Genomic DNA, 1,153,433 nt, shown 5'->3' on the forward strand with positions numbered 1-1,153,433 from the left:
CACAAGGGCGTTTGGTAAATCGTTCCTATGAAGTTACTGTCAGCGCTGATCAAAAAATGAAATGCCATATATTGGGGTGGTATTACATCGTGCACACTTCATTGCATTTAAATTACAATTAATTAATTGTCTTCCTTGATTAGGAAAAGCTAGTATAGACAGAATATTTAACCATAGAGACACGTTAATCAGTTCCCGAAAGAAAGAAGTGTCGCAAGCCACACCTCCTGGAAGACGAACACATGTGACGTTGCCTTGGTTACTTCTCCTTCATCCTCAGGGTTGACCAAAAACTTCGCCCAAACGTTACTTGTTTCCTTTTCCACCCGAAATTCTTGTGATCGCGATTGTACACTACTGCATTTAACATGTGAATTTGATGAAGTTATTGTCAAGAAACTCACGATTTTGTTACCGGTAGTGATTATGAAATCTCATATTATCGGCGAAGACGTATTTTGCCTTAAATGCTGGAATTATTAGCACGAGCTTAGACGCGGATCAAAGTTTATTGAATTGCATTAGTCCTACATATTTCATTAAAGATTCCGCCTGTATGACAGGGTGATGTGCCGCAATGGTCGGTAACTATGACAACGCAGCATACTTCATAGTTTCTGCTTTCGCCGCTCAAGTGTCAGACTCCAACTCTCGTGGGCTAAACTATACCGTACTTAAAACGTAGGCAACGAAGTAAATACAGTACATTAACCTCTCCAAAAAGTATTAGTGAGGTTCTTCCCTGAACACACTAAAGTGGTATCTATCATAACGTCCGAATTGATGCGTCGCCCTCGGTGCGCAGCGAGGGATCCTGTCTGCCGTGTTATTTCAAACCTTTCTACATATGGCCGTCACATACAAAAACCATAGCATGGAAGCACTTTTCTTCTGGTTAGTGGTAACCAGTGAAAATTCCTGGGGGTTGACCCGTGAGGGAATCTCCACACCGAAGACAAAAATCCATCCCAACCTCTCCCACAAGGGATTTTCTCCACAATATAACACAAATTGATACTGACGACCGGAACATGCACCTACATTATCAATCATCATCTTTCGGTTAGCAGGGAGTACGAACTTTTCAGTGCCTTGCAACAGTCTTTTCACAAGATGTTTCTCAACTAGGAACGCAAGACATGAAGTTAAAAGTAAACAGCAATCAAGTGAATGATTAAGCGGATTCATGGGTTGGGATATACCAGAGCCACCTACAGTTAAATCCGGAAGGTACGCTTGGTAACGCTGTATCTATCTGTCAAGCTGAGGCCGAGAGTAAAGGGGGTATGTCCGATTTTGAATGACTTCACCCATATTCACTACATTTAGACCAACACGATGATTGTGATAAATGCACACTCTTCGTAAAATGGTACTAAGAAACACACACATCAGTAAATGCATTAACTGAAGTTATAAATACACATTTTTACATGAATAAAAACAAAATAAGAACAGAACTCACAAGCTCGATTATTGTGGAGCGTTGACAGTTTCCTCCGCTTAATGTTTTTATCCTCACTGCTGACATAACTCGTGTTCTTCATCTGTTTTCAGCACTTATTTAACACGACATTGGAAAATGAAGACAATAAACAAATACAGTAGAGACGATATGCGACACTTCCGGATTTTGCCTTCTTAAAATGGGAGACAATTCGCAAATGGCGCACCTAGTGGCTTGACCTGAAAATTCGCGCTAAATTCAAATATCAATGGAAATGTATATACGGAAATGGATAAATAAATTATGTCTAGAAAGAGTTACTATAATATTAACTTCAAAGTTGCTAAAGCAATTTTGGATAAATGAATGAAGAATTATTTAACAGGTTATTATTTAAAGACTGAAATTAGATATATAATCAAGATGTGAAATGGACGGCTGTGAAAGGGCTTGATCTTTTATTTATGCATTACTTTTTTAGCTTTAGCATACCTGCCTGAACTTCCATGGCTATATTTGTCTTTTTCCTCACTTAAAAGCATTGTATCATCACATTAGGACAATTGTCAATAAAAATTCGTCAAATTCCTTACACACATGATTCAATGAATTTACATTTAAGAGCTGGATACTTGTCCATTTAACTTGAAGCCTACTAACAGAAAGAAAATCTATAAATTTAGCCGCAAAAACATTCAAACATTCCCTATAAGCAATACTTGCCATTACATTAGGGTAAACCGTATTTGCATCATCATATTGTTTCAACAAAATATGTACATTTCTTAAGTCATCCATATTTTCTTCAGTGCTTGACAACGCATTACGGCATTCCAAAAGGGGTAACTTGGAACAAAGCCAGCCACACAGATACGCATATGCATTTTTCTGAATTAAATCAAAACCCACAGATGACACCTACAACAACACATCGGTATTGAAGGTTAACTGTTGAACTAATACAATAAAATAAGCTTATTATATTTAGGCCCGTTAAGATATGGGTCGCGCAGGTCAGAAATTTAGGAAGTAGGCTTTATATAAAAATATCTTTGTAACTGGAAGAAAATATATTCAAAGACAGTATTTACTTACATTTTCTTGTCACGAGGGAACGGAAGAAAGACCGCGAACCCTTCTGCACTTCATAATTATTGTAGCCATACGCAGCACATATCTTTCCACCCATATAAACGAATGACACACGCTACTTACGTCAGCTTAATGCAAACGCATAAATAACGCCAAAACTTCACCTACAAATGCACGTGGTCTGATGACAGAATCAGTAACTCAGGTCACTCCGCTAGACAGAGCTCTAATCGTTGTCCCTCGATATCTCGCAGAGTATCGCGTTATGTCTCTACTGTATTTGCAATAAACAACCTATCGCACCATTATTGTCACGCCGACAATGACGTTGTTCAAACCAGAACTGTTGATTGTTATCTCTTCCTAAAGCAGCTCAGGATAGAGAAAACAGAAATTATTTATATTTTTTACAGCCCAGATGGTCTTCGCTCTGCAGACACACGTAATACAATGTGATGGCACCCCTAACCCACCTCTGTGAAGTTCTTCAAAATAGGGATCACCCTTCTCACAAGATAAGGTAAAAGTCAAGAGTGTTAGCAGGACCAGGGATAAAATAAGCAAATTAAAAAGAAATACCTACAAATTATCCCAACAAAGGCCGTCGCAGATTGAGGAAGCTCTGGACACAAGAAGCCAAGCGAATCAACTTAAAATAAGCTAAATTAACTAATTGGCTGAAATAATAATTCAAATTAAATTTGATCAGGCAAATTTAATTAGGTAAATAATTTAAGAATTTTCGACCTCAAAAATTAATTTTTAAAAATCAATTACTACTACACCATAAACGTGAAAATCATTCAGAATAATTAATCAAGGATATCAATTGAAAATAATTTTTTTCTATTTACACAAACTCTTATTGCCAGGAGGCAGAAATTCTTTTAGGCCGATAAACAACGTAGATCAATAGAAGATCAAAATCTTAAGTCAATCATTACTGAAAGAAAGCAGAAATTTTTCTAATGAACTTCTCGGTTACTCTAGGACTGCATTAAAATTTAATCAAGCCCACGAAAAAGCATAACTTCGGTTAACACCAAGAAATTATTCGTAACATGGACATAAATCCATAAATTGGATAAATAACCCAAATATTCTCCAAGGTACGGTAGCTTAAACCAAATGAGTTAATCAAACTCAGCAGAAAAACCTTCCACATGCACGAAGATCCACACCAAAAATCAGCTGAAAGTCAAGTTACCAATAATAAGTTGATACTCATATGTCAAATTCAACACAGCATGGCCACGGTTATTTTTGCATTCTGTTACACCGGTGTGTAACACATGACGATCACCGAAATCAAAACAGGCACTTGAAGTATCGAGGAAGTCATTAGAAGCCCAACATTAAAACATCATGGTTTCTCTTTTAGTAGCCCGACATGGCTAGAAAATATTATAATAATAAACATAATTTGTTTGTTCACAAAGATTTAACTAACTGAAGTCAAGAAGGTAAACAAATACCATAACGACCATTACAACTTGAAGCCCGAAAATATTACCATATTACAAGATTATTATGAGGACCTGTTTTAGGAAATCTATTTCTTTTAAAACCACATGCAGAATTTCACCTTTGAGGTTATTGATCTCCGCGTATTATTAATTAATCCATTCCTTGGTAGCTTAGTACAGTACAGAAGATGGATGCAGCTTACTTACGAGGTAGAAGGAAACAAAATATATCAAATATTCCAAAAGGATAATCAAATGTTCAGGCCATTCGCCTAGATGGACAATCCATCACCCTGGTTCCAATTTCAAGACCATCTCCTCTTCGTGCATCATAATTTTCTTCTCTTCTTAAAGCACAATCAGCAGAGAATCGGTTCCTGCGTTGAAGTTTAAAGTTAAGAAGCAATAATCCGAACAACTGCTATCTGCATTGTCGACCCCCACTGCTACTGAGAAAGCTTCACTTCTTGCGCCAGATAGCAGCACAACTCAGCTATCTCGCCGCTTAATTCCAAATCGACCGCTAGATAGCACACCATCACCTATTAGAGAAAGTCCATGGAATCCAGAAGTTTGAATACACGGAGGGTCAGACAAGAAAATGGAGACATAAACAAGATGCATCGTACCATCCCGAAGAATATTTTTAAATCCATTACACCCTGTCTCATTACTCTGCAGGAGACCTAAACAAGTGTCACAGCTTGTTCTTCTGGATACTGTCCTTATTGTATACCCAGAAATGTACAGCATATTACCCCTGTCATATCAAAATGCCCACCAAAAAGTCACATGATAAATGTGAGTCTAACTTGTTTATTATTTCCATACTGAGCCCAATAACATCTGTCTTGATGGAATCAAAAAAATTTCCATACTTTTCCATACCATCACCACCAGCACCGTAACCCTAGAACACCCTTCATCCTAATTTTCATCTCACTTTCTAGGACTTGAGGTGCAGTAACATTTTAGTTACAACCAATTAGCTACAAGTACTGACTAAACCTTCTTTCTAAGTTATCATTCTGAAAGTTTCTTGACAGTAAATAATTTGCTTTCACAGTTCCAAACAAAACGTCCTGAGTAGGGCCTAACTCTTTTTCCTTTTTATAATAATAATAATAATAATAATAATAATAATAATAATGATAATGATAATAATAATAATAATAATAATAATAATAATAATAATAATAATGTTATTTGCTTTACGTCCCACTAACTACTTTTACGGTTTTTGGAGACGCCAATATGCCGGAATTTAGCCCCTCAGGAGTTCTTTTACGTGCCATTAAATCTACCAACATGATTCTGACATATTTGAGCACCTTCAAATACTACCGGACTGAGCCAGGATCGAACCTGTCACGTTGGGTTCAAAAGCCCAGAGCCTCAACCGTCTGAGCCATTCAGCCCGGATAGTGCAAAGTTCGAATTGTTCCCTTAAACATATGAGGCAAGACAAAGAGCGTGCTTTCACTGCTTACCTCACGATATTCTACGAGATTATGAAGCATTTTAATAGATTTATTTGTACACATTTAACACTAACACTACAATAAGTTGTTCCTATATAATTTAATAAATATGCATTTAGTTGAGACCACTTTGATATTTTACCCTTTGCTAAACATGTCATTTCTTTTACCAACGCCTGATAACTTACTGTAACATTCATATCTTGGTTAATTTTGAGTAAATGGGTTACGGTACATTTGACATAATCATCCATCTTCTTGTTTACCCTACTCTACATTTCCAGGCTCCTACCTTCAGGATCGTTTCTTTCAACACTTTTCGATGATTAATATTTTGGAAAATTTGGGAAAATAATTAGACATGCATCAGGGAGAAGCTCATTACGTTTAGGTGGTAGTATAGTTACGTTGACTTTACTATCTGAGCCACCTTGCATTGGCTATTATCGTGTCGACATGTCAGTTCGGTTTATCCCGAACGAAGTATTACTGTAAAGGCGTCTTGCCACTTCACTTCACTTGATATGAGTTTAATAGTATCATGTGTGTACGAGAGATGGCGGACATCTCGGTGTCGTCGCCGAAGGTCAAACTTCCTGCCACCTGGGAATCTTTTCTCTCCTTGACTGTTTTGGGGTTGTTATTTTGGGGACTGTAAAAATGGTTTTCCTACACATTGGAGCAGCTTTTTTGACTTATAAGAACGTTTTTAAACGTTTTATGTGCATCTGTAACTACCTTTCATTTTTCTGTTTGAGTCCTTGATAGCTCCAGGTATTAGTAAGTTATATTTAATATTGGCTTTTTTTAATTATTTTCGATATGCAATGTTTACTCCGTTGTATGTACGGATTATGTGCGTCTGAGTTTTGGTGGATATGCCTTTTGATTATGAGATGGTCCAGCGTATACTGTATATTTGTGTCAGCCTTAACCCTCATATTTTGATTGCCGGTCGTGTCATCGCGAGAATTCTCTTGCCTTGTACGAATCACGGTCGTGATGGGAATTATTTGGTGCGTTGTATTGCACGGTCTTGTTACCGTATTCTTCGTGCATGCACCATACTATTCATCAGTCTTCCTTTATTTATTCTGTTAATAATTACAAGGTCTTGTTTGATATCTCTAAATTTATGACCCGTCTCTTTCATATGTACTCCCATTGCGGAAAACCTTCCATATTTTTCCGCATTGACGTGTTCTTGATACCTTATTGCAAAGGATTTGAAAATATTCACATTTTTCTGGATTTAATTAATAAGGACAAGAACTTAAATGAGATGAATGATTATATACTGAGATACATGGATTCATTACGTAGGAATCAAACACGCCCAGCAATTGTAACAAGCAAGCACGAGGGCCCTACGTCACAGGCAGAAGCCACCTCCTCACGAGAAACAACAAATGATGACACGTCCTCGCTTCCCTCCTCCCTCCGAATCAAGCTAGCATACAAACCACATCACACCGCTATTACACAAGGTCGCGGACAGGAGAATCAGATCCATGCCCGTAATTACGGGAAGTAAAGGAAGTGAACTGGACAGGGGTAAGTTCAAAATTTCTCAATCAATTTCCATCATTCTAAAGAATTTTTTTAGATAACACTTCCCTAGGCTATTTATACTAATAGACGCATGTTTCTTTCTTCCGGTTACAGATCGTACAACAAGCTATCCAACCTGATAAGTGTATGAATACAATTCTTAATTCAACCAACAGCGGATACAACCTTTCCACTTCCTCCTCCTCCTATGGCGCGACGGCCCGTTTTCGGGTCATGGCCTCCCCAATTGCTCTCCGCCAAACTTGTCGATCTCGTGCAGCTACTCTCCAATTCCGGATCTTGAGGATATGTGCTGCGTCCTGATGTACACCATCTTCCCATCTGTTACGTGGCCTTCCCACAGGCCTTCCTCCTCCAAAGTCTCCTAAGAATACCTTCTTTGGGATTCGGTGTTCTTCCATCCTAATTAGATGACCTGCCCATTTAAGTCTCTTCATTCGAATGGCATGCGACAGGGGTGCCTCCCCATACAGGGAATATAGTTCATTGTTATATCTAATTCTCCACTCCCCTTGTACGCATATGGGTCCATAAATTCTCCTCAGGATTTTCCTTTCGAAGGAATCTATCTTCTCCACGGCTTTCTTTGGGAGGGTCCACGTATCACTTCCATACATCACTATACTGCGAATGAGGGTTTTGTATAGCATAACTTTTAAGCTCTGATTTATATCTCTACTTCTGAAAAGTGGTAGTACTGCAAAGTATGCTCTGTTGGCAGCTTGAATTCTTGCCTGTATTTCCACCATTTCCTCATTCTTGTTGCTCAGATGTACACCAAGATATTTAAATTCATCCACCACCTCCACTTTGGATCCTTCAGGGACAAGTTGGTCATTTGTATACTTCCTTCTCCGAGCCTGCACCATTACCTTCGTCTTCTGTTCATTGATCTTAAGTCCAATCTCTTTGCCTTCCCTATTCAAGTCTTCAAATGTTTCTTTAACTGTCCTTGTTGTTCTTCCCATCAAATTTATGTCATCAGCATATCCAACTAGTTGAGCTGTTTTGTACAGAAGTGTTCCACTGGTGTCCACCCTTAACTTTCTAATCACTGACTCTAGTGCCAGGTTAAATAGAATTGGTGTTAAGCCATCTCCTTGCTTCAATCCCTGATTCACTTCGAAGAAGCTGCCTACTTCAGTCTGAATTTTCACTCCCACCATCGTATTTCTCATAGTCATTTCCACCAGTCGCACCAGCTTTTCTGGTATCTTGAACTCTCTTAATACCTCCATTAATTTATCCCTGTCAATAGAGTCGTATGCTTGTTGAAAGTCGATAAACATCTGTACCACATCTATGCCCCGTTCCCAACACTTCTCCAACACTTGTTTCACAGTAAATATCTGGTCAATAGTGGATCTTCCCTTCCGGAACCCTGCCTGGTATTCTCCTAGAATTTCTTCCACCAGGGGTTCTAGTCTCTTCTTCAGAATGGAAGTGAACAGCTTATATACTGTACACAGCAGTGTGATCCCTCTATAATTGCTACATACCAACTTATCCCCTTTCTTGTATATTGGGCATATGATGCCTTTGCGCCAGTCTTCAGGCATTTCTTCTGTATTCCACACACTCACAATTAGATCATATATAGCTTCTTGTAGTGTGGTTCCTCCGTATTTCCACAACTCTGCAGGGATTCCATCGATACCTGGTGCTTTATTGTTTTTCAGTTGCTGTATGGCTTCTATCACTTCTTGCATAGATGGTGCTGTGACTTCTGATTCATTTGTCTCAGTATTCTTCCTTGAGGTAGTTGGTGTTTTCTCTTTCATTTCTACTGGGTTCAGGAGGTGTTGGAAATATTCCTTCCATCTATCTTGGATCCCTTTTTTTATCTCCCAAAAGCTGTCCATTTCTGTCCTTACACATGTTTGTTCTTGCCTTGAATCCTTCTTTCACTTCCTTAACTTCTCTGTAAGCCATGTAGCTATTATCTTCTTTAAATTCCTCCACTATTCTAGCCATTTTCTCATTTAATTTTCCTCTCTTCTTTCTTCGACATACATTCCTTACTTCTTTATTCTGGTTTTCAACCTCTTGTTTCTTCACCCTTGTTGGTCTCTCTAGGTATGCTTTATATGCTTTATCCCTTTCTTCTATGGCTTTTTGGCATTCCTCATCAAACCATTCCTTTGTGTTCCTTTTGGGTACAATGTCTAGTGTGTCCTTTGCCACGGCCTTAACGCTTTCCTTCAGAGCAGTCCATTTGGTCTCGACCGTTGCTGTTTGGTCCTTATTATATTTCTCTACCAGCACTTCTGCCATTCTTTCCCCGTATCTTTCTGATACTTCCTTATTCTTCAGTTCACAAGTATTGTACTTTTCTATCCTACTCATTCCTTCCTTTCTTGTTTTCATAATGCGGCACCTTAAGATTGCCTCAACTAGAAAGTGGTCGGAGCCACAACTTGTTCCTCTGAATGATCTGACATCCATGATATTGGATGCCCATCTTTTCTCCATTATTACATGGTCTATTTGATTACAGGTCTTTCCATCCGGCGATATCCATGTTTGCTTGTGTACCTCTTTATGAGGGAAACAAGTTGACATCACTTTCATGTTTCTGCTGGTAGCAAGGTCAAGCAATCTCTGTCCATTATCATTAGTAGTGTTATGTAAACTATGGATCCCTATTATTCCTTGATATATCTCCTCCTTCCCAATTTGTGCATTTAGGTCTCCTATCATCATCTTAGCATCGTTCGATGGGATTGAATCTAGCACTCGTTCCAGTTCAGCATAGAACTGATCCTTGACTATCTGTTCCTTGTCTTCCGTTGGTGCATATACATTTACGATTGTTAAGTTGTAGAATCGCATTTTAACACGCAATGTTGCCAATCTTTCATTTACTGCCAAAAACTGTAGTACATCATCTTTAGCTTGTTTTCGTACTATAAATGCTACTCCTCCTTCTTTTGCATTCCTTGGCTTCCCACTAGTGAATATTGTGTGGGTTTTGGTGTCCCATATCTCATCCCTTCCTGACCATCTAGTTTCTTGTATGGCTGCTATGTCCACTTTGTTGACTTCTAGTTTCTGCATCAGTACTTTCAGTGCTCCGGCTCGTAGAAGTGTGCGTACATTCCATGTACCAATTGCGTAGTCCATTGCCTTTAGCTTAGCTCGTCGTCTATTAAATCCACCATTCCGAGGCATATTCTGGGGCTTCGCAACAGTTGGTTTTCCGGAGCGAGGTTGTTAGCCTTGCTCCAACCCCCAGCAATCCTGGAGGACCGATGTTTTCTGTTAGGGTTGTCTCCCTTAGCTGATAGGTCCCCATTTAAGCGTCGGGAACTCGCTTTCTGCCCTTACATGACTTAGCCGTGTACCTTAAAGAATGTACCCGTTGCCCAGAGGCCACGGCGTGGACGTGCATGTATCGGACTTGGTAGGAATAGCTGGCATTTCCTGTGTTTTGCTAGTACACTCCCATCAGCAAGAAGTGCACCCACAGGACCACATACTACCCCTTTGACCCCCACCTTTCCACTTAGAAAAGGATAAACAAGAGGATCAACCTTTGTAGTACATACCAAGTGACGAAGAAGAAAACTAGAAGTCAAGTAAGGAAGAAGCATATTTTAGCAAAAAACATTTCTTCAGGATCACAACACCAATTAATTTTTTTAACAACAAGTGATTTTATTAAGCCTTCGGGACCTAAAATGATACCAAAGACATTTTAGCTCATAAGATAGTATTTTTAATTCACTTTTAAGTTTAACGCCCTTGTAACAACCGTCCACCTAAGGTCGCACACTACCTCCCCCCCCCCCCCCCTCCAACCTATACGTCCTTTACTAACATAAGTTTTTAAAGTCAATAAAGATTTAACAATGTGATTGCTTTATGCTGTTTTATCTAAGCTTTTGTGTATACAGCTGATGATGATCGCAAAGTGTCCTATTGTACATGTCCTATTATTCTTAATGATTTTATAAATTGCCAAAGGCAAAATAAAAGAAAGGTATCGATTAGATTACATTATCGATACGGCAATGAAGTGGATAGTTTGTAAGACAATGGCATTAGCATCATCGACCTGGTATTCCATAAAGGAGACGATACACAATTTCTAGAAACAAGGGGTTGTGGACTTCACCCATAACTCCACTGAGAAAACACAACCCCATGCAGACCAAACACTCACTCAAGATTCCAAAGAAATTTGTAATAACAAACGTAAAAGTCACCGTATCCAGAAAAATAAATTTGGCAGCACTAGAGGGAATTAGGAAAAGTAACTTAAGCAGAAAAGGCAATCAAGGAGAGTGATTTAAACCCAGCTGTAACAACAATCAACAATATGCTAAAAGCAAGCATAACCACAAACCAAACACAAGGGATGCTCAACCGTGGTTCGACAAAGAGTGCGAGGCAGAACGACAAATCACATTAAATGCACTACATAAAGCCAAGGTGACGTCAAAACCAGAAGACCTACGAGTATCCGGCGAAAAACGGAGATATTGCAAGAACCTACTAAAACAAAATGTACTCAATACACAGAGAAAGAAGGTAAAAAAAACGCTGAAGAAGCAATAAAGGACCCATATATAGCCATCAGAGCCAGAAGATCTTCAAGACGTAGAGACAGGAACTTGAAAAACGCACTTCAATTATATTCTTAACAATGCAAGGAAACAAGAGGCGTATGAAATTGAACACAACAACCAGCTTGAAGCAATATCTCCCGTCACCAAAACAGAGGTTTTAGACACTATCAAAGCTACAAAATGCGAAGAAGCCGCTGGACCGGATGGGTTTTATAATGAACACCTAAAAGAATACGCACAGTACCTAGCAGAAGTATGGTTCAAACTGTTTAACAAATGCCTAGAATTAGGAAATATTCCCGATGAATGGAGAAAATCAATAATTATAACCCTCTATAAAGGGAAAGATGAAATCAACGACCCAAACTCATACGGAGGAATCGCTGTAGAAAGCAATATCTTTAAGCTTTTATCAAGAATTCTAACCAACAGGATAGCTGAAGAAGTAGAATCCAAAATGCCAGAGGAGCAATTTGGTTTTAGAAGAGCAAGAGGAACCTTGCATGACAGGAAAAAGCTAATGTCAAAACTCCAAATTATGATTGGAAATCAAAATTCCCTTACAGATATAATACGAAATATTCTGGCATACATCCAGATTACCATAGACGATGTGACCTTCAAAACAAAGGAAATCACCCAAACTAATGGAGTGCTGCAAGGCGATCCCCTCAGACCCGTATTATTCAATATTGCCACCGCGGATGTAACAACAGCAATCAAAGAAAGAGCGAAGGATGCAGTGATCTACATACATGCAGATGACATGGTCCTAGGGTCAACAAAGAAGGAAGAGCTCCAACACGCCTTCTCAGCGCTGGCTGAATGGACAGGAAATAACAGTCTGAAAATAAACTGGACAAAAATTCAACAGATAGCTTTTCGGAAAGGTGGGCGAAATGCAGCAAACGACAACGTGGATTGTGAAGACGGCAAAGTGGAAATAGTAAATTCATTCAAATACCTGGGAATAACCTTACAGACTACTGGGTCGTTCAGACTACACATAAAAGACAAAGTAGTTGCAGCCATGAAAGCCATGTACGACATCAACAATTTACAGCAGTTATCCTTAAAACAGCTATGCGCCTATTCGACACAAAGATCCTACCAATACTCACCTATAGAATCCATTTAATATGGGAAGGACTAACAAAGGAAGACCTGGCCACCATTGAAAGAGTTAAAGCAAAATTCCTAAAAATCATAATGGGCATCTCAAAATACACGCATTCCCGCCTAACATATGAACTAGCACGGGAACCCTTCCTTATTGAAGAACTGAGGATAAAACTACCATTACCATCCACAAAGAATGTAGAAGCACGCCCAGCGGAGAGACGGAAGAAGAGAGAAGAAATTCCGCTAGAGTTCCACTGTACAGATGTCATGTTGGATCGAAATTGGACGAAATTCAACCAGAAGCTAAGAAATGTGATAATAAAACTAGCAATGCACGGGTACCACCATAAATTATGTAAAAATATGTTTTATCACGACCCAAATGAAAACTGTGAGTGCTCGTTGTGTGATCAGTTCTGTGACATTTATCACATCACAACAGCGGCGCCGCGTGACTTTCATCACTGGGGGGTTCAAAAAAAGAAAAACATTTCTCCCTCCCGCCAACCTCTCCTCTCCCCCTCTACCCCTCTCCGCCGCCACCTCTTCCATCGTTGGCCGAAACCTCCTAAAATAAGATGACAGAAGTTTTAGAAATGTGATCAATTACGAGAGAAGCAGACAATACATGCCGAAATTTACCACATGCAAAACAAGAAATGTTTCACAATCAACTTACCCTATGCAGACAGCTTATACAAAAAAAATCATCCTGTGCACCTTGAATGACGCAAACGTATCAACAACTGCTTCCTTGAAATCCGCAGTCTCGAACCAAGTCCCTTTCAATTGAAAACATAGCAAGAGCATTAAGTTTATCCTCGGCCATTGTGCTGCGCAAGAAAGTTTTCATTCTCCTCAGGGTTGAGAAGCACCTTTCTGCTTCCGATGTCGTCATGGGAATAGTAATAACTATATTTAGAAGTTTTCATTGGTATTACCTTGCGGCTATTCTTTGCCTCAATGATTTTTAAGTTAAGTTTCTCTCCCAAAAGTAATTATTCCAAAGAAGGCAAATTAATAGATGTTTAGTAAATATTGATATATCTGGGGTAAGATATCAATTGGAATTTGGCAGTTTAATGTGACTTTTGGTAGTAAAGAAGCTTTTCAACACTAGCGCTAAATACGTGCACTATTCTCTGCTGCCTAGTTACATTTCCGTAAGGACAACAGATGGCAGGTACATACGCCAACAACATGAGTACCGAGAGACTTGAGAGAGTGGCATATTGCGCATGCGTAAAGCACAGATATCCTCTTTTGCGATATCCTGGTATTGCCTTATTGCTGGACGACGTCCCCCCGCACCTCACCACTCATGTATGGACGGTGAGATCACCTTGCAAGGAGGTTCATTCCAGGCGAGTATCCAGCCACGGACCTTACGCAGCTCACGTGAAATGAAAGCCGGTGCGAGTATAGTACGGATAGATGGACTTAGCAAGAGCTTCGAGATTGACAAGGGAGTTATGAAAATTACGTAGTTGAGTACAATTTGATATAAACTGGAGGTTCATCGCTCCATTGCGTTATACCAAAAACCGCCACTGCATCACAAGACGTAAAAACAATGACAAATCTCTGTGTGATTATAGCAAAGACTAAAATGTTGAGTTTGCTAAACTGTATGATTCTGTTTAACAGTGTATAAATGTTTGTCGCGTTACGTTTGAATTCCTTGCCCCCTCCCCCGCCACCAACCCCCGTCCGGGACTAAAGCAGTTGTAATAAAGACTCATGGTAACTCTTGTTCCTGCAGATAATATGATGGAAACCGCGTACGATTATAAATCTTAGACTCATGGTAACTCTTGTTCCTGCAGATAATATGATGGAAACCGTGTGCGACTATAAATCTAAGTCCATAGTTAGCTCGCATCCTGTCCCTGTCATTGTATTTGTGGTATAAAAGTTCATTAAAATTGTATCATTTTTAAATTTTCGTTCATTATGCTCTCAGTGATACTGCATTAGCTTAGTTTTTATCGCTTTACGTGCTTGCTTTCCGAATATTATGTTTGTTATTGGTATACCTTTGTTAGTTAATCCGCGGCTAGTTGTACAAGTCACTTAGTGTTATTCTTGTATTGTATTGTAAGGTATTTTATTTCATCCAACTGATATGTGTACCCGATGCATTTACTGGACATATTCCAAAATGGCGCCTACGGAAGGTAGAGACCAGCCAAGGTAAAGGAATGTGTAGCAGAGTATCGATATTTAAGTATGTTAGAAGGCCATGACTGATTTAAACCTACCGCACTATGAAGGCAATGTGCAACAGAGTAGAATCGACTGAATTGTTTTAAAACATAAGAAGGATCGAACGGATTATTAGAAAAACTTACTTAAAAAATTGACTTCGTAACGACAAGACGTGCTGAACATTGCTCTGAAGAATTAAGCAAGATTGATAGTTTCTAACGAAAATATTAAGTTGAGACGACGTTAATATTGAAGGAAACAACGTGTTAATCCCTGAAATACTGTAAGGAGGATATAAACCCCGGAAATTCTGGAAATTTCGTCCGGATACTTATACGCTAATCGTCTTGAAGCATAAGGTTGACCGAGACGCGAGAGCTGAAGATTGAACTACAACAGGAGAAAATAATAGCAACGATATCGTAAACAGAGAGGCGATCATTGGAAAATTATACTTCCCAAAGGAAAATAAGCTAACTTTGAATATACGATTAAGACGAGGCAAATAATCTTCTACTGGCCTCCAGGAATAAGAAAATATTTCTGTAGAGGAAGTCTAGCAAAGATATATATAGTTATCACCGATAAATACTAAGATTTCAGAGAACCATGATGAATACATATGTTTCAGAATTGGTGTATATTATCTACAGTATTCCTGAGAAAATGATGGCTTGCTAAATTGGCATAGACCGACCTGGAAAGAGATGTCGTCCTGGCAATTAAAACCACCCGAACCGACAGGAGGAGGTCACTCAACCTGAACTACCAGAGATGAGGATCCGTCCAGTTGTCGATCCATGGACTGTGACCAAACTGTGGAGCAGTTGAAGAAGAGCAACTAAGGCCAGAGATATTGAATGGCGAGCTAAGTAATAGTAATAAGTAGTATAATTTCTTATGTAAATTATTACCAGTATGTGCAATAGAACTGAATAGCCTAAGCGTGAAATAATTAAGTGTGCAATTAATATAAGGAAGTGCAGTGTGGAATATCTAAGATGATATTAACATATATTAAATCAGTGTGAACTTAAGATGATATCTCGTGGCATAATGGTTACGTATTTATTATATTATCTTAACCAGAGGAGTGAGAATACGTTTTTTTTAAGTGACATAGTTTAACAGATGTTTGCAAAGAATCCCAGTTAGCTAAAAAGATCTATAAATGATATAGTACTATCCGAACCCAGATTACGTCATAGAGGGACGCATATTTTGAATTGTTTAATTTAGGTTACCATACTCTTTGCTGAATGATTATATTGGAAGAGTAGATACCGTATTTGGGGTTATGTGTGGAATTATACGATGAATCGTGTTGTAAGACATGAATTCTGCGCTAGAAGAATGTCATGTCTCGTTATATTTAATGATTGTTGGAGGTTAAACGCGTTAATTGCAGATGCTGAATAAGTTAAATATAAGTTGAAATGAAGGTTATAGATGAAATAATGGAAGTGTATGTGATGTTTTAAGTGAAATATTGCGCAGATTAGTAAGAAATGAGACGTATATGATAATGTGCCCGTTCGCATCTCGTTGACCAGTTTCAAAATGGCGGCGTAGGAAGGTATGGCCCATGCGATCTACTAAGGCAATGAACTTCATATTAATACAGCGTATAGAAGGCTACGTACGTCACGGAACGGATTAATTTGGAAGACACACCAGAACAGTAGAGGCTCATTTTGAATTGTTTTAAAAAAATATAGCAGCGGAAGGATTGTTTAAGAATATACTCAAAAAATTACATTCGGAGAAGCAAGACGCAGTTACGAGCGAAGCTACATATTTGAAGAATATTCTTAACTACTGAGGAGAATATTAACGATTTACAATCGGCGATAGCATACGATTAAGTAATTCACCGGTGTATGCTAAGAAAAGAGGCGAAAAATTATATAAATAATTAATTTGTGGTGAAATACGGCGGACTTGGATTCGTGAGCAGCCACTCTACGGTTAAAGGAAAAGGGAACTCACCACTTTTCAATATTATTTCATACGAGAAGATAGTTACTACTGTGGCAGTAAAGTTAATAACTATTTACGGAGAAATTTTTCCAATCAAAGAAAACTTCGACGATTACTATAAATAATAGAAATATGGAATATATCATGACTGATTGCTCCGCAAAAGGAATTTTCTTCGTTGTCTACAGATTCGAAATGATGACTGTCTGCTAAATCAACATTATGGACTGAACTGGGGATATGCACCGTCGAGCCAGATGACCAGCTGAGGATGATTGGACCGACCAACTAGTGGACGTGATGACGTGGATGAACACCGGCCAGCCAAAATAGCAGACGATAAGGAGTGGACCGGCGAGCCATGTGACCAGCTGATGACCATGAACATGCAATCCAACCAGAGATCCAGATCCGATCGGAGGGTCTAACTACAACTGAGGGATGGAGCAACAACCAGTCCAAACGTAGCAACTGACGAGCTAAGTCCATACATTTCTTTAGTAGAGTAGTTTCTTGAAATCGGCACCCTCAATCTAACTCGGCATGTGCTGAATATTTGGTGATATTTAAGAATTATTTAAGAACGCGGGTGAAATATGAAGTGATGTGTGAGATATTTAAGGCTATAAGATAAGATGGAAGTGTAGAATTAGTATGCTATTATGACATATACAGGCTACCGCACTTGCATACATACAGTGGAAACTAGCTTGGATAAAAGAAAGAAGTGTTACTTGTGAAGACCTAGTAGCTATGAGTCTAATTTACTAGTGAAGTTTCGATTAATCTCGCTTACCTGTACATAGATTACGTCACGAATTACCTGCGCGATACTATGAATATTGTCAAATTAAGTATTCCTTTCTTCATAGAAAGTGGGCATTGAACTCGTACTACTGTTTTTTAAGATAAAGGTTATTAACTGCGTATTTTACAAGGCAATTCTAGTATGTTTAGCATATAGTTTTGGGAGTAATGGCTATATGCATTCGGCTATATGTAAGCCGGTGTTATGTTTAAGTATATGTGGAATGGCGTTGAAATGTGATTAGTTATTGGAGTATATTGATGAATAGTGAAGCATAGAGGTTTGTATATGTTCTACGGAAAGTGTAAGAATTGCCATTCGACGAGATAACGTGTATTAGAATTACAAAGTGAGTTTCTGTGCCATATTGGAAAGATTATACTAAAGTGTGAACATCGCGCAGATGACCATTTTAAGGTAAGATTGGCATGTATTATAGTAGAATAGTGTATCGTGACAGTTATATTTATGTCTGATATTGGTGAATAACGGGTACTGAGTATATGAGAGTACTTTAATATGCTGTTCGCTAGACTCATGACTGAGTATACATCGGATATTCTTTAGTGCGGTGACGTTGCAATATAATACGTAATAATTTCATTCTATACTATCCATACGAGTTGAGTAGCTCGTATACATATGAAATATTGAGAAAGAGCATATTGCTAGAGCACATCGAGCCGTTAATAGAGGAGTGTGTGGATTGGAAACTACTTGAATAGTTAGTTAGATGTTTATTTCTTTTCATGCAATTACGATTTCAATTGAAGTATTTTAAATATGTAGAATATGATAATGGTTAGTTAGGAGCCATATGTCGTAGGCTTTAGGGAGGTATTGTCTTAGCCCGTAAGTTGTTACTTGTGCGTACCCGAAATATGTGACCAAATAATCAGAGTTCAGATCTATGAATGATTATAATTTATGAATGAAAAGTTGGAGAACACTTTTACAATTTAATATTAACGCAAGAGTTTGTTTGGGAAATAATTACGTGAAAATATGAGCAGATTCACATTTACAATTTGACTTTTTCCCATTTAATTTTACTACGTCTCAAGTTAGCAAACCGTTCATTTTATTTCAGCAAGATGACTTAAATGTTGTGAGAATAATTTAAATAATTAATGTGACAATATTCACAACGTGTATTTTTATTGATTCCGTGATTGCTCAGTGATCTTTTGAATATAATTTGAGAAAATGAAATACTTTTCGGAACATGGCTACGAATATTGAGATATATATTAATATGAATTTGAACATTAATTAAGAAAGAATGTAAATATTTTAAGCCTTAATTATTTTATTTTATTTGAGCCAGCACTGACTCTAATCCTTCATGTTTAAATATTACTCGAATAATACTACCCAGATTTCACTTATCTTACATCGAACATTATTTATTCAATAAATAATCTTATATTTTTTTTAGTAAGTGACTGTGTCTTAATTTCTGTTTGGGTAACGGCTAGTTTGTAAGTTAGTTAATAAGTTTTGTAGATATAAGCAATTGATTAGTTCTACAAGCGGTAAGAGATTCCTTTGAACTTATCGGCCACAGGTTCGTATTTGTGCGTGTAGGTACTCCCGTGACGCGTTTTCCAGCGGACTGATTCTCATCCGAAACCACGTAAAATAACTATATACAAAATCACAGATTTTATGAGCGGAATATGGATACCCTGAGAAGAAATGAAGAGCTACCGGGATAACTTGACACTGACCACCACATGGGCGTGTGCAATATAAATAATATGCGGTATATGGGCAAGAGTAAGGCAACTACGGAAAGGAAATATGCCCCAGGGATGAACTATAGCAAGGTATGGTTAGTAGAATTATATATATATATATATTTAGATGAAGTTTGAGAGTGATTTGACAGTAGTAACAACTGGTGATGGATAGATTTATGCATGGTTATGTCGTATTCTGAGTGAATGTTGATTGCATGGAAGATGAAACTATTATGTAACCAGTAAGATAATATAATATTGAGATATCGTAATGCAGGCATTTGCACACATGTATATGATGAATGCTTGTTGGCTGTGTGCACATTGAGCTGAGATACGTTACATAAGAAATTATCTAGCTAGAATAGGGAAATAATATGAGATTTACATAGGATATCGTCGATGTTTTTAATTTGAAATACTATAAAAGCGAATATTAAACTAGGAGCCGTATTTTAAATGGCAATAGGACCAAGAAACTTAGTACGTCATTCGATTTCTCATTTTCTTCACTTTATTCAGCACCAACGAATTCAGATAATTTTTAATATAATTCAGACCACTGGTATTAGAATTCAGGACACTTTTATTGAAATTCAGATCATTCTTACAATAATATGAATACTGTAATGGTAGCATTTTTTGATAATGATGAATATTTAACACCGCAAGTGATAGAATTATTTATTGAAATACTGAATTTTGACTGTGGTCAGAAGATTATGATATATTTGTGTACATAAATGACCAGACTTAAGTTTTGGTAGGAAGATGAAACAGAATTTGAATTCATTTCAGGAATACTCAACCCAGAATGTGGTGATATGCAAATTTAGATTAGAAATAAGCCAGCGCTGACTAAAAATAACTTATTCAGGAGTTAAAATACTTGTTTTTTAGGTTAATGACTGAAAGTTCAGGAACTTGTTTTGACACTTAACCATTTCTTTCGCGATTCTCAGTAATTTAATAAATATGTTTCTAGATTATGTTTATATAATTGAATGAGTTCTCATTTGTAGTGATAGATTGTAGTTATATTTAGTGATTAAGGTACTCGATAAGCGGATGTGTCTTAGAAAATGTTAATCGAATTATGCGTATGCGGAGTTCACGATTGAGCGTTGAATTACGGAATTTTGAACTGCGTAGGGTGTCACTATCTCTCTTTGGACGCACGTTAAATGGAATTATAGACAAATTAACCATTTTTCTGGAAACATGGATACCCTGAGACGTTTATCTGACTAGCTGGGAAAATAACTGTGGTCACCCTGACCCGAAGGGTGCATATGGGACACGTCAATAATCATATTTACCGTAACAAAGGATAAAGCAGTAATATACATGCCATGAGAAATATACAATCTAGTAAAGAAGCACAGATAAACAAAAATGACACATGAGTTAATTTTCAAGAGCTAAGTATTCTTCAACAGAATAGAAACAATGTTAGAAACAAATTTGAATAATTCATTCTTAAATTTTGAACATGGTTTATACGCTTAATGAAGTCTGGCGATTTATTAAACAAATGCACTCCTGTATAACTCAAACTTGATTAATAAAACTTAGTTTTGTGTGGTTCTATGTGCAGACTGTATTTATTTCTATTATTATACCTCTGTATGCATGAATTTATGGTGAAACTAATTACATTCTCTTTCATATTGTACCGGGAACGCCGCTACGAGAGAAGTCCGAAGTATGTTTGTTGAACTTCGCGCAAAGAGAAAGGTAGGCAGCCCGCCGAACGCAGTGACGTGGCCGCCGTAAGCCAGCTATTCGTGCTATATATGGTAATGTTCCAGCTCACCCCCAAAAGTACATTTTGAGCTACTTTGTCGCTATTTTGACACTGCCATTTTAAAAACCTTTACAATGGACGTCATCTTTCAAGATTTCAAGAAAATCCACCGAGTATTATAGAAGTTATAAGGGTAGATAGTACCCGAGTTCTAGACACTTCCATGCGAACGTGTATAAAAGCAGGACCGCCCGACCTACGAATTCAGTGTCTGTCACTCCGCCGTCTCTGTGACACGGGTGACAGGAGAAGTATTGTGTGTGTCGAACTTCTGGTTGACAGTCTGCGAAATCCAAGTATTGGAACTTCGGTATTTTATCTATGTGTTGTATCGGGACTTTATCATATTCTTGAAGTGCCTGAATGGGACTTTGCTATTTTCTGCGAGCATCGTATTGGAACTTTGTCATATTGACACATTGGAACTTTGTTATTTTTCGTGTGTCGTGATTGGACTTTGATATTTTCTTAAAGTGCCATACAGGAACTTCGTAATTTTTTCGGAAGCGTTTCATTGGAACTTTGTTATTTTCGCCAAGTGTCGCGATAAGACTTTATTATTTTCTTAAGGTGATATATTGGAACATTGTCATCGGAACTTTATTTTCTTCGAGTGTCGTGTTGGGACTTTAATATTTTGACACCACGGAACTTTATTTTCTTCGAGTGTCGTATTGGAACTTTGTTATTTCTACACATTGGAACTTTGTTATTTTTTTGAAGTGCCACATAGGGACTTACTTATTCGACGACGATTGAAAGGCCTTTGAATTTTCACGAGTGTTGTGTATTGCATTGAACTTACGTTTCGAACTTATTCGAACTTGTATTTTTTGAATCAATTTCTGGAACATTGAAATTTTCCGGGCGTGTAGGATGAACTTGTGCCCTACCAACATAAACTTTCGTGTAAACGATATGACTTGTTTTATCACGTGCCTCATTGAATTTACGCCTTGTAAAGACTATGAAACATAGGGGACGTTCAACATTACGTTTAATTGTGAAATATGCAATACTTTCCAAGTGCTGCACAGGGACTTATGTTTTGATTCTTAAAGACTGTGACAATTCAGAATACGCATATCGCGTTCCCAGAAAGCCTAGAACATTCCAGTATTTTGAGTGATCCATAATTTATGAAGTCAGACTTCTTTCAAATATTATTTTCTTTAATGGCTATTCACTTCGCCTATTGACGGAACAGGACAGTTTCCGAGTGCTACTTATTCAGTTCATTGCCAACATCTTTTAAATCTTCAGAACTATGCATTTAGGACTGCAGTGACAGTAATCCTCTAGAACATTCTGACTTACAGTGAGCTTGCATTATGAACTTGCATTTCTACCAGTACTTGTTCTTCGAGTGATTATTCCAGAACGTTTTGATTCAATATCTAGAGTGCAGTAACCATAATTAAAAGGTCATATCTGTTCAGACAGTGCCATGAATGTGTGGAGTGCCGTGCAGGAAATTCAAGTGTGAATTACGTCTCGAATCGAACCCAGGAACGTGTGCCAATCTTCGAGACATTCCAGAACGTCGGGACATTCCAGAACGTCGAGACTTCCAGAACGTCGAGACATTTCCAGAACCTCGAGACATTCCAGAACTCCTCATCCGAGCAGGTGTAGTCCCTGCCCAGTCGATGTCCAGGACCATCACAGGATTTGGAGGTACCAACCAGCCACGACACTTCCACGCTGCTGTACGAAGGTGATATGAACTTGCTTTTGATGATCAATAAACTCAATTTATCAAAAGAATCTCTAAAATTGATAACTATACCTCTCTCTGTACCAGCTCCAATGATAAAGCCACTCCCTAGGTTAAGAATCATGCTCGTTAATTTAATATCAAGCGCCTTAAAGATATGAACACATTTTTACGGGTACAATATATACAAGTGTTTGGGGGATATAAAGGCTGGGCAATGATAAAATAGAATAAAGTTTAAAATATTTCTTGCAGATTGGCCTCCTGCCGACACCGGCCATTCCGCTAATTATTTTATTTTGTAACTTAAAGATGACTTCTCTATATCGTGGATTCCCCCATTAAATGATTCCATAGGCTAGTATGGGATGGAGATATGCAAAATACATTATTCGACAAGCCTCTACATTAAAACAATTTTTCAATATTATCGTAAAATAAATTCTACTAATTTTTTCCCTGTAAACTCTGTATGTTTTTCCAGATTAATGAATCATCCATCCACAAGACAAGATACTTTGTTGATGATGAGTACTCAACTATGGTCTCTCCAAATGATATTGGAAAAAAATCTATATTTAGATTAACCTTATGGCGAAATATAGTCACAGGAGTTTTCTGTTTACTTAAGATTAATCTATTATCTTCAAGCCAGCTCAAGATATTACTTACTATATTGCCTGCCTTTAATTCTAACCCTTCCGAACTTTCATCAGCTACAAAAGCAGTAATATCATCTGCAAACAAAGATAATTGCACTCCTTGCATATTATCAACAATTTGAACTAAAACTGATAAATATCAAAAATAATAATGGTCCTAAAACTGACCCCTATTGAATACCATTATCTATGTTTCTGGCACAGGAATGCACAATCTTAAATTCATTTTTGCTCAAATCATTACCGGTATATGATAATTCAACAATCTGCCTTCTATCCCCTAAAATGATTTTGACCAGTTACAGGCCATTCCTCAAAATTCATACATGTATAACTTTTAAAAGCAAACTGTGGTAAATTATATCAAAAGCTTTTGTTAAGTCTAAGAAAATACCTAAACATGCGCTCTTCCCATCTAGTGTGGCATATATCCATTTAGTAAAGCTAATGAATGCCGTGGCAGTAGATCTATGTTTACGAACGCCATTTTGGTAACCAGCTAATATAGTATCCTTCTCTAAGAATGATAGTAGTCTATCGTAGATAATTCTTTCTAGCATGTTGGAGAATACAGATGGGAGGCAGAAAGGTGTATAGTTAACCAGCATCTTCTACACTGCTCTTTTTATGTATCGGAACAACTTTAATTACCTTGAATTTTTCTGAAACTTTGCCAGTGGTTAGTGACAAATTTATCAAATAATAGAGAAGCTTGATTATGTATTGGTAACAGCATTTAATAATGTAGTTTGAATAACCATCTAAACTAGAAGATTACTTAGTACCCATTTGTTTTATTGTTTTCTCTATATCTTGCTCAGTCGCAGGTGTAAACACGAATAATACATTCCTATGAACTGTATTGAAGTTTGTTCTTATCATTGATGTTTTAAAATATTCCATTAAACTCAAAACTGCTTCTAGAAAATAGTTACTAAAGATTTCTGCAACTTCTTCTGAATCACTGACTTCCTTCCCCATATTTGTAAGAGTAATATTCTTTTTAACATAAAGAAATAAATGAACTGGATTAAAGCCACTATATATTGTAACAGGAACGCCCGTACTTCAGTTTATCGGAGAGCATGAGGAACGACAAGGCGTGTACGGCCCATGCTAAGAGAGTGAGAGAGAAGGGTAGTGAAAAAAAATTCATGATTAAGTGGATCCTTCAGTTTATTCAATAGATATGCAAAGAATTATGTCACCTTTTACAGCTGAATCGTGGAGTTGTCCCTGAAGGCGTGGAGAGGACGTCGTCCTGCGGCGGCTGCGTCGTCTTGCGGTCGGCGTCGGCGTTGTCTTCCGTCGTTGGTGTTTTCTCTGTATTAGTGTTGATGACTCGAACCTGAGGCAGGAACGGGGAAATGTGGAGCTTCCACATTGGACGTCATGGGGCACTGGTGTGACACTTCTCTAAGGCGAAGCACGCCGAAATAGTTCCCACAGTCAATGATGTTGAACGCACTTTAGCAGCAAGGATAAAGTTAGAGTCACAGTTCCACGAGGACAAGATGGAAGGAATTATCGTATTTGGAATAATAAACAAACGAAAACAATCTAGGACCTTCCGAGGTGCAGTGATTAAGCACTTCATAAAGAAAATTAAATTTACCGGGTACAGTCTCTGCACTGTACTCCATCAGCACAATACACTTGTTGAAAGAAATGACAGTCCAAGTTCCATTACGTCGTAAATTTTAGAAGATTGGCACTTAAGATCATACGTGATTCTGAACAGGTTATGATGGGAATTGACATGGTTCCTCGGAAAGAAATCACGATACTGCATTCCACTGTCTTTAAGAGGGAATGTTGGCACAGTTTATTATAAACACAGTTCAACGGATAGACACAGTCTTTAAATGAAATGAAGATCGGCACAGTCTATGCTAGAAACACTGTCGCTGTTTTCACACAGTCTTTAAATGAAATCAAGGCTGGCTAGAAACACTATCGCTGTTTTCACACAGTCTTTAAATGAAATCAAGGCTGGCACAGTTTATGCGAGAAACACAGTCTTTAAATGAAATCAAGGCTGCTAGAAACACTATCGCTGTTTTCACACAGTCTTTAAATGAAATCAAGGCTGGCACAGTTTATGCGAGAAACACAGTCTTTAAATGAAATCAAGGCTGGCTAGAAACACTATCGCTGTTTTCACACAGCCTTTAAATGAAATCAAGGCTGGCACAGTTTATGCGAGAAATACAGTCTTTAAATGAAATCAAGGCTGGCTAGAAACACTACCGCTGTTTTCACACAGTCTTTAAATGAAATCAAAGCTGGCACAGTTTATGCGAGAAATACAGTCTTTAAATGAAATCAAGGCTGGCTAGAAACACTACCGCTGTTTTCACACAGTCTTTAAATGAAATCAAGGCTGGCACAGTTTATGCGAGAAACACAGTCTTTAAATGAAATCAAGGCCACGGAGAAAGCTCTTAACACGAACGTTCTGAACTCAAGTATACAGCCGGACCGAGTGACGATTATGTCGCGACGTGCTTACTTGCACACACTCACTAAACTCACGGCTTACTGCCGACTCCATTCACTCACTGCCTACAGCACACTGCCGCTGCGTACCGCACACTCTCTCTGCTTTACCCCAGGCTGGCGACTCGCTTATATTGCCGAAGGCCGGTGGGCGTGGCTACACATGTGGGCCCCAAGAATTTTTTTTATCTTGGCCATCTTCACACCGATTGACATGAAATTTCGGCTAGCAGCGTTCATTATTCCTGCCTGCAAGGTGACGTTATTGAAATATTGATATTATATTTCGTTCATGCAGCAATGCTATGGAACACGAAGGAACCTTCTGCGTGACGTCGCTTGTCCTTGGCCGGTGTTCTAGAACATCGCGAGCTTGTTTGCAGCTCCCACTATGCCTGTGCGCTCGGCGCAAGTTTTAAATGCTTACGGCCGGGTGTTAGCGAGCTCCTCATAATAAAAGAATGAAACGTGAATGCTCGTAGGGCGTTCCCGTTTCATCTCCCCCCCTGCTCGGGAAAAAGAAAATTGCTGGGCGATTTTCTTTTTGCTCATCTCCAAGTAAAGTATTTCAAAATCTTGAACAGTCTTCTCACTATAGCCAGAGGATTAATGTAAGGTGTGACGCATTTTGATATGATTCCACCATTCTCCATCTGTTTAATGATGACCCGTGCTTCTTCCAAGTACTTCATGGGTACCGGATAAGGCCGTTTCTTATAAGGTGAAGTGTCAGTAACATCTAAGTGGTGCTTGGAACCCTTAATGACTCCAGGTTTCTCGGAAAATACATCTGGAAACTTCTTGAAAAGCTCTTGGATTGCCTTTATTACTTCATCATCATCGTAATCTGGGCTTTCAGCTACATTGGCGTAAAGCGTGAAGTTGTAGTGGTCCTCGTTAAACTCATCATCGATAATGGACGCCATCTGGTCCTCTACGGGTCCCACTACCTCGGGTCGCCCCTCTTCGTGGACGCTTTCTTCGACAGGCGGAGCCTCGCTCATCTTGCCTTCTACTATGTCCACCGGGGTCTCACATTCCGGATTCTTCACGTCATTATAAGTAACCAACTGTAGCCCTACAGATTCGACGTGGAAAATGTAATTACATTAGCGGGATAATCAATGATTCCCCCAAGTTGAATGAGAAAGTCTGATCCAAGAATTAAGTCAAATTTCATTTGCGTCAAAATCAAAAACAGATGTTGGAACTTAACACCACCAATTTCTAACTCAAGAAACGCTTGGAATTTGCATTTAATAGCTTTGTCAGGAACTATGCCTTTAACCTTAACTTGAGCAACCGGCAAGATGGAGATGTAGGTCGTCTCCTGCGCCACATCTATTAATTTCTGCGCAATTAGTGAGGCTTGCGATCCTGAGTCTACTAAAGAGTGGACAATCATATTGCCTAACTTAATGATAATGATCGGTAAGCCGCGTTGTATCTGAGGCTGTCGTGGTGTTGAATCCTCATATAGTAAATCTGCATCCTCTAAATACCAATGGTTAATGAGTGCGCTACATATTACTTCTCCTCCCTCCGGGTTTTCAGGCAATCTCTTTATTGCTTCGACAAAGTTTTTTTTTGGTACCCGTAGCTCTTGGATCCATTTCCGTTCTCTCATTTCTTTTCTGCATCTCTGCCTGGTATTCCAAAGAAGCTGCACCAGGTAAGCCCTCTTCCCTGTTCTTATTCCTTACATATTCCGTAGTCTCTCTCTAACGTTTCTCTAATTCTTCCCGCTGGGAGTTCCTATTATCATTGGGTTGGTTAGCTGCCTGCCTCCATGAAGGTCCAGGTTGAAACTTAGCCCTCCCTTCGTAGGGACGATTCCTAGATCTTCTGTACCGAAACGGAATATCTCGGCGAGTTTCTCCTTCTTCTCGCGGTCCTGGATTTATTTGAACCGGAGTCTTCATTTCCGTAAAGTTGGTCGTAGTTTCTTCGGTTCGACCTGCTTTTGCTGCGCTCTGAGTGTGCGCAGTATCGAGTTTCCTCAGGACATCATCGAGCTGCTCCAAGTCCTGGACGTTTGCTGCCACCAATATTTCCTGAACATTTGGTGGAAATTGCAGCGTTATGACCTGAATAAGTTCTTGCTCCGGTAAAGGAGGATCGAAAAACTGCATCTTTTTAAGCTGAGATATAAGATAATCTGAATATTGCGAGGAATTAACGGATGTGTTATACTTTCTGGAGTATAATTGAAGTTTTATCAGGTGCTGAGCCTCAGCACTCCAAAATCGTCTAAGTAAGGCTTCCTTAAACTCTTCGTAAGTGTTAATACTGAATTTAAAAGTGGTAAACCACATTAACGCCTTGCCTTCTAACAATCGAGACGCTATTCGTAATAGGCGGTCGGTCTTAACGTGATTTTCTTGAAAGAACTCTTCGAGGTTGAGGAGAAACTCCTTAGCAGTATACTCCTCCTTCCCCGAAAATTTGGCTGGTTTTTCCTCAGTTATTTTAAAAACTGTGGAAACATTCATGGATTCTCCACTAATGTTGTGAAGGCTAGATGATGAAACATCCTGTTCGATTTGCAATACCTTGCTGTTGAGAGCTTCTATACCTCCTTGGAGTTCAAGTTTTAGGGTTTTAATTTTCCCCTGTACGGAATTCTCAATTTCCTTGACCTCCTTTTCTATGTCGGTCTTGACTTCTGCTACATCGCGACAGATACGAGTAATCTGCGTGTGAGCATTATCTAACTGAGTCTTGACACGTTTATCGGCCTCCTCTTGCTGACTTTTTAGAAGAGTAATTTCGTTTCCCAACTTCATGAAATTATTTTTAACAGATTCATGAAGTTTGTCTTGAATAGAAGCGATTTTAGTTTGCGCAAGAGATAATTGAGCATGGGACTCTTGAAATTCTTCCTTTAAGCTTTCTACTTCTTTAAGGACTTCCTGAGAAGAAGACGGGAAAGCAAGTTTTAAGTCCTCCGCCACTTGTGATTTTATATCTTGTTTAATGGTTTCTAAGTCACGTGTTAATCTTTCATTTATTTCCGTAAACTTAGAATCCATTCTTTTGTTAGATTCTTTAAATCGTTTTTCAATTTCGGCACCTGCACTATTGAGCCTACGTTCCAAATTATTATTAACCTCTGCAAACTTTTGATCAACAGATTCTGTCAATTTTACAATGTTGGCATCATTAGCCTCCCTTAGTTGAGTGATATTACGATTAGTTACTTCATTAGCCTCCCTTAGTTGAGTGATACTACGATTAGTTACTTCATTAGACTCCCTAAGTTGACCTATACTAGCCTTAGTGGCTTCCAGGGCCGCGTTAGATTCTTTAAGTTGAGCTCCTAAAGTATTATTAGATTCTTTAAGTTGAGCTCCTAAAGTGTTATTAGATTCAGCAATCCTACGCCCGAGATTAGTGTTACTTTCCGTAATCCTGTCATTTAGACTGATTTTTAAAGCCTCAATGGCAGCTAGTATATTTTCCATATTAATGTCGTTATTTTCACAAAATGCAGAGAATACAATCATTCACTTCATACGTAAAATCACCATTATTGTCCAATGGTAAAGTTCAAAATCTCACCAACACAAAATATCAAACACTTGTGCATAAAATTAAATATCACCATTATTGTCCAATGGTAAAGTTCAATGTTTCACTGACATAAATATCAAACACTTGTGCATAAAATTAAATATCACCATTATTGTCCAATGGTAAATTTCAATGTTTCACTGACATAAATATCAAACACTTGTGCATAAACTTAATCAGAGTTCTGTGCCAAAAGTTTAAAATTTCGTCAAAGTCATTGAATTGATCTTCGTAAAATTTTAACACATTTACTGAACTGGAATTAACGTATGTACTACGCACTTTTATTTGAATTGGTAAGTTAAGATATCACTGATTTCAAAGTTAATTTTTATCACTTTACTCTCTTTAATCTGGCCCCAACGTCACGGGTGCCACGATTCACTCTCTTTAATCGGGCCCCAACATCATGGGTGCCACTATTGACTCTCTTTAATCGGGCCCCACGTTGGGCGCCACTATTCACTACCTTCTCTCTGTAACAGGAACGCCCGTACTTCAGTTTATCGGAGAGCATGAGGAACGACAAGGCGTGTACGGCCCATGCTAAGAGAGTGAGAGAGAAGGGTAGTGAAAAAAAATTCATGATTAAGTGGATCCTTCAGTTTATTCAATAGATATGCAAAGAATTATGTCACCTTTTACAGCTGAATCGTGGAGTTGTCCCTGAAGACGTGGAGAGGACGTCGTCCTGCGGCGGCTGCGTCGTCTTGCGGTCGGCGTCGGCGTTGTCTTCCGTCGTTGGTGTTTTCTCTGTATTAGTGTTGATGACTCGAACCTGAGGCAGGAACGGGGAAATGTGGAGCTTCCACATTGGACGTCATGGGGCACTGGTGTGACACTTCTCTAAGGCGAAGCACGCCGAAATAGTTCCCACAGTCAATGATGTTGAACGCACTTTAGCAGCAAGGATAAAGTTAGAGTCACAGTTCCACGAGGACAAGATGGAAGGAATTATCGTATTTGGAATAATAAACAAACGAAAACAATCTAGGACCTTCCGAGGTGCAGTGATTAAGCACTTCATAAAGAAAATTAAATTTACCGGGTACAGTCTCTGCACTGTACTCCATCAGCACAATACACTTGTTGAAAGAAATGACAGTCCAAGTTCCATTACGTCGTAAATTTTAGAAGATTGGCACTTAAGATCATACGTGATTTTGAACAGGTTATGATGGGAATTGACATGGTTCCTCGGAAAGAAATCACGATACTGCATTCCACTGTCTTTAAGAGGGAATGTTGGCACAGTTTATTATAAACACAGTTCAACGGATAGACACAGTCTTTAAATGAAATGAAGATCGGCACAGTCTATGCTAGAAACACTGTCGCTGTTTTCACACAGTCTTTAAATGAAATCAAGGCTGGCTAGAAACACTATCGCTGTTTTCACACAGTCTTTAAATGAAATCAAGGCTGGCACAGTTTATGCGAGAAACACAGTCTTTAAATGAAATCAAGGCTGCTAGAAACACTATCGCTGTTTTCACACAGTCTTTAAATGAAATCAAGGCTGGCACAGTTTATGCGAGAAACACAGTCTTTAAATGAAATCAAGGCTGGCTAGAAACACTATCGCTGTTTTCACACAGTCTTTAAATGAAATCAAGGCTGGCACAGTTTATGCGAGAAACACAGTCTTTAAATGAAATCAAGGCTGGCTAGAAACACTATCGCTGTTTTCACACAGCCTTTAAATGAAATCAAGGCTGGCTAGAAACACTACCGCTGTTTTCACACAGTCTTTAAATGAAATCAAGGCTGGCACAGTTTATGCGAGAAATACAGTCTTTAAATGAAATCAAGGCTGGCTAGAAACACTACCGCTGTTTTCACACAGTATTTAAATGAAATCAAGGCTGGCACAGTTTATGCGAGAAACACAGTCTTTAAATGAAATCAAGGCCACGGAGAAAGCTCTTAACACGAACGTTCTGAACTCAAGTATACAGCCGGACCGAGTGACGATTATGTCGCGACGTGCTTACTTGCACACACTCACTAAACTCACGGCTTACTGCCGACTCCATTCACTCACTGCCTACAGCACACTGCCGCTGCGTACCGCACACTCTCTCTGCTTTACCCCAGGCTGGCGACTCGCTTATATTGCCGAAGGCCGGTGGGCGTGGCTACACATGTGGGCCCCAAGAAATTCTTTAATCTTGGCCATCTTCACACCGATTGACACGAAATTTCGGCTAGCAGCGTTCATTATTCCTGCCTGCAAGGTGACGTTATTGAAATATTGATATTATATTTCGTTCATGCAGCAATGCTATGGAACACGAAGGAACCTTCTGCGTGACGTCGCTTGTCCTTGGCCGGTGTTCTAGAACATCGCGAGCTTGTTTGCAGCTCCCACTATGCCTGTGCGCTCGGCGCAAGTTTTAAATGCTTACGGCCGGGTGTTAGCGAGCTCCTCATAATAAAAGAATGAAACGTGAATGCTCGTAGGGCGTTCCCGTTTCAATATATATATATTTATTTATTTAATAATAAAGCCAAGCTTTCAGCCAAATTGCACTGGCCTTCATCAGGGCATGTGAAGTTTTGCGTCCGACAGTGAGCAAAGCAATTCTCCGAAGGAACGTGGAAGTCATGCCCGTACTATCCACGGCCTACCCCACTAACTGGACTCAAGGATCGTGGCGCTGTGCTGTGGTGGATGGGAGGGAAGTTACTGATTCACCGCCCTCTGTTGACAGTTTGAGTGCGTCCCGCTGTGCCTTGGTGGTGTTATGCATAGAGTCAGTAAATAATAAACTAGAAGTAGCAGCGGCGCCACCGTCTGCGAGAGAACCACTGCAGCTAACGGAGCATGTTGAAATCCCAGCTGTTTGGCAGAAAGCTCGCTCCGCTGTACTCATCAATGTAAATAGGCGACTTTTCAAACTGTGTGGATATTGATATGGTTTTAAATTCTTACATGTAAACATTCTCAGAGACTACAGTATACTTCCGACGTTTCTCTCCAGTAGAAAGAAAGCCCCAAAAGAAGAAATACAGGACAAATGTTTGATAAGAGAGGACGGTGCTAAATTGCAATTAAGTAAACAAAAACAATTTACTGTTCATGCTAAGTCTTCTAACAACATATTTTTAGACTGGGGATACGTATATTTCGCTATCTTTTGTGTAAATGTAATAAATGGACAGGACTTCGGCATAATTCCGCTCAACAACCGAAATCATTCCCCTTGTACGAAGCGAATGAGCGAATTTTTAGTCCTAAAGCGTTGGTGAGATTTTGGAGCAAAGTAAGCAAAATATAGTCATCGACGGTTAAGGCGCTGGCTTTCTGTGCCCAAGTTGGCAGGTTCGATCCCATCTCACTCCGGTGGTAATTTGCTCAAATTTGTTAGCCTCGTGTCGGAAATATGCCGGCAAGCAAGAGAAATTCTGTGGGACAAAATTTCGGCACCTCGGCTTCTCCGAAAATCATAAAAATAATTAGTGGGACGTTATTATTATCATCATGATTGTCATCGCTGTTTTCTAAACGCGATTACAATTGGAAATATGACACTCGGTTGTGGTTTCAGGTCTATTATGGAGTTTTTAAATTTAGCTTTTCTTGAAATGTTTGATTTGCTCTAAGATTTTAAGTTGCAAAATGACTTCTTTTAATGAACAGTGAGAGTGGTAAATGACATGATTGAAGAGAACTGAACAAATATGTACAATAATATTTAGTTTGTTTACAATTTGCTTTACGCCGCACCGACTTAGATAGGTCTTATGGCGACGATGGGATAGGAAAGGGCTAGTAGTGGGAAGGAAGCGGCCGTGGACTAAATTAGGGTACAGCTCCAGCATTTGGCTGGGGTGAAAATCGGAAACCACGAAAAAGCATCTTAAGCGCTGCCGACAATGGGGCTCGAACCCACTATCTCCCGGATGCAAGATCTAAGCTGCGCGACCTAAATTACACGGCCCACTCGCCCGTTAAATCTACTTCTAACATTGGGATCATGCATGTATGATCTGCCAGTACGATGTACAGTATACACAGGCCTATATTCGTATACTCTTTCACAGGATTTTCTGGATATTCGCTTTCAAATACATTGCCATTCAGTGAAAGAAAAATGTCTGCCCTTATATTTCCTAAAACATTAAGTTCAGTCTGCATGGTAAAAGTCCAAAGAATCGCATTCGCGCCAATAGGAAAGAAACCGCGAAGTCACCACAAGTAGGCAGATCCACATTATGAAAAGTGTCACACAAATTAAGTTATTATTTTATTCGCACGAAAATTAATTTCAAATACACATACCTGTGAAATGATTCGCCATTGCCCTTTATGAACCTCCGTGTGCAGCCATAAGTTGCCTAGGAGACTGACATTTTCCTTAGGACAAGTATAATACTTCAATTTATCGAGAAAGTTCAGTAGTGACAGTGCCAAACAATCCAGCTTTTGCCAAACAGCGCGCTCGTTCAATTTCGCACAAGACTGCAGCGCCAATGCTACCTCTAGGCTCGGTTTCATCAACACATGTTAGTACTTAACATACGATTTTAGAAAATTTGCGTTTCATCAACCAATGTTAACATTAACAAATGTTAAACTGCGTATTAAAGTTAACATCAGCCATTTCCAATGTTAAATGGCTAACATTAGCATTTAGAAACCTGTTCCAAAATGGCTGCTGTGAATCTCGCTTTCGAGGCGGAATTGCTTTATTTAGCTCTTTTACAAAACAATCCTGATCGAAGAAGAGTTCAGTGACGTAATGACTTTGAAAATTTGACGGATCCGAAATTTCTTCATAGATACAGGTTATCGAAAACAGTCGTTGCTAAGGTTGTTGACGAAATTCAAGTGAGGTTAGAATATCCTACGAAGAGAAACTTACCTCTTTCTCCAATGTTGCCGGTACTGATAATATTACGAGTTTTTGCTACTGGTTATTTTCACATAATGGCCGGAGACAATGCTGGAATTTCTAAAGCCACTGTTAATAGAGTTGTTTGTCGAGTGTCTGCAGCAATAGCATCCATGAGAAGGAGGTATATAACATTCCCTTCAGTAGAAGAGCGTCAGCAAATTATCCGCGACTGCTATGAAATAAGCTGTTTTCCTGGTGTTTGTTCTACGTGCAATAGATTGCACACATGTAAGAATCCAATCACCTGGGGGCAATGGGGCCGAAATATATCGTAATCGAAAGGGATATTTCTCTGTTAATGTTCAGGTGATTAGTGAGCCTAACCTCCAAATCAGGGATATACTTGCTATGTGGTCTGGTTCTGCACACGACAATACAATATTTAATAACTCCCATATCGGAGCACAGTTTGAAGAGGGACAATTAACGAAGTGATTTTGTTAGGTGACAGCGGATACCCGCTAAAAAAAAGTATCTGTTTACCCCATTGAAAAACTCGCGGACTTTTCCCGCGCCTCGTCCTTTTCTTTTATCGTCAAGCCATCTGTGCGCTTGCACTCAATAACTTATATACACTGACTGACAGAGCAAATGCAACACCAAGAAGGAGTGGTCAGAACTTTATGCCAATTGCAGGGTAGACTGACGTCACTGAGGTGTGCTCATGATGTGAAATGCGCCGCTGTGCTGCGCACGTAGCGAACGATAAATGGGACACGGCGTTGGCGAATGGCCCACTTCGTACCGTGATTTCTCAGCCGACAGTCATTGTAGAACGTGTTGTCGTATGCCACAGGACACGTGTATAGCTAAGAATGCCAGGCCGCCGTCAACGGAGGCATTTCCAGCAGACAGACGACTTTACGAGGGGTATGGTGATCGGGCTGAGAAGGGCAAGTTGGTCGCTTCGTCAAATCGCAGCCGATACCCATAGGGATGTGTCCACGGTGCAGCGCCTGTGGCGAAGATGGTTGGCGCAGGGACATGTGGCACGAGCGAGGGGTCCAGGCGCAGCCCGAGTGACGTCAGCACGCGAGGATCGGCGCATCCGCCGCCAAGCGGTGGCAGCCCCGCACGCCACGTCAACCGCCATTCTTCAGCATGTGCAAGACACCCTGGCTGTTCCAATATCGACCAGAACAATTTCCCGTCGATTGGTTGAAGGAGGCCTGCACTCCCGGCGTCCGCTCAGAAGACTACCATTGACTCCACAGCATAGACGTGCACGCCTGGCATGGTGCCGGGCTAGAGCGACTTGGATGAGGGAATGGCGGAACGTCGTGTTCTCCGATGAGTCACGCTTCTGTTCTGTCAGTGATAGTCACCGCAGACGAGTGTGGCGTCGGCGTGGAGAAAGGTCAAATCCGGCAGTAACTGTGGAGCGCCCTACCGCTAGACAACGCGGCATCATGGTTTGGGGCGCTATTGCGTATGATTCCACGTCACCTCTAGTGCGTATTCAAGGACGTTAAATGCCCACCGCTACGTGCAGCATGTGCTGCGGCCGGTGGCACTCTCGTACCTTCAGGGGCTGCCCAATGCTCTGTTTCAGCAGGATAATGCCCGCCCACACACTGCTCGCATCTCCCAACAGGCTCTACGAGGTGTACAGATGCTTCCGTGGCCAGCGTACTCTCCGGATCTCTCACCAATCGAACACGTGCGGGATCTCATTGGACGCCGTTTGCAAACTCTGCCCCAGCCTCGTACGGACGACCAACCGTGGCAAATGGTTGACAGAGAATGGAGAACCATCCCTCAGGACACCATCCGCACTCTTATTGACTCTGTACCTCGACGTGTTTCTGCGTGCATCGTCGCTCGCGGTGGTCCTACATCCTACTGAGTCGATGCCGTGCGCATTGTGTAACCTGCATATCGGTTTGAAATAAACATCAATTATTCGTCCGTGCCGTCTCTGTTTTTTCCCCAACTTTCATCCCTTTCGAACCACTCCTTCTTGGTGTTGCATTTGCTCTGTCAGTCAGTGTATATATATTTACTAACTAATTCAATTAACAACTCTTTTTTCGAAGGAGGAAAAATTAGAACTACGATTCCGTTTCACTTCATGCGCCATATTTTACAGCTGTGCTCAAACAAAAGCGCATCGGAGCGCGCTGTAAAACAGCATGTTCGTACCACTGCCTCCTTGAATCGCACCAGTTCGCAATATTGGGAGGGTTAACAGTCGATTAGTTAACATTTCACAAGAAAAGTTTGATGAAACGCAAGAAACCTAATAAGATGTTAAATTTCTAACTCCGTATTAACTAACTACTTGTTAGTATATATTTAACACGTGTTGATGAAACCGGGCCCTAGTGTATTATTTACTAACTCTATGGTGTTATGCATGTATTTCTGCAGTACAGGTCTCCGTGTATTTGATAACTTGAAGCCGTCTTCCCTGTTGATGTTATTTGGGCGCAGCTCTATCTCTTATGGCTTCCCTCACAAGACGAGCCTGGAAGACTTTTACAGGCGCGATGACATTCGCCTAGTCAAAGAGGATATCATGCTCTGTACTGTAGAAATGTTCTGCTATGTCAGACTGGCTTATAGCGTTCTCCGTGGAGGATGAAAGAGCGACATTCTTTACGGACCTGATGTGCTCTTTCACCCTTTTTGTCATGCCAACATATGAACAACCACAACCAGCCAAGAATAACTGCCGATAGGATCCGTCGTGCTGACCACACGACACCTCGTAATCTGCAGGCCTTCGGACTGAACAGCGGTCGCTTGGTAGGCCATGGCCTTTCGGGGCTGTTGCGCCATGTGGTTTGATTAAGCTGTTTCAATGGTTAAACATTCTGGCTATACTAGCTTTCCTAATCAAGGAAAACAATTAATTAACTGTAATGTAATTGCAATTGAAGTGTGCAGGCTGTAATCCCACCCCAATATACGGCATGTCATTGTTTGATCAGCGTTTTCCAAACACCCTTGCGTCTCTGATAATCATAATTATTTAATGCCAGGTCATTTTTACTTTGGTTTTTGAGGATAACAATTATTATTATTATTATTATTATTATTATTATTATTATTATTATTATTAGTAGTAGTAGTAGTAGTAGTAGTAGTAGTAGTAGTACTATACTGAAATTCAAGTTAAGAGCTTAGGAAAAGTATCCTTCCGCATGTGAGCACGTCCCCTGTTCCCCCTTCCCGTCTCGTCAAGGTTCTCCATCTCCGCCACAACCAGCTTATCATTAACGCCGTGCGTCCATCTGACAAGTACAGTACTTCATTCTGAAATAGTGAAGCATCAAACGAAATCACTGCCTTTCACATAGCTGTACTTTGATTACGTACTATACCTATTTATTCCTCCATTGACCATATAAAACCTACAGATTACTGACGAATTCCGAGGCAAGAGAAGCAAGAATTATTTTTGTTTCATAATGCGATTTGTGTGAGGCACATGGAGACTTACAACATACGTATACGATTCCGCTATCTTGCAACGACTGTCAGTGGCAGTTTCTCACAGTTAAAAAAGCTGAAAAACCCACCCGTTAGTGGGATTGCAAAATACAATGCTTCCAGGAATGTTGTAAATATTGTAGTCTCGTCATTCGGAAGGTAAAAACGAACTCATGATCCTCTCATGACAACATTTCTGTAGGTAGAGTGCGGTTGCGAATATAAAGTAAAGTACACATTATTATTATTATTATTATCATCATCGAATACGCCAAAGATCCTATTCCCATACCGTGTTAAGGCCCTTCCTGTTTTATTTACGGCGAGTGCTGAGCTGACACATCGTTCTTTCCCTGGAGACTTGGATTTTCCATTCCAAGCGAGCTGCGTAAACACTGTACACAGAAACGCCGATCAGCTGCGCGGACTTTTTCACGTCTTCCACAGTCCACAGTGGATTCTAATCTCGTAGACTACTGTAAACGTTTAAAACAATTTGGTTTAGATTTTCTACTTTATTTTCCTCTACTTTTGTTAGCTTTAAAGTATTTCACAGGGAACTCAAGCGTAACAGCATCACACACGTCTTGCTCACAGCTGGCAGCCATTATGAATACTAAGCAGTGAACACGCTGTTGCAGCCAGTATTGCCAACAGTTTTCTTGGATCCATCTTCAACGTTCCACCTATTATGCGAACTTATCAACAGTGGAATGAACTCGAACAAACTTCCTAAGTACACAGTGCAATAAGATATCAATATCATATTAAATTATTATTATTTTGCTACATACACCACTGAGAACAATAACTATTCACAGAAATCTACGTATGAAATATAAGAGTTGGTAACGAACCCGAATAACATACAACCTGTGATATATTTTCCATATTTATACATGGCAAAAATTTTAATTCATCAAGTCAGTTCACCAGAATATCTAACCAAACTGAAGGAAGCTCCTGACTTCAGGAACAAGTAACAAACCTAGGGAACTATTTGGCGCTGCGGAAGCCTTTTCACCGACCAGAAGTCTGACTAACATCAAAGGGACCGCTAAGGTCTTAAGTTGACTCTCAGTATAGTAGTAGTATATAGTAGTAGCAGTAGTATTTAACAGGGCCTGTACTGACGAAAATAAGGGTCATTCTTTCTTACAGTGGTGGAGCGCGATGGCATTTGATTATGATTTCAGCCAGACCTCACACACAAGAATTACAAAGATACTGGAGAATTTGACCCTCAATGAGTTGACATACACATTACGTCTGTTGCCTTGAAGGAGGCGTGTCGTTCCTCCCTTCATTCCCCTCTCCCTTCATTGTCAAGCCAGTGGGACGTGTTGGCAGGCGGGGAAGCAAGTACCTTCCCCTCCGCGTGTGTTTCGTTCATGCTAGATATCCTCGAACTTAGATTTCTCCACCTCCTCTCACTCTTCAGATGTGTGTATGTGTTAACGTGACTGATGGATGTGAGCAATGTGAGAGAATGCGTAAGCAGGTACTGGGTGATTCTGAGGGCTGTACTGATTTCTTGCATGAAATGAATATTTCTGGCCACGAGGTGCTAAATATTTCGACTTACTATAGGCATCTGCGAAGAAGTCGTGTGGATGCGGAGAAAGAGATGAGAGGGTGTAAATATGGGTGCCACGCAAGCGCCTCAAGGCCTCACAATAAACATCGCTTCCATGCGCTATGACTAGCGAATGAGGATGGTGTCGTGGACTTTCTAAGTGCTAGTGGAATTGCGCTTTAGTTAGGGTACACATTTACTATAATTAATTAGTACTGCACAATGAACAGTTTAATAAGAAATGTGCATCGTTTCTCACGGCTAATGTTTGTAGCTAGGAGTGTAGAGTTTGTTACTCGTGCCGCAACCGTAACATTAAAGAAAGCATGGCGGCAGAAGTAGCCGGACTGCTGGTACTGGCGAACACGAAAATATCACGTACATATTTTACCAACGGCTGTAATTTAACATGTATGAAAACTCGCTTCGCCAACAACTATCCATCGCATATACAGTAATCACATATATTCTATATGATTTTTCACGAGAGTTTAATCCTGATGTAAACAAGGCATGTCCACTCCTCAGCCAAAGAAAGAGGTGTGATTCGCTGAGCGTGTAGTATCGACCTCCGCCCCGTCAACGTCTCGTATTCGGACATACAGTGCTGCGCATATTACCTAAAATAGACGAGGAACAGTTTTTGAGCTGTGCGAAACTAAACAGAGGGGTCTGAAGGGAGATCTACTGCTGAAGATTACGGCCTACGTTATTTATTTATTCATTTCTGAATATTAAATAAAGCTATCGTAGGCTAGAGCACAAAATTACACACGTACGAAGATTTATCTTAGGACAGCTATTTGAAATGTCCGCCCGGTAGACTGTAACCTAATAGAATACCAACTTTCGAGTTGAAATATATATTTCTTATGTTGTAGAGTTCCTATCCTGATAGAGCATATAGCATGATTGGACATGTCAGACGGAACTGTTGATAATTCTGTAACAAAATCTATCGAAAATAAACAACTCAAAAAGACAAGATACACAGGCAGTTGCGGTCTTAACAAAGTAAGAAGTCCATGCATACTGTATATGCTTACCTTGCTTAGTCGTCCTGCAGGGGCTCAATTCCTTCCATATCAAACGATGTATCTCCTCCATTCTCATTACTGTCACTGTCTGATGAGTCGGTACTACTCTGGCCGCTATCAGTGATGATAAATCTCTCGGCAATTTCATCTGTTAGGCCATCTAGCTCCCACATCTGGTCTTCTTCTTTCGTTGCATTTCTAATGCAGTCCTTCCAATTATCTGCTGTCACATTTTCAAGGGCTGTGCAAAGTAGAGCTCGTACGTCTTGTAGCTTGAAGGTCGTGTTGTTTCTCGCAACGTAACCCTTCACTTGACTCCATATCTGTTCAATGGGATTCAGAGTGCAATGGTAGGGTGGAAGTCGTAGCACGCAGTGGCCCGCTTTCTGTGCTCTTTCGTCGCAAATATATTTGTCATACTAGTCTCGCACTGACCTCACCCATTCAATGAGTTCTGCTTTGACATATCAGCCTTGTATTCTACTTGGTGACTGTCGAGCCAGGCAATGATCTGGTCTTTCCGCATTGCCATTGTAGGGATTCGTTCCACTTTAACAGAATGGTAAGATGCATTGTCCATTACAATCACGCTGCCGTGTTCGAGTTTCAGTAGGATAGACGAAAACCACGATAAAAAAAACGTCACCTGTCATTTCTTCATGATACTCTCGTGTCGTTTTAGATTCAAACACGAGAGCTCCACCTTCCACAAAACCAGAGTCACTACCTACATGAACAATGATAAGCCTTTTGCCTTTCCCAGTCGGCTGCTTCAGGCCAGTTGAAAGTCCAGAAACAAAGGCCTGTTTCTTGGATTTAACAGTGGAATCAACCCATACTTTCGAAGTTACGTGTCCTTCGTTAAGCCACGTTTCATCCAAGTAATAAATTTTGCGACCTTCTGCACGATATCTCCTAATTTCACGCAAATACTTCCGTCTCCACAACACAATATCCTCCCTATCCATTAACACAGGTCTACGTTCTCTTTTAACAAACTGGAACCCTATGTCCTTTAAAAGTCTGTACAATGTAGTTAAACTGAAGGTGGTTAAAGTTTTTATCTTTATTCACACTGTCTAATACTTTGCGTAAAGTAGGTGGTTCATTCCGAAAAAAGAATTCATGAATTTTCCTTCTAATACCACTTTTGACGATATCGTCGTACTTCTCGACTCTTTGAGGTCGTTTACGTTCCTTTCCCGGCGTTGTTAATTTCCCTGTCTTTCTAAACTCTGTCCGCATGTTATGAACCGAACTAGCCGACACACCACACAACTATGCACTTACTTTCTCTACCTCTTTTACGGCTAAACCTGCATCATGTTCACTTATTTTATTAAAAACATTCACAACGCACTGCCTATGGTCACTTCTGAGCGGTTATCCTCTTTTGTGCTTCACTACACGCGATGGTCCTACCTCTTGCTCCATTGAATACTGACACTGACAGCTGCTGCAAGATGCAACACCTTATCTCCACGCTGTACAGCTTGGGACTTTCCCTCACTATGAGAAGACTTCCTGCATTACACCACGCCTTCTGCCTTCATATCTCGTTATTTAATCACTGTTTTATTAAAAAAACATATAGATACACACCGGTATATATGACAACCATATTTTAATTTGATTACGTACTCTTTCAGACTATCTAAATGTAATAAACTAAGATAAAATTAAATTAATGCGACGTATTAAATTTTCTTCGAGCTCGCATACAGTCCAGTGAGTGCGACGGTTGCTTCCCCAATCAACTACGTCTGTGTCCACGTGCAAAACCAAGGTGCTCCGCCTATTTGTTTACATCAGGATTAAACTCTCGTGAAAAATCATATACTAGAATAGACGGGCAGCCCCATAGTAAAACAGAATAGCAAGCTGATTATTTAGAAATTTCACCTAGTCAACTAACAGCCCGCCTAGTGGTCAGTCTGACACCGTGGTTAGACGGTTCGAATCCCGTTGTTCGAAAAATATTTCACCATGAGAATGTTGGCCGTCAGAGTAGGAGACATAGTGGTGGTGATTATTGGTTTAAGCCAGGACCTCTCAGGGTGCATGTACTAGTGCATTGCGCTGTGCACGGTGCAAAAGACGACTTCGCTTGGTTGACCACAGTGCAGACCCCCACTCCTCGATTTGGAGCAATAGCACTGTCTCTCTCTTTCCCCACCCCTGTTTCCCCTCACTCCGCCTGTCCACCTCCTCCTCACTTGCTCCGTAGCACTCCAAATCCTAGCCGAGTTGAGCCGAGCTTAGCCGAGTAGCACAGAGACGAAGCGCTGGTCCGAGCCAAGCCGAGTGGGACCGATGCACTATGCACAGGAACTCTGCGCCTTAGTTTGCACGCGTGAGATTTAAGGCGTTTGAGAGGCCCTGGTTTAAGAGGATGTACAACTGGGCAACCATCCTCTATATAACATTAATCAGAGAGAGAAATGGAAGAGATCCGACACTTCCAAAATGAAGGTATCGGCCAAAGAAAGACAAGGGCTACAAAGGGCGTGAAAATGAAAGACTCCCCAGGCCGGGATAGGATAAGAACAAGAGTTGGCTAAAGGAGGTCGGATAGGATGGATGGAACTGAGGAGTCTGACACAAGTAAGTATAAGCATTGCCAGGACTCAGGTAAGGGCCCCGTGGTCACCAAACCCACTCGCAAGTTAAGAGGCCTTGGTGCCCCGTCAGCCACCTCTTATGACAGGCGGGGGATACCGTTGGTGTTATTCTACCGCGCCCACCCACAGTTGGTGAGCAGAAGAGGTCGCGGTATACACTTTCCAATAACTAGATTGCGTGCCATAAGCCTACATTCAATTCCAAGTCTCTCCGCAGTGTTCAAATGGAGTGAGGGCACGTGACGCTGTTGATGGTGATTCGTCCATCGGATGGAGACTTGGTAAGCCTTGAGCAGACTCTTTACTGCTATTCGACAGAGATTAGGCTACGTGCCGGCACCGAGGTTCACCCTCTCTCTTCAATACTATCACATGACGTCATTCATTTCACCTCATTAACTCTTCGGATGTGGTTGACGTCAGGAAGGCATCCGATCGTAAAAAACTTGCTACGAAGGTTCATCTCGCCTCACACCCAACCCCGTAGAGAAACGGGGTAAGAGGAAAGTTTGGTCATACAAACTTACCAAAATAACATATCGCTCATTTAATACAAGAATGTCATAACTCAGAAAGAGGCTCTTTTGAGTTACTGTATGTGTACCATTTTATTGGTTCTTGCATGCACTTTTAATTGGTATACAATATATAATTTTTAAATTAATGTAGTAATGGTCCAACTTTCAATACTATAATAAGTAATATTCTAAATTACATTACTGTAATTAATTAAGGACTAGTTTCGGCCGGGGCTGGCCATGTAAATGTAAAACATTTAATAACTAAACAAATGTACGTGCACACAATTGACATAAAACAACTGAAACAAATATATACAAATTTGAAAATAAACTAGGTTTCAAATTTAATCATAATTTCATCCCAATTTTTAATGTCAATTTGTATATATTTCTTTCATTTGTTTTATGTCAATTTTGTGCATGTACATTTGTTAAGTTATTAGATGTTTTACATTAAGGCTGAAGATGGCCAGTCCCTAATTAATTAATGTAATTTAGAATATTACATATTATAGTATTGAAAGGTGGACCATTACTACATTAATTTAATAATACAATTCAATACGGATCAGAACCATGAAGTTTATAACCTATGATTGGTATACATAACTCAAAACAGACAGTTTTTAAGTTATGACGTTGTTATATTAAATGACCTATATTTTCTCTTAGGAATGATAATAATGTTATTTGCTTTACGTACCACTGATTACTTTTATGGTTTTCGGAGTCGCCGGAGTTCTGTTATGTGTCAGTAAATCTACTGACACGAGGCTGACGTATTTGAACACATTCAAATACCACCGGACTGAGCCAGGATCGAACCTGTCAAGTTCGGGTCAGAAGACCAGCGCCTCAACAGTCTGAGCCACTCAGATTTCACGTCACTGGATAGATGGAAATACAAGATAAAACTGTTAAATTGATATTTATATCACCATTTCGAATATCAAATAATTAAGGTGTCAAATTCCTCTATTCACTTTCATGAGAACTATGAAAGATAACGCTTTTTTTTTTTTTTTTTTTTTTTTTTTTTTACATAGTTCCCAACAGGGGTTTACGTAAGTCCGGAGACTGCCAAGAAAACCTACATGTTACGTCTTAACAGAAAAGGAGAAAACGCCTACTTTAAAATACAAGGGAAGCACAGTGCAATCTAACAGCTGCGTGCTAAGGGGAACGCTAAAATATTCCCTTTGCCACACTTAGATAAAGTATGTACATAGTTAGGTGATAGTTCTGCCTTACCTTATATCGCCGTACCTACCCGTCATCCGGCCTCCAGAGGGAGACCTCAATTAACGTTGCACTCTCAAGATTGTGCAGGTATGTCATCAATCAATCAATCAATCAATCAATCAATCAATCAATCAATCAATCAATCAATCAATCAATCAATCAATCAATCAATCAATACTGATCTGCATTTAGGGCAGTCGTCCAGGTGGCAGATTCCTTATCTGTTGTTTTCCTAGCCTCTTCCTATATGATTTCAAAGAAATTGGAAATTTATTGAACATCTCCCTTGGTAAGTTATTCCAATCCCTAACTCCCCTTCCTATACATGAATATTTGCCCCAGTTTGTCCTCTTGAATTCCAACTTTATCTTCATATCGTGATTTTTCCTACTTTTATAAACGCCACTCAAACTTATTCGTCTACTAATGTCATTCCACGCCATCTCTCCGCTGACAGCTCGGAACAAACCACTTAGTCGAGCAGCTCTTCTTCTTTCTCTCAATTTTTCCCAGCCCAAACTTTGTAAGATTTTTTTTAACGCTACTCTTTTGTCGGAAATCACCCAGAACAAACCGAGCTACTTTTCTTTGGATTTTTTTCCAGTTCTTGAATCAGGTAATCCTGGTGAGAGTCCCATACTCTAGTTGGGGTCTTACCAGAGACTTATATGCCCTCTCCTTTACATCCTTATTACAACCCCTAAACACCCTCATAACCATGTGCAGAGATCTGTACCCTTTATTTACAATCGCATTTATGTGATTACCCTAATGAAGATCTTTCCTTATATTAACACCTAGATACTTACAATGATCCTCAAAATTAACTTTCACCCCATCAACACAGTAATTAAAACTGAGAGGACTTTTCCTATTTGTGAAACTCACAACCTGACTTTTAACCCCGTTTATCAACATACCATTGCCTGCTGTCATCTCACAACACTTTCGAGGTTACGTTGCAGTTGCTCACAATATTGTAACTTATTTATTACTCTATAGAGAATAACATCATCCCCAAATAGCCTTACCTCTGATTCCACTCCTTTACTCATATCATTTATATATATAAGAAAACATAAAGGTCCAATAATACTGCCTTGAGGAATTACCCTCTTAATTATTACAGGGTCAGATAAAGCTTCACCTACTCTAATTCTCTGAGATCTATTTTCTAGAAATATAGCAACCCATTCAGTTACTCTTTTGTCTAGTCCAATTGCACTTATTTTTGCCAGTAGTCTCGCATGATCCACCCTATCAAATGCTTTAGACAGGTCAATCGTGATACAGTCCATTTGACCTCCCGAATCCAAGATATCTGCTATACCTTGCTGGAATCCTACAAGTTGAGCTTCAGTGGAATAACCTTTCCTAAAACCGAACTGTCTTCTATCGAACCAGTTATTAATTTCACAAATATGTCTAATATAATCAGAAAGAATGCCTTCCCAAAGCTTACATACAGTGCATGTCAAACTTACTGGCCTGTAATTTTCAGCTTTATGTCTATCACCCTTTCCTTTATACACAGGGGGCTACTATAGCAACTCTCTATTCATCTGGTATAGCTCCTCCGACCAAACAATAATCATATAAGTACTTCAGATATGGTACTATGTCCCAACACATTGTCTTTAGTATATCTCCAGAAATCTTATCTATTCCAGCCGCTTTTCTAGTTTTCAACTTTTGTATCTTACTGTAAATGTCATTGTTATCATATGTAAATGTTAATACTTCTTTAGTCTTAGGCTCCTCCTCTATCTCGACCTTATCCTTGTAACCAACAATCTTTACATACTGCTGACTGAATCCTTCTGCCTTTTGAAGATCCTCACACACACAGTCCCCTTGTTCATTACTTATTCCTGGAATGTCCTTTTTGGAACCTGTTTCTACCTTATTCAGGTTAACCCATTCGCCGAGGATTTGATCGCATAATTCCACCAAAATGCGATGATGCTGATGTCGGCGTTTTACCCGCTGTTCCAGCATGTCCCACAGATTTTCAGTGTGGTTCAAGTCAGGTGATTTTGCAGGACAGTCGAGATGTAATAGTGTGCGGGGAATGTTCATAAAATCAGTCGCATATGCATCCAGCTGTTGTCTTCTTGCAAAATCGGTGTATCAGTAGCAAATTTATCATGCAGATGTTGACTGAAAGGCAACACCTGCTCCTCCAGAATGTTTAAATAAACATGCTGGTTCATGTTAGTAGTCACCTCAGTTGAGCGGGCCCAATCGATGATAGGAACAACGCCCCCAAAAACATCACAGACCCATCTCTACCTTCAACCAGACCTTGCAGACATCCAGGATGAAATGCTTCATTTGGTGTTTGGTGCACTGGACGACATGCATCGTTCGAATACAGGCAAATATGTGATTCGTCAGACCACATTATGTTCCGTTAGTCAGCTACTGTCCACGTTCAATAATTTCTAGCCTATTGAAGTCACGTAGCTTTATGTGCCTGTCCAAGTAATGACCTCTTGCGAGGTGACCGACTTCAAATGTTCATTGTATGCAGTTCCCATCAGAATGATCTCTCACTAACAGGTAAATTTACTGACTGCAGCAAATCCTGTCGGGTTTGGAAGCGATTTTGATTCACAAGTCGTGAAACGCGTTCCGGTACCTCTCAGTCAGCAGATTTCTTCGACTACAATTCTGACATTGTTTTTCATGGCCACGTGTAGTACACCATTGCTTGTAGACACGTTGAACAGTCCGCCGCGAAACACCAACAAATCCAGCAACTTCACGCACCGTATGGCCATGGGCACGGCCAAACACGATTGCCTCTTTTAGCCACTCTGTCAAATCCCTACACCTGCCATGTTGACGTACACTGTCCGCTTGAAACATCAATGTCTCACTGATCGCTACTGCCTTATGCTCACATAGAGCAAGTGCGCGTACTGTTGAGCTCGGGATTCGTTCGTTGCGCCATCTGTACAGGCTTCACGATCCACATGTGCGTGCGCACTAAGGTGACTAATTTTTTGACCGGTAAGCTTGTATAGGGAAAGGCAAAGTGGCAGATTCAGAAAATGACGTAATTAGTATTTTGATTGGTGGAAAAGGTCATCAAAAGGCAGAGAGCTGATTGGTTGATTATTAAGAATTAGGCGGTAGTGGCAACTCAAAAACAGCTGAAGGTAGTTCAGTTTATCCAACCCCAAAACGTGAGCATTTCCCGACAAAGTTACTTACAGTAGTAATCTTTGTAAATAATAATAATAATAATAATAATAATAATAATAATAATAATAATAATAATAATAATAATAATAATAATAATAATAATAATAATAATAATAATAATAATAATAATAATAATAATTCGCCATAATTGCATTTTGATTAAAATAATCAAATATGAATAAAATAAAATATTTAATCGCCTCACGCTTTGGCGTAAATTGTAATTTAATTCAAAATATCTGAACAAACAACTGAAAAAATTACTAACATAAATAAAATCGAGTAAATTAATAAAAATAATATTTCGAAATGTCCATAGTATGGGCGCCTGTGTTCATCAGAATGAATTCCTCGAATTTTGATAGAGCATGATAGATCTTTCTCTCCCAGGGAGTGGACATAACGCTGCGTACTGGCACATCAGCTTCAGTCCTTACCTAACCTTCTGGAAACGACTAAATAGGTAGGAACTGCACCTAGGTTCATCAATAACTCCACTGATCCTAAACTAACTGACCATGTACTGAATAACATCCGTGCACGAGCACCACATCAACACACCAAAATATACATAAAAACACTCACAAATTACCGCCGGAAGACTCCATATTTACAACAACATCAACAATAAAGAAAACAGTGGGAAAACGAAAGCGAGGACTAAGCTACTATTTGTAGTTCGTCCGTTGAAAGTTCATTACAAAACACATTTATGAGTGAATGAATATCTTTCACTGTTTCTGGTATCAACGCAACTTGCATATTCTCATAACTGGCACTTATTATATCACACAGATACTGTACCTTTATAATACTGAGTTCACTGACTCTATCACTTGGTTTAACGATACATTCACTTGAGCAACACACGCTTGCCGTTCCAAAACATAAATTCTGGAAAGCCTGAGATACAACTCTCCATAGCTTTCACCAGCATACAATACCAAGCCGCCACAGGTGATACAATAGCCAGTGCCTAAGCACTCCACAGTTGTAGGTCGGTCACGTTCCACAGACATAATAAGACCACGTTCCACCAACGTTTAAAGTCCAGTCCAGTTCTGTGTGCTGAAGTTGTAACTCCTCCTCCGCCGTTTGATCGCATGCCTATATAGACCTCAGCTTCCTCCTTCCCTCACATGATACGTCAATATTGATCCTGGCCAGCCAATTACAAGTAGATTCTCTTGTCAAGACCACGCCCTAAATCTCTCCCGGATCCCATGACAATGACAACATCAACAGACTCTGGGGTGTTTCACATGAGTCATAGGAACTTTCCGACTACAACATCAACAAGGCCACCTCAACAGACTCTGAGCTATGCACATGATTCATACAAATTTTCCAAGTTCTTTGTACAAAACAGATTACTCATATCACATTTGGAGATCTTCCAGTTTAAAATATTAATAACAAAATATACAACTGAAATATTGATAATAATAATAATAATAATAATAATAATAATAATAATAGGAATAATGACAATAATATATCTCACTTCTGAATACAGAGCGACAGTACTATTACACAGTTCAATACCCTAGGTAGCAATTAGAATCAACAGTGGTGACATCTTGTGAAGATATATAATACTTAGTTGATATGGTTGAGTTGAAGCAGTCTGTTAGATTACTCTGCTAAAAGTTGATGAAACGGGAATTCAAACTCAGGGAGAGGTTGTACTAATGCCACAAATTATTATTATTATTATTATTATTATTATTATTATTATTATTATTATTATTATTATTACTCAGTCGACTATAAAACAACGGTACACAATCAACTTGCTTGCTTAGTCATTCCTCAGCAAGCGTAACAGTGACGCAATTTCTCGCTTGTATTTTGCCTCTGTCCCCAAGTCAGTGATAACTTGGCTACTTGCAGTAGAAAAAGAAAAAGAAACATGTTACCTTATCGCACTGTTCCCTATCCGAGTCGCCTTCAGAATGACGCATAGCATGAAAGAATTGTGCTTCGCTTCATGATAATCTGGCGCCTCCGTGGAATGTTGTGATTCAATGAATCGTTATCTCCATCACCAAGAGTCATCACGTGTAAAATTTCCCCCTGTAGTTGGGGCTTACCACCCTTCATCTTGAAACCTCTCTTCAAACTTTGGTGTCAAATAAATTATTTACGTCCACCCCCCGGCTATGCCACGAAAATTGAAAGGTGGTACAAGGGCTGGAACGGGGTCAACTCAGCCTCGGGAGGTCAATTGAGTAGAGGTGGGTTCGATTCCCACCTCAGCCATCCTGGAAGTGGTTTTCCGTGGTTTCCCACTTCTCCTCCAGGCAAATTCCGGGATGGTACATAACTTAAGGCCACGGCGGCTTCCTTCCCACTTCCTTGTCTATCCCTTCCAATCGTCCCATCCCCCCACAAGACCCCTGTTAGGCATAGCAGGTGAGGCCGCCTGGGCGAAGTAGTGGTCATCCTCCCCAGTCGTATCCCCCGACCCAGAGTCTGAAGCTCCAGGACACTGCCCTTGAGGCGGTAGAGGTGGGATCCCTCGCTGAGTCCGAGGGAAAAACCGACCCTGGAGGGTAAACAGATTACGATACGATATGATACATTATTTACGCATATAAGCAGTAGGAGAGCGATACTAGTCGCTTCATGTTGGATTGTATAGCCCTCATTATGGATAAGCCATCAGTGGAACAGCTCGCCTCGTGGCTTCAAATTTTCTTTATGGCCTGACACCGTGGTTAGCCGGTTCGAGTCCCGTTGCGGAGAAAATATCACCATCAGTTATTAACGAGGTTGTTAAGAAAGGTTACAGATCTCTTCACATGGTTAGGAGAGTATTTAGGGGTTGTAGTAACGATGTAAAGGCCGGGCTGAGTGGCTCAGACGGTTGAGGCTCTATCTGGCCCAACTTGGCAGGTTCGATCCTGACTCAGCCCGGTTGTATTTGACAGTGCTCAAATACGTCAGTCTCGTGTCGGTAGATTTATTGGCACGTAAAAGAACTCCTGCGGGATTAAATTCCGGTACCTCGGCGTCTCCGAAAACCGTAAAAAATACAGTAGTTGTGGGACGTAAAGCCAATAACATTAGATTATTATCGATGTAAAGGAGAAGGCGCATAACCGTAATACCCTAATTAGAGTAGGCTTATGGTTCCAGTGTATGAGACCCACACAAGGACTACTCGACACGAGAAAGCAGCACGATTTTTTTTTTTGATTTCCGACAAAGGAGTAGTGTTACTAAAATGTTGCAAAGTTTGGACTGGGGGATAAGGGGACGTGATGCTCGACTATGTGGTAGGGTTGGGCAGACCGGAACATTCACTTGTTCCACAACATTAGGAGCTTGAGGCGGAGTGTTTCGGTACAGAGTGCCGGGACACGGGACACAGGACTGTAACTGCGTCCTAGAGAGAACTTCGAGAGGGAACATGACATGCTCCGGTTCAGCTGGAATATGCCTGAACCGAACGTGCTGTGTCAAGGCCGCACTAGATAGATTAGTTGGCCTTGGCTGTGTCTGACTGTCGATACCGGCTGTGTGCCGCCCTGTGCTGGAATGTCAACATTTTTTCATCCAGTTATATCTTTAATTCCAAAGCGACGACCTATCTTTTTCTTGGGCTTAAAAGTTTCCTTAAAGTCCAAATTAATTTTTAACGTCAATCCCCGAGAAAGTGTTGAGGGAAATTTTCGAGATATTAAAGAAAGTAAATGGAAGTTGAGAGGGAAGGAATTCGAAGTGCAGAGAGCATAACAGCACGAAAGTACAACAATGAATTCATCCACTTCTATTTTAATTCCAAAGCGATGACCTATATTTTTCTTGCGCTTAGAAGTTTCCTTAAAGTCCAAATTAATTTTTAACGTCAATCCCCGAGAAAGTGTTGAGGGTAATTTTCGAGATATTAAAGAAAGTAAATGGAAGTTGAGAGGGAAGGAATTCGAAGTGCAGCGAGCATAACAGCACCAAAGTACAACAATGTTTTCATCCAGTTATATTTCTAATTCCAAAGCGATGGCCTATATTTTCTTGGGCTTAAAAGTTTCCTTAAAGTCCAAATTAATTTTTAACGTCAATCCCCGAGAAAGTGTTGAGGGAAATTTTCGAAATATTAAAGAAGGTAAATGGAAGTTGAGAGGGAAGGAATTCGAAGTGCAAAGAGCATAACAGCACCAAAGTAATTACACCGTACGAAAGGCGGTAAACTTTGCATAACGTCGCATCGGAGTCCTGTTCAGGACTTTTACTAGAAGAAAACCGGACAGAGTGAAATGCAATTTATGTTCTATTTTGTCTGCAAAGGGACCTTCAACCGGCACAATGACGAGACATTTCAAACTTAAACATCCCACAGTTTTTATTTTCGTGTTCCGCTTGTATATTGTGTACGTGAATAGAGCACTGACGAATGTTTCTTCAACTGTGCGAGTATACTTTTAATTGGTGAAAACAACATTGTGACATTTGTAAACACCTGTACTGCCAGTGTAACCGTGACAGGTGTATTTCAGAATGAATGAAAACATTCTTATCCTAAAAAGAAAATTTAGACATGATTTTTTTGGGTAAGTATTTCATTCGGAGTTCCGACTGCTTTCTCACGTGCCGTGAAGTTTTTTCCTGGTACTAATTACTCACAATACAGGCCAATACATTCAACTGGTGAAAATATTCTTGAATTAGTTATTTTAAACACCTGCACTGCCATTGTAACCGTGTTATGTGTATTTCATATTGACCGGAAAAATCTTACCCTAAAAGCAGCCTTTAAAGTGATTACTGGGCGCGAATTTCAGTGTTCCGACTGTTCGTTCACGTTCCCTGCAGCTTTATGCTGGACCATGACCATAACTACACACAAGCACACACCACACAGCACGTTCCGTACAGGCACATTCCCACTGGCGCTGAACATGTAATGTTGCCTCTCGAAGTCTTCTCTACACTGCGCAGTTACAGTCCCGCGTCCCGTGCGCCCGCTGCACAGTTCAGCTAGTAGGCGAAGGGCAGTGCATAGTGGCGCTTCTGACGGGACAGCGAGTCAGTGTCTCCGGCTCGCTTGAGAATGTTTCGGAACAATTGACACTTGGTGTTCTGGAACAGCGGAACATAACTGTGCACCGGCAGTGTGCCGAAACAGGGACATAGTGCCCAACCCTACTATGCGGTACGTTTCGAACTCAGAGGGGAAAAAATGAAATGGCGTGTGGCTTTTAGTGCCAGGACTGTCCGAGGACAAGTTCGGCTAGCCAAATGCAGGTCTTTTGATTTGACGTTCGTAGGCGTCCTCCCGCGTCGTGATGAGGATGAAATGTTGAAGACGACACATACACCCAGCCCCCGTGCCAGAGAAATTAACCAATGATGGTTGAAATTCCCAACCCTGCGGGAATCGAACCCGGGACTCCTGTGACCAAAGACCAGCACGCTAACCTTTTAGCCATGGAGCCGGACAGGAATGTGAATAATAATGATTAAAGGTGCATAATATATTTGTGCTGAAAAACTAATAATAATAATAATGCTATTTGCTTTACGTCCCACTAACTACTTTTACGGCCTTCGGAGACGCCGAGGTGCCGGAATTTAGTCCCGCAGGAGGTCTTTTACGTGCCAGTAAATCTATCGACACGAGGCTGTCGTATTTGAGCGCCTTCAAATACCACCGGACTGAGCCAGGATTGAACCTGCCAAGTTGGGGTTAGAAGGCCAGCGCCTTAACCGTCTGAGCCACTCAACCCGGCGCCGAAAAACTCTTTCCTCGTCTTACTGCATAATGTTGTATCGATAACACCACTCGTTAGGTACTTCCCCGCATTCATTTTAGGCTGAATTACGTAATCTCTCCTCTCTCTTATTGAACTCAAAACTCATGCTTGACTGCATCATTTGAAGGGAAATCACCGATCCGCGCACAGAACACAAAATCTGCATCATACTACTACTTCAAAATTGGCACACAATTTTCACGCCTGGTGAATAACTACATCGACAGGAAGAAGAAGCAAAGAGTGGCCAGAAAGTGCGGGTGAGTGAAATTGTATATGTTTCTCACAATAACTTCAAACAACTATCACATTCTTTAATTTAGTTATAATTGTGACTTCAAGCGTCACAAATACATGTAACTATATATGGATGAAATGAAATATTTATGAAATAAAATGCTCAATCGTCGGACTATGTACTCACACTTAGTACTTACCTGATTAATTACACATACAATCATTGATCGGCGCCAGCTACAAATAAATGTAACGATAATAGAATGAGAGTCTTGAATATCTCTAGGGTGTGAAGTAATAAGCTTACTTTGACAGCATAACATATAGGTTCTGGGAAAAGGACATTGAAGTTCGATTTCTCCATTAATGTGAGGTTATCTGATCTATTGAAATGAAACAATTGTATTTGATACTAAACAAAATATATTCTTTAAATATTGACTTTAACGGGTGGGACTTACTGCGATAATTCAAAAGATAATATAACACTCTGACGTTATAATAACTGAAAGAAACTCTAGGTATTAAATTTGAAATCCTCTTGATCGGACATTTAAAAGTTGTACAAGAAATTTATCCCTCACTGGTTCACGTAACAGTACCTTCAGCACTTAGAGTGTTATTACGACGTATTCCTTTGAGTTGGTATCATCTGTAGGTATCTCAAGCCTAATCTGGTGATGTAACCTTTTAATTTCACAAAAGAGATGTAGCATGGCTTGATATTAGATTCACACTTCACAGTCAACTTTACAGGTGATTCACTGATAACTGTTAGTCTGCATTACAACGGCTCAATATTCGGCTGTCACCGAACTGACACAAGAACCCGACCGAACAGATACGCGAAACACAATACCGCTAACCGTCTCAGAGACATTCTTGCGCCCTACCCTACTTCTCTACAAATAGCACATGTCAATACACAGAGCATTGTCCCACATTTCTCAGAATTCTCCGAAATATTTTCAACCTGTAATCTGCATGCTATAATGATTTCAGAGTCATGGCTGCGTCAATCTATACCTTCAGCGCTGGTTAAAATGAGTGGATACACTTTAATTAGGAACGACAGAGAGGGAAAGCCTGGAGGCGGAGTCGGAATATTTATACGCGATGATTTGAAATACAAGGTAATATTTAAATCGCCAAGTGAATACTCTCACAGAGCGGAGTTCTTGTTTGTAGAAATTGAAATTCGTGGTACGAAGTGTTTACTCGGTGTAGTGTACCGCCCACCGAAGACTGGAAACATCACCGATTTAGAAGAAGCGCTACAGGATTTAATATTCAGGTATGAACATATGATTTTAATGGGAGACTTCAACACTGACCTGAAAAATGAAACCACTGAGACTAGGCGACTGACATGCATGTTTGAATCAATTAATATGACTATTCTGCCCTTGCAACCCACACACCATGTTGCAACCTCGCACACACTCCTCGATCTAATCATTGCAAACAATAATGACCGTATATTGACACATGGACAGATGCCTGTGCCAGGCCTTTCCCGCCATGACATGATTTACGCTGCATACTCTTTAAAATGTCCAAAATACAGGCCTAAGATAATCAAATACAGGGATTTCAAAAATTTGAACGACGAAGCTCTCATTGAGGACGCTCTGAGCACACCATGGCACACAATTCAGTATATAAAGGACATTGACGACAAAGTATCTCATTTTAACGAACTTCTCTTAACTTTATACGACAGACATGCCTCATTACGTACTGCTCGAGTAAAGCGACCCTCTAACCCGTGGCTCAATCAAGAAATTCGTGATAAAATGAAAGATAGGGACTCAGCCTATAGCTACTACGTGAAACATCCAGCGCAGGAAAATTTTGAGAATTATAAAAAACTTCAAAATAAAACCACGCAGATGATAAGAAACGCTAAAATACGCTACTCGTACGAAATTTTAAATACACATGACTCTGCTGTTGCATGGAAGACTCTCCGAGATATGGGTCTAAGTAAAACGAAGACAAAGGACAGTAACTGTAATGTACCTTTGGATGATCTGAATGAGTATTTTAGCTCAAGAAACGTCCAGACGAACGGAAATACCAAGAGAGCCACTATTGACAGAATATTTTCAAAGGGAAAGCATGGTGGTGAAACATTCTACTTCTCTCACGTGACTCCAGGTGATGTAAAGAGCGCCCTTAATGACATAAAATCAAAGTCTACTGGACACGATGGAATAAACCTGTCCCTTTTAAGAAGAATTCTAGACATCATTCTTCCTACAATAACGCATATTATTAATACCTCTCTTATGACGGGAATCTTTCCTGGGAACTGGAAAAATGCCATCATCCGACCCTTGCAGAAAAACAGTACCCCCACAACCCTTGACGATTACCGCCCTATTAGTATTCTCCCTGTACTAGGAAAAGTACTGGAGAAACTAGTACACAAACAAATGACAGCCTATCTCTTACATCATAACTTACTCGACAGATATCAATCAGGGTTTAGATCGAACTACAGTACCAGCACAGCATTAGTAAAAGTAACTAACGACATTCAGCTAGCAATGGATAACGGACAAATGACAATTCTTACTCTTCTCGACCTTACAAAGGCATTTGATTGCGTAGATAAAGACATTTTACTAGCTAAATTAGAAATGATGAAATTTTCTAATAATGTATTATGCTGGGTACGTTCCTATCTCAGTGGACGTAAACAATGTGTGTCAGTGGGAGACAATGTGTCTAGGTGGCGAAATACTGAGATGGGGGTAGCACAGGGTGGGGTGTTATCACCACTTCTGTTCTCCCTATACATGAATGACCTATCAGAACAACTGACGAACTGTAAATATCACTTATACGCTGACGATATCCAATTGTTTATTCATACCAAGCCGAATGACATACAAGAAGCAACCATGAAATTAAACGAAGACTTATTTAACATTAACGAATGGACTAGTAGCCACTGCCTGAAAGTAAACCCATTAAAATCGCAAGCCATCATAATAGGATCTAGAAAAGCGCATGCCAAGTTAGAAAGCATCAACGTACCGGTTGTCAAGATCAATGAAACACCTATAGCACTGAAAGACTCCGTTAAGAACCTTGGAATAATTTTTGATAAGTATTTAAGTTGGTCAGAGCACGTAACAAAAATTTGTCAACGTGTATTCGGTTCATTACACTCACTATACAAACTGAGAGATTTTCTACCTGTCAAAACCAGGAAACTGCTCATTCAAGGACTAATACTACCAATATTTGATTATGGTGATGTAGTCTATAATAACATAAGTTGTTCACTTGGTTCTAAACTTCAACGGGCGCATAATGCCTGCATTCGATTCATTCTAAATGTTCCGCTCCATTCCCACATCAGCCCATTCCTCCATCAGCTGTCCTGGTTAAGATTATGTGATAGACGTAAATACCATGCTGTTTCTCTTCTTCACAAAATACTGCGAACAGGTAAACCACATTATCTGAGAATAGATTTCAACTACCTCTCTCCCTCAAGCAGAACACCCTCAAGGTCATCAGTACAAACCCTGCTGTCCATCCCCACTCATCACAGTAGTACGTTTAACAAGTCATTTGTACCGGGGACCATACGTTCCTGGAATTCTCTCCCGGCTGAAATTAGAGACATAAGCAACCTAAAGCTATTCAGAAGAATGTGCTGGAAATTTTACCTACACTCAGATTGATTTACTCTTAGAAGTACCCTTAAATTTTAGATTATTAAGTTAAATGAATAAAATGTCAATGTAAGGTTAGAAACATTATAGTTTATATTTTTCGAGATATAGCTCTAATAATAGTAATTATTATAAATTAATTTTAAAATGTTAAAATGATTTTTATGATGCTTTACATTTCATACAAATTACATTTCACATTAACTTTAAATTATAATTAACTTATTTTTAAGTAGTTATAATGTTCAGTATATTATGTTTATACAGGTGCATAATTATATGGTTTGGCATAATAGCAGGCTTCATAGCCTGAGCCCCGCCATGTACAGAAAGACATTAATAAATAAATAAATAAATAAACATGTAATCCACTTCGTCACTGGCGATTACGTCTCCATATCACTGTACGCCATTCGTCTCCTTCCAATTGACTCCAATTGACTTCATGGCAAGTATCTCCCTTCAACTCCTTACAACCAACTTAACCATCCATCTGCACTATCCAACTGACTGACAGGCTGAGGCCTGACCGTCCAAATGACTACCTGATATAGGATACAGCCCTTTATATAGACATTAGTTGTCACACACACGTCATTTCTAAAACAATATATAACATCACTCACACCCAGCTCGAAAGTGTTACAGACTGTGATGAAATAGCCTCAGGCAAACTAGGCACTCCCTCAAATTATCTCATAGTCTAAATGCATACAATGACAGAGCGATGACTCGACAGTTACTGCAGCTGTATTGCACCATATGTATCAATGTTTTAAAAGTAGTATCACAAATAATATATCTATATCGGATATTAGGCAGTAAGTCTCCCTCTACATTATTTTGATGCTAACATATATACACACACATACCTATATATAATAAATTAAATACAATGAAGCAAGCGATAATTAATTAATACAAAGCGAAGTCAGATTACAGAATTGAATCAAACAATAATAGTTACAATAATAGTAATAATAATACAGATGTAATAATAATAATAATAATAATAATAATAATAATAATAATAATAATAATAATAATAATACAGATGAATGCCTGTAACGGGATTTGAACCGTTTCATAATATAACATTCCAGTGCTCGAGAAACTACCGAAATTTTGACAAAAACTCTCGAGATATTTACGTACAATCTACCGACTCATTATTTGTAGACCTGGCAACCCTGGACAGACGTGGCTCCAATAAGAAGCTTTTGTGGTAGAAGCCAGAACAACCACTGGAGGCGTGCCTGCGGTGAGATGGAAACTAAGACGTGTTCTTGGTTACTGTCCATTCGGCTCATTGCTTAGGAATACTCGTCATCACACTATGGTCGCGTTATTGCAAAAACCTTTCGCGAAAACGGGTGGGAAGTGTAGGAAGAAGTGAACTGCTTAGCTGAAAATGGAAGCACGAGAAGAGTAAATATTCTAGCAATCGATAAACAGAGAAATCGTTCTGTAATATTGGACCCAACAGTATGTCTAGAATCAGGCGGAAAGCAGCCGCACGATGTGCAATTTTTTTTTTTTTTTTTGCTTTACGTCGCACCGACACAGATAGGTCTTATGGCGACGATGGGACAGGAAAGGGCTAGGAGTGGGAAGGAAGCGGCCGTGGCCTTAATTAAGGTACAGCCCCAGCATTTGCCTGGTGTGAAAATGGGAAACCACGGAAAACCATTTTCAGGGCTGCCGACAGTGGGATTCGAACCTACTATCTCCCGAATACTGGATACTGGCCGCACTTAAGCGACTGCAGCTATCGAGCTCGGTGATGTGCAATCTGAGAAGCAGACAATCTACGTTACAGTATCCAATTACATCATGGAGGAATATCATGTGAACTCTGTCACCGTCTACGGATTGTTAGTGTGTGTATGAGGTACCGTACCGGGCATGATGGCCGAGTTTTGGAAGAGGTTTGCCCTCAAGGAAAGCTACCTAGCGGTTGTGGATGGGTCTGTACTTCTTTTAAGGAACCATTTATATTCCAAGACATAAACTTTTTACAATACTGGTTTATAAAGGGTTATCTATGTTATACATGGACACAATTTAAGATGGCAGTGCGTTGAACAGATAACCACGCACAGGGCGATAATGGTATATGACTTTAGCGCCGGGACTCTCCGAGAACAAGTTCGGCTCGCCAGATGCAGGTCTTTACATTTGACACCCGTAGGCTACCTGCGCGTCGTGATGAGAATGAAATGATGATGAAGACGACACATACACCCAGTCCCCGTGGCAACGAAATTAACCCATGATGGTTAAAATTTTCGATCCTGCCGAGAATTGAACCCAGGATCCCTGTGACCAAAGGCCAGTAAACTGACCATTTAGCCATGGAGCCGGATGCACAGGGCGATGGGACTGCAGTAGTGGGTCAGGCTCCGCGCCTGAATGGTAAGTAGGGCGGGAAGTACTGGAAGTACGGAAACACCCGCCATACTCACCGGACATGTCTCTGTCTGATTTTGATCTCATATCCAAAATGAAAAAACCATTGCGCGGGAGACGGTTTGGATCACGAGAGGACTGACAACGCGGTGAAACATGAGAATGAAAAATTCATACACGGTGAAGTGACTGGTATCAGACGTCTCCTTCTCCCTCATCGTTGACAACGTTTTGTGGACAATCTAGGGGACTGCTTTGAGAGTTTACTGGTTACTGCACTCTCTGAGAATAAACATTATGTACTACAAGGATTTCATGACTGACAGTTTCCTGACTTAATATCCTACACCTGGTAAACCTACTCGACATCATTCATGCGATCCACAGCATCTTACGCTCTCCACTCCCACCTGTACAAGTCGAAACTCGATATCCCCAACCTCCATTACTCGGATTTTCAGTATCTCTAAGTAACTTAAATTTCCTGGCCATTTGTCTTATTCTTTGCGTTTTTATTTCTCTATTACTCGAAATTCGATTACAAGAATTTCTCGATTTCTCGACGCAAACATTTCCTCCATTGAAGAAAAGAATACTCTGTAACTCGAATTTTGTGCAACATTAACTGTGAAGCACGAAATTTGTGGTTTGTGAGGAACAGTTAACAAGTAAGGAAAAGGTTACAGTGATACTGGGAGCTAATATGACGGGAACAGAAAAACTAAAACTTCTAATGATCGGAAAATCGGTCAAGCCTCGCTGTTTCTCGGGTGTCAATTAATTACCGGTCACGTAAGAAACAACCCCCGAAATCGCACATGACAAGCTCGTTTACGAACCTCGTCTGCTTAGTATTGACGAGAAGTTTCAACGTGAAGGGAGGAAAGGTTAATAGTAACAAACAAAAGAGACTAACGGATTTTTTTCCAAAAGGTGTTAACGGAAGTATGTTTTGTTGTTGTTGTTGTTGTTTCACTACTGTGTGTACTGTATCCTGTCCAATTCTGTCTTCTAAAGGTAAGGTAAGGGGTTGTTCTGCCCGAAGGCAGGTCCGAACCTCCGCAGAGGTATTCCTGAGCCGGAGTTTACTTGCGGTAGGGTGGCCAGTTCCTTTCCGCTCCTCCATTTCCTTAGCCCCCACCAACCGCGCGTGGCAACCCATCCAACTCCTTACCACGCCCAATGTTGCTTAACTTCGGAGATCTCACGGGATCCGGTGTTTCAACACGGCTACGGCCGTTGGCTGTCTTCTAAAAAGTTACATTAATAAGGGTTATAATGAAAGTGAAGACGTAAAATAGAGTTTCTTTGTGTATTTTCAAATACCGTTAAAAATGATGTATTCAGTATAAGCCCGCAGATACATATAATTCAATGATGTGCTATACATGCCCAAAAACGGTAGTCTCTATATCTCGAAATTTCGATAACTCGAAATAAAATTTAGCTCCCGAGATGATTCGAGATATTGACGTTCCGCTGTATTTCAACTTGTTCCTCGTAGATCCCACATTCGTAAAAATAGTTGCCATGACATGCTGAAACCTTCGTAATATGTTTGCATGTGGTCATTTTTGAAGCTCATCGGTTAAGTCACCAAAGCTGCAAGGTAGGCTTTCAGCATGAAAAGTGTGACGCTTCCCTTGTTAGAATAAACCTACGATATCTCCAGTCTGTCGTAAAAAGAGACTAGGGGCCTGTACTACGACTGTCAGGTAAACAGCCAGACACGTAGGCTGCAGTTTTACAAACTAGAAGTTAAATATTTTCTTGCGTACTACCAACGGATTTTAACGACGGTATTGTAATGCGGAAGATGTAACATTTTTATTGGGTTGGTAATAAGGTTACTGAAAATATAGAGAAATTTAGCGCGGTGGTATACGTGTTCCCTGGTGTTTTCTATTGTTTAGCTCTATTCCTTTTGAAATTGTATTTCTAGAATCCAATATCAGACTCTTATTAAGCTATAACGTGGAAGTTCAGGTCAAAAACGGAATTAGGACTGAAATCTACAACTACGAAGAAATGTTAAAATTAATTAACTATATAAGGAAAATGAATCTGTTATAGAAAATAAAAAGACTGAACATGTAACCTGGACGCAAAAGATAAGATTCTGTCAGGTTATGTATCTTTTTCTGTCTAGTACTATTTAGGAGGAGCCTCCGCGCCTCAGACGGCAGTGCGTCGGCGTTTCACTGCTGGATACCGTGGTTCAAATCTCGGTCACTCCATCTGAGATTTGTGCTGGGCAAAGCGGAGGCGGGACACGTTTTTCTCCGGGTACTCCGGTTTTCCCTGTCATCTTTAATTCCAGCAACACTTTCAATTCTCATTTCATAGCATCTATCAGTCATTAATAAAATCACTTTGGGAGTGGCAACCCCATCGCACTAACAGCCTATATATGATTCATTCATTTCATTCCTGACCCGATCAAATGACTGGAAAACAGGTTGTAGGTTTTCACTATTTAGGAGGATGCGCGTTACGGCGAAAGTGAAGTTTATATTCGTAATTAATGCCACTGATGCAGCGTAGGATCATTAATTTTATTATTAATTCAATTTATTGTTTACTCATTGAATAAGTAGTTACCGGTAGTTTCTTTCTTTTCAATACAATGTGAGAGTAGTAACTGGCAAGCATCTATCTCACTCTAGTGTAAATACTTGGTAGCAAGTATTTAAGAAGTCAAAGAAATATAACCTCCTTAACATCCTCATTCGACGGACGAATCGCCATGAACAATGTTGTATACCTTTTACTCCATATGTGCGTCGCGGGTAGATTTGGAATAGAACCCACGCTTTTGACACGAATTCTAATGATTAGAAAATGTGTACTATAACTTCTAAGTACCCTACCGACAAGCATTTAGAAGGTAAAAACAATGTTGGATTATTCGGACTCGAACCGACGAAGAACTGAATAGCAACAAACGATGCCGCCCTAACGATCACGGCTACCCATGAAGCTTGCCCCGAGTTCGCTTGTGTGGAACTCATACAGTCAGTAGCAACAACTTGTTAGCTTGGGAAATCTTTAAGAATTTTGTGACAGCTGGACAGGAAGCATGACATACAGTACTTTATAAATATATACATAGATTACATGTCCGCCTCTGTGGTGTAGTGGTTAGTGTGATTAGCTGCCACCCCCGGAGGTCCGGGTTCGATTCCCGGCTCTGCCACGAAATTTGAAAAGTGGTACGAGGGCTGGAACGGGGTCCACTCAGCCTCGGGAGGTCAACTGAGTAGAGGTGGGTTCGATTCCCACCTCAGCCATCCTGGAAGTGGTTTTCCGTGATTTCCCACTTCTCCTCCAGGCGAATGCCGGGATGGTACCTAACTTAAGGCCACGGCCGCTTCCTTCCCTCTTCCTTGCCTATCCCTTCCAATCTTCCCATCCCTCCACAAGGCCCCTGTTCTACATAGCAAGTGAGGCCGCCATTCTCCCCAGTTGTATCCCCGACCAAGAGTCTGAAGCTCCAGGACACTGCCCTTGAGGCGGTAGAGGTGGGATCCCTCGCTGAGTCCGAGGGAAAAGCCGAACCTGGAGGGTAAACAGATGATGATGATGATGATGATGATGATGACATAGATTACATTGTAACTTAATTTCGAACAGCATCATGCAGATGTAGATTCATCTTGATGTGTAGCCATCTTGATTCTTACAGTAGCGTCCCCGATAGGAGCGAAGTCCCAGATAAGAGCATTAACTTTCTTTCTTTTTTTCTTAATCTGTTTATTGTCCAGAGTTGGCTTTTCCCTCGGACTTAGCAGTGTCCTGGAGCTTCAGACATCGGATCGGGGAATACAACTGGGGAGAATGATCAGTACCTCGCCCAGGCGGCCTCACCTGCTATACTGAACAGGGGCCTTGGTGGGGGTTGGGAAGATTGGAAGGGGTAGACAAGGAAGAGGGAAGGAAGTGGCCGTGGCCTTAAGGTAGGTACCATCCCGGCATTTGCCTGGAGGAGAAGTGGGAAACCACGGAAAACCACTTCCATGATGGCTGAGGTGGGAATCGAACCCACCTCTACTCAGTTGACCTCCCGAGGCTGAGTGGACCCCGTTCCAGCCCTCGTACCACTTTTCAAATTTCGTGGCAGAGCCGGAAATCGAACCCGGGCCTCCGGGGGTGGCAGCTAATCACACTAACCACTACACCACAGAGGCGGACAAGAGCATTAACTGCCGCTACAAATTCGGCACAGCTAACCTCGAGAATATTCTCCCAGACTGCACATGCACGAAAGTCGTAGTACGCGTCTTCAACCGAACTTCCAGATAAATGTGCAGTTTTTTTATCTGGCTGTCGTAGTACAGACCCTAAAGGGAGTAACGTCCGAGGGCTCTCAAATTAAGGTGTGGTTTGCATTCGCAAGTCCCCATTCTCAGCCTGGTAGTGTGATTACCCGATTACTGCTTTGTCTATTTTTTTTTTTCAATTGCCTTTACGTTGCACCAACACAGATAGGTCTTGCGGCGACGATGGGACAGGAAAGGCCTAGGGTGGGAAGGAAGCGGACGTAGCCTTAATTAAGGTACATTCCTAGCATTTGCCTGGTTTTAAAATGGGAAACCAGGGAAAATCATCTTCTTTTTACAATTTGCCTTAGCCTACGTCGCAACCGACACAGATAGGTCTTATGGTGACGATGGGATAGGCAACGCCTACGAGTGGGAAGGAAACGGCCGTGGCCTTTATTAAGGTACACTTACAGCATTTGTCTGATGTGAAAATGCGAAACCACGGAAAATAATCTTCAGGGCTACCGAAAGTGGGGATGAAAGCTCACACCTGTGCGACTCTAACCATACGGCCAACCAAGCTCGGTGATCACTGGTTGTAGAAGAACCATCCGCCATTAACAATGATCAGAGGGGACAACGGAAGAAGTGAAACCCTTCGGTGTCGGCGTGAAAATGAGAAACACCCTAGGCCACGCTAACCCCTGGTTAGCTAACTCTAGCGTCGAGATAACTTCACTGTTAACAACTTACGGAGGATTTTAGAATTTGTATTTCCTTCCGCATAAAACCAAATATTTAAAGAATTGTGAAGTCAGAATAATCGAAACAGATTGAGAAAAATCACAGTACTGCAAGGCAGAAGTTACTTTATTGTTGGTTTTGTTAATCTTTATACTGTACATTTAATTGTACAAGGTGTACCGTATCTATTAACTGATGGGTTGAGTGTCTGAGACAGTTAAAGCGCTGGTGTTCTGATGTCTAGTTAGGAGGTTCGATCCTGGCTCAGTCTGGAGGTATTTGAAAGTGTTCAGATACGTCAGCGGCGTATCGGTTGATGCACCGCACGTAAAAGAACTCCTGCGCGACAAAATTCCAACACTTTGGCGTCTCGGAAAACCATAAAAGTGGTTAGTGAGACGGTTAATCAATTACTTTAAATTATTATTAATTATTATTATTATTTATTAACCTACACTTACCTACGTTTTCAACAACCTGACTCTGAATAAAAGTATTAGTTATTTGTAATTACTGAAAACTTTATAAACAGTTTCTTAATAAGGGAAACGTTAGAGCTACGAAATAATAAATATATTCTTGTGAATGCATGTTAAAATTGTATTTGTTATTGATGTATGAGTGGGTCTCCGTGGCTCAGGCGGCAGTGCGCCGGGCCTCTCACCGCTGGGTTCCGTGGTTCAAATCCTGGTCACTCCATGTGATGTTTGTGCTGGACAAAGCGGAGGCTGGGCAGGCTTTTCTCCGGGTACTCCGGTTTTCCCTGTCATCTTTCATTCGAGCAACACTCTCCAGTATCATTTCATTTCATTAATCATTCACTAATCATTGTCCCAGAGGAGTGCGACAGGCTTCGGCAGCCGGCACAGTTCCCATCCTCGCCGCTAGATGGGGCTTCATTCATTCCATTGCTGACCCGGTCAAATGACTGGAAACAGGCTGTGGATATTCATTGGTGTATGATCTCTCTCATTTCGGTTATTAAAACGTGTATCTTTATATTAAATTCTCCCCCCCCCCCCCCATCATTCTTTCCACAAGAAAATGACGGTTATCTACTATGTGTAGGTATTAGTGATTATTAGGGCTAGGAAATTGCCTAAAAAGACCTGTAAAAAGACTTTAAAATATCGATAAATGACCTAAAAATTGGGAAAAAGGACATAAAAATGCGATCCGTCCGCCTCTGTGGTGTAGTGGTTAGTGTGATTAACTGCCACCCCCGGAGGCCCGGGTTTGATTCCCACCTCAGCCATCCTGAAAGTGGTTTTCCATGGTTTCCCACTTCTCCTCCAGGCAAATGCCGGGATGGTACCTAATTTAAGGCCACGGCTGCTTCCTTCCCTCTTCCTTGTCTATCCCTTCCAATCTTCCTATCCCCCCGCAAGGCCCCTGTTCAGCATAGCAGGTGAAGCCGTCTGGGCGAGGTACTGGTCATCCTCCCCAGTTGTATCCCCGACCCAATGTCTCACGCTCCAGGACACTGTCCTTGTGGCGGTAGAGGTGGGATCCCTCGCTCAGTCCGAGGGAAAACTCAACCCTGGAGGGTAAACAGATTAAGAAAGAAAGAAAGAAAGAAAGAAAGAAAGAAAGAAAGAAAGAAAAATGCGATCCAAATTCATTCATAATTTCAGTTTTAATTACATTTTTAATGAAGGAATATAATGTTTTAAAATGCAACATACTGGTGTCATGCAACATGCAGTGCAAAAATATGAGTGAAATCCTTCTTCTTTCACAGAGTATATACTTTACATTGTATGTACGTGTATGTTCAGTCTTCAGCCCTAAGGCTGGTTGTATCCTCAACAGCTCTGCCATCAGCTGTCAGACATGACTTAGGCATCACTGAAGAGGCGTACTAGGGAAATGAGGAGTGAGGTAGTTTCCCGTTGCTTTCCTCACCGAGCCAGAAGTTGCTATTACATATTCGTCTGCCAAGCCCACTGAAATGCATGCACCAACCGACCCTATGAGCAACGTTTTCACACCATTCATAGCAGGGACTGGCTGCACAAGGAATCGCATTACTAGCATCGCTCATACCTCAGTTACTTTCATATTGTCAAAGCCAAGCATATACTTTACATTAACATAATTTAAAAAAGGAATTCCGTGTTTGTTAAAAAAGTACTTTCAGAATTTAGAGTGAAATATTATTTCCACCTAGAAATTAATTCATCGAACCCCCGATTGACATCCTGGAGAAAGAAAATGAAATTAGTAGACTATAACTGGAGTAATGTTGAGGTTAATCACATTAGGGTTACAGAAATTGGAATTCGCAAACTTTGCCTCAGTTGCTTTGGGGTATGCTTATCACAATAGTCATCTCCAGGTTCTTAGGTGTCAAGGATCGTCAGTTTTCAGACAGCACGTTGCGAAACATCAAGAAGCTTCTCTCCAATGAACGGGTGTTAAGGGTTCAAGCGAGATCTTCCTCTTCAAAAACACTCCCATCAACAATTTCTCCTTTCAGTATTTCACTTATCTGGCACATAATTTGATACCCCTGTTTCTTTTTGAAGCAATAGTTTAATTTTTTCATTTCGTTCCCTCTCTTCTCAGACAAGGTTCAAATATTTGTATTTCATAGAGAAAAGATGATTAAGACGTAATGGATGAACTAATGATAATTCTAATTAAGAATGAGCAGTAAAAATGTAGTCGAAAAAAGGTGGAGTTGCATAAAAAGCCGTTAAGATTTAAACACGGCTAAGAAAAGGACCTATAAGCCAAAAAATACCGAAAAAGGACAAATAAAACCCACCATTTTCTGATCTGCAGTGACCGAGAATGAACATATACAGAAAAACTTGCTCAAAACGAAATCGCAAGGGACCGAAATATTTTTCCGAATTAAACAGTTTCCCGCATTACAAAGAACTTTGGGAGTTTTGCCTTAAAACCGTAAACAGTAATTTTAAATGTTACTGTCTGTCTACGCATTACGCTCGGCTATACAGATTGATGTACGTAGTACTGTAGTAGACTAATTTGATAATTATTACTACTGCGCTTTACTTGCAGAATGATACACTCTCACACTGCTATGTTATACTATTTCAGAACACTGGATATATGCTGCTTAAACTTATTTCCATCACAAAACTGTATACAGTACTTCGCAACACTAAGATTTCTTACATAGATCAAACAAAGAAACATGTTTCCTTGTACTTCTGAATGCAGCCCTGAGCTGAGTGCATTAGTTCAAGCAGATTGGACAACTTAGATGTAATGTAAAATTGCTCTACGTCACTGTGGGACTGTTCGTGGGTTTGGGTCTTGTTTTGATCTCCATCTTCTTGCTCATCTCCTTCTTCTTCCGTCGCTTCCTCTTTCTCGCCTTCCCCGCTGCTAGAAGGGCTATAGCTGATTCGAAAATCTGGTGTGTCGTAAGGTGTTCAAGTTGTTTGGCTCGTAGGGAATGTTTCTTGCTTGGATATTGCCGACACGTTTTCAAGTACTTCATTCGTAACTTCCCCCAAACACGTGCGTCAGTTTGTCCAAACAACGACATTGATCATATAGCACCAGAAATGCACAAATATTTACACAGAACTTAATCACTTCCTAATATTTTCCGCATTGTACAAGTAGATTTTAAAGAATTCTTTCATTTTTCGTTTCCGTTTCCGCGTTGAGGAGATTCCTCATTACACAAGAGTAAGAACATTATAATGTCGTAAGCTTCGCCGAGAACGAGAAAATATTCCGTTGTGGACAAGTTTCCGCTTTGAGCACCATTTACTGTATTATATTGGGCCTCGTCTTCAGACACTCGAGAAAAAAAAATCATTTTTTCTCAACGTCCGAGGCCTAGTCATTATTTTGAGGTTACGCAATAAGGATGTTCATTATCACACTTTTTCTACAGTCCCATTACGTGAAATATATTTAAAGGTGAACATATAGTTTTTTTAGTTTTACGTACAGTCTGAATTGAACTAAGACATTTAATGTCAAGGTTATAGAGATCTGTTTATACAGAGTGCATTACAATGACTAGCCCAAATTGAAACAGCTGTAAGTACACGACACGAGAAGCAAAAATGTCTTAGGAAACATGGGTCCGCAAACGAGCCGTTTGCAAGATAATTTAGAATTTGTGTTTACCAGCCACCACTGACTTGATTGTGTGGAAACGTCATCCTAGTTAGGAAAATGTAGCAGTACACATTATTAGGCACTTTGGTAGAAGTGCAGTTACTTTTAATGAACAAGAAAACAGTCTTACTTAGTACGTTACAATCACATGTTACAATGACTGTACATTGTACTTACTCGTAGTTAAAGGAAGTGTTCAAAGTGTTTTATTGTTCATTAACAACAACTGCGCTTCTACCAAAGTATCTAATAACTTTCCATAAAGTTGTATTGGTACCTTTTCCTAACTAGGATGACCTTTACACACAAGTCAGTGGTGGCTGGAACCACAAATTCTAAATTATCTCACAAATGGCTCGTTTGCGGACCCATGTTTACTAAGACATTTTTACTTCTAGTACCGTGCCCTTACTGCTGGTTCAATTTGCTCTGTTACTTATGACACGCACTGTAATGTAGATAGTATCTACTAGATACGTCTATGAGCCTCGCACACTGGTCAGGGCGAAGTACATCACCACCTGCCGTTTGTTATTGCTTTGCTGCCGTGCTTCCCGCAACTCCCCCATCGTTCCAGCGTCCTTGAAAAGCCTGCTCTATACACGACAACTGAAAGCAAACCTCTCACGAATACGGACATACGGTTCATCTTAACCTTGGAATAATCGCAAGAACACACGCAGTGATCCAAATGGCACGTATTCGAGGTGTTTCAAGGCGACGCTTTCCTAATCTCTTATCAACTCATTTATTGTGAGTTGACTTGGTGGCAATAACAGCTAAACTAAGGTGGTTGGTGCTGCCTCACGCTGTGTTGCGTAGTATGGCAGTCTGGGAGTTGTTTGAATCCTTCAATGTTTTTGGCAGGGTTTGATTTTCATCACTCGCCTAACGCCCTATGATGAAACATTCCTTTTGAAAATGTAACTTTACCGAGCTCGATAGCTGCAGTCGCTGAAGTGCGGCCAGTATCCAGTAATCGGGAGATAGTGGGTTCGAACCCCACTGTCGGCAGCTCTGAAGATGGTTTCCGTGGTTTCCCATTTTCACACCAGGCAAATGCTGGGGCTGTACCTTAATTAAGGCCACGGCCGCCAGCTTCCCATTCCCAAGCCTTTTCTATCCCATCGTCGCCATAAGACATATATGTGCCGATGCGACGTAAGGCAAAAAAAAAAAAATTAAAAAAAAATGGAACTTTCGAACACCTTGAGAACTTCACGCTGACTTTCACGATTGTAAATGAAACTATTCAAATTCTTCTTCTTCTTCTTCTTCTTCTTCTTCTTATTATTATTATTATTATGTCCGCCTCTGTAGTGTAGTGTTTAATGTGATTACCTGCCACCCCCGGAGACCAGGGTTCGATCGATTCCTAGATCCGCCACGAAATTTGGAAAGTGGTACGACTGGAACGGGGTCCACTCAGACTCGGGAGGTCAACTGAGTAGAGGGGCTTCCATTTCCTCCTCAGCCATCCTCGAAGTGGTTTTCCGTGGTTTCCCACTTCTCTTTCAGGCAAATGCCGGCGGGATGGTACCTGACATAAGGCCACGGCCGCTTCCTTTCCTCTTCCTTGTCTGTCCCTTCCAATCTTCCCATCCCCCATACAGCCCCTGTTCAGCATAGCAGGAGCCCCTGTGGTGGGGGACGTAGGTGAAGAATACACCCACGGTATCCCCAGCCTGTCGTAAGGGGCGACTAAAAGATACCCCAGGGGCTCTCAACTTGGCAGCGTGGTTTGGCGATTACGGGGCCCTTAGCTGAATCCTGGCATTGCTTCCCCTTACTTGTGCCAGGATCCTCACTTTCATCTATTCTGTCCGACCTCCCTTGGTCAACTCTTGTTCTTTTTCGACCCCGATGGTGTTAGAGCATTCGAGGCCTAGGGAGTTTTTCATTTTCACGCTCTTCGTGGCCCTTGCCTTTCTTCGTCCGTTACTTCATTTTTCGAAGTGACGGATCCCTTCTATTTTTCTCTCTATCTCTACCCCCTGTGGGTGGGGGACGCAAACGAAAAATAACCCACGGCGACTAAAAGGAGCGACCAAGGGATGATTGTATTAGAACCATGAACCTACTTGTGATTAGTAGCATCACGCGGGGAACACCATGGGACGCCTTTACTTGCGAGTAATACCATTATGAGGTATACAATAGGTTTGTGATTAGTAGCAGCAGAAAGTGGTTCCCTGTGGGTTTAAAGTACCTGCGATTAGTACTATTATTTGAGAAACACCACGGGTTTGGGCGTTGCCTGTGATTAGTACCCTCTATTTCTCTCTATGTAATTAATATTCTAAATTACCACACACAAGGTTTCACCTTACGTGGTATTTTACTGGTATCTACTCGACTCTGTTGAGGTTGGTGTGATTTTGTTATGTATAATAATAATAATAATAATAATAATAATAATAATAATAATAATAATAATAATAATAATAATAATAATAATTTATTTAATGTGTGCAAGAGATAGTTAGAAATTCAATTTATTTTAAGTATTAATATGTTAAGAATAATACTACTACTTCTGTAATATATGTGGTTTAGTTACAAGATTAATTTTTCTCAAGTAATAATATTATTAGTTTCTCCTCTCCTTCGTCTTCTTCTTCTCAACATGTTTTCGCTTTCAATCTTCTTTTCTTTCCCAGATATGACCAATTTGGGTCTACATTTTGGTGGTTTCTCCAGGAATATTTAGACGCTGCCCACTCGGCTTCTAAATTATTTTCTGTTGTGAATCATGTATGTATGTTGAGTAATCAGCCCGAAGGCTGGTTTGATCCTGTGTAGCTCCGCCAACAGCTGTCATAAATAGCCTAGGCGTCACTGAAGAGGCGTACTAGGGAAATGAGGAGCGAGGTAGTTTCCCGTTGCTTTCCTCACCGAGCCAGCCGTTGCTATTACATATCAGTCTGCCAAGCCCACTGAAATGCATGCACCAACCAACCCTATGAGCGATATTTTCACACCATTCATAACAGGGACTGGCTGCATAAGCAATGGTATTACTAGCATCACTCAATACCTCAGTCACTTTCATATTGTCAAAGCCAAGGATGAGACTGAGACAGGTCAATGAAAGTAACAATTTTGATATAGCCCATACCAGAAAACATAATGCATTGAGAACACTACATCTCGCCAGCAGAGGCATCCCTATCCATTGTTCTATTGCATCTCTTTTTACTTCTTCTACCCACTTCGTCGATGCTTTCAGTCCAGTGATGTACTTGAATATTCTCTTTGTTAGCCGTTTCTCATCCATTCTTCTAGATGTCCATAGAATTTTAGCCTTCGCTTTCGCATGGTGAGAGAGATTTTTTCGGTGAATTTTTAGAGATCATTTTTGCTATTCCTCCACTCCCCATCAGCATTTTTCTGTGGTTTTAAAATTTCCCTTAAGATTCTCCTCTCCTTTTTTTCGAGATCTTGAAGCTCACACTTTTTATTCATTGTCAGGCTCTCTGAAGCGTAAAGATCGTCTGACTTTACCACTGTGCTGTAGTCTAAGTCTAGTGTTTATTTCCATCATAAGAAAGCTGCGGGGAAAACGCATAAACCGTAGAATAAAAGGCACATGAAACGCACCATGATCGGGTATGGAACAAATTTTAGTGAATTACGTCTTTCCTGGTCTGGATCGCTCATGACATACGATAGTATTCAACTACTGCAATGCATATGGAAGAAATACCAATTTGTATTTGGAAGTGGAAACAGCACCTTTTGAACAGACAGTCCTCAATTGTGACAAACTTATCAACTTATCTGATTAAGAGACGAAGAAATTAAACGCTATATGATGAGCTTCGAATTAAGACCATGGACCTTTATGTAAAACTAGTACACTGACTGACAGAGCAAATGCAACACCAAGAAGGAATGGTCAGAACTTTATGCCAATTGCAGGGTAGACTGACGTCACTGAGGTATGCTCATGATGTGAAATGCGCCGCTGTGCTGCGCACGTAGCAAACGATAAATGGGACACGGCGTTGGCGAATGGCCCACTTCGTACCGTGATTTCTCAGCCGACAGTCATTGTAGAACGTGTTGTCGTGTGCCACAGGACACGTGTATAGCTAAGAATGCCAGGCCGCCGTCAACAGAGGCATTTCCAGCAGACAGACGACGTTACGAGGGGTATGATGATCGGGCTGAGAAGGGCAGGTTGGTCGCTTCGTCAAATCGCAGCCGATACCCATAGGGATGTGTCCACGGTGCAGCGCCTGTGGCGAAGACGGTTGGCGCAGTGACATGTGGCACGTGCGAGGGGTCCAGGCGCAGCCCGAGTGACGTCAGCACGCGAGGATCGGTGCATCCGCCGCCAAGCGGTGGCAGCCCCGCACGACACGTCAACCGCCATTCTTCAGCATGTGCAAGACACCCTGGCTGTTCCAATATCGACCAGAACAATTTCCCGTCGATTGGTTGAAGGAGGCCTGCACTCCCGGCGGCCGCTCAGAAGACTACCATTGACTCCACAGCATAGACGTGCACGCCTGGCATGGTGCCGGGCTAGAGCGACTTGGATGAGGGAATGGCGGAACGTCGTGTTCTCCGATGAGTCACGCTTCTGTTTTGTCAGTGATAGTCACCGCAGACGCGTGTGGCGTCGGCGTGGAGAAAGGTCAAATCCGGCCGTAACTGTGGAGCACCCTACCGCTAGACAACGCGGCATCATGGTTTGGGGCGCTATTGCGTATGATTCCACGTCACCTCTAGTGCGTATTCAAGGCACGTTAAATGCCCACCGCTACGTGCAGCATGTGCTGCGGCCGGTGGCACTCCCGTACCTTCAGGGGCTGCCCAATGCTCTGTTTCAGCAGGATAATGCCCGCCCACACACTGTTCGCATCTCCCAACAGGCTCTACGAGGTGTACAGATGCTTCCGTGGCCAGCGTACTCTCCGCCGGATCTCTCACCAATCGAACACGTGTGGGATCTCATTGGACGCCGTTTGCAAACTCTGCCCCAGCCTCGTACGGACGACCAACTGTGGCAAATGGTTGACAGAGAATGGAGAACCATCCCTCAGGACACCATCCGCACTCTTATTGACTCTGTACCTCGATGTGTTTCTGCGTGCATCGCCGCTCGCGGTGTTCCTACATCCTACTGAGTCGATGCCGTGCGCATTGTGTAACCTGCATATCGGTTTGAAATAAACATCAATTATTCGTCCGTGCCGTCTCTATTTTTTCCCAAACTTTCATCCCTTTCGAACCACTCCTCCTTGGTGTTGCATTTGCTCTGTCAGTCAGTGTACATAAGCCTGTCTTCGACAATCGAAATTACCGTCTATAAAGTAATTGGAAATTCTAAATGAACTATTAATTGATCTTATGAATAAAAGATACACGTTCCAGGTTTTATGCCTCATTCAAATGGAATCAAAACAGGTAATGTAGTTTTTCCTTACAAACCAAATTGAGTGCAGTTGTAGCTCAGAGTTGTGATTTGACATCTATGGATCTGCGTACTCTTGAGAAAGCTACATACTGTACAACTGTTCAAAACACTGGAGTGGAGAGATTTACCCCATCCGCCTCTGTGGTGTAGTGGTTAGCGTGATTAGCTGCCACCCCCGGAGGCCCGGGTTCGATTCCCGGCTCTGCCACGAAATTTGAAAAGCCTCGGGAGGTCTACTGAGTAGACGTGGGTTCGATTCCTGCCTCAGCCATTCTCGAAGTGGTTTTCCGTGGCAAATTCCGGGATGGTATCAAACTTAAGGCCACGCCCGCTTCCTTTCCTCTTCCTTGTCTATCCGTTCCAATCTTCCCATCCCCTCACAAGTCCCCTGTTCAGCACAGCAGATGAGACCGCTGGGCGATGTACTGGTCCTGTTGCTGAGTTGTATCCCCGACCCAAAGTCTCACGCTCCAGGTACTGCCCTTGAGGCGGTAGAGTTGGGATCTCTTGCTGAGTCCGAGGAAAAAAAACAACAACCCTGGATAAACAGATTACCAAAGAAAGAAAGAAAGAACGAAAGAAAGAAAAGAAAGATGAAATGGCGTTTGGCTTTTAGTGCCGGGAGATCCCAGGACGGGTTCGGCTCGCCAGGTGCAGGTCTTTTGATTTGACGCCCGTAGGCGTCTTGCGCGTCGTGATGAGGATGAAATGATGATGAAGACAACACAAACCCAGCACCCGTGCCAGGGAAATTAACCAATGATGGTTAAAATTCCCGACCCTGCCGGGGATTGAACCCGGAACCCCTGTGACCAAAGGCCAGCACGCTAACTATCTATCCATGGAGCCGGACCTTATGCTGGTGACTTATTCATTATCACCTCTGTGGTGTAGTGGTTAGTGTGATTAGCTGCCATCCCCGGAGGCCCGGGTTCGGTTTCCGGCTCCGCCACGAGGGCTGGAACGGGGTCAACTCAGCCTCGGGAGTTCAACTGAGTAGAGGTTGGTTCGATTCCCACCTCAGCCATCCTCGAAGAAGTTTTCTGTGGTTTCTCACTTCTCCTCCAGACAAACACCAGGATGGTACCTAACTTAAGGCCACGGCCGCTTCCTTCTCTCTCCATTGTCTATCCCTTTCAATCTTCCCATCCTCCCCCTCCCACAAGGTTCCTGTTCAGGTTAGCAGGTGAGGCCGCCTGGGTGAGGTACTTGTCCTCTCGAGTTTCTTCCCCCTGACCCATAGTCTCACGTTCCAGGACACTGCCTTTGAAGCGGTAAAGGTGGGATCCCTCGCTGAGTCAGAGGGAAAAACCAACCCTGGGGGATAAACGGATTGAGAAGAAGAAAAAGAAGAAGAAGACTTATTCATTGTGAGGAGATTGCCTCCAATTAAGAACGAATTGTATACCCGGATTCACAGGTTCTAAATCTCTTCTTGGTATAAAACACTTACCTCCTCAAGCTGAGTCCGTCTGAATTTCTGCATGAACGTCCGGCTCCATGTCTAAATGGTTAGCGTGCTGGCCTTTGGTCACAGGGGTCCCGGGTTCGATTCCCGGCAGGGTCGGGGATTTTAACCATAATTCGTTAATCTCACTGGCACGGGAGCTGGGTGTATGTGTCGTCTTCATCATCATTTCATCCTCATCACGACGCGCAGGTCGCCTACGGGAGTCAAATCAAAAGACCTGCATCTGGCGAGCCGACTCCCGGCACTAAAATCCATACGCCATTTAATTTTTCTGCATGAACGATATTTTTGACTAGCTTCATCATGCAAACCATCTTTATTAACTTCATCAGCATTATGGAGTCAATGATAATGTACGTTCTTTGGTCACCTATCAAACTATTCAGAACCTGTCGGTTGATGATATTAACTTGTTGTTTCATGGGCAAAAAAAAAAAAAAAATCTACATTGCAAAACATTGCACTCTGACTTGGACGAAAAGAAGAATCAAGTGGATAGATAGATAGATAGATAGATAGATAGATAGATAGATAGATAGATAGATGTGAGCAATGCGGAGAGGTCTGGAATTTAACCCAGGCTTTTAGCACGCCATCTAGTGATTAGAAATTGTATAACCCCACCTACTTTACATTTCCAGCTAACATTCTGGTGGTGAACGCATTTTCAGCCAATGGGATTCGAACCGGAAAGTGAGCTTGCATCCGGGAGATAGTGGGTTCGAATCCCATTGTCGGCAGCCCTGCAGATGGTTTTCCGTGGTTTCCCACTTTCACACACTAGGCAAATGCTGAAAACTGTGCCTTAATTGAGGCCACGGCCGCTTGCTTCCAACTCCTAGGCATTTCCTATCCCATCGTCGCCATAAGACCTATCTGTGTTGGTGCGACGTAAAGCCACTAGCGAACCGGAAAACCACATTGCCAGGCCATAAATTTAATGTTTTAAAGACCACGGCAAAAGACAGACTGTTTGCGTTCGTGCTTATCGATGGAGATAATATGTTTTCGTACCCCAGAATGGAAAAGATGATTAATTTATTTTACTGGAAGATAACATTTTTCACTAAACAGTATGATGGTCAACACCACATTATTCTTATAACCCATATCTGGTATCAGTTAGAAGGCAACAGAAGTCAGGATGTACGTAGTTCCAACTCATGCCGATATATGGAGCTGCTCTCTTACGTCACCATGGGCGATTAGACAATAACTTCGCTGACAGAAACCACTTTTTCTTTTAAAAAGTACAAAAGTCGTGATCGTGAGAGTTTAAATGTAATTTTCTTGTAAAGAATACACAAAAATCTATAACTGGTCAAATTTTAGCAATCTTCTCGTTTTCTCAATAAGGCTGTGAATGACAGGCAGAATTAAGCATGTTATATATAAAGATTTGAAGTGAGTGATGAACGAAGGATGTAATTTCATGACCGTAGATGTAGGTATCTTCTTAAGTGCGTTCTGGGCAGATGGACACGCTTAACAGCGTTCAGCAGAATAAAATGTTTGTTACACTCGAGTGAAGCTATTCAAAAGATCCAAGAGTTGAGGCGTGAGTTGAATGAACGGAAGAGTCTGTTAATGGTAATGAAGGTGGAGGAGTTAATAACAGTCTTCATGTGATTCAGTACCAGTCGACAGACTGAGAGGAAATTCCTATTTTTTCTCTTAAAATTGGGCACAGAACAGTGCCGTGCATTGCTATGCAATGATATTACAAACGGAACTCCAAGAAGACTGTATCGTCTTTAATAAATTCAGGTAAATCAATCGTAAAAGTATCAGGCGGCCGGTGTATTGGCGAGTGCGGTTTCCAGCTGGTGAGCACACAAGGCGCACTGCGACGAAACACGTTTTTTAAAGTACTGTACTACAGTTGGGCCCACGAAAGTTGAAGTCTGACATTTGAGCGGCGAAGGCAGTAACTGCGAAGTAGGCTGCGTTGTCACAGTTACCTCAATCTGCGGTTTATCACTCCTTCACACAGGCTGAATATTTAATCAACTATGTTGGCCTGATGCAATTCAATAAACTTTGATCCGTTCCTAAGCTCGTGCTACCAATTCCTGCCTTTAAGAGAGAACACATCATTGTCGATAAATATGAGATTTCATATTCACTAAACTAATAATAACTTCAACAATTGCACATGTTAAATAGAGAATAGAACGGTACAACAAGCCACTGATTAACTTACAAAAAATGAACTAACAACGAAAATAGTTTTCAGGAAACAAACACTTAAATTATTACATAAACCAGCAACAACTAACACAGCTAACACAGTACTACTCCAAATAATATCACAAAAGCGACTGAGAAGAAAGCCAACCCACGTGGCGATAGCAACTTTAAACATGGCATCTCTGTTATCGTTGCCATAGCAACAGACCATTTTCTCGCCGGTGGCGCTAAACGTCAGGCTTCAACTCTCGTTGGCCCAACTATAGCGCATGAAGAACCTTCTTGAATTCAGTTCAACTTAAACAAATGTGAACAGAATAATGTTACCTCACTACAGATCAACACAAACTGACAGCTTTAACAATTTCTGCTAAAAGCGTTCGAAAATGAAAGAATGCAGGATTTCGTTAACTGTTACGTTAACATAAACCAGATTTCTACGCGAGTCCGGCGCTTGAGTTTGGGCGCCGGCGATTCGCTCGCCTACTACATGTTCCGATTATACAGAGTGAATCAGAACTGTACCGACAACAAAATCAGAGATGTTCTCCGTTTTATGTTAATAATGATGGTGCAATCAGATTGGTGGAGAAAAATTTTCTTTTCAAGAAAATGAGATTTCTTTCCGGCCTACCGGGCGATTTGGTCGTGGGGTTAGAGGCGTGCGACTGAGAGCTTGCATCCGGGAGATAGTAGGTTCGAATCCCACTGTCGGCAGTCCTGAAGATGGTTTCCGTGGTTTCCCATCTTCACACCACGCAAATGCTGGGGCTGTACCTTAATTAAGACGACGGCCGCTTCCTTCCACCTCCTAGCCCTTTCCTATCCCATCGTCGCCATAAGACCTATCTCTGTCGATGCGACGTAAAGCCACTACTAAAAAAATTCCAGGCGCGCGATTGAAATTGACGAAGTAGCCGTATTTGTTATGCCGCTGCCTGTTGCTGTCGTCAGAGGAGGGAAGGGAAGGGAAGGGAGGGGAAGTGGGAAGTGGGAAGTGGGAGACAGAGATAATGCTCGGTGCGAATGCACAAGTTTCTCGTTCGTTTCGCATAGTCACTTCCCAGCCCTAGTAGGCTGTGTACAGTTTGTTCTGCACAAACGGAATACTATGCGAACTTGTACAAAGAATATAGGCAGCTTTCCAGGTCATTCGCGACATAGCACACATCCTGAACAGCAGTCGTGGCGACTGGGGATTAAAAGTGCGGGGGCAAAAAAAAAAAAAAACAGACAATAAACAGCACCCGGGTTTATGGGATATAACGGGTTGTGGTGGAGGACTATATACATGAAAACTGAAACAAATAAGCCACAAAATGGTAAATTTTTTCATGCTCTCTGAGCAAATTTCGACTGAGAGGCAAAGGTTGAGAGTTTAACAATTTAAGTGCGGTAGTAATATACATACATATATAATTTAAGATTTTGGTTCAATACTACACAAAAAAACTTTCACCGAAGGAACAATATTACGCATTTATTACAATTAAATAGAAGTACAGCGTGATTATGCAATTAAAACAATTTAATATTTAAATACACACTAAGAACAGACACTAAAGAGAATGCCAGACTGGCGAATGCGCACGGCAAGCGGGTGAAACATACCTCAGTGTGCATGACCTTGGCAATATATATACACCCCTGCTACCCTTCCTCACAGCAAGTGCAAACGCAGTGGCGGTTCATGACATTTTACTCTGGCAGGGCCCTGCCGCCATCTCTTTCCCCTCGCCAATCGGTCGAGTTTTCACTGACCAGCACCACGATACTTGTAGATAAATAATAATAGTCTACTACTACTACTACTACTACTACTAATAATAATAATAATAATAATAATAATAATAATAATAATAATAATTGTACCGGGCGGTACACCTCCACGCCGCGAATTCAAATATTGCGTCAGTTGAAACTTCTCTACAGGAGAAAGCCTGAACTTTAACAAACTGTATTAACTCAACGGTTTCTCGGAAGATGTCACTACTGTAAATTTGGTAATTTTGAAGTGTTCTGAACTGTGTCTATTTTGATTTGTGTTTGTTTGCTCCGTATCAAGAAGTTTGGACATTCTCTAACAGATGTCTCTACCAAAACTTTGATAACGCACTCTGGTGTAAAGGAATGAACTTTCTTGAAAAAAATTAGCATTCATAAGTTTTGTTTTTACTAAATTTTGTTCTGTGGTTTGGGGGTTGGCAACAGTTATCCTTTCTTTCCGCCAATAGTGTCTTTCTTTCTCAATGCTGATGTGTAACTTTCAGCTATCCAATAAAATCGAAAGGGTGTGTCTACAAATTCCTGAAAGGTCTCGAATGTTCCACGAGGGTATATAAACTGCTGATTTTTTGTCTCGGGGCCACTTCAGTAACATCTTTCTTAGTGTGTGAATATATAGCAGGGGGCGGGAAGCGCCTCTTTCTTCAAGCAGCAGTTCATCTACAAGGCAATGGCCTGTTAATATCTTCATTTCTTGCTAGCTCAGCAGTTTAACTCTCGGGGAGGGTTCGAAACCTTTAATATGTAACCTACCTTTTTAAAATGTAAATTCTTTTCTGTCTATCTATGAATTAAAAATCTGTAAAGCGGGGATAGAGAGTGCTTCAACCTCTCGAACTCCCCTTCATTTTTGAAAAAGGAGGTGACTACGTTTTCATAACCGTTCTTCTCTTCTTTAACGTAGTAAAGTTTTCTCATACGTGTCACCTCCCTAGCTTGGGATTAGCCCCTGTATGATCGGCCTAGCGCCACATAGGTTTTAGACAAAACTTGGTGTAGGAGTGCAAGTTATCGCCTCCATTCATTTTGTATTTTGGGCCATTTTCTTAACCTGTTTTGTTTTCTTCATGCGAAGGCCCCGTAGGTAGGGCATTAATTACCCCTGTTTCCTTGTGTGCCTTAAGGGCAGATTGAAATGAAGTTTGTTGTAGCCTTTGATAGGCTTGTAAAACTGAGAGCGGATCTGCTCTTTTCCTTAACATTGTAATTAGGAGCAAGTGCTCCTTGTACTTAGGGGTTTTCTGCCCTTTAGCAATTGTGGTTGTGAGCTGTGAGCTCAGAAATTAGACTTGGGGCTCGAAGCCCAAATCTTGTAACAAACTGTAAATTGTTAATTCGTTGATCTGCTACTTGGTATACTTTGTTAATTGTTGATTTTGAAAATAAAATATAACCTTTGTTAAAGTTTTAAATTAACTTTAATTCTGTAGTTGAGACCTATTCCAGCCCGCACCTTCTTTCACCTCTAACTACCACGGATATCTCCGTAACAGTAATAATAATAATAATAATAATAATAATAATAATAATAATAATAATAATAATAATAATAACAATCCGATTGCACTAGCTGAATAGAAATCTGCTTGCATTACAACATTAATTAACTACACTACAACGGCATTTATGCACACACGTTAATAGGCTAACAGCTAATGCAATCCCGACCATTATGGAACTGCACTGTTTCACTGATCATCATCACAAGTGATACTATCAACATTCATGAAAACAAATAAGCAGTGCACTCCCGAATTACTCTCTCCTTGCTCAAATTTCAAAGCATGACAATTTGATCACACTACAAAGAGTGCCGTCACGTTATGGTTACATTTTGAATCTTTATTTTAGCTTCTTTATAGATCTGAATTGTTTAAATAGTCACTATAATGGAATTCATTGTTTTGCAAAATGTTCTGGAATTAATCTCTAACGACAGTTAATATAAGACGTGGGGGCAAAAGCCTAGGTACATTGTAAAGTTTTGACGATGTGTGAGGACTCCGCCGTTCAGCACTTACACCCGCCTGCACTCTTCCTTCCCCTGATAAGCCCACATCGTTCTCCCAGACTCCTCCCGCACCCCGCACACTTGCAAAGTGTGGGACCTGCTCAGGGCTCTGCTGCCACAGTCCTAACGCCTCACAACTAAAGAGAAAACATCGATCGTTGTGGACAACGGCCACGGTCTGAAAACCGTGCCATTTTCTTGAAAATAGAAAAGCAAAATGTTTACAGCCGAAATAATAAAGTTAACGTTGTATAAGTGAACAGCAGATCACTGTAAGTTCAACTTCGCTACATTTGCCCATCTCTTTATGTAATCAATTACAGAGTGAAATAACGATAAATGTTCTTGAAAAGGCGGTGGGGCGGCGCCCAAAAGCCCTTCATCCACGAACCGCCACTGGCGCAGTGTCCACTACTTTTTGTGGCGCTAAACGTATCTGTTAGCCGCGACGAACGACATTTTGTACGTGTTTCCGCTAATAATTAAAGAAAATAAAGGAAAGAATTAGCTGATAAGGCAACAGGGCTTGTACAAATTGCCTTTTTTAAATAATTCGTTTAATCCTAGTTTCATCGGGAAAAAATGCGAATAAAAATGTAATATTTTCTCCAAAAACTGGGGGGAGGCAACTGCCCCCCCCCCCTAGCCCCCCTAATGGCCGCTACTGCTGAACAGAGTCCATAGGTCACTACTACACCGTTATGAACTTTGCATCAAAGTAGGAGGGGGGCATATTGAACATCTACTGTAATCAAACCATTGAACATATTGTTTCCTTGGTTCAATATCTCATTCCTTACAATGTTGTGAGTGAAGAAATACACAATCGTGGGGTGACAGCGTTGCATCTTCGAGCATGTTAAATAATGAATACGTGACTGCGACCAACAGACGAGAGGAGAAAACGATCTGGTGTATTCCTTGACTGACAAGTGTGTCTTCATTACAGTGTGTTCTTGTACTGAGTTTGCAGTTACTGCTGTTTAATAAACGAACTGTGGATATTGCCTGTAAAAGACAGCGGCAACCCTGTGCGAGTCGGACGAGGAAACTTGGGCATACGCGCGGAACATTATCTCTGTCTCCATCATACTCCCCACTTCCCCTCCCTTCCCTTCTCTTCCTTGAACCACGGCAGCTGCTTGTGTTCTGGCACGGCAAATGTGGTGAGTTCGTCAATTTGAATCGCGCGCCCAGAAGTAGCAAAGTAACCACATTTTCTAAAAAGAAAAATTTTCTCCGCCAATTCTTTTGGATTATAGTTCTTAACATAATACGAAGAACATCACTGATATTTTTTGTCGGTATAGTTCTGATACACTATGTATAGTGCAGAATCGCTAGATAAAGAACAATGAACTGAAATGCAGGATCGGTAAATGCTACTGTAAATAGAAAATTTTAACCATGACAGAAGTGGGTTGTTTAAATGTGGGACAGAAGATAGTAGAGCTGTGGTCATTCAGAAACATAGCGTCAGAATTTTTTGCTGAGTCAGTATCCGAGGTCATTGACCCCTAGTATGTTGGTTCTGACTCGAGGTCATTGACACCTAGTATAGTAGGAGTGCAATGTCGATTTGCGGATTTTGCATAAAAGAACGAGCCTAACCTCACATCTGCCATCTTGAGAGGCTTAACCTTAGTTTTACGGCAAGATGCCTTTCCCGACGCCAAATGTACAAGATTGCGGCTATACATAGGCTCCTATAAGACGGCCTAGGGGCGCTTGTGCAAAATGACTGTAGCGTTGGCGACGTGTTAGCCTCCGGATCTTAAGATAGTCGGTTCAAACTGTAATGTTAATCGTGGTAGTAGTGATTATTGTTTTAAGAGGAATGTAACGTTTAATTCTGTATTTCGTAGATCGATTTTAAACATTGTGTGTTCTAAACATCTGTTGTAAGTGTAGATACCGTCCAACTATGTGGCTGGGGGTTCGATTCCTAGTAGCATATAGCTTGTGCGCGCTGATCACATCAATAGTAGTAGTAGTGATTATTGTTTTATGAGGAAGTACATCTATCCTCTATTTCTATCGTTCCGCTGATTTGGAGTTGCCCTCCTGTCAATGATTACAGCGTCATCCTTGCACAGTTAAGTAATCACGTGTTCGATTCCCGGGATTACAATAATATGGTAAGTATGGGCTGCTGTGATGTTTTAAAATTCTAATATGAATATCGACAGAAGATATAGTTGCAGAAGATCGTATTGTCTTGTGTTACTTCATCTGTTTAGTAGTGATTATTGATTTAAGAGGAAGTACATGAATTCCTCTCCCCCTAAGTTCGAATCCTATAATTTTTTCTTTCTCTATGGTGTTTGCGATAAGAGGACAGGGTTTGAATCCATGTTTTTATATATTGTAACTAAATCAGAGTTCGAAATCTATACAGATTTTCCTGTTGCATGTGTTCGAATCCCGAATATATCCATCTCCTTAGGTCAAAGAATTTTCATAGTATCCCCTGCTAAGTAGTAATAATTTTATCTGCAGTGATTAAAAAGTACATCGGACAGAGATATACAACATTTGCAATTCCATGTGTGTGCGCGATGATTGCACAGAAGTACGTTTGTATCAACAGACAGATTAACCTTACAATGCAGAGTTTGAATCTCATATGTTTTGCGTTAAAAGTTTTTCTGTTCTAAACACTAATTGTCAACCTATTTTGTCATGTCGGATGAAAACATACAACATTAGCTTGTTCTAAAATCAATTCCAGTGTGTGCTAATTGTAACAGGATTGAACTTGTCTTGTCGAACAGACATATATAGCACAGTGACTATTGTGTTTGCGTTATAAGTTTTTCTGTTTAATAGTCAACATGTTTTCTCTTGTTGGATGAAGACATACAGCATTAGCTTGTTCTACAATCTATTCTAGTGTGTGCAAATTGTAACAGGATTAAATTTGTCTTGTCGAATAGAACCATGCAGCACAGTAACTATTGTGTTCGCATTGTACGTTTTTTCTGTTCTAAACACTAATAGTCAAAACGTTTTCTCTTGCTCTACAATCAATTCTAGTGTGTGCTAATTGTAACAGGATTGAACTTGCCTTGTCGAACAGAAACATACAGCACAGTAACTATTGTGTTTGCGTTATAACTTTTTTCTGTTTAATAGTCAACATGTTTTCTCTTATTGGATGAAGACATACAGCATTAGCTTGTTCTACAATCAATTCTAGTGTGTGCCAATTGTAACAGGATTAAACTGTTTTGTCAAATAGAAACATATAGCACAGTAACTTTCATGTTTTCGTTATAAGATTTTTCTGTTCTAAACATTAATTGTCAACATGTTTTCTCTTGTTCTACAATCAAGTCTAGTGTGTGCTAATTGCAACAGGATTGAACTTGTCTTGTCGAATAGAAAAATACAGCACAACAACTATTGTGTTATAAGTTTTTCTGTTCAATAGTCAACATGCTTTCTCTTGGCGGATAAGGACATACAGCATTAGCTTGTGAATTCTATATTTTTGCTAATTACATTCTGTAACTTGATTGATCTGTATTGCCTTGTCGGATAGTAACATACAGCATTTGCTTATCCTACATTCAATTGCATATTTTTGCGTGCTGATTGCAATCGAAAAAATATTACCTTCTCCTTACTGTATCCTCCTACCGCTCCCTCATCAATCGAAAAGGGTAAAAACTTATGCGAGGAGAACAAGAAGACAACGCTACACCCGTTTAATAACGTAAGTATACTGCACTATTTTTTTTTGTAATGTGACGTTCATTACTATTTGCGCAGGAAGGCATCTGTCCGTAGGAGGAGGGATTGAGCTAACCTCAGTAACTGTCAGGAGGAAGAGTTGCCCTTTTGCCAGGAGGAGGAGCCTTTTTGCCCGTTTTCTAGGACGAGTATGCCCTTTTGCCCATTTTCTAGGAAGAGTATGCCCTTTTGGCAAACGGATGAGGAAGATGGGCCCTTTTGCCCTATGGATAAGGAAAAGGTGCCCCTTTGCCCTTTTGCTCTACAAATGAGGAGGAGGTGTCCTTTTGCCCATTGTCCCTTTTGCCAGGACGTGGAGCCCTTTTACTATACGGATGTGGAGAAAGAGGGCAGCTGTGTCCCGTGCTCTTTTGCCCTTTCGCAATACGGATCAGGAGGAGGAGAGCAGCTGTGTCCCGTGCCTTTTTGCCCTTTTCCTATACGGATGAGGAGGAGGGGGATGAGGGTGGCTGTGTCCCGTCGGAGGAAGAGGAGGCCATAATAGCCTATGTATAGCCGCCATCTTGCGCAAGCGCCCTTAAGTCGTCTCCTTAATTCCTATGTCTCCTCTAGACCAGCTTTCTCGATAAGAGTCTATGTGTAGCCGCCATGTTGCGCAGTAGGCCCTGGGCCTGCTTTCTTCATAAGAGCTTGCAAATAACCGCCATCTTGTGTAATCGCCCATAGCCGTCTCATAAGAGCCCATGTATAGCCGCCATCTTGTGCAATCGCCCATAGCCGCCATCTTTCTCCATAAGAGTCTATGTATAGCCGCCATAATGCGCACGCAATCGTTATGGGCGTCATCTTTCTCTATAAGAGTCCTTATATAGCCGCTATCTTGTGCAATCGCCCATAGCCGTCTCATAAGAGCCCATGTATAGCCGCCATTTTGTGCAGTCACCCATGGCCGTCATCTTTCTCTATAAGAGTCTATGTTTAGCCGCTATCTTGTACGATCGCCCATATCCGGCATCTTTCTCTATAAGAGGCTGTGTATAGCCCTTGTGCAATCGCCCATTGTTGTTATCTTCCTCCATAGGAGCCCGTGTGTAGCCGCCATCTTGTGCCTTCGCCCATAGCCGTTATCTTTCTCCATAAGAGCTCGTGTATAGAAGCCATCTTGTGCAATCGCCCATAGACATCATGTATTGCCGCCATCTTGCGCAAGCACCATCAGGCCGTCTTTGTATAGCCGCCATCTTATGCAAGCGCTCCTAGGTCGTCTTATAAGAGCCTATGTATAGCCGACATCTTGCGCAAGCGCCCCTAGGCCATCTCATAAGAGCCTATGTATAGCCGCCATCTTGCGCAAGCGCCCTTAGGTCGTCTTCGTATAGCCGCCATCTTGTGCAAGCCCCCTTCGGCCCTCTCATAAGAGCCTATGTATAGCCGCCATCTTGCGCAAGCGCGCCTAGGCCATCTCATATGTAGCTGTGTATAGTCGCCATCTTGTGCAATTGGCGTCGGGAAGGTCATCTTGCCGTAGAACTAAGGTTAAGCCCCTCAAGTTGATGGATGTGAGGTTAGGCTCGCTCTCTTAGGCGTCTGGAAGGGCAACTAGCAGTTAAAGTGAGGTTAGGCCCCTCAAGATGGCGACTGTGAGGTTACGCTCGCTCTCTTATGCAAAATACGCAAATCGTGATTGCTCACCTACTATACTAGGTGTCAATGACCTCGGGTCAGAACCCGCATAGCTACACTACTAGGGATCAATGACCTCGGGTGCTGACTCAGCAAAAAAATGCTGACGCTCAGTTTCTGAATCACCACAGTAAGTATGATAAACATGTAGGCCGGGAAAGGATAGCTTTGCTTGCTTGAACAACTTACAAACAATACCTTTAATGAGATACGTAAATGTTATATTATCCTGCTCAACTCTTTCTTTCTATTATGAATTTTGATAACTCCTCAGAGGTGATTTGTTTATGTACTTCATTATTTTTAACAGGAGGATATGCATTCCAGTGAGCCTGCTATTCGGCCCTGCTACAATATTGCTTTGCAATTTGGACGTACTTTGATAGTGCGTGTGTGAGAGAGTGTATAGGCTACTTCTGGCAGCTGAGGCAGGGTGTCCTCTTCTAAAAATCTGCGACGAATACAGGACGTAGCTAATGAGGTTCAGAGTCAATTATGCAGCATCACAAAGGATTTTATAGTATATTCACCGGCGATAGACGACAGCACGTATATTAATGACACGTGCCAAATTGCTATTTTAATGAGAGGCTTAAACAGTGACCTTGTGGCAAGGGAAGAACTTGTAGGTATAGTGCCACAAAGCAAACTAAGACCGGTTTTGGTATAGGCCTATATTGTGTGTACAAATCCCACAGATTGCATTTTCTTACCATAAATGCACTTATCCCTAAACGTTAGTTACTTAATCGTGAACATTTATTTATTCACGACATATTACACACTGCTGTAATTTTCCTTTGTCGATGATTTAATTTGCTTGCCCTGTTAAAATCCATAATCTGTGTAATGTTCGTTCCGCATGATCCATGCTCCAGATTATTATTATTATTATTATTATTATTATTATTATTATTATTATTATTATTATTATTATTATTATTATTATTATTATTATTATGGCACCATTATCTTCGTGCGGTTGTCCAAATCCTTGGTTGAAATTTCAGCGTTGAGATCTTCGGTTCAGAGGATCCCGGGTTCGATTCCCGACCGGGTCGAGGATTTTAATCGCGTTTGATTAATTCTTCTGACACGGGGACTGAGTGTATGTGTTTGCACCAAATTCATATTCATACAATACACCACCCTACCAACCACCATAGAAACATGCAATGGTGGTTACATCCGTCCATATATGGCTGGTGTCAGTAAGGACATCCGGTCGTAAAACAGGGCCAAATACACATGTGCGACACAGTTCACACCCGCTACCGCACAGGTGTTGAAAAAGCGGAAGAAGAATATCTTCTCACGGTTACTGCAAGTACCACCACGGTATGCAATCCTCCTATCCGCTGCTCTTTTCTCACGCGACAGCCAGCTGTCCCGAGCGGAGCAGGTAGCGCCTCCTCCCTAGAGTAACTACTTGATGACGTCTGGTATAGGTGCCAAAAACTTGGAAATGTTATAGTGCGACCAATGTTATGGCGACAGACTGAGGGAGACAACGCCTCGTCAAGATCGGTATATCCGCGTAACAGCGCAGAGGAGAGCAACTTCAACGGCTCAACAATTACGAGATGGCATTTTGTGGGTAACCGGGATCCATGTATCACGACAAACCGTACACAGTCGGCAGCACAGTGCCTAATCAGGGTCACGTCGACCGCTTCGACGTGCTCCACTATAGTTCAATCCACGTTAAGAAAACAGTATAGTTCTTATGGACCTACAAGGAGTGAACACACTCCCTCTGAGACACCCAAAATTCCTCGTGATTAAGGGATATGTCCGCCTCTGTAGTGTAGTGGTTAGTGTGATTAGCTGCCACCCCCGGAGGCCCGGGTTCGATTCCCGGCTCTGCCACGAAATTGGAAAAGTGGTACGAGGGCTGGAACGGGGTCCACTCAGCCTCGGGAGGTCAACTGAGTAGAGGTGGGTTCGATTCCCACCTCAGCCATCCTGGAAGTGGTTTTCCGTGCTTTCCCACTTCTCCTCCAGGCAAATGCCGGGATGGTACCTAACTTAAGGGCACGGCCGCTTCCTTCCCTCTTCCTTGTCTATCCCTTCCAATCTTCCCATCCCTCCACATGGCCCCTGTTCAGCATAGCAGGTGAGGCCACCTGGGCGAAGTACTGGTCATACTCCCCAGTTGTATCCCCCGACCAAGAGTCTGAAGCTCCAGGACACTGCCCTTGAGGCGGTAGAGGTGGGATCCCTCGCTAAGTCCGAGGGAAAAACCGAACCTGGAGGGTAAACTGATGATGAAGATGATGATGATGATGATGATGATGATGATGATGATGATGATGATGATGATGATGATGAGTTATTAAAATAACTACATAACATTTTCTTGTTCATAAATACATTTGTAGGGAGGAAGCACACTGGCAGGAACAGCCATCGCTTGGTTGCCTTCTTTCATTTTCCTTCTGTCCGGCTCCATGGCTAAATGGTTAGCATGCTGGCCTTTGGCGACAGGGGTCCTGGGTTCGATTCCCGACAGGGTCGGGAATTTTAACCATAATTGGTTAATTCTGCTGGCACGAGGGCTGGGAGTACGTGTTGTCTTCATCGTCATTTCATCCTCATCACGACGCGCAGGTCGCCTACGGAAGCCGAACCTGTCCTCGGACACTCCCGGTACTAAAAGCCTTACGCCATTTCATTTTTATTTTCCTCCTGTCTTGATCTGGTACAAGCCTCGTGTAGTCCCTCACTCTGTGAACCGCCGGCAGCTCATTTCTGTAGTGAAGCATTTACAGTATTTATTTGTTGCGTGTGTGTTTTAAGGCTTTATATCAGTCTTGTGTTAAGTGGGAGTTATGCGATAAGCCTGCGTTTGTGATTTCTTTCTTTAACATTAATATTGTGATCTTTTGTAGAGTCATCCACAGTATGTATTTGTTGCGTCTGTTTTCTAGCCTTTATCGCCTGGAGAAATGTATTAAATGCAATTAAATACATTCCTCACCCATCGAGCCCATACAAATTAGTTGTCTATTTTCTTCCCCGCCGGGCTGAGTGGCTCAGACGGTTGAGGCGCTGGTCTTCTGACTCCAACTTGGCAGGTTCGATCCTGGCTCAGTCCGGTGGTATTTGAAGGTGCTCAAATACGTGAGCCGCGGATCGGTAGATTTACTGTCACATATAAGAACTCGTGCGAGACTAAATTTCGGCACCTTGGCGTCTCCACAAAACCGTAAAAAAGTAGTTAGTCGGACGTAAAGCAAATAACATTATTATTATTATTATTATTATTATTATTATTATTATTATTATTATTATTATTATTATTATTCCCCAATTTGCCTTACACTTCAATGCTAAGGGTTCTTTTTTATGTGCCGTAGTTTACGTCTTGCTCTGTACAAACCAAAAATTGCCCCTGTAAACCACCCGTCCCCTTTAGTTCATAAAAATAATTTGTAGCTTAGTTTCTTCCGCTTTTTGTTTTGAACTTAAATACTGAATTTCACACATCTATGTGCCGCCGTTTTCCTGTGAATTTTTACCTGCATCTGAGGGCTGGTTCGAGGTCCACTCAGCCTACGTGATTACAATTGAGGAGCCATCTGACGGTGAGATGGCAGCCCCGGTCTAGAAAGCCAAGGATAACGGTGGGGAAGATCCGTCGTGCTGCCCACACGACACCTCGTAATCGGCAGGCCTTCGGGGAGCAGCGGTCGCTTGGTAGGCCATAGCCCTTCGGGGCTGTTGCGCTATGGGGGCTTCCCGTGATGCTGATCAGCAGAGCCGTTCGATACGGCAAACCTGTTGTCATAAGAGCAACACTGTTTCCTTAACATGGAATGTCATCGAAACAGACTTTCAACGTATTAGGTCGTGTTACGTACATGTTTGCAGATGAAACACGGCCATCACTTAGGCCAGATACAGGACGACAGATGGTGTGGACACCTAAAGGACGCAGCGGAAAATACCGAGATGCTCAGTAGGTGCATGCATTAGGTCAGGACCTCTCACAGTGAGGTGCATGCACTGTGCAAAAGACGACTTCGCTTGGTTGACCACAGTGCAGGCACCCACTGCTCGAATTGGAGCAATAGCGCTGTCTCTCGCTTTCCCCACCCCTGTCTCGCTCGCTACGCCTGTCTCCCTCTTCCTTTACTTGCTCCGTAGCGCTCCACATCCGAGCCGAGTTGAGCCGAGCTTAACCGAGTAGCCCAGAGACGAAGCGTTGGTCCGAGCCGAGCCGAGAGGGACCGATGCACTGCGCACAGGAATTCTGCGCCCCAGTTTGCACGCGTGAGATTGTGGGCGTTTGAGAGGCGCTGCATTAGGTGGTGGTGCAATCTTTGGGGTTGCGGTTATGCATGGTCGTGTTACACATTTCATATCAATACGAGGGACGTTAACTGCCCAGCGGTGAACTGATGAAATTCTTCCACCATTTGCACAGGGTGGGCAAAATAAAATTGTCCAGAAAAATACTTACAATAGGGCTGATGCGCGATTGACTTTGTTAATAAACATCACAGAAGATGCAGGAAATGGCCTCATCTGAAGAAATGAAAAACTGACGATCCAAAATTCCTGACTGCACTTCACTCAGAAACCACTGGCAGAACTCAACATGCTAAGTTTCGTCTGGACCAGGCCTCTAAAAAACGCCCACAATCACACGCGTGCAAAGTGAGGCGCAGAGGTCCTGTGTGTGCACAGTGCATCGGTCCCACTCGGCTCAGATTTGGAGCGCTACGGAGCAAATGAGGAAGAGGGAGACAGGCGTGGGGAAATAGAGGGACAGCGCTACTGCCCCAAATCGAGGAGTGGGGATCTGCACTCTGGTCGACCAAGCGAAGTCGTCTTTTGGACCTGCACTGCGCAATGCACTGGTGCATGCACCCTGCGAAGCCTTGGTCTGGACGCTTTAACGCATGCACAACAGTAAATTTGAAGGTTACAGATGCAGGTTTCGACACGACGATCTCTTACTTCCCACTTGCAGAGATAAACAGCGTTAGATTTCGTAAGACATCGTGCCAGTCTTTCCTTCATTCGAGCAATGTTTTCGGATCTTCGAACTCTTTTCGGATAGTTACGGATGTAATTTGCTGCAGAACCCGTTTCACGCCATTTTGCCACTAAGTTCTGCATTGCAGACTTTGCTGGAGGATTTGCCAAAACACTTCCAGTTTTAACTGCTGCGCAAACAATTCCTAACAGGATTTCCACGAATCGTGCTTCGCATAATACTCGACAAGGAACACGCGCTGGTTTATCGTGAGCACCATTTTGTGTTGCATTCAACTGGTCACTGCTCCTCTCACTCACTCACACGTAATGACACAGCGACGTACTCGGGAGCTACGCACGCGCAGACATGCGACAGCAACCGATCGGTGCATCGATATCGCGGTTTCCAGCATTTCCTGTGATGGACAGTTCTCATGTACATTAACAAGGGTCAATTCTGGGTCAGTCTTATACAGACTTTCTTGGCCACCCTGCACCCTTTAGGGATGAGTATGGCGCTGAATGCAATTTCATCGACGACAATGCTCGCCCTCACTGAGGTGCACCAGTGAGGGACTTCATGAGAGAGGCGGGTATCGACCATATGAACTGCCCAACTTATTCACCGGACATGAACTGCATTGAGCATGAATGGGACAGACTGGAAACGTCTGTTTTTCATCGATCACACCCACAGATCCTCCCATACCTCATTAGACTTCCCCAGAAAGAATGGGACATTCTTCCTCAAGATGACATCGATGTACTGATCGCGATTATGTCATAGCATGTCAGAGACCTGAACAGTGCCAAAGGAGGCCATACACATTACGAAGGCAGAGTATAATAATAATAATAATAATAATAATAATAATAATAATAATAATAATAATAATAATAATAATAATAATAATAATTAATAATGCCGCCTCTGTGGTGTAGTGGTTAGCGTGATTAGCTGCCACCCCCGGAGGCCCGGGTTCGATTCCCGGCTCTGCCACGAAATTTGAAAAGTGGTACGAGGGCTGGAACGGGGTCCACTCAGCCTCGGGAGGTCAACTGAGTAGAGGTGGGTTCGATTCCTACCTCAGCCATCCTGGAAGTGGTTTTCCGTGGTTTCCCACTTCTCCTCCAGGCGAATGCCGGGATGGTACCAAACTTAAGGCCACGGCCGCTTCCTTCCCTCTTCCTTGCCTATCCCTTCCAATCTTCCCATCCATCCACAAGGCCCCTGTTCAGCATAGCAGGTGAGGCCGCCTGGGCGAGGTACTGGTCATACTCCCCAGTTGTATCCCCCGACCAAGAGTCTGAAGCTCCAGGACACTGCCCTTGAGGCGGTAAAGGTGGGATCCCTCGCTAAGTCCGAGGGAAAAACCGAACCTGGAGGGTAAACAGATGATGATGATGATGATAATTAATAATAATTTCGTGTGGCTATTTCTAGCCGAGTGCAGCCCTTGTAAGGTAGACCCTGCGATGAGGGTGGGCGGCATCTGCCATGTGTAGGTAACTGCTTGTTATTGTGGTGGAGGATAGTGTTATGTGTGGTGTGTGAGTTGCAGAGATGTTGAGGACATCACAAACACCCAGCCCCCGGGCCATTGGAATTAACCAATTAAGGTTAAAATCCCCGACCCGGCCGGGAATCGAACCCGAGACCCTCTGAACCGAAGGCCAGTACGCTGACCACTCAGCCAACGAGTCGGACACGAAGGCAGAGTGAAGAATAGACACTTTTCTCTATTTAAAAAAAACACAAATTGTAACATTTGTATTACGATCTTCTTCTTCTTTGCTTGCCGTTGTTTCCCACACCTGTGGGGTCGCGGGTGCGAACTGCGGCGCACATGTGGCCCGGTTTTACAGCCGGATGCCCTTCCTGGCGCCAACCCTATATGGAGGGATGTAATCACTGTTGCGTGTTTCTGTGATGGTTGGTAGTGTAGTGTGTCGTGTGCTTTACGACACATCGACACAGGTTTTATAGTAATGATGGGATAGGAAAGAGCTGGGAGTGGGAAGGATGCTGTTGTGACCATAATTAAGGCACAGCTCCAGCATTTGCCTGGTTGAAAATAGGAAACCACGGAACATAATTTTCAGGGCTTCCGGCAGTGGGGTTCGAACTTACTATCTCCCGAATGCAAGCTCATATCTACGTGATCCAAGCCGCACAGCCATTTGCTCGGCAGATTTGCAACCACTGAAGGTTCTACAGAATAGGATTATTAGAAATGTGCGAGGAGCACCACATTTAACACCTTGCTGAAGTTCTTTATAAGCAGATTACGATACCATCTTTAAACGAGGTTTCCACTTGCGGAGGTGCATATGGCCCTGAGGTTCACTCAGCCTACACCAAAATTGAGCACTAGGGTTAATTCCTATGGGTAAAGGTGGCCGGACGTAGAGGTAACCACTCTATCCACCAAGTGCCGAGGTTGCGGATAGTGGAAGCCTTTGCACTTCCACCCCTCCAAGAGCCTTCATGGCCTGTACGGAAACGAAAGGAAAGGAGGGATACATATTTTTTTAGGCTTTGCTTTACGTCGCTCAGGCAGAGATAGGTCTTATGGCGACGATGGGATAAGAAAGGGCTAGGAGTGGGAAGGAAGCGGCCGTGGCCTTAATTGTAGTACAGCCCCAGTATGATTTGCATGCTGTGAAAATGGAAAACCATGGAAAACCATCCTCAGGGCTGCCGGCAGTGGAATTCGAACCCACTATATCCCGGATGCAAGCTCACAGCTGTGCGCTCCTAACCGCACGACAACTCGCCCGGTAGGAAGGATGTTACATTTGTAATCAGAGACTAAGTTCAACGCTGCTGTTTCTATTTTTTTTAAATGTTCACAATCAAATACATAACAATCTTACCATACAGTATGATATAGTCTGTATAGTACATCAGCACGACACGCGCAAAAATCTGAATATATACACTTGCCAACCATGGCACAAAGAGTCTAAAAATATTTATCTAAAATAATGAAATAAAGTATCTCTCAACTATTAACAAATTTAACCTAAATTGTTCACGATCTACCTGATTTAAAACATTTTCCTCTGAATTATTAAATTAAAACATGTAACCACTTTGTCGTTCTTCTTCTGCTGCTGCTTTTCTCACGCCTGTGAGGCCACGAGTGTGAATGCGTGTGGAGTTGGCTCTGTTTTATGCCCGGATGCCCTTCCTGACGCCAACCCTTTGTGGAAGGATGTAAGCATCATTACGTGTTTCTGTGGTGGTTTGTTGTGTGGTGTGTTGTCTGAATATGAAGAGGAGAGTGTTGGGACAAACACAAATACGTAGTCCCCGAACCAGAATAATTAATCAGGCACCGAGCGAGTTGGTCGAGAGGTTAGAAGCGCGCAGTTGTGAGCTTGCATTCGGGAGATAGTGGGTTCGAACCCCACTGGCGGCAGCCCTAAAGATGGTTTTTCCGTGGTTTCCCATTTTCACATCTTAATTACCTTAATTAAAGCCACGGCCACCTCCTTCCCACTCCTAGCTTTTTCCTACCTCATCGTCGCCATAAGTCTTATCTGTGTTGGTGCGACGTAAAGCAGATTGTAAAAAGGAAATAATAATAATCAGATGCGGTTAAAATCCCTGAACAGTCCGGGAATCGAACCCGGGCCTCTCTGAACTGAAGGCCTTAACATGACCATTCACAAAAGGAGTGTGACCAATTTTTTTGCAATATTTAGGCTATATTTCAGTTTCTTTCAATTTTGCTCTATTTTTTTGTTTTGAGTATTATTCCAATTTCATCTTTTGTACATTATGCGTGTGCCGAATGTATGCAGCCTTTTGAAGTGAGCTTTGCTTTTGTGGGTGGTGGTGGTGGTGATTAGCGTTTTAGGAGGAAGTACAACTAGGCACTAATCAGAGAGAAAAAATGAAAGAGATCTGACATTTCGAAAAATGAAAGACAAAGGAAGACAACGGCCACGAAGGGCGTGAAAATGAAAGACTTCCTAGGCCTCATGTGTTCTAATTCCGTCAGGGTCGGAAAAGAACAGGAGTCGATGAAGGGAGGTCAGATAGGATTTTTCTTTTTGCTAGTTGCTTTACGTCGCACCGACACAGATAGGTCTTATGGCGACGATGGGACAGAAAAGCGCTAGGATTGGGAAGGAAGCAGCCGTGGCCTTAATTAAGGTACAGCCCCAGCAGTTGCCTGGTGTGAAAATGGGAAACCACGGAAAACCATTTTCAGGGCTGCCGACAGTGGGGTTCGAACCTACTATCTCCCGAATACTGGATACTGGCCGCACTTAAGCGACTGCAGCTATCGAGCTCGGTCAGATAGGATAAATGAAAATGAGGAGCCTGGCACAAGTAAGTGGAAGCAATGCCAGGACTCAGCTAAGGGTCTCGTTGTTTCCAACCCACGGTCCCAAGTTAAGAGACCTTTTTAGTCGACTCTTACGACAGGCAGGGGATACCGCGGGTATTATTCTACCACCCCCACTCATAAGGGGATGCTATTTGGGCTCCAAAATATAATAAAATAATGTACTCTAACTGGAAACAGAATTGTGAATATAGTGCACACGCGAGGTTATTCTACGTCCTCATCAACTACTGCTCCGAGCTGGTGAGGAATTCTACATCAATTTGTTATGGCACTTCCTTTGACTTCCGGCAAAGTGATTATAACACCATTAAATGTAGGTATGTTATTTGATCATTCACCCAAGTTTCATTCAGATTTGTCTGGTCCAACACAACAGTTCCCTTATTAGGTTACTTATGAGGAATTTCGCAAGCTTTGCTAGAGCGATGCAAGTGATAGGTAGGGGAAGCAATTAGTGAACTGTTTAAACAGATATGCCCGCGAGGTCTTAAAGAACATGTTTCCCCCACCGCTCACAGCCCGTATACTTCCCAGACTGGTTGAGCTTGTGCCTCGGCCGGAGACTTGCGGTTACAGTGACAGGTAGCGGCCAGCTGCGAGTGTGGCAACATCGTAGGCTTTGTTATTATTCTCTGGTGTTGTTAGTTGACTCTGTGGATGTGTGGCAGGAGGTTGGTTGGTTTCTTTCGGTGTAGCTGGAGCGTTGCGGAATGCGCTCTTCGTGTGTATTTGGTGAAGTGTCATACTGAATGAATGAGTCGTGTGCGTGTGTGAAAGAGTGCAGTTTTCTTTTAATTTGTGTGTCCTAGGAAGCAGCGTTTCTTGGTAGATGTTTCATGATAAGTGGAAGTGAACTTTACCTCTCTGACGCATCTATCAAGGTGTACAAGCTTTCGAGTTGACGTCATGTTCAGTTCGCTGCAGTTGTCGGTCGGCACATGTTGAGCAAAGCCTGCTGTGAACGCTTCGAAATCTGGATACCGCTCGCTGCTCCTGCAACAGGTGGATTTGCTTCGCTGCTCATCACAGGATCTAGTTTCCTGTCAACGTGATTGTTCAACGGACCGGCGTCAGTGAAGGTAAGAGTAGATTACATGCCATTTCTCTACAGATGTTATCTAAAATGATTTAATAGCGCGAAAGTTATTTTAAAGTATTTATTTTACAGGACTTAAAAAATTAAGAGAGGGCTGTTACAAAGGAAACGCCCAGAACAGAATGATTTGTGTTGTTCCTGTTGGTCATTTCTCGGTAGTAGATGTTCAAGTTTAAGGTCACTGGCTCTACAAACTATTCAGTGATAACATGTCTCCAAAAGTAGCTACTGTACATGCTAACCTGTTTTAAAGTTTTATTCTGAACCACTTGACCGTAAGAATGTGTAACATGGGCAGCGATGGCGTAACTGAAGTTAAATATGGAAAACTTAACGTTAGCTGTACGACATTGACACCCAAGATTCTTTTTTCCCCTATTCTTTATGGTGACCTTTTTGCCCTTAATTAATTTGCCTAGTTAATAGTTTGCAGATAACGAACGATGCGAGATCAGCGCAATGGCACTCTCATACTCAGATTTATACGAACTTGAATGTTCCTTAGGTACAATTTATGTGCCGAGAAAAGCATGGCTCCTTTACCGTACCGTATGCTACACCGAAAACACGTGTACATTAAGGTCGTGCGAAGTCGGACACAGCTGTTCTGCGGCAAGAGAAACTGAACATAGGAAGCGTAAGGTCAGAAAACGGGACGTCAGCTCGCTTGTTTTCTTATTCTTGTGACTAAAGCGCGTTATAAAAGACTTATTTTCACCGCTGCTAACCGTAAAAATAAATTATTATTATTATTATTATTATTATTATTATTATTATTATTATTATTATTATTATTATTATAGCTCCCTCTGTAGGTCAACTGTAGATTATCAGCCTCTAGATCCCAAAATTGCAAACCCGGCAGAAGTACCGTAGTCTGATTTCTAGAGGGCAGAATGAAGCCCATTCGACTCCCCACGTCGTACGATGTCTTGCATTTAAGGGGATGCGGACATTCCAATACCTTCAATGTTAAATGAAAGGAACATTTTCTTGTAAACTATTAACACCAGAACGAGGAAACTTTTACAGTACTATATTACAAGTATTTACCATCATGTACCTTAGGGATTTTAATGTATTGATATTTTCTGGGAAGATATTATTTTGTTACTGAAAATAATTTGACACATGTTTTGACATAGTATCTTTGACAAAAAATCTGTCATCAATTAAGTAGTACAAAACGGCTATGTTTACAATCCCTCAAAATTTGAGGTCAATATCTCTAATGTAGTATAGGAGAAAGTGTTACTTATATGGCAAAAAGAGTAAACTTGCGGAAAACGAAGTTCAAAGATTAACTAACGTTTTAGTGGAAGTAGATACCTCCTCATTCAGCCTTCTTATTACACCTTTCATTCTTCGTCTGGCTTGTTTGTCACACTCCTTTTGTTTTCTTTCCTTTCAGCATTCTGTTTCCTCTCTCATGGTCTATCGAAATCATAGCAGTGACCACAGACCTGTAGCACCCCCGACTTTATAATGTTTCCTTTTGTTGTATGTAGCAACAGCATCATACCCTCCAAAATGAAGGGTAAAAATTTCCACGAACACATTTTTGGGGGACTTTGGTCCAAATTACACTATTCACACTCGCATTTTGATTTTGAAGTCCTTTGCGTCACTTGACATTTAGGTAGTTACATATGTAGGTAATTTTTCAACATGATTACAAAATACTGAATTATCTATCACCTTTTCTAGCAACGAAATGTTAATTATTTTGTTCATATTATCATCAATACACTGGATTCCAATAAATTAGAGCATTCTTCAATTGATCCATGCAACTTGCTGCTGGTGCTAGATAGCTGCAGTCGCGGCCAGTATCTAGTAATCGGGAGATAGTGGGTTCGAGTCCCACTGTCGGCAGCCCTGAAGATGGTTTTCCGTGGTTTCCCATTTTCACACCAGGCAAATGCCGGGGCTGTACCTTAACTAAGGCCACGACAGCTTCCTTCCAATTCCTAGGCCTTTCCTATCCCATCGTCGCCGTAAGACATATCTGTGTCGGAGCGACGTAAAGCAAAAAAAGAGCTGGTGCTAGAGACAGGAGTATATGAATATCATTTCATGTAGAATATAACCTCACTATTTTCAAAATCCTTTCCTACGGTACGAGACATTGTCTCATTTCCACTAGTGTACCTCTAAGGAGGCTTTTCCGTCTTATACACTCTATTACTAAATCGAGGTGTAAGTTCCAATTACTCAATAGAAATAATGCAGTACGCATCTTGAGCTAACCACCAAATGACTCAATATAAACAACGATATCCAAAGAATACAGCAACGCAGACAAAAAATAATCTGTCAAATCGAGAAGCCAACACAAGAAATAGGCCTATGCCTTACATACTTAATATAATGTCTTTGGAACTGGAAAATTTGAATGGATGTTTTCACTCTAAACGTATCCATGGAAATATACACCCACTACATCACATTTCTTCTTTTTCTACAGCTTTTTTCCACACCTGTGGGGTCGCGGATACGAACTGTGTAGCACATATGGATTTGGTCCTGTTTTACGGCCGGATGCACTTCCTGACGTCACTCTGTTTGGAGGGATGTGATCTCTCTTGCGTGTTTCTGTGATGGTTGGTAGTGTAGTGTATTGTCTGAATATAAAGTGGAACGTGTTGGAACAGACACAAGCACCCAGTCCCCTAGCCAGAAGAATTAGTCAGACCCGGCTTGGAATCGAACTCGGGAGACATTTCACTCCCCACACATGTGGCAAAAGTGGTAGAAAAATAAGGAGAAGTAGTAATCATAAAATAATAAACATGACAAAGGGACTCAGAGGGCCTCTGGTTCCATTTCCAGGTGGGGTGGGGATTTTAGCTGCGTCTGGTTGTTTTCTTTAGCTCGGGGACTGAGAGTTTGTGTTTGTCCTAATCCACACCTCTGAATTTACACAAAACACGTTATACTGACAATCAGAGCTTCACATAGTGTTGGTGTCAGAAAGGGTATCCAGTCGTCCAGATTGCACCTCCTCCTCCTCTCTCCCCTACCCGAGTGTTTGTGAACAGCGGTGAAGCAATAATAATAATAATAATAATAATAATAATAATAATGTGTTCTCCCACGATGGTAGTAGAGTAAGTGAGGTTGAATCAAGGCGCAGCAAAGCTAATGCAGTGAGCGCGCAGTCGCGATCAACGGTACTATCCGCGAAACTTTCAGTGCCACTTCGTTTTACGGGAGTGAGGAGTAAGGAGGAAGCTACAACAGTTCAGGTAATACTGCCAACTGAATGGAAATGAAATCTGAATTGAATCGATAGTATGATCGATCGATATGAATTATCTAAACCGTAGTTTCCGTGTAGGAGCTCTAGGTTGTTCCTGTGATGTACTTTGATTTTCCTCACTCGTATTCAGGCTTAACCTATATTTTGATTTTGCTGTGCAAATAACAACAGTATTTAAAGTGTTGCAATTATACCGCCAGATGTCTTCGGCGATGCATAATCGATTCATATTTTTTTGTGTGAAAGGTTGCCAATACGAATCTCGAAGATAGCCGAGGTCTACCGATTCAGCACTAGGGAGCCGATTCGCGGACAGTATTTTGTAAAAAGGAAATCAGCTCCCGGACGAAATCATGTTTACGCCGGTCGCTGGTATAAACATATGGGAACAATGGCAGGAGGGTACTCAGAATGTGGAGATAAAGGCTAAGTTGGGAATGAACTCGATTGATGAAACTGTACTCATAAACCGGCTTCGGTGACGGAGAGAGTGGGAGGAGACCAAGACGACGATGGTTTGGCTTAGTTTCTAATGATTACAAGAAAAGAGAACTGATTGACGCCACCGAGCTAGTTACAAATAGAAGATTGTGGCGGAATTTAGTAAAATCACAGAAGCTTGCAGACTGAACGCTGAAGATGAATAATAATGTAAAAAACATTCAAGCTCCTTTGGCCTTTTCAATCGTGAAATGACCAGCGTTTCCCGCCTGTGTAGCAATGAGGTCATCAGTTGGATTGCTATACCTCTCAAAGACGCTGACGGCTAGACCGCAGTCTATTTGCAGTTGATGAAATTACATTATGGTTTCCTTCTGAGAACTTAGTTTTTGAAATAATAATGTCGCAGATACCGAGGCACCGGAATGTTTTCCTTATAAGCTTTTTTTACGTTACGGTAAATGGTTAAACTCACAAAGATCTGGCAGAACCGGGCATTATCCAAAACAGTGAAAATAAGATTGGTGAAATCACTGGTGTTCTCTGTTTTCCTGTACGGTTGAGAGACCTGGACTGTGAAGGCTAGTGACAAGAACCGAAAAGATGCCTTTGAGATGTGGTGTTGGCGGAGAATGCTCCGTATACCATGGGCAGAAAGAAGAACAAATGCCTCAGTTATAGAAGAACTGAGCATCACAAAACGTTTATCTTCCCGCGTTACTGAAAGTTACCTCCAGTTCCTGGGACACATTTTGAGGAGAGAAGGAGACAATTTAGAAAAGACCATTCTGCAAGGCAAAACTAAAGGCACCACACCAAAAGGCAGAACAACAAGTAGATGGTTAGACCAAGCAAAGAATATCACCGGTCTACCTCTTCACAATATCTTAAGAAAAGCTGAAGACCGCTCAGGATGGAACAATCTCGTTAAGGATGCAGTTACTAATGAAGTGAAGAAATGAGGTCACGACGCTCAGCAATGAGTAAACCGATTGATGATAATGAAATTTACTTACTCGAGGCTGGAGTATCTGAGCACCTTCTAATACCATGGAACTAAGCGGGGATCGAACCCGCCAATGTGAGCTGAGAAGGCCAGCGTTCTACTGCCTGAGCTACTCAGCCCTTGTCGCGTTTCCCTACAGGGTCGGGTATGAAGTGAGAGGAAACTTCGTTGCGAGTTTCTACGAGCGGATTCCCTTCCTGATGTCAACCTCATCAGATATATATTTTTTTTTTTTTTTTTTTTGCTAGTTGCTTTACGTCGCACCGACACAGATAGGTCTTATGGCGACGATGGGACAGGAAAGGGCTAGGAGTGGAAAGGAAGCGGCCGTGGCCTTAATTAAGGTACAGCCCCGGCATTTGCCTGGTGTGAAAATTGGAAACCACGGAAAACCATTTTCAGGGCTACCGACAGTGGGGTTCGAACCTACTATCTCCCGAATACTGGATACTAGCCGCACTTAAGCCGAGCTCGGTACGTCATCAGATGAAATGAATGACGTGATATATGATAGTAAGATGGGGGAGGCGAAACCTGGCGGTCCAGAGCCTACTGCTCTCGAATAGCACCAAGGAATCTGCTCAAGGCCCCATCAACAGCCTTGAGAACACTGCGGAGAGGTTTCGAATTGAAGATAGGCTCTTGTCACGCAACATTTCTTTCCTTTCTTAATCTGTTTACCGTCCAAGGTTGCTTTTTCCTTCGGACTCAGCGAGGGATCCCACCTCCACAGCTTAAAGGGCAGTGTCCTGGAGCGTGAGACTTTGGATCGGGGGATACAACTGGGGAGTAGGACCACTAACGTGCCCAGGCGGCTTCACTTGCGATGCTGAACAGGGGCCTTGTGGAGGACGGAAAGATTGGAAGGGATAGAAAAGGAAGGGGGAAGAAAGCGGCCGTGGCCTTAAGTTAGGAACCAACCCAGGATTTGCCTTCAGGAGACGTGGGAAACCACGGAAAACCGCTTCGGAGTGAGGTGGAAATCGAACTCCCCTCCATTCACTTGACTTTGCGAGGCTGAATGGGCCCCGTTCCAGCCCTCGTACCACTTTTCAAATTTCGTGGCGGAGTCTGGAATCGAACCCCGGCCTCCGGGTGTGGCAGCTAATCACACTAACCACTACACTACACCACAGAGGCGGACGGCACGCACGCAATCTAGTCATTAGAAATTGTATATCAGCACCTCTCTTATCCTACCGGCGAACATTCTGATTGACGGGCGAGTTGGCCGTGCGGTTAGGACCTCGCAGCTGTGAGCTTGCGTCCGGGAGATAATGGAACCCCACTGTCGGCAGCCCTGAAAATGGTTTTCACACCAGGCAAATGCTGGGGCTGTACCTTAATTAAGGCCGCGGCCGCTTCCTTTCCACTCCTAGCCCTTTTCTATCCCATCGTCGCCATAAGAGCTATCCTTCTCGGTGCGACGTGAAGCAAATTGAAAAAAAAAAAAAAAAAAAAAAAAATCTGGTTGTGATTATATTTTCTCCAGCAAAGGGACTTGAACCGGCTAACCACGGTGTCAGGCCGTGCAGGTGGCCGCGTCCGTTGGGTCACGTAGCTGTCAATTTGTATTCGGGGATCGTGGGCTCGAATCCCACTGTTGGAAGCCCTACAGATGGTTTGCAGCGGTTTCCAATTTTCACAGCAGGCAAATGCTGGGGCTGTACATTAATTAAGGCTATTGTCCCTTCCTTCCCACTCCTTGCCTTTCCTGTCCCATCGTCGCATTTCGTGTGGCTATTGATAGGCTAGTGCAGCCCTTGTAAGGTAGACCCTCCGGTGAGGGTGGGCAGCATCTGCCGTGCAGGTTATAGAAAACTGTGTGTTAGCGTGATGGAGGGTAGTTTTGCGTTTGAATTGCATGAATGCTGAGGACAGCACATATCCCAGTTCCAGAGCCAAGGAAATTTACTATTTTAAGATTAAAATACCTCGACCAGGCCGAGAGTCGAGCCCGCCAGTTTAGTCTCAGAACGCCAGCGGTCTTATCGTCTGAGCCACACGGGGCGGCGCCAAGTATTACGGTAATGTAGGTTGTAGGTTACAAATTCTTCTGCTCGAAAGATAAGGCTGAACTAGTGCAGTAGTTGCCGACGTTCGATAAGTTACAATAATTTACTTCTGAGCAGAGGCACATTCTGATTTTTCTTTTTCGTTGGATGAGTGTGGTAAGAAGTTTCGAAATGTTTGGAACGAATATTTCAGTATTGTTTCTCATTCATGTCCCTACAAGCAGGATTGATTTTGCAGTATGCTGTTTAGCATGTTAGAGAGAATGGACATTTTATCAAAACGAGAAAATAAAACTCCGTTTTGTTAGGACGACTTGGTACCAGTAGAATAGTGCTAGTTACGGGTGTTTTCCTATTTTTTGACACAAGAACGGTGTAAGTCAAGTATTTGAAGTACTTCGTAACTAACATTGTCTATGGAAAGAATACCGTGCCAGATAGTGGCAACAAATTATACTGCTTTACTTTTTATATTTTTTCTTTGCTGGGCTGAGTGGCTCAGACGGTTGAGGCGCTGGCCTTCTAACCCCAACTTGGCAGGTTCGATACTGGCTCAGTCCGATGGCATTTGAAGGTGCTCAAATAGTTCAGCCTCGTGTCGGTAGATTTACTGGGATGTAGAAGAACTCCTGCGGGACAAAATTTCGACACCCCGGCGTCTTTGAAAACCGTAAAAGTAGTTAGAGAGACGTAAAAAATAAATAACATTATTAACAGTTTTTATAATCATTTCCAGGCCTTGTCGATGTGGGCACATTCGTCAGCCCTCTGTAGCTCGCGTCATGGTAACATGAGGGACACCTCGTTTCTTCTAGTGTGGTGGTTCTCAAACTGTAGTACACGTACCCCTAGGGGTACGCCTGAGACTTTCAGTGGGGTACGCGAGCTGCCTTCAGGGAAAAAATGAAGAAACATTTGAGATATGGAAATAAATAAGAAGAAAGATAAATATGTATATATGGAGCTACACTTCAGTTGACAGTTTCACCTGGACTACGACACATCAGAACAATGTATCACGCCATGCAGGCTCACCCACCCCATTTAAATTTCGATGGTTCGCAATGTCTGAATTCCAGATTAAGATTTATTAATTTGACATTGAGGCTAAAATCTAGCGTTTTTAACTTTCATACAAACAGGATTCTTCTTCTTCCGCTTTTCCCACATCTGTGGGGTCGCGGGTGGGAACTGCGTCGCACATGTGGATATGGCCCTGCTGTATGAAGTCGTATTATCGTTGTATTATACTTGATACAGACACAAACTCTTAAATTCATTGTGAGGTGTTGTAGAATCTTTCTTTCTTAATCTTTTTACCCTCTAGGGTTGGCTTTTCCGTCGTACTCAGCGAGGGATCCCACCTCTAGCGCCTCAAGGGCAGTGTCCTGGAGAGGGATACAACTGGGGAGGAAGACCAGTACCTCGCCCAGGTGGCCTTGCCTGCTATGCTGAATAGGAGCCTTGTAGGGGGATGCGAAGATTGGAAGGGAAGGAAGCGGCCGTGGCCTTATTCCCGGCATTTGCTTGGAGAAGTAGGAAACCACTTCGAGCATGGCTGAGACGGGAATCGAACCCTCCTCTACTCAGTTGACCTCCAGACGCTGAGTGGACCCCGTTCCAGCCCTCGTACCACATTTCAAATTTCGTGGTAGAGCCGGGAATCGAATCCGGGCCTCCGGGGGTGGCAGCTAATCACGCTAATCCTCGCTGAGTCCGGGGGAGAAACCGACCCTTGAGTGTAAACGGATTAAATAAATAAATAGATGAAATCTTGTTCATATCTATATAAAAGCTAATCGTCTTTCTGGATTTTCCCACTTTATTGGGGCAATCAGTTAGCACATTGTTCGTATTTAGCCTAGTTTTACGGGCGGGTGCCATTCCTAACGCCAGCTCTATGAGGAGCGATGTATTTACTATTGCGTGTTTCTGTGGCGGCTTGCAGTCCGATGTGTTGCATGTGAATAAAGATGTGTATTCAAAGCTAGAGGAATTAACTGGAGAAACTTAACCGGGAATCGAGCCCAGGGCCCTGTAAACCGAAGACCACTAGCCATTCAGCCAAGGAGGCAGACAAAAGTGACCGCTATCAGTATTATATTTTATTGGTGCAAAGGAAAAGAAAACTGCCGGAATCCTGTCCAGAATAACACGTTTTGTCGTGCTGTAGACAGCCTGTTTGGATACTTGGTCTTATTTCTACAATACCTATAACGTGGTACGTATTCTACTCCAAGACTTGCGGTCGTGAACCAGACATAGCCCCATTCGAATATTTCGGTTACCGTTAATCTATCAGGGTCGAACTTTTCCTCTTCTGTCATGACATACTCATGACCTATCAGGCCATTAGTCATACTTATGTCATTAGCATTACAGACACCGACATCCTCGTATTCGTAAGTCCAGGAGTTGATGCACTTACGTGTCGGGATCGCTAATGTCTTGCAGCACTTACAGCGCTCTTATCTGCTGCCATAAGGTCTGTGCAAACATTCCCCTTGCCTTGTTAGTACGTTCTCCCTAACAAATTATCACGTTAGCAGTCTCCACTGTTGTAGAGGATGCTACATTTCTACAGGTTGGCCAGTAGGTTTCTGAGATGTTTCAAATAGAAGACATGTGATCTCGCGGTTATGATGACGGCATAAAAAGTCAAAACAGACTTACTCAGAGGCGCCGCGAATATAACACGGGTCCTGCTGCAGGAAGGAAAATTGGGCCCCGCCAGTAAATCTAGCAACACGAGGCTGGCGTATTGTAGCATATTCAAATACCACCGGACTGAGCCAATATCGAACCTGCCAAGTTGGCCTCAGAAGGCCAGCGCTCTATCGTCCGAGCTACTCAGCCCGGCAGCTTCGTTATACTCTAATGTAAGTACAGATACGTTTTAAAATGGAAAAAATATAATTATTTCAATCCCTACACAATATTCAAAATAAATGCTATTGATAACTGAATTAGTTTTGTAATCTTACAGGAAGTCCTTTGGATATATAAAATGGGTTATAGATTGCATTGATATTATGCTTGTATCTGTTTTAGTTAAATGTATTGGTTATTGATAGGTTTTTGTACAATTTTTTTGAAGAGGCCCAATTTTACTTCCGACTTCCTCATATTTCTCAGTCGAGGAGGAGATGATGCACTTGCGTGTCGGGCTCGGTAATGTCTTACAGCACTTACAGCGCTCTTATCTGCTGCCATAAGATATGTGCAAACATTCCCCCTGCCTTGCTAGTACGTTCTCTCTAACAAAGTATCACGTTAGCAGTCTCCACTGTTGTAGAGCATGCTACACTTCTACAATTCCGGCACCTCGGCGTCTCCGAAAACCGTAAAACGCCGTTAGTGGCACGTAATATTATTATTATTATTATTATTATTATTATTATTATTATTATTATTATTATTATTATAAAAACTGCACCAAGAGCCTCCGTGGCTCAGGCGGTAGCGCGCCGGCCTCTCACCGCAGGGTTCCACTGTGCATATCCCGGTCACTCCATGTGAGATTCGTGGTGGACAAAGCGGAGGCGGGACAGGTTTTTCTCCGGGTACTCCGGTTTTCCCTGTCATCTTTCATTCTAGCAACACTCTCCAATATCATTTCATTTCATCTGTCATTCATTAATCATTGCCCCAGAGGAGTGCGACAGGCTTCGGCAGCCGGCACAAATTCCTGACCCGCTCGAATGGCTGGAAACAGGCTATAGATTTTCATAAAAACTGCACCACGCGGCGTACTTTCTGGGATGCCACATTCTATGCTCAGGAGGCCGAGTTGACTGAGTCGGTCTTGGTTATACCGTTTCATAAGTTTGAGTTTCGAAAATAGTCGTTTTGTGGAAGAAAGAGTAACAGGAATAATTAGGTCTAAATTATTATATTTCGATACCAATTTTCATTGCTTTTTTTCTTACAACTTGGCGCAGGGCTTTTTTAAGGAGCCGGGAGATAGTGGGTTCGAATCCCACTGTCAGCAGCCCTGAAGATGGTTTTCCGTGGTTTCCCATTTTACGTCGATGCAACGTAAAGTCCCTAGCAAAAAAAAAAAAAAAAAAAAAAAAAAAAAGAATTAAGGAGCGTGCAGCTCGTGCTTCGAGAGACGGCTGTGCTAGACTCAACACAGTAACAATAACTGCACACTCTACTTACAAGTGGTAAAATAAATCTTTTTGACAAAAATACAGTATGTCTTATGTCTGGGCGTAATCCGAAAATTTGTGCAACGTAACGCGACAAAATGTGTGACGGAAGGGTAACCATAGCAACGTGCAGGCAACCGATGTAATACGGTGAGATGTTCAGACAGTGTTACCTAGCAACCCATGATGTCGCCTTTCTCGTAAAGAATGGCATTGGCTAAAATACTTTCTTTTCGTTCTTTCTTTCTTTCTTTCTTTCTTTCTTTCTTTAAGCCCCGGACCCGGTTACATTGCACTCCCTGAGCCTACTCAACACTGTCAGTGCCAGACCATATTGGTTGTTTGACGTGACATGAGACATTCGTGTCGTAATCGGGTGATTGCATGTGTTTCAGTATTGTTCCGGTTTGAATGGTGTCCCCGTCAGCTGAGCATTGCAAGATACTGTCATAACAGCAGAGGTCACTAGTATTAAGTTGCGCAAGTTCAGGCATGCCATTTAAACGTTACGTACGCTTGTGTCTATTGGTGTGTCACTAGGAACTGCGGCAATAAAGCTGATCCAACGGCGTGCAGAATAATAGACTACCGTATGGTCCTCGCAGATGGGATCGGCGGATTTTTGATATTTCAGATCTGCCAGTGGGATGCTTATCTGACAAAGACTTCAGTATTATTTATTTGTGGTGGTTTTTTTTTTTTTTACAAGCTACTTTACGTCGCACTGGCACAGATAGGTCTGCATTTAGGGCAGTCGCCCAGGTGGCAGATTCCCTATCTGTTGTTTTCCTAGCCTTTTCCTATATGATTTCAAAGAAATTGGAAATTTATTGAACATCTCCCTTGGTAAGTTATTCCAATCCCTAACTCCCCTTCCTATAAAAATGAATATTTGCCCCAGTTTGTCCTCTTGAATTCCAACTTTTCATATTGTGATCTTTCCTAGTTTTATAAACGCCACTCAAACTTATTCGTCTACTAATGTCATTCCACGCCATCTCTCCGCTGACAGCTCGGAACATACCACTTAGTCGAGCAGCTCTCCTTCTTTCTCTCAATTCTTCCCAGCCCAAACTTTGCAACTTTTTTTTAAATGCTACTCTTTGTCGGAAATCACTCAGAACAAATCGAGCTGCTTTTCTTTGAATTTTTTCCAGTTCTTGAATCAGGTAATCCTGGTGAGGGTCCCATACACTGGAACCATACTCTAGTTGGGGTCTTACCAGAGACTTATATGCCCTCTCCTTTACATCCTTACTACAACCCCTAAACACCCTCATAACCAGGTGCAGAGATCTTTATCCTTTATTTACAATCTCATTTATGTGATTACCCCAATGAAGATCTTTCCTTATATTAACACCTAGATACTTACAATGATCCCAAAAGGAACTTTCACCCCATCAACGCAGTAATTAAAACTGAGAGGACTTTTCCTATTTGTGAAACTCACAACCTGACTTTTAACCCCGTTTATCAACATACCATTGCCTGCTGTCCATCTCACAACATTTTCGAGGTCACGTTGCAGTTGCTCACAATCTTGTAACTTAAATATTATTCTATTAACTTACTCTCTATCCCACCGTATATGTATAGAGTACTAGCTGATATACCCGTACTTCGCTACGGGATTCTCTGAAAGATTTTTCTTCGTGGTTTTCCTAAGTGAAGTCAACTTAAGCTATTACAGAAACTTCAGTAGGAATGTAGTAATTAAAATTAATGTTATCATACAAAATACTCGATCAAATGAAAAAAAAAACCCGCACATTTTCTCACCCTAACGATCCACAGTACCAGTGATTGAAAGACCAGGCCGCAGACAGCCGTGAACACTCCTCTGCCATTATTCCGTTAAATATACAGACTGGTCATTCCAATCAGAACCTCAAATTAGGGATTGAATAGCTCGAATACTATGATGAACCAGCGTGTTACGTACCAGTAATATCAGATAAATTATGAACCAGGGGAATGGCAAGCTAAAGAAGAAAGTTGTCCAACTCCTCATCTACTTCCCGCCAATATTCAGGCAGACTGCTATACTTGGCACGATCAGGCCAGCTGGCCGTGCGGTTAGGGGCGCGCTGCTGTGAGCTTGCATCCGGGAGATAGTGGGTTCGAACCCCACTGTCGACAGCCCTGAAGATGGTTTTACATGGTCTCCCATTTTCACACCAGGCTGTACCGTAATTAAGGCCAGGGCCTCTTCCTTTCAATTCCTAGCCCTTTTCCTATCCCATCGTCGCCATAAGACCTATCTGTGTCGGTGCGACGTAAAGCAAATTTAAAGAAAACTCGGTACACAGCAGTAATCCCATCTATCGGAGATGAGTTGCAACAGGGACACAAAGCACGTCCACTGCCTTCGTGATGTACAGGCCGTACTGTACCTTCGATGACGTCACACAAAGAGGCGAACTGTTTCCTCCGTCCGACCTGTGCAATGCAAGGACATGATGCGTTTGTACCTTTTGTAAATATGAAATATTTACAAATGTTGTATTAATATTACAGGTGAGATCACTAACCAGTAATCGCATCATATCTCGTAAGTCAGGTCTATATAATTTTAGGAGAAGTAGGTTTGAAGAGCGATCTACGCGGTCAAAGCTTCAGTGTTTTACTCGTAAATGTACCCAACAAGTATAGTCCGCACACTTTATGTTGGTGCATTTGTGTACGGGTGTGAGGAGTAAGGAGGGAGGTGTCCCGGTATCGATAGTGCTACCAACCGAAGGAAAATGAAATCTGAATTGAATCGAGAATATGATCGATCGATACGAAGTTTCTAAACCGTTATCATCTTAAGCCAACAACTATGTCACATACACATTATATAACATTATAAAACATTTCTCGATGCGAATCTTGTTCCTAGCATGAATTCTATACTTTGGCTTTGTTGTGTAAACAACAACAGTACTAGTACGTAAAGTGTACGCCAGATGTCGCACAACGATGCTTAAGCGATTCATAGTTTGTGTTTCAAAGGTTGCCAGTACGAATCTCGAAGATCGCCGAGATCGACCGATTCAGCACTAGGGTGTAAATGCACCAACATAAAGTGTGCGGATAATAATTATTATGCATTATTACAAATATGGAGAAAACAAACATGCAATGATAAACTTTACTTCCATACCTCCAGATGGCCATAAATACAGTAGCTTTCTTGGTTTATTGTTGTTGTTGTTGTTGTTGACACTTCTGGCACTATCCTTCGAAGACTTTATTGAGACCCTTTATTCTATACAAATATTTGTATCATTTTTTGTTTAGGAGTAGCCCTTGTTTTCCCAAATATTAATGCACTGATTAGCCAGATCTATTAGTTACTTCCTGCCGGGCTAAGCGGCTCAGACGGTTGAGGCGCTGGCCCCCTGACCCCAACTTGGCAGGTTCAATCCTGGCTCAATCCGGTGGTATTTGAAGGTGCTCAAATACGTCAGCCTCGTGTCGGTAGATTTACTGGCACGTAAAAGAACTCCTGTGGGACTGAATTCCGGCACCTCGGCGTCTCCGAAAACCTCAAAAGTAGTTAGTGGGACGTATAGCGAATAACATTATTATTTATTAGTTACTTCCCACATTCACGGAAACTGCTGAGGAATGGTTTTTAATCGCATTAAATTTGGGGAGAAAAGGCAGTGCGTACTCAACATTACGAACACAAGAAATAACCATATGTAGGTTCCATTGGTTACTGTCCACTTTTATACTTGAGTAGTCCAGTTACAAACATGGCCACCTCCATTTCTTAAAATTTTTCAGGAGAGGCAAAAAACTGTTTAATACATTTCCTACTTACCTTTTGAGTTAATTTTTTTGAATGCAGATTCTCAGCAATATCAGAAACATATTTACATAAATATTTTTATATGACATTCCATAGTTAAGTAGAAAATCACTGTTGAAATATGGAGTTGGCCAAGTTTGTAAGTAAACAATGGAGCTGGCCATCTTTGTAACTGAACTCCACGCCTAATGCACTGATTTAACATAGTAAAATGGTCAGTAATTCTAAAATTTATGACAGATGCATTCAACAAACATGTAATATGTAAAATTGTCAATTTTAATGAGGAAAATGCGATTATTTTATAAATGAGACAAATATAAGAAAGTTGATCTTTCATACATTCTATGATAGTTTTCAGTTTTTTGAAACTGCACAATCACTTCAACAACTTCAAAATCACCCTCAGTATTGTGAATGAGACATTCACAACAATCAGCCTCTGCAGGTACCTCTGGCTTGCTGTCATTTTCGTCAATAATCTTTTGAAACCATTTCAGTTTCTCATGTTTGTTCCACTCCTCTCCATAGTGTTTCTGAAGCTAATTTCTCACATCTTGTATCTTCAATGGCTTTACTCCGATGCCAGGAACTAGTTATGTAGGATTTATATCTTTCGGTCGTTTACCTTTTACCTTTACCGTTTATCTTTTTTCGTAACTGACAAAGACTGCGCAATCTCAAAATTATAGTTCAGTTCTCCACTAACAGTAATCGAGTTTGACTTCCTTGTAAGCACAAGTCTTTTAATTTGTGAAATTTTAAAGTGAAGTGCTCCAGAATCTTTCACACACGTTTTAGCTTCAGCTTTCCAATCAAGATTATTCCAGTGGGTTTTCAGGAGCTTTACCATTCCATGTTTCCTAAAAACATCGTGGTAGTCTTCTAGTTGAACAATTGTACCCACTTTCTTTAAATCTCTTACAATTGTTCCAAAAACTCTATCGCTTGGCATGTAAGAATGGCCAGTGATATTTTTCTCCATATCACAAAGTAGCCTTTTGATGTATAATTACCTAATTCCTTTTACGGTACAATAAAACTATTAACAACAGCTAAAAATTTCTAGTACAGTAATCGTTCATATCACACAATATCAACAACCACTGTTTACTTCCAGTTCCCACAAACATCTGTGCCAGTCACGTGATTAAATTGAAACTTATGATTGGTCGACGTGGAATTGGTCGATTTTGTTACCAATGCCTTGAGGAGTTGGACGTTTATATAACTTAGGTTGATTTTATAATGCTAAATTAACATTGTTATGGCTGATTTTGATACTAACTAATCTCGTAATGAGATTCCCCATACTCTTTACTGTAGGAATCAGCAATAATCCCGATTTTTTAAAAAATGGATTTGGCCATGTTTGTAACTAGGCTACTCACTTGTTCTGTATCAACAATAAAACGCTCTGCTGTAAATCTGTGTAACAAGAAAGTCAAAAGCAGAACTCATCATCAGCTCTGGAAAATGAGTGAAACATACACCTTTATTCTTCGTAACAGGTATTTTTCGGTTGGGATTTTAGTTTTTCATAAAGGTATCCTCTCCACAAACGAAGAAAATGAAAATATTAATGTCTATTTACCTGTATAGTTGTATTTTCGCCGTGGTACGCACAAGTTCTTAGCAATGTGGCAAATGCGAACTTTCACACACTGTATTTATATTTGTAGCACATTATATTCCCACAAAAACTTGTTATACGATAACAATTAAAGGAATAAATTACACGAGAAGTATTACGTCCCTTGAATTTACATTACTCACCACGTGAAGATACCATGCCTCGCCTAAACTATAAGGTCTCATTATCTTAATAACTTGTGTTTACGTAAATCCTGATGTGATAAATTTAAAGAAAAAACATGCAATATACTTAAATATAAATTGTTGTCACTCAACGGTCGCAATTATCCTAAGAATGCCCCCAATCCGTATGGATTACATTCACAAGTACAATTTGTAACATTCGCTTAGCTCGCCTCAATTGATCAGCTGATTCGTTTGGCGCGCTTTCTACAGTATGGCCTGTATATTACGAAGGCAGTGGCACATCCCAACAAACAATGGTCAGTGTAATGTTATTGTTGATCAATGTTGTGAGCTTTCTGTATTGTTGGCCTTCGCATTCATTTTTCTTTCGACTCTGTAATATTAGGGCGTCTTACAAAATTATGTATAGCGTAGACTGTAGTTCCTTATTCCCCGACTTTGCACACCGATTTTCATTAAATTTTGTTTACCCATTTTCTCGTAACTCGGCGCTGATACGGGCTTAGCAACAAAAATCAAAATTCATGAATATCTCTGTTATCAAAGCCGGTACGGTGAAAATGCATAAGACATAAATGATCGGAAATTTAATACTGTATAACTTTAGTTATGTAGTGTTTGTCGATAGGACTACTAATAACACAAATATTTGAGAATTAAACTTTAAGTCTTCCCCTAAACTACAATTTTACTCAGTGTGAATAAAATTATTTATGGCCTATATTATAGCAACTTATTCCCCGACTTTGTATACCGATTTTCATTAAGATACGACCACTAATAACAAATATTTGAGAATTAAATTTTAGGCCTTCCCCTAAACTACCATTTCTCTCAGCGTGAATAAGATTATTTATGGTCTAGATTGTAGCGACTTACTACCGAACTTTACATACCGATTTTCGTTAAATTCTCTTCAGCCGTTTTCTCGTGATGCGTGTACATACATACAGACAGAAATTACGGAAAATTAAAAAGTGCATTTCCTAGTTACTATGGATACGACCGATACAGAAATACCATCCTTTTCAAATTCTGAGCAATGTACAGACAAAACTCTTATTTTATATATATAGATAGATATAGGTGAATTCTAGTTAGATAACTTTGTAACGGTTTTTAGTTGTATTGTCTTTAATATAGTGCATTATAAAAAAACTAACTGCAGGTGTTCATCATGATTCCAGTAAATGCTCTCTTCCTAGTTGGTCATCCATGCCTGGGAGAGCAGAGTTTTCTGTTCATTCATTCATTCACTGATTATACCTTTGTCCGTGGTGAGCATGAGAGTGCAGCGGGCATTCACATCTTGGCAAGACACAGTTTAGAGACGCAGGAGAGATGGTTAAAGAGTAACCTGCTATCGTAAACGTTCGTGCTTTGAAAGTTTTATTTCGTACTGTTCTAGAAAGCAGTGTGCTACAGCTAGCTGGCTTTTACTTGGACCCATACAATCACCTATACATGTTAAGGTGACATTGAAAAATATGCATCTGTCCTCATTTTATGAACAAGTGACTTGTTCTGTTATTTCTGTCCATGAGAACAATAATTTTAAGATAAGAAAAGTAACTTAATTATTTGCAAGTGGCGCAGTTACAGTGCTCTACAAAGCGACATGTGAAAAGGTAAATCTAGAACGAGGAAAATGGGAGAAGTCTTGAGTTAAAGAGAAATATAAAAAAGAGGAGAAATTTAAACAAAGGATAGTTCATTAACAGTGAGAACGTTGTAATTTTTCTTGTCTTGAGAGACCTCATTTAGTATTTCTCAAGAAGAGGCCTGAATGTCGCGGGATTGTTGTTAACTGGAAGGTGAGCTAATGAACATGAAAATGTTCCATCATTTTGTAGTTGTCATTGCTTCATGTAATGGAATTTGGTCAGTAGACCTGTGAAGTGGTGGTGACTACACTGGAGTGTCTGTGTTACATGTAACTGGGAAACGATGATGTCCAAAAATGAAATCATTTCGAAGACAAGAATAACAATCGTTATTTAGGGTACAAGGTTGCGGTAAAGAAGTGGGCCGTTGCCATTTCACTCAAATCATTATCACTATTGAATTTACTCATTTCTGAGCTTTTGTCTCTGCTTGTCGCATCTCCGCTGTAGAGTCGCCATCCCGGACGATCTTCGGTTTTCTTCAGGACACATTGGAAAGATAAACTGGTGATAGTCTTCACTTGTAGGCGCTCTTAAAAGCTATTAGATACGAGTTAAGGTGCAAAAATACTGCATTCTTGTACAATTCCGTGAGACATTGAACAGTGCACTGGATATGACTACGAGAGTACATGACAATCACGCGTTATGAAGTCATAGGGTGTAAGGGAGACGAGGAATTAATATCCAAAAACTAAGTCCAATTTTTGGTACTGCGCATGCGTGCCGGATTTAATTGTTTAGCAATTCACGAAAAACAAAGAAGGTTCTAACATCCAAAGAATTTTACAAATGTCTTTACACTCAGCAGTTGGCAGTTTGTATTTCTTTAAGTCATGGACAGTATCCGCAACATGCACTTCGTTAAAAGTACCGGTAATATGTTTTGAATACCGTTGGCACAGTTGTCTGTACAGTTTTACGCATGTTCGTTTGTCACCTTTTCAAATTTTCAAGTTTTGTAGGTTCGAAGATGTCATGTAAATATGTAACATCGTAAGATGTAATTCTTTTAGAGTGTATATGAAATTAAAATAAAAACTGTTGCTTGTGTAATTCTCCACTGGAGTTAATAATTAGACAGTAATATTTTCAACAAGAATTTAAACTTCTAGTGTGTTGTGTTGTGAGATTGTTATTCCTACATCCACTCTAATCTGCTTGTCATATTTATACCTTGGTCTACACCTAACCGTTCTTACCGACTACACTTCCCTCAAGAAGCAACTGAAGAAGTCCTGGGTGTCCCACGATGTGCCCTATCATTCAAAAGGGGTTGCCTGGCCGAGGCGGTAAAGCCGTGCTCGGTTCACCCGGAAAAACGTGGGTTCGATTCCCCGTCAGGAAGTCGCGAAATTTAAGAAACCAGATTTCCACTTCCGGAGGTGCACATGGCCCTGAGGTTCACTTAGCCCACACCAAAAATAAGTACCAGGTTAATTCCTGGGGGCAAAGAAGGCCGAGGGTAGAGCTAAACACTCTACCCCACCAAATGCCGAGGTTACGGATAGTAGAAGCCTTTACCTTCCACCCCTCCAGGAGCCTTCATGGCCTGTACGGAGATGACTTTGCTTTGCTATCATTTTATGTCTTCTCCTGGCCAATCTACCCATCTCACCTTCTCCTGTAACACCACATTTCAAAAGCTTCTATTTGCTTTTCCTTTTTTTTCTTTCTGAATTTGTTACTGTCCATGTTTCACTTCCATACAATACCGCGCTGCAGACGAAAGTCTTCAAGGACATTTTCTAATTCCTGTATCAATGTTCGAAGTGAGCAAATTTCTTTTCTTTTCTTAAGAAAGGCGTACCTTGCTTGTGCTAGTCTGCATTTTATGAATCCACGAACCTGCTACGCTGGGGGAGAGGTGATACTCCCACGTGGCGCGTCCCAGGTGACGGATAGGGAGGTCCTAACCGGCTTGCCGGCGGACTTGAGGGAAATAAAATACCTCTCCGGACCAAACACACCCCCCACCTGTGGGTGGGGAAGGCAGAGGAAGAATTCACCCACGGTATCCCCTGCCTGTCGTAAGAGGCGATAAAAAGGGGCGATCAAGGGATGATCCAATTAGAACCATGAAACTACTTGTAATTAGTACCATCGCGCGGGGAACACCATGGGTAGCTTTCACTTGCGCGTAGTACCACTATGTTAGGTACCAAATAGGTTTGGGATTAGTAGCACGCAGGAGCACCGTGCGGTCAGCTTTTACAATACCTGTGTTTAGTACCACTACATGAGCGACACCATGGTTCTGGCTCGCCTATGATTAGTACCCGCTATATGAGGAACACCACGGGATAGTACGAGTCCATGTGGTTAGTACACGTACGTGATGAACACCATAGGTTTGCGTTGCCTATAAATGGCGCCGCAATGTGCGAAACACCATAGGTCTGTATTACATATGCGAATTTCATTATATGTGAGTAGTACCATAATGTGCGGAATACCGCGAACCAACGCTACTTTTGATTAGTACCGCAATATAACAAATACCATACTTCTACATTCTTAGCGATAAGTACCATTATGAGGGGCCGATGACTTGTATTTTGGACCCCATTTAGACTACACGCCTCATCGATTCAGTATTGTGCTACAGAAGCAGTCTAAGTGCGGCCAGTATCCAGTATTTGGGAGATAGTAGGTTCGAACCCCACTGTCGGCAGCCCTGAGAATGGTTTTCCCGTGGTTTCCCATTTTCACACCAGGCTAATGCTTGGGCTGTACCTTAATTACGGCGACGGCCGCTTTCTTCCCACTCCTAGCCCTTCCCAGTCCCATCGTCGCCATAAGACCTCTCTGTGTCAGTGCGACGTAAAGCATTTGGCAAAAAAACATACAAAAAACAGATGGAGTCCCTTGTTCAAGTAATACTATTGTTTTTTTGTCATTTTCTGTGAATGTGTGGCATTGCAGGTCGGATCCACTGATCGTTTTATATCCATCCATCCATCCATCCATCCATCCATCCATCCATCCATCCATCCATCCATCCATCCATCCATCCATCCATCCATCCATCCATCCATCCATCCATCCATCCATCCATCCATCCATCCATCCATCCATCCATCCATCCATCCATCCATCCATCCATCCATCCATCCATCCATCCATCCATCCATCCATCCATCCATCCATCCATCCATCCATCCATCCATCCATCCATCCATCCATCCATCCATCCATCCATCCATCCATCCATCCATCCATCCATCCATCCATCCATCCATCCATCCATCCATCCATCCATCCATCCATCCATCCATCCATCCATCCATCCATCCATCCATCCATCCATCCATCCATCCATCCATCCATCCATCCATCCATCCATCCATCCATCCATCCATCCATCCATCCATCCATCCATCCATCCATCCATCCATCCATCCATCCATCCATCCATCCATCCATCCATCCATCCATCCATCCATCCATCCATCCATCCATCCATCCATCCATCCATCCATCCATCCATCCATCCATCCATCCATCCATCCATCCATCCATCCATCCATCCATCCATCCATCCATCCATCCATCCATCCATCCATCCATCCATCCATCCATCCATCCATCCATCCATCCATCCATCCATCCATCCATCCATCCATCCATCCATCCATCCATCCATCCATCCATCCATCCATCCATCCATCCATCCATCCATCCATCCATCCATCCATCCATCCATCCATCCATCCATCCATCCATCCATCCATCCATCCATCCATCCATCCATCCATCCATCCATCCATCCATCCATCCATCCATCCATCCATCCATCCATCCATCCATCCATCCATCCATCCATCCATCCATCCATCCATCCATCCATCCATCCATCCATCCATCCATCCATCCATCCATCCATCCATCCATCCATCCATCCATCCATCCATCCATCCATCCATCCATCCATCCATCCATCCATCCATCCATCCATCCATCCATCCATCCATCCATCCATCCATCCATCCATCCATCCATCCATCCATCCATCCATCCATCCATCCATCCATCCATCCATCCATCCATCCATCCATCCATCCATCCATCCATCCATCCATCCATCCATCCATCCATCCATCCATCCATCCATCCATCCATCCATCCATCCATCCATCCATCCATCCATCCATCCATCCATCCATCCATCCATCCATCCATCCATCCATCCATCCATCCATCCATCCATCCATCCATCCATCCATCCATCCATCCATCCATCCATCCATCCATCCATCCATCCATCCATCCATCCATCCATCCATCCATCCATCCATCCATCCATCCATCCATCCATCCATCCATCCATCCATCCATCCATCCATCCATCCATCCATCCACGTTTCGAATTGTGGTCATTGGAGGATTTTGGACTTTTAATTTGTTATTACATTTCGTCCCATTAGGGGCCGATGATCTAGATGTTAGGCCTCTTTAAACAACAAGCATCATCACTATCATCATCATGTTATGAATTCCGTATTTCTACTTCTTTTAAGACATCATTTCCTGCATCACTTGACTTTGTTCGACTGCACTTCAGTTGCTTTTGTTTTGGACTTTTCAATAATTTGCATACAGATGCAAGCATCCGAAATTTACTCTTCATACGCACTGTAAAAACAAACTTTTCCGGCCAGTTCTACAAACACATCACGATTTCACCTGTGACGTGCAGAGTGGCATTCGGGTAATGTTATTTATTCGTTCATTCATTTACTTTTTGGGGGGAAGTCTGCGGGCCCACGTACATTGCAGACCTTGCAACGCCAGTGTCGTACGCCGCCAACCGCACGGGAGTGGTGGAGATGGTAACCTCGATATCTCGAATCAACTCGGGAGCTAACTTTTATTTCGAGTTATCGAAATTTCGACATAGAGAGAATACCGTTTTTGAGTATGTAAAGCACATAATTGAATCATATCTATGTGCGGGTTTAAACCGAAAACCTTATTTTTAATAGTACTCAAAACTATACAAACAAACTGTATTTTACGACATCACTCTAATTATAACACTTATTATAGTAATTTTTAAAAACCGAGCTCGATAGCTGCAGTCGCTTAAGTGCGGCCAGTATCCAGTATTCGGGAGATAGTAGGTTCGAATCCCACTGTCGGCAGCCCTGAAAATGGTTTTCCGTGGTTTCCCATTTTCACACCAGGCAAATGCTGGGGCTGTACCTTAATTAAGGCCACGGCCGCTTCCTTCCCACTCCTAGCCCTTTCCTGTCCCATCGTTGCCATAAGACCTATCTGTGTCGGTGCGACGTAAAGCAACTAGCAAAAAAAAAAAGAAAAATATATATATATATATATTAGAAGACAGAATACAGTACATACAGTAGTGAAACAAGAAACATACCTCCGTTAACACTTTTGGAAAAAATCCGTTAGCCTCTTCTCGTTGTTATCCACCCTTCGCGTTGGAACTTCTCGTCAATGCACGCAGCCCAGGTTTGTAAATGGAGCTTGTCATCCGCGACTTCGTGGGTTGCTGCTTTCGTACGTGACCGGTAATTGATTCACACCCGAGAAACAGCGAGGCTTCGCCGATTTTCCGATCACTAGAAGTTTTAGTTTTTCGGTTCCCGTCATATTAGCTCACAGCATCACTGTAACCGTTTCTTTACTTGTAAACTGTTCTTCACAAACCACAAATGCCGTATTCCACAGTTAATGTTGTACATGCAAGCACAGAAATGGTGTCCCGACGTAAACAATCAACACTGCCCCACTCCAGTACCGAAAAGGAGGAGAGGGAGTGAACGGGCAGTGCTGAAGGCACAGTGTGTGTATTGCTATACATCCACCACTGTGCCCGTTTCAATCACAGCAGTCTTGTAGCGGGCTGTCTACCTGCAGCAATGCGTTAAGCGTGGAGGTGGGGGTATACCATGCTTTGTTTATACCGGGACACCATTTCTGTGCTCGCGTGTACAAGAGTCGAGTTACAGAGTATTTTTTGCTTCAAGGGAGGAAATGTTTGCTTCGAGTAATAGAGAAATAAATACACGTGAAGAATAGGACAAACGGCCGGGAAATTTAAATTACTTCGAGATGCTGAAAATTCGAGTAATGGAAGTTCGAGATATCGAGGTTCGACGGTATTGTTTTGAGAGGAAGGGCAGCTGCGTAACCATCATCTCATAACACTAATCAGAGCGGAAAATGGAAGAAGTCTGACATTTTATAAGAAACGAAATGGCCAAGAAGGCCATGCAAATGAAAGACACACGAGGGCTCACAAACCTGATACCATTGGGGTCGAAAGAGAACAAGATTTGAGCAAGGAAGGTGGGATGGGAAAGATGTAACACAATTAAGCGGAATCAATGTTTGACTCTGCTCCGAAGTTATGATCGCCTTGGGGGGGGGGGGCGGCTTACACCATTTAGTAGCCACTTCGACAGATAGAAATGAAATGGCGTATGGCTTTTAGTGCCGGGAGTGTCTGACGACATGTTCGGTTCGCCATGTGCGGGGCTTTTGTTTTGACGCCCGTAGGCGACCTTCGCGTCGTGATGAGGATGAAATGATGATGAAGACGGCACATACACCCAGCCCCAGTGCCAGCGAAATTAACCAATTATGGTTAAATTTCCCGACCCTGCCGGGAATCAAACCCGGGGGATCCCTGTGACCAAAGGCCAGCACGCTAACCATTTAACCATGGAGCCGGATTTGACTGACAGAGAATACTGTGGACTAATTTAGACGCCCCCAGCCACTGGGCATTTTGCCTGGTGGTTACATCTGCGTAAGGCAATGTGCGATTTCCTGATGGGCTCAGATAGGGAGTCCAGAAGAAAGTGTTAGATAGATTTACCGTACTATATGCGCACCTGGTGGCCTTGATGGTTAAGGCGTCGAGTCTGGCATCGTGGTTAGCTCGTTCGAGCCCCGTTGATCGTAAAAGAATTCAGCAGAATGTTGACCGGCAGGGAAGCAGAGATGGTGTTAGGCAATTTCTAACCATTAGATTGAGTGCCAAAAGCAAGGATTCAGTTCTAAACCTTTCCGCACTGTTCATATGAAATGAGGATATATGAAGTTGTTGATGGCGATCCGTCCGTCAGATGGTGACGTTAAGCCTTGAATAGACCCCTTGGTGTTATTCGGCAGGAGTAGGTTATGTGCCGATACCGGGTTTCACCCTCTCCCTGCCTGCCGTAATCAACATCACACATCCAGACGCGCAGGTCGACCGTGGGAGTCAATGATAAAGTCCTAACCAGGCCTCTCCGGTTCTACCGTTTTCTCACACACCTGGTGGCGTCCCGTGTGCGAACTGTGTCGCACTAGTGGACATCTCTCCGTTTTACGGCAAGGTGCCCTTCCTGACGCAACCCTATGTGGAGAGATGCATTCACTTTTGCATGTTTCTGTGTTGTTTTATTTGTATATGAAGAGGAGTATTATAGGAGAAACCCCTTAGTCAGAGCTATTAACCAGATGAGTTTTAAAAAACCCAACCGGCCGGAAATCGAACTCTGAACTGAAGCCCTTGGCAATAACCATTCAGCGAAGGTGCCGAATGCTTAGTAATGAATATTACATGGCGAGATACTGTTGAAAAAATATTTCGACTGTACTGCGTAAGGAGAATTCATCCCCTTACGAACTTGGGACATCATGTCAGCTGTTCCGTGATCTGCCTGCCTGCTACCCTGAGTGGGTGTGATGCCTCTTCTCGGGGTCGAACAGGGTAGAGGCGCTCGTAGAATGTAGGTTATCTACAAATTCGGCGTTCGTCTGGAGTTGAATGGAAAGTTGACAGATACCCCAAAGGACCTGGGTTCGTTTTCTGGCGAGTTGGAGGATTTTAATTCTGGATTAAGGAGTAGAACTGGGTTTACTTCATACGAGATTTTCTGGAGTTCTTAGTTACAGGAAGAAACCGCATAGTGAGAAGACGACGCTATTGAACTAGTACCGGTATCCATAGACGAACACTGGATACCATGGTGTTTGGAAATTCTTCTACCGCTTTCCTCACAGCTGTGGGGTCAGGGGAGAGAACTGTCACACACACACACACACACACACACACACAAATACACACACACACACACACACACACACACACACATACACACACACACACACACATTTTTATATTTGGACCTGTTTTACGGCCGTTTGCCCTTCCTGACGCCAACCCTGTGCGATGTTTCTGTGGTGGTTGGTAGAGTGGTGTGTTGTCTGAATATGAAGAGGAGAGGGTTGGGGCTGACACAAACACCCAGTTCCCGAGCCAGAATAATTAATCAGAATCGATTAAAATCCCCTACCCTGCCGGGAATCGAACCCGGGACCCTCTAATCCGAAGCGTAGTGTGCTGAATATTCAGCCAAGAAGTTAGCGGTGTAGGTAAATTTATTACTGTAATTCCATATAGACCGTCAACCGAAAAACATATCCATGTTAACGTTCAGGTCGAAGCTGAAGTCATTTAGACTTCCATCGCAGCTCATCGCTATCTCCCAGGCTATCACCGTTACCAAACTGAGATCGTAGATAGTTAGGCCATGTGAGTGTGCAGCCTTTCGGCGGATACGAAGATAGTACTCGTCACTTGGGTGTGCTAAATTTTGAGGTGCGTTATTTTTGTTTCTCAGGATCTCCTTCAGTAATCTTTTAGGCTTCCTCTTCTTGCAGGTTATTCTCCGATGAAGGCCCTGTGAACAAAGTGATTTTCGTCTCTGCCTTGGGCGTGTCCAAACCATTTCAACTGTTCTTCGTCCATTTTATCAGTTATCGCAGAGACTCCCACTGAGCCACGAATGTGATCATTTTTGAACCGATCTTCCGGTATGACACCCATTTCCCTACCTAGCATTCTTATATCGGCAAAGTACAATTTCTGATTTAACTTTGCCTTCCGGGCGGAGTGGCTCAGACGGTTGAGGTGTTGGCCTTCTGACCCTAACTTGGCAGGTTCGATCCTGGCTCAGTCCGGTGGCATTTGAAGGTGCTCAAATACGGTAGCCTCGTGTCGGTAGATTTACTGGCACTTAAAATAATTCCTGCGGGATAAAATTCCGGCAGCTCGGCGTGTCCAAAAACCGTCAAAAATAGTTCGTGGGACGTAAAAACAATAACGTCGTCGTCTAAACCATGTCTTTGATTTTCGCAGGCTTTCTTTTATCACCTTTATCTGTCTCATCTGTTGTTCATAGCTTACATGAATCATCTGATTAAAGGTAGTCTGTTAAGTGACAGGGAGGGATTTAATAAGGTGAAAATGTAGTAAGCAGTCTGACCTATCTTGACGACTTGGTCTTAATGACAGATTGTGCCGAAAGCCTGCAGTTTAATATATTGAAAATAGATTCAATGAGTGTGATACGAAAATTAGCCTTTCCAAGAATAAATTGATGTCGGTAAATAAGAAATCCAAGAGAATTGAATGTGAGATTGGGAATACAAAGCTGGAACAGGTAGATAATTTCAGCTATTTAGGATGTGTATCTCCCAGGATGGGAGTATAGTAAGTGAGACTGAATCAAGGTGTTGTAAAGCGAATGCAGTGAGCTCGCAGTTGCGATCAGCAGTATTCTGTAAGAAGGAAGTCAGCTCCCGGACTGTCTATCTCTACAGGAGTGAAAGCTGGGTGGATTCAGAATTTCTTATTCATAAGTCAGAAATAACAGACATGAAAGTAGCGAGAATGATTGCTCGTACAAACAGGTAGAAACAATGGCAGGAGGGTATTCGGAATGAGGAGATAAAGGCTAAGTTAGGAATTAAATCGATGGATGAAGCTGCACGGGTAAATCGGCTTCGGTGGTGGGGTCATGTGAGGCGAATGGATGAGGATAGGATACCTAGGAGAATAATGTACTCTGTTACAGAGGGTAAGAGAAGTAGAGGGTAACCAAGATGACCATATTTAGACTCAGTTTTTAACGATGTATAGAACTAAACGAGGCCTCAGAACTAGTTAAAAATATAGCATTATAGTTGAGTTTAGTAAAATCACAGAAGCTTGCAGACTGAATGATGAAGATATACTTATGAATGATGTCTTTCATCACACATTACGACGGATCCGCCACCCATCACTCGGCGTTGTGACGCTGGCTCTACGGTCTACTGTACTCCATTCCCGTAGCAGGATATCCTGGCCAGACCGCAAGGAACAGCCGGATATAATGTAATAAAACCACAATTAAAACGGAGAAAATAACACCGGGCGAGTTGGCCGCGCGGTTAGGGGTGCGCAGCTGTGAGCTTGCATTCGGAAGGTGGTGGGTTGGAACTCCACTGTCGGAAGCCCTGAAAATTCCGTGGTTTCTCATTTTCACAATAGGAAAATGCTGGGGAGGTACCTTAATTAAGGCCACGGCCTGTTCCTTTCCACTCGTAGCTCTTTCCTATCCCATCTTCGCCATAAAACCTATCTGTGTCGATGTGACGTAAAGGGAATAATGGAAAAAATGGAGAAATAAGACATGTTTTTTTATGATTTCAGGTAGGCCTACTTGGTAAGTTGTAACAATATTATGATAATACAGAATTTTGTCATATGAGGGTATTAACATCATTGAAAGATTATTCTTTGTACCTCAGATTTATCGTTACTTCTATTGACTGACGCATATATTAGGAAACTTTCTTCTTCTTCTTAATCCCTTTAACCTCCAGGGTTGGTTTTTCCCTCGGACTCAGCGAGGGATCCTACCTCTACCGCCTCAAGTGTCCTGCAGCGTGAGACTTCGGGTCGGAAGAATACAGCTGGGAAAGAGGACCAGTACCTCGCCCAGGTGGCCCGACCTGCTATGCTGAACAGGGGGCATGTGAGTGGATGAAAAGATTGAAAGGGATAGAAAAGGAAAAAAGGGGAGGAAGCGACCGTGGCCTTAAGTTGGGTACCATTTGCCTTGAGAAATGGGAAACCACGGAAAACCACTTCGAGGATGGCTGAGGAGGGCATCGAATCTCCCTCTACTCAGTTAACCTCCCGGGGCTGAGTGGACTCCGTTCCATTGCTCATACCACTTTTCAAATTTCCTGGGCAGGTTCTAAACCACCTCGTCAGCATTTTTTGTGCTGAGTCAGCACCCGAGGTCAGTGACCCCGGCCAAGTTCGTTGACCCCATGATGTCATGACCACTAGGTTCCTCTGAGGTTAGTCCCCTCTAAGATGGTGTCGCACATGGCTAAGTTCCGTTAAGATGTCAGCGGTGAGGTTAGGGTCACACACTTGTCAAAACAATCACGTGACTATCTCCCGTCAAGATAACAGCTGTGAGGTTATGGGATCGTTTAAAATTCCGCGCCGAAACAAGTGCACGAGGTTAAGACCTGTCAAGATGGCAGCAGTGAGGTTAGCCACGTTCACTTGTTCAAAAATTCCGCGCCGACCTGTCAAGATAACAGCAATGAGGCTAGCCATGCATACTTTTTCAAAATCCGCGCCGCAAGAGGTTAGGACGTGTAAAGATAACGGCTGTCAGGTTAGTCGCGTTCACTTGTACAAATTCCGAGCGCACGTGGCCAAAAAATAGGACCTCTCAAGATGGCAACAGTGAGGTTAGCCACGTTCACTTGTTCAAATTCCGCACCAAACAAGTGCACGTTGTTAGGATCTGTCAAGATGACAGCTGTCACGTTTTCAAATTTCGCGCCCACGTGGTTAAGATGGCAGCAGTGAGGTTAACCGCATTCACTTGTTCACAAAAAAGTAAGGTTAGGACCTGTCAAGATGGCAACAGTGAGGTTAGCGACGTTCTCTTGTCCAAAAAAGTGTTAGTGTCTGTCAAGATGACAGCACGTGGTTTTGTTTACAAACAGTAGCACGTGGCCGGTCATGTGGGGTCAATAACCTTGGCCAGGGTTAATGACCTCGGGTGCTGACTCAGCACAAAAATGCTGACGAAGTGGTTTAGAACCCGCGTAGCCCTACTACTAGCCGGGAATCGAACGCGGGCCTCCGTGGTTGGCAGCTAATCACACCAACCACTACACTAAAGAGGCGGACAGCATTTATACTTAAATACGCTACCTTATTATAATAGTTTCGTAGTTGGATTATTCTCAATGTTGTGTATTATAAAAACTGCATACGCTTATATTAATTATGATTATAAGAAATGAAAACTCTCTCCCCAGTTGGTGTGTTAGCCACCAGGAAATAAATGCTTGGCTCTACTACTTTTCACCCTCTAAACTTAGCTCTCTTTGTCCAGAGAACTTTAATTTACCCGTTTTCCTTTCTTTAAAAAAAAGAAACTGAGCTTTTCCGAAAAATAAAGCGTTCTCTGTTACTCTTTATTATAAAAAATATACGTATTTATACAATCGAGTCCCGCTAATCCGAACTGAGACCGGCCCCTGTCCGATACGATGGCCATGTGGGAAGGGACCTCTGGCGCGCGTAGTATACTTTTTTAGTGTTCTCAAAATGCACATTTGATTCCACCAACTTTAACCATAGCTAAAAGTTTAGGATTATTTTTTGAGCTTGCAGGTAATCGTACAAAACATTTCCCTGGCATTTCAGCATTGTTAATTCTACTCTTTCCCTTCTTAGTTTCGGCTGTACCTATTTCACAGACATTTCGTGATATTTCAGAATATTCTCTAAGATGTTGCGTTGTTTAGGAATACAGTACACCGTGTACTGTGACAGCTCTGTGCATTTTAATATCTGCTTCCTGTTGAGTGTCAGGCGTTGTAGAGAAGGGCTGAGGGAAGAGGTGAATATGTTGACGGTATTTACCAGGTATAACAACTTGCAGGAAACGATCGCATTGTAAATATTTTATCCATTCTTCCTTCTCATAATTCTTAAATTCTTATAAAATATTTGCTCTGGAACAGGTAGTTGCATGCAGTTCTCAGTTGAATTCGGATTTTTTCGTGACAAGAAGCCCTGTGCTAGTTATTCATAAATGATAAAAGATATTCGCACTGAATTAGCCTACACATTTCTATATTATTATTATTATCATCATCATCATCATCATCGAGAAACCTCCGTGGCTCAGGTGGCAGCGCGCCGACCTCTCACCATTAGGTTCTGTGGTTCAAATCCCGGTCACTCCATGTGAGATTTGTGCTGGCAAAGCGGAGGCGGGACAGGTTTTTCTCCGGGTACTCCAGTTTTCCCTGTCATCTTTCCAGCAACACTCTCCACTATCATTTCATTTCATCTGTCAGTCATTAATCATTGCCCCAGAGGAGTGCGATAGGCTTCGGCAGCCGGCACTGTTTCTATCCTCGCCGCTAGATGGGGGCTTCATTCATTCCATTCCTGACCCGGTCGAATGACTGGAAACAGGCTGTGGATTTTCATTTTTCATTATTATTGAACGACGCCCGCGCATCACCATCGAAGAGTCCGGTGCGTCCCAGTACATGAAAAGGTTGGACTGCCCTGGCGTAGAGTGATCAAGCCATACAGAATCTTGAGGATGTCAGTGGAGAAGAGGAACACATTTTGGACAGGAAGAAATAACAAACATTCGTGGGCGAGTCTTTTATGTTGTAAATGGCTAAGTTAGCATGTGAGCTGAGTATCACAGTAAATAATGCAGTACATAATGTGGGAAGATTTCTTTGTTATTCCTGCTTCGAGGTCATCGTACCGCGGAACTTGGGTGCTACCGTATGCGCGGTTTCCTTTCCCGCGTTGCGGTCATGAAACTGAAACTTCTCTGATATTGCAGGCTATGATTTAGCTAATTCCGGTGTACTCTTCGTCCTTAATGATACTTTGTATCATCACGGAAGTGTATTATTAACCACGTATATATTTAGCTCCTTCATAATGAACTGGTATTCCATATGGAAGGAAGAAATGATTCCAGGCTTCATACAGTTCAGATAGCGACGATTCTCAACAGAGCAAATCATTTTACCATTACATATTACCGCCATATTTACTAGTGTATTTTACGCACCCTAATTTTTAAAAGGAATTCTTCTTCTTATGTCGGTCTGAGTAGCTCAGGTGATAGAACGCTGGCCTTCTGAGCTCAATTTGGTGGGTTTGATCCTGGCTCAGTCCGGTGGTATTTGAACGTACTCAAATACGTCAGTTTCATGTCAGTCACGCCATCTACCTTTGCTTGATGCTGCTGGCATGACCCGTAAAAAGTTTAAACGCTGTGAAGGTTTGGAAATATCGCTGGGAATCTTCAACAGAGTTGTCTCTTCACAACGCACTTCTTGGTCCGCATATTATTAGTGGATTTCATCTATCACGCAGGCAGTGGGTCACTCTTTACAGAGTTCGGACAGGCCATGGAAGATACAGGGACTCACTACAAGTGGAACTGCATAAAACATCACCGGAATGCGACTGTGGAGTCCCACGGAAAACCATTGCTTACATCGTTAGCAGCTACAAGCTACGTGCTTACTTCGGTAGCTGGGCTGACTTCCTTATACCGTCAGAGGCAGTGTTAGAGTTGATGGAGGGGCTGGACATCCTGATATGAAATTATTGATATAATATATTCAATTGTATATATGTAGATTTTATGCCATGCGCTAAAGAAATAACCGGCATATAAGCGAACTCCTGCAGGACAGAATCCAGACGTTTCTTCTTTTCTCCGTGTGTTGTGTCAAGCAAGGCGACTGCCCTATTCTCATTACTTCTTGGTTGCTGAATTTGTCCAGCGTCGTACCGGGCGGGTAGCGAGATTGGCCGCCGCCAAGAGCGCAAGCACACAGGAGATGCAAGAAATGACCATAGAAACAAGAAATAAACATGGTTTAAGAGGTAGATTGGTACGATCTTCTCTGTAAATAAACAAATACTTCAAGAATAAGCCTTTTTCTGTAAAACCATAACTGAAATATTTCCAGTCTTCTTCTGTCCGTCACACCACTCCACACATATTTAGTCTCTGGCCATAAAAGTGGTCTTCACCCACATCACGTGCTCACCCCAAGTGAAATGGGAAAAGGCCAGAAAAAATTACAAGAAGAAGTGAAATGGACAGGCGTTGCTTTCTTCTATGTTACTGACAGATGCCTTTTTAATCTTAAGTTCAACAGGAATATGCAGCTTCCATGTATGAGAGTAAAACCCAGTGTTTACCGAACATATGTAGGCATGGTGATGGTGCTGCTGTAATGGTACAGGCGAGTTGGACAAGGCGCGTGGCGTTCGAAAGAGTGTTCCTGCGTGCATTGCGGTTTCAAGAGCTTGAGACACGGTAAGCCGCACTCCAGGATGTATTCCCGATTACGGATGGTGATACATTACTAGCCGCAGATACGAGTCATTGTGTATATCTACACAGTTTTGAAAGGCCTCCTTTTCCTTTCAGAAGGCTTTCATTTCGTCACCGATCTTCATTTGTAGTGGCGTAGTGTGATGAAGACTTTCTTTTCGACGATTATGTGAAGGTGCGCTAAAGTGTTTCTTTGATGAAATATTGACCATTGATCTCGTGCTAAAGGGCATTTCTGCAGCTCACACACAATACATTCCTACATTATAACGACATACACAGCAGACGCTGTCCACGTGAGCATAACTATGTGGTTATCGGTTTCGGATCAAATAATGAACGGTATGGTGCCACATTACAGAACTGCTTTCAATTCTTGTAAATTAATTATCTGCCTGAGAATTGTGTAATACTAATAGCCGACGCTCACAATCATTCAGTCGTTGATGATATGCTTTCAAAGTGTCCATTGTTGTGGAGTGGTTGAGTGCCGCGTAGTTGGAAACTGACTGTGATGCATTTTTTTTTTTTTTTTGCTAGTTGCTTTACGTCGCACCGACACAGATAGGTCTTATGGCGACGATGGGATAGGAAAGGGCTAGGAGTGGGAAGGAAGCAGCCGTGGCCTTAATTGGCCGGGAATCGATCCCAGGACCGTCTAAACCGAAGGCCAGTACGCTGACCAACGAGTCGGACATTGCGGGAGATACGGGTTTCGAACCCCACTGCTGGCAAACCTTAAGGTGGTTTTGCGTTGTTTCCCGTTTTCATACCATTGCCTGGTGTGAAAATGGGAAACCACGGAAAACCATTTTCAGGGCTGCCGACAGTGGGGTTCGAACCTACTATCTTCCGAATACTGGATACTGGCCGCACTTAAGCGACTGCAGCTATCGAGCTCGGTGACTGTGATGCATTAGAGAAGGGTTTTAGTGTCTGCGCGGTTTGTCTCGCATAAAGATGCATTGCGGGAGATAATGGCGTATGGCCTCCGGAGAGGCCTGGTGCAGGTCTTTTCCTAGTAGACGGCCTATTAGGCGACCTGCATGTCTGTGAAGATGAGGGCCCTACCTAGGATGATTTCTAATGTTGAATACGCCACACGCACCAGCCCCCGAACCACTGGAATTAACCGACTAAGGTTAAAATCCCCGACCCGGCCGGGAATCGATCCCAGGACCGTCTAAACCGAAGGCCAGTACGCTGACCAACGAGTCGGACATTGCAGAAGATACGGGTTTCGAACCCCACTGCTGGCAAACCTTAAGGTGGTTTTGCGTTGTTTCCCGTTTTCATACCAGGCAAATTCTTAAGGCCACGATCGCTTCCTTCCCACTTCTAGCCCTTTTCTATCGTCGCCATATGATCTATCTGTGTTGGTGTGTCGTAAAATTTGTTGAGCCGGGCTGAGTGGCTCAGACGGTTAAGGCGCTGGTCCTCTGACCCCAACTTGGCAGGTTCGATCCTGGCTCAGTTCGGTGGTATTTAAAGGTGCTCAAATACGTCAGCCTCGTGTCGGTAGATTTACTGGCACGTAAAAGAACTTCTGTGGGACTAAATTGCGGCACCTCGGCGTCTCCGAAAACCGTAAAAATAGTTAGTGGGATGGAAAGCAAATAACATTATTATTAACATTTGTTGAGCGTTCCTTTTGTAGGCTCTGATCTTCTCCAAGCGCTAGTTATTAACCATTTCCTCGTCGTGTTTCAGTGTTAGTAATTTACATCTATCGTCTTAGAGTGTCTGGCTCCGTGGCTAAACGGTTAGCATGCTGGCCTTTGGCCCAAGAGTCCCCGGTTCGATTCCCGATTGAGTAGGGGACTTTAACTTTAATTAGTTAATTTATCTGGCTCGGGGATGGGTGTTTGTGCCGTCTTCAACATTAGGGCGTCAACTCGAAAGACTTACGCCACGCCTCTCTAGAGGCCACATATTATTATTATTATTATTATTATTATTATTATTATTATTATTATTATTATTATTATTATTATTATTATTATTATTATTGTTCATGGTGTGAGTTACGGTAGTCAGGTCCTAGTTCGTGAACCATGGGCAACGGCTGAGTGGCCTATATGCAAGCCTCGGACCTGTGGGAGTAGCGGAGTCCCACTACCATTTGACAGGCGAGGGACTCCTTGGAAACAACTTGGCGAACGAAATGGAATTCGAGGTGAGCTATCAGTATTAATGGGGCTTATGGAAGAAAGAAAGTAGAACTGGCTGAGTCAGCAAACAGGATGCATCTGGATGTGCTAGGAGTAAGTGATATTCGGGTAAGAGGAGATAACGAGGAAGGGGTAGGAGATTATAAAGTGTACTGTACGAGTGTTAAAAAGGGAAGGGCAGAGTCTGCGGTTGCGCTGTTCATCAGGAATATATTGCTCGCAACATAGTTTATGTTAGGCACGTAAACGAGCAAATGACGTGGGTAGATCTGGCAGTTGGAGGGATTAGGACGAGAATTGTCTCAGTGTATTCACCATGTGAGGGTGCAGATGAGGATGAAGTCGACAAGTTTTATGAAGCATTGAGTGACCTCGTAGTCAGAGTCAACAGCAAGGATAGGATAGTTCTAATGGGCGATAGCAATGCGAGCGTTGGAGATAGAACTGAACGATACGAAGGGGTAATTGGCAAATGCGAGGAAGATATGGGAGCTAATTAGAATGAGAAGCGTTTGCTGTACTTATGCATCCAGTTATGAATACATTCTTCAAGCATAAGGCTATTCACCGCTACACATGGGAGGCTAGGAGTACCCGGTCCATAATAGACCATATCATAACCGACTTCAAATTCAGGAAATCTGTTAGGAATGTACGTGTTTTTTGGGATTTTTCGATGAAACAGACCACTATCTGATTTGTAGTGAACTAAGTATCTCTAGGCCTAGGATAAAGAAAGTGAAATCTGTCTGCAAACGAATCAGTGTAGAAAATCTCCAGGTCGAGGATATTAGACGGAAGTACATGGATATGATTAGTGAGAAGTTTCGAACAGTGGACAGTAAGCATGTTCAGGATATAGAAAAAGAATGGGTGGCATACAGGGATGCTGTAGTAGAAACAGCAAGGGAATGCCTAGGAACAACTGTGTGTAAGGAAGGGGGAAAAAGCGAACGTCTTGGTGGAATGATGAAGTGAGAGCAGCTTGTACACCCAAAAAGAAAACGTGTCAGAAATGGCTCCAAACAAGGGCCGATGCAGAGAGGAATTGTACGTAGATGAAAGAAACAGAGCGAAACAAATAGTTGTTGAATCCAAAACGAAGTCGTGGGAAGATTTTGGTAATAACCTGGAAAGGCTAGGTCAAGCAGCAGTGGAGAAGCCGTGGAATATGATCACTATATAAAGTGCCAGGTAAAAATGGAGAATCCGTGGAATATGATCACTATATAAAATGTCAGGTAAAAATGGAGAATCCGTGGAATATGATCACTATATAAAGTGTCAGGTAAAAGTGGAGAAGCCGTGGAATATGATCACTATATAAAGTGTCAGGTAAAAGTGGAGAAGGCGTGGAATATAATCACTATATAAAGTGTCAGGTAAAAGTGGAGAAGCCGTGGAATATGATCACTATATAAAGTGTCCGGTAAAAGTGGAGAAGGCGTGGAATATGATCACTATATAAAGTGTCAGGTAAAAGTGGAGAAGCCGTGGAATATGATCACTATATAAAGTGTCCGGTAAAAGTGGAGAAGCCGTGGAATATGATCACTATATAAAATGTCAGGTAAAATGGAGAATCCGTGGAATATGATCACTATATAAAATGTCAGGTAAAAATGGAGAAGGCGTGGAATATGATCACTATATAAAGTGTCAGGTAAAAGTGGACAAGCCGTGGAATATGATCACTATATAAAGTGTCAGGTAAAAGTGGACAAGCCGTGGAATATGATCACTATATAAAGTGTCCGGTAAAAGTGGAGAAGCCGTGGAATATGATCACTATATAAAATGTCAGGTAAAATGGAGAAGGCGTGGAATATGATCACTATATAAAGTGTCAGGTAAAAGTGGAGAAGCCGTGGAATATGATCACTATATAAAGTGTCCGGTAAAAGTGGAGAAGCCGTGGAATATGATCACTATATAAAATGTCAGGTAAAAATGGAGAATCCGTGGAATATGATCACTATATAAAGTGTCAGGTAAAAGTGGAGAAGCCGTGGAATATGATCACTATATAAAATGTCAGGTAAAAATGGAGAAGGCGTGGAATGTGATCACTATATAAAGTGTCAGGTAAAAGTGGAGAAGCCGTGGAATATGATCACTATATAAAATGTCAGGTAAAAGTGGAGAATCCGTGGAATATGATCACTATATAAAATGTCAGGTAAAAATGACGAATCCGTGGAATATGATCACTATATAAAATGTCAGGTAAAAATGGAGAAGGCGTGGGATATGATCACTATATAAAGTGTCAGGTAAAAGTGGAGAAGCCGTGGAATATGATCACTATATAAAGTGTCCGGTAAAAGTGGAGAAGCCGTGGAATATGATCACTATATAAAATGTCAGGTAAAAGTGGAGAATCCGTGGAATATGATCACTATATAAAATGTCAGGTAAAAATGACGAATCCGTGGAATATGATCACTATATAAAATGTCAGGTAAAAATGGAGAAGGCGTGGGATATGATCACTATATAAAGTGTCAGGTAAAAGTGGAGAAGCCGTGGAATATGATCACTATATAAAGTGTCCGGTAAAAGTGGAGAAGGCGTGGAATATGATCACTATATAAAGTGTCAGGTAAAAGTGGAGAAGCCGTGGAATATGATCACTATATAAAGTGTCCGGTAAAAGTGGAGAAGCCGTGGAATATGATCACTATATAAAATGTCAGGTAAAATGGAGAATCCGTGGAATATGATCACTATATAAAATGTCAGGTAAAAATGGAGAAGGCGTGGAATATGATCACTATATAAAGTGTCAGGTAAAAGTGGACAAGCCGTGGAATATGATCACTATATAAAGTGTCAGGTAAAAGTGGACAAGCCGTGGAATATGATCACTATATAAAGTGTCCGGTAAAAGTGGAGAAGCCGTGGAATATGATCACTATATAAAATGTCAGGTAAAATGGAGAAGGCGTGGAATATGATCACTATATAAAGTGTCAGGTAAAAGTGGAGAAGCCGTGGAATATGATCACTATATAAAGTGTCCGGTAAAAGTGGAGAAGCCGTGGAATATGATCACTATATAAAATGTCAGGTAAAAATGGAGAATCCGTGGAATATGATCACTATATAAAGTGTCAGGTAAAAGTGGAGAAGCCGTGGAATATGATCACTATATAAAATGTCAGGTAAAAATGGAGAAGGCGTGGAATGTGATCACTATATAAAGTGTCAGGTAAAAGTGGAGAATCCGTGGAATATGATCACTATATAAAATGTCAGGTAAAAGTGGAGAATCCGTGGAATATGATCACTATATAAAATGTCAGGTAAAAATGACGAATCCGTGGAATATGATCACTATATAAAATGTCAGGTAAAAATGGAGAAGGCGTGGGATATGATCACTATATAAAGTGTCAGGTAAAAGTGGAGAAGCCGTGGAATATGATCACTATATAAAATGTCAGGTAAAAGTGGAGAAGCCGTGGAATATGATCACTATATAAAATGTCAGGTAAAAGTGGAGAAGCCGTGGAATATGATCACTATATAAAATGTCCGGTAAAAGTGGAGAATCCGTGGAATATGATCACTATATAAAATGTCAGGTAAAAGTGGAGAATCCGTGGAATATGATCACTATATAAAATGTCAGGTAAAAATGACGAATCCGTGGAATATGATCACTATATAAAATGTCAGGTAAAAATGGAGAAGGCGTGGGATATGATCACTATATAAAGTGTCAGGTGAAAGTGGAGAAGCCGTGGAATATGATCACTATATAAAATGTCAGGTAAAAGTAGAGAAACCATGGAATATACGATATAAAATACGATATAAAATGTCAGGCTTCCTTCCCACATCTAGGTCTTTCCTATCCCATTGTTGCCACAGGACATCTCTCTACTCCCATATGCCGCCTTTGTCTCCTTCACAATTGCGTCCATAACCATTAGAAAAAAAGGCGACGGCATACTGCCCTGTCTTAGTAGGCCTATCATTTTTTAACCATTCGGTCTTTCCAAACGGAGTCTGTACATTGGTTACACCATTTCTACAGCTTGTGTACCCAGTCTCTTTTTGACCGTGACACTATAGGCCTTGAACTAGTGATTATACTTGCAAGAAGAGAGTAACACATGAAACAAGGCATATAATACGATATTTTACCAGTTATTACAAATTTAACAAAAAGTGACTCACAGCGTTGTTAAAAGCAACCATTCAGTTATCACAAACTCTTTTCTTTTCAGGTATATGTTGTACGTTTTATGAATAATGTGAATAATTTGCTGGCTATAGACCTAGTCCTAATGGAGTTAAAACCAAATCAATAAATGTAGAAGAAACGGTCACTTAAATATTAGAGGATCTAATGCTGTATCGTGATACCTGCTTCTTCACTTCTCCTACTGTATTGTTCCCCAGCTCGTGACCTAGGTCCCGTTGTGCCGTGACCACACGAGCCCACTGCAGCTGTTCTCTTCAGCTGACCTCGTAATAGGAGACACTTCACCAATCTAATTAAATCTGAAAGGCGACATTTAGCGGGAGCGCTCTTAATCCTTCAGCTGCGTGTATGGTGTAGTTAGGCTCTCGGAATAGGAAGTGACCGGAACCTAGACCATCTAGTTAGTAAATGTGGTATAACCTGCCGCTGACTGGTTAGATTTTGTACGATTAAAAAAAAAAAAAAAAAGATTAGCTCAGACGGTAAAGCGCTGGCATTTAGAGCTCAACTTGGCCAGTTCGAACCAGGCTCAGTCCGGTATTAGTTTTGAGACTCCTATTCCTTCCTTATTCTTTCTTCGCGAATAGGAAAAACCACACCCAAACACACACGGGTATACATCATTCTGCCACACAGTAGTTTTCCGAAAAAATAACGTGTAATGCACATTAAAAAACACATAAAACAAAACTGCACGTAACACAGTAACATGCATGTTTACAGTGAACCTGTAGTGACCTAAGATGGTGGCAGCCGCAAGTTTCCGGCTTCACTAGCACCAGTGCTACGAGATACTCTACAGCGTGATTCAGCCGCCCCTTCCAAACTAGTTTTATGCAGTCCACAATATTCATTCCGTCCTGAAAACATCTGCCCTGCCGGTATGCTCAGACAACACAGCCGGATTTCTTGGTATTTACCACCTCAACATGATAGGACGCCTTAATGTTATACTCGTATTAAACACTGGAAGACATGCGTGTGCTAGATCATATGAACCTGACACGCCAGCGAAACACTAAATTGATATTGTGACCGCAGTAAACCTAATAATTGCTATAAGCTGCCCATTGTGCCGTACGGAACCGTAGTGTAGTAGGTGAAGGCGTGGCGGAGCGGGCGTGCATGTCAGGTGGGAGGATCGAGTCCGGGGCGAACATTACACATTTTTAAAATATTTGTTTAATACGTACTGCACGCAGTGTAAGTTCAATACCCGCTTTCATGCAAATTGTGTGTGAATGAATGTGTTTGTGGCACTAAAAAGGGCCGATCAGTTAGCAGGCCGGACACATACAGGCCGGAAATAATAGAAACACAACTGCCTTGACAAGGTTTTATCGGAGCGAATGCTCGACGTGATAACCGGTTTGGTTTATGCACATTCGGGCCCGGTGTCCAATAGATTGTCTTGCGCGCTGAAGCATTCCAGGTGTAATTGCTCGGCAGGCGTCTGTGATGAGTTGTCGGAGCTGGTCGAGGTTTTCCGGCGCTTGAGTGTAAACGACGTTCTTCAGATGTCCCCACAAGAAGTCTAAGGAGTTAAATCCGGTGATCTGGCGGGCCAAGAAACAGGTTCTCCTCGTCTTATCCATTTCCCTGGCAGTTCCTCGTTCAGATGGTTACGAACGGGTAAAGTCAAATGTGGTGGAGCTCTATCCTGTTCAAACCACATCGTCAAACGATCGTGCAAGGGCACATTCTCCAGCAGCAGTGGGAGTTACTGACGCAGAAAGTGCAGGTAGCGTGGGCCCGTCCAATGGCCCTCAAAGAATTAAGGTCCAAATCAGGCAACCCCCCCCCCCCCAAGATTCCACATCAGACATTCACTCCCCATCGTACTTGATGGGCCGCCTGTCGCACCCAGTGACGATTGTCGTCCGGACTCCAATAGTGCATGTTGTAGCGATTGACGTTCCCATTACCGGGCGAGTTTTCCGTACGGTTAGGGGTGCGCAGCTGTGAGCTCTCATCCGGGAGATAGTGGGTTCGAATCCCACTGTCGGCAGCCCTGAAGGTGGTTTTCCGTGGTTTCCCATTTTCACACCAGGAAAATACTGGGGCTCTACCTTAATTAAGGCCACGGCCGCTTCCTTTCAATTCCTAGGCCTTTCCTGTCCCATCGTCGCAACAAGACCTATCTGTGTCGGTGCGACGTAAGCAAAATAGCAAAAAAAGGAGCAAAGACGTTCCTATCATTGTGGAAGCGCGATTCGTCCGAGAACAAGATATGCGATACGAATGCTGCATCATTGTCCAGCCTGCCTAATAGCCACCGACAGACCTCCATTCGAGTTCGAAATCCCGCCCATGGAGCTCTTAATGTAGCTCAGGATGGTATGGGTGACATTTACGTTCATGCAGTATTCACCATACGAATGGTTGGCTGGTATTCACCTGTCGTGCAGTCGCCCTTGTACTGGTGTGTGGATTATTACGAGCTGCCACCAGAACGGCCTCTTCTGTTTCACCCGATTTAATGGGCCTATCACGGACTGGTTGCTGGCTGGAAATCACGTCTGTAGTCCTTTGGCGTCTTTCAACACGGCGGAATGTCGTAGGAGCCGGGTGTCGCCTGTTCCTGGTACAGACGAAGTGTCTCGCACCCTCGTTTTGTCTTGCTTCCCCATAAATGAGGAGCATGTCAACGTATTCCTCTGTGGAAAACATGCCGAATGACAGCAGAGATTACAGTACATTCAGGCCGCAACCAGGGGAGTATGCGCAGGGCATAAGATGAATAACAGCGCCATTCTACTGTTAGAATGTGGCAAACGTGGGCCTGTGTTTACGTCTTCAAAAATCATATCGATGCAAATATATTTGAACGATGCAGGATTCGAACCGCCGCTGACACATTCCGTCGATTGCTGGGCGAATGCCTAACCACATCCGCTACGCTACACTGCTGGAAACGTGCTGGTAGTACGACGAGAGCAGAGTGCATACGCCATCCGGTTCGGTGATTAAGACATTAATTGCTGCACTGTTACCTAGTTTTATGCATTGATTCCCCTCTTCGTTACACCCGGTCACGAGGCACGACACATTAACACAGTTACATGGTAAAAGGACGTTGTTACATGATTTCAAGGCGCCATGTTTTGCGAACGGATGATATAACATTTCGCTACGGATCAGAATCGTGTGTAAAGTGTGCTCACTGAACATTAGTATCATATAGGGAAGGGGAATAGCACACCTATAACCATGCTCACGTTAGTTGGGATGCAGCAGACGATATTGGAAGGGGCTGCTGAATCACACTGTATGTCTGTGGTAGACCATATTTCAGTTTGGGCCGAACCATGCAAAGGTAAGCTGACCTTATTGCTCGTGGATTGAAACCTCTTAAATTCCTACATAGAACCCCAGGATTTTTTGTTGCTTTTCACCTTGGCTCTTCACACTGTACATTCCACTTTAAATTGTCACAAATAGATATGCCAAGTAGTTTGGTATTTGAAGGTGCTCAAATACAGGCATCGTCAATCGAGAGCGAAATGCCTTCGGAGCCAGTTTGCTCCCCGCTCTCGAGGAACGAGAGCAGCTAGCGAGCAAGCAGGGGAAGAAGTAGGGGAAGTGCATGACGTAGTACGTACTGCAGGCCAGTAACGCAAAGGTATAGTACGGGCATGGTATGCAACACGCCCGTCCGCTGCTCTATTGTTACGTGACAAACAGCCGTCCCGAGCGGAGCAAGTAACACCGGCTCCCTAGAGCAACTACGTGATGACGTCTGCTCAAATACGTCACCCCCGTGATGTAGATTTACTGGCACGTAAAAGAACTCCTGTGGGACAAAATTCCGGCACCTCGGAGTCTCCGAAAACCGTAAAAGTAGTTAGTGGAACGTAAAGCAAATAACATTATTAAATACGGGAGTGGGAGAATCAGTAGAAGAAATACAAGAAGGGTAAGTTCTAATCCTGTTTGTTGTGATTGAGTTTACCCTGTCGACACGTCTTTGCCAGCAGTGGAAGAGAGAACTCGGCAAGTGCCGTGTGGTAGCACGACCAAGGAATCTGCTTAACGAACATCTTCAATTTAAGGCTGTTAATTTGTTGAGTTATGTGGGGGAGTGTGGGGGCGAGAGATAGTGGGACGGATTAACTGGCTACTGCGTGCGCCAGAGATGAACAGCTAAGAGGCTCTATAGCACGCATTTTCTACAACAACAACTACTACTACTACTACTACTACTACTAAAATGAATTCATTCCTCCTCTGAAGGGGAAGGCGGGCCTCTTAGACGATGACGCCGTCTCTCAGGTTGAGAGATTTGTTGCGGTGAAGGAGATGCTCGGAGAAGGGGATTGGCGGCAGTGGCCTATACTAGGAACTTTCCCGGCATTCGCCTTAGTGCAGGAGAATGGAGAACGACGGAAAACCATTCTCAGGTACCAGCCGTGAGGTGCAGCCCTGTCCCGTCTCTCGTCTGCTCGGTTGGCCGGTCGGAGTGAAGAGCTGCTGGACCATGGACCAGCCGTGGCCACATATGGACCGAGACCCACTCTGCATCTACCGACCTGGGCATTTTCAACCTGGTGCCCTTTAAATGACATTTGGCGCTGTTCTCGTGATGCGAATAAAACAGTGTCCGCGAGTACGAATTCTTGTGAGGTCCTTCCTTCATTTCACACTACCCACGACCTGGCTACATCTCATTCTTGCTACTACCGGCGCCTGTATATCTAAGTATTCGAGATGGCAAATACACGTCAGAGACTGGTGACCTAGCGCGAAAAGCACGAATTGATGATCATCCGCCTCAAGGCAAGGCCACGTCCGCTTCTCATGCAGGACGCCAGATGGCCATGGAATAGAGAGAAGAGTACCTGTCTTCTTCCTCGTGAAAGCAAAATCACTATGCACGTCAACCTTCTTGTGAAAGAATAACTTGTTTTACGACGCAAATCATAATGATGGTCAAATTACAAGAGAAAGTTTATTCCAGTTCCCTCAACCAGTAGTGATTATAAGGTAGGGGGGGGGGGACTAATCCTTTCCTTTATATTTAATTACTAAAACTTTTTAGCGAAAATATGCACTAAATATAGTTTGTCGCGGCTAAACGATTTGTGTAGCGCCACAGCAAAGAGTGGAGGAAGGGTAGCAGTAGTATATGCAGTGTACAGCGTATACAGTAATATTGCCAAGGTCATGAACACTGAGGCTTGATTCGCCCGGAAGGCTGAGGGAATAGACATTTTGGAATCTACCTGTGGTCCTGTAAAGCACAAAAATAGCACCGAAAATACAGGTGGTGAAGAGGGTCACGAAGATCCAAGGGGTGAAAAACGAAGCAGATTCTGGTATTGAATGTTGGACAGTTTAGCAAAAAAAAAAAAAAAAAAAAAAAAAAAAAAAAAAAAAGCTTCCACGAGAGAAAGGAGTGTATGTCGTCGGAAGTGTAGCATTTGCTGTAATAGCGCCTACATGGTGAGTACCAGAGCCTAATCTCTTAGAAAACCATTTTATTATTATTATTATTATTATTATTATTATTATTATTCTTGCGTTCCGGCCTTCTAAGGACCACGTTACAATTTCAATTGTTCCTCCTTAGTTGTTCTTTCCTTTTCTTCCAGTATTCTTTCATTGTTTCACTGTGTTTCTTTTTCCTGTCTTCAGTCCACTTTGTGCCTGTTTTCTTTTCCTTCCTCCCTTGGAATCCTTCCATTTGTAAGACTTTCTTCCTAAAAATCTTTCTTTCCAATAATTCTTCTTCTCGTATGTTGTTCCTTTCCACGTCTTTCTTGACTTCCAGGTGGTAGTTATTTTTTTTTTCCCAAAGGTACTTGAAGATTCGTTTAGTTAGTCTATTGTCATCCATCCTGTAAATGTCCAAGAAATAGCAATCTTCTTTTTCTTATTGTTTCTGACAAGTTTTCTACGTTCTGGTAAATTTCATTGTTACTTCTTAATTTCCAAAACTCTGCAATTCTTAGAGGACCTAATATTTTCCTTATAATTCTTCTTTCTAATATTTCTAATTTATCAACCTTGTAGTTCAGTGCTAGACATTCGCTGGCATAAAGGCATTCTGGTTTCACTACTGTGTTGTAGTGCTTTATTTTAAGTTTTCTTGATAAGCACTTTTTGTTGTAAGTATTCTTAGTTATACCGTACGCTCTTTGCATCTTTTGTATCCTCTCCTCTATAGCAGATTTTTCTAAACCATTTTCTTGAATTGCCTCGCCCAAATATTTGAATTTCTTTACCTTTTCTGTTTGACCAATATCCGTAACTAAAAACGTTGGGGCACTTTTTATATTCGTCAAAAATTTTGTTTTCTCAGCAGAGATTCTCAAGCCTGTCATGTTGGCTGTATTATTATTATTATTATTATTATTATTATTATTATTATTATTATTATTATTATTATTATTATTTCCTTCGTTTCGGCCATCTATGGACCACGCTTGACAATGAATTATTTTTAGCCTTCTCTGCCTTCACACTCTGCCGGTATCCTTTTATTCTTTCGTCTGTTCTATTGTATAGGGTCTCCCTTTTCCCTCTAGTGTTCCCCAGTCTCCTGGAATCCACGGAACCTTTGGACGACTTGTCTAAACCGATTTCTGTCCTAAACCGATTTCTGTCCTTTATATCATCTTCTTGAAACCATTTGAGGTCTGTCTTCATCTTCCTGAAGAATTCATTCTCTTCGTCAGTCTGTTATTGTCAACCAGTGTCCATAAAACTGTAACCTTCTATTCCTCGTCAATTCAAACTCTCCTTCTGTTCTTTGATAAAATTCTTTGTTAGATTTTAATCTCCTCTCGCCATTCCTTTTAACTTTGGGCCTAGAATTTTTTTAGCATTTTTATATCTCTTTTCCGGATATCTTCAAGCCCACCTTTTTCAATTATATTCAATGTTTCCGCTGCATACGGGCACTCAGGTTTAACAACAGAGACTAGATGCCTTAGTTTAGCCCCATACGATAGAACCTTGTTGACATATAGGTGTCTTATGGTTGGAGATCATCCGAACATTCGTGTAACGTGACGCGACAAAATGTGTGACGGAAGTGTAACCATAGCAACCGTGCAGGCAGTGATTTAAGGTGTGGATGGAAGGTCAGACATTGTTACCTGGAAACCGTGCAGGCAGTGATGTAAGGTGTTACGGGTATACCCGTGGAGCGGAAAGAGTTAAAAGAAGGTGCCGAGGTGAATGGGTCTATCTACAATATCAAAATTAATTTAAAACTTGAACTGAAGGTTATATTTCTTCAAAAAAACAACAACAGCTTAACAAATTTTCACTTACTGAACATAACAACATGTCAGGTACAAAAGCAATCTTGAAACCAGATTAGGAAAATCCAAGATTAGTGAATTTTACAGATTCTGTGCTCTAAGCCCCTAATTTTACAATTCCACAGATACCGGATACAGTGTACAACTTTAATTCAAAACAAGGATTCATTTAGTCAAGGGCAGAGATCCCCTAATTCAAGAGCACTTATGCCTTTGCTGGCAGGACCTAGTGTTTACAGTGCACTATGTCTTCTGGTATAGGCTAGAACAATTTTGTTACTTTCGTAGATCTGTCTCTGTTTTATCCTTGGCTTTGACAATATGAAAGTGACTGAGGTATGAGCGATACTAGTAATGCCAATCCTTATGCAGCCAGTCCCTGCTATGAATGATGTGAAAATGTTGCTCATAGGGTCGGTTGGTGTATGTATTTCAGTGGGCTTGGCAGACTGGTATGTAATTGCAACTCTGGTCGGTGAGGAAAGCAACGGGAAACTACCTCACTCCTCATTTCCCTAGTACGCCTCTTCAGTGATGCCTAGGCCATCTATGACAGCTGATGGCAGAGCTGTTGAGGATCCCACCAGCGGCATCGCTGACGGACTGAACATACATACATACATACATACATACATACATACATACATACATACATACATACATACATACATACAAGAGCACTTGCTCCCAAAATACAATCTCAAGCCTTCCAGAAGCACTCTTTACCAGTACAAAACCTTGAAAAGAGCAAACAGGCTCTGTTTCTTACAGCCCGCTCAAAGCAAAAAAACATCAAAATCTAGCCTCACAAGGCACAAATTACAAATGGGAATCATTTTACACAGGGGTATCTAGTACCCAACCTACTGGGCCTTTGCGAAAAAAGAAGTTAAATAAAATGGCTCGAACACAAACTGAATGGAGGCGTACACTGCACTCCCAGATAATGAAAAAATAAACCCACAGGGCTCTCGGCTGATGAAACAGGGGCTAATCCCAAGCTACTTGAGGTGGCGCGCATGGAAATAACTGTAATACATTACAGAAAATAAGGTTGCTAAATCGCAGACACCTCAAACCAAGATGAAGGGGAGCTCGAGAGGGTAACTCACTCTCTATCCCCGATTTACAATTAAAGATTTTATGAAGTTTTTACATCAGCCGAAAGAAAGTTTACATGTTAGAAAAATAGGTTACACAGTTAAAGATTCGGACCTTCCCCTCAGATAAAGCAGCAGAGACAGCAAGAAAGATAGAATTTTATGTAGCCATTACCTTATAGATTTTCTGGCTGCCGACGAAAGAGGCTCCGGGCTCAACACACACACTTAGAAAGACGACGATCAATTAGCCACGAAGCACGAAAAGCCGCAACTTATATATATCCTCAGGGAAGGTTAGAGAGAATTCAAGACTAAACCGGCCACACCCTCTCAATTTTATTGGTTAATCTCAGAAGTTACACTCAGAATCGAACAAGAAGCCTGTGATAGGTTGAAAATTAATTACAGAAATTCCTGATTGGCTAGATTCAAAACTGGCGGAAAGAAAAAGAAGTGTTGCCAACCCAAAAATAAATTAACATAGTCAGTTATGGACAACCTAGAAATACAAAATTTCTTTAAGTTTTAAGTTCTTTCACCTTGCACCAGAGTGCATGATCAGAGTTGTTTGGTAGCGTTATCTTTGGAAAAATGTCCGAACTTCTTGATATATAGCAGAACAAAACAAGGGGAAATTCGACCAGCTTGGGAAACTACACAATAACAAAACTACTTAATATTTCAGTGGGGACATCTTCCGATTAAAGTTCCAAGTTCAGGTATTATCAGTTTCACCTTTTGATCGATAGGGGAGTTTCTTATGGAGCTGATTTTGAATGAGCGTAGTGGAGGTGTATCTCCCGGTACATAAGGTATGGATGGAAGGTCAGACATTGTTACCTAGCAACCGTGCAGGCAGTGGCCAGACAGTGTTACCTAGCAACCTCCAGACAGTGTTACCTAGCAACCTTGCAGGCAGTGGCCAGACAGTGTTACCTAGCAACCGTGCAGGCAGTGGCCAGACAGTGTTACCTAGCAACCGTGCAGGCAGTGGCCAGACAGTGTTACCTAGCAACCGTGCATACAGTGGCCAGACTGTGTTACCTAGCAACCGTGCATGCAGTGGCCAGACAGTGTTACCTAGCAACCGTCTGTCCTATGGCTGGCAGTCATCTGAAATTAGCAGCCGTGATGGATGGCCATGACCGGAAGACGTATTTATGATCACTTGATTTTCACAAAGGGAAAAATGGTTTCTTTTGTTGTATGTGTATGCTTTTCCGACATTCTCTTGCATTGTTTTCGCCATGTACTTGAAACTCTTAACTCTATTTTTGCGTCTCCTAATTTCAATAGCTAAGGGGCCTCTTTAATGTTGGTCATGCACTCAATCTTTTCAAAATAAATTTGAAGCCTAGTCTTCTTTCCTATCACCTGAAGATTTTAAATCCTTTTCTTAGCTGTTATTACATAGGTGGTGTGAATCATTATATCAGCAAATGCCAAACAATGTATTCTCATACTCTCCTTTACCTCTCCCAATGTTGAAGGTCTCTTAGTCAGAAATTTCCTTCTTTCATTCCGTAAGGACTTTTTCCAGAACGCAGTTGAACATTATTGGCGAGAGTCCGCCTTCTTGTCGTACACCAGTGCATTATTATTATTATTATTATTATTATTATTATTATTATTATTATTATTATTATTATTATTATTATTATTATTATTATTATGTTAACCTCCAGGAACAAGAAGGTTGCTGTGTCTGCAGAACTCACGCTGATGACATCACACCAGACAACGCAAGGCGGGCCCGTCGCTGTTGAGGAGGCTACAGTTACAGAGGAATGCGACACCAAATGGTTTACTCACTGGATAATCGCTCCTGGGGTCCCTGAACTTTGAAGATGCTACTACTACGACACCAGCAGCTGAGAGTCAACCGCATATCTAACACAGCACTGATTAATACAGTTGTGTATTGTTAGCCTCGAACTTTCTAGAAATTGTTTCCTGTAGTTTTCCCCAAAACATCTCCAAGCATACCAGGATACTATCTAACGTGTCGGGTAATCCAGAAATAACCTCGAAGAACTGAATAGAAAATTTTGAGATAAGGAGTGTGAGGTCAGCAAAGACAGATTATTCGGGAGATAGTGGGTTCGAAACCCACTGTCGGCCGTTCTGAAGATGGTTTTCCGTGGTTTCCCATTTTCACCACGGCCGCTTCCTTACCACTCCTAGCCCTTTCCTGTCCCATCGTCGCCATAAGACCTAGCTGTGTTGGTGCGACGTAACGCAACTTGTAACAAACAACAACAACAACAACAACAACAACAACAACAACAACAACAACAAAAAATAGACCGATTGAAGAGATACGGGCCCAAAATACGAGGAGTGTCCAGAAAGTACGGTTTCAGCCCGTATAGGAACTTCTGTGGCTTGGTTCTAAAAGGGCCAATGTCACTTTTTAAAAAATCGAAATTGAGATATTAACTTATACAAACGCGTTTTATCCTGGCTTGCAACATGTTAAAAGGGCCAATCTCTCTGTTAAGTACTAAACGAACAGTTAACGTTTAATTAAAAAAAGTCCTTGCCAATAATGTTAGATTATCAATAAAGATTAGAGACCTGGACATTTTTAAAGAATACGATAGAAAAAGAATACGATAGAAAAAATCAGCGTTTAATAAGGTGACTTCCACAAAGAAAGTATAAAGTTATTTAAAGTTAGTTGTGGAAAAAAAATAATTGGAAACCTATAAGCAAAACTTCAGATGCTCATAGCTCAAAAACAGTTTTTGACATAGGCCCTTTTAGAACCAAGCCACAGATTTTAGTGCGTACTTTGGCCATACTGGCTTTGATATTCATCTTTACGCCTTACTTTCGCGGCCTTTCTTCATTACTGCCTAAAGTCTAGTTCGCGTAACACGTGTCAACTTTGGCTGCGCCGATTTAGAATCCCCATCAGAAGTGAAGTGCGCTACGTCATAAGTTTTCTCCGTGGTATTGCTAGAGGCGGGTGCTCAGAGGATATTCACAGAGTAATTAATCCGATTTATGGAAATATTGTGAGTCGACAGCCTGTAACGAAGTGATGCCGTGAATTTTTTGGAAGGACTATTGCTCATGGGGAACGCTGGGCTGGTTGGTCATCTGTGATGACTGATGAAGTTGTTCAGAGCACTGAAGAAACAATTCCTGCGACTTCCACTTGTTTCTTGCAGGACAACACTTACACGGGGATGAAGAGATCAATAATGGTGCTTGTTTGTTGTTTTAAGGGGTCTAACATCGAAGGTCACCGACCCCATCAATAGTGGAGTGGAAATGTGGTTTTGGCAGCGACTCAAGAGTTAACAAGTGTTTGGACAATGCCGGCAATTACGTCGAAAAATAAAGCAGGTGTCGGTAAATCATTTTTAGTGGACGTTTTGTCAGGTAGTTATCTTTGAATGAGTACGAAGCATTGTAATCTTATTTTCCAGGCATGCCTCCTATATCTATCAATACTGCATATTTATTTCCATATTGTTTAAATGTATTTATTTATTTAATGTATGTACTGTACACCCGTCAAATATTGCTTTCAGAGTATGATTTTCTTGCACCCGGTATTGGCTATTGCAGAACAGAGTGGCGCTGGCCTTCTGACCCGAATTTGGCAGGTTCGATCCTGGCTCAGTCCGTTGGTATTTGAAGGTGCTCAAATACGTCAGCCTCGTGTCGGTAGATTTACTGGCACGCAAAAGAACTCCTGCGGCACCTCGATGTCTCCGAAAACCGTAAATGTAATTCGTGAGACGTACAACATTATTATTATTCTTATTGTTATTATTTGCTAGGGGCTTTACGTCGCACCGACACAGATAGGTCTTATGGCGACGATGGGACAGGAAAGGCCTAGGAGTTGGAAGGAAGCGACCGTGGCCTTAATTAAGGTACATCCCCAGCATTTGCCTGGTGTGAAAATGGGAAACCACGGAAAACCATTTTTAGGGCTGCCGATAGTGGGATTCGAACCTACTATCTCCCGGATGCAAGCTCACAGCCGCGCGCCTCTACGCGCACGGCCAACTCACCCAGTTATTATTATTATTATTATTATTATTATTATTATTATTATTATTATTATTATTATTATTGGCCACGAACGTACTATGCTGCCGTAGCAGGGAGAGAGGTGATACTCCCACGTGGCGCGTCCCAGGTGGCGGATAGGGGTTCCTAACCGGCTTGCCGGCGGACTTGAGGGAAATAAAATACCTCTCGCGGACCAAACAGACAACCTCCTGTGGGTGGGGAACGCAGACGAAGAATTCCCCAACGGTATGCCCTGCCTGTTGTAAGAGGCGACTTAAAGGGGCGACCAAGGGACGATCAAATTAGAACCATGAAACTACTTGTGATTAGTACCACCACGCGGGGAACACCATGGGTCGCTTTTACTTGCGCGTAGTACCACTCTGTTAGGTACACAATAGGTTTGTGATTAGTAGCACTAAATGACCGACACCATGAGATGAGGGAACCCATGGTTCTGGCTTGCCAATGATTAGTACCCACTATATGAGAAACACCACGGGATAGTAACAGTCCCTGTGGTTAGTACCCTTATGTGATGAACACTATAGGTTTGCGTTGCCTATAAATGGCGTCGCAATGTGCGAAACAGCACAGATCTGTAGTACATGTGCGAATTTCATTAATGTGTGGAATACCGCGAGTCTACGCTAGTCTTGATTAGTACCGTAACATAACAAATACCGTTCTACATTCTAGCGATAAGTACCATTGTGAGGGGCCGCTGACTTGGATTTTGGACCCCTTTCGACTCCAAGTATCATTGATTCAGTATTGTGCTATGGAAGCAGTCCTTTGGTGAATAATACTATTGTTCTACGTCAGCTTCTGTGTATGTGAGGCACTGTGGGTCGGTTCCACTGATCGTTTTAAATACACATCCATCCATCCATCCATCCATCCATCCATCCATCCATCCATCCATCCATCCATCCATCCATCCATCCATCCATCCATCCATCCATCCATCCATCCATCCATCCATCCATCCATCCATCCATCCATCCATCCATCCATCCATCCATCCATCCATCCATCCATCCATCCATCCATCCATCCATCCATCCATCCATCCATCCATCCATCCATCCATCCATCCATCCATCCATCCATCCATCCATCCATCCATCCATCCATCCATCCATCCATCCATCCATCCATCCATCCATCCATCCATCCATCCATCCATCCATCCATCCATCCATCCATCCATCCATCCATCCATCCATCCATCCATCCATCCATCCATCCATCCATCCATCCATCCATCCATCCATCCATCCATCCATCCATCCATCCATCCATCCATCCATCCATCCATCCATCCATCCATCCATCCATCCATCCATCCATCCATCCATCCATCCATCCATCCATCCATCCATCCATCCATCCATCCATCCATCCATCCATCCATCCATCCATCCATCCATCCATCCATCCATCCATCCATCCATCCATCCATCCATCCATCCATCCATCCATCCATCCATCCATCCATCCATCCATCCATCCATCCATCCATCCATCCATCCATCCATCCATCCATCCATCCATCCATCCATCCATCCATCCATCCATCCATCCATCCATCCATCCATCCATCCATCCATCCATCCATCCATCCATCCATCCATCCATCCATCCATCCATCCATCCATCCATCCATCCATCCATCCATCCATCCATCCATCCATCCATCCATCCATCCATCCATCCATCCATCCATCCATCCATCCATCCATCCATCCATCCATCCATCCATCCATCCATCCATCCATCCATCCATCCATCCATCCATCCATCCATCCATCCATCCATCCATCCATCCATCCATCCATCCATCCATCCATCCATCCATCCATCCATCCATCCATCCATCCATCCATCCATCCATCCATCCATCCATCCATCCATCCATCCATCCATCCATCCATCCATCCATCCATCCATCCATCCATCCATCCATCCATCCATCCATCCATCCATCCATCCATCCATCCATCCATCCATCCATCCATCCATCCATCCATCCATCCATCCATCCATCCATCCATCCATCCATCCATCCATCCATCCATCCATCCATCCATCCATCCATCCATCCATCCATCCATCCATCCATCCATCCATCCATCGTTTTGAATTGTGCTCAGTGGATCTTTTTGGGCTTTTAATTTGTCATTTCATTTTTCTCATTTCGTACCATTAGGAGCCGATGACCTAGATGTTAGGCCCCTTTAAACAACAAGCATCACTGTGAATTTCGCAAATATTATTGCTTTCCAGTCATTTCTTACCTTACGAGAACTTTTTCATTCTTTGGCTTCTTTTCTCTGCTCCTCAGATACCGTCAGTTTGGGCCTACTCTTCAGCTGTTTCTGCTGGATGGAGTTCGTCAATTCCATTCTCGAACTACATTCTCTTATGGATCAACTCTGATGTAATTCTGATCTCTTCTGCGAGGTCTCCACCATCGACTTCGTGGTTGCCTTACTCCTACAAGATCATTTTGGACAATCTGTTTTTGTCCATTGTCGGTAGTTGCCCACAGTACTTCAACCACTTTTTCCACAGTGCATCCTTGACCTCTTCGGTGCTTTTGTAGAGGTCTTAGTTTTCATCCGTGTCCCGTCTATAGTTTCCTGTGGTCCAAAAATTCTCCTTCCGTCTTTTAGAATTCCTACAATTCCGCTTTCTTATTCAGTATGATCAAATATTGCTTTAATGTACTGTACAAATTAATTTGAAAACAGACATGGTTAGGAAACAAACGGGACCTAAGGAAAATTAGCTTTCTGGATATGATTTCTTTTAACTGGTTTCTCATTTGAACGGCTTCAGCATACTTATCGCCTTTCCTTTATCAGTTATTTAATAGCCCGTGCACGCGTGAAGGCTTCAACAATTACTATGGTTCTAATGAATGCATATTTAATATACTGTCCTTTTACTACTGTTTTTATTGCGGTACCTTGCGCCATTGTTTCTAATTGTACATTCAACCTTAACCTACAGCTCGTAGACATTTGCAAAGCACTGTGGTGACTCAAATTTCATTCAATCATATCTACAGCTAAGTAATGTGTTTTATTTTGTCGGATGACACTTAATGCGGCACTGGAGATCGTAACATGCCAGCACGAAGTGCCAAGATCTGTGACTAAACCAAAACCTAATCAAGGAACTTCAGTCCTGACGGGCCTTGGCCTACTTAGCGATTGCTGCTCATCCCGAAAACCTGCAGATTACGAGGTGAAGCATGGTCAGCGGAACGAATCCTCTCGCTCGGCATTTCTAGACCGGGTGCGCTATCTCATCATCTCTCCTGTTGAGTGGGAGCGGTATAATAACACCCGCGGTATCCCCTGCCTCCCACAAGAGGCGATTAAAGGGGACTCAGGGACTCTTCATTTGGGGAGCGTGGGTTGGCGACCACGGGGCCCTTAGCTGAGTCCTGGCATTGCTTCCACTTACTTGTGCCAGACTCCTCAATTTCATCTATCCTATCCGACCTGCATTGGTTAACTCTTGTTCTTTTCCGACCCCGACGGTATTAGAGCACTCAAGGCCTGGGGAGTCTTTCATTTTCACGCCCACGAACCTACTACGCTGGCGTAGCAGGGGAAGAGGTGATACTCCCACATGGCTCATACCAGGTGGCGGATAGAGGGGTCCTAACTGGCTTGCCTGTGGACTTAAGGGAAATAAAATACCTCTCGCGGACCAAACACACAAACCCCTGTGGGTGCGGGTGAAGAATACACCCACGGTATCCCCTGCCTGCCGTAAGAGGCGACCAAAAGGGGCGACCAAGGGATGATCAAATTAGAGCCATGATACTACTTGTAATTAGTACCACCACGTAGGGAACACCATGGGTCGCTTTTACTTGCGCGTAGTACCACTATACTATGTAGACAATAGGTTTGTGATTAATAGCGATAGTGTGTGGTTCAGGATACATTTTACAGTACCTGTGATTCGTACCGTTATATGTATGAGCGACACCATGGTTCTGCCTTGGCTATGATTAGTACGCACTATGTGAGGAACACCAACATGGCGGGATAGCGGGAGTCCCTGTGGTTAGTCCACTTATGTGAAGAACACTGTAGGTTTGCGTAGCCTGTGAATGGCGCCACAATGTGCGAAACACCATAGGACTGTATTGCATGTGCGAATTTCATTACCTGTACGACAATGTTTTGATTAGTAATGTAACAAGACAACTAGCATGCTTCTAATTTCCTAGGGATAAGTACCATTATGAGGGGCCGATGAACTGGATTTTGCACCCCTTTAGACTAAAAGCATCATCGATTCAGGATTGTGCTTTAGAAGCAGTCCATTGGTCAGTAATGCTCTTGTTTTACGTCAGTTTCTGTGAATGTGAGACACTGCGGGTCGGATCCACTGATTGTTTTAAATTAATTTCCATCCATTCATTCTTCGTCCTCACGTTTTGAATTCTGGTCATTGGAGGATTATGGATTTTCAATATAATTGTCCTTACATTTCGTGCCGTTAGGGGCCGATGACCTAGTCGTTAGGCCTGTTTAAACAACAAGCATCATCATCATCATCATCATCATCATCATTTAATTACAGTGTTGATGAAGTGATAGTACTTCATGGAGAACACTCTAAATAACTGTGTTAATAGTCTGTAAGGAAATATCTTCATTGGGGATAATCATATTAACGAGGGTGTTAAGAAAGCTTTCAGATCTCTTCACATGGTTATGAGGGTATTCATGGGTTGTAGTAAGGATGCAAAGGAGAGGCCCTATACGTCTCTGGGAAGACCCCAATGAGGGACTACTTGATACGAGAACTGGAGAAGATCCGAAGGAAAGCAGCACGATTTTTCTGGTCGATTTCCGACAAAGGAGTAGTGTTACGAAAACTGTTGCAGACTTTGGGTTGCAAATACTTGGGGTAAGGAGACGAGCTGCTCGACTAAGCGGTCTGTTTCGAGCTTTCAAAAGTAGGAAAGATTACAATATGAGGATAAAGTTGGAATTCAAAAAGACAAATTGAGGCAAATATTCATTTCTAGGACGTGCTGGACTGAAAAAAAGAGGAATCGAGATGTTCTACAGGAAAACAAGGGAGACTGTTAAATGATATGGGAAGAAGACATATTAAAACTTGTGGGTCATATCCTGAGAGATAATGACTTTCTAGTAAACGTCTTTGAAGGAAAAATTCTCGGAAAGAAAGAAAGAAAGAAAGGAAGGAAGGAAGAAAAAGGAAGAGCAAGAGCAAGGAAGACATACTATACTTCGTGGGTGTGAGAAACTTGATGAGATCTAAAAACTACAAGGAAGTGAAAAGAACAGGAGGATTGAGAGGAGAATGGTTGGTGCAGTGTATGATGACGAGGAGTAAAAGATTGGAATAAATTATCAAGGGAAATGATCGATGCATTTTAAAGTTCATTGAAAACTTTAGAGAAAATGCCAGGCAAACAATTGATAGGGAATCTGCCGCTTGGGCAGATTGATTGATTGTTAATTAATATAGTGTAAGAAAAGGGTACAAAAGAGTTCTCTTCCGGGGAAAAATAGGGAGTCCAAAAGTAAATTCCCCAAAAGAAAGTAAATTTACTCTTAAGAGTCCGTCTGGTAACCGTATCTCTTCTGCACCCCTGTGAGTGGGGGCGGTAGAATAGCACCCACGGTATCCCCTGCCTGTCGTTAGAGGCGACTAAAAGGGGTCCCAGGGGCTCCGAACTTCGCAACGTAGGTTGGTGACCACTTAGCCCTTAGCTGAGTCCTGGTATTCTTCCCAGGCTCCTCACTTTCGTGCATCCTATCCGATCTCCCTTGGTCAACTCTTGTTCTTTTCTGACCCCGACGGTATTAGAGCACTCGAGGCTAAGGGAGTCTTTCATTTTCGTGCCCTTCGTGGCTCTTGTCTTCCTTTGGCCGATACCTTCAATTTTCGAAATGTCGGATCCCTTCCATTTTTTCCTCTCTGATTAGTGTTATATAGAGGATGGTTGCCTAGTTGTACTTCCTCTTAAAACAATAATCACCACCACCACCACCTCACTACTTATCCAGTGTGTTAATTATCAGTTATCGATATAAGTAGGCCAATAATTCAAAATTCAAAACTTTCTGGAACCAAGTGGAGTAATGTTAAATGCAAGACCCAAAATTAACAGGAACTAGCTCGAGCTCTGGAAGTTCGTCTTCAGAAGCAACTGGAGAACTCCGCAGTAAACTGAGTTACCTGGTCGGGTAACACCGCAGTGACTCACAGATGCCTTTCACGCGTATCGAGATAACGAACTACAGATATGTTATGTGAGAACTCCTGGTTATTACATTTCAGGAAATCTTTCGACTCGCATAGAGTTTCTTCTTGGAAGAAGTACTGCAAATATTGCTCGTTTCTCGAACTGTTCCTAATGTAGTCGCTCCAAACGCTAATAAAGGTGAACTCTCTGAGAGGAATCTTACAGTAAGGAGTCAGTGTTAATGTATACGTCGTTCTTTGTTTTAGTCTTTTGAAGTAAATTGGACTATGGTCTGTTCGGTGTAGCCTTCTACCCGATGTAAACATAGCTGAAAAAACTATCTGATAAGTGGAAGTGTCTCACTACGTGGAGAGATGTAAAGTGAATTTAAATCCAAAATCGGCCTAATAGGCGCTTAATTGAAATTATACCCCTTATGAAAGCCGACCAAGGCCTTAATATAGAAAACAGACTCAGGCTGTACAAGACCTCCCTTCGACCAATTCTAGAGTAGCCTATGCCAGTCCGGTCTGGGGGAATGGAAGCCAAACCCATCTGGATAAAGTGCAGCGCATCCAAAAACCGTGCGCTGCGTCTCATCTCATGTGCACAATGGTTTGAACGGAATCGGGACATCCATCAATCCCTGAAGATTGATGAGATTAGAACCAGAATAAAGAAGACGTTCCGGGAATTTTATTCTGGACTAATCCTCAAACCCAATCTCTTCATCACTACGTTGGGCAATTATATATCGGTACCCTTGGCCTCCGCTATGAGTGACCTAAAGTCATCTTAAGTTAATCGTCACTAAAAAGGGCGCAGGTCACATTCTGACCAGATCCGATTCCGTTCTAACAGGTCCCCTCACCAACACATCAACGCAGCCCTGGTTAGACAAGTTATGAAATAGCGCCGAAGACCCTTACAGGTCGCAGGGCTAAAATCCTCATCAGAAACGGTAGGTCCGTATTCTGTTTGAGACTTGAGACATGGATGGACCACTAGATGCAGGGCCTCTCAAACGCCCAAAATCTCACGCGTGCAGACAGCGGCGCAGAGTTCCTGTGCACAGTGCATCGGTCCCGCTCGGCTCGGACCAGCGCTTCGTCTCTAGGCTACTCGGCTAAGCGGAGCGCTACGGAGCAAGTGAGGAAGAGGGAGACAGGGGGAGCGAGCGAGACAGGCGTGGGGAAAGAGAGAGACAGCGCTATTGCTCCAAATCGAGGAGTGGGGGGTCTGCACTCTGGTCAACCAAGCGAAGTCCTTGATAGGCCCTGTAACTAGAAGTTCGCTATTGGAAGTAGGCTGCAGCGTACCGAGTGTGAAAATAGACTCGGCGATATTGTTCGTACTGTTGCAAAATGAAAAGGAAATAACTTCGTAGAAGCGACAATTGGAGGAAGAGCAAGGGGATAAAAGAGAGGGTGAAAAAGACGAGGACTAGCTACCTTGGGACCAGAGAAGTGTACAATAAAAGGAACGTATCAACGGACGCAAAACGCATGCACTACAAGGCAACAATAAGGAACGCGATACTGTACACTGCTGAGACGCGACACTGTTAAGGCATGGGGCAGAGCAGCTGGAAAAAGAAAACAGAAAAATGCTGGAACTAAAAAAGAGGAGGTGAAAGATAGGAACGGAGATCAAGGAACGAACTGTACCGAAACATGATGACGATCTCAGAAGGAGTAAGACTCAAAAGAGCAAGATTTGCTGGACTTATAATGCAGCTAGAAGAATGTGGGAGACATCGGGTAGGACGAGAAAAAATACGGGAACGAATTTGGTTGTCGAACTTCCGGAAGGAATGGACTGAGATGGAAATCAAAGTGGAAGGGACACAGAACTGAAGTTATAACTTTACACCAACCAATATGCCAGAGCTTAATGGCAGAGCAAGGTACAGCAACAGAATAGAGAGCACCAATGAGGGGAAGAGATACGAAGATAATACTGAAAATATCAGCTGAGGAACAGGAGATACAGAGGCCGCAACGGAAGTTTCAATAGGACTTATCATTGATCCATTATTTTGGATTTTAGCGGATAGAACAACCTCTCATTCAGAGAATATCTGCATATTAATGGTGGCCAGATTGAGAATATTCATTATTGGAAAATCGGAATAAGCTTGTATTAGAAGTGGATAACTGAGATGTATCCATGTCAAATTTCAGCTCAACTGGTCCTGTAGTTTTGGGCTATAATAATTTCGTGTGGCTATTTCTAGCCGGGTGGAGCCCTTGTAAGGCATACCCTCCGATGAGGGTGGATGCCATCTGCCACGTGTAGGTAACTGCGTGTTATTGTGATGGAGGATAGTATTATGTGTGGTGTGTGAGTTGCAGGGATGTTGGGGACAGCACAGACACCCAATCTCCGAGCCACTGGAATTAACCAATGAAGGTTAAAATCCCCTACCTGACCGGTAATCGAACCCAGGACGCTCTGAACCGAAGGCCAGTACGGTGACCATTCACCCAATGAGTCGGACAGTTTTGGGCTGACTGAGCGACAGTGAAATAGGCACAATCTCATTTTAAACTACCTACTTCTTATGTACAATGGGTCTCTTAGGACCACACAGAATCAATTTTTTTGAGCTTTCCTTCTTGCCCAGTAGTTCTTCATATTCATCGATTGTTGTAATTTCTGCTCCTCCGACCAAGTACGTCGTGTTGGATTCCTCTCGTCTTCCTCAAATCCCCTTGTGTGAACAATTTTCTTAATTATATTCCTATCCTGCAGATTTGATGACCCTAATTCGGTGAAGTCTTTCTCTACTTGTTTATAACATTTTGATCGTACGTTTGATTTACAAAAGAGTGTATTCGATAAGAAAGTCTGTTGTTATTCATTCTTTCCAAATGGCTTAAACATTGAATTCGTCGCAGTCCCATTCTATCAGTAAGTTTAGATATTTTGAAATATATTACCGAGCTGGGTTTTTCCCATGATTTTCCTTTCCTTAATATCTAAGTGTTTCTTTAAATTTTTGTGGTATAAACTGAGCGTTTCTGAAGTATAAAGAGCTTCAGGTTTGATCACTTGTTCCAGGACAAGCATATTTTGATATAAACATTCTTTGTGTATTGAAAAGCAATTTCCATTTTGTGAATTAAATTTAAACTAATACTTGATTTTTCAAATAATTTCGTAAGTATTACGTTTTAAATTTGAAGAGAAAGCACTGAAAAGGAGACTCAAACGGATCATTTCGGAAGAGGAGAGAAAGAGGAGAAGCGGAAGAATGAAGAGGTTCTAGGAAGAGGGAGAAGAAAGGCCAAGAAAGTTTAAGCTTCATGAGGTCCATATTTGGCCAAATTCGGGGGAAGAGAACAGGCAATATTTTCAGGTCAATTTTTTGAAGTGAAACATACTTGGTAATTTGATAAGTCATCGCAGAATGTGCTATGGAAAATTACAAGAACTTTCGCCCAGTGGTTTTGATGTAATGTACCCGCTCCATGGTTTAAGAGTTACGCGTCTGCCACTCACGCAGAAAACCCAGTTTCGATTTCCGGCAAGGTCAGGGATTTTGATCTGAATCTGAGGGCCGGTTCGTGGTCCACTCAGACTACGCTTTTATTAATTGAAGGGCTGTTTGATGGTGAGATAACGGATCCGCTCTAGAAAGCCAAGAATAACTGTCGAGGGGATTCGTCGTGCTGACCTCGTAATCTGCAGGCTTTCGGGCTCAGCAGCGCTCGATTGGCAGGCCAAGGCCCTTTAGGGCTGTAGTGTCGTAGGGTTTGTTTGTTTGGTTGGTTGGTTAGTTGGTTGGTTGGCGTCAGGAAGGACATTCGACTGTTAAACAGGACCAGGTCCTCGCGTGGGACATAGTTCAAACCTGCCACCCCACGAAGATGTGAGCAAAGTCGCGAAGATCATCATTATTATTATTATTTATTATGTCCGGCTCCATGGCTAAATGGTTAGCGTGCTGGCCTTTGGTCACAGGGGTCCCGGGTTCGATTCCCGGCAGGCTCGGGAATTTTAACCATCATTGGTTAATTTCTCTGGCATGGGGGCTGGGTGTATGTGACGTCTGCATCATCATTTCATCTTCATCATGCGCGCAGGTCGCCTAAGGGAGTCAAATCGAAAGACCTGCACCTGGCGAGCCGAACATGTCCTCGGACACTCTTGGCACTAAAAGCCATACGCCATTTCATTTTTCATTATTTATTATCAGTCCGCCTCTGTGTTGTAGTGGTTAGCGTGATTAGATGCCACCCCCGGAGGTCCGGGTTCCATTCCCGGCTCTGCCACGAAATTTGAAAAGTGCTACGAGGGTTGGAACGGGGTCCACTCGCCCTCGGGAGGTCAGCTGAGTAGAGGTGGGTTCGATTCCCACCTCAGCCATCCTCGAAGTGGTTTTCCGTGGTTTCCCAATTCTCCTCCAGGCAAATGCCTGGATGGAACCTAACTTAAGGCCATGGTCGCTTCCTTATCTCTTCCTTGTCTATCCCTTCCAATCTTCTCATCCCCCACCCCCACAAGGGTCCTGTTCAGCATAGCAGCTGAGGCCACCTGGTCATCGTCCCCAGTTGTATCCCCCGACCCGAAGTGTCACGCTCTGGAACACTGTCCTTGAGGCGGTGGAGGGGGGGATGCCTCGATGAGTTCGAGGGCAACACCAACCCTGGAGGGTAAACAGATTAGGAAAGAAGGAATTATTATTATTATTGTTATTATTATTATTATTATTATTATTATTATTATCGTGCTGAGTGAGCGTTAGTATTTGACATAACTCTTAATCAATGAATATGTAGAGGGAAGGGTCCACTGCGCGTTATTACGAGATGATGTCAACTGGCGTATAATTTGCAAGATGGAAATCTTATTTAAATTGGCAGAAGGGAAACTACAACAACATTTTTTTTACTGCTGATACAGCATATGATAGAGAACAGTCGTTTGAGATGCAAATAAAATTAGCGACCTTGGAGAAGAAGTGATGAAAACAAAACTTAGTCACCACGCGTTATTCGTCTTAATAAGTGAGATGTCCATATTCGTGAAGTCTTTTTCTTGTTTGCTGGGCGGAGTGGCTCAGACGGTTGACCCCAAGTTGGCAGGTTCGATCCTGGCTCAGTCCGGTGGTATTTGAAGGTGCTCAGATACGTCAGCCAAGTGTTAATAAATTTACTGGTACGTAAAAGAACTCTTGCGGAACTGAATCCCGGCACGTTGGCGTTACCGAAAACCGAAAAAGCCAATGTAATAATAATAATAATAATAATAATAATAATAATAATAATAATAATAATAATAATAATAATAATATAATAATTGTATTGCTCTGTGTAAAGAGTTGAAGACATCTTGCTCATGTACTTCATCCGTAATTACGATATTCTTCGGCTCCTTGGCTGAATGGTCAGCGCACTGACTTTCAGTTCCGAGGGCCTCACTTTCGATTCCTAGCCGGGCCAGGTATTTTACCCGCATCTGATTAATTCCTCTGTCTCAGAGACTGGGCGTTTGTGTTTGCTTTAAAACACACTTCTTCATTTATATAAAATATACCACACTCTGGACCACCGCAGTAACACGCCATTTTAGTGAATACATCACTCCGCATTGGATTAGCGTCAGGAAGGGCATACGGCCGTGGAGTTAGACCAAATCCAGACTGAGTGCTGACCCTAAGAAATTAATAAAATGATCAGGAATAATAATAACAACCTTAACCTTGCGCGACTTTACCCATATGTTGGTGGGGGGTTTGTGTCCCACACGTTGACCTGGTCCTGTTTCTCTGCAGGATGGCCTTCCTGACGCAAACCCGATGTGGAGTGATGTATTCACTGTTGTGTATTTCTGTGGTGGTTGATAGTGGGGTGCGTTGGGAATGCATTTGGCGCACAGTCCGCGAGTCAGAAGAATTAACCAGACACGGTTGAATTCCCAATACTCTCTGAGCCTAAGATTGCGACCCTGACCATTCTGAAAGTAGCCGGGCTCACGGGTCTTGTTTCATTTTGTTTATGCTTCAGTGCCGCCGTCTTGATTTTTAGTTCCTTCACTGAGAGATCTCCTCATTACCTGTCCTCAGAACTGACTTACATGTTACCGTTTAGTTGCCTATAACCGCTCATACACTACAACGGGAACAACAGTAGATTGTTGTTGTTGTTTTGGGTCACCAGTCCATAAACTGGTTTGATGCTGGCCTCCATGCCACCCTAACCTGTGCTAATGTTTTCATTTCTACGTAACTAGTACATCCTACGTCTGCTCTAATTTGCTTGTCTACCCCTACCGTTCTTAACGCCTACACTTCCCTCGAAAACCAATCGAACAAGTCTTGGGTGTCTTCAGATGTGTCCTATCATTCTATCTCTTCTGGTCAAATTTAGCCCAAGTTGATCTCCTCTCATCAATTCGATTCAGTATCTCTTCATTCGTGATTTGATCTATCCATCTCACCTTTAGCATTTTTCCGTAACACCACATTTCAAAAGCTTTTATTCTCTTTCTTTCTGAGCTAGTTATCGTTCATGTCTCACTTTCATACAAAGCCACGCTCCAGACGAATGTCTTCAGAAACATCTTTCAAATTCCTATATCAATGTTCGAAGCGATCAAACTTTTTAAGAAAGCTCTTTCTTGCTTGTGCTAGTCTGCATTTTATGTCCGCCTTACTTCTGCCATCGTTAGTAATTTTACCGCCCAAGTAGCGGTAACAATAATCATCTACTTCCTTTAAGACTTCTTTTCCTAATCTAATATTACCTGCATCACCTGTCTTCATTCGACTACACTCCATTACTTTGGTTTTGGACTTACTTATTTTCATCTTGTACTCCTTACAAAAGACTCCCTCCATACAATTCAGCAACTTCTCCAGATCTTCTGCAGTCTCAGATAAAATAACAATATCATCGGCAAATCTCAGGGATTTGATTTTCTTTCCTTGGATTATGATTCCCTTCCCAAATTCCTCTTTGATTTCCTTTATTGCCTATTCTGTGTAAACATTGAAAAGAGGAGGAACAAACTGCAGCCTTTCTTTCTGCATTGCTGCTTCTTTCTGAAGGCCCTCGATTCTTATCACAGCAGACTGATTTTTATACAGATTGTACACTGACTGACAGAGCAAATGCAACACCAAGAAGGAGTGGTTCGAAAGGGATGAAAGTTGGGGAAAAAACAGAGTCGGCACGGACGAATAATTGATGTTTATTTCAAACCGATATGCAGGTTACACAATGCGCACGGCATCGACTCAGTAGGATGTAGGACCACCGCGAGCGGCGATGCACGCAGAAACACGTCGAGGTACAGAGCCAATAAGAGTGCGGATGGTGTCCTGAGGGATGGTTCTCCATTCTCTGTCAACCATTTGCCACAGTTGGTCGTCCGTACGAGGCTGGGGCAGAGTTTGCAAACGGCGTCCAATGAGATCCCACACGTGTTCGATTGGTGAGAGATCCGGAGAGTACGCTGGCCACGGAAGCATCTGTACACCTCGTAGAGCCTATTGGGAGATGCGAGCAGTGTGTGGGCGGGCATTATGCTGCTGAAACAGAGCATTGGGCAGCCCCTGAAGGTACGGGAGTGCCACCGGCCGCAGCACATGCTGCACGTAGCGGTGGCATTTAACGTGCCTTGAATACGCACTAGAGGTGACGTGGAATCATACGCAATAGCGCCCCAAACCATGATGCCGCGTTGTCTAGCGGTAGGGCGCTCCACAGTTACTGCCGGATTTGACCTTTCTCCACGCCGACGCCACACTCGTCTGCGGTGACTATCACTGACAGAACAGAAGCGTGACTCATCGGAGAACACGACGTTCCGCCATTCCCTCATCCAAGTCGCTCTAGCCCGGCACCATGCCAGGCGTGCACGTCTATGCTGTGGAGTCAATGGTAGTCTTCTGAGCAGACGCCGGGAGTGCAGGCCTCCTTCAACCAATCGACGGGAAATTGTTCTGGTCGATATTGGAACAGCCAGGGTGTCTTGCACATGCTGAAGAATGGCGGTTGACGTGGCGTGCGGGGCTGCCACCGCTTGGCGGCGGATGCGCCGATCCTCGCGTGCTGACGTCACTCGGGCTGCGCCTGGACTCCTCGCACGTGCCACATGTCCCTGCGCCAACCATCTTCGCCACAGGCGCTGCACCGTGGACACATCCCTATGGGTATCGGCTGCGATTTGACGAAACGACCAACCTGCCATTCTCAGCCCGATCACCATACCCCTCGTAAAGTCGTCTGTCTGCTGGAAATGCCTCCGTTGACGGCGGCCTGGCATTCTTAGCTATACACGTGTCCTGTGGCACACGACAACACGTTCTACAATGACTGTCGGCTGAGAAATCACGGTACGAAGTGGGCCATTCGCCAACGCCGTGTCCCATTTATCGTTCGCTACGTGCGCAGCACAGCGGCGCATTTCACATCATGAGCATACCTCAGTGACGTCAGTCTACCCTGCAATTGGCATAAAGTTCTGACCACTCCTTCTTGGTGTTGCATTTGCTCTGTCAGTCAGTGTAGATAATTCTTCTTTCTCGGTATCTGATCCCGATCACCTTCAGAATCTCAAATAGCTTGGTCGAATCAACATTATCGAATGCCTTTTCTCCATCTACGAACGCCATGAACGTGGGCTCTAATATCAGACGCAAAGTCAGGATCACTTCACGTGTTCCTACCTTCCTTCTGAAGCCAAATTTATCTTCTCCCAACTCAGCTTCAACTTGTCTTTCCACTCTTATTTAATTGATACGTGTTAAAATTTTGCAGACATGAAATACTAAACCAATGGTGCGGTTGTTTTCACACTTCTCAGCACCGATTTCCTGGGGAATAGATATAACAACATTCTGCTGAATAACGGATGGCACATCTCCTGTCTCGTACATCTTACACACTAAATGGAATAACCTTGCCATGTTGGTTTCTCGTAAGGCAGTCGGTAATTCAGAGGGAATGTCATCAATTCCAGGTGCCTTGTTTCTATTTAGATCTGTCACAGCTCTGTCGAATTCTGACCTCAACATTGGATCTCCCATTTCATCATCATCAACAGCCTGTTCTTGTTCTAGAACCAAATCATCTACGTCTTTACCTTGATAAACCTGTTGTATGTGTTCCTGCCATCTTTGTGCTGTCTCTCCTTTCGCTAGAAGTGGTTTTCAATCTGAGCTCTTAATATCCATACACCTAAATTTCCTTTCTCCAAAGGTTTCCTTGATTTACCTCTATGCTTTCCTAGGACCATACTACCTTCAACATTTTTGCACTTCTCCTTCAGTAATTCTGACTTAGCTATCTTGCACTTTCTATCCACGTCATTATTCAATCGCCTGTATTCTTTTCTGCCCTCTTCATTTCTTTTATTTTCGTCGTTGATTAATCAGGTCCGGTATCTCTTGAGTTATCGTCTGATTCTTAGTTGTTCTTTCCTTCCTTCCTAGCATTTCTTCAGCAGCCCTACTGACCTCATTTTTCACGACTGTCCATTCTTCCGCTGTTGTTTCTTTCATTTAGTCCTTGGGGCAACATGTTCATTGAAACAACTCCTCACACTCTTTTCTTTCAACTTGTCTAGATCTCATCTCCTGCATTCCTTCCTTTCTTCAATTTCTTCAACTTCAGGTGGCATTTCATGATCAATAAGTTGTGGTCAGAGTCCACGTCTCCTCCTTGGAAAGTTTTGCAATCCAACACCTGGTTTCTGAATCTCTGCCCAATCATAATGCATACCTTCCAGTGTCTCCAGGTCTCATTCACGTATACAGCAGTCATTTGTAGTGTTTGAACCAGGTATTAGCAAGGACTAAATTATTAGTGCAGAATTCAACCAGCCGATTTCCTCTTTCATTCTTTTGTTCCAATCCGAATTCTTCTACTGCATTACTCTCTATTCCTTGGCCTACCACTGCATTGCAGTCTCCCATCACAATTAGATTCTTGTCACCTTTTACATGTTGTTGTATTAAATCTTCTCTCTCTTCATATATTCTTTCGATTTCCTCATCCGCTGAACTAGTAGGCATATAGACCTGCACTATTGTAGTGGGTATTGGTTTGGTGTCTTTCTTGACAACAATAATCATTTTACTATGATGGTAGTAGTAGTTTACCCGCTCCCCTATTTTCTTATTAATTATTAAACCAACTCCTGCATTTCGCCTGTTTGACTTTCTGTTGATAATTCTGTAGTCACTTGACCGAAAATCCTGTTCTTCCTGCCAACGTACTTCACTTATACCAACTACATCTAAATTTAGTCTAACCCTATCTGCCTTTTCTGATTCTATAACCTACCACAACAATTCAAACTTCTAACATTTCACGCTCCGACTCGCTGGATGTCGGTATCCATCTTCCTGATGGGGGACTATTTTACCTCCTGAGTATTTTACCTGTAAAGAAGCAATCGTCAGTACATCATTTATACAGAGAACTGCATGTCCTCAGGAGTTAGTTACGGCTGCAGTTTCCCGTTGCTTTCAGGCGTGTAGCAGTATCAACATAGCTAAGCCATGTTGAGTATTATTACAAGGCCATATCAGTCATTCATCCAGACTGCCGCCCTTGTAACTTCCGAAAGGCTGCTACCCCCCTTTCGGTGAACCATTCGTTAGTCTGGTCTCTCGACACATACCCATCCGATATGGTTGCACCTGCTCTCGGCTGTCGGCTTCATTAGGACGCGCAAGGCTCCCCACAGCGGCAAAGTCACATGGTTCGCAGGGGGAGGTACAGTAGATTGAAAATGAAAACCTACAACCTGTTTTCCAGTCTTTGACCGGGTCAGGGATGTGATGTCCGACTCGTAGGCTGAACGGTCAGCGTACTGGCCTTCGGTTTAGAGGGACCCGTGTTCGATTCCCGGCCGGGTCGGGGATTTTAACCTTAATTGGTTAATTCCAATGGCTCGGGGGCTGGGTGTTTGTGCTGTCCCCAACATCCCTGCAACTCACACACCACACATAACACTATCCTCCACCACAATAACACGCAGTTACCTACACATGGCATATGCCGCCCACCCTCATCGGAGGGTCTGCCTTACAAGGGCTGCACCCGGCTAGAAATAGCCACACGAAATTATATATAGATAGGGATGTGATGAAGGAATCATATATAGGCTATTAGTACGATGGGGCCGCCACTCCCAAAGTGATTTATTAATGACTGACAGATGCCATGAAATGAGAATGGAGAGTGTTGCTGGAATGAAAGATGACAGGAAAAACCGGAGTACCCGGAGGTACAGTAGATTATAGAACTTTATTATAAATAAGATCTGCAGCATGCACTTTTTGGAGTGATTCGTCTTCATACATTAAATACCTCTTATATGCATAAACCAAGCAACGGTGTGAATCGTGATGAGTGAATGATAGTGTGTAATTTATAACTGTTAGGTTCCTCAGTCTGCTGAAACTAATTTATAATTTTTACAATTTGTTTTAAGTCGCACCGACACAGATAGGTCCTATGGTAACGGTAGGATATGTCAGGGCTAGGAGTTGGAAGGAAGCAACCATGGCCTTAATTAAGGTATACCAGGTGTATGCAAAAGTCTTTTCCGGTTTCACTTAAGAGAAGGCGCCAGCGAACAGTACGCAGAGTATGAATTTGTCACATACGTCAGTTTGTTCTTCTAACATTAAGCGACCAACACACACAAGTTGAGTCCGCCAAACACTAGCGTCTGTGTTGTATCGTTCAGTGTCCATGTCGACGTTTGTGCCCGAAAAAGAACATTTGAGGCACGCATTGCTTTTCTTATTTAATCAAAAGACAAAGGCTGTGAAAGTCATCGTTCGCTGGTAGAAACATATGGTGAACACGCTCCATCGATTAGAACATGTGAGACATGGTTTCGACAATTTAAACGTGGTGATGTAAGTGTGAAAGACAGTGCGTGCTCAGGTAGCGGTGATGTGTATTATAAACTCTTGAAGCTGGCGTAACCGTTAATGTACAACGCTATCGCCCTGACATATCCTACCGTCGCCATAGGACCTATCTGTATCGAAAGACGACCGGAATGGGCCAGAAGACATGGCAAAGTGATTTTGTTACCATAAAACATGAAATGGCGTATGGCTTTTAGTGCCGGAAGAGTCGGAGGACAAGTTCGTCTCGCCAAATGCAGGTCTTTTGATTTGACTCCCGTAGGTGACCTGCGGGTCGTGATGAGGATGAAATGATGATGAAGACGTTACATACACCCATCCCCGTGCCAGCTAACTTAACCAATTATCGTTAAAATTTCCGACCTCGTAGGGAATTGAACCCGGGACTCCTGTGACCAAAGGCTAGAACGCAAGCCATGGAGCCGGACATTTTGTTACCATAATGTACCGTCTCACACAGCAACACCAATGAAAAACAGCTTGAAATCGTTTGGATGGGACACTGTTCCGCACCCGCCGTACTGCCCCGACCTGGCGCCATCTATCACCTGTTCGCATCAGTGGGGCACGCGCTCGCAGAGCAGCACTTCAGCAATTTCGAGGCACTTGGAAAATGGCTCGACGAATTGTTTGCCGCAAAAGACAAGCAGTTGTTCTGGGATGGTATTCATAACTTACTTGAAAGAAGGGCGAAGTGTGTAGAAGCCGATGGTCAGTATTTTCAAAAAAAAAACAAAAAATGAATTTCCCTTGAAAATTACGTGTTTTCCTTACCGCAAAAACCGGCAAAAACTTATGCACACATCTGGTAGACCCAGTACTTTTCTGGTGTGAAAATGGGAAACCACGGACAACCTCTTCAGGACAGCCAACAGTGGTTTTCGAACCCACTATTTCCCGAGTGCAAGCTGATAGCTGCGTAACCCAAACAGCACAGCCACTTGTTCGGTTATAAATAAATTTAGAAAATATATGGAAAGGAATACCGAAAATTTGGAGCTTGTCTTAATGATGTCCTCCAGTAGTGCTCCGTGATCCCTTACTAGTCCAGCAACAGAATTTGAACATAAATACTTTTGAGTGTGATTTGATAGACTGATGATGTCTGCGAGTCTTGTTAGAACAGATCTTAATGTTGGTTTTCGTTTGACCATCTCCTGTCAATCATTGCATCGGTAGCGTAGAAGTCTTGAGATCTTTCTGCACGTTTTTGTTTTCTTCTCTCAATCACTTTAGTTGCAAGATTAGTAGCAGGTAGTGGTAGATTCAGCCGCATATCTTCTAAATAAAATTGTTCTCTTGCCAGTTCATTAACTAGACGAGAAGATGCTGTTCTTGAGACTTCCAACACTCTTTTCAGGTAAGCTGCTTTTATTTTTTCCAGTGTAGTTAAATCAGTTAAAGAGAACTTTTTCCTAATCAATTATACGCCGTATGTTAGTATTGGGGAGATTTTTGCGTGGAATCGCGATAATGCTGTTTGCAAAGATAGTCTGGTAATGTTCTTAATAATGTATATCCCTCTGATGGCAGCTGTAGCTCTCTCCTTTATGTGGAGCCGAAATGAATTACATGAAGCCTGTAGGGTAATGCCGAGATATTTATATGAATTTACAGTCTCAATCTCTTTTCTTCCTAGGGTCACATCGTCCTCTGCTGAGGTTTTCCCCCTTTTTCGGAAAATCATGTGCAATGTTTTTGGTGAAGTTGTAGCTGAAGTCATTTTCATCAGCTCCGAGATATAGTTCATATCTGTTTGGTGAGCTCAGAACCATATCATCTGCATACATATATAAGGATACTGATTTTGTTGTCTCTAAAATCTTTGTAATATCTGCAGTTGCGATATTGAACAATAAAGGACTCATTAGGCCTCCTTTTAAAACCCCATTTTTCTGGGTAATCTCTCGTGATCTAGTTACTCTATCCCTTATTTCCAAATTGTTGAAAGTCAAAATGTTTTTTCCAGCTGATGCAATTTCATTTCCTACTTTTGTAATGGCATCCAGTTTTTCTAAAAGTTTCGTTCTGTTAATTAGATCGAATGCTTTGGTGTAGTCAATGAAAACGGTGTGAAACTTTCCTTTCGGATGTCTTACAAGGGAGCATTCCCTACTCGTCACCACCGATTTCGCTCAAATTTATAGAACATGCAGGGCTTAGCTAGAAATGAAAGTACCCAAAGTGGGAACTCCAGATAGCCAAGCGTATAGAAAATAAAAATAAAAATGTTGACGCGGCTCACGCACCGTATAAGCCACTTACGTTAGTGCGGACGCCGGGGAGTAGTTGGCGTAGCGGTAAGAGCTTGGACTAGTAATTCGGTGGTCGTGGGTTCGACTCGCCGTGTGGAGAATATTTTCCTCAATTTTTATATTATTCATTTATTTTAATTTATTTTACTTATGCAAAAGGCATATAGGACGTCATTTTTTTAATGAGCGCACAATTGTAAAAAAATTGGAGTTGCGAACTTTCCCGGCATGTTCAAACAGAAATTCTTCTTTTCTCTCCATTATTGGCTTATCTCCCCTCCTTGGAGAATGTGCCATGAACGTGAATAGTCGTTTCGCTGTAAGATTCGTTTTCACCTGACAAGTGAAGGTTGCTTCTGGTGGCTGTACACAAACAATAGGTTCTTGGTGCAGGTAGACAATGACAATGAAATCCCAATTTTTTTACCTTTTCTATGCCTTTTGCGTATAAATAAATGAAATGAATTATTCACCTCTTTGCGTAATTGGAAAATGAATAATATAAAATTTGACAGAAAAAAACCAGTCTCCACACGGGGAGTTGAACCCACGACCATCGAATTACTAGTCCAAGCTCCTACCGCTACGCCAACAACTGCTCGGCATGCGCACTAACGTAAGTGGCTTATGCGGTGCGTGAGCCGCGGCAATTTTTTATTTTTATTTGTATTTTTATTTTCTATACGCATGGCCATCTGGAGTTCCCACTTTGGGTACTTCCATTTCTAGCCAAGCCCTGCATGTTCTATAAATTGGAGCGAAATCCGTGGTGACGAGTAGGGAATCCCCCTTGTTAGAGCTTGATCAGTGTCAATTAGAATATGGCCTATGGCTTGTAGTGTTGATCTCCCTTCTCTGAAACGAAACTGTTCGTCAGGAATTAGTGGTTCTGTTACCTTCGGGAGTCTCTCAGTGAGTAATTTTGAATAGATTTTAAAAATATTGTTTCAAAGTTATTCCATGATACGAATTTGGATCCTTAACCTCACCTTTTCCCTTATAGAGTACTTTTATTACAGATTTTCTCCATTCTTCTGGAATCTCACTTGTGGTTAAACATTTGTTGAATAGTTCTGTCCAAATTTCGATTAGTACATCTGCCGAATCTCTTAGCACCTCATTATAAATTATATCTGGACCTGCAGCTTTATTGTATTTTGTCTTCTTTATTGCCGATTCTATTTCGTTTGCTGTGAATAAAGAGATCTTATCTATCTCGAATGATTGTCTTGTATCGGGTGAAGTACTTGTTTGTTCGGAATTCAAGATCCGCGTGAAATGATTCTCTCACTTGTCCATCGGGATCTCACCAGGTGTTGTAATTGGTCTTCTTTTAAGAGCAATGAAAGGGTCTCTGCGGGCTTCCTCTGCCTCTAATAACGCTTACTTTTCAATAAACTGTGACTTCTTACGCTTTAGAAGTTTCTTGTATTCCTTTCTCTTCCTCGCGTATTCTTCTGGAGTTGATGTTAGCTAAATGCAAGGCATCTAATGTTTCTCTCCGGGATTGGTAGCATTCTGTTACTCTTCCTCCTTCTGACTGGTTTATCCCTCTGTGGATCAGTGGTAGAGTGTCGGCCTACAGGTCCCAAGATAGCGGGTTCAAATCCGGCAGCGGTAGTCGGATTTTTGATGGGCGGAAAAAAGTCCATTCTACAGCCATGTCGTACGATGTCGGCATGTAAAAGATCTCTAGTGACACATTTAGTGTTTACCCGACAAAATTCATTAAATCTCAGCCATAGACGCCAAAGAGAGTTTCGGTTTACTCGGTCTGCCATCTAGTGTGTCTAGAGTAAAACGGAACGTCGAAATTGATGAGCAAACAGCCAGATGGCGTCAAATTGAAATGTCTGCACACGGTAGCTGAGGCCATACGATTATTATTATTATTATTATTATTATTATTATTATTATCATCATCATCATCATCATCTGCCTGCTGTCATTTCTTGACGGATACAGTACTTTTGCATCCATCTGTTGGCACAGGCCAGAGCAAAGTGTAGCTTCCACTGAAGTCCCAGTCTCATCCATGGCTGTGACAATATGGAAGCTGCTGGGGTAGGGTGGTGCTGATTAATGACATTCAGAGCACAACCAGTATGTCTGAGTGTCATGAAAGGTGTTGCTCATAAGGTTAGTTGTGCTACAATAGCACTGTCTGCACCAGTGATGAAAGCAATGGCAAACTACCTCACTCCTCGTCTTGCTTAGTACGCCTCATTTTGGTACTGCCAATGATTTTTGTGGTTTCCCTATAACTGCATAGCCTTTGGTGATGCTATTTGAGGATCCAACCAGCCTCTAGGCTGATGACCTAACAGACTGACGGACATCATCATCATTATTATTATTATTATTATTATTATTATTATTATTATTATTATTATTTTCTTAACAAATATCACAAAATGATAGTGTCTGTAAATTAGATAATTAATTTTCATTAATCTCAGTATACGTGAGGAGCGTCTATTCAAAAGGTGCTATTTTCTCTTCAAAATCAAAATACGGTATTACGTCCACGTGCATTACAGTAGTTGATTACTACCGAATGCTGTGAGCAATCCAGATCGGAAAGATGCAATTATTTAAAAGTTATACCATAACCCGATCATAGGTACTTTCCTTGTTCCTTTAGTTATATGTTTATTGAGTTTTCCCTCAAATTAGTCATGGTGGAAATAGCGCCTTTCGAACAGACACGCCTCATATATTTTTGCTACTTGTTTGACGTCGCCCTAACACACGGGATGTTTTCGGCGATGGAAGGATGGGAAAAGGGTTGTAGTTCGCATTCGTATCCCTGAAATATCACTATAAAATTAGTCACAAATGGAACATAATAATTGCTTTTACACATATCAAGTGAAAAATCTGCGGCAAATTAAGAAATATTTGATTTTTGGAGAATATTATGTGTACGTACTTTACCACTTTACAAGTACATTTGGTGTTACGCTCACATTTACACACGTATGTCTTTTGTCTTACACTCTCAACAATTTCGTGTGTGATGTCTGTGTTCACTGAAGTTCTTTGCTTTCGTTTCATTGCTTCAGTTGTCAATGACATCATTTCCTGAATTGTATCGCGATATACAATATTTAATAGGCGACAAAATGGTATGGCCAATGTACATAAGAATAATTCTGTGGACTAGTGATTTATTGGTCCAGGGATCATGCTATTTTTCTGTTGACCTCCATTTTACTGTTTGAACTGGCCGCTCTAGTCATATGGACAAAGATAATGAGAATCCACAGACATAGCACTCCCATTCCACAGTGCTAGCCCTGGACCTCAAGAAATTAACAAAAGACGGCACCAGCAGCTGAGTATGACATAAACCATTCCTGTCTACAAGCCTTAAGTATGTATGTTTAGTCCTCAGCCCGAAGGCTGGTTGGATCCTCAACAGCTCCGCCATCAGCTGTCATAGATGGCCTAGGCATCACTGAAGAGGCGTACTGGGGAAATGAGGAGCGAGGTAGTTTCCCGTTGCTTTCCTCACCAAGCCAGAAGTTGCTATAACATATCAGTCTGCCAAGCCCACTGAAATGCATGCACCAACCGACCCTATGAGCAATATTTTCACACCATTCATAGCAGGGACTGGCTGCAGAAGGAATGGCATTACTAGTATCACTCATACCTCAGTCACTTTCATTTTGTCAAAGCCAAGGATAAAGCTGAGACAGATCAATGAAAGTAACAAAATTGCTCTAGCCCATACCAGAAGACATAGTGCACTGTAAACACTAGGTCCCGCCAGCAAAGGCACAAGCCTTAAGTATGTTTTCATATTTCTCAAATAACAACGGTATTTCTTAATTTGCCGCAGATTTTTCACTTGATATGTACAAAAGCAATTATTATGTTCCATTTGTGACAAATTTTATAGTGATATTTCAGGGATACGAATGCGCATCGTACCCTGGGAAAAGGTTAGGATTGGGAAGGTGGCGGTCGTGGCCTTAATTAAAGTACAGTCCCAGCATTTGCTTGGTGTAAAAATGACAAACCACCGAAAATCATCTTCAGGACTGCCGACGATGACATATCCACTATCTCCCGAATGCACGCTCATAACTGCGCGATACTAACCGCACGGCCAACTCGCTCGGTAATCTCAGTAAGTTATTTTAGTCGGCTGACTGATGATACGTAGGGCCTACATGTTAGTTTAGTGGTTGGTATGCTACATGCAGGATGGTCGGAAAGAACGTGAACCGCGTATGTGAGTGTTAAAGAGTTGGTAATACAGATAAATAATTCGAAAACAATCGATATCTCGCGCGGTTGTCATTTTTTCGGATCGCTTCGCGGGCGAATTCAAATGGACGTTGCGAGGCGGAGTTGCTAAATCTGCAGGGTGGCTTAAGACTGGCTTGATAGCACCGGTCTGAGGCCCCTTTACACGTTCAGACATTTACACAAATTTTTCTGTACAGACCGTGTTTGTACAGACAAATCGAAGAGTAGTCGTTGCGTGTACATTAATCACCGACGGGATCTCGGTCTGTGCTGTGGTCTGTATTCGGGCTGTGCGAAGTCTGACGGGGTTTTAATTAACGCAGACCACGCTGCAGGCAGATGACAGAGCCCTTTGCCTGGATGCTGTAGTGTAGTGCCGTGCTGCGGTGTTTGCTTTCAGTTAAAACAGGGCTCTCAAGGTGCATTCACAAGTGCACTGCGCTGTGCACGGTGCAAAAGACGACCTCACTTGGTTGACCAGAGTGCAGACACTCTCTCCTCAATTTCGAGCAATAGCCCTGTCCCTCTCTTTCCCCACGCCTGTCTCGCTCGCTTCGCCTGTCTCCCTCTTCCTCACTTGCTCCGTAGCGCTCCAAATCCGAGCCGAGTTGAGCCGAGCTTAGCTGAGTATCCCAGAGACGAAGCGTTGGTCCTAGCCGAGCCGAGTGGGTCCGATGCAGTGTGCACAGGAACTCTGCGCCTCCGTTTGCACGCGTGAGATTTTGGGCGTTTGAGACGCCCTGTGTTAAAAGAACAGCTATGGGTGAGTCTTCGCAAGATTCGCGTAATTATACACGTACATTTACTGATAAAGCAGATACTACAGCAGAAACTTTAAGATCCGTATAGCTCCTTTCTTTTCTATTTGCTTTACGTCGCACCGACGAAGGTAGACCTTATGACGACTATGGGACAGGAAAGGCCTAGGAATGAGAAGGAAGCGGCCGCGGCCTTAAGGTACAGCCCAGCGTTTGCCTGGTGTGAAAATGGGAAACCACCGAAAACTATCTTCAGGGCTGCCGACGATGACATTCGAACCCACTATCTCCCGGATGCGAGCTCGCAGCTGTGCTCCCCTAACCGCACGGCCAACTCGCTCGGTCCATATAGCTACTTCGTCGATAGATGTAGAGTGAGTCTCAGCCCACAAGTCGGCAAGGCTGGTCCGTGGTTCAACAGCTCTGCATTCTGACCGGCCAACCGAGCAGAGGAGGGGTGGCTACGGCTCTACCGTGGCTCTACGCCTCTGTATTTGGGAGACGGAGAGGAGCTGGACCTCACGGCTCGTCCCATCGTCGGCTGTCCTAAGAATGGTTTTTCGTTCTTCTGCACGAAGGCGAATGCCGCGACAGTTTCTAGTAGAGGCCACGTCCGCCAATCCGTTCACCTTCTCCGCGCATCTCCGTCAGTGTAACAAATCGCCCGGCCCGACAGACAGCGTCACCGTCGCCAGGCTTCCTTCCAGTCGCTAGGAACCTCAATATACAACAAGTCTTTCAAAAGTACTTAACGATGTTCTCATTACACTATCTCAGGGCCTCTCAGGGTGCATGCGCTTGGTGCATGCACTGTGCACGGTGCAAAAGACGACTTCGCTTGGTTGACCAGAGTGCAGGCCCCCACCCCTCGATTTGGAGCAATAGCGCGGTCTCTCTTTCCCCACGCCTGTCTCGCTCGCTCCCCCTGTCTCCCTCTTCCTTACTTGATGCGTAGCACTCTAAATCCGAGCCGAGTTGAGCCGAGCTTAGCCGAGTAGCCCAGAGACGAAGCGTTGATCCGAGCTGTGCCGAGCGGAAGCGATGCACAGTGCACGGAGCTCTTGCGCCTCGATTTGCACGCGTGAGATTTTGGGCGTTTGAGAGGCCCTGCGACTATCTTGTCTCCATGTATACGATGTGACAAATTGCAACAGCAGTAAGAATGTATCTTCATTCATTTTCGAGTAGTTAAACCAGTCATCTTCGAAAGAATAACATGCGAAGGCGAAATACGCTGTAGAAGTCAGCCCTCTGTCCACCTCCTACAATGTGATTTCTCCCTCTTTTTAACTTCCGAAATAATAACACTAGATAGAAGAACCACTTTCTGATCTAATTTACTTAATTTTGCCATGCCCAGGAAATACTCTGCGTTCTTGGATTACGGATTCAGGACTGTGCGAAAGCTGTACACATGGTCGGAATATGTAAACGCAGCGTGAACAGTGCAGACCAGATGTGCAGACGGTCGTTGCGAATGTGATCTGTACGCTCGAAATCTTTAGTATCTCGTGGCCAGAAATATTAATTTCAGGCAAGGAATGACTACAGCCCTCGGAACCACCCAGTACCTGCTTACACACTCTCGCTCATTGGTTACATCCATCAGACACGTTAATACATGCACACATCTGAAAAGTGAGGGGAGGTGGAGAAAACGGAAATACTAAGATATCTAGCATGAACGAAACACACGCGAAGGGACTGGTACTTGGTTCCTCGCCTGCCCACACGTCCCACTGGCTCGACAATGAAGGGAGAGGGGAATGAAGGGAGGAACCATACACCTCCTTCAAGGCAACAGACGTAATGTGTATGTCAAATCATTGAGCGTCAAATTCTCCAGTTCCTTTGTATTTCTCGTGTGCGAGGTCTGGCTGAACTGTTAGCGGTTTCGGCTATGACTTCATTATCAAATGGCATCGTGCTCAACCACGGTAAGAAAAGAATGAACCTTATTTTCGTCAATATAGGCCCTGTTAAATATTACTACTACTACTACTACTACTACTTTTTTGCTACGGGCTTTACGTCGCACCGACACAGATATGTCTTATGGCGACGATGGGATATGAAAGGCATAGGAGTTGGAAGGAAGCGGCCGTGGTCTTAATTAAGGTACAGCCCCAGCATTTGCCTGGTGTGAAAATGGGAAACCACGGAAAACCATCTTCAGGGCTGCCGACAGTGGGATTCGAACCCACGATCTCCTGGATGCAAGCTCACAGCCGCGCCTCTACGCGCACGGCCAACTCGCCCGGTACTACTACTACTACTACTACTACTACTACTACTACTACTACTACTACTACTACTACTACTACTAATAATAATAATAATAATAATAATAATAATTTTTATCATCATAAACCAAAGTAAAAATAATCTCTACGCGCACGGCCAACTCGCCCGATACTACTACTACTACTACTACTAATACTAATAATAATAATAATAATAATAATAATAATAATAATAATAATAATAATAATAATTTTTATCATCATAAACCAAAGTAAAAATAATCTGGCACTAAATAATTATGATTATCGGGGACGCAAGGGCGTTTGGAAAACCGTTCCTATGAAGTTATTGTCAGCCCTGATCAAACAATTAAATGCCACATATCGGGGTGGGATTATATCGTGCACGCTTCATCGCAGTTAAATTACAGTTAATTGTTTTCCTTGATTAAGAAAATCAAGTATAGCCAGAATGTTTAACCAAAGAAACATCTTAATCTGTTCCCGAAACAAATGGAGTTGGAGTGGCCTCTGAATGCGCAACGGGACAAGCCACACCTCCTGGAAGACGTGTGACTTCCCCTCTCGGAGAACAATCATCAAACGAGAAATGCAACCAAGCAAGCAAAGGGCGCCAATCTTTAAGTTGAGGACTTAAAGATAAAATTTATAATCAAGCTTGGACAGACTCTTATCACAGGGGTGGGGTGATAGTGCACTAATCATTAAGCAGGAGAATTAAAAATCAAAAGGCTAATTAAGGCAGATTGATTAAAGTGAACTAGAAAAATACTATTTATTATATTTAATATAAATGACGACGGTTTAACGAGAACTGAATTAAAATGGAAAATGAATTTAACAAAAAATTGAATGACTCTACTTCGCGAAAACTTGCAATATCTTTAACTCGCTTGCTCACCATGTAGTCTTGTTCTGCTGGTCCTGGGAAAGCTTCCATCCTTGTAGCGGGAACATCATCGGTCGTCTTTGAGATCTCTTCATCTGCAGCTAAGTACCATTCCTGCCTTGCCAATTGCACCTCCCACTAATTGGAAAATGACTTCAAAACTAACACTCCCTATTATGCTTTATCCCATATATTGGAGATAAGCCCTAAGTCATAGTTAGAAGAACCACCTTGGGTTATATGGAGAGGATACTCAATTAAGAATCCTTCCAACTTTACTGAAAATGTTCTCTGAAGTTTCATTTCTATCTAGATTAAAACTATCTATTGACTTAGACTGGTTCAAACCGGTCTTGTAGCCGTGCTGTACGTAATTCTTGATGAGAGTGGCTCTACACCCCTCATTCAGAATTTCTAAGTATCGAGACGAAGAATCAAGTAGAAGATCAATAAGAAAATCACGTAGAAGATGTAGAATAACTCGTAGAAGTCCAGTAGAAGATCAATAATAATGCAGAGAGACTCGTAGAAGATCATAAGAAGATCAGTAGAAGATCATAAGATCATAAGATGAAGCCACGAGCTCCAACACGCCCTTTTATAACCTTCTCTCGCGCTAATTACAGGTCGCTACACATGGTCCAATCAGATGACACGTCTCTCCCCACTCCAGATATTAGAGTTGACGGGCCATAACCAAGATATCAACTGTTCTTCTATTCGTCCTTTCACTCAGTATCCATGGCAACATGACGCTCCTTTGAAAATATAGGCGGTGATCAGTTCGAATAATTCTGGTCGAAATACGGTAGCTTACGTTACCACGCTTGAACACGTGCTCGCTTTTCTCAGAACTTGATGTCTAAATTTGTCCTTCCTTCCTCCTCGGTGATGTGGCAAGATAGAGGAAATCTACTGCAAGTTAATTTTAACCGACTGTCGCAAGAATCTAAGTGAATATTAGGATATTCAGCCCTCGTTTATAAGTCGTAGTTACAAAGTAATGAAATGATAGTGAGCAAATGATTAAACATGAATTATAATACAATTACATACCAAGATAAATATCATGACGTTAAATTCCTGAATTAATTACACATAATAAAATTAATATAATTACACTGTAACGTCTGGAACGTTACATACGCCCCCATGAGTTCTTAACAAATATCACATGAGTTGAGAACTCACACACTTACTCCCACATTGACTGGAAATACCTCTATTACTTGCCCATAACGAGCGACATTATTTTCATACAATTAATTATATCTCACTCTTTCCATATCTCTCTTAGACTGCTTACCATTGCGAATGTCTGTTATTTCAGTTCATCTTGAGGTTTAGACACTAAATTATGCCCAACACAAGCAACTTTCCATTTTTGTAAAAAAAAACAAGATTACCCTAGAGAATATCACATAATATATATACAATTCAGATTACAAACTCTGCCGAGTGTCTATTTGTCCTTTTTACTTCCCATCTTTCCGACATTCTTTGCTAGATAGCAGTAACACGTTCTCTTCCAATCTCTTACATTAAAACCATGGAAAACAAATGATACACACAATTTACACTTTTATCACTCTTTCGAATGTTTCAACCTTATCTTGAAGCAGGATGCAATACACTTCACACCAATACACACGTGATTTAAGCTCACGGTAAAATTATTGCAAGTTAGAAATGCACATACGGGAAAATTAATTATTTGCCGTCGTCAGCTTTAGTTAGCCTTCTGTAACATCTCAGAAAACAAATAATATATAAAATTTCATGGCCTCACATACGGAAAATAGATGATCTATCTTCAATGAACGAGCGTAAATCTACCGCCACACACAAACACCTCCCTTGTTTACAAACACAACTAGGAAATACCACCACAATTGAGACGTAAATTCATTTCGCTCGTAGTCTGACATAACAGGTAGCAACTTCCCCGAGTTACTGACCTATATCTCACAATCCGGTTCAGCCACCTCACACGACAGGTATCTCCGTAAACTACTAATGTTATATGAACCATTCATTACGCTCTCGCCATCCGCTAACTTGTAAGCACAGGGTCCAAGTTTTCTATGTACTTTATAAGGGCCTTGATATAAAAGAAAAAATTTCTTTGTTACCTTATCCTCACTATTTGACAACATGGGAACTCTCACCAAAACCATATCACCTACCTCAAAGTTATCAAGTACCTTACGTTTTTGTTGCCTTTTACGTTTATCTCCAGATTTAATCAGGTTCTCCCGTGCCAGTCGGACGTAAAATTCAGCATTACGAGGTGGTTCCTCAGGCAAACCTAACACTCTCACTAGTTCATTCTGAGGCTTACAACCAAAATGAACTTGTGACGGCGTCAATCTCGTGCTTTCATGTTGAACTGCATTGATCCATGTCTCTATGCGGGATAAATGAGCCACCCATGCTGTATGCTTATCGAACACTAAGCATCTAAACATGCGAGATAACTCTTTCATAACGCGCTCACACATATTACCCTGAGGGTATCTAATAGATGAATGAACCTGTGTAATACCTAGCTCTCTAATTATGGACTTCCATTTTCTCGAAATAAATTGCGGTCCACTGTCTGATAATATTCTAAGAGGAGTACCTAATTCAGGGATATACTTCTCTTTGATTATACGACTACAAGATTTTCCAGTGGCTTTTCTCATACCGTATAATCTGACCAATTTCGAGAAGGCATCAATAATGACTAAAATATATTGGAAGCCGAACTCTCCCTTAACCACAGGTCCAAATAAATCAGTACACACCAAGTCACCAGGTCTTTCTGAGATTACTGCCTGACGAGGTCCTTCTAAATAGCGGTTAGGAACTTTGCTACGCTGACACAGATCGCAAGTGGAAAGAATTTTTCTTATATCTCTTCCCATCTTGTCCCATATAAAATTCTGTCGGATCTCATACAGAACTTTATTAGCTCCATAATGTCCTAATTCCTTGTGGATAAACCAAATCAATTCCTCACGTAGCGCTTTGGGTACACAAATCCCCCAGAGATCCTCGCCACATTTCCTGGCTAGAAACCCGTTAACCAGTTTGTACGTGTGCCTACCATGCGACATAGTGAGCTGCTCTCCTCCCTGAAGTACAGACAAAGGTTCCCGACATTCTTCGTCTACCGACTGTTCAACCAATAGGTTACGTAGTCTATTTAGAGCAGTTTCATTTTCCTTAGACAGACATGTACATATAATAATGCCCTCACGTGGCTCTAGAAGGCTACCTTCTTCGCACAACTTCGGATCACGTGACAATAAATCAGCAAGGACATTATTCTTTCCCTTAATGTGAGTTACCTTAAAATCATACTCTTGTAAGGCGAGTATCCATCTACTAACTCTGTTAGATGATAATTTACACTTGGATACAAAAGAAAGAGCATGATGATCCGTCCTAATTTCAAATTCGGTACCTAAAACATACATCCTAAATTTACTCAGGGAGTATACGATAGCTAGGAATTCAAGTTCCGTTATAGTATAACGCTTTTCAGCAGCACTTAAACCTCTGGAAGCTAAAGACACAATCCCTAAATTACCATCATCATCTACTTGACATAATGCACCAGCGATACCACAGTGAGATGCGTCTGTCAGCAACACATACTTCCTATCGGGCATGGGGTATCTCAAAACAACCGCCTGCCTGAATCCTTCTTTTAATTTTAGGAAAGCTCTATCATGATCTTGTGTCCATTCCCACTTACTGCCAGCTTTCAATAGTTCTCTAAATGGCTCTAGTAAGTTACCAAATCTCACTACAAATCGTCTGAAAAAATTACATACACCAATATACGATCTGAGCTCCTTAATATTTCTAGGTGTCGTAGTATTCAATATTTTTTCAATTCTTGTGCTCTCAGGCGTCACTCCCATTGCCGATACACGGTGCCCCAAAAAAGTCACCTCTCGTCTACTGAAAACACATTTGTCAAGTTTCAGAGTAAAACCAGCATACTCTAATTTAGAAAAAACCCTCTCCAAGTGGTCCAAGTGCTCTTCAAAGGTACTAGATCCTATAACCAAATCATCGATATAAATAGTAGCATAATCTCCAGTATCATCTCCCAAGGCAATACTAAGTGCGCGAATAAGAGCTGCCGAACTCGTACGGGTCCCAAAAGGAACACGCCTAAATTGGTACAAACTATGCTTATAGCTGAAAGCAGTAAGAGGCCTGTCTTCTGATCTTAAAGGTATCTGCCAAAAACTACTCCTAAGATCTAACGTAGAAAACCAACTCTTACCCTGAAAATTCTGTATCAACTCTTCAATGGTTTGTGATCTCAACTGATCAGCACCAATACGCCTGTTCATCTCCCTGCCATCAATACACAAACGTATTGATCCATCAGACTTAGGCACGACAATTAAGGGATTAACATATTGACTGTTTGATAATTCAATCACATCGTCTGCTAACATAGCTTGAATTTGATCCTCTACGGCTTTTGCATATTTGTGTGGTATCGGATACCGCGGTCCGCTGAATGGAGTCTTATCCAGCACAGAAAAAGAATGTTCATACAGATGGGTAACACCAGGTTTCTCGGAGAAAATCTCCACGTGTTCACATAACACTTCAAATAACTTGTCCTTCTGGATTTCATTTAACTCATTTCTACTTACGGCTTCTTTCAAGCCACATATTTTATCCTCATGAATCCACAACTGGCACAACTTCAGGCCCTCACTAGCCTCTTCATTAACTTTAGAAACCTCCCTCATTCTCCACACTGTACTAACTTCCGTTTTCCTCTGAATTTCCTCCTCAAACTTGACCTTGATATCCTCATTATTCCACCTCAAATTTAGCACTAGATCATTGTAATTTAACTGAGCCAATTTTAACGTTAACCAGTCAGATCCCAAGATAAGATCAAATATCAAATGCGGAAATACCAAACATATCTGAACGCTAATAAAATTATTAATACAGATCGGAACAACTACTTGTTTACAAATTTGCTTAGACCTCTTTCCAACAGCCGTAATGATGAAAGTAGACTTAACAGGCATTTCCTCCAACTGAATACCCTGTTTCACTAATGACTCATACCACTGAGAACTAATACATGATATTTGGCTACCAGAATCAATCAAAACTTTAACCCACGCCCCCCAAACTTTCAATTTAACAACGGGATTGACTACTTTATTACTTGAATCTCCATTATTCTGCTCGGGTTCATACAACAAATCGTCTCTAACATCTAGGTCATATGGTAACACTTTCATGGCAAGACACTTCGCTACCTTTGTACTAGGCTGGAATTCTGACCTAACATTACAGCCCCTAGTTAGTTTAAAGGTTCCCTTTGTATATTGACGTTGGACTCATTAGTACATTGCTCTGGCCTCCGTTGGGGATTTCCTGTCCTATATTCCGGTGCTCCGCTCCTGCTGTTCTGCTGAGGTCTGAACTGATTGCGAGCTTCGTGATTCTGTGTTCTACCGTTATGTCTCATTCCGTTGTGATGACTAAAGTTCTGAATATTCTCCGTTCTACTCCTAAGGTTACCTAACGCATCAAAACTGCCTAGTAGATTCTCCATCTCCTGAATAGTACCAACTTTTTGCATGCAGGCCGCTTCTCTCACCCTGTCCGGAAAATGTCTCAAAAGTAGTCTTACTACATCAGACCCCTCGGTTATACCATCTAAGTTCTGACAAATCATGACATGTGCCAGGAAGTACTCGGTCATAGTAACTCCCTCATGCTGTTTGTACCTCCCAAATACCACCCTTTCTCTCTCCCGAGCTTGTATCGCTTCATTCCAGAATTTCTCTCTAAACTTATTTCTGAATTCTTTCAGGTTCGTCATCGTTTGCCTATATACCATGAACCAAGACCGAGTTTCTCCTACAAAAGCATGGTCAATATTTTCCATAACGTCTTCCCAGTCCATAGACCCTTCCTCTAGACGCTTTTCAAATCGTTTTTCTATCATCTTAAGGAAATCTAGCGGGTTCGTTTGTTTCCCATTAAATTTAGGTAGTTCAATTTCCCTAATGTAGCTATTTCCTAGACATTGCCTTCCCGTGAAAACCTGTTTATCCTTTGCCACCTGTTTTAACTGATTTTCTGCTTTCTCCATCCGGCATTCTACATCTTTGTCTCTCCTATCAATTTCTCTCTCCAAATTAACCTGCTTCTCTTTCAATGTCCTAATTTCAATCTTATTCTCTTCAGCTATCGCAAACCTTTCTTCACTTGCCCGGGTCTCATCTTCTATTCTAAGCTTTACCGTATCAATCTCTTGTTGTACGTGGTCTTTAAATATCCGTATTTCCCCTCTTTGAGTCTCAACTCTCTTATCAATACTAGTGACCTGCCTCATTACTTCCTCCCTAGTAGAGTTGTTTTCCTTCCCCATTAATTCCAGGAATTCACTTCTTTGTTCCGCAAACTTTTCTTCTACCTTTTTCCCTTGCCGTACATATTCACTTTCCTGGTCCTCTAATCGCTTATTAAAATGTTCATTTTTTACCACCAGATCGCGTAACTGCCTACTGTGTTCGTCCATTCTCCGATTCGCTTCCTCCTTATTTTCCCTCATCTCCCTACTTAATTCAGCTTTAGTTTGCTCTAACTGTTCTTTAAGTTCATATTTAATATTCTCAATTTTAGTGTTAGTTTGTTCTAATTCACTTTTAAGCTCGGCTTTAGTTTGTTCTAATTCACCTTTAAGCTCAGATTTAGTTTGTTCCAATTCATTTTTAATTTCAGTTTTACTGTCCTCTATCTTAACATTAACTGCATCATTCCCATTAACTGATCATTATTATTACTTTCATTGTTAGTATTTACTTCCGCTTCGCCCCCCATCCTACTATCATCTGACTCCATACTAACTTCTTTCTGCTTGCCTTCACTCTCCATACTACTTACACTTCTATCTTCAATTTCCTCTACAAGACTACACAACTCTTCCTCTGAACTCAATACGTTATTGCCTTTTATCGCCCGTCCACTGCGCAACATCCTCTCCTCTTTCGTCTGATCAGCCATGACCCTTCCCACAATCAAACACTCCTAATGAAACGTGGATATCCAAATTTTGCCCATAATACTAATTCTGATATCGTTACCGTTATTAACTGCTCCGTACTTAATGATTTTCTCGCCACACGTTGGAGCGGCATTTATGTGACTTCCCCTCTCGGAGAACAATCATCAAACGAGAAATGCAACCAAGCAAGCAAAGGGCGCCAATCTTTAAGTTGAGGACTTAAAGATAAAATTTATAATCAAGCTTGGACAGACTCTTATCACAGGGGTGGGGTGATAGTGCACTAATCATTAAGCAGGAGAATTAAAAATCAAAAGGCTAATTAAGGCAGATTGATTAAAGTGAACTAGAAAAATACTATTTATTATATTTAATATAAATGACGACGGTTTAACGAGAACTGAATTAAAATGGAAAATGAATTTAACAAAAAATTGAATGACTCTACTTCGCGAAAACTTGCAATATCTTTAACTCGCTTGCTCACCATGTAGTCTTGTTCTGCTGGTCCTGGGAAAGCTTCCATCCTTGTAGCGGGAACATCATCGGTCGTCTTTGAGATCTCTTCATCTGCAGCTAAGTACCATTCCTGCCTTGCCAATTGCACCTCCCACTAATTGGAAAATGACTTCAAAACTAACACTCCCTATTATGCTTTATCCCATATATTGGAGATAAGCCCTAAGTCATAGTTAGAAGAACCACCTTGGGTTATATGGAGAGGATACTCAATTAAGAATCCTTCCAACTTTACTGAAAATGTTCTCTGAAGTTTCATTTCTATCTAGATTAAAACTATCTATTGACTTAGACTGGTTCAAACCGGTCTTGTAGCCGTGCTGTACGTAATTCTTGATGAGAGTGGCTCTACACCCCTCATTCAGAATTTCTAAGTATCGAGACGAAGAATCAAGTAGAAGATCAATAAGAAAATCACGTAGAAGATGTAGAATAACTCGTAGAAGTGCAGTAGAAGATCAATAATAATGCAGAGAGACTCGTAGAAGATCATAAGAAGATCAGTAGAAGATCATAAGATCATAAGATGAAGCCACGAGCTCCAACACGCCCTTTTATAACCTTCTCTCGCGCTAATTACAGGTCGCTACACATGGTCCAATCAGATGACACGTCTCTCCCCACTCCAGATATTAGAGTTGACGGGCCATAACCAAGATATCAACTGTTCTTCTATTCGTCCTTTCACTCAGTATCCATGGCAACATGACGCTCCTTTGAAAATATAGGCGGTGATCAGTTCGAATAATTCTGGTCGAAATACGGTAGCTTACGTTACCACGCTTGAACACGTGCTCGCTTTTCTCAGAACTTGATGTCTAAATTTGTCCTTCCTTCCTCCTCGGTGATGTGGCAAGATAGAGGAAATCTACTGCAAGTTAATTTTAACCGACTGTCGCAAGAATCTAAGTGAATATTAGGATATTCAGCCCTCGTTTATAAGTCGTAGTTACAAAGTAATGAAATGATAGTGAGCAAATGATTAAACATGAATTATAATACAATTACATACCAAGATAAATATCATGACGTTAAATTCCTGAATTAATTACACATAATAAAATTAATATAATTACACTGTAACGTCTGGAACGTTACAGACGAACACATGTGACGTTGCCTTGGTGGCTTCTCTTTCATCCTCAGAGTTGGCCAAAATCTTCGCCCAAACGTTACCTGTTTTCTTTTCCACCCGGCGTTCTTGTGATCGCGATTGTACAGACAAATCTGAGCGTGTAAACGCCGTTTAAGAAAGAAACTTCGTCATGGGAGAGATTTGAACACGGACAGGACCGCGCCTCTCCAAGTACGCTACAGTGACACCGGCTGAAGCCTACGGTGTGTTCATTTGATGCTGATTTCTGCGCTTGCAGGTTTAGCAACACCGTCCAGCAAATCCCAGCGAAGCGATCTGATAAAATGACAGCAGCGCGAAATAAAGAAATATTTTTTTCAATTATTTATCAGTGTGACCAACCCTCTCTAACGCTCATATAAATGGTTCACGTTCTTTCCGACCACCCTGTATTTTGTAATACTGTTCAAATGAGGTTTTATATTTCATAATATTGACATAATATGGCCGCTACTAAAGACGAGGAAATAAATTAAATAAAAATATATTTTGCGTTCTACACAGAACTTCTCAGCAGAAAGATTCAACGAACAGGTCTTCACTGAACATCGGACTGAAATCGCCTGAGAGTTGTTCATTGGAAACATGAGTTCTGTGGAGACCATAAAAGACGTGCTTCACACATAATAGGTTCTCAGTTCCTGGGATAATTGTACGCCGTGATCTTTTGTCTACAATATTGATGCTGCAGGAGGCTCTTTTTTCTCTCCTTTATGCTTGTTCCAAGAACTTTCAACCTTCTAAGAACTCTTAGTCTCCTGTATTGCTATCGTGGATACAAGATTTGTACTACATTATTTTCTGAGGAAACAACCTTATACGCGATTTTACCTGAATGGTTGTCTAGTCCTCGGAATCCTATTGATTTTCTACTCGTAGTCTCAAGTGAGTGTACGATTTTATAAGTCGATGTTTTTGTGAAATAATGATAATAATAATAATACAGTCGAACCTCGATATATCGAACCTCCATTACTCGAATTTTCAGTATCTCGAAGTAACTTAAATTTTCCGGCCGTTTGTCTTGTTCTTCACGAGTATTTAGGCACCAGGGTCTCTGAAATTTGGAGCGTGGGTTGGCGACCACGGGGCCCTTAGCTGAGTCCTGGCATTGATCCTCACTTTGATCTATCCTATCCGACCTCTCTTGGTCAACTCTTGTTCTTTTCCGATCCCGACGCTATTAGGTTTGCGAGGGCTAGGGAGTCTTTCATTTTCACGCCCGTCGTGGCCCTTGTCTTCCTTTGGCCGATACCTTCATTTTTCGAAGTGTCGGATCCCTTCCATTCTTTTCCCTCTGATTAGTGTTATATAGAGGATGGTTGCCTAGTTGTACTTCCTCTTAAAACAATAATCATCACCACCACCACCTCACGGGTATTTATTTCTCTATTATTCGAAATTCGGTTACGCGAATTTCTCTATTTCTCGAAGCAAACATTTCCTCTCTTGAAGCAAAAAGCACTCTCTAACTCGAATTTTGTGCAACTCAACTGTGCAATACGGCATTTGTGGTTTGTGAGGAACAGTTAACAAGTAAAAAAAGATTTGCAATGATGCTGGGAGCTAATATAACGGGAACCGGAAAACTAAAACATCTTATGATCGGAAAATCATTCAAGCCTCACTGTTTCTCGAGTGTGAATTAATTACCGGTCACGTACGTACGAATGCAAACCCCGAAGTCGCGGATGACAAGCTCCGTTTACAAATCTCGACTGCGTGGTATTAACGAGACGTTTCAACGTAAAGGAAGGAAAGGTTAACATTAACAAACAGAAGAGACTAATGGATTATTTCCATAGGTTTTAACCGAGGTATTTTCTTGTTCTATCCTGTCTTCTAAAAAGTTACTATAATCGTATCGTAATCTGTTTACCCTCCAGGTTCGGTTTTTCCCTCGGACACAGCGAGGGATCCCACCTCTACCGCCTCAAGGGCAGTGTCCTGGAGATTCAGACTTTGGGTCGGGGGATACAACTGGGGAGAATGACCAGTAACTCGCCCAGGCGGCCTCACCTGCTATGCTGAACAGGGGCCTAGTGGAGGGATGGGAAGATTGGATGGGACAGGCAAGGAAGAGGGAAGGAAGCGGCCGTGGCCTTAAGTTAGGTACCATCCCGGCATTTACCTGGAGGAGAAGTGGGAAACCACGGAAAACCACTTCCAGGATGGCTGAGGTGGGAATCGAACCCACCTCTACTCAGTTGACCTCCCGAGGCTGAGTGGACCCCGTTCCTGCCCTCGTACCACTTTTCAAATTTCGTGGCAGAGCCGGGAATCGAACCCGGACCTCCGGGGGTGGCAGCTAATCACGCTAACCACTACACCACAGTGGCGGACAGTTACTATAATAAGGGTTATAATTAAAGTGATGCCGTAAAATAGAGTTTGTATATTTTTTAAATACTGTTAAAAATAATGTATTCAGTATTAGCCCGTAGATACATATGATTCAATTATGCGCTATACATGCTCAAGAACGGTATTCTCTATATATCGAAATTTCGATAACTTGAAATAAAATGTAGCTTCCGAGGTGATTCGAGATATCGAAGTTCCACTGAAATGAAATGTCGTATGGCTTTCAGTGCCGGGATATCCCAGGACGGGTTCGGCTCGCCAGGTGCAGGTCTTTCTATTTGACTCCCGTAGGCGACCTGCGCGTCTTGATGAGGATGAAATGATGATGAAGATAACACATACACCCAGCCCCCGTGCCATTGGAATTAACCAATTAAGGTTAAAATCCCAGACACGGCCGGGAATCGAACCCGGGACCCTCTGACCCGAAAGGCCAGTACGCTGACCGTTCAGCCAACGAGTCGGACGAAGTTCCACTATAATAATAATAATAATAATAATAATAATAATAATAATAATAATAATAATAATAATAATAATAATAATAATCCTCTTCTTCCTGGCCTTTTCCGCGCAGTTCAATGTGGATTAAGCCCAGTTTCATGACAGGGTGCCCTTCCTGCCACTCACACTGTGGGAGGAGGGGTGTAATCACTAGTGAGAACCTGTCATTACGGTACAAACACTTTTAATAAATTCTGTTGAATTCAGGTCCCGGATTGAACAGGCAAGGACTGCATTCAAGAGAATGAGCAAACTTCTCTGTAACATGGACTTTAAGATCAGTCTCTGCCTCCGTTTACTTCGGTGTTATGTATTTTCTGTCTTATTTTATGGTGCTGAGACTTGGAACCTAACAGAAAACACACACACAAAAAAAAACTTCGATTCTTCGAGATGTGGTGCTTCCGACGCCTCCCCAGACTATTATGGGTTGGTAGAATACGTAACACTGAAGTACTCTAACGCATGAACAAAGAATTGGAGGTAATGCACATCAAAAATAAGAAACGTGAGTACTTTCGCCATATCATTCGAAATGATAAATATAGACTCCTTCAGCTTATCTTACAAGGTAAAACTGAAGGAAAGAGAAGTAGGAGAAGGTGAATATCTTTGCTACGGTATATACGAGAATGGTAGGGGCTCAGTGCCCCCTTTCTTTTTTCCGAGTTGCTGAGAACAAGAACCAGATCGTCCTGATGACAGTAGACATTAAATGACGATATAGTAGTAGTAGTAGTAGTAGTAGTAGTAGTAGTAGTAGTAGTAGTAGACGATGACTTCTAAATTATGGTACTTCATGGTATGACAAAAATTAAATTAAAAATTGTATGACCGAGTTCGATAGCTGCAGTCGCTTAAGTGCGGCCAGTATTCGGGACATAGTCGGTTCGAACTCCACTGTCGGCAGCCCTGAAGATGGTTTTCCGTTCATCAAGAAGTTTGGACATTCTCTCATAGATGTCACTGCTAGAAAACTATGATCATGCACCCTGGTGCGAAGTGCAAGAACTTTTTGAAGAAGTTTTGTATTCATAAGTTTTTTTTTACTAATTGATGTTCATTTATTTTGGGGTTGGCAATATTTGTCTTTTCTTTTCGCCAGCTTTGAATCCAGCCAATCCCTAATTTTTGTAATTAATTTCCAACAAATCCTGGGTTTCTTCTTCGACTTTGAATCGTCCAATAACATTGAGAGGGTGTGGCTTGATTTTTCATGAAAGGTCTCGAACTTTCCCCTGCGGATTTTCACGCCTCTTCGCCATTAGATCAACATCTAACTGTGTGTGTGTGTGTGTGTGTGAAGCAGGAGGCGGGAGGTGCCTCTTTTCATTAGGCAGCTGTACTCCGACAAGGTATGCCCACTTAACATCTTCACTTTTGCTAGCTCCGCAGTTTAACCCGATGGAAAGGTTCGAAACTTTAACTTTGTAACCAACTTCCTTAAAATGTAATTCTCCGTTCGGCTTATGTAAAATTTCATAAATCTTTAACTGTAATCTGGGGATAGAGAGTGATATACCCTCTCGAGTTCCCCTTCATCTTGGTTTGAGGTACCGCATTTGTTTCTGCAATGTATTGAACTTATCTCCATGCGCGCTACCTCAGTAGTTTGGGATTAGCCCCTGTTTTGTTGGCCAAGTGCCCTATAGGTTTTTTTCTTTTTTTTCTGGGAGCTCAATCTTTGACTCCTTTCCACTTGTACTCGGGCCGTTTATTGAACCTGTTCTTTTTTACTAAGGCCCCGTAGGTTGGGTACTAGATACCTCTGTGTAATAAGGTGGCTATTTGTAAATAGTGCCTTGTACGGCCAGTGATTATTAGATTTTCATATAGTGTTGCCTGGAATAGGCTTGAGAACTGAGAGCGCGTGAGCTCTTTTTCAAGTGTTGTAAAATTGCCTCTGGGAGGCCTGATATTGCAATTTTGGGAGCAAGTGCTCCAGGTATTAGGGGATTTCTGCCTTTTGTGTAAAATTGTAATTTTTTGTAAAGTTGAGCTGAGAGCTCAGGTAATCTAAAGCGAGGGGCTGGAAGCCCTGGTTACTAATCAGTCACTAAAGTTTGAGTTTTCTTGCTTGGTCTATATCTTGTCATGGTACCTGATATATCATTGTTATCTCACTAAGTGAAAAGTTGTTAAAATTTTGTTGTTGATTGTTGAAATTCAAAAAATATAACCTTTGTTAAAGTTTTAAATTTACTTTGATTTAGTAGTTAGACCCCCCCCCCGGCACCTTCTTTCACCTCTGCTGGTCCACGGATAACCCCGTGACAACAACAACAATAATAATAATAATAATAATAATAATAATAATAATGACCGCCTCTGTGGTGTAGTGGTTAGTGTGATTAGCTGCCATTCCCGGAAGCGCGAGTTCGATTCCCGGCTCTGCCACGAAATTTGAAAAGTGGCACGAGAGCTGGAACGGGGTCCACTCAGCCTCAGGAGGTCTACTGAGTGTAGAGAAGGGGGGGGTCGATTCCCACCTCAGCCGTCCTCAAAGTGGTTTCCCGTAGTTTCCCACTTCTCCTCCGGGAAAATGCCGGGATGGTACTGTGCCCTTTTCAAGGCAACAACTGCGGTGAACTCTTCCTTCTTCTGTGCGCCGGCTGCTCCTGTAATAAATGACGTGTAAATAATACTCACCGCTGCATGTAGACTCTTCTTCCTCAGTCGTGCCCGTCCGTTATCCCCGGAGAGAGGCCACCCGTAGATCAGGAGTGAGGAAATGAAAAGAGGGGGTAACTAACTAAAATGACGGTACCCAAAGACTGAATAAAATTAAATAAAAGACTGATTTATTAAATAAAATGTAAAAATGCCAAAAGTGAACGTAAACTGAAATAGTGAAAAATGTAAACAAAATGAAATCAATGAAACTAAGAAAATTAAAGATTGAAGATCTGCCTTACAAAACATCATAATCTGCCTAATAAACTGACTGAAGGTCAAACACCTTAATTAAAATTATTCCAGACTCTGTTGACACTGTCTTCAAGTTAATAACATGACTCAGTTTAAAACTCTGGTCAGAAAGACCACCTTCTTGAAATACAGAATTATTACGTAGAAAATATCTCTCAAAAATAAATTAAAGTAGTTGAATCATAATAAAGTAAATTGGTTACGTCATCAATCCACTGACTTAAAGGAGTTATCAAATATTTATCACATGTGGCTCATTTGGTAAAACACCCAAATTTAAATAATCATGGACTGCACTAACCAAGTGTATCATATAAGGCATAACTCGAAGAAAAACAACAGCCATGAACATCACACTTCATTTCCTACATAACCATTGTCTTATTCAAACACCTCATGATTAAACAAATAAATTATTGAAACATCAAATCTGAGTGTATCGACCACTCATCTAAATTTTAAACTTCACTTGCATACCTGTGATAGACTGGACTTCTTAAGAATAAACCAAAATTTAGGCCAAGTGCCTGATGTTAACATATCAAATGATAGCGATCCTTGTACATTAAAATTTCTATTGAATTTGCCGCTAACTGCATTTCATTATCAACTCATATTTGTGGTACCACCACTAGATGGAGGCAGATGCCATCTTGTTTACCTCATTCATTGCAGCAGTTTTATACAATTAGTTTATTAAAGATCGCTTCATTTTGCAAATAAAAATGTAGTGGATTCTAAAAAGGTTTGGTAATTACTTAAATGCCTGGTATGAGCATACCACTACTATCATTTCGACTGTGTTTTAATCGATGATCTATTAACCTAACATCTGACAATCTAATTTACATCATTACATCTGTTAACGGAGAAACATTGCTCCGACAAAGAAAATACAAAAACAAAACTAGCCTATCTACACCTATCTATTTACATCAAATCAAATATAAATAATTCACATACGCTTGCGTCCTACAAATACACGGTAATAAAGTACACTCAGAAAGAAAAACACACAAAAAAAACTAGATCCCACCATCGCGGCCTACTGGAAATTAATAAGGATGGAATGCGCAAAATAAAGTCGGAGTCTCCACAAAATATACCCCGCTGCGAGTAGCAAAATATTGCGAATTTGACGGCAATCTCTAATCTCAGACGATAAATGTCTGGACATGATACTATTTAACATTGACGGACAAATTACTGTTATTTCACGTCATCCATGACTCTACATGATTATCGAAAAAACACATTGACTCGTCGCTCTGCTCACATTGTACAATGGCTAGCATATCTGCCGAAACATCTACTTTCCCTGGAATTATTTAAACAAATACAGGCTTCTGCCTACAATCATAACCCATGTCGTAACACATTTAACACTCGTGGTTAAATTCTTCATTTCACAATTCTCTTTACTCATTAATTCTCGACGTCATTATTATTCATCACTCTCACAATACGGCCTCGCTCGTATCCGGCGGGCAAAAAAATCTGTCGTGCACATTACGACTTCTTACGACAGTATCATGACATGGTCCAAATCATATTTCCATCATCAACGTAGATCATCAGGGATATTAGTCATCTAGCTCGATCTCTCGATCATTCTCTGCTTAACATATCACAAAATCTCAGAGCTGACTCATCAATGGCACTCACAGTTTCTATATATTAAAAAAATGACGAGATTGCCTCTCAAAACACAGATGTTGAAACATGTGTAACCGCAACTACACAGAAATAAATACTCGCGTCTACCAAAAATCGTCGCAAAATACACGGGATAAGTACAATCAAAATCGTCGCATCTGAAGGATGATTCCCCAACAAAACAAGCTGAAATGCGCAAAATTAGCAAAAATAAAACATTAAAATCATCGCGGCGGCGTCTACAAGATCAAAACTCCAACAAAAATATAACTAAAAAATCAACGATCTAATCACATGATGAATAATAATAATAAACTGGCATTACACTCATCGATCAAATATCATAGCTGCCTAACTGTCAAAGTGACATACTACAGAAATAAATCGATAAAAACACGCAAACAACATCTACCTAAACGAAGTGCACAAATAACTCTAGCTGAAAGTGCAACATAACATTATTATTATTATTATTATTATTATTATTATTATTATTATTATTATTATTATAGTTACAATTATCAACCGTGAATTATTTACAATCCTATCTAATACTCTAAACTACATTGATCATCGATTAATCACAGTCGTACATATTTATTTACATTATTTATTGATGCTCATACCTGTGTGATGGGAGCATGTTGGCTCACCCTCTGGACTCGGTCATGGTGAAATTAGAATTCCATCTTCACGCTGCTGTGGTATTCCAAATTTTTACACACGCAAATTTGACACATATTTGCCATGCCGTAACACACGTTTATATTAGCATACAACACTCGCATTTCTCTCACTCCAGTGAAAGTTAGACGATCCCACTGCAGACTCCTGTGGTGTAGTTGGACGGTCGTCTCGCTGTCTACCTGGAAATCACCTGTTGGTCTGCACGCCGGTCTCTCTGCTTTATTTACCTCGCAGCTTACAGAACATTAACCCCAACGGAACATAACTGTTTGCCCAAGGTTTGCTATTGCGGCCTTCATTGAAGAAAAGTCATTCTCCTCCCTGTCTGTCTTTACTTGTTTCTGCCCGTAAATATCTCGTTTGCCAAACAGTTTATTGAAATGGTACAAGCAAGCTAAAATACAGTTTATGTTGTGGAGAAAATTTTATGCTGATAACACATGTGAAACTACCCGTGGGTTAGAGAGGTTTTTATGTAATTATGCTGAAAACATGGACTTGTTCCTCTCGACTCGTAATATAAGTTCATTTAAGTTGAAAGTGTAGCTCTTGCCTGTTCTCCCTGTATTTACAGTAAAAGTTTGTTAAAGTGTTCATTACTGAAATGTTACTCTCCCCAGTAAATAATACAAGGCTTTCTCAAAATGCCTACAAGTGTCTAATAGCTTTCTTACCAGCCAAAAGTAAATCTGGCTAAATGAATTAGCTGTCTCACCCTGTCACTCTGTCAAACGAAGATTCACTGAGAATACTGAAGAAAAACTGAGACTATTACAGAATCACTGCAAAGACTCTAGAAAACACACTGTCACACACTGAGAGTACTCAAGACAACACACTGAGGATTCTCAAGACAACACACACTGAGAGTACTCACGACACTGCCAAGACTCAAGAGACACAATGAGAATTCAAGACACAATGAAAGTTCAACCCTCTGGTCGCTGGGTTTTGTGAAGAGTCCTCCCACCACCTAGAAAATAGTTCCGTGGAAGGGATGTGGCGTAGTAATCTAGTCCTAGGGAGCGCTTTATCGTACATCCGTAGGTTATAGTTTTCAAAATTTATATGCAGAACTTCCTAAATTTTGTCCGACTTACATGTGATATTGCGCCGCGGGAAATAATCACAGGATAATCCACACGACGGCTTGCGTCACTGGTGTTATTTTCTTCCGGTGGACGGCTCCATCCCGCCATGACAGCTCATTCTTCTGGGTCCTCTTACTCCTCCGTGCGAAGTTACATTTTATTAATTAGGCACTAATTAATCACAGATTTGCACTGATAATTCACCAAATATTATAAAGAAGTCAGAACACTGTTTTTCACCACCTCACCGGGCTTCAAATAGCGAAATACTGACTGTAGATTCCCGGTTTTACAGTTCATTCAAATTTAGAATTTTGTGATTGGCTGAGACTTTCGCGCCCTTCGTAGCGTGGGTGCTTCCATTTCCTTCCAACGGTTGGCGGGTATTTTCGCTGTCCCTTTTGTCCGAGCTAAGTAGGTCAGGCCTCAACGCGTGATTTTCTCGTGAGAACCAAACAGCAAGTCGCCACTCCTATGCGGTGTCATAAAATTTATTGGATGGACTCCTTAGGGTGGTTTACAATTTGGTCGTGCTTTGAGAAGAGTTTCATGGATTTTACTTGCCGTCTGACTGGCGCCAGAAAGTTCCTTTGTGACTGCTAGTTTCACAGCCTAACTGTGGTATCTCATATGCGAAATATTCAATTTTAATTTGTAAATTAATTAGGTAAATTCGCTTATGGGTGCAGTACCTAACTTAAGGCCACTGCCGCTTCCTTCCCTCTCCTAACCCTTTCCTATCTCATCGTCGCCGTAAGACCAATCTATGTCGGTGCGACGTAAAGCAGCATGCAAAACAAAAACAACTGGGAAGGAGGACCAGCACCTCGCCCAGGAGTCCTAACCTGTTATGCTGAACAGTGGCCTTGTGCGGGATTGGAAGATTGGAAGGGATACACAAGGAAGTGGGTAGGAAACGACCATTTCCTTAAGTTAGATACCACGCCGGCATTTGCCTGGAGAAGTGGGAAACAACGGAAAACAACTTCGAGGATTGCTGTGGTAGGAATTGAACACCCCTCTACCCAGTTGACCTCCCGAGGCTGAGTGGACCCCTTTCCTGTCCTCGTACTGCCTTTCAGATTTCGCGGCAGTGCCGGGAATCGAACCCGGGCCTACCGGGCTGCAGCTAATCACACTAACCACTCTATAACAGAGGCGGGCCCTTTCATATTTTTAGTGAATAACTTCTACGTGGATCTAATAGATAAAGTATTTCTTATACCAATAGACAAATTCTGCCGTGCTGAGTGGCTCAGACGGTTCAGGCGCTGGCCTTCTGGCCCCAACTTGGCAAGTTCGATCCTGGCTCAGTCCGGTGGTACTTGAAGATGTTCAAATACGTCAGCCTCGTGTCGGTAAATTTACTGGCACGTAAAATAACTCATCCGGAACCAAATTACGGCACCTCGGCGTCTCCGAAAACCGGAACATTTAGTTAGTGGGACGTAAAACGAATAACATTATTAGACACATTATGGTATTTAGGAGTGTTACGTTTCAATGTGCTGAATTACGGTATGCGTACAATAATTATGCCTGCCTATTACTCGGGGGCCCCCGGTTCGATATCTGGCCAGGTCAGGGATTGTTAACTGCATCTAAGGGCTGGTTCCAGGTCCACTTAGTCTACGTGATTACAGTTGAGAAGATTATCTGGCGGTGAGATAGCGGTCCCGGTCTAGAAAGCGAGGAGATCAGTCTTGCTGACCACATGACATCTCGTAATCTGCAGGCCTTCGGGCTGAACAGCGATCGCTTGGTATGCGATGGCCCCTCGGGGCTACTGCGCCATAGGGCCTGGTTTTGGGGTTTGATTATGGTACGATTGGCTCATTGTCCTTGTGTTTAATGTGGTATTTAGTAGTGTGTTGCCACGAACCTACTACATGGCCTAGCAGGGGGAGAGGTGGCGCGTCCCAGGTGCCGGATAGGGGGTCTTAACCGGCTTGCCGGCGGACTTGAGGGAAATAAAATACCTCTCGTCGACCAAACACACAACTGCCTGTGTGTAGGGGACGCAGACGAATAATACATCCACGGTATCCCCCGCCTGTCGTGAGAAGCGACTACAAGGGGCGACCAACGGATGATCGAACTAGAACCATGGGACTATTTGTAATTTGTACCATCACGCGGGGAACACCATGGGCCGCCTTTACTTGCGAGTAGTACCGCAATTTTAGGTACACAATAGATTTGTGATTAGTAGCAACAGAGTGTGAATCAGGGTGTGATTTACAGTACCCGTGATTAGTACCACTATATGCGGAACACCACAGGCTTACCTTGCCTGTGATAAATAAGTACCGTTGTGAGAAACACCATGGGTCTGGGCGTTGCCTGTGATTAGTACCACTATGTGAGCAACACCACGGGATGGTACGAGTCCTTGTGGTTAGTACACCGATGTCAGGAACACCATAGGTTTGTGTTGCCTGTAAGTGTCGCCGCAATGTGAGAAACACCATACGCGTTACATGTGCGTATTACATTACCTGTTAGTAGTACCATAATGTGTGGAATACCGCGAAGCTACGCAACTTTTGATTAGTATCGCAACATGACAAATACCATGCTTCTACTTTCCTAGCGATAAGTCCCATTATGAGGGGCCAATGGCCTGGATTTTGGACCCTTTAGACAACAAGCATGGCTCAGCGTTGATATGGACTTACCAATAAAAATACAAATTTATGAATATCTGTGTTATCATAGCCGGTACGGTAATGTATAAGGCATAAATGATCGGAAATTTAATTATGTATAACTTAAGTTATGTAGTATTTATCGATAGAACCTCTAATAATATAAATATTTGAGAATTAAATTTTCGGCCTTCCCCTAAACTACCATTTCACTCAGCGTGAATAAAATGACGTATAGCCTAGATTGTAGTGGCTCATCACCCAACTTCACATACCGATTTTCATTAAATTCTCTTCAGCCGTTTTCTCGTAATACGTGTACATACATACAGACAGACAGATAGACAGACAGATAGATAGACACATAGAAATACTACGAAAAAGTAAAAAGTGCATTTCCTTGTTAATGTGGACATGACCGTTACAGAAATACCATTCTTGTCAAATTCTGAGCAATGTTCAGACAAAAATGTTTGTATTTTAAGCACACGATTTAAAAAAACTTTTTTGATAATAAAATGCAAAATTACTGAATAACTAATTGTGTGATGCCGCGGTTTCCACAGTAGCGTTCCTTGAGATTCGCTCTGTAGGCTAGCCATGTCCCGCATGCGCTACGTGCTTCCATTCGAAAGTTATATCAAACAACTTACGTTGCCTAGAAAAATCAAAACTCAGAAAATACTTGGCCGTTTGGAAAATAATTTTTCAAGGCACATTTCATCCTTGCTAATTAAAAATTTAATACGTTAGAGACAATCAAGTCCGCCTCGGTGGTCTAGTAGTTAGTGTGATTAGCTGCCACCCCCGGAGTCCCGGGATCGATTCTCGGCTCTGCCACGACATTTGAAAAGTGGTAGGAGAACTGGAACGGGGTCCACTGCGCCTCGGGAGGTTAGGTGAGTAGAGGTGAGGGGGTTCGATTCCCACCTTAGCCATCCTCGAAGTGGTTTTCCGTGGTTTTTCACTTCTTCAGACAAATGCCGGGATGGTACCTAACTTAAGGCCGGGGCCGCTACCTTCCCTCTTCCTGGTCTATCCCTTTCAATATTCCCTTCAGAATAGTAGGTGAGGCCGCCTCGGCGAGGTGGATCTACTGGTCCTCATCTCCAGGAGTATCCCCGACCCTAAGTCTCACGTTCGAGGACACTGCCTTTGAGATAGTAGATGTGGTATTCCTCGCTGAGTCCAAGGGGCGAACCAACCCTGGAGGGTAAACATATTAAAAAGGAAAGAAAGAAAGAAAGAAAGAAAGAATATCCAATAAGTTACTGTATATCATGATTTTCTCCACCCTTGTCTGGAAAAATCAGAACTCAGAAAATGTTTGGCCGTTAGCGAAATAAGTTTTCATGGCACATTTCATCCTTATAATACCAATATAAATGGTCCGTTATTGGACATTATAAATTTTCCAGCTAACTCATTCCTGGTTGCCAGCGTTTCGCCCTCGTGTGCTAGGCTGGGCTCATCAGTTGGTACCTAGCACACCTACCAAGCTATGGGAATCAACATCTATCACATTTCATCCTTGTTAATTTAAATTTATGAAACTATCCAGCACTAAATCAAAATTGCATCATAGTAAGTTATTCAGTTACTTTGCATTTTGTTGTCAAAAAGTCAATATTTTTCGTTTGCTTAAAAATGCAATACAATACAATGGATTTATTTTGCCTGGCAAGATTAAGGCCACTAGGCCCTCTCTTCCATCTCCCCACTTTGGATACGCCCCTGGACAAAGTATATCAACTACAAAATAATTATGTCTTCCAAATTATTGGCGAATTTGCTAGAAAGTGCCGGATAGAAATAACAATCACAAGGCTTAGAAATAAATTTGGAACGTAGCATGATGCACAGCCGTCAGATGCTACATAGACGATTGCGGAGTATGGTTATTGAACCTCGTATTGCGGCGATAGGGATGTCGTGTCCGGTTGTACAGCTGTACAAGAAATTTATGTATTGTGCTTTGGGCACCGATCATGAGTATATGGACGGAGATGTTGTCCAGATGATATTTTTGCTTTTGTGATAATTTACATTTCGTTGTAAATCTACTTCTTCTCAGCGTCCACCTGTTCAGGCTGGCCAATTTGCGACTCGGAGCGTACAGTGGGATCTAAGATGAGCCCTTGCTTGCTAGTTGATTGGAAGGCTATCATATCAATACGCCTGTTACTGCCATCGGTAGCTGGGTCAGAAACCTCTTCGTGCACTGTGAAACAGTGAACTTTCGCCGAGCTCGCGATCATGTGCCAGTTAATAAGATTGTTATTTAACCTAATAATATAGCGACAGGATTACCTATGTTCAAATTATAGTGTGTCCCTGAACTTTCTAGTAAAACTGTATATGTTACACTGCAGCTGGCTATATGGTCAACCATTGGCCAGAAAGCAGATTTTTAAAAAACGCCTGCAGGTATTTTTTCGTGGGCTGTTATTACAGTATTGCTTATGAAACACTGTCTATTACATAATTTGCCAATCAACAGAACGAGTTGCATCGCCCATTTCACGAGATGGCTTCTTGTATAACATCTAATCTTTATATTGACGGTGTAACTCGAGTGTGAGCAATCAGGGCTAGGCCAGGGTGTTTGACCCAGATGAGGCTCGGGCCTGCATCGTATGTAACGGCACGCGAATGTTTGTGCGTGACTTCTTGTGGGTTCTTGACCGTTGACTCAACCACGAGGTTCTGCACGAATGTTTACAGCCTCTTTATAAGAACACCGGCCAAACGAGAAACAAATACTTGAGGTGCTGGGATTTCGATCTACTAAAAAATGTCAAAATGTGTTATAAATTCTTCTGCAGCTTTTGTCACACCTTGGGGTCGGGAGTGCGAAGTCTGTCGCACATGTGAATCGGCCCTGTTTTTACATCCCGATATCCTTCCGCCGCCAACCCTGTGTAATCAATATTGCATGTGTCTGTGGTGGTTGGTAGTGTGGTGTGTTGTTTCAATATGCAGAGAAGAATGTTGGGGCAAACACAAACACCCAGTCCCCGAGCTAGAAGAATTAGGTGCGATTAAAATCCCCGACCTGCCGGGAATCGAATCCGAGACCTTGTGAACTGAAGGCCTCAACGCTGACCATTAAGCTACGAAGTCTGTTCGAAATATGTACATATTTATATATTAACAGAATTTAATAAAAACTGCTTTGGCAAATCCGTCCGTCCGTTCTACTGGACCGATTTGCTTCATGTTCGTTTTATTCCCTCCGGAATTACCTGCCGGTGAATTATGAGACGTTCATAGGTCTCTAGGTTCAGCCAACTTCGAGTAATCATCAAATCAAGTCATTAAATGATCACTCCAGTAATTAAAAGAAAAGGTTTTGCCCTAATTCGCAATACAGGCGAAACTTACCCTTACCTGCGATATATTCTGTATTTAGCAGGTTGCTAAGCGATGTTTGTATGATTTTCATCCTTAGCAAAGTAATTGCAAGCAGCCACGTATGATCATTACCTGTCAAGCCAGAGTGTATACACTTCATCTGATCACTTTGATTATCTAACCTCTCCCAGCTTCCAAATATATTCAATAGAAGGCCGAGCGTTCCTAATAACTACATGCTGCTAGGAGAAAAAAAGTCTACGTACAAACAGACCCCATCATGTATTACGCCTGAGACATTATCTGGGAACACCTATCGAAAGATAACACCAGCGTTATCCATATTGATGCGCTAAATCCAGATATATGTAAAACATATAAAATTCGTTTGTATTATAAATAACGTAACGTTATGTCTACTATCGTTTTTGTAAAATTCAGGATCCTTTTGGTCACAGGTAATACATGTGCTTCATGTTCTGTGAGAAAACAAAAAAACAGCTTATTTTTGAGATAAAAATAAATCTTAGACCACCGAGCGAGTTGGCCGTGCGATTAGGGGCGTGCGACTGTGAGTTTGTATTAAGGCCACGGCCGCTTCCTTCCCACTCCTAACCCTTTCCTGTACCATAAGACCTATCTGTGTTGGTGGGACTTGAAAAAAATCCTAGACCTGCTAGATTCCGATGTTTTATTCTCCGATATAGTCGTGATGTCGATTGTTGTTTCGTGTAGTTCTCTTCTTATTTGCTTCCTAATTTTTCAGTGTTTCATAGATCTTCCTCTTTTGATTCTGCCTCCCGAGGAGGACTTAGAGCGGGGAAAAGGTTCATATCATATGTCAGCGGTTTTCGAAGAAATGGAAACTAACGCAACAGTTCATTTGTACCGAGCAAGTGGATGCGTGGTTTGAGTCGCTTATCTATCAGCTTTCATTCGGGAAATAGTGGGTTCGAACCCCACTGTCGGCAGCCATCTATATGGTTCTCCGTGGTTTCTCATTTTCAGACCAAGCAAATGCTTGGACTGTACCTTAATTAAGCCCACGGTCATTTCTTCTCCAGTCCTAGCCCTTTCCTGTCCCGTTGTCGCCACAAAACCTATATCTGTGCCATTGTGACGTATAGCAATTTGTAAGAAAAAAATCATTTTGCAACAGGTTTTATTACTTCTGATAGACAAGGTATATTTTCGAATTGACATGAAAATAAATATACAGTATTTGCAGAGATTGGATGCAAAACTGTTCAAAATGAGACTTCATCTGTACTGCTATTCACATTTCCACTCAATCTGAAATTAGTCCAAAACTTTGTCTTAATACATCTCCCAGAGTCCTACAACAGCTATGAGGTTCCTCTCAAAGTCCTGTGTACAGCAGATCATTGCAGTTAGCTTTGAAAATAGGCAGTACTCCATTGTATAAAGCTAGTGAATCGCCTCCAATCGGACGTTGATAGCCCGCGCAGAGAATAAAGGCGATCTGACTGGCTCGCATTTATTGCGAGTTCCTTACCTCGAGCAGCGTTCTTGATGTTAGCGGCCTCTTTATATTTTTCTCTAAGGAGCAGAGGGAGAGGCCCTCTCATCTTACGTTGTTACCAGTTGCTGAAGTAGTGTAACGGTTAACGCTATTATACCCGTAATATTAAAAGAAGGGTTTTGACAGATTCGGCTGGAGGGAGGAGCATTGCAGGGTATTGTCACATTCCTGCATTCCTTTCTCCTTTCCTTCGCTTCCGGCTCACTTGTTCGTTCAGACCGCTGTGTTCTGTTGTACGTAACTCAGAAGTGAGAGGTTTGGCAACTCCAAGTAATACGAGTCTGTCAGCAGACTTATCTCCATGGCAACCGGAGCTGGATCCGCCCACGTTTCCTTGGCAACAATACCCCCTACCCCCTTCACCGCACCCAGGCAGGCAGTAAACGGACCTCCCACTAAGAACTGTCAGAACATATCTTCCAATATTACGACTATACTTGCCCTTGTAGGCCCCTGTTCGATTCCCTGTACTGCCAGGAATTTAAGATTGGTAGGAGGGCTGGTATTTGGTTCAATAGGTACATGCAGATCACCTTCATGGTGATGTGCCTGAGAAGTGCTGCGCCATTAGTTGCTGTACACAGACGTGATATGCAATACGCGTGGGAAATCATTGTACTGAAACTGGACTGCATGAGTTTTTCCCCGTTGCAGCCATAGTTTGACCACAGTATTTCATAGACATGACGCCATTTCCTAAGGTGGATTTTCGTGTGTCTCGGGTCGTATTTCCATTACCTGCTTTAGGGACGTGACAATCTTCATACTAAGCTATTATAACACATCAGATCATTTCTTACCTTTCTGTAGTTATGAAAGGTCGCTAATAAGACATCTGTCTTAGGTACAGATCGATTGCAAACCCGTACAATAGGTTCTGCATTATATAACTGACTACTGCGCATCACAAGTTGAAAACTGTCTTGCTTACTTAATTACTTGTTTGCTTGTTTAGCTGCCAGTACCAACGAAGGAAATAACTGGTAAATCATTTAAAATTACGAGTCTTGCATTGCTAATGTCTCACCTTCACGTTGAGAAGCCAACTTACGACCGTGAAATGCCGTCATAACGCGTGCTTGGCGTGTTAATGGTCTTTAAAACATTTAAAACCCCTATAGACACAGCTCAATCGTGCTTAGACTTTACATAAAGCATAAAGAAGAGATGACTATATGACATTTTCATTTATCATTCATGATGAGTTCTAGTAACGGTATTGTGAAACAACAAAGCACAGGATCCAATGGACCGTTACCGAAAATCTTAATTTGGGTATGATTAGTCGTTTCAAATCTTTCATAATAATATTAATGTGTTTGGAAATTGAAAGGAATAATTGGAATACACCTGAGGAAGAAATATTTTTTTTTTTTTTGCTATGGGCTTTACGTCGCACCGACACAGATAGGTCTTATGGCGACGATGGGATAGGAAAGGCCTAGGAGTTGGAAGGAAGCGGACGTGGCCTTAATTAAGGTACAGCCCCAGCATTTGCCTGGTGTGAAAATGGGAAACCACGGAAAACCATCTTCAGGGCTGCCGATAGTGGGATTCGAACCTACTATCTCCCGGATGCAAGCTCACAGCCGCGCGCCTCTACGCGCACGGCCAACTCGCCCGGTAGAACAGGTATAGCAAGCCGGCAATATCTTACAAGGCCGAAATCAGACATTATAATTCGGTAATAAAACCAGAAGGATTGAACGCTTCAGAATGTCTTATTAAGAAAAAAACGGAGAGCTGCAAAAACTCGAGGAAAGAAGGAATGGAAGATTCTGGGACTTGGAAGAAATGAGGAGCTCTACAAGTACACTGAAAAGATCAGACACAATGCGGAAACGAAACTGAAATTTTACGGACACCTAGTAAGAATGAGTGCCAAACGACTGAGCGAAAATATCTTCAAATACATCGTGAAAATACAGGTCACCTCCAATGGGTGAAAGAGGTCAACACGGATGCGGAAGAAGTTGGAATTACACTAGAGATGATCCACAATAGAAGAGAGTTCAGAAAAAATACGACAATCGAAAATCATTTGAAGAGGAACCACTTAAAAAGGAGACCCAAACGGATCATTTCCGAAGCGAAGGGAAGACAGGAGAAAGAAGAGAAGAAAGGACAACTTCTGTGCGATCCGTAGTCAGCCAAATTCGAAAATATAAATTATATATATATTTGTCTCTAGTCGGCAATACTTGTTTTCAATGAAGTTTATAATTGGGTGATTTTCGCAAGTGGTTGCGGGGTCTCTCACCTAAGAACCGTCAGGTCTATTTTCTCTCGTGTTTCGGAAGATATTTTTAATTTCACTTTTGTGATTTGTCATGCGACGTCCAGTGTCAACGGAAAACGTCGTTTAGGTTTTCACTGCAAGCTAAATGTTTTTTAAAGTGTAATTTGATGTGGCCAATCGAGACAGCAACCTCACATTAGTCTGTTGCGATATTCCTTTCAAGAATATTTCTCGGCGGTGACAGTAGAGCTGCCTTGTAGTGCGCCGTGCTTCCTCCACACTGCTGTCATACAGCAGCCTTGTTCAGCCGCTACTGGAAATACCGGCTGTCCACAATTAAACTGACGGTGTTCAACGCGGCATAGCATGCACAGCTTTAATGCTCGTAGGAGTCTGAAATTTCGTAGATATGTTAATTAAGCAATGCTCTCGCGAATTATGCCAAACATATTATTAGTTCTAAGTCTTGCCACCAGGTGAAAATATGGCGCTGCAAGCTGTCAGAACGTGCAATTGCGCTGTCAGTTCCTCGATTTTTGCATGAACATCTATTGCATTTAGTTTACGTGACTGGCGTGGTTTTACAAGCTCCTTCATTCTTGGTCCGTGGGCCTGTTAGGTGTACAGTGATATCTGCGCGTTTTAGGTAAATCATTGTGTAAAACGTGATTCCAGCTTGGAAAGAACGCATCTGTGACCATACCGTTATTTTCATGCAAAATGGGGAAACACCACATGTCGCTCGCCAGGTGAAAGATTTGCCGCGAGAGACCTTCAGTAACGACCGCATCGTCTCTGCATGAACTTCAATATCTCCCGACGTAAATCCATGTGACTTCCGGCTGTGGGGATATCAGGGACGTGTCCGATCTCTGCCTGATCTAAAGACTAGCATACAACGGCATGTCACTCTGACTTCACCAGATACGCTGCGACTATGCCATGTTACGGATGCAGGATGTTGCTGACTTCCGAGGCCATATTGAACAGTGCTTGAAACCATAAATCCTTATAAACGTGCCAGAATCACCTTTATCATGACAGATTTTTCCTGTCTTTTTCTACGACCCTACCACTGCTTACAGCGCCATATTTTCGCCTGGTGGCACGACTTAGAATTGATATTTTTGATGGTATAATTCGTGACTGTATTGCTTAGTTAGCAAATCTACGAAATTTCAGACTCCTACGATCATTACAGACAACGCTGTGCCGCAGCGAACATCATCAGTTTAATTGTGGACACCCGGTACTAACTATTCCTCCTGTTGTGGTGTTTTTCAAAGTAGGAAAGATCACAATATCGGTATGTAGATGAAGTTGCAATTTAATAGGAAAAAATATGGCCAATATTCGTTTATGGGAAGAGGAGTTAGGGAATGGAATAATTTACCAAGGGAGATGGTAGATAAATTTCCATATTCTTTGAAATTATTTAAGAAGATATGAGCGACTGCCCTAAATGGACATCAATGGTGGCTGATTGATGAATGAATATAAGTTCTTCTTGTAAAGTTTGGCCATACTGTTGTATCTGTTATGTCTGACTAGTCATAGTACATGCCCGAAGTGTGTATTAATAAGAGTTTTTTTTTTATTTTGCCTGGGATCAGATATTGAGACAATTAAATCGCCAATTCAGAGTTCGAACAGGAAATATGAAAGTGAGGAGGCTGATGAAGGTGAAAGCAATTCAAGGTTCATGGAGGAGCTCCGTGGTCGCTAAACCACGATCACAGGCTGAGAGCCCCTGACGCATGATTTTTATTATAAGTTCTAGTACTGTAAAGTGATATCTCACATTGTGATCTGAACAAAATTTTTCTTAGTCATTGCCATGGTCAACGAAACACAATAGCTATTCGTATAACAAGAGATAGTATTCTTCTGCTGGAAAAAACTGAATACAATGGGTTTGAGATTTACATCTTGTATGACTCACCTGAGAATGTCTGCTCCATGCGTAATGGACTCGGATTTACCCGTTACTGAAGAAAAACTCTAGGTTATTCTGATATTCGAAGTGGAGGATGGATTGGAGTGTACAGCATAGCATAGGCGCCGAGCAAGCCTAGATTTAGTGCATAACTATAGGTTTAATTTCGGAAGTTAGGACACGACAGTGAAGTCGCCGAGCTCCAAACAACATGAGCATGTTGAGAACAACTGTGTGATTCTTACAGCTTACAGACTACAACTTAATTCTTCTTCTTCTCCTTCTTCCGCTTTTCCCACACCTGTGGGGTCGCGAGTGTGAACTGTGTTGAACAGTGTATTTGGCCCTGTTTTACGACCGGATGGCCTTCCTGACACGAACCCCAAGTGGACGGATGTAATCACTGTTGCGCGTTTCTGTGGTGGTTGGTAGCGTGGTGTGTTTTCTGAATATGAACAGGAGAATGTTGAGACAAACAAACACCCAGACCCCGAGCCAGAAGAATTAATCAGTCGCGATTAAGACTCCAGACCACAGGGCCGGTTGGGCGTGCGGTTAGAGACGCACAGCTGTGATCTTGCATCCGGGAGATAGTAGGTTCAAGTCCCACTGTCGGCAGCCCTCAAGATGGTTTTCCGTGGTTTCCCATTTTCATACCAGGCAAGTGTTGGGGCTGTACCTTAATTAAGGCCATAGCCGCTTCCTTCCCACTCCTAACTCTTTCCTATCCCATCGTCACCATAAGACTTATCTGAGTCAGTGCGACATTAAGCCAATTGTAAGAAAAAACCCGACCCACCCAGCAGCGAATCGAACCCGGGACCCTCTGAACCGAAGGCCTTAACAGGATACAAATTCATTGATAATATACTTGTTTGACAGTATTTGTAACATGTTGTCAGACAAGGCTCGACATGTAGCTCTCCATCAAAGAGAAGCAGGCTCCTGGCTGAATGGTCTACCTTCTTCGAACATTGAAACACAGATGGATAAAACCTTCTTTGTAACACTACGTCGGTGCTCTAAAATCTACTACTCTCATAATTGTGCCTCCGGAGCAGTACCTGATGCATTTGAGCTGTATCAAAGGCAATGGTGGAACTATTTTCAGCACTTAATCCTCCATCGGACTGAGTACAAAATCCTTTTATGCCCGGTTGCAAAAAATGTGGCGTGAGTTTAAAATTGACGATCAACTTCGGTTTGATTGTCAATCATTCTATTTCATTTGCAGAAACAATCATCAGTGTTTGAATATGAGATTTGACCGGCAAGTTTATACCCATCAATAACTGATTCTTTAGTCATTGCGTCCAGTCTTTAAAGTCAAGTGTGCTACTTTTTAATTTTAGTCCCTACCATGTAAGCGCGTACACTAAGAATGCAACCTTACTCTTTTTCCCCCGGTTAATATGGAAGGTAGCGATTTATAGTTATTTTCTAACTGTTGGGTTCGATTCAGTGTCGCCAACCACACAGTTTAGGGACCCTACTTGCCGATGTAACGTCTTATTGTTAATCTTGCAGGTTGGCACTATGTTGTCATGATTTTTCCGTGATTTGCGAGATTGTACATACTGCCACTGCCGTATAGTGAAAATCACTAGTGTTACATTTGAGGGCATAATTAAATCATATTTTATTTTTGTTTATTATTGCAAATATGTTTCAGTAATGTCAGATAACTTAGGTAGAACTGTGGCAAGTTCGAATAATGCATTTAATAGCGTAGTTGGTGGTAAATGACGAACGCAGCATTTTATTAATGCGGTGTTATTTTGTCCAAATCGTATGTGTAGAATTCGATTAGGATGTATAAAAAAGAAGAAAAATCTGCAAGAATTGGGCTGTTCTGAAAAGAAAATCAGCGTTACCTACTCTATAAAGATCAATTCAGTTGAAATGGAAATAACGTTATCAGCCTAACTAGTCTCGTCACGACTTTGGCACGGTTTGCAGACTTAGCCTTTGTGTATTCGTATTGACTTACGACATAGGTAGGTAGGTAAGGGTTGTTCTGCCCGAAGGCAGGTCCGAACCTCCGCAGAGGTGTTCCTGAGCCGGAGTTTACGTGCGATAGGGTGGCCAGTTCCTTTCCGCTCCTCCATTCCCTTACCCCCCACCAACAGCGCGTGGCAACCCATCCAACTCCTGACTACGCCCAATGTTGCTTAACTTCGGAGATCTCACGGGATCCGGTGTTTCAACACGGCTTACGGCATATGCACATGTAATGTATTTGTTTGTGTGTATTATTACAGCGTGATTTTTCTTCAGCCGGCCCCGTGGTGTAGGGGTAGCGTGCCTGCCTCTCACCCGGAGGCCCCGTGTTCGATTTTCGGCCAGGTCAGGGATTTTTACCTGCACCTGAGGGCTGGTTCGAGGTCCACTCAGCCTACGTGATTAGAATTGAGGAGCTATCTGACGGTGAGATAGCGGCCCCGGTCTACAAAGCCAAGAATAACGGCCGAGAGGATATGTCGTGCTGACCACACGACACCTCGTAATCTGCAGGCCTTCGGGCTGAGCAGCGGTCGCTTGGTAGGCCAAGGCCCTTCAAGGGCTGTAGTGCCATGGGGTTTGGTTTGGTTTGGTTTGGCTTGGTTTGGTTTTTCTTCAGTCCGACGAGTAATAGCAAACTTCAAGGAGGGAGCTGATTTATTTACACCAGCCAAACACCGAAGAATATGGTTATAGTAATGTGAATATCAAAATAAAGACAGAAATATACATACATTATCATTATAGACCGTTATGCCTTTCAGCGTTCAGTCTGCAAGCCTCTGTGAATTTACTAAACGTCGCCACAATCCTAGATTTGCAACTAGTGTTGTGGCCTCATTTAGTTCTATATCTCTTATCTTTAAATCGTTAGAAACTGAGTCTAACCATCGTCGTCTTGGTCTCCCTCTACTTCTCTTACCCTCCAGACAGAAATATGTAACAATAAATTGAATGAGGATGAGAGAGAAGGTGTATTTCCTTAATTCCTAATTGAGCTTGAAAATTGACTTAATTATGAATATCTTACTTGATCATTTACTGGGATAAGGGAACCTCCATTATTGATACATTGAGGTTAGTTAGTTAATGGTTATGTCTGGTGATGTCCGACTCGTTGGCTGAATGGTCAGCGTACTGGCCTTCGGTTCATAGGGTCCCGGGTTCGATTCCCGGCCGAGTCGGGGATTTTAACCTTCATTGGTTAGTTCCAATGGCTCGGGGGCTGGGTGTTTGCGCTGTCCCCAACATCCCTGCAACTCACACACCACACATAACACTATCCTCCACCACAATAACACGCAGTTACTTACACATGGCAGATGCCGCCCACCCTCATCGGAGGGTCTGCCTTGCAAGGGCTGCACTCGTCTAGAAATAGCCACACGAAATTATTATTATATCTGGTGATTTCAATATGTAACTAGTCAAGTTGACAGCAGTGATGAGCCATTAAATAAAGAGAACAGGGCGGTAATGTTTTCTTTTTAGTCCTTAGGTGCCGAGTACTTTAAATACGTAAATGCAAATCTCATTAAACGTTTCACTGGTGGCATAATGCGTCATAAATTCAAGCTTATTGGTCACTCATCGACCTTAGCAAAAGTATTGGAACCTACTGGGATAAGTCGATCTAATGGTAAGCGGCCAGACAGAATAACCCTGTTAGTTCCATGGTCCAGATGAAAATCTTTGATATAGGACGCAACATGCGTGGACACGTACATTATCGACATCTTTATCCTTGACGGCCTGAGTGCCTCAGACTAAAGAGACGCTGGCCTTCAGACCCCCAACTTGGCAGGTTCGATCCTGGCTCAGTCCGGTGGTATTTGAAGGTGTTCGAATATGTTAGCCACGTGTCGGTAAATTTACTGGCAAGTAAAAACACCTGCGGGACAAAATTGTGGCACTTCGGTGTATCCGAAAACCATCAAAAGTAATTAGTGGGACATGAGTACAATAGCATTATTAACTTTATCTTTGTTACATTTGCCGTTGAGATTTTGGGTTTCTGGACAAAAGAAGCCAAAAATCTTATTTCAGAAATTGGGAAAGAATTTGCAGGTCGTAACTGCTGACAGCAGAGCAAATAAATATCTCCGGCAAGGGGTTCGAATCACCGTTCAGCGTGGTAATCGGGAAGTTATCTGATTCTATCCGCTTGCTGCCGTTTCTTGATGGATACAGTACTATTGCATCTGCCACCCGAACTACTCCTACTACTACTACTACTACTACTACTACTACTACTACCACCACCACTACTACTACTACTACTACTACCACCAGAGATTTGCTACGGTGACGGAGGTGTGCGGAGAAGAGAGGGTTGGTGGTCGTGGCCTATTCTAAGAACTGTCCCGGCATTCGCCTTAGTGCGGAGAATGGAAAGCCGCGGAAAACTTCTCAGGACAGCCTACGGTTGGGACCAGCCCCTCTTCGTCCCGAATACAGAGGCATAGAGCCACGGTAGAGCCGTGGCTACCCCTCCTCTGCTCGGTTGGCCGGTCGGAGTGCAGAGCTGTCGGACCACGGACCAACCTCTCTTCGTCTCCCGAATACAGAGGCGTAGAGCCACGGTAGAGCCGTGACCACCCCTCCTCTGCTCGGTTGGTCGGTCCGAGTGCAGACCTGTCGGACCACGGACCAGCCATGGGCACTTATGGGCCGAGACACACTCTACATCCACCGAGCTGAACGAGTATACACGCTGTTTTTCACACCTTTATTACCTATGCTTCATATTTCGATTTCCGGTGGTGGTGGTGATTATTGTTTTAAGAGGAAGTACAGCTAGGCAACCATCCTCTATATAACACTGATCAGAGAGAAAATACTGAAGGGATCCGACACTTCGAAACGATGAAGATATCGGCCACAGGAAGTCAAGGACCACGAAGGGCGTGAAAATGAGATTCCCAAGGCCTCGATGCTCTAATACCGTCGGGGTCGGAAAAGAACAAGAGTTGACCAAGGGAGGTCCGATAGGATAGGCCTACATGAAAGTGAGGAACCTGGCACAAGTAAGTGGAAGCAATGCCAGAACTCAGGAAAGGGCCCCCTAGACGCTAACCCATCCTCCCAAGTTGAGAGCCCCTGGGGCCCCTTTTAGTCGCCTCTTACGACAGGCAGTAGATACCGTGGGTGTTATTCTACCTCCCCCATCCACAGGGGGATTTCTTTTCCCGGTCAGGTTTGGGTTTTTAGCTACGTCTGATTAATTCTTCTGGCTCGGGGACTGGGTATTTGTTTTGGCGTATTTACTCTCCGATCGTAAGCTGCAGAATAGGAGGCGCGCGCATAGTTCTTGAGACCTTGCAAGCAGCCTGCACGTATTTGACCTGGTAAGCATCAGTCACCAGTCTGAATCTCAGCTGTTAGCATTACACTTCGTATTTTCATATGTAAATGTCATGTCGTCTCAAAATTAGAGTTTCAAAACTCACGAGTCTCAAAACTCACGAATTCCAGGAAGAGGATTAGTGAGAACCAAGTTCCTCTACCTGGGCCAGTCTCAAAACTCACGAGCAGGACCAGTCCTTCTTTGAATGGTTAAATGTCCACCCTATTAGTGATGGGTTAATGGAATACTTTTAATAATGAAATAACTTCCTTCCGATTATTTAAATCGAATGAATAATCAAATAAAATAATCGACTGAGTTTCAAATATCATTCATTTATATTGCGCGGAATAATAGGATACGTCATGGATTTTTTTTTTTTCCCCGGTTTAAATGTGTCTGGTAGATAACCGATTGAAGTAAGCGAGTAGATGAATGCTTACGAAAATTAGAAATACGCTTTTTTCCAAATGAATCTCCAAGTGTTGAAACTAAATGAGTGAATTAACTGGCTTGACCTCTAACATCTCTAAATAAAATTCCTTATTCAATTAAATGCCACCTTCTGGCCGCATTATGGAACTAAGCCCCACTATTAACAACTGACAGTTTCTTTTAACTAGCAGCGGGCAATACACCTACTTTAATTTTATGCCATCCAGCTGTATGCATAAATGGTTAGCATGCTGGCCTTTGGTCCAAGGGGTCCAGGGTTTCTGGGTTCGGTTTCCGGTCGGGTGGGAGATTTTAACTGCCATTAGTTAATTCCTATGGCTCGGGCACGGGGTGTTCGTGCCATCTTCAGCATTAGACTTCATCTTAGGTAGGGTCTCATCCTCACAGACGTGCAGGTCGCCTATACGGCGTCAATTCTAAAGACCTGCACCAGACCTCCCCAGAGGCCACACGTCATTATTATAAATTTATATGAAAGGAATAAAATGCATTATATTAACTTTAAAACAACAGCAAAATATTTTCAAAATGATGATAATAATACACCTCGGTCTATTTCATTCACTATCCATTATTTTTCCACCGTCGGTTGGGGTGGGAGAATAACATTCACAGTATCCCCTGCCTGTCGTAAGAAGCGACGAAAAAGTGGCCCGCGGGGTTCTTAAATTATTTAAGAAAATAGATAAATAACTTATAGGCAATCTGCTATCTGGGAGAGTGCCCTAAGTCGGTGGAAAAGCATGGGTTGAAGGGAAGCGTGAGTCACTGCGCACTTCATCCCTCCTGCAGTCATCGCAAGCACCTGCTGTCCGGATTCGTGAATTTTGAGACTCATTAGAATGCTTACTTTAGCTACCAGTTTGTAGTCGTGAGTTTTGATTCTATTGGTTACTAATTATAGCCCGTGAGTTTTGAGACGTAACCGTAAATGTTCTGGTTTCATCTTAACGGTCGTGTGAAGTCATAACTCAGGTTATTGGTGTGCAGAAAGTCCTAATGGTGTTTAAGAAGTCCCTCATTATGATAAAAGATTGGTGTTTGGTGTGCTGTTAGTGCAAGGCGAATAATTGGGCATATTTCTTTTCGAGACGACAGTAAACGCAGAGAGGTACCAAGATGCCATTTTTACGCCGTTCTTCCGTCAGTTAACGGAAGAAGAAAAATCTCATGCAATTCATTCAGGATACACGTAAAGGAAAGAATAACAGCTGCTATAAGAGGAATATATGACATAAAGAACATAACCAGTCTATCCCTCCAGACGGCTATGATCTTATTTAATGCCAAAATATCGCCAATGCTGACCTACGGATTAGAATTGATATGGGAAAACCTATCTTTTTCAGACCTAAACTCAATGGAGAAAGTAAAAGCCCGATATCTGAAAAGAGCACTTGGAGTGGCAAGAACAACACCTTCCAGGCTTGTTTACGAATTGGCAAGAGAAACCTTCTACATCGAGGACTTACGTTACAAACTATCCCTGCCATCTACTGAGCAAGCGACAAAACTTATCCAGACAAGAGAGAAGAAGCGCGAAGAAATCCCTCTGGACTTTTATAGCACAGATGCAATGATCGACAGGAGATGGGTAAAAGAAAATCAAGAACTTAGAAATGTAATTACAAGATTGGCAGTGCATGGTTTTCACCATAAAATTTGTAAAAACAAAAAGTTTCATGAACCAAACAATGAATGTGTATGTGCATTGTGTAATAACCACTGTGACAGATACCATATAACCATGTGTCCTAAACGAGAAAGATCGATCGTGGACTATAGCAAAGAGTAACTATATAGGTGCGAATTTTCCTTTTACTTCATCTATGTACATTAGTATGCAATAATAATAATAATTAATAAAAATCTCATGGGTGGTTTCAACAAGATTCAGCCCCTACTCAAACAGCAGAAGATTCCCTTCTTACAATCTCGGAAGTGTTTGCAGACAGAGTGACCAATGCTCTCGTTCTCCAGATCTAACAGTGTGTGATTTTTACTTGTGGGGTTAACTGAAAGAAAAAGTGTATCGAACAAATCCTTACACATTGGAGGAACTGATAGAAAACATAAAGAATGGAATCAGAAACGTTTCTTCAGTGGCAGAACTCAGTCGCGTCAGTGCCTGTATAACCCAGGAAGGACGATATTCCAGCATCTTTTATAAGGTAAGATTCCACGCTTAAAGCAGGGCGGGCGCGCGCGACATACAATTGCTCACAGTGAAACTCGTACAGCGATATAAAATAAAGAAAAACGACATGCAGTACATTAGCGACAAGAATATTTAATAATATTGGAAAGTATAAAATTCATACAATCCATTCGTATTCGCATCAAAGAACATACCAGATGTATCAGACTCAACCAACCTGGTAAATCAGCTGTTGCTGATCATGCCTTAACACCTGGTCATGATGTTTTGTTCTAAGAAGTGGATGTTCTTGCCCGTATAAAGCAATATCGCCCAAGAATTATCAGGGAGGCGGTTGAAATACGTAAACACCCAGATAATTTCAACCGCGATACAGGCGACAACCTCAGTGAATCATGGCTACCTATTATCAGAACCATTAGAGAATGATGCTTTACTGTTGCCATTCGTTGTCTCTAGCGTGGGGCTAAAATGGCGTCCCTTTTACATCTTAGGGCAGCATTTCAAGTTCCTTGTTGCTTTCTCCTAGCAGCCTCTAATGCGTCGTTTAATTTCTCTGTTGTCTCCTGATGAAGAAAGGCAAGGTTCCTTTTGAAACGCGTAGTGTGTGTTTATAATTAATTACACATCATAAGCCCAAAATATACTTCACGAATAGTTACACGGGCCGTGAAAGTCTAAATGATAATAATGTTATTGCAACACTTGGTTATAGGTTGAGTTTTTGTTTTGGTTATATTAGTATTTAAATGATAGTGGTCTTGATCTCTTCTATTCTTTAAGGATATGTTGTAAGAATGTTAAAATTATATTAAAATTAGAGTAGAAGGATTAGTAAGCTTGCATAAATCGACAGGTGTTAGGTTTATTATCACAGAATATTATTGAATTTTTCTCAGGATTTGTGGTAAAGACGTTATCCAATTCTATAGAGTGTGATATACTTGTAAAAAAGCAGCTGACTAAAAAGAAAATCCTCATCCATTTTTTTTTTTGAAGAACAGGGGTACCGGTAATCCATGTGTTCCTACGAAATATGTTGATCATGAGTCAAACTTCACTTAGATATATTTTAATAATAATAATGTTATTTGCTTTACGTCCCACTAACTACTTTTTAAGGTCTTCGGAGACGCCGAGGTGCCGCAATTTAGTCCCGCAGGAGTTCTTTTACGTGCCAGTAAATCTACCGACACGGGGCTGTCGTATTTGAGCACCTTCAAATACCACCGGACTGAGCCAGGATCGAACCTGCCAAGTTGGGGTTAGAAGGCCAGCGCCTTAACCGTCTGAACCACTCAGCCCGGCAGATGAATTTTAGAGAGAATACATGTAATGGTTTAAGCTCAGTCATAAAAGTAAACATACTTAATGAAGCCACAGGTCATTTGTATGAAAGAAATTTGTTTTCAAGGTTAAGCTCACATGCTTTAGATCTAAACCCAATGGACACGCATGTTTGTCGTCTTATTAGCATAATTCCATCACTATTATTGAAAATACGTGTGAATCATGCTGTAAGAGAGTTGAATGGAAACAGATCTGATCATAGATCAGCATTAAGAGGATGGCGATTTGTAAGCATTTGGAAATTGATATACCAATGTTTCTTTTCTTTTTTTTACAGTAATATAAAGGAGCTAATAGGTCTAATTTATCAGTATTATTGTTATTATTTCGACGTGCTTTTAATTATTTTAATTATATTCTGTCCAATATCCCGTTCCGGCTACTATTTTACATTAATGCATCGAGATAATGTAGTGACGTAAGATGGCGGCGGCCGCACGCTTCCGGCTTCACAGTCCTGTTGCTCATTGTCAGTGTCTGTGGCCAGCACGATATACGCAGCGGCAACTCGTTGCATTTACGAATGCTGTAATGCTGGCGATAAGGGTCACTGTTACACCTTAGCAACAAGCTCTCAGAACTCACGAGGAGAACCCACAAAGTGTAACAATAATAATTACTTGCTTTACGTCCCACTAACTTCTTTTACGGTTTTCGGAGACGCTGAGGTGTCGGAATTTTGTCCCGCAGGAGTTATTTGACGTGCCAGTAAATCTATCGACACGAGACTGATGTATTTGAGCACCTTCAAATACCAACGGGCTGGGTCAGGATCGAACCTGAGAGCCTCAACCATCTGAGCCACTCAGCCCGACCCCGATTTACCAGAAATTTCGCCCTGTGAAAGAGGGGTCGAAATAAGCGAACACATGTTTATCCGTAGACACTCGACCCTTGCCGAGAAATGACGGCCGAAGTTTCCGACGTGCTTTATGTGCCTATTAGCGCGTCGTGAGTTAAACCGACGCGGTGGCACAGTGGGTTTCGCCGCGGCTTCACAATTTGCGTCCCGTGTTCAAATCCTGATGAATTGTATTTTTTTCTTTTGGGTTTCATTTATTTACTTTTCTCCATAAACGATTACTACACGAATGGTTTTGTTCACTGTATTCTGAAATACCCCCTGCGAGTGGGGGTCGCACATGCAGAACACACCCGCGGTATCCCCTGCCTGTCGTAAGAGGCGACTAAAGGAGCGACCAAGGGATGATTGAATTAGAAACATGAAACTACTTTTCATTCGTACCATCATGCGGGGAACAACATGGGTTGCCTATACTTGCGAGTAGTACCACTAAATTAGGTACGAAATAGGTTTGTGATTTGTAGCCTGGGGGTTTCCAGTACCCGTGCGTTGTACCCATGTGAGCAACACCGCGGGTCTGAGCGTAGCCTGTGTGTTGTACCGCTATATGAGCGACACCGTGGGTCTGCGTTGCCTGTGATTGGTGCCCACTATGTGAGGAACACACGGGATACCGGCGCCCGTGATTAGTACACCTAGGTGAGGAGCCTCATCGGTTTGCGTTGGCTGTGAGTGGCGCCATTGTGTGAGAAACACCATAGGTCTGCGTTCCCTGTACGAAGTGCAATCCTTGTGAGTAGTACTATCTTGTGTGGAACACCGTGAGTCTTCGCTACTATTGATTAGTACCCCAACATGACAAATACCATGGTTCTACTTTACTCGCGACATGTACCATTCTGTGGGGCCTTAGACATGGATTTTGCACCCCTTTAGACATCAAGCATCATTGTGTTTCATAAGTGGTCCCTTGGTCAGTTATTTACGATCTTTTTTTGAGTCTGATCCACTGTTTTTGTTTGTTTGTTTTTTGTTTTTTGTTGGGTTCATGTCCATCCATTCATTCTTCATGACATTTTTTATTTTATTTTGGTCAGTGGATGAATCTGTACTTTTTGTTATTTCATTCCGTACCATTGGGGGCCGATGACCTTGATGGTAGGCCCTTTTAAACAACAAGCATCATCATCATCATCATCATCATCATCGTATTTTGAAATATCGTTGCCCCTTATCTTCTGTCAATGTTGTGCTTGGTAAGTTAATTCTTAAACACTAATTGTTCTACACTCAGAGCACAGCAAAGGGATATCACGAATAGACACGATGCAATTAAAATCCACGCATTGATTGCAAGCGCCAGATTTTTGAAAAATGGTCCGTTATGCGTTTGTTGAAAACATTTCCAACACGTGAAATCTTCCGTTATTTTAACGACGTTTCTTTCCCGAGTGACATTCCCACCCAGAAATGTAACTGTGGCGAACCTGCCTTCGCGCGATGCTCGTGGTATGGGACATTTCTTTGTTCCGAATGTTTCTACGATCGGTACCATCTAGGATGATCTCCCTGAAACGTTAATATAAGAATGAACTTGCAAAACACTGTAATCCCTGAAAAATACCCCAAATATAAATACAGAACACTTATTCTGAAACCGAGTTGTAATTTTACAATCAACATAATGCCCTTGTGTCCACTAACTTGATAAGAAACATTCGTGTAGTACTCGTCAATGGACATAAGTAGATTAAGAAGAAGTAATCGGGATTTGAACACAGGGCGCAAATCCCGCGGTGATAGTCGCTGCACCGCCGTGTTAGCTGAACTTGTTGCGCTCTAAAAGGCACACACAGCACGTCGGAAACTACAACCATTATTTTCTCGGAAACGGTCGAGTGTCTACGGATAAGCCGAAACATGTGTTCGCTAATTTCGACCCCACTTTTTTTTCGCTGAGCAAAGTTTATGGGAAATTGAGTTGTTACACTTAGCGGGTTCCCCTCGTGAGTGATATTCAGTTGTTGCACTTGGCGGGTTCCCCATCGTGAGTGATATTCAGTTGTTACACTTGGCGGGTTCCCCTCGTGAGTGATATTCAGTTGTTGCACTTGGCGAGTTCCCCATCGTGAGTGATATTCAGTTGTTACACTTGGCGGGTTCCCCATCGTGAGTGATATTCAGTTGTTACACTTGACGGGTTCCCCATCGTGAGTGATATTCAGTTGTTACACTTGGCGGGTTCCCCTCGTGAGTGATATTCAGTTGTTCTCCTGACAGAAGCGCCCCAAGCGTCATAGCTATGCCCCAACTTTCGAAGGCAAAACTATAGCCGCCTCTTAACCAGTCAATTAATTAATCACTACTGATCTGCACTTGGGTCACTCGCACAGGTGGCAGATTCCTTATCTGTTGCTTTCCTAGCCTTTTCTTAAACAATTGCAAAGAAGTTGGAAATTTATTGAACATCCCCCTTGGTAAGTTATTCGAATCCCTGACTCCCTTTCATATAAACGAATATTTGCCCCAATTTGTCCTCTTTAATTCCAACTTTATCTTCATATTGTGATCCTTCCCACTTTTAAATACACCACTCAAACTTATTCGTCTACTAATGTCATTCCACGCCATCTCTCCACTGACAACTCGGAACATACCACTTAGTCGAGCAACTCGTCTCCTTTCTCCCAAGTCTTCCCAGCCCAAACGTTGCAACATTTTTGTTACGCTACTCTTTTGTCAGAAATTCACCCAGAAGAAATCGAGCTGCTTTTCTTTGGATTTTTTCCAGTTCTTGAATCAAGTAGCCTAATCCTGGTGAGGGTCCCATACACTGGAACCATACTTTAGCTGGGGTCTTACCAGAGACTAATATGCCCTCTACTTTAAATTTTTACTACAGCCGCTAAATACCCTCATAACCATGTGCAGAGATCTGTACACTTTATTCACAATCCCAATTATATGTCCTCCAATGAAGATCTTTCCCTATAATTTTTAATTTCGTGTGGCTATTTCTAGCCAGGTGCAGCACTTGTAAGGCAGACCTTCCGATGAGGGTGGGCGGCATCTGCAATGTGTAGGTAACTGTATGTTATTCTGGTGGAGGATAGTGTTATGTGTGGTGTGTGTGTTGCAGGGATGCCAAGGTTAAAATATCCGACCCGGCCGGGAATCGAACCCCGGAGCCTGTGGACCAAAGGCCAGCACACTAACCATTTAACTTACTTTCACCCCATCAACACAGTAATTAAAACTGATAGGACTTTTCCTATTTGTGTAACTCACAACCCGACTTTCAACCCCATTTATCATCATTCCATTACCTACTGTCCATCTCATAACATTATCAAGGTCATATTGCAGTTGCTCACAATCTTGTAACTTATTTATTACTCTATACATAATAACATCATCCACAAAAAGCCTTATCTCTGATTCAACTTCCTTATTCATATCATTTATGTATATAAGAACACATAAAGGTCCAATAATACTGCCTTGAGGAATTCCCCTCTTAATTATTACAGGGTCAAATAAAGCTACACCTACTCCAAATTTTCTGAGTTCTATTTTCTAGAATATCTCATCCGTACTTTCATAGAGAGATCGTGTTACGATATCTTAAGAGACCAATATAAGGTGCTTTGTAACAGTGTACACCCCATGCACAGAAGCCATCTAATCAGTGCTTTTGGAACTTAAGTCTAGTGTCTAGCGACACTATACTGCACATTCAGTACACAGGAATTCTTTTGTCTATTTTCTGGACAGTTTTCTTCCTTTTGTTATACACTCGGAGCCGCAGTAGCGTGCGGTGAAAACATTTGTTACCCCAGCTGCAAAAATGTGTTTTAAATATAAGCAATCGTAGCCCCCAATACACTCTCCAAAGTCAACATTACCATTTTTCAAGGCTGCATTTTTCGTGGAAAGGTCTTTCAAAAATATTTTCAACCACACAATCACACATATTACCAAATTGATATTCACGGCAGTGACAACACCATCATAACTTCATCCAAATACAGTAGAGACAATACGCGACACTCAGCGAGATATCGAGGGACAGCTATTAGAGCTCTCTCTAGCGGATTGACCTGAGAACTACTGATTCTGTCATAAGAGCACGTGTATTTGTGTGTGAAGTTTATGGTTTTATTTATGCGTTTTTAGTGAGTTGACTCAATTAAATAGTAACGTGTGTCATTCCTTGATATCTCCTCTCAACATGAGGGGAAAGGTATGTGCTGTGTTTGGCTGCAGTAACTCTGGAGTAGAGAAGAATGCGCGGTCTTTCTTCCGTTGCCCTCGTGACAAGAAAATGTAAGTATTATTGCGTTTGTATATATATTCTTCCAGTGACAAAGAGATTTTTATAGTACTTCATAATCTTCTGACCTGCTCGACCCATATTTTAACTGGCTTAAAATATAATACGCATATTTTATTGTATGGTGCATCAGTTAACCTTCAATACCGATGTGGTGTTGTAGGTGTGATCTGTGGGTTTGATTTAATTCAGGAAAATACATATGCATATGAGTGTGGCTGGTTGTGTTCCAATTTAACCCATTTGGAATGCCGTAATGCGCTGTCAAGCACTGAAGAAAATATGGGTGATTTAAGAAATGTACATGTTTTGTTGAAACAATATGATGATGCAAATTTACTTTACCCTAATGTAATGACATTATGGCAAGGATTGCTTATAGGGAAAGTTTGAATGTTTTTGATGCTAAATTTATAGATTTTCTTTCTGTTAGTAGGCTTCAAGTTAAAAAGAAAATTGTCCAGCTCTTGAATGTAAATTCATTGAATCATGTGTGTAAGGAATGTGCCGATATTTTTGTTTACAAGTGTTTGAATATGATGATGCAATGCTTTTAAATGAGAAAAAAGAAAAATCTAGCCGTGAACGTTCAGGCAGGAATTTTAAAGATAAAAATGTAATGCATAAATGAAAGTACAAGCCCTTTCACAGCAGTCCATTTCACATCTTGATTATTTGTCTAATTTCAGTCTTTAAATAATAACCTGTTAAATTCTTCATTAATTTATCCAGAATCGCTTTAGCAACTTTGAAGTTAATATCTTAGTATCACTTTCTTTCTAGACATAATTTATTTATCTATTTCCATATATACATTTCCATTGATATTTGAATTTAGCGCGAATTTTCAGTTCAAGCCACTAAGAGTGCCACTTGCGACTTGTCTCCCATTTAAAAAAGGCTAAATCCGGAAGTGTTGCGTATTGTCTCTACTGTATTTGCTTCATCTGTAGCAGATTTTAAATAATGTACTTACAGACACAGACATGATATAGGCTTTTGGGCTGTGTCAAGAAAATAAGGTGAAATTCTTTACGTTTCGCAGAGAAATTTCGTTCTGCGTCATCAGAAGAAAATCTCGACTGTCCACGAGAAAGGCTTCTAAAACAATGAAGGTTGAATTTAAACGTTACCCATAGACGTGGAAATGGTACATTTATTCGTCACCAGATGGCTCCCCAGACAGTATACAGCGCTAGCGTTTGAAGCGGAAGATGACGGAATCTGCAAAAATCAGTCTGAGAGGGTCGCACAGCATCAGCATAACAGGTGTACACACATATGAAGGTATGATGACATTGACACAAGCCTGGAATGAAACATCTGGCGATGAGGAACGTCCGAATTTGGAAAACACCGAAACGAAATAACAGTAGTGAAGGGACAGGGAAGGGAGCTACATACGTAAATCAATAATGGCTGGCAACCAGGTATTACTATTCCCTGTACTTGCGGTATGGTATACAGTGGCCAAACATGCCGGTCCATTGGTACTCGTATCAAGGAACATGAACGTAATATTCGTCTCAACCAACCAGACAAGTCAGCAATAGCTGAGCACGCTCTATCGTCGGGTCGTGATGTCATGTTCCAAGATGCTCGAGCTCTTACTCACACTAGACACTACAGGTCGAGGATTATACGGGAAGCTGTGGAAATACGTAGAAATCCTAACAATTTCAACAGGACACTGGCGCTATCAATTAGTAATACCTGGTTGCCAGTCGTTAAAGATTTACGTAGGTTGTTCCCTTCCCTGTCCCTTCACTATTGTTATTTCGTTTCTGTGTTTTCCAAATTCGTACGTTCCTTATGGCCAGATGTTTAATTCCAGGCTTGTGTCAATGTCATATCTTCATATGTGCGTACACCTGTTATGCTATATGATCCTCTGAGACTGGTTCTGATGGTTCCGTCAGCTTTCGCTTCGAACGCTAGCGCTGTACCGCGTCCGGGGAGCCATCTGGTGACGATTGAACATACCATTTCCACTTCTATGGGTAACATCTAAATTCAAACCTCATTGCTTTAGAAGCCTTTCTCGTGGAAGTCGAGATTTTCTTCTGATGACGCAGAGCAAGGTTCTCTGCGAAACGTAAAGAATTTCACCTTATTTTCTTGACACGGCATAAGCTCAAAAGCGTATATCATGTCTGTAAGTACGGGCCGTGCAAGCATCAATGGCAACAATGTACTTACAGTTTCACCAGGTGTCGCTTCGTGATAGTACCGTCATGATTTTCACAAAAATATACTGGGACTATTTGTTATTAACTTAACAAGCGTAACCTAATCTGAATCAGCAAAATTTAACTGGTATTTTACCATCGCCGAAGTTTCATAGTTTCACTGGCTTACTGAGTGTACGTGCATCAACGACAAACGAGAGAAAATATTCGTCACTACGTATAACACACGTTATATTAATGAAGAATGCCACATAACTCGCGGAACCTTCACCTATAATCCAGGAACACTGCTAAAATTCACTGTATACCACCATCACAGACAATCAGATACAAAGTTATTTAATTCACTCTTACGTCTGTGTTCATGCAGGGCAGCCTAAATATTTTTCTGCCGCTATTGGAAAACATACTCTACACGTGACATCGTAAAAACTTTATACATGCCAAAATCCAAAAATAAAATATGTTCTTCTATATTACAATTGATTTCATAATATGGTTCTATTTTTATTAGCAAGACCATATGCAAGTTCCTGTACTGTTAATATGTTGATATTTTCCTTGTAGTCTCTTGTGGGTGGCGCTGAACACTTCGAGTGTCAAGTATTAAAATTAACATACCTTACCCAAACTAGGTGGCCTCTCGCCGTAAATTGCTGTCGGGAAAGGGCCCACAGCCCCGCCCCGCTCCCAGGACAAGGAAGCTTCTAGTTCATGCGTCAACCAAGCGACTACAATTTCGCTTGGGTAGCTCTCTTTCGCGCCGGCAAGGAAACCCAGCTCGCTGGAGAAGCTGAATTGCGGTAATGAAAGCGGATTGTCGAGACAGCTGTACTTGGCTTAGCTAAGATGTTCGCATTTTTTAAAACCTAGAACTGGCAATGTAAATCTTGTGGTGGCAGCTATATTTGGTAGCTTTTACGTGTCTAAATAAAATACAAAATATCCGAAAGATAAATGAATCTATGAAGTTTCATATACACAGTTTAAAAAATAGGGGAACATGTGTTTGAACGTATGCCATGCACCACAAAACAATACCTCACATCCAGGTATATTACCAACTAAACCTTTATTGATACAACTTTATTCTTTACCGTTGAAGTGTACAAAAAACATCGATGGATTCACATCTTTTTTACAACATAAACGGAAATGTCCGAATAGGGACGGAATCAATGTGATAAGTCCTCCAGGGTGGATTTTTATCACAGTCGAAGAGCTTCAGTATGGTGTATGTCCTTCACGAGCATTTATCATAGCTTAGCATCTATGTGGCATGCTTCGTATAAGTCGACGGAGGTCACGTTGCGGTATCAGGTCCCATTCTTCAATGAGAGCATTTTCGACATCTTGGAGAGTCTGTGGTGGAACAGAACGCCCACGAACACTTCTGTAAAGCCTATTCCACACATGCTCGATGCGAATAAGTTCGGGGCTCACTGCCGGCCATTCCATCTCTTGAATGTCCAGTTCTCGCACGACAGCTCTGGAGATGCGTGCTACATGAGCCTTGGCACTGTCGTGCACGAGTACGAATTCAGGGCCAACACCGTATGCAACAACCAACCAATGCTGTAGCAGTGTCTGCTCGATGTTCCCCGCAGCGATAAGATTACCACGGACGACGACAAGATCCGTACGGCCATAAATACTGATGCCACTCCACGCCATCACAGAATCTTATCCGAATCGATCACCTTCCTGGACAACATTTGGCTCCCCACGGAGTCTCCATACACGTTGACGTCCATCACGCTGTGTCAGGGGAAATGTGGACTCGTCTGTGAACAACACAGGTCTTCATTGGCGAAGTTGCCAGTTGACATGGGTACGGGCAAACAGAAGGCGAGCTGCGCGATGTTGCTGCATTAAACGGGGCACTCGAACAGGACGTCTGGGTCGCAAGGACACTTCTCTTAACCTGTTCCTTGCTGTCTGGTCAGATACCGTGAATCCAGTAAACCTCTTGAGGTCTTGGTGCAGTTCTCTGGCAGTTGCTAAACGACGCCGTAACGCACAGATGGTCAGTTATCGGTCATCCTGTGGGGTTGTCATGCGACCACCCCCTTGTTCAACCCTCCTTGTGAACTGGCCTGTCTGACTGTAGCGATTCTACAAGCGTTGAATAACTGACGGAGATACATTGAGATCCACAGCAACACGACGTAAAGTCCATCCTTCCTGGATCAAACTGACGGCCCTTGCGACTTGAACCTCGTTAAGGTGTCTCATGGGATGTGCTGGTTGACGTACAACGTGCTCAAATGACCACAGTATTCTGTGTACCTCACAACGACACACGGACGCACCGCTATTCTCTTTGTTTTGAGGGTTCACCTGACAGTTTAATGCATGGCTTCACCTACAAATGGGATATAACTTCGATTTGACATACCCTGAGTAGCTAAGGTCTTAAGGTATGCTGTACGACCGTTGAAACCCCATTTACCAAATTAACGTTCACATACCAGACGTTACAAAACATGTTCGCCTAATTGTTTTGAACTGTGCATCTACACTAACGCTCATTAATTTCAATACACCCTGCTATTTCAGATTTACAACACAAATCAAGCGTTATTTCTCACAAAAGATAGTTGTATTAACTTACACGTATATAATACAATCACAATCATTATATTTTACTTTCATCAAAGTATCCTCCTTTGGATTTAACGACTGCCTCACAAACTCGAGGCATGCGGTCAATCAGTTTTTGTAGGTATCGTGAATCTATATGATTCCACATATCCCAACAATATTCCGGAGATGTTCCTTGCTGGATATAGTAACTTCCCTGATACGTCTGTCCACTTCATCCCAGACCATTTCAATGGGATTACAATCGGGGCTTTGGGACGGCCATACCATATCTTTCAGTACTTTCTGTTTTTCTTTTGATGCAATGTAGTTCGTACAGTGTGCCGACCGATGTTTTGGGTCATCATCTTGTTGTAAGGTGAACCCTTTCCCTATTAAGTGCAATCCACTTGGTATTGCATGATACTGAAGTATGCGGTGGTACTACTTATGATCCATACATCCTTCTATTTTCACAATGTCCCCAACTCTATCTCCGGCAAAACATCCCCAAACCATATTAGAACCTCCACCGTGTTTAACTGTAGGTAGAACACACTGCTGGGCTACCCTTTTCCCTACAAATCGGCGAACAAATATTCTCCTGGTTCCAAAAATCTCGAACTTCGATTCATCGGTGAATAACACCTTCATCCACTCTTCCGATATCCAATTACGATGTATTGTAGCCCATTCAAGTCTCTTCTGTTTATTTATGGTCCTTTTATCATCACTTTTAGTTGTTTTACGAGGTCGAGCTGTTCGCGGTATGTCCTTATTGCTACCTGTTGTTTTCTGACGGTAAAAGGTGTATTGCATTCCCCCTATAGACACACCACATTGTTTCTGAATTTGGCGAGTAGATAAACCTGCTTGGCTAATTGCTACAATTGCAGAACGTTTATCTATGGCTATCTCCACTCATGGAGCCATACTAGCGATGTGCACACTTCAACTGTCACGAAGGAACTGACATGCAGGAACCACATGTCATGTATCGTAGCAACGCTTGCCGTTCGCTCCAGATATCACATCACTACAGGGAACAACACAGATGCACCAAATGCAGCGTCCGTCAGCAAATAAGTAAGCAAAAATATCCGATAGGTACATAACGTTTATGTACACAACATTGTTTGTTGGATACTATTGTATCTCGATGACCACAAACAAACAGCATGACATGTGTACAACTGTTGTACTATTCCTTTGCTTCCACAACCGTACCCACGGTATTATACCTTATCTACAGAGAACTAGATGTCAATTATTCGGTGTATTGAAATTAATAAGCGGTAGCCTACGAAAAGTTAATACATTGAGGATTGTCGTGGTGACGTGAAATTACATAAATGTTTTCACTAGAGATGTATATAATCAATCAAATAACAACATATACACGGAAGTAAATAAGTCGCACCAAACGGAAAGGTACAAAATAAAATGAATTATTGTAGAACAGCAAAGCAGAGCCCGTGTTTACAAACACTACAGGAATGGCGCTCAAACGGATCGTCGGAAAACTGCACTCATTTATTTTTGTGAAATTGTCGAATATTCGACAGTTGCCAGTTCTAGGGTTAAACTTTGTAATAAAGCGTTCTAAGGAATAATAAGGAAATGTTAATACAAAGTTATTTACCCCTTCAGTGCACGGAGGGAATGCATTTTCATCACAAGTGGTACTCAAGGAAATAAACTATTGTCAAATCTCTCTTTACTGAACAGGTGTTTACAGTAAGATGGTTGTTATAGAGAAAAATTATCTCACTTCTTGGAGGCTATGGAGAAAGTTTGCCGTATACCTTATATTGAACCTCACTCTCTGCAGGAGGCTTGGCGTTCCGTTTATCAGTGTACTCTGGCTTCAGGTAGAGGGACGTTATTCTTCCGTCTGGCGATTTGTCGTACACACGCACGTATTCCGGTGCCGGCTCGCCTCTTTCGTACGCTAGGATTTTCTCAATTTCTCTTTTGAATACTTCTCGCCGGGAATTGCTGTTATTAAATGCGTTATTAAAGACCAGTTCCTTCTGTGTGCTATTAGAAATAGAACCAGGTTTCTCTCTTAGTTCGATCTGTGCCCCTTTCTTAACCCTGTCGGAAGCAAAGATCGGGCTGTCCTTTAATCGCATGTGGTGCAGATGGAAACGCGAAGGAGTCTTGATCTGGCCGCCGTGTGTGTATACGCGGAGTCTACTTAAGATCTTCTCAAGTCTGTCCTTGCAGACTTTCTTCTTCTTCATGGCGACCAGACGCACCATTTCTTCGCAGGGTATTGGCTTCGGACAACTTCTTTTTATTTCTAGGGCTTGACTGAGCTCCGATCTTTTGCTGCTAACCTTGTTAAGAGCCGTACAATTTCGTTTAAGCCACCTCATGAAACTGGAATAAAAAGAAAGAAAGAGTTACAAAATATTACTCCACACAATAGTATGACAAATCATAACGTTAATGAAAATTGCAGCGTCAAGAAGGAAACATGTGATCGAAATGAACTTTATGCCGCATACAGGAAGTATGACGAATGGAATACCAAGTGTGAACACTCCGCTTTCTTAACATTGTCGTTGGTGGCCCCGCCGGAGTGTGGCACTGCAGTCGCAACAACACGTGAGTCAAGTTGTCGACGAATGTAATGAAATGGCGTATGGCTTTTAGTGCCGGGAGTGTCCGAGGACTTGTTAAGCCCGCCTGGTGGCCATGATCGTTAAGGCGCTGAAGTCTAAAAACGGTCAAACACCGAGGTTAGCCGGTGCGAGTCCCGTTGGTCGAAAAAATTTTCACCATCAGAATGTTGGCCGGCAGGGTAGGGGAGGTGGTGGTATACAATTTCTAATCACTAGATTGCGTGCCAAAAGCCTGGATTAAATTCCAAACCTCTCCGCAGTGCTCATATGGAGTGAGGGCATATGACGCTGTTGATGGTGATTCGTCCGTCGGATGGGGACGTTAAGCCTTGAGCAGACCCCTTGGTGCTATTCGACAGGAGTAGGCTATGTGCCGGCACCGGGTTTCACCCTCTCATGACTATCATATATCACGTCATTCATTTCATCTCTCATTAACTCCTATGATGAGGTTGACGTCAGGAAGGGCATCCGGTCATAAAAAACCGCCACGACAAATTCATCTCACCTTATACCCAACACCTGTATGACTGTCAGTCCTGCCCTGTTCGTTGTACACTTCAGGACTTGATTCAAGCCACTGAAGAGGGAATTTCTGTTGCCCATTTCTGGGCAGACATTGTGTGAAACATGTTTTGTGACATAAAATGTATTCTGTTTTATTTGTATATAATACCTTATTTATATTTTTAAGTTTCTCAACACTCTGACACGAAATAAATAAAATAAATACCCGACCCCGTAGGGAAACGGGACAAGGGTTGGACAAACAACAGTGTCCGAGGACTTGTTCGGCTCGCCAGGTGCAGGTCTTTCAATTTGACTCCCGTAGGCGACCTGCGCGTCGTGATGAGGATGAAATGATGATGAAGACAACACATACACCCAGCCCCCGTGTCAGCGAAATTAACCAATGATGGTTAAAATTCCCGACTCTGCCGGGAATCGAACCCGGGACCCCTGTAACCAAAGGCCAGCACGCTAACCATTTAGCCATGGAGCCGGATGACGAATGTACAGTAATAATAGCGTGCATGCGTGGCAGTTTTAACGCCTATCGAGAGAATTTGTTTGTTTTGATATTTTCCGAAAGTCTGTATTAATATTTGTGCAGTGCTTTCTTTGCGTGAGCAATCAGCACGTTTTCTATTATTTCGGGAAAATGTCGTACTGTTTCATTCCTGGTTGTAAATCGGGTAAAGGTAGACGATTTTTATACTGCCAAAATAAAATAATCGGTTTGCGAAGTGGGCGAGATTTTTTTCCGCGGAGAGATAAGCCAAAAGCAAAATACGTGACCTGAAATTTTCGTCACATTTAATTATAAAGGCGGACTGTTTCGTTCTGAATAATGAAAACGTGGAACTTCCTCATGTGAGGTGGAAATTAAAACCAGGAGCCGTGCTTCATATTTTTCCAAATTTAACGAAATACGTATCCACTGAGGTAAAATCACGAAGGCTCAGTAGGGAAAGGAATGAAGACAGTGTCAAGAGGATAAGGAACAAGAATCATGTGAGTGAAGCAGTGATGGCAACAATGAGCGGTAAGGTTGAAGGTCAGCCTAGTTGTAGTCACATTCACGGCCAGTCTAGTTCTCTTACCGATGCGTGGTGGTGGTTGTGCCTAAAATGCCAATAAAGTCTCTCAAAAGGCGACCAAAGAACACAACTCGTAATTTAATGCGAGCTGAACGTGTCTTCCCTCAGTCAAATCTAGGATTAATTTCCTACGGGGGCATATTAATCATGCAGAATGTTTAATATTTTGTGCTCCACGAACCTACTACGCTGGCGTAGCAGGGGAAGAGGTGATACTCTCACGTGGCTCGTCCCAGCTGGCGGATCGGGGGGTCCTAACCGGCTTGCCGGCATACTTCAGGGAAATAAAATACCTCTCGCAGACCAAACACACAACCCCCGCTGTGGGTGGAAAACGCAGACGAAGAATGCACCCACGGTATTCCCTGCCTGTCGTAAGAGGCGACTAAAAGGGGAGACCAAGGGATGATTGTATTAGAACCATGAATCTACTTGTGATTAGTACCACTGTATGAGTAACACCATGGTTGAGCGACACCATGATTCTGTCTTGCCTATGATTATATGAGGAACACCACGGGATAGTGAGGGGTCCTTGTGGTTAGTACATTATGTGGTGAACACCATAGGTTTGCGTTGCCTGTAAATAGTGCCGCAGTGTGTGAAACACCATAGCTCTGTGTTTCATGTGCGAATTTCATTACCTGTGAGTAGTACCAAAATGTGTGGAATACCGCGAGTCTACACTACTTTTGATTAGTACCGCAACATGACAAATAGCATGGTTCTACTTTACTAGCGATAAGTACCATTATGACGGGCCGATGACCTGGATTTTGAACCCCTTTCGACTACAAGAATCATCGATTCAGGATTGTGCTTTAGAAGCAGTCCCGTGGTCAGTAATACTATTGTTTAACGCTAGTTTCTGGGAATGTGGGGCATTGCGGGTCGGATCCACTGATTGTTTTAACTTCATATCCATCCATTCTTCGTTCTCTAGTTTTCGAACTTCTGTCAGTGGAGAATTATGGATTTTTAAATTGTCATAACACTTCGCCTCATTTTGTACGATTAGAGGCCGATGGCCTAGATGTTACGCCCCTTTAAACAACAAGCCTCATCATAATCATCATCATATTTTGTGCTCTGTTTAAAAAGTCTTTTTTTTTTGGTATGTAAAGCACAATATTGCTTTCGGTTTTCGTAATGTTCCATTTCATCTCGTGTGTTCTCCTATTAAAGTCCAAAGATATTTCTTCGTGGGGACTAAGAACTCTCTGACAGAATTATTCATAACTCTAAACAGTTACACATTGTATTTGGTTGTTTGCGTATCAGTGTAACCTCCATTAAAACAGCTGACCGTGTAGCGTTGGTGATTGAGTCCACTAGCGCCGCTCTGCGGGAGCGCGCTTAAAATCTGCGAGTGATCTCGCCAGGTATTCTATTCGTGGTCCGGTACCCTCTCGTCGTTTCGTACTATCTGTCGCTTCCACACACGCGTCTCTGTTGAGGCAGCATGCTCTGTACGAGCCGAAATGTGATGGTATGACGAACCTGCTTCCTGGAGACCGATTATTTTGCCCCGTTTGAACTCACTCGCATTGCGTCCTTTGACGTCGAAGAGGCATACCGGCAATTACAGTACTTTCACTTTGACGTTTTTTCACTGACCACACTGGCGTAACACTGACCTTCTCGGCTGCACAAGGCAGGGCCCGATTGGGTCTACGTGTACCCAATCTCTTTGCAATCCTAATTACTTATTGCTGCCATACTGTTCTACACATCCACCGAGTTTGAATTCGTTCGAGTCATTCTTTCATGGTGTTGCAATTTTCACAAACATTAGCATACATACATACATACATACATACATACTCGTTGTAGACTGTTACGCTTTTCCTATGCAGTATCGATCATTTAACTGTCAGCTTGCATTCGTGATATAGTGGATTAGACCCGAATTGTCGGCACCCTAGATATTGTTTTCCTTGGTTTCCCATTTTCACATACGGCAAATGTCACTGTCACTTCTTTTCCATCGTCGTCATAAGCCCGATTTCTTTTGGGTGTGACGTAAAACAAGTAGCTAAAAAAAGTCATGCCTTTCAGCGTTTAGTCTGCAAGCTTCTGTGAACTAACTATTTGCCTCCACAACCCTCTATTTCCTACCACCTAAGTGTCCTCGTTTAATTCTACACCTCTTATCATTAAATTAAACTGAGTTCATTTATCGTCGTCATCGCCTCTCTATAGTTTTCTTACCCTCCATAGTGGTGGGGATTTTTGTTGTAAGAAGTACAACTAAGTAATCATCCTCTCTGAACAAGTCGAGTCCATTATTCTCTGTGGTAGCCTATCCTCTCCATTCGCCTCAGACGACCCTGCCACAGAAGTAGGTTTATATGTATAGGTTCAACTGTCGATTTCATTTCTATTTGTGCAATTTATTCGAGGCGTCGGGGCGTCGACCTAAGATGATCTTTTGCCCCTACTTTGCACCATATGTTGTTAACCTGCGTGTATTTGTAAATGGCGTATGCGTTGAATGTGAGGAAAGAACATTAAGGATGACACAAACACCCAGTCTCCAGGCCAGGGATATTAATCATTTACAATTAAAAACACCTGACCCAGCCGGGAATCGAACCCGGGGCCGCCGGGTGACACCGCGGGGCCGGACAAGTTTATTTCTTACTTGGCTGTTATCTCCTCATTCCGAATACCCTCCTGCCGTAATTCACCCAGCTTTTACTCCCGTAGAGCAAAGTCGAACTGAAAACAGAAAGATGCAAGCATAGTTTCGTCGGCGAGCTACTTCTTTCGTAAAAGAATGGCTAAAATGAAGACGACGTCTGATTTGAGAGGGAATCTTTTGGAGATAGAAATGAAAATCCACAGACTGTTTCCAGTCATTCGATCGGATCAGGAATGGAATGAATGAAGCCCCATCTAGAGGGGAGGAGAGAGATTGTGCTGGCTGCCGAAGCCTGTCGCTCTCCTCTGAGACAATGATTACTGACTGACGGATGAAATTAATTGTAGAGTGTTGCTGGAATGAAAGATGACAGGGAAAACCGAAGTATCCGGAGGAAAACATGTCCAGCACAAATCTCACATCGAGTGACCGGGAATTGAACCACGGAACCCAGCGGTTGAGAGGCCAGCGCGCTGCCGTCTGAGCCACGGAGGCACCAGATAGACAGCAATACCATACGAAAATAAGTTTCAGGGTGTATTCGCTTTAACCACTTTCTTCTACTTCTGAACGAAATATAAAAAATTGTTTTATGAACAGACCACATCCTAATATAATTTTAGCACCAGCAGTAGTCACTTTATACACAGTCTCAACATTCTGTTTGATGGTTTTGGTATGAATGTTTGAAGAGGTGAAACAATTCCGATTGTTTTTCAAACCGAGAAATGAAATTATCTCTGCGTATGCTTCCATTAACATAAGGCCTCTCAGGGTGCATGCACCAGTGCATTGCGCGGCGCAAGGTGCAAAACACGACTTCCCTAGGTTGACTAGAGTGCAGACCCCCACTCCTCGATTTTAAGCAATAGCGCTGTCTCTCTCTTTCCCTACGCATGTCTCTCTCGCTCTGCCTATTTCCCCTTCCTCATTTGCTCTGCAGCGCTCAATCATCCGAGCAGAGTTGAGCCGAGCTAAGCCGAGTCATCCTGAGACAAAACGCTGGTCCGAACCGAGCCGAGTCGGACCGATGCACAGTGCACTACCTCTGCGCCTCGGTTTACACGCGTGAGATTTTGGGCGTTTGAGAGACCCTGCATTAACAGTTATCTGTATGTATGGGATCTTGTCTAGAGTGAACTAAAGAATGTGTTAAGCATGAAAAAATAAAAATGAACGAACACCTTTATAGATTTATATTTTATTTTTAGAAATTGCTTTACGTCACACTGACACAGATAGGTCATATGGTGACGATGGGATAGGAAAGGGCTATGAGCGGGAAGGAAGAGGCCGTGGCATTAATTGAGGTACCGTACATCACAAACATTTGCCTGGTGTGAAAATGGGAAACCACGGAAAACTCTTCAGGGTTACCGGCAGTGGGATTCGCACCCACTACCTCCCGAATGCAAGCTGACAGGTATGCATGTATTGTTCGCCTCCGTAGCGTAACGGTTAGCACTATTAACTGCCGTCTTGGAAGGCCCAGCTTCTATTCCCGGTAGTGCCAGAGATATAAGAATAGGAGAAGATCCGGTATGTGGTTAAAATGGTACATGCAGCTCACCTCCATTGGGGGTGTGTCTGAAAGGAGCTGTACCATCTCCGTATGAGGACACGAGTTGACTTAAGGTATATTTGTGAAAAATTGTAACATTGTTTATAATTCATTAAAGTGCTTAAAAGTCGATCTCGTGGTCTTGGTTTAGCGCGCCTACCTCCTACCTCGAGGCCCCGGGGTTCGATTCCTGACCTCTTAATCTGAAGAGTTTTGGGCTGAACAACGGTCGCTTAGTGGCAAAGGCCCAACAAGGCTTTAGTGCCATGGGGCTTGGTTTTAGTTGTAAAATACGAATATCTCATTTTTTTTTGGAAAATATCGATAGTTTTAAAAAGTGTAGCCTACTCCTTGTTGCAAAAGTAATTAGCCTATATAATAATAATTGATGGTATTTGTTTGTTTGTTTGTTTGTTTGTTTGTTTGTTTGTGCAAAAGTCATGGCAACTATTTTATTTTCTTGTAGATATGTGAACAGATCACAAACGTATACGAGGGTATGTGTCGTGTGGAAGTTCTGCCACGGCCGACTGGATACCTCGCTGCGCTCCTTATACCGGCCTTGACAATTGCTTGTGAAGCCCAGCATAAAGCTGTAATTGGAAAGTTTCACCATAATGCCGCTGGAGCGCTGGCCTACTACCCACTGACAGGAAGCAGTATACCGCAAATTGCCGCATTTCCAGTTTTATTTTTTGGTTTTGCTGTCGTAAATGTTGGCAATGTGTTCGCAAATGAGGTGCTTTTTGGCTTGATAATGAAACCTGATAGTTATGCGCTAGTGAGTTTATTTTTTATTGTGTAGTGTGGTGATTATATTTTTAAAATTGTGTTTACAAATCTTGGAATTTGAGACATTCTTGTGCACCTTTTCGTACTTCGAGCAGAAATTTTATGGAAACAAGAACAAAGTGATTTCTCGCTGTAACTTCGTCCTGAACAAGGATTTTAATTTATGTGCTAATTCGTTTTTTAATGGTGTGTTGATTTGCTTTTCTTTAACTGTGTTAGGAAATATTCGAATATATATTTCTGTGGGCCTTTTTTGTATTCCGAACAGGAAAAAAAGCAAAGGGACACTATCATTTCACGAATTCTCTGTAGACCAGGACAAAACTACGGAGTGGCTAAAAGCAGGTAACACTCTCGTCTTAGTTTTCCGTTTCTATGTCGGGTATTTACCTTCGTTCTTTCTTTCTCTTTTCTTCCTCTGTTTACCCCTCCAGCGTTGGCTTTTCTCTCGGACTCAGTGAGGGATCCCACCTCTACCACCTCAAGGGTAGATTCCTGGAGCGTGAGACTGCGGTTCGGGGGATACAACTGGCAAGGATGACCAGTACCTCGCCCAGGCGGCCGCAACTTCTATGCTGAACAGGGGCCTTGTGTCGGGGATGGGAAGATTGGAAGGCATATCCAAGGAAGAGGGAAGGAAGCAGCCATGGCCTTAAGTTAGTTACCATCCCGGCATTTGCTTGGAGGAGAAGTGGGAAACTATGGAAAACCACTTCGAGGATGTCTGAGGTGGGAATGGATACCACCCTCTGCACAGTTGACCTCCCAAGGCTGAGTGGACCCCGTTCCAGCCTTCGTACTGTACCACTTTTGAAATTTCGTGGCAGGGCCAGGAATCGAAACCGGGCCTCCGTGAGTGGCCGCTAATCACGCTAATCAGGTACTTTTACCCATGAATTTTCTTTCATAGAATAATCCTTTAGGCGATGTCGTATTTGCCATATGATAGCAATACAACACATTTTTGTTCAAGATAATCTGAACTTTAACATTTAAACATTGACAAGTAAGAATCACTACTGCTATGACGGTAAGGCCAGCGTATGAAGTGTTGTTACCTGAGCAATGGGGCCGATGACCTAGATGTTAGGCCCCTTTAGACAACAAGCATCATCATCATTTTATTTACTCAAAATACTTTTCTCTCGCTGAATTTTTATTTAAAATTCTTCTTCTTCTTTCGCTATTTGTTTTACGTCGCACCAACACAGATAGGCCTTATGACGCCGGTGGAATAGAAAAGGGCTAGCAGTGTGAAGGAATCAGCCGTGGCCTTAATTGAGGTACAGCCTGATGTGAAAATGGGAAACCACGGAAAACCATCTCCAGAGCTGCCGACAGTGGGGTTCGAACCCACTATCTCCCAGATGCAAGCTCACAGCTCACAGCTCTACGCCGCGCGGCCAACTTGTTCCACCCTACTGCATTTCAAGTAAAATTTATTTTCTGAATTTAGCATGGCCAGCTTGCCCGGTATTTAATATTCTAGTGAAAGGTATGAATGAAATGTAATCTAAAACGATATATATTGAAACTAACATTTAAACATGTTTGAGTCAAAATATTTACGTTCTGCATACAACGAATATGGAAAAAGTAAGGCTCTTATGTTTTGTCCAGCCCCCTTCCTGAGAGCAGCGCTTGAAGAATTTTAAAACTCTAATTGAACAATGACTCTTAATCTCAATATTAACATCAGAAGACAAAAGCATTGTGGTAAGTTCTGCTATGTATCTAAATGCCATGATAATAAAAACGATTACTATTATTCCTCACAATTAATTAACGTCAGTTGGACTACTCCATCCTCCGCAGTTTCATTTCACGACGTTGTTTTGGCACATATAAATGAAAGTAGCCTTTAGGATTAATCATTTTAACAATATTAGTCAATGTAACATACTATTTTATTCCCCAAATTAAGATACATCGGCAATCAGAGTCAATATCAGAACGTCGGCTGGACTACGTCATCTCCCCCCAGTTTCATTTCACATCATTTTGGCAAATATCAACGAAAGTAACCTTTAAGATTAATCATTTTAACAGTATTAACCCATGTAATATTCTCCATAGCTCTAAATTACGATAAATCGGCAACCAAAGTCAATATATTTTCCATAAAGAAGTATGCATTTCTACCGCAAATAGGTCGGCCGCCAGCGCTACGTGTCGAGTTGTGTAACTACTCCGATTACAGTGCGTGGACCCGATTGTCAAGGCCGGTAAGGAGCTAGCTAGAGCGACGCATCAAGTCGGCCGTGGTTCTGCAGGCATAGTTTGTATGCAGAACAACAGATGGCTCTGTGATAGCTGGTAGTAGCGCAGCGAAGGCTGTGAAATCAGTCAGCAGGGATGGGCTGCGAACGGAGTCGCGAAGAGTCGAGACTGCTACTTCTGGAACCGACACTCTCGACTCCAGTGTCGATTCCACTGATGCAGTAATGCCATCTATCAACTGTTGTCGGAACTGCTTCGAATTATAGTTCCACGTTCCTCCCTTGGTAACTCGTGATACGATGAATACAAGATGATTATTAGCCAGCAAACATTAAATATTGTTTCGGGATTTTATCAACGTTAGTGTTAATGTTGTAGGTCCATTTTAGCGACGATGATGATAATGATGACGATAATTGTAGTGGTAATAATAATCTGACAGTATACGTTTACATACTCGCCAATATTAACTGGAACGAGTTCAGCTCCGCGGTGTAGGGGGCAATGCGTCCACTGTCACCCGGCGGTCTCGGGTCCGATTCTCGCCGGGGTTAGTTTTTTTAATTGTAAATGATTAAAACCCTAGCCTGGGGCATAAAACAGAAAAAAAAAAGAGGCGAGTGCTTAGAGTATGGTCTTACAACAAATATTTTACCAAATATTGTGCGTCATAATAGCCGCCTCCGCAGTCTAGGGAGACCCCGGGATCGATTCTGGCCAGGTCAGGGTTTTTTACCTGTATCTCAGGTTTTGTGATCACGTTGAGGTAGAGACCGGGTCTAGAAAGCCAAGAATAACGGTCGAGAGGATTCGTCGTGCTGAACACACGTCACCTCGTAATCTACTGGCCTTCGAGCTGGGCAGAAGTCACTTAGTAGGCCAAGGCCTACCAGGGCTGTCGTGAAAAGGGCTTTTGTGTATACTACTAATACTACTATTAATAATAATAATAATAATAATAATAATAATAATAATAATGCAACAAGACTTAACGTGGTCCTTGAATTATAATGATAACCTACAACCTGTTTTCCAGTCAGTGACCGGGTCAGGAATGGAATGAATGAAGCCCCCATCCTGCGGCGAGTATAGGAATCGTACCGGTTGCCGAGGCCTGTCGCACTCCTCTGGGGCAATGATGAATGACTGACAGATACAATGAAATGATGTTGGAGAGTGTTGCTAGAATGGAAGATGACAGGGAAAACCGGTGTACCCGGAGAAAAACAATCTCACGTGGAGTGACCGGGATTTGAACCACGGAACCTAGCGGTGAGAGGCCAACGCGCTGCCGCCTAAGCCACGGAGGCTTTTAATGGCGTAATCTCTGTTCGAATTATGTTAGAGGATTTACCCATATTAGATTTGTTTTCATCGTTCATGTGCAATTCATAATGATTTACCATTTATATTTGTTTATCAGTTTCCTGATCATGACAAATAAAGACGTGAAATTGAATGTCCGTGGTCTGTTTTGCCGATACTTTCTGACATGACACGTTTAATTTTATTTCAGCTACGCCATTACGCTCGTCGTCTTCCTTAACGATATCGTACTTCACTTTACAACACTCTTAAAAAAACCAATGGGCAAATGAGCAGCAACATGTATGATATTTCATGTTATTTTCCGCACCTCGACACGCTAGCGGCCCCGCAATGAGAGTCAATTTCGCTTGGAGTCGAGAGGCTTCATGCGAACCGAGACCGGTGTTCGGAGTCGATGGAGTCGACGCTCTCGATTCCAGGCTTCAGTCGCGCCCATCCTTATCAGTCAGTTAGTGAGTGTCTTTCGAGATGGAAGTAACCCGTGTTGAGCAGCGCGCTTATATCAAAATAGCCGTTCTCCGAAGGAGAACTGCGATGGAATGTCACAGTGAATTAGTAGAAACCCTTGGGAATAATGCCCTACCATACCGTACAGTAGCACGATGGGTAGGAAAGTTTCAGCAAGGAAGTGTGTCAACCAGTGATGAGCAACGTTCGGGACGACCTGTCAGTGTGCGGACCGACGTGGCACGTGCCATCATCGAGCAGCTCCTTGATGAAGACAGACGATGGTCACTGCTGGAGTTAGAGAGGGAAGAGGCATCGAGAAACTCACCGTTCACAGGATATTGTGTGATGAGTTGCAACTGCGCAAAATCGCATCGCGGTGGGTACCGCATGCACTGACGGAAGTTTAAAGGTAAGTGTGCTATGCAATATGCTCCGACCACCTTGCACGCTGGCAACAGGACGGCGATCAGTTCTTGCCACGAATAATCGCCATCGATGAATTTTGGGCCAAGGCATACGAACCAGAACTGAAACGACAGTCCACGGAGTGGCGACATGCTGGATCACCAAGGAGGCAGAAGGTCCGTCAGAATCCTTTCCCAGTCAAATTGGTGATCGTCGCGTATGACGTCAGGGGTGTCATTGTTTGCCACTTTGTTCCGTATGGCAGAACAGTGACCGCACAGTACTACAGGGACTTCCTGGTGTGACAGGTACGACGTGGCTCCGGGAGAAACGTCCGGATCTTTTGGACAGTGCAATGATCCTGCACGACAATGCAAAACCTCATAAAGCAGAGTGTGTAGGGTAGCTAATGTGACGTTGGGGATGGGAAGAATTGGAGCACCCACCGTACTCTCCCGACATTTCTCCCTGTGACCTTGATCTCATTCGAAATATTAAGGAACAACTACGTGGTAGGCGGTTTGCAACACGAGAGGACATTGCTAATGCTGTGCGTCAACAGGTGACCCGATTCATACATGATGCGGCAAATGCTTAGGCAGATGGTATTCAGCGCCTACCACATCGTTGGCAGCGTGTGGTGTCAATAGCAGAGGACTACTTTGAGGGTCTTTAGGTCCAGGTTTATTATGTCAACTTTGTGTATTGTGTTGTCACTCTTTTGCACCGGGAATGCCATATTGTCCTGTGTACTACCGTAATAAATTAGTGTGTTATGATATTTCAGTGCTATCCATTGTCCACACATGTAGTTAACACTTTGTCCTTTCGTCTATATATGTCGCATTTTCCAACCGGACTGGTATCTTCAAGAAAAAAGAAAAAAATAGTTGCCATGACTTTTGCCCCAACCCTCGTATTTATTTGACACTGTATATTAACATTTTGTGGTTTTTCCTTATGTGGGCAGAATATCATACAGTACTGCAATGTTCCCTGTATGCAGGAATTCTCCACAATCCTGGGCTTTAATGATTGATTCATTACCTTCCACTGTTTGAAAAATCCACAGCCTGTTTCTGGTCATTCAACCGGGTCAGGAATGGAATGAATGAAGCCCCCATCTAGCGGTGAGGAGAGGAATTATGCCGACTGCCGAATCTTGTCGCGCTCCTCTGCGGCAATGATTAATGAATGCCTGACAGATGAGATGAAATTATATTGGAGAGTGCTGCTGGAATGAAAGATGACAGGGAAAACCGGAGTACCCGGAGAAAAAACCTGTCTGTCCCACCTCCGCTTTGTCCAGCACAAATCTCACATGGAATACAGCGGCGAGAGGCCAGCGCGCTGCCACCTGAGCCATGGGGGGCCCCCACCTTCCACTGTTTGCATTTAAAAAATTTAAAATCACTCTGTTGAAGGGCATAAATTCCCTTGGAGGAGTGGTAAAAAGAAAGAAATGGCGTATGGCTTTTAGTGCCGGGAGTGTCCGAGGACATGTTCGGCTCGCCAGGTGCAGGTCTTTCGATTTGACACCCGTTGGTGACCTGCGCGTCGTGATGAGGATGAAATGATGATGAAGACGACACATACACCCAGCCCCAGTGCCAGTGAAATTAACCAATGATGGTTAAAATTCCCGACCCTGCCGGGAATCGTACCCGGGACCCCTGTGACCAAAGGCCAGCACGCTAATCATTTAGCCATGGAGCCGGGGAGGAGTGGTAATGTTAAGAGTTACTATATCTGTAACCTCGACAGGAGGTTAACTCTCTGCTCGCCATGCTTTCCATCAGAAGCCGGACTGAGTGAAAGGGTACAAGCACTGGATTTCTGAGCCCAAATTGGCGAGTTCTATCCCTACTCAGTACGTTATGACGAGTTACTGTAGTGGTGGTGTCACTATAAATTATAACACTTCTTTCAACGAAAGAATTGTCAATCAGAATCATACGAACTGTTATGTTATATTAAGAATACGCATAATTTAATTGTATGTATTCTATAAAATAATATTTAATTCCTTCATCAGATGCAAGCTGGAGTATGCATATACAGTCTGGAATCTTCACTTATTGACTTTAGTTAATAAAATAGGGGGGGGGGGTGGCAGTGATACGAAGACTGGAACGGGGTCCAGTAAACCTCAGCAGATCAACTGAGTAGAGGGGCTTCGTTTGCCACCTCAGCCATCCTCGAAGTGCTTTTCCTTGGTTTACCACTTCTCCTTCAGGCAAATGCCGGGATAGTACCTAACTTAAGTCCACGGTATTCCTTCCGAACTTCCCATCCCTCCACAAGGCCCCTGTTCAGCATAGCAGGTGAGGTCGCCTGGGTGAGGTACTGGTCCTCTTCCCCCGTTTAATTCCCCAACCCATAGTCTCACGTCCCACTATGGGTGGGGGTGGTAGAATAACACCCACGGTATTATCTGCCGGTCGTAAGAGGCGACTAAAAGGGCCCCAGGGGCTCTGTACTTTAGAGCGTGAGATGGCGACCACGGAGCCGTTAGCTGAGTCCTGGAATTGCTCCCACTTACTTTTGCCAGACTCGTCACTTTCATCTATCCTGGCCGACCTCCCTTGGTCAACTCGTGTTCTTTTCCAACCCCGACGGTAGTATGCGAGGCCTAGGGAGTCTTTCATTTTCATGCCCTTCGCGCCCCTTGCCTGCCTTTGGCCGATACCTTCATTTTTCGAAGTGTCGGACCCCTTCCAATTTTTCTCTCTGATTAGTGTTATATAGAGGATGGTTGCCTAGTTGTACGTCCTCTTAAAACAATAATCCCCACCACCACCATAGTCTCACGCTCCAGGACACTGCCCTCGAGGTGGTAGGGGTGGGATCCCTCGTCGAGTCCAAGGGAGAACCAACCCTGAACGGTAAACGGATTAAGAAAGAAAGAAAGAAAGAAAGAAAGAAAGCATTAAAAAGTACAATTTCTTCGATATTTGTATTATCAAAAACACAGGCGTTCTTCATATATCGAAATATTTCTCTTATAGAACGCCCGTTAATTGATTTTGATCACATGTCATTAGCAAATCGTAGAGCTATAACCCAGTATATTATACATCTGTCAGTGGAGTAATTGTTAATCCACATTTCCTTGAATACATTCACTTAACCCTGGAACCATACACCACGGCACAGTAATTTGATGTTGCCAAGCTCGATAGCTGCAGTCGCTTAAGTGCGGCCAGTATCCAGTATTCGGGAGATAGTGGGTTCGAACCCCACTGTCGGCAGCCCTGAAGATGGTTTTCCGTGGTTTCCCATTTTCACACCAGGCAAATGCTGGGGCTGTACCTTAATTAAGGCCACGGCCGCTTCCTTCCCACTCCTAGCCCTTTCCTGTCCCATCGTCGCCATAAGACCTATCTGAGTCGGTGCGACGTAAAATCAATAGCAAAAAAAAAAAAAATGATGTTCGCAACCCCTATACCAGGTGTATGCGTAAGATTTTGCCGGGTTTTGTGGTAAAGAAAACACGTAATTTTCAAGGGAAATTCATTTTTTTGTTTATTCAAAATATTGGCCATCGGCTTCTAATACACTTCGCCCATTTTTCGGGTAAGTTATGAATACCATGCCAGAAAAACTGTTTGTCTTCTGCGGCAGACGATTCGTCGAGCCATTTTCCAACTTCCTCGAAATTTCTGAAATGCTGCTCTGCGAGCGCGTGCTCCATTGATGCGAATAAGTGATAGTAAGATGGCGCCAGGTCGGGGCGGCACGGCGGATGCGGAAGGATGTCTCCTCCAAGCAATTTCAAGGTGTTTTTCACTGGTTTTGCTGTGTGAGACGGCGCATTGTAGTGTAACAAAATCACTTTTCCATGTCTTCTGGCCCATTCCGCTCGTCTTTCGATCAATGTGTGATTTAAATTAATCATTTTTTGGCGATAGCGGTGTGCATTAACGGTTTCACCTGCAATGGCTCGTCTTCGTACTTTTGTGGTCTACCAGAGCGCGCACTGTCTTTCACACTGAAATATTCTTTCTTTCTCTCTCTTTCTTTCTTTCTTTCTTTCTTTCTTTCTTTCTTTCTTTCTTTCTTAATCTGCTTACCCTCCAGAATAGGCGTTACCCTCGGATTCAGCGAGGGATCCCACCTCTACCGCCTCAAGGGCAGTGTTCAAGAGCGTGAGACATTAGGTATGGGGATACAACTAGGGAGGATGACCAGTACCTCGCCCAGGTGGCCTCACTTGCTATGCTGAACAGGGGCCTTGTGGGGAGATGGAAAGATTGGAAGGGATAGACAGGGAAGAGGGAAGGGGTTACATCGCGCATTCCTATCTACGAAATGTCACTGTAAATTTGGTCACAAATGGAACATAATAATTGCTTTTACTTAAATGAAGTGAAAAATCTGCGGTAAACTAAGAAATATCGTCGTTATTAGAGAAATATGAGTACATACTTAAGGCCTGTATACAGGACACCTTTATGTCGTATTTCGCTGCTGGTGCCGTCTTTTGTTAATTTCTTGAGGTCCAGGGCTAGCACCGAGAAATAGGAGTGCTATGTCTGTGGACTCCCATTATCTTTGTCCATATGACTAGAGCGGGCAGTTGAAACAGCAAAATGTAGGCCTATAGCGTTCACGATAAGAAAAATAGCATGATTACTGGACCAATAATTTTTTTTTTTTGTTCGAACGAAAATAACATGATCCCTGGACCAATAAATCAATAGTCCACAGAATTCTTCTTATGTACATGGGCCATAGCTTTTTGTCGCCTATTAAATCTTGCATATCGCGATACAATTCAGGAAATGATGTCATTGACACCTGAAGAAATAAAACGAAAGCAAAGAACTTCAGTGAACACAGACATCACACACGAAACTGTTGAAAGTGTAAGACAAACAAAAGACATACGTGTGTTACTGTGAGCGTAGCACCAAAAGCACTTGTAAAGTAGTAAAGTAGGTATACATAATGGAAATGAAAACCTACAACCTGTTTTCCAGTCAGTGACCGGGTCAGGGATGTAATGAATGAATCATATATAGGCTATTATTACGATGGGGTCGCCACTCCCAAAGTGATATATTAATGAATGATAGATGCTACGAAATGAGAATGGAGAGTGTTGCTGGAATGAAAGTTGACAGGGAAAACCGGAGTACTCGGAGAAAAACCTGCCCCGCCTACGCTTTGTCCAGCACAAATCTCACATGGAATGACCGTGATTTGAACCACGGTATCCAGCGGTGAGAGGCCGACGCGCTGCCGTCTGAGCCACGGAGGCTCTAGGTGTACATAATATTCACCAAAAATAAAATATTTCTTAATTTACCGCAGAGTTTAGACTTCAGCTGTGTAAGAGCAATTATTATGTCCCATTTGTGACTAATTTTACAGTGACATTTCGTAGATAGGAATGCGCGACGTAACTGAGGGAAGGAATCGGCCGTGGTCTTAAGTTAGGTACCATCCCGACAGTTGCCTGGAGGAGAAGTGGGAAACCACGGAAAACCACTTCCAGGATGGCTGAGGTGGGAATCGAGCCCACCTCTACTCATTTGACCTCCCGAGGCTAAGTGGACCCCTTTCCAGCACTCGTACCACTTGTCAAATGTTGTGGCAGAGCCGGGAATCGAACCCGGACCTCCGGGGGTGGCAGCTAATCATACTAACCACTATACCACAGAGGCGGACCACATTGAAATCACCACGTTAAAATTGTCGAAACCATGCCTCACATGTTCTAATCGATGGAGCGTGTTCACCATATGTTTCTACCAGTGTTGCCAACTTATATTTTCAAGATCCGCTAAATACTACTAAAAATCCGCTAAAATTCCGCCAAGAAATCCGATCTCAAATAATGAGCAATAAAAATGAGCAGTAATAATAATAATAATAATAATAATAATAATAATAATAATAATAATAAATAATGTTTGTCCAACCCTTGTCCCGTTTCTCTGCGGGGTCGGGTATGAGGTGAGATGAATCTGTCGTGGCGGGTTTTTATGACCGGATGCCCTTCCTGACGTCAACCTCATCAGAGGAGTTAATGAGATGAAATTAACGATATGATAGTAGGGAGAGGGTGAAACCCGGTGCCGGCACATAGCCTACTCCTGTCGAATAGCACCAAGGGGTCTGCTCAAGTCTTAACTTCCCCATCCGACGGACGAATCACCATCAACAGCTTCGTAGAGCACTGCGGAGAGGTTTGGAATTTAATCCAGGCTTTTGACACGCCATCTAGTGATCAGAAATTGTATACCACCACCTCTCCTACCCTGGCGGCCAACATTCTGATGATGATGATGATGATGATGATGATAATAGAGTAATAATAAATGTCTGCACTCACCTCATCTGTGAGTTTCACTGGGATTAACCCCCTGCCTGCGAGCCGGCGAGCTAAAACTTGTAGGCGTTTTACTGCCGGGTACCAACTAGGTGAATCCTACCTCAAGGGCCACACACAGAACAGAACAGGCCAGTTCATTAAACGGTCTTCCTTCATAGCACAGATATAAATGCTACTTTCTCACAGTTTCATTATCTGTCGTCATTCGTCAACTGCGAGATAAGTACCCTTTCCCCACGCATTACAAATTTATGATACCATGATGTCAGAACATAAAATCCAATTAACATGTTTTCCTCATGTGACTGCTAGCTGAATATGTAAAAACAGGAATGGTAAATAAGTTGAAGTAGTGTAGAAAAAGATTCTGAGGGGACCACAAAGAACAGAGGATGGATCATAACAGAATCAGAAGAAATCAAGAATTATATCACAAGATGGAAAATATCTCAGATACCATCCGGAAGAGGAGAGTCATGTTCTTCGGGCATATCTACAGAATGATCCCGGGAAGACTGACCAATCAGATAGTAAGAAATTTTTGATATCAGGAAGACCGGTGCGCTGGTATCAGGAGGTGAAGAAGGATCTACAAGAAATGGCAATACAAGGAACGGAAATCAGCAACAAAAGGATGGAGTAGGCTACTAGATGAGGATTAAAGCCCAGAAACAGATGAAGCTGAATTCGGATTAACGTGATCCATAGCCGGCCAAACCGAAAAAAGAAGCACAGGAAGAAAAATGTATATTTTCCCTTCGTGCCTCAGCGGAATTTATTTTTACGTTGGCAGAATAATTAATGAGGTCCTGGGTATGACGAATGGAAATCCCATCAACATGCAGAGTAATTTCCCTTTCTATTGCATAAAAAATGATGTTTACGATACCCAGTCAACCAATACCAGTCAGTCTCAGGCCTGGAATATGTGACGACTGTCAAGAGTCTAAAATCACTATTATTTGCAGTGAACGAAATATATTCACATGTAAAAGCCATATGCTGGAGTTGTGTGCAAATGTAGTAAAGTAAACCTTATATTGTATTACCAAAAACCAAAAGGTAGAATTCCTTGTTTTTAACATCACAGTTTTATTTTATTTCATTACCAGCGATCACAGTGCTGTTATAATCTGAAAATATATATTCGCATATTGAAAATAATCCTTTTCACTGGTTTCATGAGATTTAAAAATAAATCGTAACTCTGAATGTGTAAGATACAGGACGTGTTTCTTTGTGGAATACTCAATTCCCCGGTGTACGGTTAGTGTCCCTGAAACATAGGTGTACAGTTCCAGGATTGAAATATCAGGAACATTGTATCTAATCTCTTGGGACTCATTCTTTCTGATTATACTCGACACGTTTTGCGAAATTACTAGCCGTCTTAATAGAAGGCAGTTTGGGTTTAGGAATGTTATTCCAGTGAGGCTCAACTCGTAAGATCCCACCAAGATATATAACATATATAAGACCTATATATATAATGTGTGTGTGTGTGTGTGTGTGTGTGTGTGTGTGTGTGTGTGTGTGTTTGACGTAAAGAAACTTGTTAAAAAATATATCGAAGGCATTTGACAGGGTTGATCATGGGAAATTATTGACGGAAATGAAGTCTATTGGACTAGACAAAAGAATGACTGACTGGATGGCTACATTTTTAGAAAATAGAACTCAGAGAAATAGAATAGGTGAAGCATTACCTGATCCTGTAATGATTAAGACATAAGACAGTATTATTACACCTCTTGTTTTCTTATATGTGTAAGTGAAGACAGAAGTTTTACTGCGGATGATGTTATAGTGTATGGAGTAAGGAATAAGTTACAGGATTGTGAGAAAATGCAAAAAGACCTCGAATGTATTGTGAGATGGACAGCATGCAAGCGGGGAGAAAAATCAGGTTGTAATTTTAGTGGAGAGGAGAAGGACTTTGTTTTAATTACTGTGTCGATGGGGTGATAGTAACTCTTGTGTTCACTGCAAGTACCGAGGTACTAATGTGAGGAAAGATGTTAATAGGGGTAATCATATAAACGGGACTGTAAATAAAGGTTTCAGATCTCGTCATGTAATTATGAGGGTATTTAGGGTTTGTAGTAAGCATGTAAGTCATGAGTAAGACCACAATTATTAGAGTATGGTCCTAGTGTTTGAGAGAGTCACCAGGATTATTTCAAACGAGAACTGGAAAAGATACAAAGAAAAATGAAACTTTCTTTTCTGGGTGATTTCCGACAAACGAATCTGTGAAACTTTTGAAAGTAAGTAATTATCAAACATTTGTGGACCATTCAATTATATACTTCTATACAAGCACATAGTGTTAAGGTCTTTATTTTTATTATAGGTTGTGTTATTTTTACTGTCATTGTAATTTTTAGTATTATTATTGTTTATTATATCTGAACATACCATTTAGTAGACTATACATTAGTCTGTCACCTTCTAATGTAATTGGGGAAGTATCCGTGTTATGAATACAAATAAAAGAAAATGCGCTATGCTCGTGTTCGTAAATTTTTTTTGCTAGTTGCTTTACGTCGCACCGACTCAGATAGGTCTTATGGCGACGGTGGGACTGGGAAGGGCTAGGAGTGGGAAGGAAGCGGCCGTGGCCTTAATTAAGGTACAGCCCCAGCATTTGCCTGGTGTGAAAATGGGAAACCACGGAAAACCATTTTCAGGGCTGCCGACAGTGGGGTTCAAACCTACTATCTCCCGAATACTGGATACTGGCCGCACTTAAGCGACTGCAGCTATCGAGCTCGGTGTTCGTAAATTTACCGGCATATAAAGGAAATCCTGCGGGATAAGAATGTTGGCGTTTCAGCCGTAAAAGTAGCAATAGGACGTAAAACCATTATTATTATTATTATTATTATGCTAGTTGCTTTACGTCACACTGACACAGATAGGTCTTATGGCGACCATGGGACAGGACAGGGCTAGGAGTGGGAAGGAAGCGGCCGTGGCCTTAATTAAGGTACAGCTCCAGCATTTGCCTGGTGTGAAAATGGAAAACCACGGAAAACCATCTTCAGGGCTGCCGACAGTGGGGTTCGAACCTACTGTCTCCTGAATACTGGACACTGGCCGCACTTAAGCGACTGCAGCTATCGAGCTCGGTGTTTTTATTATTATTAAGTCCTGGGTCTCCTAAGAATTATTGTATCAGCAGGCTATATCTCTTCTTGTTCAGTATCGCCTAATCACCAACTTGACACATTACATCTTAATTTGTGGTGATGGTAGTGGTGATTAATGTTTTAAGAGAAAGTACAGCTGGGCAGTCGTTCCCTATTAACAGTAATCAGACGGAAAACGTGGAAGGGGTCAGACAGTTCCAAAAATAAAGGTACCGGCCAAAGAAAGACAAGGGCCGGGAAGGACTTGAAAACGCAAGATTCCCTAGGTCTCGAATGCTAGAGTTGACAAAGGGGAGGAGGGTCGGTTAGGACAGATGAAAGTGAGGATCCTGGCACAAGTAAACGAATCAATGTCAGAACTCAGGTAAGAGCCCCTAGCTCACCAACTCACGCTCCAAAGTTAAGAGCCTTTGGGGCCATTATACTCGCCTCTTACAACAGGCAGGTCTTCGTTTGTGATCTGATATACTCTTCTCATCTTCAGCATTCTTCTGTAACAGCACATTTAAACTTTTGATCCTTTGTTTGTGCACTAGGGGCTGATGACCTACAAGTTAGGCAACAGTCATCCTCACCATAATCATGTTTGTGCACTAGTCGTTGTTCACGTTTCACTTCCATAGAATGCCATGCTTCACACCAAGTCTTCAAAAGACATCTAATGTTCATATCTATGTTTGATGCGAGTTTCATTTTCGCATAACTACATTAAATCAGTAGTTTTTGTTTGTTTGGTCACCAGATGCTCTTGTGTCTTTTAATATTTGTTGAAATAAATACAACGCTTGTCTTTTCTTTTCCAGGTGAGTACTGTGGGTGCTTGGCTGGTGATGATATTCACTGCAGTCTGTGAGTAAAATGTTGAATAAGAATATCCTAAGAATCCAAGTCGGCCAAAGGTTTCTTACTGAACAGAATCTGGAGCCATTCACCTGTAAAACAAATACAAGTGTGTGTGTGTGTGTGTGTGTGTGTGTGTGTGTGTGTGTGTGTGTGTGTGTGTGTGTGTGTGTGTATAACTTGGTGGTGGTGGTGGTGGTTGGTAAAGTAAACTCGTGTCCTCATCCCGAGGTGGTGCAGCTCTTTTCAGGCACACCCCCATTGGAGGTGAGCTGCATGTACAATTTGAACCATATACCAGCCCTCCTACCATTCTTAAATTTCTGGCAGTACCGGGAATCGAACCCGGGCCCCTGAGGACGGCAGGTAATAACACTAACCGTTACGCTACGGCAGCGGACGGTGGTGGTTGGTGATCATATCCAATTCTTTTCAAATGTAAAAATCACTCCGGTATGAAACACTTACTGTAGCCTTGACAAGACTGCTTCAAAATCTTCACGCTGAGTTTCTTCAGGGCTATTTTGACAATGTTACAGATGCTCCACCGGAGTTACAGGCATTATTTTATATATAGCCCCATATATTTAGGGTGTCCCTAGTTCTTGTTCTATTAAGCGTTCTGGCTGGGGCGTTTTCGGCTCCCAATAACCGGATTTGCCGTTTAGCTGTTGACTGGGGCTGCTGGTTTCGGCTCCCACTTCAACACTTAAGTTAGGTTGCTTTGGCTCCTGCTGGGTCAATAATAATTCCCTTCTCATTTAACAGGCTTAGGACAGTTAATCCTAAAATATTGGCATGGGTAAAAATGATGTTAAAGCATGTTTCATCAATGTTATAGCGTAAACATACTGTAAAATGAAAATAAATGATTGACATAATTAAAAATGTTGTTACCCGGCGAGCTGGCCGTGTGATTAGAACCGCATGGCTGTGAGCTTGCATCCGGGAAGTAGTGGGTTCGAATCCCACTGTCGGCAGCCCTGAAGATGGTTTTCCGTGGTTTCCCATTTTCACACCAGGCAAATGCTGGGGCTGTACCTTAATTAAGGCCACGGACACTTCCTTCCAACTCCTAGGCCATAAGACCTATCTGTGTCGGTGCGACGTAAAGCTACTAGCAAACAAAAAGAAGTTGTTCGTATAAGTACGTTTTACCCATGTTATAAACAGGTACTGGAAAAATTGTAGCTGGCCTGTTTCATGTACTGCAGTAGAATGATTTTCCCCTTTCTTTCATGACTGCCTAAATCATTATATCAACTGTGTTCCCTTTCTTTGATGTTCTTCTGTCGTTATTGCCTCGAATCATTATGTATGTGTCGGCTTGAATTCCCTTCAATACCTCATGAAATTATATATATTGAGGTGGAAAACATTAGATTCCTCGTTGAATTTTGCATGGAATGATTCGCAGCTATTTACAGATTGGCTTCCTGTATTACCAAAATTGACCCACATTTCAGGACGAAAGTCATATTCATTCATGTAATGAACACAAACATAATCAACAAATTCATCCACCTTCTTGTGTATTACCTTGAATGCTCATAATATCGTTAATGAAGTAGTCTTCAACCTGTGGCGGAAGCAGTCTGGGCAGAGGATGGCGATTCACTGTCCCTTTTAGATATTTGTCGATTTCCGATTTAGCATTCCAGAAATCGTTGATGGCTATTTCCGCTTTTCGTTTTCGTGAATAACCGGTTGTCCTCTTTCTTTTCGTGGTTGTGAATTTGATACTCTTGTTCACCAACTTCACAAATGCTTTGCAACTTCGCCTAGTATACTTCTACTTGGTCACTCCACTTGCAAGGTTTTAAGGAAGCCGAATTTGAAACTTTCTATCTCAAATAATTCTATATTTGTCTTTCTGTACATGAACTCCATGATAGAAAATGGCAGGAGAATTACAACACACAAGTAAAAAAAACAGTTTCACCTGCAACAAGTTGAAGACGTCATATAAATATTGAATCGATTAGAAACACTTTTGGCCTTCTGACCCCAACTTGGCAGGTTCGATCCTGGCTCAGTCCGGTGGTATTGTCGATTTCCGATTTAGCATTCGTGAAATCGTTGATGGCTATTTCCGCTTTTCGTTTTGGTGAATACCTCAGCCTCGTGTCGGCAGATTTACTGGCACGTAAAAGAACTCCTGCTGGACTAAATTCCGGCACCTCGGCGTCTCCGAAAACCGTAAAAGAGTAGTTAGTGGGACGTAAAACAAATAACATTATTAGAAACACTTCAGGAAGCCAATGCAATCGTTCAGGTAAAAACAACGTTTCAGATGCGGGAACCAATACAGCCACGAAGTGCAGCTGTGGGAGCCGATAAGCGTTCTCCGCACCGCCATGGTTGTGAGGCATGTGTTGAGAGTCCCCTCTGTTGGCTTATTCCAATCCGGTAGTGTCTGCCAGTACTCGTTCCTGAGATTGCTTCGTTTAGCTGTTGCTGTTCTCCGTCAATCTGAGACGTTGTCTTTCTGCTCAGTGTCTGTGCAGAGGATGGCGATTGACTGTCCCTTCTTTCCGATTCTCAATTTCACCGGCTACTTGCTATTGAACAGGGGATGGTGCTATACCACAGCTGTGGTATACCTTTCCGAGATTAGTTGGTGTGAAACATCCACATATGATACGACTCGTATCTACTTTCTTGATATGCATAGAATTGGCCCATATAGGAAAAGCATAATCAAAGAAAGGGCGTACTAAAGCTGTAGTGCACACATCACGAAGACAGTGAGATACACAAGACCAGGAAAGGGGCCGCGGTTTTGGTTAAACAGTAAAAAAGACGGGCTCATTGAGTTCACACCCTGGCCTCTAGATGGCATCTGAGTTTTTGTTGGCAGTTGGTTTTACGCCGAACCGATACAGATAGGTCTTATGGCGACGATGGTATAGGATAGGGGCGGGGGTGGAAGCAGAACGCACTTCTGTGCTTTTGTCAATGAATCTAGTTTTCACGAATAATTCAATAGTGAAATGCATCAAGTACTTACCAGTTGACAACCGAAGTCGGAATATGGCCAGTGATGATATTTAGTCATGTACAAATGAGAGGTGGGTTTAATTATATGATGGGTGAGAGATCGTGTATTTATGCAGTGGAATGAACTTTGAAAACTAGCGCGATAAATCCCTCAGATATATTCAATGTAGAAAGATAGACCATCACAGACATTCGATAGTATTCTCCAAACAAGATTCCACGATGAGGCCTTCGGAAAGTCCGATTTTGTTGCTCTTTCCACACAAATTTTGAATTTACTTATGTACCTATGGGAGGTTCAGTGAATTTTATGATAAAACAATATTGTCATTCTATATAGATAGTCTTTATGCTCGACGATGCCGAAATATAAATATTATATGCCAGAAAACTGAATCTTAATGAGGCTCATTATAGTTCAAGTTTCATTATGATACAGGTTCTCCACCAATCAGAGTTCAGACTTTCATTATGATACAACTGTTTGACCAATTAGGTAAGGATAGCATCGCTCCTGCGCTCAACGCACTAGCTTCGCACTTGTTTTTTTTTTTAACGTTAAGAATTTCATACTTAGGTTCTGTATTGAAACAAGATTTACATCAAAGAAAGGACAATAAGTTTCACCTTTTCAATACTATATATTGTGTGAAAGTTTTACATTACAGTTAAAACATCACAACTTTTTTACATTCGGTACCGGTTTCGACAGATTCTCTGTCATCATCAGCCAAGGATAATTGTACAAAGACAAGTATAAATCATGACTCTTATGGTGTGATTACAATGGTGAATTAAAAACATACATTGTATGATTAAAATAGTATATACATATATAGATTGAAGGTCAGTAAAACGAGAATAGTCATATTTCCATAAGGTGTACACCTCAACATTTCTAATTAAAAGGATAGCTTGTTGAGAGAAATTCTGTTCTTGTAATATATAGTTATAGTGAAATTTGATTGTAGGCTTAAATCTGTAATATTTTAAGTTTTTGACAAGTCGATTCGTTGAAGTCATATAGCCATGTTTGACACATTATAAAGGTAAACAAACATTTAGTCAAATGGTGTTCCACATAAAATATGTACAATAAAATTCGATTTGAGCTTCAACTTGGACTTAAGAAAGGAAGAATTATGTTAAAATGTTCAATGCACGCAGAAATAGATGAGTTAATTTTTCACTACGTATTGATGTTGATAGTTAGTGTCCATTGAACAGTTCAATATGTCGATTTATATTCTGGAATGTTGGTTTATATCATTTTGAGAAAATAGTAATTGAGGTTCTTGCTAAGGTGGCACTTGAAGATCTTATGTTGTAAGTTGTGAATACATAAATGATTTGGAAAGATCCTGATCCAAGTCGGAACCTCAGGTGCCAAGTTGGTAGTAGATGTATCGGAGTGGAACTGTTCCCAATTGTTCCCAAAATCAAACATGTCGGACACACACATTCACATCAATGCACCTTGCACTTCCAATATTCCACAACCACACAGCACATTCCCGCAAATTAACTTCACCAATTGTACAATAAACAATTTGTATTTGAAATAAAGCTAGGTTATGATAACATTCTATCAAAGCTTTGAAAACATATGACATTGCCAAGGTCTCTGATCCACTCACTCTGTACTCTGTTCAGTAAACTCAACTGTCAAGTAACATCTCGACAGAAATTTATGAATATTTAAAAAATAGAGTTATAATTATAGTCGAGCATAAACAGTCGTATGCAACTCGCCTAAATGGTAATTAAGAGACTCGTATGGAAATTATAAAACTCGCTTCACTTGTTTTGTAAACATGCTCGAGTCTTAATTATTGCCATTAGGCTTGTTGCATAACGTACTATTTTATTATTAAAATCGACCTACGACTTAACAATCTGTTTAAATGATTTTCATAGAATGATTATTTATAGCTTGTTCTTTACAGAGCAACTTGCAATCATTGAACTGTCCTCACTGGCGATTTATAAGAGTAGCTGAGGTGAACATAGACTGTTCATAAAAATATTTGAGCGTCATCTACTGACAGCCCTTTTATATATATCTTCTAGATTTTCTCCCAATCTGATTGCATCATCGTTCTTAATGTAACAGGAAGAGCTTCCCTGATTTTTCTTTTTGTCAGTATATTTCTGATACACTCTTTATATATAGGGTCATCCAATTAACTCAGACCCGGAGCTGAGGTGAAGCTGAGCTCTCGGCCTATGACAGCAAGCTAGAGTGACTGATAAATTCTAATGCACTTCAAAAATACTCACCAATGAGTTTTAATTTCAGTAACTTCGTAGTCCTTTGTATGGGACTGAATGAAATTCCCGATTGCTGCGAAAAACCTCTAAGAGATGTCTTAGGAGGAATTTTCAGACGTTGCCCATGTCTTCAAGATCTTCTTCAGTTAGCACTGCACGTCGCCTTCTTCGCGTCTTATCATTAATATTTCCTGTTTCACGAAAAGTATTAACTAATCTATGAAGTGTCTCACGACTTAGAACTCGAACACCTGGGAATTTCTCTAATAGCACATAAAATTCTGGACCGGCATACGAATCGTAAATAAAGACTCGATGTGGAATAAAATATTTAGGCCAAGCATTTTTCATTTATTCTCACTTGGTGTTGCACACAGGTGTCGCTCTCACTGAAACACGAAACAAAGCGCGTTGTAGGACAAAGCCAGAACTATGTTTCCCGCACCCTCTCGTTCCTCCCGCGCAGCTGTCTGCTGCCTTCACACATACCACTTTGCAATTAGCGTAAAATCGTGAAAAATCGTATATATATTCAACTATGTCAATCCACATCACATACGAGGGCTATTTTTTTTTCAAGGTCCGATTGGTCACGAAATGAAACAGCAGTACAAATTTGACACTTTTCTATTAGTAACACTAACTGATACATCACAGCTATTTTTCAACATAGTCGCCTCGCAGATTGAGACATTTGTCGTAGCGTGGTACCAACTTGTCAATGCCCTCTTGATAGAACGTCGCCGCCTGCGCCTGTAACCATCTTTGTACGCCGGTCTGCAGCGCCTCTTCGGTGTCAAAACGCTGTCCTCCTAGCCAGCGTTTCATGTGAGCAAAGAGGTGAAAATCTGATGGAGCCTGGTCCGGACTGTATGCTGGGTGATCGAAAACGTCCCACTGGAAACGCTGCAGGAGGTTCGTGGTGGCAGCTGCAGTGTGCGGCCGCGCATTGTCATGGAGGAGGACAATGCCTGATGACAACATCCCTCTCCGCTTATTCTGAATTGCCCGTCGTAGACGTTGAATAGTCGCACAGTATGCGGCTGCAGTGATGGTGGAACCACGTTCCACGAATTCCACCAACAGAACTCCTTTCCGGTCCCAGAACACAGTAGCCATACACTTTCTGTTGGAGAATGTTCGCTTGAATTTCTTTGGCTTACTCGGGGAGTGCGAATGCATCCACTGTTTTGATTGCTCTTTTGTTTCTTCCATTTCAAAATGTACCCATGTCTCGTCCCCTGTGACAATTTTGTTCAAAAAATCCGGTCTTTCATCATGGTAGCGCTGGAGAAACGCTAAAGCGGCGCCCATTCGCTGTGTTTTGTGACGGTCAGACAGCACCTTCGGAACCCATCTCGCACAAAGTTTGGGGTACTGAAGTGTCTCACTCACAATTGTGTAGAGAGCTGACCTGGAAATTTCAGGAAACGAAGCACTCAACACAGAAATTGTGAACCGACGATTTTCTCGAATTGCCTGATCCACACGCTGAACAAGATCATCGGTTGACACACGCTTCCTTCCCTGGCCGCCTACATCATGGACGTCTGTACGCCCTGCTGTAAAGTTCCTGCACCATTGTTGCACTTTGCTGTCGCCCATGCACGTTTCACCATACACACGACTTATTCGGCGATGAATTTCGGCTGCATTGCACCCCTCAGCCTGAAGAAATCGAATTACACCGCGCACTTCACACTTGGCGGGCGAAGCGATCGTTGTAGCCATGTTTACGAGCGCGCTGCACGTTCACTACTGACGGGACTGAGGTGAGGCGCATAACGGTCATTTCAGAGACGTTGCGCAACACATCTGCGCAGCACTTCATCATATATTCGCGGGCGTTTGACTGTCGCGACCGATCGGACCTTGAAAAAAATAGCCCTCGTATGAGTGTTAAGCTATTAGCCCCAGTTAAGAATTGCTGGTACATCTAATACACGGAACGTATGTTGAACATTAAAGCTTGAAATGTTCTTCACCAAACGAAAACAAAAAATAATTCATGCAGTAGAGGGTTAAGATGTGTTGTGAGGTTATTATCACGATGGTTAAAAACACTATAGAGCAAAAGTATTTTTGGTCGAGTGTTATTTGCACAAGAAGAAGAAACCAGTTAAAAGGTGCCTTCGAAAATTCCGTAGACAATTTCCCGGTGCGACAGTACCATCTAAACGTTACGTGCATCAGCTCGTTTACAAGTGGCGTAGTACTGGTTCCGTAATCAATAAGAAAAAGAAGCGAAGGAGAACAGCTCTCACAGGCAGAGGTTAGAAGATATACAGGCAAGACTCCAGGTCAGTCCACATAAGTCGCTTCGGGGAGTAGCTCAGGAAAGTGGTATTTCACCTTCTCTAGCACGTAATGCAACAAAATTGTTACATTTACGATCTTATCGGACTCATTCAGTCCATAACATACTGCCTACAGATTTCAATGCAAGAATACGATTTTGCAATTGGCTAATGAATAGTATCCACGACGGTATTGTGGATCCGAACTTTCTTTTTATGAGCGACGAAGCCTGGTTTCATTTGAGTGGATATGTCAATCACAGAACAACAGAATCTGGGATACAGACAACCCGCACATTTTACAGCCGAGACCGCTGCATGATTTGAAGGTGGGTGTGTGGTGCGCTATCAGTGTCCGACGAATTATCGGTCCGATATCTTTTCAGGACACGATTACTTCTGACCGTTATATTCACAAAATTCTGGAACCATTTTTTGCTGAACTGACTGAAGAAGAGAAAAGGTACGGCTATTTCCAGAAGGATAGTGCAACGGTCCATACGGCGCGTAGCTCTATCCGACGGTTACGGGAAGTGTTCGGTGATGATCAGATCATCAGTAAAGGCTTATGGCCCCTCGTTCGCCTGATTTAACACATGTGACTTTTATCTATGGGGAAATCTTGAAGGAAAAGTTTATAGGAATAATCCTCGAACTGCAGAAGAATTAAAAATTGAAATTAGGAACATTGTGCGTTCTATCGGTGTCTATGAACTACAAAGTGTGTTTCGAAATCTTGTTACAAGATGTGAAGCTTGCATTGCAGCTGATGGAGATCACTTTCAGCATCGTCTGTAAATACTGTTGCGTTCAGTTTAATTTCCTAGGTGATTTATTTATTTGTTTATTCATTTACTTATTTGTCCAGAGCATGTATGTAGCCGGTGAGTTCAGTTTCGCTTAGTTTCTATAGGCGTAATCATGCCGCTTCTTTGAACCGACTATGCCTGCTTGTGATTGCGAGCACTGCGCTCGCTGTCTCCGCTTCCCAGCGCGCCTAATCCTCGGCACTCCGCTCTGAACTTTTAAATTAATCACCCTGTATAAGGAGCAGTTGTATAGTCCCAAATGTTTGGTAAGTTGCGTACCTCTTCAATAAACATTTCCCTAACAAAGGAATCACTTTCGTTCGCCATTTTGCAGCAGCGCTGGTGCGGAAATACGTGTCACCGGCTGGAAACGAAGGGAACGACTGAAATGAGTAGGCGTGAGAGAGGTTCGCAGCACTGTCACTGACGTGTCGTCCGTGTGAATTGCGTTCGACCACTGTCAGCGACGTTTTAGTGGCGATATCGTCCACAGACTGCGACAGTGGTCGAACTCGACTACAGTGTGTGCTATGTGTGAAAACAATATTGGATTTCAATAAGAGCTTGAGAACGCCCACAGCCAACCACTGTTGTGTGGTTGTGGTGTGGTACGTGTGAAGGCACCTAGTCACTACCATCCGCCTCTCCGGTTCCAAGATAATTGGATGGCACAATATAACTCAAACGCTAATCCAATGGTGGCTGTCGCATAAGGTCACTGAGTCACGTGGCATTCCAATTCACGTAAATATTTTAACTTACTCTGTCTGCAGTGTTTAAGAATTAAAGTTCTTAAGGAATCTGACTAGCACTTTTATACTGCGAAATCTGGCTTCGGGATAGACCGAAAAATCGTATGTAACAGCTCCCGCACACAACCCCCGTGTAATTGTAGAGTACATATTTACAGTATGCGACCGGGAGAGTTGGCCATGCATTTAGGGGCGCGCAGCTGTGAGCCTGCAGCCGGGAGATAGTGGGTTCGAACCCCATTGTCGGCAGCCCATAAGATTGTTTTCTGTGGTTTCCCATTTTCAAATCAGGCAAATGCTGGGGCTGTACCTTAATTAAGGCCACGGCCGCTTCCCTCCCACTCTTAGGCCTTTCCCATCCCTTCGTCGCCATAAGACCTGTCTGTGTAGATGCGACGTAAAGCCAATTATAAAGACAGTACAGTATGTGGTCTCGAAAGGCTGCCGTTGGCTGCCTTTCTTCGAGAAGAGGTCTGTTAAGAGAGCTTCGATCACAAGCAAACTGTGACCGAGATACGACACAACTACACAGTTCAACGACTTGTATTTCCGAATGCGGCATCGTTATAACCATTTCAATGACTACTGTAGTAAAAGAAAGGTGTTCCTCTACATCAAATAGAATGCAGATTTCTGAGAAATGCAATGGAAACTGAGGTTAAAAATGCTCTCCATAGAAAACAGGATCCACTATAATTCCAGACTTCAATAGCCAATGATCGAGTTAAAGAAAGGGGGATGGATCTGGAATCCCGGAGGGGGCATGATAGCTGAGTGTCCTTATCATTTAGCTTCCCACCTAGGCGGTTCCCCGTTTGAATCCTAGCTACTGCATGGGAGATGAAATGTCACGTGTCTGAGGTTCGGGTTCCTCGTAAAACTAACGTTTTTTTTGGCAATGATCATGATAGTGGTGGTGGTGGTGATTATTATTGTTTTAAGAGGAAGTACAACTAAGCACCCATCCTCTATATAACACCAATCAGAGAGAAAATATGGAAGGGATACGACACTTCGAAAAATGAAGATATCGGCCAGAGGAAGACAAGGGCAACGAAGGGCGTGAAAATGAAAGACTCCCTAAGCCTCGATTGCTCTAATACCGTCGGGGCCGGGAAAGAACAAGAGTTGACCAAGGGAGGTCCGATAGGATAGATGAAAGTGAGGAGCCTGCCACAAGTAAGTGGCAGCAATGCCAGGACTCAGCTAAGAGCCCCGTGGTCTCCAACCCACGCTCTAACGTTCAGAGCCCTAGGGGCAGAAAACAGTCACGTTACTTGGGGTTTTCTCTGATTCTACGCTGCCATTTTGCCCCCTTACATATAATCGGAGTTACTGAGAGAAGTAGAAAAATGAAGTACTGGCACTTACTCTGTCGGACTGTCCCCCAACTGAGAAAGGACATTATAGGTGGTAAGGTTGATCCCACAGAGATCGTCTGGATCGAGGTCCGCAGTGCTTGGTACAGCCGCCTTAGCAGATTCGGGCTCTTCAGTCTTAACGTCGTTATCACTGATCTGGTCACTGTCGTCGTCGGAGCCCGCTAACACCTGGGAGACCGCTAAAGCTGCGATGACATACAGAAATTTCAGTTTTAAGCGACCTCCACTCTGATACATAATTACATAGCGTAATCTTATCCATGGTAACTGCTATTCATTACCATGGCTACACAGTCGAGAAGTAAATATTGAGCGGAAAAAACAGTGTCATATTACAATAATAGGAGGCATTCCATTTCTGATAAAACGTAGGCTACTATTGCACTGGTTATTAAACTGTAGTACGCGAAGGAGAAAAAATTAAAATAACGCTCAAAGAAAGTGAATATATTTGCATAGGTTTAAACGCAATACTTCATATTATTGGCGAAATTCTAACACCACCATTCTGCCGGCTGCCAGAAGCGTGTTGAAGCCTGTTGTACTCCTCTGGAGCAATGCTTAATGACCGACAGATTAAATTAAATGATATTGGAGAGTGTTGCTGGAATGCAAGATGACAGGACTTTGTCCAGCACAAATCTCACATGGAGTGATCAGGATTTGAACCAGGAACCCGGTAGTAAGAGACTGCCGCCTGCACCACGGAGGTTATTCTTCGACCTCAATAATAATAATAATAATAATAATAATAATAATAATAATAATAATAATAATAATAATAGGAGAATCATGAGAAAAATCTTAGGCCCTATAAAAACAACAGAAGTATGGAAATTAAGATCTAATGATGAAATAAATATACAGGAACATAGAAAACATAACAGAAATCATAAGAAAAAGGAGATTGCAATTTTCTGAACATATTTACAGAATGGATGATTCCAGATTAACAAAAAGGATTTTCAAATGCCTTTGGGGCAAAAAGGCAACAACTAGCTGGATTCAAGAAGTAAAGAAAGATTTAAATATGAATAAGAGAAGAAGAAACTATGGACAGAGATATTTTTAGAAAGACGGTAGTAAGTATGGAAGGATTCCAAGAAAGATTGAACAAGAGGCCTGGTGCGAAGTGGTCCGAGGACAGAAAGAAACAGCGTAGTGAAAGGATGAAAGAATGTTGGAAGGAGCGGAAGAGAAAACAACAAAGTATGAAGAACTGAATTGAAATTGGCACGGGGTCCTTAGCAGGCCTCGTCGGAAAGAATAATAATAATAATAATATTAATAACAATAATAATACTTGCATTCGGGAGATAGCGGCCTGGAATCTTACAGTCGGCAGCCCTGAAGATGGTTTTCCGTGGTTTCCAATTATCATACCAGGCAAATGCTGGGGCTGTACCTTAATTAAGCCCACGGACGCTTTCCTATCCTGTCATCGCCATAAGACCTGAGTATGTCGGTGCAACTTAAAGCAAATTCTAAAATAATAATAATAATAATAATAATAATAATAATAATAATAATAATAATAATAATAAGGTAGTTTGGCTGCTGCTAGCCTGGTGTAGTCCTTCTATGGCAGACCCTTCGGCGAGGATGGGCGGCATCTGCCTGTATGGGACACTGCGTGTTATCGTGGTGAACGATAATGTTGTGTGTGGCGGGAGAGTTGCAGGAATGTTATGGACAACACAAAAATCTAGTCCTCGAGCCACGAGATTTAATTCATTGGCCCAACCGGCAATCGAACCCGAGAGCCTCTGAATCGAATGCCATTCAGCCAAGGAGCTGCATGGCCTCATAATGAGGATGGACGACAGCAGACGTACAACACGAAATTTCAGCTATGTCTTCGAGAGTACCAATGGCAGTCAGAGAGTCCAAACTATAAAGAAAGACATGGACGAGAAGATAATAATAGCGATACATAATGTAGAATGTCAAGGTTTTTCAGAACAAAAGAATAGAGGAAAAGACTACAGAGTCTAAATAAGTTGCGGGATTTTGTGCGACTGCAAGAAGACTTCGACAGTGTGGTAATATGGGCAGCAGACAATGGCATGATCGTAAACGGGGTGATAAGCCAGGTTGTGTGTTTCACCAAGCGGAGAAGTCATTTCACTTTTAATTACTATGTTGATAATAATTTCGTGTGACTATTTCTAGCCGAGTGCAGCCCTCGTAAGGCAGACTCTGCGATGAGGGTGGGCGGCATCTGCCATGTGTAGGTAACTGCGTGTTATTGTGGTGGAGGATAGTGTTATGTGTGGTGTGCGCGTTGCAGGGATGTTGGGGACAGCACAAACACCCAGCCCCCAAGCCATTGGAATTAATCAATGAAGGTTAAAATTCCCGACCCGGCCGGGAATCGAACCCGGGACCCTCTGAACCGAAGGCCAGTTTGCTGACCATTCAGCCAACGAGTCGGACATCAATGGTGATTGAAGGGAGAGAAAAAAGGAAGTAAATCGTTATTTGCTTTACGTCGCACCGACACAGATAGGTCTTATGGTGACGATGAGGCAGGAAGGGGGCTAGGAGTGTGAAGGAAGCGGCCGTGGCCTTAATTAAGGTACAACCCCAGCATTTGCCTGGTGTTGAAATGGGAAACCACGGAAAACCATCTTCAGGGCTGCCGACAGTGGGGTTCGAACCTACGATCTCCCGAATACCGAATACTGGCCGCACTTAAGCGACTGCAGCTATCGAGCTCGGTAGGAAGTAAATCAGGATTTCAAATCAGTTTATCTCAATTTAAAAAAAGTTCCAATTTTTGTTATCTTTCCTATTAATTTCTTTCTCCGGGTTGAACCATGTTGTTGTTTTGTGTATCTTACGTACAGGTTGTCGACTTTTCGAATACATTGCAAAACTCGTCAGGAGGCTGATGAACCCCCTGTAAAACAATATATTTTAGGGGAAATGGAGACGACTTGTATGCCCAACCCTTGACCCGTTTCTCTCGGGCTCGGGCGTAAAGTGAGGTGAATCCTCGTAGAGAGGTTTTACGACCGGATGCCCTTCGTCACGCCAATCTCATGAGAGGTGTTCGCGAGATCACACGAAGAACGTGATCTATGATAATGAGAAGGGGGAGAGTGAAACTCTGTGTCGATGCATAGCCTACTCCTGTTGAATAACATCAAGGGGTCTGTTCAACGACCTAGAATATAAAACATAGAGTGGCTATCACGCTGCCATCTTTGAAGAAAGTTGAACTCTTGACCGCCATGTCATAAACGTACAGTACCAAAGCCTACTAGATACTAGAAGGCCTGGACAGAAAGCCAATTTCTTGCATTAAAAGCGGGGTAATAGCTTTGCTGCTATATTTGCCGCTAGAGGCGCTGCAATTCAACCTCACATGAACACCTCGGTTGGCGGTATTTCTACACGTTGTATGCTTACTGGTGACGTCTACTACGAAAGTTGAATGTTAATACTGGTAGAAATAATGAAACTCAATAATGATTTTATTTTGTCCGAATCCTTGGCTGAATCGTCAGCGTTGAGGCCTTCGGTTCAGAAGGTCCCAGATTCGATTGCCGGCCGGATGGGTGATTATAATCACGTCTAATTAATTCTTCTGGCTCGGGGACTGGTGTTTGTGTTTGTTGATATAGTGATTACTAGATCTCGGATTTTTAGGTGCTAAAATGTTATTTTAACTGCCTAAAACAGACTCTCAAATAGGCTCTAAAGTATTTTTAGGCAGCTGCAGTTTTACGTATCTTAATATGCATTATTTAAAACACCGTGTTGATTTTGTTAAATTGATAATAATTCGTTATGGGGAAATATAAAACAAGTTTCACTCACCTCTTGCTGCAAACGTCGCAGAATATAATTTTACCATCCGATGTGAAACGGGGAAACTCTTGTAAATTGAGGATGAATTGGAACCTGACACCTTCTGCTTAATTCACACACTGGCCAAATGGGAAAAGGATATGGTTAAAAACGTCAATCATATTACGCTGGTGTACTGCTGCGTTCCGTTTTGTAAACAAGGCTCTAGAAATAAAGTTCCTGGAACTAGTTTCCATGAATTCCCTTGCTAAGAGCCAACTAGAGAATTATGGATTAAAGCAATAAACAGACCAGGTATGGTACAGTAAATACGCAGACCATGAGACGGCAAAAATTAGGTTACTTATTATTGCTCCTATTCTGATGATAATAATTTCCTTATTCTGTTGTGTAGGTGGTACCAAGAATAAGTTATGGAACCTTAGTGACCGCTCCGTCGAGCGCTGCAATGGCATATATTGGAGGGTATTTGGTAAGAGTTGTCGAAGACCACATGCCATGTCAAGAGTGTGTTGATAAAATTAGTAGTATCCAGAGTCCATCTCCACTAACGTCATTAATAAAAATCAAAGACAGAGGTGGCCTCAGGTATCCAAAGCCAAGTTTTATTTCACTGCTGATGAAACTGGGGCAAGTAAGGGACGAAATGTTATAGGTAACGCTGGGCAGTCCAAAAACAGCACAAATATTAACCGAAATACAGTTGCCACGTGTTGCTAAAAATCCTATTCTACAGTGTGGGAAAAGTGATCATCCTGAGAAACAAAGCAGAATAATACTGCAGAAGTTTCTGCACTTCTCTGTCACTAACTACGCTAATGGCATGGCAGATGAGTATTGCTGAGAATACTTCTCGATAAGAAAAACAATTTATGAGAAGAAAATATCAAGGAAAATAGTTAAAATCGTTCCTTTTCACTGAAAATCTATGGTGCGGTAGTAAAAGTATCTAGTAAAGACCTTACATCCTTTAAATGCCAGACATATATTTCGACAGTTATATGTGTTATCTGAAATGAAAATCCACAGCTGAATTGAACTCCTAGGGGTAAAAGGTGAACATTAATTATTTTCTACTTCATTCTGCTCAGTAATGTATATAATATACAGGAAGTATAGTATAGAGGTCAATTTGTGCTGGTTTTAACTCCCGTTACCAATGCTACTGAGTGCTGATGTGAGGTGGTATACTAGCGCTGCAGCGGTCAAGACGCGCACTGCCAGGCGGACACTGTTTCTGAAGAGAACACTGCGAGTGAGCAGGCTTTGTATTCCTTGTAGGCTAAGGTCAGCCATGATTAGCCTACTATAATACAAACTTGCGTAAGTAAGACTGAAGTTTTACCGTGAAGGGTTCTGGAAACTACTGTAAGGTTATACACTGATTGACAGAGCAAATGCAACACCAAGAAGGAGTGGTTCGAAAGGGATGAAAGTTGGGGAAAAAACAGAGACGGCACGGACGAATAATTGATGTTTATTTCAAACCGATATGCAGGTTGCACAATGCGCACGGCATCGACTCAGTAGGATGTAGGACCACCGCGAGCGGCGATGCACGCAGAAACACGTCGAGGTACAGAGTCAATAAGAGTGCGGATGGTGTCCTGAGGGATGGTTCTCCATTCTCTGTCAACCATTTGCCACAGTTGGTCGTCCGTACGAGGCTGGGGCAGAGTTTGCAAACGGCGTCCAATGAGATCCCACACGTGTTCGATTGGTGAGAGATCCGGAGAGTACGCTGGCCACGGAAGCATCCGTACACCTCGTAGAGCCTGTTGGGAGATGCGAGCAGTGTGTGGGCGGGCATTATCCTGCTGAAACAGAGCATTGGGCAGCCCCTGAAGGTACGGGAGTGCCACCGGCCGCAGCACATGCTGCACGTAGCGGTGGGCATTTAACGTGCCTTGAATACGCACTAGAGGTGACGCGGAATCATACGCAATAGCGCCCCAAACCATGATGCCGCGTTGTCTAGCGGTAGGGCCCTCCACAGTTACTGACGGATTTGACCTTTCTCCACGCCGACGCCACACTCGTCTGCGGTGACTATCACTGACAGAACAGAAGCGTGACTCATCGGAGAACACGATGTTCCGCCATTCCCTCATCCAAGTCGCTCTAGCCCGGCACCATGCCAGGCGTGCACGTCTATGCTGTGGAGTCAATGTTAGTCTTCTGAGCGGACGCCGGGAGTGCAGGCCTCCTTCAACCAATCGACGGGAAATTGTTCTGGTCGATATTGGAACAGCCAGTGTGTCTTGCACATGCTGAAGAATGGCGGTTGACGTGGCGTGCGGGGCTGCCACCGCTTGGCGGCGGATGCGCCGATCCTCGCGTGCTGACGTCACTCGGGCTGCGCCTGGACCCCTCGCACGTGCCACATGTCCCTGCGCCAACCATCTTCGCCACAGGCGCTGCACCGTGGACACATCCCTATGGGTATCGGCTGCGATTTGACGAAGCGACCAACCTGCCCTTCTCAGCCCGATCACCATACCCCTCGTAAAGTCGTCTGTCTGCTGGAAATGCCTCCGTTGACGGCGGCCTGGCATTCTTAGCTATACACGTGTCCTGTGGCACACGACAGCACGTTCTACAATGACTGTCGGCTGAGAAATCACGGTACGAAGTGGGCCATTCGCCAACGCCGTGTCCCATTTATCGTTTGCTACGTGCGCAGCACAGCGGCGCATTTCACATCATGAGCATACCTCAGTGACGTCAGTCTACCCTGCAATTGGCATGAAGTTCTGACCACTCCTTCTTGGTGTTGCATTTGCTCTGTCAGTCAGTGTATTATCCAGATACATGTACAGACATTAAAATTGTTGTAGAGATTTCCATGTGTATTGGTAAACGGTAAACGAAAGTTCGAGTACCCATTCGACTAGCTGGTCGATCGATGTTTCGAGTGTGTTCCATTAGAGTGTTGTAAGAACTCTTCCAGAAATCGATAATTCTAGATGGTTGATCGAATAGTATATATATCGAGCAGTCAAGTCAGTCAGGACTCAGTCAGTGTGGGACTCGAAGTCAAGTGTTGGACTCGGAGTCAGGGTTGGACTCGAAGGCAAGTGATGGACTGCGAGTGACTGTTGGGCTTCGAGGCGGAGTCGGTGAGTTCAAGAGAATGCATGTTATAGTGCGCGAGTCAGTGTTGTTGATATCTGTACTTGTCAGAATCGACTTCAAGGTACTCAGCTATTAAGTGTTGCAGTGTCATTTGCTACTGTGTATAATTGTGTGTTTTGACTTACAGTGACAATAAAGTAATTTATATGAGAAAGTGAACGTGTTCTCGTGTGATATTTATTTCCGTCGAATAAAATCGCATTGCAGAACGATAAATGGCACCATTATGTGAGAAGCACCATAGGCCTGCGTTACCTGTACGACTTACAATACTTGTCAGTAATACCATAATGTTTGGAACACCGTGAGTTTACGCTACTTTCGATTAGTACTGCAACTTGAGAAATACCATGGTTCTACTTTACTAGCGATAACTGCCATCATGAGGGAACGTTGACCAGGATTTTGAACCCCTTTAGACGCCAAGCATCATTGATTCGGGATTGTGCTTTGGATGCAGTCCCTTGGTCAGTAATATAGTTTCTGGGAAGGTGAGGCATTGTGGCTCGGATCCACTGGTTGTTTTTGTTGCGGGGTTATCTGTGGAACGCAAAGAGGTGAAAGAAGGTGTGGGCTTGAATGAGTCTAACTACGGTATGAAAAATTAAATTGAAACTTTAAAATAAAGGTTATATTTCTTTTAGAATCTCAAACTTAACAAGCTCTTCACTAGGTGAAGACAAGAAAGTTCAGGTACAATAACAATCTTGATACAAGAATTGGAAAACCCAAGAATAGGGAATTTAACAGATTTTGGGCTTCAAGACCTACGTCACCTTGCTCCAAAGTTTACAAATACGGCCTTCCAAAGCCACACCTCAATATTACAGGAATTTAAGTAAGGAGCTTGCATGCTCTTCAACAATACCCAAGGAGACTGCACTCTCAATTTCTTACAAATTTCTGGCCTCTCTAGGCCCAACTTATAATTTACAAATTTTACACAGTGGTATCAATTACCCAAACTACTGGGCCTTCGAGGAAAGAAGAACAGGTTAAATAAATGGCCCGAACACAAAATGAATGGAGGCGTACACTTGCACTCCAAGAAAATTAAAAACCCTAATTGGGCTCTCGGCCCGATGATGCAGACGCTAATCCCAAGCTACTGAGGTGACTAAAATGAAGGTTAATTTAACACTTTACAGAAAAGAGAAAAGTTACAAAATCATAGTCACCTCAAATTAAGTAGAAGGTGAACTCGAGAGGGTAACGCACTTTCTATCCAGGATTTACAATTTAAGACTTCATGAAGTTTTACATTAGCCGAAAGAAAATTTGCATTTTAGAAAACAGGTTACATAGTTAGAAATTAGGACCATCCCCTCGTGTAAGTCTGCGGAGGTAGCTGCAGAAAAATAAGTCTGGTGGCCATTACCTTGGCTGTTGAACTGCCTGCCGAAGAATGAGGCGCCCCGCCTCCTGACTTAACACACACACTCTCAGAAATACGGTGATCCAAAGACAAGGTAACCAGAACGGCCGCAGCTTATATACCCGAAGGGATGTTCCGAGAGGGTTCTGGACTAATCCGGACACACTCTCTCATTTTTATTGGCAGAATCAAAACTTACATCCAGAACCCAACAAGAAGCTTGTGATATGGCCAGACCGCAAAGCTGGCGGAAAGAGAAGGAAGTGTTGCAAACCTTGAAATATATATATAAAATAAATGAAAGTTAATTTACTTGGAAAAAAAACTATAAACACAAAATTTCTTTCAATAACAAATTGTTCCCCCTTGCACCAGAGTGCGTGACCTCAGTTGTTTAGAGATATCTATGGAGAAAATTTCAAACTTCTTGATGTACAACAAAACAAAACAAAACAAAACAAAACAAAACAAAATAAAATAAAATAAAATAAAACAGGAAACGTAGAAATGACAAACTTCTCAATTATTCAGTAGTGACATCTTCTGATTAATGTCCCAACTTCATGCAGTAGCAGTTTCGCGTTTTGCTTGATAGAAGGAATTCTTTAAGGCGTTTCTTTTGAATAAGCGGAGTTGAGGTGTATCTCCCGGTACAGTTTTAAATTCATATTCATCCATTCATTTTTCATTATCGCGTTTGAGTTATGGTCAGTGGATGAATTTTGTCTCATTTCGTACCATTAGGGGGCGATGACCCAGAGGTTAGGCCCCTTTAAACAACAAGCATCATCATCATCATCATCATCATCATCATCATCAATCATGCTGTAAACATTCATTCATTCATTCATTCATTCATTCATTCATTCATTCATTCATTCATTCATTCATAATGTCTATTGTAAGATAAGTATAACACTGTTCACACTCGTGACATAAATACTTGCATTAACACAAATTAATAAGGGTAAGATACTTGTCCGAGACCAGGGATAGCAAACAATTCATTTACCCTCCAGGGTTCGTTTTCCCCTCAGACTCTGTGAGGAATCTCACCTCTACCGCCTCAAGGGAAGTGTCCTCGAGCGCGAGACATTGAGTCAGGGGGATACAAGTGGGGAGGAGGACAAGTACCTCGTCCAACTACCTGCTATGCTGAACACGGGCCTTGTGGGGGGGGGGGATGGTAAGATAGGAAGTAATAGACAAGGAAGCAGGAAGAAAGCGGCCGTGGCCTTAAGTTACGAGAAGTGGGGAAACCACGGAAAACCACTTCCAGGATGGCTGAGGTGGGAATCGAGCCCACCTCTACCCAATTGACCTCCCAAGGCTGAGTGGATCCAGTTTCAGCCCTCGTACCACTTTTCAAATTTGGTGGCAGAGCCGGGAATCTAATCCGGGACTCCCGGGGTGGCAGCTAATCACACTAATCACTACACCACAGAGGCGGACATGACTAAAAATTATGTTTTTAAAACGGGTACATTTTCGCTTTAACGTAATAAAATTAGTTACATATATGGCCATTGAATTAATTAAGACATACTTCTTTATTAGAGCGTAATAATAAAATATGGTATATTGCTAGATTTTCGACCTGTTATTTACATGTTAAACATTAAAATATGTTAGTATGTTGTGCGGCATGGGACAGTCGTGTTAGCGTGTTACAGGTTCGCCATCCCTGTCCGAGACTAAATAACACTGTTAATGTCTAGGACAAAAAATAAATACAATTTTAAAAACTAGGTGTAAATAGTGATTAGGCGGCCGGCCCCATGATGAAGGGGTGGCGTGCCTGCCTCTTACCTGGAAGCCCCGGGTTCGAATCCAGGCCAGGTCAGGGTTTTTTACCTGGATCTGAGGGCTGGTTCGAGGTCCACTCAGCGTACGTGATTACAGTTGAGGAGCTATCTGACGGTGAGATAGTGGCCCAGGTCTAGAAAGCCAAGAATAACGGCTGAGGGGACTCGTCGTGCTGACCACATGACACCTTGTAATCTGTAGGTCTTGGGGCTGAGCAGTGATCGGTTCGTAGGCCAAGGCCCTTCAAGATCTGTAGTTCCATGGGGTTTGGTTTTTCAGTGATTAGACAAGGTTCTAATATTTAATGTAGTAATAGATAAATTAATTGTAGGAAGAAAATCACGCGTGCATCAAAAATAATTTGAATTTCAGTACATGATTACTCTCTTCCGACGCCTCTGTGATGTGGTTAGTGTGATTAGTTGCCACCCCCAGTAGCCCGGGTTCGATTCCCGGCTCTGCCACGAAATTTGAAAAGTGGTACGAGGGCTGGAACGGGGTCCACTTAGCCTCGGGAGGTCAACTGAGTAGAGGTGGGTTCGATTCTCACCTCAGCCATCCTGGAAGTGGTTTTTCGTGGTTTCCCACTTCTCCTCCAGGCAAATACCTGTATGGTACCTAACTTAAGGCCACGGCCCCTTCCTTCTCTCTTCCTTGTCTATCCCTTCCAATCTTCCCATCCCCCCCGCAAGGCCCCTGTTCAGCACAGCAGGTGAGGCCGCCTGGGCGAGGTAATGGTCATTCTCCCCAGTTGTATCCCACGACCCAGTGTCTGAAGCTCCAGAACACTGCCCTTGAGGCGGTAGAGGTGGGATCCCTCGCTGAGTCCGAGGGAAAAACCGACCCTGGTGGGTAAAAGGAAGAAGAAGAAGAAGAAGAATATGATGATGATGATGATGATGATGATGATGATGATTACTCTCTCCCCAGTTCCTGGCGATCCGGAACTTGATGATGGGAGTATTCTGTTCTATTCTATTCTAACCAGCTCCTTAGTTCGAACCTTCGTTCCAGTCTCTGTATTTTCTCCCTCATGAGTTTTGACAACGTTTTTAAGAGGAAAATTGCGTGAGATAACATGGTACGTTCCTAGCACTGGGCGGAGATTGAACCCCCGGACTTTAGACTAAGATGCAAACAAGCTACCTCAACACCACGTGTTGGATCCAAATGTGGGAGACTCTTCCCCTAATTTGAAGTACACTATTTTAAATTCAGGCTGTGTTTATCTCACAGCAGTTTTAAAACTTTGAGAAGTGATTACTTGAAAGAGCACTTTCCTCATTGGATCGTTCTGGCTGTGGAGGGAGCGCTAGATAGGTATTAACTCCGTCGAGTTGAGCGGAGGAGTGTAGCGAAGTGAGAAAGTTGGAATTAGCCTCAGCGGGACAATGCTGAAGGAGCCACTTTCGTCAGTCCACTTCTCTGGGGAGAAGTAACGTACAACACACTCGCTACCTATACCGTCATGTGGCCAGCTGACGAGACAAGGAACAATAGAACTCTTTTCTGTTAGTGCCTTGTGGAATTCTGTAAAGTTCGGCGAAGTGCGAGTCGAAATTAATTTAACAGCGAAACATGTAGGGGAATGTTGTGATTTCAGAAATAGAAGTCTAAAAACAGTTTTATTACGCACTGTATTTGAACTTGTCACTTTAGTGGCTGCTGCGTAAATATTTTATTTCACACTACGGCAAATGTAGTTATTTTAAAATAAATATATAATTATAAATAATTCTGACGCTCATACGAAATTGTCTGTAGCAGATACAACAAAAATCTATATCCCAAAACGCAAAAATACGACACTACAACACATTTGTCGAACCAGAAGCCCTTCATGTATCAGAAACTCTAATAATTGGTGGCAGATCACAGATAAAAAACATCGAAGAACAAGAGAGGAAAATTCTCAGGAAAATTCTAGGACGTAAATGCGAAAATGGTATTTGGATGAAAAGAAAATCACTGGAAATCCATCAAGTAACAGAAACTCACAGACACCATTAGAAAAAGAAGATTAAAATTCTATGGTCACCTGATCAGTATGGATAACAATAGGCTAACAAAGAAAATACTAAATCTCGCAGTATCTCTAAAAAAAATCGCAACAACTGCCTTGCAGAAATAAATCAAGATCTTCAGGAAATTGCAAGACAGAAAAAAAAGTCAGAATTCTCATAAACAAATACAAATTTGCTGATCAACCTAAAAGACCAGCTACAGGATGGACGGAAGAACGCAAAAAGAAGCACAGCGGAAAGATGAAGAGATTTTGGGAAGACGAGAAGAAACGTTGTGCTAAATAAGTTCACACGTGCTCCTTGAAATGGAAATGGCGTATGGCTTTTAGTGCCGCGAGTGGTCGAAGACATGTTCGACTCGCCAGATGCAAGTCTTTTAGATTTGACTCTCGTAGGCGACCTGCGCGTCGTGATGAGGATGACATGATGATGAAGACGACACATACACCCAGTCCCCGTGCCAGAGAAATTAACCAATTGTAGTTAAAATTCCCGACCCTGCCGGGAATCGAACCCGGGACCCCTGTGATCAAAGGCCATCACTCTCACCATTTAGCGATGGAGCCGGACACGTGCCCCTTAGTTGGGCATAACGAATTTAAATAATCGGACACACCAACACGAAAATCATCCATGTTTAACTCATTCAGCGACATTTTTTGTTTACTTGTGAGTATTGTATGTTGCTAAGAAAGAGGTAAATAGTTATTTATTTATTTATTTATTTATTTATTTATTTATTTATTTATTTATTTAGCGTATGACTCACGTAAAACACAAAACAATGAGGAATGAACAAAGAAAAGAAAAACAAGTCCATGTTGGACACTTTCCAGCATCTCTTAGAAATTACAGTCCAGGTTCTTGAGCCACTCAACTATATCAGTGTCGCATCAACAAAATTTTGTCTCTCGCCTGGGTAACACCTGATAGGACACTCTTAAGGCGATGTGGTGCATTGTCTGACTGTCATTCCCACAGTCGCAGGCAAATGATGGTTTCCAACCACTTTTATATGTCATTGCATTATAACGTCCATGATTTGTGCGTATTCGGTTTAATCGGTCCCTTAACTGACAGAGTAGCTGGAATCCTGGGGGTCTTTTATCATGCTGTTTGACTAGTTGCCATTGTGGAGGATCCTTGGTGGATCATTCTTAATTCCATTTGTGTTGTAGCTTGAAGTCTTTTACTGAATGAGTCAATCCTCCTGATATTGGTGGGTTTCTTGGAACTATTCGGTGATGTACGAGTAATATCATATGATCTGAAATATCAGCATTGATTGGTAACTGTGGGTTACACTATTTGTTTATTTTCTAGGATTAACCTGTTTTGTCTCCTAAGATGAGCAAGAACAATATCACAGAGAGCTTTTAACCACTAAACTGGGGTGGATTTAATGGTCCTAGATATGTCTCATAGTGTGGTTTAACTGGATGTCAATCTTCTTAACATGGTAGTTGTTCAGCCAAGCTGACGCACAATATTCAGACACGAAGTAAACTAGGCCAAGTACAGTCGTCTGGAGTACGTTTATTGAGCGCCCCATGATGTTGCCATCAGTTTACACAGGATGTTGTTTCTTGTTCCTAGTTTAACTGAAGTCTGAAAAAAGTGTTGACGGTAGGTCAAGGATCTGTCCGGTGTCATGCCCTGATAGTTATGTGGTAATTTATTTGGAGCAGTGAACTGTCCACTAAACTACCAGAGTCATAAACATGGTCGCCCGGTCTTGGATTAATTAAACTAATAGGAAATTTATGATATACTGTGATAAATGCTATATTTATCTGTTGGAAATGGATTAACGTATACATGAGTCAACGTGGTAATGGCGGTAAATTACAATTATAATTTGAGTTCTTCTTTGCAACGATATACACTAAGTGGCCAGAGGTCACGGGAAGGGGTGTCCCATTAGAAAATGTGCCGTGTATGACCCCTGAGCGTTGCGGATAGCTGCGGCGTAGCTGAGCAGTCTGTCACAGACACCAGAGTCGTGAAGATGGCAACACGTCGCGAGTTAACCAGCTTTGAGCACGGGATGATCATCGGCGTACGACGCATGTGCCGTAGCATTGCGGAGATTACACGCGAATTCGGGTTTCAGAGGTAAAAAAAAATTGGTGCGTGGATCTTAAGTATCGCAGAGAGAATGTTACCAGCCGCGTAAACCGCCGCACAAGAAGACCACAGGTGTTTAACGAACGGACATCACGTCGCCTTCGCAGGACCATACTGGGCACTCGACGGGCCACTGTAAGTCAGATCACCACCCAGTTGAATGTTGGGAGTTAGGAGACCATTTCTTCCAGGAGTGTAAGGACGCAACTGCACCGCATAGGCTTCATCACCCGACGACCAACTGGTGTCCCTTTGCTGACATCTCCACACATAGCTCAACGACGTGCAGAGTCCCGCGAACATCGGCAATGAAGCATGGAACAGTGGAGGCATGTGGTATGGTCCGATGATTCTCGCTTCCAGTTGTATCGAGCTGATAGGCGCGTGAGAGTGTGGCGTGTGCCCCATGAAACTATGGATCCTGCGTGTCAACCAGGTTGTTTCCAGGCGAGAGGTGGCTCAGTTCTTGTCTGGGCGGCCCCATTGTCCGGTTGCAGGTGCACGTTATGTAGACGTTCTTTCAGACGATCTGCATCCCTTTATGGCCCTAGAGTAGTCTGGTTGAGATGTCATGTTCCAACAGGACAATGCGCCATGTCACCGCTCTATGGTGGCACGCAGGTGGGTTGGACGAGCACTCCAGTGAAGTTACGACCATGGATTAGCACTCCAGATCCCCCAATCTTAATCCAGTTGAGCATTTATGTGATGCTTTCGATGCTAGTGTACGCTCCATGAACCCCGCACCAAATTCACAAGACCAGTTATGGCTAGCAGTGCAAGATGCGTGGGTCCAGATCCCTCCAAAACGATTCCAACACTTGTAGAGGCAATGCTTCACCGTACTGCTGCCGTTTTTAGGGCTTGTGAAGAAGCAACTCGTTATTAACATCACATTCAATGTCTTCACATGACTTTTGGCCACTCAGTGTAATTATAATGGCAATATTGTTAATAGATACGGAGAATTAGCGTTGTAAACTAGCGTCACGTTTTGTACACGCCCAGTCGGACGAAAAGAAATACATTTTCAAGTAAAAAAAAAAGAAAGTCCATGTTATTGCTTACTCCTGACATTTTATATTTCACCAGATTTAATTATTATCAAAATATAATTCACCCAACAAACATTATATCTGTACGTTCATTAGTTTCTGAGAAAAGTGTATCTGCGAGGAGGGACCAGGGAGGCGAAATTTAGTCAAAAATGGTAATAAAAAAAATCGATTTTCTGATTTTCATCACAAATCATCTGACCTTTGCGGAACGATTAGTGATATATTTTTCCACACTCCACCATGGCCTCGGTTACCGTTTGCAGGCATTTTAATTTGACTCCATCTGGCTGCTTGCTCGTCAATTTCCACGTTCTGTTTTACTCTAGGCCTACTAGATGGCAGAGTAAACCGAATTTCTCTTGGGCATCTATGGCCGAGTTTTACTCTAGACCTACTAGATGGCAGAGTAAACCGAATTTCTCTTGGGCATCTATGGCCGAGTTTTACTCTAGACCTACTAGATGGCAGAGTAAACCGAATTTCTCTTGGGCATCTATGGCCGAGTTTTACTCTAGGCCTACTAGAGGGCAGAGTAAACCGAATTTCTCTTGGGCATCTATGGCCGAGTTTTACTTTAGGCCTACTAGATGGCAGCGTAAACCGAATTTCTCTTGGGCATCTCTGGCCGAGTTTTACTCTAGGCCTACTAGATGGCAGAGTAAACCGAATTTCTCTTGGGCATCTATGGCCGAGTTTTACTCTAGGCCTACTAGACGGCAGAGTAAACTGAATTTCCCTTGGGCATCTATGGCCGAGTTTTACTCTAGGCCTACTAGATGGCAGCGTAAACCGAATTTCTCTTGGGTGTCTATGGCCGAGTTTTAATTAATGTTGTCGTGTAAACACTAAATCTGTCACCAGAGATCTTTTACATTCTGACATCGTACGACCTGGAGTGTCGAACTGAGTTGTTTCCGCCCTTCAAAAAATTCAAATACCTATACCGGGTTTGAACCCGCTATCTTGGGTTCCGCAGACTAACACACTTACCATTGATCCACAGAGGGAGCGTGCACAGATGAGATACACGATGAATAGGAAAAGCGGTAGTAACAGCAATGAATACACACATATTCCTGATGTGATGTCAGCAGTTCATGACACATCGCACTGTCGCAAGCACGCAACATTCCAGGGAACTCTGAAGCGTGACCGTGCGATCACATTCATATACATGACCGCCCGACACTCAGGTGTCTGCATGCTAAACTACAAGCTCCAAGCTTCTAGAAAACACGCCCTTTTATTGGTATTGGTGTCGAATTATGTTTACCTTCTTCAAAATTACTCACCGCATTCAACTCCTAACATATACCGTCAGAATTTTTTCAATGTCTGTACTAGTTTTACTTAGAAACTCACTTGACGGTGAACTGCGTGGGTGAATCAGTACATCTATCGACTGATTCTTGAATTACATAGATTGTTTTATGGATGACGGTGCCTGTTTGAATGACGGGCCTTAAAATGAGCATAATGCGCTCATCTTAATTTATTTAAATAAAAACAACAAAGAAATTCAACGCACTATGAAATAAAACATCATACGTTACAAGGACGTTTCCAAAATTCCGCCCTCGTGTAACCTCAACTCATTTCTGTAAAATCTACCTTTCGGAACTTGTAATGCAAACAAGTACAGAGAAACCTCTGGGAATGGACATCCCTCGCGAGCGGTCACCTCTCGTTAAAGGACGATTTGTAGGTCGGTGATAAGATCACGTATTATTTGTTGGTCATTGATTCCTCTAATGCGGACGCTGTCTATTACGGACACACATACGAACGCTGTTAGAAAGACCAATAACATCTCTCCTGATCGGCATTATTTTGTTTTAATAAATCCATCTGTGCATTGCCTTTTTTATGAAAAAAACATTTACTTTCCACATGGACAGGGCCTCCAGGAAGCGTAGTCGACTGACTTATGCTGCAGATTGTATTTCTTCGAAGGCACGGACACGTGTTTTAAAAATAACTCCATTTATGCGCTGGTTTTCTATGAAAACACAAGCATTCACTTACTTTTCACACGAACAACACGTACAGGAAGTGGAGTCAACTAACTTATGCTGCGGATTCTATTTCTTGGAAGGCAGCGTCGAGATATGCTCTCAAACCCTGCAGTATTATAAATACTGTAGATAACATTACCAGGTACCATCATGTTTGCATTTCTTGACAATATACTGTATTGTTAAATGCACTTCATCAACAATCGTATTTATTTCCCTTAAGAACAAGCCGGAAAATTAGTTTCACCCTGAGACTCTCATGTACTTGCTCTCAACAAAAAAAGAATGTTTTCTTCAGGTCGTCTGAGAGCTCTCTTCTCTTCACCGTCTCGCACCAAATCTTCAACAGAGTGTAAACAGATATGCTACAGGTAGGGCTGATATGTAACAGGACATTTTGAGGCTGAGAGGTTGAACTGACTTGCAAGTGTATGGATAGAAAAGCTGTAAAGAAAACTCAGGTTTTTGTTTTCTGAGTTTGTTCACATATTTTCTGAATGTGATATGTGATATTTGAGTCATGCTTTATAATGTTCCTACCAGAAAAGTGCAAGCAAATATATATTTGTTTCACAAAACAGCCAACTTGTATTTACATTCCAGCTCTACGAACAAAGCTGTTATTGACTGTCCGTCTTACTAATAAACGGTGTATAACTTTTATACAAGGTTTATACACCATTTACGCGAAATTCGTTACTAATAAACAGTGTATAAGCCTCCTGTGTATACATCTGTTATAGTTATTCACTGAATTGCTTATACAGTCCACGACCCTTGTATAAGCGTTGTATAGCAGCGTGTAGCGGAAAAAAGAAACGAGTGAGCAGTTTATTTTCGTGGTATTTATTGTCGACAGTAATATAATCGTTGTAAAATATTCGACTTATCCATTTAACATTGAACACACGTTGAAAGAATGACGATAACGTTGATGATCTTCACGATATTTTAAACATAGAAGAGATACGGTACACCATTCAGAGGTTATGGAAGCTAGACATCTTCGTAAAGTAAAACACTTTAAAGAGACGGAATGACAATGAATAACTATAAAAGAAATGATGGTTGGGCGTATTTTTGTGTAAAAATGTGTTACAGCTTAATAGACCTTTGATATTGCGAGTTTTATACACTATCTGCCCCTACAAAGATCTTTCTTAATTGAGTACCTACCGTATACAAGGGGACATATTCCTCGAGATAAAAAGTGGCATAACATGAAAACCATTACGTAATATGATTTCCATACTTTGTAGTTGAATGCGTAGAAATCTGATGTATAAATGCCTAATAGAAACTTTTTTGATCTAACCTTTCGTTTAGCTACAAAACAGGTTTTCCTTTCTCCTGAAAAGTAAGGATTTTGGAATGTGTACCCTTTTCAACTCGCCGATTCAATTACAATTGCTTACGTTTTCCGTACTACCCCAGTTAGGAGCTTTTGATATTTTCTTAAGCTTTTCCATTTCTTTTTTAGCGTCCATTACACAAGCAAGCTGAAGAAATGTTGATATCAATATATGTCAATTTCCAGCTGTCTCACGGAATGAATTTGAATAACTATAAAAGAAACGATGGTTGGGCGTATGTTTATGTAATAAGGTGTTACTGCTTAATAGACTTTAAATTGCGAGTTTATTATACATTATCTGCCTCTACAAAGATCTTAGATCTTTCTCAAATTTGAGTATAAGGGACATATTCCTTGACATAAAAAATGGTATAACTTGAAAACCGTACGTAATTTGATTTCCATACTTTGTAGTTGAATACGTAGAAATATGGTGTATAAATGCCTAATAGAAACTTTTTTGATCTAACCTTTCGTTTAGCTACAAAACAAGTTTTTCTTTCTCCTGAAAAGTAAGGATTTTGGAATGTGTACCCTTTTCAACTCGCCGATTCAATTACAATTGCTTACGTTTTCCGTACTATCCCAGTTAGGAGCTATTGATCTTTTCTTAAGCCATTCCATTTCTTTTTTTTTGGCGTTCATTACACAAGCAAGCTGAAGAAATGTTGATATCAGTATAAGCGAATTTCCAGCTGTCTCACTTAGTGTTGCCACTGCCTTTTCGATATGCTGTGCTACTGTGCGACTTTCCGGAAAGTTTTGCTCGTAGATAACCAGCAAAAGCGATCATAAAGGCGGTGAACGTGCGAAATACGTCAGTGAACTGCAGGAAGAGATTCCTACTCCTTGGAACGAGTGTATACGTGCTGTGTAGTAATACAATGCGTATACCTCGTTTATTAGTAAGAAAAATGTAAAACGCTTATACAGGGTTTATTCACTGTATAACTAAACAAGAGTTAAACAACGGTATAAGGACTTTTTATTAGTAAGACCCTGTATAATGTAATCTGTTGAACTGGGGTTTTCACGCAGACTCGCCGTTATGTGATTGTGGTTCTCCACACACAACGCCTCATCTTCTCCAGTGCAAACTGTGTCCAAGTTCATCCACTATGAAAAAACTCATTCAAGCAACACGTGAGTCCCGAAAGTGGCTAACTATTGGTCTGCAACCATATAAGGTTGTTTTTCTGCCAACGCAGCATCTACCCTCCAAGCACCGAGCTCGACAGGAAGTCATCCACAGAGTCCAAATCTATCATATTGGGGCCTTTTTTTTCTTTTTATCTATATAAAGGCGTAGGGGGTCCGCTGTCTGTAATTTCTATTGTTTTGCCAATTTTTCAGGTATTTATCCGTTTTAGGTCAACTCAAGACCGAATCAGTCGTTGTAATTTTTCATGTCTGTTTGTCTGTTTCACCATCACGGCGAAACGCCTGGATATATCACGACCAGACTTCATATTTAGAGTAAACTCATCCGAGGTAGGTTTTGATATGCGTATGTTTTAAACATCTCTGAATAAACGGGTTTTTTTGGGACAACCAGAACAGTTTTCTTCTGTTTTCTCTTATACTATTGATTTACTGTAAAAACCGTGGACTGTGTGCGAAACGTCCCTTCTTTATAAACAAATAATTTTGTTTTGTACATAATTTCGCTTACTCTTCAAATGATGGAGAAAATTATTAATTTCTGCGGGTCTCATGCTCTGCATTGAGTGAGCGACAGAACTTCAACGAATCTACGAGTTACCATGGCAACGTCTCAACTGCTTGCCAGCAGGGAAGTATCGTATTGCCGTTTTCGTCATCATTCCTGTAAACTCGTGGTTGTCCCTTGGAGAGAAAGCAAGAGAGACGTCAATCGGCCATTCTGCGGGATGTTGGCGGAATACGGTCCTCGAATAGCACTAAGGGGCGTTGTTAATAGTTGAACAGTACCGCAGAGTATAGCCCATTATTTCACACCGTAAGGTGTTTTCTGGCATTTGCTATAATTTTTATTGTATTTCTATTCCACTTTTGCTTTCCGCTTTAATTTCTGGTCTCTGCCTTGCCTCTTTAGGTTTACGTAATAACACCATAAGTCATCTTCTTATCTGTTTACCTAAGAATCTCAGAGCCTTAATTTCTCCTCTGTTACCGCCTTTTTATACCCGTAACTCATACCATCTCAATTTATTTAGGACCGAGCTCGATAGCTGCAGTCGCTTAAGTGCTGCCAGTATCCAGTAATCGGGAGATAGTGGGTTCGAACCCTACTGTCGGCAGCTCTGAAGTTGGTTTTCCATGGTTTCCCATTTTAACACGGCCGTTTCCTTCCCATTCCCCTTCCTATCCTATCGTCGCCATAAGACGTATCTGTGTCGGTGCAACGTAAAGCAAATAGCAAAAAAAAACAAAAACAAAAAACTGACTCTATATACTAACGGAGATTTATCGGTTCCATGAAAATGTGGTCAACAGCGGCAAATGATCATTAAAATAGGTTTTACTGTCTTTTGAAAACAAAATAGAAGTTATAAAAAATTTCAGCTTAATTTTAAATATTGCAAACATCTACAAATACATTCCGTTTTGATAAAGATGAAAAGGGTATTTTCAATTCTATAATTTGTTTATCTGTACCCTAACCGTGTTTTCATATATACGCCGGTAGGCATCCCGTCTCTATAGACTTGCGATGTAGTTCACGCTATGAAAGATGACTCTAAATAGATATGAATCGAGGCACCAGTGTTTGCACCTCCGTGTGTTCAATGATATATTGACAGCCTCAGGTTAAAAGATACTATCAATGAAACTAAAGACGTGTTCGTTAGAAAAATGTGCGTATGTTGCGTTTAACATCGCAGCTTTCTAATGAGTTCATGCCCTAAATTCATGCAGGTTATTTCTGGCATACCACCCACCATGCCCACACGGAATGCTACGTCCGGTCAATAGTACGTCACCGTCCAGTGCCTCAATTAATTGCGGCACTGGCTTCGTGACTCGCCCATGCACTGCTCACAATGGAAGGGTGTGTCATCGCATGAAATGTCCGGGGAGGTCTTATTTTGTAATACATTTACTTCAGGTTAAGCGACGGCGTTACTTGAGTAATCGGAAATTAGGTCTGCACTCGTTTCTTGAACCCAAAACCAGGGCACGACCTCAGTCGTAGTCAATGGATGTTTAAAACTGAGAAAATTCATACCACTATGCAATTTGTTGTTGTTGTTATTCACTAGTTACGTTTTCATTTAATTTTTTTGCTGTGCTTCTGTAAGCGGACGTTCAAATCCTTGGCTGAATGGTCAGAGTAGCACCCTTCGGTTTAGGAGGCCTGGGTTCGATTCTCGTTCGGGCTGGGTATTTCAACTGCTCTGGTTAGTTGATTTAGTTCGGGGGTTAGGTGTTTGTGACACCCCTCCTTTATAAACAACACCTCGCACACTATCCGCTGCCGGACTGAGTGACCTTCTGACCCCAACTTGGCAGGTTCGATCCTGGCTCAGTCCGGTGGTATTTGAAGATGCTCAGATACGTCAGTCTTGTGTCGGTAGATTTACTGGCACATAAAAGAACTCCTGAGGGACACCTCGTCGCCTCCGAAAACCGGAAAAGTAGTTAGTGGGACGTAAAGGCAATAATATTAATGTATTGTTATAAATACGCCATCGACCATAGAAACACGAAATAGTGAATAGAACCCTACACATAGGGTTGGCGTCAGGAAGGACTTCCTGCCGTAAAACTAGGCCCAAGACTCATGTAGTGGTAACCTCAAATAGTTTGAAGAAGACGCAGACGTTAGAATAGAATACTCCCCTCCCCTCCCCTCTCTCCAGAAACTGACGAGAGAGTATTCGGTTTATTGGCAATTAGGTATATATCTATTACAACCAAATCAATATCATACAAACAAACAAACAAAATTTTAGAAAAACACTACGGAATACTCATCAATGAAGAGAAATACCGCTAGCTAAAATAGTATACATATAAAGACGACAATCAAAACTAACAAAATATTTAAACAGAACAAGGTAGTAAAATTAGAGTTTTTATCGAACTTAATCATTATTGTCTTAGACTATATTTCTCCACACTTTTGAATCATAATTTTATGCTCTACGTACATGGTTACAAAACTTCGCTTTTACTTCCCCAGACAGACATGACACTTCAGAAATTGATTATTTTCCGTATATGTATTTTCAACTCAAATAAGACAATTTTTAACTTTTTATTTACTATACAGGTAAATGATCATATTTTGAGTGTCTTTCTTCCATCTTCGGTAGTCCGAGGCAGGAGAGCCGAAACTTGGTTCATCCTGAAACGTTAGTATACATTTCTGTGTGTATAGTGTATCTATCCTCTGTTTTATTTAACCATGTGTACGCTTGATAAGTAGATATTCTTCTTATTCTACAGCTTTTCCCACATCTGTGGGTTCGCGGGTGCGAACTGTGTCGCACAGGTGGCTTTGGTCCTGTTTTACGGCCGGATGGCCTTCCTGACGCAACCCGTATATGGAGGGATGTAATCACTATTGCGTTTTTGTGTGGTGGTTAGTAGTGTAGTGTATTGTGTGAATATGATGAGGAAAGTGTTGGGACAAACACAAACACTCAGTCCTGGGGCCAGGGGTCAGAGGCGAGTAAAATCCCTGACCCGGCCGGGAATCGAACCCGGAACCCCTTGGACCAAAGGTCAGCATGCTAACCATTTAGCTGTGGAGCCGGACATACTACTACTACTACTACTACTACTACTACTACTACTACTACTACTACTACTACTACTACTACCACTCCTCGGATCACGCTAAATAACCCTGGTGAACACGTTATACATTCATTAGGCTAATTATCCCGTTACTCGAAACCTTGTACTGTACAAGCAGTTGGCTGTTTCACTCCTAAACCCGTCGACTGTAGCTAACTATACACTGACTGAGCAAATCTCATGGGATAGCGGAGCACTGATGCGCAGGTGTGTTGTCTGCGCACCACACGCCCCTGTGCCAGCGGCAGTTGTATGGGAGACCTTGTGAGCAGTGGCTGTGCATGTGACAGGTGTAACATGGAACGTCGTCGTGAGCTGACACCGTTCGAACGGGGTATGGTGGTCAGTGCCCGACGGATGGGAAGTGTGATTTCGGAAGTGGTGCGGGAATTCGGCTTCACACGATCAACCGTGTCCAGGGTGTATCGTGAATGGTTGAATGCGGGTGTCACCGTCCACAACAGACGAACGACCGGCCGTCCAGCCACCCTCGATGACCGTGCCCGGCGATATCTGAGATGGATTGTCAATAGGGACAGACGGGCAACTGTGCAACAAATCATGGCTCAATTCAACACAGGCCGTGCTAGACACGTCTCCCAGTGGACAATCCGTAGGAACATGGGTTCTATGTGGTATGGGAGCCAGCGCCGCACACGGGTGCCACTGTTAACCCAACGTCGTCGGGCACAACGACGCGCAATTTGACGCTAGTCACCAGGGATGGACACTGGAACAATGGCGTAACGTGATATGGTCGGACGAATCACGATTTCAACTGCACCATGCCGATGGGAGGCACCGTGTATGGCGCAGACCACATGAAGCGATGGATCCCGCCTGCCTCGAAGGTGTGGTCCAGGGCTCTGGTGTCTGTTATGGTCTGGGGTGCATTTTACTGGTATGGAATGAGCCCCCTGGATGTTCTGGAAGAGACTTTGAATGGTACGCGGTATGTTCAGCTGCTCGAGACCATCTCCACCCATTTTTGGCCTTTCAGCGCCGAGACGGTTCTGCGGTGTTTCAAGATGATAACTTGCCGCCATATCGCTCCCACGTCGCCCGTGAATGGTTCCAGAAACATGCAGCGGAGGTCCAACAACTGCCATGGCCACCCAGGAGCCCCAATATGAACCCTATCGAGCATATCTGGGATATCCTTGAACGCAGGCTCCGTGCCATGGATCCTGCACCCACGAAAAGACAGCATTGGTGACCGCTCTGCAAACGATTTGGTGTCAGCTGCGTCCAGAGGTCTTCCAGGGACTTGTTGACTTACTTCCACGGCGTCTCACTGCAGTTCGCAGGGCCAGAGGAGGCCCCACACGCTATTAGGTGACTATCCCATGACATTTACTAAGTCAGTGTACTTAGACTATCGAAATTGGTATATTATTTTCCAGATTACATCAATTAAAAATACATGCCCTATACAACAGGGACCACTTCTTCCTGGCGTTTCCCCATTTACCTGGAGTCGGCAGGGACCATAAAACTATATTCTTCTTCTTCTTCTTATTGTTTCGTTTCGGCCAACTAAGGAGCACGTCATTTCAGCTGTTTTCTTTCAGATTTAATGTTTGTCCAGTATTCCTTCATTCGTAAACGGTGTTGCTCCTTTCGCTCTTTCGAGCATGCCTTTCCAGTTTTCAGCTTCGGCTTTGGTTGGAAACTCTGATGTTCTTGGAGTTTTTTCTTTAGTGGGCCACGCTCCTGGATATCTTCAAATGAGATCCCGACCTCCTGCAGATCAATTTCTGTACCTCACTGAACCATGCCCCCTTTGCCTTTTTCTCTTGGAGGAAAGTGAAAATACGGTTGGTTAACCGTGTTGACTTCATTCGGGCCATGTGTCCATAAAAAATAATCCTCCTTTTCCGCATCACGTCGGTTATTTTCTCCACATGGGAGTACAACTCCTGGTTGTGCCATCTTCTAAACTCGCCATTGTCTTTGACTGGACCTAAGATTTTCCTCAAAATCTTTCTTCCTAGGAGTCAACCTAGGAGGAGTCTTTACGGCCCCAAAAATGGGAGTGAAATGTGTTGTTCCGACCATCTACAACAATAAACCATTGGATTCAGCAAGATAATCCAACTAGCCTCTTTCACTCCAACTCCAGCACGTAACCTACAAGAGGTGCCCCTGTTAAGCCGAGCAACCCAGTGGAAGGTTGCGTAACCAATCCCAGCGGGAAACTGGGATGGTGAACCGACCAGTGCTGAGGGCTCCAAGGCTTGGTAGTACCTTGGTCGGTGCCAAATATCACCGACCCCAGTCTACATTTTTTCAGCTGTAAAAAGCATGAGGAAATTTAAGCTAAAGCTATTACCACAAGTGGTAACCAATCCACCGTCCTCTTGTACGACGCTAGCGGGCCTCGGATTCTGGGAAGGCTGCATAGACAAGCTCGGAGGTAACGGAGACTCCACGAAAGACCATACCACTGTAATTATATTATTATTATTATTATTATTATTATTATTATTATTATTATTATTATTATTATTATTATTATTATTATTATTCCACCTGATGGCCATAATCGTTAAGGCGTCAAATCTGTAAGCTCAGCCACCGTGGTTACTTGGTTCGAGTCCCACTGGTGGGACCCCCTGTGTCCTAAGAGGCGACTACAAGGGGCTCCAGGGGCTCTTAACTTACAAGCGTCGATTGGCAACCACGGGGCCCTTAGCTGAGTCCTGGCATTGCTTCCACTTAATTGTGCCAGGCTTCTTACTTTTATCTATACTTGTCAATTCTCGTTCTTTTCCGACCCCGACGCTATTACCTTCCAAGGGCTAGGGAGTCTTCCATTTTCACGTCCTTCGTCGCCCTTGTCTTTCTTCGGCCGATATCTTTATTTTTCGAAGTGTCAGACCCCTTCCAGTTTATACTTTGATTAGTGTTGATGTAGTATGGTTGCCTGTTTGTATTTGCTGTTAAAACCATAATCACCACCTCCTCCCTTTGGTGGAAAAGAATTTTGCCATCAGAATGTTGGCCGCCGAGGTAGGAGAGATGGTGGTATACAATTTATAATCACTAGATTGCGTGCCAAAAGCCTGGATTCAATTACAAATCTTCCCGCGGTGTTCATATGAAGCTGTTGATGATGCATCCGTCCGATGGCGATGTTAAGCCTTAAGCAAATCCCTTGGTGGTGTTCGAAAACAGTAGTCTATGTGCCGACCGACCGACCGACACACACACACACACACACACACACACACACACACACACACACACACACACACACACACACACACACACACACACACACACACACACACACACACACACACACACACACGTCGCCCATGGGTATCAAACAGAACTGAGCCAGGCCTCTGCGGTGGCCATATCGCATTATTATTATTATTATTATTATTATTATTATTATTATTATTATTATTATTATCTCTGTTATTTTTGAGGTAAGGTAAGGGTTATACTGCCCGAAGGCAGGTCCGAACCTTCGCAGAGGTGTTCCTGAGCCGGAGTTTACGTGCGGTAGTGTGGCCTGTTCCTTTCCGCTCCTCCATTCCCTTACCCCCACCAACAGCGCGTGGCAACCTATCCAACTCCTGACCACGCCCAGTGTTGCCTAACTTCGGAGATCTCACGGAATTCGGTGTTTCAACACGGCTACGGCCGTTGGCAGTCATCTTTGAGATAGACTTCAAAAACAACAAAGTTATTCCTTGGTGACCCACAGGGCTTATTTATTTGGAAATAATATTTTTTGTCATTTTCATTATCAGAAATTTAAAGCGTCTCAATGAAAATAAAAAGTAAGTATAATATTTGTTCTAACCTAAGTCACCGGGCGAGTTGGCCGTGCGCGTAGAAGCGCGCGGCTGTGAGCTTGCATCCGGGAGATAGTAGGTTCGAATCCCACTATCGGCAGCCCTGAAGATGGTTTTCCGTGGTTTCCCATTATCACACCAGGCAAATGCTGGGGCTGTACATTAATTAAGGCCACGGCCGCTTCCTTCCAACTCCTAGGCCTTGCCTATCCCATCGTCGCCATAAGACATATCTGTGTCGGTGCGACGTAAAGCCCCTTGGAAATAAACTAACCTAAGTCTGTTGTCACACATCAAGCCTATTAGGCACGATTCTGAAATTTTACTTCCTGAAGTACACGCATTACCTAGAAAAGTCTATCTGAAATTTGGAATGCATATTAAAAATTGAATTGTACTATAGTCTATTTAAAAAATATAGAATAACACTATTTTATAGAAACATTGAAAACTTTTAGGATGCTAACGATTAAGAAGAAGTAGTTTACCTGTTCTGAGAGTTTTGAAGTTATATTGCTAAAATAGTGTAAGATAGTCTGGTTTAAATCATATCTATTTTTGTGTCACTTTCCCCCATAATGTCATCCACCTCCCCTTAAGGCTTGATTTCCTAATCTAATATTTTCTGCATCACATGACTTCATTCCTCTGCATTCCGTTATTTATGTTTTGGATTTATTTAATTTCATTTTGTACACCTTCTCCAAGACTATGCCCATTCCATTTAGCAATTTCTCCAGATCTTCAGATAAAATAAGGATATCATCGATACATCTCGAGTTTTGATTCCTTTCCTTGAATTGCGATTCCGTTTCTTTATTCCTCTTTGGTTTCGTTTGCCGTCTGATCTGTATAAAAATTGAAACGGAGAGGGGACAAACTGCAGCCTTGCCTCACTCCTTTCTGGATTACTGTTTTTTTTCATAGCCCTCTATTCTTATCACCGCAGACTGTAGATAATCCTTCTTTCTCTGTATATGAACACCTTCAGAATCTCAGATTCATTACCTCTGGAAAACACTGCTCTAAGACGACGAGTTGAGTTTAATTAAATATCTGCACCAAAATGTATATCCTTTATACAACAGAGAATAAGTTACCAGGTAGGTTGACGTTTCCTCTATGCGTGAGCTGGCGTAGGACACGGCTGGCGAGGACCAGCTGTTTACCATTACAACAAGGAACACAGTTCCTCTGTTGAATATTCAGTCCGCATTGATTTTGTGAACGTTTATTAAAACTCTTCAACACAAGCAAAGCTTGTATAATGTGTTGTACCTTAATACAAAGCCGAGTTTACTGGTAGCAAAATAGTTCTCGAAAATATTGTTAAAAAGCCCTTACATATCATTAATATGGAACAGTGAGTAATAAGTAAATATCTCCTGACTTCTGTAGTTGACATTCTTCTATTATGATGGGTAATTAATGGAATAAATAATAATTTTTATAAATCAATCTGACACCATTTTTTTATTTGAACCAGTCCAGAATCTCTTTATCACAGTGTACGCCGACCACAGAACGCCATTTAAGCCGCGCAGAGATTAGTGCACTGAGGATTCTGTCAGCAGTTCTTGACGAGCCAAAGTACTTAAAAATAATTGTTGTTGGTAGGTCAACTCCACTGATTTTGATGGTATCGGAATCAATTACATCTTAAGTGAGATATGATGTTTTCTTCATGTTGAGCCGCAGGCCAACTTACGCAGGGCGGTCGTTCCAGGCTTGTAAGCCTACTTGATCCTGGAAATCAGTTTCTTTCCGCGAATGGTCCTTTCAATTAAATTCCTGCGCTGTATGCACTCTTCAGGCTCGTAAGAGCGATTCCATATGTGCCATATGGGTAGCCTGTCTCCCGCCTCAATTCGGAGCTATTATTATTATTATTATTATTATTATTATTATTATTATTATTATTATTATTTATTATTTATTTTGCAATTTATTTTGCGTCACACTGACACGGATAGGACTTAGGGTGACGATGAGATGGGAAAAGCCGGGTGTTCGGATGCCGGCACCAGAATCACGTTTATGTGGCTCCCAAGCCACATGGTGTAGAGGGAAACTAGTTAGCTGATACGGCTGACAAGGAGGCTGTGACATTGCCCCCGTTACCTTACAAGGTTCCAACAAGTGATATTCGTTCTCAACTGAGACATTTATGTTCCATTGGGAGATGGAGTGGCAGGCCACTCCACCTCCATATAAGCTGAGAGCGATAAAAGGTACAGCGAAGGTATGGAGGACTGCCCTTCGGGCTTCTCGGAGGGAAGCAGTGGTATTATGTCGTCTTCGGATCGGCTAAGGTATAGTAACTCACTCCTATATACTGAAAGGAGAATTCCCTCCGACGTGCACATGCGGCGATCATCTTACGGTGGCAAACATCCTTACGGAGTGCGTGCACTTGGTCGGTCTGCGCCGTACTTTAAAACTCCCGACTACCATCTCCCTCATCCTCCGAGATTACGAGCAGTCAGCAGACCTCGTCATAGTGGTTTGTTTTATCGTGTTTAGGCTTAGTATTTCGTATTGGTCTTTGTATTGTTGTTCACTCCGTTTTATTAATTCGACTCTGTTTTAGTTTGTTTGTGTATTTCAGTGTGTTTCTAAAATAGTAACTTGCATGATATATTATTGCATTTTAAGGTAATGTCTTATTCTGCTGCCATCTGTCGCTTTCCCGGAAATAGGGCATTGCGAATTTGCTCCACTGATTATTTTAAATTTACAATCATTGTTCATCTTCATTTGTTTTACGTTGTAGTCAGTGGATACATTTTTAAATTGAAAAAAAAAAATGAAATGTCGTATGGCTTTTAGTGCCGGGATATCCCAGGACGGGTTCGGCTCGCCAGGTGCAGGTCTTTCTATTTGACTCCCGTAGGCGACCTGCGCGTCGTGATGAGGATGAAATGATGATGAAGACAACACATACACCCAGCCCCCGTGTCATTAGAATTAACCAATTAAAGTTGAAATTCCCGACCCGGCCGGAAATCGAACCCGGGACCCTCTGAACCCAAGGCCAGTATGCTGACCGTTCAGCCAACGAGTCGGACATTTTAAAATTGTAATTATTACATCATGTCGTCCACCTCGTACCTGTAAACAACGCGCATCAACATCATCATCAGATGGGAAAGGCCTAGGAGTGGGTAGAAAGCGGCGGTGGCCTTAATTAAGGCCTGGTGTGAAAATGGGAAACCACTGAAAACCATTTTCCAGGCTGCCGACAGTGGGGTTCGAACTCACTATCTCCCGGATGCAAGTTCACAGCTGTGTGCCCCTAACCACACGGCCAACACACCCGTTAATTATTTATTTGGTGAGTTCATGAAAGCGTTCTCGAAACTCAACAACACAATCTTTATTAATTTCAGGTCAGTGTTTTCCTCTCTCGCTTTGTTACCAACGATAAAATTGTTGGCCTGCTGGAACATCACGCACACTTGGTAATGCCCGTTATGTTTCAGTAAAGGACTTTTGTCTTCCAATACGTCTTTGTGATGAAAAGACGCTGCCGAAGGGAGTAACGTTCGTGCCACGGTAACTGAAGGGAGGCGGTAGGTGTCACGCGCAGCCGGTCAGGAGCATCTCACGTCAGTGATACGAGCGCTCCACTTATCTTCCTTATTACAAATACTTTTACGTTGTGATATATTCTCAAATGAAAACCAGTGTCATATTCCATAAAACTATTATTACCGAGCTCGATAGCTGCAGTCGCTTAAGTGCGGCCAGTATCCAGTAATCGGGAGATAGTAGGTTCGAACCCTACTGTCGGCAGCCCTGAAAATGGTTTTCCGTGGTTTCCTGTTTTCACACCAGGCAAATGCTGGGGCTGTACCTTAATTAAGGCCACGGCCGCTTCCTTCCAACTCCTAGGCCTTTCACATCGTCGCCATAAGACCTATCTGTGTCCGTGCGACGTAAAGCAACTAGCAAAAAAAAAAAAAAAAAAAAAAAAAATAATAATAATAATAATAATAATAATAATAATAATAACCTATTATTTTTATTATTTTGTTTGTGTGCTAGAGCTAGTTTGAAAGCCGGAATAGTGAGACCTTTTGTTAATATGTTTAAAATCATTTTTAAATGTTCCAATACATCGGAAATTTACAGCTCTAAATTAATTTAAAATTAAAACCCTATACACTTACAGATTATATAAATCAAAGTTTAACAATCAAGAAATAATATTGACCGATGAAGTCGAGAAAGTGTGGAAATATTTTTGGAAGAGACTGTTCCTATTTTCAACAAGTCCTTAGCGAGTGGGACTGGGGCGGGGGGGGGGGGGAGGGGCAGGACTAATAGTTCAGGTTGTATATCTCTCTCAAAATTAGAGGGCAAAAAATGTTCGGAGTAAATTTACTTGAAGTGAATATTTGAAGACGCTTCTTATGCCCAGCACTTACAGAAATGATTCTGCTTCTTGTAACGCATATCATAAATATAGCCTGCAACCGCACAGCACGGCATTTTAACAGCCCAAACACGACATATACACTGGAGTTTATTTTTAACTCGCGAGCGACTTTTAAAACATTCACTAACTTCGAAACCAATTAAATAATTAAAGAAATAATCTGCAGATCATATGCGAAGAGCAATGCACCGATTTTCACTGCTTAGAATGAGAACAGTGACATTAAAGAGTATATAGACTGATATTAACGCGCGAAACAATGCGTAGTGTAATGGGAGGGAGAGTCCAGTGACGTCACGAACACCCCAGTCTACTGCGTGTCCGTCTGGTGACACCTGCCGTCCATCTTCTAGCTACCGCGGTTTGTGCTATTACTGAAAAATAGTAATTGCGCACTAATTTATTTATTCATTTATTCGCACGCTACAGAATATTACACCCCAGTTAAAGTGGCATTATCTATATGTTTAAAACACAAGGCTGATTCTTGTTACCGAGAGTCTGAGAAAATGGCTGAACCTACTGACATCGTGAAGCATTCTGACGAAAGCTCTTGGCCTGTAGATTTGTAGAGCGTCTTTTAAAGTATAACAATTCGTGCCATATACTTTTAAAATTATTTTTGCCATTTGCTTTACGTCGCACAGACACAGATAGGTCTTACGGCGACGATGGGATAGGAAAGGCCTAGGAATGGGAAGGAAGCGGCCGTGGCCTTAATTAAGGTACAGCGCCAGCATTTTCCTGGTGTGAAAATGGGAAACCATGGAAAACCATCTTCAGGGCTGCCAACAGTGGGGTTCGAGCCCACTATCTCCCGGATGCGAACTCACACCTGCGCGCTCCTAACCGCACGGCTTTTAAATTATTAAAGAAACATTTAGCATTATGATTAGGCAAAGCGCTCGCCAGTACTTCAAGGCCACCTGGACTGCGGAAGTGTTGAGCGCCGGGATGTGCTGTACGAGGGAGGAGGTGGAAGAGGGCAATCACGCATGCGCTGTCGGACATCTTCCTGGTCATAATATGTTCCACTCTGTATTGTGATGCAGAGAGTCGCTTAGTCGACACCTTGCTAGTTTGAAGTGATGTCAGAGAAATACGGAGGTCCTTTTCTCCATCTCGTAATTTTAACAGTAAAGCTGTGAACTTCTTTCACTTCTGTAGTTAGGAAAGGGAGTCGATCCTCCGCGTCATAATTTACCGTTATGGAAACCCGAAGGATTGTACAAGTATCTTTACTACGAGCAAACTTCTAATGTGCCAGTTTTCAATTCTGCTTTGGCCGACATTGTGCTCATAGCAAACCAGGAGCCCAGTGCACTGTACATTCAAAACAGGCAGAGAGGTATAATTCCTCAAGATTATTTAAGTCCATCAGATGAAACACTTCCATTTTCTTTTTACGTAGCACCAATTTTTAATTCCCTTGGCATTTTGTATCATGATCAATACATCTCAAGGGAAACCACTGAAACGTGCAGGCTTCAATTTACCCCGCCGAGTTTTCAGCCAAGGCATATACCGCGATGTCAAGAGCGCGAACTTTCGACGTACTCACAGTTGCAGTACTGCCAAAAAGTAATTGTACAAAGAATGTCTTATATATGTAAATCCTTCACCAAATACTTACCACACTGACCGTCATGTTTTGACGAGTTTCAGCTAGTAATAATATTATTTGTTTTACGTCCCACTAAACACTTTTATGGTTTCCAGAGACACCGAGGTGCCAGAATGTTGTACCGCAAGAGTTATTTTACGTGCCAGTAAATTACAGACACGGGGCTGACGTATTTAAACACCTTCAGACATTACTGGGCTGAGCCAGGATCAACAGTGCCGTAACCGTCTGAGCAGTCATATTTACACAGAACGATATTAGTACCTCCTTTTCTAAATGAAGATCTATATAACTACTCCGTTTACTAAACATCCACCTTTCTTGCCCTTCAGACAAGCTACGAAATTTAGACAAATAAAATATATTCAAATTTGAGAATATATTATTTATTTATTCCTAAATAGTACAATCATTTTCTCATCGTTCTCCGGTCGATTAGATCACGGCCGACTGGATACCTCGCTGCGCTCTAGCTAGGGCGACGCATCAAGTCGGCCGTGATTAGATTAGCAGTTTGCCTTTTTCTATCGCTACGAGCGCTGATGTGAGTCAATGCAGAGTTTCACTGAAGCACCACTACGAGCGCTAATGTGAGTCAGTGCAAAGTTTCACTGAAGCACCACTACGAGCGCTAATGTGAGTCAGTGCAAAGTTTCACTGAAGCACCACTACGAGCGCTAATGTGAGTCAGTGCAAAGTTTCACTGAAGCCATTATAACTACATTCGGTTTGGACATTTTTCAAGAAATCAAAAAATGCCAGAGGGTATTAAACCAAGAAACATATTACAGAAAGAATTATGTAGATAACTTAATTTGACTAGAATTTGAATAAAAAGTAAAACGAGTAAGGAAACAAGCGAGTTTTGGCTGTTTTTCCGGAACTGCATTTAGGCCGGAAGTGATTTTCGAATGTTTAAAAAAGGTTTGATAGAGTTCCCCAAGACTCACAATTTGAAACCATTCCGGGCCCTTTAGCCTTTTAACTTTCCTCACAATTGAGGACATTGCTGAATTTTACGTTTTTCGTAGAATGGGACTCCTACTTTGTCTTCTTTCTTCATCTTTTCTAGCCTATTTCAATCCACTGCTGGATATAGGCCTCTTCCATATGCTTCCATCGTCTTCGATCTTGAGCCACTTGGAACCAGCGTGTTCCAGCCAACAGCTTTGTCCTCGAGCCATCTCTTCTGAGGTCTTCCAATCTCTCTTGTGTTCCCATGGTCTCCAGTTAACAATCCTAGAGGTCCACCTGTTGTAGTCTTGTCGAGCTACGTGTTCTACCCATTGCCATTTTAGTCGTGCTACTCTCTCTAGGATGTCTGTTACATTCGTTCTTCTCCTGATGTCCTCTGAACGGATCTTATCCCTAAGGCTGATCCCTAGCATCTGTCGCTCCATGGCTCGTTCTGTTCGCTGAAGCTTGCGAGCATTTTCCTTCGTCAGAGTCATCGTTCCCAGTCCGTAAGTAGTAACTAGCAGCACGCACGTATTATAAACCTTGGTCTTCAGGTTAATTGGAACATCCTTGTTGGTGAGGATGAATCTTAGTTTTCGGAATGCAGTCCAACTCATACCTATTCTGCGAGGAATTTCTGCACGTTGGTTGTCTTTTCCAAGTTTATCTTGTGTCCAAGATAGATGTACTCATCGACAACTTCTATATATTGGTTTTCCATTTTAAGTGGTCGACTGTCTGGGCTTAGTATTTTAGTTTTATCAGTGTTCATTTCCAAACCAATATTAGCAGAAGCAGATTTAATTCTTTCTAGCTCATCTAGATTTTCACTTATGAGCACAATGTCATCGGCAAAACGCAGGTGGTTCAAATATAACCCGTTGATTTTTATTCCTTTATTATCTCAATGCAGGGTTTTGAATACATCTTCCAAAGCAAGGGTAAACAGCTTTGGAGAGATTGTCGAACTCCTTTGCCAACTGGGATTTTATTGGTGATGAGGTCTTCGTCCACTCTTGACTACCATTGTTGCTTGATCATAAATGTTTTCATGGCATTTTGAAGTGCCTTCATGATTGCCCAAATCTCCACTGAGTCAAAAGCTTTTTTATAATCAATGAAGGCCAGATGAATCTTGATGTTGTACTCAGTGGTTTTCTCAAGAAGGAGACGAATAGTCTGGATGTGTTCAACAGTTGAGAAACCTTTACGAAATCCCGCTTGCTCGGCAGGTTGATAAAAATCCAGTTCTCTTGTGAGGCGGTTGGTTACAATTTTAGTCAGGAGCTTGTAAAGGTGTGATAACAAACTCACTTTGTCTGCTAAGGAATATTTTCAACTTTAAATGAAGATTAATAAATGTATTATAATCAAAATAAAAGATAGGCTGTTGTGAGACTTCCAGTTTTCGCGGTGTACCATTTTGTGGGTCCAGTGTTATTATTTCGTGTTAAAGTGAGACATTCTCATTTTCAACTGAAACTCGCTGCGTGGAATGCTAAGCCATCTGTAGTATCTTATTCTACGTAGACAAATCAATAATTATCTGCAATTTTGCTCTAATTGTCTTTAGGTTGGCTCTATGCCGTTGTGTGCTCACCAGCCGCCAGATGGCACCGTTGCCTACGTCTGTTGCGACGTAAAGATGGCCGCGCCACTCTCTGCTTGCACCAAGGAACAGCAGCGTTCCGTAATCCGTTTTTGTGGTTTGAGGGTGTACCAGGAGCGGAAATTCATAGAAGACTTTCAGCACAACACGGGGACAATGTTTTGTCTCAGCGAAGTGTTTACCAGTGGATTGAACAGTTCAAAAGGAGTCACACGAGCGTAAAGGGCGTCCATCTGCAGCCATAACTGATGCCAATATTGAACAGGTGCGTGATACGATCCTGAATAACAGATGAATGACGTTGATGACGTGGCAAACCATCTGCACATTAGCAATGGTCGTCGATTCAGCTCCGATCAACAGGTAATTACGCGGTGCATACGTGGCTTGCTGTGCAACCAAAAATCTTTTTTGCAGAGGATATCAGAAAGCTTGTGAAGAGTGGGTCATATGCACTGAAAAGCAGGGTGACTGTGTGAAAATTCATATCAGTAAAAAGTATGTACCGTACTTTTTTTGTAATAAGTTATAAAAATTGATTGCAGATACTTATTAACTTGCCCTCGTAGCGCCGTATAGTCCGGTAAACCTGAAACAGGCTCCCCACAGTCCTATTTCTGATTTTAATAAGACAGCCCATAACATCCTGCAAAACGCTTATTCGTGCAGTTGCCTTCCTTTTGTGTGTTAGTTTATATCATTAATGTAATGTCCTGTGGCATTCGGTATATGAAAGCCATTCGGTTTATTGTGAGTCACGTGATTTAATAAGTGGGTCCAGCACCCTGCGGAGTTCCATTAGCGATTGTCTTTACCGTATGTAGTGCCATTTTCGCCATTCAGTTCTAGTACAAAGACAGTCCTGCATGGATTCAGCAAGCACAATTATTATGACAATATATCGTCCTATCGGCTCTGGCAGGCTTCTCGTAGAATACTGCTTTAATCGCTATGTCACATTACCCCCTTGGTTTACTGCGCCCATAGTTAGCGTAAGCTTTCTCATTGAACCTGTAAATTACGACAGGGCCTTCTATAGACTAGTAAATTTAGTCACGGCCGACTTGATGCGTCGCGAGGTATCCAGTCGGCCGTGATTTAGTGCAACATCATTCACACGTGGAACTCTGTTGAAAGCGCATGGTCAGAGAATGATTTTGGCCTGCTAGGTGTTCTGAGTAAATGTAATAATAAACTAGCCAAAACCCGTCAACACAATGACGGTCATCGGGGAAATAGAGAAGGATTTCCTTATATAAGACATTCTTTGTGCAATTACTATTTGGCGGTATTGCATCTGTAAGGACGTTGAGAGTTCGTACTCTTGACATTGCAACATATGCCATGGCTGAAAACTGGCTGAAGTAAATTGAAACCTGCGAGGCATCTCCCGGCTTTGTATAATAACGTAGGCAAAGGTTAATATTATTACACATTTAATTGTTGCACATTTGGGATAATGCGATGCAATGGCAAGATAAGCTACACCCTAGTTTTACCATCTGTAATATCATGCCCTGCATTATAAGTGACTTTCTGCCAACACTGGGGCAATTTTTGAACTCCACGGCTGAATAAATCTTGCTTGCTTGCTTCCTTAAGTGGCGGGAGTGTCCGAGGACATGTTCGGCTTACCTGGTGCAGGTCTCGCGATTTGACTCCCTGCGCTCCTGGATGTCGGATAATGATGATAACGAGATAGGAAGAGGATGAAAGCCGGTGTTGGCACATAGCCTACTCCTGACAAATAACATCAAGGGATCCTCTCAAAGCTTTACGTCGCCAGCCGACGGACGAATCATCAACAGCGTCATATGCCCTCACTCCATATGAACACTGTGGGGAGGTTTTAAATTGAATCCAGGCTTTAGCACGCAATCTAGTGATTATAAATTGTATACCACCACCTCTCCTACCCTGTCGGCCAACATTCCGATGGTGAATATTTTTTTCCGACCAACGATTATGATCACCAAGTGGGTTAATAACTCCACTGATATGGCGTAAAAGAATTCGACAAGCCAAACTCGAAGATAATTTTCATCACGAAAAGAGCGTCCTTGCATCTTGTTCGATAAGGAACGGAAGAAGTGAAAATTGGTGGGAACAAAATCGGGAGAATGAGGAGGGTGTCCTTGATGACTAGTTTGAAGTGACTGATGAAGACACGGTTAACAAATGTGAAAAAGAAACAGAAGAGGAAGAAAACTTATTTGAAGTAGTTGGTGCTAAAATAACTCACAATGAAGAAGAAACGCTACCTACATTATTGGGGAGCAACTCGCGGCGCACCAGACGCTCCGATGGTTTCCCTGAACGTGAAGTGCCGTTCAGGAGGAGTTTAAAACGATTAAACAATGTTTGTGCCGTACTCTTCTCCGTACACAGTACGAGTGATTCGAACCGCCTCGGCTATAATTTGCTCTTCTGATAAACTCCAATAGAAGAATAAGCAGGAAATATTTGGGATCTCTATAGATTGTGGTTACTTTTTCATTGTGTGTTATTCTGGCACCACCTTCAACTACAGTACGCTTTCTTCCTCTTCTGTTTCATTTCTCATAGTTGTTAACAATACCTACAATGTGTTCAACAACCATTTCAAACTGGCCATCAAGGACAAACCACTCACTGAGGTGAGTCGCCAATGAACACCCAGGGATTTGTTTCACAAAACATATCCCTGCTAATTTTTTCAATGTCAGAATTCTTCTGATTCCTTCTCATTTCACAAAATTTCCCATGATATGAATATTGTAGCGAAAATGAAATCACTTTTCCTTTTTTCTTGCTATTAGTTATAAGTCGCACCGACACAGATAGGTCTTATGTCGACGATGGGACAGGGAAGGGCTAGGAGTGGGAAAGAAGCGGCCGTGGTCATAATTAAGGTAGGTCCCCTACAGCCCCAACATTTCCCTGGTATTACAATAGGAACCCACGGAAAACCATCTTCAGTGCTACCAACAGTGGGGCTCGAACGCACTATCTCCCGGATGCAAGCGCACAGCGGTGTGCCCCTAACCGCACGGCCAACTCGCCCGGTACTTTTCCCTTTGCGAAAATCGAATCATCATAAATATATCTCTCGGTCATGACCATCCATCAACGACTGCTAATTTCAGATGACCGTAATTTCGTAACGCAAATCTTCAGATTACTCCTATCATATGACATGTTTGAAAAATATGGAATATCTTATAAGCAGGACTCTGTTGTATTTGCAAATGGAGAGATTTCCTAAATAGCGCCTGACTTCTTCGTTATTTTGATAACTAGTAAGAAATATGTTCTTATGATATTTAGCATGTTGTTGTTATGGTCTGTTCAGAGTAACCTGATGCCCGATGTAAACAAATACACATAGTAAAGTCGCATTCTGATTGGCTGCCGGCTCTGCTGTGTTGTTCAATTTCCTATTTAATTATATTTATATTGTGAACTTAATTATTACAATGTTTGATGAGAGATCGTTTCGTATAGCAAATATTTCACCAAGTCTAACTGAGCGAACATACATTTTTGAAATTACGAATAGCGTATGTGGCAAAGTCGAACTTCTTCAAATAGCGGTAAAACTTCAGTCTCCCTTACGCAAGTTTGTTTTATAGTAATCATGGCTGACGGTGGGCGAATGGACACTGCCATTGGTTCAAGGCTAGTCCAATGAAATGTCGTTCCCATAATTCAATACAGACAGAAGTTATGACCAACTTACGCGATGAAAAGACCTAAGAGTGAGGCAATGTCAAAGAATAACCATATGAAACAAATAAGAGTAAGAATATCTGGCTATTTTGAAGTATGGTAGTAACATTTCATAGGGCAAATCTTCAGGCGATGGCAGAGCCCATTCGTGCCAACGCCAGCCACGATTATATAAGAACGTGATGAAATAGTTGAGACGTTTCGATGCAGTAATTATGATTCTAAACACTAGAAACCATAGATAGCGCTACTTATGCTTAAATATGAATATGAAATAGGGGCTTAAATCCGCGCGACTTATGATTGAATATTAACAAGAAATAGAGGCCTAATTATTAGTAGTACGTAGCGTTCCCGACACCGGAAGAAAAAAACACAAGGAAATGTAACGTGAATGTTAAACAATGTATAATAGACAAGAAGAATGTTTGTAAGTGGAACCAACCTTAATGTAGTGGAGGATCGGCGACGACATGAAAAAACAACACGATTGAACTTCTCATTCACTAATAATTTAACGTCTCGGCCACACCTTTCACATACTCTGCTATTTGAAATCAATTTGTGACGTACATAGAATTGAACTAAATCATTGAAGTTGTTCTTGTAATTCGATGAAAAACTTGTTACATAACACATCCATCGCACGATGCCATGTCAGTATAATTAGATATGTTTTGTGTATCAACAATGGACAGATGCACTGGATGCGCTATGTACGAAGAAAGAAGTAGTAGGCTTTGCTGCTATCAATCCTATCATTTCGTGACCAGTAAGCGACATAGAATGCCGTGGTGTATTAATGTGAAGAGAAACGTGATTGTGGTCCAGGGCTAAGTACCGTAACATGTGAAAAGAAACGTAATTGTGGTCCAGGGGTAAGTATCCTAATATCTGAAAATAAAGGTAATTGTGGTCCAGGGCTATTCCTAAGTACAGTGGTTGGCAGCATCGGCGAGTCGTGCAAGTCGTCTGCGAGAAATAAACATAGGACAGTCATACCGCGCGTAGATATTGCCGATGCAAGCGGTAACCATGATACTAATGTTGCGTGAGATGGACTGAAGTTCTAATCAAATAGCTAAGTCACTGAAAAACTATTATGACAAATATGTGATAGATTACTTACCAGAGAAGGCTAGATTGTATATCCCAAGACATTGTTAAAGGTTACGTAGCTAGTCACAAGGCAACTTTTAGGTTAAGGGACTTGCATGCCTTAGTTAACGAAGGACTTGCTCATGCAACAGCTGAGAAGAGGCAGGCGTGTTTCGACCATGTGGTGAAGGAAGAGGGAAAAATATGGAAGTTAAGCTCCATTCACAATGCAAACGTAACCGTAACCGTAAACTTAACGACCTAACGTGACCATAAAATTAGTGGTATCCGTAATGGAGAGACGTAACACGAATGTAAGAGTACACGGCAGCCAATCAAAACACTGCCATGTTACAGCAGGAAAGTCGGGTTTCAGGATATCTCGCAGTTTTATATTTTAACACCTCGATGGAATCAAAAACGTGCCAGCGGAATTCATGCTACTTCAAAAATCTCTTGCTTTGCTCCCTGGAGGTGTTGACTTGAAAAGGCGAAATAAACAACGGTGCAGAAGATGGGTTCATTCCTTCAATCAAAGAAGGTTATTTCAGGGTGATTTCGGTAACCTACTGCAAGATATGACCCTCATCAGTTCGCTTTGTACATGCGGATGAATCTTGAACTGTTTGACGCTATCTTACGATTTCTGTCCCCATTTCTAATAAAAAGGAGTGCGTCTCCTTTGTGACATCTATACGCCCAGCTATCACACTCCGATAAGATCTTTTTGTGTGATATCGTTTTGGTAAACTAGTACAGTAGTCTGTCATAATATTAAGAAATATATAGAAACATTATATATCTATGACGGGGATTGTCACTCGCCCTGTCGCCAGCGCTGCAATCTTGTCTCCTGCCATTTACCGTCAGATTTCATTGCTACAGCTACTTTATTCTACGTATTCTTTTTCGATACACCGTTTTTTGTAATTCTCTTTCCTTTTTTCATACATACGAACAGAACAGTTTTAAAAGAGAGTTACATGTGTTTCATCCAAAGACGTCATTTCAAAATACAATGTTTACGTCTGCCCTGATTGGCAGGTTCTTAAACTTACCGTAAAATTAACCGCAAGAGCTTGGAGTTTGCAATCCCTTAATTTTATGGACTCGCAGTTAGGTTTACGTCGGCGCGTTGTGCATGGTTCCATCAGATAACATGGTCGCCAACATCTAAATTAACGTTAATTTTAAGTTTACTTTACGTTTGCATTGTGAATGGGGACTTAGAAGTTGGCCGTGCGGTTAAGGTCGCGCAGCTGTGAGCTTGCATCCGGGAGATAGTGGGTTCGAACCCCACTGCCGGCAGCCTTGAAGATGGTTTTCCGTGGTTTCCCATGTTCACACCAGGCAAAACGTCACCTCTCTGTGGTTGACCGGTTTATAATTAGGGTAAATGTTTCATCGTCCTCAGGTGAAGGAGAGGACTCTGACACGGATATGGAGGGAACCGAGTCATTGCCAGAGACGGTTGTTGAGACTACATAAGTAAGTTACAACTTACTTTGATTGTATTATTTATTATGAGTCATATCTGTCTATTCTTGAGTCATTTAATCCGAGTTTTATTGACAATAACAGTTCATTTACGTGGGTCAGAGCGGTTTCTTTTTACGAATGTAATATTGTAGGTTAGATCTAGAAGTAATCGTCCTTTTTATGACGTTTTTATTTTGCAAGAATACCACATGAGTAATATCGTCATTCTTCTCACACTCGCTAGATAGTACCACAGACATAAAACTTTTAGTGGTTTACGAGGTCTATTTAAACTGATTTAAACGGCATTAACCAATCACTGGGTTTTCTCAGCGAAGGCAGCAGGTTATCACGTACAGACCATAGATGCGAACAGTGATGGGAAGAGCACAAGAAAAAATGTTTGGCTCGATTACAGTTATTTGAGAAATATTTCTCAGTTACGATTACAAATTACTTTTTCAAATTATAATCAGTAAAATAATGATTTTTAAAATTAATGTTTTTGGCTTTACGTGCCACTAACTACTTTTTACGGTTCTATTAGATGCTGAGGTGCCGGAATTTAGTCCCTCAGGAGTTCTTTTTACATGCCAGTAAATCTACCGGCACGAAGCTGACGTATTTGAGCACCTTCAAATACTACCGGACTGAGCCAGGATCGAAACTGCCAAGTTTGGGGTCAAAAGGCCAGCGCCTCAACCGCCTGAGCCACTCAGCCCGGCACTGATGTTTTTATTTATTTTGTTTTGCTTAGGGCTGGAATAATACAGAAATTTGCATTTTGTATGGCTTTTTTAAGCATAGAGACATTAAGCGGCTATAATCGCTAGATGAGACTAAACATACCTTAGAACTTTCGAAATGATCTTTCCCCATCATTTTAATTTTAGTTAATGTCTTTTAGCGTTTGAAATAATTTCCCATTTACTTTTCAAATAAATTAATTGGTTCTTAATTCTCATCACTAATTCTCGACGTCTTAAAGGGGAAAGTTCATCTTAACATTCACTGAAAAGACGCCCTACTGCGGCACTTGCATTTTAATTTTAATTTTTTTAAATTTTGTTGTTGTTGTTGCTATTTGCTTTACGTCGCACCGACATAGATACGTCTTATGGCGACGATTGGGTAGGAAAGGCGTAGGAAGTGGAAGGAAGCGGCCGTAGCCTTAATTAAGGTACAGCCCCGGCATTTGTCTGGTGTCAAAAAATGGGAAACCACGGAAAACCATCTTCAGGGCTGCCGACAGTGGGGCTCGAACCCACTATCTCCCGATTACTGGATACTGGCCGCACTTAAGCGACTGCAGCTATCGAGCTCGGTTTTTTTAAAATTTTAAGAACATCTTCGGAAGTACTGGAGAGTACCTCATCCAGAACTGGTGAAGCTACTGGTTCGGCTGCAGTAGAAATAAAAAAGTTATCTTCATCATAATTTATTTTTCACATTTCTATTTCCGTGCGATGTAAATCATTTACTAGAATGTCTGTCTGTTAGGTCATCAGCCCAGAGGCTGGTTGGATCCTCAAATAGCACCACCAAAGGTTATGCGGTTATAAGGAAACCGCAAAAACCAATGGCAGCACCAAAATGAGGCGTACTAGGCAAGACGAGGAGTGAGGTAGTTTGCCATTGCTTTCCTCACTGGGTCAGAAAGTGCTATTGCAGCACGACTGACCCTAGGAGCAACACCTTTCATAACACTCATGCACTAGTCGTGCTCTGAATGTCATTACTCAGCACCACCCATACCCCAGCAGCTTCCATATTGTCACAGCCATGGATGAGACTGGGACTTCGGTGGAAGCTACACTTTACTCTGGCCTGTGCCAAGAGATGGATACAAAAGTACTGTATCCATCAAGAAATAGCAGCAGGCCTTATTAGAATGTAACGATTACAATTTCATTTCTAGAAGTAAAATTACAAGTAAATGTTACATTTTGTTAAAAGTAACAATTAAAAGTAAAATTGACCAAGAATGTAATCGTTGCAAGTATTTCGATTACTTTAACTCAATTATTTCCCAGCTCTGCATGCAGGTTACCACCAGTGGCCACTTCCTTGAGAATTTTCATGAGTATGTGTATGTCACCCCCCTTTATGGCCATCAAATGCAGGCCGTTAGACTCAGGTCAAAGAAGAATTTTGTAAGAACAATCATATCACTTGTTGATACGCCAGAAAAACTTAGGTGTGAACAGTGGCAACAGGAAGTACGTAATCCATTGCTGAGTTTAAAGGAAGAACCTTCTGCAGGTTTTCGCCTTCCGGATCCCGTCTGGAAAACCCTCACTCGACTGCCGACAGGTGCTTCAAAGTGTAAGTCTATCCAAGTCAAGTGGAGCTATGTACAGCGAGACATGACCTGTGATTGTGGACCACTGCAGGATGAAGAACATATTCTGGTTTTTACCATCAGCGTGCACAAAGGAAGATATTTTGCAGGCAAAACATAAAGCTTTCCTTGTAGCCGAATATTGAAAAAAACATTATTTAGTAGTGTCTCTGGGCACAGAAAATATATAAATAACCTGAAGAATCGGGTTGACCTGCGCGCCATTCAATAAAGTCACTTAAATCCATCGTGAATTAAACTTCCCTATAGACCTCAAAAGGAAGGTGTACAATATGTTTTTGTTATTAGTTGTAACCTACGGGCTTGAAACTGCTACTTTCACGTTCAAAATCTCAAATCAACCCCGAATTTGCCAGAGAGCGATGGAGCGGGCGTTGCTCGGGTTCAGCCTTGGGTCCGACTACCGAACCACGAGATTCGGAGGAAAACAGGAATCATCCATGTGATGGAACGAGTAGCAATTGACTGGCTATCCTGCAAGAGGTGGAAATAAACAGGGACCAAGTCTGTTGTCCAGTGCAGATCGCAAAATCCACGAAGGAAAATTGGCCGGCCCCAGCTATAGTCGTAATATTCAAAGATACGTTCTGACAGTTCGTAGAGGGAGGTCCGTTCAGTGTCTGCCTGGGCGGCGAGATGGGAGTAGAGGGTATGGTTGTCATGGAAACGTGGGCGGACCCACTGCGGTTGCCATGGAGATGAGCCTGCTGGCCGGCTCGTGTTGCTTGGAGTCGCCAAACCTCTCACTTCTGAGTTGCGTACAACAGAACACAGCGGTCTGAAGGAACGAACAAGTGATCCGGAAGTGAAGGGAAGGATAAAGGAATGTAGGAATGTGGCAACACCGTGGAATGCTCCTCCCTCCAACCCTGTTTGTCCAAACGCTTCTTTTAATATCACAGGTATAGGCTAGGTTGCAGAGAGATATCTAGCACCAGGTAGGGAGAACTGCACAAGATATAACAGCATGGAAACAATTGGCAAAGGCCTATGTTCAGGAGTGGACTTTGAAGGGTTTCAGACAAGTAGCCTGAAATTCAACTGCCGTCGAAGGTATGTGAAACTTTTATATGAAGGATCAAGTCCCTGTGGATGGATTCCATGTACCTCTCTCTGGAATTTCCTTCGCTGTGATTAAATAGCATCAGCCACGTAACATTACAAGCCTCATTTCCTTGCAATCCCTTTCTTGAATTGTTTTTCTCTTCAAATAATATCTTTGAAGTGGTATCAACTACCGAAATTTCAAATATTGGGCAGATTAAGAACGAAGCTGAAGAATAAATCAAAGCGAAAAATTCGAATGTTGCAAACACGGACTGTAAGAACGCTGTATTCTGCGGACAGGTATTGCGAAATTTGCATCGCATTATTGTAATTGGTACTTGAACTATTCAAGGTCGGAAGAGAGTAGCAATCACGTAACGATGGTGGTCGTCCTCTAGAGATGTGCGGACCGAGTTATGTAAACCACAGACATAACTAGACATCTGATCTATATGCAAATACATATTTTGTTTGCTGATATGTAGACCTCAACAAACGATAAGAAAGTGTTTGAAGGTGAAATTCGATGAATTATTAATTTTAATGGTGCATACATATGCATATTTGTATATATTCGAGATTAATGCATTTCGACTTTTGGATTCGTGCATGTTTTTCACTTAATGTGCATATTTTAACATGTTTTACAAGCGGTCTTGTAGAAAATGTATGGTAATTAATACCATGAACTCTTCGGGCAATGAAACGGTTCAAAGGGAACTGGCACTTATCAAGACACACTTTCAAATAATACCATGCTAAATTTTGTTCATATTTATACGGACGGATCAAAGACCACAACAGGCGTGGGTTACGCATTCTTCTGTGTTGCATCTCAGGTGTGAAGAAAGTGCTCCTTACCTCAAGAGATGCCTATTGTTACTGCAGAAATTTTACCTATCCATTCAGCCATTAGCTACGGAATTCGTGACTTACGCAAAATTCTAATACTTTCCGACTCAAAATGTGCCCTTCAAAAGCTACAAAATTCTCGTTAGGACCTGTATACACATCAGTATATATTAGACATTTTGAACTTAATCCATACCGCCCAGAAAGCAGCTCAGGAAGTGCATCTCCTATGGATTAAAGGCCACGATGATAACGATGAACGAGATAGCGAAAGAAGCCACAACTTGTGAATTCCACCTATACAAACAGTTACCATATTCTGATTTCCTGCCCATAATCAAACAACAGGTCTACAGGGAATGGTCTGAGTACTGGAAAATGTCACAGCTTACCAGAGGAAAGCACTATGCTAAAATTCAGCCCACCATACCAACGCAAATATGGTTCAAGAACTTGAAACTAACTCTCAGACACCTTTCATCTTTAATAAGAATGCGTCTGGGGCATGGATGCTATCCGAGTCATCTACATAGGATTAGGGTCTTCGACAAACCTAACTGGCCACAAGACCCTGGAGAAATAGCCGACTTGAACCATATCATACGGTCATGTAAGAAGTACTCCCAACAACACAAACATCTGTACTCTTCTTTGTATGTTTAGTCCTCAGTCCGAAGGCTGGTTGTATCCTCAACAGTTCCGCCATCAGCTGTCAGAGATGCCATAGGCATCACTGAAGAGGCGTACAGTGAAGTTAAATACCCTACTGCCAACTTCGGTTGCCATCCTCTTATAAAACATAGTTCCACAATTATGCGCTGTAATTTGCCAATATATATATAAAAATTAATACTATATATGTGTTGTTTGAGCCATCAGTCCATAGACTGGTTTGATGCAGCTCTCCATGCCATCCTATCATGTGCTAAACTTGTCATTTCTACGTAACTATTGTATCCCACATCTGCTCTAATCTGCTTGTCATATTTATACCTTGGTCTACACCACCGTTCTTACCATCTACACTTCCTTCAAAAACCAACTGAACAAGTCCTGAGTGTCTTAAGATGTGTCCTATCATTCTACCTCTTCTTCTCCTCAAATTTTGCCAAACTATCTCCTCGCACCAATCCGATTCAAAATCTCTTCATTCGTGATTCGATCTATCCATCTCATCTTCAGCATTCTTCTGTAACACCACATTTCAAAAGCTTCTTCTCTTTCCTTCTAAGCTAGTTATAGTTCATGTTTCACTTCCATACAATGCCACGCTCCACACCAATGCCTTCAAAAACATATTTCTAATTCCTGTATCAATATTTCAAATGAGCAAATTTCTTTTCTTAAGGAAACTCTTCCTTGTTTGTATTAGTCTGCATTTTATGCCCTCCTTACTTCTGCCATCGTTAGTTATTTTACTACCCAAATAACAATATTGATCTACTTCCTTTAAGGCTTCATTTTCTAGTCTAATATTTCCTGCATCACCTGCCTTCGTTCGACTGCACTCCATTACTTTTGTTTTGGACTTGCTTATTTTCATCTTGTACTCATTACCCAAGACTTCGTCCACACCATTCAGCACTTTCTCATGATCTTCTGCAGTTTCAGTTAAGATAACAATATCATCGGCAAATCTCAAGGTTTTGATTTCCTCTCCTTGGACTGTGATTCCCTTTCCAAATTTCTCTTTGATTTCCTTTACTGCCTGTTCTGTGTAAACATTGAAAAGGAGAGGGGACAAACTGCAGCCTTGCCTCACTCCTTCTGGATTGCTGCTTCTTTTTCAAAGCCCTCGATTCTTATTACTGCAGACTGATTTTTATACAGATTGTAGATAATTCTTCGTTCTCGGTATCTGATCCCACTCACCTTCAGAATTTTAAATAGCTTGATCCAATCAACATTATCGATTGCCTTTTCTAGATCTATGAATGCCATGTACGTGGTCTTGTCCTTCTTAATTCGACCCTCTAAGATCAGACGTAAAGTCAGGATTGCTTCACGTGGTCCTACATTTCTTCTGAAGCCAAATTGATCTTCTCCCAACTCAGCTTCAACTTGCTTTTCCATTCTTCTGTAAATAATACGTGTTAACATTAGTAGTATAATTGGACAGTTCGGGCGCCACCACCCCCACCGGCTCCCAGAGGCCACCTCCACCACCACCACAGCCAGAGGCCTCCCAGATGCCTCCTCCACCACCACCACAGCCAGAGGCCTCCCAGAGGCCTCCTCCACCACCCGCGGGAAATTTGAATTTGTAAACAAAGCCACGTGCTTTTTGACAGCTGTCATCGACAACAACGCATCGCTAACCTCAGTACTGCCATCTTGACGGGCCTAAACCTCAGTAGTGCCAACTTAACCTAACTAGCGCGAGATAAACAAAGCCACGTGCTTTTTGACAGCCACGTGCTTTTTGACAGACAACAACGCATCGCTAACCTCAGTACTGCCATCTTGACGGGCCTAAAGCTCAGTAATACCAACTTAACCTAACTAGCGTGTGGTAAACAAAGCCACGTACTTTTTGACAGCCACGTGCTTTTTTGACAGCTGTCATCCGCCATCTTTAAACCACAGAGCACTGTGCTGCCCTCTTTATCGTAGTAGATGTAAATTCGTCACCTGTCATCGGCAGTGCTGCCATCTTGGCGGGCCTAAACCTTAGTGCTACCAACTTAACCTCACTAGCGTGAGATAAACAAATCCACGTGCAGCTGTCATCCGCCATCTTTAATCCATAGAGCACAGTGCTGCCCTCTTTAGCTACTTACCTGTGAAATGTGTTACGTCACAGCTGTCATCCGCCATCTTGCATCCGAAACCTCAGTGCTGCACTCTTTAGCTAGATACCTTTGAAATGTAGTGGTGGCGATTTGAAAAATTCTTTATGCTCTTGTTTGGAAACAAAGCCACGCGCTTTTTTGACAGCTGTCATCCGCCATCTTTAATCCAGAGAGCACCGTGCTGCCCTCTTTAGCTACTTACCTTTGAAATGTGGTACGTCACAGCTGTCATCCGCCATCTTGCATCGCAAACCTCAGTGCTGCACTCTTTAGCTAGATACCTTTGAAATGTAGTGGCGGCAAATTCTTTATGCTCTTGTTTGGAAACGAAGCCACGTGCTTTTTTGACAGCTGTCATCCGCCATCTTTAATCCATAGAGCACCGTGCTGCCCTCTTTAGCTACTTACCTTTGAAATGTGGTACATCACAGCTGTCATCCGCCATCTTGCATCGCAAACCTCAGTGCTGCACTCTTTAGCTAGATACCTTTGAAATGTAGTGGCGGCAAATTCCACGTGCTCTTGTTTGGAAACAAAGCCACGTGCAGCTGTCAACCGCCATCTTTAATCCAGAGAGCACCGTGCTGCCCTCTGTAGCTACTTACCTTTGAAATGTGGTACGTCACAGCTGTCATCCGCCATCCTGCATCGCAAACCTCAGTGCTGCACTCTATGTAGTGGCGGCAATTTGAAAAATTCTTTATGCTCCTGTTTGGAAACAAACCTATGCGCTTTTTTGTCAGCTATCATCCGCCATCTTTAATCTAGAGAGCACCGTGCTGCCCTCTATGTCGTGGTGGTAAATTCTACACGCTCTTGTTTGGAAACAAACCCATGTGCTTTTCTGACAGCTGTCAACCGCCAGAGAGCACCGTGCTGCCCTCTTTATGCCGGTGGTAAATTCTACGTGCTTTTTGACAGCTGTCATCCGCCATCTTAACCAAGAGAGCACCGTGCTGCCATCTTTAGCTAGATACCTTTGAAATGTGGTGGCGGCAATTTCCACGTGCTCTTGTTTAGTAAACAAAGCCACGTGCTTTTTTGACAGCTATCATCCGCCATCTTTAATCAATAGAGCACTGTGCTGCTATCATGCGGGTAATTTCGTCAGCTGTCATCCACCATCTTTAATCTACAGAGCGCCGTGCTGCTCTCTGTAGTAGCGGGCAATTTGAAAAGTTCTGTTACTTGTCATCCGTCATCTTTAATCAACAAAGCTTCGTACTGCTATCTTTAGCTACATACATTTAACATGTGGTGGCGGATAATTTGAAAATAAAAAACCTTCCGTTAGCTATCATCCGCCATATTTATTCAACAGAGCATCGTGCTGCTATCTCTAGCTACATACATTTAACATGTGGTGGCGGCAATTTGAAATTCTATCTAGATCCCATCTTTAATCAACAGAGCACCGTGCTGCTATCCCTTTGAATTGTGGTGACGGATAATTTGAAATTCCGTTAGCTATCATCATTAAACATTAGTGCATTCGCTAACCTAACCTCTCATCTACTATCTTGAAGGAGATTATACGACACCTCCTCTACCTCCTGCTCTTCCTCCTCCTCCTCCTCCTCCTCCTCCTCCCCTACCACCTCCGCCTCCTCCTCCTCCTCCTCCTCTGTCAAGGCATAACTTTATCGAACACGCATCGCGAAGGCAAGAGTGTGCAGCGATATGCATGTTTAGACTTGCGGATTACGAAAGAAACATAACAAGACTTGAATCGAACCCTGCACTCGATGTCGTTAACTTCAACATGTGATTAAAACATTGTCTGGTGTGTTCAGAACACTACATAAGTAGAATCGAACGCTGTACAACATGTTAGGGGTAGCAGCTGATCACCCTAACCATTACACCCAGTTTCGATTCCCGGTTCTGCCACGAAATTTAAAGATTTGTACGGGGGCTGGAACGGCGTCCACTCAGCCTCGGGAGGTCAAGAGAGTAGAGGTGGGTTCGATTCCTCACCTCAGCCATCCTAGAAGTAGGTTTCCCACGTCACCTCCAGACAAATGCCGGGATGGTACCTAACTTAAAGCCACAGCCGGGCTGAGTGGCTCAGACGGTTGAGGCGCTGGTCTTCTGACCCCAACTTGGCAGGTTCGATCTTGGCTCAGTCCGGTAGTATTTGAAGGTGCTCAAATACGTCAACCTCGTGTCGGTAGATTTACTGGCACGTAAAAGAACTCCTGCGGGACAAACTTCCGGCACCTTGGCGTCTCCGAAAACCGTAAAAGGGTAGTTAGTGGGACGTAAAGCAATATTATTATTATTATTATTATTATTATTATTATTAACTTAAAGCCTAGGCCTCTTCCTTGTCTACCCCCTTCCAACCTCCCCTCACCCCCCACAAGGCCCCTGTTCAACATAGCAGATTAAGCCGCATGGGCGATGACTGGCCCTCCTCTCCAGTTGTATCCCAGACCCAAAGTCTCACGCTCCAGAACACTGCCCTTGAGGCAGTACAGGTGGGATCCCTCGCTGAGTCCTAGGGAAAAACCAACCCCGAATTAAGAAAGAATATTCTTATTATTATTATTCATTTCCTGCTTCAGTGGTAGAGTGTCAGCCTCCGGATCACAAGATCGTGGTTAAAACCCGGCAGAGGCAGTTGGACTTTTGAAGGGCGGAGAAATGTCTATTCGTCACTCCATGTCGTACGATGTCGGCAGGTAAAAGAACTCTGGTGATACATTAAAAATAAATAAATAAATAAATAAATAAATAAATAAATAAATAAATAAATAAATAAATAAAAAAATAAATAAATAAAAACTCAGCTATAGATCGTCCAACAGAGGTATAGTTTTTTCTGCCATCTGGTAGAGTAAAACTGAACGTTGAAAATGACGGGCAGGCAGCTAAGATGCGTCAAATGAAAATGCTTCCACACGGTAGCTGAGGCCATACGATTATTATTATTATTATTATTATTATTATTATTATTATTATTATTATTATTATTATTATTATTGAGTGATGCGTGGCCGAGGCGGTAAGGGCGTGCTCGGTTCGTCCGGAAATTCATGTGTTCAGTTCCCGATAAGGAGGTCGAACAATTTAAGAAACGAGATTTCCAATTACGGTGGTGCACATGGCCTTGAGGTTCATTCAGCCTATACCCAAAATGAGTACCAGGTTAATTCCTGTGGATAAAGGCGGCCGGGCGTAGAGCTAACCACTCTACCCCATCAAGTGACGAGGTTACGGATAGTGGAAGCCTTTACCTTCCAATCCTCCAAGGGCGTTCATGCCTATAAGGAGATGGCTGAAACGAAAGAAATAATAATAATAATAATAATAATAATAATAATAATAATAATAATAATAATAATAATAAACTAAACCAACACTCGGTTATCGAGCCAGTTCTTTACCTATTTTAAATATAAGAAGATCCAGCCAACTTGGTCCAAGGAGGTGGAAAGGTACCTACAGGAGATGGAAATCACTTATGAAGATATACAAGAACGCAACCCACTCAGGAGGAAACTAAAAATCCACCAGGATTTTCAAGAAAGGCCAAAGTTGAAGACGGGAAAGACGTGTACGGAGGAAAGGACAGAGCAACATCGGTAACGAATGAAGGAGTACTGGGCAAAGATCAAAACCTGGAAAAGACAGTTGAAACGACGTGTTCCTTAGTAGGCCAATGCGAACAAAGACTAATAAAAATAACAATAATGATAATATAAAATTAGAAAAAGAAAAATACGATGACGATACCACTAACAGCTTTAGCCTGCCAAGACTGCCGACGTTCAGCCATGTAGTCTGCATAGTTTCCCGTGGCACATCAACACTCTGACCACCTGTTTAATCAAACTACTTGACTCGTGACCGCGTCCTCTGCCTCTCATATCAGACAAACGACATCTCAGTTTGTCTCAGGCTAAGTGAAACCCATTTCAGTCCTCTGTAACTCGACAGTACGGACCTAGCTGCTGCTACTACTACTTCTCTGAAATTCTTTTTAACTGTTAACTGTCATAAATAACACAAGTCTCAGAATTGTATCCGGTAGGAGTTCTTTAAAGTGCGAGAATCCAAAGATCCGATGATGTGTTGATGTGTCTTTTAAGCCCTTTAAAGGTCGCCGACCTCAGCTAGAATCGAACCTATGGTCTTGGGTACAGAAGCCCACTATATGAACAAATCTATCGTTTATAGTAGTTCGAGTACCTTGACGGTATTAAATGTTAGACGAAAGTGCTCGTAATTAATTCTAGTTAAAATCAACAGTCTCCTAGGATAATGTCAGGAGGCAGTACGCATGCTCGAGTACTACACAGCCTCCAGCACACACTTGTTCCTTCTCATGGTATTCATTAGAAGACAGGGTTTACTTGAATATTCATAGTGGTCTTGGTCAACACAAGATCAGCCTCCTCGGTGGGGCCTACTTTAAGACATCCCCTTCACCTTACGAACTGTACGAAGTATGTAGTACAGATTCCAGTAAAGGAAAGTGTAATCGTTCAGGAAAATACAAAATATCCACGAAAGAGATGAAAAACATGCTTAGGTATTTAAAAAAGCTGTTATAAAACCCCTAGGGGTGGCAATTCGGTGACGTGTAAGAAATAATCGAAAACTATCAATTTTATTATTTTCAGGATCGGTAAGATCAATAGCGACACTCTGGATGCCCTTTAAATCAAAGTTCAGCCCCCTTCGGCACGGGGGTTGACAAGGGGTGAAAAAGAAATGTCCAAAATGATAGAGATTAGTGTTGATTTCACAGTTTTCGAGGGTCAGGGGTTCGTGACAGTCCCAGTGACCGTAGAAATCGTGAGCTTCATATCTACAGCGCGGTCCGTAAATACATACTGTTGTCACTAGGGTTCGGAAGTTGAGAAAAAGTCCTTTTCTCGAGTGTCCGAATGCGAGGCCCAACATAATATATCTACATTCTGGGTCATTGTAGGCCAGAAAATGGTGGGTTTTATTTGTCCTTTTTTTGCCTTTTTCGGCGTTTCTTGGCTTATGTCATTTTCAGCCTTTTTGTTAAGATCTTAAGGCCTTTCTTTGCAACTCAACCTCCTTTTGACTACATTTGTATTGTTCCATCTCAATTCGAATCATCAGTAGTTCATCCGTCTTTTCTGCAGTAAGAGGGAAAATGGAATGCAAATGAAATTAAATGAAAAATCAAACTAATGATTGAAACAAACCAGGCGTATCAAATTATGTGGAAGATTAGTGAAATAGTGAAAGGAGAAAATTTTGATGTGAGTGTTTTTGAAGAGGAAGATCTCACTTGAACCCTTAACATCCGATCATGTGGAGAGAATTTTCCCGATGTTTAGCAACGCGCTGTCTGAAATCCGATTATCCTTTACTACTAAGACTCTGCAGATACAATTGTGATGTAATGCAAAGCAACTGAAGTAGGGTTTCAGAATTCCAATTTCTGTAACCCTTGTGTTATTCCAGTTATACTAATTTCAGTTTCTTTCTCCACGATGTCCATTAAAGATTCGCTTAATTAGTTTTAGGTGAAAAAAACGCATTTCATTCTAAATTCTGCAAGTAGCCTACTTTGTTTTAACAAACACTGAATTCCATTTTTGAAATGTTACCTAAAATTATATAATGAAAATCCACAGCCTGTTTCCAGTCATTCGACTGGGTTAGGAATGGAACGAATGAAGCTCCCATCTAGCGGCGAGGATAGGAGTTGTGCCGGCTGCCGAAGCCTGCCCCACTCCCGTGGGGCAATGATTAATGCATGAAGGATGAAATGAAACGCTATTGGAGAGTGTTGCTGGAATGAATTATGACAGGAAAACCGGAGCACCAGGAGAAAACCTATCCCGCCTCCGCTTTGTCCAGCACAAATCTCACATGGAGTGATCGGGGTTTGAACCACGGAACCCGGCAGTGAGAGGGCGGCGCGCTACCACCTGACCCACGGAGGCTCTTTTAAAAATATATAATATTTGAAAGAAATGTTTGTTTGTTCAACCGTTGTCCCGTTTCTCTGCGGGGTCGGGTATAAAGTGAGATGAATGTGTCTTGGCCGGTTTTTATGACCGGATGCCCTTTCTGACGTCAACCTCACCAGAGGAGTTAATGAGATGAAATGAATGACGTGATATGTGACAGTAAGAAGGGAGAGGGTGAAACCGCGTGCTGGCACATAGCCTACCCCTCTCGAATAGCACCAAGGGGCCTGCTGAAGGCTTACCGTCCCTATCCGACGGACGAATCACCATCAACAACGTCATATGCCCCAAGTCCATATGAAGACTGCGGAGAGGTCTGGAATTTAATCCAGGCTTTTGGAACGCAATCTAGTGATTAGGTTTTGTGTACCACGACCTCTCCTACACTACCGGCCAACATTCTGATGGTGACAATTTTTTCGACCAACGGAACTCAAACGCCTTAACGATCATGGCCACCAGGCGGGAAGTATTTCACTGTATGTTGCACACCACCAGCATTAACATTGTTTTCCTTCATTAAATATGTGCCGTAATTTAAAGAAACTAAGCATTATGAATGAAATTGGATCCCATTTGTACGTCCTTTTTGCCAGATTTTAGGTCCTTTGTTTTGGATATGTTAGGTCTTTTTACAGATCTTATTTATTTTTCTTTAATATGTCATATGTTTCCAAGTCACAGTTATCACTTACTTTTATTATTTATTTGAAAGGATCATCTACTTCCCAGATAACCTGGACTGCGACAAGGACAAAGATTTACACACAATAATCTTCTTCAGCATGATTAATCCCTGTTATGTGGGGTCGCTGATGTGGATATTCTTTCTGCACATTACTCCGTACCGAACCATTTTCTCCACAAGCCCCCGCTGTTTCATGCTTTCTTGAACGCTGATCATCCATCGCCTTCAGGGCCGTCCTCGGTACACAACAACAACTGTAAAACTACAAAAAAATTCGTAAAATGTCAAGTCACTGTAAAGAAATCTACAAAAAACCACTTCACACATAATCAACAGGTAATACAAAATTCTTAAAGTAAACACTAAACAAATGTGCACGGGCAGCACCGAGTACTACGGCTAGTTTTGTTACAAAATACACACAGGTGGTGATGCTGATTATTATTTGAAGGCAGGGCCTCACAAGCGCCCAAAATCTCATGTGTGCAAACCGAGGCGCAGAGGTTCTGTGCACCATCGGTCCGACTCGGCTCGTGGCGGACCAGTGTTTTGTCTCTGGGCGACTCGGGTAAGCTCGGCTCAGCTCTGCTCGAATAGTGTAGCGCTGCAGAGCAAGTGAGGAAGGGGGAGACAGGCGGAGCGAGCGAGACAGCGCCATTGCTCAAGCTCAAGGAGTGGGGGTCTGCACTCTGGTCAACCTAGCGAAGTCGTGTTTTGCACCTTGCGCCGCGCAATACACCAGTGCATGCACCCTGAGAGGCCCTGCTTTTTTTTTTTTTTGCTAGTTGCTTTACGTCGCACCGACACAGATACGTCTTATGGCGACGATGAGACAGGAAATGGCTAGGAGTGGGAAGGAAGCGGCCGTGGCCTTAATTAAGGTACAGCTCCGGCATTTGCCTGGTGTGAAAATGGGAAACCATGGAAAACCATTTTCAGGGCTGCCGACAGTGGGGTTCGAACCTACAGTACTATCTCCCGAATACTGGATACTGGCTGCACTTAAGCGACTGCAGCTATCGAGCACGGTGGACCCTGTTTTAAGGGGATGTTGACAGAGATAGTCACACCTTCTTTATATTAATCAGAGGAGGAAGTGGGGAAGCTCACACCGTTCAAAAAATGAAGGCCTCGGAAAAAGGAAGGAGAAGGCGTTAAAATGGATTGCCGTCTGTGTCGGAGTAGAAAAATAACTGACCAAGAGAAGTCGGGTAGGAAATATGAATGTGAAGAGCCTGGCTCACGTAAATCGAACCAATGCCAGATTCACTTCCTTGGGAATTCACCCCTTTTAGTCACCTCTTACGACAAGCAGTGAACATCGTTAATGTGTTATATATTTCCGCGCACAGACGTTGTTGAATGCCTCTTTAGCTTTCGAAATAATGTTGAGGTTCAAAGAAAACAAGAGTTGACCAAAATAGGTCAGAAAGACAGATGAAAAGGTGGAAGCTGGCACAAAGGCAATGCCATATTCTGCTAGGCACCCTATGATTCTCGCTGCCAATTTGAGAGGTGTTGTGGGTCTTTTGTCCTATGAATCGCCTCTCACGACATATAGCGGATATGTTGAATGTCTTCTACGGTCTACTCAGTCCGGTGCTCAAATACGTCAGCCTCGTGTCGGTAGATTTACTGGCACGTAAAAGAACTTCGGCGAGACAAACTTTCGGCACCTTGGTTCCTCCGAAAACTGGCAGAAGTAGTTAGTTGGACGTAAAATCAATAGCATTATTATTTATACCGCCCACCCACTGGTAGGCGCGGGGGAGGGACGGGGGGTAGGAGGAGGAGAAGGAGAAGCAGCAACCGCAGGAAGAAGTAGAGTCAAATTTTCGGAGAAACTGTCTTTGTGCTGATAATCTCATTGTTTTGCCCTCTAAGCCGAGAAATACCACTCAACCTCTGTTTGAAACTACAGTGAGCTGGAAGGATAACACTCCAAGACAGTCTCCATACAAGAACACTCACGTGGACTACTTAAGCCTCCTCCACGTGGATCTTGGCGGCTTGATTACTCTGTTGGTTTCTTGGCAACGAGAACAGCGGAACAACGAGGCGAGCTGATGATCTTTAATGTGTGGCGTTGGTGGCCGGCGGTGTAGCAGATGAGTTGGTCTCAACGATATAAACTGGCGCCACAACAGTTAAATTAGCGAGTTCTGTCATCCCCTGCTTTACCTTTATTAAGCTTAGTCTATAATAAGTAATAAGTAATAACTTGCCATAACTCGGTTCATGCATGGCCTTAAGATATACAGCTAATAATCAATGCAAACAAATTTATATATATCACTTGGCGATTTCCAAACAGTTCGCGTTTGACGAGTAGACCTCTTCTGGACACTGCAATAAAGTTAGAGCATGTGCGATAATAGTACATTATGCACCAAGCCTATAATGGCAATAATTAAGACACGAGTATGTTTATAAAAATATACGAGTGTCTTAATTATCACTATAGGAGAGTTGCATACGACTGTTTATGCTCGACGATAATTATAACTGTATTTCTTTCAAATATTCATGAATTTCTTTCGATATGTTGCTTGATAGTTGAATTTACTGAACAGAGCGCAATATTACAATTTAAAAAAATTACTGGACATTTTGGAACAACAATGTTCAATACTTCATCTGGATAACGTTTGTACTGGTATGCCGTTATTAAGACAGAAGGTATTAATTCAGCCCGGTCGACATCGTATTTCTAATGTTAGAAGTAAGTGGAAATTAATGAAATCTTATTTGGAGAACGCCTCAGAGGAGAGATGTGTTCATTGCGATGTCCAGGAACCTACCATCCCGCCCCAAGAACCAAATTTACTTTTGTAACCTAATGAAAAGTATTACATGCCATTTTCATTTCTGAAGTAGCTACTTGCATCCCTATTGGCCAGTGTAAAGTAGCACGTGATGCCGTTCCCGTCCATAATGTTAATCATTACCCGTTACCAATCCCAGTACAATAAAAGCGCAAGAAAATGTAACATTCGTGTTTCCACAGGAAACTAGAGGCCTAGGACCGCTTTGCGGCTTCTAAACCTGGGGGCGTGGCCCCCAGACCCCTTTTGCTTGTCCCTATATCACAGGTCTTGTCCAGATCCTATCCGAACGTCCGCACGGCAAGAACAAGTCCTCACCAACCATGTAACAATAATCACCACCACCAGCTATCGAAGCACCACTCACTTGGTTCCTAAGTATAGAGGTTGGCAGCTCTGAGCACCGCTTGACAGCATCCTTCCCGAGAAGGCCGCGAGGCAGTAAACAAACGACAGTCATTACGCGTGTGTGAAAGTCTTGTTGACCGGGTTGAAGTAATGATATACAGTAGTTTCATTGAGAATAATACAGGTTTCATTAATTGTTAGTACAATATTTTAAAACGTTTCATAAAAATGATGCACGTAATAATGACAAAGTAACCTACAAAAGCAATGCCTGTGTACAAATCCGAGTGCTATTTCTTTTCCCATATTCCCTACTACACTGAGACATGCTAAACACGCACCTACAAAGTACACTAACCAATACATGGACGTAAATAAAACAGCTATTTTTATACACTGAACTATTAAACCTGCATTGTATTAACTTATGCTAAGCTAAACTGTAAACTACGCTATACTGCACTATTATTATTTTAATTTTTAGTCAACATAGGACTACTTTGGTCAGGTTTATGGAGGGTTTATCTCTTTTTGTCAGCCCAATACTGTTTTATCCTTTCTGAACGTAATTTTCTTTCTGCTTCTGGAATCACTCTTCCTATTCTCTGCTTGTTGATTTTTGTCTGTAGTCTAGTGGGTTTATCTTTCAATATCTTGAGTGTATTTGTTTTTTATTTTAAATCTTCTATTGTAATATGTAACTCTCTCATGTCTTCTTTAAGTTCTGTGACCCATCTAATATTATTCTTACTCTTCCATAATTTTTCTACTGATTCTATTTTCTGGTGACCGTATTGCATGCCCTAAGAATGATATACTGTACTATACTAGAGAGATAAAGACTAATGTGAAAAACACTAATTACTGAAGAAAAATGCAAAATATCGCAAACCGTACCGAATACCATACACACTGAGCGAGATAGATTAACCACGTGGCGAATGTAAATATTAGAGTTGGCAACTAGGTTTCGAGATGGCAGTCTATCGATATAAGTCGATATGAATGGCAGCTTGGGATTGGTTGGATGTCTATGTTTCAACACATAACCACCAGACCATCCGACTCGTTGGCTGAATGGTGAGCGTACTGGCCTTCGGTTCAGAGGGTCCCGGGTTCAATTCCCGGCCGGGTCGGGGATTTTAACCTTCATTGGTTAATTCCAATGACCCGGGGGCTGGGTGTTTTGTGCCGTCCCCAACATCCCTGCAACTCACACACCACACATAACACTATCCTCCACCACAATAACACGCAGTTACCTAGACATGGCAGACGCCGCCCACCCTCATAGGAGGGTCTGTCTTACAAGGGCTGCACTCGGCTGGAAATAGCCACACGAAATTATTATTATTATTACCACCAGACCTTTGAAAAAACCGGCCAAACGTCAATGTAGGAATAAAGCAGTGCGGAGTATACTTACCCGTAGCTCGCTGGCTACTTACTCTAACAACAGCCCGCTTGGTTACAGTTGTATACAAGGAACTTGGTATACAAGGCACAACATAAAAGTTTATTGCTTCAACACATTTATACAATATGTACATGAAATAGAACGAAACTTTTCTTGAAGCTTGTTGAGTTGCAGACGTTTAATGTTAATATAAGGTAGTAGGCTGAAGGCCTGAATAATATTTACATTTGAGATTCCTATATACATTCAAACTTGTCTTGATGAGACAGTATGCTCAAATGAGAAAATGTTCTTTATAGTCGAAAACTATCGGTCATGTATAATAACAAGTGGAACTTGTAGAGAGAGTTCGTATTAGCAGAATGCTAACAGGAGGCGTATAACTTGCAAGGAACTTGCGTTTAATGTTCATATATAGCAGAATGCTATGACTGGAGTCGGAGCACTGTAGAGGACTTGAGTGAGTAGCAGAATGCTTGGATGGGTGCTCGACGTGGCTACGGGATGCAGGATGAATGAGGCAATGTCCAGAGGTGAAACCTTACTGCCAGGCATCAGTCCACCTATTCAGAACACATTTTTAAGAGGGTGCCTCCGTGTCCGACTTGCGGTGTAGTCTGGTCGTTGGACACTGTGGGAGTCCTGGAGAGGCGAGAAACGTTGCTCTTATAGCGCTGGCTGACGTCACCGACGATCACGGCAGCGCACTGCAGTCTGCCTCGTGGTCTATGGAAACATCCATGTGTCGTGCGGGCTGCGGAGATTGTAGGCGCGGAGGACACACACAACAGTTACTATGATTGTTAAGGCGTGAAGTCTATATGGTCTTACACCGTAGTTAGCCGCTTTGAGACTCGTTGGTGGAAAAAAAATAATACAAAATACAAAATAAAAAGAAAATCACAATCTGAATGTTGGCTGGCAGGGAAGGAGAGATGGTGGTATACAATTTCTAATCACTAGATGCCGTCAGAAGCTTGGATTCAATTCCTAACCTCTCCGCCGTATTCAGATGGAGTGGGAGACATATGACGCTGTTGATGGTGGTTCGTCCATCGGCTGGAGACGTAAAGCCTTGAACAGATCCCTTGCTGTTATTCGACAGAGTAGGTTATGTGCCCACACAGATTTTCACCCTCTCCCTACCTCATTATCATCATCCGACATCCAGACGTGCAGGCAGCCCATGGGTGTCAAATGGAAACACCTGCAGCAAGCGAGTCGAACATGTCCTCGGACACTCCTGGCAGTAAAAGCCATACGATAAAACATATAATGTAACGGGCGAGTTGACCGAGCGGTTAGGGGCACGCGGCTGTGAGCTTGCAACCGGGTGATAGTAGGTTCGAATCCCACTGTCGGTATCCCTGAAGATGGTTTTCCGTGGTTTACCATTTTCAAACCAGGCAAATGCTGGGGCTGAACCTTAAGGCCACGGTCGCTTCCTTCCCACTCCTAGCCCTTTCCTATCCCATCGTCGCCATAAGACCTGTCTGTGTCGATGCGACGTAAAGCCACTAGCAGAAAAACATGTCTGTCTGTTAGGTCATCAGCCCAGAGGCTGGTTGGGTTCTCAAATAGCACCACCAAAGGTTATGTGGTTATAAGGAAACCGCAAAAACCAATGGCAGCACTAAAATGAGGCATACTAGGCAAGACGAGGAGTGAGGTAGTTTGCCATTGCTTTCCTCACTGGGTCAGAAAGTGCTATTGCAGCACGACTGACCCTATGAGCAACACCTTTCATAACACTCAGATACACTAGTCCTGTTCTGAATGTCATTACACAGGACCACTCATACCCCAGCAGCTTCCATATTGTCACAGCCATGGATGAGACAGGGACTTCGGTGAAAGCTACACTTTACTCTGGCCTGTGCCAAGGGATGGATACAAAAGTACTGTATCCATCAAGAAATGGCAGCAGGCAACAGAAAAACATATAAGAAATAAAATAAAATGAATAAATAAATAAATAAAGCTATAAAAACGTTAACGAAGAAATCCCTATAACTATAATATATGTAACTTTATATCTTTTTAATATGTTTCTTTCCTTGGAATTGAAATTGTTTTTCGGAGGTTCGAACCTGCCTTCTGGCAGAATACACACTTACCTTACCTTCGGAAATATATGTAATTATGTACACATCTTGTGGTGCGTGAAATTTTCTCTCTCGTGTAATTTAAGTACTGGCTAACTCCTGGTGTGTAAATCTTTCCGCCAGTACAAAAATGTCCACTTTATGCAACAGTTGCATAAATATTATTTTCATCCCAATGAACCGTACTTGACCTACGTTAACATGGTGTAGTCTATACTGGTAATTAAGGAAGAAGTTTCGTGGAATTTGGCGCTTCATGTCGCCAAGCTGTTGAAGACTAGTTTGGGGCAGGGTTACGTTCCGAATATGTAGTACAGCGCCCACTTGCCATTTCCCGTCGCCGCGACAGAAAAATAGCTGTCGGAGGAATTTATTCTGATGCGGATACTGCGACCGATAAATCGCTGATTTTTCGCAATTGTAGGATTAATTTTAACATGGACATGATTTTTGGGTTGGGATTCCAGGAATTCCTTGCAGGAACTACCGTCCTCAATTTAGCGTATACAGAAATCTGACACTGTGGTAACTATGGCAACCAGTGATAGTAATCTATCTATCTATGCTAAGTGTTCGTCATTAGTGAAGTTCAGTACCCCGCTGCCAACTTCAGTTGCCATCCTGTTATCAGACCTAACTCCAGAGTATGTGCTGTAATTTGCCATTATTTATCAAACTGTAGTATTAATTTATAAGTTGTGACTTTTTATTCAACCATGAAATGTATGTACCAGACAGGTATGCACCATAAATGTACTCTCTCACTTTGTAAATGCTGGCCGCATGGGCTTCCGAGGCCTAACGCCGTTAGTAGTATTTTTTTAAATGTCTTCGTCATCTTCTTCCTCACTTTATTACAGTGTGCCAGAACTGTGTCTTCTATCTTGGCTTTCTATAGACAGCAGGTACAAATGGCGCCGGGTTTTAAGCAAATTCTAGCTGTTTTCGACTGGCAAAGCGAAAACACGGTAACGCGACGAAGGCAGCAGAATTTTTTCTCATAATACGTATTTTGCAAAACGTAGCATAGCCAGGATCGACCAACAGCTCGGGGTTATGATTACAAAATGATGCTAGAACATAATGAAAGTGCGTGTGCGGTGTGAAACGCGCATGCATGAGTGTCCTTATAAGGACACAGATAAATGTTGATATTCAGATTGCAGTGCATTACAAAATCTTACATTAAAATACAGAACAAGAATAATACGATTAAGGTTTACAGTGAATGCTATGTTCAGTTTATATTCTAAAATGCAACTTTTGAAGCTTCTTAGAAAATATATTCAAGAGATCTGTTGCGTTTGCAATTGTGTCTATGTGAATGTTCAAACGAGCCAACCCATTGAGCCGACTTTCACTTGTTTATAGTCAGTTTACGTTTATTTTATTTTATAAAAGTTCCATGAGGGCGAGTGTCTTTTCTAACCCCCATTAACCCCCCCTCAGGGGTACGCCCCTGATTGCAAATATTTATGGGCATATAATTGTGTGTTAAATCAGCGACCACCAAGCGAGTTAGCCGTGCGGTTAGGAGCGCGCAGCTGTGCCATTGCATTCGGGAGATAGTATGTTCGAACCCCGCTCTCGGCAGCCCTGAAGATGGTTTTCCATAGTTTCCAATTTTCACACCAGAAAAATGCTGGACCTTAATTAAGGTCACGGCCACTTCCTTCCCATTCCTAGCCCTTTTCTATCCCATCGTCGCTATAGGACCTATATGTGTCGGTGCAACGTATAGCAACTTGTAAAAAATAAATAAAACCTCTTGACCTCCCCTGTTGGTGGAGTGAAAGGATCTTCAACGCTTGCATTTCCTAAGAGGCTTCTAAGGGAGGAACAACCAAAGAATCTGTACTTGCTCTTTCGTCTTCAAAACCCCAAAACATATCCTTGATACTATACTTTTCCGTGTAAGCGAGAAATTTGCACTTTGAATTTGCTTCCGTGATAGCGGGTTTGTTCCATGTGTGAGGTAAATGACGACGCAAATGGCGCTATTGTGACCACCCAATCACAAGCCAAAGAGTACTGAAAAGCCAATTCTACGAGTTATGTATGCAGTTTTTTGTGAATATCCCCGTTTTTTAAAAAGTATTATCGAATGCGTAAATATATTGATGAGTTGCTTAAAATGATTGGCCCAGGAATTACATAGAGAAAAACACGACAGAGAATAACTATATCACCTGAGGAGCGTTTATCAGCAACGCTGAGGTAAGTACAGCTTGATATTCAGTGAACCATACTGTTATCTCGAACTGCGACGGAACGGTCGGTTGTGCGCGCTGGTTATTTCCTGCCTGTGTGATTCACTTCGAGACAGCGATAGTCACGGCGCCAAGAAAATAGGCCTGATTACATCTTTTCAACAGGTTTACAGCTTTTTTGCTATCTGACCCTCTGGGGCCACCATTTCTTATGGAATGAAGATTAATAATTATTCATTATTTAACTTTTAAATAACAGTAGAAAACCTTATCGGCACAATTTAGAGTAAGATGTAAAATAAATGAGTACTCATGCCATCAGAATTTAACATTTATTACAAAGACATTTCTGTATTTTTTTATAATATGAACAATTTGGCTGATGAAGGTTTTTTTTTGCTAGTGGCTTTACGTCGCACCGACACAGATAGGTATTACGGCGACGATGGGACAGGAAAGGGCTAGGAGTGGGAAGAAAGCGGCCGTGGCCTTAATTAAGGTACAGCCCCAGCATTTGCCTGGTGTGAAAATGTAAAACCACGGAAAACCATTTTCAGGGCTGCCGACAGTGGGATTCGAACCTACTATCTCTCGAATACTGGATACTGGCCGCACTTAAGCGACTGCAGCTATCGAGCTCGGTGATGAAGTTTCTTATACAGTAACAAATGTAATATGGCCTCTCATACTTGTTCCCTTAAATTTTGTGGGGGGAAAAGAGGAGAAAATCAACTTTCATGACATTTTTATTACGGCGACGATGGGACAGGAAAGGGCTAGGAGTGGGAAGAAAGCGGCCGTGGCCTTAATTAAGGTACAGCCCCAGCATTTGCCTGGTGTGAAAATGTAAAACCACGGAAAACCATTTTCAGGGCTGCCGACAGTGGGATTCGAACCTACTATCTCTCGAATACTGGATACTGGCCGCACTTAAGCGACTGCAGCTATCGAGCTCGGTGATGAAGTTTCTTATACAGTAACAAATGTAATATGGCCTCTCATACTTGTTCCCTTAAATTTTGTGGGGGGAAAAGAGGAGAAAATCAACTTTCATGACATTTTATCCAAGGTTATAAAAAGAAGCAGTTTTCAAAAATAAAATGTGTGATTTTATTGTTCATGGAAGGAAATTAGGATGGTGGGCTCAGGACAGAAAAGTTGCATCGCAGTGTGAGTTCGTGTTACCATGAAAACTAGTCAGACCTCTTGAATTCCAAAACACATTTTGCTTACTCGAAAACTAGATGAAGAAAGTAGCCCTACATCTTGGTTCCTGTTAAAGAACTTTGCTTCCAAGATGTTTGGAAAAATAACAGTCAAAGCAAATGTCAATTCCACACTTAATGCATTTTGTCTCTCTTTTCGTTGGATGTTTTTTCCTTTCTCGTACCGCACAGTTAGCTTGTGCACTTAGGCCCGGTTTCACAGTATATGCTTAAGCCTTGGATCGGGCTTAAGCGGTAGCTTAAACTCTGGACGAGTTTCACAGTGGGGAGTGCAAGTGGTAAGCCGAGTTTATCTGTGACTGGCTTTAAGCTGTATGAAACTGAGGTTTAAGCTAAGGATTCAGTTCAGATGGTAGAGCGCTGGCCTTCTTATAGCCCAACTTGGCAGGTTCAATCCTGTCTCAGTCTTGTGGTGAAGGTGCTCAAATTCATAGTTAGTGGGACGTAAAACCAATAACATTAACATTAAATAACTTATATTTCTGAATATATTTCGAGGCTCGTGAAATAATACAGTTTCCGTGTTCCGATATACAGTAAAAGAGACAAAAATGTCGGTCGGTCACTTGCTTTCTTGGCTTACGCTGCGTGAACCATCAACGATAGACCCCAAGTGTAGGTGTACGAATTGTAGAGCATAGAAACCTCTACAAAAAGGCCGCGATGGTATATACCTATTTCCAACCGTTTGCCCTCCAGAAGCGATTTTACGCTATACTCAGCGGTAAAAAAATATAACTCCTTAACATTAAATACATATTTCTATATTATCCTCGAATTCCTCATCGAAATAAATTGTTTGACCTCCTCCAGTATTTTATAAGGATTACGATAACTTTGTCAGGACATTATTTGCATGAATGGTTCAGAAGTTATGGCCATTTTAGACTGTAGTGGTAATACGTGTCAGCAGGACGGGCGAGTGACCTTTTTTAAACTTTATTTTTTGTTACTATTATTGGAATCACATTTTCCGTTCATTATCTTATCTTGGCTGGTAAACGATGTATAACCTACAAGTCAATCAATCATAGGCTACGGATGTAAACAAAGATGAGAATTGAATCATTGCGCATGCGCAAGCATTACCAACTTCGGAGATGTTCAGCTTAGTAAAGCTGCACATGGTCCCCGTACTGTGAAACTCGTAGTGTATAAGCCAAAGAGTAAGCCTTGCTTAAGCGGCATGAGTGACTTACTAAAGCTTCGGCTTAAACTCAAACTGTGAAACCGGGCCTTTCTCCGTTTCTGCTATTTTTCCAACATGTGCAGAGCCTTTGGGAGTCTGAGGAGTCCTTGGCAACGCTACTTCATCATTCTTTCCAATAAGTCTTCTAACAATGTTTTCTCTAAACTCTGTTATTATCATTGAATTTCCATATAATACAACACGTTGGAGAAATCTAACAAAGATATAACATCATTACACATATTTCCATATTAGTTATTTAAGTTTGTAAATTAAAGTCATATATGTAAAAATACAGAGATAATAAATATAATATTATTTCTAAATAATGAATACCACAAATTGTACTCATGGCAGTCAACCTGTTGTAATCGCTACAATTGTATAGTTGCAATTGTAGCAACATTTCTTACTTTTGCGCCGAAATGCATTATGTCAGCCATGGAACATATTAAAATTCTCTGCGGTCTGTGATTTGTGTCCTGGAGATAGACAAATCAGATTCGACACATGAATACCTGAACAGAATCTCTGGCTTGTCTTCACTTGGCACTGCTCCCCACGCTCAGGTCAATCACACTGAAATGAGAACGGTGGGCTCAAGACAGACAACCTGCATCGCAATGTCAGTTTGTTACCATGGAAACTAGACCTAGAACATTACATCTAGAGTGGAGCTGTGTTCTCTGCTATTTACTATTTATGGCACACTATTCTTTATTGTTGATTTCAAAGAAGTTGGAAATTTATCGGACATTTCCCTTGATAAATTATTCAATTCCCTAATTCTTGTTCCTACCGAGCTCGATAGCTGCAGTCGCTTAAGTGCGGCCAGTATCCAGTAATCGGGAGATTGTGGGTTCGAGCCCCACTGTCGGCAGCCCTGAAGATGGTTTTCCGTGGTTTCCCATTTTCACACCAGGCAAATGCCGGAGCTGTACCTTACTTAAGGCCACGGCCGCTTCCTTCCAATTCCTAGGCCTTTCCTATCCCATAGTCGTCGTAAGGCATATTTGTGTCGGTGCGACGTAAAGCAAATAGCAAAAAAAAAAAAAAAAAAAATCTTCTTCCTATAAATTTATCATTCATCATACTGTCCTTTTTTTTTTATTGTCCTATTTATGTGGGGCCTGCCTTCTTGTATTGTTTGCTTTAATCGATCCATAGCGTCCCAAGGGCTGAGTCTAGTGAGCTGCATGTCATCTCTCGCCCGGACTACCCAAAGTCTTCGAGGTCACCCTGGAGGTCGGCGACCCGCCACGGTCAATTGGAGGGCAGTCTTTGCAACTGAGGTTTCACTGCTACGGAGTACATGGCCATACCATCGCAGGCGTGATTCACGCCTTTTCTCTGTGGATGGGGCAACCTTGAACTTATATGGTTTCTGATATGGTCTAGCAGAGTCAAGCTATTGGGCCACCGCAGCATTTCCATACCATGAAGTGCCTTGTTCGTCTACTGATGTCATTCCACGCCATTTCTCCACTGACAGTTCGAACATCTCGCTTAGTCGAGAAAGTCGTCTCTTTACTCCCTACTCTGCAACATTTACTACTCTTTCGTCGGAAATCGACCAGAAGAAATTGTGCTGCTTTTCTTTGGATTTATTTTTTCCATTTCTCATGTAAAGTAATCGTGGTGTGAATTTTGTACATTGGCACAATACTCTAATTGGGGTCTTACCAGAGACTTACACGGCCTCTCCTTTACATCCTGTCCAGCTCCATGGCTAAATGGTCAGCGTCCTGGCCTTTGGTCCAGAGGGTTCCGGGTTAGATTTCCTGCCGGGCCGGGGATTTTAACCTTCATTGGTTAATTCCGATGCTCTGGGACTGGTTCTGTGTGACGTCTTTAGCATTAGAATTCATCACAGGTAGGGCCCAATTCTCATAGACGCGCAAGTCTCCTATATGGTGTCAACTCGAAAGACTTGCAGCAGGCCTCTTCGGAGGCGACACGCCATTGAAATGAAATTGCGTATGGCTTTTAGTGCCGACGGGTTCGGCTCGCCAGGTGCAGGTCTTTCTATTTGACTCCCGTAGGCGACCTGCGCGTCGTGATGAGGATGATATGATGATGAAGACAACACATACCCCCAGCCCCCGTACCATTGGAATTAACCAATTAAGGTTAAAATCCCACCCGGCCGGGAATCGAACCCGGGACCCTCTGAACCGAAGGCCAGTACGCTGACCGTTCAGCCAACGAATCGGACGCCATTACTATTCCTTTACATCCTTACTACAACCACTAAATACTCTTAAAACTATATGAAGAGATCTGTAACATGTTATCGAGCGAGCGGCTGAGCCTTTTGGGCCGTGTAGCTGTCAGCTTGCATTCGGTAGTTAGTGGGTTCGAACCCCTCTGTAGACAGCCCTACATATTGTTTTCCGTCATTCCAATTTTCACATCAGGCAAATGCTGGAGCTGGACCTTAATCAAGGCCGCTGTCGATTCCTTCCCACTGTTAGCCCTTTCCTATCCCATCGTCGTCATAAGAACTGTATGTGTCGGTGCGCCGTAAAACAAATTGTAAAAAACAATACAATATCGTTAATGTTTTTACATCAATGAATGTACACTGAGTGACCAATGTTCGCGGAAACGGGTGTCCCATTAGAAAATGATGCCTGAGCATTGCGGCTAGCTGCGGCGTAGCTGAACAGTCTGTCGCCGACACCAGCGTAGTGAAGATGGCAACACGTCGTGAGTTAACCGACTTTGATCATTGGCGCACGGCGCATGCGGAGATTACAAGCGAATTCGGGTTTCCGAGGTCAACAGTGTGGAGGGTGGATCTTTAATATCGCAGAGAGAATATTACCACCCGCGCAAACCGCCGCACGGGAAGACCACAGATGTTTAATAAACGGACATCACGTCACCTCTAGAGAACCATACTGGGTGCTCGCCGGGCTACTGTGAGTCAGATCACCACCCAGTTGAATGTTGAAAGTCAGGAACACATTTCTACCAGGACTGTAAGGAGGCAACTGCACCGCATAGGCTTCACCAGCCGACAGCCAACTCATGTCACTTCGCTGACACCTGGACACAGAGCTCAAGGACGTGCATGGGCCCACGAACATCGACAACGGACCATGGAACAGTGGCGGCCAGTGAATCCCGGTTCCAGTTGTATCGAGCTGATGGGCGTCTGAGAATGTGCCGTATGTCTCATGAAGTTTGGACAACAGCCTCCCCCTCCAATACTAAGCAGTTAGACAGAGCAGTGTCCTTCTTTGCTGCAATTGTAAGGAACAGAAACCCCAAGCTCAGAAATATGTCTACGCAGCAGGTATTAATGGCAGTTAATGTGTCACCGCTGCACATCAGGTGACAGGTAGCTGACCTGAGTTTCCTCCACGAGATCTTAAATGGACATTACCGCTCGGAACATCGTGTTTCTCTCTTCTCTCTCCGCGTTCCTTCCCGTTCCACCAGAACCAAAGATCTTCTCCACATTACCCACACTCAGCACTCAATACTTCAACGATCTTTCCTAATCCGCCTCCCAACACTCTTTAACAATATTAATAGGAGACAAGAGCTTGATCTAGCATCAAATAAAAGTGTATTCGAGAGGTGTGTAAATAGTATCTTAAAGATAAGTTGATGCGAAGGGATTATACCGCCATCTTGACCCACGATGACTTGGCTATGAACATGGACATTCTCATGGTTTTCGATTTGGACAGTTATTAGTAGGCTGTGTACCTGATCTTGTTATATTTTGTTATGTTTCTTATGTTTTATTATGAAAGTTTACGTGTGTTAAATAGTTTGTTGACAGTGCAAGTGAAATTTGCTCAGTGTAGCTGTATCTTGTGCTTCGGGAATAAATACACTGACTGACAGAGCAAATGCAACACCAAGAAGGAGTGGTTCGAAAGGGATGAAAGTTGGGAAAAAACAGAGACGGCACGGACGAATAATTGATGTTTATTTCAAACCGATATGCAGGTTACACAATGCGCACGGCATCGACTCAGTAGGATGTAGGACCACCGCGAGCGGCGATGCACGCAGAAACACGTCGAGGTACAGAGTCAATAAGAGTGCGGATGGTGTCCTGAGGGATGGTTCTCCATTCTCTGTCAACCATTTGCCACAGTTGGTCGTCCGTACGAGGCTGGGGCAGAGTTTGCAAACGGCGTCCAATGAGATCCCACACGTGTTCGATTGGTGAGAGATCCGGAGAGTACGCTGGCCACGGAAGCATCTGTACACCTCGTAGAGCCTGTTGGGAGATGCGAGCAGTGTGTGGGCGGGAATTATCCTGCTGAAACAGAGCATTGGGCAGCCCCTGAAGGTACGGGAGTGCCACCGGCCGCAGCACATGCTGCACGTAGCGATGGGCATTTAACGTGCCTTGAATACGCACTAGAGGTGACGTGGAATCATACGCAATAGCGCCCCAAACCATGATGCCGCGTTGTCTAGCGGTAGGGCGCTCCACAGTTACTGCCGGATTTGACCTTTCTCCACGCCGACGCCACACTCGTCTGCGGTGACTATCACTGACAGAACAGAAGCGTGACTCATCGGAGAACACGACGTTCCGCCATTCCCTCATCCAAGTCACTCTAGCCCGGCACCATGCCAGGCGTGCACGTCTATGCTGTGGAGTCAATGGTAGTCTTCTGAGCGGACGCCGGGAGTGCAGGCCTCCTTCAACCAATCGACGGGAAATTGTTCTGGTCGATATTGGAACAGCCAGGGTGTCTTGCACATGCTGAAGAATGGCGGTTGACGTGGCGTGCGGGGCTGCCACCGCTTGGCGGCGGATGCGCCGATCCTCGCGTGCTGACGTCACTCGGGCTGCGCCTGGACCCCTCGCACGTGCCACAGGTCCCTGCGCCAACCATCTTCGCCACAGGCGCTGCACCGTGGACACATCCCTATGGGTATCGGCTGCGATTTGACGAAGCGACCAACCTGCCCTTCTCAGCCCGATCACCATACCCCTCGTAAAGTCGTCTGTCTGCTGGAAATACCTCCGTTGACGGCGGCCTGGCATTCTTAGCTATACACGTGTCCTGTGGCACACGACAACACGTTCTACAATGACTGTCGGCTGAGAAATCACGGTACGAAGTGGGCCATTCGCCAACGCCGTGTCCCATTTATCGTTCGCTACGTGCGCAGCACAGCGGCGAATTTCACATCATGAGCATACCTCAGTGACGTCAGTCTACCCTGCAATTGGCATAAAGTTCTGACCACTCCTTCTTGGTGTTGCATTTGCTCTGTCAGTCAGTGTAAATGTCAACAAGTTGTGTCCAGGCGGGAGGTGGCTCAGTTCTGGTCTTGTCCTACTGCAAGGAGCGCTGACAGGTGCACGTTATGTGGACATTCTTTCAGACCATCTGCATCCCTTTCAGGCCCCAGAGTACACTTATGGAGATGCCATGTTTCAACGGGACATTGTGCCATGTCACCGTTCTGTGGTGGCACGCAGGTGATTGGAGGAGCACTCCAGTGAAGTTACGACCATGGATTGACCCTCCAGATCCCCCGATCTTAATCTGACCGAGCATTTATTGGATGCTGTCGACGCTGGTGTACGCTCCATGAACCCCACACCAACTACACAGGACCAATTGTGGGTAGCAGTCCAAGATGCGTGTGTCCAGGTTCCTTCAGAAGATTCCAACACCTTGTAGAATAGATGCCTCGCCGTATTGCTGTCGGTCTGAGGGCTCGCTGAGGAGCAACTCGTTATTAACATCACATTCAGTGTCTACCCATGACTTCTGACCACTCACTGCATTTTCTTATATTAAGTTCTAAGGACTTCCAGTGATCCCGTGGGGGTACTTTCGCCCCATCAACACAGTAGTTAAAGCTGACAGTATTTTTTCATATTGGTCAAGCTTACAACGTGACATTTCATTCCGTTCACCATAAACAGTAACGATGGCAACAATGGAGTAGACTCCGTCTTGCGCGCGAACTGCTTTCCTCCTTGCTTGTTTGTAGGCCTACAGTCGTAACGCCATTTCTTCCGTATTCTGCTATGTTTTCCCATGATCCTTAAGGCGTGAAGTCTATATATTGTCTGACACCGAGGTTAGCCGGCTTGTGCCCCGTTGGTCGAAAAAGTTTTCACCATCAGAATTTTGGCTGGCAGGGTAGGGGAGGTGGTGTTTTAAAACGTCTAATCACTATATTGCGTGCCAAAAGCCTGAATTAAATTCCAAACCTCCAGTGAATTACTTGGTAAAATTTTTTCGTTGATACCCACCTCTCTCATGAAGTTCCTCACTGCTGCACTTCGATGAGGGCAAGCATTGTCGTCGACGAAAATGAATTCAGCACCATAAACCAAACCAAACCAAACCCCAAACCCCATGGCGCAAAAGCCCCGAAGAGCCATGGCCTACCACGTGACCACTGCTCAGCCCGAATACCTGCAGATTACGACGTGTCGTGTGGTCAGCACGACGGATCCTCTCGGCCGTTATTCTTAGCTTTCTAGCCCGGAGTCGCCATCTCACGGCAGATAGCTCCTCAGTTTTAATCACGTAGGCGAGTGGACCTCGAACCAGCCCTTAGATGCAGGTGAAAATTCCTGACCTGGCCGGAAATCGAACCCGTGGCCTCCGGGTAAGAGGCAGGCACCCTACCCCTACACCGCGGAGCCGTGTTGTGCAAATGGTCGGGAAAATTCATCCGTGTATACTGGGCACATAACGTGGGGTATCAGGCATAGGTGACATCAGTGTTTCATCTTCAAACTTGACATTACGCCGTTCATCCAACCCCCCAATTAAGATGTTAGGCGGCCTATCTTCTCTCAACACGACAACGATTTTCTAGCTGAACACGACTAATCTGTCGAAATGACCGTAATTGGGCGCTGTGCAGCCGATTGCGTACAGTTTGTGCAGATACACGGAACCCGTTTGCCCTCCAGAAGTCATCTTGTAAGTGGAAGTTGTTTTTTTGCTATTGGCTTTACGTCGCACCGACACAGATAGGTCTTATGGCGACGATGGGACAAGAAAGGGTTAGGACTGGGAAGGAAGCGGCCGTGGCCTTAATTAAGGTACAACCCTAGCATTTGCCTGGTGTCAAAATGGGAAACCACGGAAAACCATCTTCAGGGCTGCCGACAGTAGGGTTCGAACCTACTATCTCCCGAATACTGGATACTGGCCGCACTTAAGCGACTGCAGCTATCGAGCTCGGTAAGTGGAAGTTTGTCTCCTCTGCGCTGTTACGCGGATATACCGATCTTGACGTGGCGTTGTCACCTTCGGTCTGCCAGACACGTCGTTGTCTCCCGGTATCTTTTCCACCTTTCTGACACTGATCTTTGGGTACCCATACGATGTGTGATACTGCTGCTTGAGTATGTTCACCTTGAATCAATGCCACAATTCTGGCTCCTCCATCCTGGAAACTACGCATCGCATATGAAAAGTAAAATGTACCTACAGCTCGCACTGCTTTACTTCTAAACTGACGTTTCTGCCGATTTTGGCTCTGTCTGGTGGTTATGCTCTGGAACGTAGACATTCAACCTATACCAAGCTGCCGTTCATATCGGCACAGTGCGACCTCGAAACCTAGTTGCCAACTGGAATATTTACATTCAACATGTGCTTAACGTATCTCGGTCAGCGTGTATGGTATTCTTTTGCATTTTCTTCAGATATTAGTGTTATTCATGATAGTATTTATCTCTAGCGTGGTTTACAGTTTAACATAGCACAATTTAGTACAATATAGGTTTAGTAGTTCAGTGCATAAAAATATAGCTGTCCTTTTATTTACGTCCGTATATTGGTTGTAAATTTAGCATGTCTCAGTGAAGTAGGCAAAAAGACACGTGGCAAGAAAGTGACTCTGAAATCAGGGGAATGTTCCTTTTGTAGGCCATAACCTTCGTTTACCAGCCATTAGCGGTGAGTGATGTGTTTTTTTCTCATTCTCTTTTATTCTTTAATAATGTGTCGGATGTTGTAAGTGAAGTTTTTGTGAACATATTCCAGTCCCAATTCATTAGTTTTCTTAGTACGATATTTCACTTTACGAGGGCTGTTTACCGCGGTCGTATTTCATCAGCTGTTCTCGCGGCAGTAGCGCGCTGGCAACAGGGGTAAGGTGACGCTCATTTGTTTTGCGAAACGTCAATTAAGAAGTAAAGCCGTACGGAGTATTACTACCAATCTTCATCTGAAATGCCATACTGTAGCTCATCCAGACTGAACAACAAAGGTTGGCAGTGGCATGTCATTGTTTTAAGCAAGGAATTAAATTATTTGTGTTAATACAGTCCTCTCTGCCGCTTGTAACAGGACTACACACGCCATACCATGTAGCGTGCCTAATACCGTAATATTGCTGGGCTGAGTGGCTCAGACGCTGACCATCTGACGCCAACTTGGTAATTTCGATCCTGGCTCAGTCCGGTGGTATTTGAAGGTGCTCAAATTTATCAGCCTCGTGTCGGTAGATTTACTGGCCTGTAAAATAACTCCTGCGGGCCAAATTCCGGTACCTCGGCGTCTCCGAAAACCGAAAAAGCAGTTAGTGGGACGTAAAACCATTATTATTATTATTATTATTATTATTATTATTATTATTATTATACCGCAATATTCCAAACCATGATGTGCAAATTATATTGTCAGACTCTTTAGATGGATGGTCATCGTTGAGGCCTTCGGTTCAAATGGTCCCGGGTTCGATTCCCTCCTGGGTTGGATATTTTAATCGCTTCTGTTTAATTCTTCTGATTCGGGGACTAGTTGTTTGTGTTGTTGCAGCACTTCCTCTTCATATTCACACAACACACTACACTACCAACCACCACAGAAACACGCAATTGTGGTTACATCCCTCTAAATAGGGTTGGCATCAGGAAGGACATCCGGCAGTAAAACAGGGCAATATGCATAAGTGGGACCCTACAGGTGTGGGGAAGCGGTAGATGATGTGGAAATTATATTGAAACTACAAAGTATGTCAACCGCCTCGTCCTTTCTTTTATACGTTGTAGAGGATAAGTTGAGACGAAATTATATGGCATGATTTTTACGGCCGGATGACCTTCCTGACGCCAACCTGTGAACCAGGAACCAGGTGAAGTAGTGACAACTTAGGCACATAGAAAAACAGTAACCAGTGAAATGGTTTACCAACTATAACAAATTAAATTTCTCTGGGGGTAGACTGAGACTTAGCCCACCAGAGATCACTAGAACATAGATGGTAGTGCCATCTAACCATCGGACAAGAAATTAAGTTAAATGAAATTAATGACGGTGAATGAAATTGCGTAGAGCCTCCGTGCTCAGACGGCAGCGCGTCGGCCTCTCACCGCTGGACACCGTGGTTCAAATCCCGATCACTCCATGTGAGATTTGTGCTAGACAAAGCGGAGGCGGGACAAGTCTTTCTCCGGGTACTCCGGTTTTCCCTGTCATCTTTCATTCCAGCAACACTTTCTATTATCATTTCATAGCATTTATCAGTCATTAATCACTTTGGGAGTGGCGACTCCATTGTACTAATAGCCTATATATGGTTCATTCATTACATCCCTGAACCGGTCAAAGACTGAAAAAACAGGTTGTAGGTTTTCAATGAAATTGCGTAAGATGGGAAGGAATCGACTTTGGCCTATGAACAGGAAATATCCCGGCATTTGCCTGCAAGTTAAAATAAGAAATCACAGAAAACTATTCACAGGGCAGTCGACGGTGGGGGTTCGATCTTACTCGTCGCCCGAATGCATAGCCGCAGCAGGTGCTCATCCCGGTTATATTAAAACTGCAATAAAATCTTTCAAATTTCTTTATTTGACCCTGATACTTTCCGCATTTAGCTACATAAATAGATACTCAGGGAAACTTTCCCGGCGTAAAGACCCATTAATTAATCAATGGCTAATAATTCAATCCATCAATATCTACTTTTCATTTATTTTGGAACTCTTGATTACTGAAGTTGATTTTTATGCTCATTCCATCCTCTTCCTCTTTGTTTCAGATCAAGCAAACGTGAGGCATGTCTGGTGTGGTGAATCCTGGCTTTAACGCGAGCGAGGAGTTCGGCGAGAAGTTGCCAGATGATTCCCAGTATGAGGAAATTGATCTCTCCGGGAAGGTAAGTGTACAAACTTTGGAAATGGTTGAAGGCCGTGTACCTGCACGTATTACTAATTTGAATTCGTACCTAATTATGTTATCATTTCTACTGTACTCCGGTGGGTTATCAAGGCCTGACACATTTGGTGTTTACCCGACAAACTTCATTAAATCTCGGCCATAGACGCCCAAGAGAGTTTCGATTTACTCGGTCTGCCATCTAGTGAGCCTAGAGTGAAATGGAACGTGGAAATTAACGAGCAGACAGCCAGATGGCGTCAAATTGAAATGTCTGCACACGGTAGCTGAGGCCATACGATTATATTTATATATATACCATTACGTGAAGAGCACCATGGATCGATTTTTACCTGCGATTAGTACTACTACGTGTGCCTAGTTGAGCGCCCTCTTACACCAATAATCGCTACTACCCGAGGAACTACTACTACTACTTCCAGCTGGGTCTGTGAATAGTATTATCGGAGCAGAAGTAATTATGGGAGTAGAACCACGGGTCTGTGTTTGCTGTGGGTGATGCTGTAATGTGTGCGTCATGTGAGCAACACCGCGAGTATGCGTAGCCTGAGATTAGTATCACTATATGGGGAACACCATGGGTCTGCGTTGCTTGTGAGTTATACCCTTATGTAATGAACACCATGGGTCTGCGTTGCTTGTGAGCAATACCCTTATGTGAGGAACACCATGGGTCTGCGTTGCTTGTGAGTTATACCCTGATGTGAGGAACACCATGGGTCTGCGTTGCTTGTGAGTTATACCCTTATGTGAGGAACACCATGGGTCTGCGTTGCTTGTGAGCAATACCCTTAAGTGCGGAACACCATGGGTCTGCATTGCTTGTGAGCAATACCCTTATGTGAGCAATACCCTTATGTGAGGAACACCATGGGTCTGTGTTGCTGGTGAGCAATACCCTTATGTGAGGAACACCATCGGTCTGTGTTGCTTGTGAGCAATACCCTTATGTCAGGAACACCATGGGTCTGTGTTGCTGGTGAGCAATACCCTTATGTGAGGAACACCATGGGTCTGCGTTGCTTGTGAGTTATACCCTGATGTGAGGAACACCATGGGTCTGTGTTGCTTGTGAGCAATACCCTTATGTGAGGAACACCGTGGGTCTGCATTGCTGGTGAGCAGTACCGTTATGTGAGGAACACCGTGGGTCTGTGTTGCTGGTGAGCAATACCGTTATGTGAGGAACACCGTGGGTCTGCATTGCTGGTGAGCAGTACCGTTATGTGAGGAACACCGTGGGTCTGCATCGCTTGTGAGCAGTACCGTTATGTGAGGAACACCGTGGATCTGTGTTGCTGGTGAGCAATACCGTTATGTGAGGAACACCGTGGGTCTGCATTGCTGGTGAGCAATACCGTTATGTGAGGAACACCGTGGGTCTGCATTGCTGGTGAGCAGTACCGTTATGTGAGGAACACCGTGGGTCTGCATTGCTGGTGAGCAGTACCGTTATGTGAGGAACACCGTGGGTCTGCATTGCTGGTGAGCAGTACCGTTATGTGAGGAACACCGTGGGTCTGTGTTACCTGTGAGTGGTGCCATTGTGTATGACACACCATGGGTCTACATAACCAGTGATTAGTACCGTTATGAGCGGCCGCTGTCTTGGATTTTGGACCCCTCAGGACAACAAACATCATCTCAAAAAGTAAGGCATTGTGAAACGGATCCACTTGTTGTTTTGGATTCACGGTCATTTTTTCATCATTCGTTTTAGATTGTAGTCAGTGGGTACTTTTTAAAGTTGTAATTATCGTTTCATTTCGTTGCACCTCGTTTTATTAGGGGCTGATGGCCTAGCTATAATAATAATGGCGTATGGCCTTCGGAGAGGCCTAGTGCAGGTCTTTTTCTAGTAGACGGCCCATTAGGCGACCTGCATGTCTGTGAAGATGAGGGCCCTACCTAGGATGATTTCTAATGCTGAATACGCCACACACGCCCAGCCCCCGAGACATTGGAATTAACCAATTAAAGTCAAAATCCCCGACCCGGCCGGAAATCGAACCCGGGACCCCCTGAACCGAAGGCCAGTACACTGACCATTCAGCCAACGAGTCGGACATGACCTAGCTGTTAGACCCCTTTCAACAACGATCATCATCACTTGAACTATTTAATAATAATTATAGTAATAATCATAACTGTTACTGGGGTTTCCTGGATCACAGAGAGGTGAAAGAAGGTGTGGGCTTGAATGGGTCTATCTACAATATTCAAAGTTTCTTTCAAAACTTTCAAATAAAGGTTATATTTCTTTTCAGAAAGTCAAACTTAACGACATTTTATCAAGTACAATGACAATTTTGATACAACAATACAAAACCCAAGAATAGGGAATGTAACACTTTTGGGTTTCAAACCCCTAAGGCCAATGTAGCGTTTACTTCAACACAAGGCTCTAGAGCACTTTGCTCCAACCGTTACAATTTACAGCCTTCCAGAGGCACCCCTCAATATTACAGTAATCTCAGCAATCTCAGAAAAGAGCTTACATGCTCTCCAACTTCAACCAAGGAGGCTGTGCTCCCAATTTCTTACAGCCTACTCCAGGCAATACAAAAATCTGACGATTTCTGGCCTCTCTAGGCGCAACCTACAATTTACAATTTTGTACACAGGGGTATCTATTACCCAAACTACTGGGCCTTCGTGGAAAAGAAGAACAGGTTAAATGACTGGTCCAAACACAAAATGTATGAAGGGGTACACTTGCGCTCCTTGAAAATCAAGTATAAAGCCCTAATGGGGTTCACGTCCCGATGGTATAGAGGCTATTCCCAAGCCAATGAGGTGACTAGAATGAAAGGTTAATTTAATGCATTACAGGAAAAGAAACAGTTACAAAATCGTAGTCACCTCAAGATAAACTGAAAGGGAACTCGAGAGGGTAACGCACTCTCTATCCCCGATTTACAGTTTAAGACTTTATGAAATTTTACATGAAGAGAAAGAAGTTTACATTTTAGGAATCAAACGGTTACATAGTTAAAGTTTAGAACCTTCCCCTCGGGCAAGTTGCGGAGATAGCTACAGAGATAGAAAACTGGTGGGCATTATCTGGGCTGATGTACTGCCTGCCGAAGGATGAGGCACCCCGCCTCTGTCTTAACACACACACTCAGTACTTCGACGATTAGTAAGACAAGGTAGCTTGAAAAAGCCGCAGCTTATATACCCGAGCGGATGGTTCGAGAAGGCTCTGGACTAAAGTCGGACACACCCTCTCATTTTTATTGGCAGAACAAAAAGCAACAAGAAGCTTATGATTGGCTCAAAAATAAATACAGAAAATTTGTTATTGGCCAGATTCAAAAGCTGGCGGGGTGAGAAGAAAGTGTTGCAAACCTTGAAGTACCAAAATAAATGAAAGTCAATTTAGTTGAGAAAACTTATAAACACAAAACTTCTTGAAATCACTAATTCTTTCACCTTGCACCAGGGTGCATGACCTCAATTTACACATATCTAGGTAGAAAAGTTCAAACTTCTTGATGTATACCAAAACAGAACAGAGAAATCCAGTCAATTTAGGAAACTTTAAAATAACAAATTTCTCATTTATTCAGTAGTGACCTCTTCTGATTTATGTCCCAACTTCATGCACTAGCTGTTTCAAGATTTGTATGAGAGATAGCGTTCTTTAAGGCGCTTCTTTTAAATGTGCAGGCTTGAGGTGTGCCTCTTGGTACAATAATAATATGGATCAGAATGTTCAAACGCTGAACGGAAGAGGCGAACAAGGGGAACTAGGAAAGAAAGAAAGAAAGAATACTTAAGAAATTTGGGACCCCAGAAGAATAAAGATATTTTGATGAAAAAAGAAATGAAGATCTCTACCGCAATATAGACAAAATTTCAGACACAATTCAAATTCAAAGACTACAATTTTATGATCACATTCACAGAATGAACAACGACTGGCTAACTGACAAGGTTTTTTGATTACACCTCCAAACTAAAACACAACACCGGTTGGATGGATGAAGATCACAGATGGCAATAAATAAGAGGGTGGCTCGATACAACTGGAACCGAGATTCATCCGAGCACGCCGCCACTGTTCCATGGTCCATTGCCTATGGTCGCGGGCCCATGAGCTCTGTGTCGAGGTGTCAGCAAAGGGCCACGAGTCGGTCGTCGGCTGGCGAAGCCTATGCGGTGCAGTTGCCTCCTTACAGTCCTCGTAGAAATGGGTTTCTGACACCCAACGTTCAACTGGGCGGTGATTTGACTCACAGGAGCCCGGCGAGCTCCCAGTATGGTTCTGCGGAGGCAACGTGATGTCCGCTCGTCAAACGCCTGTTTACGCGGTTGGTGCGTGGTGCGATATTGGAGATCCACCCTCGACAGTGTTGACCTCGGAAACCAGAATTGGCGTGTAATCTTCGCCGTGCGCCGATGATCATTCCCCGTTCAAAGTCCGTTAACTTGTGACGTGTTGCCATCTTCACGATACTGGTGTCAGTGACGCCGCAGCTAGCTGCAACGCTCAGGAGTCATACACGGCACATTTTCTAATGGGACACGCCTTCCCGTGGCTTTTGGCCACTCAGTGTATATGTGATATTTCTGTGGCTTGGTTCTAAAAGGGCCAATGTCAAAAAACCTGTTTTTGAGCTATGAGCATTTGAAGTTTTTCTTATAGTTTTCCAGTTATTTTTTTCAACAACTAACTTTAAATAACTTTATACTTTCTTTGTGGAAGTCACCTTATTAAACGCTAATTTTTTCTATCGTATTTTTTAAAAATTGCCAGGTCTCTAATCTTTATTGGTAATCTGACATTATTGGCAAGGGCTAATTTAATTAAACGTTAACTGTTCGTTTAGTACTTAACATAGACATTGGCCCTTTTAACATGTTGCAGGCCAGGATATAACGCGTTTGTATCAGTTAATATCTCAATTTTGATAAAAAATGACATTGGCCCTTTTAGAAGCAAGCCACAGATTTATCTGCCGGGAATGGATTAACATTTACACAGGGTGTAGTCGAAGGTACACGCCTTCTGTTTAACTATATTCATTAGAGTATGCCTTCTAATATGTTAAATGTACCTTCTACTTTGCTTTCTTTTCTTTTTAATTTCTCCATTCTGTCTTCCACCGGGCGAGTTGGCCGTGCGCGTAGAGGCGCGCGACTGTGAGCTTGCATCCGGGAGATAGTAGGTTCGAATCACACTATCAGCAGCCCTGAAGATGGTTTTCCGTGGTTTGCCATTTTCACACCAGGCAAATGCTGGGGCTGTGCCTTAATTAAGGCCATGACCGCTTCCTTCCAACTCCTAGGCCGTTCCTATCCCATCGTCGCCATAAGACCTATCTGTGTCGGTGCGACGTAAAGCCCATAGCAAAAAAATAGTTTTAACTTCCCAGCTACGCTTGTAATCGCGAACATCGAAGGTTCAGCCTGACGAATACCATTATCAGCCGTCACTTATTTAAGGTCATCGCTGTTCGTTGCTTACGTCTCCATACATTCAAATGCCTCACCAGTTGCCCGATTTAAGCCTGAGGAATATTATGAAGATGTGGGCGCAGCGTGCACCAGGATTAGTGAGAAATGTGTTCGCAAATCAAATGAGGCTCGCCGGGTTTGAGTGGCTCAGGCGGTTTAGGCGCTGCCCTTCTGTCTCCAACTTGGCAGGTTCGATAATGGCTCAGTCCGGTGGTATTTGAAGGTGCTTAAATACGTCAGCCTCGTGTCGGTAGATTTACGGGCACGTAAAAGAACTCCTGTGGGACTGAATTCCGGCACCTCGGCGTCTCTGGAAAACCGTAAAAGAGTAGTTAGTGGGACGTAAAGTAAATAACAGTAGTTATTATTTTATCAAACGAGGCCCCTTGGAGTGTATTTTAATAAATAGCTGGATATAGGTCCAATAGAAAACTACTGTGTAGGCAAATAGTGATTTTCAAAGTGGTTGTAGTGGTTATTGTTTTAAGAGGATGTACAACTAGGCAACACTAATCAGAGAGAAAAGAACCAGAGAAACAAAGGAAATGCCATTTGGCCCTTGTTTCAATGACGGTGAAATACTGACATTCACTTGCCCGCGGTAGAGAGGGGGCAACGACTGCATATAAAATCCCCTATACCAAGTGCCAACAGTCTCTTTGACAGTGGATGAGTGGGTATGGGTAAGGGCACTCTTTTGTCCTGGGGCAAGAAATTGTTCTCAAAACCGGAGGAACCAGTTTGGTCATGGGCATTACGATGCAGAAGGCAACGGGAAACCACTGCATTAAAGATCCTGAGAGATATTCCAATAAATTCACATGGCATGGCTATGCTCAATGTAAAATATCCCGGAGTTTACGAAGAAACTCGTGGTAGCAGGATATCCGAAGGTGGGATTGTTGTACATCGGAGGAGGTCTTTTGTGCTGCAACGTCAAGATCAGAGCTGGCCGTGTGGATAGTCAACCTCCGTTCGGAGACGACGTCTTAAGAAGAAGAAGAAGAAGAGAGAAAAATGGAAGGAGTACGACACTTCGAAAAATGAAGGTACCGGCCAAAGAAAGACAAAGACCACGACGGGTGTGAAAATGAAAGACTCCCTAGCCCTCCATACGTGGTACCTTCGGGGTCGGAGAAGAACAATAGTGACCAAAGGAGGTCTGATAGGATAGGTGAAAGTGAGGAGCCTGGCACAAGTAAGTGGAAGCAATGCCAGGACTCGGTTATGGGCCCCATGGTCGTCAACCCCGGCTCCTAAGTTCAGAACCCCTGGGAACCCTATTACTCCCCTCTTACAATAGACAGGGGATACCGTGGTAGTTATTACACTGCCCCCGCCTACAGGGAGGTAAGCATTTCAAACTAGTGCATTACAATATGGATGTCTTCTTTGTCATCATAAAACGTCTTATATATGCCTGATTGATGCCAAATTGAGGAAAGTTTACTGCAACTTGCTGTAACCCACTTATTTTACATATCGGGGTGGTCTGGATTCCGGGATTTGTCATGCCCTGACTTAGAGCATACTGTGTGAGAATTAGCGCTGCCGTTTCATTATTCAGTATGGTAAAAAAATGAAATGTCGTATGGCTTTTAGTGCCGGGATATCCCAGGAAGGGTTCGGCTCGCCAGGTGCAGGTCTTTCCATTTGACACCCGTAGGTGACCTGCGCGTCGTGATGAGGATGAAATGATGATGAAGACAACACATACACCCAGCCCCCGTGCCATTGGAATTAACCAATTAAGGTTAAAATCCCCGACCCTGCCGGGAATCGAACCCGGGACCCTCTGAACCGAAGGCCAGTACGCTGACCGTTCAGCCAACGAGTCGGACATTCAGTATGGTGATGACGACAGATTACTTGAGCTAGTAATGCTGAGGCGACATGTTTGGCGCTCAAGGGTACGGAAACACAGCACTCCAATCAGGTGGAGAAACAGTTCAATAAGGTGTTAGGTGGTTCATAACCTGCATTAGTGTCAGGCGGTGTTCAACTAACCACAGGCGATTTGCTAATAAAACTGTGCGGAAAGTGGTAACAGTGCGGTAAAGTGGTAACTGTGCGGTAAAGTGGTAACTGTGCGGTAAAGTGGTAACTGTGCGGAAAGTGGCAAGTGTGCGGTAAAGTGGTAACAGTGCGGTAAAGTGGTAACAGTGTGGTACAGTGGTAACAGTGCGGTAAAGTGGTAACTGTGCGGTAAAGTGGTAACTGTGCGGTAAAGTGGTAACTGTGCGGGAAGTGGTAACTGTGCGGTAAAGTGGTAACTGTGCGGTAAAGTGGTAACTGTGCGGTAAAGTGGTTACTGTGCGGAAAGTGGTAACTGTGCGGTAAAGTGGTAACTGTGCGGGAAGTGGTAACTGTGCGGTAAAGTGGTAACAGTGCGGTAAAGTGGTAACTGTGCGGTAAAGTAGTAACTGTGCGGAAAGTGGCAAGTGTGCGGTAAAGTGGTAACTGTGCGGGAAGTGGTAACTGTGCGGTAAAGTGGTAACTGTGCGGAAAGTGGTAACTGTGCGGTAAAGTGGTAACTGTGCGGTAAAGTGGTAACAGTGTGGTACAGTGGTAACTGTGCGGTAAAGTGGTAACAGTGCGGTAAAGTGGTAACAGTGCGGTAAAGTGGTAACTGTGCGGTAAATGGTAACTGTGCGGTAAATGGTAACTGTGCGGTAAAGTGGTAACTGTGCGGTAAAGTGGTAACTGTGCGGAAAGTGGTAACAGTGTGGTACAGTGGTAACTGTGCGGTAAAGTGGTAACAGTGCGGTAAAGTGGTAACTGTGCGGTAAATGGTAACTGTGCGGTAAAGTGGTAACAGTGCGGAAAAGTGGCATTTTCCGTACTCTTTTGAGTACCGGAAGAAAACGATTACGTCATAGTGTGAAATAATAGCTTTATTGTGAACCACCTCAAAATGTAGGCCTACTATGATTTCCACCTATGGCTATATAATAAAATATATGTTTTTTCCAGTTCTGTCATCCCTGATGATGATGATGACGATGCTTGTTGTTTAAAGGGGCCTAACATCTAGGTCATCGACCCCTAATGGTACGAAATGAGCGAAATATATTGACAATTTAAATGTTACCGGGCAAGTTGGCCGTGCGGTTAGAGGCGCGCGGCTGTGAGTTTGCACCCGGCAGATAGTGGGTTCGAATCCCACTGTCCGTAGCCCTGAAGATGGTTTTCTCTAGTTTCCCATTTTCACACCAGGCTGTACCTTAATTAAGGCCACAGCCGCTTCCTTCCAACTCCTAGGTCTTTCCTCTCCCATCGTCGCCATAAGAGCTATCTGTGTCGGTGCGACGTGACGCCACTAGCAAAAAAACTAAATGTTCAAAATCATCCACTGACCATAATAAAAAAACGTGATGAATGAATGGATGGATGTGAATTTAAAATAGTCAATGGATCCGACCCAAAAACTGTCATAAACAATAGTATTACTAACCTAGGGACGGCTTCTAAACCATAATCCTGAATCGAGGATGCTTGTTCTATAAAGGGGTCGAAAATCCAGGTCAACGGCCCCTCGTAATGGTACTTACCGCTGGTAAAGTAGAACCATGGTATTTGTCATGTTGCCGTACTAATCAAAAGTAGCGTAGACTCACGGTGTTCCATACATTATGGTACTATTCACAAGTACAGTAGAAGTCCGATAGTCCGGCACGTTCGGGACCGGCCCGGTGCCGGATTACCGAAAATGCCGGACTATCGGGCGGTTAAGGCGTACAGCGAAAACAGCTGTAACACCGCGTTTTGCAGTAAAATGTTGATCAGCAGAATCATTAGTTTAATAACACACTCCTCTTTTCAAACGTGTTGTTTCTTATTGCTATTCCATAATAATGCCGGAGTTCATCGATGTTTTTATCTGTAAGTCTTCCTTTAACATTTAGAGTCTTTCCATCTATAAATTCTCTTTTCTTTCTGTCCGCTTCAGTTTTTGAAGGCATGTTCCGATCCGTTTTTGAATGTGGCCCATACATTCAATTTTTAAAATCTATTATTTTACCATATGGTTGGCTTTCCAGTACTCAGTGTAGCACACAGCCTTCTAGACTGAATATTTCCAGAGATAGAGATAATTATTTAAGTAAGTCAGTGCATAACAACTGGACTGTATGAGATACATTTGCACTATGAACTTTGAAATAATAAGAAACAAATTGTTCAGGAGAGATCATTATTAAGAGATAATAACATTCAAAAATCCTGGAATGGACCATCGGGCGTTCCGGACTAATGGAATTCTACTGTATTGTAGTTTGCACAGGTAACGCAGACCTATGGTGTTTCTCATATAATGGCGACACTCATAGGCAACGCAAACCCATGGTGTTCCTCACCTAGGTGTACTAAACACGGACGCCGGTATTCCCGTGGTGTTCTTCATATAGGGGGTACTAATCAGACTTGTGGTGTTTCTCACCTTCTGTTGCTACTAATCACAAACCTATTTTGTACCTGACATAGTGGTACTATTCGCAAGTAAAGGCGACCCATGGTGTTCCCTGCGTGATGGTACTAATCACAAGTAGTTTCATGGTCCTAATACAAATACCCCTTGGTCGATCTTTTTAGTCGCCTCTTACGACAGGCAGGGGATACCATGGGTGTATTCTTCTGCGTCCCTCACCCACAGGGGGTCTTCGGTCATTCCTAGAAGTTTGAGATTTGAATTTTGATACATCTTGTATTTTGTTGTAAGTGACGAGGAAATGCTTGAAATTTACATTATAAGGGAGGAGAAAAATCTCCCTTTAAAGTAAACCCGCCGGTAAAGAGTCGGTGTCAGTCAGAGAGAAGTGGGGATGGAGTTTAAACAAGGCCATGGGTGATAAACGCCTTCTTAACTTCATTTCCATTTGATCAGGGGCTCCAGCCGTGATCTTGATTAAATCTCGGGCCGTGTGACAACAAGTAATTATTTTGGAAACATCCGTGAGAATGAAAGCAATTTCTTCCCGTCACGAGACTTAGCAAGTGCTTCAACAGCCAGTCTCCTGTTCTGTGCGTGTCTTACGGGCAGCGCTTTAGAAAATTACGGGAACGCCCTAAAAATTCGTTTAACAGAATCGGGAGCGGGGAAATTAATTGAAAAATTCATACATCGGTGAATCAAAACGCAAGTTTCCCTAAGTCTTTTGTTGTTGCTGTTGTTGTATATGACGGTGATTTGGTTTGAATACAAGGAAGAGGTCGACTAACAAAAATGATGTAGAAAGATCTCAATACATTGACATTGACTCAAACACAATTTGAAGTTGTACATAGTTTCACCTGGTCGCTCCATGTGAGATTTGTGGTGGACAAAGCGGAGGCGGGACAGGTTTTTCTTCGGTTTTCCCTGTCATCTTTCATTCCAGTAACACTCTCCATTTCAGCTGTCATTCATTAATCATTGCCCCAAAGGACGGCACACTTCCTAACCTCGCCGCTAGATGGGGGCTTCATTCATTCCATTCCTGACCCGGTCAAACGACTGGAAACAGACTTTGAATTTTCATTTTCATTCATTTCACATAGTTTCACCTACTTGGGATCATAGGTCAACTGTAAAAAGAATGCTAGTGATGAAATCCCCAAAAAATGGAATGGCAGCGCGTTATTAACGCACTACAGCTGTGGAACCATGCCCTGAATTCGGGAGACGCGTGGGTTCAAATCCCATCGTCGGCTGTCCTGAGAATGGTTTTCTGTTGTTTCCCATTTACACTTCGAGATAAATGCTGGGACAGTTCCAATTCATAGGCCGCAGCTGATTCCTTCCACCTTCTTACCCAATTTAATTCAGATTAATTCATTTCATCTTCATTGTCTCCTCAACTGAGGAAGGGCATCCTGCCGTAAAATCATGCCACATGAATTTACCTCGCCTCATCACAGATTCTGTATCAGGAAATGGGACGAAGGGGTAGAAGACTAGCAAGATGCCCGTGCTTCGCTACGGTATTACACTGAAATTTATAATTGAATGCTTAACGTTTTATATATAAGTTGTATGCGCTACGCGGGTTCTGGACCATGGCGTCAGCATTTTTTCTGCTGAGTCAGCACACGAGGTCATTGACTAAGTCCAAGGTCATTGACCTCATGACGTCATGACCACGTGACCGTGACGTCTCATTGTTTACAAACAAGGCTACGTGCTTTTTGACAGCTGTCAGGATGACAGACTCTAACCTCACTTTTTCGGACAAGAGAACATCGCTGCCATCTTAACAGCGCCTAACCTCACTGCTGCCACCTTAACCATGTAGGGGCGCGGAATTTAAAATCCACGTGCTTTTGACAGGTTCTAACCACATGCACTTGTTGAACAAGTGAACGTCGCTAACCTCACTGCTACCATCTTAACAGGGCCTAACCTCACTGCTGCCATCTCAACCATATGGGGGCGCGGAATTTAAAATCCACGTGCTTTTAACAGCCGTAAAATCATGCCACATGGTTATACCTCGCCTCGTCAGAGATCCTGTATCGAGAAATTGGACGAAGGGGTAGGCAAACAAACATGAGGTCCACAAAAGTATTATCTGCGCGAATAGGTGCTTTTATGGCCTTAGAAAACACCTGATGTCTCGATTAATGAAGTAGGAAGAGAAAATAACTAGCAGAAACTTATCAAAATATGACGGTCAGTGGGGTAAATATTTAGTGAAGGATTTAAATATATAAGACATTGTTTGTACAATTACTCTTCGGACTATTACAATTGTAAACACGTCAAAAGTTCGCACTTTTGACATTGAAACGTTTGCCATGGCTGAATCTGGCCAGTATTTTGCCCTTGAGCTTTATTGATTGTGATACAAATTGCCAACCGAATTGTCAATCGATTCAGCTGTTCTGTCAAACTCAGCCTAGTGTCTTAAATATATAGAAGACTAGCAAGATGCCCGTGCTTCGCTATGGTATTATACTGAAATTTATAATTAAATGCTTGACGTTTTATATATAATCCGCTAAAATTCGCGATCTGACTAGTTTTCTGAAAGAATCCGCCAAATTCGCCATCTGACTCGTTTTCTGAGAGATTACGGCAAAGTTCCTCCCATTTTTCAATCTTTCTTTCCTGCAATCGATTTCGTACTTTGCGGGTTAGCTCCAGGTATTCCACCCGGTCAGTTGCGTCCCTAAATCTTTGCTATCGTTTCCTATAAGCATTTTTAATTATGGATCGAATCCTTGAGGAGATCCGGCGTGGTGTCGTTTTGGGTACCGTGGCGGTACTGAACCCGCGGCCGGACTGCATTCGTAGTCATTACCCGGCCAGGACCCCCTGTGGAGGAGGGGAGGCAGACGAAGAATTCACCCACGGTATCCCCTGCCTATCGTAAGAGGCGACTAAAAGGGGCGACCAAGGGATGCTCAAATTAGAACATTGAAACTACTTGTGATTAGTACCACCACGCGGGGAACGCCATGGGTCGCTTTTACTTGCGCGTAGTACCACTATGTTGGGCACAAAATAGGTTTGTGATTAGTAGCAAACGAGGGCTCGACGGCTTTTACAGTACCTGTGATTAGTAGCTCTATATGAGCGACACCATGGGATGACGGAACCCATGGTTCTGGCTTGCCTATGATTAGTACCCACTACATGAGGAACACCACGGGATAGTAAGAGTCCGTGTGGTTAGTACCCTTATGAACACCATAGGTTTTCGTTGCCTGTAAACGGCGCCAGAATGTAAAAGCGTAGGTCCATAATACACGTGCGAATTTCATTACCTGTGAGTAGTACCATAATGTGTGGAATACCGCGAGTCTACGCTACTCTTGATTAGTACCGCAATATGACAAATACCATGGTTCTATTTTCCTAGCGATAAGTACCATTGTGATGGTCCGCTGACTTGGGTTTTGGACCCCTTTCGACTACAAGTATCATCGATTCAGTATTGTGCTATAGAAGAAGTCCCTTGGTCAGTATATACTATTGTTCTACGCCAGCTTCTGTGCATGTGAGGCACTGTGGGTCGGTTCCACTGATCGTTTTAAATTCATATTCATTCATCCATTCATTCTTCGTCCTCAGGTTTTAAATTGTGGTCAGTGGATGTTTTGGGGCTTTTAATTTGTCATTTCATTTCGTACCATTAGGGGCCGATGACCTCGATGTTAGGCCCCTTTAAACAACAAGCATCATCATCATCATTTACCCGGCCTGGACCCGTCTCCAGCGCGGTCCGCACATTTTCACGACGGTCCATAACATTATTATTATTTCTATTATTATTATTATTATTATTATTATTATTATTATTATTATTATTATTATTAATTTAACACAAATTATAACGATTTGTTAGTATTAACAATTCTTGATGAGACTGTCATTTTGTTAAATTGTGTGTTAAGTCTACTTAACAACAGTGTCAACACTTAACAAACCGGCCGTAGGGAGATTCTACAGCAGAGGTGCTCACGCTGCGCAGGCGACGAGCGCATGCTATTCAACCACAGTGACGTAGTTACAAGCCGTGAAGGTTTGAAATGAAGGCAGAAAATAATGAAAGAAAGAGGGGGGAAAAATCCACTTTAGAAGGAATAAGTTATTCATGTTTTTTGCAGTTTATGTGTTTTGACGGGATACAATAGAGTTAGGCCTGCAATCTCAGGAATTTTTATAATGTACGTAATGAATTATTATTTTCACTATTACATTTTTAGAGGTGCTTTGGAAAGAGTTCTGATATAATACGGAGTTAAGGTGGATAATCTGTGGCTTTTGATTGTTTGGGTTTAAATTATCTGATAAACTCACCAACAATCCAATCATGATTACCGGGAATAAAAATCAGCGCGGTTATTTATTTGAAGACATACTGTACATGTATCTGGTGGATACATTGTTGTTTTACTTTAATCGTGGATAGTAAATATCTATGTCCTCACTCGTGATGGAACACTCCCTCTCACCATTTAGAGGTCTGACTCGTTGGCTGAACGGTCAGCGTACTGGCCTTCGGTTCAGAGAGTCCCGGGTTCGATTCCCGGCCGGGTCGGGGATTTTAACCTTAATTGGTTAATTCCAATGGCACGGGGGCTGGCTATATGTGCTGTCTTCATCATTTCATCCTCATCACGACGCGCAGGTCACCTACGGGAGTCAAATATAAAGACCTGCACCTGGCGAGCCGAACTCGTCCTGGGATATCCCGGCACTAAAAGCCATACGACATTTCATTTACCATTTAGAGGCTAGCTATTATCACCAGACTCCTGTTGAATTTTAAATACTAGTGAACAGGAAAAGTCACACAACAGTTTTAACAGAGGAAAATCTAGATGACATTGGTGCGAATCCCGAACGGTCAGCGAATAAATCAGTCATAAAATTAGGACAATAAGTACGGTACGGGTTTCGGTTTCTTCTGCACACGGAGCTACAAAGCTGTTACACATCAAACCGTACAGGGTTAGACGGACCAATCGTATAGAAAGGGTAAAACAATATACATACCTTGGAACCATAATAAATGAAGACTGGGATTGCTCACAAGAAGTCAAGGTACGCATTGGAAAAGCAAGAAGTGTGTTCCAGAAAATGAGTAATGTGTTTAAAAGCCACAATCTAACTTTAGGGACTAAAATCAGACTTCTGCACTGTTATGTATTTTCTGTTCTTTTATATGGTGTAGAGACATGGACCTTAAATAAAAACACAGAGAAGAAGCTGGAGGCCTTTGAAACATGGCTCTATAGGCGGATCCTGAGAATATCTTAGACCCAGAGAATTACAAACGTGGAAGTAATGAGAAGGATGAACACAACACCTCAGTTGATCAAGATAGTGAAATGCCGAAAGCTGCAGTATCTGGGACATATAATGCGCAACACAGATAGATACAACCTACTCCAAAAAATACTCCAGGGGAAAATCAACAGCAAAAGAGGTCCTGGAAGAAGAAGAATATCCTGGCTTGACAATCTTAGAGGCTGGTGCAATATGTCATCAGTTGAACTGTTCCGCTCTGCCACAAACAAGACGAAAATAGCCATCATGATCGCCAACATCCGAAACGGATAGGCACCGAAAGAAGAAGAAGAATCGTTTAAAATCTGTTGATCCTGCCACAAGAGTGAGATATTGTGAGTGGTATCTTGCATCATTGAACGAACCTTTATTCGACCCACAGCTTGTGTTCTTTCCGGATGAGGCCTGGTTTCAGCTTAATGGTCGTGTGAACAGTCATAACTCTCGCTATTGGTGTACAGGAAATCCTAAAGGTGGTTATGAAGTCCCTCATTATGAAGGATGACACTTCCAGCAACTTTTATAAGGCAAGGTTGTATACACGCGTAAAGCGGGGCGGCCGCGCGCGATGAGGCAGCTGCTGTACAAACACTGTGCGCTCGGTCTGAGTTTAGAAGAGAACTGTGCGGTGGGCTGATGCGGTGCGGTGCTCCTCTGACGGCAGTCTCCATGGATACTTCACTGACATTGTCACGTTAATCTTGATAGTATCCTCGCTTTGTAGTTGAGAGAAAAGTGTATTGTGCTATTGTAAATAACCTTTGGTGAAGTTCACACGGAACCATGCGTTCATCAGACATTGTTATCAGTTCCACGGCTCTAGTCAGACGTCCTGACCGTTTCGGGATACCAGTAAGTAAACAGTCTCTTGATACTTTTAAGGAACACTGGGACTGAGTTTTAGGCATGTTTTATCGAATATTTCGATTTCGACAAATGATTGTGCCCCTGACCATTGAGAATAAAGTAGCGGTATGATTTTCTATGTTCCACCATTTTTAAACGCATAACCTGCCGCAGGGTCATTTAAACGCCCCTTTCTGTTCGTTCCACACACAACTTTATCCTGTACACGCATTTGTGCATTTTTCATCACATAATTATGAAAAATGGATTTGAAATGCCCTGTGTACTACTGTATATTACGTAAGCAACGGTACTACTGACCCTGCATTGTGCTACAATCTAGCGTTGGATATAGGCACTATTACTACGTGAAATATACAAATACTTCCAATGTTTGAAAATAAATGAATAAATACATATCGTAGACGATCTAAATGAGGAAATTTTGGCAGTGGTAAAGAAGTAGAGGACCGAAAATAATAATAATAATAATAATAATAATAATAATAATAATAATAATAATAATAATAATAATAATAATAATAATAATAATAAAAACATTGAAAATTACTCGCATGTATTCAGCACTCCATTCTGAATATTTTCAAGTCCTAAAATGTAGGGTTTTAGTGATTTTATGGGTAATATTGGTAACAATTACTCATAACGAAATAGGAGGATGTATTTATCATAGCCATCTTTGTTCCCAGAGGTGTTATGGGATAGACTGGTCACTTTGACTTTAGAGCAAAGCATGGAACTTAACAGTAGGTGAGGAAAGCATGTATGTTACAACGCAAAGCATTGATGTTACAAGTTTTGTTTATGTTATTGATACACGACAATATATTTTCATAGGTTATGGTATGGTGTTGAGAAGAGCAATGATTTGGAGACAAGCAAATGGGGTCTGGGGGCATAAGCACCCAGGTTAGAGCCGCGAAGCAGCCTCAGGTCTCTTGTTTCGACTGCTTGACCCCATATGACTGGTCAATCCAGACTAATACCCGAATCCAGGCCCTACCCCACAGATCAATACCCGAATCCAGGCCCTACCCCACAGACCAATGGCCTAATCAGGACCCTACCCTACAGACCAATGGCCTAATCCGGACCCTACCCTACAGACCAATGGCCTAATCCAGGCCCTACCCTAACCTCTGCAGAGCAATGGTGCTTGCAGTGCAAACTAGAGGTCTAACGTCGCTTCGCGGCTCTAACCTGGGAGCTTACGCCCGCAGAACCCCCTTTGCTTGTCCCCAAATCATTGCTCTTCTCAACACCATACCATACCTATACCGTATGAAAATATATTGTCCTGTATCAATAACATAAACAAAACTTGTAACATCCATGATTTGCGTTGTAACTTCCATGCTTTCCTCACTTACTAAGTTGCATAATTTGCTCTAAAGTCAAAGTGACCACTCTATCCGATAACACCTCTGGAAACAAATATGGCTATCATAAATACACCCTCCTACTTCATATCAGTAAATATTACCAATATTACCCACAAAATCACTAAAAATGCTACATTTCGGAACCTAAAAATGTTAAACATGGAGTGCTGAACACATGTGAGTAATTTTCAATATAATATTTTTATTGTTTCCAGTTCCCTATTTCTTTACCGGAGCCGAAATGATGCATATTTCACAAGTCATTCTAGTTGCCTATAAAATATCAGTAGATTAACTAATTCTGTGTCTGTAAAATTTGTGATTACCACTGATTACCGTGCCGCATGGTTACTTCTCTTTATAAACATGTATTCGAGAGACAGTTGTATCTTTCTTTCCTTTTAACTGGTTGTGGTTGTGAAGTTCCTTGCAATTTGTATTGCTTTCTGTGAGTGTATTACTTACTGATTACAAAATACATTTAGTCTTTTTCCACCATAAGCGAACATGCAAAAGCAAAAAAGAAAAGTGACAATATAAAAAAATATGCATAATTGGAGAAAATGCCATTTTCTCAGCTTCACATTTTCATACGTATAAAATGTACTATGTGCTACAAATCTGATGCTTTTCTCTTGTAAATTAACATGCATGTTTCTTAGTACTTTGTCCATAAACATATATATTACTTTTAGGATTGTAGTTCTGGTTCGCCGGTAAAAAAATTTCAAACCCTCAAATTTCAAGAATTTTACAAAAAATGAACTTCAATGGGGAAATAATATATCTTCGTAGTAAATAATACAATCTCGAAAACGATGCACAGTTTCTTTTATAAATTAATAAGGTACTACTTAATTATAGAAAAATTGTACTACCTGGATCGGGTTGGCACGCTTAACATTTAGAATATTTGAAAAATTTGCATATACATATTGGAAAATAATTAATATCTATGAAACTAGTAAAGCTACATTGTTGAAATTCGGTACAGACATTCATAACACAAGATACTTCAAGCCAACAAAATGTTAAGTTGGTATTTACAGGAATTAGAAATTTCAATCCCAGTGTCCCTTAAGAATGGGAGCGCCCATATTGTGCGCTAGGTCAAGAGAGGACAAAATATCGTTAAAAAGTCACAGTAATATTGCGCACTTACGGCCACTGTCGAAATTGTGCTCTGTGCAAAGGCAATTTTGGTTCACACTTTCAAATTTCTACACTTTAGACATATCGAAAGTTATCGAACAATAGCACTACTTAGTTGCATATTCAAGCTTCTTGAACGAATCCTCCTAACCAGAATAGCTCCGTTCATTGAAGCTGTTGCTCCTAAACAAGCTGGATTCAGGCACGGACGCAGGTGCACCGATCATGTTCTTGCCCTAACTACACATATCGAAGCAGGTTTTCAAGGACAACTAAAATCAACAGCTGTTTTCATCGACTTGACAGGTGCATATGGCACTGTTTGGCGACAGGGACTGATCTACAAACTACTGCAAGTTGTACCAAGTCGAGAAATCGTGAATCTAATATCTAGCATGCTTAGTGAAAGACAATTCGAAGTATTTCTAGGCAACACTAAAAGCCACAAACGAAAACTAAATAACGGTCTACCACAGGGATCTGTTTTTGCACTATTGCTATTCAATTTCGACATTCATGATTTACCAACCACAACATCAACTAAGTTCATATTTGCAGATGACTTCGCACTGGTAGCACAGAGTAATAACGTTGAAGACGGTGAACAAATTCTTACGGAGGACCTCAAGAAGATGTCAATTTTCTTTAAGACCTGGAGATTGATCCCCAGCACAACAAAAATTTAAGTCTCATGTTTCCATCTAGTGAATCGTGCTGCAAACTACAAACCAAGAGTTCTGCTCAATGGATGAAAGCTGAGGTACAATCCTTTCCCAAAATATCTTGGAGTCACTTTAGATAGAACCCTGAACTTCAAAGAGCACATCACTAAGCTTTCTCATAAAGTTGCCGCAAGAAACAACATACTGCACAAGCTCTGTGGTATCTCCTGGGGAGCCTCTGCTGATTGTCTACGTTTAACAGGCATTAGCCTTGTCTACTCGGCTGCTGAGTACTGTGCTCCTGTCTGGTCGGAAAGTGTACATGTGAAGAAGGTAGACACAAAATTGAACGATACAATGCGTTGCATTACTGGTACCATCAAATCAACTCCATGTCACTGGTTACCTGTGCTGAGTCACATGCCTCCACCTCACTTAAGGCGGAAGCAAGCTCTACTAAAGGAAGCCAAGAAAATCTTTGCATCACCCTCTTTGCCACTGCACCAAGAATTATGTCATTCGTCACTGCAGCGACTGCATTCAAGAAGACCAGCAAGTGTCACTGCAGGGCAACTCATTGCAGATGGATTTGATCTAAATGAAAGCTGGAAGTATGAGTGGTCAACAAAAACGTTGGGAACAAGTGTCCACCATCTTGATCCCACAAAGAAGCCAAACGGTTTTGACCTACCAAGGAATCTCTGCTGCCGTATCAACAGGTTAAGGACTGGACATGGTTGTTGCAATTACTTCAGGTACAAGTGGGGTTGGATCAGTTCACCATTGTGTGATTGTAACCTGGAAGAACAGACGATTGAGCACCTGGTCCAACGCTAACCTCTTCATTCGTACCCTGGCACACCTGACGATTTGTTCGCTCTCACACCCGGTTTAACTGAATGGCTGAGAGGAATGGACTTTATAGTTTGATTTTGCCTTGTATATATATTGTATAAAATCACCATACGATTAAATAAATAATCAGAATATTACTAATATCCCTTTGGTGGTTAAAATAATTTGGGAAAAGTTATAGAATTTCCCTTGAGCCGCACTGTATCTACGTCTCGCGAGAAGTCGCGGCAGCTTGTAGGTACGGCACGAATAGCAGATGCGATGCTCATGATGCAGTTAATGTGTAACCAATACCACTTTGAAATTTCACAACTGCACCTCAGTTCGCAAGAGTCATCGCGGGCGGAACAGGTGTTTATTGTCAGGCGTCGAGACTTGAGATAGGCGCATGCGGTACAGCCATGTTTACCCCACATCCACGCGACTTCTCGTCAGACGATCATATTAGTCTTTCTAGTCGTCGCATGACGATGTTCTCTTGTTCCTCCCCGCTTATCTTACCGTGCGTTCTCCACAGTGTTCTAAAATCTCTGTGGATTAATGGTAGAGTGTCGGCCTCCGGATACCAAGATAGCGGGTTCAAACCCGGCAGAGGTAGTCGGATTTTTGAAGGGCGGAAAAAAGTCCATTCGACACTCCATGTCGTACGATGTCTGCATGTAAAAGATCTCTGGCGATACATTTGGTGTTTACCCGACAAAATTCATTAAATCTCAGCCATAGACGCCGAAGAGAGTTTCGGTTTACTCGGTCTGCCATCTAGTGGGCCTAGAGTAAAACGGAACGACGAAATTGACGACTAGACAGCCAGATGGCGTCAAATTGAAATGTCTGCACACGGTAGCTGAGGCCATACGATTATTATTATTATTATTATTATTATTATTATTATTATTATTATTATTATTTATCACTAGAAATACAGACATGGATAGAAACTTAATTTTCTTTTAACTATAAAAGTCATTCGAAAAAATTAATTCAAATAAGTCCATCTCCGTAAAATTGTTGGGAATAACTATTTTCAAACCTGCTTTCCCAGTAAATTGTAGTTTGTCGTGGGTAGGAACAGAATCTACAAATTTGGGGCAACTTAACTGTAGTGTGAAGTCCCGTTGCCACAAAAAACAATATCGTCTCCAGCACGATTGATATTTTAACAATCACTAGGTTCACTTGAACTCCCACTTTCACTAAATAAATCATTATCAGGATACAATTATTCTCTTTCAATAACGTTATTTAGCAAAGAACACGAAACACCGCGCATCATTGTTTTATCTGTAGTTCGGTCACGCAAGGAGGATAAATACTTAGCGCAGCGCGAAGACTTACTATGGACAGAAATATGTACTGGAGAGACAATACAGCGTGCCACGACTGGGATGAAAACTCTAAGACCTCTGTCGGGAAATAAATATATCTCTACAAGTATTAAGAGGAATATTTACCTGGAATGTACCAGGCCCATCCTGCTGTACGGCTGTGAGGCCTAGGGCTATATTGCTAAGATTCCGCTTTCCAAATTACAAGTTTTTCAAAGTAAGGCACTCAGAATGATGGGCAAAGCACCAAAACTGAAATCCAACTGGAAGATACGAACAGAACTTCGTATTCCGACTGTTAGATCTCAGATAAATAAAATAGTAAAGATGAACAAAGCTAGAATCCCCCCAAGCCATTCAACCGACTCTTAAAATGGGTCGTAAGACCCAAGAAGCCGAACACACATTTCAAACACTTGGCTCACTTACGGCCTGTAACATGAAATAGAAATCCGTTTCGGCCTTTTCTAACTTCCTCTCACTAATTAACTTCAAATCCCTGAAAGGCGTCGTTTTTAAAAAAAGAAAGTTTCTCCTTCCAATCTGAAAATAACTCTCCGTCTCAAAATTAGACCATATTCTTCAGCGAAGATGGGGTTTCTTCTCTTACGGGAAGTGAATACCTTTCAGCCAGATCATTTTCCCCCCGCGGATGTAGAACCAGAAACTTTTCTGACTCATCGGGATTTCTCGGAAAGACATGAGTAAAGGGGCATATTTTTCGCCCTGGCTCTCGGTACTCGCCATTAAAAAAATGCAGAGAGAATATCTTCCTGATTCCAGTGATGTGCAACAGATGGCGTTTGCTTTCATTTTCATTTTCAATCAAAGCAATTAAAGCAAAGCTGCACAAGCCTGAGTACGTACTCGGGCTGACAGCGAAGGAGGTTCCTCATACGATTACCAGCTGTTTCATGTCAGAACATTTGGCCTACTACAGCACACTAGACGCTGAGCGAAGCGAGCGTAAGTGGTTAGAAAACTTATCACCATTGGATTATCTCCACCCGGACATAAAGGGTTAATTTGTTTATGTGCGTGTGTATTCATTTTATCGCCATTTTTATGAGTTCTTATTGTGGCGTAGTTGGTAATTAAATCTGTGTTCAATTATGGAGGCGACGCCATATGCAATGCACACTGTCTGACAAAAAAAATTGAAGCACCCAGAAGAAATTTGATGGGATGTCAATGTTAATTCGTACTCGTACACACCATCGGTGGCTATGAAAATGATTTCAGTTGCAATACTCTGTGACAGGTAGAACGGCTACCAGAGTGTATTAGTGGTATTAGTAGGTTTGGTAGGCTATATAGTGAGATTCAGCAGCCCCTTCCAATATCGTTTGCTGCATCCCAACTAACGTGCACATGCTTATAGGGGTGCTATTCCCCTGCAGGCGTATTGTGTGGTACTCATGCTCAGTGAGCAAATTTTGCACACGATCCTCAATCCTAGCGAAATGTTATATCATCCGTTTGCAAAACATGACGCCTTGAAATTACGTAGAAACGCCCTTTCACCATGTAACTACGTCATTGTGTCGTGCCTCGTGATTGGGTGTAACGAAGAGGGGAATCAATGCATAAAACTAGGTCACAGTGCAGTAATTACAGGATGGCGTATGCACTCTGCTCTCGTCGTACTACTCGCATGTTCCCAGCAGTGTAGCGTTGCGGATGTGGTTAGGCGTTCGCCTAGCAATCGACGGAATGTGCCAGCGGCGGTTCGAATCCTGCATCGTTCAAATATTTTTTGCATATGTATGAACGTAAACACAGGCCCGCGTTTGCCACATTCTAACAGTAGAATGACGCTGTTATTCATCTTATGCCCTGTGCATACTCCACTGGTTGCGGCCTGAATGTACTGTAATCTCTGCTGTCATTCGGCATGGTTTCCACAGAGGAATACATTGACATGCTCCTCATTTATGGGGAAGCAAGACAAAACGCATGCGAGGCACTACGTCTGTACCAGCAACAGTATCTCGGCAGGCGACACCCGGTTGGAGTCCGGACAATCCTCACTAGGTGCAACAGGCGGCCCATCGTGTACGATGGGGAGTGAATGTTTGGTGTGGAATCTTGGAGGATCGCCTGCTCGTTCTATTGGATGGGCCCACACTACCTGCAATTTCTGCGTCAGGTACTCCCATTGCTGCTGGAAGATGTGCCCTTGCACGATCGTTTGACCATGTGGTTGCAACAGATTGGAGCTCGACCCTATTCGACTTCCCGTTCGTAACCATCCGAACGAGGAACTTCCAGGGAAATGGATAGAACTAGGAGGCCCTGTTTCTTGGCCCGCCAGATCACCGGATTTAACGCCGTTAGACTTCTTCTTGTGGGGGCATTTGAAGAACGTCGTTTACACTCAAGCGGTGGAAAACCCCAACCAGCTCCGCAAACTCATCACGGACGCCTGCCGACCAATTACACATGAAATGCTTCAGCGCCCAAGGCGATCTATTGGACACCGAGCCCGAATGTGCATAAAATCAAGCATTTGCTGCGATAAAACGTTGTCAGGGCAGTTGTGTTATTATTTCCGGTCTGTATGGTCCGGCTTGCTAAATAGTCGGCCCTTCTTAGGGCCACAAACTCATTCATTTACACACAATTTGCATGAAAGCGGGAACTGAACTTACAATTGCTTGCGGTATGTATTAAAGAAATATTTCAAAAATTTGTAATCTTCGCCCCGGACTCGAACCTTCCATCTGACATGCAAGCTCGCTCCACTACACCTTTACCAATTACACTACGGTTCCGTACGGCATACTGGGTAGCTTATAGCACGTATTACGTTTACTGCGGTCACAATATCAATTTAGTGTTTCGCTGGCGTGTCAGGTTCATATGATCCAGAAGGCACACGCATGTCTTCCAGTGTTTAAAAAGAATAAAACATTACGGCGTCCTATCATTGTGAGGCGGTAAATAGCAAGATATCCGGTTGTGTTGTCTGAGTATACCGGCAGGGCTGATGTTTTCAGGACGGGATGAATATTGTCGGTTGCATAAAACTACATTGGAAGGGGCGGCTGAATCACGATGTATAAGGACCGTGAACAGTGTCAGATGTTAAGTGATCACTGTGAAAGATACGGAGATGCCGCATACTTGTGTGAGATAGCGTTATCAGCACCTGACAGAGTTTGTAAGGGGCCTCATTGTTGGTCTCCACCTCCTGTGGGTGGGCGTGGTAGAATAACACCCACGGTATCCGCTGCCTGTCGTAAGAGGCGGCTAAATGGAGCCCCAGAGGCTCTGAACTTTGGAACGTGGGTTGGCGACCACGGGGCCCTTAGCTGAGTCCTGGTATTGCTTCCATTGACTTGTGCCAGGCTCCTCACTTTCATCTATCCTATCCGACCTCTCTTGTCAACTCTTGTTCTTTCCGGACCCCGACGCTATTAGGTTTTTGTTTTGCTAGTTGCTTTACGTCGCACCGACATAGATAGGTCTTATGGCGACGATGGGAGAGGGAAGGGCTAGGAGTGGGAAGGAAGCGGCCGTGGCCTTAATTAAGGAACAGCCCCAGCATTGCCTGGTGTGAAAATGGGAAACCACGGAAAACCATCTTCAGGGCTGCCGACAGTGGGGTTCGAACCTACTGTCTCCCGAATACTGGATACTGGCTGCTCTTAAGCGACTGCAGCTATCGAGCTCGGTATGTGGCTATTAGTTTTGCGAGGGCTAGGCAGTCTTTCATTTTCACGCCCTTTGTGGCCCTTGACTTCCTTTGGCTGATATCTTCATTTTTCGAAGTGTCGGATCCCTTTCATTTTTTCCTTCTGATTAGTGTCATATAGAAGATATTTGCCTAGTTGTACTTCCTCTTCAAACAATCACAACCACCACCACCTGCGGGTCTCCATTTGGTCGGCTGGTCAAATCGTGCAATATCCAGATTTGTGGGGCATTTGGATGTGACAGTGGCATGGGAACGTGAAGGCAAGGATACTCGTCTTCAAGGTCCCGGTCGACTACGTCTGACAAGGGAGGAGCGCCGTATTGTGCACCAAGCACATTGTAACCCCTTCACATCTGTGTCTGCCATCCGAGAACAAGTAATGGACTTCATCTCACACCACTGATCAGAGACTAGCAGCAGCCGGACTGCACGTGTAGGCTGGTATTAACATCACAAGACAAATGGCTGCCTTTGAAATGGTGCTGTGACCGGGAAGCAGATGAATGGCGTCGCATTGTGTTCAGCTATGAATCATCACGGTTCTGCACTACCCCGGATGACCATGTCTGCGAGTATGGCGGCGACCTGGCGAAAGGTCCCATTATTCCAGTGTTTTGGAAAGGCACAGAGGTGTTACTCCTGGCGTCATGGTGTGGGGAGCCATTGGGTATGATCTAAGGTCACGGCTGGTAGTGATTGAGACAAGTTTGACAGGAAACAATACTTCACGGACATCCTGTGACCTCATGTGTTATCTCTCGTGTGGCTCGACGTGACGACCACCCACTTCGACACAAGTATTGTACCTGCGTATCATGCACACTGAACCGTTCAATAATTGGCTGTCGCAGAAGATGACTCTTTCAAAATCCTCTTCTTTGAAATAGAATGAAGATATTGTTATGTGCCAGCCCCGTGGTAGCCCCTTTCAGTACTTCCAAGAAGGGGCTGGTGACTCAGACGACCTGGTATCTCCCAGCCGGCTTGTGGGGTGGCGCCGGCCTTTCCGTGTATTGTCCTCGTCGGCCGGATAAGTTGTGAGTTTCTTGCAGATTCAACGGGAATGCTGTGCCTATAGCCACCTTGCGAAAATTCTGGCTGAAATCAGCCGAGCTATAAAAAGGGAGGCGAGTCGCGGACAGTCCGTCAGTGTTGGGCTCCTAGGTGGAGTCAGTGTGAGACTCAGTGCGTTAGAGTTCGGTGGCTGGGCTGAGGGTGACAGAGTTGTTGGCTGTCGCTAGTGTCCCACCGAGGTCTGAACCAGGAGCTGTTGTTGTGGTGTTGGAGAGTCCAGTGAGTGGATGGGCTGGAGACGACGGAGCGAAAGACTGTCTACGTACTACCTGAGAGTTTATGTATTTCTGTGTAGAGTGAGGATCGCTGTGAGTCAGCGGGGTCGGCCATTATCGTGAGTGTGAGTGTGAGGGTAAATGGACCTGTGTTAATGTTCGCTGTTGTGAGTATCGTCCTTCTGTTGAATACTGTTCAGCTGTTTAGTTGTTCACTGCATGTGACTGTGTGAATTACTGGACTGTCTGTGGAATCGAACCAACGTACACCCATAGAGTGTCGAGCGGCCCGTAGCCCTGTGTTCAGATCCAGCGGCCTACACACAGCTGCTGTATGAGGTGACTGGACTTGGGGAAAGTGAAAGTAAGGATTAAGCGTCCGTAGATATAGCAACGGGCTGGACCACCTGCTGTGCCATAAGGAAGAGGGACTTGTGAATAGACTTGTAATTAGTAACTGTGGCCATTCATGGTTATTTAGAATTGTGTGTGTGTATTTATTGGGTCATCCTGAAATAAATTAGAGTAATGAAGCAGATGGAGTTTTATTCGTAACATTATTGTGCAGGTAGTGGAACGTCAAGTATCATCTCTTGGGCCACCGGTTATCCTCAACTCACGAATATTCTCGCGTTTAGAGTATGAAAATGTGTATACCTTTGCAGACCAATTTTTGTGCGATTGAGTGTACACCTGGTGGTAAAAGATCCGTCGCTGCCATAACCTGCACATCCAGGATTCAGTGCGATGACAGAGAGTTGGTACAACGGAGGGTATATGAACATTTTTTTTCAAGAAAGGGTTTAATCTGGTACGCTGGTACGTTCTATTCCTGTGTTTCCCATGGTTAATGTACTTTTAGAGTTGTAGAAAATGAGTTCTAACTTGGAAATAGACTCATGTTTATATGGCATATTATCTTCTTCTACGTGTGAGGAATGTGTCTCGAAAAGTTTGGTCTACCTTATTGCTACACCTTCTATTGCTGTGGGTCATGATAAGCTCAGTGGCTTAGCTGCTGGCTGGCTTCCCACCCGGAAGTCCGAGGTTCGAATCGCAGTCGATAACGTGGTGCCAGGAAGGGCATCCGGCCTTAAATCCACGACCAAACCCAAACTGAGGGTGGGTGGCTAGAGCGACTCCAGATATAACTGAGATAAGCTGAGGAAAGTTTTGCCCGACGCCTTGGCTGAATGGTCAGCGTCGTGGCCTTCGGTTTGGAAGGCACCGGGTTCGATTTCCCGCCGTGTTGAAAATTTTAACTTTCGTTAATTCCTGTAGCCCGGGGCTAGTCTTGATACATCTTTATTTACATACAACACATCAAATTACAAATCATCATAAAAATATACCGTAGTGAATCCATTGCTCAGATTACCTTGTGGATATACAGTAATTAAGAGAGTAATAAAATATTGGTTTAGGTTAAAAAGAGGACAAGGGGAAGAAATTAAAGTTATAGGTTACCGAAACCAAATGAGGTACCAGGATGGATACTGGGCGGGCAACTTAAAGAAATGACTAGAAGGAATTGGGATGGGGAACTATTGGGACAAAGATTTAGAGGAAAGAAAAGTCTGTAGGAAAGTGGCACAGAGAGTAGCAGATACAAATGCTAAGAGTTGAGGGTAATAATAGAACACTGGAGGAATTCATGAATACATATCCAGGTATAAAAATAATACATGATAAATTTACCAAAAGAGAATACAGGGGAATGATATGGTGGCTGATGGGAGTGTATAAAAAAAGGCATTTACAGAAGTTGCAAATGCATGTTTATTGTGTGAGAAGGAGTTAGGAAATGCAAATTTCTCGAGACAGTGTGAAAGTACATGAGCATTACAGGTTATTGTTATTTGCTTTACGTCGCACCGACACAGACAGGTCTAACGGCGACGATGGTATAGGAAAGGCCTAGGAGTAGGAAGGAAGCGCCCGTGGCCTTAATTGACGTACATCCCCAGCATTTGCCTGGTGTTAAAAATGGGAAAACCACGGAAAACCATCTTTAGGGCTGTCGACAGTGGGGTTCGAACCCACTATCTCCCGGATGCAAGTTGACAGCTGCGCGCCTCTATCCGTACGGCCAAGTCCCCCTGTCATTACAGGTTAAATACTTGAAAACGGAACAGATAAATAAAATGGAAAGAGAATTTGAATATTATACTCTTGTCAAATTAATGAATAGGGAATGGAGAATTATAATTGTATTATCATGTTCCCTGTTTATATTTGTTCATTTTTGTACCGGTAAATGTTCTTTACGTATCGTATATTTTATAATTAGTATTATTTCAATTCATTGATATGTACTCCGTATTGTATTCCTTCTAATTAGGTTGTTTGTTTGTCTGTCTGTTAGTTTGTTTTGGCTGATTTTTTTTTTTTTTTTTTTTTTTTTTGCTATTTTGCTTAACGTCGCACCGACACAGATATGTCTTATGGCGACGATGGGATAGGTAAGGTCTAGGAAGTGGAAGGAAGCGGCCGTGGCCTTAATTAAGGTGCAGCCCCGGCATTTGCCTGGTGTGAAAATGGGAAACCACGGAAAACCATCTTCAGGGCTGCCGACAGTGGGACTCGAACCCACTATCTCTCGATTACTAGATACTGGCCGCACTTAAGCGACTGCAGCTATCGAACTCGGTTTGGCTGAATTAGGTAGATGCCTAATTGCCAATATACTGAATACATCACTCCAGATAGGGCATTCAGATGTAAAGCTGTGCTTATTTCAACCTCAGATAATTTGGAAAATGTCAGGAAGAAGGAGAACGCTGTGGATCGTAGTACCGCATCACACTTTGTTTGACAGGTTACGGAAATCAGCCTGATGAACTCCTTGCAGGTTCAATGGATGTATCCACCATCGTCTGTGTCGATATTTCTGAACCTTCACTGTCAAATACCTGAAACATATATTAACGTAGTGTGAAGAAGCATAGTACGGCGGTATCGTCTGTCGTGCAATTTATATCGTTATTATCCGATTTATGACTTTCACCGCAATCGACTTTCTTGTTGCGGCTCTTTACAGTCGTCTGCTTATCGGTGCATTTCATGACCTCGCTGTAACATAAAGTTTCCATTATGAATAATGACTCAGATGTTTATGGTTATTATACGTTAAAATGGAAAGGCAAGTTGATGCTGAATGGTGAGGAGATCAGTTTGCATTCAGAAGAAATGTAGAAACGCACGAAGTAATGCTGACTGTACCTCTGATCTTAGAGAACCGAGTTAAGGAAAACAAGCCCACGGGCCCTGTTCGTGGCATTCATAAATTCAGGAAAGGCATTTGATAATGTTGATTGGACCGAGCTATTTGACATTCTGAAGGTAATCGAGATCAAATACAGAGAAAGAATAATTATCTACAATCTGTTACATGTAAAAAGTTTTCTAATAATAATAATAATTGTACCGGGCGGTACACCTCCACGCCGCTAATTTAAAATGTGCGCCAGTTGAAACTCCTCTGCTGGAGGAAGTCTGAACTTTATCTACGGTATTAATTTTCTACTTTCTCAGAAGATGTCACTACCTGGAAATTTTGGAGTTTTTGAACTGTGTCATTTTCGACGTATTTTTGTTTTGCTTGTAGTAAGAAGTGTGAACTTTCTCTTCTAGAGGACACTACTGAAGATCAACAATAGTGCATCCTAGTGCGGAGTGAAAGAACTGGTTTTTTTTTTTTTTGGAGAAAATTTAATTTCAAAAGTTTGTTCTTTGCTAAATTTCTTTCAGTCATTGTTTAAGTTGGCAATATTAACCCTTTCTTTCCCCTTGTTTTGAATTTAGCCAATCCCGAATTTCTTAAATTAATTTTCCACCAATAATGTGTTTCTTCTTCATCTTGTGTAGGGGTTTTCGTTATCCACCAATAAAAAGATTGTGGGCGGGTGTTTTCCTTCCTGAAACGCCTCGAACTTTCCGCGAGAGTATATAAACTGCTGATTTGAGGGTCTCTGCGCCACTTCTGTTCCATCTTTCTTCGGCAGCGGTTAACAACAAGGTAATGGCCGATTAATAACTTCTTTCTTTGCTAGCTCAGCAGTTTAACTCTCGGGGCGGGTCCGAAGTTTTTCCATAATGTAACCTTCCTTAAAATATATCTATTCTATCTTTAAACTGCATATCGGGATAGAGAGTGCTTAACCCTCTCGAGCTCCCAATCATATTGTTTTGAGGTGAACTTATTTTTCTCAACCTATTCTTCGTTAACGTAAAGCAAATTGTTCTTTTCTAAAGTCACCTCTGTAGTATGGGATTAGCCCTTGCATTAGTGGCCTAGAGCCAGATTAGGTTTTAAAAACAAATGCATTAGGAGTGCTGATCGCCTCCTCTCTAATTGTTATTTTAGAGGTCATGTAATTAACCTTCTTCTCATTTAATAGACCTCAGTAGGTTGGGTATTTTACCCCTGTGTATATGTCCTTGGAGGACAGCTTGAAGGTGGAATTAGGTGTGGCCTTTGACAGGCCTGAATTTTGAGAGCAAGTAGCTCTTTTCCCGAAAATGTTGTTTTCTGCGTGCCTCAAGGAGGCCTTACTGTGTATTTTGGAGCAAGTGCTCCTAGGCATGAATGGGGTTTTCTGCCTCTCTGTTGAAACTTGTGTTTGGGGTAAAACTGGGCTAATTGTTCAAGAAGTGTGAGGCTGGGGCTCGAAGCCCAAATCCTGTAAATATTGTAATTGTATTTTTATTGCCTTGCTACTTGTACCTGCCATGATTGTTATTTCTTTATTTGGAAAAGAAAATATAACCTTGTTAATTTTACATGCACTATAATTTCGTAGCTTGAGACCCGTTCACACCCGCACCTTCTTTCACGCATAACTACCACAAAAACACGGTAACAATAATAATAATAATAATAATAATAATAATAATAATAATAATAATAATCCCGTATTGACAATATATCAAATAGAGAATATTTACGATATACTTAAATATTATAAACATCTCTCGTTACTTACACTTAGCTTTTTATTTTAATTCCAGACATAATAATATTCATTACTACAACGAGCTTTACCACTACGGCCCGGAGTTGACTGTAAATTCTGAAGCATTCCATGTATATACTATTTAAGAAATGCATATCAAAGACCTAAAAATCTATCTTCAAGAAATACTTTAAATCCAGAGTGCTATTCACAACAGTGATCATTGACGATTTTATAAAGCACAACTGTTATTTCCAACAACATTATCAAGAGTTTAATGGACAGTTCAACTGTTTTTATCGATCATATGGCTTATAATTTGCTAAGATTGTATTTTAAATGTCGTTCCATACATCAATGTTTTTTAATGTGTCTTGCCAATTTTAATAATATCTATTTTGTATTCTGATATATTAATGTTAATTTATTATAACTGATGATGCCCCTTAGGAGACGAAACATGTACTAATATAATAAATTATAAATTGTATAGAATTGTATAAATTGTATAGAAAAGGTGAACTTGCAGTGATAAGAATCGAGAGCTATATGAAACAGAAGCAGCCATCCAGAAAGGAGCGAAGTAAGGCTGCAGTTTGTCCCCTCTCCCTTTCAGAGTTGACAGATATTAGGCGGAAAAGGAAATCAAAGAGGAATTTGAAAAATAAATCACAATCCAAGGAGAGGAAATCAAAACTCGGATATTTGCTGATTCTACAGAAGGTCTGGAGTATGGACACAGTCTTGGAGAAGTAGTACGAGATAAACAAATCCAAAACAAAAGGATTGGGGTGCAGTCAAATGAAGTCAGGTGATGCAGGAAATATTAGATTAGGAAATTAATCCTTAAAGGAAGTAGATGAATATTGTTACTTGGATAATAGAATAACTAAAGATGGCAGAAGTAAGGTGGACATAAAATACAGACTAACACAAGCACGGAAGGCGTCTCTTAAGAAAAGAAATTTGCTCACTTCGAACATTGGTATAGGAATACGTTTTTGAAGTCTTCCGTCTGTTTTGTGGCATTGTATCGAAGCGAAACATGGACGACAACTAGCTCAGAAAGAAAGAAAGAAAGAAAGAAAGAAAGAAAGAAAGAGAATAGTAGCGTTTTAAATGTGGTGTTACAGAAGAATGCTGAAGGTGAGGTGGATAGATGGAATCACGAATTAGAGATACTGAATCGAATTGGTGAGAGGAAAATGATTTGGTGAAATTTGACGAGAACAAGAGATCGAGTGGCAGGACACATCTCAAGACACCCAGGACTTGTTCAGTTAGTTTTTGAGAGAGGTGTAGGCGGTAAGAATGGCAAGGTACGAATATGACAAGCAGATTAAAATAAATGTACTAGTTCGGTAGGAATGAAAAGGTTAACACAGGATAGCGTGGCGTGAAGATGTGCAAAAACCAGTCTATTGACTGATGACCCAAAAAACTACATGCTTTAGCTCATTTTAGATTAAAAGAAAAGCGACCTAAGAGAGGATCTCCCTTTGTGATTTATACTGTCGTAGAACCAGGCTTATTAGATCAGGGAAGCGTTTTACTATTTTGAGTTAAAATAACTGCTACAATGCGAGTAACAGCATTTTCGTGCCGCTGAAGGACGTGTTTTACAGACCTACAAATCTTCTCAAGGTGCCACTGTGTTACGAGCTGCCTGTTGCTGTGCGATGTAATTTACAAGACAAAAACGGCCTCACCCTCACTTTCCTCACGTGGAGAAAATTAATGTTTTGCAAATGTCTTAAAAACACAATATTGTAGGATCTGTTCTTTTATTTCCATCTCGTAATTTATTAAGAATGAATAAAGGCGATTCTAATTAAGAATGAAACATAAATTATCACTGCTCCCACGGTCCAGAGGAAGGGAGCCTGTATTTTACCAGCAGGCTCCATGTTTGATTCCCGACGAGGTCTGGGAATTTTTACCTGGTTCTGAGGGCTGCTTCGAGGTCCACTCTGTCTACGTTAGAACAGTTGAGGAGCTATTTGACGATAAGATAGCGGGCCCGGTCTAGAATGTCAAGAATAACAGACGAGAAGATTCGTCTCACTGACTGCAAGGTGTATGCACAAGTCTTATCTGATTTCACTAAGAGATGGCGCCAGCGAACAGTACGCAGCGTATGAATTTGACACATACGTCAGTTTGTTCGTTTGACATTAACCTACCAACACACACAAACACTAGCGTCTGTGTTGTATCGTTCAGTGATCATGTCAACGTTTGTACCTGAAAAAGAACATTTACGGGACGCATTGCTTTTATTATTGCTGTGTAAAGTCACCGTTTGCTGGTAGAAACATATGGTGAACACGCTCCATCGATTAGAACATGTGAGACATGGTTTCGCCGAATCGCTTCGGCAAGAACACCATACTTTGTGTCTGGTAGGACCAGAGCGGTGTTGTGTATTATGAACTCTTGAAGCCCGGCGAAACCGTTAATGCACAACGCTATGGCCAACAATTGATTAATTTAAATCACACATTGATCGAAAGACGACCGGAATGTGGAAGAAGACATGGCAAAGTAATTTTCTTACACGACAGTACGCCGTCTCACACAGCAAAACCAGTGAAATACACCTTCAAATCGCTTCGATGGGACATCTTCCGTACCCGCCGTACTTCCCCGATCTGGCACCATCTATCACCTTTTCGCATCAATGGGGCACGCGCTCGCAGAGCAGCACTTCAGCAATTTTAAGGAAGTTGGAAAATGGCTCGACGAATGGTTTATCGCAAACGACAAGCAGTTTCTTTGTCGTGGTATTCATAACTTACCTGAAAGATTGGCGAAGTGTGTAGAAGCAGATGGCCAATATTTTGAATAAACAAAAAAATAATTTTCTTTGAAAACGACGTGTTTTCTTTACCACAATAACCAGCAAAACTTAAGCCTACATCTGGCATGTATCGCTTGGTAATCCGTCGCTCATGGGCTTCAACTAGCAAGACCCGCGCCACGTATCTGCGGAGGTCATAAGACATCACATATTTGGGATGAGCAGGGTCGCTTATTGGAGCAAGGCTCATCAGGGCAGTAACACCGTGTTTTGACATAAATATGTCTTATGGCTGTGGGTCATCCGAAAATTTATGTAACGTAACGCGACAAAATGTGTGACGGAAGTGTCACCATAGGAACCGTGCAGGCTGTGATGTAAAATATGGGTGGATGGTCAGACAGTGTTACTTAGCAACCGTGCAGGCTGTGATGTAAGGTATGGGTGGATGGTCAGACAGTGTTACTTAGCAACCATGCAGGTAGTGATGTAAGATGTGGATGGATGGCCAGACAATGTTACCTAGCAACCGTGCAGGCAGTGATGTAAGATGTGGATGGATGGCCAGACAGTGTTACCAAGCAACCGTGCAGGCTGTGATGTAAGGTATGGATGGAAGTCAGACAATGTTACTTAGCAACCGTGCAGGCAGTGATGTAAGGTATGGATGGAAGTCAGACAATGTTACTTAGCAACCGTGCAGGCAGTGATGTAAGGTATGGATGGTCAGACAGTGTTACCTAGCAACCGTGCAGGCAGTGATGTAAGGTATGGATGGATGGTCAGACAATGTTACCTAACAACCGTGCAGGCAGTGATGTAAGGTATGGATGGTCAGACAGTGTTACCTAGCAACCGTGCAGACAGTGATGTAAGGTATGGATGGATGGTCAGACAATGTTACCTAGCAACCGTACAGGCTGTGATGTAAGGTATGGATGGATGGTCAGACAATGTTACCTAACAACCGTGCAGGCAGTGATGTAAGATGTGGATGGAAGTCAGACAATGTTACTTAGGAACCGTGCAGGCAGTGATGTAAGGTATGGATGGTCAGACAGTGTTACCTAGCAACCGTGCAGGCAGTGATGTAAGATGTGGATGGAAGTCAGACAATGTTACTTAGGAACCGCGCAGGCTGTGATGTAAGGTATGGATGGAAGTCAGACAATGTTACTTAGCAACCGTGCAGGCTGTGATGTAAGATGTGGATGGAAGTCAGACAATGTTACCTAGCAACCGTGCAGGCTGTGATGTAAGGTATGGATGGAAGTCAGACAATGTTACTTAGCAACCGTGCAGGCTGTGATGTAAGATGTGGATGGATGTCAGACAGTGTTACTTAGCAACCGTGCAGGCAGTGTTATAAGATGTGGATGGATGGCCAGACAGTGTTACCTAGCAACCGTGCAGGCTTTGTCTTATCGCTGGTTCCCATCTGAAATTAGCAGCTGTTGATGGATCGCTATGACCGGGAAACATATTTATGATCATATGATCTTCGTAAAGGGAAAGGCACTTTCTTTTTCTTAGTAGTATACGCTTCTTTAAAATAATCTGGATAAGGTTATGTAAAACAAATATTATGAAGTTACTGAATTATCTTCCTTTACGTTAGAACAATTTATCGTATTATGTGCGTTATCTTGTCTTTGTATTTGAAGAAGAAATAATAATTTCGACAAGTGGGTTCATTATGAAGGCAGTGATGTATTGCCGTAGGCCATGAAATGTGCGGTAGAGTTACTTTATTAACCAGTGGCCAGAAAAGGCCAGACCCCCTGTGGGTAGGGATCCCAGTTGAAGAACACACCCACGGTATCACTTGCCTGTCGTAAGAGGCGACTAAAAGGGGACAACCAAGGGATGATGTAATTAGAACCATCAGGCTACTTGTGATTAGTACCACTATGGGAGGAACACCATGGGTTTACGTTGCCTGTGATTAGTACCACTATCTGAGGAACACCATGGGTTTACGTTGCCTGTGATTAGTACCACTATCTGAGGAACACCATGGGTTTACGTCGCCTATGATTAGTACCATTATGTGAGGAGCACCGCGGTTATGATTGGCTTCTGTGATTAGTACCACTCTTTGAGGAAACCATGGCTCTGCGTTACCTATGAGTGGTACCAATATGTGAGGAATACCATGGCTCTAATTTATCAGAGTTTAGTACCAATTTGAGAGGCCGGTGACCTGGATTTTGGACCCCTTTACACAACAAGCATCATCAATTTAGGACTTTGCAGTCCCTTGTTCAGTTTATATCATTGTTTTAAGTTGATAATCATTGTTCATCGCCGTCTTTTTGAATTTTAGTCAGTGGATGGAGTTTGGAATTATTTTTACTTTCAATGTTGTGAGTTGGCTCTACTGCTTATTTTAAATTCATATTCATTTCTTCGTTATTCATTATCATATTTTGAATTCTGGTGAGTGGATGTTTTTTTTAAAAATTTTAATTGTCATTATATTTCGTCCCATCTCGTACCATTAGAGGCCGATGACTTCGAAGTTGGGCCCCTTTAAACAACAAGCATCATCATCATCATCATCATCATCATCATCATCATCATCATCATCATCATAACCATAATCATCAGAAACGGTCAACTTTTCAACCGCAAAACTGTTTAGAGAACGCCTGCTTTTTGTTGTAGCAGTAGATAAACTAATTTACAGGAGTGCAGTACGGTATACAGGGTGAAGCGAAATTCGCGCAGTCGGGCGTCGCAGCGCGACTCCTCACATACCAACAATAGAAAAATGTCTCTCACAAAAGTTGGTCCTGCGAGTATATCAGACAGGAAAAGGACGTTGAAGTGTGGCAATTTGGCAACACTGTAACCACATGTACGGTAAGTACCTCCGTCAGCAAGTATTATCCGTGCTGTACAGTTGGTGCAGTGGATAGTGTTTTGGGTTCGTATGCAGGAGGTCGAGGGTTCGATCCTGGGTTGAGGCGCATTTTTATTTGCTAATTTCCATAGGACATTACATACTGTAATACAGTAAGACACCCGTACCTTACGTCACATGTATCCTACATTTACAACATCTTGTAACGCTGAACACAACAAATACTTTGCTAGGCCTACTGGTAACGTAAGGCCCTAACGAAATGTAATGGACCTGAAAGAGGCAAGAATAATAGTTGGTACTAATCTATGAGACCACTGGAGGAGGGCACAAAGAAAACAGGTATCGCATCTAGTATATGAAGTGGTGCGAATGAATTCACGCCCACGTCGTGGAAAGGGCGTCTTTCAAAGCTGACCAATGAAACCATTGTTCGTCCATTTCTTGGATCGAAGTATGTAAGTGCAAATGGTGTCTATAGAACCCGCTGCAATCGCTGTTGACGATTAAGATGCCAGATACCATACCACCTGGACTGCATTTACGAAATAAAAAAATATACGCTTCAACCCAGATTCGACCTCTCGACCTCCTGCATGCTAACCAAAAACTCTATCCACTGCACTAACTGTACAGCATGAATAATATGTGCTGACAGAGGTAGTTACCCTACATGTGGTTACAGTGTTGCCAAATTGCCACTCTTCAACGTCCTTTTTCTGCCTGGTATACTCGCAGGACCAACTTTTGAGAGGCATTTTTTTATTGCTGGCATGTGAGGAGTCGCGCTGCGACGCCCGAGTGCCTGTATAGGCACCCTTCATAAATTATACATATTACTGACTAATATCAAATATCGTGTCATTAAAATGCACGCATTACTGTATAATAACGATGCTGAAGAGAGATATTGATCCTCTAAGGAGGTAATCACAGTCGCTTCTACTGCGGAGATATAAACAACAGTACGAGACTGCAGCGCAATTGTTCTGAAATATTCAGACAGCAACACTTGCTGCAGTTATATTTATTTAATGCCACGACACATCCGTGCCTTAGTTTCTCGACTTCAGTGCAGGGTGCACAAAGAATTCAGTGTGGTTTTGTGCTCTATGAAACAAGAAATGCGGCGGCCAGAACTCTGTAGAATTCCATTCGAACAAGTATGGCAAGCGACAACACTCATTCGTTAAGTCATTTTTTGTTAGATTACGCAGCTACCTGTAGAATTACATCAACAAAAACATCATAATCATGAACATTAATAGCCGGGCTGAGTGGCTGACAGGTAGATGGCTTTACGGGCATTTTAGAGTCACCTTTTTTCTGACGAATGCTTGACTCTAGAACTTCCGTGTAACTAATCGGTCGTGCCACTGTTGTTAACTACAACCAGACATATTTACTAGGGAAGTATTTATATTCGAACGCTTGGAATGGCATAAAAATTGTTAGTAAAGCTCAAATATGGTCCCTGAAAATGGCTGTAGTGGTGCTTTCCTGTAAAATTACGTATTGGATCAAACGAGTAACTTTAAGTAGTTTCGGTTAGCAACATTATGCTAGGACGTTTGATATTATTTTGAAGATCTGTTTAGTTTAGTTGTCATCCATTCTGTATAAATGTCCAAAAAATATCAATCACCTTTTTCCGTATTGTTTCTGTTATGTTTTCTATGTTCCGATATATTTCATCATTACTTCTTGATTTCTAAAATTCTGTTCTTAGCGGACCGACTGTTTTCTGTATTCTTTTCCAGTACTTGTAATTTACTTACCTTGTAATTAGATACTAGACATTCATTCACAAATAGACATTCCGGTTTGAATGCTCTGTTGTAGGGTTATATTTTAAGGTTTTTAGATAAACACTTTTGGTTGTAGATATTCCTAGTTATACCGTATGCTCTTTCCATGTCCGACTCGTTGGCTGGCCTTCTGTTCAGAGGGTCCCAGGTTCGATTCCCGGCCGGGTCGGTGATTTTAATCTCTTCTTATTAATTCTTCTGGCTCGGGGACTGGGTGTATTTGTCTCTCCCAACACTCTCCTCGTCATATTCGCACAACACACTATAGTACCTGTCACCACAGAAACACGCAATAGTGATTACATCCCTCCATATAGGGGTTGGCGTCATGAAGGGCATCCGACCGTAAAACATGTGCTACGCACTTCGCACCCGCGACCCCACAGGTGTGGGAAAAAGCAATAGCAAAAGAAGAAGAAGGCCGTATGTTCTTTCCATCTGGTGTATCTTTTCTTCTACAGTGAATTTGAATTGTTTCTTCCAAATATTTAAATATCTTTACCTTCCTTATTCGACTAATGTATGTTGCTGGAAATTCTGGAGCATTTCTTATATTTGTCATAAATGTATTTTTCCTAGAGAAATTCTTAAACCTGTTCTGTTGGCTATCTCATCCAGGAGATTGACTTGTATTACTGCATTTGTCAGGTTTTCTGAAAGTATGGTGAAATCATCTGCAAATGCTAAGACTGTTTATTTAAGCACCTCATATTTTTTTCTTCCCGGTGTTACTGGTGATAAGTTGTGTTCTGTCAGGTTTTAATTCCAAATTATTATTTTCTCCAGGACGCAGTTGAAAAGGAGTGGAGATAAACCATTATTATTATTATTATTATTATTATTATTATTATTATTATTATTATTATTATTATTATTATTATTATTATTATTATTATTATTATTATTATTATTATTTCCGACAAATCTACCAACACGAGGCTGCCGTATTTGAACATCATCTTCAATAATACCAGAATGAGTCATACTCGAACCTGCAAACGCGGGCTCAGAAAGATAATACAATACCTCGTGAGCCTTACAATCCGGCTTAGAATTAAACGCCATGTTTAAGACAACTGTCACCACCAGTTGTTCATGTTGAACTTGTAAATTAGTAGGACACCCACTATTCAGGACAGTACAGCTGCTCTTCTTCCATTTAGAACATATTTGTGTGAATCTCGCCCACATCTCCTATCAGAGTTAAACACAGCGTTCTCTGCGTGTTTCAATTCATTACAGCGCCAACAGAGAACACAATGATACGAGATTTTCTTGGATTATTGTTGACATCCGGTTAAAACACGCTTTGCAAGCAGACGTCGACAGCTGCTCGGTACCAGCCAAGGAGGTGGTCAGCCAGTGACAGATTGTAGGGCCTACATAGTCAGTACATTATCTTTTTTTCCTCCTACTTCAATAACTTGTTTTCTGCAAGTGGGTATAATTTGGTTTTTCACTGAGGTAATTGTGAACTATCAGTGGGAAAGTATATAAGTCCAAAAAAAAATATATATTGTCAGGGATCAAAAGAAAACATGTTCGCAACTTACACTGACTTAGCAAATGTCATGGGATAGTCACCTAATAACGTGTGGGGCCTCCTCTGGCCCAACGAACTGCAGTGAGACGCCGTGGAAGAGAGTCGACAAGTCCCTGGTAGTCCTCCTGGACGCAGCTGACACTAAATCTTTTGCAGAGCAGCCGCCAATGCTGGTCTGTTCGTGGGTGCAGGATCCATGGCACGGAGCTTGCGTTGTAGGACATCCCAGATGTGCTCGATAGGGTTCACATCGGGGCTACTGGGTGGCCATGACAGTCATTGGACCTCCGCTGCATGTTCCTGGAACCATTCCCGGGCGACGTGCGAGCGATGTGGCGGCGCGTTATCATTTTGAAACACCGCAGAACCGTCTGGGCGCTGGAAGGCCAAAAATGGATGGAGATGGTCTCCGAGCTGCTCAACATACCGCGTACCATTCAAAGTCTCTTCCAGAAAACTGGGGGCCCATTCCATACCAGGTAAATGCACCCCAGACCATAACAGAGACACCAGCGCCCTGGACCACACCTTCGAGGCAGGCGGGATCCATCGCTTCATGTGGTCTGCGCCATACACGGCATGGTGCAGTTGAAATCGTGATTCGTCCGACCATATCACATTAGGCCATTGTTCCAGTGTCCATCCCTGGTGACTGGCAAAAAATGCGCGTCGTTGTGCCCGATGACGTTGGGTTAACAGTGGCACCCATGTGCGGCGCCGGCTCCCATACCCCATAGAACCCATGTTCCTACGGATTGTCCACTGGGAGACGTGTCTAGCACGGCCTGTGTTGAATTGAGCCGTGATTTGTTGCACGGTTGCCCGTCTGTCACTAATGACAATCCGTCTCAGATGTCGCCGGTCACGGTCATCGAGGGTGGCTGGACGGCCGGTCGTTCGTCTGTTGTGGACGATGACATCCGCATTTCAACCATTCACGATACACCCTGGACACGGTTGATCGTGTGAGGCCGAATTCCCACACCACTTCCAAAATCGCACTTCCCATCCGTCGGGCACTGACAACCATACCTCGTTCGAACGGTGTCGGCTCACGACGACGTTCCATCTTACACCTGTCACATGCACAGTCACTGTTCACAAGGTCTCCTACACAACTGGCGCTGGCACAGGGGACGTGTGGTGCGCAGACAACACACCTGCACATCAGTGCTCCGCTATCCAATGACACTTGCTCAGTCAGTGTAAAGTAAAATGTTCGATGACCTGAAAGGATATGTGACATGTTCTTTATCGGAATAGCTATTATCACTTAGTGAAATCATTGTCACATGCAGTAAATTATTATATGGTACGTGAGTGAATATTACATAAAAATTAACAATTAAAAGGAGGTTTTTTTTAAAACCTTACGGTCTTTGAGAGATATCACTGCATGAACACGAATAAGAAAATATGAAACAACTTTTACCTTTGACGAAAATCAAATGATCGTAAATATGTCTCTCGGTCATGGCCACTCATCAACGGTTGAAAATTTAGCCGTAAGACAGAGCCTGCGCGGTTGCTAGGTAACATGCCTGGCCATCTATCCATACGTTACATCATAACCAGCACGATTGCTAGGGTTACATTTCCATCACACGTTTTGTTTCATGACACTATTTCGTTACGCAAATTTTCAGATGAACCTCAACTATAAGACATATTTATGCCAAAAACCTTTCAAATGTGTTGAAAAATAAAGCCACTTGCGAACATCACCTTGGAATGTATGATATTTCAAACGAATGAAATATGGAGATGAGATTCTTCTTCTTTTCTTCTTTGCAGTAATTATTTATTTTATTTTTACTAGTACGTACTTGTCCAAATTTATAAGGAGTTTTGTTCCTTTTCTGCTCATATAAAAAGTTGTCCCATCCTCAATGTCTCTTAGAGATTTCTTTGCTTGTAGTATACTTGAACTGGCAGAAGTGACCCTAATGCAGGCACTTTTGGGATTGGCAATACTGATAATCTTATCAGTTTAAGGAGCAATATCAGAAATGTCTCCACAGTTCACGAAAACTACAGTACTTTAAATGTTGTTTCTTTTTTTTTTCTAGCCACTACTAGGAGGCATGGAGCACTTGTATTAATTCCATTGATAACTTCCTCTGGTATGGTAGGTTCGAATTCGACTGTCGGCAGCCCTGGAGATGGCTTTTCGTGGTTTCCCATTTTCACATCAGGAAAAGTAACGGCCGCTTCCTTCCCAATCTTAGCCTTTCCCATCCTTGCGTCGCTGACGTTCTGTCTTTCAACAGTGATAATTATCAAAAGAGTTCTCCCAATACTTATGAATTACATTCACAAGTACTATTTATAAAATTAGCTTAGCTCGCCTAATTGATCAGCTGATGGGCTTGGCACCATTTCTACCGTACGGCCTGTATATTACGAAGGCAGTGGTTACACACATTTTCGGATAGCCATCAGCCATAATACATATTCATGTCAAAGAAGAAACAACACGAATTGTAAACTTTTCATCATTTCTGTTTATTTGCGTTGGATGTTGGAAGAAAACATTCAATTGTAAAAAAAAAAAAAAAAAAAAAAAAATCCTCGCGGTGTGTGTCTGTGATACAGTCGACAACATTCTGTAACTTTATAATTGCACGGATATTCGAAACTTTATTTGCGGTGTATATTTTTGCTGTTCTCCGAAACGATGACTACAAAAGGAAATTATTTTCTCGTCCAATTTATTTCATGCGATATTTCTTGCGTTAACGAGAACGCCCTGGCTTGTTTTATATCAAAGTTTATTTTATGTGTATAAGATGAAGCGCGCCAACGTGAATTGCAAAAAAAAATATAGCCAGTTATAGGGAAGCCTTATCACCAACATAAGAAAAGAACACACAGTCTACTGATGGAATCACTGCACCTTAATCACTTGTATCGGCTTCACTCTCATCACAGACCATTGGCCTATCACCTTTGTCATTAATGGTTTTTTCCTGCGCCATTCGTACTTTTCTGAAGATGGAATCTTCTGTAAAAGTATTGTGTTCTCCAAAAAATAGTGGTGAAGCTGGATGTAACTGGAATGTTTGAAGTCATACTCCAAACACACTACACTACACCTTTCACAGTTTCAAGTGTGAACCTGTTTCTGTCCTTGATCCAGTGTAAAGTAAGCAATGAAAATATTCGCTCTGTGTTTGCATTATAACTTGGAAGGGTTTAATGAGATGGAATGAATGACATGATACATGATAGGAGGAAGGGAGAGGGTGAAATCTGGTGTCGGCATATAGCCTGCTCCTGTCGAATAGCACGAAGATGTCTGCTCATGGCTGTACGTCCCCATCCGATGGACGAATCACCATCACCAGCGCCATGTACCTACACTCCATATGGGCACTGCGAAGAGATTTGGAATTTAATCCCGGATTTATACACGAAATCTGGTGATTAGAAATTGTATACAATCACCTCCACTACCCTGGGGGCCAACATTCTAATGGCGATATTTTTTCGGCCAACGGGACTCGAACTGACTTCGTGCCTTAATGGTCAGGGCCACCAGGCGGCCTATTGCTCTATTACGTATTCAAACTCGGGGAATCCGCTTCGGTGAACTATGGTGGCCATTTACGTGCATTTTGATTATTTTGTCGTTATTATTTAATTTAATTATTTAAAGTAGAATGAGTAAAGTATAAATTGTGAATATTTTGAGTCAAATGTAATAACTGGGCCCCGCATTGTTGGGTTTAAACATTTTTTGTATTTGAATTAGAAAATGTCGACACACTCCCGTGTTTTGATGTCAGCATGAAAGTAATGAGTGAATCTTAGTGAACATAAAAAAGTCTCAATGGAAATTTAAAGTCCCAAAAATTCTAAAACGGCCCTTTTCAAAATCATTTAAATCAGTCTAGATTATTTTTTTCGAATCCCTGTGGAGTTACCCCTTATTATTATTATTATTATTATTATTATTATTATTATTATTATTATTATTATTATTATTATTATTATTATTGCACATATTACAAGAAAGCTGTAGAACTGTTCAAAACCTTGTAGAATACAAAGGAATAGAATGCTGTTTTCTCCGAAGAGATAATAGTTAGGGCCTCTACCAACAAGATACGTTCATGTTTGGAAGTTGGCTAGTGTTTGTCTGCCTTCTCGTCACCTTCCTGTCGCTAGCGAGTGCTTTGTCAGGCTGTGTGCCCCACTCGGTTCATTTTTTCAGCCAGTGCGTGAGGAATGTATAAAAACATATTCTACATGCCAAAATACTGTTCAAACCCCCCCGAGTCTGACATGGCACTGGACATGGCACCTACCAATGGAAAAATAATCGTCGAACTTCTCAAGAACAAGTACTGTAAGTGTCTGTGCAGAGTGGTCGGGAACAGCGTAAACCGGCTAAATGTGCGTTAGAGGGTTGGTCATACTGATACATAATTTGAAAGAAATAATTCGATATCTCGCAGCGTAGTCACTTTATCAGCTGCTCAAGTTAGCCAATCAGATCGCTTCGCGGGTGAATTCAAATGGGCTTTGCGTGGCATTGTTGCTAAATCTGCAGGTGGCTTAATATCAGCTTGATAGCGCCAATCGGAGAAGGCACAATGTGAGTCCCAGTCCGCTGTACACATCTCACATGGCTGCTTAACGAAGATTTCCGACAATGACCGATCGCTTAGCAGCTACCAGTACCGAGAAATCAGCATCAGAAACACGCCGTGGGCTTCGGCCAGTGTCACCGTGGTGCACTTGCTGCGACGCGTCCCTGTCAGCTCTAAGGTCAGTGTTTCAAATCCCTTCCATGGCAAAGTTTTTCGTTCGATTTGTGCTCTCAAGTCGGTGTTGTCCCAACACTTTCATCTTCATATTCAGACAACAATCTACACTACCAACCACCACCGAAACACGCAATAGTGATTACATCACTCTACTGTATATAGGCTTGGCGTCAGGACACAGTTCGCATCCGCCACCCCACAGATGTGAGAAGTGGTAGAAAAAGGAAGGGTATTTTAGTTTAAAGTTTATTTATTTACACTGACTGACAGAGCAAATGCAACACCAAGAAGGAGTGGTCAGAACTTTATGCCAATTGCAGGGTAGACTGACGTCACTGAGGTATGCTCATGATGTGAAATGCGCCGCTGTGCTGCGCACGTAGCGAACGATAAATGGGACACTTCGTTGGCGAATGGCCCACTTCGTACCGTGATTTCTCAGCCGACAGTCATTGTAGAACGTGTTGTTGTGTGCCACAGGACACGTGTATAGCTAAGAATGCCAGGCCGCCGTCAACGGAGGCATTTCCAGCAGACAGACGACTTTACGAGGGGTATGGTGATCGGGCTGAGAAGGGCAGGTTGGTCGCTTCGTCAAATCGCAGCCGATACCCATAGGGATGTGTCCACGGTGCAGCGCCTGTGGCGAAGATGGTTGGCGCAGGGACATGTGGCACGTGCGAGGGGTCCAGGTGCAGCCCGAGTGACGTCAGCACGCGAGGATCGGCGCATCCGCCGCCAAGCGGTGGCAGCCCCGCACGCCACGTCAACCGCCATTCTTCAGCATGTGCAAGACACCCTGGCTGTTCCAATATCGACCAGAACAATTTCCCGTCGATTGGTTGAAGGAGGCCTGCACTCCCGGCGTCCGCTCAGAAGACTACCATTGACTCCACAGCATAGACGTGCACGCCTGGCATGGTGCCGGGCTACAGCGACTTGGATGAGGGAATGGCGGAACGTCGTGTTCTCCGATGAGTCACGCTTCTGTTCTGTCAGTGATAGTCACCGCAGACGAGTGTGGCGTCGGCGTGGAGAAAGGTCAAATCCGGCAGTAACTGTGGAGCGCCCTACCGCTAGACAACGCGGCATCATGGTTTGGGGCGCTATTGCGTATTGTTCCACGTCACCTCTAGTGCGTATTCAAGGCACGTTAAATGCCCACCGCTACGTGCAGCATGTGCTGCGGCCGGTGGCACTCCCGTACCTTCAGGGGCTGCCCAATGCTCTGTTTCAGCAGGATAATGCCCGCCCACACACTGCTCGTATCTCCCAATAGGCTCTACGAGGTGTACAGATGCTTCCGTGGCCAGCGTACTCTCCGGATCTCTCACCAATCGAACACGTGTGGGATCTCATTGGACGCCGTTTGCAAACTCTGCCCCAGCCTCGTACGGACGACCAACTGTGGCAAATGGTTGACAGAGAATGGAGAACCATCCCTCAGGACACCATCCGCACTCTTATTGACTCTGTACCTCGACGTGTTTCTGCGTGCATCGCCGCTCGCGGTGGTCCTACATCCTTCTGAGTCGATGCCGTGCGCATTGTGTAACCTGCATATCGGTTTGAAATAAACATCAATTATTTGTCCGTACCGTCTCTGTTTTTTCCCCAACTTTCATCCCTTTCGAACCACTCCTTCTTGGTGTTGCATTTGCTCTGTCAGTCAGTGTATTTTTGTCCTAGACGTTAACAGAGTTATAGGACAACATGTATCTTACCATTCCTAGGTTGTGTTAGTGCTTACTTTCCTGTCACCGGTCTTTATAGGGTTATCCTACAAGTACTACATACGTTTTGAATGACTCGAAAGAAAGAATGAATGACTATATGAATTGGTGAGTGAATTTCTTCATGATTGAATTGTGTTCATGCCTGAATGAATCAATAAACACCAGTTGCGGCCGGTGGATTCTGATGTCTGGGAGGGGGGGGGGGGCGGCAAGAGTACTTTTTCCCACAAATCTTTCTTTTTTTGCTACTGGCCAGTGCCACCGCACTCATTCAAGTATTCCGCGCGCAAACAAACTCACTGCTGCCAACCCTCACGAAACGTGGGATGGAAGCCACAGGTCAAATCTGAACATAAATTCCTGGTCTCAAATGTTATATTTCCATACAATTATGTATTCAAAAGGGCAAAAAAGTTCATAAATTATTTCTTAATTTTATTGTATGCAACTATGGACACTTGGCTGGCGCATGCTCGTACGGGGGTTTGTGAGGACATCTTTACTGCTACACTGCTACGGACTCTGCCAAAGTGAAAGCCTCTTCCCGCACCCTTCCTCCGCCCGCAACTGTCTATCAGTGCCCTTCCCCCTTACATCTCAGCGCCCTCATCCACACTATATCCTCGGACGGAAGCACGAGAGCCCGTGCCTTATCTTCAACCTGGAAACATTTACCAGCGAACTGCGTGCTGAAATTCAGTCATCTACGTTTGATATTGCCGAACACTCTTCCTTATTGAAAAGAATTTACAGTTTTACAATATTTGACTTCAAATGTTGAGAGAAAATAAAAGAACTTTTCGTTCTCTAGGGAGGACATCGTCTGGAAGTCGTTTGGGCTACTGATAACCACTCTTCCCACCCAGTCACGTAAGCCACCAACTGGAGAGAGACATTCAGGATCGAGTGAATGAACTGTATAAAAAATAAGATGATCTTTTACATGTGAACATTGCACGTCGTATGGTACCGGACGGTCTTTATTCCAACCTCTATCACTGAACCACGGAGGAAGCTAATTCTCGCTGTATTTTCACCTCATACAGAGTGCCCTTTGTAATAAAAGTAAAGCACTGTTTTCTCCGCGGTTACACTTGGCAGAATTTCTTTCGGCCATTAAGGTTTAATCGTAGTTGCACCGTTTCATATGCAAATACCTCCCATTCTGGACTAAACAGTGAGATTATACGCAGGAGTAGTCACCCGGTAAGAAACTTTCCACTAATTAACAAAGAGGATTGTTTTTCTTAATGAAAGGGGTCTTCGTAATGCATACGCTTATTGTTGGTTCGCTGAAGACGGTATCTTTTGAAACTGGAGCCTTCTTAGTCAGCCGGAAGAGCAACAACGTGTTCTCAGAGAAATATGTTTGTCACCGAGCGAGTAGCCGTGCGGTTTGGGCCACGTAAGCTTGCATTCGGAAGATACTGGTTTTCAACTCCACTGTGGCCACTCCTGAATATAGCTGTCCGTGGTTTGCCATTCAGACCAGGCAGTAAATGCTACGGCCATGCCTTAATTAACGCCAAGGTCGCTTCCTTTCCACTCCTAGCCCTTTCCTGTCCTATGGCCGCCAGGAAAATTATCTGTGTAGGTGTGACGTAAAGCGATTTTTTTAAAAACCTTATGAACTAGTTCAGTCAATTAATCAGGGAATTCTGTAGTTTACATTATCTTCATTATACTGTTTGGCCTATGCTGACGACTTGGTCTTAATGGCAGACTGTGCCGAAAGCCTGCAGTCTAATATCTTGGAACTTGAAAATAGGTGCAATGAGTATGGTATGAAAATTAGCCTCTCGAAGACTAAATTGATGTCAGTAGGTAAGAAATTCAACAGAATTGAATGTCAGATTGGTGATACAAAGCTAGAACAGTTTGATAATTTCAAGTATTTAGGTTGCGTGTTCTCCCAGGATGGTAATATAGTGAGATTGAATCAAGGTGTAGTAAAGCTAATGCAGTGAGCTCGCAGTTGCGATCAGCAGTATTCTGTAAGAAGGAAGTCAGCTCCCGGTCGAAACTATCTTTACATCGGTCTGTTTTCAGACCAACTTTGCTTTACGGGAGTGAAAGCTGGGTGGAATCAGGATATCTTATTCATAAAAGTAACAGACATGAAAGTAGCAAGAATGATTGTTGGTACAAACAGGTGGGAACAATGGCAGGAGGGTACTCGGAATGAGGAGATAAAGGCTAATTTAGGAACGAACTCGATGGATGAAGCTGTACGCATAAACCACCTTCGGTGGTGGGGTCATGTGAGGCGAATGGAGGAGGATAGGTTACCTAGGAGAATAATGGACTCTGTTATGGAGGGTAAGAGAAGTAGAGGGAGACCAAGACGACGATGGTTAGACTCGGTTTCTAACGATTTAAAGATAAGAGGTATAGAACTAAATGAAGCCACAACACTAGTTGCAAATGGAGGATTGTGGCGACGTTTAGTAAATTCACAGAGGCCTGCAGACTGAACGCTGAAAGGCATAACAGTCTATAATGATTATGTATTACACCCTACCGGGCTTCGAATGGATGACCCACGCATAAGAATGCCTCCACGTAACGGGGTAAACACCCACGGATGAGATTGGATTGAAGAGCGGGTCGAATTGCTTAACGAGCTTCGAACCGCTCCCCTTCCTACTTTCTGTGCCGGCCCGGCAGCCTGAGCACTTGGGGAAGTGGTACGTTCGAACGAAAGAAAACAAAGATTTAAGATGGAGCCTTATGTCTATAATATGAAAGTAGGATCTCTGGGTTCAAATGCCTATTGGATACTGCTTAGCACTGCTACAAATGACAAGAATCATAAAATAGGGGTTCCGAATACAAATTTATTCAAATATGACAATTTAAAAAAAGTTGACACAGCTCTATACAATGACTCTCCACATATGGGAGGAAAAGAAAATAATAATCACTTTAAAATACGAATCGCCCATGGGCGTCGTCTGCATAACGGTATGATTGAGGTTTTGCGACTTGCTATCGTTCATTTGTCCTCATTAATTCATACCGTTCATGAAATTTGTACATTATTCTGTCTATCACACCGTGAGATGACCTGATGTCCCTATTCACAAATATTACTAGCTGTTCTAAGCACGAATCATAACCGGGGCCTACACTACATAATATCATATTAAAAGACACATTTGCATAATGCACAAACAAACACAAATACCATTTTTGCTAAACCCCGGACTCCTCATCTATCACCAAGACCACACAACGTGCACATAGGTTCTGTTTGAACTCAAAAATATGTGCACATAATTACGAAACATACACAGATATATGGATATATACACTTCATGCACACAGGAGGGCCATTCCTAGAAACAAAACAGCATGGTTATCACTGTCTCCGGCCCAAGGCGTACGCCTGGAGCAACCCGCTCAAGGGCGCCATCATAATCCGGAGTCGAACTGGCCGACTCCCGACCGAGAGGTACTGTGGGTTTCTGTAGATCCCTAGAATAGTTACAATCTCATATCGCCGGATATCTGGGGGGGATCCCTACTCATTTATTAAATACCTTTAAAAGAAATCACCGTGATATTATCATTATACAAGTATTCTTAGCTAAGCCATTTAAACCAAACAAAGCACGCAGGCAGACCCGGGCTCCAAGCCCTACTACAATGGGACGCGGAATCCCTTTGTCACGAGGCCGAGAGCCAGACATTCACAAAAAAAGGAAGGCCGGCCATTCACTTCGCACGGCCGTTCTGATTCTTCTCTCGCTCACACGTCTACCCCCTCATCTCGGGGACACATATCCATGGCCCGCTTCATTTGCTTATTCATATCATTATGGAATTCCCATGAAATACTCTTTTTATTCACTCCCTTCTCATTATTATCACTGAGACTGTGGGCACGATCACTTCTCAATCATCTCATCGTAAATTCCTATTCGGCCTTCTCACTACGTCTCATATCGCGTATCTTCTTCCCTTGGGCCTATGGCTCTCATGGCTCCTCGTTCATACCACATAAAATACACTTATATTTAAACCTTCTGACCAAAGATTAAGGACTCCTGCCCCTGGGTCCCACCCCGGCTATAGATAAAAAAAACCACTCCAAACCATTATGGCCAATTAATCAAAAATCACGGGAAACTTGCACATGGTTCCTCACACTTGTCTAAATCACACAATATGTACCTCTCCCGGTCGGGATTTCTTCTTTCTTGCAGTCCATGCGCTGATTATATCTGTAAGCTGGGCATGCATTGTCTGACTGACCCATGAGTTTCCCTGGCATATTCGACAATCACGTGGGACAATGACTACCAACATCTCGACATGTTTCCTTGCTCGCCAAATTCCATTTTTCCAACCACCCCTACGGGAAACTCAAATATTCTCTTAACCTTGTTCCCATATTTGCTAGGACATTCTACATATCACTAAAAATATAACCCTCACGATAAGCTAATCATTAAGAAAGAAATATGAGTCGTCCGGGAATTTAGCTCCCTTGAATTTACTTCAACATTATAAAAATCAATAAAATTTCCATATAGGACATGCATTAACTTACAACATTTTGATATTTACAAAGAACGCTAATCCTATCCCCGAGTTATGTCATGCTTAGAAATTAAATTTGGACATCACTCATCTGTTTGGTGGCCGTTGTTTCTCCTTCCACGGGAGACCCATGGTGAAGTTCTTAGTACTCCATGACTACTCGGTAGGTGGCGGGCGTGCAGTCCTTCATCCCTGGTCCATACAAGTCCGACATCCTGGGGGACTCGTCACAGCTGAAATCTTACAGTAATCCAAGTGGGTAACACTTTACACTCGTCACACGTCCTCTATTTTCAGAGTTTACACCACGAATAAGACGGACTTTCAAATTACGGCGGGCGCGTTCACAGTAAGAATCGGGTGGCTCACGAGACTCGAGCCCCTGATTCAAAGCAACACTTTGGGTGATACCAAATTATGAATTTCACTGACTCATTAAACCGGCAGTTTCTCAGCCGTATTCTGCTACTTGTTGGTAAGTTATGCTCGCGGTTTTTACTAGTTTGACACGCAGCACAGAAACAATACCTAGGCTCGTTTGGCCTCCCGTTCACTTCACAAAGCGTGCGGGACACAATGGCGCTTTCAGTACGCGGTCAAGGGTTTCTGACTTAAACTGGGGCACCGCGGGACGCAGTGTCCTTCTCAACGACTCGTAAAAGAACAACTGTCTCTGCAATGGCCTGCCCGGCCTATATTATCTTGCCCGCCGGAAGCTTGGGGGCGTCAACGTTCACGGTTCATTAGGAACAAGAGCTCCTTTCCTACCAAGAATTGACGATATTTAAATATTGCATCTTGTAGCCCTCTGTCTCCTCTTTCATTTGAGCCAGGCGTGCTGGACCTACGATCAGCAGTTTTTATGTAATTTGCTTCCCGCCTTTGATTAATTCATTAGCGTCCCTCGGGAGGTGGAGTCAACTTTTAGCGCGACTCTTGGCTTGGGTGACGCCGCTGTATCCACATGTGTTAGCGATATGTTACATCTTGACAGCTGGTGACCTCATTTCTTCCCCTGCATAAGTTATTACATATTTTTAGTCTGGGGAACGCAGAAAATTCCGCTCTATTCAATGGTGTGTCTCGCATAATTTTCCTATGTTTGGATTAAAATATCATTCCATTGTTTACGCGCCAAAGTCCGACGTTGGCACCCGTGACACGTGCATAAAAAACCGGAAGTTCCTTATGTTCGTTTGGAACTCTGGGAAGCTAGGCCACACCTCGGGGCGTATCTGACTACTCCAGCATCGCGTCCCCTTCTATCTCTCTCTGCAAGTTGAGAGCGTATTTCCGCGGGGGCTTGGCTTGTGCCCTGTCCTCCCTTTGTTCGCAGGCGCTCTTTTCGCGGGTTCCGTTCTGGCATGACGCCGCTCGATCCCCTTCGCCCATACTGCTACCAATGACGCGACCTTTAGGAGTAATTTTAATGGAGTATAAAAGCCCATATCATTCCCATGAGCTGTACAGGACACTGTACGGTTTCAGTATGTATGTATGTATGTATGTATGTATACTGTTATATCTCTCATTGATCAGTCTGCAAGACTCTGTGAACTGGCCATTCACCTTCACAATCCTCCATTTCTAACTAGCTCTATGACCTCATTTAGTTTCATACCTCCTCTCTTTCAGTAATTAGAAACAATCGTCGCCTTGGTCTCCCTCTACTTCTCTTACCCTCCATGGTCCAGTCCAGTACTCTCCTACTTAACCTAACTGTCCTCCATCCACTTCACATGATCCCACCACCGGAGCCGGTTGCATCCACATCTTCATCCAGGAAGTTTATACCTAACTTACCCTGTAATGCTTCATTACTATTACCCTCCTGCTATTGTTTTCACTTGTTTGTACCAGTAATCATTGCCGATTACTTTCTGTGTACTGTTTCCAACTTATGAGTAAGGTACCTTGAGTCCACCTAGTCTCGGCTTCACTCTGTAAAGATTATTTCTTTCTTAAGGAATAATGTAGATCGCAACTGTGTTTGCCTTGTTACACTTCACGTAATTCGATTTCACTTACTTTACTACCACCCTGTGATAATACACATCCTAAGTATTTGAAATGATCTTCCTGTTCCAGTTGAGTATTCCTAGCCTGACGGTACTTTTGTGGGCAGGTTGGTGGGAATGATCTCACCGTGTGCTGAGAGATTTGCTTGCTAAATTCCCTCAATTTTTCCTGTCAGAAGTCTTCGCATGTACCAGTCAAGTAGGACATTCTGCATTGGAGCAACAAGGTCACAGAGTGTGGTTTTCAGCCTGCGTGTGTCTTTCTATTAAATACTCGACACGGAGTTGGATCCTCAAAATAGCACCACTAAAGGAAAGCAGCAGAAACTTATGGCGCCGTCATAATGCAGAGTAAAAATGAAAAAAGAAGGAATAACGGAGTGAACTAAAAATTGTGAGACGCCGGGCTGAGTGGCTACCCCAACTTGGCATGTTCGATCCTGGCTCAGTTCTGTGGTATTTGAAGGTGCTCAAATACGACAGCCTCGTGTCGGTAGATTTACTGGCACGTAAAAGAACTCCTGCGGGACTAAATTCCTGCACCTCGGCATCTCCGGAGACCGTAAAAGTAGTTAGTGGGACGTAAAGCAAGTAACATTACATTATTAAAAATTGTGAGAGGCAAAGCAAAAAACAAGAAGAGATTGAAGCAAGGCAAGAGGAACATTTAAAAGGGCGTTAAATTTAATTTAATTAATACATGTCTTTACAATAATAATAATAATAATAATAATAATAATAATAAATATTTCCTTTACGTTCCACTAACTACTTTTACGGTTTTCGGAGACTCTGATGTGCCGGAATTTAGTCCCGCGAAAATTCTTTTACGTGCCAGTACATCTACCGACACGAGGCTGACATATTTAAGCACCTTCAGATACCACTGGACTGAGCCAGGATCGAACCTGCCAGGCTCGGTCAGAAGGACAACGCCTCAACCGTCTGAGCCACTCACCCCGACATGGCTCCACATTTTCTACGTTTGACAGGAGGAATTTTGTCTTCATATGGGCCTTTTAACAGTCTCCAATGGATGTTTTACAGTGCACTATGTCTTCTGGTATGGGCTAGAACAATTTTTTACTTTCATTGACCTGCTTAGTCTCATCCTTGACTTTGGCAATATGAAAGTGACTGAGGTATGAGCGATGCTAGTAATACCATTCCTTTTGAAGCCAGTCCCACGTATGAATCTACTGCGGATATTGCTCATAGGGTCGGATGGTGCATGCATTTCAATGGACATGGCAGACTGATATGTAATAGCAACTTCTGGCTCAGTGAGGAAAGCAACGGGAAACTACTTCACTCCTCATTTCCCTAGTACGCCTCTTCAGTGATGCCTAGGCCATCTATGACAGCTAATGGTGGAGCTGTTGAGGATCCGACCAGCCTTCGGGTTGAGGAGTGAACATGCAAACAACTGTAGTGTCCCTGTATTTTATTTAATTTATTTATTTATTTATTTATTTATTTATTTATTTATTTATTTATTTATTTATTTATTTATTTATTTATTTATTTATAAACATTCTCACTTGGGAGAGGGACTTTGAGAATGGATGTAAGGACATTCCGATTGGTCTCTAGCGGTATAGTAAAAACTGACTGATGTGAGCCTTCAAAGAGTGAAGATGTCTGGAAAGGAAAACGGTCATGCAGGGTGGGAAAATGAAAGTGAGGAGCCTGGCACAAGTAAGTGAAAATGGTGAACACAGCTAGGGTCTCGTGTTCGCCAACAAGTCATCAGGTACGCTTCATACTGAGAAGCGATTTTGACCAATGTGGAAATGTAGAAGTATGTAAAAGAATTGAGATTTATGAAGATACAGATTGTAATTGTGCCTTTGTGTCTTCATGTTTGTCCTTTACTCCTTCTCTATTGCTCCCCTGTTATTGTGTTTATCCTATTGGCTGGGAAAATCGGTTCATGCCGCGCAACCACGAATATCGCCTGATGAATATGCACACCCGCCGTACAGCGGAGATGGATATGTTGCCGGAATCACCTTGACCAAGGGTACAACACCATTGCTGTTCATTCGGTTTCTGCTGTATAGTACATAATCCACCTCCCATCACCAGGCATTTCAGGATCGCAGAGAGGCGAGCAGAATCAAATTATTCTCATTTTGTATACCTGTTACCTAAATATCGCAGTGAAACCACATCAGATATTTCCTCACATTTCCCGACTGGAAAACGGAATGGAAGACTGTGGAATGAAAATAAGCACTAAGAAAGCTAAGGTGATGAGAGTGTATGAAATGTCGTGAGGCCTCCGGAGAGGCCTAGTGCAGGTCTTTTCTGATTTGACACCCGTAGGTGACCTGCGCGTCGTAATGAGGATGAAATTATGATGACGTCACACACACAGTCCCCGCGCAAGCGGAATTAAACCGACCCTGCCGGGAATCGAACCCGGGACCCCAGTGACCCAAGGCCAGCACGCTAACTATTTAGCCATTGAGCCGGACATGAGAGTAAATGACAAAGAAGATATGAAGTTAAAATCAAGATAATGTCAAACTGAACAAGATATACATACCAGTATTCAGGGAGCATGCTAATAACAAGTGGATGAGTGAGAAAGAAATAAAACAAGGATAGCAATGTTAAAATAAGCTCTCAAGAAAATGAAACGCTTATTATGCATCAGAATGGGGATTGAGTTAAGAAGATTGGCTAAATGCTTCATGTACGGTTCTGAAACCTGCACGTTGAAGAATAGTGAAAGAGATAGAATTGAAGCATTCGAGGTGTGGGCTTGGAGGAGAATGGAGAAAATAAAATGGATGGATAAAGTGAAGAACAGTACGGTACTGGAAAAGATCAAAAACAAAGAACTCCTCTAAACCTGATAGAAAGAGGAAAGCGAACTGGATGGGACACATATTGAGAACAAAATGACTTCTAACAACAGTTCTTGAAGGTACAATGGAAAGGGAAAGGAGAAGAATAACAATGCTGAAGGAAGTGAAAAGGGGAAGATACCAAACAGAGAAGCAGATTGAGGCAGCTATGGTGTCAGGAACCTGCCGACAGGCAGAATATCTTATTATGATGATGATAATGATGATTTGTTGTATTCTTCTGCTAATTCCGTAGTTGTTATCCTTATATTGTTTACAAGTCACTCCTTCTGAGCGTCTCAGTACTCATAGGCCTGCCTATACCTCGGATGTTTAGGTAGTAATAGGTTAGAATGCAAAGTAATTTGGTTTGTAGGAAGTGTCATGCAACCTGTTGTACCATAATGTAGGAAGAGTAGCATAAATTAGAGTTCTATAGGCTGTACCCCTAATATCTATGCAAATTTCATAGCATAACCGCTGTACAGTGAAGGGTAAGCTTGCATTCTAACCTATCAGCACCTAATAATCCGGACTCTAGGCCTGCCTGTAAGAGATCTGTCTTTTAAAGCAAAGAAAACAGACTGAAATCTCGAAAACAAATTCTGGCTTATCCGATCAGTTACAGTATTTTCGCCGTAAATAGCTGGCTACAAGTCTTCATCTAGGTTTTACAGTGCAATAGTCCATGCGATAATACAAGAGTGTGAGATACTTAATATGCTCGTTTAAACTTACCACGTTGACATACATTAAACTAGCCAGAGTGCAGTAGATATATATTATTGTACACGTGATTGTGGTGTCTCTGCCTCGGCTGTAGAGCGCGTGGGCATCTCCATCCGGCTCCATGTTTATCCATATTCGTGTTTGCTTTACGTCGCACCGACACAGATAGGGCTTTTCGCGATGATGGGTTAGGAAAGGGCTAGGAGTGGGAAGGAATAGACCAGAATGGGGATAGAGTTAAGAAGATTCGCTAAATGCTTCGTGTACGGTTGTGAAAACTGGACTTTGAAGAATAGAGAAAGGTACAGCCCCAGCATTTGCCTGGTCACACCACGGAAAAAATAATATTCAGGGCTGCCGACAGTGGGTTTCGAACCCAGTATTTCCCGAATGCAAGCTGTTAGTTACGTGACCTAAACCATGCAGCCACTCACTCGACGAAAGGTTACATGTTACAGATCTCTTCGCATCATTATGGGAGCACTTACGGGTTATAGTAAGAATGTAAAGGAGAGGGCGTATAAGTCATCGGCAAGACCCCAATTAGAGTATGGTTCCAGTGTATGGAACCCTCACCTCGGAAAATTCCAGAGAAATACAACACGATTCTTTCTGGGAGATTTCCGACAAAAGAGTAGTGTTAGGAAAATGTTACAAACTTTGAGCTGGGAAGACTTGGGAGTACGGAGACGAGCTGCTCGACTAAGCGGTATGCTCCCTGCTGTCAATGAAGAGATGTCGTGAAATGACATTATAAAACAAATAAGCTTGAATAGAGTTTTTAGAAAGAATGAAGATTAGGTAAAAACAAACCTGGAATGAGTTCTTGGTTCAAGATACTTACGGGGGTTAGACAAGGCTGTAATCATTCACCTTTGTTGTTCATAGTTCACATGGATGATCTACTGAAAGGTATAAAGTGGCAGGGAGGAATTCACTTAGGTGAACATGTAAGCAGTTTGGCCTATGCTGACGACCTGGTCTTCATGCCAGAAATTGTCGAAAGCCTGCAGTCTAATATCTTGGAACTTGAGAAGAGATGCAATGAGTGTAAAATGGGAATTACACCTTCCACTACTAAAGTGATGGTAGTAGGTAAGAAAGCTAACAGAATTGATATCAGGTAGGGAATACGAAACTGGAACAGGTAGATGATTTCAAGTATTCAGGATGTGTAGTAAGTGTGATTGAATCAAGGTGCAGTAAAGCTGATGCAGTGAGTTCGCAGTTGCGATCAAAAGTATGCTCTGAGAAGGAAGTCAGCTCCCGGACGAAACTATATTTACATCGGTCTGTTTTCAGACCAACTTTTCTGTACGGGAATGAAATCTGGATGGAGTTAAGATACCTTATTCCTAAGTTAGAAATAACAGACGTTAAATTAGCGAGTATGTTTGCTGGTACAAACATGTGGGAACTGTGGCAGGAGGGTACTCCGAATGAGGAGATTAAGGCTAAGTTAGGAATGAACTCGATGGATGGAGCTGTGGGCATTAACTGGCTTCGGCTTCGCTGATGGGGTCATGTGACGCGAATGGAGAAGAGTAGGTTATCTAGGAGAATAATGGACTCAGTGATGGAGGGTGTGAGAAGTAGAGGGAGACGAAGATGATGATGGTTAAACTCAGTTCTTAACTATCTAAAGATAAGAGGTGCGGAACTTAACGAGGCCACAGAACTAGTTACAAATAGAGGATTGTGGTGGAGTTCAGTGAAATCACAGAGGCTTGCAGACTGAACTCTGAAACGCATAACAGTCTATAATGAAGATGTATGTTAGGAAAACAACTGATAGGGTATCTGCCACCTGGAGGAGAGCTCTGAATACAGATCAGTGGTGACAGACGGTTGAGAAGGTGAAGATGTATGCCAGTGTAGCTTTTGTTATTGCCACTGTTATTTTAGGACCATGTTTGGCGACCCTTGTCTCTTAAATACGGCAAAGCATGTAGCGTCACGGGTGATGAAGACCCAAGCGTGCTGTGGCATAAAGTCCAGTTATAATAACTGACCCTCTGTAGGGAAAATTCTCTTTCTTAGATCCTATCGTATTGAACCCTTCAACCATTTCCGCTGAATATAACAATCATAAAACTGAACATATCCTTAATGTGCTTTCTAGGCATAAATTCTTTGTATAGTCAAAATCTTCTTGTATTTTTATAGCGCACCGGTTATATTTATTAAAACTTAATTCATTTATAGAGGTTTCATATATGCGGTGTTTTTACCATCTCCATCTGCGAATGTTTTATTTATACCGTTATCTGTTTCGTTCGTTTAAAGCGTATGTCCGTCTCTAAGCAAGGGAGCGTATGTCCCCAGCCTAAAGGCTCGTTTGGTAAAATGCGACGGTCATCCAGAAATCAAGTTTCCGTATAAAAAAAACCAAGACACCATGATTACATGAAAAAATTATTAACACCGGATACAGCAACGTACGAGCTATTTTTCAACATAATCACCGGTATTGCTCCTTTTGATGTCAGGAGAGAGGTTGCTGCTAATAACGAAATGCTTAAAACAAATCTAATGCCTTCACATCCACTCTTTGGATACCAACCTGCCCAACGAAGACTGAAGTCGAGAAAAGCCTTTTTAACATCTTCAGAACACCTGGAAGGATCATCGGACAAAGTCAGGATTACCAAATGGAAACAAAAGACCCCTGGCCTCTTGAAATGGATGGAACCACGGGAAGTGTTGCCTCCCGGTCACACCGAGGACTGGTTGACTCGGAGGTCCTTAAACAGACTTAGATCTGGAGTGGGTAGAACCAGAACGAATCTACAAAAATGGAACTTCGCCATCGATACGGCCATTTGTGACTGTGGTGAACTTCAGACAACCAAACACCTGCTATGCTGCCCACTGTGTCAATCAAACTGCACAATGGAAGACTTGGTGCGGGCCAATCCAAATGCCCTTGAAGTGGCCAAATTTTGGCCCGAATCGGTGTGATATCTGTATGACATATATTGTTGAAGACCTTTTACTTGTATATATCTGTGTATGTAGTTTGTTTCTTTTAAACGTAGCGTTATTCTGTTGTACTTCTGACTCGAATAAAGAAAGAAAGACCACCTAAATTGAGGCACTTGTCATATTGTGAGATCAACTTTTGTATGCCCGTTGAAGTCTCCCGCTTGGGAATGGAACCATCCTGCGACATTCGTCTTCAGCACTTTGTCCGTGTGAAAATGCTGACAGGTGGACAGGAATTTCTTGAGGTGCAACAAAAGATGAAAATCACTGGGAGCATGATCAGGACTGTACGGCGGGTGATCAAACACTTACCAGCCGAACTCCTGCAGAACAGGTGCTGAGCGCTGAGCATTGCCCTGGATCAGCACAATGCTTACACTGAGCATTCCACGCCACTTGTTCTGAATGGCCCAGACCCACCCTCGCAAGTGGCGGGAGAAAGAATACGAGCCACCATTTCGAGCCACTGATGCTGCGCTACTGACACCGGGCGGGACTTGTGCGGCCGGTATACGATTGCTACGTCATAGATCTGTCGCGTGTGCTCATATTTTTCGGCTAAATACGTTTACTTTACAAGAAAATAAATAGCCAAACTTAATTTCTGGATGGCCTACGTATTTTCTTCATACGACTTCCGCATAACTCTACCGGCGGCATAAAACTGGCTTAGCCCGGCTGAGTGGCTCAGACGGTTGACGCGCTGGCCTTACGACTCCAATTTGGCACGTTCTATCCTGGATCTGTCCGGTGGTATTTGGAGGTGCTTAAATACGTCAACATCGTGTCGGTAGATTTACTGGCATGTAAAAAGAACTCCTGCGGGACTAAATTCCGGCACCTCGGCATCTCTGAAAACCGTCAAAAGTAGTTCGCGGGACTTAAAATTATTATTATTATTATTATTATTATTATTATTATTATTATTATTATTATTATTATTATCATCATCATCATTAACTAGGTTATTTCTTCTTCGTCTTCTCCCCGACCATTTATCCAGTTTTTCTGTGGTTGTTGGTAGCGTTGTGTAGATTTTCCACAGCATCTGCTGCCTGCCATTAAGAGGCCACTAAACGGGGGAACAGAGGCTCTGAACTTGGTGAGAGTATGGGTTGGCTACCACGGTTCCCGTAGCTGAGTCTGGTTTTGCTTCCACTTACTTGTGTTAGACACCTCACTTTCATCTATCCTATTGGACCTCCCTTGGTCTACACTTGTTTTTTACCCACCCCGACGGTATTGGAGCACTCGAGGCCAAAGGAATTTTTCATTTTCACGCCCTTCGTGGCCCTTGTCTTTCTTTGGCCGAAACCTATGTTTTTCGAAGTGTCGGATCCCTTCAATTTTCATTCGGATTAGTAATAATAGAGGATGGTTGCCCAGTTGTACTTCCTCTTAAAACAATAATCACCACCTCCACCACCACCACCACCACCACCACCACCACCACCACCACCACCACCATCTTTCTAATATGTAAATGAAATATTCTGTGATATCTGAACTCGGTAGTTAATTTATAACTGTTAGGTTCTTCAGTCCGCTGCAAATAATTTTGAATACATTTATAAACTATGCGAAAAAGAAACAATTTAATTAACATCAGCAGATTCTACTAGATCAAATGCTCGCATAGGGAATGAGGACTTCATTAAGATAAGTTCGATATTTGAAGCTTTTCAAGATTTCAAAATAATTTAAAATTCATGTTTATACATTTCTACATATTTTTAAGTGTGATTTGATATAATCTGATGTTCATTCAAGAGCGAAACGTGTCTTTCTATTTTACATAAGTTCATTCTTTTTCAGGTATAATTCTCTTACCATATGTGAATCACTATGGGCTTACATTGCCTGTGATTAGTACCTCTATATGAGCGTCATAGTGGATCAGCGTTGCCTCTTGTTAGTACTGCTATATGCGGAATACCATGGGCTTACATTGCCTGTGATTAGTGTCTCTATATCCGGAATACCATGAGCTTACATTGCCTGTGATTAGTACCACTCTTACGTTGCCTGTGATTGGTACCACTATGGGAGGAACACCATTGGTTTGCGTTGCCTGTGAGTAGCACCACAATGTGTTGAACACCGTGAGTCTACGCTACTTTTGATTAGTACCGCAACGTGACAAATATAATGGTTATACTTTACTAGTGATAAGTACCATTATGAGGGGCCGTCGAATTGGATTTTGGACCCCTTTAGACAACAAGCATCCTCGAATCAGGATTGTGCTTTAGAAGCAGTCCCTTGGTCAATAATACTATTCTTTATGATAGTTTATGGGTCGGATCCACTAATAGTTTTAAGTTCATATCCATCCATTCATTCTTTTTATTCTGGTCAGTGAATGATTTTGAACTTTTAAATTTTCATTACATTTCGTAACATTAGGGGCCGATGACGTAGATGTTAGCCCCTTTAAACAACTATGATCGTCATCATCATCATCATCACCATCATCATCATATTTTATCGGTCAATTGGGACATTAAACACAATCGTAAGGTAAATACTCTCGATGTGTTCTACCCAAACACGAAAAGCGTATTAAAATTTTCTGTTCATGTACCCGTTGTCGAGGATCGTAAGTCTATGTTAAAATATGTATATGAACACGAAGACAAATACTTTGTCCTTGAGCCAAACGAATTACAGTTAAAATCTTCGACCCAGCCGGGGATCGAACCCATTGCCTTCTGAACTGAATGTCAGTACACTGATCATTCAGCCAGGGATCCATAATTATTTTATTAACGTATTTTTGCTTTGTTCATAACTTGAAATTGATACAGAAGAAATTCAACCTTTCAGGTGTTTCTAATGAACTCCTGGTAATGTGGTCTAAGTGAAGTGATTGGTCAGCCACTTTTCGCCATGCAGGGAGAGGGGCGGTCGTGTGCGCCATCTCGGGAGCGCTGTTCAGGGGGAGTATGGCGTGTGGCACTGAGTCCGCCGTCGCCAGTAGCTCTCAGAGCGCTAGAGGGTGCGGACCAGGGGGGGCTGGAACAAGCACGTGACTGCCAGGCGTAACAAGTGGCGGCGAAACACGTGGCGTCGCGGTCGGGAACAAGAACCTGTACTGGCGGAACAACAGAGGCTTTATTTTTGAGACCACTGCTCGTAAAATCAGGCAACTGGAGCGGCATTTCCAGAACTGTGTTGCACAATATTTCCGAAATCATATTTTTTTATACATAGTGTAGAATTTTGATTTTCTCTTTAGGAGCTCTTGTAACGGACTGACATGGTTAAATATTGCCATTCATTCTTCATCTTCATCTGATTCTCTTTCTCAAATTTCTCAGGACTTTTATATACATCTGAAGACAATATTCACTGCCAGTATTTTCAGATATACTCCTTAAAAGCAAACTATGAAAGTCCTTACTTAAATTGAAATCTATTAAAAACTTTTTCTCCGAATTAAATATTTATAAACAGTGTTAAATGTGATGTAATAGTGTGTTGTACACAAAGACATCATGTGACTGAGAAAAGAAGAGACAGTCTGTGATTTGAGGTTGTAATAAAGAATACAACATGCCGACGTGTTTCTTACCCTTGCAGACTTCGAGCCATGATTTCTCCGAAGACAGCGAACGAAGCAAGCCCGAACCGCAGGGCGAATCAGATGCAAGATGCGGCTGGTGTTTCTTGAGACCGGATTTCTTACAGCGCTTCCGGACGGCCAAGTGGGTGCTGTTCTGGTTGTGTTGGGCCGGGGCCTTGCAAGGTAAGACATTTTGAATTTAATTAATTTGTTTATACTTCCGATTTGCCTGTTGTGACGAAGTATATACATTATTATTTGTAAGTCCTTTATAAAAGATTCTAAGTAATTCAATGCAAGGGTAACATATAAAAATAAATTACTAATGAAAATCGATTCAAAATAGAGTGCAAAAATTGGTGTTCCTCGAAGTCGAGGGAGGGAATATATAGAATAACTACAGTACAAATGATTCCTAAGAGCCAAAATATCTAAATTTAAACAATTTGGTTCTCGTACTGAATTTAAGAAGTTGGCAACGAATCTTGGGATTACAATTTATAAACTTCATTATTGTTCCATATTGAGTTTATATGAACCAAATTTTATTCTTTGACAAAATGTAATACTTGGTTCCACCTGTTCAATACTTTTTCAACACTCTAATGAAATAGTCATCATACAATCAGGCCGTCCTCAGCTAAATGTTAATTGAATAGTCTCATGATAACAACTGTAATCTTTCAGGAACTTTCTTTATTTTTTTCTTTCTTAATCTGCTTACCCTCCAAGGTTGGCTTTTCCCTCGGACTCAGCGAGGGATCCCACCTCTACCGCCTCAAGGGCAGTGTCCTGGAGCGTGAGAGTTTTGGGCTGGGGGTATACAACTTGGCAGGGGGGCCAGTACCTAGCCCAGGCGGCCTCACCTGCTATGCTGAACAGGGGCCTTCTGGGAAAATGGTAAGATTGGAATGTATAGACAAGGAAGAGGGAAAGAAGCGGCCGTGGCCTTAAGTTACGTACCATCCCGGCATTTGCCTGGAGGAGAAGTGGGAAACCACGGAAAATCACTTCGAGGATGGCTGATGTGGAATCGAACCCCCTATACTCAGTTGACTTCCCGAGGCTGAGTGGACCCCGTTCCAGCTCTCGTGCCACTTTTCAAATTTTGTGGCACAGCCGGGAATCGAACCCGAGCCTTGGGGGGTGGCAACTAATCACGCTAACCATAACACCACAGAGGCGGACATCTTACAGCAACATTATACTTAATTCTATCAACAATGAAATTTTACAAGTGTGCGTAATCATCCCCCTATACTACAAGCCAAAGAACTCTCATCGTGTTTTAGTTCTTCAACTGAACATTTTGTAACATGCCATAATCAGCGGCGAAATTTTGTATTTTTTAAGTGTAATTTATAGCTGAAGATTACCCAATTAGGCCGAAACAAGTACTGATTGTATGTTAAATATTTCATTAAGAATAATGTAAGAATTATATTGAACACGTGGAATCAAATATTATATTATGTCAAGAAATAAAAATTGAATATTCAAAATGTTCCCCGAGCCCCTATTAACATTCCTAATATTATTAATGTGGTAAATCTCTTTGAAATATTGAACTCTAGGCTCATGAATTGACCTTTCTGTACCAACCTCCTCTGGTTGACTGGAGGGTACCTGAAATTTTCCGCTATCATCTAGTGTGTTTGTTGTAACGTAGTACGGATCAAATTTCTGACGACTTTTTGAGTTGTCTGTTTCTCAATACTTAGTTGCAATAATTTGAAAGTTGTTTGAGAAATGCATTAATTGTGTGTCTTTAGTTCCTGTCGTTTGAAGGATAAAATTAAATCAATTAAATTGACTGTTGAGAAATAATCTTTTACTTAATTACCTGATATTCTGTAACTCAAAATATGTTTTGAATTCCATAAAAAGCCTGTACGTTTTTAGTTAAAAATGTTAAACATTTTTGTACGAAGCAAATAAAGAATTCAAACCACATGTTCAACTTCAAAACACGAGCCAATTTAATAATATATTACGTTTTAAGAGTTTATTTTATTCCTAATGAGAGGAATTCAAGGAAAATGCATTCTTCGAATAACTCCCAAATTATTGTAACTCTGTACGTATTGAGAATAGGGTACAGTTTTCTATGACAGATTTTGCTCAAATGTCTTTAGCAGTCAGTTCTGTAAGTGGCGGTCACTCCTTGTAAATCACCCTGTATTCTTACAACCCACAAACAAAATTTGGTAACGCACAGTACGTTAAATTTAGCCTATTTAAGGAGAGAAGAAGTGGCCAATAGAAAGTTATAAAAGTGAAAATCAAAAACAACTAATTTTTGACTGGGGTGTGAAATTGTATCAATCCTTGCAGTTCGGATTCCATTTAAAACTGCAGGTAGGTGGCTATGATCAGGCTGTCAACAGTCTGGATCTGGAAACAATGGCACTTACAAGATGAGGCCACGTGGTCGCCGTTTCTAAAAACTGTCGAAATGTACTTAGTGGGACGTGAAATCAATAACATTATCAAAATTCTTGAGAGCGCAGAACGGCGGGAATCGAGCTCCCCTCTGCTCAGTTGACCATCCGAAGCTGAGTAGACCCCGTTCTAGCCATTTCCAATTTTCGTGGCAGAGTCGGGAATAGAACCCGCGCTTCCTGGATCGCAGGTAATCACACTAACAACTACACCACAAAGGCGGACATGTTAGTAAATTCATTTTTTAAATATTTAAAGAGAATGCAATAACCTTTTTTCACCTGTTCATTCTGGTTCTTTTAAATCCCCACCAACTCCAACACCTGTAAGGTCATAGATATTATCGCATAAATTACTCTCATTGGCCAGTCTATCAGCCTGGCTAATGTAAACAAGACGTACAGCGGTGGGAGCGCCTTATGACAAGAATCCGGTGTGTTTTACATAATTATGGCCTTGGCCAGCATTGCTCTGGTTAGCGTGCTAGCATGTCGACCTCTCGACCTCCTTAAAATCCATTGAGCTGTTAGCAGTGGTATTCTTTTATGACCTGGCTTATAAAGCCATTCATCGTAGCCTTATCTTTAGTACAGAAGAAACGGAAGGGAACACTTGTCTTGTCTGGGGTCGGACTGTCGTATTGTATGATGGTTGCTTTTGATACCAGAGTACTTCCAAGTGGCCCACAAAAGAACGTGCTGCATGAGCCCTGTAATCCTCTCCGCCATGGGCTGGGGATTAGCATCTTACCCTCCTTGCTGATTGGCCGAGGTTAGATTCCAACTCTGCAAAGGATTTAACACAGACGCACACTGCATACTGTGATGGTGAAGAACACATCCCCACACTTGATTTATTACATCATATTATTATTATTGTAGTTGTTATTATTATTATTATTATTATTATTATTATTATTATTATTATTATTGTTATTATTATTCTACTTTTTTCTTCGATATGCTCATTCAAATAGCGTGTTTGAACTTGTTCGTTGGCCTGATGGTTTTCACCTTCTTATCCTCCCAAAATCTCTTTATGACTGTACTGTGATGAATCTTGCATTCTGTGGACCGCTTCCTACCACTTTTCTTTTTAGGTTTCCCCATGAATTTGTGCTTGGCTGCTATTGCACTAAAGGTTCCACGATCTTCTATGATGTTGTTCGTAATATTCTTTTCTCGGAGGCGCCTTACTTTCTTCTAGCAAGTTCAGTTGGACCTTCTTTGAGTTGATTATTTAAAGTAATCTTTTGGTCTCTCGCTCTCCACTCTATAAATATGGCCACTGAATTTCAGGAGTCTCTTGCGTACGACATCATTGAACCTGTCAGTTAATGAGTAGAGGTCCACTGTTCTCCTCTTAATCTACATTCCATTTTCTTTCGCGGAACCATAAATTTCTCAGAGATATTTCCTTTCTTGCTTTTAAATCTCTATAATTTTAGAGTGACCTCCAAGGTACATGGTTTCTGAGGCGTATAAAATTTCCGGCAAAACAACTGACTTGTGAGGCCCTAATTGTTCATTACGCGATGTGACTCTCTTGTTGTAGTAATTCCACGTTAGTCTGTACGCGTTATGGAGTTTTATCGGGTCCGCTGCCTGTAATGTCATTTATTTCGCCATATTTTGATATATTTATCCGGTTTACGTCAACTCAAGATCATGTCAGTAGTTTTATCTTTCGTGACTGTTTGTTTGTTTGTTTTTTGTTTGTTTGTTTGTTTGTTTGTTCCACTATCACGGGTAAACGACTGAATATAACTCGACCAGACGTCATATTTAGAGTCTACCCATCCCGGAGCAGGTTTTGATATGATATATTTTAAAAATCACTGAATGGACTAGGGGTTTATAGGAATACCAGAAAAGGTATTTTTTTCAATTTTCTGTTAACTATTGATCATATGTGAAACGCCCCTTCATTTAAAATAATTTTTGTTATGTACATATTTTCTCTTACTCTTCAAATGACGGAGAAAATTAATTTTCTACGGGCTTCATCCTCTGCAGGGGCTGCCTGGCCCAGGCGGTAAAGGCGTGCTCGGTTCGCCCGGAAGGACGTGGGTTCGAATCTCCGTCTAGAAGTCGTAAAATTTAAGAAATGAGATTTCCACTTCCGGTGGTGCATATGGCCCTGAGGTTCACTCAGCCTACACCAAAAATGATTACCAGGTTAATTCCTGGGGGCAAAGGCGGCCGGGCGTAGGGCTAAACACTCTACCCCATCAAGTGCCGAGGTTACGGATAGTGGAAGCCTTTACCTTCCACCCCTCCAAGGGCCTTCATAGCCTGTTCGAAGATGACTTTGCTTTGCTTTGCTTTCATCCTCTGCAGCCAGTGATGGACACTCTCGCAGAACGATTCATAACAGGAGAAAATCAGAGGATGGATAATATTTCGCCTAATGTAACTGAACATCGAGGAAACATAATGTAGAACGTTTCCCTACCGAGCTCGATAGCTGCAGTCGCTTAAGTGCGGCCAGTATCCAGTATTCGGGAGATAGTAGGTTCGAACCCCACTGTCGGCAGCCCTGAAAATGGTTTTCCGTGGTTTCCCATTTTCACACCAGGCAAATACTGGGGCTGTACCTTAATTAAAGCCACAGCCGCTTCCTTCGCACTCCTAGCCCTTCCCTGTCCCATCGTCGCCATAAGACCTGTCTGTGTCGGTACGACGTAAAGCAACTAACAAAAAAAAAAAGAATTTTTCCCTTTGATGTATGTGCAGTTATCTGCCTGTGTGTGTATTCCTCATATTGGAAAACTGTTGCACGTACTTCAACTAAACTATGTATTTAGAATGTATTCGCTCAGGACAGTGTTATCAGGAGCACATGCTGTCATGCTAATCACATGGAGTTGGTATTTGTAGAAAGATTATTCGTAAACATTTTCGTTAACGTTCGGTCTATCAAAAGACTGTACATAACATATGTTATTTCCGTTCGTTTACGTCACGTACATATTTATCGTATGACAGATAAAAACGCAGATGCTTACGAAAAATTGGATTTTTAGTCTAAGTCCCGTGGGACATATCGTGCATGTCACTTCAAGGTGGGTAACGGAAAATCCTGAAGAGCCATTTTATTCTTTCTGGTAAGGCAGTTATCATCATCAACATCAGAGCGCCACGCCATTGGTCAGAGATCCAATATGCAACGTGAGAACCACGGAGAATTTCGTATAACTTCGGACCAGGAATTGTACCGTGTAATAAATTCGGAAATCGTCCTTATTCTCTCTCAATATTGTTCAGCTTCATCACATTTCACGTTCCTGCCGCGCGCTTTCGTAGGAAGATATCATTTTAACATGTCACATTAGAGATGGCTGAAAAATAACGTAGCAGTTACTTTGATACAGTTACATGCCCGTCACTGTTACAAATTAGACGAGGACAAAAAGTAACAGGTTAGCGAGTAACGACAACAGAATAACGTTCCAGTGAAAAATGTAACTGGGAAGTGGGAACTGACACTATTAGCAGCTTAACAGACACAGAATGTGACCTTCAGAGTACAGATAGTACGCATGTCTTTCGAGTGAGAGTGCTTTCGTAGGAGATTGCTTTAAGTGAAGTACACTATAGTGTATTTGTTTAAGTTGCTGCTGTCATGTGATAACTGAAGTGTAAACTGTTATGACATATTCAACTGATCAGGGGTAATCGTTGACTCAGACTTCGCGCAGGGCTACCTACATTATAATATTATTATACGTTTCACCCGTATAATTTTTCTTGTACCATAAATAAATTACTATGCTAATTTTCCGTATTGATATTATAGATAACATAACATTACTTCATTTTACTTAATCGATCCCCTTTTACCGGTTTGTGTCGAGCTTTGGCAGACAGATCATCATGTTTTCTTGTCTTCTATCCTTGATCGGGGCATTGTCAAAATCAGATTTCAGAAAAGGCGCTATGTTGTCTTCTCATTTCATCCGTTGTCTGCCTCTCGTTAACTTTATAGCAAATAGGAATGCGTGTTTTGCTGCACCGACTTTCAACAGTGATGCGTGCGCGCATGGGACTTCGCAACACAGGTGTAAGGAGACAAGCTTCAAGCCGTAAACAGGCTGTGACCAATAAAACGTGAGTAACGTTGGACGTTATTTTTAACTGTTACTTTTCACAGTTACTTTATTGTAGCAGTGACAGATGTCGCAGTTACAGAAAAATAACAGTTTGTCACACCTCTATGTCGCATTAAACGTGTGAATGGAGTCATGTTGCCTCGCATATATTCCTGAAGGAAACATGTAATCCGCTGCAAAGTCACGTGTGAAGAACGGGTACAAATGCTAGCAGACAGAATATTTTTCGCTACCTTTTGTAGTTGTCAGTCCACTTTTCATGTAAACTTCGACTTTTTGGCAGCCTCCAAATGGGAGAAACAGAAATAAATACATCTCTCTCTCAGGTTGTGATACACTGCTCGTATTTAAATTCTGGAAACTAAATGACGGAAGAATTTATAACAGACTTCTCACATTTCTGTCGTAATAAAAAATGCTGAAATACTTTCACAAACAATCGCGTGGGATCGTTTTGAATGAAACAACCTGTATTTAAGATCCACCAACCAGATAGAGCAGGAGAAACGACGCACGCTATGGTTTAAAAGCTTTAATAAATTATGTGTGTGTTCCATTTTGTGTCTCGGCTGGAAACTGCCTTCGTAAGTCACAGCAGAACGCTAAAAATACAGGTACCAAAATCACTGTTTACCTCGAGTGGGTTTCATACAACTGACAACTGCATTGTTTTTAATCTTTGATGTCCATAACAAAAAGACATGTTTTACGTTGTATAAAATTACCTGTCCCCAGCATATTTTTAATAACCTGTCAATTAATTACGGAAATCATATCGTTTTTGTTTTTGGTCCTGATTTAGGAAAGAGGGAGAACAAAGGGAACAGTGTAAAGGGCGCTCTCTAGCTACAGTCACGTGTACATCATCTGTCGTTCCTTAGAAAGTGTCAACACAATCAAATTGAGACTTGAAATGTGAGTGAGTACGTCGGTTTTTTGTAATATAATCTAGTGCTCACAAACTGTGATATGAAGTGCGGTGACCTCGGGCTCCTAGCTGGGTCTGACATTGCTTCCACTTGGTTATTACCAGGGCTCGGAAGTTGCCTTAAAAAGACATAACAATATCCATAAAAAAGTACCTAAAAACTGGCAAAAAGATCGTAAAAATGCAATTCAAATTCATTCATAATTTTAGTTTTAATCTATACCGGGTGGTCCACCAGCCCCTTGCAATCCAGTTTTATGCATCCCCTCACATTTACTACAATTCTGAAAGACATTGGTCCCTCTGTTATGCCGGGTGGTCCACCAGCCCCGTGCGATCAAGTTTTATGCATCCGCTCACATTTACTACAATTCTGAAAGACATTGGACCCTCTGTTATATCGGGTGGTCTACCAGCCCCTTGCGATCTAGTTTTATGCATCCCCTCACATTTACTACAATTGTGAAAGTCATTGGTCCCTCTGTTATACCGGGTGGTCTACCAGCCCCTTGCGATCCAGTTTTATGCATCCCCTCACATTTACTACAATTCTGAAAGACATTGGTCTCTCTCCCTAAAGCGAGGTAAACCGAGCTCGATAGGTGCAGTCGCTTAAGTGCGGCCAGTATCCAGTATTCGGGGGGTAGTAGGTTCGAAGCTTAGTAATCGGCAGCCCTGAAGATGGTTTTCCGTGGTTTCCGATTTTCACACCAGGCAAATGGTGGGGCTGTACCTTAATTAAGGCCACGGGCACTTCCTTCCCACTCCTAGCCCTTTCCTGTCCCATCGTCGCCGTAAGACCTATCTATGTCGGTGCGACGTAAAGCAACTAGCAAATAAACCGGGGTAAAATAACGGGATGTGTGTTTACGGGCTAGAAGACAACAGAGTCGTGAGCGCCACTATTAATTCATTATGGGTACCTCGAATGAACCCGTAAAACGAGTATAGATACCCAGAACATGCACTGTACTTTAAAGCAGGAGGTGGACGCGCCGTAGGTCAAGTGTCGCAGTAGCTCACATGGCAAGCAGGCGGGGAAATATGTGATAGATGACAGTGCCCGAGGTAGAAGGTTCGTATCCCATATAAGATTTTCTTAACAGCTAGTTGCCTGGGATGTGATAAGGTTGCATACTTGATAGCTTCCAAGGACTGATTTGTTTGTTTGACCCTGTAAAAGACTGTATGTATAATTGCAATGGTGCTGTGTTGGACGAGGATGATGGTCTGTGCCTTTACGTGAGCACAAGGCAGTAGCAATCACTGAGACATTGGTGTTTCAACCGGACAGTGTCCGTCAACATCGGTAGATGTAATGATGTGACAGAGTGGCAGAAAGGGGTAATCGTCTTTGGCCGTGCCCATGGCCAAACGGTGCGTGGAGTTGCTGGAGTTGTTGGTGTTTCACAGCGGACTGTTCAACGTGTCTACAGACAGTGGTATACTACACGTAGCCACGAAACGCGACTTCAGAATTGAAACGTTTATTTCAGAAACCACCTAAGTGACACTTTTATCAAAATTGAGTTTTTGACAGGATTGTACTATTCGGAGATAAATACATTGTTTTTAGCAGAAACAAACCATATTCCATACAAGCAATGCTGTTAAGCAGCTGTGTAAATAATGCGTTTATTTCAGAAAGAACCTAAGAAGAATTTTTATGACAGCATCATTCAGTGGCTAACAACTGAGATAGAACCTGCTGGGGATATGCCAGAGGCTGAATAAAGCCAGAAAGGGTTTTACTGTTCCAATTTGTATTTTGTGGTTCATTAACTGATGTCTATTAAATTTTGTATGAATAGAACGGTGATATTTACGTAACCTTTCATCTTAAAACTTGTACAGATTAATCAATTTGCTGTTTTTCTTAAATAATTGCTACAAAAATGAACAGGAAAAGTTGTTTATTACAGAAACAACCTAAGTGCAATGTTTAAAAAAAATATTTGTGGCATTTAAAAATGTTTAAAACTTATTTCTTGTTTACTACACTTTTCTAGCACATTAAAGTTTAATTTAAAAAAATTAGAAGGAGATCAGACTTCAACTTATGCTCCCACACAGTTTTTTTTTCATTTTCCCAACAGTTTGAAAAAGTGCACTTAGGTGGTTTCTGCAATTAGCGATTCAATTGTGATCGGAAAAAGATCCTGACTCAGAGGGAGCGGAGAGGCGTTTCACGTCTTTTGAATGAAATTCGTTTCCAAACCCGACAGGAATTGCTTCAGTCGGTGAATGAAGGTCCAGCGAGAGAAGATTGCGACGGAAAGTACATGCAACGAACATTTGGAGTTGGTCACCTCGCAAGAGGCCATTGCTTACACAGGCACGTACAGCTGCGCGTATTCAATAGACTAGAAATCATCGAACCTGGACAGTAGCTGGCTGGCGGAACGTAATGTGGTCTGACGAATTACGTTTTTGTCTGCATTCCTATAACTTACGTCATCGAATGCACAGTTGGCCAAATGAAGCATTTCATCCTGGATGTGTGCAAGGTCAGGTTCAAGCCGGAGGTGGGAGTGTGTTTCGTATCATGGATTGGACCCGCTCACTGTGATCACTAACATGAACCAGCATCAGGTGTTGCCTTTCACTCAACAAGTGCATGTTGAGTATGCTATTGATAGCCCGATTTTTCAAGATGATAACAGCAAAGTTCATTGGGATGTCCGGCTCCATGGCTAAATGGTTAGCGTGCTGGCCTTTGGTCACTGGGGTCCCGGGTTCGATTCCCGGCAGCGTCGGGAGTTTTAACCTTAATTGGTTAATTTCTCTGGCACAGGGGCTGGGTGTGTGTGTCATCTTCATCATCATTTCATCCTCATCACGACGCGTAGGTCGCCTGCGAGAGTCAAATCAAAAGACCTGCACTTGGCAAGCCGAACGTGTCCTCGGACACTCCCGACACTAAAAGCAATACGCCATTTCATTTTCATTTCATCGGGATGAACGCACATGCGGCTGGTTTTATGAACATTCTCCCGCCCTATTACATCTCGATTGGCCTGCAAAATCACCTGACTTCAACCCCATTGAAAATCTGTGGGACATGTTGGAACCGCGGGTAAAACGCCAACATTAGTGCCCCGGCAATTTGGTGGAACTGCGCGATCAAATCCTCAGAGTGGCTTAACCTGGATGTGACGCACCTCAACAACCTTGTGGACTCACTTCCTCACCCAATCCAGGCGGTCATCATGTCCAGATGCGGAGTTGCACGCTATTAAATGATGCTTGAACTGATTTCTCCAGTGATGGCCAAGTATTTTCCGATGAGCTTGTGTCACATTTCCCCTTGTGTACATCATATGGTGGTATAGTTATGTCAATCCAGTGGCTTGACCAAGCCAGAGACAATCCATGTTCCTCCTCGTAGACTGTATATTGCTTTCCTCTTACCACGTCAGCAATCATAGATGGATTTTATACGACGATGTCGTGAATTCCGCAGTGTGTCATTAAATGGACAGCAATCCAAGATGTGACCAAGTGTTTCAATCCTGCTGTGGCAACGCCGACAGTGGTTATTGTCTTGGAACATGTCAGGTAATACACTACCGAGCTCGATAGCTGCAGTCGTTTAAGTGCGGCCAGCATCCAGTATTCGGGAGATAGTGTGTTTCGAACCCCACTGTCGGCAGCCCTGAAGACGGTTCTCCGTGGTTTCCCATTTTCACACCAGGGAAATGCTGGGGCTGTACCTTAATTAAGTCCACGGCCGCGTCCTTCCCAGTTGTAGCCCTTTCCTATCGCATCGTCGTGATAAGACCTGTCTGTGTCGGTGCGACATAAAACAAACTGTAAAAATAAATGCACGAACTTGAGCTACTTTTGTTGTCAGTTTGATGGCTTCGGGTTTTCCTACTCACTGACTGGCTAATGTGTATTTCTTGTATGGTATAACACTCTTATATTGCGTGACTGAGAGAGAAGTGGTATTCATTCATGCAGCCATTCATTTATTCAGTTCATGCATAGTGTCTGTTGACTGGGGAGGAGAAATCTGTACAGACTTATGACAAATAAATAAATAAATAAATAAATAATTAAATAAATAAATAAATCCCTTACCCTGTTGTGGTAAGGCACACCAAGCATGGAATTCTTTATCAGGGAGTTGTTGTAGCAGTGAGACTTTGAATTATTTGTAAAACTGTCGTAACTAAAATTTCTGTTTCGTCAGAAATTAAACCTTCGTTAATAATGAATATTGAACATCTTCCCAAATTATTGCTATTGAATTCTGACATCATCTTCTATTAACCTATTCCTTTCGTCTGTTCATTAGCTCTGTGGTTCAGTTGTAGAGTACCGGCCTCCAGATCCCAAGATAGCAGGTTCAAGCCCGGCAAAAGTAGTCGGATTTTTGAAGGGCGGAAAAAAGTCAATTCGACACTCCATGTCATACGTTGTCGGGAAGTAAAAGATCTCTTCTTTTTTCTATTTGCTTTACGTCGCACCGACACAGATAGGTCTCATGGCGACGATGGTACAGGAAAGGCCTAGGATTGGGAAGGAAGCGGCCGTGGCCTTAATTAAGGTACAGCCCCAGCATTTGCCTGGTGTGAAAATGGGAAACCACGGAAAACTATCTTCTGGGCTGCCGACAGTGGGATTCGAACTCACTATCTCCCGGATGTAAGCTCACAGCTGCGTGCCCCTAACCGCACGGCCAACTCGCCCGGTAAAAATATCTCTGGTGATACATTTGGAGTTTACGCGAAAAAATTCATTAAAACTCAACCACAGGCGCCCAAGAGAGATTATTTTTATTTCTTAACCCGTTTACCTTCCAGCGTTGGTTTTCCCCTCGGACTCAGCAAGGGAGCCCACTTTTACCTCTACCGCCTCAAAGGCATTGAGACTTAGGGTCGGCGGAATACAATTGGGGAGGAGGGGCAGTACCTCGTCCAGGCGGCCTCACCTGCTGTGCTGAACAGGGGCCTTGTGGGGTGACTATCGGAATGGGTAGACAATGAAGAGGGAAGGAAGCAGCCATGGTCTGAAGTTACATACCATCCCGGTATTTGGCTGGAGGAGAAGTGGGGAACCACAGAAAACCACTGTGAGGATGGCTGAGGTGGGAATCGAACCTCCTCCCCCTTGACCTCCCGAGGCTGAGTAGACCCCGTTCCACCTCGTACCACTTTTCAAATTTAGTGGGGTGAGTATCAGCCAATCACACTAACCACTACACCACAGAGGCGGACGTCCTTCTTCTTACTGTTTATAAACGCGTATTGCATGAAATCCATGGCATATGCCAACCCTAATTCCAGGGATTGTAAGAACTGACAGCTGCCTGTAAGTTCTGGTGACTCAAACAACACGACTGCAAATACCCGCCAGCTTGTGTTCTGTAAATGAACTCTAGTAATCCTGGCATCCCTCATTTTGTTACGTGACTACCTGTGGAGCTTGTTAATAATCCTCAAAGTTTAAATCACAAAGGTTTCTGTCACGAGAACCTCATTATACAGGTATAAAGAAACACCCTGTGGCTATTTTTTCCGGATATAGAGATGGTATCTGCTATTCAGCGCACCGCAGGGCGAGCTTCTGTGTGTACTGTGGTCGCCCGGAGACAATCTCTTACACCTGCTGGGCGATGACGCTTCGTGCCAGTCGGAGTTCAACACCGTACAACGCTTCAATAAAAACAAAAATGTAATAGCAAATTCGCAGCAGAGGGAAATCGAGAATGGGTGACTTGAATTGACACCGGGTTTAATAATGGTTATGATCACAAAACAATATGGAGTGTTGCACGTGGCATACATACCGTCTGACTTACGACACGTACATATCGACAGCCTTAGTGATCCCGCCCCAACCGCCGAAAGGTCACCCAACTTGAGCGTCCTCTGTCGGCAGCCTTGAAAATGGTTTTCCATGGTTTCCCATTGTCACACCAGGCAAATACTGTAGCTGTGTCTTGCTTAAGGTCACGACTGCTTCATTCTCACTCCTAGCCCTTTCGTATCCCATCGTCGCTTATTTATATCTAGAGCCCGGGTTTTGATGCATTCGTAGGTTAGAATGCAAACTTACTGAAGCAAGTAGCGCGTATCGTCTACCTCCATAACGAGTATGCTATGTGGTTTGCATAAATATTAGGGGTACGGCCCATCAGGACCCCCTATAGTTTATGCTACTCTTGCTACTTTATGGAAGAGCGGGTGGCCGACACTTCCTACTAACAAATTAGTTTGCAATCTAACCTGTTACGGCATAAAAATCCGGGCTTTATGTGTCGGGACGACCTACTGTAAAGCTACTTAAAAACTCCACAGTTCCAGCCCTTCAGGAAAGCAACTCAATGTTGAAAACATCCTAGGGATATGAGCTACGAATTTTAGGTAGTTAAATATAAATGCCTAAAAATTACAATCCTTTTCTTAATCATCTTTATCCGGTCGATTAGATTAGTTTACCATTTTCTACCACTGTCTGTCTGTGTCTGTCTGTGTCTGTTAGGTCATCAGCCCAGAGGCTGGTTGGATCCTCAAATAGCACCACCAAAGGTTATACAGTTATAAGGAAGTTGCCTTAAAAAGACATAACAATAAGGAAACCCCAAAAAACAATGGCAGCAACAAAATGACACGTACTAGGCAAGATGAGGAGTGTGGTAGTTTGCCATTGCTTTCCTCACTGGGTCAGAAAGTACTATTGCAGCACGACTGACCCTATGAGCAGCACCTTTCATAACACCCAGATGCACTAGTCATGCTCCGAATGTCATTACTCAGCACCGCCCATACCCCAGCAGCTTCCATATTGTCACAGCCATGGATGTTGACTGGGACTTGGGTGGAAGCTACACTTTACTCTGGCCTGTGCCAAGAGATGGATGCAAAAGTACTGTGTCCTTCAAGAAATGACAGCAGGCAGTTTCTACCACTACGAGCGCCAATCTGAGACAGTGCAGAGTTTCACTTTATTTCTTTCTTAATCCGTTTACCCTCCAGGATAGGTTTTTGCCTCGGACTCAGCGAGGGATCCCACCTATACCGCCTCACGGGCAGTATCCTGGAGCATCAGACTCTGTGTCGGGGGATACAACTGGGGAGAATGACCAGTACCTCACCCAGACGGCCTCACCTGCTATGCTGTACAGGGGCCTTGCGGGGGGATGAGAAGATTGGAAGGGATAGATAAGGAAGAGGGAAGGAAGTGGCTGTGGCCTTAAGTTAGGTACCATCCCGGCATTTGCCTGGAGCAGAAGTGGGGAAACCACGGAAAACCACTTCCAGGGTGGCTGAGGTGGGAATTCAACCCACCTCTACTCATTTGACCTCCCGAGGCTGGGTGGACCCCGTTCCAGTCCTCGTACCACTTTTCATTTTTCGTGGCAAATCCGAGAATAGAACCCGGGCATCCGGGGGTATCAGCTAATCACACTAATCACTATGCCACAGAGGCGGACGCAGAGTTCCACTTAAGCCCGTAAAACTACATTCATTGCGGACAATTAAAAAATACCTGAGGGTATTGAACCAAGGAACACATTACACAAAGAATTATGTAAATAAATTAATATGGCTAGGATTTTAATAAAAAAGAAAACCAATAAAGAAAAAAGCGATTTTAGGCTGCTTTTCTGGAACTGCATTTTGGCCGGAAGAGATTTTCGATTTTTTAGTTTGATAGAGCTATCCAAGATTCGCACTGTGAAACCTTTTCGGGTCCTTTATCCCTTCAACTTTCGGCACAATTGAGGAAATTGCTTGATCTTATGTTTTTCGAAGTACGGGGCCCCTACTTTGTCTCCTGTGAAATGTTTTCATCATTATAACCTTTTGCTGGGGTGAGTGGCTCAGACTGTTCTGAATCAAACTTAGCAGGTTCGATCCTGGCTTAGTCCGGTGGTATTTGAAGTTGCTAAAATACGTCAGTCTCGTGGCGGTAGATTAAATGGCACGTAAAGGTACTCCTGCCGGACAAAATTCCGGCACCTCGGCGTTTCCGGAAAACCGTAAAACTAGTTAGTGGGACGTAAGGCAAATTATCATTTTCATAAACTTGTTCAGCACCGTTACAACAAACGATCGATATCGTTCCGGGCAAAAACAGGCGCTACACAACTGTAATTAAACCAGACATGGAGCAGATAGTTTAATGTTGAACAAAAGAGGTGAACAAGAGGAACTGGAAAAGGAACGAAAGGAAAATACTTAGGAAAATTTGGGACCCCAAAATAATAAAGATAATTGGATGGAGAGAAAAACCGAAGAACTCTACTATTATATATATAAAACTAGCTGATGTACCCGTGCTTCGCTACGGGATTCTCAGAAAGACTGACTTGGTGGTTTTCCTAACTGAATTCAACATAGGTCATTACAAAAACGTCAGTAGGAATGTAGGGATTGAAAGCAATGTTATCATATAAAATACTCTATCAAATGAAAAACCGCACACTTTCTCACTTTCAACGAACAGTACTACGGTGCCGATCTAAGAGTCCAAAGTTCCAGAACTGGAATAACCAGACCGCAGACAGCCGTGAACACTCCTCTGTCATTATTCCGTTAAATATGCACACTACTCATTCCAATCGGTGCCTCAGAGTAGGGATTAAATAGCTCGAATACTATGATGAACCAGTGTGTTATGTACCAGATATATAAGAAAATGTATGAACCAGGGGAATGGCATGCTAAAGAAGAAAGTTGTCTTACTCCCCAGCTACTTCCCGCCAATATACTGACAGGCTGTTACAGTCGGTACGACCAGGTGAGTTGCCCGTGTGGTTAAGGGCGCGCAGCTGTGAGCTTGCATCCGGGAGATAGTGGATTCGAACCCCACTGCCGGCAACCCTGAAGATGGTATTCCGTGGTTTCCCATTTTCACACCAGTCACACCAGGCTGTACCTTAAAGCCAAGGCCGCTTCCTTCACACCACTATTCATTTCCTATCCCGTCGTCGCCATAAGACCTACCTGTGTCGGTGCGACGTCAAGCAAATTAAGAAAACCTCGGTACGCTGCAGTAATCCTATCTATCGGGGATGAGAGAAAACAGAAGACAAAAAGCACATCACAACAAACAATGGTCAATGTAATGTTATTGTTTATAAAGTTTATGAGCTTTCTATATTGCAGGCCTTCACATTAGTTTTCCTTCGACTCTGTGATTTTAGGGCGTCTTACAAAATTTTTGATATCGTAGACTGTAGTTCCTTATGCTCAGATTTTACATACCGATTTTCACTCAATTCTGTATACCCATTTTCTCGTGACTCGGCGCTGATAAGGACTTAGTAACAAAAATACAAATTCATGAATATCTCTGATTATATGCGGTACGGTAACAATGTATAAGACATAAGTGATCGGAAATTTAATAACTTCTTACATAACTACTATTAACTTATGAAATAACTAAAGTTATGTTAGTTATGTAGTATTTATCGATACGACCACTAATAACATAAATAACTTATTTGAGAATTACATTTCAGGCCTACCCCTAATTTACCATTTCACTCAACGTGAAGAAAATAATTTGTAACCTAGATTGCAGTGGTTCATCTCCCGACATCACATACCGATTTTTATTAAATTATCTTCAGCCGTTTTCTATTGATGCGAGGACGGACGGACGGACGGACGGACGGACAGACAGACAGACAGACAGACAGACAGACAGACAGACAGACAGACAGACAGACAGACAGACGGAAAAGTAAAAAATGCATTTTGTTGTTACTGTGGACATGACCGATACAGAAATACCATTCTTTTCAAATTCTGAGCAATGTACAGACAAAATTCTTATTTTATATATATATAGATTACAGGCACAATTAGAAGACTGGAATTTTATGGTCACTTTCTGAGAATGAAGGACGACATGCTAACTGAGAAAATGTTTGATTACATCTCCATTAAAACACACCGCAGGTTGTCTGAAAGAGATACGATGGGATCTACAAACACTAAAGATCACAGGTGACATAATGTGTAATAGGTTGGTCTTCCGGCGACAGATCACTTCTGTGGATTTTACGCTTTTGCAAATTCAACGTCAGCCTCGGAAAGTGTTATCGGAGCAACAGAGGCCGGCGATCAACCGACCTGTTAAGAAGTTGTGGGAAGAAAAGAAAAATAGTGTACCATAGTCTTAGGTTCCAAGTGATCTATAATTGGCCAATTTCTTTAAAAAATGAAATATTATTATTGGTAGTAGCAAATACAGTAGAGACAATACGCGACAGTCTGCGAGATATCGAGGGACAGCGATTAGAGCTCTGTCTAGCGAAGTAACCTGAGAGTTACTGAGTCTGTCATAAGAGCACGTGTATTTGTTTTTGAAGATTTTGGGGTTATTCATGCGTTTGCATTAAGTTGACATAAGTAAATAGTAGCGTGTGTCATTCCTTTATATCTCCTGTCAATATGAGTGGAAAATATGTGCTGCGTTTGGCTGTAATAACTATGAAGTGCAGAAGGATTCGCAGTCTTTCTTCCGTTCACCTTGTGACAAGTGTCGTGACCTACCTGTCCAGTGAGACGATCTCGTAAGTTGGTCACCAGGCCGTTGGATGTTGAAGTATTACCTGTCCTGCCGAGCGGAATGTAGGGAGGTAATTTGTAGGTATGACTCGTCCCGCAACTCCCGAAATAAAAGATGAAATTATTTCCCTGTCCTTTATTACTGAGGACAACTAAAACTACTATGTACAGTATATTTACAAGTCTGAATGTGATGATCTATAGAGAGAGCGAGCTTGCTACATGCGCCTACTTTTCTACTACGCGTATCTCTGAATCTTGCCCTGCGACACTTGGGCTATGCTCGAAAAGAATCTCGTTCTGACAAGTACGAACTACTGGTTGGGATAAGGCCCCGCGCCATCATGGCCAGGGGTTATATCTCCGCTCCTGAACTCAAAGTTCGCTCCCCACCCACTACCAAGTGGTTGGGTCTTACGGGCATTACCAAACTGCTCACGTTGTCAGTGGCGCCCTCAAGTAACTATTCTCAATAATTGTCACAGTAAGTGCTGCTATCTAGGCACTACTATCTTCTGTCTTACTTTGTCCTCATCTTTCCTTGCTTTCCTAAAGTGCATCTGTACTGGCCCTGACTGTCCTTGTACCCTGCTTTGTTCCTTTGTCGGAACGTCGGTGAGCCGCCTAGCTCGTATACCAACTTTGTTTGTTGATACATAGTAAATATCCTGTTGTGGTCAACAACTTTCGTAAGCGAGCGCGTTTCACAAACTGCTCTCCAATACTTAACTGAAAGCTTCCTTCTGCTTTCCAATTATTAAATCTGACTATAATTATTATACAATTACTCAGATACTACAAGGTGTCTCATATCCCACATTATTACTTTAATACTAATTTATCTCTCTTGACACCCTGAGTTAAGTCTCGGCTGCGAATCCCGGCTGCCTTCCACCTGGCAGTCCGCCGGTTTGAGCCCCTGGGAGGTCGGTACACGACCCAAGGACATGTAGGTAAATACTGTGTTAGCATATATATTCTTCCAGTTACAATGAATTTTTGTAGAAGGCCTACTTCCTAAACTTCCGACCTGCGCGACCAATATTTTAACTGGCTTAAAATATAATAAACTTATTGTATTAGTGCAGCAGTTAACCTTCAATAACGATATGTTGTTGTAGGTGTGATCTGTGGGTTTTGATTTAATTCAGGAAAATGCATATGCATATGTGTGTGGCTGCTTGTGTTCCAAGTTACCCCATTTGGAATGCCGTAATGCGTTGTCAAGCACTGAAGAAAATATGGGTGATTTAAGAAATGTGATGATGCAAATTTGCTTTACCCTAATGTAATGGCAAGTATTGCTTATAGGGAAATTTTGAATGTTTTTTCTTTCTGTTAGTAGGCTTCAAGTTAAATGGAAAATTGTCCAGCTCTTAAATGTAAATTCATTGAATCATGTGTGCCGATATTTTTCTTGACAAGTGTCCTAATGTGATGTACAATGCTTTTAAATGAGAAAAAAGACAAATCTAGCTGTGAAAGTTTAGGCAGGTATGCTAAAGCTAAAAACGTAATGCATAAATGAAAGACCAAGCCCTTTCACAGCAGTCCATTTCACATCTTTATTATATGTCTAATTTCAGTCTTTAAATAATAATCTGTTAAATAATTCTTCATTCATGTATCGAGAATTGCTTTAGCAACTTTGAAGTTAATATTTTAGCAACACTCTCTTTCTAGACGTAATTTATTTATGCATTTCCGTATATACATTTCCATTGATATTTGAATTTAGCACTAATTTTCATGTCACACCACTAGGAGCGCCACTTGCGAATTGTCTCCCATTTTAACAATGCTAAATCCGGAAGTGTCGCGTGTTGTCTGTACTGTATTTGGTAGTATTGGTAACAGCAGCAGTAATAGTAGCAGTAGCTTTTCTGTGTTCAATGTGCTCTGGCTGAACGAGTCTGGAATAACGAAGCCTGCTCACTCTTGTAAAAATGCGTGCCGTCACCTCTCGACCGTCCAGTGGTCAGCGCTAATGTGGTAGTTGAATGCAGAAGAGTTGTTCAACTCACTCCCCTCATTATTGACTGAGTTCGCCAAGTGGCTAAAAAAAGTAAAAAAGTGCGGTTGTTGACGGTCCGCTCTGGTGGAACGTGGCCGCTCATAAAGCTGGCCGTGCGAAATTCTCGCTGTGTCCTCTCCTCATGGTCCACGGATCACAACAGTTCACCTCATTTCATTTGGTAAACTCTCCTCTTGTCACCTTGTTTTGTAGCAGTCTCAATCGTCCATATCGAGCAGTTTCCTTTGTTCCGGTTTTGCGGCATCGTTCCTGCCGAATTGAACTGGATTTTTGAAAGCGTGAAATTCTATAGCTGGTAGTGTCTTTCATTTTGGAATACGAAACAACCTTGACAATGTATGGTGATCACCAGGAAATATTCTGTTTCCCATGAGTCCGACAAATTGTATTCTACTGCCGGCCCCCATTCCGTAACCCCCTGTGGCCTGGACATGAAGTTTAATGATCCCACAAAAAATTAAAAAATTAAAAATAACTGTTTCACTTGTTGGGAAATGCAAATGCATGTATTTTGGTGTGTTAATGGTGAGTAGCTGTGAGATAAGAAAGTAAACTGTTAAATGAAGGGTAGTTTATAGATGTGGTAAGACCTGGAACCTTATATACAGTTTAAACATAAGGTATAATAATAATAATAATAATAATAATAATAATAATAATAATAATAATAATAATAATAAAAAGATGAAAATGGCACAATTTCACAGCTGTCCTCCTTCAAATAGCTTGGAGAAGTCATTACTACCTTCGGGACTAGATAGTAAGGCCAACATAGAAAGAACAACTAAATAAATTTAATTTCGTGTGGCTGTTTCTAGCCGTGTGCAGCCCTTGTAAGGCAGACCCTCCGATGAGGGTGGGCGGCATCTGCCATGTGTAGGTAACTGCGTGTTATTGTGGTGGTGGTGGAGGAGGGTGTGGTGTGTGGTGTGTGAGTTGCAGGGATGTTGGGGACAGCACAAACATCCAGCCCCCGGGCCATTGGAATTAACCAATGAGGGTTAAAATCCCCGACCCGGCCGGGAATCGAACCCGGGACGCTCTGAACCGAAGGCCAATACGCTGACCATTCAGCCAACGAGTCAGACAACAGGAGTCATATCATGTAACGCAAAATTACATCACAAGACAGTTGTTTTGCCGGAAGCTTTACACGTCTCAGAAACTATATCCCTTGGAGGTCACTCTAAAATTATAGACATTGTAAAGCAAGAAAGGAAATTTATGGTCCCACGAGAGAAAATGGAATGTGGACTAAGAGAACAGCAGATCTGTACTCATTAACTGACAGGTTCACTGATGCCGTACGCAAGAGACGCCTGAAATTCTATGGCCATATCTATAGAATGGTCAGCGATAGACTCACCAAAAGATTATTTAAAGTAATCAACTCAAAGGAGGTCAAAATAAACTGGCTAAAAGAAACTAAGACGGACCTCCAAGATGTGAATATTACGGTGCATATCTTAGAAGATAGTGGAGCCTTTAGTACAATAGTAGCCAAGCACAAAATCGTGGAGAAACCTACAAAGAGAACTGGTAGGAAGTAGTCGGCAGAACGCAAGATGCAACACAGTGCATTGATGAAGAAATTTTGGGAGGATAAGTAGGCGAATACTATGAGGCTATAGAACAAGTCAAAACTCTGTCTTTGAATGGGTATAACTAAGAAAGAGTAATAATAATAATAATAATAATAATAATTGTTACCGCGTTTTGTGGATGTGCAGAGGTGAAAGAAGGTGCGGGGGTGAACAGGTCTCAAAATACGAAATTGAAGTTAAGATAAAATTTAACAAGGTTATATTTTCTTATCAAGATCAAGAAATAACAAGAATAACAGAAACACAGTTGAATATCAACAATTTAAGAATGTACAATTACAGTTTTTACAGAATTTGGGCTTCGAGCCCCGGACTCACAATTCTTGAGCAATTAGCCCAACTTTACCCAAATACAAGGTTCGACAAAGGGGCAGAAAACCCCAATCATGCCCAGGAGCACTTGCTCCCAACTACACAGTAAAGCCTCCTCGAGGCACGCAGAAACAAATTTTAAGAAAGAGCAACCCGCTCTCAAGTTCAAGCCTATCAAAGGCCACACCAAACTCCACTTTCAAGTTGTCCTCCAAGGACATGAAAACAGGGGTAAAAATACCCAACCTACTGAGGCCTATTAAGTAAAGAAACAGGACAATTACATGGCCTCTAAAATACCAACTTGAGAGGAGGCGTTCTTGCACTCCTAACCCACTTTATATAAAACCTACTTGGCACTAGGCCGTTACTGCAAGGGCTAATCCCATACTAGAGAGGTGACTTATAGAAAAAGACCATTTACATTACATTAAGGAAGAAACGGTTGAGAAAATAAGTTCACCTCAACGCAATATGAGTGGAAGCTCGAGAGGGTTAAGCAGTCTCTATCCCAATATGTAGTTTAAAAAGATAGAATTGATACCAAGTGTCTTTACATTTTAGGGGAATGTTACATGGTAAAAAGTCTTCGGACCTGCCCCGAGAGTTAAACTGCTGAGCTAGCAAGAAAAGAAGTTATTAAACGGCCATTACCTGGTGGTTGAACTGCTGCCTGAAGAAAGAGGCGCTTCCCGCCCCCTGCTACGTACTTTACACACTGATAGATGTTACTGAAGTGGCGCGGAGACCCGAAAATCAGCAGTTTATATACCCTCGTGGGAAGTTCGAGGCTTTTCAGGAATGAGAACACCCGCCCACAATAATTTTATTGGCTAACCACGAAAACCCCTACACTAGATGAAGGAGAAACACATTATTGGTGGAAAATTAATTACAGAAATTCCTTATTGGTCAAATTCAAAACTGGCGGAAAGAAAGGGTTAATATTGCCAACTTAAACAATAACTGAAAGAAATTTAACAAAGAACAAACTTATGAATTCAACATTTCTCCAAAAACACAGTTCTTTCACTTCGCACTAGGGTGCATAATTGTAGTCCTTCAGTAGTGCCATCTGGAAGAGAATGTCCACACTTCTTACTACAGGCAAAACAAAAATACATCGAAAACGACCCAGTTCAGAAACTTCAAAATTTACAAGTAGGGACATCTTCTGAGAAACTTGAGAATTAACACAGTAGATAAAGTTCAGACTTCCTCCAGTAGAGGAGTTTCAACTGGCGCAAAGTTTGAATTAGCGGCGTGGAGGTGTACCACCCGGTACAATAATAATAATAATAATAATAATAATAATAATAATAATAATAATAATGCCGGGCTGAGTGGCTGAGACTTTTGAGGCATTGGCCGTCTGACCCTTAACTTGGCAGGTTCAGTCCGGTGGTATTTGAAAGTGCTCAAATACGTCAGCCTCGTGTCTGTAGCTTTACTGGCACATAAAAGAACTCGTGCGAGACTAATTTCCGGCACCTCGTCGTCTCCGAAAATCGTAAAAATTAGTTACTGGGACGTAAAAGTTATTTTATTATTATTATTATTATTATTATTACGTAGGCTGATCAACAAAACACAGACTGATTTTTTCCTGTAAACTCCGTGATAGTTTCCTATCTGTAACATAAATATTTAAAAAGAGTGGGTTTTTATGTGTAATGTCCGTAGGCGGCAGCACTCTTGTATCGGTAGGTTGGTACTAATGCTCTATTGTGCAGACGCTTACCGGACAATGGTATGTTACAGCAGCATACTACACGTCAGTATTGGCTACACTGAGGAAGCACATTGCAAAGAAAACGACCAGAGCTTTCTCGGACTGGGTGGCGACTTCATCATGACAATGTACGGCCTCACGTCGCAAATCAAGTCATACAGTTTCTGGTTCGTTTCATCATGTGTACCGCATCCACCTTACAGCCCTGATCGTGTAGCCTATGATTTTTTTATTCCCATCACTAAAGGAAAAGCTTAGGGGCATTAGGTTTGAGAACTCTGAAGCAGTGCTCAAGAAAAGTGAGGCGATTCACAAGGACTTGACAAAGAATGGTCTGCAGCATGTGTTAAAGGACTGGTAGATACGCTATAAAAAGTGCATTGAAGTAGGAAGGACTACTTTGAAAAGGATCATGTAAACATTGAAATGGAGTAAGAAACATTTCTGAAAAAAATCAGTCTCAGTCTTTATTGATCAGCCCTCGTATTATTATTATTATTATTATTATTATTATTATTATTATTATTATTATTATTATTATTATTATTATTATTATTATTATTATTATTATTATTATTATTATTATTATTATTATTACGGGGTTTCTCGTGGAATGCAGAGGTGAAAGAAGGTGCGGGCTGGAATGGGTCTAACTACAAAGCTGAGATATTGATTAAAATTGCATTAAAGGTTATATTTTCAAAATTAGCAAAACAATTTTCATTTAAAACTTCAGATTTAAACAAGTAACAACAAGTCAAATCAGGTACAATACCAGGAAAGCCAAGATTTAGAGATATTTTAACAATCTGGGCCACAAGCCGTAAATTTTACAATTTCTAGCACTCAGCTCACAACCACATATTACCAAAGGGCAGAAATCCCCACATTACATGGAGCACTTGCTCCCACCTAGCAATGTCAAGCCTCCTAGAGGCACATATCCAAATACAAGAAAGAGCTGACCGGCTCTCAATTTTTCAAGCCTATCAAAGGCCACAACGGACTTTACTATTAACTGCCCTCAAGGCACACTTACAAAGAAACAGGGGTATCTTGTACCCAACCTAATGGGCCTTAGTAGAAAAATAATAGGTTAAGTTAATGGCCCGCAACACCAAGTAGAATGGAGGCGAGTACTTGCACTCCTACATGAAATCTTTTAAAACCTAAGAGGCACTAGGCCGATGAACCAGGGGCTATTCCCAAACTATGGAGGTGACTCTTATAAGAAAATTTAATACATTAAGGAAGAAAAAGTTACCAAAACGTATCGCCTCAAGGCAAAAACGAAGGGGAGCTCGAGAGGGTAAAGCACTCTCTATCCCGATTTACAGTTAAAGATATGTGACGTTTTACAAAAGCGACGGCAAATTACATGTTTTTAAGATAGGTTACATCATAAAGGTTTCGGACCTTCCCCGCGTATTAAATTGCTGAGCTAGCAAGAAATAAAGATGTTAAGTGGCCATTACCTTGTTGACGAGCTGCTGCCGGATGAAAGAGGCGCTTCCCGCCTCCTGCTACACTTCCATACACTAGGCTAGATGTTGTTCGAGTGGCGGAGAGCCAGGAAAATCAGCAGTTTTTATACTCTCGGGGAAGATTCGAGACCTTTCAAGAATAATTAAGACACACCCACAGTCGTTTATTGGGTAGCTTACAATCATACATCCAAATCGAAGAAGAAAGACACGATTGGTCAAAAATTAATTACAGAAATTCTGGATTGGCTAAGTTCAAAACTGGCGGAAAGAAAAGATTTATATTGCCAACCCACAAATGAAAGAACGAAATTTAGTAAAGGACAAACTTATGAATACAAAATTTCTTCAAATAATGTTCTTCCACTTCGCACCAGGGTACATGGTCATAGCTTTTTAGTAGAGACATCTATAAGAGAATATCCACACTTCTTGATCAATGGAAAACAAAACAAGTTGAAATCCACACAGTATTGACAACTTCGTAATCATAAAATTTACGGTAGTGACATCTTCTGAGAAACTTATGAATCGATACAGTTGTTAAAGTTCAGAGTTTCTCCTGTAGAGGAGTACTTTAAGGCGGAAAATTTAAATGTGCGGTGTAGAGGTGTACCAGCCGGTACAATTATTATTCTTGGGAAATATTTTGTCGTACAGAAGAACTCTCAGACCATCAGAAAAATGCAATTGAAATTCTATAGGCATATTCGTAGAATGAGCAAGGAAAGAATGACGAAAATAATTTTCAATCTTGTCCTTTAATTAAAACCAAGAACAACTAACGTAGTGAAATTGAAACAGACCTCCATGAATTCGACATCACTGAGGAAATTATACAGGATAGATTTAAACCCGAAACACTAATCGATAGTTCGGATTTTTACGCAATAATAGGCTAGAATGTAAACTAATTTCGTTACTAGGAAGTGTCGTCTAGCCCGTTCTTCCGTTATGTAGCGAGAGTAACATAAATTCTAAGAGTTCGGATGGCCCGTACCCCTCAAGTGTATGCAAGACTTATAACATAGCCGTTGTGTGGGGAAGACGATAGTTGTTACACTCTTTATTTAGTTTGCATTCTGACCTATTACTGCCTAAGAATACGGACTCTAGTAATCGCTAATCACCAATTTGTAGACAACCAGCAGCAAAACCACTAACACCTTGACAGAAGAATGCAGGAAGAAAGTTAGCGAGAGGTTGAAGAGATTTTGGGAGAAAACAGAGCAGGAACATCAGCTAAATGAGTTCAACCGCGCTCCTTACTCTCTCATAACTGTGTAAAACAATAAATATAATAATCATAGGTCTCAGCTACCGTGTGCCCCGAAAAATAGAAATATACATCACGACTGTAAACTACCCACCAGCTTGTGCTTTGTAAATGAACTGGAGTAATTCTGCATAATGCGGAGCGTGACGTGCTGTGGAAAGTACGAATAATGCGGAGCGTGACGTGCTGTGGAAAGTACGAATAATGCGGAGCGTGAGGTGCTGTGGAAAGTACGAATAATGCGGAACGTGAGGTGCTGTGGAAAGTACGAATAATGCGGAACGTGAGGTGCTGTGGAAAGTACGAATAATGCGGAGCGTGAGGTGCTGTGGAAAGTACGAATAATGCGGAACGTGAGGTACTGTGGAAAGTACGAATAATGCGGAGCGTGAGGTGCTGTGGAAAGTACGAATATTGCGGAACGTGAGGTGCTGTGGAAAGTACGAATAATGCGGAGCGTGAGGTGCTGTGGAAAGTACGAAAATGCGGAACGTGAGGTGCTGTGGAAAGTACGAATAATGCGGAACGTGAGGTGCTGTGGAAAGTACGAATAATGTGAAACGTGAGGGGCTGTGGAAAGTACGAATAATGCAGAGCGTGAGGTGCTGTGGAAAGTACGAAAATGCGGAACGTGAGGTGCTGTGGAAAGTACGAATAATGCGGAACGTGAGGTGCTGTGGAAAGTACGAATAATGCGGAGTAGGTTTACCAGGTGTAGGACATTAATTGAGGAAACTGTCAGTCAGGGAATCCTTGCGCTACGTAATGTCTATTCTCAGAGAGTTCAGTAGCCTCTACGGCAGGGCCTCTCAGGGTGCATATGCACGGTGCAAAAGACGACTACTCTTGGTTGTCCAGAGTGCAGACCCCCACTCCTCGATTTAGAGCAATAGCGCTGTCTCTCTCTTTCCCCACGCCTGCCTCGCTCGCTCCCCCTGTCTCCCTTTTCCTTACTTGCTCCGTAGCGCTCCAAATTCGAGCCGAGTTGAGCCGAGCTTAGCCGAGTAGCCCAGAGACGAAGCGTTGGTCCGAGCCGAGCCGAACCGAGCAGGACCGATGCACTGTGCACAGGAACTCTGCGCCGCTGTCTGCACGCGTCCACAACATGTTGCCTACAGTGAGGGAGACTTCCGATACCAGACGCCTCATCAGGTGTGAATTTTGCAGTCTCGAGTTTTTTTAAAATAATGTTATTTGCTTGTCCCACTAACTACTCTTTTACGGTTTTCGGAGACGTCGAGGTGCCGGAATTTAGTCCCACAGGAGTTCTTTTACGTGCCAGTAAATCTTACGACACGAGGCTGACGTATTTGAGCACCTTCAAATGCCACCGGACTGAGCCAGGATCGAACCTGCCAAGTTGTGGTCAGAAGGCCAGCGCCTCAACCGTCTGAGCCACTCAGCCCGGCAGTCTCATGTTTGACATCGTTGGACTTACAGTGAGTCACAATGAAACTGATACACGATCGTAATTTATGTTGTTTCGTTATGAACAGAAAGTTGTGTGACTTTGTCGTATTTTTATGTGCAGTGTGACGCGTAAATCTTGAATTACGACACTACTTCTTAGTTATCTTCTCCATAAATTAACACAAGTATATTTCATACTTTGGTATTATGCTGCTCCTCGATGTCACAAGGAAACTCATGCAGAACTCTATGGACAGGTATAAATACTGTACTTTTCACTCTCAAGTGCAATACGAAACGCAGGAGACAAGTTCAGTAGATCCTGAAGCGTTACAAGGTAAAGACACGTTGTAGTGTAACAATGAGCCGTCAGAGAGGCCAGTCTTCGAGAGAAAGTTGAGGATTTTTCATTGTGAAACAAGAAAATTATGAAGAGAAATTAGCAAAATTGTGAACGGAAGCTATTCAACTATTCAATTTGTTATAGATAGGTATAAAATTACCAACCGGATTGAAAATAAGGACAAAAAGGTCAGAAGGGAATCTTTAATTCCACAGGTGAATTTTGGATACTACGACAGGTTAAGAAGAATCCAGTGATTAATGCTCCAAAACTTGCTGTGATGGTTGAGGAACATACAGGGAAGAAAGCCGATCCCGAAACAATTAGGCTCATTATCAGGAAAAGTTATAGGCATGGAAGAGTAAGTAGGAAAAATCCATTGGTCAACAAACTGAGAGCATATGGGAGAAGATTTTAACTTCCGGAAAACGGTAACATTTGTAGATGAAAACAAATTTAACCTCTGTGGATCACATGGGAAAGTTACCGTCTGGAGAAAACCGAATGAAGAGCTAAAACCTATCAATATGCGTCCAAATGTTATATACGGTGGAGGAGGTGTTAATGTCTGGAGGTGTATGGGAGATAGTGGGGTAGGGAAGTTGATTTTTATTGACAGGATCATTGATAAAAGTATATATTTAACATACTGAAAAGATCTGCCTGCTAGTGGTCAAAAACGTGGAATAGATTACCAATACCAATATTATCAGGATAAGGACAGCAAGCAAAAAGTTCACATAGTGAGAATATGGCTCCTGGATAACTTGTGAAAGGTGCTGGAGCCGCCAAAGAACTTGTGACATCATTTACAGGTGGCAATAAGGAAATATAAGATTTTTAGCAATGATTATGACCTGAAAGTTGCTTTACGCGAATAATGAGAGAAAATTAGTCCATCTTTATGCGAAAAATTGGTATGATCCATGCCTGCCCGTTCGAGAGATGTTAGACGAGCCAAGAGACATCCAACAAAATACTGAGTTTGTAGGTGATTTTGTCTCATTCCGTGCTTCAAGGACGTACCACAGGGTGTATGAGTTTCACTGTGATCTCTTTTTGTGTACGTTACGGAACGGCTTTATAATTTCCTTTGTAGATGAAATATATTTATGTTAATTTTGAATACTCTAGTAGAAAATTATGCATTGGTTACAACAGACTTGAAATAAAAATTATATATTTGTTGATAAGTGCTCAAGAAATACTTTGCTGATGTATGAGTTTCATTGTGACTCAATGTTTATGACCATTGTGCAAATGCGAGGAAAAATAAACTTGCCATGACTTATGACTTAACATATAAAAATTAAACAGTTTACATTTCACAGTTTACACTTCACAGTTTACACTTCGATTCTTTTCTTTTTACAATTTGCTTTACGTCGCACCGACAGATATGTCGTACGGTGACGATGGGACATGAAAGGGCTAGGAGTAGGAAGGAAGCGGCCATGGCCTTAATTAAGGTACAGCCCCAGCTTTTGCCTGGTGTGAAAATGGGAAACCACGGAAAACCATCTTCAGGGCTGCCGACAGTGGTGCTCGAACCCACTATCTCCCGAATACTGGATACTGGCCGCACTTAAGCGACTGCAGCTTTCGAGCTCGGTACTTCGATTCTTTGGTTCTTAAAATGTTATATTTATTTATGTACCGTATTTATTAACGCCTTTCTGAACATAGAAATGTTCAGGCTATGAAGCCTGCTATTACGCCTAACCTGTAATGGTACTAACCTTGCAGTTACATAATATTTATTTAATAATCTAACTTTTAAGGCTGTTTCTTAGTTTCACTAATCTCTATGTAGGTACAACTGCCAGCTCCGTAGTCCCAAAATTCTCACAGGACTTACTCTAGGTTATGCCATGACAAATCTCGGATGGCAGCCCACTCTAGCGTTTAAAATTACAACAAACTTTCCTCAATTTCGCACACACCAGGCATATAGAAGACATTTTTATGACAAAGAAGAAATCCACTTTTTATGGACTAAGTTTAATTTAATTTGCTTTTGAGCCCGCCCGGTGGCGTTGAATTCTAAAATATTTCACCATCAGAATGTTGGCCGGCAGGGTAGGGGAGGTGGTGGTATACAGTTCCTAATCACTTGATTGTGTGGCAAAATCTTGGATTCAATTCCAAACCTCTCCGCAGTGCTCAAATGGAGTGAGGGCATATGACGCTGTTCATGGTGATTCATACGTCGGATGGGCACGTTAAGCCTTGAGCAGACCCCTTGGTGTTATTCGACAGGAGTAGGCTATGTGCCACCAACGGGTTTCATCCTTTCCTTTCCTACTATCATATATTAAGTCTTTCATTTCATCTCATTAACTCCTCTGATGAGGTTGACGTCAGGAAGGGCATCCGGTCATAAAAATCCGCCCCTAGAGATTCGTATCCCCTCACACCCGACCCCGTAGAGAAACAGGACAGTGATTTGACAAACTTTTATTTAATTTGTTTTACGTCGCACCTACACAGATACGTCTCATGGCAGCGATGGGCTAGGAGTGGAAAGGAAACAGCAGGTACAGCCCCAGCATGTGCCTGGTGTGAAAATGGGGAAGGCACGGAGAACCATCTTAAGGACTGCCAAAGTGGGGTTCGAACCAGAATGCAAACTCACAGCTTCGCGTTCCTAAACTCACGGCCAGCTCGCTCGGTACTAGACTGGCTTGAAAATCTTCATCTGCTTACAGAATAGTTTTCTACTACAGTACATCTACTTCCAGCTATTTAGCCTTTTCAAAAAACATTCCAGGGTGCTGCTTTTAATTTGTGATCGTACTTTTCACTGGAGCAAACTCTTGTTGTTGGCGTCGGTCGTTTCGCGCAAAGTCTTCATATATTTCTCAACCTTAAATCGGTCAACCGGTGAGATATTTGAATGAATGAAGACAGGACTGGAGATGTAAGCAATGAACAGTAATGACCTTAGACAAGCTGTGGCAGAAATGTTATTCATCAAGCTAAACCTTCCATCTTCATGATTACGAGCGTAGCTGACAGAATTAAAAATAAGAGAGACCAAAGTAGAAGGTACACAAGACTCTCGTTTATCCGGCCATCAGTAATCCGGATCGAAAATAATAAAAATGTATTTTTACTTGTACAATATTTCTTTTGCGGAATCAACTCTTCTTGAATGTCTTTTCCGCCAAGGATAGTTAAGGACAGGAATTGGAAGTAATTCGGCCACGGTCTATCAAAGGTACCGTCCCGGCATTCACCTGGAATTGAGAATGGGAAACCCTGGAAAACCTTTCCCAGGACGGCCGAGGTGGGATTCGAACCCACGCTCTTCTGAATGCAACGCACTACTAATTCATTGATGGTGAATTAGAAAATGAAACCGGCGCTCCACCAGAAGAAACAATGACTCAGGGAGAAGCAGCAATGCGGTTGGACAAACTGACCGCCTGGTGTTTTTGTAGCCTTTGTGGCGTGCAGTTGCTTGTATGTTCGCTCTGTGTGACTCACGCTCACTTATCACGGACTTAATAGTGTGGGCATTTATCCGTGCCTTTCAGTGACTTCGTCTACTAGTGTGTAGCCTCATGAAATAACTAGCAGTTTAATTAGCAGTTAGTGCTATGGAAGGAGGCCCATATGGGGAGGGCGGTCTAATGTGCTCATACCGAGCAGTATACAGCAGGTGTCTCATAGTGTCGGGAGTGCTTTGGCGGGCCTGCCTACGACTGTAATGTCGAGGCGAGTTTTCCATCTGTTGTGGCATCAAACAAGCCTGCATTAGAAGAACCTTCAGGTAACATCGATAAGAAACAAGCAGTTACACCAGAAAATGCTACAGGTAATGTTTCACAACAGATATATTCTCCCAGTGATTCAGGGTCCAGCTCAGCTTCTAGTCAAGGTGACAGTGTTTCTGATATGAACGTGGAACCAGCTGTGCTTCCTCCTGAAAATAGAGGAGCACCGCCTCGGCTCAGTGCATATAACAAAGCTAACCGGTATCACATTGACTCTTCAGGGCCTTACTACATCTATGTGGAAGGGAAAGAAGGAAACATAGGTAAAGTACATCCGATGGCGTTTGGTAAAATAATTTATCGGGAGTGTCCATCTCAACGTCAAAATATCAAAGATATTTATTCCATCGGGAAAAATCGTCTTAAAATGGAATTTCATTCAGCACAGGCAGCAAACTGGTTCGTTAGTTCTACTTTCTTTTCCTCACATCATTTAGAAGGTTACATTCCGTCTCATGTCATAACTCGACAGGGTGTAATTCGAGATGTACATACAGAACTAGAGGAAGACGAACTATTACAAGTGATAGATTATTCTGTTAAAATCAGACGAGTCCATCGTATGTACAGGCGCACAATGAAGGACAATGTTTCAACTGCTGTTCCAATACGGACTTGTGTGGTTACGTTTGACTCTCAGACGCTGCCAGACAGTGTATCAATATATGGGGCACGTTGTGAGGTTTCTCCATATGTGGCTCCAGTACGTATTTGCTATAATTGCTTGCGCTTCGGCCACATAAGTAAACACTGTCGTTCACAGGGTAGATGCAATAACTGTGGTGTGTCGCATACTCCAAACCCCTGTTCATTGCCTCAGCCTCAGTGCGTACACTGTCAAGGTCAACACAGTGCCCTCAGTAAAGAGTGCCCGGAGTATAACAAACGATTAAACATAAACGAGGTTTCGGCCAAATAGAACATGCCATTCAAGGAAGCTAAGGAAGCTGTTATGAAAAAATCATATGCTGAAGTGGTTCAGCCATTACCTCTCACATATGAGCAAGCTTTTCCTCCCTTACCAAGACACCAAAATCACAAAATTACCGTGTTTCAACCTAGGCGAACTCCTCCGGCGTTACCCACACCGTCTATCCCCCCCCACCGCTATTTTACCATCCCCATGAAGTCAGTGGGGGTGGGGCCCAAACCCTTATCCACCTCAGGCGCACTTAATAGCAACCCGTAGTGCAAGTCCCTTGCCTGGTAGCTCTTCTCAACCACCACTTACTTCATCAGAATCCCTTATTACTGGTATTCTTCACCTAGTTACTAGCTTCTACACGGAATTCTCCTATAAAATCGTGTATCCCTTCGGCATCGGAACTTCGCGAAATGATAACACAGAACGTTCATGGAAGCTTTTAAAATATTGCAGTGGAATAGCCAATCAGCGCTGGCTCATAAACACAGTCTTCAAAAAGAATTACATGATCGGCACATCAACTTGGCAGCATTATCTGAGTCTTGGTTTCGCGCTGGTATACCAGTTGTGTTTCCTGGATATAGTGTTCTGCGTTCAGACAGAGATGATGGATATGGAGGAAGTGGTCTGTTAATAGGCAACGATATTCGTCACAGAGCAATATCCCTTACATTTCCCGGAGCTCTTTCATTCCAAGTGATAGCGGCTCGTATCTTCCTCCATGCGGTGGCATTTACATTAATATCTATCTATTGCCCATCACGTATTGTAATTCAACCAGGCGAATGGGACAGTTTATTTAACCAACTGGGGCCTCCATACATTATATGTGGGGACCTGAACGCCCATAGTGTAGCTTGGGGGTGTACTTGTACGGACCGTGCTGGAATAGCCCTGCAAGATATGATGGATGACTACCACCTGGTCATACTCAACGACGGTAGTCCTACACTTATATCTCGGCCTGGACATCGACCTTCGGCAGTAGATGTAACTATTTGTTCTCCAGCCATCGCTGCCAACCTAACCTGGGAAGCAAGACGATACTCCCTGGAATCTGATCATCTTCCTATCGAAATTCATTTACAAAACAGCTACGCCTTACCTACAACCTTCTATCCCACCACAAAATGGAACACCAAACAAGCAAATTATATTGCCGTCAGCGAAAACTTCTTCCAAAAATTGAACGAGCGATTAATATTCTCCGCTTTGTGACCCGTACCTGGTGGGGAGCTGTTCCTGTAATACTTTTAACTCTGTATCGTTCTATGATACGCTCCATGATTGATTATGGATGTTTTTTGTATGGGAATGCTCCTGCATACGTCACGAAGAAACTCGACACCATACAATATCGGGCGATCGGCATCTGTTTGGGTGTTATGAGATCCACACCAATAAATGCTCTCTCAATAAAAGCTGGAGAATTATCTTTGCATATGCACTGAGAAATGATAGGCAAGAAATTTCTGTTACAACGTTCTGCTATTTCACAGCATCCCATTCTTATCGCACTTCAACGATTGACTGTTATCGAGGAAGAGACATAGACACGCTCACGATACAAGCCACAGCTTCTGTTACGCTGCTACAACGAACTGAAAATGATTTTCGCACTAACTCTCAAAACGCGAACCATGCCCGGATTTGAAGCCAGCTTTCAGTGTTCTTCATATCGACTGCCGATATACTATCTACCTGGATATCTCACCACAGAAGCTCATACACAGAACTGCATTTCGGCTCTGATTCGCTCCATGTGGCCCAATAGTACTTATATCTTCATGGATGGTTCCAAATTCGCCGACTCGGTAGGATATACATATTACTGCCAACAAATGGGAGAATGTGGTAGCTTCAAACTGCCGCCCGAAACCTCTATTTATACAGCGGAAATTTTAGCTATATGTGCTGCACTTCGTTTTTGTCAAAACAAGCGATTCGATTCTGCTCTCATCATTACGGACTCCCAAAGTGTTATGAAGAAATTACAAAATCTCAAATGGAATCTCCAAATGCATGGTTACTTGTATGACATCGCGGAGCGAGATTTTAACATTTACTCTTCAGGTTGCTCCATAACATTTCATTGGGTCAAAGGACATAGTGGAATTTTCGGCAATGAAAAAACTGATTTAGTAGCCAAACGTGGTGCATCGGAAGGGCTATTTACAGCGCTGCAACTTCTATGGATGGATTTTATTCCCACTATTCGACAACAAATTCGTCACAAATGGTCTACGGAATGGGAAACATCTCAACTGCATAAAGGTAGAGCCTATGCTCTCGTACAACTCAACATCCCTCCTAAGCCATGGTATTATAAGTTTCATCGGTCACGAGGTCTAACGGTATCCGTCATCCGAATGCGGCTCAATCATGGATCATTCCCTTCACATCTCTATCGCATAGGAGTTTTGGCTTCACCACGCTGTCGATGTCAGTATGCGGAGGATGGAGATCTCAACCACATTTTGTTTAAGTGTGGCCTTTATGAAGCTTCTCGCAGCCGCTTTTTATCTGAACTACCTGATCTACAAGTGCCGTTCCCGACCAGCGCTGCATTGCTCTTGCACTGTGAAAACAATTCAGTTCTCAATGCCGTGATGAATTTTTTGAGAACCGCGGAAATAAGAATTTGACTTTGTGCTCTTCGCATTGTTGCCAGTGGTTTGTAGTGTTTTGTGTTTTGTTTTGGTTTGTGTTTTGTTTGTTCTCCCCCTCGTCTTCCGGAAGAGAGATTAAGTGTCGTGTTCTCTACTTGAAGACTGTGGCAATCTGATTTTCATTCTTGTATGTCCTTTACACTGACAATTTATTTTTGTATGTGTGCAGTGAGTGTTCCTTGTACATAGAGGAGGACCAAATGTTGTATCAACAAAAGTCAATTAAATAATCATATATTTTAAAAACTGATGGCCTATTTAGAGTTCTTGACTGAAACCACACCGGCAGAGTTGTTGTTAGTGGTGCTGCGCGCAAACGCTATACAGATTTAAAGCCGAAATAAAAAACATTATTTTAGTGCACAAAACAGAGTCGTAAATGCAAGTGTTCTTATATGTTTTTGTACAATAGAAAAAAGGGTATTACTGTACAATTTATCTTAACAGATTATATACCATGTACTGTATTTGTTAATTTTACGGGATTATCCGGATTTTCGATTATCCGGATCAGATCCGGGCCCACCTAATTTGGATAAACGAGGTTCTTGGGTATATACAAGAAATCATAAGGCATTCTCTGAGTGGACTTAACTTTTGTTAGTTGCTTTACGTCGCACCGACACAGATAGGTCTTATGGCGACGATGGGACAAGGAAGGGCTAGGAGTGGGAAGGAAGCGGCCGTGGCCTTAATTAAGGTACAGCCCCAGCATTTGCCTGGTGTGTAAATGGGAAACCACGGAAAACCATTTTCGGGGCTGCCGACAGTGGGGTTCGAACCTACTATCTCCCGAATACTTGATACTGGCCGCACTTAAGCGACTGCAGCTATCGAGCTCGGTAGTGGACTTAACAGAGAGCAAACGGCGTGTATCCTCGACTACAGCCGTGCTTTCTTCTTATATGAGACTTGAGCTCCAGCCTGACCACGTCACTTTCTCACCGGTGACGATGCTGCATAGCGTTACCAAAATTCTATATTCTCCATTCCTTGCTCTAACGAAATGCACTGTTTAATGGAGTGAAATACCCCCTGTGGGTGGGGAACGCAGATGAAGAGTACACCCATGGTATCCACTGCCTGTCGTAAGAGGTGACTAAAAGGGGCCCCAGGGGCTCTCTCAAACTGGGAGCATGGGTTCGCGAACATGCGGCCCTTAGCTGAGTCCTGGCATTGCTTCCACTAACTTGTGCCAGGCTCCTCACTTCCATCTATCCTATCCAACCTCCCTTGATCAACTCTTGTTCTTTTCTGACCCCGACGGTATTAGAGCATTCGAGGCCTAGGTAGTCTTTCATTTTCACGCCCTTTGTGGCCCCTGTCTTTCTTTGACCGTTACTTCATTTTTCGAATAGACGGATCCCTTCTTTTCTCTCTCTCTCTCTCTCTCTCTCTCTCTCTCTCTCCGTGGGTGGGAGACGCATACGAAGAATATACACACGGTATCCCCTGCCTGTTGTAAGAGAAGACTAAAAGGGGCGACCAAGGAATGATTGAATTAGAACTATGAAACTACTTGTGATTAGTACCGTCACGCGGCGAACACCATGGATCGCCTTTACTTGCGAGTAGTACCACTATGTTAGGTACACGATAGGTTTGTGATTAGTAGCAGTAAAGAGTGGTTCACTGTGGGTTTACAGTACCTGTGATTAGTACACCTATGTGAGGTGCACCATGGGTTTGCGTTGTCTACGAATGGCGCCATTTTGTGAGAAACATCATAGGTGCGACGTACAATACTTGTGAGTTGTTTGGAACACCGTGGGTGTACGCTACTTTTGATTACAACCACAACGTGAGAAATACCATGGTTCAACTTTACTATCGATAAGTACCATAGTGAGGGACCATTAACCTGGATTTTGAATCCCTTTAAACAACAAGCATCATCATCATATGAAAAAAATGAAAACCTACAACCTGTTTTCCAGTCATTGACCGGGTCAGGGATGGAATGAGTGATGCAGATATAGGCTATTAGTACAATGGGGTCGCCACTCACAAAGTGATTTATTAATAACTGATAGATGCTATGAAATGAGAATGGAGAGTGTTGCTGGAATGAAAGATGACAGGGAAAACCGGAGTACCCGGAGAAAAAACCTGTCCCGCCTCCGCTTTGTCCAGCACAAATCTCACTTGGAGTGACCGGGATTTGAACCACGGTATCCAGCGGTGAGAGGCCGACGCGCTACCGTCTGAGCCACGGAGGCCATCATCATCATAATGGAGTGAAATAACTTTGGAGTCACGGTGTACACGAGGTCGCCATGGAGGGGGTGGCACACAAAGAGAAGCTATTAACCCCCTACGTTACACACATTCTTGTGTTCTTCTTGTTTGTTAACTATGTGGCGTAACTTGGGAACTATTCCTGACAATTACAAACACGGCACAGTAGGGGGCGTAGCGCACGCACTTGGCGACACTTGCGGAGCTTCGTCGTAACTTCTTTGTCAAGAGTGAATTGATAAGCTCGTGTCCCACGAAGACACGTAATACATCTACTAAAGGATAGAGAGAGCCTAGATCACTAACATATTTCCTCATTTGGCATTGTCATAGTTCCTACCGGTTGTGTTGATTGTAGCCAGGGTGGTTTACTGGGGGGTTAGAGCACACACACCCCACCAGGGAATTTAAAAAATTTGAAACAAAACTGACAATTATACAAGTGAAAGTAGGCTCAACGGGTTGGCTCGTTTGAACATTTACAGAGGCATGATTATAAAACCAACATATTTCTTGAATCTATTTTCTAACAAGCCTCGAAAGTTGGATTTTAGATTCTAATCAGAACATACTATTCGCCGTAAAATTGTTGACCTTGATCATATTGTTCTTGTTTAGTGTTTTAAGCTTATTCATCTACTAATGTCATTCCACGCCAACTCTCCACTGACAGCTCGAAACATACCACATAGTCGAGAATCTCTTCTCCTCACTCCCAGGTCTTCCCAGCCCTAAGTTTGTAACATTTTCATAACAGTGCTCCTTTGTCTGAAGTAGCCCTGAACAAATCGTGCTGCTTTCCCTTGGATATTTTCCAGTTCTCATATCATGTAATCTTGGTGTGAGTCCCGTACACTGGAACCATACTCTAAATGCGGTCATACCTCTCCTTTACATCCTTACAACAACCCCTAAATACTGTCATAGCCATGCGAAGAGATCTGCAAACTTTCTTTACAGCATCTTTCATATGATTACCCCAGTGAAGAACGTTCCGTTGGGCTGAGTGGCTCAGACGGTTGAGGAGTTGGTGTTCTGACCCCAACTTGGCAGACTCGATCCTGGCTCAGTCCGGTGGTATTTGAAGGTGCTCAAATACGACAGCCTTGCGTCGGTAGATTTACTTGCACTTAAAAGAACCCCTGCGGGACTAAATTCCGGCACCTTTGCGTCTCCGGAAGCCGTAGAAATAAAAGATGGGACGTAAAGGTAATAACATTATTATTATTATTATTATTATTATTATTATTATTATTATTATTGTTATGAAATGGCGTATGGCTTTTAGTACAGGGAGTGTCCGAGGACATGTTCAGCTCGCCAGATGCAGGTCTTTTGATTTGACACCCGTAGGTGACCTGCGCGTCGTGATGAGGATGAAATGATGATGAAGACGACACATACACCCAGCCCCTGTGCCAGCGAAATTAACCAGTTAAGGTTAAAATTCCCGACCCTGCCGGGAATCGAACCCGGGACCGCTGTGACCAAAGGCCAGCACGCTAACCATTTAGCCATGGAGCCGGACATTATTGTTATTATTGATCATCATTTGTTATATTAACACCTAGGTAATTAGCGTCCCCCATGAGTTAATATCAGCCCATCTATTTGGGGGCGGTAGAATAACACCCACGGTGTCCCCTGCCTTTCATAAGAGGCGACTAAAAGGTGCCACAGGGGTTCTTAACTTGGGAAAGTGGATTGGCGACAACGGGGCGTTCATCTGAGTCCTGGCGTTGCTTCCACTTACTTGTGCCAGGCTCCTCACTTTCATCTATCCTGTCCGACCTCCCTTGTTCAACTTTTGTTCTTTTCCGACCTCGACGGTAATAGGGAGTCTTTCATTTTCATGCCTTTCATGGCCCTTATCTCTCTTTGGCCTATACTTTCATATTCGAAGTGTCGGATCTCTTCCATTTTTTCTCTCTGATCTGTGTTAATAGATGACGGTTGCCTAGTTGTACTTCCTCTTAAAGACAATAATCACCACCACCACCATCTGTTTGACCACCGGCTATTTACAGTATACCAATATCCTTTCGTTTAGAGAATGTATAAAATAATGTTTCTTTGAAGGACAATTTTTGTAAGCTTTATCTTTTATTTTTGTCTTGTTTACCTTCAAACTCTTCACCATCCGCATGTGTAGTGAAGCTCATCATATGCCCCGGGCTAACTGCGTTCACATAAGGGGAATAGTTTCTCAGCCCGACAGACATTAGCTCCCACAATGTGGAGTATCAAACTTCGATCCATCAGATTTTCTAAAGCAACACACATTATGGACGAGTCGCCCTGGATGACAAAGTAATTCGAGAAAGGTTGTATCTCTGCGGGGAGCAGGTTGGCGTTGCCAAGAGACCCCCAGCTGACTCACGGCAGATGTCACGTGAACTACAGTTGACAGTCACTGTAGTGTAAGGAGGGTGCTTAGCCGGCAACAAACACATGGGATAACAGGAACTATTGTTGTTGTTTGAGTTATTCTGGGCACAACCCTATGAACTTCGAGGATATTTTTTCTCGCCTTCCACAGATTTCCCCGCATATTTTTTGCCGATATCTTCAACGTTCGAAGAATCAGTTTAGTTCTTGTTTTTCTTCTGCTTCCTACGGGCTCGCATCTAGAATAATAATAATAATAATAATAATAATAATAATAATAATAATAATAATAATAATAATAATAATAATAGTTACGGGGTTACCCGTGGACCAGCAGAGGTGAAAGAAGGTACCGGGGTGAATGGGTCTAACTATGTCAAGAAAGAATTTAAACTGAAATGGAAAGTTATATTTTCAAAAAACAACAAGTTAGCAAATTCTCACTTAATGAGATAACAATGACATAGCAATTTAGAAACAAGACTTAGAAAAATCCAAGATTTCAAACCTTTAACACACTTGGGCTACCAGCCCCTAGTTTTACAGTTTTTGAGCTTCCAGCTCAAACTTTACAGAAGGGAATAAATTTACAAAAGGGCAGAAATCCCCAAAATACCAGGAGCGCTTGCTCCCAACACACAATATCAAGCCTCCCCGAGGCACTTTTACAACACTAGAAAAGAGCAGACGTGCTCTCAGTTTTTGAAAGCCTATGCAAGGCGATATCAGAAAATTACAATCACTTGCCATCAAGGCACTACTTAGAAATTTGAAACAGGGGTAACTAGTACCCAATCTATTGGGCCGTTGCGGAAAGAAACAGGTTAAGTAAATGGTCCGAAACACAAACTGAATGGAGGCGAGTACTTGCACTCCTAAAAATGCATTCTAGAAACCTAAGGGGCAGTAGGCTGATGAAACAGGGGCTATTCCCAAACTATGGAGATGACTCGTATAAGAAAGAAATTGAAAACATTACGGAGAGGAAGAAAACCAGTTACAAAACGTAGTCACCTCAAACCAATATGAAGGGGAGCTCGAGAGGGTACCTCACTCTCTATCCCCGATTTACAGTTAAAGATATTATGTTTTTACATAAGCCGGCAGAAATTACATTTTCAGAAAGGTAGGTTACATAGTTAGTTTCGGACCTCCCCCTCGGGTTAAACCGCAGAGCTAGCAAGAAATAAAGATGTTAATAGGCCATTACCTTGCTGAAGAACTGCTGCCTAATGAAAGAGGCGCCTCCCGCCTCCTGCTTCACACACACACACACACTTAGTTAGATGTAGATCAAATGGCCAAGAGACGTGAAAATCCGCAGTTTATAAACCCTCGGGGAAAGTTCGAGACCTTTCATGAATAAACCAGCCACACCCTCTCACTTTTATTGGTTGATATCAAAAGTGACACTCAGAATCGAGGAAGAAGCCTGTGATAGGCTGAAAATTAATTGCAGAAATTCATGATTGGCTAAATTCAAAACTGGCGGAGAGAAAAGATCAATATTGCCAACCCAAAAATGGATGAACATAATATAGTAAAAAAATAACTTATGAATACAAAACTTCTTCAAAAAGGGTTCTTCTACTTCGCACCAGGGTGCATGATCATAGTTTATTAGTAGTGACATCTGTTGAACAAGGTCCAAACGTCTTGATGACTGGTAAACAAAACACGTAGAATTTCATACAGTCCATGAAACTTCACAATAAGAAAATTACTCCCAATTACTGTAGTGACATCTTCTGAGTAAAGATTGAAGTAGGACTAGTTTCAAGTTCACGATTTCTCCAGTAGAGGAGTTCTTTTAGGCCCAAGATTTAAATGTGCGGCGTAGAGGTGTACCTTCCGGTAAACTAATAATAAACCCCATGGCACTACAGCCCTTGAAAGGCCTTGGCCTACCAAACGACCGCTGCTCAGCCCGAAGGCTTGCAGATTACGAGATGTCGTGTGGTCAGCACGACGAATACTCTCGGCCGTTATTCTTGGCTTTCTAGACCGGGGCCGCTATCTCAACCTCAGTTAGCTCCTCAATTCTAATCACGTAGGCTGAGTAGACCTCGAACCAGCCTTCAGGTCCAGTTAAAAATCCCTGACCTGGCCGGGAATCGAACCCGGGGCCTCCGGGTAAGAGGCAAGCACACTACCCCTACACTACGGTGCCGGCAATAATGATAATAATAGCTGGGGCTGTACCTTAATTAAGGCCACGGCCGCTTCCTTCCCATTCCTAGCCCTTTCCTGTCCCATCGTCGCCATAAGACCTATCTGGGTCGGTGCGACGTAAAGCCAATAGCAAATAATAATAATAATAATAATAATAATAATAATAATAATAATAATAATAATAATAATCTCACGCTTTGTTATTTTTATTCCATACTTTGTCGAATTTCTTATGTCAGCATTCTTGAAAATAATATGGAGAGTGGAAATTCACGATACTGTACTTACGTACGTCTATCAACATTAAAACACACACTCAGAAATCTTTTACAAGTATGTGTAAAACATTTAGTCCGCCTCTGTGGTGTATAGTGGTTAGTGTGATTAGCTGCCAACCCCGGAGGTTCGGGTTCGATTCCCGGCTCTGTCACAAAATTTCAAAAGTGGTATGAGGACTGGAACGGGTTCCACCCAGCCTCGGGAAGTCAGCTGAGAAGACGGGGATCGATTCCCATCTCATTCTTCTAAGTGGTTTCCCACTTCTCCTCCAGAAAAATGCCGGGATGGTACATAATTTAAGGCCGCTGCTGCTTCCTTCCAATCTTCCTAACCCCCCCAAGCAGGTGAGGCCGCGTGGTCGAGGTACTGGTCCTCCTCTTAAGTTCCATCCCCCGACCCAAATTCTCACGGTCCAGGACACTGCGCTTGAGGCGGCGAAAGTGGGATCCCTGACTAAGTCGATATACGATATATATATATATATATATATACAGGGTGTTAGGTGTATACGTGCAGATATTAAGCTAGTCGGCTAAGAAAAATACATCTCATAATATATGCTATGTACTTTTTACCTTGTCCTATTAGTTTGCCCATAACTGAGCCAAATATTTCAGGACCTAATGTGTTTTGAACGGCCGTAGCAGGATACGCCGGTGATGTCATTCTGTCCACGCGTAGCGGAAGTACAGTAGCCGAGTATAGGGCTTGTTGAACCTGTTTCTTATCGCAGGCCAACACATGTTGTTGTGCACTTCCCCTAAAGTCTTGGCAATTAGAAGAGGATGACTCACGTGCCAGGTCACTTGCAGTACTCGAAAACCGGTGTAGGGTACTCTGTGTGAAAAGTACACAGAATCCTTACAGTGACGTCGAAGATCCGTACTAGCACATACGTGCGAATCAAGTGTTGTGTACTTTTGTGCGATTTTTAAGACGTCAATGGCATTACTCAGTGATCCAAGCTGACAAAATGAAAGGAAATGGTTAATAAGTAAATGAAATATGGGCGCAACATTTCTGTGCTGTTATTGCGACAGTCTACGATGAATTTCTGACAATAGACAATGCGGGTTGTCTATGCTTATTCATAAACTTTTTAGGTCATTGAAAGGACGGTGGACACTGAAAGAAAAGGCTATAAGTATTCAGTGAAATTGTTATTAATGAGACAAATTTCAAAAACCGTAGTTGCATCCATCGTGAACATTGCTCGAAGGAAAAAGACCTACTGTGGAATTGCCGACGGGCATTTCTAATAGAAGGCGTATTCTTCTTTTTCCTAATCTGTTTACCCTCCAGGGTTGGTTTTTCATGGGACTCAGCAAGGGATCCCACCTCTAACGCCTCAAGGGTAGTGTCCTGGAGCGTGAGACATTGGATCTGGGATACAACTGGGGAGAATGACCAGTACCTCATCCAGGCGGCCTCACCTGCTATGCTGAACAGGGGTCTTGCGGGGGTATGGGAAGATTGGAAAGGATAGACAAGGAAGAGGGAAGGAAGCGGCCGTGGCCTTAAGTTAGGTACCATCCCGGCATTTGCATGGAGAAGGGGGAACTACGGGAAACAACTTTCAGGATGGCTGAGGTGGGAATCGGACCACCTCTACTCATTTGACCTCCCGAGGCTAAGTGGACCCCGTTCCAGCCCTCGTACCACTTTTCAAATTTCTTGTCAGAGCTGGAAATCGAACCCGAGCTTCGGGGGTGGCAGCTAATCACACTAACCACTGCACCACAGAGGCGGACGGAAGGCTTATTACTGAACAGTAAGTACCGATAGGTAAAATGATGACTGTAATGGACCCGTTTAATTAAAACTTCCGTAAAAATAATATTACTACTACTACTACTATTAATAATAATAATAATAATAATAATAATAATAATATCTTTACGTTCCACTAACTAATTTTCACGGTTTTCGGAGACGCTGAAATGCCAGAATTTGTTTATCGCAGTATTTTTAATGCAAATAAATCTACATACACGAGACTGACGTATTTGAGCACCTTCAAATACCACCGGACTGAGCCAAGACCAAGCCTCCCAAGTTGGGTTCAGAAGGCCAGCACTTTACGCAGTGCTGCACCAATCATCTTGCCGGGCTGAGTGGCTCAGACGGTTGAGGCACTGGCCTTCTGAGTCCAGTCTTGACAAGGTGCTCAAATACGTCAGCCTTGTGTCAGTAGATTTACTGGTACGTGAAGAACTCCTATGGTACTAAATTCCTGCAAATCCGCGTCTCCGAAAACCGTGAAAAGTAGTTAGTGGGACGTAAAGCCAATGACATTATTATCATCATCTTACCTGCACAGTTCATAGGGGTATCTTACCTGGAGTTCCTGATAGGTACGTTATTAGAGCTTTCAGAGGACGCTCCGTTTCGACTACGCCGAAACATGTGGTTTTTACACGATGGTCCACCACCTGATATAAGCCGCTTACTGCGTGATCATTTGGATCAGTCCTTTGGTCTATGGCGAATAGGACGACATTGACCCATCAATTGGCCCGCCAGATCTCCAATGGATATTACGGAAGACTGGATTCGGAGAAGTGATTTTCTTTTGTTAGTTGCTTTACGTCGCACCAACACAGAGAGGTCTTATGGCGACAATCGGACAAGAAAGGCCTAGGAATGGTAAGAAAGTGGTCGTGGCCTTAATTAAGGTTCAACCCCCGCAATGCCTGGTGTGAACTTGGGAAACCACGGAAAACCATCTTCAGGGCTGCCGATATTGGGGTTCGAAGCCCCAATCTCCCGGACGCGAGCTCACAGCTGTGCGCTCCTAACAGCACGGCAAACTCGCCCGGTACGGAGAGGTGAAGCCTGCAGAGTAGCACATGGAGGTCACTTGAACAATTGCTACGTGTTTCACATTGGTATGTCAGATGTTACACCATTTCTGCAGCGTATTGAGTTGGCAGTTCAGTTCTCAATCGATGTAGTATTTTGAGTCTCGATAGTTCGATATTCTCATAAATCCGAGCAGAAAAATTGAAGTACCGGTAACAAAAATTATAAATCTAGAGTTTCAGTTCGCGATTGCCTTGTACGTGGCGCAAGCTGAACACAACACATGGAAGACGTGCTTGTTAAAACGCTAGATATTGACCTTGAACAGAGCATGGCAGTTCTTCATTCTACACTGTACTGGTTTGGGTACATTGCGTGTGTGTGTCTGTTGATGTGCATGTTTGATGTTTATACACAAAAGCTGTTTGTCACACTTTGTCCTCTAGTGCTAACCACAATACGAAGATACACCTGACTCATCGCAAAGAGACCTGGTTCTGGTCTTACGCATACTATCCTGTAGTAAACTGCTGCGAGCGATGTAGGCACGGGTGAAGTACATTTCATCTTGTTTCCTCCTACACCACGCATATTTTACTATTTTCTTCCCTGCCTTTCAGCTCCTAATGACTTGTTAATAATAATACCGGTAATGTTATTTGCTTTACGTCCCACTAACTACTCTTACTGTTTCTGGAGGCGCTGAGGTGCTGTAATTTAGTCCCGCAGGAGTTCTTTTTACTCGCCAGTAAATCTACCGACACGAGGCTGACTTATTTGAGCATCTTCGAATACCATCGGACTGAGCCAAGATCGAGCCTGCCAAGTTGGGGTCAGAAGGCCAGCGCCTCAACCGTCTGAGCCACTCTGCCCGGCAGCAAAAAATATTATTATTATTATTATTATTATTATTATTATTATTATGATTATTATTATTACCGGGCGAGTTGGCCGTGCGGTTAGAGACGCATGGCTGAGAGCTTGCGTCCCGGAGTTCGAATCCCTCCGTCGGCAGCTTTAAAGATGATTTTCCGTGGTTTTTCATGTTCACAACAGGCAAATGCTAGGGCTGTATCTTAATTAAAGCCACGGCCGCCTCCTTCCAACTCCTAGGCTTTTGCTATCCCATCGTCCTATAAGACCTATCTGTATCGGTGCGTCGCACCGACACAGATAGGTTTTATGGCGACAGATATAACTAAGGACTAGGATCGGGAAGGAAGCAACTTAGTTACTTAGTTCTATAATATGTCCATTTTTCGTTTGAAACAAAACGTTCGATGTGCTTCGATAATTCAATTCTGATTCTACTCATATGGATATCCTATGCCATGCATTTGTTCGTTGGCGCAAGGAACTGTCTTCCTTCTTCTACCTTTACGCATTGCACAACGGGGATCGTACCGCATTTCACGTCCCGGCGTGCGTATCCTAACCAATAATTACATCACACGCTCGTACAGGTCGCGCACCGACACAGGTTTTCAGGTCATTTCCATACTCACTAGACCACAGGGCTGACGACCACAGATATCCCTATCCCCTAAAGGACGTAACAGCAAATGAACCAGTATTAACGCTGAGAATTCAATACATCTCCAGGGTCCGAAACCGATAACTAGTGTTGTCTGAAACCCCTAAGACGGAAACTAAATACTAATAACAACAAACCAGTCTGGCGATAATGTAACGTAACATGTTGTAGACTGGTAGCCTTCAGCTGTTACCGTAGGTCAGTTGCTCGTAAACATAAAACCAGTTTGGCAAGTATATTACGTAACATCTCGTGGCATTGAATAGGGAGCGCTCAGCTGTCACAGTAGTACATTTGCTCTTAAACATAAACAGAACAGAAACCAGTTTGGCAGGGATGGCGCGTGACTTGCCTCTTATCAAAGGAAAGCTATTCATTCAAAGAACAAGGCATACTACCTATTCTAAAAACATCGTACCTCTTTGCTCTCGAAAATAACTTCCGAGGATTACTAAAAGTTTGATATATAGTGGTTCGTCACATCGTTCTCTATTGCTACAATAAATATCTGCACGTATACACCTAACATATATATTAGCTTGTTTTTCCTGGTGTAGTTAACGCTATAAAGGCTTCCCTTGAACAACTAAATGAAAGTAATACGATTAAAATAACTAGGCAATAATTTTAAGAATTGACAGATAACTTAAAGTTAACTGTATGATGTCGACCTCCACAACGTAACTATTAGCAATATTAGCTGCCGTCCTTGGTGGTCCAGGTTCGATTCCCGATACTGACAGAGATTAAATAATGGGAGAAGGGCTGGTATGTGGTTGAAATGGGGCATGCAGATCACCTCAACCCAGGATCGACCCCTCGACCTCCTGCATGCTAACCCTGAACTCTATCCGCTGCACCAACTGTACATCACGATTAATATGTGCTGATATACCGGGCGAGTTGGCCGTGCGCGTAGAGGCGCGCGGCTGTGAGCTTGCATCCGGGAAATAGTAGGTTCGAATCCCACTATCGGCAGCCCTGAAGATGGTTTTCCGTGGTTTCCCATTTTCACACCAGGCAAATGCTGGGGCTGTACCTTAATTAAGGCCACGGCCGCTTCCTTCCAACTCCTAGGCCTTTCCTATCCCATCGTCGCCATAAGACCTATCTGTGTCGGTGCGACGTAAAGCCCCTAGCAAAAAAAAATATGTGCTGACAGAGGTAGTTACCATACATGTGGTTACAGTGTTGCCAGATTGCCCCTCTTCAACGACCTTTTTCTCCCGTATATACTCGCAGGACGAACTTTTGTGAGAGACATTCTTTTTATTGCTGGAATGTGAGGAGTCGCGCTGCAGCGCCCGAGTGCGCGAATTTCGCTTCACCCTGTATACCTGAGTCATATGGCTAAATGGCCGACCTACCGAAGACAGATGCGATAGCTTATATGACCTTTAATTGGATAGTTTACTGTAGAAAGGTACAAAATTCATGAAAAATGTGACAGATGGTTTGAAAGGAGCAGGATATCCAGGAGGATTACATGTCCGCTGAGAATTTCAAGGGTTCATAAATGCCCCCGCTAAATTGCAATAGTGCTAAGTTGCCTGATGATTTCTTAAGAATACCGCAATGTGTCATTCATTTGTTTTTGTTTCTCTTTCTTGGTGTGCACAGACTTTTATTCTGGCCTATTTTGTGAATAATTGCTCTTCAAATTATAAGGTTTGTGTATAGATATTCCCTGTGTCTCTGAATTTGCCTTCGTAGAGACAAGGAAATCAGTGACGAAGGCATTTGTACCCAGTGACCTATGCAAAGTGTCCGAGGAAGCAAAGGTTACCTTTCAAAGTAATTTCCATGAATAGTTCAATTTTTTTAACATTCAAGCTGTGGCAGACGAGATAGTCTCTGCAAAATTCTGAACATTTCAAACGCTGTCAGCATCACATACGATTTCATCAGATGACCAAAGTATAACAGTAAAAGAATTTTACACCGACATAGATAGGGTCCGTAAGGTAAAAGTCCTCCAAAAAGGGAAACGTGCAAAAAAACATACAATCTGCCATCTTTGAATCACTGGGTGAGTTGCCCGTACGCTAAGGGGCGCGCGGCTGTGAGCTGCTTGCATCCGGGAGATATGGGGTTCGAATCCCACTGTCGGCAGCCCTGAAGATGGTTTTCCGTGATTTCCTATTTTCACAACAGGCCACGGCCGCTTCCTTCCAACTCCTAGGCCTATCCTATCGTTGTCATAAGACTTATCTGTGTCGGTGCGACGTAAAGCCACCAGCCAAAAAAAAAAGACGAAAACAAAGAAGGATTTAAAGGCTATGATCCCTTACTTGGAAAGGAATGAGCATAAAGAATCTTACATGCAGATTTGTGGAGAGTGAATGAGAACACAGAATAGAGGAGCAATTTGATGAGACCTTTCACACATGTCTGAATTTCCTTTAGCACCAAAATATTCCAACTTTGTCATGAAACTGCCAATAATGTATGATGATAATAAACTCTCATTTGTAACTCTGAAACGTTTGAGAAATTAAAACACTGCTCTACAGACGGTTTTTTTTTTTTGGTAATAACTTTTGTTCATAAATTTGGCACTTTGCACCTTTTTACAGTGAAGTATCCAATCACCGTACGTTACAAGTCTGAACGTGTTTCGTGAATTCTTTTCGAAATTAAAAACATTTCAACTCATACGTAAAACCTCACTTTCGGACTTTGTAAGGTAAAACCTCACTTTCGGACTTTGTAAGGTAAAACCTCACTTTCGGACTTTGTAACGTAAAACCTCACTTTCGGACTTTGTAACGTAAAACCTCACTTTCGGACTTTGTAACGTAAAGCCTCACTTTAGGACTTTGTAACGTAAAACTTCACTTTCGGACTTTGTAACGTAAAACCTCACTTTAGGACTTTTAGAGAAGGCGAGGTGGCCTGAATTTTGTCCCACAGAAGTATTTTATGTGTTGAAAATCTGCTGCCATGAAGTACACACCTATGCTGGAACTCTTAGGGAATCCAACCAGCTTTCAGGCTGAGGACTCATCATACAAAATGAAATAAAATGGCGTATGGCTTTTAGTGCCGGGAGTGTCCGAGTACTTTTTCGGCTCGCCAGGTGCAGGTCCTTTCATTTGACAGCCGTAGGCGACCTGCGCGTCGTGATGAGCATGAAATGATGATGAAGACGACGCATACACCCAGCCCCGTGCCAGCGAAATTAACCAATGATGGTTAAAATTCCCGACCCTGCTGGGAGTCGAATCCGGGACTCTTGGGATCAGAGGCCAGCACGCTAACCATTTAGCCATGGAGCCAGACACTCATCACTCATCACACAGATATCATCTGACTGAGCTCACATTTTGTGGGGTGAAGCGGTGACCGTGGGGTGCCAACTAAGTGTCACAATGCTCCCACCGAGTGGTAATGGTGGACATTGTTTTTAGAGGAAGTACAACTAGGCAACCGTCCTCTGTTAACACTAATCAGTAGGGCTAGGGTTATTATGACCTAAAAAACTGCCAAAACTGCAAAATAAAAAACTACATTTATGACCTAAAATATGCAGAATATGGCCTAAAGTTAAAGACCTTTGATTTTATATTATTTCTGTATTGTTTTATTTTTGTGTGGTAACAAAAATGTTGATTGGACCAAGCTATTTATGATTTTGAAGATGATAGGGATCAGACACCGAGAACGAAGAATTATCTACAATCTGTATACAAATCAGTCTGCAGTGATAAGAATCGAGGCCTTTGAAAAAGAAGCAGCAATCCAGAAAGGAGTGAGGCAAGGCTGCAGTTTGTCCCCTCTCCTTTTCAATGTTTACAAAGAACAGGCAGTAAAGGAAATCAAAGAGAAATTTGGAAAGGGAACCACAGTCCAAGGAGAGGAAGTCAAAACCTAGAGATTTGCCGATGATATTGTTATTTTATCTGAGACTGCAGAAGATCTCGAGAAGTTGCTGAATGATATGGATGAAGTCTTGGGTAAGGAGTACCAGATGAAAATAAATAAGTCCAAAATAAAAATAATGGAGTGCAGTCGAACGAAGGCATGTGATGTAGGAAACATTAGATTAGGAAATGAAGTCTTAAAGGAAGTAGATGAATATTGTTACTTGGGTAGTAAAATTACTAATGATGGCAGAAGTAAGGAGGACATAAAATGCAGACTAGCACAAGCAAGGAAGAGCTTTCTTAAGAACACCCGGAAGGGACTATGTCTTCCATGTTAAAATGGGCGTTTTTAAGGAACATTTTCTCATAAAGTTATGAACCAAGGAAATTTCTTTTTAGACCATCGCACGTAGATATACATCATTTTTTAATATCTTCTGTTTTTTTGAAAATATACATTTTTAAGTCAACATCAATATTTTAGGTTTTAAAAGGAGACATTTTGTTCCATAATTCAGAAATTGTACCTTTGATTTTAAAAATCTCGTGTTAAAATACGTAGAATGATTAGTTACATACCACCTACAAGTTTGGTTAATGTACGTTCAGTGGTATCCGAATAAATGTTCCTTAGATACACAAAACACTACTTTTCACGAAACGAGCCTCAAAGTTCCTTATGCATTCCACATTCGTACAGAGGATCATCTGGGTTCTCTTCCATCTCATTTTGTAATCTGTGATAGTAAATATATCACACCCCCGAATTATATGTAGAAGGTAGAGATATTATTGTCAGTATTCGATTTATTATTATTATTATTATTATCGGTATTTCATTTGTATGTTTTGTCATTTATATTTATAAGCTGGAAGATATCCACATATGTAGGTATGAGTAATTTGTTTTGCACGAGTGGGAAAACATTGCTTTAATAACTCTGGTAATTCGAATGAGTCATATGGCTACCCCAGTGTTTGTTCTGATGTACTTGCATCGGGAAGTTCGTATGAGTCATGTATATATCCCAGCCTGATGAGATGAGCTTGTTGTTGTACCAGGGAAATTTGATGATTCATGTAAAACTCCCGAGAGTTTGTTATTGTCTTGGGAGGAAGAAGTAGTTCAGGGCTTGGTCTTGACAAGAGGTTCACGCATGATTGGTGGGCACGCACCAATCCAGACGTATCATCTGAGAGGAGGGGGATGTTGATGTCTATAAAGGTTGATCATACGGCGGCAACCAGGACATTGTAAGGAACATTGTAAGGGTGATTGTAGAGGTGATTGTAAAGGAACGAGAAGGAAGATAAATACAACTACAACTACAACTGAGGCACTGTACGGGAAGGAAGTAGTGCTGATACACGGTACTGGAGTGACACGGCTGCAATGGACTGGACTTCAAACGTTCGTGGAGCGTAGTCTTGTTATGGTCGTGGAAAGTGGCTGATTGTGGAGAGTGCTTGCGCATTAAGTATGGTAGCACTTGTGGCGGCCTAGCATTATATGTTGGTGAAAGCTATCTCAGACTTTCCATAAATTTATATGTTGAGGATCGACAGACGTGTGTATATATCTTTACAACAAGTTTTAAAATATGTGAACACAGTAGTACAAGGTACAGTATCTGTGTGATGTGATAACTGCCGATTATGAGAATCGGTAAGTCGAATTGATGTAGAGACAGTGAAGGGTATTTATCTTCATACATGTACATTGTTCATCGGACTATCTACAAATGGTAACTTAGTTCTCGCTTTCGTTTTCCCACGATTTTCATTATTATTGTTGTTGTTGTAAATATGGAGTTTTCCAGCAATATTTTATGTGTGTATTATATGTAGAATGTTGTATGTTGATGAGGTGCTCATGCACGGAATTTGTTAAGAATATAGTTAGCTATTTTAGAATCAGTGTTATTGATGAACCTAGGTGCAGTTCCTACCTAATTAGTCGTTTTCAGGAGGTTAGGTAAGGCCTGCAGCAGATGTACCAGTACGCAGCATTATGTACACGCCCTGGGATATAAAGTTTATTATGCTCTTATCTAAATTCGAGGGATCCATTCTGGTGAACTCTGGCGCCCATACTACGGACATTTCGGTTAATTATGCTTATTAATTTTATTAAGTTTTGAGTAATTTTATTTATATATTTTTATTCATGATTTTATTTATTATTATCATCAAAAAGTTACAAATCTTCTATTTACACTTCCTTTCTTCTGTCTTCCAAGCTTGACCAGCTCCTTTTCTGCTGCATCTGCTTTCCTTTTTATTTCCTTATCTATAATTGACATTCGTTTTAGTGTTGTGCTCTAGAGGTACCGGCATACGAAGTCTTTGTAGTACTTCGCTCTTCGAGATATTGCCCCCACTGTATATTGCCACGGCATCATAAACACCAAAGTGGAGTGTTTTTATACTCACAAATACTCTCTTGGGTATCCGAGTCCAGATCAAATGATTTAAGCATTCGTTAGGGTTTTGGGTTTTACCGAGAAGGCATTTCCGGAGGAGTTTTTCATAGGGTAAGTCTCCGAAGACTGGCCTCATGGGTTCCGCGACTGCATATGGGAGACTGTGTTTGTGGTCGTGGTCGCAGTTTCCTTCATTTTTATGGTATTTGCACCACGTGTCCTCCCCTTTTGGTAACAAATCATGCTGTGGTTGTTCATTCTGCATCTTTTTTGTAGTCAATTGGGGAACGCACATTTGCACACTCACTTGTAACGTTCGGAATAACAACAGTGAGTTTCCTCTTTCCCACATTCTTGCGCACCTTGAAAATCCTATTACTATGTCTACGCATCTTGTTCAATGTATAAAACCAAACGAAAAAAACCAGCTGAATACTGTTGTAAAGGAAGCCGCCAAAACAAACAATGAACATATGCAGTTATGTTCTCAATCATTCTGCCATCCAGGTTGGCCAACAATTGAAAGTTGCACTTTCCAGCAGCAGGGATATCCTCTCGCAGAAAAAGACCACGTTATGAAACATAAACACATTCAACAGAGTCTTTGTCACCGCTTACAAATAGAAAGTAATGTTATGTCACATCAGTTCGAGGACATGTCATGCCCGACATCTGCAGCACTCCCAGGTAATATAAAAATTAACACCCTTTCAAACGTCGCAGAGGTCTGAAACAAAAAGTATTCGAAAGAAGAAAGTCACAGGTATATAAAACTGCAAAAAAATAGAAATTTTTTTTTTCGATTTCACCCCTTCCGGGTGCCCTTAAGAAAAGAAATTTTCTCACTTCAAACATTGATATTGGAATCAGAAATATGTTTTTGAAGACTTTGTGTGGAGCGTGGCATTGTTTGGAAGTGAAACATGGACGATAACTAGCTCAGAAAGAAAGAGAATAGAAGCTTTTGAAATGTGGTGTTACAGAAGAATGTTGAGGGTGAGATGGATAGATCGAATCACGAATGAAGAGGTACTGAATCGAATTGGTGACAGGAGATCGATTTGGCTAAATTTGACGAGAAGAAGAGATAGAATGATCGGACACATCTTAAGACACCCAGGACTTGTTCAGTCGGTTTTTGAAGGAAGTGTAGGTGGTAAGAACGGTAGGGGTAGACCAAGGAATGAATATGACAAGCAGATTAGAGCAGATGTAGGATGCAATAGTTACGTAGAAATGAAAAGGTTAGCACAGGATAGGGTGACATGGAGAGCTGCATCAAACCAGTCTATGGACTGATGACTCAAACACAACGAAAATGAATTCGAGCTATTAATATTAGCAAAACAGACATTTATTTTTTCGAGTTATGAATTTTGTAAATAATACATGTTTACAAAACGGACATATCTCAGGCATAATCATCCCAATTGCTCATTCCAAAATGTGAGAGTTGCAGTGAACAACGAATACATGTTACAGATCAGGGGTTTCCAATTCGTAAGGGCTCGAGGGCCATTTTGGAAATCTTAGTCATGTTCGCGGGCCGCTCTTGATAGGCCAATTTTCGTAAAATTCTGCAAATGGTACAGAAGCGCCATTATGAAATAATATGCATAGTTCAATTGAAAGGGGGGGTTTGATAATTTTTATTGCTTAAAACCTTATTTTAAAATTTCATAAAAGAGTGAAATTTTGAGCAGGGCTGAGTGGCTGAGACGGTTGAGGCGCTGGCCTTCTGACCCCAACTTAGCAGGTTCGATCCTGGCTCAGTCCGCTGGTATTTGAAGGTGCTCAAATACGTTAGCCTCGTGTCGGTAGATATACTGGCACGTAAAAGAACTCCTGTGGGACAAAATTTCGACACCTCGGCGTCTCCGAAAACCATCATTAGTCAGTGAGACGCAAAAATTATAACATTATTACTTGAAATTTGTATTTTAAATGTTTTAAAATCAAAAATAATCTGTTGAGAACAAGTGAATACTTGAAAAGAGGAACTAGTATTAAAGAATAATTGGTTCTGACTTGGGCCTAAAGGTCTATAAAAATTAATGTTTTTGAACGAGCTAATAAATATTTTTGCGACTTTTCCTCATATTATTTCTTACAGTGCTCTCGCGGGCCACATGCGACCCGCGGGCCGCCATTTGGAAACCCCTGTTATAGATTTTCAAATGAAAATGATTGTCTATTATCTGCCAACGGAGCTTTATAAATAGAAAAGCTCTTTTCTACCTCCACCGACACAACAGAAGCACACTTAAAGCAAACAATGTCACTTGAATTTAATTCACTGTCGTCAACGCCACAAAGAGGAAATGTTGCACCTGACAACATTTTAGTAATTGAACACATTCTCTGATACCTTCTTCGTCTTCTCAGACACATCCACTTCGCCACACGCGCGATCCAGCACAAGTTGTAACTGCTGCACTAGCGGCACTTCCGATGTTTGCAGAGCGGTCATGTCAGTAGGAAGAAACCCAAAATTTGCTTTTATGTAAGCAAGTTTCCCTGAAATTTTACTATCTGCCTTAAGTTTTTGCGTTTCGTTGATTGATGCGGCTTCAGTGCTGTCGAATGAATCTACGATTTGTTTCAGCACTTGTAAGTTTTCGCCATAATACGTGCAGGCTTCAATCCGGGTTCCCCACCTTGTCAAAACGGGAGGAGGAAGTGGAATGACTTGACAGTTGAAACTCGAGAGGGTGCCTAAAAGATTACGTGTTTTTTCACACATCCTATCAGTTGGTCAACTACTGAAAAATGACCGCGAACCTCTTCCGCGACTTGGTGTAACGCATAGGCCAAACAAGTTCAATGCACCATTTTAGAGTAGAGAGCACGAAGCGAATTAGCATCCTTGACTATGTAGGGGGCTGCATCCGTTACTAAGAGCAACAGGTGAAGTTGCGTAACTGCGGCCAATGTACAGTATTCGGATGATAGTTGGTTCGAGACCCACTGTCGGAAGCCCTGAAGATGGTTTTCCGTGGTTTCCCATTTTCACACCAGGCAAATGCTGGGGCTGTACCTTAAAAAGGCCACGGTCGCTTCCTTCCCACTTCTAGCCATTTCCTGTCCCATCGTCGCCATAAGAACTACCTGTGTCGGTGCGACGTAAAGCAACTTGCAAAAGGAGCAATACATTGTCATGCCGAATGCCATCAGGCCACAACAATGTCAACGATTTATCAAGAACTTTGCTGATTGTTGAGTAGGTCACTTGTTGTAATTGCTCACAATAGAGTAGGAAGTATTCTCCAGGAACATCCTCGCCCAGTGTTCCTACCACCACGTTAGCTACATATCGTTCTGAAGAGTCTGTCGTCGATACCCATAATTATTTTAATTTCCAGCTCTTTTCCTGATTTCTTCCAAAAACATTTTCGGAGCACCGTCTAACATAAATTTTCCTTAACGTAGAAGAATCCGGTATGGATTTGCCCGTGCGCTTCTCTAAGAAACTGTGCAGTTTAAGGTGGTTTAACTTACTCAATGGGATATCGGCACAAAGAAACACACTACAGAGTTCTTTAAAGAATAGTGACAAGGATGAATGAGTTTCTCCAAGAAGCTTCTGTTGTTGTAATTTTCCTTTATCCTGAAGTCATTGCAGACCACGTTTGTGTTTCTCGCGTGATACATTTTGTTCCACAATAAACGGTTTTATAGCGGCCACTCTCACGTCTCAAAGTTTGCAGTAAAGTATTGTCCTGTCAGTGGTGAAGACCCTGTCTCCATATTGCGAAACAAATTGTTTTAGTTTAACAGGCACTCTTTGCTTAACTTTAGGCATATAGTAACTTCGCGTCTAATCGAACAGCACTTGTGGCTCGAAGAAATACCACGAACTCAATGACTCATTGCTAGCTGCAGCCTTCTACTGTGCAGAGATGAGAAAAATGCAAGATTGAGGAATGTGGCCTTCAAGCACGAACTTCCTGTTCTGCCCAGACAGATCGGCTCTTATCTGCTACATGAAAACATTGACTCACACTTTGCAGTTTGCTGGATTACAACTGACAAGAGCGAAGAGCTGCCAGTAGAGGATAATATAAAGTCGCCTGGATAGTAGCGGAGTTGCTATGGTAACCATTGCGTCACTGGCTCTGCTGGTGAAAACCCCTTTGCTCCGTGCCTCACCGAGCATGTGCATTCTTCTGATCTCCCAACAGTACCTACGCGAGAGGCAAATGTACTTCCTTGTATGGGCGAGTCCATTATACGCATACTTTTAGGAATAGGGGAAGAGGGTATGCGTTTCCTGGAAAATGTGTTATGCTTGTATGAAATCAAACAAAATATTCAACACAGAAATGTAGTAAAATACAGACTTAAAATAGCTAAACATAAAAAATTATCCTTCTTTCTTCAAAATAGTAGAAAAATGACCAAATTGACCTAAAATTTCCCCCAACATGTGCTCTAGCCCACAAAAATGGCAAAAAATGAGCTAACAAATAGACTTCATTGAACTCATTCTTTCATGAAACATATATGAGCAACATGTCAGTCTTACCAAAAAAAATGCAAAATTATCAGAATCCTAGCCCAGCTAATCAGAAAGAAAAGTGAAGAAATCCTACACTTGGAAGAATGAAGGTATTCGCAAAAGAAAGTGAAGGGCCCCACAAAACTAATTATTTCGGAATAATAATAATAAATAATAATAATAATAATAATAATAATAATAATCTATTGCCTCAGCTACCATGTGCAGACATTTCAATTTGACGCCATCTGGCTGTCTGCTCGTCAATTTCGCAATTTCGACGTTCCGTTATACTCTAGGCCCACTAGATGGCAGACCGAGTAAACCGAAACTCTCTTGGGCGTCTATGGCTGAGATTTAATGAATTTTGTCGGGTAAACGCCAAATGTGTCACCAGAGATCTTTTACATGCCGACATCGTACGACATGGAGTGTCGAATGGACTATTTCCGCCCTTCAAAAATCCGACTACCTCTGCCGGGTTTGAACCCGCTATCTTGGGATCCGGAGGCCGACACTCTACCACTGATCCACAGAAGCAGCTAATTCTTTCGGAGTCGGAAGAGAACAAGAATTGACCAGTGGAGGTCGGATATGATAGATGAACGTGAGGAGCCTGTCACAAGTAAGTGGAAGCAGTGTCAGGCTCAGCTAGGGGTACCATGGTTTCCAAGCCACGTTCACAGTGAGAGTTAGGAGCCTGACCAGGGTTGCCAACCTCCAAAGATTTAGAAACCGTACAGAAAGTTAAAATAAAGCGTATTGTTTTTCGTAAAACTGTAAAGTACTAATATTTGCCTAGATACACTAAAATTCAATAGAATACGTGCAATTATAGCAAGTAGGAATACTTAACTGAAACGTGTTACTAGAAGTAAGAAAATGCATCATATACACTTTGCACTTTCTTCACATGTTGGATCGGGACGCAGCCACATCTAATACTGTATACTTTCTCACGACTGCCAGTACTTTTGTTTCCTTCTGGCTGTTTGAACAGAAAGTTTTAATTTCAGAGTATCGAAGGACCGGCTTTATTTCTGGAACCAGAAGTTCACTGCATTTTTATTTATTTAGCGTTGAAAATAAACGCCAAAGAAAATGATACATACTTAATACGTAGTAAGGTAACCAAACAAGAAATTGAAGCACTACACTGTCACGCAAAATAATTTGTAAGTACATCACAATATTATTCAAAAGTTTGACGTACAAGAGATTTACAACCAGACGCTGCAATGTTACATATTTGATTTTACACCACACTTCACACTGGTTAAGAAACGGCTGACGGACTTCGGCGCTTCATTGGTTGATTTGAAACCAGCTCAAAGGTGAATCATATCTAGAGTCCGGATTATTACGTGCTGATAGGTTAGAATGCAAACTTACTTAAGCCAGTAACAAGTATGCCCTACACCGTACAACGGTTATGCTATGAGATTTGCATAGATATTAGGGGCACAGCGTATAGAACTTCTTGAATTTATGACACTCTTCCCACATTATGGTACAACGGGTTGCATGACTCTCCCCACAAACCTAATTACTTTCCATTCTAACCTATTACCACCTACAAATCCGAGGTATAATCATAACATTCAAAGTTTGGGAGACTCCTGGAGAAATGGAGTCCATGTCATACATGTCCAGAAAATGAGGTATGTTCGAACAGGAGAAAAATAATTTTGCGTACAAAATCTGAACATTTACAAAAATATAAAAACATTAATTTAAAAATTTTGCAGAGCCGTTCAAACCTACATCCTACATAGAGGGTTAAAAACCGTAGAAGTACGGTTCAAACTGTACGGTTGGTAACGTTGAGCCTAGGCTTGGCGGACCCTAGTTGAGAGCCCATGGTTCCCCTTTTAGTCGTCCCCTTTGACAGACAAGGAATACGGTCCTTTCTCTCAATGAGTTCCCACCGAGTTGTAGCAACAGATCATTAGCTTGAGTGTCAGGTTCTTTATCTCAAGTTCAGCGGTTTCATCCCGGCCGACCGAGCTCGATGGTTGCAGTCGCTTAAGTGCGGCGAGTATCCAGTGTTCGGGAGATAGCGGGTTCGAATCTCACTGCCGGCAGCCTTGAAGATGGTTTTACGTGGTTTCCCATTTCACACCAGGCAAATTCTGGGGTTGTACCTTAATTAAGGCCACGGCCGCTTCCTTCCCACTCCTAGCACTTTCCCGTCCCAACGTCGCTGTAAGACCTATCTGTGTCGGTGGGACGTAAAGCAACTTGTAAAAAAATATCATCCCTTCCGAGACAGTCGATTTTTCAAAGAAGGGTAAAACTCAATATCATAGCTGTTGCCATACTAAATATCTCTCATATAAGAACGTTAATTTACCACAAGTACCACAGCTTAATTTTCTGTGCTTTCAAAATATATTAGAGCCTGTTTTAGGAGTGCTGGCTATTCCTATCTATCAACAGTATCGATGCATGTTATTGCTGCAGCTACAAATCACCAGTCCATTAGGCAATATCCAGCCACGAGAAGAAAATTGATCCAATCTGGTTAGCACATAGCAAGTTAATGGTTCCAGTGTGGGATGTAATGAACAGCGAGTCGAGGTGTTAATGCCGCATGTGAGACTCGAAGCCCCGTCCATCTCTCACGTGTTAATGGACGCTCCTCGCAGGATAACGGCAGTGCTAATGCACTTTAAGCCAACTTGTGTCACAACGAATTTAGCGCTCAGGTCGCGAGTCCAAACGTAATGACCCGGGAAAACAGCTAGATAGAGCTCCCGTGCAAACAGAGGGTGAACAGCCAAAACAAAACTAACTACTAGACATCTCCGGCAACAAAATAAATACGACAGGTTACGTGTTGCAGAGTGCGGAACAAGGCATGCTTTCACAGCTGTAACAAATATAAACCGGGTTACACTGACAAGAAACAGGATCACACAAACGATATTACACAGAGTACATTTTAGTAATGAGCACGTTGCATGTTAGGATTGCCAACAGTCCCGTATTTCAACCTTATTTTGTTACAAACATCGGGTCCCATATTTTATAACATTTACTCCATATTTCTCTTATGAATTGTTTGTTTCATTATTTTCTATACTAGCTTCAATTTCTCTATTGGTATCCCTGTTTGATTTGATGATCCTCGGACTTGATAGGTTCGATTCTTGCTCAGTCCGGTGGTGTTTGACGATTCTCAAATACGTCAGCCTTGTGTTGGTAGATTTACGGGCACGTAAAAGAACTCTTGAAGGACAAAATTCCGGCACCTCGGCGTCTCCGCAAACCGTAAAAGTAGTTACTGGGACGTGATCGTGGTAAAATTTCGTTCGCCTAGTTCATGGTCATAGTTGTAGTAGTAATTATTAATTAAACATGAATAGATACCGTCAACGCCAAGGAGGGAAAACAATATTTACCGCACTAACTGATATTAGACATATTCGTGAACTGCACTTCTAAAATTACATAATCACAAGGTATTTTGTTCGACAGGTGATTTGTGGTGAATTACAAGATTGTTAACCCTTAGCATTCAAGTTTGTCTTGTTGCACAACTCTTACTCGTATTATTTGTTTTTTCTGGAAAAGTATGTGTACAGTGCTCTCTATTGTTACGGCTCAAACTGAACAAGAAGTGAAATGAGTTCTCTTACATGATCTGGATAGGAAGAATTTGTAAGTTGCTTTCGTTGTTTATTTTTACCCTCTGTATGGCACGTCCAGAAGCAAACATCTCGATAAAGGCTTATTTATATTTCAAAACAAAAGTCATGTGCAACAAGTGGGTCACAGCTGGAAGTGTGAACATCAACAACATGCCGTTAGAGAAGGTCAATGAACATATCTATCTGGGCCAGTTGATGAATATGAAAGGTGATATAAGACCAGAAATTTTTCGACGAATTAAGCTAGGATGGCAGGCGTATGGAAGAAACTCAACTGTCTTCAGATCAAATATGCCAGTAAATCTGAAGAAAATAGTTCATGATCAGTGCATTTTACCTGTGCTGACTTATGGCTGTGAGACCTGGACACTGAACGAGTTTACGAAAGGGAAACTTAGAACAGCGCAGAGAGCCATGGAAAGGTCAATGCTGGGGTTTACAAGGAAAGGTAAGAAGAGAGCAGATGGCATCAGATCAGTCACTAAAGTTTATGACATTCTTGAGAGAATAGCCACCTTAAAATGGCAATGGGCTGGGTATATTGCTCGAAGGGAAGATGACAGATGGACGAAGCAAGTGTTAGAATGGAGTCCAAGAGATCATAAGAGGCCTAGAGGAAGACCGCCGGACAGATGGGACAAAGACATCAAGAGAATAGCTGGTGCTACCTGGCAGAGGGCTGCTCGAGACCGCTCTACCTGGAGAGTTCTGCTAAAGACTTACCTGAGTTCACGACTTAAAGAGGACACATCATGTAATGATAGAATTGGCTGATGATGATATTGCAAAGATTTTGAAGAAGTGGGTTTCTCGTCGCCTTTTTTGCTCTGTTATTACTGTACTTAGCACAGTCCTTTGTAATATTCCGAATGTGTGCCTAGACAGAGTGTGGCTCTCCGTTCAATAGCACCTCATCTTAAATGAAAAATGTACATTCTACATAAAGTAAACTGGTACGTTACAGATGTGATACTATCCAAGACTTGCTAAAAATTTAAGTGATGTCGTTAACACCCGCTGTTCTTATAGTAAACACATATCGGAACATATTCGACAAACGAGTGCAAAGGGTTAAATTCTCGGTTCCCGGCCAATGGTACAGTAGCGTTACAAGACATAATACTTGATGCTGTGATGAATTTCTTGAAGACTGCTGACTTGAGAGTATAACGTTTTGTTCACCACATTGTTACTAGCAGGTGGCTTATTCTCCCTCTCTCCTCCAAAAATTGAGGTCCAATTTTACTTGTTATGTACTTGTTGAACGTAATTAATTGTTTTTATAGGTGCATGGAGCTGCCAACTCAAATTTTCGGTAATATATTTTGTCTGTCAGTGGTACATAGGTAATGTCCAAATATTGTTCAAACAATGGCCAATGGCATTATAAATTTAAAAAAGTAGTCTGTGGGCCATTAGGTCTATCGTAAACGTAGAAGTCTTCCTCGTGAGGTACAAAGGGTGGTACTATGGGGGAGGGGGGAGGAGTTAGAGGTTTATAGGACAAAAATTTGAATTGTGTCCTAGAATACGTCTTATCAGGTCGAGCATGGGACCACAATCAACGCAAAGCACTGAGAAAGAAACTGAGGTGCGCCGCAAAGTGAAAACGCCAGGGCATGCTATCGAACAGCATTATCCGTCTACACGATAATGCCTGCCCCCACACTGCCAAGTCAATGAGGAATACGCTTCTCAGATATGGATGGGGAAAACTTCAACAACCTCCTTAGAGCCTAGATTTCTCCCCTTGCGATTTTCACACATTTGAAGAGCTGAACAAAGACATTCGTGGATATCGGTTTACATCGGGCGGTAACTTGTGTGACTGAGTTCGTCGACACCGCGCCAGGTTTTTCAAGAATGTGATTGACTGGATCATTACCGAGTGAGATTCTGATTACTCTTGTGGTGCGAAATGTTCTACTGAACTTCTTGACAAATGGACAGTTTTCATTAGACTGCCTCTTATCTATACTGTCGCAGGCTATTTCTATCTTCCCTTGTTTTTTTTTTCTGGAGCTGTTTATGCTGAACACACAAGATTTTCACCGCCCTTCAGAAAGTGATACCTCAGCTAGGATTGAACACTTGCCCTTGGGATCACGACGCACACACTCTACAGCTGATCCACCGAGGAAGCCAGTAACCTGTATAAAAGTAGCGGTGTAGATACAGGCATTTTAGTCTTTTCAATGAATTAATGAATTAATTAATAACCACTGATCTGCATTCAGAGCTGTCGTCTAGGTGACAGATTCCCTATCGTCTAGTCTTTTCTCAAACGACGTCAGAAAATGTGGACAATTACCAAGCATCACCCTTCGTAAATTATTCCAATACCTAACTCCTCTTCCTATAAAGGAGTATTTCTTCCAACTTGCTCTCTTGAATTCCAACTTTATCTTCATATTATGATCTTTCTTTCTTTTAACAGCTCCACTCAACCCTGTTCACTTACTAATGTCATTCCACGCCATCTCTCGACTGACAGTTCTGAACATACCACTTAGCCGAGTAGCTCGTCTCCTTTCTCCCAGGTCTTCCCAGCCCCAAATTTTCAACATTTTCGTAATGCTATTCCTTTGCCGGAAATTACTCAGAACAAATCGTGCTGCTTTCGTTGGGACCTTTTCCAGTTTCTGAATCAAGTAATCGTGATGAGGGTCCGATACACTAGAACCATACTCTAGTTGGGATCTTACCAGAGACTTTCACGCCCTCTCCTTTACATCCTTACTACATCCCCTACCAGTAAGTACTCCCATAACCATACGAAGAGATTTGTACCCTTTATTTACAGCCCCGTTCATTTGTTTACCCTAGTGAAGATCATTCCTTGTATTAACACCTGGGTACTGATAGTAATCCCCATGGAGTACTTTCACCTCCACCAACACAGTAATTAAAACTGAGAGGACTTTTCCTCCTAGTGGAGCTTACAATGTGACGTTCCGCCTCGTACACCATCTCACAATTTTGTCCACGTCTTTCTTGCAGTCGTTCACAATGCTGTACCTTTTTCATTACCCTACGCAGTGTAGCATGAACCGCAGAAATTCTTATCATTTCTGTGATTCTAGTTCTTTAATCATATCATATGATGTATATTATTTCAGTATAGATCCATTTCACGGGGCTCACAAGTAACAGATCGTGACAAATGAGCATTTAAAAGAAAGAGAATAGACATTAGCAGTGATGAATTGCACTCTCATTTCACAAATATCGATAATTTCTTTAAAAAATGAGCTTAAAAATTGTACGAAGTGTGCGATTTGCAAATTCTATTGCTGTGAGGAAAATACGCGCAATCATTGCTGTCCACTTCACATTTTGGCCGCTGGGACGCCTCTTTTATGTCATTATAATATGCTGTAATTATCAGTTAATAAAAGAAAAATAGTAAAGCCAAAAGTTACTGCCGGAACATTCGTCAGTATAATAACGCACTTGCATTTGCTTCCGTTCAAGTGGATACCATGAATGTTAAAAAATCAAAGATTACATTAAGTGGTAAGTAAGACTGTCTAATATTGTACTGATTTGTGTATTCTTTAGTTAACCAGTACAGTAGTTCACCAGGGGGCAACTCCACCACATGCTTTATGAACATGCGAGATTTCTCGCACGGGTCCCCTAATATATATATACAAGAAAAAATTGTGATGCCATTTGTTTTTAATTACAAAAAAAAAAACACTTTTCCCTTTGCGAAAATCAAATGATCATCTTCCGGTCATGGCCACCTATCAACGGCTGCTAATTTCAGATGGCAACAATCCATAAGACATAGCCTGCACGGTTGCTAGGTAACATTGTCTGACCATCCATCCACACCTTACATCACAGCCTGCACGGTTGCTAGGTAACATTGTCTGGCCATCCAGCCATACCTTACATCACAGCCTGCACGGTTGCTAGGTAACATTGTCTGGCCATCCAGCCATACCTTACATCACAGCCTGCACGGTTGCTAGGTAACATTGTCTGGCCATCTATCCATACCTTACATCACAGCCTGCACGGTTGCTAGGTAACATTGTCTGGCCATCCATCCATACCTTACATCACAGCCTGCACGGTTGCTAGGTAACATTGTCTGGCCATCCAGCCATACCTTACATCACAGCCTGCACGGTTGCTAGGTAACATTGTCTGGCCATCCATCCATACCTTACATCACAGCCTGCACTGTTGCTAGGTAACATTGTCTGGCCATCCAGCCATACCTTACATCACAGCCTGCACGGTTGCTAGGTAACATTGTCTGGCCATCTATCCATACCTTACATCACAACCTGCACGGTTGCTAGGTAACATTGTCTGGCCATCCATCCACACCTTACATCACAGCCTGCACGGTTGCTAGGTAACATTGTCTGGCCATCCAGCCATACCTTACATCACAGCCTGCACGGTTGCTAGGTAACATTGTCTGGCCATCCAGCCATACCTTACATCACAGCCTGCACGGTTGCTAGGTAACATTGTCTGGCCATCCATCCATACCTTACATCACAGCCTGCACGGTTGCTAGGTAACATTGTCTGGCCATCTATCCATACCTTACATCACAACCTGCACGGTTGCTGGGTAACATTGTCTGACCACACCTTATATCACTGCCTGCACGGTTGCTACGTAACATTGACCATACCTTACATCACTGCCTGCACGGTTGCTAGGTAACATTGTCTGACCATACCTTACATCACTGCCTGCACGGTTGCTAGAAAACATTGTCTGACCATACCTTACATCACTGCCTGCACGGTTGCTAGGAAACATTGTCTGACCATACCTTACACCACTGCCTGCACGGTTGTTATGGTTACGCTTCCGTCACACATTTTGTTGCGTCACGTTACACAAATTTTCGGATGACCCCTAGCCATAAGACATACGGTACTTATGTCAACACACAGATGCAGTAATACTGCCTTTTGGGATCTCCCTCTTAATGATTACTGGATCAAATAATAATGGTCCGCCTCCTCTAATTCTCTGAGTTCTGTTTTCTAGAAATTTAGCCACATGTTTGGTTGTTGGTATCATCAGAGAGTCTCAGTTTAAAACACAGCGTCGAGCGCTCAGTAATAGTGGAGTATCACGTATTAAATCAATTGCCCCGCTGCGTTGTTTGCCCCCTGAGACTTTTTATCATACCAGTTATATTGTCAGTAGCTCTGCGCCTGAAGGGTGTGTTACATCTAACCATATATATGGTGGTGTTTTTATTTAAATGCTAACATACCCAGGAGCTCACGCCTTGTATGATGTGTGTGGGAGTGGAAAGAACCCAGCTCAGTCCGGCATTGATTCAATTTTATTGGACCAGGCTACTCTCTTTCCCGCGGTGAAAAACTCTGGTACACTGTCTACTGTGTCGTTCTGAGGAAGGTTTATCATCTCTTCGCATTTCATTCCACTTCCAGGAACACGTAAATCTTGAAGTCGATGTGTTCCTCGATGTCGAGCTCGGGTTGCCATACGTCCTGAAAAAGCGGGATTGTCCTGAATATGAGCATGTGTTCCGACGTCCTGACTGAATTTTTAAAAATCCCTAATTATCCTGAATTTTAAAAATCAGAACAGGTTATTTAAAATTTACCTGAACTCACAAAGGAACGACGACAGAAATAGGCTGAAAGTAGGATCTGTTAAATCAATATTACTGCTGCAACACAATTTTAAAGAAATATCTTGTCACGAATTTCATGATGAGTTCCTCAAAAGTGTGTCAAGTTCAGAAAAGTATGATTGGTATCAGCATCAGGGCACTTGTGTGTCATAAATATCTTTAGAGCAAAGTAAATAAATGCTGGTTTTAGTTTTTATGTAACGTGTTATTGAGAAATGAATAATTCCACGTGAGCTGTCCTGTCTGTTACTTAAAAACCTATGCAAATAATATTGAATATTATATAGTTTTGGAGTGGTATTTAAAGTAGGTATTTTAGTTAAATTATGATTGATTATTTCTCTACTTGATTTTAAACATTAACATCGTGTGATTTTTATTAACAGGTGTGATTTTAAACATTAACATCGTGTAACAAGTGTGATTTTTATTAACAAGTGTGATTTTTATTAACAAGTGTGATTTGTATTAACAAGTGTGATTTTTATTAACAGGTGTGATTTGTATTAACAAGTGTGATTTTTATTAACAAGTGTGATTTGTATTAACAAGTGTGATTTTTATTAACAAGTGTGATTTGTATTAACAAGTGTGATTTTTATTAACAAGTGTGTTTTTATTAACAAGTGTGATTTGTATTAACAAGTGTGATTTTTATTAACAGGTGTGATTTTAAACATTAACATCGTGTGATTTTTATTAACAGGTGTGATTTTAAACATTAACATCGTGTAACAAGTGTGATTTTTATTAACAAGTGTGATTTTTATTAACAAGTGTGATTTTTATTAACAAGTGTGATTTTTATTAACAAGTGTGATTTTTATCAACAGGTGTGATTTTAAACATTAACATCGTGTGATTTTTATTAACAGGTGTGATTTTAAACATTAACATGGTGTAACAAGTGTGATTTTTATTAACAAGTGTGATTTTTATTAACAAGTGTGATTTTTATTAACGGATGCCACAGTTGGCGTGGAATTACCCTAATACACTCGTTGGAACCTAGGTGCCAATTTTTTTCTTGAGTATGGGGGCAAGGATGAAGATATTGAATATTTTTACGGGAGAAAAAGCACGATCGCGGCCCCGTACCACGATGTGCACGGGGCAAATGTCCTGAATTTCATCATGAATTTTATGGCAACCCTACGTAGAGCCACACTAAGATAATGTCTCCCTATGCGGGGTGTAACAATACTGTAGGCCAGATTTTCAAGACACGTTCCTTACACGTAGAAAAAATGCCCCCTTTGGGTGGGGGACGCAGACAGAGAATACACCAACGGTATACCCTGCCTGTCGTAAGAGGCGACAAAAAGGGGCGAGCAAAGGATGATAATAGAAACATGAGGCTACTTATAATTAGTACCCTTACATGCGGAATACCAGTCTCCGTGCCTCAGATGGCAGCGTGTCAGCCTCTCACCGCTAGGTTCCGTTGTTCAAATCCCCGTCACTCGATGTGAGATTTGCGCTGCATAAAGCGGAGGCAGGACAGGTTTTTCTCCGGATTCTCCGGTTTTCCCTGTCATCTTTCATTCCCGCAACACTCTCCACTATCATTTCGTTTCATCTGTCAGTCATTAATCATTGCCCCAGAGGAGTGCGACAGGCTTCGGCAGCCGGTGCAATTCCTATCCTCGCCGCTTCGTTCATTCCATTTCGAACCTGGCCGAATGACTGGTAAACGCGTTGTAGGTTTTCATTTTTTTCACATGCGGTACACCATGGGTCGACGTTATTTGCGACTAGTACCACCTTGCGAGGAAAACCATGGCTCTAAGTTACCGTACACAGGAGCAGTACCATTATTCGAGGAACACTTCGGATTAGGGTGTTGTTTGTGATAAGTGTCATCATGTGTATTTCACTGTGTTCAGAATGGGTCTGTGTTAACTATGAGTTGTACCAGTTTATGAGAAACACCATGGGTCTACGTTGCCTGAGAGTAGTATCATTATGTGAGGATCAGCATGAGTGTGTGTTGCCTGTGGGTGCTACCATAATGTGTGATACACCGTGAGTTTACATTGCCTGTGATTAGTACCAATATAGGGGGAATACCATGGTTTCTGATTTACCAGTGGATAGTACCACTATGAGGGGCAGGTTATCTGGATTATGGACCCCTTTATGTAATAAGTACACGCACGCACATTAATGGTGTCCCGACATAAACAATCAACACTGCCCCACTTCAGTACTGAAAAGGAGGGGAAGGGAGTGAACAGGTAATGCTGAATACACAGTGTGTGTATTCCGGCGTTATACTGTAACATTGTAATAAGATGGCTCCTATCCTATCACAGGTGAATCGAGGACGTATTATTGGCATGTGGGAGGCTCACATGGTCCCCCAAGCAATAGCACAAGCAATACCATGCAGTATTAAGACAGATGGATAGAAATATGGCAAGAACGAGGTGAAGAAGGATTGGTAGACCCGATATAACGCAGCTACAAAATATTCCTAACTAGTATAAAATACTTTTCGGTTAGAAACCTCCTTTACCTCTTAATACTGTAATTATCAGAGTAGGTTACTTTTTAATTTTTTATGTTAAAATGCTGTTTGTTCGGGGAGTCGACCTATAGATTTCTTTTGCCCCTACTTGCACAATATATGAACCTGCATGTAATTGGAATTGCGGAAGTGTTGAGTGCTGAATGTCAGAAACGTTAAGGATGACACAAACATGCATTCCCCAGGCCAGGGATATAATAATTTACAATTAAAACCCCTGACCCGGCCGGGAATCGAACCCGGGGCGGCCGGACGCGTTGCCCCGTACACCGCGGGGCCGGACGAGTAGGTAACCTAATGCTGTACTTCAATACATCCGCCACTGTGCCCATTTCGATCACAACGAAGTCTTGTAGCGGGCTGTCTGCATGCAGTCCATGCAGCAATGCGTTAAGCGAGAAGGTGAGTCATTGTGCCTTCAACACTACCCCTTCACTCTCTCCCCTTCTTTTCAGTACTGGAGTGGGGCAGTGTTGATTGTTTATGTCAGGACACCATTAATGTGCACGTCTGTACCATCCCAGTAATGAAGGCATTGTAAATTTTGGATCCACTGCTTGTTCTTGTTTCACGATCATTTTTTATCATCATTCGCTTCAGATTCTAGTCAGTGGATACACTTTGAAGGTTTAAATTTAATTTCGTTGCACCTTGTACCATTATGTGCTAATGACCTAGCTGTTAGGCACCTTTAATCAACATCATCAAGAGGAGAAAATATGTGATATGGAAATGGGAGCGGGAACACTTCATTTCCATGTTAGAAATCATGTTCCACAACTCTACATAGTATATTAATCACGGGAAACACACAGAGTACCAGCATGGAACCCTATTTTATGTGAGATGTTCAAAATGCCAGCCGTCGCATTGGATCCCGATGCATGTACACTATCACAGAGCCGGGCAGAAATGTAAATGCTATTCGAGCGCTGGAAGCCTCTTACCTCTCAGCGGCCTTTCAAGGGCATGAATGTCCAGCCCGAAGGCTGCTTTGATCCTCAACAGCTCCACCATCAGCTGCCATAGATGGCCAAGGCATCACTGAAGAAGTGTACCCGGGAAATAAGCATTGGGGTAGTTTCCCGTTGCTTTCATCATATTTGTTTAGCAGATAAAGTAGAGGTCCGTATACAGCGAAAAACGTAAAAGTAAAAAAAAAAAAAAAAAAATCCTCTAATGTGCAGAACGTTGAAGGTCTGAATCATGGATAGCTCTATCACACCAGAAAACTTTCGAAAATCATTTCCGGCCTAAATGCAGTTCCGGAAAAACAGCCTAAAACCGCTTGTTTCTGTACTCGTTTTGTTTTTTATTCAAATCCTAGCCAAATTAACTTATGTACATAATATTCTTTCTGCAATGTGTTCCTTGCTTTAAAAAAAAAAATGTCCACACCGAATGTAGTTATAAGGGCTTACGCAAAACTCTGCATTGACTCACATTAGCGCTCGTAGTGGTAGAAAAAGGAAAACTGCTAATCTAATCCACCTGATAACGATGATTAAGAAAGGGGTTGTAATTTTTTGGAATAAAAAAAAAATATATTCACATACTTTATTATATTCTATTTGCCTAATATTCGTAGCTCATATCCCTAGGATGTTATCAACATTGAGTTGCTTGCCTGTAGATTTTATGTCCGGCTTTATGACTAACTGGTTAGCATCCTGGCCTTCGTTCCAAGGGATCCTGAAATTCTTCTTATTATTCTTCTTCATTTGTTTACCCTCCAGGGTCGGTTTTTCTCTCGGACTCAGCGAGGGATCCCACCTCTAGCGCCTTAAGGGCAGTGTCCTGGAGCTTCAGACTCTGGGTCGGGGAATACAACTGGGAAGGATGACCAGTACCTCGCCCAGGCGGCCTCACCTTTTATGTTGAACAGGGGCCTTGCGGGGGGATGGGAAGTTTGGAAGGGATAGCAAGGAAGAGGGAAGGAAGCGTCCGTTAAGTTAGGTACCATCCCGGAATTTGCCTGGAGGAGAAGTGGGAAACCACGGAAAACCACTTCCAGGATGGATGAGGAGGGAATCGAACCCCCCTCTACTCAGTTGACCTCCCGAGGCTGGGTGGACCCCGTTGCAGCCCTTGTACCACTTTTCAAATTTCGTTGCAGAGCCGGGAATCAAACCCGGGTCTCTGGGGGTAGTAGCTAATCACACTAACCACTACACCACAGAGGCGGACGATCCTGAGATTCTCGCTCGGAAATTTATTGGTTAACTCCTCTGCCTCGGGAGATGGTGGTGTGTGTTGTGTGCAATTAATCTTAAGTAATCTCCATTCTCAGAGACGGGTATGTAGCTTATGGGCGTCAAACCATAAGACCTCATTGGCCCTCTGGAGGTCATACATCATTCATTGATTACTTTTATTCAATTTAATTATATTTCTTAACGTATCCTGTTAACATTTTTGCTTAATTTTATTCTAACTGCAAATTAACCAATTATCGAATAACAATCAGAGCAAGAAGCGGAGCACTCTGGTGACATAAACAATCAAATCAGAAAATGTTTGGTATTAATCTTGTTTTCTGGTTTTAGTTAATTAGTTTTACTCGAACACAGAGCCGAAAGCAATCATGCCGTTAATGAGCGAGTTGTGTGCGCAATGCAGGCTAGTATTTCACCTCTGCAGCCCTGTGACGAGTCCCGCGCGAATACCGCAATCACAGCCTGACAATACCCTCGAGGGTACAGCTCTAGTGGAGAAACGACTCCCTCTCGTAGAAACGGACCACTTTTTTCTTTTCTCGGAGAAAAATTAATCGTGTTGTTTCTTGTTTCGTTGACTGGCAATTTATCACGTTTTTAATTTATATCCTTCAACACTTCCTTCATCCAGTCTGTGTGGATGGTGAGAAGTGCTTATGATCTCCACATAAAAAAAGCGCTTACACTTATTGTTTAATTTTGGTTATGGCGACGGCAGGGCTAATTAGTTAGCGTGCTGGTACAAGGGATCCCAAGTTTGATTCCCGACTGGCTCGGTTATTGTAACCTTCATTGGTTAATTCCGATGCCTTGGGTCAGGGTTTCTGTGCCGCCTTCAGATTTAGAACTCATCATGGGTATAGCCACATCCTCATCGAAGCGCAGGTCCCCTGTAAGGCATCACCTCGAAGGACCTGCAAAACGCCTCATTGGGGGACACACGCCGTAAAAACAAAATGTAGTCGTGATTATTGTTTTATGAGCAAGTAAAACTGGGCAACCATTGTCCCTTAACACTAATCAGAAAGGAAGATGAAAAGGGCCCGACCCTTCGAGTAATGAAGGTATCGGCAGAAAAAAAAGAGAAGGGCAATGTACAAAGGCATGTTTTTTCTGGTGGTTTAACATCTCGCTAACATATCGAAGGTTTTCTGCAACGCAGAGATGGGAAAGGATGAAAATGGGAAACCACGGAAAACCATCTTCAGGGCTTCCGATGGTTGGATTCGCACCCACCATCTTCCGAATGCAGTATCACGGTTACACGACCGAAACCGCGCGGCCAACTCGCTCCGTCGTGGGCGTCAACTCGAAAGACGAACCCCATTGTGCGCAGCTCTGAAGAAGAGTTTCCGTGGTTTCCCATTTTCGCAACAGACAAATGCTGGGACTGAACCTTAATAAAGACCACGACCAATTCCTTCTCAGTCCTAGCTCTTTCCTTTCCCAATTTGCTCTACGTCACACTGACACAGACAGGTTTTATGACAATGGGACCGGAAAGGGCGAGGAGTGGGAAGAAATTGGCCATGGTTTTTATTAAGGTACAGCCCCAGCATTTGTCTGGTGCGAAAATGGGAAACCACGGAAACCTCCTTCAGAGCTGCCGACAATGGGGTTCGAATCCACGATGTCCTAAATGAAGCTCACAGAAAAGTAATTTTCGACCTCACTAAGCACTGACCTCACGAAAAGTATCGCTAACAAAAGATTAAACTATTTCTAAATGCTGGAAACGGGACACAATTATAAGAAATCTCTGCCATCCACAGTTGTTATTCGCGAAGAGCCGATATATTTATGTCCACCGCTTACTCCCGTTTCCTGATACGGGTTGTGCGATGGAATTTGTGTTATATTTTACGACCGACCTCTGTTGAGAAGCAAATGAAGATGAAATGAATGTTATTGCGAATGCAATTGAGGAAGGATGAGAAAGGAATCGGCTATGGCTTATGATTGGGAACTCTCCCGGCATTTGAGTGGAAGTGAAAATGGGTAACCACGGAAAACAATTCTCAATACAGCCGACAATGGGATTCGAACTCACTCGTCTCCCGAAAACAGAACTTAGCTCGATAGCCGTAGCGCTTTAACTCGAGCGGGCGCTCCGCGATGAGCCAATATTAAACTGGTCATCTGTTTCAAATTCTTCCCGGCCAGGGACACGACATTCTAAATAAAAATGAAAATTCACAGCCTGTTTCCAGTCATTCGACCGGGTCAGGAATGGAATGAAGCCCCATCTAGCGGCGAGGATAGGAATTGTGCCGGCTGCCGAAGCCTGTCGCACTCCTCTGGGCCAATGATTAATGAATGACAGATGACATTATATTGGATAGTGTTGCTGGAATGAAATATGACGGGGAAAACCACAGTACCCGGAGAAAAACCTCTCCTGGCTCCACATTGTCCAGCACAAATCTCACATGCAGTGACCGGTATTTGAACCACGGAACCCAGCGGTGAGAGGCCGGCTCACTGCCGCCTGAGCGACGGAGGCCCTGGTATTGTAAATGTAAATGCTAAATTGACAAGTTTGCGCGGGAGAAATGATATAATACAGGTCCAAGCTCATTTCCTCCCACACCAGAGGTAAGAAGCTACACTCAATTATCATTTGAATGTTGTAAATATTTCTTAACAGACAAAATAATGGTCTCCATACTACGAACAATGTAAAATTAATCAATTTCCACAATTGTGCCGAAATTCGAAGGGCTAAAGGTCCCGGAAAGATTTCAAATTGTGAATCTTGGATATTTCCATCAAACTAATAAAAGAAATTTCGGAAGTCGCATCCAACCTAAGTACAGTTCCGTAAAAACTGCCTACATACGCTTGTTTCTTTGCTCGTTTTCTTTTTGATTCAAATCCTAGCCAAATTAATTTATTTACGTAATTCTTTCTGTAATGTGTTCCTGGGTTCAATACTTTCAGGCTTTTTTGATTTTTTTTTTGAAAAATGTCCTCTCCGAATATAGTTATAAGGGCTTAAGTGAAACTCTGCATTGACTCACATTAGCGCTCGTAGTGGTGCTTAAGTGAAACGAACATTGACTCACATTAGCGCTCGTAGTGGTGCTTAAGTGAAACAAAGCACCGAGTCACATTAGCGCTCGTAGTGGTGCTGAAGTGAAACAAAGCGCCGAGTCACATTAGTGCTCCTATCGTTGAAAACAGGCAAACTGCTAATCTAATCGACCGGATAACGATGACTAAGAAAAGGATTGTAATTTTTAGGAATAAACATATTCTCATACATTATTATATTTTATTTACCTAAAATTCGTAGCTCATACCCCTAGGATTGAGTTGCTTGCCCGTGGATTTTTGTGTTCGGGTCTTATCATCAACTGTGTGTATTAAAACCAGTTCAGATGTCTGACGTAGCAGCTTAATGCGCCAATCTGTTGTACCTTTGACAGATGACTTACCACTCAATAGCTCCCTATCGCTTCTCGATTACCGGCCTTCATTTATCATAATTCTATAGACTTGCTGACATATTGAACACTCCTGCACATTCAGTAAATGAATAGAAGTTGCGAGGTTTTTTTAAAAGCATTTTTTTTTATCGAGATCTCGATATAGAACACTTCAGCGACATTCACTCAATTTCCCACCGGACTATTTAAATGTCAGCGTAACAAGAAAGACAGAAACTAGAGCTGCGTTAATTGATGAGCCGACAGAAAAAATCACTGGATATCAGTGATTTTTCATATGTAAAGGATTTTTCTGTACACTTCAAATGATTGCTTCCTAGTTCGTTTTTGTGTCAGACTACAAAATATCTTGCTTTGTTACGGTTTTAATTTGAAGGTTTTCTTTCCAAGTTTTACATTTTGCAGATTCCACTGCCGTTGGATCCTTTAGAATACATTCTGTACGTCAAGCGGTTTTGGAGGAAGTATTTTTTTCATATCGGATCCTTATTTGAATACCAGTGTATTAAAACCCTGTTCGTTTATTTAACATCGGAGAGAGAAGTAACCACCATTTGACGTCATTCGTCGAACAGTTTCTGAGCAATGAATACTCTGAGCTAACTTCGATTTAAACCCTGTAAGGGTGTTAAATATTTCTTACTTAATATCGAAGACATAAAATAGAAATTATGACGTCACTTTTTAACTTAAACTGCAAAAGGTTCCGGAGGAATGGACAGTTTTGTTTCCAGTTTAACCACCATTTGACCACCCTTAGGGTTGAAAAAATTTAAAAATATTCCAGAGTTACATATAAAATATAAAAAAGCAGCCTATACGACGAATTTCAATAATTGCTGTGGCTGTTCCTTAATTAAGACCACGGTCGATTCTTTCCCACTCCTATCTCTTTCCTATCCCATCGTCGCTATAAGACTTGTCTCGGTTAGTGCAACGTGTGCAGGGATTGTGATTTGACGCCAATTATACAGCATGCGTGTCAGTTTCGACGTTCAATTTTTACTCTGCCAGATGACGCGGAAACGGATCTCTGTTGAGCGTCGTATGTCTTTGTCTCCAGAGATTTTTTATGCCTACAACGTTCGCCATGGAACGCTAAATGGATTATTTTCTAATTTTCATAAATCCGAATACCTCTGCAAGGTTAATTTTGGAAATCGGGGGCAGGCACTCTACCACTTTTCCTTTTAAAGCAATGATCTCTACCAACTGAATTACGGTAGGATAGCGCCTGTCATGGCAGACTACCCACCTCACGCAACTGCATGCAGTGAAGTGTACCGCATTACGCCAGGCGTAGCCGCAAATGTCAAGTCGACGATCAGAACAATAAGTTCCTGCAACCTCCCGCCTCAACAGAGAATAGACACAGATATGTGTGGACAATAGAATATATCCAGAAATCTTTTCGGATTACTTTCAGTTTTCTTCTCTAAGTTAACATTTATACTCACAAGTTTGGCAATGGTATAATAGAAAATGTCACCATATCCTAACTCCCCTGTACCTTGGTTGCTGCTTTTATCCAACCAGATATACTATTTTTCACAATTTATTTCTCTTCCATGCTATCCCACAAGTTTCATATCCTACTGTTTCCTATCCAAACACCTAAGAAAATATTTCCAATGGACCCGACGGTAATACGTTATCCGATTCCAACGCACATAGCAGTCATTTTGAGAATATTATTTACTTCGATGTTCAACTTTTACACCTGAATATTATCGCGTTTCTAATTGTGGATTTAAATACAAAATCGGACAGCCATAATATAAAATCAGTATACAATCGTTTACATTAATAGCGATGTCTGAGGATTATACGTTGTAATTAAGGGATTGAAACAAACCTATTTTCTGCGCACGAATCCTGGTACCTCGAACATCTCTTGCAAATCTATGTAGCTTCCATTGGTCCACTTTTAATAAAATATTCTCCCGTCAACAATTTGATATATTACGGTCTGAGCCAGGAATGCAAATAAGCTCTAAATATTTAGAGGCTCACCAGAAAGTCTACAAGTCCACTTTTTTTGCATGATTTACTGCTCATAGCGAGGCTGGCGCGATTTCTTAAGAAACCAGTTTTGAATGGGTTCTGTTGGGTCATAGACGGAGACTGATGGTCCATTCATACCAGTAGTTATCAAATTAATTTCCGGACTGAGTTGCTCTGACGGTTGAGGTGCTCGCCTTCTGAACCCAACTTGACAGGTTCGATCCCGGCTCAGTCCGGTGGTATCTGAAGGTGCTCAAATACGTCAGCCTCGTGTCGAAAGATTTACTGGCACGTAAAAGAACTCCTGAGAGACAAAATTCCGGCACATCTGCGTCTCTAAAAAACGAAAAAGTAGTTAGTGGGACGTAAGCATATTATTATTATTATTATTAGTATTATTATTATTATTATTATTATTATTTATTAAATTCAAAAAATGAAATGACGTGTGGATTTTAGTGCCGGGAGTGTCCAAGGACAAGTTCGGCTTGCCAGGTACAGGTCTTTTGAATTGACGCCCGTCGGCGACCTGTAATTGTGGAATTAACCAATTGTGGTTACAATTCCCGACTCTGCTGGAAATCGAATCCGGGACTCCTGTGACCAAACACCAGCATGATAACCATTTAGCCTTGGAGTAGGACATTATGTATTAAATTCATTAGTATTTCAAATATTAGCATGCTTGTGTGGTTATATTTTATTCCCAAAGAAGGACAGAATATTATTTCGGTGTGACGTACCGCTGGTCATTGAAACGAACTCGTTATTCCTGACTTCTTAAACAAAACTCTCAAATGGGAGACAGCAGACAACTGTATGTAAACGACGCAATATCACCTGCTTCCGTATTCAAGTACGTACTCACTGGCGAACCAAGATTCCTCGCGAAGAAAATGGTGTATGCACATGTGGATGGGAAGGGCCAGGTCTAATTTGTAGAGTAATAACTGTGTACTGATGTATGAATCTGGCCACCCTGCAGAGTTATGACTACGTGGGAGGAAGACTGTTTCGGGCGATGTGACGTGTCAGTTTGTGTGACGTCAGGCGAGAGCTGAGTAATGTAATGTTGGCGGGACAAACAGCGCTGTGAGTACAGAACTGTAAGGTTCAATGAGCTGTAGCTCTTTCGATGATAATAACGTGCGTGTTCGTGATGTTAGTCTCTCTAAAGAGTACGTTAAAATTCTACCAAAAACTTCGTCACCAGTTTTTGAGTCCAGGTTTCAAGGTGTGGAAACGCGTGTTGACCTGATGAGCTCCGATTGCAAGTCGTTTGGGTTGCCTAAAGTTCGGGCGCGAGTTTCGGAAATAAATTCACTGCCGTACAATTACAGGAAGATCCTCAAAGTTTAGTTCACGCAGTCCGTATCCTACTTCGAAGACGAAACCGTAATGACTTTCAAAATATTCTTCCAATGTTGTGAAGTACGTCAAATTTAATAAATATGTCTTCAGAACGTGCTAATAAATAAAGTGTTTATTATTGTATGATTTCTACAGTTGTAAATAAATAAATCAAGAAATTAAGGTCCATCTTTAATCGTTTGTTCATGATATTTCTGTAAAGAATTGATTGTCGAAAGAATTCTATATTCATTATAATGAAAACTGTTGAATAAAGGTAGCAGATATTGAGCGGAAATGAATATCTTCAACTACTTGATTTCGTAAGATATTATTTAAAATCAAATGTATATTTTTAACATCTGATTTCATATGGATACCCCATGAGGTAACGACATCAATGACAAGTATCTCTCGATCTTGTAGGAGTGTGTCAGCAGTTAACTACCATCGTCATCTGTTACGACAGCTCGTCTGTGGGAGAGAGTCCCATTGTTCAGACAGTATCTGCTCCAGACAGTTCTGTATTTCTGACCTATTAAGTGCCAGACCTTACAGCTGTTAGTAAAATAACTTGATGAATTTGCAACGATAACCTTATGTATATAGAGAGTCCCAGGAGGAATGGACAATATTCGAGGGTAGGACAGGAATGATCATTTGAAACAAAAGTCTTCAGGTGCGCATATGCCCCATTTAGAATTGTTTCTAAGATGGAACACATTTAATGTACATTTGTTTGGGGGCGAGTGGCGGGCACTCATGTGACTCACCCAACCGATGAAGCATCATGATGAACGTCCAGCAATATGAGCTGATCCAGAACACTACATTCCCACACCATGCCACAATATTTACATTATAGACTCTTATGCCTTTCAGCGTTCAGCCTGCAAACCTCTGTGTATTTACTAATCGCCGCCACAATCCTCTATTTGTAACTAGTTCTCTGGCCTCTTTTAGTTTTATATCTCTTATCTTTAAATAATTGGAAACTGAGTCCAGCCATCGTCGTCTTGGTCTTTCTCTATCCCTCTTACGTTCCACAAGATTCCTCTATTGTACTAGGTAACCTATCCTCCTCCATTTGCCTCATATGACCCCACCATCGAAGCCGGTTGATGCGTACAGCTTTATCTACGTCCGACAAAATGGTCGCTGATTTACTATTTTATGGCCATAAGTATTCGCAAGGTAGCAAGATACGTCTTATGACAAAAATTCTGCTTCCTAAGGCGACGTTACTGTGTGAGGGGCTTTTCTGTGACCTAGACGAAACGCCAGTCAGAGACAGTGGAAAATCGCTTTCAAAACCTCATTATCCTTTGCGGAAATGAAATGATCATAAATTTGTCTCCAGGTCGTGGCCATCCATCAACGGCTGTTAATTTCAGATGGCAACCAACCTCAAAAGTTGCTAGGTAACATTCTCTGGCCACCCAACCATACCGTACATCACAGCCTGGACGGTTCCTAGGTTTCTCTGGCCATCCATCCATACCTTACATCGCAGCCTGCACGGTTGCTAGGTAACAATCTCTGGCCATCCATCCATACCTTACATCGCAAACTGCACGGTTGCTAGGTAACATTTTCTGACCATCAATCCACACCTTACATCACTGTTTGCACGGTTGCTAGGTAACATTGTTTGACCATCCATTCATACCGTACATCACTGTCTGCACGGTTGCTATGTAACATTGTCTGACCATCCATCCATACCTTACATCGCAGACTGCACGGTTTCTAGGCAACATTTTCTGGCCATCCATCCATACCTTACATCGCAGACTGCACGGTTTCTAGGCAACATTTTCTGGCCAACCATCCATACCTTACATCGCAGACTGCACGGTTTCTAGGCAACATTTTCTGGCCAACCATCCATACCTTACATCGCAGCCTGCACCGTTGCTATGTAACATTATCTGGCCATCCATCCATACCTTACATCGCAAACTGCACGGTGCTATGTAACATTGTTTGACCATCCATTCATACCGTACATCACAGCCTGCACGGTTGCTAGGTAACATTGTCTGACCATCAATCCACACCTTACATCACTGTTTGCACGGTTGCTAGGTAACATTGTTTGACCATCCATTCATACCGTACATCAATGTCTGCACGGTTGCTATGTAACATTGTTTGACCATCCATTCATACCGTACATCACTGCCTGCACGGTTGCTAGGTAACATTGTCTGACCATCAATCCACACCTTACATCACTGTTTGCACGGTTGCTAGGTAACACTGTCTAACCATCCATCCATACCTTACATCACTGTTTGCACGGTTGCTAGGTAACATTGTCTGACCATCAATCCACACCTTACATCACTGTTTGCACGGTTGCTAGGTAACATTGTTTGACCATCCATTCATACCGTACATCACTGCCTGCACGGTTGCTAGATAACATTCTCTGACCATCCATCCATACCTTACATCACTGCCTGCACGGTTGCTAGGTAACATTGTCTGACCATCAATCCACACCTTACAACACTCCCTGCACGGTTGCTAGATAACATTCTCTGACCATCCATCCATACCTTACATCACTGCCTGCACGGTTGCTAGGTAACATTGTCTGACCATCAATCCACACCTTACAACACTGCCTGCACGGTTGCTAGATAACATTCTCTGACCATCCATCCATACCTTACATCACTGTCTTCACGGTTGCTAGGTAACATTGTCTGACCATCAATCCACACCTTACATCACTGCCTGCACGGTTGCTAGGTAACATTCTCTGGCCATCCATCCATGCCGTACATCGCAGCCGGCACGATTGCTAGGTAACATTGTCTGACTATCTATCCATACCTTACAGCCTGCACGGTTGTTATGGTAAAACTTTCGTCACACATTTTGTCGCGTTACGTTACACACATCTTCGGACATTGATGCCAACACGGTGCCATTTTTACCTAATGTATATCGCAGAAGGCAGAGTTCTGTCACACGGTAATAACGTAAAGACGAAGATGACGAATACCAGTTGCCTGGTTGCCACGGTGTCGACTTTCTGTCTACACTAACTTGATGACGCTAAGTCCCAATAGATCCTCAAACCATAATCATATCCGTGTTCAAAACAAATTAACCAAGCAAGGTCCGATGATAGCGAAATGAAGGATGTTGGCACAAACAAGGTAAAGCAAAGCGCGATTCTGCTTGGGAAACAGTGTTCGCCTTAGCACGCTCTGTAGATCAGCGTCTCAAGCGGTTACCCCTTTTAGTCACCTCTTAAGAGGTATGGGATGCCGTTGATAATTTCTACCGCCTCTATCCACGCGTGGGGGGGGGGGTGATGGTTATTCTAGGAATTTCTACTTCGTGTGATAGTACATATATCACACCCCCGAATTATATGTAGAAGTTAGAGATATTATTGTCAGTATTCGATTTATTATTATTATTATTATTATTATTATTATTATTATCATTATTATTATCAGTATTTCATTTGTATATTTTGCCATTTATATTGGTAGGCTGGAAGATATCCACATATGTAGGTATGAGTAATTTGTTTTGAACGAGTGGGAAAACATTGCTTTAATAACTCTGGTAATTTGGTTGAGTCATATGGCTACCCCAGTGTTTGTTGTGATGTACTTGTGTCGGGAAATTCATGAGTCATGTATATATCCCAGCCTGGTGAGATGAGCTTGTTGTTGTATTAGGAAAGTTTGGTGACTCATGGAATATACCCCAGAGTTTGTTATTGTCTTGGGAGGAAGAAGTAGTTCAGGGCTTGGTCTTGACTAGAGATCACTCATGATTGGCGGGCAAGCACCAATCCAGACGTATCATCTGAGAGGAGGGGGATGTTGATGTCTATAAAGGTGGATCATACGGCGGCAACCAGGGACATGGTAAGGGTGATTGTAAAGGTGATTGTAAAGGAACGAGAAGGAAGATAACTACAACCAGTGACACTGTATGAAGGAACGACAACTGGCACACTGTACGGGAAGGAAGTGGTGCTGATACACGATACTGGAGTGACATGGCTGCAATGGACTGGACTTCAAACGTTCGTGGAGCGTAGTCTTGTTATGTTCGTGGAAAGTGGCTGATTGTGGAGAGTGCTTGCGCATTAAGTATTGTAGCACTTGTGGCGGCCTAGCATTATATGTTGGTGAAAGCTATCTCAGACTTTCCATAATTTATGTTGAGGATCGACAGACGTGTGTATATATCTTTACAACAAGTGTTAAAATATATGAACACAGTAGTACAAGGTACAGTATCTGTGTGATGTGATAACTGCCGATTATGAGAATCCGTAACTCGAATTGATATAGAGACAGTGAAGGGTATTTATCTTCATACATGTACATTGTTCATCGGACTATCTACAAATGGTAGCTTAGTTCTCGCTTTCGTTTTCCAACGATTTTCATTATTGTTGTTGTCGTAAATATGGAGTGTTCCAGCAATATTTTATGTGTGTATTATATGTATAATGTTGTATGTTGATGAGGTGCTCATGCACGGAATTTGTTCAGAATATAGTTAGCTATTTTAGAATCAGTGTTATTGATGAACCTAGGTGCAGTTCCTACCTAATTAGTCGTTTTCAGGAGGTTAGGTAAGGCCTGCAGCAGGTGTACCAGTACGCAGCATTATGTACACGCCCTGGGATATACATTTTATCATGCTCTTATCTAAATTCGAGGGATCCATTCTGGTGAACTCTGGCGCCCATACTACGGACATTTCGGTTAATTATGCTTATTAATTTTATTAAGTTTTTGAGTAATTTTATTTATATATTTTTATTCTTAATTGTATTTATTATCATCAAAAAAGGTACATTCGGTCTTATTTAACGAAGCGGGCGAAAAATAAAAAAAACCATGCCAGTTAGAAAGTTTCACAACAGGGCAAACTTTGCGATCTGCCACAGAATAGTCCAGTAAAGATCAATATAACTGGTTATGTAAAACCTCTGATAAGTTAGTCGGCCTCACGCGCGATGTTTGCCCTCTGCCAACTGATATGAGTCACTGTAACGTGAGTTGACTCTGTGACTCAGAAGGCCTTGGTCGTGTTAATCATCCCCGGAAAGATTTGCATTTTATGACACTGGCGACTGAAGGGGTTAGACCGGACAACTCCCACTCCAGCTCCCCGTGGACAATACAGTAGCAAACAAGTCCTGTATTTTAGTTTTATAATTAACTTCCTCGTGTTGACTTGTTCGGAGCTAGTCTTCCTGTGGGTGGTGGGTGGGGTGGTAGAATACATTCACGGAACGGAATGACTGTCAAAAGGGGAGACTAAATGGTAATCCCCAATTGGTATGGTTACACTTCCGTCACGTATTTTGTCATTACGTTACACAGATTTTTCGGATGACCGCTAGCCATAAGACATATTTATCTCAACACGGTGCCAAGGGTTTTCAGATTGGAGGAGTGAGCTGGAGGCCACAGGACCCTCCCTGAGTGTGGCGTTTCTTCCACGTACTACAGTCACACTCCTCATTTTCATCTATCCCGTCCGACCTCCCTCGGTCAACCTTTGTTTTCATATCCTAGATACTATCAGGTAAATGATAGCCGGCTCAATATTATTATTATTATTATTATTATTATTATTATTATTATTATTATTATTATTATTATTATTATTATTATTATTATTATTTCTTGTTTCGTTTCGGCCGACTAAGGACCACATCATTTCAACAGTTTCCTTTGAGCTCTAATATTGGTCCAGTATTCCTTCATTCGTAGACGGTGTTAGTTCTTTCGCTCATTCATCCATACCTTTCCAGTTTTCAGCTTCGGCTTTGGTTGCAAACTTTGATGTTCTTGGAGTATTTTCTGAAGTGGGTCACGCTTCATGCTCCTGGATATCTTCAAATGAGATCCCAGTCTCCTGCAGATCTTGACCCAGTGCTATGGAATGCAAAGAAAATTAAGGCTATCTGGTCAGTTTTCTTCTTCCTCTTCTTCTGTCCAGAGCCTCTTTATTCTTTCAGTTCTGATCTTCGTCTGTTCCTCGGCTGTCTTGATGTTGTCAGTTCTGCTTATGAACTCCTTTCTGTTGTTGATCACATCTGCTGTAAGTATAATTTTCTCTGCATTCTTCTACCCACTTCCTTACAGTCTACAATTGTTATAGCTCAGACGATAGAGCGCTGGCCTCCTTGACCGAACTTGACGGGTTCGATCCTAGCTCAGTCCGGTGGTATTTGAAGGTGCTCAAATATGTCAGCGTCGTGTCGGTAGATTTACTGGTACGTAAAAGATCTCCCACGGGACAAAATTCCGGCACATCGGCGTTAAGGGTCGCGCAGCTGTGAGCTTGCATCCGAGAGATAGTGGGTTCGAACCCCACTGTCGGCAGCCCTGTTTTCCCCATTTTCACACCAGGCAAATGCTGGGGCTGTACCTTAATTAAGGCCACGGTCGCTTCCTTCCCACTCCTAGGCCTTCCCTGTCCTATCGTCGCCGTAAGACCTATCTGTGTCGGTGCGATGTAAAGCAAAATAGCAAAATAGCAAAATAATAATAATAATAATAATAATAATAATAATAATAATAATAATAATACTATAATTCATTTACGGCCCACTAACTACTTCTACGGTATTCGGAGACGCCGAGGTACTGGAATTTAGTCCCGCAGGAGTTTTTACGTGCCAGTAAATCTACCGAAACGTGGCTGACGTATTTGCGCACCTTAAATACCACCGGACTGAGCCAGGAGTGAACATACCAAATTGGCATCAGAAGGCCAGCGCCTCAACCGCCTGAGCCACTCAGCCCGGTAATTTACAATTTCTTGTGCCGAAAACCGGTTTCGATTATTATAGTGTTCCGTAAAAAATCATAATGCTCTGTCTTTAATTGTTTAATGTCGTGGTAACCTTAGCTATACTATGCAGAGTGTACACACATGCACAGAAATGGTGTCTCCCTGCAGGTAGACAGCCCGCTACAAGACTGTTGTGATTGAAATGGGCACAGTGGTGGATGTATAGCAACACACACACCATGCCTTCAGCACTACCTGTTCACTCCCTGTCCGGCTCCATGGCTAAATGGTTAGCGTGCTGGCTTTTGGTCACAGGGGTCCCGCTTTCGATTCCCGGCAGGGTCGGGAATTTTAAACATCATTGGTTAATTTCGCTGGCACGAGGGCTGGGTGTATGTGTCGTCTTCATCATCATTTCATCCTCATGACGACGCGCAGGTTGCCTACGGGTGTCAAATCGAAAGACCTGCACCTGGCGAGCCGAACACTCCCGGCACTAAACGCCATACGCCATTTCATTTGTTCACTCCCTTCCCCTCCTGTTCAGCATAGGAGTGGGGCAGTGTTGGTTTTACGAACAGGTGCAATAACCTGGAACCAGGAAATACGGAGCCAATTATACAGCACTATCTCTGAGTTTAAAAAAAAATCCGTTTTAGTTGAATGGTGAGAAAGGGTACGAATAATGTGTTTGTGTTAAACAACGTGTTCATAATTGTGAATAAACAATAGAATATCTCACACGTTCTTGCTTCCCGTATCCTGTAAAACATAAAGTTTGCAAATTCAAACATTTTAATGCATATAAAATTTCATATTAGGGAATTTTAGTGCATATTTGCATGAGTACTTTTTTCGTGTTTGTGCATATAAATCTCGGCATTATTCATCACATTCCAGAGTTTCCTTTTTCTAAAGCCTCTTGGGGTTTCCTTTCAAGATTGCCGAGCTGAGCTGCTAAAATCTTCTTTATCTCACACTAAATTTCGCGGTTTGTTTCGGAGGAATACTTATTGCTAGTTACAACTGAAATTTCCGTTGAACGTTTATGTCCTTATTTACGTTAGCTGAAAATGACCATATCCAAATTGAATATCATCTAATGAACGAGTAGTAGTCCCAGTAGCGGCGATTAGGGGTGGGGCGAGAGGGGACAGTTGGCCCCCACTATGTGAAGAAAGCATTACATTTTATTATTCGGTAATTATTTTCTTCATTTTTTTTAATTATTAACAACATTTTCAGCGGAAATACGCACAAAATTTCGTTGGTCGCGGCTAACCGATTTGTATAGCGCCGCTGCAAGTAGTGGGCACTTTACATGTGCTGTGAGGAAGGGTAGCAGGGATATTTACCATTTTGTAGCTTTTTGTAGTTTTGATATATACAACCCCCCTAACCCCCCCCCCCCCACGTGCTACAAACCCGGGTAGTTTTTGTTCTCTGTACATTACCCCCCCCCCCCCAACACACACAGTTCTAACTTCTAATCGCCGCTACTGAGTTCTCCTGTTGCTGTAATAACCTGATGTCTTTTGAAAAGTCTGTATAAATGCGTGTAAAACCAGCCCCATGTATCTCAGTGTCATGCTAGAGCAAACACAATATATGCGCTCTGTGTCGCTGCATATGAAGTGAGAAGAAGGGAGGTAATTTAGTTGTAGCTCTGTTTCCACTCGACTTTACTCCAAAGTCAGGTATTGCCACCCTCAACCACTGCAATATACGGCTTTTTGTTCCTGTGTTAACACGGACGTCCTTCACAGCACAGACCGACAATAAAAAACCTGTTACGATCACTTGCGGAAAGTGGGATGAGTGTACGATAATAATAATAATAATAATAATAATAATAATAATAATAATAATAATAATAATAATAATAATAATAATAATAATAATAATAATAATAATAATAATAATGGTATTCGGGAGATAGTAGGTTCGAACCCCACTGTCGGCAGCCCTGAAAATGGTTTTCCGTGGTTTCCCATTTTCACACCAGGCAAATGCTGGGGCTGTACCTTAAGTAAGGCCACGGCCGCTTCCTTCCAACTCCTAGCCCTTTCCCGCCCCATCGTCGCCATAAGACCTATCTGTGTCGGTGCGACGTAAAGCAACTAGCAAATAATAATAATAATAATAATAATAATAATAATAATAATAATAATAATAATAATAATAATAATAATAATAATACGGTCAAACCTGCGTTTAGCGGGACCTTTATGAATCGGAAAACTGTCTATGTAGGAATATTTTGCCGGTCCCGTGAATTATGGTTTAATATAAAGTACATGTAAATTTACCTGTATTTAGCGGAACCTGTCTAACATGGAAGGAAAATTTGCGACTATGATGGAAAAAAAGTATGTAAATTTCCTTCCTAACTCTTTTCAGTACATGTGTATTCGAAATGGATCTACTACGATATTTTTTTCTTTTTTTTGCTAGTTGCTTTACGTCGCACCGACACAGATAGGTCTTATGGCGACGATGGGACAGAGAAGGGCCAGGAGTGGGAAGGAAGCGGCCGTGGCTTCAATTAAGGTACAGCCCCAGAATTTGCCTGGTGTGAAAATGGGAAACCACGGAAAACCATCTTCAGGGCTGCCGACAGTGGGGTTCGAACCTATCATCTTCCGAATACTGGATACTGGCCGCACTTAAAGCGACTGCAGCTATCGAGCTCGGTTACGAATTTTCATACAGTGTAATTATGGTAACGTCAGTGCAGAAGAACGTGGGCATTGATCTAGAGGTTGAGACAGTAGCGGCGTTAGAAAACATGGACGTTAGTTCGTCACTCATCACTTCCAAGGAAAGGAACAGAAATTGATGGCGATGAAGACGATAAAGAAGATAGTTTACGTAACGTGAAGTCCTACCGACATGCCCTATCAGGCGTAAAGAACGTTTAGACTATTTTACTAACCAAAAATGAGGCGGAATTGTTCGACATTATTTGCCGTGCCCGTATTTTAATTGAGAACCATGCTACCAGGGGTAGTTGTGTCCAGCGTACAATTCTGGATTACTGGAAGAAGTAAATTACAGTACTGTACTGTATTGGTGTGTGTGTTATTTCTATAAAATATGTAAAGTGTATTAAATAAGTGTATGTACTGTACTACTGTGCACTGTGAGAAAGTTCCAAGCAGAAATAGATTTGTGTTAGTGCTGATGAACTAGTGTGTATTGTATACGTGTGCGATTAAAGTCATTACTGTATCTACTACCGCACAAAATCATATAAATGTCCCCCTGGATTATCTAACGAAGGTATACACTTATGATTATATCTTTTTAACCACCTTTATGAACCTAAATCCGCCGGGCTGAGTGGCTCAGACGGTTAAGGCGCTGGCCTTCTAACACCAACTTGGCAGGTTGGATCCTGGCTCAGTCCGGTGGTATTTGAAGGTGCTCAAATACGGCAGCCTCGTGTCGGTAGATTTACTGGCACGTAAAAAGAACTCCTGCGGGACTAAATTCCGGCACCTCGGCGTCTCCGAAGACCGTTAAAGTAGTTAGTGGGACGTAAAGCAAATAACATTAGTTAAAAAAATCAAAATCCTGTATACAGCGGAAAAAATTCCAGTCCTTGGGTTTCCGGTGAGTACATAATAATAATAATAATAATAATAATAATAATAATAATAATAATAATAATAATAATAATAATAATAATAATAATAATAATAATAATAATAATAATAATAATAATAATAAGAAGAAGAAGAAGAAGAAGAAGAAGAAGAAGAAGAAGAAGAAGAAGAAGAAGAAGAAGAAGAAGAAGAAGAAGAAGAAGAAGAAGAAGAAGAAGAAGAAGAAGAAGAAGAAGAAGAATTGTTACGGCGGTAAACGGAGGGTGAGGAAGAAAGGGAAACGTCGTTGGGCTGGACAAATAAATGACCACATTAAAATTAAATTTCAACTGAATTTTTAACATGGTTTTCTCTTTAGTTTCGTTTCGCATCAAGAATTTAACAAGAACTTTCAGGTTGAACAATTTAACAAAACTGATCAATCACCTAAATATGAATTATAGGAAACCTAATATCAGCAGCAGTAATCAGGAATTTTGTTACAATATGCAGCTCTTAGAGCTTCGTCACTGACTTGAAGAGTGAAAGTGAACTTCCGGTGTTACAAGAGCTATGGGCAATAACAATGTCAGGTTAGACTCTCACTAAAATTAACAATCACGCAGAGCGAGCTCCCGTTACACAGACATTTTAGACACTCGCTACCCTTCATTTTTCAGAGAAGGTAAATCAAAATATCTAATATCGGAAGGATCTGAGATAATGTAGGAGCTGAAGCTCATCGTACAAAATTGGCTAAAGGAAACAGAAAAATAGGCCAACCACAAAATGAAAGAGATCCAGAACAACCTCTAACAGTCCCGTGACTTTTGGCAGAATCAAACGGAAGTGCTGGAGTAAATACTACCCTCGACTTGAACAGTTAATTGCCACAGATCCGAGTGGCAAAAAAACGGGCGAGTTGGCCGTGCGGTTAGGAGCGCGCAGCTGTGATGAGCTTGCATCCCGGAGATAGTGGGTTCGAATCCCACTGTGGGCAGCCCTGAAGATGGTTTTCCTTTGTTTCCCATTTTCACACTAGGCAAATGCTGGGGCTGTACCTTAATTAAGGCCACGGCCGCTTCCTTTCCATTCCTAGGCCTTTCCTGTCCCATCGTCGCCATAAGACCTATCTGTGTTGGTGCGACGTAAAACAAATAGCAAGACTGCCAATAAACTGTATTAAAAGATGAAATGACTGGGAAAAATAAGGGAGATGTTTTGACATTAAATCCTTGTAATATAACGCGACAAAATGTGTACCGTCATGACATCACATTAGTCGTTACCGTAGCCCTCGGTCGCCAAAGATGCTGCGGCTGTGGATTTGTATTAATAGTGTGTGATGAAATACAAAATGTACCGTCAGTGACGTCACATTAGTCGTTACCGTAGCCCTCGGTCGCCAAAGATGCTGCGGCTACAAGTTCCTTTGACGTAGAGTTGCTGGTCTCCTTGATGTAACACTGAGTTTCATTTCTTGAAAGACATATTCATAATGATTATCTTTTCGCAAAGGGGAAAAGTTTTCTTTTTAATCTAAACACTACCATGTCTCTGCTATGGATAATCGAGGGGATAAACAACAAATCTCGTGCAGCCGTGCATGGTAGGTATAAATACATGTGTTAAATTCAAATAAATTAAAGGGCCGAGATGAATATGGATGCAATATATTTGTTTATATCCGATAACAGACAGCTCGGAGCCACTAGATGGGAAACCACACACATGCAGAAAATGTTGTGCGTATATACATGCAAATTCTTGTAAACACGTCTGGCCCGTACTCCTGACTAAACCGACTGACTGTAAGCCCCAAGACCACAGGATTATTAACGGTGTAATATATTCTTAACTCACAGTGGTTCTGCTTTGTTATTTCGTGTGGCTATCAAATGTAGAAGCAGCCCTCCTCTGGCAGATTCTCCGATCATGTTGGGTGGCATCTGCATTGTAGTGGATGGTTGTGTTGTGTGTAGTGTGCGAGGAATGTTACGGACTCCACAAGTAAGCAGTTCCCGGGCCATGGGAATTAGCCGGGAATCGAGCTAGGGGCCAGTGTAGCCATCCACTTTGTTTTGAAAGCCCATAGATGTCTCCTACGAAATATGTCGCAAAATGTTTAGTGCGGTTAGAGGTAAATGAAATGAAATGAAATGGCGTATGGCTTTTAGTGCCGGGAGTGTCCGAGGACAAGTTCCGCTCGCCAAATGCAGGTCTTTCGATTTGACTCCCGTAGGTGACCTGCGCGTCGTGATCAAGATGAAATGATGATGGAAACGACACATACACCCAGTCCCCGTGCCAGGGGAATTAACCAATTATGGATAAAATTCCCGAACCTGCCGGGAATCGAACCCGGGATCCTTGTGACCAAAGGCCAGCACGCTAACCATTTAGCCATGGTTAGCCGTTAGAGGTAGGTGTGGTTAAGACTACCTTATATACTGGTGGGAGGGGCAGTACCAACTGAATGTTGTCCACTCATTAAAGAAAGAAAAAAAGAAAGAAAGAAACCCCATTTCCTTTTGAGAAAATCAAATTATCATAAGTATGTCTCTCGGCCATGGTCTCTTAATTTCAGATGACCACCAGAGTTTCATCCTACGATATGCAATAAGATCTGCAATGCACTTGTGTTAACGTGCAGTGGTGCGAGAGGACAGTAATTACTAGAACACGTGTTAACACCGCAGTTTGCTTGATAGCTCTTTGATGGTGAGACAAGTGTGTTAGCAGCCAGTTACCACCTGATTACATGCTCCGCGGTGCAGGTACATCATCTGTCATGCATCGCAGAGAACTGTCTTATCGCTCGTTGTAACAAACTACCAGTAGCTTGATGACAACTGCCTAGTTCGTAATTACGAGCCTTGAGTTTCCAGTTCCGGCGAAAAGTATGTCTAGTGATGACATATCAATAACAACAAAAGATGAAGACCTCAAGTTACTTTTGTCCAATATGTAAGTGTTTTTCTCCAATTACTTCATGAAAATTAATGCCATTAATTAAGGTAAGGCAGAAATGAGATACCGACATTGAATTTAACATTACAAATCTATGATATTAAGGAGATGAACAACTTTTGTTACCTGGCCAGTAGTTTTATATTGACGGAAGAAGCAGGGCCAGTATCACCAACCAAACCTATCAGGGCAAAAAGACATTGTTTAAAAATACATTTCTCTTAACTTGAGTATTGAGGTCAGGAAAATTTCGTTATCTCGAGTATATCTTCGTATGGACTTGCACGGTGAGGAAATGTGAAAAGTGCAGGCTTAGGATTTCGAGTTCTGGTGTTACAGATGAACGCTCAAAATTAGCTGGACAGAAATGATTATAAAACGTTAGAGATTATCGCGGAGAAGGGAAACCAATGGGCATGGATGGCCGCATTAAAAAAAAAAGTCTATTGAGGTGATGCACTACCCCGGTAAGTATTCTAGGCTTAAGTCCAAAAGCTGAAGTCAAACCCTATCGAGATTTACAATAAAGATCACACCGGCAACATCTTAAATGCTTTGTAGCCAACATCTCTCTGTGCCAATTAAACATTAACCTGACAGCTGGTTTTTATACCAGAAGGAAGACGCACAATGTAAAAAACAACAACTAACCTACTTTTTCCTTTGCGAAAATTAACTGATCATATGTATGTATCTCGGTCAAGGCCATCCATCCATACTTTGGATCGCGGGGATACAACTGGGGAGGAGAACAACTATATCGCACAGGTGGCCACACCTGCCATGCTGAACACGGGGCATGGAAAGATCGGAACGGGTAGAGAAGGAAGATGGAAGGAAGTGGCCGTGCACGTAAGTTAGGTACCATTGCCTGGAGGAGAACCGCGGAAAACCACTTTAAGGGTGGCTGAGGTGGGAATCTAATTCCCCTCTACTCAGTTGACTTCCCGAGGCCAAGTAGAACTCGTTCCAGCCCTCGTACCTTTTTTTCAAATTTCCTGGCAGAGCCGGGAATCGAACCCGGGCCTCCGGGGGTGTCAGCTAATCACGCTAACCACTACACCACAGAAGCGCATCAATTAAATTTAGTTATAAAAATGTACGTTGTAAAGTTTAGGGTATTTATGTTTTGACGGTCTAGTTTTCTGGATTGGAGAATTGAACAGACAATGACCCCAACTCGATATATACTGGCGGAAATAAAGTATCCAAACACCAAGCTTTCCTCCTACCGGGCGATTTGGCCGTGCGGTTAGGGGCGTGCGGCTGTGAACTTGCATCGGGAGATAGTGGGTTCGAATCCCACTGTCGGCAACCCTGAAGATGGTTTTCCGTAGTTTCCCATTTTCACACCAGGCAAATGCTGGGGCTGTACCTTAATTAAGGCCACGGCCGCTTCCTTACAGGTGTTAGGCCTTTCCTATCCCATCGTCGCCATAAGACCTATCTGTGTCGGTGCGACGTAAAGCCACTGGCAAAAACAAAAAATAAAACCCTTCTTCCTTTATAGTTCAGCTCACGTTTTACGTAGACTCCATCCAACAAGTTACGAAATCTTTCATGCTCTCTTAACAATTTTAGTTTCTTTTTAAAGTAATTCCAATGTGAATCATCAATACCTGAATTTCCAGTGCCTAGTTTTGCAGTGAAAGGCTGTGAATAACCGGGTGAGGCATTTTAAGAAACGTTCACTCTCTTATCTTCTTTTACGCCCCAGAAAATTCGAAAAATATTGAAGTGAACCATGTTATTAGTATACAGGAGTTAAGATACTTTCTTTGCAAAGGCTGTATTTAACTGTTCCTTACAAAATTATAATTTATCAGTAATGATACACTCATCGTCCGACTCGTTGGCTGAATGGTCAGCGTACTGACCTTCGGTTCAGAGGGTCCCGGGTTCGATTCCCGGCCGGGTTGGGGATTTTAATCGCTTCTGATTAATTCTTCTGGCTCGGGGACTGGGTGTTTGTGTCCGTCCCAACACTCTCCTCTTCATACTCACACAACACACTACACTACCAACCACCACAGAAACATGCAATAGTGATTACATCCCTCCATATAGGGTTGGCGTCAGGAAGGGCATCCGGCCGTAAACAGGACCAAATCCACATGTGCGACACAGATCGCACCCGCGACCCCACAGGTGTGGGAAAAGCGGTAGGAAAAGAAGAAAAGAAGAAGACGATACACTCATCAACTTCACTTTCAATTTCATCGATTATTTTGTGCACAGATTCTATATTGTCGTGGACAGTCACTTTTGAGTTACAAGCAGGTCTAAAGCAGGAAGTTACAAATACCTTTCTAATTTGACCATTTTAATATCTTGCCCCCGTCACCTAATGCACGTATATCAGGGTTATCACTCATGAAAATATCATGTTCAATGGATTTAAAATCAAGAGCCTCGTTTAATGTTAAGGAAGTACCAATTTTCGGAATATTTTCCTCAGTCACATACATTTTGAAAATACAGACTTTGGCTGTTAAAGTTGACGGAAACTTTGTCCAAATCTAATTTGCGTTTAATACTGAAATTACCCTGAACGTCATCGAAATCCTTGATCCTGTCATATTCTTCCTCAGCTTTCTTTCTTTCCTTCCTCTTCCGGTTTTTCAATTTATTCTTGTCTTTGACTAGGATTTTTGCTCGGTGTGGGAAGATTTTTAGACAGATAAGCAGGCACATTTTCAAACTTAGGAATAGCGTCGTTTGAGAGTTTTAAATGGTTAGGTTTTACAGTTAAAATAGACTCATCAGGTCTTTTAACAGAATCGTCCCTAATTACGAAACTTCGTCGAAGTGTTTTGTGCACACAACTGAGCTTGCTGAAGGGACGAGTTCGGTTCGATGGATGGCTATGATCCACTTTTGTTTTCGAAACAAGCCAGTAGGAAATTTAAACACTGAAATATTAGGCTGTTTTGAACTGTAGTTGATTCTACAACCAGGTATACAACACGACGTGGCCATAATTCACAATGTTCACACACGTTTAAATCATTCAACACCATGGATAGCCTCGCTGCTGCGAGGTTCAGATCAGCTTACGAGTCACTGGCGAGAAATGAAGCGTCTGGCGACTTGTGTGACGTAGGGGAGCCTTATGGCCTGTCTATCTAGTTGGCCTTGCCTTGGCCTAATCGATCCCACGATCTGTCCCCAATCGAGCACGTATGGGTCATCATTGAACGAGAACTCCAGCGTCATCCACAACCAGCATTAACAGTCACTCTTATTGACCAACCAAGTGCAACAGGCACGGAACTCCATCCCACAAGCTGACATCCGACACATGTACGATACAATACATCACGTCTGCATGCTTGCATTCAACAGTCAGGCGATTACACCGGTTATTAATGAACCAGCATGGTACATTTGCGATGGCTCTTCTCGCGCGGATATTGACCTGTAGGCTTGTACCTTTAATCAATTAAATTTGTTACCTCGACAAATACAACCCATGACAAAAAAAAGTTCGGTGAATAGTCCTGTACTATCAACATAGTTGAACAATCCACGACAGTGACCTTACTGTTCTTCGAACTAGTCCCCTCCCATAACTATGCACTCCTGAGATCGGCGATACATGTCCTGGAAACTTTGCAAGAAGGCTTCCTTTGGGATGGTGTTCAAAAGCCTCGTCACGTTTCTTTGGATGTCATGAATATCGTCAAATCTCTTTCTTTTCAAAGATAGTTTGATGCGTGACTTTTCGACTCTGACCTTTTTCCGACGAGGGAATCCCGGAGAACTCCATTCCATGCTTTTCCACTTCGTTTCAGGGTCGTACCTGAGACCCCAGGTTTCATCCTCAGTGACAATACAGTTCAGGAAATTTAGTGTTGCATCCACCGTTTCGACAAAATCCTGTGAAGCTTCTAAACGTGCCTGCTTCTGATCGTCAGTCAAGTGACGTGGCACAAGACGAGAACGCGTTTTACTCTTCCCTAACTTCTGGGTAACTATTTGTCGCACGGATTCATGGTTAACCTGCAGTTCGTTCGCTATCATGCGCACAGTTAATCGCCGATCGTTCGTGATTAATATCTTCACCTTCTCAATGTTTTCGTCACTGACGGCGGTCGCCGGTCTTCCGTTACGGCGGTTGTCAGAAACACTTTCCCGGCCTCCTCGAAAACGGGCGAACCACTCGGACACACACTTCAAGGACAGTACTTGATCTTCATAAACACGTACCAGCATCGCATGCGTTTCTTTCGGTGTCTTCCTAAGCTTAAGACAAACCTGTACATTGATCTTTTGGTCGTTCATGTTTCTGTTCGCAGTTCAGAACCAACGCACTAAGCACGCACTGGGTCAAACAGGTCTTTACACGACACACACACGATGCTCAACTAAACAACGTTGGGAGCAGGTGGTCAAAATCTGCTGCTACGCAGGTGCAGCGTTGTGTGTTGCCAGTGTTGCCGGATCGACCGTTGTGACTTCATTCACCGAACTTTGTCACAGGTTGTATATTGCCAACATTTCCGTATTCTACATTCCTTATGTCATAGCATTTGGATATTTTTTTCCGCGAGTGTATGTAACAGTTAAGTAGGCGGTCTTCCACTTTTTCAGAGCTTTCGAATTACTTAAAATTGCTAGGTTGAACTCCAGAAATAAGAGTAAACGTATTAAGTCGTAGCCTTAGTCTGTACAGGGTAGTTCGGAACAACATGAGCCGGGTATGTGAGCGTTAGAAGGTTGGTCATACTGATAAATAATTTGAAAAAATAATTCGATATCTCGCTCCGTTGTCATTTTATCATCTGCTGAATTTAGCCAATCAGCTCGCTTGACGGGCGAGACGGTGTTGCTAAATCTGCGGATGGCTTAAGAAGGTCTGCATGGCACCAATCTAGGAAATAAGCTTGTCCAGGACAGAAGTTTGAACACGGATTTCCGTGCTGACAGGATCGCAAGTGGCCGCATGGTTTGGGTTACGTAGCTATGATATTGCGTTCGGGAGATAGTGGGTTCGAACCCCACTGTCGGCAGCCCTGAAGATGGTTTCCCATGGTTTCCTATTTTCACACCAGGTAAATGCTGGAGCTGTACCTTAATTAAGGCCACGATCTGTTCCTTCCCACTCCTAGCCCTTTCCTACCCCATCGTCACCATAAGACCTATTTGTGTCGGTGCGACGTAAAACAAAATAGTAAAAAATAAAGAAAGCTCCATAGCAAGTATGGTACGATGACACCGGCTGAGTGTTGGTGGTGGTATTTATTGGTTTAAGGGGAAGTACAAGTAGCCAGCCATCCTCCATATAATCAGAGAGAAAAAATGAAGGGATCCGACACTTCGAAAAATGAACGTATTGGCCAGAGCAAGACAAGGACCACGAAGGGCGTGAAAATGAGAGACTCCATAGGCCTCGAGTGATCTAATACCGTCGGGGTCGGAGAAGAACAAGAGTTGTCTAAAAGAGGTCCGATAGGATAGACGAAAGTGAGGAGCCTGGCTTAAGTGGAAGCAATGTCAGGAGTCAGCCAACCTATGCTCCCAAGTGCAGATCCCCTGGGGCGCCTTTTAGTCGCCTCTTACGACAGGCATCCCCCTGTGGGTGGGGGTGGTAGAATAACACCCAGGGTATCCCCTACCTGTCGTAAGAGGCGACTAAAAGGGGTCCCAGGGGCTCCGAACTGTGGAGCGTGGGTTGGCGACCACGGGGCCCTTAGCAGAGTCCTGGCTTTGCTTCCACTTACTTGTGCCAGGCTCCTCAATTTCACCTATCCTATCCGATCTTCCTTGGTCAACTCTTGTTCGTTTCCGACTCCGACGCTATTAGGTTTGCGAGGGCTAGGGAGTCTTTCATTTTCATGCCCTTCGTGGCCCTTCTCTTTCTTTGGCCGATACCTTCATTTTTCGAAATGTCGGACCCTTTCCATTTTTTCTCTCTGATTAGTGTTATATAGAGGATGGTTGCCTAGTTGTACTTCCTCTTAAAACAATAATCACCACCACCACCTCTTACGACAGGTAGGGGATACCGTGGGGCCCCCACCTACTCTAGCAGCTGTCAAACACTAATTTTTCACCATTCCTTTTCATATTACTATGAACTTTGGTATTATTGCTTCAGTGTTCATACTGAGAATTGGATTTCACCTTTCAAAAGCAATAACAATACATTTTGTAATTATTTGCGGGTTTTATGTGGAAGTTGGCATTCAAAGTTCCGAAGTTCACTCAATTTGATACATCAAGGGGACTTCTGCAATAATAAGAAAAGCAATTTTTTTTTCATAATCCATGAATTGTATTTCGTATTTCTGTCCACTGAAGTGTGCATTAGGACAGGAATCATGCACTGGCAGAAGCGTGAAGTATAGATCGAGATTTTACATCACCTAGGCAGTTTTTCCTTCTCCTGTAGAATTTAGAAATTTTCAGAAATCCCCTTTCAACATCAAGCGATTCATGTTACGATCTATACTACAGGGGATTTTAGGTACTCTTCCCAAACTGTTTTTTTTTTTTAACGCGAATGATTTCAGTTAATCCCACTGCCCGTCGTAACCTGTGTAATTACATCGCAATTAAGGAGAACCACATCACGCCTGTTAAACGAAGAGCACGATTTTTTAAAATCGAAGTAAATTTTCAGTTAATCCCTGGCCATCGTCGAGCAGTGACTGTTGATGTGGTTAGTCCGTTTGTGTTTGGCTCAGTCTAAATGGAATTAACCACGGTAAATTGAGTCTCGCCCAGGCCGTTGGTTGTGATGTCTGTGCCAAGCTATTGTTTTAATTATTCACAGAGGCCAGTTCTACAAATTGAGTGCACTTTTAATGCAGTTCCACTCAGCGCACGTTTCTTGGTCCTCTCCCGCTACGCGGACCAAATTACCTGTCGCTAAATGAGTTCGATAAAGTGAACAGGACAGTCATTTGGGGAAAAGATGAAGAGAGAGGATATGTTGTTAGGTCTACTGTGTGGAGGGAAGGTGAACACACATGGCTCTATGAACGGGGGATGTTTCCAAAGTCTCGTTCACCCGTATCCAGGCGCGCGACTGATCTTCAAGGTTAGATTGCATTGGTCGAGTATAAGGGTTACTAAAGTATATTCTAAAATAAAAAAGTGGGTATATTATTTATGGTAATAATACTTATAAACATTCTCCATGCGAACATCGCTTACTTCTTGAGAATATTTTTTTCGCTGTCTTGAAGCTTTAGCGGGAGCTCATTTTTAGATTCTGTGCTGTCATAAAATTGATAACAAATGACATATGCTGTGGATAATATTTATATTCTATGAACACATTTTTGTAACTGCAATGCGGACTTCACTTGCACTAGCCATTTTACTCTGTGACTTTGTATTCCATGAAACATATTAAACCTTGTGCTGTTTTGAGTAAACAAGTTTTACTCTTTTACACACTCATATGTGTGGTTTTCATTAATAAATAACCACAATGTAACTGCAAGAGACAATCAGATTCTGTAGCCAGTCTATTTCTGACATTTATCCAGTGAACATTTAATAAGGGAACTATCCTCTGCGCGGGTGTATTATGGGCAAGAGTTGCAAAGAAACACTGTACATCATACAATCTGGAATCTGAAACGGACACTGTTTCGTCTTCCCACCTCCCACTGTCAGATTTGATCCCGCAACCTCATGGAATCCGGATGCCGACACAATGTCATGATCCAACGACAGAGCTTAAGTTTACGAAGAATTGTAACATTAAGGATTCCCTAAGTCTAACAAATCTAAAATCATCTACATCGGAAATCAAATAAGAATTCATCGTGGAGAACTGGACAGGAGAGCTGAAGAATTCAGTATATTTGCCTTCAATGCTATTGACATTTTTAAGCAAACATTCTGCTTCGAATACAGTTTCACGCAGAAACAGGAGTTTAGTGTTTTACTCTTCTTTACATTTGTAGTTAAAAGCATCTTCACTGCCTTCCATAAGTTAAAATAACACAGGATTACTTACCAATAAAAATTGTAAATAAAGATTACAGATCCCTTCGGGTGGTTATGAGGGTATTCAGGGATCGTAGAAAGGATGTAAAGGAGAGGGAATACAAGTCGCTGGTAAGACCAGAGTGAGAGTATGGTTCTAGAGTATGGGGCGCTCATCAGTATTACTTGATTGGAGAACTGGAAAATATCCAAGCACGATTTGTTTTGGGTGAATCCTACACACTAGTAGTGCTACGAAAATGTTGCATACTTTGGGCTGGGAAGACTTGGGAGCAAGGAGACGAGCTGCTCGACTAAGTGGTATTTTCCGAGCTGTCCGCGGAGAGATGGCGTAGAATGACATATAGTAGACGAATAAGCTTGAGTGATGTTTTTAAAAGTAGAACCGGGTGAGTTGGCCGTGTGGTTAGGGTCGCATAGTTGGGAGCTTGCATTGGGAGGTAGTGGGTTCGAACCCTACGTCGGCAGTCCTGAAGGTGGTTTTCCGTGGTTTCCGATTTTCACATCAGTTGTACCTTAATTAAAGCCACGCCGCTTCCTTCCCACTCCTAGCCCTTTCCTATCACGTCGTCGCCATAAGACCTGTCTGTGTCGGTGTGATGTAAATCACATTTTAAAATATATATACTGTGTGTGTATGCATATATATTTATAATATATATGGCAATCTGTATCATATAACCCTCACTTATAATCGCGATCACAATTTGCACTAACTCCTTTATAAGTTCATGCAATGTATACAATACTCCAGTTATTAATTTTATGTCAAAGTGAATTAGAAAATATGTAGACAAAATATCAGTCCTTGAACGAGATATTTATATATTTGTCCTCTTATTTGTTCTAGGTAAGAAGCATTGGAGTACGAATACTTAAAAATAGTGGGTGCTAACTCTGGCGCTAATATTTAAATCATGACCATTGGCACATCATATATAGCTGAGTAAGTAATACTCATGTTAGTTTATAACTGACAAAGTAACTAATGATAATATTTGTGTTCGAACATTTTATCTTAAAATCATTAAAAACTGAGTTAAACCATCGCTACCGTGGTCTGACAGTGTTTCTTATTACCCTCTGACCGAGCCCATGAGAATATGAACATTTTAGGCTGTCATAGTGGCAGTTTGTAACAACGGGAGATCTCTGTGAGATTTTCGAAGACTGAAAAGCTACTTGAGATCCCCGATGATGCTATCGTTTATCTCCAACGCGTTCTTCTAACACCACTGGTGGTCTGGTGAAATCCTTGTAAAGCACTTACTCCGACGTAAATTTTATGCGCGGTGAACGACTTGCAGGCATTTAGGGGACATCAAAAGTACCGAGGCTCCGAGCCATGGAATTGTACCTTTCAATTTAAAATCCTTCAACCCGGGCCTCCAAGGACCGAATCAAAGGTGATGGCCACTCAGCCTTGAAACTGGACTATGACAATGTTGCAAACAATCACGTAATACTGTTGGCCCCTTGGCTACGATTATGATACAAACATTCAATTTGCACTGAAGGTCCTATGGCTATAATTATGGTGTAAACATTCAAGTACCACTGGAGGTTCAATGGCTATAATTATGGTGTCAACATTCAAGTACCACTGGAGGTTCAATGGCTATAATTATGGTGTCAACATTCAAGTACCACTGGAGTCCGATGGCTATAATTATGGTGCAAACATTCAAGTACCACTGGAAGTTCAATGGCTATAATTATGGTGTCAACATTCAAGTAGCACTGGAGGTTCAATGGCTATAATTATGGTGTAAACATTCTAATAGCACTGGAGGTCCCATGGCTATAATTATGGTGCAAACATTCTAATAGCACTGGAGGTCCGATGGCTATAATTATGGTGTCAACATTCAAGTAGCACTGGAGGTCCGATGGCTACAATTATGGTGCAAACATTCTAATAGCACTGGAGGTCCAATGGCTATAATTATGGTGTCAACATTCAAGTAGCACTGGAGGTCCGATGGCTATAATTATGGTGTCAACATTCAAGTAGCTCTGGAGGTCCGATGGCTATAGTTATGGTGCAAGCATTTAAGTAGCACTGGAGGTCCGATGGCTATAATTATGCTGTCAACATTCAAGTAGCACTGGAGGTCCGATGACTATAATTATGGTGCAAACATTCAAGTAGCACTGGAGGTCCGATGGCTATAATTATGGTGCAAACATTCAAGTAGCACTGGAGGTCCGATGGCTATAATTATGGTGCAAACATTCAAGTAGCACTGGAGGTCCGATGGCTATAATTATGGTGTAAACATTCTTGTAGAACTGGAGTTCCAATGGCTATAATTATGCTGTCAACATTCAAGTAGCACTGGAGGTCCGATGGCTATAGTTATGGTGTCAACATTCAAGTAGCACTGGAGGTCCGATGGCTATAATTATGGTGCAAACATTCTAATAGCACTGGAGGTCCGATGGCTATAATTATGGTGTCAACATTCTAATAGCACTGGAGGTCCAATGGCTATAATTATGGTGTCAACATTCTAATAGCACTGGAGGTCCAATGGCTATAATTATGGTGTCAACATTCTAATAGCACTGGAGGTCCAATGGCTATAATTATGGTGTCAACATTCAAGTAGCTCTGGAGGTCCGATGGCTATAGTTATGGTGTCAACATTGAAGTAGCACTGGAGGTCCGATGGCTATAATTATGCTGTCAACATTGAAGTAGCACTGGAGGTCCGATGGCTATAATTATGGGGTAAACATTCTTGTAGCACTGGAGGTCCGATGGCTATAATTATGGGGTAAACATTCAAGTAGCACTGGAGGTCCAATGGCTATAATTATGGGGTAAACATTCAAGTAGCACTGGAGGTCCGATGGCTATAATTATGGGGTAAACATTCAAGTAGCACTGGAGGTCCAATGGCTATAATTATGGGGTAAACATTCAAGTAGCACTGGAGGTCCGATGGCTATAATTATGGGGTAAACATTCTTGTAGCACTGGAGGTCCGATGGCCATCATTATGATGTAAAGAACGTGATTGACATTTCTCGCCCACCAACCCCGGGGAAAAAGAAGATAACAGCTTCAACGATTAAATCTTCATTTCTTGATATTTTTAAACTCCATTGAAATTGAAACTGTATTCCGGATCCAAATGGTCACCCTCATTGGAGGACGGACGATTTATTTCTTTAATAAATCTCTCTCTCCTCTAACACTGGAGTTCCTCTGGCTGTAATTACGAAGTCAACGGTCCGTTAACGCTGGAAGTTCTATGGTTGTGATTACAATGCCAGCAGTGACGTAACACTGGAGGTTCATTGTCAATGGTCATGACGTCAGAAGTCACGAAAACAAGGCATTAAATGATCACAAATATTTCTTTCAATAAATTAAACTCAAATTTATAACGATTAACTTATTTGCATCTAACGAGTCGTTTTCGAATTCGTAGCCGACAAGTGTAGGATTCATTGCATCGAAACTGGGAAACTGACTCAGGGCCTAAGAAACTACCAAGAACGGAATAATCAGTTCTTCTTTGATAAAGAGCCTCCTGTATGTTTCTCAGTCATGGCCATCCATCATCACTTCGCATCGCATCATGACCATCACGTCAGACATATTTTATCGCTAATTTAGTGGCGCGAATTTCAGATGACGCCCAGCCAGAAGACATACTTATGTCAACTTCAGATCCGTTTCGATGATCACGATATTAATAAATACGCTAAACTAGAGATCGTGGTAACAAGTGACACGGTATATTTGAATTTGTCCTCTTTGAGAAGTTTGTTCATTTCATGTTCTATCTTCAATTTAAGTTATATCAAGAATAAATTATATTTTTTATATCTTTTCTTTAAGGTAGTAATCTCCAGCACCACTAACAGTCCCACCAGTTTCTTTAAAATTTCTTCGACTGCAGAAGATCTGGAGAACTTGTTGAGTGGTATGGACACAGTCTTGGATAAGGAGTACAGGATGAAAATATAATACCAAAACAAAAGTAATATAGCGTAATCGAAGTCGGGTGATGCAGGAAATAGACTATTAGATTAGGAACTAGACTCTTAAAGGAAGTAGATGAATATTGTTACTTGGGTAGTAAAATAACTAACGATGACAGAAGTAAGGAGAGCATAAATTTCAGACGAGCGCAAGCAAAGAATTCATTTCTTAAGGAAAGAAATTCGCTCACTTCGAACGTTGATATAGGAATTAGAGGAAATGTGTTTGAAGACTTTCCTCTGGAGCGTGGCATTTTATGGAAGTGAAATATGGGCGATAACTTCTCAGTATGAAAGAGAATAGAAGCTTTTGAAATGTGTGTTACAGAAGAATTCTCAAGGTGAGATGGATAGATCGAATCATGAATAAAGAGATACTGAGTTGAATTGGTGAGAGGAGATCGATTTGGCTAAATTTGACCAGAAGAAGAGAGAGAATAATTGGGCATATCTGAAGTGTATGGGGTAAGAACGATAGGGATAGACTAAGGTTTGAATATGACAAACAGATTAAAGCAGATGTAGGATGCAGTAGTTATACAGGAACGAAAAGGTTAGCACAGGATAGGATGGCTTGAAGAGCTGCTTCATACTAGTTTAAGGACTGATGACTCATAAAACACAAAGAGATCTTCAGGATTAAGGACGTTCGAGGTCCAGTTTCAGTAATACCATTGGAACTGGCGAATTTCTACTGTATACATATTTTATCAAGTGGATGAAATATTGTTGCCACTTGAATCAGAGCAAGTGCTGTGTATTGGATAGACATGGAAGGTGTCAGTCGCTGTACACTGCATTTTCTGTTAATGGATTCTAAACTGATTAGATTAGATTAGATTAGATTAGATTAGATTGTTCATTGTTCCAGTGTAGTGTAGTGAGTAATTAATTTTTGCTGTTGTGTTGGAAGGGTTTACATTGAGTGTATGCTGGCCGTACAGAGGTGCTGTTGACAGCAACATGATGACATTAGTGGAGAAGCCTGGCCCATAATTGAGAATTCGCCAGACGGAAAATGAGATTTTCCAGCATCCCCCACCTCGCTTCTACCCCCCACTCTCTCTCTCTCTTTCCAATCCGTGAGAGAGCAACACAACAGGCAGGAATTGCATTAGCCATTGACGGAGAGAAAGTAGAAGTTATATGTGCGTAAGTCGATCCAAGCTTTTAGAAAATCCACGGCTCTGTGCAAATCTCGATACATTGAGCTTCACATTGTACGCCAGTTCTGGTGTTACTTCCGAGATAAGCACCCAACAGCAGGGAATATTGAGTCCCCAGGCAAGGCCTTCTAAATCTGGTTCGCTATTATACGTGCACAATACTCGGATCATAAGTTTAGTAGAAAATGGCTGTATTATACGGGTTCTCGACTGTCTCTTATTTTATTTGCAAAGATAAGAGAGATTTGAAGATGACGCCTTCTATGTTTGAACAAGACAATTTTAAACGCAAGGGGGAAGGATATTTAAACAGTTTTCATCAAAAGATCAGTGTAATAAGTTTTGATTAAAATGAAACGACATTCACGTGTAAATCAAATATTTTCTTCTCTTCCTGTTATGAGCTGCTAAGAACCATCAGATCACTTCTTTTTATCAATTTCCTATTCCCTTTTGTCTTGCAGTCCTTCCATATTTAACACTTTCTTCTTCTTCTTCGTATTCTTCTTCTTTGCCTACCTCTTTTCCCACACCTGTGGGGTCGCGGGTGCGAACGGAGTAGCACATGTGTATTTGGCCCTGCTTTACGGCCGGAGGCCCTTTCTGACGCCAACCCTATATATATGGAGGGATGTAATCACTATTGCGTGTTTCTGTGGTGGTTGGTAGTGCAGTGTTTTGTGTGAATATGAAGAGGAGAGTGTTGGAACGGACACAAACACCCAGTCGCCGAGCCAGAAAAATTAATCAGAAGGGAATCGAACCCGTGACCCTCTGAACCGAAAGCCAGTACGCTGACCATTCAGCCAACGAGTCGGACCCATATTTAACACTTTATTTTCAACAATATCTCTTTCATTGATTACTACTTCTTTTATTACTTCATTACAAATCTTCGACCTCCTGAATTCAGGTTGTTGATGAGTTTTTCTCCCAAAGGTATTTGAATATCTTTTTCGTTAATCTACGAGGACCATCCAGAAACTGAGCTTCCCTATTTTGGAGCTATTTTTCGACATAATCTCCATCAGAATTGAAGCACCTGTCATATCGTGGGAACAAGTTTTGTATACAGTGTCTTAGAAGTCTTAGGCCTGGGAATGGAACCAGCGAGTGACATTCGTCTTCAGCTCGTCATCTGTGTAAAAATGCTGACTGGAGGAGAGGAATTTCCTGAGGTGCAAGAAAAGATGGAAATCACTAGGAGCAAGATCAGGACTGTACGATGGATGATCAAACACCTCCCAGCCGAACTGCTGCAGAACACTTGCTGAGCGCCGAGCATTGCCAACACAACACTTGCACTTGTTCTGAATGGCCCAGACCCAACCTCGCAGGCAGCGGGAGAAAGAATACGAGCCACCATTTCCAGCCACTGATGCTGCGCTACTGACACCGGGCGGGACTTGTCCGACCGGTATATGATTGCTACGTCATAGATCTGTCGCGCATGCTAAATACGTTTATTTTACAAGAAAAGAAATAGGGAAACGTAATTTCTGGATAGGCTACGTATATTCACCCATTCTAGAAATATTCCCCAAAAGTAACAGTTTATCATTGTTTGCGTTACCTTTTCTCTGTTCTGGTCGATTATTGTCAATTTTCACAATTCTGTACTTTCATTGCACCTAGAATTTTTCTAACCCTAGACTTGTTTTTGTCAACCAGGGCGATTTTACGCCGTAATTCCTAGAACTGCCAGTCTTTCACCACATCGCAGCTAATACATTTACTCTCGCTCTTGACCTTCAGTTCAGTCGACTTTCGACAACAGCGGAAGCGATACGTGTGTAATTATTTCGGGTGAATTCTTGGAACCCGAAGCTAGTTGACAAAGTCAACCGCGCGCCTGGTCATGTAAGTAAAATTGATTTCTTTAAAATTTCCTTTCCTCTGTACTTTTCGGGTAATTAGGCAAAGTCAGGCGTAATTACATGTAGTATATTTCTATTTTAGGTCTCGTTTTGTCAGTGATGAAGACATATCTGACATTTTGAGCCAGTTTTCGCGATGAAATGCAGGACTCTGCCTCGGTTTCTTTGGATGGGGAGGAGGAAATTATAAACGTATCGTATCAGGATCATAACAGCGATACGGAGTAGGAGGCCGATTCGGACAGTGAGATCTATGAATACGATAACGAAAGGGAATTTATCTTTGGGAGAAATGGAGGAACAACGTGGTCCACGACGGACATTTCAAAACTTACTTCGAGGGTAAAATCAAGGAATATTGTAAAAATACTGCCAGGACCGGAAGGGAAGGGGAGGCGAGGAAGGTATCGACAGAAATCGTCTGTTTCATGCAGTTGATAAACGCTGAGATGGTCAAAGAACTATTATACCGGACTAATTTGTACATTTACAGGAAGTGGGCGGAAGTGAATTACAGCCGTGAGCGCGATGCTAAATTTGTGAACCGCAGTGAAATTATGGCATTGCTCGGGGGATAAGGTGTGAAAGATTTCTTGGACATGGCAACAAAGTTTATTTCTGCTATTATATCTGATCATTTCATAGTATAATTGTGCAAATATTAAAATATGACCATTATTTAAATTTAATTTCGTATCTACTGCTTAACTCATTTTAAATAGGCGCAGTATTCATGTCCCTATCAGAATTAGTTCACGTGTTCGTGATTATCCATTTAAAGTTCATTCATATTAATCACTAATACAAGTTTTTAATTTTATTTGGAGAATAACATTGAAACAAAGGATAAAACGGCGTTAAATGAAATGTTTATGCGATTGGAAGCCTGTAAACGACTGAAATCGTAACTGGTTGACAAAGTCAACCGCGCGCTCGGTCTAGGGCTAATGATTCTTCTTTCTAATACTTCAAGCTTATATAATCTATAATATTTCATTCTAGCCATCCGTTCGCATACAGGCAGCCCGGTTACACGAATGGATTCTTTTCTTTCTTTCTTTCTTTCTTTCTTTCTTTCTTTCTTTCTTTCTTTCTTTCTTTTCAATTTGCTTTACGTGGCACCGACACAGATAGGTCTTATGACGAAGATGAAATAGAAATGGCTAGGAATGGAAAGGAAACGAGCGTGGACTTTATTAAGGTGCAGCCCTGGCCAGCATTTGCCTGGTGTGAAAATGGGAAACCACGGAAAACCGTCTTTAGGGCTGCCCATAGTCGAATTCTCACGAAAGCAAGGCGACAGCTACGGGACTCAAACCGTGCAGCCACTTGCTCGGTTTTAAGGCTTTTGGATACGCAATTTTTATTGTAAAAATTCTTGGTCCTGTCCTTTCCATCTCGTATAATAGTAATAGTAATAATAATAATAATAATAATAATAATAATAATAATAATAATGCCTTGCCTAGATATAACTAGTAAAACTGGGCGAGTTGGCCGTGCGGTTAGAGTCGCGCAGCTATGAGCTTGCATCCGAGAGATAATGGGTTCGAATCCCACTGTCGGCAGCCCTGAAGATGGTTTTCCGTGGTTTCCCATTTTCACACCAGGTAAATGCTGGGGCTGTACCTTAAGGCCACGGCCGCTTCCTTCCCATTCCTAAACCTTCCGTCTCCCATCGTCACCATAAGACCTACCTGTGTCGGTGCGACGTAAAGCACATAGCAAAAAAAAGTAGATATAACTACCGGTTAGTTCCGTTCAGCACCCTCCTTCGATGTTCCTTTAAGACATCATAGGGAACTGATTTTTCGTCTAGTAATCGCCTTTAGCGACGTAACTCTTGAAGTGATTCTCTGGCGAATTGGAGCGCTGTGGAGGCAGCTCTAACTCAATAACAGATCATTATTGGCTGTGTGTTCGCTCGGTTGTCGCTCCTCAGCAAAGCAATTTAACTGCCTGCCAATATTGTGATCGTAGTTAAATGGCTGTGGATGTGTTTTACTACCGAACTGTTTATCAAGTGCTGAATGTGGTGGTAAATTGCAAAGCTGTCTTACACTGTGAATGTGGTGACGGAGAATTCGTGTATAATTACAGAATAGTTGAAATATTTTGGCTCTGCAGAGTTTACAGCCTATCCACAAGGGCAGTATTTGAGGATCTACAGAGAGCAAATCAAACGAAGAAGCTTACAATTTTTCCTGACTGTCAATTTTCTTCGTTCGGTACTGGCCATCTATGTTAGCTTCCTTCTTCCTCCACCTCTCGTTCATCCTTTCACTTGTAGTCTCATTCCACACGTTGTTTCTATTCGTAGACTCCTGGAAACCCTTCCACATTTTGAGTTATCTGAATCTTAGTCTGTTCTGAATGTCTGCCTCTTTAATGTTGGCTTCATTCATATTTTTCCGTATCTCTAATATCCAGGTGAATTTTCTCTTTGGGTTGTTGAAGTGAATGAATGGTCTCTTGGTTCACCTATTGTCATTAATTCTTACTAAGTGTCCGTAAAATATCAGTCTCCTTTTTGGATGAAAATGTCTTATGGCTGGGGGTCATCCGAAAATGTGTATGACGTAAACCGATAAAATGTGCGACGGAAGTGTAACCATAGCAATCGTGCAGGCTGTGATATAAGCTATGGATGGATGGTCAGACAATGTTACCTAGCAACCGTGCAGGCTGTGATGTAAGGTATGGATGGATGGTTAGACAATGTTACCTAGCAACCGTGCAGGCTGTGATGTAAGGTATGGATGGATGGATGGATGGATGGATGGATGGATGGATGGATGGATGGATGGATGGATGGATGGATGGATGGATGGATGGATGGATGGATGGATGGATGGATGGATGGATGGATGGATGGATGGATGGATGGATGGATGGATGGATGGATGGATGGATGGATGGATGGATGGATGGATGGATGGATGGATGGATGGATGGATGGATGGATGGATGGATGGATGGATGGATGGATGGATGGATGGATGGATGGATGGATGGATGGATGGATGGATGGATGGATGGATGGATGGATGGATGGATGGATGGATGGATGGATGGATGGATGGATGGATGGATGGATGGATGGATGGATGGATGGATGGATGGATGGATGGATGGATGGATGGATGGATGGATGGATGGATGGATGGATGGATGGATGGATGGATGGATGGATGGATGGATGGATGGATGGATGGATGGATGGATGGATGGATGGATGGATGGATGGATGGATGGATGGATGGATGGATGGATGGATGGATGGATGGATGGATGGATGGATGGATGGATGGATGGATGGATGGATGGATGGATGGATGGATGGATGGATGGATGGATGGATGGATGGATGGATGGATGGATGGATGGATGGATGGATGGATGGATGGATGGATGGATGGATGGATGGATGGATGGATGGATGGATGGATGGATGGATGGATGGATGGATGGATGGATGGATGGATGGATGGATGGATGGATGGATGGATGGATGGATGGATGGATGGATGGATGGATGGATGGATGGATGGATGGATGGATGGATGGATGGATGGATGGATGGATGGATGGATGGATGGATGGATGGATGGATGGATGGATGGATGGATGGATGGATGGATGGATGGATGGATGGATGGATGGATGGATGGATGGATGGATGGATGGATGGATGGATGGATGGATGGATGGATGGATGGATGGATGGATGGATGGATGGATGGATGGATGGATGGATGGATGGATGGATGGATGGATGGATGGATGGATGGATGGATGGATGGATGGATGGATGGATGGATGGATGGATGGATGGATGGATGGATGGATGGATGGATGGATGGATGGATGGATGGATGGATGGATGGATGGATGGATGGATGGATGGATGGATGGATGGATGGATGGATGGATGGATGGATGGATGGATGGATGGATGGATGGATGGATGGATGGATGGATGGATGGATGGATGGATGGATGGATGGATGGATGGATGGATGGATGGATGGATGGATGGATGGATGGATGGATGGATGGATGGATGGATGGATGGATGGATGGATGGATGGATGGATGGATGGATGGATGGATGGATGGATGGATGGATGGATGGATGGATGGATGGATGGATGGATGGATGGATGGATGGATGGATGGATGGATGGATGGATGGATGGATGGATGGATGGATGGATGGATGGATGGATGGATGGATGGATGGATGGATGGATGGATGGATGGATGGATGGATGGATGGATGGATGGATGGATGGATGGATGGATGGATGGATGGATGGATGGATGGATGGATGGATGGATGGATGGATGGATGGATGGATGGATGGATGGATGGATGGATGGATGGATGGATGGATGGATGGATGGATGGATGGATGGATGGATGGATGGATGGATGGATGGATGGATGGATGGATGGATGGATGGATGGATGGATGGATGGATGGATGGATGGATGGATGGATGGATGGATGGATGGATGGATGGATGGATGGATGGATGGATGGATGGATGGATGGATGGATGGATGGATGGATGGATGGATGGATGGATGGATGGATGGATGGATGGATGGATGGATGGATGGATGGATGGATGGATGGATGGATGGATGGATGGATGGATGGATGGATGGATGGATGGATGGATGGATGGATGGATGGATGGATGGATGGATGGATGGATGGATGGATGGATGGATGGATGGATGGATGGATGGATGGATGGATGGATGGATGGATGGATGGATGGATGGATGGATGGATGGATGGATGGATGGATGGATGGATGGATGGATGGATGGATGGATGGATGGATGGATGGATGGATGGATGGATGGATGGATGGATGGATGGATGGATGGATGGATGGATGGATGGATGGATGGATGGATGGATGGATGGATGGATGGATGGATGGATGGATGGATGGATGGATGGATGGATGGATGGATGGATGGATGGATGGATGGATGGATGGATGGATGGATGGATGGATGGATGGATGGATGGATGGATGGATGGATGGATGGATGGATGGATGGATGGATGGATGGATGGATGGATGGATGGATGGATGGATGGATGGATGGATGGATGGATGGATGGATGGATGGATGGATGGATGGATGGATGGATGGATGGATGGATGGATGGATGGATGGATGGATGGATGGATGGATGGATGGATGGATGGATGGATGGATGGATGGATGGATGGATGGATGGATGGATGGATGGATGGATGGATGGATGGATGGATGGATGGATGGATGGATGGATGGATGGATGGATGGATGGATGGATGGATGGATGGATGGATGGATGGATGGATGGATGGATGGATGGATGGATGGATGGATGGATGGATGGATGGATGGATGGATGGATGGATGGATGGATGGATGGATGGATGGATGGATGGATGGATGGATGGATGGATGGATGGATGGATGGATGGATGGATGGATGGATGGATGGATGGATGGATGGATGGATGGATGGATGGATGGATGGATGGATGGATGGATGGATGGATGGATGGATGGATGGATGGATGGATGGATGGATGGATGGATGGATGGATGGATGGATGGATGGATGGATGGATGGATGGATGGATGGATGGATGGATGGATGGATGGATGGATGGATGGATGGATGGATGGATGGATGGATGGATGGATGGATGGATGGATGGATGGATGGATGGATGGATGGATGGATGGATGGATGGATGGATGGATGGATGGATGGATGGATGGATGGATGGATGGATGGATGGATGGATGGATGGATGGATGGATGGATGGATGGATGGATGGATGGATGGATGGATGGATGGATGGATGGATGGATGGATGGATGGATGGATGGATGGATGGATGGATGGATGGATGGATGGATGGATGGATGGATGGATGGATGGATGGATGGATGGATGGATGGATGGATGGATGGATGGATGGATGGATGGATGGATGGATGGATGGATGGATGGATGGATGGATGGATGGATGGATGGATGGATGGATGGATGGATGGATGGATGGATGGATGGATGGATGGATGGATGGATGGATGGATGGATGGATGGATGGATGGATGGATGGATGGATGGATGGATGGATGGATGGATGGATGGATGGATGGATGGATGGATGGATGGATGGATGGATGGATGGATGGATGGATGGATGGATGGATGGATGGATGGATGGATGGATGGATGGATGGATGGATGGATGGATGGATGGATGGATGGATGGATGGATGGATGGATGGATGGATGGATGGATGGATGGATGGATGGATGGATGGATGGATGGATGGATGGATGGATGGATGGATGGATGGATGGATGGATGGATGGATGGATGGATGGATGGATGGATGGATGGATGGATGGATGGATGGATGGATGGATGGATGGATGGATGGATGGATGGATGGATGGATGGATGGATGGATGGATGGATGGATGGATGGATGGATGGATGGATGGATGGATGGATGGATGGATGGATGGATGGATGGATGGATGGATGGATGGATGGATGGATGGATGGATGGATGGATGGATGGATGGATGGATGGATGGATGGATGGATGGATGGATGGATGGATGGATGGATGGATGGATGGATGGATGGATGGATGGATGGATGGATGGATGGATGGATGGATGGATGGATGGATGGATGGATGGATGGATGGATGGATGGATGGATGGATGGATGGATGGATGGATGGATGGATGGATGGATGGATGGATGGTCAGACAATGTTACCTAGCAACCGTGCAGGCTGTGATGTAAGGTATGGATGGATGGATGGGATGGGATGGATGAGACAGTGTCACCTAGCAACCGTGCAGACTGTGTCTTATGGCTGGTGGTCATCTGAAATTAGCAGCCGTTGATGGATGGCCATGAACGGGAAATATATTTATGATCATTTGATTTTAGAAAAGGGAAAAGTGGTTTGTTTTTTCATTGTGTCCATTATTCTTTCAGTATTTCTATATAGTTATTCATTGCCTTTCTTGATCTGCATATTGCGATGGCTCCACTTTATTGACGTCATGCTCGAGACGGAGTACAGAGAGACCTAAGTTCCTTGCAGAGAGACAATGATTACTCCATTTGGGATTTTCGATCTTCACTTTGTTTTCCTTTAGATGGCTTAGAAACGTTGTCATTGGATCGTGTTGTGTTTTTTGAGATCATTCCAACCAGTCTGTAGTGTAACATAATATATATATAAACTTTATTGCGCACAAGTTGTGCAGTATTATGATAATTAATCAATACAGAGGTCTATGATTGATTTCACACGATTTTTACACGACAGTACGTGATATCGGTCACAATGTTTATCACAGAGTTCACATATGCACATCGAGTCCGGGTCGTGGTATGTCTTCGACCTACAGATTTTGTGATGGTAGCCATGGACTGCCATGGAATTTACAAAATGTCTCAGCTCCTGGTTTGTGCCGGTCCATGCTCTGTCCATCATGACCTCTGAAGAGTAGAACTCTGGCCATATCTCCTTCTTTTTCTTGTCCCTCTCTAACCGCAGTTTCTTCCAGTTGTCTGTACAGGGCAGATTGAATTTCCATCTCAGGTCCTCTATTAGAAATGTTTCTCTCGCGAGTTCGTACGCTAGTCTTGACTTGGTGTACTTTGAAATTCCGAGGGCTACTTTCAAGAATCTGGCTTTCACTTTTTCCATTCGTATTAGGTCTTTATAGCTTAACATAAGAACGTAAGATAAAATAATAAGCCTGGTACAAGATTACCTTCCCCACAATCCCTGTTCTCGCATGGACAACTTTTTCTCGTATATTTTTGGATCTGTCAAGGAAAGCAAACTCCCAAGGGATACTATAACATTATTTCCAGTATTGTTGTTTATAAGTGTTGTATAATATTGTCTCCAAGAACTCTTCCAAGTAGTATTCAGTGCATGTTACAGAAAAATTGCTTCAAGTAAATTATAATCGAAATATATTTTGTGAAAAATATATATTTGATAAATATCATTTGCATTTAATTTTATTTTACTTTTTTATTCCATAAGTAAATTGAAAGTAAGGTCTGTATAATTTATTATACAAATACATACGTTTCGTTGACACCTTTAACCACAACGTTGTAAAAACTCTTGTTCACGTCCTCGCTTATTGCTCTCATGGGGAAGGTCTACGAAATACAAGGCACCATAAAATACGATCCGCCATTACTCAAGCGTTAAGGGACTCAGGCTTTTCAGTCTTTGAGGAGGTTCATGGTCTCTCTGTTACAGGCAGCACGCGCCCAGTTGACACAATAGCCTTACTCCATTGGGGATTTTCGATCTTCACTCTGTTATCCTTTAGATGGCTTAGAAACTTTGTCATTGGATCTTCTGGTGTTTTTTGAGATCGTGCCAACGAGTCTGTAGTGTAACATAAGAATATAAGATAAAATAAGAAGCCTGGTACAAGATTACTTCTCCGCAATAGATTATAACAGATCTGATGATCAGCTCCGGAACACAATTCAATGACGTACATGAGGAAAAAAGAACAACATATGAACCAACCATCCCATTCTATCGACAAGAATGCGACTTGGGTGATATCGGAGCCATCTGAATATTGGTTGGCGGTAGAGGAAGCATGCCTCTCTATTTCGTTAAGTTCTGCAAATCTTTTAACCTCGATCAGGCATTAATAAGGGAAGTTTCAGTGACCCCCTTCAATTATTCGTTCTAAATCCTGAAGAACCATATCTCACAAACTTTTTAATGCAACAGATGTGCTTACTAACCACTATGTAATCGACTCACAATTACTTTCAAAATCTTTTTTTTTTTTTTGTGCGTATACTTTGTCCTCAGTGGCAATCTCCAGTTGAGGAAAGTCTAAATAAATAAATAAATAAATAAATAAATAAATAAATAAATAAATAAATAAATAAATAAATAAATAAATAAATAAATAAATAAATAAATAAATAAATAAATAAATAAATAAATAAATAAATAAATAAATAAATAAATAAATAAATAAATAAATAAATAAATAAATAAATAAATAAATAAATAAATAAATAAATAAATAAATAAATAAATAAATAAATAAATAAATAAATAAATAAATAGATGTGGGGGAGAAAGGAGGGGGAGGGGCGGATTTCTACAGAGAGAGATGTCGCACTGCTGTCGTAGTAATGGATATATTAGGTAATTTAAGTTTGAAATGCGGAGTTAAACCACGAGCATGAATTATGAGAAAATGAAAAACATTCTATACCTCGTAAGTAGTGTATTATTATTATTATTATTATTATTATTATTATTATTGCTAAATTCTCGTATTTTATACCAGTAATTTACTAAATTGTTGTATTTTGGCAATATTTTACTAAATAATCGTAGTATTCGCAGTATTTTACTAAATTCTAGAATTTGTATTGGTATTTTACCAAATAATCGTACTTTTTAGCAGTATTTTGCTAAATTCTTCTATTTTAGCAGTGTTTTATTAAATTATAGTACTTTTCAGCAATACACACATAATCATTATAGACTGTTATGCCTTTCAGCGTTCAGTCTGCAAGCCTCTGTGATTTTTAATTTCTTTTTTGTTGCTATTTTGCTTTACGTCGCACCGACACAGATAGGACTTATGGCGACGATGGGACAGGAAATGCCTAGGAGTGGGAAGGAAGCGGCCGTGGCCTTAATTAAGGTACAGCCCCAGCATTTTCCTGGTGTGAAAATGGGAAACCACGGAAAACCATCTTCAGGGCTGCCGACAGTGGGATTCGAACCCCCTATCTCCCGGATGTGAGCTCTGTGAATTTACTAAACGTCGCCACAATCCTCGATTTGCAACTAGTGTTGTGGCCTCATTTAGTTCTATACCTCTTATCCTTAAATCGTTAGAAACCGAGTCTAACCATCGTCGTCTTGGTCTACCTCTACTTCTCTTATCCTCCATAACAGAGTCCATTATTCTCCTAGCAATATGTTACTAAATATTTGTACTTTTCAGCAGTATTTTGCTGAATTCTTCTACTTTTCAGAAGTATTTAACTAAATTCTTGTATGTTAGCGGTATTGAACTAAATCTTACTTGTATCGTTATTATTATTATTATTATTATTATTATTATTATTATTATTATTATTATTATTATTATTATTTTATTATTTTGTGTGACTATCGTGAGCCTGGTAAGGCAGACCCTTCGACGAGGGTGGTCGTCACCTGTCGTGTATTGGAAACGGCGTCTTATTGTGGTGCAGGATAGTGTTGTGTGCGATGTATGACGTCCAGGGATGTAGGAGACAGTACAAAATATCCAGACCCCGAAGCAACGGAATTAACAATTTAAGATTGAAATCCTTGACCCTGCCTCGAATCGAACCCCAGAACCTTTGAACTGAAAACCAGTACGCTCGCCATTCAGCCAAGGAACTTTTTTTTTTTTTTTTTGCTAATTGCTTCACGTCGCACCGACACAGATAGGTCTTATGGCGACAATGGGACAGGAAAGGGCTAGGTGTGGGAAGGAAGCGGCCGTGGCCTTAATTAAGGTAGAGCCGCAGCATTTGCCTGGTGTGAAAATGGGAAACCACGGAAAACCATTTTCAGGGCTGCCGACAGTGGGGTTCGAACCTACTGTCTCCCGAATACTGACCGCACTTAAGCGACTGCAGCTATCGAGCTCGGTCAGCCAAGGAACCAGACGGTCGGCTCACAGGTGCAACACTTGTTGGTGACGTTAGAAGTAATTTAAGATAAATTTATGATTTCGCTGTGTTATTAAGTTTTGAACTTATTGCCTATTTGCAGTGTGTGACCAGTTATAAATCATGCTTTTGGTACATTATTTTTAAAAAAGGGCATCATCTAATAAAATTCTATTAATATGTATGAACCTGTGTTTGCCCTGTAGTTTTAAGTGGAGCAAATTGCTTTACTAGCAGATATTGTATTATTATTCATAAGAAGCACACAGTTTCCATAATAAAACTGCTGTGGTGCAACACCTCACATTTTTATGGAGTAAATTAGACAAGCAATATAGTACCTTAATTTCAGTTTACCCAGCACCTGTCCTGGCATATTTCATTCAGAGCTTTGCAAGAAGTAATTACATGAAACTGTTTTCTTGTTCGGTTTGTATCTCCGAGCAAGAGGAAGAGATATATTGGCTTCGCTTGCTAACATTTCTCTTGTAAGTCGTGGATAAAGATATTCGAGTAAACATTTATTGCAATGTGGGATAGTAATGTTTCTGTTCTTGTTGCCTAACAGGTCCAAGGTATCAGAAGTTCCATGTGGGACACTTTGTGCCCATGAAAATGTTAGACTGTTAGATTTTTAGAATGTTTATTCTTCTTCCTCTTTATCTCAGCATTATCCCGTTCGATACAGGATTGACGTTAGCTTTCTAGTTTTCTTCCTCTTTATCTCAGCATTATCCCGTTCGATACAGGATTGACGTCAGCTTTTGTAGTTTTCTTCCCCCAGGTGTTCCCGTCCCCAGCTTGCTCTCTTTTCCAACGTCTTTCCCTCGCACAGACGTAGACTTCGTGCAGATAGGTCGGCCGGCGTAAGGATGCACATGACAGCTGTGCAAGATGTTGGTCACACTGCATTGCCTCGCGAAGCGACGTTGCCGCCATAATAAGAGCTGATTGGGCGATACGGTGAGTTTTAGAAACATATTTTCATTTTAACCGCGACGATACGCCATACAAATGAAATGAGCAGATATCAATCGCTCTTTCAACACATGGATTAAGGTGACTCAAAATGATTCTAGATAAATCTGTTGCAAGGCTCGTATTAACGCGGCGTTTCAAAATAAAGAAAAAATCAGCCGACAAGTATCTAATTTTAAATACACCAATAAATGTTACTGGTGCAATCACAAAACGTTACAATTAATATACTAAATTTTCGAAAATGTAGAAACCTTATTTTTCTTATTTGATTGATAATCTCACAATATGAGTTTCACAAATTGATCTGTATGAACAGAGAGACGGCCATACATACATACATACATACATACATACATACATACATACATACATACACATTCTCTTTCCTTTTGTAAAATTCATGAGTTCTCCGCACTGATCAACATGCCTGACTATTAAGGGGCCACTCCTCGGCGCTGAATGATCACTCCACAATTCATCACTATGTCGTTGTCGTTTTCGTGACGTTGCACTGCACTAGTTGTCCGACTCGTTGGCTGAACGGTCAGCGTACTGGCCTTCGGTTCATACGGGTCCCGGGTTCGATTCCCGGCCGGGTCGGGGATTTTAACCTTAATTAGTTAATTCCTACGGCACGGGGGCTGGGTGTATGTGTTGTCTTCATCGTCATTTCATCCTCATCATGACGGGCAGGTCGCCTACGAGCGTCAAATTGAAAGACCTGCACCTGGTGAGCCGAACCCGTCCTGGGATATCCCGGCATTAAAAGCCATACGACATTTCTTTTCACTGCACTAGTTAAGATTATCTTACAAAGAACACAAAACTATACAAATTCACCAACGCGCGAACCACGCCTGAGCATATGCTAGCGACAACAGGCAAAATGGCAATACAACGATATGGTAGTGAAGCTACTTACAGATAGCACTACTGTACTAGTCATCCTATGACAATCGAATGAAAAAGGTGCATCTTTATTTTGCGGCTACCTTAAACTTTACACACCGAGCACTATAGCTACAGTCGCTTAAGTGCGGCCAGTTTCCAGTATTCGGGAGATAGTGGATTCGAACCCCACTGTCGGCAGCCCTGAAGATGGTTTTCCGTGGTTTCCCATTTTCACATCAGGTGAATGCTGGGGCTGTACCTTAAGACCACGGCCGCTTTCTTCCCACTCCTAGGCCTTTCCCTTCCAATCGTCCCCATAAGACCTATCTGTGTCGGTGCGACGTAAAGCAACTTGTAAAAAACAATTAAAATTTACATTAAAAAATGTTGGCAGTAGGCTGTCACTACTTTAATGGCAGCAGGGTTTTGAGGCTTTCATAGAATGTATATAATAAGAGTTTACTAACAACAGCTTCTACTGGACGGATTTGCTCCATTTTCGTTTCATTCTCCCCGGAATTACCTGCCCGTGAATCATGATGCAGTGATAGTATCTTTGAGTAATCACAAATACATATCATTAAATAATCACTGCAATAATAGCAGGCGAAGGCTTACCCTAACCCGCAATACATTCTGTACTTAGCAGGTTGCTAAGCGACTAACACTTTCATTAATATTCTGATATATTATGTGATTTTCATCCTTAGTGATTTGATTGCATGCAGCCATGTTTGACTACTGCCTGTCAAGCTGTACTCAACACATGGCAGAACGTTGCTAATAACTTGCCGCTAAGAGAAAAGTTTACGTACGTACAGACGGGAAGGCATCAAGTCAACTAGCCTTTTGTATGATTATTATAAAGCGCAGATACAAACTCTTGAAAAAGTGGGTGTCTACTAACCCGACCCAATATTCAGCTACGGCCAATTGTACGTCGCACTATTCTCGGGCAAGTTCGTCCGAAAATATCAAGATCCAGATACGGACGAATGGTTGAAACTCAGAATATTGTATAGAAAGAAGTGTTACAAACTACATTACGAGCTAAGCAGTTGCTAAATGCCAGTATTAAATTTTCGTAAAACTATTGTAAAGGGCAGGTAAAACAATATGACTACGTCAGGCATATCAAGACGAGTTATCTGACCTATTTGTAAGGAATGCTATGGAGCAGCGAGGGTCCACTAGTTTCTGTACAACTGACCACGATGTATTCGCGACAGCTAACCTCCAACTAAGCCGGCCCCGTGGTGTAGGGGTAGCGTGCCTGCCTCTTACCCGGAGGCACCGGGTTCGATTCCTGACCAGGTCAGGGATTTTTACCTGCACCTGAGGGTTGGTTTGAGGTACACTCAGCGTACGTGATTAGAATTAAGGACCGAGCTCGATAGCTGCAGTCGCTTAAGTGCGGCCAATATCCAGTATTCGGGAGATAGTAGGTTCGAACCCCACTGTCGGCAGCCCTGAAAATAGTTTTCCGTGGTTTCCCATTTTCACACCAGGCAAATGCTAGGGCTGTACTTTAATTAAGGCCACGGCTGCTTCCTCCCCATTCCTAGCCCTTTACCCTCCCATCGTCACCGTAAGACCTATCTGTGTCGGTGCGACGTAAAACAACTAGCAAAAAAAATAAGAATGAAGGACCTATCTGACGGTGAGATAGCGGCCCCGGTCCAGAAAGCCAAGAATAATAGCCGAGAGGATTCGTTGTGCTGACCACACGACACCTCATAATCTGCAGGCCATCGGGCTGAGCAGCAGTCGCTTAGTAGGCCAAGACCCTTTAAGGGCTGTAGTGCCATCGGGTTTGGAGGGGGGGGGGGTGGTAACCTCCAACTAAGCGCGCGAGTCAAAACCGCGCCATCTTATAACAGAGTGTGCGTGTGACGTCACACATTTACCACAAATGTTTGCCTTACTTTGAAGCCCTAGTTCATGAAAATAAAGTTTCAGATTTTCAATTTTTATTTATTTGCCACAGGTAGCATCCTCGTTTATCTGTCAGTTGAGACACTAGTCGTAAGTTAAATAGTCTTGGCGATATACGCGTTCGACCCAAACACTAAAAGCGTTAAAAAATAGCCCATGTACCCCTTGTCGATGAATCTAAAATTCTTGGAGGATATTTTTGTAAACAAATCGTCTGTCGTAATTCAGGACATGCTGAAAGAACCTCTTTTTCTCACCTAGGAATGTCCCCGAGTTGAGAGAGAATTTTCTTTTGTATCTTTGCGGAAACCTGTGTTCATTATCATGTTCCACGAGCTACAGGATTGTTATGAACAATGTGTGACATATCACGGTGCACATTTTGAACACTTGCTGTATTGACAGAGATAATGGTTGCTCAGATCACGTTTGTATTTTCAATACCGTACTCTTTATTGTGCCGCCTATTGTACTTGAACGCAGAACTGTGAAATGTAGGTTTCGGTTACAAGATTCTCATACATACTGTATACGCATGCACAGAAATGGTGTCCCAGTATTTTTAAAATCAGTATTCCCCCTCCTCCTCGCTTCCTGCAGGTAGACAGCCCGCTACAGTGCTGTTGTGATTGTAATGGACGCTGTGGTGTATGTATAGCAATACATACACTGTGCCTTATCACTACCCGTTCACTCCCTTCCCCTGCTTTTCGATACTGGAGTGGCCTTCAGTACAACCTCTTTACTCCTTTTCACTACTAGAGTGGCCTTCAGTACTACCTCTTTACTCCTTTTCAGTACTGGAGTGGCCTTCAGTACTACCTCTTCACTCCCTCCCATCTTTTTCAGTACTGGAGTGGCCTTCAGTACTACCTCTTCACTCCCTCCCATCTTTTTCAGTACTGGAGTGGCCTTCAGTACTACCCCTTCACTTCCTCCCCTACTCTTCAGTACTGGAGTAGGGCAGTGCTGATTGTTTATGTCGGGACACCATTTTTGTTCATGTGTGTACATCAGGATTATTTTCAGGAAAAGGATAACGGTAAATTAATAAGTTTACATTCGAATTTCTTTATTTTCGTTCAATACTGATTCCAATAGTCAAATTTCGATAACAGTAGAAGAGTTGTAGATTCACTGCTTCTCGGCACCGAAGAGCTAAAAGTAAAATTAAATGCAACATATTACTCAGAACTATTTCATGATTGTGCAAAATTAAATTCTAAAAGTGACGTCCAGGCCCTTCGTCTGTTTTTGTGATAATAATTATCCTCCAATTTTTCTTGTCTTTATACAGAGTGGTCTGAAACAACGTGAATCAGGTACATGAGTGTAAGAGCGTTGGTCATACTGATAGATAATTTGGAAGAAATAAGAAAGAAATCAGCCAATCAGATCACTTCGCGGGCGAACCCCACTGTCGGCAGCCCTGAAGGTGGTTTTCCGTGGTTTCCCATTTCCACACCAGGCAATTAAGGTTACGGCCGCTTCCTTCCCACTCCTAGCCTTTTCATGTCCCCTCGTCGCCGTAAGACCTCTCTGTATCGGTACGACGTAAAGCAAGAAATGGATACGTAGCTCAAGACCGGCATCAGAGCACGAGTCGAAGATTGAAACTTCGCCAGGGCAGAGGTAGGAACACGGACCTCCAAGTTGACAGGATTGCGCCAAAGCAAGTAACTACAGTGACACCGGCTGAAAGCAACGGTGTATTTGTGTTCGATGCTGATTGCTCGGCGTGGCTCTCAGCTGCGTGTTGATTTAGCAACAATGCGGCGCAGAGCCCAATTGAATTCGCCCGCGAAACGATCTGATTGGCTAACTTCAGCAGCTGATAAAATGATAACGGTGCGAGATATCGAATTATTTATCAGTATGACCAACCTTCTAACGCTCATTTACCCGGTTCACGTTTTTCCGACCACTCTGTATCCAACTTTAGCCATATATTGAAGGAATAGACTGATGGGAACAGTTCAGCGAACATGAACTGTAGCTGTTTACTCATGTATCTTGCAATTCCATTGCAGAACTGGATGCGTATCTCTCAAATGGAATGCCAAGGTGTTCATTTCGGGAGGTGGGTGGCATGTTCTGACCCTGCAGCATGTTGCTTCGGTAGAGACTGAACGGAAACAAGGTTCTCATGGCTTGATGGTATTATTGGAATACATTGTACCATATTCTCCTTTTTCCTTTGTACAATTTGCTTTACGTCACACAGACGCAGTTAGGTCTTATGGCAATGATGGGGTAGGGAAGGGCTAGAAGTGCTAAGAAAGCGGCACCAGCATTTGCTTGGTGTGATGTTCCCGATCGAAGTGTTCTGTGCCCACTTTTTGCGGGTTCATAATTTCTCTGAAAATATTCAACTTCGATTAAATTATATTGAACCCATTTTGACACAGTGCCATCATTTATATAAATGCCAACTAAATTTCCACGCATGCGAAGGCACGGGCAAGACAATACACAGACTCTTTCCAGTCATTCGACCGGGTCGGCAATGCAGTGAATGAAGTCGCCTCTAGCGGCGAGGATAGGAACTGTGCCGGCTGCCGAAGCCTGTCGCACTCCTCTGGGGCGATGGTTAATGAATGACAGATGAAATGAAATGATACTGAAGAGTGTTGCTGGAATGAAACATGACTGGGAAAAACTGAGTACCCGGAGTACCTGTCCCGCCTCCGCTTGGTCCAGCACAAATCTCACATGGAGTGACCGGGATTTGAACCACGGAAGCCAGCGGTGAGAGGCCGGCGCGCTACCGCCTGAGCCACGGAGGCTCTACATACACGTAAGAGCTAGTTCAATATACGGAAGTATGTCTGTAAGTTATCCACCCGAAGGCTGGTTGCTTCCTCAAATAGTACCATAAAAGGCTATGAGGTTATGCTTTTTGCTAGTTGCTTTACGTCGCACCGACACAGATAGGTCTTATGGCGACGATGGGACAGGAAAGGGCTAGGACTGGGAAGGAAGCGGCCGCGGCCTTAATTAAGGTACAGCCCCAGCATTTGCCTGGTATGAAAATGGGAAACCACGGAAAACCATTTTCAGGGCTGCCGACAGTGGGGTTCGAACCTACTATCTCCCGAATACTGGATACTGGCCGCACTTAAGCGACTGCAGCTATCGAGCTCGGTATGAGGTTATGGAAGAACCGCAAAAGCCGATAGCACCGTCATAATGAGAAGTGAAGTAGTTTGCCATTGTCTACCTCGCTGGGCTAGAAAGTGATATTGCAGCCCAGCTAGCCCTATGAGCAACATCTTTCATAGCATTTAGACGCCCTACTCGTGCTCCGAATGTCATTACTCAGAACAATCCATACCTTCTACACCGTCAGTCATATAGAGACTATTTATTTATTTATTTATTTATTTATTTATTTATTTATTTATTTTAATTTATTTAAATTTATTCCTCGCAGACGCGTTAGACAGCCTATCCACCAACTGACAGCATTTGACAGAGGCCGCATTATGGGGCTGCATGAGGCTGGTTGGTCTTATCGTGCAATTGCCAGGCATGTGGCCCATTCGGATGTCACAGTGGCCCGATCTTGGACTCAGTGTGTACATGAGGGCACCCAATCACGTCGTGCAGGTTCGGGTCCACCAAGAAACTCCACCCCAAGGGAGGACCGTCGTAAGGTGCAACAAGCTTTGCGGTATCCGATAACTTCGGTACGCGCCATCTGCGAACATGTACTGGAGACTGAACAACATCCTGCGAGTTCCCGTACAGTGTCTCGACGACTCGCATTCACCGGATTGGGGTCCTACTGCCCCGTGCGGCGGTTGCCATTGATAGCAGAACACCAACGCCTGCGTTTGGAGTGGTGCCTTGCCCGGGAGTCATGGACAGAGGACGACTGGCGTCGCATCATGTTCAGTGGTGAGTCCCGCTTCTCCATAACCTTCAATGACCATCATGAGCTAGTTTGGAGGCGTCGAGGGCAGAGGTCAGGTCTTGTCCATATTGTGGATAAACACACAGGCGTTATCCCTGGCATCATGGTGTGAGGATCCATAGGATATGAGTTCAGGTCACCTCTGACAGTGCATCGGCAGACTTTGACGGCACAGCGATACGTCCCAGAGATTCTGCGTCCGCATGTACTGCACCCTGGGACAATGTTCCAGCAAGATAATGTACGTCCATACACAGCACGTGTATCTATGGACTGCCTAGAGTATGTTGAGGTCCTCCCGTGGCCAGCAAGATCCCCGGACCTCTCCATCATCGAACACGTGTGGGCCGACATTGGAAGGGGACTCCGTCCCAGTACCAACCTGCAGGGTCTGGAGCAACAACTGCAACAACTTTGGATGAACTTGCCTCATCAGAGGATCCAAAGGCTGTTGGACACCATTCTGAACCACATAAGGGCACGCATTGCGTCCGGAGGGTGTGAGGGGGGAGGAGGGTGGGGTGCGACACCCTTACTGACATGACACCAACATTCCACCTGTAACTTCCAACGGCCCTGTCTCTTTCATCCCGTATTGTAATGAGTTTAGTAAAGGCACATGGTCTTTCAGCATATATGTAGTTTCGTTTACTTTCAACCACTGCTGTTCTGGGTGCTTAACTTTTTTTTGTCAGACAGTATATTATTTTTAACATTATAATATACTGTCTGACAAAATAAATATGGAAACCACGTTCTTTAATGTTCATATTATATTTTATTATATATATCTTAAACGATTATTATTATTATTATTATTATTATTATTATTATTATTATTATTATGTACACGTGAGGAAGTCTACATTTATTAACAAGAAGATACCACATTTGTTGCAACTACCTTTCAGCTACACACATTACATTATTCTCAAGTAGATTATTGCATGGATGCTCTGCAGCTGCTCAAGTCTTAACATTATATATTTAGCCATCTTGTGGTGACGTCATGAACTTTTCATCAAAGAGTCACCGCCGTCTCCGCGGTGCAAAGAACTTAGTAATATACCTATACTTAGCCACCTGGTGGTAAATTTATCAATGAACTCCAATATTGTGTTTTAAATTGTCTCAGCAATATCAAATCTATGATGTAAATGATATAAATGCCATTACTACATTCAAGATTTCTTTTAAAATGTGTTTATTTGTGTACCATTAATCTTTTTTTTAAGTGTTTATGGTCTGATGATGACTCCAAGAGCCGAAACATGTGCACATTTATTAACTAAATAATTTGTAATGGTTAACCTCTATATAATTTTTCTCAAGTTATATATAGTCAATACGGAGCAATAAGATCAGGGTTACTAGCGATAATAATAATTGTCGAGATGTTACTCTGAGTAACGACAAGAAAACAAGATAGCAATATAATTATTACCTCTTTTCCATGGCTTTCAACGCATTTCTGCAACTCTGCTCCTGTTTCGCACTCGTCCGTTGCCTTTGCTGTAATCACAGTAAGAAAGAATTGCATTCGTTCTGAGAAACGGACATCGAAAAATAATATTGACTTATTTTATTTTTCCATATCTGTAGGTAGAAGGCTATGATAATCAGACATCTTGATTGATTCCAAAAGGATCCAAAACTATTCATCTTGCAAGAGAAACAGCAATATCATCTACTATATTGCAAATATAAGAACTTGGAAAGAATTGGTGGTTGGGTGATTAAATATAGCAGGACCAAAATGTCTAATTCTCAATTCGGTATTCAATTTATCATGCGATAAATAAATAAAAACAAACGGGAGGCCCTCAGATTAAGTAAGGTGATGGAGAAAATAATAGATTAGGACATGAAGTCTTTGGGAAAGTAGAATAATTGATGTTGGCATGAGGGAGGAGGATAAGCAAGGAAGTCTCTTCTTAGGAACAGGAATTAGCTCACATCAAACATAGGTAAGCTTTTGAAATGTGGTGCTACAAAAGAATGATGCAGCTGAGACATCGCAAATGAAGAAATACTAGATCGAATTGATGAAAGGAGAGGATTTGAAGTAATCAAATTTGACCACACGAAGAGAGAGAGAATGAATGATAGGATATGTATTAAGACCCTTAAAACACTCACAATGCTGTGCGCAGTCCTCGATAATTCTGTCCACTATTTCCAGCTTCTTGGGGTCATTCTTGAACTTCAAATCTGCCATCGCCAAAGTACCTTCACGATCGAATTTACCATCCTTGATCTGTTTAGTATTACACAAAGATATCAAGTAAATTATCTCAAAATTTACCATAATTTAACAGGCATATGTATCAATATAAAAATAATAATCATCAAAACAAACACTTACGACACCAAATCTTCGGAACATACAACCCAAGTAACACTGAAAAATAAAGAGGAAAAAGTGCATTAATATGGAGAGCTGGTTCGTGTAGTGGGGTTAGAGATCACAATATAGAATGTCCAGAGGATATTTCATAAGTAAAGTTAGCAACTGTTACAGATTCTGAGCGTTCTTTAGAGGATTTTGTGCTTGTTTATTCTTCTTCAGAAACCATCTACAGTGTTCAAAGTTTCAGAATAGTTTCATCAATTTATAATTTTGACATGACCACGGCTCACACCGCAGGCCGGCATGCACGGAGAGTTGACACCCACAATCTGACCCTGGTCTTAAATACAAGGTGTAACAATAATATTGTCCACACTTTCAGAACACATTTCACACACGTACATTTAGAAAATATACAAGGTGTTTCCGTAAGAGCGTGCAAAAATTTTGACAGGACATAGAGAATGCTCCACTGAACAATTTGAGGTAGGGAACCTGGGGTCAGAGAAGCCGGCGTAAGGAGATATGGAAGTAAACGTGTCTACCACTTTGTCTCGCATTACTGTTACTAACATGCGTACAAGTTTACGCGTACTGTGCTGTTTATTTGCATGCACATTCTTTACTTCCTGCAAGGAAACAGGGAGGACGAGCTTGGAAGTCACGATGTAGTTTTTGTTTACTTTACCTGTCCACAAGGTGGACCGTCTGTATGGGGAAGTACGTTGCAATGCTCTCGCTGCTGAAAGACTGTACAAGGAACGGTTTCCTAACAAGTATCATCCGTCACGACGAGTGTTTATTTCTCTCGGTCGACGAATGCGGGAGACTGGTTCATTGGAAAGAAGAAACGAGAGACCTGGCAAGACGAGGACCTCTCGCACACCCGATTTTTAAGAGGAGCTGGTGGAACGTGCTGCAGCTGACAAGTACTCGTCGTATTGCACGTGAAATGGGCGCTGCACATGCTAGCGTGTGGCGAGTACTCCATATCACCCACAACGCGTCCAAGCAATGCTTGTGACTGACTTTGCACCAAAGGACGAATTGTGCCATTCGCTGCTCCTACAATGGATTGAGCGACCAAATTTCCTCCAAATCGTGCTGTTTACTGAAGAGGGCTCATTTCATCGTGATGGTATTTCGAACAGCAGGAATAGCCATTTGTGGACTGTGGGAAAACCATCCCGCTGTAGTAGTCACACCGTCAAGTACGTTTTGTTGTGAATATCTGGACCGGCATTGTAGCAACAGTTACATTGGGCCATATCTTCTACCTGTCCGTCTGAATGCCTACCTGTACTTGAGGTTTTTGGAAAGAGTTCTACCTGAGTTGTTAACGGACGTACCCTTGGCTGTTCGTGCCAGGTTGTGGGTACAACATAGCAGTGCACCGCCTCACTAGTGTGTGGATGTTAGCAACCATCTCAATGCTGTATTTCCTGGTCACTGGATTGGCAGAGGAGGTCCTATTCCATGGCCTGCGAGATCACCTGACCTGAATCCCTTTGATTATTTCCTCTGAGGATATCTAAAGTCACTTGTGTATGAGACCTCAGTGGATACGGAGATAGAATTAGCTGCCAGAATTGTAGCTGCTTGTGATGTGATTCGAAACACGCCAGGGATATTTGTCAGGATGCGTCAGAATCTTGTTCACCGATGTCCTGCTTACATTGAGGTTGATGGCCGTCATTTTCAGCACATTTTATAAGATACAGTGCAAATGGTACGTTCATTGTGTCAATGATGGTGTTTGCAGTTAACTGTAACTAATGTAAATAAAAAAAGAACACATTAATGGGATTGCATTTCTATTATCTCCTTAAGATGGCTTCTCCGACCCCAGGTTCCCTACCTCGAATAGTTCAATGGAACGTCCTCCATGTCCTGTTAAAATTTGGACGCTCTAACGAAAACACCCTGTATGTACAGTACATCGGCCGGAAACTTTTTATTTCCATGTTAGAACTCAGTACATTAATCATGGAAAACACGCAGGCTGTACGATGCCTGACGGATGAAAATAACTTTTTTGCGGTACATACTCAGCTTCTAAAGGTTTGTTTCCACAATGCTGGCCAATATGCGCTGTCTAACTAGGGTGGCCAACTGTACCACATTTTAAGGTATTTTGTAAATATAAGGTTATAGTATCTTTGGAGAAGCGTTTCGGATCTACTGAATGGCAAAAACAATTTTGGCTTGTGCCGATAATGCAGTTTTAAGCAAGATGAATGATGCAATATTTATAACTAGAGGCTGAAATTTAGAATAAGAGCTGATGCATGTTTTCTTTTGTTTAAATTAGCCTAACATATAGGTCATCGGACCAACAAGTGCTGTTACATAGTATTTCATGTAACTGATAAATCATTTTTGTTTGTTTATAAATTGCTTTAGGTCGCACCGATACAAGTATGTCTTATGGTGACGATGGGATAGGGAAGGCCTAGGAGTGGGAACGAATCCGCCTTGGCTTTAACTTTTAGGTACAGCCCAGCATTTGCCTGGTGTGAAAATGGGAAACCATGGTAAGACACCCACTATCTCCCAGATGCAAGCTCACAGCTGCGCGCTCTTAACGGCGTGGCCAACATCCTATCACTTGATTTCACCATTAAAATGTTACACTCCTACTACAACACGTTTAATGTAGAAGCAAATTTGTTTTTTAAGATCACATACTGTTGTTGACAAACAATTAAACGTTTGTATTCCCCATTTATAAATTCACATGTTGTTTCCTTGTTTCTACATACTCTGTGCTCCATCGAGGTATTCATTATTGTCGTATTTATTTATCTATTATTTTTTTACTTCATGTACATTTAACACTAGCTATATTAACCGGCGCTGCCCGGGCACTTTATTGGTGTCGGTATTTATTTAATCAACACAGAATACTATGGATTCGACGGTAATATTTGACGTTTTCGATTGTCTTTGTCATCCCCTCCGCTAGGGGTGTCTTATCCCACATATTCTTTTTTCTAGATAGTTTAGTAAGCCATGTGTTCACTTAGTTAACAGCTATGCTGGAATATAACACATACATCCATCCATCTTCTTCTTCTTCTTCTTCTTCTTCTTCTTCTTCTTTTCTAGCCTATTTCAATCCACTGCTGGATATAGGCCTCTTCTATATGCTTCCATAGTCTTTGATCTTGAGCCACTTGGAACCAGCGTGTTCCAGCCAACAGCTTTGTCATCGAGCCATCTCTTCTGGGGTTTTCCAATGCCTCTCTTGTGTTCCCATGGTCTCCAGTGAACAATCCTAGAGGTCCACATGTTGTAGTCTTATCGAGCTACGCGTCCTACCCATTGCCATTTTAGTCTTGCTACTCTCTCTAGGTTGTCTGTTACATTAGTTCTTCTCCTGATGTCCTCTGAACGGATCTTATCCCTCAGGCTGATCCCTAGCATCTGTCGCTCCATGGCTCGTTGTGTTCGCTGAAGCTTGCGAGCACTTTCCCTCGTCAGACTCATCGTTTCCAGACCGTAAGTAGTAACTGGCAGCACGCACGTATTATAAACCTTGGTCTTCAGGTTAATTGGAACATCCTTGTTAGTGAGGATGAATTTTAGTTTTCGGAATGCAGTCCAACTCATACCTATTCTGATAAGAATTTCTGCACGTTGGCTGTCTTTTCCAAGTTTTATCTTGTGTCCAAGATAGATGTACTCATCGATAGCTTCTATATATTGGTTTACCATTTTAAGTGGTCGACTGTCTGGGCTTAGTATTTTCGTTTTATTAATGTTCATTTCCAAACCAATATTAGCAGAAGCAGTTTTTAATTCTTGGATACTCCATAATCTCGGTTATTTTGGACATTCTTTTTCACCCGTTTTCAACCTTCATTCCGACTGAGCCTAAACTATGACTTGAACGGCATGGAGAGTGTCACGGTGTTCGGGGAGTCCTGCCTCCACGGTCATTTTACCAGATGGGAAGGCGTATGTGTACTGTGTTTGTTTGGGAGCTATGCTGGAGCACACACACATTCATCCGTCATCTCGGTTATTTTTCACCCGTTCTCAACCCCGTGCCTATGTGGCTGAACTTGGATTTAAAGGACATTTGGAGTGTCACTATTGACCTCAGCGACGCGGAAAACTATGGATTCTACTTTAATACTGGTCGTTTTCACCCACAGTCCACCCCCGCCCAGAGGAGTGCTCACACATGCATCCTTAATCTCCGCCATTTTGGATTTTCACCCCGTCTCACACTCTCCCCCATTCCGAAGGGGGCTGAACTTGGATTTTTAAAGCATGCGGAGTGTCACTATTCATCTCAGCGACCCCGAAACCTATGAATTCGACACTATTTTTGTTTATTTTTGTTACTCCCTCCCCACCTCCTCCCCTAGAGGTGGCTTACTCTCAGTGCCTTTTTTCAGACAGTCGTATGTTTAGCAGAATCTCTCCTTGGTCTAGCCTACATTTACGCACGTGCCTATTTCGAACACCAGGCAAATATTCTACTGTAGAGTCATTGAGCTGACGTTGCCATTTTTAGGGCTGGTCATTTCTTCATCTGATTCCTAGAGCGGGTAGTGTGATGCCAATATCTCTATAACGATTGGTTTTAGGGCCTTAAAATATGGTTTTCGGGGCCCTAATAGTTTTGTTCTTAGTGTTGTGCGGCTTAAATTGAGCTTTGTCTCGTCCTTGTACGACAAATTCGGTATTTCGCCTATATTAGTCTATGTTAACGTTCTAAAGGGCCTAAATCTAGGGAATGGTGAGGACTATTAAAATTTCTTCTAGGGTTGTAAAAGGTAAGTATTCAATATCTGGTTCAGATTAGTGGAACGATGTGGATTTTTATAAGGAACAGGTGGATGGACAGACAGAAATTCTGCCATACCAAACCCCATGGCACTACAGCCCTGAAGGACCTTGGCCTACCAAGTGACTGCTGCTCAGCCCGAAGGCCTGCAGATTTCGCGGTGTCGTGTGGTCAGCACAACGATTCCTCTCGGCCGTTATTCTTGGCTTTCTCGACCGGGGCCGCTATATCACCGTCAGATAGCTCTTCATTTCTAATCACGCAGGCTGAGTGGACCTCGAACCAGCCCTCAGGTTCCGGTAAAATACCTGACCTGGCCGGTAATCGAACCCGGGGCCTCCGGATAAGAGCCAAGCACGCTACCCCTACACCACAGGGCTGGCGAGAGAGAGAGAGAGAGAGAGAGAGAGAGAGAGAGAGAGAGAGAGAGAGCGATTGAGGAATCCTATATCCTGTTTAGATCGTTATCTTATGTCGTATTCCTAACATGTTCTCCTCCTCCTCCTCCTCCTCTTCCTCTTTTTCATTTTTATGTGATTTTAACTTACATGCAATGTGAGTATTCGTGTGTTGAGAAGAAATTGCATTGAACTTACTGCTCGTCCACTTTCAAAGACAAAAACTTTTTTTTAAATAATGCTTACCTTCTCTGCCTGATTTTCTGGTCCGTTGACGAAGATGGTAAAGGCAGAATCTGAAAAGAAAATAAGTAAATCGATGGTAGTAGTAATTTTAAGATTTAATGTTGTTATTATTATTTCATAAATAATTGTTACCACAAGCATAAAATATGAGAAGTGTCAGAGTCAAAGGGTTGGACAAATAATGACCACAAGAGAAAATGTTAAAACTGAGTGTATTTCTGAACCTTTCTTTCTCTTTGTTTCTTATTCATTCTTAAATCAACAACAATAACAACAAATAACAGGAATAAAAATTTAGAAAACAATAACAACAGCTTACCAAGCTTCACGGTTGCTTAGGGAGAATAAGCTTCCTCCTGCACCAAGACCTTTGAGTCCTCAAAAGAATAGACTGAATTTGTTTAAAGAACTTCGAGTCTTTACAACCTTCAAGAACGTGCGATTCTGGCATCAAATTTAACACACCTTCTTAATTTATCCCCCTAAGCCCCGGTTTCATCAGCGTGGGTTAAATCTTTACCCCGTGTTACACAGTTTTAACTCTGAATTTGGCTTTTCATTGTGTTTCATCAATTAATCCATCCTTTCAGCTGGGTTAAACGGTTTACTCAAGGCTGAAAGCAAAATGGCCGCTGCAAATCATGCGTGGGATGCAGAGTTGGTTTATTTAGATATGTTAAATGATTTTCCTAACAGAAATAGGCTTATAAGGAGGAAGTATTTTCAAGATCTATCCCAGGAACAATTTCCAAAGAGGTATCGACTGTCAGGAACCGTCGTCAACAAGGTCATCGATGAATACACAGCAGACAGGAACAAGCCTAAAAGCTTGGCACGACAATCAAATTGTTAAACTCCTGGAGCTGAATACAGTTCCTAACTACTTAGTCAAAATATTCAGTCGTATTTGACAAACAAGAAATTTTATGTTTCCTTTGAGGGGGAGCAATCCACCCCTCGAGCTCTCAGAGCTGAATTCCCACAGGGAGAAGTGCTTTACTCCACCCTGTACGGCCTAAATGTGAACGACCTTCCAACCCGTCAAGGAATGGAAGTCCGGCAATACGGGAACAACATTGCTATTTACACCTGTATAAGGAGAAATGACTGTGTTGTCCCCGTGTTGCAACAATGGATCTTGTCTTCCTGGAAGTGGTGTGTCCGAAACAAGGTGAAAATATATCCCACTAAAACCCAGACAGTTATTTTCACCAAGCGTCGGCCTAGATTTGGTCAACTTACTGTTAATAATGTCCCTTTGTCTTGGACAAACAAAATTAAATATTTCGGACTTAGTATGGTCAGAAATATGTCCTGGAGATACAAAACAGGACAAGCTTTACAGCGAGCCATGGCATGGATGAAAGCTCTGATACCTCTGCTGGGAAATAAATATATCTCTACAAGTATATATGAAGCCCATCCTGGTGTATGGTTGTGAGGCCTGGGGCTTTACTGCAAAAACTCCACTTTCAAAATTACAAATTACAAGACACTTAGAATGATGACCAAAGCTAGAATCCTCCTAAAACATTCAACTGACTCTTAAAACGGGTCGTAGGAACCAAGAAGTTGAACACATTACAAACATCGCGGCCCTTGGCTCACTTACGACCTGTTTTAACAGAAAATCGGAATTGTTTATAGGAAGGGTAGTTAAAGATAGGAATAATTCACCAAGGGAGATGTTCAATAAATTTTCAAATTCTTTGCAATTGTTTTTTTAGAAAAGACTAAGTAAAAAGATAAACGAATATTTTCCGTAATTTGTCCTTTGAATTCCAACTTTATCTTCATATTTTACTTATAAAAAACACCACCCTACTAATGTCATTCCACACCATCTTTTCACTGACAGCTCGGAACATACCCACTTAGTTGAGTCTTCTCAGTCTTTGCAAGATTTTCGTAACGCGACTGCTTTTGATTTTTTTTTTAAATTCTCTAATCAAGGTATGGGAAATATACTGGAACCATACTCTAGTTTAGGGGTCTTACCAAAGAGTTATATGCCCTCTCCTATACATCCTTACTAAAACCCCTAAATGCCTTCATAACCATATGCAAAGATCTCTACCCCTTATTTACAGTCCTATTTATGTGATTACCCCAATGAAGATCTTTCCTTATATTAACACCTAAGTACTTCAAAGTCCCATGTCTGAAAATGAATACAAATGGAGTAGTACCATTATTATCTAATAATAATAATAATAATAATAATAATAATAATAATAATAATAATAATAATAAAGACAGGCGTTCGACAGGGAGATGGGCTGTGACCTCTTTTGTTCAACTGCATACTCGAGAAGCTAATACAGGAGTGGCGAAAGACGTTAAAAGAAAGAAACCTTTACAAACCCGTAAGGATTGGGACAGAGAAAATGGAGTGGAAATAGATTACTTAGCGTTCGCTGATGATATAGCCCTTATGACAGAAAATTTCGAAAGCGCGACAGAACAGATCAATGTGTTGAAGGAAATAGCAGAACAAACAGGTTTGCAAATTTCCTTTCAAAAGACAGAAGTAATGCCAAATATCAAAGATGATACGGCACAACTAAACACCAAATATGGAACGATAAACCGTGTTAGTAAATTTAAATACGCTGGGGAATGGATTCAGCAAAATCGACTTGACAAAGAGGCCATGGCAGCAAGAATCAAGAAAATGGAAGTCACTTTCCAAACCACCCGCAACATATACAACAAAAAGTGCTTTTCCCTGAACACAAAAATTGTCACTACAACACTGTCATCAAACCAGTATCGCTGTATGCATCTGAATGCCTTATCCTGTCTGAGAAATGTTTGCTTGCGGATTTAGAGAGGAAAGAAAGAAAGAAAGAAAGAAAGATCCTACACACCATACTTGGTCCAAACTACAAAAATTGCATCTACATTAGAAAATCCAGGCAAGAAATATACTCTTAAGATAGAGAAGATCACGGACACAATGTGTAAAGGCAGAAATCGCGTCTACGGTCATATACGACGGATGATCGACTCTCGATGGACGAAACGTATCTTCAGTATATTTGACTCAAAACCAAAAACGACAATGCCATGGTACGTTAATGTCAAGAAATATCTTAAAGAACTGGGCCTACAAGCAGAAGATGCACAAGACCGAAATCTTTTCAGAGCAGCCATCAAGACTTTTGGGACTTTCCGGGACGAAAAACGGGCATCTGGTGCTAAATGGACAGAAGAACGCCGTGCTAAACACAGTGAGCTAATGAAGACGATGTGGATCAAGCGAAAGACGAACAAATGCCAGAATGTAAAGTGAGGCTTATCGTGGTCCCTAGTTGGGCGATTAGCGAGGATGAATGAATGAATGAATGAATGAATGAATGAATAATAATAATCTGTATATTAAGAGTTTACTAAATCAGCTTTGGCACATCTGTCCGTCCCTTGTACGGGACCAATTTCCTTCATGTCTGTTTTATTCTCTCCGGAATTACCTGCAGGTGAATCATGAGATGGTGACAGGTATCTATGTTCAGCCAACTTTGAGTAATCATAAAATGAAATCTTAAATGATCACTCCAGTATTGCAGGCGAAGGCTTACGCTAACCCGCATTACATTCTATACTTAGCAGGTTGCTAAGAGAATAAAACATTCATTAATATTCTGATATACGTGAGTTTCAACCTCAGCCATGTTTGATTACTACCTGTGAAGCCAGAGAGTATACACTTCCTCTGATGATGGAAGAACACTTTTCTCTGATAGATACTCTGATTCTCTGACCTTCCCCAGCTTCTGAATATATTCAACAGATGGCAGAACGTTCCTATTCCTAATAACTTACATGCTGCTAAGGAAAAGGATTTCACGTACCTACGGAGGGGATCGGTATTCAGTCGACTAGTCATCTGTATGATCATTAATAAAGCGCAAGGACAAATTCTTAAAAGTGGGTGTCTACTTACCTGAACCAGTATTTAGCCACAGCCAATTGTATACTGCACTATCTCGAGCAAGATCGCTTGAAAATATTAAGATCCAGATAACAGCTGAATGGTCAAAGCACAGACAATGAAAATCCACAGCCTGTTTCCAGTAATTCGATCGCGTCAGGAATGGAATGAATGAAGCCCCATCTAGCGGCGACGATACGAATTGTGCCGGCTGCCGAAGCCTGTCGCACTCCTCTGGGACAATGATTAATAACTGACAGATAAAATGAAATGATATTGGAGAGTGTTGCTGAGCCACGGAGGCTTAAGCACAGAGAATATTGTAGGGGAATAAGTGTCACAAAGTACATGCCGGTGTTAAATGTTCGTAAAGCTGCCGTATGCATCAAACCGTCATACCGAATATTGCGGAGCAGCACGGGTCGTCTAGTAATAACGAAAATGAATATGATATGAAGATTAGTATTTCAAAGACTAAGAGAATTGAATGTCAGAATTGGGGGGGGGGGATACAAAGCTGGAATGGTAGATCATTTCAGGTAATTAGGATGTGTATTTTCACAGGATAGTAGTGGAGTGAGAGAGATTGAATCGAGGACCACCAAAGCTAACGCAGTGAATGTGCAGTTACGATCAACAGTATTCTGTAAGAAAGAAGTGAGCTCCCGGACGAATTTTCTTTTACAGCGGTCTGTTTTCAGACCAAATTTGCCTTACGAGAGTGAACGCTGGGTGGACACAAGATCTCTTATTCATAAATTACAAGTAACAGACATGAAAATAGCGAGAATAATCGTTCTTACAAACAGGCGGAAACAATGCCAGAAGGGTACTTGGAATGAGGCTAAGGAATGAACTCGATTGACGGATCTATCAGCATAAACAGGCCTCGGTGGTAGGGTCATGTGAGGCGAATGAAGGAGGATAAAAGAAGTAGAGGAAGACCAAGACGACGATAGTTACTCAGTTTCTAACGATTTAAAGAAAAGAGGTATAGAACTAACCGAGGTCACAGAACTGGTTACAAATAGACGATTATGGCGGCGTTTAGTAAATCCACGAAAGCTTCTGCCTGTACTGCATTTATCGTTGTAATAATAATAATAATAATAATAATAATAATAATAATAATAATAAAGCGTACACTAATAATTTTCTGTTGCTGTTAAGAGAGTTCGAACAGTTAAAAATCTGGAGGATTTTGTCACGAGTAAATGTTTTTAGAGCTTGATTAGAGGATTTCTTTGCCATGTGGTTGGCAACCCGGGCAGATTCGATTCTGGCTCAGTCCGGTGCTATTTGAAGGTGCTCAAATACGTCAGCCTTACGTTGGTAGATTTACTGGCCCGTAGAAGAACTACTGCGGGAAAATTTTTCGGCACCTCAGCGTGTCCGAAATCTGTGCAAAGTATTTGAGACGTAAAAACAATAACATTATTATTTACGCTTTTCCACCAGACTTGCCTCACTTCCCGAAAGTTAGGCCGATAAGTTACAAGTTGTGAGCCCCTAAGGTAGTTCTCCAAAGTTAGGCCTGTAAGAACAATGTATTACCATTAGCCCTTGGTCCATCTTCTTAAATTTAGTCTCATGTAACCAATGTATAGCGGCCATCTTGCCTCGGGAGCCCTAGCACTATGTAGTTACGCGCGGCCGTCATCTTGCACAGTAGCACCTGAGATAGAAGCCCCCCTTTGTATCTACTATTGTGCTCTAAAAAAGAACCTGGTTTGCAGAAAAAGCAATATATCACGAAAAAAGGGCCTTTAAAGTAAAAGTGTTTTAACCCTACCTGGCTCGATTTTATTCTCCCTAGCACAGTCTTCTGATATCTCCTTATCTGCGCTTGCCTGAAAATGAGAAATATACAGTTACTTTAACCGTTGTTGCGGTATAAGTAAAGTATTTTACAGTAACATCATGTAAACTTGTATAGCATATTTCTTGTTCTTACTGACATTTTTCCAGTTACTTGAATTCGGCACTTAATCTGGATTTGGTCATTTTTTACGATCGGATGCCCTTCCTGACGTCAACCCAATGTGGAAGGATGTATTCACTATTTTGTGGTGGGTTGTGCGTGTTGTTCTTAATACCAATACCCACTCCCCGAAACAAAGAAATTAAACCAGCCGCGATTTAAAGAGCTGTTACTCAACTGTCCTTCCCCTTCTCGTGCTGTGAAAATGCTAAATGTGCCCTTCAGCCCCAATAGACTTACGTCCCAAACTAAGTGTTTACATATTTGGGCACAAAATACACAGACAAATCTATAAATTGATCCTTTCCATCCCACCAGAAGCCCTATAATGGTAACAATAATGGAAACGTTAGGTCGAAATTTAGCATCTCACCTGGGTTACAAGAGCGACGAGCAACGACAGGTAGATGATGGCGTTCATGTTTGTAGTTCAACTGACTATCTGGAGAATCCCTGGCCCTATATATACTGCCCTAAATTTGGTAAAAAGAATAAAACTCTTAATTGTTTCTCATTTCCGCCAACGAACACCGACCATTCGGATAGAAAAAGGCGTCGGCACGGTATTTCCGCAGCAAGTCAAGCGGAGGATGGAAACAGATTTCCGTTTCGCAGGATTGCAGATTTTTTTAAATTGAAATGACATTTATTACTATGCGTTATACTTCAGTAAATTGGTGAGGAAAAAGAGAAACGTCTCCCTTTTGTGAAATGCTAATGATTATGTTTTTCAATAAATTAAACTTAATGTTATATCAAGGAGAACTGCAATTCTACGTCTGGCATGAAAAATATAGACTGCTAACCTGATGGCCATCTTTGAATCTACTTGAACCACTGGCAGCCATGACACTTGAAGGCAAAACAGACGCTTATTTCCTTTGAATCTACCAGAGAAGTTGTTATGTGATGGAGTACGGCCCTTGAGAACGCGCTCAAGGTGGAAAATAAATAAATAAATAAATAAATAAATGTAGACAATGAATTTAGTAGAATGAAGTCTGGCGAGGATTGACCAAGTGAGGTCCAATAGAAAGATGAAAGCGGCGATGCTGGGAGAAGTACCGTATGTGGAAGGAATGCTAGGCTCAGTTAGAGATCCGGTGGTCTCAAGATTTTTTTTTTTTTTTTGCAAGTTGCTTTACGTCGCACCGACACAGATAGGTCTTACGGCGACGATGGACAGGAAAGGGCTAGGAGTTGGAAGGAATCGGCCGTGGCCTTAATTAAGGTACAGCCCTGGTTTGAAAATGGAAAACCTCGGAAAACCATCTTCAGGGCTGTCGACAGTGGGATTCGAACCTACTATCTCCCGAATACTGGATACTGGCCGCAATTAAGCGACTGCAGCTATCGAGCTCGGTGGTCTCAAGATTAACCCGTAACTTACATGGTTGGGTCCTTGGGATCCAAGACTATTTTCTTGCGTGAATAAATTTTCATACATTGGCCGCACTGCGCTTAGCATGTCTGTACTTTCCTCCCTCTCAGTCCTCTGTCCGACCACGACAGCTGCTGACACGTTTACAGTTTCCTTGTGTGCGCAATTCAAGTGTTCGGATCCCTTGGACCCATCTGTGTAAGTTACGGGACATTCCGTAAATATATGTGTCTTAAATTCTTGCTTGTGTTTTGGGGCATATAATGGCACTAACTAACTATGAAGTTCGTGTTTTATTAGAGGAGGTTATAAGTGACATTTCGGACTGTGAGAGTGAGTTTGAATTCAGTGAACATGATTCCAACAGTTGTGAAAGTTGTGAAAGTGAGGACGAGGTTGATACGGAAAGCGATCAAAAAACACCGTCAAGTTCATTTTATGGTCGAAATAGGTATAAATGGTCAGCAACACCGTCAGTACGTGGGAGAACCCCTCAGCATAATCTCGTATTGAGTCGTTTCCTTTTACTTTGCATCGCAGGCCTTACATCAGCATCAACTGCATCTGAATGCAGGAGTCTTCTATTTTCAGATAATATGCTCTCTCACACAAATGAAAAAATTAGGAAAGTCACCGCCAATCTACAAAAGCAGTCTTATCAGAGTGAAACGATTATAACAGAATTACGAGCTTTTCTTGGACTATGTTATTTATGGGGTGTTTTCAAATCCCACAACGAAGAATTATAATCACTTTATGCAACTGATGGAAGTGGAAGAGATGTTTTTCGCGCAACTATGTCATTACAGTAGCTCTACTTTTTACTTAGATGTCTCAGATTTGATGACTTTTCAACAAGAGATGAGCGCAAGAAGAATGACAAATTGGTATGTCAGGGCTGTTCAACAAGTTTAAAGCACACTGTCAAGACAACTACTCTGTGGGAGATAGAGGTGTGACAAACGGTTATTTTTGTGTAACTGTTATATCTGTCACTGCTACAAAAAGTAACTGTGAAAAGTAACAGTTAAAAATAACGTCCAGCGTTACTCACCTTTTATTGGTAACAGCCTGGTCACGTCTTCAAGCTAGTCTCCTTACAGCTGTGTTGTAAAGTCCCACTCATTGACTCGCACATGCGCGCACGCATCACTACGCTGTTGAAAGTCGGTGCAGCCAAACACGCGTTCCTGTTTGGTATACAGTTAACGAGAGGCAGACAACAGATGAAGTGAGAAGACAACATAGCCTCTTTTCTGAAATCTAAAGGAGTGAGTTTGACAATGCCCCGATCAAAGGTCAAAGACAAGGAAACACGATGATCTGTCTGTCAAATCTCGACACAAACTGGTACAAGAGAATCGTTTAAGTAAAATGAAGTAATGTTATGTTATCTATAATATGTTATCTATGATATCGATATGGAAAGTTAGCATACTAATTTATTTATGGTACAAGAAAATTATACGGGTGAAACTTATAATATTATAATGTAGATAGCCTTCGGCGATGCCTGAGTCAACGATTACCCCTGAGCAGTTGAATATGTCATAACAGTTTACACTTTAGTTACCAGAAGACAGCAACAACTTAAATACACTATAGAGAATATTATTCACTATAGTGTATTTGACTAAAAGCAATCTCCTACGAAAGCGCTCTCACTTGGAAGACATACTTACTATCTGAAATCTGAAGGTCACATTCTGTGTCTGTAAGCTGCTATTAATGACAGTTACCACTTCCCAGTTACTGTTTTCACTAGTACGGCAATCTGTTGTCGTTACTCGGTAACCTGTTATTGTTTGTCCTCGTTATATTTGTAACAGTGACAGGCATGTAACTGTGACAAGGTAATTGCTACGTTATTTTTCAGCCATCTCTAGTGGGAGAGAACACAACAATGGACGAGATGGTAGTAGGATTTCGAGGGAAATATGGCATTAAAATTTCATCTTAGCTGATGCCAAAATGCACTACTGCCTCAATATACTGCGGCAAAAGAACAGAAGAAAGTTCGAACGCTTGTAAGCTTAGGAACCCACCAAAGGTTGTCAATAGACTTGTAAAACTCATTGTTGGTTCCAATAGAAATGTGACCGGAGATAATTGGTTCACTTCAATAGAATTATTGGATGAATTACAAAAGATGCAGCTAACCTATGTAGAGACTATACGAAGAAACAAGCGAGAACTGCCAGTAGAATTTGTCCAACCTCGAGGAAGACCAGTACCTTCAACCATATTTGGATTCTCGGGGAAAAAGACTTCGCTATCGTTTGTACCTAAAAAAGGAAAGATTAGTAAATTTAATGTCAACTATGCCCTGAAACCAACAATGCAGAGATGATTTTATTTTATAACGATACGAAAGGTGGTGTAGATGCCCTGGATGAAAAGTGCCGTTCTGGATATCGTTGCTGTAAATGCTCATGTAATTTACAATGGTATTCTGCCAAGAGAGAGGGATACACAACGCAGGTCATTTTTGCTGCAGTTGGGAAAGCAGCTGATCTCTCCACTCCTGGGAGAGAGAGCCACGAACACGAGACTCCCACGGATCTTACGAAGTATGGTATTACACTGTTTGGGTAAAGAGGAGCCGCAAGGGATCTGTTTGGTGCCACCCAAGCCAGAAAAATCGAAGAGAAAAAGATGTTCCCAATGTCCAGTAAAGAAAGACAGAAAAACCTGCGGATCATGTGGCAAGTGCGAAACTCCACTCTGCGGGTCTTGTAGAACTGTGATTTGTTCAAAGTAGGCTGAAATGTGAAGGCATTTTCAAATTGGTTTTGTTATTTGATATTCCAATTTAACTACTTTCATGTTTATTTGTTTCACTTTTCTCATTGGTTGTCTGTATATCAGCACTGTTGTGAGAACACTTCAAGCATACATTGAAATGTAATAATTTCTAGTATGAAGAAAACGTTTGTGATTGTTTCTGCGTTACTTCAAAGACGATCTAAAGCTTGCGTAATTTTGTGACAAAATTTTGTAAATAATATGAATTTTTGATCAACAAATTACTCCAGGAAGTGAATTTTTTATGGGCACGGTTTTCAAAATGAATATGTAACGTAAAAATTGATTAAATAAAAAATGTGAAAAATCTATATTTTCATTCCAGATTGAGTGTTATAACTCCTGAAATTGTAGAAAGTATCTGGAAAGTTATGCTTTTCGAGAAAAAAAGATAAATTTGGCCTCGGGTCCCTGGGACCCATCGGTGTAAGTTGTGTAAATTTATTTCACTGTGTAAGCTACGGGTTAAGAGCCTGTGGCCCATTACGATATGCAGTGGATGCCGTGGAGATATTCTACGCCCCAACCAACGGGCGTATGTTCTGTTTTGTTTGTATGTTTTGCCATACATAACTTAAAGCATAAAAGCTAACAAACTAGAGCAAGAAGCAAAATTCACAAATTATATCATAATGAAACTTAAGGTATTTATTAAAAGGCAGTGGTACCTTTCTGTGCAAGTGTCAGTTCCTCAGTTAACTGCTGTACGTATGTCTCTTCCTGTAGTATATGAATTATACATCTTTCTATACACGTAATTATTCTTGTAACCAAATAAATGCCGCCATATTCACCGCGCTTATTTCATTATAGCATGAATGTAACATTAAGAGCGTTTTGAAAATGTCGTTCTTATTTTTATGTAAAACATTATTTTGCAATAACAAATAATCGCATCAACTCATTGAACACATAATACGACTAAATATCGAAGCCGAAAAGTGGCAGCCTCCATGACTGCCAAGGCAACAGTTAGTTCGCTGTGCTTCATGTTGTTGATTTATACCAGGGTCATCCAAACAGCGCTCCCCGAGCGCTAGCGCTCTGGCCGCGCTCCAAGCCAGTGTTCCGAGCGCTTTGGTGGAAGGTAGTTTCGGTAGTGGTGGAAGGAGCTTGGCTAGCTGAGCGAGCGGTCTGCCCGCCGGGCCGAAGAGAGCAGCCGATTATTTAGTGTGCCACTGAGGTTTTATGTGTTTTAAAAAACACACTTTGTAACGGCATTACAGTGTCAACCACAGGGATGATTACGGTGATTTGACAGACGTCAGTCGCCAATCGAACAGGGAAGGGCTGGGGGTGGGAAGGAAGCGGCCGTGGCCTTAATTAAGGTACAGCCCCAGCATTTGCCTGGTGTGAAAATGGGAAACCACGGAAAACCATCTTCAGGGCTGCCGATAGTGGGGTTCGAACCTACTATCTCCCGAATACAGGATACTGGCCGCACTTAAGCGACTGCAGCTATCGCCTTTTATATAAACATGCATGTAAAGTTCTATCAATGTTCGGCTCAACGTACATAAATTTGTGAGCGTTTCTTTTCGGTTCTTAAGCTTACCAAAAGTAAATATCGGGTAACGATGAGCGACAGAAACTCGCCTAATTGTTTAAGAATATTGGTAAAACATTGGTAAAAGGTTGTTGAATTTTCCTCTCAGATATGTTCAATTTTCAGTTTTGAATAAATCGCATTACTGTATTCTTTACTTAACACTTGATTTCGTTTCCTGCATATTCCATACATCGGAATACCTATCGATCTGTATATGCGGTATATTTGTTACAGCAAAACAGCCCTATCAGTATGATGTCAACAAACCCACAAAAGCCGTCGGACGCACGACTGTACGTACGTATCTAGTCAGCGCGGTCCGAACATCGTCCGTCTGTCTCAGGTCTCCTCGCTGCCACACTGTAGGAGTGGTAGGGGAAGGAGCGCTAGTCTGACTGCCCAGTGCTCCCCGAGCGCGGGCGCGCTCTCGGAGCGCAATAGCTGGATGGCCCTGATTTATACAAATGAACAGTCGCAGCATCGTTGGCGACGAAACCAAGGCCTACGGTAACGACTAACTTGACGTCACTGACGGAATACTTTCTTTTCAACACACACTATTTCTAAAAATGCACAGCCCCAGCATCGTTGGCGACGAAACCAAGGCCTACGGTAATGACTAATGTGACGTCACTTCCGTTACACATTTTGTTACGTTACACCAATTTTTGGATGACCCCTAGCCATAAGACATATTAAAGTTAAAACCTCAAAACGTAGACATTTAATTATGGTCGAACAAAAGCATTCTAATGCAGACAGCCTATAATGACATTAAATTAAGCCGCGATGAAACGAGCATAAGCGAGTTACTGCACGACCCGTTTTATATGGATCCCTGTGTATAATGTAAGACTGCACGTATCACCCCCAGATATTTAACAGCACTCATTTAGTTCTGCTCCTAGGTTGAACACGAGTTTGTAGGCACTCATCGGCAGCAATTGTGAATGACGAATGGTCTCACCGTTCTTCAATTAATCTTCCGAAGGTTGTTGGAAACTTGTACTTCTTCCAATTACGTTTCACCCGTCACACTTTGCCCCATCAATTTCTTCGCCCTTAAACGTGTTAAAATCGTACGTCGCCAACTTCTTTCGGTGTAATAAGCAAAGTTTTTTCCTTGTTACTGGAACACTTTACTTCTTTTTAAGCAACTTGCACGTCTTCAGCAGATTGCTAGCGTTAAAAGAAATTTACCAACAAGGGAGTTCGTAAAAGCTATTTGTAGAGAAACTTATACCTATTTAATTGTTTATAAATGAATTTATAATTTTATCTGTGAAGTTTAAATTATTTATCTTGGAGTAGTAAAATGTAGCCGTCGTTGATGGGTCGATAGTTCGCGATACATGCGAGCTTCCTTTTTAACATGGATGTGTTTTTGAGCTGGCGGTTTATCTGAAATTAAAAATTCCTGACACCATTATAACCATGGTAACCACTGTTCGTCTATGTACACTAGGTCAGTAGCGTTATCTTCTCACTGTGCGCTTTCTTCCTGTAACTAAGAGCTTGAGGAAATCTCGTATCACTCAGTTGTATACATTTAGGCAAGTGCGTTTTTCTCACTATGGGATGGTATGGAGTGATGGGCAAGGAAGGACAGGGCATAACCGTAAGAGAACGGGGGTGGGGGGGGGGGACGGGCGCACCCGAAATATGTAAAAGAAGGGAGAAATGTGAGAAGCGGGGTAAGGGAGGAGAGCGGCTCCAGCTTTACGTGGCCGGCCGCAAAGGAGTGGTGAGAGAAACGCACTGTCATGTGGTAAAGTTGTTGGGGTCTTCCTTAGGGCATCACGGATATGGCCGGTCGTGTCATCATCGGGAGGGCGGCTTCTTCTCATCAGGGGTGATGACACGGCCGGGCAGTAGCGATAGATTGTCCTTAAAATTAGTTCTTGTTTTTATTTTATTTTCCCTTATTGTTCACTTAATTTGTATTTTTGATATTAAGTGTAGACGAGGGGCGTGACATGTAGGGACTGAGAATGACTACTGTGGTGACCCTCCCTTGGGAGTGTCACGTTTCCGGGGTATCCAATGAACCTCATGGCATGCCCAGAAATGTTTTATTTCTGCTTTTCTTATTTTGTTGCCAGCTGTCCTTGTGAACATGTATTGGGCTAATTCGCCTGTTATGTTCAATAAATACAAATACAAATCTCGTATCAAGTGAACCCGGTTCTGCTCCCCAGTCCAGAATTAAAATCCTTGAACTGGCTGGGAAACTAAGCCAGGGTCTTAAAATAAGAGACACGCACGCTACTTCTACACCACAGGGCTGTCTAATAATAATAATAATAATAATAATAATAATAATAATAATAATAATAATAATAATAATAACATAAAGAGTGAAATTAGACTGGGTTGCAAGAAGAAAAACCTTAAAGTCACTTGCATTGCTTTTGCAGATGATATGGCCTTGTTTGCTGAAACAATGGAGGAAGCAAGGGAGAAAATCCTTGAGCTAGAGAAACAAGCGTCTTCACATACCCTTAGAAAAAATCAAAAGCATTACAAACAACAAACACGCACATAAATACCTCGAAGTCCAAGAACAAAACATTGAAATAGTAAACGAATTCAAATATCTGGGAGAATGGATTAGTTGGAATATTGTGGAATACAAAGCAATGAAATCCAGAAAAAATAAACTTGAACCGACCTTCCAACTAACAAAACGTACATACAACAAGAAAACCCTTTCACTGGGGTCCAAAATTAAACATTGTAAAGCAGTGATTAAACCAGAAGCTCCATACGCAGCAGAAACACTAAACATGAATTTCAAAGGCCAGAAGGAGAAACTCAAGCTAAAAGAAAGGACAACTTTAAGAAATACCATAGGAGCAACATTTCAGGATAATAAGATAATATACACCAAGAATGAAACGCACTACAAGAAAATTGAAAAACTCTCAGACACTATGCAAAAAAGACTGAACTCTAATAGATTAACGAAACAAATCTTTGACTTCTTCCGTAACCACAAAACAAAACCCAACTGGTTTAAAGAAACTGAAAAAGACCTGGTAGAATTAAACATTGCAGAAATTTCACTATTCGATCGAACAGCTGATGTAATAACTGATGACGGAAAAAGAAGGTTCCAAGACAAATCTACGTTAAAAGCCAAACCTATTATCTCGGAAGACGAGAGGAGACGAAGATCATAAAGAATGAAGAAATACTGCGCACTAAGGAAAGAACAATAAACAAAGAAGTGATTGATTCAACGTGCCCCAAGTGAAACGAAAGAGGAAGAATAGGAACAATAACAGATATAATAAACAATCCATAACCGAAATGCAAAATTAAGACATTACAATACTATAATTAAGCCTGAAGCATTAAAAGCATCTGAAACACTCATAATTGGGGGCAGATCATTGATTAAATATGTAGAAAAGCAAGGGAAAAAAACTCAAGGAAAATGTTTGAACCAGTCTGTACAGGGCGAATCCAGATGATAAGGAAATCTCATGAGTTGCACCAACACAGAAGAAATCTCAGACACGTTTAGGAAAAGACGCTTGAAATTTCGCGGTCATATTCTCAGAATTCTGAACCTTGCCCTATCAATGAAAGTATCAACCAATTGGCTGCTCGAAGTTGGAAAAATTCCTGCAGGAAATAGGCATCACAGGTGACGTTGTATTAGACAGATTTAAGATCAGAAAATTAGTGGACCATCTGCGCTTTACACACCATCCAAGCACTACCCCAACAAAACCTGGTAAGAAGGTCGCAAGAAAAGCCACAGCGAGGAGATGAAGAGATTTTGGGAGAAGAAAAAGACAACGACATCAGCTAAATAAGTTCAATCGCGCTCTTCAGTTGGGCATAACGAAGTAAGGGAGATAACAATAATGATAATATTCATTATTATTATTATTATTATTATTATTATTATTATTATTATTATTATTATTATTATTATTATTATTTGTGTCCCTCTAAATACGTCTGAAGGTTTTTGGAGACGCTGAGATGCCGGAATTTTGTCCCGAAGGAGGTTTTTTATGTGCCCTCAAATATACCGACACGAGGCTGACGTATTTGAGCACCTTCAAATAGCATCGGACTGAGCCAGGATCAAACCTGCCAAGTTGGGGCCAGAACCTCAACCGACTGAATCACTCAGCCCGATAATAATAATAAGAATAAGAAGAAAAATATTATTATTATTTAATTTTCTTAATTTGTTCACAATTCATGAGCCTTAGATTATTATTTTGTGGATACACTCATTTTTCTTTCGTTTTATCGAAACTGTAGCCTTCGTAGCTCAGGCGGCAGCGTGCCGGCCTCTCACCGCTGGGTTCCGTGGTTCAAATCCCGGTCACTCCATGTGAGATTTGCGCTGGACAAAACGAAGGCGTGACAGGTTTTTCTCCGGGTACTCCGGTTTTGCCTGTCATATTTCATTCCAGAAACACTCTCCAATATAATTTCATTTCACGTGTCATTCATTAATCATTGCCCCGAGGAGTGCGACAGGCTTCGGCAGCCGGCACAATTCCTGTGCTCGCCGCTAGATGGGGGCTTCATTCACTCCATTCTTGACCCGGTCGAATGACTGGAAACAGGCTGTGGATTTTCATTTGTCATTTTTCTGTATTCAAGGATGGTATACTGCAGACGGAGGTGACTATGACAACGCAGCATACTTCGTAGTTACTGCTTTCGCCGCTCAAATGTCAGACAGCAGCTCTGGTGGGTCCAACTACAGGTCATTCAGTTAATTGTATTCGCCGGTAGACGGGTCTATAAAAGTTGTCTCCACTGATATTTCTATGTCTGCTGATAGAGGGCTCTGTGAAAGTTGTCTATGCAGATCTTTTTATGTTAGTCCGATAGATAGATCTGTGAAATCAAAGTATCACCACAAAATTGTGGTACACTTTATTCTACAGCGCCTTTATGGCACATTCGATCATTCCTTCGCAGCAAATGCACCATTGCGTTAAATTCGGAATGCAGTGACGGAGGATCGTATTATTGATAACTGAGTATTCTGTGTTTCTATCCTGTATGATTTGGTTTTTATTTTCATGGTTATTTCTTGGCTGAATATCCTGCTACGTAGCAGGAAAACAATGTTATCCTGTTCGTCATTTTTAGGGCAGAAGAGCACACACACATATACGCAGAGTTTTTTTCTTTTCTTTTATGAAATGAGTTCTGTTCCTAGAAGGATAATATATTTTAATTCAATAGTTTGAAATAAAACTTGTCAGGCATGTAGCCATTCTCTCTGAGATGGTTCATGAAAGAAAAAAAATCCGAACGGTTTCGCGAACTCAGTTCTATCACATCGTGATATTGTACGAGCTATAATAAGTAAATTTCATAGTAGCGATGCCGTGTTCGATACTTGGCGGAGCGGTAGCCCATACATTTTATCGGAAGAGAAACTTAAAAATCTAATTCCATGCGGAAATTGGCACAGCAGACTGGAGTATCTTCTTCATAGCGCGTAGAACAGCAAGAAAGAAGCTAAAAATGTATCCTTGAAAATTTTCTGTCATTTTGGATTTGAAGTTGTCGGACGCAGAGAGAAGGACTTGTGGTTTCAGTGGTTTGTTAATCATCATGGAAAGGAAGTGTTAGACAGAACATTTTTTACCGATGAAGCTTGGTTTCATTTAACTGGTTACATAAACGTCTGGATATCTGAAAATCCACATGCAATTCATGAAACGATCATTAGAGTTACAGTTAACTCCTTTTCAAGTTGCTTTGTTGCTGGTTTTGTTAACAGTCTGTCGTTGTGTAATATGTTGTTACAAAATCGTTGTGGTTTTAATCTCTCGATTCACTGTGTTGTGCAATCTCTCGAGATATTCTCTCGCACCCGACCCCGAGGAGACATTGCTGCTACCCGAACCGTGCACTCAGATAGCCGCAGCTGCATTGCTTGCTGTATGTATGTATGTATGTTCAGTCCGTCAGTGATTCCGCTGGTGGGATCCTCAACAGCTCTGCCATCAGCTGTCGTGGATGGCCTAGGCATCACTAAAGAGGCGTACTAGGGAAATTAGGAGTGAGGTAGTTTCCCGTTGCTTTCCTCACCGAGCCAGAAGTTGCTATTACATATCAGTGTGCCAAGCCCACTGAAATGCATGCACCAACCGACCCTATGAGCAATATTTTCACACCATTCATAGCAGGGACTGGCTGCAGAAGGAATGGCATTACTAGTATCACTCATACCTCAGTCACTTTCATTTTGTCAAAGCCAAGGATAAAGCTGAGACAGATCAATGAAAGTAAAAAAATTGCACTAGCCCATACCAGAAGACATAGTGTACTGTAAACACTAGGTCCCGCCAGCAAAGGCACATTGCTTGCTGCGGAGAGTCATTTCTAACACACTGTACAATTATAAATATTCTACAAGTATCTGTGTTCCTCCGTAACAAAAACCATGAATGTAATCGCCATATTGTACTGTCCATATCTTTTGAAAATAAAAATAAAATGGCTCTTTTATTTTAAACGAAAGGTAAAAACTTCAAAACAAATAAATGCTCCTCTGAAAATCAAACCACTTTTCCCTTTGAGAAAATCAGATGATCATAAATATGTCTACAGGTCATAGCCATCCGTCATCGGCTGCTAATTTCAGATGACACCCAGCCATAAGACATATTTATGTCAAAATTATTAGTTCAGTCAATCACCTTTGATCTGCATTCAGGGCTGTCGCTAGCTAGCAGTTTCCCTAAGAGTTCTTTACCTAATCTGTTCTTTAATGATTTCAGGGAACTTGGAAATTTATCAGACATACCCCGTGATAAATTATTCCAGTCCCTAATTCCGTCTTCCTATAAAGGAACAGTTATCCCAATCTGACCTTTTGAATTCCATCTGTATATTTATTTTATTATCTTTTCTACTCTTAAACTTACTCAAACTTATTCGTCTACTGATGTTATTCCAAATCATCTCTCCACTGACAGCTCGAAACATTCCACTTAGTCGAGCAGCTCGTCTCCTTACTTCCCAGTCTCTCCAAAAGTTTGCAACATTTTCGTAACACTACTCTTTTCCCGGAAATCACCCAGAACAGATTGTGCTGCTTTCTTTGAATCACTTCCACTTCTCGAATCAAGTAATCTTGGGGAGGGTCCCATACACTAGAATTATACTCTAGATCCTTACTACAACCCCTTGTAAAAAATCGTGTGTTTAAGACCGAAAGTTTAATGACAGGAATGATGTTCATGAAATATACAGGTGTCCTTAAAGTTTTTATATATGCGGAAATCCCTTAATTACTTTTGTATTGTTCACTTGGAGAAAATAAGTTGTGCATAAACTAAGGTAAATGGGGCCATTTGAATTGCTCCCCTGTGAAGTATTTAGTAGCCTGTGTGACGTTTACAATTTCACAAGAGACAAAGTGTCCCCTCGGCCACGTAATAGAGTGAGTATGTGGCTTCCCCAGAAACAATGCTAGATCATGTTGCAGACACATACACCTGCCCACAGCACAGAGAACCCCCCCCCCCCCCGAGCAAGTTCCGCACAATGACCATGTATCACGTAGCAGATTTGGTGACGATATGAAGCTGCTTCTCACTCACAAAACACAAGTTAATGATTCGAGAGAATATAGTGCTCGCGATAGTGTGGTGAACACTGGTTTGATCGAGCTTAATCTGCGTGTATACAAACTCAATATATATTCCGACATTCTCTCGAACAGGCTTTCATTTTCGCTGCGCGTTGAAAGCGCACACGCAGTTGTTGTTTTTTTTTCCAAACAAAACCGCATCACAAAAATACCTTATAAACGCACCTCAAAACGCGCAAAACGCCCACTAAATTTTCTTTTCATTTTCACAGACTTAGAATTGTATACTGCTAATCAGAGACGAAAAAATGAAAGAAATATTTACAAATTATCTACTTTAGCTTGTTAAATAGAATATAGAGTTATCAGTTGATGCGGTTAAAAGCGTATGCTTTAAATACGCGTCTGTCTTCTGTTGTTTCAATTTACGGGCAGGCTTAATCAACTGACCTCCTTTACAAAACTCTATTTGGCTGAGAAAAGTTACATTGTTTAATATATTAATTTCATATAATACAGTACTTAGGTTTGCATCGGCACGGGTGAAAACATCACACTTTCTTAAAGTACACCTCCGTGAATTTTATTTAACTCATATCGAGGCCAACATAGTAATATGTATAAATGTATACAAAGATAATTTTCTCATAAATCTTAAATAATAAAACAATATACACTAATCCGATTATGCGAAGGAAATAGTATATAGGTACTTCAAAATAAAACCACTTTTCGCTTTGCGAAAATCAAATGGCTATAAATGTGCACAAATATGTCTACAAGTCATGGCCATCCATCAACGGCTGCTAATTTCAAATGGAAACCGGGCATAAGACATAGCCTGCACGGTTGTTAGGTAACATTGTCTGACCATCCATCCATACCTTACATCACTGCATGCACGGTTGCTAGGTAACATTGTCTGACCATCCATCCATACCTTACATCACTCCCTGCACGGTTGCTAGGTAACATTGTCTGACCATCCATCTACACCTTACATCACAGCCTGCACGGTTGCTAGGTAATACTGTCTGACCATCCATCCACACCTTACATCACTGCCTGCACGGTTGCTAGGTAATACTGTCTGACCATCCATCCATACCTTACATCACTGCCTGCACGGTTGTTAGGTAACACTGTCTGACCATCCATCCATACCTTACATCACAGCCTGCACGGTTGTTAGGTAACACTGTCTGACCATCCATCCACACCTTACATCACAGCCTGCACGGTTGTTAGGTAACACTGTCTGACCATCCATCCACACCTTACATCACTGCCTGCACGGTTGGTAGGTAACATTGTCTGACCATCCATCCACACCTTACATCACTGCCTGCACGGTTGTTAGGTAATACTGTCTGACCATCCATCCACACCTTACATCACTGCCTGCACGGTTGCTAGGTAACATTGTCTGACCATCCATCCACACCGTACATCACTGCCTGCACGGTTGCTAGGTAACATTGTCTGACCATCCATCCACACCTTACATCACTGCCTGCACGGTTGTTAGGTTGCACTTCCGTCACACTAACTTCCATAACGCAGATCCTCAGATGACTCCCTGTCATAAGATATATTTATGTGAAAATGTTATTGAGTGGTTTGTTAATAAGTTCGAAGTATCTCTGTATAGAAATACGTACTTCAACACAGTAAGTTGGAAAAGTTAGAAATATATGTAACATCGCCCTTGGTAAATTATTCCAATCTTTAATTCCTCTTTCTATTAACGAGTCCTCTTGAATTCCAACATTATCTTAATGTTTCGATTATCACCATGAGGTATTTTCACCCTATCAATACAGTAACTAAATTGAGAGGACTTATCCCCTAGGTGAAACTTGTAGCCTGGCTTTTCACTCGGTATAGCATCATACTATTGTTTCCTGTCCATCTCACACGTTTGTCGAGGTCTTTTTTCACTCGCTCACAATCTTTTAACTTATTTATTATCTACTAGCAAGATACCCGTGCTTCGCTACGGTATTATACTGAAATTTATAATTGAATGCTTATTGTTTTAGATATATAATCCGCCGAAATTCGCGATCTGACTCGTTTTCTGCGAGAATCCACCAAAATTCCCGATCTGACTGGTTTTCTATGATTTTACGGCACGTTTCCTCCCATTTTTAAATCTTCCTTTCCAGCAATCGATTTCGTACTTCCCGGGCTAGACTCAGGTATTCCTCCCGGTCAGTTGGGTTCGTAAATCTTTGCCATCTTTTCCTATAATATTTTTAATATGGATAAAATCCTTCAGGAGATCCGGCGTGCTGTCATATTGGGTGCCTTGGTGGCACTGAACCCGCGTCCGGACTGCATTCTTAGTCATTACCCGTCCAGGAGCCGTTTCCAGCGCGGTCCGCGCATTTGACGACGGTCCGGAATATTATTATTATTATTATTATTATTATTATTATTATTATTATTATTATTATTATTATTATTATTATTATTATTATGTGTTGCTGGAATGGCTGATGACAGGGAAAACCAGAGTATCCGGAGAAAAACCTGTCCCGCCTCCGTTTTGTCCAGCACGAATGCCACATGGAGTGACCGGGATTTGAACCACGGAACCCAGCTGTGAGAGGCCGGCGCGCTGCCGCCTGAGAAACGGAGGATCCTGATAAGTACATTAATAACAGTAAAATCAATTGGTCTCACCTCCTTCTACACCCCACCCCCCACCGCCGTTAAGTTTAATTACCGCCACAGCCCCCCCCCCCCACCAACAAATTTAAAAGAATGCTTGTTTCTTTATGTTTAAGGGAGACTCCAGACACCAATGTTCACGTCTATTACCTTCGGTTTTGAGATGTAAATATCCCCATAAAAATAATTCAATTTCTTTCACTTCCTTTCACACTCCTTCCCTCCCCCCCCCCCCCTAAGTGAATTTTCCCGCAAAAAGTACTTGTTTCTTTAATAGCAAAGGATCTTCTAAATACCAATTATCACGACTCTGACTTCTTCAGTTTTTGATTTATGTGTCCTCATGAAAGGAATTCAACTTCTTTACACTCCCGCCCTCCAAGATGGTTTCCCCACCAAAACGCGTTCTTCTTTGTTTTTAAAGGAGGTCCAAATACGAATTTTCACGTCTGTAACAACTTTAGTTTTTATTAGATGTACGTATTCTCATACAATTAAGTCAATTAATTTTTCAATTCTTTCACCCCCCCCCCCTTCTTTGGATTTTCCGAGAATACGTGTTTCTTTACTTTTAAAGCAGATTGCAAATATCAAATTTCACGTCTGTAACATCTTCAGTTTTGAGATATTAGTAGCCTAATTAAAAGAATTCATCACCATTTTCAGTCACTTTTACCCCCCCCCCCCATCCCTCCAACCAAGTGGTATTTCCGAAAACTAAAAGTACACGTTTCTTTATGTTTAATAGAGATAAAAAAATACCATTTTTCTCTTCTCTAACATGCTAAGTTTTTTTAGATATACTGTAAAAATTCTCATTTTAAAATTTCACCCCTTTTGAGTTCCCTTTAAGTGGAGTTTCCAAAAACAAATCACCTATATTTTTTTACATTTACAGGAGATTTACACCCACTCATTACGTCTGTAACATTTTACGTTTCCAAGATATTCTGTAGATAGTCTTTCAAAAAATTCACCCCAATTTGTCACTCCTGTTTAACCGCCATTAATTGGCTTTTCCAAAAACTAAAACATACGTGTTTCTTTATTTTTAAAGGAGATCCCATATGCAAATTATCAGTTCTGTAATATTTTTCGTTTATGAGATATGTGTATCCTCATTAAAGGCATTCAACCCATTTTTCACCCTTTTACACCCCTCCTATTAGGATTTACGGGAAACAAAAAAAATACGTGTTCCTTTATTTTTAGAGGAGATTCTAACTACCAATTTTTACATCTGTAAATTTTAAAGTTTTAAGATGTAGACACACTCATTTTAAAAAATTCACCCCCTCTTTTCACCCCCAATATTTGGATTTTCCAAAAACGAAAAAATGCGTGTTTCTTTACTTTTAAAGTAGATCCAAAATACCAATTTTCAGGTCTGTAATATCTTCAGGTTCTGAAATATAAGTAGCCTCATGAAAGGCATTCAACCCATTATTCACCCTTTTAAACCCTTCCTATTTGGATTTTCCGAAAACAAAAGAATACGTGTTTTTTTATTTTTAAAGGAGATTCTAAACACCAATTTTTACATGTATAAACTTAAAAAGTTTTGAGATATAGATACACTCATTTTAAAAAATCACCCCCTTTTCAACCCCCCCCCCCCCATTAATTATATTTTCCACAGACAAAAATACGTGTTTCTTTATTTTAAAAGGAGATCCCAAACACCAATTTTCAGGTCTGTAATATCTTCAGGTTGTGAAATATAAGTAGACTCATGAAATGCATTCGACCCCTTTTTCAACCTTTACCACCCTTCCTATTACGATTTTCCGAAAGCGAAATATACGTGTTTCTTTATTTTTAATGGAGATTCTAAATACCAATTTTTACATCTATAACTTTTAAAAGTTTTGAGATATAGATACAATCATTTTAAAATATTACCCCCTTTTCACCCCCCTTAATTGGGTTTTCCAGAAACAAAAAAATACGTGTTTCTTTATTTTTAAAGGAGATCCCAAACACCAATTTTCAGGTCTATAATATCTTCAGTTTCTGAGATATAAGTAGCCTCATTAAAGGCATTCAACCCCTTTTTCACCCCTTTTCACTCCTCCTATTGCGATTTTCCGAAAACAAAAAAAATACGTGTTTCTTTATTTTTAATGAAGATTCTAAATACCAATTTTTACATCTGCAAACTTTAAAAGTTTGGAGATATAGATTCACTCATTTTAAAAATTCACCCCGTTTTCACACTCCCATTAATTGGATTTTACAAAAACAAAAAAATACGTGCTTCTTTATTTTTAAAAGAGATCCAAAGTACCAATTTTCAGGTCTGTAATATCTTCAGTTTCTGAGATATAAGTACCGGTATCCTGATTAAAGGCATTCAACCCATTTTCCCCCATTTTCACCCTTTTTCATCCCTCCTATTGGGATTTTCTGAAAACAAAAACATACGTGTTTCCTTATTTTTAAAGAAGATTCTAAATACCAATTTTTACACCTGTAAACTTTTAAAGTTTTGAGATATAGATACACTCATTTTAAAATTTCACCCCCCTTTTCACCCCCTTAGCGACGGAATATCCAAAAATCCTCTCTTAGCGAGCACCTACATTTTAATATGAATATATCCCCAAAATTTCATTTCTTTATGTCCAGTAGTTTTGGCTCGGCGATGATGAATCAGTCAGTCAGTCAGGACAAGTTATTTTATATATATAGATAAACATAAACAGTCTGCAAACAATACCTATCTGTGATTCCAGTTCTCCACTCACATCATATATGTAAATAAATAGAAAGGTCCAATATTACTCCCTTGTGGAACCCCCGCTGTTAATCATTACAGATAATGTTTCATACTATTACCTCCCATCTTTTCCCTCTTTTATGGTCCCAGTATCTTCTTCTTGACCCCTCTAACGTGAATAATATCAGCGCATCGTTACAGCTGGAACTTCCACGGCACGCACACCCGTTGTGAATCATTGGAGTTAACGGCATGTTTGTCCCTAATTCATGTAAAGTTCTTCCCATCACTCCTAATAAAATTGAAGTTATCTGATAGTCGGCAATCAGAAGCTATAAATGTAACAGTAAATTCGCAGTCCTCTGCCTCCACTCTGTTCGGCAAGTTGGCACGAATCAATTTCGAGCCCCTCGCCCGTGATTGCCTCCAGTCTATTGCTTCCGGCCCCACTTGTAGCTGTATAACTAACTTGTTGAATGCGCTACATCAAGTGTGCGAGTAAACAGGACGGGCCAACTTAAATATATTGATATGGAATTTAATTTCCGGACGAGACACGAGAATGAATATTTAAATAAGGGTAGCTGTTGTAATCCAAACAGAACTCTACCTCATAAAATACAGTGTCCGGAGGGGTTTTAGCTGGCATTCTGTTGGAACAGAATATTAAAAGTATTTACCGGGAAGCATATTTTGCCCTATAAAGGTGAAAATAACATTTAATCTCGTAGCTGTGTGTTTGCCTTCGGGATATGGTGAGTTCGAACCCCACTGTCGGCATCGCTGCATATGGTTTTCCGTGGTTTCACATTTTCACACCGTGTAATTGCTGGTGCTGCACCTTAATTAAGATCACGGTTGCCTCCTTACGTCGGTACGACGTAAAAGAAGTCGAAAAATAAACGGTCCTTGTGGCTAAAAACATGTTTTGAGGATCCCGCGGTTTGCAAATGTGTAGAACCTCAACTTTCAAATAGAATGTATCGCAAATTGTCTTCTCAGATGACCGACATGTACAAACGAATATAAAAGATTATATAAAAATATGTCAAAGGAAAGACTGTTCGTAGGTATGATATGAGTAATCATATAATTTTGCTCAGTTTTACAATTGCCGGGCGAGTTGGTCGTGCGGTTAAGGTCGCGCAGCTGTGAGCTTGCATCCAGAAGATAGTGGGTTCGAATCTCACTGCCGGCAGCTCTTAAGATGGTTTTCCGTGGTTTACCATTTTCACACCGCGTAAATACTGGGGCTGTGCCTTAATTAAGACCACGGCCGCTTCCTTCCCACTCGTAGGCCTTTCCTATCCCATCGTCTCCATAAGTCCTACTGTGTCGATGCGACGTAAAGCACACTGTAAAAAAGTTAAGAAAACATTTTGAAGATTTCTCCATTTTCTTAGGTTGCTTCGGAGATTCTGATGATACTTGTTCAATTGTCTCCCTCTTTTCTTCACAGGGTGCTCAGGAACTCTAAATTCTACGGCCTTCCTTTTATTCGCCTCTTACGACCGGCATGGAATACCATGGATGTTACTCTACTGCCCCCACCCACAGGGGTTACGTGGTCGAGAATGGAGCCAGAATAAACATGTGACCGTGAAGGGGTTAAGGCTTTTCCATTCCCTATTTGAATAAATATTTTGAATTAGTTATTGTGAAAACAGGTAGATATTTTCAAGTATTTAGGATGTGTGTTCTCTCAGGATGGTAGTATAGTGAGACTCAATCAGGGTGCAGTAAAGCTAATGAAGTGAGCTCGCAGTTGCGATCAACAATATTGTATAAGGAGGAAGTCAACTCCCGGACGAAACTATCTTTACATCGGTCTGTTTTCAGACCAACTGTGCTTTATGGGAGTGAAAGCTGTGTGGACTCAGGATATTTTATTCATAATTTAGAACTAACTGGCATGAAAGTAGCGAGAATGATCGCTCCTACACACAGGTGTCAACAATGGCAGAAGGGTACTCGGAATCAGGAGATAAAGGCTAAGTTAGGAATGACCTCGATGGATGAAGCTGTACGCGTAAACCGGCGTCGGTGATGGGGTCACGTAAGACGAATGGAGGAAAATAGTTTACCTTGGAATATAATTGACTCTGCTCTGGAGGGTAAGAGAACTCGAGGGAGACCGAGCCGACGATGGCTAGACTCAGTTTCTGACTATTTAAAGATAAGAGGTGTAGACAACTAGTTACAAATAGAGGATTGTGGTGACATTAGGTAAATTCACAGAGGCTTGCAGACTGAATGCTGAAAGGCATAACGGTCCATAACGAAGACGTATGTATGTGTATGTATTGTTAAAATAATATAAACACGAAAGTGATATAAAATTTTGCTTGCGTGCAATAATTTTGAAAGTCTATTAGTTTCATCTGCCTGCCCCGTGGTGAAGGGGTAGCGTCCCTGCCTCTTACCCGGTGGCCCCAGGTTCGATTCCCGACCAGGTCAGGGATTTTTACCTGGATCTGAGGGCTGGTTCGAGGTCCACTCAGTCTACATGATTAGAAATGAGGAACTATCTGACTGTGAGATAGCGGCCCCGGTCTAGAAAGCCAAGAAGAACGGCCGAGAGGATTCGTCGTGCTGACCATACGACGCCTCGTAATCTGCAGGCCTTTGGGCTGCGCAGAGTTTGCTTGGTAGGCCAAGGCCCTTCAGGGCTGTAGTGCCATGGGGTTAGGTTATTAGTTTCACCTAGTGACGATAGTCACTTAAAGTAGGCTATCTATGCTAAAGAAAACACAATGGAGTAATGGATTTTTCCCTGCAAACTTTGCTGTCAATTCATCCCCATGTGAAAAAATGCCAATGATTCCCTAGAGACTCTCTTTCTGGGAAGTAATTATTGTAATTTTTCTGATTGCTTTTTAAAAAGTAACTAGTAATTGAGTAATGTTTTTCTCAGGCGTCTGTAATTCAGCCCAATTACTCTTATTTTTTTGCTTTTCCCATCACTGCTGATTACTCCTTACAACACTTCCTTTTGATAGTTCTTGAACTATACGGAGTGATTTGAAATAACACCTACTAGATTAGCGAGAAAAGCCACTGGAAACTAGACTTCTCCGTATAGGCCTACCCCTCACACGGTACATCAGTAACCCTAGACTTTCTTAAATAGATGTTGGTCTGTCGGAAATATTTCTGACATGTAGGCCACTCGATACACGTAAAGGATTTAGTTTTCAAAATTCTACGAAATCTCAGTGTTCCTATTTTTAAATGGTATTTTCATGGCTAACACTATCACTCCATGTCAAGGACTTGAAAGTCCCCGAGAAGTATGATCTGATTACCATTGTGCCGGCCCCTCTCTAGCCCTCGAGCTATTTCCATTGTGGTGACCGTTCTGGCCGGTGAATGAATATGTTAACGACGTTATTGGATGCGATTATCTGCTTGTCAACCAGGAATGTCGAGCACAGTGATTGACGAGAGGTTATCTAAATGTATGAGCACTGGGAGTTCCATTAACTGCTCGTAGAGCTCCCATCCCTGTATGAATCTTAACCAAGTTATATCCTGGGAGAGGGACTTAGTGTGTGTAGTATTCATTGCCAGAATAATATCTGTTGACTCCCTGGCGTGCGGGCTGCCTAACCGAGGTGGTAAGGCGTGATGCTGTTTCACCGACAAGAACACGGAAGTACTAAGACTTCCACTACGATACGATCATGAGCAGAAGTAGTAACTCCGCTTACGACAAAAATGAGTAATTTAAGCAATTACTTCATTTATTCATTTACTAATGGCAATGCCTAGTAGATACAAGTATTCGTTTCTATTTTGCGCCTCTCTTCGCGCCACGTAACTTCTGAATCCCATTTCTTCCTTGATCTCTTCCAAGTATTTTTTCCTAGTACATTACCTTCAAATGTATTGCTGATGGTCTTGTGTCTAATGGTACAGTATTTCCTGTCAATTTCATTTACCTTCTTTCCATTTCTTTTAACAGTTTCTTTCCTCATTAACTTCATTTAGGGTTACGTCGCGCATTCCTATCTACGAAATGTCACTGTAAAATTTGTCACAAATGGAACATAATAATTGCTTTTACACACTTGAAGTGTAAAATATGCGGTAAATTAAGAAATATTTTATTTTTGGAGAATATTATGTATACCTACTTTACTACTTTACAAGAACTTTTGGTGCTACGCTCACAGAAACACACGTATGTCTTCTGTTTGTCTTATACTTTCAACAATTTCGTGTGTGATGTCTGTGTTCACTGAAGTTCTTTGCTTTCGTTTCACTGCTTCAGTTGTCAATGACATTTCCTAAATTGTATCGCGATATGCAAGATTTAATAGGCGACAAAAAGCTATGGCCAATGTACATAAGAAGAATTCTGTGGACTAGTGATTTATTGGTCCAGGGATCATGCTATTTTCGTTCGGAGAAAAAAAATATTTATTTGTCCAGGAATCATGCTATATCATTTTTGTGGTAGCTGTGATATTTCTCTGTAATGTGCAGCACCAAGTTGTTGAATGCGTCCTTAGTTGTTTTTCCGTAGAGTTCCAGCCACATCACTATATCATGGTCATTTGCCTCATTGAAGAACGAAATAACATCGTGAATGCTGTTGACCTCCATTTTGCTGTTTCAACTGGCCGCTCTAGTCATATGGACAAAGATAATGAAAATGCACAGACATAGCATTCCCTCAAGAAATTAACAAAAGACGGCACCAGCAGCGGAATACGACACAAAGGAGGCCTGTCTACAGGCCTTAAGTGTGTATTCATATTTCTCTAATAACTTGGGTATTTCTTAATTTGCCGCAGATTTTTCACTTCATTTAAGTAAAAGCAATTATTATGTTCCATTTGTGACAAATTTTACAGTGACATTTCGTAGATAGGAATGCGCGACGTAACCTTGATTTAGTACTTCCAAATTTGTTTTTCTTTCAGTCCAGCTCGTTCTTGTAATTTTTCTTCATACCCACTTCTCAGTTACTTAAAGATGAGTCTTTTCCTGTTTTCCCTATGTCTAACTTTCACTTCCACTCAGCAGGGTACTCCAAACAAATGATTTTGCAAAATATTTCCAACTATTTCCTGTACATGGCATCCGGCACCCACTCTCGTTCCTGGTGTGCGCAGCTCAGGCGCTAGGAGGAGTGGCTCATTCATCGAGAATGCATGCTGCTCGCTTCTGCAGCGGTAGGCTGAGAGCACTGATTAATAAATGCTCTTCTCCGAGTTGGTGGTGACTGGATAAAAAGAGTGTCTATTCATTCATAATTCATTCACGAACACAATAAACTCACGAAATAATTCATTCGTTCATTTACCATAATGTATGTTGTAGTTGCATGATACACTAACTCAGTAAAGGGTTGTGTACACAAAAGTAAGCACTAATACAACTTAAAAGGAATAAAATACATGCTGTCCTAGGCTGTATAACTCTGTTAACGTCCATGACAAATAAATAAATAAATAAATAAATAAATAAATAAATAAATAAATAAATACATAAATAAATAAATAAATAATTTTTTTTTGCTAGTTGCTTTACGTCGCACCGACACAGATAGGTCTTATGGCGACGATGGGATGGGAAAGGCCTAGGAATTGGAAGGAATCAGCCGTGGCCTTAATTAAGGTACAGCCCCAGCATTTGCCTGGTGTGAAAATGGGAAACCACGGAAAACCATCTTCAGGGCTGCCGACAGTGGGGCTCGAACCCACGATCTCCCGGATGCAAGCTCACAGCCGCGCGCCTCTACGCGCACGGCCAACTCGCCCGGTAATAAATAAATCTAAAAACTAAAATTTATAAGTTGCGTGGAAATAGTTAATAGGCCTAAATTTAATCGCAATGATTAATTTTGTAATAGATAAGCAAATCGTAATAAGGAAAATAATTCGTGTGTTAAAATGCATTTTGGATTATAAGAAATTATGAAATGAAATAGAAATGGCATATGGCTTTTAGTTCCGGGAGTGTCCGAGGATATGTTCGGCTCGCCAGATGCAGGTCTTTTGATTTGACTCCCGTAGGCAACCTGCGCATCGTGATGAGGATGAAATGATGATGAAGACGACATATACACCCAGCCCCCGTGCCAGTGGAATTAACCAATTATGGTTAAAATTCCCTACCGTGCTGAGAATCGAACCCGGGACCCCTGTGATCAAAGGCCAGCACGCTAACCGTTTAGCCTTGGATCCGGACACAGTAAATGATTACCCACTCTCCAATTTCAGGTAATCCGAAACTAGGGGATGGGAGAAGGACTGGCATTAAGCCCAACTTGGCGGCTCAGTCCGATGGTGTTCGGTATTTGAAAGTGCTGAACTATGACAGCCTAATGTCGGTAGATTTATCGGTACATGAAAATAACTCCTGTGGGGGAAATTCAGACACCTCGACGTTTCGGAAAACCGTAAAAGTAGTTAGTAGGACGTTAATCCACCCTTATCGGAGGATCTTTCTTAAAAGGGCTGCAGCAGGCTTGCTATAGCTACATGGAATGATAAAGTTTTATTTCTTGGGGGAGAAAATACTTTTGCATAAAATTATCCTTATTATATTAGTTCACATAGATATGAACGAAATTAGTCTGAAAAAAATGGTGAACAGTGGTTCACCTCCCCCCCCCCCTCTCCCCATGGCACTACAGCCCTTGAAGGGCCTTGCCTACCAAGCGACCGCTGCTCAGCCGGAAGGCCTGCAGATTACGAAGTGTCGTGTAGTCAGCACGACGAATCCTCTCGGCCGTTATTCTTGGCTTTTTAGACTGGGGAATAGTGGTTCACCGTTCTCATTAGCTGTAGTTCTCGGGTAAACCCCGTCCCGGTGAAATGTTTTCCTTTATTATTTGTGAATATTTACAACATTGTATACACCATGTAACTTATTTTCTGATTGTGTTCAGTAGTGTAGTGATTCAAAGCAGTGTATCGATTCATTCAATTGTCCGAGTGAATCGAATCACAGCAACGGATAGCTCACGGCACACGATTCATCTGACTCGCAGCAGACAGTGCGAAGTGGCTCACTGAGACACAACACATGCGGTTCACTATGGGTACGTTGGACATTGGCAGGGAGCCGAACTTAAGCTGCAGGCGAGACATACCTACTGAGTCGGCACTGATGAAAGAATCGTACGCTATAACGTACACACACTCTCTCTCTCTCTCTCTCTCTCTCTCTCTCTCTCTCTCTCTCTGGTCAAATGAAAGCAATATCCACTTGCATTCACTTCTTACAGGGAGGTTTAAATAATAGTTGGATTCATTTGTTGTGTTAAAAAAATCAAACATAGTTCCAAAGTAGCGAGTAAATAGGTGGGCTATTAGGTGATTCTCTTTATTAGTTTAATGAATCTTAGCATTCATTATAAAGTTGCCATTCCCCAAATAATTCAACTCATCTCTCGAACCTACCCTATGACTATGAGTCATGCTCATGACCACTCAAATTCCTTTTCTTCTTTTACTGCTTTTTCCACACCTGTGGGGTCGCGGGTGCGATCTGAGTCGCACATGTGAATTGGCCATGCCCTTCCTGACGCCAACTCTATATGGATATAATCACTATTGCGTGTTTCTGTGGTGGTTGCTAGTGTAGTGTGTTGTATGAATACGAAGAGGAACGTGTTGGAACAAACTCAAATACCCAGTCCCCTGGCCAGAAGAATAAATCAGAGGCGATTAAAATCCCTGACCCTGCCGGGAATAGAACCCGGGACCCTCTGGACCATTCAGCCAATGAGTCGGCATGAACACTCAAAATTATCTGCTTTATATTGGGTAGAACAGTTCAGGATCCTTCTGTCAGTTTGTGTGTTGCATTATTGCACAAGGTTTTGATCATGGAATGACGAGATAACTGGTGTATGTGGACAGTGAGTATAAGCACTGCCTTCGTAATATACAGGCCATACTGTAGAAAGCGCGCCAAGCCCATCAGCTGATCAATGGAGGCGAGCTAAGAGAGTGTTACAATTTTTACTTGTGAATGTAATTCATAAGTATTGGAGGCATTCTTTGGATAATTTTGAATGTTGAAAGACAGAAATTTATTTTTAAGTATATTGCATGTTTGTTCTTTAAGTTTATCACATCTGGATTTACGTAAACAGTTGTTATTAAGATAATGAGACCTCATAGTTTAGGTTAGGTATGGCATCTTCACGTGGTGAGTAATGTGAATTCAAGGGACGCAATACTTCTTGTGGAATTTATTAACTTAATTGTTATCGTTTAACACATTTTTGTGGAAATATAATGTGTTGCAAATTTAAATACAGTGTGTAAAAGTTCGCAGTTGCCACAGTGCTAAGAAATTCTGCATACCACGGCGAAAATACAACTATGCAAGTAAACATACATCAATATTTTCATTTTCTTCGTATGAGGGCAGGATACCTTTATGAAAAACGGAAATCTCAACCGAGAAATTACGTGTTACAAAGAATAAAGGAGTATGTTTCACTCATTTTCCAGAGCTGATGATGAGTTCTGCTTTTGACTTTCTTGTTACACAGATTTACAGCAGGGCGCTTTATTGTTGATACAGAACAAGCATAAAGTTGGACAGCAACCAATTGAATCTACATATGGTTATTATTTCTTGGGTTAGTAATGTTGAGAACGCACTGCCTTTTCTACCCAAAATTAATGCGAGTAAACATAATTCCTCGCCAATTTCCGTGAACCTGGGAAGTAACTAAGAGATCTCACTAGTAACATGGGCTATTCCTAAACAAAAACATGATACAAATGTTTGTGTGGAAGAAGGGTTTCAAGAATGTCTTCGAAGGATAGTGTTGCAAGTGTGAAGAAAAACAAAACAAGCGAGCTACTTTAGTTATGGCCATCTAGAGGTATGGAAGTAAAGTCTATTATTATTATTATTATTATTATTATTATTATTATTATTATTATTATTATTATTATTATTATACGTTTGTTGTCTCCAGATTTGTAATTCCTTTTCTAAATTATGTTAATATAAAATATATCCTGTCACTCATATTTTGCACCGTATGTTGCATACCACCAGAATTTTGCATTTTTAAACATATTTCTTCTTCCTCCTCCTCTTCTTCTCTTCTCTCCTATGAGGCCTGCTAAGGACCACGTGCCAATTTCAGTTCAATTTTTCTGTTGTTTTCTCTTCCATTCCTTCAAATATTCTTTCATCCTTTCACTATGCTGTTTCTGTCCTCGCACCACTTCGCACCAGGCTTCTTGTTCAATCTTCCTTGGAATCCTTCCATACTTACTACCCTCTTTCTAAAAATCTCTCTGTCAAACGTTTCTTCTTCTCTTATATTAGTTTTTTCTAAATCTTTCTCTACTTCTTGAATCCAGCTAGTTGTTGGCTTTTTGTCCCAAAGGTACTTGAAAATCCTTTTTGTTAGTCTGGAATTATCCATTCTGTAAATATGTCCAAAAAATTGCAATCTCCTTTTTCTTGTGGTTTCTCTGATGTTTTCTATGTTCCTGTATATTTCATCATTATATTTTAAATTCCATACTTCTATTGTTTTCACAGGGCCTAAGATTTTTCTCATGATTCTCCTTTCTAGTACCTCAAGTTTATCCAATCTAAAGTTTAGTACCAGACATTCACTTGCATATATGCATTCCGGTTTCACCACTGTAATGTAGTGCCTTATTTCAAGATTTTTCAATGGAAACTTTTTGTTATAAAAATTCTTCGTGATACCATAAGCTCTTTCCATCTTGCGTACCCTTTCTTCTACTGCAGATTTGTCTAAACCATTTTCTTGAATTATTTCTCTCAGATATTTGAATTGCGTTACTCTTTCCACTGGACCAATATCTGTTGCCAAAAATTTTGAATCTGCATTAAATATGTAATTGAAAATAAATTATGAAACAATTTGGATTTAATTTCCACGTCCTTTGTCAGTTTTAGCTCTTTTAAAAAATGTTTAGGTCTTTGAATAGGTCCTTTTTATGTTATTTATAGGTTTTCAACTTCCGAACCCTAATTATGAGATTAAATTTAATTAAAGTGGCAGGGAATAATTATGACATTGTTTTAATTATGCCTTCATTATGTAATGATGACTATCGATAAATATTCTTTACTCTCCAGATCGATTACCAGGCACGTACCGCTCAACCAACTAGTCTGTTTGTCGTCCTCAAGATCTCAGCCAGGATCGAACCTGTTATCTCGGGAATGAGAGGAAGGCGTTTAGCGAAGTACGCTACTGCTGCTGGTAGCCTCACAGAACATTGATCGAGCCGGGTTAAGGGGGGGAGCCTAATTGTAATGTGAAAAAGAACTTACCATTATGCAATAACTTGTAGTGTAAGAGTTGGCAGAGGAAGTGTTCGGCCGGAAATAAAGCAGAGAGTTGGTAAACTTAATTAAAGCGGCAGGGGGATAACAAAGAGATGTCGTCAGGCAGCCACAAGGTCTAAGGGGGAATGGATGAACCTGTTGGTGTAGGAGATAGGAAGTGCTCTTCCGTAAATTAGAAAATTCCATCCTGCGTAGTTTAACAAGCCTTATTCATGGAGGATGACATTTTGAATAATATAGCCTAGCTCTTATTCATCATGTCCGTCTCCATTGCTAAACGGTTAGCCAGCTGGCCTTTGGTCCAAAGGTTTCTCTAGCGTGGGAGCTTGATGTTTGTGTTCGTCTTAATACACGTATTCATTTACCTCCTCCTCCTCCTCCTCCTCCTCCTCCTCCTCCTCCTCCTCCTCCTGCCGCCAATTGTTCAATCTGTAGATTGGTTTCCTGTTCATAAAGGTTCCGCTAAAGGCAGGTTTTACTGTATCAGTTTTAGCAAGCTGTCATGTCTTAGTATATGCCCGATCAGTTTCGTCCTTCTAGTTGCTGTTCTCCTCTAAATAGCACTCTCTTCTTATATACTTCTTTATTTGTTATCCTGTCCGACTCGTTGGCTGAATGGTCAGCGTACTGGCCTTCGGTTCAGAGGGTCCCGAGTTCGATTACCGGCCGGGTCGGGGGATTTAATCATCATTGGTTAATTCCAGTGGCCCGGGGGCTGGGTGTTTGTGCTGTCCCCAACATCCCTGCAACTCACACACCACACATAATACTATCCTCCACCACAATAGCACGCAGTTACCTACACATGGCAGATGCCTCCCACCCTCATCGGAGGGTCTGCCTTACAAGGGCTGTACTCGGCTAGAAATAGCCACACAAAATTATAAATTATTATTATTTTTATCCTATCCTGAATATGAACATGATTCTGTAGCACCACTGTTCGAATGTGGTTAATCTCTTCTCTCCCTGTTGTCCCAGTTTCACACCCGTAAACAGCAATACTCCACACATCACGATTGAATAATCCTTTCCTTCTAACACAACTGATGCTACTTCGGGTAAATAGGCTTTTCTTTTTCTTTTTGCCAAATGCACTTTTTGATTGACTGATCCTACTTCTTATTTCCCTATTACTCGTACAATCTTTTGTAATGTCACGTCCTCTAAAGTTTCCCCTTTAATTGTGATTTTTACTATTGAGTCTTCTTCTCTTATCACATATATCATCGTTTTCTGTTTATTGATCCTCATATTAAATTCGTCTCCCATGATTTCTTCCACCTTTTCTAAGTCTTCACTCTGTACGACTATTCTAATATCATCTGGAAATCGGATCATATCCATCGTTTCTCCATTTACCTTTACTCCTATGTTCATGTCTTCCCTGACCCTGTCCAGTGAATCTTGAATGTAAGCATTAAAACTTATGGGAGATAAAACACACCCCTGCCTCACCCCTTTCTTTATTGCCGCTTTCTCTTGCTCATTTGCGATTTTGATTACTGCAGTTCTATTTTTGACATAAATATGGTTAAGGGCTGAGGGCCATCCGAAAATGTGTGTAACGAGACGCGACAAATTGTGTGATGAAAGTGTAACCATAGCAGCCGTGAAGGCAATGTTACCTAGCAACCGTGCAGGCTTTGTCGTATGGCTTGTTGCCATCTGAAATTAGCAGCCCTTGAAGGATGGCCATGATCGGGAGACATTTTTATGATCATTTGATTTTCGTAAATAGAAAAGTGGTTTCCTTTTTATACATGTTCCAGGTAAGACTCCTTCCTTTGTTCTCCTTTTTTTCTTTATTTATTTACATGAACACAGAGCAACACCAAATGTGTCATCAGAGATAGTTTACATGCCGATGTACGGCATGGAGTGTTGAATGGATTTTTCTTCGCCCTTCAGAAATCCATCTACCTCTTTATGTTTTTCATTTAGATAGGTATCAGCCTGGTGGCCATGCGCAACTCTATAATTATGATGTGACACCCTAGTTACCTATTTCGAGTTCTGTTGGTGGCCACCGTCAGAATGTTGGCCGGCAGGGGAGCAGAGATGGTGGTAGATTGCGTGCAAAAATCCTAGGTTCAATTTCAAACCTCTCTGCTGTGTTCATATGCATTGAGGATCCGTGACGATGTAGGTGTTGATTCGTCGGTCTGATGGTGACTTTAAGCCTTCAGCAGACCCCCAAGCATTATTCGACAGTAGTAGCCTGTGCCCCGACACCACCAGCACCACCACCACACATTCAAACGCGCAGGTCACCCATGGATGTCAAATACAAAGAACTGCGCTAGGTCTAATCGGAGCCCACGCAACATCCATCAGTCACTTAGCTATGTCAGAGATTACAGAAGACTGAATTTACACATCTCATTGCTCAGGTTAAAACAGATTTAATACAAAAAGAGGAGATGCTTGTGTGCCAGTGAATTTCCCTCCGACTGACTGAGAATGCTACGTGCATTTGTATGGATAGTTGTATTGCATGCCCCTTAGATGTGAATTAAAATCGGCTTGAATCCTTGGAGATGTGATGGCATCGTAAGATAAGGTGTTCTGCCTATTGGCAGGTCCTGACATCATAGCTGTCTCCATCTGTTCCTTATCCCACCCCAGCTGTTGGTAGTCTTGTATCTCTCCCTTTTCACTTCGTTCAGCATTGTTATTCTTATCGTTTCTAGTTTCTTCTCCCCTTCCTCTTTGCCATCAAGAACTGTTGTTAGAAGTCATTTTTCTCTCAATATGTCCTATCGAGTTTGCTTTTATCTTTTAAATCAGGTTTAGGAGAGTTCTTTGTCTCTTGATTTTTTTAAGTACTTTACTGTTCTGCACTTTATCCACCCATTTTATTTTCTTCATTCTCCTCCAAACGCACATCGCGAATGCTTCAATTCCGTCTATTTCTTCTTCTACGTCCAGGTTTCTCAGCCATACAGAAAATCGCACTACACCAAGCATTTCGCCAATTGTTTCCTTAACTCCATCCACATTTTGCTGCATAACAAGCGTCTCTTTTTCTTGAAAGCTTGTTTTTCTATTGCTAATCGTGTTTTATTTATTTATTTATTTTATTTATTTATTTATTTATTTATTTATTTATTTATTTATTTATTTATTTAATGACGAACATAGCAGGCTTTCACCCAATCACAATGTGCACTGTACACAAATAACAATTGCACTACTAAACATTAATTGAATACAAACAAATAAAATACAAATTGAAGAATACAATGAACTAACCAGTTTAGATTTGAAGATTCCAAACAAGAGAAAGTGAATAATACAATAAAAAATGTTTAGTTATGAAGTTAAATTATACGAACAGTCTAATAAGAGAGAGTACGAAACAAATAGGACACAGTAAGCAAAATAATACTCTGAGAAGAGAAATAGAATGTTTAATTTATAGGTAATTAAAAACAGTGAATTCAAACAGAAGAAAAATTTAACAGTAGAATTTAGAGATAAGAAATTAAAAGAAGAATTATAATAATGAAATCTGACATGTATACAAAACGGAGATAGTATACAACCAAGTAACTCCTCGTCATTAATTTTGCTAATAAATATACAAAAATAACATCATGCATTTTCTAAGTCTTTGGGTGGTAACATTGTGGAGTACGACTGACATCTTTGGTATGTATGTGACAGTTTCCACTTCATATACTTCATGAACTGATTTTGTATACCTTATCAATTAATTTTATGTACTTAGGATCTGAAGGACTCCAGATAACAGAACTGTTCCGACCTGCTGGTTCATACACATAGAAAGATGAACTGTATTTAATTATACATATACTAGGTGTATTACACTATATACACATCGTGATACATTTGTTTAACCTGTCGCTCACGCGATGGTTTAGATATTTACAGAACTTGTCCGCATAGCACATTTCACTACAGTCCGGCAGCCATGCTGCCTTCTAGTCACTCACTCGCTCACCCGATTGCACGCGAAGCTGCCCGACCACTCCCGATATAAACAACCCCAGGAAGTGGCGCTCTGGTCAATCACAAACAAGAACCATGTTCAGTTTTGGTCTTACTAATGAGTTGTATAAGACAAATAACTTTGTCCGTTGAAAATTTATCGAAATTCGAAATATGAAACCCAAATTCCTTTAGGCCCGATTAACTATGTATTCAATATGACCTCCAAATTTAAGATCAATTGAACTGAATACCTAAATCTGTCTTTTGTTTGACTTGATTGAAGACATGTTGTAAAGTCTTAAAGCCTTTAGTGGCTTTAATTGAAGAATATTGTTTCAGACCATCGGTTCAGAGTTAGACACGACATCAACAATACCGATTATATAAAGATTTTAGCCACGAGGTACAAATGAATTGGCTATAACATTTTGAAATGAATATGCTTTATAAAATACATACTGTTTCCTGTTAACTAGGTAAGATCTTATCAAGGCCTAAAAACTCTGAGAGAAATTCAAGGAATCGAATTTTCAGGAAGGAATTTTCACTCAGCAGTTGTCAGTTACCATGCGCTCCAAATATATGTCCTGGGCAATGTGTTCATTTCGTAACATGGGAAGATAAAATGTCAAAGTTCAGTGTTCTAGACACTCTGACCCAATGAGATCAATTCTTCTTACTACCCTAAACAGATCTCTCGCATGGTTTTTTTAATTTTGCGTGGCTGTTTTTAGCTGAGTGCAGCCCTTGTAAGGCAGACCCTCCGATGTGTAGGTAACTACGTGTTAATGTGGTGGTGGAGGATAGTGTTATGTGTGGTGTGCGAGTTGCAGGGATGTTGGGGACAGCACAAACACCCGGCCCCCGGGTCATTGGATTTAACCAATGAAGGTTAAAATCCCCGACCCGGCCGAGAATCGAACCCGGGACCCTCTGAACCGAAGGCCAGTACGCTGACCATTCAGCCAATGAGTCGGACTCTCGCATGGCGGTATCACAAGATGTGCCACACCACTTTAATGAATGTGGCAGAAGGCTTCATTAAAGGTAATCAACCACGAGGATGACCTAGAAATACCTTTCCCAAACAAATTATAGATGATATCCGGACACATATTTATACAGAATGGTCGGAAATAACGTGAACCGGGTAAATGAGCGTTAGAGGGTTGGCCATACTGATAAATAATTTGAAGAAAATAGTTCGATTTCTCGCGTCGTTGTGATTTTATTAGCTGCTGAAGGTAGCCAATCAAATCGCTTCGCGGGTGAATTCAAATTGGCTTTGTGAGGCGGTGCTGCTAAATCTGCACGTGGCATAAGATCAGTTTTAGAGCAAACATAGACGAAAAGGAACTGCACCAGGGTAGGGATTTGAACATGGACCTCCGAGCTTACAGGATCGCGCCTCAGCAATTGCGCTACGGAGACACCGGCTGAAACCTACAGTGTGTTTGATGTCGATTTCTCGGCATGGCTCTCGAACCCGTCTAAGCCACAGCGACGCGAGATATCGAACTAAAGTCGAACCTCGATATCTCGAACCTCCATTACTCGAATTTTTAGTATCTCGAAGTAACTTAAATTTCCCCGCCATTTTTCCTATTCTTCACGTTTATTTATTTCTCTATTACTTGAAATTCGGTTGCACGAATTTCTCGAAGCAAACATTTCCTCCCTTGAAGCAAAAATTACTCGAATTTTGTGCAACATTAACTGCGCAATACGGCATTTGTGGTTTGTGAGGAACAGTTAACAAGTAAAGTACAGTGATGCTGTGAGCTAATACGACGCGAACAGAAAAACTAAAACTTCTAGTGATCAGAAAATCGGCGAAGCCTCGCTGTTTCTCAGGTGGAAATTAATTACCGGTCACGTACGAAAGCAGCAACCCACGAAGTCGCGGATGACAAGCTCCATTTACGAATCTCGGCTGCGTGATATTGACGAGAAGTTTCAACGTGAAGGGAGGAAAGGTTAACAGTAACAAATAGATGAGACTAATGCATTTCTTCCAAATGTGTTAAGGGACGTTTCTTGTTTCCCTACTGTATCTAGTGTCGGCCTCCGAATCCCAAGATAGCGGGTTCAAACCCGGCAGAGGTATCGGATTTTTGAAGGGCGGAAAAAAGTCCATTTGACACTCCATGTCGTACGATGTCGGCATGTAAAAGATCTCTGGTGACACATTTGGTGTTTACCCGACAAAATTAATTAAATCTCAGCCACAGACGCCCAAGAGAGATCCGGTTTACTCGGTCTGCCATCTAGCGGACTTAGAGTAAAACGGAACGTCGAAATTGACGAGCAGACAGCCAGATGGCGTCAAATCGAAATGTCTGCACACGGTAGCTGAGGCTATACGATTATTATTAATATTTTATAATAATTATAATGCCGTAAAATGGAGTTTGTTTATTTATTTTTTAATACTGTTAAAATAATATATTCAGTATAAACCCGTAGACACACATAATTCAATTATGTGCTATATATCCCCAAAACGTATTCTCTATATCTCGAAATTTCGGTAACTCGAAATAAAATTTAGCTCTCGAGGTGATTCGAGATATCGAGGTTCCGCTGTATCAGTATGACCAACGCTCTAATGCTCATATACCTCGGTTCACGTTCTTTCCGACCATCCAGTATGCCAATGGAGGAAGCCGCAAATAACGGGATTGTCTGGAAATGTATTATGGCAACGGATCCGCCATAAGATTGTCCGCCTCCGTAGCGTTATTATTACCTGACGTCCTCAGGGTTCCGAGTTCGATTCGCGGTGCTGCCAGAAATTTAACAATGGCAAGACGCCTTGTATCTATATTAAATGGTACATGCAGCTCACCTCCATTGGGAGTGTGCCTGAAAAGAGCTGCTCCACTTCGGGATGAGGACACGATTTTACTAGTCTTAAGACTGAAAACCGGTGTTAATCGCTTCTTCCGAGTTTACAGCACGAGTTGGCCGTGCGGTTAGGGGCGCGCAGCTGTGAGCTTGCACCGGCCACAGCCCTCAAGATGGCTTTCCGCGGTTTCCCATTTTCACACCAAGCAAATGCTGGGTCTGAACCATAATTAAGGCCACGGATGATTCCTTCCCACTCCTAGTCCTTTCTTATCCCATCGTCGCCATAAGACCTATCTGTGTCGGTGCCACGTAAAGCCAGTTGTAAAAATAAAAACAATGTCTTCCTCGGTAGAAGCCGCAATCTTGAGATCATGAGGCAGACATTTCAGGAATGATCCATAGATGAAGAGAGAGCGAAGTGAATCTGGAAAGGAATGAGAGAAAGGACTCCAGTCTACGTGTAGGGAAATCTTGAAACAAAGAAAGTTGTTCTTCAAGACGAAACTTGGAGGCAAAGAAGTTGAGAGAGAATGGCACATAAAACAGAAATTAGCAGACAATGTACTGCGAGTTTCCGCCTCACTCCTCTTGCTAATGCAACTTTAAAATTGGACACTTTCTTTTATATATAATGCCGTATTATTCAACATGCCAGCACAATCTGCTGCGTTAAAATCGTTAGTCTCAAGGAACCTGGTAAGGAGGAGAGAGTTGTTTCACTAATACGACATTAACGAGATTAGCTGTCATGTTATTCATCCTCCAGAGAAAAATAAATTAGAAGTTAGGATTAATCTACTGTAAAGTGATTTTTTTCAACAAACTCTTGCCAACTTGTTGACGAAAGCTTATTGGGCACTCTTTACATCGGAAACAGAATTACATATTTCTGTCACCCTCTGTTTCCATATTGTGCCACTCTCTTTATCTTCCATTGTGACCCTGTTCCCCCCTCCACTTTTCAACCCCATTCTCTGGCTACCCTACTCGAAAACCACCACCATCGCCACCTCCTCCGTCGCTTCACTACTCCTGTTTCCCTCTGTAAAAATAATTGCAACCTAATAAAAGGACCAGCCTTGTTGTCGAGTAGGGTTGCCCACCCCACCCAGGTCATGTGTTTAGCTGCTGTCAGGATGCGTCATAATATTAGCGCCATGGCAACCGGGATCCCTCTCCGTGTTCACCAGACGAACACTTGTTTGAGTTCTCTCGTCTAAGTAAAAGTTTGTAATTGAATGAAACAATAAGGGAGAGGAGATATTTAATTGTCTCCATCAAAGAGTTCATTAAAAAGAACAGATGCCTAAATAACGCTGTAGTAATGAAATGAGGTGTCCAAATTAGTAGGTGACGAGCAGATATTAATGTCAGAGTATAACGCAGGTAACTAGAGGAAGAAAAGAGAAACTTGAATTTTGCCAATGTCATATGCCTTCCTGGTCCAAAGGTTTAAAGATATGGAATAGAAACTTTGCAAGACTACGGGAAGAGGTAGGAGCTCCTGAACTGAATATCAGAACAAACAAGACCAAGTAGGAACTTTTCTCAGACCCTTGCCGATAACTTATCAGATTTGTTGAGCCTGTTATCTGCCAACGAGGGGTTTGCATAGAAATATAAACATAAAAAGAAGTTTTGCATCACCTCGGACCAAAGAGTTCCTGAATCTTTACAAAAAGAAACTACTTTTACCTTTGCGAAAATCAAATTATAAATGTCTCTCCTGATCATGGCCACCCAGCAACGCCTGCTAATTCCAGTTGGCAACCAGCCATAGCCTGCACGGTTGCTAGGTAACATCATCTGACCATACATTCATACCTTACATCACTGTCTGCACGGTTGCTAGGTAAAATCATCTGACCATACATTCATACCTTACATCACTGGCTGCACGGTTACCATGGTTACAGTTCCGTCTCACATTTTGTCCCGTCATGTTACACAAATGTTCAGAAGAACCCGCGCCATAACACATTTATGTCAAGAAACGAAAGAGATACCACATCAGCGCTATTTATTGCCCAACAAATGATAACCTCTACAATAATACAGCTTTGTTTCTCAATTTGAATACAGCACACACGAGTGAGTTTAATGTCGGGTACCACGTCTCTTTGCATTGATGCATACGTCAATTCGTCTTGGCATACTGTCCACTAGTTCATCAACGTAATGTCGGCCAACATTGTCCAGCTTCTCAATAGTGATTTGGCGTAAATATCACAGAGTAGTTGGTGGGTCGTGAGGTCCACAAACAGCCCTTTTTTTTTTTTTTTTCAATTTAATCCAGACATGTTCGATAGTGTTCATATACGGGCAAGACGCCAGCAACTCCAGTCGAGTTATATCGTCATCACGACGGAAGCATTAACGAGAACCGCACTATGAATGTGCGCATTGGAGGATGTCGTCAGTTGATCGGGTCAGGAATGGAATGAATGAAGCCTCAAACTAGCGGCGAGGATAGGAATTGTGCCGGATGGCGAAACCTGTCGCACTCCTCTGGGGTAATGATTAATGGCTGACAGGTGAAATGATATTGAGAGTGTTGCTGAAATGAAAGACGGGCATAGAAAACCGGAGTACCTGAAGAAAAACTGTCCCTTCTTCGCTTTGTTCAGCACAAATCTCATATGTAGTAACCGGAATTTGAAGCTCAGAACCAAGCGGCGAGAGACCGGCGCGCTGCTGTCTGAACCACGGATGCTTCTCTCAATGAATAAACCTCAAGGGACGTGAAGGTCTCTATTTACCTCGAGCAATTTTCAGTTGTGGCCATTTCAATGTTGCGATGTCAAGAGAGCGATATTTTAAAGTTGCACTAGTTCCAAAGGAATGTACCGAGCAAGTGGCTGCACGGTTTCGGTCACTAGCTATCGGCTTGCATTCGGTAGATATTGGGTTCGAACCCCACTGTCGGCAGCCCTGAAGATGGTATTCCGTGGTTTCCCATTTTCACACCAGGCAAATGCTGGGGCTGTGCCTTAATTAAGACCAAGGCCACTTCCTTCACACCCCTTGCCCTTTCTTATCCCTTCGTCGCCATGAGACCTATCTGTGTCGGTGCGACGTAGAGCAAATTTGAAAAATACTCGGTACGCAGCAGTAATCCTATCTATCAGAGTTGAGTGGCAACAGAAGACACAAAGCACATCACAATAAACAATGGTCAATGTAATGTTATTGTTGATCAATCTTATGAGCTTATATATTGTAGTCCTTCACATTTAGTTTTCTTTCGACTCTGTGATATTAGGGCGCCTTATAAAATTATTTATAGCGTAAAATTATTCTCCGACTTATCATACCGATTTTCATTAAATTCTGTTTACCCATTTTCTCGTCCCGTCATCTCGTCATTCGGCGCTGACATGGACTTATAGTAACAAATATCCAAATTCATGTATATCTCCGTGATCATAGCCGGTACGGTAACAATGTATAAGTCATAAATGATCGCAAATTTATTTATCGATACGACCACTAATAACAAATATTTGAGAATTAAATTTTAGGCCTTCCCCTAAACTACTACTTAACTCAGCGTGAATAAAATTATTTATGGCCTAGATTATAGCGATTTATTCCCCGACTTTGCCTACCGATTTTCATTAAGATACGATCACTAATAACACAAATATTTGAGAATTAAATTTTAGACCTTCCCCTAAACTACCATTTTACTCAGCGTGAAAAAAATTATTCATGGCCTAGATTGTAGCGACTTATTCCTCGACTTTGCATACCGATTTTCATTACATTCTCTTCAACCGTTTTCTCGTGATGCGTGTACAGGCAGATAGACAGACAGAAATTACGGAAAATTAAAAACTGCATTTCCTTGTTACTGTGGACATGACTGATACAGAAATACCATCCTTTTTAAATTCTGAGCAATGTACAGACAAAACTCTTATTATATATATATATATATATATATTATAGATAGATAGATAGATAGATAGATAGATAGATAGATAGATAGATAGATAGATAGATAGATAGATAGATAGAGACAGACAGAAATTACGGAAAATTAAATATTCCAAGTGATTGTGTAGGATTTACGCAATTTTTCTGCATGAATTATATTAGCTATCTTTTCACTTCCAGTGTTCCCGATAATTATTATTATTACTTGTTCCAGGCATGGTGGTGAATGGTTTCGTGAACGTTGTGATCACCACCATCGAGCGACGCTTCTCTCTTCGCTCCGCCCAGTCCGGGCTGGTAGCAGGTGGCTATGACATCGCGTCCTTCATTTGCCTGGTCCCCGTCACGTACCTGGGCGGCCGTCCTGCCGCCAGCAAGCCGCGGTGGCTCGGCTGGGGTGTCTTGGTCATGGGACTCGGTTCCTTGGTGTTCGCAGTGCCACACTTCGCGGTCGGCCCGTACCGCGGAGCCTCCAGCATCGCTTATGTGTGCAACACTACTGCAAGTTCTGAGGTGAGTACTGAATTGCTGAATAAACTTCACTGATTGCGCATGCCCTTCCCCTTTACTTTAGTACAGTAGTGTACAAGAAAGGTAAATCACGTATAAGGATCCAAAAATGATGACTTGGTTATTGCTTGTTAGCTTAACGATTATTAGGTCTATTGCACTAAACCTCATGGGATTATAAAAGATTCTCATTCTGTATTAAATGTCGGAAACGGCAAATTATCTCTCTTGGTCTAAAAATGCCACAAATTTCCGCCTATTTACTTGAACTACGCTAAGTAAATTTCCTGCTGTGTACAAGAGGTAAGGTCCATAAATTATACTTCGAAGAATCATCGGCCCAGTCTGTGAAAGAGGAACATGGAGGAAGAGATACAATCGGTTAAGTAGCGCATACCTATATACGAAATGTCACTGTAATATTTGTCCCAAATGGAATATAATTGCTTTTACACAAATAAAGTCGAAAATCTGCGGTAAATTAAGAGAAAGTACGAAATATTTTACTTGCAGAGAATGATATAGATACATACTTTTCTACCTTACAACGATTTTTTTTTTCTGCTACGTCGCAGCGCTTCAGTATGTCCTTTGTTTGTCTAACACTTTTGTATGTGATGTCTTTGCTCACTGAAGTTGTTTGAATTAATAAGGTGTCGTTTACTTCATGTTGCTCATTCGCTTTTTGCCCTAACTCATTCATTAAATGGTACATTTATTGGGTTACCGGATTCCACGCACTTGTTCATTAGCATTGTCCACACTGGTTCTAGGTAGGGCAATGTAGCTTTTAGATGTTCTGCGCGAAGTCCGTCTATTCCCGGTGCCTTGTTTACCTTGCTTGTTGAGATGGCCTTTTTCACTTCCTCACTTGTGAAGATTGTAGTTCTTCCTATCACTTTCCTCTCCCCTAACTTCGGTCTGGTTTCCTTAAGGGCTAACACACCTTTCATATGATTCTCCCAGGTCTCCATGGGTATGTCTGCTGGAAATCGCGGCTGCCGAGGTCAGAGTGCCTTATAAGGGTTCTTCTCAGCATCCTTTACAAGCTTTTCGTCTTCCTTTGCCCTAAATTCCCGCTTTTTCAGCTTTAGTAGCGCCTTAAATTTCTTCCTCGCTGTCCGGTAGCATTCCAGGTCTCTTTTGTCTTTCGTTCTCCTAGCTATGTGCAATTTTTCTAGTGTAATTCGCCTTTCAGTGTACCTAATGCATGGCGGAAGCCAGTCATAAAGATGCTGTATAAAGGACAAGGGGACACGAGCAAACCAGAATCTTACAGAGGGATAGCCCTGGAGTCGGCGGCATTTAAAATACTCACCAAACTATTAGCACAGAAAATAAGTAACCTGATGGAACCACTGTTACCTGATGAATAATTTGGATTCCGGAAAGCGAGATCCACCCTGATAGCGGCGAGCTGTCTGCTAAAGGGCATACAAGAAAGAACACAAGCCCACGGGAAGAAGTATGTAATCTTCATTGATTACACCAAAGCCTTTGACACTTGTCAATGGAAGGAAATTAATCGAGAAACTGGAAAGCCTCGTCGGACGATCGGATATGACGAATTTAATAGCTAACATACTAGTGGCAAACCACGTGCAAATCAGTGACGGGGTATCCCAATCAGACTGGATAGATCAAACCATCGGAGTGCTACAAAGGAACCCCTTGAGCCTTTTATTGTTCAATGCGCTGATTCAGGATTTCCCTACCGAGCTCGATAGCTGCAGTCGCTTAAGTGCAGCCAGTATCCAGTATTCGGGAGATAGTAGGTTCGAACCCCACTGTCGGCAGCCGTGAAGATGGTTTTCCGTGGTTTCCCATTTTCACACCAGGCAAATGCTGGGGCTGTACCTTAATTAAGGCCACGGCCGCTTCCTTCCCACTCCTAGCCCTTCCCTGTCCCATCGTCGCCATAAGACCTATCTGTGTCGGTGCGACGTAAATCAACCAGCAAAAAAAAAAAAAAAGGATTTCCCTACAAAAATCAAAGAGGGAGCACAAAATGTAAGCATATACATATATGCGGATGATATGGAACTAGCCACTGATAATATAAAAGATTTGCAAAACGGAATGGAGCTTGTCACACAATGGGCGGATGACAACGAGCTAAGGATGAATCTAAAGAAGACAGAATTAATGGTATTGAGGAGAGGAGGACACTTATAGAAAGGGGACTACATTGTGTATGGGGGACATACATTAACACCGAAAAACCAGTTCACATATCTAGGGATCACACTACAAGTCTCCGGGACGACCTTCACAGTGCACATAAAGAAGAGATTAGCTGCTGCACTTAGAAGCATAAGTGAAATCAAACATCTGCAAAGAATGTCACTGGAGACGGCCATGAATCTTTTCCAAGTCAAAGTGCTACCAACGCTCACATACGGATTAGAAGTAATAGGGGAGTACGTATCACGTAAACAGCTACGAAAACTGGAAAGCATGAAACCGAGATACCTTAAGAGGGTCCTAGAGGTATCTAAATTCACCCGATCCCGGTACGTATATGTTTCAGCACGGGAAACCTTCCTGATAGAGGATTTAAGACTACAAATGCCTCTACAGCAAACTCCGGCATACGAGGAGCTGTTACGAGAACTACGAGACAAAAGGGACTCGATCGAGGAAAGCTTTTACAGCACAGACGCACTGATAAATAATAATAATTTATTGTGTCTATTTCTAGCCGGGTGCAGCCCTTGTAAAGCAGACCCTCCGATGAGGGTGGGCGGCATCTGCCATGTGCAAGCAACTGCGTGTTATTGTGGTGGAGGATAGTGTTATGTGTGGTGTGTGAGTTGCAGGGATGTTGGGGACAGCACAAACACCCAGCCCCCGGGCTATTGGAATTAACCAATGAAGGTTAAAATCCCCGACCCGGCCGGGAATCGAACCCGAGACCCTCTGAACCGAAGGCCAGTACGCTGACCATTCAGCCAACGAGTCGGACGCACTGATAAATAAGGATTGGGTAAAAGAGGAATATGAGTTGAGACATTTGGTGACACGCTTTGCAATACACGGCTTTCATCACCGTATCTGCGCCAAGAAATCCTACCACCGGGCCAGCCAGGAGTGTGTATGTGTATTGTGCAATGAACAGTGTGATACATATCACGTAATGAAGTGCAAGAAGAGAACAGTCTCTCTGAATCAATTTTGCTCTGAACAAAGTTCTCCTTGAGTGAATTGTAATTTACTTGATGTAATGTGCAAATTTTGCACATTATGCGCAATAAAATTTATTATTATTATATATTTATTGGTCCAGGGATCATGCTATTTTGCTGTTTGAACTGCCCGCGCTAGTCATATGGACAAAGATAATGAGAATTCACAGACATAGCCCTCCCATTCGTCGGTGCTAGCCCTGGACTTCAAGAAAGAAACAAAAGACGGCACAAGCAGCGGAATACAACATAAGGGAGTACTGTAAGTACGTATACATATTTCTTTAGATTTTTCTCTAGTAACGACGGCATGTCTTAAGTTACCGCAGATTTTTCACTTCATTTGTGTAAAAGGACTTATTACGTTCCATTTGGGACAAATATTACAGTGACATTTTATAGATAGGTATACGCTACATAACCGGTACAATCATGAATTGTACAACATTTATAAAGACCCCCCTATTAGAAGAATAGTGAAATCAGCCAGATTGAGGTGGGCCGGGCATGTAGCACGGATGAGTGATACGTAAGTACCTAAAATGATATTAAATGGAAATCCAGGGGGACAGAGAGGACGAAGTCGACCGAGAACCAAATGGATGGATGGAGTTACTGAAGATCTTCGGGAAATCGGCTATAGTAGAGATGGGCACTATCGACTGATAACTATCGAACTAGTCGATAGTTTAAACTATCGTAGCAGTCGACTGCTTTAAAAAACTAGTCGACTGAATTCAGTCGCACTCCCGTCACAGAATATACAATAGTGCGATAGTGTGTTTGGCTATTCTCATATATATCTTGATTGTGTACTAGCCTACAGCAACAAGTTTTACATATTATTGTTAGCATTGTTCAGGAATAGAGCCTCATTGTCGTCTTTCTACGTTTCACTGTCCATTTAGCACCAAGAAAGGCCATTCGTATGATGTTGGTTCGTATTTGTTAGCCCCATGTACGGACGAGTGCGTAAACCGGATTTTAATCTGCGCAACTGTGAATTCCTCGATAGTGTGATTATATAATTCGGGATTGGGGTATGTGCCCAAGGTACAGTACTATTGTGGCATTTGCCAGGAATGAATGTAGAAACCCCCATGGAAAACTGGTATCCGCTGTCCGTGAATGGAATACGGAACTGGGATATCCAGGTGGTGCAGCTTCTTATTCCTAATGTGGAGCAGAGTGGACTTCTCGGCTGCGAACGTGGGTCCCTTTGAATAAATTTGTAAATCACTCAATATAACATTAATTTTTTATCTAATGGGTGTCTATACAAGTGATATCTAATTATTGGTAAATTGCGTTAAATTGAGTCGAATTCGTAAAAGTACGATTCTCTACTTTTGATACGGAGAGTTTCGACTGGAAACATTCGAATGTTTTTCATGGAATGACTACTTGCGTGATATGAATACTTTAATTCGACTGAAATCATTCGACTGTTCAGTCTTCTCAACAGGAAGTAATGAATACTTTTGTTCGACTGAAAATATTCGACTATTCAGTCGATAGTTTGAAGGGACTATCGCCCGACTAGTCGATAGTGGTTTTCAGTCGATAGTGCCCATCTCTAGGCTATAGGAATTGGAAAGCTTTAGCGTTGGATCGAGAAAAATGGCGGAAGATTGTTGAAGAGGCCTAGGTTCACAATGAACTGTAGAGCCATAGAAGAAGAAGAAGAAGAAGAAGAAGAAGAAGGAGAAGAAGGTCCATAAATTAACTTACATTAACATGAGCTACGGTACGTAATTTGACATTTATTAACATGAGCACATCCGGGATTCCTTGCAACGGTGGGTTGATGCATGTATCAGTGCTAACGGAGGTCATGTAATAAAGAGTTTCGTGTGTTATACCGGTACGTTGTGTTCCTGTGTGTTTCCCATAGTTAATGTACTGTGTAGAGTTGTAGAAAATCAGTTCTAACATGGACATGAAATGTTTCCGGACCATATGCATATAACAGCTTTTCTTCTACGTGCGATGAATGCGTCCTCAAAGTTTGTCTTACGCTATTGTTGCAACCTTTATTGAAAACCTAGAACCTGTTTCCCAGTCATTGACCGGTTCAGGGATGGAATGAATGAAGCCCCCATCTTGCGGCGAGGATAGGAATTGTGCCGGCTGCCGAAGCCTGTCGCACTTCTCTGGGGCAATGGTTAATGACTGATACATGAAATGAAAATATAGTGGAGAGTGTTGCTGGAATGAAAGATGACAGGGAAAACCGGAGTACCCGGAGAAAAAACCTGTCCCGCCTCCGCTTTGTCCAGCACAAATCTCACATGGAGTGACCGGGATTTGAGCCACGGAACCCAGCGGTGAGAGGCCAACGCGCTGCCGCCTGAGCCACGGAGACTTTTCCTTGCATCCTTTATTGAGAACTGAAAATCAGCTTCTGCGATTTCATTCTACAGTACGATATTTTTTGCCTGGGCTTAAAATATCATATTCCTTGATAACATTTTAGTTGGTAAATACATATTAATATATTTTGTCCTTAAATTTCCAAACTAAAATGAACGGGCATCTTATTATCCAGAGCAGTTTATGGTCCCGAAACTACGTTGTAGGTGATGTAATATCCATAGGTATTAAGCTAGATACTAGTTATCTGCAGTTACTTGGACGTTCAGTTGTATACGAGGGCTGTAAATAAAGTAGTCCAACGTAGTCCAGACACTTGCTGGACATCGAGCATGCGCAAATAGGATATGGGAGCGGTCAGGTGGCGCTGTTGTCGATGTGTAGTGGCATTCAGTTGGGAGTGGTGTTGCTGTGCGGCGCTGAAATGACGAGTGTCGATTTCGTCGCTCTAAAGCATGTTTTCGAAAGGTGATCAGCGTTCGTGGATTAAAATAGATTTCTGGAGCGTTATCTCTGTCCGACTATGTAGCGTTCATGTTTATTGCGGGACGATCGGCCTGTCGTGTTGCATGACAACGCACGGGGCAAACAGTATCAAGTTCTTATTGCAACGGTGGCTTTGGGAGGTCTCGGAACACCCTCCGTACTCACCAGGCATGAGTGCTTCTGACTTCACCCTGTTTCCGAAGTTGAAGGAACTCCTCCGAGGACGCCGATTTCCTGACGTGGCATCTGTAGGGCGCTACGTCTTTGTCATCAACAGAAAACGCATTGCCAGCGGTCTCCAAACGGCTTCCGGACATTTAGCAAAAGTTAATATGCTTTCGAACTGCACCCTACCCCCACGTAACTTCCCGATAACCAAAACAAATCGACGGAATATAATACGTGAACACAAACTCTTGAACCGTGACATGGAAAGGCCGAAAGACTAAGACCCTGAGCTGGAAATCAAGCTCTTAAAACAGTACTAATAAGATTCCAAATGCTACTCGAATGAAATGCAAATGTGCAAACAACAAGGTTTATTCAATCAAAGAAAATCAAATTAAAAAGGACTGAATTGACTTGAAACAAGAATAGAAATTATGGCAAATACATACGTAATTCAATCGTCGATCTTTGGGTAGTACCCACGATCATTCCCCAGCGAACATTCAAACATGTATTAAAATTGTATTTTTAACTTATTCAGTGCAATTGCGCTGAGGATTAGAACATTGTTAAAATCATCAAGGACAATTTCTTTGTAATTACAGAACAGATCAACGAAGGTCACACTTCCCTGCGGATATGTCGTTCCTCAAGAACATACAAATTCATCGACCCGCATACTTCTTTTTTATGCTTATGGGCTCTTGATACATTTTACCCAGCCACTACACATTTAATATTGAAACAAAAAACACGAAACTGAAGGGTTGTAGGTGATGCTGTATCTATGATATGAGAACAGTAGTCAAAATATGAGTGAATAGTCGCTTTATATAATGAGAGGGCAGTAATGGGATCAGCATCCCAGTGGCGCCGTATAACAGTTTGTAAAACTTGAAGGTATCTATTAGCTTTTTGACTTAAAGATGTAAGATGCCGTTGTCAAGTAAGCCTTTGGTCAAATATTATCCCAAGATACTTTTTAACAATCTCATCCCAGCTGTTATACGCCCACGCACCAAGGAACAAGCATAAGTAATATTTGTTCCGAGAGCTGCAGGAAGGTAAAAAGGGGTAAACGAGCTCGTTCAGCAAAGACAAAACAAAATAAATGACAGAGGTCAAAACTGTGCGAACAACGTAGGGTCCGAAGAAATTAAACATGTTGGCAATAAAAAAGAATAATATACAGTGGCTCAAAAAAGTATTGGTCTGTCGAGATATGCTGCATATGAGGACGAGGAATCTAAGGGAATAGTGATAAAAATTGACATATCCCTGATTATTTATCATCTTGTGTAACATGTACATTGTAAGAAAAACATAATTCTTCCATGTCCATATAACTAAAAAGCCATAACTTAAAACAATCATTTTCACTTGCCACCAAAAAAGTATTGGTCTGAATTAACACAACGCAATTTCTTGATCCTTCTTGAACGTTTTAGTACTTGGTGGGTCCTCCTTTCCTCTTTATAATCTCAGCTAACGTATTTGGCATCGATCGTACCAAGGTTTCCGTAGTTTTCTGTGCTATGTTATTCCATTCGGTGAGTAAGGCTTCTTTCAGGTCAGCTTTGTTTGATATTGCATGCTTTCTCACGTTTTGCTCCAAATAGTGCCACAAATTCTCGATGGGGTTGATGTCGGGAGATTGTGGTGGAGTTTCCATCCAACGCGGAGTATCATATAACAGCCATAGCTTCGTGTTCAAGGGCTGTGCGTTTGGGGTCGTTATCTTGCCTAAACGTATACTTTGCTGAGAGTCCCATTTTTTGTACACTAGATGGAAGATGTGTCTTGAGGATGTTAATGTATGCTTTGTGATCCATAGTTCCTTCAATAAAGGCTAATTCACCTACACCATTCGCACTCGTGCAACCCCACACCATCAGGGAACCACCTCCATGTTTCACAGTAGCTGTCAGGTTCTCCTCTTCAAGTTCAGAATTCGTCTTCCTCCACACATTCACTCGTCTGTCTGACCTGAAGAGGGTAAATTTACTCTCATAAGTAAAAACGACTGTCTTCCAATCCTCATAGCTGTCATTTCTGTGCTCTTTAGCGTACGCAAGTCTCTTCTTTCTGTTAGCCTTACTGATTTACGTCTTTCTACGGGCTGTTCTGCCCGCATATCCTCTTTCGCCTTGCACATTTCGGATGGTTTCAGATGGCACTTGCACTCCTACATCTTGTTGTAACGCAGCTTCTATCTTCGGCGCAATTAGCTGAGGATTTTGGGCCACTTTACGCACAATTTGCCGTTTGTCTTGTACTGATAACTTTGAGGGACGGCCACTTCTTTGTCTATTTTCTATTGTCTTTGTCCGTTTTTTTAACAGTTGTAACAGCTCTTCCAATAATTTCACTTATACCCTTGAAAGATTTACCTTCCTGAAATAGTCGCACTACAATCTTCCTTTCTTCCACGATTGTTTCTTTTAATTTCCTTCCCATTGTTAGCTGAACACGGAAACAGTGCTGAATATTACCTTCCAACGTGTCAGCACAGACACAATGAGCCAGATGCAGCAGACAGCACGATATCACGATGATATTGTATACTAGACCAATAATTGTTTGGCGTGTATTGTCGCACGCCGTTGTATTACTGGTCCTTTTGCAAACAGCGTGAATCTCCTTGGCTCTATATTCAACCTACTGATATATTTGACTGTCTTACACATCTGCATATGTACAATTCCATTATATGCACCATTATTTGTACCATAGAGTTCCGTTCATACCACGACTATGGGCAGACCGATACTTTTTTGAGCCACTGTAGTAAGAGGCCAACATGGGAACGAAACTGCAAGCCTCGACCTGGCATCAAAACACATATAAAATAGAAACGAATAATCGAAACGGTCAACCGATATGACACACGTCCTCCAACACACCTACGCACTCATGCACACCGCCATACATTTCGGTACTGATATGAAAATATTAGACAGGGTACACAGATCGAACTGTAACATAATTTCGTAAATATCGTGACCCCAAGGTCACCCAAGGGTTACGCAGATGGGCACAGGAACATACGTATGGTGCATGCACGAAGAACACTGTATCAAGACCGTGAAATGTAACGCGCCAAAGAATTTCCATCACGACCGCGATTCGTTCAATTCTCGCTACGACACGAACATTAATTACAATCTGATGTTTAAGGCAAGTGAGAAGGCTGACACATATATATAGTATACACTGGACCATCTCATAATCAAAAAGCATATCAACCAAGTACCAAAACTCACACGCACACATTCCATTCATACAACGGAGTAAACATTGCATATACAAGAGAAAAGCCAATATGAAATATATGATAACTTACTAATACCTGGAGCTATCAAGGACTCAAGCAGGAAAATGAAAGGAAGTTACACATACACTTAAAACGTTTAAAAACGTTCTTATATGTTAAAAACGCTGCGTCAATGTGCAGAGAAGCCACTTTTTACAGTCCCCAAAATAATATCCACCAAAATAGTCAAGGAGATAAAGATTTCCAGGTGGCAGGAAGTTTGACCTTCGGCGACGAGCACCGAGATGTCCGCCATCTCTCGTACACACATGGTACTATTAAACTCATGTCAAGTGAAATGGCAAGACGCCATTACAGTAATACTTTGTTCGGAATAAACCGAACTGACATGTCGACAGGATAATAGCCAATGCCAAGTGGCTCACTTTGTGGTTGACCACACTGAAGGAATGCAATTCAATTGTACTTGTTAGTTCATTAAATATTGCGTTCTATCAATATTGCCACCTACTTTACTTACGGCCCTTGTATGACGTTAGGGTCGACATGAAAGTCCTACATTCCAATTGCTCCATCATGCGAACTTGTGCTATAAATTGACATCAGTCTTTTCCTTGTCCTCAGATTCAAAGCACGACCTGCAGTTCCGACGATGAAGGGAATGGCGAACATGTGTCCAACTTCATGTGGTTATTCCTTTTCGGGCAGTTGCTTCACGGCGCCGGGGCTTCCCCTCTCTACACCCTGGGTGTCACATTCATTGATGAGAACGTCAGCAAGAAGATGTCCTCAGTCTACCTAGGTAAGTGTTTCTCCAGTTCAGTGTAGGAAAGACAATTCATTATTTCTTAGAATACAGTACATCCTGATATATCCGGTACTTTACTCTTTAATGCGTTTAACTATCGTTTAACTATAATATGTCTTCTTTTAACTGGTATATCATACACATTGCTAACTTATACAGGGTGTATTTAAATTATCATCATCATCATCATCATCTGTTTACCCTCCAGGTTCGGTTTTTCCCTCGGACTTAGCGAGGGATCCCACCTCTACCGCCTCAAGGGCAGCGTCCTGGAGCTTCAGACTCTTGGTCGGGGGATACAACTGGGGAGTATGACCAGTACCTCGCCCAGGCGGCCTCACCTGCTATGGTGAACAGAGGCCTTGTAGGGGGATGGGAAGATTGGAAGGGATAGGCAAGGATGAGGGAAGGAAGCGGCCGTGGCCTTAAGTTAGGTATCATCCCGGCATTCGCCTGGAGGTGAAGTGGGAAACCACGGAAAACCACTTCCAGAATGGCTGAGGTGGGAATCGAACCCACCTCTACTCAGTTGACCTCCCGAGGCTGAGTGGACCCCGTTCCAGCCCTCGTACCACTTTTCAAATTTCGTGGCAGAGCCGGGAATCGAACCCGGACCTCCGGGGGTGGCAGCTAATCACGCTAACCACTACACCACAGAGGCGGCTCGTATTTAAATTATACCAAGGAAAAATTCAGGGATGCTCTTCGTGTTACGTAAAGAATGATGGCGCAACCGGATTTGTGAGGAAAATTCTTTTTTTCCAGAAAATCAGGTTAATTTGTTACTTCCGGACGAGCGATTCAAATTTACGAACTCGCCGTATTTGCTCATTAACTCTCCGACGAGGATGACGACAGAAAGAGCATCCTGTAGTAAAAGATCGCCACGAAGATTCATCTCACTTCGTACACGACCCCATACGGAAACGGAGTGAGGGTTGGACTTAAACAACATGTACTTTCTGGCCGGGCTGAGTGGCTCAGACGTTTGAGGCGCTGGCCTTCTGACTCCAACTTGGCAGGTTCGATCCTGGCTCATCCGGTGGTATTTGAAGGTGCTCAAATACGTCAGCCCCGTGTCGGTAGATTTACTGGCACGTAAAAGAATTCCTGCGGGACTAAATTCCGGCACCTCGGCGTCTCCGAAGACCGTAAAAGTAGTTAGTGGGACGTAAAGCAAATAGCATTATTTATTACATATACTTTCCGTAATATTTTTGGCTCATTTTGTCGCCCATTTGAAGTAATTTTTGAGGATTTTAGGTCACTTTCCAACGTTTATTAGGTCATCAAAACCAGTGCCCCGGTAATAATCAGGCATATTGTTCCGTCGACTCTGTTGAAGCCCGAACGGCCGTTCCTGGAAGGGATGACTGACTTAGGCAGGACACTTACCGGCTGGCCTGTGGGCATGTGACAGCCTCTGTTTTTGTTGTCCTCTTCGTCTGGTATCTCCGTGATGTTTTCGTTATGTGAAACTAAAACACTCGTATTCTGGCCGTACCTCGAAGGTACTAGAACTTCAGCGCCAGGTGTATATAAAAACAGGATCGCTTCGATGAGAAAGTATTGGGTAATCAGTTACGAGTCGTGAGCTGAGAGTTCAGAGTGTGTAGATTAGTCACGTAAATTGAGTGTCGGTCATATATGGAGTGGAGCCTGGTGTACAGCTGTCGTGTGTTCGAGCCTGTCTGTATGGAACTGCTGTGTGAAGTGATTATGGAGCGTGGATAGGTGAAAGTTTCAGTGAAGATTGTGGAGGTGAAGCCTACCAGTCGGAGAAGTGCTGTGAAGGCAGAACACTTCCGTAAATAACCGATCAAATTAGTGAGATGTTGCCATTCAATGTTGAGTATAAGGGAGAGAGAGACAGAGAGGGGGGGAGGGGAGTGTTTGCAGAATGGTCAGCGTCGTGGTCATCGATTAAGAGTGTCATGGGCTCGATTACCATCTGGGCCGGGGATTTTAGCCGCGTCCGGTTAAGTTCTCTGACTCGAGGACTAGGTATTTGTCGCAACACTTCCCTCTTCATACTACACACATCATTGCCAGTCAGCACAGAAACACGCTATAGCGAATACATCAGGAAGGGCATCCGACCATACAACTGGGCCAACTCCGCATGAAATGCCGACCTGAAAATCAACCGTTCTAGCCTTTGAGGCAAGCAACTCAATGTTGAATACATCCTAGGAATATGAGCTACAAATTTTAGGTACTAAAGTATGAGAATATATTCTTTATTTATTCCTAAAAATTACAATATTTTTCTTGATCATCGTTATCCGGTCGATTACATTAGCAGTTCGCCTTTTTCTGCCACGACGAGCGCTAATGTGAGTCAATGCAGAGTTTCACTTAAGCACCACTATGAGCGCTAATGTGAGTCAATGCAGAATTTCACTTAAGCACCACTACGAGCGCTAATGTGAGTCAATGCAGAGTTTCACTTAAGCTTTTATAACTACGTTCGGAATGGACAGTTTTCAAAATCAAAAAACGTCTGAGGGTATTGAATCAAGGAACATACTACAGAAAGAATTATGTAAATAAGTTTATTTGGCTAGGATTTTATAAAAAATAAAACTAATAAAGAAACAGGCAATTTTAGACTGCTTTTTCCCGAACTGCATTTTCTGTAGGCCGGAGGTGATTTTCGATTTTTTTTTTTTAAATTTTAGTTTCATAGAGCTATCCATCATTCCCAATTTGCAACCTTTCCAGGCCCTTTATCCCTTCCAACTTCCGGTACAGTTGAGGAAATTGCTAAGTTTACGTTTTTCGTAGTATGGGGACACCTACTTTGTCTGCTGGGAAATGTTTTCAACAAAAAAATTGGGGATTTTACCAAGAAGAAGAATAAGAATAATAATAATAAGAAGAAGAACTGGAAGATTACCATTCTGACAAGTATACTAGGCATATGAATTATTTTTTCCGATGTGATTCATTGTTCGTTTCTTTCCTTACAAAACTCCTTGTGCCGCGTGAGGAAATGTTTTGATTTTTTTTTGAGGTCAGCTAGGTGTACTTGTCGTATCAACGTAGGAATATCCACGAACAGATGCGATCTGAGACCGTCAGAATCTTTTTTCTGTGTCTAGTACTCAACAGCAATGTTATTGACAGTGTGTTCAAATCTGGTGGTTCCTCGTGCATCCAGCCCTGAGGGTTGTTGATCTTCAATTAAGAGCTTTTATCGCTTCTCGCGATCGATTCTCGTTAGATAACACAAACAGCCCATGCTTTACTCTGAGTTCGAACCGACGCCATCTGATCAAAACAATCTAAATTCACGCCCAGTACCTGTTTGTATTCTTGAGTGTGTACAGTTTAACAATGGGCTATTGTTACCTTAATATTACGTGTGACATCCACCTTCAAATGTACAGACTAGATTTAGCAGATAAAGATTTCGGCTCCTTGGCTAAATGATCAACTTACTGGCCCCAGATTAGATTTCTCTGCTCTACAAAAAGTCCTACTTATAGAGGAAAATGTGTGATGCTTATAGACATTTTAACGCTGAATTCACATCTGGTTTTAGTTTTCAAATATGAGAGATAGTTTCAGAGTAATGCGATTTTAAATTTATTTTAATATTTTCATATCATAAATTAAATTAAGGGGGCTATAAACATTAGGAAAATAACAGAAGGTGATCATCCAAGTGCTCACATATTCTCACTTTTTAATATTCGTTCACAGGAATGTTTATAAATGTTCATAAAAAATGGAAAATATGGACAGAAATTTTCCACCACAAAGTTTCATGTCTTATTTCTTGCTTTTGTATTGAGCATCCTTCTCGTCCAGAATTGTACTCCAGCAATAATCGGCTAACATTGTGAGCATCCATTTCCCTTCATGACGTTTCTCCATGGTAACTACAGTATATCTTCATGAAGACTTTCTCCAGGCTCATCTGATACATCACTACAACCCTCTGGAAAGAAGTCTAGACGCGAGTCCACGAAACGTACTTTCAAAGGTATATTACATGCTAAATCTGCATAAGCTTTGATCATTTCTTTCATAAACTCTTTATATTTAGGGTCTCTTCTACTTCCAAGGAAGTCTCGTGTTACTTTCTTGAAAACCCAGGCTCGCATTTCCTTGTCAGACATATCGAATAGAAATATAAAAGAAGAGAATACTCACTTGTTATATCTGAAGAAGCCAAATAAATACATTTTAAATTGGTAGAAATCGTTCCATTCTCACTGTGATTTTGAGGTTGAGGTGCCACACTATCTGAACAACAACATCAATGTCTGAAAAACAGTCGGAAATAATAAAGTTAATGTTGCCAACTATTTTTTGTTGTTGTTATAAAAACTACCATATTTGCCGCAAAGTGATACCACACATGATATATATGTTCAAATTAATGGGAAACTATCCCTGATAGATCAGTGCTGATTCGAATTTTGAATTTATCAATATGATTAGTACCATAATGTGTGGAATGTCGCGAGTCTACGCTACTTTTGATAAGTACCGCAACACGACAAATGCCATGGTTCTACTTTACTAACGATAAGTACTGTTATAAGGGGCCGATGACCTGGATTTTGGCGCCGTTTAGACAACAAGCATTGATTCAGGATTGTGCTTTAGGACCAGTCCCTTGGCCACTAATACTATTGCTTTACGATAGTTTCTGAGAATGTAGGTTGTAGGGCATTGCGAGTCGGATCCACTGATTGTTTTAAATTCATATTTATCCATTCATTCTTCGTCATCACGTTTTGAATTCTGGTCAGTGGATGATTTTGGACTTTTAAGTTGTCATTCTATTTCGTCTCATTTCGTACCTTTTTTTTTCTAGTGACTTTACCTCGCACCGACACAGATAGGTCTTATGGCGACGATAGGATAGGAAAGGCCTAGGAGTTGGAAGGAAGCGGCCGTGGCCTTAATTAAGGTACAGCCGCAGCATTTGCCTGGTGTGAAAATGGGAAACTAGGGAAAACCATCTTCAGGGCTGCCGACAGCGGGATTCGAACCCACTATCTCCCGGATGCAAGCTCACAGCCACGCGCCCCTAACCGCACGGCCAACTCGCCCGGTTTTCATACCATTAGAGGCCGATGACCTAGATGTTAGGCCCCTTTAAACAATAAGCATCATCATCATCATCATCATCATCATCATCATCAAGAATTTTCCTCCTGATGTTTCGTTCTTCCTTCAGAATGTTCTTCAGTTTCCCTTTTCTATTGAGTACCAGCTTTTCGCTCACCTATAGCACTTCAGGTCTGATACAGTATTGTAGAGTGTGCTTTTTTTTGTTGCAAATGTCGCATGTTCTCCAGTACGCTCTTGAGTTATTATTATTATTATTATTATTATTATTATTATTATTATTATTATTATTATTATTATTATTATTATTATTATTATTATTATTATTAGATAACTGAAGGGGAGATGTTACCCAGATACTCAAATCTGTCTTAATGTTTCAACACCCCTTTATATACAGTATAAAATGTCACCTCTACCGAGGGCAAAATAATTTATTTTATTAAAAATAAACTCGGAGACGAGTACGAACGTCAGCAGCGAAAGTCGGAAGTGGCAATTATTTCAGTTCGCATTCCTGCAAGCCACTTGTCGTGAAATAGGGATCGTTAATTGCGGGCTTTGACCCCACGACGGTCGAGCTTCTTGTGGTGTCTTAATTCGTCTTAATAATATGCGCGCGCGCATCGCAGCTCGCACTGCCAGCTTACAAAGATTATTTTCACTTGAACCAGAAACATAATTAAAAGTTGAAGATTTCCCGCGAGAACAATAAAGGAATTTTCTCCTTTCAGGAAACAGCGCCATGAAGGAAAAACAACTAATAATTAAAAAGTGGAAGCTCACTGAGAAGGGGTAGCGTATTACATTGTTGTTCATGTCTATTTGAAACCATCCCGAGGGTACGACTTCAAGCAAAAGAGAGACGAACGGAAATAACGTCTGGGAATAAAAAGGCAGAAATTTCCTCGCCGAAATGTCATTTAACTGAAAGTACCGCATACTGGGACAGGAGGCTGCTGATATTGGCCCATAGTGAGACGTGGAGAATGGCCATAGCTACTCCAACAATCTCTTGGCTCCTCATTCGGTCAAAATGGAATGCATTCTCTTACGCCATATTGACTTCTTAATATCGAACAGTGCGCTAGAGAATTCCAGACTTAATAGTGAATGGAGTAATCTTTCGATGCGAAAAGCACCGAGAAGAAATATGGTTAAGTATTTAGAATGAAGCAACGCGAAGAAATTCACTGACTCCATGCTCCTTTCAAAACGACTGATGGATTGGAATAAAAATTCACAGAGAAAAAGTAGATAGGTGTACGTGTAGTTTCGCAAACTAATATTTGTTTTGAGGGGAGGGAAAATGGGGTCCCAACCACACAGAAGTTGCTTCTAACCATCTCACCCGCACTTAAGCTTACATTGCTTGTAAATCCTCAAGTATAGCTATAATTATGAAAAAAGAAACAACGGATTCTATCATTCAGCAGTACCGAGCTCGGTAGGCTGCAGTCGCTTAAGTGAGGCCAGTATCCAGTAATCGGGAGATAGTGGGTTCGCGCCATTGTGTGAGAAACACCATAGTTCTGCGTTCCTTGTACGAATTGCAATACTTGTGAGTAGTACCATCTTGTGTGGACCACCATGAGTCTTCGCTACTTTTGATCAGTACCCCAATATGACAAATAGCATGGTTCTACTTTACTCGCGACATGTACCATTCTGTGGGGCCTTAGACGTAAATTTAGCACCCCTTCAGACATCAAGCATGATTGTGCTTTATAAATGGTCCCTTGATCAGTAATACTCTAATTAACTACCTTCTTTTTGAGTCTGATCCACTGTTTCTTTTCGTTTGTTTGGGTTTTTTTTTTGTAGGGTTCATGTCCATCCATTCATTCTTCATGACATTTTTTATTTTATTTTAGTCAGTGGATGAAATGAATTTTTTGTAATTTCATTTCGTACCAGTAGGGGCCGATGACCTCGATGTTAGGCCCCTTTAAACAGCAAGCATCATCATCATCATCATCATCATCATCATCATCATCATCATCATCATCATCATAGATGTGATTTCTAAAATCATATAACTTGATCGCTATTGATAGTGGTCGCCTCATATGCATAGTCACTCAAAAAAGAATCGGCACATTGTATTGAATACTCCTTGCATATAATATTCTATCAAAATTTTAATTATTAAAAAGTATAATTTACAACCCGTATAGGTAGATACTCTACAAACTCTGTGAATATCCGAAACAAACCTTGTATCTATAAGTTCAATGGTTTCTGAGAAACGTTTACCTGGGAACTCACACTAAACCATGAGCTAATTTTTGATCAACTGTGCGTGCAACTTGTATTATTTTCGAAGAAATAGAATCATATGGGTAACTTCTAGTTCGTACAATTTTTTTACTTCAGCAAATTACTTATATTTACAGCGAATTTAATATTAAAATGAGCAAAATTCAGTTCAAAATAAGACTTCTTTTTGGAACTCGTGTATTGATTTGTTGTTGTGGTAACGAATGATACAGCAGGATTCAACAGACCGTTTAGCGGGCTGGGGAGAAGGATAACGATGTGCTTGTTGATAGACAGGCGAGGATCAATTCAGGCAAGTAATACCCAGAGTATTATCATGGCATGTCATTAATAACAGGCAACAATAAACCACACGACGGCCCGTCCATTGTTGACGGCTTTAATTGCTACGCGGAATAATGGGGAGCTGTTGGCGGACGAACCTTCCCACGAAGATTGTCACACAGACTTTCCGTTTCTCTTCTGCGGGTAGTTCGCAACACTGTTTACCATCCCCCCTCCACCCTTGTGTGAAGTTAATTGAAAATTCCCATCCCGCTGAAGTGGCGAGGCGCTGAGCTATGGGTCCCGTATATAATACACCCCTCCCCACTGGAGACTGTTTGGTGAGCAGTTATTTATCTGTAGTAGGAGAAAATTGGATGGTTGCAAACAGTTTTTAAACCTCTAGGTATATTTTTATTCATTTATTAATTAATTTACAGTGAAACTTCGTTATAGCGATACCTCATCTATAGCGTCAAGTATTCTGTGGTACCAACATATTCCTCGCAAGGAAAGGGGATTTCAGCCTGCTTAATACGAAAAAAGTGTGCGTCTACTGTACTTCGTACACAGTGTGCATCTAAATTCCTATTATTTTATAATATCTGGAGTAGAGATGTAACAAACGGTTATTTTTGTGTAACTGCTACATCTGTCACTACTTCAATAAAGTACCGTAACTGTAAAAAATAACGTCCAACGTTACTCACCTTTTATCGGTCACAGCCTAGTCACGGCTTCAAGCTTGTCTCCTTACAGCTGTGTTGCGAAGTCCCATTCATTCACTCGCACATGCTCGCACGCATCACTAACTTACACTGTTGAAAGTCGGTGTAGCAAAACACGCTATAAAGTTAACGAGAGGCAGACAACGGATGAAATGAAAAGACAACATAGCAACTTTTCTGAAATCTAGAAGCGTGAGTTTGACAATGCCCCGATCAAGGATAGAAGACAAGAAAACATGATGATCTGTCTGCCAAACCTTGACACAAACCGTTACAAGAGGATCGATTAAGTAAAATTAAGTAATGTTATTTTATCTATAATATGTTATCTTTAATATCAGTATGGAAAGTTAGCATACTAATTTATTTATGGTACAAGAAAAATTATACGGGTGAAAGTTATAATAATAATTTAATGTAGGAATCCCTACGCGATGTTTGAGTCAACGATTATGTCATAACAGTTTACACTTTAGTTACAAGATGACAGCAGCAACTTAAACAAATATACTATAGAGCAGCCCTGTCCAACGCGGCGCCCGAGGTGCCCTTTCATGGCGCACTTCGCAATTAATTTCCAAATTAAATTTTACTTAATATTTGAAAACAAGACTTTTGCATTTCAATAAATATTCTTACTTTTCTCTTAAAAAATACCGTCCTCAAAGTCAGGTAATTTGTTATACCCGTACCTCCAAAATACACAAAGAGCCTCGAGTAAGCCATAAATGTGATCTAAGCCTAACTGACTCGTGTCCGCAATTACTGAAGAGATAGAAGAAAGGAACAGAAAGAGAGCTATTCGACATGTAAGTAGTTGCGACAAAGGGAAATCCTGCACAAACCTCTCACTGTGGGGGGGCTAGCGCCAGGTATAAGGCCCTCTATGCTCACGGAGACAAATATAGCCGCATATTTATTCTGCCAAACAGAACCGCTTCCTTATGATTCACTTGATGCAATGCCATAAACTACCTACCATGACAGAGTTTCACCAGGACGGCAATGGGACACCCAATTTGCCCACAAAGTAATTTTGATCCCAACAAAGCTGTGCCGTAAACATTGAACAAACGATTTATGAAATTCTTGCAATTGGAATGTTCCCAGTTCCTAGCTGTCAGGCGAATATTTAGTATTACTTGTGAGCTTATGCAGGGCTTATGGAATACGTTTTGTGTGCCTTGTGTTGTGATAAGTTGTACATTTAACATGTTTCGTGTGCTTTTTTTCGTTACTATTTAAACTTTAAATTAGTCAGTTTATAATCAGTTATATACTTATATTTCATTAAACATAACTCTTTTTAACATGGGTAAAAGACAAAGAAATTATAACTTTAACAGTGAATGGGAGGACCAATATTGCTTTATTGAAAACAAAGGAAAGTCTGTGTGTTTATTGTGTAATGCTAGCGTGTCTGTTTCTAAAAGAAGTAATGTACAGCGACATTTTTTGACTAATCACAAAAAATTTGACAGTGAATTTCCTGTTAATTCTGAACTAAGAAAACACAAAGTGAAAGACCTAAAGTTTAAATTAACATTGTAACAATGTGCGTTTAAGAAGCCAGTTCAGCAAACGCGTAACGTGACAATAGCTTCTTACAAAGTTTGTTACGTCCTAGCTAAAAGGAAAAAAGCTTTCAGTGATGGGGAAGTAGTGACAGAAGCTATGCTAAATGCCGCTGAATCTCTGTTCGAATCTCACAAAGATAAATCTGAATTGATATCTTCGATGAAAGGACTTCAGTTGTCTCACCGAACTGTTGCTAGGCGGGTTGAACAGATTTCTAATAATATGTAATCGCAATTACATCAAGATTTGAAATCGTGTGAACATTTTTCACTCCAGTTTGATGAAATTGCTGATATGTCTGACACTGCTGAGTTGTGTGTATTTGCTAGAATGGTTTTTTAATGATTTTACAGTAAAGGAAGAATTTATCAAGCTACAGTATTGCCACTTCATGGACGTACTAGGGGAGAAGACATATTTAATGCTTTCGTTAAATTCACCAAAGAGAGTAACTTACAACTGTCAAAGCTTGTCGCTATAACAACAGATAGGGCACCGCCTATGACTGGTAGAAATAATGGATTTCTCTTTGCGCTAAGGATGAATCATTTCCAAAATTTCTTTCTTATCATTGTATTATTCACCAAGAAGCTTTATGCGCAAAGGTTTTAAAGTTCGATCATGTCATGAAAATTGTAACTCATGTCGTGAATTATATAAGATCGTCATCTACTCGTCATCGATTGTTCAGAAATATTTTAAGTATGTCAGATTCGGAGTATGGTGACGTCATCCTTCATCAGGTGGTTTAGTAGGGGGAAAACACTCGAGCGGTTTTGCTGCCTGTTGGATGAGATACGAGACTTTATGAAATCATCTCCTGGGAAATATTATCAGGAACTTGATGATATAACTTGGCTAATCGAATAGCATTCTTGGCAGACATCACCTAAAAATGAAATGAGTTAAATCTCGAATTGTAAGGAAAAGATCATAATATTTCAGGTATGATAAGCATTGTCAATGCATTTGAAAAGAAACTTAAGGTATGGATTGTCCATTTAAATAGAAATTCCCTTTCACATTTTCCAAATTTGAAATCTATGGCAGATACAGTAAATGGCGGCAAGCGTGAGTTTTCATCTCTTGCTAAACATCTTGAAACTCTTGGGTCCGAATTTGGTAGCAGATTTAGCCAGTTTCCAATGCTTGAACCAGTGATCATGTTTGTCAATAATCCCTTCGCTTCTGTTGACGTTTGTGAGCTTGGAGGGAGGGTGTTTGAAATGTTCGAAAATTATAATCCTGAAGAATTAGAAATGGAAATTTTAAGCCTTCAGTCAGATCTTTCTTTGAAATCCTCCTACGCAACATGTGGCAATTTCTGGACTCTGGTGAACGGTAAAAAATATCCCATTCCCCGCAGTGTTGCTCTGAAGATGCAATCTTGTTTAACCTATCTTTGTGAAGTCGCGTTTTCGACTATGAACATATTATTATTATTATTATTATTATTATTATTATTATTATTATTATTATTATTATATAGTCGTTGTAGTACCGATATCAGTAGTCTAATTAGTGAAATCGTATCTGGCGCCCGTATACCCTTAGTTATCATGTGAATGTGCTCGCGTAGAAACGAACGTTGGACAGCCCTGCTATAGAGTATATTATACACTATAGTGTATTTGACTTAAAGCAGTCTCCTATGTAAGTACTCTCAACTTGGAAGACGTGCGTGCTATCTGAACTCTGAAGGTCACATTCTGTGTTTATAAGCTGCTACTAGTGACAGTTCCCACTTCCCAGTTACTGTTTTCACTAGTACGTTATTCTGTTGTCGTTATTCGGCAACCTGTTAATTTTTGTCCTCGTTACATTTGTAATAGTGACAGGCATGTGATTGTGACGAAGTAACTGCTACGTTATTTTTTAGCCATCTCTTTTCAGTTTAGACTAGTTAATTTATGACTGTTAGCCTCTTCAGTCTGTCGAAACTAATTTTGAGTGATAAATTTATAAACTCTCTGAAAAAGAAAACATATATGGTAACAGTATTATACTTGAAAAAGAAACGACTTACTTAAAATAGAATGAAATGTTTCGTTCATATCGATCAATCAGTCACCACTGATCTGCCTTTAAGCAAGACCGACTCCAATCCTCAGACCTTAATGCTACTCTCGATCGTTCAAAGATGGCGAATCGAGTAGCTGGAATTGTTGGAAGTCTGGGTTTGTTTTGGTTTGTTGTTATCGTATGTAGTCTGTGTAATTTTATGAAAGTTGACGATAAATGTTAGTTTCTTTGTAGAATATAAGTTTGCGAGTGTATTTATGAGTCAGTGGATACATACGATCTGTAATTGTACGCAGTAATGTGAGAATATGCTTGTTTTGATCGTGTTTTTACTCATTAAAGAACATAAGTGCACCAGGTGGACCAGGTTTTAGTCTAACTATGGCAGTGTCTCTCGTACAACTATTCATAAGTTTCCTACGGAATAGAACATTAATATAGAAATGGATTAGGAATATACATCGTGATTATTTTGAAGTCCATGACAAAACTGTAGCGTGCATACATCATTTTGAGAATAAATCTGAGGTTAGGAAAGCCATTTCTCTACTTCCAAATTATTCGTGTTCCTCGAACAATTTAATTTAGATAAAATATAATTGATATAGTGTTATTCCGTCAGTGTCTGTATGCTTCAAAGTGTCGAGTGATTTAGATGCAAGTGTATTTTACAATAATCTGTGCTTTGCCTGCGGAAATGTTTGGCTGGATCTTGGAGTAAAACAAAACTTATAAGTGTGACAGATGGAGCAATCTGTATACTGTTACACAGAAGAAACAGTGACTTAGAGGGATTAGCTGGGTTTGTAACGTAGGGTTTTACATTACCAACACCTTCCGATTCATGCTGTGGTTATGTGTTATCAAGCAGACTGCGCCGAACTGAAGCTCGTGCATGTGGTTAAATATCAATGTTTAGTCAATAGAGTTTTTGCACTCATGTTCTTTAATGGGTAAAAACCTATTATATCTTTAGTATCTGAACGTTCCATTACTAAGGTTATTATCACTGTGTGAAGTGCTGTTATGCCATATGTCAACATTATGTTAACATTACCAGGGCCGTTCACTGAGTTAACATAAACATTTCGGGAGTACTTGGGCTGAGTGACTCAGACAGTTAAGGCGCTGCCCATCTGACCCCAAGTTGGCAGATTCGATCCTGGCTCAGTCCGGTGGTATTTGAAGGTGCTCAAATACGTCAGCCTCGTGTAGATTTACTGCCATGTAAAAGAACTACTGCATAACTAAGTTTCGGCACTTCGAGGTCTCCGAAAACCGTAACAAATGTGGGACGTAAAGCCAATAACATTATTATTTCGGGTGTACTTCCTATTCGTTGGGTGCTGAATTTAAGAAATTGTCCACCACTTCAAGAAAGGCAACAAATTGTGTTTCACAGTTCTCATGAAAGCGAATAAATCGAGGAATTTCGTACATTAATTTATTTTGAAACATTCGAAATGATGTTAGAAGTATCATTTAAACACTTTTATCATGCATTTTCGTCTATCCAGCGAAGTGAAATCTAAAAAAAGAGTTATTTGACGAATTGAAATTTCTAAATAATCAGCTTGTTGGTCTCTTTTCTAGTAGAATAATGTGATTCTTGTTGGCGAAGCGTTTTCGTACGTGTAAAAGTGACGTAACCTGTGATGTTAAATTTATCATAATTTACCGCCGTTTATATAATATGTACGTGATATTTTCGTGTTAGCCAATATCAGCAATCCGGCTACTTCGGCCGCCATGTTTTTTTAATATTGCGGTTTGAGGATTGGAGTCGGTCTTTCTTTAAGGCAGTCACCCAGGTGGCAGACTCCCTATCTGTTGTCACCTAGTCTTAAATAATTTGCAAAGGATTCCTCTCCCTATGAGTGAATATCTACCTCAATTTGTACTCCTTGAATTCCAACTTTATTTCCATATTATGAACTTTCCGTCCTTTAAAAACACCACTCAAACCTATCCGTCTACTGATGTCATCAGCTCGGAACATACTACTTGGACGAGTACCTCGTCTACTTTCTCCCATGACCGAGCTCGGTAGCTGCAGTAGCTTAAGTGCGGCCAGTATCCAGTATTCGGGAGATAGTAGGTTCGAACCCCACTGTCGGCAGCCCTGAAAATGGTTTTCCGTGGTTTCCCATTTTCACACCAGGCAAATGCTGGGGCTGTACCTTAATTAAGGCGACGGCCGCTTCCTTCCCACTCCTAGGCCTTTCCTATCCCATCGTCGCCATAAGACCTATCTGTGTCGGTGCGACGTAAAGCCAAAAAAAAAAACTTCCTCCCATGTCTTCCCAGCCCAAACTTTTCAACATTTTCGTAACGCTACCCTTTGGTCGGAAATCACCCTGGACAAATCGAGCTGATTTTCTTTGATTTTTTTTTTCATTTCTCGCAATACGTAATCCTGGCGAGAGCCCCATACACTGGAACTGTACTCCAGTTGGAGAACATCAGCAGATTCTATCAAATATTTAGAATTGTATAAACTTTTGTTTATTTTTGTTGTTTTAACAAGTTGCGTTACGTCGTACCTACACAGATAGGTCTTGTGCGATGATGGGATAGGAAAGGGCTAGGAATGGGAAGGGAGCGTCTGTGGCCTTACTTAAGGTATAAAAATGGGGAACTACGGAAAAACCAAACTTGAGGGCTGCCGACAGTTCGATTCGAACCCACCACCTCCGGAAAGCAAGCTCACAGCTGTTGCCGCTCAACCGCACGGCCAAACCGCTCGGTATACACTGACTGACAGAGCAAATGCAACACCAAGAAGGAGTGGTCAGAACTTTATGCCAATTGCAGGATAGACTGACGTCACTCAGGTATGCTCATGATGTGTAATGCGCCGCTGTGCTGCGCACGTAGCGAACGATAAATGGGACACGGCGTTGGCGAATGGCCCACTTCGTACCGTGATTTCTCAGCCGACAGTCATTGTAGAACGTGTTGTCGTGTGCCACAGGACACGTGTATAGCTAAAAATGCCAGGCCGCCGTCAACGGAGGCATTTCCAGCAGACAGACGACTTTACGAGGGGTATGGTGATCGGGCTGAGAAGGGCAGGTTGGTCGCTTCGTCAAATCGCAGCCGATACCCATAGGGATGTGTCCACGGTGCAGCGCCTGTGGCGAAGATGGTTGGCGCAGGGACATGTGGCACGTGCGAGGGGTCCAGGCGCAGCCCGAGTGACGTCAGCACGCGAGGATCGGCGCATCCGCCGCCAAGCGGTGGCAGCCCCGCACGCCACGTCAACCGCCATTCTTCAGCATGTGCAAGACACCCTGGCTGTTCCAATATCGACCAGAACAATTTCCCGTCGATTGGTTGAAGGAGGCCTGCACTCCCGGCGTCCGCTCAGAAGACTACCATTGACTCCACAGCATAGACGTGCACACCTGGCATGGTGCCGGGCTAGAGCGACTTGGATGAGGGAATGGCGGAACGTCGTGTTCTCCGATGAGTCACGCTTCTGTTCTGTCAGTGATAGTCACCGCAGACGAGTGTGGCGTCGGCGTGGAGAAAGGTAAAATCCGGCAGTAACTGTGGAGCGCCCTACCGCTAGACAACGCGGCATCATGGTTTGAGGCGCTATTGCGTATGATTCCACGTCACCTCTAGTGCGTATTCAAGGCACGTTAAATGCCCACCGCTACGTGCAGCATGTGCTGCGGCCGGTGGCACTCCCGTACCTTCAGGGGCTGCCCAATGCTCTGTTTCAGCAGGATAATGCCCGCCCACACACTGCTCGCATCTCCCAACAGGTTCTACGAGGTGTACAGATGCTTCCGTGGCCAGCGTACTCTCCGGATCTCTCACCAATCGAACACGTGTGGGATCTCATTGGACGTCGTTTGCAAACTCTGCCCCAGCCTCGTACGGACGACCAACTGTGGCAAATGGTTGACAAAGAATGGAGAACCATCCCTCAGGACACCATCCGCACTCTTATTGACTCTGTACCTCGACGTGTTTCTGCGTGCATCGCCGCTCGCGGTGGTCCTACATCCTACTGAGTCGATGCCGTGCGCATTGTGTAACCTGCATATCGGTTTGAAATAAACATCGATTATTCTTCCGTGCCGACTCTGTTTTTTCCCCAACTTTCATCCCTTTCGAACCACTCCCCCTTGGTGTTGCATTTGCTCTGTCAGTCAGTGTATTTCTGTGTAAATATTTAGGAACTTTAAATCTGGAACTTACCTTAATGGTGTTCTCTTTTATCTCCACTCAGGCATAGAATGCCCATAATTCCTTTTGAGAGCTTGTAGGGGGGGACGAGTAGATAATATTTAGAACAGGAACCGATATCTGGAAACGTACAGTTTCCACGCTACAAGCAAAACACACCACCACGCATTTGCAGCACGAGTGTGTGAGTGGAGAACTTACAACATTCTCCCCACCTCGCACCTTCGCTCCGGCAGTCCGACGTTATCTCGACGAACAATGCGAGTGAAAGTCGATAGGCTATGGTGACCTACTTGATTGGCCTGACATTTGCCGGATTTTACGCCGATGGACTTTTTTTTTCTCCTGTAGGGGCCACATGAAGAGTCTAATTTACGAGACCTTAATGGAGTTTGAGGAAGTGGCGGTTGTTCGACTAACAGGTATTTGTGAGTGAGTGTATCGCAATATGATACGCAGGTACAATGTTGGTGTCGAAGTGGACGATCGGGACGTCCAGCCTTTCTTGTAAATTGACACAGAAGCAATAGAACAACAATGTACTCCGCTCCGCTCAGTAACGTTGGAGGTGCGGGGGATTTAGACATGGAATCCTATTCAGTATATTGTCTACAAGCCCTCAATATATGTAACAGGAATTTAGGTTCACCAGTATAACGCCGTTTTAAACCTCAGTTTAGATTAGGATTTTCTAAGAACCAAAGTTTTTTTTTTTTTTTTTTTTTTTTTTGCTAGGGGCTTTACGTCGCACCGACACAGATAGGTCTTATGGCGACGATGGGATAGGAAAGGTGTAGGAGTTGGAAGGAAGCGGCCGTGGCCTTAATAAAGGTACAGCCCCAGCATTTGCCTGGTGTGAAAATGGGAAACCACGGAAAACCATCTTCACGGCTGCCGATAGTGGGATTCGAACCTACTATCTCCCGGATGCAACAAAGTGTTTTAAGATCTCTATTGTTACTTGAACATTCGTGAGTTCTGAATTTTTTTTTGCACTGTCATTCTCTCACTGACTTCCAGAAATTCTTGCAAACAAGGAGCCAACCTCATTATCAAATTGGACATTCATACAGTACATTCTAACATCACAGTAAACAATTGAATGGCGGACTGAGTAGTTCGGACAGTAGAGCGGTGGCCTTCTGAACCCACCGTGGCAAGTTCGATCATGGCTCATTTCGGTGGTATTTGAAACAGCTTCGTGTGGGTAGGTTTACTTGCACGAGGGACAAATTTTTTGCACCTCGGAGTCTCCGAAAAACCATAAAAGTACTTAGTAGGACGTAAAAATCAATTATATTCTTCTTCTTATTTATCTGTTTACCCTCCAGGGTCGGTTTTTCTCTCGGACTCAGCGAGGTATCCCACCTCTTCCGCCTCAAGGGCAGTGTCCTGGAGCGTGAGAGTTTGGGTTGGGGATACAACTGGGGAGGATGACCAGTACCTCGCCCAGGCGGCATGACCTGCTATGCTGAACAGGGGCCTTGCGGGGGGGAGGTGGGGGAAGATTGGAAGGGATAGATGAAGAAGGAAGGAAGCGTCCGTGGCCTTAAGTTAGGAACCATCCCGGCATTTGCCTGGAGGGAAAGTGAGAAACCACGGAAAACCACTTCCAGGATGGCTGAGGTGGGAATCGAACCCACCTCTACTCAGTGGACCTCCCGAGGCTGAGTGGACCCCATTCCAGCACTCGTACCACTTTTCAAATTTCGTGGCAGAGCCGGGAATCGAACCCGGGCCTCCGGGGGTGGCAGCTAATCACACTAACCACTCCGCCACAGAGGATGACATCATATTTATCACCGTAGATATTTTAAAGTCTCCTTAAAGGTTCGGAGTGGCCACAAAAAAATGTTTAACATTAGAAGGAAACCCTAAAGTGATATGTAAACTGAAAAGGGAAGGAAAAAAGCTAACGTTTGTCGTCAGTTTGGTCTGGTTAATTCTGTCATCCAGATGATTTGTGAACATTTTTAACGAAGTTTGGGGCGGGCCCAGTGAAATTGTCGTCGAGGTGCACCGAAGGTCAAATGAAGCATTTCATCCTGGATGTGTGCAAAGTCCGGTTCAAGCCGGAGGTGGGTCTGTGATGTTTTGGGTGTTTTTCGTATCATGAGAGGTGACCACTCCAGCATGTTTATTTAAACATTCCGGATGTTTTTCCTTGAGGATGAGTTGGAGTAGATCATAATTTTCACCTGTCATGATGTGGCCGACATAACTGACGTTTCGCTCCTTGATGGTTGTTAGAAGCTCTTTTCTTATTTAACAAGTTGAGGTATAACTCATTGGTTTTCCTTTCTACCCAGGATATTCGAAGCATTCTTCTGTACGGTTTGAAAGCTTCAGTCCAACTCTCCAGCAAAGGACTGAGCATTCAGCCTTCAAAATCATACAGGACAGGAAAAACATAACATGGCAACATGCGGACTCGGAGCTGAAGGTTCTGATCTCCACTGGTGAATAGGATCCTCGTACTGTTTTTTATAAATTTTTTGACTTGCACATTCGTGGATAAGATTTCATTATTGGGATCGCAATGCTCAGTCACTCGAGTCCCGAGATATTTGAAGGATGGCACTCTTGAACAATTTTGTTGTTAAAATGTGCAGCGAGGCCTGCAATCAGCTCGTTCTTGGCATTATTCATGAACAGACCAAATGCTGCACTGATCCTTACAATGTTATTAATAATAATCTGAAGATCACAAAGGTTATTGGCTAACAGAACGACATCATCAGCAAAGCGAATGTTGTTAATGACACTGCCATTTTTCCTGATCCCTAGATGAAAATCCTCGACAGTTTCTTTGATCACAGCCTCAGAGCAGATATTAAAAAGGAGAGGGGACACACTTTCTGGCTTGAACTAATACACTGACTGACAGAGCAAATGCAACACCAAGGAGGAGTGGTTCGAAAGGGATGAAAGTTGGGGAAAAAACAGAGACGGCACGGACGAATAATTGATGTTTATTTCAAACCGATATGCAGGTTACACAATGCGCACGGCATCGACTCAGTAGGATGTAGGACCACTGCGAGCGGCGATGCACGCAGAAACACGTCGAGGTACAGACTCAATAAGAGTGCGGATGGTGTCCTGAGGGATGGTTCTCCATTCTCTGTCAACCATTTGCCACAGTTGGTCGTCCGTACGAGGCTGGGGCAGAGTTTGCAAACGACGTCCAATGAGATCCCACACGTGTTCGATTGGTGAGAGATCCGGAGAGTACGCTGGCAACGGAAGCATCTGTACACCTCGTAGAGCCTGTTGGGAGATGCGAGCAGTGTGTGGGCGGGCATTATCCTGCTGAAACAGAGCATTGGGCAGCCCCTGAAGGTACGGGAGTGCCACCGGCCGCAGCACATGCTGCACGTAGCGGTGGGCATTTAACGTGCCTTGAATACGCACTAGAGGTGACGTGGAATCATACGCAATAGCGCCCCAAACCATGATGCCGCGTTGTCTAGCGGTAGGGCGCTCCACAGTTACTGCCGGATTTTACCTTTCTCCACGCCGACGCCACACTCGTCTGCGGTGACTATCACTGACAGAACAGAAGCGTGACTCATCGGAGAACACGACGTTCCGCCATTCCCTCATCCAAGTCGCTCTAGCCCGGCACCATGCCAGGCGTGCACGTCTATGCTGTGGAGTCAATGGTAGTCTTCTGAGCGGACGCCGGGAGTGCAGGCCTCCTTCAACCAATCGACGGGAAATTGTTCTGGTCGATATTGGAACAGCCAGGGTTTCTTGCACATGCTGAAGAATGGCGGTTGACGTGGCGTGCGGGGCTGCCACCGCTTGGCGGCGGATGCGCCGATCCTCGCGTGCTGACGTCACTCGGGCTGCGCCTGGACCCCTCGCACGTGCCACATGTCCCTGCGCCAACCATCTTCGCCACAGGCGCTGCACCGTGGACACATCCCTATGGGTATCGGCTGCGATTTGACGAAGCGACCAACCTGCCCTTCTCAGCCCGATCACCATACCCCTCGTAAAGTCGTCTGTCTGCTGGAAATGCCTCCGTTGACGGCGGCCTGGCATTCTTAGCTATACACGTGTCCTGTGGCACATGACAACAAAGTTCTACAATGACTGTCGGCTGAGAAATCACGGTACGAAGTGGGCCATTCGCCAACGCCGTGTCCCATTTATCGTTCGCTACGTGCGCAGCACAGCGGCGCATTTCACATCATGAGCATACCTCAGTGACGTCAGTCTACCCTGCAATTGGCATAAAGCTCTGACCACTCCTTCTTGGTGTTGCATTTGCTCTGTCAGTCAGTGTATTTCCGGAGATATTTGAAAGTTTTTGAAATGTATAATAATCACAAGTACCTCCATTATTATTCCCTTAATTCTAAGAATTGATGCTCTGTCCTCTCGGTACAGAGAATTACTATATTTGTATTTCAGCGGAGGTGTTCTTCGGTACATCATTTATTCACGATAGAAAAGACAACTCTTTTAACAAAAATTACAACCACCAGAAGTGTCAGTATTTAAAAACGGCTACTATTTTAAATATAAATCATACAGTTTATAGAAATCGGTTAAAAATGACTACACAAGAGTGGAAATGTTGGGAAGCACTGATCACCGAACACATGTCCAGCACGCAGTAATGAATCATTAGTGGTGTTATGAGATCGGGTTAACTGCGCCAGGGTATCGTGTTGCTAGTTAAGACCCAGTGAGTGATGAGAACGGCGCTTGTTACAGACACTGGGTCAACCCTTCACCCGTCAGGAAGACAAATGAGCCGGCGACGATACTCTGGCTTGAGGAAATCTCAGGAGGAGGGGGAAATGCTTTTTTCTTTGGCTACAACTTACAACCAGTCGACTTGTAAGCACGTGTCTTAACCTGAGCACTAAAAGTCACGCCGTAGTTCAATAGTTTATCTCAGACGATTTCTATAGTAATAATCAGGTTCAGGATTTTGATGACTCAAAAGTGTTTAAAAATTATCTATAAAATGACAGCAAAAGTCCATTAAAATGATCTGAAGACTTAAAAAACTGGCAAATGAAATTTTACAATCATTACTAATCGAGTTGGTAGAGCCTATATTTATGTTGTAGACATTATAATAAACTTTTGGCCTTTTGCCACGTCAAGAAAACAAGGTGCAATTCTGTATATTTCGCAGAGAAGAAAATCTCGACTGTTCGCGAGTAAGACTGCCTCTCCTGGAATGTGGACATTTCCAAGAAGTAAGTGGTGAACAAAGTTTCCTTAGTCCTCAGATTGACAAAGCGTTGCGAAAATTTTCAAGTTACGAATAAAACTCCATCTGTTTCATTACTCTACTTTATTTTAGGATGGCCTAATAAACGCGCACACACATATTTAAACACAAGCAATTCTAACCAGTTATGAATGGCCACATTAATTACCAGTCTAATTACAAATCTCTCTTCTGTACACACACCTGGGAGTCCCGGCCGGTTGTTACCTGCGGAAGGGCTATAATCCTTACTTCCACTTTCCCAAAGTCCAGTCACCTTTGTTGTAAACAAGGTTGGGTTTACAGAAAACACAACTTCTTTATTTGCTTCACATGTAAAATTACAATATTTACACTAACAAAACTGAAAGTTATCTCGAAGCAAATTGAACTATGAATTTGGAGAAAGAGTCTGTCTTTGTACACTATATACACGTTGGAGTATTCACGTTCACTACTATTTCGGAAAGATAGTCCTTGTGACATGAAAAGTTCTTGATAGTCGAAAACTATCAGAAGCACTGACGTAAATATCTCAGAGAGTCCTTCTTTGTTGAAGTGTCTGAGTTCATTAACGTAAGTTCAATGACTGAAGAGTTCCTACTTAGCGAAACTAAGTTGATAATGGGAGCTTGCATTAGCTAGGGAATGATAGTGGCATATAATGGTAAGACTGGGCATGGACAGCGGAATAGGCAAGAGGAGCGGTGACCCGAGGTGAGACCTCTTACTGCCAGAAATTCAGTCCACCTGACCGAAGCACATTTTCAAGAGGAGTAGCCTCCGTGCTCGACGTAGGGTGTATTCTGGAGCTGGACACCGGGGTCAGTGGGCGTCTGGACAGGCTAGGAGCTCCTTTTTATAGCACACACGACGTTCCAGGCACGCGCACTGAGGGCTGCGCGTCGAGGCTCGAAGAATAACACACTGGCACGCGTGTAGCTGGCTGGCGGATCTAGAAGGGAGCGACGGACATACAACAACCTTCTACATCCGCTGTCTGTAGAGAGCTGGATTTGAACACGGTGCCACTGGCTGTATACAGTACACGACGACTGTTCGTTGGTTCGACTCTACATACAGTCCAGTACTTCACAAAGTCCCATGCAGTGAACAACTAAACAGCTCACCAGTATTCAACAGCAGGACGATACTCACACCAGCGAACATTAACAAGAGGTCAATTTATCCTCGCACTCACGATAGCGCGTCTCCTCGCTGGCTGACAGCGATCCTCAGTCCACAGCATTACACGAACATACAGTAGAGTCTACCGTTCTGTCTCCTCCAGTTCATGCACTCACTGGTCTCTCCGACACCACAACAACAGCTCCTTGTGCAAAACTCGGTGGGGCATTAGCGACAGCCAACACCTCTGTCGCCCTCAGCCCAGCTACCGAACCCAAACACACTGAGTCTCACACCGAATCCAACACTGACTGGCTGTCCGCGGTTAGCCTCCCTTTTTATAGCGCGAGTGATTTGATCCAGAAATAGGCAGAACATTCCCGTTGAATCTCCAAGAAACTCACAGGTAAGCCGGCCGACGAGAACAATACACGGAAAGGCCAGCCCCACCCCACAAGCCGGCTGGGAGATCCCAGGTCGTCTGAGTCACCATCCCCTTCCTGGAAATATCGAAAGAAGCCACCACGGGGATGCCACGTAACAATACAATATCAAATATTACACGCATAAATGCTTCAAAATCCTTAAACATGGAAGAAAATTATTCAAAATGTATTAGTCTTCCAAATTTCATATAATGACCAAATAATGATGTATAATTTCCCCAAATGACTTAAAATACAAAATGGCAAAAAAATGACAACCGATTACGTAATAATTGAACATTTCTACAATGTAGGAACTATGCTCAGGATTTCTGTACAAGTTAGCAATGTCTGTCATGAACCAATTAAAAATGGTATGTCATCGGAATCCTAGCCCTGTTAATAAAATAATAATACATGGAAGGAGCTTCACGATACTTAGATAGACAACGTATGATAACTAAGTTCGGTAAAATCTTTCAGGTGAACCAATTCAAATATTTGGGAGAAATTTGTCAGCCCTCTGGTTTAAACCGCGAAACAAATAAAGAAAGAATTTCGTAATGACAGAAAGCTTACAGGATAACTTGGAACAGGTACAATAAAAAAGTCGATACCTCGGAAACCGAACTTAGACACTATAATACAGTAAGCAAACCTGAAATGTTATATGCTTCAGAAATCTTAATCATTGGTGGCGGGTCTCTAACCAAAAACATAGAGAAACAGGAAATGAACATTTTAAGAAAAAAATTGGCCCAGTTTGTATAGAGGGACTATGGAGGCAAAAATCATCCCAAGAAATATATTGTCATTCTGAAAATATATCTCTCACTTTTCGGAAAAGACTATTGAAATTTTATGGACACATTATCAGAATGAAAAGTAATAAACTAAAAGAATTCTCAATCTGGTCCTTTCATCTTCTTGAAATTGAAACAGATCTCCAGGAAATCAACATCTCGGAAGGCATTGTAAAGAACAGATATAACTTCAAAACCAAAATCGACAATCGCCAGTTTGAAGACAAACCCAACCAACACAAGAGCCACTATCACTTGGACAGAAGAACGAAGGAAGAAGCTCAGCGAGAGGATGAAGAGATTTTCGGAGGAAAAGAAGGCCAACACATCAGCTAAGCTGGTTCAATCGAGCTCCTAAGTAGGGCATAACGATGTAAAATTAATAATAATGATAACACCACAATGTTCGGAGATGGGGAAAAGTGGTGGAGCAGAAGGGCTGGACAAATAATGACCACAAGAGATTTTCTTTTCTTTTAATTTTTTGTTAAGAAGGAATAATAATAATAATAATAATAATAATAATAATAATAATGAAATGGCGTATAGCTTTTAGTGCCGAGAGTGACAGAGGACATGTTCGGCTCGCCAGGTGCTAAGCTGGTTTAATCGAGCTGTGCGTCGTGATGATGATGAGGAGGAGGAGGAGGAGGAGGAGGAGGAGGAGGAGGAGGAGGAGGAGGAGGAGGAGGAGGAGGAGGAGGAGGAGGAGGAGGAGGAGGAGGAGGAGGAGGAGGAGGAGGAGGAGGAGGAGGAGGAGGAGGAGGAGGAGGAGGAGGAGGAGGAGGAGGAGGAGGAGGAGGAGGAGGAGGAGGAGGAGGAGGAGGAGGAGGAGGAGGAGGAGGAGGAGGAGGAGGAGGAGGAGGAGGAGGAGGAGGAGGAGGAGGAGGAGGAGGAGGAGGAGGAGGAGGAGGAGGAGGAGGAGGAGGAGGAGGAGGAGGAGGAGGAGGAGGAGGAGGAGGAGGAGGAGGAGGAGGAGGAGGAGGAGGAGGAGGAGGAGGAGGAGGAGGAGGAGGAGGAGGAGGAGGAGGAGGAGGAGGAGGAGGAGGAGGAGGAGGAGGAGGAGGAGGAGGAGGAGGAGGAGGAGGAGGAGGAGGAGGAGGAGGAGGAGGAGGAGGAGGAGGAGGAGGAGGAGGAGGAGGAGGAGGAGGAGGAGGAGGAGGAGGAGGAGGAGGAGGAGGAGGAGGAGGAGGAGGAGGAGGAGGAGGAGGAGGAGGAGGAGGAGGAGGAGGAGGAGGAGGAGGACACCTACACCCACCCCCCTTGCCAGCGCAATTAACCAATGATGGTTAAAATTCCCAGCCCTGCTGGGAATCGAACCAGGGACCCCTCTGACCAAAGGCCAGCATCCTGACCATTTAGCCATGGAGCCGGATCTAATGATATAGTATTGTTCATTTTTACAAGTATGTTTATAATGTTATAATTTATACTGAAATTTGTGTGTTTGACAGACTGGAAAGTTTTTATCTTACTTTATTTTGTAATATCTGAAGCCATTTCTTTTCACTTTCGACCCAGTTAATTTATAACTGTTAGGTTATTGCATAATCGTGGCTAGAAAACCTATAAACCCTGCATTTTACAAAACTAAATAAAGTTACGAGATTCTACATTAATATGATAAATAATAATAATAATGTCCCACTAACTACTTTTATGTTTTTCGGAGACGCCGAAGTGCCGAAATGTACTCCCGCAGGAGTTCTTTCACGTACCGGTAAATCTACCGACACGAAGCCGACGTATTTGAGCACCTTGAAATACCACCGGACTAAGCCAGGATCGAACCTGCCAAGTTGGGGTCAGAAGACCAGCGTCCCAACCGTCTGAGCCACTCGGCCCGACTACATGAAAATAAGTAGCCCTGGCATAACCTTAACAGTGACATGCTGAGGGGAACACTAGTATCCTCCCGTCGCCACACGCAAGTGAGTTCACATGTTAGGATGAAAAAACGACGCCTACCTTAGATGCTGCCCCAGCATGCCAGCTGCCTTAAGTGAGAGAGATCCTCCCATGTCGATGCACCAGTCAAGATAGTCCCTAGAAAACCGGAAACTGCCTTGTAGTCTATATAATGTCGAGCTAGGCCGTGATTGGTTGATTTAAATTTAAAATTTCAGCAGGGACAACTCTAGAACTACAGAAATAAACCAGGGAGCGCCAACCCCTGACCATAACAATTCTCTTTAAAGAAGGCAGTAATTAGAAATTTCAAGCAGCCACTCCTGGATGTTATTACTAACTAAAATATTGAAATCTAGTGCTAGGTTTCAGAATTACTTAGTAACATGACGTTCAGCATGTCTCGACAAGACTTCACAATATTCAGATGTGTAAAGTGTTGCCTAACTCAAGGGACCACTTCAAGTCACAATAATAATAACAACGGTGGTGCCTACATGCCTTCTTTTTATTATTTGCTGTAGGTCACAACGGCACAGACAGTTCTTATGGTGACAATGAGATAGGAAAGAAAGTGACTATGGTCTTAATTAAAGTACACTCTCAAAATATGCCTGGTTTGAAAATGGGAAATCGTGAAACGCATACTTCTGGGCTGTCAACAGTGAGATTTGAACCCACTCTCTCCCGAATGCAAACTGATTAATACGTGATCCGAAGGGTGCAGCTACTACCTCGGTGGTAGAGAACATTGTAAGCACTTCGCGCAATATCGCCCCTGCAAAAATACAGGTTGACCCAAAAGTTCGTTAACATTTGACGGGGCAGTACTTCACGGAATATTTTAGATAGATACACATGATTGGTATGACCTGGGGTTTTATTGACACCAACAACGAGTCCACAAACAGGCCAACAGATGGCGCTGGACAGCAACACGTCAGGTACAAATGGCCACACATGCTTGACATGACATGGGGTTTAATCAACGACATGAAATATATAGACTGCTAAACATACTCGTTACAGCGCCCCTGGTTGAAGCACAGCGAACTAACTTTTGCCTGCAACTGTCATGGCGGCAGCCACTTCTTGGTCTTGACAGTTAGCCCTTATCAGTTCAATGAATTGATGAGATTATACGTTATTGCAAATTAAAGATATATTTAAGAATAAACATGACATTTTCAAACATGCTTAATGTTACATTGATGTTATAATGAAATAAGCGCAGTTCATATGGTGAGCATTTGCTTGCTTAAAACGAGAATTACGTATGTAGAAGAATGGATAATTCGGCGTCATGCACTAACAATAAAGTCATTCACTACAGAAAGACATGTTATACGTACAGCAGTTCATTGAGGAATTCACACGCGTAGAGAAAGATACCCTGCCTTTTCATGACATACCTTCAGTGTCATTCTGGTATAAGTTTTGAATTTTGCTTCTTCATCTGGTTTGTTACGTTTTATGCTTTTTGCTGCTTATGGCTACTTTCTAAGAACTGCTGTGCGACATGTAGCACAGACGTCCGTTGGTTGCGGTGTACAATATCTCTACGGCATTATTTATTTATTTATTTATTTATTTATTTATTTATTTATTTATTTATTTATTTATTTATTTATTTATTTATTTATTTATTTAAACCTTGCACACCTCCTCTCAAAGACCGTACTCCATCACACAACTTCTGCAGAGCCTTTCTATGGCAGATTCAGAAGAAATAAGCATATGTTTTGCCTACAAGTGTCATGGCTGCCAGTGGTTCAAGTAGATTCAAAGATGGCCATCAGATTAGCAGTCTATGTTTTTAATGTCGTTGGGTTTAATTGACATCAACAACGAGTGCACAAAGGGGCCAACAGATGACGCTGGACAGCAACACGTCTGTTATGCCGCATGAGAGCGTGTACGGTATAAAAGCAGCTGCCGTGAGAGAGGGCGTCAGATGCGCCTGCAATCGCGGCACGTTGATGTTACCAGAAAATGCACTATCAGTGAAGCTTTAGAACTTTATTTTGGTGTCAACAAAACCTGTCATACAAATCATGTGTGTCAGTTATTACCTCTCTATCTCCAATATTCCGTGAAGTATTGCCTCGTCAAATGTTAACGGACTTTTCGGTCAACTGGTATATTCACCACCCCTAGGAATAGTTGATCAAGGGAGGTTCAACTAGAAATGAGTCTAGCGGAAGTCAGAGAAGTGTATGATACATTCACCCCATGGGTCGTTGTTAATCCCTAACAGTTGCTAAGCTTAGCGCGAGCCTGTGTTTTAAGGATTATCTGACAGATACACGTTAGCAATGCGTATCTTCTCCGAGATGACAGAATCACGAGGGGGGGGTGGGAGTCCTGCCGTGAGGGATGTTTAGACTCTGCGTTGTTCTCCGGAGCACCATCAATCGCATTACGTGACCATTGCGGCCTAATTGTAACAAACAGCGCGCACGGGGCCAGCTGACTGCATTGAACGCTGCTACTGTAGGACCACTCTGTAGTAATGAAGATTTGTCAGCCTGAGATGAGCCTGCTAATGTAGATTAGACGGAGTGGAATCTAATGTCGCCCAGTGCAGAGTGCCCCGGGGCAATAAACGAACAACGTTATCGAGTAAACCTGTGTTATACTCTACACCGAAACAGTATACAAGGAAGGGGGAAACGAAGGAGCAGCGAAGGGAAAATGACGAGAATTTGGGGGGGGGGGGCGGGGAGGTTATGTAATAGCCACGTGCCTTCTACTTCTGTGCCGGCATCCCATAATAATTTCCTGCTGCTGTATCATTTTGAGTGTAAGCCCATTTAATCGTGGCTTAATTGCCGGAAGTGTAACCAAATTGAGGTATTTCTTCCTCGGTGTAGGGGCTTTCCAAAGTGAAAGGGATTCAGCGTTTTTAACATAAATATGTTTTGGGCTGTGGGCACGGGGGGGGAGGGGGAGGGGAAATCTGTCTGGAATTAACGTCATCAGTTTCCCGACATCATTGTAACCATGGCAACCACTGTACACTAGGTCAGTAGCGTCATCTTCTCATTGTGCGCTTTCTTCCTGTAACCAAGAGCTTCAGAAAATCCGTTTTACTAATCAGTCCAGAATTACCATCGTTCAACAGGCCGATAAACGAACCCATGTCCTTGGAATAAGAGACAGACATTCTAGCTCTACAACTCAGGGCTGGCTAATAATAATAATAATAATAATAATAATAATAATAATAATAATAATAATAATTTTTATGAGGTCTAGAATGTCTTTCATTTTGTCACAATTCGATTTATCGGGCACTTTATCTCTCCTGTGGGCGAAGTCGTAAAAGGCTACCAAGAGAATAACAATCCAAAAATCAGTATTTTCTCTCCCGTCTTCAGAACCCAAAAACATATTCATCACTCTATGCTTTTCTGAATGGCGGAAAAATGTACGAGTGGAAGATTTTTTTAGAATGATCCCGAAACTAGGGATTTTAACAATACTCCGTTTTCTTATTTTTTTTAAATGTCATTCGGTGGGTGTTCTCTTAAACCTTTTCTTCTATTACACTAAAAGAAAACTCAGTATATTTTTTTCAGTGTGCTTTATATCTCACCGTCACAGATAGGTCTTATGGCGACGATGGGATAGGAAAGGACTAGGATGCGACCGCGGCCTTCATTAAGGTACAGTCTCAGCATTTACCTGGTGTGAAAAGGTGGAACCAATGAAAACTATCTTCAGGGCCGCTGACAGTGGGGATCAGTAATAATAATAATAATAATAATAATAATAATAATAATAATAATAATAATAATAATAATACGGGAAACAATAGGCGAGTAGAAAAATTTAAGTAGCTGGTTGAGATTATCAAGAAAAAATTGGCTGGGCAAGAAAGCACTTAAGGAACGGATACGCAAACTTTAAATAGTAGCCTACCAAACTTCACGCACGATCTACAACAGAACGTTTCTTCGCAAAAAAGATGCGTCACTATCAAACGGTTCGGAAGCCAGTAATTATGTATGCAGCCGAAACTCTATCCCTAAATGACCATAAAGGACTCCTCGTAGAATTGGAGGAAAGGGAGCGCAGAATCATTAGAGGAACCATGGGATCCAACTACAAGAATGGCATCCATCAATAGCTTCCAACAAGGAAGTCTATAACAAAATAGAACTGTGTCGGACATGGGGATTCGGCCATGTTTTACGGCCGGATGCTCTTCTTGACGCCAACCCTTTATGGAGAGATGTAATTACTATTGCGTGTTTCTGTGGTAGTTGGTAGTGTAGTATGGTGTTCGAATATGTGGAGGAAAGCGTTGGGACAAACACGAACACCCAGTCCCCAGGCTAGAAGAATTATTCAGACGCGATTAAAACCCCCGACCCAGACGGGAATCAAACCCGGGACCCTCTGAACCGACGGCCTCAACGCTGATCATTCAGCCAATGAGTCGAACTTACAGAGCAAACTCTGTTTGTGTTAATAAATAAGTGTATCGTTATTAAGGCTGCGTATACCATTTTAGTGTATTGTAAATGTTAGTATCTTGTAGTATAGGGTAATTTTTAACTCAGACCTTGTCATTTATTTAACGACTCATATGGCGGATGTGCTTCGATTTTTGGAGAAAGCATGTGAGATTTTAGAAATTAAGAATCACGTTCGGTGGTTAGACTACATTAGCTTTTTTTTTTTTTTTTTTTGCTTCGGATTTCAGCCGACTTTCCTTCTTTGTTCAAAGAAAACCACTCAATTAGCTATTTCTCTCTTCTTCACCAGATTTCGCCTTTCTGCTGCTGGAATTTGCCTAAAACTTTCCACAGCGCCTAGCGCAGAGCGAGGGAGATTGATTGTGATTGTAGTAACGTCAGTAGTAAATGTGGCAACACAATGCTCCCACACCTTTGCTCGGCGACACGTCCTGTGAGTTTTCAGAATACCCAGGTTGTTTTAATAGAATTATAGTAGGCGCGAGGATAGACGAAATTCTGTAAGGCAACCAACATTCTCGGCTCTTCATATCATAATAATAATAATAATAATAATAATAATAATAATATAATTATTGTGATTGTAGTAACGTCAGCAGTAAATGTGGCAACACAGTGCTCCCGCACCTTTGCTCGGCCAAATACAGTAGAGACAATACGCGACACTTCCGGATTTAGCCTTGTTAAAATGGGAGACAATTCGCAGGTGGCGCTCCTAGTGGCTTGACCTGAAAATTCGTGCTAAATTCAAATATCGATGAAAATGTATATACGGAAATGGATAAATAAATTACGTCTAGAAAGAAAGTGTTACTCCGATATTAAGTTCAAAGTTGCTAAAGTAATTCTGGATAAATGAATGAAGAATTATTTAACATGTTACTATTTAAAGACTGAAATTAGACATATAATCAAGATGTGAAATGGACTGCTGTGAAAGGGCTTGATCTTTCATTTATGCATTACTTTTTTAGCTTTAGAATTCCTGCCTGAACGTTCACGGCTAGATTTTTCTTTTTATCTCATTTAAAAGCATTGTATCAGCATATTAAAACTTTTTTTAAAAAATTATCGGCACATTGCTTACAAACATGATTCAATTAATTTACATTTAAGAGCTGGACAATTTAGCTTTTAACTTGAAGCCTACCAACAGAAAGAAAATCTATAATTTTAGCCTCAAAAACATTCAAACTTTCCATATAAGCAATACTTGCCATAATGCCATTACATTAGGGTAGAGCAAATTTGCATCTTCATATTGTTTCAACAAAATATGTACATTTCTTAAATCACCCATATTTTCTTCAGTGCTTGACAACACATTACGACATTCCAAATGGGGTAACTTGGAACACAACCAGCCACACTCATTTGCATATGTATTTTCCTGAATTAAATCAAACCCACAGATCACATCTACAACAAGACATCGGTATTGAAGGTTAACTGCTGCATTATACAATAAAATATGCGTATTATATTTTAAGCCAGTTAAAATATGGGTCGAGCAAGTCAGAAGATTATGAAGTACTATAAAAATCTCTTTGTCAATGGATGAATATATATGCAAACACAATATTACTTACATTTTCTTGTCACGAGGGAAACGGAAGAAAGATCGCTCATTCTTCTCTACTTCATAGTTACTGCAGCCAAACACAGCACCTAACTTTCCCCTCATGTTGAGAGGAGATATCGCTACTATTTAATTATGTCAACTCACTGAAAACGCATAAATAACACCAAAAACGTCACACACAAATACACGTGCTCTTGTGACAGAATCAGTAGTTCTCAGGTCAATCCGCTAGAGAGCGCTCTAATAGCTGTCACTCGATATCTCGCTGAGTGTCGCGTATTGTCTCTACTGTATTTGGCTCGGCGACACGTCCTGTGAGCTTTCAGACATTATTATTATTATTATTATTATTATTATTATTATTATTATTATTATTATTATTATTATTACTGGAGACATATTTTAGTTCTCTGGTAGCGCTATTTACATCCACCAGAACAGAATTTTCTTGGCCTTACAAATCAATCAGAAGAGCTCCGTTTCGCTAGTAGATAGCATTGCAATCGAAATCGCTTTTAACCTACTTCAGGAAACTATTGCAACATGCTTTTACTCATCTGTTTGTGTATGCTGGTGTGGTGTTCAACTTTAAAATGTTGCCGCATATCTTCCCTGGACATACACAATAAATTTTTCCTCGCACTCGCTGGAAGTCTGAAACCCAGGGATTAAATTTTTTGGTGCAACTGGCTCGAGTAATTTTCATGAACAGAATATTAGAATCACGGAACAATATCGAAGAACTCTGTACGTTAATGCAAACAAAACAAAGAAGGAAAGCGGTCCTATATAGAAGAACATGTCATATTGCGTACCTAAGGCAACATGCGTTTCAGCCTTTGTTTCTCCCTGTTAAAGGGGAATTTGTCTAGAAGAAAACATCAAAATATCTCATTAATTGGCAGGAGGAATGTTACGTAAAACAGAAAGGAATCGCCTGCGGCTCGATTGTAACAAGCCGCTCGTGCAGACGTGGAAATTCTGCGAATCCGTTCCATTTCCTTCGTTGACATGTTGAAACGTCACAGTTATAAGCGCACGGACGGACAGAACGAGAACTGAATTTCAACCTCTCCACAACGGTCACCTCTCGATCATACAGGAAAAGTGACGTGTAGAAATGATTATGAAAAAGTAATAGAGACCTGTACATTACGTATTTGAAATACCTGCAGCATGTTCTTTAATCCTTAAATACCAAACCAATCCCCATGGCGCTACAGCCCCGAAGAGCTATGGCCTACCAAGCAACCCCTACTCAGACCGAAGGCGTGCAGATTATGAGGTGTTGTGCGGTGTCAGCACGACGAATCCTCTCGCCCGTTATTCTTGCCTTTGTAGACAGGAGCCGCCATCTCACAGTCAGATGGCTCCTCAGTTGTAATCACGTAGGCTGAACGGACCCCCCGTGGTCGCCAACCCACGCTCCAAAGTTCAGAGCCCCTGGGGCCCCTTTTAGTCGCCTCAAATACGTCAGCCTCGTGTCGGTAGATTTACTGGCACGTCTTTCTTTTCCATGCCATTCGTGGCCCTTTCTTTATCCGATACCTTCATTTTTCGAAGTGTCGGATCTCTTCCATTCTTTTCTCTCTGATTAGAGTTATATAGAGGATGGTTGCCTAGTTGTACTTCGTCTTAAAACAATGATTACCGGGCGAGTTGGCCGTGCGCGTAGAGGCGCGCGGCTGTGAGCTTGCATCCGGGAGATAGTAGGTTCGAATCCCACTATCGGCAGCCCTGAAAATGGTTTTCCGTGGTTTCCCATTTTCACACGAGGCAAATGCTGGGGCTGTACCTTAATTAAGGCCACGGCCGCTTCCTTCCAACTCCTAGGCCTTTCCTATCCCATCGTCGCCATAAGACCTTTCTGTGTCGGTGCGACGTAAAGCCCATAGCAAAAAAAACAAAAAACAATGATCACCACAGACAGGGGATACCGTGGGTGTTATTCTACCGTCCCTACCCACAGGGGGTAGAAACTTCTCTCCACGCCAACGCTTGTCAAGGGTTCATACTTGAAGCGAGTGAGATCTTCCTCTTCAAAAACACTCGCATCACAATTTTCTCCTTTCAGTATTTCACTATCTTGCACATAATTTGATACTTCTTGTTTTTTCAAACGCTAGTTTCATTTTTCATTCTTTCTCTTTTCAGATATTGTTCAAATATTTGTATTTTATAGAGAAAAGATGTTCAAGACTGATGATTATTCAGATTGAGAATGGACAGTAAACAAATAGTCGAAAAAATTTTGAAGTTGCAAAAAAAAGCCATTAAGACCTAAATGAAGGCTAAAAGAGGAGCTATAAGACAAAAATTACGCCGGAAAGGTAAAAAAAGACTAATAAAACCCACCATTAGTCGGTGTTACCCAATCTGGAGTGAGTGAAGTGACGGTCGCGAGTCTGTGACGATTCATTCATTCGGAGAAAGTCCGTCTGACGAGGTTATATTGTGTTCCAGCCATTATCCCATGTATTTGAATCTATTATTATGTTATTGTTATTATTATTATGTTGGGTAAGCCTCCGTGGCTCAGAGGGTAGCGCGTCGGCCTCTCACCGCTGGGTTCCGTGCTTCAAATCCCGGTCACTCCATGTGAGATTTGTGCTGGACAAAGCAGAGGCGGGACAGGTTTTTCTGCGGGTACTCCGGTTTTCCCTGTCATCTTTCATTCCAGCAACACTCTCCACTATCATTTCATTTCATCTGTCAATCAATCATTGCCCCGGAGGAGTGCGACAGGCTTCGGTAGCCGGCACAGTTCCTATCCTCGCCGCAGGATGGGGGCTTCATTCATTCCATCCCTGACCCGATCACTGACTGGAAAACAGGTTGTAGGTTTTCATCATCATTATTATGATGTTGAGCCTCGTCTTCGGACACTCGAGGATGAAAAGTATTTTTCCTCAACTTCCCAGCCCTACTAATAACATTATCTCTGGGGGAGAGACGGGGTGGTTCGTGAGCAGCCTCACGTTCCTATGTGAATCGCTAAATTAGCTAGTATTCACTAGGCTCTAACCGGCTGTTAGCACGTCCGGTGGGAGCTACTACCCCTATTAATCCATAGTATTACTGTTATCATGAGTAGCCTTGCGATTTTCTGGTTTCCACCAAATATCTGGTAATCACCAAGCTCGACCTCGCAGTTAACACTGACCGGAGGGCCCACTATTCCTATTAGTTTTTTTTTGTTATTATTGTAATTTTATTATTTTATTATTATTGTTTTTAGGAGAGTATACGAAGTTGAAGGAATATACCTAGGTTGGGCAATGTTATTTTTCTCTATTAAGGATCATCAAGGTAGAAAAAACTGTAGATCTGGAGAAAAATAATAATGTATAAACATATATGTACTAATAACATTATATTCATTACTCGCATTTCACATAACCTGATAGAGTACTGCTGTATGTTCAGTCCGTCAGCGATTCCGCTGGTGGGATCCTCAACAGCTCTGCCATCAGCTGTCATAGATGGACTAGGCATCACTGAAGAGGCGTACTAGGGAAATGAGGAGTGAGGTAGTTTCCCGTTGCTTTCTTTACTTGTTACTGAAACAATATTCAAGATATTTTTATTCTTGGATGTGATTGTTAATTGGAAGAATATAAACATAAAGTTCTCACTCATTGTCTCCTCAAAACCTAGCACTGCTTATAGGTCCATTTCTTGTTCACCGCCACAGTTGTACGATATGACAGCGATGGTCCTTGCTGTCAGGCTATCGTTGTCAAGCTGTCCTAGAGAGCTGGCAGCGTGACAGACATTCTCAAACTGTTTTTACTGCGACAGCGGCTGTCCCCATGTATATACAGCTTCGGTCTTTCCAGTTTCTATCGAGACTGAAAAAGACAGGTCGTGTCCTTCTGGCAGCAAGTATTGTAGAGAATTGACTAGCATTCAGTAATATTATATGATAATAATCCTAACATCTATTTCGATTTATGCAAGCTTACTAATCCTTCCGCTCTAATTTTAACTGTAATTTTGCCATTCTTACAAGATATCTTTCAAGAATAGAAGAGACCGAGAACACTATTATTCAGTTACTAACATAACCAAAACAAACCAAAATAACCAAGTGTTGTAGTAACATAATAATAATAATAATAATAATATGCCTCGCTCCAACAAATACGCATCGGAAGGAAGTGATCTGTCTCCTACATATTCAATAGTAAATTTAATTACATTACTGACTGGAAAACCCATGAGCACATGTACGCCACTTACCGGTGTATTGAAACTCCTGTTTTTACCTTCCTCTTTCTTCGTGAATAGGAAAAGCTACACTCAGGCACTCGCAGGTATTCACCATTCTGCCACATAGTAGTTTGCCGAAAAATTGATGTGAAATGTGCATAAAACAACATACACCAAAACTGCACGTAACGCAGTAACGTTCATGTTTAGAGTGGATCTGTAGTGACGGAAGATGGCGGCGGCCGCAATCCTCCGGCTTCACTGGCACCATTACTACGAAATAGAGCGCTGCCTGTCTATTTACTATATGTCCGTGGTTATAATGTAACTTTTCTCGCGTTTTTTTTGTTTAATTTGCTGTTGCCATTTAAGATTCTGACCATCTCTCCAGCACATCAAGCAAGTCACACAGTTCCTTTGCCAATGGTCCTATACATTTTTAGAGCCAACTCCGTTGTGTAAGGTTGGCATCTCTGCCTCTTGCCCGTAGTTTAGGTGATCGAACCCCGGCTCAACCAACGATTTTAGTGCTGGATTGAGGAATAGAATAGCGTTCATGAATTCAACCACTGACGTGAGAGACAGCGGGCCCAGTCAAGATGGACCCACTGTGCGTGAGGGTGATGAAATACATCCACGGTATCTCCTTTCTGTCGTGGATGGCGACTAAAAGGTGACCGAGAGGCTGTCACCTTGCGAGCGTGGACTGGTATCCACGGGAACCCCAGCCGAGTCTGGCATTGCATCCACTTATATTTGGCATGCTCCTCACTTTCACATTTTCTGTCCGGCCTTCCTTGGCCAGTTCTTGTTCTTTTCCGAACCCGACGGTGTTAGGTTTGAGAAATCTAGGGAGTCCTTCATATTTACGCCCTTCATGTCCCTTCTCTTTCTTTGTATAATATCTTCATGTTTCCAAGTTTCCCTTCTGATTGGTGTTAAGAGAATATGGTTGCCCAGTTGCACCACCTTATTAGCATCTGGAAACTCAGAATAATCTGGAAGTGGAAACTACGACAATCTTCTGCCCGCCTATACAAAGAGCGAACAAGACGAGACAGAGTCACCGAGAGAGCTGACCGTGCGGCTAGGGACGCGCAGCTGTGAGCTTGCATCCATGAGATAGCGGGTTCGAACCCCACTGTCGGCAGTCCTGAAGATGGTTTTCCATGTTCAGGCTGTACATTAATTAAGGCCACGGTCGCTTCCTTCCCATTCCTAGCCCTTTCCTATCCCATCGTCTCCATAAGACCTATCTGTGTCGGTGCGACGTAAAACAGATTGTTAAAAATATACGGACTGAGTCAGTCTTGAGTGAGTCGGTTTTACGCCCATCTCGAGTGAGTGAGCAGATGGTCGCGAGTCTGTGACGATTCATTCGTTCGGAGAGAGTTCATCAGACGAGGTTATATTGGGTTCCAGCCATTAGCCCTTGTATTTGAATATATTATTATTATTATTATTATTATTGTTACCGTGTTTTTGTGGTAGTTAAGCATGAAAGAAGGTGCTGGGTGGTGAATAGGTCTCAAGCTACTAAAGAGAAATTAGATTTTAAAATTTAACTAGGTTATATTTTCTTTTCAAAAACAAAGCAATAACAGACATGGCAGGTACAATGTAGCAAAACAAGGGGAGTTACAATATTTACAGGTTTTGGGCTTCACGCCCTGACTTCAGCGATCAGCTCAGTTTTACCACAAACACAGGTTTTAACAGAGGGGCAGAAAACCCCATTCATCCCTAGGAGCCCCTGGCTCCGAATTACACAGAAAAGCCTCCACGAGGCATATGACACTCCATTTTCAAAAGAGCGATCCGCTCTTAAAATTTAAGCCTCTCAAAGGCCACACCAAACTCTACCTTCAAGCTGTCCTTTAAGGACTTATTCACAGGGGTAAAATACCCAACCTACAGAGGTTTATTACATGAAAAGAAGGTTGATTACATGACCTCTAAAATACAACTTGAGAGGAGGCGAACTTGCACTCCTAATACACTTTGCTTAAGACCTACTTGGCACTAGGCCGTTAATACAAGGGCTAATCCCATCCTACAGAGGTGACTTAATGGCAATTTACATTACATTACGGGTGAATTGGTTGAGAAAAATAAGTTCACCTCAAGACGATGTGAGTGGGAGCTCGAGAAGGTTAGCACTCTCTATCCCATAATGTAGTTTTACAAGAGAATAGGAGAAAAGAGTAGTTACATTTTAGGAAAAGGTTACATGATGGAAAACGCTTCGAACCCGCCGCGAGAGTTAAACTGCCTACCTAGCAAGAAAAGAAGATATTAATAGGCCATTACCTGGTAGTAGATCGCTGCCGAGGAAAGAGGCGCTTCCCGCCTCCTGCTATGTACTTAATACACTGAAAGGTGGAACAGAAGTGGCCCGGAGACCCCAAAATCAGCAGTTTATAACCTCTCGCGGAAGATTCTAGGCGTTAGGGGAAATAAAACACCCTCCCTCAAAGTTTTTATTGGGTAGGACCCCGCAACAGATACAAGTTGGGGGAAGATACCCCTGATTTGCCAGAAATTCATTGAAGAAATTCGTGATTGGATACATTCAAAGCAAGGGGAAGAAAGGGGTAAATATTGCCAACTTAAACAATGATAGAAATAAATTTAACAAAGAACGAACTCCTGAAATTAAATTTTCTCCAACAAAATAGTTCTTTGACTCCGCACTAGGTTGCACTATTGTTGATCTTCAGTAGTGTCCTCTAGAAGAGAAAGTTCACACTTCTTACTTCAAGCGAAACAAAAACACATCAAAAGTGACACAGTTCAAAAACTCAAAATTTTCCAGGTAGTGACATCTTCTGAGAAAGTAGAGAATTAATAGAATAGATAAAGTTCAACCTTCCTCCAGAAGAGGAGTTTCAACAGGCGCAACTTTTAAATAAACGGTGTAGAGGTGTACCGCCCGGTACAGACCTCCCCCCCCAAAAGTTCCTCCAAGGGGTAACACAGAAGAACATAAACGTTTGTTTGAAAATAAGTTCCAAGTTTTGATGTTGATATTAAGATAACTTGCAGAAGTTTTTGAGAAATTTCTTAATTCAGTTCCAAAATTTTGTTGTTGCAGGTGAATGAAAGTCTTTAGGTTTGTAGAATTTGAATTTCTGAAGATAAACTTTTAATGCTTAAAAGTGATGAAAAGTTTTGCAATGTCCACCAAATATTGTTGCTGAATTCCCAAGAGTAGTTATTGCTTAGGGTGACAGTCCATATAGTTGATGTAGATTGAGTCGGATGGCCAAACCGGCCGTTGCAGCTTGCGTCCAACGGAGGCCGCTCGGACCCCTTAAGTACCCTGAGATACCGCTCGCCCGCACTATGAGGGGAGCAGAGGTGTTGAAGTACGCCGCGCCCGCGGTGAACAGATACAGGCTGCGGGCATGTAGTAGGTCGTGCGCCGCACATCAGCCTTGGCCGGGAGGAGAGCTCCGGTTCGCCGTGCACATGTCGTCATCGCTGGAGAGGAGGGGGCCCATCCCCCTCCCCAGTTGTTGCACGGCGCTGCGCGGCTGCGGGGGCACTGAAACATTAAAGCTAGGCGGCAGAATTGTGTTGGACCATCGTCTTCATTGAGGGTACAGGCATTATGGAGAGGTGGAGGGGCCAGCGGCGTGTAGATATCCATTGCATTAAATATTTTCAAGCCACAGTGTGTATAGCAGGAGACGGGAGCGTGGTAATGGCCGTGGTAAGGACAGAATGGCAGTTTAACAAATCGAGGGAGGTGTACAAAAATACTTAAAAAAATAATAGAAGGAGCAGAAAGCCTTAAGAGTGAAACTCAAAAAAAAAAAATATAACCTTCATATCCTTTCAAAATAATATGAAGCAAGTTAACACAGAAATTACACCGGTTTCACCTGGGACAGGTGAACTCTAAATATCCTCTCGGTGGCTGGATTACTTAACAATAAAGTAACCGGCGTAAGGAAATCGAGAATGATACAAGGCCCATGAAATCTGGGGGCAAGCTTGCCCGCGGGAACAAAATTTTTGACCATAACCTGGTCACCTACCTTCAAAGGGGTGGGTCTCCGTCCACGATCATACCTTTCCCTAACCTTTTCATGAGACACTTTAAGATTGGCTTTAGCCTTCTTCCAAAGATCTTTGATGTTGTCCGGATCTATTGTCTCGGGCAGAATGTCACTCAGAGACCAGAGGTTAGAGAGCGGCGAGTTGGGAACAAACTTGAACATCAAAGAAGCTGGAGTAAACTTGTGAGATTCATGAACCGCCGAATTCAAAGCAAAAGCTAACCAATGCAGGGACGTGTCCCACCTGGAGGGGTCTTCATGATGATAAGCAATGAGAGCGGACCTGAGATTACGGTTAACTCGTTCAGCCAGAGATGGTTGCGGGTAATAAGCAGAAGTAGTTACATGAGAGATGGACAAGTCAAAACAGAATTTACGAAACAGATTTGATGTAAAAGCTTTAGCATTATCAGATACAATGTATTGGCACGGACCAAAAGAAGCGAAAATAGAATTTAGGCAAGTAATGGTGGACTGAGCGGTAGCCAGCTTAGTCGGAAATAACCAAGAAAATCTGGTAAAACCATCTACGCATACAAAGATAAACTTGTTGGCATTACCCTTTGACTGGGGGAAGGGTCCCACATAATCGATATACAGGCGTTCCATGGGGCGCGACGCTTGATGAGAAGACAAAAGGCCTACTTTAGTGGACATGGTGGGTTTACTGATCAAACAAGATTTACAAGCTTTTACAAGTTCCCGAATTTCACCGTCCATACCTTTCCAGATGAACATTTCACGAATCTTTTCACGAGTTTTAAAGATACCCAGGTGCCCCCCCAATGGGGTCTCATGATAGTATTTGAAGATCATAGGTACAAGAACCGCTGGAACAACAACTTTCATCAACTTATCATGCCTCGAAGGGCAACATAGAACACCATTCCTCAGAACATAAGGGACAGCTTGTTCCCCAGAAGAAAGGGTTTCCATTATAGGAGCCAGCGTCGGATCTTCACGTTGGTATTTTTCAATATCCCTAAAAAGCATGGGAGCATCTGTTAAGATGGCATTAACACCAGATAGTATGGACTCAGAAGGTGATGAACTATCGACCGGTTCGTGGGTTTCGACGTCGTTATGAAACATACGGCTGAGTCCATCAGCAACAACATTTTCGGTACCTCTGATATGCCTGACATCGAATTGGAAGGCGGAAATACGGATGGCCCAACGGGCTATACGACCTGTACGACGCGGCCTACCTAAGACCCAGCTTAAGGCTTGATTATCTGTCTCCAGATCGAATTTGACGTGTTCCAGATAGAGACGGAACTTTTCTAAGGCGAATAAGACTGCCAAACCTTCAAGCTCATATATGGAGTACTTTGCTTCTTGAGCTGACAATGTCCTAGACGCATAGGCGATGGGTCGCCTCCCTAGTTCAGTCTCTTGAAGAAGAACTGCAGCTACTGCTGACGACGATGCGTCGGTTTGGACGATGAATTTCTTCGAGAAATCAGGCATAGCAAGAACAGGGGCATTACAGAGAGCTAATTTCAGATCTTCAAAAGCGGCTTGTTGAGAAGGTCCCCACTCGAATTTGATGCCTTTCCTACGAAGAAGGTTTAAGGGCGCCGCTCTATTAGCAAAGTTAGGAATGAACTTCCTGAAGAAATTCACCATACCAATGAACCTGGCGATACCTTTGATGTCCTTGGGAGGTTTAAAATCACGGATGGCCTGTGTTCTAGAATGATCGACTGCTACTCCATCGGGTGACACAATATGCCCTAGGAATGACATAGAGGGCTTAGCAAAGGCAACCTTGGACAACTTAACAGTTAACCCAGCCTTACGAAGGCGATCGAGAACTTCTCGCAGATGATCCAGATGTTCTTCAAAGGTCTCTGAAAATACGACGACATCATCTAAGTAGTGATATAAGTACTCAAATTTGATGTCGGAAAAGACCCTATCTAGTAGCCTAGTGAGCACATCTGCCCCCGTGGGGAGCCCGAAAGGCACGCGGTTGTATTCGTATAAATTCCAGTCCGTGGCAAACGCTGTAAGGTGTTTAGACTCTTCGGCAAGGGGAATTTGATTATAGGCCTGATTCAAGTCCAAGATAGTGAAGAACTTGGCCTTACGAAACCATGAAAAACAAGAATGAAGGTCGGGAAGGGGCACAGATTGTAACACCACCTTCCGATTGAGAGCCCTGTAATCAATGACAGGCCTGAAGCCTCCTTGGGGTTTCGGGACTAGAAAAATAGGCGAAGAATACGCTGACTTAGAGGGCCTAATAATACCATCCTTCAACATCTGATCGATGATTTCTTTCAGAGCCTTCATTTTAGGTGGAGATAGCCTATACGGTGGAAAACGAACAGGAATCGAATCCGTGACCTCAATTTTGTATTCAATAAGGTCAGTAACACCAAGAGTATCAGAGAACACCTCGGGAAACGACTGACACAGTTTGCGAATACTATCAGCCTGCTCCTCAGGTAGATGTCTAAGGTCTAACAACATCTCATCCTGGGTAGGCGAAATAGATGAACATGATACAGAATTACACTTTAATAGTGGGATTTTATAACTAGAAGCAAATTTGAATGTGCACGACCTAGACCGGAGATCGAGCACAAGACCAGTGTGAGAAATAAAGTCAGCTCCCAATATGATGGGGCAAGACAAGTGCTTAGCCACAAACAGTTTAATTTTCCAGGTAAATTTAAAAATACGAATTTTGACCAGTAAGGAACCTAGAATTTCTAATGGAGAAGAATTAGCCGAAACGTATTGAACAGGAGAAGAGACATAGTCAGGGGAGTTTACAAACAGATTTCAATTTAGAATACCAATCAGCCGAAATAATGGAACAAACGCTGCCTGAATCTAAGAGAGCTGTTATAGGCTCGTTATTCAACTCAATCCTAAGAAAAGGAACCGGTGCGGGGGTATCCGCCGCAATCCTAAGACACTCTCTGGGGCATTCAAAAAAAGAATTTGAAGATTGCTCATTCCCTGAATTCTCGACCCTTTTGCCCGGGGCTGAGCCTTGGAAAGCAGAATTAGTCGACTCAGCCGAAGCCGCTAGTCACTTTTTATTATTGGCATGGGTGGAATTTGCACCAGAGCAGGAGGGGGTGCTATTTGAGTTTGGGCAATTCTTGGCGATATGTGAGAAGGCCCCACACTTAAAACAGCCTTGTGATGACCCTGCTCCATTCCTTGTCCCACTTGATTTGATCAGAGGACACTTATTCCGCAGATGGTCAGGCGACCCGCAAGCATAACATTTACGGGGATTGACTGGTCGGCGAGGTGGAGGCCGAGTGTTACTAAAGGAAGGCGGGGGTTCTTTCGCGACACGCAAAGAATCGGCGTATCTAACTCCTTCCGCTGAAACGGCCAATGCTTCAAGTTCAGAGAAAGTTTGCGGGCACACCGCGAAACACAAATATGACCTATAGGGAGGTGAAATTCCCTCTACAATAGCCTGTACAATTTGATCTTCAGGAAAATGAAGGGCAAACACCCTAGTATAAAACTTAATGTCCTGTATGAAATCAGCCAAGTTTTCATCCAACCTCTGTACTCGATAATAGTATTTCTGAATCAGAGATGACCTCGCGCGGGCAGGAATGAAATTTGCAAGCAAGTGTGCGTGAAAATCTTCAATAGATGACTGTTCAGCAATGGCTCTTACTATTTTATCTGAGAGAACACCAATAGCATACGGATAGATCATTTGCAAAATCTGACAAGGGGAAAGAGAAAACACAAGGGCGTGATCCTGAAATTCCACTAGAAATCTTAAAAATGAAATTACTTCACTGGTGGTGTTGACAGAAAACTTAGAGATACCTCTTAGCAACATTGCCAATGGATGAGGCAAGCTGCTAAACCCGGGCGACATAGTAGGTAAAGGTTTCAATGGCAAGGAAGTTAATTCAGCACGTACATTGTTCAACGATGTGCGGCGTTCAGACTCGTTGTCCAATGGGGCAGAGATAGTTTGAGCAGCAACGGTTATCCTATTGCCTTCTCCCTTAGCAGGTTCTTCCTCACTACTTACATTCACAACGGTGGGCTGATCAGATTTGGGAGGAACTTCCCCAGTTAACAATTGAGTGACTTTACTAGACAATTCAGAGATAGTTTCAAGGAGCGTATTAGCTTGCTTCCTCTGAACGTCATTCACCTTCAGAGACAACAGATCATTAACTCTATTTGAAAAGTGATATAGCCTGCCTTGCACACGCTTAATTTGATTAGGAGACGGATCGTTTTCATCAAAAAAGCTGACTACAGATGCTAGCCCAGTAATATTCTCGACAATCGTGGAAAGAGAGTCATCAATTTCTTTCTCTCCCAAATTGGGGATGGAAATGGGCAAATCAAGGGACTCTCTAAGCTTGTTAGTGTCTATTGCAACCGTGCCTCCAGATTGAACGTTTCTGATAGTTAACTCATATATCAACTCCTCTTTGCGCAAATAGTTAAGGAGGAGAACATCGCGAGGGCCGGGCATGATGACAGAACAATTTTGAAAAACTCAAAAAATTCCAGCAACTGAGACAATTGTTAGAGTTCGAATCAAAGCAATGTTTAGCCGTCAAGAGGGGCAAAATTGAGACCCATTCAACCACGCTCTGCTACCACTTGTTACCGTGTTTTTGTGGTAGTTAAGCATGAAAGAAGGTGCTGGGTGGTGAATAGGTCTCAAGCTACTAAAGAGAAATTAGATTTTAAAATTTAACTAGGTTATATTTTCTTTTCAAAAACAAAGCAATAACAGACATGGCAGGTACAATGTAGCAAAACAAGGGGAGTTACAATATTTACAGGTTTTGGGCTTCACGCCCTGACTTCAGCGATCAGCTCAGTTTTACCACAAACACAGGTTTTAACAGAGGGGCAGAAAACCCCATTCATCCCTAGGAGCCCCTGGCTCCGAATTACACAGAAAAGCCTCCACGAGGCATATGACACTCCATTTTCAAAAGAGCGATCCGCTCTTAAAATTTAAGCCTCTCAAAGGCCACACCAAACTCTACCTTCAAGCTGTCCTTTAAGGACGTATTCACAGGGGTAAAATACCCAACCTACAGAGGTTTATTACATGAAAAGAAGGTTGATTACATGACCTCTAAAATACAACTTGAGAGGAGGCGAACTTGCACTCCTAATACACTTTGCTTAAGACCTACTTGGCACTAGGCCGTTAATACAAGGGCTAATCCCATCCTACAGAGGTGACTTAATGGCAATTTACATTACATTACGGGTGAATTGGTTGAGAAAAATAAGTTCACCTCAAGACGATGTGAGTGGGAACTCGAGAAGGTTAGCACTCTCTATCCCATAATGTAGTTTTACAAGAGAATAGGAGAAAAGAGTAGTTACATTTTAGGAAAAGGTTACATGATGGAAAACGCTTCGAACCCGCCGCGAGAGTTAAACTGCCTACCTAGCAAGAAAAGAAGATATTAATAGGCCATTACCTGGTAGTAGATCGCTGCCGAGGAAAGAGGCGCTTCCCGCCTCCTGCTATGTACTTAATACACTGAAAGGTGGAACAGAAGTGGCCCGGAGACCCCAAAATCAGCAGTTTATAACCTCTCGCGGAAGATTCTAGGCGTTAGGGGAAATAAAACACCCTCCCTCAAAGTTTTTATTGGGTAGGACCCCGCAACAGATACAAGTTGGGGGAAGATACCCCTGATTTGCCAGAAATTCATTGAAGAAATTCGTGATTGGATACATTCAAAGCAAGGGGAAGAAAGGGGTAAATATTGCCAACTTAAACAATGATAGAAATAAATTTAACAAAGAACGAACTCCTGAAATTAAATTTTCTCCAACAAAATAGTTCTTTGACTCCGCACTAGGTTGCACTATTGTTGATCTTCAGTAGTGTCCTCTAGAAGAGAAAGTTCACACTTCTTACTTCAAGCGAAACAAAAACACATCAAAAGTGACACAGTTCAAAAACTCAAAATTTTCCAGGTAGTGACATCTTCTGAGAAAGTAGAGAATTAATAGAATAGATAAAGTTCAACCTTCCTCCAGAAGAGGAGTTTCAACAGGCGCAACTTTTAAATAAACGGTGTAGAGGTGTACCGCCCGGTACAATTATTATTATTATTATTATTATTATTATTATTATTATTATTACAAGTGAATGGACCACTAAGGATCACGCTACAACTGCATTTCTTTCTCTTCGTGCGGAGTTTTCTCTGTGTCCAATACTCCTTCATGTGTTCGCTGGCCTGCTTCCGTTGTTCATCTGTCCAGGCTCTTCCGGTCTTCCTAGTTCTTCCTGCGGCTTGAACACCTTCTAAATTCTTCAGAGTGTTCCTAAACGTATTCCTTTCTAACAGTTGGTCTTCCAAGATGCTTAACCTTTCCATATCCTTCTTCGTTTCCTTTATCCATGCTGTAGTGGTCTTTTTTCTCCAGAAGTAATCAAATATCTGTTTGGTAAGTCTGTTTGCGTTAATTCTGTACAGATGTCCAAGAAACGCCAGCTTCCTTTTCTTCATGGTCTCTGAGATTCTTTCCACCTTCTGGTAAACTTCTTTGTTACTCCGAAGTTTCCATCCGCTTTCAGTTTGGACAGCTGCCATAATTTTTCTGAGGATTCTTCTTTCCAGGACCTCTAGCTTCTCCAGCTTGTAGTTCATGGACAGGCATTCACTGGCATACAGGCATTCTGTTTTGACCACGGTGTTGTAATGTTTTAATTTTGAAATTATTATTATTATTATTATTATTATTATTATTATTATTATTATTATTATTATTATTATTATTATTATTATTATTATTATTATTATTTATTCACCGTGGCCATCAAGGAGCACGTTAAGTCTTGCTATATTTGGCAGTGAACTTTGTTTCCTGTTAAACCTAGAATTTCCTCATTCTTCGTGAGTGAAAGTGCTTTTGTTCCACCGTCCAAGGGACATCGTGACTGTTTTTTCTGTTGTTCGCCTTTGTTTAGTTCGTTCGTCACTATCTATTTCGGAAGAGGTCTCTGCCAAAGGCGTCTTTGGATTTAATTTGTAGCGTTTGAAGGTCCTCTTTAGTGTGTCTAAATCAAGAGATGGTGGTTTTATTTATTTATTTATTTATTTATTTATTTATTTATTTATTTATTTATTTATTTATTTATTTATTTATTTATTTATTTTAACAATCTATTTTACGTCGCACTAACACAGATATGTTTTAAGGAGACGATGGGACAGGAAGGGGCAAGGAGTGGGAAGAAAGTGGTTGTGGCATTAATTAAGGTACAGCCTCAGTGTTTGCCTGATGTGAAAACGGGAAACCACGGAAAGGGATATTTGGAACGGCCGACAGTGGGGTTCGAAACCAGTATGTCCCGAATGCAAGCTCACAGCTGCGCGCCTTTAACCCCACGGCCATCTCATAAAGACTACGGACACGCTCCTTGTAAGCAGCTCTGTCATGAGTGTGCTAAGTTACTGGAGTACTGATTGTTTCTTGTTACAGGTATCTACTACACGACGGCCATCATCGGTCCAGCACTCGGCTACGTCGTGGGAGGAGAACTTCTTAAGATCTACTCTGACGTCTTCACTGTCGACACTACCGAGTGAGTACAAATTTTACAAAACACCTCAAGTGTTTTAACTTGTTTCTAGGACACTGGTTTGGATACTTTTCAGCGCCATTTACGTAGCATTTGCTAATTAAGTACTTCAGATGGGAATAACCTTAAATGCTGAAGTGCTGACTTTTAAATCTGGCCTAGTTTCGAATCTCGTTAAATGCTTCATTGGAATATTTAAGTAAAAAATTCGAACGGGACTGTGTCTTAGATCTGACGTGTTATACATACGGCGTGATAGGTAGAGCCGTTGCGATATTATCGATATTAGTAAATAGCGCCACTTTTCTATCGATATTCGATATTTTGTTTCGATAGATTTATGGTATCGATACTATGTTATGACGTTACCCATATCGAAAATCGTTAAGAAGAAAATAAGAATAGTGGTATTAATCGAACAATGAGTAGAAACGTATAATTAAGGGTAAATTTCATAAGTAGTATATTACCGTAAAGGAAAGGCTTCAAGTATATTAATATCGAGAAAGGGTAGTCATCGATTAGAAGCTGCAGTCGCTTAGGTGCGGCCAGTATCCAGTATTCGGGAGATAGTGGGTTCGAACCCCACTGTCGGCTTACCTGCAGATGGTTTCCCATGGTTTCCCATTTTCTCACCAGGCTGTACCTTAATGAAGATCACGGCCGCTTCCTTCCGACGCCTAGCCCTTTCCTGTCCGATCGTCGCCATAAGACCTATCTGTGTTGGCGCGACGTAAAGCAATTTGTGGAAAGAAAAAATCATAAGGATTTTTTTGTCATATTATACGCCATCCATTCAGTTATCTCTGTTCTGTGTGTGTATCCTGTTCATCTTGTACACATTTTTTACTTTGCGGGTAAATCTCAATTATTCATAACATAAATGTTTCTGTGTTGGTATTTTCTCGTGAAGGTTGTTTTCAGTACGGAGAATGGCTCCTCCAACTAGTAGGCTAGAGGGTGTATGTGCTTGAAGAAAAAAAAAAAAAGAAACAGTCACAGAGTGTAATGAGTGTTCTAAACATGTCAAGTTCAGTGGAAATACAACGAAGTTTTGACCACCATTTTACACATACCAGGTGTATGCATACTTTTTTTACCGGGTTTTGTCGTAAAGAAAACACGTACTTTTCAAGGGAAATACATTTTTTGTTTATTGAAAATATTGACCGTCGGCTTCTACACACTTCGCCTACCTTTTAGGTGAGTTATGAATACCATGCCAGAAAAACTGCTTGTCTTTTGCGGCAAACCATTCGTCGAACCATTTCCCAACTTCCTCGAAATTGCTCAAGTGCTGCTCTGCGAGCGCGTGCCCCATTGATGCGAAGAGGTGATAGTCAGATGGTGCCAGGTCGGGGCAGTACGGCGGGTTCGGAAGGATGTCCCATCCAAGCGATTTCAAGTGTCTTTCACTGGTTTTGCTGTGTGAGATGGTGCATTGTCGTGTAACAAAATCACTTTGCCATGCCTTCTCTCCCATCCCGATCGTCTTTCGATCAATGCGTGATTTAAATTAATCATTTTTTGGCGATAGCGTTGTGCATTAACGGTTTCGCCGGGCTTCAAAGAGTTCATAATACACAATACCACTCTGGTCCCACCAGACACAGAGCATGATGTTCTTACCACGTTTGAATTGTCAAAACCATGTCTCACATGTTCTAATCGACGGAGCACATTCATCATATGTTTCTACCAGCAAACGATGACTTTCCACAGTCTTTTTCTTTTGATTAAATAAGAAAAGCAATGCGTGCCGCAAATGTTCTTTTTCAGGCACAAACGTCGACGTGGTCACTGAAAGACACAACACAGACGCTAGCAGTAGCGGCGATCGGGAATTATAAGTGCGGGGGCAAAATAATATACAGACAACAAACAGTAGGTACCCGGGGTTGGGGGGTTCAGGGAGGCGTATATACATCAGAACTAAAATAAAGGGTCCGTCTCTGTAGTGTAGTGGTTAGCGTGATTAGCTGCCACCCCCGGAGGTCCGGGTTCGTTTCCCGGCTCTGCCACGAAATTTTTAAATTGGTACGAGGACTGGAACGGGGTCCACTCAGCCTCGGGAAGTCAACTGAGTAGAGGTGGGTTCGATTCCCACCTCAGCCATCCTAGAAGTGGTTTTCCGTGTTTTCCCACTTCTCCTCCAGGCAAATGCCGGGATGGTACCTAACTTAAGGCCACGGCCCATCCAATCTTCCCATCTCTCCACAAGGCCCCTGTTCAGCATAGCAGGTGAGGCCGCCTGGGCGAGGTACTGGTCATTCTCCCCAGTTGTATCCCCGACTCAAAGTCTGAAGCTCCAGGATACTGCCCTTGAGGCGGTAGAGGTGGGGATCCCTCGCTGAGTCCGAGGGAAAAACCGACCTTGGAGCGTAAACAGATTACGAACGAACTAAAATAAAGGCTACAAAATGGTAAGTTTTTTAATGCTCTCTCAGCGAGCTTCCTTCCTTCGACAGAGAGGTAACGATTGACAGTTTAACAACTTAAGTGCGTCAATAATAGTTTGCTGAGATTTCGATTCAGTACTGTACAATAAAACTTTCACGAAAGGAACAATATTTCACATTTGTTAAGCTGCCTCTGTGGATCAGTGGTAGAGTGTCGGCCTCCGGATCCCAAGATAGCGGGTTAAAACCCGGCAGAGGTAGTCAGATTTTTGAAGGACGGAAAAAATGTCCATTCGACACTCCATGTCGTACAATGTCGGCATGTAAAAGACTTCTGGTGACACATTTGGTGTTTACCCGACAAAATTAATTAAATCTCAGCCGTAGGCGCCCAAGAGAGTTTCGGTTTACTCGGTCTGCCATCTAGTGGGCCTAGAGTAAAACGGAACGTCGAAATTGACGAGCAGACAGCCAGATGGCGTCAACTTGAAATGTCTGCGCACGGTAGCTGAGACCATACGATTATTATTATTATTATTATTATTATTATTATTATTATTATTATTATTATTATTATTATTATTATTATTTCACATTTCTTAGAATTAAAAAGAAATACGGCGTGATTATACAATTAAATCATTTATTTGACTACACATTAAAAAACTAACAGACGCTAAAGAGACCGCCAGACAGGCGAATGCGCGTGAATCTTACCTCAGTGTCCATAATCTTAGAAACTTATAACCTACAAAGAGAACACTCCACTCATCTCAGTCACTTTCCAATAAAGTCGCTTTCTACCATAAAAACTACAGCTATATTTTTATGAAACCAAACCCCATGGCGCAACAACCCCGAAGGGCCATGGCCTACCAAGCGATCGCTACTCAGCCCGAAGGCCTGCAGATTACGAGGTGTCGTGTGGTCAGCACGACGGATCCTCTCGGCCGTTATTCTTGGCTTTCCATACCGGGGCCGCCATCTCACCGTCAGATAGCTCCTCAGTTGTAATCACGTAGGCTAAGTGGACCTCGAACCAGTCCTCAGATGCAGGTAAAAATCCCTGACCAGGGAGGGAATCGAACCCGGGGCCTCCGAGTAAGAGGCAGGAACGCTACCCCTACACCACGGGTAAGGCATTTTTTTATACACTGAACTTTTAAACCTGTATTGCACTAACTTATGCGATGCTAAACTGTAAACTACGCTATACTAGAGAGATAAAGACTAATATGGAAAACACTGAAGAAAAATGCGAAAGATCGCGAACCATGCCGAATATCACACACGCTGAGCGAGATACATTAACCACGTGGTGAATGTAAATACAGTATTAGAGGTGGCAACTAGGTTTCGAGATCACACTGTGCCGATATAAGTCGATATGAATGGTAGCTTGGGCAGGACGAATAGAAATGAATAGTGTGACGACTCCCTCTGAATCACATGTTAACAGACACGGTGTACATGTTCTCCGCCACCTGCAGCGCTGCTGTCGATAAAAGGGCCAAGTACGCGCGCTTTTCGTCGGCTTACTGTGGAAGTGTGCAAACAGTTTGTGGTCTTTTTCAGTAGTTTTATACATTCTCCAGTTGTATAAGTTCAAAATAGCTGGCATTAACTTTTCATGAACTGAAAAGTGAAAAAGATTATGCATTTGAGATGTAGGACGTATACTTTGACATATGCTTCAATTTACTAACGCATGTGAATATGCCTACAACTTGCAATGTCCCGGGTTGTAATTCGCGTTACAATAAACATTCGAATGATAAGCGTCAATTTTGTTTCACCCCCAAAAGATCCCACTCTATTCTCAAGGTGGTCGAAGGCTATCCCACGTCAACATCTGCCTTAAAGTGGCCTTAAAATGATAGTGCCCTTAACATAATTTTTCAGTCAGATTAGAACTATGGCAAAAGCTGGTTGTCAAAGAGAATGCCAAAATCACAAGTACAGCTCAGGAAAAAAAATTACAGCACGCTTACCTTTGATCAGCCACATTTTTTTTTTTTTTTTTTGCTACGTGCTTTAAGTCGCACCGACACAGATAGGTCTTATAGCAACGATAGGATAGGACAGGCCTAGGAGTTGGAAGGAAGCGGCCGTGGCCTTAATTAAGGTACAGCTCCAGAATTTGCCTGGTGTGAAAATGGGAAACCACGGGAAACCATCTTCAGGGCTCCCGACAGTGGGATTCGAACCCACTAACTCCTGGATGCAAGCTCACAGCCGCGTGCCCCTAACCGCACGGCCAACTAACTCGGTCCACCATTATCAAGTTGGGAAGATGAACAAATAGCTCCTTTCACCAGTTCAAAAATTAATGTCATTCATCAGTTCTGTGGGTATATTGTTAAAGATGCAAGCGAAGTGATAGGCTGTACAGCATGTATTGGTTCTATGCGAAACTATACAGAGGAGGAACCAGCAAGTCTAGACGAATATTTTAACGCATCCAACTATCTTATTTATCCATCGAGTGAATTATTATTGATGTCTTCTCATGTAGAGGAAGTTGTTGTGAGAAATATTAGTGTACAAGAAGCATATGGGGTGAAATAATTCAAGAATGTCTGGATAGTTTACCTTCAATTACTGTTTCTTATAGACTTGGGTGCTGTACTGAACATGCTCAGGACTTGGTACCAAAATTAATTTTTCATTACATACGATGCCGATTTTATTTCCGAACAAAAGAAGTACGGAAAGAAATGCAAGCTTGTACGACCGCAATACATCCCCGGAAAATGTCCAAGGTGTCCAGTTAACTGACTGATGGGGTGAAGTGCTGATAAGATTCATTAATTTGAGCATGTTAATATATAATTTAACTTTTTTATGTAAGAATTACATATGTATGACATACCGGTACGTAATACCATGTGGGTGCCTGCAGAGTTTTAATGTGTTTATATTACGCAGCATGTACACTAACAGTTGAACATGTGTTTTTTTATAGGTTATAGCTGATAATTGCAACTGAGTTTGATTTCGTGGTGTATTAATGAAATAGCTCTATACATACATACCCGTTTGACATATTCGTTAAGAAACTGACGAACCAATTTCAAAAGTAATGTCATTAAATCATTACTAATTGTAAAATATTTTCTACGAATTTGTCACATATTACTTTCAAAACAAGGAACATTATAATCTTAATTTGCACGAAACACAGATCGCACATAAACACAGTCATCGGTCAGCAAAGAGAATGCACATTCCTGAAACATAACAATAATAAACACACGGTTTTAAATAATTTATTTAAACGATAAATTCCGAATTAATTCACATCAGATCTCATTTAAAATGACATGTTCAGGGACAGCTGATCCCTGTTTACCTACACCAGCGCCGCGTAATGTAGGAACATATCAGACAGCAGAAGTCGTCACACTATGTACTTCTATTCGTCCTGGCTTGGGATTGGTTCGATGTGTATGTTTCAGCGCATAACCACCAGACAGAGCCCAAATTGGCCAAAACGTCAATTTAGAATTAAAGCAGCGCGGAGTATAGTGCTAACTGCATATAGAAACAGTTCCTTCATTCATCAAGCTTACAGACAGAATCTCCAAATCGCCAATAAAGTACAATGAATGCGTGGTTATATATTTAAATGCATTGTAGTTCTCTTTCGCATTTTATTTGGAAATGTGTCAATATTTTCCGAACGGCCTGGTTCGTGATTCATTTCTCAGTACTTTACATTGGAAGTGTGACCGGTACAAAGTGGATGCGCTTCACATAAGTCACATGTGTATGCTCGGCAAGAAATTTATGAGCGTCGTAACTTTTCGTAGCAGTCAGACGACTGTCGGGACACAGGTGTGCGCTTCTGCAGGTGCAGTACAAATATTGCTTTTTCAGAGGAATTGGCTGATCTTCTTCAGACTCCTGTTGATGGTAGATAGATTAAATCGATGGTTGTACCGTGAGTTCAGTAAGAAGTTATTAAAATGCGAACCTCAGGAACTACCCACTGTGGAGCGTGGATTGGCGACCACCTGGATACCTAGCTGAGTATAGCCTTGTTTCCGCTTATTTATAATGCCTCCTTGCTTTTCCTCCCTTGGTCTAATCTTCTGATTCAGATAGTTGAGACGTGTAGGGTCTCACTCATTCTTTCACTATTGTTGGCTTTGAATTGAAATACACTCTCCCTGAAAGCATCAGAACATCCAAATCCCTGACTTTTTTCAAAACTGGTCCTTTCCTGGAGAAAATGAAGCAGAATGTTATATCAGCTGTTACTGGAATGAATGAATTAAAGAAGTAATTATTGTGATGCGTGTGTGCTTTATGTACGCATAATTTATTTGCTCTTCGTTCATTATTTACTTATACTTATACTTACTGATTGTGCTATTTTGCTAAGTATTGTAGTACATTCAATAAGATATCTTTCTTTTTGTTCACTCTTAGATAATTCACTAGATTTGTATTAATATTAGAATTAGTTTTCATGTAGTGCTGTTGAATGTAAGAGAAAATATTCTTCTTTCTTTCTTTCTTAATCTGCTTACCCTCCAGGGTTGGTTTTTCCCTCGGACTCAGCAAGGGATCCCACCTTTACCGCCTCAAGGGCAGTGTTCTGGAGCTTCAGACTCGGGTCGGGGGATACAACTGGGGAGAATGACCAGTACCTCGCCCAAGCGAGCTCACCTGCTATGCTGAACAGGGCCTTGGTGGGGGATGGGAAGATTGGAAGGGATGGACAAGGAAGAGGGAAGGAAGCGGCCGTGGCCTTAAGTGAGGTACCATCCCGGCATTTGCCTAGAGGAGAAGTGGGAAACCACGGAAAACCACTTCCAGGATGGCTGAGGTGGGAATCGAACCCGGGCCTCCGGGGGTGGCAGCTAATCACACTAACCACTACACCACAGAGGCGGACAAGAGAAGATATTACTGCCCTAATTTCGCCACTAACAAAGACATTTGCCAAGGTTGGTAGAGTGGATTAGGTAGGCCCATTCCCGCTCACAGCGTTCTCATTGGTCGACCGCACATAACGTAGACTGGAAGGCTAGAAGAGCGCGCCTGCAAAGAGCATAAACATCGACAATTAAGCAAAATACATTCAATTATTAATAAATAATTAAAAGGAAGGCCTTTTATCAAATGGTAGGCTACTTTACATACCCCCTGCAATTTGCCATATGATATTGTCGATACATTATAGAAGAAACTCTGAGTAACTACTCCTTAAAAGCCGACTAGAACATAGGCCTACATAGAAACACTGGAACAGTTATTAGTTTAATTGTATTTTTAAATCACGTGTTGATGACGCAGAAAGTTGTTGAAGAATCTGAAGCTGCCCACTGTCGACTATTCTTCGCTGAATACTTATTCATAGCATACATTTGATTTTTTTTTTAGGCGACTTATTGTAATGAAAGTCCTAGTTCTCACGTAGAGAGAGATAATATTCTCAAATCCTGGAAATTGTTATTATGATTTAAGTATACAAGTAAAAATCTGCATCACGCCTTCATTTATAAAAATATAAAGCCCGTGAAAACTGCCAAAAAGTACCTCAAACTGCATAACTTTTTGACACTATTCTTCGGTTGAAGAATTTAGGCCTCCCTTTGAAATGACTGATAACCAGTGGTGAGGGACTACCTGTAGCAACGCAAACATTTCACCTTTATCATCCGAGCTCCATGGCTAAATGATTAGCATGCTGGCCTTTGATCCAAGAGGTCCCGGGCTCGATTCCCGGTCCGGTCGGGGAATTTAGTTTCATAAGATAGAATTAATTTAGGTTGGTCCCCATCCTCACAGACACGCACGTCGCCCACATGGCGTCAACTCGAAAGACCTGCACCAGGCCTCCCCGGGACCGCACGCCTTTAATTACCGAGGCTGTCACCTACAGAGCGACATTTGAATGCCAGGTAGACTGCAAGATATTTAATTGCATCTTGGTTTACGTCTTCAGTTTCGAAGTCCTGGCTCAAGTCTTCCATCCTTAACTCCGACGTTTCTCCTGGTTCATCTACGGGTCCGGTTGTTAAGGGCCCCTCAACAACATCTATACATAATTCATTGCTTCCAAAGTTCAAGAAATCGCCATCAGGAGTTCATTACTGCCTGTAAGTAATAGAAGTCGAATTATGTTACGAACTTCAATAGGCTACATTTTAAAAAGAGAATTCGATCGGTTTCACGTCGCGCTGTCTCTGACAGGTTTTATGCCGGCGTTGGGATAGGGCAGGCCTAGGGGTGGGAAGGAACCGACCGTGGCCTTAATTAAGGTACAGCCCCAGCATTTGCCTCGTGTGAAAATGGGAAACCACGGAAGATCACCTTCAATGCTGGTGGCTGTGGGATTCGAACCCAGTATCTCTCAAATGCAAGCTCACAGTTACGTGACCCAAAACTGCGTAGCAAACTGGATACTACTACTACTACTACTACTACTACTACTACTACTACTACCACCACCACCTCTGATTAATGTTAATAGTGTTACTTCCTATACCACCTCCTTTGGTCAACTCTCGTTCTCTTACGACATCTGCTGGGAAAGGCAGAATAGGTGGGGAAACTCATGCCAGTCACAGCTAGATGTCCTCAGTAGCCACTTATTACACACACCTAGTTACGAGCCACTGGGGGTTGTTCATCGGAGTGCCTGCAAATGATTGAAGACGCCCATTTTGCTTTTTCCCGTAAATTGTGAGTAAATGTCCTGTGACTATTTCTAGCCAGAAATAGGCAGATCGTCCGACGAGGGTGTGTGGCATCCGAGTAGTGTATTGGAAACTGTACGTTACTGTGTTGGAGGATAGTGTTATTTGTGGTGTGTGAATTCCTGGGATATTGGAGACAATACAAACACCACTCCCGGATAATTAACCATTTCAAGTTAAAATCTCCGACGCAGTCGGGAATCGAACCCGAGACACTCTGAATCACTATGCTGACCATTCAGACGAGGAACAGGACGCTTTCTTCGATACCGCAGATAAAGAAGGGAAACACCATCATTAACGCCAGTGGTAGGAGGGTTTGCATTATGGAACTAGGAAGCGCGCACAATTTCGCACAACTTTGGGAAATAAACTGTAGCGTACTGTTCTGTCTGTCAGGTCATCCGCAACAATTAATGGCAGCACCAAAATGAGCCGTCCTAGACAGGATGAGGACTGACGTAGTTTGCCATTGCTTTCCTCAGTGGGCCCTAAAGTGCTATTGCAGTATGCGTGACCCTATGAGCAACACCTGGCGGTGCTCTGAATGTCATTACTGAGCACCAGCAGCTTCCATATTGTCACAGCCATAGATGAGGCTGGGACTTCAGTGGAAGCTACACTTTGCTCTTGTCTGAGATAAGAGACAGATGAAAAAGTACTGCATACATCAGGAAATGGCAGTAGTTGGTGTTAAGTATTATACATTCGAAAATCGTCCTCATTCTGTCCTAGTTTGATTTACCTTAATCGCACTACATATTATGGCACGTCCTTTTGGAGGAAGAACAATCAGTTCAACATGCCGCAATTAACGCGTGTATTGAGACACGGACCTTCGCATAAATTCATGTAGAAATTATATGTTCCATTGCAAAATGCCGGTCGAACAACGGGTTCAAATGCTAGTATTAAATAAATCTGTAGGAAAGAAATAATGTATAAACAGAATGAACCCTCGACCTTTCATTGAAGAACATAATAGACGTGGTTCACCTGTCTATTAACGGTATTATGTATCACGGTCCGTTCAATTTCATTCATGTACGGACATTAGAGACAGCATCAAGTAACCCGTAGTATATTTCTGAAAGCCTGTTTTGCAGCCCAGATTTGCTATATTCTTACTCTGACAGTTCGAATTATTTCCTTCGTCCGCCGTTCTGCTTGTGTTCTTTCTTGGAAACCCTTCAAGGTGTTAATTTTCAATCTATACAGTGGTCGATCTGAGATTTATTCCCGCTGTAGTCTAACCCTGACCGAAATTTTATATTATTATCTAGTGTTTGTCAACCGCTTTTGACTCTTCCTGAATAGTTGTCTAGATAATGTGAGTCTTCCTTTTCTTCTCCATCAAGTCACTTGTTTCCTCGATATAATTCTTCGCTTTTTCTTAACCTACGCTATCCCTCCACGAAATTCGAACCCAGAAGAACGTATGGGCAAATCTTACTCGCGTTTCCTGATATGGGGTTGGGGATGAGGTGAGATGACATTTTATAGCATGTTTTACGCCCGGATACCCTTCCTGCCTCCAATCTCAGTTGACGAAATTGGTATGGAGGTCAAAAGAATCGGGTATTGTCCCGGCATTTGCCTCGAAGTGAAAATGGGAAACCACCAAAAAAATCATTCTCTGGACAGCCGACGATTGGGTTCGAATCTACTCTTCTCCCATATACAGAGCTTGGCTCCATAGACGAAGCGAGTTAACGGACGCGGCCAGTACGTTTTTGTGTTTGATCTTTCTCTCCGACTTCTCAACCTCTGTCATTGGCAGGCACTCGCTTGGATGTTATAAACATTCTCTGGGGATGGTGTATTTATCAATGAACTTCTCTGTGAAACCTCGTTGGAATATATACATATTGCGAAGCACTCAAGTACTATTAGTATATGAAAAATTACAGCTTTTTTAATCATTAACAGCAAGTAGAATGAATAAGTGAACGTTACACTTGCACCCACCGATTATAACTCACCAATCTATCTGTAAGGGAAAAGAAAACAAAAGATAGAAACAGAGCTTCCTGCTTGAATGTTCTCAAGTTCTGTAAAGCCGTCAAGGAATGATACGCGTTAATACGCTTGAATAGACACATGGCTTCCTCTCTTTATAGAAATGTTTTCTTCTCTGTCCTAACATAGTTCCTTCTTACTTTTTTTATCCGAGACATCACAAGTTTGTTAAACTCGGAACTCTTGTGACAGGACTTGGAAGTTTTTATTTCGGTCTATTGTTACCACAGAACAGCGTCTTCCAGCCCCCACGAGTAGGGTTCTGACTGACTGTAGTTAGCGTCGCCAATCAGGCTACTAGACAACCCTGAGGGAGGGAGCGAGCCAAGTTAAATTCCGCTGCCGGATGTGCGGGTGAAGCAATAGGTTATGCTAACAATAATAATACATTTGAAACCCCTTTTCATTAAAACACGTATAGATAGACAAGGATTATTTGCCCTAACAGTGTGTAATATACCTAATGCTACTGTTGCCGGTCCCAAGCCTGGGTAAAGGAGGAAGGTTGGCATGAGGAAGAATATTCCGCCGTAAAACATTTTCCAAGACTATCAAGGCCCTCTGGGGCTAACAACCTCAGTTGTACTATCGGGAAGAACTTGCCTTTTCAACTGTTCACCTTCAAGCATGATGGTCAACTCAAACGGAAAATCTACCCCAGGTGTTAACCAATCCTCCGGTTCTCAGGGGGTCGCAGGCAGACCAACGCTTTCTGGGAAGTCTGCACCCTCATGCTCAAAGGAGAAGTCGTAGTCTCCTGAAATATTTGACACGCACAAATTCAGTTCCAATTACCGTAATTTATTTGCAACCTTCAACGCCAATTCACTCCTCAAAGTAGGTTAACTCACTCAAGAAACATGTTGCTCAGACGACGTACCGTTTCAGAGTATTCCAAAGCAAAACAGAAAATCCTCAAAAAGTTAGCTCCACATTTCGACACTGGTTTCATCGTAAGTCGTATGGTCAGCTTTATCCCTGTCACCAATAGGCTCTCCACTCTTTCAGTTACATGTGCTAATAAAGCATACACCTTGGTAAATGCTCACGCTCCAATCAACGATGACAATAAGTACAATCTAGAAATTGTTGACATTTTCAAGGATAAAATAGATGATGTCATCTCCAAAATTTCAAAGGCTCACACTCCAATTCTCTCGGGTGATTTCAACATCCAAAGTAGCAAAGAACGGAAATAATGGAGCATAGTCGGTGATTACCCAGCACATCTGAGGACGAATCAAAATAGAGAACGTTTAATTGAACTCTGGGGGAGAAACAAGCTTCTACTGAAATCCACGTGTTTAAGCACCTTCCACGGAAGCAGAAGACCTGGAAATCTCCAACCCCATGACTAGGAGAATTCCAATTTGACCACGTCGTAATCTCTGCAGGGTTCTCTAAAGAAATTCAGTGTCAAAGTCTTTCGAGGCGTCATCCTCGACTCGGCCATTATCTCTTCAAAGTAAACCTCAAGTTCATCCCGAGAAACACAAGGAAAAACCGACCTCAACGAATCCTTCGATGTGACATCGAAAAACTTAAGGTAATTTTTAGAGCAAATCTCCTCTCTTTCACCTCCAGACCTTGAACAATTGGAATGTTCCATTGTTGACACAGCTCTTAAAATCGCACCTCAAACGAGGAAACACAGGCACCCTTGGTGGAATTCGCAGTGCGATATAGCCCTCATTGACAGACAACAAGCCTGGCTCTTTTGAAAATCTCATAAGACACAGCGGACATATCAGAAGTTTCTCGAAACCCGCAAGAATACCATCCGAATCATTAGGAACACCAAACGAAATTTCTACAAGAACGAACTGACCGACATTGAATCCAATTTTCAGAAGAAGAATTCGAGAAATTTCTACCACACATTCAAACGGAACTTAGCCACATAAAAAACCAAACCTGTGTTTCCGTGACCCAACCAATAACCAGATCGCCAGCAACGACGGACAAAACCATCAGATCTTAGCAATATACATCCGAGACCCTTCTCACCTGTGATCCATCACAATCGACTTTTATCCCTAACCTGAATCCAGTTCCAGCCAACCCTGATTCTTCCCCACCAGACAGTTCTGAACTTCTCGGGGTAAAGACTACTGGAAATACTGGAAATTACTGGACGACAATACGGTACAACCCTTCCTCCAAACTATCCAACAGATTTGGCATGAAATGAAATGGCGTATGGCTTTTAGTGCCGGGAGTGTCCGAGAACATGTTCGGCTCGCCAGGTGCATGTCTTTCGATTTGACGCCGTGAGGCGACCTACGCGTCATGATGAGAATGATTTGATGATGAAGACGACACATATACCCAGCCCCCATGCCAGAGAAATTAACCAATGGTTAAATTGCCGACCCTGCCGGGAATCGAACCCGGGACCCCTGTGACCAAAGGCCAGCCACCCTAACCATTTAGCCATGGAGCCGGACACAGATTTGGAAGACCACTCAGACAGTCTCCAAATGGATCACAGCTTTTATTCATCCCTTTCATAAAAAAGTTGATAATGATAAATTAAATGTTAATAATTATCGCTGCATCGTTCTTCGTCCTGTTACTAATAAAATCCTCTTCTAAGCCTTGATCACTACAGCTGTAGAATAATTTTACTCATAAATAGGTGAATATTAAGCCGGCTTCAGAAAATCTAGAACCTGCGCAGAACAGATCCAGAATCTAAAAATGTCTAACGCCTACCTGAAACTCAGAGCCAGAACATTTGTCATCACTTTTGCAGATTTGCAGAGGGCGTATGACTCGATTGACCGCACAACCCTCTTCCAAGTTCTCCAAGAATTTTTCCTAGACAATGAGTCCCGGCAGATCATCCAAACTATACTCACTGGTAATAATAATAATGGCGTATGGCCTCCGGAGAGGCCTGGTGCAAGTCTTTTTCTAGTAGACGGCCTATTAGGCGACCTGCATGTCTGTGAAGATGAGGGCCCTACCTAGAATGATTTCTGTTGTTGAATACGCCCCACACACCCAGCCCCCGAGCCATTGGAATTAACCAATTCAGGTTAAAATCCCCGAACCGGCCGGGAATCGAACCCGGGACCCTCTGAACCGAAGGTCAGTACGCTGACCATTCAGCCAATGAGTCGGACCTACTCACTGGTAGCCTATGTCTTCCGAACTCAAATTCAGACCTGAGATTTCTGAAGCCTTTCAAATTCAAATAGGAGTTCGGCAGGGAGATGGAATATCACCTGTGTTCTCGAAAGGGTCATCCGGTATTGGGGACATGATTTGCAATCTAAAGGAATTTCTAATGGATTCAAATAGGACGACCTCGTAATGGTATCAATATTGACAGCCTTGCTTTTGCAGATGACCTCGCTCTCCTTACCTCCTCTCCTGAACTACCTACTCAACAAATCAATTACTTGCATGAATGCGCGGTTAAGATTGGCCTAAAAATCTCCTACACCAAAACCAACTTCATTTCTAACGTCATACATGTTCCACCACATCTTCAGACTACCCGCGGTAGAATCTTGAAAATACCGAGCTCGATAGCTGCAGTCGCTTAAGTGCGGCCAGTATCCAGTATTCGGGAGAGTAGGTTCGAACCCCACTGTCGGCAGCCCTGAAAATGGTTTTCCGTGGTTTCCCATTTTCACACCAGGCAAATGCTGGGGGTGTACCTTAATTAAGGCCGCGGCCGCTTCCTTCCCACTCCTAGCTCTTCCCTGTCCCATCGTTGCCATAAGACCTATCTGTGTCGGTGCGACGTAAATCAACTAGCCAAAAAAAAAAAAAAAACTTGAAAATTGAAATATTCAAATACCTTGATGAATGGGTTGAATCCAACAATTGTGAGAAATTCACCATCTTAACAAGTGTTAACAAGTTTTAAACAGCCTTCCGACTCGCTCAAAACATACATAACAAAAATTCTGTCTCTCGTAATGCAAAAATTCCACATTATCAAACAGCAATTAGACCTGAAGCATTATATGCACCAGAATGTTGAACACTTCGAACGCATAGCCTGCTTGAAAAACTGGCAATTAAATAAAGGGGATTACCCGAAAATTTATTGGTCCCAACCTCAAAGACTTCGGAGAAACTTAGAAATACCCACCCACACCGAAAAGATATTACGCGTATTCCGGAATCACCTCTTCAGATTGCCAGCTGAACGTAAACGTTTGTTATCCTACTTCAGAAGTCTCAAAACAATTCCTACGTGGTTGGTGGAGATCGATAAGTATATTTTAAAGTTTGGAATCGCAGAAACAGACATTCAACTCCGAGCATCACTCAAGTACTAACTTAGATAGGTTCATCAAGAAGTCCCAACCCGACTGAAGGATGTCTGTTCTGATGAATGAAAGAGAGCACACTCCGAAAGGATGAAAACCTGGTGGGCCCAGAGGAGGGCAAACAATTGATATCTCGCGGGGTGGATCAGCAGAGGTGAAAGAAGGTGCCGGGATGAATGGGTCTAACTACAGAGTCAGAGTTAATTTAAAATTTTAACAAAGGTTATATTTTTTTGTGTGAAAATTACAACAAGTAACAAAATCACAGGTACTAGTAGCAAAAGACAAGTCTAGTTAAAACAAGATTGTTGGTATACACAGAATTTGTGCTTTAAGTCCTCACTTAACAATTCCTGAGCTTCGCACTTATTTCGACAAAGGTCACCATATGATGCAAGGGCAGAACACCCCTCAATACATGGAGCACTAGCTCCGTGATTTACAATGTCAAGCCTCCTAGAGGCACTTTTACAATACTTGAAAAGAGCTGACAATCTCTCAGTTTTTCAAGCCTATTCAAGGCAATATCAGACCTTACAATAACTTGCTATCAAGGCACAATTTTTCAAAAATGAAACAGGGGTATCTCGTACCCAACATACAGGGGCTTCGTGTAAAAGAAATAACAGTTAAATAAATGGCCCAAGCACAAAATGAAAGGAGGTGAATGCTTGCACTCCTCTATGCAGCTTCTTAAAACCTAACAGGCACTAGGGCGATGAAACAGGGGCTATTCCCAAACAATGGAGGTGACTCGTATAAGAATTATTTAAGACATTAAGGAAGAGGAGAAAATCAGTTACCAAAACGTAATCACCTCAAACCAAAATGAAGGGGAGCTCAAGAGGGTAAATCATTCTCTATCCCCGAATTACAGTTACAGATTCAATTAAGTTTTTACATAAGCCGGCAGAAAATTACATGTTTAGAAAGATAGGTTACAGGGTAAAAGTTTCGGACCTTTCCCGCGGGTTAAACTGCTGAGCTAGCAAGAAATAAAGAAATGGCCATTACCTTGCTGAAGACCTGCTGCCTGATGAAAGAGGCACCACCCGCCCCCTGCTTCACATCCACACATTTAGACAGACGTTGATCAAACGTGAAAATCCGCAGTTTATAAACCCTCGGGGAAAGTTCGAGACCTTTCATGAATAATTAAGCCACACCCTCTCAGTTTTATTGGTAGATGAAAACGTTACACACAAAAGCGAAGAAGAAGCCTATGATAGGCTGAAATTTAATTACAGAAATTAGGGATTGGCTGAATTCAAAACTGGCGGAAAGAGAAGGTCAATATTGCCAATCCAAAAATGAATGAACATAATTTAGTAAAGGACAAACGTATGAATACAAAATTTCTTCAAAAAAGTTCCTTAACTTCGCACCAGAGTGCATGATCATAGTTTTAGCAGAGACATCTATGAGAGAATGTCTACACTTCTTGAAGAACGTAAAACAAAACAAGTTGAAATCCACACAGTACTGGCAACTTCATAATCACAAAATTAAAGTAGTGACATCTTCTGAGCAAAAGTTTAAGGAGGTCTAGTTTTAAGTTCAGTGTTTCTCCTATAGAGGAAATCTTATTGGCGCAAGATTTAAATGTGCGGCGTAGAGGTGTACCTCCCGGTATAATAATAATAATAATAATAATAATAATAATAATAATAATAATAACAACAACAGAAAACTGCCAAAACTGAATTACCTTAACTGGATTTGAACCAGCTATCTTGGGATCCGTAGGGGCACACTTCTCCGCTGATCCACACAGGGAGGCGGCCGTGTAGTGGTAGTGTGCCTGCCTCTTCCCGGAGGCTCCGGGTTCGATTCCTGGCCAGGTCAGGGATTTTTACCTGGATCTGAGGGCTCAGCCTACATGATTACAATTGAGGAGCTGTCTGACGGTGAGATGGCCGCCCCGGTCTAGGAAGCCAAGACTAACGGCCGACAGGATTCGTCGTGCCGATCACATGACTCCTCGTAATCTTCAGGTCTTCGGGCTGGTCAGCGATCGCTTGGTAGGCCAAGGGCCAATGACTCTCCGGAACTGTTGCGTCATGGGGTTTGGTTTACATAACTAATATAAATTATGCTTTATGCTTGCCGTGTTATGAAAGTAAAGTAGGCTATGACAGTTGGAAAGCCAGCAAAGGGGTGTTGCACATGTTATGATTATCACTGGAGTGCCATCGAATAACACGCTCAAGTATTTGCAATTCGTATCCCAGGATCTCCCCTCTGGAGCGTTGTCAAGCATTGTGGAGTTACTTTTATCTTCCCCACTCGTAACCAGATGGTGACTTTGTACCACAATGATATGCGTTAACAAACGCCGCTGTTTTTAAAATATAGCTGAGTAGATCTTCAAAGGTAGCAAAATTTAATTAAATCAGCTAAATTTTCTAAACCTACGTAACTTATTACTAGATCCCGTATTTCCATGCAAATGCATGTTTTTAAATAAGCTGGTTACACTTCGCAGACTTTGCAAATATTCGTTTAATGACTTAATGATTCCAAATAACCGTTCCTTTTCCCTGCATGCTTGCATGTGTTGGCCTTTCTATGAGAAAATTTATGCATAATGCATATTTAGAAGATTTTAGATTTAATAGCGAATATTTGGATGTGAGCATGATATGACTTTCTTCTGACTTTGGTGCATATATAATGTTAACTTGCATGATATTGCCTTTTATGAATGTTGGTTTGCAGAATTTGGGGCCGTTTTTAACACTTTATACAGTGTGACTGTTATTGAGAGACTGAGAGAATCCATTCCTGGAATCCTATCTGACAAAGTTAGTACATACGGTAGAGATCCCATAAACCAATTAACCAAGCACTTTTTTTACCGATTGCTTGAGTAAGCATTGACGGAAGGCCCCACGTCTATCTCTGTCATTCTTAGGAATAAGGTGCCCATTTATAAATTGAAGCGTAGATTTTGAGTTACTAAATGACGGCTCATTTTTTCTTCTATGTTAGACGAACAATACAAAACTTGTATCACATTTCTGTGACGACGCGTTACTGAGATAGCAGTTTATAAACCTTGGTTTTGCACTCGACCTTCCGTTGTTATCCTGGGATTTTCTACCCGGAACTCCCACTCGCCATACGTCTTTGTTATCGCAGCTTCAATCTTTAGCAGATATTGAAGACATCATCTGCAATCATCGCACGGAGAAGTAGGTTCGGCAGCTAGTGATAAGCTGAAACAATGATCCGTTCAAATCCTGATTTTGATTTCGTGAAGCTTATAAAAGACGTATTAAGGTGAAAATGAAAAAAAAAAGGTACAATTTGACCTCACTTTGTCCCGAATATCTTCATTTAAGTATGCACCTGTCACAAAAAAATTAGCCACGAACCTACTACGCTGGCGTAGCAGGGGGAGAGGTGATACTCCCACGTGGCGCGTCCCAGGTGTCGGATAGGGGGGTCCTAACCGGCTTGCCGGCGCACTTGAGAGAAATAAAATACCTCTCGCGGACCAAACACACAACCCCCTGTGGATGAGGGACGCCGACGAAGAATACACCCACGGTATCCCCTGCCTGTCGTAAGAGGCGACTAAAAGGGGCGACCGAGGGATGATTGTCTTGGAACCATGAAACTACTCGTGATTAGTACCACCACGCGGAGAGCACCATGGGTCGCTTTTACTTGCGCGTAGTACCACTATATTAGGTACCAAATAGGTTTGTGATTAGTAGCACACAGGAGCAGCGTGCGGTCGGCTTTTGCAGTACCTGTGATTAGTACCACCATATGAGCAGTACCATGGGATGATAGCTACCATAGTTCTGCCTTGCCTGTGATTAGTACCCACTATATGAGGAACACCAGGGGAGAGGGGAAGGTCCCTGTGGTTAGTACTCGTATGTGATGAACACCATAGGGTTGCGTTGCATGTAAATGGCGCCGTAATGTGAGAAAAACCATAGGTCTGTATTATATGTCGAATTTCATAACCTGTGAGTAGCACCATAATATGTGGAATACCACAAGTCTGCTACTTTTGATCAGTACCGCAATATGACAAATACCATGGTTGTACTTTCCTAGCGATCAGTACCGTTATGAGGGGCCGATAACTTGGATTTTGGACCCCCTTTAGACTGCAAGCATCATCGATTGAGTGTTATGCTATAGCTGCAGTCCCTTGGTCAGTAATCATATAGTTGTACGTCAGATTCTGTGAATTTAAGGCATTGCGGGTCGCATCCACTGATTGTTTTAAATTCATGTCCATCCATTCATTCTTCGTTCTCACGCTTTGAATTCTGGTCAGTGGAGAATTTTAGACTTTTAATTTGTCATTAAATTTCGTCTCATTTCGGACCATTAGGGGCCGATGACCTCGATGTTAGGCCCCTTTAAACAACAATCATCATATTATCATTTAGACTTTCACGGCCCGTGTAACTATTCATGAGTTCTATTTTTGGGCTTATGCCGTGTAAATAATTATAAACACACTCAACGTTTCAAAAGGAACCTTGCCTTTCTTCATCAGGAGACAAAAGAGAAGAGAAACGACGTATTGATGGTTGCTAGGAGAAAGCAACAAGGAAGCTTCAAATGGTGCCCAAAGATGTAAAGGGGACGCCATTTTAGCCCAATGCTAGAGACAATGAATAGTAGCAGCAAAGCATTACTCTCTAATGGTTCTGATTATACGTAGCCATGATTCACTGAGGTTGTAACCTGTATCGCGGTTGAAATTATCTGGATGTTTACGTATTTCAACCGCCTCCCTGATAATTCTTGGGCGATATTGCTTTATACGGGCAAGAACATCCACTTCTTGGAACAAGACATCATGACCAGGTGTTAGGGCATGGTCAGCAACAGCTGATTTATCAGGTTGGTTGAGTCTGATACATCTGGTATGTTCTTTGATGCGAGTACACACCGTTCTCGAAGTCTGCCCAATATAAACCTTGCCACAAGTACAGGGAACTCTGTAGATACCAGGTTGTTGTAATTTAGGCAAACTATCCTTAGTTGGTCGCAGGAGTTGCCTAATCTTAACTGATGTACCAAAAACAGTTCGTACATGGTACCTACGTAAGATTTTAGCAATACGATCCGTCGTGTTATGTATGTAAGGTAGGTAAGCAGTTCCTTTTACATCTTTTTTCTTAACAGACGTACGAACTGTTTTTGGAACATCAGTTAAGATTAGGCAACTCCTGCGACCAACTAAGGATAGTTTGCCTAAATTACAACAACCTGGTATCTACAGAGTTCCCTGTACTTGTGGCAAGGTTTATATTGGGCAGACTTCGAGAACGGTGTGTACTCGCATCAAAGAACATACCAGATGTATCAGACTCAACCAACCTGATAAATCAGCTGTTGCTGACCATGCCCTAACACCTGGTCATGATGTCTTGTTCCAAGAAGTGGATGTTCTTGCCCGTATAAAGCAATATCGCCCAAGAATTATCAGGGAGGCGGTTGAAATACGTAAACATCCAGATAATTTCAACCGCGATACAGGTTACAACCTCAGTGAATCATGGCTACGTATAATCAGAACCATTAGAGAGTAATGCTTTGCTGCTACTATTCATTGTCTCTAGCATTGGGCTAAAATGGCGTCCCCTTTACATCTTTGGGCACCATTTGAAGCTTCCTTGTTGCTTTCTCCTAGCAACCATCAATACGTCGTTTCTCTTCTCTTTTGTCTCCTGATGAAGAAAGGCAAGGTTCCTTTTGAAACGTTGAGTGTGTTTATAATTATTTACACGGCATAAGCCCAAAAATAGAACTCATGAATAACAATCATCATCATCATCATCATCATGATCATCATCATCATCATCATCACAAAAAATTAGCCACCCTAGTAAGTACGCACAGATGGATCGTAAAGCCTGTACAGATGGCGCAGGGAAGGAGTCCCGTGCTCAGCCGCACACCTACTGCCTCTGCGTGAACATAAGACAGTAGGGATCAGTGAGAAATTGATCGTTTAAGCGGGCAGTGTATGTCAACATCTGTAGATAGGTGTAAGGATGTGACAGAGTGGCCATACGGTGCGTGAAGTTACTGGATTTGTTGGTGTTTCGCAGCGAACTGTTGAACGGGTCTACAAGCAGTGGTGTACTACACGTGGCCACGAAAGACGGCGCCAAAATTGTGGTCGGGAATATATCCTGACTGAGAGGGACCGGAGACGCGTTTCACGGCTTGTGAATCAAAATCTAGCTTCCAAACCCAACAGGAATTGCTGCAGTCAGTGAATGAAGGTCCATCCCAACCTGTTAGCGAGAGAACTGCATGTAATGAACATTTGGAGTAGGTCACCTCGCAAGAGGCCACGGAGACACGCAAAGTTGCGCGTCTTCAATGGGCTAGAAATCATCGAACGTGGACAGTAGGTGACTGGCAGAACGCAGTGTGGTCTGACAAGTCACATTTTTGCCTGTACTCCAAAGACTCGCCTCGTCGAGTGCACCGAAGGCCAAATGAAGCATTTCATCCTAGATGTGTGTAAGGTCAGGTTCAAGATTCAATTCTGTGATATTTTGGGGGTGTTTTTGGTATCATGGATTGCGCCCGCTCACTGCGGTGACCACTAACATGAACTGGATGTTCATTTAAACACAAGTGTTGCCTTTCAGTCAACATCTGCATGATGATATTATTGATACCCCCCGATTTTTCAAGATGACAACAGCTAAGTTCATCGGGCCGGACGTATATGTGTCTAATTTTATGAACACTATCCGACCATATTACATCTCGACTGGCCTGCAAAGTCACCTGATTTGAACCCCATTGAAAATCTGTGGGACATGCTGGAGCAGCCGACATCAGCATCGCCGAATTTTGGTGGAATTGCGTGATCATATTCTCAGCGAGTGGCTGCGTACCTGTACAGTCTTGTGGACTCGCTTCTAGGCGGTTATCAAGCCGAGAGGCGGAGTTACGCGGTATTAAACGATGCTTATAATGATTTCTCCAGGGGTAACTAATTTTTGTCTGGTGAGCTTAGATAAGTGACATAGTACCATGAGTAACGTCGGAAGTCATGATCACGTCCTTAGTTACTAGTCAAAGAAATTGCTTGCTTGTTCGATGACTAGAGCCAGGAATTTTAGGGAGCAGTGGGTTAGAATGCAAACTAACTGAAGCGAATAACAAGTATACTCAAGCCTGCACAACGGTTATGCTAGGAATTCTGCATAAACATTAGGAGTACATTCCATCAGAACCCCTAGAATTTATGTTATTCTCAGAACAGAACAGAATAACGGGCTAGACAAACTCCCTTATAACCAAATTTGTTCGTATTCGAACCTAATACTGCCCTCAAATCCCGGGTATGGGTGACTTGTGGATACCTTTCCGGCATCACTTTCCAATGCAGGAACTTAAGTCTCGGCTTTATTCAAAGTCATCCTCAGCCTGCAAATACGACAGAAGAGCATGCTAGATTTTGGTTACATATCACAATGACAGTCTCCATATATTACAAACTAATGTGCAAAAACATATTTTAAAAAATTAAATTAAAAAAGATTGACATTATTTTGGCACTATCAACACAAGGTAGTGACAAATAATAATTGGGCAACAGAAATAATATAAAGAATGGAACTGTACAATTTATTAACTATAGAATAGTCATGGAAGGAATTTTGTCCGTTTACACATATTTCTTGGGTATCTTTAACACACACACTAGTATTTCTACAGAATTTAATACGGAACCCTGGTCCGGTGGCGCTGCTCAGAATTGAAAAATTATTCTTTGTTATATAAAGTGTTTGGCGAACTGCGACTTTATGAACTTACGCAATTTCCGTGACCTAATGCGTTCTTTCTTCCTGACTTTCCTGTCTGACTGATATAAAGTGAGTTGCAGTTACCGCACTGTAATCTACCTATATATATAATACGAACGTGTGTCCGGCTCCATGGCTAAATAGTTAGCGTGCTGGCCTTTGGTCACAGGGGTCCCGGGTTCGATTCCCGTCAGGGTCGGGAATGTTCATCATAATTGATTAATTCCTCTGACGCGGTGACTGGGTGTATGTTTCGTCTTCATCATAATTTCGTCCTCATTACGACGCGCAGGTCGCCTACGGGAGTCAAATCGAAAGACCTGCCCCAGGCCTCTCCGGAGGCCACATGACATTTCATTTCATTTGAACGTGTAACACAATATTGTGAGAAAACCGCAATATTAACGCATATGTTGTATACATGAAAAGAAAGGTCTCCATCTCAGGATTACTACAAAAATATTATTTGTTTCATTAATTCCTTTATTTCCGTAAAATAGTCATTTATTCGAATCGTTGCTTACACTATTACACAAGGCTGGGGAATGAGCAATAACAAGTGCGGTCACCGAATTTAGTTTTCAGTTCTCCCGCTAGGATCGCCTTTCTAAGACACAAGTTTTGAATGTCTTCCTATGTTCAGCATGGATCTTGTGACAAGTGCTTGTGAAAATTCGCTAATGTGTAGCCAATTGTAATACTTACGGAGAAACCATGTGTTCTTAATGTTGCGTATGGTCCATTTTTGTTGTAGTGCAAATAATCCGTCAATAGGATGTTAACATATCTTGTTGGAAACTTGTTTACATCAGTCTCTTGAGGTTGAGTCGTCGTAGAATGGACCCACAGTCAACATGAATCTATGCATATTTGCAAAACTATTTTAAAGTGTTTGTGAGATTACATAGTTAATTTATACACACGTAAAAGCTAATACTTAGAAAAGTACTCTTTGTAGTGGGTCTCCAGTTCAGAGTCACCATTTGAATCTCACATCACTGCCCAGCCTAACTTAGCTTTAACACATTTCTGTTCAAAGTTTTGCTGTGTGTAAAATAATATGACACAGGAATCCTGTAACGTGTGGAAAGATCTTCGAACAGAATGCAGAGCTATTTAGTAGAAAGCTTGTCTTCAATACGGACAGGATCTCTCTTTAATACGCGTACATCAGTCATTCCAAGAAGCTTATCCAAATTCCTTCCATAGAACAGCTTTGGGTTTATTGCCATCTCGTCTATGATGAGAGAAGCAACCTTTTCATGATCGTCCTGTAAAGATTTATTTTATTTTCTGCAATCAGACGAGTTCGTACCAAAGAAGTACTGTATTTCCTCTCTCTCCTCTGGAATGGCCAATGTAAGTTTTCAAAGATTTTTGGTGTGGTAGGTGTAAAATATTAAGAGATCTTAGTAACCCACGGCCTGTGGATGACCTATTGGACAGTAATATGCAGACCTTTACAGTATTTTCTCTGAATTTACACTTCTCTTTACAAAAAGCTTGAATCTGCTCAATCAATAAATTTGCTTTCAAATCACCTTGTTCAGCTAGGTCTGTAATTATATTTAGTTGCATCTCAAGTCCATGTTGATTTTTTCATTCTTGAGTTGATGCATCCTTTCTTTTAATGTGGTAATAATAATTGTCCGCTTCAATATAATTGCTGTTTGTTTCCTAAATTTTCTAACCTTTTCAGTTTCAAACGTACTTTAGTGTTGTATTAAGTTTAATAGAACATTCTATACCTGTGATTATATATAATGGTTCACTGATAATTACAGGTGGAGGGTCCTTCTCTTCGCTGGCAGTAGAGTGGTTGGTTCTATGTGAAGTTCAATTTTCTTGTAGAGTTTAGCTTCATTTCCCACTTCTGTCGCCTTCCTCTTATGTGATCTTCCTGTATGTGATTGTGTCCGGGAAAAACTTGAAATACAGATTGAATGACATTCGAAAGTAGGATTTATAGTGCCGTGTTTACACTAATCTGAGTCTTTAAAATGCCTACTGCAAACTGGAATGCATACTAGGTTTCCATAGAGATCGCAGTCTATTTTCTTGACGAAAAATTGCCAAACACCATTTAGTTTGAAGTTCCTCGTATTTTGGAAATCTGTGAAATGAAATACTACATTATTTCGAGGTCTTTTATTTACAGTAAGCAACGCTACAGTACACCATGTTCTTTTAAGAATCATCCGATATTCGCATAACGTAAATACGGTCATTAATCTCAGTCACTAAATTATAATCACCCGCACTATCATAAGAAAATTCATAAAGTACAAAAATACGTCTTGACACGCTCGTGAATGTTCGAATGAGTACTTCACCCGCGCAATTTTATGACTAAGAAGAGCGCACCTATCGTCAAAATGATGCGTTTCACGAGCCCGAACGGGAACCTTGCCTAGATATCTCGTAGGCAACGGCGGAAACCAGTTTCACGACCAGCGAGACCTATTTCCCAGCCTTGTATAACAACGTAAGCAACGATTCGAATAATAACGATGCTGAGGTCTTTGAAGTTAATTGTAATTGTACCGTGTGGTACACCGTAACTCCGCACGTTTAAAAGAAGCGCCTTAAGGAACGCTATCTCTCATACCAAAACGTGAAACAACCATTGCATGAAGTTGGAACACTGACCAGAAGATGTCACCATTGAATTATTGAGTAATGAGTTATTTTGAAGTTGCCTAAACCATCGCCCTCTACTATGATTGCGCTAATATTAGCGCAGTCATAGTAGAGGGCGATGCCTAAACTGACTGGATTTATTTGTTTTGTGTTTGTTTACTTCAAGAAGTTTAAACTTTTCTCCATAGAGGTCATTACAAAAACTGAGGTATTGCACTCTGGTGCAAGGTAAAAGAATTAGTGATTTAAAGAAGTTTTGTGTTCTTATGTTTTCTCAACTAACTTGATGTTCATTTATTTTGTTATTTCAAGGTTTGCAAAACTTTTTTCTCATTCCGCCAGTTTTTTAATCTGGCCAATCATGAATTTTCTGTAATTATTTTTCAGCCAATAATAGGTTTCTTGTACCTTTTGAATTCGGCCAATAAAATGAGAAGGTGTGTCCGGATTTAGTCCACAACCCTCCCGAACCGTTCCCTCGGGTATATAAGCCGAGTCTTTTTCAGGCTACCTTGTCTTTTGATTGCCGAATTTCTGAGAGTGTGTGCGTTAAGACAGGAGGCGGGGTGCCTCATTCTTCGCCAGGCAGTTCATCAGCCCAGGTAATGGCCACCAGGCATATCTCTCTGTAGCTACCTCCGCAGACTTACACGAGGGGAAGGTTCAAATTTCTAACTATGTAACCACTTGTTTTCTAAAATGTAAACCTTCTTTCGGCCAATGTTAAATTCCTTAAAGACTTTAATTGTAAATCGGAAATAGAGAGTGTGTTACCCTCTTCAGTTCCCCTTCAATTTATTTTGAGGTGACTACAATTTTGTAACTGTTTCTCTTTTCTTTAAAGCGTTAAATTAACCTTCATTCTAGTCAGCTCAGTAGCTTGGGATTAGCCTCTGCATCATCGGGCCGAGAGCCCAATTAGGGTTTTATATTTGGTTTTCTAGGAACGCAAGTGTACGCCTCCATATATTTTGTGTTTTGGGCCAGTAATTTAACCTGTTCTTCTTTCCACGAAGGCCCGGTAGTTTGGGCAATATATACCCCTGTGTTCAAATTGTTGTAAATTGTAGGTTGGGCCTAGAGAGGCCGCAAATTGTAAGATTTTGTGTAATGTTGCCTTTAGTAGGCTGTAAGAAATCGGGAGCCAGTCTCCTTTGTTGGATTCGGAGGGTTTGTAAAATCTTTCTGGTTTTGTGGGATACTATTAGTGACTGTTGGAAGGCAGTAAGATTGTGATGGTTGGAGCAAAGTGCTCTGGAAATTGGTGTTTAATTAAACGCTACATAAGCGTCATTATAAACTTGTGAAATTGGGGCTTAAAGCCTGAAACTATTAAATTCCCTATTCTTGGGTTTTCCAATTCTTGTATCAAGATTGTTACTGTACCTGACCGTTCTTTTCTTTACCTAGTGAAGAATCTTGTTAAGTTTGAAATTTGAAAAGAAATATAACCGTATTTCAAAGTTATAAGTTTATCTTTGATATAGTAGATAGGCCTGGATAGACCCATTCCCACCAGCACCTTCTTTCGCCCCTTTCTGTTCCAAGAAAAGCTGGTAACAGTAATAACCAGTAGATGGCACTATTAAAGGTGTCTCCTTTGATCTTTCTGCGTCAGCCCGATAGAGGGATCTGTGAAAGTTGTCTATGCAGATATTTCTATGTTAGTCCGATAGATGGGTCTGTGAAATCATTGAGGCATGTATCCGGAATGATCAAATGTGAGCAAAACGCGAAGTATTTCACTTGAAAACAAATATTCGTGAAAAGCCTTCCGAAAAGGAATCCGTGGCATAGTTACTTCTGTTAGGAAGTAATGAAATGGAACGTAGAATAGAAAATTATATAATAAAGGTTCCCACTGACTTCAAGTAACGATTCATTGGTAAGTCACATTTTCGGCAATTGTATTATCAAGGAAACCTCGCTACTGCTGTGGAACATAGGTATACGAAATGTCATGACAGTGATTCCAGACAATGCATTCCAAGAGGATATAGTTGTATTAACAGAAACATTCCTACTGGATAATATTAGTGTGAAAGGATACTATGGTAATTATACTATGGCTTTTCAGGGATAAATAGGCAGACCGAGTGGTGGTATATCTTGCTTAGTTAAACCATGGCTAACACCCACAAAAGTTATACATAAAACCCAAAACTTATTGGGTATCAGAACAAAAATTGGTGTAATTCTCTGCGCGTACTTTCCACCAGATTCGCTTTCATTTGAGATAATAGAATCCTTGAGCAACGCCTTATATAAGGTTGGAAACGAGCCCACAATACTGGCAGGAGACCTAAACTGCCGAATTGATGTGCATAACAACAAAACGGAGGAAGTGATAACATTTTTAGAACAAGAAGGCCTACTATTACAAAACGATCATCGAATCCCAACGTACGTCTGCCACAATGGCACAAGTGTAATAGACCTTGTCTCTTCAAACAATCAGGTCAAAATCATAAGTCAACATATTCTAAAATCATCTGTGTTAACGGGCATCAGGAAGCAGCTACCAGTTCTAACTTCTCTGACAACTAAGAGAAAAACAATTCAATCTCGAAAGAGTAATAAAGTAAGAATGAATAGAACACTTAACGTAGAATCACTCAAGCAATCAGCATACACTGCAAACCGGTATGTTCTCCAAGAACTAAGTAACGGACAACTCGATAATGCAGCCCGGATTATAGTAGACCCAATAAAAACAGCAGTTGAACCAGTAGGAAACTATCATCGTAAGTCAAAACCTTGGTTTGATGCTCAGTGCTGTGCGGAAAGGAAATATGTATTAGATTGCCTACACAAAACAAGATCTAATAACAAGAATCCTGAAGAACTTGAAAGATATAACAATGCTCGTCGCAAATACAAAGAAATTCTAAAGGAAAAAGAAATAAACTATTTAGACATGAAGCACACTCAATTGGCAGAAGAAGCAGAGGCAAACCCTTTTGTAGCATTAAGACCAAGACAACCACATTTCAGCAACAACATTGAGATAGAAACATATGGAAAAACATTTCACGTCAATTCTTAACTGCAGAAACCTCGATGCAAATATGAAAATAGATGCAACGTATGTCTCGAATTACCAACCTATCACTGAGCAAGAATTTGCAGAGATAATAACAGAGTCTAAGAAAAAGAAAGCCACTGGCCCCGACGATATAGTAAATAAGCACTTAAAAGGCTCACTTGAACAGATGAACACGCTATGGACAAAACTGTTCAACAAATGTTTAGAAAAGGGGAATATTCCACAGTGCTGGAGGTACTCCAAAATCAAAATTCTCTACAAAGGGAAAGGAAACACAGAAGATCCAAATTCCTACCGAGGTATCACCCTAGAGAACAATGGCTTTAAAGTCGTCACTAAAATTTTTTGCAATAGACTAACAGAGCTGGTTGACAATTCTATCCCAGACTGTCAATTTGGTTTTAGAAGGGGGTAGATCAACTCTTCATGCAATAAAGAATTTAATGAATGACATCGATGATACATTAAGGAAGGAAAAAGGAAAGTTCTTTGCAGTTTTTATAGATTTCAACAAGGCTTTCGACTTTCTGGACAGAGGAATACTCATTATGAAATTAGAGCAACTGATAGGACGAGAAAATTACCTCACCATAATAATCAGAAACATTCTATCTTACACAAGAGTGATAATAGATGATGGCGTTGCTACATCCAGTACCATAAAGCAAATGAATGGTGTACTTCAGGGGGACCCCATGAGTCCCATCTTATTCAATATAGTAACATCTGATGTAACAAGAATCACCCATGGGATGGATAAGGACGTCGTGATTTACATGTACGCCGATGACATCGTCATTGGAGGGCCAGTGCTACCAAACGTCCAAGATACACTCTCGGAATGGTAAATTGAAAACAAATTCTCATTTAATACTAAGAAGACAGTTCAAATGACTTTTCGGAAAGGAGGAAAAATGCATTAAAAGACCAACTGTACCTAGAAGGAAACAAATTAGCAATTGTGAACCAATTCAAATACCTGGGCATTTGTCTCCAGACGACTCGGACCACCTTCTCTATACATGTTAAAGAAAAAGTAACAGCAGCGATTAGAGCCATGAAAGACATTCCAAGCCCGGAAAAATTGTCTCTGTCCACAGCAATGAAACTTTTTCAAGCGAAAATAATTCCAATTCTGACATATGGAATAGAAGTTATATGGGGCCATTTAAAAGTACTGTACGTGATCTGGAAACTCTAGAAAAATTGAAAGCTTCATTTCTTAAGGGAACACTTGGTCTTTCACAATTCGCCCGATCGAGACTTGTATACACTGACTAACAGAGCAAATGCAACACCAAGAAGGAGTGGTCAGAACTTTATGCCAATTGCAGGGTAGACTGACGTCACTGAGGTATGCTCATGATGAGAATTGCGCCGCTGTGCTGCGCACGTAGCGAACGATAAATGGGACACGGCGTTGGCGAATGGACCACTTCGTACCGTGATTTCTCAGCCGACAGTCATTGTAGAACGTGTTGTCGTGTGCCACGGGACACGTGTATAGCTAAGAATGCCAGGCCGCCGTCAACGGAGGCATTTCCAGCAGACAGACGACTTTACGAGGGGTATGGTGATCGGGCTGAGAAGGGCAGGTTGGTCGCTTCGTCAAATCGCAGCCGATACCCATAGGGATGTGTCCACGGTGCAGCGCCTGTGGCGAAGATGGTTGGCGCAGGGACATGTGGCACGTGCGAGGGGTCCAGGCGCAGCCCGAGTGACGTCAGCACGCGAGGATCGGCGCATCCGCCGCCAAGCGGTGGCAGCCCCGCACGCCACGTCAACCGCCATTCTTCAGCATGTGCAAGACACCCTGGCTGTTCCAATATCGACCAGAACAATTTCCCGTCGATTGGTTGAAGGAGGCCGCACTCCCGGCGTCCGCTCAGAAGACTACCATTGACTCCACAGCATAGACGTGCACGCCTGGCATGGTGCCGGGCTAGAGCGACTTGGATGAGGGAATGGCGGAACGTCGTGTTCTCCGATGAGTCACGCTTCTGTTCTGTCAGTGATAGTCACCGCAGACGAGTGTGGCGTCGGCGTGGAGAAAGGTCAAATCCGGCAGTAACTGTGGAGCGCCCTACCGCTAGACAACGCGGCATCATGGTTTGGGGCGCTATTGCGTATGATTCCACGTCACCTCTAGTGCGTATTCAAGGCACGTTAAATGCCCACCGTTACGTGCAGCATGTGCTGCGGCTGGTGGCACTCCCGTACCTTCAGGGGCTGCCCAATGCTCTGTTTCAGCAGGATAATGCCCGCCCACACACTGCTCGCATCTCCCAACAGGCTCTACGAGGTGTACAGATGCTTCCGTGGCCAGCGTACTCTCCGGATCTCTCACCAATCGAACACGTGTGGGATCTCATTGGACGCCGTTTGCAAACTCTGCCCCAGCCTCGTACGGACGACCAACTGTGGCAAATGGTTGACAGAGAATGGAGAACCATCCCTCACGACACCATCCGCACTCTTATTGACTCTGTACCTCGACGTGTTTCTGCGTGCATCGCCGCTCGCGGTGGTCCTACATCCTACTGAGTCGATGCCGTTCGCATTGTGTAACCTGCATATCGGTTTGAAATAAACATCAATTATTCGTCCGTGCCGTCTCTGTTTTTTCCCCAACTGTCATCCCTTTCGAACCACTCCTACTTGGTGTTGCATTGTCACTGTCAGTCAGTGTATATCCTAACGAAAGAAGACTATCTAATTCAAGAAATCAGAAATACTATGCAACTACCATCAACGACTGCCCTCCAAAATGCATTAAGAAAGTGAGAACAAAAACGAACTGACATTTGGTGCGAGTTTTATACCACTGACGCCATGACGAATAAGGCGTGTACACAGTGTAACTACGAGTTAAGACATATGGTGACCCGGTATGCTTGTCATGGTTTCCATCATGTAGTCTGCAGTAATAAGAGATTCCATTATCCTTGTGACTCATGTGTATGCGAACTGTGTGGTGAAAGTTGTCACAGATATCACTTGCAGTTTTGCAAAAAGAGAAACAAATCATTGTGTACTTATGCTAAACACTGATGCATATTGTGCGCAATTATTTTAATAATAATATTATCAAGTGTATAGACTAAATTCTTCTTCAGCTGACTATAATAATAATGTTTTATTGCGCACAAATATGCATGTACAAAATTCTTATGAGCAATCGTATGTACAGAATTTTGTTAAGGATTCTATTCTCAGTTTACACTTAAGTGCGTGATAGCGTTCACAAAGTTCGCCGCATCTTTTGCACCTGCAGTCCGGACTTGGCTCATGGAAACTCGCTTGAATGCACAGGCGTTGGTGAAACCCATGGACAGAGAGTCTGGTCACAACGTGTCTCAACTCATAGCCTCCCTGAGTGCAGTTGCGGTCGATCATCGCATCACACTGGTAAAAGTCCCACCATATGCTGTCCCTTTTTTGTTGAAGCTCTTGTAGGAGTTCCTTATACGCTGGGGTGGCCGGGAGCAGTAGTTTCAAACGCAGCTCTCCCACAAAGAATAATTCCCTCGACAGTTGGTATACGAGGCGTGATGGAGTGTACTTTGATAGGCAAAGTACTTTATTTAAATAGAATGCGTTCACCTTCTCTATACTATGTACTTGGCTCTTTCCAAGATATATTCATATATTTTCTAATCCATAGGTGGCTACAAGACTAACTTTAAGATGAAATAACTCAATGGCACATGAAAGTGAGAGACGGCTCAAAGATCTGATGTCGTTAATGGATTTTATGGCAGCATTTAGTCGGTCTTTTATATGTAAAGAGAACACGTTCTCCGGTGTTTGAAAAGTGACTCCTAGATACTTAAAATTTGTGACTGACTTCAATTGCTGGTCATTGATTAAGAATGTTCCCCGTTTTCCTCCTTTTCTGAAAGTCAAAGAGACAGTCTTATTTTCATTTAACCTCACCTGGTACTCATCTGCCCATTTCGTAACTTTATTAAAAGTAGTCTGCAAATCCAACCGAGAAGTTGACGTCAGAACCATGTCATCTGCATACATGAGAATATTGACATTTTCTGAATCTAGTCTTTGTACAATGTCAGCTGTGGCGGCAATGAAAAGCAGAGCAATTGTAAGTCCCTTCATTGATGACTGTAACAACATAAATGAAAATGCTTCTTCACCTAATCCCAGGAAGTTTTAAGGAATACAGCAATGTCGTTACTCTGTTGTCAGATGATGATGCTGACACGGATTTTGTAAGCAGCATATGCCCCACCGCGTTTCTAGGGTAACAAGAGCTATGCAGTTTAATACAATCTTGCTTACAACGTGTACACGTGTATACAATGTAGAATTCCGTAGCGAAGCACGGGTACATCAGCTAGTATATATATATATACACACGACTTTCATGTTCTTTACAGAATGGTACCCTTTGTTTTGACAATTTTGAAAAATAAGAATTACATAATAACCACTACTGAATAACCCTGCCTTTGTAGAAGAATGCTTAGTTTTTCAATGAAACGGCGTATGGCTTTTAGTGCTGGGAGTGTCCGAGGACATGTTCGGCTCGCCAGGTGCAGGTCTTTCTATTTGACACCCGTAGGCGACCTGCGCGTCATGATGAGGATGAAATGGTGATGAAGACTACACATACACCCAGCCCCCGTGCGAGAGAAATTAACCAATGATGGTTAAAATTTCCGACCCTGCCGGGAATCGAACCCGGGACCCTTGTGACCAAAGGCCAGCCCGCTAACCATTTAGCCATGGAGCCGGACAGTTTTTCAATGGAAAACTACATCTCGAACTTATCATAATTTTTAATGGCCTATGGCCTCCAGAGAGAGCTGGTGCAAATCTTTCGCTTCTGTGAGAACGGGCCCCAACCTACGATGAATGTTAATACTGAAGACGGCGCACTCACACACCCAGCTCCCGAGCCATCGGAACCAGAAAAGATTAAAATCCTCGACCCGGCCGGGAATCGAACCACGCAATGCTTGGACCAAAGTCTAGCACGGAAGTCATACAATGGTGCCAAATTGTTACGAATACAAACAGCTGATTCCCAACACACAAAACGAACGGAAATGTATATACTAGAAGATAAGTCCAGAATCAATTATTCCTTGTGGCAAAATGCATAATTCGCATATAATGAACAATAACACTAACAAATTTAGGACAAGGCTTTAAGATTTAAAAAAATGATCTATGCTGAAAGGGATTAAACGCGAGAAAATGAAATTAAATTTCTACTCACCATCTAGAAAAGCTCCCGTTGCTCACAGATTCAGTTTTTCCTAAGGAAGGAAAAAAAGTTCCTACAAAGGGCTACACCACTCATTTCTGAGTCACTATCGGCATTGTCATCGTCTGTTGAGGTTTCGCTCTCCTTCGCCATGTAAACTGGCTACTAGGTCTTTTTGTTTCACAACGTGCACGAGTTGCTCCTCCAACCGCTCAATCAACTCATTATGTCTAGCCGCCAGAATGACCGAGTGAACTGACGAAGACCGCGGAAAGAACTGAGCACAATACCGGTACAGTATACAGCTAATAGCACGTGGTTACAGAAAATAACAGATCGACAACACTGGTAACCGTAACTAGAGTCTAACGCGCTCTATCGGAGCGATCGGCTACCTATGATTGGCTGTGTATTAATTCACTTAGCCTCCGCCCAAAAGCAGCGCTCAATGTCAAGTCGAATCTCATAAGAACTGAACGTTAGCTTAATGTCGGGATATCCCCGCTGACCTGCCTGGGCTCCTGCTCTCTCCTTCTAGATCAGAGGTGTTCACGTTGGGCATTTCGTCCCGTGCGTCCCCAACACTTCAGGCGGGTGGGCAGGCAGGCGATGAGTGTATGTTATCAGTAGGGCCCGGATTTATATGCACTAAAAAACCTGAAAATATGCATGCAAATATGCACTAAAAAGTTACAATATATGCACGGAAAATAAGGAAATATGCTCTTAAAAACATGCAATTTTATTCACTTACCTATGTACAGGTATCATTTATTGCAAAAAGAAGCATCACAATAGGTAACTAGCAGTCTTTCAATGTTTTCTGGAGACAAACTATGTCTGTTGTCGTCAAAATGAGTTTATAGGCTGAAAATGATCGTTCTACATCAACTGACGTAATTGGACAGTACTTATACATGGGCACCAACGTTTCGGAGCATACATCTGGCAAGGATACCCTAGTTCCACTCAAGTATTGACTAATTAACTTAATCTTCTTCAGTCCTGGGTTCGAATTCAACACCTTTTCTAACTTGCATTTAATCTTCTCTCCAATTTCGCCTGGAGCGTAATTCAACGAAGATGCAGCTTTTTTAACGAGATCAAGTGATTCACAGAGGGGAGTACCAGAAGATTCTAAGCTCTCAATGGCTTTTGGAAGTTTAGAAAAATGTGCATGAATGAAATTCACATCTTGATAAACAGTAGCGGTTTCAAACACAACTTTTGCATCACGGACACACGCAATATGTTCATCTTCAAGTTTCGTAACCACTTCTTTCACTTCATTAAAATGTTCCTGATAAAATGATACTGCAGATAACCATGTCCCCCACCTAGTCAGGACAGGTTCAGGTGGCAAAGGAACTTCAGGTAGACAATCTTTGTAGAGCTGGACACGAGCTGGTGCTTTCAGAGCAGTTTCTTCCCACATCCAATTAAACTGTTAACAGCTGGAAACTGTGCGCGTATTTCTTCTGCAATGCGGTGTAATCCGTGCGCTAAACAGGTTACGTGTATGAGTTTTGGATAAAATACTTGGAGGGCCTTTGCTGCTTTCAACATATACGAAACTGCATCTGTGAGCAGTACAAGCACTTTACAACAATTAGTCTCAATTTCAGATGGCCACAATAGTCGCAGAGAATCATTTACAAATCTTGCTATTGTGCTATGGTTGGTTTTCTCTAGTACTTTACAAGCAAGAAGATGTGGCTTACCGGGTTCGTCTGGATGTAATTTACCAACCACGAAATTTGCTATGTAACGGCCACACGAATCCGTTGTCTCATCCACCGATATCCAGACACAGTTCCTTCCGATATCAGAACGGATCAATTCCAAGGTAGATTCATATAGCGGAGGTAGGTAATTTTTCCTAAGAGTTGATTCATACGGTATTTTTTGATTTACGCAATATTTCTCGAGAAATGATCGCAGAACTGGATTGTTTAATTTATTCCAAGGAATGTTGCTGCATACGAAAGCCCTACAAAGATCATTTGAAAATGTATTAAGACTACAGGACTTGGGCTTTACCTGTGTAAGAAGTAGTTGTTGTGGTGTGCTGTTCTTCTCCTCCTTTGCTTTAATATGTGCAGTTGTTTTTGAATGCTGTTCAAGCTGAAATTTCTTTTCACATTTCACTTCCTTTGAGCAAACTTGACAGTACACGATGACACCATCTGTTGAATAGTCCCTATTACCCGACACCCACTGATTTAGTAAATCACTTCTGCTGCTCTTTTCCTTAGGCATTTTTTAAAAACTAACACTTTTAGAAATGAGATGCAGGGCATTAAAATGTAACGTAACTAGTGAACTGAAGATACTTCTGTCCTGACCAAGTGCCCAGCCCCTTGAAATTATTATCTGCTGTGGTAGAGAAAGGAATTCAGGGAAGTCCAGCCTGCCTACCCACACCTAAGTTATCTGTTGCCATTGTCAGTTGTGAAAGTAAAGTGCCGTTACACAGACAGTCGAAAATACCAACTAGCGAGGGATGCACGTAAAATAGGCAACTAGCTAGGGATGTACAAAACAGATTTATTTTAGTAGTTCTTGTAATTATCCTTAAATTCAGACATTATATACCGGAATATGCTGTTACGTCTAGAATATGCACTAACCCTCAAAAAATGTCAAAATATGCAATTGCATATGCGCATATGCATTTTTAAAAAGTCCGGGCCCTAGTTATCAGCCACAGTGACGTGGTTACGTTACGACCCGTGAAGATTGGGCGACGTTCTCCCAGCCACTCTCGATCACTGCGGTGATACACGAGTTTGAAATGGAGGCAGAAAATAATTTTAAAAAAGAGAGTCGAAATCCATGTCGTTTTCAATGTACGTTGTAAGAAGTAAGTTATTCATGTTCTTTGCAGTTTGTCTTTTCACCGGATACAATAAAGAGTTAGGCCTACAACCTCAAATATGTCTGTAATGTAAACGTACGTAATGAATTACAATTTTTACAATTAAGTTTTAAAAGCCTCCGTGGCTCAGGCGGCAGCGCGCCGGCCTCTCACCGCTGGATACCGTGGTTCAAATCCCGGTCACTCCATGTGAGATTTGTGCTGGACAAAGCGGAGGCAGGACTCCGGTTTTTCCTGTCATCTTTCATTCCAGCAACACGCTCCATTAACATTTCATTCCATATGTCAGTCATTTATCATTGCCCCAGAGGAGTGTGACAGGCTTCGCCAGCCGGCACATTCCTTATCCTCGCCGCTAGATGGGGGCTTCATTCATTCCATTCCTGACCCGGTCGAATGACTGGAAACAGGCTGTGGATTTTCATTTTCATTATTAAGACGTGCTTTAGAAGCATTTCAAATACAGGGTTATTCTCAATGATTGTCGGGGTTACAAAAATTCATAACTCACAGTGCAATTGACGCAGGAATATGAATCTTGTTTTATTGTGTACTCTAACTCATAAAGTTATTTTGACATACAATACAAATGCTCGATATGTGCGCCTTGTGTCACTCTACACACATCTACTTGATAGTCCATCTCTTCCCACACACGAGTCAACATAGCAGCGGTGATGCTTTCGAAGGCGGCTTGGATGCGCTGCTTCACTTCCTGAATATCCAGCGGTAGAGGAGGAACAAATACCTGATCTTTAACATAACCCCACAGGAAGAATTCGCATGGTGTAAGATCTGGTGAACGTGGTGGAAAGGGTAAGAGCATCAGATCACCTTCCGTCCCATCCATCGTTGTGGGAGTTCTTGACGCAATTGTAGGTGATGTGGTTTTACCTTTAGGCGCATTCGTAACACACGCCATTCTGTGGTTTGAGGAACTTGCAGTTCCCTGCTACATCTCCTCGTTGATTTCTTAGGACTACGGAGATAAACGCCCCAAATTCGATTCACATCTGCTTCTGACACAGCGGGACGCCCACTGTATCCACAAATTGTGCATACCATCTCCGAATAGAGTTGTCGGAAAGAGGCTCCTTCCCGTATTTTGTCCGAAAATGGCGCTGGACTCTGGTAACGGATCAGTGTTGATGGAATTCAAGAGTACAAAAAGCTTTCTCCTTATCGCTAACCGCCATTTTGTTAAACACTGCTATAACTGCCATCTGGTGGTAACTTATGTACTACAGTTGATTCAAAACAAAACTTTGAGATAAAAATGGTACGTTTTCCACGTTTTCAAAAAAAATCACGAAATCCCGACAATCGTTTAGAATAACCCTGTATAATACAGAGTTAAGGTGGATAAGCTGTGGCTTGTGGTTGCTTTATATGATAAACTCGCCAACAATCCAATCATGCTTATCGGGAATAACATCAGTTAGACTATGTATGTAAACGCATACCGTACATCTATTTCGTAGATACATTTAAACTGTTGTTGTAGTTTAATCTTGGATAGTAAATATCTATGTCTCCAATCGTGATGAACTCCCTCGCCATTTAGAAGCTAGCTGTTATCATCGGACGCCTGATTATTTTCAAATTCAGTGAACAGAGAAATTCAAACAACACTACAACAATGTGCAAAAACAAACAGTAAACATTAAATATATTACTTTTTAAGAAATAGAAATACTGTCATTCCCATCCAAGGAATTGTACATCGTAGCTTGTGTGCTGAAATCCTGTACCTTTTAAAATTGTACCATGTTAGTTTTCTTTGAATGTATAAATACATGAAAATAAAACTGACTGTTTATATCGAGCACAGTATTAATCAAACCGCAATCTCTCGAAAAGGTTTTCTTGGGATTATAACGGGTTTTTTCTTAAACACTATACCCCACTCAGCACTTCGCTGAGTAGCTTAGTAGGAGAGCTTAGTAATAACAGTCGAACGTCAATGCTCCCTCGCTTCCCTGCAAAGTGTGTTTGCTCTCTCGCTTCACTGTGTTGTATGCTTGCTACGTAACCTGCACGCATCTACGTCACGCCAGCTCGACCGCACTGGACTAGCCTCAACGGGCGCCGAGCTGAGTACCTCTCATCTAGAAGGAGCGAGCAGGAGTACAGGCAGGTTAGCGGGGTCACCCCGAGATCAAGCTAAGGATGCCCACCCCCTGTTGCATTAACCGCAAGTCTCCTATGACTGCTGGAGAAATTCTGTGAGTGGGCACAAATATATCTCAGTGACCGCAAATGTCCGGACACCCTCCACAAATACCCGCCTCTATTCATAGGTCTGCTCCTTGTCAAAGAATTCGTGTCCAAGAGATCTTACGGCTGCAAACATTGAAGTCTTAACTGTTGCTGCTCACTACCAAAATATTATCTGACCCGGACGCAAGAATGGCCAAGTCCGAAATGACTATCTTTTCCTGTACTTCGGACAGTAAAAACACAAGAACATCGAGCTTAGTGGCTCAGAGAGACCGGTTGTGAAAGGATCAGCGGTCAGCACATTTCGTTGCACCGACTGACATTGCCCAGGATACACCTGATTGCTATTCATTTCTTGTGCGTCTATAATTGCGATCTTGGTGGAGGTTCCTTTCATGTACCATCCAGTCCATGGTCACCAAGCTGCAAGGTCTCACCTCAGATCCCGCAAGAACTTCCTTGCTAGGACTCTGCCGCGGGAGGGAACACAAGAGACAACTCGTCGTAAGAGAGGGAGGAGCTCACTGCCCACAGACATGTCACCATAGGAAGAACTAGCTCCTGGCGTCGACCTGTATGGAGGTTCCTCAAACGCTTAAGAGTGGGGTACCCCGGTGCAAGACCAACCTGAAGAAATGGGGGATTCTTCCAGCAAACACAGACACCTCGTGTGAATGTGGTGCTGAACAAGACTCCAGCCACCTACTTATCTGTCCCCCAGTGGCGTATGCTGGGATCAAGACGTGGGCCCATTTTCGCTTGCTGGTTTAGTGAACATCAAACATTAAGCGTTTTGAGCTGTAGCCAATAGCCAACGGAGAAGCCTGCTGTGTTGTCAAGGCCGCTTCAAAAGCTACTGTCCTAGCCCCTGCTACTGTCAATTCTCAACACCTGATCAGTGGAGATGGTATCCTAAGGTTTAGCAAAATAAATGGCTAAATGGATGTAATGCTTGCCTTTGGTCGGATGGCCCCGTTTCAGTTCACAGAATATACTTAATTCCCCTGGCTTGAGGACTGGGTGTCTTCGCCATTCATTTTATCTTCATTAGGTCACCACGAAGCCTATACATATTATTATTATTATTATTATTATTATTATTATTATTATTATTATTATTATTATAAAATTAAAATTCTGAATTACACAGCGTTACCAGCGGTTGTACTCGTCGTTCACTGGTTTCTTAGCTTCCTCGGGAGATCAGTGGTGTAGTCCTACTCATGATCCCCGACAAAAGAGAACACTAAACTTGAAATATTGCATTTCATTTTAGCACATCTACCGGTACCTATAAAAAGAAAACTAAATTACTACTATAACAGCAGCCCTGCAGTGACATCCTACAAGGATGTAAATGCAAACGGGAGTGAAATATCAGCACTCTGTTACCTACAAAATTCAGAAGTATGAGATGAGGAACGCAGTGGCGATCTGACGGAGGAAGTCTAGCACACCTATCGCCCCAGTCCCCGCACCTATCTGACATACAGCAGCAAGGCGGATGAGGAGAGTCGAGGGGAGAAGGACACATCAGTATCCGATGCCTTGCTCTCAAAAATATGTGCAACGTTTTTTCTCATTGTTTTCAAGTTGTGTAAATGGAATAATGTGTCAGATGCTTACATTATAACGTCCTTTAGATTTCTATCTTCCTCATTGGAGGTTTGGGCTTCACTGATAGTCTTGGTAGCCCTCAGTATATGCCACTGCTGTCCCATCTTGGACAATCCATGCACATCACAAGATGGTTTTAGAGGAAACAAGGCCATCCCAGCTGCAGGTTTTTTAATTGCTGTGTGAACACGGAAATGAATAAATGAGTGGCTCAGACGGATTTCTGCTGCCCTTCTAACTCCAAGTTGGCAGGTTCGATTCCAGCTCAGATACGCCACCCTCATTTCGGTAGATTTACTGCCATGTAAAAGAACTTTTATAAGACAAAATTCCAGTACCTTGGCGTCTCTAAAAATTGAAACAGGTTTTTAGTGTGATATAAAAATAATATTATAACAACCTTACAAACATGTCAGGAGAATTCTCTCACTGCAGGTCTCCAATGGACCTTCCCTGCTCTGCGCCAGTAATGAGCCGATAATATCATCTATAATTTGAACCGAAGAGCAATTAACTGCTGATCATAGAAAATATGGAAGCCTTCATTAAAGCGGCAGCAAATTCTTATCTTTATCCTGAGATATTAACTGCTAACTCAGCTCGTGAGAGCGCAATGCGAGGATTTATAAAAGTAACGAGAAAGGGGGAACCGTTTTGTTTGTTCTCGAAAACAAACGTTGATTGTTTTTATCAGAACAGACCAGGCCACGAGAGATTTTCTCTGAACCAATATTTCTCGCGCTTATGACGCCGTCCCACTCCATATAATTTGCCATAAATCGTATCTGAGCTGCTTACAGATAATACGCCCAATTCTATAATGTGGTATCAGAGTGTACGAAAAATTACTCTTAAATAACTGAACGTCCCCTCTGAAACCCTGGGAGAATTCAGCTCAGTGGTACATGAATCTATCATATTTATTATCATATTGTGGGAAACTTAACTGTCACTGCCGGGAAACGGATTTCTATGTAAATACACATCTGTTTAAAACCAAACCAAACCCCATGGCACTACAGCCCTTGAAGGGCCTTGGCCTACCAAGCGACCGCTGCTCAGCCCGAAGGCCTACAGATTACGAGGTGTCGTGTGGTCAGCACGACGAATCCTCTCCGCCGTTATGGTTGGCTTTCTAGACCGGGGCCGCTATCTCACCGTCAGATAGCTCCTCAATTCTAATCACGTAGGCTGAGTGGACCTCGAACCAGCCCTCAGGCCCAGGTAAAAATCCTTGACCTGGCCGGGAATCGAACCCGGGGCCTCCGGGTAAGAGGCAGGCACGATACCCCTACACCACGGGGCCGGCACATATCTGTTTAGGAAACTAAAATGAATTATATTTTGTATTATCTTTATGAGCCGCCGCCGCAGTGTAGGGGTAGCATGCTTTGCTCTTACTCGGATGCCCCGAGTTCGATTTCCGGCCGGATCAGGGGTTTTCACCTGGATCTGAGAGCTGGTTCGAGGTCCACTCAGCCTACGTGATTACAGTTGAGGAGATACCTGACGGTGAGATGGTGGTCCCGGTCAAGAATGCCAAGAATAACGGCAGAGAAGATTCGTTGTGCTGACCACACGACACCTCGTAATCTCCCGGCCTTCCGGCTGAGCAGCGTCGCTTGGTAGGCCAAGGCCCTTCGGGGCTGATGCACCATGGAGTTTGGTTTGGTGTTATCTTTATGAATCATGAAGTGTGGAGTTGAAATATGCTGTGATTTTTTCCCATATTTTTCCATATTTTGGATACATTTCCATATTCTTAGTCATTAAAATCGATATAGCCCATATTTCGGGTAAAGTATTAAATGAAATTAACAGTCCTCTCAGTAATGGAGAAACAAAGAATTTATATCTAAACATTTAATATTTTTACTTCATATCGACAGTAATTCTGGCATTCCTTTTCATTGCTCTATGGGACTCTGCAAGGTGTATCCGTGATGGTGTTACAAACTCTCGGGGATGATGGAGTGCGGCAAATGGATCGATTTGAGATAAGGAACCATAGTTCAGAAATGTTCGAGTCGAAAGTTATTAATAATTCAAGTTGTTTTTAACGTCCGTCCGTTCTTAACTGACGCCGGGGTGTCGGAATTTCGTCCTTCGATAGTTCTTTAACGTTCACCTGATCTTACTAACTTGATTTCTTCTAGTGGGACCATGTGAAAAGCCTTGTGTATGAGACACAAAGAGGATCTCGTGGCAAGAATTCTCGCTGCCTGCGACGCTGTTCAAACGACGCCGGGCGATGATGCCATGTCGGACATTTGTTGTGAAACTTGCGCAGGTAAACGGACTTAGTTGAGTAGAATTTTGCTTAACTCTCGACTCGATTGTTTCCGGAATATGGTTCCTTATCTCAAATTTTAAGAACGTGTCCTGCTTGTAATGGGTCCCTCACCAGGATTACTTGATTCAAGAACTCGAAAAAAATCCAAAGAAAAGCAGCTCAGTTTGTCGTGGGTGATTTCTGACAAAAGAGTAGCGTTACGAAAATGTTGCAAGGTTTGGGCTAGGAAGACTTGGGAAAAAGGAGACGAGCTGCTCGACTAAGTTGTATGTTCCGAGCTGTCAGTGGAAAGATGGCATTAGTAGACGAATAAGTCTGAGTGGTAAAATTAAGTGGCGTATGGCTTTTAGTGCCGGGATGTGTCCGAGGACTTCGGCTCGCCAGGTGCAGATCTTTTGATTTGACTCCCGTAGGCGACCTGCGCGTCGTGATGAGGATGAGGACACCCAGTCCCCGTGCCAGGGGAATTAACCAGTTATGGTTAAAATTCCCGACCCTGCCGGAATCGAACCCGGGACCCCTGTGGCCAAAGGCCAGCACGCTAACCATTTAGCCATGGAACTGGACAGTTTGAGTGGTGGTTTCGAAAGTGGGAAAGTATGAAGATAAAGTTGGAATTCAAGAAGACAAATTGGGATAAAATATTTGTTTATAAGAGGAGGAGTTAGGGATTGGAATAATTTGCCACGGGAGATGATTTCCAAATGTTTTGCAATTATTTAAGAAAATAATTATTTAGGTAAACAACAGACAGGGAATCTGCCATCTGGACGACTGCCCTAAATGCCAATCAGTGTTGATTGATTGATTGATTGATTGATTGATTGATTGATTGATTGATTGATTGATTGATTGATTGATTGATTGATTGATTGATTGATTGATTGATTGATTGATTGATTGATTGATTGATTGATTGATTGATTGATTGATTGATTGATTGATTGATTGATTGATTGATTGATTGATTGATTGATTGATTGATTGATTGATTGATTGATTGATTGATTGATTGATTGATTGATTGATTGATTGATTGATTGATTGATTGATTGATTGATTGATTGATTGATTGATTGATTGATTGATTGATTGATTGATTGATTGATTGATTGATTGATCATTCAGCTGCAAAACTAGTTATGACACAAGTGTGAGGAATGACTTAAGATACATTCAGTACAATATTTCCTACGTCACAAAAGCGCTCAAAGGGCTCTAAAACTTGCATCTGTCATTTTCTGCACGTTTGAAATTGTGAATAATACTGTGGAATAATTGAATCGTGACAGAGGTAAAGATGTAGACATAGCAAAAATAAAAATCGACACTGTACTTTCAAAGAATCCTGGATATAAAGAAATCGGAAAGGTTGCTGCAATGCTGTGTGGAGATTTTTAAGTATGAAATTAACGTTGGACTTAACCCCAGCAGACATTGTGAAGTTCAAATTACCTCTTCTGATGTTGAACGCAGTTTCAGTCAATATAGCAGGCAGCTCGCGAGCGCCGTACTTTTTACTCATAAATGTCCCGCATGCACAAATGATGAATGGGATATCTACTAACTGATGTTCACAGGGGCATTACTACCAGCAAGCAGGTTACGTCAATGGCCAGTGTGTTCAGCAAAAACGAATGTACAGACATCATTTTAATCTGTGGAGAATCTGGTGAGAATGCAGCCGAAGCTCCAAACAGACGTCTGCCTTCTACACACATATTTCGCTGTTTCATACAAAGAACTATTTTACAGAAGGGAATATTTACACGCGTATAAATTAGAAGTTATTAAATTTTCTTTTCTGCATATTTGGCGTTTACAAATGCACACTGTTATGGAACGTGTACAGTAGAATGACTGCTATTTGTTTCACAACATCCACAATACAGCACGTTGTATTCCTCCTTCGGAAACAAGTGATTAGGCATCCCATACATCACTAGTGCATGCGGGATAGTTGTAAGTAGAAAGTACGGCGCGTGCGAGCCGCCTGGTATATCTGTTCTCAGGGAAAACAGAAGATGTTTCCAACACGAAACAAAACATTTTGTAATCCATTGTTTTGGCAACAAGGAAGAAAAGATTGTGTGTTCTTCGATGTTCGTATTAAAATGAGAAGTGCAACGTTGTTTCGTGTAAGACTATTTTGTTAAGGTTCATTGAACTTCAATATTGAATAGAAATTATCGTTTTTGTAATTAAAGTCCATATGTAATTCCATTTTTAAATCACATGTTCCACTTATTACCTCTCTACCTCCAATATTCAGTGAAGTATTGCCTCGTCAAATGTTATCGGATTTTTGGGTCACCCTGTATATGTAGACCTACATATTTTACGAATTATTCTTTCTTTCTTAATCCGTTTACCGTCCATGATTGGGCTTTCCCTCGGACATAGCGAAGGATCCCACCTCTACTGCCTCAAGGGCAGTATTCTGGAGCGTGAGACTTTGGATCGGGGGATACAACTGGAAAGGAGGACCAGTACCTCACTTACGTGGTTTCAACTTCTATGGTAAACAGGGGCGTTAAGAGCGATGGGGAGATTGGAAGGTATAGGCAAGGAAGAGGGAAGGAAGCGGCCATAGCCTTAAGTTAGGAACCATCCTAGCATTTGCCTGGAGAAGTGGCAAACCACGTAAAACCATTTAGAGGAAGGCTGAGGCGGGAATCGAGCCCCCCTCTACTCATTCGATCTCCCGAGGCTGAGTGGAGCCCCTTTCAGTGCTCGTACCACTTTTCATAAAGAAATTGTGACAGAGCCGGGAAGCGAACTCATGCCTGCGGGGGTGGCAGCTAATCACAGTAACCACTACACCGCAGAGGCGGACTGATTAATTATTAGTACATAAAAATCCGTTCCCGGATCATTATATTCTCCAAACAGGATGAGAGACTTCCTTCCGGGAAACATAAGAAAATTAGTACAGCGGAAGCCCAGTTAAACGCGCATTCGGATTGAACGCGGTGCAAAAGTACCTGTGTCTCCGAAAAATATATCATCAATAAAAGTGTTACTTTTTAATGTAATAACGAAGTGCATAGAGGGATTTTGCATTACAATCTGTAACTGTTACAGACTTCGCGCTAAACAGATCTTCAACGGATAACTGGATGGAGTTTTAGAAACAGCGTGCCTGCCTATTCATAGAAATTACGGGACGTGAACAAATGTGTACACAGGGGAATGTTGGACCTTCTCCTATCCTCCTCAACATCTTATGCCTATTGCTCACGGTAAAATGTTTCGTAAAATTTGTTGTACAATTAATTTTATAAAAATTTGGTGAAAACAAGTTGTGTTGCTCACGGTAAAATGATTTTATAAAATCCGTGGAAACATCGGGATGACCATCTATGAACTAAGAAGTAAGATGTGTATGTGCTGCTATCTATCGATAAATTTTTAAACCAAGAATCAGCTTTTCAACTTACAATGTGTTTGAGAGTATGGCTCCAACAAACAAAGCAAAACTTGCTGCTTTAGCTGCAATTATATGTTGTACAGTGGTAAAAAGGAAGAAAAGAAATCCCAGGAAATGCTGGACTCGAGATTAGATCAAAAGAAGAGAAGAAGGTAGAGGATTGCTGTCCTTGGCCGAAAAATAGTTGAGGTTAGAAGACCAGTATTCATATAGGAATTCGGCGATTGTGTTTTTGCCTCTCTTCTTGCATTTCTGCTGCGGTAAAGTGGCGTTTTAACTTCGTACAAACAAGGATATTTCTGGTATTCGTCAGTAAAACACTAACAGCTTCCTTAGTCCACCTGGAACCTGCCATTTTAGAAAGAAGTGTTTGTTTACAATCGAGCTTCGCAGTCTTCTCACAACGTAGCGCCAGCATCATCATGATGTCAGCTTCGCTGATTGGTTCGATTCGTAAAATTAATATTACGGAATAGAACATGTCCTATTTTATGAAAAGTTTTATCAAAGGTTTTATAAAACTTGAATTTGACCGTGAGCAACAGAAATTTTATAAAATTAAATTATTGTACAATAAATTTGACAGAAAATTTTACTGTGAGCAACAGGCATTAAACTTATTTTACTGCACCCGCGGTTGAGCTATAAGGCGGGGTAAAGCAAGCATGCTCCCCGACAACCGCGTTAAATCGAGCTTCCATGTCCAGTAGTTCAGAGTCTGTTTGCAATATTCGACTATGGAGTTGTACAGGGTCTCTCTTATAAACCTTGTAAGCCTCAGTCGCCAGTCTGAATCTCAGTTGTTAACATGATGAGAGAGTCATCATTACAACGCCGTATTTTCATATGTAAAAGTGCTGGTTTCATCTTAGTGGCTGTGTGAACAGTCATAAGTATACTGTACCTCGGATTTTTAGGTGGTAATAGGTTAGAATGCAAAGTAATTTGGTTTGTAGGAAGTGTGATGCAACCCGTTGTTCCACAATGTAGGAAGAGTAGCATAAATTCAAGGAGGTCTATAGGCTGTACCCCTAATATCTATGCAAATCTCATAGCATAACCGTTGTACACTGTAGGGTATACTTGTTACTGGCTTAAGTAAGTTTTCATTCCAACCTATCAGTACCTAATAGTCCGGACTCTAGTCATAAGTCTCGCTGTTGACGTGAAGAAGTTCCTAATGGTGTTTATGAAGTCCCTCATTATAATAGGAACATTGGTGTTTGGTGTGCTGTTAGTGCAATACATTTTTACGCCGTTCTTCCATCAGTTAACGGAAGAAAAACATCGCATGGGCTGTTTCAAGAAGATTCAGCCCCTGCTCAAACAGCAGAAGATTCCCTTCTTACAATCTCGGAAGTGTTTGCAGACAGAGTGATCAGTGCTCTCGTTCTCCAAATCTAATATTGTGTGATTTTTACTTGTGGGGTAAACTGAAAGAAAAAGTGTATCGAACAAATCCTCACACGATGGAGGAACTGAAAGAAAACATTACAAATAAAATCAGAAACATTACAGTGGCAGAACTAACTCGCGGCAGCCAGAATGTGATTACCAGATACAATGCCTGTATAACCCAGGAAGGATGACACTTCCAGCATCTTTTATAAGGTAAGATTTCATATAAGGTTGTATAGACGCTTAAAGCAGGGCGGCCGCGCGCAACTAAAGTTCGGCTGAGGGAGCTGCCGTAGCGCAGGATACAAACACTCCGCGTTCGGTCCGAGTTTATATGGGAGACCCTGTACTTTATAATAATATGAGTAAATCACTTAACGATCTACAGCGTGCCTACAATGCTTGTGCTCGATTCGTTTTAAATATCAGCCTTGTTCTCCGTCAGTTGTCATGACTAAAATTGACAGAACGACGTAATTATGACGCTCTTTTAGTTCTTCACGGTGTACTGCAAACAAGCAGACCAGACTACCTCGGAATAGATTTTTAAATACCCCACCCCGTCAGGCAGAATTCACTCAAGGTCATCAACATGAAGGTCTTATAAATACAACACCGGACACTCTGAAGTCGCTAATTTCTGGTTAATAACTAAATAAATTGTTCATCCACCATGTTTATCGTCCTTCTTAGTTTTCTTCTGCCGGAATGTCTTCTATAGGTCGGGGTGGTAGAATAACACCCACGGTATCCCTTGCCTGTTGTAAGTGGCGACTAAAAGTGCCACCAAGACTCTTAACTTGGGAGTGTGGGTTGGCGATCACGGGTACCCTAGCCGAGTCCTGGCATTGCTTCGCTTTACTTGTGCCAGGCTCCTCACCTTCATCTGTCCTATCCGACCTCGCTTAGTCAAATCTTGTTTTTTCCCCACCCCGACGGTATTAGAGCATTCGAGGGCTTTAGGACCTCTTTCACTTTCACGCCCTTCTTGAATCTTGTGTTTTTAGCCAATACCTTCATTTGTAAAGTGTCGAACCCCTTACATTTTTTTCCTCTGATTAGTGTTTATAGAGGATTGTTCCCCAGTTGTACTTCCTATAAAAACAATAATTACCACCACCCACCACATCTGTCGGGGTGGGACACCTGTGTAGGCAGACATCATATTAAGGAATCAACACACCAAGCAGCAGCATCTTCTTTAAGGGCTGTGCTCGATACGAAGTCACCTGTACTGTCCAGATCCACCACCTGGGCTTTCTTTTCTTTCTTTCTTTCTTTCTTTCTTTCTTTCTTTCTTTCTTTCTTTCTATCTCTATTTATTTATTTATTTATTTATTTATTTATTTATTTATTTATTTATTTATTTATTTATTTATTTATTTATTTATTTATTTACATTTATGTTTTGTTGTTAATTTGTACATATGACTTTGGCGTATTTTTTCCTGTTTCATGTTGCCGATTTTAGTGCGTTTGAAAACACAACACTTCTCTGTGCCAATGCAATCGAAAACTTATGTTAGTCCTACGTTACGCAGATAGCGAAAAGGGTAATAACATGTACAGTCTCTTTTACCACTTAACAAGCCTTAAAGCCACTAGACTTCTCACGTTGTTCATTAATGCTACAATTCTCTTCTGTACCTTTACAGCTTAGAAGGGGACGAACGATATTGATGCATAAGGGAGGGAAATAAACGACATCAAGGAATGGAGACTGTATTACCATATATTCTCTGGTCAGGAGAATCGTAGAACTTGTGTTAGACGCTCAGCTACGTGCACACAACGCGGTTACATGCCACTACCTGGAACCCATATTAACGCCTCTCTTGTCAATAGTTGTCTTCAAAATGCAAAGGGCTACCGGAAAGATTATTGCGTCATTTTTCTAGACGTATCAAAGGCGTTTGATTCTATTGGACATCAGCACATCAGACGGGTCCTTCAGCCGTCTTCCATTCCAAACAGTTTACATAAACTTCCTATATCTTTCGTTTTGCAGAACATTATTCAAGTAGGAGCAGATTCGGGGGCTTCATTCATTCCATTCCTGACCCAGTCAGATGACTGGAAAAAGGTTGTGGATTTTCATTAACATGTTCTTACGGACCGTGAAGTCAGCGATAAGTACGGATATATTTTATCCGAATAAATCCCACCATTGTCCGCTTCCGCATTCGCTGATGATATAGCAACAATCAGCAGAACCGAACAAGATGCAACAGTTTTACTCAATTTAGCCATAAGTAGCTTCACAGAAATAGGTCTAAACATCAACCCACAAAATAGTAAATCTATCATCCTAAAGAATGGAAAACTGGTTCCGGGAAAAATCACCACTCTTTAAGGATAAGTAATACCATAAGTAACATCAAATACTGAACGAATGAAGTACCTATGAATTGATTTCAATAATGAAATATCTCTTGACAGATCTAAAGTAATTAATATCCTAAATTCTGATTTAAACAATTTAGTTAAAACTACACTTTTAAAACCGGAACAGAAAGTTAAGATTATCAATGAATTTATTTGGCCATTATTGATATACCCACTACAGTGCGCACCTCTAACTCAGTTATGCAGCACTTTTCTTATAGATCTGGGCAAAATTATAAGAAGTTTGTTTAAAGAAATGATTCTACCTGTTGATACACCAAAGTCCATGTCATATAGTCCAGTGCTAGTATAGTATAGTGCTCTGCGCCGAAAGGAAGGCTAATATTCGCCACTCTAATATCTGCAGTCGCTTACTTCCAATTACGGACGTACAGTTGCACCATGTACGAAAATGTTCTGATAAACAGAACATGACGCTCCATAAACTGAACATCGATAAAGAAAGTCTTCTCTCTAAAACCAATGGAAGAAAGCTGCGAGAGATAATGAGTGATCGATCTTTTCGGTTATGGTGTAGGCCTAAATTACCTCATAAAGGGAGAGTTGTGGTTTTGTACGTCGATCGCCCAAAAGCAGACTCCTGGATGTCTCGCAAGTCACCTTTATCTTCATCCTAATACATAAATGCTATAAAAATGTAGAACCTGACCGCAGTTATGCAGGAGCACCGAATTACTCCGTAACCATCGAGTAAGCACATAAGTTGCTCAGGACCTGGGGCAGCGTAGATGGGAGGTGCACGAAGAAATTTACTGCGTCTCTACCAACGACTCAACGAGAAGCGTGAATATTATAGCCACCTAAGAAAGATAATAAAGCGATGGTGTGAGATCCTACCACTCGCTTCGAGAGGGACATGCAAGGAGTTCAGGATGTTAATCTGGAAAAACAAGCAATTTATACACCATTTCCGCCATATCTGTCAGCCAAATATAATATTCCTCTTGGCCAATGAGTTGTCAGAGGCCTCCTGTTTGGATCCAGAGTTACCCCCCCCCCACCAGAAGAATACAGCCACTATCCTTAGAAATTTAAACATTCATTTTAACGAAATCGAGAGAATCTTATTACATATCATAAGAGATTCTCTGCAAATTACAGGCCTACATTTCCACTTATACCTGAAATCGTAAGGAGATTACGATGAATTTGCCAGAAAAAATAATATTTCATTATTATAGCTACCGGTACATACTGTAAATTATGTATTCCGGACCTTTGTGGTCATCCTTACTGGAGGATTGGAGGATGGATGATTTATTTTTTAATAAATCTTGCTGCTACTGAGAGTCTGTTTTGATCGTATTTTAGATTCTTCCGGCTATCACTTTCAAGATTTGAAGGCAAAACGCATGAGGCCTCTCCGTCAGTTGCTGTTTTACTGAAAGGACCATGTCAACCGCATGGCAAGAGAAAGAATCGCAAAGCAAATCTTACGATACCAACCCAGAGGAGGTCGGTCTGTTAGACGGCCAGCTAAGAGACGGATCGGGACCGTAACTGTCCGCTTGGCCTAATGCCTGTTTGGATGATGATGATGATGATGATGATGATGATGATGATGATGATGACGACGACGAGTGACTGGTTTGTGGAATGGTGCATAGATATAGAAAGTATGATTTTTAACATTGCAGCATCTAAACTAGGGTGTAGTCGCAGACATCTTGTCTTGGAGGAACGACGCTGTGGGGTGCGGGGCAAGCCGCTGCATTAATCAACAGGTTTAGTCCTCTCATTGTGTCGTTACTCCTCACACTTCACAAGCGTGCGCTGTACCGCTCTTCTCACTTAGCGCCTTCATGTTAGCTTTAGCCATCCTAGTTACCGCTAGAAATGTAATGTATGAAATGAACAACGTATACAGTGATCAGACCAATGGCGGCTGGTGGTAACTGAACATGAGTGTTGCACCAACATTTCCAATGTAACATATTTTATGAGAAACTTACAAAAATAACCAGAAACTCTTTTATCGTTCAGTGATGAATTGCATTTCTAGGGAGAGAGAACAAGGGGTACCGTATGGTAACAGCATCAAATAGACAGTAATTGCCGCACTATTTATCTTAGGATAAAATGAGCTCACATATTTTTAAATTTTGAAATTTCCCTCTTGTACAGCTATCCCCGATCAAGAAAACTTTGTTTTTCTTTACATACACCGTATGAATGGCGATTTACCATTGACAATGAATTACGTACAACATCTAAACAAATGTTCTTTAAAACGAAACAGGAATACGAAAACGGAGGAAGGAATTAAGTACATTTTTTTGACAGATCCTCGCGCACCGAAGAGTAACCCAATCACCTCCCAGCAACTGGCGGGTGCATGATACTTTTCTTCAAAGTAATTAAAACAGATTTCGTAGTATCTCTTCTATTCAGAATGAACTGAAATACATCCGGCAATTAAAACACTGGAAATAAGAGGCTACTTTCCATTCACTTTGCTGTACGTCGCACCGACACAGATAGGTCTTAGGTGACGATGGGATAAGAAAGAGCTATAAGTGGGAAGGAAGCAGCCGTGGAAAACGGAAAACTATCTTCAGGGGTTTCGACAGTGGTTTCGAACCCACTATCTCCCGAATGCAAGCTTACAGCTGCACGCCTTTAACCGCACGGCCAACTCACACGGTGAGAGGTAATTCCTTTCCTACGAAGTCCGACTCGTTTACAATGGTCAGCGTATTGGCCTTCGGTTCAGAAGGTCCCCGAGTTCGATTCCCGGCCGGGTCGGGGATTTTAACCTTCATTGGTTCATTCCTATGGCTCGGGGGCTAGGTGTTTGTGCTCTCCCCAACATCCCTGCAACTCAAACACCACGCATCGCACTATCCTCCACCACAATAACACAGAGTTACCTACATATGACAGATGCCGCCCACCCTCATAGGAGGGTTTCCTTACAAGGGCTGCGCCCTGCTAGAAATAGCCACACGAAATTATTAGTTGCTACGAAGCGATGATAATGAGCACGAGTTAAGCGATCTGAAAGAATTTAAGGTCCCATAAATATGTGTGATATAATGCCTTATATGATGATCAGATTTTCAAGGGTGATCTGGGGGCAATCTTTAATTTTAGGGCTAAATTTTATTTTATTGTTCCCATACCAAATGGGAAAATAACTCCTTAAAAACCGTGCAGTGTGCGTAAATGCTTTTGCTGTCGCGGCCTAGTGTAAACACTGCATTGTGTCCTTTGGTGTAGGCTAGAATATATTTGTTACTTTCATTGAACTGTCTCAGTCTCATCCTTGGCTTCGACAACATGAAAGTGACCGAGGTATGAGCGACGCTAGTAATGCCATTCCTCTTGCAGCCAGTCCCTGTTATGAATGGTGTGAAAATGTTGCTCCGGGAGATAGTAGGTTCGAATCCCACTATCGGCAGCCCTGAAGATGGTTTTCCGTGGTTTCCCATTTTCACACCAATCAAATGCTGGGGCTGTACCTTAATTAAGGCCACGGCCGCTTCCTTCCAACTCCTAGGCCTTTCCTATCCCATCGTCGCCATAAGACCTATCTGTGTCGGTGCGACGTAAAGCCCATAGCAAAAAAAAAAAATGTTGCTCATACGATCGGTTGATGCATGCATTTCAGTGGGCTTGGCAGACCGATATATAATAGCAGCTTTTGGCTCAGTGAGGAAAGCAACGGGAAACTACCTCACTCCTCATTTCCGTAGCATGCCTCTTCAGTGACGCCTGGGCCACCTATGACGGCTGATGGTGGAACTGTTGAGGATCAAACCAGCCTCCGGGTTGAGCACTCAACATACATGTGCGTAATACCGGTACTTTGGAAAATAACGAATAGTTCCAACCTCTTATTACAACAAGTGTACTTATTTACTAAGTTTCCATTAGCCACTTACCACCGCCTTCTTCACATTCACTTACCTGTCCGAAGAGTGGATTTGCGGCAAATCATGTTTACCCTCATTTACGCCTAGCTTTTGACTAAATCTGTCATTTGACAGATTGAAGTTAGTTATCACTTGTCTGTTTTAACTCTGTTATCATTTTAGACTTTTGATATTTCCCGAATAAGTTAATAATAATAATAATAATAATAATAATAATAATAATAATAATAATAATAATAATAATAATAATAATAATAATAATAATAATAATAATTGCTTGTGTCCCACTAACTCCTTTTACGGTTTTCGGAGACGCCAAGGTGCCGGAATACCACCAGACTGAGCCAGAATCTAAACTAGGAAGTTGGGGTCAAAAGGCCAGCACCTCAGCCGTCTGAGCCACTCAACCGGGCAGAATAATTTCAGAATAACATATTACATGCTGCATTCTATCGAAAATGAATAGAAATCACTAACAAGAAATAAATCATTTAGTACTCGATGAAAACTGGGGTTAGTTTCGGGGAGATAAATTAACTGGAGGCAACACCTTCACATCAGGAACAGTTATCGGAAGTAGGGATCATTTGACCATTCTACAGCCCAGGTACTTGGATACAAGTCCATTGGTCGTGATGACGGGCGCTCTGCGATCTTTGTCTGTTTGTGCGCACAATCTTTGGGTCCAGAGACCTGTTCATACAACTATAGTAGAAGTATATTTCTATCAGAGGTCATTTTTTTTTCATATCTATACTTCTACCATGATGAATATAAGAACGAAGTGTGATGACCACCGCCGTCTCAATCTCTATATACTGCCTGCTCTGTGCCGCGAGAATTGCGTTTACAGCGACATTGCAGATGGCAGCACTTACCGCACCCACAGCACATGTTGGTTAAATGAGAGTTGGTCCGTAACACCAATATAAAATGAAAAATAATCCTTAACATGTTACTAATTGAGAGGATAATGCACATACAGAAACTAATATTTCACATTTGAGCTTCGCTTAAGATATAGAAACGTAAAATATATAAAATCTTACCATTTACAGTAGATATATTAGGATCATCCTATGCTGCATGGTACATACAAATTTCAGAATTTTCTCGACATGAGTAACGGAGCACCTTCTCAGTCCTTTTATTTCTGTTATTTACCAGCAGTGGACGCAAAAAAATGTCTATCACTATTTCGTTGACCCTTTGTTCATGACCAGTTTTCAGGATACGTTTTATAGCACATAATGCAGTGCGTGCGTTCGTCATGTCATTAAATCCACCACCCAATCTCACTGAACTAAATAGAGCTTCTATTGCGTCTGCAGAAAATCATCTAGTGAGAACATTAAATAACTGATTTTTTTAATAGGTAAGACACACATTCCACTATAGATTTCACCGTTCGCGAGACAGCATCTGCCGTCTCATTAGTCAGACACTTCAGTTTTTCACGTTTTGATTCCAACCGAATTATTTTAACGTACTCGATGAAATCATCATTCAACCATTGTAAGTATTTTATCTGCTTGCGAATAGAAATGCACACAGTCTGGATTGTTTTGCCGAAAGGCATTACAGTAATCATTTCTGAAACAAAAGGGATAGATCGTAGACTCTACGCCTTTAATGGAAGTAGGCAGCAGCGCTAGAGAACTTATTTGAAAGTCGGATTACAAGAAAACACAACAGTTTATTCGCGAGAGCAGGAGATTTTACAATATCTGTGCCAAATACACCTTCAACATTGACTACGCAAAGGAACTTGTCACTGGTTCGGTCGTAGAGTAGCCATACCTAATTAGCCATTTAATCTGCGATCACTGTTACACTCCTATCTGTTGGTCTGAGAGTTTTACATTCAGCTCTAAGTGTCTCCTTCACTAATTGGGAAATCCCGACAAACACCATCAACATTTTTCATTTAGGCTACCTGTCCAGAGTACTTTGTGACGGAGCTGACACTAGACCAGCAGTCCTGCCATATTCGTAACCGTTTGGGATACTATTCCCCACGCCACATAGTACCGCGTGATTTGTTCTGACTGCCCGGATTTTGTCTTGCGAAAATTATGGATTTGATTTTTAAAAACGGTCGTTTTTCCTTTGTTGGGCTGCTTCCTTTATTTTATTCAGACGATCAATTTCTGGGTTTTCTTCGAATTGTCTCTGTAGTCTTTTAACTTTATTATGATTAGTCATCAGCTGTTATCGCAGTCTCAGAATTCTTGATCGGAGCCTCTAATGTCTGATTTTCTGATCACTGCTGTCATTCTTACTCGTTGGAATCGTTGTTCAAATTAATTTCGTACTCGTCATCCAGTGTATTTCCTGCAGCTGAAGAGCTTGTTTCATCACAGATTTCTTCCGAAGAAATACCTTGTCGCTGTCTGGTCTTTTGTGGAGCTATTTTTCTGGTTTGAAGGTAATGGGGATAATTCGAAGACCGACTATGCACTCTCTCTGGCTTCAATATTTTTTTCTTTTAGTTTTATCTTTTATCTCCATCTTTAAAAATTCAGGCTACAATTTTCTCGAAGTCTTTACTTGCGGGGATAACAGGAATCCTCACACCTGAATTTAATTTTTTTGCTAGGGGCTTTACGTCGCACCGACACAGATAGGTCTTATGGCGACGATGGGATAGGATAGGGCTAGGAGTTGGAAGGAAGCGGCCGTGGCCTTAATTAAGGTACAGCCCCAGCATTTTCCTGGTGTGAAAATGGGAAACCACGGAAAACCATCTTCAGGGCTGCCGATAGTGGGATTCGAACCTACTATCTCCCGGATGCATGCTCACAGCCGCGCGCCTCTACGCGCACGGCCAACTCGCCCGGTCCTGAAAAATTTGGATTTCCTGTTTTGATATACAGTGAGGAACACAACAATTAATAATTTTACAACCAGAGACACACAAATAAATGCTCGATGCAAACGCACTGGAACAGAATAACGTGGGTACGGAGATAAGTTGGGTGCGTTAGCTGGCGCCCCTAGCGGAGGTTCGTGACACTAAGAGCTCACGCTGAGAAGCATGTTAACCGCATAGCATAGAGCAGGCCAAGTCGGCCGTGGAGCAGGCAGTATATAAGGATTGAGACGGCGGTGGTGATGACTCATCGAGTTCAGGCGCGCCCCGCCAGGCAGCGCTAGAGTTTGGTAGCTCCACAATACCTATCAGCTGGTCTTAGGAATGGTGACACAGGACACGTATTACTCCGTAACTGATAAGTATATACACTGTCTTTTATTAAAAAAATGAGAGATTACAATTAAAATACCACGGCAGAGAACAATGGAAAAATATCATACACGGAAATAAGAGCTACGACTTTCATCACATGTTGCGAAAAGCACAAGGTTCTCGAGTGTATATATACATAAATAACACATCTCCCAGCATATTAAAAAACACCCATGAACTTTTCAAAGGTAATACTCTACTTACCATCTCAGTTTGTCGGTTACTAGACTTTCGAAAGCTTGCGTGAAGATTTGGCGGATGTTCGAGATTGTAAATCTCGCCGAATTTCTTTCACTCTGAAGAAAAATCGGCACTTCAGATAATGATAAACAAGTGTGGGGATTATATCCATAACATGTTGAAGACAACAGCCAGCACCTGAAGGATCAACTGAAATTTTGTCTATAGAATCGATACAATCAAAAAATATTTCACTCCACATCGATTTTGAGTTCAGTTTTTCACTAAATACTTTCTCCGCCTGGAAAAGAATGTCACATATACTTTTCGAAGGGCGTGTTAAAAACACTTCATTATTGCTTGAAGCGTAGTCTTTTATTTCGGAGAGAACTGAAAATGTACTATGATTATTATCACGTAGAGAATGGGAAAAGGGCGAACACTTAATAAATTTAGAAGAGTGCTTAACAACGTACCCAGCCAAATGGTACACTAAACACTTCTCAATCGATTATTTTCGAACTGTGTATTTATAACCTTCTTCTCCAATAAATTACTTCTCGATTTTGCTGATTTTAGACTGGATCTAGCTCGAATTAAATTTCGATTAGCATTTTTTATGCGCCTTTTGAGCGATAATATTGTCTTTTCGGCATCAGAAAGCACACTAGAATAACCCAATTTTGATCAACATTAGACTGACCTTTTAATTCTCCATTTGCTGCTACACTCCCGTCTTCAGTCTTCTTTCTTCTTCTCCTAGTGGTGTCTAGATTCCTTTTTCCTGTTAGGAGTTTCACGGGACTTAATCTCACTTGAGAGGTATTTCGGCAAATTAGGGAAAATTTGAGGCACTGCTCCTGGACATAATTTCCATCTCTCACGAGGCATAACCACTTTTTCACCATTCACTATAAAGTTATCTGATTTTACAATCAAATCATGAGAGAAATGAACTTGACAAATTCTACTATTCATTTCGTGGAATAGCTCTGCCCCATTTTTCAAATTCATTTCTATCCTTCGGCGGTGAAAAGAATTTTATACTATTAACTACTCTACCATAGCCTGACTTACAGCCAGGCACAAAACAGTACGGCATGTTGAACTATTAATTTAATCAGGCCACATACCACACGTGCTTTAAGTGCACAACACACAATGAACTGAATTTAGGAACTGAAAGCAAAGGAAATTCAACTTGTTGACTTGAAATATCTCGCACAATAACATCTCCCGCTCTTTCCAACACATGGTTTGCCGGTCTATTGAAGCACGTGTTGGACACCGACGTTTGCTGTGCTCCCAGCGGCGGGTCCACAAACTACCACTCTATAACCACGGCCGACTTGATGCGTCGCTCTAGCTAGCGAGCGCAGCGAGGGATCCAGTAGGCCGTGCTATAACAGTTGAGTCATCACACTTGGTTCTTATATTCGTCAAGCTTCTACTTTAGCCAAATAATTGTCATTAATAGATTGGCATATAGGATGGCGTAGGCAGCGATATAGACCTTGCACAATAGGGAGCCTACGAACTATCCTAGCGGCGAATTGAAGAACTACGTGGAACCAAGCACGGCTGACTTGATGCGTCGCTCTAGCTAGCTCAGGAGCGCAGTGATGGATCCAGTCGGCCGTGAACCAAGATTTAAAGATGAAACCCACTCCATTTCTCGACCTTTATAGTACTGTGCAGGCAACGGTACAGACATGCATAAATCTGTAAACTAAATGCTAATCTCCTTTTGAATACATTTTTTGAGAGTTGTGTTTATTTTCATAAAGTAAGGCACACAGACCACGGATTTTAGGACGAAGCGTTGTATTTCTTTCATTTCCTTTAATACAACCAGTTTGCATAAGCATTTCTGATGGTGGAACTCAGCGAACAACTAACACGCCGCCTAAACCAATTTAAAAGCATTTGTTTATATTCAAATGAGGTTAATTTATCTCGGAATGAAAATAAAATTTGTTTGGCTAAGTTACCGGGATATGAATTAAAAGAAAACTGGGAGTGAGCTTACAAGACTAGGATGGATGGCAGCGTCGTTGGTTGAAGGAAAGTTAAATGTTCCTCTTCTGTTGTTTAGATTGCAAATATCTGGGAAAATAAATGTACTCGTATAATTATTGTTCTTTTTCTGACATAAATATATCGTATGGCTGAGGGTCATCTGAAAATTTCCATCACAAAATACCGATACAAAATGTATGATGTGGTGTTTCTGGTGAAGTATTGATGGATGGCCACGACTGAGAGACATAGAAGGCTCTTCCATCAAAGAGGCAAGATCGGCTACAATATCTGAGACCTTAATGCTACTATCGATAGGCAGGAAAGTGGTGGAATTCGTGGTGGTCGTAAGTAATGTGTGATTCGCACATGGTTATGTTTGTTTACACTGTGTTTTGAGGATAGGAAGTACTACTTCATCCGCGTTATTAAGTATAAAGTATATGAGTACGTAGTCATTAACGAGTAATTCATATTGTGTAGGCCTCTTGTTAGAGGTATAAATAATTGTTCATAACAGAGTCTATTGTTGTGCTACAACTGCTGTAGAATTTGCCAAAAGGGATCGTTCGTGCTGCTAGGTTATAGATTAAATCATACTGTTGCAGATACCTTACTTCAGTTTATAAATTCCCTGAATACATAGCTTTAAGGGAGAAATATATAGGAATATACACAGCGGGAAAATAAAGTCAACGGCGAAACCATTCAACGTATTGAACCAAGATTTGTGGTTAGGAAGCATCTCTTTCCAGAAGAAAGTGGTTGAATTTTAGGGAGACGAGTTGAATTTTGCGAAGATTGGATCTACTTTTGATGACCTCAGAACAAACTCGTGGTTCCACTTAACGTGGATGATAGTGCTGTTTTTATTAAGGTATAAGATTCTAGTAGTTATGATGATATCTTGTCAAAGAATGCCTGTTTCGAAGTGTCGAGTACCTTGAATGTGAAGGTGTTTTATAAGAAAATAAGTGTGTGCCAACTGAGACCTTCTGTATGACAGCTGGCATAAGCTGTGCAATTTGGTGAATCAATTTACAATTAATTACGAAAATCCTTCCATCTCCAATAGGATTTATATCCTAGTGAATACTTTTGAGGATACTTTCATTCCTGATAGTGATATGGTAAGATGTAGCAAAATAACATTTGCTTTGGAATAATATTTTACCGTACTTATTAGTTTCAGCTTAGGGCACAGTATCCACAAGAGCTTCTGATATTTCTCACACACATATCGAAAAGCCTATGAGTTGGTACAAAGAACTAACATCATAGTTCTATCTCATCATGTACAGTATATCTTTCATAGAATAGTTTCGAACGAATGCTATTAAAGCTTGTTCTATTATCGGCACACTTTATCTAGATGCATTTGTGTATGGGGGTAAGGAGTGAGGAGGGATCTGTCCCGGTTCCGGTGGTGCTACCAACTGAATAAAAATGAAATCGGAATTGAAACGAGAATATGATCGATCGATATGAAGTTTCTAAACCGTTATTATCTTAAGCCAACAACTGTGTCACATACACATTATATTACATTATATAACATTTCTCGATGCGAATCTTGTTCCTAGCATGAATTCTATAGTTTGGCTTTGCTGTGTAAACAACAACAGTACTAGTACGTAAAGTGTACGCCAAATGTCGCACAACTATGCTTAAACTATTCATAGTTTGTGTTTCAAAGGTTGCCAGTACGAATCTCGAAGATTGCCGAGGTCGAACGATTCAGCACTAGGGTGTAAATGCATCCAGATAAAATGTGCCGATAATACATTTGACTAGGAACTCCTTGTATCCCACAGTTATCAAGAGAAAGTTGGTCTAGCTACTAGCGTTTATCATAACATAACAGCATATCATAAGGAATAGAAATATATACAGCGGGAAAATTAAATCAAAAGGCGAAAACTTTCCACGTATTGAACCAAGATTTGTGGTTATGAAGCATACATAACGAGTGTAGGCCTACTGTTATTTCTGAGGGTACTATCCAATTTCTGAATGTAATACCTAAATAGTGGATTAACAGAGATAATATAATAATTTCGCGCCTGCCCAATAGCCACTCATAGCTGTCTACCCTGTGGATGCTCTATTTGCCGCTAGAGGCGCTACAATTCAACCTCACATGAACACCTCGGTTGGCGGTATTTCTACACGTTGTATGCTTACTGGTTACGTATTGTTAAAATACGTCAATTATATTACAATGGTGGACTGTTGCGTACCGTTTTGTAAACATGGCTCTAGAAATAAAGTTCCTAGAACTAGTTTCCATGAATTCCCTTGCCAAGGAGCCAACTAGGGAATTATGGATGAAAGCAATAAGCAGACAAGGTATGGTACAGTAAATACGCAGGCCATGTGACGGCAAAAATTAGGTTACTTATTATTATTGCTCCTGTTCTGATGATAATAATTTCCTTATTCTGTTGTGTAGGTGGTACCAAGGATAAGTTATGGAACCCTAGTGACCGCTCCGTCCTGTGCAGTAATCACTTTATGGAATATGACTACAAACCTGAACTAAAACTAAAGCGGTTAAAGCCTGATGCGGTGCCCAGTGTCTTTAGTGATTAACCGCCAAGTAAGAAAATTAAATTCTCAGTACCAAGAAGATGTATTGTAAAATCAATTATACCCAGAACATCTCCCAATGCTGGTTCTTTTCCGAATAATTCTTGTGCTCCTGATGACCCCCCACCGAACTGGTATCTCAAGTGGTAGTGATTTAGCCAAAAAAGATTCGTCTACACAAACAAAGTTACATGTGCGACATATAAACTCGCAGAATGGGACATTACAAACACTGGGTAGGTCCAGTGGCGAAGCGTGAACTAAGTAAGGGGGTAGACAGAGATTTCTTTTATTTAAACTGTTTTAATCATATTATATTGAATTTTGTTTTTGACGCATACATCTGTATTCGGAATTATATTAATGACTCTGAAAATAAAACAAGCCCTATAACAAGCTATAACCCTACGTGCACTTGCTTTATATTCAAAACATAGACGAAACAGGCCGCGGGAGTAGTCAAATAACAACATACTTTTAGAATAAATATAGCAATATATTTCATTGTTATGTAGATTTAATAAGAGAAATAAGAAATAAATAGTTGTTCGTACAAGTCACCTTAAACAATATTCTTGTAAATGAGTTTAATCCGCCTGTCCTTCATTTCGGCAAATATATCTATTACTCTCGTCTTGAAGTCGGGCGTCTTGCTAAGATTCCACAGATATTCCTTCTCTATAGCTAGAGTTCCCAAGTTAGACAGTCTCTGGTTGGTCATCCAATTCCTTAAATACGTTTTAAATCGTTTGAATGCACTCATGGCGCGTTCACTAGAAACGGACTTTAACGGAATACACAGCATCAAGTTAAGCAATTTTTTCCGTATGCATACTCTGGAGTACCTTATTAAGACTGGAAGCCAATAGTTGTTGGGGTTATAATACCGCAACTAATATTGGCGGGCAAGAAAATGCACGTACTTGAAGGGTTTTGATGCTGTCATTCATTTATTAGGTGTAAGTTTACTATACTTCGTATTTCAGTATTATTAATTTATTTTTAGACGTGTCTTATAATAAAGTAAATTCAAATTAATAACATTAAAAGCATGTCTGAGATAGTAGCCAATAAGAGCACCTTTATAAGAGAGATCCAAAAACTAGCCAATGGGAGCAAGAAGAGACGCTTTTATAAGTCTGTCTACTGGGCGGAGACATCTCGCTATAGGGAAGTCATACTTCCACAGTCAGCACCTACAGATAGCGTTAGTGTTGCTCTTTCTGAAAGCTTTACAAATCAAAGGGGAAGTACACAGAATGGACAGAGTCTGCTTTCGCCTACGTGCTTCGTGTAACTAACGCGAGCCTTAGCATTGCCGAAGTGAGACGAAAATGAGTAAAGCGGGGAATACAATAATGTCACGAATGTGGAAATAATTAATGTTATAAAAAGTAATTGAATTAACTAGACAATATTTATTTCACAAAATGTTAAGGGTACACGCTGTCTACGCTGTCTCCCCTGACGCTTAGCCCCTGGGTAGGTCACTTCGACGTGCAAGGCAGAAGATATCTGCACTGAGGCGTTACCAACAGCAACTCAAAATACAAGTCAGTAGGCTAGAGAAAAAAAATGGTCGATTATAATCTAGACTTCGAGGCTTCGAGTGCTGAAGTAAATTTAAAAGCAAAGTTTCTACAAGAACAGCTTAAAGTATTTGTACAAGGAAAGCCCAGATGGAATGATATAACTGTCAGGTAGTGCATTATCTGGCACAGTAAGTCCCCGGCAGGTTACACTAACTACGCTAATGGCATGACAGATGAGTATCGCCGAAACTACTTCGTGAGAAGGAAAACAATTTATGAGAAGAAAATATCAAGGAAAATTGTTGAAGTCGTTCCTTTCCATTGAAAATCTACGGTGCGGTAGTGAAAATATCTAGTGCAGACCTTATATCCTTTTAAATGCCAGATATTAATTTTGACAGTTATGTGTGTTATCTGAAATGAAAATCCACAGCTGAATTCAACTCCTAGGGGTAAAAGGTGAATATTTATTATTTTCTACTTCACTCTGCTCAGTAACGTATATAATATATAGGAAGTATGGTGTAGACGTAAATTTGTGCTGGTTTCAACTCCTGATAGCAATGCTAGTGAGTGCTGATGTGAGGTGGTATACTAGCGCTGCAGCGGTCAAAACGCGCACTGCCAGGCGGACACTGTTTCTGAAGAGAGCACTGCGAGTGAGCAGGATTTGTATTCCTTGTAGGCTAAACTAGAATGTAACGATTACAATGTTATTACAAGGAGTAAATTACATGTAAAAATCATGTAAAAGCAACTCAATGTTGAAAACATCCTAGGGATATGAGCTACGAATTTTAGGCAAATACTATATAATAAACTATGAGAATATTCTTTATTATGTTCCTAAAAATTACAATCCTTTCCTTAATCTTGGTTATCCAGTCGATTAGATCACGACCGACTGGATCCATCGTTGCGCTAGGAGCTAGCTAGAGCGACGCGTCGAGTAGGCCGTGATTAGATTAGCAGTTTGCCTTTTTTTCTACCACTACGAGCGCTAATGTGAGTCAGTGCATTGTTTCACTTAAGCACCACCACGAGCGCTAATGTGAGTCCGTGCATTGTTTCACCGTTGCCTACGTGATTAGTTATCTCGTAGGCAACGGTTTCACTTAAGCACCACTACGAGCGCTAATGTGAGTCAATGCATTGTTTCACTTAAGCACCACTACGAGCGCTAATCTGTGTCAATGCAGAGTTTCACTTAAACCACGGCCTACTGGATCCCTCGCTGCGCTCCTTATACCGGCCTTGACAATCGCTTGTGAAGCCCAGCATAAAGTTGTAATTGGAAAGTTTCACCGTAATGCCGCTGGAGCGCTGACCTACTACCCACTGACAGGAAGCTGTATAACGCAAATTGCCGTATTTCCAGTTTATTTATAATATGGTTTTGCTGTCGTAAATGTTGGCAATGTGTTCGCAATGAGGTACTTGTTGGCTTGATATTGAGATCCGATAGTTATGCGCTAGTGAGTTTATTTTTTATTGTGTAGTGTGGTGATTATATTTTTTAAAATGTGTTTACAAATTTTGGAATTTGTGACATTCTTGTGCACCTTTTCGTACTTTGAGCAGTTATTTTATGGAAACAAGAACAAAGTGATTTCTCGCTGTAACTTCGTCCTGAACAAGGATTTTAATTTATGCGCTAATTCGTTTTATAATGGTGTGGTGATTTGATTTTCTTGAACTGTGTTAGGAAATATTCGAATATATATTGCTGTGTGCCTTTTTTGTATTCCGAACAGGAAAAAAAGGAGCAAAGTTACACTATCATTTCACGAATTCTCTGTAGACCAGGACAAAATTACGGAGTGGCTAAAAGCAGGTAGCACTCTCATCTTAGTTTTCCATTTCTTTTTCGGGTATTTACCTTCGTTCTTTCTTTCTTACTTACTCTGTTTACCCCTCCAGCGTTGGCTTTTTTCTCGGACTCAGTGAGGGATCCCACCTCTACCAGCTCAAGGGTAGTGTCCTGGAGCGTGAGACTGCGGGATGGGGGATACAACAGGGAAGAATGACCAGTACCTCGCCCAGGCGGCCGCAACTTCTATGCTGAACAGGGGCCGTGTGTTGGGGATGGGAAGATTGGAAGGCATAGACCAGGAAGAGGGAAGGAACCGGCCGTGGCCTTAATTAAGGTACAACCTGATGTGAACACGGGAAACCACGGTAAACCATCCCCAGGGCTGCGGACAGTGGAGTTCGAACCCACTGTCTCCCGGATGCAAGCTCACAGCTCACAGCTGCACGCCGCGCGGCCAACTTGTTCCACCCTACTGCATTTCAAGTAAAAATTATTGTTGAATTTAGCACGGCCAACTTGCCCGGTATTTAATATTCTAGTGAAAGGTATGAATGAAATATAATCTGAAAAAATATATATTGAAATTAAAATTTAAACATGTTTGAGTCAAAATATTTGTGTTATGCATACAACGAATATGGAAAAGTAAGACTTGAATGTTTTGTCCAGCCCCCTTCCTGAGAGCAGCGCTTGAAGAATTTTAAAACTCTAATTGAACAATGACTCTTATTCTCAATATTAACATCATAAGACAAAAGTATTGTGGTAAGTTCTGCTATGTATCTGAATGCCATGATAATAAAAACGATTATTATTATTCCTCACAATTAAGGAACGTCAGTTGGACTACTCCATCCTCCGCAGTTTCATTTCACGACGTTGTTTTGGCACATATCAATGAAAGTAGCGTTTAGGATTAATCATTTTAACAATATTAGTCAATGTAACATACTATTTTATTCCCTAAATTAAGATACATCGGCAATCAGAGTCAATATTAGAACGTCAGCTGGACTAAGTCATCTCCCCGCAGTTTCATTTCACGACATCATTTTGGCAAATATCAACGAGTTAATAATTTTAACAATATTAACCTATGTAACATTCTTCATAACTCTATATTACGATAAATCGGCAATCAAAGTCAATATATTTTCCATAAAGAAGTATGCATTTCTACCACAAATAGGTCGGCCGCCAGCGCCGCGTGTCGTGCTGTATAACTACTCCGATTACAGTGCGTGGACCCGATTGTCAAGGCCGGTAAGGAGCTAGCTAGAGCGACGCATCAAGTCGGCCGTGCTTAAACACTTATAACTACATTCGGTGTGGATATTTTTAAAAAAATAAGAAAACACCTGAGGAATTAAACCCAGGAACGCATTAGAGAAAGAATTATGTAAATAACTTAATTTGGCTAGGTTGAATAAAAAAGAAAACGACCGAGCTCGATAGCTGCAGTCGCGTGAGTGCGGCCAGTGTTCGGGAGATAGTAGGTTCGAACTCCACTGTCGGCAGCCCTGAAAATGGTTTTCCGTGGTTTCCCATTTTCACACCAGGCAAATGCTGGGGCTGTAACTTAATTAAGGCCACGGCCGCTTCCTTCCCACCCTTAGCCCTTTTCTGTCCCATCGTCGCCATCAGAGGTATCTTTGTCGGTGCGACGTAAAGCAAGTAGCAAAAAAAAAAAAAAAAAACAAACGAGTAAGAAACGAGCGATTTTATCCTGTTTTTCAGGAACTGCAGTCAGGCCGGAAGTAATTTTCGAATTTTGTTTTTAGTTTGATAGAGCTATCCAAGAATTACAAGTCGAAATCTTTCCGGGCCCTTTACCCCTTCAACTTTCGGCACAATTGAGGAAATTGCTTAATTTTACGTTTTTCGTAGAATGGGGACCCTACTTTGTCTTCTGAGAAGTGTCTTCAGCATTAAAATTACATTTTGTTAAAATTAACGATTACAAGTAATTCGATTACTTTTGCCCAATTACTTCCCAACTCTGCATGTAACGTGCAGCTCTTTAAAGTACCAACGCGGAAGAGTTAAAAACCATATTTCTCTTTCAGGTAATCCAAAACTAATTTTTAAATGTGTCAAAATAAAAACCGATATAGGAAGCTCGGATGATACAAAAATATTCTAGCAAAAATATAAGAGTTCTAGGGAAATACAGGTGAGTTGGTCACTCTTTGTTCTGCAACTGTTTGTGCTGATACATCGTTTTGCTAAATTAAGCAGTGCACATATACTGCAAAAAAATTTGTTCGTTCGCGTTTAAAATGCTCATTTCTGCTTGTTATTACTGCGATACTGAGGAAAACCGAAGTTTGCAATATGCTACAAACCAAGAGACTATATTGGACGTAGGTAGAGTTAGCATATTGGTTTTCCAGGTTCAGAAGTTATATTACCTTTTCCTGTTCTCCTCCTTGTTCTGCTTCTCACGTGTGTGATATCTTGGAATATGAGAGGAAGGGCGAGATGATGACGAGAAGAGAAGGATAAGGAGACGAAGGAAGCAAAGGGGGAGAGAGAGCAAAAAAGTTTAATATCGCCGGACAGATGACACATGAGCGTAATTTCGAAACGTGCTTCCTCTCTTTTGAATTATTCAGCAGTGTCTTTGTCTTCTCTCTCTTTTACATGCACTGTATTATGTATGTATTCCTTTTAGTTTTTCATGCATCATAGCACCATCTTTATAAGAAGAGTGGGCGAGAGAGAGAAAAAGAAAGAAAGCTAATCTCTTGACCGTGAGCCCGGCACACAATCTCACCCTGCCCCGCACAAGATGATGTGAAATATGTCCTTACAATTTTTGACAACATGTTTGAATGCTAACATTGTGACATTACCCTCATGTGGTAATGCACGCCCCCTCACCCACTTCACCACTCCACACCACACCACCACATATGGCCATAAATACTAAGCACGTCTTATGTGTCAACCCCTAAGCCTCAGCAAAGAGGGCTCATAGCCAGATGGCGGATTCCCACAGGGGACCAGGATGGGACCCGCATAATGTTTCATTAAGCAGTTATATGAATGAAGAAGATTATAACTGAAATATTACAGTAATTAAGGATGCAAATGGTCTAGAGAGAAAATAGAAGCCAAATGAGGCAGAATCTTCTCAGAAAAGTAGAGCAATACCATCGAAACGTATGGTAGCGAGTCAAGAGCATAGGCAGAAATAAATTTTCTTTTGGATGGTGAAGAGGGGGCAGTTCGACTGATTAGCCGTCCTATATAAACACTAATCAGAGGTAAAAAGGAAATGTGGTATTGAATAATGAGATTATCGGAAAAATAATCCGTAGGTCTCGCAAACATTTACCATGGCACTCAGAAGAGAACAAAGGTTGACCAATGGAGGTCGGATTTGAAAGATGAAAGCGAGGAGGTTGGTCCAAGTAACTTGGGGGGATTGGATTTCGTTTTCGGGACCTTTGCGACCTTTGCCTTTATTTGACTATTCGTTCATCTTCCGAAGTGTCGGATCTCTTCCACTTTTCTCTCTGATTAGTTTCAATAGAGGACTGTTGCCCAGTTGTACTTTCTGTTAAAACAATAACCACCACCAACTGGAAAAATGTGAGATTGAGCTAGAAGCTCCAAGGTGCCAATCCACGCTCTAATTTGGGAGCGCCGTGGAATTCCCCCAACACTTACGATAGGCACAGGTCTGGTGTAGAGCTTTCGAACTGGCGCGTCTGTAAGGATGAGGCTCAAACTCTGTGATGAATTCTAATGTTGAAGAGAGCAGACAAGCCTAGTCCCCATGTTAAAATCCCCTACCCGGCCGGGAGTCCAACGTGGGACCCTTTGGACGAAAGGCCAGTACGCCAACCATTTAGGCATGGAGTGGGACGACAGGAGGTGATATTATTCTTCCATCCCCACCCACATAGGTTCACGTTCAAAACACCGTCGATACAGCAAACATTACTCGTAATTATTTTGGGACTGGAGTATTAAATCAATATAAACATTACTTTCCACTAACGCCGGGCTGAGTGGCTCGGACTGTTAAGGCGCTGGCCTTCTGACCCCAACTTGGCATGTTCGATCTTGGCTCAGTCCGGTGGAATTTGAAGGTGCTCAAATACGTCAGCCTCGTGTCGGTAGATTTAATGGCACGTAAAAGAACTCCTGCGGGACTAAATTCTGGCACCTCATCGTCTCCGAAAACCGTAAAAGAGTCGTTAGTGGGACGTAAAACAAATATTATTATTATTATTATTATTATTATTATTATTATTATTATTATTATTATTATTATTATTATTATTACTTTCCACTAACATAAAAAAGGTTCATTGGTTTCTGGTCAAGGTTCGGTATGATCAAGAAAAATGTCGGAGATTGGAATAATTGTGGGTTCCATCTTCATAACCACGTGAAAGATGTGAAAGAAAGGAATTCAAGAATGGCCGTAAAAACCCGAACCCTGAAAAATATCTGTATCTACTCTATTCTCCAACAAACAACGGAACTCTTCATCTCCCTTGTAGTTGGAGTGAAATTATACAATATCTTCTTCTTATTCTTATTCTTCTTTTGGTGCCGCTTTTTTCCGCACCTGTGCTGTGAATCCCGGGTGTAAACTGTGTCGCACATGTGGATTTGGCTCTGTTTTACGGCCGGATGCCTTCCTGACGCCAACCCTATACGGCGGGATGTAATCACTATTGCGTGTTTATGAGGTGGTTGGTAGTGTAGTGTGTTGTCTGAATATGATAAGGAGAGTGTTGGGACGTACGAATACACCCGACCCAGCCGGGAATCGAACCCGGGACCCTCTGAACCGAAGGCCAGTACGCTGGCCATTCAGCCAACGAGTCGGACAAAGGATATACACTGACTGAGCAAATGTCATGGGATAGCGGAGCACTGATGCGCAGGTGTGTTGTCTGCGCACCACACGCCCCCTGTGCCAGCGGCAGTTGTATAGGAGACCTTGTGAGCAGAGCCTGTGCATGTGACAGGTGTAACATGGAACGTCGTCGTGAGCTGACACCGTTCGAACGGGGTATGGTGGTCGGTGCCCGACGGATGGGAAGTGCGATTTCGGAAGTGGTGCGGGAATTCGGCTTCACACGATCAACCGTGTCCAGGGTGTATCGTGAATGGTTGAATGCGGGTGTCACCGTCCACAACAGACGAACGGCCGGCCGTCCAGCCACCCTCGATGACCGTGGACATCTGAGACGGATTGTCAATATTGACAGACGGGCAACTGTGCAACAAATCACGGCTCAGTTCAACACAGGCCGTGCTAGACACGTCTCCCAGTGGACAATCCGTAGGAACATGGGTTCTATGGGGTATGGGAGCTTGCGCCGCACACGGGTTCCACTGTTAACCCAACGTCATCGGGCACAACGACGCGCATTTGTCGCCAGTCACCAGGGATAGACACTGGAACAATGGCGTAACGTGGTATGGCCGGACGAATCGCGACTTCAACTGCACCATGCCGATGGGTGGCACCGTGTATGGCGCAGACCATATGAAGCGATGGATCCCGCCTGTCTCGAAGGTGTGGTCTAGGGCGCTGGTGTTTCTGTTATGGTCCGAGGTGCATTTTCCTGGTATGGAATGGGCCCCCTAGTTGTTCTGGAAGAGACTTTGAATGGTACGCGGTATGTTGAACTGCTCGGAGACCATCTTCATCCATTTTTGGCCTTCCAGCGCCCAGACGGTTCTGCGGTGTTTCAAGATGATAACGCGCCGCCACATCGCTCCCACGTCGTCCGGGAATGGTTCCAGGAACCTGCAGCGGAGGTCCAACGACTGCCATGGCCACCCAGGAGCCCCGATATGAACCCTATCGAGCATATCTGGGATGTCCTGGAACGCAGGTTCCGTGCAATGGATCCTGCACCCACGAACAGACCAGCATTGGCGGCCGCTCTGCAAACGATTTGGTGTCAGCTGCGTCCAGAGGACTACCAGGGACTTGTGGACTCACTTCCACGGCGTCTCACTGTAGTTCGCAGGGCCAGAGGAGGCCCCACAGGCTATTAGGTGACTATCCCATGACATTTGCTAAGTCAGTGTATTGCCTGTACCCCCTGAATGTCGTAATAGGCTACTGAGAGCGGGAACAACCAACTGTACTCACTCTTTCCTCTTCTAAGCACAAACATATATCCATGATTGTATGCCTTTCCGTGTATCGGAGAAAATGTACAAGTGCGAAGTTTTTAAATGTACAGTATTCGTTGACCCATTGAGGCTGGCGTAGCTGGAACAATTAATGCTCTTTGTGGCAGGGATTATTTTGATAATTATTGATTATTGATGAATTTTATAACTAGTACACCTTTAATGTTTAATACGAACTATGTATCCATAAAATCACATGACGTGCAAATATGTGTTTCTCAGTCATTTTAACGGTAAGCTTGAAAACAATTCCCCAAATGGAGTGGATCTTGACATTTTGTGCACAACGACCTCATTTCCGCCATCTTCGAATGCTCTGTGCACACTTTGCACAGTGGAACAGTGGAAGGGATGGGCATAGGAAAATAAGCCTAGTTCATGGACTGCAGTTCGATCGGTTTATCAGCAAGGGAAAGTCTCTCTGAAAGTTTCCTCTCCAAAAGTGTAATGCTGTTGAGTGTGTTGTCCCATATCCAATCCATCGGCATTATCGCATCACGCAAGTCTTCTCTTTTTTCCTACGTTTCATCTTCGGTTACAGTGTCATTTACAGGGCGAGTTGGCCGTGCAGTTAAGGGCGCGCAGCTGTGAGCTTATATCAGGGAGATAATGGGTTCGAACCCCACTGTCAGCAGCCCTGAAGATTATTTTCCGTGATTTCCCATTTTCACTTAAGGCAAATGCTGGGACTGTACCTTAATTAGCGCCACGGCCGCTTCCTTCCCATTCCTAGCCCTTTCCTATCGCATCGTCCCCATAAGACCTATCTGTGTCGGTGCGACGTAAAACAAATTGAAAATAAAAGTAATTTTTCCCGCCACCCTCCCCTGTCGGTGGGAACGGTATATCACAACCTCCGTATTCCCAGTCTGCCGTAAGAGGTGACCAAAAGGAGTCACAGAGGCTCTCATCTATAGCCCATTCAATGTTAAGAAAACAGTATAACTCTTATGACAACAGGGTTGCCATATCGAACGGCTCTGCTAAACAGCATCACGGGAAAACAGCGGCACATAAATTTGTGAAATTCAGTATTTAAATTCAAGGCAAAAAGCGGAAGAAACTAAGTTACAAATTATTTTTATGAACTAAAAGGGTTGGTGGGACGGGGTTACAGGGACTATTTTTGGTTTGTACAGAATCAGAGGTAAACTCAGCATTGAAGTGTAGAGCAAACTGGGGAGAAAATAGACAAATAATTTTTATGGGCTCGGGAGGTGAGGGATGCATTTAATAAATTTCTCCAGGCAATAAAGGATAGAAAACAGACGCAATAAATAAATACTGTAGATGACTGTACAAAACATCACAGTATGACTGTTAAAGAAAGAAATCACACACTTAGACTTATCGCATAACTCTCACTCAACACAAGACAATTACGTACTGATTTAAACGAAGCGATGGCTGTTCCTGCCATTGAGCTTTCTCCCTACAAATGTATTTATGAAAAATAAAATGTTATGTAGTTATCTTAACAACTCAGGGGCAAAAATGCCTCATCCTTTTTATCCATCTTTCATAATATATTACAAAGTACAGTACAATATCCCTTAATCACGAGGAATTATGGGTGCCTCAAACGGGGTATGTTCACTCCTGAGCTGTACTGTTTTCTTAACGTGGAATGAGCTTATAGGGAGCTTGGGTGGCAACCACGGTGCCCTCGCTGAGCCTGGCATTGTTTACACTTGTGCCAGTCCCTTCACTTTCATCATTCCTGTTCACTCTTGTTCTCTTCCGACCCCGACTCTATTAGATCTACGAGGCCTAGGGTGTGTTTCATTATTTTATAACAGACCTTGACCTAGATAGGCAGCAAACGACGACGCGTTAAATGACAGTACCATTGAAGAAAGCCTTGTGCTGCGAAATATTCCTGGGTGTGTATATGTTTTAAGAATAATATTCACGGAAGGTGCATTAAATTTTATCTTATATTAGCTTCAAACGCCCCCCCCCCTGTTAGTGGGGGACGCAGACGAAGAATACACCCAACCTGTCGTAAGAGGCGACTAAAAGGGGCGACCAAGGGATGATGGCATTAGAACCATGACCCTACTTGTAATTAGTACCATTACGTGCGGAACATCATGGGTCTACGTTACGTAAGAGGAGTACCACTATGCGACGAATACTTCGGGTCTGGGCGTTGCTTGTGGTGTCATCATATATTCCACTGTGTTCAGAATGAGTTTGCGTTACGTATGAGTAGTAGGCATACCACTGTGTGAGAAGAACCATGGATCTACGTTGCCTGTGATTAGTACCATCGGGCGAGTTGGCCGTGCGGTTAGGGGCGCGCAGCTGTGAGCTTGCATCCGGGAGATAGAGGGTTCGAACCCCACTGTCGGCAGACCTGAAGGTGGTTTTCCGTGGTTTCCCATTTTCACACCAGGCAGATGCCGGGGCTGTACCTTAATTAAGGACTTCCCATTCCTAGGCCTTTCCTATCCCATCGTCGCCATAAGACCTATCTGTATCGATGAAATACGACCTCCAACCTAATTAAACAATAAATTGAAATGAAGTAAAAAATAGCAAAATAAATGAACATGTTATTGGAAATTACTTACCAGTCGACTCGGTGCGTACACACGGAACAGATTGCAAAAAAAGAAAAATTAGTACCGTAATATGAGAAACACCACGGGTTTGGCTGGCGCCCGTGATTACTACTACTATGTGAGTAAAACCATGGGTGTGTGTTTCCTGTGGGTATTACCATAATGTGTGATACACCGTGGGTTTACATTGCCTATGATTAGTACTACTATGTGAGCGACACCATGAGTATACGTGGCCTGTGATAAGTCCCACTATGCGAGGAACACAACGGGTCTGCGTTGCTTGTGAGTAGTGCCCTTACATGCGAAACTCCATAGATTTGTTACCTGTGAGTGATACCATTGTGTGTACATACAATGGGTCTACATTGCCTGTGATTGATGCGAGGAACACCATGAGTATACGTGTGCTTCGTGCCACTTACCAGTGATTAGTACCATGATTATGAGTGGCCAGTGACCTAGCTATTAGGCCCATTCAGCCAACAAACATGATCATCTTTAAATTTCATCTTATTTTAGCTTCAAGTGATTATTATCTTCCATCTAAAGCAGACTAAAGTATCAGTTTTACCGGTAGTAATGTGTTACGTATGTCAGCCAACTTCCTAGTAACTGAAATAGCCAATAACATGTCTCAAATTAACACGTGACATAGAGATGCTGCTTTATATGCTGTACAGCTGGCCTATCTCCTCAGTGGTCTGCCATTGGCTTGACGACCTCCAACCTAATTAAACAATAAATTGAAATGAAGTAAAAAAAAATAGCAAAATAAATGAACATGTTATTGGAAATTACTTACCAGTCGACTCGGTGCGTACACACGGAATGTATGTAGTACGTAAATTGAAAAGCGTCGGGGTAAATACACATAAACACCACCTACAGGACAGAAAATTGAAATTAACTTTTAATAAAACTATGTACAAACAGTACGGCAACTAGCCAGAGCCATGAATTCACCAGCACTACGTGGCCATCCATCAACGGCTGCTAATTTCATGATAATAATGCTATTTGCTTTGTGTCCCACTAACTACTCTTTTACGGTTTTCGGAGACGCCGAGGTGCCGGAATTTAGTCCCACAGGAGTTCTTTTACGTGCCAGTAAATCTACCGACACGAGGCTGACGTATTTGAGCACCTTCAAATACCACCGGGCTGAGCCAGGATCGAACCTGCCAAGTTGGGGTCATAAGGCCAGCGCCTCAACGGTCTGAGCCACTCAGCCCGGCTAATTTCAGATGGCAACCATCCATGAGGCACAGCCTGCACGGTTGCTAGGTAACGTTGTCTGACCATCCATCCATACCTCTTTGAAAAGGCAAGGTAAGCAAATTTTAAGGTGGTGGTGATTATTGTTTTAAGAGGAAGTACAACTGGGCCACCATCCTCTATTTAACACTAAACAGAAAAAATGGAAGGGATCCGACACTTCGAAAAATGAAGGTATCGGTCAAAGAAAGATAAAGGCCACAAAGGGCGTGAAAATGAGAGAATCCCGAGGCCTCGAATGCTCTAATACCGTCGGGGTCGGAAAACAACAGGAGTTGATCGAGGGAGGTCGGATGATATAGATGAAGGTAAGGGGCCTGGCACAAGTAAGTGGAGGCAATGCCAGGAGTCAACTAAGGGCCCGGTGGTCTCGCCATCCCATACTCCGACGTTCAGAGCCCGTGGGGCCCCTTTCAGTTGCAGTGGATATTGTGGCTGTTATTCTACCGCCCCCACCCACAGGGGGTAACTGATAGGGAATCTTCCATCTGGGCGACAGTCCTAAATGCAGATCAGTGTTGATTGATTGATTGATTGATTGATTGATTGATTGATTGATTGATTGATTGATTGATTGATTGATTGATTGATTGATTGATTGATTGATTGATTGATTGATTGATTGATTGATTGATTGATTGATTGATTGATTGATTGATTGATTGATTGATTGATTGATTGATTGATTGATTGATTCCCACCCACTCGTTCGATCCTGGGTTGAGATTTCCTTCTCAAAAATCACTTGGTGCCGGGAAGGGCATCCGGTCTTAAACTCCCGGTCAAAGACAAAATAACCGTGGGTGTCTCCAGCCACCCCAGAATTAACTGGGATATTTTGAAAAAAAGATTTTTTCTGATGCAAGAAATTAGAAAATTGTTTTATCTAAAATATTTGAGAAACAAAAAAAGGAATAAGGAATCAGTGAGGATACTCTGCTGCCAGTGGTGGACCTTCAAAAGCAGTGCAACAGAATACGGGTAAACCAGAAAGCTAGTAATAGTGGCGATACGAAAGAACGTATGCTTATCTATTCAGAAAAATGTAATTCGTTGCATGATGATGGCGCTACTGTAGATTACCGTAACATTTTTGAAGGTTTCGGTTTTCTTTTGTTTCTTGTCTGCAATAAATAAATAATAAATTATTATTAAGCATAATGTGAATATATACTTGAGTACATAGAACCTTGGGACTACATCTGACTAGCCGGAGTGATAACTGTGTCTCACCTGGACGCGGGTAGGGTTCAATTTCCATGATGCAATGGATAAAATGTCATGTAATAAGGTGCATTAAAAAAAAATTCACCAGTCTTTCGCAAAAGTACTGAGCGGTTGCGTTATGTTAACGCAGTTCAGTAGATGGTATCCATAGCGGCAGGTACAAGCCGTCCTTTCGAATGTGGAATCCGCTGGTTAGGTTATCTTCCCGTGGAACCCGTGGACGCCGAAGTGTGTGTATAAGTGGGGTACCTTGTAGTCAGGCGTTCTCCAGATACTGGTCTTCATTACTTCCGTGTTGAACTTTTCTGGAATCTCCTAGTACAACAATCGATGCGGCAGTATCAGGGAGTCCAAATCTGGACTTTATGTCCTCCAAGAATAATAACTCATTAGCTATTGCATATTTCATTCGCTTTCAGTATATTTTGAAACCTGTAGGACTCGTTTCAGGTTCTAGCCTTCATTATTATTTCCAGTCTTCTTACTGTTGTCATAGTCCGTTCACGACGTATGAAGTGGATACCATACTTTTCAACTAGAGTGATTTTAAACTAATAATAATCCTTTGCCCTCAGCTACCGTATGCATACATTTCAGTTCGACGCGATCTGGCTGTCTGCTCATCAATTTTGACGTTCCGTTTTACTCTACGACGACTAAATGACAAAATAAACCGAATCTCTCTTGGGCGTCTATGGCTGAGTTTTTAATGAATTTTCTTGGTTAAACCAAATGTGTCACCACAGATCTTTTACATGCCAACATCTTACGACTTGGAGTGTTGAATGACATTTTTTCAGACCTTCAAACATCCTACTACCTCTGCCGGGTTTGAACCCGCTATCTTGGTATCCGGAGACCGACACTCTACCACTGACCCACAGAGGCACCTATTTTAAGCTTAAATAGTGCCATTGCGGTACCTATTGAGAGGTTTTGGCTCTTAGAAATCTCATACATGGCTTTGGTTGCTGCTGGCGCTTTTTGTTCTATGTGCAGTGTGAAAGTTGAGCTTGTAGTTTAGAGTTATTCCTAAGTATTTAAACGATGATACAGTTGCAAGATGTTCACAGCCGCAATTGAACACATCAATAGACCGCAGTTTTCCTCCCATTCTGAATGTCATAACCTTTGTTTTAGCACTGTTACTACGTAGCGAATTACCATCAGCCCATGTCTGGAGTTTGTTGAATGCTAACTGGATGCTGTTGGGATCTCTAGATAGTAAAGCCATGGCATCTGCATACATTATAAGCTTTACCTCTGTAACTTGGAGTGCTCTTATAATTATAAGTTGAATAGTAGAGGGCTCATTGGTCTCTTTGCAAACCTTTTCTCGTCGGTGTTAAGAGCAGTGTGCAATAAGTTCCATAGTAGATTTTTACATAGTTTACATTAAGTATGTCTTTTATTATTTCCATTTCGTGCTCTAAGTTGCCTCTAGTTTTTAACAAGTAGTTTCCTGTAGATGCTGTCGAAAGCTTTGCCGCTGTCGATAAAGACTGAAGGTACGTTTCGCGGATCCGCTCAATAATTGCCTAGATGTTTCCATCACCGCTCATCCACCCTATTAAGAAGCAGATTTATTCGCACTCTGCATTATGAATTGCAGAATATGTCTTAGTAGTGACAGTTTAATTTACTATAAATAAATCATAGAATTACTCACGAAGCAAGCGAATGCCTATCCTGTACCACCTCGAGGATGATGTCTGTTATCAACGGGTGACAGACATGCCATCTCAATTATTGCGGGAGAAGTGGTGGTGGAGAGGCTTGTCTGTCTTAATGAAACCACCGAGTGAATTAAGATGTGTCTTGTATACGACAGAATTAACTCATGCCAGTAATACTCTCTTGCTAAATGTCTTGTAAGGAGTGGGCTTCCTCATCACTCTCTCAAGAACATGAGAAGTGAGATTTATCCCAAATTAAGTTGAAAATATTATTTTGTGGAAAAGATGTTAAAGGCGCAAATCGTAATCTAAATTTTTCTCGAAAACTCTTTGTGGTCTTGATCCTCGACTTGTAAGCATCCGTGTTGCTGGTTTCCGTTCCTTGTATTCCCATTTCTTTCAGGTCCTTCTTCACCTCCTGATGCCAGCGCACCGTAGTGTTCATGGTCAAAATAAACCGTATTATTTGATTGATCGGTCTTCCCGGGTTCATTCTATAGATATGTCCAAAGAACATGGTTCTCCTCTTCCGGATGGTATCTGAGATTTTCCATCTTGAGGTGTAATTCTTGCTTTCCTCTCTTTCTTCCTGAATGATCCATCCTCTGTTCTTTGGGGTCCTGGTATTTTCCTCAGAATTTTTCCTTCCACCAGTTCCAACTTCTTGACCAGTCCTATTTTTATCAGGTTCAGACAGACAGACAGACAGACAGACGGTTGGTTTGGTTTGGTTTGGTTTGGTTTGGTTTGGTTTGGTTTGGTTTGGTTTGGTTTGGTTTGGTTTGGTTTGGTTTGGTTTGGTTTGGTTTGGTTTGGTTTGGTTTGGTTTGGTTTGGTTTGGTTTGGTTTGGTTTGGTTTGGTTTGGTTTGGTTTGGTTTGGTTTGGTTTGGTTTGGTTTGGTTTGGTTTGGTTTGGTTTGGTTTGGTTTGGTTTGGTTTGGTTTGGTTTGGTTTGGTTTGGTTTGGTTTGGTTTGGTTTGGGACACCCCGTATTTGAGGTGAAAATGTTGCGTTCGGTATTATGAACTGTTGTCCCGTAAAAACGAGCGTTTGTCTTTTCTTGTCTCTAATTTGTTTTAAATCCGAATATTATTCGAGCGTCATTGATGTCCAAAGTACCTCCAGTATTTTTTACTTTGGAGCCTCAGAAGAAGGAAATCTCGTGATGTCTTGCCATTTTCTGGTAAAGCTGAGCATACTGGGTTATTTACCTCGTCTTCCGCCGCGTATTTACGTACGTCTTCGATCCCAATTTCTAACGTGATTGTTCATGCTGTTTGAGATACATCTACGTAAATTGCGAAGTTATCAGTCTCTCCAATTAAGTGAAATAATTGATATCGAAGATCTGTATGAAGAGTTTTGTCCTATTGGGAACATTCCTGCCAGTATTTCGGAGAGTACTTTTTGCTATTTGCTTTACGTCGCACCGACACAGATATGTCTTATGGCGACGATGGGATAGGAAAGGCCTAGGAATTGGAAGGAAGCGGCCGTGGCCTTAATTAAGGTACAGCCCCAGTATTTGCCTGGTGTGAAAATGGGAAACCACGGAAAACCATATCCAGGGCTGCCGACAGTGGGGTTCGAACCCACTATCTCCTGATTACTGGATACTGGCCGCACTTAAGCGACTGCAGCTATCGAGCTCGGTCGGAGAGTACAGAAGATGCTTCAATCGAGTGGTTTTCAGTGTTTTCTAATCACGAAGGACAACATAAACTAATAGAATTATAAAAAATCTTGTGTACCGGGCGAGTTGGCCGTGCGGTTAGGGTAGCGCATCTGTGAGCTTGTATTCGGGAGATAGTGGGTTCGAACCCCACTGTCGGTAGCCCTGAAAATGGTTTTCCGTGGTTTCCCATTCTCACACCAGGCAAATGCTGAGGCTGTACCTTAATTAAGGCCACGGCCGCTTCCTTCCCACTCTTAGGCATTTCGTGTCCCATCGTCGCCAAAAGACCTATCTGTGTCGGTGCGACGTAAAGCCACTAGCAAAAAATAAAAAATATCTTTTGTAATGAGTGTTCCTGGGTCAATTGCATTATTTTGTTGAACGCATTTTCTCCTTAAAGTCCAACAAGTGGTCAGACAGCAGAAACAGGTGTTCAGTAGATCTGATTAAAAGTGAACTACTAATTACTGTAAATGTGAACATGTCTTGTAGAGAGTTCCATGGCATGATACAGTTAGACAGTGCAATTTTGAAGTTACCTAAGTCAAATATGAAGTACAGATGAAGAAAATAAGGTAGTTCTAATAATGTTTTTTTCTGAATATGTCGTCATATCTAATGCATTGTACTGTACAGTATGTACTGTTAAGAGGGTGTAAGTTAGTTTCATTTACCAATTTCAATAAGTGCCTTATTCTCTTAATGAAAGTAATTATAATCTCATTGAAATTGGCACTCTACCTAACGTTTGATTTTCAAGTATTTATGAACTGTCCCTTATTTTTGTGAAAAATCCCGTATTTTTAGGTGCGGTATTTGTCCCTTATTTCTTACGAAAAAAGTGGCAGCCGTAGCTCTAACACCGTCGAGTTCGGAAAAGAACAAGAGTTGATCAAGGGAGGTCGGATAGGAAAGATGAAAGTGAGGAGCCTGGCACAAGCAAGTGGAAGAAACGCTCCGCGGTCGCTAACTCACACCTTCAAGTTGAGAGCCCCTGGAACCCCTTTTAGACGCTTCTTACGACAGGCAGCGGAAATATTCTACCTTCCCCACCCACAGAAGGTTCATAAGTAACTACGTTGTTGGGTCACAAAGGTAATGTGTAAGATTTGTATTTTTTTTTTTTTACAATTGGCTTTTCATCGCAGCGATACAGATACGTCTTATGGAGACGATGGGATAGGAAAGGGCTAGGAACCGACCGTGGCATTAATTAAGGTACAGGCCCAGCATTTGCCTGGTGTGAAAATGGGGAAAACACGGAAAACTATGTTCAGGGCTGCCGACAGTAGGGTTCAAACCCACTTCTCCCGAATACAAGCTCAAAGCTGCGCGCCCTTAACCGGAGTGCTTTGTAATTGTGATCACAATATACCAACTTGGATCTCTTCCTCCAATCAACAACGAAAAGTGCAGAATTGTACCTCTGGTCAGAAAGAAAAGACCAGTGACAGTTATTATGTTTCTATTATTTTTCTCACTTCAAGTTGTACTTAACAGTGGTGTATGGCAATCATGGTAATAGCACAATACACGCAAGCTTCTCTCGCTTTTGAACAAGCTGATCCTCTGCGTCTTAAAAACTGCGTACGTTGCCACGGAATCACTCAGTGCGCTCGTATGGCCCCAGCCTTATGTAGTAGTTAGTAGAGAACTGTACTGTCTCCGGCTTTTACGTCTCGTCCCCACCACTTAAGAGAATAAGACAAAGACAATATCTTGCTTCATGAATAATTCCGCATACTATTTACAACCAAATACGGGGAAGGGAGAAGATTGTAGTGAATGAGCTGACGCCCCATTCAAACCAACGACTGGTCATTTATCAGGACTGGCCGTCTAAATCCAACCGCAGCAAAGCTGTCTTTTGTACGTGCAGAAAAAAGGGGGGAAAAGAGCCAAGGAATATTCTTAAAGAAAAGGATCAAAACTCGATTATTCTCTTCTTGTTCCTCCAATGGGGAGTATAAAATAGGTCATCTTGAGAAGGATCAAGGACTTGTTATTGAAGTGAGGTTAAATGCAAAAAAGTGGAGTTCTTTTCATCTCTTTACTCATGTATAGCGAGAGTTCAAGCTCTTTCAACGTTCCATATGATGGGAGAGGGTTAAGTCCTCCTCCCCCTTAATCCTGGAATTCATGTCTGTCGTCTCTTGTGGTGTCACAATGAAGAATGGGGGACGATAAAATCATCAGTAGCGTTCGGAATTATGCACAAGTAGGACATTTCTGAGCAAGTTTAGCCTTATTTGATAGGTGATATAAATGCTTATTTCATCATTTTATTGTTTTAGTCATTTCGGTCATTTTGGTTCTGTTTTACATGCCTAAGAGAGATTCGCTTTACTGTGCCTAGAGTGAAATAGAACGTCGAAATTGACGAGCAAGCAGCCAGATGGCGTCATATTGAAATGTTTGCACACGGTAGCTGAGGTCATACGATTATTATTATTATTATTATTATTATTATTATTATTATTATTATTATTATTATTATTGAATTCCTTTTCCAAGAACGTCAAATGCAGTTACAGAAAGTGTTTACCGAGCGAGTTGGCCGTGCGGTTAGGGGCGCACAGCTGTGATCGTGCATCCGGGAAATAGTGGGTTCGAACCCCACTTTCAGCAGCCCTGAAGATGGTTTTCCTTGGCTTCCCATTTTCACACTGGGCAAATGCTGGGGCTTTACCTTAATTGAGGCCACGGCAGCTTCCTTTCCACCCCTAGGTCTAGCCCATCGTCGCCGTAAGACCTGTCTGTGTCGGTGCGACGCGAAGTAAGTTGTAAGAGAAGAACATGTTTCCGTTTTTAAAAATCACATTTGGTTCAATTTTTCCGCATATGCATGTGTTAATAATAATATCTATACGGAAAATAACTGGTCCCTGTATACATTAGCATTTAGTGACAATCTCATTTCGATAAGGAAATGCTGTTGGTGTCCACGTCAGCTGGACCACCCAATGTAATAGAACAGACTGCCGCGGTGAGGAAAACAACGGGAGACTACAAAACTAAGCAGCGTAAAACAGGCCAGTTTTATTGCACACGACCTTGAACTACGTCACAATCGTGCCACCACCAAATTACATTTATCTGTGCATAAATGAAAATATGAAGATCTTTGTTCTGGGAATACATTATATTAGCTTTTCTCTCCCTATCCAGACAATATTGGTGGATAAGAGAGGTTGAATTGGCAATTGGGGATGGAGACTTGTTTGCTAACCAAAGTTTATTAGCTTTCCCTGGGGAGGAATAAGATTGAAGGTAGAGGGAGGGTTATATAGCAAACATATCGGATGCGTCCCTTAAGAGCTGGGGCTGAGCCTTGGGGGTCGATTGGATTTGGGAAAGCACTTTTGTTGTCATCGTCGACTAAAGACGCGTATGTCTCCGGTCGATAGCGCACTCGGAAGAGTGGATTACTTAATAATCTTATTACAAAAACCAGCATCTGAGTCCATTACTCTGTTGTATGACAACATAGATTTTACAGTAATATGACGCTGTCAAACCTCCACACCAATAATATGGTTAGTGGTGCTTAGAAGAAAAGCACTTGAGTTGCCTTACGTGAACGTAAAATGTTACTACGTGGTAAAAGGAAATTTCAACTCAAGGTGTGGTTGAAAGTAAGAAGTACCAAAAAGCTTACGTTTTACGATATTTGTGTGTTCATATAATATCAGCAACAGTTGGTTTCTCTACAGCTAAGCGTGCTACTGGTTTAAGAGACAACTACACTGCATAAATAGCCTCCGGATCCCAAGATAGCGGGTTCAAACCCGGCAGAGGTAGTCGGATTTTTGAAGGGCGGAAAAAAAGTCCATTCGACACTCCATGTCGTACGATGTCGGCATGTAAAAGATCTCTGGTGATACATCTGGTATTTACCCGACAAAATTCATTAAATCTCAGCCATAGACGCCCAAGAGAGATCCGGTTTACTCTGTCTGCCATCTAGTGGGTCTAGAGTAAAACGGAACGTCGAAATTGACGAGCAGACAGCCAGATGGCGTCAAATTGAAATGTCTGCATACGGTAGCTGAGGCCATACGATTATTATTATTATTATTATTATTATTATTATTATTATTATTATTATTATTATTATTATTATTATTATTATTATTTATTAACATTACGGGTTTCCGGTATATAGGAGGTTCGGTTTGGACAGGTTTTACTGTACATTTCTTTATCGCAAAGCGTGACAATTCAGTACCATAAATAACTTACCTTTAAAATTCCACGAACCTACTACGCTGGCGAAGCAGGTGGGAAAGGTGATACTCCCTCGTGACGCATCCCAGGTGGCGGATAGGGGGGTCCTAACCGGCTTGCCGGCGGACTTGAGGGAAATAAAATACCTCTCGCGGCCCAAACACACAAACCCCTGTGGGTGGGGGACGCAGACGAAGAATGCACCCACGGTATCCCCTAACTGTCGTAAGAGGCAACTAAAAGGGGCGACCAAGGGATGATCCAATTGGAACCATGATACTACTTGTGATTAGTACCACCACGAGGGGAACACCATGGGTCGCTGTTACTTGCGCGTAGTATCACTATGTTAGGTACCAAATAGGTTTGTGATTAGTAGCAATAGAGTACGTTGGCGGCTTCTACAGTACCTGTGATTCGTACCCCTATATGCGCGACACCATGGTTCCGCCTTGCCTATGCTTAGCACCCAATATGTGAGGAACACCACGGGATAGTGCGGGTCCCTGTGGTTAGTCCACATAGTCCACATAGTCCACATAGGTTTGCGTTGCCTGTAAATAGCGCCGCTGTGTGCGAAACACCATAGGTCTGTGTTACATGTGCGAATTTCATTACCTGTGAGTAGTACCATAATGTGTGGAATACCGCGAGTCTACGCTACTTTTGATTAGTACCGCAACATGACAAATAGCTTCGTTCTATTTTCCTAGAGACAAGTACAATTTTGAGGGGCCAATGACCTGGATTTTGGACCCGTTTCGACTACAAGTATCATCGATTCAGTATTGTGCTTTAGACGCAGTCCCTTGGTCAGTAATACTATCATTTAACGCCACTTTCTGGGAATGTGGGGCATTGCGGGTCGCATCCACTGATTGTTTTAACTTCATATCCATCCATTCATTCATTCTTCGTCCTCACGTTTTCGAATCTGATCAGTGGAGGATTCTGGATTTTTAAATTATCATAACATTTCGTACCATTAGGAGCCGATGGCCTAGATGTTAGGCCCCTTTAAAACACAAGTATCATCATCATCATCATCATCATCATCACCTTTTAAAATTGACATCATAGCACACTGTCCTCCACTGCATGGCCTGATGAGCTGATAGGCTGGAAGCATTGTACACTCTTAAGTTCCTACGTTACGTTATGTATCGTATCCACTTCCATCCTTTTCCACCTCCGAAGGTGGACATGGCCCTGAGATTCACTCAGACACTCTGCACAAAATATGAGTATCACTTATTATTCCTATGGACAAAGGCGGCGGGACGTTGAGCTAAGCACTCTACCCCACCAAGTGCCGAGGTCCCTGGGTGATCTGTATGTTCCACCTATCCCCGAAGAGATAGATGGTTTGTGAAGTACCGATACCGGTGCGCCCATTGGCGTTCCTCTGTCGGTCTGTAATGAGTGTATAATTGTGTGTGTGTTTTATCAGTGTAGTAGTTAGTCAGTATAAGTAGTTTGTATCAGTATAATTATTATTGTTTTTATCTGCATGTGTATGCGTGTTAAGTATGTTAATGTGTTTGTGTGGTCAGGAAAAGGAAGCTTCAGCGCTGGCTGACACAATAAACACACGTGTGTCGGCATGCGGTAGTCCTGGGTGGTCGCTCATCCAGGTACTGACCATGCCCGTTTGTGTTCCAAAATTTGTAGCGGGTCTGCACCGACATCGTTGTGTAGTGACTGTCACATAGTAGACGGAGACGTTTACTTTAGTGTGGAGTGTGCGGATATTAATTTTGAATAAAAACAGCTTCGTTAATGGGCAGCGTTTAAGTGTTTGTGCTCCCGCCTCTGTTACCGGTTTCTGTGCCGAGGTTACGGGTAGTGGAAGACTTTACCTTCCACCCCTCCAAGGGCCTTCATGGTCTGTACAGAGATGAATTTGCTTTTTGTAGTCAGGATAGAAGAGAGGAATGCAGAGTTGCCAAACTACGAATTATCATTAGAACCGAAAGGTTGCAGAAAGGAACAATATATTTTTCGACAATAAAAAGTATTGTTTAGGAACTGAACACATATCGACGTGCCATTTCTGCGCGTTCTCCCCCTAAGCTACGTAAGGAGACACGTGTTTCCGATCAATAACACACTGGAGATATTGGATTACTTCGTAATCTCATTGTAAAAACCAGCTCGTGAGTCCATGGCCGTCGCAAAACTAATTTTAAAATCAAGATGGGCCTGTGCGAAGAAGCCGTGTTATTACTTCACTGAGAGCTCTTCAGCTGCCGGTTCTTAGCATAAAATATTACTGGCTGGTAATATGTTCTACCTCAAGGTATGGTGGAAAGTTACAACATAAAAATAATATCTCGTTCGAGCTTTTATTTTCCTCCTTGCCTTTTACACGTGTTCATATAATCTCACCATTAGCAGGTCCCTCTACACCTGAGCCTGCTCTTAAAACATCTCAGTCTACACCAATCTACTGCTGTATGAGTGAAAGATTAGCAAAGCGAAGAACGGTACTATAAGGACGGCAACAGCACAGTCCAGTGTTGTGCTCTCTTTACTGCTCTCTTCGCGGATCAGTCCGACTTTATCTGACTAATGATCCCGGCTGAGGTAGTCAATGTTTGAAGGAAGACAAAAAAATATAGGCAGTACGTGTCAAAGATATGTGATGGATTACCCGGTGTGTTCCGACAAAATTAAATGAACTCATTCATTGCACTACTGCTTTTGGTACCAGATAGCTGCACAATCGGAATGTCGAAATTCGTAGGCACGTCGCGTGGATGACACTGCTTCGCAAATAATAATAATAATAATAATAATAATAATAATAATAATAATAATAATAATAATAATAATACCTTGGTGAATGGGTTGAATCCAAAAATTCTGAGAAGTTCGCCATCTTAACACGTGTCACTGCCTTCGTGATGTCCAGGCCGTACTGTAATGAGCGCGGGAAAGCAATCAGCTGATCGTTAGGGGGGAAGTTTAGCACGTGAGTTAGTAGAGTTAAACACAGATTTTCGCAGTTTTATTGAAATTTTTAACGATGGCCGCATGTTCACTCAGATATATGTGAGAATGAGTCGTCATCGACTGCATTATTAAGTGGAAAGTCGTTAGTGAAGAAAACTTCGTGTGAGCGTGTATTTATGTGAAGCTGTAGGTTAAGAAGATCGGTGTTTTAATTTTGTAGTTTATTTGTGTTAAGTTATATTTATAGTGTAAAATTAATTGAGTCAGTGCATTCTGTGTTTTATTATTAACCACGAATTGTATATACTTGAATTAAGATGATCAGTGAGGGAAATCACCATGCCTAAGAGTTGCTGTGTGCCTGGCTGCAAAGCCAATTATAAACAAGGAGAGTACACTCAGGTATTTGTGTTTCCTTCTGATGAAGAACGAGTTAAGTTATGGAAGAAGGCTATTCCCAGGGAGAATTTAATAGTTAATCACAACACAGTTGTGTGTATCAAGCACTTTCCTGAAAATCACATCCTGAGAGAAATAAGAGTGTCCCGTCCAGATGGTGAGTTTTTTTATTATGTCATAAACATAGTTAACATTAGCTGGCCCTATATTTTTATGTAATCAGACCTACGGCTTATCTAAATTCGGTGTATTTGAACATGCAAGTCTTATTTATGAGTATCACCGAGCTCGATAGCTGCAGTCGCTTAACTGCGGCCAGTATCCAGTATTCGGGAGACAGTGGGTTCGAAACCCACTGTCGGCAGCCCTGAAGATGGTTTTCCGTGATTTCCCATTTTCACGCCAGGAAAATGCTGGGACTCTACCTTAATTAAGGCCACGGCCGCTTCCTTCCCATTCCTAGATCTATCCTGTCCCATTGTCGCCGTAAGACCTATCTGTGTCGGTGCGACGAAAACCAAATAGAAAAATAAAATATGAGTATCAAACAGCAGTGTGCTTTATGTAAATCTTATCTTCTGACAGATTCAGATCTTATTTATGAATTACCTCCAGAAGTAAGTAAATCGAGGGGGCTTAAAGTATCCATCAGAAATGTCAATAGAACTTGGAATTGAGGTGTATAAAATATTTTGTGTGTTAGTGTCAGATACATATAATATGGAATTTCTAAATTCAGACGATCCTAAGTGTGTCACAAAATCCTTGGCTTTGGAGTCAATGCAGTTGGCAGATTCCCTAGTCATTTGTGACTGCGGGAAGAAATTGGAAGACCTGGCCGGACAGTGTATATACAGTATATTTGGGTGAATATATTTTTAAATAACTTTTCCAAAATTCACACCGACTTGTGTATTCAACAAAGTGCTTCAAAGAGAGCAGACCTACTCCATACTGGTGTAACTTCCTGTAAGAGGTCCAGGAAAGCTGCAGTGTTCATGGAGTGGAAACAGTGAGGTACAGAAGTAATTTATATTTGTAATAAATAGTAATGGTAATTGGCTGCATGTTTTCTGTCAGTGTGTATGATGTGAATGTTCCAGTTGACCAGAAAATGGATAAAATCGCAAGATTATGTCTCAAAAGTGTTAAGCTGTACTCACGCAAACGAACGTATATACGCGAGAAATAGAACGTTACGGATTATTCAAGCGGAGCGTATGCGTATCGCCTTCAAGCCCCCCCCCCCCAAAGCGTGACGTCATCGGAGGTACAGTACGGCCTGGACATTACGAAGGCAGTGCACGTGTCAACAACTTTGAAACAGCCTTCCAACTCACTCAAAACACATATAACAAAATGTCCATCTCTCGAAATGCAAAAATTCGACATTACCAAATTGTTGTTTTTTTGCTAGTTGCTTTACGTTCCACCGACACAGATAGGTCTGATGGCGACGATTAAAAACTGTAATTAGACCTGAAGCATTATATGCAGCAGAATGTTTAACACTTCGCGAACCCCCTGTGGGTGGGGGACGCCGACGAAGAATACACCCACGGTATCCCCTGCCTGTCGTAAGAGGCGACCAAGGGATGATGGTCTTGGAACCATGAAACTACTTGTGATCAGTACCACCACGCGGAGAGCATCATGGCTCGCTTTTACTTGCGCGTAGTACCACTATATCAGATACCAAATAGGTTTGTGATTAATAGCACACAGGAGCACTGTGCGGTCGGCTTTTGCAGTACCTGTGATTAGTACCACCATATGAACGGGACCATGGGATGATAGCTACCATGGTTCTGCCTTGCCTGTGATTAGTACCCACTATATGAGGAACACCACGGGATAGGGGAAGGTCCCTGTGGTTAGTACTCGTATGTGATGAACACCATAGGGTTGCGTTGCATGTAAATGGCGCCGTAATGTGAGAAAAACCATAGGTCTGTATTATATGTCGAATTACATAACCTCTCAGTAGTACAATAATGTGTGGAATATCGCGAGTCTCTGCTACTTTTGATTAGTACCGCAACAGGACAAATACCATGGTTCTACTTTCCTAGAGATCAGTACCGTTATGAGGGGCCGATAACTTGGATTTTGGATCTCCTTTAGACTGCAAGCATCATCGATTGAGTGTTTTGCTATAGCAGCAGGCCCTTGGTCAGTAATCCTAATCGTTTACGTCAGTTTTTGTGTGAATGTAAAGCATTGTGGGTAGCTTCCACTGATTTTTTTAAATTCATGTCCATCCATTCATTCTTCGTTCTCACGCTTTGAATTCTGGTCAATGGAGAATTTTAGACTTTTAATTTGTCATTCCATTTCGTCTCATTTCGTACCATTAGGGGCCGATGACCTCGATGTTAGGCCCCTTTAAACAACAATCATCATCAACAACACTTCGCGAACACATAACCTACTTCAAAAACCGGCAATTAAGGAAAGGAGGATTATCCGAAAAATTCTTGGTCCCAACCTTAAAGATGGTGTGAACAGACTTCGGAGCAACTTAGAAATATACCCCCACACCGTAAAGATATTAAGAGTAATCCAGAAAAGGAAGATAACTGTTTACGCTCACATCTTTGTTATCCTACTTCAGAAGTCTCAAAACGACCCCTCCTTGGTTGGCGGAGATCGATAAAGCTCTCTGAAAGTATGGAATCTCAGTAACAGACATTCAACTCTGAGCACCAGTCAAACACAGACACGTTCACCAAGAAGAAGTCGCAACTCGACTGAAGCATGTACGTTCTGATACGTAGAAGAAAGCACACTCCGAAAGGATGAAAACCTGGTGGGCCCACAAGAAGACAAGCAGTTGAGATCCCTCCGTCCTTACTGGCCGTAACGATGAATTTATTATTATTATTATTATTATTATTATTATTATTATTATTATTATTATTATTATTATTATTATTATTATTATTATTCTTGCGTTCCGGCCTTCTAAGGACCACGTTACAATTTCAATTGTTCCTCCTTAGTTGTTCTTTCCTTTTCTTCCAGTATTCTTTCACTGTTTCACTGTGTTTCTTTTTCCTGTCTTCAGTCCACTTTGTGCCTGTTTTCTTTTCCTTCCTCCCTTGGTATCCTTCCATTTGTGAGACTTTCTTCCTAAAAATCTTTCTTTCCAATAATTCTTCTTCTCGTATGTTGTTCCTTTCCAAGTCCTTCTTGACTTCTTGAATCCAGGTGGTAGTTGATTTCTTTTCCCAAAGGTACTTGAAGATTCGTTTAGTTAGTCTATTGTCATCCATTCTGTAAATGTGTCCAAGAAATAGCAATCTCCTTTTTCTTATTGTTTCTGATATGTTTTCTACGTTCTGGTAAATTTCATTGTTACTTCTTAATTTCCAAAACTCTGCAATTCTTGGAGGACCTAATATTTTCCTTATAATTCTTCTTTCTAATATTTCTAATTTATCAAGCTTGTAGTTCAGTGCTAGACATTCGCTGGCATAAAGGCATTCTGGTTTCACTACTGTGTTGTAGTGCTTTATTTTAAGTTTTCTTGATAAGCACTTTTTGTTGTAAGTATTCTTAGTTATACCGTATGCTCTTTCCATCTTTTGTATCCTCTCCTCTATAGCAGATTTTTCTAAACCATTTTCTTGAATTGTCTCACCCAAATATTTGAATTTCTTTACCTTTTCTATTCGACCAATATCCGTTGCTAAAAACTTCGGGGCACTTTTTATATTCGTCAAAAATTTTGTTTTCTCGGCAGAGATTCTCAAGCCTGTCATGTTGGCTGTCTTTTCAAGGAGTTTGACTTGCATTGCTGTATCTTTAAGGCTTTCTGAAAGTATGGCAAAGTCATCTGCAAATGCTAGGCAATTTATTGCAACACCTTTGTTCTTCTTCCCCAGCATGAGTGGCAATATTTTAGATTCTTTCAGTTTTTCATTCCAGATTCTTACAATTTTCTCCATGACACAATTGAAAAGGAGTGGAGATAGACCATCGCCCTGCCTGACACCTGTATTTATTTTGAAAGGTCGAGATACTTCACCCATAAATTTTACTTTCGAGATAGTGTCTGTAAGTGTTTCACGAATTAGGTTTGCCAATTTAGTTTTAACTCCAAATTCACGGATTACTTTATCTAGGGTTTCCCTATCAACAGAGTCAAAGGCTTTTTTAAAGTCAATAAATGTTACAACTATGCCTTTGCAGTTTATTAATCTGTGTCGAATTATAGATTTCAGGTTGAAAATCTGTTCGGAGCAAGATCTTCCTTCTCTAAATCCACCTTGATATTCACCCAGTTGACTGTCCAGTGTCGATTTTACTCTATTTAGTAGTATTGTTGAGAATATCTTGTAAGCAACTGGCAAGGGAGATATACCTCTGTAGTTGTTGACATCCTGCTTGTTACCCTTCTTGTGTAATGGGTGTATTAGAGCCACTTTCCAATCTTCTGGGATCTTTTCTGTTTCCCAAATTTCTTCAAAGATTATTTGTACATCTTCTATAATTTTTGGTTCAGCCCATTTTAAAAGTTCAGCTGTTATGGAGTCTTCCCCACTAGCTTTGTTATTTTTAAGATTTTTTATTGCTTCCTTTATTTCTTCCGCTGTTGGAGGTGAATCAGCTTCTAGATTTTCCTGAATTTCTGAAAATTCTAATTTATGATTTGGCTCAGGGCAGTTCAGCAGGTGTTCGAAGTGTTTTGCCAGAATCTCACAATTCTCGGCATTGTTAAGGCCAATATTACCATTTGCATCTCTGAAGCAAATGCTCCGGGATTGATAACTTTTCAGGTTATTCTTAAAGGTCTGATAGAAATTTCGGGAGTTATTTCTTACAAAATTATTCTCAATTTCTACTAGCTGCGATTTTTTAAAAGATCTTTTAACCTGCCTTATTATTCTTGTTGTTTCCTTTCTTTGTTGTTTAAATAGCTCATAGTGTTCATTCTTTCCGGAACATTTCCATTTTTTCCACTTTTTCACTCTTTCCATAAGTGCTTCCTCACATACGTTATTCCACCATACTTTCTTTTTAGTTTTAACTGATCCAAATACTTTCTTCGCTGCACTATTAATCTGTTTAGATAATTCTGGCCATTTGCCATGCTGAGTTATTTTAATTTCTTCCTGAGAGTTTTCTATAGTTGCTTGTGTAATGTTGAGCCTATCTATGTTGTATTTCATTAATTTTCTCGGCCTTCTTTGATTCCTGCGAGGTAGAAGCTTTAGCTTAATTTTAGAGAGGTAATGATCGGAGTCAAACTCCCCACTTCTTGTTACTTTAACATTCATAATTTCCTTAATACTTTCTTGAGAAATAGCTACATAGTCCAACTGAAACTCACCTAACATCGGATTTGGGGACACCCATGTTTTAGCCTTTCTTGGAAGTTTCTTAAAGAAGGTCGACATTAATTTTAGGTGAAAGGATTTACAGAGATTAATTAGTCTCATGCCATTTTTGTTTGTTTTTTGTGTGCCGGATATGCCCCTACTGTTTTGCTGAAAACTTTTTCTTTGCCTACCTGTGCATTAAAATCACCGAGTAGAATAATAACATTTGATTTTGGAATTTTTGACACTTCATCATCTAGAAGACTCCAGAATTCTTCAGTTTTACTTGGGTTCTTGCTATTATCTTCATTTATTGGTGCATGACAGTTAACAAATGTATATTTTTTGTTCTTGCATTTAAGTGTGAGAAGAGATAGCCTTTCTGAACTAGATTTGAATTCCATAACATTATCAACTATTGCTTTATGGACATAAAAGGCGGTACCTAGTAGTGGCATTCCTTTCATAATTTTGATTGCTGGTTTACCTTTAAAGATTCTGTAATTTTTGGTTTCTGTTACATTCTCATCCGTAAACCGTGTCTCTTGAGCTGCTAAGATCTGGATTTCATGTCTATCTAAGAAAATTTCCAGTTCTTTCTGTTTGCCGGTTTTTAGCAAGGAATTTACATTAAGAGTGCCTGCAAAGAATTTCCTCTTAAATTTAAGTCTGAAAGGATTCCAAGGATGCTCCGACTCACCCTTATTGCAGATGTTGGGACTCCCCAGAACCCTAGGTCCCGATGCATTGCATAATGCAATGGTGGATTTCTCTTCCGAGCTACCACCTGGGGTAGTGCTTTCATTCAGCGGACTTTCCATTCTGCAGTTGAAATTGTACATTGTACAAGGTAGGAAATTAATTCCAAGATAAGATCGGATTGCTAGTCCGAAATGATTTTTTATTCGTGCTTTACTCCACTAGGTTCTTCCGCTCTCTCCGCCGTTGGGACATTAAATTCCTCATCCGCCTTCGAGACCGTTGACCAGGTTTCACCTGTAACCCTAGGCAGGGGCCCTTACAGGGTGCTACCATCCGGAGCCAGATGGACCCAGATTTTTTTACGAGGTTGTTACTCCTCCCCCTCCTCCTTCCCCATCACTTGCAAGATGGGGCCCCGGGCTTGGGACCGGCAATGGCGGAGTTATTATTATTATTATTATTATTATTATTATTATTATTATTATTATTACTGGCAGTTTCCCGCTGGCTCCGCCCGCAACGTACAAAGTATGGTGTTGTTCGTTACTATCCTCACGGATGTATTTGCAAAGTTTCGAGTTAATGAAATAAAGCACATGATCTGCTGTGGTAATAGAATGTAATATTATGTCAGCAAAACACTTGAAAATACATCACACAAAGAAATTGAATTGAACGTTCCTTGGAACAACACTACGCGCCGAACTGTTAAAAAGTCCTTCAAAGATCTTCGTCATGGAGACAAATGTACTCATAACTTTTCTCAGAATCTACCAATTTAAGTAGTTATTGACTCACAAGAAAGCGCTTGATCCACTGAGTGTTTTTAGATCAAAAAGAACTGCGTGCCTCAATTGCAACGAAATATATGATTGCTTCAATGAGAAAAACTGTTGAAGAATGAGACGTCAAATTGAATGTGCACTCATAACTTTCCTCAGAATCAACTAATTTGAATAGTTAAGAGCTGAAACGAAAGAGCTTGATCCAGTGAGTGTTCTTAGACTAAAATGAACTCCGTACCTCAACCAGAACCAAAGATATGATTGCTTCAAAGAGACAAAAAATTGAAAAATCAAATAATTTGCGGAAGGCGGAAGTTAAGTGATTTATGGTACCTGATGACAAATCTGTGCACGAATACCTTTCAGTTTTTAAAAAAATGAAGGAAATCGATCGGATAGAATGGCCGGACTGACTGACTTTAGTTTTTGTAATTCTTTAATATATAGATTATTATTACTGTATTTTATTTTTTGTTTTATGTCTCGCTAACTACCTGCACGGTTTACGGAGACGCCGCGGTGCCGGAATGTTGTCTTGCAGGAGTTCTTCTACGTGCCACTAAATCTACCGACACGAGGCTGACGTATTTGAGCATCTTCAAATACCAGTGGACTGAGCCAAAATCGTACCTGCCAAGTTAGGATCAGAAGCCCAACGCTCTACTGTACGAGCTACTCAGCTCCATCCTGGGAGAAAGCATGCTAACAGAATTTGAAATGATCCACTCGTCCCAGTTTCGTAATAATAAAAATAATAACAATAAGCGTAATTCCTCTAATCTGACTCATGCATGTACTGTATTATATTCTCAAAACTCCCATGCCATGACTAAAGAGAAAAAATATTCAATTGAAGGTAAAACCTTGCAATGAAACTCAATAAAATGGTTCATTGTGATCCAGTGTAAAGCAAACATCGGCGCGTAGTACGATATCTTTTTATACGGGGCCACGCTATCCTGTCATTTCATAGTCTGCTATTGTGGTTGGCCCGATATGGCTGCACAGACCGCAGAAGCCATTATCATTCAATAAATAATTCATTGCATTTAGTGAGATTTCCTCTTTCTATCAAATCTGGTCGAGTCCAAATGAAATTGGAAATGTCACCGAAAGCGATCTGGTGACTGGATGAAATGAATTGTACCCTGTCCTGCAGTTGTAATACAGGCACCATAAACTAAGCCCCACTGCACTGCCGAGCGCTAAAGAAATTAAAACAGAGTTCGCCTATCCCGTGATGATGACGTAGCAGTTTTTGATATCGTAAGAAGTACATTCGTTTGCGGTAAGTCAAAATGTTACTTTCTGTCCTTAACAAAATGAACACAACAGCACATGCAACTCATAAAGACCCTTAGTCTGCTAAGAATAGTTTTGTACGAACCTACTACGCTGGCGTAGCAAGGGGAGAGGTGATACTCCCACGTGGCGCGTCCCAGGTGGTGGCTGTGGGGGTCCTAACCGGCTTGCAGGTGGACTTGAGGAAAATAAAATAGCTCTCGCGGACCAAACACACATCCTCCTGTGGATGGGGGACGCAGGTGAAGAATACACCCACGGTATCTCCTCCTTGTCGTAAGAGGCGACTAAAAGGGGCGACCAAGGGATGATCGAATTAGAACCATGAGACTACTTGTAATAATTTATTACCACCACGCGCGGAACACCATGGGTCGCCTCTACTTGCGAGTAGCATCACTGTGTTAGGTACACAATAGGTTTATGATTAGTAGCGACAGTGTGTGAATCAGGGTGAGTTTTACAGTACCTGTGATTAGTACCACTCTATGAGCGACACATGGTTCTGCCTTGCCTGTGATTAGTACCCACTATGTGAGGAACACCACGGGATAGTACGAGCAAATACAGTAGAGACAATACGCGACACTTACGGATTTCGCCTTGTTAAAATGGGAGACAATTCGATGGTGGCGCTCCTAGTGACTTGACCTGTACAAATCGCGCTAAATTCAAATATCAATGGAAATGCATATTCGAAAATGGATAAATAAATTACATCTAGAAAGAAAGGGTTATTGAGATATTAACTTCGAAGTTGCTAAAGCAATTCTGGATAAATGAATGAAGAATTATTTAAAAGGTTATTATTCAAAGACTGAAATTAGACATATAAATAAGATGTGAAATGGCTTGATCTTTCTTTATGCATTTTTATTGTTGTTTAGCATTCCTGCCTGAACTTTTACGGTTAGTCTTTTTCCTCATTTAAAAAACATTTTATCATCACATTAAGACACTTGTCAATAAAAATATCGGCACATTCCTTACACACATAATGCAATGAATTAACATTTAAAAGCTGGACAATTTTCCTCTTAACATGAAGTCTACTAATAGAAATAAAATCTATAAAATTAGCCTCAAAAACATTCAAAACTTCCCTATAAGCAATACTTCCTATTATATTAGGGTAAAGCAAATTTGCATCATCATATTGCTTCAACAAAATGTGTACATTTCTTAAGTCATCCATATTTTGTTCAGTGCTTGACAACGCATTACGGCATCCCAAATGGGGTAACTTGGAACACAACCAGCCACCCTCATATGCATATGTATTTTCCTGAATTAAATCAAACCCACAGATCACACCTACACCAACACATCGGTATCGAAGGTTAACTGCTGCACTATACAATAAAATATGCGTATTATATTTTAAGCCAGTTAAAATATGGGTCGAGCAGGTCAGAAGAGAATGTACTATAAAAATCTCTTTGTCACTGGAAGAATATATATGCAAACACAGTATTACTTACATTTTCTTGTCGCGAGGGGAACGGAAGAAAGACCGCGCATTCTTCTCTACTTCATAGTTACTGCAGCTAAACACAGCACATACCTTTCCCCTCATGTTGAGAGGAGACATCAAGGAATGACACACGCTACTATTTAATTATGTCAACTCACTGAAAACGCATAAATAACCCCAACAACTTCACACACAAATACACGTGCTCTTATGATAGAATCAGTAGTTCTCAGGTCAACCTCCTAGAGAGAGGTCGAATAACTGTCCCTCAATATCTCACTGAGTGTCGCGTATTGTGTCTACTGTATTTGGTACGGGTCCCTGTGATTAGTACACCTATGTGAGGAACACCATAGGTTTGCGTTGCCTGTAAATGGCGCCGGAATATGAGAAAGACCATAGGTCAGCGTTACATGTGCGTATTACATTACTTATGAGTAGTACCATAATGTGTGGAATACCACGAGTCCACGCTATTTTTGATTGGTGCCGCAACATGACAAATACCATGGTTCTACTTTCCTAGCGATAGGTACCATTATGAGGGGCTGATGTCGTGGATTTTGGACCCCTTTAAGGCCTGTTTTCACATGTAGGACTGTGCTTCGGCTGTGCTTCGACCGTGCTACGGCGGTGTCGCCTACTCCGTCTTTTCACATGTAGGACTGTGCTGCGACTGTGCTGTGGTCATGTGGTCCTTGTTCATTGCATTTGTGCTCACAGGTTGGAGACATGGATCCGAACGAAGAAGATGTAGTTATTGCCTGCGCAGCGTACATTGTTTTACAACAAAAGAAGAATAAGTATAAAGGCATTCATGTTGTTGAACTTATCACTTGTTCGTCCATCTTTAACGAAGACAACTGCGCCACACCTACTACTGCAAACTATCACACAATGTATCTCAACCAACGAACACAGTACTCAGACAGCGCATTGCGCACTCTATGTTATTCTGTGCTCGTTGGTCACTGGATCACGTACGACCGAGTGCTTCCGATTATCACCGAAATAAGACGGAAGTCCGGCTTGGCGACACTAGGGCGACCGTTTCTAATTTTCACATGTGGTACTGTGCTGAGACCAGGCGACGACTGTGTGGGCCGTAATCGCTCTGCTTGGCGATCCATGATAGCACGGTAACAACACGGTAGGGACACAGTCCTACATGTGAAAATACTCAACTGCTGTTCAATGCAAATGGAATGGTTTATACTGTTTGGCGATTGCGGACGACACAGCACGGTCGAAGCACAGTCGCAGCACAGTCCTACATGTGAAAACAGGCCTTTAGACTACAAGCATCACCGATTCAGGATTGTGCTTTAGAAGCAGTCCCTTGGACAGTAATAATATTGTTTAACGCTAGTTTCTGGGAATGTGGGGCATTGCGGGTCGGATACACTGATTGTTTTAAATTCATATCCATCCATTCATTCTTCGTCATCATGTCTTGAATTCTGGTCAGTGGATGTTTTTGGACTTTTAACTTGTAATTACATTTCGTCTCATTTCGTACCATTAGGGGCCGATGACCTATATGTTGGCCTCTTTAAACAACATCGCCATCATCGAGAATAGTTTCTTTTAACATGGATATGTTTTGGGGATGAGGTCTTTCTGGAATTAGTGTCATCAATTTACCGAAACCATCGTAACGATGGCAACCAGCGTTCGTCTATGTACACTAGATTGTGGTGGTGATTATTTTTTGCACAATTTGCCTTACGTCGCACCGACAGACATACGTCTTATAGCGACGATGAGATAGGAAAGGGCTAAGAGTGGGAAGGAAGCGACCATGGTCTTAATTCAGGTACAGCCGTAGCATTTGCCTAGTGTGGAAATGGAAAACCACGGAAGACCATCTTCAGGTCTGCCAACAGCGGTATTACAACCCACCATCTCCCGGATGCGAGCTCACAGCTGCGCGTCCCTAACTGCATGGGCAACTCGCTCGGGAAATTGTTGTTCTAAGAGGAAATATAACTGGGCAACCATCTTCTATATGACACAAATCAGAGGGGAAAAATGGAAGGGATCCGACATTTTGAAAAGTTAAGGTGTCGGCCAAAGAAAGATACTGTAAGGGTAGGGAAGGGCGTGAAAATGAAAGACTCCCTAGGCCTCGAATAATCTAATACTGTCGGGGTCGGAAAAGAACAAGAGTTGACCAAGGGAGGTAGAATAGGATTGGTGAAAGGGAGGAGCCTGGCACAAGTAAGTGGAAGCAATGCCACGACTCAGCTAAGGACCCCATGGTCGCCAACCAACGCTGCCAAGTTCAGAGCCCCTGGGGCCCCTTTTAGTCGCCTCTTACGGCAGGCAGAGAATGCCGTGGGTGTTATTCTACTGCCCCCATCCACAGGGGGATGTACACTAGATCAGTAGCGTCATCGTCACTCCCTGTAACTGAGAGCTTGAGAAAATCTCGTATATAGTGAACCCACCTTCTACTCTTCAGTCCAGAATTAAAATCCTTGAACTGGCCAGAAAATGAACCCAGGGCCTTGGAATAAGAGACAAGCACGCTATCTTGACACCACAGGGCTTGCTAATAATAATAATAATAATAATAATAATAATAATAATAATAATAATAATAATAATAATAATAATAATCCGCCTCTGAGGTGTAGTGGTTAGCCCCATGAGGCCCGGGTCCGATTTCCGGCTCTGCCACGATAGGTATTTGAAAAGTATTACGAAGGCTGAAACGGGGTCTACTCAGCCTCAGGAGGTCAAATGAGTAGAAGTGAGGGGGGAGGGAGGGTTCGATTCCCACCTCAGCCATCCTGGAAGTGGTTTTCCATGGTTTCCCACTTCTCCTCCAGGCAAATGCCGGGACAAGGCCACAGCCGCTTCCTTCCCTCCATTCTATCCATCCCTTGCAATCATGCCATCCCCCCACAAGGCCTGTGTACAGCATAGCAGGTGAGGCCACTTGGGTGAAGTTCTGGTCCTCCTCCCCAGTCGTATCCATCCGACCCAAAGCCTCGTGCTCCAGGATACTGCCCTTGAGGTGGTAGAGATAGGGTCCCTCGCCGAGTTCGAGGGAAAAACCAACCCTGGAGGGTAAACAGATTGAGAAAGAAAGAAAGAAAGAAAGAAAGAAAAAATTATTATTATTATTATTATTATTATTATTATTATTTCTTTCATTTTCTCACAATTCATAGGGCTTTCGTTTTATCGGAACTCTTTCTCTCGCATGTGAATAGAGTCAAAGGATGCATTATCTGTACCCGTGCATGTCGTAAGAGAAAGAACAAAAAATCCGTGCTTGCTCCCTCGTCTTCTAAATCCAAAAACCCGCTTTTCCGTGTAGCAGATAAAAGACCGAGTGCGAATGTAATTATCTGCTATTTGTTTTACGTCACTGTGCGTGGCCTTACTTAACGTACAGCCTCAGAATTTGCCTGGTGTGAAAATGAGAAACCGCGAAAAGCCATCTTCAGTGTTGCCGACAGTGGGGTTTGAACCAACTATCTCTCGAAGCAAGCTCAGCTCACAAATGCGCGACCCTAACCCCACGGACAACACTCTCGGTCTGTTTATTTATTTATTTATTTATTTATTTATTTATTTATTTATTTATTTATTTATTTATTTATTTATTTATTTATTTAAATAAACTGTGGATAATAAAAAGACAGTAAGTTCTTTTTTTGTTGTTGTAGGAAAGCGTAATTATGGATGAGAACATATTTGTTTTAATAATACTGCCATCTATTAATGATAGTATAATTAGCCGTGCTAAATTTCGGTCTGTCCCGTCGAGACTACGCCAAAACTAGGAATGTGCCAAAATTGAGATTTTGACTTAAATGAGCGAACAGTGGATGTCGTATTTTTATTCCTAAGCCAGTAACTGCAAGTTTTTCTCACGAAAGTGTGAGACTTGCTGTACCTAAAATGCTAAAACAAATTAATGTTACACATTCTGGTTATTGCATTCAACATTAATATAAAGAATCACATAAGAACTACAATTTTGCCCTAACGAAATGTAATGCCCTAATGAAATGTAATGCAGAACACGAATGTACCACATTCATTAGTTTGGCATACTGTTTACTTCACATTTATTACTATAGAGGGAAAGGTATTCTAACATTCGTGAATCAGGTAAGGTACAAAAGAAGTGTAACCCCAACGTTGTTTTATGTCAAAAAACACGAATGTGACATTCAATGGTGGAGGCACGGAGATGATCAAGCGAATTAATTTCCACAGCGTTTGTTTTAAATATTAATGTGACCCAAAACAGCAAGAAGAGGACGCTAATTCGAAACTGAATTTTAAATTAACTTCAAAACTTAAAATGGATTTTTCTCGAAAGTAGTCAAATGCAATTAATTCCTTGGTATGAGAGACAAACATCTCCATTCCAGTCCAAATATTTCGCACCTTTTGTAATTGATTCAAGTATAGAATTGTCCTCTATTCTGTTTTTTTTTTTTCTCTTTCTTTTCTTTATCTTAATATTTCCGGTGTTTTTCTCCTTTACATTACTGTCACTGCCTTCCTTCTCGTCTTTTAAGTGAATTGTACTGTTGTGTATGTTTCAGACTCGGGCTGACTCCCAGCAGTAACGTGTGGGTGGGAGCCTGGTGGATCGGCTTTCTGCTGGCCGGTGCCGTGTGTTTATGTCTGGCCTTCCCGCTGCTCGCATTTCCACCCGCCTTGCCAGGTACAGTACTTCACAACTCTCACCACCAGATGACTCACTAAGGGCACCGCCACAGCCTTTTGACAAAAAATATCCGTCATTGGCAGGGAGCACTTTCCAGTAAGGGGTACACTATCATTATTGTGACGGGGACACACACACACTCCCAGAAATCGATCATTCGTAGAACCATACGAGTCCACATTTTTACGAAAATGAGATAGCGGTAAGACGGGAGCACTAGGGACAGACGTATTGTTCTCAATCAAAACAGCATGAGCTCTGTCATTACATTACTAACCATTCTCTAAAATCTTTAAATATTGAGTTTCTTTGAAAACACATCAGTTGTTGTCTCGGGTGGTTTTTAACGCTGAACGCCATTACGCTTTGCTGATTCTTATAAAAACTTATTTCAGTGGCCCATTCACTCTTCCACCATACAGAAAAATATTGTAGATGATCAAGTTCTAGAACAATATAAAAACTTTAAATAATAAGCCCTATTCGGTGTTTTATGTAGATTTTCCTTGCACATGTACAATTTATACGAGGGTTGTAAATAAAGTAGTCCGGACACTCGCAGGAAATCGGACATGCGCAAAAAGGATAAGGGAGAGGTCAGGTGGCGCTGTTGTTGACGTGTTGTTTGCATTTGACGGGCATCCAGTTGACAGTGTTGTTGTCGTTGTGTGGCGTTGAAGTGAAGAGTGTCGATTTCACCGCTTTAAAGCGTTTCTGGATTAAAATCGAGAGTGTCCGTGGCAAAACTGCATCAGAATGTTATCGAGGATTACGTGAAGCCTGTGGAGAGAATGCATTACAGTATAGGACGGTTGCCCGATGGGTCAAAGCGTTTCGTTCGGGTCGGAATGAGACTGCAGATTTGCACTGCACAAGTCCACCGTCCATTCCTCAAGATCAAATTGACATCGTGAGTGGTCTCGTCTCCATAGACCATCGATGGACTGTCCGGGAATTATCCGTAGAGGTTGGTCTTAGTCATCAAACAGTGTGGCATATACTGACGAAATTACTTAACATAAGAAAAACTGCGTCTCATTGGGTTCCACATCAACTCATCGACGTACACAGATGGCAATTGTAAGAACTGGCTGGCATCCACCTGGACAGATACCGAAACGAAGGAGACGCATTTCTGCATCGTATTGTCGCCATTGGGTAGAGGTGATACTCCCACCTGGCGCGTCCCAGGTGGCGGATAGGGGTTCCTAACCGGCTTGCCGGCGGACTTGGGAAATAAAATACCTCTCGCGGACCAAACATACAACCCACTGTGGGTGTGGGACGCAGACGAAGAATACACCCATGGTATCCCCTGCCTGTTGTAAGAGGCGACTAAAAGGGGCGACCAAGGAATGATTATATTAGAACCATGAAACTCCTTGTGATTAATACCACCACGCGGGGTACACCATGGGTCACTTTTCCTTGCGTAACTATGTTACGTACCAAATAGGTTTGCGATTAGTAGCAAACGAGACCGCGACGGCTTTTACGGTACCTGTGATTAGTAGCACTATAAAAGCGACACCATGGGATGATGGAACCCATGGTTCTGACTTGCCTATGATTAGTACCCACTATATGAGGAACACCACGGGATAGTACGAGTCCCTGTGATTAATACACTTAGGTGATGAACACCATAGGTTTGCGTTGCCTGCCAATGGCGGCGCAATGTGCGAAACACCCTAGATCTGTAATACATGTGCGAATTTCATTACCTGTGAGTAGTACCATAATGTGTGGAATACCGTGAGTCTACGTCACTCTTGATTAGTACCGCAACACGACAAATACCATGGTTCTACTTTTCTATCAGCCGGGCTGAGTGGCTCAGACGGTTAAGGCGCTGGCCTTCTAACCCCAACTTGGCAGGTTCGATCCTGGCTCAGTCCGGTGGTATTTGAAGGTGCTCAAATACGACAGCCCCGTGTCGGTAGATTTACTGGCACGTAAAAGAACTCCTGCGGGACTAAATTCCGGCACCTCGGCGTCTCCGAAGACCTTAAAAAGTAGTTAGTGGGACGTAAAGCAAATATTATCATCATCATCATCATCATCATCACTTTTCTATCGATAAGTACCATTATGAGGGGCCGATGACTTGGATTTTAGACTCCTTTCGACTACAAGCATCATCGATTCAGTATCGTGCTACAGAAGCAGTCCCTTGGCCAGTAATACTATTGTTCTACGCCAGCTTCTGTGCATGTTAGGCACTGTGGATCGGTTCCACTGATCGTTTTAAATTCATATCCATCCATCCATTCATTCTTCGTCCTCACGTTTTGAATTGTGGTCAGAGGAGGATTATGGGTTTTTAATTTGTCATTTCATTTCGTCTCATTTCGTACCATTAGGGGCCGATGACCTAAAGAACAAGCATCAATCAGTCAATCAATAAGCATTGTCGCCATTGATAAGACTTGGGCACGTACGAGCCTGAATTAAAGCGTCAATCGAATGAATGGCGTCACCCAGGTTCGCCACGTCCACAGAAATTTCGACAGGAACCCCGTCGGGTGAAGCTTATGCTGATTGTGGCATACGAATACGAGGGTGTTATTCTTACGCTTGGTATGACTGAGGGACAAGCCGTCAACAGTGACTAGTATTGCGATTTTCGGGAGCGACATCTGCCTCCGGCTATGCGGCGCAAACGTCCGCGTTTATTGTGAGACGATCAACCTGTCGTGTTGCATGACAACGCACGTTTTTAATGTCGCAAACAATGTCAAGCTCTTATTGCAGCGGTGGGATTAGGGGGTCTTGGAACACCCTCCGTACTCACCAGACATGACTCCTTGTGACTTTGACCTGTTTCCGAAGTTGAAGGAACCTCTCCTAGGCCGCCGATTTCCTGACGTGGCGTCTGTACTCCGCGCAGTAGGACGCTCCGTCGCTGTCATCAACAGAGAACGCCCTGCCAACGGTCCCCTACGACTTCCCGACATTTGGCAGACGATAATAGACTTTGTGGTTGACTGCATTGAAGGAATGTAATGCAATTGTACTTGTTTGCGTTCTACTTTATTTACAGCCCTCGTATTCTTTACTTGTTGTTAACTGTAGATTTGTGTGTACTCGTACGTTGCCATTAAATGTCACACATTGGTTTAAAAATTAATACTGTGAAAGAACGCTTTTAAGCCGGTCTTAAGTCAGGCGCAGATTTAGCAACATCGCCTCTCAAAGCCCATTAGAATTCACCCGCGAAGGTGCCTCATTGGCTATCTTCAGAAGCTGTTAAAATAACAACGACGCGAGATATCGAATCTTTTTTTCACATTTTTTATCAGTACGACCAATCCCCTAACGCTTGCATACCCGGTCCACGTTGTTTCCGATGACACTGTATATATGCTCAGAAAAATGTCAAATCCGAAAGACTGTAGCAGAGAGTAGATTAATGGGTTTTGTCGTTAATTGCTTGTATAAGTGTGCAAAATTGGAAAACAAGTAAGCATCCACTTAGGTTTGTAAGTAGAATACGCACTAGTGGTCTTAATCTTTTGATGAAGCCTGTGCCAGTACTTTAACCAAGATTGGCGCGTTACACCGCAGCTACCAGCCCCTGTTTGGCTAAGGTGGTTGCACACCTGTCTTTCACCTCTGGGAGTTCGTCTCCGACGATCCATATGAGTTCTGAGCTGGACACAGTGGAGGCTTTCTCCTAGACCTACTGTATATAACCCCTGACGTCATTTTATAAATCTCGCCTCATCGACAAGTTGATTTCATATGTCCATGGGAAACCCCGGATAACCCTATAGATCTCCGAACAAACGTCGTTTGACTAGCTCATTGATTGATTTTTTTTTTTTTTTTTTTTTGCAATTGGTTTTACGTCGCAGCGACGCAAGTAAGTCTTATGGCGACGGTGGGATACGAAAAGCCTAGGAGAGGGAAGAAAATGGCCGTGGCCTTAATTAAGGTACAGCCCCAGGATTAATCTGATGTGAAAATGGGAAACCACGGAAGACCCTCTTCAGGGCTGCGGGCAGTGGGATTCGAACCCACTGTCTCCCGGATTCAAGCTCACAGCTGCGTGCCCCTAACCGCACGGCCAACTCGCCCGGTGATTGATTGATTGATTGATTGATTGATTGATTGATTTATTTATTTATTTATTTATTTATTTATTTATTTATTTATTTATTTATTTATTTATTTATTTATTTATTTATTTATTTATTTATTTATTTATTTATTTATTTATTTATTTATTTATTTATTTTCTGTGATTTACACTTTTAAATGCACAAAATGCTGGAATGTTACTTTTGTGTGGTGGTGGTGGTGAGTACTCTTTTAAAGGAAAGTACGACTAAGCAACCATTCGCTTTCAAGACTAATCAGAGGAAAAGTTGGAAGAATTCTGGACCTTCAGAAAATTAGGGTTTCGGAAAAGAAATGGAAGGGCACGTAGGCTATGAAATGAACGACGGGCAAGGGATTCCGTGAAAGTATTCTACAGGGTCAGCTAGAGGAACCATGGTCACCAACCCACACTTCCAAATTGAGAGCCCCCAGTTCACGTTCAGTCACTCGTTTGTTACGACATGCGGGAGATGTTCTCTATCGCCACCACCCACAAAGGATGGAAATGGGAAACCACAAAATATCATCTTCAGGGCTGCTGATGGTGAGATTCGAACTCAAAATCTCCCGAATGTAAGCTTACAGCGACTCGAAGCGTTCACGCAATTCACTCAGTGGAAATATATTTTTCACCTCTTCTATTTACTCTATTTCTTTCTTTCTTGGTTTCTTGCTTACTTGCTTGTCTGTTTTTATTCTTTCTTTCTTCCTTCCTCATTTCTTTAAGTGCGGCCAGTATCCAGTATTCGAGAGATAGTAGGTTCGAATCCCACTGTCGGCAGCCCTGAAGATGGTTGTCCGTCATTTTCACACCAGGCAAATGCTGGGGCTGTACCTTAAGGCCAACCTCGCTTTCTTCCCACTCCTAACCCCTTCCGGTCCCATCGTCGCCATAAGACATATCTGTGTTGGCGCGACGTAAAGCAACTAACAAAAAGGAAAAAAAGAAAAAAAGGATGCGGGTGCGGATGAAGTACGTGCGGATGCGGATGTTATTTTGTATATCCGCGCAGGGCTCTATTTATAACGCGATCCCCTATTTGGCTGCTACTGATTAATACGCAAATCTGTCAAAGTTTTTTTAACAGCTAATTGGTAGACTTCTTAAAAGTAAAAACACCATTTCATGAATGGTGATGAATGTGTATTAGACTTGTAACATTTGGTTTAAGTAGCATTTGTAATTACAGACGCACATTTTTTTTCCTAAATTAAGCTTTATAGGGGAATTAAGGGCAAAGAAGAGAGACATATGGAGTGAATATTACTCGACGGACGCAATGATCTATAAAGACTGGCAGGGAAGAGGATACGATTGGTGGTGGTGGTGGTGGTGGTGGTGGTGGTGGTGGTGGTGGTGGTGGTGGTGATTATTGTTTTAAGAGGAAGTACAACTAGGCAACCATCCTCTATATAACACTAATTAGAGAGAAAAAATGGAAGGGATCCGACACTTCGAAAAATGAAGATATCGGCCATAGGAAGATAAGGGCCACGAAGGGCGTGAAAATGAAAGACTCCCTAGGCCTCCATACGTAATACCGTCGGGGTCGGAAAAGAACAAGAGTTGACCAAGGGAGGTCGAATAGGATAGATGAAAGTGAGGAGCCTGGCACAAGTAAGTGGAAGCAATGCCAGGACTCAGCTAAGGGCCCCGTGGTTGCCAACCCACGCTCCAAAGTTCAGAGCCCCTGAGGCCCCTTCTAGTCGTCTCTTACGACAGGCAGGGGACACCGTGGATGTTATTCTACCGCCCCCACCCACAGGGGGGAAAGAGGATACGAGCTCAGACATTTGTTTACACGCTTCGCCATACATGGCTTTCATTACATGTTGTGTAAAACCAAGAAGTTCCATCAACCACTCACGGACTGTGTTAGTGAACGTTGTGGCAAGATCAGCGAAAAATACCATGCTACGAATTGTGCTTGCCGGTACGAATCTCTGAGAGCCTTTTTAAAGATGAAAAATGTTATTCTATTATCAATGTAAATTGATTTTTTGGCTATTGGCTGCAATAAAATGTATTATTATTAAATTTAAGGTTCTTAAAGGTGCATCTCCCTCCTTAAACATTCCATAACCTCTAATCCCCGCCTGTTGCCATTGCTTGATGGATGCAATATTTGTGTATCCGTCTCTTGGCAGAGGCCAGAGCAAAGTGTAGCTTCCAGCGAAGTCCCAGTCTCATCCATGGCTGTGACAATATGGAAGCTGCTGGGGTATGGGTGGTGCTGAGTAATAGCATTAGAGCACAACTAGTGTCTGAGTGTTATGAAAGGTGTTGCTCATAGGAGCAGTCGTGCTGCAGTGGCACCTTCTGGTCCAGTGAGGAAAGCAATGGCAAACTACCTCACTCCTCATCTTGCCTAGTACGCCTCATTTGGGCTCTGCCATTGGTTTTTGCAGTTTCCCTATAACTGCATAGCCTTTGGTGGTGCTATTTGGGGATCCAACCAGCCTCTGGGCTGATGACCTAACAGACAACCTCTAATCATCATACCTTCATCAGATATATCAAACACGTTATTGTAAGAACATCTCCGTTGAATTAAAAAAATGATTGAATAGAGATTTGAAAGCACTTAAGCTGACATCCACTAATTCTCCCACAAGTTTGCTTTCGCGGTGAATAGGAGAGACGTTCTACCAACAAAAACAGCCTTATTTCTTCGAACTTTCCATTTTCTTTGAAAGTTTGTTTGCCTCTTCAGCCAGATGTCGTCAAAATTAGAAGAGGGAAGCTATCATTAGTAACGCATTACAGCTTGGAATTGCTCCACGCAGTAGGGTACATAATTAGAAAGTCAGATTATGTGGCGGATGTTCAGCCATTTAACAGAGTTCGAAAGATATATTACTACCAACTTTCTTTAAGATTGCTATATGATTCCTTAGTGTATTCGACTATTTTTATATTAATAATATGGAACTGCTGATTCAGTGAAACTTAGCATGAAGATTGCGGTAGATAAAGTCCTAGATATCAGTCGGCTCTGGTGAGTGTTGAATAGCAAATTTGCTGTACTGATATCTTTCATAGTCCTGTCTATTGCCATAACCCAGAGAAAACCGTGTGAAGGCTGGCTGGATCGTACCCCCAAAATATTCAGTAAAAAATTAAAATAATTTAAATGTTTTTCATTATATACTTTTAAACAGACTGCTTTCACTAATAAAAGCGTAGAAATTTCTCCCATTGCCATTGGTGTCAGTTTTCCTCCATGATTTAATCACTTATGATGGCATTACGAGGGATGTAAATAAAGTAGTGGCAACGTAGTCCAGACACTGACAGAAGATCGGACATGCGCAAATAGGATATGGGAGCGGTGAGGGGGCGCTGTTGTTGTTGTTGTTGTTGTTGTTGTTGATGATGTTGACGGGCACCCAGTTGGGAGTATTGTTACTGCGTGGCGTGGAAGTGAAGAATGTCCATTTTTGAGCATTCTAAAGCATGTTTTCAAAAGGTGATCAGCGTTCGCGGATTAAAATCGAGGTTATCTATGTCAAAAATACATCACAATATTATCAAGAATTACGTGAATCCTGTGGCGAGAAGGCATTACCGTATAGGACGATTGCACGATGGGTCAAGGCGTTGCGTGCGGGTCGGAGTGAGGTCTTGGAACACCCTCCGTACTCACCAGACATGAATCCTTGTGACTTCGACCTGTTTCCGAAGTTGAAGGAACCGCTCCGAGGCCGCCGATTTCCTGACATGGGATCTGTACTCCGCGCAGTAGGGCGCTCCGTCGCTGTCATCAACAGAGAACGCCCTGCCAACGGTCCCTTACGGCTTCCCGACATTTGGCAGACGATAATAGACTTTGTGGATGACTGCAGTAAAGGAATATAATTCAATTGTACTTGTTAGTTCAATAAACATTGTGTACTATCAATATGCCACTACCTTATTTATGGTCCTCGAATTTGAAACAGACTGATTTCACGAATTGTAGACATTTCTGGCGTTGCTAATAACGTCATTTTTTCTCTGATAAACTGTCCTTTTCATGTCTATTTTTAGTCTACTTTCGTGTATTCCTAGATAAAATACGGACTTTTGATTGAAAGTCTTTCAATACGACAAAGAAGTTGAAAATTAGGCGATTATGAATGAGGTATGAATGGAGTGATTCACATTCAGAGCTCACTTTCTACAACTCTACCTATTACATTAATCTTGGGAAACACACAGATACAGAACGTACCAGCATAACACATGAAATTCCTTCGTACATGAAAGGTTAGAAATGCTGTCCGTTAACTTTGAGACCGACTCGTTGGCTGAGGGCTCCGGGTTCGATTCACGGCCGGCTCGAGGATTTTAACCGCCTCTGATTAATTCTTTTGTCCCGGGGATGGGCGTTTGTGTTTGTCCCAACACTTTCCTCTTCATATTCACACAACACACTACACTACAAACCACCACACGAACTCGCATAGTGATTACATCCCTCCACATAGCGTTGGCGTGAAGAAGGCCATCCGGCGGCCCTAAAGCTGGATAAATCCGTACCAAGTGCCCAACCTGTTAGACAGAGAAAAGGCCAGGCATCATCATCATCATCATCATCATCATCATCATCATCATCATCATCATCATCATCAGTAGTAGTAGTTCTCTTTTCGGGGAGAAAAGGTGCCAGTACTCACTATTGCAGGTACTATCACAGCAACTTCTACACTTTTACTCGTAACATACACTCCCATATATAGGGTGACCCAAACGTCCGTTAACATTTGACGAGGCAGTACTTGACGGAATATTGGTGGTAATTGACACACGTGATTGGCATGACATGGGATTTTATTGACACCAAAATCAACTACACAAAGTGACCAACAGATGACGCTGGACACTAACACGTCAGGTACAAGTGGCCACACGTGCTTGACATGACATGGCGTTTTATTGACACCAACAGAATCGCATCATCCCAGGCCTGGCCAGAAACATTTGTTGGAAGGGACGACGTTTGCAGGATGCTGCTCCAACCCTATTGCTACAAATGTGAAAGATATCTTGCGCACATCGTTCGGTGAGGATCGCGTGCTGAGCCGCCACTTCCGTCATGTTGTCCTCCCCGATCCCCCGATCTCAGTCCGTGTGATTATTGGTTGTGGGATTACCTGAAGTCACAAGTCTACCGCGATCATCCGACCTCATTATGGATGCTAAAAGATACAGTAACATCCGACGGCAATTTCCCACCATACCTCCGGATATACTGCACAGTGCTGTTCACAACATTGTTGTTCCTCGACTACAGGCATTGTTGATGAATGACGGCCGACATGAGCACCGCAAGGGAGGGGGGGGGGGGAAGTAGGGGGCTTACCCCCCTGGAATTCTAGAAAGGTTGATGTTCAATTGTTTAATATCATACCAGATTATTTCATAAACTGAACTTACTAACAGTCATCTAGCTTCTGTTATAACCCAAACTTTCTGTAAACTATTTAATGTTGCTGACGTTATATTGGTTTTTATATTCAAGAAAATTGTTAATGTGCCCCCCCCCCCTGGAAAAGATCCTGCGGGCGCCCATGATGGCCGACATGTTGAGAATGTGTTATGAAGAACATCGCCTTTGCTAAACGTCGATTGTAATGCTAAATTATTGCTTGTGCATCGTATGAAGCGCCGTCTGGTGGTCATTTCGTGTACTTCATTTTGATGTCAATAAAAGCCCATGTCATGCCAATCGTGTGTGTCAATTATTACCTCTCTACCTCCAAAATACCGTGAAGTATTGCCTGGTCAAATGTGAACGGACTTTTGGGTCACTCTACACCTTCGCCGTTACCAATCTCTCTCTCTCTCTCTCTCTCTCTCTCTCTCTCTCTCTCTCTCTCTCTCTCTCTCTCTCTCTCTCTCTCTCTCTCTGTCGCCATTTTTATAGAAACTGTCTAACGTTCTGGTCATTGATTATCAAAATCTGCTGCCTTTTGACCCCGTGGATCTTCGGTCTTGGTTTCGTAATCATCTTCACCACATATTTGATCATTTCTGCTCCTTCAGCCTTTCTTATTTTACTCATTTTGAACAATGATTGCATTGATTTAACTTTTAATAGATGAATTCAAAACTCACGTGACTACCTACCTGCAGTTTGCAGAACTGATAATCTGACATGGGGAAGAATCGGAAGTGAACACCAACTTTCTGATTCCGGCTGCGTTACCAAGCTGTGAAGTATGTGAAACATGTAAGCATGCTACAGACTTGCGGGAATCACAACTAAAAATTCAAGTCGTGAACATAGGACCATCTGCAGGAATATTTATAAACTTTTTTTTTTTACTTTTTCTGCTTTCAATTCGCTTTACGTCACACCGATACAGATAGATCTTATGCAGCAATGGGATAGGAAAGGGATAGGAATGGGAAGGAAGCGGCCGTGTCCGTAACAAAAGGTACAGCCTCAGCATTTGCCTGGTGTGAAAACGGAAAACAACAGAAAACCAACTTCAGGGCTACCGACAGGAGGCTCGGACCCAGTATCTCACAGCTGCACGACCCTAAGCTCTCTTTACGCATTGGCTTATGTTTTTCAGTTTGTATTTTACTCGTTGATTGTTTTCTTTCTTTTTATTTTTATGAGAATTTATTTTCCTTCATTTGTTCAGCTTTGCGTTCATTCTTCATTATATATGTTCTCCAAATAAGCTATCTAGCTTAGTTATCTTTGATTTTATAATAGAATATTAGACTATATTTCTCCTATGTGTGTATTATCGTGTAATTTTCGTGGTTAAGTGTAAAAGAGGGCCATGAGCCCTAACGTCGCCACTGCTAAAATCAATATATTTCTGTCAGTAAAATGCAATTCTTTTTTTTAATGAGAAAATAAGGTGCCTATACTGCCCACCGTTGCATACCGACAGAAAAAATTCACAGTTATAGCCCTACAGTCATGTAACTTAATGTTGAAAACATCCTAGAGATATAAGCTACGAATTTTAGGTAAATAAAATATAATAAAAGTATGAGAATATATTATTTATTTATTCCCAAAAAATTACAATCCTTTTCTTAATCATCGTTATCCGGTCAATTAGATTAGCAGTTCGCCTTTCTCTACCACTACGAGCGCTAATGTGAGTCAATGCAGAGTTTCACTTAAGCACCACTACGAGCGCTAATGTGAGTCAATGCAGAGTTTCACTTAAGCACCACTACGAGCGCTAATGTGAGTCAATGCAGAGTTTCACTTAAGCACCACTACGAGCGCTAATGTGAGTCAATGGAGAGTTTCACTTCAGCCGTTATAACTATATTCGATGTGGACATTTTCAGAAAATAACAAAATGCCTGAGGATATTGAACCAAAGAACACTTTACAGGAATAGTTATGCAAATAAGTTAATTTGCTAGGATTTGAATAAAAAGAAAGAAAACGAGTAAAGAAACAAGCGATTTTAGGCTTTTTTCCGGAACTGCGTTTAGTTCGGAGGAATTTTCGAAATTTGCATTTTTAGTTTTATAGAGCTATCCAAGACTCACAATTTGAAATATTTCCGGGACTTTTACCCCTTCAACTTTCGCACAATTAAGGAAATTGCTTAATTTTACGTTTTTCGTAGTATGGGGACCTCTAACTTGTCTGCTAAGACATGTTTTCAACATTAAAACACTAGTCATAAAGTGTTATTATTGTTCTTACTTCAGCCCCCATTGGCCCCGTGGACGATCTGATGACGATACGTTTTACTGTTCTAGGTGCTGCAGCTATTCAAGCAGACCGAGTGTCGGAGGCTCATGGCAACACACGCACGGAAACATTCAGCAAGATCGTAGAACTACCTCGCGCCTTCAAGAATCTCATCTGCAACCCCACGTTCTTCTTCCTCAACATGGCTGGAGCTAGCGAAGGTCTTCTCATTGCTGGATTCGCCGCCTTCCTCCCCAAACTGATCGAAAATCAGTACAGTGTGACAGCGAGCTCCGCAGCGTTACTCATGGGTAAGTACTGCAGCCCGCCTGGAATGGTCGCCAATGCTCCTTAGATTGTATTTGTTACTCTCGTCCTTTGTGATTTTTGTTCTAAAAGCGCCCATTAAAAAATCGAAAAAGTGGAAATACGAAAGAATTTTTCCTACCTTTTTCTTACTAACTTTGCTCGTCCTACAATTTGACCAGTGTTTTCTTCGCTAATACTTTTTTGTTGCGTTTGAATACAAATCCTCCAATGGAACTCGTTCCAGGTTATGAGTTTTCCTGTTCAAATGTTTTTTGCTACATTGTAATATATTTTCTCTTAACAGGTTGAAAGGGAACACTAATTTGTAAACCATTTTGAACGAAGATCACTTGGTTGTAGATTTTTTGCAATTCGTTTTACGTCGCATCCATACAGTTAGGTCTCATGGCGACGATGGGATAGGAAAGGGCTAGGAGTGTGAAGGAAGCAGCCGTGGCCTTAATTAAGGTACAGCCCCAGCATTTTGCCTGGTGTCAAAATGGGAAACCACGGAAAACCATCTTCAGGGCTGCCGACTGTGGGGTTCGAACTAGCTATCTCCCGGATACAAGCTCACAGCTGCGTGTCCCTAACCGCACGGCCAACTCGCCCGGTAGTTGGTTGTACATAAGAAACTGCTGCTTTTTTCCTCTTATCTGGCCTCTTTCGTAGTTACCTGGCGTCGGTGCTTATGTGGATTAATCTTAGTTTTACGGCCGGATGCCCTTCCTAGGAGGATGTATCCGTTACTCCGCGTTTCCATGGTGGATAGCAGTGTAATATGTTGTGTGTTCATGAAGATGTGCATTAAGACCATCATGAAGAACATTCAGATACCGAACGTGATTAAAATCTGCGGTTCGGCCGGGAATCGAACGCTGGAGTCCTCTGAACGGAAGGCCATTATGCTGACCATTCATCCAAGGAACGTGACTGGTTGTAAATTCGAGGCTGACATTTAAAAATCGATAGATTGTTGCAGACCCTGAACTCTAGAGAATATCATTCAATTTGCCAGACTGTTGTAATTCGCAACTGTGAATATTCTAATTAATCTTGCCAGCCCATTAGCCCATTAGAAATTTAAAAGCCCACCTCCCGCCGGGAAGAGGGGTTTGGTTACAGTTGCTGGTCCCGGTGCGATTTAACGCTCCTCACACATCCTTTAAGTGCGAAGATGAATTTTAGTTAAGGATGTATAATGTAATAATGCAGTTTTAGAGAATATTGATTTTAGTTAATGAGTAGATTGAATTTTTGAGGAGTAAAAAATTGCCAGTGGGTGACCACGCCCGATATTCCTTAAAAGTATTCGAGATTGTATTTAGTTATTAGGTAATTAGTGAGTATGCCAAATGAGCAGTGAATTTTAATTAGATCCCAGCACCGGTGTCGCTTTAGCGATCCTCACCGCGGCTGTTTAGGGGAATAAGTATAGGTATAGATTGTTGTTGATAGTAATAATAATAATAGTTGTAATTTTTGTATTGGCATTTGTATGTAATGGACTGTTTATGTGAGGGTATTTGGCACAATCGATTTCGCGCCATTGTTGGCCATGGCTGTGGTGTTTGTTTTTCCAATTTGGTATGTTTCAGTTGAAAGTTGGGAGTCTGCGTGGTTACCCATCCAGGGGCTGACCGTGCCCGCTGCTTGTTAACGGTATATTTGGCCGTTTCGACTTCAGCGGGCCCTATCACTGTTGTTGGCACGAGGTTGTTGATAATCCTCGTGTGTGAGTTGGTATTGACACTGTAATATTACGGAAGATTTTTATTTGCATGGGATGCATCAGTATGTGTTCCCGTCCCTGCTTCGGGTTGTATACCGTGGTATACCTCTCGTGACTGGAAGTGAGGACTGTGACTGTACGGGGTGTTGGGATGGATATGATAAATGTTGGGGGGGAGGAATTTTATTTCATTGATATATATTTCCTCAATACACATACGCGTACGTAGGTACATACATTCAAACATGCACACATACGAGGGCGTGGCGTCTACGTTGCCAGTGTGGCCGCCGACAACAAACAGAAAAATATTAGGTAGAGTATATTCCTTATTATGTGTCTCCTATCAACGATCTAAATCCGCCAGATTCCCGCAACACATGTCAGAAAAGATGATTGCTATCTAGCGCGGAAGAATTGAACTGATCCATAGTACGTACCGTTGCCTACGTTATTATAAAAGACCGGGAGATGCCGTCCAGGGACTGAGGAACACTGGAGTTAAAGGCTGGCTTACATGGGCAGAGTAGCAAGGCGAGTAGAGTAGATAGTAAAGTAGCTACGTTACTCTACTCTAGCATTGTCTTGTAGAGTTGACATTGTGAGCTTACATGCGGAAGATAGTGGGTTCGAACTCCACTGTCGGCAGCCCTGAAGATGGTTTTTCGTGGTTTCCCATTTTCACACCAGGCAAATGCTGGGGCTGTACCTAATTAAGGCCACGGGCGCTTCCTTCCCATGCCTAGGCTTTTCCTATCCCATCGTCGCCATAAGACCTATCTGTGTCGGTGCGATGTAAAACAAATAGGGAGGGGGGGGGGAAAGAAGTTGGCATTCGTATCGTTCATACGGGAGTAGAGTAATACAGTAGAGTAGTAGCACTGTGTAAAGAAATGTTTATATTACTGCAAGAGGTTAGTGGAGCGTTAGAAGAAGAAGCAAATGAGAAAGAAGGGAACGGGTAAGAGGCTGGCTTAGTAGGAGAGCTGCACTCGCAGCATCAACACTCCTAGTTCGCTACAAGACCTATCCGTGTCGGTGCGACGTAAAGCAAATAGTGTTTTTTTTTAAAATCTGAGAGAACTTGCGACAGAGGATAAAGAAGAATACGCCGGGCTGAGTGGCTCAGTCGGTTAAGGCGCTGGCCTTCTAACCCCAACTTGGCAGGTTCGATCCTGGCTCATTCCGGTGGTATTTGAAGGTGCTCAAATAAGTCAGCCTTGTGTCGGTAGATTTACTGGCACTTAAAAGAACTCCAGTGGGACTAAATTCCAGCACCTCGGCGTCTCCGAAAACCATAAAAGTAATTAATAGGACGTAAATATATTATTATTATTATTATTATTATTATTATTATTATTATTATTATTTGCTTTACGTCGCACCGACACAGATATGTCTTATGGCGACGATGGGATAGGAAAGACTTAGGAAGTGGAAGGAAGCGGCCGTGGCCTTAATAATGGTACAGTCCCGGCATTTGCCTGGTGTGAAAATGGGAAACCACGGAAAACCATCTTCAGGGCTGCCAACAGTGGGGCTCGAACCCACTATCTCCCGATTACTAGATACTGGCCTCACTTAAGCGACTGCAGCTATCGAGCTCGGTATTATTATTATTATTATTATTATTATTATTATTATTATTATTATTATTATTATTATTATTATTATTATTATTATTAACCCATTGGCTGAATGATCAGTCTTGAGGACTTCGGTTCAGATGGTCCCGGGTTCGATTCCCGGCTGGGTCGACGATTTTAATCGCATCAGATTAATATTCTTATGGCGTCCGGCTCCATGGCTAAAGTATTAGCATGCTGGTCTTTGATTCAACGGGTCCCGAGTTCGGTTCCCGGTCGGATCAGGGATTTTAACTTTCATTAGTTAATTCCTGTGGCTCGAGGGCTGCGTGTTTGTGACGTTTTCAACATTACATTTCATCTTAGGTAGGGCCCCATCCTCATAGACGCGCCTGTCGCCTGTACGGAGTGAACTCGAAAGACCTGCACCAGACCACACGCCATTATTATTAATTCTGCTGGCTCGAGGATTGGGTGTTTGTGTTTGCCCCAACACTTTCCTCTTCATATTCAGACAACACACCACACTACCAACCACCACACAAACAGGCAATAGTGATCACATCTCTCCATGTAGGGTTGGCGTCAGTAAGGGCATTCGACCGTAAAACAGTGCCAAATCCGCTTGTGCGACACAGTTCGCACCTACGACCCCACAGATGTGGGAAAAGCTGTAGAAGAAGAAATGTTGTTGTTGTTGTTGTTATTATTATTATTATTATTATTATTATTATTATTATTATTATTATTATTATTATTATTATTATACTCTTGTGTTGTGTGATTTTAAACAGCCTACTACTTCTACAGTGTACCATATTCTGTAGTTATTTCAAAAGTACTAGACCATTGTTCTATCCTATAATTGTCTAGGAGTGCAGAAATGTTAAATCCGCCACTGTTTCGTAGGCTAGATCCGAATTGTCAAAATGCAGTGGATCTGCGCCTGTGAGTCGCTTTCTTCGCTGCCTCTGACGGGAGTTTCCCCCGGTGGCCAATCCCACGTGACTGATGGCCCCCAGCTCCAATATTTATCTCGTTAGATGCTATCGCATTACTACTGTGTGTTCGTTCTCGATTTCATTACGCCTCTTTCTCTACCACTCTTCTTAGCCACCTCACAGAGAGATCGTCTTTCTTCCGGCAATGTTCTCTCCCATTACTTCCTACTCCAGTATTGTGTCATTTTCCCCATCATTCCGTCGTCAATCGTACGACCTTCTGGTCCCCACATTCAATCTCGTGTTTCAGTCACACGAGTGTACTTCGTCTTCAAAGTCGACAATAAGCATGCACGTTAAATAGTAAATCTTACATATTCAGCTTGGAGGGCGATTAGATCCACAAAAGGTACCACTAAGGGGTTATAGAATACCTAAATTATTGTATATTCCTTATTCCTAAGTAGCCTCCATGGCTCAGGCGGCAGAGCGCTGGCCTCTCGCCTCTGGGTTCCGTGCTTCAAATCACGGTCACTCCATGTGAGATTAGTGCTGGATAAACCGGGTACTCTAGTTTTCCCTGTCACCTTTCATTCCAGCAACACTCTCCAATATCATTTCATCTGTCGGGCATTAATCATTCCCCAGAGGAGTGCGACAGACTTCGGCAGCTATCCTCGCCGCTAGATGGGGGCTTCATTCATTCCATTCCTGTCCTGCTCGAATGACTGGAAACATTACTTATTCCTATTCTGTTATCGCCTAGTTGCCGCTCGCCTGAAAGTGGGGTAAGGGTGCCTGAGCCGGAGTTTACGTATGATAGGGTGGCCAGTTCCTTTCCGCTCCTCCATTCCCTTACCCCCCGCAACCAACAGATAGATAGATAAATGTCTTTATTGGCATAGTTAAGGCCATTGGGCCTTCTCTTACACTAAACCAATTAGTATACATTAAAGTCACAAGTAATACTACCATAATTAATACTAGAAGACACAATTTAAACACAATCAAAATATAACTGAAATAAAATTCCACCACAGTGAGACGTACATACAACAGCAGCAGCATTAATAATAATAATAATAATAATAATAATAATAATAATAATAATAATAATAATAATAATAATAATAATAATATTGTAGTAGCACGATCACTGAAAGGCCAGAAATGCACAGGTCGCTCGCATCCTGCTGTACCTCTTAACGCTCTTTTAAATGACACTGTAGTTGTTATTCCTCTGACGTCGTCCGGTAAACGATTCCATTCTCGTGCGGCAAACACCGAGAATGAACTGTTATATGCGGCAGTTCGATGGTGAGGGATGATGAGCAGGTTGGATGTTTGAGCCCTTGTATGTCTGTAATGAACATTTGAGAAGTAATGGAAACGCGAAGAAAGGTAAGATGGGGAAGATGTAGTAAGAACTCGATAGAGGAGAGACAAAGTATGATAGTTACGACGAACATGGAGTCGCGACCACTCTAATTTTAGGAAATATGGTGACACGTGGTCATATTTTCTTAAATTGCATATATATCTCACACATGCATTTTGAGTGCGCTGTAGCCTTACGGAAAATTGCGGCCTCACGTCATTGAAAACAACATCACAATAGTCAAAATGTGGCATTACAGGAGCTTCAATTAATTTCTTTTTAAGCTTTATTGTTTATATTTAAATAAACAATGTAATGCTGAGTAAACTTTTTGACAGATATGTAAGACATGTGGAGATCAAGTCATGCGTTCGCCCATGATAACACCGAGATTCTTAACTTGTGATACAAAAGGAATTGGAACATCCTGAAGGATTACTCTTGGCAACGGACGTTTAGTTATACTCTTTATTTGACTTTGATGGCCAAGAAGGATTACTTGCGACTTTTGTAGGGTTCAATTTCAAGCCGTGCGCAGCAGACCAATCACTAACAGACTGTAAGTCAATGTTTATAAGTCGATATTTTCCTGAAGGTCTCGTGCTGTAGAGTCTGTGTAGAGTTGAAGATCGTCAGCATACATATGGTAGTTCCAGTGTTTTAAATTTGATAATATGTCATTCACAAAGAGTGCGAAAAGAAGAGGACCAAGTACAGAGCCTTGAGTGACTCCTCGTTTCACGTGGCGCCACGAGGAAGCTATTCCATTATTACTGTTACCGTATTTTTGCGGTAGTTATGCGTGAAAGAAGGTGCGGGGAGGTGAACAGGTCTCAAGCTACGAAAGTAAAATTAATTTAAAATTTAACAAGGTTATATTTTCTTTTCAAAAGAAATAACAAGCATGGCAGGTACAGAGTAGCAAGTCAAAAGGTAGTTACAATATTTACAGGATTTGGGCTTCGCGCCCCGACTTCACAATGCTTGGGCAATCAGCCCAACCTTACTTCAAAATAAGAATTAACAGAGGGGCAGAAAACCCCATTCATGCTCAGGAGCACTTGCTCCAATTTACACCGAAAAGCCTCCTCGAGGCATACAACACTCAATTTTCGAAAAAGAGCCACTCGCTCTCAACTTTAAGCCTCTCAAAGGCCACACCAAACTCCACCTTCAAGTTGTCCTCTCTGGACATAGACACAGGGGTAACATACCCAACCTACTGAGGTCTATTAAATGAAAAAGGGTAATTACATGACCTCTAAAATAACAATTTGAGAGGAGGCGATCTGCACTCCTAATGTATTTGTTTCAAAACCTAATTTGGCTCTAGGCCACAGATGCAAGGGCTAATCCCATACTACGGAGGTGACTTTAGAAAAGAAACAAATTTACATAATGTTAAGGAAGAATAGGTTGAGAAAATAAGTTCACCTCAAAACAATATGAGTGGGAGCTCGAGAGGGTTAAGCACTCTCTATCCCAATATGTAGTTTAAAAGATAGAATAGATACCAGTTTCTTTACATTTTAAGGAAGGTTACATAATGGAAAAACTTCGGACCCACCCCGCGAGTTAAACTGCTGAGCAAGCAAGAAAAGAAGTAATTAATCGGCCATTACCTGGTTGTTGACCGCTGCCGGAGAAAGAGGCGCTTCCCGCCCCCTGCTATGTACTTTACACACTGAAAGATGGAACAGAAGTGGCACAGAGACCCAAAAATCAGCAGTTTATATCCTCTCGCGGAAAGTTCGAGGCGTTTAGGGGAAGAAAACACCCGCCCACAATCACTTTATTGGGTAGGGTACAGCAACATATCCCAGTTGGGGGAAGATACATCGGATTGGTCAGAAATTAATTAAAGAAATTCGGGATTGGCTAAATACAAAACAAGGGGAAAGAGAGGGGTATACAGCCAACTTAAACAATAACAGAAAGAAATTTAACAAGAAACAAACTTTTGAAATAAAAATTTCTCCAAAAAAACAGTTCTTTCACTCCGCACTAGGGTGCACTATAGTTGATCTTCAGCAGTGTCCTCTAGAAGAGAAGGTTCACACTTCTTACTACAAGCAAAACAAAAATACATCGAAAATGACACAGTTCAAAAACTCCAAATTTTCCACGTAGTGACATCTTCTGAGAAACTTGAAAATTAATACCGTCAATAAAGTTCAGACTTCCTCCAGCAGAGGAGTTTCAATTGGCGCACATTTTAAATTAGCGGCGTGGAGGTGTACCGCCCGGTACAATTACCTTTCACACATTGTTGACGTCCGTGAAGATAAGAATGCATCCAAGCAAACGTACTCTAGAAAAATGTAGAGCCTTCAGTTTTACAAGTAAAATGTCAATGTCTACGCTGTAGAAAGCTTTACTGTAATCTTCTATACGCGAACCTTTTCTTGAGCCCTGAGCTCTCTAGTGCTGAATCGGTAGACCTCGGTTATCTTCGACATCCATATTGGCAACCTTTGAAACACAAACTATGCATCGCTATGCGACATCTGGCGTACACTTTACGAACTAGTACTGAAGTTGTTTACACAGCAAAGCCAAACTATATAATTCATGCTAGGAACAAGATTCGCATCGAGAAATGTTATATAATGTATGTGTGACAGAGTTGTTGGCGTAAGATAATAAATGTTTAGAAAATTCATATCGATCGATCATATTATCGATTCAGTTCAGATTTCATTTCCATCCAGTTGGCAGTATAACCGGAACAGTCAGTGCTCCCTCCTTACCCCACACCCCGTAAAAATCGGGCTCAAGAAAAAGTTCGCGTATAGTACTAGTACCAGAGCTGTGAATCGTCCTCTGTCTATTGCTTGTCTAACATCCTCAGTCACTTTAAGTACGGCTGTAGTTGTACTATGTCCTTGTCGGAAACCGGACTGAAGAGGATTAAGGAGATTGTGCGTTCGAAGGTACTCAGACATTTGTGTATGGACTACATATTCTAAGGTTTTAGACAAAACTGATAAAATACAGATTGGAAGATGATCTCCCTCGTTCGAAGGTGTTTTACTTTTCGGAAGAGGTAGCACAATAGCCTTCTTCCAAAGAGTTGGATATGTGGAGTATAGAAGAGAGAAATTGATTATATGAGTTAAGGTTGGTAATATACAATCAAGAATTAGTTTGACCATGTCAGTCCCAATGTCATGAATTCCTTTTGCTTTCGTGCTTATTCTGAGGACTGCTTTTCTGACTTGGAGGGGCGTCACGTGACTGAAATAGAATTTCTCTCTGTCAGGGGTAGGGTGTGTACCGTGGCAACCCATCCAAACCTTGACCACGCCCAATGTTGCTTAACTTAGGAGATCTCACGGGATCCGGTGTTTCAACACGGCTACGGGGAAAGAACATTAATTTGATACATGTATTAGATTTTCCTTGTGGCAACTCTGTTCGTGAGTACTAAACCAACGTAAGTCACATTTTATGAAACTCCGAGCCATATAAACGGAAGTCCACTGTCATTTTATGTTTATGGCAATAAAATAATAATTAACCATTTTAAGTGTAAATTATATTATAGAATGTGTTCAGTAATCAAAATTGCACAAAATACATCAAGAACAATGATGAACATTTATTGCTTTAGTCACAATGCAGCAAAAATCCCCTAGAAATGAAGTTTTCTCCTTTCTCCTGTAAAATGACTAAAATTTGACTTGCGTTGGTTTAGCTCTCAGATACTAACAGATAATAACAATAACTGCCAGACCCTTTATGAACGTTCCTTCTAAGGAAAGCCAATCGCGTGCTGATGAGACGAACAACCACAGAGAAGGTATTTAAAGTTAAAAACTTCATGATTGTTCCGTATTGAATAGAGAAATAAGAAGATGTACAATATTATAGGGAAGGATCCACCTTTCAATACTCCGTAGTAAGTTGAACTAAAAAGTAGTTACAACCTGTTTATTGGGACCGGTTTCAACACATTTCAAGTGTCATCATCAGCCAATTAGCGAAGATCTTAAAACAACTAATATATTGAACACAGGCAAAAAATTAACATTGTATCATATCGTAGCAATTCAGTTAATGTTCAAAACACAATAATCACAGTCAAGAGAGTAAACAGAACATCACTATCTTGCGCCGAAAACAAATATAGCTGAAGTTCATAAGCAGATAGACTCTCTTGACTGTGATTATTGTGTTTTGAACATTAACTGAATTGCTACGATATGATACAATGTTAATTTTTTGCCTGTGTTCAATATATTAGTTGTTTTAAGATCTTCGCTAATTGGCTGATGATGACACTTGAAATGTGTTGAAACCGGTCCCAATAAACAGGTTGTAACTACTTTTTAGTTCAACTTACTACGGAGTATTGAAAGGTGGATCCTTCCCTACAATATTGTACATCTTCACAGAGAAGGTATTTGCTGTCTCCCCGCACGCCGCACCTTTCCATCATAGGCCTTCTCGTGAACTGCCACGTGCTAGATTCACGCTCGCCACGCGTTCTGCTGTGAATCTCTAATGCCTGACATATGTTAAATTTAATGTTCTGCATGGAACAACCATCTGGGAGAAATAAATTTCACGTTTATTGTCCTTAGAAAGCTTTTCCGCGTCGCTTTCACGTCAGGGACCCACCTCCAACGACAACGCAGTAGAGACGTGTCGAAGGATAAAAAAAAAAAAAAAAAAGAAGACATAAAATATCTCCCTTTCTTACACGGCGACGTACTGGGAAGCTTTTAATACATTATGCTGAAACCCCTTCTCGCTAACACATCCTCGGTATTGACAAGCTCTTTAATCGCTGAAAAATAATTGGACACATCAGTAGATTCTTAAGATATGGTTATTAGAATGTGCGAAGCATTGATGGACAGCCATTTTAGATTTAAGCAGGGGCGGAGCGTGTTATTGTTGCAGTGTTGCACCACTCCCAATAATATCACACTTCATTTGTCGTCTTTTCTTCTAAATTTTTAGTTTAATAAACCTGACATATATCCTGAAATATGTTAAAATCAACCATCTTTGGTATTTCGCTGTACTAATGCTTCGTAACGGACCAATAAACGCTGCCGGCTTCGAATCAAACTCAGGGGGTTTGCTTTCCTACAGGAACTCCCAAACGGACAGTGTCGCGCAATGTAGTTCCAGCAGGGACGGGCCTGTATAGCATCAGGTATAGCATGCCCGCCAGTATCGGTCTTACCGAGCTCGATAGCTGCAGTCGCTTAAGTGCGGTCAGTATCTAGTATTCGGGAGATAGTAGGTTCGAACCCCACTGTCGGCAGCCCTGACGATGGTTTTCCGTGGTTTCCCATTTTCACACCAGGCAAATGCTGGGGCTGTACTTTAATTAAGGCCACGGCCGCTTCCTTCCCACTCCTAGCCCTTCCCTGTCCCATCGTCGTCATAAGACCTATCTGTGTCGGCGCGACGTAAAACAACTAGCAAAAAAAGAAAAACAAAGTATCGGTCTTAGCAAATACAGTCATACAGTCATACGCGACACTTCCGGATTTGGCCTTGTTAAAATGGGAGACAATTCGCAAGTGGCGCTCCTAGTGGCGTGACCTGAAAATTCGCGCTAAATTCAAATATCAATGGAAATGTATATACGGAAATGGATAAATAAATTACGCCTAGAAAGAAAGTGTTGCTAAACTATTAACTTCAAAGTTGCTAAAGCAATTCTGGATACATGAATGAAGAATTAATTAACAGGTTATTATTTAAAGACTGAAATTAGACATATAATCAAGATGTGAAATGGACTGCTGTGAAAGATTTATGCATTACTTTTTTAGCTTTAGCATACCTGCCTGAGCTTTCACGGCTAGATTTGTCACATTAGGACACTTGTCAATAAAAATATAGGCACATTCCTTGCACACATGATTCAATGAATTTACATTTAAGAGCTGGACAGTTTTCCTTTTAACTTGAAGCCTACTAACAGAAAGAAAATCTATAAATTTAGCCGCAAAAACATCCAAAATTTCCCTATAAGCAATACTTGAACATTACATTAGGGTAAAGCAGATTAGCATCATCATCACATTTCTTCAATCACCCATATTTTCTTCAGTGCTTGACAACGCATTACGGCATTCCAAATGGGGTAACTTGGAACACAACCAGCCACGCACATATGCGTTTGCATTTTCCTGAATTAAATCAAAACCCACAGATCACACCAACAACAACACATCGGTATTGAAGGTTAACTGCTGCATCAATACAACAAACAATAAAATAAGCTTATTATATTTTAAGCCAGTTAAAGTATGGGTCGCGCAGGTAAGAAGTTTGGGAAGTAGGTCTTCTATAAAAATATCTTTGTAACTGGAAGAATATATATGCAAACACAGTATTTACTTACATTTTCTTGTTACGAGGGAAACGGAAGAAAGACCGCGAATCCTTCTGCACTCCATAGTTAATGCAGCCGAACGTAGCACATATCTTTCCACTCATACTGACAGGAGATATAAAGAAATGACACACACTACTATTTACTTACGTCAACTTAATGCAAACGCATAAATAACCCCAACAACTTCACAAACAAATACACGTGCTCTTATGACAGAATCAGTAACTCTCAGGTCACTCCGCTAGACAGAGCTCTAATCGCTGTCCCTCGATATCTCACAGAGTGTCGCGTATTGTCTCTAGTGTATTTGAGGTAACTAAAAACAAAACTATAATCGTTACATAATCGATATGCATTACATGCAACTTTTCTTGTACTTTTCCCATCACTCCAGAGACACATGGACGACAACCGCTGCAGAAAGGAAGAGAGCAGAGAACAGAGACCTTCGAATTTTGGTGTTAACAATCAGATGGCTCGATGGCATCATAAACGATTTGTTGTTATTTGACTCGAAAAGGAGATAAGTTAGATGGTCACGTTCAGAGACGTGTGGGAGTTGTTCATTTAACTCTGGAAGGAGATGTATGGTAGGGTGGACAGACATCTCTTATTTTACAGGATTGTCCCTTATTTCCCAGAAAAAGAAAATATACGGGACGCATACTGCCCCGTTTTAAAATACAATGTTAAAATGTTATTTATCACAAAGCTCTGATGTGTATTTCTCATTGTGTGTGGCACTAAATGTAACAAACAAGCGAGACAAGTTACGTAAAATGTAAAAATGGCAAGTTATAATCCTGTACAGTGAACATTGTTGGGTTTCTTTTTTCTCAACACTTGAAGCTTTTATGTGCTGGTATTGGGACGCTTCCATTTTACTTTTAATTATTTATTTTATTTATTTTCATGTCAGTAGCACAATATAGATTACACATGCATGTTACAAAACTAAATAAAATACTTGAAATTACAATATTTACATTAAATTATACAGTTATTTACAAAATATCGGCCCAGAATTTGGCCACGTTGACAGCACCGATATTGGCCTGTGCTAGATCAACATGGCATAGAGGGCAATTAATAACATGCCTCGTCGTTTGTACCACGCCGCATTCACATAGGGTCTGACCTCCCTTCAGGAGGCCCCATTTGTTCATATTGTCCTTGGAACTTCTAACGCCTGCTCTTAGTCTGTTCAGTGACCTCCATGTAGTCCCGGTTTCGTCATAACAAGGGGGAAGCTTTTCCTGCAATTTTAGACGTTCTGGATGAAAAGGGATCTAGTGATTCCAGAGTAGAAGTCTGGTCCTCTTTGCATCTGCACTAGTGGGGAATGAGAAGTGCATAAAACTGTTCCTGCACTTCAATCGAGTTGTTTGTGTCCATGTACTTCGCGTCTGATCTCAGGAGGGGCTATTACTGCAAGGGAATACAGTTTTTCTGTTGGTGTTGGTTTCAGACATTCTGTAATATGTCTGCATGTTTCATTAAGGATGACATCGACCTTTTTGGCATGTATAGATTTATACCAAATGGGACTAGCATACTCCCCTGCTGAGTAACAAAGTGCTGAGGCAGTTGTCCATACCGTATAAGGATGAACACCCTACTTTGAACTTGTCACTTTACGGAGACCTTTGCTTTGATGTTTGAACAGTGCTCCCTGTAAGTTAGAGAACGATCCAAAGTAACACCCAAGTATGTCGGTGTGTAATTATGTTCTAGAACTTTGTCCTCCCACTTCACTTGCAGCTTCCATGAGGCTTGTTTCTTCTTCAGATGGAAAGCACATACTTGAGTTTTGATGGGTTTGAGATTATTGGTCTCATAGTAGTAAGACAAAATATCCAATGCTGAAGTGAGATTGTTTTTTACTCTTTCAAGGCATTCACTCTGAGTAGCCAAGGCCAGATCATCAGCGTATAGGAAGCTTTTAGTAAGAAGTGGATGTGGCTGGTCGTTGGTATATATATTGAAAAGTAAGGGAGCTAGCACACTTCCTTGAGGAAGACCATTCTTTAGCGTTCTCCATCGACTTCGCTGACTCTGAAAGTCAGCAAAGAATTGTCGATTCTGTAAAAGGGCAGCAACAATTCTGGTAAGCTCGAAATCTTTTGTAAGGCTGTACAGTTTTTGTAACATGATTTGATGTTGTACGGTGGCATAGACACAAGAAAGGTCTACAAACGCTACTCCTGTGATTTTTCGGGATTGAAAACCATCTTCTATATACTGTGTTAGGTTTACTACTTGTGCAGTGCAATTCATGCCTGGCCTAAAACCAGCTTTCTCTGGGATTAACAAAGGCTCCACAGGCCCAGCCATGGCGTCCGGGAATAGTCGTGTGTCGGTATCGCTCCGTGTCTTTTGTCTATTAGCAGGCCCCGATTTACAAATGGGCGGACTGGGCATTTGCCCAGGGCGCCAGTTTTTGAGGGGCGGCGGCCGGCGGATCGAGTAATTGCGTGAATTACGTCTTAAATTCATTACACTTAACTTACTTGTACTTTCCACAAATTATTTAAATTATTTTATTAACCCATATAAACAATTTAAACTATTCTAACTTTAAAACCGTAATTTAATCTATATACACTGACTGACAGAGCAAATGCAACACCAAGAAGGAGTGGTCAGAACTTTATGCCAATTGCAGGGTAGACTGACGTCACTGAGGTATGCTCATGATGTAAAATGCGCCGCTGTGCTGCGCACGTAGCGAACGATAAATGGGACACGGCGTTGGCGAATGGCCCACTTCGTACCGTGATTTCTCAGCCGACAGTCATTGTAGAACGTATTGTCGTGTGCCACAGGACACGTGTATAGCTAAGAATGCCAGGCCGCCGTCAACGGAGGCATTTCCAGCAGACAGACGACTTTACGAGGGGTATGGTGATTGGGCTGAGAAGGGCAGGTTGGTCGCTTCGTCAAATCGCAGCCGATACCCATAGGGATGTGTCCACGGTGCAGCGCCTGTGGCGAAGATGGTTGGCGCAGGGACATGTGGCTCGTGCGAGGGGTCCAGGCGCAGCCCGAGTGACGTCAGCACGCGAGGATCGGCGCATCCGCCGCCAAGCGGTGGCAGCCCCGCACGCCACGTCAACCGCCATTCTTCAGCATGTGCAAGACACCCTGGCTGTTCCAATATCGACCAGAACAATTTCCCGTCGATTGGTTGAAGGAGGCCTGCACTCCCGGCGTCCGCTCAGAAGACTACCATTGACTCCACAGCATAGACGTGCACGCCTGGCATGGTGCCGGGCTAGAGCGACTTGGATGAGGGAATGGCGGAACGTCGTGTTCTCCGATGAGTCACGCTTCTGTTCTGTCAGTGATAGTCACCGCAGACGAGTGTGGCGTCGGCGTGGAGAAAGGTCAAATCCGGCAGTAACTGTGGAACGCCCTACCGCTAGACAACGCGGCATCATGGTTTGGGGCGCTATTGCGTATGATTCCACGTCACCTCTAGTGCGTATTCAAGGCACGTTAAATGCCCACCGCTACGTGCAGCATGTGCTGCGGCCGGTGGCACTCCCGTACCTTCAGGGGCTGCCCAATGCTCTGTTTCAGCAGGATAATGCCCGCCCACACACTGCTCGCATCTCCCAACAGGCTCTACGAGGTGTACAGATGCTTCCGTGGCCAGCGTACTCTCCGGATCTCTCACCAATCGAACACGTGTGGGATCTCATTGGACGCCGTTTGCAAACTCTGCCCCAGCCTCGTACGGACGACCAACTGTGGCAAATGGTTGACAGAGAATGGAGAACCATCCCTCAGGACACCATCCGCACTCTTATTGACTCTGTACCTCGACGTGTTTCTGCGTGCATCGCCGCTCGCGGTGGTCCTACATCCTACTGAGTCGATGCCGTGCGCATTGTGTAACCTGCATATCGGTTTGAAATAAACATAAATTATTCATCCGTGCCGTCTCTGTTTTTTCCCCAACTTTCATCCCTTTCGAACCACTCCTCCTTGGTGTTGCATTGTCACTGTCAGTCAGTGTATTTAAATGTTATGAAGAAAAGTGAATAACTGCAAACAATAAGAAAGGTATTATTTATCTCGTGCGGGTGCTGGGTGGGTAATTGTCGTTGATGGCTTGGCAACCTGTTAGTCTAGACAGCTCTGTCTGCCATTGGCTCGTGACGGTTCGTGTGCTTATTGCTGTTTACATTCGCTTAACTTCAACCTGGTAACCTCACCTAGCTAACTAATTGTCTCGTGTAATTCTTACATGTTTTTCAGTATTTAACCAAGAGTAAAAAGTTAAGTGGTGCCGAATACAAAAAACGCGCTGCTAAAAAGCAGAGTGACGAACTTAAACTACTTAAGAAAGTGCCTAAAATGGGAAAGTTCCTTACTTTGACTCGTTCAACTCCAACCTCGGAATCGGAATGCCAAGATGACTTTAAAAAATCTTCGACTTCGTCATCGGTCCCATTTAACTTTACACAAGAAGACTTACAAGGCCTAGATATACAGACTGATAAGCCCTGTGTTAGTATTAAATTAAACGATGAGCCTGAAGTTGTCCAGCAGCCGTTTGGAACTATTTCACAATCACAACCTGAGGTAACTTTACCTAATTCATCTTCTATAGATGATCCTGCTAATTGGAATGTCAAGTTAAATTCAGTAGTTGAGAATATTATTAAACTTTGTCCAAAAATAAAAACGTAATGTGGATTTTTCGAAATCTCTGTGAACTTACAACGATGGTAAAAGAACATTGTCTCAAAACATGTTTTAGAGTTCTCTTCCTAATGGAGACGTTGTTTTAAGAGATTGTTTATTGTATTCACAGTCACCTTGGAAAGTATTCTGTATGGAAATTTTTTTCAAATCATTTTATGTAAATTAACTGATTGTTTATAGCTAAGAACAATGTATTTTAAATCAGTGTGCGAAGTTTCATGATTCTAACTCAAGTAGTGTTAGTTACACAACGTTTCCTTTGATATTGTTTTAAAACTCATAATCTTGAAAACTGTAATCTTTAATTTGTAAACAATTATTTTTTATTGGAACAGAAATGCGAGCGGGGGGTGAGGGCTAAAGATTGTTTGCCCGGGGCGCTGACTACTTGAAATCGGGGCCTGTCTATTAGTAGTGTTCAAATGTAGTATCACGTCCGTTCGAGTTTGCCTCCGGGATGAGAATGTGCTAGACTTCGACGTGAAATATGAAAACCGTTGGGAAAACGCTTTTGTGAATGGTTCGGAGCTTCGTATTTCGGCCCACGTGCTAGCTTTAAATGGAACTATGGATCTGGTGACGTCACAACCAGGCGAGAAAACAACAGGCGAACTCTAGTCCAAAGATATCTGGTTCAGCGATTTGTGTGCCTCTATTGGCTTTGTCCGGCGACATACATCTGAACCCAGGATCCCAGCATGACAGCGGTATGAATTTCTTCTACCAAAATGTAGGGAGCATGTGTAATTCTTTGACGGACTTTAACCTCGCTTTCAGTGACGCCAGCAAAGATTGTATTTGTATAGTTGAAAGTTGGTTAAATGATTCTGTTGGTGATAATGAACTGTTGTCTACTGATTACTGTGTGTTTCGTCAAGACAGACATCAGGTCCATAGTAGCAAAGTGAAAGGAGGAGGGATTATGATTGCTGTGAAATCTGCTCCAAGGCCAGTTTTTCCCGGCCAAGATCAGGAAAGTCTGTGTTTATATTATTTAAGTGTGCTGCTACCTGCCACCGGACGAAGTGACTGCTAGGATGAGTAATCTTTGAGTAACACAGACCAACGTCACAGCTGTTTTAAACCCACAGGATATCCTTGTAGTTTGCGGAGACTTTAACATCAGGAATTTAGCTTGGAATCCTGGCCCCGGTATAAAACAAAGATGTGCGGAAGTCTTCTTACTTCTTGAAATCGTCAGTGAATTCGGACTCAAGCAAATGTGTCACTTCCCAACAAGAAACGAGAACTTCCTGACCTTGTTCTAATCTCGGATCAATACTGTGGACACTTGGACTGCTTTTATCACTCTATCTTTACCGCGAGTTATGCGCCCCGTACCGCAGAAGAAGTTAATGTTCGCATGGGCTAAGGCCGATTTTCCTCAAATGAGAGATCTCCTTTCGTTGTGTCCCTGGAATTTAATCGAGAACTCTCCCTCCGTCGATGAGGCATTAACCCTTTTCTACGACTTCCTTCGCGCTGTAATGAAAGACACCGTACCGTCCCGGATAGTTAGCACGCGAAAGTACCCATGCTGGTATGACTCTGAGGTAACAGATAAATTAAAAGAAAAGAAGAAGGCAAGAAGGAAGTTAAAAAAACGGGCCATAATAGTGATTATGTGCAATTTTCGACCATACGCGGTAAATTTAAGCGTCTTCAGCTCAAAAAATACAGAAACGATATAACTTCGATGGAATCGAAATTAGCTGCCAACCCGAAGTGTTTCTGAAATTTTGTAAACAACAAACGGAGGTCATCTCGCCTGCCATCTACTATGCGTCAGGACAGGAAAGAACTACAGGACAAGAAGAGCATCTTGGACAGTTTTACAGATACCTTTGAAAAGTATAATTCACCTGCCGCACAATGTAAATCTATCCACTTCGTCCGTGTGTGATATAGACCTAACTTCAATAGTGACCTCTCCAGCAGAGGTATCTTCAATTCTTGCTTCTTTGGATACCTCCAAATCATGTGGTCCAGATGACGTACCCGCAATAGTATTGAAAGAATGTGCATCTGAGCTAGGTAGGCCACTTAGCATCATAATAAATATAATAAATATGTCATTCTCGTCAGGGTATTTTCCGTGTGAGTGGAAGAAAGGTTACGTCATACCAGTGTTCAGGAAAGGAGACAAAATGGTGTTTGATGACTATAGGCCTGTTGTGTTATTGTCTCTAATTTCAAAGGTGGCAGAGAAGATCGTGTATAAGAGATTGTACAGTTCAGTTTCACAGTATATTAATATAGCACAGCACGGTTTTGTAGAGAAACGCTCTACCGTGTCCAATGTGGCGGTGTATATCAATTTCATTTCAGAATCTCTCGATAGGAGGCAACAAGTGGATGTTGTTTATACGGACTTCTCCAAAGCCTTTGATTCAGTTCAACATGTTGCTCTACTCACCAAATTGTCAGCGTATGGGATAGGGGGAAATGCTTTGGAGTGGATTAGAAGCTATCCCACTAATAGAGTTTGCGTAGTAAAAGCTGATGGTATTATGTCAAAGCCGTACCACCCTACTTCAGGTGTCCCCCAAGGCTCTTTACTGGGCCCTCTTTTCTTTGTCATATTCATAAATGATATAACATCAGTTATACAACACAGTAATTGCCTTCTCTATGCTGACGATCTAAAGATCTTTAAGGTAATCAATAGTGAGTTGGACTGTAAGTTGCTACAGTCTGACTTAAACCTACTAAGTAACTGGTGTAAAAAGTGGCTGCTTGGTTTGAATACCGGTACTTCAAAATGCAAAATGCAACGCAATTACATTTTCACGCAAGTTGGAACCAGTAAATTACCTTTACCATTCATGAAATTTCCAAATAGCTCGTGTGAATGAAATGAATAATCTTGGTGTGACACTTTCAAACTGCTACGGTCTTTCCTTCGAGAAACATTTAGACAAGATTTCTAGGAAAGGGTTTAAATTACATGGCTTTCTGAAAAGAAATTGTGCCGAATTTGTTTCTCCTAGAACTCTAATAACTTTGTTTTGCACTCTAATCATGCCATCGTTAGAATACTGTTGCGAGGTGTGGCTGCCTTCTCGGCAGTATTTAATACAAAACTTGGAAAGAGTCCAAATAAGGTTCATGAAATGGATCAGCTACAAGGGCTTGGGTATTTCTCTCTCTTCGTCCGATTACGAGTTTTTTTGAGAGACTATGAGCATGAGGACATTGCACTCGCGCCGCAGATGTGCCAATGCCCTCTTTATAAGTGTCTTACGAATAGTGGATTGCTCAACATTACTGGAGCTGATTCCATTACATGTTCCTCGTCGCAATGCTAGGCAAAGGTATATTTTTCATCTGCCTAAAGTGAGAACTGTGGCTCGGGCTAACTCATGGCTTGTGAGGGCACTAACATCGCTGAATGAGGTGGGTGAATCAGTGGACCTTTTTCACTCACCCCCGTCTAAAATCAGACATGCCCTATTGACCTCATGAATGTAAGGCCCTATCTGTGAGGTATGTAAATATGTAAATGTTACTACATGTAGTATAATAATGTCAATTATTTAAGGAGATTTAGCTTTATTTATTTATTTATTTATTTATTTATTTATTTATTTATTTATTTATTTATTTATTTATTTATTTATTTATTTATTTATTTAAAGTTTTGTAAATATACATATAAAAAGGTCTCTAGATTTAGAGCTTTTTGAACTTGGTTATTATTTTAGGAAATTAGTGTTATTTACTTTGGGTCCTTGCTGGGTTTAAGGTTTAAGGATAGCAACTACTCTGGCCTTCCTCCAGATTTTTGGAATAATAATAATAATAATAATAATAATAATAATTTCGTGTGGCTATTTCTAGCCGAGTGCAGCCCTTGTAAGGCAGACCCTCCGATGAGAGTGGCCAGCATCTGCCATGTGTAGGTAACTGCGTGTTATTGTGGTGGAGGATAGTGTTATGTGTGGTGTGTGAGTTGCAGGGATGTTGGGGACAGCACAAACACCCAGCCCCCGAGCCATTGGAATTAACCAATGAAGGTTAAAATCCCCTACCCGGCCGGGAATCGAACCCGGGACCCTCTGAACCGAAGGCCAGTACGCTGACCATTCAGCCAACGAGTCGGACATAATAATAATAATAATAATAATAATAATAATAATAATAATAATAATAATAATAATAATTCGGGATAGTGAATTGGAATATATTATTATTATTATTATTATTATTATTATTATTATTATTATTATTATTATTATTATTATTATTATTATTAAGTACTGGTTTTATATAAATAAGTGGTAGCATTTGTGAGGTATGTGTGTTACGAAATTCTCATCTTTAATAGAGCCTAATAAAAGCAACGGCAGTTGAAATGTCCCGTATTTTCATGCTTGTAATCTGGTCACCCTAGTGCATGGAATAAAAATGGCTGTGGGAGATCGACGGATCAGTATGGCAAACAATTTGGGAAAGGTGTAGGATGTGCTAGTTAAGTAGCAATGAAGAGATTGGTCCAGGATAGGCTGGTGTGGAGAACTACATCAAACGAAACAAACAACCACCCTACAGTTCTCTGAAGCTATCCCCGTGAATAAAATATGTAAAGTTGTCTATAGATGCAGTGGTTTCGTTAAATAGTACCTAGGTTTTCCTGAAGATGCAACATGTCGGTTCCGTACAAAACTTTCTTGGACTACGTCTGCAGTTCGTAGAGCAGTGATGTCACAAGTTTTCCCACTCCGAAGTTCAGTTAGTCGATGTAATACGTGAGGGAAGGGATAGATGGTTTATTTCCCGAGCCGTCCAACTTGAGAACGAGTTTCTCGGTCAGCTTGGAATGATTTACCAATCAGAGAAGTTTCCTATAGGCTCATACATCTTGCTGACAGCCAAATGTTTATATATTCTGCTCGGATCTAGTTTCTAAATCAAACTTCACCAACATCTGGCCATATCCTCGGCACTTCTTAATGGCTAACGCTCCCTAATCAGGCAGAAGTTCTTAAGAACTACCTCAGAAGGTCACAAATCGTGTATGTCGAGTGGCAACCATGGAAAATACTAAATTATCTCTTTTTAATGTTTTTTCGAAGCATAATTATTAGCAGCCGAGGTTGCAAGTGGGAATCTAAAAACATTATTATTATTATTATTATTATTATTATTATTATTATTATTAACGCAATGTTTCATAGATACATTTTGTAGCGAAAATAGGCTAATTTAGGTTTTTTTTTTTTAAATGAGAAATTATATGTACAGTCGCTCAAAAACTGAATGAGCGCTTGCTAAAGTATGTTCCTCACGTTTAAGATGTTTTCAGAATTAATGTTGATTAGTAGTCTATGAAAATATAATTTAATTTTCATGTAAATAAAATTCCTGTGGATACCCACAATAAACATTATATATATAGGTTCAGGCAGAGCCTCCGTGGCTCAGGCGGCAGCGCTCCAGCCTCTCACCGCTGGGTTCCGTGGTTCAAATCCCGGTCACTCCATGTGAGATTTGTGCTGGACAAAGCGGAGGCGGGACAGGTTTTTCTTCGGGTATTCCGGTTTTCCCTGTCGTATTTCATTCCACTCTCTCCAATATCATTTCATGTCATCTGTCATACATTAATCATTGTACCAGAGGAGCAGCTTCGGCAGCCATTCCTGACCCGGTCGAATGACTGGAAACAGGCAGTGGATTTTCAGTTTTTCTATAGGTTCATTTGTTTCTGAGTGACCGAGCGAGTTGGCCGTGCGGTTTGAGGCGCGCAGCTGTGATTTTGCATTCCGGATAGTGAATTGGAACCCCACTGTTGGCAGCCCTGAAGATTGTTTTCCGTGGTTTCCCATTTTCACACCAGGCAACTGCTGGGGCTGTACCTTAATTAAGGCACGGCCGCTTCGTTCCCACTCCTAGCCCTTCCCTAGCCCATCGTCATGAGACCTATCTGTGTCGACGTGACGTAAAGCAACTTTAAAAAAGTAAGATCTAGGTAGGTACTTACAGTGAGCCCCGTGTTATATATTCTCTCCATCAACACATTAATTAAAACTGGCAGGTTTTTTCTTTCTTTTGGTGAAACTTACAACCTGACTTCTTACCCTGTTTACCATCATAACATTGCCCAGGTCGGTTTTGTAGTTGCACACAATCCTGTAATTTATTTATTACTCTTTACAGCAGGGCCTCTCTGGTGCATGCACTGTGCACGGTGCAAAAGACGACTTCGCTTGGTTGCCCAGAGTGCAGACCCCCACTCCTCGATTTGGAGCAATAGCGCTCTCTCTCTCTTTTCCCACGCTGTCTTGCTCGCTCCCCCTGTCTCCCTCTTCCTCACTTGCTCCGTAGCGCTCCAAATCCGAGCCGAGTTGAGCCGAGCTTAGCCAAGTAGCCCAGAGATGAAGCGTTGGTCCGAGCCGAGTGGGACCGATGCACTATGCACAGGAACTGTGCGCCGCTGTTTGCACGCGTGAGATTTTGGGCGTTTGAGAGGCCCTGCTTTACAGTATAGCATCATCCGCAAAAATTCTTATCTGTGTTTCCAGTTCTTTATTCACATCATTTACATATTAGAAAACACAGAGGTCAAATAATACTGCTTTTGGGACCCCCTCTTAAAGATTATAGGACCAAATAATGTTTCACCTACTCTAATTCTCTGAGTTCTATTTTCTAGAAATTCAGCCACCAATTCAACTACTCTTTTTTGTAGTCCTATAATCCTCATATTCGTCAGTAGTATATCATGATCTACCCTATCAAAAGCTTTGGATATGTCAATAGCGATACAGTCCATTTGACTTTCTGAATCTAAAATATCTTGTATATCTTTCCCTAACCCTAAAAATTGAGCTTCACTGGAATAACCTTTCCTAAACCCGAACTGCATTCTGTCAAACCAATTTATAATTTCAGAAACGTGTCTTAATATAATCGGAAAGAATGCTTTCCCTCAGCTTACATGCAATACACGTCAAGCGGACCTACTGAATGTATAGATTTCACTTTCAACAGGGGAGGCGCTTGCATATTTTGCCAGCTGAGAGGCATCACGGCAAAAAGAAATTGAAAATTGCTACAGTAAAGCAAAACTGATTCCTTCATCATCAGATTTTGTCCCTCCTAGTGACAGACACCTCTGAGTTGGTTTATAAATATTGATGTATGTTTCGTATGTTGTAGGTATAATTACTGTCCCAGCGGGTGGCGGCGGTACGTTCCTGGGTGGTTACCTAGTAAAACGACTCAGTCTCCACTGTGCTGGCATCATTAAGCTGTGTGTGGCAACTACGGTGTGTGGGGTCATCTTCGCTACGTGCTTCTTCCTGTCGTGTCCAAACCTCAGCTTTGCAGGCCTAACTACACCCTATGCTAACAGCAGGTACTTCACGTGATTTCTGTCCAAATTATACGAAGAACTTTTAATGCAGCCACATTCAATATACTATCTACACGAGTGTCAGGATGTCTAAGAAATGTAAATTGTGTGTTTGTATAACAGTAATTTGATATAAGTAAAATAATTCTCCAAACATCCATATACAGAGAGAACATTTGAACTAAGAACCAGCCATGTCGTGTTTTTCTTATCGGCGATGCGAAGCTATCTGCCGAGTTCAAGCATAAGAGGTGTACGCGCAACTGTCCTGGCTTTTGAAGCAAGGCAAGATACTCAGTGAAGGAGAGCCTATCGAAAGACGTGTTTGTGAGTTGTGTGCTGTCTGTTTGGTGTTGTAAACCATGGAGAATATTACAGCTGTGTACATATTTACTACAGCACAACGTTTGTTTATAATTCATATGTGTTAACTCTGTCAGCCCGCCAACTTCAGACACGAATTCGATAAAGATTCCCGGGTGTAAAAAGTTCCAAGTCGTTCAACAGTCCATGCCGAGTCCATGCTATCAATAATCAATTTCTGCCTCAGAAACTCAGTAGACAGCGTAGATTTCTCACTGTAGAAAATTTAGATAGATGGCGTCGATTATCGTTCGGAAAATTTTCCAAAAAAAATATCCCTTAGACATATTTCACACAAAAAAATCATCTTCTAGTATTATTCCCACACAGTGGCAGGGTCTGCTTGCTGACACATCCATCTCCATTTAGAACGATTCTAGACACCATCTGGGGTGACGTTCACTGGTCTACTCTCCGCCTCCAGACGCATGGTTGTCCTTGCTACAGAGCTCTCTCTGCTGCGAACGACGTGTCCATATCACCTAAGTCTTCCTTCCCATAGTTTTTCTGAAAGTGGCGATACTCCCAGTCATCGTCGGAGATCATCTTTCCTTGCGTGGTTAAATCGCGTTAGTCTAAGGCTCCATCGGAGTATTTTCATTTTATAGCGTGCAAAACTTGCTCATGCTTTGGTGTTGCGTGCCAGCGCTCTGATCCGTAGGCTTTGACTGTGTAGAGGCATCCGACGACCACACAGGACTCGAGTCATATGGCACTGCTTCATCTATGTGGTGTTGACTCGGGATCTTTAACAACAAGTAGGAATCTCTTCTGGCCTTACACGAAAGGCTACTGAATTTTTAAAGTTAAAATCATATAAACCTACAACATTACACAACATGAACAACAGCGAGTGATATAGTCATTTAAAGGGGTGCCAAAAGTGTTTGGACCGGGCGAGTTGGCCGTGCGATTAGGGTCCCGCAGCTGTGAGCTTGCATCCGGGAGATAGTGGGTTCGAACCCCACTGTCGGTAGCCCTGAAGATGGTTTTCCGTGGTTTTCCATTTTCACACCAGGAAAATGCTGGGGCTGTACCTTAATGAAGGCTACGGCCGCTTTCTTCCCACTCCTAGGCCTTTCCTGTCCCATCGTCGCCATAAGACCTATCTGTGACGGTGCGAAGTAAAGCAAAAAAAAAACAGATGTTTGGACAGTGAAGACGGGCATTTTCAACATTCGCTTCTATAACGTTGATGAGAAACAAACTTCTTAAAATAGTTCATAATACCGTTGTATGGTTCCATCACCGTCGCCGGAATCTGTCCCACCACTGTCACTCTCACCGGTAGGAAATGCATCGTGCGGATGGCTTTAATCCAAATACTCTAAGTTTATAATTGGCACACTGTGTCTAGCGATAGGTCTAACGATTTTCATTGACCCCCCGATGAACACACACAATCTCTGTACAGTGTAGTTCTTCCCGAAATATCTGAAAAATGCCAAAATGTTCTGTCATCGTGGCCGTATTGTTATCTCTCTCACCATTCGCTCACTCTTTCTCACTTACATTTTAGAGTATGAGATAAAGTCGTACTTAACAAAGAATTTTCTTGAATGTGATGAATCAGAAAGTAGAACTGTCCAACAAAATTATGAACTAGCCTCATACTAGCAGGAATAGCTCCCAAGAACTAAATTTGAAAACTGGCTCCATGTAAAGTTTAAAAACTAAAGAGGGTCTGTGCAACTGTACTCGCTTGACCATAGCCATCTCGATAGGTAGTTCCGGCCTGCTACACTTGACAGTTCCATAGGGTGACGTCACACTTTGTGCTTCGATTTGGAGGCATTCAAATGACAAATGTACGAAAAATCATGATGAAGGTGTATTTTCAGCAGTAGTATGTGTTTGCTACTACAGCATTGTAATTTGAGCTGCCTGATGTTAGGAAGCATTGCTAGGTTATGAACTATTATTGTCTAACATACTTTAAAGTATAACATTTCCTCACCTGCTATGCTGAACAGGGGCCTTGTGGGGGGATGGGAAGATTGGAAGGGATAGACAAGGAAGAGGGAAGGAAGGAGCCGTGGCCTTAAGTTGGGTATTGCCCCGGCATCTGCCTGGAGAAGTGGGAAACCACGAAAAACCACTTCGAGGATGGCTGAGATTGGCTGAGATGGGAATCTTTTTTGTTTTGCTATTTGTTTTACTTCGCACCGACACAGATAGGTCTTTTGGCGACGATGGGATAGGAAAGGCCTAGGAAGTGGAAGGAAGCGGCCGTGACCTTAATTAAGGTACAGCCCCGGCATTTGCCTGGTGTGAAAATGGGAAACCACGGAAAACCATCTTCAGGGCTGCCGACAGTGGGGCTCGAACCCACTATCTCCCGATTACTGGATACTGGCCGCACTTAAGCGACTGTAGCTATCGAGTTCGGTGAGGTAGGAATCGAACCCACCTCTACTCATTTGACCTCCCGAGGCTTAGTGGACCCCGTTCCGTTTCGTGGCAGAGCCGGGCGAACCCAGGCCTCCGGGGGTGGCAGCTAATCACACTAACCACTACACCACAGAGGCGGACGTGCATGGTTTTACGTCCAATTACCTTTCAAATAAGGAAGGGGCTATCTCAAGATTTGCACTTCCTAGCGATAAGGAGAAGCGAGATAAATGGCTTCATGTTATACACCAAGCTAATTTTGAACCCAGTAAATATGCCTGTGTTTTTATCGAACATTTTTCTAAAAATCATATAATTCGGATAGAAACGGCAAAACGAACAGAAGGTTCCATTTCAACTGTGCCCAGGGGAAAGCTAGAATTAACTGACGATGCTGTGCCAACAATATTTCCTGGGCAGCCGTTATTTCACAACACAGTGGAAAGCATAGTGATTTTTCTTTTAATATTTTGACAATGAAAGTTGAAGAACCTGGCCAATTTCTGTGACAAGCATGGTTATATGGTGTAGAATTAATGAGTGTTGTGTCCAAGATCTGCCATATTTTGGGAAAATTTTAACAGCTATTCTTAAATAATTAAGAACAATATAATGTGCTCAAACAAGCATAAAACAATGCCATTATTTAGAGATATAACAATTCCCATAGTGACCATCATCGTGCAATCCAGAGGCGTAGCCTTCATTCGAACATTCTACAATATGTAATATGCCTTAAGTGCATATTACTGTATGTACTGTAATTTCGTTTCATAACGTTTCTTCAATGTTATGCGTTTATGGGCTTATTATTGCATTTTTTCTGCTATATTACGATACAAAGTCTCGTATCAATGGTATAGGACTTACACGCGACGGCAAAGACTTAGCACTAAGCGGATGGCGTCACAACTTTTGGTAGCAGGCTTCTATATCAAGATGGCTGTGGCTTGACAGTTAGCAAACTAGATAAGGTAATAGCCTACTTGCCGCAATTCTCAGTGGATCATCACAAGCGAATTCATGCTTCATTGAGAGTCATTTCCGCATTGCCGGCCTGAGTAGCTCAGATGGTAAAGCGGTGGCCTTCTGATTCGAAGTTGGTGGGTTCGATCTCAGCATAGTCCAGTGGTAATTGAAGGTACGGTACTCAAATATGCCACCTTCATATCGGTACAGTTATCAGCACTCAAAGGAACTCCTGAAGGACCGAGTTCCGGTGCTCTTCGTATCTATTGCAGTGAAACTGAACTATAATATGCTCTACACTTCTGAGCAATTGGAGACATCTGGCTAATAGCGAGTAGCACTCCCTTTCTCCTTGACGACGGCGGCGATGCAGCATGGCATGGACTCCACAGGACACCGGGAGCGTTGAGGAACCATTCTGATCCATGATCGTTGGACAACCTCCCATAATCCACAAAGATTGGTCAGAGCAAAGTCCAAGGCATGCACATTCCTCTAGACAGCATCCGAGATGTACTCAATGGGATTAAACTCGGTGATGCGTAGGAGCCAGGCAAGCATCTTCACATCCGTGGAGTGCTCATAAAACCAGTCAGCCACAATTCGAGAGCGGAGGTACAGGTCGCCTGCAGGATGCTGAAGGTGAACAAGCGGGTAAACATATCTGAATAGCAGGTTGCTGTAACGTTCGGCGGTGAGGGACGTTGTCAGATGTACCAGGAATCCCAGTTCATCGTACGTGAACAGTCTCCATACGAGGATACCACCACCACCACCACCGCCACCACCAGTATTGGCCTGAACTGTACTCCGCTAGAAAGAGGATCCGTTGCCTCATGTAGCTGACGACGCATTCTTCGAGTGTCTAACGGCCGTGTTCTTTGCCCATGTCAGTCTTTGTACCTTGTGACGGGTGTTGTTGTCTATCATTGGATTTACGAGGGATCTGCTGGACTGTTGCCCGTCTATCCGCTCTTATGATCCGACCTAGCCGACGGCGACCCCTGCCATCAGCGCATCGTACACCACGAGAATTGACCTTGCCCGAACCCGCATATTCACAGTACACTTTTGATACGGTGGTCCTTGGAAAGCCTGCGTGGCTCATGCAACTGTCACCAGCATTCTAGCCGCGATCAAATGCACTGCGGTCTGGTGTCTTACCCATCCTGTATTCATACAACCCGTACAATGACTGTCGTCCTCCCTGTTGCATGCTACGCCCTCTTCGCCGGGCCGAGGTTAGCGCCATTTTCCCACCACGGCAGCTATCTCTAATTCAGTTTCACAATGGCTTGAGATCTCCGCAGAGACCAAGGTACAGGTCTTTCCAGCTGAAATCCATGGGCGACCTGCTCGGGTGGGAGGACGGCGCCATAGCTGGGATGGTATCTAATGTTGAAGACGGCACAAACGCCCATTCCTCGAGCTAGAGGAAATAATCAGTGCATGTTAAAATTGCCGATCAGGTCGGGAATCGACCCAGGGACCCCATGGACCCAATGCTAGCATACTAACCATGTAGCCACTGAGGCGAACAACACACAAATTACGCAAATTGGTTTGTATGTCCGACTCATTAGCTAATTAGTCAGCGTAGGCCTACTGTTCATCCTTTCAGAGGGCCCCGGGTTCGATTCACGACCGGTTCGAGGTTAATTCGTCTGGCTCGGGGACTGGGCGTTTCTCTTTATTTACGTACAACACATTACACTACCACCCACCACAGAAACACGAAACAGTGTATACGTTCCTCCACATAGCGTTGGCTGCAGGAAGGCAAAAGCCACGTGAAGTATCGACACCGATAACTTGGGGAAAAGGAAGAAAACTTAAATTGGGGGCATTTCTTTTCTGTTTTCCATAGATCGTCAATTTGAAATATGAACTCTGTTCCACTTTATCCTGCATTTGTTTATCTGTACGTACATAAAAAATAAAAAATAAGAGGAACGATTGTAGTTCAGTTTAACACTTCAGTAATACTGGTGTTTATAGTGCTGACAGATATGTTGAAACTTTGTTGCAGTGGTGCCGTAACTCTGGAAAATTCTTGCAACTCGAACTGTGGCTGCAGTCGGCATGACTACAATCCTGTGTGTGGAGTGGATGACGTCATGTACTACTCCCCCTGTTACGCAGGCTGTTCGGAGGAGATCCTGCTGCCTGATTCTATGGTACGACTGCTTGTTGCTTCTTTCTTTATTACTTCCTATGTTAACAATAGTAATGTTTTAACATTATTCATAAATGTAACACAGTTTAGATGCAAGAAGTCGCTCATCTTTCCAAACATGAGTATGTTATTATTATTATTATTATTAATATTATTATTAGGCGAATTATCACATAATGTCTTTTATAGAGAAATAAATCATTATCTGTATAGAAGCGAGATTTTCTCCATACTTTTCATTTTCAACAATATTTATTTATTTATTTATTTATTTATTTATTTATTTATTTATTTATTTATTTATTTATTTATTTATTTAATTTTGTCACTGAATATTTTCACAGTGTATTTCCAATTGCAGTTTTAAATAAACAAGGAAAATAAATCTTATTTTGCTACCACTTTTGCCCACACCTGTCGGATCGTGGGTGTGAACTAGTCGCACATGTAGATTTGGCCCTGTTTTACGGCCGAATGCCCTTCCTGACGCCAACCCCATACAGAGATGTATAATCACTATTGCATGTTTGTGTGGTGGTTGGTAATGTCTTATGTTGTCTGAATATTAAGAGGAGAGTGTTGGGACGGACACAAACACCCAGTCTCCGAGCCAGAAGAAATAATCAGAAGCGATTAAATTACCCGACCCGACCGGGAATCGAATCCGGGACCCTCTGAACCGAAGGCCAGTACGCTGACCACTCCTTCTGGGTGTTGCAATTTCCATTTTCTTCAGTGTATCTACAACAAAAAATGTATCTCCAAGCACATAAAACTAAACATTACAATACAGCTATTAAACCAGAATGTCTTTAAGGGTCAAAAATGCTAATTTTGAACAGGAAAGCAGATATTAAAAACAATGAGAAAAAAGAACGCAAAATCATAAGAAAAATTCTAAGCCCAAAACTTGCCTATGGACAATACCTATTCAGAGGCATGCAGGAAATCAAACAATACACAAATATTCAACAGTAGAATTCATGGTGATAGGTCCTGGTAGACATTTCTTGTTTTCCTCTTGGTGGATGTATGTACATAGCCCAGTGCGACTATTTTGTAACGCCCTTCTGGTTGCTTGTCTGTTAGCTCACTCCTTCATACCCATGTGCTACTTAAACCATTCCTGTGCTTTCACAAAAAGTGACGATAACACCTTTATCATTAATAAAAATTATACTGTGTTTGTATGTACTGAAAGGGTGAATAAACAGTTTATTTTGATAACAATTTTGTGAATGATCTAAAAGTACATGTGTATATCAAGATGATGGTCTCTCCCATTTACTGTTTAACTGTGCTCTTGAAAAAGTTGTCAGAGAGTGGAAGAAAAGGAGGTGCACCATGTCACCGACTAGGACCAAAAATTAATGGTGTTAACGTAGACTGTCTAGCATTTGCTGATGATATGGCACTAATTGCCAAAGACATCTCTGATGCACAGAAACAGATTGCTATACTGGAAGAAAAATTAAGAATTAAAAATGGAATACATTACCCAAAACCCAACTTGGAAATATATTTTTAAATATCTAAACTTGCTTATACAATGAGACTGCAATGAATTTCAATATATAAGTCATTTGTAAAGAATGAATAACAGACTTACTTATCAAATACACAAATTTTTGCAAATCAAATGTACGAGATCAGAATGGTATAAGCAAGTAGAGCAAGACCTCACTGAATTAGGATCGCCAAATCTGCAGGATAGAAATGTAATCGGGAAAATTGTTCAGACAAGGGGATTTAAGGAAGACAAGAAGAAACCAACATGACTTACGTGGTCGAAGAAACAGAAATTACAATAATCAATGAAAATTAAGAACTATTGGTCAATGAGGAAAGTTCAACAAATGTTGATTCCACATGGTCGTAGGTGACTCTTTTGTGGTGAAGAAGAAGACAGTTTTTTTAAATTTTAAAGTAGATGTTTTACTACAAACTATAGGCCTAACATAAAATCGGTGCTTGAAGGCTACCTTTTACAGATGCAAAACTTTTTATTCTTAACAATAATTATTCTTCCACACGTACAGTACTTTGGTTCTATCAGTGATAGTTTAGGCAGGTAAGCCTTTACTTTCTTCAGTGAAATTACCGCTTCTAACCACATCAACATTTATTTCCAATTTATTTGTTTTCTTAGTTAGTTATTTGTGTCAGGAAAGTAAATTACATAAGATAGACAATAGTTGATGTTTTATTATCAAGAAATATCCTTTTATATTTCCAGGATACCACTAAAAATGAGGAAAATTCATAGCATGCAATGTATTATACTGAAAACTGAATGAAAGTGGATGATTGTCTATTATAATTAATTTGATTTTAAAAGTGGGTGTTCACATAATTAGATGCTGTCTTCCAGAATCCTGAAGAGCAAAGTGCAATTCATGCTAACCTCTCGTTTGGTGAATGCTTCTTTCCAACTACTCTTGATAAACTAATAATTTTATTTTTCTGAGGCAGAAAAACCTTTATGAACTGCTAAATCCTCATTTTCAGTATCCAGACTTCCATTTATGTGTGTATTGTTGTGTGTGAATTTGAGCAGTATTACTTTATACACATATTGGTTAATGTATGGTGTACTATGTAAATTCTTCTACATTAGTGAGAGTGTTAGTATAATGCACGTCTGTTTTATTATAGGTTAATGTATCTGTAGATAGCAGTTGTAAAATGTGAGGACCAGGTGCCTTAACGTTGTCATTCATTCATTTATTCATTTGTGTGTGTGTGTGTTTGTTTGTTTGAAATACTAATACATTATTATGTCCACAGTTGTACACGAATTGTTCCTGTATTGTTGGCCCGCCACGCAACCATAGTCATTCTGATGAAGATTCACCAATCCAGTACGAAGCTATAAACCAGATGTGTTCCACAAAGTGTCCGTACTTGTGGTGGTTCGTAGTGCTAGCCTTTATGACCATGTTCTTCACGTTCCTGGGAACTATGCCTGCATTGTCTGCAACTCTCAGGTAAGAACGGCCAGTTAATTTCTCATTTATAACTGTTACTTTCTTCAGTCTGCCGAAACTAATTTTGAATAATTACATTTATAAACTGTCTGAAAAAGAAATTTGTTCTGCTTGGTTATGGAATGAACTCCCACCACAGACAAAAGAACTACCTACTGAAAAACTTTGTAAAGAGATTTTTAAAAAAGGAATATATTATGAAACCTTGTGTACCTAACATAATTTTCTATTGTGTGAATGTTCAGCATGCATAGGAGGGCAGATGAAAGTTCATGTGATCCCAAGTGAATGAGAATGGATGTGGGTATGAATGGGCTGGTCTATAGATGAAGTATTTGTGGAGATTCAAGGGTAGATGGGTGTGTGTGTGCACACGTTTAATGTTGAACAGCTCTTGTGAATATTATGTAAATAATACGTCTCTATAAATACCAAAACTAAACCCCATGGCACAACAGCCCCAAAGGGCCTTGGCCTATCAAGCGACCGCAGCTCAGCCCAAAGGTATGCAGATTAGGAGGTGTTGTGTGGTCAGTACAGCAAATCCTCTCAGACATTATTCTTGGTTTTCTAGACTGGGGCCATGATCTTGCCATCAGATAGCTCCTCGATTGTAATCCCATAGATTGAGTCGACCTCTAACCAGCCCTCAGATTCAGATAGAAATCCCAGACCTGGCAGGGAATTGAACCCGGGACCTCCGGGTATGAGGCAGGCACACTACTCCTAAGCCACAGGGCTGGCTCTATGTAAATACAGTAACTGTATATAAGCACATTCTATAGCCTGAATTTTTTTTTTTAATATAGTAATTTTAAGTGGGGATGGAGGCACATTTGTGGATGTTTCTCCATGCACCATCCCTGAATTGTATCTACAATTTGTGGAAAATAATAATAATAATAATAATATTAATAATAATAATAATAATAATAATAATAATAATAATAATAATAATAATAACAACAACTTAATTAAAATAGGATGACATGTTTCGTACTTGAAAGGACATCATCAGACTCTATCAGATCGCACTCAAACATAGTTAGAAATGTATAAACATTTGTTATTTTATGTTCAAATCCTTAAAAACTTGAAATTTGGAATTTATCTTAATAAAGTCCTCACAAATGCTTTACTAGAGTGGAAAGAAATGAATACATACTTCTAAATATTTTTGATTGTAATTTGATAGAATCTGATGATGTTCCTATTGTTGTCGCCACCAAATTAAGCGGGTCAGTGAAATTACACTGTTGCCAAGGATATGTAGCAACAGGCAAAGAAATGTCTCATTGAACACATCATTTCGGAGCGTGAGGCAGTTTGTTCTCTCCCAAAGCTCCTGATGTTACCTCCTACAGTTGCAAGAGACTGTTCATTTCAGCAGTATAGCTATTTTCCACATAAACCAATTAAAATAATTATTATGAATATAAACCTGAACAAGTAAACTTAAATCCACAAAATCACGTATTGAAATTTTCAGTAAGATGCCACGTTTTTGATTCTTCAGTCAATAAAATGTTGTCTGTGGGAAACTTCAGTTTTTATCTCAAACTTGTTTCCATGGGTGTTTTGCTTTTCTTGGAAAATGGCCTGGAAAGTGACCATGTAAATGTCACTACCTTAAGTCATTTGGGTCACGCATGCCAAGGGATTACATATAAATCTGTAACAGTTTTATTAAAATATTTGTATTTGTTTGTGGTTTACAATATTATAACTGTAGATACTTGAATACTATATATCGGAGTCCATAATGTAGAAAAGAGACTTACTTTAAAGAATACGTGGACCTGGAGCGGACTGGCTTTGATTAGACAGCACTGCACGAACAGCGTTACCAATCCATGCTTAAAGGTAGCGACTCTGGACTATCTGTTGCTTTGCCATTCCCATATCTGACAACGGTGCAGTTTTCCTCACGCACCTAATTCAGTGGCCATTTTCATTTCATTTAACATAAGTTTTCTTTTTCAGCTAGTTCATAAATTTATTTATTCAAAAATAATTTCAGCAGACTGAAGAACCTAACTGCTATAAATTAGCTGAATCGAAACTGAAAAAGAGATGGCTTCATATATCGCAAACAGTTACTTTCTAGTTGTATACAGGTCCTAAGATACATTTATCACAAGTAAACAAAATGCAAAAGTGGTAGGTTTAAACCTCAAATTACATTTACCTATTTCCGTACAATGACAGGTACAGGTATAACCATTATATAACACTGACATTGGGAACACCGAGCTTGATGGCTGCAGTCGCTTAAAATGCGGGCAGTATCCAGTAATCGGGAGATGGTGGGTTCAAGCCCCACTGTCGGCGGCCCTGAAGATGGTTTTCCGTGGTTTCCCATTTTCACACCAGGCAAATGCCAGGGCTGTACCTTAATTAAGGCCACGGCTGCTTCCTTCCAATTCCTAGGCCTTTCCTCTTCCATTGTCGCCATAAGACATATCTGTGTCGCTGCGACATAAAGAAAAAAAAATAACGACATTGGGAACGCATTGAGATGCATGCTGACTTATTTTGTTTATGATTTTTCTAGATTATAGTTACGTTCAAAGGTAGCACTAGCATATTTATAGGTTGTATTTATTATTATTATTATTATTATTATTATTATTATTATTATTATTATTATTATTATTATTATTATTATTATTGTAGCACTTGTATTCTTACTTAACTCGATTAATCAATTAATCACTGTAGCACTTGTTATAGCAGCTATTTAAAATGTCTTGCTACAAAATAAATATAACTTATTAGCGAACAATCTTTAGAATGCGTGTAGAGGCCAATCTTCATGCCAAGGTACCTACAATAGAAGCTAGGGATCACAAGAGAGGTGCGCAGTAGCAAAGCAGAGCTGTGACGTTGCGCAGGACCCTCGCGCTGAATCTGCCCTGAATGGGATAGAGGTAGTTCGAATAAGAATCACTGTGCATACAGGAGCTAGCGGCTAATAATACATGATAGTAACATATCTGTGGTGTATAAGGAACTGTGTGTTTATTTTATGTGATAAAACGTAAAACGTAGTAATAGTATACACTTATCAGTATGGTTTGTCGGGCGAGTTGGCCGTGCGCGTAGAGGCACGCGGCTGTGAGCTTGCATCCGGGAGATAGTAGGTTCGAATCCCACTATCGGCAGCCCTGAAAATGGTTTTCCGTGGTTTCCCATTTTTACACCAGGAAAATGCTGGGGCTGTACCTTAATTAAGGCCACGGCCGCTTCCTTCCAACTCCTAGGCCTTTCCTATCCCATCGTCGCCATAAGACCTATCTGTGCCGGTGCGACGTAAAGCCCCTAGCAAAAAAAAAAAAAAAAAGTATGGTTTGTTGTGCCATTGCAGGCTGCGCAAATCATAGCAGGCACATGAAGGAACGAAACATACACTTTCATGTATTCCCTAAGGCCAGTGACCTAAATAAATGGTGACAGAAGTAATCAAGACATTATCGAAAGCTATCTTTCTCAGCTTCAAGGGTTTGGAAGACTTTATGACCATCCTCTTCCGACAGCTGTGACACAAAAGGTGAAATCATTGCTTCTTAGCCTCAATGTTTCCGAGGTGTTAAGAAATTCCAACTGTTCTCTGGAAGATTATGAAACATTACATCCAAATATGTTACATGCTACTGATGAACTTGATCAAAACTCCAAGGCCAGCGTTGAGCCTACAACATCCTATTCTTTACTGGAGGATGTGCAAGGGTTCGTTAAAACTCTTGAAGAGCTAGTAAAACAGCTCGTCGTCGCCATAAGACCTATCTGTGTCGGTGCGACGTAAAGCAACTAGCAAAAAAAAAAAAAAAAAAAAAAAAAAAAACCAACAGCTCGAGGACAGTCACGAAACCAAGGATCGTGATGAGCTGCTTGAAGACTCTACTGGCTATATAGCTTTTAGGGTAAAGAAGAACAACCTCGATATAGAAAGTAATTATGGAGAGAAAAGAGGTCAACCTCCAAGGGGTGTAAATTAGATTGCAAAAACATCTAGAGACAGTTTTGTGCAGCCTACAGAGAGATGGTACACCACGGTAGTGCAGATGGAAAAAGAGTTCAAATTTTACTACGGGAAAGAACTGAAAGAGGGTTCTGACATCATTACAACCCTTACGGATATCCTGAAGAAGAAATTCCCCGAAATTCATGAGCTTCCAAGTTGCTTTGTGAGAAGCCATTCTTTTATTTGAATGGACAGTTTAAACCAGGGCCTCTCAAATGCCCAAAATCTCACGCGTGCAAACAGCACTGCAGAGTTCCTGTGCACAGTGCATCAGTCCCGCTCGGATCGGCTCGGACCAACGCTTCGTCTCTGGGCTACTCTCTAAGCTCGGCTCAGATTTGGAGCGCTACAGAGCAAGTGAGGAAGAGGGAGACAGGGGGAGCGAGCAAGACAGGTGTGGGGAAAGGGAGACAGCACTATTGTTCCAAATCGAGGAGTGGGGGTCTGCACTCTGGTCAACCAAGCGTAGTCGTCTTTTGCACTGTGCACAGTGCATGCACCATGAGAGGCCCTGCTTTAAACTAAAGTAAGACATTCAAGAGACCAGGTTTCAGTTAATACAATACCGATAAAGAAAGAAGAAAAGCAAAGAAATTGCACTGATGCTTTAGATAAGTGCGTTTGATAATACTTTTTTTAAATATCAGCATAATTCTTTGTGTATAAAATACCTGTTACTTTTTTATGAAAGGTAGTTTATTATGTTGTATATGAAATGTTAACATACAGATTCATTAATTTATATAGCCTATCTAATGTTAACGTGAATTTGTCAGTTCCTGGCACTTGGAGGAGAACATTTACTGTACTGTTTGTGTTGTGGACAGTTATAGTTTCTGTCACCGGTGGTGAGTTGATAGTTGGCGGAATCATTTTTGACTTAACAAAAGAAACTAAGGAACTAACATTTTTTGAAGAATTCGACTAAATTTTTGTTGTTGTAAAAATTATGTAAAACTTTGTGTGTTTTATTTTTGATGAAGTTGTATTTTAAAGTATTTTCAGGACTCACTGAAGAGACAATTATTTACTTAATCATTGACATTGATATTGGAGATCTCCAGTAATATGTTTTTTTTGTAACCCATTTTTGTATCACCCTGTAGTGCCACATGGAGGCTTCGATCACGAAATCGCTGAGTTTCGCAATCAAAATCTCTAGAATGAATTTCCCACATTACCATATTTGGTGCTATAATTCTATTGGTGATAATAACACTAACTGGTATTGGTCAAACTTCGGATCGAAACATAGGTAGCTTCCCTGATTGGCTGTTTGAGTATTTCCCAATTTCCGGCTTTTTGGTTCCTTAGCAAGAGCAAGGCTCTGTTCAGCGTCTTTGGTTTTCGTACGTCGTAACGATCGGACGCACCTTGTAAGGTGGTCCGCTCACCGGCTCCAGCCATCCCGGGGTAAGCATGTTTTTTGTTCTCAAGTGTTAACTTAAAATGTAAATTCATTCGTTCGGAGTTTGCCTTAGACCCTGGTTTTCACCGCTTTTGATCTGTAATGCCGTAGTTCGTCAACTAGGCATACCCTTTATTTTGGAGGCAATTCATTTTATTAATCTTTTGTGAATATGTAAACTTTAATTTTTTTTTTTTCGAATTGCCTCCAGTAATTCCGTATCAATTTAGTGCACACCCGTTGAGCTTTGTGTCCCTCACTGCTGTGTATTAGGAGAGGACTGCTTCTCTATAGGCCTCTGCGCTAAATTTAATTTTTGTTGTTCCCTTCTCTTGTAACATTTTTCAACTTGCCTTATATGATGTTTGTAATTAGGTCATTATTCCCTTTAAATTTTCATTGTAAATTTCAACATCGAAATTATGCTCACTTATTTAAATGTCATTGTAACTTTGTGTAAATATTCACTTTCCTGAGAGAAACATTGATAGGAACCTCGTGGTTCAATTTGATTTTTTAAATTAATAATGTTATCTAACCTTGTGCACTTCATACCTTGATTCAATTCTATATGTTAAATAAATTAGACAAAGGGTTAATGTTCTCACATTTCTTTCCCTACAATGTCGCGTAAGGTCTCGTCCTCTAGGGTTTCCCGGCCTGCTTCCCATACTTCCTTTCTCTAGTTGGCATGTTGGTTATCCTGCGAAGCCACGTGTTTGTAAAAGGTAAAATGTTTTCCTGTTTGATCATCGGCTGATGTCGTTCTGTAAGGTTTGTTATTTTGCATTATCAAATAATTACATGTTTTATATGTATCTTGTATTATGTGCTTCCTTCTGTTTAAAGGGGGGTTACAGTTTCCTAACATTTGCTGTTTGAGTTGTTGACAGTGTATATAGTTTCCAATATTGCTTGTAACAACGGACATATTTCTTGCAGTCATCAAGCTTTAATTTTCAAGTCTGTAACAATTAGAGCCCCTTGTTATTGTTATCATAGGTGATGAGAACATGAACATATGGAATGGCTATTCCACTGCGATCACAGTCTTAGCATTGTTACAACCTTTTATAGAGATCGAAATACTTCAGAAACTCTGCTTGATTCACACTGTATTTGATCTCCTATTATTCTACTGTAATAGTGAAGAGGAATGCCTTTTCTGAGGTGATGTTAAAATATCAATGATATCTGCTGTCTCTAACTTCTGGCTAAAACAGAATAGCTCACAGCTGTGTGTTAGCCTACCTCATACAGAAGACAAGACACTGAGGGTTCACAATGATGTCATCGACGGCCAAGCTTGGTGGGGAGACCTGCGCGTGATCCCTACCTCTTACTCTAACTACCCTGTCTTTATGCATGATTCATGCTCATTAAATTTACCAATACAATTAGAAATGATAAAATAAGTTTAAACACATCAATTTATTATATAATTCACCACTAATACAATAAAATAATAATGAGATTGATCTTCCTGAAATGTCTTAAATATATTAACTGAAATTATTTTTATTTGTCACTAAATTATGAAGTTAATCTTCATTTCCTTAATTCTCAAATATTATTTAATCTGAATAAGTCACAACAGATTAGTAGTTAATTTCAGAACAAACTGACACCCAAACAGACAGCCAACTAGTTCAATCAGCGTAGTTCCACAGAGGCACAATTCAACATGTCTGTCCTCCACAACCTTCATATGATTCATGGAATAAAAGCAAAATATAACTTTAAAAAACAAAAAAAATTGTAACAATAAAGGTATCTAGGGCACAATGACAATAAAATAATGTAACAACATATGAATAACTACAATGAAATTTACTATGCATTTCAAACTCAGGAGCACTTCAATCAAGTTGAAAGAAAGGCAAAAATGTAAGAATGTGGGGTGAGAAGAAGGGGAAAGGATGTACAGAGTGGGTGAGAAATCCCTGTACCCCTGTAACTGTTTAGTTTCAAATGTTATTTATGCCGGTTGCTAGCTATATTACTTCTATTTAATTATTGGAATCAAGTGTTGGAATACATATTATCGCAGTTGAGTATTAGTGTGAAGCCATGGCAGATGTGAGCGGTAAGAGTTACAGTACTGAGGAACGGTTGGTGGCAAGTGTAAAGGTGCACGAATGACAATGCACAGGGAAGACAATGAGACAGATTATCGGACCATCCCAGGAAAGATTTAATAAGGCTCCATTGCGGAAATCAGCACTTATCGAATGGGACAGACGTGCTTTTGCCTCGGGCAGTGTTAAAGACAGGTCGCGGAGTGCAAGGAAGAAGAAACGTGTGCTGGAGTCTGTGCTTCGATTGAACAATCTCCTATGAAGTCAACGCATAAACGTGCTTTGGAACTTGCTATAGAGAGGACAACAATGCAAGAGTACATTTTTTTAAAACTCAAGTTTAGAACTTTTCAACCAACGTTCATAAACGGGTTATCGGATAGAGACCGTGCTTTGTTAACTAAATTCTCGAATGCAGTGAACCATGTCAAGGTTATGTTTTCAGATGAATGTGCTATTTATTGCAGCTCACCTGCTCGAAATTTTGTCGTGTGGATCAAAGAGAATCCTCATTACACAGTTGAGTTGGAAAGGAACCTGCCTCAAGTAATGATGTGGGCAGCGATGACATCACAACATCTGCTTGGACCGTACTTTTTTGAACAGACTGCGACTGGCGCAAATTATTTACACGTGTTACATACATGGTTAATACCCCAGCCTGAGGAAAGGGGCCTCACAGAACGCATATGGTTGCAGCAGGACAGAGTGCCTGCTCACTACGCTTTTGCAGTGTGCGAGTTCCTAAACAAACATTTCCCAAGATGGTGGATAGGTCATGGTTCACTAACAACACCAGCTCCCTTGATGTGGCCACCAAGAAGTCCCGACCTCACCACACCTGAAAACTCATTATGGGGAGTCATTAAGGTGATGTATGTGCATGTCGTTAAGCTACAAATGAAGAACTGCACAATGCTGTTGAGAATGCATTTTGCACTATAACACCAGACATGCTCAGAAATATGTCAAGAAGAAGATGGAGGCATATAGAACTGTGTTTACAGCAAGATGGGGAACATACAGATAAATTGGAAAATTAATACTCATATGTAAGTAACATAGCAAAAATAACATTTGATACTAAACAGCTACAGGGGTACAGGGACTTCTCGCCCATCCTGTATAGAAGACTGAATACCGTAATGAATTAAAGAAAGAAACTCAATGTGCAAGAAAAAGATGGATGGAAGAGAAATGTGAGGAAATGGAGAAACCTTCCCTATGGGAATCAAAATCTGTATCATCTGACAGCCTAGCAGGCATCAGTTTTTGTATACGAGGCTAAGTATCTCCTTCAAAGTGTATTGGCACTGGCTGAGGCTCCATGTAGCCTGTGCAATGGCCTCCATTACACACACTAGCGATGCATCTTGGTAGGTGTGCTAGTTTTCAACTGATGAGCCCAAATTGGCACACGGTGACAAAATGCTGGCAACCAAGAATGAGTTAGCTGGAAAATGTATAATTTCCAATAATGGACTAATTATAGTAGAATTATGAATTTACTCATCCAGGACAGTTATTTCAAGTTTCCTATGGGAATCAAACTCTGAATCAAAATATTTCAACTGTTCATATTTCTTGATGCTACTAGATGCTATCTCTGCCATCTCCTGATGTATCGACAGTATCTACCAAATAAGTATCCCCTGTTGCTTCTGTTATTGTGTGTACTGGGCGAGTTAGCCATGCGGTTAGGGGCGCACAGCTGTGAGCTTGCATCCAGGAAATAGTGGGTTCAAACCCCACTGTTGACAGCCCTAAAGATGGTTTTCCATAGTTTCCCATTTTCACACCAGGCAAATACTGGGGCTGTACCATAATTAAGGCCACGGCGGCTTCCTTCCCATTCCTAGGCCTTTCCTACCTCATCATCGCAATAAGACCTATTCTGTTATTGTTAAATATGCTACTGGTTCATATGGACATTTGCCCATCCATTGATTCCTACACAAGCAACTTAATTGTTAAAAACTGAAGAACACTTGTTTTTCTTCCTTGTAAACGGTTTCCAGTAAAGAGCCCCCAATACTTCTGTTCTATTCAAAGGATTAAAACCAGGATGTAGTTTTTGCATTAGCTGGAGAAATTAGTGTTCCACACTCCAGAATGCAGTGTTGGTAGCATATGCATATCAAACAAACCATCATTCAATGAATGTTTCTCTACAGATGTGGTTTTCACAGTGAACAAAGCTAATGAGGATGAAGTTTAAGACACTTCCTTACTCTTGCTTGAAAGGTGCTCTGGTAATATCCCAGTGCATTTTGATATGCTGCTTTTAAATGAGACGTTGTCTGCAAAAAATCAAAGGAAAGAAAAGTAGAGTGATATTTCTAACATCTTTACAGATGCATGGTAGCTATAATGTTTTGATTATGGCACGTTGGCATGTAGTGCATGTCGTACCACTCCCCGCCATTTGAGCCAAATCCAGGTTGGTGTTGAGCAAGGTTTATATGAGATGACTCCAACGGGCTGGTAGTCCGCCACGTTGTTGCTTCACTTAGGACCTGGAACACAAGTTTCTCCATGTTGGGACTTAAAGCGATATGCTTCAATTTGTTGACAAAAAGTAATATGCTTTTTGCTTGGATTTGTGCAAAAGACCCAAAGTAGAAAAATATGACATTTAAATAGAAATTAATAAAATGAAATAATTCTTACTAAATATTTTCAGCACCTTGCTTTTCAAGCAGTTAGTATTTTTCTGTTAGAAATTTTTAAAAACGATACAAAATTACTTAAGATTTAATGAAGTGGATGTTAATTATTGCAAAAAACTATTAGTAGGCCTACTAAAATATTAGATCAAAGTAAAATATAGCATCATATCTTCTTCATCACTGATGACTGCTTTGCATTTTTCTATCCAATTCTTCATTCTCAGCACTTGGCCCTCTAACACATATCTTGCGCTTGGTTCTACAGCCTTTCTGCTCTCATTTCATATCTCATCAAATGAGTGTGAAACTCTCTTCTTTTTTCCTACAACTCATTCTGTTATGTTGGCTCAGAACCAGACCACAACACAAGCAACAAAGATATGAACTGGTATAACTGACAGTGGCAGGATACTGGTCTAACAATGAACAAGTGCACTCAGTAAACTGTTAAAATGTTTAAAAATTGATCAATCATTGTTGTTCCCATAATAGAATTGGAAAGTAGTAAAAATAGCAGGAATAAAAGACCCATGGTGTTTTAGACATGTGGGAAAAGTGTGTGGAGGAAAGGGAACCACGGTAGAGTGTTATCCAGGAATTAGGTTAAGGCAGATGTTGAGGAAAGTAGAAGAGAAGGAGGAGGGAAAGGAGAAGGTGGTAGTATTTCATGTTGGTGCTAACAACATAAAACAGATATAAGTACCAACATAGTTGGGGATGTGTGGGATCTGGTAAATGCAGCACAGGTGAACGCACATTCATTTATTCACTTGTAATCTGCAATGAACTTACATCTTGTCTTGCTTCTCTTATCCTCCGCTGGAGAGTTAACAACGCTAGTGCAGTAATGATTAATCTAAATTTGTTGTCCATTGTTACTGGGAGGAAGAAACCTGACCTCGACAGAAGTTGCGGTCTTTTCCACCGCGTGCGAGGCCTTGCGTTTGGCGTTGTTCTTTTGTTTGTGTTCCGTACTGCGAGTCTTAACAGTTCTCTCTGCGTGTAGTGTTATGTTTTGTGTTAGAAAACATGGATCCGAAGGAAATAGAAAGGATTGATCAACTTCTGCGAAGCGTAGAAAAAGAAGAATCAGTGAACCGAGCTCTTCAACGACAACAGCGTACTGCAAGGCGCTATTTGTTTGAAGATGACGATAGTGATTGTGAACCGTTTGATGACACTACAGCATCTAATGATGAGAATCATTCAGTGATTGAAAGTGAACATGATACGGAAAGTGAGAAGTCTGGCGAATCTGAAGATGATGTAGACAATCCTTGCATGGAGCCTGATCAAGTACCACATCTGCTTGGTAAGGATAATAAAACAAAGTGGGATGCTCATGTAATGTGTAAAAAAGGCCGTAAAAGAAAACGGAATATAGTGAAACCTTCTCATTTACCAGGTGCAGTAAGGGAGGCAAGACATGTCCAATCTTCATTAGAAGCCTGGCAGTTGTATTTCCCTGACAGTTTAGTTTAGTTTAGTAATGTTTTATTTTACCTGGCAAGATTAAGGCCTTCAGGCCTTCTCTTCTATCTAACCAGGAACTGACATATACATATATTGCATTGTATTACTTACAATAACTAGATCTAATACAAATTAAATTAATAATAATACAAGAATGGTGAGATTACATTAAGATGAAATAAATTAAGATTAAATTAAGGTGAAATAAATCAGATATAAAAAGGGACAAATTCTTAAAACTAATATCCTACATGTAAAAAAAAAAAAAAAAAAAAAAAAAAAAAAAAAAAAAAAAAAAAAAAAAGGCAGTACATAAAATTTGATTTTAAAGACAAATTGGATAAGAATTTTAGACTCTCTACCAGGACATCCATAACAATAGAATGGTTGTAAGTAGCAGCATCAGGTTTACAGATGATCCTTACTGGTGCATAAAATGTCTCCAAATGTATGGATTAACAAAAATCGGACTAACTATAGCTGGCCACGTGATGCTGCCAATACAAATATTGTAGAACTCAAGGCTGTGATTGGCCTTCTTTATTTGGCAGGTGTAGTCAAATCAAGACATTTGAACTTGAAGGACTTACGGGCTACAGATGGCATGGGTGTTGAAGCTTTTCACCTAACAATGTCCAGAACACGACCCCAGCGTCAGTGGGTAGGGTCTGACACATCCCACTCTGATGAGTCTAGTGTCAGACCTAAGACGAAACGCTGGTTAATAGAGCAAACGCCTGAAAAACCTTACACCTGATCTGTTTTTGACATGCTCTATTGGTGTGAAAAAAAAAAAAAAAATATATAAATATATATATATCTAATTTCCTCCATAGGAACTTAGAATTTTCCATCCAGTTTATGTTACGTACACTCAGGTTTGATGATATAAATGATCGAGGTAATAGGGTGATAGTTGATAAATTAACTCACATCAGGAAGATGAGGACTTTGCAACCAGATGCATGAAATATTATTCACTTAGTGAATATCTCACAATTGATGAGATGTTACAGGGGTTTCGTGGTCGTTGCCCATTCACGCAATATAATCCAAATAAGCCGGATATATACTGTAAGGCATCAAAGTATTTTCCATGGTAGATGCCAGAACATTTTACATGTATAAGATGGAAGTTTACATAGAAAAACAACCGGAAGGGCCTTATCAAGTTGACAACAGTGGCAAAAGTGTAGTCGAGCAGCTAGTTCAACCAGTTTCCGGGTCTGGATGCAATATTACAATTGTGGGAACAATGAAGAAAAATAAACCGCAAATTCCTCCAGTTTTTGTTCAAACCAAGCCTCGTAAAGTGAATACTAGCCTCTTTGCGTATAGAGGACAGCAAACACTTCTCTCATATGTACCAAGAAAAAACAAAAATGTACTTCTTCTTTCTACGATGCATGAAGGAGTAAACATAGACCCAGATTCAGGAGAAGCGAACAAAGCCGAGATGCTTTTTTTTTATAACCTCACGAAAGGGAGCATTGATGTCGTAGACAGGATGAAGTCTGAATACTCTCTCTCTAGAATCAGCAATCGCTGGCCCCTAACATTATTCTACATGCTTTTGAACATTGCTGCCATCAACAGTTTTATTATTTTTAGAGACAGGCCTAACGGAAGTGGCATAAATCGCCGGAAATATTTGAAGGAGCTCTCAGTGATGCTACGAAATGATTCATCGTGCATCGAATGACTGCATTGCTCCTGATGTAAAGATGTGTTTGCGTAGCATTTTGGGCATTGAAAAAGAGGACCAACGTCACCAAACTGTAAATCTGACAGACAATGGTCGCTGTGCTTATTGTGACAGAAAAAAGAATTGGAAAACCAAAACTAAATGTGTTTCATGTTCATGTTTCATATGTAAAGAGCCATCATGAGTCCAGTTCACAGAGAAAAGTGTTGAAATCGTACAGGAGGAGGGGGATGATTACTAAATTCTTCAGCATTTGTGAGATCTGGAAAGTTCCGAACGGTTTTCCTGTATTGCACTCAGTGTTAAGTTCAGAGATTTGTTTTGAAGCAGCCATATGTGATGAAAATTACTGATGACTGGTACATTGGGACTTGAGTGGGTTTTCATTCTTTAATGTTTATTATTGTTTGCATTTTACATTTCCAGAGTTCAATTTTTAAACATCAGTAGCCATAAGTTCTGACGGATAGATGTTCAAAGTAGTCCATTGAAAGGAATATATCTTTATTTTGTGTCTTGTAGAATATTTTCTCAGCTGATTAGACATACATTTGTGTAATAAAGCTACCATCTGACATTTCGGTGTATTGTGTTCGAAAAAATAATTTGTGCATTAAATAATGGCCCATGGATTCTGTGCGGTCGGAAAGACCGCGTGCAAGTTCTGGCGAAAAATATCAGTGCGAGTTCTCCTGGGTTAAGGAAGCGGAGATTGTTATCAGTGGAATACGGTGTAGGAGGGATACTAACTGGAAGGTGATTGGGGATTTAAAAGGCTATGGAGTGGGTATGTGAGAAACTGGGAGTGAGATTTCTAGATCCTAATGGGTGGGTAGGAGATAGGGATCTGTGCTGAGATGGCCTTCACTTAAACCGCAGTGGTACTGGTACATATAAGATAAGAAATTTGTTTAGAAGTGTTATAGGGGGGTACATTTAGGGAAATGGGGTGGCCTAGGGAGCAGTGATAAGGGACTGGAAGTCAAGTAGGGATTACATAAAAAATGTTAATGCTGAACTGTAGAAGTATTGTAAAGAGGAATAGAATATAGTAATTTAATAGATATATACTTACCAGATATTGTAATAGGAATTGAATCATGGCTAGAAATGATATAATGGATGCAGAAATTTTCTCATGGAACTGGAGTGTGTATCGTAGATAGCGCTGACACTGATTCAGAATTATTTGATAAGATAATCAGTTATGTGGGAAACGATAAGGAAAGGAACATGATTGTAGTGGGTGATCTAAATTTACCAAATGTCAATTGTGAAGGTAATGTGAATGACAGGAAGCATGACCAACAAATGGCAAATAAGTTAATATGGGAAGGGCAACTGGTTCAGAAAGTGATTGAACCGACTAGAGGGAAGAATATTCTGGATGTGGTGCTGATGAAAGCAGATGAACTTTTTAGAGAAACTGAAGTAATAGATGGTATTAGTGATCACAAAGCTGTTTTTGTGGTAGTTAAAAATAAATGTGAAAGAAAGGAAGGTATTAAAATTAGGACTATTAGGCAGTACCACATGGCTGATAAAACAGGCATGAGGGAGTTTAAAAAAAGTAACTATGATCGGTGGAAAATGGTAAAAGAAATGTAAACAGACTCTGGGATGGGTTTGAAGCAATTGTTGAGGAATATGAAAATAGGTTTGTACCTTTGAAGGTGGTAAGGAATAGTAGACATCCACTATATTATAACAGAGAAGTAAAGAGACTAAGAAGGAGGTGCAGGTTGGAAAGAAATAGAATTAGAAATGGCTGTGGAAGTAAAGAGAAACTGAGTAAGGAAAATTTAATTTTAATGTTATTTGTGGACTTTTATCAGTCTGACAATAAGGAACACAGGAATAAATTTTAAAATGATGTAAAAGTTCTTCAGAATACTATATATTTACCTAACCCCTTCTTGAAAATTGAAATGATGACTGTTCATCCAAAATCTGCAAACAATGCAAAAGAACGCAAAATAAAAAGTTATCATCTCACCTTTTGAAATTACAATGTGTATTGCTAATTACTGTACTTGTAGTATTTACCCATTAACAAAGAATATATTACTTTCCAGAATAGTTCAGTCTTTCAAAATTTGTTGACATAAATCCCGTTCTAGAAAGCCAAGAATAACGGCCAAGATGATTTGCCATAGTGACCACGCATCACCTCATAAACTGCAGACCTTCGCGCTGAGCAGCGGTTGCTTGGTAGGCCTTGGCCCTTCAGGGCTGCTGCGCCATGGGGTTTGGCTTGAGCTGGGCATCATCCGAGAATTTGTGTAAAGAAATAGTGTCATATAACAAGATGTATGATGCAATGTTACCTAGCAACTGTACCCTGGGAGCCGCACAGGCCATGGATTTGTTTGTCATGGCCATCTATCAATACTTCATACCACAGCCTACATGCTGGCTAGTTAACATTGCATCACACATTTTATTGAAAGGCATATGAGGTCTGTAAATAAAGTAATTGCCATATTGATAGAACGCAATATTTAATGAACTAACAAGTTCAGGATCTTTTTCTTAGCTTGTTCCGCAGCACCACTCAGAGCATGGCATGGCTGGCATAATGACACTCTGTCACTAGCCGGTATATTGTGCCCTTTTCTTCCCCACTGCTCACGGCAATTCACACTTATAGAAATCCATTTCTAGTGAAACTATTAGTCTGAAACCTACCTGACATTACATTTGATGTTCAAAATGTTGTCCCTCAGCTGTCAAACACATTTGACACCTCGTAAATAGGTCTGCAGACACTGCGAATATCAACCCGTGTGATGTTCAAAATAACTTGTGTAATGTTCTCCTGTAGTTCTTCTCTTGTGTGAGGATTGTTCACATACACGTTTTCCTTCAGCATCCTCCACAGGTAATAATCACAGGGATTTAAATCAGGAGCTCTAGGGGGATAATTAACCACACAGTCTTCAAAAACTTCCTGCATTACCTCCATAGACCGATTAGCAGTGTGTGTTGCCGCATTATCTTGCATGAAGTAACCATTACTCCTTACTTCTTCCATCAGCTCTTGAAAGAATGATCTGAGAATGAGGTCTATATATTGATCAGCATTTATTGTTTCATGAAAAAATATAGGCCCTATAATTCTGTGAGCACTTATTGCGCACCAAACTCCTATCTTTACACCATGAAGTGGATGGACATGCAGCTGGTGGGGATTTTCTGCACACCAGTAGCGATTGTTTTGACTATTTACTTAGCCACTTGAGTGTACCCATGCTTCATCACTAGGGCCCGGATTTATATGCATTAAAAAACCTGAAAATATGCATGCAAATATGCACTAAAAAGTTGCAATATATGCACGGAAAATAAGGAAATATGCTCTAAAAAACATGCAGTTTTATTCACTTACCTATTTACAGGTATCATTTATTGCAAAAAGAAGCATCACAATAGGTAACTAGTAGTCTTTCAATGTTTTCTGGAGACAAACTATGTCTGTTGTCCGTCAAAATGAGTTTATAGGCTGAAAATGATCGTTCTACATCAACTGACGTAACTGGACAGTACTTATACATGGGCACCAACGTTTCGGAGCATACATCTGGCAAGGATACCCTACTTCCACTCAAGTATTGACTAATTAACTTAATCTTCTTCAGTCCTGGGTTCGAATTCAACACCTTTTCTAACTTGCATTTAATCTTCTCTCCAATTTCGCCTGGAGCGTAATTCAACGAAGATGCAGCTTTTTCAACGAGATCAAGTGATTCATGAAGGGGAGTACCAGAAGATTCTAAGCTCTCAATGGCTTTTGGAAGTTTAGAAAAATGTGCATGAATGAAATTCACATCTTGATAAACAGTAGTGGTTTCAAACACAACTTTTGCATCACGGACACACGCAATATGTTCATCTTCAAGTTTCGTAACCACTTCTTTCCATTCATTAAAATGTTCCTGATAAAATGATACTGCAGATAACCATGTTCCCCACCTAGTTAGGACAGGTTCAGGTGGCAAAGGAACTTCAGGTAGACAATCTTTGTAGAAATGGACACGAGCTGGTGCGTTCAGAAACAGTTTCTTCCCACATCCAATTAAATTGTTAACAACTGGAAACTGTGCGCGTATTTCTTCTGCAATGCGGTATAATCCGTGCGCTAAACAGGTTACGTGTATGAGTTTTGGATAAAATACTTGGAGGGCCTTTGCTGCTTTCAACATATACGAAGCTGCATCTGTGAGCAGTACAAGCACTTTACAACAATTAGTCTCAATTTCAGATGGCCACAATAGTCGCAGAGAATCATTTACAAATCTTGCTATTGTGCTATGGTTGGTTTTCTCTAGTACTTTACAAACAAGAAGATGTGGCTTACCGGGTTCATCTGGATGTAATTTACCAACCACGAAATTTGCTATGTAACGGCCACACGAATCCGTTGTCTCATCCACCGATATCCAGACACAGTTCCTTCCGATATCAGAACGGATCAATTCCAGGGTAGATTCATATAGCGGAGGTAGGTAATTTTTCCTAAGAGTTGATTCATCTGGTATTTTTTGATTGCGAAATGATCGCAGAACTGGATTGTTTAATTTATTCCATGGAATGTTGCTGCATACGAAAGCCCTACAAAGATCATTTGAAAATGTATTAAGACTACAGGACTTGGGCTTTACCTGTGTAAGAAGTAGTTGTTGTGGTGTGCTGTTCTTCTCCTTTGCTTTAATATGTGCAGTTGTTTTTGAATTCTGTTCAAGCTGAAATTTCTTTTCACATTTCACTTCCTTTGAGCAAACTTGACAGTACACGATGACACCATCTGTTGAATAGTCCCTATTACCCGACACCCACTGATTTAGAAAATCTCTTCTGCTGCTCTTTTCCTTAGGCATTTTTTAAAAACTAACACTTTTAGAAATGAGATGCAGGGCATTAAAATGGAACATAACTAGTGAACTGAAGATACTTCTGTCCTGACCAAGTGCCCAGCCCCCTGAGATTATTATCTGCTGTGGTAGAGAAAGGAATTCAGGGAAGTCCAGCCTGCCTACCCACACCTAAGCTATCTGTTGCCATTGTCAGTTGTGAAAGTAAAGTGCCGTTACACAGACAGTCAAAAATACCAATTAGCGAGGGATGCACATAAAATAGGCAACTAGCTAGGGATGTACAAAACAGATTTATTTTAGTAGTTCTTGTAATTATCCTTAAATTCAGACATTATATACCGGAATATGCTGTTACGTCTAGAATATGCACTAACCCTCAAAATATGTCAAAATATGCAATTGCATATGACCATATGCATTTTTTAAAAATCCGGGCCCTATTCATCACTATAAAATAAAAGTTCTGGGTCAACATAACCATCGTGAACTGACTGAAGCAACCAATTACAATACCGAACGCTAGGGAAACTGTCAGGTCCTCTTAAATATTGGGCAGGGGTGGGTTTGTACAGTTTTGATTTTAATAGTTTTGTTGCTTTATGGGCAGAAGATAATGACACATTAGCTTGTACGGCGAGACGCAACAGGGATTTTGTTGGAGTTTTTTCCAAGAGAGCTCCTATTTCGTCAAGCTTTTCCTCTGTTAAAAAGGTTTGTCTCCTGCATGATTTCTTGTTAAGAATGGACCCGGTGGTGCGGAACTTCTGTACTAATCTACATATCCTACTCCTATGGGGAGAGAGGATGCCAGGAAATTTGCGCATGAATCAAAAGCGGTGCCCTGTATAAGAAGAATGCTTCGCATAGCACAACATAATGAATACACGCTGTTCTACTGTATACATCACTTGTTAAATACACAATTAGTATTCTACAGAAACGATGCTATTTTAAAGCAAACACATTGAACACACTACCAATACCACAGACGTTAACCATTGCTTCACAGCAATAGTTTAGTTTATCGCTATCGTACTACATTAGATCATCTTGGCCGATCATGAAGCAATATATCTCTCGGCAAGTGAGTCACCCAGCCGTGCTATCACAGAGCAAGCAAAGAAAAAAGAAGACCCTGTAAAACTGTAATAGATTCCTTCACTGTAGTCACCCGTGAAGTCTGTTACCTTTTGCCAAATGTTGTGGACTATTGGCAAGGCGTTCTTTGTTGATGACAATGACAGAGTGTCCTAACTGTGCGAAGTACAGATGCCACGTCAGGAAATCGACGGCCTTGGAGGTTTAAGTCACAAGTATTCATGTCTGGCGAGTACGGAGGGTATTCCAAGACCTCCCAATGCCACTGTTACAATAAGAGCTTGACATTGCTTGCGACATAACAACGTGCATTATCATGCAACACGATAAGGCAATCATCTCGCAATAAACGTGGATGTTCATGCCGCATAGCCAGACACAGATGTCACTCTAGAAATCGTCAATAGCAGTCACTATTTATGGTTTGTTCCTCAGTCACAACATGCACAAGAATAATACACTCATAATCGTATACCACAATCAGCATAAGCTTCACACGACTGAGTTCCTGTTGAAATTTCTGTGGACATGCTGAACCTGGATGACGTCATTTATTCTATTGATGCTTTAATTGTGTCTCATGCCCACGTCTCATCAATAGCGACAGTACGCTGCAGAAATGCATCTTCTTCGTTGCGGTATCTGTCCAGGTGCATACTGGCACTGTTTCTGTACATCAGTGAGTTGATATGGAACCCATGTTAAGACATTTCATCAGTATGTGCCACACCGTTTGATGTTTGAGACCAAGTTTATGAATAATTCCCAGACAGTCTACCAATTGTCTATGGAAACGAGATCACACAAGATGTCAATCTGATCTTGGGGAATGGTCGCCAACCTGTGCGATGCAAATCTGCAGTGTCATTCTGACCCGCACGAAACGCCTTGATCCATCGTGCCACTGTTCTATACGGTTATGCATTCTCGCCACAGGTTTCATATAATCCTCAAAAACATCCTAATACATTTTTGCCACAGGCAACCTCAATTTTAGTCCACAAACGCTGATAACCTTTTGAAAACGTGCTTTAGAGTGGTGAAATTGACACTTCTCCACTTCAACGCCCAACGACAACACTCCCTACTGGATGCCCATCAGATGCACGCTAATAGACAACAGCGCCACCTGACTACTCCCATATCCTACTTACGCATGCCCATTCACCTGCAATTTTCTGGACTTCGTTGCCACTACTGTATTTATAGCCCTCGTAATTGTGATCATGTAACTTTCCCAAAGGGAAATTGAGGTGTTGGTGGTGGTAATAGGAGAGGTGGTATTTTGGTCAATGGTTTATATCATAAGTCTTGGAAGATTTTTATATGTACATGGAGATTGTCCTTTTTCACTAAACCTTCCATATTTCTGTTCTGTTCAGAATTGTGATAAATAAATAATACAATTTATGTATATATATATTTCACCTCATTGCCCTGTGTTTTTCACCTAGATGTGTTCAAGATGACCAACGTTCGTTTGCACTTGGTATCCAGTGGATCAAGGTGCGACTGCTGGGCACCATTCCGGCACCCATGCTGTTTGGTGGTCTCATTGACAGGACGTGTCTTCTTTGGCAGGAATCCTGTGACGACAATGGGGCTTGTCTTGTCTATGCAAATAAATACATGGGAAGGTAAGTGGCAAGGCATGCCAAAGGCCAGTAATGTTACACATTAAAGAGTAGAAAGGTACAGTCTTCTTCTTCTTCTTCTTCTTCTTCTTCTTCTTCTTCGTTTATCTGTCCAAAGATTGATGGCAGCAATTCTTCTTCTTCAACCCTCCCTTTCTTCTTAGTCGTTCCCTTCCAACATGGGATTTTGCATTCATATCATCTGGTGTCATCTCTCTGTTTCTCTTCCTCCAACCACTTTTCCCTCCAAAACATTTTAAAGTTTGCATTTTAATTAAATAATTACATTTTTAGATATGTTAGTTTCACTGAAGAAGGTAGAGCCCCAGCATTTTCCTGGTGTGAAAATGGGAAACCAGGAAATATTTCTTCTGGGCTGTTGACAGTGGGATCCAAACCCACCCTCTTCCCAATGCAAGCTCACATCTATGCGACCCTAACTGCACAGCCAACTCGCTCAGTTCTTCATGTTTTCCTCCCTGGTAAATGCTTTCTGGAGTTTGGGGCATTCTTGGTCATTAGCCCCAAGTACATGAAAATCAACTGATAACCTGCATTATTTTAGGGTTTGTCAAACAGTTTCTAGGACTTCTTGACTGAGTCATAAAAATACTCTCATTACTAATGGACATTGGTTGTAGTTTCCTCTTCTGACTGCTGAAGTTGATCACTATGTAGAGAATTTTTACACACGATGTCTATCATCTGAATCCTGAGCATATATAGAGCAAAATATATTAGGGATAACATTTGATACAAGAAAATGTTAGTAGTACAGTGAAGAAACACTATATTTATATTGTGAAGTGCCCAAACCTCCATGGCACATACAGCATATTAACCACCCAGGTCAGTTTGACGTACCACAAACGGCTGATGCAAGCGGAAATTAAAATGACTATTTCTCTTGTAACACTGCTGCTTCACGGGATTTGTTTTCACCTTATGAATCGAGAAGTTAGTACTTTCATGCCATCTCTGTTTCATAATTAGAACTAATATAAAATTGATCGATATCTGTTGCTTTTGAATCATATTGATAAGGGATAGAACATGTGATGCGCTCTATGTAGTTTCAAGGTATTTGCTTTAAAAGGCATGCCATGAATTCTGCATTCACCGATACAATGGAAGTGGGATAGAAAATAAAATGATCTTTGTTTTTCGATTAACCGAAGAATGAAGCGTAAGTCTATTTACTAGTCTCATAATAATAGCAATAAGAATCTGTATTCCTATTTTCCTATTTTCTCAAAGAGTCTATGATCCGCAGGGGGTGGGAGGGGCATCTACGGTATCTTCTGCCTATCTTAAGAGGCGACTAAGAAGGGAATCCCCGGGTGTTCTCAACTAAGGAATGTAGTTTGGCGACCGCAGGTCGTCTAGCTGAATCTATCATTGTTTCATTCCATTTGTGTCTGGTTCCGTATTTGCATCTTTCCTAACCAACCCTCCTCTTGTTCTCTTCGAACATCGACGGTAACTTTATTTTCTTACATTGTGTTTTACGTCACACCAACACAGATAAGTCTTATGTTGACGATGGGATAGGAAATGGCTAGGAGTGGGAAGGAGGTAGCCGTAGCCACAATTAAGGTACATCCCGAGCATTTGCCTAGTGTGAAGATGAGAAACCACGGTAAACTATCTTCAGGGCTGCCGACAGTAGGGTTCGAACCCACAATTTCCCGAATGCAAGCTCACAGCTTCACGACCCTAACTGCACGGCCTACGTGGTCAGTCACCACTTCTTTTTCAAATTTTCCCTGTTTAAATTGTTGTTTGAGAAACAGCACAAGACCAGTATTTGAGTCATGAACACAGTTAGGTATTTCATACGTAAATACATCATGTTACACAGAAACGACACAAGTCCAACGATATCCTATCCTAATATCGCAATTTAAGAAACATATAACTTTGAAAAAGAACATATGTCCAGACGGACTGTTGTGAATGATATGGCAACCTGCCATCTCGACAATATTTTGTGAACTATATCTAACTTGAAAATTCTTGCCACTTATGAAGGGGAAGCACCGAAAGCAAATAATGTGCAGATATTTTTCTGCTTCACAGGCTAGTGGCTACTCAGTCGCAGAGGAATGGCTGGGCCATCTCATTCTCTGACGGGTGCAGAGATTATTGGTTTGATAGATGACAGGGTGGAAGTGATGTACTGGGAAGCGATATCTTCAGTAGTGATATGGACAGTGATTATGCATAGCAAGAGGTTGCTGGAGAAGTGGCAGACATCGCAGATGAAGAAGAAATAGCTTCAGCCGTAATAACTTTGTCCGCTGTTCAGTGGTTGTGGCGAGAGGTAGATGTCATCACGAGCACACAAAAGATCCCTTTCGTGAATGTACCAGGTACAAGAAAGCATTTTGCATCTGTTTTAGATGCTTTCTTGATATTTTTCGACGACAAAGTATTGACGCGGCGGAGTGTATGCTTGGCATGCCCTTGAAAACAAGGTTGCATACCCGGAAGTGGAAGCCACTGACAGAGGAGGAAATTTTTGTGTTCTTGGGGCTTGTAATGTTCATTGGGTCAGAAACCCACCCTGAAGAGCTATTTCACCAGGAATGGATTTTTAGAAAACCATATATTCTCTCAAACAATGGCAAGGGACAGGTTTGAACTCATCTTGCGATATTTACATTTTGTTGATAATTCTACACGGAACCTGAAAAGCTTTTCAAAATTCAGCCTGTCCTGGAAATTATAAATGGAAATTTTCATGTAAATATGTTGCTTTCTTTGTAAATATATAAGAAACAAATTTCAAAATTGGAACTTACTGAAATTATATATTATTGTAAATATTGCGTGTGAACCCTGAACAGCAACCATCACATATTGCTAAAAAAACATTGGACTTGATCTCAGTAGGTAGTCCTAAAATTTTCATTATGTTATATTTTGTAGATATAACATTATGAATTCTTTAATTTGATGGTGTCTAAACCTCTGATGAGCTTCGCTTTAAATACCACCTGAGAAGTGAGCAGCTCTGGACTAAATTGCCAGCTTGAGGGGTTAAAAGCCCTGGACTGCCAAGATGACCAATCAGATGGCAGGTCACATTATGAGCATAACAGCTTCCTCAGTTGTATTGCTTGGTTTAATAACGGGAATGTGCAAAAAGGTACAAAGAGATTAAAGTTTACAGGTCTCTGCCATACTTATTGACTGTCTTAGTTCTTTTTTGTACATTGCAATGTGATATTGATTACACTTTTCCTCACAATGGGAGCAAACACAGTTGTCATTTGCTTCATGAAATCATTGTTATACATAATTTGTGAGGGAATCAATGGACTGCCATCGTTTGTGTCGATGATGATGATGATGATGATTGTTTTAAGAGTAAGTACAACTGGGCAACCATCGTCTATATAACACTAATCAGAGAGAAAAATGGAAGGGATCAACGCTTCAAAAAATGAAGGTATTGGCCAAAGAAAGACAAGGGCCATGAAGGGCATGAAAGTTAAAGACTGCCTAGGCCTCGATACCTAATACCGTCGGGGTTTGAAAAGAACAAGAGTTGACTAAGGATGGTCGGGTAGGATAGATGATAGTGAGGATCCTGTCTCAAGTATTAAGCTAAGGGCCGCGTGGTCGCCAGTCCACTCCCCCAAGTTGAAGGCCCCTGGGACCCCTTTTTACTTTCCTCTTACAACAGACAGGGGATACCGTGGGTGTTATTCTACTGCCCCCACCCACAGGGGTATCCTTGTGTCGTAGTTCATAGCTTGCTTCAGTCCATTTCCACTCTATCATAGCGCCTGTGGTGTAAAATTCAAGTCATATCCCGTTTCATCCTCCTTTCTTCAAGTATACTCTAGTTGAGCACTCTACCTAGTGGCTGGCATACTGTATGGTTTTCTAGTCCAGATATCTTAAAGTATATCTGATAAATTTATCTCTTATTCACCACCCACCATTCAAAAATAATTCATGCTTAAGATTTGAAAGACTCGTACAGGAAACAGTTATTAATATGAAAATAATGAGATTACAAGAAAGGAAGCCTCCATCCCAGGGCTCACAAATTGTGAACATTGTTTGTAACAGTTCAAGTTCAATCCTGAAACACACATCTTAACACTAGAACGGCCAGAGCGGTCATTTTGACCGTTAGTGAATTTCAAGGTATTTCCACGCTCGTACTTTTTAATGCACGAAGTTGTGCTTTTGTGACTTTTAATCTTTTAGGGTTATGTACATTTACGCCAAAAATTACATCCGTAGTTGATAAGGGAACACCGATATTGTCCCTTATATAACTTGCATAAATTGCTTGTCAAGTGCCTAAATAGGCTTGTAAACAAATTGAGACTCTTATTTTTATCATTTTTCATAAAGGAATTCAATAGCAAGTCCATCAAAATATTTCATTTTTACCTATTAGAAGTGAGAGAATATGAACAATTATTAATACTTAACAATGGATTATAATTTCGTGTGGCTTTTTCTAGCCGGATGCAGCCCTTGTAAGGCAGACCCTCCGATGAGGGTGGGCGGCATCTGCCATGTGTAGGTAACTGCGTGTTATTGTGGTGGAGGATAGTGTTATGTGTGGTGTGTGAGTTGCAGGGATGTTGGGGACAGCACAAACACCCAGCCCCCGAGCCACTGGAATTAACCAATGAAGGTTAAAATCCCCGACCCGGCCGGGAATCAAACCCAGGACCCTCTGAACCGAAGGCCAGAACGCTGACCATTCAGCCAACGAGTCGGACAACAATGGATTGATCTGTATACAATACATCCCGATTGTTAACTATGCTGCTTTAAAATTAATAATTGAACATTCGCATGTTTCCCAGATCCTGGATGCTAGATATATGTCAGTAAGTGACAGCGGTCAAAATGACCGCCTGTGGCCTTTATAGGTATGAGGAAAGTTCGGCCGTTCTAGTGTTAAACTATGCTTATATTTCGTGAATCTATCAGTAATCATTCTCCAATTTATTTATTTATTTATTTATTTATTTATTTATTTATTTATTTATGTTTTTTATTTTTTTATTTTTTCAGGTATATGTTAGCCCTGGCTTTCATTGGCAAGGCAGCTTCACTACTGTTCTTCTTCTTGGCATGGTGGTTCTACATTCCTCCGTCAGGTATGAGGGAAGCTCTCCAAGCGGGTACTCCCACGTCACCGGACGGAGCGGAAGGTGAGCCCAGCAGTGTCCCGCCAATTTTAATGAACGGACACACTAACCATGCGCAAAGTGTACAGTGAACTCTGCTCGTCGTGTATATTTATTGGGATATAAAAGAATCATGTGTCGTGTTCTGTAAAGTGTGTGAATATCGGATAGTGTGTGTGTTAGTACGTGCAACCCGTCCAGTTCTTGCTCATTTCGTTCTCGAGTGAAACTAAACTTGTCGTGTTCTTTGTGTAGTGTACAGTTCAGGTAGAGTGAAATACTGTGTCCACCATAACTTACCTCAAAGTCCGAGGAGTCTCAGAGGACACAGCTGTTTAAGCTCACGACTTAAACCGTCCTAACGATAATTTGTGTTACAGACATCATATGTGTATATTTAAATGGATAATTACCATTTGTGGAGGCAAGAACTAGTCATATTGTCTTTGTGAATAGATATAACAATGAAATGAGCCTAATAGAATATATCTCAGTTTCAGTCTCATTGCTGATTGTGTTCAGAGTTAAAGGTCCTGGATTCAGTCAGAGTTCATGGAAGGAATTGAAGACTTAACTTTCTAAAGGAACTAGGTACAAATTTTGTCAAAACTGAAGTTATACTTTTAAAGGAGCCTGCTAGACATTCTTGAATTCCTATTTACAGCCAGCCGACTTTTGCTATAATTCAGAATTTTATTCCAATTAACGTAATTGATACATAAAATACAGCTGTCCCTTACTTAAACCAAATAATATATTTCAAATAAATATGATTGTTATAACAGAAGGATTATCAGAACAATCATTAATAAAAAGCACCAGGAGGTGGACAATGGAAAGCGACTCAATAATAGACACAATGAGAAAAAAGAGAATTGCCTTTTTCTGTCATATATCAAGATTAGATGAAACCAGGCTACTGAAACAACTATTTAACTACTTTTGGAAAAGTGAAACAAAATCTAATTGGTTCAAAGAAGTCTGAGATGATTTAGAAGAGTTGAATATTATAAAGCAACAAATTACATATAGAGAAAAGGATTCTGAAGAACAAACATATAAGACTTATTGAAAACAATATGGGCAGCCAGGTCGGAAATGACTGAAGAGGTTTTGGGAGAGGAGGAAGATGATTAAAGTTAAAATTCCCAGTTAATTCTTTGAAGACTTAAAAGTTGTATATGGTTTGATTTAAGTGCTCTAATGTGGGCGGAAAAATTTTAAATAATTAAAACTTATCTTAATTTTTCTGTCCACAAACTATCAGATATCTCATTTCTCCTCATGTGTAAGTATAGACAACCAGTTTCTCTTACATTATACTCCTTGTTTTGTACAACTTCACCCAGTATCTCCTGCCATTCAGAAGTTTTGTCTTCCTTGCATACCATTTTCACAACATCAGTATTTTTAATTTTCTTGTCACCTGGGATTCTGTTCACCCATAAATACACTCCTCTCTTGCCCCAAGCACAAGAGCTTGGCAAATTCTAATTGTCACAAATGTTATTACCATCAATCTTAAGAAGATTTCTTGATTTTGTGTATCAAAGATGGTGCAGCCCCCCCGCCTCCCAACAAACACTTACATACACACATGGAATTTCGAGGTCTTCGTGAATTTTTGAGTTACCTCCACTCCACCTCAATATTTTGAGGCTGTCTGAACACTCTCACTTTCATGCTGGCTTATCCAAAATTCTGTAAAATATATCCCATGTAGTAAGGTTTACCTTGAAGGTGTATATGCTCTAGTTCATCATTATTGGAGGGGAAAAAAAAAAAGGTAAACAAATTTTATATTCCATAACATTAATATTTCAAGAAAGAAACCACTGAAGTTTATAAAATAAAATTTAACAATAGGCTATGGCTTTCAGACCTTGTAGAAAGTTTACTCTTCTATTATTGAAGAACATACTGTATTGTAAAGAAATATTAGGATGGACGTAACAGACTGTGAAATTCCACTGCATCACATATCGCCCCTCTTCCTCCACATAAAGACATTATAAATTTTCCAGCTAACTCATTCCTGGTTGCCAGCATTTTGCCCCAGTGTGTCATCGGCAGTGCCAATGCACTATGAGAGACTTTGTCTCATTTTCAAAAATTGATGGCTGCCTGGCCACCATGATGTCATGAGACAGTCTCTCATAGTGCACTGGCATTGCCGGTGATTCCAAGTAGCCTATGCAATGGCCTCCATGGTATGCACAAGCCATGCGTCTTGGTAGGTGTGCTATTTACCAACTGATGGGACCAACTTAGCACACTGGGACGAAACGCTGGCAACCAGGAATGAGTTAGCTGGAAAGTTTATGATGTCCAATAAGGGAGCAACTATATCAGTATTATAAATTTACTCATTTGGAACAAATATTTCAGGTTCCCTAATGGAATCAACATCTATATCATCCGCATAAAGAGTTAGAAATTTCGCCAGTTCCAGTTACTTTCAGTCGAGATGGAGGAGGACATGCCCTTGATGCAGTGAAATTCTCTATCAGACTCCAAACTTGTCTTTAAGCTTTGAATATTACAGCAGAGAAGAAAGAAGCTGGTCACAAATTTCAGCTCAAGAATCCTCTCCTAATGGATTAAAGCACTCTTTGCACTGAAGACTGTCTGCAAATTGTGAAAGATTCTAATGTGATTTACTGGAGATTAAGACACTTGAAAGTTCATTGAAAATGTGTTTGAATGTTAATATCCGGTGTTGTAGGTTTATTATGAAAAACTGGAGCTCCCATAGAGATTTTCTTCTGTTTAGCACAACTTTATTTTGTACAATTGAGTTATGTTTTAAATAAACAATATGTGTTATGGTAGAAGTGGTGAGTTCCATGTGGATGTATAAAAGAATATGTAATGATACCTGAAAATGCATTTTAATTGTATTGTACAGATTACAAAGAATTTTATGGTATAAAGATATATACGGAAAGAGATCTTATTTCATTTACATAATTGTGTGATGTGACATTTTGAGATATAAATGACCATTTCATGAGGCAGCACAAAGCAGAAAAGGAAAGTATTCATCTGATCTTGGTTCTGTTTATTACTTTTTATTGGATAAGACATTAGGCTAGTATTTCCACATCAAGGCTGAATATCTGTTAATGAGTGTTGAAATCCACCGTCCTCATGAAACTGGGAAACAGAAACAAGCTTGCCAGGGGCTGAGTAAAAATGGGTGTGGAAGAACTGAGATAGACGAGTAGAGAAACAATGTATTTCAAGACGGCAACCTGCGAAGACTTTGCGATTGTTCTTGTCACTTTGTTTTTTCCTGTTTGTCTTTGTCTCCACTTTCTGTTGTTCTCCCTGTCCCTGTGTTTGTCCTATTCTTTATCACATTCCTTTTACAGATGGCCCCTGGGTTAGGTGATATACGGTATCAGTATTATTCAACTCTGCCTGTCTTCTCACCGTTCTTCTCTGAAGACTCTGTTTGTATTTCTGTAACACTCTACAATACTCTCTGCAACTGAGGTTTTATGTCACTTCCTGGGCCTGCCTCTGGGTCTTTTCCCTTCTACTTTCTCACTGAAGTTTCATTTAGGTACCAGTAATCACACTTCTGCCATCCTCATGAAGTGGCCAAATCTTCTCATTTTGGCTACATCTTATTTTGAATTCTTTGTGCTCACATAGCATTTTTGATTGTTTGTAGGACAGTTTTTTCAATTTTTATTTCCAAACTTTTTTTTTTCCAAAATATAGCAGTTCCACACCACTTCCAATTCCAAATAAAATATTTCCAAATATTTATTTTCCAACCCATTTATTCCAAAAAAAAGTCCCCCTCCCCCATTCTTATATTATCAGTATCCATGACTATGACTGAAGTTAAAATGTAATGTACCAAACATTCATTTCTTCTCACGAATTATAAATTCTACATAATTATTGAGCATCTGCATGGCTGAAGTCATAAATACACCAGGCAGGGGAAGGTTGTTGCACATAAATGGACTCCTGTATAATAGACACTCACAAAGGAGTGAGGTAATATAGTTGAAATGTAGAAAATTTAAAGAATGTTCAGCCAAAGCTAAAACTAGAACCAACGGATGTGAAATTGTATTACAACGTCTTAGAGTCTGATCACAGCCATGCACCAAATGTGAAAGAGGTTAAATCAGTGAAAGTTATTGGTAATCTGACAAGTGTTGCTGAAGACCACCCTGAAATGCCACTCATCCAAATTCTATGAGAAAAGTTAAGAAAAGTGCCTTCAGAGGTTATCACGGCTCTTCCAGACAGACAGACAGACAGACAGACAGACAGACAGACAGACAGACAGAACTTAAAAAATATCGCGCGAGAAAGGTTGCACAATATTCCAGCCCATCCTCGAATGATCAAAGAACTGCGCACTCTCCCAGAACTGTTTCGGAGAACTTTAACGGGATATAATTTCCTATTGTACGACTCCTATGAAGACGAACAATATGATCTTCCCAGTGGCAGGATCCTAGTCTTCAGTACTAGAGAAAACATACGGAGGTTAATGAGGAGCGCGAATTGGTATACTGATAGCACCTTCAAAACTAGCCCAAATACCTTTATGAAATTATTCACAATACTAGGGTCTGTGAATCAACCTGCAAGAGAAGATAGTAATCGGAGGGTGGGTTTGCCATTTGTGTATGGTCTGTTGGAATCAAAAGATGAAGCTGCATATACTAAGGTATTAATGTAGTATTAGATGCAACAAGAAAGTACGGCTTCTAAGTAACTATGCCATAAACTGTTATGTCAGACTTCAAATTAGGGATCATGAATGCTGTCTGCAGTACATTACAGACCTGCATTGCTACATGTTTTTTCCATCTCCGACAAAATTTATAGGCAGATCCAAGTTGAAGGATTTCAGAATGAAGAGTGTGGTGTTTAGATAAATTTAAAGTGTTTAATCTTGTTGCAGAATTGTATGGAGTTCTTTACTGATGTATTGGCTTGAAAACGATAGTGTGACTTGAGGAATTCATGAATGAGCCGAGATACCTCATAGGTCAGACTTTTTCTGAAATTGATAATGGGTCTTATGGGGATGTCTGCTTTATGGATCTTGGGTAGCGCTTTGGCTGTGGGAAGCTTCGGATTCATGATAATCATTTTGGATTTTTCAAGGTCATTAAACAGAAATGAAACATTCTTAATGATGGTTTTTAGGTCTCTTTGTATTTTATTAATTGGATCTTTTTTAGAGGTTATGAAGTTGTTGTCTGCAAAAAACGTGTGTGCTTTATTAACATAGTCACTTTTGTCCATGATTACGGTAGCGTTCTTTTTGTCGGCTTTTGTTATTATTAAGTCGTCGTGTTTGACTTTTTTCTTTAGTTTGTTTACTTTAGCTATGTGCTGTGTGTTGGGTTTAGTGGTTTCTTGTTGATTAAGGATGGAAGATAGCTTGCGTTTGACTTCATATCGGACCTCTTCTTGTATGTTTATTGGTCATTTATTAATGGCCAATTCAGATTCAGCTATGGCGGATATTAAATTATCACAGTTAGGAGGATTACCCCAATTTTGTTTAGGTCCCTTGCTCAGCACATCGAGATCATCGGCATCAAGATTGATTTTACTTAAGTTTACTACAGGTTGGTGAAAATCATTTGGCTTTATGTTATTTGGGGTGTTATGTTTGCTAAGTGTTGTTTTTGTTTTTGAAAGAGCATTCCATTTTTTGTCAAGTGTGTTTTGTCTCTTTAACAAAGTGAGGTTAAGTTTGTTAGAGACCTGTAGTTGAAAGGACGTCCATTCTCCAACTCATCACCACTCCCCCCTCCCCACACCAGCCCTGCACTACCTCTTCCCCCTCCGCTCCTTCCATCCTCGCAAACACAGCTGAACCAACAATAGACTCGATCGCACAAACGTGACCGTTACTTTGAGAAGGCCAGGCCATTCGAGAGGACAACCACCTGCTAAACACCATCCCACACTTTTTACTTATCAGCCCATGTTTCTCACCCAACCTCTCTTTTTTTCCATTACAGACTGAAACTTCATTGACGGTTTCCAGTAGGTCACTCACAGTTTACCATACATCTGTCATCTCCCTAACACAGCTTCTCAATTTTATGTCACGGCCCTTCCGACCCTTTATAATAAGGCAAACCAACCAGCCAACATTATGAAATGATAATTCGAGAAAGGGACTGCTAGATAGAGAAGATATTGAGAATGCTGCTGTTTCTAAAGTTTTAAATTTCATAGGTGTTTTTTCCTTGTTACAGGCTTTTTGCTTGCACGTTATATCAGGCTTGGTTTCTCAAATTTTTTCACTCCCACTCCCCTCCTAGCCAATTTGATGTTGATGGGTCTCTACAAAGGACAAATTTTCTGCCTGAATTTTCGACAGTGATTTTAACCTGTTTTTTGTTATTGTTACAAAACCAATATTTTGTAAACTATGAGGTCCCCAATCTCACCATGTGCACCTATTGTTCATTTCCATGTATCATTTGTTTTCATTTCTTTTCTTCTTAGGTTAACACTGTATTTAGTTTCAATTATGATTTTTGCTTTAACACCTGTTTCACTGAATTTTGTTGCAGTGAGTTGTTTTTTGCTCCACATAATGATGTAAATATTGTATATTTGTGCTAATTTTGTTTCCGTCTAGACTCTCTTTTGTTATTTCATTTGTTACTTCATTACTTTTTTTGGCATTTTTTAACTTGTGTTATGTAAATTACTTCAACCCCCCTCATTTTTCATTGAAGATGGCTCAAATGAGCCAAAACATGTTTGAATTTGTTTACTCCGTCTAATGATGGAATATATGATGTATTGAATTAGGAGGATACACTCATTTTTTCACCTTTGTAAACTAGAACATAGCCAAAAAATTAGGAAATGTCGTGAAAGGAAATATGAAATTTTGGACCAAAGGATTTTTCAGTGTGTTTCAAAATATGAAGGATAAAGAAGCCAATGATATGTCTTCATATCTACGTACTGTTGGCTGCAATATATCATTTTAATAATATTTGATGATTTCAGTATTAAAAAATAAAATGGAAAAGCAATTAAGTAGAAATAAGTTTTTGGAACTCTTGGGTTGTGGAAGTAGTGGGTCTGGAGCAAACAGTTTGGAAAAACTGTCTCCCAAGTTTCTTGATTTCTTCATTCTGAATTTTATTTTTCCTGCTTCTGAGAAACCTCATTTTTGTGCCCTGGATCCTGCTCTTCTGTCATTCTCTAAATATTCATTTTCCTGGAGCATATGTTAGGACTGGTGCATAATACAGTCTGTATAATATATCTATATTTTATAGGCACTTCCTTGTTCAGCATTACATCTTTTAACGCTTTAGTAAACTCCTGATTTTGCATCAATTTCCTTGTCATCCTTTCCCTCTTCTGAAAAGACACTTCCCAGATATTTGAAGTTTCAATGGTTTTCCATGTATTTTAATTCCATCTTCCAGCAGTACTGTCTTAAATGCTCTGTACACAGAGTAACAGGATTTGGCAAACATGTTCCCCTTTTTTAAAAGTTCAGGAACCAAGATTGCTTGTGTGTGTTGTCACATACCATGTTCCTAGGGACAGTGGCTAGAGTGGTTGACACCCTGCCCACTTCACATATGCAAATGTGGTCTTCCCAGCACTTTATACTATGTATGTGAAAATTGGTAGAGAACAAATACACAGATAGGTAAACGAATATTTTAATTTATTTACCCTGTCAACGTTTAGGATATATTCTTTATGATGCACTTAACCAGCTTCATCTAGTGTACTCAGTGTTAACTGTAATAATAACAATAATAATAATAATAATAATAATAATAATACATGAAGAAGAATACATTAGACCTAATGCTTGCCTTTAGATACTCATCGTTATGGGACTGATAGATCAGTTTTCAACTTTCTGGGATTGTCATTCCTGGAGCTTCAGGGGAAATTGCTACCTAAAATTTCAAATCTTCCATACTTCTTCCTTTAGGCAAATACCAATGTGTAGCTATGAGCTTGCTTTTGCCTCAATGGTTATTTAAAAACTTTATTTACAATAGGTTTTTTTACACCCTTCGTTTGGTATTTGGACAATATTTGTCTCCAGTTTTTTAATTATTCCCATCAACAAAACTATCAGAATAAACTGCTGAATTTCAAAAGAGTTAGATTCTTTGCAAAACCATGCCCTTTTATGTAGAGATTTAGTTTTTCAATGCACTTTTTACCATAAGAATTTGTTTAGATCACTACCAAACTTACATAATCATCCATTAGAAATAGTTTGAAACAGTCGATCACACTCGCCTCTGGCAATAAACCAACCCTTATACCAGGATTTGTCATAAATTGATATATTAGATCGTGCAGTATATCCAAGCTTATATTTTTTCCCACGTGAATGTATGTTCTACATCTCCTGCCATCACTGTTACTTGTGATGTAATACTTCTTCACTTTCACTAGAAATACCAACAAGGTAATCATTCAAAGCATCATTGGAATCATTATAACTCTTATCAGAAATATTCTTCTTCTTCTTCTTCATTGGGCCTCTAAATATTACTGTAGTTCCTAATTAGTTTCAACATCATCAGAAATATTAATATCATTCAGAGTTTCATCTTCAATGTACTCCCTTATTTTGTCTTGAGACAAACATCTCTTCCACTTTACACTCACTTCTGTTTACCTCGTCAGGTAATCAGACGTTGTATGTACAGGAAAGAAGATAAGGCATATTTTTAGGCTGAGGACTTTGTGAATGCAGCTGGAAACCCTCTTGCCATCTGTTAAGAATGCTGGAGAACATTTTCCAATGAGATTGCAATACCCAAGAAAAATTTGGGCAATCTCAAAATGAACACAACAGCTAAACCAGAATTTCTCGGGCGGTCACATTATGGGCAAGTGTACACCATGTGAGAATTTGTTGGGCGTGCCACTGAAGAGGTTCCTCTAAAATGCAGGACATTGCAAAATTGTGCACTAAAAGCAAAAAGTATTTGGAAAAGGTAAGTTACATATTGTTCTTACACTGAATGCACCAAGAACAAGATCAGTCATACTTATACTGAGAAGCATCATCCATTTGTTGCAGAATATCTAGCTTGTTTAAAACAGAAACATAAAACTCAGAGTATTGAAGTGTTTCAAAATGTATTTTCACTAAAATTGTGACCTTTGCAGGTGCTATCAATGGTCTGTTTTTTTCTCATCTATTAAATAGAAATCAGCGAAATAATAATGTTATTTGCTTCACATCCCACTAACTACTTTTATGGTTTTCGGAGATGCCGAGGTGCTGGAATTTATTCCTGCAGGAGTTTTTTACATGCCAGTAAGCCTACCGATAGGAGGCTGACGAATTTGAGCACCTTCAAATACGACCGCATTGAGCCAGGATCAAACCTGCCAAGTTGGGGTCAGAAGGCCAGCATTTCAACCGTTTGAGCCACTCAGCCCGACAAATCAAATCAATCCACATTTGCATTATGTACAGTAAAACCCTGCTTAACCGAATTTCCATAAACCAAAACCCAATTTAACCGAGCAATGGTAAACAAGAATTAACTATTTACAGGACCATTGCTCAAATTCGAGCTGGCAACACTGCTTGCGGCAAGTGACGTAATTACCTTGTCCCAGCCCCACATTGCAGTAATGTAACTTTCCTCCTGTACGGCACATTTCATTCTTGATTTCCTATCACAACAAGTGTTACAGTTCTTGCTTTGCTGTATATTGACTAGGAGGTCCTTCTACATACTGTCGTATTTTACTTTTGAAGCTGATCATTGAAAGTGCTTTATGTGTGCTGTTATAAGACGTTGACAGAAAGGGAACTACAGGGACATTATTTTATCTATGACGGGGATTGTCACTCACCTATGCTGCGAGCCTGTCTCCCGCCAAGCACTTAGCTGTAATACGGCCAGCGCTCACCTGGCACCAAGACACTGAGTATAGAAATTTGTACTTAACCCAGTTCGGTGGTGGTGGTGATTTTTGTTTTCAGAGGTAATCATCCTCTATGAACAAATTAAGTGTAAAAGAAATTTAAAATCAAACAAGATTATTTATTCAATGAAGGAATTTCAAAATAAAGTACAAAACAAAACAAAAAAATCTTGTATTAAGCCGAAAAGTTCACTAACGAATCAAAAGGGAACGTGAGTTCCCTGAGTAACAGAACACCTGCAATTTACATACCCTTGAATAATCCACTGTCGCACATAAAGTGGATGACGAGTGCAGCAGTAGTAGCGTCATTGGATAATATGCGTTTCCTGCAGGCCGAGGCTCCGTCTTAGGCCAGAGGATGTGGACCATGGTGAAGTCGGCACCACAAGAACACACTGGGGGGTCTTCCCTCTTTAGGAGATAAGAGTGCATAGATCGTCCATGAGATCCTCAGCCTACACAGTACTATGGCCTGTCCCCGTGAAGGCCAGAAAGAGGACCTCCAAACAGTAGTTGTCTTCTTAATTGCTCTCAGCTTGCTGGGAGTTCGGACAGCTAGCCACTCCAATTCCCAGGACACCAAAGTGGTTCGATGTAGCTGAGAAAAAATATCTTTAGCAAGTACATTCATAGGTTTTGGAGATAAAAGTACCACTTTCTTTGCAGCTTCATCCATGAGTCCATTTCCTGCAATCCCAACGTGGCTTGGACGCCACGCAAAAGCGATTCTTGTTCCAACATCGCTTAATTTGGCTAGAAGGTCCTGAATCTGCTACACCAGTGGGTGTTGTGAGAAACAGGTTTGAATAGACTGCAGAGAACTTAATGAGTCGATACACTGTCGGCAGCCCTGAAGATGGTTTTCGGTGGTTTCCCATTTTCACACCAGGCAAATGCCAGGGCTGTACCTTAATTAAAGCCACGTCTGCTTCCTTCCAATTCCTAGGTCTTTCCTTTCCCATTGTCACCATAAGACATATCAGTGTCGGTGCGACGTAAAGCAATATAGCCAAAAAAAATAGCTTTCATCACCCAAACTGCAAACTGCAGTGCTTCTAAGATGGCATAAACCTCCACAGTATACACGCTACATATATCTGGAAGTGAGATCTTCATGCTTAGATCATCGGTGACAAAAGAACAACCAACATTTTCTCCGATTTTAGAACCAGGGTGATACCGAGGAGCGTGATGGGTAATTAGGTTATGCACATTGACAGTGGATGAGTCCAATATAAGGTACTGAGGGGATGGAAGCTAGTGAATGGCCTGCTATGTTAAGACCTACAGTATAAACATTTATCTCTGAACCCAGTGGAAAAGACAGTGACGCGTCCCCTCCATTTTCACAAATCTAAATACTGTATCATAATATGCCTTGGAAGGTGTTCACAATTTTTCCTGCAACACATACTTGCTTTAAAAATCAGCAATGAACAAAAACTCATTGATGGCAGTTATCATTTTAATTCTTTACAACGCAAGATTTTTTTTCAAATCATAAAACTGCTTTTGTTATTTTGGGCTTCAGTTAGTGGAGTCAATTCCAGACTCAGCTGGGGGAACCATGGTCACCAACCCACACTTCCAAGTTGAGAACCACTGTTCCCCCTTTTAGCCATTTCTTACAAGAGGAAGAGATACCATGGATGTATTGCATCACCTCCACCCATAGGGGAAGACAAATGAGGACAACTTTCATATTTTGGTAAACATGAGGAATTGCCCTCTTCACACAGCACCCTCGAGGAAATAAGTGGTTCGCAGAAAAGGTAGGCCTTTCAACATCAGAGTGGACTGAAAGCATCAAAATGGTGGCAGACGTCACTCCAGTAAGAAGCTTGTATGGTAGAAGCCAAGAGAACAACCATTGAAACTTTGGGACATGTTCTCGGCTACTTTCTATTTAGCCCATTGCTTAGGAATACTCACCATCACACAATTCATGGCCTTATTGCAAAAACCCTTCACAAAAATGGGTGGGAAGTATATGAAGAAGTGAAATGCTTAACTGAAAACGGAAGCACGAGAAGAGTAGATATTCTAGCCATTGATAAACAGGGAGATCGTTCTTCAATATTGGACCCAACAGGACATCTAGAATTAGGTGAAAATCAGCCGCACAATGTGTACTCTGAGAAGCAGGCAATCTACCTTCCAGTATCCAATTACATCATGAACTCAGTCACCGTTTACAGATTGTTAGTGGGTACAAGAGGTACCATATCAGGGATGATGGCAGAGTTGTGGAAGAGGTTTGCCCTGAAGGAAAACTACCTAGTCATAATTGCCGAGGTGGCTGTGCATGTGTCCATGCTTCTTTTAAGGAACCATTTATATTCAAACACATAAATATTGTACAATGCTGTGTCTTATGAGGATCAGTTTCCCAAATAAAGGATTACATATTGTACCAGTAAAAGAGCCCGACTTTAAGATTTTAATTTTAACGTAAGCATGAAATAGTTCTCAGGGCGAAACTGGATAGACACTAGCTAGGGCTTGGTACAGGAGGCAGGGTCCTATCTACAAGAAAAATTTTAATCAGATTGAATAAGAGTTTATTCATGAAATGCATATCAAATTGCACATCACCTCATTATAGATAGGGGTTGTCTTCAACATCGTCGAACAGGCTGGAACACATTCCGGAAAATGCCAAATACTCCGTTAAGATGAGGCCGGAACACCCAGGTTGGTCGTGTATGAGTAAGTCTTGAACTTCCGATGTTCTGGATGATCTCCGATGGTCTCTGACGATGTTGCAGGTAACCATTCATCACCTAAGTCCAATGTGGGTGATGGACTCAATGTCCACAAAGACATCGAAAATGTGTCTTTGTCACTTGCAGAATTTACAAGTCCATGTTCATAAAGACTTTGAATAATTTCAGTTCACCACTGGCAAAAATTGCAAGTCGCTGTTCATAAAGACTTAGAATAATTTGTTCCTTAACACTCACAGATATTACAAGTCCATGTTCAGAAAGACTTTGAATAATTTTAGAGTTCACCACTGGTAAAAATTGCAAGTCACTGTTCATAAAGACTTAGAATAATTTGTTCCTTAACACTCACAGGTATTACAAGTCCATGTTCAGAAAGACTTTGAATAATTTTAGAGTTGACGCGCTCACAATTGATAAGTCCCATATGGCCGTGATGGTTTAAGTTCCGCATGAAGACTGTAACCACTCGAAGATAGCCTCTGACGACTACGGGAGCGTGTAGAGCCAGGCTGAATACTCAGCTGTGACTGACTGATCAGGCTAGAGTGAGCCCTTCTTATATTAGGTTTGGGGGCTTCTACGTCATCATATAGCGTGATCCCTTGAAGCTGGTTATCCCATGAATCCCTCGACGGATTTACTTGAGATTCACGCTTTGCGAAGTTTATGTGATTCCCTTCAAAATGACATGTTGCTCAAGTCGCTATCATAATTATTAGAGGAGTTTGAAAATTTTCTTAATCGAATGTTCGTGAAGGTGTGACACTTGAATCCAGAACATACCAGGTCAGGCCAGCTACACTTGGCGTGTCAGGTGGGTGATCTATCTTTCCCCTGCCACCACGTCACACACACAGCTGTCCTTGACTCGCTCGCTCGTTCCACTGAATGTAAACAAACCAGGCTTGCTCGGAATATTACGTGTGATGATTAAATGCAATTAACTATCAAAAAATACGCATGTACAGGCCGAAACTGGTACAATATATAGAGGGTTATTCACCTAAGATGTTACACAGAAATAACTTCTAAACCATTAAAGATATCAGCATTCCATTTTTATATTCGTAAATTATACGCAGGGGCTTGTAAAACAACGTGCTACGTATTCTCATGGGGTGATTAATAATAGAGATATTGATACCAACTCCATATTTTTAAATAGAACGGCACAAATTCATGCAGTTTGTCTAAAAGTTCAACTGTGCACAAGTTCAAATATGTATTTTCAAAATCGGACAGTCAGTTTTTGAGATATCAATAAGAACAGAATGTGCTGATTTTCATGCCGCATCAGACAGCATGAAGTTGGGCAAGGACATATTACACCCTTCCGGGCCTCGAATGGATGACCCACGCATAAGAATGCCTCCACGTAACGGGGTAAACACCCACGGATGAGATTGGATTGAAGAGCTGGTCGAATTGCTTAACGAGCTTCAAACCGCTCCCCTTTCTACTTTCTGTGCTTGCCCGGCAGCATGAGCACTTGGGGAGTGGTACGTTCGAAAGAAAGAAACAAATACTTAAGATGGAGCCTTATGTCTATAATATGAAAGTAGGATCTCTGGGTTCAAATGCCTATTGGATACTGCTTAGCACTGCTACAAATGACAAGAATCATAAAATAGGGGTTACGAATACGAATTTATTCAAATATGACATATTAAAGAAATTGACACAGCTCTATACAATGAACTCTCCACATATGGGAGGAAAAGAAAATAATGATCCCTTTAAAATATGAATCGCCCATGGGCGTCGTCTGCATAACGGTATGATTGAGGTTTTGCGATTTGCTATCGTTCATCTTTCCTCATTAGTTCAGACCGTTCATGAAATTTTTATATTATTCTGTCGATCACACCGTGAGATGATCTGATGTCCCTATTCACATATTACTTCCTGTTCTTAGCACGAACATAACCGGGGCCTACGCTACATAATTATCATATTAAAAGAAACATTTGCATGATACACAAACAAACACACATACCATTTAGCTAAGCCCCGGACTCCTCATCTATCACCAAGACCACGCAACGTGCACATAGGTTCTGTTTGAACTCAAAAATATATGCACATAATTACGAAACATACACAGATATATGGATATATACGCTTCATGCATAAAGGAGAGCCATTCCTAGAAAGAAACAGCATGGTTATCACTGTCTCCGGCCCAAGGCGCAAGCCTGGGGCAGCTCGCTCAAGGGCGCCATCATAATCCAGAGTCGAACTGGCCGACTCCCGACCGAGTGGTACTGTGGGTTTCTGAAAATCCCTAGAATAGCTACAGTCTCATATCACCGGATATCTGGGTGAGATCCCTACTCATTTATTAAATACCTTTTAAAATCACCGTGATATTATCATTATACAAGTATTCTTAGCTAAGCCATTTAAACCAAACAGAAGAGCACGGTGGAGACCCAGAGCCCAAGTCTTAATACAATAGTACAACGGGATCCCTCTGTCAGGAAGGCGAGAGCCAGACATTCACAAAAAAAAGGAAGGGCGGCCATTCACTTCGCACGACCATTTCTCATTCATTGGCCACGCCAGATTCTTCTCTCCCTCACACGTCCACCCTTCTCATCTCGGGGACATATATCCATGGCCCACTTCATTTGTTTATTCATATTATCGTGGAATTCCCATGAAATACTCTTTTATTCTCTCCCTTCTCATTATTACCGCTGAACGCCGACTGTGGGCACGATCACTTCTAACTCATCTCATCGTAAATTACTCGGGCATTCGGCCCTCTCACTACGTCTCATATCGCGTGTCTTCTTCCCTTGGGCATAGGGCTCTCATGACTCCTCAGTCCACCTTTCCGTACTCCTCGCTCCTACCACAGGAAATATACCTATATTTAAACCTTCTGACCAAAGATTAGGGACTCCTGCCTCTGGGTCACACCCCGGCTATAGATTTAAAAAAAAAACTCCAAGCCGTTCTGGCCAATTAATCAAAAATCACGGGAGACTTGCACATGGTCCCTCACACCTACCTAAATAACACAGCATATACCTCTCCCGGTCGGGATTTCTTCTTTCTTGCTGTACATGCACTGATTATATGTGTAAGCTAGGCATGCATTGTCTGACTGACCCATGAGTTTCCCCGGCATATACGACAGCCACGTGGGACAGTAACTACCAACATTTTGACATGGTTTTCCCTGCTTGCCAGCATTATTGTTCCAGCCACCCCTAAGGGGAACTCAAATATTCTCCTAACCTTGTTCCCATATTTGCTAGGACATTCTACATATTACTAAAAATATAACCCTCACGATAAGCTAATCATTAAGAAAAAATGAGTCGTCCAGGAATTTAGCTCCCTTGAATTTACTTCAACTATATAAAGGAACATGTTGCACAAGGACTAAATGAAAAGGCCGAAGGAAACACAGTAGAGGAAGAGTGGAGAGTCATGAAAAATGAAGTCAGTAGGGCTGCTGAAAAAATGTTAGGAAGGAAGAAAAGATCAACTAAGAATCAGTGGATAACTCAGGAGATACTAAACCTGATTGATGAACAACGAAAATACAAGAATGCTAGAAACGAAGAGGGCAGAAAAGAATACAGGCGATTAAAGAATGAAGTGGATAGAAAGTGCAAGGTAGCTAAGGAAGAATGGCTGAAGGAGAAGTGCAAGGATGTCGAAGGCTGTATGGTCCTGGGAAAGGTAGATGCTGCATACAGGAAAATCAAGGAAAACTTTGGAGAAAGGAAATCTAGGTGTATGAATATTAAGAGCTCAGATGGAAAGCCACTGCTAGGGAAAGAAGGCAAAGCAGAAAGATGGCAGGAGCATATCCAACAGTTGTATCAAGGTAACGATGTAGATAATTTCGTTCTGGAACATGAAGGGGCTGTTGATGCTGATGAAATGGGAGACCCAATTTTGAGGTCAGAGTTTGACAGAGCTGTGAGTGACCTAAATAGGAACAAGGCACCTGGAATTGATGATATTCCCTCTGAATTACTGACTGCCTTAGGAGAAGCCAGCATGGTAAGGTTATTTCATTTAGTGTGCAAGATGTATGAGACAGGAGAAGTCCCATCCGATTTTCGGCAGAATGTTGTTATACCTATTCCCAAGAAAGCCGGTGCTGAGGGTGTGAAAACTACCGCACTATTAGTTTAGTATCTCATGCCTGCAAAATTTTAACACGTATTATTTACAGAAGAATGGAAAAACAAGTTGAAGCTGAGTTGGGGGAAGATCAATTTGGCTTCAGAAGAAATGTAGGAACACGTGAAGCAATCCTGACTTTACGTCTGATCTTAGAGGATCGAATCAAGAAGGACAAGCCCACGTACATGGCATTCGTAGATCTAGAAAAGGCATTCGATAATGTTGATTGGACCAGGCTATTTATGATTCTGAAGATGATAGGGATCAGATACCGGGAACGAAGAATTATCTACAGTCTGTATAAAAATCAGTCTGCAGTGATAAGAATCGAGGGCTTTGAAAAAGAAGCAGCAATCCAGAAAGGAGTGAGGCAAGGCTGCAGTTTGTCCCCTCTCCTTTTCAATGTTTACATAGAACAGGCAGTAAAGGAAATCAAAGAAAAATTTGGAAATGGAATCACAGTCCAAGGAGAGGAAATCAAAACCTTGAGATTTGCGGATGATATTGTTATTTTATCTGAGACTGCAGAAGATCTCGAGAAGATGCTGAATGGTATGGATGAAGTCTTAGGTAAGGAGTACAAGATGAAAATAAATAAGTCCAAAACAAAAGTAATGGAGTGCAGTCGAACGAAGGCAGTTGATGTAGGAAATATTAGATTAGGAAACGAAGTCTTAAAGGAAGTAGATGAATATTGTTACTTGGGTAGTAAAATAACCAACGATGGCAGAAGTAAGGAGGACATAAAATGCAGACTAGCACAAGCAAGGAAGAGCTTTCTTAAGAAAAGAAATTTGCTCACTTCAAACATTGATATAGGAATTAGAAAGATGTTTTTGAAGACTTTTGTGTGGAGCGTGGCATTGTATGGAAGTGAAACATGGACAATAACTAGCTCAGAAAGAAAGAGAATAGAAGCTTTTGAAATGTGGTGTTACAGAAGAATGCTGAAGGTGAGATGGATAGATCGAATCACGAATGAAGAGATACTGAATCGAATTGGTGAGAGGAGATCGATTTGGCTAAATTTGACGAGAAGAAGAGATAGAATGATAGGACACATCTTAAGACACCGAGGACTTGTTCAGTTGGTTTTTGAAGGAAGTGTAGGTGGCAAGAACGGTAGGGGTAGACCAAGGTATGAATATGACAAACAGATTAGAGCAGATGTAGGATGCAATAGTTACGTAGAAATGAAAAGGTTATCACAGGATAGGGTGGCATGGAGAGCTGCATCAAACCAGTCTATGGACTGATGACTCCAACACAACAACATATAAAGATCAATAAATTTTCCATATAGGACATGCATTATCTTACAACATTTTGATATTTACAAAAGAAAGCTAATCCTATCCCCCGGTTACATTATCATGCTTAAGAAATTAGATTTGGACATCACTCATCTGTTTGGTGGCCGTTGTTTCTCCTTCCACGGGAGACCCATGATGGAGTTTTAGTGCTGCATGACCCCACGGTTGGTGGCGGGCGTGCAGTCCTTCATCCCTGGTCCATACAAGTCCGACATCCTGGGAAACTCGTTCACAGCTGAAATCTTACAGTAATCCAAAATGGGTAACACTTTACACTCGTCACACGGCCTCTATTTCCAGAGTTTACACCACGAATAAGACGGTCTTTCAAATCACAGCGGGCGCGTTCACAGCAGGGATCGGGTGGCTCACGAGACTCGAGCACCCTGATTCAGAGTAACACTTTGGGTGATACCAAATTATGAATTTCACTGACTCATTAAAGCCGGCACCGTCCCAGTCGTATTCCGCTACTCGTTTGTAAATTATGCTCGCGGATTAACTAGTTTGACACGCGGCACAGAGACAATTCACCTAGGCTCGTTTGGCCTCCCGTTACACTTCACAAAGGCTTTGTACTTCTCAGCGGCGATGGACACAATAACAATCTTACAAAGCGGTCAATGGGTTCGGACTGTAAAACTGGAGCACCGCGGGACACAGTGTCCTTCTCAACGACCCGCAAAGAACAACTGTCTTCTGCGATGGCCAGCCCGGCCTATATCATTTTGCCCGCCGGAAGCCTGGGGGCGTAAACGTTCACGGTTCATTAAGGACAAGAGCTCCTTTCATACCAAGAATTGAAGACATTTAAATAGTGCATCTTGTAGCCCTCTATCTCCTCTTTCATTTGAGCAAGGCGTGCTGGACCTACGATCGGCAGTTTTTATGCAATTTGCTTCCCGCCTTTGATTAATTCATAGCGTCCCTCGGGGGGTGGAGTCATCTTTTGAGCGCGACTCTTAGCTTGGGTGACGCTGTTGTATTCACATCTGTTAGCGATATGTTACATCTGGACAGCTGGTGACCTCATTTCTCCCCCTGAATAAATTATTACATATTTTTAGTCTGGGAACCGCAGAAAATTCCGCTCTATTCAATGGTGCGTCTCACATAATTTTCCTATGTCTGGATCAAAATATCATCCCATTTTTACGCGCCAAAATCCAACGTTGGCACCCGTGACACGTGCATAAAAAACCGGAAGTTCCTTATGTTAGTTTGGAACCCTGGGAAGCTAAGCCACTCCTCGGGGCGTATCTGACTACTCCAGCATCGCGTCCTCTTCTAGCTCTCTCTGCAAGTTGAGAGGGTATTTCCGCGGGGGCTTGGCTCTTGCTCTGTCTTCCCTTTGTTTTTCAGGCGCTCTTTCGCGGGTTCCATTGTGGCCGGACGCCGCTCGATCCCCATCGCCCATACTGCTACCAATGACGCGACCTTTAGGAGTGATTTTAATGAAGTAGAAAGGCACCTATAATTGCAATGAGCTGTACAGGACACTGTATGGTTTCACTATTGACATGCAAACAGGTTCTTGGGTATGATTCCAGCCACAGAATGGATACCAGGAATGTAAGCATATCGTACACATGTGATGGGTTTGCAAAGTGTGTATGTCAGGCGAACTCATGACAGGACAGGGAGGTGTGATGCTTTTAAAAGAATGAAAATAATTACTTTGATTTCAAAGGAACATAATGAATGCTATAATTGTCACTTGTTTGAGTGTACAGTACTGTATGAATTGAGAAATAAACATAATACAGGACATTGAAAGAGCTCCTTCTAGAGAAGAAAATGAATAATGTCCGAATAATCTCCTTCCCCGTTGTGTGTTCGCCAGTCATACAGTAACGTAACACACCCAGGGTATGTTATGATACATCGCATTATGTGTATGATAGTTTACAGTACATGCCTGGTATCCGTTCTGTGGCTGGAATCAATGTCAGAAAACAGCTTGCGTGCCAATATGTCCTTGGCCGACCGTATGCTGTCTGATGCGGTACGCAAAAGCCCAAATGCGTTCTTATTGATATCTCAAAAATTAACTGTCTGATTTTGAAAATACTTAGATATTTGAACTTGTACACAGTTGAACTTTTAGGCCAACTGTATGCATTCCTGCCATTCCATTTAAGAATATGGAGTTAGTATCAATATCTCGGTTATTAACCACCCCATGAGAATAAGTAGCACGTTATTTTACAAGACCCTGGGTACTATTTACGAATATGAAAACAGAACACCAATATCTTTAATGGTTTAGAAGTTATTTCCGTGTAACATCTTAGGTGAATAACCCTGTATATACCGTACACGAAGAACAGTAAGAAAATAATTGATCCATTTTATTGAAATATTTTACCTTTAAAGTCTTGTTATAGACTCCTGTGAGTGCCGTTAGTAATTTTCAAAGACTGCAATTTTCTTTATAATGGTGTGGCATGTACATAAGTCACTGCAGCTGTAGTCACAGTTGAAACCCCTTCCTTTTTCTCTTCTGATTAGTGTCAAAAACAAATGGTACTTTTCCTTAAAACAATAATCATCACCATCACTAACTTAATTTTTAGCAAAGATTTCATAGTTTCTCGGGCCTGTGAAATTATCTGTTATTTTATTTTTATGAACTGTCAGAAAAATGATTCTAAATGGAGGTTTTGTACTTTCTTCAGCTTATTCTCCATGGCTAAATGGTTAGCGTGCTGGCCTTTGGTCACAGGGGTCCTTGGTTCAATTCCCGGCAGGGTCAGGAATTTTAACCAAAATTGGTTAATTTCGCTGAGATGGGGAGTGGGTGTATGTGTCGTCTTCATCATTTCATCCTCATCACGACACGCAGGTCACCTACGGGTGTCGTCAAATTGAAAGACCTGCATCTGGCGAGATGAACTTGTCCTCGGACACTTCCGGCACTAAAAGCCATACGCCATTTCATTTCAGCTTATTCCAGGTTTTCCTGGGTCTCTGGAGCCACCTCGGCTCATTGTGGATTTGGCCGGGGGTTTAAGGCCGAATGCCCTTCCTGATGCCACGCAATTCTTGAAATGTAGATCTCCACCCAGGAATTGACGGGGATTTGAACCTCAGCCTTCTGAGTGGGAAGCCACAGCAGCTAACCTCCTCCCCCCTCCCTCACTCTCCACAACTAAATAGAGTTTTCAGAGTTAGAAAATCACATCTAGCTAAATTTTTAACTGGACCCAGCACATTGAAGATGTGTTTGAGAATAAAATGGTAAGTGGAGTAGAATTTGTCAGTCTTGTCAGCAAGAAGAATCGTATGTCAATCTTTCAGGCAAACTCTTGATGTATTCCACTATTTTGAAATAAAACCATTTTTGTGACTATTCCAAGATTTTTAATTCATCCAGTTCATTACAAGATATCATCCAGTTCATCAGATTTCAAATAAAAAGGTTATTTATTGAAGTCACTTCTTGTACCATATCCTCATTGGATGTCGGCTGTCATGAGGGCGATCTGGTTCTTGTTCTCAGCAAGTCAGAAAGAGTGGGGATACTGAGCCCATACAATTCTCGTAGATTCCATAGCAAGATGTTCTCCTCAGTCCCCAACTTCTCCTTCCTTCAGTTTTACCTTGTAAGATAAGCCAAAGGAGTCTATATTAATATTTTCGAATGAAAAGGCCAAAGTACTCGAGTTTCCTCTTTTTTATTTTGTGCATGACCTCCAGCTCTTTGTTCAGGCGTTGGGAGTATTTCAGTATTACGTATTCTGTCAACCCATGATATTCTGAGTAGGCATCAGTAGCACCACATCTCAAAGGATCAAAGATTTTTGGTCTTGTTCTCTGCTAGGGCCATAAAGTAAGACAGAAAATATGACACCGAAATAAATGGAGACAGAAAATGATCTTAAAGTTCGTGTTACAGAGAAGTTTACTCATTCTCTTGAATGCAGTCCTTGGTTGTTAAATCTGAGACCTAATTTCAACAGCATTGTTTCAGCAGTGATCAAGTACGCTGCAAAGATACTGAAAGCGTTGGACTTGCTCCAGGGATGTGCCAGCTGTTGTCAAGTTAACAGGTTGAATGACATGTTTGCTTATGACCATTACCTTGGTCTTTTTCATGCTGAAATGCAGACCTGCTGCAGCACTGTGTTCCACCACACAGTTTAGTAATATCTGCAGACCTTCAGCACTTGTTGGAAGCAGAACAGTATCATCTGCATATCGCAGATTATTTATTCTTTCCAATTAACAATGAAGCCCTTCTGTTTTCCCTCTAGTGCTCACTTGCCTCACTCCTTGCTTTATTTCAATAGCACAGGTGTTTGTGCGGTCACCTTACCTGACTAAATGACTGGTCTATTTAAAGTTAAAAACTTCATGATTGTTCCGTATTGATAAAGAAATAAGAAGATGTACAATATTATAGGGAAGGATCCACCTTTCAATACTCCGTAGTAACTTGAACTAAAAAGTAGTTACAACCTGTTTATTGGGACCGGTTTCAACACATTTCAAGTGTCATCATCAGCCAATTAGCGAAGATCTTAAAACAACTAATATATTGAACACAGGTGTTTTGAACATTAACTGAATTGCTACGATATGATACAATGTTAATTTTTTGCCTGTGTTCAATATATTAGTTGTTTTAAGATCTTCGCTAATTGGCTGATGATGACACTTGAAATGTGTTTGAAACCGGTCCCAATAAACAGGTTGTAACTACTTTTTAGTTCAACTTACTACGGAGTATTGAAAGGTGGATCCTTCCCTATAATATTGACTGGTCTATATCAATTTTTAAGTTGGAACCAACTATGGAATTCATGTAATTGACTGAAATTTCAACTTCTGACTACAGTAAACTATTATTTGGTAATCAACAGCAAAAAAAAAAAGTGATGAGTGTTTCTCATGAGAGAGCATCTCATCAAGCTAATTTTTAAAATGTACAGTAGGTATTAATATAAGGAAATATTATCATTTAGACATTCACAGCCCGTGTAACTATTCATGAGGTATATTCTGGGCTTATGCGGTATAATTAATTGTAAATACACACTACACGTTTCGAAAGGAACCTTGCCTTTTTTCATCAGGAGACAACAGAGAAATGAAACAACATATTAAAGGTTGCTAGGAGAAAGCAACAAGGAACTTGAAATGGTGCCCTAGACTTTTCTCACCATCAGCTAACTCCTCAATTGTAACTACATAGGCTGAGTGAACCTCAAACCAACCCTTAGGTCCAGGTAAAAATCCTTGAGGTGGTATTGGTAGTGATTCTTGTTTTAAGAGGAAGTACAACTAGGCAACCATCCTCTATATAACACTAATCAGAGAAAAAAATAGAAGGGATCCGACACTTCAAAAAATGAAGGTATCGGCCAAAGAAGGGCAAGGGCCACAAGGGTGTGAAAATGAAAGACTCCCTAGGCTTTGAGTGCTCTAATACCATCAGGGTCAGGAAAGAATAAGAGTTGACCAAGGGAGGTCTGATAGGATAGATGAAAGTGAGGAGCCTGGCAAAAATACGTGGAAGCGATACCCTGCGGTCGTCAACCCATGCTCCCAAGTTCAGAGCCCCTGGAGCCCCTTTTAGTCACCTTTTACGGTGGGCAGAGGATATCGTCGGTGTTATTCTACCGCCCTTACCCACAGGGGTATAAAGTCCTTGACCTGGCCAAGAACTGAACCCAGGATCTCCAGGTGAGAGGCAGACTCTCTACCATTAGACCACAGGACAAGCATTTATTAATACAGATTTGTATTTATATAAAACCAATGTGGGTGTTTTGTTCCTAATCCTGTTCTTTATTGATCCAGACAGCAACGACCCTGAGTGAATCCAGATTAATGATGTTTTGTTGTATACCGTATTTGTAGCAGTCTAACCCCTGACCCCACTTTCTGCCAATCAGTGGCATACTTCAATGGAGCACCTTCTTATAAACTATTTTAAATGTTTTCCCATTGGGTGTGAGTAGCTGTAGACCAGGGCCTCTCCAGGTGCATGCACTGTGCACGGTGCAAAAGACGACTTCGCTTGGTTGCCCAGAGTGCAGACGCCCACTCCTTGATTTAGAGCAATAGCGCTGTCTCTTTCTTTCCCCACGCCTGTCTTGCTCGCTCCCCGTCTCCCTCACTTGCTCCGTAGTGCTCCAAATCCGAGCTGAGTTGAGCCGAGCCGAGTTTAGCTGAGTAGCCCAGAGACGAAGCGTTGGTCCAAGCCGAGCCGAGTGGAACCGATGCACTGTGCACAGGAACTCTACGCCGCTGTATGCACACGTGAGATTTTGGGTGTTTGAGAGGCCCTGCTGTAGACCATGTGGAGAACTCGCATGCAAGCACCCTAGATACAAGTGACCCTGAGAAAAACAGGGCAGTCATATCAGTCCTTGTAGTTTTGATTATCTGGCCCTGAGATTTATTGATCATCATCCCAAGGCATAGCTTCACCGGGAACTGAGTCCTCTTGGATCTACTCCTATTCCTATGGGAATCAACATCTATATCATACTCTGAAGGTACCAGTTGAATATGAGGAATGTAAACGCTTTTTCACTCCTACTGGTATCTGTTATTATTGTTGCCTCATTTACTCTCGCCATTAACTTGCTGACCTACAACCCTGTTCTGTTACACTGAAAAGTGGGTTTCTCAGACATATGATGATTGAAATCATCCCTGAAAGGGTCAGAGAATTGAGAAACACTCAATAGGGTAGTTGACAGCATCTCTGTCTTCAACCATGCAATCAGTTGACAGGTAAGTTCTTTCTTTCATTGAGTAAAGCTGTAAGAAACAACTGTTGATATTGTGATATTACTGGGAGTGAGGATAGTTGTCTCACAGAACCATTCCAAAGTAGTGGCTTGAATGTTACGAATGTCGGGATACACTTTTAAGATTACCAGTTCCTTGGGCAACTTGGTCTCCCTGTTGATATTTAGGACATCCCCATTCCTTGTCTGTAGCAATAAGTCAGCAAATATTTGCACCTCAACATGTCCTGATATTTTTAGTCTCATATTTGTTGTCAGTTTTATACAACTAAATGGCCTTGACTTCATCAGCATGAGTGCCTCTTGGTATGACTGGCAGTGTTCACCAAAGTTGATACAACTGTTTAATAATAATAATAATAATAATAATAATAATAATAATAATAATAATAATAATAATAATAATAATAATAATAATAATAATAATAATTGTACCGGGTGGTACACCTCCACGCCGCTAATTCAAATATTGCGTCAGTTGAAACTTCTCTACAGGAGAAAGCCTGAACTTTAACAAACTGTATTAACTCAACGGTTTCTCGGAAGATGTCACTACTGTAAATTTGGTAATTTTGAAGTGTTCTGAACTGTGTCTATTTTGATTTGTGTTTGTTTGCTCCGTATCAAGAAGTTTGAACATTCTCTAACAGATGTCGCTACCCAAAACTATGGTAACACACTCTGGTGCAATGGAATGAACTTTCTTGAAGAAATATTGTATCCCTAAGTTTTATTTTTACTAAATTTTGTTCTGTGGTTTGTGGGTTGGCAATATAAATCCTTTCTTTCCGCCCATTTTGAATGTAACCAATATGAATTTACGTAATTAATTTTCCACCAATAAGGTGTTTCTTCCTCGTCTTGTGTATTAGTTTTTGCTGTTGGCCAATAAAAGTTTGTGGGCGGGTTGTTATCATTCATGAAAGGTCTTGAATGTTCCACGAGGGTATATAAACTGCTGATTTTCTTGTCTCGGTGCCACTTCAGTAACATCTTTCTTAGTGTGTGAATATGTAGCAGGGGGCGGGAAGCGCATCTTTCTTCAAGCAGCAGTTCATCTACAAGGTAATGGCCTGATAACATCTTCATTTCTTGCTAGCTCAGCAGTTTAACTCTCGGGGAGGGTTTGAAACCTTTAGTTTGTAACCTACCTTTTTAAAATGTAAATTCTTTTCTGTCTATCTATAAATTACAAATCTGTAAAGCGGGGATAGAGAGTGCTTCACCCTCTCGAACTCCCCTTCATTTTTGAAAAAGGAGGTGACCTCGTTTTCATAACCGTTCTTCTCTTCCTTAATATAGTAAAGTTTTCTCATACTTTTCACCTCCCTAGCTTGGGATTAGCCCCTGTATGATCGGCCTAGCGCCACATAGGTTTTAGACAAAACTTGGTGTAGGAGTGCAAGTTATCACCTCCATTCATTTGGTATTTTTGGCCATTTTCTTAACCTGTTTTGTTTTCTTCATGCGAAGGCCCCCGTAGGTTGGGTATTAATTACCCCGGTTTCCTTGTGTGCCTTAAGGGCAGATAGAGATGAAGTTTGTTGTAGCCTTTGATAGGCTTGTAAAATTGAGAGCGGGCCTGCTCTTTTCCTTAACATTGTAATTAGGAGCAAGTGCTCCTTGTACTTAGGGGTTTTCTGCCCTTTAGCAATTGTGGTTGTGAGCTGTGAGCTCAGAAATTAGACTTGGGGCTCGAAGCCCAAATCTTGTAACAAACTGTAAATTGTTAATTCATTGATCTGCTACTTGGTACCTGTTATACTCTGTTAATTGTTGATTTTGAAAAGAAAATATAACCTTTGTTAAAGTTTTAAATTAACTTTAATTCTGTAGTTGAGACCTATTCCAGCCCACACCTTCTTTCACCTCTAACTACCACGGATATCTCCGTAACAATAATAATAATAATAATAATAATAATAATAATAATAATAATAATTCCATGAACCTACTATGCTGGCATAGCAGGGGGAGAGGTGATACTCCCACGTGGTACGTCCGAGGTGGCGGATAGGGGGGGTCCTAGCCGGTTTGCCGGTGGACTTGAGGGAAATAAAATACCTCTCGCAGACCAAACACACAACCCCCTGTGGGTGGGGGATGCAGGCGAAGAATACACCCATGGTATCCCCTGCCTGTTGTAAGAGGCGACTAAAAGGGATGATTATATTAGAAACATGAAACTCCTTGTGATTAGTACCACCACGTGGGGAACACCAAGGGTCGCTTTTCCTTGCGCGTAGTACCACTATGTTAGGTACGAAGTAGGTTTGTGATTAGTAGCAAACGAGAGTGCGACGGCTTTTACAGTACCTGTGATTTGTAGCACTATATGAGCGACACCATGGGATGACGGAACCCATGGTTCTGGCTTGCCTATGATTAGTACCCACTATATGACAGACACCACAGTATAGTACGAGTCCCTGTGGTTAGTACCCTTAGATGATGAACATCATAGGTTTGTGTTGCCTGTCAATGGCGCCGCAATGTGCGAAACAGCGTAGATCTGTAATACATGTGCAAATTTCATTACCTGTGAGTAGTACCATAATGTGTGGAATACCGCAAGTCTACGCTACTCTTGATTAGTACCGCAATATGACAAATACCATGGTTCTACTTTCTAGTGTTACGTACCATTATGAGGGGCCGATGACTTGGATTTTGGACTCCTTTCGACTACAAGCATCATCGATTCAGTATCGCGCTATAGAAGCAGTCCCTTGGTCAGTAATACTATTGTTTTACACCAGGTTCTGTGCATCTGAGGCACTGTGGGTCAGTTCCACTGATCGTTTTAAATTCATATCCATCCATCCGTTCATTCTTTGTCCTCACATTTTGAATTGTGGTCAGTGGAAGATTTTGGGTTTTTAATTTGTCATTTCATTTCGCCTTATTTCTTACCATTAGGGGCCGATGATCTAGATGTTAGGCTCCTTCAAACAACAAGCTTCAACCATCATTCAATAATAATAATAATAATAATAATAATAATAATAATAATAATACAACCATCAGCACTCTTTTAATGTAATAGCTTTGATATTTTATGCTGATTATAACTGCACCTAAACTGCCACATCTATTTGCCCACTCTCTAACCCAGAATGTAATTTCTTTCTTTCTTTCTTTCTTTCTTTCTTTCTTCTTCTGCAGATGCATTGAAACCACCATAGCTGCAGCAAGTTTTTCTTTTAGCATTTGAGGCATGACCAGAAAACTGGAAGACTTAACTTGACATGGCAAGTTTTATCATCCTCACAGTGAAGTAGACATGCTCGGCCAATAACTTGCTCGACAAGAAAACTTGCACCACCAATCTGAAATTTACCTATGGTTACAAAAATGTTTACAAAATGATACAAAAGTTGAAAACTAGAAAAGCAGCTGGAATTGATAAGATTTCAGAAGATACACTAAAGGCTTCATCACAAGTCATTAGACTCCTTGCTGACTGTCATGACCCCATAAACTAAGCGTCACCATCTTGAACGGTTTTCAGTTTGTCTTGAAGCTTTCTGAAGAGGTAAACCAATTATTTTCTTGATTTGGTTCATCTACCTACTCTACTTACTGTTCTCCCCCTCAGTTTCATGCCCTCAACCTTTCCTTCATGATTAGTTTTTCTAGGTTTTTTCCATCCTTTCTTACAATATGTGCCCAAAGAACTGTGGATTGATTGGTTGACACAGAGAGGAAGGCGCTTGGAGATATTTTGTTTCATATTGGACACATTAGGCAGTGCATTCTTTCGCCTATCATGGATCACAATAATAATTATTAAATTAATATCGTATGGTCCACCTTTTTCAATACTATATTATGCAATATTATTGAATTACATTACTGCACTAGGGACTAGTTTCAGCCTTGGCTGGCCATCTTCAGCATTAATGTAATGCATCTAATAACTAAACAAATGACACACAATTGACATGAAAATCTGGAACAAATTATTATTGTGATCACTAGAGCCCGGATTTCCATGCACTATCAAATCTCAAAATATGCATGCATTCATGCACTATCATATAGCAAAACATGCACGGTAAACTGGAAATATGCACAATCAAAATTCACTTCCTTTTGAAACATTTGTACAACTAATTTCTCCAAATTGCCTTGATTTAAGCTCATCCATTTATCTGACAGCACATCCTTAAGCACAGAAGTTCTACATCACAAGAAGCGACGGTGCATAGTTAATTGAAGACGTTTGGGACAAAGTGAGGTCATATTGTACGTCTTTTGCATTTTCACTACAATACGTCGTATATAAGCTTGACGAATCAAAATCAGGATTTGAACGGATCACTTTTTTCAACTTATATGTAGCTGCCGCAGCTATGATGGCAGACACATTTGAATCTCCTCAATAACTGGCATTGATTGCCTGCTGCGATAACAAAGTGACGAGTGAGAGTTCCCGGTAGGAAAATCCAGGATAACAATGGAAGAGGGTTCAGTGCAAAACCAGCTGCTAGCTCAGTAATGCGGCATCACAGAAATGCGATGCAAGTTTTATTTTGTTTGTCTAACACAGACAAAAGAATGAGCCGTCAATGAATAATGCACAATTTATGGTTCGATTTATAACAATGTATAACTGGGACAATTTAATCCCAAGAATTACACAGATCGACGTGGGGCCTCCGGCTCAATGTTTACTCAAGCAGCAGATAAGAAAGTATTTGGTTAATTGGATTAGGTACTAAGTTTGGTTGTCATGTAGGATGCCAGGAATACATTCTCTCCATTTCTCAATGTTGCGAGGTTATCTGTGGAACAGCAGAGGTGAAAGAAGGTGCGGGTGGGAATAGGTCTCAACTTACGAAATTAAAGTTAATTTAAAACTTTAACAAAGGTTATATTTTCTTTTCAAGGTAAATAAATAACAGAATATAACAGGTACCAAGTAGCAGATCAACAAATTAGGAAAGTACAATTTTAGTTCGTTACAAAATTTGGGCTTCGAGCCCGACACTCACGAACCTTGAGCTATAAGCCCAACTTTACCTATATACCAAGTTCAAACAAAGGGGCAGAAAACCCCAATCATGCCAAGGAGCACTGGCTCCTGATTACCATATTAAGCCTCCTCGAGGCACACAGAAACCAAATTTAAGAAAGAGCAAACCCGCCCTCAAGGTTCAAGCCCATCAAAGGCCACAACAAACTATACTTCAAACTGCCCTCAAGGCATACCAAGAACAGGGGTAATAAATACCCAACCTACTGGGCCTAGTCAGTAAAGAAGCAGGTCAATTACATGGCCCAAAATTCTGAGTTGAATGGAGGCGTAACTTGCACTCCTAATGCATTTTTAAAACCTATTTGGCACTAGGCCACTTATGCAAGGGCTAATCCCATACTACGGAGGTGACACGATAAGAAAACTTATTTACATTACGAAGGGAGGAAAAATGGAAATGAAAACGTAGTCACCTCAGAACAATATGAGTGGGAGCTCGAGAGGGTTAGGCACTCTCTATCCCAATTTATAGTTAAAAAGCCAAAATTTACCAAATGTCTATTACATTTTAAAGATAGGTTACATTAGAAAGGTTTCGAACCTGCCCCACGGGTTAAACTGCTGAGCTAGCAAGAAATGAAGTTATAAAATGGCCATTACCTTATAGATGAACTGCTACCCGAAGAAAGAGGCGCTTCCCGCCCCCTGCTACATAATCACACAAGGAGAGATGTTACTGAAGTGGCGAGGAGACCAGAAAATCAGCAGTTTATATACCCTCGTGGAACATTCGAGACCTTTCATGAATGATAAGACACACCCACAGCAGTTTATTGGTTACAGAACACAGTTACAGAGCAGGTTGGGGAAGAAAGGCCCGATTGGCCGAAAATTAATTTAAGAAATTCGGGATTGGCTAATTTCAAAACTGGCGGAAAGAAAGGATTAACATTGCCAACTCTCAAACCACAGAACAAAATTTAGCAAAAACAAAACTTATGAATGTTAAATTTCTTCAGGACAGTTCATTCCTTTACACCAGAGTGCGATATTAGTTTTGGTAGAGACATCTGTTAGAGAATGTTCAAATTTCTTGATATGGAGCAAACAAACACAAATCGAAATAGACACAGTTCAGAACACTTCAAAATTACCAAATTTACTGTGGTGACATCTTTCAAGAAACCTTTGAATTAGTACAGTTTGTTAAAGTTCAGGCGTTCTCCTGTAGAGGAGTTTAAACTGGCGCAATATTTGAATTTGCATTGTGGAGGTGTACCGCCCGGTACAGACCTCCCCCCCCCAAAAGTCCTTCCACGGGGTGACACAGAAGAAAACAAAATTTTGTTTTTTAAAAAAAGGTCCGAGTTTTCCTGTTGAGATGAAAAATTAGGAAAAATAAATAACTTTTCAGTGGTCGGAGGTCTCAGAAGTTGTTTGATAAGTAGAATCCAGTTTTGAAATTTCTTCGTAGTAGCTTTGCTGAAAGGTACTATTTGCTGAAGAGTTAACAAATCTTGAAGAAAAAAAGAGAATTCAAGGTCTTTTGTGGTTATTAATTGAAATTTCAATTTAAAGATCGGTTAAACCACTACCCGCTGCTAATGCTTGACGGCCAGCTCTGCCACCGCAGCCGATGTTTGTACGAGCCGGCGGGACTCCTCCTGTACCCTAAGATACCGCTCTCCCGCACTATGAGAGGGGTAGTCGAGGTGAAGCACGCCGCAGATGCAAAGTTTAAGAAGCAGTCCTCGAGTAGCTTGCGGTTGGTGCGCCGCACATCAGCCTTTGCCGGGAGCTGATCTCCGGCTCGCCGTTCTTAGTGAGTCTTCACAGGAACGAAGGGGGCCCAGTTTCCGTTCAAGTTGCTGCGCGGCGGTTGATGGTTGAGGGGGCACTGAAACAGTAAGATCTCCGCGACAGACTTTTGTTGGAAATTAGCTTTAGGGTACATTGTGGTTGAGGCTGAGGGGCCAGCGGCATGGAAACTTTTATTTCATTTATATAGTTATTGCCACTGATGTGGTTTAGCAGGAGGCGGTAGCGTGGTAATGGCCGTAGTGCAAGGACAGCAGAGTTACGATGGGGAAGGTTTAACATAGTATCGGTACAAGGCAGATTCAACTACATGTAAAAATATAAGGGGCAGAAGGCCTTAAAATGAAATCAAAAATATGACCTTCAGGATTCTTACAAAATTATAAAGACCAAGTTAGCACGGAATTTACACAGGTGTCACCTGCGACAGATGAACCCTAAATATCCTCTCGGTGGCTGGGTTACTCACAAGTGTCAAAAAACTAAAGTGGCCCACGGCCCATGAAATCTGGGGGCAAGCTTGCCCGCGGAAACACACCTTTTTAAACAAGAATAGATTTCCGACATTAAATGGGTAGACATCCGTCCATGCTCAGATCTAGTTCATTACCAGGGTACCAAAAAGAAGAAAGAGCAACTCACTTTACGATATGAAAACACCGAATCCAAAAAAAAAAGAAAATAGAGGGACACAGAAATTCAGGAACATTCTATCAGGGAAGACTGTTATGATACACTCCCAAGAAGAAAATGAATGGCACCTAATTCCCAGGAGGAATTCTTGAGATGGTAAAAATAAAAGAAATATCGAGAACTTCACAGGGATGAACCTCAAATCGACAATGCAGATGGTTTACTACCGTATAAAAGCCTGCCCCAAAGAAAAAGCACAATTTCCAGGAGTAATTAATATGTAGAACCTCATCGATAATTCCAAAGGTCGAAACACGCCTCATACCGATATAAACGTCCTACCGGGGATAATCACTCAGGGATGACTTAGTTACACCCATGTTACAAGACAAATTACCCTGTACAAGTACACACAAAAAGAGGTAACACCATGACCTCACAATACAGACAAGAAATAACACGAGAAGATGCATCAATACCCAAAAGGAGCAACCTACTCCCAATACATCCTCCCATTCTCTTACATCATAAATACCCTAAATCACAAAAGAGAAAAATGTATATCAAAAAGGAGCCTATAACTCCCATACAAGATCCCCTATTACACAAAATATGACCCTACAAAGCATCAAAATACAAAAGACATCATGGGTGAACTTGAGCAGGAGGACCAGATAGCGGGTCGAAAGAGTAGAAATACATCTCAAATGGAAGCAAAATTCCTCAACTGAGTAGGCACTGTCAGAAATAGAGAAGTGAGACCGAGAAATGTGTACGTCGTGAGGACGAAAACAAAGAAGACCAATAAACATGACGGAGACCATTTAAGGTATGTTAGAAGCTTTACCCCATCTGACACCTCACCCACGGGAGGGATATATAAGATGAAGACACAACAGACTGTTGGGCGAAAGGAACACATACTTCATTTGCATACCTCGCAATCACGCTACCCTACCAACCAATATGCGCCGCAAAATCAGAGAACCCTACAATCTAGCATAGGAATTAGCCTAGATTCAGATCATGCCTAGAGGAGGCTACAGGTCCCAAGGAACTTAGATTCCACACAACGTAGTCGGCTTCCATTACAGAGAACTAGGACGTAAACGACCCCAGAACGCCACAAAGCACACGGGAAGAATTGGGCAAAGAAATGCCCAACCTAGGAAGAAAAATAAGACATGCAAACAAAATATACACAAAACATTAAACATGACATCCAGCAAGGCTTAATAGGAGAGATAAGGAGAGGTTAGCCAAAAGGCATAGTGCCTATACAATGAGCGTAGGTCTATCGCAAAGAATTTAGCCAATGAACCTACCCAGCGACCTCGCCCAAAAACTACATCTAAAAGGGGCAACCAATAGGAAAAATGCAGTTAAGAAGCACTCGAAACGAATGACAAGGTTGATGTCAAACGACCAAAGCAATGATCATCACTCAAAAGAAACCACTTGAAAGGGGCAACCAGAGGGAACCTTAAGTTTCACAATCCCTTGAACAAGCATGCCACCATATTCACCCTTCGTAATGGAAAGTTTATAGAAAAATTCCTCCTTGCGCAAATGGCCGGGATGGAGGACATCGAGAGGGCTGGACATGATAGAAAAGATTTTACAAATTTAGAAAAGTCGAAAAAAACCAGCGACTGAGAAAATCGTTAGAGTTTGAACCAAAAACAAGGTTTAGCCGTCAAAAGGGGCTAAATTGAGACCCATTCAACCACGCTCTGCTACCACTTGTTCCGAGGTTATCTGTAGAACAGCAGAGGTGAAAGAAGGTGCGGGCGGGAATAGGTCTCAACTTACGAAATTAAAGTTAATTTAAAACTTTAACAAAGGTTATATTTTCTTTTCAAGGTAAATAAATAACAGAATATAACAGGTACCAAGTAGCAGATCAACAAATTAAGAAAGTACAATTTTAGTTCGTTACAAAATTTGGGCTTCGAGCCCGACACTCACGAACCTTGAGCTATAAGCCCAACTTTACCTATATACCAAGTTCAAACAAAGGGGCAGAAAACCCCAATCATGCCAAGGAGCACTGGCTCCTGATTACCATATTAAGCCTCCTCGAGGCACACAGAAACCAAATTTAAGAGAGAACAAACCCGCCCTCAAGGTTCAAGCCCATCAAAGGCCACAACAAACTATACTTCAAACTGCCCTCAAGGCATACCAAGAACAGGGGTAATAAATACCCAACCTACTGGGCCTATGCAGTAAAGAAGCAGGTCAATTACATGGCCCAAAATTCTGAGTTGAATGGAGGCGTAACTTGCACTCCTAATACATTTTTAAAACCTATTTGGCACTAGGCCACTTATGCAAGGGCTAATCCCATACTACGGAAGTGACACGATAAGAGATGTTACTGAAGTGGCGAGGAGACCAGAAAATCAGCAGTTTATATACCCTCGTGGAACATTCAAGACCTTTCATGAATGATAAGACACACCCACAGCAGTTTATTGGTTACAGAACACAGTTACAGAGCAGGTTGGGGAAGAAAGGCCCGATTGGCCGAAAATTAATTTAAGAAATTCGGGATTGACTAATTTCAATACTGGCGGAAAGAAAGGATTAACATTGCCAACTCTCAAACCACAGAACAAAATTTAGCAAAAACAAAACTTATGAATGTTAAATTTCTTCAGGACAGTTCATTCCTTTACACCAGAGTGCGATATTAGTTTTGGTAGAGACATCTGTTAGAGAATGTTCAAATTTCTTGATATGGAGCAAACAAACACAAATCGAAATAGACACAGTTCAGAACACTTCAAAATTACCAAATTTACTGTGGTGACATCTTTCGAGAAACCTTTGAATTAGTACAGTTTGTTAAAGTTCAGGCGTTCTCCTGTAGAGGAGTTTAAACTGGCGCAATATTTGAATTTGCATTGTGGAGGTGTACCGCCCGGTACACTCAGTAATAGACATTCTGTATAACGTGGAGAAAAGGCCCCAAATTCTGCAAACCAACATTCCTAAAAGGCACTATCATGCAAGTTAGCATTATATATGCGCCAAAGTCACAAGAAAAGTCATTTTATGCAATATTAAACGTCCAAATATTCGCTATTAAATCCAAAATCTTCAAAATACGCATTATGCATGAATTTTGTCCTAAAAAGGCCAAAACATGCAAACATGTATGGAAAAAGAACGGTTATTTGGAATCGTTAAGCCATGAAACGAATATTTGCAAAGTTTGAGAATTGTAACCAGCTTATTTAAAAACATGCATTTGCATGGAAATCCAGGCTCTAGTGATCACAATTCAATATGGATCAAAACCATGAAGTTTATATCCTATGATCGTGGGTCAACCGTCTGCAACACTGGAACTTGTGAAGGTGAGATAAGACGGATCATACTAGGATGAGTGACTATGAAGAAACTCACCAAGATCTGGAAGAACGGGACAATCACATTCACAAACAGTACAATGATCTGCCTTGGTAAAACACCTGTGTTTTCCGTCTTCTTATATGGTTGCAGTACATGGGCTCTCAAGGCCAGGGACAAGCTGCATATTGATGCATTCAAGTTTTGGTGCCGGCGCAGAATGCCAAAAGAGCATGGGTTGGAATATACATTAATATGTGCATGAAGAAGCTATACCAAATGAGTGAGAAGCTACTGTACTGTAGTAACCCCATTGTACAAAGGAAAAGGTGATAAACATAAAGCCGAATCAGCCTGACATGTTGCTTGTAAACTCTAGGAAAGCATTCTTTCTGATTATATTAGACACGTTTGCAATATTACTAACAGTTTGATGGTAAGCAGTTCAGGTTTAGGAACGGTTATTCCAGGGAGGCTCAACTTGTAGGATTCCAGTGGCAAATATTTTAGATTCAAGAGGTCAGATGGACTGTATCGCTATTGATTTATCCAAGGCCTTTGACAGGAATCATGGAAGACTTGACAAAAATGAGTGCTATCAGACAAGACAAAGGAGCTAACTATATTTCTAGGAAATAGAACTCAAAGAATTAGAGTTGGTGAAGCATTATCTGATCCTGTAATGATTATGAGAGGGGTCATGTAAGGCAGTATTGTTGGACCTCTTACATGATAAAGAACTTGAATCATAGATAGGGCTTTTTGAGGATGATGTTATCTCTGTGTGTCTACCCTCTTAGCCCCGGGTCAGGGATGAGTTGTATGGCATGTTTTTATGGCCAGATACTCTTCTGATGCCAACATCAGTTGACAAGCTAATGAATGTATAATAATTTCCTGTGGCTATTTCTAGCCGAGTGCAGCACTTGTAAGACAGACCCTTCGATAAGGGTGGGCGGCATCTGCCATGTGTAGGTAACTGCGTGTTATTGTGGTGGAGGATAGTGTTATGTGTGGTGTGTGAGTTGCAGGGATGTTGGGGACAGCACAAACACCCAGCCCCCAGGCCGTTAAAATTAACCAATGAAGGTTAAAATCCCCGACCCGGCCGGGAATCGAACTCGGGATCCTCTGAACTGAAGGCCAGTACGCTGACCATTCAGCCAACGAGTCGGACACTAATGAAGGTCAATGAAAAAATTGGGTAAGGAGGTAGATGGATTAGAACTATCCCCACATTTGCCTGGAAGTGAAAATGGAAAACCACAGAAAACCATTCTCAAGACAGCTGACAGTATTCACATGCCTCTCGAATGCATAGCCACAACATGTTAACAGGCACGACCATTCTTCTTGGTGGATGATGTTATACTGTGTAGAGTAACAAACAAGTTACAGGATTGTGAGTGATAATAAATAAAGATTATTGATCTCTTCATAGGTTATGAGGGTATTTAGCGGTCGTAGTAAGGATGTTAAGTCACCTGTAAAACACTAAAGTATGGTTTTTGTGTATAGAACTTCAAGAAAATTATTTGACTCGAGACCAGGAAAAGATCTAGTTGCCTAGATTCAAATCCTCCATGCTAAACCCCCGTGCAAATGCTAGGTTTTCACTTCCTCCCTAAACAACATATTCTGAAAGTTGTTCACGGTCATCAATATGCTGAATACAAGAGCATCAAAGAAGAACTTCCCTACACAACTTTTTGAGGCTTCCCCTGTCCCAAACACTAGTTAATGCAAATTTCAAATCTTGCACTCTCTTTTACTCCCAAGTTTACTCTGACACTGATGTCCTGTTGCTAAACACAAAATGGCAACATCTGACAGTGTCTTGTTAAGATTTATTTATTAGCCTATTTTAGCTATTGTTAAAACATCCAGAAAAATCTGGGATGAGACATACAGTGAGTTTCTCTCATGGGTTGGCCAGCTTATCTGCCTCCCGTTGACTCCTCACTTCCCGTTACACAGCGCAGCGACAGCATGGGAATGCCCGCACTTCGCAGTTCAGATCCGTGTTTAGAATAGCCCTATCTATGATTCAAGTTCTTTATCATGTAAGAGGTCCAACAATACTGCCTTGCGTGACCCCTCTCATAATCATTACAGGATCAGATAATGCTTCACCAACTCTAATTCTTTGAGTTCTATTTCCTAGAAATATAGTTTGCTCCTTTGTCTTGTCTGATAGCACTCATTTTTGTCAATAGTTTTGTATGATTCCTGTCAAAGGCCTTGGATAAAACAATAGCGATACAGTCCATCTGACCTCTTGAGTTGTGAACTGTTATTTCGTGGTATAATTCTCATGATGCCTCCACATGTGGACATGGTAGAGGAAAGGTTATTTATGTGCGATAATTATGTGAAAACAGAGTCTAGCTGGGAAGTCGTTAAATGATTTGTAACACAATTTCCAGGTGTACGCCCTCCATATAGAGAGACCGTGAGGAAACTCTTAAACAAATTGAGAGGAACCGGTTGTTTACTCGATATGAAGCGAAGTGTTATTTTTTTTTTTTTTTTTTTTGCTAGTTGCTTTACGTTGCACCGACACAGATAGGTCTTATGGCGACGATGGGACAGGGAAGGGCTGGGAGTGGGAAGGAAGCGGCCGTGGCCTTAATTAAGGTACAGCCCCAGCATTTGCCTGGTGTGAAAATGGGAAACCACGGAAAACCATTTTCAGGGCTGCCGACAGTGGGGTTCGAACCTACTATCTCCCGAATACTGGATACTGGCCACACTTAAGCGACTGCAGCTATCGAGCTCGGTAAGCGAAGTGTTAAAAAAAAGTGTACTTAATGAGGAAAAAGTAAATGAAACTGCAGAAAGATTAGAACATACGCCTACAAAATCCCTAAGATGACTTCTACAAGAAGCTGGGGTTTTGAAGAGCTCAGAATGGCGGGTTACAAAAAATGTTAAAATTGAATTATAGAAGACGAACTTATGCATATGAATCGGAGTTTCCTAAGGCGATGTCAGAAATGTGTGGATGCAGGAGGAGAACATTTCCAAAATCTGCTGTCATAAGGTATGAGCTTAATTTCTTAATTTTAATTGTTATCTCATGTCATGCACAGATAAAGTGAGCGAAGTGCTCTCCTTGTTGCTCTGCCGCAGAATGGGGAGTGATGAGTCAGCAGGAGGCAGATGTGCTGGGCCAACAGATGAGAGGATCTCACTGTATATAAAGGCAAATAAACTTGAAAGGAAAGGTGAGCATAAAGTTGTAATATTAGGCTCTCATGTGCTGATAAAAATACATCAAGTGCAAATCACTGTACTGTTGTGAAACTTAAACAAAGAATATAACTATAAACAGTTAACACTGAAAGACTTTATTCTTATACAGTCACACCTATAAACTAAGATATTAAAAAAGCTGCTTAATTTTAGCAACATCAATATGAAAACATAATTTGTTACTTTAGCACTTGACTTGCTTTCACTCTTATATTCTATAAAATGATTTAAAAAATACTTCTTTGATATGATTACATTTGTAGGAAAGCATACTTGAAAATGCAAGAGTAATGTTATCATGATTACTCATATACAATTGAGAACTTATCACAAAAGCATACAGGAGTAAAAGTCAAGAAGATATTAAACTTTTGATCTGTGTTATATAGGGCCAGAATAATGTTAGATTCAAATACAGGCAATAACACCTAACTACTTCCTTTTAAGAGGAAGCAAAAACTGAAACAACATATTATGACATCTGTGGCTTATAAGACAGGCTACAGTACACATGCCAAAAAAAAGAAAACTTCTAAATTTGGAAATCCAAGGAATTTCATCAATATGATGATGAACTATTCAACAGAAGACCTTACAGAAAAACTTAAGGTTATCACCACACCACTTAAATTTGAAATAAATTGTTTTTATAAAACTGAATATTTGGTTATCAAATATAAAACATGGAAAAGCATCCCTGAAAATCTGTAAAAGCCATGATCATGAAACATACAAAGATAAAGAAGCCTAACTTCACCAATCTTTGTTCTTATTCTACGTAACTTGCATAAGACTGTATAAAAAATTGCAGATGGTTCTACAGCCAAGGCAGCTCAGAAAGAGATAATGCCATATCTACAATTCCATGTGAATTAATCAAAGTTCCCTTTTTATAATTTTCCTAATGCTCGGCAAGTGTCCAGAATATTGCTTTTATTCTTAGATCGTGTGTTTTCTATGCATTGTTTGTTCATTGGCTGAGTAGTTATTACTCTGTATGATGATTTTTTTACGTTAATAAGTGCATTTGTGTGCATGTGTTGGAATTTTCATGTTACCATGCGAGATACATAATATTTGAGCGAATTGATACAATTCCCAGGAAGTGTATTATGATTGTAGCATTATTGCAGAAGACTTCTATGATGCAATGTGGGATAGCTACTAAATTTTGTGTCACTGCAGGCACTGCAAATCGAATTATTCAATGCCACAAACATACTGGCTCAATGTCATGAGAAACTGTGGCACGAAAAATAAAGCTATGCTAACTGATGACCAGTTTCTCCTCAGAAGAAACATTTAAACCCAGTTCTTACTGCCATGGACATGGTTCATGAACTAGGTAACAGAGGAGTGAATTTGCACATGACTAATGTTCATCATAACAACATTAAATACAAGATCATAACTCAAACACAGCCTGTTTTGACTTATGTATACCAATGTATTGATCCTTGCATGCACTTTTAATTGGTATACATAACTCGAAACAGGCTGGTCGTGAGTTATGATGTTGTATTTAATGAGCGATATGGCAGGTGGAAGGAAAGCCTATAAACCTTTAAAGAAACACCTGACAGAAGAAATGCACAGAATTTGTCTCCTTTAAGTATGAAGTCATCAAGACTGATGAACAGAACACTGTGAGAAAGTTGTTCTCTCCACTTTGAATGGGCCACAAATTCAGTACATTTGCAATAGACCACAGAATACTCCTTGAAGAAAAATGTTTAGAATGTTTCACCCATGAATTCCAAGTAGTAGCCAGGAAACTCCACTGAAATTAATCCCATCCCATAGAAAAGGGATATTTGCAAAATAAGACACACAAAACTTGACTATTCCACAAAGTAGAGATAACAGAGTCTTTCATTGGAGTGTGGTATCATGATGATGAACTTAAAAATATTTGCTCAAAGCTTGAACAAAATATGCCATGTGAAATATGCAATGCAACTTCTAAGATAAAGCAGAGTACATATTAGTTTTTTTGAAAGAATGTAAAGGCATGTAACAGATTGATAAATACGAAAATAAACCATACAATGTATGTGTTATTCTCATGTTCTGATTAATTGACACAAATCTCAAATACCTTTTTTACTAGACTTAAAAATATCCCATCTTGAGAAAACCGCAACAATGATTACTTGACTATCTACCACATACTAACATAACTTACTTCTCTCGTGTTTACCTGAGAGCTAAAGTCTACAGTATGTTCTACATGTACAATACTGTGATAAACCAGTCTATTAGACAGGTCAGTAGCGTAGAACTTGAATCCAATTTCATCAGCTCAATTTTGTCTGGAAGTTAACATTTGTTTACAGGTCAGTAACTTAACTATGGGAAACCTTATCGTAAGGATTTATGTACTGGACATAAATTTTATCTCCTTGCAAGACTGTGATTCCCCAATGACCAGCATTGCGAGCCTACCTTCCACCAAGCACTCGCTCACTCTCTCCCCGCACAGAGACGCAGAGTACAAAAATTTGTTTCAGCTTACATTTGGTGTTGAAAATATCCCCCTATTGTGTGCTGCACATTGATGACATCTTCTTATGAAATTTGTATTAACTTTCACAAGTTCTTCAGCACTGATTGACTATTATGTAGTCTTTAAGTTTGTTATTTTATTGCATGTGTGTTTTTGGTAATCACCTTATCTTTAAGTATTCCTGTAAGTAGAAGTTATACGGTATTAAACTCAGGCTTCATGCCGGCCACAAGTCCTTGCTGATAGTTTTCCTGTTGATGGTATGATGCAATTCCATCATGGATGCATCGGCAGTATAAGCAATGGCTGAATTTTACTGAAATTACACTACAGGTGCTCTGCATAAGTTAGTTTGTCAAACAATAGGTCTAGAATTTGATTCCTACAGCACTTGCTATTAATAGTTCTCTAAAAGAAATAGGCCCAATAATTCTGTACCCATTAACTGTACATCAAGCAAAAATTCTTTAATTGGGCAAAGATGTTTTGAGTAAGAAGTCTGATATCTCCTGACTGCAATGCCTGTTATTTTAGGAACATACATGTCTGTTCAAATAAAATCACACTTTATCAGAAGAAGAAAATTTAAATCAAATTCCCCAAATGAACTCTGTAAAATACAATTGCACAAAATGCAACCTTTTCGTAGGGTCTTGCTCCCAAAACCGCTGGACTACTGAAATTCTGCATGGCTTTAAGTAATTTTCTTGCTTTACAAGCAGAGTGCCTACTTATTCCAGTTTCCTGTGTCAAACACCTACGAGATTTATGCGGAATGTTTCTAGTCAATGATCAATCATCTAATATTTCTTCTGTATGAATGTGTCATCTCTGTTACAACTGTTTGCTGATCCTAACTGTCTGAATTCTTTTACCTAGGTTTCTTATTTTATTGGTGGTAGTAATGGGTCTGTTTGGAATTTGCATTGTGTTTTCATAGACAATTATCTTTATTTTGTATACAAATGCTTACATAATGAAGATGGCATTGGAACAACACACTGAGCAGCAAGCACTAAACAGCTCATTCAGAAGTACATCCTCCTACTCCAAGAACTCTTGACAGTCTGTGATGGCAGGAGAGAACCAAGACGAGTGAGCACTTGGCAGAAAGCAGGCACCCAGCACCAGTCAAGCAGGTAATTACAATCTCGCAAAGAGATAAAAAATTATGCTCAGTACATGAAATGATGCAAAACATATGCCTACATTTGTTGTTTACTCACTGTATCAATAAAATATTGTAGAACATATTGATTAATTCAAAGCACAGCATATTCACCGCAGATACCTCCTATGATCTGGCATACATGTCTGGGACATACTGAATCAATCTCCTCACTTACAGATTTCTTCATCTGTATATCTCTGTAATATTGCAATGCATCGAGGCCTCTCGTATTCATAGGCTACACTCAAAGCACACTTCCCATAAGAATCTTTATGATTGACGTCTGCTCCATAAGCTAGTAACAGTTCAATGCACTCTGGTTGGTCGTATATAGCCGCACATTCCAGCGGTGTCCATTCCCACTCCAGGTCACTATCACGGACACCTTTAACGTAATACACTCTCCTGCAGGATAAGTTAGGATTGGCATTATTTTCCAATAACACTTCCACGCAGTCTAAGAAGCCTTGCTCTATTGCAATGTGCAAAGGTGTAGGACCGCCATGACACAAAAAATTCACGTTTGATCCACTTTGAATAACTCTGCTAAGGGCTTTGGCATTCCCATAATGTAGCGCTGTCAAGAGCTGAACATCCAGTCCAGAGCAGAAACATTCCACATGGGACTCTGCAACATGTAACATCAACATCCAATACAGCAACTGTTTAAAAAAAAGAAAGAAAGAAAGAAAGAAAGAAAGAAAGAAAGAAAGAAAGAAAATATACTAGAGGGGACAGAGGTCCTAGAAGTCAAATAATTGAAGTTAAATTTGTATGTATAAAAGTAAAACTAAAAACAATTTCATAGTTACAAAACAAAACTGTTATGACCTTCACTCTACACCAGGCATATCCTTTTTTTTTTTTTCTATTTGCTTTACATCGCACCAGCACAGATAGGTCTTAAAGGCGGCAATGGGACAAGAAAGGCCTAGGAATGGGAAGGAAGCAGTTGTGGCCTTAATTAAGGTACAGCCGCAGCATTTTCCTGGTGTGAAAATGGGAAACCATGGAAACCTCTTCAGGGCTGCCGACAGTGGGGTTCGAACTCACTACATCCCGGATGCGAGCTCACAGCTGCATGCTCCTGACTGCATGTCCAACTTGCCCGGTCAGGCATATCCTAGTGAACAGGAATTGTGAATTACAATTCACATGGGATGATTAAGAAAGGCAGAGGCACAATACGGGGCACAAAGTTTTAGGTATTTTGCACCAGTCTTAGTCTCGTCCCTTTCTAACAAAATACATGGAAAGTGAAAAATAGTGAATTACTTAATTGACAACCACACATCCATTCCCATTTTTCGTACACATTTTATTTGAAGTTCCTGTTATACAGGGAATATAGTTTAAGACTTCACACTTCGGCTCACAGGTCGCGGAAATCCCCGAGCAAGTGCCATATGGGTTATGTCAAGCCTGGTATGTCAAAAGTGTTAAAAGCTGAGCTTTGTCGCTCAGTTCGCTAAGAACAATCGGACTTTTAAGGTGTGTTGTAAGGTTATTATCATGATGGTTAAGTTCACTACAGCACTGAGAATATTTTTGATCAAGCGTTATTTGCACAAAAAGAAGAAACCAGTTAAAAGATTCCTTTAGCAGTTTCCTGGTTCTACAGTACCATCAAAATGTTACGTGCATCAGCTCAAGAGGCTTGTGAACTGGTTCTGTAACTATAAAGAAAAGACTCATTCAGTCCGTAACATACCGCCTACAGATTTAATTGTATGAATAAGATTTTGCAATTGGCTAATGAATAGTGTCTGGCCCCAGGTCTAGATGTAGCATGCCTACCTCTTACCCAGAGGCCCCGGTTCGATTCCCAATGAGGTCAGGGATCTTTTTACTCGATCCTGAAGATTGATTTGAGGTCCACTAATACGTAATTACAATTGAGGAACTATCTGACGGTAAGATGGCGACCCTGGTCTAGAAAATCAGGAATAACAACCGAGAGGATTTGTTGCACTGGCCATGTGTCACCTCATAATCTGCAGGCTTTTGAGATGAGCAGCGGTCGCTTGGTATGCCAAGGCCCATCAGGGCTGTACTGCAATGGAGATTTGGTTTAATGAATTGTGTCCACGGTGGTATCGTGGATCTGAACTTTATTTTTATGAGTGACGAAGCATGGTTTCATTTGAGTGGATATATCAGTTCATAGAACAATAGGATCTGGGATACAGCAAACCTGCACATTTCACACTATTAGTGCCCAACAAATTATTGCTCAGATATTTTTTTCAGGATATGATTACTTCCGACTGTTATATTCACAACATTCTTGAAACTTATTTTGCTGAACTGACTGAAGAAGAAAACAAAGTACGGCTATTTCCAACAGGATGGTGCAATGGCCCATGCAGTGCGTAACTCTATGTGACGGTTGCAGGAAGTCTTTGATGATGATCAGATCATAAGTAAATGCTTAAGTCCTCCTTGTTTGCCTGATTTAAGCACATGCAAATTTTATCTATGGGGAACTCTCAATGGAAAAATTTACAGGAATAATTCTGGAACTGCAGAAGAATTAAAAATCAAAAGTAGGAATACTGTGCATTCCATCATTGTCCATGAACTGCAAAGTGTGTTTTGAAATCTCATAAGATGTGAAGCTTGCATTGCAGCTCAAGGAAATCACTTCAACATTTTCTGTAAATACTGGTGAGTTCAGTTTCATTTACTAGTTTATTTATTCATTTGCCCTGAGCATGTATATACGGAGGGGTACCCAAAAATAACCGGAATAATATTGACGTGGGCGAAGCTTGTGTAGTACGCATTTCTGCCGCCAGGCATGTATGGCGCAACTCATTGCCAGTTCAGTGCCACCTGTGTTGTCAACCTGGCTTGTTCTGTTCATGTGCAGTGATTGTTTTTGCTAGCACTGTTTTGTTCTTGTTTCGTGTTTTATGACGGCAAGTTTAAGTGAATAATGTGCAGATGTGAAATTTTGTTTTCTACTCAGTAAAAATGCTGCTGGAACTGTTTTAATGTTAAAAACAGCTTACAAAGATGATGCTATGGGAAAAACTCAAGTGTACGAGTGGTTTGCTCGATTTAAAAGTGGCGACATGTCGATTGATGGCAAACTTTGTTCTGGACGACCATCAACTGCCTAAATCAAGAAAAATGTTGAAAGGATTCGAGAGCTTGTGCTCATAGACTGTCAACAGACAATTAATCAACTGTCAGAGATTAATGGGTTATCTTGGAGCTCGGCTCAGCAAATTTTAACGGAAGATTTGGGAATGAAAAGTGTTGCTGCCAAGTTTGTTCCTCGGGTTCTGACTGTCAATAAAAAGGAACAACGAGTTGAAACATGAATTGATTATTTTAACCATGTTGGTGCAATCTTGTCCGTATTGACTAATATTCAATTTCTATGAAACACTTTTCTGCCTTGTCAATACTTTACATTTTATTATAATTATCTACCGTACATGTTTCAAGAGCTACTACTCTCTTCTTCAGTGGTGCCAGAACATCATATTAAATCCTTGACTTGATACATTTGTACAATACATCATCATCATCATCATCCTTTCTTTGCTCCAGCAGGCTGGGTGCAGTTGTGTACGAGCCTTGTCCAGTTTGTCCTAACCATCCACAGATGCTCCTTATATATACGACGCCAGTTCACATCTCTAATTTCAAGGTCCTTCAATATCTGTTTTTCCCAAACATCATGAGGTCTTCCTCTTGGTCTCTTCCCAGGAACATAGTGATCAAAGTATGTTCGAGGAGTCCTGTGAGGGTCCATTCTTTTCATGTGACTATACCATTGCAATCTCTTCACTTCTAGAGTCTCCAGCAAGCTTCTTTCCAATCCAAGCTGTTGCCAAATATCCACATTCCTTATTTTATCCATTTTTGTTTTTTTTTGTAGACAAGAACGGAGGAACTTCATTTCTGTTGCCTGAAGATGACTCTTTGTTGGTCCAGTAAGTGTTGCTGCTTTCAGACCATACGTCAATATAGGTACTAGATATAGTGTATTTTGTACAAGCTGATCTTGGAAACTAACAGAAATGTTTCATCCCAAGGTATTTGACGTACAGCGTGATAGAATTTGGAAGCTTTCTGTATTCTGTTGCTAATCTCTTGATATATGGTATTGTCTGATGACAGAACACTACCCCTAAATACTGGAAGTTGTCTACAATATCCATCTCCTCATCTCTAATTCTTAGATGAACAGTTGGAGAGTTTCTACTCACCACCAAGCTAACTGTCTTTGTTTCACTGATTTTGAGACCTAAGGTTGTAAAAGCTTCATGCCAGAGATCTAGTCTAGTTTGTACTTCCACTTCTGGCTCACCTCATACCCCCCTGTGGGTGGGGGCCGTAGAATAACACCCACGGTATCCCCTACCTGTCGTAAGAGGCGACTAAAAGGGGTCTCAGGGGCTCTGAACTTTGGAGCGTGGGTTGGCGACCACGGGGCCCTCAGCTGGGTCCTGGCATTGCTTCCTCTTACTTGTGCCAGGCTCCTCACTTTCATCTATCCTATCCGACCTCACTTGGTCAACTCTTGTTCTTTTCCGACCCCGACACTATTAGGTTTGCGAAGGCTAGGGAGTCTTTCATTTTCAGGCCCTTCGTGACCCTTGTCTTTCTTTGACCGATATCTTCATTTTTCGAAGTGTCGATCCCTTCCATTTTTTCCCTCTGATTAGTGTTATATAGAGGATGGTTGCCTAGTTGTACTTCCTCTTAAAACAATAATCACCACCACCACCTCACCTCATACCATTACATCATCAGCAAAAGCTAGGGCATTAGTTGTTGGATCCTTTCTTTTAACCGCTTTTAAAACTTCACCCATTATGATTATGAAGAGAAGTCATCAATAAAACGAATTATACATAAATCTTGAAATCATTAAAGTATTTCTTTGTGTCTAAACTGTTCCCTTACACTTACTATGTCATTTAGTAAACACTTTAGGGATAGAATCATTTTAAATCTATAAAATGAATAAAACCTATTAAGTTAGTCAACTATATGCTAAAATGTAAAATACTTTCTGCTCTGTTCTTGAAATTTCTCCTTTCCTTAAGTCCTTATTTACACTGCTATAGTTCTGAGACCTTTCATATAAATCAGAATTTCTCCTTTTAATCCTGTTCGACCATTTGAGTTTCAGCTGGTACCAAATTTGTCAAAATTAAAACAACATTACACTTGTCTGAACCAAACAAACGTGTCCTTGTTTCTCTGTTTACTGCCAATGACCCTCTATTTTTAAAGTGTCTTGTGAAAATCATCAGCCTATTTTCAGTCATTCGACCGAGTCAGGAATGGAATTAATGAAAGCCCCATCCAGTGGCTGGGATAGGAATTGTGCTGGCTGCCGAAGCCTGTCACACTCCTCTGGGGCAATGATTAATGACCGACAGATGAGAGGAAATGATACTGGAGAGTGTGCTGGTATGAAAGATGGCAGGGAAAACCAGAGTACCCAGAGAAGAACCTGTTCCACCTGCACTTTGTCCAGCACAAATCTCACATGGAGTTACCAGGATTTGAACCACGGAACCCCGTGGTGAGAGGCCGGTGTGCTGCCACTCGATCTATGGAGGGTCTGGGTTTAAGAGATATAAATTTCATTTGTTTGTCTTACATCCCACTTTTTAAAATTTACCTCAGAGATAAAATTGCAAGCATTAGGATGAGAGCCATCTTACCCAAAATGAAAAAATTGAATGATTTATGTAAAATCTGGTAATTTTTGAAACAAAATTCCATAAGGGTAAGGAATAATTGGGCACTTACAATTCATAGAAAAATTAATTCAGAAACTGACCTGGTTTCAGCTTGGTCTGAATGGAACTCATTTCAGGGACAATCCTCTCAAAAGAAGCTGAAGACACCTTCTGGAAGTAAGATCAACATTTTATGTAAATCTGTAGAAGCGGAGCAGTTTTTCTACCTTTTATTTTCATATTCCTGCCAAATGTTATCAATCTTGAGTTAATCTAACAGTCTAAACTACTTATATAGACTAAGGGTTAGATTCTTAACATCAACAAAGAATTTTATTCCATCTCTAGCCTTGTAATTGGGTCCAGAATAAGGAAAAACTCCAATCCCATGATACTACAGCTTTGATGAGCCTTGGCCTACCAAGCAACCGCTGTTCAGCGCAAAGGTCCACAGATTCAAAAATTACGAGTGGTACGTGCATCAAATCCTCCTGGTCAGTAATCTTGCCCTCCTAGACAGGGGCCACTATCTCACCGTCAGATAGCTCCTCAATTGTAATCATGTAAGCCAAGTGGTCCTCGAATCAGCCCTCAGATCCAGGTAAATATCTCTGGCCTGACCAGGAATTGAATCTGGGTCATCCGGGTTAGAGACAGGTCCACTAGCCCTAGACATCTTACATTAACATTAACCCATTTATGCCCACATTATTATGTTCAAAGATAGTGCATAGAGATGTTCAACAAGAACTGCTTCTCATAAAAATATGAATGTATCATAGGGGGGAACTCTGATGAGAAAATTGATGTAGTGATTATTGTTTTGAGGTGAAATACAAGATAACTGATAAAAGGCATGAAAATAAATTCTTGCAAAACTAATGCCATCATCCCTCCTCCCATCTAGAAAGAAGGAAGGTGGTAAGTTATATTTTATTTTGGATTTCACAGTAAAAAATCATTGCTTTTCTCTTAGCTGTTGTAAAGCAGGATGTTGATGAAACAATGTCCAAAATGACTCTTGGTCCATCTATGTAATGTGGTCTCTCAAAGGAAGTTTTGTGTATAGAACATAGGATACCAATCCACTTCATTATTACATATCTGAAAAGTCATATTTTTGTAAGTCATCTTTGCAAAATATGACATATCCAAAATAGTACAAGATCAGTGAAAGACCTTGGCACTCAAAAACAAGATTTTTCCTATAGTTTATTCGAAAATGGACAAGTTTGCACTCTGAGCTGTTCAAGAATTCTCAGCATCCTCCTTTAGATCACATTTCAAAAGCACAACATCTCAATAAGGTCCATGTTTCCACATCATACAGAAAAACTGAGAACACAAGTCACTAAATTATTTTTTAGTTACTGATAAAGTTATCATCTTTTCTTCAGACCTTCTTAATGCGTACCATTGCTATCTTAACAATTTTGATCCATCCTTTAAATTCATTCCATGAAACTACCCTTGGTTGAGAATAATGAGCCCTGATGCATACAGCACAGCAATGCATAGCACAAGTTAATGTCCTGCGATGTGTATTATAGCTGGTCTGTTGTTGCTCGTGCAGTTGAAGATCATCACTTTCCTGTCCATTTAGATGTAATTCTGTTGTTAGATTTGCTTACTCCACTCTCACAATCAACTCAGTCAGTTCCTCTTCAGACAACGCTTTCAAGGTGGTATCAAGAGCAAATCTTGTATTGCATTCCCCAATGGAATATCCTTTATCACACTCATTCTGAACAGTTCACCATACACAGAGGGAAATTCTCTTGAGGGGAATTTGACCTTTTAAATTTGCAGATATTTTTTTATCTGGCTGAAATGCCAAGAACTTTTGTTTTTGTTTGTTCAAGCTGCAGAATATTAAATTAAACCTTAACATGTAGGCATATGAAGCCATTCTTTTAACAATTATTTATACCATACACCACAACTTTATGCCATCCTCATTTGACTTACAGCTACCTGTACTCTCATCACTGCTCCCTAGTCCACCCCCTTTCCTTGAAAGTACCTTCCTATAACCCTTCTAAACAACTCTCTTAACTTATACCTACCACTGTTGGTTCAAGCGAAGGATATCTGAGTGTAGATTCCTATTTCCTACTCACCCATTAGGATATAGGTCTAGAAGTATCGCTGCTCATTCCCCATATACTCACCTCCATAGTCTCATTTAAATCTCCAATCACCCTCCCGTTAGTATCCCTCCTTCATAGTATCTCCCTTAAACTATTCCCATGTTCTCATACCCACATGGTAGTACCTATTAATGCTTGCCTTACCTTGTTGGTACCAACGTGAAAAACTACGGCCTTCTCCTTACTGTCATCCTCCCCTTCTGCTTTCCTCAACATCTGCATTAACCTGATTCCTGGATAACACTCTACCCTGGTTTCCTTTCCTCCACACTTTTTCCCCACATGCCGAACAATGGAGTCCCCCATGACCAGAGCCTCGACCCTACCCACCTCATTAGATACCCTCCCATCCTGAACTCTCTCATCTTCCCTATTGGCTGCAGTACCTAATTCCTCCTCCCTTTTCTCCCTCTCATGACCCTGTTCCATTTCACTCTTCATATCCTCTAGTGTACATTTTGTTTTCTACCTCTCCCTTTCCTCTTGCCTTCCCCCTCCTCTGTTGTACCTGCAGTAACTCATACCTATTCCTCACCGATACATCTCCTGAAATCTCCTCCAGTCTAGACTCCTCAATTTCCTTCCCCTTATAACATTAGTCCACCCATGGGCACCCATATGATAGTTTGTATGGGGGAGTAGACCTGGGGTATGTAGTATTTTTAATATTTTGGAAGATGAATGGCGACTTGTATTCCACGGTAGAATACCATACACGGTATACCCTACCACTTCTATGTAATACCGATTTTTAAATCATTTTCTTGAAAGAAAAACACCTGGCTATATTCAAGAAAAAAGTTACTTGAGTATGGTTCGTCCATTATTGGAATATGCAAACAGTGTTTGGGATCCTCACCAAGAATACCTAATAAAAGAAATAGATAGTGTGCAGAGGAAAGCAGCAAGATTTGTAACAGGGGATTTCAGGAGAAAAAGTAGTGTATCAGAAATGTTAAAGGAACTTGGGTGGGAAACTTTAAGTAAGAGAAGGGAGAAAACTAGACTTATAGGATTATATAGAGCCTATACAGGAGAAGAAGCATGGAGAGATATCCGTGAGAGGCTTCAGTTGGAAAATAACTATATTGGCAGGACTGACCACAAATATAAAATTAGAAGGAATTTTAGCAGAAGCGATTAGGGTAAATTTTCATTCATTGGGAAGGGTGTGAAGGAGTGGAACAGTTTACCAGGGGTAGTGTTTGATCCTTTTCCAAAATCTGTACAGATATTCAAGAAGAGAATAAACAGCAAGAGAGAAAATAAATGAAGTGTTAGAGGGCATTCGACCAGTGCAGGTTATTGTAAATTTTAAAAAAATGTGTGTGAATAAATTAATTCCATCCCCTGGTCTAAGGAGTTTGGACAGCCAAAGTAGGGGACTGCCTGTAGGGGTGAAGTACAGTAGGGACTTCGAGGGCCCTGGGACCGCTACGGTAGCTGTGAAGGCCCTTCAGGAACTCTGAAAAGTGGTGGCAAAAGGGGCTCTGGTTAAGACGCAGCAGGTCGTTATGCTACTTAGGATCCAGAACGGGTTAAAAAAAAAAAAAGTAAATAAATAAATGCAATGTAAATATTAATCTTATACCAGTTGTATAGTATCATTTGAAGTAATTCCACATACTGTATATCAGTTGACTATATTTGTAAGTAGTACAGGAAATATTATAAGTAGAATTTTGTAAACAATATAAATTTATTAAGGATGAGCTGTGTGTTTAATAGAAAACATTGTTAGCGTAAATTGTATAATATTGTATTATAGGAAAATTTTCTTCTCTTGTTAATTTAATATTTAGTGCTTGACAATAATGTATTTTAGTGTACCATTTGCCACCGAGGTAGACACCTCATTTGCAAATAAAGAGATTTTGATTTCCTTTTCCTTTCCCTGAGAGCTAGGGGGTGGTGGGGCCGCGTCCCCACCTTGCCCCTGGGCATGGGCGCCCATGAGTCCACTTATCTTCCACCACTTCTCCCCTTCCTTTACCTCTTTTCTGTCTACATACCGTGTCCTGTACATTGTATGATGGAGACCTACCTTCATTCCTGCCCTCCTTTAGAATCATAATTCTCTCTCTCTCTCTCTCTCTCAAACTATCTCTTCCCTCACACACTTGAATGCCTGCTCAAATCCAAAGTCCTTACACCTGCATTCCTCAGCCATTGTTCAATCTTCTTCATGGAAATAACAAATATTATGATGAAAAGATCAATAAAAATAAATAACATATTCTGTGAATTTAAAACAATCAAATGAAAGAAATGCTGTATACTACACAAGGAGTAGGCCTACACGACAGTAAAGCAACCAAGATAGTAACTAATAAAATAAGTACACAACACTACAGTACTACTCAGGCATATCCTAATTATTAAAAAAAGGGACTAACAAGGTAAGTGAAACTGTACAAATCCAATTAAGTCTAACCTAAATACATATTTATTATTATTATTATTATTATTATTATTATTATTATTATTATTTGCAATGCTCGAACAAAATTTAAACTATAATTAAGTGAAGTGATGAAATCTCAAAATGATTACACAAGAATAAAGAAGGCAAGATACTGAAAACAAAACAAACCCCATGGCGCAACAGCCCCGAAAGGTCTTGGCCTACCAAGCGACCGCTGCTCAACCCGAAAACCCGCAGGTTACGAGGTGTTGTGTTGTCAGCACGACGAATTCTCTCGGCCGTTATTCGTGGTTTTCCAGAAACGAGGCTGGTATCTCACCGTCAAAGAACTCCTGAACTGAAAGGACCTCGAACCAGCCCTCAGATCCAGGTAAATATCCCTAACCTGCTGGGAATCAAACCTGGGACCTCCGAATAAGAGGTAGACACGCTACGAAACAAGATACTTTCTAATAAATGAACTACGGTACAATCTAAAGTGCACTTAGGCGAGTCCTAATTACAACAGTCTAAACTGAAGCAATAGAAGTGAAGTTAAAACTGAATACTTAACAAGCACATTATTATATTATTTTTCTACTATGCGCTAAAAGAAATTAAAACTGCTCTTAGTTGCAGAAATATTGTAAGTACCGGTACAACGGAAGATGCACATAGCGAAATGAATCAGCTGATTTACTGGACCGTATGCCAACAAACTGGGCTAAACATATACAAGTACAGACTCCAATAAATTCGGTAAAAGACCAGGAAAAAGTAAGAAAGTGTTTTCCACAAACCGAATAAATAGATTCCGCACATCAAAAAATGAATATTTCCATGTGAAATAAAAGAACTTATATCGTACCGGTATTATAAAAGCAATAGCCAGTACCGTACCGGTATAAGAAAATTTCAGGTGTTAGGTGTTAGCCGTGTAACAGAATGTTTACATAAAATGCCGAAGAGAGGACACGTAAGTTAGACCACAATTAAAAAAGAGAAGCAATCATTATTGGTGATTAACAAAGACTTATTCTTACGCTTCAATAATGAAAGTGAGGAAGTAATGTGGACAGACAATGTAATGGTAAAGAAACAGTTCCTTTGTAGTTTACCAATATTAGCCTACTGATGGGTAAATAACCATAAACTTATTCAGTAGGACACAGACAGACAGACAGACAGAATTTCAGCGTTGCTGGATGGACTAGCGAACAATGTTAATTTGTTATAGTGGGTGCACCCTGTAACCCTGGCTCAAATTTATATTCGTGCGTTGTGAAAACTGACCGCCGCAATCTCTGTTCTAGTCGCTTTTAAATCAGTACAGCTGCATGAACTGGTGTATCAAATATATATTGTTTTTTTTACAATTGACTTAACGTCGCACCGACACAGATAGGTCTTATGGCGACGATGGGATAGGAAAGGTTTAGGAGTGGGAAGGAAGCGGCCATGATCTCCCGGATGCAAGCTCACAGCTGCGCATCCCTAACCGCACGGCCAGCTTGCCCGGTGTGTATCAAATAGGCCTCATTATACTATTCCCTGCATCGATGTTCGAAGAAAAAATAAAAAGATCACTATACCAAATAATCAAAATAGTTCGAAAAAAAAATGTCTAGCATCAATGCTACATTAGGAAGAAGCTACACAAAGTTTGAGATGATTATCCTGCGCACAAAAAATAAGCCTAAGATTGTAATAATAAGAGGAAAGCCCACAAATGTGCAAAGTACCGGTACCGACCTTTTTTTTTTTATTTTTTTTTTTTTAGATCAGTCTCCCTTACAAACCATTGGTCTTTTCTCACACCTCGCCTCTACTGTCATAGGTATTAAAGCACCGAGTGAGTTTGCCGCGCTGTGAGGGTCGTGCAGCTGTGAGCTTGCATTCGGGAGATAGTGGGTTCAAACCCTACTGTCGGCAGCCCGAAAGATGGTGAAATGAGCCTCGGTGGTTCAGTAACCAGAGGCACACAGGTGCCACGCTCTATACTATATGCTTTGGGATACACAGTGTTAAAAATAGCAGAAGACTTCCAACACAATTTCCCTGTTATACAACAAGCAAGGATGTCGCTTCGTGTATTCTACAGGAAGTATAACCTATCCGTTAAGTAGGCCTACAGTATTTATTCTACATTTTAAGTTATTTCGGGCTGCTTTATTTATTTTATTTTATTTTTTTTTTACAATTTACTTTACGTCGCACAGTCACAGATAGGTCTTATGGCGACGATAGGATAGGAAAGGGCCAGGAGTGGGAAGGAAGCGGCCGCGGCCTTAATTAAGGTACAACCCCAGCATTTATCTGGTGTGTGTGAAAATAGAAAACCACGGAAAACCCATTTTGTTTGCGATTTTAATGAAATTTTGACATGAAGTGTTCTGTGAATAGGTTAAACTTTACGAAGATTAGTCCCAGAAATATTATTCCTGAATATTTGTAGTCAATTTCCATTCGAGTATTTATTTATTTGTTTATTTTATTTATTTATTTATTTATTTATTTATTTATTTATTTATTTATTTATTTATTTATTTATTTATTTATCGCAGCTTATGGCTTTTCGTGCCGGGAGTGCCCGAGGACATGTTCAGCTCGCCTGGTGACAGGCTTCCCATTTGTAAAATGTATTAATTGAATTATATAGATTCCTAGTGCTTCTAGAGTCTAGACATACTCGAAAAGATTAGCCACAATGTGAAATGATCAGGTTCTATTGTGTGTTAAACTGGAAGTGGATATAGGAAAGGAAAGAAACTCGTTTTAAGGGAAGAATGCCAAAAGTTGAAAATGTTAAACCCCCTCTCACAAAACTATAACTCCGCTCTATGATACTTCATTGACAACCTGGACTTTCCAGTACTTCTATAGTATATATACTATAGTATATATACTATAGTATACTGTCGTGAAGGTCTAGTAGATCTCGCAGAGGTATATTTATACGTCAGTGAAAAGAAACATGACGAAAGTCTCCCCGAGACTGAGTACACCAATAAAAACAGTGAGTGACAGATAACAGCATACTGACACATACACGATTATAATAATATTGAGTGTACATCTTTCTCGTTAGAATTAACAAGGTATATATGTATTAAGCATTAATCAGCTTGAAAACGAAACATTCTATGGTTTTTAATTAATGGATGTGCCCTTTCCCCAGCCAAACACCGCTCTTAGTTTATTCCTTATATTAGTATGACACGAGATTAATCGTTCAGTGAGCAAGTCAGGTGTTTATAAATACTCCCCATACCACGTAGGCCTAGAAAAATAGCAGTGATAGATTATGATGGCATAATCACTAAGAACTAAAAGAGAACATTCGCCTACGTACCTTAAATACATTTATACCATAAAAAGCGTAGATGTGCTTTTCGCCCCCAAAACGAAGTCTCTTGACATACGAAAATCATACCATCGACCAATGACATTTCACCGAATGGAATGAACTAAACAATGAACTGGAAACATTGCAGAATCGCCAAACTTGGTTACAGGAACTGGCCAACTTCAGAGTAAGATTCTGTCTCTATTACATAGCTCTTCTCTGTTCATGCTACCAGTTTAAGCTATATGGAATTGTAAATAGATTAAAATTTTCACTAATAGCTTACAGAATTCTTTGAAGGAGGGACCTTCGTAATACAGCTGATAATAGCAGACGTTTGTCATCCTGCGTCTGTGATGCGCAGTAGGTAAATAAAAATGGCAATAGTAAGAAAAGTAGACAATAAAGGTTTCGTAAATTTACACAATAACTTGCTAACGGTTATCTGCAAATTTAATAGAGTGTTTGTGTCAGTTAAGTGAAGATCTGGTTAACAATTAGGCCTACTTGTATGTTATGTTATGTTACGTCCATCAAAGAATGATTTTGTTCCTACCCTATATAAATGGATTGCATGAAGGTGCAAAATATTCATACGGCTTACTGTGGTACTTCCAGCTACCACCCTATGGTGGGGGCGGTAGAATAACACCCACGTTATCCCCTGCTTGTTGTAAGAGAGGACTCTCTTTTTTCCCACTTGTTTTACGTCGCACCGACACAGGTAGGTTTTATGGCGACGATGGGACAGGGAAGGGCTAGGAGTTGGAAGGAAGCGGCCGCGGCCTTAATTAAGGTACAGCCCCAGCATTTGCCTGGTGTGAAAATGGGAAACCACGGAAAACCATCTTCAGGGCTGCCGACAGGGGTGTTCGAACCTACTATCTCCCGAATACTGGATACTGGCCGCACTTAAGCTATCGAGCTCGGTTAAGAGAAGACTAAAAGGGGCCCCAATGGCTTTTAACTTGGGAGGGTGGGTTGGCGAACACAGGACCCTTAGCTTGAGTCCTGGCATTGTTTTCACTTACTTGTGCAGGCTCCTCACTTTCATCGTTCCTATCCGACCTACCTTGGTCAACTCTTGTTCTTTTCCGACCCCGATTAGGTTTACGAGGTCTAGGGAGTCTTTCATGTTCACACCCTTCGTAGCCCTTGTCTTTCTTTGGTCGATACCTTCATTTTTCGAAGTGTCGGATCCCTTCGATTTCCCCCCCTCTGATTAGTGTTATATAGTTGTACTTCCTCCTAAAACGACAATTGCCACCACCGCTACTCGCCAACCCACGCTCCCAAGTTACGAACACCAGGGACCTCTTTTAGTCGCCTGCTACTACTACTAAAATGTTTTCATTCCTCCCCGGAAGGGGAGGTGACGCCGTCTCTCAGGCCGGGAGATTTGTTACGGTGAAGGGAATGCTTGGAGAAGGTGAGGGGTTTGGCGGCCGTGGCCCATAGAAACTGTTCCGGCATTCGCCTTAGTGCAGGAGAATGGAAAACCATGGAATAACCATTCTCAGGACAGCCGACGGTTGGGGCCAGCCCGTCTCCTGAATGCAAAGGCATAGAGCCAGGTAGAGCTGTGGCCACCACTCGTCTGCTCGGTTGTCCGGTCGGAGTGCAGAACTGCTGGACCAAGGACCAGCCGCGGCCACTTGTGGGCCGAGAACCAATCTACACCTACCGATGTTCGTCGCCTGTTACTACAAGGGTAAAAGGAGGGAAGAGCCATACAAGAGTAGTGTGTTTTAACAGGAAGTACAACTCGGCAACCTCCTCTCTTAAAACTAACCAGAAGGAAAATAATAGAAGAGATTCTCTTCCCTTTCTTCTTGTTTCTTTTCTTGACAGAGCCAATGGAGAGTTCTCTGAGCTATGCACACAGCTAATCGAGCTGAACTTTTCCTGGTGGCCAATGGTATTGATAATAGAATATTCAGTTGGTTGGAGAAGTAGCTACAAGAGATCGCTGCACGACGCACTTCGCTATTCTACGAAGGACAGTAGAGCAGTACCATCTGGTGGTAGCTTCTTTAAACTAGTTGATTATACTGAATAACACAAATTAATTAATTACTTTGTATGCATTATGCTTTATTCTTAACGTATTTAACGCAAACAGAACATTTTAACCTGAAGAGAACGTTCAGCTGTCCTCTAAAGAAGTTGAGAGGAAATATTGTTAGTAAAATATACCACTTTGGGATAGTTTTCGTTACTGTGCGTACGAATATTTTCCTTCACCATAAATGTGATAATAGTATTAATTGAACCTGTTTTTAATTTAAAAAAAATACATTTTAAAATTAATACTAATGTTAATAAACGGCATGTAATTGAATTGAAGTACCTGTTCTTTAAAATAACTAGATGTGTGGCCCGTTGGTCTAGGGGTATGATTCCTGCTTTGGGTGCAGGAGGTCCCGGGTTCAAATCCCGGACGGGCCCTTGTTTTTTTTTCTTCTTTCTCCGAAGTGTTCTATCGAGATATGCCAAAACTTAAACGTTTCATTTTCAGTTCAACATTTATTTGTTTCCTATAAAAAGGAAACTTGTCTAACCCTAATAACCGAGAGAGAGAGATTTAAAGTCAGTGGGCCGAGCAAGTGGCTACGCGATTTGAGTCACGTAGTTGTCAGCTTGCATTCGGGAGATAGTGGGTTCGAACCCCACTGTCGGTAGCCTTGAAGATGGTTTTCCGTTGTTTCCCATTTTCACACCAGGCAAATGCTGGTGCTGTACTTCCTTCCTAAGTATCTCCTATCACATCGTCGCCATAAGACCTGCCTGTGTCGGTGTGACGTAAAACAAATAGTAACAAAGAGTAGCAGGTTAGCGTAATAATGAGCTGTGGTGACTACGGAAGGGTTCTTAAATGTACCATATATATTTTTATCTTCTTCTTAATCTTCTTACCCTCCAGGGTTAGTTTTCCCTCGGACTCAGCGAGGCATCCTACCTCTATTCCCTCAAGGGCAGTATCATGGAGCGTGAGACATTGGTCAAGGGATACTACTGGGGAGAATGACCAGTACCGCGCCCAGACGGCCTCACCTGCTATGCTGAACAGGGGCCTTGGTGGAGGATGTGAAGGTTGGAAGGGGATAGACAAGGAAGAGGGAAGGAAGCGGCCGTGGCCTTAAGTTAGGTACCATCCCGGCATTTGCCTGGAGGAGAAGTGGGAAACCACGGAAAACCACTTCCAGGATGGCTGAGGTGGGAATCGAACCCGCCTCTACTCAGTTGACCTCCCGAGGCAGCTAATCGCACTAATAATTGTTTGTTAAATTCTATAAAAGCAATTAATGATTGAATATAGGACAGAATATTTTTAAAATTGTTCCTCATATCAGCAGTTCTAATCAAAAGGTATTGTGACTAGTTTAGAAAACACATTAATTTATAGAATTAACCGAAGTTTGCTTCTGCGTAGTAATTAACTAATCAAATAATGTATGTCATATTTTAAGTTACAGAATGATACGTCATTGGTATCATCAGTAGTTTCTTGCTAAGAATTCCTGAGGATCGTAAACTCATGGCTTTGTGTTTTGGATTCAGCGTGAAGCTGAAGGTTCTAACGTTTATGGTCTCATAAACCGTAAAAATTGAAGGTTGATTGTAAATGTCAATGGGAAGTCACTGGGCTTATGATTGGCGCTAGAGGAACAATTCCAAAAGAGACGCTAGACTTCTTAAGAATTAAGGAAGTCCCGGACATCATAATCCAAACCATAGCCGGCTCTGTGCTGAAAAATTCGTTGGTAATTGTTAAACACCATTTGTACTCGTTCATTCGTAATCTGTTTCTATATGTTATCATCGTTTCTTGTGTGACTCCTACGGAATGTTTTTTTTTTTTTTTTCTATCAATTGCTTTTTAAAGTACAATACGAGTGATACATGTGTCAGTGTTAAGTAATTAATGTTTTCGTGACTGGATGATAACACATGAGTTCAACCACACCTTTCAAGAAGAAGAAGAAGAAGAAGAAGTTCGTAATCTGTTTACCCTCCAGGGTCGGTTTTTCCCAAGGAAGAGAAATAGATCCTTCACTCCTGTGTAATAAAGTTGGCTGAGAAAACAGGTCATGGAAGCTACAGTGGCCACTTTCTCTCTGCCAACATAAGGAAATAAATCCCACGATAGTACCTCGTAGTAAGCACGATGATGATAGTTGTTACTTTGTTAAAATTTTAATTGTGATAGAGATAATGATTGTATTTCGGTAGGAAAGTTGTATCTAAAGCTTCTCTCGTGTCTTTTACTTGAAAAGTAAATTGCAATTACCGTATTTGTATGTTGGCAATACTGTTATAACGCTAGCTTGTATCGTTGTTTCACCGTTCACATTTTAATGTAAATTTACATCTATTAAGTGATAAATTCAACATTGATTACTGAAAATGTTAATGCAGTTCATATAAAACCCCAAAACGCCCATACTTGCCTAAATCACGATCTAACATAACCTCATTCTTTCGTTCGTTCGTTGAACACTTCCCACGACTTTTATGTATGGGAATGGAAAACACGAGAAGGAAAGGATGAAGGTAAAACACAGCATAATGCACACAGTTTATATTTTGAATTTATTTATTCCAAACAGCAGGTAAGAAGCACAATCACACAGACGTTTACTCGCAACAGCTAGGTAGTTCAATGTGAAGTATGTTCATGATCATAATACTATTTCTTCAACTAAGAACGCGCATAATTATAATTTCACACAATACTCTCAAAAAACTGGATCAAAAATCTCGTTCAATGCGAAAGAATCTCAACAAATTTTCGTCTAACAAACACTATTACATACCGTACGACCAAGGTCCCTTCGCGCGCAACGATAACGGTGTTGTGTTTTGAATTTGCTGTACCACGCAACTGAATGTGTAATGCCAACTTCTGCCTTCTAAATTAACCCTCTGAAAGAGAATTTTAGTTTTCATTAGTTGGCAGAGATCGATTGGTCCATCTCAGAACTGCTTCGTACGCTTCCTATGAAGTGTCACCCCCCTGGCTTTTCCCTCGGACTCAGCGAGGGATCCCGCCTCTACCGCCTCAAGGGCAGTGTCCTGGAGCTTCAGACTCTGGGTCCAGCCCTTGTCCCGTTTTTCTACGGGGTCGGGTATGAGGTGAGGTGAATCTGTCGTGGTTGGTTTTTATGACCGGACTCCGTTCCTGATGTCAGGAGTTAATGGAATAAATAAATTAAATAAATAAATAAATAAATAAATAAATAAATAAATAAATAAATAAATAAATAAATAAATAAATAAATAAATAAATAAATAAAATAGGAGTTAATGAAATAAAATGAATGACGTAATATATATGATAGTAGGGAGGGAGAGGGTGAAACGCGGTGTTGGCACATAGCTTACTCCTGACGAATAGCACCAAGGGGTCCGCTCACGGCTTAACGTCTCCATCCGATGGACAAATCGCCATCAACGTCATATGCCCTCACTCCATATGAGCACTGCGGAGAGGCTATTGGCAAGCAATCTAGTGATTAGAAATTGTATACCACCACCTCCCTTACCCTGTCGGCCAACATTCTGATGGTGAACATTTTTTCAACCAACGGGGCTCGAACCGATTAACTACGGTGACAGGCCGTTTAGACTTTAACGCCTTAACGATCATGACCACTAGGCAGGCTAAATTTTTATAAATCAATAATTTTAAAATTGTTCTCCGTATGGGTTACCGGTACATTCTGCCGAGGGGCTCGCAATTTGCGAACGTTGAAAGACGGCCATGGGACCGTATCTGACTCTAATAATGCTTCCACATACCTCGTCCAGCCTTCTCTCTTTTATCTCTCCTATTTGTCCTTACTGGCTCAATTCAAACTCTTATTCTCTTCGGTTCATCTGGTATGAGGCTTTTGCAGGCCCAGACAGTCTTTCAAAACCCTTGAGGGTCTTCTCTTTTCTTTAGCCAAAACATTCATTCTTGGAATGGCTGGAACTTTTCCTCTTATTCCTCTTAAGAGGAGCCGAATACTGTTGTTTTCTTCTTAAAACAAAAATCACCGTTACAACCTAAATTTAAACAAAGCAATTTGCTTTACGTCGCACCGACACAAGTAGGTTTTATGCCTACGATAGGATAGGAAAGGGCTCGGAGCGGGAAGGAAGCGACCGTGGTCTTGATTAACGTACAGCCCCAGTATTTGCCTGATGTGAAAATGGGAAACCACGGAAAACCATCTTCAGGGTTGCCAGCAGTGGGGTTCGAACCCACTCTCTTCCGAATGCAAGCATGGCCAACTCGCTCGGTTGTGGATGGAGTTACAGGCTGAATGCGATCATGTACAGCGTACGCAGGACCCCCGTTGCTCGTAAATTAACCTTGCTGGACATATGCAAGTAATATTTACACAATTGTGTGCGACTATAGTTAATGGTTCAAGGTTTGTACAGGACTATAATGTTTCATTTTTTACTACAGTATTATAATGTGATTCCAATTCGCTGCATTGTTGCGAAAACAAAGAAAAGCGATTTTAGAGCAAATTTTGCTTTTTCTTTCAAAACATTGCCATTAATCCGACTATCCGGATTACTGCATATCCATATCGCATCCGGTTCTCATTCTTCTCTTATTCCCCGTTTTGTCATCGATGCACTTCATTGATGACGTCCTGGTTGTGGGGCTGCTAGTGCAGACGCTCCAGTGTTAGCGGAACTCAGTTGCACTCCGTTGTTGGCAGCTGCTTGCTTTTCAACGGCAGTGAAGCCATAACGTTGTTGTTCGATACTCATTAATGAGGATATTGAAGTTTTACTGAACTTACGTAAAGTACCTCTCGACAACAATTATCGGGGCCCTTGTAAGAATACTTGCGACAATGTCACCCCTGTTCCTTCTAGGTACTGGCCAGGAGTCCTAGTTTATGTCCTGAAACTAGAACCAATTAGTCTCCTTAAAATCTCATGGAGAACCACCGGTACTCTTCCTGGTCAAATTTCACATTCGCCAATTCATTCCGTCATCATTTTTCGTGAAGAATTCATTTTGCCATGCCTTTAGCAAGGTTCCTCTGGGTCGACCTCTGCTGTGGACATCCTTCATACGACCGAGATGAATTTGTCCGTAACTCAATACTCGAGGCTCACTTCTATGCGTAATGGGTTTCTCTGTACCCATCCCAGACCTGACCTACTCATCCTGATAGCGGTCCCTTGTATAGCTAGTAGAAATGGATTCAAAAGAGAGATGATAGCCACTCGAATAGGCTAGACCCAAGGATTTGTAATTGAACACAGACGCTATCGTTGGAACTGAGGCTCCTGAACCCAACGAGTGGATGTTTCTAAAGCAATGTTCGACGCCTATCAATCCACATTCCACAATAAACAGAAAGAAAAGTAGTGGTTCTTAAGCCGCGTTTAGACTGTGCATCTCTTCTTATCTTTATGCATACAACAGCGCATACTTCAAGCAGCAACAGTTCCATGCATCTTGCCTTTTGCCTCTTTCTGTTTACATGTGCTAGTGAGAGGCGCATACAGCAGTACAGGAAAATGTTGTCTAATCATTCCAACGGGCGGGTGTCGCTGCCATTCCTAGTATAACAATTAAAAACGAACGAATACGTAATCGAAAACGATGGACCTCAGATTTTCTGGGACATAAAAAAACGCAATATCGTTGATGAGGAGGACCTGATAGCTGTTATTTATTCAGCCAGATTACAAGTTATTTTGAGCTACTGCTTGAATACTGATTGGACCATCACAAGGAAACGAGATACTAATAAGTGAGAACCCATTATAGTAAGCGCATGTTTAGTTGTGACTTGACGATTTATAGCCACTGCTGATTCCTGTTCTACTTTCATGTAGCCCACATGTTTAATATAACAGTTTCTATATATCAAAGTAAAATGTGTATCGAATGTAAATTTAACTTTAATCTATACCTTAACTTCATGGATGGATGGATGGATGGATGGATGGACGGACGGACGGATGGATGGATGGATGGGATGCGATGGGATGGGATGGGATTGGATTGGATTGGATGGATTTGCGTAGCTCTTAACGTTACACTGGAAACGCGAGGGAGAAGTCACTAAGCGTCTTTTCTCGTATGAAGACTGCGTTAGAGAATTTTCATTGTAATGATAGGCCCGTTTGCCTACCATGAGTCACAATCAGGTTGGGGAATTGCATTGTAATGGCAGACACTCACTCTCTACCTGCCTTTTTACATCCTCAGAAAGACTGTCTTACTGGTTTTACAAAGACGTCAGTAGGAATGGCGCGAAAAAAGCAATTATTTCACATGAAATACTCGATCAAATGAAAAGCCACTCATTTTCTCACTTTTAACGAACAGTACTACGCTGCCGATCTAACAGACCAAAGTTCCAGAGCTGGAATGACCAGGCCGGAGACAGCCGTGATCCCTCAACACTCGTAGTCTTTTTTCTGAGGAGGGAGGATCGTTAATGGAGAGTCCCAGGGCAAAAACTATGCCCTTTTACTAATCTGTTTCCTATGAGTACCCGATGAGTAGGAAAATCTCAATTCACTACACTGGCGGTGGAAAAATCTATCTGACTTGAAGGCAATTTTTTTCCTCCCAAGCCAGAGGAGAAAGCCCCCCTCCTCCCCTTTACTGCTAATTTTGGAAGAAATGAATGTAGAATTTAATAAAAGTGATGTGGAAGAAGCTCTCTTTAAGAAACGGCTTGTTTCAGGTTAATTTTTAGTTATTTAGTGAATTGTGGTGCTACAATTTGGAATATACCTAAATTTTAATTCTAGACCGGGTCATACTACTACTACTACTACTACTACTACTACTACTACTACTACTAAGTGAGCCTCTGCCTTAAGGGTGCACACTGCTCATTCAAAACAGCGCGTCAGAGTAGGGATCGAATAGCTGGAGTACTATGATGAACCAGTGAGTTACGTACCAGCAGTACGGTATCAGAAAATGTATGAACCAGAGGAATGACATGCTAAAGAAGAAAATTTTCTAACTCCCCAGCTATTTCCTGGCAATATTCAGTCAGGCTGTTATACTCGGTTCACAGCAGTAATCCCATCTATCGGAGTTGAGCAGCAGCATGAAAGACAAAGAACATCACCACAAACAATGGTCAATGTAATGTTAGGCCTATTGTTGATCAATGTTATACGCTTTCAATACTGTAGGCCTTCACATTTAGATTTCTTCCGACACGGCACGGTAAAATTGAATAAAATATAAATGGTCGGAAATTATATTCTCTCTAACTTTTGTTGTGTAGTACTTTTCTATAGAACTAATAACATAGGTATTTAAAAATTAAATTTTCGGCGCCTTCCCCTAAACTATAATTTCATACAGGGCGAATAAAATTGTTTATAACTTAGACTGTAGTTTCTTTTTCCTCGACTCTATATACCGACTTTCATTAAATTCTGTTCACCCATTTTCTCGTGACACGGCGTTGATATGAACTTGGCAACAAAAATACAAATTCATGAATATCGGTGTTATCAAAGCCGGTACGGTAACAATGTATGACAAAATGATCGGCAATTTAATTCTATATAACGTTTGTTGTGTAGTATTTATCGATGGGACCACTAATGATATATTTGAGAATTCAATTTTAAGCCTTCCCCTAAACTACCATTTCACTCAGCGTGAGTAAAATAATTTATAGCCTAGACTAGAGCCCTAGATTGTAGTGGCTCATCCCCCCACTTCACACACCGATTTTCATTAAATTCTCTTCAGCCGTTTTCTCGTGTTGCGTGTACAGACAGACAGACAGACAGACAGACAGACAGACAGACAGACAGACAGACAGACAGACAGACAGACAGACAGACAGACAGACAGACAGACAGACATTATGGAAAAGTAAAATGTGCATTTCCTTGTTACTCTGGACATGGCCGATACAGAAATACCATTATTTTCAAATTCTGAGCAATCTACAGACAAAACTCTTATTTTATATATGTATATAGATTTCACAAGGAAGCAACGGTGATACAAAATCGATCATAACAGGCTCACCAGTCCCCTGTTTTTAAAAGCAGTCAAGCTCTTTAGCCCTTCCAATCATGAAGTTACCAGCGTTTCGCCCCAGTGTAGTTAACATTTGCAATCGATGAAAATAAATTATTGTTTCCTTCTGGGAACGTAATTTCCCCTATTTTTACTTCCATCTTTAATTTTGGTCAGTTTTTTTATTTAATGTTATTGCTATTTGCTTAACGCCACATTTTTATGTGTTTTCGGCAACGGTGTTATCCAATTAAAAAGAAACTAGGATTGAGCAATTGGCGGCTTCGATACCCCGACAGTAGCCCGAAGTAAAGATAGGGAAAACATAGACAACCTTATTCAATGCTGTCGACGGAAGGATTCGAAACCACTATCCTCAGTACAGCTCACCGCTATACGACGCGTTCAGCGCACGCTACTTGCTAATGTCGTCATTACTGTAGGTTTGAGTTACAAATTGTTTATGAAAAATTCATTGATCGATTAAGAGCTTTCTGTCATTATTTTGAAATAATAATTATCTTTTTATGATGTTACTATATATAAACATTAATAATTTAATCACTATCTCTTATTATTTTTAAAGTCGTCGTGACGCCGTGATTAGTCGGTTCGAGTCATTTTGGCGAGAAAATAATTCACCGTCAGAATGTTAGCAAGTAGAGTAGGAGAGGTGAAATAAAAATGAAAATCCACAGGCCTGTTTCCAGTCATTTGATCGGGGCAAGAATGAAATGATTGAAGCCCCATCTAACGGCGAGGATAGGAATTGTGCCGTCTGCTGAAACCACTGCTTACTCGATACGCACCCGATGGCTGCTTATACTGCCTGCTCATTCCATACACGACTTGCGCAGAAACCGCCGGTAGATGGCAGCGCCAAATGGCCCTAGTTATCGCAGGAATACAGCTAGATAAGTACATAAGCGAATTTGAAACTATGACAATAAAGTATAATAATAAAGCAGTGCTCTAGAGATTTATATCTTCAGCACTTCTCGAAAAGGAGGCTTCGACGGAAAGAAAATTTGGAAACTTCGTCTGTATTAGAGTTTCCTACGTTATTAAGGTCGGGTTCAATAGTTTTGACCACCACAGTTTGTGACGCAAGTTCCTGGTGATTATTGTTACTAACACACTTTAAATTACTCGAAGACTTCTTGCAGTACTGCAGAGCAACCTCAACAAATTCATATAGCCCCATAATTAGGCCAGTAAATAACGGCTGGAGATATACCAGGCGTATCCGAGTGACTGATCAAGTTCATCAATAGGGATGGATTAACTGAGGTGTAAACATTATTCAAGCACGTACTGCATTCAGTTTCTTCTTGGATTTGTTACGGTCTTTGTACTTGTACGGTCTTTGTACTTGATAGTGTCTTTGCTTACTATCAACCTGCTAGAAATAGCGTTGTAATTGAGATTTACTTTTAAGAAAGTGCCCTTGATCGGGACACTGGACAACAAGATATCAAAGTACCCAGAACTGACAGAACACAACCGCGCAGAGTGCCGAGAAGCGTGCAACGTGAGAATATTACAGTTCAATACATCGTGTCAACATTACCGTAAACAGTGCAATTTAGAGCTCTATACATGTGCATAAACAAGTTAAAGGGCCGCTACCCAAGAGTATTGCCGTAGTAGGTACCAGTGAAAACAGAAGTAATAGGGGAAAGGAACTCGTGAAAGAGAATTTTGGAAAACAAGTTTGGAAATAACAAATATATTATACCAATCTCAAAGGGTAACAAATTATATTTACATCAAAACAAATAGTATGAACCAGCATAAGGCGTAATAAAAAGCGTTAAGTTCGATTTTAAGACACGTAGGTGATACAAATTTTAATTACATCGTCATAATCGAATTCCTAAGCACCAATGACTACAATCTTTGGACATATGTTCCGACACTGCAATTAGGGGAAAAAGAAAAAGAATTGAGGGGGGGGGGGAACCCATAAATTCTGAAAATCAGTTTCTTTGCATTATATTACAGAATACGCTAGAAGGGAGGTACATCAAATAAAGTTTCAGACTCGTGCCAGTAGAATACAAAGTTGCAAGATAAGCTCACAAATTGATACAATATTTACAATATGACATTGTAATGTAACCTCATGCCAAACAATTCAAGAGATTCAGAATTGAAATAAACCAATCTCCAGTTTCAGAGACTGATCCTTTTGGTAGATTAAAAAGAAAAAAAAAGAATTCTAACAAACGATCCCAGAAGGGATTAAAACACACACACATGCGCAGAAGCGATAATAAAATAGAAGCTAACCGATGAACATACAAATTAAATTAGCAGACCACATCTTTTGAGCAAGCGCCATTATTACGCAAAATTAACAGATAAATGGGATAAGGAAAGAAATAAAAATAGATAGAAGATAAAGGATAGAATGAGGAAATAAGAAACGGAGGTATGGGATAGGATAAGGATCAAGCCGCCAAGTCCCCAGCACTAACAGACGCGATGCAAAAGTTCATCACAAAAGTAAGGAATGTTTATGGACTAGAATATTAGATCAGCTGTCCAGTACACCATTTTTCACCACATTTTAGGAATATGAATGTCCAAAAGGCAGAACATTTGCGCTGCATGAATACTCAGATGTATCCTGAAGGGAGCAAAGTTCAATTTTCGTTACTACGGCGAAGCCCAAGTATAGGAAGGTAGGGCACGTTAAATGATAGAAAGAAACAGTGTCTGCTCACCCTTAATAGGAGTCCAGTACGAAGTTTACAAGTAAAATGGACACGGCCCAGCCGTGTGGAGAGTTCCGGCTCCCACTGTCTTGAACAAGGTTATACCACAACTGACCTGCCGAATGAACGACACAAGGCCATATATATGTATGCCAGCGGGGTAGATCGAGAGCATACTATAGGCGTGACGTCAGAGTGGATGCGCCATACAGGCAAGCAGTGACAGCAGTAATACAAGCAGCCGGGAAGCAGACAGTTCGTAACCGCAGACGGAGAAAAGAGCACCAATTCGAAGGGGAGAATTTTTTTTGTAAGGTAAGCACAAACAGCTCGCAACATATACTCCCACCACACGGGAAAAATCCGAAGGATTGGTGCGATGAAGGATGAAGAAGCACGTCGAGCAAACGATGGATGGTGGAGCCAGCACAGATGAGGATGGTGAAGATGCAGCGCGGATCCCACGATGAGCAGATAAAAGCAGCAACAGAAGAAGGCAGAAGAAACGTAGAGACGCAGATCCGACGAAGTCCAGACGTGGCGCCATCTCCGGGGCCCGGCAGGATGCAGCAGCAAAAGGAAAGAAAAAGAACGAAAGAATGAGTAACAAGTAGGAAGAAACAAGAGGAAAAGGGGGGGGGGGGAGGAAAGGAGGACAAAGGAACGATCCGGATCGTATTATAACAATAATACAATGATAAGTGGTCTGCAATCAAAATATTTACAATAAAAGGACAAACTTAATCAATAAATATATATATATATATATAAAGAAGGTAACACAGATAACGAATATAATGAGGAGGAGGTCAGGCGTGAAAAATAATGAGGAGGAGGTCAGGCGTGAAAAGATTAGACAGTGGGAGCTGGAGGGAGGGAGAGCAGAAACCAGAAAAATTGAGAAAAAGGAGGACTGGACAGCAAACGATACCAAAGAAACAAAAAAAAGGGTATAGCAGGCCCGATCGCTACCCATCTCCCACCCTAGAAAGAAAAAAAGGGAGGGGAGGGGGCATTAAGAATGGAACGGTTTCAACATAGAAAAATGAGCTTCTTTAATGTCCGTGGGGGTATGAAGAGATTGAAGCTGAGCAGTATTAGGGGATGGAAAGGAAAGAATACGAAAAGGGCCTAACCAAAGTGGGGAAAGTTTAGCAGAAACATTTTGTGAAGCGGAACTAAGAGGATGGTTTTTCAGAAGAACTTGGTCAAACATCTTAAATTTAGGTTGAGAGACCCGAGTTTTACAAGCTTTCCTATGTACTTCCCTCGCCTGAAGGAGCTTGTCATATGCCTTTTGCAATTGGGAATGGCTGAGGCGATGAGAGGGGGTGTCCAAGAGAGAGGGCAAATCCCACGTAAGAGACAAAGGGGTGTTCAATTCACGACCGAGAAAAAGTTTAGCAGGGGAAAACCCCGTAGAGGAATTGATGGTAGAATTTAAAGCAAGCACAAAAGATGGAAGTTCAGTATCCCATAGCTTCTGATTATTGGAGTGAAAAATGGATAGGAAGGTTTTCAAATTCCTATGGTACCGTTCAACAGTATTGGCTTGAGGATGATATGGAGAAGTACAGATTTTTTTGATACCTAATGAAAAACAAAAATTATAAAATAATTTCGACGTGAAAATGGATGCATTGTCAGAAATAAGAAATTTAGGGAGGCCAGTAATTGGAAAAATGTGGTTAGACAAAAGATTTATAACAATTTGAGAGGAAATATTTCGCAAAGGGCGAACAATGAGAAATTTGGAAAAACCATCTAATAAAGTAAAAATATAAGAATTTGATTTAGACGATTTGACAATAGGTCCGACAATGTCAACATAATATTTCTCACAGGTGTAGGTAGCGGGAGAGGCGGCAAAGGTGCCATAAGGAAGGTGATTCAATGGCTTATGGCGTTGACAAGAGGCACAAGAACGCACCCATGAAAAAATATCCTTGCGCATTTGGGGCCAATAGAATTGGGAGGCAAGGCGTGCATAAGTCTTAGCTCTCCCAAAATGTCCCCCTACAGGAGAGTCATGAAAGTATTGATAAACCATGGGCCTTAAACTGGAAGGAAGAACAAGGCGAGGAGTGGCCTTGGGAGTAGGCTTAAAAATGAGAAGTTGCTGCTGATGACGAAACGGGCCAGAATAATTAGGGGAAATCAGGTCACGAGAAATTTGTTGGCAGTAAGGATCAAGCTGTTGATGTTGTAAACAGGATTGAAAAGAAAGCGGAAAATTAGTTAACGAGGAAACAGAAAAAACAGAATTAACAGGAAGTGAATCGAGCTCAGAGGGTTGGAAATGAGGTTCTTCAAATAAACGAGATAAAGCATCGGCAACGGAGTTGTTATATCCAGAGACGAATTTAAGAGAAAACTTGAATCGTGAGAGGCGAAGTAACCAACGACCCGTACGACCAATTTTCGGGGCATTATGGAGGAGCCAAGAAAGAGCCTGATTGTCGGTACTAACAATGAATGGGCGGTGGTCAAGATAATCAGCAAAGTGTTCAATAGAGAGGATGAGGGCAAGAGCCTCTTTTTCGTAGGTAGAATATTTACGTTCGGCAGGGGATAATAGACGGCTAAAATATGCAATAGGGAATGTGCAATCATTAATAGTTTGTTGGAGAACGGCGCCTATAGCAATATCAGAAGCATCAGTGGACAATTCAAAGGTGACGTTAAAATCAGGAATCTGGAGAAGAGGTGCATGAGATAATTTAGTTTTTAAAAGGTCAAAGGCAATTTGTTGTTGAGAAGACCAATGGAATTTAACACCTTTACGTTTAAGAGCATTCAAAGGTTCAGAAATAGCAGAAAAATTTGGGATGTATTTGGCATAGAAACCGACCATTCCCAAAAAAAGATCGTAAATGTTTTAAATTAGAGGGAGGCGGAATTCTAGTAATAGCAGAAACTCGTTCAGGGTCAACAGCAATACCATCAGAACTTAAAATATGACCCAGAAATTTAATGGAGGTTTGAGCGATCAAAACCTTAGACGGATTTACGGTTAAGCCGACGTTGCGGAGACGTGTAAGGACTTCGCGAACGTGGGACAGATGAGATTCAAGATCGGGAGAAAAAATCAAAATATCATCAATAAAAGGGAAAAGATATTTGTACTTAATATCAGAGAATAGGGAGTCGACGAAGCGTTGCATAATTTGGGAACCTAAATTCAAACCGAAAGGGACTTTTTTAAATTGGTAAAGGCCATTAGGGGTAATAAAAGCCGTATACCGGGAGCTAATGTCATCCAACGGGAGCTGGTTGTAGGCCGAGTTAAGATCGAAAATCGAAAAAAATTTTGAACCGGAAAAATGTTGAAATGCAGAGTTTAATTTGGGCATAGGATACGCATCATAAACAATTTTCTCATTCAACTTACGAAAATCAACAATAAATCTCGCGGAGCCATCAGGCTTATCAACCACAAAGGCGGGAGAGGCGTAATCGGAAGATGATGGAATAATAGTATTATCATTCAACATTTTCTGTATTAGCTGATTTAAAACCTTCATCCGAGGAGGACTAAGGAAATATGGAGAGGAGCGAACAGGGGTAGTATCATTCAGATCAATATGGGCAAAAAAATCCTTGACAGTACCGAGCTTAGGGTTGATGACGTCCGAAAATTCAGTGAGCGAAGCTTGAACTTGATCGGAATGAATAGAATTAATTATAGGAAGGAGAGAATAGAAACGAGAAGGGTAGTCAAGAGTATGGATTAAGGGAACAGATTTATCAGAAAAGGGAAAAGAAACTATAGAATGCGCGGAATCAAGAAGAAGACCAGTATAAGCAAAAAAGTCATACCCCAAAATGATAGGGAGAGATAAAGATTCAGCGATAAGGAAGGTAAACGGCCAGGAAAAATGCTGCATTTTAATATGCAAAGAAACCGTACCAATAATATTCAAAGGCTGATTGGAGACAGAGAGACAACGTGTAGAGGTAGGAAGATAATGTAAATGGGGATCTAGTTCGGTTAACAATTTATAGAATTGATAGCTGATAAGAGAAACAGCGGCACCTGAATCGAGAAGGGCGACAGAAGGAGAGTTATTGGCAGTAACTAAGACATGACAAGTGGGAGGTAAAAATGAAGCCAGATTTGAAGTGGATTGGGAAGATGTTGTAAATAAAGGAGGCAGATTTTCCCCATCAAAGCGTCTACTGCCTAGCGACGCGGGTGGAATGCGTTTCCCGAAAATGGAGTAGTACACTGACGCGCAAGATGGCCGGGCAGTTTGCACCGATAACAAGTGATAGGAGGGCGGACAGCGGGAAGGGAAGGTGCGGGTAAAGCAGAATATGAAGAAGTAGAAGGAATAATCGGAGGAGGAACAGATGAATAGAACGAACGATCTCCTAAAGAATTTATAGTGTGCTGATGGGCTAAATTATAAAGTTGCAGAAGGGAAACAGGAGGAGCTAGAACGTTAAATAGCATGCGAAATGAGGGAGCCGCGTAAAACTGTATAATGGAAATTAATTCCTGGGTATTATGTGATATATTCAAAACATCAGTATAAGTTATGATAGAGTCAAGATAATCATGAGCAGGTTCATTAGGTAACTGATGTCGTCTGATAAATTCATTACTCAATTTATAACGTACTTCCAGGGGTAGAAAATAATTATGAACAGCGTGCCTCAATTCGCACCAGTTGGAGAAGTTGGACATATTATCAAGCCAAAATGTGGAGAAAAAACCCGTGGTTTTCGTGGAGAGAAGACCAATCAGTTGAGGAAAGGAAGCTACTTTAATATTTAAAAATTTACGGACTGAAAATAACCAAATTGTAAGACTACGAGGATCTGTTGCCGATAACTGGGGGACTTGAAGTAAAGATTGTTTAATAATCTGAATATTGAGAGAATTATCCACGGAAGTGGTAGGAAGAACAGGGGAGGGAGGGTATGGAGGGGAGGGGGGAGGGGCCATAGGGTATCGGAAAGGAGGAGGTTTACTCTCATCAGATGTTACATCAGGCGCATGATCAGTAGAAGACGGAGAGACTGAGGAAGAAGAAGAAAACGAAATTAAATTGGGAACAGAAGGATTTGGAAGTGACAAATTTTGAGGAATTGGTGAAGATAGTAAAGAAAGGTCATCCCCTAAAGGGAAATTATCTGAAAAACAAGCCATGATATACAGAATAATAAAAGAAAAAGACTAAAGTAAAGGGCAATCTGCTGCCATATGTTACGGTCTTTGTACTTGATAGTGTCTTTGCTTACTATCAACCTGCTAGAAATAGCATTGTAATTGAGATTTACTTTTAAGAAAGTGCCCTTGATCGGGACACTGGACAACAAGATATCAAAGTACCCAGAACTGACAGAACACAACCGCGCAGAGTGCCGAGAAGCGTGCAACGTGAGAATATTACAGTTCAATACATCGTGTCAACATTACCGTAAACAGTGCAATTTAGAGCTCTATACATGTGCATAAACAAGTTAAAGGGCCGCTACCCAAAAGTATTGCCGTAGTAGGTACCAGTGAAAACAGAAGTAATAGGGGAAAGGAACTCGTGAAAGAGAATTTTGGAAAACAAGTTTGGAAATAACAAATATATTATACCAATCTCAAAGGGTAACAAATTATATTTACATCAAAACAAATAGTATGAACCAGCATAAGGCGTAATAAAAAGCGTTAAGTTCGATTTTAAGACACGTAGGTGATACAAATTTTAATTACATCGTCATAATCGAATTCCTAAGCACCAATGACTACAATCTTTGGACATATGTTCCGACACTGCAATTAGGGGAAAAAGAAAAAGAATGGAGGGGGGGGGGGAACCCATAAATTCTGAAAATCAGTTTCTTTGCATTATATTACAGAATACGCTAGAAGGGAGGTACATCAAATAAAGTTTCAGACTCGTGCCAGTAGAATACAAAGTTGCAAGATAAGCTCACAAATTGATACAATATTTACAATATGACATTGTAATGTAACCTCATGCCAAACAATTCAAGAGATTCAGAATTGAAATAAACCAATCTCCAGTTTCAGAGACTGATCCTTTTGGTAGATTAAAAAGAAAAAAAAGAATTCTAACAAACGATCCCAGAAGGGATTAAAACACACACACATGCGCAGAAGCGATAATAAAATAGAAGCTAACCGATGAACATACAAATTAAATTAGCAGACCACATCTTTTGAGCAAGCGCCATTATTACGCAAAATTAACAGATAAATGGGATAAGGAAAGAAATAAAAATAGATAGAAGATAAAGGATAGAATGAGGAAATGAGAAACGGAGGTATGGGATAGGATAAGGATCAAGCCGCCAAGTCCAAAGCACTAACAGACGCGATGCAAAAGTTCATCACAAAAGTAAGGAATGTTTATGGACTAGAATATTAGATCAGCTGTCCAGTACACCATTTTTCACCACATTTTAGGAATATGAATGTCCAAAAGGCAGAACATTTGCGCTGCATGAATACTCAGATGTATCCTGAAGGGAGCAAAGTTCAATTTTCGGTACTACGGCGAAGCCCAAGTATAGGAAGGTAGGGCACGTTAAATGATAGAAAGAAACAGTGTCTGCTCACCCTTAATAGGAGTCCAGTACGAAGTTTACAAGTAAAATGGACACGGCCCAGCCGTGTGGAGAGTTCCAGCTCCCACTGTCTTGAACAAGGTTATACCACAACTGACCTGCCGAATGAACGACACAAGGCCATATATATGTATGCCAGCGGGGTAGATCGAGAACATACTATAGGCGTGACGTCAGAGTGGATGCGCCATACAGGCAAGCAGTGACAGCAGTAATACAAGCAGCCGGGAAGCAGACAGTTCGTAACCGCAGACGGAGAAAAGAGCACCAATTCGAAGGGGAGAATTTTTTTTTTGTAAGGTAAGCACAAACAGCTCGCAACAGATTACACGCACCAAATAACACACACTAGTGCCTGAGAAGCTGTTACCAAAGTGGCACACACTGATTCAAGGGGCTCACGAACATCTTCCAGTAAATCAAATACCATTGATTCTGTTTAGTCAAGTCTGGAAGAAGGTATTGAGGCAGAAAATTACGAATTTTTCTTGTGCATTTTGCTAGCACCATTGCTGAACAAAAAAAATCCCGGATTTCAGAATTCTCTGTACAGAATCCTGAGCAGTCCGTGAGTCAGCCTTATCACTGCTCTCTCTTTTCCATTCTTATAGCCCTAAACATGGCTTAAAATGGATCTCCTGAAAGGCCTGTGTTAACATATAAATTTAAAAAATCATTCTGTAGAAGATGAACAATGAAAGAGGAAGTACATAATCTTCTTCCACCGCTTTCCCCACACCTGTGGCGTGCGAACTGTGTCACCCATATGCGGATTGTCTCCTGTTTTACGGCCGGATGCCATTCTTGACGCCAACCCTATATCGAGGCATGTAGTTACTATTGCGTGTTTCTATGGTGGTTGGTAGTCTGGTGTTATGTCTGCATTTGAAGAGAAGAGTGTTGGGAGAGACAAAAACACCCGTTCCCCGAGCCAGGAGAATTAATCAGACGCGATTAAATACCCGTCCCGGATGGGAATTGAACTCAACGTCGACCATTCAGCCAAGGAGTCGGACAGTGATAATAGCTTGATGTGTTTCTTCGGCGAGTTTTTTAAAAATTATTGGGAGTTTTGGAGCTTCTTGTATCTCTTCAACATATTGGCAGAAACTGTTGCATGGTGTTGCAGGCTGAACCACGCATGACTTAATTCTCCGTTACCAATTTTTTAAATATGGGAGTATTTTTGTTCTATGCTTGTCCGTCACAAGACGAATAACGTAGAATCCAGCCTTCAAAACCTGCTGAACCGGGAGAAAAATTAATTTCCTTGTAATTCCTTCACCATGAAATAGGCAGGTGGAATCGTAGATTTCTTCGACAATCCATGAATTACAAATCACAGCAATTTGTTAGCGAGTTGAGGGTTTATTCCAATTTCTTCTTTATAGACTCCCTCTGCTTCGACAGTTCCATAAGATCTATCCTCTTTGCCGCTTTTTGAATGCCATTTCGTCGCAAATAGATAAGAGAGCAAACTTTCTTCAGATCATTCTGCTTACAATCTTTCCTTTATTAACGGTGAAATACCTGCTCCAAACGTCATCACACCCAGTGGTGAGAAGCCGGTGCACTGCCACCTGAGCCACGGAGGATCTAATAGGAGATATGGTGGTATAATATTTATAATCACTAGACTGCGTGCTAAACGCCTGGATTCAGTCCCAAACCACTCCGCAGTGTTCATTTGGAGCGAGGGCCTATGCGGTTGATTGATGGTGATTAGTCCGTCGGATGGTGACATTAAGGCTTGGTGCTATTCGACAGGAGAATGTTATATGCTTTCAGCGCGTTTCACCCTCTTCTTATCTCATTATCACGATCATCACCACATACCCAGATGTGCAGGTTGCCCATGGAGCGTCATATAGAATGAATTGCTCCATGCGAGCCAAATATGTACTCGGACACACCCGGAACTCACTCACTCACTCACTCACTCACTCACTCACTCACTCACTCACTCACTCACTCACTCACTCACTCACTCACTCACTCACTCACTCACTCACTCACTCACTCACTCACTCACTCACTCACTCACTCACTCACTCACTCACTCACTCACTCACTCACTCACTCACTCACTCACTCACTCACTCACTCACTCACTCACTCACTCACTCACTCACTCACTCACTCACTCACTCACTCACTCACTCACTCACTCACTCACTCACTCACTCACTCACTCACTCACTCACTCACTCACTCACTCACTCACTCACTCACTCACTCACTCACTCACTCACTCACTCACTCACTCACTCACTCACTCACTCACTCACTCACTCACTCACTCACTCACTCACTCACTCACTCACTCACTCACTCACTCACTCACTCACTCACTCACTCACTCACTCACTCACTCACTCACTCACTCACTCACTCACTCACTCACTCACTCACTCACTCACTCACTCACTCACTCACTCACTCACTCACTCACTCACTCACTCACTCACTCACTCACTCACTCACTCACTCACTCACTCACTCACTCACTCACTCACTCACTCACTCACTCACTCACTCACTCACTCACTCACTCACTCACTCACTCACTCACTCACTCACTCACTCACTCACTCACTCACTCACTCACTCACTCACTCACTCACTCACTCACTCACTCACTCACTCACTCACTCACTCACTCACTCACTCACTCACTCACTCACTCACTCACTCACTCACTCACTCACTCACTCACTCACTCACTCACTCACTCACTCACTCACTCACTCACTCACTCACTCACTCACTCACTCACTCACTCACTCACTCACTCACTCACTCACTCACTCACTCACTCACTCACTCACTCACTCACTCACTCACTCACTCACTCACTCACTCACTCACTCACTCACTCACTCACTCACTCACTCACTCACTCACTCACTCACTCACTCACTCACTCACTCACTCACTCACTCACTCACTCACTCACTCACTCACTCACTCACTCACTCACTCACTCACTCACTCACTCACTCACTCACTCACTCACTCACTCACTCACTCACTCACTCACTCACTCACTCACTCACTCACTCACTCACTCACTCACTCACTCACTCACTCACTCACTCACTCACTCACTCACTCACTCACTCACTCACTCACTCACTCACTCACTCACTCACTCACTCACTCACTCACTCACTCACTCACTCACTCACTCACTCACTCACTCACTCACTCACTCACTCACTCACTCACTCACTCACTCACTCACTCACTCACTCACTCACTCACTCACTCACTCACTCACTCACTCACTCACTCACTCACTCACTCACTCACTCACTCACTCACTCACTCACTCACTCACTCACTCACTCACTCACTCACTCACTCACTCACTCACTCACTCACTCACTCACTCACTCACTCACTCACTCACTCACTCACTCACTCACTCACTCACTCACTCACTCACTCACTCACTCACTCACTCACTCACTCACTCACTCACTCACTCACTCACTCACTCACTCACTCACTCACTCACTCACTCACTCACTCACTCACTCACTCACTCACTCACTCACTCACTCACTCACTCACTCACTCACTCACTCACTCACTCACTCACTCACTCACTCACTCACTCACTCACTCACTCACTCACTCACTCACTCACTCACTCACTCACTCACTCACTCACTCACTCACTCACTCACTCACTCACTCACTCACTCACTCACTCACTCACTCACTCACTCACTCACTCACTCACTCACTCACTCACCTTTACTACACAGATAGCAGAACGAATAAGCAGACAATGAAGCTAAAATACACCGATGATCACCTACCTAATATGATGTTGGTACACCTCTTGCCTGCAGAACCGTGGGTTTTCAGCTCTAATTCAACGAAGGCCGAAGGTATCTTGAGGTATCTGGTACCACAAGCGCAACAGCAGGTCCTCCGTTTGGCACACACTGCTTGGCGGGGGTGATGTAGCACGAACCCGCTTCTCCAAGTCAAACCACAAATGTTCAATAGGGGTTCATATCTGGCCTATTTGGGACCCCAGGGAATTAAAGCATATTCACTATCATGTTCTTCGAAACAGTCTTTTTCCCATTCAACGCCGGTGACACTACTAACTAGTGATGAGCGCGAATGACGCCTGGAACCGCGAGAATCGGTTCCTACGACTCCAAGAGGCCACATTCAATGTCGCATGCGAGGAATCGGTTCCGCATAACGTCACCAGAGTATGCTCAGCGCACTGAGTCGTCCATATATTAGTGGAGCAAATATCGAACGTGCAATATTTGCTATTTCTTTTGTACACAGTATAGTATTTAGTATGATTTAAAATGAATATCTTGTTGGTTGTTATGAATGAATTATGCCACATAGCAGTGAAATAACATTACACATTTCGCAATCGACGTTATTATTCATGCTTATACTGTATTCTGATTCGAATGTGGTTTTCAAATATCGCTGGTATAAGGGTATAAAGTCTGTGGAATCACATTTATAATAAGTGCACAACTTGATCGGTAGCGTACCTCTTTGAAAATTAATTTGCAATGAACATTTCATACTGAAAATGAAACCTACAACCTGTTTTCCAGTCAATGACCGGATCAGGGATGGGATGAATGAAGCCCCCCTACTTGCGGCGAGGATATGAATTATGCCGGCTGCCGAGGCCTGTCGCACTCCTCTGGGGCAATGATTAATGACTGACAGATGAAATGAAATGATAGTGGAGAGTGTTGCTGGAATGAAAGATGACAGGAAAAACCGGAGTACCCGGAGAAAAACCCGTCCCGCCTCGACTTTGTCCAGCACAAATCTCACATGGAGTGATCAGGGTTTGAACCACGATATCCAGCAGTGAGAGGTCGGCACGCTGCCGCCTGAGCCACGGAGGCTCTAACATTTCATATTACTACTAAATATTATTATGAGAAATTGTTAGAATTACTATTTTTTTTTCATAACTGCTTAACACTAGCAAAGGTTGTCTCTTTAGTACAATTGTATTTTGTTGAAATCGTAGTATTATATTATTACGTCATAATCCCGTACAAATGTTAATTTATTGACAATCCACACAATGTGATTATCAAATTACTGTCGTATTAGAATATATAACTCCAGGACACTATAATGAAAGCAGGCTTTTCTTTAAGTCTAATAATAATAATAATAGTCCGCCTCTGTGGTGTAGTGGTTAGCGTGATTAGCTGCCACCCCCGGAGGTCCGGGTTCGATTCCCGGCTCTGCCACGAAAATTTGAAAAGTGGTACGAGGGCTGGAACGGGGTCCACTCAGCCTCGGGAGGTCAACTGAGTAGAGGTGGGTTCGATTCCCACCTCAGCCATCCTGGAAGTGGTTTTCCGTGGTTTCCCACTTCTCCTCCAGGTGAATGCCGGGATGGTACCTAACTTACGGCCACGGCCGCTTCCTTCCCTCTTCCTTGTCTATCCCTTCCAATCTTCATATCCCTCCACAAGGCCCCTGTTCAGCATAGCAGGTGAGGCCGCCTGGGCGAGGTACTGGTCTTTCTCCCCAGTTGTATCCCCCGACCAAGAGTCTGAAGCTCCAGGACACTGCCCTTGAGGCGGTAGAGGTGGGATCCCTCACTGAGTCCGAGGGAAAAAAGCCGAACCTGGAGGGTAAACAGATGATAATAATAATAATAATAATAATAATAATAATAATAATAATAATAATAATAATAATAATAATAATAATAATAATAATGTGGTATCGTCTCATACTTCTCACTAATGCGGCTGTTATTCGAATACCAGCCAATACATGTGGGGTTCTCGAAACAAAATATTACATTCCAGTAGTTAGGATTTCACGTAAAACTGGAAGTAAGCAGTCCGGTAAAACTACAACCTTGTTTGCTTGCTAATCTCTTAACGGGCACAATGTAATTCTTTTCAATAAACTGAACGTTGAAGAATTAATAAATAGAAAGGAAGCTGCTATAGTTATTGCCTTACTTATATTAACTCTCGTCTCCGAAAATCGTAAATAAAGTAGTTAATTGGAAGTAGGGCTAATCCAATAACAGTATTGTTAATTTATATTCATGAGACTTATCTTTCTTGTACCGTATAACCACACCGTACAATAAGTCCATAGACGGTCGACGTGAACTTCCTTAACATAATAATTATCTTCTTTTTTATCCCCCATTCCGCGCTCGCAGCTTCCTCTCGGCTTGCCCGCTGCAGCAGAACTCTCACCCTAAGCGCGTACTTTCAGTAGACTGCTCTAAATCACGGTGGTGGACCTTGTATAATATAGTGAAGATTATGTACCATGGCTCTTTATTTCTTTATTTTATTTATTTATTATTTACATTCTTGTATATATATTATGCCTTTGCTGGCGGGACCTAGTGTTTACAGTGCACTATGTCTTCTGGTATAGGCTAGATCATTTTTTTTTTTTTTTTTTTTTTTACTTTCATTGATCTGTCTCAGTCTTATCCTTGGCTTTGGCAATATGAAAGTGGCTGAGGTATGAGCGATGCTAGTAATGCCATTCCTTCTGCAGCCAGTCCTTGCTGCAAATGGTGTGAAAATGTTGCTCATAGGGTTGGTTGATGCATGCACTTCAGTGGGCTTGGCAGGCTGATATGTAATAGCAACTTCTGGCGCGGTGAGGAATGCAACGGAAAACTACCTCACTCCTCATATCCCTAGTACGCCTCTTCAGTGATGCCTAGGCCATCTATGACAGTTGATGGCGGAGCTGTTGAGGATCCAACCAGCTTTAGGGCTGAGGACTACACACACACACACACACACACACACACACACACACACACACACACACACACACACACACACACACACACACACACACACACACACACACACACACACACACACACACGTCGCACCGATATGGGTCTTATGGCGACGAAGGGCTAGGGATGGGAAGTGATCGTGGCCTTAATTAAGGTACAGCCCCTCGGAAAACCATCTTCAGGGCTGCTGACAGTGGGGTTTGAACCGACTCCTTCCCGAATGCAAGCTGATAGCTACAGCCACTTTCTTCTTCTTTTCCTACCGCCTTTTCTCACACCTCTGGGGTGGCGGGTGCGAACTGCGTCGCACATGTGGATTTGGCCCTGTTTTACGGCTGGATGCCCTCCCTGACGCCAACCCTATAAGGTGGGATGTAATCACTATTGCGTGTTTTTGTGGTGGTTGGTAGTATGGTGCATTGTCTGAATATATAGAGGAGAGTGTTGGGGCGGACACAAACACCCAGTCCCCGAGCCAGAAGAATTGATCAGAAGCGATCAAAATCGCTGACTCAGCCGGGAATCGAACCCGGGACCCTGTGAACCGAAGGTCAGTATGCTGACCATTCAGCCAACGAGTCGAACAATAGCTACAGCCACTTTCTCGGTATTTATTTGCATTTTAATCCTCCTCCAAACGCCGGAGAACTATTTAACCACATATTAATATATTAAATGTTAAAGGCTGTCAAGATGACCGTTGCCCAGGAGTGGATCCACGAAATACACTTTCCACTGAAACTAAACCTTAAGCGCACAACGCACGCAGCAGGTGGGACCCTAAAATCACACACGCTAACATGTTTGTTTTCATCACTGGCTTCCCTCCACCCTCCAGTCTTGAAGGTACACTCTCGAAACATAAATAATGTTATTAAAATAACATTGAAATCCCAGTACATGCGTGTATGTATTTTACACAAGTTTTCCCGACCCTGTACAGTACAATTATGAATGTATATTTCAAGTCTTGTAAGGTATTGAAGTCTGTCTACTTTTACCCTTCCTATATTCCAGTCATGAAGCATTTCCCTCAGCTGTATAGTTTGGTTTCCTTAAGCGGGTCCGTCGCATATCATTTCAACAGTACAGCACGCGAGGCTGAGTGTAACATGTTCCAGCTCTCGGTCAAGGATTACAATCTCTTGACTAGCCGGGATTCATATCCCAGGCAAGTTACCCGCTTCATAGCGGGATTGGTAAATTACAATAAAAGAATAATTTTGAAAATCGAACTGCATTTACACTGACGAGTGATTTCTAACCTAGTGAGACCAAACTTCAATGTGATAGTGTAGACGGTAGTCCAAACTATTTGCAGAAATCTAAAGAAAATCTTGAGATTAATGTGTTATATAGTAGCATCTGAAGAACACAGAACCGGGCGAGTTGGCCGTGCGGTTAGGGGGGCGCAGCTATGAGCTTGTGTGAAGTGTTGCTATGCCATATGTCAACATTATGTTAGCATTGGGTTAACATAATCATGTCGGGTGTACTTGGGCTGAGTGGCTCAGGCGGTTAAGATGCTGGCCTTCTGACCCGAAGTTGGCATGTTCGATCCTGGCTCACTCCGGTGGTATTTGAAGGTGCTCAAATACGTCAGCCTCGTTTCGGTAGATTTATTGGCAACGTAAAAGAACTCCTGCGGGACTAAATTTCGGCGCTTCGGTGTCTGGTGGGGGTGGAGATTACTGTTTTAAGAAGAAGTACAACTAGGCAACCATCCTCTATATAACATTAATCAGAGAGAAAGAAAGGGAAGGGATGCTACACTTCGAAAAATGAAGGTATCGGCCAAAGAAAGTCAAGGGCCATGAAGGGCGTAAAAATGAAAGACTCCCTAGGCCTCGCAAACCTAATAGCGTCGGCGTCGGAAAAGAACAAGAGTTGACCAAGAGAGGTCGGATAGGATAGATGAAAGTGAGGAGCCTGGTACAAGTAAGTGGAAGCAATGCCAGGACTAGCTAAGGTCCCCGTGGTCGCCAACCCACGCTCCAATGTTCAGAGCCCCTGGGTCCCCTTTTAGTCGTCTCTTACGACAGGCAGGGGATACCGTGGGTGTTATTCTACCGCCCCCACCTACAGAGGGATTCGGCGTCTCCGAAAACCATAAAAAATATAGTTAGTGGGACGTAAAGTCAATAACATTATCACTTCGGGTGTACTTTCCCATCATTGGGTGGAAATTGTCCAGCACATCAAAACGAAGGCAACAAATTGTGTTTCATCGTTCTCATGAGAATGAATAAATTGAGGGATTTCACACCTTTATTTATTTTGAAACATTCAAAATGGTGTTATAAATATAATTTTAACTGTTTTATCATGTATTTTCATCAATCCAGCGAAGTGAAATCTAAGAGAAAACGTTATTTTACTAATTGAAATTTGTAAATAATCAGCTTGTTGTTCTCTTTTCTAGTAGAATATAGTCTATGTGATTCTAGTTGATTATATGTGGTGCGTACTTGTTGACGAAGCGTTTTCATACGTGAAAAAGTTATTTTTCCCTATGATGTTACTTGTATCATGTTAAATTACCGCCGTTGCTAAAAACAATTTGTAAAAAAAAAAAAAAACAGAAGCACACAGATTATTTTCCAGGGATGCCAATTGTTGGAACAGACTTTCTTTTCAGGATTGAAAGGCTAAATTTTTCCGGTGGTGGTGATTATAGTTTTAAGACGAGGTACAACTTGGCAACCATCTCTATTAATCAGACAGAAGAAATGGGAGGGATCCGACACTTCGAAAAATGAAGAAAGACAAGGGCCACGAAAGCCGTGAAAATAAAAGACCCCCTGGGCATCGACACCTAATACCGTCGGGGTCGGAAAAGTACAAGGGTGGACCAAGGGAGGTCGGATAGGATAGTTGAAAGTGAGGAGCCTGGCAAAAGTAAGTGGAAGCAATTCCAAGACTCAGCTAAGGGCTCCATGGTCGCCAACCCACGCTCCCAGGTTGAGAGCCCCCGCAACTCCGTTTAGTCGTCTCGTACGACAGGCAGAGGATACCGTGGGTGTTATTCTACCGCCCCCACCCACAGGGGGACTAAATTTTTCTCTTACTTTGTGCTTTATACCACTATCCATAAGTAGCCATACAGTATAATCAGATATGTACTAACTTAGTTCAATTTTTACCAAGAGAGTTTTCAAAATCCCTTGGTTTTCGTGAAAGGTCGCTGGATTTCAGGAGTTATCTGAGAAAGAAAAGAAAAATAGTTATAAAATACGTTATTCCTTCCAGTTACAAATCAATTTATGGTCACTGTGTCGATCTTACAATGTTCAGCTTCTGGCAACGACGTTATTTGTACTATTTAGCCAGCTGATAATGCAATTTAAAGCTTTACATTATACCGATTATCAAAATTGTAGCATTCAGCATTAACGAATTTTGAGGTTAATTTATGTATCTGTTCTGCATCTTGGTGAGGGAACGGCAGGGACGGAATAGTGTAGCAGGCGATACGATATTGCACAGGAGGTCACAACTTGTAGATTAGATTAGTCAAACAGGAACTTCCGAAAGGTCATCGAGTATAATATGCCGTTGTCACCTCCGCACTGTTGTTGCAGTTAGCACGGCCAACTCGATTTACGCTGCTCTTCTAGCTAGAGATTGCTAGAGCCACGCATCAAGTCGGCCGTGCATTCAGGGCCGTATTTCGCTAGCGTAAGCAACGATTTCGACATTCTGCCGCTCCCGTTCCTTACGCGATTAGTTGCAATGGATAAACACAGCTTCGGGAGGAAATTAAATGTCACTGTAATTAACTACCGAAGAATTGCTTGTACTAACTGGTTTGATAGAAGGTAGTTCAGATTTAGGAAATGTTGTTCCACTGAGGTTCAACTTGTGTGGATTTTTTTTCCTTTTTTTTTTCTAGTGGCTTCACGTCGCACCGACACAGATAGGTCTTATGGCGACGATGCGATAGGAAAGGGCTAGGAGTTTGAAGGAAGCGGACATGGCCTTAATTAAGGTAAAGCCCCAGTATTTGCCTGGTGTGAAAAATGGGAAACCACGGAAAACCATCGTCAGGGCTGCCGGCAGTGGGATTTGAATCCATTATGTCCCGAATGCAAGCTCACAGCTGCACGCCCCTAACCGCACCGCCAACTCGCTCGGTGAGGCTCAACTCGTGGGATTCCAGAAAGATATTAAAGATATTTAATATTCGGGAGGTCAAATGGACTGTGTCGCTATCAGTGGCGTGCACTGAATCCCAGCTTGGGTAAATAATTTTGTATTTACATTTTCGTATTATTTCTTAGAACGTTTCTTTATCAATTTAAAAAACTGCAAACAACTAAGTCAAGGCAAGTACAGCTGTATCGATAACCCGCCGGCTCTACCGCCGTCCAGATCTCTCCAGGGTTCTGTTAAAGTTGCGCCGGGTAAAAGTTGCACCGAGTAAAAGTTGCGCCGTGGAGATTCCCCGCCGGGAATAGAAGTGGTTTGACAGCTGTCTTAAGCAACTGCTACCTGGGCTGCACCGCAGGGACTTATTTCCAGGTTCAAAGAATGGTGTGAATATCTGTACAACTGAGATTTTGAAATCTCTCTATATAAAATAATATGTCCTGACTGACTGACTGACTGACTGACTGACTGACTGACTGACTGACTCATCATCGCTGAGCCAAAACTTCTGGACATGAAATGAAATTTTCGGGATACATTTATATTAGGGAGTATGTGCTCACTAAGGGAGGATTTTTGGATATTCTGTCGCTTGAGGGGGCGAAGAGGGGGTGAATTTTTTAAAATGATGTTATCTATATCTCAAAAACTTGAAAATTTGCAGACGTAAAAATCGGTATTTGGAATCTCCTTTAAAAATAAAGACATACGTATTTTTTTGTTTTTAGAAAATCCCATTAAGGGGATAAAAAAGGGGGAAAACGGGTTGATCACCTTCTATGAGGAGACTTATATTTTAAAAAGTTAAGATGTTACAGACGTGAAAATTGGTATTTGGAATTTCCTTTGAAAATAAAGAAACACGTATTTTTGTGTTTTTGGATAATCCGACGAATAGGGGGTGAACAGGAGTGACAAACGTGGTGAATTTTTAATAAGATTGTGACGTACCCACTTGGCCCACAGATGTATGACAAATTTATAACGTGGCGGGTCACTTTAATATTAAAATAAATAAATGATATGTCATTGTTTCTCCAGAAACAGTATCCCAAGGGCGCCAGTCTTCAAGCTTATGGCTTGAAAACAAAAGTAGATAATTAATAATAATAATAATAATAATAATAATAATACGTAATGAGACTCAAAAAACTCCCAGGGGTGAGGTGAACGGAACACAAATCATTAAGTACACTAACTTGGAATTTAAGGATCATTAATAATCATTTCATAAAATACAAATTAAAACAGCTATTTATTAAGATGAAGAACGTGACGTAACGGCGTTTTAACGACATCTGAACTTACGGAAGCAAAAGAAAAATTGACTGAAATTAATTTTAAAAATGAACTGTTGCGCGAAGACTTGCAGTAACTTATGCCATAAGCTCACCATATGTAGACTCTGTTGTCTTGAAGCTGATGATGTGTGGATCTCGTACCGGCTGCCTTCTCTGTTGTTGGATTCCAGTCCTACTTCTACATTTCCTGTCCTTAACACTTCCTACTGTACTCCTTACATAAAGTCGTAATGAGTCCTAATTTTAAATGCAAAACCACCATGGGTTATGTTCATGGAGAGAATACACTTGTATTCTTCCGTATTACGGAACAGTAGCGTAGCTAAATTCATAATAAAAGCTCTCCTCCCCTATACTAGTGAAAACCGGTCTCCCGTTGACTACCTCTCGTCATTGAGATAACAAGTCCCAATGAGAGTAACTTTTGAGTAGTATATACTCAGATGCGAAGTGAACTAAGTTAAAATCTTCTCCGATGTGCAGACGTAGAATCGTAGTAAGAATGTCTTCCAAGAGTGAGAATCAGAATCAGAATGTGCGAATACAAGTGACAATCTGCTCACGAGTAAGAATAAGAGTATGAATGTGAAAACGACTGCTAATGCTAATAAGAATCTGAATGTCTTCTCCAGCTCTTGTCGGTGGTATATATCGGTTTAAAAGTCTCCTTCCATCAGCCATATCACATGGTCCAGTAAGATTCGAGGTCTCATCCCTTCTCCGATGTATTGCTGTGAAGCCATCACGTTGCTTCATTACGTTCATTCACATAGGCTGAACTTTTCCGCTGAAATAAAGCGTCCCGAAGCGGAGTTTGAAAAGTGGGTGTTAATAATGTATCAACTGTCTCTACATGAGGTAGAGAGGGTAAGGTCTCTCGTAACCTAGATGACGTACTTTTCCTGGAATTGGGCTGAAATTAGCCTGCTGACTCTGGTCACCTCACAACGGCTATTGGAAAATTTATTGCAAGTTATAAATATGTATGATGTTGAAATACTTTACCCAATAATTTGTTCGTTCAGAATACGTTATAGCCGCGATACAAAGAAATGAAATGATGATTGAAATGGATGATAAAAACCCTATATATATACATATTAATTTAAACATGACCTATCAGTGATTAAATATACACATCTTATCAATTAAATATATAGTTCAATAATTAAAAACATTCAGTGATGTCCCAAACATAACAAGACTATATCTGCAAATTATCTCAGATGCGTAACATATAACAGATTTGAAAACTGGTATTTGGAATTTCCTGTAAAAGTAAAGAAACATAATTTTTTTCGGAAAATCCACTTAAGAGGAAGTGAAAAAAGGGAGTGAATTTTTAAAATTAGCATATCTACAGTCATCTGAATAAAGTAAGATGTTGCAGACCTGAACATTGGTATTTGGAATCTCCTTTAAAAATAAGGAAACACGTATTCTTTGGTTTTCGGAAAAAAACTTGACCGGCAGGGCGGGAGGTTTGAAAAATGAGTTGAATTACTTCTGTGAGAATATATATACCAAAAATCTAAATATGTTACAAACGTGAAAACTGGTATTTGGAATCTCCTTTAAAAATAAAGAAACACGCATTTTGCACGAGGGGGGGATCAATGTGTTGTTGGGGGGTGAAAACGGAGATGAATTCCTTTCACGAGTATACATATATCTCAAAAACTGAAGAAGTTACAGTCGTGATAATTGGTATTTGGAAGCTATTTTAAAGAAACGGGTACTGTTTATTTTTGAAAAATTCATTTGAGTGGGGAGTGTGAAAGGAAGTGAAAAAATTGAATTATTTTTCTGGAGAAACTTACACCTCAAAACTGAAGGTATTTGGAGTCACCTTTAAAAATAAAGGAACACGCATTTTTTGGGTGGGGGAAACCAACATAATGGGCGGGGGTGGAGTGAAAAAGGAGTTTAATTCCTTTCATGAGGATACTTATATCTCAAAAACTAAAGATGTTATAGACGCGAAAATTAGTGTTTGGAATCTCTTTTAAAAACAAAGAAACACGCATTTTTCTCAAAACTGAAGATGTTACAGTCGTGATAATTGGCATTTGGAAGCTCCTTTATAAATAAAAAACGGGTATTTTTGGTTTTCGGAAAACTGACTTAAGGGGGGAGGGTGAAAGGAAGTGAAAAAATGTAATTATTTTGATGGAGAAACTTCTATCTCAAAAACTTAAACTTATTTACAAACCAAGTGTGGAAATATGGAATCAGCTTTTCAGTCTCATGAAGAATATCCACAGCCTGTTTGTAGCTAACTGACAGGGTCAGGAATAGAATGAATGAAGGATGAAATACCACTAAAGGAAGAAAATGCTGCCGAATTCGAGGTCTGGCGTGCTTTTCCGGACAAAGGTTAATGGATGGCAAATGAAATGATAGCAGATTTTTTGAATAAAGAATGACCGGTGAAAACAGAAAAAAAACCTGTCTCACCCCACGTTTTCCCTGACATGCACCCCTTATGAAGTGATACGGGTCAAGAATGAACCATAGCTACTGCCAAGGAAAGGAAATTGTGTGCCCTGGTGAGGTCTGTCGCATTTGTCTGGGTATAAAAGATTAATAAATGACAAATGAAATTGTTTCAAACAGTGATGCTGATATAAAGATGAAGAAATCAGAAATAATATTTTTAAAACTCTGATAAGGGATAAGTAGGTAGTGGACGCTGTCACATTCCGAAACACGAAACTTTCCTGTGGAATTCCCAAACAAGACCTCTCGCTAATGAGATCCTAGAATGATTGATGACCACGGCGCAAGTTTTACTGATTTTACCACGGCGCAACTTTTACTCGGCGCAAGTTTTACGACACCCTCTCCAGCGAGCCGGCGCGAAAGAGAGATAGCCTAGCGAAATTCAACTCGCTTGGTTCATCACGAGCTTCAAGCCTCCTTCTGTAGGGATGGCGGGGTGATAGCTGTTGGCCTCGCTCGAGATTAACAGCATTTTACGGCGGCAGAGCAGATAGCTTGGGTGCATGTTACTTAACAGTATAGCCAATTGCAGATAGTCTTGCTAATAAAAATAGCCATTTTATAAAATAAATTGTAAATCAAAGTATTTATTTTCTTTTTGGATTTCGACATGTATGAAGTTTTTGGTAATGTTTCATTGATGGCAAGTATAGGGTACGTTTTTCGATGTATGCGGAAAAATATTTAGGTTGCCCAGCCTGAACACGGAGTCAAGCGCGAAGTAAAGTAACTTTGTATTTGGTTGGTCTGTACGAGTGAGCTTGCCTGTAATGGTGGTATATTGTGAATTTTTGTAGCCTTCCTCTTGTATTATAGGCGAAATATTCGCAGGTTCCGTGGCATTCTTCGTGAATATAACAGTGGTATACGTCATGAGGAATTTTTCCCTCGTTTTGCTCATTCACTTTAGATTAGGCTTTTTAAGTTAAAAACCAAGTAGTCCCCATATATTTCTGTGGAAACCATGACAGTAGTATTAACAAGTGTCACTGGGTGAAACTGTGAGTACAATTTTGAAAATCTGCTGTGGCTTAAATTATGATGGTACCGTCACTGCCGTGAATACCAATTTGGAAATATGTGCGAGTATGTGGTTGAAAATATTTTTATTCAAGTGAGTTATAATAAGTAAGCTCTTTAATCTTTCATTTATTTATTTGATCTGTTTGCTTGTTATATTTCCACTTAGTTATCGAGTGAGTTAATGAAACAGTAATGTTGGCTTTAGAGAAAGAGGTGGGACTGCGATTGCTTATTTTTCTTAATTTCAGCCGGGGTAACGAATGCATTGAACCCTTTTGGTCCACTATGAAGGATACATACCTTCCTTACATATCAGCAAAATTTCATGAGATCTGTCTCTTGGGTCGTATCGGGTTCTTCGTCACTTGCTGAGGTAAAGGTAGGGTTCAGTAATTCTAATCTATCTACTCAAATGAAAGGTCTGTTTAAAAAAATATTCCTATTTATTCAAGTAATCTCTGAAGAGTTAATCATTTATTATCGGTATCATTGGGATCCAATCGTGTCCACACACCGATTGGACTGCCTTAATTATACCCAGAGTCCAGAATTCGTGTTACGAGGACTGGACCATAAAGAATCACTGTGATGGTACATTAAGGCAGTCCAATCGGTGTGTGGACACGATTGGATCCCAATGATACCGATGATAAATGATTAACTCTTCAGAGATTACATCACAATCATTTTACACAGAGGGTCAGAACACTGGTGTGAGCCTTTGACAGAATGCCTGATGGGCATCCTAATTAGAAACCACTGTCTCAATTATTAATTAAAGAAAAGAAAGTCTGGAAATCCTTAGATTCGGCTTCCATGTGAGACTACATGTACCATCACAGTGATTCTTTATGGTCCAGTCCTCGTAACACGAATTCTGGACTCTGGGTATAATTAAGGCAGTCCAATCGGTGTGTGCCACACAGTGGTTATACGGCATGGACCCTTAACTGAATCGATGTGACCTGCGACTATGTCATGGACCGACATCTAAACTCCTAAGTTACTTTAAAGTCATTGTGGATGATGACCGCAAGGAAAATGATTCTACAGTGGCATATGGCCCTAATCTAAGTCACTGAGGTTGATGACCCCAAGACCATCCAAGTTTCTAAGCTGAAGGCTAAACACAATTAAGTTACATCGGTTGATGACCAAAGTTTCCACTTTACTAACCCCAGTACATTTACTGCTCCATCAATCAAAGTCAAATAATGCAACAACAACAATGCTCACAATACTTTATGGCAGTAAAATCCATTACCTTCGAATATGTCCCCTTAATCGTTACGTTAACATTTACATATTCCCCAGAAAAATAAACTAAGCTTTCCAGAATGCATCTTCAAGTCATTCGCTTGATTTAAAGTTATTTCAAAATACGTTTCCACTGAATTTAATGACTACATAAATTTAAATGATTTAATGAAATCTTAATGAACAACAAATTCTATCTATGGTTTCTTTCACAAGCCCCTACACAAGTCTTGACGTAATTCATTTTCTTAATCATATTGGATGTATATCGTCGGTAGCTGGAAAAAAATTACATCACTTATTTCCAGTATTTATCCTGTTTCGTGACATCACACTTTAATTTAATCTAATACTAACCATTATTACTACTTGGATAACTCTGATAATTAAGTACAAAACCATAAGTACTCGCCGTACAATGTAAACCGATTACGATGTCATATCTTGTCATAACATTTCCGTGAAACTTTGTGCGCCCCTCACAAACAAAACAATCATTCTTACCATCTCTCTATATTTTGGACAAACCTGAAATTGGCTAACCTCGCTCATTATACTCTAAGCTCGTGGTCTCAAATGTACATTACAATCTCAATTAAACAAATTTACAGTATTTAATAACACACACGTTTTTCCCGGATGAAAAATTCAACTAGATTCCGTAATTATTGATATCCACTGCCAAGAAATGCGATCTCGTTTCAATGCGTAACACACACTGCACGTTCCGTTATTGGAGCTGCGAACTCCTATCAGCTGACGGCATTGAGACACGACCCCCGCTCTGCTGTGATATGAAACATCTGTTTCGCCTTGTTTGACTGGCCTCTCAGAATGAAACCTTTAACTTCGTCGACATAATTAAACAAATACGATATTTCTGACCAGCAAAATACACATAGATTATACTTCAAAATGCCCTACAATAATTGTACACGTCGCAAATTAATACAGACATGGATTCTCTAGTTCTACTTTCCATCCCAAACATTACACAAAATCTTCCTCGGGCTTATACATATCCCGGCACATTTACAGGCTTCCAATCACCTGATTCACAAATACTATCTCAACTCATACGACAACTCTGAACTCTGCCTCAACTCGACGGCTCTCACTAACAAAGAAATGGAATAAAATATTTAGAATCCACGACGCATAATACGCACAAATACATTAATAACGAACACTTCGCATAATGATCTCGTATTTTCCAAAACGGGATTTCACAAACTGACTGTCAAAATTCTACTATTTATCGTCAGTCAGACACAGTTTAAATGGACATAGAATAACGTTTCACTTCGTGAAAAAATTCACCACTCTATAGTCTCAACCCGACAGCGTTCTTCCACTCGATTAAAAATGGGTAACCATGGACTTCTTACATTAATTCCATCAAATTTCAATCAGAAAATTTTTACGTCAGATAAAATATCCGAATTTGTCATCACAAAAGTAAAGGCAATAAATTCACGGAAATGACGATCTACTCTGGACGTGATATCACTTCGAAGCCCTCACTAATAACTTTTACATGTCACACGGCACTCGCAATATTTTAAATTTATCCAAGCAGAAAATAAAACAAATGACCTTTCGTCATATTTTGATATTCGCCAAAAACATAGGGGTGACCAACTGCGTCATAAAAACCCATTTCAAATGCACACAGGTTTGACATCACAAAACAAGATATAGTAGGTGGTAAGATGGCAAGGCACCTACCTTAGATTGACGTCGGATTCCATCCTTCGGCTCACCCGTGACCTTCCGCCGCTTATTTAGCCATTTTACATTTTTGGCTGTACATCATAATATTTATTTATTTTCCTGGAATAAAACATTAAAAAAAGAAATATCCTTCACTTGTTGATTTTGTTGATCGCACTCGACTGACAGTATTTATTTCCCGCACACGAATTACTTCCCTTGCCACACACAAATATATAAAAACTTCTTCGATATCTTGACTGTCCTTTTTATACAATTACTTCTGCTCAAAGAAAAACTATCTCCACATGGAGTCAAGACCCCAGCCACATCGGCTAAAATCTGTCGGTTGGACTTAGTCTACTTTTGTCTATCGATTTACAGAGCAGTTCAACCCTCTGTCTTCAGCCTCACGATACAAAATGCAGGGGTTTCAAGATGGCGTCCCTTCTATATCTATAGACAGTACCCCCTCTCTCCAGGCATTTTCCCTTTGCCGCCAAGAAAATATGCGTAACTTTTCTGACTTACATGAACCGTGTTTAAAAGAGTTTTGGATGTAACCACATACTTGCTACATGGCTATCAGTAGTGTTCCTGGACACTAAAAATTTATGCACATTAAATTAACTGGTTAGATGACCTCATTTGATAGGAACTACTTTTCTGTCGACTTCGCGTGGGGACGCTAGACACACGCGCCCTTCTAAAATAATCCCCAGAAATGGCTTAGCAGTCTCAAATCCGTCTTAATAAAGACCAATTGTCTTGAAGATAGATACAGGACCATCATTATATTGCATTCACCACTAATTCTTTCATTTAATTATATTTATTCGACATAAACTTTCTTCTGTATCCTTCCACTGCCGACACGTGCGGATGACGGCACGTATCCCAGCGTGGGAAATGAAGGTAGCCACCCACTTGCCACGTGCTGCTTCCGTGATATCAAGACTATGCTCAAGCTCCTCATCACCATTGACATGGGGCCTCATGAAGTAACTTTCATACTTAAAATTCTCAGGGCAAAAAGGTCATGGGTTCAGTATTCACGGCACGCAACTGATCTCTACTAACCTATCCAAGGCTTTTGATAGGGTAGATTGAGGGAGACTGCTGACCAAAATACTGTAAGGCCTCATCGGGATCACTGTAAGTACCTAGGTGTTAATATAAGAAAATATCTTCATTGGGGTAATCACATGAACGAGGTTGTAAATAAAGGTTACTGATCTAATCATATGGCGATGAGGGTATTTGGTGATTGTAGTAAGGATCTAAAAAAAGACATAAATCAAGTAAAATTAAGGGATGCTGGAAGAAGGAAAAACAAGCCGTGGATAACAGAAGAAATTCTGAAGCTGATGGACCAGAGAAGGTCTTTTAATAATAAAGATCCTGTAAAGTACAAAAGCTTGCAGAAGTTAATACGACAAAAAAATAAGGAATGCTATAGAACAACAACTCCATGAGAAATGCAACGAAATAGAATTACTGAATTCAACATGTACAAGAAAGTGAAACAAGTAACCGTTGCATACAACAAGAAGGTTAGTGGAGTCCTCCTTAATAAGAATGGTGATATCTTAGCGAGGACAGAAGATAAATTGAAGGAATGGATGTACAAAATATCTTCTTCGACCGCAGAAATGAGGATCATGGTGCTTGGACAGCGATGGTATGGACATCACACGTGCAGAAGTAGAGTATGCCATAATAACAATGAAGAATGGGAAGGCTCCAGGCCTTGAAATGAGGAATGATGCAAGTGAAATCAGCACGAATTATTCGTGTTACTTTGGGCTGCAAGGACTTGGAAGTAAGGAGACGAGCTGCTCGACTAAGCGGCATGTTCCTATCAGTGGAGAGACGGTGAAGAATTACATTAGTAGAGCTTTTAAAGGCAGAAAACAGCCTAATATGAAGATAAAGTTGGAATTCAAGAGGAATTCAGATTCTTCTTCTTCTTCATGTGCCATGTCCTCGCGGAACGATGGCGATCAGTAGCATGATCTGTTGTTTGTTCATAGCTGTTCTGAACAGAGTAAGCTTTGTCAACCCAAACCACTAGCTCAAGTTGCCGAGCCACGTTTTCCACGTTTCCCATTAATTTTCCCTTGGAGTATTACTTGCAGAAGGTGGTATTTACTGTTCCGCATCATATGACCAAAGCACCTTCTCTTGATGGTAGTGAGAATTTCTGGTTCTTTGTTCATACGGTGAAAATCTTCTACATTGGTCATTTTAGCTGTCCAAGGTATCTTCAGCATCCTTCGGTACGTCCACATTTCAAATGCTTGCAACTTCTTGCACGTGGTCTCAGTTAGTGTCCATGCCTTAACGCCGTATAACTCAATGCTGAAAACGTAGAACCGGAGTAATCGTGTCCGTAGTGTAACGGAAAGGTCACGGCCTGTCAAAAGTTTTCTAAGTCTCTGAAAAGAAGTTCTGGCCTGGTCAATTCTGCATCGGATCTCATGAGCAAGGTCCCAGTCATCATTGATGTGACATACCAGGTATTTAAATGTTGCCACTGTTGCGATCTGGTCCTTTGCTTCTGTGAGATTACCTCGAATGCCATCTTCTTTCCTGCTTGTAACCATCCACTTGGTCTCCTTTACATTAAGCCTAAAGCCCATGGCGCTGCTGGCTTCAGTGACAGCATTAAATAGTTCCTGTAGATCCTGGAGATTGATTGCAAGTAACACAGTGACATCGGCATATCTGATGTTCTTTATGATGAAGCCATTAACCACAACTCATAGAGTCTTTCCGTGAAGAGCACCTCGAAAAATATTTTCTGAATATATGCTGAAAAGCATGGGTGAAAGAATACAGCCTTAGCGAACTCCTTTCATAATTGAGACTTCTTCCGAGACACGGCCATCAACTCTCACGCCAGCACTCTGGTTTCAGTAGAGATTACCAATAATACGGATGTCCCGTCCATCAATTCTCGAAGAATGTTTATAAGTTCGCCATGGCGGACTATATCAAAGGCTTTTTCGTAGTCGATTAAACAAGCAAAAACATCGACATTGACATCTCGGCACCGTTGGACTAATACCTGCGGACTGAATAATGCCTCTCTAGTACCAAAACCATGTCTGAAGCCAAACTGTGAGGTTCCGATATTCTCCCCACATTTATGATAAATTATCGAATGCAAGACCTTTAGGATTACTTTCAAAACGTGACTCGTCAAACTAATTGTTCTATATTCATTGCAGAAGTTTGCATTGGCTTTCTTAGGCAATATCACGAAAGTTGATTTGAGCCAGTCGCAAGGAATGGTTCCACTGCGGTGAATAGGTCAACTAATAATGAAAGGGTTTTTTTCTTTCTCAAGCAGTTTCAGTATCTCAGCATACATCCCATCAGGGCCTGGAGTCTTCCCATTCTTCGCTGTTCTTATGGCATACTCTGCTTCTGCACGTGTGATATCCACACCATCGCTGTCCAAGCACCATGATCCTCATTTCTGCGGTCGAAGAAGATATTTTGTACATCCATTCCTTCAATTTATCTTCTGTGCTCGCTAAGATGTCACCATTCTTATTAATGACGACTCCACTACCCTTCTCGTTGTACGCACCAGTCACTTCTTTCGCTTTCTTGTACATGTTGAAAAAATCATGTTTGAATTCAGTAATTCTATTTCGTTGCATTCCTCAGAGATTTGTTGTTCTTTTGCATTCGTTATTTTTTTTGTCGTATTAACTTCTGCAAGCTTTTGTACTTTACAGGATCTTTGTTATTAAAATACCATTTTGATAATAGGTATAATGCAAAGTTTTAACTTGCATTATCAGCTGGCTAAATAGTACAAATAACGCACTCTCACAGTCGAAGGCTTCAACGTGATTTTGAAAACTCTCTTGGTAAAAATTGAACTAGTACATATCTGATTATACGTTATGGCTACTTATGGATAGTGGTATAAAGCACAAAGAAAGAGAAAATTTTAGTTCCCCTGTGGGTGAGAGTCAGATTATTATTACAATGAAATCCACGCCATTAAGATGGCGAGGATCGTCATTACCAGAATAGTATACCTGGTAACCACTGACTAAACTCTTTCCTGAATGAGGCCAACGCATTTCGCTAATGCCAAGAACGTCGATCTTGAGTCTCTCCATCCCTCTGATGGCGTTATGAGTCTTTCCACTTTGAAACAAGCTATGAACATTCCGCGTTGCTATCCTTCTCATGACTGGCCCGGATATTCTTAGCATCCCCTGCCCACTGAAGGGCTGCCGGGGACTGGGGGCCTTGGCTTTAAGTTTTACAGTCATGCTAAAGAATTTTCTGGGGATTAAAAACGAGGTGGATTCCCGTTGCCTTCCTCGCGCAGTTTTGAGACCGCTTACAACACTATGGTTACGCTCCCAGATGTGTGTCACATCGCCGTATCAGCCGATACTTTGGCTGACGCCAACGTGCACTAATAACGAAACTGCTGCCCTCCGTCATTATGGATTCCAGTGGTATTTTCTCCACTGAGGGACCATATCCCTCCCTAAAGGCTCAACAGCCCGAAGCCGTTGGCCTTTTAGGGTAGTCAGGTTAATTCCCACCGCCCAACACTCGGCGTTGAGACGCTGGCTGTACAATCTACTCCATTACCGCAGCAGGGTACACTGGCTAGACGCCGATTGGGGCAAATATATTTATAGGGAGAGGAAGTAAGGATTGGAATAATTTATCACGGGAAATGTTCGATACATTCCCAGGTTTATGAAATTATTTAAGAAAAGACTAGGTCAAACAATTGGTAGGGAATCTGTCACCTGGTGACAGCCTTAAATGTAAATCAATGATTTATTTATTTATTTATTTATTTATTTATTTATTTATTTATTTATTTATTTATTTATTTATTTATTTATTTATTTATTTATTTATTTATTTATTTATTCTTTCCACTGAAAGCCTACTTTTATGACCATATTGTCTTTAAACTTCGATGTTCTACTAATAGAACAACGGATGACTAGAAGACTCATAAGACAATCATTAGCTGACACCATAGCAATATTTTGAAGCACTTCAGTGTTTGTGGAAAAACGCTGGCTCAATTGTGTTGTGAGGTTCACTAAAAATTGTACACATCATTCCATGATTACGGTTTGAACATCAGCAGTGAGTAAATTTAAGCTTTTCGATTCCTCCATTTTTTCCTATAAAATTGAATCTGACCCGGTCGAGAATCGAACCTGGAACTTCTTGATCCAAGGCCGCCGCACTGCCATTCAGCCAATGAAACAGTATCGAGAAAATGACCATTTACATCGATAAAGTCACCATATTTGTAGATAATCTGACAATGAAAGGAAAAGAATATAATAATGTTTATATCTGTTTGAAAATGAAATCTGAGAGTCATCGCGATGTAGGTTTGTGTATTAGCAGAAACATAGGGAACATACGTCGACCTACTCCTTAAAAATTTCCTCGAGTATGATCCTTTCATCTCAAGGTAATAGCCGTTACTCCTGCTTCTTTTAGCATTTGAAACAACAGGCACCAGTTAGCCTTGTCAAATGCTTTCTCTAAATGAACAAATTCCACATTGTACTAACGTTAAAGAAATAACTAAACTGGGGTCTTTCTAAGAAAGAGGCTCACAATAGAAATAAGAGTGTCTCCTGTAATAAACAAAAAGTATTCATTTCTATATATGTGTGGATATCATTCATAAAATTTTATAGGAATATGTCACGTGGACAGAACAACTTCCCTTCTGAGGATTTTCATCTTGACATACTGTAGGTTGAAGAAATTCTGAATTTTTATTAGCATTACCTCGAACTACTATTACGTTTTTCCACGATGTCGAAGCGACGGAAATTTTTCTCGCAGGAGTTCAATTATGTGCCAGTAAATATACCGACATTTAGCTGGCGTATTTTAGCAACGTCAAATACAGCGAACTGAGTCGGAAGTGAATCTGCTAACTTTGGCTCCGAAGGCGAACGCTTCTACTCCTCTGAACCACTCAGCCCAGTTATTATTATTATTATTATTATTATTATTATTATTATTATTATTATTATTATTAATTATTATTATTATTATTATTATTATTATTATTATTATTATTATTATTATTATTATTATTATTATACTGCTTTTTTCGCGCAACTTGTGGGGTCGTGGGTGGGAACTGTGTCGCACATGTGGATTTGAGTATGTTTTACTTCCGGATGCCCTTCCTGTCTCCAACCCTATGTGAAGAGATGTAATCACTATTGCGTGTTTCTGTAGTGGTTGGTAGTGTGGTGTGTTGTCTGAATATGATGAGAGCAATGTTGGAACAAACACAAACAACCAATCCCCCGGGCCAGAAGAATTAATCACACGCGGTTAAAATCCCCTACCCGGCTGGGAATCGAACCCGAGACCCTCACAGTCGAAGGCTTCAGCGCTGACCATTCAGTCAAGGAGTCGGGTTATTATTATTATTATTATTATTTTATTATTATTATTATTATTATTATTATTATTATTATTATTATTATTATTATTATTATTATTATTATTATTATTATTATTGTTACCGTGTTTTAGCGGTAGGTAGAGGTGTAAGAAGGTGCGGGCGTGAATGGGTTTTCAAACTACGGAATCAAAGTTAATGTAAAATTTAACGAGGTTATATTTTCTTTTCAATATTAAGTAATAACAAAGAACAGGTACTTAGTAGCCAAAACACAATTTGAAATGTACAATTACAGGGGTTACAGAGTTTGGGCTTCGAGCCCAGAGTTCACAATTCTTGAGCAACTAGCCCAACTTTCCGATATACAAATTTTAACAAAGGGGCAGAAGACCCCAATCAAACCCTGGAGCACTTGCTCCAAATTACACAGTTAAGCCTCCTCGAGGCACACAACACTCCGTTTCCAAAAGAGCCACCCGCTCTTTAATTTAAGCCTCTCCCAGGCCACACCAAACTCCACCTTCAAGTTGTCCACAACGGACACAAACCCAGGGGTAAAATACCCAATCTACTGAGGTCTATTAAATGAAAAGCAGGTTAATTAAATGACCTCTAAAACAATTTGAGAGGAGGCGAACTTGCACTCCTAATACACTTTGATTTTAAAACCTACCTTGGCACTAGGCCGTTATTACAAGGGCTAATCCCATACTACAGAGGTGACTTAATAGCAATTTACATTACATTACGGAAGAATAGGTTGAGAAACAATAAGTTCACCTCAAAACATTATGAGTGGGAGCTCGAGAGGGTTAGCACTCTCTATCCCAGTATGTAGCTTTTCAAGAGAATAGAAGAAAAGACTAGTTACATTTTAGGAAAAGGTTACATGGTGGAACGCTTCGCACCCGCCCCGAGAGTTAAACTGCTGAGCAAGAAAAGAAAGAATTTATTAATCGGCCATTACCTTATTGTTGACCGCTGCCGAAGAAAGAGGCGCCTCCCGCCTCCTGCTAGGTACTTAACACACTGAAAGATGGAACAGAAGTGGCCCAGAGACCCAAAAATCAGCAGTTTAAATACTCTCGCGGAAGTTTCTAGGCGTAAGGGGAAAGAAAACACCCGCCCACAATGTTTTTATTGGATAGGACCCCGCAACAGATACAAGTTGGGGGAAAATACACCAGATTGGTCAGAAATTACTAAAAGAAATTCGGGATTGGATAAATCTAAAACAAGGGGAAAAAGAGGGGTATACAGCCAACTTAAACCATAACAGAAAGAAATTTAACAAGAAACAAACTTTTGAAATAAAAATTTCTCCAACAAAATAGTTCTTTGACTCCGCACTAGGGTGCACTATTGTTGATCTTCAGTAGTGTCCTCTAGAAGAGAAAGTTCACACTTCTTACTTCAAGCGAAACAAAAACACATCAAAAGTGACACAGTTCAAAAACTCAAAATTTTCCACGTGGTGACATCTTCTGAGAAAGTAGAGAATTAATAGAGTAGATAAAGTTCAACCTTCCTCCAGAAGAGGAGTTTCAACTGGCGCAACTTTTAAATAAACGGTGTAGAGGTGTACCGCCCGGTACAGACCTCCCCCCCCCAAAAGTTCCTCCAATGGGTAACACAGAAGAACATAAACTTTTGTTTGAAAATAAGTTCCAAGTTTTGATGTTGAGATTAAGATAACTTGCAGAAATATTTGAGAAATTTCTTAAGTCGGTTCCAAAATTTTGTTGTTGCAGGTGAAGTAAAGTCTTTATGTTTATAGAAGTTGAATTTCTGAAGATAAGCTTTTAATACTTAAAAGTGAAGGAAAAATTTGCAATGTCCACCAAATATTGCTGTTGAATTCCCAAGTGTAGTTATCTCTTATAGTAACTGTCCATGTAGTTGATGTTGATGAAGTTGGATGGCCGGACCGGCCGTTGCAGCTTGCGTCCAAAAGGAGGCCGCTCGGACCCCTTAAGTACCCTGAGATACCGCTCGCCCGCACTATGAGGGGAGCAGAGGTGTTGAAGCACGCCGCGCCCGCGGTGAACATATACAGGCTGCGGGCAAGTAGCAGGTCGTGCGCCGCACATCAGCCTTGGCCGGGAGGAGAGCTCCGGCTCGCCGTGCACATGTCGTCCTCGCTGGAGAGGAGGGGGCCCATCCCCCTCCCCAGTTACTGCACCGCGCCGCGCGGCTGCGGGGGCACTGAAACATTAAAGCTAGGCGGCAGAATTGTGTTGGACCATCATGTTTCTTTTAAGGGCACAGGCATGTAAAGAGATTGAGGGGCCAGCGGCGTGCAGATATCCATGGCATTTCATCTAAGCCAGCCACTGAGTGTAGTGGAGCAGGAGACGGGAGCGTGGTAATGGCCGTGGAAAAGACAGAAAGGCAGTTTAACGGGTCGGGACAGGTTTTACAAAAATGCTTACATCTGAAACAAAATATTATAGGTAGTGCAGAATGCCTTAAAAATGAAACTCAAAAAAAATATAACCTTCATATCCTTTCAAAATAATATAAAGCAAGTTAACACAGAAATTACACCGGCTTCACCTGGGACAGGTGAACTCTAAATATCCTCTCGGTGGCTGGATTACTTAACAATAAGGTAACCGGCGTAAGAAAATCGAGAATGATACAAGGCCCCTGAAATCTGGGGGCAAGCTTGCCCGCGGGAACAAAATTTTTGACCATTACTTGGTCACCTACCTTTAAAGGGGTGGGTCTCCGTCCACGATCATACCTTTCCCTAACCTTTTCATGAGATACCTTAAGATTGGCTTTAGCCTTCTTCCAAAGATCTTTAATATTATCCGGATCTATTGTCTCGGGCAGAATGTCACTCAGAGACCAGAGGTTAGAGAGCGGCGTGTTGGGAACAAACTTAAACATCAAGGAAGCTGGAGTAAACTTGTGTGATTCATGAACCGCCGAATTCAAAGCAAAAGCTAACCAATGCAGGGACGTGTCCCACCTAGAATGATCATCATGATGATAGGCAATAAGTGCGGACCTGAGATTACGGTTAACCCGTTCAGCCAGAGATGGTTGAGGGTAATAAGCAGAAGTGGTTACATGAGAGATGGACAAGTCAAAACAGAATTTACGAAAAAGATTTGATGTGAACGCCTTAGCATTATCAGATACAATATATTGGCACGGACCAAAAGAAGCAAAAATAGAATTTAGACAGGTAATGGTGGACTGAGCGGTAGCCAGCTTAGTCGGAAATAACCAAGAAAATCTGGTAAAACCATCTACACATACAAAGATGAATTTGTTGGCATTTCCCTTCGACTGGGGGAAGGGTCCTACATAATCAATATACAGGCGTTCCATGGGGCGCGACGCTTGATGAGAAGACAAAAGGCCTACTTTAGTGGACATGGTGGGTTTACTGATCAAACAAGATTTACAAGCTTTTACAAGTTCCCGAATTTCACCGTCCATACCTTTCCATATGAACATTTCACGAATCTTTTCACGAGTTTTAAAGATTCCAAGATGCCCTCCTAATGGGGTCTCATGATAATACTTGAAGATCATAGGTACAAGAACAGCTGGAACAACAACTTTCATCATCTTATCATGCCTCGAAGGGCAACATAAAACACCATTCCTCAGAACATAAGGGACAACATGTTCCCCAGAAGAAAGGGTTTCCATTATCGGAGCCAGCGTCGGATCTTCACGTTGGTATTTCTCGATATCCCTAAAAAGCATGGGAGCATCTGTTAGGATGGCATTAACCTCAGATAGCATGGACTCGGAAGGTGATGAACTGTCGACCGGTTCGTGGGTCTCGACGTCGTTATGAAACATACGGCTGAGTCCATCAGCAACAACATTTTCGGTACCTCTGATATGTCTAACATCAAACTGGAAGGCGGAAATACGAATAGCCCAACGGGCTATACGACCAGTACGACGCGGCCTACCTAAGACCCAGCTTAAGGCTTGATTATCTGTTTCCAGGTCGAATTTGACATGTTCCAGATAGAGACGGAACTTCTCTAAGGCGAATAAGACTGCCAAACCTTCGAGCTCATAGATGGAATACTTGGCTTCTTGAGCCGACAAGGTCCTAGATGCATAGGCGATGGGTCGCCTCCCTAGTTCAGTCTCTTGAAGAAGGACTGCAGCTACAGCTGACGACGACGCGTCCGTTTGGACGATGAATTTCTTTGAGAAATCAGGCATAGCAAGGACAGGGGCATTACAGAGAGCTAATTTCAGATCTTCAAAAGCGGCTTGTTGAGAAGGTCCCCACTCGAATTTGATGCCTTTCCTACGAAGAAGGTTTAAGGGCGCCGCTCTATTAGCAAAGTTGGGAATGAACTTTCTGAAGAAATTCACCATACCAATGAACCTGGCGATACCTTTAATGTCCTTGGGAGGTTTAAAATCACGGATGGCCTGTGTTCTAGAATGATCGACTGCTACACCATCGGGTGACACAATATGCCCTAGGAATGACATAGAGGGCTTAGCAAAGGCAACCTTGGACAACTTAACAGTTAACCCAGCCTTACGAAGGCGATCAAGAACTTCTCGCAGATGATCTAGATGTTCTTCAAAAGTCTCTGAAAATACTACGACATCATCTAAGTAGTGATATAAGTACTCGAATTTGATGTCGGAGAAGACCCTATCTAGCAGCCTAGTGAGCACAGCTGCTCCCGTGGGGAGCCCGAAAGGCACGCGGTTGTATTCATATAAATTCCAGTCCGTGGCGAACGCTGTAAGGTGTTTAGACTCTTCGGCAAGGGGAATTTGATTATAGGCGTGATTCAAGTCCAAGATAGTGAAGAACTTGGCCTTACGAAACCATGAAAAGCAAGAATGAAGGTCAGGAAGGGGCACAGATTGCAACACCACCTTCCGATTGAGAGCCCTGTAATCAATGACAGGCCTGAAGCCTCCTTGGGGTTTCGGGACTAGAAAAATAGGCGATGAATACGCCGACTTAGAGGGCCTAATAACACCATCCTTCAACATCTGATCGATAATTTCTTTCGGAGCCTTCATTTTAGGTGGAGATAGCCTATACGGTGGAAAACGGACAGGAATCGAATCCGTAACCTCAATTTTGTATTCAATAAGGTCAGTAACACCAAGAGTATCAGAGAACACCTCGGGAAACGACTGACACAGTTTGCGAATACTATCAGCCTGCTTCTCAGGTAGATGTCTAAGGTCTAACAACATCTCATCCTGGATAGGCGACATAGAAGAACATGACACAGAATTACACTTTAATAGTGGGATTTTACAACTAGAAGCAAATTTGAATGTGCACGACCTAGACTGCAGATCGAGCACAAGACCAGTGTGAGAAATAAAGTCAGCTCCCAATATAATGGGGCAAGACAATTGCTTGGCCACAAACAATTTAACTTTCCATGTAAACTTAAAAACACGAATTTTGACCAGTAAGGAACCTAGAATTTCTAATGGAGATGAATTAGCCGAAACGTATTGAACGGGAGAAGAGACATAGTCAGGAAGTTTACAAACCGATTTCAATTTAGAATACCATTCAGCCGCAATAATCGAACAAACACTACCTGAATCTAAGAGAGCTGTTATAGGCTCGTTATTTAACTCAATCTTAAGAAAAGGAACAGGTGCGGGGGTATCCGCCGCAATCCTAAGACATTCTTTAGGGCATTCAAAAGATGAACTTGAAGGCTGCTCGTTCTCTGCATTTACAATCTGTTTACTAGGGGCTGAGTCTCGGGAAGATGGATTAGTCGACTCAGCCGAAGCCACTAGTCACTTTTTATTATTGGCATGGGTGGAATTTGCACCAGAAGTTGAGCAGGAGGGGGTGCTATTTGAGTTCGGACAATTCTTGGCGATATGTGAGAAGGCCCCACATTTAAAACAGCCTTGTGCTGAACCAGCTCCATTATTTGCCCTACTACTTTTGACCAATGGACATTTATTGCGAAGATGGTCAGGCGACCCGCAAGCATAACATTTACGGGGTGTGACTGGTCGGCGAGGTGGAGGCCGAGTGTTACCAAAGGAAGGCGGGGGTTCTTTCGCTACACGCAAAGAATCGGCGTATTTAACTCCTTCCGCTGAGACGGCCAACGCTTCAAGTTCAGAAAAAGTTTGCGGGCACGCCGCAAAACACAAGTATGACCTATAAGATGGTGAAATGCCTTCCACAATAGCTTGTACAATTTGGTCCTCAGGGAAGTGAAGAGCAAACACCCTGGTATAAAACTTAATGTCTTGTATGAAATCAGCCAAGTTTTCATCCAACCTCTGTACTCGATAATAGTATTTCTGAATCAGAGATGACCTTGCGCGGGCAGGAATAAAATTAGCAAGTAGATGTGCATGAAAATCTTCGATGGATGACTGTTCAGCTATGGCTCTTACTATTTTGTCGGAGAGAATACCAATAGCATACGGATAGATAATTTGCAAGATTTGACATGGAGACAGAGAAAAAACAAGGGCATGATCCTGAAATTCCACTAGAAATCTTAAAAATGAAATTACGTCACTGGTGGTATTAACAGAAAACTTGGATATACCTCTGAGCAACATTGCCAATGGATGAGGCAAGCTACTAAATCCGGGTGACATAGTAGGTAAAGGTTTCAATGGCAAGGAAGTCAATTCAGAACGGATGTTACTCAATGATGCACGACGTTCAGATTCGTTGTCCAATGGGGCAGGGATAGTTTGAGCAGCAACGGTTATCCTATTAACTTCTCCCTTGGGAGGCGCTTCCTCACTACCTGCATTCACTATGGTGGGTTGATCAGATTTGGGAGGAACTTCCCCAGTTAACAATTGAGTGACCTTACTAGATAATTCAGAAATATTTTCCAGGAGCGTACTAGCTTCCTTCCTCTGAACGTCATTCAGTTTTAGAGACAACAGATCGTTAACCCTATTCGAAAAATGATATAGCCTGCCTTGCACACGCTTAATTTGATTAGGAGACGGATCATTTTCATCAAAAAAACTAACTACAGAAGCTAGCCCAGTAATATTCTCCGTGATCGTGGAAAGAGAGTCGTCAATTTCTTTCTCTCCCAAATTGGGGATGGAAATGGGCAAATCAAGAGACTCTCTAAGCTTGTTAGTGTCGATAGCAACCGTGCCTCCAGATTGCACGTTTCTAATAGTTAATTCGTAGATCAACTCCTCTTTGCGCAAATAGTTAAGGAGGAGAACATCGCGAGGGCCGGGCATGGTGACAGAACAATTTTGAAAAACTCAAAAAATTCCAGCAACTGGGAAAATAGTTAGAGTTCGGAACAAACAATGTTTAGCCGTCAAAAGGGGCTAAATTGAGACCCATTCAACCACGCTCTGCTACCACTTGTTACCGTGTTTTAGCGGTAGGTAGAGGTGTAAGAAGGTGCGGGCGTGAATGGGTTTTCAAACTACGGAATCAAAGTTAATGTAAAATTTAACGAGGTTATATTTTCTTTTCAATATTAAGTAATAACAAAGAACAGGTACTTAGTAGCCAAAACACAATTTGAAATGTACAATTACAGGGGTTACAGAGTTTGGGCTTCGAGCCCAGAGTTCACAATTCTTGAGCAACTAGCCCAACTTTCCGATATACAAATTTTAACAAAGGGGCAGAAGACCCCAATCAAACCCTGGAGCACTTGCTCCAAATTACACAGTTAAGCCTCCTCGAGGCACACAACACTCCGTTTCCAAAAGAGCCACCCGCTCTTTAATTTAAGCCTCTCCCAGGCCACACCAAACTCCACCTTCAAGTTGTCCACAACGGACACAAACCCAGGGGTAAAATACCCAATCTACTGAGGTCTATTAAATGAAAAGCAGGTTAATTAAATGACCTCTAAAACAATTTGAGAGGAGGCGAACTTGCACTCCTAATACACTTTGATTTTAAAACCTACCTTGGCACTAGGCCGTTATTACAAGGGCTAATCCCATACTACAGAGGTGACTTAATAGCAATTTACATTACATTACGGAAGAATAGGTTGAGAAACAATAAGTTCACCTCAAAACATTATGAGTGGGAGCTCGAGAGGGTTAGCACTCTCTATCCCAGTATGTAGCTTTTCAAGAGAATAGAAGAAAAGACTAGTTACATTTTAGGAAAAGGTTACATGGTGGAACGCTTCGCACCCGCCCCGAGAGTTAAACTGCTGAGCAAGAAAAGAAAGAATTTATTAATCGGCCATTACCTTATTGTTGACCGCTGCCGAAGAAAGAGGCGCCTCCCGCCTCCTGATAGGTACTTAACACACTGAAAGATGGAACAGAAGTGGCCCAGAGACCCAAAAATCAGCAGTTTAAATACTCTCGCGGAAGTTTCTAGGCGTAAGGGGAAAGAAAACACCCGCCCACAATGTTTTTATTGGATAGGACCCCGCAACAGATACAAGTTGGGGGAAAATACACCAGATTGGTCAGAAATTACTAAAAGAAATTCGGGATTGGATAAATCTAAAACAAGGGGAAAAAGAGGGGTATACAGCCAACTTAAACCATAACAGAAAGAAATTTAACAAGAAACAAACTTTTGAAATAAAAATTTCTCCAACAAAATAGTTCTTTGACTCCGCACTAGGGTGCACTATTGTTGATCTTCAGTAGTGTCCTCTAGAAGAGAAAGTTCACACTTCTTACTTCAAGCGAAACAAAAACACATCAAAAGTGACACAGTTCAAAAACTCAAAATTTTCCACGTGGTGACATCTTCTGAGAAAGTAGAGAATTAATAGAGTAGATAAAGTTCAACCTTCCTCCAGAAGAGGAGTTTCAACTGGCGCAACTTTTAAATAAACGGTGTAGAGGTGTACCGCCCGGTACAATTATTATTATTATTATTATTATTATTATTATTATTATTATTATTATTATTATTATTATTATTATTATTTGTAGAGTCTGATATTATAAGACTATGTTTATGTTATTTATCAGGAAAGTAAGAAGTGTTTTCAAATCTACAAACTGTATTTCCGAGGTGCAGAAGGTGACAGATATTGTCAATAAGTTTAGAAATTCGAATTCTCCCGCGTCAATAGCTCCGCGTTGGAATCTTGCAGCTGCTGAGATTTGTATGCGGCCGTTCCAGAATAACGATCTCTTTGTTAGGGGAGCAGGCCAGGCAAGCCGTGTCACTGCGACCCAGACGCGTGCGCTGTGGATCCAGAGCAAAAACAGCTGGCCGCTCTAGTGGTAGTCTAACTCGCAGGAAAGCAGCACTATCTCCTGTCAAACTTGCCTTTTGTTTTCCACGGTTATAGTCCGGTATACTCCATTACGTGAAGCATGTTCACTCGCTGTGTTATGTTTTGTGTGTTTCTAGTTGTCTTAAATCGTATGCTCTAGCGTGTGTGTGTTTATAGCTCGACTAACAAAGAAATATCGTCTGTGTTGTGGATTATCTGTTTGCTAACATTCAGCCGCTATTGTCTCCTACAGCTGAGTGATACTGGAGAGCCAGTGACCTTCCCCGCAGATCATGTAAGTTCAGATTTACCTCTCCTTTATTAGAAATTGTAATTATGCATTGCAATGTTCATATTCTTACCAAAATACAGCTCGATTGATTCATGTAATAGGGCATGTATAAACTGTTTGCCGCTAAGACTGTCGAGAAATTCCGTGATGTATTGACCGCACTTAAAGTTTGCGTGGTGCAAATGTGTGTGTGTATTTCAATAACAACATGCTAATTGCTTAAATCTAACTCGTGTACGGCGATACTTGTAAATACAAGGTATTGCATTTGGTTGCGAAACTACACCTGTCAGATTGTAAAACTGACAGTGATTTAGAAATGTTGCTTTCTGTTTTCCTCTACTTGAATTTTATTAATAGAGAAACTCTGTTGTGGTTATGACATAATTACCCAAATAACGGCCTTATATTCATAGCCTAATACTAACATTTTTTTTTTCGCACAAAGAAAAGCGGCATTTGTAATGAATGGTGCTTAAATATTTTAGATTTAGAAAGGAATTTCCGAGAGTCAGGTCCTACTTAACAGGTAGTACCATATGTTCCCGCTGTTTTATTTATAAAACGCTCCAGAACGAAGCTCGAACGCTGCTCAGAAAATCGATAATGTGAGAGTTGAGGTAGGTTATTTTGATGCAAGATGGTTTTGTGTCGAAGTTTGTGATTTTTCCGCTTTATTTTAAATGCTATTGAGGAAATATTTAAGGGAAAATAAAATGTTGTAGAATTTCCCGAAAATAAACGATCATTTTACTTTGGAGTATTTCTCCGATGTTTATATCCACGGTTTATTTGCTGACGCATGATGCGTGAGTGGACCGTAAGCTGGTGTTTATTAAAGCATGTGGTATACTATTAGTTATTGTAAATAAGGTGACCTAATACTGAAAGGTCTTAATGAAGCTTGACAATCATTGAAACGGTTGATTTCCTGTGTACCTTATAAATAACTATTACTGTATATTGATGCTCATTGCTCATCAATTAATTCTTATTCATTATGAATGGGTGTAAATTGCAGTATGCTCGCCACACCAGGGAATAATCTTTGAATTACTACTACTAACAATGTTATTGTTTTCTTACGTCCCACTAACTTTTAATTACTACTACTACTACTACTACTACCACCACTACTACTACTAGACTAATATTAAAAGCTTATCTTTCGAGACACTGGGTTTGATGTTCAATTCTGCCATAAATTTCATACAGAGGTAATTATCATGGTAATTACTATTGCATTAACAAGACTAGTGATGTGTATTACAAGTGTGTAATTATACTTTAAAACAATTACACTTCTCAGAAAGAGTATGATACCAAGGATACTGTATTTGATAAATCTCTTCTGTTGAAAAACATGACAATGTTTTTCGATAATTCCTGGTGTACGCACTTCTGGCATTCTGTGTCATCTGTTAAAATCGCTACGTTAAAGAAATAATAATAATTGAGTTGGCTGCGTGACAGTAAGCTTGCATTCTTCAGATGGTGTATTAGAACTGCAACATCGACAGCCCTGAAGATGAAGACGATTTTCTGTCGTTTCCTCTCTTCACACCTAGTACCCTAATTGAGGATTCATGCGCTTCCTTCCTCGTCCTAGCCCTTTCCTACCGCCTGTTGCTACGTGAAATGGTGTGACGATCAACCGCTAGGAACTAATAATAATAATAATAATAATAATAATAATAATAATAATAATAACAATAATGTCCGTCTCTGTGGTGTAGTGGTTAGTCTGATTAGCTGCCACCCGCGGAGGCTAGGGTTCGTGACCCGGCTTTTCCACGAAATTTGAAAATTGGTGCGAGAGCTAGAACGGGTTCCACTCAGGCTCGGGAGATCAGCTGAGTAGAGCGGGGTTCGATTCCCGCCTCAACCATCCTCGAAGTGATTTTCCGTTATTTCCCAATTTTCCTCCAGGCAAATACTGGGATGCTACTTAACTTGAGCCCACGCCCGCTTCCTTCCCTCCTCCTTGTGTATCCCTTCCAGTCTTCCAATCCCCCCCCACAACGCACCTGTTAATCATAGCAATGAGGCCACCTGGGCGAGGTTCTGGTCCTCCTGCCCAGTTATATCCACGACCAAATGTCTCACATTCTAGGACACTGCCCTTGAGGCGGAGGAGGTGGGATCCTTCGCTGAAGGAAAAAAACAACCATGGAGAGTAAACGGAATAGCAAAGAAATAATAATAAAAATAATAATATTCGTCTGGCTCATTCATTGAACGGTCAGCATACTGGCCTTCGGTTCAGGGGGCCCGGAGTTCGATTCCCGGTCAAGTCGAGGATTTTAACCCCGTTGACTAATTCCTCTAGCTCGGGGCATGAGTATTCGTGATTGTTTTAACACTCCTCTCCATCCAACAGTTCACGCTACCAACCACCACGGAAACATGCAAAGGTGAATACATCCGTTCTCAAAGAGTTGGCGTCAGGAAGGGCATCTGGCCTTAAAACTGGGCTTAATATACTTAAGTGCCGACCCCACGTAATTGGGAAAAGGCCACGAAATAATAATAATAATAATAATAATAATAATAATAATAATAATAATAATAATAATAATAATGGAAGCTTTGATACAATCATCACCACAATTGTTGATATTTTAGAAGGCAGGTAGATGTAAATCAAATAAAGGGTCTAAAGCAACTCTCTCTCATTTTATTCTTGGTATCAAAGTCAAGGAAAACGATAATACGAAGGACGACATCTGTCCATTTATTGCATGAATAATATTTTGAACTTGGCATTGCTGAAAGAAGTGGAAGTCCGTCTAGGTTAAACATTAATCGTCCCATCCAGTTGTTTTCAGCAAGGTTTAACGCTCATCTGGAATAAAATGGCAATAGCCACCTAGAAGCGTTAATAAGAAAAGGTACAAAAAGAACAAGGAACTGAGAAATAGGAAACAAATTAGTGCTTCATATTTACAGTATATATATATATATATATATATATATATATATATTACAATTTGCTTTATGTCGCACCGACACAGATGGATCTTGTGACGACGATGGGATAGGAAAGCGACCGTGGCCTTAATCAAGGTATATGGCATATGGCTGGTGTGAAAAATGGGAAACCACGGAAAACCATATTTAGGTCTGCCGACAGTGGGATTCGAACCCACTATCTTCCGCATGTAAACTGATAAGCTACGCGTGGTCACTTGCTCGGTCGCTTCACAATTACAAGTGCTGAAAATTCCGTTGAGAGCTTTTTAGAGTAACACTCTTAAAAATAAATTAATTTTCGTTATTGTTGGGCCATGTATCGGCCGAACCGTGGTGTAGTTCTAGCATGCTTGTCTCTTCCCCGAAGGCCCCGGGTTCGATTCCCGCCTACGTCAGAAATTTTTATCTGGACTTGAAGGCTAGTTCGAATCCGCCCGCGGCCACGGGGCCCTTAGCTGAGTCCTGGTATTGCTTCCACTTACTTGTGCCAGACTCCTCACTTTCGTCTATCCTATCCGACCTCCCTTGGTCGACTGTTGTTCTTTTCCGATCCCCTGTGGGTGGGGGCGGTAGAATAACACCCTCAGTATCCCCTACCTGTCGTTAGAGGAGACTAAAAGGGGCTCCAGGTGTTCTGAACTTTGGATCGTGAGTTCGCGACCACGGGGCCCTTAGCTGAGTCCTGGCATTACTTCCACTTACTTGTGTCAGGCTCCTCACTTCCATCTATCCTATCCGAACTCCCTTGGTCGACTCTTGTTCTTATCCGACCCCGAAGGTATTAGGTTCCCGAGGCCTCGGGAGTCTTTCGTTTTCACGCACTTCGTGGCCCTTGTTTTTCTTCGGCCGATACCTTCATTTTTCGAAGTGTCGGAACCCTTCCATTTTTTTTCTGATCAGTGTTATATAGAGGATGTTTGCCTAGTTGTACTTCATCTTAAAACAATAATCATTACTACCACCGAGGTCCACTCAGCCTACGTGAGGAGCTATCTGACGGTGACGACGGCCTGTTGCCACTAAATGCCATCACGTACATGAGATGTGTTAATTCAGGATTAAGAAATTGGGCGTCCGCCTCTATGGTGTAGTGGTTAGTGTGATTAGCTGCCACCGCTGGAGGCCTGGCTTTGATTTCCGGCTCTGCCACGAAATTTGAAAAGTGGTACGAGGGCTGGAACCGATTCCACTCAGCCTCCAGAGGTCAAATGAATACGGGGGGGGGGGTCGATTCCCTCCTCAGCCATCCCCGAAGTGGTTTTCCGTGGTTTCCCATTTCTCCTCCAGGAAAAAGCCGGGATGGTACATTCGAAATCTTTAGTATTTCGTGGCCAGAAATATTCATTTCAGACAAGAAATCAGTACAGCCCTCAGATTCAGATTAAACACACTCTCTCATTGGTCACATCCATCAGACGCGTTAACACATGCACACATTGAAGAGTGAGGGGAGGTGGAGAAAACGGTAGTACGAGGATACCTAGCATGAACGAAACACACGCGGAGGAGAAGGTACTTGCTTCCCCGCCTGCCCACACGTTCCACTGGCTCGACAATGAAGGGAGGAACCACACGCCTCTTTCAAGGCAACAGGCGTAATGTGTATGTCAACTCATTGATGGGTCAAATTCTCCAGTTTCTTTGTAATTCTTGTGTGCGAGGTCTGGCTGAAATGTTAGCGGTCTCGACTATGACTTCATTATCAAATGGCATCGCGCTCAACCACTGTAAGAAAGAATGACCCTTATTTTCGTCAATATCGGCCCTGTTAAATACTATTACTAATAGCACTACTACTACTAATAATAATTGTTATCCTCAGAAACCAAAGTAACAATAATCTGGCATTAAATAATTATGATTATCAGAGACGCAAGAGCGTTTGGAAAACCGTTCCTATTAAGTTATTGTCAGCGCTGATGAAACAACTAAATGCCATATATTGGGGTGGGATTACATCGTGCACACTTCATGGCAATTAAATTACAGCTAACTAATTGTTTTCCTTGATTAGGAAAAGCTAGTATAGCCAGAAGTTTTAACCATATAAACAACTTAATCAGTTCCCAAAAAATGGAGTTGGGAGTGACCTCTGAGTGCGCAACGTCGCAAGCCACACCTCTTGGAAGACGAACACATGTAACGTTGTCTTGGTTACTTCTCCTTCATCCTCAGGGTTTGCCAAAATCTTTGCCCAAACGTTACCTGTTTCCTTTTCCACCCGGAATTCTTGTGATCGCGATTGTACTTAACTTAAGGCCACGGCCGCTTCCTTCCCTCATCCTTGTCTATCCCTTCCAATTATCCCATCTCCCTACAAGGCCGCAGCATAGCAGATGAGGCCGCCTGGACGAGGTACTGGTCGTCTTCCCCAGTTTTATCCCGTTGAACAAACACTGCCCTTGAGGCGGTAGAGGTGGGATTCCTTGCTGAGTCCGAAGGGAAAGCCAACCCTGGACGGAAAACGGAGTACATGAATCATGTATAAGTAACATGGAAATGTTCCATTAAATTGCATGAAGCAGTTCTTGAGAAACTGGATCAAGAAGTTAGCAAATGTAACATTAGGGGGATAGGTTATTCATATTCCCCTTGAGATGTTTTTCGTGGTGGTTCCTATATTTTTTTCCAGGAGACAAATGGTGGACCTGCACCTCGATTACGGTCACAACCATTACCATGCCAGACATAGTCGTCCCATATTTCAGCTTCGCTGAAAACTGCTGTGTGCTAATGTGACGGTAGGGAAACAGAGAACAATGGCGATAGGCTGTCACTATTGTAACGACCGCAGGGTTTTGAGGGTTTCGTAGACTTGCTTATTAAATTGTTTTGGCTGTTTCAGCTAGCCTCCACCTGAGCGCGCGAGTCAGCACAGCGCCATCTTATAACAGAGTATGCGTGTGACGTCAGATTTAGCACTACTTTTGTTTTACTTTGAAGAGCTATTTCATGAAAACTTCTCTTCAGATTCTCAATTGTCTTTTTGCTACAGGTAGTCTCCTCTTTTCTCTGTCAGTTGAGACATTAAACATAATCGTAAGTTAAATGCTATCGGTGATATACTCGTTCTACCCAAACACTAAAAGAGTCTTATAATTTCTCTTTCCATGCACCCGTTGTCGAGGAGCGTTAAGTCTACGTTAAAATAGAACTGATTTCCATTTGCGTTTATAATGTCTTGGCCTTTCTCCCGTCAAAACAACAACCACTCCCACCTCTAATGCTGAAGCTAATTGGCTGTTCTCTCTACATCTAGAGTCTAAACAAAATGACAGACTGGGATGGGTCGAGGGAGCATTTAAGAGGACAGACATAGGAGACAAGACATGAAAATAAAGCAGGATACGGACGTATTCCACATCTATACACAGTGCCTCTTTCATAGACGAATTCTTCATTTCATCCGCTACTGTTCTTTGCGATGTCTTTCATTTCCGCTTCCCAGGTTCGACAGGGGGCTGGGCATCCACAGTGCTTGAGAGGGCCACCTTGAGGAATCACTCCTTCTTAATGTGGAAAGTGAAACATGAGCAGAAGATGAATAAATCCAAAAGAAGGTGCATGTGAAAAGAAAGAAGGGTAATACGGATCGTATTCCACCTAACGAAGACAGGAATAATTTTATTTTGCTATTTGCTTTACGTCGCACCGACACAGATACGTCTTATGGCGACGATGGGATAGGAAAGGCCTGGGAATTGGAACGAAGTGGCCGTGGCCTTAATTAAGGTACAGTCCCGGCATTCGCCTGGTGTGAAAATGGAAAACCACGGAAAACCATCTTCAGGGCTGCCGACAGTGGGGCTCGAACCCACTATCTCCCGATTACTGGATACTTAAGCGACTGCAGCTATCGAGCTCGGTCAGGAATAAATGAACCAAACAAAAAAGTGTACAAGACCTCTTAAGCTTCAACTGCTTTCGGTTTTCAGATGCCAGATATTCAAGATATTCAAACCGTGAAGATATCCCGTCGTTGAAAAGTTTTTGTTTAGTCACTAGAAAAATCCACAGTTCTTGCCTTTCAGGCAAGCAACTCAGTGTTGAAAACATCCTAGGGATAAGAGCTACGAATTTTAGGTAAATAAAATATAATAAAGTATGAGAATATATTCATTATTTATTTATATAAATTACAGTCCATTTCTTAATCATAGTTATTCGGTCGATTAGATCAGCAGTTTGCCTTTTTTCTACCACTATGAGCGCTAATGTGAGTCAATGCATTATTTCACTTAAGTACCACTATCGCTAATGTGAGTCAGTGGATTATTTCACGTAAGTACCACTACGAGCGATAATGTGAGTCAGTGGATTATTTCACTTAAGTACCACTATGAGCGATAATGTGAGTCAGTGGATTATTTCACGTAAGTTCCACTATCGCTAATGTGAGTCAGTGGATTATTTCACTTAAGTACCACTATGAGCGATAATGTGAGTCAGTGGATTATTTCACGTAAGTACCACTACGAGCGATAATGTGAGTCAATGCAGAGTATCACTTAAGCCCTTATAACAACATTCATTAGGTGTGGATATTTTTCAAAAATCAAAAATGTCTGAGGGTATTAGAACCAAGGAACACATTACAGAAAGAATTATGTAAATACGTTAATGTGGCTAGGATATGAATCAAAAATAAAACGTGTAAAAAACACTCGATTTCAGGCTGTTTCCTGAACTGAATTTTTATCGGAAGCGATTTTTCGAAATTTGTATGTTTAGTTTGATAGAGCTATCCAAGACTCACAATTTGAAATCTTTTCGGGCCCTTCAGCCCTTTAGCTTTCGGCACAGTTGAGGAAATTACTTACTTTGTCTGCTAAGGAATGTTTTCGACATTAAAAAGATGATTAATTTCTAAGTTGTACGATGACATTCAAAATACATATGAGAAAACATTAGGCCTAGATATAATTTTATCTAATGACACTGGCATTAAAAACATGTCCAGAAGCCTTTCTCCCTTAATACCGGAAGACTCACGTTATCTTGCTTTATGATTTAAATTTAAATCTGATATCAATGTGACTTGGGTTAATAATGTTCCATCAGCAGTTTACTTTTCCCCTAGGGCCGATTTCTATAAGTTGTGCAATTTATTGAAACAGGCCGTTTGCGAACGCTTGGAAGTATTCGATGACTCTGATGAAGCTTTGAGATTATTTTTTAAAAGTATTTCGTGGAGTAATTCATCAAACTTTTCCTCGGAGGAAAGTTTACACATGGAGGAAACACCCTTGTTGGTTTACTAAAGAAATTATCGACGTAATCAAAACGAAAGAAAGATACAGAAAACATAAAGACATGTGTATAGAGAACTCCGTAAACATAGAAAGATTCTTATGGCTAAGGCCTATAACATCTACATCTTTCATACCGAGTTAAATAGTAAAACTCGTCACAGAACATTTTGGAATTTCATTAAAAGTAAGAAACACAGTAGTTCTTCATAAAATTTGGTATTCCAGGAACATCCCCTTGTAAGTAGTAAAGAAATGGACGATGAATTTGCAAAATACTAGCAAAGTATGTATTCCAGACAGTCCGAAAATTAAAACATTTTTTAAATTAACAAAATGTTCTTACCAATAGCTTGTCTCTGGAATCAATTAATGACATTCAATATATGCGAATAATTCAAAAGTTAAAGCGAAAGAAAGCCACTGGACAGATGGTACACCATCATATCTTATTAAAGGTTATGCGGATGTATTGATGCTTCCTCTGTGCACTATATATAACTTAATTATTAGATGACAGTCATTTCCAGATCTTTGGGAATGAGTAGAGTTTGTCCCATTTTAAAGTCTGGTGATTTTATTAAAGTAGAAAATTATAGAGATATTTCTGTAATCTGTGTTCCGGCAAAAATATTTGCGTATCTTCCTTATTTTAGAATTTTTAATCACACGAAAACACATACAGTATATCACAATGCCAGCATGGCTTTTATCCTGAAAGGTCTACTTAAATAAATTCGATTAAGTATTTCAATTTATTTCAGACTGGATGAACAGAAATGTGCCTGTTGATACGATGTAACATGCATTTCACAAATAATTCGATAAGCTTAATCGTGAGATTTTACTAGTGAAATTATCGAATTTTGGCCTTTCCTCTCTCTAGAGTTCTTCTTATTTCATTGGACGCAGTAAGTACCTAACGCTTAACCAGACTAGAACCTTCCAGTACCATGTTTTGTCCGGCGTCCCTCAAGAGGGGCTCTTTGTACTTGTTATTGTTCATTAATGATTTGCCAACATTTGTTAATCATTTTCGATGCCTTCTATTTGCTAATGATGTCAAATTGTTTAAGTACATGCCAAATAATAACTATTTACTTGCAATGCAACTGGATGTTAATGTATCTTAAAAGCTTTCCAGTCTGCTGGAAACACTAGTTCAAACAATATATAACACTATAGCATAGCTATAAAAATACACACTGTTAAACAAAGAATGACAAGTTTTGTTCTACGTGAACATCCTCATATACTATCAAATCACTATTAATCATGCGCATAGCCCGACTCGTTGGCTGAACGGTCAGCGTCCTGGCCTTCAGTTCAGAGGGTCCCGGGTTCGATTCCCGGCAGAGTCGGGGATTTTACCCTTAATTGGTTAATTCCAACGGCACGGGGGCTGGGTGTATGTGTTGTCTTCATCATCATTTCATTCTCATCACGATGCGCAGGTCGCCTACGGGAGTCAAATAGAAAGACCTGCACCTGGCGAGCCGAACCTGTCCTGGGATATCCCGGCACTAAAAGCCATACGACATTTCATTTCATTATGCGCATATATGTAAAACATTGTTTACGTTGCGTAAATTGGTCAATGATTATGAATTGGTGTTGTTATGGAAAAATATGAAACAATAATAATGTACTGTTAATAATGTACTGTAAATGATGAACATTTGTCTGTACTTATCTGCTGTCTCCGTTAGAGAGTTGCTTAGCATGGAGATGACGAACAATTGTTACCATAGTTACCACGGTGTCGGTTTTCTGTTAACGCTAATTCCAGATAGACCCCCCAGCTCAAAACATACCCATGTTAACATGGAAAATATCTCAGGAGAGGGGGCAAATGCAGATGTTTGAAAACATTTCCTTAAAGGGTTAAAGATTCAGTAGCTCTAATTACTACAAAAGTCAAAATATAACTAACAATATTTTGTTGAGTGTACTAGCATATGAATATGGAATTTTCACGACCGCATTGTAATCGAAATCGATGTTAAGTACAGAACATCTCTTCAACACGTACTGAATGTACGTAACACGACCTAATATGTTGAAAGTCGATTGTACTAGCATATTTTGTGGTTTGACAACCTCTGATAAAAGGAGTTAAAAACAATTATTTCGTCAAACATTAACGATAATACACCAGAAAACCCTCAACAAACTACAGTAACTATTGAAAGAATGAATGTGTAAATTACACTGACTGACAGAGCAAATGCAACACCAAGAAGGAGTGGTCAGAACTTTATGCCAATTGCAGGGTAGACTGACGTCACTGAGGTATGCTCATGATGTGAAATGCGCCGCTGTGCTGCGCACGTAGCGAACGATAAATGGGACACGGCGTTGGCGAATGGCCCACTTCGCATCGTGATTTCTCAGCCGACAGTCATTGTAGAACGTGTTGTCGTGTTCCACAGGACACGTGTATAGCTAAGAATGCCAGGCCGCCGTCAACGGAGGCATTTCCAGCAGACAGACGACTTTACGAGGGGTATGGTGATCGGGCTGAGAAGGGCAGGTTGGTCGCTTCGTCAAATCGCAGCCGATACCCATAGGGATGTGTCCACGGTGCAGCGCCTGTGGCGAAGATGGTTGGCGCAGGGACATGTGGCACGTGCGAGGGGTCCAGGCGCAGCCCGAGTGACGTCAGCACGCGAGGATCGGCGCATCCGCCGCCAAGCGGTGGCAGCCCCGCACGCCACGTCAACCGCCATTCTTCAGCATGTGCAAGACACCCTGGCTGTTCCAATATCGACCAGAACAATTTCCCGTCGATTGGTTGAAGGAGGCCTGCACTCCCGGCGTCCGCTCAGAAGACTACCATTGACTCCACAGCATAGACGTGCACGCCTGGCATGGTGCCGGGCTAGAGCGACTTGGATGAGGGAATGGCGGAACGTCGTGTTCTCCGATGAGTCACGCTTCTGTTCTGTCAGTGATAGTCACCGCAGACGAGTGTGGCGTCGGCGTGGAGAAAGGTCAAATCCGGCAGTAACTGTGGAGCGCCCTACCGCTAGACAACGCGGCATCATGGTTTGGGGCGCTATTGCGTATGATTCCACGTCACCTCTAGTGCGTATTCAAGGCACGTTAAATGCCCACCGCTACGTGCAGCATGTGCTGCGGCCGGTGACACTCCCGTACCTTCAGGGGCTGCCCAATGCTCTGTTTCAGCAGGATAATGCCCGCCCACACACTGCTCGCATCTCCCAACAGGCTCTACGAGGTGTACAGATGCTTCCGTGGCCAACGTACTCTCCGGATCTCTCGCCAATCGAACACGTGTGGGATCTCATTGGACGCCGTTTGCAAACTCTGCCCCAGCCTCGTACGGACGACCAACTGTGGCAAATAGTTGACAGAGAATGGAGAACCATCCCTCAGGACACCATCCGCACTCTTATTGACTCTGTACCTCGACGTGTTTCTGCGTGCATCGCCGCTCGCGGTGGTCCTACATCCTACTGAGTCGATGCCGTGCGCATTGTGTAACCTGCATATCGGTTTGAAATAAACATCAATTATTCGTCCGTGCCGACTCTGTTTTTTCCCCAACTTTCATCCCTTTCGAACCACTCCTTCTTGGTGTTGCATTTGCTCTGTCAGTCGGTGTATTATAGGGTTACCATATTTTGTTTTCCACAAACCGGGACACTGAATTCTTATACTTAAGAACAAAGTTTAGTAATCACCATCATTACACTATCATCAGTTGAAATATTTAATTTTAAATAAACATTCTAACTCATCTAATACCTAAGATTATCATTTAGTACCGGTTTGGGAACATAAACAAACTTCGTAACCAAGTCGTGGTTCTTGGGTATTTTAAAACTAATAAGAATTTGTTTACTTTTCTTGACGTAAACTTTTTCTCAGATCCTCAATTCCGAAGGCCTGGTTGGATCTTTAATTAACAACTCCGTTTCGGCATTTTGGAAAGAAAGAAGAAACATTAGCACAAGAGAAAGACGATACTCGCCAAACAACAGAGAAAACAATAACCATTACAATGACTATGTTTCTCCCGTAGCTGAACGACGTATATGGCGTAAAGAATCTCTCACTGCCTTCTTGATCATTAGTAGTGCACATGGAACAACACATAATCTCATAGATTTTAGTTGTGTTTAAGACAAACGTGTTATGAAAATACGTCAATACCACAAGATCACATACAAAGAATGAACCAGTGTGAATTATTTTCGAGCAGCGGTTTCCATAAAAGCCGGGACAAAACTATGAACCGGGCGGGACACCGGGACAGAGCTTCCAAACCGGTACGGTCTCGGCTAAACCAGGACGTATTGTAACCCTAGTAAATATGATGGACTACATCGGAAGCACATCTACCTCCAAACTTTAAGAAAGAAAACACTTTGCGCTCTGATCATTTCCGTTCTTATAACATTACTTTCTTACAACTGCCATCCGTACGTGAATGTACTTAACTGTTCTACTTCATAAATAGTGCGTGATTTCTCTTGATCTGGTATCAGTTTAGCTGTGAAACTGGCTTTTGTTTGAGTAATTAAAGTCACGGTACCTGGTCCCGCGGTCTAAGGTAGTCAACCGCCTTTCACCCGGAGGCTCCGGATTCGATTCCCAGAAAGGTCAGCAATTTTTACTTGGATGTGAAGGCTGGTTCGAGGTTCATTCGGCTATTCGACGACGAGATAGGAGGCTAGAAAACCAAGAATAGTGGTCAAGAGGACTCATCGCCCTGACTACACGTCACTACGTAGTCTGCAGACCTTCTAGCTGAACAGCGGTTCCCTGGTAGGCCAAGGCCTTTCAGGGCTGTAAGGTCAAGGGTATTTCAAAATTAAAGTCACGGTAAAAGAAGAGTGGCAGTACATGTTCCAAACATGTAATTCTCAGCGATATCGGCCCGACTGTGCGGCTCAGACGGTTGAGGCGCTGGCCTTCTGACCCCAACTTGGCAGGTTCGATCCTGGCTCAGTCCAATGCTATTTGAAAGTGCTCAAATACGTCAGCCTCGTGTCGGTAGATTTACTGGCACGTAAGAGAATTCCTGCGAGACTAAATTCCGGCACTTCGGCTTCTCCAAAAACCGTAAAAGTAGTTAGTGGAACGTAAAAACAAATAACATTATTCAGCGATACCGATGACCAAGGCAGCCTCCGTGGCTCAGGCGGCAGTGCGCCGGCCTCTCACCCGTGGGTTCCGTGGTTCATGTCCCGGTCACTCCATGTCAGATTTGTGCTGGAGGTGGGACAGGTTTATCTCCGGGTACTCCGGTTTTCTCTTTCAACTTTCATTCCAGCAACACTCTCCGATATCATTCCATGTATCAGTCATTAATCACTGCCGCAGAGAAGTGAGATAGGCTTCGGCAGCCGGCAAAATTCGTATCCTCGCCGCTAGGTGGGGCTTTATTCATTCCATTCCTGACCCGGTCGAATGACTGGAAACAGACTGGCGATTTGTTTAGTATTTTCGCAACTTAACAAAGCTGGATGGGAAGAAGAGGGTGCGACTAGTCGTTTCTGGTGGTTTTCAAGCGGCCGTTTAGTGGTTAAACTTATTCCACGGTTTGCAACACTGATTGAAACTCCACATACTCGATCTGGATAGGAGAAGATTTAAATTACACGCTCGGGTCGCAGCTATAATTTAGCAGTGAGAACAAAACCTACATTGAAAGATTTCTCTCATGCTTGCGTGATTGATAGTCAGTGAGCTGCGTAAAATATGATGGATTGTGCGATAGTATCTCTTGAACAGTTCAATGGCAGGCTTTCAAAGCGGGATCGTACACACTTGATAAACGACGTGGCAGATGTTATTGACCAAATGATATTTATCAAATTGTCTGCTGAATTCAATACAACAAAGATTTACTCTTAAATCACACCCTGACACAACTGATGGCGTTCAGCTCGGTAAGAAGAGATCTCTAGAATAATATCAGAAAATTGATGGATTGTTATCAGAGCCGGCTTAAATCAAACTGATGATATTTCCTGAAATGCCTATTTATTCGTGTAACATATAAAAATGCAGAGTGAAATTAAAAATAGATTTTTTTCTCAAACTATAACAAATAAAAGGCATTTATTAGTGCATATGAAAGTATATTTTGACCATTAGCGCCTGTTTTGTGATAAATACCTATTTAAGCGCTGTTTCTAATTCGTTAACATTTTATTTTACCTTTTACGTTAAAATATCTCGTTGGTTGAGAGTAACAGGCCACTACATTTTTTGTTTGCGGGCAAGTAAATGAGAGTCCCACGGTGAAAACTATGTCCTATTACTCATCTGTTTCCGAGAATACCCCAAGAGTCGAAAAAAATCTTTGTTTACTGCACTGTCGAGGGAAAATAAATCTGGCAGTAGAAGTGGCATTTGACCACCCGTCAAAAAAAAGGAAACTCCATCGTCACTTAATTTTGTTTTAATTTTTTTTTGTCGGAATATTTGAGTGGAGTGGAGGGAACAACCCCCCCTCCCCCTCCTTAACAAACGGCCCTTTTCGGGCTTAATTTTGTTGTTTAATTAGTGAAGTGAACTCGTGTCCTCGTTCCGAGGTGGTGCAGCTCATTTCAGGCACAACCGCATTGGAGGTGAGCTGCATGTACCATTCCAACTATATACCAGCCCTCCTGCCAATCTTTGGCAGTACCGGGCCCCCGAGGACGGCAGCTAATAACACTAACCGTTACCCTAGTGATAGTGTGCATTAAAAGTTGGAAAAGGCCGAAAGATTGGTTGTTTTCCTATTGTAAAAAGGTGCCGGGAGGAATTGGCCGTGCAGGGAGCGCAGTTATGACCTTGCATCCAGGAGATAGCAGGTTCGAACCCCACTGTTGGCAGCCCAGAAGAGGGTTATCCGTGATTTTCCATTTTCACACCAGGCAAATGCTGGGGCTGTACATTAATCAAGGTCACGGCCGTTTCCTTCCCACTCCTAGCCCTTTCCTATCCCATCGTCGTGGTAAGACCTAAATGTGTCGGTGCGACGTAAAGCAAATTGTTAAAAACAAAAAACTTAAAACAGGTTCTAAGAAACAAGATCTGATTCATTACGAGGATAAGGACTTCTTGGCCAACCGAACATGAAAACGATACAGAATAAAAATTTTGAAAAAAGAGCAGTTTGGATAAACATCTTTATTTATTTGTCTTAAGTCTGTACAGAGTTCTTCTTCACATCCAACGGACACTATGCATGAATTGATTACATGAATGGCTACATGAATGAATAAACACTTCTCTCCCATCACGAATAACCATAAACTGAGGAGAGAGCATTCCTAATTGAATCAATCAATGGAAGAATGCATGGATGAATTTATGAATGCATCAATGGATGAATTAAATGTACTCGGTCTATAGCTCCGAAGCACCAGCAGCCACAGAGAGACAATGTTTGGATAGAAATATTGATGTTAATGATATTATTTTGCTTGTGTAATTTGTTCTGTACAGTAAGAAGCAACTGTGATATCAGAGTATTAGTTTTTGTTTCCTGAACTCAAATCTTACTCAGACGTATTTTCGGAAATATTTTATTTATATTTCTAAGTACTCAAATTTGAGGCCGAATTCTTTCTTTCTTAATCCGTTTACCCTCCAGGGTTGGTTTTTCCCTCAATCTCAGTGAGGGATCCCACCTCTACAGTCTCAAGGGCAGTGTCCTGGCGCGTGAAACTTTGGGTCGGGTGGAGACAACTGGTCAGGAGGTCCAGTACTTCGCCCAGGCGGCCTCACCTGCTATGATGAATAGAGGCCTTGAGGGGGGATGGGAAGATCGGAAGGGATAGACAAGGAAAAAGGAAGGAAGCGGCCGTGGCCTTAAGTTGGGCACCATCCCGGCATTTGCCTGGAGGGGAAGTCAGAAACCAAGGAAAACCGCTACGAAGATGGCTGAGGTGGGAATTGAACCCTCCCGCCCTCTCTACTCATTTGAACTCCGGAGACTGAGTGGACCCCGTTCCAGCCCTTGTAACATTTTTCAAATTTCGTGGCATAGCCGGGAATCGAACCCGGGCCTCCGGGGGGGGGGTAGCAGCTAATCACATTAACCAGTACATCACAGAGGCGGACTAAGTTATGTATTACTCAGAATAATATATCATTTGGAGTTCCATAGAATAAAATAATTTAATTCCAGTTAATTCTAACTCGATTTCTCAAGTTAGAGGCTGCATTTTTAAAGGGCGTGAGCCCGTAAAGTTTATAATTAGATAAAAATATGATGTTTACTTGAAGGTGACAATTTGTTTGATGTAAAATCACTTTATGATTCACCAATCAGATAAAAATACGAAAATTCATACATTGTAGACTTACCGTTTTAGTCTTCACACAGTTCTTTTTATATTTTCCCAAAAGTTTAGTCAAAATGACATACGCGCCTTTAAAAAATTCGATTCAGCTATTTACAAATTTTGATTGTGCATATTTTAACATATTTAGTATTATTTAGGCTGCTTAGAACAGTATGTTTAATGCATATCTGCATATCGTCTTCTACAGCTTCCCACATCCGTGGGGTCATGGGTGCGAACTATGTCGCACATGTGGTTTTGGCCTTGTTTTACGACGGGGTGCCCTTCCTAACGCCAACCCTGTATGGAGGGATGTAATCACTAGGTAGTGTAGTGCGTTGTCTGAATATGAAGTTTTGACAAAAGTTTTTGACAAATCACAGTCCCCGAGTCAGAAGAATTAATCAGACGCGATTCAAAATCCCCAACCTGGCCGGGAATTGAAACCGGGACCCTCTAAACCGGAGGCTTCAACGCTGACCATTTAGCCTATGAGTTGGACTGTATTTAATGCATATGTTTATATGAAATCAGGTGAAGTAGCTGAAGCCTACCGTTTCCACGCGTTCTATTTGAAAGGCAACAAGGGGTGGCAGGATTGAGGTTAAGATGTACAGAATAGTTACCGTGAACGTGACGTAACACAAAAATTGCGACCAGTTTGTGTAATGGAATCGCACAGAATGAGTTACCTTAACGTGTACGTTAGACGCAAACGAACACATGAACGCAAAAGCTGGCAAACTCCAAGCATTTCATTAGTGGTTATGTCAGCGATTGTATTGCAGACAAAACACTATAGGAAAGCTCATGAAAAAAGAACAATATCGGAGAACGCTATATGTAGAAGAAGGAAATACAATGGCTTCGTTTGACGAAAAATTGATAATCCTTTATCGGCCATATCACTGTATGACAAAACACATCACTCGTATTAAGAAAATACACTGACAGAAAATACATGGAACAGAATCGCATCGAGCGAGTTAGACATGCGGTTAGGGTCGTGTAGCTGTGAGCTTGCATTCGGGAGATAGTGCGCTCGAATCCCACCGTCGGCAGCCCTGAAGATGTTTTTTTCCGTGCTGTCTAATTTTCACACCAGGCAAATGCTGGGGCTGTACCTTACTTACGAATGCTACCTTCCCAACCATAGCCCTTTCCAATTCTTGCGTCGTTGAACACCTTCGCTGTGTTAGTGCGACGTTAAACGAAACAAAAAACGTACAAAAAATCGCTGTGGATATGAAATGCAAGAGTACGTATTGGTTCTAATAATTTGTCACAATATACTGTACCCGTAAAAGTGTTCATATCTTTAAGGCGCTTGATACTAAATTAACGAGCATGGTTTTTATCCTAGGGAGTGGCTTTATCATTGGAGTTGGTACAGACAGGGGTATAGTTATCAATTTTAAGATTCTTTTGATAAATTGAGTTTATTGATCATCAAAAGCAAGTTCATATCACCTTCGTACAGCAGCATGGAAGTGTCGTGGCTGGTTGGTACCTCCGAGTCCTGGGATGGCGCTGGACATCGCCTAGGCAGGGACCACACCTGCTCGGATGAGGAGTTCTGGAATGTCTCGAAGATTTGCACACGTTCCAGGGTTCGATTTGGGACGTAATTCACACTTGAGTTTTCTGCACGGCACTCCACACATTCATGGCACTGTCTGAACAGATATAACCTTTTAATGATTGTTACTGCACTCTGGATATTAAATCGAAACGTTCTGGAATAATCACTCGAAGAACAATATGATTTTGACTTTGTACAGGTAGAAATGCAAGTTCATAACACAAGCTTACTGTAAGTCAGAATGTTCTAGAGGATTACTGTCACTTCAATTCTAAATGCATAGTTCTGAAGATTTAAAACACATTGGCAATGAACTGAATAAGCACTCGGAAACTGTCCTGTTCCGTCGATAGGCGAAGTGAATAGCCATTAAAGAAAGTAATATTTGAAAGAAAAAGTCTGATTTCATAAATTATGGATTCACTCAAAATACTGGAAAGTTCTAGGCTTTCTGGGAACGCGACATGCGTATTCTGAATTGTCACAGTCTTTAATGAGGATAAGAATCAAACACAAGTCCCCGTGCAGCACTTGGGAAATATTGCATATTTCACAATTAAACGTAATATTGAACGTCCCCTAAGTTCCACAGTTTTTACAAGACGTAAGTTCAATGAGGCACTTGGGAAAACAAGTCATATCGTTCACACGAAAGTTTATATCGGTAGGCCACAAGTTCATCCTACACGCTCGGAAAATTTCAATGTTCCAGAAATTGATTCACAAAATACAAGTTCGAATAAGTTCGAAATGTAAGTTCAGTGTGGTACACAACACTCGTGAAAATTCAAAGTCCTTTCAATCGTCGTCGGATAACTAAGTCCCTATGCGACACTTCAAAAAAAAAAAAAAAAAAAAAGTTCCAATGTGTAGAAATAATAAAGTTCCGATGTGTCAAAATATTAAAGTCCCAACACAACACTTGAAGAAAATAAAGTTCCGATGACAATGTTCCAGTATGTCACCTTAATAAAATAATAAAGTCTTACCGCGACACTTGGCGAAAATAACTAAGTTCCAATGAGACGCTTCAGAAAAATAACGAAGTTCCTATATGGCACTTTAAGAAAATATCAAAGTCCAATCACGACACACGAAAAAATAACAAAGTTCCAATGTGTCCATATGACAAAGTTCCAACACGATGCTCGCAGAAAATAACAAAGTCCCAATCAGGCACTTCAAGAATATGATAAAGTCCCGACACAACACTTACAGAAAATACCGAAGTTCCAATACTTGGATTTCGAAGACTGTCAACTAGAAGTTCGACACACACAATACTCCTCCTGTCACCCGTGTCACAGAGAGGGCGGAGTGACAGATACTGAATTCGTAGGTCCGGTGGTCCTCCTTTTATACACGTTCGCATGGAAGTGTCTAGAACCCGGGTATTATCTACCCTTATAACTCCTATAATACTCGGTGGATTTTCTTGAAATCTTGACAGATTACGTCCATTGTAAAGGTTTTTAAGATGGCAGTGTCGAAATAGAGATAAAGTAGCGCAAAATGTACTTTTGAGGGTAAGCTGGAACATTACCATATATGGTCGCGTATAGCTGGCTTCGGCGGCCACGTCACTCGCTGGGTACGTCACTGCGTTCGGCGGGCTGCCTACCTTCCACCTCGCGCGAAGTTCAACAAACATACTTCGGACTTCTCTCGTAGCGGCGTTCCCGGTACAATACACAGTTCAAAAGATTAGGGGAACGTGTTTTGTAACGTCTGGTATGCGAACGTTAATTTGGTTGATGTGGTTCCAATGGTCGACCAGCACACCTTGAGACCTTAGCTACTCAGGGTATGTCAAATCGAAGTTATACTCCATCTGTAGGCGTAGCCATGCATTAAACTGTCAGGTGACCCCTCAAGACAAAGTGAATTGCGGTGCGTCTGTATATCGTTGTGAGGTACACATACTACTGCGGTCATTTGAGCACATTGTGCAGTACGTCAACAAGCACATCCCATGAGACATCTTAATGAGGTTCAAGTCGCAAGGCCCGTCACTTTGATCCACTTTCGTCGTGTTACTGTGGATCTCAACGTGGCGGCGATAAGGACCTCGCAGACCCCGGGGGGCGGGGCATGGCTTGTGAGGGGCCCATGAATGTTTCTTAATTCAGTAGCTGAAGAGCGATTTTACATACTGAAATGTGAAATGTCGTATGGCTTTTAGTGCCGGGATATCCCAGGACGGGTTCGGCTCGCCAGGTGCAGGTCTTTCTATTTGACTCCCGTAGGCGACCTGCGCGTCGTGATGAGAATGAAATGATGATGAAGACAACACATACACCCAGCCCCCGTGCCATTGAAATTAACTAATTAAGGTTAAAATCCCCGACCCGGCCGGGAATCGAACCTGGGACCCTCTGAACCGAAGGCCAGTTCAGCCAACGAGTCGGACTACATATTGATAAAACTACAGCACACAACACAGTATTATTTGTGTTGCAGAGGATTATTCCAAACTTTGGCCGTCGTACTGCAGAGTTTCTTTTGTCAGTAGGAGCACAGTGCTTATTTACGAAATAATGTGGGTTTCCCAACCTGTTCTGATAATAATCATCCCTTGTTGCCACTCACAACAATCAACAAGCCTTTTGAAGTAACTAGCCAGTTCTGAGATCCCAGTATCCAGCGAAGATGCGATAGCAAAGACATCCTCCTTATCTGACACTAAATACTGAAGTTTCCAGCCTGTTTATAACTATCGGCAGTCAGTGTAGCTAAGTAGGCCTACGGCGGACGGTTGAGCTGTAAATAATAGTAAATTATTTTTTCAATATTGTGACGGTCAGCATGTTTTGGTTACTCTAATTGGAATTTTGGCCGTGCGGTTAGGGGCACGCGGCTGTGACCTTTCATCTGGGAGATGGTGGGTTCGAATCCCACTGTCGACAGCTCTGAAGATGGTTTTCCGTGATTTCCCCAGGAAAATGCTGGGGCTGTACCTTAATTAAGACCACGACCGCTACATTCCAACTCCTAGGCCTTCCCTGTCTCTTCGTCGCCATAAAACCTATCCGTGTCGGTGCGACGTTCAGCCGCTAGCAAAAAAAATAATAATGGAATAAGCATTTTTGAGAGAGAGAGAGAGAGAGAGTCATATAAGTGTATTATTTTAATTCCTACGGATTTGAAAACGAAATTGTGTAACTTCTTCTTCTTATTATTATTATCGTTGCTGTTCATTGTAATAATATACAACCTTGTACTACGAAATAAACTTTAAGTTTCCTTATCATGAAACGAGGGACCTGTTTTCAATTATTGCGGGGGGGGGGGCAGCTTCCTAGCGCCGTTACTGGTCCTGAGAATGGTTTTTCGTGGCTTTTTATCCTCTTAGGCGAATGGTGGCACAATTTCTAGTTCAGGCCACGGGGCCAACGCTCTCACCTTCTCCAATACAAATCTCCTGGCCAGAGAGACGGGATCATCTAAGAGCCCCCCCTTCAGGGGAGGAGTGAAAACGTGTAGTAGTAGTAGCATGCCTAGTATGTCCAGCCAATGTATGGCCTGCCTGAATGCTACCACAAAGTCCTCCAATGATACAGAGTACGCTGTGCTCGAACATTCTATTATGTGACGGATAGTTTGATTCACTCCACCACAGTTCATAGTCGGGGGAAGTTCGCATACCACACTTATAAAGCAGAGAACCACATCAGCCGAGGTTGGTTCGGATTCTGTTCAGGACAACCCAAGTTCTTCATGGAAGATGAAAACCAGTTGGAAGGTGCGTGGTGTTAAATAATATCTCCCGTTCCTTCCGAGCTGCGCTGTTCCATTTAGATTGTTATTCTGGTGCTCTATTATAGGTTCTGGCAATGCAATGGAGTCAAAACAAGATCTGCACACTGTAGCTGCGGCCTTACTTCAAAAATAAAGCCAGGTCATTCTCAACTTTCCTATGTCGTCATGCACTTGTGGTCCTTGGGGGGATCGTCGAAGTGTCTTCGATCTATACAGGAAAGCCGCTATGAGGTAGTCAAAGTTTATTGCTAAGCGGTGTTCTTCCCCTTCCTTATGATACTATATTAAAAGCGAGAAGCTGTCCATGTGGTTAACGAGGAAGGGTTTTCTCAAGGGTGTTTGGGGCTCTAGAGTGACTCACCGTCTAGTGGAACTGCTCCCCCAGTCAGGCAGTTTGGAAGGAAGAGGGAGATCAACTGATAAGTCATACACGTGCCGGATGAAAATGAAAGGCGGAGGAACATCACAGAACGGTTGTGAAATTATCGGTAGTTCTTAAACAAGGCAGGAACAAATAGTTCGGGAATTTGAGCGAATGGAATATTTAAAACACCAATCCAAAACCATCTTAAAAATAATTCCTTCGGGCGACTATACACTTTGGTCAGGTTTCTGGAAACTTCGGTAGTGTTGGTCGTTATTGTTGTTTAAGGGAAGACCGAGCGATTTGGTCTTGCGGTTAGGGTCGCGCAGCTGTGAGCTTGCATTCGGGGGATAGTGGGTTCGAATCCCATTGTCGGCAGCCCTGAAGATGGTTTTCCATGGTTTCTCGTTTTCACACCAGGCAAATGCTGGAGCTGTACCTGAATTACGGCCAGGGAGACTTCTTTCCCACTCCTAGCCATTTCCTATCCTATAGTCGCCATAATCCATTTCTAACAGAGATACGACTCTTTGAAAATGGAGGTATCGGTAAAACAAACGGGAAGATAATGAAAGTAAGACTCTCTTGGCGTAACGAACATACTGTAATATTACGAAAAGCGAACCTAATATTTGGGAAGTTGGAAGAGGGGAAGAGTTGATAAAAAATGTGGGATACGAAAGGTGGGAATGAGATGTGTGGTATGTGTCAGTAGATGCAATTGCAGATTCCGACACTGCCCCGGTATCGTCACTATACAGTCACAACAGAAAACTTCTTCTAAGGAAATTAATAAATAAGGCTGATGTACCTTAATGACGAAACAACAACCAAACTAGTCTTACATACACCTTGCATTTTCTGCTTTAAATACTGTGTGCCAAAATCCCATTTTAAAAACATTTATATAGAGTGAAATAGAATATTTTGGAATTGCACTTTTCAAATAATGATAAGGACGACAGCGAAACCCACTCGATATCCAACCCGATTGCCTTCTTCTAAACGAAGTCCTGTCCCAGTGCAGGGTCTGCTGTTCAGATTATCGAACGTAATTTAGCACGATTATGTGCAAATTCGAGACGAAAGCTGGTGGTATTAGTATCATCTACATTGAGTGTGTCAATCTGGTACTGTTTTGGCTGACCGCAAGCACATCGGCCATCTGCTTCCAGGTGTTCATCAGCATTTATGATAGTGTTCGAACTACACGATCAAACCGGTGGGGATATCTTGTCAGTGAATTGGTGGCCGCCCAGCACTCGGTTCCATAGGGCCGCCCAGCACTCGGTTCCATAGACCGTTCTGTAGACCTTAGACTTCAGTTAAATCGTCATTCTTTATATCAAACAAGACTGCTTTAACTTCCTCCGTCATAACTAGGAGACATTTAATGTCCCGGGTTTGAATTCCTTACAGTGCGGTTTGGATATTCACTAGGACAGGTGCGTGAAGACAATAAGGCCATCCGGTCTTAAGCCCTCAGTCAGATCCGTACGTAAAAGTAGGTCAGTTAATAATAATAATAATAATAATAATAATAATAATAATAATAATAATAATAATAATAATAAGTGGTCTGTCATTTGCATGGATTTTGAGGACAGCACCAAAAAAACCAGTACCCGAACCAAGGGAATTAACTATTTAAGATTAAAATCCTCGGGCCAGCCGGGAATCGAACCCGGGACCCTCAGGCCACTGCTCTGACAATTCGGCAAGGAGCCCGACACCATGATGATGAAATTACTACTTCAGTTTTAGTAATAATCCTATTGATTTTATGTTCCAATAACTACTCTTCCGTTTTTCGGAGACGCTAAGGTGTCGGAATTTTGTCCCGCATGAGTTCTTTTACGTGTCATTATATCTACCGACACGAGGCTGACGTATCTGAGCACCTTCAAATACCAGTGGACTGAGCCAGGATCGAACCTACCAAGTTGGGGTCAGATGCCCATCGCTCTACCGTCTGAGCCACTCAGCCGGGCACTTCAGTTTTAACAGGATCGCAATACTTCCCAGAAGAATACCGCTCGAATGACAGAATGCTATTCTAAAGTCTCTCGTTCACGTATTACTATACTGTCCTACATTTCCAGGAACTTGTGTAACAGGTCTGAATTTCCTTTTCGGCTATACTGTTTTTTCTCTCAGGAGTGTCCTTCAGTGTATGTAGTAGCCTACAGTATGTGTATGTTTATTGCTCACAAAAACAGAATATGGAGCGGAAGTAAGTGAAAGGTAACAAGTCATGAACTACATTCAGGTAATTTGTAATACTATCTGTTCATTTAGTGAAGGTCATAAATATAAATTTATGGTAAAATTGAATTTGATATAAATAAATATATAATTCGTTCGTTCGTTCGTTCGTAATCTGGTTACCCTCCAGGGTCGGTTTTTCCCTCGGACTCAACGAGCGATCCCACCTCTACCGCCTCAAGGGCAGTGTCCTGGAGATTCAGACTTTGGGTCAGGGATACAACTGGGGAGAATGACCAGTATCTCGCCCAGGCGGCCTCGCCTGCTATGCTGAACAGGGGCCTTGTGGAGGGATGGGAAGATTGGATGGGACAGGCAAGGAAGAGGGAAGGAATCGGCCGTGGCCTTAAGTTAGGTACCATCCCGGCATTCGCCTGGAGGAGAAGTGGGAAACCACGGAAAACCACTTCCAGGATGGCTGAGGTGGGAATCGAACCCACCTCTACTCAGTTGACCTCCCGAGGCTGAGTGGACCCCGTTCCAGCCCTCGTACCACTTTTCAAATTTCGTGGCAGAGCCGGGAATCGAACCCGGACCTCCGGGGGTGGCAGCTAATCACGCTAACCACTACACCACAGAGGCGGACAATAAATATATAATCATCATCATTTCCCCTTGTCCAGCTCTTGCCAGGTCAGGGTATTGACGGCACTTCTCCACCGTTGCCTCTCCTTCCACCACTCCTGTTCAGTATTTGTATTCCAGTCCAGTCATCTTTTTCTTATTCTCTTCTTGACAGAGTCCATCCATCTTGCTGTGGGCCTCCCTCTTGCCCTCTTTCCTTCTATTTTAGCCTCCAATACTTGTTTTGGTATCCTTCCCTCCTGCATTCTCATACCACGTCCAAAACATCTCAGTTTATTCTTCTCTATCCTGTCACTCAGTTTTCTACCCCTATCTCTTTTCTGACCTCAATATTTCTTATTGCGTCTCTCCTTGACTTCCCTACCATATTCCTTAGATGTAGTACATCTTGTACATTATCTCTTTACATTTCATAGCAACTTCACCGTTCCACACCACGTTCCTTGCATTCTGGTATTTCTCGCTTGCACCCTTCTGTTGATCTCCTTCTCCATCTTCTGCATCTTGAATTATTTCACTTTCCGAGTATTCAACAACCTCAAGGTTTTGTCCCTTAATACTAACGATTCCTTTTCATTCTCGTTCTCCTCTTATCATCACTACTGTTTTGCTCTTCTCCACACTGATTTTCATACCATATTTCTCAATATCCCCAATCCACAAAAATACAGCTACATGACCATAACACTACGTAAATCTCCTCTACCGACATCATATTACCTACTCAACAAGCCCATCACCGTAGTTACGCAACAGCGTGACCTAGGTGTAATATCCGACACAAAATTATAATTTAAGACCCACATAGAAACATATACAACCAAGGCTATGAAATTACTAGGCATTCTCTATCGCTTCACAGAAATTTCTGACCCCAATGCTCTTCGTCACTTCTTCCTTACGATCATTCAACCTCTCTTAAACTACTGCTCTCCTATTTGGACAACAGCCTCCCCCTCCAATACTAAGCAGTATCCTTCTTTGCTGCAGTTGTAAGGAACAGAAACCCCAAGCTCAGATTTCTGTCTACGCAGCAGGTATTAATGGCAATTAATATGTCACCGCTGCACATCAGGCGACAGGTAGCTGACCTGAGTTTCCTCCACGATATCTTAAATGGGCATTACCACTCGGAACATCTTGCCTCACTCTTCTCTCTCCGTGTTCCTTCCCGCTCCACCAGAACCAAAGACCTTCTCCACATTCCCCACACTCAGCACTCAATACTTCAACGATCTTTCGTAATCCGCCTCCCAACACTCTTTAACAATATTAATAGGAGACAAGAGCTTGATATAGCATCAAATAAAAGTGTATTCGAGAGGTGTGTAAATAGTCTCTTAAAGATAAGTTGATGTGAAGGGATTATACCGCCATCTTGACCCACGACGACTTGGCTACGAACATAGACATTCTAATGGTTTTCGATTTGGACAGTTGTTATTAGTAGGCTGTGTACCTGATCTTGTTATATTTTGTTATGTTTGTTATATTTGATTATGAAAGTTTACGTTTGTTAAATAGTCTGTTGACAGTGCAAGTGAAATTTGCTCAGTGTAGCTGTATGTTGTGCTTCGTGAATAAATAAATAAATAAATAAATAAATAAATAAATAAATAAATAAATAAATAAATAAATAAATAAATAAATAAATAAATAAATAAATAAATTTAATTAATTAAAGCCTCTAGCACTTCTGTATTGTTGACTCCCCAGATCACTATGTCATCTGCAAACTACAATACTTTCATATCCCCTCCATATGTTGTCTTTGTTTCCTTTAGAATTTCATCCATAACCATTATAAACATACTGTAAGTGGAGACAGAACACTTCCCTGCCTTAGTCCAATTTGGTTTCAAAACCAATCTGTTCTCCCCACTGGAGTCTGGACACATCTGTAACAATTCTTATACATTGCTTTCACTAGTTCCCTTGATTGCTTTACACATCCTTTTCTTTTCAAGATTTCCCACACCTCTTTGCTATTAACACTATCATATGCCTTCTCTAGATCAAGGAATAGCTTCATCAGATCTATCGTTGACCTGCCCCGTCGAAATCCATGCTGCTCTTCTTCTAAATTTCTTTCCACCCTTCCTCTCATCCTCCTTTCTATTATTATCTCCAATATTTTGACTACTTTTAACAATAGTGTAATTCCTCGATAATTGTCACCTTTCTTAGGTACGGGTCTTATTATACATTTACACCAATCATCAGGTACTTGCTTTTTCCTCCATATACACCTTAGCAGCCTATATAACCAATGTAGACGAATAGGTCCTGCTGCCTTTATCATTTCCGCACATATTTCATCCATCACTGCTGCTTTTTCAGTTTTCATTTGTTTAACTTCCATTGCCAACTCTTTCATTGCAGTATCACTGTCCATTTCTAGATCATCCTGATTTACCACTACACTCTCTTACGCATCATTTCTCACATTCAAGAGTTCAACGAAATAATCTTTCCAGCTATTACTTATCTCCTCTGGGTCGGTTATTACATTTCCGCTCTCTTCCTCCACTTGTTTTGTGTAGATTTCTTTTATCAATGCATACAGGATTCTTTTTCTAATAATTCTCGCGAGAATTTCTCCAAACATGTTTTCACTTCCTCATTTACAACGTTTTTTCACTTACTTTTAATTTCCTGAAACTTAATCTTACTTCCTATCTCTATTCTATTCTTGTCATGCTTGCTTCTTTTATTTAACAACCTCCTTCACCTTTACATTCCATCAAGGTGTCTTCTTTTCCTTCACTCTTGCCACAAATCTTCTCTGCACAGCTTACAAATGTGTTTTTAAATTTGGTCCATTCTTCTTCTACACTTTCTGTTTCTGATATAGGGATGTGCTGTTTTAATTCATCCTGATATTTCTCCTGAGTTCTTTTATCTCTTAATTACCATACTTTAATATTCTTCTTTCTTTCACTCTCACAATTTTACCCTTTTCAATTTTGCTTCGACTACTCTATGGTCTCCATCAAACACCTGACTTGTTAGTGCTGTTACATCCATTATCTGTTTATGATTTGTCTTCTCAACCAAAAAATAACCAATAACTGTTTTTGTCCTTCTTTCACCCCAGCCATATCTAGTGATATTTCTACTATTCTTTCTAAACCAATAAAATGTTATACAAAATTCAAAAATAAATCACACATTTTAATGGATACTAAGTTTATAGTCAAGGCAAGATATAAGATTTTTACTCCATATCAGAGAGATGGGCTCAGATGAAGTGGAAGTCTGCAAACCGGGGTCCTGTGTGACAAAACGATGTCGTTTAAATCAAAAGATGAAAGGAAAGATCAATAAGCCAGAGGTGTCCGACTCGTTGGCTGAACGGTCAGCGTACTGGCCTTCGGTTCAGAGAATCCCGGGTTCGATTCCCGGCCGGGTCGGGGATTTTAACCTTAATTGGTTAATTCCAATGGCACGGGGGCTGGGTGTATGTGTTGTCTTCTTCATCATTTCATCCTCATCACGACGCGCAGGTCGCCTACGGGGGTCAAATAGAAAGACCTGCACCTGGCGAGCCGAACCCGTCCTGGGATATCCCGGCATTAAAAACCATACGACATTTCATTTCAATAAGCCAGACGTGCAACCCGCAGTGGCGTACAGTGCTAAGACATGGGCAAGACTAGCCGAACACAATCACCAGATATATGTGCTGAAATACGGATGCTGCGTTGGTCAGTGCGTGTAAGATCACCAAAGTTAGGGTCAAGAACGAACATGTCGCTGATATAGAGCAAATGGATACTGACCAACCGCTATCGTATGGTCATGTCCAGTGAAGAAATGAAAACCATATAGTCCGTAGAGTCTTGAGAATTAACAAACACTAATTGGCAAAGGAAGACAAAGTGTTCCGTGCGAACAGCTGCTCAAGAAACAGCCTAAAAGCAAATCCCTGAGAGCCTAGAAAGTAAACAGTGGTTTTTAAAAGACACAGACATTTCCTGTTCTGTTTAATGGTATCATTGCGCTTTTCCATAGCTCTTTTACGTTGCTCCATTAAACAAAACTCAATTCGCGTATTTTTCGGATAGCTGAAGCTTTTGTTTAGATTTGTGTCTTTTATCTGCTTTATAAATGTTATTCAAATCGTCATACCCATGCGTGTTCCATACGTTCCTTTCTTTCCGAAAATAAAAGACAGGGCCAACAATACGTTCTATTTAATTGTTTACAGCCACGGTATAGAGTCATAAATGTGCTCGTTGAAATGCTGAATAAATGTCTCTGTTTTTGTTTTCAAACAAAGAGTTAGCTTTGGTGGATCATTTTCAACAATACCTCATTTCTCATGAAATGGTAACAAAAAGAAAGTTTTCAATTGAACAATTCCAACTACTTCGTGTAATCCCTGTACCACAGTCCCTACTTCCACCACGTTTGCCCTCTGTCGCCAAGTCTTCGATGCTGGGTTCAGTGGGGTGTGCTTTTCCAACTTACATCTACTTTCAGACAGGAAGTCTACGCTAGTTTGCAGCGTACTGGAAGGCCTGGAAGACTCAAATATGGAAATTAATTCACCTCTAGCGCAAGATAATTCACTTCGCCGAAATAATTAACACCGTGTACTAATTAAATATACTGCTGACTTTACGAATGCACATAATGAAAATCTAAACAGCAACACGGAAGATAACTTTACTATGCGTTCGTATGCTCCTCTTCCAACACATCCATGGGAACTACGCGCCTGGTTGTAAGAGTGGAGTACGGAACACCACCCACCTACCTCTGCAGGTTTATCCTCTACTGTGCACTCTTAGGAAAGGAAATTCATCATTTCGGCATTGAATCAATTTGGAGACGTTGACTCGCGTTGTTTCATGCCACTCTCCTTTCTGTGCCGAATTGAGTGCCTCGGAAGGTAGATGGTGCTCGTAAACACCTCGTGTCGGTAGATTTGCTGACACGTTATATAACTCTTTTGGGCCAAAACTTCAGCACTTCGGCGTTTCCGAAACCCATAAAAGTACACAGTTCAAAAAATTAGGGGACATGTTTTTCAATGTATGCGATGCTCCACAAAACAATACCTCACACCCAGGTATATTACCAACTAAACCTTTATTCCTTACTGTTGAAGTATACAAAAGAATCTCTATGAATTCGCGTTCATTTTCAGAACAAAAACGGAAATGTCCAAGTAGGGTCGAAAACAAAGTTATAACAGTCCTCCAGGGTGGATTTTTATCACAGTTGGAGAGATTCAGTATGGGGTATGTCCTCCACGAGCATTTATCACAGTTTGGCACCTACGTGCCATGTTCCGTATAAGTCGACAGAGGTCACGTTGCGGTATCAGGTCCCATTCTTCAATGAGAGCCTGTTCGAGGTCTTGGAGAGTCTGTGTTGGAACAGGACGCCTACGAACACTTCTGTCAAGCCTATCCCACACATGCTCGATGGGATTAAGGTCAGGACTCCCATTCCATCTCTTGAATGTTCAGTTCTCGCAAGACAGCTCTGGTGATGCGCGCTACATGAGACCTGGCATTGTCGTGCATGAGTACGAATTCAGGGCCAACACCGTATGTAGCAACCTACACATGCTCTAGCAGTATCTGCTCGATATACCCCGCAGCCATAAGATTACCGACGACGACAAGATCCGTATTGCCATCAATACCGATGCCACCCTACACCATGACAGAACCTCGTCCGTATCGATCGCCTTTCTGAACAAGCTTTGGCATGTACTGCTCCATACACGTTGACGACCATCACGTTGTGTCAGGGGAAAACTGGACTCGTATGTGAATAACACAGGTCTCCATTGCCGAAGTTGCCAGTTGACGTGGGTACGGGAAAACAAAAGGCGAGCTCCGCGATGTTGCTGCGTTAAACGGGGCACTCGAACAGGACATCTGGGTCGTAAGGACACTTCTCTTAACCTGTTCCTTACTGTCTGGTCAGACGCCATGACTCTAGTGATCCTCCTGAGATCTTGTTGCAGTTCTCTGGCAGTTGCTGAACGCCGCCGCAACGCACAGATGGTCAGATATCGGCCATCCTGTGGGGTTGTCATGCGTCCACGACCTTATCCAACTCTCCTTGTGAACTGGCCTGGCTCATTGTAGCGATTCCACAAGCGTTGGATAACTGACGGAGAGACGGAGAGACGAAAAGTCCATCCTTCCTGGATCAAAGTGACGGTCCTTGCAACTCGAACCTCGTTAAGATCTGTCATGGGATGTGATGGTTTACGTATACAACGTGCTGACATGAGCGCAGTCGTCTATGTACGACACACGGACGCACCGCCATTCACTTTGTTTTGAGGGGTCACCTGACAGTTTAATGCATGGCTACGCCTACAGATGGAGTATAACTTCGATTTGACATACCCTGAGTAGATAAGGTCTCAAGGAACCCCATATACCAAATTTACGTTCACATACCAGACGTTACAAAACATGTTCTTCTAATTTTTTCAAACTGTGTAGTTAATAGGACAAAAATCCCGTAGTATAATATGTAATAGTATAATTTTAGCTATCGCGTTCCAGATCTTCTGAAATGGTGTAAATTATGACGCTTTTAAATGCTTCAGTCTCCATTATCGCCATTGTTTTTTTTTTTTTTTTTTTTGTGGATTCGATCAGTCCACTGAATGGTTCGATGCAGTACTCCCTCCATGCCACCCTATCCTGTTCTAACCTTTTCATTTCTACGTAGCTACTACGTCCTACTTCTATTCTAATCTGTTTAACACTATGAAATTACTGTAGAAGCCTTTGAGATGTGCCGGGCTGAGTGTCTCAGACGGTTGAGGCGCTGGCCTTCTGATCCCAGCTTGGGAGGTTCGATCGTGGTTCGGTGGTATTTGAAGGTGCTCATATACGTTAACCTCATGTAGGTAGATTTATCAGCACGTAAAAGAACTCCTGCGGGCCTAAATTCCGGCACTTTCGGTGTCTCCGAAAACCGTAAAAGTGGTTAGTGGGACTTAAAGTCAATAACATTATTGCAATGTGGAGCTGGCGCCGTTTGGACAAATGAACTGGGTACGGGAAATGACTTATACAGATGTGTTAGTGAGGAACGACAGCCGACCAACCAGATCCAAACCATGCTGGAGCACAGACTGCGACATGGTGAACTGAAGATCAATGTCTTAGAGCGGTGTTTCCTAAAAATTTTTGATCGCAGATCCCATTTGACTTGGAAGAAATGCGGATCATCAAATCAATCCAATTATAAGTTATCACCTGTATTTATACTACGTGAACATTACGTATTTAACGTCGACAAATTAGTCTTTTATGTTAATTACCAAGTGTAGCGATGATTTTATAAATATATTTTAAAAAACAAATCAAACCCCATGCCGTAACAACCCCAAAGGGCCATGGCCTACCAAGCGACCGCTGCTTATCCCGAAGGCCTGCACATTACGAGGTGTCGTGTGGTCGGGCCGTTATTCTTGGCTTTCTAGTCCGGGGCCGCCATCTCAGTTGTTATCACGTAGGCTAAGTGGACCACGAACCAGCCCTCAAATGCAGGTAAATTTTTTGACCTGGCCGGGAATCGAACCCAGGGCCTCCGGGTGAGAGGCAGGCACGCTATCCCTACACCGCGAAGCTGGCAGTTTATAAATATGCAGTACTGTTTATAAACTGCACGAATTTTACGAACATCTGACATGATCTTACTCGTGCTAGATGAATATTTAAAAACTGACGCCTGAATTGGAGTAGCATTAGTAGAACACGTGCACAACAATGGAAACAATTAAATTTGATTAAAATACGTTGCAAAAGTGAGAGGAGACTTTTTTAACTAGAAACCATTGCTAATTAAATTTGTCTCTAAATATACTTACAAAAACGTACACCGTTGGTAATATTGAAATATTTGGTCTCGAGATAGAGGAACAGTAAAAAAAAAAAAAAAAAACAACAACAAAAAAAAAAAACACATACATACAAACACACACACACCAAAAGCAGATATCAACAAACGTTTTACAGTTGCAGTCAAATCAAAGCTCCTCTGCACCACAGGACTTTAATTGAAGAAAAGAAGGTCGTGGTATTTTTTTTTAACAAGTTGCTTTACGTCTCACCGACACAGATAGGTCTTAGGACGACGATGGGAATCGAAAGTGCTAGGTGTGGAAAGGAAGCAGCCGTAGCCTTAATTAAGGTACAGCCCTACCATTTGCTTGGTGTGAAAATGCGAAACCACGGAAAACCATCTTCAGGACTCTCCAATGCAAGCTCACAGCTGCGCGCCTCTATCCGCACGGCCATCTCGCTCGTTTCATCGTGCTACTTTTTAACAGGTTGAAGGTCAGCCCGCGCAAGGATGAGATCTGGACATCTGCTCCTTCCTATATTCTAATTTACTCAAGTATAACTGCATAGTTATGCTATTTTACAGTTGCGTCGAGGATATACGAGGATTGGGGCTAAAGTCATGGCAACTTTTTTTCTTTCTTGTAGATATGTGAACGGATCACAAATGTATATGTGTCGTGTGGAAGTTCTGGAGGCGTAGTGTGTATGCAGAACAACAGATGGCTCTGTGATAGCTGGTAGTAGCGCAGCGAGGGCTGTGAAATCAGTCAGTTGGTGTGTGTCGTGCGAGATGGAAATAAGCCGTGTTGAGCAGTGCGCTTACATCAAAATAGCCGTTCTCCGAGGGAGAAATGCGATGGAATGTCACAGTGAATTAGTGGAAACCCTTGGGAATAATGCCCTACCATACCGTACAGTAGCACGCTGGGTAGGAAAGTTTCAGCAAGGACGTGTGTCAACCAGTGATGAGCAACGTTCGGGACGACCTTTCAGTGTGCGGACCGACGTGGCACGTGCCATCATCGAGCAGCTCCTGGATGAAGACAGACGATGGACGCTACTGGAGTTAGAGAGGGGAAGTGGCATCGAGAAACACACCGTCCACAGGATATTGCGTAATGAGCTGCAACTGCGCAAAATCGCATCGCGGTGGGTACCGCATGCACTGACGGAAGTTCAAAGGTGGGTGCGCAATGCAATATGCTCCGACCAGCTTGTACGCTGGCAACAGGACGGGGATCAATTCTTGTCACGAATCAACGCCATCGATGAATTTTGGGCCATGACATACGAACCAGAACTGAAACGTCAGTCCGTGGAGTGGCGACATGCTGGATCACCAAGGAGGCAGAAGGTCCGTCAGAATCTTTCCCCAGTCAAATTGATGGTGATCGTCGCGTATGACGTCAGGGGTGTCATTGTTTGCCACTTTGTTCCATATGGCAGAACAGTGACCGCACAGTACTACAGGGACTTCCTGGTGCGACAGGTACGACGTAGCGTTCGGGAGAAACGTCCGGATCTTGTGGAAAGTGCAATAATCCTGCACGACAATGCAAAACCACATAAAGCAGAGTGTGTATGGCACCTACTGCGACGTTGGTGATGGGAAGAATTGGAGCACCCACCGTACTCTCCCGACATTTCGCCCTGTGACTTTGATCTCATTCGAAAGATTAAGAAACCACTACGTGGTAGGCGGTTTGCAACACGAGAGGACATTGCTAATGCTGTGGGCCAACAGGTTCACACACGGTGCGGCAAATGCGGAGGCAGATGGTATTCAGCGCCTCCCACATCGTTGGCAGCGTGTGGTGTCAGTAGCAGGGGACTACTTTGAGGGTCTTTAGGCTCAGGATTGTAATGCCAACTTTATATGTACTGTGTTGTTATTCTTTTGCACCGGGAAGGCCTTATTGCCCTGTATGCTACCGTAATGAATTAGTGTGTTACGATGAAATGGCGGATGGCTTTTAGTGCCGGAAGTGTCCGAGGACAAGTTCGGCTCGCTAGATGCAGGTCTTTTGATTTGATGCCCGTAGGCGACCTGCGCGTCGTGATGAGGATTAAATGATGATGAAGACGACACTTACACCCAGCTCTCGTGCCAGCGAAATTAACCAATTAAGGTTAGAATTCCGAACCCTGCTGGGAATCGAACCCGGGACTCCTGTGACCAAAGGCCAGCACGCTAACCATTTAGCAATGGAGCCGGACCGTGTTACAATATTTCAGTGCTATTCGTTGTCCACACATGTAGTTAACACCTTGTCTTCGTCCGTATATGTCACATTTTTCAACCGGACTGGTATCTTCAAGAGAAAAAAAAAATAGTTGGCATGACTTTTGCCCCAACCCTCGTATAATTTACGGAAAGAAAATAAGACCAACTTGTAGATCCCCTGATAACTTTTGCCGGATCCGTGGATCGACGCTGAGTGTGTCCCCAGAATTCTTCAATATGCCAAACAGGGAAGTGGTTTGAAAAGATTTTTGCTCGATCGTTGGACATATTGCCTCTAAAAGGAAGACTACATTCTTTCCTTTAAAGGCTGCCCGTTAACGGCTGGCGGACGTGTGACGGGGAGGGGGAGGGGTGGTGGGTTTCCTACATTTAATTAGACACAGGACACGAGCTACGGGCTTATAGAAATTTATCTCCTGACTACTAACTTGTACGCTCCAGTCGCGACGAGTATACTGCAAGCTAGACAAGAGCTTTGAGGTATTTTACAGCGCCGGACGAGCCAAGCAGAGCGTGCATTGTGCGCGGGATGATGAAGGGCCCAAGATGAATCAACCCTTTAGCAATGACTCACACGGACAGGCACCAGGTGTAGTGGAAACAGGGAGACGAACGCTTCACGCTCCGAGAGGTCTCCAGAATGCTGACACTCCATAAAGCTCATACTGTAGGCTACTTCTTTATAGTTCAGAGCGCCATTGATTTCTTCTCATTTGCTCTGGACACGATATATTGTACAAACGGCCTTGTCAGCTACCGACGTCGACATTTAACGATTAGGGTGGCCAGAATTCCAGATGGCAAATAAGGACGGCTTTGATTTCTTTACCGTTTAGCGCGAAATCGAAACGCTGCTGCCATTGAATGAATGAATGAATGAATGAAAGAAGATATCAACGTTATTAACTAATATATAAGACACGTGTGAATTTGTATATGACGATGTTGTAATGTTAAGCTAGTATGCCTATAAAGCTCAACGTACAGTATTGTAAGCCGTAGCGTTAAGCACTGAAAATACTTAAGTTATGTGTGGAATTGTATATGACGATGCTACATTTAGAACATTAAACTAGTAGTTTTTATTGTAATATTTTCTTTCCATGGAATTTCTTGTAGTAGTATTCGTAGTAGTAGCAGTAGTTTTTTGCTATTTGCTTTACGTCGCACCGACACAGATAGGTTTTATGGCGACGATGGAATAGGAAAGGCATAGGAATTGGAAGGAAGCAGCCGTGGCCTTAATTAATGTACATCCCCAGCATTTGCCTGGTGTGAAAATGGGAAACCACGGAAAACCATCTTCAGGGCTGCCGACAGTGGGGCTCGAATCAACTATCTCCCGATTACTGGATACTGGCCGCACTTAAACGACTGCAGGTATCGAGCCCGGATGTAGTAGTAGTAGTAGTAGTAGTAGTAGTAGTAGTAGTAGTAGTAGTAGTAGTAGTTGCTGTTGTTGTTGTTGTTTTATTATCACACTACTGTAAGTGATCGTTGCCACCAAGATATTTTCCAATTGCGATGTATTTGTTAATAATAATGTACCAGAAATATTTATTACGAACTAGTAAACCGAGCGAGTTGGCCGTGGGGTTAGGGGCACGCAGCTGTGAGCTTACATTCGGGAGATAGTTGATTCGAACCCCACTGTCGGCAGCCCTGAAGGTGGTTTTCTGTGGTTTCCCATTTTCAAACCAGGTAAACGCTGGGACTGTACCTTAGTTAAGGCCACGGCCGCTTCATTCCCATTCCTAAACCTTTCCTATCCCATCGTCGCTATAATACCTTTCTGTGTCGGTGCGACGTAAAGCAAATTCTAAAAAACGAACTAGTAATACAAACTAAAACTAGTACGTTACCAAAGACTCTATTTTCAACGAATCTGACGTGAAGTTATTTTAGGTCAGAATCAAAGCGTGTAGATCATTTTGTACTCGTTGATATACCGGGCGAGCTAGGCGAGCGGTTATGGGCGTGCAGCTTGAGCTTGCATTCGGGAGACAGAGGGTTCGAACCCCACTGTCGGCAGCCCTGAAGATGGTTTTCCGTGGTTTCCCATTTTCGAATAAGGCAAATGCTGGGACTGTAGCTTAATTAAGGCTATTGCCGCTTCCTTCCCACTCCTAGGGCTTTCCTATCCCATCGTCGACAACGGATCTATCTGTGTCGGTGCGAAGTAGGCTAAAGAAAATTGTAAAAATTGTATTCGTTGACCAAAACTGCGCACTTTTTCATGACAGCCTAAAGAGTGAGATTTTACATAGAGAATTGGTTCTCCGAGAACATTCAGTGTATGTTTTAAAGGACGCATCGTACGCAGAAAAAGGAAAACATGGTATAAAATTTCTCTTCGGGTATTTGCATCTTACGAATCCTTTTCGAGATTATATTTGTATGGAATGTGGAGACGTCAAATGTAGCGTGCAGTGCGCATGAAAGAGAAAACTGACTCAGGCCATATGAAACTAACACGAATGAAATAATCGGTTTTTTAGAGTATATTGTGATGTGATGTCGTCTCTTCGATAAAACAGCCTTCTACAGGGTTACAAAAATTCATAACTTACAGTGCAATTGACGCAGGAATATGAATCTTGTTTTATTGTGTACGGTAACTCATAAAGTTATTTTGACATACATTACAAATGCTCGATATGTGCGCCTTGTGTCACTACACACATCTACTCGATAGTCCATTTCTCCCCACACACGAGTCAACATGGCAGCGGTGATGCTTTCGAAGGCGGCTTGGATGCGCTGCTTCACTTCCTGAATATCCACCGGTAGAGGAGGAACAAATGCCTGATCTTTAACCTAACCCCACAGGAAGAAATCGCATGGTGTAAGATCTGGTGAACGTGGTGGAAATGGTAAGAGCATCAGATCACCTTCCGTTCCGCGTCCCATCCATTGTTGTGGAAGTTCTTGGTTTAAAAATGCTCTAACCTCCCTGTGGAAATGAGATGGTTCCCCATCCTGTTACAGCACGTTATCATCCCTGTTGTCACTCAACTGGGGTCTGTGAGCATGCCCAGGTAAGTCAGCCCTCTTACTGTCTGTTCATTGAAGAAGAACGGGCCATAGACCTTCGTGTTTGAAACGGCACAGGACACATTCACCTTAGGAGAGTCTCGCACATGTTCCACATAACAAATGTGCACCCCAAATGCGAACGTTTTATTTGTTTACCTCTCCACTTACCTGAAAAGTGGCTTCGTCACTGAAAACTACTCTGTCAAGAAAACCATCATCTTCGTCAATCCGTTCCTGCAGTACCATGCAAAAGTTGAAACGTAGGGCTTTGTCATTAGCTGTTAGAGCTTGACGCAGTTGTAGGCGGTATGGCTTTACCTGTAGGCGCCTTCGTAACACACGCCATATTGTGGTTTGAGGAACTTGCTACATCTCGTAGTTGATTTCTTAGGATTACGGAAATAAACGCCCCTAATCCAATTCACATCCGCTTTTGACACAGCGGGACGCCCAGTGCTTTTCCCTTTGCACAAACAACCTGTATCCACAAACTGTGCGTACCATCTGCGAATAGAGTTGTCGGAAGGAGGCTCCTTCCCTTATTTTGTCCGAAAATGGCGCTGGACTCTGGTAACGGATCGAAAAGCTTTCTCCTTATCGCTAACCGCCATTTTGTTAAACACTGCTATTACTGCCATCTGGTGGTAACTTATGTACTACAGTTGATGCAAAACAAAACTTTGAGAGTTTATGTAACCGTTACTGCAACAATAAAAATGGTACGTTTGCCACGTTTTTAGTAAAAAATTCACGAAACCCCGACAATCGTTTAGAATAACCCTGTATATGTCACTCAGTCATGGTAATCTATCAATACTTCACGTCACAGGATTCACGGTTGCTAGGTAACATCGTGACGTATATTTTCAAATGACCCCAAGCGATAAGACGCATTATTATGTCAAAAAGGGTTGGACAGGATGGGGCGGCATGAACGGCTGCATGAAATCATTCTATGAAATGATGGCTCAAACATAAATAAATAAATAAATAAATAAATAAATAAATCAATAAATAAATAAATAAATAAATAAATAAATAAATAGTCCGCCTCTGTGGTGTAGTGGTTAGCGTGATTAGCTGCCACCCCTGGAGGACCGGGTTCGATTCCCGGCTCTGCCACGAAATTTGAAAAGTGGTACGAGGGCTGGAACGGGGTCCACTCAGCCTCGGGAGGTCAACTGAGTAGAGGTGGTTCGATTCCCACCTCAGCCATCCTGGAAGTGGTTTTCCGTGGTTTCCCACTTCTCCTCCAGGCAAATGCCGGGATGGTACCTAACTTAAGGCCACGGCCGCTTCCTTCCCTCTTCCTTGCCTGTCCCATCCAATCTTCCCATCCCTCCACAAGGCCCCTGTTCAGCATAGCAGGTGAGGCCGCCTGGTCGAGGTACTGGTCATTCTACCCAGTTGTATCCCCGACCCAAAGTGTGAATCTCCAGGACACTGCCCTTGAGGCGGTAGAGGTGGGATCCCTCGCTGAGTCCGAGGGATAAACCGACCCTGGAGGGTAAGCAGATTACGAAATAAATAAATAAATAAATAAATAAATAAATAAATAAATAAATAAATAAATAAATAAATAAATAAATAAATAAATAAATAAATAAATAAATAAAATGTCTTTTATAATATTAATTAATCATTATTTACAACTTTTATATATCTAAATCGATTAGGACTTTTATTCTGAAATTATAATTTTCATCTGTCACACGAACATTCTTCTATGTTCATATGGAGCAATTTTTATAAAACAAAATAAAGAGAAACTGACAACAGGTGAAAGGTTAGGGTGTATTGTGCCCGAAGGCAGGTCCGAACCTGCGCAGAGGTGTCCCCGAACCGCAGTTTACGTACGAGATGGTGGTCAGTTCTTTCCGCTCCTCCATTCCCTTACCCCTCACCAACAGCGCGTGGCAACCCATCCAAATCTTGACCACGCCCAATGTTGCTTAACTTCGGAGATCTCACGGGATCCGGTGTTTCAACACGGCTACGGCCGTTGGTTTTTGAATATTCATAGAGACAAAATTATAAAACCAACAGATCTCCTGAATCTATTTTCGAAAGAGCATTGAAAGCTTGATTTTAGATTGTAATTTGAACATACCATTTGCCGTAAAGCTATTTACTTTGATCATATTGTTCTTATTGTGTATTTTAATGTAAGATTTTGTAATGTACCGGTACGGTACTGCGATCTGAATATCAACATAATTTACTTGTATCAATATCCTTATGACACTCGTGCACTCGCTCACTACACACGCACAAGGACATTCATTAAGTTCTCTCATACTTTGTAACCATAACCTCCACTCCATCGGTCGTCCGACTCGTTGGCTGAATGGTCAGCGTACTGGCCTTCTGTTCAGAGGGTCCCGGGTTCGATTCTCGGCCGGGTCGGGGATTTTAACCTCCATTGGTTAATTCCAATGGCCCGGGGGCTGGGTGTCTGTGCTGTCCCCAACATCCCTGCAACTCACACACCACACATAACACTATCCTCCACCACAATAACACGCAGTTACCTACACATGGCAGATGCCGCCCACCCTCATCGGAGGGTCTGCCTTACAAGGGCTGCACCCGGCTAGAAATAGCCACATGAAATTATTATTATTACTCCATCGGTCGATCCTGGCTACGCTACTGTATGGAACATTTCATTCCGGTGTTCCTCTTCACAGCTTCTTCTTCGTAATCTGTTTACCTTCCAGGGTCGATTTTTCCCTCTGACTCAGTGAGAGATCCCACCTCTACCGCCTCAAGGGCAGTGTCCTGGAGCTTCAGACTCTGCGTCGGGGATACAATTGGGGAGGATGGCCAGTACCTCTCCCAGGCGGCCTCACCTGCTATGCTAAACCGGGGGATCGGAAGATTGGACGGAATAGACAAGGAAGAGGAAAGGAAGCGGCCGTGGCCTTTGGTTTCATTCATGATATAATCCTAATAATAGAATTAATAAAAATATTGTACTAATAATTTATCATGATAGGATATTTGATCAACTTATAATAATGATAATAGGAAGAAGTAAAGCAATTTCTACATCAAAAATAAGTTAGGTACCATCCCGGCATTTGCCTGGAGGCGAAGTGGGAAACCACGGAAAACCACTTCCAGGATGGCTGAGGTGGGAATCGAACCCACCTCTACTCACTTGACCTCCCGAGGCTGAGTGAACCCCGTTCCAGCCCTCTTACCGTTTTTCAAATTTCGTGGTAGAGCCGGGAATCGAACCCGGGCCTCCGGGGGTGGCAGCTAATCACACTAAACACTACAGCCCAGAGGCGGACACTCTTCACAGACTAGCAGGTTTAAGCAGTGGCGTGCGGTGAGCATATTCATTTCCCCAGCTGCAAAAATGTTTTTTAAATATAAACAATCGAAGCCCCACTACATTCTCTAAAGTCAAGGCTGCATTTTTCGTGAAAAGGTCTCCTGAAAGATCTTTCAAGAATATTTTCATTTACCGAGCTCGATAGCTGCAGTCGCTTAATTGCGGCCAGTATCCAGTATTCGGGAGATCGTGGGTTCGAACCCCACTGTCGGCAGCCCTGAAGATGGTTTTCCGTGGTTTCCCATTTTCACACCAGGCAAATGCTGGGGCTGTGCCTTAATTAAGGCCACGGCCGCTTCCTTCCCACTCCTAGCCCTTCCCTGTCCCATCGTCGCTATAAGACCTATCTGTGTCGATGCGACGTAAAGCACATAACAACAACAATATTTTCATCCACACGCTCGCACATACTTCCAAATTGATACTCACGGCAGTGACGACACCATCATAACTTAATCTATAGCACATTTTAAAAACAATGTACTTAACAGTTTCATCCGGTAACGCTTCGTGATAGTACAGTCATGGTTTTCACAAAAATACACTGGGTCTAACTATCTGTTGTTTACTTAAAAAGCCTAATCTAAACGAATCAGCAACATTTAAGTGGTATTTTACCGTTGCTGAAGTTTGATAGTTTCACTCGCATACTGAGTGTACGTGCATCAACGACAAACGAGGGAAAATATTTGTCACGACGTATAACACACGTTATATACGTGAAGAGCCGCCTCTGTGGTGTAGTGGTTAGCGTGATTAGCTGCCACCCCCGGAGGTCCGGGTTCGATTCCCGGCTCTGCCACGAAATTTGAAAAGTGGTACGAGGGCTGGAACGGGTCCACTCAGCCTCGGGAGGTCAACTGAGTAGAGGTGGGTTCCATTCCCACCTCAGCCATCCTGGAAGTGGTTTTCCGTTGTTTCCCACTTCTCCTCCAGGTGAATGCCGGGATGGTACCTAACTTAAGGCCACGGCCGCTTCCTTCCCTCTTCCTTGCCTATCCCTTCCAATCTTCCCATCCCTCAGCATAGCAGGTGAGGCCGCCTGGGCGAGGTACTGGTCATACTCCCCAGTTGTATCCCCCGACCAAGAGTCTGAAGCTCCAGGACACTGCCCTTGAGGCAGTAGAGGTGGGATCCCTCGCTAAGTCCGAGGGAAAAACCGAACCTGGAGGGTAAACACATGTTGATGATATACGTGAAGAATGCCACAGAACTCGCGAAACCTTCACCTATAATCCAAGACGAACACTACAAAAATTCACTATATATCACCATCACAGATAACCATTCGCGCTTAACTCTGTTTCATGCTGGGCAACCAAAATATTTTTCTGCAGCTATCGCAACACATATTCTACACGTGACATCAATGAATTGGTAGAAAAAACTTTATACCTGCCGAAACATAAGACTAAACTATAAAAGACAAAACAAAGTCACCTCCGTACAGGCCATGAAGGCCCTTGGAGGAGTGGAAGGTAAAGGCTTCCACCATTGTTAACCGCGGCACGTGATGGGGTAGAGTGGTTAGCTCTACGCCCGGCCGCCTTTGCCCCCAGGAATTAACCTGGTACTCATTTTTGGTGTAGGCTGAGTGAACCTCAGGGCCATATGCACCTCCGGAAGTGGAAATCTCGTTTCTTAAAATTTTACGACTTCCTGACGGGGATTCGAACCCACGTCCTTCCGGGCGAACCGAGCACGCCTTTACCGCCTCGGCCAGGCTGCCCCTAAGACTAAACTATATTTTTCTTTATTACAATTGATTTCATATACTGGCTCGATTTTTATTAGCAAGACGATGTGCAAGTGGCAATACTGTTAAGATGTTGATATTTTTCTTGCAGTCTCTAGTGTGTGGCGCTGAAGACTTCGAGTGTCAAGTATTAAAACTAACTTCCTTTACCTAAGCTAGCTGGCCTGTTGCCGTAAATTGCTGTCGGGAGGGGCCACAGCTACGCCTCGAGGAAGCTTCAAGTGCATGCGTCACCTAAACGACCTTAAATTTCACTGGGGGTAGCTCGCTATCGCGCCGGCTAGGAAATCCTGCTCGCTGGAGAAGCTGAACTGCGGTAGTGCGAGCGGATTGTCGAGACAGCTGTACTTGGCTTGGCTTAGATGTTCGCAATTTTTTTAAGCATTATTAAAGCGTTATAAGGAATAATTAGAAAATGTTAATACAAAGTTCTTTACCCCAGCAGCGCTGGGTTTAGTGCACGCCACTAGGTTTAATGAATTCTTCGCTTCTACAACTTGTTAACGCTCATACAAATCAATCCATAGGACTGGTGCAATCATCTGACGTCTGCGAAATGCTACCTGCGGAGTTCACTGGGGATAGCTGACGCGCCAGTCAGACGAACAGCTCAGGTCATTGCCTCGCGCCAAAGAGAGTACAAGAGTGCTACCGTCTCGCTCCAAGGCGCCCTGCTCTGGCAGAGCATGCAGAATAAAGCTCATGTAGAACTTTCCATGTTCTCTGAGGCCCGAGATAAAGGTAGTAATAAATAACTACTGTATATAGAGGTATTTTCGAGAGATAAGGGACTGGGGGACCGTTGCTATGGCATCAACGACCAGATTGCCGATATTAGTAATGATCCATGGATTATCTAAGTGTTCCATTAGGAAGTCATCAGGAAATGGCCCGGAAATAAGACTTTGATAAAGGTGGAAAACAACCTATAAGGACCATATGAGAAAATAACTGAAAGTCTACTTAACTCCAGTAGAACTTAGTTAAGATTCTTAGTGTAGCACTCCTCACTGGATATGTACCTGTGAAGAAGCACTTAAATGTCGTGGGGATTTTAAGAAACAAGCTAGAATGGAGATTATGCAGGAAGGAGTTAGAAACAACCTCGTCATATAATGTGTACGTGTGAGGTACAATATACGAGGGCGAATCAAAAAGTAAGTTACACTTTCAAGTTAAGGCCATTTATTAAACCACCTACACATAAGCAACACGACTATGACAATATACACATATTCCACATAGTCCCCAAGAGATTGTAAACATTTCTCGGAAGGGTCAACCAACTTTTCGATTCCGGATTCGTAGAGATCACCTAGCGCTATGTAATCACCTGGAGACACCTGCTTTCACCCCCCCCCCTCATCATTTCGTAATCGCCGTCCAGCGAGATCCATTTTCAGCTTACCTAACACATGATAATCGCATGGCGCTAAGTCTGGACTGTATGGAGGATGTTGCCATACCTCCCACTTGAATCGCTGCATCAGTTTGGACGTTTGGCGGGTCGTGTGAAGTGTTGCGTTATCGTGCAACAAAAATCACAACGGCGCTCAGTTTTCCCCGCCGATTTTCTTTAATTGCCTTATGCACCCAGTTCAACGTTTGACAATACGAAGCCGAGTTGATTGTCCTGCTTTTCGGCATAAATTCCATGTGCAGCACACCCTCCATCTCAAATACACTGTCGCCATTACCTTTCCTGCTGAAGGTTGTACATTGGCCTTCTTTCGTGGTGGTGATGTGGTGTGCACCCATTTCATCGATGCTCTCTTTGTTTCGGGGGTGAACTGGTGGACCCACGTTTCATTCTCTGTGATGATTCGCCGCAGAACTCGTTGCCCTCCACAGAATACCGTTGCAAAAATGCCAGTAATGAATGGAAACGTTGTCCCTTATGAACATCGGTGAGCAGACATGGGACCTATCTTTGACACAGTTTACGAAATCCAAGGTGCTGGTGAACAATGGAGAACACATTGCCATACGAAATGTTCAGCATGCTGGCAATGTCCTGCAGTGTTATGCGCCGATTCTCTCTAATGATCCCATCCACACGGTCAACATTTGCAACGGTACTGGACGTTGCGGGCCTGCCTTCGCAATATTCGTCCGTGAGATCCGTGCGTCCAGCGTCAAATTGCTTACACCACTTTACAATACCTGGGCGAGAACTTGCATGCTCACCATATACAGTAGTGATTTAACGCTGAATGCTTGTGCAATTGAGCAGTTTAGCCCATAGAAATCTGATCCTTGCACGCACCTCCAATTTGGAGTGAAGATCCAGTTGATGCGCCATTGAGCCTAGCCCGCTCTGCACACACAACACGACGGGACACCACACCGACCTTCCTATCGGACGTGTCAGCAGTTATTGTAGCTTGAATCTTCTACTATCACATAACCGCTGAAATACAACAGACTAAACCTGTCACTGCTGAGAGATTGAACCAAAAGCAGAGCGAAGCGAGAGAAAGAAATGCAGACAGCGGATTTGTCATATTCATTGTTTCTAATAATAATGCTACTGAGTTTTACATCCCACTAATTACTTGCACAATTTTCGAAGGCTTCCATGTGGCGAATGTTTTCCCTCGGGAGTTCATTTACTTGCCGATAAATCCACCGACTCGAGACTGATGTATTTGAGCAACTTTAAATACCATTGGACTGACATAGATAGGTATTATGGCGATGATGGGATAGGAAATGGCTAGGAGTGTGAAGTAAGCGACCGTGGCATTAATTCATTGGCCTGTTGTGAAAATGGGAAGGCATGGAAAACCATCTTTGGGGCTACCGACAATAGGGTTCGAACCTACTATCTCCCGAATGCAAGGTCACAGCCACTTGTTTGGTAATAAACATATTATTATTATTGTTATTATTATTAATCGTTGGGGTCAGTAAGGACTGCGAGATCTCAACTATTTATCTTTTGCGGGCCCACCAGGTTTTTATTCTTTCGGAGTGTGCTTTCTTCCATGCATCTGAATGGACATATTTCAATCGAGTTAGGACTTCTTCTTGATGAACCTAAGTTTGTGTTTGGCTTGTGCTCGGAGTTGAATGTCTGTTTCTGTGATTCAATGCTTTAAAAGATTCTTATCGATCTCCACCAACCAAGGATGAATCGTTTTGAGACTTCTGAAGTAGGATAACAAATGTTTACAGATTCTTTCAACAGGCAATCTGAAGAGGTAAGCTTGATATATTTTCGGTGTGGGGGTATACCTCTAAGCTGTTCGAAATATGTAAACACCATCTTTGAGGTTGGGACCAAGAATTTTTTGGATAATCCTCCTTTCTTTAATTGCCAGTTTTTTCGAGCAGGCTATGCGTTCGAAGTGTCAAAACATTCTACTGCATATAATGCTTCAGGTCTAATGTATAATTTTTGCATTTCGAGAGATAGACTTTTCGTTATATATGTTTCGGGTGAGTCTGAAGGCTGTTTCAAACTTGTTGACATGTTTTAAGACGGCGAACTTCTCAGAATTGTTGAATTCAACCCATTCACTAAGGTATTTGAATGTTTTCACTTTAAAGATTTTACCATGGGAAGTCAGAGGATGTGGTGGAGCATATATGATGTTACAAATGAAGTGGGTTTTGGTGTAGGAGATGTTGAGGCCATTCTTAACATGCAGGTAATTGATTTGTTGAGTAGCTAGTTGAGGAGAGGAAGTAAGGAGCGCAAGGTCATCTGCAACAGCAAGGCAATCAACATTGATACTTATACGTGCCAGCCTCGTAGTAGCCCCTTTCGGTAGTTCCAGGAAGGGGCAGGTAGGGTGGGGCCGGCTTTTCCGCGTATTGTTCTTGTCGGCCGGCTTAACTGCGAGTTTCTTAGAGATTCATTGGGAATGTTCTGGCTCTAGTCACCTCACGAAAATTCTGGCTCAAATCACCCGAGCTATAAAAAGGGAGGCTAGCCGCGGACAGTCAGTCACAGTTGGGCTCCGTGGTGGTGTCAGTGTGAGACTCAGTGTGTTTGTGTTCGGTGGCTGGGCTGAGGGCGACAGAGGTGTTGGCTGTCGCTAGAGTCCCACCGAGGTCTGAACCAGGAGCTGTCGTTGTGGTGTCGGAGAGACCAGTGAGTGGGTGGGCTGAAGACGAAGGAACGGAGGACTGTCCTGTGTGTTCGTGTATTTCTGTGGACTGAGTGTTAGCGTGCGTCAGCGAGGGAAGCCGCTATCGCGAGTGTGAAGGTAAATGGACCTGTGTTAATGTTCGCTGTTGTGCGTATCGCCCTGCTGTTGAATACCGTTGAGCTATTTAGTTGTTCACTGCATGTGACTGTGTGAATTACTGGACTGTCTGTGGAATCGAACCAACGAACAGCCATCGCGTGTCGAGTGGCCCGTAGCCAGTGTTCAGATCCAGCGGCCTACACACAGCTGCTGTATGAGGTGACTGGACTTGGGAAACTGAAAGTAAGGATTAAGCGTCCGCAGGTAGCCTATAACAACGGGCTGGACCACCTACTGTGCCGTAAGGAAGAGAGAGACTTGTAATAGACAGTAATTAGTGAGTGTGGCCATTCATGGTTAATTGGAATTGTGTGGGTTTATGTGTGTGTATTTATTGGGTCATCGTGAAATAAGGTAAGGCCACAGTCTAATATAGGCCTACCGTATACAGTCGCGAAGCTCTAATAAGAGGAAGGTTCATCCACTTGACAGCTGGAGCGACGCTAGCACCTCTAGCGGCGAGGTAGAGGCAACTTGCTAGTCGACAACATGGAACGAATTACCACTACAGTCTAAAATGGTCATAACTTTTGAACCATTCATGCAAATAATGCCCTGACAAGGTTATTGTAATCCTTATGGAATAGTGGAGGAAGTCAAACAATTTATTTCGATGAGGAGTTCGAGGATAATATCGAAATATTTATTTAATTTTAAGGAGTTATTTTTTTACCGCGGACTATAACATAAAATCGCTTCTAGAGAGCAGCCGGTTTGAAATAGGTATATACCATCGCGAACTTTTTTGTAGAGGTTTCTATGCTCTACAATTCGTACGCTTACACTTGGGGTCTATCGTTGACGGTTCAGGCAGCGTAAGCCAAGAAATCAAGTGACCGAACATGGTAGAACGCTGGCCTTCTTAGTCCAACTTGTCAGGTTCGATGTCGGTCGGTCGGTCACTTGCTTTCTTGGCTTACGCTGCCTGAACCGTCAACGATAGACCGCAAGTGTAAGCTTACGAATTGTAGAGCATAGAAACCTCTACATAAAAGTCCGGGATGGTATATACCTATTTCAAACCGGCTGCCCTCTAGAAGCGATTTTATATTATAGTCCGCGGTAAAGAAAAATAGCTACTTAAGATTCAATCAATATTTCGATGTTATCCTCGAACTCCTCATCGAAATAAATTGTTTGAACTCCTCCACTATTTCATAAGGATTACAATAACCTTGTCAGGACATTATTTGCATGAATGGTTCAGAAGTTATGACCATTTTAGACTGTAGTGGTAATTCGTTCCCTGTTGTCTGCTAGGAAGTTGCCTCTCCCTCGCCGGTTGGAGCGCTGTAGTCGCCTCGCATAAAAAATATCATCAGAACTTCGCGACTGTTATATTAGACTGTGGTAAGGTAAGGGTGTATTCTGCCAGAAGTCAGGTCCAAACCTCCGCATAGGCGTGCCTGAGCCGGAGTTTACGTACGGTAGGGTGGTCAGTTCCTTTCCGCTCCTCCATTCCCTTACCCCCACGAACAGCGCGTGACAATCTATCCAAATCTTGACCACGCCCAAAGTTTCTTAGTTTCGGACATCTCACGGGATCCGGTGTTTCAACACGGCTACGGCCGTTGGCTCATCGTGAAATAAATTGGAGTAATGAAACAGACGGAGTTTTATTTGTAACAATACCATTGCGAGTTCGTCTTGTTTGAACTGCATTAGGAATTCCTTTAGATTGAAGAACATGTCTCCTTTCCCGGACGACCCTATCGAGAGCACAGCTGAGAAGAAGTTGTGATGGTCCATCTTCTTGCCGAACTCCTGTTTGGATTTGAAAGGCTTCAGAAACATCAGATCTGAATTTCGCATTATTATTATTATTATTATTATTATTATTATTATTATTATTATTATTATTATTATTATTATTACCGTCTTCCTGTAGGTTTCAGAGGTCTAAGAAGGTGCGGGCTTGAATGGGTAGACATAGAAAAGATGAGAGCATAATTTAAAACATTAACATTTGAAATTTTATTTCTCTCCTTTCTTTTTCTGACTTTAAACTTTGATGAACTACAAGAAGTAACAGTTAAATGGAATTACGATGAACTCGTCAGCTCTTATAACAATAATGATTTAAAGTCCTAAAACAATCCGGTGCTATAGAGAAAATTGTTGACACAATGATTTCAGAGAGATGAGTTTTGTTGCTCAAAAGTTACACTATTTGAGAGAGCACACATTTGCTCCACTTGATTACACTTTAGGAGACTGAGCTACCATCCAGCCTCTCAAAGGCTCAAGTTTCTTATCCAACCTTCACTGTCATTTCAGCTCGGCAGTCTGTTACACACTCATCCGTAATTAATGACGCTTTAAACAGAGGCAATTACTGGCCATTCTAAATGGCCTTAGTGGTCAAAAGAAAAGGTTAAGATATCGGCCGAAAACAAAATTCCTTTTGGGATAGACGTGACTGGATGGCGAAAATATGAAGTTCCAAAATAGAGTTAAAAGTTTTAGAAAATCATAGTCACCTCCATACCAAGTTGAATGGGAATTAAAAGAGGGTGAACACTCTTTATTTCCTAAGTTACATCTTTCCCAGCAGAGATTTGAATATATTTCTTAGATTTGCTTGACCATTTACATTTGAAATATGATATTAAACTTTAGAAATTTATATTAAGAATGAATTTTGAAATCTTCCCCTCAAGTCAGCTTTCTGTATCTGTTACATATTTAAATGAGGTCTGCCATTACCTTGAGCTGGTTGACCTTCCGATGACGGGCGTTCACTACCACCGTATGAACTGTAGACTGGAGCGATGAAGAAGACAACATGGTCCAAAAGTTCCCAGTTTTTATAGCAGAGGGGAAAGTTCCAGAACTCTCTAAGCCGAATGCCTGTACACCCTCTAATTTTAATTGGCCACAAAAATATATACAAACATTTCTGATTGCTTGAGAACTTCAGGAAGAAGGAGGCCATATAGTGCTGACAACTTCAGCACATAAACAAAAAAATTGTAAACACTTCAGGTGTACAAAACTTGAAACAGAACATTCCCTTTAAAAAAATAATTGTCCGTCCTCCCGCCAGAGGGGGCACATAATTCGACGGTAGAGACATCTGAAGATTAAAGGTCCAAACTTCTTCCAATACACAGTTCAGGTTTTACATCACAGATTGCCTTCTAAAAGGCGCTCAGTTGACATACACGGAGAAGGTGTAACTCCGGTGCAATTATTATTATTATTATTATTATTATTATTATTATTATTATTATTATTATTATTATTATTATGATGTCCGCCTCTGTGGTGTAGTGGTTAGCGTGATTAGCTGCCACCCCCGGAGGTCCGGGTTCGATTCCCGGCTCTGCCACGTAATTTGAAAAGTGGTATGAGGTCTGGAACGGGGTCCACTCAGCCTCGGGAGGTCAACTGAGTAGAGGTGGGTTCCATTCCCACCTCAGCCATCCTGGAAGTGGTTTTCCGTGGTTTCCCACTTCTCCTCCAGGCGAATGCCGGGATGGTACCTAACTTAAGGCCACGGCCGCTTCCTTCCCTCTTCCTTGCCTATCCCTTCCAATCTTCCCATCCCTCCACAAGGCCCCTGTTCAGCATAGCAGGTGAGGCCGCCTGGGCGAGGTACTGGTCATTTTCCCCAGTTGTATCCCCGACCAAGAGTCTGAAGCTCCAGGACACTGCCCTTGAGGCGGTAGAGGTGGGATCCCTCGCTGTGTCCGAGGGAAAAGCCGACCCTGGAGGGTAAACAGATGATGATGATGATGATGATTATTATTATTATTATTATTATTATTATTATTATTATTATTATTATTATTATTATTATTATTACCAAGCCCTGTGATGTAGAGGTAGGGTGCCTCTTATTCCAAGGCCCTGGGTTCGATTTCCGGCTAGATCAAGAATTTTAATTCTGGACTGAGGAGTAGAACGAGGTTCGCTTGATACGATATTTTCTCAAGCTGTTAGTTACAAGAAGGAAGCGCACAGTAAGAAGATGACGCTACTGACCGAGTGTACATAGACGAACACTGGTTATCATGGTTACAATCGTGTCGGGTATTTGATGGCGCTAATTCCAGACAGACCAGCAGCCCACAAACATGTCCATGTTAAAATGAAATTGAAGGTGGTATTGATCATCCGAGATAAAAACGAATTATTAGCCAGAAGGGCAACGTGGCATTAGAACAATCCTTTGGTGGCGCTAACTTTTCCCTCGTGTTAAAACCACTCTGCCAGCTGTTGGGGGAACAAGTTGCACGTAACGATATCCGGAGTGAGCCAGTTCTCCATCTGTTTTACCTGGTAACTCGAGTTGAGCCTGCTCGCTCTGCTGAACTCTTCCCATCCCCGTGTGGCGTTGACCTCTAAATTCTCTTTATTCGGTTTCCAAGTGACACACGTGTTTTCCTCTCCAGTACTGCTGTGGAAGAATCTCCTTTTTCCTAAGTGCAGGATGAGTGGAACACTGAACTCTGACCTCTCTTTTTTGTCGTGATTGACAGCATTTTCAGTCGTGGCCCCAGTGCTGTAGTTGAAAAGTCCGGCTCCATGGCTAAGTGTTTAGCGTGCTGGCTGTTGGTCACAGGGGTCCCGGGTTCGATTTCCGACAAGGTCGGGAATTTTAACCACCATTGGTTAATTTCGCTGACACGGGGGCTGGGTGTATGTGTCATTTCATCCTCATCACGACGCCCAGGTCACCTAAGGGAATCAATTCAAAAGACCTGCATCTAGCGAGCCGAACATGTCCTCGGACACTCCCGGCACTAAAAGCCATGCGCCATTTCATTGTAGTTGAAAACAATGGTATACAGTACTAATCAAATCACTTACTTGAAGTCAAAGGAGCCTCCACATGTACTGCACTTCTTTTGGTGCGTTTATTACACTTATACCGAGCGAGTTGGCCGTGTGGTTAGGGTCGCGCAGCTGTGAGCTGCATTCGAACCCTACTGTCGGCAGCCCTGAAGATAGTTTTCCGTGGTTTCCCATTTTCACACCAGGAAAAATTGGGGGTGGGGCTGTACCTTAAATAAGGCCACGGCTGCTTTCTTCCCATGCCTAGCCCTTTCCTCTCTCATCGTTGCCATAAGTCCTATCTGGGTCGGTGCGACGTAAAACAAATTATAAATAGGCCCTAAATATTGCACTCATACACCCGCCAACTAGCCAATTTCTTCAGACTAAAAATCACCACGGCGAATTTTAAAATGACTAAACTTCTGTAGTTATAATCATACAAGCGTTAGGTTTAGCCACAAGTTGTTCCATTGGCAACAGTGGTAGGTTCCTGTTCTAGCAGCCTGCCACTTGGTGGGAGCTGTCAGCAGGAGAGTAGGTGGGGTCGCTCTTTTCCGGCGAACAACCTGTACAGAACGTATAAAAATTAGATCGACAAACTTACAGAGCTTGTATATTACGCGAAAACAAACAACTTTTTATAATGCCATTTTCCCCTGCGAGACTTGCTATACAACATCTGTAAGTTTGTAGATCAATTCCCCCCCCCCCCCCTAAAAACGTGTATATCTCGTATGCCAACGCTGTTCTCTTCCCCTTCTCCACATGGCTGTACACTACAACCCTTGAGGAGCTATAGACATAAAACTCTTTCTGTACATACAGTACCGGACTGGCTGCATAAAGAATGGTATTGCTAGCATCACTCATACCTCAGTCACCATATTGTCAAAGCCAAGGATAAGACAGAGACAGGTCAATGAAAGTAACAAAATTGCTCTAGCCTGTACCAGAAGACATAGTGCACTGTAAACACTAGGTCTCGCCAGCAAAAGCATGACGTAATATCATTAATTAACATTATATGTACACAGATTTTGATTGATTAGTGTGACCTTCCACCAGTTAAAAATTCGTAACTTCTACAGTACTTGGCCAAGCTCACTTCGATGTGAGAATTCAAATAAAAATGCAGAGGTCTAGTGGCACAATTTTAGGATCTAGATGTTATTTCATGATTTCTTTACGTGGTCCTAAACTTTTGACAGGTACTGTACTATAACGTCTCTTTCCTTAGTGTGGACGTTCTCTTGACATGCTTAAGGACCAAGATGTGCGCTGGCATCTATTAGTTTGAATTGCCATCAGTGGTCTTGCGGCTCAAAAAGAGAAGGATCAAAGGCTGACAGATATGAGACAAGTTCTAGGAAGCACCTTTAAAAGTAAAGAATGAACTCCGCTCAGGAATTCCACAGACTCGACAATATCCCCTCCAGCCGCATGTCTCTGAAGTGCAGGCCTTCGCATCTTACCGTACTCTTGAAACCACCTCTTCTACCAGACGGAGGATGCTCTGAGTATATCCTTACCACCCACGCTAACAGGGGTAGACACAGGGGTGGGCATACCTTTATCAAGGAAGAGAAACTAGTGATACGGTTCTTCGTACTGCCCAGAGTTTCAAAGTACCGGTGTTAAGATAAAGAAATACTGTGAGCTTTTTGCTTTACGTCGCACCGACACAGATAGGTTTTATGGCGACGATGGGACAGAAAAGGCCTAGGAATGGGAAGGAAATGACAGTGGCCTTAATTAAGGTACAGCCCCAGCATTTGCCTGGTGTGAAAATGGGAAACCACGGAAAACCATCTTTAGGCCTGCCGATAGTGGGGTTCGAACCCACTATCTCCCGGATACGAGCTCACAGCTGCGCGCTCCTAACCGCACGGCCAACTCGCCCGGTGATCCACAGATATAAAACTATGAATGGGACATTAAAATATTAGGAGTAATTGTGTGTTTTCCAGTTTATATTATTATTATTTATTATTATTACTACTAAGCCGCATGGTGGCCATAATCGTTAACGAGTTAAGTCTATATGGTCTGACACTGTGGTTAGCCGGTTCGAGTCCCGTTGGTCGAAATAAAGTTCACCATCTGAATGTTGGCCAGCAGTGTAGTGGTGTTAGATTGCGTGCAAAAGCCTGGAAATTCCAAACTTCTCCGCACTGTTCATATGGAGTGAGGGAATGTAGCACTGTTGATGGTGATTTTTCCGTCGGATGGAGATGTTAAGCCTTGAGCAGAGCCCTTGTTGCTATTCGACAGGAGGAGACTATGTGCCGGCACCGAGTTTCCCCTTCTCTCTTCCTACTATCGTATATCACATCATACATTTCATCTCATTAACTCCTGCGATAGGTTGACAGCAGGAAGGGCATCCGGTCGTAAAAAACTCACTGAATATCCATCCCACTTCATATCCGAGCCCGTAGAGAAAATGGATAGGGTTTGGACATACAACAACAACAACAACAACAACAACGGTAGAACACTGGCACTCTGAGCCCAACGTGGCAGGTTCGATACTGGCGCTGTCCGGTGGCATTTGAAGGAGCTGAAATACATCAGCCTCGTGTCGGTAGATTTACTAGCACGTAAAATAACTCCTGCGGAACACAATTTCGGCACCTCGGCGTCTCCGAAAACCGTAAAACAATAACATTATTTATGATTAATAATAATAATAACAATAATACCCTGTGGCTCGGAGCTTAGAATATTCCCATGGTATTTCTTTAGAGGAAAAGGAATAAGGCTCACAACTTGAGCATATGTGTTGGCGACCATAGGATTCGTAGCTGAGCCTGATATTGCTTGCTACGTAAAGCAAATTGTAAAAATTAAAAATAAATCTTCCTCGTCGAACATGAGTAATTTTTAATCGGATTAGAACAAAGCACATGCAGATGCAGGGACTTGCTATATAAATAGAGAAAAGGTAGGAAATCTGGAATGTAACTGGGGAGCCTAGCGCTGACTATTGAGCATACAACGTGAATGTATGTGCGCGCTTGGTCTGGTGACTGGGTTGATGTCATCATGGCATCCCCTTAGGCAATCAAATGGATATCTGAACTAGACAAATGGATATCTGAACTAGATGTCTGAACATTTTCGGCATTGTTCTGCTATCCTAATTTTTAAAATGTCTGTTTGTTTTACTCTTTGTTAGGTATAGGCCTATCCATAGCAATGTAATTCCAGTACACTTAAAACAATTATTAAAGCAATTAAAGCTTTTATGAGTCGAGGCCACAGCTGATGTTGTGGAAGTTCATACTAGATGAATGTGAAGAAAATGTTATTTTACTCTTGGAAATTATATTCTGCTGGAATGAGGAGTCGTTGGAAGTCTGCCATTTGTTTCCTTGTTCGACTCAAAATCATTGAACTGTACTGTTCACAGAATTCCGGAGACGGGAGAAGAGCATGTGAATGCATATGAGCGGGCAGCCAGTTGGCTGGAATCTTTCCTTGGGACTCTGATGCGGGGTAATGAACCTTCCAAGTCACGTGTTGTTTAGAGCTACTGCTGATTACGATCCTCAAGCTTAAGACGGACTTAACGTTTGGTCTGTGTTAAATCACTGTTTTAGCTGGACACAACTCAGCAGGTTGGCTCAGCGCCTTGCGGCACGGCTAGCTCTAATCGGAGAGACAGGTGGGTCGGCCATTCTCCAAATGGTCTTCTGTTTCCCACTTAAACACACGGCAAATGACGGGATGGGATATATATCAAGGCCACAGATGCTTCCTTCCCACTCCTAGTCCGTCCTGTTACACCTACACAGAGGTATATATAGCTCACCCCTAAAGGCCGGTCTCCACTGATTAACATTTAACAACAACATGTTAAATGTTAAAAGTGTTAAATGTTAACTGGTGACACCATCAACATGTTAAATGTTAAATGTTGAATACTGTTTCATTTAACATTGTGTCCACACTTAATAAACATGTTAAACTTGACTTTCTTTGTTTATATATAGGTAGTTCATCATAACAATTTGTGGTAATACATTTAGGTGGTGTCTGGTATTTTCAGACAAGGATAATGGACTCAGATGAAGAGGATTTTGCCTTTGTTATTGCCAATGTTGCTTCTTGTTATGATTTAGAAATGCAGTTCTATTAGACACATTTCCTCCCGTCATCCTGCTCATTGCTTCAAAAGCAAACCATTTTGAAGTATAAATTTTGTCCGCTCCCGCCCCGACTTTTCTGATTTTTTTTTTTGCAATACTCGACTGTACTGGTAGCCGGAGGAACGCTGGGTTTTTTTCGATGCACTCGCGGGAACAATTATAGATAATTTAGAATTCCTGGAAAATGTCGGCTTACTTCGCTTTATCACTGGATTCCTTTGATGAGACATCCCACAAACAAGGCCTTCCTATTATATCATTAATTAAGTCCAAAGTAATCGTGCTCTACTCCATTTCTGACTATAAATTTTAGTATAGTGCAGAGAGAACGACACACGTGCGCGTACTGTATTTGTAGCTTATAACAAAGAGAATGAGTGTTGCGGAGTGTTGTAACTATAATCCTACTTCACGAGAAGCACGTCGTTTGCATCGTTTGCCTATCTGTTGACATGGAAACGGAAAGGAAGTTGCCGAAGCTGTGCCAACATCTCACGAACAACGAATTGACTTGACATGTTTTCCACTTGGAGCGGAAAACACGCCAACATGTTAAAAGTGTTAACCTCAACATTCTGAGTTAACATGCAAAGTCAATTGGAAGACACAATCACAATATACATGTCAATTGTAACATGTTAAATTTAACATGTTGGTGTTAAATGTTAATCAGTGGAGACCGGCCTTTAGGGTTGCAACGGGCAAGCATCTACTGAACTGACGAGCCGAACATGACCTCAGACACTCCGGACACAAAATGCCATACGCTAAAGAAAAAAGATGTGCCAGTATCTCCGCTACATACAAAAACATAGAATCGTGCATATGTTTTGGGATTTAGAAGACGAGAGGGTGAGCACAGATTCTATGATTGTTCCCCTCTTAGTAGTCTCTTACGACATGCAGATAATGCATCCTTTCACTCCACCTACAGGGGAGAAAAGAGTTCCGATAAATCGTAATAAAGAAAAACATGTTCTCTTCCTTCCGCAGTGTTCAGAATGTTACTTAATGTTTTCCCGTTAACATATCTCGCCACTGCTTTGTTTACAGCCTCTCTTTATAGGTCTAATACGTCCAAACATCAACATTTTCCCAAAATGTCTTCACGTCCACCAAAATGGCGTCGTTCTTCCATCCATATGACTTACGGTACACTGGTTGCCTAGTTACGGTGTTGGTTTTTTATCGACGTTAAATATCTTAGCTAAATCCAGATACAACCCCAGCCCATCCATGGTAAAAAGCAGCTGGAAGCACCGCTAAAACTACAGGACCTGTCTATCTTTCAACAAGTTGTTAGTAGGAAAAGGTATTAGAGGAGGAAATTTAATTGAAAATAAACGAGATAATGGTAGGTTCACTTTTACCATGGATATCTTAGTGATGATTATTAAGCCCGCCTGGTGGCCTTGATTGTTAAGGCGTTGAAGTCTAAACAGTCTGACACCATGGTTAGCCGGATCGAAAAAAAAAAAAAAAAAAAAAACACCATCGGAATACAATTTCTAATCACCAGATTTCGTGGCAAAAGCCTGAATTAAATTCCAAACCTCATATGGAGTGAGGGCACATGACGCTGTTGATGGTCATTCGTCCATCGGATGGAGACGTTAAACCTTGGTGCTGTTCGACAGGAGTAGGCTATGTGCCGGCACCGGGTTTCATCCTCTCCCTTCCTACTATCACATATCACGTCATTCATTTCATCTCATTAATTCCTCTGATGAGGTTGACATCAGGAAAGGCATCCGGTCATGAAAATCCGCCACGACAGATTCATCTCACCTCATGCCCGCCCCGTAGAGAAACGGGACAAGGGTTGGACAAACAAAAACAAACAGACTCAAATTTTTGTATGCTGTACATACAATTATTTCAGAACAGTTTTATTATCGTAATGTTCTAGAAATGCTATAAAGTAATATTGTTTTGTGAAAAGATGACATCGGAGATTCAAAATTAGATATGCATAGTTATCAAGAGTAATATAATGGGTTTGTTCCATCTTGTCGATTATTTCACGAACGCTCAGCGCGAGGGAAGTTATCTGAACAAGATGCAACCACGAGTTGTATTTACTGAATGAATGCTTTTAAACAATTTTAAAAATGATAAAGCATAGGTATTTTGTACACGTTGTGCCCGAATTGCAAGGAAACATTTTCAGAGGTTGCTCAGGGATATATTGGTATCAGGGACTCGTGCTCTCCGGCGACTCGTTACAGAGTAATTGCATTTCATTTTGGTTTTGTTGCTCAGTTAGCTTTGTATTGTTCACTGCCATAACAGATTGAACACATTGCGATAAGACTGTACGTGTTCCATCTGAGGGTTGTTGCGTTACTCTGTGTTTTGTGTTGTACCAGGTGTATGCATAAGTGAAGATGAAGCTGAAAGGGCGGCGTTTTGCATCCGACGAGGAGCTTCTGGCAACATGAGATCAAGAGTGTCAAAATGTAACCGAAGAAAAGTGGCAGAGTTGGTTCAGTGACTGATTTCGACGTACGGAGAAGTGTATTCAGTGTGGTGGAAATTATTTTGAAAAAGTCTAAAGCGTTCACTCACATTGCAAAACTTTCCTAGTGCCCTTTGTATTCCGGAGATAGTGTATTCGAGCCCCACTGTCGGGAGCCCTGAAGATGATTTTTCCGTGGTTTCCCATTTTCACACCATGCAGTTGCTGGGGCTGTACATTAATTAAGGCCACGGTCACTTCCTTCCCACCCCTAGCTCTTGCCTATTCCATCGTCGGCATAAGACCTATCTGTGTCTCTGCGACGTAAAGCAATTTATAAAATAAAGCAGTTGAGACTTCCAAAACCCTTCATCACTACCGTTGAGTCCGGCTCCATGGCTATATGATTAGCGTGCTGGCCTTTGGTCATAGGAGTCCCGGGTTCGATTCCCGACGGGGTCAGGAATTTTAACCATAATTGGTAATTTCGCTGACACGGGGGCTGGGTGTATGTGTAGTCTTTATAATCATTTCATCCTCATCACGAAGCGCAGGTCGCTTACGGGAGTCAAATCATAAGACCTGCACCTGGCGAGCCGAACTTGTCCTCGGACACTCTCGGCACTAAAAGCCATACGCTATTTCATTTTTTTACTACCGTTGTAATTAGCTCACTAAAGGACTCAAGTTCCATTTTTAGGAACCACGCATATGGACCTTAAAATTAACCACTTGTTTCTTTTTTCTTGAATTATTTGGTTTCTAAAATGAATAGGTTCATACCTTGTCTAGTTCTTTTTCCGGGTTCAACCGTGTTGGTGTTTTCTGTACATTAGGTACAGTTTGCCGACGTTTCGAATACACCTCATTTGCAAATAAAGAGATTTGTATTTGATTTGATATCCTTTGTCAAGGCGACTGAAATACCCCTACTCGATCCGAGGTAATCAGTCTCCCAGGCAGCAATCACACTACAAAAGTGGTTCCTGACCTTGGCCTTATATATCCTAGCCTTTCTGGCTCACGTAAACCCTGACTGTCTCGTGAGAATTCTGGAAAATATTTGTCACAGCCAGGTAGTGGGGCTTGCCCGCGTTGTTATGTAATTGGAGGTTCGTCCTGCGTGTTTATGTTGGGGCCTGTATTTCTTAATCTATGTATGATAGGCATCTAAGAATTTCTGATTTTATATCCTTCTTCTAAATTCATATTGTTCGAGTGTTTCTTGATTTCGATAGCCTCACGGATTTTCCTTTCCAGATACCAAGGGATAGCTGCTAGGATATTGGTCTTGTCAAATGATATTCCCTGTCTTGTTTCGTAGGAATGCTTGGCTACAACTGAAATATCTACGGTTCGGTTCTTGGTGTGACGGATGTGCTCTTTTAGACGGGTAGAGATCAGTCGTTTTGTTTCACCAACATAGCACGTTTCGCAGCTACATTCAGTGTGGTATTCCCCAGGATCCTGTAGTTCTATTGTGTCTTTTACTGGTGGTGGATAACGAGCTAGCTTTCGGTGCGGTTTATAGATGGTTTTTATGTCATATTTATCCAGTATCTTGACGATCCTGTCTGTAGTGTTTCTACTGTATGGAAGAACTGAATAATTCTACACACCGTGGAAGCTTCACTTCTAAGGTTCATCATCATCTGTTTACCCTCCAGGGTCGGCTTTTCCCTCGGACACAGCGAGGGATCCCACCTCTACCGCCTCAAGGGCAGTGTCCTGGAGCTTCAGACTCGTGGTCGGGGATACAACTGGGGAGAATGACCAGTACCTCGCCCAGGCGGCCTCACCTGCTATGCTGAACAGGGGCCTTGTGGAGGGATGGGAAGATTGGAAGGGATAGGCAAGGAAGAGGGAAGGAAGCGGCCGTGGCCTTATGTTAGGTACCATCCCGGCATTCGCCTGGAGGAGAAGTGGGAAACCACGGAAAACCACTTCCAGGATGGCTGAGGTGGGAATCGAACCCACCTCTACTCAGTTGACCTCCCGAGGCTGAGTGGACCCCGTTCCAGCCCTCATACCACTTTTCAAATTTCGTGGCAGAGCCGGGAATCGAACCCGGGCCTCCGGGGGTGGCAGCTAATCACGCTAACCACTACACCACAGAGGCGGACTCTAAGGTTCATGCCTTACCAAAATTTTCATGGTGCTCTTTGTCCTCGTGGTAGCCTGTAAGTACTCTTGGAAGAATTTTAAATAAATAGTCAATACTGTCATTCTCTAACGAACTGAAATACTTTTCTCTTTCTTCTGTGACCATTTCTGTTGTTTTCCCGTTAAATCAGGCGCAACAATCACCGCCGCCAGTTACAGTTTTGTCTTATTTTTACAACCTCGAAAATTCATCAATACAGTAAATGAATCGGTTATTTTTAAAACCCCATAAGTCAAGAATTGTAAATTTATGGGTAAGTGAGAACACTTTTAAATACCTTTATTGCTTCTGAATTTTAAATTTTTATTCAGCATGCCATCGAGATATGTAAATTTCTTGTATAAATATTACAAATGTTGCAAGACTTGTTTAAATGTTCATGACTTACAGGATTTCAAGAACTAATGAATAATTTTTTATCATAACATGGCACCTGTTTCTTACAATAATATGCTGAATTACAGTATTCATCTAGAAAATAATGTCCATGTCAATTAGTAAAAACATTGCTAGAAACTTTAAGTTTTTATGAATGTACACACCCTAGAAATGATTTTGAAATGAACAACCTTTTTTAACCAGTCTCTCTGTCAGTGATACAGTATCTCGGTCATACACGGTTTTCCAGAATCTTTGAGTTTCCCCTTCATTTGGTATGTATGCTTCCAATTTTTTTTCAAATCCTCCATTTTCTGTATGTTAATTTGAAGATTCCGTTTGCATGCTCTTTTTTCTGGCATCACAATGGCACTGGGTGGACTGTTAAGAAGCCTGAGGTTTTAGCTTATAAGACCATCAACGCACTGGGTAGCATTAACTATACCAAAGTGGTCCCTAAAATACGCGAAACTATTATACTGTGACACATAAAACTTTACTTTCATATCCCGAGGCACTCCCTTCTCAGGGGATTTAATGGACAGGACAGACTTCTTGAACACTAGAGGCCTCCAGGTGTTGTAGTCAACAATAGTTACATTCAGAAACCCCGCAAATCAATGATTTACAGAGTTTCGAAACGATACCCAAAGTTTCCAGTGTCCTCACATCCATTCTATTTATCAGACTCACGGGATTTCTGCACGGAATGATGCATCTATGTTGCAGCTTTCATTTTCTCACATAACATGACAATTACGAAATGAGAGACTTAAGTGGGTTTTAAAAGTAACCGATTCAAATACAGTAGTGGTAAAACGAAGAGTACTTACTGAAATTACAAACATACTGTGAACATCAAACAGTACTGAACGTCGCCAGAAACCAGCCAGTGCAAGATCAATGGAGCTACAGCTCAGTCACTTGTCCGTCTGTAGCAACACTTTGGAGATAGCTTAATTTCCTGAACTTCTCACTCCTCGTGTCTCACTCCCTCAGACGTCCGACTCGTTGGCTGAATGGTCAGCGTACTGGCCTTCGGTTCAGAGGGTCCCGGGTTCGATTCCCGGCCGGGTCGGGGATTTTAACCTTAATTGGTTAATTCCAATGGGCCGGGGGCTGGGTGTTTGTGATGTCCTCAACATCCCTGCAACTCACACACCACACATAACACTATCCTCCACCACAATAACACGCAGTTACCTACACATGGCAGATGCCGCCCACCCTCATCGGAGGGTCTGCCTTACAAGGGCTGCACTTGGCTAGAAATAGCCACACGAAATTATTATTATTATACTCCCTCAGATACCTACATATGCTGAATGAATCCGTTTTCCGATCAGATGACCCGCCTATGAATGTTCCGGAACTACGAGAGAAGATACAGTCATTGTTTGAGTGCTGTGCCTGTCAACATGTTCAACAACCTGCAGGACTGTTCTGAACACGAAGGTGCACATTTTGAACACATGCTGTACCGACGCAGTTAGATACGTGTTGCATGCTAGAATTAGGCCTACATATCTTGATGTTCAGAGTTTCTATGTAATGTCAGTACTGTTTGCTTTGCGGCATATCGTATATCATGTTTAATGTCGTCAAAAAAGGTTTTTTTTTTTTTTTTTCAAAATCAGTGAAGCAGTCTTTTGATGGTCTCTAATTTTAATGTGAGCTGTCGGATTCCAATGAGAGGAAATTTTATCAGTGAGTTGTGCAATTTAAACGGGCTGATATAGAAAGCGTGAAGTGTACATGTGTGTACTGCTGTTGAGTTTGTTCTCCTTTTGCGAGCCAGAAGATCTTATCTATGATAATAAACCGACCTGCTTTACTAAGGCACAATATGTACTTTGTAGGCTAACTTGCTTGCTCAGTGGAAAGGGAGACCTGGCAGGCCTGCTTGTTCCGGGTGTTCTGTGGTCTCGCGGTTTGATTCTGAAAGGGACATCGTCAGAGATCGGTAGCTATTAAGCCGTTCACACTTAACTTTCTTTTTCCTCCACTGGTAGAATACTTGTTCGTTGTTGAGAAATCTGGTCTCCTGGAAGCGTAAAGAATAAGCACAATTCTTCGCAAGAAAATACGTTTATAATTGTTATATTGTCTGTTCTCTGTCGTAAACATCGCATATTTTATACAATGTAAGTACCTATACTTCTTCTCCCTGGTATTTTCCTAGTTTTAGTGGATGGTAGGGGCTGCCTGGCTGAGGCGGTAAAGGCGTCCTCGGATCGCCCGGAAGGACGTGGATTCGAATCCCTGTCAGGAAGTCGTAAAATTTAAGAAACGAGATTTCCACTTCCGGAAGTGCATATGGCCCTGAGGTTCACTAAGCCTCCACCAAAAATGAGTACTAGGTTAATTCCTGGGGGCAAAGGCGGCCGGGCGTAGAGCTAACCACGCTACCCCATAACGTGCCGAGGTTAACAATGGTGGTAGCCTTTACCTTCCACTCCTCCAAGGGCCTTCATGGCCTGTACGGAGGTGACTTTGCTTTACCTTCCTTTTAGTGGATGGCACTACGTGGATAGGGATAGTTTTACGGCCGGGTGTCCGACTCGTTGGCTGAACGGTCAGCGTACTGGCCTTCGGTTCAGAGGGTCCCGGGTTCGATTCCCGGCCGGGTCGGGGATTTTAACCTTAATTGGTTAATTCCTACTGCACGGGGGCTGGGTGTATGTGCTCTGCCTGACGACAACCGTATGTGGAAGGATGTACTCAGTATTGTCTCCTTCTGTGATGTGTTACATGGAGATGCGTATTAAGACGAACGCAAACTCCCATTCTCGGAGGAAGAGGAATTAACCAGGTGCAAGTAAGTTCCCGACCCAACCGGGAATCGAAGTGAGGACACTCTAAACCAGGGATGGCAGACATTTACCAACTAGCGTTCAGTTAAGGTCTTGTTTTTCACTTTTTACTGTTTAGTTTGCCATCTGTTATTTTCCTTTAAACTCATCCTGAAACCCCTCACTTGACTTCGTTTAGGAATTAGATTGTATTACATATAAATCCATTCGATTGAACGTTTCATGATTTTATTTTGCAAACATCACTGAAAATTACATTAAAAAATTCGACAAATTTTAAGAATAACGTATATTTTTGTTTTAACCTAATTTGTAAAAAAAATGTCCATTGAATTGAGACATAAATCGTAATATTAAAATATGCTGTGTTTGCTAGATTTCCGACATATTTATTACATGTTAAAAACATTAAAGTATATTGTCTGACGTGACACAGAACGTGCTCTAAACGAAAGGCATCTACGTTGAACATAATTATCTACTGTAGAATATTGAATAACATTTTGTTTACACATGACAATGATGGTTAGGAAATGTTGGCGTGGTACGTAACAACAATCTCGTAGCTGACCACTGTTTTGAGATTATTTTTTTTTGCTAGTTGCTTTACGTCGCACCGACACAGATAGGTCTTATGGCGACGATGGGACGGGAAAGGGCTAGGAGTGGGAAGGAAGCGGCCATGGCCTTAATTAAGGTACAGCCCCAGCATTTGCCTGGTGTGAAAATGGTAAACCACGGAAAACCATTTTCAGGGCTGCCAACAGTGGGGTTCGAACCTACAATCTCCCGAATACTGGATACTGGCCGCACTTAAGCGACTTGAGCTATCGAGCTCGGTGTTTTGAGTTCTAGACGAACTGGTCTACAGTAGTGGTAAGTTATAGCATACAGTACTAACAATTGCCACTTTGAGCAGATGTTTCTCATGTGTGCTGCACTCGTGAAGTTAAGACATCAGTCACACAACTTCTCTCGACAAGTAGCTACCACAGTTGCAGATTTGTTAAATTATGTTATTTTTACTTTCATACGAGCATCTTAAAATCCTACTCTTCATGTTCATGTCCATTGTTAACACTGTTTTGACACTTCGTATCTGATTATAATACTGTAATTTTGCTGGGTGAATCCAAGCATGCGAGTTCATAAAAATATTATGGGACGAACTGCAAAATAAATATCATAGCGCTACCTTTCTAACAATGTGTGCTTTTTTCTGCCTCATGTGCATGTTTGTTTTCCAGAAAGAAAAAAAAAGTAAACTTTACTGTCAACAACTTCCTCTCTCAAAAATGTTATTTCATATGTATCACCGTTGCCAACAAAGTAAAAATAATTAACTAAATAACAGTGTCAAAGACTAAATTGACAGGTCTCAGTTCCATACAGATACCCAAGGCACAGTGCAATCTACACTGATGGATCAAAATGTGAGGAAGGAAGTGGTTGTGCGATTATATATCCCGAACAGACCATGCTATACCAATTGCCTGACTACTATAGGCTACAGTCTTCACTAATGAACGGTATGCAATAAAGTAAGCCATGTTACACATTTTGTAAACGCAAAAACTCCTTCATGACTTTTTTCTGATTCAAAAACTGCATTACAAGCAGTAGTGTCCATCATCGAAACACATTGTTATACAATAAATACAACTTATTTAACAAAATGATGAACGACGGCAAACAAGTCATCCTTGTGTGGATACCCCCACACAGGGGTATTCATGACAATGAATCCTCTGATCAGGCAGCTAATGAAGCTACATATCTCCCGTTAAGCGATATAACAATAAGTACTCCCCACACAGACATTATTAGCATGTTGAAACAAAATTATACCAACAGTGGAAGATAAATTGGCTTAAATCTTTAAACATTAAACTCCTCGAAATAACAACAGAATCTACAGTACAATATCTTCACAACCTCCACAGGCAAGATCAGGTCCTAATATCTAGAATAAGGATTGGTCACTCGAAGATAAATCACAGCTACCTCCTTGAGAAGAAACAGCCTCCCATCTACACAACATGCATTAGTATACCGACTGTGAAGCACATCATCACAGACTGTCCAATGGCACCAGTACCACGGTATATCTAAGATTGAGAAGGCACTCTCATCTCCTTCCCTGTGCTATCTAATCACTACGTTTTTCAATGACACTGGATGTATTTAGAAATTTAGCTGCTCAATTTAAAATACCGAAATATCTTATATTCCTCTTCTTCTCCACTGTGTACTCAATTGTTACAGAAATTTAATGTAAAATCTAGAATTACAAGTCGCGATAAGACCTTAGTGTTAAAGCGACTATAAACCAGCTTAATATAAATATATAAAAATAAAAATAAAAATAAAAATATCTTACTCTTTATTTTTGTGGACACATTCCTAATTGAAGATTTACGATTGGAAGTTTACCTACCAGCTACATTTTACTGGACGAGACTACTACAAGAAAGACAGGAAAAGCGTAAGGATGTTTGGCCGGAATTTCATTCAACAGGGGCCATGATGAACAGTTCTTAGACAGGCAAGAATCAAGAGTTTCGACATTTTGTAAACTTCGTAGTGGTGCATGGCTATCAGTACAAAATATGCTAGATGAAAGGGCACCACCAACCTGACCCAGGAGGTACCTGTGAACTACATAGCCTTTTCTGTGGGAGATGCCACATTCTGAAAAAAAAAAAAGAGATAAACCAGTAATCCAATGTATCAAGTGAGTTCCTCTCATCGGTTGGCCGGCAGGCGCGCCCAGCTAATCTGCCTCCCGTTGACTCATCACTCCCCGCTGCGCGGCAGAGCAGCAAGGACAGCACTTCCCTCACTTTATCAGTCCATGATATGAGATAACAATTATAATTAAGAAAATAAGAATTAAGAAAATAAGCTCCTACCTAATGACAGGAGGTGTTGGAAATATTTTTCTCCTGCATCCACACATTTCTGACATCGTCTTAGGAAACTCCGATTCACACGCATAAGTTCATCTTCCGTAATTGAGACTATTTCATTTTTAACATTTTTTTAGCCACCATGCTGAGCTCTTCGAAACCCCGGCTTCTTGAGCAAGTCGTTTTAGAGATTTTGTAGGCGTATGTTCTATCCAACCTTTCTGCGATTCATTTACTTTTTCCTCTTTAAGTACACGTTTCTTAACACTTCGCTTCTTATTGAGTAAACAACCATTTCCTGTCAATTTGTTTACGAGTTTGCGCACGGTCTCTCTCTGTGGAGGGCGTACACCTGGAAATTGTGTTACAAATTGCCCAACGATGTCTCTAGAAGACTCTGTTTTCACATAATTATCGTACATAAATACCCTTTCGTTTACCGTGTAGACATGTGGAGGCATTATGAAAATAATAGCACGAAGTAACACTTCACAACTCTAGAACAGTTGGAGCGGCAGATCAACATTTAATACACGTTCTAAGCACGAACCTGAACTGTGAAGTGCGGAATTCCCTTGCTGCTGCTGCGCTCTGTAACGGGAAGTGATGAGCCAACGGGGGGTAGATAAGCTGGGCGCACTTGCCGGCCAACCGATGAGTGAAACTCACTCTACTTGCACATTTTGTGTGTTTTTCATTAATAGTAACAACCCTCTTTTGTAGGGAATTTTACGGTGATGAAATCAGATACTTTTAATTCTGCACTCTCTTTATTCTCCTTCTTTATTTTCATTTGCCTCGTTCTCCTGTACATCACGGTTAGGTAATGTGAAGGTAGAAGGCGTGGTATATAGTGTTCAATTGTTCAGTCCTCCTATTCAGTACATTCAGCTGTTTTAGCCCCTCCCCATCTTCTCCCCAGATCACGTCATCCGGAAACATCATTATATAAATTAATTAATTTCCATCTATAATCTTTCCTTGCTGTCTTCACGATGTCATCCATCATCATTATACCTCGGATTTGTAGGTGTTAATAGGTTAGAATGCAAAGTAATTTGGTTTGTAGGATGTGTCATGTAACCCGTTGTACCATAATGTAGGAAGAGTAGGGTAAATTGAAGGAGTTCTATAGGCTGTACCCCTAATATCTATGCAAATCTCATAGCATAACCGTTGTACAGTGTAGGGTATACTTGTTACTGGCTTAAGTAAGTTTGCATTCTAACCTATCAGCACCTAATAACCCGGACTCCAATCATCATTACGAACAGCAAAGGTTACAGCACACTTTATTTTTTCTCTTTTCAGTCCATTGTCAATTCCAAAACCATTCTGATCCATCCACTGTTCAATAATTTATTCTCCCGCACTTCAACCGCACGTAAGATATTTAATTGCTTTCTTCTATTTTCTTATATAGTACTCCACACTCTCTGCGTTAGCACAAGTAAAAGGTTACTGATTCTACAGCTGTGGCAACAAAAATATTATTTATCCAGATCTTGAGTTCCATTAGTTGAGCCAACGGTCTCTTTAAAACGCTGGCAGTAAAATATAACTTGGAGAGTAGACGTAGCAATATTAACAACAAGGTAATACCATAAATTCAAGTGAACGGTGTAATAGCCCTGCTCTGTTTCGAACACCTGCTCTTAGAGGTAAATGCTCGCGGTCTGTAACAGTACCTCAACGCTTAACTTCATTGCGGTTGAGGACAAATGCTTTGCGTTCTGTAAATATTCTGAGACGGTCTGTGTTGTGTACAGGAGTGTGTGTTGCTTCCTGATAAAGGCAAGCCATACATGTTGTTAGAAATATAATCGGAATAAAGTGTACTAATAATAATAATAATAATAATAATAATAATAATAATAATAATAATAATAATAATAATAATAATAATAATAGAGTTGAGATGTCAAAGAATGGAGCAGGCGTCATTAGGTTTCTATTTTACGTGGTCTGTTTTGTTCGAAGTGTTATGACATGTTTTAATGTTAGAGTCAGTACGTAATAATCATATTATCTCAAACGTGTGAATGGAGCTTTGTTTGTTGAAGGTTAGTTCTTAATATAGTGTCACGGATTAAAGACACCTCTTCACACTTACCTGGCCGTGTTATCACCTCGGAGAAACACGTTCAGGTTGGTTTACTCACAGCATTAGCTGGTGACAGCAAAACGGCAGGCTTTTCTGTTGGTTACGAGACCGACGAGCAGTTGAAATTAGTCATCGACTAAATTTGCCTGATTTTAAGAGCAAAATGACGTTACCAAGAGGAGTGATTTTTTTACAGTACAGTAGAAAACGTTATATGGGAGGACCAACTTGGTAAAAAAAAAAAACAGACGCACAGTTATCAACATCCGTATAGAGCATGCATGTTTTCTGCTGTGGTCATAGTTACTGGCAACGATTGTGGCGTTATTTTTCGGAACATTTTCTTATTGCGTCGATAAAGGGTGTCTTTTACTTCACCGGCCGTGTGAACGATACCGATTCTTAGCTGAGACGCATTTTTGAGCCAAGAATATATAAAAAAGTTAGTCTACTTAGGTCTACAATAGGATAAATACGGTACATATTCCCCGTTTAGCCGTCAACTTCTCTGCATATTGCTCCTAGTCCTGCTTTGGGCAACGTCTTCCTTGTTTTTTCTTCATTCGTGTTTCCAAAACTGTCTTCAGCATCATCTCATCATCATCTCCTTCTTCTTCATCTGTTTACCCTTCCAGGGTCGGTTTTTCCCTCGAACTCAGCGAGGGATCCCACCTCTACCGCCTCAACGGTAGTGTCCTGGAGCTTCACACTCTGAGTGGGGGATACAACTGGGGAGGATAAACAGTATCTCGCCCAGGCGGCCTCACCTGCAATGCTGAACAGGGGCCTCGTGGGGGATGGTAAGATTGGAAGGGATAGACAAGGAAGAGGGAAGGAAGCGGCCGTGGCCTTAAGCTAGGTACCGTCCCAGCATTTTCCTGGAGGAGAAGTGGGAAACCACGGAAAACCACTTCGAGGATGGCTGAGGTGGGAATTGACCCCACCTCTACTCAGTTGACATCGTGGACCCCGTTCCAGCCCTGTACTACTTTTCAAATTTCGTGGCGGAGCCGGGAATCGAACTCGGTCCTCCGGGGGTGGCAGCTAATCACACTAACCACTACACCACAGAGGCTGACCATCATTTCACCTACCATTATTAAAAAATCAAGAAAAACGCACGCAATTTTGAGAGTAAATATGACATAGATTTCTTTCATGTAGAATGTGATTTTTGAAAGAAAAATAAATAAGTGACGGGGTTCAAAATCCGGGCTATTATCAGAATATTCGCAACATTGTATGGTGTCTATGCTTATTAATTGGAGCTTGGAATAGACAGGATAGGGCTTTAACTCGAGGGTGGAATTTTAATCTACCTCTCTACTGAGGTTTGTCCCCGCGCCTGTGGGTACCGGCGTCCTCACTCAGTTGCGACAGAGTTGAGGAACTAACTCGGACCAAGATCCCATGCTACAGCACGCCGGGCGGCCCACATACTCTTGGACTAGAACTTTCATACAATGCATTGAAAGTAGAAGGGCAATTTAAGTCTCCTTGTTCATAATGAATCATTATAAATAATTGCCGGGTACTTTTCTCTAGTGAACGCACGAAAGTCAAACCGACGCTGCAACTGAAAGGATTTTTTTCTACACTTCTATGCGAGTCATACTCAGCGTTCCGATCTGAACTGAAATAAAGTCTTTTACCGAGCTCGATAGCTGCAGTCGCTTAAGTGCGGCCAGTATCCAGTATTCGGGAGATAGTAGGTTCGAACCCCACTGTCGGCAGCCCTGAAAATGGTTTTCCGTGGTTTCCCATTTTCACACCAGGCAAATGCTGGGGCTGTACCTTAATTAAGGCCACGGCCGCTTCCTTCCCACTCCTAGCCCTTCCCTGTCCCATCGTCGCCATAAGACCTATCTGTGTCTGTGCGACGTAAAGCAACTAGCGAAATAAAGTTTCGTAAAATGTGACGACACGTCCTTTTGATTCTTTCATTGTCATTACTTTCTTCTCGCTCCATTCTAGACGTTGTTCCCTTTAGACTTCCCTTTTTACTGTTCCTAAAAATAATTACACGTAATAAACTTCATATTAGAGCCCGTATTGTCAAAGTATCAACTTGTGAAAATTTGGATTATATAATTCCACCTTTACAATACTGCAAGTGTCTTTATTAAAAAGACTACATTAAATAACATTCATGATACATGTTTCGTCCTCTTATGGGACATCTTCAGTCACAAATACAAAACATTAAAAATAGGGCGAGGACACGCACGCCACCACGCCGCGTCACATGATACTAAGACTACTCAATTCAACGTGTCCTCGCCTTATTTTTAATGTTTTGTATTTGTGACTGAAGATGTCCCATAAGAGGACGAAACATGTATCATGAATGTTATTTAATGTAGTCTTTTTAATAAAGACACTTGCAGTATTGTAAAGGTGGAATTATATAATCCACATTTTCACAAGTTCCTAAAAATAATACGTGCTTTATCAAAATTATGTTCCCAGAAGGAAATCATACTTTAATTTCACGAGTCCATTGCCACATCGAAGAGAAACGCTGGTAATTGCACGATTCAAAAAGCCTAAAAAGCTTGAATGTTTACACATGAATATATTTTATGGCTGGGGTCATCAGAAAATTTGAGTAACGTGATGCGACAAAATGCGTGACGGAAGTGACCTCATAATAGTCCTTACCGAGGCCAACGTGAGAGACAGGCCACGGTCCACTAAAGTCACGTGACAAGACCAGTCCCAGGAATGGCAGAGCGAAGCCGGTTATTACATGTGTTCTTGCGGTGTTATTGCTAGTTTGTTGTGGATTATGGAAGGAAATAACAGAGATTTTGTGTTTATTTTAATATGTTGGTGTTGTGCAACAGTTCCTTACATTCATAGTGTTGTGTGCGGAAGTGTAAGTAAGTATTTATTTACAAAAATGTGTATATAACCTCAACGTTCTTAACTTCATTCAGCAATGTTGGGCTGCAATACACAAGTTCGATAAGTTACAACTCCAGTGCTGAGGATTTAGAGGTAATACATGTATTTCCTATTTAATTACAGATATATGAAAATGCCTCGTCGCTGTAGTGTCTTCGGCTGTCGGTCTAATTATGACACCGAAACTGAAAAAACATCGACTTTTTCCTTACCGACGGATGAAAGCCGGCGTAAGCTATGGCTTCGTTTCATTCCGACAGATTTTTCTAAACTGAAAAACCCAATAGTATGCATAAAACATTTTGATGAGTCGTGCATAATTCGAGTGGACAGGGTTACAGTTAAGGGAGAGCTGAGAGAGTTTCCAAGAATAATTCCGAAACTGACTGAAACTGCTGTGCCAACTATTTTTCCAAATACACCTTCATATTGTTCGCCAGGCATGGCGTGGAACAAATGTAAGACTTGTAAATAGCTTACAATAGGCCTACCTTTCACCCTGGATTCAATAAGATATTCCCTACATGAATGTTATTGTAAATATAGGCCTAATTGTACATTAACCAGTTTCATTAGCAATATTTGATTTCTATGACTGTGTATTTTTTTTACTGCAGTATGTTTTTTTTATTGTTGTTATCCAGGGCTAGTAAGAGACACTATGTTTCATTTAATTTCTAATTCAATAGGGTGGTTCCAAGATAACTTTCAGGAAGGGAACATAATTTAAGTATTAGATATGCCGAAGCCAGGTATGAAGAGGAACAAATGTAAGACTTATGAATAGCTTACAATAGGCCTACCTTTCACCCTGGATTCAGTAAGATATTACTTACATGAATGTTAGTTTTAGTTTTTGTTCAACCAAGTATAGTAAGAGGCACTATGTTTCATTTGATCTGTAGTTCAGTAGTGTTCTTTTAGTAGGTTAAAATGCGCTGTAATGTATTTTATTTACCGCGCTACGATAGTCTCTCGCGTGAACTTGGGGATGCATTCTCTACAGTAAGACCGGCCGAGTCATGTGACATTCAGTGTATGACGTGCGCGCCGCGGCCTGTCTTTCTCGTCGGCCTCGGTCCTTACCGTAAGGCTCCCTTCATACACACCGGTTTTTACCGGCCGGTTCATGCCGGACGAAGTAGTGGATTATGTAAAATCATTCTAGCTTTCACACATGCCGGTGCCCGGTAACGCGCCGGGTAGCAGCCGGACACATTCACTGGAGGATCCGGTTGCTGGCCTACAGTGGTGCACTTAATTGTATGAGTGTTTTCACACACACCGGCAAGTGATGACCTAACTACAGAAACACCTTTTCATTATTGCATTTTAAACAGACACAATGTTAGGTCTTAAACCTTTGACATTTTCCACTTGGCACCATTATTAGAAATGGACACACGAAAATAGTTAAAGAGCCTTTTTCCATCTTTTCTTATATCTTCGAATAGCGTATAAAACAGATCTGATTCGTCCCTCTTTTCATTTATTCGATGAAGGCAACGAATTATATTCCTTTTGTTCTTTCGGTAATGCCGTAATGTCTACATAAAAGCCACATGGCAATAATACGACTATGACCCATACTGTACAAGAGCTGGCGTATGACTGAACGTCCGGTTTCAACCGGCAGGTGTGAAAATGAAACTCAGACCGGCCGGTCAAAACCGGCGTGTGTGTGTGTGTGATGGGAGCGGCTGTGGATTTGTATAAATAGAGTGTTGAATTAGAAAGTGTACCGTCAGTAACGTCACATTAGTCGTTACCGTAGGCATTGATCGCCAAAGTGTGCTGCGGCTACAAGTTCCTCTGACGTACAATTGCAGTTCTCCTTGATGCAACATTGAGTTTCATTTACTGAAAGACATATTCATGATCATTAGCTTTTCGCAAAGAGAGGCTTTTCTTTTTATTACCTCCTCTATCTCTGTATTGATGGTATTATATTTTTCATTTTTAGCTTTAGCATAAAATTGTACGATAAGAAGGGATACCATTTTTCACTGTTCATATTTGTAAAATAATAATAATAATTTCGTGTGGCTATTACAGCGGTGGGTAATGTTGTAGTCTATGTGATGTGTGAGTTTCTGGAGTATTGAGCACGGCAAAAACGCTCAATTCCTGAGCTAAATGAATAGACCGTTTACAATTAAAATCGCTCTACCCGGTCTGGAATGAACCCGGGCCTCGAAGGTGAAGACGTTGACCACACTGCCATGGAACTGCACTCACATTCGTCTCCTCGTCCTCCTTAAGGTGGTGCATATCTTCTTCAGTCACACTCTGAGCTACATGTACCTTTCTAACCAGATAACCATCTTAAATCTCTGGCAGTACTGGGGATCGAACCCGGGCTTCTATGGGTGGCAGCTAATAATTAAATAGATCCATAGCCTGTTTCCAGTCATTCGATCGGGTCAGGAAAGGAATGAATGAAACTGCCATATAGCGGCGAGGATAGGAGCTGAGCCGGCTGCCTAAGCTGTCGCATACTGTGGGGGAATGAGTAATGAGTGACAGATGAAATATGTTGGAGAGTGTTGCTGGAATGAAATATGACAGGGAAAACCGGAGTACCTTAATGTGTGATACACAAGAGTCTACATTGCCTGTGATTAGTTCCACTAACTGAGGAACACCACGGGAATACCGGCATCCGTGATTATTCCCACTATGTGAGGAACACCATAGGTCTGCTTTGCTTGTGCGAAAACAGTGTTGCCAACTTAGCAGATTTTCCGCTAAATTTGGCGGAATCAGAAGACTGTCGGCGGAGAAAAATATCATTTAGCGGACAGCGGAATGTTTGGCGGAATTCTAGATTTATTATAGCGGAATTTAGTGTTTTATCAATTTTACGTTTTTTTAAACATTTGTACTCCAGTCTGTCTCCGAGCTATTCCGTATTTTTTTTATCAGGAGCTAGTAATCACATGAGAAAAACGTGTTATTTGGATTTGATGTTATGAGATCATGGTATCATAAATTTGTAATGAGTAGGGAAAGGGTACTTATCTCTTAGTTGACGAATGACGACAGATAATGAAACTGTGAGAGAGTAGCATTTATATTTATGCTATGAAGGTAGACCGTTTATTGAACTGACCTGTTTTGTGTGTGCCCTTGAGGTAGGGGATTCACCAAGTTTGTACCCGGCACTAAAACGCCTACAAGTTTTGCTAGTTGTTTTACGTCGCACCGACACAGATAGCTCTTATGGCAACGATGGGACAGGAAAAGCCTAGGAATGGGAAGGAAGCGGTCGTGGCCTTAATTAAGGTACAGCCCCAGCATTTGCCTGGTGTGAAAATGGAAAACCACGGAAAACCATCTTCAGGGCTGCCTACAGTGGGGTTCGAATCTACTATCTCCCGAATACTGGATACTGGCCGCCCTTAAGCGACTGCAGCTATCGAACTCGGTCCTACAAGTTTTAGCTCGCCGGTTCGCAGGCAGGGGGGTTAATCCCAGTGAAACTCACATATCAGGTCAGTGCAGACATTTACTTTTATTATTATTATTATTATTATTATTATTATTATTATTATTATTGCTCAATATTCGAGATCGGATTTCTTGGCGGAATTTTAGCGGATTTTAGTAGTATTTAGCGGATCTTGAAAATATAAGTTGGCAACACTGGTGCGAAACACCATGGGTTTGCGTTACCTGTGATTAGTATTCTACCATTATGAGGGAGCGGTCACCTGGTTTTTGGACCCCTCTAGATAATAAGGGTCATCCCAATAATTAAGACATTGTGAATTTGATCCACTGATTGTTTTTTGTTCCACGATCACTTTTTTGTAATGATTCGTTTTTGAATTTAGTCGGTGGATACATTTTGAGGTTTTAATGTTCATTTCGTTGCACCTTGTACCACTGGGGGCCGATGACCTAGCTGTTAGGCCCTTTTAAACAATAAACACCATCATCAGTAGTTTCTTTGCGTATTTATGTACCCCAGCAACCCGTTACAATATGAATACAAATCGAACATCTTGGATCACATTATCAGAACAAGAGAGAGAGAGAGAGAGAGAGAGATATTTGCGTGGCTGGTTGATGCCACTCCTAATGGACGGCCATATTTGATCAATGTAAGCCTTACTCCAAGTTCGAGGAATTCCGTACACCCCACGAAATTACTGTACCACCTCGTCATTTCGCACGGCACGACCGCTACCTGCTTGTGATTTCTGAGATGTTAATCACGTTCTCTGACTAAAAAGTGAATCAGCTGGAGCGTGCGTGCCTGCTAGCAATTACCGTGGAACATTCGATTGCTCGTATTCGTCACACCGTGTGCGTGGTAATTGTGTTGCACAGTTCACATTAATTGCTCCGCCATTCAACTCCCAGCACATTCCTGTCCACGTGTGACTTCTGACGGTGATATGCAAACGACGGAATACAGAGTTTCAGTAACGGCAGTACCTACAACTTCAAAAAATAAAACAAACAAGAAAGTGCAGAATTTTTAAAATTTTCACTTTACATCACACCGAGACCGTCTTGTGACAACGATGGTTACAGAAGGGTTAGGGGTGGGAATGAAGCGACCGTGGCCTTAATTAAGGTCTCAGACCAACAAAGTCGCGCGCGGCCGCGGCCGCCTTGTTTTAAGCGTGAAATCTTACCTTATAAAAGATGCTAGAATTGTCATCCTTGATAATAAGGGACTTCATAAACACCATTAGGATTTTCCGCACTCCGATAGCGAGAGTTATGACTGTTCACACGACCATTAAGATGAAACCAGGCCTCATCCGGAAATAACACCAGCTGTGGGTCGAATAAACGATCATTCAATGGTGCAAGATACTACTCACAATATTTATTTATTTATTTATTTATTTATATATATATTTATTTATTTATTTATTTATTTATTGTGCTTCAGACAGGTACAAACCTAATGTTGTGAAATACATATACTATTAAATTAGATAAAAACAAATATTAAATTAAAAATATAATAATTATCTCTTATGAAAGTCCTTGCAAAATAAAGTCATAAATGAATTAAAAATACACTTTTCTTCTGTAACATAGTATTACAAATATTCAGTTACATATGCACATATTATAACAAGGTATTTAAAATATTACAATTAAAATTATTTACGAACTGCTTTGAAGCTGCATTAGTACTGTAATTATACATGATGGTAGTGATGTTATCGAAGATAATAATGATGATGAAGTAGATGGTATAACTAGAAACTATAAAGATAACTAAAGTTATGAGCTTAACAATAGGAGTCAGCAAAGTGGGATTTTAACTTAGAACAGAAAACAATTAAGTTATTTGTTTACATTGTTTTACTATGGATGTGTATGTAGTTGCAAATATATCTAGTCTGTACTCATTGCTATATTTATTAAATAGTTTTCATCTTGCATCCGGGAGATAGGGAGTTCGAATCCCACTGTCGGCAGCCCTGAAGATGTTTTTTCCGTGGTTTCCCATTTTCACACCAGGCAAATGCTGGGGCTGTACCTTAATTAAGGCCATGGCCGCTTCCTTCCAACTCCTAGGCCATTCCTATCCCATCATCGCCATAAGACCTATGTGTGTCGGTGCGACGTAAAGCAACTAGCAAGAAGAAATATTTTCATTGAGTTTAACACTGGCGAATTACTATGTTGTTGGGTTCTTGATCTAGAGCAGTAGAAAGTAACATGTTTCGGGCGTGTAGATGGATTAGGGACAGACAAGTTGAACAGAGAGAGCAAGTTAGAGCTACCAATAAGATTGATTTTTTTTTTGGTAGGGGCTTTACGTCGCACCGACACAGATAGGTCTTATGGCGACGATGGGATAGGAAAGGCCTAGGAGTTGGAAGGAAGCGGCCGTGGCCTTAATTAAGGTACAGACCCAGCATTTGCCTGGTGTGAAAATGGGAAAGCACGGAAAACCATCTTCAGGGCTTCCGATGGTGGGATTCGAACCTACTATCTCCCGGATGCAAGCTCACAGCCGCGCGCCTCTACGCGCACGGCCAACTCGCCCGGTAATAAGATTGTTAAATAATTTGTAGACAAATAGAAGAACTGCAATTACTTTTTTTTTTGCTAAGGACTTATAGCCAAGTTGTTTCATGAAGTCATCATACGAATCAAATTTATGGTAATACTTAGTTATTTTGTGCGTAAGGTATCTAAGAAATTTGTTTTGCACCATTTCAGATTTGTTTTCATATAGTTTAAAGGTGGGATTCCAAATGGTCGCTGCATATTCTAGCCGATTTCTTACAAAGGAATTGTATAGTAGCTTTATTTTATCATTCTTGTGGCTGGATCAGCAGGTTTTAAACAATGGCCTCGTGTAAACCTGTACGGTTTGATGTGCAGCTCTGTGTGCAGAAGAAACCAAAACCCCTACTTGTTGTGCTAATTTTGTGAGTGATTTATTCGGTGAGCGTTCAAAATTCGCACCAGTGTCATCTAGCTTTTCCTCTGTTAAAACTGTTCGTGTGCGCGCATGTGTTTGTATGGAGCACTGAGCCGGTAGTGTAAAATTTATTTAGATTTACGTGAATCTGTGCTCGTGAAAGTGGCACTTCTCCAGGAAATTGCTGAACAAATGTATCGCGTATCCGTCCAGCCGACTCGTACTTAAAATAACTTTTACATACGAAAATACCGTGTTGCGATGTTAACTGTCTGAGGTTCAGAGTGGCTGTCCATTCTAGGTCGAACACGTGCACGCTCCTTGCGCGCTCCTGCCGTACAGCTGCTTAGGTCTCGGAGAGTAGAAACACCGCTGAACGGTCAGCGTTTATGAGAGATACACTGTATATTAAAAAATGTTACATTTCTCGCCTAATATGTAATATTACTAAGAATATGTACAAATGTGTCAAATAAATACAATATCAGAACCACAATTCGTCGATATTTTCAGTTGTCTACAAGTAATAATTTTAATTTCGTGTGGCTAATTCAGTGTTGCCAACTTATATTTTCAATATCCGCTAAATACTACTAAAAATGCGCTAAAATTCCGCCAAGAAATCCGATCTCAAATATTGAGCAATAAAAATGCGCAATAATAATAATAATAATAATAATAATAATAATAATAATAATAATAGTTAATGTCTGCACTGACCTGATGTGTGAGTTTAACTGGGATTAACCCCCCTGCCTGCGAGCCGGCGAGCTAAAACTTGTAGGACCGAGTTCTATAGCTGCAGTCGCTTAAGTGCAGCAGTATCCAGTATTCGGGAAATAGTAGGTTCGAACCCCACTGTAGGCAGCCCTGAAGATGGTTTTCTGCGGTTTCCCATGTTCACACCAGGCAAATGCTGGAGCTGTACCTTAATTAAGGCCACGGCCGCTTCCTTCCCATTCCTAGTCATTTCCTGTCCCATCGTCGCCATAAGAGCTATCTGTGTCGGTGCGACGTCAAGCAACTAGCAAAACTTGTAGGCGTTTTTGTGCCGGGTGCAAACTAGGTGAATCCCCTACCTCAAGGGCAACACACAAAACAGGGCAGTTCATTAAACGGTCTTCCTTCATAGCTTAAATATAAATGCTACTCTCTCACTTTCATTATCTGTCGCCATTCGTCAACTAAGGGATAAGTCTCCTTTCTCCACGCATTACAAATTTATGATACCATGATCTCATAACATCAAATCCAAATAACACGTTTTTCTCATGTGGTTACTAGCTCCTGATAAAAAATACGGAATAGCTCGGAGACAGACTGTTGTTGAAATAATCAATCAATCAATCAATCAATCAATCAATCAATCAATCAATCAATCAATCAATCAATCAATCAATCAATCAATCAATCAATCAATCAATCAATCAATCAATCAATCAATCAATCAATCAATCAATCAATCAATCAATCAATCAATCAATCAATCAATCAATCAATCAATCAATCAATCAATCAATCAATCAATCAATCAATCAATCAATCAATCAATCAATCAATACTGATCTGCATTTAGGGCAGTCGCCCAGGTGGCAGGTTCCCTATCTCTTGCTTTCCTAGCCTTTTCCTAAATGATTTCAAAGAAATTTGAAATTTATTGAACATCTCCCTTGATAAGTTATTCTAATCTCTAACTCCCCTTCCTATAAAAGAATATTTGCCCCAGTTTGTCCTCTTGAATTCCAACTTTATCTTCATATTGTGATCTTTCCTACTTTTATAAACGCCATTCAAATTTATTCGTCTACTAATGTCATTCCACGCCATCTCTCCGCTGACAGCTCGGAACATACCACTTAGTCGAGCAGCTCTTCTTCTTTCTCTCAATTCTTCCCAACCCAAACATTGCAACATTTTTGTAACGCTACTCTTTTGTCGGAAATCACCCAGAAAAAATCGAGCTGCTTTTCTTTGGATTTTTTCCAGTTCTTGAATCAGGTAATCCTGGTGAGGGTCCCATACACTGGAACCATACTCTAGTTGGGGTCTTACCAGAGACTTATAAGCACTCTCCTTTACATCCTTACTACAATCCCTAAACACCCTCATAACCATGTGCAGAGATCTGTATCCTTTATTTACAATCCCATTTATGTGATTACCCCAATGAAGATCTGTCCTTATATTAACACCTAGATACTTACAATGATCCCCAAAAGGAACCTTCACCCCCATCAACGCAATAATTAAAACTGAGAGGACTTTTCTTATTTGTGAAACTCACAACCTGTCTTATAACCCCGTTTATCAACATACCATTGCCTGCTGTCCATCTCACAGCATTTTCGAATTCACGTTGCAGTTGCTCACAATCTTGTAACTTATTTATCACTCTATAGAGAATAACATCATCCGCAAAAAGCCTTACCTCCGATTCCACTCCACTGGAGTACAAATGTTTAAAAAACGTAAAATTGATAAAACACTAAATTCCGCTATAATAAATCTAGAATTCCGTCAAAAATGATATCTTCCTCCGCCGACAGTCTTTTAATTCCGCCAAATTTAGCGGAAAATCCGCTAAGTTGGCAACACTGGTGGTTATTTCTAGCCGAGTGCAGCCCTTGTAAGGCAGACCGCCCGATGAGGGTGGGCGGCATCTGCCAACTGCATGTCATTGTGGTGGAGGATAGTGTTATGTGTGGTGTGTGAGTCGCAGGGATGTTGGGGACAGCACAAGCACCCAGCCCCCGGGCCATTGGAATTAACCAATGAATGTTAAAATCCCCGACCAGGCCGGGAATCGAACCCGGGACCCTCCGAACCGAAGGCCAACGAGTCGGACGTCTACAAGTAAAGAAATGGAATATGTATCACATAAGAATCCGTGCCCTAGTATGGTCTGTAGCAGTGACTTTGGCTTCACTTACACCAATAATTCATTAAAGCCCAGTATCCTATTTTGAGGACAGAACTTCAGTTCAATATCCATCTATATAAAATCCATTTCTGGCCAGCTGTGGAATTTTCGGAGAAATTTTACCAGTTTCCCAACGAGCTAGAAATTTCAGACTTCGTCTACGTATTCTCTCAACATTGCAGTAATAGAACTGTTGAAAGTTTGACAGACATTCTTTTTTTTTGCTAGTTGCTTTACGTCGCACCGACACAGATAGGTCTTATAGCGACGATGGCATAGGAAAGGCCTGGGAGTGGGAAGGAAGCGGCCGTGGCCTTAATTAAGGTACAGCCCCAGCATTTGCCTGGTGTGAAAATGGGAAACCACGGAAAACCATCTTCAGGACTGCCGGCAGTGGGGTTCGAACCCACTCTCTCCCGAATACTGGATACTGGCCGCACTTAAGCGACTGCAGCTATCGAGCTCGGTGACAGACATTCTCTTATCCCGGTATGTCTCTCTCTCTCTCTCTCTCTCTCTCTCTCTCGCTCTATCATTTCCCGTTTGTTCTGTCTCACTTACACGCAAGTGCTTTGCTCTGACCTCTTATTCCCAGAAACTACAGCAAATACACTAGAGATAAATACGGGCCAGTCACTGCTGTTAACACAGAGAAGTTGTGGAGACAGGCTGACTGTGGCGCTCGTGCTGGCAGAACCTGGCAACAGATTTAAACGTTAATGCATTTCTTATGAAAGAAAGACAAATATTTAGCAACCCCGGTACATTCAAATATTCACATTGAAGTGACATTAGTTTTCAAGACGTTCCGTGACAGGACTAAGTAGATACTCAAAAACACAAAACTTAAATATGATATTTAACAAGTACATATTGGCTTTCTACATAGTCCTCTCACGGACTATCTTGAAGACTAATGCTGCTTCAATGAGAATATTTGAATTTACTGAGGTTGCTAAATATTTTTCTTTCTTCCATAAGAAACGCATTAACGTTTAAATCTGTTTGCATGTTCTGCCAACACGAGCGCCACAGTCAGCCTGTCCTCCACAATTTCTCTGTGTTAAGAGAAGTGACTGTCCTGTGTTTATCTCTAGCGTATTTGCTGTAGTTTCTGGGAACAGCTAAGAGATCAGAGCAAAGCACTTGCGGGTAAGCGAGACAAAGCGAACGGTACCCGTACCGCGGCCCGGACAGATATGAGCATTTTTAGGTGACAGCGGTGACACCGGGATTCGAGTGCGCAATATCTTGCGAGTTCATCCCCCGTTTCCTATTCGATGGGAGCCCTCCTCCTTGGCCGCACCCATCAATAAGACAGAGAAACAGGTCATCGCTGGAGGGAGAGAGTAGATACGAAAATTCATATTTGAACAAAAACCAACTCAAGTGCAGCCCTGGGCCTAACTTTTGGCAGACCGAGCTCGATAGCTGCAGTCGCTTAAGTGCGGCCAGTATCCAGTATTTAGTATTCGGGAGATAGTGGGTTCGAATCCCACTGTCGGCAGCCCTGAAGATAGTTTTCCGTGGTTTCCCGTTTTCACACCAGGCAAATGCTGGGGCTGTACCTTAATTAACGCCACGGCCGCTTCCTTCCCGTTCCTAGGCATTTCCTGTCCTATCGTCGCCATAAGACCTATCTGTGTCGGTGCGACATAAAGCAACTTGCAAAAAAAAAAAAAAAAAAAAAACAACAAAAAAAAAACAACAAACTTTTGGCAGAGAAATATGTCCAGATCCAGAGCTCGACAGGTCAGCCAGCTTACGCGAGGGGATATGAATATTGATATTTCCGGTCTGTGGAAATAAACTAAATGCAAAAATGTCAATCACCAGTAAATATAATCTTAAAAAACATCTTCAGGGCTACCGACAGTGGAGTTCGAATCCGCTACCTCCCGGATGCAAGCTCCAGCTGCGCGCCCCTAATCGCACAGCTAACTCGCCCGGTTTTTCCATTTTAAATCATCTGTGTGTTAGTAAGTAAGGTGGGTTAGGACCATTGCCACAAATTGAGCTCTGCCAGACAAAATTTAGGGAGTGATAGGGCACAATATTAACACATTCCAACTGTTACAGATGTATAATATTTTGTCTTTGTCATTCCTTGGTGCACATTCCTTGTCGTTGCTTTCGTTTTCATCATTTCAGCAACACATAATATGTGCATTCAAACATTTGCTGACGAATGAAATTGGCACATTCCTTTTGCAGACGCAGTTATTAGAATCAGTATTTACATGTTGTATTAGTCTTGCTTTGACTTAGCATTTGCATTCATACAAATCATTTAAAAACTTGTCATTAAACACACATATTGTTGTATGTGAGCCTCCGTGGCTCAAGTGGCTGTGCGTCGGCCGCTGGATAACGTGGTTGAAATCCCGGTCACTCCATGTGAGATTTGCGCTGGACAAAGCGGAGGCGGGACAGGTTTTTTTCCGGGTACTCCGATTTTCCCTGTCATCTTTCATTCCAGCAACACTCTCCATTCTCATTTCATAGCATCTATCAGTCATTAATAAATCACTTTGGGAGTGGCGACCCCATCGTACTAATAGCCTATATCTGCTTCATTCATTCCATCCCTGACCCGATCAATGACTGGTAAACAGGTTGTAGGTTTTCATTGTTGTATGTCGAACAGACCTGTGGTTCCGCACGTAGATGCTGAATTATTTCTCTCTATTTACTTCCCCTAAAATGGTTATCATTCCTCTCTTGTGTGCAGCGAGAGTAGCCATTACTCATCGTGCAGCCACTAGAGAAAGAGAAGGCGATACAGGCTACTGGAGCTCTTCAAACATTCATGAGGCGAGTTCGCAGGTGTATTAAGCAGACTGCATCACTTACCCAAACTCCGGCTTAGCGAAAGCCCCAAAGCAGCCCCAGTAATATTACCAGGTCTTCTCGCTCCTGTCTTAATACTCGGCAAATGCATTTACTTTAAGGGTTATGTGATGAGGCATTCCTTACTACACAAATATCTCTGTGCCTTGTTGTTCACTTAGCCTCCTAAACGATGCTTTCTTTTTAATTTATTTTCTTAAATCGTTTTCATACCAGAATCTTTGTCATCTATGTGTGTTATGGTTCAGAGTGCACCCAAGCTAATCGTATGCCGTTTAATTTGCAAATAAGATGATAATGTCCGCCCTGGATAACGCAAAGTCACGCTTGATGTATACCTGGCAAAATTAACTGAAACTCAGCCGTAGATCGCGCAACAGTTATCCGGTTTACTGTACCCTGGTCGAGTTGGGACGTCTTGATGAACCTCTCTACGTTTGTGTTTGAGAGGTGCTCGTTTTAAATGACTCTTTCTGTGATTCCATACTTTAATAGGTCCTTCCGCCTGTTGCCATTTCTTGATGGATGCAGTATTTTTGTATCCGTCTCTTGGCACAGGCCAGAGCAAAGTGTGGCTTCCACCGAAGTCCCAGTCTCATTCATGGCTGTGACAATATGGAAGCTGCTGGGGTATGGGTGGTGCTGAGTAATGACATTTGGAGCACAGCTAGTGTCTGAGTGTTATGAAAGGTTTTGCTTATAGGATCAGTCGTGCTTCAGTGGCACCTTCTGGTCCAGTGAGGAAAGCAATGGCAAATTACCTCACTCCTCATCTTGCCTAGTATGCCTCATTTGGGCTCTGCCATAGGTTTTTGCAGTTTCCCTATAACTGCATAGCCTTTGGTGGGGCTATTTGAGGATCCAACCAGCCTCTGGGCTGATGACCTAACAGACAGACAATAGGTCCTTATCGATCTCCACCAACCAAGGAGGAATCGTTTCGAGACTTCTGAAGTAGGATAACAAACGTTTACAAATTCTTTGAGCTGGCAATCTGAAGAGGTGAGCGTAAAAATAATCATCCTTCTTTCGCGCATTACGCTTGATATCTTTTCGGTGTGGGTGTATATTTCTAAGTCACCACCTGTAGGTGGGGAACGCAGACGAAGAATACACCCACGGTATCCCCTGCCTGTCGTAAGAGGCGACTAAGAGGGGCGACGAAGGGATGATTGAATTAGAACCATGAAACTACCTGTGATTAGGACCATCACGCGGGGAACAACATGTGTTGCCTTTACTTGCGCGTAGTACCACTATGTTTGATACACAATAGGTTTGTGATTAGTAGAAGCAGAGAGTGGTTCACTGTGGGTTTACAGTACCTGTGACTAGTACCACTATATGAGGAACACCACAAGCTTACGTTGCCTGTGATAAGTACCATAACGTGAGAAACACCACGGGTCTGGGCGTTGCCTGTGATTAGTACCACTGTATGGGCGACACCGTGGGTGTGCGTTGCCTGTGATTAGTACCACTGTATGGGCGACACCGCGATTAGTACCCACTACGTGATGAACACCACAGGATAGTACGAGTCCCTGCGATTAGTACACCTATGTGGGGAACATCATGGATTTGCATAACCTGAGCGACGTACAATACTTTAGTACCATAATGTGGGGAACACCGTGAGTCTACGCTACTTTTGATTAGTACTACAACATGAGATATACCATGGTTCTACTCTACTAGCGATAAGTACCATTATGAGGGGTCGTTGACCTGGATTTTGGACCACATTTTGACAACAAGCATTATCGATTCAGGATTGTGCTTTGGAAGCTGTCCCTTGGTTAGTAATACTATTGTTTTAAGATCCTTTCTGGGAAGGTGGGGCATTGCGGGTCGGATCCACTGATTGTTTTAAGTTCATAATCATTGTTCATCTTCGTCTTTTTGAATATCCAGTCAGTGGATCGATTTTGGAATTATTTTTAACTTTCAGTATTGTGAGTTGGATCCGCTGATTATTTTAAATGCATATTCATCCATTCATTATACATCGTCAAGTTTTGAATTCTGGTCAGTGGATGAATTTTGGACTTTTAAATTGTCATTACGTTTCGTCTCATTTCGTACCATTAGGGGCCGATGGCCTAGATGTTAGACCCCTTTAAACAACAAGCATCATCATGTATATTTCTAAGTTGCTCCGAAGTCTGTAAACACCATCTTTGAGGGTGGGACCAAGAATTTTTCGAATAATCCTCCTTTCCTTAATTGCCAGTTTTTGAAGAAGCCTATGTGTTCGAAGTGTTAACATTCTGCTGGGAAGGCTGTTGCATACATTATTATTATTATTATTATTATTATTATTATTATTATTATTATTATTATTATTATTATTATTATTTATTGTACTGGGTGGCACACCTCTACGCCGCACGTTTAAATCTTGCGCCAATCAGAACTCCTCTACTGGAGAAACACTGAATTTGGAACTAGACCAACTTAAATTTTTCCTCAGAAGATGTCACTACCGTAAATTTTGTGATTACGAAGTTGTCAGTACAGTGTGGATTTCAACTTGTTTTGTTTTACATTGATCAAGAAGTGTGGACATTCTCTCATAGATGTCTCCACTAAAAAACTATGATCATGCACCCTGGTGCGAAGTGTAGGAACTTTATTTGAAGAAATTTTATATTCATAAGTTTTTTCTTTACTAAATTTTGTTCATTCATTTTTGGGTTGGCAATATTTATCTTTTCCTTCCGCCAGTTTCGAAGTTAACCAATCAATAATTTCTGTAATTAATTTCTAGCCAATCTCGTATTTCTTCTTCGATTTTGTGTGTACCTTTTGATGTTAACCAATAAAACTCCGTGGGTGTGTCTTGATCATTCATGAAAGGTCTCAAACTTTCCCCGAGGGTTTTTAAACTTCTGATTTTCTCGTCTCTCGGCCACTCGATCAACATCTAACTAAGGGTGTGGACGTAAAGCAGGAGGCGGGAAGCGCCTCTTTCATCTAGGAGCAGGTCTTCAATAAGGTAATGGCCATTTAACATCTTTATTTCTTGCTATCTCAGCAGTTTAACCCGCAGGAAAGGTCCGAAATATTTCACAATGTAACCTCATTTCCTAAATATGTCATTTTCTGCAGCCTTATGTAAAATCTTACTTAAATCTGTAACTGTAATTCGGAGATAGAGAGTGATTTACCCTCTCGAGCTCTCATTCATTTTGGTTTCAGATGACTACGTTTTGGTAACTGATTTTCTTCTTTTCCTTAATGTTTTAAATTTCTTCCTTATACGAGTCACCTCCATAGTTTGGGAATAGCCCCTGATTCATCGGCCTAGTGCCTTTTAGGTTTTAAAATGTATTTTTAGGAGTGCAAGTACACGCCTCCATTCTTTTTGGTATTCCGGGCCATTTACTTAAGCTGTTCTTTTCCTGCTAAGGCCCAGTAGATTGGGTACAAGATACCCCCGTGTCATTGTTGTAAGTCGTGTCTTGATGGCAATCAATTGTAAAGTCTGATATTGCCTTGAATAGGCGTGAAAAACTGAGAGCGTGTTAGCTCTTTTCCAGTGTGTACAAGTGCCTTTGGGAGGCTGATATTGCAATTTTTGGGAGCAAGTGCTCCAGGTATTAGGGGTTTTCTGCCCTTTGGTAAATATGTGTTTGTGAGCTGAGAGCTCAGAAAATGTAAAGGGAGGGCTTGAAGCCCAAGTTCTGTTTATACCACCAATCTTATCTTTCCTAGAGTTAATTTTTGCTACTTGTACCTATTGCATTGTTTCTTGTTGTTCTTCAAAAAAAAAAAATAACCTTGTTACAGTTTTAAATTAACTTTGATTTTGTAGTTAGACCCATTCACCCCGGCACCTTCTTTCACCTCTGCTGATCCACCAAATCACGGTAACAATTATTATTATTATTATTATTATTATTATTATTATTATTATTATTATTATTATTATTGTCGTTTCGGCCATCTACGGACCACGTTATTTCGGCTGTAGTTTTCCTTTCCCTTGTGCTTGGGCTTTAACTTTCACCCAGTATTCCTGCATTCGAATCCCAAGCTGTTTCTCCCTAGCTTCAATCCATGTTTTGCCAGTTTTTATTTTCGGTTTTTCTTGGAAACTACGATACTCTTGGAGTTTCTTCTTTAGCTGAATACGTTTCTGGATATCCTCCTGTTTCCACTTCTTGCAAGTCTTTTTCTACCTCGGTGAACCACGCCTCCTTGTTTTTGTTGTTGTTGTTGTTGTTGTTGTTGTTGTTGTTGTTGTTGTTGTTGTTGAGAAAGTAATTAAATATCCTATTGCACAGCCTTGTAAGATTCATGCGGGCAATGTGGCTATAGAAAACAGTTCCCCTGCAAATTATGTCTGTGATCTTTTATTGTTTTATTCCACAACTTTATACTTGGTAATATAACTCGCATCCCGATATTTTACATGTAAGAAATACAACTTAATCATAATTTATATAAATTACCGGGCGAGTTGGCCGTGCGGTTAGGGGCGCGCAGCTGTAAGCCTGCATCCGGGAGATAGTGGGTTCGAGCCCCACTGTCGGCAGCCCTGATGATGAATTTCCGTGGTTTCCCATTTTCACACCAGAAAAATGCCGGTGCTGTACCTTAAGTAAGGCCACGGCCGTTTCCTTCCCACTCCTAGGCCTCTCCTATCTCATCGTCGTCATAATAACTATCTATGTCGGTGCGACGCGAAACAAATTCTAATACTGTAATTTATACATTTACAATATTTGTGCTCATTTTTCTCTTCGTTACAGAGGTTGCTGTCTTTTCTATTTATGGTCCGTATTAAGCATTCAGGGACGCTCTGACAGCGTTGCTGGTTTTCAAATTTGCAACCTTTTGTGTCGCATTGTGAGTGTAGATGGGGAGCTGTAGTATTTTCAAGTTTTCTGGGAATGATTTTGGTGTGAGACCAATGGGAGAAAGGAGAAAAGGAACTATTCTTATTCTTATTCTTATTATTATTAAAGTTCGGTTGCAGTCTTCTGTTTGTGTCACTTACTCTGGGTGAAGCTAGAGAATTAAATTACCGTACGTCTTTATGTGCCTTGGGATGACGCATTCTACTGTGCCAGACGCGCACGGCCTACCAAGGATTCGGTAAACAGAAGTCTGACTTAAGATGGTAAACATTCAAAGTTCATAAAAGTTGAAGGTCATTCATTGTGTTCGTAACCTTCGGTTAGAATAAATACTTGTTCTGTTAATATTTGTTCAGAAAACTTGACCATCTGGGACGCTGGCTAGCGTTCTCTAGATGCTACACAGGCCTAATGCTTTGCGCCAAGAGCTTCTGAAGTACCGTGAAGGTCTGTCACATTTCATTTTCGTAATTTGACGATATTTTACTTTACTTTTCGATGACAAAGTGCCAACAATTTGAGGTGAACACCTCTGCGCAAAGGCTCAGTACTGACTGCAAAAGACTGGGGATAGTAGACATTACACACAGGGTAAAGTCGAACTCCAGCGACAAACATTTCGAGCTTGTACAGGGATACCTTCTGAGCATATTGGTGTAAGGGACCCGTTGTCTCCGGTAGCTCCCCAATTAGCTTTGTACCTGTATTGCACTGAAAATAATAAATGCCAGTTCTTGACAAAGCCGGGGTGTCAGAATTTTGTGCCGCAGGAGTTCTTTAACGTGCCGACAGCCAACGATGCCGTGACCATGGTGGTCAACACTTTGAACAACACCTGTAAGGGAACAGTTCTGCATTTGTTATGTATTGTACTGTACAGTGCACTGACAGAACGGATTGAGCACACTGTGACAAAGTGTACGTGTTCCGTTTGCTCTGTGTTTTGTGTTGTGAGTTTTGGCTGTTGCATATTACAGGCTTTGCATTGCTCTGTGTTTTGTGTTGTGAGTTTTGGCTGTTGCATATTACAGGCTTTGCATTGCTCTGTGTTTTGTGTTGTGAGTTTTGGCTGTTACATATTACAGGCTTTGCATTGCTCTGTGTTTTGTGTTGTGAGTTTTGGCTGTTGCATATTACAGGCTTTGCATTGCTCTGTGTTTTGTGTTGTGAGTTTTGGCTGTTACATATTACAGGCTTTGCATTGCTCTGTGTTTTGTGTTGTGAGTTTTGGCTGTTGCATATTACAGGCTTTGCATTACTCTGTGTTTTGTGTTGTACGTTTTGGTTATTGCATATCGCAGGCTTTGCATTACTCTGTGTTTTGTGTTGTACGTTTTGGTTATTGCATATCGCAGGCTTTGCATTACTCTGTGTTTTGTGTTGTACGTTTTGGCTGTTGCATATTACAGGCTTTGCATTACTCTGTGTTTTGTGTTGTGCGTTTTGGTTATTGCATATCGCAGGCTTTGCATTACTCTGTGTTTTGTGTTGTGAGTTTTGGCTGTTACATATTACAGGCTTTGCATTACTCTGTGTTTTGTGTTGTACGTTTTGGTTATTGCATATCGCAGGCTTTGCATTACTCTGTGTTTTGTGTTGTACGTTTTGGCTGTTGCATATTACAGGCTTTGCATTACTCTGTGTTTTGTGTTGTGCGTTTTGGTTATTGCATATCGCAGGCTTTGCATTACTCTGTGTTTTGTGTTGTGAGTTTTGGCTGTTACATATTACAGGCTTTGCATTACTCTGTGTTTTGTGTTGTACGTTTTGGTTATTGCATATCGCAGGCTTTGCATTGCTCTGTGTTTTGTGTTGTGAGTTTTGGCTGTTACATATTACAGGCTTTGCATTACTCTGTGTTTTGTGTTGTACGTTTTGGTTATTGCATATCGCAGGCTTTGCATTACTCTGTGTTTTGTGTTGTGAGTTTTGGCTGTTACATATTACAGGCTTTGCATTACTCTGTGTTTTGTGTTGTGCGTTTTGGTTATTGCATATCGCAGGCTTTGCATTACTCTGTGTTTTGTGTTGTGAGTTTTGGCTGTTACATATTACAGGCTTTGCATTACTCTGTGTTTTGTGTTGTGCGTTTTGGTTATTGCATATCGCAGGCTTTGCATTACTCTGTGTTTTGTGTTGTGAGTTTTGGCTGTTACATATTACAGGCTTTGCATTACTCTGTGTTTTGTGTTGTGCGTTTTGGTTATTGCATATCGCAGGCTTTGCATTACTCTGTGTTTTGTGTTGTGAGTTTTGGCTGTTACATATTACAGGCTTTGCATTACTCTGTGTTTTGTGTTGTGCGTTTTGGTTATTGCATATCGCAGGCTTTGCATTGCTCTGTGTTTTGTGTTGTGAGTTTTGGCTGTTACATATTACATGCTTTGCATTACTCTGTGTTTTGTGTTGTACGTTTTGGTTATTGCATATCGCAGGCTTTGCATTACTCTGTGTTTTGTGTTGTACGTTTTGGTTATTGCATATCGCAGGCTTTGCATTGCTCTGTGTTTTGTGTTGTGAGTTTTGGCTGTTACATATTACAGGCTTTGCATTACTCTGTGTTTTGTGTTGTACGTTTTGGTTATTGCATATCGCAGGCTTTGCATTACTCTGTGTTTTGTGTTGTGAGTTTTGCCTGTTACATATTACATGCTTTGCATTACTCTGTGTTTTGTGTTGTACGTTTTGGTTATTGCATATCGCAGGCTTTGCATTACTCTGTGTTTTGTGTTGTGCGTTTTGGTTATTGCATATCGCAGGCTTTGCATTACTCTGTGTTTTGTGTTGTGCGTTTTGGTTATTGCATATCGCAGGCTTTGCATTACTCTGTGTTTTGTGTTGTACGTTTTGGTTATTGCATATCGCAGGCTTTGCATTACTCTGTGTTTTGTGTTGTGCGTTTTGGTTGTTGCATATCGCAGGCTTTGCATTACTCTGTGTTTTGTGTTGTACGTTTTGGTTATTGCATATCGCAGGCTTTGCATTACTCTGTGTTTTGTGTTGTACGTTTTGGTTATTGCATATCGCAGGCTTTGCATTACTCTGTGTTTTGTGTTGTACGTTTTGGTTATTGCATATCGCAGGCTTTGCATTACTCTGTGTTTTGTGTTGTACGTTTTGGTTATTGCATATCGCAGGCTTTGCATTACTCTGTGTTTTGTGTTGTACGTTTTGGTTATTGCATATCGCAGGCTTTGCATTACTCTGTGTTTTGTGTTGTACGTTTTGGTTATTGCATATCGCAGGCTTTGCATTACTCTGTGTTTTGTGTTGTACGTTTTGGTTATTGCATATCGCAGGCTTTGCATTGCTCTGTGTTTTGTGTTGTGAGTTTTGGCTGTTGCATATTACAGGCTTTGCATTACTCTGTGTTTTGTGTTGTACGTTTTGGTTATTGCATATCGCAGGCTTTGCATTACTCTGTGTTTTGTGTTGTGAGTTTTGGCTGTTACATATTACATGCTTTGCATTACTCTGTGTTTTGTGTTGTACGTTTTGGTTATTGCATATCGCAGGCTTTGCATTACTCTGTGTTTTGTGTTGTGAGTTTTGGCTGTTGCATATTACAGGCTTTGCATTACTCTGTGTTTTGTGTTGTACGTTTTGGTTATTGCATATCGCAGGCTTTGCATTACTCTGTGTTTTGTGTTGTACGTTTTGGTTATTGCATATCGCAGGCTTTGCATTACTCTGTGTTTTGTGTTGTGAGTTTTGGCTGTTACATATTACAGGCTTTGCATTACTCTGTGTTTTGTGTTGTACGTTTTGGTTATTGCATATCGCAGGCTTTGCATTGCTCTGTGTTTTGTGTTGTGAGTTTTGGCTGTTACATATTACAGGCTTTGCATTACTCTGTGTTTTGTGTTGTACGTTTTGGTTATTGCATATCGCAGGCTTTGCATTGCTCTGTGTTTTGTGTTGTGAGTTTTGGCTGTTACATATTACAGGCTTTGCATTACTCTGTGTTTTGTGTTGTACGTTTTGGTTATTGCATATCGCAGGCTTTGCATTGCTCTGTGTTTTGTGTTGTGAGTTTTGGCTGTTACATATTACAGGCTTTGCATTACTCTGTGTTTTGTGTTGTACGTTTTGGTTATTGCATATCGCAGGCTTTGCATTGCTCTGTGTTTTGTGTTGTGAGTTTTGGCTGTTACATATTACATGCTTTGCATTACTCTGTGTTTTGTGTTGTACGTTTTGGTTATTGCATATCGCAGGCTTTGCATTGCTCTGTGTTTTGTGTTGTGAATTTTGGCTGTTACATATTACAGGCTTTGCATTACTCTGTGTTTTGTGTTGTACGTTTTGGTTATTGCATATCGCAGGCTTTGCATTGCTCTGTGTTTTGTGTTGTGAGTTTTGGCTGTTACATATTACAGGCTTTGCATTACTCTGTGTTTTGTGTTGTACGTTTTGGTTATTGCATATCGCAGGCTTTGCATTGCTCTGTGTTTTGTGTTGTGAGTTTTGGCTGTTACATATTACAGGCTTTGCATTACTCTGTGTTTTGTGTTGTACGTTTTGGTTATTGCATATCGCAGGCTTTGCATTGCTCTGTGTTTTGTGTTGTGAGTTTTGGCTGTTACATATTACAGGCTTTGCATTACTCTGTGTTTTGTGTTGTACGTTTTGGTTATTGCATATCGCAGGCTTTGCATTGCTCTGTGTTTTGTGTTGTGAGTTTTGGCTGTTACATATTACAGGCTTTGCATTACTCTGTGTTTTGTGTTGTACGTTTTGGTTATTGCATATCGCAGGCTTTGCATTACTCTGTGTTTTGTGTTGTGAGTTTTGGCTGTTACATATTACATGCTTTGCATTACTCTGTGTTTTGTGTTGTACGTTTTGGTTATTGCATATCGCAGGCTTTGCATTGCTCTGTGTTTTGTGTTGTGAGTTTTGGCTGTTACATATTACAGGCTTTGCATTACTCTGTGTTTTGTGTTGTACGTTTTGGTTATTGCATATCGCAGGCTTTGCATTGCTCTGTGTTTTGTGTTGTGAGTTTTGGCTGTTACATATTACAGGCTTTGCATTACTCTGTGTTTTGTGTTGTACGTTTTGGTTATTGCATATCGCAGGCTTTGCATTACTCTGTGTTTTGTGTTGTGAGTTTTGGCTGTTACATATTACATGCTTTGCATTACTCTGTGTTTTGTGTTGTACGTTTTGGTTATTGCATATCGCAGGCTTTGCATTACTCTGTGTTTTGTGTTGTGAGTTTTGGCTGTTGCATATTACAGGCTTTGCATTACTCTGTGTTTTGTGTTGTACGTTTTGGTTATTGCATATCGCAGGCTTTGCATTACTCTGTGTTTTGTGTTGTACGTTTTGGCTGTTGCATATTACAGGCTTTGCATTACTCTGTGTTTTGTGTTGTACGTTTTGGTTATTGCATATCGCAGGCTTTGCATTACTCTGTGTTTTGTGTTGTGAGTTTTGGCTGTTGCATATTACAGGCTTTGCATTACTCTGTGTTTTGTGTTGTACGTTTTGGTTATTGCATATCGCAGGCTTTGCATTACTCTGTGTTTTGTGTTGTGAGTTTTGGCTGTTGCATATTACAGGCTTTGCATTACTCTGTGTTTTGTGTTGTACGTTTGGGTTATTGCATATTACAGGCTTTGCTTTACTCTGTGTTTTGTGTTGTACGTTTTGGTTATTGCATATTACAGGCTTTGAATTACTCTGTGTTTTGTGTTGTACGTTTTGGTTATTGCATATTACAGGCTTTGAATTACACTGTATTTTGTGTTGTACGTTTTATTTGTTGCATATTACAGGCTTTTTCACTGACATGATGGTATTTTCACAGAAACAAGGCTCATTGTGCTAACAAACTGAATAAATCATAATTATATTATTACTCTGTAACGAGCCACTGGATACCACGGGTCCCTTATACCAATATATTCAGGTGTCCCTGAACAACCTCCGAAAATTTGTCAGTGGAGTTAGGCTTCACCCTATATTTCTATGGTGAGAGAGATATCGGTGAGATATACTGGCCAGTTTTGTGACATATCAGACAGACATCCTTATCAGACCACACATTTACAACTCTCATATTACATGTTCCCTTCGTCCTGTATAAATTGCTACACATTTTCAATCAACTGGCGTACTTGCTTTAAATTTACTATGGGCATGAACGAAACCGTGGAATAGTCCAGGTTGTTAGTGAAGTGAAGATCCACCTGGGGATGGGGGTGGAAGATTACATGTATGATAGTTCCTGTCTGCCTTAAGGAGCGACTAAAAGTTGGTTCAGGGCCTCTGAACTTGGGAGTGTAATTTGATGACCACGATTCCCTTTGCTAAGTCTGACATTGATTCTGCTTACTCGTATCAGGATCTCCACTTACATCTTTCCTATACAACCTTCCTTGAGCAACTCTTGTTCTCTTCCGTTCCCGACGGTGTTAGGTTCCCGAGGCCTAAGGAGTCTTTCATTTTCACGCTTTTCGTGGCCCTTGTCTTTCTCTTGCCGATCTTTGTTTCTTCTGATTAGTGTTATACATAGGATGATTGCTGAGTTCTTCCTCTTAAAAGAGTAATCACTAGACCTCGCATTTTTAGGTGCTAAAAACTTTAATTTTAGCTGCCCAGAATGGGCTCCCAAATATGAAAAATAGGTTATACAATGCATTTTAGGCAGATTTATACACGTAAACAACCTGGACAGAAAGATATACAGTAGTTTGTTTTCCAAAACCATCTACAGTACGTATGTATTGTACCTGTAAAGCCACACGCTAAATAAATAAATAAATAAATAAATAAATAAATAAATAAATAAATAAATAAATAAATAAATAAATAAATACGTCTCACTAACTACTTTTACGGTTTTCGGAGACGCCGAGGTGCCAAAATTCAGTCCCACAGGAGTTCTTTTACGTGCCAGTAAATCTACTGACACTGGGCGAGTTGGCAGTGCGGTTAGGGGCACCCAGCTGTAAGCCTGCATCCGGGAGATAGTGGGTTCGAACACCACTGTTGCCAGCCGTGGAAATAGTTTTCGGTGATTTCTCATTTTCATACCAGGCAAATGCCGGGATTGTACCTTAATTAAGGCCACGACCGCTTCTTTCCACTCCTAGGCCTTTCCTGTCCCATCGTCGCCATAATACCTATCTGTGTCGGTGCGACGTAAAGCCAAAGCCAATTGAAAAAACAAAACAAAAATCCACTCACACGAGGCTGACGTATTTAAGCACCTTCAAATACCACTGGACTGAGCTAAGATCGAACCTGCGAAGTTGGGGTCAGAAGGCCAGCCAGCGCCTCAACCGTCTGGGCCACTCACTCCGGCAATAAATAAATAAATAAATAAATAAATAAATAAATAAATAAATAAATAAATAAATAAATAAATAAATAAATAAATAAATAAATAAATAAATAAATAAATAAATTAAAAATAAATAAATAAATAAATAAATAAATAAATAAATAAATAAATAAATAAATGGACTCACAATCGTGTTCTGACGGAATGAAATGAAGAGTTTTGTTTCCAGCTGTTCAATGGACACTGTCTCCCGCCTCGTGACATACATATACGGGCGTGTTTACTATCGGAGGTTCTTAGGACTTCCGGGGTGAGTGGTTTACAGTCAGTCAGAAAATAGTTTAGTTTCTCAGATTGAATTAAAAGCAATTTTAATCGATTTAGGGATAAAGTATGACTTTTACGACTATAGGCAAATATAGACACTATAGGACCACCGTTTTTAACCTTATATTCATCCGAGGTCTAGTAATCACCACCACCACCGCCGCCACACAATGGAGGTTCTTCTGGAACAGACTTCGAGGACAGTGGTGATAGTGAATATAGTTTCAAGGGGAAGTCCGATCCTTTGTGGAGGGAGGGTATCTGCAGAGAAAATGGAAGGGCCACGAAGGTTGTGAACGTGAAGACCTCCTGCGGCTCGCAAACGTAATACCGTCCGAGTCGAAAGACAACAATAGTTGACCAAGGGAGGTGACATGGGAAGGATAAACGTGAATAGTTGCGCAAAAGTAAGCGGAAGAAATGCTAGAATCAGGTAGGGGCCCTATGGTCATCTACCTACGCCCCCAAGTTGAGAGCCCCTTATCCCCTCTTCAGTCGCGTCTTACGCCAGACAAGGGATACCGCGGATGTATTATAATCCTCCGCCCACTGATGCAATTCGAGGACACTGATCGATGTCATGGTTTAGGATAACCAACTTCTCGAATGGATAGGACACAAGAAGAAGAAGAAGAAGAAGAAGAAGAAGAAGAAGAAGAAAAAGAAGACTAAGTATATAGCTTGTTATCATGGATATGCTATTGGGCTGCGGGTCAATCTGGAATTAGTATAAGCAATTTTGCACCGACAAAAATCCGACACCGTAACCAGGCAACCAGTGTACGTCACATGGATGAAAGAACGACGCCATTTTGGTAGACGGAAAGACATGTTTTGGGAATATGTTGATGCGGGACGCATTAGACCTATAAATAAAGGCTCTAAACAAAGCAATGGCGAATCATTTTAACGGGAAAACATTAATTAACATTCTGAACACTGCGGAAGGAAGCCAACATCATTTGTTGGACATAAAACCATGCACGCTGGACCAATAGAAGGTCCTATTTCTCAAAATACGTATCTTCTGAAAATGTTATGGCCATAATTGTGTGCTATATCAGGGATCATTTTGTTGGATGTAAGTTTAGATGTTGATAGTGGGAGCTATCTTGTGTCAAGGGAATATTGTGTGCTAGATCAGCCGCCATATTGTTGGACGTAAATCGTGGTGCTAGACAGTTCTTTCATTTTGTCGGAAATCTTTATCTTTGCTGTTGGTGGAGTGAAAGGATGCATTATTTGCACCCCTGCATATCGTAAGAGGCTGCTAAGAGGGCACCCAAGGAATCTATTTTCTCTCTTTCGTTTTCTAAGCCGCAAAACATATCTATGATTCCATGTTTTTTCCTGTAACGGAGGAATCTATTTTGTTCATTCTGCTTAGAACACAACTAACCGAAACACGCACGGTTTCGAGCTAAAATAAGGGTAGTACCACGGCCTTCGTAATATACAGGCCGTACTGTAGAAAGCGCGCCAAGCCAATCAGATGATCAATTCAGGCGAGCTAAGCGAATGTTACAAGTTGTAATTGTGAATGTAATTCGTAAGGATTGAGAACATTCTTTGATTAATTGTGAGTGTAAAAGACAGAACTTTATATTTAAGCACATTGCACGGTTGTTCTTTAAATTGACCGCATCGGGATTTATGTAAACAGCTGTTATTAAGATAATGAGACATCACAGTTTAGGTTAGATATGGTATCTTCACGTGATAAATAATATAAATTCATGGGATGTAATACTTCTCGTGGAATTTAATAATTTAATTGTTATCGTATAAGGGTATAGTGCGCATTGGTAACACTTAAATATCACTATAAAATTTGTCACAAATGGAACATAATAATTGCTTTTACACATATCAAGTGAAAAATTCCTGGCAAATTAAGAAATATTTGATTTTTGGAGAATATTATGTATACGTACTTTACCACTTTACAAGTACATTATTTGGTGTTGCTCTCACAGTGACACACGTATGTCTTTTGTCTTACACTTTCAACAATTTCGTGTGTGATATCTGTGTTCACTGAAGTTCTTTGCTTTCGTTTCATTGCTTCACTTGTCAAACATCATCATTTCATGAATTGTATCGCGATATGCAATATTTAATAGGCGACAAAATGGTATGGCCAATGTACATAAGAAAAATTCAGTGGACTAGTGATTTATTGGTCCAGGGATCGAGCTACTTTCGTTCGAACAGAAATAAAAATATTTATTGGTCCAAGGATCATGCTATTTTTCTATTGACCTCCATTTTGCTGTTTGAACTGGCCGCTCTAGTCATATGGACAAAGATAATGAGAATCTACAGACATAGCACTCCCATTCCACGGTGCTAGCCCTGGACCTGAAGAAAGTAACAAAAGACGTCACCAGCAGCGCAGTACGTCATAAACCAGTCCTGTCTACAAGCCTTAAGTATGTTTTCATATTTCTCAAATAACGACGGTATTTCTTAATTTGCCAGGGATTTTTCACTTGATATGTGTAAAAGCAATTATTATGTTCCATTTGTGACAAATTTTACAGTGATATTTGGGTGATACCAATGCGCATCGTACCCTCGTATAACATGTTTTTGTGGAAATATAATGTGTTGCGAATTTAAATACAGTGTGTGGAAGTTGGCAGTTGCCACAATGCTAAGAACGTGTGCTTTACAGGGCGAAAATACAACTATACAAGTAAATATACAGTGATATTTTCATTTTCTTCGTATGATGGCATGATAACTTTATGAAAAAAGAAAATCCCTACCGAAACTGTACCTGCTACGAAGAATAAAGGAGTATGTTTCACTCATTTTCCCGAGCTGACGATGAGTTCTGCTTCCGAATTTCTTGTTACACAGATTTACAGCAGAGCGTTTTATTGTTGATACAGAACAAGCATAAAAATGGGCAGTATCCAGTTGAACCTACATATGGTAAAAGCAAAACTAAATGTAGTTTATAAAACCTAACCTTCTGTTAAATGATTTTAGCACTTTTATGCATCATCATCATCATCATCTGTTTACCCTCCAGGTTCGGCTTCTCCCTCGGACTCAGCGAGGGATCCCACCTCTACCGCCTCAAGAGCAGTGTTCTGGAGTTTGACACTTGGTCGGGGATACAACTGGGGAGAATGACCAGTACCTCACCCACGCGGCCTCACCTGCTATGCTGAACAGGGGCCTTGTGGAGGGATGGGATGACTGGAAGGGATAGGCAAGGAAGAGGGAAGGAAGTAGCCGTGGCCTTAAGTTAGGTACCATCCCGACATTTGCCTGGAGGAGAAGTGGGAAACCACGAAAAACCACTTCCAGGATGGCTGAGGTGGGAATCGAACCCACCTCTACTCAGTTGACCTCCCGAGGCTGAGTGGACCCCGTTCCAGCCCTCATACCACTTTTCAAATTTCGTGGCAGAGCTGGGAATCGAACCCGGACCTCCGGGGGTGGCAGCTAATCACACTAACCACTACACCACAGAGACTTTTATGCATACATTTTAAAATTAAAATATTGCTGGTAGATAACATTTAGATGTTAGAAGCAATACAACTTAGTAATTAAGTAATTAATATTAAAGTAAGAATTGAGAAATTATTCCTAGACTATTTCTATGAACGTGTGAAGTAACTAACAGATCTTGCTGTTCCGTGCATTAATATTTGGGAAAACATTGACTATTCCTAAACAGAAAATGACAAAAATGTTTGTGTGGAAGAAAGGATCTGAAGGATAGCGCCAGAAGTGTCAAAAACCAAACAAATAAGAAAGCTACTGTATTTATGGCCATCTAGAGGTATGGAGGTAATATCTTTCATTATTATTATTATTATTATTATTATTATTATTATTATTATTATTATACGTTTGTTGTCTCCATATTTACGTTAATGCATAGTAATTATTAGTTGGGTACATTGACGAGTAAAACCCTCAATCTTTGACCGCATAGATCACACTTCAAACCTACTTCTCCTAAAATTACATAGATGTGACTTACGAGTTATGATGCGATTACAAGGTTTAATGATCTGACCTGTTATATTACTACAATAATCGTGAATATTTCATAATTTCCAGGTACAAACGTACAATGTATTTGCATTACGCGGGTCGGATGGAGGCAACAGTTCGCCTCTTTGAGTGACGTCATCGGAGCCACAGTACGGCCTGTACATCACGAAGGCAGTGATAGTACCAAAAAACAATTTCGGAGGTGGTCCGTCGAAACCGGGAAATTAATGCAATTTTGACCTTCTCAAAAAGGCAGCATGTTTCGGTCACATCTTCCGAAATGACAAATACTGCTCGGTAAAGGGCAAGGAATAATAATAATAATAATAATAATAATAATAATAATAATAATAACAACAATTTCCACTCGTACACTTTCTCTGCTTCACGGAAAATCATAGAATAAGGATATATTTTTGGGCTCAGGAGACGAGAGGGCGAGTTCATATTCACGATTCAACGCCCAAAGTTAAGAAGGCAGTTAGCTGGTTTACCTCGCTGACGGATCATCGCAGACACGCCCTCCTTCCACTGCACTCGTAGCTATCTTAAACGGAGTGACATGCTCGATCTTGAATGTACGTGGTTCACCAAAGCTGATACTTGAGAACAAAAGCTCTTCTGCTCGTTCGTCGTACAAAAATCTGATAGGTTTCTGTGCCATGCCCGGTGGGAGATCTACATACTCCGTACACATTAGAGTGTGTTGCTTTGCGAGAAGCAACTCGTGTAGAAATTCGTAATCGCTTGGAATCGAACTAAGACAGTGACGAATGCTGAGGGCTACCAAAGCCATCGGTGAAGCCCAAACCTCAAATGATAACGATGGAAATCTAAAGCACATTATAACGTAACTTAAGTATATAAGGAATGAGAAAAAGTGTGCCACGTATTTCTGAGAGCAAGGCATCGGAGACCCATCTTGCAGCCCAGACTCTGCGTTCCTCTCTCCTCCTGTATGTCCGCAAGGTGCGGGGACCGGGGGGAGAGGTGTGCAAGGCTTCGCTCCGTCAGATCGCCACTGCTAACGTTACTCATCGTATATACTTCCTCACCTCATCCTTTTCTGACTTAATTATGTAGATAACAGAGCGGTGGTATTGCACTTCCGTTTACTTCTATATCCTTGTAGGAAGACACTGTAGGGCTGCTATTATAGGAGTAATATAGTTTTATTTTTACAGGTAGATCTGCTAACGGCCCCCGTGGTGTAGGCGTAGCGTGCCTGCCTCTTACCCGGAGGCCCCGGGTTCGATTCCTGGCCAGGTCAGGGACTTTTACCTGGACCTGAGGGCTGGTTCGAGGTCCACTCAGCCTGCGTGATTAGCATTGAGGAGCTATCTGACGGTGAGATAGCGGCCCCGGTCTAGAAAACCAAGAATAACGGCCGAGAGGATTCGTCGTGTTGACCGCACGACACCTCGTAATCTGCAGGCCTTCGGGCTGAGCAGCGGTCGCTTGGTAGGCCAAGGCCCTTCGAGGGCTGTAGTGCCATGGGGTTTGGTTTGGTTTGGTTTTAGATCTGCTAAAATGAAATGCAATATTTCAAGTTCAGTGTTCTCTTTGGTTGGTTGGAATCGAGCCCGTGATCATGGTTCGGACACCACCACTGATAATTCGAGGAAGCTAAGAAACCAGTGAACGATGGGTACGACCGCTGGTAATGCTGTAAAATTCAAAATTTTAATAATAATAATAATAATAATAATAATAATAATAATTTCCACAATACTAGACAGCAGACCAAAGTGTCGGACAAATGGTTCACGGAGGTGAGAAAGGATCTCAGACAGGTGGGACTAAATTCAGAAGACATCTCAAACCGAACAAAGTTTTGGTCAGTGATCGACAAATTCCAGGGATTCCATGACGGACCAAAACTTAACCGCGGGTGGACAGAAACAAGAAGACAGGCTGCCAGAGAAAGGATGCTAAAGTTTTCGACTGTGAAGAAGGCTTCCAGAAACATGTAACTGTTACTTAACGTGTCTCTAATGGCCGTGAACGAAAAAATATATTATATAATAATAATAATAATAATAATAATAATAATAATAATAATAATAATAATGCATGTCATCTGTATAGGCTTGATGGTGACCTAATGAGGATGAAATGAATGCCGAAGACGTCATAAATACGCAGTCCCCAAGCCAGGGGAATTAAGAGTACGAGCGGGTTGATTCTGAGAATTGATCCGGAGCCATCGGACCAAAGGACAGCATTCTATCCATTTAGTCAAAAAGCCGAACTTCAATTTGCTAAACCTTAGGCTACCATCTCCGCTAATCAGGTGTTGAATACTGACAGTAGCAGAGGCCAGAGCAGTAACTTGTAAAGCGGTCTTAACAACACAGCAGGCTTCTCCGTTGCTATTGGCTGCAGATCAAAACGTTGAAGGCTTGACGTTCATTAAACCAACTGTCGAAAGAAGGTATCCTAAGTTAGTGGTAGCCCACGTCTTGATCCCAGAATACGCCACTGAACTAAGAGGTTGCGTTCTGATATCAACATGTAACTAAGAATGTACATTCTTATAGCAACGTATGGATGACGCTACTGACCGAGTATGCATAGCGGGCACTGGTTGCCATAGATACAATACAGTCGGGAAGTGCTGGTGGTGGTGATGATTGTTGTTTTAAGAGGAAGTACAACTAGGCAACCATCATCTATATACCACTAATCAGAGAGATAAAACGGAAGGGATCCGACACTGAAAAATAAAGATGTCAAACAAAGAAAGACAAGGGCCACGAAGGGCGTGAAAATGAAGGAATCCCTAGGCCTCGAGTACTCTAATACCTTAGTGGTCGAAAAGAACAAGAGTACACCAAGGAAGGTCGGATAGGATAGATGAAAGTAAGGAGTCTGGCAAAAGTAAGTGGAAGCAATGTCAGGACTCAGCTAAGGGCCGCGTGGTCGCCAACCCACACTCCCACGTCGAGAGTCCCTGGGCCTCTTTTAGTCGCCTTTTACGAAAGGGTGTTATTCTACTGGGAAATTGATTACACTAAGACTGCCAGGCCAAAAACACATCCATGGTAAAAACGTGGATGTGAGATAAGAACCTGCGACAGTGATTTGACATTCGCGATAAGGCGATTCTGATATGGAAGAAATACTCCATGATGGTAATTTATTTTTTATATATGGAGGAGGATGTAAAGAGGAACACAACAGCTCCTGTTACCGTCTACTGAAAGCTTCACTTTTGCCTTACTCTCCACCAACTTGAGGAGAAATAAAAAAATTCCCCTCATAATATATTATTTTCCTCCCTACTCTGGAGCTTAGTGCTAGATCCCCCCCAGCATGCGATATTAAACATCTTCCGAGGAATAAAGTATGTTCCCTTATTTCTCAGGTAATGTGATTTACCACAATAAAGCTTGTCATGGCATTAGCCAAAGGATCACCAGTAATTGGTTGTTCCTCCGAGGGAGAAGGGTGCGTCGGAAGCTCTTAATAAATCTGCCAATACCGCGAGCACAGCCTCCAGCGACGTTGCTGTCAAACAACAGCGCTAACTTCGTCTCTCTTTAATGCCCGCAGGGGCGAGTGGCTCACAAGTTTGATGGGTTTGATCCTAACTCGGTCTGCTAATATTTCAAGTACGTCAGCCTCACTTCGGTAGATTTATTAGCACTTAAAAAGGGCTAAAGAGCTCGAATGTTTTATTATTTATTTATTTATTTATTTATTTATTTATTTATTTATTTTTATTTAGGATCGTTTCAATCTCCTATGGGTTACGATTACACAACTTCCTTGACTGCGGATGTTCCTTCTTTTTACGCCAATACTCCTTCATTCTCTGGCTCGCTTTTGCTCGTTCCTCACCCGAGAACACCCTTCTTGTTCTCCTGGGTTACTGACCTCCGAAATTCCTTCTGAACACTGTTCTGTTTGTAATATCTCCTTCCTCAAAGCCACAGTCTTTAAGATCCTGATGAACTTCTTTCAGCTATGGTAGTTCGGTCTCTCTTCTTTCCTGGAAGATGAGGATCTTATTTGCTAGGCGTTCCGGTCCCATTCTTCTCAGGTGTCCATAGAAAGTCAGTCGCCTTTTTCTTATCGAGGTTGAAATGTTCTCGCATTTTTCATACAGTTCTTGATTTGATCTCAAACGGAAGGTAAACTCGTTTCCTGTTGCTTTCTTGGGTCGCAGAATTTTCCTCAGAAATTTACACTATTTCTTTTCTATTTCGGTAATCCCCTTCCTGGCAATTGTCTCTGCTGCATAGATGCATTCAGGTTTCACCACGGTATTGTAGTGTTTGAGTTTGGCTTATAAGTTTCCTGGTATAGTCTGAATGCAGTATCCATCTTCTCTGCTCTTCCTTCGATAGCTGGATTCTCATTGTTGTTAGGAGTTATTATTATTATTATTATTATTATTATTATTATTATTATTATTATTATTATTATTATTATTATTATTATTATTATTTTAAATCTGCTTACCCTCCAGGGTTAGTTTTTACCTCGGACTCAGCGAGGAATCCTACCTCTGCCACCTCAAGGGCAGTATCCTGGAGCGTGAGACATTGGGTCGGGGGATACAACTGGGGAGAATGACTAGTACCTCGCCCAGCCGGCCTCACCTGCTATGCTGAACAGGGTCCTTAGTGGGGGATGGGAAGATTGGAAGGGACAGGCAAGGACGAGGGAAGGAAGCGGCCGTGACCTTAAGTTAGGCACCATCCCGGCATTTGCCTGGAGGAGAAGTGGGAAACCATGGAAAACCACTTCCAAGATGGCTGAGGAGGGAATCGAATCCACCTCTACTCAGTTGACGTACCGAGGCTGAGTGGACCCCGTTCCAGCCTTCGTACCACTTTTCAAATTTCGTGGCAGAGCGTGGAATCGAACCCCATCCTCCGGGGGTGGCAACTAATCACACTAACCACTACACCACACAGGCGGACATACATAATAATAATAATAATAATAATAATAATAATAATAATAATAATAATAATAATAATAATAATAATATATAATGTAATTATAATAATTATTTATTATTATTATTATTAATATTTATTATTATTATTATTATTATGTCGGTACATTCATTTGAGCGTAGTTAACGTGAATATGCGTGCCTTGCGTGGGCACCTCATTATCAGTTCCATATAAATAAAGATCGAAAAAGTTAATAAGGTTTCATACAAAAACTTGCTAAGTGAATTTAAACTTTCGTCATTATGTAACAGACGGGAAATTCTGCAAGAAATGTTCTTGTATAACCTCATAAATACTGTGAGTGATAATAGTGAGCTGCTTGTTGGAGTGAACTTTAATGTGAACATTACGATTTTACGGACAAGACAAAAGTTTTATTGTAAACACTCCAAGACAGCGAGTCATAACAATTCTCCAGTAGTTGGAGTGTGTAATCTTTTTAACAAAATTGCTGCATGTAAACACAGAATTGACTTTACTATGACTAGCGCCATGATTTTTTCCCATTAATTTATGTTCGATTTTGCGAAAAGGAAATCATTTTTCACGTTATTTTGCGAAATAGAGCAGATCTCATCGCTTTAATTTCGCGTTAATTTCCCGAAATTATTCATAAAATGTTTAATTCGTGAGATTTGTGAATTATTTATGTGAAAGATAAATAAAGAGAAAGAATATTGATAATCATACATTATTCCTTATGTAATCTTCATTAGAACTATAATATAGCCCTAATCAAGATTACATAACAAATTACCCTCTCACCCTACATGATCTTAGCTTTCACCATACATGGCCGTGGTATTAAGAGATTACATAGAATATAAATACAAAGAGATACTTCTATTGAAAGTATAAATCCGTATTCGTCTTCTGTCTCCCTTCACACAGGTGATATAGGAATGCAATTTCAAGATCGTTATATTCCATGAATTTTGCTGCACTTTCGCACTTGTAGCAAAATTAATAAATTTCGCTTTAATTCTCTGTAATTCCGGAAAACAAAATCACTAATTTCTTAACCAGAATCATATAATTCGTTAAGATATCTCAAAATTGCTTCAAAATATTTATTGTCGCGCTTATCGTTCATGAGAAATAATCATGTCTCTAACTATGACTCTTCGAGACTTCGTGCGTCATGTGGAAAGTGTACTTTCACTCTGATCTAAAATCAAATACTGAATCATTATTTTGTAGTTAGTGTATATAAAAACGGGCACTACGGGTTTTTGTTTAAAACATTATTTTAGAATATTTGCATTACTGTACAATAAGATTAATATTTATACTAATATGGTGGTGGAGACAATAAGTCTACACATTTCATTTTATTATTTGCCGTGTTTGTTTTCTGTCTTATTTCTTCATTTTAAAGTAAATACTACTTTATTGTTATTTTTTCACATTTTATTTTCCTTATAATATAATATTGTGTTGTTTAAAAGCCGTCTGTTAATGGATAATGTTTTTGTTGGTGTTATATGTTTAAGTAAATAATAATAATAATAATAATAATAATAATAATAATAATAATAATAATAATAATAATAATAATAATAATAATAATAATAATAATTTCTTCTTCTTCTTCTTGTCGTTTGGGCCTACTGAGGATCACGGGGCTCGTTTCGACTCCTTGTATGGAAATTCTGTTTTTTATTTGCCCAGAAAGCTTTCATCTTCTGGCTGTGTGCTTGTTTCCTTTCCTCGGTCCACTTCGGTCGGGTGGTGCCTGTACTCTGTCTGCTGGTAAGAGACTCTGGAAAGACACCTTGAAAGGTTAACTGCCGGAATAACACACGATCCTGTATGGTTTGTTCTGAAATCCCCAGCTGTTCTAAGTCGGACTTCACTGTGGTGATCCATTTATTTTTGGACGCTTTCCCTCTGCCTGTAGTGGTAAAGATCTTGCTGGTAAGTCTGTAAGTACGAGTCAAATGCCCATAGAAAGTCAATCGCCTCTTCCTCATGGATGTAACTATGTCTTTTTGATTGTCATGATAATAATAATAATAATAATAATAATAATAATAATAATAATAATAATAATAATAATAATGAAAGAGCCTCCGTGGCTCAGGCCGAAGCGCGCCACCCTCTAACCGCTGGGTTGCGTTGTTCAAATCCCGGTCACTTCGCGTGTGATTTGTGCTGGATAAAGTGGAGGCGTGACAGGTTTTTCTCCGGGTACTCCGATTTTACCTGTCACCTTTCATTCCAGCTCCACTCTCCAACATCATATTATCCGTCAGTCATTAATCATTGCCCCAGAGGAGTGCGACAGGCTTCGGCAACTGGTACAATTCCTATCCTCGCCGCTAGATGGGGCTTCATTCATTCCATTCCTGACTCGGTCGAATGACTGGAAACAGACTATGGATTTTCATTTCAATAATAATAAATCGCACAGAAATTGGCTGGCGCAGAAGATGATTGTTTCAAAATCCTTCTGTTTAAAATAGTATGAACATAATGTGCAGGTGGCACTATTCTAAGCTGTCCACAGTTTACGATTATCCTTGCGTTTTGAGAATGTATAAAGTTGGATATTTCCTTGCCGGATAATTTTTATGTGCTTTGACTGCGCGAAGTAATGAAAGAAAATTATTGGAAGCCACAGTATTGAATTGTGAATGAACACACATATGGAACAAGACTGAGGTGTAGATGTTATTTTCAGTTTAGCAGCTTCCATAACGAATATGGCTCTGCAACACTACAAATTGTAGTTCATAAGTTTTTAAACAAGTTGCTCTTAGAAATGGCACTCTGAAGAACAAAATGTTGTTTTTTGAACATTTAAATATGTCCATAATTGATAATTTATTGTAAAGACAGTTATCTGTACTAAATGATACGTTTCAGAAATAGCTAGATGAATTTATTTTATTTCAAGAAGTTAATTGCGAGAAAAAATTATATTTTGTGAAAGGTAACGATTGCAAGTAAAATTTACTAGAAAAGAATGTTCGTCACAAGTAATTCGATTACTTTAAATCAATTCCCAATTGCGGATATGTTTACACCTCAACTAATTAGGACGTGAGTCGAAGAAACCTAAATAAATAAATAAATAAATAAATAATAAATAAATAAATAAATAAATAAATAAATAAATAAATAAATAAATAAATAAATAAATAAATAAATAAATACTCCCTTTTCATCATCATGCATTTCACCTCATTTATTTAAGTCAGCAAAGTTACTCATGTGGCTCAGTTTTATGGCTGGATGCCCTTCCTGGCATCAACCCTCTGTGGAGCGATGCATTCACTATTGCGTGATCCTGTGCTGGTTTGTAGTTTCTCTCTCTCTCTCTCTCTCTCTGTGTGTGTGTGTGTGTGTGTGTGTGTGAAGATGAAGATGAATTTGTTGTACGTAAACAAACGCCCAGTTCCTGAGTCAGAGGAGTTAACCAGACGTCATTTTAAGCCATAACACGATCAGGAATCGAACCCAGAACCTTCTGAAACGAAGGACTCGACTTGATCTTTCAGTCAATACATCAATTAATTATTTGAATGAATTAGCGAATGAATGAAATGTCCGCCTCCTTGGCTGATTGGTCAGCGTCGAGACCTTCGGTTCAGAGGGTTCCGGGTTGTACATTTTAATCGCGTCTGGCTAATTCTTCTAGCTCGGGGGCTGGATGTTTGTGTTCGTGTCAACAGTCCCCTCTTCATATTCAGACAACACACTACACTGCCAATCACCATAGAAATACACAATAGTGATTACTTCCCTCCAGATATGGTTGGCGTCAGGAAGGGCATCCGGTCATAAAACAGGACCAAATCCACAAGGGCTCCACAGTTCACATCCGAGACCCCTGCGATAGCCGGAAAAACGGTAGGATAAGAAGAAGGAGAAAAGGAAGAAGAAAGAAGAAGAAAAAAAGAAAAAGAAGAAATAATAATAATAATAATAATAATAATCATCATCATCATCATTTTCATTTCCCCTCTTAGCCTCCAACACTTGTTTTTGTATCCTTCCCTCCGTCATCTTCAAAACATGTCCAAACCATCGCAATTTATTCTTCTCCATGCTAGCACTCAGTTTTTCCACCCCTATCTCTTTTCTGACCTCAACATTTCTTACTCTGCCTCTCCTTGTCTTCCCTACCACACTCCTCAGGAACTTCGTCTCAGTGGTCTGAATTTTACTCTCATTTCTTGCCGGGCCGATGACCTTAGATGTTAGGCCTCTTTAAACAACAAGCATCATCATCATCATCATCATCATCATCATCATCATCATCATCATCATTTCTTGCTGCCAAATTCCAAGTCTCTGATGCATAGACCTGTGTTAATATAGGGATATAGTACATCTTGTACATTATCTCTTTATATTTCATAGGAACTTCTCCGTCCCACAGCAGAAGAAATATGAATGAATAATTAAATAGCGAGTATCGTTATTTCCCATGTCCTACCAGGCTGTTCTCCATATGTTTCAACTTATTCCCTGCGGTAGTCGAGTTTTGCTCGCTAAGTGGACTTGTGTTTTGGTTATAAACTTGGACAAGATACAGCCAGGAGCGCAAGTCGCTCTACATCGCTCCTGGACTGATATTCATTCCTCTCCCGTTCCCCATCTATTCCAATAAAGAGCCTCTCTACCCAGCCTCCCACGAATTTGTTCCATCCGCACGCCCAGCCTGAAGTTTTGACGGCTCATCCCACGCCGTCATTAGGTGATGAAGTTATTACTCGTGTCAGACGCTCGTTTAGAAGACGACTTTCTTCCTATGCCCTCTATGTTTTGATGTAACGTAATGGTTACATTCGACAGTAATGACGTGCTTGATTTTCTCGTTGACGGTGTGCTGTGTTTAACAAGTAGGAGTGTTATGGCCTTCCTCGCGAGTGCTAAGTCAATGCCACCGGAAGGTACACAGACCAAGCGTGAAAATTTAGAGCAGATTACGTAACATATACAGGTTTAGCGAGTAGAGACAAAGTGAAGCAGGTACGGATCTTACTGGCGACCACATGGGTGTGTCCGAATGTGGAATTTGACTCTCTTCCACTTTATTTTGGGGAGGGGGTTGCTACTTATTTAATGTCGCACTACCACATCGAAGGTTTTCGGCGACGGAAGGATGGAAAAGGACTAGGAACGGTAAGGTAGCGGCCGCAGCATTTGCCTGGTGTGAAAATTGGAAACCATGGAAATCCATCTTCAGGGCTGCCGACGGTGGCATTCAAACCCACTATCCCCCGAATGCAAGTTCACAGCTGCGCGACCCTCTTTCTTCCAATACAGCACGTAGTCATATGATAAGGATAGAAAGGACAAGAATGTTCTGTATTTTTTTTTTGCTAGGGGCTTTACGTCGCACCGACACAGATAGGTCTTATGGCGACGATGGGATAGGAAAGGCCTAGGAGTTGGAAGGAAGCGGCCGTGGCCTTAATTAAGGTACAGCCCCAGCATTTGCCTGGTGTGAAAATGGGAAACCACGGAAAACCATTTTCAGAGCTGCCGATAGTCGGATTCGAACCTACTATCTCCCGGATGCAAGCTCACAGCCGCGCGCCTCTACGCGCACGGCCAACTCGCCCGGTGTTCTGTATTTAAATAATAATAATCATAATAATCATAATTATGTATGTACCGAGCTCGATAGCTGCAGTCGCTTAAGTGCGGCCAGTATCCAGTATTCGGGAGATAGTGGGTTCGAATCCCACTGTCGGCAGCCCTGAAGATGGTTTTCCGTGGTTTTCCATTTTCACACCAGGTCTTAATTAAGGCCAAGGACGCTTCCTTCCCACTCCTAGCCCTCTCCTGTCCCATTTGTCGCCATAAGACCTATCTGTGTCGGCGCGACGTAAAGCAATTAGCAAAAAAAAAAAAAAGTAAATCTTCTTTTGTGCGTGTCAAGAACTTGTACATAGAACCGATCATGCGGTAAATAAATGATTATCATTATCAGCATCATTATCACACACCCAAATGCGCTGAATGGTTAGCGGTGAAGTCTTCGGTTTAGAGGCTGCCGGGTTCGATTCTCGGTCGGGTCGGGGATCTTGATCACACTACCAACCACTGCAGAAACAAGCTTCTTTTTTTTTTTACAAGTTCCTTTACTTTGCACCGATACAGATAGGTCTCATGGAGACGATGAGGTAGGAAGGGTCTAGGGGTTGGAAGGAAGCGGGCACGTCCTTAAAGTATAGCCACACCATTTAACTGGTGTGAAAATAGGCAGCCATGGAAAACTACCTTCAGGGCTGCCGAGAGTGGGGTTTATTATTATTATTATTATTATTATTATTATTATTATTATTATTATTATTATTATTATTATTATTATTATTATTATTATAAAAAATCCAAAACTATTTGTTAGTTACAGGTTAATTTTCAAACACTTTCACTTGCATGACAATATTCCACACACTACCCCAAGTTTAAGAGTCAGAGATTTACCTGACGACTCTCTCATAACCTATCCACCTTATTGATGAGGTTTATTGTAAATATACGATATTCTTAACTGAGTTTTAAGAGGGAATTTTATGAAGTCCTAAGTTAGGAGATTGTCTTTCTATCTTGCAAGTACCCTTGTTATCTTCAGTTAACATTTACAGTTCTTGGCCCTGTTTTCAAATTGGCATACGTAATAAGTTCCCAGCTGTTCTCTGCCAGTGTCGTCGCCCTCTACCCTGGCAGCCTGCCTAAATAGCAACTCTGGTGCATTCTGCAATAAATTATTTCATCTGTTACTTGCTATAAGCAAACAGTCGCTGCGATTTTAGAGTAGCGAGAAATTTACACAATACGGAACAAAAAACCCAACATATTTTTACTTAAGTGTAGAGAAATTTATACTATCACCACCTTGTGAAAATTGGGACTTACGGAAGATAGAAGAATGAAGTGTGAATTTACACAAAGAGTGCAGATGTCAGATGATAAATTACAGAAATACGGACTGAAAAGTCGGTCCACCACCTTGGCTGAATGGTCAGTATTGAGACACAGTTCAGAAGGTCGCGGGTACGGTTCCCGGCTTGGTTGAGGATTTTACCGACGTCTTGTCAATTCCTCTCTCTCTCGGGGACTACATGTTCGTCTTGATATCGACCAGTTAGTCAACACATCTCACGACACACAATCACAGAAAAACACCATTGTGAATACATTTCTCCGCATAGGGTTTCTGTTAGGAAGGGCATCCTGTTGTAAAACTTCTCATGTGCGAGAGAGAGAGACACACACATCATATCCACGATCCCACTAGGAAGCATGATCAGTGACAGAAATATAAATAAATAAATAAATAAATAAATAAATAAATAAATAAATAAATAAATAAATAAATAAATAAATAAATAAATAAATAAATAAATAAATAAATAACAACTCATTGAGGTACATGAAGAAAATAAAACTACATATGTACTAACCATCCCATTCTATCAACAAAAATACCGGCTGGATGATATAAAAGTGATAGGATTAATGATTGGTGCTAGAAGGATCAATTCTCTATTTTTCGTCCACTTCTGTAAATCATTTAACCTCAATCAGGTATTAATAAAATAAATTGCAGTGACTGCCTAGAAATATTCCATCCAAGGTCTGGAGAACCATATCTTCCAAATTTTTTAATGTAATAACATACAGTATGTCAAATGTTCTAACCAGTTCACAATAACTTTTAGTATTCATATTGTCTTTTTGTATACTTTGTCGTCAAGGGAAATCTGCAGTTGTGGAAAGTCGAAATTAAATAATTAAATAAATAAATAAATAAATAAATAAATAAATAAATAAATAAATAAATAAATAAATAAATAAATGACGGACGGACTGGAAAGAAGCAAAGGTGAAGTATGTTTGAATGTGTACATATGTGAATTCAGCGATATTGTACCTTCTATTAATACACTAAGTTATATTGATGATGCTGTAAATGGAACTGAATTGCTGACAGCTTACGCATCAGCTTAATCTATGACGTCCCTAACGACAGGTCATTGCCCCACTAAACATTTCCAGAGTATTTGCCTAGCTGTTATAAGGAAAATGACGCTGATAAATTTGTTACTGATCTGTCGGACTACGATCATACGGTCTTCTGACTGGTCGCTTTAATTGAGGTGGTCGTAGGGTTTCGAATTTGTAGTCGCAAGATTGCAAGCTGGATTATCATTGCGTGTACTTCTCCTAATGATTTGTTTTTAGTTGTTTATTTGTTTATTATTATTCTTGTAATTTCTTATACAACTTCTTCGAGTCGGCTCTTGGGGTGAATTTGACCGAGGTTTACGGACGGATGCCCTTGCTGACGGCAAACCTATATGAGGATCTATTCACGATCGCGTGTGTCTGTTGCGTGTTGTCTAAACTCGAAGAACAGTGCACAACAACAGCGGGCATACAGCGATATTATATTGATCATCCTACCTCGTTGACTGAATGGTCAGCATGCTGACCTTCGGTTGTGAGGGTCCCGGATTCGATTCCTGGCCGGGTCGGGAAATTTAACCTTCATTGGTTAATTCCAATGACCTGGGGGCTGGGTGTTTGTGCAACTCACACACCACACATAACACTATCCTCCACCACAATAACATGCAGTTACCTAGACATGGCAGATGCCGTCCACCCTCATCGGAGGGTCTGTCCTACAAGGGCTGCACTCGGCTATAAATAGCCACACAAAATTAAATTAAATTAATCCTACTAAGTTTCATTGCAATCAGAGTGGTCCAACCCGTAAGTTCAGCAAACAATACAATATCTCCCTTGAAAAATCGTGGACGATGTAGATGCCTCGCTAATGTTCGATGCTAATACATAATGCCGATACTATAGTATGCATAGCCTATATTACAATATTTACCGACACAGATAGGTCTTATGACGACGACGGGATAGGAAAGGGCTGGGAGTGGGAATGAAGCGACCGTGGCCTTAATTAAGGTACTGTCCCGGCATTTGGTTGGTATGAACACGGGAAACCGCGGAAAACCATCTTTAGGTCTGGCAACAGTGGGGTTCAAACTCACTATCTCCCAAATGCAAGCCAATAGCTACGTGACTCGAACCACGCAGCCACTTACTCGGTCACTACAATCATTTCAGAAGGCCAGAATAAGAAGTGAACATTTCCTTGTGAGGAATGTTGCTACACAGCCTGTGTACGGTAGTTCATCCGGAACGTTGTTACGGAAGCTCTCTGTTATCCAGGTGACCGCCGTTACGTTAATTGTATAACCTTGTTCTCTTATTGTACTCGTGCTCTATGTATCTGTTCCTGCTATGCCAACCGTTCAACACGCAACTGTTTCCATTCTTCTAATAAAAATGTAGCTACAACTGCTGGAGACATGGGAATGTATTATTATTATTGTTCCGGAAATTACTGTGGAACAGCAGAGGTGAAAGAAGGTGCCGGGGTGAATGGATCTAACTACAAGGCCGAGATATGAATTAAAATTGCATTAAAGGTTATAATTTTCACATAGAATTTCAAAGTTTAACAAATAACAACATGCCAACAAATAACCGACAATCAGGTACAAGACCAGGAAAAGCCAAGATTTAACAATCTGGGCTTCAAGCCCCAAGTTTTACACTTTCTGAGCTATCAGCTCACACAACACATATTTACCACAGGGCAGAAATCCCGTCCATACATGGAGCACTTGCTCCCAACTTTTAATATCAAGCCTCTCTGAGGCACTTTTTACCACAAATAAATGAGCTGACTCGCTCTCAATTTTCTGAGCCTATTAAAGGCCACAACAGACTTTACCATTAACTGCCCTCAAGGCACACTTACAAGGAAACAGGGATATCTTGTACCCAACCTACTGGGCCTTAGCAGAAAAGAACAGGTTAAGAAAATGGCCCAAAATACAAAGATGAATGGAGGCGTGTACTTGCACTCCTATATGAAACTTCTTAAAACCTAAGAGGCACTAGGCCGATGAACCAGGAGCTATTCCCAAACTATGGAGGTGACTCGTATAAGAAAATTTTAAGACATTACAGAAAGGAGGAAAACCAGTTACAAAACGTAGTCACCTCAAACCAATATGAAGGGGAGCTCGAGAGGGTAAATCACTCTCTATCCCCGAATTGCAGTTACAGATCTAATGAAATTTTTACATCAAACAGCGAAAATTACATGTCGAAAAGATAGTTTACATTGTCAAGGGATTCGGACCTTTCCCGAGGGTTAAACTGCTGAGCTAGCAAGAAATAAAGATGTTAAAAGGCCACAACCTTATTGAAGAGCTGCTGTCTGATGAAAGAGGCGCTTCCCGCCTCCTGCTACATGTCGATACACTAGGTTATAAGTTGATGAAGTGGCCGAGAGACAAGAAAATCAGCAGTTTTTATACCCTCGAGTAAGATTCGAGACCTTTCATGAATAATTAAGACACACCCACAGGCGTTTATTGGTTACAGTACACAGTTACACACAAAATCAAAGAAGACATACGGGATTGGCTGAAAATTAATTACAGAAATTATTGATTGGCTAACTTCAAAACTGGCGGAAAGAAAAGATTAATATTGTCAACCCGCAAATGAAAGAACGAAATTTAGTAATAAGAAAACTTATGAGTACAAAATATCTTCAAGAAAGTTCCCACACTTCGCACCAGGGTGAATGATCACAGTTCTTAGGCAGTGACATCTATGAGAGAATGTCCAAAATTCTTGATCAATGGAAAACAAAAACAAGTCGAAATTCACACAGTGACATCTTCAGAGGAAAGATTTAAGTAGGTCCCGTTTAAGTTCACAGTTTCTCCAGTAGAGGAGTACTTTAAGGCCGAAAATTCAAATGTGCGGCGTAGAGGTGTACCAGCCGGTACAATTATTATTATTATTGTTATTAGTATTAGTATTATTATTATTTTTTCGTTTCGGCCAACTAAGGACCACGTCATTTCAACTGTTTTCTTTGAGCTTTAATTTTGGTCCAGTATTCCTTCATTCGTAGGCAATGTTGCTCCTTTCGCTTTTTTGTCCATGCCTTTCAAGTTTTCAGCTTCGGCTTTGGTCGGAAACTCTGATGTTCTTGGAGTTTCTTCCTTAAGTGAGTCACTTTCCTGGATATCTTAAAATGAGATAATAATCTCCTGCAGATCTTTGTGTACCTCACTGAACCATGCCCCCTTTGCCGTTTTCTCTTGGAGGAAAGTGAAAATGGGGTTGGTTAACCGTGTTGAATTCATTCGGGCCATGTGTCCATAAAAACTAATGCTCCTTTTCCACCATCACGTCGGTTATTTTCTCCACATGCTAGTACAACTCCTGGTTCTCCCGTCTCCTAAACTCGCCATTGTCTTTGACTGGACCTAAGATTTTCCTCAAAATCTCCCTTTCCTTAGCCTCCAATTTCTCCTTTTTTCATGGCTAGACAGTCCACTGCATATAGAGCCTCTGGCTGGATTACAGTGCAGTAGTGTTTGATTTTTGCATTCAGAGATACAGATCTTTTGTTATAGACATTTTAGTCAGATGGTAAGCCATTTCAATTTTATTCGTGCGTGATGCTAGGGCTTCTTTTTCGGATATGTTAGGTTCTATCCATTCACCAAGATACCTAAATTTTTCAACCCGCGTGACTTTTCCGTGAGTCCCTTCTAGTTCACTTTGCGCCAGTTTGATATTTGTAATGCATTTCGTTTTCTCAAAGGAGATTTGGAGGCGCGCATTTGCAGCTTGTGTTTGAAGCTGGTTAATCTGCTTCGTGGCCACATCCAAGGAATCAGCGAAAACCGCGAGATCGTCTGCAATTTCTAGACAGTCAATTGAAAGGTTCTTGTTCTTGTGGCCTAGTCTGACTACGCTTTCAACTCCTTCATATCTAATTTCTCTCCATCATTCATGGATCACTTTCTCAAGAACGCAGTGGAACAACAGAGATGAGAGACCATCTCCCTGCGTAACTCCTGTCCGTATTTCAAAAGCATCTGAAGTCTCTCCTCTGAACTTGACTTTTGAGATGGTGTTGGTGAGAGTCTGTTGGATGATCACTCTTGTTTTACCGTCGAAGCCAAATTCCTTTAAGATCTGAATTGAGGTAGTTCTGTCAATTGAATCATAGGCCTTCTTAAAGTCGATGAACGTTACTACGAAAGGCTTGCTCCTTAGTTTAAGATATGAAAGGACAGATTTCAGATTCATAATCTGCTCCACACATGACCTTCCTTTCCTAAAACCTCCTTGGTAATCATCCAGCTCCGGATCTAGCTGTTTTTCTGCCCTGATTTGAAGAGCTTTCGAGAGAATTTTGTAGGTTTTGAGTAGGAGGGAGATGCCGCAAAAGATTTTAGCATCCGACTTGGCGCCTTTCGTAGGAAGTGTGTGGATTAGGTCAGATGTCTTTCACTTCGAAATCTTTCGGTATTCCAGATTTCATGTATGATGTCCGTTAATTTCTCCACTGCGTTGTCACTAGCAAACTTCTACAATTCAGCTATTATCGAATCTTCACCCGGCGCTTTATTGTTCTTCAAGGATTGGATTCTTCTTCTTATTATTATTATTATGATTAATCTCTTTATTAATGGCTAAATTAGGGTTCCTGGCCCCCTCTTGCACTTGACCATAATGTAAAAATAAGATAATGACATGTTACAAACAAAGAAACAAACAATGTAAGCCCAGCTACGGTAATAAACTTACATTACAAAAGCAACATAATGACATTAACTACTGTAAGTGTATCTGCATGGTGGGCAAAATAAAATTTGCCGAAAAATGTTTTCAATAGGACTGACGTGGAATTTACATTTGTTAATGAACACCACAGAAGATGCCGGAAATGGCCTCATCTGAAGAAATGAAAACTGAGGATCTAAAAGTCTTGACTCCACTTCACTCAGAAACCACCGGCAGAGCTCAACACGCGAAGGAACGGCGTTGTGGTTTCGCCGGACTTCGTTCCAGGCTTCCCTTCACTCGAGCAATGATTTCAGGTGTTCGAACTCTTTTTCGATATTTACGGATTGTATTCACCCCATTTTGCCATAAAGTTTTGCATTGCAGACTTCACTGGAGGTTTGGCCAAATAACTTCTAGTCTTAAACTCTTGCGTAAACAGCTCCGTACGGGTTTTCCACGAATCGTGCTTCGCATAACACGCGATGTTTTATCGTGAGCACCATTTTGTCACACGTAATGACACAGCGACGTACTCGGGAGATGCGCGCGCACAGACATGTGACAGCAACCGATTGGTGCATCGAAATCATTTCCAGCATTTCCTGTGATGGGCATTTCTCCTGTTAATTAACAAGAGTCAATACCGGGTCAGTCTATTTTCCGGGCCAGATCTATTTTGCCCACGCAGTATATTTATTAGCAATATCATAGGCAAAATGTACTTTACCCCTTCAGTCCTTGCCAAGTATCCTCAGTGGTATGCAAGCCCCCGTTTCAGTAACACTAAGCTAGCGGCTGCCGTACTTTTATAAGAGCGAGGAAGCTAGTTTGTAAGGTTATGCCCTAAGAATTCCTTTTTCCCCCGTTGAATTCTCTATCTAGTAATATCCAAGCAAACTTCTTAGATAATGAAACACTTTTTGAACTTAGCTGACTTCTTTAACTCCAAACCACCAATTTCTTAAGGCGTGGAATTAAGAAATTGCCCCATCGTTATAACACAAAGAATATGAAAATGATCAGTCCTTGCGTCTGAAATGTACAATGATAATATTTTTTGCCGTACAGCAAAGCAAAACTACTTATTCATGCATCAGCCTCATAATTTTATGACATTAAGACTGTCTGCGCTACAATTTCGATGTTCCAGTTTATTATATCAGATGGCAGAGTAAACTGAAGCTCTGTGACTAAATTTTAATTAATTTTTGGGTGAACACCAAGTGTGTCACAGATGTTTGTCATGCAGACATCATACGATATCGAATGCCGAATGGTATCTCTTTTTTCTTTTTGCCCTCCATAAATTCGACTACCTCCGCCGGGTTTGAAGGCTGTCACTCTGCCACTGATATTTAATTCGTAATTAAACAACAGAGTATCAAAGAGAGAGAGAGAGAGAGAGTCTTATTCACCTCACTTTGCTATGCTAATGGTTCCCAGGGCAATACTCGCATGAACGTTAGCAGGAGGCGGAGTGAATACACTCCCGCTGCACAGGTGCGATTAAAGGGTTGCGCAGTCAAAGTACGTCACGGGGTGTATTATGGATTTGTGCGTGGGACTTATATAATACAGAGAGCTACCTGGAAGTCGCGTGTTTGCATTAATTTTTACCAATATTATTTCAGATATTCGTGGGAGATATAGAGAAATATCAGTGATTGAGGATGACAGCTCACCTTCGTGAAGAGCTTCAGACAAGTTTTTGCAATACTCTTTGTATTTCATATTGTTCGAGGGTGCGTCTCTAATGGTTCATAGGAGAACTTTTTTGGCCAACCCTGAGGATAAAGGGGAAATAAGCGAAGCACCCGCCGTACCACGCCGATCTGGCGGCATCTGACTATCACCTCTTCGCATCAATGGGGCACGCGCTCGCAGAGCAGCACTTTAGCAATTTCGAGGAGGTTGGAAAATGAGCCGACGAATGGTTTGCCGCAAAAGACTAGCAGTTTTTCTGGCATGGTATTCATAACTTACCTGAAAGATGGGCGAAGTGTGTAGAAGCCGATGACCAATATTTTGAATAACAAACAATGTATTACCCTTAAAAATTACGTGTTTACTTTACCACAAAACTGGCAAAACTTATACATACACCTGGTAACTCCACATAGCGGTTTTCCATACACCCTTGCGTCCCTGACAATCATAAGTATTTCATGCCAAGTTATTTTTACTTTGGTTGTTGAGGATAAAATATGATATTATGATTATTATTATTACTCACGCGTTTACACGAACGCATATATAGGTTTAGCATATGGCATATCTTATGTGTTTAACTGACTGATCGAGACCGCTAACATTTCAGCCACCGAGCTCGATAGCTGCAGTGGTCGGCAGCCCTGAAGATGGTTTTCCGTGGTTTCCCATTTTCACACCATGCAAATGCTGGGGCTGTACCTTAATTAAGGCCACGGCCGCTTCCTTCCCACTCCTAGCCTTTCCCTGTCCCATCGTCGCCATAAGACCTATCTGTGTCGGTGCGCCGTAAAGCAAGTAGCAAAAAAAAAAAAATTCAGCCAGCCTTCGCACACAAGAATTACAAAGAAACTGGGAGAATTTGACCCTCAATTAGTTGACACACAGAGTACGTCTGTTGCCTTCAAGGAGCCGTGTGGTTCACTCTCTCATTCCCTTCTATATTCACTGTGGAGCCAGGGTGATGTGCGGGCAGGCGGGGAAAGCAAGTACCTTCCCCTCCGCGTGTTTTTCGTTCATGCAAGTTATACCGTACTTCACGCTCTCCACCTCCCCTCACTCTTCAGATTACGCGTCTAATGGATGACCAGTGAGAAAGAGTAAGCAGGTACTGGGTGTTTCTGAGGGCTGTACTGATTTCTTGCCTGAAATTTCTGGCTACGAGATACTAAAGATCTCGAGTGTACCATTAGGGGCCGATGATCTGGATGTTAGTCCCCTTTAAAAACCATCATCATCTAACATATTTTGTTCTTCTACGTGTGATGAATGTGTCCTGAAAGTTCGGCCAGACTGCCGATTTTCGAGTTATTTCCCGCCGCCCGATTATTCTGTTATTTCTCCCGATTTTAGCTTATTTTTGGAGAACGTAAAACATTTGTTTTCAAACCCCGCTATTTCAGCTTTGTACGCCAGTGGCGGAAGTGTTTCGCTCATTAGCCACTTTCAAATGAAATATCGATGTTTATTAATACGAGAAATGCGCGCGAATATGCGATGCTTATTGAGACCTGTATATCACGACCCGTATATCGATTGTCAATATCTCGTTCTCGCGTGCTATGTTCGTGTTCGTTCACGTGTAGTCTAGTCGATTCCAGAGACTAGTTGCTAGATTTGGAGTCTTTATTACTAATTTAGTGACATAATTTCAAAGAGCGAATAGTGACTTTTCTGGAAATTTTAGGAGCCAGTTGGAGATAATTCTGGCGAATTTGAATTTATTACTTGATAAAAATAGCATTGCGCTTCGCATAATCGCGCAGGCGCGTGATGCAATATATTAATCTACGCATTTGCTAAGTAATGGCATCTAAGTGCATGACTGATTCATACGTGTGGAGCATAAGTTTTCGGAAAGCTTATCAGAGACCGATCATCTCACTTACATACGTCCTGTGAGGGAATAGAGGTGTGTCATTTTTAGCCTTGTAGCGTCATATAGGAACAATCGAGTTTTGATGCAATATGTGTTATGCCATAGTACTCCTGTATTGCGCAAGACATTTAGAATAAGCAGTTTTGACCAATTTGATTTCTCCTGATTTTTCCTGATTTTCATATCAAAATCTGCTGAATTTTGGTTTTGTAAATTTGGCAGGTGTGTTTATTGTTACATTCTGTATATCTTAAAAATGTCGTGTGTTCTTGTTTGCATTGCGTAACAGGATTGCTTACTACGCCAATACGTCACATATCAATACGCGACGCTCCTACGGATGAGGCCTAAGAACACTGCTTATACTGTCCTATCTTCAGTAACACGTACCGTTATAAAAATACAGCAGATGAGATTGAGTCACATTTACGTAATCAACGGTGAATAACAATGGCACGGATGATGAGCTGTACCTGCTGCAGTCCATTCATAGATCTAGCATTCACAGGATGGGAGCAGTAATTTATCTCTCTTGGAAACAAAGGTTACAGGATCACCTGGCAGCACAACCTTGGCAATGATTCATTACTTGCTGCTTGTCTAATTTCAGCCGCACTGGTTCCAACTATCTGATCTGCAGCCCAAGGAGGCTGGTAGTGAAAAGAGAAGACGCAAATACCTTCACGAAGAAGATTATTTCAAGTAATATCTATATACAAAATGAGAGTTTTATCTGGGCATTGCTGAGAATTAAAAAAGAAAAAGTGTTTCTGTATCGGACGTGTTTACAAGGAACATGGAAATTCACTTTTTAATTATTTTTCTGTCATCTCATATATGTATGAATGCATGTATGTGTTTTTGCTAGTGGCTTTACGTCGCACCGACACATATAGGTCTTATGGTGACGATGGGACAGGAAAGGCCTAGGAGTCGGAATGAAGCGTCCGTGGCTTTAATTAAGGTACAGCCCCAGCATTTGCCTGGTGTGAAATGGGAAACCACGGAAAACGATCTTCAGAGCTGCCGACAGTGGGATTCGAACGCACTATCTCCCGGATGCAAGCTCAAAGCCACGTGCCCCTAACCGCACGGCCAACTCACCCGATATGTATGTATGTATGTATGTATGTATGTATGTATGTATGTGCATCACGAGTAATTTGCTGAAGAAAATTTGATGAAAATTGGTATGTGAAGTCGGTGAATGAGACACTACAACATACGCAATAAATAATTTTATTTACACTGAATGAAATTGTAGTTTAGGGGAGGGACTGAAATTTAATTCTCAAATATCTATGTTATTAGGGGTCCTATCGGTCCGACTCGTTGGCTGAATGGTCAGCGTACTGGCCTTCCGTACAGAGCGTCCCAGGTTCGATTCCCGGCCGGGTTGGGGATTTTAGTTGCTTCTGATTAATTCTTCTGGCTCGGGGATTGGGTGTATATGCCCGTACCAACATTCTGCTCATCATATTCAGACAACATACCATACTACCAACCATCACAGAAACACACAATAGTGATTACATCCCTCCATAGAAGGTTGGCGTCAGGAGGTGCATCCGGCTGTAAAACAGGGCCAAATCCACATGTGCGACGCAGTTCGCACCCGCGACCCTACAGGTGTGGGAAAAGCGGTAGAAGAAGAAGAAGTTATATAGAATTCAATTTCTGATCATTTATGCCTTTCAGATGTTTACCGTACCGGCTATGATAACAGATATATTCATGAATTTCGATTTTTATTCCCGAGTTCATGTCAACACTGAACTGCGAGAACATGGGTGAACATATTTGAATGGAAATAGGTACGTAAAGTTAGGGAATAAAGCACTACAGTCTAGGCTATAAATAATTTTATTCACGGTGAAATAAATGGTAATTGGTGGATAGTGCTTGAAATTTAACTGTTAAATACCTATGTCATTGGTCCTATAGAAAAGTACTACACAACAAAAGTTACAGAGAATACAATTTCTGATCATTTCTGTCTTAATACAGTTTTACCTTGCCGACTATGATAATAGAATTCATGAATTTAAACTGTTAATGCTTACTCCATATCAACGCCCAGCATTTTTAACATGGAAGTTGTTTAATAGTGTTAACTGGCGATGGTTTTTTGTTATGATTGTCTTAAGGTGTAAAACTGCGTGGTCATCGGTCCATATCGACAAAGAAAATTATGAATATGATTAAAAATGTGAAATAACCCGTAAAGGAACGATCGCTTGAAGAATAAGACTAGAGGGAGTGATGAAGAAAGGAAGGTCTCCCTAAACATTAGATGGCCTAATATTACTGAGACCGGGCGAGTTGGCCCTTCGGTCAGGGGCGCGCGGCTGTGAGCTTGCATCTGAGAAACGGTGGGTTCGAACCCCACTGTCGGCAGCCCTGAAGATGGTTTTCCGTGGTCTCCCATTTTCACACCAGGCAAATACTGGGGCTGTACCTTATGAGGCCACGGCCGCATCCTTCTCACTCTTAGCCCTTTCTCATCCCATCGTCGCCGTAAGACCTATCTCTGTCGGTGCAACGTAAAGCCACTAGCAAAAATAAATAAATAAATAAATAAATAAATAAATAAATAAATAAATAAATAAATAAATAAATAAATAAATAAATAAATAAATAAATAAATAAATAAATACATAAATAAATAAATAAATAAATAAATAAATAAATAAATTACTGAGTCGGAAGAAAACTAAATGTGAAGGCTTACCATATAGAAAGCTCATAAAACTGATCAACAATAACATAACATTGACCATTGTTGTAATTTGATTTGTCTATTCTGCTGCCACCCATCTCCAATAGATGGGATCAGTGCTGCGTCCCGAGTGAAACAGCCTGTCTGAATATTGAAGGAAAGTAGCTGGGGAGTTAGATAATAGTCCCGTCAACGAAGGATCGGCCGTGGCCTTAATTAAGGTACAGCCCCAGCATTTGCCTGGTGTGAAAATGGGAAACTACGGAAAACGATCTTCAGTTCTGCCGACAGTGGGGTTCGAACCCACTGTCTCCCGGATGCAAGCTCACAGCTGCGCACCCCCCAACCGCGCAGCCAACTCGCCCGGTCCGTCAATGATGGCTACTGCAGCTAGTAGTATATAAACCACTAATGGATGGAGTAGAGGATACAATAAAAGGATTAGCACAAAACTGGCCGAACACTTACTGCAAGCACCGAGCAAGTGACCGCGCGGTGTCGGTGACGTACTTATCAGCTTACATTCGGGAGAGAGTGGGTTCCAATCCCAGTGTCGGCAGCCCTGAAGATGGTTTTCCGTGGTTTACCATTTTCACACCAGGCTTTACCATAACCAAGGCTATGGTCGCTTCCTTTCCATTCCTAACCCTTTCCTATCCCATCATCGCCATAACACCTATCTGTGTGGGTGCGACATAAAGCCAATAATTGTAAAAAACACCTACGCCAGAAAATCTTGAGGTCAGTTCTGTTTTTTCTTTGTCCGGCTCCATGGTGAATGGTTCACGTAGTGGCCTTCGACACATAGGACCTCGAGTTCAAATCCCGTCCGGGTCAGGGATTATAGTCGCGTTTGGCTGGTTATTCTAGCTCGTATTAACAAACGACTTTCAAACAACACAGATAAATGAACTATAGGAGATAGCAGATAAATGAACTATAGGAGATAGCCGAGAAAACAGGTTTAAAAATCTCCTTCACACAAAGAGAGATGGTGAGCACGGACAGGAATTACGTGAAAAGAACAATTGAGACGAAATATGGCGAAGTGAAGGTCACAAAGAGGCCATAGAAAACCGGAGACTTAAGTTGGAAACGCTAAAGACTGCCACCAAAGTCTTTTGCAATAAAAATAATCTTTCCAATAATGCCAAACTAAGACATTATGATGCTGTGGTAAAACCAGTGATTCTGTATAGCGTGGAAACAGCAACACTAACGAATGTGAAAAAACTACTAAAGATTGAAAGGAGAATATTAAGAAGGATTTACGACCCATGAGTGGTAGAGGGAAACTACAGATTACGATCAAACAGGAGATATACAAAAGAACAGAAGACCTGGAAACAACAATAAGGAAAAGGCGGCTGCGATTCTATGGTCACATGGTCAGAATGGATCCAGCAAGGTTAAATAAACAAATTTTTAATAAAATATACTACTTGAAGAGACAGGGGGATATGCCAAATAGATGAAGGAAGAACTCAAGAGGTTTGGAATTGCAGATGAAGAATGTCGTGATAAAGACTAATTCAGGAAAATACTTTTCAACATAAAAGTCCTTGTGGAAGAAAAGAAAGAGCGCAGAGGGGGAAGATGCACTGAAGAGAGAAGAGCGCAACTTTCTGAAAGAATTAAGGCACTGTGGAGAAAGAGGAAGGAAGAAGGGATGATAAGAAGGAAGCGAAGTGATATTGGCGTGGTCCTAAGTTTGGCCGGCTCGTAAGAAAGAAAAAGAAACAGCTTTCAAAGCTATCTGAAACACACGGTAAGTCGTACCCTGTATCCACTCACGAGGGGAACCCGCCATCTGTAACAAACCTAATGTCAGATAGGCCTACTTCGCTCAGTGTAACAGAGGTCGAAATAAGCGAACACATGTTTCGGCTTATCCGTACACATTCGATCGTTGCCGAGAAAATGACGCTCGAAGTTTCTCTCATTGCGCCTAATAGCGCGTAAGTTCATGAGTTCAACCGATGCGGTGGCGCAGTGGCTTTTGCCTCGGCTCCACTCTTTTGCGCCCCGTGCTCAAACCCCGATTAATTTTCTTTCTTTCTTTCTTTCTTTCTTTCTTTCTTTCTTTCTTTCTTTCTTCCTTAATCTTTTTACACTCCAGGATTGGTTTTTCCCTCGGACTGAGCTAGGTATCCCACATTTACCGCCTTAACAGCAGCGCTCTGGAAGGTGAGACTTTGGGTCGGGGGATACAACTGGGGAGGAGGAACAGTACCTCGCCCAAGCGGTCCCACTGCTACACTGAATACGGGACTTTTGGGGGATAGGAACACTGGAAGGGATAGACATGGAAGGAAGCGGCCGTGGCCTTAAGTTATGTACCGTCCCGGCATTTACCTGGAGGAAATGTGGGAAAGTCACGGAAAATCACTTCGAGGATGGCTGAGGTTGGAATCGAACCCACCTCTACTCAGTTGACCTCCCGAGGCTGATTGGACCCAGTTGCAGCCCTTGTACCACTTTTCAAATTTCGTGGCAGAGCCTAGAATCGAAGCCGGGCTGCCGAGGGTGGCAGCTAATCACGCAAACAACTACATCACAGAATTTCCTTTTGTTTCATTTATTTACCTTTGTCCGTTGAAGATTACTACACGAATGGTTTTGTTCAATGTATTATGAAATATCGTGCTTTACTAATGTTCTGTCTAGTAAATTTATTTTAAAACATCAATTGTTCTAAACTCCTTGCACAACAAATGGATATCACGACTAGATGCGACCCAATAAAAATACACGCATTCATTCATATTAAATTGCAGGAGCCGGAAAAATGATCCGTTGGGTATAGTTTGTCGCAGACGTACTGCCAACACGTGAAATCTTCAGTAATGTTAACGACATTTCTTTCCCGGGTAACATTCCCACCCAGAAATGTAAGTGTGGCAAACCTGTCTTCACACGATGCTCGTGCTTGCGAAGTTGCTATGTTTCGAATGCTTTCTACGATCGTTATCATCCACTGTATCTCCCTGAAGCGTTAATATAAAAATGAAGTTACAAAATATTGTAATCCCCGAAAATTAACCATATACACAAGAACCTTGTTTATCCGGATTAAGTGGGACCGGAGCTGATCCGGTTTATCGAAAATCCGGATAATCCGGTAAAAATTAAAAAACAAATACAGTACATGTTATATTATTTATTAACATAAGTTGTACAGTAATACCTTTTTTTTTCAATTGTACCAAAAATATAAGAACACTTTTCTACATTTAAGACTGTTTTATGCACTAAAATAATGTGTAAGTTTTTTCTGTTTTACATTTGTATAGCGTTTGCGCGCAGCACCATCACTAAGTCCGACTCGTTGGCTGAACGGTCAGCGTACTGGCCTTCGGTTCAGAGGGTCTCGGGTTCGATTCCCGGCCGGGTCGGGGATTTTAACCTTAATTGGTTAATTCCAATGGCACGGGGGCTGGGCGTATGTGTTGTCTTCATCATCATTTCATCCTCATCACGACGCGCAGGTCGCCTACGGGAGAACCCGTCTTGGGATATCCCGGCACTAAAAGCCATACGACATTTCATTTCATTACCATCACTAACAAAAGTTCTGCCGGTGTGGTTTCAGTCTAGGATTCTAAATAGGCCATCAGTTTCTCCAGTTGCATTGTTGCTTTTCCATGAGTCATTGTTTCTTCTGATACAGCGCCGGTTTCATTTTCGAATTCACCATCAGTGAATTAGTAGTGCGTTGCATTCAGAAGAGCGTGAATTCGAATCCCACCTCGGCCGTCCTGAGGATGGGTTTCCACGGTTTCCCATTCTCAATTCCAGGCGAATGCCCGGACGGTACCTTTGATAAACTGTGGCCGAATTACTTCCAATTCCTGTCCTTAACTATCCTTGGCGGCAAATACATTCAAGAAGGGTCGAACCCAAAAAAAGAAATATTGTAAAGTAAAAATGAATTCTTATAATTTTCGATCCGGATAAACCGGAGATCCGGATTAATGAGGGCCGGATAAACGAGGTTCTTGCGTACTGTATATAGGCAAGTCATTATGTATCTGTAATTATGCTCTAATTGTCTTTAACTTGGCCCTATGGCGTCGAGTGCTCACCAGCCGCTAGATGGCACCGTTGTCTACGTTTGTGGTAGGTTTCAGCTTTATCAGATCAGTACAGCTTGCGCTGTTGCGACGTAAAGATGACCCACTGATCTCTATACATTGATAGCTGGTAGCTTGGGTAGCAGTAAGCCGAATAGATGATGACTGGCGTAGTAAGATGGCAGCGAGCGCACGGTGCAGTAGACCACGAGGAGCGCGATCGCTTTGTTTATGCTTAGTTCAGGGACGCCAGGCCTCTTGATTGTAGTTCCACGAGTGTTCTGTGCTGTGTTATTGCAAAGGAAATAGTGGTGTACTTTACGAATTTAGGTTCGTTGCCTTGTAGTATGTCTGTAAATTACAAGATTCAATTTCAATGTGTATGTGTTTATGTGAAATCTGAATGAAGAGTACGGGTTATTAACATGCCGCAGTATTCAGGTTATGGATGTACAAACAGAACTGATCAGCAGAAGGAGAAATAATTTCATCGGTGCGTTTTATCTTCTTCTTCTTTATCTGTTTACCCTCCAGGGTCGGTTTTTCCTCGAACTCCGCGAGGGATCCCACCTCTACCGCCTCAAGGGCAATGTCCTGGAGCTTCACACTCTGGGACGGGGGATACAACCGGGGAGGATGACCAGTATCTCGGCCATGTCGCCTCACCTGCTATGCTGAACAGGGGCCTTGCGGGGGAATGGGAACGTTGGAAGGGATAGACAAGAAAGAGGGAAGGAAGCTGCCGTGGCCTTAAGTTAGGTACCATCCCGATATTTGCCTGGAAATGTGCGAAACCACGGAAAACCCCTTCCAGGATGGCTGAGGTGGGAATCGAACCCACCTCTACTCAGTTGACCTCCTGAGGCCGAGTGGACCCCATTCCAGCCCTCGTACCACTTTTCAAATTTCGTAGCAGAGCCGGGAATCGAACCCGGACCTCCGGGGGTGGCAGCTAATCACACTAACCACTACACCACGGATGGTGACTTTTATACTGTACATAATAATCTTCCTAGGGTAGTGTTTTGAGTTTTAGGTTTATTGTATCTCATTTCGCATATTCTGGGAGCAAAATGACAATTTTTGTACGTTTCCTTTCTCGAGACCCGAACTTCTAAGATCATGGATTAGGAGTATCAGGCGCGAGAACTGGGAGCCTTCTAAAACAGCTGTTCTCTGGTCGGATCACTCTGAGGAAGACTGTTTTTGATAGAACTGGACAAACTGTACGCCTTAGAAGTGATGCACAGCCAACTGTTTTCAATTTTCCTGAACATTTACTGCAAGTAAGGATTTACTCATATTTTTATTTATTTGCCATCATTAATCTGACGGTTTAGCTGAAATAATTGACATGATCTTATAACAATCTTAGAGAATGAAATCTGGAGGAGTTCTGGGCCTTATTACATCAGTAATAATATTTTTATGATGATGACCATCAATGTTACTTTGCTAGCTGAATTTAATTAAAGAGGTCTATAATCGTTATTTTGGGTAACAATTTATGAGCTGGAACGAAGTCATAAAACCATAACCTTAATTTACTCTATTCAATGTCATAGGCTTGCAAGTGGCGAGGGTGTTTTGATCACATATCCCCACCCTTTCATTGTTACACCCCTAGTTTCACGTCATTTTCAGGCAGTAGTAATTTTTTTTTCGGCCGTTATTGTACACTCATTTTTATTGCTATTCCGGAGATTTTCTGACCTCGGAATGACATGTCAGTGATCCCAATGTCCTTAAGCTTTGAGTGAACATGTCTCAATATTTTTAATTATTCCAATGCGCCATTAATTGCGATTTAAAATTGACTATATTATCATTGCTTCCCCATAAGGAGAGCTTTAGGGTGGGTACGCCAACATGGCAGACCGCGCGCTCAACTTGGCGTACTTTCTCCTGCAGCGGAGAGCTGCCATCAGCGATCCATATATAGAGATCAGTGAGATGGCCGCACCACTCGCTGCTTAAACCAAGGACGAACAGCGTTCCGTAATCTTTTTTGTGCTTTGAGGGTGAACCAGGAGCGGAAATTCATAGAAGACTTTCAGCACAATACAGAGACAATGTTTTGCCACAGCGAAGTGTTTACCAGTTCAGAAGGGGTCGCACGAACGTGAAGGATGAGGAAAGATCCGGGCGTCCATCTGCAGCCGTAACTGATGCCAATATTGAACAAGTGCCTGATATGATCTTGAATAACAGACGAGTGACTGTTGATGACGTGGCAAACCATATTTACATTAGCCATGGTTCTGCTGTCTTCCTTGGTGCAAGCATGGCTCTACCATGTTTATCGCAACAGCGCAAGCTGTACTGATCTGATAACGTTGAAGCCTTTCAAAGTAATCAGCTTCATTTTCCCTATCAAATTCTAATCACAGAGAGTTACAATAATTGAAAATCTTCCACCTTTTTGATACTTTTTATTTGCTTTTTAGCAAATTATTAATTATAAACAGTACATGTTTCGTTCTCACTTGAGAACATCTTCAGCTGTTGTTAAGCTTAGGTGAATCGCCAAGTTTCTGAATAATTATTTTCAGGTACATTGTTCCTCTTAAAGGCTATTTGAATATAAATTAAATTAAAATGATGTTAAAACAATGTGAGGGTTAATGGGTTGATGAAATGAGACAGGATGAATACATAGTTAGCCATTTTATACATTAAGTTATTATGTAAAGACACATGATTTCATTACATAGAAAACAAATTCCTATTTTCCTTATTTCATTACAGAAATTGAGAGCTTCTCAAAAAGTCACCGGCAATCAGCTTCAAAGTTCCGCATTAGACTCAATTTAGGGCACATTAAGCAACCTCAAAATAAATAACAGCTTACCTGGAAGGAGTGAATGAAATGAGCATTCAGCAGTAATAAGAACAGTGTCAAGAAGCCATTCATTTTTTCAGAAAACCTTTTAACTGGAAGACAAATAGATACTTTTAGTGTAACAGAGTCGAAACTTTTAACAACTATTCTAATGAATAGATATAGTTTTTAAGCAGGCTAACTATGTATTCATCCTGTCTCGTTTCATCAACCCATTAACCCTCACATTGTTTTAACATCATTTTAATTTAATTTATATTCAAATAGTCTTTAAGAGGAACAATGTACCTGAAAATAATGTACTCACAAACTTAGCGATTCACCTATGCTTAACAACAGCTGAAGATGTTCTCAAGCGAGAACGAAACGTGTACTGTTTATAACTAATAATTTGCTAAAAAGCAAATAGAAAGTACCAAAAAGGTGGAAGATTTTCAATTATTGTATCTCTCTGCAACGTTGAAACCTACCACTGACGTAGACAACTATGCCATCTAGCGGCTGGTGAGCACACAACGCCATACAGCCAACCTAAAGACAAAGCAAAATTACAGTTACTTATTGATGTGCCCTCGTATAATAAATACACTTATTATGAAACCCAGTTGTAATTTTACAATCAGCTTAACGCCCTTGTATCCACTAACTTGATAATAAACCGCGTAGTAATCATGCATGGAAATAAGCAGACAAATGAACAAAAAAAAATCGTCGGGATTTGAACATGGGGCGGAAAACAGTGAAGCCACGGCGATAATCGCTGCGCCACGATCTTGTTACTCTCTAAAAGACATGTAAAGCACGTCGGATTTTCTCGGAAACGGTCCAGTGTCTACATGTGTTCGCTTATTTCGTCCCCTCTGTCTCGGAGATCTCCGAAGCTAAGCAACACTGGGTGTGGTCAAGAATTAATGGGTTGCCACGCGCTGTTGGTGGGGGTGGGGGGAAAGGGAATGGAGGAGCGGAAAGGAACTGGCTAGAGGCGGAAAACTATCGATAGCGCTATCGATAGTTATCGATAGCGACCACTATCGTCATACATCGATACTCAGTTGCCTATTATCGATAGTCGAAGATAGTTCTTTTTCCCCCGTCATTAGCTTATTTTTCGCGCTAACAGAAATCGTACAGCTGTTTGCAGTTAACTGGTGAGGAATTTGTTCCAATTCATAGGTGCATTCATAGGTGTGCATTTAAGTATATCTGCGTAACTGCGACTTCAGTGCCGGCAGAAAGATAATTTGGCATTTTGGAAGGTGGAATTCTCCATTCAACCTAACCTTAGTTGAGTCGATGCCAATACGGGACAAAACAAAATGAGATCTGTATGTTGTCAGATACTGTATGTAGGCGAGAGAAGAAAGGGCACATTTTAGGTCAAAGACTTCATGAAAGCAACTGAAAACTCTCCTGCCATCTGTTGAAAATGCTGTAAAACAATTTTCCAAAGATACCCCGAGAAAATGTCGGGCGATCGCAAAATGAACACTGCAGCTGAACGAGAATTTCTCGGGCGGTCACGTTAAGGACAAGCGCGTGCAGCCCGAGAATGTCTCGGACGTGCCACTGAAGAAATTTATGAGTGATTCCGATTTGATTTCAGAAATTACATAGCATGAAACAGTTGTGCTTTCTACTGATCTCTTTGTGGATTGTGCTCAATAAGTGTTCTATTTTCGGGCTTCGTTCCACTGTTTGAAAACTATCGATAGTAATCGATAGTAGAGCTCATAATATCGGAAAATATCGATGGCGATTACTATCGATAGTTTGCCGCCTCTAGAACTGGCCAACCTACAGTACGTAAACTCCGGCTCAGGCACACCTCTGCGAAGGTTCGGACCTGCATTCGGGCAGAATACACCCTTATCTTCTGTTACTGAGGGAAGTTTCTAGCAAATCGTGTTGTTTCACTTGGCGGGTTTCCCTCGGTAGCTAAGAGACCAAACTCGCCCGCATCTCGTTCCAACACTTCACTGCTCTGTTTACTCATCTCCCAAAACCTTCACTGCTTCTCCAACCTACGCAGCTCTCCTTGCCAGAGAGTAGGCGTTACCTACCAAGTGGTTTGCCCCTTTCCTTCAGGGAGGAGAATGAAAACTTTTAATGGTGATTAATATTGACCTGCATAAACCCCAGCGTCAGTGGGTAGGGCCTGATACATTCCAATCTGATAAGTCTAGTGTCAGGCCTAAGACGAAACGTTGGTTTACCAGATATATGCATAAGTCTTTCCGGTTTCAGTAAGAGATGGCGCCAGCAAACAGTCCGCACCATATGAATTTGACACATACGTCAGTTTGTTCGTCTGACATCAACCTACCAACACACACAGGTTGAGTCCGCCAGACACTAGCGTCTGTGTTGTATCGTGCAGTGTCCATGTCGACGTTTGTGCATGAAAAAGAACATTTGAGGCACGCATTGCTTTTCTTATTTAATCAAAAGACAAAGGCTGTGGAAAGTCATCGTTCGCTGGTAGAAACATATGGTGAACACGCTCCATTGATTAGAACATATGAGACAAGGTTTTGACAATTCAAACGCGGCAAGAAGACCACACTTCGTGTCTGGTAGGACCAGAGCGGTATTGTGTATTATGAACTCTTGAAGCTCGGCGAAACCGATAATGCACAATGATATCGCCAACAAACGATGAAATTAAATTATGCATTAATCGAAAGACGACCGGAATGAATCAAAAGACATGGCAAAATGAAATGAAATGTCGTATGGCTTTTAGTGCCGGGATATCCCAGGACGGGTTCGGCTCGCCAGGTGCAGGTCTTTCTATTTGACTCGCGTAGGCGACCTGCGCTTCGTGATGAGGATGAAATGATGATGAAGACAACACATACATCCAGCCCCCGTGCCATTGGAATTAACCAATGAAGGTTAAAATCCCCGACCCGGCCGGGAACCCGGGACCCTCTGAACCGAAGGCCAGTACACTGACCGTTCAGCCATCGAGTCGAACATGGCAAAATGATTTTATTACAGGACAGTGCGCCGTCTCTCACAGCAAAACCAGTGAAAGACACCTTGAAATCGCTTGAATGGAACATCCTACCGCACCCGCCGTACTGCCCCGGCATGGCGCCATCTGACTATCGCCTCTTCACATCAATGGGGCACGCGCTTGCAGAACAGCAATTTTGAGGAAGTTGGAAAATGGCTCGAAGAAAGGTTTGCCGCAAAAGACAAGCAGTTTTTCTGGCATGGTATTGATACCTTACTTGAAAGATGGTCGAAGGGTGTAGAAGCCGGTGGTGAATATTTTGAATTTAAAATGAATTTCCCTTTAAAGTTGCGTGCTTTCTTTACTACAAAAACCGGTAAGAAACCGGCAAAAACTTATGCATACACCTGGTATAGAGCAAACGCCTGAAGAGCCTTGCTTCTAATTTATTTTATGCGCCATCGGAGATTGAAAATAATAGCCCTCGGATGTGTACCACGCTTCAAAGTCGTGAATATATTGCACATATTTATTTCTGTGACATCCCTAACGGATCGCCCTGTAATATCTCTAATCCTAAAGAATATCAAGTCACAAAAGATGATCTATATTTTCTTTTCCCATAAGTGTGATCATAGGAACAGTTTACTCAGACGAAGGTTTTGCTTCATTGTATTGCCTGCCACACAGTAACAGTGGTTTATTTATGACGCTCGTCCGCGAGGTATGTCGTGCTCGCTCTTGACACAGAGGTCGGTCTGTAATTTGCTCCTCAACATTTAGTCAGCATGACAAAAGTGACTGTGTTTATGTAGGACAGGGTTCCAATGTCGGCAGACAAAACAGAGAGCCATGTAATGAGCCATTCAGTTCTGTCATCACAGACAATGTAATCTGTACGCACAATTCCAGTGCGATATACAATAAAACACAGAAGAAAAAGGCTGTAATAATACAATATCCCCCAATTGTTTGTACTGATATGTACAGTCTCATGGTATGGTATTGTGTAAATTCCTCGCAGGACATTTTTCTCAGAAACAATTGAACCTACACAGGGTCTTTCATATGAACTAACACCGTCGAAGAGGGGTTTCTATTCTCCGACACGTAAGCTGCAGTATGGAAGGCGTGCACATAGTTCTTCACCCTGAAAGCAGCTTGCATGTGTTCGACCTGGTAAGCTAAGCATCAGTCGCCAGTCTGAATCTCAGCTGTTAACATGGTGAGACAGTTATCACTGCAACACCGTATTTTCATATGTAAAAGTTCTGGTTTCATCTTAATGGTCGTGTGAACAGTCATAACTCTCGCTATTGGTGTGCTGTTAGTGCAAGAAGAATTTTTTGGAGACGACAATGAATGCAGGGTGGTACCAAGATGACATTTTGACGCCATTATTCCATCAAGATTCATCAAGATTCATCCCTGCGCATACAACAGAAGGTTCCTTTCTTACAATCTCGGAAGTGTTAGCAGGCAGTGCTAGTCTATTTCCCCCTTTGTTCTCCATATCTAAGAGTGTTTGATTTTTACTTGTGGGGTAAACTGAAAGAAAACATTACGAATGAAATCATAAACATTACAGTGGCAGAACTCACACGCGTCAGCCAGAATGTGGTTACCACATACAGTGCCTGTATAACCCAGGAAGGACGACATTTCCAGCATCTTTTATAAGATAAGATTTCATACAAGATTGTATACACGCTTAAAGCAGGGCGGCCGCACGAAGCATACGTTCGGCTGAGGGAGCTGCCGTAGCCCAGCGTACAAACCCCGTGCGTTCGGTCTTAGTTTATTTGAAAAATCCTGTAGATATACAAAAAACGAAGCTGTAAAGATAGCATCCATTAGAAGGGGAGTGAGACAACGTTGCGCATTATCTCCATATTTGTTCAACATGTTCATTGAGGAGGCCGTATAAAAATTTAAGCAAATGACCAAAATAATTAAAAATAGCGAATAAGAAATCCACTGTATATGGTTTGTCGATGACATTGCCTTAATTGTAGATTTGTAGAGGGAACTAAGTTAAATGCTACGAGTTTTGACATCAATACTACAAGAATCAAAATTGAAACTGAACACTTCGAAAATAAAACTTTTAGTTGTCAAGAAATCAAATGAAATGAGGAGATACAAACAGATAGGGCATGAAACAGTAGAACAAGAAATTCAATGTTGTTATTCGGGACGCATTATCACCTAGGATAATCGGTGCACCACCGAAATCAGGAGGAGGATTACCCTAGTTAAACAAGCTTTCAGTAACCAGAAACTGCAGGAACATAAGCATTAAGATTAGGAAACAATTTGTCAAAATGTCTGTGTGGAGTGTTCGTTTGTATGGCTGAGAAACATGGGTCTTAGCAAACTTAGTGATGTAAAACGCCTGGAAGCAATGGAAATGTGAATGTGGAGGAGGATGCTGTAAATACGCTGGAGAGAGAAAAAGTCAAACGAAAGGGTCTTAAGGTACTACTGGTACATGGATAAGTGGTTACCGTGCTGGCCTTTGGTCACAGGGGTCCCGGTTTCAATTCCAGGCAGGGTGGCGATTTTTAACAAATTATGGTTAATTCCCCTGGCACGGGTGTTCATTATCATTTCATTCTCATCACGTCGCGCAGTGTTCCCACGGGCGTCAAATCAAAAAGACCTGCACCAGGCCTCTCCGGAGGTCACACGGCAATTCATTTACCACTGAATAAAAGAGGAAAACCAAATTCTTTGGCCACACACTACTTCATAAGAAATCCTCACGACCATGTTGGAGGGAAAATTCTGGGGAAGAAGGCCGGGCTGAGTGGGTCAGGCGATAGAGCGGTGGTCTTCTGACCCGCACTTGGGAGGTTCGATTCTCGCTCAGTCCGATGGTATTTGAAGATGCCCAAATACGTCAGCTTCGTGTCGGTAGATTTACTGGCACGTAAAAAGAACTTTTTCGGGACAAAATTTCGGCATCTCGGCGTCTACTAAAATCGTCGAAAGTAGCTGCTGGGACGTAAGAAAGCAAAATTATTATTATTTTATCGTTTTTGGCCATATTAATATCACGTTAAATAACCCACTGCACTCATTTATCTTTGTCTCCTGCTTCTTTTCTTGCTTTCCAACAGTTCCTCATTATATCACTGTGATTTTTCCTCCTCTCGTCTGTCCAGATGTTATTCTGTTCCTTCTTTTCTTTCTCCTAGATACCATTGACATTTTGTATCCATCTCCTAAAAGTTGTTCTGTTCTCTATTATATCTGCTGTCTCTGCCACATCTCTCCTTATACAGTAGTTTGCAACTGCTGACTGCCGTTCTTACTCTTGTAAACATGATTAAAATTTTGTTTTGTGAGTCTGGAATTTCGATCCTCATTATGTCATCTCCTGATCTTATTAGACGTTCTTTCCATTTATTTTTGTAGAGGTCTTCATTCTTCCTGTGACTGTACTCCCCCATTTTCAGCTTGTAATGGGCTCCAAATGTTTCTAAGAATATTTCCTTCCCTTTTCTCTAGCTCTTCTATTTCTGTTTTTTATGGAGAGCGTACACTCGCAGTGACGGCTCGTGGCTGAATATGGTGAAGAGCTATAACCCGTTCTGTTTCCAGCGACAGATTTAGGAACTACATGTTGTTTCTGGTTGTTTTGTACTCGTATTCGTACCTGTGACTGGCGGAGGGTCCAGCACGTGACCAAAAATGTACACAGACCGGAGCGCTGTGTAACGTCATAGCGCGGCAACCATGTGGCTGCCTTTGCTCTACAATGTAAAGTACAGATAAGATCTGACCGGGAGACTAACAATTACGGAAGCGCGGCACCCTCGGGAAGAGCTGGACGTTTTCTCGTGTTTTCATTTACGACGCACAGCTGTTTACTGACGCTAGAAACCGAAAAATTATATTACCAACTGAAGGAAAAGCCTATTTAAACGTATATTTTCATTGAACTGTACAGTATACAGTCTAGCATTTTCCTTCAGGGCATCAGATATCGTAGTTTGGTTTCTTTCCGAAGTCTTCAAATCTATATGTTCTGCAGAGTCTGAGGGCTTATGAAAAGAACGTGTTATGTTCAAAAGGGCTGAAAATCCTTCTTTATTCCAAACGTTATTTTTATTGCTAAAAAGCAATCAGGGCCAACAAAACAACTTCTGTAGACCTGGAGAGGAGCATAACCATGGAAATTCCTTCAACCACGATCGTTTGAAACTAAGATTGTAAGATTTACGGGAATGATTCACTTCTTTTGTAGCACAAATTTGCGGTGATTCAGTAGGGCGACCAAAACGTAGAACTTCATTCTGATCTTCGTTTCTCCAACGTGTAAATGGTGTTTCTAATAAAATACACACTATGTCATAAACAGGATTCATGTTTAAATAAAACAGCACAACACTACGAATGAACCACGATGCGTAAGAACTCGTATTTCACACAGGATGATGCAGGGAAGACGAAACATTCCGATCTTCCCGCAACTTCACTTGCACATTTCGCTATGAGTAAAGTACGCGGGTGACGTCACGGTTGTCATGGCAACCGCCAAAGCCAAGCGGCACTTGGGAGGTAGAGCCAGCTGCTGAATCTCTCGTCTTCACTCAAGCTCACGCGCCGTACTGTGGGTTCCGACAGCCGGCGCTTCCGTGAGTTCCCCTGGTTCTCATCAAGTGATGCGAGTTCTTGGTGCTCCAAACGCCGTACAAAAACATTTTCTTTCCGTAAAACCAACACATTTCAAAGGAAAATTAAATTTAAAAAGTTATTTCTGATAAAAATAAATGGTGAAATGGCACTTCACCTACTTCACCTGAAAAGCCGCCCCTGACACTCTGTACCATAGAGATATTCTGGTTTAATTTGCGTATTGTAGTGCCTGATTTTACTTTTGATGGAGAGACACTTATTGGTCAGTTGGTAAGCTTGTTCCAATTTCCTTTCTCTTGATTTATTTGCTTCTTTGTCTGGACAATTAATTTGAATTTATTCCCCAATTACGTAGCTCTTCTACCCTGTCGATGTTTCCATTGTCTGTTATTAATACTGTAGGTGAATTTCCAACATTAGTCATAAAAATGTGTCTTCTCAAAAGATTATTATTATTATTCCTTCCCAGTCATTGCATTGACCCCTGTCGTATCCCATCGTCGGTGTAAGACATGCATGTGTCGGTGAAACGTAAAGTCAAGTAAAGAAATAATGATTACCAAATGTGGCACTCACTTTTTAACGAGGAGAGTGTCTTTTTATGGGCAGTCAAAAGAGAACTCTCTTGAAGAGCAGACGTAAGTTACTGCATGCGTGCCTGTGTACCCTTGTACCTTATTATTATGTGCAGTCTTAGAGTACTGCCATTTAATTACGTTTTTATATTTATAGAGTCATTAACATATAACAATTAAATCACTGTGCATAATGTTCGTCATGAGGCACGCTGGCCTTAAATTCAGGGGATCCCGGGTTCAATTCATATTCAAGTCGGAGATTTAATCTCCATTGGTTGTTTCTTCTGGCTCGGGGACTGGGTTTTTGTGCCGTCTTCGATGCTATATTTCGTCCTAGGTGGGGCCCCATCCTCAAAGACGCATCAGCTCTAAAGGCCTCCACCAGGTCTCTTCGGAGGCCGAACTTCGTTATATTTACTGTTCACAGTTCGTACGTTTAGATCGTTGGAATATAGTACTTAATTATTTTTAATGAATATTATTTATAGCATTAGAAGCAAGTAAAGTTCCACCTCTGTGGTGTAGTGGTTAGCGTGATAAGGCGCCAACCCCGAAGGTTCGGGTTCGAATCCGGCTCTGCCACGAAATTTGAAAACTGGTACGAGGAATAGAACGGGGTCTAGTCAGCCTCGGGAGGTCAAATGGGCAGAGGGGGTTCCATTTCCATCTCAGGCAACGTCGAAGTGGTTTTCCACTTCTCCTCTAGGTAAATGCTGGGATAGTAACTAATTTAAAGCCACGGCCGCTTCCTTCCCTCTTCCTTGTCTATCCCTTCCAATCTTCTCATCCCCCAGCATCTGTTCAGCATAGCAGGTGAAGCCACCTGGGCGAGGTACCTGTTCTTCATTCCAGTTGTATCCTCCGGCCAAATATCTCACGATCCAAGACACTGCCGTTGAAGCGGCAGAGGTGGGATCCCTCGCTGAATCCGAGGGAGAAACCACCCCTGGAAGGTTAACAGATAAAATAAGTAATAAAAAATAAAAAATAAGCAATTAATTGAAAATAAATAAATAAATAAATAAATAAATAAATAAATAAATAAATAAATAAATAAATAAATAAATAAATAAATAAATAAATAAATAAATAAATAACCCTGTCAGATTCCCTATCAAATGTTTACGTAGTATTTTCTTCAATGATTCCTCTTCGAATAAACGAATATCTTCAATTTGTACTCTTGAATTCCAAATTTATCTTCATATTATGATTTTCCTCATTAAAATAAATAATAATCAATCAAGATGTTGCTCAGAGCATCAGTACTTTCTGGGCCAATGAGGAAAGCAATGGCAAACTACTTCGCTCCTTACCTTGCCTAGTACGCTTCATTTTAGAACCGCCATCGGGAACTTAATTCTTGATATTTACGAATTATATGAGATGTACTTCTTAGTTGACTCACCCTATTATCTGCCGTCCGTGGAGGCCCGGGTTCGATTCCAGGTACTGACAGAGATTTAAGAAAGCCACGAAGACTGGTATGTGGTTCAAATTCTACCTTACTTCCAGTCGGAGGGGGGGGGGGGGGAATGGTCTACCTGAAAAGAGCTTCACCACCTCGGAATGAGGACACGAATTTACTTGTATCATCATTATCATCATCATCATAATCATCAACATCAGACTTTGGATTTTTTGACAGTAATAGGTTAGAATGCAAACTAATTTGGTTATTAGGAAGTGTCGTCTAGTCTGTTCTTCAGTTACGTAACGAAAGTAGCATAAATTTTAGGAGTTCTGATGGGCCGTACCCCTAAAGTTTATGCAAGACTCATAGCATAACCATTGTGTATGGTAAACTATATTTGTTAGCTGCTTCATTATGTTCGCAGTCTAACATGTTAGTGCCTAAAAATCCGGGCCTTAATCATCATCATCATCATCATCATCATAATCACCACCATCATTATCATCATCAAATCTGGGTGGCGCTATTGGCAACAATGTAATTAGCCTTTCCTGAAGGATCACTGCCTCTATTTGTCGTTCACTCTGGTTCATGCACTATCAATCGAGAATTACCTAAGAAGAGACGTGGGTGTGTATGTGCTCTCCCAAGTTACCGACCTCCCGCCCACTCACTCATTCCCCTACGCGATATGAGCTGCTCTAGCACCACCGCGCAGTTGAAAATGACGCAGTGCAGTCCTTGTGTGGGTAAACAGGCAGGTCGCTGAGCTTTTAAAAGGAAGGAACTATGATGCACTTGATTGTTTTTCAATCAATCAATCAATCAATCAATCAATCAATCAATCAATCAATCAATCAATCAATCAATCAATCAATTAGTCTTCAACGATCTGCATTTAAGGCTGTCTCCCGAGTAGTAGATTTTCTATCAAATGATAACCTTTTATTTTCTTAAACGAATTCAAAGGAATTAGAAATATATCAAATATCTCTCTTGGTATATTCATTAAATCTCTAATCGAGGACAACAGTAAACCTTTCAGGAAACACATTTTATTAATTATCTTCCGAAAGAAAAACTATATATCACACTGAAAATTTACTTATAATACAGCATCTGACAAACAAACGCTTTGCTATTACTTTTCAAAATAATTATTAACATCAGTAGAAAGACAGAGTTGAAATTTTTCTGCAAAACTCAACATCTTTCTTTCTTTCTTAATCTGCTTACCCTCCAGGGTTGGCTTTTCCCTCGGACTGCCTCAAGGGCATGAGACATTGGGTCTGGGGATACAACTGGGGAGTATGACCAGTACCTCGCCCAGGCGGGCTTACCTCCTATGCCTTGCGGGGGGATGGGAAGATTGGAAGCGATAGACAAGGAAGAGGGAAGAAAGTGGCCGTGGTCTTAAGTTAGATACCATTCCGGCATTTGCCTGGGGGAGAAGTGGGAAACCACGGAAAATCACTTCCATGAATGCTGAGGTGGGAATAGAACCCACCTCTACTCTGCTGACCTACCGAGGCTGAGTGGACCCCGTTCCAGCCCTCGTACCACTTTTCAAATTTCGTGGCAGAGCCGGGAATCGAACCCGGGCCTCCAGGGGTGGCAGCTAATCACACTAATCACTACATCACAGAGGCGGACTAACTCAACATCTACAGGGATAAAAGTTTACAAAATTATTTTCAAACGTCATATTTCACATATTACGTAGAACTACACATTAATAGACTGACTCGTTTGGATGCTCAGAATTATTATTGCCCTCACTTCGCTCTGAACAACCTTGCGACACTGCAGAATAGAACAGTTTTGCCTCCTCAGGAGATAAATGAAAATGATTCATAAGTTTCTTAACATCTTCACCTTTTTTTTTTTTGCGAGGGGCTTTACGTCGCACCGACACAGATAGGTCTTATGGCGACGATGGGATAGGAAAGGCCTAGGAGTTGGAAGGAAGCGGCCGTGGCCTTAATTAAGGTACAGCCCCAGCATTTGCCTGGTGTGAAAATGGGAAACACCGAAAAACCATCTTCAGGGCTGCCGATAGTGGGATTCGAACCTACTATCTCCCGGATGCAAGCTCACAGCCGCGCGCCTCTACGCGCACGGCCAACTCGCCCGGTTCACCTTTCTTAACATTGACGTGATTTGATAATTGTCCACATTTCTGAAGTTGGCTGTACCACTTTTCAACACCTCAGCACAATAGGATCACCAAATAATGTGTTTGAACGTTGCACTGAACTAGACTTTTTGATTTTACATACGTTAAAACACACACTTATGTCATCTTGAAGGGTAACTTGTGTTTCAAAGTCTGTCTACTTGCTGATTTCAAGTCATACACTTCCCAGATTTTCCCAAGAACAAGACATCGCCCGAGCTGATTCAGTATTTAGTGATATTGAGACGGGGCCGATAGTTTCCAATTGTATTAGTTCTCTCTCAATATTAACAAACACTTACATGGTTGCCAAAAGTAAAAAAACAAAAATATATCTTGTTAATATAAGTAAAATCCGAAATAGTATATAAATATTGAGTTTTGATAAAAAAATCCCTGTAGATGTGGAGTTTTGCAAAAATTCCTAATATTTGAAGCTTTGAACAGTGATAGATGTTCAGTGTAACTAAGTTGTGATGAATGCAATTGATTCCTCTCTTATTAAACTACACGACCTTATACATGACTCATTTTCGGAAAGTGCGGCTCCATGGCTAAATGGTTAGCGTGCTGGCTTTTGGTCACATGGGTCCCGGGTTCGATTCCCGGCAGGGTCGGGAATTTTAACCATAATCGGTTAATTTCCCTGGTACGGGGACTGGGTGCATGTGTCGTCTTCATCATCATTTCATCCTCATCACGACGCGCAGGTCGCCTACAGGAGTCAAATCAAAAGACCTGCATCTGGCGAGCCGAACTTGTCCTCGGACACTCCCGGCACTAAAAGCCATACGCCATTTCATTTTCATTTCGGAAATTTTGTAGTTGTTAATTTTTGAAAAATGGTCCTCAATTCATCTTCCTATAAACGAATATGAATATGCCAAGTATGCCCGTTTTACGGTATGAACACCCGTTTTCACATTCTACTCCTAAATATACTCTCGTCCCAAACCGGGCCACCACCGCAACACCTATCTATGCAATACTTCAATGAACAGGCCTAACCAGACACCCCTCCCTGCATCTGCACAAATTAATCCACGAATGAATTAGCGACAAATATATGGCATGCACCGTTGCATTCTCAAAAGCAGCATCCGGCATGGTTACACTTAGATGGGTCACCATTCGAGTCTAACCACATGCTACATCTCAAAGAATGCCTGTGTCAGCCCTGTCGCGAACTGGAAATGGTCGGTTTCCTTGGTCACACTTCACTAACTTAATCCTCTTATTATATACATCAAATTAAATTTAAAGACTATTCATATCCCTCATAAACTAAATTACTAATGTTTTCATATTTCATAAACAAATTCCGCCCTTACATAATGACCGAAGGAGGAGCGGCAGAGACTCACCAGTATTGGTACGCTTAAACCTATCTCTCCGAAGATGCACATACGGGTAACCAGGGTGAAGCAACATTCTCCGAGCCATAATGACGGCGGGGATATCCGAAAGAATCTGCCGGGTATTACGCACACCACCAAAATCAAAGAGAAGTAATAATGATTTTAATGTTGTGCAGCTAGGTTTTACATCCACAGTTGCTCAAAATGTCTAGGTGTCTCCTCGCTTGACCGACAACACCCTGGGTTGGCCCACGCACCTGTATGCACGCAAGAGACGAGTTCGGCCTCGTCATTCGAGACGTCCCCGTAAACCAAGTCTTTGAGGTGACTCCAAGACTGTGATGGAAGATGTCATGGGGCTGTCCGACTCTTTGGATGAACGGTCAGAGTACTGGCCTTCGGTTCAGAGGGTCCCGGGTTCGATTCCCGGCCGGGTCGTGGATTTTAACATTAATTGGTTAATTCCAATGGCATGGGGGCTGGGTGTATGTGTTGTCTTCATCATCATTTCATTCTCATCACGACGCGCAGGTCGCCTTCGGGAGTCAAATATAAAAACCTGCACCTGGCGAGCCGAACCCGTCCTGGGATATCCCGGCACTAAAAGCCATACGACATTTCATTTCATGGGGCTCATTCCGGGGCATTGTAAATGATGTTCAGTCGCAGACTGCGCCTAATACAATAAGTCATTTCTTGCTTCATTCGTCTTGGGAGGAAAATTCCTAGATAGGTGCTTGGTACCTCATTTGACTTGTCTTGATCTCGTTTGTCACTCGCTGCGGTTACTGGACAGTAGCTAGTGGCCTTACGTCGCACCGACACAGTTAGGCGATGGGATGGGAAATGCCTAGGAGTTGGAAGGAAGCAGCCGTGGCCTTAATTGCGGTTCATCCCCAGCATTTGCCTGGTGTGAGAATGGGAACCCACGGAAAACCACCTTCAGGGCTGCCGACAGTGGGATTCGAACCCACTATCTCCCGGATGCAAGCTCACAGCCGCGCGCCCCTCACCGCACGGCCAACTTGCCCGGTCTGGACAGTAGCGGCGATTAGGGAGGGAGAGTCACCCCATAGGCCTACTTTGTGGAGAAAAATCCATTTTTAGCCGCCTGAATCTGGGAATATTTATTTAAAAATATATAAACCCTGTCGTCTTTTCAGCTGTTTCTTTCAATGAATTAATTTTATTATTAAGAAAAATACTTAGTGGAAACATGCACGAATGTCGTTCGTCGCGGCTAACCGAATTGTACAGCCCCACAGCAAAAAGCAGCGAACCGCAGAGCAATGCGTAGCATGTGGTGCGACGAAGGGTAGCAGGGGTATAGTTTTACTAAGGTCACCCGCTTGCTGCGGGCTTGGCGGACTCACTCAGTCAATGTGTCTGTTGTTTTCTTAGTGTGTAGTCAAATACTAAATGATTTTAATTGTATAATCACACCGTACTTCTTTTTAATTGTAATACATGCGTAATAAATACAGCATCAAAAAAATTACCATTTTATAGCACTATTTTTTTTTCAATTTTAATGTGGGGGGGCCGTCTATATAGTTTAGTCTCGGGTACTTTTTGTTGTCTATACACTTTTGGCCCCCTATTACTACTAATTCCACCGAGCTCGATAGCTTCAGTCGCTTACGTGCGGCCAGTATCCAGCATTTGGAAGATAGTGGGTTCGAACCCCCCTGTCGGCAGCTCTGATAATGATTTTCCGTAGTTTCCCAATTTCACTCCAGGCAAATGTTGGGGATGTACCTTCATTAAGGCCACGCCCGCTTCCTTCCCACTCTCCTAGACCTTTCCTGCCCCATTGTCGCCATAAGACCGACACCATATCGGTGTCGGTGTGACGTAAAGCAAGTTGTAAAAAAAAAGTCTAATTCCTAATAGCCGCTACTGTTACTGGATGACATTTTTCGTTCATCCTGTATAGTGCCTTAGTGTGTACACAGATAGAGTGTCGGTAATAGCTCCATAACTGTAGAGAGAATTCGAAAGGATTGAAAGGAGGAGGCCAGAACTGTCTGGACTGCGCGGTGCTGTCACAAGACGACAAATAAATGTTCTCTGCAGACGTGTTTAAGAGGGAAAGTTTTCCTGTAAAAGGTTGCCAATCCCATCTTAAGAGTTTGAGGACGCCGGGGAGAATAAATTATAAAGTGTTTCCAGGACTTCAGCCAAGACTGCAAAGATATGAGAGTAGATTAGCTATTCAGTTCTGCAAACGATGTCTTTGTATTCTCTTCATCATGTTTACTGTTACAGTGGGACTCAGAGAGCTTGACCTTTGTAAAGATCCTATCATCCACTTCATCTTCTTGCTTCTTTCTGATGAATTGAAATGGCGTATGGCTTTTAGTGCCGGGAGTGTCCGAGGACAAGTTCGGCTCGCCAGGTGCAGGTCTTTCGATTTGACAGCCGTAGGCGACCTGCGCGTCGTGATGAGGATGAAATGATGATGAAGACGACACATACACCCAGCCCCCGTGCCAGCGAAATTAACCAATTATGGTTAAAATTTCCGACCTTCGACTCGGAACTCGGGACTCGGGACCCCTGGGACCGAAGGCCAGCGCTCTAACCATTTATCCATGGAGCCGGTCTCTGATGATTTAGCATCGCACTAACACATCGAAGGTTCTGGGCGACGCAAGGATGGGAAAAAGCTAGGATTGGGAAGGCAGCGTCATTGGCCTTAATTAAGGTACAGCCTCAGCATTTGCCTGGTGTGAAGATGGGAAACCGCGGAAAACCATCTGGACCGAAGCGGACTACCACTGATCATTCAGCTAAGAAGCCGGAAATAATAATAATAATAATAATAATAATAATAATAATAATAATAATAATAATAATAATAATAATTCTCGTTGGCTGAACGGTCAGCGTACTGCCCTTCGGTTCAGAGGGTTCCGGGTTCGATTCCCGGCCGGATCGGGGATTTTAACCTAAATTGGTTAATTCCAGTGGCACGGGGGCTGGGTGTATGTATTGTCTTCATCATCATGTCACCCTCATTATGACGCGCAGGTCGCCTACGGGAGTCAAATAGAAAGACCTGCACCTGGCGAGCCGAACCCGTTCTGGGATAGCCTGCTCACTGGTAGTCTGACTCAGATGTTTACCGGAATGATTAGTTCATTCTGGTTTCAGACAACCTGCAGCGCAGGCTGTTGATTTTCGTGTTGAGTGTATTTGACATTTTGTTAACGATGGATATCGAGAATTTGATTTCAAAAGTTCAACTTGATTCTCCGATATGGGATAAGCGAATTAAAGATCATTCCAATAGGAACATCGTCGATGGTTGTTGGAGAAAGTTTTCTACAGAAATGAAGACTGATGATATTCGAAAAATCTGTTTTTGGCGGTAAGTAACTGTAGAAAAAGGTGCTTGTTATCCCAGTAAATAGATCGTAATTCATTAATTGGATGTATATCACTTCTCATTCGTTTTAACTTGGTTGTAACATAGTCATTTAGCAGCAATAGAGCTGCAGTCTGTTCTCTTGTTAGTTCCATGCTACACTGATCAGATATATCTCATATCTTTTCTTTTGTGGCAGCTCTCTGTCTGCGCTGACAACCAGCTTTCATAATGGCCACATCCCACCGGCCGCTGACTCAGAAAACCAGCGTGCATCTTGGACGTATCCTATGCGAGCAAAGGTGCCGTACGCTGCGCTGGAATGTGTCGGTTCCACTGTGTTTAGAATGGGTCTGCGATACCTATGAGTAGTACCACTATATGAAGAACACAACGGGCCTACATTGCCTCTTATTAGTACCACTATGTGAAAATCACCACGGGTTTGGCTGTTGCCCGTCATAAGTACCATTATGTGAGGAACACCATGGGTCTGCGGTGCCTGGCAGTGGTACTATTATGTGGAGAACGCCATGGGTCTGTATTGCCTGTGGATGGTACCATATTGTGTGATACACCGTGGGTTTTCATTGCATATGATTAGTACCACCAGGTGAGCGGCACCAAGAGTATAAGTGGCCTGTGATTAATTTCACTATCTGAGGAACACCACGGGAATACCGGCGCCCGTGATTAGTCCCACAATGTGAGGAACACCATCGGTCTGCGCTGCCTGCGAGTTGTGCCGTTATGTGTGACATACCATCGGTCTGCATTTCCTGTGATTAGTACCACCATGCCAGGAACACCATGATCCTACGTTACCTGCCATTAGTACCACTATAGGAGGAATCCCACGGGTCTACGTTACCTGCCATTAGTACCACTATAGGAGAAACACCATGAGTCTACGTTACCTGTGATTAGTACCACTATAGGAGAAACACCACGAGTCTACGTTACCTGTGATTAGTACCACTATAGTAGGAATACAATGAGTCTACGTTACCTGTGATTAGTACCACTATAGGAGAAACACCACGAGTCTACGTTACCTGCCATTAGTACCAGTATAGTAGGAATACAATGAGTCTACGTTACCTGCCATTAGTACCACTATAGTAGGAATACAATGAGTCTACGTTACCTGCCATTAGTACCACTATAGTAGGAATACAATGAGTCTACGTTACCTGCCATTAGTACCACTATAGGAGGAATACAATGAGTCTACGTTACCTGTGATTAGTACCACTATAGGAGAAACACCACGAGTCTACGTTACCTGTGATTAGTACCACTATAGGAGGAATCCCACGGGTCTACGTTACCTGTCATTAGTACCACTATAGGAGAAACACCATGAGTCTACGTTACCTGTGATTAGTACCACTATAGGAGAAACACCACGAGTCTACGTTACCTGTGATTAGTACCACTATAGGAGAAACACCACGAGTCTACGTTACCTGTGATTAGTACCACTATAGTAGGAATACAATGAGTCTACGTTACCTGTGATTAGTACCACTATAGTAGGAATACAATGAGTCTACGTTACCTGTGATTAGTACCACTATAGGAGAAACACCATGATTCTACGTTACTTGCCATTAGTACCACTATAGGAGGAATATCACGAGTCTACGTTACCTGTGATTAGTACCACTATAGGAGGAATCCCACGAGTCTACGTTACCTGTGATTAGTACCACTATAGGAAGAATCCCACGAGTCTACGTTACCTGCCATTAGTACCAGTATAGTAGGAATACAATGAGTCTACGTTACCTGCCATTAGTACCAGTATAGGAGAAATACCACGAGTCTACGTTACCTGCCATTAGTACCAGTATAGTAGGAATACAATGAGTCTACGTTACCTGCCATTAGTACCACTATAGTAGGAATACAATGAGTCTACGTTACCTGCCATTAGTACCACTATAGGAGGAATACAATGAGTCTACGTTACCTGTGATTAGTACCACTATAGGAGAGACACCATGAGTCTAGGTTATCTGTGATTAGTACCACTATAGGAGAAACACCATGATTCTACGTTACTTGCCATTAGTACCACTATAGTAGGAATACAATGAGTCTACGTTACCTGCCATTAGTACCACTATAGTAGGAATACAATGAGTCTACGTTACCTGCCATTAGTACTACTATAGTAGGAATACAATGAGTCTACGTTACCTGCCATTAGTACCACTATAGTAGGAATACAATGAGTCTACGTTACCTGCCATTAGTACCACTATAGGAGGAATAAAATGAGTCTACGTTACCTGTGATTAGTACCACTATAGGAGAGACACCATGAGTCTAGGTTATCTGTGATTAGTACCACTATAGGAGAAACACCATGATTCTACGTTACTTGCCATTAGTACCACTATAGGAGGAATCCCACGAGTCTACGTTACCTGTGATTAGTACCACTATAGGAGAAACACCATGAGCCTAGGTTACCTGCCATTAGTACCACTATAGGAGAAACACCATGAGTCTACTTTACCTGTAATTCGTACCACTATAGGAGGAACACCATGATTCTACGTTACCTGCCATTAGTACCACTATAGGAGAAACACCATGAGTCTACTTTACCTGTAATTAGTACCACTATAGGAGGAACACCATGATTCTACGTTACCTGTGATTAGTACCACCATGCGAGGAACACCATGATTCTACGTTACCTGTGATTAGTACCACTATAGGAGGAATACAATGAGTCTACGTTACCTGCCATTAGTACCACTATAGTAGGAATACAATGAGTCTACGTTACCTGCCATTAGTACCACTGTAGTAGGAATACAATGAGTCTACGTTACCTGTGATTAGTACCACTATAGGAGAAACACCATGAGCCTAGGTTACCTGCCATTAGTACCACTATAGGAGAAACACCATGAGTCTACTTTACCTGTAATTCGTACCACTATAGGAGGAACACCATGATTCTACGTTACCTGCCATTAGTACCACTATAGGAGAAACACCATGAGTCTACTTTACCTGTAATTCGTACCACTATAGGAGGAACACCATGATTCTACGTTACTTGCCATTAGTACCACTATAGGAGGAATCCCACGAGTCTACGTTACCTGTGATTAGTACCACTATAGGAGAAACACCATGAGCCTAGGTTACCTGCCATTAGTACCACTATAGGAGAAACACCATGAGTCTACTTTACCTGTAATTCGTACCACTATAGGAGGAACACCATGATTCTACGTTACCTGCCATTAGTACCACTATAGGAGAAACACCATGAGTCTACTTTACCTGTAATTAGTACCACTATAGGAGAAACACCATGAGTCTACTTTACCTGTAATTAGTACCACCATGCGAGGAACACCATGATTCTACGTTACCTGTGATTAGTACCACTATAGGAGAAACACCACGAGTCTACGTTAACTGTGATTAGTACCACTATAGGAGGAATACAATGAGTCTACGTTACCTGCCATTAGTACCACTATAGTAGGAATACAATGAGTCTACGTTACCTGCCATTAGTACCACTGTAGTAGGAATACAATGAGTCTACGTTACCTGCCATTAGTACCACTATAGTAGGAATACAATGAGTCTACGTTACCTGCCATTAGTACCACTATAGGAGGAATACAATGAGTCTACGTTACCTGTGATTAGTACCACTATAGGAGAGACACCATGAGTCTAGGTTATCTGTGATTAGTACCACTCTAGGAGAAACACCATGATTCTACGTTACTTGCCATTAGTACCACTATAGGAGGAATCCCACGAGTCTACGTTACCTGTGATTAGTACCACTATAGGAGAAACACCATGAGTCTAGGTTACCTGCCATTAGTACCACTATAGGAGAAACACCATGAGTCTACTTTACCTGTAATTAGTACCACTATAGGAGGAACACCATGATTCTACGTTACCTGTGATTAGTACCACCATGCGAGGAACACCATGATTCTACGTTACCTGTGATTAGTACCACTATAGGAGGAATACCACGTGTCTACGTTACCTGTGATTAGTACCACTATAGGAGAAACACCACGAGTCTACGTTACCTGTGATTAGTACCACTATAGGAGGAATACCACGAGTCTACGTTACCTGTGATTAGTACCACTATAGGAGAAACACCATGAGTCTAGGTTACCTGCCATTAGTACCACTATAGGAGAAACACCATGAGTCTACTTTACCTGTAATTAGTACCACTATAGGAGGAACACCATGATTCTACGTTACCTGTGATTAGTACCACCATGCGAGGAACACCATGATTCTACGTTACCTGTGATTAGTACCACTATAGGAGGAATACCACGTGTCTACGTTACCTGTGATTAGTACCACTATAGGAGAAACACCATGAGTCTACTTTACCTGTAATTAGTACCACTATAGGAGGAACACCATGATTCTACGTTACCTGTGATTAGTACCACCATGCGAGGAACACCATGATTCTACGTTACCTGTGATTAGTACCACTATAGGAGGAATACCACGTGTCTACGTTACCTGTGATTAGTACCACTATAGGAGAAACACCACGAGTCTACGTTACCTGTGATTAGTACCACTATAGGAGGAATACAATGAGTCTACGTTACTTGCCATTAGTACCACTATAGGAGGAATATCACGAGTCTACGTTACCTGTGATTAGTACCAGTATAGGAGAAATACCACGAGTCTACCTTACCTGCCATTAGTACCAGTATAGTAGGAATACAATGAGTCTACGTTACCTGCCATTAGTACCACTATAGTAGGAATACAATGAGTCTACGTTACCTGCCATTAGTACCAGTATAGGAGAAATACCACGAGTCTACGTTACCTGTGATTAGTACCACTATAGGAGAAATACCACGAGTCTACGTTACCTGTGATTAGTACCACTATAGGAGAAATACCACGAGTCTACGTTACCTGTGATTAGTACCAATATAGGAGAAATACCACGAGTCTACGTTACCTGCCATTAGTACCACTATAGGAGGAATCCCACGAGTCTACGTTACCTGCCATTAGTACCACTATAGGAGGAATCCCACGTGTCTACGTTACCTGTGATTAGTACCACTATAGGAGAAATACCACGATTCTACGTTACCTGTGATTAGTACCACTGTGGGAGGAGTACCACGATTCAGCTTTACCAATGATCAGTACTATTATGAGGGGCTGGTGGTATGGATTGTGGACCCCTCTTTATAATAAGCATCATCTCAGCATCCACTGATTGTTTTGGATTGATTGTCATTTTGTCATCATCATTCGTTTTATATTTTAGTCAGAGGATACATTTTAAAGTTTTAATTATCGTTTCATTTCGTTGCACCTCGTAGAATAGGGCCAATGACCTAGCTGTTAGCCCTTTTAAAAACTAAACATCATTGTCAATAGTGTATTTCATTCACTCAAGGTAGTTTCGTCACCCCTCATACGTCCTACCACATCCCACTTAATAATTCTTTGAAATGTGTTCATCCCATATATCTCACTCTCTGGTATGAAGAGTGTTTAATTATTTGTTCCCATCTGAATTGCCATTATCTCCATAGCGAACATTATCAGCTCGTGCAGTTCCCTGGGGCCGTGTGGTTTATGGAGACCACCGAATTTTAAAGCTCAGTGTTAATTGGATCTGCGTCAGAACTGTTTACATGTTGGTAATTGCACGTGTGGTAAGTCATCGCAGTTGTAATGGCTTTCGGAAACGAATTGCTGGTGCAGAATTAACGACTATGTATCCAGTAGTTCATATGTGGAGTTACCAAGTGCATTTGCAGGACATCAAGTAATGGTAGAATAGAATGTCATTCATTGTCATTATACAACGTACATTGTAATAGAACAGTCAAAAAGTGCATAAAAATGTTTGTTAAATCAATCATGAATGTACAGGATATCACAATGCAGCTAAATGACCCATGTTTATTTCCATGATAACATAAGAACATCATTTACACTTCATCTGCCTTGCAATCTATCTTCTTCTCCTTTTTAATCTGCTTACCCTCCAGGGTTGGTTTCTCCCTCGGACTCAGCGAGGGATCCCACCTCTACCGCTTCAAGGCAGTGTCCTGAGGTGTGAGGAAACAACTGGGGAGGATGACCAGTATCTCGTCACAGCGGCCTCACCTGCTATGTTGAACAGGGGCCTTGGTGGGGGATGGGGAAGATTGGATGGGATAGACAGGGAAGAGGGAAGGAAGCGGCCATGGCCTTAAGTTAGGTACCATCCTGGCATTTGCCTGGAGGAGAAGTGGGAAACCACGGAAAACCACTTCCAGGATGGCTCAGGTGGGAATCAAACCCACCTCTACTCAGTTGACATCCCGAGGCTGAGTGGGCCCCGTTCCAGTCCTCGTACCACTTTTCAAATTTCGTGGCAGAGCCGGGAATCGAACCCGGGCCTCCGGGGGTGGCAGATAATCACACTAACCACTACACCACAGAGGCGGACCTTGCAATATATACCGTACTAAATATTTTATGAGCTGGGCTGAGTGGCTCAGATATTTGATGCGCTGGCATTCTGACCCCAACTTGGCAGGTTCGATCCTGGGTCAGTCCGGTGCACCTCATGTCGGTAGATTTACTGGCACGTAAAAGAACTCCTGCTGGACTAAATTCCGGTACCCGGGCATCTCCGGAAACCGTAGAAATAGTTAAGGGGTCGTAAATCAAATAACGCTATTATTATTATTATTATTATTATTATTATTATTATTATTATTCACTCATTCATTCAACTTCGCTAATCGGCCAACTAGGGACCACGATAAGCCTCACTTTACATTCTGACATTTGTTCATCTTTCGCTTGATCCACATCGTCTTCATTAGCTCACTGTGTTTAGCACGACGTTCTTCTGTCCATTTAGCACCAGTTGCCCGTTTTTCGTCCCGGAAAGTCCCAAAAGTCTTGATGGCTGCTCTGAAAAGATTTCGGTCTTGTGCATCTTCTGCTTGTAGGCCCAGTTCTTTAGGATCTTTCTTGACATTAACGTACCATGGCATTGCCGTTTTTGGTTTTGCGTCAAATATACTGAAGATACGTTTCGTCCATCGAGAGTCGATCATCCGTCGTATATGACCGTAGAAGCGAACTCTGCCTTTACGCATTGTGTCCGTGATCTTCTCTATCTTAGAGTATATTTCTTGCCTGGATTTTCTAATGTAGATGCCATTTTTGTAGTTTGGACCAAGTATGGTGTGTAAGATCTTTCTTTCTTTCCTCTCTAAATCCGCAAGCAAACATTTCTCGGACAGGATAAGGCATTCAGATGCATACAGTGATACTGGTTTGATGACAGTGTTGTAGTGACGAATTTTTGTGTTCAGGGAAAAGCACTATTTGTTGTAAATGTTGCGGGTGGTTTGGAAAGTGACTTCCATTTTCTTGATTCTTGCTGCTATGGCCTCTTTGTCAAGTCCATTTTGCTGAATCCATTCCCCAAGGTATTTAAATTTACTAACACGGTTTATCATTCCATATTTGGTGTTTAGTTGTGCCGTATCATCTTTGATATTTGAAATTACTTCTGTCTTTTGAAAGGAAATTTGTAAACCTTCTGCTACTTCCTTCAACACATTGATCTGTTCTGTTGCACTTTCGAAATTTTCTGCCATAAGGGCTATATCATCAGCGAACGCTAAGCAATCTATTTCCACTCCATTTTTCTTTGTCCCAATCCTTACGGGTTTGTAAAGGTTTCTTTCTTTTAACGTCTTTCGCCACTCCTGTATTACCTTCTCAAGTACGCAGTTGAACAAAAGAGGTGACAGCCCATCTCCCTGTCGAACGCCTGTCTTGATCTCAAAGGGTTCAGAGAGACATCCTTGGAATTTTACTTTGGATTTGGTATTAGTTAGTGTTGCCCTTATTATCGCCAGCAGTTTCTCATCGACTCCCATTTCTGCAAGGATATTAAGCAACACATCACGGTCGATGGAGTCGTATGCTTTCCTGAAGTCTACAAATGTAGATACATAGGTTCGACCTCTCAGCATATGGTATCTTATTATGGTTTTTAGGTTAAGTATTTGTTCTGCACTTGATCGTCCTTTCCGAAAACCTGCTTGGTATTCCCCGAGTTTGTGCTCAATTTGCTGTTCTAGTCTTTCAAGGATGGATAGTGACAGGATTTTGTAGGCTACTGGCAGAAGAGAAATTCCACGGTAATTGTTCACATCTCTTATATTTCCTTTCTTGTGTAAAGGATGGATCAAGGCTAGCTTCCAGTCCTCTGGTAGTTGTTCTTTTTCCCATATATCTACAATGGTTTGGTGTAGGATGTTAATTGCTTCTTCCGGGGCATGTTTCCACAGTTCTGCAATCATGGAGTCTTCACCAGGAGCCTTGTTATTTTTCAGTCTCTTTATGTGGCGTTTGATTTCATCGCGATTTGGTGGAGAAGATGGCAGGTTTTGGCTCACTGGTTTGTTTGTTTTGATGGGGTTGGCTGGTTTTTCACAGTTTAGAAGGTCGTTAAAATGCTTAGCTAAGATTTTGCAGTTTTCTTCATTTGATGTTGCAAGAGTTCTATCTTTCCTTAGAAAGCAAAGGGAAGGTGCCTTGTATCCTTGTGCTTATTATTATTATTATTATTATTATTATTATTATTATTATTATTATTATTAAATATTTTATGTTTATTATTAAATATTTTAGGTTATAACTCAGGGGTTTCCAATTAATAAGAACTCAAGGGCCACATTGGAAACCTGAAGCATGACTTCGAGCCTCACTTTAATAACAGGCCAATTTTCGTAAAATTCCGCAAATAGGACAGAGGTATCAGTATACAAAATAATATGAAATTGAAAGGAAGGTTGAATAACTTTAATTGCTTAAAACACTATTTTACAATTGCATAAACGTGTGAAATTAAGAATAATCACTGTTATGCCCAGGGCGATTGAATTTGGAAGACGAGCACCCAGCAATGTCATTTCATTTGAATTAATATTTGACAAATGAAAAAAAAGTAAAACGAAACACAAACTAATATTAATAATGTAGTTAAAACAAAATGGACAATTCAGTGGGCACAATGCTAAAATCCCAACAATGTACTTCCCTGAAAATTTTCACTGTGTACCAGCCAATAATGCCAATGAGAGAAGAACGAAGAAATGAAACCTCTTCTTACACCAATGGCTTTTAAAGTATTTCTTGGTATTCATTGCATGGTACGTTTAATAAAAAGGCCATAGTGAGGTTGCAAGTAGTTCAAGAATTGGTATGGATCCCAAGGCCATTTTATCATTGTTAACACCTATAACTGGTATTTGTGAGGGCTCATTTTCCGGCGAAGCTTGAATTTTCATTTTACTAAATCAAAGAATCTATTCAGCACAACTGAATACTAAAAAACAGGAGATAATATTAAAGAATGAATTAGTTCTGACTTTGGTCTATACAGGATATAAAAATGAATACATTTTTGAACGAGCTATCAAATATTTTTCGTAAATTTGTTTTCACATTTCTTAAAATACATTTATAACGTCCTCACGGGCCGCAAGAAATAGCTTCGCGGGCCGCATGCGGCCCGCTGGCCACCATTTGGAAACCCCTGTTATAACTATAAGACTAGTATAATATCCTAAGCCATCTGTTTTCAGTTTCGGTTCAGTTAATTTACTACTGTTAGGTTCATCGATCTCCCCTCTGTAGTGTTGTGGTTAGTGTGATTAGCTGCCATCCCTGGAGGCTCGGGTTCAATTTCCGGGTCTGCCACGACATTTTAAAAGTAGTACGAGGACTGGAACGGCGCCCACTCAACCTCGGGAGGTCAACTGAGCGGAGGGGTGTTCGGTTCCTACCTCAGCCATCCTCCAAGTGGGTTTCCGTGGTTTTCCTCTTCTTCTCCAGGCAAATAGCGTGTTAGTAACTAGTAGCCACGGCCGCTTCCTTCTCTCCTCCTTGTTAATCCCTTTCAGTCTTCTCATCCCTTACGTGGTCCCTGTTCAGCTTAGCAGGTGAGGCAGCCTGAGTGAGGTGCTGGTCCTCGTCCGCAGTTTTATCGCCCGACCACATGTCTCACATTCCAGCACACTGCCCTTGAGGCGTTACAGGTGGGAACCCTCGCTGAGTTCCAGGGACAACCAACCCTGGAGGGTAAACTGATTAAGAAAGAAACAAAGAAAGAAACAAAGAAAGAAAGAAAGAAAGAAACAAAGATTCTTCATTCTGCCGAAACTATTTGAATTGTTTCCTGTTCAGATAGTTTACAATGTATCAACTTATTATTATATATGATATCTGAATAAATAAAATAACTCAAATAACTTCACGAAATAATAGAAATAAAATAAATGAATAAAAAATAATTAATCGAAACGTCCGTAGAATGAGCGCCAGAGTTCACAAGAAAGGATCCCTCGAATTTTGATAAAGCATGAAAATTCTCTCTCCCAGAACGTGTACCTAAAGCAGCGTACTGGCACATCTGCTTCAGGCCTTACCTAACCTTCTGAAAACGACTAAATATCTAGGAATCTGTACTTAGGTTCATCAATAACTCCACTGATTCTAAAATAACTCACTATATTCTGAATAATATTCGTGCATGAGCACCTCATCAACACACCGAAATATACATATAATACACATACAAAATACTGTTGGAATACTTCATATTTGCAACAAAACAAGAACAACAATAACAACAACAGTGGAAAACCAAAAGCGAGGACCAAGGTACCGCCTGTAGTCAGACCAATGAACTTTAATTACAAAGCACATATATGTAGGTGAAAACCTTTCACTGTCTCGTGTATCAACACAACTTGCATATTCTCATTGTTTGCACTTGTTATGTCACACAGATACTGTACCTTTATGATATTGTGTTCACTGACCCTAACACTTGGTTTAAAGATACATTCACTAGAGCAACACACGCTTGCTGTTCCAGAACATAAATTATGGAAAGTCTGAAATACAGCACTCAATAGCTTTCACCAACATATAAGCCGCCACAAGTGGTAAAATACCAAGTGCCTAAGCACTCCACAGTTTGTAGGTCAACCACGTTCCACAAACATAATAAGACCACGTTCCACAAAAGTTACATCTCCTCTTCCCACCAAAGTTTGCAGTCAAGTCCTCGCTGTTTTCTCACATGTCTATACCGGGTGAGTCAGTCGCGCCTGACGTTTTATGTTGTTAGGTATCTCACCGAACGTCACTGGTGTCGTTATGGTCTATTCTCCTTTGCTGTATACTAAGCAACAATCGCCTTTAATCACTCACTGCACCATTACCTTTGCAAAAACATGTACCGTATGCGACAGGCATTTATACAATGCTGCGAACTGTCATACGGTTATGTAAAAAATACGTGCCAATTATAAGCTTTCGGTACGCCATGAATTTTTTTTTTTTTTTTTTGCAATTTGCGTTACGGTACGTCCCACCGACACAGATAGGTCTTATTGCGACGATGGGACAGGAAGTGGCCAGGAGTGGGAAAGAAGTGGCCGTGGCCTTAAATAAGGTACAGCCCCAGCATTTTCTTGGTGTGAAAATGGGAAACCACGGAAAACCATCTTCAGGGCTGCCGACAGTGGGGTTCGAACCCACTATCTCCCGAATACTGGATACTGGCCGCACTTAAGCGACTGCAGCTATCGAGCTCGGTGGGTATAAAATGAACGCTAAAAGCGATGACATACTGATAGAAAACGCGTGTGCATTCGTGAAACTGAAATAGTAGTCCATCTAGTAGACTTTCTGGAAACCTACTCGCTGGAGTCGCCGTGGTATCATAGATTAAGTGCGGTGCTGTTAATACAGCCTAGTTTGAGAAGTGGGTTCGAATCCCACTTCAGCCTGTAAATTTTATTCGCATTTGGTACTTTGAGAATCATCGACAGAGCTAATGTATCCGAATGTCCTCACGTCATGGGTTATTTAATTTATTTATTTACGGTATTTATTTACTTTGGCACTGTTCTAGGCTTTAGGGCTGCTTAAGTGGATGTTTTATAAGGAGGGTTGTACGAGGATATAATGGTTGGGGGTTTGAATCCGCTTGACTGAGCAAGAGCCAGTTAGTACAGCAAGTGTTTGAATAGATGGCCTTCTGCAGTAATGCACGTTTCAGCACGGCGTTGAACTGCCATTCGGGCTCTTTGTAGCATTGTAGGTGTTACGGATTCACAGGCTTCCGTAATAAGGTTTCGAAGGCTTTCAGGATTTTCCGGCTGCTGAGCGTACACTACATCCTTCAAATAGCCCTATAGGAAGAAGTCCAGTGCCGTAAAATTGGGTGATCTAGCAGGCCAGGTGACAGGCTCTCCCCTTTCTATCCATAAACCGGGAGGGGTAACATTCAGGTAGTGGCGAACATCTGCTGACATGTATGGGAGAGCTCCGTCGTGTTGATACCACATGGTTACACGCTCACCCAGGGGCACATCCTCTAGCAGCAATGGTAGTTGGTCTTGTAGAAACTGTAGGTACCGGGCTCCTGTCAAGTGATCCTCACATAAATAGGGTCCAGTTAGGTGATCACCCAGTATACCACACCAGACATTTACTCCCCATCGTGCCTGAAATGCTGCCTGCCTTACCCAGGGGAGATTTTCAACACTCCAGTAGTGCATATTATGACGATTCCCAGAGCCATTATTATGAAATCGTGCCTCGTCCAAAAAAAAAAAATATGAGATACAAACGCTGGATCATTTGCCACTTGCGTCAGTATCCACGCACAGAAATCAACACAAGTTTCGAAATCCGTCCGTGGAGTTCTTGATGTAGTTTCAAGTGATACGGACGAAAAAACTGGAATGCAATATCCTTACAACAGACGACTGGCTGATGTTGGCCTGTTGTGATACTGTGCTGGCACTCGTGTGAGGATTCTCCCGGAAAATGTCCAAAACCATATCAGCAGTTTCACTGGACGTTACTGGTGCCTCTCTAACAGGACCTGTTCGGGAAAATGACGGTGTTATACGCAAACGTCGCTCCACTCTCCTGAACGTATTTGCGTTTGGTTGTTGTCTGCGTGAAAACCTTTCCTGGTACAGGCGCAGTGCTTCCTTTGCGTTCTGTCTTGCTTCACCGTAGATGAGCAGCCAACATATGTTGAATACATAGCGAAGAAATGACGAGGACTGCTAGGCTACACCGAGTGTCAGGACACTACACATCCATCATGCATGCTATTGGTCGAATATGGTACGAATGGCCTCTTATCTGATCCTCAAATTGTAAAATGTGTATAAAAATATTTATCGCTCATGGGATTCGAACCCACTTACCAACGCAACGTGCGTCAACACGTTTGTGGTTAGTCCACTACATCACGGTGACTGCTGCCTGCAGTTTATCAGAAAGCTTACTTGGTGTTAAACTACGTCCCTCTTCACAAACTCACACACGCTTTCTATCAGTATGCCATCGCTTTTAGCGATAATTTCATAACCAATCGAATGCTTATGATTGGCACGTACATTATACATAAAAGTCGTGCAGTGATGACGCAGTAAGTGCTTTAAAGGCGATTGTAGCTTGGTATACGGCAAAGGAAAACCAACCATCACCCCACTCACGTTCGTTGCGATGTCTAAAAGTAGAAACGTCAGGCGCAGCGGACTCACCCGGTATAGACCTCAGCTTCCCCTTATTCTCAGATGATACGTCTAGCTTGATCCTCGTGTAAAGAGACCCAAAAAGAACTGACTGGGTTAGATACAGAGAAGTTCTAGGGAAGGCTGTACAAAAAATTCCAACTAACGTGAGAGGACAGAAAGAATTGAAAGAAGCAGTGGAACAGTTACAAGAGGCCATTATTGAATCATTCTATGATAACTGTCCTCTCAAAGAAAAGAAAAACACCAAAAAGTACGGTGGTGGAACAACAAACTAGCCAAAATGAAAAGAGGTTAGGATGTTGTATAGAATATCATCTAGAAATGGTATGTGGGACGTGTATCATAGGAAACTCACTGAGTATAACATAGAGATACGGAAAGCAAAAAGAAAATCTTGGAGACTGTTCTGTGAGAAATTGGAATCACACACTGAAACAGCAAGGCTCCAGATGGTTCTTAAAGCAACCCATATAAATCAGGTGGGGACACTGGAGATACTAATGGCGTGTCAATTTCCTGAGGCTGAGGAGATGACAGAAGAAGAAATGGTTGGAACAGAGACCGGAGCTCAAAGAGCAGACTGTAATTGTGCCAACAGAATAATAAAACACAACCATGTAAAATGGGCAATCGACACGTTTCACCCTATAAAGGCTCTGGGGTCAGATGAGATACTGCCGATACTCCTACAGGAAGGACGGGGGATACTCGTCAATGTCCTGACGGATCTTTTTAGAGCTATTCTTGCTTTAGCGTACGTGCCGAAATCATGCTCTGAATCTAAAGCAGTATTCATACCTAAACCTGGAAGGGCAAATTATGCCCAAGCCAAGCACACAAACCATCATGTTTAACCTCCTTCATGCTGAAAGCAATGAGAAAATTCTGGATAAATATATCAGAAGAACGGTGCAACTGAACTCAACGTTACATGAAAATCAGTTTGCATATAGATCTGGCAGATTCACTGAAGTAGCACTCCACCAGTTGGTTTTATAAACTAGAGGAAAGCTTAGAATATAAAGAAATTGCACTGGCGGCATTTCTAGATATAGACGGAGCCTTCAGCAATACAACCTATGATTCTATGACCAAAGCATTGGAAAAGAGCAAGGTGAGTAAAACCGTCGTCAAATGGAAGAACCGCTGACGGTTAGGGCCACCCGAGGTTATGCTCAGGGAGGAGTTCTTTCGCGTCTGCTGTGGAACATCGTGGTGAAGAAAATCATAGCTATGCTCAACGAACAGGGTTTCTATACACAAGGATATGTAGATGACCTAGTGATTGTGGTACGAGGTAAGGTGATGAGTGTTATCCAGGACCTCATGCAAAGGTCACTCAACCCTGTGGAGAACTGGTGTCGGGAAGAACAACTATCAGTCAAACCGGACAAGATAACTCTGGACCCTGTTATAAGAAGGAGAAAATTAGAGGGAAAGAGATCACTGAAGCTCTTTGGGCAAGATATATATATATATATATATATATACACTGACTGACAGAGCAAATGCAACACCAAGGAGGAGTGGTTCGAACGGGATGCAAGTTGGGGAAAAAACAGAGACGGCACGGACGAATAATTGATGTTTATTTCAAACCGATATGCAGGTTACACAATGCGCACGGCATCGACTCAGTAGGATGTAGGACCACCGCGAGCGGCGATGCACGCAGAAACACGTCGAGGTACAGAGTCAATAAGAGTGCAGATGGTGTCCTGAGGGATGGTTCTCGTTTCTCTGTCAACCATTTGCCACAGTTGGTCGTCCGTACGAGGCTGGGCAGAGTTTGCAAACGGCGTCCAATGAGATCCCACACTTGTTCGATTGGTGAGAGATCCGGAGAGTACGCTGGCCACGGAAGCATCTGTACACCTCGTAGAGCCTGTTGGGAGATGCGAGCAGTGTGTGGGCGGGCATTATCCTGCTGAAACAGAGCATTGGGTAGCCCCTGAAGGTACGGGAGTGCCACCGGCCGCAGCACATGCTACACGTAGCGGTGGGCATTTAACGTGCCTTGAATACGCACTAGAGGTGACGTGGAATCATACGCAATAGCGCCCCAAACCATGATGCCGCGTTGTCTAGCGGTAGGGCGCTCCACAGTTACTGCCGGATTTGACCTTTCTCCACGCCGACGCCACACTCGTCTGCGGTGACTATCACTGACAGAACAGAAGCGTGACTCATCGGAGAACACGACGTTCCGCCATTTCCTCATCCAAGTCGCTCTAGCCCGGCACCATGCCAGGCGTGCACGTCTATGCTGTGGAGTCAATGGTAGTCTTCTGAGCAGACGCTGGGAGTGCAGGCCTCCTTCAACCAATCGACGGGAAATTGTTCTGGTCGATATTGGAACAGCCAGGGTGTCTTGCACATGCTGAAGAATGGCGGTTGACGTGGCGTGCGGGGCTGCCACCGCTTGGCGGCAGAGGCGGATGCGCCGATCCTCGCGTGCTGACGTCACTCGGGCTGCGCCTGGACCCCTCACACGTGCCACATGTCCCTGCGCCAACCATCTTCGCCACAGGCGCTGCACCGTGGACACATCCCTATGGGTATCGGCTGCGATTTGACGAAGCGACCAACCTGCCCTTCTCAGCCCGATCACCATACCCCTCGTAAAGTCGTCTGTCTGCTGGAAATGCCTCCGTTGACGGCGGCCTGGCATTCTTAGCTATGCACGTGTCCTGTGGCACACGACAACACGTTCTACAATGACTGTCGGCTGAGAAATCACGGTACGAAGTGGGCCATTCGCCAACGCCGTGCCCCATTTATCGTTCGCTACGTGCGCAGCACAGGGGCGCATTTCACATCATGAGCATACCTCAGTGACGTCAGTCTATCCTGCAATTGGCATAAAGTTCTGACCACTCCTTCTTGGTTTTGCATTTGCTCTGTCAGTCAGTATATATATATGAAAGAACAGGCACTGCACCTAGGTGTAGTGTTAGATAAACATCTAACCTGGAATCCACATATAGAAAGGAACATAACCCGGATCAAGAACTTGATGTATGCATGTAAAAGAGCCGTTGGGAAGACATGGGGCCTAAGACCATTAATGATAATGTCGATATACACAATGATCATCAGAGCATTGATGGCCTATGCTGCAATCATCTAGTGGCAGAAAGTAAGTCAAGGAAAAGTCGGCAGTAGATTGGATAGCCTACAGAGAATGGCATGCATAGCCATACCTGGGGCTTTCAGAACTACGCCGACAGAAGCCTTGAATACTTTACTATACCTCCGATCACTATGCAATTTCATAAAAGGACAGGCTAGAATGAGTTCATATAGATTGGCACAATCAGAGTGCTGGGAAGCACAAAGACCCAATTTAGGACACTGTAAAATTAACGGAGTAATACCAGAGGAAGTTCTACACATGCCTTCTGATCATATGATACCAAAGTATAACTTTGAAAACCCGTTTGAGACCCAGATAATAAAAAAATAAGACGGGGTTATCAATAAATGGAATACTGAAAAAGTGTGGTGGACTGATGGCTTAAAGGCTGTGGATGGCACAGGAGGAGGGATCAACGGTGGAAGACCCGAGAGATCAATCCAGGTGAGCCTGGGCAGACACACTACAATCCTTCAAGCTGAAATGTTAGCTATCACAACATGTCTTGAAGAAAATATGAAAATGAACTATTGGAATAAGAACATTTTCATTTTTACGGACAGCCAAGCGTCCATTAGGGCACTAGAAGCAGTCCGGATAACATCCAGAATTATCTGGTATTGCCACTCACTTCTCCTGAAGCTCTGAAAGTACAACATTGTTAAAATAATATGGGTACCAGCGCATGCAGGTATAGAAGGAAATGAAAAGGCAGATAAACTGGCCAGGAAAGGGGCAGAAACACATTTTGCAGGCCTAGAACCTGTATGCGGGATTTCCTATGGACAAGCCCGATACTACATAGGAAAATGGGCACAAAAGAAACAAATGGAAAACTGGAAAAATACTCCAGGATGGAGGCTTGCAAAGGAACTCATAAAAGGACCAAACAAGAAGTATACTAAAGAACTGTTGACAGGACACTGCCACCTGAAAAAACACCTGCACAGAATTGGAGTAATAAGAGACAACATATGTAGGAAATGCAATGAAGCAGAGGAATCAGGTGAACACATACTTTTCAAATGTGAGGCACTGGGTAGAATCAGACTCTCCACTCTAGGACTACCAGGTGAAGAGAGAGAAAAAAATCCAAGAAGACCCAATAAGAACAACCTGCAGCTTTGTGAAGGGAGCAGATACATCTAGGTGGGAATGATGGAAAAACATGGAAGCAAAAGATCTTAGAGATCGACGCTAATTAGGTACTAATGTTTAGACGCCCCATGAAGAGAAGAAGAAGAAGAAGAAGAAGAAGAAGAAGAAGAAGAAGAATATTGGTCCTGCCAATCCAATCACGAGTAGAAAATCATCTTGCTGTACCAAGACCACGCGATGAACCACTTCCGGGTCCCAAGACAATAACAACATCAACGGACTCTGGGCAGTTCCATATGACTCGCGCAAAGTTTCCGAGTTGTTAATAGCACTGTTTTCCCATCCGTTTGTACTCCTGTCACATATGGAGACCTTTAGCTTAAAATATTAAGAATAAATATACAAATGAAATAATAATAATAATAATAATAATAATGACAATAATACGAGTAATGACAGTAATATTTCTTACTTCTGAATATAATGCGAGGGAGTGATACATGTGCTATCACAAAATTTATTTATTCAAAATTAATTTCAGCAGACTGAAAGCCCTAACACTTATAAAATTAAAAAAAATAACTTTAGTAGGCCTTTGTAGTTACACATATTTTAGAGAGCAAGTTGGCCTTGCGGTTAAGGGCGCACAGCTATGAGCTTGCATTGGGGAGATAGTGGGTTCGAACTTCCACTGTCGGCAGTCCTGAGGATGGTTTTCCGTGGTTTCCGATCTTCACACTAGACCGTACCTTAATTAACGCCCCGCTTTTTTCACAGTCCTAGCCCTTCCCATCTCATTGTCACTGTAAGACCTACCTGTGACGTTGTGATGTAAAGTAAATCGCAAAAGAATATGGTGCGAAATTATATAGCTCGCGCATATTGTACAGTAGGTTGCCCTTGAGGATCTAGTCAAGTTTCAGGATGAGGTATCAAACCACTCCCAAACTTCATTCTTGGAAACATGTTGTCGTTACTTCCTTCTCTTGGTGTGACCGAAAGGGACTGAGCTGGGCATTGACCCCGGTGCTCTTGGCCGTGAGACAGAATGGCTGATTTATCACAGTACACGCTGGTACGGAGAACAGTAAACGTCCGTCCTCACACATAAATCATACTCCAGCAGCTCAATGAGTGGAGGAAGAGGATTGCATTTCAAGAAGTGATTTGCAATTTCTAAGACTCCGTGCATAGTTTATGAGTCACCGGCTAGAAATGAACAGACAGAGTTCTGGGCTGTACCTTGCGTGCCTGTCATGAGGATACTCCCCAAGATACTGACCTTGAATCTACTGTATGTGCAGACGTGAGAAACTTTTTGCATGGTATTTACAGCAGGATAAACAGTAAATTATTACTTCTCACAAACATTTAATGATTTATTTTGAGAATTAAATTAAAGGAACAAATTACAAAGTTTGATCGATCTTTTAACAAAAACTTTAGTTTATGCACAGAAACAACAATTTATGAATGCTCGTAATTCTGCAAACATTTTATGTGTTATTTGTTAAGTGTTGGACATAGAAAAATGCAGTTTAGAAACTTTTTCGCAGCATTGAAAATTAATACTGAAAGTAAACTTAGTATGACAAAACCCATTTATATATGTAAAAAATCTATGAAAACTAAAGTCAGTGAGTCCGGCCATTCTATCCGGTCGATTTCCTTCATTCTTTTTTTAACTGAAAGGTATTCATGCGCAAAATTGTCATCAGGTACTATAAACCACTTAACTTCCGCCTTCCCCAAATTATTTGATTTTTCAATTTTTGTTGTCTCTTTGAAGCAATCATATCTTTGGTTCTAACTGAGGTACAGAGTTCGTTTTAGCATAAAACACTCAGTGGATCAAGCTCTTTCATTTCAGCTCTTAACTATTCAAATTGGTTGATTTTGAGGAAAGTTATGAGTGCGCATTCGATTTGACGTCTCATTCCTTCAACATTTTTTTCTCATTGAAGCAAGCATATCTTTCGTTCTAATTGAAGTATGCAGTTTGTTTTGGTCAACAAGTACTCAGTGGATCAGGCGCTTTCTTTTGATGTAATAAATACTTAAATTGGTAGATTCTGAGAAAAGTTATGAGTACATTTGTCCCCATGACGAAGATCTTTGAAGGACTTTTTTAACAGTTCGGCGCGTAGTGTTGTTCCAAGGAACGAATTCAATTCCTTTGTGTGATGTATTTTCAAGTGTATTGTTGACATAATATTACATTCTATTACCACAGCAGATCATGTGTTTTATTTCATTAACTCGAAATTTGCAAATACATCCGTTAGGATAGTAACGAACAACACCATACTTTTTACATTGAGGGCGGAGCCAGCGGGAAACTGCTAGTTATTCCTTAATAATATGACTACATATTTAGAAATCATATAAACCTATTCCATTATTTTGCCGTTTCCCTGATAATTTTCAGAAACATGATTATTTTTCTACGAAAAGAAAAGACCAGGATTAGGAATGGAGTTAGACAAGGTTGTCTCCTATCACCGTATTTATTTAATATGTTCATTGAAGAAGCTATTCAGATCATGAAGGAGAAGACAAAGGGAATGAAAATCATTGGTGAAAGGATACATTGTATCAGATTTGCAGACGGCATCGTATTCATTGCAGACTCAGAAAAAGAAATGAATAGAATGCTGAAAGTCCTCTCAGGCACTCTTAAACTATGGAAATTAAAAGTAAACAAACGGAAAACGAAAGTAATGGCAGTATGGAAAAATATGGAAGAAATTAAAACCATTATCAAAATTGATGACGTCAGAATTGATCAGGTCAAACAATTCTGTTATCTTGATAGTATGATAACAGAGGATAATAGCTGCTTCCTGGAAGTAAAGAGAAGAATAGTATTGCATTTATGAGCAAGAAAAACATTTTAACCAGCACACACATGAATATAGATGTCAGAAAATCATTTGTATGGAGTACACTTCAGTATGGAAGTGAGAGTTGGATTCTGGCTAAATTAGAAAGGAGTCGACTTGAAGCTCCTGAAATGTGGATATGGCGGAAAATGACCCGAATGAGCTGGACGGAAAGAAAAACCAACCTGGAAGTCAGAAGGGAAGTTAAAGAAGAGAGAAGATTTTTAAACGAAATGGAAAACAGAAAATTAAAATTGATTGGACATGTCATCAGACACAATACTTTTATCACTAACATACTTGAAGGGAAAGTGCTGGGAAAGAAAGGCAGAGAAAGACCTAGGATGAAGTATTTGGACGACATCAAGAAGAGGTTAGATTGTGCCAACTACATGGAACTGAAACGAACAGCCAATGAAAGAAGAGAGTGGTTGCATCGACAAGGCATTAGTATTTAGAATATTGATTGATTGATTGATTGATTGATTGATTGATTGATTGATTGATTGATTGATTGATTGATTGATTGATTGATTGATTGATTGATTGATTGATAATTTTTATTATGTTTAGTAATGTCAGGGCCTATAGATACAACATGCACTCGAACCAGTGTGTTCCACTAAGTATAAAAACAATTTCATGAAGTTATTTTAAAGTAGTCATTTTTTCACTGATTTTCACTTGAAAATATTTTTCTTTTAACTTAACCAATGAAGATAGGTCAGTAATTCTAGTATATTTTCTTCTCCTCTATGAAATACACATGCATTCACAATTTCGCCTTAATATCTTAAAATCTTTCAGCGTTATCAGTTACGGTAAACGAGTTATAAGGGTTTGCTTGGGTGAGAGAGCCTTACGTTCTTGTCATAACTCCGAAAGTATTGGAGGTATTAACAAACAGTTTGTACTTTTATAAAAGGAAAAGTTCAATTTTAAATTAAAAGTAAATTGAAAATTCGCATTTTTGGTCGGTCAGAGGTGTCGGTCCCCCCTTAAATTTGTTGTTCACATATCTGCAAGCAATGTTCTTGATGTTCTTCCTTCGCCAGAGAGGGAATCATCGCCTTCAAATCGGTGATTTTTTAAAAAGTGACATGGAAGGTATAGAGGAGATAACTTCTAACATTACGCCAGAACTTCACCTTAGGACCGGTCTCAGCCTTACTGTAGGATTCTTCGACGTGGACATACGCTAATCCTGATGAGCCGTAGGTAATTCTGACAAATTTTGTAATATTAAGAGATTTTGTATTGATTATCTTGTTTGTCAAAGTTTGAATATCAGATAAATTTGTACCACCCATATGAACAATTGTGAACATTTTACTAGCTCGTTGGTAACATTGGCTGTAACTGCAGCAGCTTGTAACAACATTTCTGTAGGCAACACAGGAAAGCTATTGTTAACATACTAAGATTGTGAAAACAAAATTCACAAGCGTTTTTCGAAGTGTTACCAGCATGTTGGTAACGGGTTTAAATACGAGCTTATATGAAGCAGTGCCGAACTGATATCGGCAACTCTGCGGATATAGTGTGTGATCGGTGGATGTAGCAACGTCTTGTGCACCTGGCTCCACAACATTCTAAACAAAAACAAATGGTATAAAAAGAGAAAGAATTTCAGAGAAAAATAACCACCAAGTTCTAAGAAACAAGATTTGCCAGCATTCCTTCAGAACTTGTGGATGGTGATTATTGTTTTAAGAGGGAACACAACTGGGCAACCAATCTTAATAACAGTAATGAGAAAGACAATTTCCCTATGGGTGAAGGTGGTAGAATACAGCCACTGTATCCCCTAGCTGAGTCAGAGATAGCTTCCACTTCTTGTGCCAGACACCTCACTTTCATCTTTCCTACCGACCTACTTTGGTCATCTTTTGTTATTTTTCCGACCCGATCGGTATTAGGTTTAGGATGCCTATACCCGTAATATTAAAATAAGCCTTTTGACAGATAGGGCTGAAGGAAGGAGCATTACACGGTGCTGCCACATTCCTACTTTCCCTTCCTCTTCCCCTCGCTTCCGCCTCACTTGTTCGTTCGTTCAGACTGCTGTATTCTGTTGTACGTAACTCAGAAGTGAGAGGTTTGGCAACACGAGCCGGCCAGCAGGCTTATCTCCATGGCAACCTCAGTGGGCCCGCCCACGTTTCCATGGTAACCATACCGCACTACTCCCTTCTCCCCATCCAGGTAGACAGTGAACGGACCTCCCTCCAAAAATTGTCAGAACGTATCTTCCAATACTATAGGGAGTTTTTTTACCTTAGCACCCTTCGTGGCCTTTGTCCTTCTCTTGCCGATACCTTCATTCTTCGAAGTGTTGGGAATGTTCAGTTCTTTCTGTGATTAGTGTTACGAGAGGATGGTTGTCCACTTGTCTTCCTCGCTTCTCTTTTGAAAAGACTGAGCCTTGTCTTTGCAGCCATAGCTTCTTCTCATCGGTCCTTTCCATTTCCAAGCAGAAAGATCACCGCATTTCACAGACCACATTCTTTTTAAGTAAGGTATTCTTTGCTGTCCCCTTTTAATGTGGAGTTACAACGAGTATGTGGAAAGAAAAATGTTAAGATGATTTTAATGTTTGGGTAGAATGCGTATATCTCCGAGAGTATTTAAGTTATGATTACGTTTATCATCTCAACAGATAAAAAACGAGGCTACATTTTGCAAAAACTAAACATTGAAAATCTGAAGCGTAGTTTTCATGAAATGGAACTTCCAAGGAAGGCAAACTTTGTGTTTAATATGTGACGTCACACTCATACTCTGTTATAAGACAGCGCTGCGCTGGCTCGAGCACTCAGTTGGAGGTTGATTTTCTCAAACATCACTTTAATTTGAGTGTTGTGCCGAGCAACTATCCCATCATGTCTCTTATTTCTCATGTACAAACCTACACTACACCGAGTTATTGCCCATATTCCAAATGTACCATGTTCTATTGAATAAAACATATTTGTCGTTTATTTCTGATAAGTACAGTAAGTCTACCAAACCTTCAAAACTCTGCCGCTGTTACAACAGTGACAGTCTACCAGTAATTATTTTTCTTCCGTAAGTTGTTACTTTCAAAATTGTCTTGGAAAAGAGTATCATGCCTAGGTAAGTGTCCAATGACCTTGTCTTTCCTCGCAACACCATCTCATTGCTCATTCCAGCTAGTTCTGTTAATTCTTCTCGAAAACCACATTTCCATTGCCTCGAGACGAGCTTTCTCTTGTTTTGCTAACGTCCAGGTTTCACACCCATATGTCAAGACACTCCATACAAAGGTTTATAGAAATCCCTTCTTAGTGCGGACGTTGATGTGCTTGGTCAGCAGAAGGTTCCTTTCATTCTGCAAAGTGTTCTTGGCCAGCGCTATTCTTCTTTCGATTTCGTTGAGACATATATTGTTTTTTCCTCAATATTGCTACCGAAATAACCAAACTCGGCTATTTTCTCGAGTCGCTTTCTGCCTGTTCGCATGTCAGCCTTCCCATCCTTGCCTAGGTTACGTCTACAAAACTCACGGGCTAAAATTAGTTACAAATAGTATCAAAACTCACGACTACAAACTAGTAGCTGAAGTAAACATTCTAATGAGTCTCAAAATTCACGACTCCGGACAGCAGGTGCTTGCGATGACCGCGGGAGGGATGAGGTGCGCGGTGACTCACGCTTCCCTTACGACAGGCAGGGGATACTGTGGATGTTATTCTGCCACCCCAAGCCAAAAAATAATGGCTGGAGAATGAAAGAGACCAAGGTGTACTATTATTATTAATAAAATATTTTGCTGTTGTCCTGAAGCTAATATAATGCATTTTTTACCTTTCACATAAATTTATAATAATGATGTGTGGCCTCCGGGGACGTCTGGTGCAGGTCTTTAGAGCTGACGCCGTATAGGTGACCTGCGCATGTGTAAGGATGAGACCCTACTTAAGATGAAGTCTAATGCTGAAGACGGCACGAACACCCAGTCCCCGAGCCATAGGAATTAACTAATGAAATTTAAAATCTCCGACCCGACCGGAAATCGAACCCGGGACCCCTTGGACCCCTTGGACCAAATGCTAACAATTTATGCATGCAGCCGGACGACATAAAATTAAAGTAGGTATATTGCCCGCTGCTAGTTAAAAGAAACTGTCAATTGGTAGTACTGGGGCTTAGTTCCATTATGCAGCCAGAAGGCGGAATTTGCTTGAATAAGGAATTTTATTTAGAGATATTAAAGATCAAGAAAGTTAATTCACTCGTTTCGTTTCAACACTTGGAGATTCATTTGAAAAAAAGACGTATTTCTATTTTACGTAAGAGTTAATATATTCGCTTATTTCAATAGATTGTCTATCTGACACACTTAAACCGAAAAAAATCACTCATGTCGCATCCGATTATTCTGTGCGATATAACTGAATGATATTTGAAACTCATTCGATTATTTAAATAATCGGATGGAAGTTATTCGATTATTAAAAGTATTCCATTATCCCATCAGTAATAGGGTGGACATTTTATCCATTCAAAGAAGAACTGGCCCTGCTCATGAGTTTTGACATTGGCCCAGGTAGAGAAACCTGTTCTTACTAATCCTCTTCCTGGAATTCGTGAGTTTTAAGACGACACGCTTGCCCATAACCATGACTTGTTCGTATTTATTTTTAGCTGGAGATTTGTTATCTCTAGTTTAAGATCTCAACCATTTTATTTAGCTCCTTGCCCGAGTGTGCTTTTATTGCAATATCATCGGCCAGTCTGATGCAGTGAATATATACTCCATTGACCAATGGAGGCCGGATGGAAAGATGAAGGAGAGGAGCTTGCAACAAGTAAGTGGAAGAAATGCCATGATCAACTAGGCGACCCGTGTTTGCCGCTCCACAATCCCAAATTAAGAGCCTCTGAAATCCCCTTGTAGTCCCTTCTTACGGCAGGCAGGGGATACTGTGATCAGTGTTGCCAACTTATATTTTCAAGATCCGCTAAATACTACTAAAAATCCGCTAAAATTCCGCCAAGAAATCCGATCTCAAATAATAATAATAATAATAATAATAATAATAATAATAATAATAATAATAATAATAATAATAATAATAATAATAATAATTTCAGATGTCATTTGAAAGCGAAGAGTTAAATTAGTTAAATTTTTTGGACATATTTCAAGAATGCCTGATGACAGACTTGCTAAAAAAATCTTTTACCACTTCAATAAGCCCAATAGGAAAGGCAAATCTTATGAAAAATGGTTTGTTAACACGAAGAAAGATTTGCTAGAAATGAACATCAAACATCAAGACATCCACAATAGAACCACCTTCAGAAAAAAGTTACACACATTTAAGGGTTTCCTAGAGCCAGAAACAGCGACCAAGAAGAAACAACAATGGACGGCTGAAAGGAAAGGAGCAGCAAGCAGGAGGATGAAGGAGTACTGGCGCCAAAGAAAATTTAAATTAAGAGGAGTTATTTACGTGGTCCACAGCTGACCAAAATCGATAAAAGAATAATAATAATAATAATAATAATAATAATAATAATAATAATAATAATAATAATAATAATAATAAAAGTAAATGTCTGCACTCACCTGATCTGTGAGTTTCACTGGGATTAACCCCTGCCTGCGAGTCGGCGAGCTAAAACTTGTAGGCTTTTTAGTGCCGGGTGCAAACTAGGTGAATCCCCTACCTCAACAGCCACAAACAGAACAGGCCAGTTCATTAAAGGGTCTTCCTTCATAGCATAAATATAAATCCTACTCTCTCACAGTCTCATTATCTGTTGTCATTCGTCAACTAAGTGATAAGTACCCTTTCCCCACTCATTACAAATTTATGATACCACGATCTCATAACATCAAATCCAAATAACATGTTTTCCTCATGTGACTGCTTGCTCCTGACAAGAAATACGGAATAGCCCAGAGACAGACAGGAGTAAATTTTTTTAAGAAAAGTAAAATGGATAAAACGCTAAATTCCGCTATAATAAATCTAGAATTCCGCCAAAAAATCCGCTGTCCGCTAAATGATATATTTCTCCGCCGACAGTCTTCTAATTCCGCCAAATTTAGCGGGAAATCCGCTAAGTTGGCAACACTGACTGTGATTTATTCTATAGCCACACTCAGCAGACAAGCTTGAATTTGTTGCCATCTCAAATAGGAACCTATAATCAGTGACCTTCATGTATTCGAAAGACGATTGTTTTACTCATCAGTGAGTGAATGCCAATTGTCCGGCTCCTTCTATGAATGGTCAGTTCAGTGGTCCTCGCGTTTGACTCCAGCCCTGGCCGCGGATTTTAACTGTGTAACTTTTTTTTTTTGCACCGACACTAATAGGTCTTATGGCGACGATGGGATAGGAAAGGCCTAGGAGTTGGAAGGAAGCGGCCGTGGCCTTAATTAAGGTACAGCCCCAGCATTTGCCTGGTGTGAAAATGGGAAACCACGGAAAACCAAAAACCGATAGTGGGATTCGAACCTACTATCTCCCGGAGTGTAACTTTTTAATTTCTCTTTACGGAGACTAGGGAGTTTGCGTTTGGTTTAAAACACTTATTTTCGTGCAAACGCAACGCAACGCAGCGCAACACACAACACACAGTTGGTGTCATTAAGGGCATCCGGCCGTAAAGATGGAGCAAATCTATATCAAGTAGCAACTCATATAAATTCGGAAAAAGGCCTGGAAGGAGGAGGAGATAGGGGTTGTAATTCATAGACCTATATCAGCTGAAAAAACATTTCAGTGGCGAGCGACACAGTGAAATTAACAAGTATTCTTGATAATCTCTTTTTTTTCTCCATGGCACTACAGCCCTTGAAGGGCCTTGGCCTACCAAGCGACCGCTGTTCAGCCCGAAGGCCTGCAGATTACGAGGTGTCGTGTGGTCAGCACGACGAATCCTCTCGGCCGTTATTCTTGGCTTTCTAGACTGGGGCAGCCATCTCACCGTCAGATAGCTCCTCAATTCTAATGACGTAGGCTGAGTGGACCTCGAACCAGCCCTCAGGTCCAGGTAAAAATCCCTGACCTGGCCGGGAATCGAACCCAGGGCCTCCGGGTAAAAGGCAGGCACGCTACCCTTACACCACCGGGCCGGCTGATAATCTCATACCGGAACGAATATTAGTTACTAGCTAAAGTACCCGTTCTTCGTACGTATTTATGAGTCAGGATTCTAGTGGTTAAATTAAGGTGAACGCAAATACGTGTGTATGTTACAACTCGCTCTTGTAGGCAATATTTACGGCATTCTCATTGGGTCCACTGTACATTCGAGAGGGAGGTCAAACCAGAAGGATACAGGTAGAGCCTGGCATAAGTAACCGGCACTAGACTCAGCTCGGCGTCCCTGGTCGACACATCACGTCTCACAATGCAATATTTGAGAAGATTTGCCTGTTGATAAAAACGGGAGACTGTAAATATGAAGTGTATGTTTAGTCCTCAGCCCGAAGGCTGGTTGGATCCTCAACAGCTCCGCCATTAACTGTCATAGATGTCCTAGGCATCACTGAAGAGGCGTACTAGGGAAATGAGGAGCGAGGTAGTTTCCCGTTGCTTTCCTCACTGAGCCAGAAGTTTGCTATTACACATTAGTCAGCCAAGTCCACTGAAACGCATGCACCAACTGACCCTATGAGCAACATTTTCACACCATTCACAACAAGGAATGGCTGCATAAGAAATGGCATTACTAGCATCGCTCATACTTCAGTCACTTTCATATTGCCAAGGGTAAGAGTGAGACAGGTCAAGGAAAGTAACAAAATTGCTCTAGCCTGTACCACAAGACACGGTGCACTGTAAACACTAGGTCTCGCCAGCAAAGGCATATTAGTAAGAAAGAAGCACGAAAGTCCGCCTCTGTGGTGTAGTGGTTAGTGTGATTAGCTGCCAGTAATAAAATTAACGGCACCTAAAATTGATGAGACCCCTGCTAAATGGACAGAGAGAATTGCTAAACCAACAGAAGCACCAGCGTGAGCAATTCCCGAAGAGAGAGGGGGATACACTGTTCAACCAGTACCTGCACCGCTTTCCACCAAACTACTCCCCCGGAGGCCCGGGTTCGATTCCCGGCTCTGCCACGAAATTTGAAAAGTGGTACGAGGGCTGGAACGGGGTCCACTCAGCCTCGGGAGGTCAGCTGAGTAGAGGTGGGTTAGATTCACACCTCACCCATCCTGGAAGTGGTTTTCCGTTGTTTCCCACTTCTCCTCCAGACAAATACCGGGATGGTATCTAACTTAAAGCCACGACCGCTTCCTTCCCTCTTCCTTGTCTATCCCGTCCAACCTTCCCATCCCCCCGCAAGGCCCCTGTTCAGCACAGCAGGTGAGACCGCCTGGGCCTGGTACTGGTCATCCTCCCCAGTTGTATCCCCCGACCCAGAGTTTGAAGCTCCAGGACACTGCCCTTGAGGCGGTAGAGGTGGGATCTCTCGCTGAGTCCGAGGGAAAAACCGACCCTAGAGGGTAAACTGATAGAGAAGAAGCAGCACGAAATATAATACGATGACAATGATAATGAAAATAGCTGAATAAATAAACAACAGCCCACAGCAGGTCTCAGATATGGATGAGCACGCTTAGCGCTCTCAACAATAGAGCTGTAGCCTCCAAACGCTTTCCGCAGAATGGCGCGCTCATTCTTCAGCTGGGCAGTTAGCAAACCAACGACTTTTCACGAATATGGCTTCACGCGACACCCCTACTTACACGCGAAATAAGTAGCCTGTTTCGTTCTCTTAGAAAATGTATACAGAGCGCGATCTTGTCCGCGTTTCGTTTGAATGACCAGAATGCATCTGGTTTCCGGCAACGGCAGAATACAGACTTGATCAGCGACAACATGTTGGCTAGACATGCATTCACAGCCACATGGCCTCAAACTTAATCGATAGCCATCCGGGCATTTCATTTTCTTGTTTAATGTGTAAATAGTTTCTGTGCATGTTTTAATCATGTATAATTGTAATAAAAGTTTTATTACGTGTAATGTTGGTGAATGACTCGGCTCTATGGTCTTATCACGTGCTTAACCAAACTACAGTCCACTACCAGAGTAATCATCGCTGTTTAGTAATACAACATGTGTGCTACAGCATTCGGTTCATCGATCCAACATGGCCTATTCATTAGCGAAGGCTACTACAACAACAACAAAAAAAAACACAAGAAACCTGAATTTCCTCGAAAACTGTTACATTTACAAAGAAAATACATATGACGTTCTTGTAAAAATGTACTTAATTTCAAGGTCACACGGTGCACTTCAGTTTTCGATACGGCCAACCGTTTACCCGTTCAGCAAAAATTGCCCACATTCGAGACACCCCTAAAAATTCCTCACTCGTAAAAACCAGTGAAGTATATTAAAATCCGGTTTTCAACCTATATCCTTACTGATCTTCAGTTTAATCTGTCCAGTAGTTTTCGAGCTTATCCGGAACAAACAAACAAACAAACACACAAACAAACAAAAAACAAACTCAATCTCGCTTTCATTAATAGCCCAAATGATCCATGACTCACATACATAGAAGCACACATACAAAATCCCTTCAGTCCGTCAACAAAACATCCACCACTTAAAGTAGATGCATGCTTTTCTGATAGAAATCTGGCGTTAGGACAAGAAGCTGATTACATAACGCGCCGCCCACTGCATAACTGGTTACGAGGAACGAACTTGACGGTATTGATTTTGTAACCTCAACTTCTTTCTTGTACTCTACTAATCATCTGCGGAATTGCTTGCACAGTTACACGTTCGTATTGTCCCTTGAAATAAAGTTTGTCATTTGAATGGGGCAAAGGCCGAGCAAGGCCTCGGAGGTGAAGAGTTAATTGCCAGGGTCGGTCACATGCGGAAACTAGAGTCATCTGTCTCAAGTGTACAGGGAGTATCAGAAATACACTGCTGTGCAAAACTTAAGGACGAAACTAACTTTCGCATGTTGTGTCGCTGTCATATAACATAGCTCGAGGAGACTTGAACAATACATAGGAAGAACTGTATGGTACTGTAGGCAACTGAAAGGAATATGCAATGAGACGAATAGAATAAATTACACGTAAGTCATTGCGACTCATGAGGGTCCCTTGGACATCACAAAAGAAGGGGCATAGTTATTAAAAGGGTGTATTATTTATTATTATTTTGCGTATGACATTAAATATAAAAACACACAATCACAAATTAAATATACAGTACACTATGTAGGTTAGAATTTCACCATCAAGCTCTGCAAATAGTCTATATAAGAAGGACTTGGGTCAAGAAAGTCTTTTGGGCTACCCTGATAAGCACTCAGGGGGCACTGTTCCACTATATGACGAACTGTTTGCTTAGGGGCAGCGCAGCTACATTCCGGGGAGGGAAGTTTGCCCCATTTATAGAGGAAGTCAGCGCACTTTCCATGGCCTGTCCTGATACGATTGAGGGTTGTGCAGGTTTTGCGAGGTAGGTCAAATCCTTTTGGTATACTTGTTATACAGGGGAAGTTCTGATACTCAGCTGGAGCCATAGAAGTCCATTGTTGAAACCAATCCTGCTGTAGGCTGAATTTGTCAATCAGGATTTTGGCAGTCCTTACTGGTGGATTTCTGGACCGAAGTCTGTTGTTCAAGGCGTAGGGGTGAAGCTGATTCCTTCTCATGGTGCCCCTGCTAAGGTAGTTTTGAAAATGTTTTTGATTACCGAACTGAACGTCAGCATTTGACAGCCAGATAATCCTAGTGATCTCCTGGCTTAAAACTCATCACAATGACAAAAGGGTGTATGATCACCACAGACAGCGATTCATGCTCTGCGACGAGTTCCCAACCTGGCCACAAGATTGGTAAGGAGTTCTTGTAGTAGGGCTTTCCATTTCTCCGCCAGTGCGGTTGACAACTGCTGGATGGTCGTTGGTTCATGTCGACGTGCTGCAATTCGTCTGTCCAACATGTCCAACACGTGCTCGATTGGATTTAAGTCGGGGGAACGGGCAGGCCAGTCCATCCGCCGAATATCCTTTCGTTCTTAGAGCCCCTCCACCTGCGCTGTTCGATGCGGTCCAGCATTGTCATCCATAAACATGAAGTCAGGACCGAATGCACCTCTGTAAAGAAGCACGGGGGGGAAGGAGTACACCGGTGAGTGTACCACGTTCAAAGATTTGGAGGTCGTACGCCCATGCAACATTATTCCTCCCCACACCATAACACTTGGACCACCAAAATGCTCATGCTCAACAATTTTCCTGGGTTCATTACGTGTTCCCGCGTCTCGTCAGATGGGGGTACGTCTAGAATCACTACTCAGACTGAATCTGTTCTCATCTGAGAAGAGCACGCGACCCCACTCCTCGTCGATCCAAACTGATGCCCTTGGCATCATCGCAAACGGTGTCACCGATTTGCTGGTGTCAACGGGACACAACGTAATGGTCGTCGGGCAAACAGACCACCCCTATTCGGTCACCGAGCCACTGTGGAGCGTGAGATTGGGTGCCTTGCAGTCCTGCTGAATATGGTTGCAATTGCACCCGGTGTTTGTCGCGAGTCTCTTCTTGCCTGTTGCACAATGTAGCAGTCATCTGCTGCTGTAGTTAACCATAGTCGACCCCCTCCTCTTCTTCGGGCAGCAGTTCCTGCTGTTCGGAATGCTCTCTATGCACGTGAAACAATGCTGGGTTTCACTGTCACACTTCGTCCTTTCTCCAGTTTCCCGATGATTCTTCCCCGTGTGAAGTCATCCAGGTGTTGTCTCCGGACGATGTTGTAATGAATAACACGACGAGAGTGCACTCTAAAAGCTCGCTTATTGACTCACTCTGTTTTGTCCAGTTACTTCAACTGCCTCGTTTTGTGGGACCATATCCATTGGGCACTATAGTCGCGCTTATCTCACAGCAGGTCTCTGTGAACGTGTGGGAGACCTCTGCTAACATGTTGCTGTACTTTCATTCATTTCCACAGAGTAGTTGATATGCTGTGTTGCTTTGTCTATCTCGTTAGCAAGTTGTGCACACCAGTGTACTTGAACAAACGGTCGGTGCGGATTCCGCGCACCAAAGCAAGGAAACACTTTCCTACAAACATATACCCTGAAATGCTTTGTTTATGAGTTTATTATTATTAATATTGAAAATAGATGCAGTGATTCTGCTATGAAAATAGTCTTATTTTTTATTTTGAATTTGCTTTACGTCACACCGACACAGATAGGTCTTATGGGGACGATGGGATAGCTAAGAGCTGGATTGGGAAGGAACGACCATCGCCTTGATTAAAGTACATCCCCAGCATTTGCCTGGTGTAAATATGGGTAACTACGGAAAACCATCTTCAGGGCTGTCGACATTGGGTTCGAACCCCACTATCTTCCGAATGCAATCTGATAGCTACTTGACTCGAACCGTGCAGCCACTCGCTCAGTAGAACAGAAAGTAATCTTAAAATTATTGCAATGTTTCTCTAAATAGTATATTAGATTAGGTGACTGTGTGTGTTTATTTCACATGCAAGAGTACTAGTACTACTGCTACTAAACGTTTTCATTCCTGTCTTGAAAGGGGAGGGGGGCACTTGGACGGCGAGGCCGTCTCTCAGGCCGGGAGATTTGTTATGGTGAAGGAGATGCACGGAGAAGGTGAGGGGGTTGGCGGCCGTGGCCTATACTAGGAACTGTTGCAGCATACGCCTTAGTGCAGGAGAATGGATAACCACGGAAAACCATTCTCAGAACAGCCGATGGTTGGGGCCAGCCGTGAGGTCCAGCCCTGTCCCGTTTCCCGAATGCAGAGGTGTAGAGCCACGGTAGAGCCGTGACCACCCCTCCTCTGCTCCGTTGGTCGGTCAGAGTGCAGAGCTGTCGGACGAGGGACCAGCCGTGTCCACTTACGGGCTAAGACCCACTCTGCATCCACCGACGTCTAGAGTCCTCGCTGTAAAGACCGGATATCTCTTACACACTGCTGATCACTTGAGTAGGCCAAACGAAGTTAGAGCCGTTAATTTGTTTGTGTTCTGACTGCAGTCAGTAATTTATTGGTTTTGCTGTACGAGAATTAAAAGAGACTATGTTCTTCACCGATTAGCGCTGTTCTCTCGTTCTAATTGTGTTCTTTTTCTCTGTTTTAGGTAAGTGCGCCGCAGACGGTTTCTGGTAGAGGCTAATGAACTGGAGGTCAGGTAAGCTCATGTACAGAGCTGCACACAAACAGTGTTGTCCATCGATACTACAGCTGACTTGGTTTGAAAATAACAATCCCATATCAGCCGTGGCCTGCCTAGACGACTGCTGCCATAAAAGATGACCATTAAGAAGAGGAGCGCGTGGTCAGCGTAACTCAACCTTTCGCTTAGCTCTCTGGAACCGAGTTCGCTCCCTCTCGTATTAGGCACCTCATCAGTTGCTTTCACGAGGCTGACTGAATCCCACTATAGTCATCAAGTCCAGAATTAATATGCCTTGACTAGCCGGGAACTGAACCCAGGATCCCCGGGTCAGAGGCAGATACTGCACTCCACTATGGGGTTGGTTTCAACATTTCGTAGCGAGTGAAATACCAGGTTCTGAGTAAAAAAGTAATTATTTATAATCACATTCGCCCAGATTTATTGTATTTGCTCAGACGGTAAAGTCCTGACTCAGACCGGTGGTATTTGATGGTCCTCAAATACGCCAGCCTCGTGTTGATAGATTTAATAGCACGTAAAACAATGCCTGCGGGAGAAATTTCCGGTGCCTTTTAAAAAATCGTAAACATAGTTCGTAGGACGCAAAACCATTATTATTATTATTATTATTATTATTATTATTATTATTATTATTATTATTATTATTATTATTATTATTATTATTATTATTATTATTATTATTTTATTTTTACCTGGATCAAAGTACTTGCAGGGGTTAGATAAGACTGTATAATCTTTCAATTTTCTTGTTCATAGCTTACGTGGATCATCTAATGAAAGATATTAAGTGTAGTGAGGTATTCAGTTAGGCGAAAATATAGTCAGTGGTTTGACCTATGCCAATGACCTACTCTCAATGGCAGATTGTACTGAAAGCCTGCAAACTGATTTCTTGAAGCTTGAAATGAGATGCTGCGAGCATGATATGAGAATTAGTCTTTCCAAGAGTAAATTGATGTCAGTAGGTAAGAAACCTAAGAGAATTGAATGGTAGGGTGGCAATATAAAGTTGGAACAGGTAGATAATTTCAAGTATTTAGAATGTGTTTTCTCCCAGGATGGTAGTATAATAAGTGACTTTGAATCAAGGAGAAAGATAATGCAGTGAGCTCGCAGTTGCGATCAACAGTATTGTGTAAGAAGGAAGCGCCAGGGCCGAAACTATCTACAGTACCTTTGAATTGGTCTATTTTCAGACCGACTTTTCTGTACGGGAGTGACCGCTGGATGTATTGAGGATATATTCCTCATGAAATGGAAATAAGAGGCATGAAAGTAACGGGAACGATACACCCTACAAACCGGTGGGAACAATTGTAGGAGAGGGTACTCGGAATGAGGAGATAAAGGCTAACTTAGGAATGAACTCATTGGATGAAACGGTACTCCGTGGTGGGGTAATGTGAGGCGAATGGAGGAGGATTGGTTATCTAGGAGAATAATGGGCTCAGGCATGCTGATAAGAGATGCAGAGGGAGATCAAGGTGACGATAGTCAGTCAGTTTTAATGATTTAATAATAATAATAATAATAAGTATGGAACTAAACAAGGTCACAGAGCTTATTGCAAGTAGTGGATTTTGAAGGCGTTTGGTTAATTCAGAAGCTTGAAGAAAATACATAACAGTCTATATGAAATGAATATGCATAAATGTATGTGTATTAATATTAAATATGTTTTCGTAATGTGAAGTACGCCTTCTTAGACCTTCATCGTAGTCATTTAAATATAACAAGAGATTAAGTCAATTAATATTGACTTGTCTTAGTTTATATTGAGTCGTTACAGATTACTTGAAAAACAATTCTTCCACTGACCTTCAACCTCCTTTATGTAATGATAACATAACCATTTCCATTACGTAGAGAAAATTTCTCTCTCTCAAACACACACACACTCTCTCCCTCTCTCTCTCTCTCTAACAGTGAACAAATGCTCATTTAATTAGATCAATTTCAATAGGAAATTGTGGGCCATTTAGACAGTAAACGCTGAGTGACTGTATACGAGGTTCGTGTCGTGAGATTGAATATTTTCGTTTGGAAAATAGTTCGTTTGATGAGCACCATAGTTACCTCTGAAGATGGTTTATCGTGTTTTTATTTTTATTTTCATCCCACACAAATTATATGACCGTCCCTTTCCTTGCCTTATTCTATCACAGTGTTGCCGGAAAAAATTGACCCATGTTACTTGGATGTTAAACATCAAGCAAAAAGGAAAACAATGTGTCTTTTTCTTTATTTTTTAAATTTGCTTTACGCTGCACAGACAGGTCCTATTGCGACGATGGGGTAGGACAGGACAAGTGGTGAGAAGGAAGCGACCGTGGCCTTAATTAAGGTATAGCACCAGTGTTTGCCTAGTGTGAAAGTGGGAAAACACGGAAAACCATCTTCAGGGCTGGCGACAGTGGGGCTCGAACTCACTATCTCCCGGATGCAAGCTCACAGCTGTGTTAAACGGAAAAACTTGCTGTTTGTGTTCGCAGTTCTTCACTTAACACTCTGTTTCTGTAGTCCACAAATTACACTATCTTCATCCAAATCTGCAAAATTCAAGATATTTTCTGAAACAATAAACTTCTACTTATCACAGTCCTTTTTCTTTCTTTCTTAATCTGTTTACTGTCCAGGGTTTGCGTCGGATTCAGCGTGGGATCCCACATCTACCGCCTCAAGGGCAGTGTCCTGGAGCGTGAGACTTTGGGTCGGGCATACAACTGGGAGGAGGACCAGTACCTCACCCAGGTGGCCTCACCTGCTATGCTGAACACGGATCTTGTGGAGGATAGGAATATTGGAAGGGATAGACAAGGAAGAGGGAAGGAATCGGCCGTGGTCTTAAGTCAGGTACCATCCCGGTATTTGACTGTTGGAGAACTGAGAAACCACGGAAAGCCATTTCGAAGGTGGCTGAGGTGGGAATCGAACCCCCTCTACTCAGTTGACCTCTCGTGGCTGAGTGGAGCCCGTTCCAGTCCTCGTACCACGTTTCAAGTTTTGTGACAGAGCCGAGAATCTAACCCGGGCCTCCAGGGGTGGCAGCTAATCCCACTAACCACTACACCACAGAGGCGGACTACCACAGTCCTGCCAGACTAAAATCAAACGCTACCAATATTTCCATCAACCTAATATGTAAATCACGCATGTATTAGTCGACTCACAAGGTTACGTAGTTATTAAGCTCTCCATTTTATTTCCACTTCGTGAACTTGAGGCGAAAACAACATCTAAGTTTCTGTAAAGTAATTTTAACATTACTGTGAGAGTCTGGTTTGTCCAGAGTCTGTCCTCTATGGATGACACAAATTAAGAGAGTTTGGTAAACATCAGAATTACTCGGTCCCCATCACGATGAAAGCACTCACAACTGTGTTCCATTAACGAGGTTACTTGTTACTTCTAAACTTTACAGCACTGCTTGTCTCCCTCCATTATTTGCTACTCCGGGTTGTTACCCATGTTCGAGAAGAAATTTGTGAACGAAAGAGTTCCTTCCTACCTATCTCATTTAATTTACAGAATAAAACAAAGTAGGCACTGAAATATATGGGATTCACAAATTTGAGGGCTGTCAACAAATTTCAAAGTGTTAATTATTCATACTTCAATATAATAATAATAATAATAATAATAATAATAATAATAATAATAATAATAATAATAATAATAATAAACCGAGCTCGATAGCTGCAGTCGATTAAGTGCGGCCAGTATCCAGGAATCGGGAGATAGTGGGTTGGAACCCCACTGTCGGCAGCTCTGAAGATGGTTTTCCGTGGCTTCCCATTTTCACACCAGGCAAATGCTGGGGCTGTACCTTAATTAAGGCCACGGCCGCTTCCTCCCCATTCCTAGGCCTTCCCCATCCCATCGTCGCCATAAGACATATCTGTGTCGGTGCGACGGCGACGTAAAGCAAATGGCAATATATATATATATATGTAATAACAATGCCCACCTCTGTGGTGTAATGGTTAGTGTGATTAGCTGCCACCCCCGGAGGCCCGGGTTCGATTCCCGTCTCTGCCATGAAATTTTTAAAAGTGGTACGAAGGCTGGAACGGTGTCCACTCAGCCGCGGGAGGTCAACTGAGTAGAGGGGTTTCGATCCTCGAGGTGGTTTTCCGTGGTTTCCCACTTTTCCTCCGGGTCAATACCGGGATGGTACCTAACTTAAGAGGACTTGTATGTGAACATCATAGAAAATTCTGCAATATTTGCTTATTTTCATGGCACTCCTGCTACTGCTTATAATTATTGTGATAATTTCATTATACCTTTAGAAGTATTTTAAACCCATAAAAGTTGTGCTTTCCCAAAAATTACTCCTGTTAAACTTTTTAAAAGGGTTCTTTTAACATTAAATAAATTTTGTCACTTCATGGGTTGGTACATGTATCTCAGAAACCTGCAACTTTACTGAAATGAAATTTTTCATAGAAGTTCACCATAATCTGGTCTTAAAGGTAGACCATTATTGCATTTCTAATGCGCGAGAATTCTACAGTGTGAATTTGTATATTTATAAACAAACAAAAAAAAACCTGAAACATTTCAGTGGTTGGTCCTAACTAAAAATGGGAAGTATTTCACCTAGAAACCTTTAAAATGGTCTACATTAATCTAATATTTTCATGAGAGTTCTGAGCAAAATGTCAGCTCTCTATTTTCAATAGCTTCTGTGATAAATGTACCAACGCATGAAGTGACAAAATTCATTGAATGTTACATAAATCCACTAATAACTTTGCACCATCCTGAAGGGGGTTTCTGTCTTGCACCATATTGGGCAACCATTTTTAATATGTGCGCCCCATTGTGTGACCTAACAATTGCTCCGGCTATTTTCCCCTCAATCATCCATCACTCCTACAGATCATTAAATGGATGAATGCATAATAAAATTGATGCTAAGTGTCGGTAGCTATGTTCGCTTTAAATCCTCATCGTATAAACAGTAATCGCATCATAGAATTTTAGCGATGTCGTAACCTTCAATTTTCCTATCAGAATATTTGATATGGTAATCCTTACATTGCCACGCGACACCTCTCAGGGATAATTAAATTGCATCTACGAACCATACTATTTTTACGTGAGATCAACTGAGACACCATATTTCCCTTTCAATAAATTACTATCGATACCATTCATCATCCAGAATCAATTCCAAGCTTTCAAGTCCAAATCATTCAAAGAAAAGAAAGAAAATAAATAAAATATTTTTTTAATGAATTAATTCAAAATTATTTATATCATAATGATATTAGCCTATTTCCTAAAATAATAACATCTAAATTGGATAATCTATAATTTATTTCATGATTCCAGAATCATAAAAGAAAATCTACTAATAATTATCATCATCAATTATCTTCTTTTTCTCTAACAAAGAAAAATAAAATTTAATTTAACTTCAATCTGATTCAACTATTCTTCTCCATTAGTTAGGCGCATCACAAAAATAAGGATAAGTTCTCTTGATTATAAAGTTGAAAGTACATTTTCTTTCTATTGAAAAACGTAGTATCATATTTTTAGGTTGAAAATAAATCTAAGTCCCTAAGCTTAAGTAATCTCCATTCTAAATATACATATCTGTGTCCATCAGTTTTTGTTTCTTTCTTTTTAAAAAATGCTTATTTTCATCATTATCAAATTGATATTCTGTCATAAACACATGTTATAACGTTAGCAATCGCAAATAAGTTCCAAATATATATCAGCCCAAAATGGCTATTTCAAATATATATAGTTCTTTAAATGAGAAATATTGGTCACCTCGACCATGTCATTTGGTTAAAATATTCAAATAACACCTTAAAATTAAATGTAGGTATCGTACAAAGAATAATTATAATCGTAGTTCAAATAGAAATTATACCTAACATGTTTTATTGTTTACCAATATTTAATCAGGTATCAATAACTCCGTAGGTATGCATTTGGTAACCTATTTTATCTAATTGTGGTAGAGATTTTAAATTATGGGATTGTTCTATGAATTAAATTCATTCTCGACAACAAACTTCCAATAATATTCAGTACAACGTTGATATATATTATCTATGAAGACAACAAGTTTCCCTTCTTTTATTTCCTACTTGGATATTTCCTTTGAAGACAGTTTACAGTAGCCCATATACGAAATATGCGATGTATTTCATTGTCCTCGTGTACCACTAACCCAATATATCTCGCATTACCATATTAATATTTTGCCGCATATGGCAAACATCACCATCGGCCCATAATACGCCGTATTTACCGCCAAAATTATCCATAAACATATCTATCTCTCCATTTACCAATATTAATTACCATAATATATCATTATTCAATCTCCTAAACATATCACAGCGAATAATTATTCATAATTCCACATTAACATGCCACTCAAATCATAACTTCCCTACGTAAACATTTATCATCTCCAACATGACGGCAAATCATCTTAACATCACATTACTGTACTACAACGGTACTCTTTTGGGTTAGAATTCATATATTATACGCATAAACACGTTAGCCTAAAATGAAATGCATATATAAATCAAATAAGTTAATATGTACTCACATTTCATTGCGTCGTATCAGCACACATATAGGTTATTCAGTAGTCAACTATCTTCTTTAAAAATATAAAATTAGGGTTACGTCACTTTATATATTTGCCGGGCTGAGTGGCTCAGACGGTTAAGGCGCTGGCCTTCTAACCCCAACTTGGCAGGTTCGATCCTGGCTCAGTCCGGTGGTATTTGAAGGTGCTCAAATACGACAGCCCCGTGTCGGTAGATTTACTGGCACGTAAAAGAACTCCTGCGGGACTAAATTCCGGCACCTCGGCGTCTCCGAAGACCTAAAAAGTAGTTAGTGGGACGTAAAACAAATAACATTATCACTTTATATACGATGTTTTTGTCCCATAATGGTTGAAAATTACATTCTAAATCTTTCCTTGCTCAGTTATAAACATTCCTATATTATGGCATTGATTGTAAACTCTGGAAGAAGTACCTATTCCCATATTAATAATAATAAGTCAACGAGGACAATCTCATTGCGAAGATGGCAACGACTGTGATTTTATCACGAAGAACTACGTAAAAACAACATACCAATGTTCACTACAAATACAACTACTATATTTACTGCATATTAATTTCAAGAAAATAAAATAACTCTTTGGAACTTATCTTGCGATCACTGACGTTAGATGACTGGCTTTGGCTTCGATGTTGTCATCTTAGGATTGCGTAGAACGACTCCATCCTTCGTTACGTCACCATCAGGTTGTAGTTTTGGGACTCGGGATAGTAGAAACAGCTGGGCGGCCTCCGTCGGACAATCGGCTCCATCTCCGATTTAGCCTCTCATGTTGTAGCAGTCAGTCATATATGAAAGAAACATTTCCAAAGCGGGAGTTAATTTCACATCCATACTCTTAGGAATGAGTATCAAGTTTGTATCTAAGATTCAGGTTTTTAGGACAGTAATTCAAGGTTAATTCTTTGCGGCAGTTTAACAGTTAGAATATATCAAGTTAGCTCTCTAAAAATTTCTTTTGTTCGGCTAATCAACCTATACTGCGATATATTCAACTTGATTCCTCGTCCGGTCTTGAGTCTATACTCCGACTACTGTTCGGGTATTTTCTAACTCGCTCTTCACGATATTCGTTCGAATATATTTGATTTCCAAATATTCTTTCGCTTCGCAGGTTCTCCAGCCGGTAACTACTGCAATATCTCCCTTCTTATTTATACGAAGATTGGCTTTACTTCTCGAGGATAAATTTACGTCGTTTTTCGTAACAGATTTTTTTTATTGTTCAGCTACTTCTTCTTTTTTTAACAATTTTGAAAACCTTCTATTATTTTATCACGGCCGCATGGATCCTTTATAACTTTCCGTCTCAGTCCGTGATCTAGGCATCTTTAATTCATCAAATAAATATCTTTGCCGTCACGTGCATGGCCTTCTTGAATATATACGTTCGTAAAATGTATACACTTCGAAATCACGGCCTATTTTACTTAATATATGCATTCTTTTCTGACGTATGGCCCAATTACGTAAACTTCGCGATCTCATTACCGTGCATGGCAAACTTATAATGTCGTACGACGACCTTTATTCCGATATCAGGACGATGAAAACGGCACATTTATCCTCCTGCCATAGATAAATAAATATGCTGCTCGCAGTATATTTATTTCAATATTTGTTATTCTAAACTGATGTAGCTTTTCATCGGCCTGACTTCGTTCATTTGTATCATATGTTTTGGATTTTAGTTAGTACTCTATTCTTGATCTTCCTTATAATATGGTTTCATGTTTGATGCGTTGTATACGTTTTGATATGTCCCATCTAGAGTTTCTATCGTATAGGCGTTGTTTCCAAAAACCTTCTTTACTAAATATGGACCATCATATAAATGAACGAATTTGGCGAATATTCTTTCTGAAACGTTAGAGATTTGTACTTTCTTTATCATTACCAGGTCATCAACCCGGAATGGTGGGTGGAACTTCTTATTTCGGACTCTTCTTTATAACTGACAAGTTTGGGTTTTCGTACTCAATTTCTGCTCTTCTTTATCTTTTCTTTTATCCTCCTGAAGTTCTAGACTCTCGGCTTCCTCTATATCTCCATTGATATGTCGAACTTCAATCGCTCCTTCCCATCTCTTCTTTTCTCTGGTTCAGGACGATGAAAACGGAACAACTTTATAACAAAAATAACTTTTGGGAAAGCATAACTTTTATGGGTTTAAAATACTTTTTAATGAACAGTGAAATTATCATAATAATTATAACCTTGTGCATTCTAAACTTCAGTAGCAGGAATACCATGAATATAAGCAAATATTGGAGCATTTCATATGACGTTCACGTAAAGTCCCCTTAAGGCGACGGCCGCTTCCTTCCCTATTCATTGTCTATCCCTTCCAGTCTTCCCATCCTCCCACAAGGCTCCTGTTCAGCATAGCAGGTGAGGACGCCTGGGCGAGGTATTGTACTCCTTCCCAGTTGTATCTCCGGCCGAAAGTCTCACACTCGAAGACGCTGCCCTTGAGGCTGTAGAGGTGAGATCCCTCGCTGAGTCCGGGGGAAAAGCCCATACTAGGGTAAACGGATTTAGAAAGAAAGAAAGAAAGAAAGAACGGACACAACAATGCTGCATCCTTAAAAAAAAGCAAGTAGGTACAGAAACATCCTGCCGGCCCCGCGCTCTAGGGGTAGCGTGCCTGCTTCTGGGGTCGATTCTCGGCCAAGTGAGGGATTTTTAACTGGATCTGAGAGCAGTTCCAAGATCCATTCAGCCTACGAGAGAATGGTTTAACAGGTATGTGATGGTGAGATAGTGGCCCCGGTCTAGAAAGTCAAGAGTAAAGGTCGAGAGGATTCGGTGCGTTGACCACGTAATCTGCAAGGTCTTCAGGCTGAACAGCAGTCACTTGGTAGGCCAAAGTTTACTGACGAAAATGAGGGACATGGGACTAGACAAAATAGTGCTTTCTAGAAAATTGAACTCAGAAAATTCGACTAGGTGAGCATTACCTCATCCCGTAGTGATTATGAACTCAGAGAATTCGACTAGGTGAGCATTCTCTCATCCCGTAGTGATTAAGTGAGGGTGGGAGTGGGTGGTCCCACAGGGCACTATTATTGGACCTTTGTTTCCTAACATAATATGTATAAATAGAACTGTAATCACAGATAAGGTTATTTGCGGACGATGTTATGCTCTATAGAGTAGTAAATGAGTTGCAGGATTGTGAGCGACAGGGGGACTTGAACAATGTTGTTAGATGGACAGCAGACAATGGTATGAATGTAAATGGGATGAAAAGTCAAATTATAAGTTTCACCAAGAGGAAAAATCCTTTCAGTACCTCATGGGGGACGCTGTAAATACGTAGGGGTTAATATAAGGAATGATCATCATTGGAGAAATCATATTAACAAGGTTGTTAAGAACGGTTACAGATCTCTTCACATGGTTATGGCATTATTTACGGGTTGTAATAAGGATGTAAAGGAGGGGGCGTGTAAGTCTCTGGTAGGACCACAATTAGAGTATGGTTCCAGTGTTTGGGATCCACGCCAGAATTACTTGATATGAGAACTGACAAGAACAAAACAAAGGAAAGTAGCACGGGTCGTTCTCGATGATTTCAGACAAATTAGTAGTGATACGAGAATGTTGCAAACTTCGCGCTGGGAAGACTTGGGATTGTGGAAAAGAGAAGATCGACTACTGTATGTGGTATGTTTCGAGCCGTCAGTGGATAGTTGGCGTGGAATGACAAAAGTATAGATCCTACGAAAAGTTTAAGAAGACCTGCATATTTCATGAACATGATTCCTGTCTTTAAACTTTTGGTCTCAGGCATACGATTTCTTTACAGAGAACTAGTACATATTTATAGTAAAATTTTATGAAATTTTCATTAAAATATAACTATCTGTTTTGATGTTATTAAATGTTTTGTTTATAATAGTTATTTTTTAGTACTTGAGGAAATTTATACAGTACAATATGGGGACTACATTAATAATTTTTGTTATGGAGAAACACATATACCAGTAAAATATCTATAATTATAGTAGAGCAACAGAATCAGAGAAAGTGGTCATAGTGTAAGCATTTCTTGACCTTGACTGGAAAGGAAGACACGTCACGTTAAATAGGTCCTTTGTTTGTTTCGTTGCAGAGCAAATGTCCCACTGCAACGAAACACACCAATGGTTTCTGTATCGTGAGGGGTCTTTCTGTCGAGCCAAGGTCAAGAAATGTTCGCATTATGACCACTTTCTGTGGTTCTGTTGCGAACTTTAAAACGGGGGATAGTTTTTAATGGGAACACATTTTGCTGCTCTACTAGATATTCTACAGGTATCTGTGTTTCTCCATAACAAAAAGTATTAATGTAATCCCCATATTGTTCTGTCAAGATCTCCACAAGTATTAAAAAAATAGCAATTTTCTTTCCAATGATTATAAACAAAACATTTAATAACTTCACAACAAACAGCTATATTTTAATTACAATTTCAGGAAATGTTACTATAAATATGTAATAGTTCTCTGTAAAAAATCTCATCCCTGAGACCAAAAATATAAGGTCAGGAATCATGTTCATGAAATATACAGGTCTTCTTACTTTTGGTGGGACCTGTAGACGAATAACCTTGAGTGGTGCTTTTCAAAGTAGGAAAGATCGTAGTATGAGAGTAGAGTTGGAATTCAAGAGGACAAATTTGGGAAAATATTCATTTATAGAACGAGGAGTAGTCCGCCTCTGTGGTGTAGTGGTTAGTGTGATTATCTGCCACCCCCGGAGGCCCGGGTTCGATTCCCGGCTCTATCACGAAATTTGAAACGTGGTACGAGGGCTGGAACGTGGTCCACTCAGCTCTGAAGGTCAAGTGAGTAGGGGGGGGGGCGGGGGTAGATTTCCAACTCTGCCATTCTGGAAGTGGTTTTCCGTGGTTTCCCACTTCTCCAGTAAAATGCCGAGATGGTACCTAACTTAAGGCCACGGCCACTTCCTTCCCTTTTTCTTGTCCATCCCTTCCAATCTTCCCATCTCCCCGCAAGGTCCCTTTTCAGCATAGCAAGTGAGGCCCCCCTAGGCGGGGTACTGGTCATCCTGCCCAGTTGTATCCCCCGAACCAGAGGATGAAGCTCCAGGAAACTGCCCTTGAGGCGGTAGAGGTGGGATCCCTCGCTGAGTCCGAGGGAAAAACCGACCCTGGAGGTTAACCTGATTACGAAGATGATGATGATGAAGAAGAAGAAGAACGAGGAGTAAGCGATTGGAATAAATTATCAAGGGAAATGTTTGATAAACTTCCAAGTTCTTTCAATATTTAAGAAAAACTAGGTAAGAATCTAACACCTGGGAGACAGGCATAAATGCAGATCATTGATAATTGATTGGAAAGTGCATCCATGACTGTTGCACCATCACGGCGGTACAAATATACAATATTTCTTAAAATAGACATAAACGTTTGTCACCGGACGAGAGCAGTGATCATGGTTCGAAAGCTTATGACGTGATCGCGAGATCATCTTGGTACCTTGCGGGAGGAATTTCGAAGTCCTGTCGCTATCCAACAGATTGGAGCGCCATTGCAGTAAAATGCCGGATCGATTTGACGAGTTCGTCTTCCGCAATTGCCGCCTGTTTAGGTATTCATGATATTGCCGAGTGTTCGATCGCTTTGTGTAACGAGGTTAAGGCTGCGACCTCGGAACGGATTATTTGTTCGGACAATTGAGTATTTTCCTTCTTGAAAAAGCTCTCAGTAACACTGTGCATAATGTACACACTTCCTATAAAGATCTACTTTCTCCTCTTAGTTATATTTTTAAAGTTTTGAGCCATAATCATTTGTTATTTAGGATGTGTGAGCTTGCATTAGAGAGATGATGGGTTAGAATCCCACCGTCGGCCGCCCTGTAAATGGCAGTGCAAAATTCTGTGGACACAATTTAAAAGGGAGGTGAATAGAGAAGCAGGCATAACAACGAGCTTTACCAACATTTAGAGAGTATAACATCGGCCATGAGGAAGAGGAGACTACCTTCTACGGTCACAAAAAATGAAATGGCGTACGGCTTTTAGTGCCGGGAGTGTCCGAGGACAAGTTAGGCTCGCCAGATGCAGGTCTTTTGATTTGACTCCCGTAGGCGACCTGCGCGTTGTTATGTGGATGAAATGATGATGAAGACGACATATACACCCAGCACCCGTGTCAACGAAATCACCAATTAAGGTTAAAATACCCCACCTCGCCGGGAATCGTACCCGGGACTCCTGTGGCCAAAGGCTAGCACGCAAACCATTTAGCCATGGAGCTGGAGTACTGTCACATAGAATGGACAAGATGAGACTGACCTCCAGACTCTTCAACATCCTTCCTAGAGGTAGGGAGACAAATGTTAAATGGACGAAACTGGTTCGAAAAGACCTACAATGTTTAAAAATTGATCCGCAAGATATATATATGCTATTGGCTTTACGTCGCACCGACACAGATAGGTCTTATGGCGACGATGGGACAGGGAAGGGCAAGGAATGGGGAGGAAGCGGCCGTGGCCTTAATTAAGGTACAACCCCAGCATTTGCCTGGTGTGAAAATGGGAAACCACGGAAAACCATCTTCAGGGCTGCCGACAGTGGGGTTCGAACCCACTATCTCCCGAATACTGGATACTGGCCGCACTTGAGCGACTGCAGCTATCGAGCTCGGTACTGGATATATTAAACAGGGATAAATTTAGAATGCTTATCAGAACATCCGATACTCTCCAGTCACTGACAGTTACAACATTCCATCCTGGAGTGGAGTGAACAGTGGGCTCAGGAAAGGAAAACAATCTACAGCGTAAAGATTAAGGACTATGGGGTAAGAAGGAAGCTCACCAGAGTTAGGAACCGAAAGGTCCAAGGGGCCTCAACGAATGAAGAAGACATAGGATTTATAATAACATCGAAATAGGTGTGGAATGAGCAAATACGAAGTTCTAAAATGCAAGCGTTGCCGTTTTATCAAGCAAAGGGTGATTAGAGAGGAAAATGCCCAGTACTGAATATAAGTTTAAAATATTTTAAATGCGCTGGTGATATCAAGAACGTTGGATGGGGCAGAAATATGGGGTATTGAAGTAGATAGAAAAGAATTAGATGTCATACTCATAAGTAATAGATTCTGTAATATAATAATGGGTCGTCCAGAATGTATAGCAAACAGCGCATTTAAAAGGAGACTGCATTTAAGCTAGAAAAGTAGTAAAATGCTGGTTGAGATTAAGAAGGGAAATAATGAATTTAGCATACCATCACCAGATGAAACATTTAAATGATGATTATTTGCCAACGAAAGTGAAAAGGATGGTCGACAAAATAGGAATGGGTAAAGAGATTCAGAACAAAGACAAGAAATTCTCCAAGAAAATAATGATTAGAGTGAACGATACTGGGGAGCAGATGGTTACGGCAGAATGTACGACTAAAAGAACATTATTGGAATTCTGTGAAATTATCTAAAACATGTCAGTAGGGAAAGAAAGGCTTTCAGACAGAGAATTAAGAGGCAAAGTAAGGTAGCTAATGGGGGATATATAAAATAGGAGGCAGAGAGAGAAACATAATGGAAATCATTGTTTATTTTGTGGAGAAATAATGGAAGAGGCGCATCTCTTGGAAGTATGTAGGGGAACTTATGCACTTAGAGTTAAATATTTGGGTGGTGAATATAAAACAAAAATAGGAAGAGAAAAAATAATTCAATAATATTGTTAAATTATTTAACAATGAATTGATTACACCGGGAATAATGACAATGCGTAGCAAAAGGAAATGAAAAAAAAAGCGCTAACTGATATAATCCTTTTCCTAGAATTTGTAGAACTGTATTACATTTTTTTTTTTTTGCTAGGGGCTTTACGTCGCACCGACACAAATAGGTCTTATGGCGACGATGGGATAGGAAAGGTCTAGGAGTTGGAAGGAAGCGGCCGTGGCCTTAATTAAGGTACAGCTCCAGCATTTGCCTGGTGTGAAAATGGGAAACCACGGAAAACCATCTTCAGGGCTGCCGATAGTGGGATTCGAACCTACTATCTCCCGGATGCAAGCTCACAGCCGCGCGCCTCTACGCGCACGGCCAACTCGCCCGGTGTATTACATCTAGGACAAAAAGTAAGTTAAAAGTATGATAATTTGTTTCTTTATTAATCCGTTTCGTTTACCCTCCAGGGTAGGTTCTACCCTCGTACTCAGGGATGGATCCCATCTGTACCGCCTTAAGGCAGTGTCCTGGAGCGAAAGATGGGTTGTATCACAAACCTCCGCTAGGGGCGCCAGCTAACGCACCCAGCTTATCTCCATACCGACGTTGTTGAGTTCCCGCGCGTTTCCTTCGAATATTTATGTGTGTGTTTCTGGCTGTAAAATGGTGAATTCTTGTGTTCCCCTCTGTTAATCAAAGCAAGGGAATCCAAGTTCTTCAGGTGTGAGGTTTCATGAAATCCCCTCAAGTAAAGACCTTCGGAGAAAATGGCGAAACTCATATCAAGACAAGGATCAAACAAGGGTAGTGAATGCTCACGTGTTTGTAGCCTGCATTTTAGTGAAGGGGATTACCGGGAAACTGTAAGAGAAAGATGCTGAAGGCAGATGTTGTGCCCAGCCAGTTTCCGAATTATCCCTAATTCCTTCAAACCAGAAAAATAGCTCAACGAAAGACCAGACTGCGATTTCTTCGGAACAAATCCTTCAGGGAACAAGCTCTTCAACTACAGGAAATACATTTCATATCGAGCTCGAGATCCATGTGAACAATGATGTCTCAATCCAAGTCGATTTCCCGAGTAATAATGACAACAGTCATCAGAAGATGTCATCAGAAGATACATCAGAAGCTCCGATCGATAATTCTGAGCTTGCTAGAAAAGCTGATGAAGAAGGGCAATGAACTTAAAGTACCACAGAGGAAATTCGAAGACAACCCAGAAATTGATCGTCTGAAGAGAATAAACGACCGTTTATCTTTTAGATCAAAACAATAATATTTTCGCAAGACAACACCCACGTAGTCAGAACAAACCATACGGTACTGTGTGGCGTGGGGAATAGTATCCCCAAAAGGTTTCAGTACGAATACGGAAGGACTTCCAGTCTAGTGTCAGCTCCATCGCGAAGTACTCTGGACAGGTACGCGGGAAATGTTGAGTGTGGTGTCGGGATTTGCCAATTAGTGACCTAAATCTGAAACTCTGCAACTAACAGGGTGGATTGGAACATTGATTGGCAAACGAATATCGATTTATCGGAAATATCGATATTTTGAGATGGAAATATCAATATATCGACATCGATATTATGAGGTCCGATAATTTGTCGATATCGATATTTTGTGCCAAATATATCGATATTTCTGTGTCATTTAATACTTTTGGCTACGATTTGATTCTTTTTCAAACCCTTTCAATATTTGCATTCTACAGTTACGAAATTTAAATTTTCATTCCTCAGTTCACTTCGGTAAATACAGCCCATTCATCGTGCATTTCTTGTATGCACTTTACACGTTAGCTAGGCGATACTTGAGCATTATAGCGACCTCTGTCCCAGCCAAAGATCGGTAAAACCACCACGGAAAAGAGAAACCGATCATCGTCATGTATTTTTCACGAACAAATGGAATTGCAGTGCTGAGGAAGAAGTTGGGAAGAACATGTTTTATTATCTGATAGAGCTCTGATAATTATCAGATGTACTTCGTACGCAAATTATGCGTTTTTAGTTTTTTCATCCGGTTTTTCGGTGTAAGTTATTAGCTCGTTACTAGACACCTTGCATATACTGTTTATCTATGTATCATAACATCTGTCGACTGTAAGTGTTTTTATGTGTCATTGTAGTGAAAAAGTCATGTTACTTGGTCATTGTTTTAAGCTTGTTTTCTGATCTGTGTCAAGACTTATTAAACCTAATGAATCATTTAATCATTGTCTTAAATGAAAACTAGACTTCCAGTAATAGGTAATAGCACCAAAAGGGATATATCGGCGATATATCGATATTTTTAGTCACATCGATATTTTAATACCGATGTATCGAAAAACCGATATATCGATATTTTGAAAAGTTTTGCCATCACTAATTGCCGATGAAATAACTATTAAGGAACGGCTCCTCTACGACCGAAACGGGGATAAGTTTTTAGGAGTGGTCAATGCTGAGAGTGTTTACGACAAAGATATTGGAAAATCATCTGTTCTAGCAAATAAACTGTTTGTTATTTTAAAGTTCACTATTCTTGCTGCTTACTTCCAGTGGGATGATGGTTATATAGCCTACCTACTGTAACTGGTAAGATTTTTAAAATTTATTTTACGTTTGTGTATCTTAAATCATGCTCAAAAATCAAATGTTAATTATGTGCATTATTTTCTCAATTAGCAGCATGTTAAGGATGGTTTCTCATTTTATATTAGTCTTACGAACAAACTTTAATTCAACTAATATATTATGTTCTGAGTGCGGTAAGTGCTGCCATCTGTAATATCGCTGTAAACGCAATTATCACAGGACAGAGCAGGCAGTACATAGGGATTGAGACGGAGGTACTCTGCAATCACGTGTTTTACGTTAACAATGAAATATTTAAATAATAAAAAAGTTTTTTACAAGTGTAAATTCAAGAATAATGTTTTAATTGAATTAGTTCTAGTTCAGCAAATAGATGTTGTCAATCGAAAAACATTCACATTGTTTTAAACTCTCAGATTAGGCACATATTTACTCCCGTTCCCTTCACGGGCAGGCCCATCTTCCACTAATTCAGGTAGATTTTCATTGGAAGCATCGATGAGGTCCTTGTAGAATTTGAGGCTCTCCATTTCTTGCTATTCCTTCTATTGCTTTTTTAGTAGGTTGTCTGTCTCTATGAGCTTTTCTTTCTCCACTTGGACACCATTTGGAAGCATATTGTTTCCTAACCTCTTTCTCTTCTTGAGAATACTTTAAGGGATATATAGATCAGTGCGGTAATGTAACCTGAACTGTAACTCCACTGCTTGTTTTTCTCAGTATCATTCTCTTGATCTGACATGGAATTATTTTAAGAGAACAATCTTCCATGTTATTAATATATATCTTGGTCATTTAAACAAATGTATGTGATCTTACGACCTGATAAACCTCTGTGAAATGAAACCTGTGAACTATGTCACTTGAGATGGATCAGCAGTTTCATTGGCTCCTGTGGACTTGGCGGTTATTGCTTGAAACTGCAAATTTCTACAGGCATTTATAATATAAAATGGCAGGTTTTTCTTATGAGTATCAAAATATAACCAAAGAACTTTCCATTACGCACATATTGGCATATACACCTTCAAAATGTCAGAAATTGGACTTGGCGGGTTTTACATCTTATGTCCTTACATTTACAATAATTTGATGCAGATATATTAAGTTATAATTCAGTGGAATTACATTACGCTAACACTAACGCTATCACTTACATTTATAAAGCATTTCATATATTATACTGTGCATTAACCAATATGAAATGATATTGCTCGAACAGAAGAGACTCCGTGGCTCTCACCGCTGGGTTGCGTGGTTCAAATCCCGGTCACTGCATGTGAGATTTGTGCTGGACAAAGTGGAGGCGGGACAGAGTTTCCTCCGGGTACTCCGGTTTTCCCTGTCATACTTCATTCCAGCAACACTCCACTATCATTTCATTTCATCTGTCAGTCATTAATCATTGCTCCAGAAGAGTGCGACAGGCTTCGGCAGCCGGCACGATTCCTATCCTTGCCGCTAGATGGGGGCTATATTTATTCCATTCCTGATCCAGTCGAATGACTGGAAACAGGCTGTGGATTTTCATTTCATTGCTCGAATGCACACAGAGAGAATAAATGCACACATAACAGAACTGTCAACTAGGTCTACATACACCAGCGAAGCACAGTCTATCGCCATTCACACACTCAGCTGTACAGTGCATACGTCAGTCGGTAGCTTTCAACACGTAATATCGGCAAGATCTCTTGGATATAGTTAATGAATCTGCATTCGGGAGATAGTGGGTTCGTATCCCACTGTCAGCAGCCCTGAAGATAGTTTTCCGTGGTTTCCCATTTTCACACCAGGCAAATGCTGAGGTATACCTTAATTACGGCCACGGCCGCTTCCTTCCAACTCGTATGCCTTTCCTATCCCATCGTTGCCATAAGACCTATCTGTGTCGGTGCGACGTAAAACCACTGACACTGACTGGTAAGTAATTCCAAAGTCTGGAACTGGACACAGTAAAAGAATTGAATATCAACATTGTTAGCTTTAAGCATAATATTTAGTGCAGCAGTAGTTACGGTAAATATTAATTGTAAGAAGCTTAATTTAATGCATGTATCAAATAAATGATAGCCTCCGTGGCTCAGGCGGCAGCGTGCCGGCATCGCACCGCTGGATACCGTGGTTGAAATCCTGGTCACTCCATGTGAGATTTGTGCAGGACAAAGCGGAGGCGGGACAGGTTCTTCTCTGTGTACTCCGGTTTTCCCTGTCATATTTAATTCCAGAAACACTCCAGTATAATTTCATTTCATCTGTCATTCATTAATAATTACCCCAGAGGAGTGCGACAGCTTCGGCAGCCGGCAAAATTTCTATCCTCGCCGCTAGATGGGGGCTTCATTCATTCCATTCCTGACCCGGTCGAATGACTGGAAACAGGCTGTGGGTCTTCATTTTCATCAAATAAATGAATAGTATTAAGTGAATGCTCTCTACCCAGTTTCTGGTAATCCAGAACTAGGATATGCATGTATTGTGTTGTATTCTGTTGACAGAATCAGTGTCAACCTTCTCTAGCACTTGCCATGTTCTACAGACGTATGGTAAAACAATTCGTCTACTGATGGCGTGGGAGAACATCAGTAGACGAATAAGTTTGAGTGGTGTCCGACTCGTTGGCTGAAAGGTCAGCGTACTGTCCTTCGGTTCAGAGGGTCCCGGGTTCGATTCCCGGCCGGGTCGGGGATTTTAACCTTCATTGGTTAATTCCAATGGCCCGGGGGCTGGGTGTTTGTGATGTCCCCAACATCGCTGCATCTCACACACCACACATAACACTATCCTCCACCACAATAACACGCAGTTACCTAGACATGGCAGATGTCGCCCACCCTCGCCGGAGGGTCTGCCTTACAAGGGCTGCACTCGGCTAGAAATAGCCACACGAAATTAAAATTAAATTAGTTTGAGTGGTGTCTTTAAAAGTAGGAAAGATCACAATATGAAGATAAAGTTGCAATTCAAGAGGACGAATTGGGGCAAATATTCGTTTATAGGAAGGGGAGTTAGGGATTGGAATAACTTACCAAGGGAAATGTTCAATAATTTTCCAATTTCTTTGCGATCATTTAAGAAAAGGCTAGGAAAACAACAGATAGGAAATCTGCCACCTGGGCGACTGCCCTAAATGCAGATGAGTAGTGACTGATTTGATTGATAGATAGATAGATAGATAGATAGATAGATAGATAGATAGATAGATAGATAGAACTACGGTACAGCGTAATCGTAAGGATTACTCACTCCAGCAATGCGATCTCTGAGGTCCGTTAGCGAATGTAGACTGTTCCTAGATACAGGGGTATTTTGGACAGTAATATGTTACCTCTTGCTAGACATATGCCACGCCAGTGCTTTTTCTTTTTTCTTTTTTTAGCACGATAGCGATCCTAAAGATTGTGTGCAAGAGTACCTTCAGCAGAATACAGGTGAAACATACTTGACAAATGTGTTACAACAAAGGTATGCACCAATCGACATGAGTTTTTGAACGCTTTGCGATGTGAATCGGTCAATATTCCTGAGTATAATATACGACGCCTTATTCAGTCCATGCCTGCAAAATATGCAGCTGTGATAAACGTAAAAAGTTATGCAACGAAATATTACATGTCGTAGAACCGTTAAAGATATTCACTGTCAAAACACTTTTGAGCTGTTCATGTTCAATATACTATTTTTTTTATTTTTTGCTATTTGCTTTACGTCGCACCGACACAGATAGGTCTTATGGCGACGATGGGATAGGAAAGGCCTAGGAAGTGGAAGGAAGCGGCCGTAACCTTAATTAAGGTACAGTTCCGGCATTTGCCTGGTGTGAAAATGGGAAACCACGGAAAACCATCTTCAGGACTGCCGACAGTGGGGCTCGAACCCACTATCTCCCGAATACTGGATACTGGCCGCACTTAAGCGACTGCAGCTATCCAGCTCAGTAATATACTATTCCTACAGCTTGTTGTTTGTTGGCAATGTAATCTAAATTCGGTGCTGTTTATTGCCATTGCTTTCCTTAAAAAATAACAGAAACAAACAAACAAACAAACAAACAAACAAACAAACAAACAAACAAACAAACAAACAAACAAAATTCTGCCAGCTTCTCCAGCTCGATGTCTCCGAAAACAGTAAAGAAAAGTTATTGGTACTTAAATCCAGTAATACATTGCTGTGCAGAACTTCAGAACGAGATAGATAGAGTAACACAACATATCAACTATTCGATGGAAATGAATGAGAGTACGGTAACATGTTGCCAGAGGTCTGCCACACGTGCAAAGAAACCTGGCGTGAGATCAGCGCGACTATACCGCCAAATGGGTCTGGCCCCATGAAACGAGGCAATTGAGGAGCGGGAAAAGACAGTGTGAGTCAATCACCGAGCTATTACGGTGCACTGTAGTGGTGTTATTCATTACGACATGGTCCAGAGACAAATTTTTGGATGACTTCACACGGAGAAGAATCATCAGGAAAGTGGAAGGACGAAGTATGACGAGTGTAGTCCAGGAGTTTGGTATTGCCCACAGCATTGTTTCACGTGCATGGCGAACCACAGGCACTGCTGCCCAAAGGTGAGGAGAGGGTCGACCACCGTCAACTACAGTAGCAGTTGACTGCTATATTATGCAACAGGCAAGAAGAGACTCACGTCAAACAGTGGATGCATGTGCAACCACATTTAACAGGACTGCAAGGCACCCAATCTCACACTCCACAGTGGTCTGTTTGCTCAACGACCATTGCGTTGTGTCCCGTCGACACCCGCACATCCGCTGCACCGTTTGCGATGGTGACCAACGAGGAATGAGGTGGCGTACTCTTCTCAGATGAGAGCAGATTCAGTCTGAGTACGGATTCTAGACGTGCCCTCATCTGGGGAGAAGTAGGGGGAACACGCAATACACCCAGGAACATTGTGGAAGATGATAATTTTTGTGGCCTAAATGTTATGGTTTTGGGAGGCATAATGTTGCATGGGCTTACCGACCTCCAAATCTTTGAACGGGGTACACTCACCGGTCAACGTTCTTGTGACAGTATGCTCCTTCCCCACATGCGTTTTTCAGGTGTGAATTCGGCCCTGACTTCATTTTTATGGATAATAATGCACGACCGCATCGAACAGCGCAGGTGAAGGCACTCTTGGAACGAGAGGATATTCGGCGAATGGACTGGCCTGCCCGACTTAAATTCCATCGAGCACGTGTGGGACATGTTGGGCACGTCCAGTGCACCAACGGCCATCCAGTAGTTGTCAACAGCGCTGGTGGAAGAGTGGAACGCCCTACCACAAAAACTCCTTACCAATCTTGTGGCCAGCATGGAAACACGTTGCACAGCATGCATCGCTGTCCGTGGTGACCACATACCCTTTTGAGAACCATGCCCCTTCTTTTCAGCTGCCTACAGCACCGTACTGTAGCAGTTCTTCCTATGTATGGTTCATGTTTCATCAAACTATACTACTGGGCAGTGACACAATATGAAAAAGTTAGTTTCGTCCTTAAGTTTTGCATAGCAGTGAATTATACATACTGTTATGTGCCAGCCCCGTGGTAGCCCCTTTTGGTACTTCCAGGTAGGGATTGGTTACTCAGATGACCCGGGGATCTCCCAGGTGGCTTGTGAGGTGGGACCGACCTTTCCGTGTATTGTTATCGTCGGCCGGCTTAGCAGTGAGTTTCTTGGAGATTTAATGGGAATGTTCTGCCTCTACCCACCTCGCGAAAATTCTGGCTGAAATCAGCCGAGCTATAAAAAGGGAGGCTAACCGCGGACAGTCATTCAGTGCTGGACTCCGTGGTGAAGTCAGTGAGTTGGAGTTCGGTGGCTGGGCTGAGGGCGACAGAGGTGTTTAGCTGTCGCCAGTGTCCTACCGAGGTCTGAACCAGGAGCTGTTGTTGTGGTGACGGAGAGGCCAGTGAGTAGGTGGGCTGGAGACGACGGAACGGAATACTGTACTGTGTGTTTGTGTATTTCTGTTTATTGAGGATCGCCATGAGTCAGCGAGGGAAGCCGCTATCGTAAGTGTGAGGGTAAGTGGACCTGTGTTAATGTTCGCTGTTGTGAGTATCGTCCTGCTGTTGAATACTGTTGGGCTGTTTAGTTGTTCACTGCATGTGACTGTGAGATTTACTGGACTATCTGTGGAATCGAACCGGCGAACAGTCAACGTGTGTCGAGTGACCCGTAGCCCTGTGTTCAGATCCAGCGGTCTACACAAAGCTGCTGTATGAGGTGACTGGACTTGGGGAAGTGAAAGTAAGGATTAAGCGTCCGCAGATATAGCAACGGGCTGGACCACCTACTGTGCCATAAGGAAGAGCAGTTTTTAAATCGACAGTAATTATTTAGTGTGGCCGTTCATAGCTGATTATAATTGTGTATATATATATATATATATGCATTTATCGGGTTATCCTGAAATAAATTAGAGTAATGAAACCTACGGGAGTTTTATTCGTAACAGCACATTGCTGAAGTAACGGATGCTGCATTAATGCCATTTTTATACGCTTCTTCTTAATTATTACTTCTGTTATTTTCATTTCTAGTTTTATAAATCAGCAAAGCTCTGTAACTTATTATGTGTGTTTACATTGTGAAATTATTCTTATTTCTCTCCAAAACAAATAAGAGAGATCTTTCCTACAGCTTATTTTATTATACTGTTCGTCTCTCCTAGTCAGGGAGACAGATGAAACATTGACGAGTTGTTTGCCTGGGGAAGTGCTTTCTCTGGCTGCTAGCTCGCGGCTGAGGAGAAGAGGGGATTCGTCGTTATCATATAACCCAATACAGTTTGATTTCAAACATGTTTCCTTGTCTAAACTCTCTGCTGCATTTCACTCCTTTTTTCTTTATTATTCATGCGGATGTTCGCTGTGTAATTCTGCTCTTTCGCCATAATTTTCTGCTTGCTTTTCGCAGTATACGATAGCTCACATATGCGATTAGATAGAGAATGACTAAAGCAGCAGTTATATAACGGATTGCACACTGTTCATGCATGGTAAAATATTAGGTATCGGAAAAGTACTGATTGTTGTCATAGTTTCATATTTTATCGTAAGCTACGGTAGCTTTCCGCTTTATAAACACATATTTGCTACAACAGTTCTCAGAGTGACAATGAGTAAACCCCCTGTAGGTGGGGGGATGCTGACGAAGAATGTTCCCACGGTATGCCGTGCCTGTCGTAAGAGGCGACTAAAAGGGGCGACCAAGGAATGATGAAATTAGAACCATGAGAGACTACTTGTGATTAGTACCATTACTTGAGGAACGCCATGGGGCTACGTTTCCTAGGAGCAGTACCATTGTATGCGGAACACCACTGATCTGGGCGCTGCCTGTGATTGGTACCATCGTGTGCATTCCACAGTGGCGGGGGCGCGGACGCTCGAAAAAGTGCCGACGCTGCGCTCGAATGGGTTGGTTTCACTCTCGGTAGACGCAGAGTGGGTCTCGGCCCATAAGTGGCCACGGCTGGTCCGTGATTCAACAGCTCTGCACTCTGACCGGCCAACCGAGCAGAGGAGGGGTGGCCACGTCTCTACCGTGGCTCTACGCCTCTGAATTCGGAAGACGAGGCTGCGAGGACCTCACGGCTGGCACCAAGCGTCGGCAGCCCTGAAGATGGTTTTCCGTGGTTTCCCATTTTCACACCAGGAAAATACTGGGGCTGTACCTTAATTAAGGCCACGGCCACTTCCTGCCCACTCCTAGGCCTTTCCTATCCCATCGTCGCCATAAGACCTATCTGTGTCAGTGCGACGTAAAACCAATAGCAAAAAAAAAAAAATTCCCGGCCCGTGAGACGGCGTCACCGTCTAAGAGGCCCGCCTCCCCCTTCATGAGAGGAATAAAACATTTTAGTAGTAGTAGTAGTAGTAGTAGTAATTATGTTTCACTGTGCCCTAGTATGGGTCTGTTTTACCTACGAGTAGCACAACTATAATATGCATTAGTGCATCGGCCGTGATTTGTACCACTATGCGAGAAACATCATGGTATGTGTTGCCTGTGGGTAGTACCGTAATGTGTAATACACCGTGGATCTACATTGCCCATGATTAGTACCACTATGTGAGCGATACCATGAGTATACGTCGCCTGTGCTTAGTGCCTCTATATGAGGAACACCACGGATTTAGCCGGGGCCCGTGATTCGTTCCACAGGGTGAGGAACACCATGGGTTTACGTTGCTTGTGAGTAATACCCTTACGTGAGGAACACCATGGGTTTATGTAACCTGTGAGTGGTGTCATTGTATGTGACATATCATGGGTCTGCATTACCTATGGTTAGTACTACAAAGTGAGTACCACTATAGGAGAAACACCATAGTTCTGCTTTACCAGTGATTAGTACCATTAAGAGGGGCCGATGATCTAGCTGTTAGAACCCTTTAAACAAAAACGTCATTATCATCATAACCATGAGTAGACGGCTTATTTTTGATCTGTTGGTGACGATAAGTGGGAGTTTCAGCATGTAAGTAAGGAATGTAAGTCAAGAGACATTACGATGCATGAATTGTAAAACATGTTCTTTGAACTGAAGTCTATGGTCAATATGCTGTTGGTATGTCAACAGTAGTAATTGAAGAGTGACAAGTGATGGACGCAGTAAGGAGGAACGAGTCAGTAGCATCCATCAAACCTCCATTAACATCACCCGCAATCTGGTTAGGACCTTGCTGTGGAGTGTGGTGCTGTATCTGGACATGCAGAGAAGGGAGGCATTTGCTATCTGGCATTACAGAAGATTGTTAAAGACATCGTGGGCGGATCGAGTCACGAATGAAGAGATAATTGGTAGAATTGCAGGAAAGCATCGATTATCAGAATATTAAAGGAGAGAAGAAACATCTGGAATGGTCATATTATAAGGCTTGAGATTGTTGTTCGACATTGTTCTAGAGGGTTTAGTACAGCGAAAGCATTTGAGGGGAAGACCTAGATTGGCTTATACCGGATAGCTGATGAAGGATCAACATTGAAATGAAATGTCGTATGGCTTTTAGTGCCGGGAGATCCCAGGACGGGTTTCCCGTAGGCGACCTGCGCGTCGTGATGAGGATGAAATGTTGATGAAGACAACATATACACCAGCCCCCGTGCCAGGGAAATTAACCAATGATCGTTAGAATTCCCGACCCTGCCGGAAGTCGAACCCGGGACCCCTGTCACCAAAGGCCAGCACGCTAACCATTTAGCCATGGAGCCGAACAAGGATCAACATTGTCATTCGTACACAGAAATACACTCGTAATATTGAAAGTTCTCCGTTTACTGCCTACCTGAGAAGGGCATGGCATGTATGGTTGCCATGGGAACGTAGGCGGATTCGGTGCGGTTGCCATAGAGATAAGCCTGCTGGCCGGCTCGCGTTACTTGGAGTTGCAAACTTCTCACTTCTGTGTTACGTACAGCGGTCTGAACGAATGAGCAAGTGAGTCGGAAGCGAAGAGAAGGAGGAAGGAATGCAAGAATGTGGCAATACCGTGCAATGCTCCTGCCTCCAGCCGAATCTGTCAAAATGCTTCTTTTAATATTACTGGTATAGCTCAAATACGGCACACACAGAGAAGTACTGAAGACCAATCCTAGGACTGTAAATTCAAAGCAGAAAAATTCAGTTTCTATGGCGATGAAAATGAAATGGCGTATGGCTTTTAGTACCGGGAGATTCCAGGACGCGTTCGGCTCGCCATGTGCAGGTCTTTTAATTTGACGTCCGTGGGCGACCTGCGCGTCATCATGAGGATTAAATTATGATGAAGACAACACACATACCCAGCCCCCGTGCCAGGGAAATTAACCAATGATGGTTAAAATTCCCGACGCTGCCGGGAATCGAACCCGGGACCCCTGTGACCAAAGGCTAGCACGCTAACCATTTAGTCATTGAGCCGGACCCTAAGGCGATGACAGCTGTGTACAAGGATTTACACTGAATCAAACTGAAATTGACCAGTTTACCCAAACCTTGCCTTGTGTTATCCCATTGTTGCCAACAAAAAACTAGACCTCTCATCTTCATACCTTTCATGGCCTTTCCCATTCTTATGCCCACGGTATTTTATAGAACTTCACCTAGTTAGGATATACATGACATACGATCAGGCGCTGTGTAATCTACGTATGATAACTTTGAATTTGATTCCGCTCATAGTCTTGATAGATATGAAAAATTACTGAGAATTTATATTGGAAGCAATCAATACGTGTTTAACGGGCAACCTTGCAACAGAATTTAAATTCAATGCACATGACTCGTTTGTTGTTTCTTTTGACATAGACAAGTTTTATGGCTAGGGGTCATCCGAAAATGTACGTAACGTGACGAGATAAAATGTGTGACGAAAGTGACGTCACATTAGCCGTTGCCGTATACATAGAATGTGTTGAAATAGAAAGTGTACGTCAGTGACGTCACATTAGCCGTTGCCGTATACATAGAATGTGTTGAAATAGAAAGTGTACGTCAGTGACGTCACATTGGCCGTTACCGTATAAATAGAATGTGTTGAAATAGAAAGTGTACGTCAGTGACGTCACATTGGCCGTTACCGTATAAATAGAATGTGTTGAAATAGAAAGTGTACGTCAGTGACGTCACATTGGCCGTTGCCGTATACATAGAATGTGTTGAAATAGAAAGTGTGCGTCAGTGACGTCACATTGGCCGTTGCCGTATACATAGAATGTGTTGAAATAGAAAGTGTACGTCAGTGACGTCACATTGGTCGTTACTGTAGGCTTTGGTCACCACCCAAGATGCTGCCACTGTATCCATCTGTGTGAATTGATGCGAATAAATCGTTCGTTATCAATATTGGAGTTTCATTTATTGAAAGTCGTATTCATGATCATAAGCATTTCGCAAGGCCTGCAGATTATAAGGTGTGATGTGGTCAACAACACGACCAATCCTCTTGTCCGTTTTTCTTGGCATTCCAGACCGGGGCCGCCATATCACCGTGAGATAGCTCCTCAAATGTAATCACATAGGCTGAAGGCTGAGTGAACCTCGAACCAACCCTCGGGTCCAGGGAAAATAATCCCTGACCTGTCCGGTAATCGAACACAGGGTTTCCTGTTAGGTGGCATGCACGCTACACCTACTCCACGCGGCTGTCAAATAAATAAATAAATAAATAAATACAATCCAGTAATTTTTGGAGGGTCGGATTTTTTTTTCTCCTATGAGTAGTGTCAGAAGGGAATGGTGATTTACTTTTATTTTCTCCTCCAAAGCCAACGGCCGTAGCCGTGTTGAAACACCGGATCCCGTGAGATCTCCGAAGTTAAGCAACATTGGGCGTGGTCAGGAGTTGGATGGGTTGCCACGCGCTGTTGGTGGGGGGTAAAGGAATGGAGGAGCGGAAAGGAACTGGCCACCCTACCGCACGTAAACTCCGGCTCAGGAACACCTCTGCGGAGGTTCGGACCTGCCTTCGGGCAGAATAACCCTTACGTATCTCCTCCAAACCACCATAATGAAACAATAAATCAAACTGCTGTATTGTGAATTTCATATTTGCGTTGCATTAATGTTTGGGTACTTGTAAAATAGCTGGAATTACTGAACTACGGTAGTTCATTTGGTTGTCTGATAAACGAACTTGTTATTGCTGAGCGTGTCTGCCGTCTTCTTCTGTTTTTTTTTTTTTACGTTGTCATTCATTACGTGGAGAGTTTCTTGTGCTGTGGGCGGGTGGAACACTTTCACCGCACCTCCTGGTGACAGCCTTACGTAATTAAGGACAGTCGTTCTCTGCAGTACATGGCACTCCTATCGGCCGCATGCTCGAGTACTCACACTTCTCCTCTTAGTCCGTCATTCACAGAGAGGTCAGATGGTGGACTCCAGACGTGACGTAACTGGTGATTCACAGGGTACAGACTTCTATTTTATTTCGAGACGTACAATGGGGAAAATAAGTATTCACACACACAGTTGGTAAAGTATAATTATTTCAACATTGATATGTTTTGGGGCTACGGGTCTATCTGGAATTAGCGTGGACAGGAATCCGACACCGTGGTAACAAGGCAATCAGTGTCGCCATCTCCTTCCTCACGTAATTACCACAGCTAGTTATTACTGTGTGCCAGAACTCTGCCTTCCATAAATGACGTATTTTAAACGAGTTTGTACTGCCTTTGAGTGCCGTTTCGTTCAGGTCACAGCAAAGCCCCATATACATGTAAAGTCTCCGAAGGGAGCAGAATCTTCTCATAATATATATCTTGCGAATATTTATGGCCATAAAAGTGTGTGCTAAATCAGGGAACATTTTGTTGGACGTAGATCCTGCTATGTGGGGCTATCTTGTGACTTGATATGTGAATGTTGTGTGTTGGATCAGCTGCTATATTATTGGACGTAGATCTTGATAGGTGGGGCTATCTTGTGGCATGACATGGGAATGTTATGTGCTGGATCAGCTGTCATATTGTTGGATGTAGATCTTGATAGGTGGGGCTATCTTGTGACGGCTTGGGAAGGTTGTGTGCTAAATCAGCGACCATTTTGTTGGACGTAGATCTTGATAGGTGGGGCTATCTTGTGGCATGACATGGGAATGTTATGTGCTGGATCAGCTGTCATATCGTTGGATGTAGATCTTGATAGGTGGGGCTATCTTGTGACGGCTTGGGAAGGTTGTGTGCTAAATCAGCGACCATTTTGTTGGACGTAGATCTTGAAAGCTGGGGCTATCATGTGCCATGATATGGGAATGTTGTGTGTTGGATCAGCTGCTATATTGTTGGACGTAGATCTTGATAGGTGGGGCTACCTTGTGGCATGATATGGGTATGTTGTGTGCTGGATCAGCTGCTATGTTGTTGGACGTAGATCTTGATAGGTGGGGTTATCTTGTGGCGGCTTGGGAATGTTGTGTGCTAAATCAGCGACAATTTTGTTGGACGTAGATCTTGATAGGTGGAGCTATCTCGTGACATGACATGGGAATGTTGTGTACTGGATCAGCTGCCATATTGTTGGACGTAGATCTTGATAGGTGGGGCTATCTTGTGGCATGATATGGGAATATTGTGTGCTGGATCACCGGCGATATTGTAGGACGTAGATCTTGATAGGTGGGGCTATCTTGTGACATGATATGGGAATGTTGTGTGTTGGATCAGCTGCTATATTGTTGGACGTAGATCTTGATATGTGGGGCTATCTTGTGTCATGATATGAGAATGTTGTGTGCTGGATCAGCTGCTATATTATTGGACGTAGAACTTGATAGGTGGAGCTATCTCGTGACATGACATGGGAATGTTGTGTACTGGATCAGCTGCCATATTGTTGGACGTAGATCTTGATAGGTGGGGCTATCATGTGCCATGATATGGGAATGTTGTGTGTTGGATCAGCTGCTATATTGTTGGACGTAGATCTTGATAGGTGGGGCTACCTTGTGGCATGATATGGGTATGTTGTGTGCTGGATCAGCTGCTATGTTGTTGGACGTAGATCTTGATAGGTGGGGTTATCTTGTGGCGGCTTGGGAATGTTGTGTGCTAAATCAGCGACAATTTTGTTGGACGTAGATCTTGATATGTGGGGCTATCTTGTGACGGCTTGGGAATGTTGTGTGCTAAATCAGCGACCATTTTGTTGGACGTAGATCTTGATAGGTGGGGCTATCTTGTGGCATGACATGGGAATGTTGTGTCCTGCATCAGCTGCTATATTGTTGGACGTAGATCTTGATAAGTGGGGGGCTCTCTTGTGGCATGATATGGGAATGTTGTGTGCTGAACCAGCTGCTATATTATTGGACGTAGAACTTGATAGGTGGAGCTATCTTGTGACATAACATGGGAATGTTGTGTACTGGATCAGCTGCCATATTGTTGGACGTAGATCTTGATAAGTGGGGGGCTCTCTTGTGGCATGATATGGGAATGTTGTGTGCTGAACCAGCTGCTATATTATTGGACGTAGAACTTGATAGGTGGAGCTATCTTGTGACATAACATGGGAATGTTGTGTACTGGATCAGCTGTCATATTGTTGGTTGTAGATCTTGATAGGTGGGGCTATCTTGTGACATGATATGGCAATGTTGTGTGCTGGATCACCTGCCATGTTGTTGGACGTATATCACGAGGCTGCACAATTATTTCGATTTATCGGATCTCTTTATCTGTCATGTGGATGGACTGAAAGGATGCGTTATCTGTACCCTCTGCTTGTCACAAGAGGCTACTAAGAGGGGAAGAACCAAATAATCTGAACGCGCTCTCTCCTCATCTAAGCTCAAGAAAATTAGCGGAGAAATGTACATACTGTATATTTAAGTATTCAGTGATCCTTTTAACGATTCATTTTCTCGTTATGTGTTCGCCGGTGTTTGTCGTGATAAATTAATGCATAATTATGATGTACGCTTAATATTTTCATTTTGTAAGTAACGATGGTGGTATGGTGCCAAAAAAATGTTTGTATACGGTCGCCTTGCATTCAAGTATAGTCAGGGGCACAGCAAGAAAGAAAGAAAGAAAGAAAGAAAGAAAGAAAGAAAGAAAGAATGAAGGAAGGAATGAAAAAGACGAATCTTAATTTTCTTTGTCGTGGTACTGAACACTGTGCTACACCAAATGCTCTTTTTCTTCATCACTCTAGCTGTCCTATTATTTTATTTCCTAGAGGCTATACCATATGTTTGTGTTTCCAATATTGTAAATTCTTGGACTTGACAGTTACTTCTTCCCTAACTTGACAGATGGCGCCACCATGCCACTTTGGTATTCCAAGACATGTCTTTCTTCCCTATCCTTTTGCTATCATTATCTCTTTGAAAAGGAGAGGACTTTTAAAACAAAAATATGGCGAGACGGTCTTACGAAATGTGTATACAAATGGTTTTTGAAAGAGATGCAAACATTGCCTTACTTAATTCTCTGTTCTGACTGTATGTTCAGGATCACTTAATGTGTACGGAATCTGACCCTAGGTATTTGTTATTTTACCTTTTTCTTTGGTTACCACGGCTACTGGGTTATATGTCTTTGTGATCCCATTTGTGTTATTTCTCACTTTATCGTTGCGATGTGATATTCTCTGTTTTCCTTTCGCATTATTATTATTCCTGAATGTGTTTATACTGTTGTGTAAGGACAAGAAGGTAACACTGACCCATTTTGTGTGCATGGGTGCATGCTATTGTCTGTCTACCTTGGTTGTGTATTCGAGACCTCTACCTAGGTCTCCTTCCTCAACGTCTCATCTTGGGCTCATTATGATATGTGTGCATATAACGCTATCTTGGGTCAATTCATTTTCGCCACTAAAGCAGATATCAATGTGTCTAACAGCGTGATTTTTCTATGATTTTATACGATGGGGTGAGCCTTGTCTTATATTTACTTCCACCCTTAAACTTGGATCTAATCTTTCAGATCGAGCCCATGTACTATGGACTTACATGCTTGTGCTTCTGCGATTCCATTGCAGTGTGTTTCTGTTTTGCTAGTATGATACCTTGGACATTTGGTCTACGTATATACTTGTATGAATGACGGGTTTGTGCTATCTTTATTTCTCGTATGTCCTTTATTTTCCTTTATGTGTTTGAGTGGGCATATTGCTTGTTTTATTCCCCATCTTAGTCTGATTCTGCCATTTCTATTTTTAGTTTGGAATCTGATTCTATTGTTCTTATTTTATGCTCTGGGAGTATGTTTTTTTATAGCTATGGCAACCTTTAGCTTCACTCAGTTTCCTACAACCTCTTTGTATTTCACGGTTCATCTTTTGGCAAAAGTACTTCTTTGCCCATGAATTATACTTTCCCTCGATGTTTTTTCCTTGGGGATTGTTCTTACGCTAGAACAAGAATTCTTAATTGATGTGTGTGATCTCGCCCCCTTTTGCTGATAAGGTTGTGGTTACCTGTTAATAGGGAACATGCATGATCGGGGTTTTAATTAAAAATATGCTAATCTGATTCAAAATTTCGTGCAGAATTCAAAAATGTGATCAGAATGCACAAATAATAACTCCAAACATGATAAAAATCTACGAAAATGTCACGTCACGCAAGTACGCGATATTGGTCTGACGTCATCATACAGGTTGACTGAATTAGCAGACGAAATAACACATAGTGTGCTGTGAGAAGCAGGATACACTTCGCGTATTTCTACTTTACGTTAGAGTCTGGTATGGTTAAATTCGAGGTCTATACATTGGATAATAATCTGAGTGGTATATTTTAGACTTAAAATGAATCCTGCGCAGACAGTGAGGCAGAAAACTTATAAATGGTGTAGAGTTCCGATGTGCAATAGCACATCGCATACCATACCAAACAAATTGTTTATAAATGTTCCAAAGACGCTAAAACTAGGGAGAAATGGATTTTGGCGAGCCGGAGAAATGCTGGTGATATATCGGAAAAGTCTTTAAAAGATTTTAACGTAAGATGAATGTATTTGAATTTCCAAATCACTTTTCCATGTCAGCTGTTCTAGTGGTAAAACTTTAAATTTTAATGTATGATGCTTAATTTAAATGCTTCAGTTACATCTTGGAATATGAAAGTAATAAACAGTGCATTAAATAATGCTGATTATTAAAGTATTCTCCAAACGTAACCTATGTTTTGGGTGATCCATGTCAAGATAATAAATCAAATGGGTTATGAACCATTTTGACAGCTCTAATTCTACCAATATATCTTGGCATGGGACGGTTATGTATGTCTTTACTGAAGAACTTAATTGGTAAAGAAATTTAGGCTATATCTAAATACTCTATAATGTAACAAAGAATAGGCGTGTACATCATGAAAGGAAACAACGTGAATTTAACAAATGTATAACTCTACACAAGACCAATGCTTGTCTGTTGGGGTCTTATAAGTTAACAACGCTCAATTATAATAATTATCATAATATTAATGAAATAAATAACATAATTGCACACAGGTGAAAATAGTGATGTAGGTGTTTAAAATATTATCCAGCTTAGCCTAAGTTTTAGGTTATACAAGCCAAGTCAATAAACCGAAGGGTAAAAATACCGCGCGAGTTGGCCGTGCGGTTAGGAGCGCGCAGCTGTAAGCTCGCATCCGGGAGATAGTGGGTTTTGAACCCCACTGCCGGCAGCCCTGAAGATGGTTTTCCGTGCTTTCCCATTTTCACAGCAGGCAAATGCTGAGGCTGTACCTAAGGCCACGGGCCGCTTTGTTCCCATTCCTAGGCCTTTCCTGTCCTATCGTCGCCATAAGACCTATATGTGACGGTGTGACGTAAAGCAAACAGAAAAAAAAGTAAAAGTCACAGCACCCAAAGACATTCCTGTATTGAGCGACTAAAATGTCACCAGGACACTTTTCTTTCCTGATATGCTCAGCTTGTTAAAAGCCAAATGTAATTAATGTTATTGGCTTCACGCCCCGCTAACTACTTCTACGATTTTCGGAGACGCCGATGTGCAGGAATTTAGTCCTGCAGGAGTTCTTTTACGTGCCAGTAAATCTACCGACACGAGGCTGACGTATTTGAGCACCTTCAACTACCACCGGACTGAACCAGGATCGAACCTGCCAAGTTGGGGTCAGAAGGCCAGCACCTCAACAGTCTGAACCACTCAGCCCGACTTGTGAAAACTAGATGAAGTCTTATTTATCTTTATTATGTTTAACTTTTTCCCTCCACAAAGATATATAATTCTCTTTCATGGGCCCTGGAAGTGGGTAGGCCAGTTGTCCCAACCATAAATATATATATTTTTTGGAAATGATAGATTATAGCCCCATAGTACTATGATCTTTCTTTCTTTCCTTCTTTCTTTCTTTCTTAATCAGTTTATCCTTCAGGGTTGGTTTTCTCTCGGACTCAGCGAGGGATTTCACCTCTACCACTTCAAGGGCAGTGTCCTGGAACGTGAGACTTTGAGTATGGTGATGAAACTGGCGAGGAGGGCCATTACCTCGCCCAGGCGGCCTCACCTGTTATGCTCAACAGGGGCCTTGTTGGAGGATGGCAGGATCGGAAGGGATAGACAAGGAAGAGGGAAGGAAACGGCCGTGGCCTTAGGTGCCTGGAGGAGAAGTAGGAAAATACTAAAAACCACTTCGAGGATGGCTGAGGTGGGATTCGAAACCCTTCTACTCAGCTGACCTCCCGAGGGTGAGCAGGCCCCGTTCCAGCCCTCGTACTATTTGTTTTCAACTTTCATGGCAGAGCCTGGAATCGAAACCGGGCCTCCGGGAGTGGTACACATTAACCACTAGACCACAGAAGCGGACTAGTACTATAATGCTACCTATATGTTTGTTAGTGCTGAAATCCGATTTCTTACTTTACTAATGCTGAAAGCCCGAAAATGTAATGTTATTCTTTAATAGGGGAATCAGTCTAGAAGGAAATGTTGAAAGTGATGTGATATCTGTCCAGGTTCGTTGTTATCCTAATACTATGGGTTACAGTACATTGCACGTATATAAAAGACGCCACTTACAAACTTGCTTGTTATCCGTGAATTTCTGCGGCCACAAAAGTCACATTTTTCAAGAATGATGACGTCTACACATGGTAGATTGTCTGACTGTGCTGTTTTGAACCTTTCTTCTGTCATTTCGAAGTTATTCGCGATCATGAATAATAAACAATCGGCTTTTAGCAACGGCTGATGCACAACGGCTGGTAGAGCTCCATGCGGTACTGGATCGTGACGTCACAGCGCGCCGCTTACGTCAGAGGCCGTTTCACTCGCCTTGCGGAAAGGCACTATTAAATATTTTTTTAATGGTAGAAAACAAGGCAACATACCACAATGTAATACGTTTACGTACTATTTCATTGGTGTACTTTTCAAAAAAAAAAAAAAATTGAAAATGATGCATGTTCCCAATTGCTATACGATTTCTCCATATATAGAAAGAAATTTTTTGATCCTATCTTATTATATCGTAAATCGATAATAATTGTTCCCCAGCCTCTAAAATATATTGTTGTGAAGAAAATATGGTACAACTGAATGAGAAGCTGGTGACATTAAAATGATTTCCCAATCATGTCAAGCAATGTTAAAAGGTCTATGATTATGCACGTAAGTTGTATTCACTTTCCCTACGTTTCCATGTATGTCATACTCTGCTTTATCTTTGCTTTCTTCTTCTTAAGACGTCGGAGGTAGACGATCCACACAGCCAGCTCTGATCTTGACGTTGCAGCCATGCCATGTGAATTTATGGAATATCTCTCAGGGTCTTTAATGCTGTGGTTTCCCGTTGCCATCTGCATCCTAATGCCGTTGACCAAACTGGTTCCTCCGCCTTTGGGAACAATTTCTTGTCCCCAGGACAATAGAGTGCCCTTACCCATTCCCGCTCATTCACTCTCAAAAATACTGTTGCACTTGGTATAGGGGATCTCCTTATAGCGGGAGGTAATCGGTCCCTTAGTCCGTTAGCCGCCTGCGTATAAAATATAATTTTTATATGCCCCTGCATATAAAATATAACCATATAAGATATAGCCAAAGTTTAATTTAATAAATCCTATTGTGTTTTAAACTACATCTGTCTTGGATATTGCCTTTCTATACTGGGTTTTATTTGTATAAGGGGCACGAGTCCAGTTCCTGATCACTCATTAGTTAGTTTTGACCACTCCACGGTATTTTTTTTGTTGGCATTTTCGTGAGTGCGTTTGCGTGTGTTCTGTTACTGTTCTTCAATAGGCCTGAAGGATGGTAAGTGTGTCGGTTGAACACTAGCGGTACCAAGGTATTTTTGTCTCGTGCATTACCAACAGTGGGACTTTATTTTCAATTACAACTGAGGTATATGGATATTATATCAATTAGATCTGATTCATCCAAAACTTCATCAAGGTTAATTTATTCCAGGGGTAGTTAAGTTGATGAAAATCATTTTAATTATGCCCGTTTTTTACATGTAGGCCCTACATCAGCACGTTATTTTTCCACCCTCAGGAGATTAAAAAATTACCTGTGTAGAACCACGATACAAGGAGAATTGAACGACAGTACAATCATGCATGCCTATAATCAAGAAATAAAAACTAAATTGAACCTCGAAACTGAGGCGTACATTGAACAAACGATCGACTGTTCGCAGGAACACTCTCTTTATGAGTGAGAATTACAAGTTCTGCAAAGATTTTAAATTTTGTACTAAAGATTCGAGATTTTCAGTTTCTCTTTTATTATTATACTAGCAAGGTACCCGTGCTTCGCTACGGTATTATACTGAAATTTGTAATTGAATGCTTATTGTTTTAGATATATAATCCGCCGAAATTCGCGATCTGACACGTTTTCAGCGAGAATCCACCAATATTCCCGATCTGACTCGTTTTCTATTAGATTACGCCAGGTTTCCTCCCATTTTTCAATCTTCCTTTCCAGCAATCGATTTCGTACTTCCCGGGCTAGGCTCAGGTATTCATCCCGGTCAGTTGGGTCCGTAAATCTTTGCCAGACCGTATTTTCCTATAATCATTTTTAATCTGGATAAAATCCTTCAGGAGATCCGGCGTGGTGTCATATTGGGTGCCTTGGCGGCACTGAACCCGCGGTCGGACTGCATTCTTAGTCATTATCCGTCCAGGGGCTGTTTCCAGCGCGGTCCGCACATTTGACGACGGTCCGGAACATTATTATTATTATTATTATTATTATTATTAATGTTCTTCTTCTTCTTCTTATTATTATTATTATTATTACTACTATTATGTGTTGCTGGGATGAATGATGACAGGGAAAACCGGAGTATCCGGAGAAAAACCTGTCCCGCCTCCGTTTTGTCCAGCACGAATGTCACATGGAGTGACCGGGATTTGAACCACGGAACCCAGCTGTGAGAGGCCGGCGCGCTGCCGCCTGAGCAACGGAGGATCCTTATAAGTACATTAAGAACAGTAAAATCAATTGGTCTCACCTCCTTTTACACCCCACCGCCGTTAGTTTTTACTGCCAACCCCCCCCCCCCCAAATTAAAAGAACGCGTGTTTCTTTATGTTTAAGGGAGATTCCAAACACCAATGTTCACGTCTATTACATTCAGTTTTGAGATATAAGTATCCCCATAAACATAATTTACTTTTGTCACTTCATTTCAAACTACTCCCCCCCCCCTCCCTAAGTGAACTTTCCCGCAAAAAATACTTGTTTCTTTAATAGTGAAGGATCTTCTAAATACCAATTATCACGACTCCAACTTCTTCACTTTTTGATTTATGTGTCCTCATGAAAGGAATTCAACTCCTTTACACTCCCACCCCCCAAGATGGTTTCCCCCCCAAAACGCGTTTTTCTTCGTTTTTAAAGGAGATCAAAATACGAATTTTCACGTCTGTAACAACTTTAGTTTTTATTAGATGTATATATTCTCATACAATTAAAGTCAATTAATTTTTCAATTCTTTCACCCCCTCCCCCCGCTTCATTGGATTTTCCGAGAATACGTGTTTCTTTACTTTTAAAGCAGATTGCAAATATCAAATTTCACGTCTGTAACATCTTCATTTTTAAGATATCAGTAGCCTAATTAAAAGAATTCAGCACCATGTTCAGTCACTTTCACCCCCCCTCCACCCAAGTGGTATTTCCGAAAATTAAAAATACACGTTTCTTTAGGTTTAATAGAGATAAAAATACCATTTTTCACTTCTGTAACATGTTAAGTTTTTTTAGATATACTGTAAAAATTCTCATTTTAAAATTTCACCCTTTTTGGGTTCCCCTTAAATGGAGTTTCCAAAAACAAATCACCTATGTTTCTTTACATTTTCAGGAGATTCCAAACACCCACTTTTTACGTCTGTAACATTTTACGTTTCCATGATAATCTTTCAAAAAATTCACCCCAATTTGTCACTTATGTTTAACCGCCATTAATAGGATTTTCCCAAAACTAAAAAAATACGTGTTTCTTTATTTTTAAAGGAGATCCCATATACAAATTTTCAGTTCTGTAATATCTTCCGTTTCTGATATATATGTATCCTCATTAAAGGCATTCAACCCATTTTTCACCCTTTTACACCCCTCCTATTGGGATTTGCAGGAAACAAAAAAATACGTGTTCCTTTATTTTTAGAGGAGATTCTAACTACCAATTTTTACATCTGTAAATTTTAAAGTTTTAAGATGTAGACACATTCATTTTAAAAAAATCACCCCCCTTTTCACCCCTCAATATTTGGATTTTCCAAAAATGAAAAAATACGTGTTTCTTTATATTTAAAGTAGATCCCAAATACCAATTTTTAGGTCTGTAATATCTTCAGGTTCTGAAATATAAGTAGCCTCATTAAAGGCATTCAACCCATTATTCACCCTTTTACACCCTTCCTATTGGGATTTTCCGAAAACAAAAGAATACGTGTTTCTTTATTTTTAAAGGAGATTCTAAATACCAATTTTTACATCTATAAATTGTAACAGTTTTGAGATATAGATACACTCATTTTAAAAAGTCACCTCCTTTTCACCCCCATTAACTGGATTTTCCAAAAACAAAAAAATACGTGTTTCTTTATTTTTAAAGGAGATCCTAAACACCAATTTTCAGGTTTGTAATATCTTCAGTTTCTGAAATATAAGTAGCCTCATCAAAGGCATACAACCCCTTCTTCATCCCTTTTCACCCCTCCTATTGCGATTTTCCGAAAACAAAAAAATACTTGTTTCTTTATGTTTAATGAAGATTCTAAATACCAATGTTTACATCTGCAAACTTTAAAAGTTTGGAGATATAGATTCACTCATTTTAAAAATTCACCCCCTTTTCACCCTCCCATTAATTGGATTTTGCAAAAACAAAAAAATACGTGTTTCCTTATTTTTAAAAGAGATCAAAAGTACCAATGTTCAGGTCTGTAATATCTTCAGTTTCTGAGATATAAGTACTGGTATCCTGATTAAGGGCATTCAACCCATTTTCCCCATTTTCACCCCTTTTCACCCCTCCTATTGGGATTTTCTGAAAACAAAAAAATACGTGTTTCCTTATTTTTAAAGAAGATTCTAAATACCAATTTTTACATCTGTAAACTTTTAAACTTTTGAGATATAGACACACTCATTTTAAAATTTCACCCCTCTTTTCACCCCCTTAGCGAAGGAATATCCAAAAATCCTCTCTTAGCGAGCACCTACATCTTAATATGAATATATCCCCAAAATTTCATTTCTTTACGTCCAGTAGTTTTGGCTCTGCGATGATGAATCAGTCAGTCAGTCAGTCAGTCAGTCAGTCAGTCAGTCAGTCAGTCAGTCAGTCAGTCAGTCAGGACAAGTTATTTTATATATATAGATTAACAACAAGCGCCAAATTTGAGGCAATTTATATTTTCTTAAACTCAGTTTGGTATCATTCTAAGAGAAAATTAGTCTAGTTTAAAACACACCTTTACCTTTTATGTGGGTTTTTGTTTGTATGTATTCATTTTTGTACAAATCCACAGCCGCAGCTGTTTTATTCTCATTTATAAAACACTATCACTAGTAATCAAGATCAACATGACAAAGAATTTTGTTCTTGTGAGTTTTCTATACATCGTCCGGCTCCATGGGTAAATGGTTAGCTTGCTGGCTTTGATCAGAGGGGGTCCCGTGTTCGATTCCTGGCAAGCTCGGGAATCTTAACCACCATTCGTTATTTTCACTGGCACGGGGGCTGGGTGTATACATCATCTTCATTATCATTTCATCCTCATCATGACGCGCAGATCACCTAAGGGCGTCACATCAAAAGACCTGTAGGCCTACCTGGCGAGCCGAACATGTCCTCGGACACTCCAGGTAGTAAAAGCCTTACGCCATTTCATTTTCCATCCATGTTTAATTCTGAAGAATAGTACTGGAATATTTTCATTGGGAGTTGTTCGTTATCCAGTTCGCCCCGGACTGAATGGCTCAGGCGGTAGAGGGCTAGTCTTCTAGACGAACTTGGCGAGTTCGATCCTGGCTCAGTCCGGTGGTATCTGAAAGAGCTCAAATACGCCACCCTCATTTCGGTAGATTTACCGCCACGTAAAAGAAAAGAAACTCTACGAAAACAGTTGTACGTAAAACCAGTAACATGAATGATGATAATGATGATGATGATGATTATTATTATTATTATTTTATTTCGTTTCTGATGTATGTGAACCACGTTTGACAATATTTGCAATATTTTTAGCCTGCACTGTCTGCCAGTATCTTTTCCTACTTCCTTCTTCTGCTGTTTTTCGCTTTTCTCAGTAGTGATTTCCTAGTCTCCTGGAACCGCGGACCGTTTTGATAATGAAATGTCGTATGGCTTTTAGAGCCGGGATATCCAAGGACGGGTTCGGCTCGCCAGGTGCAGGTCTTTCTATTTGACTCCCGTAGGTGACCTGCGCGTCATGATGAGGATGAAATGATGATGAAGACAACACATACACCCCGCCCCCGTGCCATTGGAATTAACCAATTAAGGTTAAAATCCCCGACCTAGCCGGGAATCGAACCCGGGACCCTCTGAACTGAAGGCCACTACGCTGACCGTTCAGCCAACGAGTTGGACACCGTTTTGATGAGTTTTCTAAATCGATTTCTGTCCATTGTATAATCTTCAGGAACCCCTATCCTAGTAAAGTTCTACCTCACTTCTCGAAGCCACATCAGCTCTGTTTTCCTTTTTCGGAAGAATTCAAAGGTTCTCTTCGTTGGTCTGTTATTGTCCATTCACAACAAGTGTGCATAGAACTGTACTCTTCTCTTTCTCTAATTTCAACCTCTCCTTCTTTTCTTTAATACAATTCTTTGTTAGATTTGAGTCTCTCTCCTCATTTTTTAATATTTGATCCCAGAATGTTTCTTAGCATCTTTCTTTCTCTCTTCAAGCCCACCTTTTCCAATCATGTCCAATGTTTTCGCTGCATACAGGCATTCAGGGTTAACAATTTAGCCCCATAAGATAGAACGTTGTTATTGTAGGTGTTCCTTGCCAGTTGAAATGCCATTCCCATTTTTCTCGCTCGCTCCTTTTTGGCATTCTTTTGTGACCCATTCGCTTGAAATGTTGTAACTTTTTTGATGATAATAATAATAAATAAATAAAGTATATAAATAAAATTACTCAAAAACTTAATAAAATTAATAAGCATAATTAACCGAAATGTCCGTAGTATGGGCGCCAGAGTTCCCTCGAATTTAGATAAGAGCATGATAAACTTTATATCCCAGGGCGTGTACATAATGCTGCGTACTGGTACATCTGCTGCAGGCCTTACCTAACCTCCTGAAAACGACTAATTAGGTAGGAACTGCACCTAGGTTCATCAATAACACTGATTCTAAAATAGCTACCTATATTCTTAACAAATTACGTGCATGAGCACCTCATCAACATACATCATTATACATATAATACACACATAAAATATTGCTGGAAGACTCCATATTTACAACAACAACAACAATTATGAACATCGTGGGAAAACGAAAGCGAGAACTAAGCTACCATTTGTAAATAGTCCGATGAACAATGTACATGTATGAAGATAAATACCCTTCACTGTCTCTATATCAATTCGACTTACCGATTCTCATAATCGGCAGTTATCACATCACACAGATACTGTACCTTGTACTACTGTGTTCACATATTTTAACACTTGTTGTAAAGATATATACACACGTCTGTCGATCCTCAACATAAATTATTGAAAGTCTGAGATAGCTTTCACCAACATATAATGCTAGGCCACCACAAGTGCTACAATACTTAATGCGCAAGCATTCTCCACAATCATCCACTTTCCACGAACATAACAAGACTACGCTCCACGCACGTTTGAAGTCCAGTCCATTGCAGCCGTGTCATTCCAGTACCGTGTATCAGCACCACTTCCTTCCCGTACAGTGCGTCAGTTGTAGTTGTAGTTATCTTCCTTCTCGTTCCTTTACAATCACCTCTACAATCACCCTTACAATGTCAATCTTACAATGTCCTAGGTTGCCGCCGTATGATCAACCTTTATAGACATAAACATCCCCCTCCTCTCAGATGATATGTCTGGATTGGTGCTTGCCAGCCAATCATGAGTGAACCTCTTCTTTCTCCCAAGTTATAAACAAACACTCGGGAGTTTTACATGAATCATCAAATTTCCCTGGTACAACAACAAGCTCATCTCATCAGGCTGGGATATATACATGACTAGTGGAATTTCCTGACACAAGTACATCAACAAACACTGGGGTAGCCAGATGACTCATTCAAATTACCAGAGTTATTAAAGCAATGTTTTCCCACTCGTGCAAAACAAATTACTCATACCTACATATGTGGATATCTTCCAGCTTACCAATATAAATGGCAAAATATATAAATGAAATACTAATACTAATAATAATAATAATAATAATAATAATAATAATAATAATAATAATAATAATACATCGAATACTGACAATAATATCTCTAACTTCTACATATAATTCGGGGGTGTGATATATGTACTATCACAATGTTTCTCCGAAATACTTACAGCTCTTAACTCTCCTTATTGTTATTAGACAAAGAACATTGTGGGGCTCATCCTATAGACCTATTCACTTTGATATTAGACAAAGAACATCATCCTATAGACCTATTCAGTGGATTTGGCTGCTAAAGTTTTGTTTTTCATACGTGATGCATGAATAACCTTTTTTTTTTACATTCATCCCTCCCAAAACTTCTAACGTGATTTTAATTTAGAGATCTCGTGCGTGATTTGGCACGATAACTTACTGGTTGTTTTTAAGTGCAGTCGGTGGTCAGTAATCTTATCTTTGGCCGTGAACTTGGTCGTACACCAGGTCAGCAACACTCTGCTGTAGTGGCACAACCTTGACATTATTCCGCTACTGAGCTCGTCACCCACCTCAGGGATCAGGGTTAGAAACCTATTAAAGTTCTCAGTGTAAAGAGGCATTTCACAGGGCTGGTCGTGAAACAGTGCTACCCCTCCAGGGGGTAGATACAGCCCCGCCAGTCGCATAATAGGATTTTAGGGGAAAGCGCATCAGGGGCTCTCAATTTAGCAAAGGGAATTGGCGAACACGGGCCCCTTAGCTGAGTCTGCCATCGCTTCTACTTATTTGTGCCAGGCTCGTCACTTTCAAATTTCCTGTCCGATCTACCATAGCCAATACTTGTTGAAGGTTAGACCTCCTCGATTTTCCCTTTCGTTTCTGATTAATGGTAAGAGAGGATAGTTGCCAAGCTATACTTCCTCTTAAAACCACCACCGCCACCACCACCACCACCACCACCACCACCACCACCACCTCCTCCGGATTATAACGGTTAGCGCTGTTAGCTGCCGTCCTCAGCGGTCCGGGTTCGACTCGTGGTACTGGCAGAAATATAAAGTTGGTAGGACGGAAAGTAAGTGGTTAAAAAGACGTATGCAGCCGCCTCAATTACGGGTGAACCTATAAAGAGCTGCACTGGCTGGGGACGATGACACGAATTTACATTCACAACCACCATCACCATCACCATCACCATCACAGTCACCATCACCATCACCATCACCATCACCATCACCACCACGACTCATTAACTCCTGTTTTCGTCCCAGTACACATCTCTCCACTTACGCACAACACACCTGTAATCGAACGCATGATAGCGGGTGCACAAGCATTTGGAAGAATTATGAGGGATCGTTTAGCAGTATTTTCACTGGTAGACCGAACAAGTTGACTGAGGTACGCATTGCATAGATGTGAGCTTGCTTTTCGCCATCGACAGCTCTGAAGGTGGATTAAAAAAGAAACCAAATTATCATAAAAAATGTCTCCCGGTCATAGCCATCCATCAACAGCTGCTAATTTCAGATGGCAACAAGCCATAAGACAAAGCCTGCACAGTTCTTGGTAACATTGTTTGACCATCCATCCACACCTTACATCACTGCCTGCATGGTTGCTAGGTAACATTGTCTGACTATCCATCCACACCTTACATCACTGCCTGCGTCCGGCTCCATGGCTAAATGGTTAGCGTGCTGGCCTTTGGTCACAGGGGTCCTGGGTTCGATTCCCGGCAGGGTCGGGAATTTTAACCATAATTGGTTAATTTCGCTTGCACTGGGGCTGGGTGTATGTGTCGTCTTCATCATACTTTCATCCTCATCACAACGCGCAGGTCACCTACGGGTGTCAAATCGAAAGACCTGCACCTGGCGAGCCGAACATGTCCTCGGACACTCCCGGCACTAAAAGCCATACGCCATTTCATTTCATCACTGCCTGCACGGTTGCTAGGTAACATTGTCTGACCATCCATCCACACATTACATCACTGCCTGCATGGTTGCTAGGTGACATTGTCTGAGTATCCATCCACACCTTACATCACTGCTTGCATGGTTGCTAGGTAACACTGTCTGACCATCCATCCACACATTACATCACTGCCTGCATGGTTGCTAGGTAACATTCTTTGACCATCCATCCACAACTTACATCACTGCTTGCATGGTTGCTAGGTAACACTGTCTGACCAACCATCCACACCTTACATCACTGCCTGCATGGTTGCTAGGTAACATTCTTTGACCATCCATCCACACCTTACATCACTGCTTGCATGGTTGCTAGGTAACACTGTCTGACCATCCATCCATACCTTACATCACTGCCTACATCGTTGCTAGGTAACACTGTCTGACCGTCCATCCATACCTTACATCACTGCCTGCATGGTTGCTAGGTAACACTGTCTGACCATCCATCCATACCTTACATCACCGCCTGCATGGTTGCTAGGTAACACTGTCTGACCATCCATCCACACCTTACATCACTGCCTGCATGGTTGCTAGGTAACATTCTTTGACCATCCAACCAAAACTTACACTGACTGACAGAGCAAATGCAACACCAAGAAGGAGTGGTCAGAACTTTATGCCAATTGCAGGGTAGACTGACGTCACTGAGGTATGCTCATGATGTGAAATGCGCCGCTGTGCTGCGCACGTAGCGAACGATAAATGGGACACGGCGTTGGCGAATGGCCCACTTCGTACCGTGATTTCTCAGCCGACAGTCATTGTAGAACGTGTTGTCGTGTGCCACAGGACACGTGTATAGCTAAGAATGCCAGGCCGCCGTCAACGGGGGCATTTCCAGCAGACAGACGACTTTACGAGGGGTATGGTGATCGGGCTGAGAAGGGCAGGTTGGTCGCTTCGTCAAATCGCAGCCGATACCCATAGGGATGTGTCCACGGTGCAGCGCCTGTGGCGAAGATGGTTGGCGCAGGGACATGTGACACGTGCGAGGGGCCAGGCGCAGCCCGAGTGACGTCAGCACGCGAGGATCGGCGCATCAGTCACCAAGCGGTGGCAGCCCCGCACGCCACGTCAACCGCCATTCTTCAGCATGTGCAAGACACCCTGGCTGTTCCAATATCGACCAGAACAATTTCCCGTCGATTGGTTGAAGGAGGCCTGCACTCCCGGCGTCCGGTCAGAAGACTACCATTGACTCCACAGCATAGACGTGCACGCCTGGCATGGTGCCGGGCTAGAGCGACTTGGATGAGGGAATGGCGGAACGTCGTGTTCTCCGATGAGTCACGCTTCTGTTCTGTCAGTGATAGTCACCGCAGACGAGTGTGGCGTCGGCGTGGAGAAAGGTCAAATCCGGCAGTAACTGTGGAGAGCCCTACCGCTAGACAACGCGGCATCATGGTTTGGGGCGCTATTGCGTATGATTCCACGTCACCTCTAGTCCGTATTCAAGGTACTTTAAATGCCCACCGCTACGTGCAGCATGTGCTGCGGCCGGTGGCACTCCCGTACCTTCAGGGGCTGCCCAATGCTCTGTTTCAGCAGGATAATGCCCGCCCACACACTGCTCGCATCTCCCAACAGGCTCTACGAGGTGTACAGATGCTTCCGTGGCCAGCGTACTCTCCGGATCTCTCACCAATCGAACACGTGTGGGATCTCATTGGACGCCGTTTGCAAACTCTGCCCCAGCCTCGTACGGACGACCAACTGTGGCAAATGGTTGACAGAGAATGGAGAACCATCCCTCAGGACACCATCCGCACTCTTATTGACTCTGTACCTCGACGTGTTTCTGCGTGCATCGCCGCTCGCGGTGG

General features: G+C 41.8%; 3 protein-coding genes and 1 non-coding gene across 4 annotated transcripts in view; 3 read left to right on the forward strand and 1 right to left on the reverse strand.

Moving 5' to 3' along the window:
• Nucleotides 1-97,682: 97,682 nt before the first annotated feature.
• Oatp26F (Organic anion transporting polypeptide 26F) lies at nt 97,683-814,731 on the forward strand. The gene is made up of 13 exons (XM_068228964.1): nt 97,683-98,190; nt 339,508-339,624; nt 403,306-403,471; nt 582,478-582,776; nt 592,884-593,061; nt 640,546-640,648; nt 742,620-742,741; nt 754,578-754,820; nt 778,691-778,889; nt 784,639-784,786; nt 787,573-787,772; nt 808,556-808,738; nt 813,785-814,731. Exons 2-13 carry the CDS (start codon nt 339,526-339,528, stop codon nt 813,990-813,992), a joined length of 2,148 nt encoding a protein of 715 aa, XP_068085065.1. The 5' UTR covers nt 97,683-98,190; nt 339,508-339,525; the 3' UTR covers nt 813,993-814,731.
• Nucleotides 525,918-542,906, reverse strand: LOC136879076 (general odorant-binding protein 56a). The gene is made up of 7 exons (XM_067152828.2): nt 542,859-542,906; nt 542,297-542,354; nt 536,571-536,620; nt 531,144-531,179; nt 530,918-531,035; nt 530,223-530,290; nt 525,918-526,020 (listed from the first exon to the last, which is right to left on the reverse strand). The coding sequence occupies exons 1-7, from the start codon at nt 542,904-542,906 to the stop codon at nt 525,997-525,999; spliced, it is 402 nt and encodes a 133-aa protein (XP_067008929.1). The 3' UTR covers nt 525,918-525,996.
• A 57,777-nt stretch (nt 814,732-872,508) lies between the features above and the next one.
• Nucleotides 872,509-872,580, forward strand: TRNAP-UGG (transfer RNA proline (anticodon UGG)). The gene has a single exon. It is a non-coding gene; the product is annotated as a tRNA-Pro (tRNA).
• Nucleotides 872,581-923,859: 51,279 nt separating this feature from the next.
• Nucleotides 923,860-1,153,433, forward strand: part of Oatp30B (Organic anion transporting polypeptide 30B) — a 1,136,150-nt gene continuing 906,576 nt past the window's right edge. Inside the window, exon 1 of the mRNA XM_067152180.2 lies at nt 923,860-924,157. The gene's annotated coding sequence lies outside the window, so the exon portion shown is untranslated. The remainder of the gene's footprint in view (nt 924,158-1,153,433) is intronic.

Source organism: Anabrus simplex, chromosome 8 (assembly GCF_040414725.1).
Source record: "Anabrus simplex isolate iqAnaSimp1 chromosome 8, ASM4041472v1, whole genome shotgun sequence".
NCBI lineage: Eukaryota > Metazoa > Arthropoda > Insecta > Orthoptera > Tettigoniidae > Anabrus > Anabrus simplex.

Excerpts from the sequence above, each read along its gene's own strand:
- Oatp26F (XM_068228964.1), top strand. The coding sequence starts at position 339,526 with ATGTCTGGTGTGGTGAATCCTGGCTTTAACGCGAGCGAGGAGTTCGGC. Across the intron at positions 784,787-787,572 it reads TCCTGCTGCCTGATTCTATG|TTGTACACGAATTGTTCCTG; the intron begins GTACGACTGCTT and ends TTATGTCCACAG. Across the intron at positions 808,739-813,784 it reads GCAAATAAATACATGGGAAG|GTATATGTTAGCCCTGGCTT; the intron begins GTAAGTGGCAAG and ends TTATTTTTTCAG.
- LOC136879076 (XM_067152828.2), bottom strand. The coding sequence starts at position 542,906 with ATGAACGCCATCATCTACCTGTCGTTGCTCGTCGCTCTTGTAACCCAG. Across the intron at positions 536,621-542,296 it reads GGAGAATAAAATCGAGCCAG|ATTCTGCCTTTACCATCTTC; the intron begins GTAGGGTTAAAA and ends TTTTCTTTTCAG. Across the intron at positions 531,036-531,143 it reads TGTTCCGAAGATTTGGTGTC|ATCAAGGATGGTAAATTCGA; the intron begins GTAAGTGTTTGT and ends AATACTAAACAG.